Here is an 836,788-nt window from a genome sequence, read left to right as displayed (position 1 = left end):
CCTACCCGCCCCGACGGCCGCCGCCGTTACCGACGGAAATCTCCGACGTGCGCACACAGCGCTGGATGCGGCTCGGTGCTTCGGTCCGTGCCCCCGCCGCAGGTGCGCAGCGCGGAGCTGCCGGTCCGCGGAAAGGCTGCGGGAAGGCATAGGCACCGCCGCGCCATCGGGGATGGTTCCGCGGGTCTGCCCCCGCTCCCGGCCCCGGCGGCTCTTTTCCTCACCAATTACCCTTCTGCGGCGCCGGGGAAGATTTACGGCCCGCGGAGGGACACGGACTGCGCAGCGCCGTGCGCGGGGCTCCCTCTGGCGGTACCGCCGCGCTCCTCCGAGCCCGGCCCCATCGGGGCGCTCCCCCCGGCGCTGCCCCGGCTCGTAACGGCGCTGCGGGGTGGGGTTGGGGTGGAAGGAGGGGTTTGGGCCGGGCTCCCCGACGGCGGGAGAGGAGCGCTGCTCCCGGCTGAGCACCGCGGTTGTTTCTGCCAGGAGAGGGGTGGAGTGAGACAGAATGGGAACTGCTTCAACAAGGGGAGGGAAGGGGAGGCCCTAAAAGCTGGCTGGTGGGATTATTTCCGAATAAACCCAGCTCCCGAGGAGCATCTAACGAGCTCTAGAGGGGATGCACGTTGGGGTCTCGCTGTCCTGGGGGCAGTCTGGCCTGGGGGATACAGGGGTTTAAATGGATCAAATAGCATTTCAGTGGTTGGGGCGTGGGGGGGAATGCTCCCTGCAGAGCTGGTGACAGTGACCTGTGGGGACAATCTGCAGCTCTACATGCAGGTGGGAGCAGAGTGTGCAGGAGCTGAGCTGCTCCAGGCGCCCACCATGGCCAAACCCAGGTGTGAGGAATCCACATGGCTCACACTGCAGTAGGGTTGTGCTTTTACACAGAGGGTTTTCCTTGGTGCCAGCTGAGGTGCTCACCAACACTCTGGCCTGGCACATCTCTGCCATGTTCCTTAGGCCCAGTGGCCAAACCCAGGCAGGGATTTGGGAATGGGATACAAACCCAGCGTGGTGCTGCTGCCCTGTGTGTATTATCCCAGTGCCATCACACTCCTCAACGCATCGGATCCACACTGTGTGGCTGGAGGGGACACGGTGGCAGCACTCATAGTGCCGCCAAGTTGGGAGAAAAACTGAGAACATCACTTTTGGTCACTGCTCTGTGGCGTTTGTGGGGTTTGTAGGATTTCACCATTTCTATGGGCCGCACCTGCAGCCCCATCCTTGGCACCGAGGGGATCGCTCTGTCCCGATGCAGGGGGGGTGTCTTCTTGTGCCATCCCGGCGCCCGCCAGCCGGGCGCGCAGCCCCTCGGCAGCCACAATGCGCAGTGCTCCCCAACCCCCCCCAGCTCCCAATTAGGCTCCGCTCGCTCCGCTGCGCGCACGGCCCCGCAGCCCCAATTACCCGCGGGGTCGCCGCTCTGTCTGCCGGCCCCGATGGCGGGGAGAGGCACAAAGGGCAGCGCCGGAGCCTCCGTGAGACTCCACTGTGCGCCCGCAGCCCCAATTACCCGCGCAGGGCTCTGCGCACCCGCGCACCTGTGCTCGGGGAGGGGCGCGCCCAGACGGCAGTCCTCGACCCCGCACCTGCGGCCGTGAGCGATACATGGGGCAGCACCCGGCGCTGGTTCGCTCCATGCTGCTGTTTGTCTGGAGAAGGTCAGTACTGGCTGCTCGGACTCCGGTTTCCTCCTCCACGGTTTCTTTTTCCTCCTTTTTGCCCAGCGCTGAGTTGCCGAGCTTAGCCTAGCCCCGACGTGGTGGGGGAATGGGCAGCCTGGCTTTCTAGAGAGAGTTTGGACGTGAGATGCGGGTGCGGGGACTGCCGTCCGGGCTGTCTGCCCCCCTCTGTTCCCAGCGTTGCTTTGATCTGTGCGGGTGTCGGGACTGGGGGGTTGGGGGGGAGAAACGCTATTTATTTGGACATAGAGCTGCCTATGAGCTGCAGGCACGGGTTGCACTGGCTTCACTGTAAGGATAGGGCGGGAAAGGGGAAAGGGGAGGCTCTCGGTTTACTCCTGTCGCCTGTAGCAATGGGTGATGCTGAGAGAAAGCCGGGCCCGAAGTCCCGCGGCGCCCACCCGGCCCTTTCTCAGGACGGCCCGGAGCCGCGCATCCGACGGGGCGGAACGGGGGCTGCCAGCACAAAGGTCGCACCGTTCCTCTCTGCGTGGGGAAAAAAAAAGGGGGGAGGGAGGAAGGGGAGGGAGTTAGGGAAGAAAAGGGGGAGAAAAAGACTTTTTCCTACAGGTCTCGGGCGCCCCACGCCGCCGCCAGGTGGTGCCGTCGCTCCGCGCCGCGGGCAGATCAGAGAGGGAGGGCAGCCGGATGGGGCTTCCCCGACGGGGCGGACGGATGGACCGTGAGCGGCCGCGCTGCCCTCTTGCTGTGGGTTTGGCTGTGCCCATCTCGCCGTGGGGAGCAGAGAATGCTCGCTCCGAGGCAGTTAAGCGTGAGTGAGCAGCCAGAGGTGGGGCTGCTCTGCCTTCTGCACGCTGGGTTTTATATCGCCTGGAGTATTAAGGGATGAAGTCATGCAGAAGGGCTGTTTTTATTCCCCATCGAATCGGCATCGCTGTGAGCGGTGACATAAGCACAGGTACAGCTGTCCTTCACCTCCCGTTGATTTTGGTAAATGGCCGTTGCCTCCAGCCCTGGGCCTGGCATGCTCTGTAATTCTTAGGAAATGAGATCTAATTAAAATGAGACAGCGCTGTCAGGGGAGCACCTAATTGTCTTTGCAAAATGACCTTGTGGGGATGCTGGCTCCGTTCCCAGCAGAAAGGTGTTGTCGGTGCAAAATCCCATACAGCTGGGGGACTCAGTTAAAGACTTTTGGGAAATAAATCCCTGGGCTGAGAAGTAATGAGCTGCGGCATCACTCAGCTCTGCAATCTTCCTGCTGCCCCTGGCCCAGGTGATGTCAGTGCTTGGGGACGCCCCCCAGAATGGCTTTAAAAGAGAAATGGCACTCAGCAGGGATGGGTCAGGGTAAATACATACAGGTGTCTCGCACTTCCCAGTCCTTCACCTTCCTCGCACCTCAGTAGGAAATGAGGGTGGTTTGGCCATTAAAGCCTCTAAGTAACAGGGCTGGGCAATGGGAAGAGCTTCCACGAGAGGGAGTGGTTTGCAGGGATTTCCATTCTAGATGTGCATTCTTTTTCTAAATATCTCTTTTTGTTTTTTTCCCCCGTTGTTGTTTTCAGGCAGACCCATCCCTGCCTGCAGCCCTCTGAACCCGTTTTCTTCTGGTGGGGAAAAAAACTGAGCAGAAATCTCAGCTTTCCACAGCAAATTGCTGTGCTGCTGTCATGTCATGTTGGTGACACACTGGGAAACCCCACTCCTTCATAAGGTGGTCAAGTCCCTGTGTCCCACAATGAGGACATGATCCTCCTTTTGGCCCTATTGGTCTAACTGATTAAGAAGCCTCTCACTGGATTAAGGGCTCCTCTATTTTGGGGCTCCTCCAATGCCCCCAGAAGGTGAAAGGACGGTGGTGATTGCCCCAAATGACTGCTGTCAGATCTCCAGTTCAAACTCCACGTTCTGTGGCTGCAGGAGCTCTGAGTGCTTTGTAGGAAAGATGTACAAAGGGGACCTCACCCCTTGCCCCATTCCTGGAGCCTCCACTGCCCTATCTGCAAATTGCAGAGCAGATTATCAGGCAGCAGCGGGGAGATTAGAGCCCTGTGGTCGTCTGCATCCCCCAGAGCTGAGGCTGAGGCTGGACCAGACTGTTTGGCACCATGGAGCCGGACCAGGGTAACCTTTTCCTTTTCTGGGAGCTCCTTGAGGAGCACTCAGATTTGCAATTAAGGAGGAGGGGAAAAAAAAAAAGAAAAAAAAGAGGAGGGAATGCACCATCACAGCCAGCTGAGTCCATCAGGGCTGAAAAGGAAGCCAGGCAGTGCACCAGCTGTGCACTGTGGGCAGGCAAGGAGGCACTGGTGGGTCTGACCTCTGGTGCTACAAATCCCCCATCAGAGAGAAGCCCACAAATTGAAGATTTGTGCCTTGTGAAGGAGCTGGATGCAGAAGGGCTGCTCTGTGGGTGCCCAACACAGTTTGTGTGGATTCAATGCTTGGTCTGGTGCCATGCAGGGAGTGATGCTTGTCATACCAGGGTGGTTTTTTCGGAGGGTGCACTCAGAGAGAAATGACAGAGACGCAGCTCTGCTCGCTGGGTTCTCCTGGGCAAAACGTCTGCCCACTGCTCCAAGCCCAAGCTGGTCTGTGGTGGGTGCAGATGAGCAGCAGCTTTGCTGGGCAGTCCAGTGCTGCAGAGCCCTGGTGAGCCCTAATGGCTTAACGGGCTTAGGGAGGGGCTGCTCCTATAAACAATCACGTGCATTAGTGCAGATCTCATTAATCCCTGTCTCCTGCATTCCTAATGCCTGGGCATCCCCCGTGCCAGGAGTGCAGGGCCCTGGGGCTGCCATCCCTGCAGGGCAGAGGTGTTTGGAGTCTCAGTTCCCAGAGCCACATCCATTAAGCTTAGCTGAAGCAGAAGGAGGAACCCAATAGGTAAAAAGCCATCTGAGGTTCTCAGCTATTTTAAACCTGGTTTGCAGCTTTGCTTGGTCTGCTAGCAGGGAAGTAGCTAATGCTGCCTGTGGGTGCTCCTGCTCCTTAGTGCTGAGCTTTGTAGGAAGGGAATGGTTTCTCTTCTGTTAGTTCAGGAGCAGCAACCAGTCCTGGCATCCTGCACCTTTTTTTAAGGTGAGCATTGGTTTGGGCAGGGAGCACCCCAGCATCTTCAGCTGGAAGCCCTCTGCAGCCTCATCTCCGGGGAAAGAAATGGGACAGGCAGCAGGGCTTGAACAAGCAGCTCCCAAGGGAGTGAGGCTCTGGCAGAGCAGCCCGGGCTCAGCAGACTGAGAGCAGCAGCCTTGGCCCTGCAGTCACCCGTTGGATGAGCTTCCGGCTGCTTTTCATCTCTCTCTGAGTTTCAAAGCCATCCATCCCTTCCAGCCCCAGCGCTGCCGCCAGCCCCGGCACGGCTTCAAAGCGGGGCTGTGTGGGGCGGCTGGGGGGGACGGCGCCGTCAGGACGGGGGCTTCGGCCCCACAGGCTGGGTGCTGGCGGGGACGGGCCCCTGCACCTCCCTGTGTGCTGGGATCCCGTGGGGAGGTGGAGGGCTGTCCTCTGCCCTTGGCCTTGGGGTGGCGGTGGGTGCTGCTGCTGATGCTCCTGGTCCAAATCTCTCTTGTCCCCTGCTGAGAAGGAGCACGGGGATCAGCAGCAAACCTCAGGCTGGGACTCGCTGCCCACACTGCTCCCTTACAGCTGGGTGTTTGCAGAACGTGTGGCAGTGATGCTCCGCTTTCTCTGGGAACTTTTTCTGGGAGCTCTTGCTGCAGCAAATCTGTTTGGAGAGAACTCACTGCCCGGTGGCAGAACACGTTCCTGAGATGGAAAAAGCTCTTCTCGAGGAAAACATGACATTTCGATGGAAAAGTAACTTTGTGCACTGTTTCTAATTTTAAAGCTCTGCCTTGGAATGCTACCATGGACTTTGAAATCAGAGCCGGCCCTTATGCTTTCCAGGTTTTATCCACCTTTCCCATAGAATTTCAAATCGCTCCCCCTGTTAATGAGACAACATCCATTCTTCCTCAGTTGATTTTGTATTGATTGCTTCCAAAGCACAGCTTTCTTATCCCCTCCCTTCTTTTTTCAGCCACTGCCTATCAATACATTCAAGGCAGAACCTGGGAACCTCACAGAGAGCTGTACCTGGCTGCTGCCCCCTGGGCGGGCAATGAATGAATGACTGAAGCAATGAATGAATGAAGCCCCTTCCCGGCTGCTCGCTGAGATCAACTCTCGTGGGTGTATACTTCAAATCCACTTGTCTGCTCATTTTATCCCCATTGAATGGGGGCAATTAATGTAAGTGTGTTTATCTGAGCTGTGTTAAGGGAGAAATGCAGTGTTCCCTGTGTTCGGAGTGCTCCCAGTTGGACTCTCTTTGCAGCTGGGTGCTGGAGCAGGATGGAGCCAGCAGAGGGAATGCGAGAGCGCTGATGCAGCTCCATCGTTAGCCTCAAGGAATGGCCACTGGGTGACTCCTATTATTATGATCATTCCTAAGTATTGGTGAACCAGGCACATCAATGAGAGCGATGTCTGAACAGCCATCAGTCTGGTAATGTTGGGGATGCAGCTATCGGAGAGACGTCCCCCCAACTGGGAGCCCATCCCTGAGCACATCTGTCCCATGCTCAGTGCCATCATGGCCCCCCGAGCCAAATGCCACTACACTGCACCATCTCACCTCATGCAGAGCATCCCTGCCCTCCCCATGCCGTGGGGCACAGCTGTATCTTTGAGACTGAGAGCCCCCAGTAAAGCTCAGCGACCACCAGTGTCACTAATTTGGGACCCAGTGGGAACACATCACCAGGGGGACAGTGGTGGCAGTGCCCCTTTCCTGGCCCAGCTCCTGATATCCCATCTCTGTGGATGTTTGGGACTATTTACCCTGGCAGATGGTATCTCAGTGCTGTCCTTTTGGGTGACAAACAGGGCTGGTTAAACACAGTCATCCCTCAAACAGGTTTAAGTGGGTTTTGCTGTAAAATAAATTTATTTCAACAAAACCTTTTTTGATAAATTAAACCAGCACCGCTCTGTGTATAATTTCTATAAACAATCTTCCCCAGTGTTTACCTAACCTGGGCACACAGAAACTCTCGCACATTAAATATGAGATGAAAAAGGGCTATGAAAGCTTTACATGCGTCTTTTCACATCAGTGTGCCACGGGGAAATGCTTGGCTGGTTTGGGGCTGCTGTTGGAGGAGCAGGATTTAATTCCTGGGGATGCTATGGGTGTGCAGTGCCATGCATCTACTTGTCTGTGTTTGGAGGTTGCTGTGGTTTATTCCCCATAGCTCAGGTCTGTGGGTCACTCGTGGTTTTCCCCAGCTTTATTTTGTGGGTTACTGGTGGAGGAGCATCGCTGTGCCCTGGGCTGGTGTTATATGATGGAGCACTTCAGGCTGTGCTGGTTCAGTGCCGAGTGATTCAGGTTCTTCCCTTTGAACACCCTAATGAAAAGTACAGGTGCTTTCCTGGTGTTTTTCAGCATTGTTTTTAATGGTGCTGTGCTAGCAGAGATTGCTTCTGGAGGACAACAGTGCATATGTGGAGAAGCCAACTGCTCAACCTGGTTATCATTGGAGCCTCTTATAAAATACACACAACAACCGAGATAATGACCGTGGTGGTAAATTGGGGCTATATTGAAAACATAAAGCACTTTTTCAATTTATTGGTAATATAAAAAAAAACATTGGGATATTTTTCTGTCCCTGTTAAGAACAAAGAGAAGTTAATATAGGGAGATCTGTAGTAGCACTGCTCCAAATTTTGGTGGAGTGTTTGTGGGATTGCAGCTAGCAAACAGACTGCATGGAGAACACCAAGTGTGTGGATACAGCACAGGGAATGGGGCTGGGGGTACTGCTGGGTTGGTAGGGGGACAAAGAATGGGACTTCACCCTCTGGTGCCGGCACAAAGGTTGACCCCAACCACTGCTGGTAAGTGTAAAAATATTAATAATGCCGCAGCGGGTCTCCAAGAATGGGAATTTACGGTGGTAGTCAAAGCCAATGTTTCGGATCAATGCAACATCCCTACTCAGAATGAAAAAATAAATTAAACGGACTGTCATGTGGAGGCTATGTAACCAAATCAATCATATTTATGGCGTTTAATCAAAACTTGGTTTGGTTAAATGTATTCCATATGATGGCTGTGGGTTGCGGGATGCTCAACTCAAGGAAGCCACCATTGGCGTTGCTGTTGAGCAGAGGGCTCAGCCCTGGGCTGTTGCCTTCAGACCATTTGCTGATGATGCTTGTGTGTGTGTGTGTGTACCCAGGGCCATGCTGATGGACTGCTTCTGTTGGATAAATGATGCTCATTCTGCGCCTTGAGGGTGGGATGCTGCTATGCACAGGTAGGTGTGAAGGGTCCAAACCTACAAGGATCTCCCACCCCTCACTGTGGCGTGGGCTGTCCTGTGCTCCCATCCTGGAAGGAGGATCCCATCGCTCCGACCTTTCCTTTCCTCCTGGAAGCTGGATATTGGAATTCCTCCTAGCTGCATACATAATGCACGACATTAATCTTCCCTTAAAGCGCGCTCCTTCCACAAAGCCCCTCTGTATTGATCCAACAAAGACAATTATATATTATAGGGGGGAGGAGGGAAAGAGCTGAAATATTTGAGATTGGCCCTCCGCTTGGATTTACGATGTGTCTGCCCCACAGTGTCTGCCTATTTTTTACTTTAAGCCTCCACGACAGGGGTCAAGTCTTCCTCCAACATCCAGCACCGATGGGGCTGCGTGGAGCACTGCACCAATGGACTGCTGTGCCAACAAGGTGTTGGGGTGCAGGTGTGCAATTGCCATCTGGGTACAGACCCTATGGCCAAACCCAATGGCAATGTAGGGCACGAGGGTGGGTGCCCATCACTGCTCCTTCCGGAAAGCAGTCAGATACGAGAGAAATCACTGCTGTCCCATATCCCAAAATCAAGATGTGATGTGGACAAGGTAACAGAGTTTGTGTGGAGAAGGAGAAAATAATGAATTACTGGGATTGGCCGTTTGTAAACGCACGTGAGATTAATGAGCAAAGTCTTCTCCATAACACAGAAGGCATGAAATCAATCCCGCACCCGGAGAATAATGAGGGAATCAATAGGATTATGAGGTTAAGGCTGGAGTAAACCTGAATGACAGCTGCAAAATAAATTTTATTTGGAGGACGTGGCTGGGGTTAAATGAAACATAATAAATAATGTAAAGCATTTAAGGGGTGGAGAAATGGCTCTGAGATGTAAGGAAGAACAGAAGGACTCACAGTTGCTAAACCTGTCCTGTTGCTATTTGCTGTGTGTGACAAAACCCATGGCACTGTGGGGCTGCCCTCATCCCTGAGACACAATGGGGGCACAGTGGTGACAGTGACACCGAATGGGGAAGCGATGGGTGTGTGGGAGCCATGGTGCCCATCTGGTGCTGTGGGTACATCACCTGTGTGTTGCAGGATTGTGACCCTGACCCATCATGTCCTCCTTGCTCCGGGATGCTGCTGCTCTCCTGGTGTCCAGGGAAGGTGATCTTGTGTAAAATACATCAACAAATAAACAATCCACATCAATGGCCGTGGAAAAGGCTACTGTAGAGGCTGAGCTCCCCATGACTGTGGTTTGGGGATGGGTTTCAACTGGTGCGTGGCCCGGGGGGCTATGGAGCTCAGGCCCCACGCAGCAGATTGCTTTGGATCAGGGGCTTCCAGTGAGAACAGAGGTGGACCTGCCTGTTGCATTGGTCTGTAGTGATTTGTCTTACATTGCTGAATTCTGCTAATGCTCCTCTCCAACAGGCTCTGTTCTGCTGTTCCCCATGCTGAGATGTCAGAGGAGCTCCCCAAGCATCCATCCACTGGACGTAAGGGAAACCCAGTAATGGACTGTGTGCAGCCCCATGTGTCCACAGCCAGCTGTGCCCCAAGCAGCAGCAGCCCCTTGAGATGAGCAGACTCCCATCTAGCCCAGGACCACACAGACATGGGTGGGATGGAGCCCCAGCTCTGCTCTGGGCTGGGGTTTGGGCTGGGATTGGATGGGAATCTCCACTTGAAAATGTCATTTCCTTCTAGGGCCAGCTTCCAGGTGGGACCCCATGGGTATAAGGTCTGCCTTTTGCAAGTAGCCCCCCACGTTTCAGGTCACCTCTCCCACCTCAAGCTCACATCAACTTTGGTGCTACCAGTGTGGGCCATGGGCACTCCATCCCAATGCTATTTGCCACAGCCCCACCTGCAGCCTCCACGAGACCTCTCTACCCCAGGAAGCAGGAAGATGTCTTTATACATCCCCTTTCAACTGCTCCTGCAACCTTCCTTTATGCTAAAGCTAAAGATGTATCTATTATTGGCATAAAGGAGGAGGAACTGCTGCTACTCTGAGCAACCTGGGGTTGTCCTTCACCATGTGGCATATGTGGGGGCACAGCTGGGGCCAGCAATGCTGCTGAGCACCCCAATGCAGCCCATGGGTCCTGGGTACCAAACAGGACTTTGTGAGTATCCCCTGCGGGTTTCAGTCCAGCATCCTCCCTGCCTCAGGAGAACAGCACTGGGAGGCTGTTTTGCAGGGTGTATTTTTTATTATTATCTTCATTAATACTTTTGAAACACTGCACAGACACTCTCTGCCCCAAATCCCAAAGGTCAGTGAGGAGTGGGCCTCGCACCTGCAGCCAGCCCTGTGCTGGTGGCTGCTGCCCTACAGTGCTGCTGGTGTTTCTTTCTGCCTTTATTTTGTGGAGCTGTTTTGGAACAGGGCGGCCAAGAGCAGGGATTTCATACAGTAAACAGAAAAGCTGTTCTGAAGTTATTTATTGGTTCTGTTTTCCAGCACGTGGACCCGCGTTGATTTATTTCACAGCGTCTCTGGAGGCTTCTTCAAGGTTAAGATGTAGACATCGCATGTTAGGCTGGGCTGAATGCTGGCAGGAAAAGACATTTGGCTCTTCTAATTGGAAAAACACGCTGCTTTTATCACCCCGAGGCCAAGCCTCTACCACAGCCACACAGCACAGGGGAACACAGCGGCTCAGCCCTGGGTCCCCAGAAAGGAGCACCGTCCCCTCGCTGCCCTCCAGGTGCCTTCCAGCCCACGTTTTGCTGACTGTGCCCATTTTTTGGGGCTCTCCCTAAGGCACGTCATGGCGGGAGGTGCTGGTTGGGCAGGGATGGGCCAGGTCCCCTTCCCTATGTCCCCATCCCCATCAGTTCCAGTGCTGGCAGGCTGGAGGTGGGGAGCTGCGGCAAGAAGGTGCGGGCTGAGGTTTAGAAATCATGATGTGTGAATTGAAATGGGAAGCAATGGATCTCGGGAATCACCGCAACTGCTACAAGGTGTTCCTGAAGCTGTCAGCAAGACATCTGCCCGCTCGCCGCGGCCGCGGGAGGACGGGGAGCGGAGGAGCGCTGGGAGCGTGGGGTCCTGCAGTGGGGCTGGGGTGACCCCAGTGGGGCAGCGGTGCGGTTTTGGGTTGAAAAAGGAGGAGAACGGCTCTTGGGAGGGCCCTGGAGCAAAGCCCTGGCTGCAGAGCTCGCTCCTCGTAACTCATCCTGGGGCGACCATGGGAGCGATGCCGCCGGTCCCAGCCCGCGATTTACTGCTTAGGGGGAGAAAATGCAGCCACTCTGTGAGTGCACTCCAGACTGCTGCTGCTGCTGTCTTCCTCCATCCGGAGCTCAGCACTCACACTGCCCGTCGCAAGGTGGATGCAGTGGGGCATGGCTGGGGGCTCCGGGGCAGAAAGTCAGCCCTGATCCCATCCCGCTGCACATCCCAGCACCCTTGGGCTGTGAGTCCCACTCCCAGGCCATGTGGGTCCATGCTGCACTTTGACTTCAGCCATGCGCACGTCCCAGCACCGAGAGGGTTCTGCGGGCGTCAGGAGCCAGAAATAACCCAGCCTTGTGATGCTGAAGAGACATGAACTGGGATTGACTGCAAGTCAGCCCTGCTGGTACACCCATCCCTGCTGTGTGCTCAGCGCTGGTCACAGGGCTGTCAGCCACGCTGTGCTTCAGTTTCCCCACTGCTGCTGGTTGCCATGGGCTGCACGCTGAGTTTCGGTAAGTTCTGATTAAGAAAAGCGAAAGAGAAAGAGTAAATCTTCTTCACAACAGGGTGCTGGCATCCACCTGAGCCTGCTGAGGGGTGCACTGTGATTTCAGGGCTGGGGGTGCTGTCAGTGCCAGCCTGCACCCCCCGCCCTCCCTTTCACTCACAGCTCCAAACAAACCCAGGGAGCTCACGTGACCTTCAGTGCACAGCTTAAGGCTTTTAAAGCTCTGCTCTGATTCTTTTCACTCCCCACATATCCATCCCCTGCACCAGCCTCCTCATTTCTCTTTCCCTACCGTAAACTTATCCCCTTTCTAAAGTGCCTGGAGAAGATGCTGTGGATGAAATGTTACTTTAGCTTAATTTCCTATTCCTAACATACGTTTTAATTAATGTCATTTTCTTTGATTCACTGCCAACATGCCAGCACAGCACTTCCTTCTTTTCCCAACCTTTACCATAACCCTGTGGCTAGGGAAGGGTGCTCACGTGCGAAGCACTCACCAATGTGTCTCAGTGAGGATTCTTGCAGCTGAAGCTTCAGTGCAGAATGGCAAAGGAGGGGAATGGGGAAGGGATGCCCAGCTGCTGATTTCCCACTGCACTGATCACTGGGGACACGGTGGGTGAGAACAACACCTCCTGCCACCCCTGTGGGCTGTAAAAACTCCATCCTATCCATTTATTTCAGGCGCAGTGTGACTAAGAAGCCCCTTCCCCATCCGTCTCGGTGTTCCCACTGCACAACATGGAGCAGCATTCCCATCTGGCCAAGCTGCCTCAGCCATGTCGGTGTCCAGAGCCACAGATACGGAGGTAAGGCTGCATTTTTGGTGATCCTTTGTCCTCCGTTTTGCAGGAGGCAGCTGGGACTCCCACTGCAGGCTGGGAATTGCTGTGGGCTCCCTGTGCCCCAGAGCAGCATTGAGGCATTGAGCCATTGCCCCTCCTGACCCCAGACCCGGCACCCGCACACAGCAGGGCCTGAAATGGCTCTTTCCCAGACATCTCTGCAAGCAATGCCTTCAGTCTCTGCTTAATGACTCCCAGCCATCCTTCCTCCTCCTTGCCTGAGCCAGCAGCACAGCAGGAAGGGCGGACCCCCAGCTCCTGCTCCCCCCATTCCAATCAGCAACTTTGGGGTCTCACAGCAAACCCCATCCCACCAGCAGCAAACTCCCTGCTTCTGGGCCTGGCCCTGGTTTGTTCTCATTTCCTTTACCTACTGAGCCTCCTCCCAGGAATGGACGATGTCTTTTACAGCTCTCCCTGCTTACTGTAGCAGAAGCACCCCAAAGCACTGCCCTCTCCCAGGGGTGAGGAGCAAAGTGCACAACATGGAGATGAGAATTGATCTAGCGCTGCTGCAGCAGAGGGGCACAGTGCCAGCCACAGTCACGTGGGGACTGGGATTGAACCTGGTGCAAGAAACCCGGGAGGAAATCCCATCCCAGTGCCATGGGGCAGAAACCCAAAGCTGTCCCCAAAGCCTTTCCCCGCAGCCCCTATCCTGCTGCCTTCCTCCCCAGTCCTCCTCCTCTCATCTTGCCTTCCTCCATTGCATCTCCGGTACCTCTTACTCCATCTCTGGGCACTGCTTTCCCCTCTCCCCTCCTCCCTTCCCAATCCCTGAGCTCCAGCAAGTTTAGATCTGCCCTGGGGCGATGTAGAGGGGAATAGGGGCAGCACCGACCCCTGTCCATACTCTCAGTTTGGCTCACTGTGAGTCGTACGGTTGGGATGTCCCTCCCATACCCAGGGCTGCTGGCAGCGTCTGGCCCTGCTCCTGAGAGGAGGAGGAGGCAGAGGAGGAGGTTCCCCCATGGGCAGCACCGCAGTGCAAAAGGCTGAAAAGAGCTCTGGCCAGGAGTGAGGCCTTGCGTGGAGGTGGTGGGTGTGAGGATGGCTGAGGATGCTTTTGCTTGAAGAGCAGCGGGATACGAAGGTGAACAGTGGGAGGATTGCTCCTGGAGCATGGCTGTGCTGCCCAGGCACTGCCCTGCTCTGCCTGTTGGCAGTGAGACCTGGTCTGTGCTGTGGTGAGTGCATCATTTAAATGTGACCAACTGACCCCCGGAGTTTCAGGCGGTGCTGCAGAGCAGTGCTGGGGCTCACTATGCATCCCTGCTCAGTGCCAGGGTGTGCACAGCACTGGGCATGGCTCACACAATCTGTCCTCTGCTCACTCTGCAGGACAGGGATTGCCCATAGCAAAAAATGACCTCCATAGGAAAAATACAACAATCTCTACAGGCAGGGCTCATTCTGAGCCCTCCATCCCGGCATGGTGATGCCCACAGTGCTCCCACAGCACCGCAAGGCAGCTCCCTGCTCCTGTGCAGGGCTTTGGGATGAAGGTCCCCTCTCCTCCTCGTGCTCAGGGAGCAGTGCCTTCACACCGCTGTCCCAAAGCTCCGGGCCCACTCAGCCCCGTGCTGCACTGCACAGAGCAGAACAAAGCCGTGCTGCCTCAAATTCCTGCAGTACTGGGCTCGGGGCTCTGTGCTGCTTTCATTTCCCAAAGCCAGCTTTGTGCTGTGCCCTGTTGGCTCACTCCCACACTCCAGCATGGAATAGCTTGAAAGATTTTTGTTTGTTTGTTTGTTTGTTTTTCTATTTTAAAATAAATAAATTTTAAAAAGTGATTGTAAAGCAGAAAGGACCATTTTGGGGGTACATTTTGCAGTGAAATCAGAGCTCGGGCTGAGAACCAGCAGGGCAGCCTCCATGCAATGCTCTCCAGGCACTGATCCCTGCACCACTCCTTCCTACACCATCCCCACACTCACAGCAAAGACTTTTATTTTCGTACACACACACACACCAAGAAAAAATGCACAACGGATTGGAAGTGATATTTTTCTAAACACTGCTTTAAAGAGTAAAAATCTGAAAGCATAAATCCGAGCATCACAACACAATCCGGGCTCGGATTAAAAACTAAAAGGATTCTGCGATTGTTTCTTTTCGTTTGTGAAATAATTAAACCCTCACAAATACTCCGAGCAGATGAGTGTTCGTTCGCCGTTTAACCTCAGCGGTCGCACAACGAACTGAGATTCCGAAGGGGGTGAGAGACTCAGCGCGATGGAACTATCAAATATCCCCCAAAGATTTAAAGTAAACCACACGTGGCTGCTCCTCTCGCTGCCCCACCGGCCGCAGCCATCGGAGCAGGACGGAGGACCGCAGCGCTCCGCAGTGTCGTTTAGCATTCGTTAAAACATTGACTCGATGGTCCGTAACAAAGCGCTGGAGCTGCGGGCGCGCACAAAACAACTCCATCGGACGGTTCTGCGGTGCAAAACCATCGCATTTAGAGCCGCGCAGCCCTCGGTCCCCTCTCATCGCACCTCTTTCAGGGAGATGCTGGAGATGGAAGGGCTGCTGCTTACCCCGCTTTCTGCCGTCGGTTCTGTCCGTTCCGATTTCGGGTTTCCCTCTCGGCCCGGAGCGCGATGCCCGGCCCGTGGCATCGGAGCCTGAGGGATGGAGGGGGAAAGCAACGTGAGCCAGCAGCTCGCAGCGAGGTCTGTAAGTCCTTGTAAGGCAGAAATAAACATATTACACTGTTATTAGAAATTTGGCGCTGGCCCTGTTGAGAAGCCCGACTCTGGCGCTCTGTAATTCCTCCCGAGAACAGAACTCAGCGGTTGCTCTCCGTACTCGCCGCGTTTTCACTGACCAAATCCTGCCACTTTTTCTCAGCCCTCGGTCACTCAAACCCACAGCAGCGGTGCGAACCGCTGCGCTCCCGCTGCAGCCGACAGCTCCGTGCCAAAGCACACGGCCGCGGCTCCCCACCCCCCGTCGGGGCGGCCGTCGGGGCTGGCAGCTCCGCAAGGTTCATAGGATTTGGGGGGGAAAAGAAACAATAAAAGAGAGCCGCATCGGCAAGGGCTGCGCGGCGGGGCATCCCCGCAGGTAGCGCGCAGCCGCAGCCGTTTCAGGTTTTGTTTTGTTGTTGTTGTTGTTTCTTTTCTTTTCTTTTTTTTTCTTTTCTTTTTTTTTTCTTTTTTTTTTCCCTGGCCGCGACTGCAATTATTAGAGAAAAGCGACAGTGAGCTTTTATTAATCGCCGGTGTTCAGGGCCAAGGCATGAGCTCGGTGACAGTGATGAGTGGTGCGGAGAGCCGGTCCCTGGAAGCAGGGCTTACCCTCCCCCTTTGCCTGCTCCCTGGACTCAGCGATGATGAGCCACGAATAGAAGCCACCCTGCCGTCGGGGATCCGGCCGTTTATCTGCCGGGTGATGACAGTCGGGGTGTGTTGGAGCCTCGCCGTGGATTGCCGGAGCCTCTTGGAAGCACCGCGGATACGGGGACGCTGAGGTGGTGGGAGCGGCCGCGGCCTCTCCCAGCCCCGACGGCCCCGGCCCCGACGTGCGGTCGGAGAACAGCGGAGCTCTAAGCGCTGTGCGCAGGTGGACGGGCACGGACAGCCCCGGCCCGAGAAAGGCACGAAGCGGCCCCGCTTCTACAGACGGGGAGGGCCGGGGCTGGAGGGGAGGAGGGGGAGACTTCGGCTTTGTTTTAATCAAATACTCCCCACTCGGGACCGACCCCCCTCCCCCCCACAGCCGTTTTTGCTTGAGAGACAAAAACAGCGCTGGACGTAGGAAAGAGGAGGAAACGCCCGTGATTGCAGCTGCGGGAGGAAGGGGTGGAGGGAGGCAAAACCCAAACAAAGCCGAGCACCAGCACACAGCCGACACCGAAATCACATCACCGCGCAACCGCTGACCCCGGGCAAAGCCACGGGCAGAACCACGAGCTCCGAGGTTCGGTACCCCTCGCCCGACCCCCTGGGTTCACGTCGGGGCTCGCTCTCACCTGCCGTCAGCTCCGCGCTGCTCCCCCGCCCGCACGGCCCTCTCTGCCCGGCCCTGGTCGGTCTTTCTTTCTACTTTTCTTTCTTTCTTTCTTTCTTTCTTTTTTTCTTTCTTTCTTTCTTTCTTTCTTTCTTTCTTTCTTTCTTTCTTTCTTTCCTTTCTTTCTTTCTTCTCTTCCCTTCCCTTCCTTCTTTCCTTCTTTCCTTCTTTCCTTCTTTCTTTCTTTCTTTCTTTCTTTCTTTCTTTCTTTCTTTCTTTCTTTCTTTCTTCTCTCCTCTCTCTCTCTCTTTCTCTCTTTCTCTTTTTTTTTTCCATATGAGTGGAGAAAAGGTTCATTAAGAGGTTGACCCCAGTTTACTTTTTATTTCACTCCTGTTCCCAATTTTGGCACCACGTGACGGTGGGAGTGAGTTTGGGTTGAAATTCACATTTAGGAAAAGAAAAAAAAAAAAAAACATATTTAAAAAAACATAAAAAATAAAACTCCTGCCCCGGAAAGGCCCAACGGCCCATTGAGCCCGGTTTGGGTAAGCAGCCTCTGGTTCCAGAGGGGCTATCGAGATATAGGAACACTGCGGGTTGTCACGACATGGGATAGCATATCCCTATGGGTATTCGACTGCAGGTGGGTGCGAGGTGAGAGGGGTTGTTTTTGGTAATCGCGACAGCAGAGAGATGCGATCCATTGAGTCACGACAGCTCTCAGTGACTCTGTCTCTGCCCTCAGGGTTTCTCCCGGCGGTAGGATCCCAGAGAAGGCCGCGGGCAGAAGCTGTGGGGGCTCCGGCCCTGCGCTGTGTGGGACCGGCAGAGCATCCATGCCGCGGTCGCGCTCACCTCGGGGCAGTCCCGGAGGAGCGGCCCGGGCCGTGCAACCACCGCTTCGTCGTCCCTTCCACAGCGGGGGGTCAGCTGGGGAGACCCGCACCCAAATTCTGTCCCAATTCCCCCGCTTGGAGCGGCAGGGACTGTTCGCGGTGCAGCAGGGCCACAGGTCTCACACCCGACCCCCCGACCCTCGTTCTCTGTTCTACAGCCCTCGGCCTTCGCAGCCGGGGAGCGCCGGGCCCGCCGGGGTCTGGAGGGGTCTGCGGGGCTGCGGGTGCACCCTCCTTCCCCGGTGCCTCCTCGCAGCAAGACGCTGCCCGGGCGGCCACGCTCGCCGCAGGCCCCGTGCAGAGCTAAGGAGAGGCCTCGGGCCGAGCACGGTGCGCCGTGAGCCGGTGCTCGGTACCCAGGACCGGTGCCCAGCTCTGTTCCGGGGCCGTCGGACGGGAGCGGGGCCGGGGAGAGCGGAACGGGCCCGGCGGAGCGGGCCGGAGCTGCTCTATGGGGACGTGATTGACAGCGGCAACGTCAGCAACAGGAGGGGAAGGGAAAAGGGAGGGGGGAGACAAAGAGGGAGGGAGTCGAAAGGCCCCAAACTGGATCTTTATGGAACATTTTTCGCGAAGATCAAGGGAAAGTGAATCCGCGCAGTGGGGGATGCCCCGCACGCCGCTGCCATCGGGGGCCGCCGCGCCTCGCCCGGCCTGAGCGCCCCGCGCAGCCCCGCGCTGCCCCGCGCTCCCTTCATGCCGCAGCCGCCCCGAGGCGAAGCCAGGAGCCCCCCGCTGCGCCCGCTGCCCCCCGGCCGGCAGTGTGAGTCCGGGGCTCGGCGGAGGGAGGGAGGCAGGGAACGGAGGGAGGGAGCGCGGTGCGGTTCAGACCCTCACGGGTGGCAGTCCCGCAGCACACCGGGCCCCGGCCTCTGTCCCCGCGGCCTGCGCCGGCTCTGTCCCCGGCTGCTGCCTCTGCTCCTGCCGCCCCGTCCGAGGGAAGCGATGCGGAGCTCGGGCAGAGGGTGCACACAGAGCAGCCGCTGCGTACGGTACCGCTCGTGCGATCCGAGCGGGCTGCGTGTCCCCTGCACGGCCCTGTGAAGCACCGCTGAGGCTGGAGCTGGAGCTCCCTGGTACTCAGCCCTTCATATGGAGGCGTGGGGCCGGCAGCGGAGCGCTCCGTCGGAGCTACGGCTCCGGGGGACTTCAGCCGGTGTCGGGGCGAGCACGGCAGGGGCTGGAAACCCGCAGCTCCCCGCTTCCGTCCGTCCCTCCATGTAGTAAAAGTCGGGCTTGATGCGCGGCAGCCCCGGCGGAGCTGTCAGGCCTTATCTTTATTGGCTTTTCCCAGTCTCCTTCCAAGTTTAAGAGGGGCCCTTTTATCTCAAGCCCTGCACTCCGCCTGTTTACGCTGCCCGGCTCCGCCGCAGAGCTTTGCCCGCAGCCCCGAGCGCCGTCGCGGAGCCCCGAAGGGACGGGGACAGAGGAGCGGCCGGGCCGAGCCGCTCTCCCCGGCGGATATCGGCCTCGTACGGTGACAAAAAGCGGAGAGGGGAGGAGAAGTGAGGAAGGGTCGGGGCGGGGAGGCTGCGGTCACATCTAAACTGAGCTGCCCGGGCTTCGGGCTGGAGCACGGCCACGCGTGGGCGGCCCCCCGGGGAGGCAGGCGGGCCCGACCCGGCTCGGCCAGGCTCTACCGGGCACAGCGGCTTCCCCCGGGGCCCGGGGTGTCACGTCCCAGTCTGCCGAGCTCAGGCAGAGGGACCGCCGCCTAAAGAAGCACCTAGGGGCCCGACCCCGCTGGCGGACGTGGCCGGGACGGGGGGCTCGATCTGGACGAAACCCCCGGTGCTGCGAGCTAACGGTGCACCTCTCTTCACCCCCTAAGGAAATGCTCCAGGAGAAAAGCCTGTCTGAAACCGAGGAAGGGTTTCCAACAGCCCCCGCACCCGGCCATGCGGACTCCTCCGCGGGCTCCCCCGTCCTCGGCGTAGCCGGGGGCAGCAGCACTCCGCTCAGCAGCCCGCAGCTCCCCGACCCCGAGCAGGTACGCACGGACCGCGCCGTCGAGCAAACGGGCACTGCTGCCCATCGTGTCCTGCCGGGCCGGGAAAGCCGCTTCTGCTCTCGGTGAGATGCCGAAGCTTCCCTCGGCCGTACATCTTTCCGGACTGTGGGTCGAGGGATCGCGATGAAGTCGCTATTTTCAATTATTATAATTTTTTTCCCTTTCGTTTATTTATATTTTCCCCTGCAAGCATGCCGCTGCGCCCCTCGGTGCGGTCATTCTGCACGGACACCTCCCGAGCAGTGTCCTGCTCGGCGGTGTCTTTCGGTGCCGGTTTTGGTGTTGCTGGTTTGTTTTGGTTTGGTTTTTTTTTTGGTCTTTTATTTTGGCTAAACTAAACCTGAGCCGTCGCGGCTGGTCAGCCCCAGTTCCGCGGAATCAGCCGAGCAGCGCCGTGCGGCCCCGCCGTGTCCCTACGGCCATTCCAGGCCCCGCTTTCAGGGAACCCTCGGGCGCCGTCGGGGACCGCCTGTGCCGTCTGGGCACAGAAAGCTCTATAGAAAAATAATAATAATAACAAAACCATTAACAAGTCCGTTTGACCGCGGTGCCCGGCCTGGATGTGAAGCTCTGCAATTCAAAGCGAGCTCCGTTTGTTGCTTTTATTTGTGGCAAAGGGAGGTGGAATTTTCTCTCCTGCCCTGCGCTGCAGCTCTCCCTGTTGCTCCGGTGCCGTCGGACGGCCCTTCCCAGGGCGCTCCCTGGCCGCTCGTTGCTATTCTCATTCTCTTTATTTTATTTCAATTTAATTTGCAGACGATAGAAAATATCAAAGTCTATCTCCACGAGAAGGAGCTATGGAAGAAGTTCCATGAAGCGGGCACCGAAATGATCATAACCAAAGCAGGCAGGTCAGTGAGCATCCCCGGGCTCTTTTGTTTCTGATCCGTACGAAATGTCCCCATCCTTGAGCCGCGAACGGAGCACCGCTGCGATGCTGCAGTCGGTGCCAGTAACAGAAATACATGGTCATCGTTAGGGCGGATTTCAGGGCGATCGTTTTCTCTTTGCAAACTGTGTGTGTTGGAGTGGGGTGGCAGCGAGGAGTGGCTGCAGGGAAGCGTTGGATGCGTTTAATGCCCGTTCTCTTTGGTGCTGCTTCACTTTTTTTATTTTTTAAAATTATCCTATCAATTAATTTTTTTAAGAACTTTACCTGAATTGTGGCTCCACTTCTAGATTTTTTCCCCCCCCACTCTGCACAACGGGATTTTTTGGCACCAAAACGGTGTGAAGGTTTAGGGTGTGCTTTTAGGCTCGAAACTGGAAGACTGGGAGCTAACGCTTCTCAGTCCGAAGTCCAAGTGAACAAATTCTGCGTTTCCTTAGAAGCGAATTGGGTCCGAATTGGGTCCGAATCACAACAGCTTCACTCGAGGCTGGCTCGGGGGGGAGGTGGGGGGTGCACAGGGCCCGTCCGTGCTCAGAGCTCTGCGGGGATGGCGGAGTGGGACACAAAGCAAAGAGAGCCTCCCCACCCCAACCCCCCCCCCACGAGCAGAACACGACCGCTGTGAGCATTCGGCACCGAAATACTTTTCTTTCCAACAAAGCTGCGAGGTGCCGGGTAGCGGCAGAGAACCAACAGTGCCGAACTTGGGTGTTAAAATGGGTTTAATTCATTTCAACTCGACGAAACTTCTATGGAAGCAGAGCTGGGGGTTGGAGTTGGGGGGGGGGGGGTGTTTCCCTTCTCCCGGTGTCCCCCAGCCCACGGCCCACGTTCGGAGCCTCTTTCTGCCCCCGGGAGGAGGTGCCGGGCCGGAGCTGCTCCCTTCTGTCGCTCTTTGTTTTGTATACGAAGCGATCTCTCAGGTAACTCTGCCCTTATCACGTTGTATGAAATCGTAGGGCTCGTTCTGTGACTTCTGCTGATGGGAAGAGCCGGATCCGTTCTGATAGGGCCGCTACTTGAGGCAGCCGAGGCGGGGGGGATCAAGACCTCAAATATTTTACCCTTAATTTATAGTATCTGAGCGTGTCTGCTCGGGACGTGTAATATCTTTACCAAATTCTAGACCCTAAGCATCCCAAATGTGCATGTTATCTCTTTGTAAGACTTAACGTGGATTGTTTAAACAAATCCATATGGATAGGGCTCGGCCCCACATTCTTTGTCCGGAGAAGCTGGCAGTGCTCACACACCTTCCTCCAGAGATGGGGCGGCACGGGGGGGTGAACGGCAAATGGCAGCTGCGTGGTGGGGCACCTTGCTGCTGGGTGACAACCAGAGCGGCTTCTAAAATTCGAATCAGTGAAATAAATAGATGAATAGATGCAGTATTAGCAAGAAATTAATAATATAGATATATTTATTAAAAAAAAAAAAGCAGAAAGAAACAAAACCAAAAGAATTCCTTCGTGCTAAAATCCCCTGAATTCCCTGAAACAAAATGGGGATTTCAGTTCTTCTCCCTGCATCCAAATGAAAACAGTCTGAAAATGCGGGGCGAGATTTTGTCAGCTCGGGCCGAGCAGCTCAAATCCCGCAGCCCCTTCCTTTCCCTTTTCATCCCATCCCATCCCATCCCATCCCATCCCATCCCATCCCATCCCATCCCATCCCATTCCATCCCGTTCGGCCCCGTCCGGTCCCGCGGACCCCCCCGGTGCCGGTACCGGGATCAAAGCTGTCCCGAGTTGCGAATGGCGAAACGCAAACCGAGATTTACAGCAGGTTTCATTCCTCCTTCCACGCAAGCCGTTTAATAACAAAAAGTGCCAATAACAAACCTCCCCTCGACCCAATTAAAAAAAATGAGGGTTGATGGAGAATTGTGTGTACTTGTATTTAGAACTGAGGTGGGAGGGGGGGGGAGGGAAAGCGGCGGATTGCGGGCGTTGATGGGGCCCGCATCCCCTCTCAGCACACACAGGGATGCTCTGCGGATGGGAGCCCGTGTCGTGGGGCTGCTCAGCCCCAAGGGCACGAAAGAAAAGGGTTCGAATCCCAATTTTTTAAGTTTCAAGCCCTCGAAAAAGGAAAGAAAAAGTGACTTTCGTGACAAGTTCGCTCCGTGGGGAGGAAACGCAAAGCTCAGCGGAAGCGCTAATTCCGCGGCCGCGGTGTAAAATGGGCTCTCTGTCTAAACAAGGCAAATATCGATAACGTGGGGGGGGGGAGGGGGGGAGCGGGGAAGTCATCGGTTTCGTTCTTTGCGGCGCTCCGCAGAACGCGGCCACTATAAATTATGGGGAATTTAGGGCTGAGAATTACTTTGGGGGATTATTACTCCCTCTCAGGGCTGATCTGTAGGAGACATTAGGAGAGAGCAGCGAGCTCAGCGCTGCAATAGGAATCGCGTTGTTGCCAAGAAAGCGTGATTTATAAAGTGGAAACATCTTTAAAATGCGCTCGCTATCTTTTTAATGTTCGGCTGCTTCATTGTGGGAGGGAGGGAAAAAAAAAAAAAAGGGAGAGAGATTATTTTATATTAAAAGGATCATCAAAAGATAAAAAGTTTATGTTAGCAAAGTTCCCTGAACTCTGCATCCAACCGCGCCTCCTTCGGCCGTAAAACCCCGCACCTCTCGAGCCGCAGCTCCGAGCTCCGTATCTCAGCGCTCCGTCCCCGTTTTCCCCCGGAGCTTCGCCCTAATTACGAATTCGCCCTCGGGAGAATTTTCTCGTGCCGTTTTTTGGAGGATGAACGCGCTGCTCCGTGGGCAACGGCGGATTGAGGGGCTGCGTAGGGTCGGCGGGGGCCGGGAACGGCCGTGTCGGATCCCCAATCCCAGCCCCGATGGGGCGGCCGCTGCCGCTGCTCCGCGCCGTGCCGTGCGGGACCCCGCGCCCTCAACCCCGACGGGGCGGCCGCTGCCCCGGCTGCTGCGAGCACTCACCGGCCGTTCCCTTTGTTTCTATAGGATACGAATATCCCCAAATCCTCCTGAAAAGAGTTTTCCAGGCTGTTGCGTTCAGACGAACGAACGAACGAAATCGAGCTGAAAGGGGCTAAAGGGGACACGCGGGGTTGCGGCGTGGAGCGGAGCAGCGGGGTCCTCGCAGCAGCACGGTGCTACGTGCGGGGCTTTGCAGGGGCTCGGCGGTGAGGGGGCTGCCCCGGTTCTATGGGTATGGCTGTTCAGGGCAGGGAGCACATGGGATACTTCGCTCTAACTCCTCTTTCCCAATGTGACTTCGTTTAACTGAACAATTGCTGTTGTTGGTGCTGGTGTTGTTTTTTAACCTCGCGGCAAAACTCGCTGTGTCTCCTAATTCTGTGCTCGATCTCGCCTTCCAAGCGTTGTTTTTGCAGGAAGTGAATGTTCCCGTATGCACTCGGGGCTCTCCTTTCTGCCAGCCTTCATTTAGTTTTGGCCGTTCGCTGGGGTTTCCAGGTGCCAATCTCTGTAGCTCTGCAGTTTCTATCCAAATATTGCCAGGGACAAAGAGTTTGATGCAGCCTATGGCAAACCTCTCATAAACAGCAGCTGACCAAGAAGAAAAATAGGTCGTTCTTACATAGCAGCACCACCTGCTCAGGGATGGGAGCAGGAGATCATAGAATCGTTTGAGTTGGAAGGAACCCTAAAAGGTCACTCAATCCAACTCCCCTACAATGAATGGGGACGGAGATGCTGACCCTGAGCTCTGGGGGTGTTATAGGGACAGCCTCAGCACTATGGTAGCAGGTTCTGAGAGGCATATGTAGGAAAATACCATGCAGGAAAAAAAAAAAGACTCAATAAAGTGGTTTGCATGTGTGGAAAAGACGCACCCCCCCTTCAGATGTTCAGGTTTCATTTTAAAAGTGGCTCGTTTCAGTTTTAAAAAGAAAAAAAATCTGTTCCTAATCAACTTTAGTAAACCAAAATAAAAGTAGTTTTTAGGACATCAAGGTCTGAAGAAGTATAACTGCTTTGGCTGAGCTGGTGCCGCTTTCCCCTGCGAATAATCCCTTAAAAGTTAAATTTTCCATGGCTCCGTAGGGCATGTGGATGCCCAGTTCTCATTACAATTAAAGGGAAACTTTTGTCCAGAACCTTCTGAGGCAGCTACAAGAATCTCTCCTGAAGGTTTTTGATCCAAAAGCAAACCTTAATATCCGAGCTGAGCGCTGGAATGTGCGCCATCAACTTAAAACTTGGAAATAAAGCGGATATTTCAGGAATGTTTGAGCTGCTCAGCACTACATTTGGGGTCCCGGAATTACCCTCTTAGGGCAAAGTCCTGCTTGGGGGGAATGGACATCACTGCTGTGCTGTTGGCTGCGCTGCTAACGATGTTGACAGCTTTGGCAAAGGGACGGAGCTCTGGCACACTGGGCAGGGCAGGGATGGGATTTTATTTTTCATCCTGCGATGCTCGCTGTTGGGCTCACGAAGCCTTGGGATGCTCAGAGCTACGCCCGTTCCCAAAGCCTTCCCCGGGTTGGCTGTGGGGTTTGGCCATGCACGGAGCAGGGGATGGAGGTCCCAGCACCACCTCGACACCCACGCAGGGGAGGACATGTTCCTCAGCCACGGACGCAGCCCTGCAGTTAACCAAGTCCTCAAGTACGTGAGAAACAATGTTTTATTTAAAAATTGAATGCCAGAAAGAGGGGGAAAAAAAAAAAAAAAGAATAAAATAAAGCCTCGCCATCCCAAAATATAAAAATCCCTTAACTGTCTGACCTCCTCATCACTAGGTCATGGTCCTGCCACCAGATAAATCTCTCCTATCTGCCCATAGACTGAGAGTTCAATGTTGCTTGTGTTAGTGACAGTGAATTTGGGGCTGAAAAATGAACTACTGATGAGAACTCCTGTTGAACCTGTATTGTTTGTTATTCTGAGGCAAGGATCTGGCATGGGCTAATCCAGCACTTCAAAGTTAACTGCTCTTACTTTGTATACAGAGCGTCATAGCGGAGTGGCGTGGGTGATAAGAGAAATAAGGGACTGAGGTTAGGAGACACTGGGAAAATGGGACCCTGTTGGAAAACTCTTTGATCTCTTTAAAGTATTTTCTGAAAGCAAGAATCTATCAAAAAGGAAATGCCATTTAAAAGCCTAAAAGAAACAGCTGACATCTCCAAATTTGTTTTAATCTGCCCTGGAGAATATTATTTTTAAAGATGCGTGAAGTCAATGGAAGAAATATTTGTCAGAAGAAGGGAAATTAGGAAAAAGAGGAAAGTTCATCAGAATGAGAACGTGGTTCTTGGGGCCTCCACGCACCATTCCTTTTTCTCCTAAGCATGAAGACGAGCAGTAACATCCATAGGCACCAATTCTGATGGGGAATTTTGGGCCAAGTTCTTGGGGTTTTGGGTGTGCAGTCTGCACTGGTGCTTTAGGAGCATGGCTGGAGGCATCTCTGCCCATTTCTGAGAAGGCAGCCTTCAGCACATTGGCCAAGATGTTGAATGATTTTTTTGTTTTTCGGATTGTTTCACACCCCAATGTGCCATAGGGATCCCTTCCCAGATAGGGCTGTGCTGAAATGTCTGGGCACCCAATCCCTGCACTTTTCTTGCCCACCCCAAAACCGAGGACTGCAAAATCACCGCCTGTCCTTGAAAACCTTCATCCTGCTGGAAGTGCTGTTGGAAACAAGTCTTCACCTTCTGAACAGCTGAAGGACTTTGGCACATTTTTACCCCAAAGAAAAGGGAGCCTTGGCAGTATCAGTGCCAGCACAGGGCACAGGGAGAGCTCCAGTCCCTGTGTTCCCATGTGCTTCAGAGGGCACTGACTCAGCCCTTGGCAGGACACGGTTTGGGCTTCGCAGGGCTGCCATCCCCTGTTCCCTGTCCCCATATCCCAGTGCTTTACACCGCCCTGGATTGAGATATGGGTCAGATGCCCGTGAGCCAGAAAGGAATTGCTGCCCCAAATAATGAAAGCAAATCTTTCCTCTTATTGCTCTGATCCAAATCCAACCAACCAATTACACATTAATTAAATTTTGTTTGAACATAATAGGAGCCTTGGCTCCATGTCAGTAACTGCTGCATGGCTGAGGGGATTGGGTAGCAATAGAATAAATAAATAAACAAGAGATGCTTATTCTAACAGTTCATTTTAAAACAATTTGTGAATATCACATAGAGATAAAATGTGCCTAGCATAAACTTAGCTAAGCAGTGACTGCTTCATTATCAGAACAAATAATTCACCAGCACATCATCTTTGAAGCTTGGGAGGGCTCTGGAATCATGCTGCTTGTTTATCTTCCTGGCTTTTGCTGTTTTTGGTACATTTCATCTGCACCGAAGCTATGCCAGAGCCCTGCCTGTGGGACACAGAAATGTCCCCATATGTCCTGATGTCCAACAGAGGGGTTCAGGAGCCCCTCAAGGTGTGTCTTGCATGGTTCCTTCTGCACTGGGAGGGGTAGGGGATGGGGAGAAGAGGCATTTGGATGTGTCCAAAATTGGGGTCTTCCAACCCATCTCTTGCTGGGTGGTTGTGCAAGGTCATGCCTGTGTTGGTCCTCCCAAAAAAAGGGCATAAAGGGGAAAAAACTCAGCGTTTTGGGATAGTGGTGGCACTTGCATATGCTGGGGGCTTGCTGCAAGCTGGGACATTACATCCCAGGGCTTTGGATCCAAACCGAAGGTGAAACAGGCAATGGCTGAAGCTCTTTGTGATGTTGGGTTCACCCTTTGCAGCATACCCAGCACAGAACCTGACCGAGCTCCCCAGAAACCCCAAATTTACCATTTTCATAACCAATCTTGGCAGCAGAAAGTGCAGCAAAGCACGCGGTGGAGCTCTTGGCCACTCTCAATGATCAAGTGAGCTATTGTCGGGGAAAGTTGGCCAACATGCCCCATCCTCTGCGAGAACGCCCATCCACAGGGGAGTTCCTGCCCGGAGCCATGAATTGGGCAGGCAGATGCTGGCTGTGTCCCAGCGCTCGCCGGGAGCCGCACGGAGCCACAGGGGTTCGGTGCTCCGCGTATTTTTATTCCTAAGCAAAACTCTGTGACGGCTTTGAGTTGGACGCGGCGCTCCGCTTTGCCATGCCTCCCCACCAGCAACGCACAGCCCGTGTTTGTATCCTATTGCAAGGATGTATTTACAAAACCAGCCCCTGCCAAGGGGTTGAGAAATATGTTTTCATTAAGAAAATTAAACTGACAAGTCCCTGGACGGCGCACTAGTTGCATATATATATTTTTTAAAGGCCAAAACGCAGCAGCTAATAATAATGATGAAATGGTCACGAGCAGCCAAATTACTAAAACCTACCCCGTGTTTTCCTGGAAAAGAATGTGGGGAGTTGGCAAACGTGGCGGCGGCTGCTGACGGCTGAGCCCAACGCTACCACCATGAGATAGCGAGCGGCGCGCAAGTTAAGCAACACCTCCCATCAGATGCGGGTCCCCATTTGTTATCCTTAAAGAATTCCGGCTGTATATATTATAGTAGTACTTTGGCTCTTTGTATTTATTTTAGAGGGCTATACGAAAGAACATTATAAACTCAGGCATGTCCATGCTGTATGAACTCCATATGCCGAAGCTTAATTTTAAACGCCATTAAAAAAGCACTTAACATTTACAATATATCAGTCCGGCTACTTTAGCAGCTTGGATGTACGTCGGTAAACAAAATGATTGAGGAAAAGAAAGAAAATCAGAAGCTCGATGTTATAAAATCCGGGTATGATGCAGCGACCATCAGACCGCATCGTTCCCTTTGCTGGTTTTTAATCCGTTCCTCCTCTTTTTGGTTTCATTTTTAAATGTAATTTTAAGGCCTTTTTTTTTTAATTTAAAAAAAAAAAAAAAAGCTTGGCATTCAGATTGGATTCCTTACACAATTTTTTTCAATGTGTGAATTGGGCTGTGTATTCACAAATTGAAATGTCCTACTGTATTTATACAGGTGCTTACCTGTATGAGGGCAAGGTTAAGAGGAGCGCAGAGTTTATGAATGAAAATCAAATACGGACATTGGTAAACCACCCCTTTTTAGTCCCGGCTAATTACATGGTAAACATCTGGAATTTATGCAGGGCATGTAAAAGAGTCGATTGAGATGATTTCAAACAGGGCCCATTTTGTTGCCTTCTCCCCACGCTGCTACAAAATGGTGCTGCTGGACCAAGGGAGTGGCAGGAGGGCCTCCAGTGGAGCAGTGACATTAGGGCTTAATTGGAACAATCAATGATCCCAGCATGGAAACATTTTCATCTCCCCTCCCCTTGTGCTGATGGCAAGGAGACGTCACAGCCCGTTTGGCAGCTGCCTTGGCCAACTGATGGAAGAGCATGGTGAGCTGGTTTGCCCCGTTGACTTGGTTGGTGTGTTCTGTTTTTTAACTGGGTGAGGAGGAGATTGCCATTATGGAGCCAAGAGAACAGCGGCTCAGAGGATGTGAAGTGCTGTATGGGAACTGTAGAGTCATGGCCTGAACCACTGATTGATCTCCTGGGGAAAGGATCCAGTCAGCCCTGGGAGCACAGCTGAAGGCAATTCAGCTGAGACTGAAGGGGTGAAACCTGGCTGCACCTCTCTCAGACCCCATTTAAGGGCTGACTGGCACCAGGGAAGGATCTCTGGTTGGAGATCCTTCGTTGTGGAATCCTTTCTGCAAGCTGAGATCTTCAGAGATGGGTGAGCACATTTACTTTCCTGTGACATTCCATCCTATCTGCACCGCTCCCTTTGTAGTTACGTTTTTATATTGCCCTGCCACTGTGCTAATTTTTCTGATTGTAACAAGTGCCTAGCTGTGCAAACACCAGTGCTGGAGATTTCTGAAGGGTCAGAAATGTGATCCATTGGGTCACATATATACTGATAAAATGCGATATTAAATAGTATTTTTTGGTAAAGATTTCTTAGATAAGTGAGATATACACCAATATCTTTAATAACAAGTGGCTGCAGTGAAGCTCTCCGTTCCCATGCACAGCTCATGCTTGGAGAAGGGCAGTGCTCACTTTGGCAACGTGTAGACAGCAGTTTGCTTTGTAGCTCCTTTGTCCTAGCTTGGATCCCCCATGTGCTGGTGGTGGAGCTGCCCTCTGGGGCACTGCTCTGTGTTTCCATCTACTTTGGGCTGCTCCTTCATATGCTAACCCTTTGCTTTTCCTAAGGAGGATGTTTCCGAGCTACAAGGTCAAGGTGACTGGAATGAATCCCAAGACCAAGTACATCCTGTTGATTGACATCGTCCCAGCCGATGACCACCGGTACAAATTCTGTGACAATAAATGGTAAGAGGACATTCTCGTGTTTGCTTTCCTTTCGTTATGAATTGTAGGTGGATGGATGTTTCCACTGCCCATGGGTGATGCTGGTGTCCTAGAGCTCTGGCACAGAGCAGCCATACACCCAATGATCATCAGTGGCTGAAAGTCAAAGCAAAAAAAATTAAATAGAGTTTTCTGGAGAAGCCAAGGGATTGCTTGCTCGTAGATGTGGATCATCCATCTCCAAAGGACAGGAGGTCATATCAGAGGAGATGTCATAGTTTGCTTGGCCTTGTACAGGCATATGAGGGTGAGCCTGCAGCCTGTGTGTGCCAGGGGCTGGAAGGGGTGACCCAATGGTACATTTGGGCCTTAAAATCATGGATCCATGGGAAATAAGAAAAAGTTGCACTTTTTTTTTTTTCTCCAGCAGCAATATTTTGCACTTGGGGATGAGCTATGTAATGTGGGGGAACAGCTCTCCCACCCACTGCCTCTTTCCTTTTCATTCAGTGTTCTTCCACCAGAGTTTCTCCTTCTTTTGTAATTCCCTCCCTTTGCTGTGTCTTTGACAGTAAAGTTGCTTACCCCAGAGGCAGATGGAGTTTTGCTTTCTGACAAAGGGAGCGTGTTTTTTTCCCTTTTTTTTTTTTTTTTTTTTCCCCAGAACAACGCCCAGCAGCCTCCCTCACTGAGAATGGGCTGTGCTCATCTTTTCACCATGCAGCAGTAAGCAGAAAGTCAGGACAAGGCATGGAAAACTTCACACTCATTTCAATGGGAACAGCAACATCCTATAAAGCTGCAGTAATTCACTTGCACATTAGGGCTGCTCTAGATTTCAAAAATTTCTTTTCTACTCCCTTTTGTCCTGCAGTGCCTTTGGGTAAGAGGAGTAGATGGAGCACGCAGCCCACTTTGTGCTTTAACCATTAAGCCCTGGATGATGGATAGTTGTTAACTTTGTTTAATTTAGCTTTTGCCAGCCCTAGAGCTGTTTCCCCTTTTCATTTTATTGCTGCTGGAAAGTCTCTGTTGTTTTTGGTCATAATGCTTTTATTGGTGTTTTATGAGAAGAGAACAATACACAGTAATGGGGGAGCTGCCACGAAGCGATGCATCGCAGTGAGGTTTCACATCCATGAATGGTGGTGGAGGGTTGGATATGTGGGAAAGGGGGGATGCGGGTGCACAGCACCCAGCCCTATCCCATAGGAGCTGACACTGAGAAGTGCTGTCTGCTGGATGGCCTTGGAAGGCTTCATCCTGGCCAGCCTCCAAAGAACCCAAGCAAGGTGTCCTCCTCAGCTAATGTCAGCACAATGACCCAAGGAGATGGTGGTTCAGCTCTGCCAGCTGTGACACTGGGACAAAGAGATCTCATGGGCAGTGGGAGCCTCTTGGAGACCCGGGACATGGCTGCACTGTGGTTTGCAAGGGGAGGTCAATGGCAGGTGCTTTCTGTGGGGCAGACTGTGCTGCAATGTGATCACTGTGCTTGCAGGATGGTGGCTGGGAAGGCAGAGCCAGCCATGCCAGGCCGGCTGTATGTGCACCCTGACTCACCTGCCACTGGAGCGCACTGGATGCGGCAGCTCGTGTCCTTCCAGAAGCTGAAGCTCACCAACAACCACCTGGATCCCTTCGGGCATGTAAGAGAAAAGTTCTTTGAGGGCAATCCTTTGGGTTGGGCCCGTAATGAGCATGCTGGGTGGGATGTAGGGATGGATGCTGGATGCAGTGCTGGGTGGGATGCAGGGATGCTGAATAGGATGTGGTTCCGGGGATGCTGTGGGGTTTTCAGCCCAGCCATTGTTCCTGCAGCTTGCAGAAATAACTTGTTTTTCTCCAGGCTGGCTTTGGTGGCCCTATAAAAAATGGAGTATTTCATTTGGAATATATCAATTCATGTTTATGGCGAATGCAGAAGTGGGAAATGGACACTTATTGACCTCAGTGTGTTAAACAACATACCTGATGTCTTCCACCGTCCTGGCTGAAAGTCACATAGAAACAAACCAACCTCAGTGGCTGGAGAAAGGGAAATAGAGCCCAGAATTTTCTCTGTGCACACAGCTTTCTGTGAATTTCCCACTCCCAAAGCCATCTATGCATGTCCTGGTGCTGCTGTGCCAGCCCTGCCCTGTCTGCTGACCCCAAAGGCTCCGTGCTGATGTTATCAATCATGGCTGCCCCCCATCCTTCACTCATCTTTAAGGGTGAAAGCACCATGGCAGTGAAATGGGAACAGCCCCATGGAGTTGTGCAGGAGGAAGCAGAGCTGAGAGGTTTGTGCAGCCGCCCTGTGCTGCTCGCTGTGCAGTTTCGCTCCCGTTGCATTTTCCCCTTGCTTAGCAGCGCAGCTTAATATATATTGCTGTTTATGTTGTAAAATGTAAACCATAAAACAGGATGTTTGGTGTGCCTGTAAAACAAACAGGATGTGTGGTGTTGCTTTTGCAACACTAAATGGTTGCTTCTCCCAACTGTGTCATTACTTAACTGCAATTTTAACGCTGCGTTCGAGTGGGAAAGAGCCTTTCTCCTCCTTCTGGCAGCACTCTGTCCTCCCACGGAGCCTCACCATGGCATGGATGGAGCTCATTTTGCACAGGGTTCAGGCACTTCTCTGACAGTTCCTCTCGAGGACGCTCAATGAGCAATTTGCTTTGAACAACCTGGGCTCAGCACCTGCTCAGGGTGAAGATTTAGGGCTGGAAACACTGCAATCTGTGGTGCTGCTGCCGCCTCCATCCCACTCCTGCACAGGGCACTGTGCTATGCTAAATCACAGCTTCTCCTTTCTAGGAATCCATCACAGCCCTTCTCTTGAAGCTGCCTAAAGCAAACAAGTGTGGAAAGCCACACGGTTTGTTTGCTTCTCGTGCTCCAGCACTGCTGGCTGCCTGCTTCCTTTTGTCATTGATTTCCTCCAAACCTCAAAACCCACAGCTCCGGGCTGGGCTGGGCTGGGGCAGCACTGCAGGGCATGGGCAGCAGCCCATGTTCCATGAGCTGTGCCCTGCTCGGGTGTTGTGCATAATGGCACAGCTCTGTGCAGTTTGTCAGGAAGGAATAGAAAAGAAATTGTATTTTCAAGAAGAAATGAAGAGCAGAGCACTGTGATCTGCCTGCAAACTCCCATGGGTGAGCTGCAGGAGCAGAGGGAACATGTGTCCTCATGCAGTGTCTGTGGGGTGGGGGATTTTCCAGCCATGAAATGTTCCTTTCACATCAGGCTGAGGAATTAAGTTGAGAATGGATTAAGAAATCAGCAGTCAGTGGGATGCTCAGCTTTGGAGGTCGGTCTGATGCTAAAGAGAGCACTGAGACACCAATGATCTGTGCAAAATCTTGGTGCTCATGTTTTGCAAAGCAGTGTGTGCATGCATAGAGCCTTGGGTGACTGTCGGTGTGACTTTCTGGTGGGCATGGGGACATGGAGATATGGTGGCATCTGCTGCTCGCAGTGCTCCTGGGCACAGGATGAGCATCCCTCCTCCCTGGGGAAGCAGGCTGTGCCCTGCCACGTGCTATTGGAGCCCTCAGCTGTTTGAGCCATCGTTACATCACAGAAACAACCGCTTGCTGGAAGGGATGCAGGATGCTGGTGTCTGTCAGGGGTTAGCTTGGGGAAAAACTAAGCGAGTCGCAACAAATGCTTCCACAGTGATAAATGCCAATGAATGGAATTCCACTTTCTCCAGAGGTTTCAAATATGTAAACAACAAAGTGGAGGGTGCCTGTGAGATGGCCCTTATGGCCAGGGGGTGATCGTTGCAGGGACCTGAGTTCCTTTGCTTTTGTCTTTCTGGTTGGGTTTTCCTTCACCTCTTGCTATGAGGTGCTGCTGGAGCTGCTCACAGTGGCAGCACTCTGACAGAGAAGTCACTTCTTTTGGTTTTGCACACAGTGCAGCATCAGTGTGAACGCAGAGCATTGAGGTTTGGTCCTCGGTGGTGGTGGTGGGAGCCCCTCTGAGATGCAGCCCCTGCCCTGGGCTTAGCCCATCTCCTGGGCCAGCTGGGTAAGGGTGACTGCATTGCATGGCTATTTCTGGCAGGCTGTGGACAGACTCACGTTGGTTGGAAATTACGCTCTTTACAGAATATATAAAAAATATTCCTCTGGAAAAACAGACAAGGAAACAGATTAGAAGTGGAGATCGGCACAGGTGACAGCTGAGGTTTAGTTTCACTCCCCCAGCACACTGCTGCTGCACCTGCCCCACTCCCTGGGACCTCTGAGTCACTGCAGGGCTCTGTTCCTGCTACCCATCACAGTGCTGGTTTGGTTTTGGAGATGTAATCTCCCAAGGCTTAAGGCTGTGGAGTGTTAGGGGTGATCTATCACTTCTGCTGACGTTTTGAGTGATATTTTTGATTTTTCTTGGCCCCAAACATCTGTTTTCTGAGTTTACTCTTTAATTTTGATGAGTTTTTGTTACTTCCCTTTATATGGTGTTTTTTTTTTATATATATTATTTATCCTTGGTTTTATTTGATTATCACTCGGGGTTTCCTTCTCATTTTTTTTTTTTTTCCTTTCAATTTCATCATCTTTCCCTTTGCTTGCCAGGAACACCCAGGCCATTTAGGTTCATGTCCCCTCTTAATCTTACAAAACCCCAAATTCAATTTAGGATTTGTCACTTTCTTGCTCCACGCCTTGTGACCAGGCCAGATGTGTGCCTTGTGCCACCACCCATTGGCACAGTGCCTCCTTTCTCCATCCGTTTAAAACAGACAAAAAGGTTGCATTTTTTTTTTGAATAAGTTTGAAGTCAGTTTTTAGGGGACTGGCATGAGGAAGGGCTCAGCTAGAATACTCAAGAGATGGTATTGCCTTTCTTATAACCCATCAATTTTAGGTGACATCTTCCAGTTGTCTTACGGTTGAACGGTGACATCCAGCAGAGAGCTTTGTGCTGGCGGCTTTGTTCTGTTCCTACACCAAGGAGCAGTGCTGTGCTGAGGTCATGGCACACGTCTCCATGGTCATGGGGCACAGTATTTGTTCCCCTCCCCAGCACCTCTGTGTCAAGAACTCAGGAAACACCACTGCCCATTTCAGTTGACGTTAGGCACCTAAGAAGGAAAGAAAGCAAGAAATATTGCAGCAGTGGCCCTCGTGTAGGGAACAATTTGTCCGAGCTCATGTTGGTATTTTTCTTTTTTTTTTTTTTTTTCCTTCCCCCCAGGATTTTCCAGCATTCCCCTCCATTCCCCATTGTGCAGACTGCCAGGATGTGCTCGGTGTGGGGCGGCTCCTCCAGCACAGCTCTGGGTTCTGCTCCTACAGCAGTGTCCTGGGGCCAGAAGGGAATATGGAGGGTTGGGGCAGGTGGTGATGGAGCTGTGGAGGTTGCACATAGCATTTGGTTGGGGCTGTTTGTGTTATCAGGGGTAGGATGCAACCCCCAGGCATGGGGCTGGGTGCTTCAGTCTAAAAAGAATAGAGGGAAGGAAGAAAGAAGCAGAAAAATGTACAAAAATGAGAGATTTTATATTAGTTATGATGTGATCCCCTGGGAGCAGCTATAAAATTATGTGGCTTTTTCGTAGCCATTTACTATTCAATATAAAAAAAGGCAGTTGCCATGGCAACCACTGCATCATATGATATTTGATACCTTGGAGAAGCAGGGAGTGCTCTTAAATCAACTCCCCAAATTTCATATGGAAGTAAATACATTTTACTGCTGATTTTGGGGATTGTGATGGGGACGTGCCCAGCTCTGACCCTTCAGGCCTCATCCTGCAATGTGGCAAACTCAGACCCTGCAGGCTGAGACACTGAGATGCTCACGCAGTGTTTTCCAAGCTGACATTAAATGGAAGGAGCGAATGACACCATTTTTTGACATTTGCTCTTGAGTGGGGAGTGCCAAAAAAAAGGGGGGAAAAAAAAAAGTATTAAAAAAAAAAAAAAAAAAAGAGAAAAGAACTATATTACACTTAAAGTTCCAGCTGCCAACAGTGTGATCACCACAAAGGAGTCAGACAAGGGGGTGGAAAATCCCATATCTGTGTGCCTGGACTCAGGGCCATCTGTGGCCATCAGTGGGGCACAGAGGCAATGCTGATCCCAAATCTGAGTTCTGAGCAGCCGAGCTCTGTCCCATCAATTAAAATGCCTCTCATTTTTTGACACAATTCTTTAAGTTAATCTTTCCACTGATGTTCGTCACTGCAGTGGAATTTACATTTGTTTTGTGTATTTTTAGCCAGCGGCCGGTTTTCCACAGCAGCCTTTAAAAGTATTTATCCCAAATTATTGGCCTTCCAATCGCGCAGGCGCCGAGGTTTACAGCTGAGGCCTGGGAGGATTTTTTGAATGATTTTCAGGGGCTTTGAGTGCACGGTGCTTAAACCAATGGCGAGCAAGCAGGATGTGTGTGCGCTTCTTGCTTTCCAGAATGTTGTTGGTGGGAATAGAGGCAGTGGACAGGTCAACCCAATGCTTGCATCCTGCACCTGGCACAAAGTGCTGAGTATTTCACCCTGGGGCAAGGGCCAAAAGCACACTGCAGTAGGTTAGATTAGGCCGTTTTGGTGTTTTCCCCCCACAAATATCAAGCAGCTCAAAGTGAACCTCTGGGAGGATTTGTAGCCATGGATGTAACCACGAGCATCTGTCAACAATCCTTCCAAAGGCTTCTTCCAGTTTGTGTTGGTGCTGGAAAAGGCTCAGGCCAAAAAAAGGATTGTTAAAGGAATCTTTATGCCCTAGAGGGTACTGTTTTGGAGAGGAGGTAGGAAACAGGCTGCTCATCCACCCGTTGGAAATCTGAGGTTTCTTGTTCTGCCGTTCACTTGCTCTGATTTGGAGCCACACGTTGCCTTGCCAGACCCGGGCAGCTGGGGACAGGAGGTGAGCAAAGCTCAGCACCCCTCAGCTTCTGCTCCAGACAACCCATATTTATCAGCCCTTAATTATTGAAAATTGACGTGCCCTTTCTTATGAGCCTGAGCCTTCTGGCGTTGCTCATCTCGGCTGTTTTACGAGAGGCAGCCACATGAAAGCACAGCAAAAGCTGCAACCCAAAACCTGAGCCGACCCTCTCAGCTCTACAGCCTGAGTATCAGCAGCCACAAAGTGCTTCGGAGACGTGATGCAAAGCTGATAAAATGCCAAAAATTCCTCATTCTCTCTCTTGGGGAGCAAGGAGGGTTGTCTGGAAAATGTCGACAATAAAAATTGTGTTTAAGTGGTATATAATGCAGCCGGCTACTGTGGGCAGATCCGTGTGGCCGGATGGAGGGGCGTGGGGAGCACGAGCCCTCAGCAGTGCCTCCTGTCCAGCTGGGGTGCAGCACTGTGGGACTGTGCATGTCCAGTTGATCTCGAGGCAAACTTATCTTTCTTACTATTTTTCATTTAAAATGGGCTAAATCCACACTTTGTGTAAAGTAATGCAAATTGTGGTTTTGTCTATCCATTCTTCTGTCCTTCTGTGCATCAGTCCATCTGTTTTTCCATCTATCCATCTGTCTGTGCATCCATCTGTTCATTGACCCTTCCATCTATCCTTCTATTCATCCATCCACATCTCCAATCCACCTGTCCACACACCCATCCATTCACCCATCTCTCCATCACCTCCTGCAGACACAACCTGTGCAGCATTCCCTGTTGATTCCATATCTCCATTGGGCTGAATGTGTCCTGTGGCTGCTCAGGGTGTTGGCTATGATGGGGACAATCCAGCCCCAGGAACAGCCAGGATGTGGACAGCTGGAAGATGGTTTGGGAGTGGGAAGAGGCTGAAGAGTGGTGTATTGAAGAAATCAGAAGCAAATAATTTTTTCTTTGTCCAGAGAGAGGAATAGAGGCTTTTCTTAAAACCCATCCCATTCCTTAGAAGAAAATCCATTTCTTAAAACTACTTTGTCACATGTGGGCACAGCCATTCTTGTGGCAGAACAATGAGGCACAGCCACTGCGTGCCTTGGCAGAGCCCAGTGCTGTGCCCTGGCTGCACAGGGGTGGGGCTGAATGCCCACAGCCCCTCCTCACCGTTCTCCAGCCGTGTCTCACCTGCAGGGGTACCCCTGGGGTCTGCTGCACAACCTGCAGAAAACCTTCTGGTTGAAGCTTTTTCTTAGCGGCAGATGAAAGAAAAACACATACTTTTTTTTTTTTTTTTTCTTTTTTTTTTCTTCCCCTCTGTGGTTTCTGTGATACATATATTTTTTGCTTTTGCTATTTTTCAGCTCCGTAAAGTATTTTATGAGGAAGCTTTATGGACCAGTCTGCTGGTGAATTATATATATTTTGCAGCTTCAACGTGAGCTGGGAAAAAAATTTACGGCTTTGTTTCCACCCAGGCTGACTCTGTCCAATAGCAATAAGAAAAGGAGCGTTCAGCAGAAAAGCTCCAAGTTCAGTGCAGACGCTTGCCAGAGCAGCAGATACCCTCTCTGCTGTGGGTTGTACATGTTACACAATGTTGTTTTCTCCTACAGTTTGAAAGCAAAGCTGAAGTGTAGCGCTAGTGGGACCAAGCTGTCAAGTGGCCAAGACTTGTCATTTTTACAAAATCGGATTGTTCACTTTAGCACCAATTGTTTTCCAGATTATCCTCAATTCAATGCACAAATACCAGCCACGGCTGCACATTGTGAAGGCAGATGAGAACAACGCTTTTGGCTCGAAGAACACGGCATTCTGCACCCACGTGTTTCCAGAGACGTCCTTTATCTCGGTGACCTCCTACCAGAACCACAAGGTACGGCACTTTGGGATCCAAAGGGGCTCATTTTGGGCTGTGTGCTCCTATAGCTTTGCTTGGGGAGGGCACAGAACTGCTCAAAAAGCTGTTTCCACTGCAGCCCTTTAAGCTTGAAGCACGGCTGATGGGCCAGAGGATGCAGCTAAGGGGAAGCACGACAAGCACTGGGCAACAGCAGCCTGGCAAGCCCTGATTGTCCAGGAACTAATGAATTGGATAATAATAAACTCTAAGATGTCATTCAAAACAGTGAGCAAATCTAATAACGGCTGGGAAAAGCTTGCTCGTAAATCTACAGCAAAAAGTAATTATAGCATGTGTGTTTAGCAAGACACACAAGGAATGTAGCCATAAAACTGAGCTAGGAGCCTGCACTGTGGTTAAGAGGTGAAGGTAGGAGGGGGCTCCAGGTGTTTGTGTTTTGTTGGGTTGGGGGGGGGGACACAAAACACAAAGGCCTGGGGCTGCGTGTTGGGTGTGTGGCACAGCAATACACCGACTGCAGGGTTGGATTTCTCCATATCTTTTCCATGCATTGGGTCAGGGCAGCACTGGATTGCAGTCCCATTTGCTGTGATCCCTGGGTGCCTCTTCCTCCTGAACAGATGGCTGTGTGTCCTTTGATGCACGCAGTCCTTGCAAGATTTTGCAATTAGCAAGCAGTTAAAAGGCTCAGAGTAGCAGCCTGGATGTGTGTGGTATGGTAAGACAGGGGAAAAAAAGGTACGTATTTAGGCACCAAAGTGAATCCTGTTTGAAAAGTTGTAGACATTGGTGTAAAACGACCAATTGCCCAAACATGGTTAACCAAAAAGGCTCGAAAGTGCTTATTTAATACCTCCTTAAAATATCGAGGTCAATGGTGCCTTTCATCCCTGAGGTCCCCAAAGTGCTCCATAAACTTAATACTTCCACTGTCACTGCTGTGCTTGGGCAGGGGCTGGTGGCTGAGCGGCAGTGCAGGTGATGGCGACGTCTTCTTTTGAAGGAACCCACCGGGCACCAGAGGACTCTGCCCCTCTGCCCATCATTGGCATCCCATCTGTTTTCACATGATTTCTGCTTGCTTTCCTTCTCTTAAAGATAACTCAGCTGAAAATTGAGAACAACCCCTTTGCGAAGGGATTCAGGGGAAGCGACGACAGCGACCTGCGCGTGGCACGGCTCCAAAGGTATGGTTGGAGGACGGATGGGAGGGCTCTGGGTCAGCAGGCTGAATTTGGCTGCTGCACATAGCTGTATGGGGTCTGGCATGCACTGCTAAGCCCTTTTGCCATTGTCTTACTGTCAACATGCTGCACCTCTTTGAAGAAAATTATTGAATGCCATGGGGCATTCAATTTTCTTGTATTTGAGGGCATGAGGGCATTTCATGCCCTCCCTATCTCCAAAAAGCTCTTCCTGGAGCCGAGTGATGCATTTTGTGTGCTGTTGCTTGCCCACGCCCGAAGCTTGGTGAGGGTTAGCTCATCGTGCTTGGCAAAGGCGTAGAGCCGTTGGATGGGGATGTGCCGGGGCAGCCAAACTCATATTTCATCCTCCTGTTGATGCTGATGCTGTCTAACCGGTAATAATTTTTCTCGCCTTCTTCAGCAAAGAATACCCAGTGATTTCCAAAAGCATCATGAGGCAGAGGTTGGTGTCCAGCCATGGCCAGCTCTCGACCAAGCCAGATGTTAACCCGCTCCATGGCAGTCACCAGACCCTCCAACACTATCAGTACGAGAACGGTGCTCACATGCAGTTCGCAGCCTCAGATACTCAAGATCTGTCACTCAACACCTTCACAGCACAGAGGGATTCAGGGCTCTTCTATCACTGCCTGAAGAGAAGAGGTAACTCGAGTTTACACTAAAAAACATTGCAGCAAATAGGCCTAAGAGCACTGAAAGCTTACCCATAATCCCAGTTTGTTTTGGATGTGTCTCTTAGACCTTAATTTGCAAAGTGATCAAAGTGTTTTGGAGGGTCAGGGTTCACAAGCTGGATTTTTGGGCAGTTGTTAGTGGTTTTGTCCCATAGAAGGCAAATTGAGGCACTGAGCTAAAAAAAAAAAAGCAAAACCAACAATCAGTACATATAATTCAAATGGAATGAACACTGAAAAATTATCACTTGATAAGTCATCTGAATTAATAATATTTGCAGGGAGGAGGCCTTATCTATCCTGAAATGTCCTGACGCGGCCATTAGCATTAAGGAAGTTGTACTGAATGAGCACTTTGTAGGAGGAGCCAGTAGTTATCCCACTGCGAGCAGTAGGGCGGTGGTGGCCACGCATCCTTCTCCTTATCAGCTGGTCCTAACTTGAAGTTGAAGAGCTGTAGCTGAGTTGTCTTCCTTTAAGTCCAGATCCGATGAGATCATGGCATATTTCAAGTTAGAAGGAAAATTATTCACGCAGCCAAATCCTTCTATTTGCATGTCTCATTGGCTGCTAATTTATTTAAGCTGTGAGAATCCTCTGATCGTGGGCTAATGAGGAATTCAGTATCACCAGAAATAAGGACTGTGAAGCAAATGTGTCCTTCTAGCAGATGTTTAATTTGCAGATGAGTTCATAAATGCAACATTCTGACCAGCTAATGAGCTCCCGCATGTGAGGCTGAGAAGAAGAATGGGCAGCTGGGAAAGGTCTCCTTTATCTTGAGATATTTCTGCAGCTTTTGACATGAATATCTGGGAAATGTATAGTGATTTTGGTACTGACAGGAAGGAGGGCTGTGATAAGACCCTTTCAGAGACTTCTTGAGTTTGTCAGGAGTAGTGCTGCAGGAGTGCCACAGACCTCTGTTATCTGGATGAAGGTGAAGTAATCCCTGATGTGAGAATAGTCACTTACTTACCCTGATAAATGTCATCAGCATGCTTGGGAGGATGATGGAATTACTCCAATATTTTGCAACACGACACCTTGTTGATATTGCACGTTGTCTTTCCGAACTGAAATGGTCTGAAAAAAAGCACTGGTGGTGTAGCGGAACAATCCTGCATTCTGAAGTCCCATCCCAACCCCATCCCTGAGCTCTCTTTTTTTTTCCCGCAGAAAGCGCGCGGCACCTGGACCTGCCCTGCAAGCGTTCCTACCTGGAGGCCTCCTCGTCAGTGGGTGATGATCACTACTTCCGCTCTCCACCACCCTACGAGCAGCAGATGCTGAGCCCGTCCTACTGCAGCGAGGTGGCCCCACGGGAAGCCTGCATGTACTCTGGGTCAGGGGCTGAGATCGCAGGCGTGCCGGCGGTGGATGACTTGCCGCCTCCACCTCCCCCGCTGAGCTGCAATATGTGGACTTCAGTCGCACCTTACACCAGCTACAGTGTTCAGACAATGGAAACTGTGCCCTACCAGCCCTTTCCAGCCCATTTCACAGCCACCACCATGATGCCGCGGCTCCCATCCATCGCGGGGCAGGGCTCACAGCCCCCGGGGAACAGCCACTTCAGTGTCTACAACCAGCTGGCCCAGTCTCAGGTTCGGGAGCGCGTCCCCCCATCGTCTTTCCCGAGGGAAAGAGTGCACCCGTCCGTGTGTGAGAGGAAGCCGCCTTCCCCACACCTCAACGCTGCCAATGAGTTCCTCTACTCCCAAAGCTTCTCCTTGTCACGGGAGTCCTCGCTGCAGTACCATTCAGGAATGGGGACGGTGGAGAACTGGACGGACGGGTGACTCCGTGGGCCCAGCGGTGCCGCAGCTTGCGTTACTGCTCCGGGACGGTGCTAAGGCAGCGTTATACCTGTGGGTAACTTGCACTTGGGTGAGACGAGCATGCATTTCCCAGGGGCGCGTGTGTGCGGGGAGTGCCCATCTCTGGGCACAGAGAATTCCGACTCCTGGATCCATCAGCCTCTGACTAACTTCCGAATGAATTAATTCTCACGTCTTCATTACCGATCTGGTAGAAACCATCTTCTGGACTAACAAGTGAAGTCGTCTGTCATTCAGTTTTGCCTGTAACAGTAAACATCCATGAGTAAATTTTGGCTTTTTCGGAAAAACACGAGCTTCATTTGTATGGTACACCGTTCGCAAAGTCACAGAATCCCCCAAACCAAAGGAAGAAGCGATCTGTTGGGCTGTGTAGCTCCAGGACTGCTGTAGCAGCACGTGTTAGGCTCTGTCCACCTGCAGAAATTTCCCTTCCTCTGATGCCAGTGCTGAGGTGCCAGTCCAGACTGTCCCAGTGCAGTGCAGAGAGGAGAAGCACCGGTGCTCAAATGTCCCTTCTTCCCCCATCGATCACGGCTGTGGGAGACCGAGAAGTGAAGAGTTATGCCCCGGGCCAAACAGCAAATTAATTGCAGCATTAGGAACATACCCAGTGTCTTCAGACTCTGTTGATCAAATCACACTTGTTTATTGCAATATATTTATGAAGTTTAAGCTTAAAAGTTGCTAATACTTTCCAGAAAGGGTTTCTCTATTTGCTGGTCCTTCATTTCTTTTGCATTCAGCTGAAACGTGCTTTTTGTGCTATGTGTTTTTTTTCTTTTGCAGCTAGCTTGGGAAGAATTGTTTTCAGCATAAAGAAGGCATGGAGAAGCGGTCTTTAATTGTGGGGTGGGAGTGGAAGGAGTTCCCATTGCCTGTCTGGCTTTACAGTGTACAACTATCTGTAAAGCAGGTAAAAATCTATGACCAGCGTATAGGTTGGTACCATTGCTTACTGTGGAAGTATCTTGAGCTGACTCTGTCTGTGCTGACTTTGCTTACAGAGTGCCCCCAGGAGGCACTGAGAATCGCTGAGCCAACTCACGTGGGAGGAAGCTGTGCTCCTTACTGAACAAAACTCTCTCTGATTTCACCTGAAAATCCCTGCAGCAGGGACTGTGCCCTCCTCCGTTCTGCTGAGGTGCATAGCAGTGGTGCTGGGAGCTTTTTCCACTAAAGAGCGCAGAACTGAAGCTTTAGTTGTGATCAGGGGGTTGGGTTTGTGCTTCCCACCCCTTGCTTCCCAACTGGGCTAAAGCAAAAGGCTGAAATACACACTTAGAAGTCAGGAGGCACTTCTGCATTTGGATGAATCCATTCCAACGAAGAGAGGCTGATGATCGAGGGCAGCTGCTCGCAGTGAGGCAGCCCTGAGGCCACCATGGAGGTCACGCTCCCACCTGGACAACCTGTACACACATTCAGCAGACAGTGTGTGACCGGTGTGCATTTTGTAATCAGATTTTCAAAATCACTACAATTTTTGCATGCTGAATAGCTATTTATATACATATATATATATATTATATATATATAAAAATATATATATATATATCACAAATGCAGGCCACGTGTCCAATTCAGCTTTGCTTTTTACAAATGAAATACTTAATAAAAATGAATGTTGCAAGGTTTGTTTTTTTTTTTTTGAAAGACATCTATTTAAGATTTTTTTTTTTTTAATTACACACCTTCGATGTAAAAACTAAGAATTGGTTAGATAAAAAACATATATACTACAGATAAATTTTTATTAGAAACCACGATAGATACAGGTGGTGTGGAATTTTCAACTGTTTGTTACATAGCATGGACATTTTATTTTACATATCAGAACATAAAGTCATTTTACTACTATTAACTGTCTCTGGCTGCATTTCAATAACAAGCATAAAGCTGTTCCATGGTGAATTACCCAATGTCTGCTCTGTCTTATCCCTCCTGTCCAATTACACCAATTCCACACTTTATCCAGATGCACACTTGACTCTTTTTGGGATATTTTGACTGTTTCACAAATATGGTTAACAATAATAATGCCCTTTTCAAGGAGTAATCACTGCTTTCTTTTTTTTTTTTTTTTTTTTTTAACTTTATGTTGCTCAATACAATATTTATATATCTAAGGCAGTTTTGGAAGCAGCTCCTACAAGAATCGGCCCAGCAGCTTTCTGTCAAGGCAGTACAGATGAGCCCTGAACCTGTAAGCAATCCAGGTTTTAAGACTGAGGCTGAGGACACATGCAGCAGGCTGTGCTGCCAGCACGGCACCGCAATGCTCACAGCCAAGATTCATTGCCCCAGGAGCCACAGGAGCTGTGCAGGCACTGCGTGGAGCCCTGTGGCACACCGTGAGCTATGAAAATAGTATCTGGTATGGCCATTGCAGGGCCAATTGTAAAGTGCTGAGTAAGCGCATACATGTCTAAAATTTGGGTATATGCTAATCTGGTCATCCAGGCCCCTTTTATAGTCAATGAAGAGAGATCAGGCAGATTAAAATGGGATGAATCATTCTGCAGTGCTGATATTTTCCACTCACAGAGGAATCTAGCTCAGGCGGACTAGATTTCTCATTTCTAAATGGCTAAAGTTAAGTTAGGAGGATCCCACTCCTACTTGACCTTTATAAAAACATTTAGATAGCATTAAACAGCATGCTGCTTACAAACCACAGCTGAACTGAGCACAGATCCTCAGCCAGCACGCCCTTGGGGCATGCTTTGGCTGCACTAAGGATTGGAAGGGTGGTGGTTTTCATATTGCTCTTCTCATTGCAAAATGCCTAATCTGTTTTTTGAATCCGAACCCAGAGGGAGCTCATGGGCAAAGTGCAGGTGCGACCAGATGAGGAACCCAAGCCTGAAGGCAGGTCTGCAATTCCCATCTGATTGGTTGTTTGTCTATTTGCTTTACAAACCAGAAACAGTAAACTGAAGGCATCACTGAAAAAAAACAATCTGTACAGCACTAAAATCAATCAAATATGCTCACTGTGCCCAGGCTCTATTTACTACAGATTTCACTTCCCAAGAATGCAGAGAACTTCACGTGCATGAGGGCTTTTCCAGCTCCAGCTCTGACCTGGTGGCTGCATCATAACAGCGAGTAGCAGCCCAAGTGCAGAAAAATGTTGTCCAGTTCAAATCAGATTAAAGCAAAAAATTAGCAAGTGAGGAAAACTTCGCTACACATGAGTTCTGTTTTCCATTGATGTATTCTAATCTGTACCTCAAAGGCTGTTTTTCTTTAAGGTAGATGTCCAAATTTAACATTGGCATGAGCAAGATTAGTTCCACCGAGTCCAGCAGCACTGGTGCCAGCAGTGAGTTTGGACTTCACTCTAAATAGAACAAATATTTGTATCAGTTTGCTGAGTATATGAGTAATACGAGTATTTGCCAAAATTTAAACAAGCTAAACTTGAGTCATGCCAGAAACCCCACCGTTCAGTTTGGTATCGTTGGCAGCTCCCAGGCTCAGGAGAGGCCTAAGTCTGGAAGAGCTTGGGTGTTTTTGGCAAACGATGATTTTTTTTTTTTTCTCTCTCTCCACATTTTGGAAAATTTGTGCCTCTCTGTATTAATTTATGATGTCATTAAATAATTCTTTTTGCAGCTTGTATAGAAGGAATGTTTCTTTTGAAGATGAGAACTCCCCTGAGGATGGTTATAGTGAAAAATTCCAGCAGGAGGAAAAAAAACCTCCTCCCCCCTTGGCCACTTGCATTTCTGCAGTACTGCTGGAGCAGCAAAAAATTTACAATATTTTAATTTGAGGTTCTGCTCCAAGGAGGTGCCACGCACTTGCCTGTGACAAGAGGCAGCCCAAATTCAATGTGAAGTGAGGGCTTTCATTGCTTTGATAGTTGGTTGTAACAGAAGTCATGAGCCAACAACTTGCTGCTGGGGAGAATAAAGTTTTGACCTATTTCCTTTCTACAAAGTACAGGTTCAATATTAAAAATGAAAGAGCAGAAAATGTTGGGAGCGGTACAACAAAAGCAAAAAAGCCTTTTCCAACACGAATTGAAAACAAAAACAATGTCATGTGTGAAACTGCTGCCCAGGTGATGCCCATCACAGAGCTCCTAAGAAGAGGCCTTCAGGCAGCACTGTCATGGCTGTGTGCCAGCTCTGGGTGGTACAGAGCAGCTTGTGTTGCGTTTAAACTGAGGTGAAGTATGAAATTAAATTTGGGTCGGGCTTCATGGCCTAGCTGAGCTGTCTGGGCTGTGATGCATCCTAGTGTGGCCTAGTGAGGCCTAGTGAGGCCTAGTGAAGCCTAGTGAGGCTGAATGAGGCCTAGTGAGGCCAGACACCTGTCTGTCAGTGAGCCCCTCCTGGAATGGCAGCCAGAAAGCATCCCTGATGGACAGTTTCTGGGACTGAGCCTCAGCAGTGATGGTGGCTTTAAAGTAACAAGCCATCAATAATAAAAAGATAGCATAGACCTACAGATCTTCATATAGATGCAACCGCCCTAGGGGCATGCACAAAGCCTCCTCCTCAGTGCCAGGAGGGCTGGGTAGCAGCCACTCCCTGACTGCTGCCACTGCCTGCTGTTCTTCACAGCACAAAGTTTAGAGAAATGCTCCCAGGAGTCCCAGTATCCCCGAGCTATGCCATTAGCAGCCAGCACGGGGCTTAGACTCATTTCTTCTTTCCATCTGCATGACCTGGGCAGTGGCCTGGGGCCTCACAGTCCTTGCAATGCTAATTATTCCCATGCGGGTGGAAGAGTCTCCACCAGACCATTAACTCTCCCAGCCCATGGTACACTGCAGGCTGTGTCCATCAGGAGTTGAGGAGTTGACCACAGTTCCCTTTAGCCACAGGGCACTGTAAGTACCAGGCATAGGTAGAGAAGGTGCAGCTGCAGCTCCTCAGGTTCTCTTCCAGAAGAAGAACTGCACTCCAAAAGAGAGATTTCAGCTCAGGCATCTGGCGGTAGTAAGGCCTGAGGCTTTGGGATCCAAACCTTTTCTGCTCCGTCACCACATCCTTTGCATAGTGTGCACCAAAGCGCAGCCCCAAGCCTAAGTCTGACCTAAAAAGAGCTTAAAAGAGGAAATGAAAGAGTATATAAATTAGTGCAAAGTGCTGATAATGCTCACTCAATTAAAATTAGGCTTATTTTATGTTAATTATAAACTTGTTCAAGCAAAAGAAAAGTAAAACACACTGAAATGAAAATGGGAGGAATAGCTAGAACAGGTCAAAAGAGCCTAGTTCCACAGACAAATAGTAGAGGGTAAGAGGCCTGAACAAGTATCCTGCAAGTGCCAACAAACTTTCATCTGGTTTTCTTTTTGTTGCCGTTTTCCTTAGTTTTCAGCAAATACAAATTTTTGGCCTTTAGCCGTGCTTTGTTACAGTTTTGATGAATATTTTCAGTGGGGCTGTACTTACAAGCTGGAGGACGTGTCTTTTTTTAAAGAGTATTTCATCGAATGACCATTTTTGTCAGCACTATCTACTTGGATAAGAATGATTTTAACAGTTTTGAAAGACGAAACTTGATAAATTCAGCTTCTAGTTGGGAGGTTTACACTGACAGCAGGAAAACAGGCCAAATTTGTCCAATGCCTCAGATGCTGCCAGCAGGAATGGATGCATCCTTTGATAAATATTTACTAAAGAACAACAGTGTGCAGAGAACAGTATGTGCAAAACTACTATCTTTCCTTAACAGTCTCTGTCTTACATAAGGCTGACAACAATGTATTCTGGAGTTCAACATTCAGTAGAGAGCTGTAAAGGAATATTCTCAGATTTTCCTGCCAGAATCATAAGGCTTAGTACTGTTTCTGTTGAAGTCAGTAGGAAAACTTTTATAGATTTCAGCATGGCAAGACCAGGCCTCTGATCTTCTTTTCAAGGCTTTCAGCCTTGGCTTTGCTGAGCACAGGTTAGTTCTGAGGCAGAGAGTAGTTGTGTTTGATGGATGACGCAGACATACTCTGCAAATCATGGTGTAGTCATGCTCAGTGCGTCTGAGCAGCTATTGAGGGAATAATAACATTTTAAATTTAGCATATTATATTATATTTTATATTAGTTGTGTATCTAATAAATAGATGCATAGTTCATAGGAAGAATAAGTCTTAAACCACTGATTATCCACACTAAATCCAAGCACTCATTTTAGCCTGAAACTTTAGAGCATATTTCCCCAGACATGAGGAATCAATCACAAGACATCCTGGAAAGGTGATGAACTTGCTTTGTGCTGCAGAGGTAATGGGAAACAGTCAGCATGCACGCAATGGATACCTTGACTGAAAGCAAAGGTGATTGCTACCAAGCAACTACGTGCAGGACAAAATGGAAGTGGGAAAGGTAATCAATTAAATTTAAAGTGAAAAATAAAAGTAACCACACTGTCTTATTTGATGAGACATCTTTGGGTAATGATTTAGCCTTAAACTTACGAGAATGCAAAAAATGATCAAAATGAGAAAAATATCAAATATTTTAGCCATATTAAATTTCTGTTTTAAACGAATCAACATTCTCCCTTCCCATCCTTCTACAGACATGATCAGTTGAATGCTTGGATAGTTTCCCCCCTCCCTCAAGCTTTCCCATCATTTATCACTATGAAAGAAAGTAGACAGGCTAGAGGCAGGAAAAACTTCCACTGGGATTTCTGTCGAGCGTCACAGAGAAAGGCTGCATTTACACTTAGTGCTAGAAGTGAGCACATGCCTGTCACACAGACTTTTGAATGGATGACCCTTAGTATTTCTACATTTCTTCATTTGGAACATGCAAGAAGAGAGGGGGTTTAACTGTTTGTATAAATGTTGCCTAAGCACTTCAAAGCTGGGCGGTGTTAATGCAAGCAGACTGCATGGATGTGCATGGAAAAGCAAAAGAGCAAATCTCAGCCTTCAACAAATACTGCACATTTAGAGAGAAGCAAGTGAGTGCCCCTGTGGATCCTCTGACCATTTGCCCCAGTGTGACACAGGTGGGAAGAAGCAGGGTTGGTCACCGGATGGGACTAGTGGAGGAACGTGTGGTGCATGCTGTGTTTCCTGTTCCCAAGATGGTGCACAAGGAAGAGCTGGTCCTGCAAGCTGCACAATTAACTCAAAAGATTTTGAAAACAGTTTAAATAGTTGTCTAAGAATTCCAGTGAAATTCAGGATTTCCAGTCCTAATATACTTAGCAATGATTCAGCTTACAGCCATTAGTAAACTACTTAATTTTTGCTTTGTGTCTGTCATGCACAAAATGAAAATAATCTTTGCTCACCTCTGCAAAGCAGTTAATTAGATTGCCTGAAAATCAATATTCATACTAAAGACGGAAAAGAATGGAAGCAGGAAGTCAACAGCAAGGAAATAAATACAAGGAAATGGTGAACTTGAAAATGAAGAAGGGGAGAGAGAGAGAAAATGGTAACTAGAAAATAAAAACATTTTTCTTGACGAAGAGCAAAAGCTACTGGCAGCATGCAAACAAGCCTTCTGAGGATCTGATTTTGATGTGGAACACATGCACTTTTCTTTAATTTCAAAATGACGGGGTATTCTCCTACCACATACACTGCATGCCCCATTCCGAAAGCCTAATGTAGTAATAATTCTTCACTTGGCTCTAATGCTATGCTAAGATGTTTCTTTGGAAATATTTTCTTTTTTGTTGTTTCTTAGTGCAAACTGAGATTCTCTGTTTGGCAGTGGTTTTCCATAGCCCAGCTTCTTTTGTGTCTTTCCCAGTTTTCCTTTCCACAGATACTGCAGTGCATCAATCTGATGAATCATGCTTTCTTCTAATAAAATATTATCTTAATCCAACGCCAAAGGCCAGATTTCTATAATAGAGATTCAGAATGAGTAATAATTACAGTAAAAAGAATTTCTGTTGCGCATTTTCTTTTCCTCTGTTTTTGAGGATCAGAGACTTCCCAAGTTATTATTCTCATATAAGAGGTACCTTTTCAGCTGGAGCCCATTAGCTCAGCAGGGCAATGGATTGCCTTCGGCCATTGCTCCTGGGCTCCATTGCTACTGGCCAGTGTTCTCTAAGCGCTCAGCTTCTTTACAGAGCAGCATGGCTGAGCCTGGCTTTCTGGCAACCCCCTTGAAGAGCTTGGGTTTAAGTCTGTGATTACTGGCTGTGAGTATCCATTACCCAAATATCTTCAGTAAAGGGATACAAGTCAGTAGGCAGTTCAGTAAGGCTTTGGCATATAAAAGTTGTTATAACTTACCAGCAGGGATACAAGAGAAGATTTGCTTCCTGCAACCCACCATGTCAAGGAGCCAAACAAAACTCATTTGTTCTCGTTTTGTAGAGACGACCTGGTTGTCTGTGCAATAAGCTTTGTATTTCTCACTGCCTAAATAATCAAGATCTGAAGATCTTCAGGGTATCAGCAATGGCTTTCATGTGTTGGTGCAATGCCTCACACAGAGGAACCGCTGGGAACTACCAATATAAAGTGATAATAATGGCTGTCCGCACATTTCATTTAATAGGATGCATTCCTTTTTGCAGTATTACTGAAAATCACTAAAATATAAATGAAATAAGAACCGTCCTTTTACTTACTGCTAATGGCAGCCAGTCATACTACGCTTGATAGCTACCTATAATGACATTCAAGAAATATTTTAAAATACACTGTGGCAAAATACTACACTATAAATGAGACTTCTGGAGATGTTACCTAAATTAGTCTTGCCTTTGTGATATTTAATCATAATAATAAAAGTTAGAGTGCTTTTGCCTTTCCATCAGAAACTGCTCTTATGTGTTTTGCTAGTCCCACTCTCTACTGGCAGTGTGGTGTCGTGGTGTATAATTTCATAGACACAAAGACACTTCACTACCATAGCTCTCATTATTAAACAATATATTTTAATTGTCACCACCTTTCTCATATAGACATGGGCCAAATCTATCCTTATTGGCTTCAACTGAGCTCCACAAGGGATGGATTTGGCTCAATATATATAAAAATACAGCAAGTCAAGTCATAAAAAGAAATGTTTGGGTTTCTTTTTTTATAGCAGCCAATGCTTTTTGCCATAAGAACACACATGCCTGGCCAGTAAAATCCCATGATAAAGGACTAAAGCGTTTAAGACTTCATATGCAGAATAGTCCGTGGTGTTTAATTACAATAGCAAAAGATGCCGTGTTATAAAAGCATTTCTTACCTGGAGAAGGGATCCACGCTCTCCAATGAAGCTTAATTACCCAAAGCATGCTGAGTTTTTCCCTCCTGGCAATAACCTCTAACACCAATAACTCTGCTGTTTCTTTTGACATCTGAATAGCTGAATATTGTTAATTTTTGTTCTAATTTCCTTATTTGGATTATAGCCTTCCACAGTTTTACTTCCGAGGAAAGATTTGAACATTATAAGAGCTTCATTCCTGGGACATTCCTCTTTCTTTCTCCCACTTTTCCCTGCAGAATTTCATGCTCTCAGCCCTGTTCTGGCACTCCTGCTTCCCCATCTCTTTACGCCTTCCCAGCATACTTGGCTCCAGATGTAGATTTATGCATTTCCCCTCTTGCAACTCTTTCCAACTACACTAGAAAGGTTTCAGCTTCATCACGGACTCAGAATATCCAGATTTCTGCAGCAAGAATTTACTTAGAAGCATTAAAGAAAACTCCTTGCCTGCCTGTAAGTCTCAAGCACTCTGGAGTCCTTTGTTTTACAGCTCTCACAAACACACAAACGTGCACAGGGCAATAACGCTCTGAACTGAGCAGTGGAGCTTATAAGGAGTCATGTTTTTCTTGTGCAAAAAAACCCCACATCCAACTGATATTGTTTTGGGGAAACTGAGTCTTCATTATTTATTAAGTTATATTAGATTTATAGCTCAGATTTGTGCCCAACTTTTATTAATTCATAAGGAGAAGACTATTTTTATATAGAAAACCTGCTTTCTTCAGGGCGGGGACAGAACCTCTCCCTTGGAAAATGCTCTGATATTGAGCCATGATTTAGAATCATCACCTGTATTATCCTCCTCATCCTCACGCCTGCATCCTCAGCTTTTGATGAAGTCAATTTCCTGAGTGCATGTGAAAGCCTGTGGCTGCAGCCTGGAACAATCCTACCTCAGTGCTTCCCTTGTGTTGTTGATCCTTTAATTTCCTCCAGCCGACTCCTGCAGGGGACTAGCTCGAAGTTTTATGCTACTCTTTTGGACTAATCATTTACGACTGACTTAAAAAAAAAATAAAAATCACTCACATACAGCTACTGCTAGATAGAAGGGTCACTAATTGGGATGTACTTCTAGCCAAATGGAAACAGAGGTTTAACAGCAGTTCCCAGGAACCTAAAAATTGCACCCAAAGCTTTATAACCAGACCAGTTATTTAGAATTTTATTCAGAAATTATGGTTGCAATCTATAAAATACCTTTGCAGTGCAAGTTTTCACACCTTTAAAAGCTAGGCTAGCAGAAAGTCATATAAAACCGATTAATAGAAGAAATCATAATATCAAGAGAAAGATCTATTCTGCCTGGCTATGGGAGTTACACACAGGGTTCTCATCTGTGTCAAATTCTGTGTTAAAAACAAAAAAATCTAAGAGTACTTGAAATTACAGATCTGAAAGAAAAATTAGAAGTTTAAAAATATGTGCCTTGGGCTAATGACAGAACAGGAAACAAGACAAAATACAGAAGGACTGTACATTCATTTATCCAAGATTATCGATGTTAATGCACAGTAAAATGGAGATCAAAACAGTAACTTTACTGTATGTGAAAAGCAAGATTCATTAAACATTTCTTTTGTGAAATTTATTAAATTCCAGCTTAAAGTTGAGGATTTGATGCTCATCTCTCGGACAACATCACTTTTTTTTTTTTTTTTTAAACAATGTTAACTGAGTTATCACAGATGCCGTTGTTTAAACACGCTCTTTGTAACTGGAGCGTCTTTTGTGAGGTATCCAGACCAGGACTACCATGACAGCAGTGATCTGGGAGTAAATACACAGACATGAATGGTCAACTCTACTTCTTGTTTTTGTGTCTGCGTACATTACAGGTGATAAAATTGTTCTTTAGTTGAAGGATAGATTTATATCATTTTGATGCATTATAAACACCAAGTTCCTTACTTCAAGTGAAAGCAAAGTCACACTATGTTTTGGAGAACAGAACTGGGTTCTGTTGCTATTTCTGGCTGCATTTGGCTCAGATTCACTTATGCAGTGTGGGCAGGAGCTGGTAATTCAATCCTTTCACATACTCATGATAAAAATTCAAGATTCAATTAAAAAATTATTCTGGCGTACTAAGTCAAATGTGTTTCAAACTACTCTAGGAAACAGAAAGAAGGAGATAGAAAGTCTGAAGTGGCCATTTAAATGAATGGTTATGTATGGCAGAAACAGCAAAATCTCGAGCAGCAGCCGATTTATACGCTGCTAATTCCTTCCTTAGACGATCAGACTTAGGCTGGTCTGATTTCAGCAGGAAAATCTCTGCATAGAGATCAACACTGGTCTCAAGCATAAGATCCTAATTATTTGAAAGGCATTTGTTTTCATAGCTTTTTTTTTTTTATGTGTCCAAGTCGATGGCATTTTAATGCCTTATTAAATGGTTGTTTTACAGCAGCCCGTCTGTTCAGTCTCTGTGCCCATGTCTGTACTTTGTGCTGCAAGATTTCACCTTTCATGCTGGCCAAAAAATATTTTCCAAATTCCCTATAAAAGTTTTCGATATTTCCTAAGACAAATAGAGTGGGTTTTTTTTTACATACTCTAAAATGTTATTGATATGGTAGATATGATATGTGCACCTCTCCAGTTACCATGTGCTTGCAAAAAGGTAAAGGGTTGTGTTCATTACAGAGATATTCTCGACTAGCTCGGGCCCAGCTTTATGTGATTTTTTTAAAATTACATAAACAAATGCAAATGTTTACATTTCTGTTTTTCTTTAATTCAGTTTAAATCCCAGCAATACAAAATATGTGAACATTCCCCTACTGTGTTTTTAGCCCAGACATTGCCACGTGGGGTCTCTAAAAGCACAAGAAGTAAAAAATGAACCAATTCAAAACCTACCTGAAATAAAATGAAATTGAAGAGAATTTTTTGTATCAAATTACCATTAAGCATATGCGAAGTGAACAAACATTCAAATGTGAAAAAGAAGGTGAATTTTAAAATGGTATATTTACTAGCATGCTGACAACAGTTCCAGCAAAATATTCCTGTTAAACACATGGTGAAACCTTTTGCTTTGTTGAAGGCAAATGGCAGAGCTCCTGCTGACTTCAGTGGGGCCAGAATTTGTAACCAGGTAGCTCTTTCCCACCACTCACAACAAAGATTGTACCACCTCTCCGCTTACCCCAGAGTATCTTTATGGAGTTAGCATGTAATAACAAAATCCTTTACTTATCTGTCTCATTAGTCCTGATGAATCTGTGGTAGAGATCAGCAAAATCTTTTAAGATAAAGTATAATCTGAATTGCCTGTTTTCCGTTTTTGAGGGTTCTGTAGCAGTAAGCAATAACGAACAGACGATGGGAGCAGCCAGACCTACAAAAGAAATAGTATTTTAAGAGTACTGTACCTAAGGGGAAAAAAAGGTTTGCCTTTGTACATAAAGAGCTCTATTCATTAAAAGAAGTTTTTACAAATGTGGTTATTTCAAATAGTCAAAAAGTGTGAAATACACTTAAAATGAGTAACATTTGTGGGCTTTCCTATGGTTTAAATATGTGCCATACTAATAAAGCTCTCCTCACACCTCTTCCTCAATCATGGTCTTCGGCCTCATTCTGCAAGGTGGTTTGCTGCGAGGGAGCTCAGCACTTTGCTGGAATGGAGCACTGGCTGTTTAAGTCCCTGCTCTGCAAAGATGAGCGGAGTTTACAGGGATCCAGAAGAAATCACCCATACCTGACATCCAGCATGGCACATACCACACTGCCCAGCATTGAGCCCATCAAGAGCGCCATTACACTGAAGAGCTAAGCAGGCACAATAAACCTGAAATGAGAATGGAGGTAGAGGCACACAAGTCTGAAACCCTGCAGCCCCCACCGGGTCAATTTTTAAAGCACTGATTGCTTTGTGGAAGCAGAATCCAAGCACGTCCAAGCACAGCCAGACCAGACACCCCACACCGGTACAAATAACAGTTGAGCCTACTGTATAATGGCAGAGCTTTGCTTTTGCAGGAAGCCTTCCCATGTCCCATCAGTTTTCTTGTCCTTCCCATTCTTGGTTTTAACAGGGACCTGGCACTTACCCTGTATGCAAAGCGTATATCAACTGCTTGCACGTGGAACAAAACTGCTTCACGTGTCATTAAATGTTTCCTCTGCTGGTACTGGTCAGTGTTGTTGGACAGCCCATAGTAACTTTGCAGTGCTACTGATTTAGATTCAAGCTCATTCAGCTGAGGTTTAACAAAGTGATGAAAATCTTTACGGAACAGATTTTCCAGTATGCGATTCCTCCTGCTGTGTGAAGAAGGCTTTAAATAGCTTTGCAATGAAACAACCACATTAAAATAAGATTATTCAGAAGTACTTTTTTTGCTTTTGTCCTCTCGCTTCTCAGCTCCCTATGATGTCCAACACTTCAGATAGTTATTTTTAAAAGAAATGCTCTCAAAACCATGACCTTATTTGCCTCCCCTTCCAGATCTCTGCTATCACGCTCTGTTCCTGCACATCAAGGAACTGACTGAAACACAACGTGACAGCTCTATGATGGTCCAAGTATGAAAAACATGACATGCTTTGGAAAGTATTGCTTTAGATACAATAACTTTAAAACTGAATGCGTTTGCAGTAGCACAAAAAAACTTTCAAATTTTGATGTGTGTAATAAGGAAATAATCAGTCTATTACTTAGTTCACACACAGAGACCCAAGAAACTATCACAATATTTTAAAGATAATTAGACATAAAAAGACATATGTGTCAGTCAGTATCTATGTTTTACTAAGGCACAGATCTTCTTTGCTTCTCTACAACCAGAGAGAAGGAGAATTTAATGTCAAAATTCCTTACTGAACACTAACAAATTAAGCCCAAAACATTCAGCAAACATCCTTTAGGAGGAAGTCATGAACAATAAAGCCATGCTTATCTACTAAAATACCCACAACCCTGCCCCATAAGAGGGGAGGACACCTTTGCCCCTAGCCCAACGTCTGTCCCAGAGAAGACAGACGTCCATCAGGGCAGTGTCTGTTGGATCCCTGTTGCCTGCCAAGGTTCTATCCAAGAAGTATAACCTTTTTCAAAGAGACAGCAGTGAAAATGTTCTACAGGTTTAACCACTATCAGATGTTCTTTGAGTGGAATATTAATTTCTCTCCTGAGAACATAAACGTTTTGTTGTAATAAGCCACCATCCTCTCAAGCCCTTTGATTCCCTCTGTCAGTGCTGCCCCCATCACAGCATGTGTGTCCAGCCTGGAAGGTGTCTGAAATGTGGGAGGCAGGAGTGGAAGAAGGAACGTGCTTTTTTCAAAGACTGAAGATGTTAAATCACACCATACCGGCCAGTGAAATGGCTTCCTTCTCACCAAATGCATGCAGTGGTTTTACAGTGTTAATAAAGCCACAAATAAGCTGTCTGAAATAGCAGTAGCAGTAATCTGTAAGAAAACCCCAAGCCTCTACCTGGCTGCCACTGTCTGGGGAGCTGGTTGGGGCTGTCCTGCCTCCATTTGCTTTTTGTCTGTGCAAACCATTCCCTGGCTGACTGCGGACTCATAATGAGTTACTTCTGCCTGCAATGATTCACTTGCCTTTGGGTTTGATTTCAGGTTGATGACTTTCAGCACATTACAGACCGTTTGCCACCACATCAGGTCCTGTCTGAGTGTTTTCCTTCATACTGAGATATCATCTAGAGATAATGCAGAACAGGCATGCTGCACAATACCTGCTCCCCATCCTCTATGGCTCACAGGTGTGGAGACAAAACACATCTTTTCAAACTGCAGTAGGTCCGGTCCTGCTCTGGAGGCTGCTCTCTCATCTGTTGCTGTTATTGGCTTTGCAAGCTCTGGTCAGGCCACCATTTGACTTTAATCAGAACTCAAGTGAGGTCCAAAAATTGTTGAAAGCTCACTTATCCCATCCCCATTCATTTCCTTGATGCCCAGTAGCATTTCTTACCGCTTTGCTTTCGCTGAACAGCAAGGTGCGGGGTAATGGGCTGCTTTCCCTCAGCATCAATCTGTGGTAGACCACTGTGTGCAGGCTGTGTATTTATTGGATCCAGAGAACTGATTTTTAGCTGGAAAAAACTTTCAGGGAATCTAAAAAGTATGCCAAAGCCTTGACCGTGGCACAGTCATGCCTTTATCCCTGCTACCAGCAGCACTAAAGGCAGCAGTGACTCCAGCCTCAGTGGTCCCAGCAGAGCAGGGGGGTCCGGCATGGACCACTGTAACTTGCAATCAAGTCAGCATTTCAGTGTATTAGCATGGGAGATGATTAAGCTCTTCCTCAGACTTGCAAGGACACAAGTAGCTAGCACTTCTGCAAAGGCCTCTAAAATGAGATTTCCTTTGCTCTGCCACAAGGAACTGCTGTACCAGGAAAATCTGTGCAATCTGTAGACACTGTGCTTCACCTGGGCCACATAATTAAAGAAAATTTCTGGAGATTTAATTTGTAAGGCAACGTTTCCAGCAGATTTAAAACTCTGTTACTAAGCATAATGAAATCCAAGTCCTTCCTTAGCTTATCCATTATTTTAGCCACATTTCTTGCTCTGAAGTAGAGCTCTAATTTTCAAAACCAATTTTACCAATTTTGGGATGTGTCATGTCTCCCAGCAGTCAATGTCTCTGCTTGCAACCAATTTATCCTTTTTCAGTCTGCCTAGTCCAATAACTTCAGTTTGAGAAAGGGTGCTTTATTCCATTCATTTCACAGATCCTCATATACATTCAAAAAGTAAACTGACCAAATCTAGAGAAAAGCTATGAGCTTTATCCTCATTCCTTTGGAGCTCAGCACTTTCAGCTTCATGTCTTCACATTTCCTGAACTGATTGAAGAACCTTCCCTAGACATTTCTGAGGCTCTCTCCTGGCCAGCCCCAGAAAGCTTTTATGGCCAATTTTTTCATAAGTCTAATATTTAACTGAACTACTTCCTTTAATTTTTCCACAGCTGCCAATTTTCCTTGTTTTACAAACCAAGATTATCACTTTTCCTAATTGTACAGTAAGGCCAGGGATCAGATTAGGATCGCCCCTTTTCATCGTTCATTTTATAAAGAGTACTTGAGTTACAGGATTTGGCTGCGAGGAATCCCAGTTTCTGTCCATCTTTCCAGTCGTTCACTGGGGCTGGGATTTGAATAGACCATATGTGCTTCTTATGAAGCCCATAGCTCGAAAGAAGAAGGTGTTCTATTTATTGGTATATTTCAAATTACAAGTATATTTTCCTCCTAATTTCCTATCTCATGGAGATCATCAGCTCACAATCTTTCTGTTAAGCTCTGGATTTCAAAGGTGACCTAAAATTCTTTGATTTCATTCTAAAATTAATATTTTAGCTTATATCTTCATAAGTACTGGGCAGCTAGCTCCAGGCTAACCAAAATTCTTCCACTAAAATTTCCAAGCAATGGCAACCCAGTTTGTTGGACAAGACAGGGATCTTGTCAATTCATTTTTGGAGGTTTCTATGCAGCCTTACCATCTGGCCAGAGAATTTTGTAGACAGTCCTCACTTCTGAAGAGGACTTCCAGACATTTCAGATTCTTGTTGTAAATGTATTCACCCATCTTTGATTTCTGCAAGTCCTGCATAAAACAAGGTACTTGGGAAGGGGAAAAAAGAAAAGAGAAGCACCAATGTTTCAGATACTGCTGTTTAAAAACGTTGTCTGGATGTTCTGAATTAATATGGTGTTAGAAGCTGCCAAATGGCTGTATGCCAAGACTCAACCCAAGGTATATTTTTATGGCAAAGCTATAAACCCACAAAATAAGTGCTTTATAATGGAAATTCTGACACACTTTTAATATTAAGAGCAGAAATATACTGGTTGTGGCAAGTAAGTATTTGACAGCTTTGGTACTCCCTTGTCAGCTGTTCTGCCTTAGCAAGTCCAGTTTGATGGTGGGATTCCTCTTTTATCTCATTGTGTTCCAGCTACATGATTTTGGGGCCAATGGGCTGAGCTATGTTCATTCTGGAGCCTCTCAGTACCTTCTTCTGGGTGATTATAGTGAAAAGCAACAGCTGGGATTCAAGAAGTACTGACATCTGCTGCATTCTGGAGCTCATGGCACTGACCTGGCTCCATGCAGAGAGCGGCTTTCATCAGCCAAGGGATGGGAGGTTTCCTCTGACATCATTCCTTTGGAGTGGCACTTGTCACCTGGAGACAAATTACTGTGGCTGGGAAGAAGGCTGAGCACAAGGGCATCGCTTTCTACTTGAAACTGACAGGCAGAAACCATCTTGGGATGCTCGTTGATATTCTAGCTATGAACTAACCCATGCACAAAGGGAGAACAGAGCCACCTCAAGTAATATCGAGGATAATCCACCAGTTGAAACATGACACAAATAAATACCATCTAACAAGAGACTGTTTAAAATTGCTACCCAAACAGTACACAGCAGCTCTGCATCTGATCTGTCTGTACTACACATGCTAAACCTGAGATTTCCAAATACAGGTAGGGGGATTATTATTTTCCATTCCACACTAATTGATTTGCAGAAATAGTCTTTGGGAAAACCAAGAAAAAAATGAGTCAACCTCTGACTGTCAGAGTTTGAGAAACACACCCACAAACTCACGTGCATATTGAACTTATTTCATACTTTATACACAAGTTGGAGAGAAAAAATTGCGACTCAAAGTGAATGAAATCTAAACAGCTGACAAAGAAACAATGATGGATTAAACTTTTCAAGTAGCATGCAAGCTCTGTGTCAGAAAAGTAAGTTTTCCTAGTTTTCCTACTCGTAGTGCATAGATTAACTGCAGCAGCAAATAATAATGCAGAAAACTGTTTCGTTTAAATAAAGATTGAGAGGAAATGAAAAACAAATTACACATTACTCTAAAAGAATCTGTCTGAAGATGAAATAAAACATTTGTGCCTATGAACCAAGATTCATACCCTTACTTCCAACCTCTTCCATTAACGCCCCTAGGAAATTTAACACAATTAATTTAATGTTCTAAGGGGTATGCTGGATGGAGGGAAGCAGAGCCTGGGGCATACTAACTGGCTGCAGTCTTTGAAGGAAGCTAACAGCTTAAAGACACAAGTAAATTTTACTTGTATCTTGAGGATATTATTCATAAATTTACATTAACTTAGTTTGGTAGATTCTAAGGGTGTTTATGGAAGGCCTAGAAATCAAAGCTTTGAACAAGAGCATTGTTTTGTTTCAAATCACAAGCCGCTTGCTCGTCAAATTTGGAAACTTCTGTGGTACTCCACAGAACTTCCTGTAAAAACAAAATTCTGCATAATGATTTAAGACGGGACTGGAACACTACTGATCAAAACACAAAACTGCATAGAAGTCAAGAATCAGATGGAAGCTGCTAACAAGACAGAAGGTGAACAAATCTTATGGGTACATCTGGTCACATCAATAATTATGCAACTAGAATTTTTAAAGGGCTGCAAATTCAGAAGAAAGTAAGGCATCACTTACAAAACTTGTGCTTTTCACGCTGGACGAATTGGTAGTTAGCTGAATGCCTGCAATCTGTGACAAGGAAGAAATACCTTGGTGGTTATGTGCTCTAGTGTTCATCTCTGGAATTACATCTGATACAAGAAACACTGGCTTCAATCTGAATTAAAATATCATTCATAAAGATACACCATAAAGCTTGCACCAGGTATGTGTTAAGATACTGTTTTAAAATGTGATACAGAGCTCTACTGCTGCTGATCTATTAAGTCTACCTAGTCTACTTTTCAAGTCTGCATATTTACACAACTACTCTACATACCTTTCAAGTTTATTATTTTAGTGGCTCGGATTTTTTTGGTAGCTAGATAGGTAGATAGATAAGGCATTGCTGTATTTTCAATGATCTGGTAATGAAGGTTACCTTCAGGCAAACTTCTGTCATCCAGCAGCATGACAAGGTCCCAACTCCTGCCTTCAGATCTCTTCTGAACTAGCAGTACCTATCATATTTTGGGCTCTTTACTTCAGTAACCTCTTTGGATGCTCCAAGTATATACACACACATGGTTAAATGTTAACATTCATTTTTGCAATAAAAAATCAGCTCTGATGCAACTTCACAAGCTGAAGGAAAATATCAATGTGTGGGGAAAGAGCCTTTGGCACGACAGTTTATTTTTCTTTCTGTGAAGATCAGAATTTTCTTTATGATTAGTCTCATATGTTTCATACTGGTTACTCAGGTTATTTTTCTATTTAATGCAAATTAACGTTTATGTTAGTTTAACACCTTTATTTAGAGGCCATGGGAAGGGAGCCTCAGTGCGGGTACATGCCAACTGTGCCTTGCAATTGAGGACAAAAAGATAGGCCCTTGTTGCTTCCCAGACCTGCTCTGCAAATCCACATCATACACAGTGCTTCCTTTGGACAAGCCTTCCTCCTTTTATTAGCTCTTCTCTGCTTTTCTGGGTAAGAAAATCAATGGAAATTTGATTAAAATATTTGGTTTTGGTATAAAACAAAGATAACCTGGGAAAAGTAGTTCAGGCAGAACTCTCACAACTGAAAGAATTTAAAGGTTTTCTTGGTTTTACTTTCTTTGGAAGAAATACAAACTAAGAGGCCCTTTTGTTAGTACAGTGATGCACAGGAACCTTGAGGGTCTAAGTGTCTCCTTCTGACATGACTTAAGTCAACAAGCTTTTCTTAAAGAGTATTAGCTATTAGATTTGAAGAAAGGCATACAGCTTTCAGCAATGAGACATAAACACCTTAAACAGTTCAGTAGACCTCTACCAGCCAGAGCAGAAGAAGAGCTAGAATATTTCCACGATGGTATGGGAGCAGGATGTGGAAAGTTGGACGGTCATTGGAAAAAAATATTTGCCACAGGAACTCTGCTTTGGAGTCAGCAGGGAAAAACTGAGGGATGCAAGCCACGAGCATGAATGCAACCCCAAGCAGGGAGTTAGTGCTCTTGCAGAACTGCTGTCTCTCCCCATCTACAGTGAGAATTTTGGGGGTTCTACAGAATGGCCACCCTATGCCACTGCACAAGACCCATGTATCTGGGCATTGTACTGATGCAGAGAACTGTTCCAGCGTAAATCTGTTGTATGTAGTTAGTCTGGATGGAATAGCAGAAATCCTAAAATCACTCGAAGACAAATCTGCTTCTTTAGTCCTGTCTAGACTGTGAGAAGATGGGTTCTGCCCTGCACTGCCAGGGCTGGAGGGGATGTGGTCAGCTGGTACGTCTGGTCATGTGTGTAGTTGGAATGCGCTAAACTGGGATCGTTTTGCAGAACCAGTGTTTGCTGAAAATATTACTCTAACCCTTGCTGGGCAGACAACGTCATCCTGCCAAATACAAAAAAATGAGGTTTTGTTAAGTTACTTGTTATGAGCTGCCCAAACCTTGACTGCAGCTGAATGAAGAAAGCCCAGCATTCCCACGACGAACACATGGCTTAACCAGAATATGGGAGGTCCTTTCCTCTGAGAAGATGACAAGCCTAGGAATAATTATTAAAATAAATACTTGCAAACTTGGCTCTCTCTCTTCACCTACACAGAAGGGAACAGCTAAATCCATAAGCCAAAGTTTTTGAGTAACTTTTAAGAAGTATTTCTCCTTTGAAACAGTTAGAAGCATACTTTGATCTTTGTGTATGAAATAGTCCAACTTTCAGAATAATCATAGTCGATGTCCAGTCTCATTTCGACTTATAATTTGTGGCTTTAATATTTACAATGTTATTTTGAGGAAATGTAAAAAATATAATTCATTCGGTATGGTTTGAAGTCACAGATGTTACAAACTGAAGATAAGATATTCAAATTTTCTGTATCTTACAGAATTTTAAGTTGTACCTATGGGACAAAATTTCTTCTCAAGGTTCCATTGTTCCCAGACTGAACACCAGTTGATTTCAGGATGATTTGATTTCTATCTCACATCAGAAGACAGAAATTGTCTAAAAGTAAATTCTGACTCTTATTAAGAACTATTATGCTTTCCAAGTAATACTATCCTTTAAGTATATATAATATAAACCACTGTAGTAAAGAATATTTATATGAGTTATTACCATACAAAAAGAAAAGGATCAAGAAATATAGCACACGACCTTCTTATACTGCTACTGAACTACATGTACAGGGCTGTCCGAAATGCCAAAGCTTGAGATAAAGACTGGGACACGCCACTGGAGAGACTATTGGAGCATAAATTAATGGAAAACTAAGATAATGGAAGATGTTCATTGTGTACAGTGCAAAGCACAACAATATAAATATAGATCAAAGCAAATAAAAGGTTATATCAACAGAAATCTTACCTAATGTAACACAAAATTTTATATTTAATAATACTTAAAATAAAATGCATAGACTCAAACTTGCCAACTTTTTAATGGGAGTACCTATGATCTCTTTTTTGTGATTGTTTACATGAAGCTGGACAAACTGTCTTATCTTTAGTTGCCTTAGAAATAACATCTCTAATATTTTGACAGTATAAGCCATGCAATACTGCTCATGCAAAGGAGGACTACACTAGAGGGGTGGCAGGAACTTTGTTCAGAATAGCTTTAATGCACGTTCCCCAAAAGAAAACGGGCATGTGCTCCCTAGATGGTAAAATACAACACACCTTCACATAGGAAGCAGTATAGAACTCAATCAAAATAGTTTTGAAATAAACAAATGCAGAGGACTCTATCTTCAGGGCCCAGAAAGAAAAATGGCTGACGTTCCCTAGAATTTTCGCTACCAGAGAGCGAGTTCACAAGAGGCACCAACAAAATTAAAAATAGGTGGCAAACACAGAACTGATTAAATGCTTACAAAAAGTAACATCCACTATCTCCACTCCTTTCCAACAGACATCCCCATCTGGAATTTATTTTTAGGATGCTCATTCCTTCTCACAGGTTCAATGCTACCCGTTTCACACCATTTAACTATTGAAAGCTCTCGAAATTCCGGACCAGAGCAGCCAGAGCCCAGTGTATTTCAGAGTGATGTAGCTAATGTGTCAGACTTGTAAAATAGCTCTTAGTGGTAGACCTCCATTTAGAGAAAGACGGAAACTAGCTTTAAATACTTAAGGCTTTAATATCTAGTCCATTACGCTGCAGCAAGGTCTTGTAAAGAGTCAATTATGGGATACTTCTGATTTGATCCACATGCAAGGGAAATCCGCTTCTTTGCCTTTAAAGCTCTGTAGTAAGTGTCCTGTTTAAATAATTAGTGACACTTTTTCTTTGATCAAATTGATTCACATTGTTATTCTTTTATGTTAATTTAAAGCTTAATCCACGTAAAATCCAAGACAGATCTTAATCCATCACTCAGAGAGCTTTTACCAAAGGGCACTATCATGAGATTGTCCAGAAAACACGGCACGTTAAAGACAGTGGTGAACTAACTTGTAATGTTGGGGTTTTTTCCCCCTTCTGGAAATCTGTGAATCACCAACTAAGTTGATACTAGTAGCTCAGGTAAACAGTAGTCAATTCAGAAATAATTCTGTCTGGAGACGCAAAGCTAGCAGCTACTATGGGACAAATTCTATTCTCCTGCATATTTAACGACTAAGCCAAAATCTCAGCATTTCCTTCCATTAGAAGTGTGTTTAATCGTGGAAAATTTTCTAAAGTAAACTGCAGTTACGTTAACTTATATTCTTCCTACTAAGTTTTCTACTCAGAGCTTAGTTGCCCAGGTTACAGGCAAGTTAACAGCAACAAAGTTGAAAGGGATTGCAGGCCAGACAGAGCTGGTTGAGGTGCTCAGCCAGTTGAGTAGTAGAAGAAAATGTTCCCTCAATATTTATAATTTCTTGTCCATGCTCTTCTCTTTGGTATGAGTAAGACTCTGGTAATAAAGTTACCTATACAAGTAGATAAATATTTAAATTTTGTCCAAGCTCGTAAATTCAACAGGCCATGCAGACTCTACTTGCTGTACACATGCACAAAAAATTGCACTAGTAACTCTACAGTGAAGTATAAATAAGCTGCAATGTTAACTGAACATGAACTGATCATTTCTGGATAGAAGAGTTAGATATTAGGATAATGATTTGGATATTTGCATGCTTTCTAATGATAATTTTTTAAAATACAATGCTTTTAGAGAGCAGTAGTGCCCTTTAATGACAAAGTAGACAAGGAACTACTCTGTTAAAATACTGCTGTATGTTTCTTCTAAATGCTTGATGAAGGAGTCGAATGCTTTCCCAAAATGTTACTGCATCACTACAAAAGATATAAGTTACTATTTCACAAAGATTTAAAAATATTTACGGAAAACAAGATGATCATTTTGTTTAATTTTGTGACAAAATCCTCAAGTTAATTTTTTTCTATATAATAAGGAATGTAATTACTGTAAAATTTCCACTTGAGCATGAAGAGCTGGGTCTTGAGGACCTCTGCTGTTCAGACTGTGCACTGTACGACTACGTTCAGATCACCATCTGTACTCCGTAGTAAAAGGGAAGGATTTCACCTCTTCAGTATCACTCTAGCCGTGCATGTCACCATCACAATGAAATCTGAGCAATCTTTTCTACTTAGTGTGATAACCTCAGCACTTGTGAGAGGATCCCTCGCTTAACCACCACTTATAAAGTCAGAGGCTATAACAAACAATTTCCAATCCGTATGCCTAAAAATGTACACAGACAATGAAAATGAAATATTTTCCTTTCACCTTTTCAGATAGAGTAGAATAAGAGGAATCTCACAAATAACACTGGGGAAGATACAATCTGATGTGGCCTGCACTGAGAAAGCAAACTGAAGGTGAAATCTTTACAGAGTTCCTTCTATAGAGGAATATTCTCCATCTTCAAGAAATAGCAAATCAAAACATCTAACACTCAAAAGCTTGAACAAGAGCGACGTTGTCTGCAGTGTGGACGGGTGACAGAACGGCACAAGAGCACTGACTGTAACCCAGCCACTTCAATCCATAGATGCAACCAGCCACAAACTCCTCTTATGTACAAGGGAGGAATACTGAAGTTAGGGTTACAAATGCAAGTGAGGAAAAGAATGCATTGACACTACGGAGGCGCTTTTGAGGAGCACGAGAAAGGCAAGCATTTCATTCTGCCTCTCAGGTTTTGTACATCTGAGCATTGCATGTGCAGAGCTCTAGCAGAATCCACTGACTTCCACGTGCTACGTGCATATAAAAGCTGCTGAGATATATTGCAATATCAAGCTGCTAATTAGCGTATATTAAGGAATAGATTTTTTTATTTTTCTGTAAAAGCCAGGCAGTGGATGGTGCCCCAGAAGCACTGTCTGCCTTCCGACCATCAGATGGAGGAAGCCCAGCCCAGAGCGCAGGCACCGCGCCGGCTCCGGCTGCCATGTCCTGCCCTCAACAAGTATTCTCCTTTTAGAGGTACTAAATCTTGGCAACATCCATCGCAGTTCCCACTTAAGCTGAAGTAAGTACATGTACAGAAGGGCTCTGTCAACATATCTGAGTGGAAAGATGTTTGGATTAGCTAAGAAAACCTATTCCAAATCTCAGATAATAAAATGCCCACCTAAATCCTAATTGCAACTTTCATCTTGTGTCTTAGACTTCGCCACCAGCTGATGTGCCGATACAGATCAAGTGTTTAGTTTGATAAATGCGGCTTACTGGGGTCTTGGTATTGCTGACTGACAGAGTAGCTGAATAGGATCCAGGCTTCTAAAGGTGATTATCTGCCTAAAGAAGGAAGAAGATGAGCACAGGACAACCTTGTTTGTCATTTTGCGCACTTAATCAGACAAAGCTCATAATACCAAGAGCTTCTCTATACTATCAAAAATAAAACAAAAGCAGCTTTAAATAAATTACACTACCATTTCACAGAAGGGAAATCCATATGCATGCACTGAGAATTATCTTTGGGTTGCTATTTTCCAGTACTTGTAACAGGAACACAACATCTTGTTGAAGAGCCTTTCTTTACTTAGAGCACTGAGTTTGGAGCTTATTGCAGCCAAATTTCACTGCGCAGTACACATAAAGCAGCACTCTTATTTTAAACTGTGTATCCAGGCAGAAATTTACTAGATAGCAAGACCTGTCTTGTTAGTTTGGTTTGTTACCTAACACGTAGAAATATAACATCCTTCCAGAGCAGGTATCAGACCGTCAGGGCTAAAGCACAAATGCCACTTTGGTGTGTAGAGATAACACCAGAGCTATTGAGGCACTGCTTTGTCTTTGTGTCACTACAAGAAACGGGTAAAGCAATTCAAATGTAATGTGACGCAGTGGAATATTTCTCACTTATGGGTTTAACTTTATAAAGCATTATTTTTAAAGAAGGCCAGTGAACGCTGTCCCGTTACACCTTCATTTCAGGCTTATTGTTTTATATGAGAAAGAAAAGAACAAATAGTTTTCATGAGTCATTTTGATTTCTCTTCGCTTCCAAAGGGAAAATCTGAGAAGGGAAAAAGAGAATTATCTCTGGTTCTGCCTTAGGGTTAATGTAACATCTACATCTGTGTCACAAACTTTTGTTACGTTAAACACTGTTCTATTTAATCTGCATTTCTTTAACTAACAGCTTGAATTAAATTGATTTAATGCTGCTACAAATACAAATCAGTTATTAAGAGCAGACAATCAAAATATGTCCAAATAAAAAGCTACTCTGCCATTTAAATGAGAAATAAAAATAAAAACAAAACCTCAAGCCTAAAGAAGCAATAACGATGCCTAAGTAACACTGCATTGATACCAGAGCTTCAGAAACAATGGAGGAAAAGATCTCAGCAGAAATACAGAAAAAAAATTTAGAGGAACACATTCAGAATATGCCAATATCTTGTTAACATCGTTAGTATTTCATCTTAACAGCAGCTGAATCCCTGTTTTGTACTGAGAGGTCTCAGTCTTCACCCGTATCTCCCATATAGCAATTATCGAAGCCAGCAGTGGTCATAAAACAAATTTCCTAAGTAAAGGCCATTTTGCTCAGCCTTCTCCAACGATGTGAGTGCAGCCTTGCAAGGTCCAGCACTGACACTCAGAATGGCACTTTTTGGTTGTTCGACGGTATCAGAATTAAAAGTAATTTAATTCAATTTTTTGAAATTTATTTATTATTGGCAGCGTTATTTGTTACTGTTAATTTCACAGCTAAAGCTTTTGATTATCAGTTCTGTCGATTCGAGCAATTTCCAAGTGTCTTGTAATCACACCTAATTCTACATGTAGATCATTACAAGGGTAAAGCTGTTATACTTGTAATGGTATTTGTCCTGCTTTGAACATTACCAAACTGTTTTATCTAATCCTTTAGGAAATACCATAATGAGGCTCATCTAATGGCTTCTATTAGTTAGGAAGGCAAACTAAAAGATTTAGCTCCTCAGTCTGTCTCTAAATCTTCTAAGTGAAAGATGATTTACAGTTAAGCTATGAAAAATGTGACCGCTCTCAAGTCTGGAAAGCTTCAATCTGATTTCAACAAACTTAAATCACGAGAGAAGATTGCGTCTCGCTAACTATGGATTTGCTTACCTAAGGAACCAGCATCTGGTGAAACATTCATTAAGTTATAAAAGGTTTATAGGCTTGCCCAAGCTTCTATTGGGAAAAAAATTGTGAGATTTTTACTGAAAACTGTTGTCTGAAAGGTTATGTTTATAGTTTGTATATGATACCTGAAATGCTTTTTGGAAAAGGTATAGAAAATATCATAAAGGCAAATAAAATATAAGTAATTATTGTGTGGGAAAAAAAAAAAAGTAGCACGATCTCAGTAATTTAATACAAATATTAATAGAAAATTGAGGTAATTTTTGCTGTGGTGAAGATAAACACCCATCCTTTTTGAAATACTTGATCTCCAAAGCAACAAAAGAGAACAGTAGTGACATTACAGAAGCCGTAAGACGTTTACGAAGGCAACACTATATTTTGCTTAGAACTTAAAAGTAAATATTTAACAGGCAATAACTTCAGAGCTTGCAAATGATGAGGTGAGAAGGGGAATGGAGCCTGTGTAATCAAATTAAAATACAGGTTTATTTGCACCAAGCTTCTGAAGGATGCTGCTTGCCTTCTCCATAGGTGGAGCATATCACACCCCAGTACCAGCTCCACACCTCTCCCTCAGGGCTGGAGAAGGCTGACACCAAATTGCTGGTGTCAGCAAATCCAAAACAACCAGCACCTGACTGTGACCAAAGGCACAGGTCACAGCTTGTGACAGCACAGAGCTGGGCTTCATTTCAACCTCATGGGCCAAAATTCCTATGATACTGCTGTACAACAAATACTAGATGAAAGCAGCAGCACGGGATTAGAGAACTGTACAGATTCTAACAGTATCCCAATATCAAAACTGTCATTTCAGAGCCATGTCCTCTCTCACTCCTTCAAATATAAACATTTAAATGAAAGAGCTGCGGGATTACACAAACTACATCTCTGTTAATTTGGTTTTGGTCCTAAGAACCATTCCTAATTAGAGTGTCAAAGAGAACTATTTCCTTGCAAAAATATTCTTCTCTCTTAAAAAGAGAGTTCTGTAGATTAAATGGGCATTTTATTACAGGTTTGATGGGCAGACGATAATCACCTCGCTATGTAAGCAAGTCAGCTGTAGCTGAAATAAAGGGTAGGAAAGGGCTAGGAGGAAAATCAGAATCTCAGAAGAAAAATTTGAAAAGGTTTGGGAACACAGGTGACTGTGCAACCAATACATTTCTCTGTCAAACCAATAAGTGTAATAGCCACGAGCTCATCGTTCATCACATTCAAATGAAAATTAAAGATTAACACATGTAAGTTTAGTACCACGAGTTAATACACCTATTTTACATTCCTCCCCAAAACATATTCCAACAGAAATCTGGGAAAGAAAATGCTTTCATGAACTGTTCCAAGGGCTGAGCTTTGTGCTGTGCTGAGTGCTTTTCAGCGAGCAGCAATATAAGCACACCTGCTGGAATGTTATGCTGCAGTTAATGTTTACCTGGGGAATAAGAGTTTGGTTTTCAGAGTTTCTTGGTATGACACCATTGAAAATGTGATTTGAAAAGGTTATTTCATGAGTGCCTTTTCAATGATCTGCACCTGACAGTTGACTTGTTCTGTGCTTTTCTCTGTTGTTCCAGCGTGCTATGCAAAGCCTTTGCTATTAGGCTTGGTATTCATAAAACCTGTGAAAAGTTTGGTGTAACGGTGAGCAAATGAAAGCATCTCAGAGAATATGATCACTTTTGTGGCTGAGGGTGTGACCTACCTTTGGAAGACTGTTGTGCTGTGTGTTGTTACTTCTGCACATTAATATTGTAACTAAATTCTATATGAAGCCTTGATCATGCATGAAAAAGCCCTTTAAGACCTAAAGCTTTATAAAATCCAGCTATTTATGTCCAACGCAGCGAGGACAATAACAGTACAATGTGGTGTATGACTAAGGCAGATCAAAACGAACATCTGAAATGCTCCATGAGGGCACTGAACTGCTCGCTGGTTCTAAAGAATACATTGGTTTGCTTTGAACTTGCCTTTGCTGAGAATGAAGAATAGGAAAAAATACAGGGAGAGAGTAAACAATTCATTCCCTAACTATCAGCTCCATTACCCGAATGCCTGCATTTCTAACTTTGCATCAGGATGAACACAGATATTACAGACATCTTTCCCTCCAGATGGCCACGAAAAGGTTTGATTTGCAGCTACACTGACATCACAGCACTGTCCATCTATCCACAAGACACGTGAAAAAAAGCTGCAGTTATTATATAAGTATTTCTACAGTTAAAAGGAAAAAAAATAAATGCTTTGCAAAATAGCAAGAAGTAACTCACGTGGCCCATAACCAACCAAACCAAACCTTCCAACAGCATCATCCACAGGGGTGTCCGAAGCCCCCAGCAGCCTTGGACTGGGGGGAGCAAAACTGGAGCGCTGCTGCCACCTGCAGCCCAGCGAGCTGCTGCCTGAACTCAGCTCACACTCAGCTCTTGGAATGATTTCTCCCTGCCGGACTCCTTGAGAAGCTTTATTATCACTCTGCTAAAGGAAAGGTGCAGTATTACAAGCGGTGCATTTTCAAGCTCTGGTTTGCTGACAGCAGACTGCAGGCACCTGAATGCACGCTGCTCTGCGCCGACTGGGGGATCACAAATTCTTCAGTCTCAATACTCTGCATCCATTAACAATACCTTGGACATCTTGGGGAAGCTCAAATACTCCAAGATCCAAAAGGAAAAATTATGATTGATGGACATCCTGCTCTACTGACACTCAGTGGTCACTGAAAACTATTACAAGTCTTCATGCAGGACTCCAGCATAAAAACAACAAGCTGATGGCCAAGAACAGCTCTGAAAACTGTAGACTGAAAACTTTGTGTAACAGATCTAGAGCTTTGAATGGTCAGTCCTGAATGGCCTCAGTTCTGATATGATGAAAGTCATATATATATACAGATATATATATATAAACACATCCATATATGTATGATCATGTTTTGGGTACACGTGCACACGTTTATATATTTTTAAAAAGACATACAGATACACTCTAACAGAGCGCAGACCCAAGGTAGGAGCACCAAAACATTAAGTGGGAAGCATTCTGCATAACCTTTCAAGTGACATTTTAAGAAGCTATAAAGGAATAGCAACATTAAATCAGAGGAGTGTTGAAGAACCCAGAAATAATTCACCAACATGACTGAAAAAACATGTTGCAATAGCATCACGTTTGAAAATGAGTATATAAAATGTGCCCAGACATCCAACAGTGCAACAGGTGGTATCAGTGCATGGAAAATGAGCATCTACGAGGGACCTGGAGAATGAGCAGGGAGTGCTTCACATCTCTTTGTCCAAGCAACCCGTCCTGCTGGGCACACCAGAAACACGGCTGCCACCACAGCCCCACTGCCTCCCTTCTCCCCAGTGTCACAGCCCTGAGCTCAGCACTGCTCCTCAGCTCTCTTGTCAATCACTATCTACCACATAAAACACGGTGAGCTCCTAATGGCATTATAATTCAATCACAGCAAGAAGAAGAGTGACTGTCATGCTGACAGGCAGTGATTGACATGGCCTGGATTTCTGCTGTCAAAGATTTGCATGTCAATCAGTACGAACCCATATGGCATCTGTTTACAATGATCATAAGTCATCTGATAGCAGTATTGTAGCAAAGCTCTGACAGAAATGAAATGAGACCCCCGTTCCGTGTTCCCAAGCACGCGGACTACAATAGATTCATTTAGAGTTCTCAGCAGCTGAGTTAATGCACATTAATGCTGAAAAAGGTTTGAGAACACTAAAGTTTAACAAGAAAAACATCAGGCAGTGTTTGCTTATTAAATTCAACGAGGATGCCGTGCCCACTCCTGGCACTGTCACATGTTCCTATTGATTTTGCAGCTCTCCATTGTATGAAATAATACATCTCCTCTAAACGTGTGCGTGTGTGAAACTCATCACCTCTGGTAATGTCATCAGCCGTGAGTTACTGCAGGGCTGCATTGAGACTTCTTTCAGGGTTTCTTTTGGCACTTCAGGCGCTCACTTCCACTTTCTGTCTGAAGCATTGCAAGATCGTTAGTTAAATTTGGAATGCAATTGGAGAACAATCAGGCTGACAGAAGGATCTGAGTGCTGGATTCCAGAGAGAAAAATAACTTATCAGGCAGATATCCTTCTTGCTTTAAATACCTGGCATGGTGCTCGCCGGGAAACCGTGTTGGACGAGTGCCACAAAAACTCACATGAACTCGTGCTGTTTTTATTGCAAATTCTTGATCGCATAAAAATGCATGTCTGGTAGTAATCACAGCTGGGCATAATACCATCTTGTAATGCAATTCTGTGCACCCAAAAAGTGATAAAAAGCGCCTTGACTCTTTTTTCTTGTGGCTGAGGACGCTGCAAATTTACCCAAGCGCACTGCCAGAGCAAAAAGGCTTTACTCTCCACATAAGTGAGATTCATGTTCTTTACCCTGCCTGCACATGGATGGGTCATATCTGAGCATTCTTTCACACTGATATTCTGATTCAAAACAAACATACAAGAAACCCAATCAAGACTGCTGATTGTCTGTAAAACTCTTTTTTTATGTAAGTCCTTCCTATTTCTTCTCACAGAATCTCTTCTAATAAGTGAGCTGCTCCAGCTAGCTGCTAGTGCCAGCTCTTCCAGATAAGCCGAACGTGCAACATTCAGTCTCAGTCTAGATGTGCAAAGTGCACTCACACTGTATGCAGCCCTGTTTGGACCATTCACAACAAGGCGGATAACTGTCAGATTTTCCACGTCTCCCAGGGGACACATCCAACCACACAACCAAATGAGTTATCCAGCAGTACAACAAGGATTTGAACCCTTTTTGATGGGAGGAAAAAAAAAAAAACCCAAAAATTGGGAGAAAAAGAGCTAGGAAAAGGGCCACATCCACGTAGCCTTGCTCTGCCCCATCTACACTGCCTTGCCTGTATCAGCTGTTTGCATTTCCTGGATGGTCATTTAATGAAGTAATTACCTCATCATTTTTAAATCTAAGTGCTATGTGCCTGGACAAGTTTTGCTTCTGAATATATAATTCCTTTATTCTTTTATTGGCTTTAGCACAATTCAGCAGTGACTCAGTTTATGAAAGAGAGATGCATAGCTTTGGTTTGCATAAGAATTAACTGACTATCCAGTAGCAGCAAGTTTTTCTTCTCTACACAAAATGTTTTTTCACTCTAGCAGATCATTCTTCCATTGTGATCCTCATCAAATAAAGTGATGAATGTAAGCACCTGTAGTTCAGGAGGCATTTGATCACAGCTTTCCTCTGCTTTGAACCCAAGGATTCTTTTTACAAGTTAACTGCACTCTCCCAGGGTGGCACAGATGATTTCCCAATCCCCGCTGTCACAACAGACGTGCTTAAACACCCATTGTGTGCACCATCCATAATGATACCTGTGGTTTTGTACAGCACTCTTTCCTGGTCTGTGAACTCCTGCCTCTCCTAATCCTCCCTCGATGCATGACGCACAGCTCCAAGGGCCAGAGACCTCGTTACCAACAGTTACCAATTTCTGCCTTTTTACAACACTGAAGGAATCAAACGCACAAAGAGGATATTAGGATCTTTCAAATATGGGAATCAATATCTCACGTTGCATACACGCAGATTAAAAGAATCTATTGGCAGCCCTTTAATATATCTGGAAGCATTAAAACTATGAAATATTACAGTGACCCCAGGATAAGTACAGGGGAATATAGATGATGAAATATGTCTAATGATTGCACTGAATGTGTGCAGAAGAGATGCTAGAGGCTGAAATCGCAGAGCCAGGCTGTTCCCCCTGCCCTTAACCTCATCCCATACGATTACTTTCATTGCTGCGATATACCATGAGTGCTCAGCCTGAAAGTAATTAGAGCAAGAAGCCTACCCTAAGTAATAGAAAGACTCTACATACTTGCATCCCCACAGTCTGGTTCTACAGCAGTTTCTCCATTTTGACTTATTTCTCTTACTAAAGCTACCAACTAAGACTCCGTTGATTTAAAGAAATCCTTAAAAACAATATATGCTGAATATATATTTGTTGTATTTCGATGAACATCAAGGCAGTGTCCCTACAATAAGAACCATTCCAGAGATTAATATTTTATAGACAAGCTTTACAGTACAGTTAGTATATTAACTGCATTCTTTTTCCAAACACAAGAGACAAATTAATACACACATTATGCTGACTACCACGCAAAAAAGAAGTAGTTAATTTAATTGGAATATCTGGTAGAATAAAAGTATTAAAAAAATTGCAGACAACACAGGAATGCTAACAAAATTTTACAATCTGCAGTATATTTATTTCCTTATTGCCCAACTCTGATGGTTTTGTTTTCTTTCTCCTATATAGAGCTTTTACATTTGAATTGGATCGGAGAGATTAGAAACTGGCTGGAGAAATTCATTGCAAGCAGCCAAGTTCTGAAAACCCATCCATATTAAGTGCATTTTAGAAAGTGTGGGTGGACCTTTATGAGTTTATGTATAGATGTCAGCCCATGGGAAGTGCCTTAAGATGACAAGCAATATGAAAGTTCAGGTATGCACAAAGTCCCAGCTCCGGACCAAGCTAGGCACCCATCTGAATCCATTGCACCACGCTTCTGAGAGTTGCCAGAAGCAAATGGGAAAAGGAACACTGGGACAACTACAATGATCCAACACATATTCCAGATCACAGATTTCAAGAGGTGCTGCAGGTTCTCCTTTATTGACACCTTGCTTTCAGTTCTTGAAATAATTAAATCAGCTCTTGTTGAGCTTTCTGCCATGAGCATTCCTAACAGAATCCATTTACACAAACGACACGTGTAACAACCTGTGTTAAGAAGTCTCACAACTTAATTCAGCAATGCATGAAAAGTATCACAGTCTCATGTACTTCAAACACTCCTCATGCATTGTTGAACTCCTCATTTTCCTCATTAGAAGCCTTCTTGTGTACAAACAAAGCCATCAGAATTCACCAAGCTCACTGGGAGTGCTTTGGAGGGCAGTCCCTGCTGCCTGGCTCAGGCAGGCACACACATGGGCAGGATCAGGGCACAGAAGCTCCTGCAGGAGCACACAGTTGTTCAGGATTTAGTACTGTATGCAATTCCTTATTTTGAATATATTTGTTCTCGTTACGACAAAGGAGAGAGGCTAACAACAATAAAGGGCTCCCCTTGTCTTTCAACAGCTCTCAGATATTCCTCTTCTGAACATTCTTACTAAATTTAACTGTGTATTGTTATCAAATTAGACTCCTCCCAAATCTTTCAACATGTTTTTGATTCCCTGTCATTGGAGAACTGTTCTTTTTCTCTGCTGCTAAACACACAAGAAGAAACTAGCCTAATCTGCAAAGATTAATGCTGTCTGTAGGAAACCTCTCAAGTTCTAAAGGGAGTGCAACACTCGAACTGGCTGCCCAAGGAGCTTACAAAATCTCTTTCACCATAGAATTTTAAGATGACAAGTATCTGGCAAAGATGGTCTAATGACATTTGATCTTGTCTCTGCATAAGGGGCCAAAGCAGAGTTTCTTTCTAGTCACATCGTTCACTGATTTTTATGATGGATGGGTTCCTTTCAAGTTCCAGCCTCTGTGCATTGTGCAAATAACATTATTTATTATTATTTATTTCAAACCACTCCAATCACTTGCTCATTCAGTCTGTAAGCCTATAGACATCACAACGCGTAAGCAACAGACAGTGCATGCCATTCAAACTCTGAACACAACTGAAGTTTACGCACTAGTAAATCTCGGGGCATTTTATTCTTTTTAAAGAGAAATAAAGTAAGCCAGTAGAACTTTGTCCTGTATCCCTTTAAATGCGGTCTACACGTGCTCCTCAGAGACCAACCATTCATGCAGAGACCAATACAGTCCAGGAAGCTGGAAAGACATAGGTTGTTAAAATATAGTTACAGAAACAACGGCATTTATTGAGCTTGCTGATTCTACTAAATGAAGTTTGATTAAATGATTGTGGCCTGTAACTTGGCATTAACTATTGCAATGCAAATCATTTGAAAATGTTTTACTAACAGCAGATAATTTATTATTTATAAATGAAAGTCTGCTCTAAAACACAATACCTCGATATGGAAAAATGAAACTTCATGTTCAATTTAATCCAAATTGACCAGCTTAAAGCTGGGATTTTTAAGTTTACTAAAAAATACAAACCTAATTATAATCAAAACGCATATATTTACATGTATTTTCAGACAATTAATTATTACATCATGTAAGAAAATAGGGTAATTGAAGATAAACTGAAATATGGATTTTGTTGATGGCTTCTGCACTGCAGTCGACGTTGGTTCAAACTCTTAATAGAATTTCAACCAAACAAAAAAACTGCATAGTATATCTAAACCTCCACTGGGAGAACTACTCAATTATTTTCTACGTGTATAATGACACTGCATAATAATACTAAACTTACATACAAAAGGAGTTTAAGATTTTAACTAGGGATTTAGTCTCACTTCATCAGCATTATATTTACATGAGCTCAGCCAAACACAAGTGAAAGTTTTACTGTCAACTTACTTTGCATGTACTGTTATTAATCCACACAAAGTCCATTGAGGTAGTCCCCAGGGCACAATCAGTTTCCAAATACTGTGAAGAGTGTTTAAAATCGAGGCTAAATGGATTTGCCAAGGTATGGATTCTGTCCTACAACAAGTTTAAAATGCTGAACGCAACTGAGAACGATCTGCAGTATCAGCTTTAGAGAAGGAGAGTTATGTGGCATATTGAGCATGAGAACATCGTGCGTCTGTTTGATCCGTACATATGTGCATGTTAAATGATATAATGCATTCTTGTGAATACCATCTTATACAAAGCAGCAAACTCCCAAAAGATCCCAGAGGGTGCAGTCTCATCACACTACATGCTGTCTAAGCATATAGCAGGTAACGAGCTTCTAAGGATTTGCCATCCAGACAGAGGAGTCTCATCTGTACTGATGGATGTCTAGATCCTACCACGCCCCAACTACGGGGCAGTCTCATCCGTGGGTGTAATAATGCAAAATATTTGATGCAGATTTCTACACTGCTACAGTACTTTGTAGCTCCTTATTATCAATAATCAGAGGAGATGCATAGGTGGGAATCTAAGGTTTAAAATGTAGGCGAGTATGAGCTACTCTTAAAGCAAGTCACATAAAACCGAGCATTTTAACACCATAAACTTCCCAGTCTATTAGAAATAAAGCATGCTTGTATTTTAAGAGGCTTTCCAAGCACAAGTGTGATTTACATTGTTCAGACACTTGCAGTTATTATTCATTTCCGTGAAGCAATGCCCAGGAGAATGGCTTTGCATGATTCATCTGAAACTTGTGCCATTTCTGCCTTTTCTGTTTATACCTGTGTAGATGGCAGTTTTGCAATGCTTCAGGGTTTTTTTTTTTTTTCTCTCCAAAATCCATATTTTCCCTCTGAAATACCCAAACACCTTGTCCTTTATGTTACAATTATTTGCAATTCATACACAATTCTTCATACGTTCTATCTGTTGGCTCTAAAAAAAAATCATATAGTAGTGAGGAACTATCAAGGTCATTTCCTCTAGAAGAATTACGTTTTGACTGGATTTTTCAATTTTTACTATGGTAACACATGGCCAATCAGAATAAGAAAGCCCATCTGGTTGCAATTGGTTTCAGCTACTATATTTTAGACTGCTGGTAATATTTTGCATATTAAACTAGGACTTAAGATTCATTCTAAATAGTCCTCTACAAAGGAGGAGATTCCTAAACAGCTTTAACTCAGTAGTGGTATTTTCAAAAACAATTTTAGAGTTGTTTTTTTTTCTCTACAATGATTAGAATCAGTATAATTGCATTTGTACAGTATCTTAAGTTCTAAATATAAATGCAGAGAGGAAAGCAAAAAAACATCCACAAATATTTCTAACATGAATATTATATACCTGCAAGTGTACATTGTGTTGAGATCAATACTTTTCCCAAGCTTTGATTTAAAGTATGTAGAGGAAATAAATTACAACAAAGCATGACTGGTTCTGACATTGTAACTATGTGACACTGGACCTGTTCAGCCAGCTTGGAGTGAAATTTCTCTCTCATCACATCCCAGGAAGACCTCCTGCTAAACAAACACCTGGGGGGGAATGGAGCTGGTTGAACCAGGACTGCAAGCCTGGGCCTACATCCATTTTTGACTGGCTTGCTGCAATCCATGCCACTGCTTTTTTCTAGAAGTCTTCCATTTTACATATTCTTAGAAACTTTTAATACAACTTATCACTACTTTTAAAAGCAAAGCTGCTTTAACAAACAACAAAGAAACAACAACGGTAGCAGCCACTGTATGATCAAATGTTAATTTTTGGTTTTATTTTTTAATGAAGGTAATATTTATCACATTTAAGCTTATGTTCACTTCATGGTGTATTATGGACCTCTATAACTTCTGAAGCAATTAACCAAGCAGTACATGAGATGCTATGAAAAGAGATTTACGGGATTGTTGCACTTACTAAGCATCAGCTACAACAAGTCACATACTCACAAAACAAGGAAGTCTTTTTAAGATTAGTGTCTGATAAGGGAGTAAATAAGCCATGCACCAAACAGGAATAATAATCTAAGCACTGAAGTTATTAAACCTACTGTGCATCAAATCATCTCACCGCAGTATATGATGAAAACTTGTGAAAATAAACACCTGATAAATCATTCATGCAGAGACACCATTAAATATCAACTTATACAATGTACGCAATCAAATGAAAGTTTCAGGACAGATTTATTAGCTTGTGGATGTTCCTAATTATTTGAAAAACTGTAGTCTTGCTCCCAGTAGTAACGGCAATCTGTAATAAGACTCTAAATCTCAGGGATAAAAAAAGAAAAGAGTCACTTAGTGAAGAAACGAGGAATAAAAAGAGAGAAAACTAAAGAAATCTTGTAATATAAACCAAACGTGTGGTGGGCAAGGGCAGCGTCCTTTGCATCAGCACTGTTACCTTGTCACTACCAACAAGGCTTACTATAAGTATGAACTCTAAGATACAATGCAGAAGGCATAGCAGAAGGAAGGCAGGGGAAGATTTATTGCATTCAATTATTTTTGTTTAAAAGTTTCCTCTGGGGCACAAGCACATAATATATTGTACTTTCCATTACCTGGCGCAAATGTAAAACATACCTGAAAAACACATTTCATGCTTATAACATATTAAAATAACAAGTAAGATGTCATGGCATGAGTTTGATAGATTAACTGCCAGTTACTGATGTTGTACTATATTAGTTAACAGCAAATTAATATCACCAGGCATATTTCCTCTCTTATACCCAAAAAATATTAGTATGGAAACAGTGTTTCCCATAAATTCTTTCCACTAGATTTCAGAATAGGGCTTTTAATCTAATCTGGGACAAGATAAGCAGCAATTTATTCCTTTATTATCAAAAGTACTACTCAATTGAAACTCCTACCTCCGTTATCTTTTGCAATTTAAGAACTGTTACGAGACTAAAAACCTACACGGATGTCCCCATGATTTTTTCCCTGTGATATTGATTATACTTGACACACACACACACTTGTACTTTATGAAGCAGCCCTTAAAAACCATTTCAACAAATTGTACTGAGCTGACAACAACTGTACCTGCAATAAAATGAGACCAGATGCTTTCATCAACGCCTTTCATTTACATTTATGTAGCACTGTAGATTCACCATTATTAAAAATAAAAATGTACTTATATAGGCTTTATACCACCGGACTTATTTATGACACAAGCCTAATCATCTGGAATGCACTGTCATATTATTCCCCTTTTTTTGCTGTCCACGTTTTTTTTCCTATGCAAGGAAAGCAAATAAATAAACATGAAACAACTTGACATAAAACTTAGATGTAAACTAAGGTCTAGAGAAGAATCATGTTGAACATCTGCTTAAGCTTGATCTTTTATGCCTAGCATTCCACATGCTCCATTGGATGTGCATTTCGATATAACATCAGTGAAATAAGCAATACATTGCTACTTGATTTTCCTGTTTCCACCATCAGAAGTAGTCTGCACGTTAGATATTGCTAATAAACTTCAACTTCCATTTAGATGAGAGTTTGTTAAGCTTCAATCAAGTTCTTCAAAAGTTATCCAAAACTCACCAAGTCACCCTATTGTATTTTCTTTGGATTACAAAGCTTTCTCTTCCTCTCTAAAACAATTCAATTTCTCAATTAGCAGAACACTATCTTCCACTGCCAAAATTAATAGGTGCAAATGTAAGTTCTCTATTGGTATTAACAGCACTAGATAAGCCAGCCCTTCTAGGTGGGTAACCATAACTACAAGCAGAGTCGCCTTACATGACTGGACAAGGAGCAGTAATTCTATTTAAGGCAGCTTTGGGACAACAATGCAAGCCTGTGGCTGTGGCTCCAAGCAGCACCCCTGACCTGTGACTTACACATTAGTTCCCAGCTTAGGCTGCCATACCCAGGGTGCTATTTTGGTTCCTGTCTGGCTCCAGAGCCTCTGTCTACAGCCCCATTGCTCCCACCACTAACTCCTGCGTCCTGGGGGCTCCAGGGAAGACCTGTTTGTCCCACACATTCATAGCTTTTCATCCAGCTACTATTTTCAGTTGGGAATCATCAAAGTTCCCTCCATTGTCTCAGGTTCTGAAGGTTCATAGCATAGGGTTGATACAATATGGCTGACTTACTTACGTTTCAGTAAATCACAAGCAGGACAGAAATTTCATAGCCCAAATTCATTGGTTATGCATTTATAATGTCATTAGCAACAGTCCAAAAATCATGACTCAGGTCTCTGAAAGCCTGAGAATGAGACAAAGTCTACAAGATTGAATTATACATCTCTATTCTGCTGCCTCAATCTTTACTGTAAAATCTTGAGGATTAAAAACATCATTTCATCAAGGAAAGCTGATGTTCATCCATGCTCACTCAATTCTAGGAACCAAAGCTTCATCAGAGCAACCAACTGCCAACTGCTCCTTGCAAAGAGCGCTTCAGAAGCCCCGTGCACTTTGTCTCCTTAACATCATCTACAGAAATGAAAGTTAAAAAGTACCTTGGCTGTTTGAAAGGAAACAGACAAAAAGACAAACTGGAAGGATGTAACTTAATACCATTTTCACGTAGCATGTCATGCAGCAGCTAGATGACAGATATTCATGCTCTTTCATGGGAGCAGCTAATAAGATATCTTACCCCTCCTTTACAAAACAACTCTTTTCCAGGGTTCTAACATAGATTAAGTTATGACAACATAAACCCAGCAGACTTCAGAGTCATGCTATTGAAAAACACAGAAAGAAGGAAGATTCAATCTCCATCCAGGTCATTGAGGACAAATGAGCTATATAAGCTGACATACCTTGCTTTTGCCAAAAGAAAAAGAAAATCAATAGCATCTTACGTGACTAGCAATCATCTTTAATCAAACCAAACAACTGGTTGAGAACTCTCCTGCGATAATATCAGACCTGTTAATGCAGTAAAATATGATATGCCACAAAACAGATAAATGGTTTCCTTTGAAGGCTCAAGATGGCATTCATTACAAAAATACTGGTAATAAGATGATATGCAGAGAAAATACTCTGGGTATATTCACTTATTCTGTAAGCCCAAAGCCATAAATAAGTAAACATGAATCTCTATTCAATCCATATTTTCATATTTTACAGATCCAGACCACAAGCAAGGATATACTGAAAGAAACAGATCTGATAATTAAAAAAGAAGCAACAGAAGACTGCAGCTGTTCCTGCTTAAGCACACAGCTCCAGAAAACTTTGGTTTTGCAACCTTGACTTGAGGCATCTGTCCTGGTTTCCTTCAGCAAAAAAAGAACTTCAATAACGCTGTTCAAGAAAGCTTACCTTTCATTCGTAACACCTCTGTTTCTTTCTTTTAATGAAAGAAATGCATTTGTATAGAATTTACGGGAAAATAATCTGATACATATAAAACCTAGGTGATAAACTAAAAAGAATTATGAGATTTTGATTTTTTTTTTGTGTGTTAAGCAAAAACTGTAAAAAAGTCAAACTGCATTTAGAATATTAAAAATAAAAACGGACAGTGTCTACTTTATTAAGAATCTATTAAGTGTTCTTAATGTAAAAAGGGAGGGGGGAGGGGGGAAGAAAAGTTCTGTGCAGGAATCCTAAAAGACCAAGTATCAAAAAACTAGTGGAATGTGCAGCCCAGTGAAAGGTTCAGTATCTAATGATAACAGCACAGCAGTGATTCAAAAGCAAATAAATCCTGCTAGAATGAAAAATCAATGAGCTTTGAGAAATTCTGACAATGAAAAGGTCTCTCTCCGTGTGAGATCAAGTGGAGAAGCCCCATTAACAGAGCAGCCATCTGCTTTTTCCTGCTTCTTATGTACTGTGCAACCATTTATGCTACTTTCTCCTACATCAATACAGAGGCATCTACACTTGAGCAAATGGGTCCAAACCCTGCAAAAAAAAAAAACCATCTTAGGTGACAAAGATGGGAGCCAGAGAACAGCCTCTAAAAACAAAGAGCAGAGCATTTGCAAATCACAGAAACAACTTCAGCTGGCTGCACACACGATCTCCAGTGACAGGGAACCAACAAATCCACGAGGCTCTGAGCTCGATGCAGATCCCACTGAAGAAACCAATTATTCACACGCCCAGAAACCAAACATTTGTGGAAGCTCTTTTGAAAGAGCACCATCTGACACAACAGTGGCTATGGAGTTTAAAGAAGTCAGCAGCTTCATGTCGAACAGATAATACGATTTCTGTGAACGCTGCTCAACAAAACCTCTTTGGAGGTTTTTTACTGCCTTACGTCCCTCTTGACTTGCCTCCTGTGCCTGCCTCCTGACCAGGTCACTTTCTTCCAAGGCAGGATGAACCTTTCTCTCGTGGAGAGTGAAGTGCACAAGATGGAGTAAGAAATTTTACAAGAGGTTCAGTGTAACAAGAGGGGACTAGATAACAGAAGCTTAAAAGAGAAAGTTAAAAAAAAATAAAAAATTAAAAATCCCACGCTGTTGCATAGTAAATTGGCTTTGGTTCATTCCCTAAAGGTGACACTCAAAATAACCACCAGCACGACAAGTGGTTTGTGTTTGTTGTCTGTTTTATCTGATGGTTGAAGTCTTGCTATAAGAACGTAAACATTCAGGTTTCATTCCTGGTAATTCCTGCTTTTCATGCCTTTCAAAGCAATAAAATATTTGGGAAATCAATTAATAAAAATTTAGATAAATGCATAATATATGCAATATAATTAAACATCTGCATTTACTCAAACACCCCAAATAAAGCCAGGTTCTTAATCCCAGTCAGTCATGTGAATGGTACACTGTGAAGGAAAGTAATGAATGTTTTGGCTACAGCACTAATTCTTCTAAGTGAATAAATATATTTGCTTTAAAAGTAATACAAAACATGCATGTTCCTGTCCACATTCTCAAGAGCTGTCTCTTCTTCCCCATCCTGTATTTAATGTACAAACATTTCTTCAATTTAGTACTGTTACACAGCTAATTAAGAGGGCACACTAGTTCTTTACCACTAGCATTCAGATCTGTTTCTCTTCAGCAAACAATATTCTTCAAAACTGAAAGTATAATGTGAGCAGACTGACTTTATAAGGTTCTCAAGTTTATGACATGAGAAAAACATTTTCTCATACTATAAATTCCAATGATTTATTTTAAACTGATTTTTCCAGCCCCACTGATGAACTTACATGTACAAGATTGGTTTACCTCTTAAACAGCAGAAGTAGTAATGCATCAGAAAGACACAAACCAACCACCCACCCTTGGCTTTCTGACTTACAATAAAAATCCAAATTATAATTCACATAATTGCTGTTTGTACGTCTATTTTTTTTCTTCTGAAATGTCCTAAAATGCTGAAATTTGCTCTGGAATATAGATACACATCAAGCAAAACAGTGTTTCATGATGATAATAGGGATGACAACAGTTTAAGAGATAAAAGTGCCTGTTTGCGTCCAGAAGAATGAACTGCAACCTCTTAGTAGGGAGGTTCAAAGTAAAGCTTACTCAAAAAAACCCCAAATTTCTCTGTAAGCTACATATTTCTTACAGCTAAAAAGAATGTACAGTACTATCATGGCTTACTACCATTTCTCAGATGATTTCCAAATGTTTCATTACTCCATAGCATGGGATACAGTTTCTGATCCAGATGCTTAAAAGAACAAATCTAACAAAGAAACTTAATCTGAGTTAGACTTGGCAAATTTTCCAGAAAAGGAGTAGAATGATGTTTTGGAAGCTGCTCAAACAAAAGCCAAAATGGAAATATGCCTCTTTCAACCATACCCTAGGCTGCAGTTAAAAATAAAAGGACACTTATAGTTTCCACAAGTGTGAACTGCAGCTGAGGTTTCTGAAATATAAAATGTAGATGTCAAAACTGCCCAAGAAAAGTTGTTTGCTTTTGTGTTTGGGTTTTTTTTTTTTTTTTTTGGTGTTTTTAGTTTTACTTCTATCTGAAGTTACAACAACCACTTTTTCCACTGCATTAAAAAAAAGTAATGTATAAATGAAAGGTCTTGCACGTACAAGAAAAATTCTCTACCAATTAGAATGAATATACTCATTAGTTTTATATTATTACATCTTTAAAACTAGATCACACAGAAGGATATAAGTGGGAGAAAACAGATATAAGTCCACTAAATAATCCGCGTGCTTCTAAATGAACTTTAACCTGACCGTTTCAAAGCACTTAATGAGCACAAGCTAAACGTATGCAGAAGTTTTTCCAGTTACATATCAGGAAACCATAGGAGAGAGAACTCAGAGAAGTCCGGAGTCACGTACGATTTACGTGAATTCAAATGTGCTGAGGTATTGTTTTATCTGATAGTGTTCTTTCCTTCCCTGAAGACAGGCACGGCTAAATCTTTGTATAGCCACGCATCTATCTATAAACACCATAAAAATCTTTAAAATCGTGGCCAATTTTTTTTATTATTATTATTTCAAGCCCTTCAGAGAGGAGAAAACCAAATTTATCCTTGGCTCCAATGACTTCAGGCAAAGAATTTGGCCAAATGTTTGTATTCCATCAAGAGGAAGAAACTATGAACTTAATAAAAATAACCAATACCATATACAAATTACATATGGAAGAATGGTGGTAATTGTCTGTCTTTCCACCCCCTACCTTATATTATTGCTGTATGGTAGCAATTTAAGGACTAGAAAAGTTCCCAAACTAGAATTCCTGCACTGAACGACCCAGACATAGACACTACAGAAAATATTCCTGCACGCTGCACCCCACAGCCCGCATGGGCTGAGATATACTATAGAGTTTAATTATGTAAATCTATCATATTTATGTCACACAACTTGATTTTCTTCTAATTTCCCCAGAAATGAGAAATGCCTTACAGAACCCAGAGGTATCCAACTCAGAAAACATCTGCAACAAATCTAATTCACTCTTTCATTCTACTACAGCCACTTGGCTTTTAAAGTGTGAAAAATGGCTTTCACTTAGTAAAATTAGTGTCAAACTACTTGAAAGTACTTTCAGAACGAAAGTCAAATTGCAAATATTCTTACCTTGACTGCAGATTTGCGTTTTATGAGAGAACAGAAATTTAGAAAAGGGTAGAGCTCAGTGGACAAAACTGATGAGAAGTTTCAGTGCATCTAGTGAATGAAAGCTCTGTGGCACTCAGATGCTTTAGCAGTTTATAATTTAATTATGTAGAAATGTACAGTAAAACTTCAAAAAAGGACTCACATATAACAATATGTATGAGATGTTTAGACTCATGTCAACGAATCATGGAGCTTTTGAATTTTTCCTGCGCATGATTGCTATTCTGTTTTGAATTCACACCCATAATGGCCAAGATATTTCCCATACTGATAACAAAGAGGGTTTTTGTTACTGGTGATCGAGGGGTCAGTGGCAGCTGCACTCTGTGACTGACATAATCAGTATAAAATACCAGCTTGTCACAATGGATGCTCATTAGAATATGAAACAATCAGAATGTTGAATCTGTAATTTCAGCAGCTGCTACTGTACACTTCCCATAACTCAGTAAGCATCAGCTATTGGTACAACAGCTTCCTGCTTTCCCAGATCTAGTTTTGTTGATAAAACTGTTTGTGGTCTTATACCATAAATCAGATTCCTGAAGTGATCCAGCATAAAAACACCCCCATGAAACAATGGTAATATTTTTAATCCAAACCATTCCAGAAATACATTTTCCAGTGCAGCTTCACAAAGAGCTGCCCTAATGCAACAGAGGGCTACATTGCTCTCAAAGTCCAGTCTCGGATTTTAAGAAAAGAAATAAAATATGGCAATTGGCAAAATTGGCAAAAAATATGGCAAAATATGAACTCCAAACTCTTCCTCCTCTGCCCATGCTTTTTTTCCTTACACCACTTCCACAGCAGCCCCACGGACTGGTGTGGATCCAAGCAGGCCCATTGCCAGTTACTTGGGTCCATGTAAACAATGCAGTCCTAAGGTGAGAAGGGCACAAGATTATGGGTGCAAGACTACATCCAAAGAGCAATTGTCTGTCAGCACCAATGATAAAAGATATCCTCAGGTAAAGCACGTTGTATGGGATGCTGTGAAATCACCCTGCAGTCCTTAAAGAAGCATACACAACTTCATGCCTCCAACCCAGACAACAAAGAAAAATGGGAAAGAAAACATATCACTACATTTACTGACATCTCCTTATTTACCCTCATAATGACTCCTTACACACATGAAGACATTTACAGAAGCTGAAGAAATGGTACTTCTGGACTGTAAGTCAACTTGGCTGACCACCATAAATTGTACCATGGTAAAACCTGGAAGAAGAAATGGACTTGGTGACCTAAGAAGTTGGTTCTGCCCCTGTGCTTCGTAAGCCCCCTTCTGCAGTTATCCTTATCTGATTAGAAGTTACTCAAGAGTTCTCTCTTCTTGCCAACAGCCATGCTAATATTCATCTGTCAGCTGTTAAGTATCTGGTACTGTAATTCATGAAGCGGAGGAAAATTTAAGTCTTTGAAGACTTAAGACTTAAGACTTTGAAGACAAAAGCACAAACAACTGTAAGGTGGCACTGAGTGCCTGACATGTTCTCACTAATGAGGATTTAGTTTCACTTAAATATAGCCCTCAAAGAACTCAGTAAACAATAATATAATCAGTCCTTGATATGTAGAGCTTTCAGGCTTATCAAAGAATAACGCAAGCATGGATGCCATAGTAAATACAAGGAAGATTTTGCAGTGACAACATGGCATACACATGTATCTATAAAGGCATTTGGTAAGACATCGTTTACCCTTATTTCCAGAGTCATAAACCCATTTCTTCTTCGTTAATAAGGTACATCCAGCAGCTTTAACAATATTCACAAAATGGCTGCAAGCATTCTTTAAATGAGAAGGTAGGGGTATCCTGCAAGTACTTTTTCAATGTGTTCCCTAAAATTCAAGCTTTAGTAACATCTGAAAACAGCAAAGACCACAGAGAAAAGACAGAAGCAGCAGAAATGAATGCATTTTTGGTAAAATGAAAATAAAAAGTACGGCGGATCCAAGGTTTCTTTCAGCCATATGCCCAAGAGCCAACAGCAGTGTAGTAAAAAAGAAATTGGTGTCCGCATTGAAAACTTCCATTTTTATTTTTTGGAAGATATCTGTCTCTCATAAATATTCAGTAATGATCCATTAAACACGAAATGTTTAAAAAATAATTTCTGACTAACCTGCTCCATTTATTTTAGCTCTGTTTGCAGCAACCATCACACTGAAATAGTGCCAGCTGACATCAGCAACTATTCAAGACCAGCCAAATACAGTTAAGACTCCAAAATTATTTAATGTAAGTAATGCTGGATGACTGGTATCCTCCTGACTCTCAAAGATACCTATTTTGGTGCTCAATTGTAATAAATAATTGCCAGCTAAGAATGCTTTTCTTCAGAAATACTCACTGCATTTAGGTTAGATTGTCAACAACAGGCTAAGAAAGCATAAGCTGTTGTAATTGTTTTCATGATGCTTTTTCGACAACAAATCTTGCATCTAAAATCTGACTACTCACAATTTCTAAACCAGATTATAAAGCTAAACCCACACAAACCCTTAATGGATCAGGGTTTTATTTCCAGTGCTGCAGAAACTTCAGTTGTGGCCAAGTCTTATCAGCTATGGTGGCAGACAGATTACAGAAGATGTGCCACGGATAAGTACGAAGCACCACCAGCTTAAACCAATTACACACTTAGCACAAAGTTGTCAAACTATAGACAAATGCCAAATCCTAACATTTAATTTCTATAATGCTTATGAATCTTAAGAAGAATTATACTGAAAAGAGAGCCAGTAATAAATGCAATGACTGGGAGAACATAAGGTGGAAGGAACAGTATTGGGAAATGGAAGCTTTTAATGGTGTATAAATAAGGGAACCATGCTCACTGAAGAACTGCCATTAAAGAATCGACACCGTTTTTTATTTTACTGTAACTCAATGGTTCAAGCTTCTACCTGCATACATTCATTGGCTGACATACTAAGTTATACCTTAAATTAGGCCAGCTGACAGTACTTTCTTATGCAATATGAAATAGCGTAAGCACAAAACTATCCATAGCTGTCCTAATTACTCCTTACAGGCAGGAAAATGTGTGATAAAATGCATGTTTTGTGATTCACTTCCTCTGGTTTACTTGCTTCAGTGCTGTTAACCTGTAGCTTCTGATGGTCTTCCACAGAACTCTGGATAAAAAAAAATCTAGACAATCACTGTACCATTTAAGGCGCATAATTAGCAATTATTTCATGCACACTTCACAATAATAATCTGTTACATACTAAGGGGAAAGAAACATTAATGAGCTACTTCTGGTGCTGCTCTGTGTACTGTGTTTGCATAATAATGAGGTCCAATCTGCTGGAAAACACATAAAGGACAAATTAATAAGGTCGTCATTTTTGTCTAATGATGCTTAATACAGTTTTAGCAATCTGCTCAAGACAAAAGACGGTCACTCAGACATAGCCGATTATGCATTCGCGTGGCAGATGAAATCTTTATTAAACAGAATGATGAATCTGATTAACATGCGATAACAAATATACAGTCTGCGAAAATGACCGTGCCACCTCCTGCAAGCATCCCTCACGTCGACTATTAAGGCTTTACTCAGATTGAGGTCAGACTGGTATTCCCGATAGGCGCATTAAGATAAAAGTTTGCCAAATGTGGTAACATGATGAGCAAAACAATATCCTGTTATATAAAAGCTACTGCCTCAACAGCTGACTGTCTAATCAGTGATAGCAACAACTCCTTAATAAGTTTAAAAACTTAATTGTCAAAGTTTCGTTCACCTTTTAACATAGAGAAGAATTATATTAGCTCGGCTCCATCTTAAAGCATTCTGCTTCTGAAGTGCTGTCATCTACCAAGTTGTTCTAGTTGCACAAAGACCATAAACGTGAATACGCAATTATTTAGAGTCATTTAAGGAACATAAATAACAGTATGAACTTATATGCCACTGATGTCACATAAAGCCTGAATAACCTAATGGAGGTTTCTAGGTCAGTAGCTAGCATGTGATGTAATTGAATTTGTAGAAACATAACAGCAAATCTAAAAATCTTATTTTCAGTATAAATGTGTAATTTATATATAAGAAAGTAGGTTCTCAAAAAAAGATTTACAAAATTTAATTTGATAATCACGCCTGCAATTTAACTCATGAAAATCCAGCATTACATCTAGCGGGTTACCAACCCTAGAAGTAAATCACAGATATCAAACCCAGTGATTCTACATTAAGCTTGTTTTGCTACATGATTTCTATTAAATGAATAATTCCCCATCTTCCAGAACCAACTGTACTTGATTTATAGAGAGCACATGACACAAAGTACTTTAAGATGACATACGATACCTCGTGACAACAAACATGATTTAACATAGGGTAGGAGCAGTACAGACTGCAACGTTAATTTCACTACCAATATATTGCTCAATAACAGCAGGATCTGGTATTCAAGGATACATAACTGGGAGCTAAAACTGACTCGATCACACTTCTTCACTTTAATACATGTGTGTTTGTTCTGGCATATGGCAGCATATAACAAATCATAATTTTATACTCCCTTTACTCGTTCTACATGTCTTCATTTACATTCGCATACTCCCAATTAAAGAAAAACAGACACTTGATTTAAAGCAAGGAGATGATAGAATTAAAGCTGTATTTACCTCTAACATCATTCATTCCCAGCCCATTCCATCTTTCTAAGTAAGTAATATTACTTTTACCAAAGAGGGAAAAAAGAAGAGTGGCTTCTCCACAACTCTCACATTCAAGTCATCTGCCATATAAATCTAGTCATGGCACATACAGTTTGCAACAGATCCAAAGGAGAGATGTCAGTTCTGACAATTGTTTTACAGGTCTATTGAAGATAATGGGATTTTTTTTTTCCCTCGAGTCTCTTTGAAACAAAGACATGCATTAGGAGATTAGATATGTTTCTACTGAAAGCCACCAGCTTGCAGAATGACTCCCTAAAGCCAGATGTGGTCTTTTTTAGCCTGTGTTGCTCTTCCCTAGCCTAAGAGCTTACCAAGATTTCTTTCCACTGGATGGAAACAGAACATAAGAAGAGAAAGAGACATATTCAGGAAACTAACAATTAACCACATTTTTCTAGGTAAAGAAACAGAGGAAGTTAAGAGCTGCAGGTAGGCAAAGAGCACAACACTTGTTTATGTTACACCAGCAAAAGCACATACTTGTAAACCCAATACCAGCTGATTACACATTTGTACCTGCTGCACCCGGTATGAAGGGCAGCCCCAAGCCCCTTCTATTGCCTGCATGGAGAGCTGCACGAATGAAATTGCTGACACTGTTCAGTTTGCACAGCTACTATTGAAAAACATCAAAGTAGAATTAAATTTCATTCTCTATCACAAATTAAATGCAATTATCTTTCTACCCACGGTATAAATGCGGGAAAATTCAGGAGATAGGTATCCTGAGGTTATTTGCAAAGCTCATTCAGGATGAATCCTGTTCTTTACCTTAAAGCAAAGTATTATTAAATGTACAATAAAGTATACATTACATACCTTTCTCATCTAGATTTCAAAGAGTTCTATTGACTCTTTGCTAACAGTGTTTGCTAACCTTATTGGAAACACAATACATATAATTTTTGTCTTGTTGACTCCTTCTGACCTTATCCATGTTAATTATTCAGGGTCTGATTAATATTTTTGTGTCTGATGCATATCTGATGCTTTGTTCTGATTTTCCCTTCATCAAAGACGTGGATAGCTGCTGCCTCTTTTCCTATCCTTCTTCATAAAGCATAATACTACAGACATTGCATCAAATTAGATGTAAATAATGTCAAATGTATTAAGGTATCTAAATTCAGTTTTTAATATAGAAAATAATTTCAAATCTCTGTAGTAGAAATCAGATGAAATAATATATAATTAATCTAGGTAAAATTTTCATTCTATTTTTAAAAGAAATGGTATTTTAATATTTACAGTCACTCAGTAACCATTCTAATGCACAAAATAAACCAGTTTACTTACCCATGACTGTGCTTTATTGCTGAAATGAATAACCTCAGCTCCTATCAAAGGGCACGGAGACATTGACTGGACGAGGCAGTTCCTGCACTGTAAGTAACTTGTCAGAGAATATTCCTTCTCATTCCAAACAGCATTTAAAGATAAACTGGCATTTGTGCCTTTCAGAAAGAAAGAAAGAAATGCTTTACATCAGCACCGAGAGATATTCTAATAAAGTTAAGGGATCCTAAGATGCACTTCACAATTCAAAACTTAATTTTCATATTTTAGCAGAAAGTCACATGATAAGGAACTCTTACTCATCTCTGCAAATTCAGTATCATTTAAAACAGAGCCTTTGTGACAAAACCCACACACAATTGTGCCATCCTAATAGTAGAGCTACCCATGCACTTGCAAATACCAATACTTTCCTTCTGGCTTCTGTCACCTGAATGTAGCTAAAGGATCACACACTGCAGTCTGATACCTGGCTTCATTTCCTATCAAACACACTGCAGCTATAGAGACCTACTTTATATATCCACTGTGGCTGGGTATGCACCTCTAATTCATAAGTTTTATTTGTTATAAGGAACGTGAACAATTCTCCTTTTGCTATTCTTACGCTTTCTTTTTGATCAGAATATTACTTAAGGGCCTGAGGAATTTGGGAATGGAGAGGAGCCTGGTGTCCATCGTCAGTGTTTGGTTAAACATAAAGAGTTCCACAGATGTCAGCAGAGTTCTGCTGCTGGCTGGATGGAGCTGTGAGCAACCTGGTCTAGAGGAAGAACCAACGCAAACTCAAACTACCACACTGGCAATAAAACATAGTATTGTAAAATGATTATTTCTTAGCAGAAACATAATGAAGCAAGACGACAGAGAGGTGAAGATCAGAAAAATGAAGTCAGGGTTACACAGCAACAGGTAACTGAAAAATCAATACAAGATCTGTCACAAAGAAAGCAATGATTGCAGCAACCACACTTAGCCAATGGGTAACGACAGAAAACAAGTAGAGGGTACATTTTATAACCTGGTATCGTGTCGCTCAAAAGGAGGAAATTTCCTAATAAGGAAAATATACAGAAAAAGATTTAGTACAGCTTTGAACGTTTTATAGAACAATTTAATGAAAGACAGGTTACAGGCTTTTTTGAACGCTCAGGTGTTTCTCTTGGCTCATAAACATTTTCCAGTAAAAATATCTGCAAAACTTCTGTAAGTATATTGGAGAGTAAGAATTAATGGGGCAAAAGACTTGTACTGGTCCTCTCTACAGAAGGAAATTTCATATGTAGATCAAGAGATAAAAACATGTTACCAAAATCAGGAGTAGCTGGAGGAAATGAAAAGTATTTCTTTTAAAGCTACAGGGTTTGACAAATGCTAAGTGGTATTTACCAATAATCAGTAAAATTTACCTTTGCTTTTCACTGGCATCTGATAAATCTTCAAAGTTTCTTTAAGATGACTGAGACTTGCAACATCTGAGATGACCAACATCATGTTATCATCACATGAAGTGACATCTAGTTCACATGTACAGTTATTAATGGACTCCTTACTTCTTACATGAATATTTCTGAAGAGTTTCAAGATTATTTTCATCTCAATATCACCAGAACAAGTTTTTCTCAAAATGCCTACAATTTAGAAAGTAGGGTATAAGACTTACATATACACATGGTTTTGAATGCAGCACTGTTCAAACATACTGCAAACTTTCTATATTCACAAGATGGTAATTTAGGCCCTGATCCAATACTGCCTTAAGTCAGTGAAAAGACTTCTATTAATGTAAACGGACCTTGGAAGAGGGCCTTATTTAATTTTATTTTTTTAATGCATCCAAAATTTGCTTTTCAACAGATAGTTTTCCTTTTGCTATAACTCCCAAATTGACTACGGAGTTTGAATTCATTTTGGATAAAGTCACATATTTAAAATTTTCTTCAATCCATGGCAGATTATTTATGTTATAAAATTCTCATCAACTGATATTTGAAATTCAATTTAAACTGCATTAAACTTCTTAGTGACAATGGACACCATGGTAACTGTTAGCATCAAAGTACCTCAGCAATTCTAAGTGATTTTATTTAACACATAGGATTGCATCAAGAACTTTTCTTCTTGCTACTATCTCTTCTTTGATGCCAGTTCTGTAACTGTTTCATCACTTATGAGCTTCTGGGGCCATTAAGAAGGGATGTGTAAGGATCCCACAGCATAGTGGTTGTTGTAAGCATGACTCTGGGTAAGAAACAGGTCTCTGCTCATGTCTCCATCTCAATCTTCTTATCATTTCTAGCACCATCCAAAAATCCAGCATTCTGGCTTTCTTTCAAGCTCCAGAGATGTACTCCAATGCATACAAAGCCTTCTTACCTTTCGGTTTGTAAAACCGGGACCAGTTAAGTCCACACTAAAAGAACATTCATAAAAAGATTCCTACATTCTCCTGGAAGACAAGGATTTCATATATCAAGTGTATTAAGCACCTATTTCTAATTGTTTCTGCATGTAACTGATGACAACACCCATAATTAGATCATTACCACATATGGTCTAGTAGACTGAAAATACAGGGCGTTTTTAAAAAGTAGAAGAGTTATTACTAATATCAGCTTTTAGACTTTCCCAAAATGAAGAACATCACAAAAATAGTAGAGGCAATTTTAGAACACATCTAGTTAACATTTCTTAAAATGTTCAGCTTGATTTGTTTGCCCTCTGCTGGTACTAATATGATGTAGGTTACATAGTAAAGAACATCAATGTGATCCTCCAGGTCCAGTTTGTCAGTAAAACTCTTGACGGCTTCATTACAACTTGTATTATATCCCTAGTGTTACTGTGCCAAGGCACTACCAACTGGTAGCAAATTAACACTTAATCCTGAGAAGCAACACACCCCAGTGAATGGGTGACTGTGTTCCAAATAATCTCTTTCAGCCTTCCATAATGCCAGGACAAGTTGCCTTCAGTTAACTCTTCAACGCCACTCAGATTACCATTGTATTTCAAGATAAATCAATATATCTGGAGCAATCAAGATTTATCAAGCAAGGCAAATCTGTCTAGAAAACTACAATAAAAGCAATTTATTTTCACTGAAATATCACTTAGAATTTCCAGTAGAGAAATTAACCAATTATTCTAAAATACCCCTCAGTATCCAACATTGTGAAAGTAAGAGGGTAAAGAATCCTACAGTTCCCAACCTGAAACAAATGACCAGTTTCACAGGTCTTACCTTCTGCTTTTGGTAGTATTTCTGCTCCGCAGATAATACAATAAAGTCCTCTCTTGCAAGGCTGTTGTTGGTTTTCCTTCTAATAAGCCAATATACGAGTTAATATGAATAGTCCTTTGCATATACTAGCTGTGCATCTAAGCATGTTTAAGGACTTTAAATATAAACACATTAATAAATTTATCAAATCTACTTGAGATATGAAACACTCAAATTTATTCAACTCCATGTTTATCATTTATATTAACTCATAATGTAGTAAATGCTAAAATTATTTAACCTAACCTAAATAGAAATGGCTTTGCATAAAATGAGGTATTTTACAGCCAATAATGCTGCAGACTATCAGAGATTTAGACTGGAATTTTGCAGAGGAATCTTGAAAAACGGTCGACAACTCTGTTTCAATACGATTGTGTTCTTATACTGCAAGTCATAGAATCATTGAGGTTGGAAAAGACTTCTAACATCATTAAGTCCAACCATCAATCCTGCCCTAAAAATTACTTTTGAGAAATTGGAAGCATGGCTTATATTGAGGCAGGAATCCCATCTACAACAGGTTAAGAGATGGAGTCTATATGCTGGCAATAGCTGTGGCTTTCATCTATGCTAACAGGACTTGGTAACACTTGGCCTTTTTGTTTCACATGAAAACCAAAGGTTTCCATTGAGTGTAAAGACCTAGAGCAAGCCATACAGACTACAAATACACTGTTGCTGTGCGTTTATCCATAGATCATTTAAAAGATTATATAATAGACTGTATTTCCCTTGCAGCTTAACATTCAACAGTAATCACTTCAACAGTGTTATTTATCTGCAGGGTACCTTTTTTTCACAGGTGTTGCCGCTTGCCCTAACAGTAGATTTTCCTCTTCTGTACTGTCTCTGAACTTTCAATCCTTTAATAAAGTCAAGATATTATGATTAGACATAAGAGATCATGTCAACCTAATACATATAAGAAGAATTTTCAGTAATTTTGCTTTTCTACACTTGGGAAAATCAAGCAACTCTAGGAAAGCTGGTTCGTTGATTTTGCTTCCCTTCCACTTGCAGGCTGGCAGTATTTAATTTAATATTCTAAATTACCAGAAATTTTTTAACAAAAAAAAAAAAAAACAACCCACAAATATTCTTACCCACTGAGATACTGAATGTTATAACTAGCTAGAAAGATCAACAAAGATAGAATTTCAACAAAGATAGAATTTACACGACTTTTACACCAAAAGAAACTGCCCCTCTTCCTCTTCTTCCTCCTCTCCCCATTTCCCGTAGGACAGTTCTGTCCAGAAGCCAGTCCCACAGGGAACTGCAGCCTTCAATCAATTACTTAAATTTCAATCTGAAGTAGCTACACTTAGCTTTAGATATATTTTATGTTTAAATGGTTCCCAACATTAGAGCTTGCTTCTACCTTATCAAGTGGGAGCATGAACATAGTTACCATCATTACCTGATGACTATGAGAATTCCATAAACCTAAACGTGATTCTTACATGGCACCAGTAAAAGAAAATGCTTAACCAAACAGTAAATACTGCATAATAGTACTTGTTACAGAAACTGAACAATATTTTTCCCATCCTTGCACCTAATTTTATAAAGTTGTATTTATTGCATAAAGAAGAGACAATTTAAATCACTTTTGACATGAACACATTCATAGTTATGTAGAGGTGGACATCAAAATACTATTTAGATGAACTTCTGTGGAAAACGACCAGTAAAATTTTACTCAGCTCTCACTCAGAACACACAAATGGCCATAAAACAGTTGTAAAAACCTTGCATCTGCATAGAAGTACATGATGGAAACAAACAATCTTTTCTTGAAAATCATACCTGACATTTTATTACAGCAAAATCTTGGTTGGTGTTCTGACTGCAGTCAATCAAAGAGATTTTTAAATGGTTAAAAAAAAAAAAAAAAAAAAAAAAAGCAGACTGAGGCAGATTTAAAGTTAGTTATGTACAAATTTACATTGTTATATATGTCATAGAAAATGTCAATGAAAAGCAAATAAATGAGTCCTCATTTTGATGTGAGTACATACAAAATCTGACCCCCAGAGATTATATCCTCCCAAAAGGAAATTTCAAAGAAATCTCAACTTCCGTATAAAACAAAGCAAGATTAATTTAGAAGTCTATCATCATCAAATATCCAAATGCTGCTATTGCACAGCTTCTGATACACTTGTTTTAACAAAAGAAATGTGAGGGAAGCGAGTTCTGAAGAACATACACCTATTTCAGTATCCATTCTCAAGCTATGGTATTACTTGATATGCAAAGCTGTTGTTATACACATTTAATTAAAAAAAAAATCCTAACAAATGCAGAAAACCCTAATTTTAGATGGATTTTTTGCTTTCTGATGTAAACTCAACTGTTTGTGTTTAATGGCAGACTAATAAAACCTGTAAGACTCAGACCTCCTCGCCGTACAAGCAAGAGAATTTCCATACACGATACCTGTCCTTTGGTCACATAATTAGGGTGAAGAATCTTATTTATATCTGCAGATAACTGCATAATTTGCACAGTGAAAAACAAAACCAACATGATATATTGAACCTGATAACAGCACATAAAATAGAATGTGAACTGGAAAGCAATCACTGCTCTGCAGTGAGGCTATGTTGTAAAGGCTGCTCATTACATTTCCTATGGAAGCTGTCACTATGTGCTAGTATTGTCCAGTAAAAAAGGTGACACACCTTTATTTCGGGATCTGGAAAGGCTGATTTTCCGTTTTTTGGTGTCTACCTCTTGCGATTCTATCTGTTCTGCTTCTTTTCCATTAGTCATCTTTTCAAAATTAACTGCACTATTCTTACTGATATCATTCAGCATCGTCCCATGTAAACTTGTGTTTCTGACATCATCATTAGTCATCTCTTTTGGCTCACTTAGTGTTTTTGAGGTATTGATTACACAAAGATCATCAGCTACTGCAGGTTTCCCACATTCAATCTGATTCTCATCTGGATCTTGTGGTCTCATTTTCTGTTCCTCAGATTCTGCATCATCATAGAGCTCTGGTGTGAAGTAAAGACTCTCATCCTCATCCTCAGCTTCTGCAGACATGTCTAACAATGAAAGTTCAGGCTTCCCTCCTACTGAAGGAAGCTCACTACAGGGCTCACTGTGAAGCTTTTGCTCATCAAGATGCTCCTCAGCAATTGGAGCCTCTGAGTTTTTGACTGAAAAATCAGTTGTTTCCAAATGTGATTCTGGTATACTTTGTTTATGTTCTAAAGTGAACGATGACTGGCATTGATTTACACCACCAATAAGTTCACTAGCACTGTTCACATTCTTTCTTTGTTTGCTGCTTGCTGTGGACACGCAGTTCGTGGCTACAGGCAAAGGTGTTGAAGTCAGTGGTTTAAAGCAGCAGTGCTCTTTCATAAAATCAGAATTAGTCCGATCACTCTTTTGCTCTCTCTCTGTTTTAGTTGCAGGCCTTCTGGGTGTGGAGTCCATATGTTTTCTTCTTTGTGTTGCATTGTGAGAATGACTCTCCACATCAACTTTCTGGCCACCTGTGAAAAATCACAACACATTAATTAATTGTATATGCCTTCCCCCTGCTGATTTACAGCATGTTTAGCACATCAAAATTACCACTGTTTTATTAGGTTTGCAGATATTTTATAATGCTCATTAAGATCCAATACAAACAAAAGCCCAGATGTTACAACTATCTTTGCACATGAATTGTCTTAATGAAATCAATAGATTAACTGGCCCATGTAAAGTGAGAGCATATGTACGATTGGATTTAAAAATCTCTATTTTTTACTCTATATTCTCTTACATTATTTATATCTATCTTACTAGAAGTGAAATGACAAGCTTTTCTAAAATTGAGGAATGGATGGATAGTTGCTTGTAAAGCTATTATAGGAATTGACTGTACACAGGGAGTCTCACTGTATCTAAACAGCAGATACAGCTTGAATCAAAGCAATAATTAAACCTTGCAATAATGTTCAAAATCATGTTTCAAGCATATTTTAAAGTATCTTAATATTTTTCAATGATAAAATCAATTTAAGTGAAAGTAATTTTGATTGCACTACAAACTTTTCAAACATTATCAGTTGTTTTAAGAGTAACTGCAGTATGCTGAGCACAGCTCGTATACATATGTGAATAATTATTTTCCATCATAGCATTTCAATACTTTAAAAAAAATATTTGTTTCTTCCAAGAGAGATACGACTGAACACTTGAAATTGTTAATGAAGCCTTTCCCCCCCTCACACACAGGAAATGAACATACTTTGTTGCATTATTGCTGTGATATTACTTGGCTGATTTGATGGTTCGGGATTAATTGAGTCGATGGTTGTAGTTAAATGAGTTCCTGGGACCAAACTTTGCTCCTCAGTTTTAACAGGAACATCTGGTGACAGGTGAATAGTTGCCTCCTGTTGAGAAGCTGATGACAGCTCTTTTGAATTTAAAGGTACATGGAAAAATTCATTGCTACCCTGTGACGAAAAATCAATGCCTTTCTGGTTTCTTTCAGCAAATGCATGTAAGGATTCAAGTGCACTACCAAAATTTTCATGATGCTGGACTTGTTGACGAATCCATTTAGATAATCCTAATGGGGGAGGAAAAAAAGAAGTGTTACAACAAAACTACATTTATATATACCCAGTTTTATTATGTATGCACTGCTTTTATGCCTGGGTATTCATTATTCAGAATTATTAGAAAGAAACTTAGAGTATAGATATTTATGACTGTACTAAAAAGGCATGACAAAAACTAGAATTTAAGTAAATCAAAGCTTTTACAACTTTATTGCAGTTTAAGCAAGATATTCAGAAGGAACCACAAGTGTCAATTGCAAAAAAATGTAATGCAATACGCTTTCATACAGCAGTCATTTTTACAGCTCTCAAGTAGAGCTGTAATTTTATTCAAGCAGAATACATACAAATGTATCTAAGGAATCAGAAGGTACATAATTTGAATGCATTTGCTGTGCAAAAGACATGTTAGAAAATGGTGTGATTTGTATCATGGCAGCTGAGCTCCACCTGCTGACTAGACAGCAGCATTATCTGTTGACTCCTTTAGAGATGTCTTTTCCAAACAGATCAGGAACAAAGACACACAATGCATTGTCTCCTAAGCAATTTCTTTTCAACTGCAGATTTTTAGTTCAATGGCTAGACTCTGTTACCTCCTACAATCATATTTCTGTAATCTTCATTTATTAATAGGAACTTTCCCAAAAAGATTTATTTATTTTAAACAGCTTACCAGTTATGTACTTGTTAGGGTTATTCCGGAAGCGGTCATCAACTAAGATAAGGGCACCCCAATCACTCCTGTGCCTTATACACCTACAGGAAAGCAATGAAAAAACAATGTCTGTATAACTAGAGGCCATATAGTAAAAAACTGGGGGGATCAGACAGGAGAAATTGTAAAGAGGCAGCCTGCTAGGATATGCAAAAATACACAGATCATCTTCCTACTCCCTTGCAGCAAATAATGTTCATTCTGGATGCATGAATGGTACTACCAGAATATATCACAGAAGCTTAATTTTCCTTCATTTCCATTACTATGTGGAAACAAATTAAAAACAAACATTCAGCATCTCATCAAACCGCATATTTGTATTCTACTCTTAACTGGACAAATTAAATACTGAAAGGAGGAAACGCAGGAAAAAAGGAGAAAAAATGAACTCCAATGCAATGGCAAGCATGTGGGTTTTTTTAAAATTAACTATGCATTTTCATAAAGCAATGTATAGTGGTGCAGATCAAAGCTGGGGGTGATACGCTTTAGTTTGTAGTTGAGGGTTTATAGACCTACAAAAATATTCCAGTATTCACTTCTCACGCATTGATATTTTTAACATTATTTGGATTTCCATACTGCCTCCCAATAATAACATGAGTGAAATATGGAAAATAATGTCAGTGATAGTTTAGGATTATTACCCCCATTGCTTAAGAAGCGGACAATTTTTAAAGATGTTGAAAAGTACATGAAAACACAAGTGTATCAGTCAGGGCTTAAAATGGGAATGGTGACACTGAAGAAACAGTAATTGTTTATATTTGAGATGTCTCCACGATGAGAAGAGCTATCACAACTTTATTCAGAAACAGGCTTCTTCCCACTTCTCATTTTTTCACTGCATGGACAAGGGTTAGCTCATAGTTTAGACGAATGACACACGCTGGAGAGACATCCTGCACTTGTAGGAGAAGCAGCACTGCAAGGAATTCATTGCATGGTGTCACCTGGCCATACACACCATCTGTTCAATTCCCAAAGGCTGCTATTTCATTTCAAAGACTTGTGTTACTTCACATACCGTAAGAGCACTGAATTAAGAGAAAAGTGCCAGACTGAGGACTAGCATGCTTCTGCTCACTCCCATCCCTGCAGGCATCTACAGCAACTACTGTTTGTGTATCTACAGCAACTACTTCCTGTGTCTGTCACAAGAAGCTATACTCTGATTTATAATAACTTAGTAGGCTGTCCTGTTTTTATAAAACCTGTCATCTTTCACCAAACCTCAGCCAGTAAGGACTTAGTCCAACAATAACGCACACTATTTACATGTTTATTCCAGAATGGAAGTCTATTTCCTCCTGTTAAATTTTGACTAGCACACGTTTATTCACATAACAAATGATACAACTAGCAATTTCACTAAAGCTAGAATCAAGTTAAAATTTATTTCTCAGTGACAAAGCTTCAAATTAATTTCTTACTGCTAGCATTCCACCACTTCTTTTAGTTTTTTTCTTAGCTAATTATAAGTAAGAGGAACTTAAGATATCAGCAACAAGAATTTACAATGAGATTTTATTTACTTAGACTATATTGTCTCAAGTTTGTTTCTAAGCCTTCATTCATATCACTGCATGTTGTCTGTGCCTCTATCATACAGATGTATAATATACACACATGTACAGCATCTACATTAAATGCAGCTGATAGATAGCTATGCCTGCATACAGTAAACGCTGTTGGGGAAGGATGAACTAATTCTGTCCTGCTAATAAAATTTGAGCGAATTATTTCATTTGAGAAAGTAAGCTATACCACTTCTAAATCTGGAAAGAGATCAGAGAGCATGATAATTGAATTGACCTTTAGCAAAGGCCTGTCAAAAAACAAAACAAAACAAATATTTATCCCTTTCAAAAATACTGTCGGCTAAACATTAAAAAAAAAAAGTTCTAAACTCACCAAGAGTATAATTAGCACATTACCTAAGATTTTTTTCATTTGATTTATAAGCTCAGTAATATTTCTCCTCTGCAAATGCTTTCCTTTCTGTATCTGGAATAACAACAAATAAATCTGCAGCCTAACTTTGCAGAATGAAAAATGAAAATTCGGAACTCTAACAATGCTCAAATGCACAACAACTGGCAGACAGCTGCCAGTACAGAGCACCTGAATACCTGATTTATGCAATATCAGTTTTCTGGTCTGATTTACCCTGTGTTAATAATGAGGAATCAACCATTGAAGACGTCGCATGCAAAAAGTTCTACAAATATACATGTTCTTAATCACACTAGGTTTATCTCACCTCCCCAGGGCCTGATTCAGAGCCCTGTAAGCCTGGATTTCATACCACTGGCTCCCTGGTAAAAGGCCTCTTGTAGTTTTGTGCTGATCATTGTACTTCCTCTTTAATTCGACCTAAAAAAGAAAGCACAAAATATCGTTTGTGATTATGGTTTTGAAAAGAAAATAGTTTAAAATGGAAAAAGAATCAGAGCCTGATTTAATCACTGGATATTATAAGGTAAAAAAGAGAGCTTCTTTAGATAAAACAGATTAGAAACAACATTGATTCCACAGAAAGTCTTCCAAGTTTTGTCCACAGTTATCATTTATCCACAATTGTGATGCAGTAAAGACGTCAATGTTCCAAGCTGCCAAAATCAAAATATACAACCGATTCATACCTGCAGTTTAAATGGACCAAGTACAATAAACTGGAAACATATCATCAGATCTGCTATGAAGCAAGTGGAATTTGAAAACATTCAGTACAAATTTCACAACACAGAAGACTGCACCTGTATTACATAAACACTTCAGGAGTGCTTTAGCAACAATGACTTAATACACAGAATATTTCTAACCATAAAACATTTGAAAGGTCTCGTATCCATGGCCAAGAGAGTCCCTTAACTACAAGGCTCAAGTTCGCAATCAGTGGGTTATGAAGTTGGGAATTCCTCTGGTGTGCCAAAAGGAAATGCTGGAAGCTCCAGAAGACAGCAGCTCTATAATCTATTTTGCTGCAGAACCCCCTGAATGCTGGTTGCCAGTAGCTGTACTTCAATTATTAACCAGAGGGCATGCCAGGACACTGCCTTATCACCCAGCATCAGTACCCAGCAGGCAGCAAGCTGCTCTAGCCACAAAAGAATGAATTCCACCACGCTCATCAGGACGACCATTAATACCCATATTACTCACAGATCACGAGGCAGAAGTAGAGTGTTCTAATATTTACTCAATCTTTGAAGGCACGTTTGAAGCGCAGAAAAATACACTGTAACAGCACAATTTGAAGCAAAAACAGAGGGGCCATGTAATTGGCTCAAGCTGCAACAGTATCCCCAGAGCGAGCTCCCGCTGCCCGCTACCTTCTGCTGTACGATGCAATATTAAGCTACCCAGCATTTCAGGCTGGGAAGTATTTGGAAGCAGTGGCCTCTCCCAGCTGCTCCAAAGGCAGCTCTGACAACAACTGCAAAATAAATTCCTCGATTCCCTTTTCTGATCATCTGGGCAACTACGAGTGAACTGCCTGACCTGAACTGGAGCAAGAATTGGTTAAATTAACATTATGCACAGTTATAAAGTATAGCAAAAGAATTTCTCATGACTGTGGGGAGGCGATGGTTGTGTTTGTTGAGTTGTTGTTGTTTTTTTTTTTTTAAATAAACAAAACTACACCAAAAAGGGTCCTTCCTTTGCTCTTTTGTACAGTATTAACCTTTCTAAACTGACAAGTGAAAGGACACGCTTCAGGAGAGAAAACAGCAGACTTCTAACCTCTTCTGACAGGTAACTTTCAAGTTGGATTTGGATAAGAAATTTTATTTTATGTACTTATGCCCTTTAAATTGCCTGTCAAATTTACAAATTCAATCTTTACAGCCAGAAAATAAATTCAGTTTGATTTCACAGATTTAATATTTGTTCCAGTCACCCTGAATTTATTCACTGGCATGTGAGGTCTCCTTTGTAATTTTCCAAACAGAAGATGATTTCTTCGAGCAGCTTAGGAGCATTAATGCCATTCTTTAAGAAGCAAGCAAAGCATAACTGAGCATTTCCACATACGTAGGCGCTACTTGGAGGAACAACAGGATACTCCTCAACATTTGAAATGAGGCTGGAGAATTTCACTGAAGTTTTTAAAAGCCTAACCAACGGCAAGTGCTAACAGGAGAAGGCAGAGCAGCCACATCATCTCCATTACAACGTATTGTCCCGTAAATAAAATACGCTGTTACTACAACCCAGGTGTGTTAGCATTGTGGAAATGCACACAACTTGTAATGCCCATCAACAATGGCATTTTGTTTTTCGAATTATAAAAAATAATAAGTCAGTATTTGCCTTGGTCTTTTCTATCCTATTGAACAAAGGGTTAACAGAAAATAAACACTGGGTTTTCTCACTTTGACGATCATGTCTCAGCAAGAGATGACAACTTACGTTGCTGAGAGTTCAGTTTTCATTATAAGTCTACGAAAGGTAAAAGGCCAGGGCACGTCATTTTAATGCAATCAGAATCTATTTCATTGTATAACTCTTACATTATCAAACATCAAATCAACGCCCGATTCAAAATGACATGTTGCATATGTGAAAAAGCCAGTCTCTCCTGCTAGCAAATATCCTAAATGTGCAGCAAACCACAGGCTAGAAGGGATTAGTTAAAATGTCAAAAGACAGCCTTTTACTTTTACCTGTTCATCCTTAAAAATATACTCTTAGCTATCAGGCATGCTTTACAGACAAATAGCTTCAGCAGGCAGCAGCAGAAGGCCCGTGGCAAGCTCTGCCATCTTGTAGCTGTCAGACAGATTAGGCTTTGATCTATCTGGGAGGTCACGGTCACATTCACATTTACTGAAGTCTAACAGCATTATACCTGCTAACCGCTCGTTCTTTTAATGCTTAATTAGTTCGACATCTTTCACTACGGAATATCAACTGAGAAACAGCAACAAAAAGTAAATGCCATGAGCAAACTTTCCTATTCAAGACTTGGAAAAATCTTTTGAGGCAATTTCTACTACTACTCCAAAGAATTTTTGAATGTTACCTTTTTTTTTTTTTAATCCAACTTAGTAAAATGAGTTTGCTTTTTTTCCAACAACTGCATTGAACGTTCTACAATTCTCATTATACTTCATTTTAAGTGCTGACAACTCAGGAAAAGAGAATAAACAAAGAACACCACCTGAAGAAACCCAGATTAATTCAAAGAATACATAAATAAGTAACAAAGTGGGTTTATCCTGCAGTTAATATGGACTGTATTTGTCAGACTATGACACGAAGCTCAGAAGAATAGAGATTGTTCCTGACCCCCAAAATAACTTGCACATGTACATGCAGAAGCCTGCAGCCTTTCAGCAGAATGCCAGTCTGACCCAGATGTATTCAAAATTAACATAACGTGGCCGTATCTAACTGCAGGATATATAAATAGCTTTCTATTACGAGCTGGTTGCTTATACAGGAAAAAAAAAAAATCAGTGGAAAAAACACAAAACCAGAAGAGGCATTTTTTCTTTCATTTCTGTAAATAGAATTCTGCTCCTTACCAACGTCTGCCCTTAGGTCAGCACCCAGCAGTGCTGTACGAGGCTAAGGAGTCAACTGCTGGAGGACAAAGGCAAATAGCCTGAGAGCTGTATGGATACAAACACACACACGTAGGCAGGGACACAAAGATACACTTGGAAACTCATACCCAAATCTCCTCAGCGTTCTCCTCCGTGGAAATGAAAAACAGAAAACGGGTATGAATATTTTCTGGCATTTCAGTAACTTCTTTATCACAGGACAAAGAGTAATGGAAATGAAGACTACTGTCTGTATCATGCAGTGAACTTCACAACATGCATTTATGTTTAACATCTAATTCCCTACCTCCTGAAAAGCAACAAAAATTCAGGTGATCACCTCATTCCCCACTTTCACCCTTTGTCTCCTAAAAAGACACAAAAATGGTTTTTAAGCAAATCTACCCTCTTAAAAACCTCATGGATCTCTCGCCCACCTGAAATAGCAATCATCAGAATTCTCCAAGAATTCTCCACTTTCCTCCTGACAAATGCCAAGTATTTGTAAAAATCATGCAAGTGCAGGAAAGTAAAAGACACAGAAACCTTTTTTTTTTCCTCTTTTACATGTGAGAACTCTTAAATGGAAGAAGCATTAAATGGTACAGCTTTTAACTTTTCCCTCCTTGCTTCAAAAGAAGAAACAACGTCTGAGAGATTTAAGACTAAATAATGCATGTACACAGACATGGGTGAGGCACAAGATTCACTTATCTAAACACAACACCTCAACTTATCAGCCCGTTATTTTAGATGAAAAATATTATAGTAGATATTATCTTCAAATGCTCCAGGCATTCCAAGTACAAACAGATTTAACATAACAGTACGAAATAAGCAAATGCTCATCACCTAAAGTTTATTAAATTAGAGTCTGTGTATTACAATTAGTTATTAAGGCCATTCTAAACAATTCACGTATCTAAGTATTACAATTGGATACGTAAATAACACACTATTCTGCTTTCACACACAATGCATTTCGAATTAAAAAAAGAAAACAAACAAAACTGCGAGCAAAGTAATACTGTATACTATGAAAAGGTTGATAGGGGCTGGAGACAGTGCTTAGTGCTGCAGCTCCATCCTGCACAAGTCTGTTTACCAGGTGAATCGCCTCTCCCCTTGCAGGGGCTTCCAATTCAAACCAACAGTTCTGAGCAGCAAAGCCACACCATGGCATATCAGTCTACTAACTGGCTAACCCTACCTTCGGGGAAGAAAGGCAGCAGCACCACTTTATGCAAAGCCGTATTTCCTCCCTTATGTGCTCACAAGTTATTTTATGACTAAATGCTTCCCATATTCTCGCTCTTAATCCCAGTGTTAAAGAGATGGGAAGCTTATGTAATGCTGCAACCTCTGAACACTTTGAGTATTGTCAACTACACCATGTGGCATCTCCGAGATCCTGGAGTTTCACGGTTTGACAAACCTTGTAGCACATTCACCCCAGGCCCATCTACTCATCTCAGTCTTGTAGGCTTGGAGGGACTGTGAACAAGTGACTTGATTAAAATCTAATGCAACCAAAACTCTGCTCTGAAGAGAAAATTCAATCCATTTCCACTGAAGCAGAAGTGAAAAAAATCAAGCAGCTTCCCCTGAGGTACAACGTTGCTGTGTACGTTCGGTGCTGCTGCGGCAGAGGTGAAGTGGTAAGTGTCAGTCATCCTTACAAATCCCCAAGGTGATAGCTTCACTTTTAAAGCTTTCAACATACTTTGACAGTGAAGTAAAAACTTAAAGGTCAATGCTACTTGCTAAGGATAAGATAAACACAAGAAAATCACTTCGGAATTTTTTATGGATCATAAAAGTAAACTATTAAAGGTAAAAGAAAAGTTTTGATTTGTGGTATTATTTATCCAAAGGCTTAACTTCCAGATATATTCAGAGATGATTTCTGTAATCTGTGGCAACATGTTGACATTAGCCTTGCACCAGTAGAAGAAAAATGCCATCCAGCAGCCTTACAAGTAAAGCTGAACTGAAACGTTACCTTGCTTAGCCACAGGAATGCTCTGTTCCACAGGATTTTGCAGCTACTCCCACAAATGGAGCCTCCACTTAAGAAAAGTGCAGATGGCTCTGACTTTCTATGACCATTCTTGTTTCAGGAAAGGTGGGAAATGAAAGACTTCTGTGATATCTTCCTGCTGATATAAGCAGCTGCTACACCATCACCTATTTACTGCATTGCCTGTGAAGTGTTACAAGGCAAAACAAGACCTCACCTCTAGCAAAACTTTGTTGAAATGAGACAAAAATAATCTCAAGGAAAAAGCTTATTTTAATATACACTTCCACATACATATTTGGAAATGGAAGTAGCTCTATATCCTGACCTTTTCCTTTGGGGAGAAGAAGAAAAGTGATGGAGGCGCACAATATCCAGAGCCAGCCACCTTGTGAATGTGTGACTCAGCTCATTGCCTTACTCCTTCATAAACAACATCAGAACAGATTGAAATATTTACAGTGTAGTGTTGCAAGATGGTACCAGAGTTGGCTGATTTTTTTATTATTATTATTATTATTTTTTTTTAACATAATTTGGAAGTAGGTTGCTCCAGTAAGTGTATAGATTTAACACTTAAAGGCTTACTACATAATATTGCACATTCCAATGCTCCATTTCTTCCTTACATACTTCTTGTTTTAAGAAGCTACTTTACAATTAAAGCATAAAATAAAATTGAATATGAAGTGTGGCATGGAAGAAAGAAATGTAAGTGTACACATACAAGAATGAACATACATTGCACTTTTACCCTACTCAGTATGTTCCTCTTAGAGGACATTCAATAAATAAAATACTACAACACATGGCTTTCCTATGAAAGTTCCATTCATTTATCTCTGCTCCTTACTTTATATTTTTTCCCCTCAGTAATGGAGTGAAGGAGGAAGTAAATACAGATCAAGTTTAGAAAACCATTAAGACAGATGATCACACACAAAATAAGACCACTTTCTACAATCATTTAAATCACACTGATGTCAGGTCATCTGCAAATGATATCTCACACATTTTAGGCTTTTACGACATCAGATTTGACAGGAAAGATGAGGCAAAGTTTCTCAGAAACATCTGAAATGATACAAATACAACAATTTTTTTGATCCCTCCAGAAGAGAAAGAAACTTCAGCCCTTACAGCTGCTTGAGGTTGCACCTAAACCTAGAAAATTGTAATTGAAATTGTGTTGCTTCACATTCTACAAAATACATCGCTGGAAACAGTAAAGAAAAAATGTGCTGTCATAGTTCATAATCACAGTATGGCAGTGATGGGAAATACTTCTCATTAACAGCAAACTCAGCTACAGTTCTTGAGTCGTGTCATTGCACAGGAAGACCAGCCTTATCAAGTTTATTTCTTTTGCACATCTATTGCTGCTAAAGGGTTTGACTGTGTTTTCCTCTCCATTTTGCCAAGTTCTCTTTGCTGTTATGTGATTATGTACACTCTACTGTACTACGATCAAAAGCATCTGGAAAGGTGGAAGTGAAGAAATGCTCTCTGGGAAAGTTAGCTTAATGCTTGCACTTCAGAGCCGCCCATTATCAACATTTCATAGCGAGTTCCTTTATTTTCAGGTCCCCAGGGTAAAAGTAGTAAATTATGACTTGAACTAAACAAGTCACACTTGGCTCCAAAATCAGATTTTCCTACCTCTAGTTTCAGGTCCCAGAGGTGGGCAGAGGAAATCCTGGTCACAGCCAAAGAAGTCATTTTTGGCTCTGAAATACATTTTCCTGCTTCACAAGAGCCAAACCCCACCATTGAGAGCACCGTAGCTTTAAGCAATACTTCAACATTTCTTTTATATATTTTGCTTTAGCAATCTGATTCCTCAGCAATATGAAACCATTTTCAATCATACAGAATTACAGGTTTGGTCTCCCTTTCTTAACACAGTATTGTTATTATGAAGTACACTTATGAAACCTAATCATTGCCTTCTTCCTAACACTGACAAAGAGCTTTAGACTCTTCTCTTTGTGACAGCGAGTAATGTAAGTTATCACGTGCTTAAAAGTCTTAAGTGAAGCAACTGGAAAAGAAACAAAATCACATTCCTTAAAGGTCCTACACAAAATAATGCAACCTACAAAAGCATACAGTTACTGAAGGAGACCAAACGCTCTCCTTTTAACACCTGAACTTGCAGCATATATTTACAACACACATATGGAGAACATAATATTGGATATTTTACATCATATTTGGTGATGAGTTTCTTGTCCAAGAGTGATGTCTGGATCCAAAATGCTACAATTCAAAATATATAACAGGAATTAATAAATAGTATGTTAGCATCAGATAACATGTATGTAGGATTACGCATCTTTTTCTGCCGCATTATTTATGTTCTCTAATATTACCATTCACTGGAATTAGCATCAAGTTACAAACCATAAAATATGTTTAGAAAGCAGGTTGATCACAGACAAGTAATATTAGTGGAGATGAGCCAACATCAAGCTGCCAAAATAAAATATCAGTCTCCAAAGGCACAATTCAATAAACCCTTATGACTGTGCATAGTCCTAGTAGTATTAAAGGGATTACTCACACAAGTAAGAGCTATGTGCAGGAGTAAGACGTTATGGAGCTGAGTCTTAAGAGGATATTTACTAGACTTCTACTAGCCCAAAAAGCAGACAAGCAAGTGTGGTTTTATGTAGAGAAAGCACTTTTTTGTTATTTACCCCAATTCCAGAAGTATCCCATGAATTTTCCTAGGGAACTGTTAACCACTTGCATTTCCTATTTATAAAGGGATATAATTACTAATAATCTTACCAGTTTCTTAAGTACATCTACCAAGCATCAGTTGCTTTGTAAAACAATAGATGCAACTGTTTCCACAGGTGTTAGACCTACTTAGCTCTAACTTGACTTGCATCACTGTGTTTAGAATTATCTCCTCAGAATTTAAGCACCATACTAATCTTCAAAGCTGGAAGTTTTAAATTTTTCAGTATTTAGCCTATCTTCTGATTTAGCTAGCCACGTATATCATAAGAGCAATCATCTTAACTATCCTATGAACTCTGAACCATTTCATTTGGGAAACTCACATTTCCTAAAATCCTACAAAAAGAAAAGAAACAAAACAGCATCCTCTAATATTTTAAAATCTGGATTCTTCTAATCCCAGGAGAAAAAAGGATTTCAAATTGTACATTCAGCGAAGATCAAACACCCTAAAAGAAAGTCACTCACTTGTACCTGCAAGAGAGAATTCCTGTATTCTTACTATGACAAACACAACTACTCTGCCTTGAAAACAATACTGAATAGGAAAATGTATTTTAATGAAATACTGCAATTATCCTTCATGATAATTGTTATAAATTATTTCCACTGTTTAAAGCAAGTATTTGAACATCAATTTTCTCTTTAAAACCCTAATCCTTTGAAACTGAGATGGGAATAAAATCTAATTTTAATAAGTATGGAAAACAAAGCTGCACCACTAACAGCAATCAGATATCACATTAGTTTTACATAAAATTTACTTTTCTTTTAAGTGATGTAGCACGTACTTTTTTATGCCATTTTTATTACATTTGTTCCACTCCATTGTGGGAAACAGCACTACAGCTTTAGCATGTTTTCTGTGTAGCCTTCCTTATCCAGCTGACTACATGAGCTTAAGTGGTAAAAGAAGCACGCAGTAATCCAGAACTTCTGAGGTATCCACTAAACAAAAGCCTTGGACCAAACAGAGCATTATTCAACTTGCAGGGAAGTACTGCTAGTTGGAGATCACTTTGAATCCAAACTGGTGAGCAGAAGACACATTCACAGTAAGAGAATTTCCCCTAGCACCATTCTAGCAGCATTACCACACACCAGCCAGCTCCTCGGATCTGATGCTAAGAGACCAGTGCGTGCCCTTCTCTCATTTAGAATTGATCAGTGCAGTGCTTTGTGCATTACTGTATCTAAATATACGCATACAAACCTTTAGCTGTGTGCAATTTGGCAGCTACTGTTTCTATCCTTACTTAACAATTTAGAGGTTTTCTTCAGTCTGATTAAAAAAAAAAATAGATAAATCTAACATTCGTATTTTGGAACTGTTATTAGTAATGAGGTGCACTGCCCAAATTCTACTATAATACATATTTAGTCGTATCCAAAAGAAAATCAAAAGCAGTATTTTTAACCTTAAAGATAATCCATTGTGTGCATAATTTACCATAGACACATACTTTTCAATTCAATTTTGTATAATTTAGAATACAAAAATATTGACATTCTGGAAATCATTTATAGCAAAATGTAACAATTCCAGCTCTACTACAGACCAAGTGTTTCCAAAATATCATTTCAGAGAACACTTCTAAAACAAAGCATTTCTAACTCTAGAAACTGTGATGAATTTTCTTTGAATGTACATGTTTTTATAGTAAAGGACAGGGTATTATGTTTTAGTAGAAGAAAAATGTTATGGCTGAATAAGCACCTCAAGAAAGTTATGCAAACATTGAGAGAACACCACACCAGGCAGCCACTGCTAACATAACCCTACTAGTCCTCATAGGATGTGGGTTTTTCCTACCAAGGCTTTAACTAGGCACATGCTGTAGACAACAAAGAAGTCTTTGGCTGTTCACTTAAGCTCAGAACACATCTCTAAAACCAAAGCTGAGGCAGCTTGAGCTTTCAAGTGTAGACCTATGGTTTTCTTGTTTGATTTGGCATTATTAATAACAAGAATCCAGCTGTTTCTGATATTTATTCTGTAATACTTGTTTCTTAGTTTCACAAAGAAGTCTAAAAATGCTCTAAAAGGTACACAAAAAGACAGAGACAGCGGGCATCATACTGAGAAGTGCCAGCCGTGAAGCATCGTGCACTTAGCTTATTTTTAGTGATCTTCCATATGAGTTAATAATACATACTCCTTTCATTAAGTAGAAAGAAAGTCTAGAAAAATACTTTTCCATATTCATTGGCTTTCTTTTCCTTAATAAAAGCCTGGTCTCAGCTAGAAACTGCCTGCTCTCATGGAACATTATCTAACTACAAGGCGAGCTCTGCTGAAGTCAAAAGAAAGGAAGTGTTGATGTGGGCAATTACACAGCAACGGAAAAGCAACAGGATGTTACTTTGGCCACCTGCTGAATAATACAAATAGTCTCAGATTTCTTTAATTGGAGACACATCAGGCAAAAAAAAGAGCACTTTAACAGTATAAAAGCCTTCACTAGCAATGTCAAAGGAATCTATGGTATTTTTACCTAGCGTGATATACTTGTATTTAGAATTATAGAAATGGGTCAACAAAACATGCTGAGCTGTTCCTCCTTTTAACTGAGTAGAAAGTAATAAAGCATTCAAATAAGACTGGAGTCCAAAGGTAAACATTTCCAACAAATGTTGTGCATATTTCATATTTCAAACAGGATATAAAAAGTAACATACAACTCTTTCAATTAGATATCCATATCCTACCTGAAGGTCTTTCACATTTGGGAACGGAATACCTATGGTTATAACTGCTCGAGCATTCTCATCACAGAAATCCAAGCCTTCACTAACTTTTCCTCTGCACACAGCTATTAGAAGTGCTCCATCTTGAAGAAGCCAAAGAGGGATATGCATTATTCCGAGGTGTAAAGTAAACATCAAAAGAAAGTTTCAGCAATATCTTTAAAAGTTCAACATAATATAGCGTAATACATTGTGTATCTGTCTGGAAAAGGTGAGGGAATTTAAATTTAGAAGTGTATTTTATTAGAAAAATGAGATCAACTGTATTTCCATTGATAAAATTGTGATTTTTAATACAAATAGTAAAGTAATTTCCATTATATGAGACAGTGGTACTTAATTATGCATGAACCATATGCATTTACTGCAGTGTTTCAAATTTAAAACTTTCAGTTCTGCATTCCAAAAAACTACGTTATCATTGACATGCTATCATCCTTTATTCTTTATACTATCATTTGGGTATTTTGAAAAGAAATCCTACAGTAGCTGTAATATAAGACGAGAAATCAAAGCTGTGCAATGTATGGTAAAAGTGATTCTTTGAGAAGCCAGTCTGCACCCTGCTGGACGCACAACCACACATTCCTACACAGTTCACTGCCTCTTGGATACCACTATCAGGATTGTGCATCATTCTGTGTGTCCCTTTCTCTGCATGCAACAATGAAAACAGCTCTTAATCTTCCTCATTTATAACAATAATTTATTAAGATAAAGCTAACTTAAGTATTTAACCATATCTTATAATTGTTAAGAATATCTTTTTTTTTTTTTGAACTTGAAAAGACAGTGTAATTATTGTCTACACAAAGTACCTTTTCCTCCTTTAAATTTTATTGCATCGTAGTATATTTTCAGCAGTTCATCGAAGTCACTTTTTGCTCCTCCTTGAGGCTCTGCAATGACTGTCTTAACAAGCTCCAGGTTTCTCCACAAGCCAGTGTGCATCCAGCGATCTTTCAATTTGTCCAACAGCTGAAAAGAGAAAAATCCAGAAGAGCTGAAATAAATTGTCAGTTCCTCAAACTGTTCCAATAAAGTACAAACACTTACTGTAGTGCAACTGTATTATTCAGTTTTTGCATTTATGAAAACAAATTCCACAGCTATGCAATACTGGTACTGAAGTCAGTATTTATCAACAGCCTCCTCTGCTTCAAGGCCCATCAGTTCTGTTATAGCTACCAGATTCTGAGCTGCACTATTTTGCTCCAAATCAGCACACAGTCAAATCTTGTAAGCTTGTTCTATATATACTGTGAGCATAATAAAAATGTGTTGCATTACATAAAACTAAATCTAGAAGTATCACAGAAACTGAATTCAAGGGGGGAAGGGGTCAATTTTACAATTACCTGCCATTGTGTCTCTTTCCCATCAGTTTCTAGACTGAATATTATGAAGTTAGGGAGCAAAAGTCATTCCTTCACCTAATATATTTGTTTGATAGTGCACAGCACTTTCTTCAGACCAAAGAAATGCAACCAATACATTTCAGCACGAGCTGAGCTGATCCGGTTCAGTGGACAGAAGATAAATACTTGCTCTCACTCATCATAGCGTTCAGCGTGCCACCACCAACTGCTGCGCAGCAGAGCTGCTACGCTCTGCAGGTATAGAAGATTTTAAACTAACAAATTCCATAATATGGGTTACACTCCTAATTCATACTTCCCTCAGTTCTACTCATTGAAGACTTGCTCACTATTTTGCTCTAGCCTGTATAAAGTGCTCCATCTGGAACCAGCACCAGTCCCAGCCCAGTGCTCAAGAGCTGCAGCATCCCTTGGTTCTTAGCCCCACTCGCCTCTTTAATGCACTCCAGAAAAAAAAAAAAAAAAAACAAAAAAAAAAAAAGCAAAAAAACCAACCCTGTATGCTTGCAAAATTCATTTGTTAATAGAAGAAGAATATATTAAAAACATATTTCACGTTCTTAACACTAGATCTGAATTTATTCTCCGCTATTAAATACTTGAGTTGATCCCTTTTGAGGTACATCCAGATCAGAGGGGACAAATAGTACGTTGTTTTCAGTAGGATGACTAGCTTTATTCAAGCTCCTATTCAGGAAATCCTGATTACCTTCTGGTGTTGGGACACCGTCCTCAAAGAAGCACAGAAAGACCAAATGATGAACAGTACTAACACTTCCTATGCGTACCTGTCCCTGTGTTCATCCACTTCTCTGCCAGCTCGGTCATTTCCTGGCAGTGTCCTATCTGTAATCTCTTTTTGTAGAAAGGGTTATATTACCAGCAAGTAATGAAGTGCATCTGGCCATCCACAGCCTGGCACTAAGTCCTCAGTTCTTGGACATGATGTGAAGATAATTCTGGTAAAGAAGAGAACTGTACAAATGAGGCACCTAAGTACATCCACTTAAGGTGTATTAGAGCTGCCACTGACTGTAATATTATCAGCTTTTCAGATTTCATTCTTCCTTCTGCAAAGTAATATCTGCCCAGGCACCTACTTGATGGGCTGTGCTAAATCCACTTCTGCCTTCTCTCTGCCACGTCTGACAAAAGGAAGCTGGGGAGATACTACAGACAGGATGCACTTGGGTATAACTGAACTTGAACTTTACATCCTTAAAGCTATTCAGGTTCTGGGGATCATTTGCCCCAGCCTTCTCCTGCTCCTATCATCTCAGCTACCAGGTATTTTTCGCAAACACAGCCGTATAAAGCATCCTTAGCAGAAAAATCATTTCTTAATTTAAGTGAATCAAAGCCTTAGAAAGGACAAGATTCCTTACCAGAAGTACTTAACACCCCTCAGCTCCACTGGATTTCTCCCATACTTGAAAGCAGCATAACTTCTATGCATCACCAAAAAGATGACACTAGAAAAAACCTCCCTCCAAATTCTTAAGAAAATATCTTTTCTCCTTGGTGTTGGCCCCTCCAGGCACACATCTATTAGACCATACGAGGTTCAAGTTTTAATCAACAGCATCATCATCACAGAAAATCTACAGTTTTTGATGGAAGTTATTACCTCTTCTATTTAATGGCACTTCCAGGATATGAAAACTTTCCTGTGCACAGAAAACTATGCACAAGCACATACAGTACCTCGGCTATTGCCACAGGCACTAAAACAACCAGAATTATGGACATGACTGCGTACAAATAAATAAAATATAAAACATGTACATGGCTCGTAAGAGCTATAAATCGAAGGCAAGATTCTCATAAAAAATTATTTCACTTCAGATTGGAAAAGTGTAAATGGGAGCAAGATATAATGCCAGGAATCACAAGGAGCAGCCATTAATGCCCACAGTCAGTCACTTTTTCAACCCAAGGGAATAATAGCTTCTGCAGTGGAAGGCAATCTGCGTATATTTTATTAAATCCCCTAAAAATGGATTCTCAAATGGTTTATTAACAAACGCTCTTCTTCCAGAAGAGCAGAAAATCTTGTTAGAAAGAATCTGTCATCTTTCTCATGCACTGAAGGATGTTTACTTTGATAGCTTTTTCCTTGTTTTCCTTTCTGCAACTTAAAGACACCTGTAAGCTATGGCCCACAGAACTTCTGAGCTCAGTATTTAGATTTACCATTCATCTTTGTCAGCGTTCTCTTTTCGAGGTTGCTTTTGAAGCACTCTTGAAGTTTAGGAATGGAGGAAAAGGTTTTTTTTAACGTCTCTTGCCATTGTGTTGTGCTCCTATGCTAAATCCTCTCATCCTGTGTCCATGAAGGAAAAGCTTTGCCCCTTTCCATTTGCTGTTTTGTTTTATTCGATGCCAAAAATTGCATTAGGGGTTTCCCATGTCATGAAGCGAGACCAAAGATTTGTTTAATGCGTTTTACCCTGAGGCAAGTTCACTGTAATTTCCAGCATCTTAAAGAAGCCAAGAAGTTAACTTGCAGCACTCACACTGCTGCACTGTAATTTGGGAATGCACTTTTTTTTGCATCACTCAGTAGCACCTGATGGTGACTGTTATAGCAGCAAATACCTGTGATGAGGAAGGGTCTCATGGCACACACAATAACACAGTGAGTTACATATTCTGATCTACAGCTCCAGAACTCACCCCACTACAAGCACCTGTTACTACATTTCTTTATATAGATTATTCCTGCATTGGTTCAGATCACGGATGGATTGTACCTTGCTAATAGCTTAAAAAGGGAACACAGAAATAATCCGGCCATCAGAAGTGCTTGGGAAAGCTATGGAACACTTAAAAATAAGAGGATGATCAAGAGCAATACAGAAAAGGATAACAAAACCATCATGACCCAAGTAGCAGTTGATATACTAAACTAGCTAATAAAACCTAAGTTTATCAACTATTAACATAATAACTGACGGTTACAGCTGCAGTGCATATTCTTGTGCATCTCTAAAAGCACATGCTATCTTGTTACCCATACATTTATGTAACAACTGAACAAAAGGTATTTCCAGGGACACAAAATTTCCACAAATCTCTTGTAACCCTCTTCAATCTGGCATTAAACACCAAAAAAGCACTTCTCCCAAACTTCAGCATTTTCATCTCGTTGGTATGCGATTCATTTTTATGATAACATGTTTGTTTTCAACTGTTAAGATACTTAACATTTTCTTTGTTATCTGGATACAAAGGGTAGCTGAGGAGAAAAAGGAAGCAGACATTAGGTTTTTCTTAATAAAAATCACAGTATTGGCACCATTGTTAGTGCAAAAAGTCAGAGATCCTCAAGGGACTAACATTGATCTAAAAGCCTTTTCCCATGCAGAACTCTTCATGTGTTTGCTACTAGAATTTTCTTTTTGAATAAGCACTGCTTCAAATCAAAGTGTGCCTCCAGTGGGCTGGAAACGTGTTTGAAGGGTCAAATAGAAGTTCTACACACAGTCAGCACAAAACTTCTGAAAGGGAAAGCAGACATCTCCAGCTAGCCCTGAAGCTGAGCAACAGAAGTCCATCACTTGCTTCGCTCTGGTCGAACCAAGAGGGCTTAGGACTAAGTGGGAGATCACTTGCAGAAAACAGGGTTAGCATTCAATCCACCAACATGGGCAAGTGACACACAAAGATGTGGAGTTGCTATAATGAGGAATATTTGCATCATCTTTTGAGCATTACTTCATTAAGGCACTTGTTACTTTGCAGTACCAAAAATTAAGAAATTGCATCAAAATGAAACACAGTTTTCTCATCTTATTACAAAACACTTCCCACTATTTGGGCTGTCTGCAGGTAAACAACACAGGCTGTTTTATACACCACCAGATAACTCACACTGCATTCGCATCAGCTGCATCCTCTTCCTGCCAGTGGCAAAAAATTTATATATATATATAATATATATATTATATATAAAATCTATAGACTGACAGATCCTTCTGCAAATTTAAGCTATTACAAGAAAGATCATCATATTTTCCACAAAAGTAGTCCTCTGAAGATCCCAAGGCACAGATGTTTTTATAATGTATCTAATTCCATAGGCATTGCATTACCTTTAATAAGCTCTCAGGACGAGGCACAGCTTGCTGAATCAACTGCTTAACTGCAGCTCTAACTTTTTCTTCAAACCACTCTCCTCCTGCTCTGAAAGCTCTCTATTCAGCACGATGGCTAATTACCTGGTCAAATGTTCTTCTACTATTTTGAAAGAATAAAGCTATTTCCATATTAGTGATAATCCCAAAATAAGGGCAGTAAATGAATGCATTTAATACGTTGCTTAAACACGAGTGGCCTCAAATTCATGTCATTTCAAAGGAGACTTGGAGGCCATCCTTTGCCAGACTCCCCCCTTTCTCAACATCACTCACATGCGGGTATTACAAGCTTCTACTAAAAATACTTCTTTAAGAACTCAAGACATTCTGGAAATGTATAGAGTTGGCAGAATTTATTCCAAAGTTCTCTGAATGTCAAAGAACCTCCAGGACCTATTAGAAGCCTTCAGGTTGGGGAAAATGACTGTTTACCAAGTCATTGTGGTGGCACAGGAACAGTAATTTCATTCTATTTCTGTGTTTAAAAGAAAAAAAGCCATTTGAGGTTAAAAGTGAATACAAAGGAAACAGAGTAATGAAATGGGAATGGAGGACTGAAGGGACAAGAGACAGCCAACTGCCTGGAAGGGTTTGGGTGAAAGGAATGAGCTGAAATTCCTTCCAGAAACAAGAAAGAAAACATTTGGATGAACTGATCGAGAAACTCCGATCAGCATTATTCCAAACGAATTCAGAAAAGGTACTCCAAAACTACTAATAGTGAGTGCTCTAAAAAGCAGAACATCCTTTAAATAAAAAAGAAAAGAAGAAAAAAAGGACACGTATGAAAACAATCAAACCCAGTGTTTAGGAATATCATCAAAAAATCTTAAAAGTTTACAAAAGGGTTTTAAGAGTCTGCACCTCTCAGCCACAAGTCATCTCCTACACTGTCTCAGCTAATCCATACTTCATCTTTTTACCTTTTTCTTTTCAGACTGTGATTTTTCAACTGCGATTTTACTCTTAATCACATCCATCACCAAAACAGAAAAAACCCAACTCCGCATGACACCCAGTCACTTGCACTGCACAAGGCTGAGGCTACACCAGCCAAGAATAACGCGGCCCATTGAATTATTCAAGCAGTTGTTCGCACTCAATTAGATTTTCATGAAAGGTTAAGCAAGAGACTGATTCATGGAAATCTCTTCATGTTTATGGAACGTAGCTAACACAATACAAAGAGGTCTTTAAAATTCATTCTTTTGAATGACTAAGCTGATACAAAATAATAACTTATCTATTCACATGCAAAAAAAAAAAAAGTATTTTAAGTTTCAAATTGAAGGAAAGCAATAAAATATCTGTGCCCCAAATATTTCACTTGTCAAGTAAAATCTGCTTTCAGAATAGAACATCAATTCACCACTGTTAACAGGTAACTGGAGAAAAATACCAAATGCACATATAAATGCATATGAAGAGGTACTGCTTTCTTTACGTGCCAAAAGTAAACTTATTTAATATAGAATTCTAATGGAAACAGGCCACACAAAGATGCTATTCTTGCTCAAGATTCTTGCTGTGCCTCCTTTCTACTACACATTTCCCCAGCTATTTATTATCATTGTGAGGCTACAAGCAGCAATGAAGAGAAGTGTTGCTTTTAATCAGCCTTCCTTTACAGAATACTAATTCCAGATCAATTTCTATCTCAAAGCGTCATAGAATCTCTGTAATGAAACACTCCATAACTGTAAAAAAACTGAAAATATGAACAAATGTTATCAAGCATTTTTCTCCTGCCAGGAAAAAGAGCATTGTGCTTAAACCCAAAAATTAAACCAGGAAACATAATATGTTTAGAAACTTGAATTCCTTTGTTTTAAGGAACACAAAGCCTAGGCAACACAGAGAGGAACTTTAATGTGGAAAGAGCTTAGAAAAGTCCTGAAATCAAAAGGATTGCAAAGGAACGAGATCTGAATGTATACTTTCCTTAAGAAGCACAACTTCTTAAGGAAAACACGTTACACACTTTTTTCAGAGCCTCTCCTTTTCAGCTGATAAAGATTTTCTAATGTGAATTTTACCACTAACCCTACCCACTTATTGCAGCAAAATGCAAATCAAGTGCATAAAACAGGACTGCATCTATTTAAAGCAAAAGGAGTTAGAAGGAAAGTGACTTCTCAAATTCAAGCCTTGCACCGACTGCCTTGATTCCAAAATTCAAACCACTGAAGTTGATCAGTACTGAGTAGGTTAACCTCTTCTCCATGAAAAGTCCATTTCAGCACAAAGACCCCAGCAGGATGGAGGCAGAACACAGGAAGCTGAAAAGAGACTTTGACCCAAATCTCACACTTATTCTGACATTTTGCATTCCTTCCCTGAGTTATGATGAAAGATCACGCAGGCTGAGTTTTCTAATCAGCAGCTCTGTGTCATACGCATCTCCCGGGAGAAAACTGTCCTCAATAGCAAATCTATATTGCTATCGTGTCATCTATTTTAAGAAATTTTTCAGTTAAGCCTGATCCATCTATCTTTCCAACAGAAAGTCAGCTTGAAGAGTAAAACCTCATAGGTGTCTATGATTTCCAAGAACTGGTGCAGAAAATGTGTTGTCTGAAGTTTAGAAGTACCACGCTTACTGCCCCAAGCACAATTTTATAAATCATCAGAGGAAAAAGCAAACATTCAGGACCAAGTCTCATGTGCTGAGAGAGGAAACATGGGGTAAAAGCTGTGCTAGGCCAGGCAGGCTGGCAGGCATGGGGAGGGAGGGAGGGGGAAGGAAAAAAAAAAACAAACAAAAAAAACAGATAAAAGCTGCTGTGCAACTCAACTACATAATTAAACTAAACCCTGAACATGGTGAAAAACTCTGTATTAAGAACAAGATTCTGATCACCATGTGCTCACTCCAGCACAATAAAAGGTGAATAATTCATAATCATATTTGAAGGAAAAGTATGCATCACTCAACCTGGGGGAAACACAGGGGATTTCACTGGTATGATTTTTCTTTAGGGACAATGACAAAGTGCCGCTCACCAGCAGGAAACTGAAGCACTGAACTGTGTTCCATGTGCCATAAATCAACACTGCAGCCTACAGGATGTCTCTCTGGTACCAACATACCATCAATTTTTCAATAACCTCCTTAAATAATGGAATATGTGAACGGCGACAACAGTAATGAAAAATGAAATGTTTTGCACGCCAAAGATTCTAGAATAACATGGTTAATATGTTACTTCTACAGTTAAAGAAGGTGGGTTTTTTTCCTAAATACATAAAATCTTTTTCCAAAACATAACAACTTGTTTTACCACAAAGCAATTTGGAGGCTTTGAGCTCTGTCACAGCTGTTTCAAACCAACCTGGTTCAAAATGGTTTTGTTTCCTGCGGTTTTAAAATTAACCAAGACAACAGCTTTCTGTGTTACAAGAATTGCTCGTACATCCACCCTAGGCTATTGCTACACTTCCCAATGAAAAAACAATCCTTCATGCACAGAAAACTCTGCACATAAAGGAACTGTTTAGGATCCTGGTTCTGAATCAAACAAAATATGAACGGTTCATTAATGAGGTCAGCATCTTGAATTGCTCTTCTCTCCTTCACCAGCCCCAAATCATGCTCAGTCATCCCTGACCTCTTTTCCCCATCCCGAGGAGGAGGAAGGGATGAGTGTGGCTCAGCAGCAGCGAGGCGTGGGGCCACGAGGGAGAACCAACCTGAAAAAAGGAGTTAGGTCATTTTTCCCTCATTAGGCAGCAAATCATGGCATGCAAAAGGACTCGGATAATTTCTCAGCAACAACCATGCAACGTATGCACAGAGCTCAGCTCTGAATTGGTGATTATGGAAAAAAAAATTAAGGAATGATTTCGAACAGGGAACCACATCAGCTCTGATTCTCAGAGACATCTGAAACCTCTCCTCTGGGAGCGGACCACGTCCTGACAGATCTGTGCAATCCCAGATCTAAGTGAAAGAACGAAGCAAATGTTAGAACACAAAGATGCAGAGTGACAGAATTTTCTGTAGTCATGGCAATAAAGAATTACTTTCAGAAGCTATGCAATGACTTTAGCAAAAGTTTTAAACAATATACCACAGTTAAGTAAGTAGATAATATTTGATAACAATCGAGAGATAAGGTAGGGTTCCTTAGACAGAAGAGCAGAGGTTCCTCACAAATGTTTTTCCCCAGTTGGAAACTAAATCTTGGTTTTCTAAGATACGATTTCATGAGCAGTTGCAGGTTGCAATGGTATAGAACAGCATTAATGGCAATGTAACCTATGCAAGGTGCAGCCTCTTAAAAAAACGTTTATGTATATTGTTCCTTATTAATAAGTACTTCTCTCCAGCCCACTTTCTCAAAGAAAAAAGAATTCTGAGTGTAATTGTTGTTTATTGTTTGGACTTCATCATTCACAAACTGGGTACAGTCACTCCTTGACTGCCTAAAATCATTTCCAATGTAATTACTGCTTAACAAGTAGGAAAAAGTATGGTAGGAAAAAGACTTATTACAATAGAAATGAGAGTACATGTTAACTAGATACAACAGTTCAGCTTGCAGCACTATGACAAGTCAGAGCTCAAAAGTGAGAAACAGTAATAGATTTTCTGTTTATTTTCCTGATGCTGTATGCTAAGGGTATTTAAACTAACAGAGCAATAAAATATTAAACCGCACTGCTCTCGGGGTGTGAAATTCACAAGGAAAGCACTCATCCACCAACACAGCATATAATTTTTTAATGCATTATTCCCAATAATCTGCCGCAGGCTGTCACTGCAGATTCTATTCTCTATCAGATGCAATCAGAAAGTCTATCTGCACTATGTAAAAAGCAAGTGCCAGAGGGCATTTCATAATTTCAAGTCTCTTGCAATACTGATTTCCACAACCCAGAAGTTACCTCCCAAGCTTGTATTCATATTCTGCTTACATCTATTTGATATTTATTGTGTACTTCTCTGGGGAGGAGATAGTACAGAAATGCTCAATGAAGAACTGAGGGCATCTCATCCTCACTTCTCACAGAAAGCAGCAGCTGTTTGGACAACTTTGTAGCCAAAATGGCCCTATTGCTATTTTCCAACAGGATTACGTGAGAACTTTGTTAGCCAGTTCAATTTCCCTCCTCCTCAGGCAGAATTATTTGGCTTACAGATTGAAAATGCTATGAAGTTTCAGACTCAGAATATAACGAGTCACTCAGATTCTGGAAACCAAGAAGAACTGGAGAGTGGAGACCCATTTATTCTACAGCTCAAACTTCACTGCTCCTTTAATCTAGTCCTGGAATTCTCACTCCTTCGTGTAAGTGAAGTCAAAACATCTCATTTCTTTCATATCACTTCACCCAAATTCCCACTCACCCAGAATATCCATCTGAGTAACTCTCCACTTAAGACACAGTCTGAGATTACAGCGCTACAGTTTCTAACAACTTTATTATGGACCATACTTCATAAAATTATCACACCTTCCAAATAAGCACCTTCACAGATACTCATATTAAAGTCAACCTTTGAAAAAGGTAAGTTAAATAAAAAGCACAGGACACTGTTCCATCTCCAAGGCTGAGCTCTAGCTGTAAAATGGGTGACCATGCTCACAGCCTACATGAGCTCTTCCCTTGAGTCATCTCTGACACTTCTCTGACCTCTTGATGAGGCAACTCAGTTCACAAGGCCAGAAGAAAACTAACCAGAAAAGAGGAAAAAAATAAAAAGAAAGAAATCTCTTTCCATTGCTCACATGAAATTTAGAGCAGCAGGAAAACTATCACAAGGAGAAAGAAGGTCCTTGGTCAGCAGTAAGCTGTTGGATCATCTCACGCATGGATTACTTCTAATTCCCCAGAAATCAAGAAAATTATTGCCATAACCACAGCATACTTAGGATCTGATCATACTATTTAGAAAAGAAATCTTCTGCAGCTATTCAGATTGTCAGCTATAAGCCTGAGAAAGTATACAATTATCTTTGACACACATCTTTTCTTAGCCTGCTTTGCAAGTACTGCAAGCGAATGGTCAAAAGCCATCAGTAACCAAGCAATGGATTCAAAAAACTCAAAAAAGTAAAAAATTCTAACTGAGAACACTGTAATAAATCTTTACAATAAAACAAGCATCAGCTTTGAAAGCTTAGGAGTTATTTTACAGCGCTTCAATTATTCATTTTGAGTGTAATTCAGCACGACTCTGGTATTCTTATTTTAGGGCAATATTTCTGCTGTAGCCTCCTGGATAATCTAAGAAATGATCCTGCCAAGGTGTGATCCACCTGCTCCATCCCCAGGTTTAGTTTGGCAAAGCAACCTGACTGAACTGATGACATGAAATAGGGAGGCCTGCACGAGAACTTGAGGGCAAAGGTTATATACCTGTTCATAGAAGAATCTTTACTTATCTTCTCGTATAAACTTCGATATTCCTTCTGCTACAGTTCTTTCCTATTTGAGGCAATACCACCTCAGCAGTCTTCAGTGAAGAGTTCTGGGATGCAATGGTTGAACACTTCCATCACATGCAGGGCCTTTCACATACCTCTGCGCTCGAGTCAGTGCGATAAACTGAAACTGTAGACTTCAGAAATTGCATTAAGATTTAAGGAGCCATTGTAGCTCTCAGAAGACACCTCAGATAATGCACACCAAGCCTGAAAATTGGCCTTTTGGATGAATGCAAGGGCTCCAATATCAAGACAGTTTATATTACAGACATTTAAACTTCTAAAGGACGAAAAACTGGAGAATAAAAATGAAAGAAAAGATATTGTATATGATTAATGGGAGCAAGAAAAACCATAAAACATGAGGAAGTTAAGATAAAGATCAGAAAGAAAACTACTAGTACAGAGCGAGAGTCAAAAGCAATGAAAAAACAGTGGTCAACAAGAAAAGAAGACTTCATCTGCATTTATTAGGTACAAATGTTGAAATGCACTGTTCAAGTCATTAAAATTCAGCTTTTTTAGACCACTTATTTTCTGTCCCATCACACGGAAATCAGTCTGCTAAGATTTTCATCAGGAAGGCAACAGACACAGCTTTAGAATTTGGCACAAGTCTTTCTTCTCAAATTAAACCCACACCAAAAGGGTCACTTCAGTGTCACAAGACCAACCTCAGCAGTCTGCAGTCCCTGAAACAAACCCTAGTGACTTCCAAGGGGCACTGCACAGAGCCACTGTAGCCAGGACAGGGGCATAGAGTGGTTCTCACTTGTTTAATTACTCTTGCATCATTTTACTCTACCTCAGTTGTTAGGTATGGGCACATAATTTGAGTCAGCAAGGATGACAGAACTCTATTCCCTAAAGCCTTTTCTTGGTTTTAGGGTTTGTTACATACTGTAATAGCAGCATTGCAGCTGTTGGGCTCAAACAAATACGGCTTCTGAAGTAAGAGAATGCCTTTCCCTTGGGAGTAGCAAGCAAATGCTTTGCAGAAAGTGAGCATCATTATTAATTTACAATTATTTCATAACTTATCTCTGATATGCCAGCCTGCTTAAAGGCCTTCTTTCTCTTCATCCCAATGAATGTGATGTTGGATATTAACTATGGTTATGACGTATAAAACTATAGACACATTGAAATCAAGGGGCTTGATAACCTCCAGAGATCCCTTCCAACACCTACAATTCTGTGATACGAGAAACAATATTTTACAGACTCATTTTTAAAAGTTGTAGCACTCAATTACATTTTATAATATTAAAATGATGCAGAAAGTTAATGTTTATGCAATTTAAAACTACATATTTGTGTCATAAAACATGCTGGGTGCAAACAGATTCCCATTTCCTGCAAAGATCTACACATAGGAGCACATCTCTTCCTCAAAGCTCTCCTACAGCTACCAAACAAGGACATCAAGGAGAATGTTACTCCTGATAGATTATTTATCCCTGCAAACTATACCTAAATGCATCCAACAGAAAAATGTGAGCAACCTTACGGAGCCCAGCCGCTGGCATTAGGTAATTCCTCTGCAATCAGTGCAACTGCACCTCAGAGCACCATCTGGGTGCAAATCACAATTTTCCTCTTTAGTTTCAAATTCACCTTTTAACTGCACAAACCTAACGGTCTCCAATTTTTCCTCCGCATACACTGCAAGCAAAAAGGCATCGTGGAATGTTTATCTCTTATCTGGATATTGTCATTTTACTGTCTCAAACTTCTTAAAACAAGCTTTTCGCTGGGGAGGAAATCAGTCAGCATCAGACCTGGTGGGGAAACCCTGCACTTGCTCAATGTCTGTGGCTCTTACACAGTTCCAGATGTTCAGAACATTAATAATGCACTAACTCAAAACCTCTTTTTGAAACTTTAGAACGTGCAAATTGCATTAAAACCTCTTTGCCCTCATTAATGGTATTGTTACAACCCCAGTACTCTGGAAAATGTTTTTTGGCATTTGTTTAACTTTGTGATATTGCCATTTACTCATTTTAACAGCCAGTGCTCAAATCTTAATGCTTTTAATAGGCCTGGCCAAACAGACTACCATCTTTTGTGAATGTATTGAAGTAATTCATTAAATAAATAGAAGTTGTCAGAAAGCAGCATTTTTTCTTATTGATGATAGCAAAATGGGTTTCTTATAATTTGTTTACAAAACTGTATTTCAGGAAAGTTTTAGAAATGAACATATTCTGCTCTTTTTTCACCGTTAGGTCCAATGCATTTTCTGCCACTATGACAAAGCTCTGAAGATTACTTTTTTCTACCAACCTCAAACAAATCTCAGTAAAGAAAAAAAAAACAACAAAAAAACAAGTCTTGAACTAAGAAGAGACAGACATTCAGAATTAATACTGAAACTGTATCCCTCCTTCAGCCTGTCATATATGGAGGTAGCACATTTATGTCCAGGCCAGGAGACAGAATATCCCAGGATTTGGGCTCGTATCCAATGCAGACACACTGCTGTGTAATGGCAGGAAAGTGCAATAGTCAGAGATTAAACCGAGGTCCAAACTACCTAAACGGAATCCAAAGAGTCTGCCTGATGAAAACAGCCTGAGTTGGACCAATTGCTGTGCTCTGCTCGGAGCGTTAAGTGATGTTGTTGAGGTGTGCTTACCTAAAGTCATGTAGCACTGCCAAGAACAGTACACCAAAAGAATGGGAAAAAACCACTTCTCTGTAACGGCACCACTACTTTGGCTGATACCTTAAATGTGAAAAGAGTCAAAGTGACAAACATAGGTGCTCCAGTTAAGACAGGTTAGCTGGCTGCCTGCTGTCTGTCCTTACTGAAGACAAGACGACCAGTCGAGACACTCAAGAAAACAGAATGAGATCGATAGAACTTCCATCAGGATCCATGGAAACTCCAAAATGAAATTCAGCATTTATTTCTGCCAGTGAAAAAGTGACTCTCATAGTTTAAAATTCATTAAGGGTGGAATTCTTCCACATAGCAACATAGCTGCAAACCCCAATCCACCGCTACCTGCATTTTAAAACACACAGCAATGCAAATGGTACAAGAAAACCTGTGTTACAGACATTTGAATATAAATACTTCATAGATAGTACAGCAAGTAATATTTAAATTGTAGATTTAGGCCATTTGGCCACTTCTTAGAGGTTCTCAAAAGAAAGAATAAAGTAGTTAATATTTCTATATTCTTAGGCTTGTATTCCTGGAATTCCCTTATTTTCCCAGCTATCCCCTCCACAAATCTACTTGAGGCAGCATAACACAAAATACACAGCAACACTATGCAACTATCAATTAAAATTGGTATCTGACTTCAAAAGTTTTTTTGAAAGGAGATACAGAAGAAATATGATCAATCTGAATCAATGGTGGACACCGCCTACCTCTTATAGGTGCAGAGACAAAGTAGAAAAAAAAAAATCTCTGATTCTCAAGCAAATATCTTAAGAACCAAGTCATCCAAAGCCTTTTGACCACCTATTTTAAAAATTTTACTTCTGAGTTATGAGTCAATAATTAGCAGATACAAATTAACAAATATCTTTAAAAAAAAAAAAAACACAGAAAAAAACCCCATTACCATTATTGTCCAGAGCTTATTTTGTAAAAGAGCTACTAAAGAAAGGTCAGTTAATTCATCATGATGGATTATCACTAAAATTTATAAGCATTAGCATTTTTCTCCTCGCTGGATACCTTGACTTTGATATGACACATATTGAATGAATCATCTAAGATGCAGGCACCAGGCAAGATATATCTTAATGCAGACAGGTCGGCGACATGAACCTTAATGGTCCTTATCTTAATCTTGTTTAAAAGCATCTTAGATTTCTGAGTAATCTTTTCACCTTCTGATATTCTCTTTTATAGAGTGTTTTTTCTGGAGTTGCTACTGATTTTCACATAAATGCATTTTTGTTGCATAGTATCAACAGTGTGTTTTTAGTAGCCCTAAAAAGTATCTTGGTTTGCAATTTAATAAGTTAAGCTTATATTAAAAAGAACCAGTCAACATGCTGGAACTTTGCTAATTACCAAAAAATAATGTTACTGGAGACTATTCTGTACATTAAATACATCATCACAGCTCTTTATAACAGAAGACTACAAAATGTGCACTGTTTTCTGCTTGTGCATACTTTTTTCTCCATTGTGTTATTGATCTCAGGTATTTGCTGTAAAAATGCTTAATTAAGGTAAAGGCAAGTTTCTCTGCTATCATTTTTTGGAGTATTTGACTTAACTGCTAGCTTTTATAGCACCATACCCTGGTGACATTTCTAATGTTCTAGAAGAAGCACCTTGTTCTCTCTTCTTAGGTTAAAGTTGTGACATTTAGAAATGTATTTGCCTTCCATTTATTTGCACACAGAAACTTCCAAGTACCTCGGCATCTGTACTTGTTGAGTAGGACTTCTTCTATTAAGCACTCGAGTAGTCTGAAACAAATCACTACATTTCTGCTCAAGTTTCACAGGCTCTGACATGAATACACGGCTCATCACTTTCACCTGGAATTGGTGCATTACTTCTTTAACATTTACAGTGCTACCTGAAATTCCAGGCAAAATACAGAGAAATAAACTTATAAAAGCCCCTTAAACTTCCAGAGCTGAAAGAAGATTAAATAGTTTGATTTGTTCTACTTTTGCCATAAATTTATTTTATTTCTGATGTTGAGTAAAGACGTTGTCCTGTCTAAGAGGACAAGCAGCGAGAGAACAGCACTCGTCTCCTGGCTCCATGCTCCCAGCACAGTTCATCATGACACACCGTGCCACACAGACTGGCTTTTCTGCCTCTGCTTCCTGTGGGCAGTGGTACACCTCCATTGCCTCTGTTCCCACTGATAAAGGCTAGAAAGCATGCCATTCTCACAACAGAAAAGAAAATGCACTCATATTTTATTAAAGCCTAAGATGCAATCTCTGCCTCTTTTTTTCTTGTCCTTTTATTTTTAAGGGAGTAGAAACTGAAGTTTTGGAAGTAACCTAATTTTTGAAGATATCAGACTAACTCATAATCATTAATTTAGTGAGGAACATGACCAGGTACATTAATTCTATCTCTACAGCCTTGAAAAATGTCTTGAAAAGGTGCAATCTTCCCATGAAAATCTCTGATAAGCAGTTTTGAAATGCAAATCTGCAGGTAAACCATATTCTGTATGACGATGAAAGAAAAATATCTTCTTTTCCCTGTACTAATATACTTATGCTTACATTATTCTGTATTTTCAACAAATTAATCTCTGAGTTTTAAAGGCAACCCAATCCAGAATAAAAGAAGCAGCAGAATGAAAAAGGGCATCCATAGAAAAATATTGGCAATGTGATTTTAAAATATCATCCTTCAATTGTCTGCAATTTATATTTATCAATACTTTTGCTGGGTTCATGGAAGTATTCCCACAAAGAAAAAACACTCAACGTGTTTAGCTGGGTGACCTTTAGCAAAGCATAAGGGCAGTGAGAGGGGGAAGGGGACCCGAGCTGTCCAGCAATCTCTTTCCTTCTTTACTAAATGTCATTACAAAGTCTCTCCATACCTTCAATTCAGATTACCATGCTCATAAAAACTTTCCAAAGCATTTGCCAGGTCTGTATATAACAAGATCAATTATCACATGCTGCTTAACATTAAATGCTAATTAGAACAGCGATGGTAGTGAAAACTGAAATATGCCCACAAATTCCTTAAGAAAATGAACTGAGTACAAAATTTGTTCTCAGATTGTTGTCATTGTGTATAAGCAGAGTTTTGTGAGCTAAGTTAAAAAAAATTTATAGTCAGTAATCCACTTTTTTCACTGACTGTACATTACCTGGTCTAATGTGGTCACCTAATGGTTGCAGCCAGCAACTGCACTGATGACCGGAATCCCTTAAAGAGACTCAGAAATAAAAAAGAAGAAAAATCCTTGCTTTGCTAACCCTTGTTGGTTTTATCATTTCTCATTCAGTTAAATGATCAAACTAACGTGAAAGCTTGGAAAAAAAAAATAATAATAATAGACAAGTCTTCTTTCACTTTAAAAAATATTGTCTTGCAAGGAACCCTGGAGATGAGCAAAAGGGTCTGAAACCTTTATTTTTCCATTAGACTGCAGGGTTGTTGTTGTTGTATAGTAGGGGCTTTTATGGTTTTATTATGGTTGGTTATTGAGTTTGGGTTTATTTAAACATTGCTAAGGTTTTTTTAGAATTTAAAATGGAAAAAAAGTCAAATTCTTGCAAATATTACCTGAAAAATGGGCAAGAATAACAGATTAGTATTGCAGGTTAATACTCCTGTTCCCTAGAGCTGACCATAAATAACCTGAACTAATGGAGAAGAAAGCAGAACTTCTGTGAGGTACAAATTAACCATAATTAGATACCTGTTAGTGAAATTTGATATCGCTGAAATTGAGAAATTTGATTCTTTTCAGCTGATGCCAGAGAGCAATTCCCATCAGACTGAGGAAAAAATACACCACAATCTTCAGCGCAATGAAAGCAAACAAGAAACAAGGAAAGCAATGAACTGGATGAACACAGCATTCATATAGTATACAAAAAATATGCAAAGTTGTTCTTTTTACTTCATAGTTTCGAAGCACTTAAAAAACAAAGAAAAAAAATCGTCCTCCTGTCATCATTACTGAGATACAGACATTGTAGAAAACAAATATGAGTCTGCTGTTTCAAAAAACAAATCAGCATAGCAGCCAACACAAGCCTGAAGAAGTTGCAATGCAATATAATTATGTTACTGCAATGTATTTATTCCATATGCATCCACATGTTAATGTGCAGAACAAAAAAATTCACGGTATGTTTTTCAAGTACAGCAGTTGTTTTTTAAAGGAAAAATATGAAGAGAGATTTCCTTACCTTATAGGATGGCAAAAAACACAGAATTCCTTGGCCAACAGTTTGACACACTGAAAGCAGAAGTGCTCCCACCTCATCTTGGAACTCAAAGGTCTCTGTATGCTGGAACGTGGCACACAGCTTCCGACCATTCGGGCCTGCTCCAATGGTGCCAACCCAAACCTTGTGTATTTCACATTTAAAAAATTAATACTAAGGTAAGCGACACAAAACGTGCTAAATTACATAATGCTAAACAATGAAACTTTAAAGACAAAGTAAAATATTAAGATATCACTCTAAGCAAATGAATCCTGGCACTTAGTACTTCAGAAGAGCACAGTAATTGAGATGAAACTGAATTACCAAATAGCATAGCATTACATTTTCAAATGGAGGGGGTACATTCAAAAGTTGACTTTACAATTGCATAATTCCAAGTACCAGCCTGGTCAGTACATTTTTTTTCACACTCACAGAATGCATCTGTCAGTATTTTTATTTGCAAGCTACCTTTATTTCACAACGGCCAGCAATATACCTGAAAGGAGGGAACAACTCTGCAGGAGCTTACCTGTGAGTTCCGGATAACATGATTTGCCTCCAGCTGAATAGAAAACTTCACACCAAGTTCGGAAGAAAATGAATCCATTGGAGAGAGTGTACCAGAGGTCAGAACAATTGTTCTGACATCATTTAGGTCTGAAAAAGCCTAAGTTGGAGAGAGAAATGAAGGAATTCAGAAAACAGATGCAATCATCTACATCTATTTGCTATCATTCAAAATTAGTTCCTTCACATCCAGCTTACCACAGCAGGATTCAAGCACCAAAAATTAAGCATGTGGACTACAGTTTTATGCCGCAAATTCCTTTTATGTTTGGTCTTTGTAAGGAAAGCACTTGTGTCTGAAACATCAGGTTGGTTTTCATTTGTCCAAGCGTAAGTTTGTTGCAAAGCAACTCTGTAATCATCTGCAAACCTATGAAGAGGCACAGAAATATTAAAACTACAGTTAAGCAAACTAAGCATTAAGTTCATAAAAGGCAAAGATGATATGTTGCCACAATGCCTTTACAATTTAAGTAGAAATAATTTTATAAGCTGCAACATCTGAAAACAGAAAAGCTGTTCATGCAGGCTGTGAAGGCTTCTTCGCTACAAGCCGGTAACTCTGCAAGAGATATAAAGTTTCAATAGTTGTCACTTCTCCTTTTGGATAAATAATGAAGCCTCACAGTAATTAATATTTTTAACTATAAGGTTTAAAGCATTACTAGCTGCTGGAATTTAGTAGACAGAAGTCAAATAATAAGTGCTACGTAGAAAAACAAAACCCATGCACATTTAACTTGGCAACGCATCAAGAAAATTCATCTCTAACCTTCAAATAAATTTCTTCAACATCTGAATTCATTCCTGAGTGAAACCAATATAATTTGGTAGTATTTAAATTAGTTCTCAATGAACTCTTCCCACGCAAGTAAGTTTCCCAAAGCTTTTTGAAATGTTAGTTTTTCCTCCGAGTCCAGACACTATAACAAAAGTGTCGCACAAATGAAACAGACTGTTTGGCAATGCAGCTGAATTGAACACCACCACTCAGCTCAGGCTATGTATTTACACTGACCTGCTGTTATCTTTAAAAAGATATAAAAGAACCATGAATAACCCTTTCAGCACAATCTGAGTGGCAGAGCTCACGATAGGTATCTCGACAAGTTCCTCTTTACCAAACATTGATATTTTTTCTTCTTTTTCCAAGACAGCAGAAAGGTGTTTCTATGAGAGGCAAACAAATTCCACGTTAACATTCTGATCTATCTTCCCAAAAGCAAAGTTAGTATAGATGCAAGACAACCAGCACACTGCTTTAAAAGCTCACCTACGACACCTATAAAGTCTGACTGAAGATAGACTTGGAAAGGAAAACTAACAGAGCTTTTGGCTTACACAAAAAGAAAGGATAGGGTTGAAAATACTCTAAGCACATTTCAACAGTCAATAAAAAATGCAGACAGACAGAACAGACAAAGCTATCAGTGACTAACTGGCTCAGTTTAAGATAATTGTACATGATCAATTTTAACCTTTAAAACATGGATTTTCTGCAAGTTGCAGTAGCTCAAATGGATTACTCCTGGTTTTCATCACCTATAATTTTTAGACAGCTTTTCAAAATTGTAGAAAAGTAACAGATGCATTAACATTTAGTTTTCGGGTATTTTAAGATGTTTAGCAACTCTGGTACTCATTTATATAGCTTACAACATTACCTGTAAAATGGGAAAACTAATATTGGTTATTCCCATTTCGTGAAAATGGTTGAGCATTTCTTTTCCACTCCAAACCTTACAGGAGGTTTCATACCCTGTTTCTACCAGCTGACTAGAGCTTGCCCGTAGCCAGCTATAAAAGAAAGAAATCAGAATCAATTTTAACACAAACTTTGAAATCCATTCCAAGTACCAAACAAATTGAACCTTGAATTGCACCACTCTTCTATGATGACCGTGATAAATACTTGACCACATTTTCCTTATACCAGCTGTTCTCTCTTGAAATGAGTTGCTTTTGATGCAGCTCAATGACACGAGAGGAAAACTTCTCCCTATGCATTTATAGTTTATTGTTATGTGTTATTTTTACAGTAAGGAAAAGAGATTAAAATAAAATCTGTTCTTATGGTATAAGATGTCAGGCTCATTTAGGAAAGATTTCTGCCGTACTTTTAAAGCCACTCATGACTCCAACTGATAAAAGTTGGTTTGTCATCATCTCAATCACAAACCTCTCTAAAAGAAATAAATCTTAAGACATGAAATGACTCTGTTTAGTTTCTATACAGATATTTGTAACTGCTACAACTTGAAAATTAAGCGGAATTATAACCATAGTGACAATGCAATAAATGATAGGGCTTTTTAAAACCAGGACCTAAGCAGGCACATCATCTCATTTGTGGCAGAGATAAGATTTCCACTACCTAAATATGTCTTTCATCATCTCTGCACTATTACAAAGCTCCCCCCCTCTGTCTAGAAAAGCAGGCAGGCTGCTTCTTTCTCAGGAAATGCCGAAGCTGTCTGTCTCATCAACCAGCAGGAGGCATCAGAAAGACAGCTGTCATTTCTACAACAGTTCAAAATATGTATCTGTAAAATCAGTTAATCATTATCAAATAAAGCAACAGGGCTTAGTAACTATTTCAGCTCCAGATTTCCTGTCCTGTCACTGCAAATCATCTGCTCAACAGAACAATTAAAAAACCTTCCTTTTTGCCAGGTTACACAGAAAAAAATAATCTCCATGAATACTACCAAAACAATCACTTCTTTGGCCATAATTTGCTTTATCTTGTTGAGGAATGATGATCACTAACACAGGCATAAGTTCAACAGTGTACTACCCAGCCCTAATTCCTCAAATGTAACATCAAAATACCTGGAACTAAAATTAGGAAGAGGCTAGCAAGACAGAAACGAATGAATGGATAAAACATTTCAGGAAATGTAAAACCTCTGTTTCCCTGTTCTAAATCTTAAACACCATCAAATACTTTAAAGATTGTTTTGCTATAAATGCAAATACAAACACTTTCCTAATCTAATACAAAAAGTATCACAAAAAAGGGTAAATTCTAGAGAAGAACAGCCATCCTATTAAGTCTAACGGTAAAGCACTTGTTTTAAATAATGAACAGGTATTTCAAGTAAGTATTTATTTCCAGAGAAAAGCCATAAGCATAAATAAAATCAGCTTCATTCTCAGATATCTATGGTACTGAAGTGGAAACATCAGCATATGCAATATTTTTAGGAAAGGATTCAGCACGTGTTACAGACTGCCTTCAGTTCAAGCATGTTTACCCCTTCCCTTCCTACCAGAAAATCCTATTGTTGACACCAAACGACCAATTGAACAAGTGATTGATTGGTCCTCCACTGACCAACCAATTTGTCCTTTTAAACCTGCATCTCATCAGAAGAGCTTGCTAGCAAACCTCCATTGCTGTATCTTCAAATTCCTCAGAAAGGTCATTTTAGCACCTCAGTGGCACTAAGCCCATTGCTTAAGTGCTGCCTGGAACGAGGGCCCAGGACCTTTCCAAGTGAAATAAGACTTTTCTAATCACCCATGCATTTGGCAAAGCCACTTCACCTTATGCAACAGCACATTACCAATTACTGGCCATTTACACCCAGTCCTCTGCTTTCCAACTGCTTCCCTTATTGTTGGCAGTTGCCAAGACAATCAACCTTCATTTTTCTGATAAGGTTAAAAGGCTTGGGGCAATCAAATCTCCAACCATGCTATTCCCATCTTGTACTAAAATATAGCATTTGAAATATCTAAAGTAGGAGAACTAGCTTCCACAGAAGAGAAAACCAGAAGTCGTTTCTTTGACACAAGCATTAACTCTCAGGACAGAGGATAGGAAAACGATGAACTACTTGCTGTAGTGCTGCACAATATATTCCACCAGCCACCAACGCAACAAGGCAATGATTTGACATGCACTGCATCAGAGTTCAGATCACTTCAAGGCCACTGCACTCAGCTTTCTCACGTTCCCACTCCACACAAAACATACCCTTGTGCCCTCGTTTTCTCCCCTTCTTCCCAAGCTTCTGCCCCAGTCTACTGGTTTCTATTCCACTTCTCTCAAGATTTCCAGCTTCTGTTGAGGCCCCCTCTTCCAATCCTCTCTGTGCTTTCTACATTTTACATGCTTTTTTCCTCTTACTACCTTTTCCTTTACATGAACAACAATAAAAACAAAGCAGGGGAGAGGAGAACATTTTCTACTTTCTCAGTTTCATTCTGCCTTACTTATCAACTCTAGCCCCCAGAACTACACTCTCAGTTACTCATATTTCTCTGTTCACTGAACTCCATGACACTTGTGTTTCAACAAGGCAGGTGTGCAGAGATTCAGCACATCCTTCGTTTCAATCTCAGTACAAAAGCAAATCATTAAAATCATATTCTGCTGACATAATGTAGGGAGAAAGAATGATCAGTAACAGTGCGTGGACAACTTGTGCCTGAGAATAATCAGAAAAAAGGGCAGGGTGTGCTTGTGCAAAGTGTTTGCTGACTGAATCCTCTAAAGACTTAACAAGTCTCTACTGCAAATTTGAACATACTGCAGGTTTTTGGAGCTCTCACTCCACTCAAATTTGAGCCAAGTTTTGCTGGGAAAACAAAGGGCATGAGTGATAAATTCACTTTCAAATACGAAGAATCTGCAACCAAATCAAGAAGGGACTGAGATTCCTACTATTGCAAATTATGAGCATTTTAAGAAGAGACAAAAGGAGTCTAAATTATCTAAATACTAATTGACATAAAGCGATTAAAAAGAATTGTCTTACTTTGTCAAAGAGTAGCACACAGCCCGCAGATGCTCATGATCCTTCTGTCTGATGTTGTTATTGACCATGAAATCTAGCTCTTCTCGAGCAGCATTGAGTTGACTTTCTGTAACACTGTAGCTCACTGCCTCACGAGCACTGTCCTCAATATTATGGGCTTCATCCAAAATGACTACCTGACCTTTCAGGTTAATTTCCATCTTAAAAAAAAAAAAAAAAAGTTACCTGGTAAAACAGAGTAAAATGTAGTAATGAGAAATAGCAACTAATAGGATTCTGTTCAAAAATGGTCTCCGTGAGCCCAAATGACTGATTAGCTAAGCTACAGGAACAAAGGAAACATTACTTGAAATACAGAAACAACCATTAACAAAAAAAAAAGAAAAAATTATTTAACCCAGGAGTTACTTGTAGATTATATTTGGATACAAACAGGATTTCAGTTGACTGTGACCACTGAACATTACAGTTTTGTTTTTTTAACTTCACTTATTGCAATGACTCTTACAAATATACTTACACTCTCCCGTATCTGTGGATCCAGGAGATAGTTATAAGGACAAAATACAATATCTGCCCCCACCATGAGTTCTCTGGCTGCAAAGTATGGACAGGCACGAAGTTTCTTTCCCAGGCTCACTAGATCCTCAATGTCCCAAGCCTGGTATGTGTTATGTGCAGAATGCAGGGCATAGTGTTCAGTGAGTTTATGAACACCATGATAGTAAAGACAGGACTTGCCCTAAAAGCAAATGAGCACAGAACATTTCAGGTTACAACAACAACAAAAAACAAGCAAGCTTAAAAGTCTCACAGTCGTTATATACATTTGACTTTATTTCCTAAAAACAATTCTAGCAGTTTCTTTTTTCTTTTTTATGATAGGCAATAATGAAAAGCACATCTTGAAGAGATTAACGTGGCCAGATCTGTAGTTCATTCAATAAACAAAAGGCACTTTGCATTTATGTATACAAGAAATTAAATGCTTGCAAAAATAAAGATAGCTACTCTATTCCACACATTGTAGACAACATTATCAAAGCCACATACAGGCCTCAATGTGTAACTTCATAATTTAAAGGAAAATATTTTTAATAGAACTGTTGAAATTATAACTAAGCTCACAAATAGGATGAGTAATAGAGATTATTTCTAGTGGACATTTTTCAACACAGAAAATGTTGATAGGTGGTGTCTGTAATTTTATCTTAGCAGAAGAATTCAACCAACATAGCATGAAGAAATTAAAAAAAAAAACCTCAACTACCTTTCACTGTAATACATTTATAATCATATGCTCACAATTACTCACATGCTTTCCTTCCAGTAATTCTACACACAGTTCATTCCTGTTACTACTACTACTGGACACGACTGGATGAATACAGGTATAATCCCGGCTAGAGAGAATTGTCATCGAGACACCAGAATACGCTGTCCTCTTCAACTCCCTGGTAATCTGGGCAATTTGTTTGTGCGTTCGCGTTCCAAAAAATATTTTGGGAATGAACGTTTGATCTCCATTTGCTTTCTTCTTTGTGTTACCAGCATCTTTACGAGTTTCTTTTCCAGAGGAACAGGAACACTCCGTGCAAGGGATGGAAAGCTGTAACCCAAACCAAAAAAAGATTAGCAAAATCCCACTGCAAGATGAACAAGCCAAATATTTTTACGGTCTATTTAGAAACTGCCCTGTGGGATAGTTCAAGATATCCCATTAAATCATCACACTGGCCTATCAACGTTAAGAAATGTTAAAGAACACACATCACATCCTCTCATGCCTGAAAATCTTCAAATACTTTCTGCTATCACCATATTCAACTTCATCAGAACCCGATCACAGAGAAAACTGCTGCTCCCACGGAGTATGCACACACAGGTAAGACACACAAAGAATGTTAAGGAACTTCTGACACTTAAACTTGGGCAGAAGGATACTACTGTTACAAAACAAGAAGCATCCAGCAACTTAAAGGAAGAAAATTTTGGGATGTGACACCTAAATGGAACCACTGAGAGCACTTTTCCTTAAAGCACACAAAAGGAATCCAGACAGTTTAATGAAATCTGCAGAAAAAATACCAGACTACCTCACATAGACTCAATTAGGAACAAATTTGACGTGCTACTATGTGAAAGGCCTTCTAGTAACTATGAAAAAAAGACAAAATGAATAAACCTAAGCAGAACCCATAAAATATTTGTTAAAAGCATTTTCTTTCTTCTTGAGAAGCACTGCCTTTTTAATGTCTGTCGTAATACAAGATAGTGGAACAACTGTCTCCAAACTGCAATAATTAGCATGAAAAGAAGCACAGAAAACAAGAAACTCATGAGTAACAGTGCCTACGTACATCTCTCATAAAAACAATGAATTCCTCCAGTCTACGAGGATTTGTATTTGGTTTTCAGCTTGATAGTGCAAGTACCAACATGTAGCTGCCAGCTCCAATATGCCTCCCTCCCTTTTTAATTGTAATCAGTAAGATTATCCATTATAAACAAATGCTAGTCCTGCTGTGTGTTACACCACAACTGTGGATCAAGCTGTCTTTTAGCCTCCACTCCGAGGCAAAGCAAGTTCACATTACCCTCAGCCCCACTCAGCCTTGTCCACCATTAAATATTACAATACATGATAGGATGCATGTAAATGTAACCCTTCTGGGGCTGTCACTCACTGGGATAAAAGGTTCACTGATGTGCCAAATAAACAGGCCCTCAAAGCAGATACAGTTACACCCATGCTGGAATTGTTACATTCCCCTCTCAGGTTGCCAGTAACAGCAGATTTCATTACCCTGTGCTGCCACATTAAATAGCCAGTTCCAAATATCCTGCCTTCAATATTGAATAATTACTTATTCACCGAAAGGATAAAACGAAGAGTTATGAATGGGGCTCTTGTCAACAGCGAGGCAGGAAACAGCTGACATGTGGTGTATGTTACATACGTGGCAACGCTCAACTCTGTTTGTACTCAACACAGAGAGCTGCAAATTGCACCTTGATATTTCTACTTTGCTCTTTGAAACAGCGAACAGCACATTACCATGCTGACAATTAATGCATAAGCAGCAGCTTGCCTACTCCATGAATGCATTTGGCTCTTCAATTCAAATTGATTTGCAGAATTCAAAGATAACAGTTATCACTAATACTTGGTGCTAATGCTAAGCTCCACATTTCGCTTATGAAATAAAAGTAATAGAAAAATATTACGACCAATCAAGCAGCCATTTTGTAAAAATTGTTGGAACAATGGGAAAATGCAGCTCAGAAATACATAGAGATATATATACACATAAAGAGAAATAGATGTGGGAATGCATAAATAATTAAGAAAGTAGAAAACTATTTCACCATGGCCATTGGCTTTAAGACTAAACCAGTTTTCAGCTGTTTGAATCTGGGATAAATTTTTTAGAGAGAGGAAAAACATAAAACCTTCTACATCAGTAACATCCAGTGGCAAATGTTTGAGATCAGATACCAGCTATATGGACCTGGGGCAATCCAGCTTGTTTTCCCTTCTGTCAGCAGGCAGATAAAGCCGCTATCGCATCAGTATTTATACAGCAAAAACGTCCAAGTCAGATTAATAAAAGAATAATCAAGTCTGCCGACCTGTCCTACGTGTAAAAAGGAGCTAAACAAACACTGAGGCTGTGATCTGTGAAACACAAAGAGATAAGAGGAGTTCTTCATATCTGCATCTACATTTCCCCATTACAAAGCCATCTAGATGATAAAATAGTGAATGCTGCTTGTGTGAAATATCACACAAGCACAATCTAGTAAGATATCAGCAGCGACATTACAGAGCTTTTCAACTCCTCCTTTATGGGTCTCAGAAAGCACAGCACCCTGTGGCTGCTGCAGCCCCTTGATTAAGGCACACAAAGCAGCTGTTTATCCTCTGCACTAACCAGCAGGTGAACCCAGTTCAATATTTATCACAGGCTTTCACAGATCACTGCTAACCAAGCAAACGTTTTAATTAAGCTGGAACCTGCTTCAAAGAGCTCATTCAAAACGTCAATCAGCAGGTAAAGGATCAGATACGGTGTCAGGTGAGAGCGTGTAACACAAATCCACAACTTTCTTCATCCCACTGCGGTAAATTAGCCTATTCTGGAGTCCAGACCCTGATTGTAACAGGCTGCCAGTCTCCTGGAATGTGTAACAGAAGTCACTCAAACTCCATTGTGAAGGTTGTAAGCAATATGTTCGACTGCAATAGGCTAGCACATTAAGACAGATTCTTTTCACAGTTGTTTCTTGATACCCCAAGTGTTTGTTACACTACTCTCCATTTACTGTTTACTTTTTTTTTTTTTTTAAACTGAGTATAAATGGGGATTCCTCAACGCAGCTGCCCCAGTTTCTCAGACCATATGTTTTCATGGGAGAAATAAAGAGAGCAACGTAAGAGCATGATTTCTCAGCCGAAGCTCCTGGAGAACTGCCCCACTCAGCTGGGCACACAGCAGAGGGCAGCTGGCTGTGTGTCCTGCAGGTGCACAGCAGCCCACCCTGCCTCTGCTCGGCTACGAAACAGAAACCAGACAAGGAAACAAGGAGACAAGGAGCTGGTTTTGCCAAATTCCTTTGCCATTTAGCAAGTACCAGGCAACAGTGTTCAACCGATGAGCACACTTGGAATTAACAGGAACCACAAGGGACTTCACTGTATGTGAACTGATGTACGGTGATAAAAAATGACGTTTTCTTAAAAATAATAAAATACTGATTCACAGTTGATTTTTTAGTAGAGATCAAGTGACTGTTTTCAATTTTCTTCACTACCTAAAATTCCTAGAACTTGAAAAAAAGGAAAAAAAATAAAAAGAAGTTTTGCACTAAAGTACCCAAAGCAAATCTGACAATCAAATAAGAGAAGCCTTTTTATTTGAAAATCAACAGCACACTCTGCTGGCCTTTGTATTTCAGAGTGCCAATTGAAGTTCAGGGGCACAAAGCACTTCATATCCCACTCAAAAATCTATGGAGCTTTCCAAAGCTCATGAAAATCACATCAAAAGACCCAGAGAATTGCTTCCACTCATCTCCCACTCTCTCAAAGTGATACCAAAGCTTTTGGCTTCTTTTGCCAAAGCAGAGCACACTGGAAAGCAGCTCTTGAAGTGAAAACAAACAGTAATTAAAATAAAGGCTACTCTGAGTCATACAAAGGCCCAAGTCAAAATCACTTTAGAAAGCTGCCCGTGAACTAATAATCCTGGCATAGGAGCTGTTATTACATTACTTACCGTTTTGGGAGAAGTGTTTTTTACACTTTTTTCAGAGTGAACAGTCAGCTCCCCATTTTTTCTCTGATTATAAACTTCTAAAGCATCAACCAGCTGCACCTCTTTTGAAAAGCAATGACGTTTTCTAACCTGTTGGGGTGAAAAAAAGGTATTGTGATGAAATCTATTACAGAAATACTGCACTCCACGCTGTAGGCTAGTGAGAACTACATTTGCAAGGATACAGTACATAGTTCTAATAATGTATTATTTGTACATTTCATATATATTTGCAAGAACACCCAACTCTAAAATCTCATACTTCATATGAACTATCTCCTAATGATAAACACACTTTGTGGATATTGTGCGTTTAAATATGCAAGAACTCATTTAGAACACGGTATTCTTCATAACTTAATGCAACAATGGGCTCTTGTTACAACTAGAATGAACAAAATCTGTCCACCTAAATCACAGCCATGCCAAGGATTCACCTTTCTCTGAAACGTTGATTGGTATTTGACAGCTGTTTTTGAGAGCTGCACCTGGATAGCCTGACTGCCAATGAACTCTGCTCACCTGCTGCTCTGTTTCTAAAGGACGAATCCTCTTCCTGTCTACTTGAAAGTCATCACTCTCGTTTCCACATACAGATGCCCTTTTTTTGGCAGACAATTTTGAAGCTAGGGTATTGTTTTCCTTGCATTCTGTAAAAATTAAAGGGAAATAGTGAAAAAAATCATGTTCACTACTACAAATGCATAATATGCAAGGGCAACATTTTAAATATATCATTTATTACAAACATGGTTAAGACACAACATAGGGGGATTTCTACATATGAAGATAAAAAAGTCCCTGACTTGAAAGCATAAGATGTGACATCAGTGGCAATGCCTTTTAGTACTAGAACAGATTTTTATCTTCTTCCCTTCAAAATTACCTGTGTCTGTTTGTTGGCCTCCAGTTTTTACAGAGCCTCCTGTTTCATAATTATTAGAACATGCAGCACCATGACTCGCTCCTGCAGCATCCTCGCTGCTCTTGGATAGGGAATGACAAACACAGCAACACGGTGGGGAGGCTGCTGGCTCCCTCCTGTCCTCCTTTTCACATGATGATTTCAGCAGTAATTTCTCTAAGGAAGATAAAGGACACAGCTGTTTGTCTTCCAGAATACTTTTTCAGGCTTGTAGACGAGAACTAAACTTTCATAACAGTTAAGATGAAAGGCTTCATGTAGGTACCAGTTATAAAAGTCACATCTCCCTACATGTTACACAGCCTGAACGAGCTGTCATCACTCATTCAAGATCTGCTGAGCAAAGAAACTGTAACAACTCGCACAACTAAAAAAAAAAGAAAACAAACCCCTCTTTTGCAATTCAATCTGCGTAACTGCAAACCACAAGTATTTTCCTTTTAAGTCCAAAAGCCATATAATTCCCATACGATAACAGACAGCTAAATCCACTTGAACATGAAAGTTATTTTGCTCAGTGCTACTGGCAATTAGGCCATTACTCCTGTGTTTGCCTAATGCCACACTGCCAAGGAGGCAATACATGTAACCATGGATGGAGCCCTACCTGGACTCCTGATACCAAATATTTAAGGACTGAGAAGCAACAAGAGCAATTAATTCCAATACATTTTGGTAATGAAAAGCTATGCAGACAGATGTTACAAACACTCACCGTACAGAGCCTGCTGCCATGATAACGCAGAACAAAGTAATGCCAAGCTTTTGCCACTTCCTGTGGGGCTCTCCAACAAGCAGTGCTGCCCGTTATTTAAGCCCTTAACAATCTTTAAGGAGAATAACAAGAACAAAATTAGAATTACTAGGGAAAAGAAAATTCTCAGGAAGCTGAACACTTACTGAAACACTAACATTTTGTTTAAAAGGTGTGTTGCATTAAATCATTCTCTCCTTATATATTTGCAGAATTATATAAAAACTAGATTAGAATACACATGTATTACAAGCATTTACAACATTACAGAACTTTCTTCTTAGCATGAATGTTGACAAATCCAAAAATGCACTTCAACATTCCCTACCTGGGGCCAGATACTATTGCATAGCACAAAAAACAGTAAGGTCCATCATGAGTGAAATTCTCAAGACGCTGGAGAATTAAATATGTTATCGGTGAATTAAATTATGTTATTTTTCTACAGGCTGATGGGTACTGAAAGCTGGAAGCTGTTTGCTCAACGGATGGTCGTACAAATGCTACTTACAGCATTCATCATAGCAAGCTGTGAAGGGTAAGCCTTGCAAGGGAACATAATCTTCACTCCCCCAATAGTATATTGTGACACGTCAGAAGACATTGCTGCTTTTCCCTGTTTATTTCAGGTTTATAACTGCAGTAAAAAACAGAATCAAGTCAATATTACCAACGAGGAAAGTTCAAAACAACAAATGGCACCAAACCAAGCAGAAAGAGAGCCAAAAGCTCTGAACATTAGCAGAATTGGCATACAGGAATTTATATTTTGCGTCTTCTGTTCTGGCTTACTTGTTACAATGAACAAGTTACTGCCATCTGATGAGTAACGCCAGCAATACAAATAAAACAAAAGATATGGGCACAAAAGGAAAGAAAAACACTATGAATGAAATGCACACATCATTTTAAAGTCCATTTCTCAAACTGAATATTTTTGAGATAACAACCCAGACCCAATGGGAAGGAAGGCAGAAGTGGCAGAGGTATTTTAGGAGATTGAAAAACAACTAAAAAGAAAATGAAATTAAAACAGTTTTTCAGTCCTTCAGGCCCATTAGCTTGAACTTCAAGATGCTGTTATCTACAGTGACAAAACTGGCCAAGATTGCAGTGCTTGTTTCATAGCTACAGAAATGTGAAACTGGGCACTGATGTTAAAAAGGAGATGCTTTAAACCAATACCATCTTTATATTAACAGTCATCTGGTGCTAAATGAGTTGCCACTAACTTTGCTGTTCTGCTCGTGTTACCTTGCATTTCCCTCATTCTGAATGATAAAGGAAAGCCTGCTTCATATCATGCTAAAATGCTGAGAGTTTGAGTTAAAGATACTGGAAAATACATATATGGGAGGAAAAAAAAAAAAATAAAGACTTATTTTTAAAAGACATAAATCTATCTTTTTCAGCATGTACAAACCAAGAGAGCAGTCTGATGTACGAAATGCATCCTCAACTGACTTTTTAGGAGGAAATACAGACATCAGAAAACCAGCAGCACAGGGCACGGCTCCTCACCACCAGCTCCCAGCAGCACAGAGAAGCCCCCCCCAGAAGGGGATCGCAGACGGGAGTTCGCAGTCACACCCCCTCCTCCCAAAACGCAACCGCAACAGTCGAGGGGCGACACTCGTGGGTCTCCCCAACGATCAGTTCGGAACTGAGCTTATGCGATCTCTGCCAACGAACAGGGGTGGGAAGGACTCCCTTAAGGACTGAACGGGGCAGAAGGCGGCAGTAGCCGGGAGCTGCGGTGGGCCCAGGAGGTTCTGCTGCTGCGGGCGGGGGAAGAGAGCGCTGAGGGAGTGGCTGCAGTCATCCTCCCGAGCGCGTCATCCCCGCTCACGCTGCGCACCTGGGCGTTTCTTTCATCTTCTGTAAGAGACCCCTAGAAAGCCACCCCGCGGCCTCCTCCGAGCCCGTTCCCCTCAGGGCCGCGCTCCGCCCCGCGGAAAGCGACGAGCGGCTCCGCGCGGCCGCTCACCTGAGGCGACAGCTCTGTCAGCGTCCGACCTTCCCGCCTCCCGCGCGGCCTCAACACCGCCCGCCAATCAGCTGACAGGAAAGGGCGCGGAGCCACCAATCAGCAAACCGCATACTAAACCGAGTCCGCTCCACCGTTAGAACCAATCGTGGAGGACCTTGCTGGTTTCCGCGTTGTGCTCGTTGCTACGCAACCGGGCAACGCAGCTCCCTAGGCCGTGCCCCTGCTGATACCAAAAATTCACCCCAAATTAAAAATTTGTGCAGCTCTGCACCGTTCCGCACATCCACTTTTTTTTTTTTACCTAAAATTATTTATTTAAATATCTATACTGCATAGAAAATCGAACATAACAAGAAAAAAAATATATTTACATACATTACATCGAGATGACAAAAAATATACCCGGGTGTTACCACATGGTTACACTCAAACAATCCTGGAATGGTGGTGAGAACTCAGCATTAACCTCCCAGTTAACATCCAGCAGAGGTCAAAGACAGCTATGCAGGACTTCCTCCAGCCATACTAAACATCAGACCATTATTTCTGAAATATAAGCTGATTTTAATGGAAGAAAATATTTTACTTAATGAGGAATGCTGAATGCTGTCACTTCAAATCCAGTAAAGATAGGCTGCCAAGCTTAGCAAGTCAAGTACAACATCCAGTTCTGGCACAACAGCCCAACAATTTTATCTCCCTGCTGCCTCACACCAGAGCTTGCGCAACTTTCAAGAAAATTGCACCATAAACCTCTTCTGCAATGCCACAATACATCCATCAAGGCCAAATCCTGCAGCGGTAAATGAAAGATCATGTACACACATGGATTTAGCCTTCTTGTTCTCTGAGCTGTAACTGCTGTGGTCTGGCTGAAATTCGTCACCCTTCTCACTACTGTGACTTCTGTCACAATCATCTCCAATACTAATTTCTTATTTAATCTTATCCCAATGACAAGTTATCACTACACTAAATCTAACAGCATTCTCATCTCTTTTAAACTGAGGTTTAAAAATACTGAACAATCTGCGCTACAGTTCAGTTTGTAGCTACGCCAGGAGGTTTTTGCTTGGGTATTCATTTTTTTTAGTTTGTCTGTTTAAGAAACTTTGAAACCAGTTTCGAACTTTTCATGAAGGCTGGCTGATCTTTAAATTAATCAGTTTTGAAGTTACTGATCTCGAATTGTCAACAGTTCATGGGCCAGTTTGGCTCAGTTCTGTGACTAATTCACACTTTGACCAATGATTCAAAAGGCAAATAAAAAAGTTAAAGCTTTTTCTTAGTAATCAACATGATGGTGCAAGTTATTTACATCACTTTTCAAGTGTTCCTTGGAATATTTTATTCCATCTTGCTCTGCAAGGCTCTGAAACAGTAGTTCATTTGAGTTCTAGTAAAGCTCTCCAATCTCGAATTTTTCTTACCCATCATTTTGCATTTTGCTCAACAAATGAAGTCCTCACTTCACAGCATTACAAAACCCATTATGGGTTTGTTGCTGTATCAAATCAGATATAAAGCACACCCAAAAAATCATGCCTACTTTCAAATGATCTACCAAGCAAAATAAGTCCTTTTGAAGTATTCTTTTCCTTCAACAAGGTTCAGCCGTAACTGAATCCAATGAATTAAAAACACAGACTTGTGCTTCAATCCACTTTGGCAGCTCTTTCCAAATCCAGACACCATTTGCATTCTTCCTAAACTCCACTGACACTCATGTTAATAATTTCAATTATAGTACTCTCAACACACTGGCACAACTGAACATCAGGGTCCACACTTGTAATATCCCTTGAACAACTTTTGTAAGGCGAATCTTTACAAAGTCCCAACACTTCATTTGGTCTCTCCTTCAGCTGCTGGAGACCTAAAAAAAATTAAGTTAGAAAAACAAAGTGCATATAAATAAATAGTTATATTATATCCGTAACACCAGTAAATTACTTGTGCAATACAAGCTGCCTTACTTACGTGTAATTATTGGGTCAAAGTCTCTCGTCTGTGTAGCAACATCAGAGGCACAAACTTGCCCTATCTGTATCAGCAGAGACATAATATCCTCATATAATGGAGGGAAGGCTTGACAGAATGACACCAAACAAGGCAGGGTTGGCATAAAAAAGGCATAGCGCTTTGACTGGGTTAAAACTATGGAGAAAAAGGAAATAGGTAAGTAGAAAGGAACTATTACCAAAATCTAGTCAGGAATTGTTTTGTTACCTTTACAGTTACAATTAACTTGTTGGCATTTTGGTACAACTGTACATGACCTAGACAAATCTAACTTCCACAGCAATGCATTCAGGTATTGCTGGACTGCTCACCTGTGAGTAGGGTTCCCATCACATTGATAGCCAAACGAGCCACACTGAGAGATTTCGGTAGAGCATATTGAATGCACAAAAACGAAAGTAACTGGATGGCAAATATCTGTTAAGTAGGTAAAAGGCAAGAAAGAAATGAACAGTGAGTTTTACATTGCTTTGCAATTACGATCCTAAGCTCTTCACATAACTTAGGAGTTAGTAAATATTCTCCATTTCACAACAAGGAAGAGAAGCCTTAAAAATAGTTATTGCAAAATTTTTCTGCTGACTTTAAAAAAAAAAAACACAACACAGATGTTTAACATTAGTCAAGCATCAGTTAGGCTTTCAGAATTTCCCTCACAGACATCATTTGTTCCAATACTTCTACGAGCAACAAAGGAACAAACAATTTACAATGTAATCCTTGTAAAAGCTGTTAAATATCCCATGTGTTCCAGCTTAAACTTCAGCTGAATGCCATCTCATGAGCAGTATTTAAAAGAGATTAAATAAAAGCAAACAAGAAATTTGTTTAACACAGAGAACAGAAGAATCTTTAGCTCCCAAATATCCAGCTACCTAGGACTAGAAAAATTCGTAATCTCTTATATTGCAGTATACCAAATCAACATTTATCACTGCTTTAGGAACTACTAATTAACAATTTTTTGCCCTTGTTTTTCACAACCATGACAAGAAGACCTTTCAAAAATCAAATTCCTGACTCTTCCTTTGCTAAACTTCAATTAAGTAGTAATATTCCCTGGGAAAAAAAAAAAAAAAAAAGACTTGGTAGTCAAACCTTTCACAAGGAAAGATAAAATTTTGATCCTCAGGCTGCTCCATCTGTTCTGCAGAGTATCTCTGCAAAAAAAAACTTTTCAAAATCTGAACTTATGCAAGTTCCTCTAGCGATCAAATATCAGCTAAAAAACTAAGTAGGCAAAACTTCTGCCAACTGATAGATACACAATATAAAAAATGAAAACTGTTACTTAAAGAGCCTTTATTCACATTCTTAGAGGTGAAATAACACTGAAATTCATGAGCATCTGCAAAACAAATGTACAGAGCTATGCTGGAGGAGTCCTGGATTTGGTGGCAGAACCTTTAATTCAAGGTAAAAATGCTACAGATACTACCTTAATATACTGGGCAGGTTAGAGCAAGACTTTTTTTTTTTTTTTAAGTCGTCTTTTTCTTCTCTCCCCTTAACCAAGACTGTATCATGGTTAGCTACTTACAGTGATTCTCTGACTAGATGATCGCACAATACCTGTTTTTCAAGTTCAGGCTGGGCAATGAGCTCAGGTATGAAATCCAAACAGATGTGCATCGATGGAATCCCTGCCACCGTCAGGGCCAGCAGTTCACATGGATAACCCTGCCGGATTAAGAAAACAGATATACCAAAAGTATTTTAAAAATTGCTTCACTAATGTTTTTTTCTAAACAAATATATACACTTTTAACTTTCCTTCGCTCAGAAAGACAAGCAACAGGCCTGCACCTCAAAGGCAACTTGAGGGAGGCTTGGTGAATCTGATCCATGGGACTCCAACATTTAGTATTTGCCCTAACTTGCTTATTTCACAACAGAACCATTAGGACTTTTCCAGCCACTTAATCAATTCCAGGTCAAGGCAAATTAACTGCTTTTAACGAGACTGCCATCTGGCAATGTACAATTTAACACACACCAAAAACCAGATTTATATTAAAAAAATTGCTAAGCTTCCCAGGCTTCTTTTTTTGAAGGCCTACAGTTGCCCCGACAGGGGCATTCTTTAGCCTTCGACTCTGAGGAGATGAAGTGTGCCCTAACAAAAATGAAAGATAAGAGGTTTACATCTGAAATCACACTACGGTTTTTGAATAATGGGTACATGAATTTCAGATCACTGCCAGAAAAAAAGTAAACCCCCCACAATATGTGGAACAAGTAATTAAAAGATGTGCATGCCAGTTTTCTTTGGCCTAGAACGGACACGCTATTTCAGTATATAACAGGGCAAAGGCACAATCAAAGCTTGTGTTTAATGATGAGGAACAGACATGGCTTTGCTGCTCCCCCCTCAGCTACGACAGTGAGCAAAAGCACTGAAATTTGGAGGGAATGTGGTTACTACAAATGTGGGAGGACAGAAAGAAGAGTGTTTTTGTAATTTGTAAGGAACACAACAATAGCACCCAAAATCCTTTGAACACTTTGTTTGGTTCTTTCCTAACCAGAAGGGAAAAAAAAAAACCACCAACATAAAAGAACTAAAATAATGCAAACCAGACCTGGAAATGAACTAGCTTTACTATATTGGGGTCAGCTATATACATCTGATGCAGCAGGCAGCAGATCAGACACTGGACCTCTCGAAGGTTACACAGCAAGCTATCTTCTTCTTCCTCTAGATCTGAACTCTTCGGACCTGTGGTACTCTGAACACTCTTTAGCAAACTGTAGGTACTACTGCTCTGGGTTTTCTCCTCTTCTGTTGGTAAGCAGATCTCTAGAAGAATCTGCACGGCAGCGCTGTCCTGTGAAGAAAAGCAGCAGGAGAACATAAATAATAAAGAAACAAACAAGGCACAAAACAAAATGCGAAACAATGACAATTGTAGAAACTAAAGGCAGTTAGATTGCTATAAATTCTGGCTATTGAACACTTTTTTTAATAGAAAAAAAAAAAAAAACAAAAACCAAAAAACAACAGATCAGGAAATATAAATCCCAGAAAACATTAGAATGCTACCTGAACAAATGCTTAAATCCAGTACATTAACACAATTATAGATCAGAGCAGTCATTTCATGGGAATCAAGTATTATTTCAAAATATATCTTCAACAGCCATTAAAGCACCCAGATCAAACAAAATATGCATATGCCATACAATTCACAGTATTCAGAGGAGACTACTCGTTTCAATATAAAAACTTATTAACTAAAAAAACCATTCTCTAAGAGACACTTTATATGTGACATTCTTCCAGACAAAGGTAAGGAAAGAATGTCTGTGAAACACAGTTAATCAAGAACTCCCCAGAAAGTATTTAACAATCTGAATGCAGAAACTGCTGCTTCTTTTTCACCAAAAAAGAAAGTCAACTAAAACAAAACAAATACTCTATTAGGTCTCCTGTCTTTCCTTTTTTATTTTCTATTTCTGTATTTCTGTTATATCATTTACTTTCTCCATGACAGCGACTAACCATTTTTCCTCTTTACCTGAGCAGCAAGCAATGCATTTTTCAATTCTTCCCTTGTAACTTCTGGGGTTTCTGGACCCATGGCATTGTTCTGGGATGGCCTAATGTCTTGCTCTGCTGTTTCTTTCAGGTGAGCATTGAGGTAAGCTTTTGAAGCAAGAAGATATCCATTCAACATGTGCAAAGTTATATCCATCAGAGGAGGGCTCCTGATACAGGAACACATCAAATTAAGCCTTTTCAGTAGGCAGAACGGTAAGACAGTAATAGTAAAAACAAACTGAAGGAACTCAAAGATGCACTTGGCTGTACTCTGCATCATACTAAAGCATCTTTCCCTATCATCACAGAATGCTGAAGGTTATAAGCCCTTCTGCTGCCCTGCTGTTTAGTCCTGCTTCTGTCATGCATATGCTCTACAAAAACAAGGAACTACTGAAGACACTAATTCTTGATAAACAGAGGAAACTAGAACAGAATCTGCAGTAGTGATTTAAGTAATCAATGCTCTGAATGATGGAGAAAAAACAAGCTCCACGAAACTGCTCCCACAATACTAAGATGATAACTTTCAAATCACACTGTCTTATAGATCTCTCAGAGTATTGGAAATGTGAGATTTTCCATTTTCATCCTAGGCTGAAGGGACGTACAAGTAAATATTTCATCTATGGGTTGACTTTAAAGATGTCTCCAACAGAAAAGTCCAGCAGAGTTGCAGTTGAATGAAAACTGGATTAACAGTTCAATTGCTAAAAGGCTAGGAGGTACAGATACACACAAACAAGAATGTGATGAACACATCAAGATGACTGCCACTCATTTATTACAAACAGCAGGGTAGTAAAAAAAGAGTAAAAAGGGAAAAATTAAACCACAACTGACAGGAGACATAAAAAAGCATACAAAAAGGAAAAAAGCTGGAGGCTGAAGTACTCCTACAATGATTAACCATATCCTTTTTAAAATAACAAATGCAATTTTCATCAGTACTATGAAAAACCGAAGTTATAATGTACAAATTCTGACTTAAATTTTTTGCATTAGTTATTTCAAGTTCTCCTTAAAAGCTGCTTTGTTGCTATTAGTTATGATAATTTCCACTACTAAAATTCTCAACTAGTTCTTCTGCATCAAAGCCATAACTCAGCTTTACACATCCTCCTCTGTCACCATGACAGCTCCTGGAACGAATTTCTGAGTGCTGCTAAATGAGTTTAGTCGAGAAATGAGGCAAATCTACCTTTGTTACATACACCAAGCACCCTCTGGCAGAAACCATCACCCAAAAAGATGCAATATCTACAGGCCCATGAAGGGTGGTAGAAGACAGCTGTGAAGAGGCAGGATGTTGCAGTGACAACCCTTCCCGCCATGTGGCAGCAGCCATTTTAAGCATATTGCAAGATCTAGAACAAATTCACACACATGTATCTAAAATGGATGATCTATGTGTAAACCCCAGAGTTTCCAAAACAGAGCTCTGTAAGATTATTTAACAAGACATGCAGCTGGACAGTAAGACATGCCCAAGCAGCACGCACGGTTCACTTCTCAGACCAACAAGTTCAGCACACAAAAAAAGGTGCACTCAAAGCTGGAACTTACCAGCTCACGTGACAAGTTTGAAAATATGTTGTCAAGTACTGAAAGTTTTTGGTTTTTTATCAGACACCTTGGGGCATAAAAGCTAATGGAGATGCTTACCTATGAACTCTCTGATCACACCTCAGCACAATCAAAGGATCAATCATCAGATCATTCTGAGTGTACTTCTGCTGTCGGACCATTTTCACCGAAGGCTGCAGAGCATTAACAGTCATCACCCACAACCTAAAATGAGATTATTTTTAAGATTTTGGTTTTTTGAATATAGAGAGCAAAAGGCTCACATAAGCATCCGAGTACTCACCACAGTCAGCTGTATTTTTCTGCTCCCTGACAGGCCTACAAAAACCCACACTGCATTTGCAGATGTTGAAGCTAACCATGATACAGTTAACTTACATTCCACAAACACAGCATTCTGTTTTCACTGCAATAGCGTATCCACTTCCTCAAAAAAGGCACATTCTTACTAGAGCGAGGTCCTACTTTATAGAACAATCTTTCTATACCATAAGCGAATGAGAGACTTCCTTTCTCCTGAAAACAAGAACTTATCTTCCTCTTCAATACAAACAGTTAAACATTTTAACAAAGGAAAAAGGAATGCAACTCCAGCACACCCTATTCAGTCATGATCTACACTTCCTCAGACAAAGGAATTAAGTTATTACTTTTAGAACAGAAAGTGGCAGTCCACCTCTATCTGCACTAACAGCATCTCAATCCTACCTTCTTGGCATCACAGTGTTAAGAACCATCCACAGTTTGTTGACAGTTTGAAGAATCCTCCGTGGGACTCCAGCATTTAGCAAACAATTCATATTTGATGTCAATACTTCTGCATATGGGATCAATTCACCAGCAGAGAGAAGCGTTAAGTGTTCTAAAATCTGCATCAGCTGGGTATGATTTCCAGGCAGCATGGAAAATGCTATAAAAGAAAGACAATGGGATCTTGGTGAAACTGTACTTCTAACATCTTCTCTGATTTTGTGACCTGAAGACTCATATATTAACAATGCTGCAGCAGAACATTCTCATTACACAAATGCAGTATTATGATCAGATGAACTGAATGACTGCAATTTCAAAACCCCCCACAATCTCCCAATTTGAAAAGAACACTGCACAGTGCAGTTGTTACCTTCCTGAAGCTGTTTGGGAGAATGATTCTTTGCAATGGTTGTGAGAAGCATCCTCCTCAGTAAGGCATCAGTGCCCGTGATCTGCTCCTCGCAGATCCAGTCTTCCACAATGCAGAGGTGTGGATAGTTAGTTGCAAGAAGGCGTAACAGTGCAGAATGCAAACCTGTAAGAGTATTCGGGAAGTACACACCTTTGATTTAAATAGCTACATCACTCACCCGAACATAATTCTGCCTAGTATTTTAACAAGAGACCTTCACAGACACTGCTGAACATTTTTACGAGCTTTGCACATTCACTGCCTGAAGTTCTACCTCCTACAGAAAGGAAAAGTTCTATTTTGGAGACGTGAGAGGACTTAAGCTCAGCCTGAATAAAAACTTAATCCTGAGGTCATTTCTACTTTAAAAACTAGTTTATTACTCTTTAAATTTACCTCTCATCTCACTAGTTACTGCTGACATTTCAAAAGAAGCAGAAAGGCAAGCACACTATGAAACAGACAGCAGCAGCAGAGCTGGAAACAAGCTTAGCTTTCCATCCTGATGCACATTAGACTTTCACAGACAGATATACCTCCCAGTTCCTGCTGTAGCCCCTGTGCCTGCCGGATGAGGTACTTGATGGGAATCTGATCCATTAATGCTGAAGAGTAAGACTTGGGTTTTCTTTGCATGGCAGCTAGAGAAGAAGAGGAAAAGAAGCCACATGCAACAGTTGCAAAACAGCATTTAATACAAAAATCTAAACATATTCACAAATACCCAGTATCTTCGTGTTTGCCAGAAGTGCTTCTTCATATGACAGGACATAGTAGAGGACGAGCAACTGCGTTGTGATGCTGTACCGCTGAGTAGGACGAGCGTTTTCTCCCTGTACACAAAACCACATATAAAGGCCATATCACGTTCCCAGTACCAGGGGACAAAAATTTGGATTTACCTACGAATACAAAGGAGGATAAGGCAGTAAACCTTGCATAAGACTGTCAAGCCATATGAGGTCTAAGCTGAAAGTGGTAGGAAATTTTGTTTTTTAAATTACCTTCAAACGTAAAATGTACTTTTGATTTCTTGGAGCCGCAGGATCCCAGCACAAATCAATGCTTGCCTCTCATTCTACATGTATCCATGTGACCCATACTTCTATCAAAAAGGTGTTTCTTACAAGAACAGCTAGAATGCTTCATTTAATTAATATTTTTGATCTAAGAAGGCCAATAATAGAAACCTTAGATAAACACTTCTCCTTTTCAATCCATTTTACTGCTAGAAAGAGTTCATGACTTTTAAGTGTTTTAGTTTCTATTCTGAATAGCACAAATTGACCACTTCCAAAGGAAAAGTGTGAAAGGGTGACAAACAGCAATCCTCCTAGAGCACTGGGCAGCACGAACAAGATTCACTTCTGTACACGTAACCATCACTGAAGGGCAAAGCAATTGACTACATAGGGATTAAAGACAAAAATACAACTTTCACAATGTAAAACAAGCATACATACAATGTACTGAACCACACCCACATTGACATGAAAGTACATAAAAAAATAAATAGTTTACCCCAGTGAGCCCTTGAAAAACGTTCAGTATCTCCTGTTCTGTGACAGGCTGGTTTGTGGCTTCTGGGTTGGATTTTGATGCAGGAGTAAGAATGGAGTTAATGTAGACATCAATAAGAGGAAGCAGCTGAGGGTGGAGCGGAGTGGTGGTTTCACAGAGCTGCCGATAAATCCAGTCCTGGAAAAAAAAAACCAACCATGGCACTATGCTTCATTCCAGAGCTGAAAATAACCACATTTTTTGTTGGTAACGGGCTGTAATAATCACAAATAACACTGGTCATATTTTAATTTTTTAGGCAATTCATATTGGAAAAGCCAAACTTGAGAACAGAAATAAAATGAAGCTCATACCTTAATGGATACTTTGTGCTTGGTGAATGACCGGCTTCTTAAGAGCTGGTAAATGCAGTGAATGGGTAGAAAACCAGTAATGTTGGCACTGAGACTGCCTGTAACAGGCACACGGACTGCATGGGCTGTGACAACCTAAAAGAAAGTTATAAATGTCATGAAAAATAACACAGATATTCACTGTATCACAAAACACAGCTCAACGTGACAAAGCTGCAGAGCTACATCCTTTTGGACATTTACTCATTTTTGATTGTTTGGAAACTAATGAATGTTTTTATGTGGTTTAACACAGTACACACAGGATGTAAAACTGCAGCACAAATACAGTGAAGAACAATTTCCCACTGCTATATTATTTATGCAATTGCCTCAACGTACAAAAGAAAAGGCCAAAGTTTTTTAGTTCCAGGAGGGCATGAATTCTTGTAGGTCAAACTTAAGTGCCTGAAGAAAAACAACAAAACAAAACAAAACTAAAAAGACTAAAACCTAAAATACCTGTTCGGTGAAAATCTCTTGTGTGAAGATTGTCTTCATTCTGCTCAGAGAGCTGGGCTTTATAACAATCTGAAACACAGAACGAAGCACTTATAATGTTAAGTTCTAGCTTTACATTCCAAACGCAGATATTTCTTAAAAGTACTTAAAATAAAACCTTAGCAGCTCAGTTTGGAAATGACTTCAACCACTTTTCTTAAAAATATCTTTTCTTGCAAATTATGATTTCTACAAATCCACTCAATAACCTGATGTTATCTTTTATCATAACGTTCCTGTTCCAATTTTACACACAGAGCAACGTTTTCTAGATGAGCTTAGATATTCTCTTCTTCAGTATACATTTAGTGAGGTACATCAGCAAAACTGAAGCTTTTGTATAAAAGCAAAGTAAACATAAGAGCTTAAAAACACAGTGAAAAAAGCTCATTTTAACAGAGAGAGGTATGTGTCAGAAACAGCTTAGGGTTTACCTTCATTCCCAGTGTGGAGCAGACCAAATCAATGATAGCACTGAGCTGATTGCTGTGGAAATACATGGCTACCAAGAGAAGCATCTCTCCAAAGGAAGCAGACACACCAGAAATGCTACAACAGCAAAGAGGAAGAGTTCATTTCCAATGGAAATAAAAGTGAGATTACTGGAATCATTAAAAACAAAAGAAGCCTCCTCTCACCTTTCAAAGTAAGCTTCTTCCTTTATCATCCAGCTCAGCCACATCACCATGAGCTGTTCCTGTTCCGGTGTACTGCACAAAGAAATCACATAAAAGATTATTTGCCCACAAATTACAGTTGGTTTTACTACCCATTACTAGCAGAAAGAAAAAAATAATTAAAAAGTGCATTAACTGGGGAAATACCTGACAAGAGTGGAGAAGGCCAGCAGCATACAAAAGGAGAGAGAGACAAAGCGAACACCAGCGGGGGTTGCGGGCGGCCGGCTGGTCATCAGCTGCAGCAGCTGCTCAGCTTCTTCATCTGTTGGTCTGAACAGGGAGAAAAACCACAAAGAACCACTGATCATTTCACAGTGATTTCCAATCTCGCCACAATGGTTAAATGTGAAGTTTTCTCTATCATTCAGTTTATCAGGTTACTGTCAATATAAGAGTATTAAAATTAAACGGCACTCCTCTTGAACTTAAGAGTCACAATAAAAACTCAAAGTTCATACGGTGTATGTTGCGACAGCTTTCTGTCCTACTCTGCTGCTCCAAATGCTTAGGATTCTTTCAATGAGTCTGTAGAACTGATTTTGCAGCTTTAAACAGAGCAGTGCCTTTCCCACATTAATATTTTAGATTAAATAAAACATCAGTGAAGTTCATACGTGGATCTTCATCATTAAAAAGAACTTTTCTGGTAAGAATAGTACCAGAAAGTAAAAAGCACACAATGTCTCTGAAGACCTTCAGCATTAAATAATATTCACTCTCAGCACTCATTCACATTTCCATCAGCTGGCAGTTCTGTGCACGTGAGAAGTGCCTCCTTCAGTACTCAAACAGTTTGATTCTACCAAGAACAGTTTAAGGATATTAAGATACAGAGACATTAGAAGTGCCCAAATCTCTCATCCTCTGTTTAAATGAGCAGCCAGTGAGTAAAAGCACAGCTCATTACTTCAGCCCAGCAATTCCCATCAAAGCGCAGTAGAGCCGTAACAGCGCGCTGGCTTTCACAACGTGCTCCTCCTTCAGTCCAGAGTACACAGACACATTTGGCTCCGTATCAACATCTGCTTCTTCAACAATGTGTGTGCTGCGAACCGTGGGAAGGATTCCCATGAGCTCCAGGAGCAGCTGTCTCCTCATTTGCCAAAGCACAGAACTGATATTATCTCTTTTTCTCTGTGAGAGAAGTTAAAAAATGAGAACAATGTAAAACTCGTCAGGCACTGTATGAGAGAAGAGCTTCTGCAATGATGAGCTCAAGAAAAAAGTAAAATAAAATGAATGAGAGCAGGGAAAGGAGGATTTTTTAAAATAAAATTTCAGTACTGGGGGAATAGGCAAGACATGACCGTATCGTAACGCTTTAATTCAAAATAAACACAAACAGCTTTCAACTTCAACTTCACAAACAGGATTCAACTTCTTACTGTGAACATTGAGCATGAACAGTAATCACTGACACCTCACCATCCACTCATTTCACGGCCTGTTTGCTTACGCACCTGAAAATCTCTCAGAAACACAACTGAAGAGCTGCCTTCAGCAACTCTAACTACAGACCTGAAGGTCCCTTACCAGCAAACTGCCTTGTGAAGGGAGAGGACAGATGTGCATTCAGAAAAACATGGATGCCCATGAGCGGAAGATTTACAGCAAGAACTATTTTTAAAAAGCAGTTTATTCAATGATGGCCTTACCTGCTGGCCATTTCGGATGAAAGTTCCAAACCAAGTTCGAACTTTTGCATTCGTTCCAAGTAGCAAACCACTCACAAAACACACCAGGTCGCTCACTCCATCATCAGAAGATTCATTTTTGGTGTGATCCAATGTCAAAGCCACACCAAGACCTGGTAGATGACACTCTTCCACCTAGAAGAAAGGTCCACACTAATCACCTTTTTGTTGTCAACATTCCAGTAAGGACCACAATTAAGTCTCCCATCTTGTCTCACAACAGATGTGTGTCAGACTCACCACCATGCCTCGGACCCTCAGAGCTTGGGAAGGGTTCATCTTACAGAGGTGACGGAGCGCTTCTGTTCTGCGACGGCCTCCAACACTTTCCTCATCTTGCCGTTCCCCGTTCTTAATCAAACCTCTACAGACTGAACAACCAACAGGAGGTGCAATTTAATCTCATCTTTCCAATAGAAAACCACAAACACACAGAGCCAAAATGTTCTGCTCAGCTCACTGCGATCTATTAGCTGGATTACACCAAGAAGCAGTGATCAACACTGAGTAGGAAGAACAAGGAAATGGTCTTTCCTTTCTTCCCTAAGAAATTACAGGATGTTTACAGATTTATGCATCACCCAATTACTGCTTACACTCTCCCTAATGCAAGCTGTGCATCTGGCAGCACTGGAAAATGAAATTTTATTGTGTGGTAATAGATGCTATGCAGCCATCGTCGCTGCAAATGTTTCACCTCATAGTATGGCTCGATCTGAGGGGCAGGCACGAATAGCAAGGCCACACCAGGTTCATAATCCCAGTAGCAGCTGGGATTGGATTGCTGGAATCAGCCCTAAGAAAGGTGGCCTACAAATGGGAATGCTCACACAGTGATAACTATAATTAGGCTGATAAAAGGGCAGTGGACATACTGAGAAAGAAAGATCTATCAGCATCCCAGTTCTAATATCTACAATAAATAATTTAGCCCAGAATCAACTTTATTACAAATCTCCAGAACAAGTAAGCTAGACAAGAAAAAACCTTAGCTCACCCTCATTAAAGCTATCAGGAACATTTGCCACCAGCAGGCAGAGGAACCAGGCTCCATTTTTAACGTGCAGCAGCGCTTCAGCTACATCAACGATAGGCAACAGCGATGGCAGCTCTGGGCAAAGAGTTTTCACAGTTAGAGTGTTTCACTACAAAACAAATAAAAACTTGCTGAAAGGTATGAATGAAAAACATGTGTCAATCTGTGGTTTATTCCTCTTTCAAAGAGATAGAGAGCCCAGATTAACGTTAAATCAGCCACAGCAGCTCAGAAAGTTTTTTTTTATTTATTTGTAAGAAGTTACGAATTCAAAAGCAAAGCAATATTAATGAACACAGAACGACAGAGCACTATACCTGCTTGCAAAATGCAGAGAACATCTGCTGCCTCCTCCAGATAGACAGGGCTCTCAAAGAGCTCGGAAGATTTGAGAAAAAACTCCCCGTTCGACTCTGACACCTACAAGGCATTTCTCATCAGCAAACAGCATGAAGAAGTTTGTCTAATCAGACTTTAATAGCATTGAATTCAACAGATACAACATATTAAAATTACCAAAAAATGTACAGTTCTAATCACAGAGTAGTCAAGATGAATGTTTAGAATAATTAATATTTACTAGCAGAAGTACTCCAATAAAACCTGTATTTTTGTTTATTTCCAGAAGAAAAACAGCTCAGTGAGAACTCCAGAAATACAATAAGCTTGCACAGGGAAAATAAAACACAGGCAGAAAAAACAAGAGAAATGCATCAGCCAAGACCACGCTGCAGCAAGACTGAAAAATAAGACAGAAACAAAAGGTGTGATTTCATTTTCAGATATGGTTTCTGCACTGAAGCCTCACAAAATCACGTTATATTTGAATGAAGCACATTATGAGACATATTGAGCCTCTATCATATTAGAAAAGATTATCCTCATTCATTCTGAGGAAGAAAGGTTTCCTCCAGGGCACTGGGTTCACACAGAGTTGAACCACGGGCCAGTGCTCAGTAAGACTGAATATTTAAACCTTGGTGAAGCAGATAAGGACCGGATACACGCTGACACGACAGCAGCAGAAGCAGGCAGTAAGTCAGCCCACCTTGTTCATGATGGCCAGCAGCTCGCTGAGCACCAGGCGGAGCCGGCGGGGCGAATCGCTGTGCTCAAACTCCAGCGTCAGCCCGTGCTGCAGCTGTGACACCAGGATGCTCTCCCCGCTGCCTCCTCCCAGCTTGTGCCTGCCAGACAACGAAAACACAGCGATGCCATTTCATGCAAATTTCAGCCATTTCAGCAGGGACTTTTTTCTATCACGCTTAAGGTCGGAAAAGAGCATCGGAACTGCGCAGTATTACAAAGTCAATTCCGTGTTAAATCTGTTCAGACATTAAAAGGACGCACTCGGAGAACAGAGGCATCATTTCAAAGGCCTCCACTCCCCAGCTGCACAATGGAAGCGCTGCCCCTCGGTTTCTCCTCAGCACCCCGCACTGCCACGGTCACACAAAGCCATTTTCGACGAATTGAATAAATAAAACGAACAAGTTAACATAAAACTGCGGGGAAAGCGGCCTCGATCAGACCGCCACAGAACCCGGGCGTTACCGGAGCTGCTGCTCTTTGCTGGCGTCCTGCTCCAGCGCGTGGAAGTCGACGGACAGCAGAGCCACGATGGAGTTGACGGCCTCCACGCCCGAGAGGAGCCGCAGGATGAGCTTCTTATCCTGGGCCCAGCTCTGGCTCTGGTCCGCGGGGGCGCAGAGAGCCATGCGCACCAGGCAGGGCAGCAGCAGACGCAGCTCGGGGTCGCTGAGCGCGGCCAGGCGCACCACGTCCACCTTCTGCATCGCCTCGAAGGCGTACGGACTGACGAACTGCAGCCCCGAACACTCCGCCATGGCAGCCGCAGGGCCGCAGCCCCGTCCCACGGCCGCACCGCGCTCACTTCCGGCGCGGGGTGATGATGTCACGACCGGAAGCGGTGCCGGCAGGCGGGCTGGGCGCGGTAGTTCGGCCTCGGCGCGGCCCTGCCACCGCCCGCCAAGGAGGAGATACCGCAATCGAGCCCCATGAAAAGTTTATCCACTGAAATTCTTTTCTGTTTTTATAAAGTATAAACCCTCTTCTCCCCGCCCCCCAGTTTCCTCGGTCCCAGTTTGTACAACTCAGTGTTTACAGAATTAGGCAGCGACAGCGGCCGTTCCTCTATCGCTTGTCGCGATAAATCGGAGGAGTTGGGCCGTTAAACAGCACGGCTGTGAGGGAGCATTGAAAAGGAAAGGAAAAAAGAGACAAATCTCCCCTAGAAGTGACCCTGCGCTGCACCCCCAGCCCACAGCAGCTCCAAAGGAGAACCCTTAAGAGTACAGCAGCCCCACAGCCCCTCCTGCTGTAAATTCAAGTGCACCCCACAACCAGTAATGATTAAAAACCAACAGCCCCTGCAGGATGAAGCACAGTCCCGGGTCCTTCAATCAGGAAGAAGCCCTCAGCTGGGACCTTAGGACAACACTGTCTGAGTACCACCGAGCTGACAGCGATCTCACCCAGCTCCCAGCAGTGCACGCAGTGCTGCTGCTCAGCAGGGACGTGCAGTGCTGTGCAGCAAAGCAGATGAGGAAACAGCCTTAAAAAAAACAAAACATTTCACTCTTGTTGATAGCTTTAAAATAACGCTGCATCGTACTGTGGTGAGACAGCGTTAACAAAGACAGCGGCCCATCTTCAAAGCAACACGTGAAGTTAAAATTACCACTGGAGGTAAATATAGAAATACAGTGATTTGTGCCATACTGACAGCTAAGGAGGAATATAGCTGAGGATTTAAATATAAATTCATTTTTAATTATTTTAGGAAACGTCAGGAAGATCTACACGTGAGAGTTACTTTAAAATAGAAGCACTGCTGAGAAGTAGGAGTGGTGGCCTGCACTGTGTGCTCAGAACGGACCCAAATAGCAACAAGGCAGAGGGTACTACGTGACTTGATTCCTGCAGAGCTCCATTGAAATATGTATTTTTAATTGGAATGGAAGGATCTCAGATTCCTCTTTCGTTGGACACACAGAAGGAGTAGATGTGGAAATTCCCCTCAATTAGCACTGCCAGAACAACATGTTTTCACAAGACCACTTTGAGAAGCCAGAGTTGAGGTTTTCAAATATTTAAGATTGCACTTGCTAAAGAACCCGAGTTATTGGCTCATGACAGTTCTATTTATAAATCTGCAATTATGTGCACTTAAAATAGTGGAAAGAGAGTAGCTAATGAAAAGGTATGCTCAGTGTAGCAGTTAGCTGCATGGTGTTGGCAATTCTGATATGTACACCTCCAGCTGTGGCTATCGCTTCAGAAATGGCCCTCCTCATTTTTTTCAGTAGTTACAGTATTAATTTAATTATCATTTACTTTAACTGCACTGGGAGTGGAGCACGTGGGAAACTGGAAACAGGCAGCTGTCACAATTGGAGAGCTTCACAGGGAGGGTTGTGGTCCGGGTAACAGAACTGAGTTATATCACTGTTTAGGCAGCTGATTCACTTACCTGTATGAACAACACAAAAAGCCACACCAATCCCAGCCCTTGGAACTTGGCTAGCTGAGCCAGGGTTAAAAAAAGACCACTTAAGCAACAAAACTTCAAAAAAAAAAAAATAAAATTAGGACATGTACTTTGAAGATCCAGTTTTAGGAGCAGTTCTCCACTTCAAAAATCTCAACCAAATGAGGGAAAAAACCCTCTGTAAGACAAAAACGTGCTGCTGCATCAAGATGAACGAATGGACAGACCCAGTTATTAACTATGTATCAAAATATGGTAATTGCTGATTGCACTCAAATTACTTTGAAGAAATGACTGAAAGTTTTCATCAATTGTACAACTTCTTTATACAAAACAAAAAAGGCGCTAATAATGTATATACATAATTCAAGGAGACATTATAAGAAAAAAATTCTCAGGCAGGTATTTTGCATTTACAAAACCATAATTTTCATTAACATAGTACGTTTTGTAAATACAAGTGATTTCTTCCTTGTAGAGGATTAACAGTGGGTGCAAAAATGGATCTTAACTTGCTCCTGTACAGGTTTAACCAGCTCGACGGACAGCATTAAGACCCAGGACATGATTACAGCAACAGACTCACGTGAGCACTGCAGGAGTTAAGCTTTCAATCTGGCAGTCAGAAGATGAGGAACCAAGGAAAAGCAGATGCAGTTGCTCTTCAGCACCCGTAGGGGCTATTTTAGAGCACCATCAGACATTTGGTGTCTGCTAGGAGGAAGAAATGGTGAAGGAGGAGAGGTTTACCAAAGCCTTATGATCTGTCAGGCCCTTCCTCAGCCTCCTTAGCACACACACCCCAGTCTGAAAAGGGGATATGGGAAGGCCATACACTGATACTTGGAACCTTCACCACAGTGACAAAAATACATGAAAAAGGAAAGCATTTGGGGCATTTTGCTGTTTCAGGTTTTTGGGGATTGGGATTTTTTTTTTTTTTTTTTTTCTTTTAGTTTCCCCCACCCCCCTCCCCCAACTAAGGGAATAAAATCTGAATACCAGAATTCACTGAGAATCTATATACATCACGTTTTAGTTAAACACACACCAATCTTAAAGTCAAGATTGACTGTTTTTGCATTTGTAAAATGGCTAGAGCTGGGCTAAATTTCAGCCTCACTGGAGACTTTGGGTAAGATTTGTGTTCTGTGCCTTCTGCTTTAGGTTTGTGTTTCATCGCAAATGGGAGAAAATAATGCTCACCACAGTGCCAAGAATATCTAGCAACAACAATGCACAATAGATATTCTTGTAATAATTAAACTAGGATACTGGAAATAGATCTGAGAATCTAGCCACAGCCCTGAACCATAACACAAACTTCAGAGTTTATTCGTTTTATTCTCACTACAAGTTAAACCACCTACAATATCACTGATATATTGCCATTGTTACTCTGTAAAGGTGTGATATAAAATGCTGTAAGACCCGGTACCTTTTCAATTTATATAAACACAGTGAACTTCATTACTGTACATGTACTCTGCAACTACAGCTTAGCTGTAAATCCCCCACACACAATGGTATGGACATTAACCCCTCTATACCCATTAAACTGTACATCAAGACAATACAAATTTACTGTCCCCACCCACCCCCTTACAAAAAAATAATACTCTAAAAGCAACCTACTGCAACTTTTAATTAAGACGATTACATATATTTTAGACCAATTGCTTTAAAGCAAGAAGGCAGTATAAACCTTCTAGGAAAATTTTTATAAAAGAGGTTAAGAAATATAAGACAATTTATACATTTAAAAACTTACAATAAATAAGAGATGCAGGCATTTTTGAATACTAGGTACTATAATCCAATACAAGAACATCTTGATGTTCTGAAGCCATAGGTTGAAACTCATTGTTCCTCATGTTTCTTCTCATCTCCATGCTTTTAATATTCATTAACCGTGACTGGGTACTATGGCTCATTACTCTTCACAAATACTGTGACCGGGGAAAAATGGTTAATTTTGCTACTAAAAAATGTTATAATACACTTTCTGATCATCATTCTAAAGTGTCCCCCATAGTCAATGACTCAAAGACAGCAGGTGATAAGTACCCCTCTCACAAGTCAAAACAATATTTGCTGGAAGTAACAAGATTCATACCCCATCACAAACAACTTGCACTGAGAAGAATTATAACTTAGTCCTGCAGTGAAATATCCCTTTTCCTCATTTTCGTCTTGCAAAATTCAGATGAAGATCACAGCATATTCATGATAAAGTTATACAACTGATTCAGCACCACAAAATGAATTGGGAGACATGACCGTCTGTCCTGGGTTGCAGGATCACAGGTTAGCCAGGAGAGTGCATTGTACTGTTCCAGAACAAACCTGAAAGGCAAATAAGCTTCCATCAAGCCAACAGATTTTTGTCCCCAGCATTTTACAGCACTAGTTTAATGTAATGAAGTTGCATTGGTATTAAACATATAAAATGGGTTTGCCAACATTTTGAAATAACACAACTGTAGAATTACTGAGAGCAGATTAAAGCTAAACTTCATTTCAGTAGAAAATACACTATTATTTTAATCAATAATCTAATCAAGTCTAATCAATAATTAATTTAATCATTGTCGTTGATGATAATTAATGCTGAGAGATTCACATACTAAAAAAAACACAAATGTGATGCTGCTTTCTCATTAACAAGTGTCTTATGTGTACACGACTATCTACACACTCCTCTACTTCAGTATTCCCACGACTCACATAAGATTCTGGCTCAAGTATTATCTCATTTATGCACTATTTTTTAATGAATTTAATGTTTTTCAAATAGTTTCAGTTGTAATCAACATTTATTACTAAATAAGAGCTTAGAGATATTTGTATTTCACCACTGTCTTGCGGTGAAGACGTTTTTTCATTGTTCAGTGCACAGCAATTTGTTTTGTTGTGATGAACTAAGGGCAGTGACACAATGAAAAAACTAATGGCAAGAAAAACAGATATCCAGATCCACTGCAGCACTATTAGAAATGAAATGCACAACTACTTTTTTGCAAGCAATCAATCATAAATACCTGAGCACATCAGAAGTTTGATTAGAATCAAGTGGATGGGAGTGTTTACTGTGGAGTAGCTCGTCTGATTGCACTGAAGGCACGTGGAGGTGCAAAGAGGCCTAAGGAAGGAAGATGTTAGCAGTCAGTGTCTGATTCAACTATAACTTCCTTCCCTTTGTTCCCCTGACCCAAATATTGCAGCCACTTACTATTCTCTGACGTACAAGTTAAATAAAGCATATCCTTATGCAACTCATAAGTGCAGGAATTCTTTCTCCTAAAAGCACAATGCTAATAGTGTAATACATCTAAGGAAATGGTTTTTAAAATATTTGTGCCTCCATTAAATGATGATTCAAAAGGCAAGCTCCAGTGACACAAGATTTCTAATAATACGCAGACTTTAAAGTTCACTTGCTGTCCCCCGAGGTCAGACTATTACATACAAAAGGTACTCAGGGTAAATAAATCCTCTGTTCAAAAAAAAAAAAAAAATAATTAATAAATAAAATAAAAAAGCCAGTGCAGCCCACTGAAGGTACAGTACCTTAAGAAACAAGGGACACTGATTTTGTGCTTGAGGACACGCTGACCAAAACCAGTCAGGCAAGGGACCTGCTTTGGCAGTTGACACAAAATAACCAAGGGCCAGTGGCTGTTGCAGTATGTTTGTTACTTCATCGTGAGATTCTGTTGAAAGCAATCGATCTGTACCTTGACCCTATAAAAAAACAACAGGAGATGGTTTTACTATTAGGAGACCGCAAAGTTAGGAGAAATTACCTGCAGCTTTCAAATCACAAAGTATTTTGAAAGATCCAGGCATTACATGGATTTTTACAATGACAATCCAACATCTAATTAATTCAAAATATTTCATAGAAACCTTCCATTCCAGAAGGGAAATAAGCAGATGTCAGAAAGCAAACAGCCACACACACACAGCTCTATATTCACTCTAACAGTTACCTTGCCCATATCACCTCCATGGGGGTAGTGGGACCCTGGAGAATGTACAGGGGATCCAGTAGGGGATGCAGGAAGTATATTTATAATATCAGGATCAAGATCATCTCCAGTGTCTAACAAGTCAAAGATGCCCATTCCATCTGCTCCATCTTGAAAAAGAAAAGGAACAGTTAATTTCTACAGCTTTCTTACCTATAGCATATGACAGCACACTCTGAAATCAAGGGATTTTCCATATAAATGTTGTGGTTTGGTAGAATAAAGTCTTATTCCTCCTACAGGGGGAGTGATGATGGGTTTTTGATTGGTTTGTTTTTCCAACGAGAATAAATCCAATCTACTGACCATTGTTTGTGTTGAAGGCCAGATCCAAGTTTTCAGTGGTGTAAGTTGATGATGCTACTTGCACAGAAGCAGATGTGGGAAATACAAGAATGTGAGTGCACGACGTGTCCTGTGGGGTATTCAGCTGAGATGTCTGCATATTTAAAGTGGTGCTGCGTCCAAACACAGAGCCGGTCGATACAGAATCTTTGGAAGAAAAATATTTCCTTAGTTTTACAAAAGCAAACTTTAAGTTCCCCCACCAAAATATGGTTGTTCACGTACCTGGCATAATAATGAAGGACCCCTGTGGTTCCATTGCTACCAAACAAGCACTGAGAATGCTGGGAGAGTCCGCAGCAGAGATACCACACATTCTGCACATGTCTTTCAGCCTCTTACTGAGGGACTGAAGATTTCGGCGACTCAACAAACAACTCCAATCTGAGGATACAAAGGACATACATTTGTCTAGAAGAACAGTGCTTGCTGAAGAATGCTTATTCTACACATGACGTAGTATTCATGTGTGCTAACTCAGAGCTCCTCTGTATGCTTTACCAAGGTTTTCTTCCAGAAAGAGACTGACGCTATACTATTTAAAATGAAAGCTTCAGATTGAGTTTTAGACTCTAAAAGTCAAACATTACCTTTTAATTCCCCATGCCCTATTCTTCCTAAGCGGCCAATTACGACTCTCCAAGGCAAAGAACTCATCTGCACGAGTCCCAGGCACCATTCCCAGAGTTTCTGAAGACCAAGCCTGCGGGCAGAGCCCTTTTTCCTGCGAGCTCTAAAATTAAAATAGAAGAGAAAACAAAACTTGAACCCATCTGCAACAAACTTCTATTGCCACCTTTGGAACTTATTTGTACTAATCTGAACGTTCACAGGACACAAAAATGTTAATATTGTGGCTCATTAACAGCAACTTCAAATCAAAAAAGGGGAGTGGTTTGCTTTTCATTCATCACATCCTAACACTGACATTCAAAAGCCAGAAGAAGGGGTCGAAGGGGAAGTCACACAAACAAAAGCATTCACAAATCACAGAAAACCATATGGCATTCCTTCTAGAAATTTAACCCAATATACACATAAGACTGAAATTATCCACTTGGTTTAAATTTGCAACATAGTGGGTCTACAAAAGCAAGAGATACTCTTACAGCATCTTGATGAAAATAGTTCTTAGAAAGAAAGAATACACACATGCTAAAAATCAAAGGAGTTTGGTACTTACCTGTTTGGTACATCAATATTTATTATGCACGTCTCTAACTGTTCTCCATAGAGATCTGTACAGGATGCAAGAAGCCATCTTTGATCATGAGACAAACAGTAGCCTACAAAAAGCACATTATACTTCTGGCCAGCTTCTCCAAAAGTTTCTCCAAGCTCTGTTTGCTTGTCCTTTACAGGAGCCAATATAAAAGGAGGGGTGTACAGTCGAATACACTCAGGTCTCTATAAGGATGACAGAACAGAAAGCCATGTTTCAAGTAGTGATTACTCTTAAGAACTCTGTTCAGTACACATGACAGACACCAATAATTTAATAAAAAGGGACATGTCTCTCATTTTCATTTTAACAGAACCACATTAATCATAAGAGTACTCACATCAGGGCTCTTAAGAGCCGTTTCCATGGCTAAGCCTGGGCCAAAGCCAGTTAACGTTTTCACGTTGGTGGAAGATGGAAGAGGTCTCCGACACTGAGTAAATGCTGAAAATGCTAAAGACTTCAAATGCTGAGTATAAATCTGCCGGTCTTCGTGTTTCACAGGCTGCAGAAGGTACTGACATGGAACGATCTAGAACAGGTCACACAGGGAAATAAAATTGTTTCATTATTACATTTCTTGAGATAGTATTTGGGTACGCTGCCTTCAGGATTTAACTATACAATCATTTCTCTAGTTCTTTGAGGTCTGCCGCTTCTACTAAAGCTACATGGCTCAGGAACATGATTTAGTGGAGGGTTGTTAGAGTTAGGGTAATATGAATAGGACGTGGTTGGACTCGATGATCTTAAGGTCTTTTCCAACCAGAGTGATTCTATGATTCTATGATTCTCATTGAAAGTTTCCGCAGAGAACAAAAGAAGGGCATTATCACCTCCAAAACACAGCTAAAGCCAAAGATATTTTGTTACGCACATTTCTGCAGATGTTGGCTCACCTGCACAGAAATTATATTCTTGATGTTAGGAGGAAGAACCTGAACCATCTCTAAAAAGCAGCGCAGAAGTCCAAGTGTCCACAAACTAGATGAGCTACTGTTCTCATCCTTTTTTTCATATGTAAAAGGGTCGATTATGTAAACTACAATGGCAGGTGGGTAGGTGATAGCATGTGAATCTCCATCTGTAGGAACTCCAACTTTATCACGATCCATAGTGCTGAAAGTGAAATTTTGAAAGCAGTTACAAAACACTGAGTTTTAGAGTGACTTATTTTTACTTACATTAGAACTATAACAAAACTATCAAAGACTAAAGGCCTTTAAGTTAACTGTGGCATAAGAAATTGTGTTTATAATTCAATTTTGTATGTGAGCTTGCCAGCAGCTCAGCATTGCTTTTTTTTTTTTTCTTTTGCCTTCCTTCTTACAGAAGCTCATCAGCACATAGTTCTGTTGGTAGAGGGAGTTTTAACAGCTTCATTACCTTTCAGAAACCTCTGGGTGAGGCTGGGCAGGTGCTGTAGTAGCATCTCCAGACATCCCTGCTGTTTGCAGCACCGGCTGTTGCTGCTGTCCTCCTGTTTGCCCATTTTGGACCGTTGCAGCCTGAGAGGGCAGGGAAGCAGAAGTGGTATTGTTCATACTGCTAAAAGGTGGAAATGAAGAAGGCTTGTTTGTTGGGATCCCACTGCCTATGTTAGCAGAAGAGGATGACGTGGCAGTGGTAGTCAAAGTTGAATTAGCTGTGGTAGCTGCAGAAGACATGGCACTGTTTGACGTTGCTGTCATCGTACTACTGGTAGAAGCTGCAGGAGCAGATGGAGTGTTGGGATTCCCAGTGCTGGCTGTCACTGGGGGCAGAGCAGAGGCTGGTTGGCTAGAGGGAGGGACCAGATTTGTTTGGGCAAGTAACGAATTGTCCAAAGGCTGAGAAGCAAGATAAGGACCTAAAAACAGGAAAAAAAAAATCATACATTTTATATTGCAACTAGTTTTGTGTATACTTAAACTAAGCCTACAGCAGTTTTAACAAAAGTTAAGCATATTTTATCTTTCAAAAAAAATACAAGCATTAGCATTTCAATTGCTAATAGTCTCATAAAACTTCCAGGAACACTCAGAAATCTATTTCAAAAGTAATTTTTGTTTTCAAGTCATTAGAACTAGAGCAAGAAATCACTGCCTCAGAACCTAAGACAGCAGTGGAAAAAGACAGTAGCAGTCTCTATCAAACAAGAGCACTGCCATTCCCTAACAAATACTGATAGATAAGCAGCCATTTTAGAACATATCTAAAGATATGGGTTTTCTGTTGTTTTTTTTTGTTTGTTTGTTTGTTTTCCTAGCTTAAAAATCAGAAAATTGCAACAAAGAGTAGATTCAGTAAGTAAATGCAATGACTTCTCTTATTCTGCAGCGGATTAGGTGTTAACTCCAGGAAATAAGAACAAAACAAAAAATATTCATACCCAGCTCATATCTGCAAACTTGGGCATACAGTTTGAGTTTGGAAAATGCTTCACTGTTGGCATTAGCTGTCTGTGAGAACCATTCTGTGACCAGCTTCTCAGAAAGTTTCTTTGAAGCAGTAGGTCCAACTCTCATGATTCCATCAGGCAATAATTTACAGATAGGTCTATGCTGGCCAAGTCTACATGACTGCAAAGGCAAAATAAGATGTAAGGTGAGGATTAAAAAATAGTAATAATAATAAAATATCAAACAAACGATCAGAGAGAGAGACAGAGAGAGACTCATAGCTTAGTTATGACATTCCTAAGAAATATTTTAATTCTAGAAAGCTACATCAGTATGAAATGCCATACAATGATTTTATAGCTCTGTATAATGATTTTACAGTTTATTTTCATGTTTTATTAAATACAAGAAAAAAAGATTGATCTGCTCTAATCTTAGCCGCAATCTAAGTAACACAGGCATTTAATGAACTCACTCAATGTAAGTAAAATTACAGTGGCAATACACAGTTTTACCACTGAGCGGCGTTTATCTGATACAGATCCTCAAAACATCTATTACTAAAAGGAAAGATGAGCAGCATGAACAGCCCTTATCTTTCAAGTGCTCGTTCCTAAAATCCTTTCTAGCAGCTTTCTGAGATAGGATTCTGTGCAAGCATTTATATCATGGGAGACAAGCCTGATAAGTAGTTATGAGCATGCATTAGAAACAGTTTTTCCAAAACCCATCTCACTGCTAACTGCCATAAATAATGTACCTCATATATTGCAGTCAGATCCCTAAAGAAGCTTTTTGCTCCATTTAGCAGAGCCTCATTCTCAGGGCACACCACAACATAAGCAACATCTCTTTGAGATCCGTAAGGTTCCAGCATCAGCCTCTCCCAGTACGGCAACGCAAACGGAGACAGCACCAGAAAATCGTAATCGTATCCCAACAAAAACGTTGGGATTGGCAGTGGTTCTGGGGACTCATCAGTTCCTGGAAAAGCAAGATAGATTTTTCCAATATATTAAGCAGCAAGCTTAAAAATTAACAACCTGCTTCTAGGAAAACATGAAAAGAAGAAACACTAGCATTCCTAGCATCTAAAAGGAAGTAGCAATGATTATAAATGGAATAGTTCTCCTTTTAACAAGCAAACAAAAAGCATGGATTGCATGATCCAACCCCCTGAAAATAAGCACACAAATAAGAAAAAAAACAGCTAATTATTCTCATCTGAAATCTCCCAGGGCCTAAAGAAGTTACACAGTTGTTTATTATTTTCACCACTATGCAATCAGGAACAGATCTTCACTGTCTAGGAAGCCTTCCTCATAGAATCTAAGGAGTCAGTGATCAAAAAAAGAGAGGGAAAGAGATGTAAAATAGTCTAAGTGGATACATGAAGGACCACAGAAGGAAAACAGCTAAGAACACACATTTACACGTATCCTAAATGTGTAATTGGGGTCTTCTAAATACTTGAATAGCTCCAAAAGATCCACTGATGAAAGGCTGGTCTTTCCCATGTTGGCAAATGAAAATCTCACACATGCTAATGAAACCAGAATTTAAAGCTTCAGGTGAGTGCACAAAATTGACTGTCTTATCTGTAAACACGCATCACATTTTGGCTACTCCAACTGTTTGTAATAGACACGGCACACTGGATGATCTCAGGTCTTCATTATAACCCAAACCACTGATCAATAAAGCACACTTTACCAAGTATTTCAAAGCTAATATTTAGTAACTGCTCCATTTTCAACACTAAACCCATCTTGATAATTTCAGTCCCTCACTTGGATAAGCGTCAAATGTATACAAGCAGGGCAATTGGCAATTTTAAGTACACAGACACTTTAAATTCATTCACTGTTTAAAAATATTTTTTCTGCTTCTGTAAAGAGAGGAATTCTCCCCAGTCTAATGGCTCTCATTAGTATAAAGAACGGTCCAGATGCTGTTCAGAATTCCAACAGGCTGGGCAGCATCCAGACAGCGAGGTTTGGTGGCCGGATCAAGCGAAGGCCAACAGGCAGGAGTCTACACAGCAGCTTACCATACGAGCCTCTGCCAGCCATTTTGTGGAACTGCTGCCACGTGAGAGGGCCTTGCACACCCCACGACCGGACCGTGCGCTTCTTCTGAATGGCGTCTTGAAGAACGGGCTGGAGTGAGAGCAGCATACGAAGGATGTCCTGGGAACACTGCATGCTCACGTCCACAACTGAAAGGACAAAAAAAAAGCTGTCAAGGCCTGCCACTACAATAGGGTAAAATACAACCTTCCACAGATCCTAAGACACCTTGATTTTAGACAACTGCTTTCTTCCAAAATGCGCGTGCTGTTCATGCAGGTCAGCCAAAGGCCAAGATAGAAGAAGTTTAGTACACAGATTCATAGTTTTCTTCTTCCTCACTCAACCATTTAAGAATAACAAACTGTTTCTTGTTTGTACAGTTTCTTCTCCTGAAAGCCTTAATATCTTAGCGTTTTCACTTCTTAGTCTAAAATCACAAAACAAAACAAACTAACCACCCCATCAAGCTGTGCAAGTTAAAAACTACAGAATTTTCCTCTCCCAACAAGGAGGTTTAGGCAGTCTGCCACCCAGTGCTCACTCCAGAGAAGCCAACAGAAGCTTCAGACGTGGTCCATTTCATCATATTCCCATCACTATGCCATCTAACACACAAACTTTAAGAATAAAGAACCGACATAAAATTTGTTGGGGCTACAGTTTCACAACCTTCCTTTAAAAAAGCATCTTGACATCTTTACATCCTAACCACCAAGGTCACATAATACCCAGTGTTTTTTCTCCCAGGTACCTGACAGCATTGATATATCTAGGACCAGAACCAAGGACTAAATAAACTTTAATGCCCCATACAGATGCACAGAAACCCATTTGTGCTTTGCTGTTCATCCTCTTTGCCCTCACCAACGACTATTAACTGCAGCTAACTTCCTTAAGTTCCATGTTTTACTGTTTACCCAGCTATAGTTGCTATTTGAAGGACTGCTACTGAGAGGAGAGGTAGATATGCAAATATCATAGGCAAGGCTGTTCCGTGAGACAGTGCATTAGCAGGCAAGGCATGGAAAGAAAAGTCCAAGTGCCTTTGGTAGATCCAACGTACAGCAAAGGCCACAAAGCAGCACTGTTTACCACACACACAACATTAAACTACCACCCCCTCTTACAGGGGACAGAAGCCAGCTGAATCACTCTACCACAGTAGCCTTTCGTGGCACAGTCCCCATTTGAACCACCTACACTTCCCAACATTCACTCATTCCACAGAACCTCTGTGGATGCAGTCACCACGAGTTGCTTTAAAAGAACAAGCCTAAAGAGTCATTATTATGAACACAGTTCAAACATGTTTGGAACAACACTACATCTATGCACACAGGTGGAAAAACTGTTTCTTAAGAATTCAGTAACCAACAAGGAAGAGACACAAATAAAAATTCATAGGTGGACAAGTAGTAAATAAGTGGTTTTCAGTATTTACCGTTTCTTTTTGACCAGTGGTGCAAGCAAGTAGTTTTCACAAGTGCTTCATCAACTTTCCCTCCTGACATATTGTCCATGAACTGGCGTCCATGCTCCAAGGCTAAGTAGCAGTCATTGCAACAATCCCTTTCTTCTACACGTACCAGGTTGCTAACTGCACCGACTTTGGGAATAGGATCTTGATCTGCTGCTCCAAATGGTGAGAACAAGTTGGTGCATTGATCTTGCAGCAACAGTATTAACTCATCAGGCAGTTTCTCCGGTTCTTTCAGTCCTGCACTGCCATGTTCAACAGCAGTAGCTCTGAGAGCTTCAAAGCGTTTTTCTGCTTCTTTGCCACACTCTGTGTTACGACCTAAAATATCTAATTCATCTTCAAGAAACAGTCCAGAACTGTTGCCAAACTTCCTATTCATAACAGCACTGAAACCACAGGTACACCGATACTGGGCCTCTTGTGTTGGATCAGGAATGTAAACTCCAACATCAGCACCTTTGATGTTCATATTGCAAACGCATATGCAGCAGCTGTCAAAGTTACAGTCTTTGAAGAGATTCATTACAGACTCTGAGAGGATGAGATTCACGTACAGACTGTGTGCCTCTGGAATGGAAGGCACAGTTGCAGGTTCAACAGAATTAAGTGGTCTACACGTCGAAGGCGTGGAAGCTGGTGAGTATAAATCAGAGTTCTCATATTTGACTGACCCCTGCGCGCTTGCTGGTCCGCCAGCTCCACGAGGAGTCCGAGGAGTCCTTGGTGTTCTGGGAGTTGGGAAACGAGGGGTGGAAGGAGAAGGGAGAATCCCAGCTCCACCATTGCTGGGTGGTGCACTACCCGGGGGCATTCCAAACGGAGTATGAGTTTGTGGGGTGTATGCAGGGCCATACTCTTGATCCATGGTGCTTCCGTCACTGATAGGAGCCACGAGAAGAAAGAAATACTTTAAATAAATTTCAAAACCGAGAAGTCAAGTCAGTCTCAAATTGCTAAACAAGGACCTCCCTAATTTATATTTGCTTTTTTTGAAGTAGTCTTTCACAATCTACAAAAAGATTTCCATTCCCTAAGGAACTTCAAGTGTGTTTGTTCTAAATGACTTTGCAGAATTCCCATTGTCAGTGCTGTTAAAGAATCCTCCCCCTCCTTCTTTCTTGTCTTTTTCTTTCCACAAAGCTTCCAGGAAACAAGTGTAGACAATAAAAACTACAAGTTCTGTGGATATATAGAGCCTAAAGGGCATCTCTTCCTTTTCATGCTTTATTTATATGTTGTGTTGACACACAACATTAAGAAAATATACTGGGTATATACCAATAGCAGATTCAGCCAGATCCATGAGGAAAGCATCACCTGGAAACGTTTAAATTCTTTTTTTTTTTCCCCCCCCTTAAGCAGCTGAATAACTCCAAAGACCTGCAAGACTGACAAGACTTGAGAACACACTGATTATGAATAGCCTTAATAGAAGTAGCAAAAGCATTTACACATAAATCAAAATTCACACACTTTTTTCAATAAATACACAGCCTCCTTGTTGCCTAATCTGTCTACAGAAGTTACTACTGCTAAAGAGAAGGAAGAATAAATATTTTCTTCAAGTGCTGCCAGCAAAACCATCACTACCAAATGCAGATTACAAAAATGCCCACTGCAATACTAGTGTTACCAGGCATTGTCACACTGGACATAGGTTTCAACCAAAGGAAATTTTTTTCTGGTCCCAATATAGCTGAGATGATGGCTATTTAAGAAAGCAGTTTAAGAAACAAAAGAATCACCTATGAAGCCTTTACAGTACCTACAACACCACTGCAAAAATAGTCCCAAGTTTACACGCATCTTGATCATTACCATCTCCATTACTTATTTAAACACTGGACTTCCACCGTAAAGTTTCCCCAAGAAACCTTTAAACGAGACAACAAATAAGATGTATGCACAGTTAAGAAGCCATTGGGAGGGCAGCTTCTTGCAGTAAGGTTTAAGTGTGAAGCTTTTTTTTTTTTTTTTTTTAAATCTCCTGTCAGTTTCTGAACATAGTGCCTTTATAAATTTTTCTCGTTACGTGCATACAAAAAATAAAATGGAGTACTTCCTATGTTGTCAGTAACTCGAAGTCTTACAAAGATTAGAGATAGTTCATACCCATCTTTGATAAATGGCATGGCAGGTCCTGGAGGAAGCAAATCCAGCTTTCCCACAGTCCAGCTCTGGCGATATATGCACTCTTCTGGCAGTTTGATGGGAGGGAGACACTGGCTGGGAAGTGTCTTCAGTGGTGCAAACATGGAACATCCCACTAAGGCTTGGCAGTTCTCAGGTTTATAAACATAAGAATAATCCTGAAAGTTATACACGGTAAAGCATGTGAATTAGATGATATCAGCAATTAAAATGCTTCTTAAAAAGAATGGCCGAATAGAAGTTGAGATTTACACATTTGTCATTTGCACTCAGAAATGACACAGCAATACAAAACAAGCCACAAATGAAAGTTACCAATATGCATTACTTAAATTTACTGATGGCTAATTTGAGATTATGCTTTCTTGAAGTTTAAAATAGTCAAATAGTACACACAGCTTTCTAGATACCTCTTGCCTACCTCAGTATAATACAAGATACAAATTACAAATTGCACATAGTTTCCCACAGTTCTTATTCAGGATTAATTAATAGATTGAACAGTACCACAAGAAACATATCAGGGCTATCAACACTTCCTACCTTTATTTCAGCAGGCTTGGGGCTGCAGAAACCCTCATCTACTTCAATCCTGAATTGAGCTCCCATGCTGGAACTATTCCCTTCAAGTACTGTTCCTCCAAGTGTAGTGTCCATACTGCCATATTCCTTATTATTCATGTTCATTGGAGAAAATCCCATGATGTGTTGTTCCAAAGAAGGTGGAGTTGGATACATTTTATGGAGATCTGCAGTGCCTAATTTCAGATCAGAAGTAGGCTTTAGAATACGACAACATTTAGAGTTATTTCCTTTGTCTTAATATTTCAGTAGGGCAAAGGAAGCATATGCTTCCAAATTCCCACAGCGTATTAGCAATTAAATGTTTAAAGCTAGTATTCTAATTAGAGAAGAAAATAAAGCTTACTTATGCATGACAGTGGATCTAAATTTCCTGCTTTTGCCTCTTTGCAGTTGGATTTGTCATCAGCACCATTTACTGTTCTTTTAGATCCGGGCTAGGAAAGAAGTGAAGTATTGTAATAAAATCATTTCAGACACAAATGCATTCATTTTTCCCGCTAACAGCAACTTTCACATGTAGTGGACGTGCAAAGCTGGGACTATAAACAAAATAAAATAAGCCAAAGCCTAACATTAGTATTTGGGGTTGTGCTTGTAACTCAGAATGCTCTCCCATAAAATCACAGCGCTATTAAAATGAACACCCAGTTACAAAGTAACTCTCAGCCCGTTAGCAGACACTGAAAAAACAACTAACTAGGGCTACCTACAATCTCTCAGATAAAACATACATACTCCCAAAGCCACGCTAGCATTACTGATGTTACCACATGAATAGGAATGGAACAGAGAAACAGTTGCTGGAACAAGAGGTACAGGGAAGAGAAGGCATTGAAATTAAAACAAAAGATATTTTACAATGTTTAGACAGTGCTGTAATCTACAGAAAAGTCTCCATGCTGAAAAGCAAATACAGTTGCTTTATGCTTTATATTATAATGACCTTTGATGGCTATTAAGATCCTTCACACAGCTCCCATTCAAGCTGATGGGTATTTTGTTTGAGTACGGGAATATAGATTTGTTAACCGAACAAAGTCCAACTCAAAAAAGACAACAGATTACTAACAGTACTGAAACAGAATTGTAAAGATAATGAATTCAGAACCATTGGAGACTGCAAAAGAAATTGCACTAAGAAAATAACTACTGCAATGAAGCATCTTATTCAGCAGAATGTCCACATTTAAATTCCTATTTTCCTCAATGTTTTTGTTATATTTCAGTATCACCTATACTGACAAGTTAAACAGTACCTAGGCCACAGGAAAAGAGCATCAGGATCACTGCCAGGTCTGTGAAACTATAACTAGAGATATGAGTGTCAGAGGCATATACTGACTGTGTAGTAAAGATATAAACAAGTTTTTGATCTTGTGTATCAGAAATGATTGTATGCCTCAATCAGAACAGTGTATCTGCTATAGAGAAGTCATGACACTTGCTTATTCACATGTGTTGCAACCTCTTAAAAACCAACACATGCACATTCCTTGCAGTTTTTTGCCTAGCAGCTGCCATTACTTTTGCACATCACTTACTGTTAGTTCATCCTCATCAGAATTGAAGAGATTGTCAAGGTCAGTGTAAGAGACCACCAAGTCTGTTTCATGGATCAGGCTGGTTGATGCAGTGCGAGCATGAGCAGCAATACGTTGGGCATCTATAAAGAGTAACAGATTACAGAAACACTGGTGATAAACAAAACTAAACCACATTTCAATTACTATTTTGACAACCAAAAAGAAAAACGCGTAAGATACTTGAGTTATATACTGAGAACAGAAGTGAGATCCCTACAACTTCATTACATTTGGATTTTATAGCCATCTTTTATTTGCAAGGTTCAGTAAGTAAAGTACGTTACTGAACAGATTCTGAACCAATTACAAGGAAAAAAAAAAAAAGCCTCTTTACCTTGTTTGACAGAAGGACTAAACAAAGACATAGCATCCTCTCCTTCATGGGATAGAACTGTAACACCAGACGTACCGTCCTCAGCCTATTAAAGAAAAATGTAGAAAAGTTTGCTTAAAATCAGTTTGGGTGAAGGACACTTCATCTCCCTGTGGAAATTCTCGCATGTATCAGAAGGATCAGGTTCTCATTAGCCTTCTAGCCCAGTAAGGTGTAGCCTGGGGGTCTGGTTAGCAGTACTTGCTCAGGGAAAAGGAAGTCTGCAACACACAGTGCTATCAACACACAGAGGGAGGGCAAAGATAAGAAATAAATCATAGCTTTCGTCTTGGGGATAGACACTTAAAATTTAAAAAGCAAGCTGAGGATTCTTGCTACAACACCTCACTGAAAAAAGCATATTATATCAAACACTATAAATTAACTATACTGGTAATTATTAAAGAAACTCTCAATATCAGGAGAGCGTATGATAAAGAAATAGTCCTAATAAGCAAACTCATTTCATATGCAACCTCCCAGCACAGCTGCATTTTCTCCCTTTTTGGAGGTGTAGGGATGTAGGTGGTCCTTCTGCTTTAAATACAGCCTCACCTAGTCAGCGTTGGCTAAAATACAAAAAAAAAAAAAGTGTAATCCACTTCCCAGGCAACTGTTTAGAGTTCACCCCAGCTACCCTCAACCTTTCCACACACAAACAAAGCATTTGCCTTGATTTTAGCCTCTTGCACAAGCACCTGCTATCACCCATTTCTAGATAAGCACATCTCTGTTGGGATTCAGCTGTGTTCTCCTAGCACAAGCCATCAGCCCCAGTGCAACAGCACCACCAGTGTGCAGTCACTGAGGGAACGCTGCTTGCTTTCATTGGTTACTTCTGCTTGAATACGTGTTTTTAAATGTACTACTTAACCCATAAGAGAAGGATTAAAACTGTATTTAGTGACTAAAGCAATTTTTTTTTTTTTCAATCTCTGATTCGCATTCTCACTCCCTTACCTTGTGTTTCTTCCCAGTTTCCCTCTCGATGTTCTGTCGGTCTTTTTTGCTGTCAGGAAATAAGAACTCCACGTCACCTTCAACGAAGGCATAAGGATCAATTTCAGGTTCCTGGTCAGCTTCTGACACTACTGCTGCTAGGTACTGGTTTTTACTCTGATACTGCTGCACCAATTCATCCGAAACCTTTAAAGGCTTCCTACATTGCACCATTAATCTGCGCAGACGAAAAAGGACAAGATATTATTTATCACTAATGTGCAAATAATTTTGCTGTCATGCAGCCCTTTACAAAAACAACTTCATCTTTCCTTCCCCCTTTCTTCCCTTCCACTCCAGCTTCAAAAAACTTTTTGGGAAAAAGACAAAATCATTAGTCATGTAATTCATCCTCCATACACACATCAGATCCAGCACTGTGACTCATTCTGACCAGCTCTCCTCAAGCATTGTCAACCCAGATAAAGATTAGTAATTCATCCCAGGCTATAGCTGTCGTTTATTATGAAGTACAAATGGATTAAACAGTCCATTGCCACTGAAGGAAACTCACCAGGTTAGAAAATTACTTATTGCCATTCCCCGTCCACATGTAAACAAACATCAGAAAGAAGTGGCTCAAGTTTTCCATATTTTAAGAATTTAATTCCCAAGCATTTAATTCTACATAGAAAGACAGCATGTCAGCCTTTCCAGTAACACCTGGCTCTGTCTAACCAACAAACAATGCACATCAGTGCTTTGTTGGAAACTAAGTCAGGCTATCCAAAAATCCCAAGAAATAACAAATGCTGCTACGTTTAGTGGTCATTTATGTCACTTCTCTAAATACCACATGAAGGTCACAGCACACCAATATCTAATTTACTAAGAAACAGATTTCTCACTGTCAGCATTTTTCTTTTTGTCATTCTTGGAGCCAAAAATGGAGTTGATAAGTACACAAATTAAGTTTTTGCAACATTTATTGGTTTCACCAATGTAATATTGCACAAGCAAAAAGAATTCGGGAAATATAAAGCCACGTTATGAATATTAGCTACAGATATGCCTCTCTATCTTCTACTTCATATATCACAGTGCACAAGAGGTACCATGGGAGGAAGGCGTTTTTTCAACAAGAATCATTCCAGCAGTGTCACACAAACACAGCTGCACAATTTCTTCTTGCTCAGAGACCCTCTTCATCCCAAACTGACACAGAACAGCCAGTAAGAAGCATTCACAGGGATTTCACACATGAAATCAAAAGGCATTTTCCAAGAATGAAGATTACAGGTACTTCGAGTCCCAACACGGGTTCCAGCCCATCTATTCTTCACTTGCTTAAGCCACTACTTAAAAGGAAATGCTATCCCATAGGAAACTAATGCCCCTCACAGTTAGCAGGGCTTGGTTTTGACTGCCTAGATACTATGCAGATACCATCTGGAGATCAGAATAGGGCTTACATTTCCCCTTTAGGAGACCAGAAAGCAAGAAAAGTGTTACAGAACAATTCAAACATGTAGACCTTGAAATTTTGTATAGAAAGATACCCAGTTATTCCTGAAGAACTTCTCACTGCCTTGCACATCCCTGTCAACTTAAGTAGTCTGCAAAAAAGACACAGTGGCAGTTTTACTCTGTCAAGCCTTCCTAGAAATAAGCTTTCCAAAGAAACATCTCACAGCCAACAACATCAAATCCATCTATGCTGGTCGTGGCAACAGCCCCAATAAAATCTTTAACACCACCATCACCCCCAGCCAACAGCGCTATGAGCGTGGCTTCATGTCAAGAACCATTGGCATTTATGTATGGAGTAGCACTCAGAGCTGAGCATTTCATCTTCTATAAATCCCACAGAAGGAAGAGATGGAAGACAGCTTTCTAGGAACAAGGAATTAAACACCAAGAAAGTACACAGCAAAAGCGAGCAGCAGCTTCCAGTATTTTCTGATAAGCAGAGGAAAAGAAATTAATGGTAAAATACTCCAGGAGAAAATACACACACACACTTAATAAATTGTTAAACTACAGACCATGCAAGGAAAGATCATTTCTTGAACAGAAAAAGGAAAATACTTAAGTTAAGCATGTCTTTGGCTGCCTGGAATTAATTCAGGGGTGAAAAACGCAAAAATCCTATAAATTCACATCTTGAAAAAGCTGCAAAAAAAAAAAAAAAAAAACCTAGCTAATGTAAACTCTTAACACCAAGATATGGCTTAGAACACGTGTATGACAACAGACCAACAGCTACAGCAAACGTATCTCTTCTCACAGCTTTCCTATGCAGCAAATGCAACACGACTGCTCTCTGTAGCTTTCCACTGCCAGCAGTGAAACAGAAAAACCACATCAATTTTCAGCCTTGCAAGGAGCTGCTTCAGCTCTATCACAAATTAAGCACACCGTGTCCTGAGGGTGGAAGGGAACTCAATTTGATATCGGTCATGCTGAGATTCTCCTTTCACCTGAACAAAAACACAATTCTGGATCAAAATAATCAACGGCAATTGAGTTGGCAGAGGCAATTCTTGATGCACTCGCAACAACTTTTTTTTGGCCACAGACCAGACCCCTAAACCAAAGTTTGTCACCTCTGCACCTCCGACTGCAGCAGTACAGTTTACACAACTATTCACAGCCCTATCAGCACCTGTTGCTTCCCATTACCACCCTTATCCTGCAGCATTCCCACTTCAAACTACGTCTTCACGAGGAACTGAGGTAAGAGGGATGATGAGAAGAACTTCTTAAACAGTTTGACAGCAAAGGAGACAACACAGAGGCAAGAGGCTTGGGGGCATTCTGTTAAGCTGTTTTTTTTTGTTGTTGTTGGCTTTTTTTTTTTTTTTTTTTTGCTTTAACTAGGAGAGAAAACCACATTGATTCATTCTGCAGCAGAACAAAACTCACACAGCTACATCCCTGCTTTGATGGAATCAATACAAGTTTTAACGCTAAAAACACTATTGCTGTTTTTCCTCAATTGCCTCTAAGCTTCACAGTTTATCAACACTTAGACAAAAAACCACCATAATATCAGCTTAAGCAAAAATAAAAAGAATTCAAGGATCCCAGACACATTTCCTGCAGCTTCAAGCCTGTGGTTTTAAGACAGAACTAGCATGACTCTCAATTTAAACATGCTTCATTTAATGAATGGGGGTTTTCCATATGATCTGAGGCCCAAAACAGTAAGAGCAGACAACACTGGTCACTTGATCCTATTTGAATGATAACCTCAAGCCCTTAAACCTGCTCAGAAACAAATCCAAGTCACAGCAAGAACACGCTTATATGTTACATACTCTTGAGAAATTTCTGGTATTAGAAAGTAGTTGTCATCCATATTAGAGTTAATGTCTTCCAGGAAAGCAGATTAACTTCTCCGCTGTTCTCAGTCATTTAAATAACCAGATTTCAAAATTAAAGAATAAAGACAAGAGCAGAACTGTTTGGCACTGTGAGTCCCAAACGGGCATAATTTGGCTACAGATGAATCTTTGAGCAGAAACATAATATTTATTATCATCTGCTAATTCAGAGTTCTAACGAGGAAAAGCTGGAAAGTCTTACAACATATTTGACTGTGCTTCGTGCCCACATCTCACAAGTATTACATTCTTATGGACAGACAGCACTGAAAACAAGGCTCATTCAGCAACGCTGCTCAAGCTGATGAGAGCAACATTATGCTTTAGTGTCAAGCTTGTTTACTAGGAGAAACTACTGCCTTTGGCCTTTCACTTTCCTCACTTTCTCACAGTATTACTTACTCTGTAACTGATGTTATGTTCTCCTGTCCAGCAGGTATTACTGGATCATCTCTCAACTTATCATTTGGAAGCTGAGGTGGTAAGAATTCCATATCCTTTTTCTTTGGAACTTTGTAATACTTCCAAGTAGTATCAGCTTCGTCTTCCTCCAAATTCACTGCAGTACCAATATACATTGTAGGCTCTATAACTTCAGGAAATTGAGCTGGAAAAGGCTGAGACAAGCCATCAAGTCTGTCTTCCATTGCTTTGGCGGGAACCAAGGGATCTGGTGTTGGCATCTGGTAGAAATGTTGACTCTGAGGAGTAGAAGGAGCTTTAGTTACCCCTTCATCAACTACATCACACGGGTGAGGACTAAGTGGTGGTGGCTGAGGTGAATTTGCCATTTCAGCATTATGCATCTCAGCATTATGCATCTGAGGAGTCTTTGCTACATCATTAGTTCGGATATTTGAAAATCTCACTTGACTGTCTGGTGCAGTCATCACAAGTCTCTGACTTGCCGAATCTGCCTCCATGGCAACATCATCACTGATAGATACACGATGATGAAAAGGAGTCAAAGGGCGTTTTTGTGGTTTATCCCCTTTGTCTTGCTTCTCATTTGTCTTGTGCTTTGGAGCTGCTTGCTGTTGCTGGCCCACAGGTGGTGCCTGCCCCTGTTGACCTGAATTCCTTGGTTTGAGATTTTTGTGCCTGCAGAATTAACATAGGAGGAAAGACTTCACGTTAATCTTTCAAATATGCCTATCGTGGCTTTTTCACTAGGTAAGAATTGGCTTCTAAGCCATTAAACATGTAATTATAGAGGTCTGAAACCGATACCATTTTGAAATGAAGCTGCCTCTGAACATAACTTAATTTGAATGACTGGAGTATCATTGCAATATCTCAGAATACCAACTTAAAAAACATGGGAAAAGCTGTCCTACGAGCCCAACACGCACATAATCTTCAAAGGCAGTTCTAAAATATTGTCCTCCATTAACAGAAATAGATAGTTAAGTGAACAAAACATTGCTTTTAACTTCCACCAACACTGTTGAATCAATAGAAAAAACTAAGAATTAGCAAATGTCTTCTTGGATTCAAGCACCAACACAAACCAACAGTGTTATGCAAGCCACTGTGTTAAGGAGTTAGAAGTCAAGCTGTCAGTCCCACAAAAGCTACAAAATATTTTGCACCTTTTCTAGCTATTTACCCCTGAGAAAGTTTTCATGCCTCCACTGCATTAATGCAGTTAATTTGTATCTTCCCTTCCCCCCCCTCCAGTATAAACGCACTTGAAATTAAGCATTTCAACTTCCAGTTCGAGACCAACTTTCAGGATGATCTAACAGAGTGACTGATACAAAATAAAAGCCTAGAATTAAGCACGTAGGATTATGCTCCTGAACTGCAGGGCCCAGGTACTCTGCCACTCTTCTATTAGTAAAGTCACAAAATACATAGCTCACATTGAAATCAGAAAGCTAAAACATATTTCAATAAAGGAGAAAAATGCATTTCTTTCAACACGATACACCCTCCAGACATTAATTTTGAATATTCTAATACTCAATTTGCAAGGTAATAACTGTAATAATTTAAATCCTAACTGTTTTGAGCCTATGCAACACTTCAGTCAAACATTCTAAAGAGTGAAACTTTGCTGAAATAAACTGTGAGTCTGAGTACTATACCTTGAACAATTGCAATTTGTCCTCTGTGTGGCTTCAACAAAATCCCAGGATGCTACCTTGTCAGCTGTCTCTTCATCACACAAGCTGTTTGATGTAGCAGAATATTTCCGCCTATGATTCAGAATGGGAGAGTTATTTGAGATCAGCACATATTATCTTCTGTCAAGCCTCAAGAACAGTTTTGTGACACAGGATTCAGCAAAGAAATTATAAATAACCATTTATGAACGCGTTAAACTGAAGAGAAAAGCAACCCACTAGTTAGGAACAAATCAACTCCTTTAAAATGTGTTATAACAAGAAGAAAAATACTTTCTACTAGCAGTCACAGCATATTTACCAGAACTACTTTCTACAACACAAACAAAATATCCCATTTCCCTCTGTATCACAAAGGGAGAGTACATACTTGTTCTGTGTTCTGTTCATATTGCATTCTTGCCAAACTCTGTCCACCACCTGATTAGCCAGTTTTCTAGGTATTTTGCCACCATGATGGCTAGTACTGTCAGAGATAAATCCATCAGAAACTGAAGAAAACTTCACCCATTTCTGGGCAGACTGAGCATCAACTGAAAAGCAGTAACAAAGGAAAGTTTTAGGCAATGAAGTGATATGCTCACAACCACTATTCAATTCAACCAGCTCTGGAACATCAGGGAAAATAAGCATCTTCTTCAATTATAGGCAATCAAAACAGACAGAAAATTTAAGTATAGCAGGAAAAAAAAAAAAAACAGACAAAAACCCAAACCCACAACCCCCCACCACAAACTGCTCACACATCCCTCTTCTGAAAAGAAACAAAAGAAAAAAAACAAAAACAAACACACTATTTATAAAGCTGTCTGAAACTACTGCTAAGTCTTACCTGCTTTGATTTAAAGCAGATTTCTATATTTACTGCTCACACAGAGCCTACTGGAATCTCAATTACAAGGAAACGTTCTAGGACTATGAAAAGGCTGAATGCCATCTTGCCAACTTCTGAGCTACACAACGATGTTTATAAAACTGCTCCAAAATGCTTAGATACACACCACACACACAGAGGAGGAAAGTACCAGACTACACAGCATCAGGTACAAAAGCTTGACCTAAAGAAGAAGCCATCAGAACATCCACAAGAAGCTAGTTGCATCTGTACCTGTTTGAACTTCCTCGGGGGATGTTGGAGGAGTCAGAGTTACTGAGGACATGGCAGGATCTCGTGTGGAAGCAGGCACTTGGTGGACACCCAAGCAAGTAGTTGAACAGTGAGACGTCCCAACAGTGCTAGGAGCAGGGATGTCTGTTTGGGGAACTAGGACGAAGCACGCTGGATACACCATTCGCACACCAGCTAATAAGGAAAAAGAAAAAAATAAACAAAACAGGCCTGTTTTACAGTTGTTCACCAACAACTTACACTTAAGATAGCCAACAGAAGGATCACCTTACCAGTTGCTCTTAAATTTACCTACCTTGCACAAATAGTCTATCATCATTACTTTATGCTTTGCTTTATTATATGGAAGATTTAGGTGAGTGAATAAAAAAGGGGTTTTTTTTGTGTAGCTGGAGAAAACCCTGTTACATGCATACAACTACTTGCGTTTATCTTTTTTTTTTATTTATAAAGAAAACTGAAGACAACATTTTTAAAATATAATATTAAACTGACAAGATTCCTACCCCCATCAACATAAGTCTCCAGCTACCACAGCAATACAAGCTTGTAGCACATATTACAGAGAAATGATTACATTAGTTGGCAAATCAAAGGTCAATAGCCCACCGCAGACAAACAAACTACTGTGTCCCAGGAGCTTACACTTTAGGAACAGCAGCAGATAAATGCAGTGCTTGAGTACATTAAGTTCTTTAGGATTGTGGTTTTGAAGAAATCCCTGAAAGGCATGTCTGTTCTGTTTGAATTTGCACAGATTCTGAAACAGCACAACATGCTTTTGATGCATCTCAGATGCCAACAGTGATAGTCTAGTGGTTTGTTTGTTTGTGTTTGTTTGTTTTGTTTATAATATAAAATCAACAGTTTCACTTCTAAGGGCACAAACTAAAACTCCTCACCCAGTAGGTCTGCAGAACCCAACTTAAGTAACCATTCATTTTAGACAGGCCTGAGAATAAACTGGAAGAGCAAAATGGTCACAAAAAGTTGCAAAAGAATAAAAGCTCTGAATGCAAACGTGACCCCATTTCAAACCTAACGTGTTAATTTCAGTAATTAAAAGGTTGTAAGAGGACATACCAACAAGGACTTCAACAGCAGCTAAAGAATCATCCTCCCAATCCATATCTTCTTGTTTTTCCTCAGATCCCTCCTTCAAATTCGAAGTGACAGGATAGAATTGTTTCCATTCACCAATAAGCTTTTTTGTAGATGAATCAGAGAGCTTGAATGACTGCCCTGTGAGTGTGCCATTTAATCCAAAGGGACTTAGAATAACTAAAAAGATAAACAGAAATAAATTAGATTGTATCTAACCAAAATTTGCACTTGCCCATTAAAACAGCATTAGTGTTATTTCAGCCACACCAAATTAACAACTTACCACTGGCAAGTCAGAATGCAACCTGATCACAATTTACTACACGGCACAAGTTGTGGGCAATGTGTGTGCACTGTTAAATGTACATGTACTGTAAGAATCAAGTTACCACAATTACAAATTAATCTGTTTAAACAAGCAGCAATCAAGTTTTGATCTTGACCAGCAAAGACTCTGCAATGCACAGGTGGGATAAAGAGGACCATCTCAAATTCTGACAGAGTTAAGGTGTTTCCCCATCCTTTTGTTCTGCTGGGTACTGTTACAACAATGCCACATGTATAGAAGGAAGTAATCTGTTTCATGTTTAGTCTTGTCCATATTAGGAAAGCACAGCTGCTGTTAAATCGCATTCAAAGAAAGCAAGTTGGGACAATGAGCATTAATAAACAAGGGCAGCACATGGTCATGCAGGAGAAGTGATTTCTGTAGCCAACATAAGTGTGTCTAGCACAGGGAATGATCAAACAGCCCACTAACCAGACTCAGGCCCCATCGCTCCTTTGTCTTCGAGAGCATAGCCTGCATCTGCTGGTGGAACCAAAGGAATTTACAGGCAAGGGAGAGCCAAATAAAAAGGGGGAAGGGGAGTGAATAGATCACTTAAGTCAGGGCAGAAATGGACTTCTAAAATAAGAGTCAAGGAAGGTAGGTGGGGGTTATAAAGTATGTTGAGAAAGCCAAACATTCGAGTGACCAATAGGACAGTACTTGGAAATTAAATTTACTGTGCCATAAAATCACATTATTGGGCAACATGCCAGAAGAGAATATGGAAATCATCCACCTGCAGAAGATCTGAGATAGACCAAATGACTTAACTAGCTGTGTCAATACAGCAGACATTGGAGTAAAACACAACATGTAACATGTCTATCAGAAATCCTCATTCTGAACAACTCAAAGGACTGATTTATTTCAACAGACATTAGCGATAAGGAAAACCTACCTTGGAAAGGGCTGTTAGACTGCTGGGCAAGGGTGAGGTGTTCTTCACTAAGCAGGTACACAGGTTGATGCTGACTGATCTCCACACTGGTGCAAACATTACTATCCCCATGTAAGAAGAAGGTGAATGAGCAGGACAAGTGCTCGCTGGGGAGAGAAAAAAACAAATCTTAAGTGTGTGTATGTGTATATATGCATATATATACATATATCTTAAAACAGTAGGTTGATAAGTTTTTTCACTAATTTGAAAGAATTTCATTCCAGAAGTCTTACTTAATTAGCACTAAAAAAAAAAAATCCATTCTATCTGAATAACAAGGAAATGCTAAATACACATTCCTTGAAGTACTTACAAAGTATTTCAGTTTGAAGATAAAACCAAAGATCAATCAGGAAGATTGATCAAACAGGAGATGCTAAGTCTTCAGTCTCTTCAGATTGAGACTTCATATTTTGATTTCTGGGAGAAATTTAAACTCTGCTTTTTGCAAATCAATTAAAAGTAAACTCTGACAATATTTGTATAGTGTATTTATTTAAAAGCTGCAAACGTATTTCTGAACATTCATTAATTTTAATGAGGTCGTATCTAGTCCTCTTGCCACAGATTCAGTCAGCAGAATTTATATTTTAACATTTATATATATTTTAATTAAATGGCAGGCAAAGATTGGGAGGGAAAGAAAAGCAGAACCCAGTGAGCAAGTTGCAGAAATAGTGCATCTAAGTGTACAGTTACATCTGAAAAATCACTTATATATATATATATATTCATGACAATTTAAGTTCTATAGCTATAAGTTATCTCAAGTGTGTGACAGACCAATAGATGCTCAGAGGAAGACAGGTGTTAAAAGCAAGAAGATGCTGTTCACATAGGACATCAGATTAGGGCCAACATTTCAGCAATAGAAGGATGAAAGTCAAGGAGAAGATTAAAAAAATCCTTCATAAACTACTGATCAGAAAATAAATCTTTCTCTTTAAGGAGGGCAGCATCAAACACCTGCTCAGTCTCAGGAAAAGAAAAGATACAGGTCAAGGGAAACAGACTAAATGAAGCGAGTCAAAATAGCAGATGGCAGTGCGTTTTTGCAAGGTCAAACAGAAAGACACTTCATGAACATACCCTAAAAAGACTGTATGAATGCAACATCACCTTTTGCCCCAAAAATAAAATTAGGTTCTGTCGATTGAATAAAAAAGTCCCCAGGTCATGGAAGAACTGAAGTATCCCTATTAAAATAAAACCTGCACAGGCGTGGTTACCAGATACACGAGTGTCATTGCCAAGGCATTTCCTCCAGCAGGAGGTAGATGGTAAGAGACTAAGCTGTATGGGGAAAAATATTTCTGAAACTAGCACAGCCTGTTCTATCTATGTCACCAGAGATAAACTGGTTTACTGATCCACACCCCAAAGAGCAGCCACCAGGATGGGCACTGCAACAAGACCACTGTCGTGTAAAACACACAACTCTGACTATCAACAAATTAAATTTAGGGACCTAAAACTCTTCAAGGATGAGAAAACCCACAAACTGTTTGAGGAGGAAGAGCAAGTGAAGCACAGATTTTTTTTTTTTTATTACAGTAACTGAAAGCTGCAGGCCATGAAGTGAACCAACAGAAACCTCTATGGGAGTTTGCCTTGACTGCACCACAACCATTTTCAAGGTGCATCAAACCTGTGACAGTATGCTGACCTGCCCTTCAAGTTTTATTTCTTTTATTTTTAAAGAACAAAAAGAGCCAGGATCCAGCCATACAAATGAATTCTCACTATTCATTGACAACTACTTAGCATAATTGCTTCAGTAATCCAGCTCAGGACAACCTACTCCCTGCAGATGAAAAGCTGCCCAGGAATCCCAATAAAGATAGTTGACAAAATCCTGTGGTGCTGGAGCTCAGCATCATCTTGATGATTTCAAGTTCAAGCCAATCCACATGGTTATCAAACACCACCGAATTCCTATATAGAAATCTCATTAAACTTTAATCCTTATGCAAATAGTTGAAGACTGATCTTGTCCAGTTGAATTCTACTTTCAAAATATTGGGTGGTTTAAACTGAAATAGTGGATAGTGTTGTTGGTCCCAAGTGACAGATACCAATTCAGAAGCTTAGCATACATGAGGAAGAGTTAAAAATAAAAGCACATATTCTTTAAATACACTTTAAATGGGATTAAGCTATGTCTCTAGTTAGCTCTACATTGTTACACAGATAAAGAGCAGACATCTGTACTATTATCTGAGAGAATTCAGATAAACCAAGACAAAGAGAAGCATCAGCATGATAACAGAAGCATGTCAATTCATTATGCTGCAAAACCATACCTAAATAGAAGGAAAAATTCAAGGTCATCATGCAAAAGCCACATAAAACAAACCAAGAATTTTTTAAATAGTAAAAGAAAAAAAAGGAATTCCTCCCCACATTCAGCAGGTGGGAAGTTACCATCAAAATTTCATTAGTAAGACAGTAGCCATTGTTGTTACCAACATCATTCAAACTGCTTTGGCATGAAAGCTGCAAGCAAGCTGTTTGTATGGGAGGAAAGCAGACCCACTATGCTACAACTGATTCTTGCAAACCTGAACATCAATCTGTAACCTGAATTAGTGAATAGTCTAAACATGAAATGAAAGCTATGCACATCACCTTTGATTTTTGCCTCCGTATCTGCAGTGACGTCATTTCATGCACAACAGAATAAAACTGCTACGTAGTAGAAATACAGTGAAATACTGCTCCTTAAACATGAGCTAAGGGAAAGATTTCCACACGGTATCTCCTGAAAACACAAATCTTCTTATCTAAAGGCTAAAGTGAAGAGTAGAACTAACACTTCACGTACTCAAACACCACATTAATTTTTGTCCTAACTAGTCACGCTCAGAAACCCTTTCTTCACATGTAACATTGTTGGTACTCTGATATTACAAAGCTGTAGGGAATACTGGTGCTTGCAAAAAAAGTCACAAGAAATACAATAATAAAGCCAGAAACATACTGAAACTCTTTGTAAGTCTTTGTAAGGGGGTGGAGAAATGGTGGTAGGAAACACAGAACCAGAGCTCTGTTACCAGCAGTCCCTACGTACTCCATTTTACAGACTAAACAAGATACTCCAAGCATGCTTGCTTTTTGTTAAGGTTTTTAACACATTTGCACATTCTCCAGTTCTCTGCATTTCCAGAGATTCACTGCTGTCTCAACCTCAGCTCCAGAGGACTCTCCTCAAACCCTTCCAAAAGCTATTAAAAAGATCCCACTATTTCTCTAAATTCCTCTCCTGTTCTCAGCGACTCACATTGCAGCCAAAAATCCTAATCAAACAAAAAAAGCACAGTAATTAGCAAGTCCACTTAATTGGTCAAAAAGCATTTCACTTAAGGGTAAATAGGCAAATTGCCTTTACAATTTAGTCAAGCACACAAGAACAGTGAGAAAATTGGTGGTTTCCTGCCCATCAATACAGAGTTCATCCTACGCTTCTATCTGCAGGCTTGTTTGTCTCTTAAAGTAGCTCAAAAGATCACTAGATAGCCTGTGCAGAGCATCTCATGACTGCAATATAGAGAACACCTGTACCACAGTGCTCAGAACTTGTTGTATGTGCAGAGGACAATCCTTGAGGTGCAGACAGACATCCCTTCCCCACACCAGAAGCTTGTCTTAAAGCTCCTGTTCAGAGCCCACTTGGTGTCTGTTAGGTTTACACTATGATCATGCCTTGCCACATGTGCATATGTAAGAGTAGTGCACAGAATTTTAAATAAAGTTCTGAAACAAAACCCTGATTCTGCCCAAATATCTCATCTTCTTGCCCAACCCTGAACATCAAGACAATTACAGGGAAGTCCTAACCATAGAAGGTTAATACTTATCATCCAGTCTTTAAAACTGGTAACTGGTCAGTGAATTATAAAAACATCATCAGAATGAGCATTCCTGATGAATGAAAAAAACAAAATCCTTCAGAGATGGAAGATTATGCAAAAAGCAACTGAAATTCATGTGGACAATTTCAATAAATTTCCACTTCCACCCTTGTAAGAGAAGGAAAAGAGGGGAAAGCACACAAAAGAAGTGCACATACATGCTTTTGCGTCTCCATTAGCAAATATGAATGTATCTCCTTGACAGAAAGATAATTGGGTCTGGATTTTATCTCTCCATGTTAGTACTCCTGTAGTTATATATCTTCAAAATGCTTCACACACATCAGCTGCACCAGAACTTCCCTAATCCACACGTCAGTGGATTACATCAAGTCAGCACTGTGCTGAAAGCAAGGAGACTGCAACAACATCAAAAGCAATGAGAAAGTCTCCAACTAAAACAACAATAACAAAAAACTTACAGCACATTTGACGTTAAATTCAAGAAAGCATCCAAACGTTTCCACTGAAAGTGTGAATGCTTTTGTTTTTATAACTACCATCACTTTTCTTCCTAGATTGCCTTTCTAAATTACTTCGGGGCTGAACCAAGTAGCTGACCATGCCAGACTGCTTCCAGCCTACCAAAATACCCACCATATTCTCACTATGTATTTTTCTATTCCCATTTTGTAGATGAGGAAAACGAACACTGCAAAGCTAGAATTACTCTCCCAGAACTAACGACTTACACAATTACTTTTCAGTTGGGAAGAACAGTTCATTCAGGAGCACAAACACACCAGATAGAGTTAATATCCTATTAATATGCTTCACTGTTTCTGTTATGTTTGCTAAAAATCAGTATGTAGTGGCCAACAATCCGAAATTTCAGGCTGTTTTGACCACAAATCATTGCACTGTGACTGGCTGACAACGGTCCACAGCAGCAACTGCCCAGGGAACTCCCAGCCAATGCATTCTACCTGCCTCAATGAAAGCATCTCCCAGCAGTTATTCCTCATCACAGCCAACCACGGGTGGTATGTTATTTAAATAAACTTCAGTATCAAGAAGTTTCTATTTAAAAAGATAACAGTTGCTTTCTATGGTGAATTAAGTAACCAAATATTTCTGAAAGAAAATCCTTTCATATTCAGTTATTCGGTTTTTGGTTAGCCTGCTTGTTTTTGTTGGGGCTTTTAGGTTAGTTTCCTGTTGTTTGTGTTTTTCCCTCTTTAACTTCATTGAAAAACAACACAGCAGCAGCCAGGGTAGAACAGAAAACAAAACAAATGCCAAAGAGCAAGTCTGGAGGAATTGTGTACCTGAGCACATGCTCAACCTGCACTACCACTGTACTCTGATCTCTGCTCTGCCTTCTGTTATCCATCAGGCAGCACTTCAGGCTTTTCATTGTGGAGAAGGAGCAAAGCTGCTGAGCCACCTGAGGATGTCTGGGCTCACTGAACACAACAGGAGCTACTCCCTCAACACAACCCACCTACCACCCTGCCTTTGTGACTGCTTGCTCAAAATAGTTCTTGGGGAATATATCCATCTTCCAGGAATAACCCGTCATGCACTGATGCAGAGCAGCTTCCCATGCTGCCACATTCACACCTTCACTGCTATTTTAAGTGTGGAGTCTTCAATTCCTGCTCACCAGGCCATAATCCTGAATTAGGAGACTCCAAAACCTTCATTCACACTAGAAAGGAACAGGAAATTAAATATGCATTTGCTGTAATAAGCAAAACATGAATGTAATTAAAATACTAAAATTAGATTGTTCTATTAAATCAGCATTAAAAAAAAACATGAAAAATATGTGGTGGTTGTGGGTTTTTGCTTTGTTTTATTACTTAAGAAATGAAAAAATCATAAGTCTGTGTACCTGTCTATCTCAATCATGGAACACTCTAGGAGCTTTCTTTGTTGTTGTTTATTTTGGGGGGCTATTTTTTGCTTGGTTGTTTAAATGCTGGGGGATGAGGGACACAGAAGATATGTTCTGCAGGAAGAACATGCTAACATACATACTCATTATCACAGAAAGTCATGCTGCTATGTAAGAGCTGGAATCATCATTAATCAAGTTCACAAACAGGCCTTTCTTGCCCTTGGCTACAAGTTTCCCCATAACATCAGGGTTTGCATCAGCCCCTATCACAGGGTCTGCACTTCAAGCAGACACAATGGCACTAATATCCCCAATGTGAAAGCTCAAGGAACTCTAAACAAATGCACATCTACATTTTCCTAGCAAGTTACATATTCTGTTTCTTAACATGAAGTAATAGTATCTCAAAACACAGATGCTTCTCCAACTACTGACACAAAGATGGCACAGCACACGTCTTGCTAAGCGTCTCCAAGTAACTCCCTATGGTCATGAAGGTAAATATAGCAGAAAGCTGATTTTGATGATAACACAAAGCAAAAAACATAGCTAATAGCTAAGCAGAAAAACTTCCAGTTCAAAGCACATCACTAATGACTGCTGTCAAAGGCTCTCCAAAATATTTTTCACATAGCTGAGGACATTTTGATGTTAGCTAGAAGTTAAGATAGATCAATTTATTTATTCCATAAGCCAGCCGTGTAATCTACAACAAATACTAATGTAGTAACTCACTCATCACAGAATAAGTCATAGCCACCCTAAAGACTTCTACATTTAGTTATTAATTACATTATTAATGAGCTGAGCTTCACCCCTGTAAAAAGGGTTGAAACAAAAAAAACTACTTTTTTATACACTGATAAAATCATAGAAGCAAAGCTGATTCTTTCAGAATGCAAGAGGAACTTTAGATATGTATATGCACATAAAACATAGGCATATTTCTCCAGGTAGAACAATTATAAGTAATATTTAGAAAGAAAATACCTGGTTTGTGCTTCAGAACTTAGATGAGACTAACAAAGCTGCTACCTTACATTTTAGCATCCTTGCATTATTCAGGATGCAAATCTCAATTATCTCAACTCGTGCTTTCACAAGGAAATAATATATATGTGCTATAAGGAATATAGAATTTATTTGGAAAACAGATAACAACCAGATTTTACGCTATATCAAAGCAACAGCTTTCAGTGAATTGCTCAGCCCCATTCTGAAACCTTTAGAGACCATCTTGTTAAGCCAGATTTTTCCAAGCAGAAAACTGAAATGCATTGTAAAATTTTCGTTTGACAAAACCTGATGGATCTGTATGGCTTTTGTGTTACCTTACTGCTCAGTGAACAAATAAATAGGAGTTTATTGTTGAAAGCTGAAAACCGAGAGCCATATTGCTACCAGTTTTTCCTGATGAGCCAAACTAGCATTGTAACTTAAGCCAAATAAGAGAAAACTGCTTTCTGATGTAAAGTGCTAAATTTGTCTGCTTGTAGTCTCTGTAGCAACCCAATATTCCAAAGAGACAATCATGTGATCAATGCTCTCAGCTCCTGCTGTTTATCCTGCACTGTCCTACTTACAGCAGCTCTCAATTCCAGCTGTCTACAGTAAAAGGAAAAACATCACCTGCTCTCCTGCCGGTACACGATGCCAGAACAGCCTCATTAGAGCTGTTGTAAAAAAAAAAAATGTTGACTTTGTTTGATTTGAAGATTAACATAGGAAGGAAATTTACACAGCAAAAAGAGTTGAGCAGACTTAAAAGATGGCAGAAAATGCTCCAGTAGTAGCAAAGAAGAGCCACTTCACTTCAGGTATTAAGGCTTCAAGTTAAATATACAGAAATAAAGGTAACCCATGAGTACAGGTTATTGTATTTATATAGTTATAACTGTACATAATCACAGTTCTGTTAATTCTCAAGTATGAACAAGATCTGAGTTTTAGCACTCAGAAATCTCCTCATCCTGCTCCCGAAACGAATTATTATTAATAGTAATTTGGAGCATCCTCCTCGAGGAAGCAAGAAGAACTATTTCACTGCTACTGAAAGAAGTCCCCACAGAAAACAGGAAAGACACCAAAGAGGGGAACGTGGCAGGAACCTGGGCTGAAGCACTGCGATCCCTTTGTCCTAAGGGCAGCAAAGGCCAAACAGACAACAGCCAATTGCTTTGAGTAACTGTGTTACATTACCAGCATTCCCAAAGAAGGCAGCAATTGCTATGTCCCAATTAAAAAACTGCTCCCCTGCACAAGCCGTGGGCATTTGGGACTGCACAACTGCCAACACACTCATGAAAGACGTCCACTGTGGCTGGTTTTACCTTTTCCTCTTGGTAAGATAAGGCAGAGGAAAAAAGCACGTGCGCGTATACAAACACGTACACAAAATACAGACACACACCAACACACACAAGGAATATTTCTCAGCAGTCGTTTCCCTGGAAGCTCTGTACTTGCATTATATAATCCCTTACCCAGGCTAAGGTCGAACAGCACAACTTGTGAAACTTGTGCAGCAAGTTTTATTTTGTAAGCTATGATAAGCTTATCGCTTATGCTTTTCCAAGTGGTGGGAGTGTTGTGTTTGTGGGCTTTTTTTTTCCCCCCCTCCACACGAACAGATCAACTCGTTTACTATTTAAAAGGAATCCCACCAAATCAGTATTGCTCAATTATTTGCTTACTGGTGTTCCAATTATGTTAAAATTTAGCAAGTTTTACTTATTACCTAAAAAACTTCAGCAGATGAGCTCCACATAGGCCCTTCATACTTTTCAGTAGGAGTGTCAGATTTATCTTCATTAAGGACTTCTGCCTAGAATAGCATTTACTCTGACAAGTTTCCTAATAATATTTATGCTAGGTATGTGCCACTATTTTATCCTCCAGCTGGCAGGAGGAAAAGCCTCATCCAAAGGTTGGTACTTCAGCAGTCCAACCAGAAAAGGCAGAGCTGGATGCAGCAGATCACAGACCCTGTCTCATATTCTTTAAGCGTGGAGTTTTGAATAAAACCTACACAGTTATTTCTGAACGTGACAGTAACAACACAACAGGTTGGAAAGGAGAAAAGAGAAAGATGTGTTTATTTGTCAAACTCTGTAATTTAATGTGTGGTCACCTTAAAGGTAGATTACAAAAGCTCAATAAGTTACTGAGAAAGGATGTGACAAACACTGCAGCAATTTTTTCCCCACTTGGTTACAACTAGGGCTATTAACAAAACCTTCACTTCAGTCTTTTATCCTACTGTTACCCCTATAACTCCCATCACCCATTCCTGAACGTTTTGGAAATTGCTTCCTTACGTATTAAGAGCAGCAACAAAGAAAAAAAAAAAGAAAAACCAAAAAACAATCACCATACACACAGCCACTTTATGGAGTCAGCCACTCCATTCCGCTGTCTCTATAAACAGCAGTGGAACCAACACGCTCAAAAACCTCCAACAGTTTCCTCAGGCATGGCAATCGTGACTTGCACTGGCAGATCCAATTTCACCAAATACATGACTGTCTCACTTTTCCCAGTGCTGGTTTTAGACTGGGGGGAAGCAGGGGGAGGAGGGAAGAGCAGCTCATGGTGATTGCCTTGCAGCCCTGTCAACCTGCAGCTTGTGACCCCGTAATGCAAACATTTGACTTTTTTGCTTCACCAGAAACTTTTTTTTTTCCCCCCCCCCATCCCACCACAACCTCCAAGTCACAGCCTGGGACACTGGGTAACAAAACCTCAAAATTCAGGTGGGAACGATCATATGTGGAAAAAAAAAAAAAGAGGTCTATCTGTACATGGTTCAAAGAGAAATAAAGTGAAGAAGAAGTGGGACTAGGGTTCTACACAACCAGCTCTAGCTCCAGCACACTGAAGTTAGCCAGTTACCTTCGCAGCCAAGAGCATCCACTATTCAGTCTCTAATCAAAGTCTTTTAAGAATGTCTACAAGAACAACAAATCTTATCTAAATCTGTAGTTATAATACGCAGAAATCCAATCTACATAGTAACTAGCCACATCCCAAAGTACAGGGTAGCATAAACTCCGATCTGAAGCAGACTGGTAGCAGATTTCATACCCAGGATAATAGGCATCTCTAAATTATATAGGCACACTGATTCTGTACTCAGTGTTTCTGAAAGTCAGTGCAAAGCACAGTCCCACAGAACACAAAGCACAGAGGATGAAAGCAGCCACTAAAGATAACAGCAACAAGGGCTGAAATGAAGCAAAGCAGTGTTCATTCACCGACTCTACAGAGCAGGGAAAATCCTCCCTCATCTCATCCTTTCTCTTGTATTTCTCCCATTATTCCATATTTTCTAGGACCGAACGGAGGAATAAAAATATACCAACGTCATCACCAGGTAACTTTTTGCATTCTTAATAATGAGATAAGCAGTGAATGCACACAAGCAGAATAGAGAAGCAGTCACAACCCTCCTGAATAGAAATGCTTTATTGTCCATGACACGTGCAGTACCTGCCACGTTCATCCATGCCCACCTCCACACAGGAGGAATACTGCTGTGTCAGAGGGAAATACATGCATATAGGAAGAAGTAGTCTTCTGAGAAAGGACTCTATTCTATTCAAGAAGTGAGTATGACACGCTTTTGAAATCAGTGTTATGAATTTATGAGTTGCTATTCTTATTACTAGAAAAATGGAGAAAATGCAAAAAAAAGAAAAATACAGCTTCAAAAAGAGTGTTATGTTTATTAAAATAAGTGCATCTGTTGGATCAACAGAAGCCTCAGCAGATACCTCTGAACAACCTAACAAAATTAAGGCATTCCTAGAAGGGATGAGCAAAATATGCACATCTGTTAATTACTCCCCTCACTTTAGTGGTTTATTTCATACAAACCACTACTCAGAATATCAAGTGGTTGAGGTATCTGGTAAAAAAAAAAACACAGATTTCTCTGCAATAAAACTTTCCCTCTATTTTTCCAGCAGTTCTGAACTACTTATGGTGAAGTGGTGTTGTGGGTAAGCTCACAATTCCTCCAGTTATTCTCATCAAGCATGCTGACCTTCTGAGCTTCTTAAAAAAAGAATCAGTTTCCAAATTAAACAAATGCTGCTATTTTATTTTAAAAGCTTTCATCAGCTTTTCCAGCTGCTGCAGAGAGCTTTATAGAATTACTCCAAGAGATGCCATGACATAATGAATGCTGGTTTCAAACAGCAATTTGGAAAACTAGTTCCTCAACTGAGGAAAGCCCAGAGTGTGCCAAGACAGTATCAGTCTAAAGAGGTAAAAGTAAACTCTTTATTATTGATTTATGGCACCAGTAGAGAGAAGAAATGGGTGGACAAGGACATTCCAGAAGGAAATATCTTTCCCTTACTAGAGGGGACAAAGGGATGCCTGGAACTAAAAGGACAAGTTTACCCATAAATTAAAAGCAGCAGTCCACAACTGCTAGAAACACACACAAACATGTGCTTCTGCTGCAAAACAGTTCTAGATTTCCTTGAGGTTTAAATTTACTGCAGAAGATGCCAACAAAGACCAAGCCGACATCCAAGAAGTAGAGCCACCAATCTCCAAATATTCTAAATGCAAGATTTAACACATGCATTAAAAACAAACAACAACAACAACAACCACAGATAAAAACAAATAAGAAAACCCACCACCATTCTCTAAGCTTTAAATTACTTTGGATTTTAAAAGCTGATTTGGGAACAGAGATTACACTTGTTCCAGATAACCTAGTTTTTATTCATTTCATTACTTATTGCTAGGCAACATAGACCGTGTCAAACCACGTTAGAACCACGAGAAGTTCTTCCAGTCTAGATCAGAAATTTGCTCCTTACCCTCCTCCCCCCAGTGAGGAGGCCATATGTATTCCTCTACCAGTAATGTCCCCAGATGCAACTTTCTTTCTGGACAGGAGCTAACAAACTCTCTTCCCAAAATCCTCTGTATGCAATGCCTGTAAATGGCTCTCTAGATTCCACTTCCTCAAACAACAAGTGCTATTTACAGTTAGAATTAGTCCTGGGCATTATACTGGTAGCTTCACAGCAGCTGTCCTCTTCTTCATTCCTAAAAGACTATTGCTTCTTTTACAACCCTTCTTAGCCATGGTGTCCAATACAGAAGAGACAGGTTATTATCTTCAGTATTACTGCATTTCTTCATAAGAAAGTTTTTGAAGAACTCCCAAAAGGCAGAACAACAAGAAAGATCAGAGATTCAGGATCCCAAGCAAGCCATAAATAGAGTGCTCTTAATTAAACGTTTCTTCTAGCGTAAAGCTTAAACAAACTCGACAACTTCTTTAATAAAGCAAAATAAAGTATCCTACCTTTTGTTTATAGGTTTTTCATCTTTCTCATAAGGCTTCACAAACCATTTCCCAATGCGCACAAAGTTCCTGTTCATTAAACACCTCTCCAACAGGTTGTGAACAGCTTTGAAAAGCAGAGTGCGACATTCATAAGAAAGTCCATTCTCCCAAACACCATCTTCTTCTTCTACAAAGCAAAGAAAAAACAAATAAATTAATTGAACTACATCCTATTACTTCACACAGTAGACATTTCATGAAATTGTTTCCTCTCCCACAAGCTCTTAAGACAGTCACAGCATAACATACAACCAAAGAAAGCCTATATCACGAGCAAGTAATTTGAATGTTACAAGAGTATATCTGCTAAAAGTAATCAGTTATAAAGTCTCTCCCCCACACTGTCCTTAAAAAAAAAAAAAAAAAAAAAAAAAAAAAAAGGAAAAAGAGATTTAAAGCTGTTTGTAAACAGAAGGAAACAACCAGCACCAGTACGTTACATATTTCAGTCTGCAAAACCACTTATCTGTTTGCAGGGTGGATCATATTTTGAACTAGTTACCCTGAAATGCTAAATGACAGTTATGCTTAATAAAAAAATAAATTAAATTGCCCACAGTCACATTTTTTAAATATCCTTGTGTGTTTAGCTACTGTTCATTGAGGAGCTGGGCAAAAGTACTAATGATTAACTGGCCCTTAATGGTCATCCATTTGCTAATGAGGAAGGGAGGTGGGGGGGTAAAACACCACCTAGATACAGAGAGAGCAGTGGTAGGAACCACCTGAAGCCTCTCCTCAGGAGATTCACACAACTGGAATTTTCTTTAAAACTTTAAAATAAACAAATAAACAAGAAAGAAAAAAAAAAAATCAGGCTAGTGCCACTTTCAGATCTATATGCAGATCTATAAAGAGAAAAACAAAGCTCAGTTCATACTGATAGGATTCTCAAGTGAAACACCAAGACCTGATCTGTGGGGCACGTATATAAAATACAGGCATGGAATCCAACTCCAAATGAGCCAAGCTGATTTTCCAAATCAGAAAGCAAGATTCATTACAAGAAGGTGTAAACTCTTCAACCACTCTGGCTGGCATTTAGTGCTTTAACATGCACTACAGGCCCTAGGAGTGGGAATCCCAAAGAATTACAGTGGCAGCTACACCACACAAGTGAGAGACATTTCATGGTTCCTGTAACATCTCTCAATGGTTCATCCTCATTACAGCAGTGGTACAGAGGATAAAACAGGAAAACTCAGGATCTTCTTCCATTATGGCAGTCAGGTCCTACCTTCACACCTACAACCCTTGGACATCACGTTTGACAGATATCCCCAAAGATCTGCTACTGGTCACCTTGGTCTAGCTTAGCAGTTATTCTTACAGCTCCATTGCTTTGGCACCCAGGTAGCAGCACAGACTTATACGACTACCTGACTTGGTAGACCTTACTTTGGTCTTTGGGTAGTTGTGGAACAACGTAGGTTGAACGGGACCTGTGGAAATTCCTTGCTCCCACCCACCCCCAAGAGTTCAAAGCTAGACCAGGCTGCCCATATCCCTTATCCATCATCCCTCGCACCTCCAAGATGTGAGTTTGGGCTCTGACTTCAGTTCCACACGAGGTTTTACAGAAGCAACCTGTCTGCTCACCTCTCTTTCAGAGAGAATTTGGGTTCAAATAGCTTTCCTCTGGACTGTTTCGTGGTCAGAAAACCTCAGCAATGCAGCCAAGACCTTGCACGTAAATCTCCCTTTGAAATAAGCCCCTTCACCTTTATCTGGAAGCCACTTAGAAGCTTAAAAGGTTGCAATGGTATTAAGTCTCAATAACCTTAAACTAGAGAGCATATAGAAAACCAAACACCTAAGGGTTTTATCTAGAAGGAAACCCTTCAACTTATTACAACAAGCAACGTTTAAAACAAGGGTGAAGAGAATGGAATTTCAAAGCACTACTGCAACTAGAAAATGGGGGGACACATCTGTGCCCTCTTTAATTCCACACAAATAAATGCACATTTCCACTCCACATCACTGCTGTGAGTTACAGAAGATTACTCACTGTCCCAGAATCCTTCTCTGAGGGATAGAAGTAAACAGACCTGCCCCATAATTTGTGAGGGAAAAGATGCACATCACTACAGATGAATCATTACACGAAATACTTTCCTGGTAAAGACAAGGAAAAGCAAGCAACTGCATTTCCTCAGTAAGAGACCCCACTGTGAGTTTCTCCCCTTCCATCACCTTAACTCCAGTGTTGAAATTCAGCATGAACTTGTTTTGCAAAGCATAAAGCTACGAGATAATACAGTAACTCACTGAGGAAACATCATACAAGCAGCTCGCAACAAGAAGCAACAAAGGTCCAAAGTCAAAGGGCATAAAACAGCGGTGCCAAGAGGACGCATTTTTCCCTGGCTCAGAGATTTGGAGACACACACAAACAAGCAACCCTATCCCACAGGCAGCTCTGCTGCTCAGCACACACTGCTCAACTGGTGGCAAACAAGCAGCTCAATAGAGCAAACATTAACTACAAAGCTTAATGATACTGGACTTTAACTGCACAATAAACTCCGCACCATTTCAAAGGTTAAATACTCGGTTCCTATATGGCTTTTGTAATTTAAAAAAAAATCATTCCAAGAACACCCCCTGCATCAATCACCCATTACAGGAGGGTAACAAAGACAAAGAATTATCTCCAGCCTTTATGCCCAGTTTTGTTTTGACATATTAGTGTGTATCAACGAGCAGAAAGATGCCGAAGTTGCACATACACTGAGTGTAACTCAGCTTTTATTTTGATGGTCATCCTACAGGCACAAAGGAGAAGTTTCAGTTTGCAGAGGACACTACAAAGCTCTGAGTATTCCATTTAACATTAATAGTTGTGCTGACAATCAAGTTATTAACAAAAGTTTGCATGCAAGAACTTGCCAGAAGATTGTTTCAGCAGCAAACTAAGCTAGGAGAGCTCTTAGGAAATACAAAAGAGGAGCATATTATGTGGGTAAGTGTAAAGCTTAGGTGCAAATCACAATTAGAGCTCTAGAACTTGAAAAAACAGCCTGCTATAAACATGCCTGCTGATCAGAAAGAGCACCTGGGATCAACAACATCACACTTGCTATGGAAAGGGAGCGTTAAATAAGATGGTGGCTAAAGATACTCTCACTTCAGAGCATTATCCAAATTTGTGCAGGAAATCAGCAGTGTCCTGCGTAGTTGTGAAGTCTATTTAGTCATCACCCCCACCCCTCTTATTTTGGTAGTGGATGGAATGAGAGATACACGGGAGGTCTGAGCCCACGTTGTATTTTTCTTCTTTATTTAAATGGTTGTTTCTCAACATCTGAAAAATCCTCTTACTTAATAGGAATCATAAAAAGTAAACCATAAAAAAACCCTTTTGTGAGAGGGATAGGAAGAGACAGTTTCATCTCCTAATCTTTCTTAAACTGAATAACGGTAAATGTTCAACCTGATAGTAGCAATAAACCAAAATAAGTCGCTGATTCATTTTAGGAGGTGTTGAGCCACAGCTTTGCTTCAGACAAGTGATATCCACACAAGTGCTTTGGTAATCCAGAGGTTACAAACCTTTTGTTGTTGATTACAAATACTTCTGGTTATTCCTCTCGCTCTCTGATTCAGCCAACCGCTTTGCAGCATAAATACCAACTCCTTAGACAAGTATTTACATAAACTGTCCTCTTGTAATGAATTTTCTTCCTCTCTCTTTATATCACATACTGAGCAGAAAGTTTGCTTTACCTGAACCGAAAGTCAAGGCTACAGCTTCCCCCTCCCCATTACTTTAACTACATAGGGGAAAAAAAAAAAATCCATTCCTTCCTATCGTGATTCAGAAGCATTTATAAAGCACTGCTTAACTTCCATGGGCTTCTTTCTGTCACCATTTGACAGCGAGCCAATTATAGAAATAGACAGATGCAAAACTGATTTATACGATCAAATCCCACTTCCTATGTAAGTGTCAGACTACAATTGTTGCTGTATATTGTAATTACATGATAGTAACACAGGGTGATGTTTCCTTTTAAAAGGATGAAAGAATTTAAAAATCCAAATACTTTAAGATGAAATAAAATTGTTCAAAGTAAGAATTACCCTGTTAACTACTGAAAAATAGTTTTAAGGGCCTATATCCCTTACAAAACTAACTGAGAAGCACCAATTTGTGTTTAGATGTGCTGACTAGAACTCAAAAACACCAGCTTCAACATTTTCTTACTTGGACTCTGTAGGGTTGTAGCTGATCTGCATTCACTGAAAACACTCCAGTTATCCAAACTTGTTGCAAAATTTCATCGACTGAGAGACAAGCCAAAACACGAGCTACTGTCCCAATTACCATCCTCAAAATACTCAGCACCACTACAAGTCAGCATGAGCCCTTCACCAGCACCACATGAACATATTTTATGCTTTTTCTACTAAGCAGAAGTGGTTTGTTATCTAAGCATTAAAAGCCTGAAGGTATGACCTTTCTATAAGTGTGTAACTATGCTTGCCTACAAACTGCCTTCAGAATCTGCTAGCTCTGAATTCCCTCCTTGCACAGAGACCTATGGCATGGCCATAACCAAGTAAAAGCCGAACACCTTTTTCACTGCATGCTTCATTAGCATCCTCCTCCACATCATCTTTGAGTAATTCCATAAGCAGATAAATTGTTAAATCTCATCCTCAGCGATCGTAGGCTCCCTGCTCTTGTCTATGCAGGTATATTATGCTTGTGATGCTGTGCCTGCCACCAGTTGCAGAATTTTTAAAGAACGCATCCTTTTCATAGTAGCTGTAGTAGTAAAATGGGTTTAGGAAGCAAGTGGTATCTAAAAAAACAAAACCAAACCAGCAAACCACCAGCTGAGCTGTTTTCCAAGCTCACTTTGCTGAATACTTGCAAGCAGCAGGCTTTTCTGCAGAGCTCACAGTATGGGAACTGGCTCGGACTCCTGTTTCCATTGTATTAGAAGTAATGAGACACCCGATGCTGACATCAGCACAAACCAAGCTGCTCTCAGATCTGTTTGGAGACAAGGATATGACCTATAATGCACATACACCGAGAACCAGACAACACACAGAAAGAAGCATTCGCTGCTATTGCTGTTGCTGTTTTTCCCACTCAGGATCAGCAACGAGCCATTGTCACACAGACCTCACTCCTCCTTCCTTAAAGCTCTCCTAGAGGCTCAGCACGGAGCTAAGACCAGCATTATGCTCATACATTTATCCTTCACAGAAGTGGGAGGAAGACCGCTCGGCAAACAAAAAACGGATTAACTCGATATATGACAGATAGGAGCAAAACACTCTAAAGTAAATTAATGAGATTTAACAGACACCAGAAGGAAAAAGCTGCATCTTATAGCTCACCATTTCAAAGATGCAACTTGAAGGTCAATGGCACATTGAAGCTTTCCCCTACCCAAGCATTAATCAAAACTAACCATCTCCTTGGGACTATGTCTTGTGCATAATTCATGCCCAACTGTTCTCAGGTTTGAAACTGCTACCAATTCTACCAATTTAAAAAACATATAGCCAAGCACTTCAACAGAATTTAAAGAGAAAAGAACCTGTCTAATAATAAAAAAAAACAAAACAAAAAACTGTTGACTAGACACCAGTGAGGGCTCACTGCCTTCTGAAGTTCTCCAATATGTCCTATGTTAAGGTTTGAGCTGCAGAAGTTACTATAATCAAGCCTCACCGTCACAACAGAAACACGACCTTTGAGGTTGCTGGAGGATAAAAGAACATTTCACTAACTTCTGTCTGCCTCTGGCTGTTGAGGGAGAAACAGACCGTCGGGTTTTTTGGTAATACATACAATAAGTAGCTTCTTAGGGAAGGAAAAGAGAAATGATTGAGTGAAGTCAATATTACTGATCAATTACTAACTCTGAACAAGTCTCCTTTTGACATGCCCCCAGGCAACAATCCCTGACCATCAACAAGACTGTTACCTAAGGCTCGATACGAGGATTCAGATACAGCCAGTAGCAGTCATTCAGACATACCTCTAGGGCAAAGGCAGAACTTCTAGAACATACTGGCTGAAAAGAGAGAAAGAAACTTTTTTTTTTTTTTTTTTATCTGATATGCACAGATGTACACCCACAAAACTGTATGTTCCCTTTTGAAGTGATCTTGGGAAGATGCTTCTGCAGGGGATAAAGAGATTCTCGAAGGCTGCCAGATTTCAGGTACCGAGAGTTGATGACTGAGATGTGTTCCAGACACTGAATATCCATTATTCATTGGAACAACAAATCACAAAGAAATCATCAAAAAACTGCCAAAGTACTGTCCACTCCCTAACGGGCGCAGCTTCATGCCAAAGGAAACCAAAACCAAAGCTGCCTCCCTTCCCTGTCTGTAGGCAGCAAAGGACGTGCCAGCAGCAGCAAGCTGCTTCTACTCCACTCCTGCACTTGGTTCTTTAGGACAATTCCTCTCCTACTGAGTAGAAAAATTCTAAATGAGGCAGCACCTCAACCATCAGCAGCAAACAATTTCCAATCAATTCTGAAGGTAACAAGCCTCTGCCAGGAAGTAATTTATCTTTTCCATTGAAAATGGGACAAGCAATCATTGGGAGAACAGAGCAATGTGAATTACTAGGAGAAATTGTCCACCAATGAAAAAATCCATTAGGTCTATGACAAAGGTCAGATAACATTGTTTGGGTTCAGCCGTAATTCTTTCCTGTATGAGGTTCACATTAAGATTTTGTGTAATGGGGAAGAGAAAAAGCACAGGTGTGGGCACTCCTCAGACAACTCAGCTACTGACTAGCTTTATCAGCTTCTAGTCATGTAAGAACCAAGCAGACTAATATGTTCTAAGAGATTATAACATCCCTTTTTAATTAAGAGGAGACAAAAAACCAGCCTGCTAAAACTACGATGTCAGTACCTCTACACATGGGCATAAGTAACAAGTATTTAACAGCAAAACACATAGGATAACCTGTCTGGAAGGGCAGACATCCACAGGTGACCTGAGCAATGGCAAAGACAGCCCTGGGAGACACTCACCTGCTACTACATCTCCCTTACAGCATAGGAGGGGTTTGGAGTTGATAAACACGCACTGCTCTCGGGGTTTATCTACCTGCACAGAAGAGTACATCCCTAAATACAAACACAAGCTGACCTAAAAGCTCAGCTACAAAATGCTGCTGTTTCAAAAGGCACCTTAACGTCAGTGGAGAGATTTCAAGGGAATGCAGAAAGGAAGTTGCTCAGACAAGATTTGGACGGCCATCTAGAGCAGAAACAAAGTCTCCAAATGGCTTAACTTGTAACACACGGACACAAATGTAACGCGCTTTAATCTCACAGCCAACTGCACCAAGTTCTACACGGATACTCTCCCACAACAGTTGGTCTTTGCTCAGGGCAGGCCCAGGCCAAAAATAGCCTTTAGTCTAAGTTACATCTCAGCCATACAAAGGATGTTTCCTGCAGGTCAAGACCGAGGTTACTCATAGGGCAAAAATAAGGAAGCCATCAATGCACTGAAATACCAAGCAACCTACAAAGTCAATAACATTTAAAGATACAAAGTTTTTATTTCCAGGACAGACAGGAACACCAGCAGCATCCCAACTCTGAAGTCGCTATCCAAACCAATAAACACTATTTCAGTATGTTGATTCTTTTCCAGATCACATCATGGGTACAAAAACCCACACGTTAAATTGTTTCAAGTCGCCTGTCACAGCAGCACTTCAAATTTGTATATGTTCTTCAGCTTATCCACAAACACAGCATTAACAACGTCTGGTTAGCAGGTCACCAAACCTTGGTCTCGTTTTACACATCAGTAACTCAAATACTGTACATTATTTCAAAGGAAATTACAGTGATGTGGCTTCCCCTCCCCCCCCCCCCCCCCCCCCCGCCCTGAATAAGTGTAGTCTCACCAACAGATTTACAGATGGTCTAAATGCTGAATTTCATCACATAGCTTTCCAGTTGCTTATCATACTTTTGGAACTGACATCAACAAGTAAACGTTTTCAAAAATAAAGTGCCAAGTCTCAAATAGAACAGTGTTGAGAAATATAGATATTGTTAGTCTTTCAGAAGCAGCAGGTCTAAGTTTGAAAGTACGTACAGGTTCAGAGCACTGGTAAAGGGTGAGAAAAACAAGGTTTGTGTTTTCTCACACAAAACCATGAAGCAAATTGCCTTCTTTTGAGGACTCCCCACCACCAATTTGACTTCCAACCCAAACAATTCCGTACTGTTCAGAGCTGCCCAGATCTCTACAATTTTTATTACATAATAAAATGGGATTTCAGTTTGAATTTTGAAGTTCCAATTACCCAACGAAAGGGACCTGATCAAAACACATTTAAGGCATCACTTCTGCTTCTGAATTGCAGGCACATATTTGGGCACAAGAAGTCCCAAGAAGTTGCCAAAAATTCATAGGTTTACTCGCTTTGATGGTTTTGTACATCCCCCCCACCCCCCAAAAAAAGAAGAAAGTATAGAGGAAAAAAAACTTATTTCTTTATTATCCAGCAGACCAAGACCACCTAAGCTGTTTGATCAGTGCACTGCCATCGTAATTTGGCTTCTGACAGTTCTTCCCATTATCATAAAATCAAAGTTGTAGATTATGGGAATACATTTATCTTATCTCCAGACAACAGTTTATCTCACACAGACTTCTGTAAGGGCTGGCAGGAGAACACCACGAGTAACAGCACCCTTGCACTGACCAAAAGAAGGTATTCATTTCTTCCTACCTGAGAGATCATGATGGATAAGGTCAGCAAAGTTGGGGTCATCACCCCACCAAAATATCCACAGCTCCCTGCGTCCAGGTCTCTGGTCTCGGCGCCAAACACTGAGCACATCCGCCTTCAGACAGCGACTGAAGCTGCTCAAAATAGGGTCCTCTTCCGTGACCGGAAAGAGAATGGGGGCAGATGTTGGACCCTGCCATACGTATCGCTTCCATTTAATCCCAGTTAGATCAGCCTAAGGGAAAGAAAAAAAGAAACCAACCATCAGACATCGGGGTACGTTACCAACAGAAACAGGCAGCTGTAACAGAAACCACGCTTCTAAGTTCTGTGCACCTGAGGAGATAAATTGGAAATAACCAGGCACCCTGTTTCTAGATCTCTTAATAGCTGCAGCAAAGCAAGAGCTGTGCATTTTCACTGCAGCTTTAAAGCAACAGAGAAAAAAAACCTCCTGGTCTGATTTAAAACAAAAAATGAAAAATGAGTGACAATTATTTAATTATTTGCAGGTTCCAAACGTCCAATCTTTTAAGCGCTTGTCTTAGCAACTAACTACTCACTTCATGCTCACTTATGCTTACGCTGCTTTTTGAAATCCAAGATTACTCTGAGGATACAGGAAATAGAGAAAAATCGAACTCAGCCATACGTTCTGCCACTCCTCTGCTATTTCAGAAAAATTCACAGCTTCCCTATTGTAAAATTCCCTATCGCGTGCAGGAAGCTTCTCAAGCACACTTATTTTACTCTGAGCCATCACGCTTTTCATTTCCCACACCACATTTTAAGAATTTAAATCCTGTTTCTCTCATTAAATTACACATCATTGGTTATGATCCACTAAATCCCCTTCTGGGCAAAGCTTCATCCGACTTTATAGAGCGAAGAGCTACCACCGCACCTACTGGGAAAGCGACAATTCCTGGATTATCCCCAACCCAGCACCTCACTAAGTTCTAACACTGAGCTTCTCCCCCTCGAGCACTGCAGCCTTAAGGCCCTTTGGGGCCGCATCGCCCCTCGGCTCCCAACAAGAATGCAGCACGGAGTCGAGGTGCTGCTTGCCAACAAGTCACTGATTTCCCTCCTAGCACACAACGCACCTAAGATCACCGCAACATTTAAACCTAACATGGCAGCCTTCTACCTTGAGGAGGAGAAACAATTTAGATGGAAGCTATGGGGGCTGCAACAGTTGACGTTCAGACAGCCAGGATTTACAAAGGCAGCAGCAGGATGGGGTGCAGGCCGCAAGGGGCTCCCCCCCTTTAACAACTCCCACTCTACAGCCTGGCATGGGTGTTTTTTTGTTTTGGGTTTTTTTGTTTGTTTTTTTACTTATAATGATCTCCAGAATTAAATAAAAATAATAATAATAATTAATAAATATATATATATATATATATATATCAGGCAGCCATCTGATATTGGCTGATTTGCATTAAGCTGATGAAGGAGGTGAGCGCAGCACCCAAATTGCATCACAGCCCAATGAAATCCAATCCAAAATGAAAAAATCCCAACAATTTCGTAGTGAGGTTGCGGGGAGGAGGGGGGGGGGAGGAAAAAGAGCACAAAATGGTGCACAACGCACAGAAGGCAGCGGGGCTTTGCAGAGTGCTTGGGGGTCTCAGGGTAAAAGCGATACGGGGGGGGGGATTTAAGGCAGGAGGAAGGGTTTAGGCCGAGGTTTGTATGGGATGCGTGCAGCGGGGAGGGAAAGGAGAAAGTTGGCCGAGGCGAAAAGGCACAGCTCCCTCCCGTAAAGAGGAGAAAGAAAGCCCAAAAAGTTGAGGGCAGGGCAGGAGCCGCGAAGCCCGGGCTGAAAGCGGAGGGAGGGGCGAGGCGAGGCGGCGGGGAGCCGGGGCGGGGGGGGGGAGCACGGAGAGCTGGCAGCCGCCCGGCTGGGCCTGCTCCGAGGGCTCCTCCAGCAGAAGCTCTGCTAAAAATGGCTGCTTGCTGCCACTGCCCGGCCTCCTCCCCTCCCCCGGCCGCCTCCCGCTCCCACTCCGCGCACGTCGCGCGTGTGCGCGGCCGCGGGCGCTCACCAGGCAGAAGAGGTTGGAATGGCAATCCTCCAGGCTGGCCCCGTTCGGCACGAAGCAGGAACTCATCCTCACAGCCACAACCCACACGCCATTATCCCACAGCCTCCGACAAGAAAGAAAGAGACAGACAGAGAGAGAGAGAGAGAGAGAGAGAGGGAGAGGGAGAGGGAGACAGACACTGCGAGGGGACGGGGGAGGGGGCGAGGCACACGCACAAATAATAATGCGGTTAAATAAGGGCTTTACGTACGCACACACACACGGAATAGTGGCAGGATAAATAACCAGGGAGGGAGTAAGAAAAGGAGGTTAAAAATTATTATTATTATTTTAAAAGAGAAACTCAGAGCGTTTTCTCCTCTGGATATGAAATGGGGAGGAAGGGGGGGGGGGGCAAAAGGGGAGGACAGAGGGAGGCAGTGGGAAATGCAGCGTAGATTGGGATCGATCCCCGCTCCTCTTCTTGGAGGGGAGGCGAAGGGGTGATGTATCCAACAGGAGAAAATGGGGTAACGAATCCGGGGATTAAGGGGAGAACCCGGCCGGCATCTCTCCTTCCTCCGATCGCGGGGAAATAAATAATCCAACGGGGTAATTAATCCTCTTCCTCGGGGAGAAAAGGGCCCGATCCGTGGGCTCGTGGCTCCGGAGTCCGAGGGCAACAGGGTAATATGTGTGTGTGCGGGGGGGGAGGGACGGGCGAGGGGGGGTCCTTCGTCCCCCGCTCAAAAAAAAAAAAAAAAAAATCCCAATAAATTAAAAATGTAAAATCATCAAAACAAGAGCGAGGGGCCGGCGGCGAAGAGAGCCGGAAGGATTGGAGAAGGCCGAAGCGCGGAGATTGTCCCGGGGGGGGACCCCAAAAACCATCTGCGGGAGCCGGGGGGGTTTCCTGGAGAGGAAAAGGTCGTAAAAGTCTCCTCGGGGGAGGGAAACGGCCCCTTCCCCGAAATCAGCGATCTTCGTGGAGAGGGTGAAAATCCGTCCGTGGGGGGAAGGAGGGGGAGGGGGGAGAGGGGTGGAACTGCGGGCGGCCCTCGGAGTCTCGTCGGGCGCGGACGGAGCGTCCCAGCGGTGCCGTCGGGGGGAATCGCAGAGTCTTCAGGGGGCGGCCAACCTCCCCCCGCCCCCGGGTCACGGCGGGCAGCGAGGGGCCGCAACGAAACCCTCACAGCCCCCTCCCCTCCTCAGCCCCCTCCTCTCCTCCCCTCCCCCGAGGTAGAGGGGAGGCGAAGGATCGGTGCCTTAAAAAAGAATAATTAAAAAAATAAAAAATAAAAAAATAAAGGGAGGAGGAAAAGAGAAGTGTGCGTGTGGGGGGGGGGGGGAGGGAGAGAGAATAAAAATATAAAATGATGATCTTCAGCCGGAGCGGTCTCTTCTGCGATGGGGGGCGGTATGTGAGGGGTTGGGGGGGGGTTGCCCGCAGCCCGCCCGCGGGGCGCGCGCCGCCGCCGCCGCTCTCCTCAGGTGCGGGGGATCCAGGAGCGCTGCGCGGCGGCCCCGCGGGGGCGGAGGGCTGAAAGCTGAGGGCCCCCTCCTCTCGCCGAGGTCTCTCCTCAGGAGGGCGGGGAGGCGGCGGCCGAGCCCCGGGCTTTCCTCAGGCGGAAGGGCCGCGGGGAACGGGCTCGGAGCCCACCTCCCCCCCCGCCCCCCCCTCCCCTCACACCCCGACTGAGGGATGCGACGGCTGCTGCTGCTGCTTCGCTGCCCCGAAGCCCCCGAAGCCGGCGGCTCTCCTCCTCGCTGCCCCTCAGCGGTGTCTCTGTCGGCGGCTGCCCGGCCGCGGCATCCTGTTCAGCCGACTGCCCCTCAGCGCCTCTCCCCCATGTCGCGTCGCGGCCGGAACGGCGAAGATGGGCCGGGAAGGGGAGAGGGGATTCTTCCGCCGTTTAATTCTGAGCCCCTTTTTCTTTAATGGCGGCCACAGGGACGAAAGTCGGGGCCCCCTGCCTCACGCTCATTGGTCGGCGCGCCGTCACGTGGGCCCGCCCGGCCATGGCCGCCGTCGCTGCCGGGGGAAGCAGGGCGCCGCGGCGCGGCCGCCAGGCGCCTCCCGGGCGCTGCGGAGCGGGCGGCTTCCTCGTTGGGAGGCCGCCACCTAGCGGCCGTGCCGCGCCGTGGCGCAGCGGGTTGGCGCCGCCGGTCTGGGAGCAGCGGCGGTACGCAGGGGTTCGAATCCCGCGGCCCCACGCTAGGCCCTCCGCTCAGTGCGCCCCAGGATTGACCCTGAGCCAAAGGCCGGGCTTGGGTGATTCTGCATCTATCCCTGAGCGACGGGAGCTCAAATCTCAGCCCTTGGTACGGCCTTCCCAAGGTCCAAACTATGTCGCGCTGCAGAATAGATTCATATTAAGAATGCTAGAGCAGTTCTGAAACGGCGGAAAGCTTCCAGTAAGCTTTAATTCAGCATCACATCTGTGCTCCAGTTCTGTATCAGAACCGTGCTCCAAGAAGCAGCATTTTCTCCATGCAGATATACGTAGTGCAGCCCATATAGACAAAGCAGGTGGTGGTTTCTCTGTCCCCATGCAAAAGGCTTAGAGATAACTCCAAATCAAGATGCTACAGCGACAGCAAAATCTAGTTTTAAAAAATACTTGTAAAGCAAACGCAACTCCTTCACCCTCTCCCATTCCATATTAATTTTTTAATGCGTGCCAAATATAAAACATTCCGGTCCTGCATGCAGGTTTATTTTGCTGGTGAAGTTGAAGTGGAAATTCAAAGTGCCTGCAGCGAGGGGAAGCTGTAATGGCTCTGTTAATGTGACATTCGCATGAAAACCTGATCTGCTCCCATAGCTGCAACGCAGCTATGCAACGCGATGATGTTTCAAAGGCACTGCAAATTATTTCAGGGCTGGCGAAGGAGACGAGTGGCAACCTCCTGCCTGGGGGAGTGGGAGGGAAGGAGAGCTATAAATACATCTGTATGGTGAGATGGGAGAAAAAATGTGCCGTTGGATGTTTTCATGGGGAGAAACTTTGGAGATTTACTCACACTCGGACTATTTTTGTATGGCCGTGTAGGCACGCAGGATCCTTCTTTTTATCTAAGTAGCAGCAGAGTATTCTTATTGCAGGAGGTTCACTCCCTCGTTGGAACACAGAGCCCTTTCCACGCTGCGGGTTTCTCTCTGTGGTGGCTGTGGATGGGACTGTGGGGTGATGGCTCTGCTGTGTGCCACCGAGAGGCAGGGACAGGCCTCCAAAGCTTTGGTCAATAGAGCGATTCTCACCACGTAGAGAGTTGTGATATTATTGTGTTACACCTCAACAGGGAGAAACCCAACACTTCAGAAGGAATAAAAGAAAGCTCGGTGTTAGCACATGCAGTCCTCTAGATTTCATAGAGTCACAGAACCACTATGGTTGGAAAAGATCACCAAGAGCTCTCAGATGGTCAAATCCAACCCCAGCACACCCCCACCATGCCCACTGACTGTGTCCTTCAGTGCCACATGTGAGCAATCCAGAACAGCCCCAGGGATGGGACTCCACCACTCCCTGGGCATCCTGTGCCAGTAGGATGACCACAAAAGGATGACCCCAAAAGGATGATCCCAATAGAATGACCCCAAAAGGATGACCCCAAAAGGATGACCCCAATAGGATGACACCAAATTGTTACTGGAGGAGAATCCATTGCTTTTGCCTTCAACAATGCACATGAATGTCTGGAGGAGAAGATTAACCCAGTGTCTAGTGCAGGTTTACTTCACCCAACCTCTGTGTAGGTTGCTCCAAAAGTAATGCTTCCTATGTATTTCCATGGAAACTACCACAAAGAGCTCAGTAATGCTATTTGGTGGAGCAAAGTCTCAGCTACAAAACACTGATTTACGACACTTTCACCACCGTTAGCTGTGCATCTTCACGAGTGATGAAGAAGAGCCTGCATGCCATGCACATAACAATCTGCACCAGCAGAGGTGCCCCACTGTCACTGTCACTACTGCTGAAGCACACCACCACCACTGTGCTCACATCCACTGTTTGGTCTCTATGAACATTCAGCAAGTGTTGATGAATGTCCATGGGTGGGAAGGTTCAGCTGTACCACCACTACCCACCTTTCAAGTTGTGGGCCAACGTCAACAAATAGGAGGCATTACTTTCAGAGCAGCCCTTGTATGTAAAATGCACTTTGAGATCCAGTTTGTGAGCACTTATGTATTAATCACAACAAATACCTCTACAAGACCCCAGCACAGCCAAGTGCAGAACATAATTTTTTTCCGGTAGGCATAAATATAATATGAAGAATATAGAAAACATGCCGAAAGAGGAAACAAACCAAGCCATCAACTGGAGATGTGTTTCAGGAGTCATCCCCTTCCTGTCTCTGGGTTACAGAATCTTCAGGCCACCACTTTCCTAATGACACATGCACTCAGTGACATTAGGGCATGGTGGTAATGGGAAATATTGGACATGAGACACCGCTCTGCCCTTTGCACACAGCAGCTGCTGTTTGAGAAATGAAACCTCCTTAAAAAAAAGAGGGGGAGGAGGCAGATTTGAAAAAGGGAAAAAAAAAAAAAAAAAAATTGTGGGAAAAGAACATTCATGAAAATATGCCATTTTTCAGAGAGGTTTTTCGCATAGTTCTCATCTCTGCAACTTCCAGAAGTGCATTAAGCAGCATAGTTAGCAGCTGTCACATGCAGCCTCCTTCTACCCCCTTCCCCTCCCCAGAGCAAGGCTGCATAGAGGAAATTTGACATGTATTTCTGTGTATACATTGTGGATACATTGGATTTGTATTGCAAGTGATAGGGCCAAGTGGGGTTGTGCTTGTTCTTGGGTTAATCTTTCTGCAATATAAACTTGACCAGATTAGGAAAAAAAAAAAAAAGCTACTGTTTAGATTTAAATATTAACTAGTGCTTTGAAAAGGACAGGAGTGGGGGTGGGATGATGGAATTGCATCACACTGAAGCCAATGGATTTGTTGGGAACTGGGCTGTTATAGCCACTTGTCCTGGTAGCAGGGTCACATGGAAACGTCCATCCAAGAGCAGGAAGAGATGGGTAATTTCCCCTTTGGTCAAAAGTCTTCATTTGGACAGGAATGCAGCAAAACAAAACATGGAATTTTATAATTAATTTGCATTCCTGATCTGTTGCTTTTTCATTCACACTGAGATTCCCCTGTTGGATATGGAGAATCAATGGTCTGCAGCATCTCCTCCTGCATCCCTGTGGACCAAGAGATGCCACCTTTTAGAACCACAGGCTAAAAAGGAAGAAATGCAGCTTAAGGACAGCAAGACATGAAGAACAACGCCTCTATTGAGCCTCCGTTTTCCATTCAGACTCTCTCCCAATTTTTCCAAGTATTTATTTTCTACTTAATTAGTTCAAAGAAAACTGAGATTATAGGATGGAGCACAGTGCCAGCAACCTGAGGTATGGTGTGCAGACGGACTGCTTAAACCTCAGCTATTGTAGTGGTAATTATTGTAATTGGTCCACGTGAAGGAAATATATCAGCAGAGCAGAGTTCAGGCTTGTGCCAGCAGCCCCAACTGGCACACAGAGTTCTATCGGGAGGATACAGAGGTCTCAGCAGGCCCTGTTGTTGGCAACTGCTCAACAGTTCTCTTCTCCAAATGGTTTCAAGGGGACTTGGGTGGGAAGAAAGATAATTTTTAACAAATTAAACTACCTCAAAATGGCTGAATGCCCAGAGCCGTTCCGTCTGCAGAGTCACCGCTACCAAACAACTGGCAAAAGATTACAAATATCACTGCTGGAAAGAAATGTCTACCAGGCTTCAGCAATACGATGAGATCCGGCAAAGTAACCCCAACCTGTGCTGTGTGTGATGCTGCGGGTATGTATGCAAATGGTACAGCAGGGTATTTACACAACGTGTGTTTCTTGGAAAGAGCTCACCCCAGTTACTGGAATCCACGTGTTCCTATAAGGCCATGCCATACACTTGTATGAATTTAGAAGACCGGTTACTTTTTAATTAAAAAAGACAATAGCAATACTCCCACAGGAGATTAGATTAGGGGCACTGTTTGTTTCTCGTTAGTCACATACTTACAAATCTGACAGTGTTTGTAACGTGTCCATAACTGTGGTTTGGATTTGCACTGTTTTCACAGGAGATGTCTGTTGGTGGCACACTGATGCTCAGCTGCTCTGTGTAGATATTGCAAGAATGCTTTCTGTCCAGCGATGAAGACGTCAGTTTTATCAGAGGCCTGTAAGAGAAGAGCTGAATTGAATGCATGGCAATAAAAAGAGGAATATGAGCATTTCTGCTCTCTTTGGTGTCAGCTTTGGTTAAGGCGTTTGAATGCACATGAATGGTCCCGTCAGGATCTCTGGGGGTGCTGACATTCAGGATCTAACATGTTATTGCTTCTGACCACAGCATTAGCTGCTGCTTAGGAAGAAGGAAAGAGAAAAAGATACAACCATTCAACAATCAAAGATAAATCTTTCTGCATTTCATGGCTTGGACAGAACTCTGCTGTGAAAATATTGCACTTATCATCTCCAGTCTGGGGTGAATGACTGTGCACACTCCTTAAATCTGCAGCAGGAAAATCAAAACAAATCATTGCTGCATGTCTGATCTTGAGCCTTTTACTCACGGAGAGGATTCTGCTTAATTCATATGAATAAAGACAGTATGACCAAGTGTGACATCCTTCATGGGATGTATGCTTATCACTCTGTCATTTCCATCTTCTGAATCAGCTATTTACCAAAAGACACTGAAAGTTTCTTTGAATTACTCTTAAAAATAAGCTGACAGATAAAAATAAGGCAACTGAGGAATTCAGTCAAATCATCTTCATTCAGATGTTAGTCTGTATCAGATCTGGATACCACTACAGTGGACAGGTTCATTTACCAGAAGCAAAAATCTTACAACGTGCTTATGGCATAGATCTCGGATTTTTCCCATTACTGGCATTTCCTGACAAATAAAAGTGCTTAAAAGCACTGAAATGAGTTTAATCATTATGTTTGTCTTCTGAAATTGGAGACGAATGATGACCGTTTGTAGCTCACCAGAAGGGATTATCTCCCACTTTGCAAAGGAACTCATGTGGTCCCCATTTGTGAGTTACAGCACGTCAGAACAAGAAAGAGACCTGTTTGATCCAACAAATGATAGCAAGCCCTTTAGGTGCCTGAAGTGCAACAGATGGTCCTCCAAGAAGAGCACACTGAGTGGCAGCACTTCATTAGAGCAGCTTGGAACATCATCAGCAATTACGCAGAGAACTTTCAAGGGGAACCTCTCTCATCCTTGTGTTCTTCTCTCTTAAATAGTGGTAATTTCCCTGTTAGGTGCTAAAAAGTTGTATCATCCACAGCCAGAGGAGCTGGGCAGAGGACTGGAAAAGGAAACACCTTTGGCTCTCCCAATGCTACGCAAAGTGAGGCACCCAAAATGGTGTCACTTGTGAGAAAAGATATAAATAGAACAGTAATTAGCAGTAAGAGGAAACAAGTTAGGGCATGTGACTGTAAAACTACTCATCTGCAGCCAAGTGTTCCATGGAAATATAACTTGTGAAAAAGAGGAAGAGTTGAAACGGTGTCCCTCAGACTTGTAGAGCTGGGAGATCTGCAAATGTGCAGAATCTCCAGGAAAAGCAGCAGCAACAACAAAAGGCATAATTACTGAGTGACAACCTCCTTCCTTTGGGAATCGGAGCAACTACAGTGACTTTGAAGAGCCGACACGAAATGGTGCAGCTCTGCAGCTTGGGGTAAGGTGAGATTTGGGGGTTGTGATGGTGTACTTCCATTTTTATAGATAAGCTACTCTCCAAGCCAGCAACTGAGTACACAGCAATGTGTTTAGAGTTATGATAACAAAAAAGAGAAATAAAATGTTGATCATTTAGCTTCCCTCTCTCCCTCTACTCCTGGAGTTTGTTTTTTCTGTCACAAAATCTTCTCCACTCTGAGTAAAATTTGATGTGGTGGCATAAACACAATCAAAATGCGTCCTTCAGTGCTGTAACTTCAATGTTGATGGACTCATAACTGCATCGCTCCCTCCCCAATGAGCAGCAGTTTCTTTATGTTTGCTTATGAAGCGTAAACCATCCGCTTGTCGCTACAAAGACCTTCTGTAGAGGACTTTGAAAAACATCCCCAGCAATTAAAGTGACATCAACAGAGGTGCATTGGTCACATTACAGCAGAAAATACCCAGCTGTGTCCTTCCAGCCAAGCAGCAGTCTTGGAGGGTTCTGCAACAAAACAGATTTCAGATGTGGAAGGCATGAAAGCTCCATCCCAGGATGACTGCAGAAATGCACACAGACTTTAAGCTGAGACTGCAGTGTAGATGTGGAGTTGGAGGACCAGCTGGAGGCCGAATCAAATCACCACTATTTAATATCATAGTAAAGAAAAAGCTGGGTTTGATGTGTTAAGATATCAAAAGCTCCAACATGTGCAGTTGAAAGAAGTCTTCTTTAAACAACTTTCGGGAAGACTGACTGGTGTTTGAGCAGCGCTTCATACAGTCTGAATATTACCCCATCTCACAAGGCATAACTTTGCAGTGTAATTCCAACAAGGCTGGGGAGAAAGCAAAACACCTCCCATGCCATAGAGACCCTAAAGATTCAAAGGAACCGATGGAAGTGCCCTTCATCTGAAGGCAGATATCTGCAGGCACAGGAACAGCAGTGACAGCCCAAGGACAAGGCAGTAGAGCAGCCATACAGCAGAACATGTACCGATGGCATTTGGGACCCAGAAACAGAAAATTCTGGGGGGTTGTAGTGTCTGGAGGGCACCAGAGAATGAAAACTCAACTTGGTCAGGCAGAGCTACGTCAACAAGGATCACGTTTGTATTATTACTCACCAGAGGTACTCGGACTAGAGAGATCAAAGGGACACTTAGGGAATACATGGGATGTGTGTGCAAACTTGTGCAATCACGTCGTTGTAGAGGAGCTGGGATTCTGAGTTCCTCGTTCTTCAATAAGTGAAGAAAACTGAATAAAGGAAGTCTTGTCAGCACACAGTCATCAGAGTGTTGTGAGAAGATGGAAAGACAACCCTGGTGAAGCACAAGCGCGGATAAATCCAATATATATAAATTAGAGTACAGTAAGTACACTTACCACTGGAAAAAAAAAAAAAAGAATTAAAAGAAATTTCTTCCCTTAAAAAGGCTTTAAGACTGTTTTCCTTTTTTCAAATCTGCGTGGCTGTGAGGTCCCATAGGTAAAGACTCTCTTGCAAATAAAGCGGTCACCGTCACTTTATTGCAAGTGCAGTGGAGAGCTGCCTTAAAAAAAAGATCTTGTAAGTAGGTTTTATTCCTGTGAGTAATCTCCTCAAAGGGGGGAAAACATGAGCTAAAATTACTTGCACAATCACATTGCATAACTGTGCCTACCCAGTGGCGTTGGTCCTCCCTTTTCCCAAGTGCAAAAACACACAGATTTTTCTCTCTCTTTTTTACTGAGTGGAAAAAAATCCACATGCACTCAGATACTTGCAAAGTTTGGAGAAGCACAGAACAATGGGGCACTGTGTGCCCCACTCATCACGTTGGTTCCAAGAAAAAAAGTAAGGAGAAGAATGCCCAAAGTATGCAGTGATTCTTTCAGGACACAGTTTCATTATTAATAAGATGGCACGCGCCGTGCTGCGGTTTAATTAGATGTTAACTGGAATGGGGGTTGAATTTATGAGGTAATAAGTACATTTTGGACTAAAAAACTCTGAGGCTGAAACGTTTATTTATTTAGAATATAAAGATTATAAAGCTGATGGGAGACATGCTCAGGTTGTGCTGAGATGCTGCTGTTTACCCACTGACTCTGCAAATTAATATTTTCCTTCTTTTGGGACGTGGAGCCAAGAGTGCTATGGATGCTACTGAGAAACCATCCAGCAATTGTGTGATCTCATAGGCAGAGACTACTAACACTTACAAAGATGTTACAGTTTCAAAAGTTTCACCCTTTTATCATTTTGCCATCTCCCAAACTATTGTGTACTGCATATATAAGGTGCACACTGTGCCTTCTGATTGCCTTACTGTGATGGGAAGGAAGGACAGATTTCCTTCTGCAGTAACCACAGCCCGAACAAGTCCAGCAGATCCCCCACATCCCCTGGATTTGGGGTATGATTGGAATGGATGATCTCAGTGGTCTTTTCCAGCCTCAATAATTCTGTGATTCTCTGAATTCTCAATTCTCTCTCTTTTCTCCCTGTAGATTTTCCTTTCAAGGCTACACCAAACTGTTGGCCACTGTGAGGATTTCCACCCCAAACAGCCGTGCCAAAAAGGAGGAACCAAATGGTGCAATCCATTAACTCATCCTCAGGCAGTTGAAAGCAGAGCTTCATGCATTGCCACAGTTCTGCTCACCCAAGGGACGTTTCTCTGTTATTTTAAAGGTGTCAATGTGCCACACGGGCAAGGCAGATCAAATTTAGTTCTGGCAAAAGGGAGTACGACTGAAGTAAAAGAGTGGGTTCCTTCTGCCAGAGCTAAAATTAGGCCTGAGAGAACCACAGAGGAGAAAAGCAATAGGAAAAGTCTGCAGTGCCAAGGAGACAAGACTGACAAATGCAAGGGGACCCAAGAAGGATGACTGCTGTGGCACGAGTGGATAAAATCAGAGAAACCCGCATCACGAGGCAGTAAGGAGAGTGGGACAAACCACGTTGTCCCTCTGTGAGTAAAGAGAATCATAAGTCATAGGTTCTGCTTCTCTGAGCCCATCTGTGTTGAGTGATGACTGTGTGAAAGCTGTGCTACTGGGGGCTGGGAAGACTTGAACAGGTACATACATATATATGAAAGAAGAAGAAAAAAGAATTGACTTATGTTTCTGTGTTTATGAATTGTTTTGTCTTTATGTGTTTATGAATTGGCTTGGGTGATGCAACTGAAATTGGCCATGGGTTCAGACAGCCTCCAGTCTGACTCCACTGGTTCAAAGCAAAGACCTCAACGCTGCTCTTGAGGAGACTCACTGGACAAGTAATGGAAGATGATGGTGACGCCCATTTCCCAAACTCCTGCTTTTAATTCCCAGGCCTGTACACTCTCTTCAAATGAAACAAGCAACGGAGAGAACTTTCCAGCATTAAAATCTCAAGGCAGCGTGTTATTCATACAGCTTTACCCTCTGGAAAAACAAAGTTTAAGAAAAATGGTTCTATCTTTGGGGAACAGTTTAAGTCTCGGGATAACTACATTAGGAAATCTAGCTCTATTACTTTGTATCTTCCATTTTATTACTAGATTGGTAATAGGAAATTACCAAATAAAATTGGTATTTTACTTGGTAATTTTTTACTGTGGGCCTCGTCTAATATAAAAGATGGTGATCATCAAATTTATTCAAGTTTTCCTGTCAACAACATCATTAACCAAATCCCTCAATTTCAAAGTAAATAAAAGCATCTGGGTTTCTCGCACAGCAAGACTGACTTGCATATTTAAGCCTCATATATAGATGGATTTGCACCGGACCAAATTTGCATATTAATGAAGGGCTAATTGCTCTTTGCAGTCAATTTTATGCAAATGAATTTACTCCTCTCAGTACAATTTTCATAATGTGCAGAAAGGACCAAAAAAAACCACGCAAAACTTTTTACAAAGTACAGAAATGTGAGACAATCAAGGAAGAAATATCATAATGGCATCAAACAGCTTTACATTAAATCGTATATAATTCATCTTTTATACTGTTGCTTTATTTTAACAGCCTCCCACAAAGAAATGAACAGTTCATAAAATAACTTCAGCCTATTCCCCTCCCTCCATCTCAGACTTTAACAGCTTGCAACAACAAATTATATCATCTTCTTTCCAACTGGAAGGACGGAGCCAGAATTTTGAAGGGAAGTTAAATTTGCTCAACAGGACCATTTTCTCTCAGTTCTGAGCACTTAGGAGATGCCCTCCTCAGGGATTTTAACATCGTCTCTACCCACTTTTGCATCATTAACAGCTCAAGGTCCAAATCCTACTTCAGTCTGCAGGAAAAGTGCGTGGGGAAGACAGATAGCAACCAATGCTGAGGGGAAAGAATGGTGAAAGTAGGGAGGAAAGGGGAAAATATGGGTTCTGGGGGAGAAAAGGAAAGAAAGTGGCAATGGAAGGGGTGACAAATGGTGTTTTAATGTGTATGTTTAGGCTAGCTGAGAGGAAAATGGAAGAGTTTGGGAAAATGTTCAAAGCAAGGTAAACAACTGAAAGAGAAAAATGCAACCACAGAGAAGTGAAGGAATGAGACAGATAAGAAAACGATAAATAAAGTGAGAATCGATGAGGATAGTTAAAGAAAGAGATAAAAGGAAGCAGTGAAAAGGAGAACAGAAAGGTGGCACAGATGTGTGGTGTAGGTGGGCATGGCAGCAATGGGAGGGCAGTAGGACTGGATGGTCTCAGTGGTCTTTTCCAACATTAATGATTCTGCTATCCTATGATGTATTGTGGTATCAGCACGTTCCTTGGGCCTTTTCTCTTTTCTTTTTATTCCTATCATCCCATTTCCTTCCTGGATGCCACGGAGTTTTGTCAGCAGATCTCCTATAGTCCCAACATTTTGTTTCTGACCACAGCACGTGGAGGATTTCTTAGGGATGTGCTCCTCTCGTGAGCAATACAGCAGTGGTTGTATGCAGGTAAGACTTTCCACTGCAAAAAAATTGGGCTTTAGGGCAGAAGGGTTGGAGTTATAGTAACAGTAATGAATGAAAAGAAAGGAAAAAAAAAAGGACAAATCCCACGACTTTAGCAGGAAAATATCACAGTGCCACACTTAAAGAATTGTCAACAAAGAAACAAGACTTCAGTTTGGCTGATCAGCACGCAGGACTTGCTATTACAAGTTATTTGAAAGGAAACTGCAACTCCTTGCGTTCTATCAAGTGACAGCTTTGATTCCGAATTGTGAATTGAGGACACCTTCCAGTTTTTCAGATAAAGAACAGAGGGGAACACATCCTCTTTTATAACTTCATTTTGGTATGGCATTTGAAAACCTGCTCTGGGCACTGCCCTGCTTTCTTCTTCCAAAAGATGTCAGGTCCAAGCGATGAACGCCGTGTGAAAGCAAACTGAGATCATTACTCAAACAAAACAAGATGTTCCACCTAAAAGGATGCTTTTCAGCCGATGCGGTGCCTACTTCTAATTGTCAATAAAGGTTAGTGTGACCAGATGTAATTAGGGACTGAATATACTGATAACGATGCAATCTTAAGGAGAAGACTGCAGAAGCAGTGCTGAATCCAAACACAAAATCTCCATCATGCAGTCTGAAACCACACGAGCTGCAGTCACACGATGGCACTGCTGCAAGAATTGGTCTTCCTCTGGCATATTTCCCCAGTAAAGAAAAGAAAGCTTTCTACCGCAGTAACAGGTATTAGGAGGACTTAAAAATGCATTCAGGTAATGGCAGGAACATTTCCTGTCCTTGTGACTCTGGGTAACACCTGCAGCTCTCGCTGTCTGAGGTGGGCTGCATCCCAAAGCACCACCAGACGATGAGCTCTGCAGCAGAACAGTGGGCATCAGAGCTCCCGTTCCTGGAGACGAGTTGTTTCTTTCGGTACAGCTTTAACACCCGTTGGAATAAACAGTAAAAATAAAATAAACGGATGCACCCCATATTGATTTATTCTGTTCATAAAAAGGAACGGCGTAACAGTAAATCCAATCCACTCAATGAGAAGTTTATGAGCTCCAATCTATCAAAAGGGCAATGAAAGCTCACATATGGTGATTAACTAACGATCTGCTGGGAAGAGACACACAACATTCAACTCTGTTACAGCAGAATCGTACACTGACAAAAGGCTCCTGGGTTGGCTGCCGCCACCTGTCCTTCATAACGCCTTGGAAGTTCATAAGGAAAGATTCATTCATCGTTTAGCCAAAGTGTATCTCAAAATGAAGGTTCTGAGGGGAATCCACATCCATACAGATCTGCACCAGGTGGCCCACGGGGGTTTTTGTTTCAGGTCCTGTTATCACATCAGCATCACTGCGTGAGCTGCAGCCACGTGTGGCAGCAGTGTTGGTTATGGGAAGCTGAACCTCCAAGGTAACTTTCATGATCCAGATGAGCTATCAATAATCGTTTGTTTTTAAATACAGCATCCTGTAAATCCTCCTAATTAGTAAATGAGATGTCATCTTTTTAGCAGCCGGTCCCCAGCCTGCTTCCTTGTTTATTTTCTTGAATTCAATTACGTTTGCCACCTGCTGGCCCGATCACCTAAATGACACATTCTGGATGTAAGGGAGGAGCTGGGCCATAAACAAAAATTTCATTATAGTTTAATATAAACCATCATCTCCCTCACCCATTTTGTCTGCTCTATGATAAATGTTTGTAATATTTTCCCCCTCCAGGGCTCTGCTGTGGGATGTTGCATTCCCAATGGCAGACACAGGCACGCTGCATTCCCAATGGCACACAAGGATGCCGAGTTCCCCATGGCAGATGCAGGGATGCTGCACTTCTCGGGCCCTATAAGAAACCCAAACAGATTTTTCTGGGCTGGAATGATGGCAACAGTGACCTGAACGTACGGCTTCTTGAGAAGCACATAAGGTAGGATGGGGGGGCGGGGAGGTGTAAAATGAGTGGAGTGAATAAAGTGCCGCCCGGCTGAGGAAGGGACCCCGTGCGTTGGGGTGGGAAGGAACTTGGCAAAGATTAAGTTTGTGATCCCTGATCTGTGCTAAGAGGGAACCGTGGGGCCACGTCAGGATTGCCAACATCATTTCATATATTTATAAACCACGATGGGAAAAGCAGACAAACAGCGACGAAAGCTGTCGATGGCATTAATGACGGAGGCACCGCCTCGCAGCTGGAGGATGGCAAAGCCCGGGGCTGCTCAGATCTCAACGCTTCCCTCCCGCCCCGTTTCCTCACCGGACAGAGCGGCGTCAGTTCGGCTCCGGGTGCAGTTCCGGACTCCTCCAGCAGGCGGCGCCAAAGCACCGCTGGGTTAACGCCGTCATTGGGCACCGCGGGAAGAGCCGCCCACGGTGCGCGAGCGTCGCGACCGACATCGCGCGTGAACGTTCACGCGTCTCCGGGCAGCGTGCAGAGCCGCGCGTTACGGCCAACCGCACACCGCCCGCCCCGCTCAGCAGCACCGCCCGCCCGAGCCGCGCGTCGCCACGGCGACGCCTTCCTCCCCTCCTTCCCGCGGCTCCTCCTCTTCCTCCTCCCTACTCGGCGGCGGCGGCGGCGATGGAGGCGGCGGCCGCGCGATGAGGTTCGGTCGCGATCGGGGCGGCCGGAAGGAGCGCGCGGTGCGGGGCGGTGCGGGGCGGAGAACGTCGGTACCTCCCGGAGGCTCCGCCCGGAGCGCATCGTGCGCGGCTCTGGGACGCGGAAACGGCGGAGTTCGGCGGAGCCGCGCGCCGTGCTGCGCTGCGCCTTTAAGAGCGGCGGCGGCCTGCGGGAACCGCGCTGCCATCCCGGCCCGCGGGCTGCGGGCGGCACCGAGCCCGGCTCTGCGCCCGAAAGCCGACGGACGCTCCGTTCCAAAGGCTGAATGAAGGCCGTCGGGTTTCGCGAGTTCCTCTCTGTGCAAAATGAGCTTTGCTTTAAGCCTTCTGTATCCCCGCTGCCACCGTGTGCACGATACGCTCTGCCGTGTTTTGGTGCGTTTTTTAACCTCCTGAATTCGTTGTGCTCTTCCTCCAAGCGTGACTTTTTGTTTCCTTAGAGACAAAGCATTGAGAGCCCGGCCCAGGAAAAGATCCCAGCATGCAAGCGAACTGCAGCCATCCCCACGGCACCCAGGGGAGCGGCGGTGACCCTTCGCCTTCCCAAAGCAGCCACGCGGCTGGGCAGAGCTCGTGCCACCCGAGCGGAGATGTTCACATCCAGCTGAGCTCTGCTGGGGGAGAAGGTGGAGAAAACGCGAGTTGGAGGCGTTCGAGGCTGAGTTCCCAGAGCCGCTCGCACGGTCACAGCCACAGCGAGGGGGGGAGCTCTGCTGACGGCGCTCCGGACCCGGAGGAACACAGCAGTTCCATCTCCGAGCTCAGATACGTCCTCCAGTGGCTGCACAGAAGTCTGCCCTATGTTTTGATTCTGGGCGTCAAGTTGATCGTGCAGCACATCATTGGTAGGGTGTAACAGGGCAGAAACTCCCCAAGAGATGGACCAGTAGAAATGCCTGAAATAGCATCCAGTTCGTTCCTAGCTTCTTTGCTTTGTTCATCGGAAACAAAGAGTCACTGAACTGCCTTTCGTAGAATCACAGGATGGTTTGGGTTGGAAGGGACCTTTAAGGTCATCTAGTTCCAATCCCCTGCTATAGGCAGGGACACCTCCCTCCAGACCAGGTTGCTCAAAGCCCCATTCAGCCTGGCCTTGAACACCTCCAGGGAAGGGGCATCCACAGCCCACTGGGCAACCTGTTCCAGTGTATCACCACTCTAAAAGAAAGACTTTCTTCCTAATATCTAGTCTAATTCTACCCCTTTCCAGTTTAAAGTCATTTTCCCTCATCCTGTTGCTACACGTCCTTATAAAAAGTCCCTCCCCAGCTTTCACACAGGCCCTCTTCAGGTACTGGAAGCTTGCTAGGAGGCCTCAGCTCTCTCAGCCTGTCCCTGTAGGGAAGGAGCTCCAGCCCTCTGATAGTCTTCGTGGTCCTCCTCTGGACCTGCTCCAACAGCTCCATGTCCTTCTTGTGTTGGGGGCTCCAGAACTGGATGCAGTACTCCAGATGGGGTCTCATGAGAGCAGAGCAGAGCAGAGGGACAGAATCACCTCCCTTTCAGCCTTTCCTTTCCTGCCGTTTCCTTTCCTGGCATGCATAAAACATGCTTAATTATCAGCATTGTAATCAAAGCTATTAATTGTAATCACAAAGAAATACAACAAGGGGCTGGTTATTTTAACCCAATTCAGTTTTCTTTGCTTATTTATTTATTGTGCATAACCGACCCTTTTCTCCTAACAGGCATCTCTCTTGGAATCGGGCTGCTGACAACCTACATGTATGCAAACAAAAGCATAGTAAATCAGGTTTTCCTCAAAGTAAGTATCACCCCCTGCAGCACAGCTCTGTAAGTTAACCACAGCCTTTATCCATCAGCTCTTGAAAGAAACGTTAATGGAGATGCTGTATCTGGCACCATTTGGTACAAGGCAGAAGTGGTTTTGTAAACTCAGTGCTTTTGTATGGTATAGAGCTTTTCTTCCTTTCCCTGTTGCTATTCTGATAAAAGCTTTCTGCAGTTTATAGGAAAATATAACTGTGTTTATGGCCTGAAATCAATATGATGGAATCTTCCAGTAATAACTACTGAGGTGTGATGGAGAGTGGTTTGGGGATGCAGTTAAGATGTAGATAAGGATTGTAATAAGTCTTGATTACCTTACAGGAACGGTGCTCCAAGTTGCAGTGTGCTTGGCTGCTGCTGTACCTCACTGGATCCTCTCTCCTCCTGTATTACACCTTTCATTCTCAGTCTCTGTACTATAGGTAAGTAGAGGAACATCACCATTTATGTCACAATTCACACTGATGCAAACTGGAAATGCTTTATCTGTGCTGCTGCCACTTTTCTTTAATTGTAGCATTGGTTCCTCTTTCATTTTCATCTCTGTTCCCCCTCCTCCCCTGCTCACCTGGATGGTGCTGTCCTTAAAAACAGTTCCGTTGAATTTACTGCAAATGCAGTGGAGGCCCTGAGCCATGGGGACGTGGCTGGCTGTGATTCCCAGCTCTGAGCCTTCCACCTCGCCCTCAGCATACTGAATTCAGAGCAGTCTGAAATTCTGTGGGCTTTATGTCTGCAATTTTCCTCCTTTGCTGTTCTGTAGCTACAGTTTTGGGTGTGCATCAGTCAAAGACTGTAATGCAGAAATGGAAAAGGAAGCCTTTCTGTAGAGGACAGGGGGGTTGTGATGAAGGTTCAGAAATGGAGAGGCTGTCAGAGGTCACAAAGGATCCATTTATGGTAAAAAGTTAATTTTCAGTTAGTGCTGCTGTGATAATCCTTAGTTAGCTTTCCTCTGAGCAGGGCGCTCCGTTAACTTCTGATTCATTGGGGTTGGGTTTTTTGTGTGCTTTGTTTTGTAGCTTAATCTTTTTAAACCCTACCGTGGATTTTAAGAACTTCTGGGAGGTTCTTTGGATTGTGGGAGTCACAGACTTCATTCTAAAATTCCTCTTCATGGGCTTCAAGTGCTTTATTCTCTTGGTGCCTTCTTTTATGATGTCCTTTAAATCCAAGGTAAGAAAACCATCCATTTCTTTAAGAACATCCTTTTCTGCTAAAATAGCTAATGATTAAATTCTACCCAGAGGAAAGCCTTTTCATTAAATGTCTGTATATCATCCACGTCTGCACCATGGGTAAGAAAACCCTGTAGATTTCTTCTTGTTCTTACAGTCTGATCAGAGAAAAAATTGCTTGTATTGTTTCATTGGATAAATGGTTTATTTCTGCTGTAAGAGATGGGATGAAGAAACCTTTTATTTGAAGCAATGGAAGAATGTGTATGCAGGCTGTTAGCACAGCAGCTGCTGTACAGTATGGTTTTTACTAAGTTATGTTAGGAGCCTACATTGGTTGGTGGGGTATTAATGTGTATCTGCTTCCCAAGGTAAGACATGCAAAAACAAGCCAAGTTCTACATCCAAACAGCAAATACCTCTCGTAGTTACAATTACTAACAACGTGAACAAGCGTAGGTAGCACGTGATAGCATCTGAACAGGCAGTTTGGGTAGATCTTCTCTTTCAAAATGTACCAGGACTTTATTTCTTAGGCACGTTATTATTCAGTAACTTTTAGGCCATCATTAACTCAGTTTCCTTGTTCAGTTCAACTACTCTATGCTTCTTTCTCTTTAGCAATTAACTATACGTGTTTGCATTTTACATCTTGAGAGATTCTTTTGCATGTCTTGCTTAGGGCTACTGGTACATGCTGTTAGAAGAACTCTGCCAGTATTACCGTATGTTTGTCCCCATACCAGTTTGGTTCCGATATCTTATTGGCTATGGGGAGCCGGACAGTGTACTTGGACAGACCCTTGGGACATTGCTGGGCCTTTCCTACCTCATTCTCAAGGTGTGTAAGCTTTACAATCCTCTAAACTATTTTACAAATTAGCACTAGAGCCGTGTACAGCACATTTCTGGTTCCCGTATTTGAAGTGATTTGCAGGTTGAAAAAGGGAGGAGTGGCTCAAAGCACTGTATTTGTCTTTTTTTTTTTTTACTTCTCCTCCCCTGCATCTGCTCTGGGCATGGATTGGGTTGTGCAGCAAAGAGCTCTGTTGCTGTGGGATTCCTCTCAGATCAGACATTGATTTGACTGTCATCAGAAATTGCAAAAATAAAGTGAAACTTATGGTAAAAAGGAAGTCAGCATTTTCTAGGAAACTCCATTTTTTTCTCTGCTAGAATTTGTGTGCGATGTTAAACAAGCCAGAGAAGCATCTAAAATAGATCTCTCATCTGTTAAAGAACTCAACTCCCCCCCAAAAACCAAACTCAGTACAAATTCTGCTTTGAACGTGAAAAATACGTGATGACATTGCAGTGTCTTCATCACAAGTCTAAGGACTGCTGTACACACAATGATAATTCTAATATATTTGCAATTGAACAATTCAGAACACCAATAGTATTTTTCTTCCAAAGAACAGCCCCCCAGTACTGAAAAACCTTCAGGCTAAATGAAGGGTTACATCCCAAGCAACTGAAACAGGGTTGGTTCAAACCCTTTCTTGCCTTCCTGCCGACATCACATTGGCAGTGCCACCTCTGCTGCTGGGATCTGCACAAAAACTTGGAGGTTTTCTTCAATTCTCAGAGAAAAACATTAACCAGCACTCACGTTCTCCTTCCTGTTTCAGCTTTTGAGCTTTTTTGGACAATGGAGAAACTTCAGACAGGTTTTACGGATATTTTGTACGCGACCAGTGAGTATTGAATGCTTTTATCTAAAAAGCAGTAAATCTGATTTACATGAAAATGCTCCTCTTTGAAATAACACATTCCTGTGTGACTTTGTGGATCTCTCTTAATGGCAGCTGTGTTTTTACAGTAATCCCTCTGCGTTTGTTCCCTCATTTTGCATAATTATGGGGTAATGTGAACAAAAGCAGTCTGTTATACATGTCTCTTCAGATACACTTCTGTGAGATAGATAACATCACCCTCTCTACTTTCTATTTTTTAACTGGAATAAATATGGTTGTATACAGGCAAAGCTTGTAGCAGAAATATAAGTGAGAAATGAAGCTTGCCAGAACAATTGACATGTAAGTAACTGCTGTTTCTCAGCAGTTCTCTTATAAGTTTCTCAGCTTATCTGTCTGTAAGGACAGGTATTGTTATTTAGCCTGCTGTTTGCACGGTAAAATACAAAGAAGATTTTAGAGTCTGGTATCACTGACTTAAAGTGCTTAACTGTTATTTTAGGTAAGTGCTGTCATGTTTAAGTCCTGGGACAAAAAAACAAAAAACAAACAAAACAACAACAACAACAAAAAAACCACCCAGACAAACAGACCTGCTTCAGGTTTTTCCTACAGCCGTGTTCAGGGGAAGAAATTAACTTAATTAACTGCATGTCCTACACTACAGGAGATGGGAGCATGTGATCTGTAGGCCCTACATCAACTGTTGAAAAGTTCAGAAAATTTTGTTGGATCAGGGATTGGGTGCTTTCCCTGCCATAGCAGCCCTTATTCCTTGTTCCTTTCTGTGCTTTTTGGTGTTTTTTCCCCCCACTTAGAAACTAACATGTGCTGAAAAAATGCTGTTTTGCAGCACTACGGGGTGACAGCAAGCAAGAAGCAGTGTTCTGAATCGGATGATATTTGTTCTATCTGCCACACTGAATTCCAGAAGCCTATCCTGCTGATCTGCCAGGTAATACACATCATCAGAATTCATTTCTGCAAAGTTAAAGTGTTTTTAAGAACTGGTAAACAGAACTACATAGAGTTAGATCTGTGTTTGCCTTCTGATTATCTTTAGAAATCAGGCTGTGCAAATAATACTCCTCCTTACGAACAGAAGAGCTCAGAAGCTCTAAGCTGTCATTCTTTTCATTACAGCACACATTTTGTGAAGAATGCATCTCTTTATGGTTTAATAGAGAAAAAACATGTCCACTCTGCAGAACTGTTATTTCAGACCATGTTAACAAGTGGAAGGATGGAGCTACATCTATGCGCCTGCAGATTTTCTAAGGCATGTCAACCAACTTGTTTTAGTTTGTACAGCTTACTGCAAATGGGAGTGCAGGTGGAATGAGTTTCCCAAATTAAGGTATCTGGGATTTCTTGCTTCTAGGAAATGTTTTAATACTTAGAACAGTGCAGAGAGTGCCGACTTCTTAAGTATAGGAAAATAAGTTTATAAAGTGAAAGCAGGAAAGTCAGCATTGCTTCTGTTGTGATTCTTTCAGAAAACAATCAAACTCTTCCAAAACGCTGTGTTTGCAGCAGCTTCTTAAATCAGCATTTAATTTAAAAGCTTATGTAGTGTTCCAGACTGTGCTAAGTTGTATTTATGCCTCTAACATTACCCAAGAACCCAGGGTTAGCAGTGAATTTCACACTCTGGACAACAGTGGGAGCTAAAGCTACCTGTCACACCTGGCATTAATGATGTCTTAATGCTACAGCAGCTTCTCCCTGCATCAATACTAGCAGCTCTCACTGCACCTGGAGATAAAAACGAGACGTTTCTCCTTTAGGCTTGTGCAGATTTCCAATTGATCACAGATTTAATACAGAAAAGCAACTGCTGATGTTAGTTTTTTACTGAGCTTTTTCTGAGATCGGTATTTTTAAAACAGATCTTTAATACTCTATTTTTGTCACAGCAGGAACGAGATTTTCTTACAGGGGAGAATATTTTATACTATATATGCCATTTGTAGTACGCATAAGAATCAGAGGGAATAAACGCATTTAAATCTATTTGTTTGGTGCACGTTGAATAAAGAAATGAGATTCATTGGGATAGACAAGAACTGAATCTGTCATGGAAAAAAAATGAGCAGGGAGGACTTCAGGTTGGGTTCTGAATCTGTGATACACCCCTATACACTGGCAGCTCACGTGGCTCTCCAGGCACTGACAGAGTCATATTTGGACTTAGCCAAACAGTCTGATTATGGTGCTTTATCTAAAAGGTGCTCTATGCCTTGAGATTTTTTTAAGCAGGTATTGTGTGAGTACTTTGTAAGCAGTTTGAATGCCATATTTCATTCTGTCAACAAATAGCACCTTTAAAAAAAAAAAAGAAAAGCTGCATGTGTGAGGCCAACGCACAGCTTAGGAGAAGGCAGAGATAATAACCAACTTACCCAGTATTCTACAGAAATAACAAATGTGACTTATCCTGGATTAGGTTTTTTTCCTGAAATGCTAATGCCAAGAGTTTACTCATTGTTTTAAGTTGGTTGCATTTAGGATCAGAGAACAATTTATCTTGTTATCTCCAAGTTAATGAATTTTCTTCAAGATCCAATGACAATTATCCAAATCCAACAATATTATCAAGCATAGTTTATTAAAAAATAAAACCAAACAAGAGCTTAAAAGAGAATTGGATCAGCCAGGTTAGATTTACATTTCACAATTGAAACAAGTCATTCTCATCTTAGTTAGAGAAGAAAGAAGCAACTTACAGCCATGAAGGACATCCTCTCTGATCCACCAGTCAGCATCATGCCACTGAGGTGAAATCTTCCTTGAGCCAGAGCTTAGGTGAAGGGACCTGTACCTGTAGGACAGACTGATCAGCATCTTTGGGTCCTTAAGTTCTCAACATAATTCCCCCTCCCTCCCTTTTCCTTTGAAGATGTGTAGACCCACAGTTGTAAGCCCTTACCCCCTTAAGCCCTACTTCCTGAAAAAAAAAAGTCACTTGGATTAACACGTTTCAATTCTCAGTAATTGCTGTCCATCTTATTCTGCAGCACGTTTAGTTCCAACTAACTGAAAGATGAGAAGCAGAACAGGGATTACCTTTTTTTCTCCTCCAGCTCAAGTTTGTTTCTTGAACACGGCTACAAAGCCAAGTAAATCTAGAAGAGAACAACCTCTAGAAATTCATGCATAGAAACCAAATGCAGTAAATCATCGAGGATCTGCAGGAAGAACACTGAAGCCACGTGCTGTGTTTTTAAGAACTTCTCTTCCTCCTGTGCCCATCTGTAACAAAGGCTAGGGATTACTCTGTAAAATAGGCAATGGACTCAATTAACAGTGACAGCAGTTTGGTTTGATTCCTTTTTTACTGTTAACTCCCAAAATAAGCATCCACTGTATGAGGTGGACACAAATATCCTACGTTCTCTAGCAGTTCAGCTTTTGGATAGCTAGACATAAGTGCATTTTAAAAAAGGGATATTCCAAAGAACCACTGACTCATTTCTTTGTATCTTTTATTATGAGCTAATACCAGGATGACATTCAGATGTCAGATGGCACAATTAAGACAGTCTTGGTAGGAATTATTCCAGCATTCCCAAAATTACAATTTAGTACACAAATGGCATCAAATGTATGCATCACTCCCACAGAGAAAAATGATGAAATTCTGAATATCTCATACCAGAATAATTTCTGCATTAAATGGGAAAAGAAAAACTGCTGGTAATGCAGCTGACCTATTAGAAACCTTTTGTGGTGACGACTCGCAGAACAAAATATTGCCCTATTTAACATCTAGTAAAAAAAAATACGACTTTTGTTCAAGATTTAATACTTTCATATGGTTAGCCAAAACAGGTATTAACCTCAGTTTTTACTATACTTTTTGTAATGCTACAAAAATTCTATAAAATCAAATTATAGTGAATTTTTCAGTGATTATAATTAAAAAAGCGCAGCTTGTACAAAATAAAAAAAATAAGATTCTATACTCTAATGAAAAATTTAAGACATTTTTAAATGAACAAAAGAAAGCACTTGTTAAGCTCTCCAATATTCAATGCATTCTGCACTTATCTGAAATAGCCAGACAGGAGCTCGAACTCCACTCCCCTCGGGTTGTGACTAGTCATTTTGACACTACTATATATATATAGAGGATCTATGTCTGATATTTTTACAAATAAATACAGGATAAACCATATTGCATAGTGTGTGCTTGCTGTCTGAGTCACACTCCAGAAGTTTCACAGTTATGGTAGGGAACTAAAACTTACAATCTATGGGATGGAAGATGGACAGGATATGAAATTGCCTTTTAAAAATGATAAACTGTATCTGTAATTAAGCAGTGAACTCAGACAAACAACTCTTGCCATTCTTGCCAGCCATACCAAACCAACTCTACTGGACAAGTCTATCCAGCCAACCAAAAAGGAACTGTTAGCTGTAACTAGGACCAAGAGATCTGCCTCAAAAAGTAAAATTAAATTAAACTAAGTTCATTTATAATCAGTAAACATGGCAGGAAACCTATGTTAACAAGTGACACAGAGCAGGCATTGCTTGAAGTGTTGCCTCTTTGCAAATATGCAGAATATACACACACGTAAGCACTCTGATTTCAGTTTCACAACGTGTCACCAGCAGCCATATTACCCAATGAAAAACATCAATCTTCCAGTACAATTTATGTCAATGGAAGGTAACTTGATTTTCCTTATAAAACTAAAAAAGAAATTCTCCAACAAAAGGCTTATCAGGAAGAAAACGAAATACTAATTTTTGCTCAATCGTATGTATTTTCTTTTGTTGGCTCTTTATTAGTATCAACAAGATATCACTGAATCCTTCTGGCTTGCAAACTCTGATCGGATTCAACGTGTAGAGAGTCTTATGGCTTGGATCCTATGGCTCAAAAAGATTCAGTATACACAGAGTAAGCAGAATCTATAAAAAATCCCTACTGTTGTGAAACACTAGAAGTAGACTTTGCACAGTTTGACTAAAGATAATGCAACGTGTGGCAGGCAAAAAATGACAGGACTTGTATGCAGTTGCATGATCATATACACACACACACGCACACACCATACACACTCTAACTAGTGTAAAGCTCTGCAGATATTAACCCTTTCACCAGCTATGCTCATGGAAATGCTTTCTTTAAGGCAGGAAGTATAAGTAAGGTAAAGTTACCTTTATTTTATTCTTTGTACCTGTAAGCCATTTGTACAGATTGTGACAATTTTAAAAACATAAAGTGTCCTTAGAACATGTTTGCTAAATTAAGTTGCTGAAGTTCTGACCCACTGTGGAAGACATTCGCTGAAAGGCCATTTAACGTTTTCCTCAGCCTCATACAACCAGCAAATTTATTGCCCCAGCATAGAAAAAAAATAAATTTAGAAATATGTAACGGCAGGGAAGTCCGTCCCATAAGCAAAAATTTATTTTAAAAAAATTTCCTGAAGTTCTTACCCATTGGTTACAAAAAGGTTTGCTTGCTTACATGACGTAGAACTTGTGTACATTTCCTGTGGAAGTACAGCCACACCTCCTGACCTTGTGTTCAGATGCACTTTTTCCCAACCTTTTATATGGGTAAGAATCTGAATGTATTCAGCCATCTCCAGCTAAGTGACTGGCATATACGAAAGTGATGTTTCCCAGTGAAATGTCTGCTGAGGACAAGGATGAAATAAGCAGGACGTGTATTTGAGCCCATGGCTTCCAGTTAAGCCTAGAACATAGCAGCACTGTGATTTGATTAGATCCATTCGTCTTTGCAGGAACAGGTATTTCAGTTGGGTAAGCAAGTGAAACAGTTCTTTCCCACCCCGCGTTGCCAAGCTGGTAATTGAGTAACTCACTTACTGATTTTTTGTTTCATGAGGAGAATCAGAACTAGAGCCTTTACTTTCTTCACAGCAACCAATTATTTTGTATTCTAAATTTCGGGATACTTTCCATAATGAGCTGAATCAAAAAAATCTATTCGAAAAATATATATTTTTTTATATATATATAAAAAAAACTCATTCGGTTTTGAATGTGAAATACCAATTAATTTTATCTCTCATCTTTGATTCCACCCCATTGCAGGAAACAGCTTAACCAAGCTTGCATGCTAATTATTCCTCGGTCGCAAGCATATAGGCATTTCATACTTTGCCTAGTGAAAGGGCTAACCCTCCTTGACACATTCACAACTAGACCAGTGATTCTGAAGCAACATCCTGCCCCTTAATACTGTCAGTTTCAAGCTACCAAGCTGAAAAATCCTTGATAAGGTGAGAAGATGTCACTGCGAATCAGTTAGATGATGTGCCTAGAGTTCTGCAATACCATTTTCTAAAGTTTTTTATGCACCATTGATTGACAGAAAAAAAAAAATCCATTTTTCTTTGCTTTCCAAGTCGCTCTGTGCAAGGACTGACTCTTTGATACTGTCACTTTTTAAAAGTAAACCATACAAGCCCTCATATTTCAACTTCAAGGGGCTTATGTCCATTCTTTGTTTTCCACCTTCAAAGGCTTAAAAAAAATTGTGTTGTCATAGATTCATGCGCAAGTGCTCTGGTCGTTTGGAAATCATGGGGAAAGCTTGTTTTTTGTATGGCCCAGAGTTTGGTTGCCGGATTGGAAGCGGTGCCGAAGCTTCTCCACAAACTGTCACATCCATTTGTTCTATTCCACTCGTCTCCATTGGATATTCCACAGGTGTCTGAGTATTTGATGCGCTGGCAGAAGCACCTCTTCCCCAGAATTCCCCAGGGGAAAACTTTACAGGGCTTTAAAACAAGAAATACAAAAAAAATCAGAAATGAAGATATACACAGCACAAAGTTATGCCCTTCATTCTGCAGAAAGCCAAATACAAATGCCTGCTGAGAAGCATACAATTCTTCCTTCCACTTTCAGAAGTTTGAGAGAATTCTGAAGTCTACAAGAGGCCGTGGTAGATACTAAAGTAAAATTCTCTCCTTTGAGTAACTGGGATATATTTGTAGATTGCCAAGTTTTCATTACTGAAGTGATTCTTTAGCAGCACATAAGCTCACCACGCGTTCTGAAACAGTTTTAGAGGAACACATAGGAAAGTCAGCAGACTGTGAGGCTGCACCAGTACTGCACAGGTGGCCAATTAGTACTTCCTGTGCTGCCAAACATCATAAATTTGTCTCTCATAATGTAGTTTGTAAAATAGGATTAATACTGCACTTCAATGGAAGTGACGGGCTCACTAGGAAGACAGGCAGTTTTGTCTTATCTGTTTTTTTAACTACTTGCTAAAAACTTGATAAAAAAGGAGAAAAAAAAGACATACCTGACTGGTGTCCTAGGGCTACCTATGAATCTGCGAGGTGATCGAATTTTTGGTTCAAAAGAAAATTTCTCTTTTACACTTTCAAGTACAGATGGAGCCACATAAGTAAAACCCTGCAAAACAGCAATGAGGGCACTGCAACTTAGAGGTGAGATTGACATTTCTGGTGACTTGTACATTTATTACCATCATTAAATAGAAAATTACAAAAAGGGCAGTAAGTTTAGACACATGAACATCTGCTCATTACCCGATGCAAACAGCAGGACTTTAGGGAATTCCCTACCTGGGTGCATGCAGATTCACCAAAGTGTGCTCAAACTAGTTAATTTTGATTAACTAGTTAGGATGGATTGTCTGTATGTCAATGAAAACAATCACATCCCCAGGATTCTTAGTGCAATTCTGAATTAGAATGCTGACATTTCAGAAAGCAAGCAATGTTTATGTGGGTTTTAAGTTATCTATATAAAAAAATGTTGAAAATAATCAAAGTAAAGTATATTCAAAATCTGCAAACATTTAAACCCGTTGCTGTACATGTCTTCAAAATTCTGATAATTTGCTCTGTATCAGATGGTAAGATTCAATAGAATTTAATTACCTGAATTGCTCTACTGTCCCCAAGTAACACTACAGATCTCTCCACATCGAACGCCTGTCCCTGGCTCACTTACCAGAAAGACCTGGTTGGCACTTTCACTGAGAGTAGAGTCATCTGGGCTATCAACAGGTGTCTGACGTGTAAACTTTGAATCAAACTGGCTCACATCCTCTTCAGATTGCTTTGCAAAAACAAAATGATTAAGGGTTTATATTACAGATATCAACCAAATGGCTTAGCGGTGATCAGTGTAGCCTCTGGATGGAGTTCATTCCATAGGATTTTGGCAGAGCTCTGCTGTAGTAAAGCCCTGGAGTGGTGTCGGAATCCTGTCGCTGCCAGTGGGAGGTCACTATGGGCACTGACACTGAGAAATAAAGGCAAGGGGGAGGGGCAAAAATCATGGATCAAAAAGGAACACAAATTAAAAAGATGCCTTTTAAAAAAAAATCTCAAATTACAAACAAAAACTTTTAGAAATACAACGGCAGTTTCTTTCAAGTTTAACTCTGGTCACAACCAGTACAGAACAGCTGCAACTATTAATTTCTGGACGTCTTTCTCCAGATAATTTAATCCCAATTTCACAGGCAGAGAAGCGTTTACACTAAGGGACAGATGACAACTGTGGAGTAACTGCCTGTGAGGAGTACTCTTTAATTCAGTCAAAGAATAACAGACATCATTTCAAGATCGTCTCTTGCTAAGCGCAACCAAAAAGACAAATATGTAACCCACTAATGGAGGCCTCTGTGTAACCAAGGAAGCATGTTTTTAGAAACCACCTAGTCAATACAAACAGCTTTCATAAAATTTGCTAATGACAGAAAACTATCTTTGGATATTTGGCTTGGAAATACCAATCTTTCATATCATTCTAAATGTCATTTAAAAAAGGAGAGGATAAAAGCTTTGGAGGCTCCATACTGTACTACACTCAACACTAGTGATGCATAAGTCATTTTAAAGTAAGATTTTGAGTCAGGAACTATCAAGGATACCTACACCTTCGCTTCTGTAGCTAATTGGACCCAAAACAAAAGACATTCCACATCACCAAAACACAGGGTAGAATAATATTGGCTTATTCACCACATCCTTGCCTTGAGGTGCACTTCAATTATTTTGTGGAATGTGCTAGATGCAGTGTAAATATTAATAAGCAAACATCCAAACTTAACTAGGTGACTTCATTTACTTTTGCTTAGCAACTATCACCTTAGTTTCAACTAAATAATGACTTATGTTTAGAAATAATTGCACTTCCAAGTCTGAATAATCTACAGCATAGAAGCAGGGGGAATTAAAACTGAAGAAGAAGTTTCTTCGGGAGACTGAACAGATGGATAAATTAGTTCTTAGGTGTTGTTGCCACCTTCTCTCATAAAAAAGCAATATCCTATTCTGGTGATGGATGAATACCATGACTGCAGAATAATAAGACAGAACAGCATGAAAGGGCTTTTTGTTTCTTAAATGTTGATACACCATCAGTTCTCAGGATTAAAAAAAAAAAAAAAAAAAAAAAGAAATCTGCACCAGTAACTTAAGTTGATGCATTTAACTATTGAAGTACCAGAAAGCAAAGGTACTCTGATTTTTAAGAGTAAAATGTTTCTAAGTTTTAGTTACCACATTGTTTAAGACCTTTCCTAAAGGTATACAGGAGAAGTATCTCACAGCTCTCTGAGTACATACCAATAAGGGCTTAAAAGGAGGTTCCACCTTTCGTGCCAACAGCTCATCCCAGTTAATGTGTCTGAAGAACGGGTGAGCCTAGAAGGGTTAGCAACAACACAGTCAAGCAACAGCCTCCTGGATATAACTTGCAAAAATTTAAGATTAAAAAGGTAAGATCTAGATTTTATTTTAAGATCAGACATTAAGATAAGAAGAAACAGGAACTAGGCCTCTGCTTAAGCTTCCTCTATGCAACACAACATCAATTAGTTAGACTTCTTCCCTGAGAAAGCTGCACTATATGCAAGGACCTGCAGGTTTTTCATCAGACCACTAAAGTAACTTCACTCTTACATAGTGGACATAGTTCACCGTTGTAAAACTAGCAGAAAAAAATCTTCTGGAACACAGAGCTAAAAAAAGTAAGTTATTTCCAAATCACAAATTATCAGATAGACAGCTGCTCTTTTGTTATATTTCAAAGCATCCACGTTTTGATCACCCGTCATCCACAGCTGCCTTTTTGCCCATTACATTTCAAGTCAGGTGCACTCTCCCCCTTCCCTGTAAGCTACTGTATTTTAAGTGAGGTAGTTTAACAATTCTTTAAGCAAAAAATTTGTTAAGGAAAAGTTACCTGAACTTCTCCAGCATCTCCAGGACCAGCTCCTAGACGTGAGGCAGCATTTCTTTTTAGCAGCTTAATAAGAAATAATATCCAGAATTAGTTATGCCATTATGATTAGACTAGTCCTGAAATGAATCATCATGATTGAATAGCACACAGATTGGATATGGAACAATCAGAAAATCTGCATTAATTACAAAACAATCAAGTTTGTCACACAAAATCAAGACTGACTTAGCAGCAGTCAAAACAAGCACAGGGTAAAGAGCTGCAGTGGTTTCATTGTATTTCTGTTCTCCACATACATGTGCAGTACTAATATTTATTAAAATTCTACCTTTTTAAGCAGATCTCTGGCTTCTTGTGTGAGGTAGGGAGGCAAGTTGAGTTTACACTTGAGAATCTTGTCAATTGTTTTCTTTCTGTTCTCCCCGGTGAAAGGAGGCTAGAAAGCACCATTGTAGTGGAAGGAAAAATATGACTTGTTCAGATCTCTTACTTGTGTACAAAAAAGACCTAATTTCAGTAATGCATAAAGCAGATAAAATTATTGCAAGTAGGAATTTGAAATAATTCTTTGGATAAGACCAGCTCATGACTGTAGTCAAAGTAAGTGCGGTTGTATTTTAGTTATGTCTATACAAGTATATTCATATTTATACATGCATCTGAATTAGAAGACAGGTAACTTCAAAAGCTATAAAGAGAAATACATGCAATTATAACTGTGCACCTACTGCTCCAGTCAGCATGTCATACATTAATGCCCCCAAACTCCACCAGTCCACAGCACGATTATGCCCACTCCTCATCAAGATTTCAGGGGCCCTATAATAAAAAAATTGAAAATATAAAAATACTTTAACAAGCTTAGTAGTAATTCTGACTGCAACTTTTCAGGTACAATTTCTGTAACTGACTGAACCATCAGTTCTTAAATACTTCTGCATTTCATCAGGCAGCTCACATGTATTCAATTGTTCCACAGAACGTGTGTGTGACTGTTCCATCATGAATAGACTCTTTACATAATCCGAAGTCTGTCAGTTTTACATGACCTGAAATTAAATAAATAACATGTAAGACAGACAGATACCAGAATTCTGACATTTGTATAAGCAACATTAAAAAATAAATATCTTTTTTAATATTAATATGCAATAACTCTGAACTACCTCCAGTTGCAGTTAATGGTCTGACAAAGCAGTACAGTTAATAAGACAGAATGACATAATTATATACAAAGACTAAAGGTGTTTCATATCACATGAAAATATGGGTGATACAGATTGCCAGACTAATCCCTGTCATGTAGCAATGCAGCAGTGCAATCCAGAATTGCTGCTACTGTCAGACAAAGTATCAGCAGCTAGATAAGTCATTTCAGCTGCAGGCTGGCATCTTACCTAACTTGTCCTTAACTAATGCCTTGTTACCCCATTACTGAAATGTCACTGATGCTGTCACACAGATATTTAAAGCTTCCGTGTGAAGACACATGTTTAACTATTTCACAATGATCCAGAAGAATTATGCTCAGATCTCAGAGATGCAACAATAGCAAGTCAACCATTCAAGAAATGCCTGTGCTTATATAAACACAACCTGCAGCTTGCTGGAGCTTCTCTATTAAAGCTGAGGAACCTATGTTTTGAAGGCAAGCAATTAGCTTTGGCAGTTATTGAGTTATACCAAGCACAGTCATGAGCATGTTACTAGAAAATTCACATATGAATGAAGCATAGAGTGACCTTTGAAGAAATGCTTAAATGACTGACAACATAATTATTACTATTTTTCTACCTTGATGATTAAGCATGATATTTTCTGGCTTCAGATCACGATAAATGATTCCTTTTTGATGCAAGTGCCCCAGTGCCATTGAGATTTCTGCTAGGTAAAAGCTGGAAGAAAACACATGCCAGGCAATTAGATGTATTCAGTCATGCTGAGCCTCTCAAGCACGAAGTTTACTATGTCCACATCAATAATTCCTTGAAAGTATCTGAGAGAAGAAATCAGAGAAACAATGATACCTTTGAAATTGGTTTGCCAAAAGGCAGAGATTCTAAGATGAAATACAAACATATGCCACTAGATTTATCCGTTTGGTAGCTACCTTATGTATTTGGAGGAATCTGAGCTTAACAGTTACTGGGTAAAACGTGCTTCAATCTGCATTACCACATCCGGATGTAAAAGCAGAAGGAAATACCTGAAGATAAGACGGCAACCAGCAGCATTTTCGGTGCTGTTTGTGGAACAGTGCAGTACTACAGCCTCATATGCACACTGAGGCTTTTTCTAAAATATTATCAACATGTGCTGGGGAAAGATACAACCATAGTTGGTTGTGCAAAGCCTAACCTAGTAGGGGTAACTTCAACTTGTTTATCAGCAGTAAAATACTGCTACTCAAAAGACTGTTTCTCATCTATTAATTCATTAGAATACTTTTTTACTTCACACATTCCATCATTAGGAGCACACAATCAGTAATTTGTACAGTCAGTAACTGTCAGGTAAAACTGTGTGTGGACCAAGACTTTCAGTCTTTTCCTGAACACCTGAAACACATCACACTCGGCAACCAGCAGTGGCACCTCTCCTGTATTAAGATTGTTGTCTCAAGATGCCATCACAAACTGCTAAGTATAAAACACACGCATCTTCCCAAAACCTGGTAACTGTTTCTTTCACTATGCTATGAAATGAAGTGATTACAGTTCTCCAAGTCAGAATGGATACCTCCAAGCACCCAAGAAACCCTATTAATTTACCAAAATAGTTTCACTTACCAAGCCGTGTCTTCCATAAATATCCCTTCTCTCTCTAACTGCATAAATAGTTCTCCTCCTGCCGTGAGAAAAATGAGTATTATACTCTGTCAAAGTGCATTTTATCATCTTAAGTCAGTCAAAAACCTATTTCCTAAAAAAAAAATGTTAAACATGGGTATTCTGTGCTGCTCTGCAAAAAGTTGTTTCACAAAAAAACACAACTGAGAATGTAGAATTCTGGTATTCACATAATACTATCAACTTAAAGAATTACCAAACGCATCAAAACTTCATGCTGAAAAGAAAACCAGAAAAGCATTTCTGCCCTTGTTTCTTCTGTTTTATTCTGCCCTTGTGTTCTTTCTGTTTTCTTCTATAAATCCAAGTTCTAGCTTACCTAGGCTACAAAGAATAAAGAACAGAATTTGATGCACTGACCGCTGAGATACTCAAGGATGAGGTAGAGTTTTCCACCAGTCTGAAAGGCGTAAATTAAGTCTACGATGAAGGGATGTTTCACTTCCTCTAGTATATTCCGCTCTGCTTTTGTATGAGCTGTATCTTTTGCATTCCTTACAATCATTGCCTGCAAACAGCAGAAACGGGAGCATAAGGAAATGGTAAATTGCAGACATTTACATTTAACTACCTTTGAGTTTACTAAATCACAATGCTATGAGTGAGCAACATAATAATTTTTTTAAATCCCTGTTACATGTACATAATTGGTTTCTTGCCAAAGTTTAATTCTTTCATTTATGTCATAGACTAATTTAGATCAGAAGAGATCTTGAGATATTTAAATTATCCACTGAGAACTTTGCTGGCAGAACCACTTAAAAGATTCATTACAAATTCTAGTGTGCCATGTTAATAACTGTACACATCGTAGGCAAATATCAATTTCAAGTATATTGAATAATTATATAATTCTAACAGCTGATGGGTTAATTTTTTTTTTTAGGTAGTAGCAAAATTCGAACACTCATATTACCTTTTTAAGAACTTTCATGGCAAAAATTTTCCCAGTATTTGCTCCAGTTACTTTTCGTACTTGAAATACCTACACAACACCAATACAAAAGCAATTATTATTATGAACTGCACGGGAGGAACTTTTCAGAACACTGGATGGAAAGATTAGACCTCCCCACGCGTGGCAAGCGAGCACTTTGACTGCCTTCAGCATAATGGGTTTACTTTTGTAGAAAAGAGTCCCTTACCTTTCCATAGCCACCTTTGCCCAGTACGCGCAGTAACTCAAAGCATTCCGGTCGGATCTTTTCTGGACCTCTGTTTACACTAGTTTCTGAAATCTCAAATTTTTCACAATGTTCCATGCCACTGGATAAAACCGAAACAAGAATATAAGACTACCTGATACTTGACAACGATCAAGAGAAAGTAAGCAAGCAAACTACTTACGGCAAAACTTACACTAAAACTGACATATCTGAATGACTGCTTTGGAGATAAGGAGAATTCTTAGCATCACAAACTGTAGTTACATGTGTGCAAAGCACTACGTTTCAGCTTGCACAAAAGACAATCTGCCTGTATCAAGATTTCCTTCAGGTGCCTTCGTTTCAATGCGTAATATATTTCTGTATTGTACCAGAATTAAGTTTGAAGGACCAACAACTCAAACTGACTTGGACAAGATTACAGTGCTGTAAGGTGTGTTTAAGTTTTAAATCACACCAGCAGTTCCCGCAATCACAATACAACTTCTGTAACAAATACTGTGCAGAAGAAGCTGGAACAAAAGAAGTCACAACTCTGACCATGCCACAGAAGAAGACTGATCCACAACTTCAGGATGTTTCTAAATTATACTAGAAAAGACAGGGTGAAGCCAAAACCTTACCCTGTACAGAAAAGGTAACTGAACTGTTTGAACTACTGCTGCTTTCTTGTTACATGTGGCACACTGAAAACAAGCTGGGTATCTATACATGAAGCAGGGCTAAAGGTAGCTGTCTCGTGAAATCAAATCTGAACTGAATTCTCATCTGTTTCAGTCTGCTATGCAAATATGCAGCCAGAGCCTCTATAAACCTGACAGAACATAGAATGTTCTGCAAAGAGGGCACTGCACTCATACTGCAAGCATTATTCAAATACAATACAATAGCTATGTTAGGAGAAACAAGGATTAAAGACAACAGCAGGTTTTGCCAGAATTTGTTTTATTATTATTTTGAGATACAGTCACAGATTTTAATGTGAAGAAATAGCAAAAGAACTAAAACAACTCAAATTGAACAAGAATGACAAAATTTTCTATTCAACTTAACAATGTAACAAAAGTAGAGACTATATGTAGTTGGCATGAGCATTTTCTTAGCAGCAACTTACAGGTCATATTGGCCAACTCCCCCGTGGTCCATGCTCTCACTTAACTGACCCTAGGGACAGGAGGAGTAGAAGGAAGATTAATTGCAACATAAGAAACAAAGCATAGTAAAAATAAATGTATTGATGTCTTTTACAGCTTCTTTACATGTATGGATATGTTTACATATATAGTTTTTGTTATACATGCACACACATATATGTTTATGTATATAAAACTAAACAAGTTTAAGTGTCAAGAATAGCAAATTATGAGCAGAAGATAAGAAGCCTACAAAATCTAGTGCAAGTGTTGCAATGCTTCCACATATCTTAAATTCTGATACAGGGGGTCTGGTGGTAATCATATCCCAGTAGTAATAACACAGTTAATCTTTACTCTGGTCCTGAATGCTTTTTCTGAACAATCATTCAGACAGATTAACGCACAAATATTTCTAAAAAGGCTTGAGCACTTCAACACCAGGGCCTGACGCCATTTAAGAATGTAGTTCAATTCTGAAGACATATTTTCTTCAAACAATTTTCAGTTTGACCCCTTATGCAAGATAATACCTCTGTCTAAATGTGGCTCTACATGGCAGAAAAAGTGCAAAGCAAGCAGACAGCTGGAAGGAATACAAATAGAATTTAACGGGCAAGCTTCTAACAAACTTCAGACTATGACAGGTTATATTTTCAGTTTTAAAAATATATACATAAAACAGCAACTGCAAGTTACTGAGGAACAGCCTTGAATCTATAGCCTGGAATGCACAGCCAATCACGGAGTCCTGAAGTTCAAGTCTGATTCCAGGAAAGAGGTTTGCTTGCTCACATCCCCTCGCTAACATTTATTAGAGAAATCCAGCCCCCTGACATCTGTTTCACAACAGAACCTGTTAAATGTGCCCTTGACCCTACCATTAGACAACAACGAACAAGTTCAAAAAAGCCACCAACTCAACAAACAGAATAAACGCCCACCACATTCCCTGAAGAACTTCAGTGTCCTTCAGATCTCAGACAGACATGCACAATCACTACAAAAAACACCTTTCCCTTACATACACTTTCTTGATGCTCACATATTCCCCACTCCCCAGTTCTGTTTTAACTTCAAGTCCATCCTAATCTCCCAAAAGGCACCCACGTACTGCATTAGGTTGCCACTGTGCATTTGTATTCACAGAAGCTGGCCCACAAGTACTTTTTGTGCCACCCATTAGAACCTGTCCTTGGCAATGGAGGCACTGTGACACAGCTGACGCTTGTAAACCAGGTCCTGTATTGATTATTGGGATGGCAGACAACACTTCTCCTGCAACCTGAGAACTGCCGTGCCTTCAGCTGTCAGACCACATCTCTGCAGCTCATGTGCAGCGTGGGTATTCTAGCTGTGCTTTGGAGTGTCTGCTAATCCCAAGGCCTCCAGTTGGTATTCAAACAGTACAGCACGAATGCAGCAGCAGCAGCAGCTTAAGCAGTAGCAAACATTTAATAACACAGAATGGCCCGGGTTGGAAGAGACCTTCATGAATCTCCAACCCCCTGCTACAGGCAGGGCCACCAACCTCCCCATTTAATATTAGACCAGGCTGCCCAGGGCCCCATCCAACCTGGCCTTGAACACCTCCAGGGATGGACGGGGCATCCACAGCCTCTCTGGGCAGCTGTTCCAGCACCTCACCACTCTCTGTAAAGAACTTCCCCCTGACATCCAACCTCAATCTTCCCTCCTTCAACTTAAAACCATTTCCCCTTATCCTGCAGTTATCTGCCCTTTCCAAGAGTTGATTCCCCTCCCGTTTGTACGCTCCCTTTAGGTATTGAAAGGCTGTAATGAGGTCACCCCAAAGCCTTCTTTTCTCCAGGCTGAACATATAAAACAACATATAAAAGCAACAGTAGCACTAGAGAAATACTAACGGCAACCTTGCAACAAGATACCCAAAGGCCTTATAACAGCACCTAAATGAGCGTTACAGAAAAACAAACTACAGATCACGAAGTGACCTATCCGGGGAGGTGTGAGATGGGCACACGCGTTGATCCGCACAGCATTTCAAAGCTTTGCTTTTGATTCTGGCGCCAGAACGATCCCTTTATACAGTGCCAGACAGACGAGCACTCCCGCACTGACGTCCCCACATGTGACACCAAACCCCGCCGCCACGCTCGTGCTACAAAACCCACCGCCAACACATCAGGGAAAAACGCTCCGCCTGAACGCGACCGCCGGCACCGCGGTGTGTGGCGGAGGCCCCGATCAGGGCCGTGGCTCCCCGGGGCGGGGCGCGGCCTCACCTGCACGGGCCCGGGCCTCCGCCTCGCCTCAGCCGCTCCCGCCGCCCCCCTCACGCCTCCCCCGTGCGCCGCTCCTCCCGGCGGCCTCCCCGCCCGCCCGCTCCCCGCGCCGCTCAGCCTCTCCGTTCTCACCCCCTCCTCCAGCTCCTCATCCGAACCCGCGTCCTCGGGCTGGTCCAGATCGATGTCGAACACGCCCGCCATGGCGCGGGTGTGAACCGAGGCGTCGCCGCCCCTTCCTCACTGCGCTGAGTGCCCGAGGCCTGGGCCGCCTCATGGGCCCGCACCCCCCAACTCCGCCACGGCCGCCATCACGGCTGCCCGGCCTCACCGCGCATGCGCCCCCGCCCCGGCTGCGGGCGCCGCGCAGGCGCACAAGCCCATCCTGCGGCGGCCGGGGCCGCACTAAGCATGCGCGGCGAGGATCTCGGCCGGGCGGCGGGCGTAGAGCTGAAGCTGAGCATGCGCGATACTCGCCCACCTCCCTCGCTCCTGGCACGGAGCTTGCGCAGATGGTGCGGCGAAGCCGTTCGCTCGGAGTGTGCGTATTGCCCTCTGTGAAGCCCCGAAGCCCCGCCGCTTGTGCCCGAAGTTCCCTCTGAGCATGCGCACAGCAAGTCGTTCGAAGCGAGGAGCGGCGAGCTGGGGGCTCGCTGAGGCGCGCGTGCGCTGCTGGTGGTTGAGCGGTTCCGCGAGGTCAGCCCTGAGGAGGGGCTGCGGCATGGACCCCGCCCTCCTGAGCCGGCATCGATCTGAGAGGAGATCCGGGCGGGAGGGACGGGCGAGGAGAGCTGGGCGTCCCTCCTCAACTGGGAGGAGAGAGGCGGCCGAGCGACGTGAGGGGCGGTGGGGGCGGTCCCAGAACATGGCGGCCGCGGGGAGCGGGCGGGAAATCGGCGGCGCGGAGCTGTGAGGGACCCGCGGCACCCGGGGGCGGGAGCGGTCTGCACGGAGAGGTCGGTGCTACACGCAGAGGATTGCCTCTAAACTGTCATCTGCATTCTTTGAGTGCTGACTGTCGGTATTTCACCAGAAATAGCTGCTGGTTGTATTGTAGCCTTTCCCTCCTCACTAGAGGTTGTAAAAAATTACAAAAGTGATCAGAATTCTGCTTGTCAGAACCTTTTTAACTTTTTTTTGTTTTTTATCCACCAAAGGCGTGCTTTTCTTTTTTTTAGGGCTAAAAACGAGGTGAATTAGAATGTCAATAGTTGCAGTCCAGCTTGGCCAGTGTGGTAACCAAATTGGTCATGAGGTGTTTAACACCATCTGTGGTGATGTCCGTGGCACACATGGGTTGTGTTCCAAGAAGGAGAATGAAGCCTACCACGATGCCTGTACAGAACGGTTTTTCAGCGAGGCAGAGTCTGGAGGTACAGCCTTTAGGTGTTTTGTGTCCCACAGAGGGTCTGGTACTGACATCAGCCAAGTCCTACCTTCAGTCTGGAAGAACTGTCCCAGCCTTATGCCTTCCTGACATTGCTTACAACTACAGAAGCAGAATCACAGGTGGTAGAATGCCTGAGGCCATGGATCATGTCTGCCAGTAACACAGGCTGGAAATGGGACGTGTATGCATAAATAATCTTCCCTTCCAAATATCCACATTTCCCATTGTAGGTAGATAGTACCATGGACTAGGGTCTGGACTATTTAAATCTAGTGTTGACAAGCAAATTGAGACATTTCTTTCCCAAGTATCCATATCCCTGTTATTCAGATCTATCTTTAGTATTATCAGTGGTTGGTTCTCTCGAAATCCAGGACATTGCTGCATCCTGTTTTCTGTTCTAGTTGGGTTTATGTGGGTGAAAGGAATACAACTTGGGCCATGATGCAAATTGGTATCTCACATAAACAAGCTGAGATATTGGCACTTAGTTTTGTTTCTTTTCCCCATACAGTACCAGTTGCTCGGGCTGTGCTTGTTGACATGGAACCTAAAGTAATCAGCCAAACTTTATCAATAGCTGCCCGGTCTGGCCACTGGAAATACAATGATCAGTCGCACTTCTGTCAGAAGCAAGGGTCTGGGAACAACTGGGCAAATGGGTACGAATCATCATTTCCAGCTTCACTAGTAGAACTGTAGAGGCTAATGGACTGTCTGTGCTCTCTAGGAGTGATACTGTTGCAGCTGTGTGAGAAACATTGTTTAATGACTTAAGGTAGAGAAACAGTACATACAGCAGCAACATTTCTATGCTGCTTTTTGCAAAATGAAATTGGTATTTACAGGGAAAATGTAATGGCTTAGAATATGTTTAAAAGTGGGTTAACAATAAGCACAATTTATGAATAGCTCTTTTGCAAAATAAGTGCCACAGCTGAGGATTATTTACTACAAGTAGAATGAGTGACACAATGCCAAGTTATACTGGTAATACCCTATGGTACCCTATAAAGGGTACCATAAAGTACCCTTTATGAATAGGCTGACCTTGCTGCCTACTTACTTTATATCACCTGCCATTTTTTTTTTTTCCTTTATTCTACAGCTACTCTGTTCACGGGCCTAGAAACAAAGAAGTAATCATGAATCTAGTGCGAAAAGAAGTAGAGAAATGTGACCGACTCAGTGGATTTTTCACAATAATGAGCATGGCTGGTGGTACAGGTTCTGGCCTAGGAACATTTGTGACTCAGTGTTTAAGAGATGCTTTTCCAACCTCATTTATACTAAACCACGTTATCTGGCCCTATGGCACTGGTGAGGTGAATGTCATTTTTCACAAAGATATTTTGCAAGATTATAATTGTGATCACAGAGGAACGGGAACTTAAATAAACTGTTTGCTTTTCATGCGTAAAACAAAATAGATGCAACAGAAATAAACTAGAAAAGAGAAACACTTCATTCTTTGAAAGTTCCACGTGACACAAAGCAATTTGTTTGCCTCATATTTGGTAGTTTAATGTAGTTTCATTAAAAAAAAAATCAAGACTATCATCAATCAAATAAAAAAATCATGGATATCTCAAGCTTGTAAGAAAACATTTAAAATCTACTTATAAAAGCGCTGTGGTATAATGCAGTTTCATGAGAAGCTCTACTAGCTATCTAGAAATCTCCTGTTATGACAGTATCTGAGCATGGTAATCAGTTCCCAGACAAGTTTCATTCTGAACTGAGATGAGTCACGTGATTCTCATAGGTCTTGCTCCATTTCCATGAAAAAGCTGTGACAGCTCCTGACCTTATTCTGCACTTTGGCAAAGAAAATGAATCACTTCCTTAACCACAACTGAGTAAATGACAGTAGCCAGAGGAATATATTAAACTATAGAAAGAGATCAAGTTGTTTGACTCTCATTTGGTGGTTGTTTTTTTTTTTTTCTTTTTTCTTTTTTATTTTTCCAGGTCATTGTTCAAAACTACAACTCTGTTTTGACTCTGTCACATCTGTATCAGTCATCAGATGCTCTTCTTGTTCATGAAAATGATGTCATCCACAAGATCTGTACTCAGCTGATGCATATTAAACAGATCTCCTTCAGGGATGTAAATCAAGTCATTGCACATCAACTGGGGAGTGTTTTCCAGCCTGCTCACACAGCAGAAGCTAGCTTACACTACAGCAGAAACCCCTTAGGTATCTAACTGCAAAGTAGATACTTAAGGCATTCTTACACATCTTTCTATAATCATTTCATTTGGGGAATTTAAGTTCTTCAGTCTCTTTTACTCAACTATTTGGATATAACCCAAGGCTTAAGATAGTAAAAATAGATAGGGAAGTGAAAGACTAAGTTAGTAATTCAACCCTAATTTTGTAGCAGAGTCAAAAATAGATAACCAGCTTCTCGTTTCCTTCTTTACCAAAAGACTCATGTTCCTCTTTTTTCAAATGACTACCACTCTTGTACTCATTTACCTTTCAGAGGAAATTTCTGCTGGGCGGTAATTTTAGACTGAGTTTTAACAATTAACATTAGGTTAGAAGTTTGTACAAACAAATTCTAGTTTTGTGTTCAGCTCAGAAAACACACTAGCACACAACTTGGTAGCAACAAGCGATTGGCTTGCCAAGAATCTGCTTGTAAAATTAAGCTCTCATTTTCCTTTCCACCTCTTCAGAAGCGTAGAAAGTCTTTTCAGATTCTTAGTCGGACTAAAAGGAGGACAACTCTAAATTGTCAAATAAGAGCTGTTAACTTGCCCGTATAAAACTCAGTGGTAGGTTGTAAATCTTTGCATTTTGTCAGATATGTCTGTATATTTGTTAAATTTAAACTTTACATACTCTGCTTTCTTACCTTCAGTTACTAATCTTTGTAAAATCCCTCACGCTCTTCTTCTTTTTTAACTAGCCTATGCAATATTTTTGTCAAACATGAGCAGCTGTTATTTCTTTTTTTTTTTTTTCCAGGAGACTTAATGGAGACGTTAGTTCCACATCCTGAATTCAAGATGTTGGGTCTCCGTAACATACCACAGATGCCCGAAAACTCCCTTGCATATAGCACGTTCAGTTGGCCTGGACTCCTCAAACATCTGAGGCAAATGCTCATTGCTAATGCTAAAATGGAGGAAGGTAAGAAGCACTCACTCAGCCATCACTCTTTAAGAATACATCTTTACAGTTGAAATACAGCTTACTGCTTTGTGGGGCTCACTGATTTTAGTCACTCCTTTCAGAAGAAAGCTGCTGCCCTCAGACAGCAGGAATTTGCCTCCACATAGCCAGCTGCTTCTGCACTATTCACTCAGCTGCCACTCCTGGCTTGCTCATGTTTTTGCTCCCAGACATTTCAGTTAATTATAACTATTGAAAATATGCAAAACAACAGTTTTTGGTCATGCACTTAATTTACATGATTCATTTGGAACATTCTTTGAATCATTTGTTTTGCTATGCTTTTTCTTGTTATACCTACTAATAAAAATCATATGCTTAGCTTTCCCATATCATTTACATTGAGAATTCAGCAAAGCTTCCACTTATGCAAAGAATGGGCTGGCAGATTGCTAACTATAGAAAAAGGTATCCGTTTCTCTGGTAAGATTAGTGACTACCAGGAAAACACTGCTGGCCAAGCTCAGTTTTCCTCTGAGAATTGTGCAATTGCTGCTTAGCCGACATGCAGAAACTACAAACCCTAGCATGATCTCAGCTTGGGGCACAGAGTTAGTCTGAATCCATATTTCATGAAACATTAACTTTGTTTTATAACTTGTTTGCAAAAATCTTGTAGGTATTGATTGGCAAGTACGGCCGCCATGTCCAGGCTCCTCCATCTCCTCCAGTCATTCCACAAACAAGCTGCTGCATTTCAATACTTCCATTGCCAACCTGGTCATCCTGCGAGGAAAAGATACACACAGTGTAGACTTAGGTGAGAAGGAAGGGCACAACATCTCAGCCATTTGTTTCACATCTCAACTGTTTTCTTTGCGTGAAAGTGAAAATAAAACAAGGACACGTATTTGACTAATAAAATCAGTATTCTCTCTAGAAAGATTTTAATGTGCAAGGCCTTGTGTAACTAGTTAGGACTGTTGTATTTACAGCTGAGGCTTCTATATTAGCTGAAGAGTTGTAGGGAAGGACAAAGAGACTGAAGTCTACATATACAGTAGAATTCTTAGCAATAGTCTGAAAATATATTTTGCTGCTTCTGGAATGACGAGCATACCTCACATATGAAGTACTGACACAGAGTACATTCCTAGGTAGTATAACTGTTTCAAACATTCAATACACTTGAAACTGACCAGCAGACTTTTCTCAAGGGCTGAACTGATCCACCGAGCACCGATTAGGTCACATGGGACTAATGAGATCAAGATACAAGACCTTGTAGCTTTACATTTATCAAAATATTTACATTTATCTTATTTCTGCTACAGGAAGTTTCCGAGATCCCTCGTTATATACATCATGGCTAAATCCTCAGGATGCTTTTAATGAGTGGAAAACCCCAAGAGCATTTAATAAGTATGAAAAGTCTGCTTCTCTGGTTAGCAATAGCCAGTTCCTGCTGAAACCTCTTGACAATGTTGTAGGAAAAGCTTGGAATATGTTTGCTTCCAAGTAAGTGAAAATAATTCTGTTCATTTCCTTTATAGCTGACATTATCTTAGAGTGGTAGCAAAATCATTGCAGAAAAAGGTCTCTTTTTCAGCAAAGTAATGGTGAATGAGCTTGAATACTGTTCCCACACTTCAGCAGAAACATTTTTTTTTACTTCAAACATGATGGCAGGGTGCTTACCTTGCACAGAACAGTGCTTATTTTCTGTGGATTAGCAATACCACATATTCTAGAGCTACTGATTCAGCCATTTTCTCAGTATTCTAGCTCCCTAAACTTAGTGCATTCCAGATTGCCCATTCTAAAAATAATACACAGAAACTCTTTTACTGATCATACAGTTTCTAAATTATATACAGACGTGCTTCACATTCCAGGAAACAAGTTCCTGGCTCAGTTCAAAAACACTGAGGGGATGGAAAATGATTGCCTCTTTAGTTGGTCACCATGAACCCAAGGTAACTGAGTGTCACAGCAGACACCTGATAAACAGGAATTTGGCGATTAAAAGTCAAAGGAGAAATACTGCATCTACCAGCAGTGTTCCTATTTTTACCACCTGCTGTAAAAACAGCAGTGATGGGAAGCAAGCTGGCCTGTACACACAGGTTTAGGCTCTGCATCTCAACTTTATAAATTACTTTTCTCATTTAATCATCATAGCTCCTTCCGTTTCCTAGTTAGCTGGATTTTGTTAGATACAATTCTGTCTCATTAAGCAATATACAAAGCAATAAATGCTATTAGAAATAAGTAATGATTTATCAGTAAGTATGAATTACAAAATAGGTTCAAGAGAGAAAGGTAAAATGTAACCACCAAAATCCATTTGAATTTGTTACAGCAACTATACAGTCTAATTGAATGTGTCAGATTCTTCACAGATTTCTAATGTCTTGTCTGTTTTGACTTCGACACACAGAGCCTATGTTCACCAGTATACTAAGTTTGGAATTGAAGAGGAAGATTTCTTGGACAGTTTCACAGCTCTGGAACAAATTATCTCCAGTTACACCAACCTTTGATTTTTGAAATGGTTTCTTCCTGAAAGAACCCAGCACTGGAAGACCTTCCATCAACTATCAAATATATAAGCTACTGGACTACAACTATTTGTTAATCTTGTGAGCAAGGCATGCATGTGTTACAATCAAAATGGATGAGAACTGAGTATGTTGATATGCACAGATATTATTCCTATTTAACAGATGTAGTAGCTGTTTTCCAAAACAGCTGATATCTGTTATAGCTTAATCTTTAAATGTCATTTTCAGAACTTGCATATTTTTAATAAAGAATTTCTATACAGAAGGGCTTCTCCCTAGGCATTCCAGCTTCTCCAATTCCAATTTTTCATGCTAACACTTTGCCCTGGAATGCTTTAATATTGATAAAAACACACATTATCACAATTATTAAGCCAAACTCCATCTGGGTATCATTCAAGAGACAACAGTCTGCCACGTGATGCTTTAAAGCAAAGTAAGGCTTAAATTCTACTTCAAGGCTTAAAACATTGGAAGTTCTGAACCATCTGGGAAGAAAAAAAAAAAAAACACAACAAAACACCTGTGAATGGGGGTCTTCATTTTCTTTGTATCCTCCAGTTATATAGAAGATCACAATGGATTCCATGTTTTCTATACATTTACAGGGAAAAAACAACTCTTGCTCTTCATCCTGTATTAGGAGAGCAAGCAGGTGTTCTTTTTTAAATCTGCTTTTTAGTACTTAAAAAGATTTGGGAGGAGAATTGCTGTTAGATTACAGATGGATAACACTGTAATGTTATTATGTCATTTCAAAATTTAAGAACCAGGCTTTTTATTTTCCCGACGAATGTTACAACGACCACAAGGTGGTGCCACCGTGAAGCTGCAGCCTGCAAACACAGCAGCCAGATACAGGAGCAAAAGTGACCAAAACCCACTCAGATTAAAAAAAAATCAGATCAATCTCAAGGACTTTTCCTTTGAGAAGTGGACAAATATCACAGTTTCAGTTTAAGTTCGGAGCTATTTCACTCCAGGCCACTGAGCTTTTAACCAAAAGATGAGCAAGCATGTAGAACAGTAAATATGTTAAGGACATTTGCAACACGGCCTGCATAGAAGTCTTGCCCTATTAGAAATTCTAATCTAGATTTTAAACCTGCAGTGACTTAACACAGCAGTAGATGCAGAAATGCTCTTGTAATTCTGCTGGGCTTCAGTTAGAGGACGCTGTATGTTACTCTTATCTATACTTCCTTTCCTGGTTTCGTTCATCTCTTCATTTTTGTTCAGGTCAGGAACAGAAGCGTTAAAATCCATCCAGGAACAGCTGTTCTCAAAGTAGCTCAGGAGCACAAGATCTGGAAAGGCAAACAAATCTGACACGATCCAAGTAACTGCACAGCTGATTGGAGAAAGTACTGGGGTAAGTTCACAATTGCTCAAATACAGAAGCAACAACAGCTGATCACTGTCATGGCTGTAGTTTCAATGCATGCCACAATGGTTTCTGATACATTTCATCAAAGTTTAAAGATAAGCAATGTTAATCTCTAATGCCTTCAGAAAAAAAAAAAAAGAAAAAGAAAAAAATTCAGGAGGGAAGACAAAGAAAGCAAGTGGGGTAAATGCATTCAGGTGACTTTTCATATTAAAAGATGCCTGATGTGTATGACAGCAGATTTTGACACTACTCTTCTTACAGACCACAGTGCACAATCCAACAACTCAGCTCACTTTGCCTTCTCTTTTCACTCAGCTGCTTTAATTCCTGTTTTAGGAATTCCTTCTCAAAAGGAGGGCACAATAATCATTGTTCAACTATTCAGATATACTTCATTTAAAACCAAATATAGTTTTTATAGATAATTATTTGTGATTATTTAATATTTTTTTTCACTAAATTACTTCCTGTCAGCTCAGAGATAGGGAACTGTAACGATCAAAAGGGATTTTCTAGTGTTATGTTTTTGTCAATTGAACTATTAAGCTGGGTGGGTATTCTCATACAATAAACTGGAGGAAAGATTGCACAAAACATCAAGAGAACCAGCTCGGGCAGTTCAAGTTTGCAAAGAGCAAAGGGTCAGGAAAGCAAGCAGAACAGTGAGGTTCTCCTTCTTCCCTTCTTCAAAAAGCACAGGATACTTAGCAAAGGTAGAAATCATTTTTCCTAGTGTTAGCTACAGATACTGTTGTCAGATTAAGGATTTCTTCCAGTGTCAGAAATGAAAACAGGTAACTCCATTTCTGAAAAACAGTGACTGAGTCCCAGGGATGGATATTCTTCCTCATTGTGACGCCGTGTTACAAAAGAGCTTTTAAACAGCTACGACAGGTAAGTCCTCTCAGCAACAAGGAAGAGAGCTGTAGACTATTGTACTGCTACATAAGTAACTTGCAGAAATACCACTGCATTATGTCTGTGTATTTACAATTCCAAGCATGAAGCAAATGCAGCAGCACATACTGCAGCCACAATGACACAGAGCCATTCACCCATTACAGCTGCATCTACTCTTTAATGGAGTATGTCACTTTCAGTTAACAAAGGAGCATCTTTGGGTTTAAGTTCAATGGCTTAGCTATGCCACAAAATTCATTGCTGCATAACAAGATGCCAGTCAAATTTTGAATTTTGACAATGCAGATTTCTTGAAGCTACAAAAATTGGAGGTAAAAACAGAACTGTAACTGTTGCGTTCGTTCTTATGATCACCTTGATTTTACTTAAGGCTGACAGGAATTATTTTTGGCTTCTCCAGGTCTCTTCCTGCCAGCGTTTTTTGCAGCTGACCTCAGTTTTGAGATTCTCACACCCTCTCCCAAACTAAGCCTTCATTTTTTTTAATCTGTGGCTGAATTCCTCTATTTTTTCCCCAGGATGTGGAGAGCAGAGGGTCAAGTGGCAGGAAGTGAATAACTATTCTCAAATGTACATCATCTCAAATTATACTAGAAGGTGGAGAATTCTTTATTATTGTTTTATGGAGAAAATTAGTTGTGTAAACAAGAGCCTGAGCCTGGCAGAGGGCTGTAACTTCATTAGCAGCTGAAATGAGCAAGGTAGATCAAAGGCCATCCCAAGGCAATGGTGGACTGAGGGATGGCAGCACCAGTGGCCCTGACCCCACTGCTTTCAGGCAAAATACCCACAGGAAGTCCATGAACCAAGGAACAATGCATCAAACCTCACTATTGTTTGTTGTCACGGACAGGTGCAAGTTCCCTGGAAGTTGATTCAAGGACTAACTATAGCAGAAATACTGAGTGAACAGGATAAGTTTATTTGATCACCAGAAAATACAGGACCTAAGTTACAAGTACTTTAAAGACAGTGACTGGCCTGTGGCAGGGCACTGATGCAATTTATTTGGACTTGCTTGTAAAATAAGACTTGATAGCAGTAAAAAAAAAAAAAAAAAAAAAAAAAAAGGGATACAAACAATGGACTTTTAGGGGACTTACCAGCATGGAGTTAGCAACAGGAACAGCTCTAGATTAAGGGCAAAAACCAGAATTCTGCCAATATGGAAAAAGGAAGTTGTGTGCGAATTAGCAGCTGGTACACGACTGGGAAATGTTAGGGTGAAAAAGGTATTGAATGATTCATTCATTTCCTTTAGCATTTGTTAATAAATTCAGTATAAGTGCTAAGAAATGACAACCCAAACATCCTAAAGGAAGTACTCTCGGATGTCAAAGCGTACTTTAAGGAAGCCTGAGATTTGCTGGACACTGCTTTAAAAGCTGAACAACAGCCACCAGGAACGTGATTCATGGATCTGCTGTATTACAAAAAGCTACAAAAAGAGCACAGCTGCTGCCATTTCTCTACTGCTTTTAAGGGCACCCCAGCCACACTTTTACCAGTGCAACAAATTCCAGTGTAAGCTTCTTCCTTAAGCTAGCAGCACGGCTTGGACACTCCGACAGCCTTTAACCCGCCTGGGTGCAGAGCTGATAATCCCAAATTTTAACTGCAGAGCCTTTCCGGCTCTTTCACTCAAACTGGATGTTCACAATGGCCCCTTCTGAGCACACATTGTATGAATCCTCTCCCTCCAGACAGCCACTTCCCCTCTGTCCGGGTGGGTAATGAGTCACCCACCTCCGTGAATCAGCAGAACATGCTTAACCCCTTCCCAGAAGCACCAACAGCTGCACATTGGGTGGTTTCAAACAAATGTTATTGTCAGTGATACAGAGCAAGTTGGAAAAGTCTGGAGATGACTAGGGGTAAGAGATTAGCAGGGCCATGGGGCTCCATCATATAGAAAAATAAGAAAAATGAGGATTTTCTCTTGGCCAAAACTCCTCTCAATATTTCCTGTTTCAGCTTCAGGAAGCAGTGAGCTCCCTTCACTAATTATATATGATGAGAAACAAATGCCATCGTAAACAGTAAACGTGCACTTAAATGAGTGCGTTCTCCAGACACAACTGTTGTACCTATTTGGTTAGGCATACAGTACAATGTTTATTCAAAGGCTCACATGAGTACGCTTCAGTTGCCTGAGAATGCTGTAACTGTGGTCAGATGACACGATTCAGTTTGAGCCCTTGCCCAGCAAGCTCCTATATGTAACAGATCAGTGACTGGAGCGCGTGAGCAGCACACCACCCAAGGAGCCAAATGGAAAGCAGCCTCATCCCACACACTGAAGGTGTCATGAAACACTGACTCCATAATTCTTGGCTGGCAAGGGCAGCAGTTGAGTCATTGTGGCAGCCTCAGTCAGAACAGTCAGAGCTGGGCAACAATTCAGAGCTGCCACTCAGCTCCAAACAATACTGGGTTCACTATGAACTCCCATATAAAAGTGCTGTGGGATGGCTGTTTCTACCACTTGTAAAGAGTGCACTGGGACATTTATTTCCTTTCACCCCACATGGAGCAGCTCCTACATGACTGAGTCACCAGGTCTGCAGATGTATACATGCAGCTTTTGATGCTGTAAATCACGTCCCTCCCTGTGAGAACTTAACTCAGCTTTTCACGTTATTTTCCTCTGTAAGACTGTCTCCAAAGTCAGTATTTTCACTGTGGAGTATTATTATATAAAAAAATAGATGCGAACCAAATGCTTACTGCGATAAAGTAGCTTATTTTTCATCAACAAAGGAAACCTGAAATTACACATCCACGTGGGATCTCACTCAAACTGCAGAAAACTCCACTCAAGAGCCAAACCTCATCTTGTACAGAGAGCACTGAGAATGACGGGCAGTTGGGACTGCAGGAACTGAGCAAAGAGCCATCAGCTCACCAGGAGTGAGCATCAGTCTGCCATCAACACCAGCACCTTCATTACTCAATCAGAATGACCAACCCTCCGCCACAGCTGAACCCTACTGCCAAAGGACAGCACAGGAGATTTCCAACTTAAAGACATAGGGAGTTCACAATCTCCTGGATCTGAGATACCTTTCAGATATTCTCCATCTCAGCAATTCTCCATTATAGCAAAGAACAGTGAAATGACACACACTGCCAATGCCACGGGGAAACAAAATGCGTAAAATCACCTGGGGAGACAGAATCAGACCTGTGGGGCTCCTCTGTCACATGTACATTTAAAAAAAAAAAATAGATTATGCCTTGAACTGCTGGTATTAAGGACAGAGGATCACTCAAGCAGAAGAAGCACAGAAGTCACCAATCTGTACTTCTTACACGGACTGAACAGCAGTTTCTGGGGCCATCAGGAGGCGGGTGTGGAGCGGAGCAGTTATCAGAGCAGGAACAACACAGAAAGCTCACAAGCTCTATCTTTTGCCTTTCACCAGGAAATAGCAGTTCATTTCCTTATTGCCAATTGCCTGGGCATCACGTTTCAGCTTCTTGGGAAACCAGAACAATTAAGGGAGGAGCAACTCCCCCGAAACACGGGACGTGCTGCACACTTATCCGTATCTGAACAGCTTAAATAAGGTTTAGAGAAAGGCGACCTTTGATTTAATGCTCATGTAGTCAATGCTCTGAATCATTCCTTAAGTGAATGGTAATAAAAACCCCTCCAGCAGATTAAAGAGCAATGTGAAAGGCAAACTAAAACAAAGCACAGCCTGTTTAACAGATTCACGTGTATTTTTCAAACAATTGAACATCACCAGCAGTGAATATGCAGAACAACTTCAGAGCCCAACAGCCTGAACCCAACACAAAGCTGTCAGCAGCATTTTTGACCAAAATAGCATTGTGCTGAATTCTCAGTGTGTGCCCAAAGCCCATCACAGAATGCTGGGCCTTTCCTGTCTGCTTTTAGTTGGAAAGGCAGATGGTTTTCTGGACATTGATGACCATTTCTACATTTGAGCTCCTCTCGCTGGCTCAGGTTGTGACACCTCTCCAGCTCACACTGTGACCAAACAGCTGCCTCTTGGGAACACTGAGTGCGTGCAGCCACGGAGTCAAACAGAGGAAGAAACGTGAGGCTGCAGCTCTGTCCTCAATGACACACGTGAACTTCAAAAGTCACAGCAGGATCAGGAGGTTCCTGCATAATCCCTTTAAAAATGAGTTTGCAAGGAGCGTAGGCAAATATCTACCCTCTATCTGATTCAGGAGGCACTGGGGTGTTCCACGGAGAGCGATCACTTTGCTCTGTTTCCTGGAGAGGTTCCAGCAACAAACTCCCCTGGACCAGACCCCCACTCCCCCCCTCACGCTGCACTCGGTGCTGCAGTCCCACGATCCCATTGGTAGGGGAAGCACTTACTGTTGGGAGGTTTTTTCCTTCTCCTGCTCCAAGAAATAAAAAACACAAGCTTGCAAAAAACCCCTCGGAACTCACAATCCCAGATGAGCCATCTCCATTACCTCCAATGACTGCTGATGGTAAGTATTTTTTAACCATGTGTTTCAAAGACAACTGCTATTATTTTTACCTCCAGGACCACCCCCAGCCACCACTTATTTTTACACCCGCAATACACTTTGTTCACTACCATTCGTGTTTGTACTTGATAACCATGTAATGATTGATCCACAGTGTTCTTGTTTGCAATTAGTGCTGCTTGGAGTGTGGAGAAAGCTGGTTCTAACAAATTACATAATGAAACCCCAAAACACAGCAGAGAGGAACAGCACTGAGCCACTCAAGTATCAGTGGTGTCTGTCAGCACAAGCAGCAGCAGGGCAAGCTCAGCTTGCTGCGTTACTGCGAACCACTGGGACGGAGGTGGGGAACTGCAGATGGAACAGTTCCTGTTTGCTGTGATGGAGCAGTGTGGGACTGGTGATTCCATTTAGCACAGAGCAGCGTGACCTTTTCAAACTATCCATCAGAGCATGGTGAAGCTACTGACGCTGTTGCTCTTTGCAAAAAGAGCTCATTTTGGGCCTAAGCCACATCAAACTCCATGATCGGCAGCTTCCAGAGCACAACTGAAAGTATTCCTGACAAAACTGTGGGCTAAGGCAGCAAAATGCGTCCAGATGAGATGTGAAAGGCTCTGGGCCTTTCTCTGTAGCCACAAAATAAACTGGAAACACAACTTCTGTCTTCACACTCACCAAAGAACACTTGGGATAACAAATTTCAAAGTGTAACCAAATTCAATACACAAAAAAGGAAAAAATCCAGCTGGAATAAACATGAGGAATCATTTATTTAAGCAAACATAGCACTCTCCATTTTCACAACCTTACCTTGTATTAACTTTTACCAAACTTTGCTATCGCCCGTTGCTGAAAAGGTAGGAGGAAGGAGAACGAGCAGTTCCTCTGTTAAATACTTTCAGAAAGATTCCAAACAATGGCACAACTCATCTGAGTGGTCATGTCCAACGTGACATGAAGAACTGTATGTTTGTATTTCTCACTTCACTTTTCAATGTGCAAACAGATTGAAATAAAAGGGGGGAAGCTGGGCAAAGAGGCATCATTACAAGGAGACTGCTAGGGCATTCAGAAAGTTATCATTTATTGGCTCAAGGGGCTTCTTCCATCCCTTTTTAATTATTAATACAATCTCAAGATGCCATCAAGATGGCATAAACTTCAGTGACTCCTATGAAAGGCCTTACGACACTACTGGAACTGCAAAGTAAACAGCAGCATCCTATGAACAAATGGCAAATTTGAGGGAAAAAACAATGGCACAGAAGCAAGAAGGTTGCAAACAGCTATTTCACTAACCCAAACCCAAACATGAAGAAAAATGAAACAAACAGCCATGAGCTGCTGACATGAGTTTTTACAATGCGCAAAATTAAACTTTTAGCAGACTGAAAAAAGTGAAGTACTAAAAAGAGCTTTTTTTTTTTAATTATTTTGTGAATGTGTACTGCATTAGAACAAGTTCTTTGCTATGTAATTGTCAAAGAGCTTATTTAGACCCAAAAGAGAAAAAGCCATTAGGGCCCAGAATTCAGAAAAACTATTCACCTCTTAAAACTCAGCAGAGGCAAATGAACGGCCTTACTGCTTTTAACAGCCTCATGCTGCCTCCCCTCCTGTTGCTTTTAACTACTTCCCAGCACCCAGGGCTCCAAATATTTAAATGTAACACAGCTACATTAAGAAAAGTCCATATTTAAAGCCTCCCCGTTCACTCAATAATGTCTGAAGTTATACACGAAGCATACAAGATAAACATTACAAACCTGACACACAACTGAGATGGAGCTTTAAGAGATGCTTCGGATGCAGCTTGCCACACTGCATGGCTGGTGTACTCATTTCCATCAAAACTGAAAAACATTTATATGCCACTGATGTTCAATGAAAACAGCTGGAGATGGATGAGGGAACGGTCAGATGAGAGATACCAAAATGTCAGACAGCCTACCGACTGTTGTTGCCATGAGATCCAACAGTCAACATCAGTCTGATAAGCTATCCGACAGGATGGTACAGCCATGGGGATGTCACGACGGCTGGCAACACAGGAGGACATTCAGGCAGGATTGAACAAAATCCTTATTCTCACACCTTGCTCATGATCTGCCCTAACCTAACGCAGGCATAAATATACAACCCAAGCAAGAGCAAAATCAAGCCTGCCTGGTGCTTGTGTGACACCTGTTGATAATGCTAACTGAAAGTCAAATTAATTCCTAATCCCCCCTAGGCTAAAAATCAAAAACAACAGTTCTAAAATCACAGGAGTAGTAATACACAGCAGCAGTGGTGTGGCTGTCTACTTTCTAAAGAGGGAAGAGATCTGTTTTAATATGGATTATGTTCATATACATTAAAATCAGAACACTGACTTAAAGCAATATTTTATAAGCGCCTGAATTTTCAAGCCCAAGTGTGAGGTTCTCTATGGCTCCACATACAATTGCTGGGTTTGACACCAATTCTCTGTGTTAATCTGGAACCTTTACACTTCCGCCTTCTCTTCTCCTTCACAGCTCATGATGTTGTGATCAGTGGCAAACATCGACCAAGAATTTATGCTAACAATCACAGCTAAACTCGCCTATTTTAAGCAGTGAGCCATACTTCACCCAGTGATACGCCTTCTACTTTGTTCTGATAAGAAGTTCTTAAGAAAAAGGGAAAAAAGAATAAAGGGTGGTTTCAGCACCATTTGTGCAGGAAGGATGAGTAAAGCATGCAACCCGTGGGATTAAGGCTTAACAAAGACGAAACTCAGCATACAAAAGGGGAAAGGAAAAGAAACAGCTTAAAAAGACTGACACAAGAAATTCTGGAATGATCAAAGATGACTTTATAAAGTTTTATCTTAACTTCATTCTAAATATACAGAATAAAAAAAATGTCAGCTTCAGCATTTTGACATCAATCATCTCTGCTAACATCGTGACGATTAAAGGGCGGCTTTTCCAACCAAGAGCACGTGCAATGCAATGGGACACCGGAGAATTCAAATGGAATAACCTTACCACGAGGGACATGCAACAGTTTTTATCCAATTTGTATTCATTTATATACATCTTGATGGTCTTGAAAATTAAGGTAAAAAAGCAAAAGAGCCGCCCTTCAAAATAAAGGTTACCCTTAGGTCAGTCTGAAATGAAATCAGGAAATACTAAACCATCGGTTTTGGAAGTAATTTGGATGGACAACATCTGTGTTAAGCACAATTTAACATCACCTTGTCCATGCCATACGATACAACTCAGACGTATAAAGCGTTCATACCTTACCTTAACACCTTTAAGTTTTGTCAGTGAAACGTCTGTTCTAATAGCCAAATTATTTTCAAAATAAAATAAAAACCTGCCTTAGTTCAAAGTTGATGTTAAAAAGTTTTCCCCCATTTTGAATAATGCTGAATTTTAAACGTATGGAAAGAAGCGTCACTTTTTGTGTCTGCTAAAGCCCATTCCCAGTTCTTTTTCCGAGCTCATTTGGTTTTCTCTTCGGAGTACATCTTCTGTTGCAGCCTTTTGGCATAGCTTTGGGCCATGGAGTTGATTATAGATAAGATAAAATAACAAACCATGACAATCACCAATTTTTCAAACATCCACGACAGCCAGTTTTCACCCTGAAGAAGACAAAGACAAAGCAGAACAAGGAGGAAAACTGAGATTAGTGGACAGCACAAAGGCAGTTCTCTCCATTTTATAAGTGAAAGGGAAAAACCTGAACATCTTTTTAGAACTAATCTATCAAATTGAAAACAGGAACCAAGCTATCTGTACAGCTGAATTTGGTCCCTGGAAAGACAAGGCACTGGGGGCAGCCATCCACACTGCAGGGCAGACAACGAACCCTTGCTTGCTCACCCTGTGCTGATGAAGTGATGTATTATTCCCAGTGTTGGCTGGTCTCTGCTAACAGTTTCAGAGAGTTTGGAATTAACAACCCCCGACTGCCAATTGTCTTGTTCATTGCAAACAAAACAATAAGGCCACTGGTTGACAATGGTTTTTTCCTAAACTGTGCATCTTCCCATTAATATCAGATTCTAATTCGTCTAAAGGTTAACACGATGACATCTGCGGTCCCACTCCGTTTCCCCACTGCTCCTCACTGCTGTTTTTTGTCAAAGGAGGGCAGCACTGCACTGCACAACAGTCACATCAATGCAAATGAGAGGTATCTCAACATCTACTTATCCCAGACTGATTCTCCCTAATTGAACCTCTTTTCTATTAAGGAATGGGTCAGAAAACATTTATAAGAGCTCCAACTACTACTGAGCAGTTAGTTAGATTAATGGGTTTGGGTGACTGGAGCTCGTGTGGAAGTTACAAACTTGCACCATCGCCACTAAAAATGTTTAGTTTTTTCACACTGCTTTGTATGAAAGGGTTCTTCTGCCCCTTTGTCCCAACACCAAACACTGTATCTTTCTTTTCCCTTTTGGACACTGACCCCCAGGGGTTCTGTTTCTCTCACTGGCCATTATGCAACAGAACCCACTGCCTTCCCAAGCACTGGTGCTGACACAGTTTACCATCACTCCTCGTGTAAGCATAACTTCTTTCTGCTTCTATTTCTCCTTCAAAATAGACACAATAACAGAGAGGCAAGATGAGCCATCGGTCTTATTTTATTGTTTCCTATGTTATTTAGGAGGTTTGCACCCAGTTGCATACAAATCTTTTATTATTGTTAATTCCCAGGTTGTTTTTTAAATTAATATTCAGCTATTTCCTGGGCCACTGCAAAACCCTTCACGAAGAATAATGAGTTAAACCTGCAAAGCTGACCCAGGGAAAAGGCAGAGAGAGGAAAAGTTCATGGGGGAGGCAGAGAGGTTCTTACCTGCGGCATACCGGTGTCGTGTTTGTGGTGGAGTTTTATCCTCTGAGCTTCCAAATATTCTTGAAATGGCTTCTGAAGAGAAGGACCTATACTTGGAATAGCACTGATGCAATATTTTTTCCCAGGGAACAAGACAAAATAGAGGAGGAGAAAAAAAACAGAAAAAAAACCCATACATATTAAAAAAAAAAAAAACAAACAACAAAACTTACCACCTTGACCCAAACAGAACAAAGTTCCAACTGAGCTACAGCTCAGAAGTGCTTTGCTGCTTGGGAAAGCAGATAAGCACAAAATAAAGTGTATTTTATCTTTAATCTGATACTTCTGGAAGGGACATGTTTCCCCAGAGCTTCAAAGTGTTTAAAAAGAAAAATATTTCAGAGCGAATCAGCGATAATACACTGCTGGTAACACAGAAAGAAGCAATGAGCAAAGTTTCCTTAAAGCCTGGGAGAGGGCAGCCAGGGCTGTGCGCTGATGTGGTGCTGAGAATGAAATGAATGACTTCTCAGAAGTCCCACATTTATCACCAGCAGTTCCTGTAAGAACTGGTTTGAACCGATTAATAAGGAAATGACTTGTGCTTGTGTCATCCCTCAGTTAAAAAAGAAACTGCTCGCCCTATGACTTGCCCCTATCTCCTCAAAGGAGACGGCCCCTTTCTCAAAGTAAGTCCTTATTAGGACAATCTGTGCGTCATCCTTATCCAGAAAGAATGCATTAGCAAATTCTGCAGGCTCCTCCCATCGGTCAGTGATTAACAAAGGAACAAAGAGAGAACTATGAACCCTGTTCTGAATCACTTCATGCTTTATGGCAGATGACTTGCACAAAAACTGCAATACGTTACTGAACACCTTGTTCCTACATTCACATTATAAAGATTGACAAGAGGTTTTCGGAGCTGCGAACGCTCTCCCAAAGCACAGAGGTGCTAATGCTGCACAGGGCGGCCGCCGACTTCCATCCTGCTAACACCACAGCACATCCACATCCAACATGATCACTTTCCTGTAGATCTGAACACCACACTATGAAGCAAGAGGACTGGGGAGCTAAAAAACTGTCGTCACACTTTAAAAAAAAAAAAAAAAAAAAAAAAAAGCTTAAGCATTACACAGCAGAAATTACCACCAGCAGCAACTGGTGGTAGTAGAGCCAGGCACAACCCGAGCCATGTCTGCACACCAACACTGCTAATAGTAGCTAAAGTGGGAGATTTCCCACTGCTGCCAAACATCAGTTTATTCTCTCTCTCTCTCTTTTTTTTTTTTTAATTATTAAAGAAATCAATATGGTCTTCTACATTACAAAAGTCACCTACAATTCAGTGCTACAGTTCTGAGTCTTTACACCACCGCTTCAGGGAGAAGTCAGTAACATCTGCTTCACTGAGCCATGCGCAGACAGGGCTGAAAACCATCATCTCCTCTCTGAATTACACGATGGGGGGACCCAGACCCTTGCAGTCATTTCCCCCAGCCTCCCATGTTGACACAGTGTTTGCTTTTCCACGTTAAATCCCAATCCCTAAGTAAGAGCTTTCTAATCTTTAAAAGTTATGAAAATGCACAAAGTGAAGCAACAAAACAACTCGCTCTCCCCACTCTATTCCCTCCACTTGCCAAGAGTACAAATTACTTTTTAAACATATTTATCCGAAGAAGATTGTGTCCTCCATGATTCACCATACGCCGATACCAACGGGTGAGTAAATGTTGTGTCCAGCCCGGTACATTTTCAGCCAAAAAAAAAAAAAAAAAAAAGGATTGAAACTACAGCACATCGAGGACACATTCTGCATTAGAGCATGTCAACATCTCCAAACGGTTCCCAGCTTTTCAGAACCCACCCTTCAGAATCTGACTGTGTCTGCGGTGAAATGTTCTCGGAATGACTCGCTGATCGCTACGAGTCACCGCTGGGAAGAGCAGTTATGTTTCGGGTTTCTTTCCTTTTGCAAATGGAAGCCCAGGAAAGATCCTGAAAGGTAATACTTTATTTCTAAAATTTTGCATGAATATGAAGAGTTATGAAAGCTGTGAGAGATGAATGATTAAAAGAAGTTACTCAAATTCTCCATCATTTTGTTTTTGAAAGCTGAACCAAGTCAGTGCCAAATTAGTGTTGAATAACAGAACTAAATCATAAAACCAAGTTGGGTGGCTCGGAAGGATTCTGTGCATTGCCACTTTTCAATTTTTTTTCCCCACTAAAAGTACTCAGCATTTTCTCTTTTGTGGGCATGAGTAACAGTGAAGGGTGTGTGACATTGGTTCTATCAGAGTTATTTTGAAGAACTGTAAAATCCTGAACATAAGGACCTTTGTTTCTTTGCACATTCAATCAGCTTTAATTCTACCAAAAAAACCAAAAACAAAAAAAAAAAAAAAACCCCGCATAGATTTAAAAGAACAAATACAATGAAGCAGAATGGCACTAGAAAACCAACTTTCACTGCAGCCCCAGTTCTAGAAATAAGATTTGAACTCTCATTTCAGTGACTTAGTTTTGGTTATTTGCTCTCTTTCAATAAAATTCTGTGACCTACTGATTCATCATCTAAAATTCAAAGGGTAGAAACTGCTTTAGAATGAATTTATTTATTTCTTTTTAGAAAAGACTCCTCATTTTCATTTTAAATACTAAGAAATGAGAGGTGCCCTTCACAAAGATAGTGAAGCTCACCTCCCATCAAAGAGGGAGGGAGGGGAGGACTTCGGCACAGTTTTCGGTATTAGACTGAAGGCAGATGCAGGCACAAATGCCAAAGGAACAGATTTGCATTAGAATTCTGCACCACTTAGCAAAGACCTTAAGGTACATCTTCAAAAGCGACCGAATGGTCAGAAGGCCAATGGAACCAGAGGCACTGACACATCTGACTGGAAGGAAGATGCTGCGAGATAACCCTGCCTGCAGTATCACCTACAAGGAATTCCTTGCATTTCCCTGTGAGAACGAAGCTTCTTGTCTTTCAAATAAAGAATAGGAGAGGACAAGAAAATAAAAGAACCGAAATGCACAGCAGAATTGATCCATACTCTGTAGTCTCTATGTGCCAAAAATAAGAAAAGACTGACAAAAAAAGAAGTAACCAACCCCTGTCCCTCCTTAAGAGCTAAAAACGTAGTGCATGTGAACTGCTGGAGGACTTCAAATCAAAGATAAAGTCACTCCCTAGAAATCGTTTGCTAAGCAACAACCTGATTTCCCCAGCTGCTATTCACCGTTTGTTAAATTCGTGGTTAATGAGTCCTAAAACTTCCAGCAACAGCAACAGCAAAGCTCTGCTTATTACAGCCCGCTCTGCAATGTATTCATCTGCTTTTAAATGTAAAAGAACCACCATCGATATTTGAACCTCAAGGGCACATCAGTAAGGGGTGGAGGGTAGGAAAGGTTTTCAGGGAACTTATTTTTGTTACAGAGCCTTTTGAACTACAGGTGGGAGCTTTGCAAACGCAGAAGGCATAAGCACCACACCAAGAGGACAAACCATTCTCCCTATGCTAGCTTAACCCAAACCATTACCTTCTTCAGGACTTCAACTCTGTATTACCAATATTAAGAATACTTTCTAATCATTTAATCACGATATTTGCACTTTTGAAAGACATATTTTCCTCTGGAAGTGATCTTAAAGAGTGTGGGTTACTCTCGAGTTGCTGATGTCACAACCCATACCTCCAGAGTTTGGGAACACACAGACCATTATGAGCTGTGCTTAATGCTGCAGTACAGTTCTGTACCAAAGCTGCCATTTTTAATCCCTGTGCTAACATTTCACAAATAACCACGGGTCTACAACTCAGGATACAGAACTCCCATCTTCTGTAAATCTCTACTCGTGTGCACCTCTGTGCTCTTCCAGAAGAGAAATGTTAGAATTAGCAACATTGCCAGTGTAGGCTCACACTTAAGAACATTAATATGGTGAGCTTTGTTTTTAGTGTTAGTAAAATTTCTCATTTGTAAGGGACCACAAATGGTTAAGCAGCTGATTAAGTAGTTCTTAAATTCCATTTACTGTGATGGAAATTAAAAATATAAATAATGACTTCAGCGGCATTCAGTTCTGAAATCCTTACTCTATTCAGCAGCTACTGGAATCGGTCCCTCCATAGTTGGAAGGGAAATCAGAGAGATAATAACTGAAGCCATGGCAAACAAAGCGCCGGTTCCCAGGCTGAAACCCCAAAGCCCTGCTTGGAAAGGTGATGCAGCATTGAGTCACAATCCCATTTGGTGGATCATCTCTCAGATCCACAGCTGCATTTGGAAAACCCCTTTAACTCAAGGCAGAGACTGATGTTCCCAGACCCTTCGGCTGCCAGGAGTGCACTGTCCTTGTCTGAGCCCTCTTGGGGTCTGGAGACACAATATGGTGTCACATTTTGCTCAGATTCAGCTATCTGGGCTCATCCCGCTATGGAAAAACATCCTTTTAGGAAATGCCAGCACTACAACTCAAAATGAAGACCGCAGAAAACCCAGCTAACTGGGAAATTTCATTGTGTGTTCGATCAGCACGAGGTGCACGCATTGGTATCTCATCCTGCTGTCGGAGCAGCATGGCCTGAGGCCAGAGATATCTCCTGCTACAAAGACGGGGCACTGGAGAATGCAGAGAGCTGAAGGAGGGGTGTGCTGGGACACAGCAGCCTCCTCCAATACTCCCAACCTTCTTTAAAAGATGCACTGACTTAAATCAGGCACGCTGCTGACAGCTGGGCTGGACAGAGGCCTTCACCTGCTGAGCAATTACACAAAACTTCCTGAACCCAACACACCCAGCATCCATTCCTCCCACACCGAGCGTCTCTGTGTTGGATTTGCACTCGACCCTCCCCTGTAGGAACACAATAAAAAGCAGTGAGGCACTCTGTAGGAGGCAGTACATGTGGTTACTTCTGCCATTCTCCCCCTCAAAGAAACCACAAATTTTGCTCAAATATGGCATCAACTTCTTAAAAAATTGTATAAATGCTTGAAAAATAGATAGCAGTGGAAATATTTATGCAGCAGTGGACAACCACCAAAGCTGATGGATTTGCATACTGTGTTCACTCTCCGAATAGTGCACCTTTCTTCCTGCAAGTTATCTGAGCCTTCAATGGTTAATGTACTTCCAGACAGTGATCTAAACAGGCTTAACGGTTAGTATTTTAATGAGCTGTCATTTCCTGTGCTGATAAAGATTCTCACAGTATTTAAACCATCAATTTCCCTGAGGCTCCACCAATACCCGGACACTGCCACGGTGACTCAGAGCGGACCTCAGACTCTGGGCCTGACTCAGCCCTGATAGATTGCACTGCAGCAGATCTGGACGGGCTCCCAAGGTGCTCCAAGAGAACGTTCACACACAGCAAAACCTGGGCTTGAAAATCACAGAGGGAGGAACTGCAGCTCCAGCTCCTTGCTGCCACATTGGTTTCAGAACACCGGATGAAACTTACATGCCATCTGCATCCAGTGTTCTGAAATCGTGGAAATACATCTCCTTTGTGGTCAGGACCGAGAGAAACATCTTAGGGGTTAAACATTTTAGGGGTTAAAGGGCTGCTTGGCACGTTCACTTGGTTTTAGAAAATGAAGAAAGAAAACAACTCACTTGCAGATTACTAAGCTGAAATGGTGACACGTTTGACATCATTTCTACCTGGCGCTACGCTCTGGTACCCGTGCTGACCAAGGCTGTCTGCAAAGCACTTCTTGGGACATTCTGTTATGTTAAAATTAATGCTTTCAAAAATAGGAATTGCAACATCTTCGAACGGCTCGTTCCTAACTCTGCTCAATGTTGCTCTTTGTAAGGCAGCCTCTGGTTGTACTTTAAAGATATAACGCTATTTCTGTACACACTTTATAAAAAACCTTGCTTGCTCAGAGCTAAATCCTACAAGCCTTCTGCAAATAAACTTTTTACAGTTCTGCTGTGATCCACTGGAAGGCTTTCAACACCAAAGCTGCTCAAATTTCCCTAACATCCGCGTCCCTTTCAAGATGCTAAGGCCTTTTTTTGTGCAGAGCTGATCTATTGTGCGCAGGGTGTATTACAGGGCACGGTCCCACAGGTTTCTGGTACACCCGTGGGAGGAAAGCCATTGCTTTATTGTCCCAAGAAACATCAGGTGTGTGGCAATATGCTTCCAGGAGCATTCATCTCAGGAGTTTTTGAAATCACTGCTCAGTTATCCGTGTTCTCGGCCACTTCAGGGTATTTTCATTGATTCCCACTACACAGGTTTTAACTTAAATGCTGATTGGAAACTGTAATTCAAAATACCCTTTGACAAAAACAGGATATAGTCACCGGATATGGAATTTATGGCATCTGCGAAACAAAGGCCCAGAGGGCCGGAAGGCACGGCTGGCAGATCTGCCGTGCGGAGCTCACCTGGCCAGGCTGTGCTCTCAAAAGGAAGGGAATCATATGGCACAGCGTGAATCACAAAAAGGACCTCTCCACCTCAGGACAACTGATCCTTGCTTATATTCTAAAGAATTTATCTAAATCTATGCTGTATACAATTTTTGACAAAAACAACAACATAATGACCTTTAACCAAAGCTTCCAATTACGTCAGCCACCATAATTCCACGTGTACTTTTTTCACAGAAGGAACAGCGTGCTCCCTACAAGAATCAACTGAGATCCAGTTGTGAAGCAAAGAATTATGGCACAATAAATAGCAGCAAAGTGGTTTGTAAAGGCAGTGGTTCAACAACCTATTACCAAAATGTTTTTCCTTTAAGACATGCCATCATTCACACTGGCCTGCACCACTGGAGAGCATTAAAATTTGTTCCCCAAAAACATCAGATTAAGAAGCCCTTCAGAAACGGCTATTTTGGGGCAGCTTCTCAGGTGTGAGTTTGTTGAAATGGATTTCACAGTGTTAACATGGTTCACACGTCTCACCCCTGGAACACGGCACTAAAATTAATTTAATTTCTAAAATCTATGCAAGTACACAATTCTTTTTTTTTTTTTACATGCATTTTAGTGGCTTCTATCAAATTTCAAATCAATGTGATGCCTCAGTTCATTAATTCATCAACTACATTAGTTTGACCATCAGCAAAGGATCTGCTACAGGCAGCAGCAACTCCTGCTGCACGGGGAGCTCAACCACTGCACCACACGAACCCAAAGCAGCAGTGACACCTCCCCTCACCCTCTGTGGGTTCACCCCAAGGAAGCTGTGCCCGAAGGGTGAGGTTTGTCCCGCAGAGATGGAGCCACACCACTGCTGGTGACGTTCAGCTGCCGCGGGGGTGAAGGCCACGGGGAGCCTGGTGCTATATAAAACACATTGTTGAGTTTTTGAGATTTCTTTTGAAGCTGTGGAGTTACCAGCTCGTTTTCACAAAATATGAACCAACCACGCTGAACTTAAAAGAGAGTAGCATTTTTCTTAATATTTACCCAGAATTGATGGCAGACGGCTGTGGGGATGGTATGTGTGGTGTGTGCTTCGAGTGCTATTTCTTTAATAGTTTTCTGGGAATTCTTAATCCACATTTGAAACTACCACTTCAAAGGAACTAAGACGGTGCTTAGAAGCAATATGCTCAGTGTGACTGCACAAACAATCCTGCAGCTGTAGGTAACGAAAAAATTAAAAGGAAAGCTTCAAGAAAACCCACAACACACATGATGATTAAACACTAAATGAGCTAGGTCTGGACTAAAAGCAGGATCCAAGTATTCTAAGTGGATGATCAATGAGCTGACTCCATCTTTCAGTGACAAGAATGCAAGACAAAAACCTTACAGACCATCCTTCATCACCAAGAGCCTATGAAGGTAATACAACACAAAAAGCATTATTCTTCCAGCATTTTAAACAGCAATAATACAACTTCCTTAACCAGTAGAACAGGTTGATAATTAGCAGCCCCATGTGAGCTACCTGTGTCTTTGTAATCCTCTCCAGCTCCGATTGCAAAGCTTCTGCTGCCTTCACTCCTTGAATCCTTCCCATCCCCTTCTGTCTAGCTACCACGACTGTTGCATGGTGCTGTTGCCATCAACCAACCTTTCTCATCCCTTCTTTGCATTGGATAAGCCCCATGTTTTCAAAACATTTTTTAAAAAGCTTCTCAGTTCTGTGCCCTTCCTGTATTCAACATAAGGTGCACTTTATGATCTTTTAGTAATAGACAAAACTACCCTAAATCATACCCTAAATTATATTTAAGAATGCTGGTTATGGCAGGCTCAGCCTGCACGAGCAGCAGCACTGACAGAAGCAGACAAGCACTGAACTACAGGGACGGTCTGCAGGTGAATCATTTTGTTTACTGACTGAGTCAACAAGAGTTGTGTCGTTATCGAGAAACTCTCTGGCTCAAAAAAATCAAATGAGACTTTATCTCATATCTCAACTTCATCTTCTGTCCAGTTTCTGCTTATTCCACATACTAAGATTCATTGTTTTAAAGTACTGAGCTTAGACATTTTCTATTGTGTAAAAGCAATATCTCAGACAAAAAAAAAAAGCCTTAAGTCACACTGCTGGATTGAATTTGATTAAAATAAAGTTACTGACCATCGCATAGATCTATATTTTAATGGATCTATACTTTAACTTATTATTAAGGGATTTAATGAAAGCTATTGTTTAATATGTTTCCTATTCCACTCGAGGAAGGAATCGATGAGGTAATGCTAGCAGACAGATTGAGAAAAGTCAAGGGTACCGGGACATTCCAAAAATCTTACTGTCTCTCGAAGACATTTTTTAACTCTGACATCAACCACCTAATAAAACCCAAATCCAGCAGAGGTCTTGTGAATGCATTCTATGTAATTGGATGTAAAATTATCTCCAAGACAGATGAAGTAGGAAAAAACTACCAGTTTTGGCTCAAAGATTTGCAGGAGAGAAAAATCTTTGGAAACATACCTAGATTTGTAGCAGCGTTACTATTAAATTATCTGCTGGAATACATATTAAGAGAAGCTAACTAATGATTGCTAAAAGTCACCATGTTTCCCTTGTTTTCTTTTTAAAAACGCTGAAAGCCACAAATTAATTCTGAAGGCTGTTACAAACCAGACACCCGATCAGAAGATGAGGAAGTAATAAAGCTGGGATTTGTTTCATTAGTAAGCTGCCCTACCATGTTTCTTTCGACACTCCTTTTCCTTTGTACAGCGTTACTACTTCAGAGTTACATACTTTAAGAGCAATTATTTCCAGACACCCCTCTCATGAAAATGTTCCTGAGCAGTGTGGCTTTTTTTGTTTGTTTGGTTGGTTGTTCAAACGTGAACAGAGCAATTAAAGTTTGGCTGCAAAATATCAATCAGTTTGTTCCACATGAAAAGTGAAAGCCTCTGGAAAAGGAAGCACAGCTAGGAATTTATTTTATGCTTGGGATACCCATAAAACAGAAACTAAAAAAACACCATCACCAAAACCAAAAGTTTTCTATTTGAATGTCAATCGCATTCGAAGTTTTAAACCTCCATCCCTGATAGTGCAGAAATCAAGCAGTGTAATGAAAAATGGCCACAGCTTTCAACCCGAGCACAACAACCACTCCTTTGAAGAATTAAGCCCAATTTTTAAAATGAAATCCTTCTAATTTGAGCTTCATTTAATGCATTTAAGATGAATGAGTTGCACGCTTGTTTGCATTCAAGAAGTTTAACGAACTTCTCCACAGTTAAATAGGCGTTGCTGAGATCTCATCTGCTGGATTACCGGACTGGAAATGTCGTTTTATGAGAGATTCAATATATTTTATAGATACAATGCAGTTTAAATTTCAGAAGGTGTTTGTTATTATTATTGGAACACTGCATACATCCCAACAACTCTGCCTATTTTTTTTTTTGTTATGGGATCACATACAGCACTGAGGAAAGCCATGAAGAACAGCATTTGCTGCTCAAAGCAGCAATCTATAACTGGGATAGGGGTATCGTGTTGCTGGGTGGAAGCTGGATGGAGGTATTACATACCCAGGCCATCTGACCTTCAACGCTGTTACACTTGAAGTACTTGAAACCTCTGAGATGAGGAATGAACTGACAAACAAGACCGAACCCAGAAGCACAGCACCATTTTCAGTGCATCTGATTTGACTCCTCCAGTACTTTTCCGTCTACTGAGCAAAGGCATGACTGTGCTAAAGAGGTACTCACCCAATGAGGGACACCATCTGCTCCACTATATGTTTGCTGAATGTTATAATAACGAAAAGTTTCTGTAGGAAGGAAAACATCAGTTAGAGAAATGTTTGATTGAAGGGCAAGCAAAGAATGGAACAAGACAACTTGTGCTCCTTTCTGATCAAACAGCTTCTCCAGCACTCAGACACAGCTTTCCCCTCATTTGTCTGCTTTTCAATACACTTTTCAAAAATAGAGAACTATTTGCTTTATTACTCTATTTCCTCATGGATGTCATTTCTTGCAGTGTTTTTGTAGCCTGTGTTACCAGCCATACGTATCCTCCCCAAGCTTACATTCCCAGAAGCTCAAGGTCACTTTACTCCATCAACAATGTTTTAATGGAAAAACAGTCATCACTGCACAGAAGAGTTCACATCCCCTTACACAAACACATGTACTTAGAGATCACAGAACTGAACATTATACATCTTTTAGTCCCCTGGTTCATGTGATAACCCTACCAAAGAAACACAAAGTGGAGAGTGAAGTGAGAGCCCCTGGCTGCCTACCCGTTCAGAACAGTTGGATTAGCACTGTCTGTAAGGCAGCAGATAATTTGAAACAGAATAATTCTGGAACATTCTGGCTTAGTTTGCATAAAGTCCAAATATCTGTAATTCTACCTCTCCCTTCTAAAGTGATAATTTTTCTAAAGTAGCTTTTTCTGATTTCTCTTCTGTCATATCAGACAGCTTGTTTGCTTGCAAAGAGCGAGCGAGACCGTGCGTGGATGCGTGTATACAGGCAAACAGTTCCCACAGCCTCCTTAAATCAATTTCAGCATGATCTAACGAGAAATACATTCACTAGTGGGGAGATAAGGGCAGTGAGCACAACTGTATGAAATGATTTTGTGGCCCAGAGGAAGAGGTCGGTTACAGGCAGCTCTAGGATTGCCACCGTGCTCACTTCCTTCCTGTCCGGAGACAGGTTTCATCAAAAACCTTTTCTATGACAGTTACATTTCCTAAATTCCAAATTGCAGCAAGATCACGGCAAAAATCAGGGCTATTGTGCAAGAGTTTGTTTGAAATCAAACATTGCAGAGAATTCTAATAGCAAAACTATTACAAAATAGGATGATTTTCCAACACTGCAAGGGACAGAATTTTTTTTAACCCTACATTTGATCTGTGCGGAGCACCATGAACTACACAGCAAACATTCTCCTACCTAACTGAAGCAAATGAAACAAGTATTTTCCAAATGCCGTTTCAGTTTTCAATTTGCCAGAACAAATTCTAACAGCACATGTGTTTAAAAGGAGAAGAATTCAGGGAACACAAAAATAAATATGGAGAAAAAGCAGTCCTGTCACAGTAAGTGAAAGAATGTTCCCATCTTTTTGTTATCTTCTGTTGAAAAAGAGCGTGAAGCAAAATAACCACTTACAAAAAGACGGGAAGAGAGGGTGGAGGAATAAAGCCTCTGTTTAGGGCAAAAGGAAGAGATTTTTAAGCAGCTTCATCTGAGTGCTAGATGAGTAATCTACTGACAGTTTCTGTTATTTTAAAGTACTGACAGCAAAGACTTCCAAAGAACAAAGCTACAGGCACAGACCTATGGAGATGCTTTAAAAAAGCCCCAGCTGAAATCTCAGGCTCTAATCATTACAAATGGAGTGCTGTAGTTCATGATCTCGTGCTAACCATGCTGCCACAAGTGAACCATCACTGGAGAATCAATACTTCATCTTTCATTGGACAAAATGGTGACGCATCTTAAAAGCAAGACTCAACATTTCTGAAAGCAGACTGCTTTCCAGTAAGAAAATCCAGTAAGACTCTGAATTCGCAAGAAAAAAAATCGAAGAGGCCCTCTCTGAAATCAGACCCTTTCAAAAGAACAGACTGAGAACACCAAAAATTGCTAACCATGCCTGAAATGATGGACAACACTCTCAGAGATATACCCAGAATGCTTTTGCAGTGGGCAGGGAATGAAAGGAGTGGGGTTTTCCCTATTCTCAAATAAAAGGGAGCATTTAAAAGTGCCACTTAACTGGTAAAGGCTAGCTCCACTGCCCTCTGAAATGAGTATTTCTTACCAAAATTAAGTTCATTGTGAGTACGAACTCCTTTCAGTCTGGTAAAAACCGTAGGTAAATAACTTGGCTAACCACCAATTTCCTGAGTGGTGTGGGCAGTGAGCTCATTAGTTTGTAGCTATAAATTATTCAGTTGCCTAAGTTTCGAGCGTAAGAAGCCTAGCAGATCCTTTATTGTAAATCCTCTGCACCAAATTAATTTCCATTACTTCAGGTCAGGAAAGGAGACTCCACAGTTCATTACAAAGTAACACAGTGCAACAGTCAAAAGAAAAAGAAGAGTAAGAAAAGCCTTCAGCCCAGAAGCTGGAGGGAGGTGTAGCATGTACTTGCCTGGATGTGCATTTTAATTACTGCTTTCCCAATCAGAGTGGCCCCGAAGAAGGTCCAGAAGGGAACCAGAAAGTGTCCACATGTTATCCCGGCCAGGTCAAACAGAGGGTTGGGAATCTATAAAGTACAAAGGAGAAAAGGGCATGCATTGAAGTGTTTTACTTAAAGAACAGGAAAAATGAACTTTTTCCCCTTATTCGACTTGATCCAAAACTCTTGTGCCTTAGTACTTACAAAAATAAGAGCGTTACACCCATAACATAAGTCTGAGGGATTCAGCTATACACGTCGCAGACAATTGCACCCTGAAGGTCCCTCCTTACCCCTTGATTTTAAAGAAGCCTAAAAAAAGTATTCCCTGTGAAATGCACAGAAACCACAGCAAAGCCATTCTGAGTGATTTATCAAATTCCCCCCGACAAGCACATCACTCCTGGAAGCCAGCATTCAAACCATCTCCAGTGATTTCCATCTGAGAAAGTGCATTAAAAACTGGCATTCAGAGTCATATGCATCCAGTTTAAAAGCACTGATTAGTTTTTTATTAAGCATATGCATTTAATTTAAAATTAGAATCTTTTTTTTTTATTGTTGAGCCCTTGGCTTGACATTTGGTATTGTGATACTGTCTGTGCAGTATTTCTGAACTTAAACCAAAAAGAATCCAAATTCCAACCTCTCACACTCGGTCAGAGTAACACAGGGGGATGCTTAATTCACAGTAGCACTGTTTGTTGCACTAACAAATACAGAGTGTAGATATTTAAGATCATAAAAAGTAGAGAATGGTAATCTGAAATCTGTGACAAAGCTCTGGGGTTTATACTTAGCTGTTACAGACAGGCAATTCAAATTTATGAGCACCCACACCACCACCTGCATAGGAAGAAATCCGAAACGGTCTTTAAATATGCCCCACTTAACTCAAATCCTCTTCACCTCTGACATCTGTCTCGGGCGCAGGAGGATGGTAAATGAGTTACCCACACCACAGCCTGCTCTAGGGCTCAGCTATCTCCTTGGCTGGTTGCTTTGGGCTTCCCCCACCTCAATAAATTCACAGTGCATTTTAATTACTGCGTTGCTATCAGCATAGAGAGAGCAGCATGCTTTGGGTACGGGTACCTGTGCATACCACCAACACATTAAACGTGTCACAGTAAAAAGATGACTTAGCTGCTGGGTTGCATGTTGGGTTGTGCATGTTGGGTTGTGTGAGCTGGCCAGTGAGGGGCTCTCTCCATTTGCTTTTTTTTTTTTTTTTTTTTTTTTAAAAACACACACGTGCAGTACTGAGAAGTGCCAAAAACGCCCACAGAGACAGGAGGGCACGCTCACAAATTCCCACCAACCACAGCAAGAATCTCTTCCTTGCTCCATTCCTTTCTCAGAGCTGCCTTTACATAGCAATTAGGCCTTAAGACAATAATATGCTTTTCCTATTGCCACTGCACGTTACACTCAGTTGACTTCACTGCATACATTTGCAAAGTTTTAAACTCCATTTGATTGTGTTTTTATGTAGCATTTAGAAGCCATTACAGCTTGGAATCCTGTCATGGTTTCATGATTTTTCATTATCGGTATTCCACATCATAACATCATGCAATGCACTGGGGGTTTGACTGCTGATGCTCAAGTTCCGGGTGCCTGTCCAGAGGAGAAGAGCAGCTACGTTTCCCCAGGGGGCTTTGCGGTCAACGAGGAGATATAACTCCCGGCAAGGTCACCTGATGCTCTCTTCTTTGCCTGCGCTGCTTCGCTTGCGCTTCTCTGCCTGCGCTTCTCGCCTGCGCTTCTCTGCCTGCGCTTCTCATCTCAGCGTTGTGGTAAGGCCGATCCACTATCAATTTCACATTCTCTCTCCTTATAAAATTCTGTTGATACCATATTTAGTAAATTACTTTGTTTTACCTCAGATTGTTGCCACTGTTTTCAATTATTTCGGGGTCCCTTATTTTCTTTTTTTTCCGGGGGCGCGGATCCGCGGATCCCTCCGCCCTTCTAGTCACGGAACCGGGCCGAACCAGCCCGTAAACCGTTGACAGAATCCCTATGCTTTTTTTAACGCCTCCTTCCACACTTCACCTCTCTGCTTGCTGCTGCTCTGCATTTATTCTGCAACCAACGTTTACAAGTCCTCAAGTGCACTGTGGTGGATCCACGACTTCCCATCCCTCCCCCAGCCCAGGGCAGGCTGCATATAAGCAGAAGGAAGCTGGAGCTCGGAGCACACGGAGGAACAGTGCACCAAGTAGGGAAGAAGTTAAGCAAATGTTTATCACTAAGCAGGAACTATGGAGAGCTTAGCTTACACATCACTTCTCCCATCTAGCAATCCCTTCCTCACGTTCCCTATTTGTCCACATTCCACCTCGCCCAGCTCCCCCAGGAACTCATCCTGCTGACCACAAGCTGCTCTCGTTACACAAGACAGACAGACGAGGGGATGGCTCACAAGATGGTGACTGCAGAGCGGTGAGTCAGAGTGCAGGAGCAGCCTCACAGCTCACTGGACGGAAAGACTTAAGGAACAGCTTGTAACCTACATCTCCACTCTAAATATTAAGGCAGTTCAAAAGATTAGTAAACACAAGTTGTGTGCCAGCGGCTGTAATCAGCTTAATTCTTTCCAGCTAACACAGGTTACTTACATTTGAACAAACAGCTAACATTGTCATCTCTACAATTTAGGAAACTGAGAGGGATGCTAGACAAGTGTGGAATTAATACCTCATCAGCTGAGCAGCTGGCTAATGGCTGTGGTTATTCCAGAAGAATGGGATCATAGGGGACCTAACAATTCCCCTCTTTGCAGTAATCACATTTCTCTGCGTTTGTGTGTGGGATTGGAGAGTAAGGCACATCATTTCTACTCATTCTCTTCGAGCTTCCAGAGAGATTTAAACCTCAGACAGTAACTCAAAAGAACAGTATTAGCCTACTTCAAGCACCAAAATAGCATCAGTGGAAATGCTTATACCATGTCTGTCTTAGAGAAAGAAATCGATGAGCAACTCAGATAGCCATGGCTGAAACTGTCTGCTGCCTTCTGTTCCTCCCGGCTCCTAATAACCCACTGACACCTCCTGAGCAGATTTATGAGAACTACTATGTCAGGGTTTGTACAGGTCACTTTCAGTTGGTGTCTATCTTTGAATCTGAAAATGTCAAGCCACATGACACAAACATCTGAAGAAATAGCAGAAACTGTAAGTGTAGGTACAGCAATTCCAGCAGAAACTGCTGGTAACAATTCCAGAGGAAACGACAGGTAACAATATAGCTCTTGCTGTAACTTGCCAGCTAGTAATCTGGGTTGGGAAAGTCATCACAGGAGAGCTGTCAGGGGCACACGATCTGATCTGCCAGACACCCACCAACAGAGCAGGGAGCTGCAGCATGCATTTGACACTCGGTCAGTTGTGGGAACCTCAGCTCAGCTCCATCTAAGCCTGCTGCGAGAAGCTGCCTGCATCCTGAGTGAACTAACTCTTCTTAGCAGGTTTCCCTTTGCCATGGTAAACTACAGAATGAGCTGTTCTATAAAAAAAGCCACCCAGGAACTGAGGAGATCCTCTGTGGCACAGTACTCTTCTGATGGATTAAAAAGGAAACGTTGCTATTACAAAGGCACTATTTTGCCAGGAGAACTAACGTCATGATGCCCAAAGGTAAAGCTGAAGGAAGGGTAACTACTGTCAGCTGTGCATTCATGCAGAATTCACTGTGTTTGGTACTAATCTAGGACTGGAGTTTCTCCATCCTATTGTACTTGCCATACCACAACCATCCCATTTCCCTACGCAGCACAGAGAACACAAATAGCAAACAAGATGCAAAGATCCATATGGACTCAAACAAAACACAGCTCAGAGCGTTAACCTCACTGTGCCACAGTCAGCCTGCAACGTGTGATCACAGCCCCTCTGTCACTGCAGTGCACTTACGGAGGCGCAGGCCAAGATGCCGAAGAACCCAACTTTCTGTACCAGGTTCTGGACAGCCAGCTTAGCCCGGGAAGCAAAATCCTGCAAACAAACAGGAGAATGTTATTAGTGACACAAACCCTAAACTGAACACACCTCAAAATGTACGCGATTGCAGCATCCTTGCTTTGGGACTTTCTCATTAACAACAAAAAGGCCAAACTGAAACTCTGTGCTTAGAGGAAAGACAGAGATGGTCAGTGTCAAATCCTCACACATTCTGAGTTTTTGGTGCTCCTTCCAGAGGTTACTCTCCAAAATTCTGCAAGCAGTGATGAGTTCAATTACTATGGAAACACGTTTCTAATGCTTCTTTCCGTGCATCTTTGTATTCCCAGTGTCCCTACAACCTTATTCCTTAAGGAAGCAAAAGGAATTAATTCCTTCCATATCATGTGCTACAATAGAAGTTATTTTCTCAAAACAAAGCCAGAATACAACAATCCCATTATCTGTCTGCAAACCCAGGGCCTTTTTCAAAATAGCTAATTCCAAAACAGAACTGCAAAGTTCATTACATCTGCAGAGTTACATTTAGACTGCTATAAAAGAAAGAAAGGTGGCAGAACCGAAGGACTGTAAGAGATCTGAGCTCCTCTTTATGAAGCCATGCTGAGAATGCATTACCTGCTTTTACTCACAGTGAATTCCAGAGTCTCAGCATCTCCCATGTAAACAGTAAACCTTTTTCAAAAGCAAAAATGAGGACTCTCACAAGCATTGTACATTCATTTGAATCAGGAGAGAGGAAAAGTCTTTGGAGGCAAAACTGTCCAAGAAGTTAAGTAGGGTCAGGATTACCTGCACAGGCACTGCAATAGCAGTTACAAAACCTGCATCTCTTTGTTATCTTTGATACGTTTAACAAAGAAGTGACTTTGATCAGTAATTAATAACGTTCTCAATTTTCCACTGTGAGACAACTACAGAAGAATCCACAACAATTCAACTTCTGCAGCTGTAACTGTTACAGCTCTGCTGAAACCTCCAACACCACATACCAGCAAGTCATCCACCACTGCTTCATGTTTGCTTATTATTTGAATCCTGAACCAAACAACAGACATCACTTCTCACGCCAGGTTAAGACCTGGGACGATGCCATCTGCTGTGCTTTTATACCCTCCTCAAGCAGCAATTTATCAACACTTCAGAGCTGTAAAAATCGTTAACAGCTTCTCAAGAGAAATCTTATTGACCCCAGAATTCGATTTCATAATAAAATCCAATAAATTAAATACTGCAACTTAAAGGAAAAAGCCAAAGAAATGACACTTCCTACATCTTGGGACATTTTTAACCTCAGCAGAATACGAAAGGTTTTTTAGAAGAACCCCAAAGGTACAGATTTGCAATCTCTAACATGGAGCAACACCTCAGGATGACACATCCTGGTCTGTGAATGTCTCACTGCAGAATGGAATACAACGATTTACAAACATTTTTTTGACAAACGTTGCTACTTCTAACAAAATCCCATAGCTTAGCAGTGAGCTAAATCCAAAAATCTTGCAACATCGAGGGCAGCTCCTTCCCAAACTACAATTCCCTCATGGTGGTTTTACATTTAACAACCCAAAGCAGCCGAAGGAGAGATGAGTGCGGATGGAGTGAGCAGCACACAGCACTCAGCCCCACAGAGCACCTGAGATGCAAAGTGCAAAGGATGCAGCACTGCGGTGTGATTGCAGCTAGAAGTAAAGGAAATAACCTCCACACGTGGAGGAGGCAGCATGTATTCCCATTTCTATACCTACAGCTAAAGCAGCAATACATTTTTTTTTTTCAGTGCTATTTAAAATTAAAACTAAACATAACCGTAACGCTGTCCTTCCAATGATAGAATTTCTTCTTTGCCAAGGTGAACAGAAGCAGTGCCTCCTCTGCAGGGATTTCAGAAGATGTCTGCCCCAAACTAACTGAGCTGAATGTGACCGTGGCTTTTTCAGTTCCTAATTTTCTCCCACCATTTTATGACACTCACAATGAAAACACAACTTGCACTTTTGCAAGACAAGCCAGAATTTTTCACAGCTTTGTAAATCTCACCATAAAGGATGTTTAAAATAAAACAATCCCATCGGATTGTTCAGATACATCCATGATATATTTCAGTGGAAGCAGTTAATGTTTTCCTTTTAACATACTGACCCATTACCAGTGCACTTTTGTATTACTGCTCACAAGCTGGAAATGAACTCTTTAGCAGGGGATCTATATACTAACGCTTGCAGTCCGGCTGGTTTAATAAAGCAGTAAGGTGTAATTGTCATTTGATTCAACATACTGCAATTATTCAACGTACCACAATTCCATACAGGCTGACTGTATCACCCTCATGTCTGCACAGGGCAGCGGTTTGGTCACATTTCTGAAGAGCAAACAGCTCTTCTCACAGGATTTCTACACAGCTGCAAAATGCCAGGCTGCCCGAAATCCCCTCTGCTCACCTCCAGCTAACAACCTGAAATCCATGCTGCTCACCTCCAGCTAACAACAGGACCTGCTTTAAAACCAGCACCCAAAGTGCTGCAAAGAGGGCAACAGATTTGTTTCAGGAAAAAGAAAAATAATAAGTTGTGACCATTTTTTGTCACCTCAGTAATTTATGAGTTTTTATTTTTAATTTAAAACTTAGATTCTTTTTTTTTTTTTTTTAAATAGTTTTTTTGTTCTGTTCTATTTCTTTTTTCCACATTCCTTATCCGTTACACAGTGACCCACAGAAAGCACAGCAATGGTCCTTCAAACTGCACTGGGGAATTTCTCTTTCTGTTCCAAACTTTCTACATAAGCCAAAAAAGATAAATTTGGGACATTTTTCCCCATTTCCCATGATGTGGTGTCGTCACAGATAGAAATAATTTACATGGTAATGTACACAACAGGGTCACAACAAAAGTAGATCTTTGAGTCTCCACATTTACTTCAATGTAAACAGGTTCAGTTCTGCTCGTTTGCTCCCTTACATTTCATTAGTCAAATCTTTGTGACATCTGCAATAATTAAAAAAAACCAAAACCCTCCCAAGTTTCATTTCTCAGAGAATACGATCTCCAGTTTCACAACTTTTACCTATTTCACAACAGATTTTTTGCTGTTCCAAACCCTGCACGGGGAACAATCTCTTCGCTGAGATTTTTTTTTCCTGAGCATTCGAAATAAAAGCCAAACAATTTCCATTATTTACTGCTTTAAAAAAAAAAAAAAAAGAAAAGAAAGAAATCAGAGAAAGCCATAAAAGATCAGCTACTTACAGGCACAACATATCCCCCAAAATTAGAGCACACGGACCGGACCCGACTCTCAGCTCAACGTGATTCATTCCCTACCGCGATTCAGGACACTTTTGCTCACTGCGTCCCTCTCAAAAATGATTTGTTGTTTTGCTTTGGAAATAGATTTCCTGTGACTGCTGCAACACAGGCGAAGGAAGGTTAAATGATTAAACATTACTTCATTGGGTTAATCATAAGATCTCAGCAACTGGAATGGAAATCAGAGGCATCGAAAGGTCAGAGCTGGAATTCTGATTCACACATCTCAGCCGGCGGCCTCGGGAAGCTTGCTTCACATCTGCCTTTGTGAGCATCCACTCCCGTAAAGACAGCCCTGCTTCTGGGAAAAGGAACGGGCAATCTTGTCCTAACTGCAAGGCTTCTGCCCATTCTCTGTTTTACCTCGCTCCCATTTTATCAGTTAAATCACTATTTCCTCTTTCTCCCTTCACTGTAAAATAAAATGCAAAATAAAACAACTCAGTTATTTCAGCGCTGAATGTTTCGCTGGATTTAGTTAACAAACTCCAGCACAGACGAAGCTGTGACCCTTTTTCCTCTATCACGTTGACTCAGAACACAGAAAGGTCACAATTTATTGTTCACAAATGAATTGTGAATGCCTTTTTTTCTTTTCTTAATTTCCAGAAACAGATTGCTGATGGACCAGAGCAATGAGCCAGCTGATGGTGAAGGAGCTCTGAACAGGACCGAATCCCAGCCCTCACAGAAACAAGCCACTGGGACTTCAGCAGAAGATATTTCCTTGAAAGACCACGCAGATGGGTCTCTCATAACTACAGCATAACAGTTCATCTTCCATCATGAAGTTGCAATCCCTTGTTTGGAGCATCAGGAAAGCTGTGACCCTCCCCAAACCATGAACCCCATGGCACACAGGCAGCAGTGATGGCTGTCAGCTTCTGGAAGAGATGATCCGAGGCTGACCTGAGGCTACGAGAACATCTGCTCTGTCAACTTCTTTCTGCTATCAACACAGTAAGCACTTTACAAATACACTGTCAGCTGTGCGATGGGCACCAATAAAGCAAGAAGAGGAAGGCCAATAAAGGTGGGGAAGGGTGGGACAGCATAGCTTCCATGCGAGGAAGAATCAGACAATCACTCCAATATTTGAGCATAATATATTAAGCTTATCATATTTTCTTACCAGAAACAAAGTTTAATAATCCAACTAGAAAACTTCAGAAGAGAACATTTTTCTCCCAAGACTGAAGGCACCGTATGAAGCTACTGTCTCAGATTATTAAAATGATAAATTCCTTCGCATCTAAAAAGCTGCCTACAAAGACAGCACTCCTTTTTATGTAAAAATCTGAGTTATGTTAAAAATGAGCTGCACTATATTTCGTCTCTTCGGCTTTCTGTTACAGCACAATGGAATCAAACACAGCTTATGGGAGAATGACCATTTGTGGTTAGGCAGTCAATTCTAGACTTTCAGAAGACTGGGAAGAATTATTAACTTATTGAAATAACATATTAACTGCAAAAGGGCAGCTTTAAAGAAGACAGACAGCTACCTATGGGCTGAGAGGTTACAACAAACATCCATGCAACAGAAGCAGCAGCTCAGTCAATGTTTAACGATCAGCGCAGCAATCTGGAATTAAGAAGAGAAGAACAGAGATGAAGGTGCAGTCAGTAGCTACTGCCTATCACTGCAAATAGATCCCTACTCAGGGACCAGAAATGCTGTTTCATATCTCTCCTGCGTGACATCAAAGGTGACAGTTCCACTAAGCTGCAAAGGGGAACATTCTGATAGTGGTGCATGGCAGTCCTGATCTCCCACTCCTGCAGCTGTGATGACTTTCAGCATCTTCACTGCACAGAAGGAATGTGGTCCCACACTTCTGTTCTAACTTTCCCCAAAATAATCCCAGGTTAATGCAAGTAAGGGGAAACTAAGGAGTATTCCCATGTTGATACTTGGAGAGAAGAGGGGGGAGAAGCAAGGTTTAAGCTTATCACTACTTATCACTAGGAAAGTCTGGAAAGAAAGGCCCTCTAATGAAAACTGGGCTGTTAGAAAGTTACAGGTTTTCAAGACTTGCTGAAAGCAGCAAAGGGAAGGTGGCAGAGCAAAGCAGCACTGGCGTTTGATAAAAGGTGTTAATATGTGACAGGCATAGGACAGCCATTGTACACTAAGAGAAGCAGTTCAAATTCTAAGCTTGAGAAGGAAATAAATTTCACAAGAGGTCTGGGTCTTCGGTGACATTAAATTCAGGAAAAGGAACAGTGTAAACATACAGGGATGTTAAAAGACAAATACACGTCCATGGTGAAAATGAAAACACAATTTTAGGAAGTCCAGCGTGAAATAGGATGAACAGCAATGAGACGAGGCCCTTGAGTTCACAGGCTTTACCAGGATTAAGCAGACTATCAGCATCAAGAACTTGTGGGTAGTTTTTCAGTTCGTCGGCCAGCCCTGGAACAGATCACCCAGCCAGGCTGTGCAATCTCCTGTCTTGGACTTTTTCAAGAGCAGACCTGGTAACACCTGAGGAACCCGACCTCATCGCTGACCCAGCCTGGAGCAAAAGTCTGGACTACAGACTGCCTGATGTCCCTTTCAAGATTAATTTCTCTGCGATTCCATAACGAGATACTAGCAGCCACCTACAGAGAGAAGAATGAAGCAAAAGGACATCCTATCACTCCAGTTCCCACACATCAGACGTTGACCTCTGCAGCCTTTGCTTCTGCAGTTGGAAGCGTGCGCTGGCATTGCCTCCACCAACGTGCTGGCTGCCTAAAATACCACTGAGCTGCACAGTGAGTGCTCATTTATCTCAAAGCTGCAATCGCAATTAGCTACTGTGGCCACAGCACTGCTTACAGAGCACGATGTGTACTGTGCCATTCCAGGATATTGCTGACTTTTTTTTTTTTTTTTAATCCCTTACATATTATAAAATCCTATTTTTGCTGGGTTTAAGATCCAGGCATTGCAAGGAGGGGCTCGAGAGGGCTGGAATTAAGCCAGTTATTACTTTACTTTAGCCATCGTCATCAAGAAAGGAAGCAATCTGTGATAACCAGACACACAGATTGACCTTTTCAATCCCTTACAAAACAGAGCCACAGTCACCAGAAGTGAAAAAAGCCACACTCTTTTCCCAAAGGGAACTTAGAAATAATTTAAGGAAGAAGCCCATGCACAGAAAAAACACTTGTTTAATAAAAGTAAACGATTTCATACACAGCTGAGAAATCCTTTTGCACACACCAGTCTTCCTAGTCAACCTAGGCAGCAGATGTGCAAAGCTAAGCATACCTCTGCTGGTTTGCCCTGGGAAGGAGCAGAGGTTCCCAGACAGCTTAGAGAAGTGGTCTGCATACCAGACTCTTGTACAACACGGATATTTAAACAGTGTCTGGAGCAGGAAAAAAAAAAAAGAAAAAAAAGGCCATGATACCATAATTAATTTGTATCAGTTATTGAAGGTGTTCCCTGAAAAATAAATATTTGAAGCAGCTTATGTGACCCTAAATTCTGATTGGCCTTTCTCAGAATACTGAGTTCTTAAATTCGAGTTTTTCAACCTTTCATTTATTCCTTATCTTCTTCAAAATATTTCTGGGCCAACAGTATTTTAGAAGCGACTCCCTGCACTGCAACACAACCTATTTGTCCACACAAAGTGAAAAACAACTGTATCTATTAATCCATGAAATGAAATAGTAGAAATTCTTATGTTAATCTGAAAATTTCAGAAGAGCCCTATGTGAAGACATGAAGAAAAAAAGCCCAACTTTCTTCCCAAGAAGATCTGTAAACAATTTTATTATTACTTTTTTTTTTTTCTTCCCCAGATCTAAATTTTCCAGAAAAGCTCACCCATGCCACACAAGTTTATCAAGTAGCAACTGCTCCTTCTCTTTGGCGAAGCTCACAAAGCTGAAAAAGCCCAAATGACTGTGAAAGAGTGAAACAGAAGTGTTCCAGACCAAGCAGCATGCAAGAGTTACAATAAACTTGGGTATATTCTTTCTTAAGAGATCAATTTCTGTTGCAGTGTGACTTATTTGGCACTACAGAATTGCTCTGAGCCAACAGCCAAACACTGAGTGAAAATACTGCAAAGCAATCCTGATTTCTTCAGCGCTTTGAGTGATTTATGTACTTTCACACTGAACACCAAAAGAAGGCAGAAGGCCTTCTGAGTTTTAGCTAACAGAGGTATCACAAAGAAAAGCTCAAAGAAGAATGTGAAAAAGTCATCTCTAGATTACCGTGAGCAAAGCTAAGGCTGGTTTCTCCTTATCTGTAAGCAGGTGTGCAAATGAACAGAACAATGCAGGCACAAGACTGCCAGTTTCTCCTGCCAGTGTCCAAAGAAATGCAGCAAGGAGGTTGCTCACACATTTCTTACTCACAGCTCCCATTGTCTGCCCTATGCAGATATTAACTCTTTGCTCCCCCCTTCCTGAAGAAAGTCCCTCTACCAACAGTTCCCCTATTTAAAGCTTTCACCCACTGAAGCTCCAAAGTTTGATTCGTTTTGAATTTACATTTAATTATGGGCTAAGATAAGGAGGGGAGAAACCTCCGTCCATGCATTAACAAAAGCACACATTGATCTGCATGCAGACAAGCCTCCTGGTGGCACCCATCGGGCTGCCCAGACCTAACAGAGGAAGCTGATGAGAAAAGGAGGAGATTGAAAGAACGAGCAAGAAACACAATGAACAGAATTTGATGTTGGGTTTCAACAAGTTATTTCTGGGGGGGAAAAAAAAAAGAGAAGTCGATGTTTTCCAGTTATTGTATATGACTTTACCACTTCCATTTTTATGATAACTGCTTTATAGAAGGCTCTCCGTGGTCTGCTTTAACTTCTTCCTTCTTGTAAAGAATACCCTCAAAAGCTTTTGCTTAAACCAGCAGCAGCCAAGCAGTCTTTCCCAAGCAGGAACTCACCAGATACTAATTGTTAGTTTAATCATGGGAGAGATCCATTTTTTAATTTGGCCACCTTTACGCTGCTAATTAAGTAATATTTTGCTGATTAGTTGAACCTAATCATTCCATTTCAGTGAAGTCACAGTGTCGTGTCGGAACACAGTGCTGGGTGCTCCGAGTAACCACGGCTGGGTGTGGTGAGCGTACTTTGTTCTGCTCCTGCACCGAGACCTGCATTAGGACATGGAAAAGCAATCCAGCTCACGGCACAGGACCTCTCAGCAGTGCTGCAGAGATGGGTTTCGCATGTGTCCGACTGCCACTATCACAAAGTTCATCTCTTTAACTCCTTGCAGACAAGAAGCCGCCTCTCCGAGCAGGAAGTTGTTTGGTGGAACTCCTGACGCAATGCAAACCGAAGCAGTTGCAGCTTAGTTTAATACAAACCCTCTTGAGTCCACGTTGACAAATTCTTTAACAAGCCCTGTGGTTACAGGGAAGCTGGTTTCAGTCTGAGTCACTCCTGTTCAAACAGTTTACTGGAAATGGAGGGGAGGGGGAATTTTCAGAGAAGTCATGTGATGGCCAGGCAAACCACAACCAGTAAAGGTTCAGTGGAGGCAAAAACAGGTCCCAGCAGCAACGGGCAGCCAGTGTGCAGATGGCACTGGGTCATTTACCAGGGGTCCTGCTGCATCCTGGCATTTCTGCAGATTTAACCCTTTGTCAAGTTTGTGTCCTTGCAGAGGCAGGATGCAGCCTGGGAAGTCATCAAGCAGCAGGGGCTGACAGGAACACAGGCAACTCAAAAATATTTTCACGTGGAAATTTGGCTTGCAGAGAAGCAAAGCCTAATGTGTAAATTAGTTCTTTGAAATACGCTACTTAATGAATCCAAACACTCGGAGCCATTAAGGATTGGATAGATAGCAAAGACATTGGTACTTCTCTTAGCAAAGAGTGCTGTGGCACAGCAAGGCCCACGCAGCATCCATCAGCAGGAACCTCGAGGGCAGCTGGCACTGAGCTCCATGTGCACCAGAAACCTCTGCCAGCTTATGGCACTTCAGCACAAAAAGACACAAGAGCACTTCACAATCAGCAACCGTTAATCAGGAGCAAAGGAAAAACCCTGCACTCGGGGTGTGTGGCCACGAGGCTGCACAGAGCTCTGCTCGCACTGTATGATTAGCAATGTGCTGCCCCAGCACTAAGCAGCAGATTCACTTCCCCTAATTGAGAGGCTGGTTTGAACGCAGCCCTGGAGATACTCCACTGCCACGAGGGAGCTCTGCTAAAATCACCACTGCTCTGGAGTTTGACTGGAAGAGAGTTCAGAGCAACTGAAAATGCCATTTTAAACATGTATAATTCTAAAACAGTGTTTAAGTACTAACAAATCAGAGCAAGTCTCTCTGCTCCTATAGCATGCTGGGCTCTGCACTGTGTGCAGCTCTGAGAAACGACAGCCCTGCCTGTAAACCACACTCCTTCTCTGGGACAAAGCCACTCGATTTGAACAAGAGAAGCTACAAGGCAGGAGAAGCTCTGGAGCTCAGTGTGTGCAAACAGGACTGGCTCAGCAGCATGCACAGATGCTTGGAAAGGAGAAGTGAATGTGCTTTAAAACAAGGGGCTTTTCCAAGTACAGCAATGGGGAAAGTACGAGGCAGACTCACATCATCTGCAGGATAATGGGTTTTCTCAAAACCCAGCTCAAGGAGAAAGGTCACTTGGATTTACAATTGACACACTACCACCCAACAGACTCTTTAAAGTAAAGTAAATAATATTTCACTCTGTGCAGTTTTGAATGGAGGACTAAAAGGAATTAACAGTGTAAAATTTTAAGTTCCCTTTTTTTTGGTGGTTGTTTTTTAAGCTGCCAAACTAGCAGGAACATTCCCCCCTCAAAGATCAGTCAGGCTGGATGTTCAATTCATGGTCTGTTCTCACCATAGAAGATCCTCATCTGGTTCTCAAAATTACCATTGTTTCTTGAGAAACAGCAGCAAGCAGCTCTAAACAAAACACACGCAGGCAGAACGTCAAGCTGTTTGGCTGTGCCTTGTAGGCATTCTCTACTCAGCAAAAGTAGAGGGGGAGGCTATTCTTCCAAATCCAACACGCCCGATTTCACGTCCTTCAATAAGGCAGGCTGAAGCGAGACCTTTATGCTGAGAGAAGGCTTCTGTCACTTGACGTCAAACAGCCGTGGCAGCCTCCATGGTGTGACACACTTGTCACATTCCCTGCTTTCATGGGCATAAGACCTCAACCTGGAGAATGGCACAAGCTGATGTAGGTAATAAAGACTGTTATTGAGCAATTTAAAAATAGACTTTATAACTGGTCACGGAGTTGCAATTACAGAATAAATAGTGATAAGCTATGCTAACGATTGGGATTTACTCAAGGTCATAGGAATAGGCAGGCCTGCCTCCCACAGACATCTAGCAAAAACACGATCGATGCCAAAAGCCAAAAGGAAGTCATATTATTAAGTGGAAAAAACTGAACTGTCAGTTTTATAAGAGCATTACAATTTAATCAGACTGTCAAAGCCTCATGTTAATAGAATTTTACAGAAACCAAACCACAAGTGTAGTTCAAAAAGATTTTTTTTTTTTCTGGCTGTCCATCCACAAAACACGTTTCAATCCCAACTCAATTATCAAGGAAATAAAATCAAAAACACTGTTAAATAACAGCACTGTTTTCCTTAACGAATGACACAACGCCACCCGTTCACTCAGAGCAGTCCATACAGCCAGCCACGTTTTGGCCTGTCCTGACAAAACGCTCTCTAGCAAAAATGCTCTGCCCAAGAATCTCACTGTGCATTCTGGAAACGGCTCTGGCTGCTCCCAGAGCTTTACGTGCTATAATTTGCTGGGAGAGTTTCAGTAAACACAGATAGCGTCTCAGCTCTCAAGTCAGGCATTTGACTGTTGGTGTTTTTTCTTCTTTAAATGGGACGTGCTTTTTATACAGCTGGGGATTACTTTGCCAAGCAAAGACTGACAGCACAACAAAGACCAAGGCAGTTTTTTTTTTTCCCCCCTTCCACTACATCTTCAAAGAAACAGAAGAATTTACTAGTGAAATAGCAGGAAAACCCTATGGAACTTTTTAGCAGGGGGAGGCTCTCATAAAACACAGGATTCACTGTTATCATTACTAGATTGCACTCAGTCTTTCCAAAAGCTTCATCCACTATTGAGGAGGGGGGAAGAAAAGTATTTGTATCAAGGAAGTTCCCTAGCAAACAGTTAATGGCTATGGATGGCTTCTGAAGAAGATGCCAACTCCTGTCCTGAATGCAGAATTGTAACATCTCACTGACATACAGCATCAGTTGCAAACTATGTTATCACACAGATGGTATTTAATCTTTCAAGAGAACAAATCACAAGATCAACAACATAAAGGGATTTGGGGCAGTTTCACTGCATTTTTCACATCAGGAAAAATATGTTTCCTCTGACTGATGAGGCTGTCAGCAGCCAAGGTCACGCGGGGAGGGATAAGCTGACAGTCACCTGGCCCAGGGAGGTTTTAAATGCAGCTTTTCCATAATCATGGTTGTTACAGCCTCTCCTCTGTCACCAACCTGTTAGTTTGCTTTCTCTCTACCTATACTGTGCTGCCTTTGGAACTGTAAATAAATGCAGTATTTGTAGCAAATGCTTTGGCTGCACTACCCCACGTGCTTCAACAAGCTCAATTCTCAATCTCCTACCCCCAGAGGTATCTCTACCCGATGGAGAATCTCCCTCCACCCCTGGGAAGTCCCTTGAGTACTTGCACCAACTGATCTTTGGCCTATTCCCATTTCATTGCAATGGTTATTTACTCCCATCCAGTAGTTCTGTGTTTTATTAATTCTGTTTTGCACTGTTCTTACTTGTGCAGTCTCTGCATGTTCCAGCATCTCCTCAAATTCCTGGTACTCTTCATCATCAGGTTCAGCACCAGAGAGTCGGGCTGCCCTCGCCATAAAATACGGAGGCAGTTCTCCGATGGCTGTGCCAGCACCCTGGGAAAAGAATAATCCAGATTTATTTCTCTGTTCTCAAATGGGAAACGCGATATGCACAGACAATTCAAAAGGTTAGAAGCCAGAGATGCGTGCCATGTTGTAACTGCAGAGCTGTGGAAAGCAATTGCTTTGAGGAGCTTGCTTTCATCCACCAGGACAGCTTTTTCCTGACATTAAAGCCATTAGCTTTGAGATCCCATTTTTCCATGTTAGGGAAATGCAGCTTTTCTCAGTGCAGAGTACCACACTGCAGGGTCACAGCTGTGAGCCCTGCCTGCCCTGGGGCCAGCAGTGTGCTGCTGTGGGGTGCTGCAGCCCATCCCCATCCCACATTCTGGCCCAGCCTGGCCATCTCGCCTCCTGCACGGAGCCAGGCACACTTGCCAGCATGTGACAGCTCCTGCACAGCCTGCAGAACCATCTGGGAACTCCTCCCTTGTGCCGTCATGCAGTTTACTTACGGTTCACAAAGTCATGAGACCTTGTGCAAGTGTTTATTAGAAAACAGGGTCAAGTTTTACTACAGCTACGAGCAAGGAAAATAGACAAAGCTCGATCTGGAGATTTCTCTCTCCTTAAGATGGAATAAAGAAAGCCAAGAGAACCAGAGATGAAAGCAGGGTTCCTTTCTCACCACAGGAAAATTATATTTGTTTTCTCAAGACATCAAATGACTCATTTCAGTCTTGTGGGTAAATACAACTTTAGCTTAACCAAAGAAAAAGAGTAGAAAAGGGAGACGACCGAGACTGAACATATGGATAAACAGAGGCTAATGAAACAGGAACTTGGATTAAACTCAGAATAGTTTAAATATAGGACAGGTAACACACAATAGTCGGGCAGCACACTGGAAAAGTGCTAAAACGGAGCTGCACGCAGATGGCTTTTCTTTCTTAGGGTCAGGAGTGAGTAACAAATGCTTTTCTATCCCTTTGAAGCTATGTAAAAGCCTTTCAATTTCCTTTGTTCCCACTCTATATGCAGCTGCATGTGAGGGAGAATTCCAGCTGCTGTGGGTACTCCAAACCAACAGGTTGTGGCTTTCCATCCCGCCATTCTCTGCAGTTACCCCACCTGTAAGGTCTCACTTTAAGCACAACATCACACATTTACGCCTCGTTTTCCACAGCAGAAAAACTCAAAGGGGTGCAACAAGCTGAACTTCATTAATCTGCCTGCTGCTGGCACAGGGGGGAGATCAGCCTGCACACAGTAGCAAGGATGGTTCAGAAAAATTCACTTGAGGTTATGTTCCGAGGGTGATGCAAGAACAAAAAGTCACATTGCTCCTCCAGGCTCTGCCAATTCGCCTTGGCTTCGTTCTGCTAGCTGAGGAAGAGGTTTGCATGCGTGTACTGGACGTGAACTTTCATTAAAGTGGATCAGTCACATGCCCATTACAAAACATCTCCAAGTTGCAGCAACATCATATGATTTCAGGGCTACCCAAGATAGGTTCCCTAAGTATGTTTAAGGAAAAAAAATAAAGCCAGCAATTAAGGATACAACCCACTAACTATTGAACTGCTTTCTGTAACATTAGCTCTCTATTTAACACTGAATGCAAGTTCTGCTGGCTGCAAATTGGAAAAGCAAATAAGATGCTGAGCAAAATTCTTTTACACAGTATATTCAGAAAAGGAAATGGGGAAATGACTCCAGTAGAAGAGTCTTTCGAACTGATTTTGTCCCAGTCAGGACACAGGCTGCCTGTTCTGCTAATCCTCAGCAATTAAATGTTTTTATTCTTTCCCTTCCTTTCTTGTAAAAGAAAAAATAAATAAATAAAAGAAAAAGGAAAAAAAAAAAAAAAGAAAGCTGCAACACATTAAAAATGTAGGGCACTATTGAATTCCTTGTCCCTGTTGGATAGCAGGCTGTGAAAACTGGCATACACCTAAGCAGATTGTTTTGGGGAGTCTTTCTGCAGGCCAGGACTGGTGGAGCCAATTTTTATAGTGATTTTTAAAACCATCATTTCCATTTCACCTAATAATTCCTTAGATACGGTGGTATTTAATTCCAGCAACACTCATTATCAACAGAAATGAGAATCACTGACGTGCAGGGGAGCAGTAATGATTTTCATCTCTGGAAAAAGCTGTACCTGGTTTAGGTTGGCTGGAACAGATGCCGATGTTTTTGTGATCTGAACCCAATCCCTTCTGCAGAGCAATCCCTGCACTCAGGCCTTGCAGGATGCTCAGCCTGGGCAGCTTTACAGGCAGAGCTCTGCAGAGTGCCCCGGTGGGACCGTCCTGCTTTCAACGTTTTACAAGAAATCTTATATTCCTACCCCTCTCCTGTCTCCTTCCAAACAATCAGGGAGATCAGCCAGCTCTCACTCTGCAGCCTTTCGACAGCGTTTCACTTTACAAGGCTGAAGAAAACAGGCTGGCAGTGCTACTGCACCTCTTCCTCACAGAGCTCCATGTGCTTGCAAGGAGCACATCTGCACACATCCAATCACTCCTTTGCTTTTGCATCTATCCACTGATACATTCAGATTTTACATCCAATTAGAAGTTTTCCCAGTTCCATTTAAAAAAAAAAAAGTTCCATCAATGAAATTCAAAGAGAAATTACACTGAGTATTTCCCATTTCACTTCCAAGCTGAAAATGAATTCAAATCAAGAATTTTTAGTAAGGTTCTGAGTCGTAAAAGCTCATCTTGCTTCGTCTTCTGGAGGCTGCTGTTACTTTCCATTTCAGTGGGATTTGGTTTCGATACGACAGAGCCCAGTGTAAGTTTCTTCAGCAGCTTCCATAAAACATGAACTGGAATTAGGACAAAAGAAACACACTGGAAGAAGCAGCAGCAGTCGCCAAGGTGATCTGGCTTACAGGAAATTAGCAGGCGATGTTTATGTACTCATGAAACATTCCAAGAAAGCATAACATTACACTAGACATCACTGAGAGACGGGGATGCTCCCAAGGGAAAAGTGAGTGGAGGCAGAGGTCAGCAGAAAGGTGGTGGTCAGGGAACTCCAAGGCGAGAAGGGAAGGAGGGGAGGGGGATGGTTTGCTCCAACGCCTTTCTCCTTTCCACAGCCTGGACCAAGAAATGCTGCTCTCACAAAAGATTGGAGGTACTGCTTGTTCTCCTCTGAAAGACGCAAGCTTTCAATGCTTGCAGTGCTATTAATTCATTTCTGAGCTTAATTCTCATCATTGTTCAGTTATTCTAGATGCTGAAGATTAAGCAATGCGTGTTTACCCTAAGTTGCGTTTGTATTTTGCAACCTAGAAACATGATTATAAATGCCATTTTTGTCTGCATTAAACAAACTCAAGCAGAGGCAGAGCAGCAGCAGAATAAAAAAAGAGAAAAAAAGCTCATATTTATGGTCTTGTAAGTACTTGTACCTCCAGCCACTCATCAAGCATTCAGGGAAATCTGTCCTCTCATTAGAAAGACTGAAAATTAAGATATACTTTGCTTCTCTAGAGGGCTCCAAGTCCACTTTTTCCATTATTAAAATGGAATTTTGTACATTACTCCACATGAACACTGTGAACTACTTTGTCTGGCATGACTTGAGTCCATGATGTGCCTAAATCTCATTCCTGTAGGCAGTGGAGCTGCTGATCACTTTAAAAGCTGTAGCGACCAAAGTTGCCTTAAGATACCTTTTCGTACCATGAGGTGGTATTTGGGAACTTGAGGGCAGACAGCAAATGCTATTTGTTTTCAGGATTTCCTCTTAATTTAACAATAAAATGGTCACTCAGAAGAGGAATACAGCAGTAAAAACAAAGTGAAATGGCATACAGTTCTCAGCAGATACATCTGTGTAAACTGGGATTTAAAGTCACCTATCCAGAATGAAACAAACACCGACTGATCAAAGCCATCCAAAAAGCAAACTATACAAAAACTGCAGAGGGAATAAAAGAAACAGAAAGGAAGTTCCAACGACAGCATTTCCTGATTCATTTAGAAGCCAACGTGCTTTTCCTGTTTGAAGTGAAGAGTTTGCCCTGATGGAAACAGGCAGTGAAAAGGAAATAATATACAAAAACATGTAACACAGCACTTTATTTAATCTGATTCATTGATGGAACCCAGAATAAACACCTCAGCTGTAGCATCAGGGCCTAAATCCTTGATGAATGCCTGCAACTTCCTTGAAGATAAAAATTCCAATTTTTTGAAGTTTAATGCTTAACTGCATGCAGTGTAACACTGCAGTTCGTAAGTCAGTCCTTCAAGAACTTTAAGATTAATACTACAGGGGATCAGTACTACATGGCCAGTGCAGAGAAGGTTGATCAGGAAAGCAGCTCTTTGAACCACAGATGTAACTGCAGCAGCGTTAAGCCATCGTCATTTGGCTCAAGTAAGCAATTACTGAGTGTTGCTGAACAGAGAAATCAGGTGTGTAGATTAAAGCAAGCCTTACCCACATGCAGGCCTCCAGCCTGACTTTTGAGATGATCGCCCACAGAGAGATGGATCCGCCGCTCACCTCCTCATCAGGGCAGATGATCTGATCCGGGTACGGAGGCTCAGGAAAATTAACAGAGTTACATTCATAGGCAGCAAGAGTAACTGATGCTATGTGTGGACCCTGGAAAAACATAATTTCAAGTGGATTTCATGTGAGTTGTGATAAAGATTAAAGGAAAAAACCTGCATTTACACCATTTGTCTCTGACGCAAAGAATGTAGGCTAAAACTTTCTCACTTAGGCCATTAATGATGTTAAATAACATACAGACTTTTTCTAAGACCATCTGAAGTGCCACCTAAGCTACTAATACTTTTTCAAAAAATTCTTCCTTGTCATCAAATAAAAACGTTAAGAAGTCTTTCAGTTTCTGCCATGGCACTGCACAGCACGACAGTGCTGCCAAGGCAAAGAAAGAATCCTTACTTCTTAAAACAGGAAAATTTTCAAAACTTTTAAATGGTCTCATTAAGACATTTACAGCCAGCAGCTTTATTGGAGCAGGTGTTCTCCCTACTCTTGTTTTTAGAGGATGAAAGCATTTAAATTCTATGTTAAGTTTTTTTTGAACAACCAGAGCTTATCACATCTTCCATTGAACTTTGCAACTTTTAGATCTTTCTCCAAAGATCTGTGGCTTTAACTCGTGCCTGTATTTCTGTGTGTACCAGAAAGTGACCTCACTGCTGTTTGCTAAAAGTAGTCTGAAATATAAATCAAAAACTGTGGTGTTATTTAAATGCCATATAAATGGATTTCTCCTGCTCTCCTCTTACATTAAATGATTTCTGGGGCAAGCCACCAAAAATGAGCATCACTATTGACTGAAGAATTCAACTGCTTCAACCTTAAAGAACTGCTGTTATTTTAATACACAAGAAGTCAAGAGGCAATCCTACAGCTACATTCTGTACTCCAAACCCAGGACTAGGTGTTGTAGAAGAGAAATCCTTTAAGTGAGGTCTGTTAGGTCCCCAATAAGGGAGCCTAATACCTCCCAAAGCCAGATTTCTTATAAAATAACGAGGGAAAGAGAAAGTATGATAGAACCCAACACTGCCATTTCCCCTTTTGAGGCTCCCAAAGCTCACTTTGAAGTGCAGGAGCCTGAGGTATGAGAATCCTACAGTCTTCATTTGCACATGAAAGGGTGAGATGCTGCAGCCTCACACTAAAGGTGAAGCCTCAGTGCCTTTCCTAGACTTAGGGAAGATTTTAGTTGGGTTCACTCATGCCAGCATTTCAGGCCTCAATGAAGAGACCAGAGCACCTACACAGCCACATCCACACAGCAACTTCTCTCATGGCAATGAGATACAAGTTCTGAAGTTCACTGAAGTAAAATAAGAAAGAAGAGATCCAGAACTTGATACACAAGAAGTGATTTCTATATGGAAGGAAGAATGAACTAGTGACTTGTAGCATGTACTAGAGGCACTGTGAGAAGTCACACTGACAATGGGCTCCTTTTTGGTAACAGCTGCAAGATCCCCTCCCCCTCCCCCCCCCCTCCCAGCAATTTCAGACCTAAACAAATAATGCATTTCTATTTTACTCGTGGAGGACAGGGGCAAAGATCCTCAAATCACAAAATACATTCGTTGCAAACCTGGTAACTTTTCTCCACCATGTTCTAAAGCTCACAGAATTTAGTTGCTCCTCCTGCTTCCCCTCCCCACAGCCTGACAGCCAACCTGGGACAGAGAAAGATCTCTTGAGCCATCTTCCTTAACTCACGGATTTCACCTGCAGAAATTGGCAGTAGAAGTCTCTTGAACATGAAATTTGCATGGAGGAAATCCCCATGCACTTGAGTTTAAATGACCATTTCCTATGTTCCCTTGAGATTAAGCACAAGCTTGCTGCCGAGGCAGGGCGATATGGTGTGTGAATCAAGAAGTATGATTTTCGGTTCCACAAAATTTGGCAGGTCAACCACACTACGGTACAGCTACAGCCAGCTGTGATGGCAGGCTGTTACTTTCAGTTTTACAGTAGTAAAATATCATCTGTGCTGTAATGAAGCTCCCCCATCCTCTTTGCAAGGTTTCACTCAGAGCGCTGCCAGCGTTTCTTCTCAATCTGCACACTGTGGTGTGAGGAAAGCTCTGTGCTCCCAAGAGGATGCAAAGACAAAATGCCTTCTCTGGGAGCTCCTTGCCATGAGCTGCTTCTCCCAATGAGGTTACCACCCTCAGAATGGCCCTACAGTCCCAAAGCATCACCTCCTGTTAAGAGCTCAACCAACAGATGTCTGCAAAAGGAAACGTCTTACCAGTGGCAGCCAGTGGAAAAAATAAAGGCATTTGCAAAGCTGCCGTAAATGGCCAGTGAGACACCTGAAGGCTACACCAATTGAACATAATTCTTCTGCTGCAATGGGAACAATTCTATAATGGAAAGAAGTTGGAGTTATGGAACCCACTGAAGCCACATTTTAACTGGAATAAGAAATGAAGCAAAACAGTTCATTTAGAGCGACAAAGTGTGGGGTCTTAGAATTCAGAGAGAGCCAAGGGAGAGCAGAACAATCCCGTGTCCTTGCAGTGCAGCCCAGCTCCTGCTAGTCAAAGGGCCAGCAGCTCGCAGCTCGGCAGCCTCACGCATCACCCCCCACATCTGCTTTTGTTCGAGAGCTGCTTTGAGAGCTCACACAGAGCACAACGCTTCCACACAGCCTGGTTACCAAGCACTTCCCAAAACAACGGCTGGCTGACCAGGGCCGTGGCTGCAGGGAGGGTCTGCGTGCTGCAAACAGGCACCGTTTTGCTTTGTAGGCAGCAGTGGGGCTGTTTTAACTGTGCTTTAAGAGGACGGGGAGCCAACTCCAGGTGCCACTTTTGGGAAATCCCAGGCAATATACACTCAGATGCACACTCTGTGCTCCTTCGAGTCAGAAGGATTCATTTTCACACTGTTTTTTAACCCACTCCACACAATACTTTCCCACCTTCTCCCTCTCCGCACATACTCTGAGGTTTACCTCTTTCAATGCTTTAGGAAAACCTCTCTGCAACTCTACCTTTAAAAATAGCTCCATAAAACTACTTCAAACCCTCATACCAGACAACAAACACTAAAACCAGCCGACTCAGTAGACGTGCTGCTTGCCAAACCAGGAACAGTCACAGAAATCCAAGGCATGTAAGATCCTGAACACAACTGTCTTTTCCTCACCCTCTTCCAATGAAGCTTTTTTTTTCCCCCCTCATTGCAGGAGGCACTCACAAGGGCCAACGCAGGAGAAATTGAGAAACGTTCTGCTGACTCGGGCTAGAAGCATTTGCTTGCCACTGCTTACGACCAGCAGGAGCCTGTGGTCAGGCTGGAATGCAATTTGTTAGAAATATCTGTGCCATTTAAAATCAAACAGGACAAGAGCTGGTCACCAAGGGCAACTCAACATAAATCTATGCGTTAGTAATAGTAATCTGAGGAACGGCTGGAAATCCCTATTTGCACAACTCTTAGAGAAGGCAACCTTGAACTCCTGAACTCGCAGCCTTCAGAGAATTTGGAAGTTTAGTGACTGAAGTCACCCCAGGTAGAATAGATGCTGCTAATCCTTAGAAACAAGTTATTTCAAATGTGTTATGAAATGTCTAGAAAGTAGAGTCTTTAAAAAAAAATAAATCTATAAATTACACTTGGAAATTCACCTCTGCAAGGCAAGATGTCTTAACAACACACTGATGGTCATTTTATTTACAACAGAGAAGTCTTTACCAGGAGGAGAAATGACTGCATATCCAATTAAGAATGAATCACATTTTCACGTTATTAATCACTCTGTGCATCCAGACTGTGAATAAAACCATAGCTGCAAACAACTGCATCTCAAAGGCAGCCCTCTCACGTGTCCCTGCACACAACAGCCATCCTGCCCGAGTGCTGCAAGCACAAGAACAGCATCTAATTTTAACCTTTTGTATTTGGAGAAGACATAATTTTAGACTCATTCTAATTTAGAAATATTAGAAAAGCGATACGTCTGCCAGCAAGAAAAATATTACCCTGAACTCACTGCTGAACTTAATGCACTAAAAATCTGTTTTCCTTCATGGATATGGAGCTTTTCATACCAGCCTCTAGACTCAGCCTTCCACAGTGGGGGAAACATGTCATTCTATATTTGATTAAGATAAATTAGAAAAGCAAAAGCTTGCTTCTCATGGGAAACATCCTGCAAGCGTTGCCCCATGCTGCGACTCATCTCATACTTATCTATGAAGTCACTACACCTCTCCAGAAAGTAACACCATCTTGCAGGACCTTTTTATCTCCAGGAGCGGCGAACAGCTGCCCACAAAGCAAACTGCTCTGTGATGATTACAGGAGGAAAACTGGGTCTGGAGGTGGTCAGTAAATATGTTGATCCAGTCTGTCTGTGTGGTGAGATTAAAACGTCTCGTGATTTAATGTGTCGTCTGGTATGCAGTGTAGGACACAGAAAGTGTCTCAGAATGAAGAAGGATCCCATACCTACAGCATCCTCTGGTGACACAAGTATCCATCAGGCAGCCAGGGCTCTAGCACACCATCATGGCATTTCAAGCAATGTATTAACTTTACAGTCACATGTCTGTTAGTAAGTTTCCATTCCCACTTCAGTCAAGCTTTGCCCCACGGTGCAGAGCTGATGGAAATTCCAAACGATGAGCCACAAGCTCTGAATATGACTGAACATGAACCACCAAGGGAGCAGGCACGTGGTCCTACGGAATGCAGAGTGGGGCTACGTTGCTACTTTGAGGAGTAGCAAGAAAAGCAGACGCTTTGTAAAGCTGTGCCCACGCTGCTTTCTATAGGAGCAGTCACACAGACCCACGTCAGGAAAAGGCACGACTGGAAGAATCCCAGTTCACATTCTGGTGCTGACAGAAGACAAAAATAATCTGTCAACATTTTTTCCTCGCCCTTCCTTAGTCAACTGCTTATTATTACTAAGGAATAAATCACAGCATCTACTCAAGTTGACACTAGCAGTGATGATTGGCTTTAATGCCTCCAATTAGAGATTGCCTTGCACTGTTATCATTATTTCCAGCCTGCTCAAGGAAACGGGGACGAGAAAAGCAAAAAGTTCAGGCTCCTCATTTGGAAAGAAAAAGCAACCAACAGCGCAGAGACTGTGTGAGAGCAAAGGAGGAGAAAGCATGATGTGACCTCCCAGCAGCCAGGGTCAGCCACAAGGAAATCAAGAGCAGATAATGAAAACCAAGTGTCAGCATCTGAAAGGTAAAGTCCATCAACCACTGAAAGGAAGAGAACGGTGCACCGACCGCCTTACTGACCCTGCAGCTTGGGGCAAGCTCAGACCCCTACAACTGCCCAAGAGGCTCAGTATGGCTTAAACATTAATACGACATGAAAATTTTGCAGGCTTCTGAAAAGTCAAAGGGAGCTAAGCCCACACAGCCAGAGGAGCTTCCCATTAGCAGTTTACCACCACAGATTCAGCTTGAGATAAAACTGTCCAGCTCCTGACGTGCAGTGATTCCAGCAGCACTGGAGGCCATATATGGCACTGGCAGTCATCCTGCTTTAGGTGTTGATTTGGATGGCCCAGCAGCTCACAGTGGGACAGGAGGGAGGTTCCTGCTTCCAGCCACCCCCCAGCTCCCTGTCAGCCTTTGTCACCCTCACAGCAGGATGAGCAGCTTCCCCCTGCATTCAGGCACCAGGCTGGAGGGGAGGTGGGGGATCTTGGCCTCCCAGATTGAGCTGCATTAGTTGTTACCTCCACAGCATAATCCAGAAGAACATAAAACAGAGGTGCTGGCTGTATTGATCAGTATTTCGACATGTAAAACAAGAGTGGGTACACTCACAGCACTCAGACTCTAGATGAACATTTTCCCCTTGCAAATACCACATTTAAGCTCAGATGTTTTAAATGCAAGGAAGGCACCCAGGTTACTACTCAGCTCATCTGGCAGCAGTGCCCATCTCAACCCATCGGCACTCCCAGTTCATCAGCACATTGCAAACACAGATGCTGCAGTTTCAAACAGAACAGAGCCCATGTGAGCTGCAGGCAGCAGTTCCCAACAAGAGATGGTAAGCAAAGGAGTGATTTTGTGAATTGTGTCAATTCGAGTATTCCAGGATGTTCCATTGTGCAGAGTGCAGGACAGCTGGAGGAAGCAGGTTTAAAGGCATGGAGGAAACAAATGAAAGAATACGTTGCATACCAGCCTTACACAAACAGGCTCCATTTCAACTTGCTTTACAATTGAATTCTGTCTTCTGCACCACTACATATTTTCCTTTAAGTGCCTTAATTCAATAGCAGTAACCTGATCACAGATATTAGACTAAAGCAGGTTTTATTTCCTAGTCTTGTCAATTGATGTGAATTGAAGAGCTGCAAGGAGTGGATATGAACACTTAATAACTCAGTGCTGAGAGGGGGAGCGTGGCTGTGTCCCCCCACCTGGTTGGGCAGCTCAGGTTCTCCTCCTGGCTTTTTTCCTTTACACACAGAACACATCACTTATGAGTTACTCATGATCATTTTGAATGATCCCCCTACAAAAATAAAAAAAGAGCAAATTTTTTTATGAAGCAGGAAATCACTGAGAAAATACTCCTGTATTAAAGTCACTAATTAAAAGGGGAAAGAATGAGAATAAGTTCTGTGGATTTCCAAATTATAACATGTACTTCACAATGCTGGAGTGAGCCCTGCTGTGTAAGCTTTTCTTTTGAGAACCACTTCTGTGATTTTACCTCGGGTCTCCTGACAAGTTTGGCTCCTGGGCCTGGATCACTGAAACAAATATGATTTTAAAAAGCATTCAGTAGTCCTGGCAGGAAAGAGGGGCGTGGGGGTATTTGTTTTGTAATGATTCATGCCAACAATGCTTTGGGTTTTTTTTTTTGGGAAAAGTTAACAAGCTCACGATTGCACGACGTGTCTGATTTTCGGTGCTCCCATTCTAAGCTCAGCTCATTTTGCACAGAGCCAGAACGTGACTCTCTCTGGCTGTGTGCTGCTGTGCTCTCCAGAGGCCAAAATGCGACCTCTGGCCATAGCCAAGCCCTGGAACCAATTCAGAACAAAAGCAAGATGCTGAACCCTCCAGCCCAGATAAACCCCAGCGGGCTCTGCAAAGTCAGCCCAGCCAATGAAGGCACTGTCTTTGCAATGTGCTTCTCTTTAAAGGTAGTTTTCAGTCCTTTCTCAAGGCCTGAAATTATTGCCACGCTCCTTCTCTCTGCTGCAAAACGCCTGAGAAAGAATTAGGTGACAAACCCCCACATTTGAAAAAATCCCAGCTCTTTTCCGACCTCCGTGCACAAAGCATTCCTATTGTACCTCACATTTCCTGTTTGTGTTGCTCTGCAGCCCGGCCACCGAGCAGAGCTCTCCGGCAGTTGCTCCACTTGGCTCTATCAGCAAGAGAGCAGAGATGGGGATTTAAAAAAACAAAAACACAAACAATTGCAGACAGCCAGAACTCGCGCTGCACTTCTGACCTGTAAGGAATTCGCTCCCATTCATCCCCCACCACTACAGATTGTAACACAGCATATATACAGAAGGGACACGTATCAGCTGGCCCTCGCACGAGACTTTCTGATGGGCATGAATTCTAAGCTGATCTCCTTTCCCTCGATCACATCATCTGCAATCCATTGCCAGAGCTGAACTGAAACCAAGTCAGCAGCATGAAGATGGCAGAGGGCAGCTCCAGCCCAGCACCCCACCAGCACTGCCTGCTCCTTCACTCCACAAGCACGAGCAATTCCTGAGAAGTCATCTCCCAGCAATTAAGCAATTCATGCCATTTGTCTTTTAATATATCACCAATATAAAAGCAGACATATCGAGTCTAAACTCTGCCCCCGGAACGACAGCCCTGTATGCTGCTAAACCCTTGGAGTCATTAATCCTAATAGCTTTATTTCCTACAGCACTACATCGTGATTACTATTTTTAAAGTGTTTTTAAAGAATCCTGAAATGACTTTAATGGGCTTTGGGAATAAAAGCCAGCAGACTTGTTTTGAATGTGTCAGAATAAAGAGGATTCTTGGAAGAGCAGGCGGCTTTCACACTGCTGTGCTGAAACCTGCTCTGTGCCAGCCCTGCGCTCGGTGCCAGCTGCAGCTGGAGGATCTTTTCTCAAAAGCTATGTCAAATTTTACACTTACTGCTGGCTACGACCAAGCAGACAGCACTGAACTGGGAATCAACGCAGCAGGTAACATTAAGATCCTCTAACTATATACAGCAAGTCCTTGAATTGCAGAAATGTCAGTTTGATCGCAGGCTTTTTATTGCCAAAACCCACCTTTCCCTCTCAGACCAAGATCATTCAGCAAGAGCGTTCTGGTGACCAACAGAATCAGAAGCAGATGTGAACTGACAGCATCGGGGGCAGTGCTGTGCCCCCAGACAGAGGCTGCTCAGGATTGCAGGCTCTGCTTTAAGCCTACCCGTTGTTTCCTAACCCTCACTCCTGGATCTCTCCTACAACTCCTACAGCTGGCGTAGATGCTCTGAAGAATCCAGATAAATGATAGTTCTCAACACTGGAAAAAAGCTCACCAAGCCAGGAAAGCAAACATCAGAGTCACTCACATACTGCATCTATTGCACAACTAGTGAAGTGCCCAGTTACCAGGCTGTGCTCACAGACAGCGTGCTGTGAATGAGCTGCAGGCACCAGGAGAGCTATATTTACAAGAGATGCACCTGTGTCACAGCTGAAGCAACTCAGCACACTGCACCAACAGGTGCCTACATGCCAGCAATTCCTACCCCTCAGCCCTCGGTGGCAGAGACAATGCTGCAAGCACCAACAAGAGCCCAGCAGCTCATGGGTGGGCCTGAGAGCATTGTTCTCCAGGCATGTAATTGCATTCCCAACAATCTCACCCTACACACAGATTTGAAATGAGCAATTAATTATGAGCAATTTTAAAACACTTACAGAATCTGTTCTCTGCTGCCTGCAATTCCAGGCACTGAAACAGGAGGTTTCTTTTTGTTTTATTTTTTGTTGGTTTTTTTTTTTTTTTTTACTTTTAATTTATTTGAATCAATGGAAGAATGAGGTTTGCCATAATCAAGAAACATAATTAAAGTATATGGAGCATGGAAAGCAGATATGTATTAATGTGAAAGTTAATACAGTGACTGCCACAGCTATTAGATTTCTACTTTTAGAGGAGGCTGCTGCACAATTAAAACAGTAAATTATCCTAAAACTCCTTTTGAAAGCTGGAGCTCCTAACTGCTTTGTTCACAGAGGGTTAAATCCAGGAGCCTGAAATAATTTACCCATAAAAGTGACAGCAACTGCCTCAAGTTCCTGTTCCCTTTCACACAAGGTGCAGCCTCAAGCTCAGTGGGTATGAAGGACTGGACTATACTACTGAGTGCATTACATACGTGTATTGCTGCTGCTGTACTGGCAATATTAGCAGATCTGGTACTTAAAATGGCAACGTGCAGTCAGGGCAACCAGCCTGTGTTCCTACGCTCCCACTGCCATCTAGTGGCATGCAGCCACATGTGTTCCACCACATTAAGGACCCTTCTGCATCCAGAGATGCATTTAATCCCCCAAAGTGTATTTGTTCTGAACTTAACACCCTTGCTAATCGCTAATTAAGCCAACAGAGACTTAAATGTCAGAGCGGGTTGTGGCCTAACACAGCCACTGTGTTCATGGACCCTGCAGGGCTCCAATGAAACTCAAGGATATGGTACCACACTGAATGAAAGTAACTCAGAACTCAGGAAACAGCCCGATTTCCAAAAACAGAGTAAAAGAAAGCTCAGTCCATCCCACCTTCGTTCAGAAAAAGAAAATAAGAAGTGCTGGCTTATAAAGATTTCTTTATAGGATAGCAATGTGGGAGCAGCCCATGGCACAAAATGGGAACCCTTCCTATTCTGCTTCCTATCAGCATACAACAAAACATGATCCAATTTCAGATGCAGTTTGCAAACAATGGAAAACATCAGTTAATTACTAGATTTCTGACACAACTGTGTAAAAACTGAGACTAGGAACAGTACCATAAACTCTTCAAACAGCTCCCAAGAGGATGCCATCCCCCTGGTTAGAAGAAATCTTTCCTATAAGGTGTGTGTGCATTAACTTGTTTGAAAGCAGCACTTTCCTTTCTCCTGTACTTTCAGCCTTTAGGAGAGAAGCCACACTGACAGGCTGACACTGCTGCAAACACAGCTGATACAGATGCCACTGGATTTCATAGGCACTGCTTCACTGCGTGGAAAAACACGAGTTCCCTGTTTCCTGTAGTGCTTTCTGTGTTATTGTTAATGATTAAAGCAGTTCTGAAAGTAAACATCTGTAATTGTCCCAAATACAAGATGACATTTGTTGCATAAACTGGTTTTAATTATTTTGTGGCCATGAATCCTTTTCTTAAATCCAGGACAGTGGTTTCATAAACAAGGAACTAATCCAATGGCCAAAAGCAAAACACAGCCAAACATTTCCCCAACTTTCCTAGCTGAGCTGAGATAAACAACATCAGATACACTTTCAGAACAACACGGAGTATTTTCTCTTTGTAGACAAACATTTTTCTTGCCATTATTATCAAAGCAAAATGAATACAGACTGAATCTCCAAGCAGCTGTCTATTCCTGGTCTCTCTGATAGAAAAGTGATCATTTTAAGCTATGAAGAGCATGCTGAAAAATTGTTAATGGAAACATTTGAGCTGCATGCACTACAAAATGTTTTATTTATAGCAGTAAATGACAGCGTATAGCACTGCTGATTTTGACTCTGTTTCACAGTGAAGGTTAACAGCATACAAGCTACACAGCAGGGCTATGCAGCACAGAGCAAGATGAGTACTCACTAGTGCACTGCAGTATTACACTAAGTATTTCTTTTCCTTCAGAAGTATTTGGCATTTGGACTTAAGGAAGATCCTTTATTCACAAGATCTTAAAACCACACAATTGAAATACATGATTCAGATAAAACACGGGGCATAAAATACACTTACCAAATAGAGCAGAAAGGTGTGAAGACCTGTTCCAAGTCCGACAGAGGACAGGATGCCCAATCCCACCCAGTAGGCACACCAGAAGAACTTCTTCTCCACGTACCGCACATACTGAAAGAGAAATCACAAAAGAGAACAGAAACAATTGAGGTGATGTCTCTCAGAGGAGAATGTTAAAGCTACAAGCTAACGCAGGAGGTGGTCTGCATTATAATAACTGAACCAGGTTCTTCCATTTGCAACTTACTACACGTACAGCAGAGACTTGTACAGAAAACACTCTTTGACAAGAAAAGCCCACAGGCCTTACGATCAACAAGTTTTCAAGGAGAGGGATGAAGAATTGAGGACACTGCAGGCTGCACAAGCCTTGCCAGTCCCACAGGTGCCAGGTTTCCCCCAGCAGCCTCCTGCAGAGCTCTGGGGAGGCACTGCTCTGGCCGGCAGCAACCTCAGGGCAGTGCACCTCAACACCAGTTTGCAAGAGCCATCTAGTGGTGATGAGCATCCAGCTCTGCTCTTCATGCAGATAAAGGCACCAAAGGACTTTTTAATGAAGTAGGTGTTTGGGCATCAGGAAGAAGAAATGGTCACTGCTTAAGGCTCAAGCACAGGATTGAATGAGGATGCTATGAGCTGAAAAATCATTTCACTGCATTATGAGACCTGTTCCAAAAGGCCAAAACTCCTGTTCCAGATCTGTGTGTCCATCAGTTAGAAACACAGCATAGCAGTATGAATGTAAACAAGTTCCCTGAGTTTGGGAACCTGCTGATTTTCAGAGTAACAGCACTAAGATGAGTCAGCTGCACAAGGAAATGTCCTGCTGGGTTAACAAGGGCTGCCTCCAGGGAAAATCTGAAACTCAAGGAGAAACTGAGAAGGGAAAGGAATAGCCATCATCTCCTTATGCTTGGGGCAAGTGTCTGCACTTCTTCAAGTGATGCAAAAGCATTAATCATCATGTAACCACAAACAACCAAGTTTTTAAAACAGCCATTTTAAGACAATAGGGACATAAGACACAACAGAGATAGAGATCTGAGCCATGAAGCCATTTTATGTCAACATCTATGCCTATCCTAGTTGGTCAGGACACCCATAGCAGAAGAACATTTCCTGGAAATCCATGAAGTTCTATCATGACTCAGATTAACGTTTTCTCCAGAGCTCACACCACTACTGAAAACTTGTTCACAACTAAAGCCAAGGAGTGCTGCAGCATTAGAGGTGTGCTTACTCAGTCAAGTATAAATGAGAAATAGAACACCTACGTATGCAAGAGTAGATGATACGATACAGCTGATCTCCCCCATCTTTCAAATACAACACACCCACACTCAATGCAAGGGGAGTCAAGACCAACAAAAAACCTCAAGCAAACAGGGGTTCAAAAGACACATCACAATCTCACAAAGACCCCATTCAGTTCCCAGTGCATCTAGTTTAGCACAGGTACAAGCATTCATCACTTGAGAACGTCGTACCTGCTGATGTCTTCCTTCAACATAATACGTAGCTGTAAGCACTGCAAGCATCAGTAAAAAAGACACCAGGATACTTCGCCGATGCCACAATCTTAAAAGACAAATGGCAGTTAGAGCTTTTCATAACTTAGCATTCATTTAAAAGTAACTTATTTTGTGGAGGGGGATTGTGTGGATGTAGTCAGTAGGCACGATGGCAGGTGAGAAGTCTGCTATTATAAAAACACAAACCTCCCCAAAAATATCTGGGGAGCTTTTGTTCTTATGGAAAAATCTCTACTTCACTGTTTTGTTTTTGAATAAAGAAAAACAAAGTCGCTGTCTGGAAGCAAACACAGCCTAAACATCAAATGTTCAGCTTCAACAAGAGCATTTCATACCCAGGGCAGCATTCATGATCAAGCAAAGTACAAAGCAGGCACTGGCCCTGGGGAGGGGACGTGAGTGGGTAACAGCAAAAAAAATCTACACACTACTCTGGTTCTCTAGATCTGTTGAAGAGAATCTATCATGACAGCTTAAAGTTTAGTATGTATGTTTTAACTGACTATGAAGTATCATCAAGCTACTGGTAAGGGGGAGAAGTGTTTTTCTATATAATTTGACAGCCAGCTACTTTTGCATGTGACTAATTTTACAAGCTTGATACAAATTCCTTAACTGTGTGGCCACATACGTTTATTATTTTCTGTCATCTAATGCTATAAAATCACAGACATAGCAAACTGTAACTGTAAGCTATCAATTTAGATGGAAGACAAATATGTAGAAATACAAGAGGTGTAATAAATACATTCAGAAATGTTTCAACATTTAGCAAGCTGAAAAAAGTAGCTGTTCATATCACTACAAGAACTAGATTTTCAAGTGACTGTCACCATTTAAATAGCAATTTACTCAAGTGGAACACAGGAAACCATTAAGATTCAATTTGAGGTCACCTTCACAGCTCATGGTACAGTCTGTTATTTTCTGCAAATATATGGTCATGCTACACAACACAGCTGTGGTTGTGTAGTTCTGTGTTGGGTAGTGGTACATAACATAGATGTGCTGTGCAATTCAGGATGCAAGTACTATCTGTAATGAAATGCAATATCTAGACAGGTGGGAAATAGCTTAAAATAACACCTCAAATTCTATTTCTGTGATGGTTGGAGATTGTTTGAAACAGCTAAGGCAAGATGTGGAAAAGCGCTGCTCAAAGAAGCAGTTTCCAGTGGTAGCTGAAAGAATGTAAAATAATTGGGCTTTGGGGAATAGATTATTTTGGGGAGTGCAAAATGGGATTAAGCCTAAGTAAATCTGCTATTTTTCGCTGCAGAAGATAAAAATGGAAAACAGAAGTTTGTATCAACTGAACTTATGTGTCAGCACATCAAACCTCGCCCAGCAGAGTCAGTAAACAGAGCCCATTATCACCAATCTCAGCTCTCTGCAAAGGAGCATTAGCAGAAGATGTTGGAAAAATGCAATTAGCAGTGACAACTAGATTAAAAGCCCATTCTATCCAGGGTGTAAATGATGCTGAGAAATGCTTTAATAAGTAATTTCCTGCTATGAAAGGGACCACACAGCTTAAAAGCAAAGTCCTCTTTGCAGCACCATAAATAAACATCAACACAAATTCCACGTAATCCTGAACCTTGCCCTAGCTAAATTACTCAAAGATCATAAAGTGATACTAACACATACATTAAAAGATCAGTGCTTAACACTGCAGTCTCAACTGCAAGACCTCTCCTCTTGCCTTCAGGATCCCTAAACACTGTCCCATTCTTTCAATGGAAGCATTCAACTCTCAGGAAGGAAGTTTGCAAATATCTTCCATTGAGACCTGACCATATGTACACTTATGTCATTTAGGCAGAAGGTCTGGATATGCAGCTGGAAGTGTGGCATGTTCCAGTGGCCACCTTTAAGGGACAAAAATAAGTAAGTTTTCTGGAAAAAGAATTTTAAAGCTATGAATCATCAGGGAAAGTGAGATGTCAGAGTGACCTACTGAATCAGAGCATGGGTTTCCCCAGAATGCTTAGAAGAAGTTAAAGAAATTATCTTTACTTTATGGTCCATTCCTTCAAGTTTATTAGAGTTTCCAGGAAAAAATACTGCAAGGTAACAAGTGGTTGTCTCCAGAGGACAATATTCAACCTCTCTTCTCGGTCCCTTCGCTTCCGTTCACTCAACAAAGAGGAATCTGCAAATGAAAAGCAACAGAAATATGAAAGCACAGGTTGACAGTTCAGATTCCACCCCACCCAAATTTATACTGATAATTATTTGTTTTGTTAGGGAGTGAACACGAGCTCCATTCATCATCTTCACTGATCACAAAGCATTTGCTCCAAAGCCATGAGAAATCATGTGTCCTCCAGCAAAGAAATGTGTTTTTTTTCTCCTCCATGTAGCTGACAACCATTCAAGAATGGGCCCAGGGTGCAAGAAGTCTGTTAAATGTATTAGCATTTATGCACCATTAGTTTCAAATCAGCTAATGCACCAGGCCAAAGGCATCTCTATCGCCCACTGCAGAGACCACATTTCACTCTGAACTTTCGAATTTGGTTCTCTTCCAAAGTTATTCTCAGACTGCTCCAATCGAAGCAGATTGAATTACATGTGCTCTCTACACACCCCAGTCACCGTGTAACTGGATAACAGTATCTGTCCTCCCAGTAAGAACCCCTGGGCTATGTTAAGCTTTGCCACACTGTTCAGCTTCTCCAAAAGGAGCCTGACAAGATGGGAAGTGCTCCTGTGAGAAGGGCTTACTCATACACCACAGCCCTCCAATTAAACTGACACATTTCGTTGCTTCTAACCACAGTAATTTGGTTACACTGCAGTGCCCTGTACCACCATAACACCAACTGTACCTCAGTCACAGTGCCCATCTAATTTTCCTCAGCTGTGCTTTCCAGCTGTAAGTGCCTGTTGCTTTAGATGATCCAACAGGAATCCCACAGCAGCAAGTACTGGACACCCACATTCCCCAGGAAGGCTTTGGTTTGCTCCATACACACAAGCACACACTTCTCTTTCAACCTCACCTCATTCCTTGCTCAAGAAGTTCTGTTCCCCACTTTTTCCACTTAATATGTCTAATAAAAATGCTTCAGCCCTGGGTTTTTTGTAACTTTGTACGATTTTAGTAAACGTTGTAAGAGACTGCAGAGTGGTGTAAGCCTGTGTACAACTTGAGAAATCACTTGATTACAAAACTTTATTAAATATGGAACTGGCACATTCAAAGGCAGACAGGAAACAAACTGAGATGATAACCATCTCCACACTACACAGAGCATTCAGTGACACAATGGTCTTCATTAAATGTTCCCAGGTTACTTTTCACAAATTCTAAACACCAATCCAAGCTGATTTCAGACATACCAGTAAGAAAAACAGAAGCAAAGCAGGAGATTAAGCTGTTAACTATTTTGCCAGCAATTGAAAGTGATGAATTATAGTGAAGTTGTCAACAGAAAAGCTAGAAACTGGGAGACTGAAAACTGGATTTCTCCCAGAGCAAAACAGATTTTATTACCCATACCAACCCTTCAGTTTTTAGCTTGCGGCCCCTACCAGCGTTAGAGGAGCACATGCATATGAGCTACAGAACAAGAACACTGGAAGGAGAAGTCTATAAGAGAGAAGCTGAATGGCAGCAGATAGCATGAAACCATTCTGTTGCTTTACATTACATAAGTTCTCCAGATTTCAGACTGAAGTTTCCAGTACTGATTCAGGTGTCTCCTTTTGCATTATCTGGGCATAAAGCACACCAACATAAATTCCTTTCAAATCCTGTGCTGGTCACTTACACACCAAGCTGACCAGCTGAGAACACGAAGACGTTTCCTACCTACCTGTGAAGTTTCCATTGTGCTGTTCTTTGCTCATTCCTATGCGTCTCTGGTCACAATCTGTTCCATTCTCTGCCATTTCATAGATCACTCACGTACAGGGATCTAACAGAACAAAACCAAAGAGCATCACGTCTCCATTGCTGTTACAAAGGCTCTGTTTACTCAGTAGTCGAAGGATGCATGCAAACACCCAGCAGCTCCCCAAACCAGTTATCCCACATTACATCATGAAAAAGCAGAAAGCGTTTACATTCCCACAAATGACAAAGTTGAAAACATTTCCACCTACAGAAATCCAAATTTTTGCACTTCAATGACAAAACTCCCTCACTTCTGTGACTGAACTAAAGCTTCTGAAACAGCCCTTGCACCCAGCAGCCCACTGCTGGCGCTCCAGGAGGAGCAAAGCATTGCATGAGCTCCCATTCATTCCCAAAGTGAAGCTCAGGGTTTGACTCTCACATTACAGAGCATCTATTCTGTGATTAAGCCTCCAGGTAACATGCAAGCAGATCTCAAAATGCTCCCAGATGAAAAAAAAGAACCCCTCAACATGGTAACTAGGATCCAGAGTTGCATCTCACATCGTACGGTCTAATATCTCTAAAGCAGAAAAGGAAAGTTCTGCATTGCCCTGATGAAAAGCTGTTGGAAAAGCCAATGTTCTCTGCAAGTTCAGTCTCTCTTCTGATGAGATCAACCTTAAAGTTTCACAAGAACCACTCTGGTTTTCCTTATCCAGGAAAGGAAATAACACAGCAATTGGAAGCCAGCGTAAAACGGAACGTTGCAAGAGCTGCTTTCATTCTGCACAGTTGACAATGCTTGTGCAACTGAACACAAGCAGCAGCCAGCCAGAGCCACGGCGTTAAACATCCTCCCTTGAATCTTAAACCAGCCTCTGGAATTTCATTTTGGAGAACAGGGTCCCACAAAGCTAAAGCAACTCGTTTGCATTACAATTCTCACTGCAAGGAAGCTTGATTTACAGGGTTCGATACGCTGCTTTTGTTGGGAAACTGTGTGATATTAAAATGACAGGTTATATAAAACTGCCCAGTGCAGGAAATTAAAACTTTTATGGTAAAAAAAAAAATCCCCTTTGATTTACACTGGCTTTCAGAGCCAAAGCAGCACTTTAGGTTTGGTAAGTAGCAGTGAGACCTTCACTCCCATTCAAACTGCAGCTTCTGGGCTCAGCACTGCAGGGCTCCCCCAAGGAGCTCAGGGCAGCAGAGAACTGAGGTGGTACAGCAGGAGCTCTGCAGCCACCCCTTCAACAGCAGACAAATGCAAAATTCCTTCCTCACAGAGAACGGCTGGAGTCAGCATAGCTGCAGGGCACAGACCACTTGCTGCAGTGACATATGGATCATATGCTGAGCCACCTCCTGCTCTCACCAGAGCACCAGATCCCTGCAGGCTGCGGAGCATTCAATTTCTAGTGATGGCACTTACATGGGGGTTTTGCTTTGTACATGCACAAGGGTGTGTATTTATGCACATATATCATATCCAGGTACACACACACATCACACGCATCAGATGTGCACACACTGCACACAGAAAGCTCCTTCTTTGAACAGCGTTATTGGAAGTGAGCATCCACAGTTACCAGCTGCACAGAGTGCTGCTGCTCCTGGGGCACCACGCAGGAGAGCTCCAGGTTAGGGAACTGCAGTCACATTTTTAAAGATAATAAACAGCCAAAAATTATACTCAAACCATCAGTGGAAGTCACACGTTGCTCGTTGTGAAGCTCACCTTTTTCCTTGTGCAAATCCAGCCTTCAAAACTGAAGCCTCAATTTGTTCTCTGCATTCAGCTTCATTCCATTTCAAGCAAACCAATTCACTGCAATACAGACTCTTCCTGTGTTGGACATGAAGGTCCCAGCCGTGCACAGCACTCCCTCTGCAATGCACTCAGTACCACTGCCACACAAAACCCACCCATCTCTGCAGTTCCCAGCTGTGCTGCTACCTACACACAGCCTCCACGACCACAGCCAGCAGAACCAGTTGCATCCTGCCTGCCTGGGAAGGCCCTAATCTGGGATTAGCTTTGCGTAACACCACCTCGAGTACACAGATCAGTATTTACATCAAAGACAAATAACCCCCCTCGCACACTTGTGTAGGCTGAGCACTTGTTAAGAAGGTCCCAGAGTCCCACCTCTCTGCAGAAGTACTCTATATAAACTCCCATCTGAGAACACGGGTGACTGGGAGATCTGGTGCCCATCACAGGGTCAGTCCCAAAAGGCAACGATTCAGAAACCAGCCCCTTCCTGGTTGCAGAAAGCCCTTCTCAATTTACCCCAGCCTAATTATACTTAAAGTATATTAGCATGAGGGAAGGGGGGGGTGCACACAGCTCTGCACCCCAATCTGCCCACCTCTTTGATACCAGTAAGAGTTATGGGTCCTGCAGGGATGTCTTCACCTGGAGACTAAGTGGAATAGCAGACTGAGCCAAATTGCAGCGACCTTTCATTAACAGAGTCCACATCCTCATGTCCACACCAAACCTATGAAAGCTCACCACAGAAAATCAAGTCCCAGCTGCTAGACAGACCATCACTCCTCATGAACCCTGAAGAGACCCACAGCTCATATTCAAAACGAAATACACCCAGTGCACTGAGCAGTTACCAGCAAACACAGATATCAACTATTTAAAAGAGTGAGGAAAACAACTCTGAACTGTTGTTGTGTCAGAGCAGTGGTCACACAGAGCTTCTTTGTGGGGCTGAACAAACAGCCCACAATGCATTATTCAGCCGTAGTGCAATCCATAACATTAAGCACAAAAAGACAATTATTGCTGGGCAAAATGTAAATTGGCCATCGAGAAGGGCTTCTCGAGGCTGTGACTGGTGCTTCAGTGTCAGTGCAAGAAAGCATAACAAGCTATTGGAGCAGAAGAGCATGAGACACTGCAAGTTCTGCACTCTGTGATCAGAGAGACAGAAGTCCCTTCTTCCTGCTGTTCGGAGGTTGCTCTGTGCTGCTGCACTTACGTCAAAGGAAAGAAGAGGCAGCTGGGTGCTGGCAGGAGCTGACTATCCTTACTTCTGTACTGAGGATGCTTTGAGGACTCCTTTCTATGGCTTTGGAACAGTGAGGAAGCTGTGACAGTAACTTGGTGATCTCACTGCTTTCCCACATGGTGTCTGAATCCCTAATTCTCACCACTTCTCCCCCTGCAGAACCCTGGAGCCCCAACTCTCCTCTCTAACAGCTACAGGTCACTCAGCTGTTGGAACCATGGTTATAGTTCAGGTTGTTCTGCTGATGTTCCCCCCCAGACACCTCAGCAGCACACCATCTTCTGCCTTTTCTCATTTCTTGCATTTTAAGCCACATGCTCCAATCCAGCCAATATTCTGCTTCTTCCTTCTCCTCAACTTTGCTGATAGCGATTTCTTCTTCACCTGCCTCCCTGCTCATTAATCACAATAAGAAAACAAAGAACAAAAGCTGGGCCTTCACAGAGGTCTTTCAGATCTCAGACACCCCAATAAAGGCAGCGCTTTGGACAGGGATTACATTCACAGTTCCTTGGCACAGCAAAAGTTTGAGAGCACCTTCCTGCACCTTTAAACAAGGGATGAGATTGGTCTCAAAGCAAAGCATTACATACCCCTTAGGCTCCGTAAAACTGTGCCACTCTTCACTACTTCTTCTGCCTTTGAAGCCAGTGGAACAAATACGTCCTCAGCTTTGGAGGCATTCAAGACCAAAGTGAGGGCTCTTCCAAACCTACAGAGAGACAGCGCTGCTCACCATGTGATACAGGGCTGATAGGCCCCCTGACTTGAAGGTTAACAACCCTCCTAAAAGCCACAGAAAATATAAAAAGTAACTACTTTATTTTTCCAGTCCTTTAACACTCATGGGAAGCGTTCAATTAGAGTAAACGAGGACACATCTGAGAGATGTACAAAGTCTCCACAGATACAGCTATAATGGGCTACTTTGATAGGAGTACATTTATTCCCATACGGAAAAAAACAACGTTTTTCTAACTAAAATAGTTTAATCCCTCAAAGGAAAGAGCAAGTAATTCAGTTAAAGACCGCAGGTTTCCTTTTTGTGGGTTATGCCTCTGTACACCAGACCTATTTTCCAATTCCTAGCCAGAGGAAATTACCAAAAAAAGAAGTGTAATGTTACCATTTAGAGATCAAATTTCTACTTTTCCAAAAAGATTTTGGAACATCTTTGTTAGGAAAGGATGGCTTAATGTTAAGTCAAACAAGTTGCTGGGGTGCCATGTGCACACATCCTGGCAGTGTCACAGCTCTCTGTGGACAGGCTGCCCGTGCCCCGAAGAGGAAAGGAAGGTCACTGCCACAAGAAAACACATCCACACAAAACAAAATCCTGTTAGACTGCAGCTAGGAAAGAACACGGCGTTAGAGACTAATGGAACCAGTACAGGTCACACTAGGGCTACCTCAGCTATCCAGTAAGAACACCCTGTCTGTAATGTGAACCACAGAGCTCAATTCTGAACCTTTTAAGTAAGGAGAGTATTCTTTCTACAGCTCCCAAACACACTGACCTACCCATCAGGCTGCACTGTTCCCCAGGTCTGCCTGGTCAGTGTGGCACCAAACCTCATGGCTGTGCTTCCAACCTGCTACAGCAACAGCACGGCGTTGCAACAGCCCTGAGGCTGCGCCCTTCGTCCTCCTGGAACAGCAAAGTCCATCCAGCTGACACTTCTCCAGCCAGCTGCAGTTAAAGTTCTAACTGAAGGTGATAATTTCTCATTGCAGTTGTACCTGAAAAAAACAGCCTACTCCTACTATAGATCAGGAATAATAATCATTTTGTTTTAAAATTAGAACTTATTAAAGAGAAAAACACACACAGAGATCCCAAAATATGCATTAAGACATTCTAAGAAGTGGTATTAATATGATGCAGTCAGAAACAGTTATGACAGATTGAAAAGGCATTCAAAGACAACAACTCAGAAAGCTTTGAAGAGGACATGGCAAAGTTTTGAGCCAGAAGGGCATCCCCTGCCCCCAGCACACTCGCCTTTCCCACTCCCAATTCCCACTTCAAAGCCAATGAGTGCTCTCCTCTCCCTTCCCACAGAGATTACAAGTCCCACTGATTTCATTGCTAAGTAGGACAAGGAGCTTAGCTCAAACTAACAAGTAGTACTAACCACCCATTGCACAACTGGAAATATGTTTGTTCAAACCCTCCTCTGAAAAGAAAGGATGACGTAATCTTTGATTATCTATTGCCAATAAGGAACAACAATAATAACAAAGTCCATTCCCTGCTGCAGAAACAATGGACTAAAAGAAAGAGGAATGTCATTACGAAGCCTTTTTCATATGCTCCAAGGCACCAAAGGGTAACGCTGCATCCCCTTCCAACCCATGTAATCAATGTGAACTAAACCAGGATACCCACTTGTTGGCAGAGCAGAGAGAACAAGGGCAGGAGAGGACCCTGAGGATGTTTTACACATGCAGCTCAAGGCAGATAACCTGCTTTCATAGCACTTTGCAGATAAACTGCCACTGTCACACAGCAACACACACAGCAGCCGTCCCTCAAGTCACCTATGTGACTTGTCAAAATGTCTGAGCAGGAAGACTGGAAGAAAGGAGAAATCTTACGGCTTCTGTCATCACTAGCTGCCAACAGATAGAAAGCTAAGAACCAGGCAAACACACGTGAATGTTAACTTCCATCAAGAGAAGGTAACGCTGAGACACCTCGGGGATGTGGGCTTACCCCAGCCAAGCCGGCAGGACAGGGCACTGCTGTGCTTTGGAATGGAAATAACAGATAATGGAGGGGACAACAGGGAGGGCAGCCCACCAGGGGAGCAGAGTGCAAGAGAAGCAGATAAAGACCATCGGAATTCGACCCATCTCAAAGGACAGATTTCTCTGTGCCATCAGTCACCGTCCCTCGGGAGGCAGCAGGTGATTCTGCCATAGGGTGATCCTGTCACAGGGTTGCCGGGCTTTTACCCGCCGAGACGCACAGATCCCAAGCGGCCCGGCGAGGAGCTGCCCGCAGCACCGCCCGAACCCCGCAGCTCTGCGGCCCCTCGGGCTCTCCCAGACCCCACCTGCGCCCCTCCCGTTCCGCTCCCGTTCATCCGCCGGCCCCGGATCGACACAGAGCGGCCGCTCCGCTCCCCGCAGTGCCCGCTGAGCGCTGCCCCGGCCTCTGAGGGCCGCCGGGCGCTGCGGCACCGCACCGCACCTCCCTGAGGGGGAGCTGTCGCCATAGAGACGAGGGCTCGGGGCTGGGGCCTGAGGGGAGCGAAGCCGGGCGGCCGCAGCACTGAGAGGCACCACAAGGAAGAGGTGCCTCCGCGGGGCTGATAAAGGCAGAGCCTCACCCGGCAGAGAGCCGCCCCGAAAGCCGTGCTGTGCCGTCCCGCCGCTCCGCACTCACCACGCCGCGCTCCGGCTGCTCCTGCTGGGGCCGGGCCAACCCGGAAGTGGAGGCGGAGCCAGCCCGCCTCTTACCCTCCTCTTACCGGAAGTCGATGAGTGCGTAACTTCCGGCGCGCCGCGCTCCTTTCTCCGGTCCGCTGCTGAGCGGAGGCGGGAGGCGCTCTGATCCTTGTTGGCGCGCGGCCGTGGCGTCACCTCCGGGCGGCAGCGGCGCGGCAGCGGCGTGGTGGGCGCGTGGAGGCAGCAGGTGAGCGGGGCGGGGCTCGGCTCAGCTCTCCTGAGGGCCCTGAGAGAAGCCGGCCCGTTTCGCCTTTCTTTCATTCGTCGGCCTCGAATTGCTCCGGTTGTGCGAGGCCCGGGGCTGAGGCCGGTGACGTTGCGGTGCTTCTGTCGGCGGGTTGCAGTCACGTGCGGCTCCCGCTGCTGGGGGGGCGGGTGAAGGCCGTGTGCTGTGACCGTTCCCGCTGCCTGAAAAGGGAGCGGCCTATTAGCAAATACGGCCTCTCAGTAAGCGGTTGATCACGGTGAGCTCCGTCTTTCTCCACAGCCCCTCTCCCAAAGCCGCCATGGATTATCTCTCCAAGCCCGGCTTCCTCAGCATCCTAGCGGGGGTTGCCTGCGGTGTGTGCCTGGGATGGGGCATCCGCGGGCGGCTCCTGCGGCAGCACCGCGCCGTGGCGGCGTCCGCCGGCGCCTGTGGGACCGAAACCAACGTCATGGGAGAGTCGGGAGAGTTCAAGATGGTGCTGATCGTCCGCAACGATCTGAAGATGGGGAAGGGTAAAGTAGCGGCGCAGTGTTCCCACGCGGCCGTTTCTGCCTACAAGCAGGTTCAAAGGAGGAACCCCGAGCTCCTGAAGCAGTGGGAGTACTGCGGGCAGCCCAAGGTGGTCCTCAAAGCTCCCGATGAAGAGACTCTGATTCAGCTCCTGGCTGATGCCAAGCGCCTGGGACTGACTGTGAGCTTAATACAGGATGCTGGTCGCACTCAGATAGCGCCAGGCTCCCAAACCGTCCTCGGTATCGGGCCGGGACCTGCTGATGTAGTAGATAAAGTTTCTGGTCATCTAAAACTCTTCTGAGCTGGGGAGCAAAGGAATTTGAGCACACTGGTATAGATGAGGAGCGCTGAAGGGATAAAATCCCAGATTTGGGATGTTTCAGTGTGTTCTCCCAGTAGAAATAAAGTTACCATTTTTTTGTAAAAGATGTAAATTTGCAAAGCTTAATACTGTTGATGAGTTTTTCTAGCTTGTGTATTGCACTCTGAAGTGGGAAAGATGGTATGGGGAGGAAGTTTTTCACACAGAGGGTGGATTTGCACTGAAACAGGTTGCCCAAGGAGGTTGTGGGTGCCCCATCGTGCATTGCCAGGCTGGATGTGGCTCTGGGCAGCCTGGTCTGGTGGTTGGTGACCCTGCACATAGCAGGGGGTTGAAACTAGATGATCACTGGGGTCCTTTTCAACCCCGGCCATTCTATGATTTTAGGCTTGGTGGAGTTGGGAAAAATGGTGCTGACAGTTTTACTACCCAAAAGAAGGAATCCAGTATTTTTAAAACTTGTGCAGTGGATCGAGAATTTTGAATTGTGTGAAGTTCACTGGCTGACCAGCAGCTACAGGGAGGCATAAGTGAATAAGGCTTGTGCTAAAAATAAGTTTCCCCCCCACCCTTTCCTTTGCATAAGTATTGTTGTTGTTTTTTGTTTGCTTTTTTGAAAGACATTGAATTCAAAGAAGGTTACATCCTGAAGCAGCTGAAGATTGCCCCACTCAGATGGAGAGAGCTGTAGCTACATTATGGTGTTGTTTCCACTATGGCAGCTGATGCAATACCTTGTAACTGGTATGAGACTGAACAAGTTAAACAGGGTTTGCAGCTCAATGCTTAAGAGCCAGTAAACACTTCTAAAGGGAGGATGCAAGCTGCACTCTTTTCTGGATGAGGCTGTGCAGCTTCTGCATCTGTAGGAAGCTGCACACAGTCAGTGTTCCCAATTCAGCCAATGCCATGGGAGTTACCCACACAAACAGTTCATCCTATAGGAACTAATCTTAACCTCTGAGGAGCTGCTAATCCTCAGTAAGATACGATTTCAGGAAACACTCGATTTTGGATTTAACTGGGCAGAGTTAAAATCACACTGGTGCAGAGGTTGTACCTCTGCTCAACTGACACCCAGTACAACCAAAGTTCATATGAGCAAGCAGGAAGGAGACTGAGCCTCAAATCTGGAACCTGATGTTGACAACTGCTCCTGGTTAAGAGACAGAAGTGTCTACAGCTCTAAGAGGGTCAGTGCTCTAATATCCATTACACTCAAATATGACAGTATTCATAGAGAAACATTTAAGTCCATTTTATTTGAAGCTAAATATATTTAAGGCAACTTACATACCTAGAACATAATCTCAATTTAACTGACACACCCTACTGCAATCCTAATGTATCATCTGGTCAAAGATGCTGCAGTTGACCACAATGCAGCTCACTACTGAAAAGTGCTATTCTCTTCTGTCTGGCATAATCTTTCTATAGAAAAAGCATTATGTATTTTCTTGTATTGTCCCTTCAGTGCAAGACACCACTCATGGTCTCCATTGCTGCTATTCTAATGGCCCCTCCTACCCTTAAGTGTATGCACCTGTATGCCCCATACTACTAGCATTGTAATACTTGGTTTGAGGTTGAAGGTCCTTTTTGAAAACAGTAAATTGAAGCTACTACTATGCAGCATGTCCACAGTCCAGTAATTTATTTTTAAATTGAGTAATTTCAAATTGCACAAACAAAACTGAACAGCAATATGCTTGAATTCTCTCTTCTGTACACTCAAAACAGTGATCTAAAACACCACAATATCCAACATACACAAACCTCAGGGCAGGGTTAGTAAATACACAGATTGGAATCATGGTGCTCTGTTCCTGAATGGAATGTCCCACAAAAGCACAGGATACAGCACAACATAAGGTCATCTGTTACATATGGAGTGAGCAAAAAGACACTAGCATTTTCTATATGCATAACTGGAAAAACCTGCATAGGTTAAGGAAAAAACTTTTACTCATTTTTAAGTCAGGCAAGGTTGTCTGTATGCATTTTAAATTCTTTTAGAGCTATGCAATCCAACCAGGGTAGGATATGCTGATTAGTGTTGTCTCTGTCAGCAGTCTTGCAAGGTCAAATACAAGTATCTTCACTTCAGCTTTCTCTGAATATACAGTGAGACTTAAATGCATTTAGAATAGACAGTACATACTGTAAGCTGCTCACATACGATGAACTTAAGATTCAATATTAGAGTTTAACACTATAGAGTGCAAATCAGAATCTTCACAATAGACTTAATGGTAATAAGCAGTCCTGCAAAAGCCCACTTGAACAAAGTTGTTTAAACTATTCCCCCTTTTAAAGTAAAGTCTAAATGACATGGAATGTGAAAAAGATTTAACATAAGTGATTCAAATAGTTTGCGCTAGAAAAAACAGTCCTTCATGAAATAAAGGTTACAAGAACACGAGGCAGAACTCTTTGCTTTTTCCCTGTTATGAGTTAAAGCGGGGAGGGACGGTGGAGTTTCAGTAAGAAAATATGCTAGCTCCAAACAGACTTGTGCTGCACCTTACATGCTGTACCCAAAGCCCGGCTGCGGTTGCCCATATGGTGGTGCGGTGTAACCATAGCCAAAAGGTGCTTGTGGAGGAACTGCAACACTGGGTCCTGCTGTCAACATGAGTTGTGGCTGACCTGGAAGACAGAACAGACAGAAGTTTATGCTAGGTACCGACAGCTCAGATGGAATTCCTGCAGCTTCCCTTTTGACTTCTGTGTGTTCAACAATAATTCCCTATGACTGACTTAGAGTCTTCAGCAGCTGGGATGGATATTTCCCCAAAAGATTTCAGATGGTCAGATGCTCAATTGCTAAGCATGCCTAAAGAAACACTGCTATGAGATTTTTTTGCTTTGGAGAGAATATAGATCAAACTACTCATCAGTTTAGTACTCAGAGCTAAGTCTTGAAACATCACACCCAGTGGCTTTACAGCCAATAGTCCACAAGTATCACACTGCTTCAGGATGCAGTGCCTGGAGATGCCAGCTATGGACTGAAGGCTCCTTTATCACTCGTTAGAATTCCTATTTGTAATTAACAATTGTAATTAGAATCAGTGGAATAATCTGGATATGAATATCCAAGATAACAAATAGCAAGATCTAAATAACGCACTTCTAGGACAGCTCCCATGCTACTTCCCTCAAGAAAACCTTTCTGTAATGGGACATGAGTCTTAAATCCTGTAGTCCCCGTACAGTCTTAGCAGCAGTACCGTAGTTGTACTTCAGAACACGTTTCCTTAAGACTTGCTTTCACATGAAGAACATTTCTTGGAAGAAAATAGAGAAGTGCTGATATAAAAGCCAAATATATTACAACACATGAACCACAATATTACCATAAACAATAGGTTGTGTTTCAGTAGCTTGCTCCTCTTCCTTTCTCAAGGACTCTGATGCATCCAGTTTATCCACCTGGAATCGAGACCAACAATTAAAACAACTCCTCTAGATGAGGTACTTATTCATGGCAGAGAAGTGGAAAAGCCTTAGTGGTATGTTAACACCCATCAAGAAAAGGAGACCATTTACAAATTCAGATCAATTCAAGTAGCAATGTTGGTACTGGTGCAGTCAAGATTGTCCGTTTCCTGAAAAAAACCCTTAATTGAGGGATTTGTGGAACTTCATTGAAAGTGGCTCCAGGCTGAAGCTCTGTATGAAAGGTCCCATACTGGACTAGAGCTACTTTGACATCAGTAAGCTCATGAGTGACTGTTGCTCCAACTGCTCCAAACCAACAGCCTGAAGTCACAAACTCAGATTTTGGCACAGTGTCAGCTGGAGATCTTTGGTGCTGGAGCAACTGCTAGGACAGAGTTCAGACCTGGAGAGGTTTCCCTGAATATAACGTTGAGGCAAAGTAATCTGAAGTTGGTATTTGTATGGAGCAGACTGCAATAGCATCCGACATGTCACTTGAGCCTCAAGATTTCACTTTCCAAACCCATTCACTCATGCAATTTAAGTTCAAATGCAGAGAATGCATGTGTATAAGACTTGCTTTTTTCCACTCTAGAACTGTGTGGCAGTCAGCCTAAACCCACAAATACTCAACTTGTGCGAGCTTTACACACAAAAACAGGAAAAGACTAGCCAGCTTCACTCTGCTGCACAGCAAGTGGGATTGTGCTGTTAGCCCCCCCTACAAAAAGGAAGAGAAGAAACTTCTTCTGCAGTGAAGTACTGTTTGCTACTAAAACAGATACCAGGAAACTCAGCATTGCTATGGTCTAAGGCAGGCCCTGAAACTAAAACCATACAAATTAGGTATTGATATTTTACCTGAGAGATAAGATTTAGAGTGAAGTCAGAAACAATCGCGCCAATTACTTTGTAAAACAGTAAGACAACTCGCAAACCAGATTAGTCTTTCATTTCATGTGTCCTTAATAAAGGAGCTTGAAGATAGGTCCTCCTGTACTTACACAGGGTCAGCATTACTTGTTCAGTTACAACATCCACGAGTTGAACAGTTTTCAGTGTAACTGTGCTACCTTAGCAATTACCTGCAGGCAGCGCTACCAGCTTTCTTCCTTCTTAATTGCAAGTTACAACATGTGTTCCTTAAACCTGTTAATTTGTAACCTCAATTAGAGGCAATACTCCAGGAAGTGGCGTTAAGTCCTGAGCTTTGAGTTCATTCATTGCTCTGGCTTCCACGGCAAGCCTTTTTGTTGTCTCACACCGGTATCTGGCTTGCTGTTGTCAAAGTGCATGAGTGTATCCTTTAAGACTCATTTCCAGAAACCGTGCTGAGAATGCACTGGTTTTAGCTCAAATAGTAACACAGTGAACATAAAAGCACAAGTTTAGAGATGCAGATCCAAGGAGAATGTGCAGAGATTGCTAATCAGCAGAGGCTTTTGGTTTACATACACTTGGAAAGCCTCCAGCCCAGGACATTCCATGCATTTTTGACCCAGTTTTGATGCCTCTCCTCAAAGTTAAACAAACAATTCCAAGAACAAGTCTGTAACCAGCCTGCAGGATGGTTCTTACAGCACTTGCTTGAGCTTCATCAGGTTCAGTACCCTAACACACTTGTTACAAGATTGTTTAAAAGGCTTTTCCACAGGGACTGCAATAAGCTGCAGAGGAAAAGTAACATGCATTCAATGTTATTGTGTTATGTGTGCATGAAAAAGAGGCAAAAGTACTGAAGCAGGAGTGAGGTCTGAAGATGACTGCCATACAGGCTCCCCCCAAAAACCACACGCAGCCCACAGCAATGCCTTGTAGCTTAAGGATAGTGGGATGTAATTGCAATGACTGCTACACATGCGTAGTTTATGCAAACACTGCAGTTCAATTACCTTTTTTCACACACACGCTTTCTTACTGCCTCACTTACTAGCTGCTGAAGGACCTTACACTATGCATTTTAGTCAGGTTAGCCTTGAGTTCCAGTGGTGTATTTACAGTCATCTCATCACCAAGCAGCAGTTTGCACATAGTCCATCTTGAAGCCATTTGTCAGTTTGTTTGCCCTTTGCTCAACCACGTTAATAGAAAACTAAAACTTGGGCTGGTTTTGAGGAGAATTGAAGTGGTATTTGTACAGAAGAAGATGGACAGAAGCCTTAGAGATTACCCTTAGGAGGGGCAACATTGCATAGCAAAAGGCAAGTCCCACAGTAGCCTCAGAAGAGCAATTACTTTTTTTTTTTTTTTTTAAACAGGTAGCAAAAGAAATTTAATGAAGCTGAAGAGCTTGGAAGGCAGTCTTGTTTCTTTTTGTACCACTAAAAGAAATTTACTACAGGGAAGGGAACCACAGACTTGGTCTAAAAGCTGGGGTTTTAAGTTACTACAGGATCTAGAGCACCATGTGGATTAAACTAGCACCATAAGAACTGGACACCTGAATGAGGAAGAGTCTCTTCTGAAGCAGCTAGTATCTATTCTGCCTACTGTCAGCACACATTAGTAATGGTCAAGAGATCAGAAACTGGATCACAGTCATTTAATCAGCAAATGCTATTTTGCTTTATGGCTCAGAGACGGTTGAGAAGACTTATTTATTCCTTACTGTAGGTCATTCTTCTGGTCAGTATGGCAGTCAGAAAGCAAGATTTGTTTATCCCTTTGACATCAGGTTGACTGTGATCCAGCTGATCACCTGTTCGCCCTTCCTGAGGTTCTATTAGCTTATTAGTAGCAATGAATCTACTTTTGTCCTACTGCACTAGCTACTCATGAAGTTAAACGATTTGCATATGCTTTAGTGATATTTTGTTTGGGGAAAAAGCAGTAGCAGCAGTGTAATAAACGTAGGAAAGAAAAAAAAACTCATGCAGAATCCTTAGACTTAGTCCTCCAGACTTAAAGATGGAAAACAAGAATCAACTTTCACCTTTTCCTTTATTGCATCAACCTGCAAAGGAATTCAGAAGGTGCAGCTTAGAAAAATCAAATTCCATATTTAGCATATAAGAGGTAGAAACAAAAGTGTCAGGGAAGAAATAATTAAGGTACAGGAGAGTGAAAATAAAGATACACCAGAAGTATCTGCTTTAAAAAGGCAGCTCTGCTTGTTGCCAGATTGTACTGCATTGATTTCATTAGCTAACTAGAATTACAACCTAACCTTTCAGTAGGTCACATTTTAATCTAAGAATCCTACTCCAGGACTACCAGTCCCAAGAGAGGCCTAGTAATACCTCAGTACATCAGGCATATCTGATAAGCAACATTATTGCTTAGACAGCTCCCACCTCCCCCATAGTACAGCATTTAAGGATAGCAGATTTCTAGGACTACAGAGTCTTGCCTCTATGCGTAACAGCCAGGCAAGTCTACTAGACAAACAGGCACTGTGGACTTCACTGACTCTAGCACTGAACTAAATTTTTACTTCTCATAGAAGAGTTTTGAACATTAAGGGATTTAGGCCATTTCATCTACTAACATACACTAACAGCCTCAGCAGGACAAATTCTGCAATTGACAGCTAGCATTTAGCTGTGACTAATCTGGTTCAAGTCTGCCAGAACACTACCAAGCATTTTTGCCATCCTAATGCAACTGCAAGCAAGAGTTGAGTCAAACAGATAGTTAGTGTCATTAAGCATCAGAGCCATGTTTTAAAGTTAAATGCACAGCAGACAAAGTTAACTCAAGTTCTAGCTATAATAAAGCTTTTTTAGTATACAGACTAGAATTTAGTTAGCTTATTCCCTGCTGGGATTTCCAATTGACATGGCATATAAAAAGCCTGAATCCTGGAGCTACTTAAGACACTGCCCACGGTCAGGCAAATACTACTGATGCATGTTCTGCAACTGGTAGAAAGGGCGGAGTCTGCAAATGTTTCAGTCTCTTAGAGGGCGAAGTCTCTCCCCAGATGGACTGAAAAATAAGTGTGGACATGGACAGACAGACATTTGACAAAGCCCATATCAATGTTAGTAGCAAGCAGACAGTCTCAAGGCATACGCACCACAGTGACTAACAAGCTTTCAGTGGTGGAGAAGCACCTGCTCTTACCTTGGTCAAGTACTCCTTCATGACCTGAATAAAGTATGGCATGGCAAAGTCCATGATGTTGTGCCTCCACGCTGTTTCCAAGACAACGTCAGGCCTTAAAAGATCATAGCAGGTGAAGAGACAAGCACCGAAGCACTCTTTCTTGTTCTCCTGCAAGAACCACTGCAACAATTCTTCTGCCAACTCAGTATCTTTGGATTCTGAAGCATATTGCATTGCATCCTACAACAGGAGAGAGACTGGTTAGCTTAATGTACCGAGGTACATTCGCTGACATGGATGTGGTATTTAACTAAGCTGCAACATATTACTGACATTAGCAGAGAAGAGGCATTCTACAATTTGTTTCTAAGAATTCTGCAGCAAGATTTGCCAGATTACTAAGAGTACCAAGAGGCACCACCTAGTGGCATCCACAAAGATGCAGCTCAACTGGAAAGTTAAGAGATCAAATTGGAGAGTTTGGGAGTTAGTTGAAAGACCTCAAATAAGTCAAGTATACTAAACCAGATCTGCATATGTGTCTTACCTTATACAGTCTGTCCTTCTTACAGAGTTCCACACTTTGCTTCCAGCGATTGTTTCCTTTGAACAGATACGCAGCAATCCTTCGGAACTCTATCAGCTCGTGTTTCTCCAAACGTTGAGCAAGAGAAATGTTGTCAAAGTTGTCATAAGCATCTATAGAAGTCCTAAGGGCCTGAGTCAAGAGCAACAAAAGTTACTCACATCTCACAGATACAATTGCATCCTCTAAGATGTATGGAAAATAATTGCATCTTTGTTCTGTATTTGTAATTCTAAGAAGACAAAGTATTCTAACTAGACCTGCAGAAAGATCTATTTTTTTTTGGTCAAGCTAGCATTTGACACATATGGAGTTCAGAGTATTCCAGTTTATACGTTTCAGCAGTGATTGTTGAGGTTAAGACACTGAATATCTACTGTACAGCCTACAAACAGTACAAAAGCTAGACATAATAGATTGACCTTTCTTCAAGTTCTTTCTTTAGCATCCATTGTTTTCTTAAAATAAAAGCTAGATTTGTAACACTCAAAGTAGGAATCTGCCACGCTCCTCAGTAGGAATAACCCAGAAAGCTTCTGAGAAGCCACTGACAGTTCTTCACTTAATCCTTCCCTAGCCATGGCTAGCCCTGCTTGAAGCCACAAAGAACACATACACTTAAGGAATGTAGGTTAACAGCAAGCAGGCCGAACCTACCGGAAACAAGAGAGAAAGCAGTGTTTCTAAACATTAAAGACAGACTTAGAACACTAGGTTAATACTGACACAGAAGCCAGCTTGAACTTCGTCTGAAGTTCACAAGTAGATCCTTCTGTTTTGAATCACACATAACACAAATCCATTTCTGTTTCAGCAACTACCCTTTCAAGACAATACATACCTGGTAGTCTTCTTCAATAATGAAGAGGTTGTTCAGGGACTCATTCACTGATTTGTTGTTGTGATTTTGAACAGAGCGCAAGTAAGGTTTAACCAGGGGTAACTGTTTAACCTTCAAGGAAGCAGACAGATAAACTTAAGTCACGGTTATTCTTCTAGACACCCCTTAGCATCCTCCCTGACAGGCAGTGAAGTAGCAGAATGTTTTAAAATGCTACTATAGCTAAATACTTTTCCAATTGCAACTTATTATTTGATCTGAGTAGTAGAAAATTTACCTTGGTGAAGAAGGTAACAGCACGAGTATGGTCAAGTCGAGGGGACAATACCATCAGCAGATCATTGAGCAACAGAGGTTTGAATTCCAAATAGAATTGAACTGCTTTGTAGTACAGCTCCACATTGGCCACCTAGAGATGAACAAGGATGTACAGTAAGAGCAGAAACTTGATTGTAAAGGAATCCCAATGAATTATGGGCACAACCTTAAGACATTCCAGCACAACCAAGCCACAAATGCAAGACTGTCTACAGAAGTCTTCTTAGTTACTGTAGTTCTCTTGTTTTGAAATTATGTGGCAGTACCAAGAACTTTCAATTTTAAACAGACTACAGCTGAAGAATGGAAGTGCACATAAAGTTTAAAAGTTTACCTCCTTCCACTAGGAAAGTAATACCTTAGTTATGATATCTTTGAATTGTCCTTCTTTCCAAGCATCTGTTGGGTGATTCATCATCGTGATTATGGCATTATCATATTCTTCATACTTATCATATAAGAACACCAATTCAGCCCAGAGATGGGCTTGTTCTGCAGCTCTCAGAACCTAAGCAAAGGGCATTTTAGAAATTCCAATCAATATACACATATATTGCTATCAGCATCCAACAGTACTCAAGTGTTGCTATTGCAAAAGCTAGGGTACACACAATCCTGACAGATGTGTTTTAAGTTTCAGGTTTAACAAGTCTGAGGCATCTCACCTTGGGGATGTTGACTCTGGACCAGAACAGTTCCAAGTGCTCCCTCATCTTCTGTGGTTTGAACTTGGAGTAAAGAATTGCTAACTCTGTAAACATCCCCATGTGCGCTCGCTCAAGTCCAAGTGCTGCTTCCAACATAGTTATCAGCTCTTCAAAGTAGCCACGATCCTAAAAAACACAGTTAGAGATGTTTCACATTAGGAACAAATCTGACTGACTGTCAGCTTTACTCTAAGTTCTCTTCTGGCAACACAGTCTTTGACTGTAGAATAGCAGCTTAATTACCTGGTAATAATTGATAAGCTCTTCCAACTCATCTGCATGCACTACAATATGAAGTCCACACATCTGGGCCAGGCGGAATTCTTTTCCATCAACACAAGCAAAGCAGACCTGGAAAGGACAATTGTGTTACAGCTTGTAAAAAGCCTCTGAAGAGGCTAGAGCTTTGGAGTTCTTTAACTTCTTCAGGCAGTAAGTTTACCTCTTTCCACGTGCGAGTACTGTTTGCTTTCCGAGCACCATCCACAGCCGCCTGGTATTCACCTAGGTGAACTAAAGTTGAGGCTAAACGGCCAAAGTTGGACACATTGTTATACAACAGCTTAGCAGCTTCATACATCTTTTCATCATAACAGCGATCACCAACCTGTAGGAGAGCATAACCAAGTTATAAGAGCTGTTCAGTCAGATTTAAAATATGTAGCATTCAAGCCATTATCAAAACGGAAATGCCTTTAAGGTTCAAGACCTACGTATCCAAAGAGACAGAAGATCCAATGCCACTTTACAACAACATCCACTGCTGACACAGCACAACTGAAAATCAGTTTCACTCACTTGCTGGATATGTGCATTGTTTGGTCCATTGATAAATTCTTCTAGCTCTGCCAGACGGTTTGTTTTAGCAAGAGCAAAGATTAATTCCGTTTCCACATATGATTCCCGGGCCTTCTTGCGTGCCATCTGAAGATATTTCACCAGTTCTTCCCAGTTTCCTATCAAACAGAGTTCAGAATGTTTACTTCTCATCACTGAGATCACAGGTGCTTTAGTTATACTACCACCTCAACCTACTTTTCCATAAATAGTTCAATAGACATCCCCCAACAATTAAGGCCAGCCTTTATACTGCATGTGCTACATTAGATAAGGTCACTTTTTGACAGGCCCAATTGAGTCAATTATTATTATGGTATTAACTGCATGCAAAGACCTCCTTAGAAGCAACTGCTCTGACAGAAGCCTCCAGCTATGTAAAAAAGGTAGCCACAAGACAAATAATTATCTGCAAAATCAGTACAGTATCTTCTCCCACCCTTCTTTAGGGCAGTCTTTGAAGGATCAGATTCTTCTGCTTACATCAAGAAATAGGTTTGGCAGAACTGCAGTTTCTGCAGCATCATGCAAAAAAAAAAAAAAATTAAGCAAAATCAACAGCAAAATTTTATATAAAACTTCATCATACCACTGGCATTGGCAGCTTGAACAACTTCCATGTACGAGGAAGGATCATCTGCTTTAATGTATGAATCAATTGCTTCCTTTACCATCCCTTTCTGAAGCTGTGCTTTAGCCAGCTGACTCCACACAGCAGGCTCATTGCAGCGTTCAGCAAATTCATACGCACGATCCAGGTTTCCAATGTGCTCTATTAATACCTACAGAGAGGGTTACCATGATCAGTCACTGTCTATTAAGTTTTACAAGATACTAAGATATGTGTTTCATATTACAGCTCTTCAGTAAATCCACAGTTGCTTTTAAAAAACAGACAACACTACATAATGCACACAGTACTAACAATTTTATGCTTAAGAAGTTTCCCTCACTATAGGATTGGATACACACCAAATACTGGTTCTACTTCACAGGACATGACACAGAGCAGCTTTTGGTGCTAACTGGTGTTAACTACCAAAGTCACAAGTTAACAACAAAGTCCTCATGTGAGGATGCACATATCACAGTTATTATGGGCAGATTTTAAAATACCTGTACAGCTGATGTGTTCACATCAAACTTCCTGAAGATGGCAAACGCCTCCTCAAAGAGCTCATTACTGATAGCTATATTGGCTATGTCTGGAGCATCATAGTTATCCAGGCGATTGATGTATTCCATGACACGGGTGCGATCAGCCTTAATAGCTGTAAGAATTAGCAGGTTCTGCAAGTTCCTACACAGAGAAAGAAAATACTCTTCAAGTAAATCAAGTAAAGAACAAGAGATTCACCCTCTCTTCTGGAGAAGTTCCTAGTTTGCTTGCTGTTCCACATTACAGCAGTTCAACGCTCACATCAGGTATAAATTCAAGTTTCTTGTGACCCGGTTCTGACATTACACACCTGTGCTCACTGAATACAGAGTTATCGAGAACTATTTTCTCCAGCAGTTCAATAAGCTCATTGGGAAGATCTGCAGTCATGAAGGCCTTCACAGTAACAGACACCTCCTCAGGATCCTGGGTCTCTGACAATGCAGTCTGTACAACCTGTGGGCAGAGTCATTGACAATTCAGGTCAGTCAGGTGCAAGCAAGTCAGGTTAGGACAGTAAAGGCTTTTAGGGTTGTAGCTGTTGTACCTGGTCAATTAGTGGTCTTCTATACGGGTTGCTTTCCAGCAGCACACTGGCCCACAGTTCAGGGTCTTTACGGCGAACTAAGTAGCGGGAAAGGCTTTTGAAGAGAGAGTTCTCATTGCACACCTAGTGAAAGGCAAAGGCTTTTTAGAATGAAGTCACAACCACTTAAGCCTACTACTAGCTGACAAACTAATTGTACTGCAACATCAAATTAGCTCCCCTGAGATGCAGGCTAGAAATCTCAGGCTTTGATACCACCACTAGCCCCCCATTCTAGAATTTCCAGGGGAAAATCCCATTTCTCATTCATGTGCAGAGGGCCAATCAAACACAGCTTCCTATTCTGATGCAAGTGAGCAGGTTCTAGCTTAGTACTTCTTAGGAAGTAAATGCTGCTGTCAACCATAAGCCCGAAGTACTTATCCCCATGATATTCCTGCTAGCACTTAACCCACAAGTCCACTGTTTGGGCATACATACATTGATCAGCTCCAAGTCACACTGTCCACGTTCATAAGCCACGCAGGCCAGGTGCGGGTCCCTCTTCTCACAGTACTTGCCAACAACTCGGCTATCATAGTAAGGATTCTCACGCAAAAATCTTTCTGGGTTGTTGTTGCTATCAATGTATATTTTGGCCAATGCATTGTGTGTTGCAGGCTCCTCACAACCCTCATGAATTCTTGCCTCCAGCCAGGGCAGGAGTAGTTTCAGCCTGGAAGAAAGGTGGGTTTTCTCCCATTAAAGGTTGAGTAAGTAACCACTTGTATAGTTTCTTCACTGTGAAAGTCAGCTTCAGTGTATAAAGAAGTCAGTAATTAAACCAGAGTTTCAGTACTCCATTTTGGCTTCGATTCTGTTTCACTACTGAAGGCTACTTAATGAAGGTCCTCACATCAGCCAAGAATTAAAGCAGACTGCTGCTGCTTTCTCACCCAAAGACAGCTTCTGGCTGTCATTACCAGATTTAGTTACTTAATGAGGACATGCATGGATGAATGAACATTATAACCATTAGCAGTCTAGCAGTATTAGGAGACTTGCAGAAATTTAATACCTGTTTCTTTTCTCAACTTCTGCAACAAGTTCATCAGTTGAAAACTGGCCTCTCACTACAAGGATAAGGTTCTTTATCACATCTTCAGAGCAATCCACATCAAGCAGTCCCCCAATAACAACAGGCAGGCGGCTTGGATTCACCTAAATAGGATCATTTTAAGTCATCAGCATGTTGTCATGCAGCACAGATAGTCAATACTTCTCCCAAGAACACCACATAAAGGGTACTTTGCTCAGAGCAACCTCACCTTCTTACCCTTTTCTCCCATCTCCCGAGTTCTGAGTACAGGAAAAAAAACAAATCAATTCTCCAGTCATAACAGTCAGTGGCTCACTAGTGCTCACTCCCCACAGGAAGAGCTGCTGAGCAAACTAATTTGTCCCTGGAGGAAACTGTACAGGAGAATTGCCTGCCCTCTCTGCCCCAAAGTTGGAAGTTAAAATCATCTTAAGAAACCCATAGCTATTCTACCAAGTCTTCCTTCTTTATGAGGCACATTACCAGGGTTACTGCTCAGTTTGACTGGAGAATAAATAAAAGATGTGACTTCCATAAGGGTTAGCTTGTCAGAGGCCACTAGTAGATACTTAGACATCACTCAAGTATGAGACTTTTTGCCAAATAACTACCAACATTATGCTTATAGTTGGATACAGTACTAGAAAGGTTGATCAGTTTGACTCACTAAAGCCAAGTGACCAGTTGGAGCTTACCTTCTGTACGTATATCTCAATATATTTTTGGAGATTATTTCTATATAAGTACAGCACCAAGTCGTGGACAAAGTCGAAGCGATCACACACAATGATGAGCGGTAGCTGGTCAGTGAGTTTAGCTTCCTACAAGGAGAAGAACTTCCATTATTTGGTTTTGTTCTCAGACTTAAGCAGACAAATACAACTGAACTTGAAAGTTCAAAATTCAATGGTTAATCAAATAACAGTGTATTACTTCTTGTTTGCAATATGCAGCAAAACGGAGTACTCAGCCCATATCAGGGCATACAGCAAGAAGCCTTCTGAAGTTTAATTGTGGTTCTTTGCATGGCAAGATCTATGAAGTTTTACAACACAGTACAGCTATTGTAAGTCTAAGCTCTAAGTAGCATTTTTAGTTGCCACTGGTGTTTAGTGTGCAGGATTAGCACTCTGGGATTTCAAAAGGAATTTAACCAAGACTTGAATTGTAGACCACAACAGAAAGCTTACAAACAGAAGTGACTTTAAGCGTCACGTGTCCTGTGGTACCTTGCAGCAATGGATTTAGAGAACAGTAAGAATCAAACTAGGACTAAAACTGTTAACCAGATTAAGTTAGCTAAAACTATTCCAAGCATCAGATGACAACAGTTACAGCACTAAAGCTTGCCTATGTGCTGGACACTAGTCCAGACATGTATTTCAGATCACTTATTTGAACATGCACATCCCAGAATATAATCCTACATGTACAAATTACAGTTAAGGAGTTTACACAGGGAGGCCTGTACTGGGAGATTTACCTGGTACATGTCCTGCACATTCCAGACATGGAACAGCACAAAAAACAATAGCTTTCATCAGGAATTTGACAGCTCGATAACTTAACTTAGCTGGCTTGATCAATTTACATACCTTACACCTCAGTGAAACCAGTGTTTTGTTTTGTTTTGTTGTTTTTAATAGAATTCTCATTTCAAATGAGTTTTGCCATCTTCAGATACGATCAGCAAAATCTAAGACTATACTATGTAACTGACAAACACGAAGGCAGGAAATGTTCCCAGATAAAGTTTTCCCCTCCCACACTGTTTCTACTACTTCTAACGAAGTTACATTCATCAATAAGCTCAGTGCTGATCATAGGCTATAGAATCTGAACTTAGAGTGCACTGTCTTTTTCCACTCTTCTGAATTATGTTAGAGATGCTCTGAATCCCAGCAGGAATGGTCAGTTATCATGTATTTACACCGACTGGCATATCCTAGCAGAGATAAACCACAGTTCACTTGGCTGAAGTTCCCAAAGGAAAAGACTTATTTTCACAAAGCTGCCTTATTTTGTTAACAATACAGACCACATTTTATCAGAACCCCAAACAATTCAAGGCAACCCACCACTATCCAAATGTTACCTTGAGGAAGTTTTTAACACGTTCTGGATCATAGCAGTTGCTTTCCCTGCAGATTCTTTCTACTTCTTTAATCTGTCCTGTCTTGCATGCAGCTTGAATATACTTGAAGTGCACATCTGGATCCTGGCTAAAGTTTACAATGGAGCCCAGGAAATAAAACAAACCTTGAAGGAAACAGTCAACATGTTATTTTGCTAGTATTTGATTGGAGAAATACTAGCTTCTGAGAAAGTCCGCCTAGTTTTCATTACAAGAAAACTTGAAATTGGATTACTGCAGAAGTTTACAAAGGCTACACAAATTTATGGTGAGCATTTTGGACAGAGGAAGAACGCTAGCAGTTTCTTCAATTGCAATACTGGACTTTTTAGGTTTCCTACAGCTCAAAGCTTTCTGGTAGCATTCAAACGAACTGAAATATTCCAGACAACCAAGATATGCAACACTGAGTGTTGGTGCCTACTTAAAAGAGGAGTTTTAAGCTCTAGGTCAGGTTTCAAGATAGTTTTGAGGAAGAGGTACTTAAGCTAAATATGGCTTTCAACAGGTAAGACAGCCCTTCATATGCACGTGTACAAAGGTGAGCACTAACTCCTTTTGCTAGAGACAGGAGCATGAACTCACCTTCAAAGCTCTTGAAGGACTCAAACAGCTCAATAAGTGACTGTGTTGACAGCTGTTCGTGGTATTTTGAAGCTACCTGGACACAGATCTGCAGGTTCTGACGGATGTTGGCAGATAACATTGCACGCAGACACTCCAGCGAATCTTCTACTGACAAGGAGCCAAAGTAGTTCACTAGCCACTGCAGAAACACATCAGCCATTTCAGACCCAAGTAAAACACTGTACAAGTTGAAATCAGTGTAGAAAGAAATTATTAATAGCCTGGGTTTTGCTAGATTCAGGATATTTGATTTCATACCTCAGGATTGAGAAGATGAGTGTGAACTACTGCACGCTTGATGTCATACAAGTCTGTGAAGTGTTCGAGTGCTCTCTGCAGCAAGCCAGCTTTCTCACACAGCTGAGCTATGTGAGCCCGATCATAATGAGTAAACATTTGGTTTCCCAGGATAGCATCTGCAACCTAGAAGTAATAACCATCAGTTGCTACAGCACTGCCACATATCATTGCTTAGCTCCATATAAACAGCAACACACAGAAATTCTATCAAGAAATAATCTGAAGAGAAGAGAAACTATCTTAGGGGTTTGAAGTACTTATTAAAAAAAAAAAAAAAAAAGGAATTATAATTTTACAGTTAAAGCAGAGATGCTTTCATAATTTTACTTGTTTATCAGTGCCACTTGATACAGGCCACAAAAACTAGTGGCTAGTTCAGCTACAGACAAGCCTGATCCAGTATAACTCTCAAAGCATACCTGGGGTGCATGCATGAGGTTCATCTCAAGTAAACGTGTTTGCAGGGGACCTTCTGAGGGGCGATTATTCTTCAGTGCATCCAGTAAGAAGGCTGTGCATTGCTGAATTAAATTATATTCCATAAAAACATCCACAATCTGCACGAAAAAGAAAAATTAGGCTTTTAATTTCGACCTGGAAACACACTTAAACAAAGTAACATCAATTGCAGCTTCTACTGCATAAAGCTGCCACTTACATTCTTAAAACTGAGCAAGAAACAGCATTGCCCCAGTGAAATAAGCCCAAACATGCCATTAGGGAAAGATTTTGAACTGTCTGTAATATAGCTCCTTTTACCAGTTTAAGGACTCGAGAGTTAACATTTCATAGCAGTAAAATTATTTACTTGTGTTATGTCTGCAAGAGGCTCTTCATCTTGAACAAGCATTTGGGCAAACTGCTGTCCTTGATCAGGGCTGATTCTCATTACGTTCCTCAGCAAGAAAATCCAATCTGGAGTATACCCAACCTGAAGAGATAATGAAAAGTAGTAATTCGGCAAGAGAACAAGCTTTGTTACATACAGAGCTCAGTAAGAGCCTCTGTCAGCAGCTTACACTACCCAGTCACAATTTCCTCATTTGGAGAAGACTACATAGGGAAGTACGAGAGGATACACGTATGAAGTCCAAGAGTAATTAATAACAACCTTAAGATCTAAGAACCTTAGATCTAAGATACCAATTATTCTTAAACAGAGAATGGATATAGCAATCAAGTTTCCTCTTACCTTCTTAGCATACAAAACAATCTTCTGAACTTGTCCTGTTTCAGCAAAACACTGGATGACTTTGTTTGGAACATTGGCTCTCAGATAGACGCTAAGTGCTAGTGTAGGGTCTACAGATTTCACAAGGTCTCCCAGCTCCTCTGAGCACTCCAGCTGTTAAAAATAAATACAGTAAGACAACCCTGACGGTGTTACACTAAAGTGCATTATTACGTTCTCCCTTATTTCTCTTCCTGTTCATTAAACAAACAAGAAAACATCAAGAATCATATTGATAGCATTATTTTGGAAGAAAATTGATAGACATTCATCTTATCTCAGCCATTTGATGACTCTAGTGCACTGAAGAGCTGCCCAGCTGAGTTTTCCTCTCAAAAAAAAAAAAAAAAAAAAAAAAAAAAAAAAAAAAAAAAAAGAAGGCATTTTTAGGCAGTTACGTCCCTTCGAGTCTCCAAAAGTATCCATCCCCAAAATACCTTATCTTCCTTCAACCATTTTTCCAGAAGTTGCTTGCGTCCCTGCTGAAGCACCGGCCTGCAAAGTTCCAGAGACTCGTACTTATTCAGTTGCCCTTGGTCAAGCAGAATACCAAAATACTGGAGTAAAGGGGAAGTCTGTCCTGGTTGTGCTGGAACACTCTGGAAACGGCGTATGGTGTCTGGAGTACGCAGAATTCCCTGCCAGAAATAGAGATGCATTTCAGTTTTCTGTTCTGCTATTGTGGCTTGGCAAGAGTTCCTCCAGAAAGCTGAAGTTAGAAATGCTTACTATGGCAACATTATGTTTTTCCAACCCAGAAAAATTGTCAGAAGCAGTATGGCTGAACACTGCATTGGAGATGTTTTGACAGAAGAAGTGCAATAATAGCCCATTAAATATGTATTGCTACTGATACTAGACTCAAGTTCAGAGGACAGTCCTATAGAATTAAGACATCCTTGTCCTTGCAACCAGTTTCCTCTCATCTATTTAGCATGCTAAATACTCTTTTCTCTTAGTCACTCTTTTTTACCCTATTTCCAGGTATGGCCCCTACTAGAGGCTGTCCTCTCACAGAGACTTTTCCTATCACTGGGGGGGACTAAAGTAAGTACTAGAAACATTAAGTCACAGAGACATTACTTCAATTACTCCTCTCACTCTCTGTGGGTTCTATCCCAGCTTTAGAACCTTCTGGCATACAAGTACTGTCAGAACATCATGCACAGGTTCTTCACAGGTATGTTAAGAAGTACTGCATTAGGACAGGAGGATTAGTGTTGCCACTAATGAAATCTAGTGAACTTTCCTGAAGTACAAAGCTTAAGCCAGCAGAGACCAGTACTATTCTGGATGCTCAACCATTACCTTTGGGGCATTAGCTGCCACTTTTGCTGCCTCTGAATAGTTCCCTTGTGCAAACAATGCATTGAATTTTCTGGCAAAAAGTTCCTCAGCTCCGGCCAGGTTGTTGCGGACAGCCATTCGTAAGGCTAGGTCAGGATTCTGCAGCACGTTTGTAATGTAGGGAATAATATTCTCTTCTTCCACACAGACTGATAACACCTGAATAAATTATCAAGGAAAGCTCCCAGTTAGTTGAAATATAAGAAGAAAGCCAACTGCTAAGTTCATCTCTAAAACAAAAGCTATAGCATACACTGAAAGCTTTTCCCTCCCTTGATAATGGCAAAGCTTTGCCATTATTTGAGAAACATACCTCTAGTTGGAAAGAACCTCTATTTAACCATTTACTGCATCAAGGGTGGCGAGTAACAGTCTGTTTGAACTGTTTATAAAAGTCAGAAATAACAGGGCTCTAAGTATCATAATTCTGTAATGTGTAACTCAGCATCTTAAGTAACCAATACTAGAGGATGAAATAGGAACAAATCTGCTCAGTATTACTAACACAAGCAACAACAGGTGAGATAGTTCAGTCCTGAGGCATAGCTGTATAATGTCAGCAGACTGGTTCAACCAAGTTAGATACATATGGAGACACGTTAGCACGTTTTCATTGGGGCTCACAACATAGTCACAAATGAAGTCCTGAATGAAGAATTTCAAGTTAGTGTATTAAGACTGCATTAACGTGTGCTCTGTAATAAGGCATCATCTACCTTAATGGAAGTATATTCTAGTCCTGTCCTCACAGTAGGACAGTGCTTAGATCCACTGATTGCCATTAAATATATTTATTTATAATTATGCAATGAGAACCTGAGTTGTAAAAAAAACTATTAGACAGACAAGCTGCACTAATGTTCAGATAACTGATATTACCATAGTCCTCCCTCTGTTTTCTGTCTCATTCATTTGTGAAGACTTAAGTACCAATATGAACACTGTAGCCTTATCATTAAGGCTCAGTGGGATTGGCTAAGCAAGTGGTTTCCATTTCTTACTTGTCCCTTCCTGTTTACTCCGATAATTCCAGCAGTTGCTTCATGCTGTGCAGTAACAAATATGGTCTCTCCACTGATTCTGTTCATGTAAATACAGGTGCCAGTTTCCAGGTCATACAAGTGAATATAGCCATATTTTGTTATCAGAAACACCACATCATGCTTGTCACTGATCTGCAAGACAGGAATAGATTAAATCAACTTTGGCATTGAATAAAATGATTAGATGCTTTTGAGAATCATATAATTACATCACTTCAAAAGAACTAAAAGTGCTGCTACATCTTTACTGAATATTTGAGTACTCTCACAGTAGACTAAGGCTTTAATAGCTCGGAAGTCTGTTCAATATACACGGATATTTGTTCTATAAATAAGAATGAGCCATCTTCACACACTGCTTAAGTCCCCATTTTGACTTCAGCACTACTGAAGCAGAAGTAGAAATCACACTAGTTAAGTTTAGTGCCAAGCTTCAGGTTTATACTGATCATCTGGTTCCCAGTGCCCTGCTATTCAGTCATATCCACAAAGAGAATCTGCAGATTGGTTCCTGTGTATGGCTATCATACCTGCATCGCAACAGGAAAGTCATTCTGTGCTTCAGGAGGAAAGAAGACATCCACTGCTTTCTTTGGAAATGGCTGATTCCCAGTTGGTGGTGTGCCAACCTCGATGATGTGCAACTGTGTAATAGGTAAGATTAGTTTGTTAGTTACCATGTAATGCATGTAACAAGAGATTTAACAATAAAGATATGGCAACTCTTTTGCTGCCAAACCTAAATCCAAAGCTTATGCAAGCAGAAGAGCTAAACCAGTCTTCCTGAACATCTGCACGGGTGTAAGGTGTAGCATACTGTACTCACACTCCATACATGACATGATTTGAGCATGATCTTTAGTTATTTCTAGCTACTTAGAAGCTTAAGGATTCTCTTAGGTCACTTTTTATGCATTCTTTCAACTTGGCTCACATTCTACAGAGACAGCTCTGAAAATGTTTCTCTGAACCTAGCTTTAGTTCTACTTTGTTTCAACTTTCACTTACAGTAGTTCATATAATTCTGGTGTTGGCATTAGACTGTGGCAACATCACTGTTTCATTTTTTTCATCCAGTAATTTGGAAGTTAAGTCTGACACTGGGAATCAGCAGAGAGATTACGACAACTTTTCACTTCAGCTTTACTTGTGAAACTGGGAGTCACACCCTTCAAGCTGCTAACTAGTTTGCAGTCACAACATGCCACCTCACTTCATGACTGGAAACAGGCTTCCACATCAGGTAGTCCTGTTGTGAACCTATGCATGCCCCAGTTTTCATACACACTACAGAAGCAGCATCCAGACTAACAGATAGTTCTTCACTTTTTTTCTGATGGCAACCTGGTCTATTAAAACACTTTGTTTCCTGAAAGCAGGTGATCAGGATCAGCCACTGAAGACTTGAAGACTACAGCAAATTTAGAACCAAGTCTTACCTTACCCCCAGCTTGCCCTCTTACTGCAAAACAGAAGAGAGTGGATTCTTCAGCATTTCCTTCCATCTTGAACTGTGCAAAGCTAGCTGCATGCCCCTCGATCGGCTGTGAAACTTTTCTGTCTACAGAATAGAGCTGCATTGCTCCCACAACACGGTTTTGCTAGATGAGACAGAACAACAATCAGATGCAGCCCAGCAATTTCACACAAGTTAACGTCACTGAGTACCTTGTCATGCTAAGCTGAACTACCTGTGCAGATATTCCAGTTAGCAGTAGCCATTTCTGCTTCGCATCAGTACGGTAGTTGATGATCTGGCAGCCAGCAAGACTAGAGTGGCGATCAAACATTTTCACAGGCTGGGACTCCCCCTCCATACTCCAATGGTAAACTGCATTATCCGTTACAAGGGCAACAGTATTCAGAGAGATCCACTTCCAGAAGGTGACGTCATCTGTCATTGTATGAGCCTTCATTTTGCTCTTCATTTCAATGTTAAATATTTGAAGTGTTTTTCCAGCTGGAAAACATAATGTTGTTAGCCAGGCTGTTGCAGTTTCCACCTGTCACTTCAAGCACTGGTTAAAAGTAGAAGAGCTGCATTGTGATGTTAATCTATCATGACATTTTTAGACCATGCTATTGTATATTGGCAGCATCATTTAGTAATTAATTATTACTTTTAACCAGACTGCATTCCTAATTTTACCACCACGTATTCATGTGCTTTCTGGTCTGAATTTGCCATTCACTGACCAAACAGATGTGGAAAAGAGCTTGGTAGAAGACAAAAGCTTCAGCTACACAAGCCGTATGATACTCATGTACATCAAAACCAGGCTATGGCAGTGCTGAGTCTCTCAGAGTTCATGAGGAGAGCTATGTCAGTGTCATTCAAAATGAAGCCCACATCTGTTTCAAGAATAACACAACACAACATGGAAAAGTCAAGCTGCTAGACAGCTGTCATAATTCAGACTCACTAACCAAAACCCTCAAGTCACACTATCGGGATACACAGAGCTACTGGCTGCAAACCAGACTAACACAAACTGTGCAAGGAAAGGAATCTAGCAACCAACACAAGCTCTAAAAGGTAAAAGGACAGGTTACTTTAATTACACAGAATGGTGAATGAAAAACCTCAGAATGTTAGGCTTTCGGTTGTTTAACATGCCTAATCAGCCACGTCCACCATAAACCTGAGCTATTTGATTCTGCTTTCTGTTTTCATAAGACAAGACAGCAACTAGTACAGTCAATTGAGATAACTCACCATCTGCACACACAAGAAAGCATTAAAGTTGTGACAAAACAGTAGCACAGTATTAAAGTCAAACTTACATAACATTGAGCACATTTAAACATTTCCATGAGCAATACATTCATTTTAAGAGTAACAGAACATTCAAAGACTCTTGAGAGGAAAAGAACGACACCGCTGGAGACTTCAGAGGCATGTTTGTTCACTGTATTGCCAGAGATACCAAGTTAGGTGACCTCGTGCTTCCTGGACTAAACAAGTCTCCCATGGGTAGTTTTCCCTCTCTTATCTCTGACTGATACAACAAATACGCACTGATCAGTGCACCTGTCTCTTCCAGCAAGGCCAGACTATGGCCTTCAGGAATATTTCCCTTCCTCCCCGGTCTTGGTTTCCCAATCTATAAAGAGAAGTTCAGTTAACAGACCCTATACGCTCAGGAGATCAGGTCTTACTTCTCTCCAAGATCGCCCCAGAACTAGTCTAAAGCCTGAACTTTCCTTCCAGCTCTCCCTGCACTGAAGCTGTAAGCATTCTGACTGCAAAGCAGAAAGGTTCATCCTGATGACCAACAAAATAGTAGCAAGCTTTAACTAAAAATTATTACCCAGCTACTTTCAGAATAACTGAAAAAGCATTGAACTTGAGCTCCCATTAAGCTGTGGAAAATTGGAAAGGCATCCTCCCACATAAGCTGCCTGAGAGAATTAAGTCAGTCATAAACTAGCACTACAGAGAGCTCTGCAGCTACCTCAAACCTTTCTTTACCAGGACTTGCATACCTTTTAATGCAATGACTTTACTGGCAGGGTTCATGATAGCACTGTCAGCTGAAATTGGTCTTCGAATTGGGTTGCTGGGGTCATTCATGTCAATGATCACCACTTGAGCCTGTTCTCCTACTTTCTCTCTTATGCAGATGAATTTGTCTGACTCCATCGTCAGAGTGCTGAACCCAATGTTTGCTGGGTTGATGCCCAGATTTTGGAGCTGAAAAACAAAAAAGTTTAGCATTAAGTTATTACATCAGCATAATCATCAAAAGCTTCTGTGAAGTCCACAGAAGATACAGGAGATAGGAAGCCTTCCTGTACCTTTTCATAACAGCACAGCTAAAAGCACACATCCCATAAATGGCACAATATAAGAATCCTTGCCCACCCTCAGTTACACCCAGTTGGCTCCCCAGAGAAGCTCTGCAGTGCTCAAGCACTTGATTCCTTGCCTACAAGGGCCGGTACAACTTGCTTCAAGTGCTCAGACTTTGAACCCCTCGGATGGTTTAAGGGACATGGAACTTGGCAGCTCCCAGAGCAGTGCTTGGGTCACACCTTCAGTACTCACTGCCATTGGCTTTGCTTGCAGAGCCCTATCTCACCCCATTTGAGCTTGGCATCTATCACCATTTCAAGCTTAATGCCACATGTGAGGTGCCTGAGCTTTATCTTTATCCTTGTGGAGTTAAAAAAAGCTACTTGTCTAGCATTTAGCCTAGTCCTGTCTAGCAGTGAGGCTGTATATCACCGAGAAAGCAGATCTACCCAGTGGGATGGACATTACTGCAATCAGAAATGGCTCATCACAGCCTTACTTAATACTCAAGATATCCACAAGTCATCTTCTTTTCTGCTGAGCCAGTCTGCTTCTGTAAACCGTGAAATGACAATTCTAGCACAGCTTGCAATAAATTGCAGTTTAGTTGGTGCCTCTTCATTGTGCTTTTGGACTAATGTATCAACATGGCACTACTGAAACAACATTTACACCATTTTTAACAGGGAAAACCAAACTGGTTACTCCACACTGCACACAGACATCCAGCTTGCAGCACACACCTTAAACACAGCATCACTTTTCTACCACCAGAGCATTCATCCCTCCCAACACTTCATGCTCCCAAGGAGGCCATGAGAACTCTGCCCTTTCGCATCCCCCAGGGAGTGATGGCTCCTTCAGAGCATTGTTCTCATTCGAAGAAACAGCCAAGTCCTTATCAGCCTTGCTTTGCACAGGCTTGGAGGTGATCACGCCCCAGCCAGGCTGTCTCAGCCTACTTGCAGCTCCGGATAAAGAGGGTGTTTTACTCCACTTCTCTCTGCCCTGGCTCTCAGGCAGTACACAGGAGTGCAGCTGAGTTGCACTGCATGGAGTTAGCAGAGCAAGCTTTGCTTACAGGCATTGCCACGGATGGGCAGCATCAGCCAGGGGATGGAGATGGCAGATCCCAGCACAGTTAGCACTGAGCCCAGTCAGCTCTATCTTGGGTGTGCTGAAGGAGAGTATTTCTGGAAAATGATTCAGCCTTTGTGTTTGGTTCTACAGTCACCCTGCATTAAGTCCCTTGTCTCAAAGAGCACTATTTCCTTATGGTTCTCTGGCAAGATAGTAAGACTAGAAGCAAAACTGATTAAGCAAGCTGGTTCACATCTCCATTTCACACCATTATTGGTAGGATTCTCCAGGCCCAAGAGTGGCACCTGAACACACAACCTGCTCGTATCCTTGTAGGTAGAGAGGGTCTGGAGACCTAACTGACAGTTTCTTCTGGAAGACACCCATAAGGATGCAATGCTTCCTCCTTCTGGAGCTGCAAGCTGAACAAGTGCTGCTTCATTCAGCAAGGGCTCCATTTCCTTGTTCGAGGACAGCAGTTTGAGAGCATCAGGCACTCCTCCTGGCTGTGACTCACAGCACCACATTCAGATGGGCATGGTTAGCAGAATAAACCAAAGCAGCAAGTCCGAGCAGATGGCAGAAACCTTGGGAGGTCTAGATGTAACCACTGGATCGAAGTTGTGTAGATACTGCAGGACAAACAGATCTGAACTGTGACGAAGCTGCCATCTGCTAGGGGTCACACCTGAGGCATCCAGCCCTGGTTAATCACGGAAGATGTGTTGTTTTTAAACTTACTGAGATTTTCAAGGGCAAAAAAAGAAAAGCGAGTTACCACTGGAGTTCTGAAGCAAGACTGGGAAAGCTTTCTGATGGAGGCCTGGCCTTTAGCAAGCTCTTTAAGCACACAAGGGCCTTTTGCTTACACTTCATCTCTGAGCCTCAGCAGGCTGACCCAGGTGCATGCATCAAGCACCAGGACAGGGCTTACCCTGCTGGTGGCAATCTCAATTACACAAGAGCTTCACCAGCCTGAGTGCCACCTGCTTCACTGGTAAATCTTACAGGAGCTCCCCTGCCTCCACCCAGACCTGATGCCCACAGCTCCTCAAGCACACACTTATTCCCCCAGTACTGCTAATTGCCTTCTCCAGACAGGCTAAAGTTCAGCTGACTGAGGCACAAGAGTTTAAAAGTTAAGTAAACAGAGACTAAGTTTACTACTAGGGAACATAATAGTAGGCTTTTATTAGAAAGATTTCAATACTATTTCATGGATGAGCTCCAGAGTTCACAACTAAAAGGATTTTACAGCAGATTTTTTCTTCCTCTTCTCTTACTATTGAGGGAAAAAAAGCAATCATTTAATACAGCACTCATTCAGGTCCATCAGCTTTCACCAATTCAGGAACAAGTCTAAAAAGAAGCAATCATTAAGTACTCCTACGTTATGCTATGAAAAACACTTCCTTGGCTTTCACGCAGACACAAAAGCAGAAGCTGCTGGAGTGTTTGGGCAACCAGTTTCCAGGTCAGGCTGTTTTACACTAAAGTTTGTGGCAGAGCTCAGCTCCAGCAGTGCTCTGAAAACACAATGAAAGAAAGGTTTCTGTGTAGGAGTTGCTCCATCGATGGATTGCCACCGACAGCAGGATCTGCTCAGCAGACTCAGTCCTGAAGGAATCCTCTAGCTCCAGGTTAGAGTTGAGTCAACTGTGGGCTGCACTGAACCATCAAATTCCATGATGGCATTTATCTGGGCAGTGTTGAGAAGCGAATGGCTCTAACACAGTAAATGAAAGCCTGATTAGTAAGATGATTTTTTCACTGCAACGTGCCTCACGTATGGGTAACTTACCCAGGGAAGCTGTGGTAGCACACGCGTGTTTGACATCAAACTGAATAGTAAAACTGCTGACAACAGTCACTTTGATGACCCCTTCCTGGAACATTGGCTTTCTTGTGACAGTTTGCTTAGTTGTCAAATAGTTTCCCTCTGCCTACAAGGAAGGGTGCAGAACTGCTGAGCATGCATTCCACCTCGGCTTTTATACCCAACAGGATGCAGCACGGACAGCTGCAGTCTCCAGCCAGAGAGCCCTTATCTGTGGGCTGCTGGAAGTCACGTCACTGAGATGCACCATCAGCAGAGGCATTCTCAGCCCTTTGAGAAACCTGCAGGTTTATTAGTGGTTGTTTTGTTTTTTAAGTAAAGCACTTTGGTGCACAGTGAGTCACGTTGGTTCTATTGCAATCGGCCACATTTCAGCCACTAATCTGGTTCCATCCATGAAACTTGGCAAAGCAAACCTGAGTCACACAGAAGATTCATGTCCACGCTGACCTGTTGGAGGTAGTGACCACACAGCTGCACCATAGGATGCTAACAGCTCTGAAGCAGCCCATGTTTACCTCCGCAAGGTGGGAATTACAGCTCGAGGCAGACTGGGAAGTCATACTTTCAACAGATAAGAGACCTCCATCATACTGAAGACTTCTTCTACATCCTTCCTATTTTCTGCCTGATCCTGAGGCAGCCCCCCACCGCCCACCACTACCAACACACTGCAGGACTGTCTGGGTTAGAAGCCCTGCAGCCCGGGGCAGAGCTGCTGCTGTGGCCACCTCCCCATGGGGAGGTTCCCCCCATCCCAGCACAGAGCCCTACAGGCTGCTGCCTCCACTTCCCGCTGCGAGGGGCTTGCTGAGAGGCCTAGCTTATCAACTGCTTAACTAATTGTTCCTATCCAATTAGTCGGCGCGCACACTCGCCAGCTCGTCTGGATTCTTTATTACAGATTTTCCCCACACCCTCTGTCAGAACATTCCAAGCTTTAGGAACTCATGTCCACGAAGCAGAGGGGGAAGCCCCACCATAACAGCGTTAGGCTCAGCAGTGCTGCTTCCATTCCCATCTTCTTAAAATGCCAACAAATACCAAATGTTGGACCCACACAAGGGGCAGCCAGATTTGTGTCACCAGTGGCAGACACAGGAACACACTCCTTAGTTAGAAAGGGTGGCTCTGCCCCAGCATCAAGTACATAACACGAGCTGGCGGGTTTCTGCACTGCCTAGACAAGTCTACAGAATAATTCTGAATATATTTTATACATCCAGTCTCAGATAAATATTTATTAATGTCCTCAGTCACACCAGCATGCCCGATCCAAGTTCAATTTTTATGTATTTCAGGATGGCATAGCTCAGCTAAATCACAGTTCAACACCTACTAACCTGCCTGGTTCCTTCTCATTCAGCACAGACAACTTCCCCACGCTGCACAAACTGTTGGGCTTTTCTTTCATCCCTTAAACTCAGAAGCGGCAGCTTATGGAAACACTAAGCATTGGATACGAGCAGCCAGATCTGCAATCATTCAACATACTGAACTCTGATCTTCCTCTGTATGCCCATTGGACTCCTTCCTCATAGTTACCTTAAATAAAGGCTTTCACTTTGAGATGTTATGGCGGAGTCCGGTAGTTCCCAAGGTTTCTCCCTGCAAGTTCCCAAGGAAAGTTTCCCCACAACGTGTTGTTGATGTTAGTGTGGCAAGGCAGGCGCCTACCACAGACCATACACAGATAACATCCAACATATTTGCAACTGCTGACATTTCAAAGCTCTGTAACAGGACTCAAGCCTGGCAAACAAAGCCTGATTACACATTTTGATTTTATATTTAACAGCTGCCTTAAATGCTTCCTTACACCTGGGAAGCTAAGAAGCCACATCTCACTTGAGCACTCTGACTCTTCAGTTCAAGTTGTGGGTATAAGGCATGAAGTCCTGGGTAGCCAAGAGCCACGGCATGCAGAAGCAGAATGGTGCAGAGCTTCTGAGGCCCTTCCCTGCTCATTCCCACATCACCTTGGCAAGAAGCTGGCAGCGACAGCGCATGCCAGCGTGCCCTGAGAGGCACAATATGCAATGCAGCAGGGTTGGAGCTGCAGATCAGGACAAGCTTCACACAGCAGCCTGACCATACCCCGACCTGCAGGAGTGGATCCATGGATAGCTATTATCATACCACACGCAGCACTGATTGTCGTTCTTGGAGATTAATTCACATCATCTTCCACTAACAGCCTCATGGGAAGTTTCCCATTCATATCCACCACCTGCCTTTTCAGGAGTAAGACTCTGCTTGGGTGCCTTACTACTCTGTTAAACATTAGCTACAACTTGCAAGTGTTGCCCAATGCCTGGATGGCATTTCCCTACGTGGAGTAGGTCAGGCACAGCTCCAGACATTCAATAACTGAAGTCCTCTGAGATTCCTACCAACAGCCTGACATGCTAAAACCATTCCGGACAGCAAAAATAGAGCAATGTCAATGCTCCTACTCTCCAAGTTTACTCCAACAGCAAATCAGATGCCTCAGCACAAAAAACAGCACCCTCAAAAACTCAACTTCCCCTGAGTTTTTCAATGAAATGAAATGAGGAACTTCAGCAGTTGCACCAAACTGAATCATTACGGGCAAGAGTCACGTATAGGCAGGCTCAGAAGGGTGGGCACCAAGTCTTGCAAAAGACCAGCTCATGCAGGCAGTTGTAAGAGATACTGGTTAAGTCAACGTTCCTCATTAAGTAGGAATGGGAATAAACAGTTAAATAAGTAACTCTTTAGCCCAAACAGTCACGTCCTGCAATCGCAATGGCCTGAAACCTATCAGCACCCCTGGAGTGCGGCAGATGAGCCCCGTTATGTAATTGCACTCATGTCATCAGACCCAGCATCGGGTCCCAAGCAGTGTTTGTATCTTTAATAATGCACCAGAGGAGCGCCCTGCTGCCACAATGCTGTATGGAGAGCTGGGCTGCACAGAATTGAGTTTCACCTGCGCACATGGAGCTCACAACACCAGCTCTCTGCTCCTGTCACAGAGAGGGGCTGTGCTCAGTGGTGACACACTGGGGCCGTGCTGCGGAGAGCCCACCAGCCCCTAACAACAACACAGCTATGGGAATTTATATCATAAATTTTAACAGGGCGGCCAGAAAGTTTTTTTTTACTTGGGTGAGAGAAACATCACCGGAACCCTGCAAACCCATTGCTGTGTCAGCGTTTACCACGGTCACAGCCAGCTACGACCGTGGCACGCACATAAGGTGACAGCCGGGGCGGCGGGGCTATTAGGAAAGCCGCAAAAAGCCGCTCACAGGAGACCCCACAGAGCTTCATTACACGGTCCTCCATCGACAGCCACTCCTCCGCAGCGGACGCGAGATCCAAACCGCCGCAGCAGCGCGGGGTGCAGCCCTGCCGCCAGGTGTAAGATCGCACCGCATCGCGCCGACCGCCCCCCCAACCCGCAGCAGACTCGGCTCTGAGGCCCTCACGAGGCCGCCGGGAGGGAACCGAAGGCTCCTCCGTGCCGAGACGCGTGGGGCAGCGCTCCGGAGCCGACACGGCCGCGCCTTCACGGCCACAGCCGCAGCGCAGAGCGTCCTGCGGTACTTTTACCGCAACGCGCGGCTCTCCTCGAGGCGGAGGACGCGCCGAACCCCGACGCCGCGTTACGGCCGAGGGCTGCGGCCGGCCCTCCTCGCGCGGCTCCGGCCCGAAGCGGCTCCATCCCCCGACCCCGCGCGGGCCCCGGCGGCTCCCCGCCCGTCTCCCTCCCCCCACCATCATCCCTTCCCGCCCGCAGGTGACAGCCTGGCACGGCGCCAGCTTCGCCCGCACGGAAGGCGTCCTTCGGAGCCGCCCGCAACTCGGAGCGAACCGACGCGGCCCGGCCGCGCGCTCCCGCTCCGCCGAAAGGAGCGGCCCGCCGCACCTCCAACCCCCTCCCCCCCCACCCCGAGCACCTCAGCTCCTACCTGGAGGTGCTCCTGGAAGCGGATCGGCAATATTTGGGCCATGGCGGCGGCTGCTGGCTGGGGCTCCAGGCCGGGGCCAGACCGGCGTCGCGCCTCAGCGAGGTGCGGGCGGCGCGGGGAAGCGGCACCGCAATGGCGGAACGGGCCACAGGGGGAGAGAAGAGCCGCGGCGCTCCGGAAGCTGCCCCCGCCGGCGGAAGGATACCACCGCGGAAGGAAGAGGCCGAGCCTCACCTGCCGGGCGCCGCCTGTGCTGCGCGGCGATGAAGGATCCCTCCGCGCTCCGTGACTCACACGCCGCAACGCCAATGGGAGCGGCGGAGGGATCGGCCACCGGAAGGGACTATTTCATCACTCCTCCTCCTCCCCCCGCCTCCCTTTTTTTTTTTTTTTTTTTTTTTTTTTTTTGCCACATCATGCGACCGAGGTGCGGCTACGTCACTTCCGGTCCGCGCTCTCCGTCCCGGCTGGTCACGTGCCGGGGGGCAGCGCGGCCGGGCAAGGTGACTCGAGGCGGCATCGCAGCCCCGCGCCGCTGTGTCCATCCGCGCGCGGGTGGGGAGCGGTTGCCATGGAGACGAGGCCGGGCCCTGGGGGGATGGGGAGACTCCGCTCCCCCTCGTTGGGCACGCTGAGCTGCGGGCCGTGCTGTGTCATAACCGCACAGTACGGGGACGAGGGAGGGAAAAGCCGCCCTCTGCGCTCCTCCAGTTAAAAATGATAGTTAAAAAAGAAGCATCGGGGCAGCGGTGCTCGGAGCTGCGACTGGTACTGCAAAGAGAGATGGGAGAAAATGGCAATCATGGAGGGGTCTGTTTGCAAAACGTCAGGCTGCAGGGAGTGAATAAAGCCTGCTGGCTTCTCCCCTGCAGCACTGCGGCCCCTTCCAGCCCCACAAGGCCAGACACAAAGCGTGCTCCTTCCCCCTCCTTCCATTTTAATAAGTACAGTGGTGGAAGGAGGGAGGCACAGCCCCACTGCTTCCTTTACAAAGAGTGAGGTTGCCACAACGCCCACAAAAGAACCCAAAGCTGCCACACAAGAGGCACAAAACAGCGAGAGCAGCTCCTTCCCCTGCTTAGGAAATCATCTTAGAACACGACTTACTAAAACATTTACATCCTGGGATTGAGGTGAGAGAAGGAGACTATTTCCTCAGCAATAAAGTTAAAATGACAAAGCATCTTTACTATAGGGAAGAAAAACGTAGTGCTTCTTGGTGTGTTCTTTATATAAACAGTCACTTTTCAGACCTAAATCCATAGAGTTCAAAAATAACAGTCACCAAGTGAGAATTGCAGCCTGCTGCCAGACTGCAGGATGTAACCTGGCTGAGGGCTGCACTGCCTGCTGGAGTTTATCAGAACGGAAAACACCACACACTGCTAAGTTATCCCTGACCAAAAAAAATTATATGAAAACGTTTACAAAATGTATTATGTACAAAGACATCTTCACCCCAAACCATTGCTGTACACAGCAGGAATATACGGTTGGAAGAAAATGCACATGGCAAATGTCCTTTTGAATCTGGAATCATCTTGATCTATCATTAAGAGAGCACTTCCTCTGTTTTCCTTAGTATCAGATAAAGAGGGTACAGCCACAGCCGTACAAGGTAACATGGACAAAAAGTGACAATCCCACAGTTTTAAAAAACAAAAACAACTTTAAGAAAGTTTTATTAAAAGGCACTGAGCCCTTCCTAAGTCAGCTAAATGCCACAGAATTGGCACCACAGTAGGTATTGTGTCTTCATCCACATCTGAAGCCACGAGATCGTTGCCTGTGACACATGGCAACAAAGTTCAGCTTGGTAACTTCTCCTTACAAAATGCAGGAAAGATGATCATCTCTGCACGCCTCAGCAGTCCAACTTACCACACAGAACTTCTCCATCATTCCAGATAGCCATTTTGCTCTATGCAAACACAGCCAGAACAACTGCCTGTCCTAATACTGGGAGCAGAGCAGTCACAAGCGTTAGCTCGCTTCTTTCAATGGGCCACTTAAACCCTGTGCTCTTTGCTGCTTTCTCTCAAGATAGCGAGCTCGGGCATCCTGAATCGATTTATCATCATTCCTTTTCTCCAGCTTCTTGGCAGGGCTGTCTTTGGCTCCTTCTGTGGGGAGAAATAGAAACATATACTATTCACATGCAAAAAGAGCATTACAATTCTTCCTATTGGTACAATGTCAAAAAAAAAAAAAAAAAAAAGACAATTCTAGATGTTTCCCAAGCATCAGTCAGTCATTCAGACGTCTTTCAGAGAGGACAGACAGTACCAGAAAAGGGAGAAAAAAATAAATAAATCATGCTTTAAATCCCGTGTCAATATTTGCAGCTGGGCTCATCCTACCCAGAAGTATATCTTGCTTTTTCTTGTAAGAGTTACTATGCATCTTTGTATTCTTGCAGTCATTTCTTCTCTAAATTCCACATCTCAAACTCAGATTCAGGTAGAAGGACAGCAATGAGAACAGGAAGAAAGTTTACAGAAGAATAAAGAATAAACTATAAGTTTCTGGAGGTAGGAGGGAGAGGGAGGGAAGGTAACACACAGATAAAGCAATGGGAATACTGCTGTTCAGACATCCTTAGAAATGCATCCACTGAGCTAAGACCTTGGGAGCATATTTTTTCCCAGAAGGAAAGAAAAGCAGGAGACAACTTTCAGGTTTTGGGTGGGTTTTTTTTTGGTTTGTTTTAGAAAAAGCACTAATTCAAAGCTTTTGTCAGCCTTTCAAACCCCCATTTTTACTGAAGCTGGAACAGTTCTAAGGATGATCTCAGGTTCAGTTACAATCGCCAGGTAAAGTCAAAAAGCTAAGGGAGATAAGGAGAACTAAGGTTACTCTCAGCTCTCTGGACTTAGGATTAATAGATGAGACTCCCCCCGTTTTCCAGCAAGTCAAATATCCTTTCCATCAGTTTTATCAACCAAATCCAATTTGTATTTTTACTGTTCAAGTGCCTGTTTTATACAGTAACACAGGAGAGAAATAGTTGCTGGTCCCAGCACAAGAGTCTACAGTTTTTCCATTTTAAGGAAACTGAAGAGAATTTAGATTGCTAGTGCTGTGCTGTACATTACATTAACGTTTTAGAAGGGTCAGCTCTGGAGTAAAGAGGCCCTTTGAACATCTGGCTGCTCTACAAAACCTGCTGACAGAAAAATCCAAAGAATGTCAAGCAGCCAGATCAGTTAGCAGTTTTAATTAAATGGCAATTTATTCAAACATACGGCACTAAATTTATAGTTAGGAAGAGATCTTCACCAAAATGAGATTTTTTTTTTTTAATAGTCCTTTAGGATTTTCTCCCTCAGGTCAGTGTTATTTTTAGCAACTCCTAATTTCTATGACTGGATATCCTCTGCAAACTTAAAATAGCAGACAAAATGCTTTTATTCCACTCTTGGCTAAGTTCTGCTTCTGTCAGCAACACTAAACCAAAAGGAAGAGAGTGTGGAAAGGACCAGTAGGCAAACACCACTACATGCACAAAAAGGAGGATTATATAGCAGTCAGACAGGAACAACATATATCAAAAATGTGAAGCACATTAAGATTAACACTAGTCCAGAATGCATTTCATGGCACAATACACACATCTGTTCAACATAACCAAGAAAACTACGTGTAGCATAGGTGTAGACTAATAATGTGCTTACCACACTGCCTTCTGAGGTCCTCCTTATGTTTCCACCTGGTTATTTCCTCTTCAGTTACTTCTTCCCGTGCCACACTGCTCAGTTCATAGGCATCAATTTGATGCAGCCTGGGCAACAAGTCTTTCACCCACTCGTAGCGAACAGGACACACTGTCCGGACATAGATTTTGGATGTCACTGTGACATCATGGAAGATAATCCACTCAAGTCGAGTTTCCTGGTTATATAACTTAAAAACATAAAGATTATTTCAAAACTGATTAAAAAAAAACAAACAAAGGCACTCTCAATGCAGTATCTTGCAAAGCTTTAGATCCAGGAGTGAGGTAAAGCTGACGTTACCTTAACTTTTCAGAGAGAGAAACTGCAGCAAGACTTGTTCAAAATTGCCCAGGAAATCCAAGAACAGCCAGAGGGAAAGTTCAGCCTATATAGCACTCGTTTCATAAACCGAACATTTATCTGATTTGAAGATGCAAGTCTCTTCCTCACTCTCAAAATTAATACTCCTCCTTGTGACACTGCATCAGTGTTTCTCCCAGACATAAGTTACCACAAATCAAACCAAGAGGAGGAATTTACATGCACTCTTCCACGGAGTTTACACGGATTCCTTTTACAGACCTTTTGCTACATTATGAATAGAACTTGGCAACTTACTGTAGATGAAGGATGGATATAGACTATGCTGCCACGTCCGTCCATTGTGCAGAAGGTCCTGGCTGCAGATCTAAAAGGGTTGTGAAAAATTTTATGTACTGAATCATGGTTTGCTGTAATTAGACAGCAACGCAAAGCTAGTCAGCAGCAAGTCAGCAGCAGCAGAGCTGCTGTATTCAAATTGTGAAGGAGGGGAAGAACCTCCCAGAATTAAGTGCACAAAACAGATGAGGAATCAAACACATCTATCTAATGTACAATAGTAACATTGTAGGTATTGCAACACAATGAATAGCAGGGTTTGAGATTGCAGTCTTTGACAGTCATGATAATTTGACATCCTCAAAGTGTTTTAACCTGGAAGTAGTCACCAGCCTGCAAGTTCATTTAACAGATGTTTTAAAAACTACTGCTCCAAGGAGTAAGCAACTTATCCAGAGATGCAATGAGGGTTAGAAGGCCGAGCATACTTCCAGCCCTGTGCAGCTACTTTGCTACTTTTAACAACAGCACACTGTTGCTATTCTGTTTCAACATGCAGCTACATCTTTTAATAGTATCTTTTCCCGTCAAGTTTTCCAAGATTATTACTTACCTCCTTGCTACATTGATGAAGTATCCTGCACACAGACATCTCCTTAGTAGTTCAGTTCTAGAGCCTTCAAAAGTCTCTTTAGGGAAGTCTGGCAGCTAGATGAATAAGAAAATAACTTGAGTACGGATCTTTGCCAAAGAAAATCTCTCTGTAATCCCTCCATCCCACAGATTTTACACTCTAGGTTTCTCACCCCACAGAAACCGTGAGGAAAGGAAGAAAACACTCCTTCCTGCATGTTGCCACCCCTAGACACGTTGGTTACACAGCTGCAGCAAGATGCTCTAGCAAATATTAAGTGAACTTGTTTCTATTGGAGAAAGGTATCAACCATCTGACCAAGTTTCAGTACAAATCTTAAATACAAACTTGCATCACTATGATTTACAGTGTATTTTTTCACCTGTTTCAGTTTACTGGTTATTTCCCGAAGTTGTTTCTCCACACTAAGAGCAGATTTTACAGCTCTCCAATGGATCCAGTATTTGTGGCACCATGCTGAAGGAGACTTGCTGGGAACAGAAATACTTGTATTATAAAGCAGCCCTTTGTAAAGTGAAGGCAGAAAGTTGCCTGTATTTTTTGTCACAATCGTACAAAGAAGGCAACCTTGCACAACCAGACACTTTGTTAGTTAAAATAATAGGTGTTTTGATTCAAATTACAGATCACAATAAGAAATAAATCTGCAATTACAAATGAGAACATACACTTGCATATATGGAATGTATTTTAAAACCATCAGCAGCTGGGAGCTGTAAGCAATACAAAGCCAGTTGTTGTCAGGAATCATTTTATACCTTGCTTTGCACTGTTCAAAAATGTTTAAGAGGGTTGCAAAGTCATTGCATCCTCCCACTTGCGAGGAAAGCTCCTGGTGTTGAAGTTCTGCCTCCTTCTGCTTCTGAGGATCACCTGAGGAAATAAGTTACATCTCACATTAACAAAGTCATTTTTATTTATCACTCCTCTTTCTCCTGCAAGCCTATCTCCAAAGTGCGGGATCTTTATTCGTGCTGCACTTACAGTTCTTCCCTCCCTTCCACTACAGAGTAACAAGAATATGTAGATGCCACTAAATCAGCCATTAATCTCATCAGTTAGCACTAGAGATGAAGACTACCAGTCTCCATGAGAAGTTATGTTTAATGCTCTCTCGTAGTCAATTCAGATGCCAACATGAAAAGATCAAGGAGAAGCAATGCTGAACAAACAGCTCACAGGGATCAAGCAAAAGCTTTGCCCTGAAGCAAACACCCCAGCATAGCATCTAATCTACAACTCTCAGCTTTTGTTCTGTACTGTAATAACAGAGGTCTTAAAAAAATAAGTTTAAAAAAAAATAAAATAAAAATGTCCTCCATGAATTAAGTGGGAATTTGCCTTCACTAAACACTAGGAATGTACAAGGTAAAAGCAGTATTTCCAGAGTGTTCTTCCAAGTTCTGAATACTCAAAGAATTCCTTCCCCAGTACGATCTACTCCCCGTGGCACAGAGTGATTGGCAAAGGCATACTGCATTGTGGCTGTATTACAGATGACAGAAGTTTGTGGGTACTATGAATGAAGTAAGGGGGCCTGTTCATACCCATATCACACATGAACAACCGTCTTCAGAATGGAAAGTCTGTGTTTGTGTCCTAATGTGTGATGCAGAGCGATGACCATGTGTGCATGTGCTGGCTGAACAGATAACAAGTGCACATTGCCAGATGGAGGATGGGAAAGCAAACTCACACTTGTGGCACTGGAAAGACTCCTGAACAGAACCAGACTATCCATACTATCAGCAGTGTCCTCAGCCCTGCACTAATGGGTACAGTTAATAGACTACAGAGATAACTGGACATGAGCCAATGAGTGACTTGAAGGGACAAAGGTCTACCACAAAGACTGTGCTACATACAGTCTTTACTCACTTGGGGGTGGGATGTCATGCTGGAGGATCAAAGTGAAGGGAAAATGAGATGGGGAGGAGGACAAGGGAGACTGAGATTAACATCTGAGAGAGGTGCTAGGTCAGAATGGCAGCAAAAATCACCTTTCCCATTTAGAAAAACACTGGAAACTGAGGTAGTTACATACTGAGCTTCCCACTGTAACTTGAAAGCTTTAATCAGTTAAACAGGTGTGAACAAATAAACCAATCTGTAGGTGACCCTATTCCTTAAAACATAATTAACCAGTCTATCTGATCTATAATTAGACCAACAGCAAATACCACCAACAAAACATCTGCTGTGGTGTGCTTTTTGTCTTTTTCTTTTTTCCCCTCCTCCTTTTGCACAGCTTTCCCTCTCATGACCTCTCAGCAATCCATTAGTTACCCATATGTCACTTCACAGCTCACAGCCTTGGAAAAAATACCACCCAATTCCACGCTACTTTGGACAATGGCAATTCCAAAGTCTTCAATTCCTAACATGCAAAACGCCCTGCCTACAAGAGCACAGAAAGCTGTAGGAACATTAAGGGCACCTGTATATTTGTTCTAATCTTAAGATTCTTCCCTACAGATCAGCCTCTGGGAGACAAGGCACTGCATTTGAGGAATCTTCCTCACACTGCAACATACAGGTTATTTAGGGTATTCATTTAAGGCAAATACTTAGTCTCTAACAGTGTTGGACCAAACTGAGGAGACCAGCTTGCTCCCCAGCAGGGTACTTTTTGTCCTCAAGTAAAGGCTGGTTCTACCACTGTTCAAACTGCAAAATCAGCTCCCATTTGAAAACCCTAAGATACATCTCAGATATGAATGGCCTCAAACTATTAGCACAGAAAACTACACATGATAACACAGCCCAGAAAGTCTGCCCAAACAAACACAAAGAATCTGTAGAAAAGGTCTCCAAATGAGACACTCCAATTGTGTGTTGCCTAGCCATTGTATGAGAAGTTCCCATCCAAGCAGAATTCCCCACCCATCCAAAGATGCTTTGAGGTAAGGGGCTTCCTACCTGGACGAATGAAGACATTTTCCACAGACAACATGGCTGCAATGGGAAGCAGCATATCTTCACAATCAAGAGAAGCAGCTTTTATGACAGCACAGGACAGGTTGGGAGGGAGGGGAAACTGCACCAGGAATTCACCCAGTCTCGTCACGTGGCCTCTCCTTATCCCAGGAAAAAGATCCAAACACCAGATTCAACAGAAGTAGGTTTAAATGTAAATCAGAACGTGCAGGTACAACGTCAGCCACCAAACATGGATAAAGAGCAGAAAAGACAAAAAGTATCACCTTCCCTCAGATTGCCTATGCGCCTACCTCAGGGCAGGCAAAGCTGCTTTTTTAAGTGTAGCAGATACTTAAGATTTTTTTTTATTTATTTGCAAGAAGAATTCCTGGAAGCTAAGGATAAGATCTCCCTTCCTGTCTCAAGTTCTTGGATGGGCCTCAGAGCCACTGCCTCAGCATCTTCGTCATCACCACTCTGGGATCAGGAACTATTCATGGGGAGTTGAAGTAATTTGTACATGGTTACTCAGGAACTCTGGGGCAGTGCAAAGAAATTCATCTCTCTCAAGTTCTAAGCCATGCTCTAACCCTAATTTTTTTACAATGAGTGTACTAAAATCCAGTAGCTAACTTCCTAATGAAATGAGGAAACAATCTATTGCTAGGGGAAGTCCTTAAGCCCACATGAGTAACTCATTAACAATAATTGAACCATTAAATTTCAATTCATCTAGTTACCACACCCCTTCAGTTTTACCTGTCAATAGCATCACACTGGTAAAGTTGTTTGAGAGCTTCTAAAATATGCCTTTCTTCAGGACGGTCCAAATAGGGAAATCTACAATAAGAAATGAAGTAAAAATCTAACTGTTCAGATTCTGTTTAACTTTGCTACTTTTCATATTTATTAAAATACTTTTGTAACCTTCCAGTAGAAACCACTGACCACGGTATGCACTAGCAGTCTCAGTATACGGGTGTGATAGCACGTACAGCCTCACGGTGAAGAAGTACAATTAAATACACATGGAACACTAATGATTTCAGAGATGAAGAGGCAGCTTCAGCAGAATCTCACGATGAACCTGGGCTCAGGATCCAATCTGTCATTAAAGACTCTGAGAGGAACAGAAAAGCTGACAAGCTGATTGCACTGCACCATCACACTTGGCTGGGGACCTAATCCTGGCTCCTGCCAACGGGCAGCCAGTGCCTGTGCTGCCCTGCCTCTGAGACTCAGGAAGAAAACGATAATCCCCCCTCCTCAGAGAGGTTACCTTATGACATCATGCACAGAAAGGCACTTCAAGGTCAGGATCACAGATGTCAGGCTGGTTCTCTTGATCTCGGGAACCGTGTGATCAGGCATACACTGCTCCCAGAATTCTGTGCTGTATAGCCGGTAGCTCTTTCCAGATGATGTCCTGCCAGCTCGGCCAGCTCGCTGCATTGCTTCACTCCTGCCAAAAAAGAAAGGCAGGGAGGGGAAAAAAATAAGAAAAAATTTTAAAATGAAGCCAGTCACAAACAAACGAAAACAGATCTTGAGCCATTCTGGTATTATCCAAAGCAGGTAATGATGACAAACAATACAATTTCTGTGCTTTTATATGGGAGGCATAATATGACGTGCAGCAACTGAGAAACCCAGCTATACAAGAAACACCAGAACGAAGAAACGTTATTATGCAAAGGAAGACTTTTTTTTTTTCCTTTCTTTTTTCTTTTAAACTTCTCTGAATCAGGCTGTTATATTCTGCAAACATAAGACACTAGTCAGGAGACAGTGCATTCTCAACTCCTTCTTAATGCCTGTATCTTTAAGAAATGATGTGTCCTGAGCCACTTCTTAAGCACCAAATTAAATGGCTTTGTGCCCCCTCTTTTTTGTTTCATTATTTTTTAAGAGCATCTGATACACAATATTGGCAGAGCAACTCCCAGGAACACCATGTAAATTACCTTTATCAAACTTACTTTGAAATGGGAACCACTTCCAGTATGTCCAAGCCAACTCGGGGGTTATGATTCAACTGCTTCACAAATCCACTGTCTACTACATACCTGGAGAAGATTTGTGATTTGTCAGAGAAGAAAACAACAGAGGTCTCAACAGACTGACATGCAGCTGCCACATGCATTCAATCAGAGTCAGAACACGTTTCTGCTACAACTGCTACAAAAAGGGAGTTGCAATCTGCTGGCTAGCTGCAGCCCTGCCATGCTTCAGTCTACAGGATGTTACAGAAAATACCTCCCCGCACCCAATGAGATTATGCTGACTGAATGGAGCTGAAATTCAATTTCAAACCAGGTTCCAACAATATTAGTCATCTGTAAGACTATCCAATAGCATCAAGGGTTTTTTTTAATCCACCACACACACACACACACACACAGAGGCAGCAGGTAATTGCTGGTCAGGCACCGAAGCAGAAGGAATTCAGATAAGCTCTTCCAAACCTAGTACAGCTTTCTGAATTATTCCCTCTGTTACACCTTTTGTGAGGGACAGGAAACAATACCTGACTCCTTCGATGGTCAGAGATGTTGCAGCAATGTTTGTAGATACCACACACTTTCTGATTCCTTTGGGAGCTGGCAAAAATATTCTCTTCTGTTGATCTAAAATGATAGGCAGTCAGTAAAACAATGCTCTGACATTGAATCATGTCCCTGACACTAAACAAACTTCCTCAGATGTTTAGTGAAATTCATTTCAATGAAATTTGAAATGGAAACACGAAATAGTTCAAGATCTTAGCATGTTAGGAATCAGAGAGTTTCTGAACACTCATTCAGCCTCCTGATCTACAAACTGCACCTACACATTTAAACGCTGCACTCAAGATCATCCAAAAATACAGCAGCTGTGTTCAACAAAGGGCAAAGTGCTTTGTTTTTTATCTCTTCAAAATTATCTCTTGTATTGTTGCCAAATATAAGAGTGACTCACACTGATAATCTATACTTTCTATATTGTGTAACTCTGTACTCTTTCAGTCTTCTGTTACTGGTCAAATTTTGTCTTTGACAAAATACTGGTGGTGTCTTTCCCACATAAAATGAAATGTGAGGACCCAAACAAGACACCTGACCTTTCAGAGTTGCAACACTTCATTCTAAGTTGGAAACCTGGATACGTTGTGAAGCCATTCCTGCCATTTTCACCACTTCCAGCACATAGGAATTTTGGCTAAAGCTTTCTGCGCCAGTTCAGAGAAAGCTCATGTTTGTTTAGCTCAAGAAAATGACAGAAACAAAAAAACAACAAAATAGAAGAGTGCTACAACAAATGGATTAATGAATGCCATTTCTTCCAGTCACAATGAAAACATTGGGTAAGATGCTGTTTGTAATAGCTCCTGCAGATACCATTTACAAGAATTAAGTTCCATATAATACTACATGCTCTTACCTGTTGACATTGACCCATACAATGGTAAGATAAGCAGTCCCTCAATAGACTGATCATGTACTTCATACCGGTAATCAATAGATTCTGCTTTCTTGAAAAGGAGATCACAGGCTTTTTCTATCTCAATTTGACCTAAAAAAACACGTAAGAGCATTTAAGTGACCTATTTAACTACAATTGTCTTCCTCAGTTGCAACACCTCTGCAAGACTGACTTGAGAGTGTTACAGTCACCCAGCCCACTGCAAGAAGGAAGCAGTATTTATGAGTTAGCTTGGTGGTGACAACCCAGTCCTTCCACACTGCCTCTTACTGAGGATTTTCCTTAAAACATAAATGCACTGTGTGTTCCTGGTCCATATGCTGATGTTTTTGGTTTTTTTTTGAGATACAGAATTTTCACCTTCTTGAATTAACATCAAAGCAAAATCACACAAATAAAGAGTAATCCTGACACAATATAAATGCAGAGTAAAGAAAAGAACACATACCAATCCTGTAAATATTTTCCATATCTCATAGGGCCAAGTACACCTACACATGCTCTAAGAACTATCATTTGAAAGAGTTGTCTGTCACTCTGCAGTTTTCTTTTCTCTACTTACTGCTCTGAGGCTGACTGGAAAGTCATTGGAAGGCTGCACTGTTTTTGCTGATGTTGCAATACTCTGCCTGAAATAACCATCAGTTGTCGAAATAAAAATTCTCACCTGTCAGAAAAACCAAGATGTCACCTTCTGCTTCATTTAAGTGGATATCCAATGTCACTTTTACAGCCTGAAACAAGCAACAAACAAGCCAACATCAGCTGTGAATACTCATTCAAAATCCTCACAATACTAATTGTTCCCCATTATCATGGGAAGATGTTGAGAACACAGCAATCCAACAGATGATTCTTGTGGTCTTACACTGACAATAATCATACTAAGAGCAGAGAACATGACACAAATCAAGCAAAACAGGCCAAACCTCTGTAACATATGCAGAGCTTCCAGTGTCCCGTGGGCTGAGTAGGTTGCAGAATATCTCCTTTACTGGGTAACTTCTTCCTGGAATATGCAGCACTGAGCAATGCCCAAAGAACTCTGAGAGCTTATCCACCTCCAGGGTGGCTGACATCACCACTACTTTCATTTCTGTCTTCCTGCCTGGTGGCTTGTTCTCTAGAAATAGTTTCTTCAGCAAGCCAAATAAAATATCCTAACAGAAAACAGAAGCAATTTATATTAGTTCCTCAGTCCTTCTAGAAGTGCCTGATGAAAGGTTTCCAGAATTTAACGTTTCGTCAGCTCTTCTCACAGCCTATAAATCAAATTCTTTGCTTTTCATTTTTATACTCACATGGTCAAGTCAATTGCAAGCAACATCTCACACCAACTAAAAAAAGTCATCATCTTCACCCAGGATGCTACTTGAGTGTGCACCCTCCTTTGTTCTACTACTTCTTGTTATGACTTCAGTAAGTCTATTTTATTGTGCACAAGAGAAGATTAAAAACCTGCTCCTTTTAGTTACAGGTGTTGGAGCAGTGACTTCTTACATCACTCTTGCTCATTTACTTGCAATACCCTCAGATGGCCAAGGACAGAACTTGGATTCAGAAAGCATTTTGCCTTTTCCCCAGCCTGAGCCACAGATTGTTTGCTTTCTTCCATTCTCATTTCACACTCCTTAGGACTCTGCAGACATAGATTTCCTGCTACTGGCAGTTCTTTGGCTTCCTCACGTTCCATCTCATCCATCCAACATCTGTGACTCACAACACAGACTCGTGAGGACTGGGTCACTTGAATCCCACTTTGCTTGTCACAAAAGGGTCAGACTGACATTTTGGTACTTAGGTTGTCTAGATACTTCATAAACCCAACGACCATAATCTCTTAGAGCAGTCAGACACACACCCTATAAAACGTTAGGCCTTGCAGTGAGAGAGATGTTTCAGAGCCTTCCCTGTTAGTGTGCAGGTTTTGTTGCTGTTTTCAAAAGTACAGTCGAGTTAGTGTTAACTGTACTGACCTCAAAACCCTGACAACCCTGGGCAGGTGCAAAATGCCAGCCAAGATATAACTGCTGCCAAACAGAACAACAGCCACAACAATTCCAACTGGACTACAGGCAGCATCTTACTTTCAGGATACACAGCATGTAATAAGCCAAGCAGTGATCCTATGCTCTTAGGACAACAAAAAGGTAAAGCACTTCTACCAATGAGTTCCAAATTCCCCCTTACCAATACCAAACAAAACTGGCATTCAAGAAGCCAACACTCACAGTGCTGAGGCTCCGCTCATGGGCTTCATCCAAAATGATGATGCTGTACTTGCTGAGAAGGGGGTCTGCCAATATATGCCTCAATAAGCAGCCATCGGTCATATACTTGATGGCAGTCTCCTGAGAAGTTTAATTAGACATTCAGCTGCTGTGCTGGATATTTACAGCTACACAGATCAGATATTTACTCAGCACACACACACTGACATTGTTTCACACGTGCTCAGGCACATCATCACTCATGCTTGGCAATGATTCATTCGTAATGTTCTCAAAAACCTGATAAAATGAATTATAGGATATACATCATTGGGCTGCTCAAAAAGTAATGCCTCCTGTTTTATTATGCTGGCCCAAGATACTGGCAGAACTTCCCACCATTATTCCATTACATGCTGTTGCTCTGCAACAGATGGCAGCAGAGGGGCAGACTGACAGAATGGTGTCTGACGTGGAAGTGTGTAACTGCACCCGCTGACATTCATGACACTTGCTGAACTTGGATGGACACCAAGCAGTGGATGTGAGCACAGTGAGGCACACTGTGGACAGGCTGAGGGAGCTTGGCTTGTTCAGCCTGGAGAAAAAGAAGACTGCGGGGTGACCTCATTGCAGCCTTTCAATACCTAAAGGGAGCCTAGAGGAGAGGAGAATCAACTCTTTGAAAGGGATGATAACTGTAGGACAAGGGGAAATGGTTTTAAGTTGAGGGAGGGGAGATTTAGGTTGGATGTTAGGGGGAAATTCTTTACAGAGAGAGTGGTGAGGTACTGGAACAGCTGCCCAGAGAGGTTGTGGATGCCCCATCCCTGAAGGTGTTCAAGGCCAGATTGGATGGAGCCCTGGGCAGCCTGGTCTAGCATTAAATGGGGAGGTTGGTGGCCCTGCATGTGGCAGGGGAGTTGGAGATTCATGATCTTTGAGGACTCTTCCAACCCTGTGATTCTGTGAGGCAGCGGGTGGAGCATCTCAGCAGCGACGACAGTGGGACACCTCCGCTGGTGCAGATTTGTACAAGTGTGGCACAGAGACTCTTGTCTATCACTGGCAAAAACGCACAGCTAATGGTGGTGACTACACTGAAAAACAGCATTTTGCAGCTGAGAATTTGCTGAATCAAATAGCACTGTCGTGCTTTTTGTACCTGTTGTAGTTTCCACTTAAACTATAGAATGGCCTGGGTTGAAAAGGACCTCAATGATCATCTCATTCCAACCCCCTGCTATGTGCAAGGTCACCAACCACCACACCAGGCTGCCCAGAGCCACATCCAGCCTGGCCTTGAATGCCTCCACGGATGGGACATCCACAACCTCCTTGGGCAACCTGTTCCAGTGCCTCAGCATCTTCTGAGTGAAAAAATTCCGCCTAATATCAAGCCTAGACTTCCCTGTCTCAGTTTAAAACCATTCTATCTACCGTATACACTTGTAAACAGCCCCTCCCAAAGGCGGGTAGCGATAGGACAAGGAGGAACGGTTTTAAATACATAGGGGACATTACTTTCGGAGCAGCTCGGGCCAAAAGGAAGCCTCACAGCTCCCCCGCCGGGTCAGCCGCTCACCGCAGCACGGCGGGCCGTACCTCAGAGCTGCAGTCGTCGAAGCGGACCTGGTACCCCACAACGCCGCCCAGAGCGCAGCCCATCTCCTCGGCCACGCGCTGCGCCACAGAGATGGTGGCAACGCGCCGAGGTTGGGTCACCCCGATGGCTCCGTGCTGGGCGAGGCCTGCGGGGAGGAGAAGGCGGGTGGCTCAGGGCGGACACACAAACGGACGCGCGGGACGGACTCGCAGACAGAGCCGGAGCCGCCACAGCGGTGCGGCCCTCACGGCACGGAGCCGCGCCCGCCCGGAGGCCGCAGCGCGCGGGCTCCTCACCTGCCTCATAGAGGTACTTGGGCAGCTGCGTGCTCTTCCCGCTGCCCGTCTCGCCGGTGACGATGAGGAAGGGCCGCTCGCTGACGGCTCGCACCAAGGCCCGCCGGTGGCGGCGGATGGGCAGCGCGCCGCCCTCCATGGCGGGGGGGCCGCGCCTCAGGGACCCCCGGCCCGCGCGGCCGCCCTGTCAGGTAAGCCCCGCCCTCCGATTACGTCACGCCACGCGGAAGCGGCGCCGGTGACACGCGCCTGCGCAAGCCACGCCCCTCGGTACAAAAAGCCACGCCCATTCGTGCAAAGCCACGCCCCTTTCTTTATTCACGTGACCTCTCTTCAGGGCGGTCCCGCATGGCGGCACGCCCCCGTTACTGAGCTGAAGGCTTTGCTTTTCCCCTCAAACCTACCGCGTTGCCCCTTCTAGGGCTGACCAGCGTGGGCAGAGCTCTCCTGAGCCGCGCCGCGATGTGACATCAACGCACCCGCAGCACTTCCCCTTCAGGGCACGCAATGCCGCTGACGCGCGGTGCGGTCGGCACGCAGACCGAGAAGCCCGCAGCAATCCAGCAGAGCTCACTGCAGCACGGCTGTGCCGCCCAGGCCTGCTGCCCGGCACCGAGCTCACACACGCACAGCCTGAAGGTGGCACGCCGTGTACGCGCAATGCACCGAGCGCACAAACCCGCTCCCAGCAGCCCCGGCTTGCGGCGCTGGTGCAGCGGGACGGAGGTTCGCTCGCAGGGAAATCCTCACCTCCGCCCCACTGCTGCTAAAGCCGGGTCCTAAACCCTGTAAATATTTGTTTCTGCCGAAGTCAGGTGTTGCTAAAGCCTCTGTTTGTTCAGTCTGCGCAGCGCATGGCGTGGTAACTCGTGGCTGCTCTCCTGCCCTTACCAACACAGCTGGGGAGCAGTAACTGCAGTAACTCCTCCAGCACAGCACTGCAGATACAGAAGATACCCGGGGTTGTGCTATTTTGAAACAACGTGTGCAAAAGAAATAGATAGAAAGACAAATCCCTTCCCTAAAGCTCCACCAGCTGTCCACCCACTGCAGGAAGAATCATTTCTGTGCAGATCCCAGCTTTGGACAACATGAAGGTGTTCTGCTGGGGTAAATCTGCTGTTCTGGGCTGTGGCAGTCACACAGCAGTGACCTGAAGTGATTTCACTGCTGTTCTGTGAGCACTCGAAGCCGCCAGCTCAGCAGTGAGGTTGCTGTAACCGATCTGCAGCCCTGAGTGCTGAGGAAGACGCAGACTGCTGGCACACACTGGGGTACAAAAGGTTTTTCAGTGTTCTTTTTCATCCTCCTAATCTGGGAATAGCAGGTTTGGGTCTAACCAGCCTCCCAGCAGCCCTGAATTTTGTCCTCCTGCAATAGAGTGCCATTCATTTAAGGATTTCCCTCTGCCTAATAAACATTAATGAATCACACTCTGTGGTTCCCTTGTGATGTTATCTCAGTTTCACAGATGGGGAAAACAGAAACAAATTAAGGGGGCTGAACACACCCACAAATCAAAGGCAGAGATGGGAGAGGAACCCAGTAATCCCACACAATGCCCTGCTCTGAGAACTGTAAAAATGCATCTCTACCCACACAGCTGCTCTGCCTGCCACTGTGCTACACGGGGAAACTCAGTGACTTTCAGGCTGGAAAAAAAGACTGGGATTGCTTTTGTCCTAAGGTTGAGCTTTGTGCAGGGTTGCAAATTACACACAGAGGTGATAGAGGGCTGTAGCTCTGCCAGCTTCCTGTGCTCGGTTACTCCCGAGGATCTTTTTTCCTTCCTGAGCAGAGGATATCTCTTCTCTTCTGATGAGTTATAGTGGGATATAGGAAATACTCGAACCCCACAATTGGTTCATTGCTCTTCCCAGAGGAAAGGCCTGAGTTATTGTTCTGGACAGAGCGTGCCGCAATGAACGTGGTGTCTCTTGATGCACGTGAAGGAAAGCACAGCTATTAATTACACTGAGTGAGTGAAGGCAGATAATTGCTTTGTGCCTGGAATCTCAAAGTGGGACCACTTTCTAGAAGAAAGATCCCAGAGTTTTAATTTCAGTGCCAACCAGCAGTGCAGCCCAAAGCTCCTGCCTGCCAACCAGCAGCTCTGTCAGCTGGATTTCTGTGGCACCAGCTCTGATTCCTTATCAGAAAAGTGTTATTCTTAAAACAGAGGATGAGCAGTGCAGAAAGAAGGCATCACCCTTTTTATATCTAAGCACAGTGCTGGAGCTGCAGCTGTTTCAGAGTGGCTGCATGGAAAGGCTGTGGGCGGTGGGACCCGGGCTCAGCTGTCTGCATTCCCATATGGGGCACTGTCTGTCCGTCCATCCATCCTCACATACAGTGGACAGGTGGGGGTGGAATGTTGGAAACGATCCTGCAGTGCTGCTGCCCTGAGATGTGCATCAACGGGTTTAATGAAGGGGCACCAAAAGAGGGGAATGGTCTCCCTAAAGCCTGAGCGTGTGCAGAACACCTGGGTTGTTAAAATGAGCACCAGCACTGACCTGGAATTGTCCTCTGAAACAGACTACAAGAAAGCAGCCCTTGTATTTCATCTATGACCATTTGGAGCAGAGGTTGCATTTTGCAGTTTCCACTTGTCCCCAGGTTTATCTCCTTGGTAACATCAGCTGTTGGTGACCAGAGCCACACGTGTCCTGCTAATGACCAAACAGAAACAAACCCAAACCCCTGTCCCTGTGTCATCGTGACCCTGTTATACATGGACCTTAAATTACAGCCCTTCATGAATTTTAATGGACAGTCTTTTCTCTCCACTAATGCCATATCCAGCCCCAGCCTTTGCCCTGTGCAACTTTGTCCCCCAGCGGTGCACTGTCCCCACGCTCTGCCCCCAAGCAGCTGCTCCAGCAGCGAGGCTCAGTGATACCAAAGTGCTTCTGCATGGGATGTTCCCACTCTGTGCCCCCACAACAAAGCAGCCAGGTGTATTTCGGCTGTGAGCTGACGCTCAGCTGCACACCAGCACAGAAAGGTGCTGGGCAGCTGTATTCCAAATGGCATTTCCCCATGGAAGGCAGGCAGGACCATGAGATACTCCAGCCTGACCTTCTGCAGAATGCAACCTGAGCCCGTGATCTCACTGCTAAATTTAGTGATTTGTTCAGCTGAAGTGATGCTTCCGAAGGGAAGGCAGTGGATGAGCAGGCTGAGCACGCAGCCCTGCCAGGAGCTGTGCTGTGCTTCCCATTAATGGCCACGGGTACAGCAAGTGCTGCACTTCCACACACTGCACAGAGAAGGGGATATTGCACAACCCTGGGCTATCATGCTCTACAAATAGGGGGAACTTTGATCTGTCAATGCCTGCTAAGGGCCTTTTTGGCCTCGACTACAAACGCTCCCAGTTGCTGCTGATTTCACACCGTTTGCAGAACCAGCAATCATGGTCTGAGCCTCACAGAGCAGATGTGGTGCTTTAACGATTCCAGCCCTGGGGATAATTTATGCCATACAAGCAGAAATGAATTGGACTTAAAACCTGATTTGACTTAAACAGCACCGATGGGCAGCGTGGAGCCTGAGCCAGGCCTGCAGCCCCCACCTGCTCCCTATTTCTACAATGGACAAACTAAAACGTATGGTGCAGATTAGTGCAGAGCTGTGAGGCTCCCAGTGGATTTCATCCATCTCTCTTTAGATGGAACACAAAGTTTGGATGCTTCCCCAGATGCTGAGTGCACCGTTGAATTCTTTAAGTGATGCTGTGTTTATAGAACTGCAATTACTCCGTATCTGCCTTTGTTTGGAGATGAATCCTCATCCCTCCTCGCTAATGGCTTCTTCTGATCTCATCCAAAGTGGAGGATTTCCTGAGATGCTGAAAAAATGACTCACTGTGCCTTTATAGCTTCGCCAGAGGTTTAATGGCTTCAGCAGCAGAACGGCGGCTGTGTCTGAAACAGATGTACCCAATGATGGCTGATGCTGTGCACTCTGCTTCACACATACGTACGTAGGAGCTAAGGGAGTTCTGGAATGGATCTGTAGATGATGCCCCAGCTGCCATCACTTCCCATTCCGACCCCCACTGCTCCTGAAAAAGCACAGTGAAAATACAGCCTGGTGCTCCTCGCAGCTGGGAGAGTGAAATTTCATCTCTCTGTAACAGTTCTCTTATGAAAAGCCCATCAGACACGTCTGCTCCCTGTGTTAATAACTCACACAGAGATACGGATTTTTCCCTAATTAATTCTTTCTGCCTCAAAATATGTTTCCCTCATCCGACCGTGAGTCGATTCTCTCATCCCATCTACTTGGCAGAGCTGCCACTTACTTTGCAATTAACATTTTGTGAATAAAACCAAAGAGAACAAACCATGGGGAGCTGTTGGGCTGTGAGTTGAATTCTACCTTTGCCAAGGCAGGAAAGAGCATCCCATAACCAGCACCAGGAGCATCCTACAGCCGGCACCAGGAGCATCCCATAGCCAGCATCAGGAGCATCCCATAACCAGCACCAGGAGCATCTCATAGCAAGCACCAGGAGCATCCCATAACCAGCACCAGGAGCATCCTACAGCCGGCACCAGGAGCATCTCATAGCAAGCACCAGGAGCATCCCATAACCAGCACCAGGAGCATCCTACAGCCGGCACCAGGAGCATCCCATAGCCAGCACCAGGAGCATCCCATAACCAGCACCAGGAGCATCCTACAGCCGGCACCAGGAGCATCCCATAGCCAGCACCAGGAGCATCCCATAGCCAGCACCAGGAGCATCCCATAACCAGCATCAGGAGCATCTCATAGCCAGCACCAGGAGCATCTCATAGCCAGCACCAGGAGCATCTCATAGCCAGCACCCAGGGGTGAACCACAGGATGGGGCACCACACATTGGCTGGGAAGCATCCAGAGAAAAGCACTGGGAGTGAGCAGGAGCTTAATAACATGAGCAGCACTGAGGCTGCAGGACGACATGCTGTGTAGGGACACGCAGACTACCTTGGAATATGTAATAATGGGCAAAAAAAGGGGGGGAAAGATGCAAAATGTGAAACCAAACCCAACAAATGTCTCTGCATCCCTCTTGGCCTGGTCGGGGCTCACAGGACTGCAGCTCTTTGGAGATGCCACGCATCTCCTCCAGCCCCATCCCAATTAACTGCCTCCTAATGACTTTCTGAAGCAGGAAGATTTCTTTAATTATATCACCACGTGTTAGACTGTAATCAAGAAATCAATCCTCACTTCTGCCCGGAGCGGGGCCTGTGCTGCAGCTGCAGCCACTTCCAAATAGACCCTGGGTTTGCAGGGGTGCAGCAGCACGCGGACAGGGGATCACAGAAAGGGCTTTCCTTTCCAGGTTCGGGAAGGAGGGATGCAACACTGCAGAAGGAACTCAGGAAGAGCACCGTGCTAATGTGCAGTGAAAGGGAAGGAGCTGATTGCTCAGGGCTGTGGAGCACGAGGACTGGCAGCGCTCATGAGCTGCTAAAAATAAAAAGCGGCTGCTAAAAATAATGAGTGATCAGGACAAAAAAAAAAAAAATGCTAAGCCCCAGAGATCTCCCCGAACTCTGTGGATTAATTTTAATTTCCCTCTAATCCGGACAGAAATAGTGACGTGGCTGCATGGGCACGGCTCAGCCCGCACGTCCCCAGCACTGTGCTTTGGGCACAGCCTGAGCAGCACTGCTCCAATGCCCTGGAAAAGAAAATGAGGGATCAGAGAGAGCTGCTCAGGCTGTAGGCTTCCAAAGAGTCCAAGAATGTATATATCCTAAGCATAGACTTCACTGTATGGAGCACAGCTGAATGTGAGTGGGGCTGAATTTGCCCTCGGCGTTTCCCAAAGTGCTGCACGGCAACTGCAGAATGTTTCCAGCAAAGAAGGAAGGCTGATTCTCTGCAGGGTGTAAATATGAGGGGAACAGGAGTGCAGTGCCCTTTGTGCAGCTACAGGAGGTGGTTGGGCACCACTGAATAGAGGCAGCACTGCCACCTCACTGCGTTCGGATGTATGCAAATATATGCATGTAGGATTTGCCTGCAGAGCTCACCCAGGGCTTTGATGGCACATGGGCTGTTTGCACAGCCTGAGCTCAGCAGTGCTTTGTGCTGAGAACCCCCAGAGCTGGGGCTGTAGGAAGCCCTGTTTGCCCCAAAGCTCCCTGCAGTGATGTTTGGGGGAGAAAAGCTGAAAAACCCATTCTAAGCCATTCCATCCAAGCCTGCTCTGAATGTGTTTTCAATCTGAGAGTGCCCAGAGAGGCAAGTAAATATTTTTCTGGAAGGGAAACGACGTGTTTACCCCAAACGCCGAGTGCCAAAGCACTGCCTGGTGTTTATGCAGCTGGAGAAGCAGTGCTGGCAGTGCAGAGCCAAGCGGGAAAGAATGCAGCACTGATACCTATAGGAAGTGCTGTGGTTTTCCAGCTGCGATGCACAAACTGTGCTGCCTGGGGAAGCTGCAGGGCTTGGCCAAAGGGCTGCTGTTACACCACGCTTCTGTGGATGCTTCGCGAGGGTGAGATGGAGAAAAAGATTTAAAAGGTTGAAAGCAGGCAGGCCTGTAGGTAACACTGCTTGGCAGTGCTGCCCACACAGGGCACAAAACCCACAGAACTCATTTACAGGACCCTGAAGCAGTTGCCAAAGCCTGAATATTTTGTTTGGATACATACAGAGCAGATGTGCTCACCGTGCTCAGTGCCAGCACCAGGACCCATTGGGAACCACAGGGCTGTGCTGGCTGTGTGCTGCCCATTCACTGACCCCACAGCCCCAGCTCCCCCAGCACAGCCACAGACAGCAGCAGGATCTGCTCCCACCACCCAGCCCTTAATCAGCTTTCACCTGGGATTAGCTCCAACGTTTCCAGATTTGAATTCAGAATAGCTTTTCTTACTAATCCAAACCAAACGCTCCCCTCCATCAGCCTCGCCAGCAATGTTTGTTTCCCCAGGTTTGAACCTTGCCCGGTCCCTGGATTTTTCTTATTGCAATGTGGGGCCATGGGGTGCCTGGGGAGGGCAGCAGCAGGGCAGGGATGGGCACAGGGAGAACAGCAGCTCAGCACAACAGGGCTGGGGATGCTGCAGCTGGGAGGAGGTTGTGCTGCGCCTGTGTGTGCTGGCAGCTCCTGGCTGGACACCAAGCAGCATGGGATGGGATGGGATGGGATGGGATGGGATGGGATGGGATGGGATGGGATGGGACGTGCAAGTGGTCACACATGGGAATACTGGGTGTGATGTGGCTGTGACTGAAGAGGCGGCACTGAATGAATGATGCTGTCCCTGCCCTGCTAATGACCTCAGTGCCTGCAGCAGCAGCAGCAGCAGCACTGTGGGTGTGGGTGCTCATCCCCACTGGGCATTGGTGCATGAGGTTGGCTTTACCTTCACACCCTGCCTGGTAAAGAAAGCCTTGCAGTGATTTATGATGAGCTGGCGAGGTGTGTGTTACAGCCACAGGGAATGCATGCATGGAGCACCCCATGTCCAACCCTACAGGATGTGGGCACAGCCAAGACCCTCCCATTGCAGTCTTTGGGGCACCCAGACCTCAGCCCCTGCCCTGGAACCTCTGCAAAAATAACATCATTCTGGGACAACCCTCATCCGAGTGGAAAAAAAACACCACCAGAGCCTGACAAGGAAGCAGAGCTATATAAAAGCACGCTCCTATACTCCTCTGTTATTTCTGTAAAGCATCCAAAATGTTGCACAGAAATTCTTTATGTTTCCATGAGGTGAGGATGAGCCCCTGGGGAAGACCTTTTATTTTTTTTTCCAACCTTTCACTGCACCTACACCAATGTTTCCATATGTGGAGAACAAAGTGAGGAGCAGCTCCTGCCCAGGGCTGAACCATGAGCAGTGGGGCTGGGAGGTCTCTCTGGGGGGTTTTGTGCAGAAATCACAGGGATTTCATGCAATGTTTCAGAGGGAGCAAAGCTTGAAGCCATTTCTGATGAGCAATGAGTGCAGCCAAGTCTCCTGGTGCCACCAGCAGAGCACTGCTCCAAACCTATGCCTGGAAAAACCCAGGGAGGCAAAAGGAATCCTCCTGTCGGGGCTGAAAGGTGCCATTTTTCCAACCTAGGGCTTGGGAGAAAGGACAGGCAGCCTGGATGTCATGAAGGGACACAGAGTATCAAGGACACAGAGAGGAGGGACAGCAGGGAAGCAACACACAGCATCACCCGCGTCCCTGCAGGAATGGGGACAGGGCCGTTCTGGTCACCCAGCAGCCCGGCTTCAGCTGCCCTGGGTGTCCGATTGCTCTTGCCCCGGGATGAAAGGCCACAGCACTGCAGTATTTATAGCTCTGTGATTGTCTTCTCCAGAAATCATTGTGGCTGTGACGGGGGCTGCCCGCGCTGAGCCGCGTTTCCCGTTATAGCCGTCCTCCGGCAGCACAGAAAGGTCACAGCAGCCCCAGGATTTCAGCCTTGGTCTGCCCTGCCGTGTGTGCACCCACTGGGCAATGGGATGTGGTGAGCTCTCTGTTAATGAAGGAAATGCTCGTCTTGACCGGGGTGCACAAACCACGCCTGTGGCCACTTCCAGGCTGCCACGAAGAGCCCAGAGGTATGGCCTCATATTTTGGCAACACAGTCATCCTTGAGACCACATCTGCTTATAGGTGGTGCTGTGCTTGGGGCACTGGCCCCACCAGGTCCCCCAGCTTACCTGGCCCCAGCTCCGGAATCCCAGAGAGCTGCAGCCACAGGGTCAGGGCACGGGGACAGCGCCTGCAGCAGCTTATAGGAAACACCTGAAATAAAGTGCTGCTCCCAACCTGACTGGGGCTTCGCTGGGGTTTCAGAGGGGTAGGCAGCGTGGATCAGGTCCCAGGGATCAGGTGGACACTAGGAGCACCGGCACCTGCAAGAGACAGCTCAGAAAGGTGTTACAGCACGTGCAGGATGGAGCAGCTGCCCTGCCATCCGTAGGGACTGCTCCACAGCACACCCTCAGCCTGCACTCCCACTGCTGAAGCACGAGGAGCTGCTCCCCAGGCACAGCAAGGAGTGCAGCTGGACTATTTCTGAGTTAAATGCACCATGTGCTCCACAGCCAACTTCTGCTGCCCTCAGCCTTTAAGATTTGCACACAGTATAGGAGGAGATGGGCACAGCAACACAGAACAACAGCTTTAGTACTTGAAAATTTTATTTTCTCAAATGAGCACCAACACATATTGTAAATATGACAAACAATACGGCTCCCTCTAATACTGAAGAACTATATACAATGTACAAATACATGAAAAGGTGAAAACCAATTACTTGAAAACAAACAATCGCATTTATTACTGAAGCAAATGACCTGAAAGAATACGACAAAAAATAAAATTAAAATAAGATCAAAGAAATAAAAGTATACACAATTTGTAAACACGAGAGCATCAATAGACAGGCTGGTATTGGAAACACTGTCCTTTAGTTTTGTCAGCAGGGAAAGCATTCCCATTTCCTTACAAGAACAAAACAAAGGATAAATACAGTTCATAGCTACGAGAACAGCTTCTTTGTGATGGTACCACACACAGTGCCATTCTGCTTGCATTAAATACGTCGATTTCTTTTTTGAATTCACTATGATTTCTTTTTTTCCCCTCTTTTCAACAGGATTCTTCAGCCTCTATGTGTAACATCATTGTTTCTGAGTGCTCAGCCCCCAAGGCTTGGCCCTGCTGGGAGCTCCTTCCCACCGAGCAGAGCAGAGCAGAGCAGAGCACACCTCCCACCCAGCACAGTGCTGTCCGTACACTCACACACTAGGCAGGAAAATGCACACAGAGAAAATCCTCACCACAAGAACAACGAATTTCACCTGTAGGTTTTGTGGGTTTTTTTCCCTGTCTGTCTTTAAATGATGTGTGCCAGCATCAGAGGATCAGGGAGCATGCAGCAGCAGTTCATGCTGGAAACAGCTCCTTGCTCAGCAATGCAGCCCAGCTGTGCACGCTGTTGGTCCACTTTGGGATCAAACAGAGACCCAACGAGATAAAAACAGAGTGGGGAGCAGGGGGGGCACAGGGACAGAAGGGAAAACAAAGAAACGAACTCTGCTGCCTGAGAGGTAAACTTGCACTCTAGTTCATTATGTAGCAGCCTGGTTTAAAAACAAAGAAAAACAAAACAAAACAAAAGAAAATCGGGATCTGTGTCCAAAGACTTCCTTCAGTTTAAAAACAGCTCCTTACAAACCTCCAAGTAGTGATGCTGAGCTCACAGCTGATCTGTGCTCCTGCATCCGGAGCCATGTGCATCCCTGCCCAGCACTGCATGGGCAGCCCCCACATCCCCCCCAGCCCTCAAATCCCCCCAAGCCCCCACATCCCCAGCATGGGCTGCCCAGCAGGACAACATCCATGTGTGTCTTTGCTTCCCTCTCAAAGTATTTCCCAACCAATGCAGAAGGAAAGGGGATCATTTATAAACAATGAGAAAAGTGCTCGCAGGGAGGGGCTCTGAGAAAACGGCACCAAATATATTATTATTATTATTATTTTTAAATTAAATATTATTTACAAAAGTATACTTCACAAGATAACATGATTATTTCTTTTTTTTTTCTTCCTGCTTTGTATATATTACCATCTGGGTATTTATTACAGGGAGGGGGATCTCACAGCAGATAATCCACCCGAGCACAACAAATTTGGAACTCGGTGAAGGCTGAGCTTTGGGGCAGCGTGAGGTGATGGAAGCACAGCTCACAGGGCTGAGGCTGCCCCACATTACAGCCCATGCTTCCCAGGGGGCAGTTCTGTGGGCTACCCATAGCCCCAGCACAGGGTGCAGTCTTTGGTTACGCTGAGCACGCTGCTTTCCACGCCATGGGGCAGCCTGTGGGTGACTCTGTGCACAGTGTGGGCTCCCATGGGCACACACTCATGTTTTTCTATCGGGACATGAGGCCACGTTCTGGGCAATGTAAATCTGTGGATGCTGACGAGACAAAGCCAATTAAAACCAGATTAAGATCTTGCCATATTCAGGCTTGGACTGGTTGCCATTAAAAGCGTAACCCCAGGGAACGGTTAAAAACAGCCTGATTGACGGAACGTCATCCTTTCCTGTCCCAAATATAAGGATAAAAGCATTTGTATCTGGTATCTTATTTATAGGTGATACCAACTTAAAACCCACGAGCCCACGCACGGTAATTTTCTCAACCTCATATTAACAATTTGGGGTTATCCCTTACTTCTCTTCCCAGGTACAAACAGATCCCTTCCAGGGCTGTGTGAGAGCAGGAGCTCTTTGAAGAATGCAAATTACTTCCCACGAGGCAAAACCCAATCGTTTGTCACAGATCAACAACTAAAGGACAGGACAACGGGACCAGGCCAGTGCCAGTGCCAACAAGCTGGTGGGTACTGCAGAGCTTGTGATTTTTTCTGGGTTTTTACCGCTTAAGGCAATGTGGACGATGGAAGCAGAGACAATCAGAAATGAAAGCTGAAGCAACCGCTACACAACCACAACAGAAAGGGTAAAGGCAGAAGCTATCTCCGAACAGGCTAGCCACAAAAGGAGCCAATTCCACCCATTCCAACAGCCTACAGCTCACCTTCCCCTGCCAGATGTAACAACGCGCTGTCACAAAATAGTGGTTCAAGAGAAAAGCAGCTTTTGCTTTGACAGGCCAGCAGGCTGGGGCTTCGGTCCAACACGCACCCCAACCCATAAGCAGCATCTCTGCTCACATCTCCTTCATGAACAGCAAATGATTTTGTTGCCAGCCCCTCCGCTCTGGTCCCCAGCTCACGGGATCTCAGGGTGGGACAAGCAACGAGAGATTACAGCTCCAAAGCTTCGGTTTCATAAGGAGCTACAAACCCCTGCACAATACTCTTTCTTTCTGGATTAAGAAAGATTTCCCCCAGTGGATTAACCTACTTGAAAGAATTCCACAAACAAAAAGAAAATTCACTCAGAGAGATAACACTAATTCGGTTCAACAGTCTTTGAGCCGTGCACCAGATAGTGGCTGGACTGCTGCAGAGCAAACTTCACATTGTCTTTTACGTCTGACGCAGCTCCCTGCTCGCACACGGTGCTCCTTCCCCACCCATCACCTCGGGAAGGTCCACACTCATCAGTCTGGAAAACTTCACAGCAAAGGACTTATCCTTTGCAGTTACAATAACCACATCCACCTCTCCCACTTAGACTCCAGAGCACACTTTCGGGGTAGAGGGAAGATACTTTAGTTTCCTTTTTCCTTCTCGTCTCCCCTGTGCCTCTAGCAGGCTTCAGGGAGTGGGAGAAGGGGGGAAAGCTTGGGGGATACCTCGTGGCTTGAAATATCCACCTGTGCAATACTGCTAAACTGTCAGGTTCCTCTGCTCCCTCCTTTCCCCCCTCTCACAACATTTCTCTGAAAGGCTCCAAAAGCAGAGCTGATGGCTGGGGCGTGGGACTGAAAGATATTCTAACAGCACTTTCCTACTTGTACTCATGAAGGCTTGGTAAAAAATCCCCAAGGACACCCAGTGGAGTACAGGAAGTCAAAGAGTACCCTACGTTACTGAGTTTGTCCCCATCCTCTCCAACATTATTTCCTCTTTCTTACTTAGCACCTGTCTTCGTTTTTTTTTTTCCTGTTGTATCTTCTAAGCTTCAGCTCCAGCCTCCTTGTGCCTTAAGTGGTTTTTTCCTTCTCTCTGAAGGGCTCAAGTGTCAGGATTTGGTTTCTCCAGCTGTGAGGATGCTCTCACAGCTGTGCTCTGTTGGGATGTTTGGCCTACCTACCCTGAAACAGAGAGAAAAAGGAGAGCAGGGAATCTCTCCAGCCTTCAGGTCTCCCCTTCCTCCCCTAGACAACAAGTTCATAAACAGCAAACAAAACACAGATCTGCGACTTGCAGGGAGAACTGGTTACATCTTGTGCTCAGCCAGCTTAGACTGAAGCTCCACCAGTGGAGCAGCAGTTTTACGCTCCGGAGAGAATGCAGCCGTGAGGTATTTTTCTGTCCATTCAGACAAGCAGACAGTTTCAAGCCTTGGTTAACCAGGACTTAAAGGAGAAGTGCAGTTTTACTCCCAACGACCTCCCTCTGGGCCCACTCCCCACCCCCTATCACGTTCTCCTGCCCAAAACTCAGGTCTTCCTCCTGCACTGAGACCTGCTGATAAAATGCCACCACAGAGCCAACTTCAGTTCGTACGTAAGCATTCGTCAACATGGAATGGCTGTCGGGCATTCGGTGCATTCTCTTAGCCAACGCCAGAACAGAGAGAGAAGCAGCCAGGGTCAACTCACAAACAGATACAAAGCAAAGAGACAGAGAGACAGAAATTTAGAGGCCAGTCACCAATAAAGATGGAGAAGGGTGTGAAGATGCTCCCAGATTGCAGAGCCTCTAAATGCATGGAACCAAGCGTTCAGTCACTCTCTCACTCTTGGATATAATGTTCGGTTGGATGGCATTCTCTTACACACTGGTAGGGCTGGGCTCCCTCCGTTCAATCCCAGCCATTATCCTTGATCATGTGAGCTAGTTCAATGATGTATTTGCCTTCTTTATACTTCTGGCTGCTTTCAAAAGCGTGTTCCTAAAAGGAGAAGAAAGAATGCAATCAGTATAACTGAAGGTACGGTCACACTACAGAACCTGGAATGCTGATCCGGGTCCCAGCCTGGCAAGGAGATCTGTCTGCTGGGTAGGACAGTCAAACTGCAGGAGCTCCTCAGGGTATTCTGCAAAAATTACATTTGGAACGATCTTAAACCTGACTCTAGTTGTCTTCATAGGCTGAAAAGGCACAACCAGCACCTTGTAAGCATGCAGCTTTAGGCAGGCCAATGGCAACTGCTCCTTGAACTATGCCTTAGAAATGATCACTGATAAAATCTGACCCTCTCTGGAGCATTCTGAGCGTTTATTAACATTAGGAATCCAAAGCTACTCTGGGGAAACTTGCTGCAAAGACACTGCCATTGGGAGCTGGGCTATGGTCAGCTTCACTTGGAAATGGAGCTGAGGGGCATCGTGGGAAGCACCGTTCTACACAGAGGTGGGATGAAGAAGCATGGGATCTCTAAGCAGGAGAGACTCCTCTCATGCATTCTGATTGCATCCTCAAAGGCAGTTCAGCTCCAGCTCAGGCTCATTGTTTGCACGCACACCTGTGTCATGCATCTGAGAGGATGTAATTCTGTTGCTGGAGAGACCTGAGCTTACTGCTGTGTTTATGGAATTCTGCATTGTGTTTTACAATAAACTCAATTTATGCACTTAGCGTCCTTCTCCATTTGTGAGACCCACGCTGTGTTTCTGCACGGATTCCCACCGCATCAATTTTTGATGCTTTGCTTTTTATAGCCTTTTGACTGACTTTAAAGAATATTTCTGTCCAGAGGCCACAGATGCAATAGATGTTTTGTTTAGAGAGCGGTCAAAATGTTCTGACAAACAAGAATACTGCGTGCCTCCGGAAGCAGAAATTAGAACGTAGCAAAAGCCTTTATTTGAAGGTAATTGAATTTATGGAGCGCGAGAGACAGCAAACAGATCAACTCATGTTCAATAGCATTTCTAGTGGGAAGGACACAGGATTAGCAATATGTGGATCCCTCTGTTATTCTGAGATGGTCTGGAAAAACAGACAACGCGAACCACAAAGGCTGACTGAATTTTACATCAAGTGCCACTGAGGGACCCCCAACCAAAACCAAACCCACACCAGAAATTCTTAGAAAGATGAAAAATCAGCCACAAAGAGCTCACGGTCTGAATGGAGAGAATAAACAAAAGACAGGAGAGAAAATGGAAATGCAGAAAGGAAAAACAATGTGGCTACAGACCAAAATCCACATTTCTGGTTCCTGAGTCGATGTTCTTTCCACCAGACCACGTTCTACCACACAAACCTTCAGCAAGAGCTGCAGCAAAGACATCCACAGGAAAAACAAATGATGCTGATACTCACATATTTCCAGCCCAGTGTGGTTTTGCAGTTTTCACAGTAAATGTCTGCAACCGCATGTAATCCTGTTAATAACACCCGCTCCTCTGCAGGGCCACAACCCACATTAACTCTGGAGAAAATGGAGAGAAGCTCCCTGTTAGTGCATCTTCCCACAGCAAGACACTGCTGTGAAGCTGAGAGTGCTGCAGTGTTTGAAAGCACAAGCAGGAAATTCAGAATACTGAGTACCATGGCTGTTCCTGAAAGAAGTCTCAGGCAGTTCCAGAACAGAATGAAAAGGTAAAATAGAATCTTTATTAGACTGAGCATTCTAACAAGTTTTGAGCAGAAGATTAATAACATTTTAGTACACTGCACTAATGATGCACTTGAGAAAGATTTTCGTTTCCAAACTGCCAGAATGGTACTTCTACTTTCCCAAATGGGAATTTGGGAAATGTAACTGAAATAAGCAGTTCTGACAGACATCCCAGCAGTGGTCTGACCAAAACTACTTTCAGTTATTGGGTAACTTACAGTTAACTTCTATGCCAGCTCTAAAAAAATGTTTGCACTTAGATATTTTGTATTCTCTGCATTTACAAAGCCCTGACTCTCTGTCCAACTTCCCTCTCTGGGAAGAGATGAGTCACCTCTCAGCTCTGATTTCTCAAACTGATGATGAAAAAGAACACCTTTTCTAGCTGCTTATCCGAAACTTGAATGTAAAATCAAATATGAATCAGTGCTATTTCCTGCCTTTCTCCAACTGTTTTCAGCAGGCTCACAAGTCTTGGGCATAGGTTTTCTAAAAGAAAACTTTTCTGTACTACTTAGGAGAGTTTTCTTAAATGCATCATAAAAACATGCAAAGGTGACATGCATGGAGTTCTACTCACACTGAATTGAAGAGGTATGCTCGTCCTTGGCTTCCTTGAAAGGACTGAAAGGCAAGAAAACAAAATTCAGCGTGTGTTGGTTGGCAGAAGTAAGGCTAAACCAGGAACTACTCCCAACTCCTTAATTAATGACCACAGATGGTCAATATGCCCATTACCAGGGCCTGAGTGGTGCCTTCAGGTGGAAGAGGCTCAGCATCAGGCAACAAGCTCCGATGAAGAGAGGCCCCGTCCTGGAAGGCTGCAGCTGCCTCGGGCTCCTCTGCCCACACAACATCTTGCTGGCAGCCTCACCTGCTTTATCACCTGCTATCTCCAGCATCTACGTGCCGTGAGAGCCTGTTTCCAAGAGTTCAGCTGTTCTCTCTCTCATGGGCACGTGCCGAACTGAAGCAAGCCTAGAAGCTCCGTGCAAGACACTGAGCAGACGTCTGCTCTCCTGCTATCTGGGCACGTCTCCTCTGCCCCACATCTCCCAGGGCCTTGCTGCAAAACTAGGGAGTCCTGCAGAGCTGGCACGTGGCTGGGAGCCGGCAGGCTGCTCTGCTGTCCCATCACACTGCCCAGAGCCTCGCAGGCAGCAGCAGCTCACACACAGAAGCGCTACCTGCGACGTTAACGCGCTCTGACAAGCACATGCTGAATTAAACATTTGGTGCTTATGAGCAAGAGTACAGGTGCTGTCTGAACACAAGTTACCTTAGGACATACCTCAGGGAACGCACGCATCGAGGGCTGAGGAGCTGAGAGAAGCTTTTCAGGATCATTTAACCCTTTAACCAGGAACCTTGGGCTGTGTAATGGTTCTCTTAAACCCTCAGCTTCTACAGATGAAGCTCTTTTCCAACCTGAGTGATTCTCTGCATGACCACAGATTGGCCTCATGGAGAAGCAAAGTGAGAGCTGCTTTAGGAGCAGTTAGCCCCATCCACACCACCAGCACTCACAGCTCCTGCCCTGACCAGCATGAGAGATCAAAATTCACTGAAGGAGCAATTTAAAACCACCCTGACAAGGAACAAGCCACTGCCAGGAAAGAAGAGTCCTTGAGGAGAAGCTGCTCTTCAGCTGAGTCTGGAGCCCCAAGTTATTGCCTTCTAGGGCACAGAAGAGGCACTCAGATGCAGAAGGGATGGATGCCTGAGGCACATGGATATCTCTTTCACTCAGACAAAAGCAGTGCCTTGAGGAATGCCTGTTCTTGAGAAGGAATTAAATAGGACACATGGCTCAAGTATGTTTGTGTAATTGCATTTGTTAGAGGAGCTTCTTTTAATCTTTCTGCAGCCCTCAAGCCCTTTATTGTTGCTGTCAGCTGGCTGATACCCACACACCAAGCAGGGCTGGCCTGGCAGCTCCAAGGTGCAGGCAGCATTGGCTCAGCACCTGGGTGGGAAATGGGAACAGCATGAAGCCCACTGCCCCCCAGGGCAGGAGACAGAGGCCAGACCCACACAACATCCCAACTTGCTGCCCTGGACAGCAGGGCCCTGACAGCCCTCGGGCTTTGGATGGGTATGGGATGAAACAGAAGGTCCCCCAGGAACATGTGTGTCATCAAAGCAGAATGAAAGCAGATGAAGCCTGCTAGCCATCCAGCTCTTCCAGTAAATACTTTTCCATAAACACCAAAGAGAGTAAGTTTGCCAATAAAAACAACCATGGGAGAAAAGTTTTTATTGGTACAGAAATAGGATTTTCCATTACTGCTGTGCAAATGCCTGTCTTTAATAAACAACAAAACTACACCCACTGGCTCTGTGCCTGGGGCTCCCTGGGCACTCCCACAGGACAGTGGCATCCCCAGAGATGCTTTTCCTTACAGCTCAGCCAGGGCTTTAGGGCATCCGAGGTGGTCACCATGAAGAAGTCCCACAAATAACCTTCTGCCCAAGCAGGACCTCTCTGTGTGCACCACGCAGCTCTCAGTGCTGCTGCCTGTGCTGATATCCACCCTCCAGCTAGCCAAGGCCTTGGCAAATCACATAAAAAGAAGTGAGGAAGGTCTGGCAGCCACCTCAAAGTCACTAATGCATTTGCTGTCCGCAAGAGCAAGCTGTCAGTATCTTCATGAAGGTACACAGACAGGTTTTACCCAAGTGTTGCAACCTCAGCATTTTGTGGAGAAGTCCCTTCTCTGCTGGGGCTCCAGAAAAAATGGCACAGGCTGAAATGGGCATTACAAAACCAGGAGAAACAAATCTATTTTTACCCAATCAGATGTCCTTTTCTTTGTAGTGAGTTGTCTGTTTTAGATACACACAGAGAAAGATTTCTGCAACGCGTTTGGTGTTTGCTGGACAGTGAGATCAGCAGTAAGATCTACATTCTGTGCTGTATGTTCTCTCTGTGTAGATTTTCCAGGCATACATTCAAAAGTGTATCTCACACATGCATATAAATCCAGACTTCAGATTCTCTAAAGGAACAGCTCCTGGCATCACTTTCCAGCTGAAAGAAACGGAAAGGATTTTTGGTTGTTGTTTCCTGCTAAAAATCCAAGCGCATATTTTTCTCTGCACCACTAACACTGAATGTCTGGCTGGAAACACATCTGTGTATATGCCAGTAACAAAGTGCTCCCTCTCTGTCCTCCGTGAGCCCTCTAAAAAAACAAAACAAGCTTTTGTGATGTGCAGCACACAGCAGCTTACTGCTCCTGATTGCTCACATCCCAAACCCTTTGCTGTTCCACTCAGCACAGAGGCACCCAAGAGCTGCAGGGCTGAGCACCCAGGTGGGAACACCTCCCAGGCTGAGCTGCCTCTTGTTCCAGCAAGAGCTTCACGTGAAGATGCCTTTGGCAGCTGCTGTGGTTGAAGAAGTTCCTGTCATTCAATCTATAGACCCTCATTACAGCCCCTCAGCCACGTTGATTCCAAACAAGATCTGTGAAATCCTTATTTTTAAAAACAAATACTTCTTTTGTGCACGCAGGGATTTAAATATCCTTTTCTTGTTGTACTGTAACACAGATCCAGCTTAAAGGACAATAACACAAACTGCTAAATAATCACAGTACAGAGGCAGAGAAAAATCATTCTGTGTACGGAGTTCTTAATCTAAATTTGCTGGCAGAGACCCACAGTGCAGAATGAGAGCTCCAGCAAGAAGCAGACTGCAAGGCAGGAGCTGGGGCTTCACAGCAGATCGGATCTGCTGCAGAAGGAAGCATAGTGTGGATGCAGCATCTAAAGTGGGAGCTCTTTGTGGCAGGCACATGCTGCTTGCCACAGCACAGACAGGCTCAGCTTGCAGGATCCAGAGCTGAATCCATATATATTCAATACCCACGACCTTGGGAGCTGTCATTTCAGTTCAGTCCATTTATTATATGCTGACCTCAAGTGGAAGTGCTGACTGCACCGTTCTGTTTGCAGTCTGTGGTTCCTGGGCAAGATGCTCAAGTCCTTCCAAGCCTTCCTCAGTGCAGCTACAACCCTGGGAAACCCTGGCAAATGTGAGAAGGGCTGTGCCCCTCCACCACCAGCTCTGCACTCGCATCTTCCTGTCACTGATGACCACTGGAGACAGAAGGGGTTTTGCAGGTTCAATCAGCACAGCCAGGGAACAGCACAGATACTGAATGTGCCCACACCTACACGCCCTGTCCCTCAGTACCTACAGCTTCCCATTCACCATGCATGCAGCCCACTCAGCAAACACAGGATAGGATTAACATCCCAAGTCTTTGTGACAGCTTTGACAATAGGCTGAACACAAAAAGAGCTGTCTAGAATCATCTGGAAAACCAGGAAGCAGCTGCCAGGACTAAATGGCTCCATACTGCTGCCTGCAGAGAGCACTGCCCCTTACCTATGTCCAGCTGGCAGTCCTTTAGCAAACCAATAAAACAAAAATGAAAAGGCTTCAGGTACCAGGGAGGGAAGAAGGAACAGAATGTGCCCCTGCAAGCTACTCCTGGGAGAGCTGCAAACAGTTCTCACTGCAAGCACACAGACAGGACTGGAGCCCACAGCCTGTCTGCACCTCCGGGCACATTCAGGCTCTGAACACCTCAGGATGAGATTTCTGCTAACAAAAAACACAGCCTGAAAGGGGAGTACAGCCCAAGTACAACGTCCATCTGATGAGTGAGTTTGCTACGAAGCTGTGCTCCAGGACACAGGCTCCCCATGCCCAAAAAGAACGTGGGGAAACCCAAGGGAGCTCCATTACACCAAGAAAGCTGCAGTTCTTACACTCAGCAATTCCAGTTCACTGTCTCTGGCACTAAACCTCAATTTTTCTCAGCTGCTGTCCCACCCAACAACCAACATCACACTGAAAGCTCTGCTTGAATGGCACCTTTCAAGCCCTATTAATTATAGCAAAAATGAATGGATGAAGAAAAAAAAAAAAAAAAAAAAAAAAAAAAAAAAAAAAGCTTGCTATGTGTTTACAGCAACCAGTACGCCTAGTAACAGCACTAGGTATAGGATGGCTCTAACAGGAGATTACTCATGAGTCACTGTGCAGTGGAAAGAAACTGGAAATGGAATAAGGAAGAGGCGCTGCAGCTCTGGGGGAGCAGGAGCTCAGTGAGCCAACCCTCACACCCACCAGGCTGCACAGGGTTCATTCACTGCACCCAGCTCTCCCCACAAGGGACAGCCAACGATCTGATTTAACTGAGATTCAATTTTGCTCTGCTGATGCTGGATACGGACCCGGGTCAAGGGAACTGCTTATGTTCTTCCACCTGGTGCACAGCCATGCCCCTGCCCTGCTCCAGCTGTGCTCCTGATTTCTCATTGAGCTTCAACACCATTTAAAGCCCAAAGTTGATATGGAATTAGTGGACCAAACTCATCTCTGAAGTAAATTCAATTAATTTGGCATGGCCTTATTCCCTAGCAGCCTACGCTGCTGTAGCACAGTGAATAACTACTTTGTGCTTCACCCTCATAGCAGCAGCTTGCTACTGCCTGCATCTCGGGCTACACAGGCCGTGGGAAGGGAGCTGCAGCTCAGAGATGGATGATGTCACTCTGATGGTTCTTCATGCTGATAGGAGATGTTACCAGCTCCTACCCTGCCAGCAGCAGCACTCACCAAAGCCTTCCATTCTCTCTGCAGCCATGAGCCTCCTTTAATTTTCTTTTTTTTTGAGATGCTTTCATCTTTTCAGGTTTCTAGGAGATAAAGCTAAGAAAAACCAGCATTGTTCACAAGACTCCCAAAAGTGCTAGGGAACTGCGTGCTCTGCAGTGTGCCACTGAGACTGCCCATTATCAGCAGTGCGGAGAGCAAGAGATTTCCCTGCTTTGCAGTAATGAAAAATCAGTATTTGAGATAAGTTTTTCTTTTTCCCTATGGTACACAGATTTTCAATACCTATTTAAACCATCACACTGCTAAGCTAAAGCCAAAGTTCTGTAAAGCATCTCAACATTCAGAAACTATATGCAAACAGTTCTGCCCCATTCTCCCTCCACTGGGCTCCCTTCCTTGCCCCAAAAGCTCTGACACAACCCAAAGTCCCATCAGGTTATCATAAGCCCTATGCATTTCAGCCATCCTTCAGTAAGCCCTGAGCTTCTATATTCTGCTTTTATTTTTGTGTTTCTAGCCCACAGACTTCAAAGGGAATCTCAAAATGTGAATGCTAAAGGCACAAACAACAGAAGACAAATAAAATTATACCATATTTATTAGGTCTATACGACTTCACAGTATTTTGGGGCTTCTCCTGCCATCTCTGGTGGCCTCAGGATGCTGCAGGTGCACTTCAAAACTTGACTTTGGAATGAAAAATAATGGGAATGCAGTGAGAATGAAGCAGACAATCTTTACTTCCACATGTAGGGAGGCACACAAAACCAGAGCAGCTCCATGAGACAAACAGGGGGGTTCTCTGAGCTGAGAAGAGGGTGATGGATGTGGGAGAAGCTACGTGGGGTCCCATGGGAGCAAGAGTGACTGCTGCCCACATTCCTGTACAACTCCCCTATGTCAAAAGAGAATCCCCCAGCACTACAGCCACCAACATCCACCCAATGCAACCCTTTACAGTTTGGTGCAGAACAGCAGCACTTTATTACTTACTGTGGAAAAATCTACAGGGTGAGAACAAAGCCCAGCAGTTTCTTCCTGGATACAGAATGATGAAAAAATGTGTTCCTGTGAACCTACAGTTGCTACAGCAGCAGTGTGTTTTTCTTTCCCCTCATTTTTATGTGGGGCTGTTTTCCTGTAGGGTGATGGTGGCTCAAAGCATCCAACAAAGAAACTATTTGGAAAAGGAGTGGCAGGGAAGGGGTAGCGCCCTTTCTTTCCACATTAATTATTGCTACTACATGGGCTTTAGAGATAAACACAAGACAGAACTGGAATAGAAGATGGAAACTGCTAATGCAACAGATATTTAATTAGCAGCATAATAGCAACTATCCATAGATCAGCAGAACACCGTATTCCATTAATGCAGCCACTGAGCTCACAACAGCACCAGGGCTGACACGGAGAGCAGATCTGCTTCTCAGCAAAACCAGTGTGTCCACAGCAGCTCCCTGGATAATAAATGAGAACTCTCTTTTATTTATGCTCAGGTCATCAATTTTAAGGCAGAGGAAGCAGCAGGTGAAAGGAGACTTATTTCCATAAAGAAAGTGATTGATGAGGAAATCCATTTTTATCCTCCCTGACAAGGATTTCTAAACCATTTTGAACTACTACCTTTTTTTTTTTTTTTTTTTCCTTTTTGGAACAGAATGAAATACTTTAAAAATCACACAGCAATTAATTGCTGTATAAACACAATTACACAAGGAGGCACGATTTTCCTTGGGCTCTCTCTGTTCAGCAGCCACATCCTGCCTCCATCAGAGACCTGATCCTGACCGCCTTCCACTCCCATTAAGACCAGCTGGAATGGAGGAAGCACAGTGACTCGCAGGCTAAGCCCCAGAGGAAGCAATTACACAGAACAAAAATCTAATTTAGGTAGCTGCACTATGGAACAGGTACTACAAATACTCATTACGCCACTCAGATTTCATATTCTGACTTTTTTCCAGCAAAGGGCACTTCTGTTTGTTTATTCTCCCTTTCAAACACAAGCTTTCCAGAGCTGCCAAGACCCACTCCTGTCCCCATGCTGCAATTGAGGCCAGCAGACACCGGTCTGTCCCTAACAGCACCCTGCCTGCAGGAGCTCTGCCCAGCCAGGGCTGTCTCCTGGGCAGCACACGGAGGGAAGAGGTGCCCATTTTATTTTAAGCTGCATGGAAACCTACTTCAAAGTTGACAGCAGTGAAACAGGAAGCAGAAAGCAAAACAAAACCAAGACCCACTCGTGAATTCTTCCAGAAGTGCCTTGCTGCTCATCACTTACAGCTTGAATTCTAGCAATGCTTGCAGCTGGGAACAAAGCTCCAAATAATACCTAAAAGACAATTCATTAGGGAACAAAAGCAGAAAAGCAGGATGCAAAAGCCTCTGGACAGCTGCAAGAAATGTGTGCAAAATGGATAAACCTGGTGGATAAGGAGCTAACAGCAGAATAAACGAACAGAAGCTTACTGTGCAGAGCTGAGCCAGTAAGACTAATGCAATTATGAAATGCATACACTGTGAAGACATTAATGCTGTATGCTGTTCAGTCTGAGGTTGGAACAATGAGACCAGCCCTGTTTCCATTTATAAAATGATGTCGAAATGTAGAAAAGAACCACAAGAATGATAAAGAACTGGAAAAAATAATATCTCATTGTGACAGAAAGAGTTGAATCTGTTTAGTCCATCAAAACAGTGATCAAAAGTGATCGGGTTACTGTATACCAGCAGCTTTTGTAGTGAGAAACAGTAGGCAGTATATATCTATTTTTTAATAATGAAAGGAAGGGTCAATGACTAGAAGCACAAGCCAGACAAGTCTAAATTTGATGTCTCCAACTTATAATAGTAAGGATGATTAACCACTGGAATAAGTGACCAAGGAGAGCAGTGAATTCTCTCTCTTGAAGTCTTCAAATCAAGACTAAATGCTTTTTCAGGACGACGTGCTGCAATCACGATGAAGCCCACTGGCCTGTGCTAGACATGATAGTCCCTCCTGAACTTAAGAGTTCATCAGCGCCGAGCTAGGAGCTGAAGTTCATATTTGGGAAGAAACAAGACCTACTTTTAAAGGAAGAAGGACACGGTGGGATAAAAAAGGCAAGAACTTTATCCCAAAAAGGGAACACCCACTTTTCCCCACAGTATTTAGCTTGTCCCCACATTAGAAATGCAGGATTTTTCCCTTGACTAGCTTAGGAACCCTTTTTCTATTAGATGTAAGTTTTGAAATACACACATCACCTTTTTAGGGTTATTCTTCAGCTTGCATGCTCTCCCTCCCCCCCCAGCAAGTAACTTCATGTCTTCAAGGTGAACTGACAAACAAATGCTGACCTGGCAGCACTGCTGCATGAGAAGCGAGGCTCTAGGAACCTCACACACTGCCTTCCTCGTGTGCCCAGAGGGGAAAGACAAAAGGAAAGCCCAATAATTGCCACTTACCACAAAGCCACACACAACACCTATACAAGGTGCAGGGGAATGCTTTGAAGCAGCTAAATTCATACATGACTTATTTGAAAGCTAGCACCAAAGTCTCACATCCTTTAAGATCCCACAGTTGTAACACAGAGCAGAGCTTTTAATATGCCATAAGGATCACTGAGACTGCTGTACCAGCAAGCTCAGCAGCCTGTGTGCCAGGCATGCACAGTGTGCAGGGATGCATAACGATTGGGAGCGAGGTTTGTCTGAGAACCACACAACTCCTGTCTCAAAAGACAGCAAAGGGCTTGTAAGTGTATTCTACAGCTAACCACCCCATCCAGTCAAGCACACAGAAGTGTTTTTTTTTTCCTAAATTCTCTGTGCTGGCATTGCCACAGCCTTTTGTGTTGAAGGATTTCGCATTCATGTTCAGTATGGGTCCCAAGCAGACATCAAAGGAAAGCATTAAACTTCTTAGGCAAGCCTTAGGCCAACTTCAGAGGATACATCACTGCATAATATTTAGTATTTGGATCACAGTAATGCATGGAAAAAGAAACTGCAAGACGCCCACAAGACATTCCCTACATACTTCCATAATCAGGGACATTTCTGCTGGATTACTGTTCACATGGCAAAAAAAAAAAAAGTCAGCAACCAAGACACCAACGTGGCTTTATTTGGCCCTTCTGCTCATTCCCATCCTTCTCTACCAGACACCAGATACATACATTTTCCTACAGAAAAGACTGACAGTTTGAAAGGCACAGAGCAGGTAGAAACCAGCACTGCATCTGCTGGTCTGAAAAAAAGAGAGGAGATGCTCTTTAGACTGCTGAATGTCTATTGTGTTAGCTGTTCCCCCAGCCACTAAGAAGCGATGCAGAAGGCACACTTCTCAAGAGAAGCCCCTCCATCCCCTTCCATAGGGGCTGTGCCATCGCTGACTGCAGAACTCTAAAATCCATGGGATGTTGTGCCTGAGAAAGAGAGATGCAACAACAAGTACCTTGACTTGTTTTTTTGGCAACTGGAAACAAGAAGCACTGAAATATGCTTTTTAACTACAGTTGCCTGGATGTATTTAGTTTTTACAGTAAAGCCAAAGGGGATTAGGACATACTGTACTAATTCACAAGAGCAGACAGTACCTGCTCCAGAGCTTTATCTTTCAAGCAGACTGGAGAAAACAGCAGCATTTCAATGGTATGGTAGGGAAAAGAGGAACAAAGACATTCAGTGACTTATACAGCACCAGACAGGAACTTGTTGCAGGCCTAGATTATGTTCCCAGAGTCTCAGCCCACTCAGGCATTGGAAAAAGCAATGAAACAAGAGTATGCACTATGTTTGGCACTCATTCCTAAATCATCCATTGCTACAAGGGAAGAAGAACCTCCACTCATGTCAACGCAAGGCACTGAAGGAATATCTAAGTGAAAACTAGCTATTCACTCCACCCATCTATCTGATCACCTTCTATTTCCGAAGTCAGTAAAACCTTTCTTGGCCAGACGACCCAACCCACAATTGGGATCTCATTACAAATCAGACATACTAAACCACTTTCTCCCTTTGGCTGCAGAAGATAAAAGGCCAAGTGCACAGGCAACATTTTAGTAACTGGCTTCAGGTAACAGTTTCAGATTTTCTTAAAAGCTTCAGCATCGATTATTTTCTTTAAATAGCAATGGCTTATTGAGAAACCTTCCATCCATTTTAATGCACAAGGTTTTCCTGAAGAAGGAAAGAAAGCAAAAAGTCAGTCCTGCAAAGGCATTGTTGTTGAAGAGTTTGATATCCAGTCCTAGCAAAACACTGAAGCCAAAGTTAACACTGGTGCTGAAGGACTAAGAGGAGAAACACAGAGATGAAAAGGAAATAAAGTATGGATTGACCCAGAACAATAGTGGGATTCAGCTCCAGCTAGAGCTTCAGCCAGCAGCATGAGCCAGTGCTGCCATTTGCATGTAGCCAAAGGAGCTAAAGGCTCACAGCACGCATAGCAGCACAGCTCTCATGTGGTCTTTGTACAACTTGGGGCAAAATGAATATAGGAATTAATTTGTTTGAGCAAAAACACCGACACCCTGCTGTTACATAAAAGCCTGCTTTCTGGGGAGGGCTTCCAAAGATGGTGTCATTTGGGCTGTTCTGAATCAAGCAACGGTCAGGTTCAAGACGGGATACACTGCAGCCTGAGAAACACTGGTTTGAAATAATCTCCTGTTCCTTTTTCAGTCCTCACGGTGCTTGTTCCTTCCTTCAGTTTGTTAGATTTTCATATGGAAAATGAGCGTGGCAATTCCACCTCCTGGTTCTCAGATGCTAATATAAGTCTGTGATGAAAGCACTGCAGAAGGCCTCGGGGAGATGTTTAAATCCTAACTCAAACAGATAAAAAGATGACTATTTAAGTTTGCCTGGGAAAGTCTCTGCGCATATTGGAAACCCCTTGAGGCAGGGACTGCCCTTCTGTTCTCAGTTTAATGGTCTGCTGTACAAATTACGATTGCACAATTATTTTTATAAAGTTTCCAATTACACTAAGAATGTATCTTACTGAGGTTTATAACTGTGAGAAATAAAACCTAAAACCCCAAAGCTTTTGGATTCAAGCTGCACGACCCACTAATATTCCATCAGCAAAGCTCTCTCCCAACACTACTACAAGGTTACACCCCAGTCCACAACGAGCAGACACAAGCATCCCAGCACAATGTAGCTAACACTGCCATAATTCAACACACAGCTTTGCTTCGTGTTTTCTAATCTTTTCTTCTGCATTCATATTTTAGCAATCAGCATTCCTGGGCAGATCCTGCATGCCTTTATGGCTGGAAGCTCAAATTCCAAGCAGGGTGCATTGGTATCACCCTGCTGGAAGCTACTTACCTGTAAAGCTGGCTGTACTGCACACAGGAACATAGGGGGCACAGATGTGAAACGAGGAGGAGAAAGAAGTGTCAAAGATGAAACCGATGGGCATGCATTGCTATGTGTTCACCCTCGCTCTGGACCAGCATAAATTCTGACCTAAAATGAGCACACAAAGCAAAACCTATCTCCTCCTTTACCCAGGTCTCAGCCCAAAATCCAGCTTGCGACAGTTCTCCCAGTGGAGGGGCAGGGGAGTGACTACTTCATTTTACAAATACCAGAACTGAGCACAGGAGCAAGGGCTTGAAGGCACCCAGCTGGTCTGAGAAGCAGGATGTGCTTCATGCCCAGACCTGGGCACACACTGCTAACTCTGCTGTTGACATTAACATTTCAAAATCTTTTTCTGTTGTGGAAATGTACAACCTCCTCCTCTTTAAAACCTGGAGACTTTACAGCCCTCCTCTGCTGAGAACCACTGCCCTAGAACAAGAAGAGCCCCCAGGATGCCCAGAATGACTCAGATGTGATAGCCTTAGAGGAGGTTTGTCTACAGAAGCTGGGGAAAAAACAAAACAAACAAACAAACAAAAAAAAAAAACCACGAACAACTGTAACAGTCTGCAATCAGCGTAATTCATAGAAGAATGCTGAAATTCAACTGCTAGGCACACAGATAAAACATCACAGAGGTGCACATCAACCCAAAAAGGCAACAATCAAGAGAAAAAGGGAGGAGGCAGCCTCCAATGGAAGACGATACATCTGAGCAGCTAACATAAAGAATCTGAGAGGATCTTTCCAGCTGTACAACCAATGCCCTTGATGCAAGGTGACACATTCTTATCTTTGCTGTGCAAACAGGAAGGGGGAAGCATGACACCCTTTCCACCAGGCAGATCACCTCTGTGCCTTGTGATCCTGCCCTCCGTTAAGGCTGCTCCAGAAGCTAACTCGTTTAAGCTGCACGCATACGCACAGCTCGAGTGCAATTTCCTCTCATCTCAGCTAATAAATCTTACAGTGCGTCTGCTTTTTTCTGAACACATACTTTATGAGCTGAATAAACTTTATGGAAGAGTTGATTGCCAAGGCAGCCAAAAACTGGAAATCTGATGCTTGACCACAGCCAGGCACAGCAGGCTCCAAGAAAGTTTAGCAACAGCTTTTGCACCTCAGCTTCTCTAACTGACCTGCTCCCCCTGCAAAGATCCCTAACTTATTGGCTCTGAATGCTTTTCATTCAGCTTATCCTCAAGACTCTTTCCTTTGTGACTGAGAGATCGTAAGAGAGAACAGCATCCTTCCAACCTTACCAGCACAGAGCACAGCCCAGCGTCCATCCCTCACATTTTCTCTACAGATTTTCTAGTTTAGAGGCTGTCAAAACGATGTGGGTTTGAACAACCACTCAACAGTCTTCGTAAAGACATCTAACATTTCAGTAGAAGCATCAGCAAATCTTCCCTCAAGTAAGGGCTTTAGGGAAGTTGCTTGGAACAGATCAATATTTAACAGAGAAAACACTTCCAGGCACTTCTACAACTCTTGATCATGCAACAACCCTTTGGCAGTGCTGACAAGCATGTACACAAACAAGTACTGGGAAGGCAACTTGCAGTCCTAGCCATCAGTTAATGCAGTTCTACAGCTGGAAATGAGAGGGAGAAGCCAATATCACAGGAAGAAAAAGAGCCCCCAGGAAGCACTCTAAGGGCCCCCAGTTTGGAAACCCATCCCCTGCAGCTATTTTCCAAGCGACTTAAAAGAAAAACAGCAGCTCACATACAGATCCTATACTCTAGGAGCCCATTTTCTGAGCAGAAACTGTAGTGCTGTTGAAGGCCAGGCCTTCACCTGTACAGAGACTGATCTGCAGCACGAGCAAACGCACCGCACCCGCAGGGTGAGGTCACGTACGTACCTTGGAAATGAGTTCATCATGGTTAGCAAGATGAGCCCTGCAGTGAATGCAGCTGTAGGTCCTGTGGCATGAAGGCAGATATGCCTGGAAAGTCTTGGACCTTGTCATCTTCACCATTGGAGCCACCGAGCGCTGTGTGAACTCCGGGGTAGCCCAGGAGGCACTGCCGCAGGACGGGTCACACGGGAAACACCGGAAGACACAGGTAAAGGCCGTGGTTTGGCAGGGGATGGGTGTGGGGCAGGCTCCACACGCTGGTGACAGCTTCAGAGGAAGAGATGCAGGTCTAGGGAATGGAGGGCTTCACGGAGACCTATGTTTAAAAGAGAGCAGAGATGGAACACTCAGCGCAGGTGTTGCAATGTGAGGTCCGGTGGTCTCCTGGCCAAGTCTGATGGCAAGCAGGGAGGAGCGAGCAGCCAGGGAGAGGTGTGCTGTCTGCAGGTCAGACTGATACGCATTCATGCCTGCTGGCTGCCTGCCCTCACATCTTCCCGCTGCTGCTATCTACCATCTCCCTATCGCTCAAGTGCTCATAATCTCTATTCATTCTTCCAACACTTAATGGATTTGGGAAGAACTACAGGCATATAGAGATGCTAAAATGCTCATTTTCATCAAGTCTCGTCTCCCAGACACCTCAGGGAACAGCACACACCCAGGCCCAGCGCCGCAGAAGCCCAGCGAGCAGCCAGATTCCAGCAGCTCCTGAGAAAGCTGGGCCTGGCGCAGTGCAACGCAGCACTCCAGGCTGCAGGAAGGCTGGGAGCTGAGCTTGGGCTTCCTCTGCCACCAGCAAATGCACGACTCACCAGACCAGTTCTGCCCTCCCATCTGCTCCAACTTCCACGTGGGAAATGGAGGATTACTTCACCGTGCTCATCTTTGTAATTTGTTGCGAACTCTGAAGGCAGGAGCTGCTCCACCAACTGCACTCTGGTGTTTTTTCCCCTCAGAATATCCGACAGCAGCCAAAGTGAGGAGCAGCCTCCAAGACTACTCTGATAACAGGGGACAGCACAGCTACAAATCCTATTCAGGATGCAAACACCCATTTACTATCCAACGTTATCCAATACAACCTGCTAGGCAGCTCAAGCCTGGGTTGTTTCGCTGGCAGAAATGAGTTTTTCAGATCCTGCATGCACAAACCTTACCAGGTAACAAATGCCTCCTCTGAGGATGAAAGCAGCAGCAGAAGAGAAGCAGCTCCCCTCCCCGCCTGGTACGTGGTGTGCATGCATGCTCCAGAAATTAACCATGGGCTCTGGCTGCTCCTCCTGTGAGGATTTTCCCTTCCATACAATAAGTGATTGTGTTCACTTCCTGAGTCTGCACTTTGTGTATCAAATACTGCAACAATCCCCTCTCTTAAAATAAAAGAAAAACAAGAAAAAAGCATCACCCAAACCTGACCTGCAATGGAAATTTCTGAAGGGAACAAAACAGAAAAGTAGAAAAGCTTAAAGCCGGTCTCTAAGCCAGTATGTCTAACTGCCCTGAAGTGTATCTGATTATCTTCCAGGTTACAGTAAAGCCAGTTGAAGTCCCTTCTGTGCCAGAAGAGCTCCCTGGAGCTGCAAGCTGAGCTGGCTGTGCTGCAGCTCACCAGGATGGGCAGCGACGGGCACAGCCCCAGCAAAGCACCAAGCTCAGGGTTCACAGTGCTGCTGGACAATTCTAAGCAAATGCATCTCTCTATTTGCTGAAGGGGAAGCTGTTCCATTGGAGTGTGATGGAAACCAAAATGTTTATTGGGGAACTGAAGGCAGGACCCAAGAGAATTGCTGCAGGAGGTGGTCCTGCAGAACTCCTGCCCACAGCCCACTTACTGAACAGCACATCAGACTGAAAGAGCAGTAAGAATCAGGCTGTGAATCCATTACTGCTGCCTGCTGGAAAGCCTCATGCGTGAGCACTGTCAAAAAAAAATACAAAACCAAAAAGCCTACCCCAAAACTCATCACCTTGGTACCAAAGCATCACTTATGGAAAGCTCTGTCTCTTAGCACTTCTGCTCCTAAATCTTCCTGTCATTGCTGAAAAGGAAGATTCAAGGCACCCAAGATGCATTACTGCTTCCAAAGGCATTCCCCTCCAGACCTACTGCAGGCTGGGCAGCCCCGCAGAGCCTGCCTTGTGTGCACAGCTTCCCAGCACAGTACTGCAAGCATTACACTGGGGAGCTGTCACAGACATACATGGGCACCATTTAGCACAGCCCAACGCTCACCACAATATGGTCAACAGGAGGTAGGCACTGGTAAGCCAACCTGATACTTGGTTTGTTGGTTTAGGTTCCCCCCTCCCCCCAAAAAATATTTTTTTTTCCTGCTTTTCAGAAGGCAGTTCCTCCTCTACTCAAATGGGAAAAAGATTCTTACTCATCCTGCAAACTGCTGATAAAGCCCATCTATCACCATCATAATAGTCAGCACTTACATGGCACTTTTCATCCTTAAAGCTCTTTGCAAACACTAACTAATCAGATTAACCTTTTGCAATTAAAGTTACAGCCAGAGCTCTGAAAGGCCCATCCTGACACAGAAGGGCTCACTCCCCAGCTTGTCAGAAACAAAACCTGCTCCTGTTGAGGGAGAAAGGCTCTGTCAGGGGTGGAATTGACCAACCTGTGCCCTGTTTGGTGCACAGCTGCATCTCTGGACCTCAGCAGAACAGAATGGGGGCCAAACACAACCAGATTCCAAGGCAAAGTGGTGTCAGAAAGCAACACCTTACAGCAGACAGACCAGCTGAGGAACAGACAAGATTTCACCTGACTTCTGAATAAGAAAAGCAGACTGTTAAAACCCACGTCTACATTGAGCTCATCAAATGGTGTGATCTTCTCTCTTTCCTCCCTTTTCTACAAGATGAGCAGCTAAACACACCAGCCAGCAGCTTTACTACTTTCCTCCCAGGCTGCTGTGCCAAACGTTTCTTTTCCCATCAGCTGCCCACCACCACAACAACTCAGCACTGCAGCACTACAGTCTGAAAAGCACTCCACAGGCACCTTACAAGTCAGATGGAGACACAAACAATGCCCTGCCAGAATAACATAAGAGGAATGCCTTATTTGTTGTTTGCTGACCTAAGCATCAGTGCTCTGGAACAGTGAGTAGAACAGGAAGAACTACAGCTACATGGTATCACATAGAAACCAACAGAGCATACACACACATTACCTGCTGCACCTTTCTGCACAAATATTTCATGAGAATTCATTCATTTGACCTCATAACACATTTAATGTCAGCAAAAACATGTGGCCTTTCAGAAGGAGACAAACTGAAATGAGAAGGTATCTGGGCATAGATCGAGATGTACTGTGATTCTTGTTTTCAGTATCGTGCTGAGAAGGCAAAACAAATGGATCACTTCACCAAAGGCAGGAGAGAACAGATGTGGGAGGTAAGGCCCTGATGGGAAACCTGGCTGAGATGCTAAGTAAGGAACCACTTTAAAAACAACAACAACAAAAAAAACTAACACTAAACTTGAGAAGAACTCCATAAATCATATAAGCATTGCCTTAAAAAAAAAAATTAAAAAAAAAAAAAAAAAAAAGCTTTGATGACTTTAATTATTGTGCCCAATACCACTAGAGAGATGAGAATCTGCATTCCACATAATCCAGTATTTCTCTTTTATAATTCAAGAGAAATTCCATTTTGGAATGTATGCAATCAAGTCAGTGGAACAGAAATTTGTACGTACTAATTAACCTGCAAGAAGTCAGAAAACTGGTTGAGACAAAAGGAATGAACTCTAGGGAAAAGCTTATCTGCATCATCTACTGTGGCAAACAGAACCATTGGAGAGCACTGTGCATGTCACAGCTGCCCTGCCTAGTCCTGCAAAGTCAGATATCACCCCAAGAAGAAAAAAATCCGTGACATTTTGCTATTCAGACAGCTTTCAGCTCAGCACTCACCCTTCATCTGCCTAACAGCCACTTTTCACATTAAACTGTTCAGTAATTCAGGAAACACAAAAAAGGAGAAAGGCAATGTCTGTGCCAAATGCTGGCTACGTGAGGTTACTGTTGGTACAAGCCCATATGCCACAGCAGCAGAGAACAAAGGCTATTATACAGCCTCGTTTTGCATGAAACCCATGTGTAATGCAGCCCAGAGGCAAGTGTTCCTGTTCACTCTGAAAGGACAAACAGCAGGTCTGTTGGGTTTGAGGGTTTGTATTACAGATTATTTGCTTTTTAAGACTTTAGCTGGTAAAATGCTTAGCAGAACACAGCAAATGCCACAGAAAGCTGCCTGGAGCAGTTCTGAAAAAGCCCATCTGTCTGGAAACCCAACCTTCCCTCTTTGGTGTCTCTTCTCATTAACATAGGAAGAACTAGAGATGTACTTATGCTGAGTGCAATTAGAGCATAGGGGGAATCAGACTGGGGAGTTCTTTGTTTCCACAAGGTCACCAACCTTAGCAGCCAACACTGCTCCAGGTTCTTAGCATGGTTTTAATAAAAAGCTCGAGGCAAGCACATGTACTTATCAGTGCTTTCTTCACGTGGAAACTACCTGAACAATGCTTAATGCACTGCAGCTTGAGAGAGGCTGGTCTCTAACACAACACAGTAAGAGGGCAGGCTGGGTTCTCCCATTCCCTGCAGGATCAATGTCAGAAGTGCAGATGCTGAGGCTCCAGAGAGCTGGCAGAGCTGGGAGTCTTTGCACTTAGATCATGCAGTGAGGATCCTGGGGCAGTCTGGGAGACTCACAGCACAGCGTAGATCAGCAACAGCTTTGGAAAGTTGAAGCCAGATCTGAAGATAGCAAAGGATGATATATGTAGTCAAAGGCCCTGAAAGAAAGGGTGATCATCTTGAAATTAAACATGGAACATGATGGAAAAAAAACCAATAAAAGATGCTTAAGTAAAATATGGGGGTAAGTAACATTCCCCTACTTCTTCAGTATCTGAAATGCACCAATTTCAAACTCGTGGTAAGAAGTACTGCCATGGTCAACAGAAGTCATTACTGATACGTGAACTGTGTCTTCTCCTAATGCCTGTGTTCCTCCAGCTCATTCTCCAACCTCTGCCAAGCCCACAGAGAAAGGAAAATAACAGTGAAACAACAGACTACATTTACCTTTACTTTGTTCAGGTTCGTGCACAGAATTGCACTACAGGAACAGGACAGAGATTTCTCTCTTAGATCACCTTCAAAATAAAATATACCTCATTCCTGTTACTCCTCTGGACACATCCCCATGAGCCACTCATCTCTGAGGGCCCTGGCTCCCTCATCCACAGCCTGGAGACAGACCTCACCTCAGCAAGCACTCTGTGACGCTGAGAAAAAGCATCTGCAGAGGTGGATGGAAATACAGCACACTGACACCAAAAATACTGCAGACAACCGGCACGTAGCCACTAGAGGGCATCAAGAAGAGATGCAGAAAGCAGCAATCAGATGCTACCTGGCCATCAAGAATCAGGACGGGCACACCAACCATGCTGCACCTGCCACGATGCACACAGCTCATCAGGAGAAGCATCAGTTACAGCTCTGCTACCCACGCAAAAAACATCATCACAGTTGTATCGATCAAAGGAGCAAACAGCAAATCTTCACATCTCGCTTAGGTTAATTCCCCTTCCCCTCCCTCCTACCACAAGGTCTGTCTGACTTTGTTACTGTGCAAACAAACAAACACTCTTTGTCCACAAACCAAAGTAATTTATGGGGAAGGAAAAAAAAAAAAAAAAAGATTTTTAAATTGCTCTTTAAATAGTTGATTTACCTTTTGCTAGCTTGGAGATTCAATCAAATTAAACAGGAAAAAAAAAAAAAAGGTTTAAAAGAAGCCAACGTCCACATCAGTGCATTTTCAGGAGCTCAAGTGCAATGGTGTCACTACAAGCAGTTCCAGAGGATGGCTGCATTCTCAGCAGAAGCTTTCTTGCATTAAGCTACAGCTCACGGCTGACTGGAAACAAAAGGAACAGGTTAAAGTATCTCAGCAAGACGCTGTAGAGACGTGGCTGCAGACTAGCAGGAGAACTTGCTGGATTTATTTACAGTGCTGGGGCTGGACTCAGCCCATTCAGACCCACCAAACGTCAGAACTGCTAACTCATCTCTCCCTGCACAACAGGACAAAGCATCCTGTTCAAAACAACCCAATACACTACGGGCACCATAACGAAAAGCAAGGGAGAAAAATAAATCTGGGGGGGGGAAAAAAAAAAAAAAATCCAGAAAATGCTTCTCTCTACAATTTCATCAACTCAAAAACATGCAGGACAGCCAGGACAGACATACAGGGTTGCCTTCAAAATTAGCTACTGTTTTTGGGCCTGCCTCTGAAACGACATGCACACAGACTGCAAGGCTCAGCCTCTGCCAGGAGAATGACTGACACTTCTGCCTGAATTCTCATCCCACTTGCCTGCGAGTTGCCTGGCAGCAGCATCTTTGCAATGCAGAAGAGCCTGCGCTGCTGAGGACAGGCAGCACTGCGGGCATCAGAGCTGCACGCTGCCCACCTGCGCCTGGCAGGTACCAGTCATGGCTGAGCTCCACCATCAGTCACAACAGATGCCAGCATCACTTTGCCAAGCTGGAGGAGGACACATAGATGCAAAAAAGCGACATGGCAGCCTGGACAGATTTGGAACAAGCCAGCACTTTTGCTCCTATCAGCAAATCCCATTTGTGCCACAGATAAATAAAAACTGCACGCTGAACTCATTTAAAACACAAACGACTCCATTTCCTCCTTTTCATTTCAAGAAAAGTCATGCCAGCATCCCACACTGAGGGATGGCAGTCCTTCCTCCAAACTGGCCAGGTACATCCAATGCAGCAGGGCAAGGGAGCAGCCATGGCTCATGCACACAGCAAGATGCAGCTCTCAATCCACAGCCATCTTCCTGCTGAAGAAAGCTGTGTTCAACACGGTGGTAGCACGGGGAGGATATTATGCTCTGCATATAGTTACGCATATATAGCATCCTACAAAACAGAAGGCCTCATCTCTTTGGGCTTGTACTGCCCAGAAGTGTGTGCTGTGGGAGAGTCAATGACTCTACTTTTTACCAGACTTCCTTTTCTAACTAATGCAAAGGGTAACAACCCAAATTCCGACCAACCTCCTTCAGAAACTCTTTCTTCTATGCAACAGCTGCCACATTAACGAGGTACATATTTTCCATGGCAGTTCAGTCATCATTCTTCTAGCTCACATTTCCACTGACAGCACAAAGTACCTATGCCAAGGGAGAAAATACAGGTGAAGATTTACAGCTCCACTCTTCACACACGACAGATACTTTATAACTGAACTGAGTTTAAATGGTCAAGTCAGCTGTTACCCTACCAGTTTGTGGTTTAGTTCCTCCTGGATATCCTCACCAGCCTGCACAGTGCTGCCAAGGTATGTGAGCTGACTCGCCTCTCACAGTTCCATGCCTACAGACAAATGCTTCTGGAGGGAGTTCCTGGGATTCTCATTAAGATTTTTTTTCACAGTTAATTATTAACTCTTTTTTTTGTGAGGCTGGACAATCTTTTTATAATACCACATTGCTTGAGCCATCCTCTGCTAACGTTTCATCAGTGAAATTTAACTCTTGCAGAGTTCTGAGGCTGAGCTGTGCAATCCCTAGGTCACACCACACTACATTTTTCTCCTCATAATGAAGTCGCTGCCAACATGAAACAGGAGAAGCGAGAGTGCAGTTCTGACACCGCTCTGCCTTCCCACTCAGAGGATCAAAAGCTCCTCTGAAGGGCAAACTCAAAGCATCCTCAACTTTTCCAACTTTTTAGCAAGATGCAGGGAGATCAGTGCTGCATGAGGGCAACCACAGTCAGGTGAAAAGTTATATATCTGTGAGTCAGCAGGACATCCCACCTTCTAATGTGCTGTAACAGTGCTGGAACAGGCGTGAAGCAGCCATGTTCAGGCAGACGTGTAAGCTGGCCCAAGGACAGGAAGGCATCATGCACAGGTTGCATTCCCACCACTGCCAGTGATTCACATCGCCTGACACTGCCATTCATTAAAGCAAGAGTGAAGTGGGGATAATAGCTATTTACTAAAAACAGAGGAGCGTGATTAGCTTTAATTAGCACTGTCAAGTGACTTGAGATTGTCAGGTACAAGATGTGGGAGAGCTAAGTCTTATTAATTACGTTACTTCCTGCAGCCTTAAGTGGCTCGGCCAGTCCAGCCACGCTTCCGATGCGCCGTCCTGCCCTGGTGATGGTGCTCAGACAGGTCTGGCACAACCAGAACAGGGGAGCAATCAGCTCACATGCTGCAGAGCCACTGCCTGGGCAGCATTTTCTCCTCCCACCAGAGGCCAAACTACAGGAAGGCTTTGTTTCTGTAAGAAGTCCATGTGCTCAGCTGGCATCACACCACCAGCACACGTACTGATTTTCCAGATAAAGATGTGTTCTAAGGAAATGAAAAGCATGTGAGTAGTCAGATCTCTTCTGTGGACCTGCCCTGGCTTCAGGAAAAGAAAATCTGTCCTTTGCTTTGTGCTACTGTCATTAGATCTAGAAGACAAGACCTCAGAATTAACAAGCACAGAAAAGAGGGAACAAACCAAACGACTGGCTTACAGAATAGAAAGGAAGTTGCATGTTTTGCAGTGGTTTCAAAGTGATAAATCCACCCTGCTTTGCAATTCTGCCTCGCACCTCACTGATTAGCTTCAAACAGCTAAGAGAAACAACTCAATAACTCTCAATTTTTCCACTCAAAGCTCCACTTTGTGATCACTCATGAATTCCGCTTTTCTGGCACTTCACAGCTGACCTCTAATGAAGACTCACTTTAATTTCAAGCTAACAAAGCTTTGCCAGCTCAGCTCATGACCAGAGCACAATGAAGGCCTGTGTTTTATTGACTTTTCTTCAAGAGCCTTCTAACACATGGCAAAAGGTAAGATCATGATGCAAGAACAACAAATAAATGTTTTTCACTCCTACTCAATCCTCGTAACGCTTGTATAGCACCAGACTAGATCAAGGAGCTCCCACTTTCTAAAAAGCTACACCAGAGTGACCAGCTCCTTAATTAAATCCTCTCTCAGCAGCAGGTATTCATCCATGAGCCTTTGAGGGAATGTGGAATTACAGGTAGCAACGCTGCCTTCTGCAGAGCAGCCCTGACTCAACTGCCCACACCAAGCAGCAAGGAAATCACTTAGTCAAGATCTGCGATCCGGAGAACACAAGGAAGATCAGTGACCAGTTTTTGCCAGCTGTTCCAACACTGGCATCAGGAAAGAAAATAATTAAGAAAAAAGAAGTGCTGGACATCATCACTATTCCCAACGTTACCTTCAAAACACCAAGGGTTCGCTTTTAAATATTTGAGGTTTTTTTTCCCCCCAGCAGGAGAGAAGAACATCCTCTTAATTCCCCATTCAAGCACTACCATTACACAGCAAGCAGCATTTAAAGGAAACCAGAGACACGGAGACCTCCACAACGAGGTCTTAAACAAAACAGATAAGGCTGCTCTGCAAGCATGAAGTCACCAAACACGTCCCATCCGGCCAGAATCCTCTCACACACCGTAAGCACAGCTCTCAGCATCTGCTCCTTCCCAACCTCCTAACTCAGCAAAGGCCTCTCTGTGCTCCCCAGCCTAAGCTTTAAGTAACCGTAAACGCATTAGCAGAAAATCCTGATTGGGAGCACAGCCCTGGGAAGGCACTGCGTGAGCCCAGGCACGGCTCAGAGCCTTCCTCTCTCCGTGCGCTCACGCAGGGGTGGCAGAGCAGCAGATTCAGTTGTAGGGCAGAGGCCAAAACTCCTTTTTCCTACATCGCTACGACGGCATTTCAAACTGAAAGGAAATAAAACAGTTATAAATCAAACACGGATTCTTTAGGATTCCAAATTCAACGCCACAACCTTCAGCTCCAGACCCGCGGCTCCTTTCGCCATCCCCGACTTCCCCGCCGTTTCTGGACCGAACCCAAAACTTTCCGTTGGAAGGCAGCAGACAAAGGAACGGCCCTTCGCCCCCCCCCCCTCACAGCGAACCGGGGCCGGAACCCCTCCGAACCCCCGCAGCTCTCAGCTCAGCACGGCGGGCCTCACCCCAGGCCCCGCCGCTCACCGGTGCGTTTCCCTGCCCGCCATCCCCGCTCCTCTCATCTCCCCCCCCCTCAGCGGGACGCGCGGAGCTGAAGCAGCGATGCCGGGCGGAGCGGCGGCCCACGCCGCGATGAAGGGACGGGAGGAAGCGGCTGTGGCGCAGCTCGATCCCGCCGACCCCGCTCCCGACCTCAGCTCTCGGCCCACCGCCCCGCCGCACTCACTCGCCGCTGCGCGGCCGCCTTCGAAACGCGTCCCCAGCGCAGACGGAGCGCGGCCGCAGACGCGCACCAGGCAGCCCCGCAGCGCCCTCCCCCTCCCACCGGCGTCGCCCCCTTATAAGAACGCCCGCCCACCCCCTCGGCCACAAGTGGCATCACCGCCGACCAATCGCCGCTCGCTGGCACATAGCAACAACCCGCCGATTGGTTAGATACGGCCGCAGCCCATTTTTTCCTCACCAATCGAAGCGCGGGGCAGAGGGGCGCTCCCGCCCCCCCCCCTCCGTCTCGGACACACACACAGACAGACGCACGCAGCGCTCCCCCCGCCCCGCCGCCGTCGGGCTCGCGCAGGCAGCAGCTGGGCGGCGGCAGCCAATGGGAGCGGCGCTGGCGGTGCCGGCGTGCAGCGCGGAGGGGGAATAACAAACAGCGCCGCTTCCTCTTAAAGGCGCAGGCACACGGGCTCCTCCCAACAGCCCTGAGGCCTTTTAGTACTGATCGTTGCCTGATCCGGGTTAACGTGATAAACCTGGAGAAGGCCAATTATTCAGGAGACGGTGACGCTGCCCCTCTGAAAAGACGTGTCTTTAATGTTGCTAGTCGATGTACCACGGCAGCACTGAGATGGGAAAAAGCACCAAATCCCTCCTGTTAACTCAAGGCTTTTAGTGCTGCACAGTACTTAAATCGGTCGCCATAAGATCTGTTAACAGTCTCTGTCAGCGCTCACAAATTCTGTTTGCAGCTGATGCCGCTGGCCTTGTGAATCGAGATGCTTCACTCGAGCACGCCTCAGCTTCTTCAGTTATACAACGAAGGCACCGCAAACCTTTTCAGACAGCTCAAAGCAGCACCTTCAGGTACGGCAGATCAAAGAAAGACGCTTTCAGCAGCCAGGAGCGAAAGGTTTTTCCCCACTCGCAGCACCAACGAACACGCAGACGCTGCTCCCGCTACGCCGCACCCTCCGTAACCAGCGCGGAGCCGCCAGCAGCTGCCCGGTCCTGGGGGGCTCCCGCGGGGCTGCAGCGCCCCCTGGCGGTCTCCAGCGCTACGACAGGGGCGGGTGGGAGCGCTGGGACACGAAGGGCAGCCTGGAGCCGGGTGTCAGGGAAGCCGCCTCCCATCGGCCTGCCCAAATTCTTCTCAAGTTACTAAATGCTGTTGCTTACAAAAAGCCTGCTTCACCTCTTAGCTAACACAGATCCTCGAGGCTCTACGCTTGACCTTAATACCCAGCACTAGATGTAAATCAATGGCAACCCCAGCAGTAAAGCTGCAGCTGTACTTGGAGGAGCAGAGGAAATATTCATCAGCTTATCACGAGGAAAAGCACTTTGGCATCAGTGCTGTGCTTACAGCAGGCCATCACCTAAGGACACACAACCTGCACAGAAGTTTGCTCTCACGATGCTATCCAGCAGCACCGACCACGTTCAAAACACTGCTGGTTATTTGCTCACCAGCAGCTCTCTCTCACCTGTCAGTGAGAGAGTTTTAATACCCCATAATATGCTGATCACATTCTTTTTTCTCCATTTATGACCAAGCTTATCTTCTACCGCTTCTGTCTTCAAATGAACTGTAGATAAATCAAGCAGGAACTGATTCCAGAGGTTTGTTACCGAAGGCTCTGCACACGGAAGGCAGGCTTACCTCCTTTGCTGGTTTTCTTTAGCCACACATAGTGGCAGATGCTGTGGTATGGGAAAACCAAGATAAGTGCCAAAAGTTTCCAAATAGTTCAATGTATATAAGATACTTCTTTTTCTGAGCATCCGTCCAAAGGCCACTATCAAGATTTGGAAGTTTACTATGTTCTAAGCACAGTTTCATAACAGAAATCACACAAAGAATTCAGAAGGAAGTAGTATTTAGTTGTAGATCTTTTATGAGCAAAGATATCTGAATGTGTCACATTTCAAGAGCATCAATCTTTCCTTACAAGAAAAGAAAAAAAAAATATCACAGATTTTCAGCTAGAGAGGTCCAAAACTGTTTCTGCAGATTAAAAGTGCATGGAATACATGCATCATCCTTCATACATAACTTATTTTGTAAAAGATTGAGAACACAGTGCGTATTAAACAATACTTAGAGTTAAAATTACCCAAAGGGAAAAAAAAAAATCTCTCTTGGGAGACAGAGATTAACTGAACATCCTCCTGGACGGCTGAGCAAGACCTCAACAAGTGGTTTTCTGTACAAGTGGTTTTGAAATCACGTGGCAGGTTATGGAACATTCAAACAAGGCAAATCAGAACAAACATCCTACAAACTCCCTCAATTCCATGTTATTTTGTTACAGATAGTTACCGTGGCCTATTGTGCACAGGTTCCACACAATGCTGTCTGCCTCAAGAGATCAAACTTTAACTCCTTTACTGTGGTCCAAACGAGTGACTGAAGGAATTCAGCAGTTTTTTTCAGCACTGAGCCCCTGCTTTCCATGTATCTTATTTAAACTTCAGCTATTATGGAGCAGATTTATCAAAGAGAGCTCTGTATGAAAAGCACAGTCAAAAGTTACAGCAGACGTAGGAAGAGCAGTGGCTGAAGAATGTGTTGAGCATCTTTGAAGGCACAAGTTCCCAACACCACTGCTGCAGCAAAACAGGTAGCTTATCATGTAAAAATAAAGTCCATTTTAATAGCAGTGTTTTGTCAGTCAACGTAGAATAAAACAAAATAGTTTACTTATGCAGCGATGGGGAAAGCTTAAGAGAAAAAATGAAGTCATCGTGTGTCCCATGAGAGATCAAGTCCAGAAATCAAAAGTGGTTTTTAAAACTCAGCTATTCCTAGCGTAAGAGAAGTCCTAACTTGTGCTATTCAGTAGCATCTGATAAAACCAGAGTTGTATTTGTATCTCAGTGGAGATGTGCACACTGGAAATTGGACAGCAGTAAAACTGAGTAGAAAAAAAATGTATATACTGCACAAAAATGTAGGATCTGGAGCTATAACTGAATAGTAAACCAAATTCAAACAGAGAGGGTAGAAGCTTTTTCATTTACCTATTGAGATCCATATGGAACCTATTCTGAAACTATTCTGTGAATATTAGAAAACAGGAAGAAATATTGCTAGATTGATTATTAGCAGTTACCTGACCAGCATAACTGGTCTGAAGTGGAAACAAGAAGCACAGCACATGATAAATCATGTTATCCTTATTCCTATGAGCAGGTAGAAGTTACGTTTTCCTCTCAGCCATTCAGTATACAACAAGCCTGATTCAATTAAAAGGAAATTTAATCTACAGCCATCTTAAGTAGGCAGACATTGAGAAGGACACCAGTAACTCACTTGCCACCACTGTCACACGTTCAGTTAAAGTGTAAATGCAGTAATGTCTTCTGCTTCATCTGTAAGAACTCCTTGGAAAGGAACTTCCCTTCCCTTAAATGGACATTGCACAAACGTGATTGTGCACAACACAAATGAATATTATCCACTCAGATGGGCTTGGCATTCTACTACAGATGGGCATAATGAAATAGCAAAGATGCTCCATGATTACAGGGATGGCACAGCAGCCTTGCAGTGAAACAAGAGCCCTTCCAAGTCTGAGATGGGAAGGGAAAAAATTCATTGCTTTACAAACTTTTAGAATAATGAGTGTGTCTTGCAGTGAATATATCTCTTGTTCTGGCTACTGTGTTTGTTATTAAGTGATATAATTTTCACATGAAGGTCCATAAGGAATTAGATACTATCATCACCACACAACAGCTGTGTTCCAGCAGTACCACCTGATGACTGGGCTCTATACGTGTCAGTGTGAATAACTGAGCTAAAAGAGTCAAATTCTTTCTGAAAAACCCTAACATGACAACACCAAAACATAGGGGCATCACAGGCTCCAATGTGTCTGACACTCAGAGCATCTGTTCAGAGGGGCAGAACAGCACTCAGCTTCTAAAAATACATTCCTATCCTTCCCCATCCATGACACTTGGGGATTCCTGGCTTTTGCTGGTAAAATTACTTCTGAGTCCATGCCCATAGACTTCATCAATATTGAATGTGGAGAAAAAAAGACTAAAACTTACAGGCATCCTAGACTGATAGCTGCTCCTTTTACAGGCATATATATATATATATCTGCTTTGGGTGAATTCATTTAAAACAAACCTTTTACGTTGTTCCTAAAACTCCTGACCAAATTTAAAGTCTTCTTTGGTCCCTCATCCAAAAAACAGCTTCCCATTAATCGAGCCAAGAGGTGCCAGAACTGTGAAAGTGCAGAAGACTCCTAAAAACATTGGTTTCCTTTGGGAAGAGAGTGTTTCAAAGGAAGTGTAATCTATACCAAGTGCAATCTTCCTCTCTGGGCAGCTCACTGCTGCCAGGCCACGGCAGCCTGACAGGAGCTCAGAACCAGGGGGAAACCCAGATCCTTGCAGAAGAACTAAGCGAGCTCAGCAGCAAGCTGAAATGCTGTGTCTGGACCTTGGCCAGTGAGTCACTGTATTACCAGCACATCAAAAAGAAGTCTAAATACAGCTGTAACTGAAGCTCAACATTCTTATCAGTAACAATAATTGAGGAAACCTACACTGACCAAGTGGGTTAATTTTGGTTTGGAAAAAAAAGAGGAAGAAAAAAGTGACTGCTTTTACTACACTTCACAGGCTGAACTGTCTGGCTGTCCACAGATTCTGCTTTCTGTTTCTCCTGTGCATTGTTTCTCTTTCTCACCCTTCAAGTTATCCGAAAAGTAAAAGCAACACAAGCAATACATACACAAAAGGTACACTTTCAGAAACCCTTTAGCTTCTGTACACTAAAATATAACTGGAGTAACTGACGTGTCTTGACATCTGCTTAGGAACACGTGTGACTGATAAAACAACACTTATTATCTACAGGTATCCTATCCAGCAACTTTCTTCTTAGTCACAACTATTAGTGAAGTGCACCTTTGCTACATGATCTATTTACAAACGTAAACTATGTAATTAAAGTCTTAAAATAAATAGACAGCCTTTACATTAGGTTGCAACCTGACAAGGTCAAGAATCACCTTCCCAACAATGTGATTTGTGCACGTTGCTCAACTTCTTTTTGATTAAATTCCTTGGCTCCATCTGTCCTGCAAAGTCTTCCTTGTTTTCCTGTCTTTACACAGGATAGTTGTGTAAAAACTCCTTGAGCTTTGTTGGATAGTCTGTCATGACTCCGGTTGCTCCCAGATCGAATGCTCTCTTGTATTCTTGTTCTTCGTTCAGTACCCAAATATATACCTGCAATACAGAAAGACCCATTATTACAGGAAATACTCAAATAAAGAGTAGTGACTGCTGACCTAGATTGTTTTGTGTGTGACAGAGATGATGCCACACGTATTAAAACCATTACACTGTGATGCCAAAACACACAAATGTATCCTTCTTCAAAGGCAAACAGTGTGTGGGAAGACATTTTCTGGCTGAATTCAACTCCAGTGTTACCCAAATCTTCAGGCTCTCCAAAAGTCAAGAAAAGCCCCAATCAGGAAAGCAGCTTTGCACATTTTGTAGCTCAAGTTTGTCCACCCCCCACTCTTCCCCCAGTCTAAATAATGAAGATTTGCTTCAGGTTATGTAGCTCTACAAAGGATTTGAACTGAAGTAATCCTCACAGAAAGGAACAGAGAACATGAACCCATCTTAAGGCCACGTCTGCCTTGTTCAGATTCTCCCCAGATCCAAAGCAGATTTCCTCTAGCTTTGCCACACTGTACCTGAATGCCCCGAGCAGTGAGGTGATCAAAAAGTGCTTTCCTCATTAGCAGCCTGCAGAAAAGAGAAAGATATTTGTTCAAGAACAAGGAGCATAGATGGAATTTGTAACATCAATTGATGTTCTGTAATACAATTACCACAGAGCATTTAGATTCAATGGTTTCCACAAGAAAGTGATTACAAACTCAACTACAGAAAGCTTGAACAACTCAAGCCCACCTAACATTTCCAGGCTGAATTAATGATGGGTATTTGTATCAGTGTTCTGAAGATCAAACCCTTGTTTCCTGCACAGACACTCCAGTATCATGACCAATGCATCAATCCTTTTGCCTTCAGATGAGATTTTTGTTCCTCACATCAGATGAGAGAACTCTCCTGATTTGCCACTTAATAAAGCAAATGGATGGCAAACCCAGAAGCAGCAGCAGACGCTCCCTGCGTCTTCTAAAATTGTCCAAGTTCCCTCTGAAGCACAAATAGCCTTAAAATGCAACACACTCTGTGTGAGCCAAACAGCATCTCCTCTGACAACATCAGGAAGCAGTCACAACCTTGTGAAACACAGCAGAGCTGTGCTGTGCATCTGCCTGCGTGGCAAACAACTGAACACGCACTCAAGTATTTTCAGTCACACTGGAATACTCTGCACTGTTACCTCAGTAAGTTCCTGCGTGTGTGCACGAAAAAAATAAGTATACAGGAACATAAAGGAAAGATCTGAATATGACTTATGCTGCACTGACAAAAATGCTAGGAGAATCTGAAAGAAATGACAGCCCAAGAAATACTTGTCGCCATCATTTGCTCTTCGCTGCTTAAGCCAACTGTCAATACTGAAACTAAATATGATAAAACATTTAATAAGGTTAAAATCTTACGTGTCAGCTAGCCAGATAATAAATTTCTGGCTTCTTGACATCTTTTCTGGTTCTTTCAGTCTGTTGAGGAAGAGAATAAAAAATTAGCAGAGCAGTGATTAAAGTACTGAGATGTTTCTGCAAAAGAAACGTGAAGAATTAGTCCTGCAGTTTCTCAGAGCAGTAATTTCCCTCTGACTTCAAGACAGTGACTTAGAATTGGGTTACAGAAGAGAAATGTGCCACACTTAAGAGGAGCAGCAGAGCTGGGTGTTACATTTTCAGTGTAGTATGAGAAACAAAGTGCATGGGAAATCTCAGATCTACCCTGGTACTGACTTCTCCTTGGCCTTAAACTAATTTGTTCTGTTCCCATATCTAGGAAAGAAGAGTGCAAAAACCTTACTTGTCCAGCACTGCAACATACTGCTATCTGGATGGCACCAGCCCACCAATCTTTGCAGGAGATGCTACCAAGCACTGATGTGCACAAGGATCCCACACTAGCAATAGTTTAACTCAGAGCTGGCTAGAGACATGTTAAAAATAGAGGATCATAAAATTTGCATAACTTTCACTTATGAATACCCAAAAGAAGCTGACCTAACAGGAAATAAATACTATTTGTTATCATCTGGGATAGGACTATCAAGATGCTGAGCATATTCTTTACAATCACCCTTTCCACTTAATGGACAGAAATGAACGGATTGACTTCTACCTATGCAAGGGAAGCATCACTACAAAACTTTTAATATGATATGGTCAAACCACCAGAACACTGAGAGCAATGGAGTCACCACTCCAGTCATCGATTGAGATAGGTCCCAGTGTCCCTTTACTCCTTCAGGAAACGAAAATTTCAATAACTGGGAGCCTCCTGTCTCTCCAGTCTGAAGTAAAAGCACTTCTTCCAACAGAACTGGACTCCTTCACTGTAAGTTGTGACACAGCTCCTTCAGAATGTACCACATCACTATCTGCCTAACTGCCTATGCAGTGTATTTCCCTTGGAGATGTTCCACTTCACTCTTTGTTCATGGCTCAATTTAATGCTCGAGCTGCCATGATCACCCACTTGTTTTACAGTTATTTCAGTGGGGCACCCACCAACCAACTCCAACTCACTTGAGGATGATGGAAGGCATGGGGATTTCCAAGAATTCTTCCTTGAAAGGAATGAATGGCAGCAGACCAGTGTAGAAGAGTCCCAGAAGCAGAAGGACACGTTGCAAACAGAAGATGATGGGAATGTCAGCATTCTGCAGGAACCAGGAATGAACAATTATACTTCACTGTGGTTAAGATAACCATATCAGCTTCCCTTTGGGCTAGGCATAATTTAATTTACTTCTAAATTGTGTAATTTCTTAGCACAAAAAGGAACAGCAGTTTCAGCTGTAAAACAGCTTTATGCCAATATAAGTGAGTGGCAACTAATATCAAAACCCATTACTTTAATAAAAAGAAACATACAACAAGCACTCTATAAGAATTGCTTTTGCACCAGATGAATGATGCACAACCCTGCCAATAGGAGGTCCTGGCATAAAAATCATAAGATTCCATATATTACAGAACAATTAAGCTTTGTTCCCTAAGTGCTGAATTACAGAATATATGGGTGCTAAGCTCTTACAGTTTTTATTGTGCTTACAACACCAATGCAAAATTTCAGATCATTATTAAAAGGCTAGCATGGTTCCATCAGTCTTGATTTACGGGATGCTCTCTGTACATGTCATCACATAGCAACAAGAGGGCAAGAACAAAGCTCAGCTGGATCCACTCTTACCTCCTTAAGACACTTGGAAACCACCTCGTAATTGACATTCCCCCATACTGTCAAATGCTCTCGTTTATACTGACTCACCAACTCTGAGACCTGCAAGATAGAATCCAAAAAGCAGAAATCTAACATGCTTTCATTGACTATTACATGCAGAATAATTTAATTTTAATTGCTACTTTTTTACTACATAAGTCACCACAGGAAAGACAGATCTCCTACATCCTCTCCCATTGTAAGATAATTACACTACATTTGCATTCAGGACAAAGAGAGAAGGATGCCATGGGAGGCAGGGCCAAAGACCCTACTGTTGTCCAGATAGATGACACCAGGGGCTTTCCCTTGTCTGCTGACATGGTTAGATCTTGCACTAGATCTCTACATTATTCCAAATGTGGTGCAAGATCTAACGTGAAGGACACCAGCAGTCTGAAATCCATATTCTAGGAAGGCTTCAACTCCAAGAATCTCTTTTCTTTTGGAACTTCCACGTCCTCACACGAGGTTCAGCCTCACATCTTTACACGCACCTTCCTGATCAACACGTTGTTGTTCACTTTGATGTCAATGTTGACAGGAGTTTGTGGAAATGCCTCAAACACCTCCTTCAGGAGAGGGATGCGGTTATCTTTTCCCTCCGAGTGACTTTCTGGGGAAACAAGAGAATTGTTGCCACTGCGGCCGTTTATAACATACTGCAGGCAAAAGCTGAGATGTCAGAGCATTTGTTATCTTAGCAGTAAAAACTATGCACAGAAATAAGCACGTTTTCCAAATTCAATCAACCATCCAACGAAACAACACCACCAACTTCACCCATAGTTGTAATTAATTATGAAAAGCTCATTCCTGCAATGAAAACGCGCTGAGGTATTTTGATGTCTAGGTCCAAACTGCACAAGATCTAGTCATTATTTTTGCAACAGCAGGAATGCAGGCATCATTAAAACCAAGAATGAGCCAGCATGGGCTCAGCTGCCACACAGCAAATGCAAAAAGAAAAATCTTTCCTTCTAGGAAAATGCACCACGGAGCACTCCCTAAGCAGAGGGGACAGATGGTAAAATCCCCAAATTTTAATGTCTGAAACTGCTTGTGGGTCTATGCAACACCACACATCGCCAAAATGATTGTATCTGCTTTTTGACACTTCTCTTGTCCAGATCCTGATGGAAGCAAACACACACTTCTCCACTCCCTTTGCCAAAATAAGACACTGACAGATGGAAAATGAGTTACCAAAACTGCAAACCCAAACAGCAAAAGACAAAAACTCACCTTTCTGAAAGGCGACATCCAACTTGCAGAGATATGGTGGAAGTTCCTTAAAGGGAAAAAAAAAAACAACACACCACTAACTTAAATGCAGAGATATAATCAGGACTCTTCTTGAAAAACACAAATATTCATAAGCCAGGTAAGCTACCTTTAAAGACAAAATTAATCAATTCTATTTCTTGCCTAAAAAGCAACTGTGCATTTTGTTCATTCATTTTTGGAGCTCTGCTACCTGCTGCTGAATGAGGCAAAGTGTGTCCAGACACCCCCTAAAAACCGAGAATTCCACTTATATTGGATGGAAAGGCAGTCCAGCAGAGCAGTGCAGTGGGATTCCTCTTCCAGTTTGCCCATCAAGTAGCTGGTTATAGGATAACTTGTTAGCTAAGCTTCCTCTCCTTAGGCTCTGCATGCACACACAGCCTTCCTGCCCACCCCAACCATTCTACAAACACACTCCTAAGCACCACTGAGCACTAAGATGTTCCTCCAACTTACAGAGTACTTGAGGTCAGATATGTTGACATCGACTCCTGTCGATCTCTTCAGGTTCTCATCATGGGACACGACCACTTGCTCATCTTTGGTCAGGTGACAGTCCAGCTCCAGCATGTCTGTTCCTATGTTAACAGCACTGGAAGCAAAAAAAAGTCTGCCTTGAAGCACACATGTACATGTACAGGTCCAGGCCTAACATGTGTGTGTTATTCAGCTGAACTAATCTCAGTGAAGGCACTTTGTCTGCTTTATGATGAAACAAATCCTCACAACTATACTGCCAAGCAAGGAACAAATAACTCTATTGCAGCAGAAAGGTGATGCAAGAATAAACAAAGCACTGTGATTCAGAGCTGGGATTTGGACTGGGAGCTTTGGCACTTTGTTGCAACCTACCACTCAACATATAGCAATATCACAGTTTAATGGATCATTGGCTCTACAGCTCTGTACCAATGTGAGATCTGTATCTCCACAGAGAATGCTCCAGATTCAGTAAAACGTGTTCTGACTGAGATCAGGTTGTAAAGCAGAACACATTTGCAAACGAGGACGGCAGAGTTCTTTGCTCGTTGAAGTTCAACCATGGCACACAGCAAGGCCTAATAAAACACAACGTATAGATTTTGTAAATGCTGAGCTGACCAGGAACTTCCACTGCTGTAAACACGGCGTTTAAAACCCTTCTCTAAACCAAGCCTGATCATAAAAGAAATGGAAATGAAGCAAGATAAAAATATCTGGAGAGTTTACTTAGCAGCTTCCTGTCAGGACAACACTAACCTCCACTGCAATGAGGACAGCTGTGTCTGTGAATGAACTGCTGGGTTCTCTTTTGTGCCAGAGCCCCAGGTACTTTCAGACAGTGCAGATGTCTTCTTTAGCTTAACAATAATTATTCTAAAATCTCAAACCACCACAGAAGCATTCACAGCATACGATGGTAAGAGCCCAACGAGTCCACAAGGATGTTTTTAACCGCTTTGGCACAAAGAACTAATTGCTCTCCAGAACGCAGTGGTGCTATTTGCAATTGGCAGCTGTGATCTGTTTAAAACTGATCTGGACCTCAGATGTGTTACTGTATGACAGTAAGGTAATTAAAGTGGTCAGAACAGAAGCAGTGTTATCACACAGCACGATCAGAGTCCCAGGACAGTCCTTAACAGAGTTTACCTCTGAGAATTAAATACAAATAAGCTGTGGCATAACTTTTCTTTTTCAGAGCTCCGTCCATATTAAACCAGTGTGGTACTACATCACAATTAAGACACGGTTGAAAAAGCAGCACTTTCTGGAAAGTGTCGTAGCAGAGTTGGAGAGAGGCAGGCCAGCAGGAACCAAACACACAGCTCTGCTCGGCTTCCATGGAGATAGAAAAGACTGCAGCACTTTCAATGGCACTGTTTGGATGGGGAAGCTGGCACTGCTCTGCCTGCAAGGCACTGTGCAGACTGCTGAGCCCACTCTGAGCAGTTAAACCCAAACAGCAGCCCCAAAGGAACAAAGAGGAGCCCACATAATTTGGTTGCTGCTCTTTGGCAGCTGTGGTTTGAGATGTGCTGCTTTTCCAAGGGCTTTTGAGAATGCTGTTAGAATGCACTGCTTCTTAAATGCTTGGAGGCTTAAAGGGCTTTCCAGTACCAACTCGATTGCAAACCCGTAGATAAGAGGCTTTCACACATTGTGCAAATGAATTATGTGTGTGTGGGGAGAAAACATAACTCAAACCTTCCTAATAGCTTTACAGATGGTATATTAAGTTCATTAACGTTAAGACTTCAGTCCTCGTGGGAGATGAATTCTTAACCTTCTGTACAGAGGAGGGAACTGAACACCATTAAACCACAGAGTATGGAGAGCAGTGCATTCAGCAGCCAAAATTCAGATGACCCGAATGGCAGCAGCACATGGGTACCTGAATCTGAAATACCTTCTGAGAAGGTAAAAAAAGCGTATGGTACTACTTACAAAAATAGCTTCAAAATGATAACCCAACAGACGTAAATGTCCATCACACCTGGAAGCACCACTGTTTAATTTGCTGGAAGATGAAGAAATGAGACCCCAGATTTCCCCATGTGAAATTAGAGCTGAAATTAAGCAACCCATGCAAGTCATGCACAGTGCTGTAACCCAAACTGGTGGAAGTCAGATCATTAGTGATTACTTCACTCATTAAAGACAATGAGGACGTCACAGATACAGACATACAGGTTCCGTTTGTACTCACTGGTGAAAGGCTGCCATCGTGTTTTCCAGGTTCTCCCCAGCACCTATAAAAACAAGAACAGGCACTGAAACCTTTTCCTTCACCTCAGTAGAGGAAAGAAATACAAAGGTGTGAGATTAGAAACATATTTTGAGGAATTAGGATGAAGACATTAGGAGGAATTAGGATGAAGAGATGGCGGGGGGGAAGCCAAGGCTGTCCCCTTGGATCTGCATACTTTGAATACACAAATGAGAGCATTTATTTTAGCAAATGTAGCACCTCTTCTGTCAGTGCTCCTGAAACAGCACCGACCTGTCAGCAAGGGGCAATGCTGCTGGCAGAGAGGGGTCTCACACACGGGGAATGAAGCACATTAACTCCAGTGGAGAAAAGAAAGGAGAAGCCAATTCATTCCTTTCTCTGGCAGAAATAAACCCTGCAACTTGTTATTCTTTACATAAAAACCTTTGAAGCATCAGCGTGGTGACTGCAGGAAGCTACAGGGAACCACGAGGAAGGATATTGATGCAAATCCTAACTACTCTGCAGCGAGGAGGGATAGGCTCTGTAAACAGCAATTATAGGAGCTGCAGCGAGGCCCTGCCCATTAACGAGGCCGTGTCAATACTCATCTAAGTCTGTGTTTAGCCAGTAAAGCAACGCAATTCTACGTGCATCCAACCAGCAATTTACAGCTGTTTTCATTGGGTTACCTGTGCTGGTAAGCTTACAGAGAGGCTTAACCGACAGAATCCAAATGACCAAACCTCTGTGGTTTAACATACGGTAAATCCACTGCAACTTCTGCAGTTTGGCATTCAGTGATGTTTTATGAAGTTTGGCTTTAGCGTTAGGAAGAGGTGGAGTGGTAGAAGTGACACAGGGATAAGGAGAGCGTGAGAATCCCATCTGACAACACTGATAAGTGCCCAACAGATGGGAAAGCCCCGCACAGCACACAGATTATTAGTTATAAATTAACTACAATTAAAAAGCTTTAGATAACTTATGAACTGTGACAACACAGCCCTAATATCCTGAGCTGGGAGAGAGGGAAAGAAAACTGCAGCCAGAATATTATCCCAACATTTATGGGCAGAAATGTACAAAAAGAAGACTTCTGATGACTCCTGTGACAAATTATGTGTTGGGCAGGGAGGAGTGGGGAGTCAAACCAGCTGGAAGCAAAAAGCCTGACTTGTGTTATGGGGAAGTGAGGAAAAGCACTCAGAGATCAGCTGAAATGGGAGCTGTACATCAGCAATATGGCTTCTGTAAACCACTCTCAGAAAAGGGAACTACAGCAAGCAAGCTTTGCAAGCATCCCTGTGGGACACGAATGACCCTCACTAAATCTGGTTTCTTCAGTACAAGCGAGACACGGATCTCCCAGAGAAGGGCTGTGAAAGTTAAGCAGTGAGAGATCCTTGGTTGAAAGCACTGGGATTATTGCCTGGGGGACAGAAGCTCAGGGAGATCTTATCCCCAGATACAAATACCCGAGGGGATGGAGGCTGAGCCAGCCCTGCCATGGGGCACCACTGAGATGTGATGAAGCAATGGGAACAGACTGAAACCCTGGGATTCACTTTAAGCACATGGTAAAAAAAAAAAAAAAAAAACAAAAAAACCTCTTTTTGGAAGAGTGATCAAACACAGGTTGCCCAGAAAGGCTACAGAGCCTCCATCCCTGGATGTACTCATCACTGGGCAAGGCCCTGACCAACCTGCTGAGGGTGGTCTTGCTTTGAGCACAGGGTTGGACACAGAGACCTCCAGAAGGTCCAACCCACAACTGCTAAATGAAAATACGTACCTGCTCAGTGGGAAATCACTGAGACACGTTCCAACTTCAACCACTCTGCCATTCCATGACATCTCCCACAGGCTGACACACGTCTGAGAATGCCACCTTGGTCAAACAACAGCTCTGCCATTAGGTCTGTGCAGACAGACGACTCCAGCACAGAGAATCAGGATCTCATTATTGACCCTGGCAATGAGCAATTTCAAAACTACGCCAAAAGTAAAGAAATAACTCAGGGATGCATCCACAGAGGAGCTATGAACTGAGATAAGAAAGCTCCTGTATGAAAGAGGTCTCCAGTGAGGAACCATAAACTTAGATAAGAGAGTCCTGCGTGAAGAAAGAAGCCAAACCAAAGCATGCAAAGCCTCACCTCAGGGAGGAAAAAGTCAAACAAGCGTTACCTTGAGCTCTGCAGTCAACTGAAGCAATGCAATAAGGAAACCTGACACTGCACGTAAAGCCGCAGCACGAGGAGCAGCAGAGTCCCACAGGAATCCATCCTGAGGTAAACACTGCAGGGTATGAAATGTAAGCAATCCTCAGCCCCGTGGCAGGCGATGAGCAACGCTGCCCAGATGTCACTCGGGCTTTATTTCCACCCAGGTGCACCTGTGCTGCTCACACAGACACGGGGCAGCTCCGAGAGCCGGACTTTGCCTCCAAGCACCCGATGAATAATGCTCCCTTTAGGGAAAGCTTTCCTGCCCTTCTCGTGGCACCCAGTGCTCCGTCGGAGGCTCAGGGCTGTGTCTGAGCTGAGGCTGCAGCGCAGAGGCGTGAACAAAAGCAGATTAAGGAGGTCACACCGAGTGCCTGCAAAGTCACCCGCAAGTTTGCAATGGCTTCCCAATTAATGAAAGGGTGGTAATCAAAATTATCTGCCCAGCAGGAAATAAGCAGCAGACACGTGCCGAGCGAGGCGTGCTTTGTGCTATATTTAAGGTGATGAGTTATAAGAAGCTCAGCGTGTCCCATAAAGCAAATGAAAGAAATCCAAGCAGGAAAAGCTTTCAGAGCTCAGCTCCTCGTCGTGTGCTTTAATAACTCACAGGAAAGGAGAAAAGATGGAACCGCACTCAAAGCCCACACAAAGCACATCCAAAGCACTCAGCCTACGGCACCTCGCACCGAAAATAGGGCAAAACCCGAGGAGACAACGGCTGGTGTTTCTACCGACGGAGGTGTTTCTACCAACGGAGCACGGCCGGCGCTGACCCCCACCGGCACAGGACGAAACCTTCTCTGTAGTTTCCCCTTTGCAGAAGGTAGGGGGAAAAAAACAACCCCCAACCCAAAACTTTTGGGGTCTTTTAGAGGAGCGCTTTTACCACCGCGCTCATCCTCACTGCGGAGCGGCGCTGAGGGCCGCGGAGGACGGAGCGACCCGCACTGCCGGAGCGGGGATCGTCAGCGCAGCGCCCGGAGGAGGAAAAGCACCGCACGGAGCTGATCGCGGCTGGCGCTGGAAGATTAATTAAGCTCCGAAATGAAGCGGCGGTCAGCAGGTGGCACCTAAAATTAGGCGGGGGAGGAAGGCTGGGAGCGGCGCGCCGCGGGCACGGCTCGGCCGAGATCCGCACCGCCGGAGGAGCAGCGCCGAGCAATGCGGGACCCCCATCACCGCCCCCCGCCCCACTCACCGCCGCGGTGCGAGATGTGCCGGCATCGGAAGCGCTGCCGCTTGGGCCGGTGGAGCAGCCCAGGGCATTTGAGGAGCAGCGCCGAGGTGAGGACGTATCCTCCCAGCGTGGACAGCACGTAGAGCGTCGCCGACATCCTGCGCTCCTCCGGCCGCCCCGAGCGCGCACTCCGCCCGGCCGAGCCCGCCCCACCCCCGGCCCGGCCCTGCCCTGCCCGGCTTCCCGCGGGGCGGCGGCGTTGCGGGATCCGCTGCCACTGCGGCCGCGCAGCCGCACCGCTCCCTCCGCCCCCGGGCCGCGGGGAGGCGGCAGTGCGCAGGCGCGGAGCCCGGCGCTGGGCTTTGCGCGGCTCCGCGCTCGGCTCCCGGAGCGCGCTGCGAAATGTTAGCATTGCAAAGCAGGCAGTGGAACGATGCAAGCCTAATTGGAGACCAAGAGCGGGCAAATGTCATAAGGTCCCGCCGCTCCATCTCAGTCGAGTAGACAAGTCGTGATCTTTGGCTGTGCTCGTTGCTAAGCGTTCTCTAACAGTAACATAGAACGGCCTGGGTTGAAAAGGACCCCAATGCTCATCTGGTCGCCAACCAGCAGACCAAGCTGCCCAGAGCCACATCCAGCCTGATCTTGAATGCCTCCAGGGATGGGTCATCCGCAACCTCCTTGGGCAACCTATTCCAGTGCTTCATCACGCCCTAATAAGTGTTAGAAAGAGGAGAAGCATTATCACCCAAACATCAGTAGTACAGGCTCAGTGTATTGTGATAACCAGCTTTTATTTTTTTACATACAAAACCTGAATAAACAGAAAAAAAAAAAAAAAAAAAAAAATCGCTGTTTTCTTGGATTCCCTTCTTCACTTTGCCCTTAATTCCAGTCTGTGTTCCTGGGAAACGCAGTGGGAGTCACAAAATCAGTGATACCCACGAATCTAAATCCATAATTTGGATTGGGGCCGTCTTTTTAAACTCAAACCCATTTCCCAGAGCACTCCTTACTGAGTCATCGCTTTCAGTATTCCTCGGAGAACTTTGTAACTCATCAGTTGTTGGCTTTCCTTTGGAGGGAAGCACGGCCCACGCTCCGTCACGTACGCATAGGGAAACCTGAGCACCCACAGCCCGTCCGATGGAAGCGTGATTTCCTGCTTCTCAGGGTAGAACACAGGGCAAGGTGGTGGCCCGGGTTGAACCTGAGAAGAAGAAGCAAATGAGTAGATCGTATAAATCACCATCAGAATCATAGAACGGCCTGGGTTGAAAAGGACCCCAATGCTCATCTGGTTTCAACCCCCTGCTGTGTGCAGGTCGCCAACCAGCAGACCAGGCTGCCCAGAGCCACATCCAGCCTGGCCTTGAATGCCTCCAGGGATGGGGCATCCACAGCCTCCTTGGGCAACCTGTTCCTCTGTGCGAAAAATGAAGACTTAAGAGCCAAATGAATCCAAGGAAGTCTACTAAGTCTTGCCTACAGTCAGAATCTCACCCACTTCAGCAGGCTGCAGGAAACCACTGTGCCACTCACTTCTGTGAGCCACCACAGGCTTCCAGCATAGGCAAGATGCTGGATTTAAGGCTGCAGCTCTCAATAAACCACAAGCCCACCTCCCTCCAGGCAGTACTAACCACCACATTAATGGGACTTCAGTGCTGTAGCACAGAGACACCTGAGCTGTTACTGAAAGCCAAGTGAAGGACGTCAGCAGCACTTACTCTAGGTCATCTATAAGCCATATTAGAAAACTGAGAAGGCCTTATTCACACGAGGAACTGATGCATGGAACTTATAATGCATAGCATAGCAAATTTTCCAAATATTTTTACACTCTTAGGAGTCGTAAGGTGTCATATAGATGCAAGCTGGGAATAAGCAACAAAATGATGCCAGCAGAAATAGAGCCTTCAGTTCTTGCCTCAGTTTCAAAGCTGATAAATTGCTTACTACATCTCTTTTCTTCCACTTCATTCCACCTTCCTCTAAAAGGATAAACTGAAATGATCCCTGTGGAGCCTGATGGCTTTCACAAAAACATTAGAAATCAGTGAGACAGGAGGATAAGAACAAAATTAAGTATCTGTTAAGCTAAACTGCATGCTTTTATATTACTGCTGGAATTCTGGTGTTGATTCAAGTCTCAATTAGCATTCTTCCTTCACTTCTAACAGAAACAGTTTCCTATCTGAGTAGTTAAATGTATCCCATCGTAGAAGTGAGTTCCACTGTCAGCATTAAGGAACTTTTCCAACACAGGGAAAAATCCCCAGCACCCTTTGGCTCCCACTTTGTGCCCTCTGGCCCCGCAGTTAACGCTGCAGCACTCAACCTTCGCTCTGCAGGTAACAGGCTCCATTCCTTACCTGAGGTGTCAGTGTTATTTGCAGCGGAGCGTCGGGAACCACCACGAAGAGTCTCATGAACTGAGCATAATGGGGCTTGAGTCCCCGTCCCTGAGTCGAGGACAGGATGTAGAGTGGCATGTCAGAATTGAGGGCTTTGATGGCGGACTCCTTCGGCCCCCCTCCCATCACTTTCATGACCTTATCAGGCCCTGAACACATGAACCTCCTTCCACGTGCATCTTCATATTCAAACCCTACGAAAGCTCGAGCTATGTCATCTCTCCGTCTTCCTCTTCCCATCACAACTGCACTTCTTTTTGCAGGAATAGCCTTGTTAGGAGCAGGCCAGGAATTGGTATCTAAGTCTCCTTCGTCCTCAGCTCTTGTCCTGATGACAATGTCCCAAGGCATTAAGTAGTTTGTTCCCGGGATGAAGCCTTGCTGGTCCAGGCCTGTGTGGAAGTTATAAGCCTTAGCAGGCCCCAGCTTAACCAGTGACCAACTGGAGAACTTTGGCAGAAGGCCTTTGGGGCAATTTGAATGGAGCATCCCAGGGAGGTACTCGACAGTGGATGCCTGGCGATCCACCAGGCTCGGCCTTTTCTCACTTTTGGACTCCCCACTCTGCCCCTGACCTTCTGCATTGTCCCCTCCTCCCTGGGCATCTGGTGGGTAGGTGCCCAAGCTGCCCGTTGACTGACCCAGGCTGAGGGCTAAGCTCAGACCTGTGCTTTCACCCTGAGTCTGAGGTTCCTTCTCTTTAAGTTTCTCAATTTCACCCTCTGGAGGAGCAGGCGATGCCTCATCCCTCGCAGGTGCTGGATCAGGTGTGCTTGGCTGAAATATGGGAAAATTGATGTGCTCCAGTTTCCCGCAGCATTTTTCTTCCAGCAGCTATGAAAAACAAAACATGGTTAACTTTCCAACTTGTCACTGACACAGGAGAGTTCAGTCAGACCGTTCAGGAGGTACAATTCAGGCTCAAAAGATCTGTGCTATGCGAGAATCAAAACAGCAAATGGAGGACAGTCTAAGCATGATGGATTTAAAACAGACTATGTGCAATTAGCATGCAGTGGAGAAGACTTTAATTGCCCCCTCAGCCCATCGTGCTTCCAGGCACGTTTTCCCTAAGCAACATTTACAAGTTGATAAGGTTAAGAGGACACTGATTTGTGGTCCCTTCAGAAAACAGACTGTTGATGATGCAAAAACACCGCATGAAGCAAAAATAGACACTCAATAATTACCTGGTAGAAGTCATAATTAGCTGCTTTGATGTCAAAGGGATCATCACGAGGAGCTTGTTTTCTTCCACAGTTACAGGCACCAGTGGAACGAGCCCGGCTGTTGTGGTACAGGATTGGGGGATTTCTGTCTGCTTCTGGCTTTTCCCCTAGAAGCAAAATCAATCAGATAAAATGCTCACTATTTCTAGAGACTCCCTGATTCTCTTCATCCATTGTCTCTTCCTTGCTATTTAGCTAACAAAACCAGCAAATCCTTTTCTCTTTCCTCCCTGGTATGGCAAAGTTCCAGTGTAGATTACACCTTTAAACTGTATCATCTTCGCTTTTAGAAACTTCTTGCAAGGCATAAATAGTTCTTCTGCCTGCAACACTTATCTCTCTGTTTCCATCCCTTGATTGCACTCAGTCAAGCTGGGTAAAGGGAGGCAGAGAGCAAAGAACTTTTCCCAAAGAACTTTTTTATCCCCTGTATCTCCTGTTAGAAGAGCTCCAGTGTAACACCTCCAATTAGCAATGCAGAATCAAAGTTATCACTGAGCAGGCTTGCTCCTAAACTTTACTTAATGCGAGTGGGGCGGCGGTGTCTGTTTTAAATAGAATTCAGAGGACACAAAAGGCATAAGGACATGAGAATTGTTACTGGACATTACGTCTCTGTAACACTGACAGCATGAAACAAGGCCTTACCATCTATAGCTCCTTCTATAGCCTGGTCCTGTGCATTGCAATTGCACTGTATGTGCTCCCACTATCTGCAACACACTGCTCAGAACACAGGGCCTGAATTGGCCATTGAAGCTAAAGGCGTTTTAAAGTAGGTACAAAATTAAGCAGAGAGAACCAATCACAAATGAGTTTCTTTACCTGCTTTGGGGAGCAAATGAAACTTGTGCACGCAGTGCTGGTCAGTTAAACTTCGTTCCTCACAAAGCTGGTGCCCGTTGCTCCAGAACTTGTAGCAGTCCTCGTTCAGCTGCATGGCATACTTGTGGAAGGCTGGGCCGCGGGCGTGCTGGCTGTACACACGCAAGGCCTGGGCCAGCTGATTCTTATGGACTGTCATGGTGTAATTGTGGGGCAGGTTTGACTGATAGGCACTGTGGGCCATGGGGAGGGCTTTCTGGCAACGGTTTTCAGAGAACTTGGTGTCTATATCTAAATAGCCTTCCAGAACTTTGATGCTGCCCATGATTTTCGAGCTCAGTTCACCAGTGAGTGAAGTCGGGTCATCATCTTTACCTTCGATGGTCACTTCGTACAGCTTTAGAGCTGCAGCAACCCACTTCTGGTAGGTCGGGAGCTCAAAGTGAGAGGGCTGCGGGTTCCTGCCCACGCTGTCATCGAAGCCCTTCTTGCTGAGCACCAGCTCCACGTGCTGCCACAAGAACTCCTTCAGGGTACAGTCCACCAGCTGCCCCGAGGAACTGGAGCTGCTGCTGCTGCTCTCTGCATAGAAGGAGAGCTGCTGCCTGCCGTGACGCATCATCTGGTACCTCCGAGGTCCCGACAGGGTGGGAGCCAGCAGGGAGTCCGTCTCCCTCATGGTGCAGTTGCTCCTGAGCTGATCGAGAAGCATGGCCACGGGGTCCTCCCCGTCCTGCGCCCCTCCGGCCACGATGTACACGAAGGCCTGGTTAGCAGGCACGGTGAACAGGCAGTTGATGCTCTGGTTGGTCAGCACCCTGCTCTTGCGGAAGATACGGTAGATCTGGTCCTCCAGGGCGTGCTGCAGCCTCCTCTTGGGCGAGTGCTTCTTGGGGGGGGGCTTTTCCAGGTGGCCGCAGGGGTCCTGGCCCCTGCCCGGAGGGGGATCCACCTTCAGGGCCCCGTTGAGCTGGAAGAGGAAGAGCAGGCGCGGCGGGCAGGGCCTGCAGTTCAGCTTCCACTCCTTGCCCACGGGGCAGTCCTTGATGGCGGCCTTCAGGGAGGGCAGCACCTTCTGCCGCAGCCCATCCAGCGCCCTGAAGACGCGGTCGTAGGTGATGTCGAAGGAGCAGGTGGGGTGCACCAACAGCAGGATGTGGCACACGGAGAAGAGGTAGAGGAGGCTGAGGCAGTGCAGTTTCTCCTGGTGCTTCCAGAACTCGTGCGCTTCGGCGTGGGGCAGCGGCGCTCCGGGGCCGTTCTCCCGGCTCTCGGCCGCCGCCAGGTCCCCGCACGCCCGCAGCAGCTGCGGCGTATCGCAGATGGAGGTGAGCACCAGGTACAGCACGCGGCTCTCCTGGCTGTAGTACGCCTGCAGATGGTTGTAGTCCCTGCCGGCCGCCTCGCCGTCCCTCCCCGCGCCGCCTCCCGCCTCCTCGGCCTCCTCCCTCTCGAAGAGGGGAAACACCTGCCGGTCGCACACGGTGCTCACCAGGGCCGCTTTCTCCGAGCACAGCTGCAGCGCGGTTTTGCCGAAGATGCCCACCACGCACACCTCCTCCTCCCCCGGAGCCGCCGCGCCCGGCCCCGCCGCCGCTCCGCTCGCCTCGCTGCCGGCCAGCAGCAGCTCCCGCAGGCTCACCGGCCCCGCCATCGCTCCTCCCGGCCCCGCCATCGGCCCCGCGATTTGCCCCGCCATCGCTCCGCCCGGCCCCGCGCCTGCGCCGACGCCGCGCCTGCGCCGCCCCGCCCCGGGACCGCGAGCATTGAACGCGCGGCGGCTGAACCACGTGCGTTGCGGAACGAGCCGCGGTGACGGCGGTACACTGAGCTCAGCTTAACGCGCGGTCAGCCGCTTTGAAACGAGTTGAGTTCATTCCACGACAAGCAGTGCAGGAGCGGAGTGTCAGGCAGCGCTTCATCGTAGGGTATCTCAGAACTGCCGAGCATCACCGGTCCCAGGACGGCCCCGCTGCTCTTCCTGCTCCCACGAAGCTCTGGGGTGATGCTCCCAGTGGCAGAAGCCACGCAGGATGCGTGGCCAAGCTCTGGGAAAGCAGCCCGAGTGCGGCTGAAACCCAGTCCTTGTAAAGCAGGGCTTTGTCCCAAGGCCACGCCGTGTCCATGCTGGGCAGTGAGCTCCACTGCTGTGCCCTGGGAGCATTCAGCTGCCTGCCTCCAAGCAGTGCAGCCTTTAATAACAGAGGTGACCTCATCTGGCCCCAAAGCAATACATAGTGCAGTTGTCTCATGTGCTTTTAACCATGTAATTGTTTGTGGAAGACTGTAAACGTTCACTTCAAGAGCACCAGAAGGCATAACTGGTGCTTTGCTTGGAATTTGTGCAATTGCTGTCAAGATCAGTCTTGTTATAAAAAAATACTGAATTTCCATAAACAAACACATGTATATTACAAGCAGAATCAGCACCAGGAACACAACAGTCCCTGTTTCAGCAGCAGCCAGGTATTAAAATACTGAGAAAACCTCATTTTGTCTTACAAGATACAACACCAGATTGAGACGCAGTGGAAAGATGTTGCCTTTGAAAAGGGCAGACTTTGGATAAAGTGTTTTCAGAATGTCCCCTTCCTAAATGCACTCACACACATTCATTGTGCCTCAGTGACATTAAAACGTGATCCAAGCAGCTCCCTGTCCATAAATGACAAGACATTGCTGTGTAAACCTTACTTGTGCTCATCAAAGCTGCTGGCAGCGCTCAGCGGGGCCGGTGAGGGGCTCTTCGGATGTGCCATCTGTTAACACAAGAGCTGGGTCAGACCTTGGGATGTGAGCGTGGTACTAATTGCTACTGAGATGAAATGTAATTCTTAACTGATGTTTCATAAAAGAGAACAGACGTGGCCAATCCTTAAGGTAGAAGTTATGATGAATCCTCAGGTTCTGTTCTCCTGGTACCCAGATAGATCTCTGATCTTAGAGATAGTGCTGACAGTACTGGAATGGTGATAAAGAAAGCCATTTTTGTCCTTAGCCAGGTCAGATCACCTGCTGGAAGAGGGGCAACACCACTCGCATTCTGCAGATTCCTCACCATTAAAATGGGAGTGATAGAACAAACACCTTTATTTGTGGGTAATGAGCACGCTGGGGTGATAATTATGGACTGGGCACTGGTACCACTGCACTGCAGGAAAAAAATCCATACGAAACTGCATGGATTTTAAAGCCAGCTCATCGTTCCAAAAAGACAGACATCATGACTTGCCTGGAATTTGCGCCGTAGTGCCTGTGTCATAATTGGTGTCAGCCCACTCCCACATTCAGTGTTTTCTTTATTTAGTGGAGTGCCACCAGGACTTCTGAAAAGGTTGGAAATGAGGGCAATTGGGATTAGTTCTCTGATTTTATTTAGGATAACAAAGCAAGAGAAAAGTGCAGCTTACCTTTGTATATTGACTTTCTTAAGATGTTTCCGAAGATCTATCTGATTTTTAGGTGGAGTACTACTGTAAAAAAACAAAACAAAACAAACATCTTCCTCTGTGTACAGTGTTCATCATTGTTCTGAACAGAAGGAGGTATTTTGAAGGGCAGAATTTAATATTGAAGAAAGAATGAAAGCATCTTACGTTAAGGAGCTTGTAATGTGAGCTGATGGCTTGGATTTGGATCTCAGATTAACACTCTGTAAATCAGAGACCGTAATTAATGCCCTGCGTGTCCTCTCTCGGGATCCTGCCTGAAGACAGAAAATAATATTACCACAAATAAACTTTAGAAGGCCTCACTGATCACAGATCCATTTCAGATTTACATCCTGAAAGATTTCAGTGACTTAAGGCTTTCATGCATTTTTGAATAATGATTTTAATGTCTTGGATAAACTTCCACTTGTTTAAAAACAAACAAGTGCAAACAAGACCTCGATTAGGCAAAAGAAACTGCAAAATATATTGATACTGTAAAGCCCTTCATCTAAAATCAGAAGAGCTGTGCTGCACGTGAGCTGACATTGGCATAAGTCATTTAATTTATTCATTTCCAGTGCCAACATATAGAATGAGGATTCCTTAGAGCTGACCACTGAGATTTTGAAAGAGTTAATTTCTTGAAAAATTCTCTGAGGGACCAAAACAAGCACTGAGGGAAATACACTGGTTCCAGTGCACAGTTGGCCCCAGTGCACCATTATCCACATGTCCTCTGGTTCACCTTGTCTGTTCTCAGCCTGCTGTCTGTCTTCCTTAGCTTTACATTCAGGAGATCTTTGAGAGTGATGTGCATCGGTGCATCTTGTTTTACCGATGGCTCCTAAGAACAAAACATGGTTGGAAGGGAGATGAGGATCAGCAAGGGGCTGCTCGTTCACAGAGATCTGTTCCCAATGAACCCACAAAAGAACTCAGCCATGAGTAGAAGAACCACCTCAATCCTTACCAGAAGTGCTTTAGAGCCGTTGCCACGTTTGAGGAGGAGAGGTGCTGCAGGCAGTTTTGGTGGTGGCAGTGGAGGAGGAGGAGGAGGAAGAGGAGGAGGAGGAGGTGGTGGCGGCGGCACAGCTGTGGGCTGCAGCTGCACTGCAGGAGGCCCAGGAACTGATGATGGAGGTTCCGGCTGCACTTCTACAGGAGCACCCAGAACTGTTTTACTGCACTTCTGACAGTGAGAGCTTTCTGAAGACAAAGTTGTAATTCCACTCTTCTGAAAACAACATAAATAAAAGAATATTAAATACACTGCTAAAAGCGCATGGAATTTTTTAGGAAAGGAGGTTCTGGCTTCAGTTGATCCAGAAGGAGGTAGAAGGTCTCACTGGAAAACCAGCTCCATTTTGCCATGAAGCAACCTCAGCTTAGTAATGCTGTATGTAGAGAGGTGAAACACTGCAGTGAGATCTTGATTTCCTCCTCACTGATACAAAAAACCACCACCCTGCCCCACTGGGATTGACACTGACCTGCAGTATTCCTTGTAGTCTAGAAAATTCAGTTTCCAGCTTTTCCAGCTGCTCTTTGAATGTATTTAGCTCTCTTAAGTAGACTTGTGATGGAAATATCACCTCTTTAACCATCGTGAAACTCTAGAAATAAAGAGAAACTGCATGAATATTTTCACTAAGTTGCATTTCCAGAGAGCTCTGATTACTGTTGGCAGTTCCAGCGCAAAGTTCTCACTGAGGTCAGCAGAACACACAGCATTAAGATACACAGTTTCACCAAACAGCAGGAACCCAAGGAGTGATTTTCTCAAACAGACCTTCTCACTCCATTTATGAATTCTAAGGTGTGATTCACATCAAACATGAGCAGTCATCTCTGTTACTAAAGAAAGGCTGTGCCTTCAGACATTGCAAATCCTCTTGATACTGCAATACAAAAGCTCCATTTCACACATTTAATGTATACCTTTCAGGTATTTGAAGATGTTACAGAATCACAGAATGGGCGGGGTTGGAAGGGACCTCAAGGATCATGAAGCTCCAACCCACCTCCACAGGCAGGGCCACCAACCTCCCTATTTCATTCCAGCCCAGGCTGCCCAGGGCCCCATCCAACCTGGCCTTCAACACCTCCAGGGATGGACGGGGCATCGACAGCCTCTGGGCAGCTGTTCCAGCACCTCACCACTCTCTGTAAAGAACTTCCCCCTGACATCCAACCTCAATCTGCCCTCCCTCAACTTCAAACCATTTCCCCTTATCCTGCAGTTATCTGCCCTTTCCAAGAGTCGACTCCCCCCCCCAGCATCCAACACAGTCGGACTTCAGGTGCCGCCACGGACACGGCTGCACTTACAGTTCAGTTCTCAGCCCCGCAGCCGGGCGGGCAGCACAACGAAGCGGAGGACGTACCTGTGCGACAGCGCTGCGGCACCAGCACAACAGCAGCGTCGCGACCGCAGCCAAAGGCTGAACCACGCGTGTCACAGCGGGCAAAGGCGGCGGGCAGAGCGAGCGCGGGGCTGCGGCTGCGACCGGAGGAGGGTGAGCCGAGGCGGGGCGGATGGCAGCGCCGCGATCGCACGGAGGCGCCGGGCGCCGTGACCGCGGGGCGACTTTGGTTTTGCCTCTCAGCTTTCGGCGGCGCCGTTTGTGCTTCGCCATCGCTGCTGTAAAGGAGGGGGTAGCCGTTAACGCGGCCCCAGCCGGAGCCGCTCCCAGCGGACACACGGCGCGGCCGCCTCTCACGGCGCTGTGACGGCACACAGCGGGACATCCCGCTCCTGCAGACCGCCGGGTGCGGCCCCAGGCCCGGCTGTCCGTTACCGCGGGGTCTCTCAGCACAGCCCCCACCCATCCCTCCCCAGTCCGCTCACCTCCCGCCCGGCGCCGCCGATTCAAACCGCTCCTCGCGCCGCGCGCAGCCAATGGCAGCGCCGCTCTCCGCCGCCTCCACCCGCGGCCCCCGCCAGCCGGGCGTTGATTGGCCGCCAGGCCCGAGCTCGACGGGAGAGGAGAAAGGGCCAATCGTGGGCCGGGCGCTGCTCCGTTCCGCCATTGGATCAAGGCGCGCCCTCGCCGCGCTGCGATAGGCTGCAGCTCACGGAGCTCCCCTTTCCCGCCAATAGCAGCCCAGCACCCTCTTCTCCATCCAATCACAGCCGGATTCCACTCTGTCCCAATGGCGGCTCGCGGACTTCCCTCCTCCAACCACTCACCGCCCGCAGCCTTTCCACCAACCAATAGCCTCCCCTCTACCTCAGAGAGGGTTTACATTCCTTCCCGCCCAATAGCGAGCGCCCTCTGTCAGCCGCGAGCCAATGGGGAGGGAGCTCCGAGTGACAGCTGCCCAATCGGAGCCTCTGGCTCTCCCACCCCGCGGGGCGGGGGGTGGGCATCTCCCCGCCGCCGCCTGAGGAATGTCAACTATTCAACATGGAGACGGCGGTTACCAGACTCGAGACCATGGTGAGCGCGGGAGGCGGCGGGGCCGGGGCCGGGGGGCTGCGGCCGCGGCTCGGAGGGTACCGTGGCCGGGGCCCAGGGGGGCGAGGGGGCCGCGGGCGCGGCCGGAGGCGCGAGGGTGAAGAGCGGCCGTCCGCCAAGCGGAGCCGGGCCCCGAGCGGAGCCCGCGGGAGGGGCAGGCCGGGGGCGCGGCCCTCAGGGGGCGGCCGCCGCCCGCCGCCGGCTCGGGCGGGTTCGGCCGGTCCGTTCTGTTCGCCGCCCCCCCACACCCCGGGGGGGCGGGGCTCCCTGCGCCGCTCCGTTCCGCCCTGAGCGCGGCAGCCGGGCCGCGCCACTCCCCTCTACCTGGGGGGAGCCGCGCTCCGCTCCGCTCCTCTCCGCACCGCCGGCCGTTGGAGGCCCCGCGGAGGGGTTGGGCCGCGCCGCTCCATTTCCCCGCCGCCCCGTGAGGAGGGGGCGGGGAAGGCGGGGGGGGCGTGGAGCGCGGCGCGCTCGGACGAATCCATTTTCAGTCAGCGCTGGGGGAGGCGCAGCTCACACCTGGGCCGGCGGGTGGAGGCCAGGCGGCCGCTCCCATCGGCGCGCATGGCCGTAGGGGGGAGCGGGGCGGTGGTTTCCCGCCCAGCGCTGAGGCGGCGCCGCGCCCCGGCCTCCCCTCGGCTCTTCTCGGCTCCGCTTACCGCCCGGCCCCGCGGTCCCGGCCCTTACCGCGCACCGCTGCTCTCAGGCGGCCCGGCGGCGCAGCGCCGTTATGTAACGCTGCCCGTCCTCCGGCAGCGGGAAGAAAGTTAAAGAGCGAAGGAAAGCGGTGCTGTGCCCTCACACGCCCGCAGGGCTGCCGAGTCCTTCAGCTGGAATTCTCTGTGGTGCCTTTCGTATCCCAACCTTTTTTTTGTTTGTTTGTTTGTTTTTGGTTCTGTTTCATGTAGTTTTGTTACATGCATAGTTTTTGTTTGTTTTTCCTCTATCTGAAGCCCTTTGGGAATATTTTATGCGTGTAGATGCTTAATGAGATCATTTCATTCCTTACACAAGTTAAATGCTCTCACTGGAATTGCTCGTCAAGCACAGCGCTCCTTTGTGTCTTTTCTCTGTGTGGAAACTTCCAGGAATTCTTGGAATCCCAAACATTTAAAGTTATTATAAATTATCATAAAATTATTATGAAATTGTCCGTAAGGTACTTACAAAGCAGAAAGGGGCTCCGCATGAATGGCAAAAGGACATCTCAGTGCAGAGACAAACACAGAGAAGCAGCACAGCCGATTCCTGCCTGCTGTTCCCCCATTCTGATAGCACTGGTTTCAATTCCTAATTAAAGAAAAGAAAAAATGAGTTTAATAGTCTCTTAATTCTTATCAGAACGCAGTAACATCACTGAAGGGACATAGAGTGGATGATAGGGGTTTTGAGATTATAGCCGGGTCTTTATCCAAAATCATTTGAGGAATCCATTTGGAAACTGATTTCCTGTATGTAAACCTCTTACAGAAATGTAGTAACTCTGTCAGTAAGTTTATGTATATACAATGGCATCTGTGTTCATTGATGCCTCTTGCTTTCCCTTCCGCTTGTTGCTTCTTCCCTCCGACTGCCCATGAGGTTGGTTCTCCCCACAGAAGTGTGGCGAATAACACTTCTTATTTCCCCAGGGGTTCTGACATGCATTTTATGCAGAGTTTCGCCTCAGCCTCTTGGAACCAGGGATAAACTAACTTGTAGGAGCTTACAAAGAGCAATGTGAATGGTCACCTCCAGTTAATGGAGCCTAGCGCTCAAGCACAGTAATGCGAAGAGCTGAATGAACCACAACATCTACAGTGTCCGATTTATTATGCAAGAAACTGTAAAGCTGACTCACTTGCAGTGCTTTTCAGTGTGTACTTCAGCAGTCTGCACTGCAAGGAACTTAAATTCTGCACACATCCATTTAGTACAATTAGTAGAAGTGGAGAAGTGGGCAGGTGCTGCACTCAGAGCCTTTCAGTTGGTTTCTGCTACCATTTGTAGAAGGGTGAGCCTGCTTGTTCCTCTGAGCGGTGTCTGTCCAGCGCCCTTTTTATGTTGTACTACTAGTGATCATACACAAAGCAGTGCAATGTTAAAAGGGCATTGGCCAGCAGTGCTGTCTGCAGTGCTCCCCGCTATGGGGCTGCATCCATCCATAAGTGCTGTTGTGTCTGAGACTGGAGGTGATTGGAAAAACAACTCTCAAAGTGGATTTAGTGAATTTCCTTACCCAAATGTCCACGACCCACAGCAAGCACCACCTGGCTGAACTTACTTCTTTCCAACACATATTTTGGGTGTATTGACTGCTTGTTGAGAATTGTTGCTGCTAACGAATGCTCTGACTTTATTGCACTACTGTACTTCACAGCTAGCAGTGCAATAGTATTGTCAAAGCATCTGAAAGCAGAGCGTGCAGCGATGGCGTGCGTGGTGCCTCCAGTTGTATTGCTTTCCTCTCAGCCTGTGAGTAAGTTGCACATTTACATCTCAGAAACTGCATTTCCCATGTGACTGCTGTGTGAACTCGTCATACAGGTGGGCACAGCCCATAACCTTCACTTGGGGGTTTTGGAGGTGTATGTTTCCATAAATACTACAAGAAATAAACAGTTATAAATTAAAGGAAGGTGGATGATAATACATCCTTGGGCCTATAAAAATGTTCTGAAATTGCTGATAATAACCTTTGTCTCTTCTGTAGTTAGCACAGTTTCAGGAGAAAGCAGGAATGCTGATCCTGCGTTTGTGTTTTCATTGAGCACAAAGGGTGAAGCCAGGGCTGCAGGATGGATACACAGCACATTCCTGTCCCCATTTCTGTCCTGAGGGACAGCAGCAGCACAGCATTCATGGCTTACCATTCACTTGGTGTTCCCACATAATTGATACTGAAATATTCCAAGAACAGATCTTCATGGACAATGTTGAAATCCATCCATATTCATAGTCTGCATTCCCAGTAGTTAATAATCAAAGGAGCTTTCACAAATACAGCCTTATTTTGATCCTTACAAAAGTTGTACTGATTACTTCAGAGTTAAGCTCGATACAATTAGTGACAACAACACTGAGCTAAGTAAATTACAAGAGTTTTGACTTACTTTTATCACAGTCTGTTCTGTCACTGTAAAACCCCCCAATGATTACACTGAACACCTCTCCTTGAAGTCCTCCAGAGGTGTTACAGTTGCAGTACTGATGCTGTCAGCAGGCTGCATACAGGCAGTGACATCGTTTCTAGTGGCTTATTTATCCCAAGGAAAGCAATGTGTTGTCATCAGTTGTATTCTCTATTTGTCAGTCTGTTTTAGTGGGGGATAATGGAATGTGTGACAGTTACTATAATCATCTGAGAGAATTAACTCCTTGTGTAATTAACAGCCAAATCTGTTATACTTGACCCCTCCGATTTTTTTCCTAGTTTCTGCTGTGTAAATAATGGAGTGTTACAGTTTTGCTAGCAGAGTTCTTAATGTCTGAAGAGCAAAGCAGCTGACTGAGGAAAAGCTTTACAAACTGCTGGGAAATATGTTTGTGTCTGGATGGGACAAATGGAACACCTGCAAGCTGTGAAGACCAGTTTCAAAAAGCTGCATGGTTGCAGTGGCCTGAGATAGCTCCCCCTGCAGCGGGACTTAGCTTTGTCCTGAGAGGTTTGCATGGAGGGGCAGGGAGGGCTGGAAATACATCAGCCTTTACAATGCAGGCACGTGTCTTCTGCCTTCCTGAAATACAGACTGTATGCAAGTGGCTGAGGTTGGTCTTTGGGTTTTGTTTGTAATACATTGTGGCTAACCCTGAATGTTTCAGTTCCAGAAGGCTGAATCTGATCTGGATTATATTCAACACAGACTGGAATTTGAGATAATGAAAAGTCTTCCTGATAATCCAGCAGCAGAGGTAGTGCTTTCAAATTAAATGAATAGATTTTATGGCATTCTACATGAAATTGGTAATAAATAGTTTTTTTCCTTAAGCTGAAAATATGTGAATGTTCATCTTGTTGTAAGATGTTTATTGCATGTACACCAAGGTATATGAATTCAGTGCAGCAACGAGCAGAAAGTGTACATTTCTGATACAGTGAAATTCCCCCATGTTTTATGTTGAGAGGTGAGCAGTAAGGTTAGCAGTAATGTTAGCACCTGATGTTAGAGACAGTTCCCTGTCTCAGCTGAAGTGCAGCCTCAGTTTGAGAGCAGAGAAGAACCTGCTGGTCAGCAGTGCCAAGTACAGTGCTGGGGAGGGAAACAACAAATGGCAGCATGTGAAAATCTCATAAAAAGCCCTCGTTGCTATGTGCATTGTAACTTGTAGTCTTGGATATATAACCCTTTTATTTCAAAATCTCTACCTTCTTCCAAATCAGAAAAGCCGTATCATATTTGTCATCACAATAAAGGCCTCCTCTTGTATTCATTATGGAACACGGAGTTGTACTGGTTTATTAACAGCATCTGCCATTTGTGCCTGTGAAAAAAAAGAGATACTCTCAGCTGCACCTTTTATCGTAAAGAGTTGGTCTTAATCTCATGCTTTTAATTCTTACATGCCCAGGTATTTTCCCTTACTGGACAGTTTAAATGGACCTTTCATTTCTACATAGGACAACCCAGTTGCTGTCTTAGAAGAACTCTCCGTGGTGAAATCTCGTTACAAAACATTATGTATGCAGCTGGAAAAAGTTTCCTTAGAGCAGAGAGAATCCATGAATGGCATCCGTGCTGCTCTGGAGAACACCATGAGGATCGCGCAGGCACTGCAGCAATGCACTGATCTCCAGGTAGTGCTTCCACGTCACTAACTTGGGTCTCACTGCTCTACATAACCAAGCATTTGTGTAATCTCTGTGTAGACATGGGAAGTTTAATTGGAAACTATTGCATGCATGGATACTTCGGAGATAAGACAGTTTACCAGTAGAAATGTAGATAAGATTGAAGCCAGCCTGATTCATTGCTCAGTGGTTAAGCCAGTAGTATTTAGTTTTGGAGTTAAAGTTATACTGTCAGAGGCTAATATGACAAATGTCTTTTTTTTCTAGCGCTTGCCTCTGTCAGAAGAAGAACAGGCTGCAGCACAGCAGTTAGGCTGCCAAACTGCTAAAGAAATGGAATCACTGGTTGAAAAGGTAATTAGGCATAGAGCACTGGTACTGCAGAAGCTCTGAGTCCCGAGCAGCTCAGCTGACATCAGAAGGGCTGGTTTGGTGCCTTCATACCTTGAGCAGAGTTTTTCAGAAATGGTGCTGAAGTTCCTAACAAACTTTTTCTCTTTTATTGTTTACTGGTTAAGTTGGTTATTTCTCCCCATTAAATTGCCTATAGAGGAAAAACTGTTAAGACTGAAGACTTTTCTCCTTGTTTGTTTGCTTGGTTTCTCTTTTTTGTTTTGTTTTGTTTTCACTGGAAAATGTTCTCTTAATATATTATTTAAGAAGACTTTGGATGGCAGCAAAAAATATGGTGGATTCAATTCAGTGCAGTTTGGGATAGGACTAGCAATAATTTAAGTGTAATGCAGTAGAACACAGATTTGAACTAACAGTTGTTAAAAAGTTGGATATTCTCCCATATCTATTTATAGCACAACATTTTAATATAATTATCTGCAAAGATTTGGTCTTGGTCTCATAAAAATAGCAAAATAGTGAAGATTTTGGAGGGATTTTTTGGTCAGTGCTGCATTTCTGGCTGAGGAAAGTTCGATGCAGCTCCCTTTGCTTGTTGGAACTGTCAGCCTCTGAAGGTTGTTTGAGAATAGGAAAGCCATTGTTTTCCTTTTCTGCACCTGCAGTGATTTCTGCAAGACCTGCACTGGAATGCAAAGGAGAAAGCTGAAGAGCTCTGTCTGACTTGCACGAGAGTTCTTCTGTTTCCATTTTAAGCATATTTTATTCAAAACCAGGATTTGTTCAATGCCTAAGATTCTGCTGTTAGCTTCAGTGGCTGCAAGATCCTCAGTTATCCAAATAAGATGTAATAGCTCACACAGAAATGAAATTGTAAAAAAAACCTAATTTCTCAGCCAAACTCACAAGAAATCTTGATGTTATTTTGTTCATTTTTAGCCATTCTGTTCAGAATCTGTAGACCCTGACTCAGCTGAAGGTGAGTGGTGGAAGATTCTTCCTGCTGTTTTTTTTTGTGTGTGTGCACGCGTCTGATTTGTTGGGTTTTTGTCTTATGTTTGTGGTCTGGAAGAAGATGGTGTACTATTTTACCACAGAAATAACCCTGGTTTAATCCTTTTATCCTTTACAAAAAGGAATTCTTTTTTTTTGTTGTTTTTTTCCAAATGGTGTCTGATAGACCGCGTCTATTAATGCACATCAGATTTCAAATTCACATCAGATCTTAAATCCATTATATTTCACTATGTAGCAATAACAATAGTCTGGGGGGAGTATCTTCCTCCTCTCCTTCCTCCTTTAGACTCATTTGGGAGCCTTGTTAATAAGTAGTGCAGGTATTCCTTTTTCTTTGCCCTGATTTCTGAAGCACGAACTATCTTCTATTTGCAATTTTTTAGAGTCACAGTTGAAACCACTGACTGAAGAAACACTTCTGACTGTGCCAAGGAGTATCAGAAGCACCGTTAAATTAGCAGACTTGAACAATTTGTACAGGGATTTATTTAACCACTTTGTTGTAAATAAGAACAGGTAAGACTTAAAGCTACTCATTAATAAGAATTGTATATGCTGCATAGAAATTCAGTAACTCTATAGTAACTCTATAGTAACTGACTTTTCATCGTGCTCCTCTGCACTCTTCTGGGTGGGTGTGCACCACTGAGTGTCAGACAAAACCCTGAGTTCATTTGTAAACAAATTACTTTTATGCTATTTTCACTGGATGTGTTTTTTGTGGTGATGATAACAGTCAGGAAGTTTTAGATGCAGGAATTCTGTATCATGAAGTTGTGTCAGGATGTGACTATTCCAGTTTAATGTAGCCTGGTAAAGCTGATGACAGTTTGAATAAACGTGAGAATGGCAGAGCACGTGCACAAATATTTCCTTAAACAAGAAATGCTTTTTTGCCATTTTCTGCCAGACCTGCTGCTCCATGCCCTGTTGTGCTCAGCACTTTGTTCTTGCCTTACAGAGCGGCACTGAGCATTTCACAGATGAACAAAATGAACATGAAAGCCACTGACACAAGGATACGGATCTTGAAAGAGCTTGCTATTGTGGAACTTGACAAACAAGGCAATGTTAAATTAGTCATGTAAATGAAGGCCTGATCTGTCCTCACTGGGCACTCAGCACCTTGGCCGTGTGTCACTGATGGGTATTTGGTGGTTGGAAGGCTGTTAATATCTCTGTACACAAATGCTATTTCTGGTACTTGAAGAGCTGCAGAATGAAACCCATTGAGGTTGGCATTTGCCTGTGGATGTTTACACAACTGCAGCCCATGCGGTTTTTTGAACAGCACTGTTAACCAGGTGTCATTTCCATGTGATAGCTTGCATTCCTGAGCAGGGTTTTTAAGACAAATAACCCGGGCCACTTCATTGTACTGACATTCCTAAATAAATGATGGAAGCAAAGCGATGTGTCCACGCATTTATTGCTCTGCTGTGTGGGTGACTGCTGGCCCTGCCCCTGCCTTTGCTGCCTTTTGTACACCTCAGTACAACCGCAGCCCCACAGAGATGGGAGGTTCTGGCCCTGTGCTCGGAGCTGCCTTTGACCACCCTCAGTTGTTTGGTTCGTCGATTTACACCAAATTCGAGAAAGCAGAAGGTCTGAAGTTCGTTAAGCTCCTGATTTTGTGTCAGATGACGGCCGTCAAACGAGAGAGCTCTCAGTCGGCGCTCACGGGAGCGGAGCGGCAGTTCCGGGCTGTGAGGCGGGCAGATCCCCGCACCTCACAGACCTTCCCGAGGGACCTTCCCGCGCTGCACGCGCCGCCAACGCCTCACAGCAACGGACAGCGCAGCGCGCGCACGGCGCTCAGCCCGCCCGCCCCCCGCCCGTCCGCGCGTGCGCAGTGCGTTGCGCTGGGCGGGCTCGTTGACGGGCGGCTCCGCCCCGCTGCCGCTACTATGGCTGCGGCCGGCCGGGTGCGGGGTGTCGGTGCGCCGCCTGAGCGCGGCGGCTCCTAGCGCTCCCCGCATTCGCATTTCGGCTGTCGCAGGGCGGGTAGAGCCGGGGAGGGAAGGGACCACTCCCTCCGGGAGAGCCGCGGCCATGGACGAACAGAGCGTGGAGGTGAGCGGCGGGCGGCGGTTGCGCTCCGTCAGGGCGCGGCCCAGGTGCGCTGTGCGGGGCGGCGCGCGGCTCTGCGGCGTAACGGGGCTTGGAGAATACGGAGCCGGGACGGTGCGGCTGCGGTGCTAGAGCTCGGGAATAGAAAATAATCCATGGGAGGAGCGGGTCCTTGAAGAAGAGCGTCGCAAAATGGGTGCGAGGTGTGCGGGCGGGATGTTACGGGATGGCGGTGCTGAGCCCGGCGTTCTGCGTGTGAAGCGGGGGGTGACAATAGCAACCGTCTGCCCTTTTCCAGAGCATCGCCGAGGTGTTCCGATGCTTCATTTGTATGGAGAAGCTGCGCGATGCGCGGCTCTGCCCTCACTGCTCCAAGCTGTGCTGCTTCAGCTGCATTCGGGTGAGTTTGCTCCTCGTTATCGTTAACTTGCAAATATACCAGCTTAGGAACCGCTCTTCAGGAGGTGGTGTGTTCTGTCTTGCCCTCCCTGTGGGGTTCTGAGCGCTCCCTGTCTCTGCACGGTGCTCTCAGCAGGCCCTGTTGTGTTCAGCAGCCCTCCCTGCAGGGCTGTCTGGAAGATCTGCTAAGATCTGTTAAGGCACAGCTGTGTTGTGACCCTTCCTTCAACATTCCTTCCTCAGCCACTTGTCTTTGTGTGGAACTTTCTGGAGGAGAAACATTCAGAGGGTCCCCGTGGGGTTGATCACTGGTCTGCAGGTGTCTAACTTGTGCCCCAATAGGGGGAAGTAAGTTACAGCAGGAATTCCTGGTCTTTGAAGTATCTTTTGGTTTCTTTTGTTGCAATGTGTTTGTTAGCCTGAAGTTCTGGGAACCTGCACCAGGTATGTATGTGGCTGCTGCTACAGAACTCCTCTTTTCATTTTAACTAGATTGATTTGAGGACTGCAGCCGTCCTGTTTCTAAGATACAAATAGCAGCTTGTTTTGTAACAAGTGGTTGAGTAGTTTGATTTCAAATCTCTAAAAAAGGAAAAGTAGAAGACTGATGAAAAGAATTAACTTGTAAATGACAATAGATTGTTCTTGCTTGCAGTTCTTTCCCTGCTGTTTCTTTAAAAACTTTCCTTTTTACTTCGTAGCGTTGGCTGACAGAACAAAGAGCTCAGTGCCCTCATTGTAGGTAAGGGATTTTGAACACCAGGAATTATCTGTGTGAATCGAAGGTGGGATGTATTTTCCCCTAAGGAAGGGGAGGTATTTGAGAAAACAGCCAATCATTTTTGCAGAACTTTATATTCAGCTTTGAAAGTATTTAGTGTATAATTTTAAAAGGCTTGTAAGGAGGTAAGTATTTCTGTGTTTTGCAGAGGTGTTCACTGAAGCACAGCTGTAGGGATGGCTGAATAATGGGAGTAATTGAAGTGCTGAGAAATGAAATATTTGCCAAGTGTTATCCAGGAATATGTGACTGTAAGGGTAGTTCTGGTGTCCCTATGTAGCTGTGGGGTGGTTTGATCTTTCTTCCTCCAGTAAGAGCAAGTCAGCTTAAAACACTGCATCGCTATCAGTCTGAAACAACTATTGACTCTTTGAGTGATGTGGATTTGGTGAACTCATCTCAGTGTGCTCTTCTAGCTCCTGGAGCACAGTTCTCGCTGTAACTCTCAGCAATGCTTCTTGCAGAGCTCCACTGCAGCTCCGAGAGCTCGTCAACTGTCGCTGGGCAGAGGAGGTCACGCAGCAGCTCGATACGCTTCAACTGTGCAGCCTCACAAAGCATGAAGAAAATGAGAAAGACAAGTAAATAGAGCATTCCTCACGTGAAGGGTTTGCAGTTTGCCTTATGGGAATGAGCTTTTAATTTCGTCTTGTTTTTGTTATGTCAGGGAACAAACAGTTTTCTGATTTAAAGGCTGAATTGTGCCATCGCTTAATGGACGTAATCAGTGTTGTCTCTGAAAGTTGCAGTTCATTTCTGTCTTAGTAGCACATAAAGCTCCTAAATTATACTATTTCTCATTTGGATGAATAGAGCTTAAATGAGAGGAAATGTGAGCAGAAGCATTGAAAAATGGATAGAGACTAATTGTGTATTCTGTGCCTTCTTCTCCAACACCTGAAACTTGGTGGAGGAGCAGGGGAGATGCACTGGAGGTTTGCCTGGCTGTGCTGGTCTTGCTCATAGGATTCTGAGCTTGTTTCAGGGATGGTAACCTCTACCTGCTGGGCGTAAATCTGATTTTTATTAATACACTTTTTCTCTGTGGAATACATCCTGACAATACTAAGGATGTTTATTTTACAAGATTTTTTTGACTGTTCTTGTGAATCTACGCTAACGCTTTATGCTCTACTGGAGTTCAGGGCTTTATTGTAAGTATCCTCTGTGGTTGAGATGTTGTTTTTCTGTTTTACTTGAGGTGTGAAAATCATCACGAAAAGCTCAGTGTGTTCTGTTGGACCTGTAAGAAGTGCATCTGCCACCAGTGTGCGCTCTGGGGAGGAATGGTAAGAGCAGCCTGCTGGAATGCAGCAGGGTGCTGCAGTGAGGAGCTGCCAGCATCGTATCCAGCTGCAGTCTGAGGAAGTGGAGAAGCTATGAAACTTGATTTGGCTATTGAGTTACCATGCCAGTGCTATAGTTGTGCATGCTCTTATAACTTGATGTGAATGTGGATTTTGAAAGGTAATCTCTTGTGTTTCTAATTAGAGAAGCAAAGTGAATATATGTGTGTGTGTATATATAAATATATAAATAAATATATATATATATTTTTTTTTTTTTGAAAGGAGACTAAAATAACAAGGAGGGTAACAAGTTTCAGGATGGACAAAAGTAGGTGGTGAGGAATTTTATGGGTAGAGGAAGAAATCTTTCTCAGAGTATTTAGGTAAACGTTATGGAAGCATTCTGTGTAATATTCCTGAATATCTGCAAAGGTGTATTAGCATTGCAGTTCACCACACTGTTTATCATCCTCTCAGTAGAGTAGAGTAGAATATTTCAGGGAGAGACTGCTGCAATGCCTTGGACTATAGGTAGTTGAATGCTGCTTTTATTTGGGAAGGGTGTTTTAATAGGAGTAATTCTTCTGTCTCTATTTGATTTGCTAGAGCTGCCCAGTGAATAAAACAGTTTATTTTTGGAGGACTTCAAATAATTCTTGACAGGAAGTTTGGATGTCATGAAAGCCAAATTCATGACTTCTTATGAAGGGAAGCGAAAGACAGACTTTCTACTTGCTGTCTGCTTTGGAACTCTTCCAGAATGAGTGATACACGAGGAGGCTTTCTTCCCCCCTCTGTCAGTAATTTAATAGGAGCAGGCTGAAGTTAAAATGATATGTTCTATTCTCCTCTCTTAATTTATTTATTATCATTTTTAATAGCATGGAGGACATACTTTTAAGCCACTGGCAGAAATATATGAACAACACGTCACAAAAGTGAACGAAGAAGTGGCAAAGCTTAGGAGAAGACTCATGGAACTGATCAGTTTAGTGCAAGAAGTGGTAAGAAGTTAACTCAAAATGACACCATGTTTTCCTGCAGTGTGCCATTGTCAGAGGATAATGGAAATAGTATACAATTTCATATGCTCAGAGATATTTTTGGTACCTGTGCACAGTTGATTCTGTGAAAGTAAACAGATTATCTCAGGGAAGTTTTCACTTCTTAGTTGCATTTACACATTCTCAATGTTTTTGCAATTGTCAGACAGAAAGGTGTGTGTTGGCTAGCAGGGAATGTGTCTTTTGGTGCGTGGTTTGTCAAACTAAACTCAAGCAGTTCTTTGAAAGGTTATTTTTATAAACAGTAAAACACAAAACACGCAGTCTGCTGTGCCAAACCAGCACACAAATGCTTTGTTATAGCAGATCTCATTCCCCTTCCTTTGGGAAAATAAAATACAAGTGTACTTGAGCCTAAATGCAGTCTGTTTTTGAACAAGTGTCAGTGGTTCCTTGGCGTGCTGTAGCTCAGGCAGCTGTTAGCTGCACGAAGTGGTGGCTTAGCTCTGCTTCAGTGCAGAACCAAATGGTTCACTTGGCAGTATTTGTAAAGTGTAGGGAAATCCCTTGCAAGAAGAAGGGCACAAGTCCTGTCCAACTGTTCCTGTTTCCAACAAAGTAATTCTTTTTTCCTATACTGCTGAAGTTACAGAAGAAGCACTGATAGTTGTATTTTCTAAACTTGATGCTGTATGGTGAATTTGTATTGAGAAAATGTTGCTCAAGTTTGTTGTTAACCTTTGGTCACCCACCAGAGGGCTCACTTGTGTTCAATAGCAGTCGAAGGAGGTATAAAACAACGTGATGAAATACTTAGTTTGGCAACAGGAATAACCTGTAATGTAGCTCATCTAAAAACACATTCCTGTTTTCTTATTCTAAACATGCACGCTTGAGTTCATTAAGACCAGGATTTTTATTTTTTCCTCAAAGGGAAGGGCTGGAAGGGGCTCTAGGAGACCTTGTTGCATATTTAAAGTGTGGCAACCCTGCCTTGTGGCAAGAGGGCTGGAAATAGGTGATCTTTAGGGCCCTTTCCAACCCATTCTATGGATTTATGATCTCTGGGGTCATTTAAATGAGTAAAATGTGCAAAAGTGTGAGTAGTTCCTCTTTATGCATGGTTGTTGTTTTGTTTTTTCCTGAACCCTCTTTTAGGAGAGGAACGTGGAGGCCGTGCGTAGTGCAAAGGATGAACGAGTTCGGGAGATCAGGAATGCAGTGGAGATGATGATTGCCCGGCTGGACACTCAGCTGAAGAATAAGCTCATAACACTGATGGGTGGGTGTTTGCCTCATCTGTTATAGGAGCAATGTATTCCAAATGTGTAAGTGTACTGAGAAACTTCTTCTTAGCCTTGGATCATGACTGCTTGTGTCATTTAATGGGTTAAGCTGGGAAACTGACAGCAAACTACCTTCAGTAGGCCTTGTGTTTAATATTGTAGTTACTGTGTTGCAGCCCTGAGTTGCTGGAGGTAGCTTGTTCTGTTTGTTACAAACTCCAGTATAATAAATAGCTCAGAGAACACTTAAACTTAATTGGAAGATATTTAGTGCTTTTTCTCACAGTGGCAACGTGTTTCCACGATCATTGGTGTCAGCCAAGAGAGACATCTTTGTTATGGTGCCTCCTCTTAATGTAATTGAAAGAACTTGGAGTCTTCATTGTTGCCTGGTAAGCAGCCATTCAGAGCCAAGTGTATGGGCAGTCTGCAAATGGGGAGTGTGGCATCTGGAATCAGAGTTGGTAGTTTAGTTCCTGATGCTTTTGCTGACTGGAAGCTGGTCACTTGAATTCTCCTTTGGTTTCAAGAGAGGTGAGATGGATGATTGTTACTGAAGTTTACAGGAGCAACACTTTTAGAAAGTATTTTTATTTTAACTTTCAATATTCCTCAGCAGGCAGCAGCTCCCTGTGTGCTTTGCTCACTCGGTCTTTCTTCTGTGTTCTGTGATTCTGTGTGCCTTGTTTTTTCCACACGTGCTTTCATGTCAATAAGTACACAGGTAGCAGCACGTACTGGAATGGCAGCTCTGTGAGATGCCAGTCTCTTTAGACAGTCTTGAAATGTTACACATCTGAGCTCAGTCTTGCAAGGCACGCAACCTTACATCAGGGCAAATGAACAAATATGTTGTTGGCCCTTTGTCTGTGTTGTAAGGTTTGTTTTAAGGTGTGTGGCTTGAAGATCAGTCTTAGAATTGTGGCAGAATGCCTTGGTTATTTGTGTGTACAGATGAACGCTTCCTGTGTAACACCTCTTTCTAAGGATTACCAAGCGTTCTTTGGGCACTTAATGTGTGATAGTGACAAAGTAAGGCCCCATGAGAGAAAAACAGATATGTGACAGAGCTTTTTTAATCTTCCTTGTCTCAGGCTTCATGCTAATTGAAGTTCACAAACACATTTAAATGTTTGTTTCTTTTTTCCATTGGTTGGTTGTTTGTTGTTGTTGTTGTTTTTAATAAAGAAAACAATAATCAAAGTCTGGAGAAATAGTGGACTTGCAAAGTGTCTGCTAACATAAAAGAGATTTCTGGAGGAAAGCAAATGCAGTGAAGTCAGTCCTGCTTTTTTTTGTTCAAAAAAGTGCCCTGAAACAACAAACCTGCCATTTCTGGGACACAGAATGTTTCAATATTGTCTTAACCTCAAATGAGTTCATTGCTATAGCTCTAATTAAAAATGTAAGCTTGCTTCTAAAATGCTTTCTCAATCAACCTTGGAAGTGTGTCATCTTGTTTTTAAACAGGTCTTCCTGTCTTTAAACAGGTCAAAAGACATCTCTTACCCAAGAAACTGAACTCCTGGAATCCCTGCTTCAAGAAGTGGAACATCAGGTGATTATGAAAACAGTTGAAATGTAACATTTGTATGTATTACCACATGGATAGTTCTTCAGTTGACCTTCTTTCTTATTTACTTTTCAAGTGTTACTTGAAGGGGGTTAGTATTACTTGATAGATCTTTGTTTAAAATCCAGAGTGGTCACCATCTGTTTTGTAGTGATGGTGTAAGCATCCTTTTTCTTTCTGTGTTCCCTGATAGTTACGGTCGTGCAGTAAGAGTGAGCTGATATCCAAAAGTTCAGAGATCCTGATGATGTTCCAGCAGGTTCACCGGAAGCCTATGGCCTCATTTGTCACTACTCCTGTTCCTCCTGACTTCACAAGGTAAGTGTTGCATTTCCTCTCTATTGCAGTTTGGACATGAAAGGCATCTTATAACTGTTTTGCTAGTTATAAATAGTTAAAGGAGGATATCCTATGTCCCAAGAAACAGATTTCAGCTGTATGGAGGAGGACATTGTAGTGAGTCTGGGAGGTAAGGTTTATGCACATCAGCATACATCCTATGTAAAACCAGGGCAGGTAGGTATATCAATGTGTGGGTTTAAAGGAGCGGGTGAGAAATTCCTGATGGTTAAGTTGGTTTCAGAGAGATTCCCTGATAACTCCTCTGGTGAGGGGGAGTCATACTTCTGCCATGTGAGAGATCTGGTAGCATGGTTCAGTTCATTTCTTGGGGTTGAACTTGATATCCCTTGATATTCAGTTTGTGTCCAAGTTTATACACCAGAAACGTCCAACTGTGTGCCTTCCCTTAGCAGCCTGCACCTCACTGAGGCTTTCTGTTCCTGCAGGGCCTTTGTCATAATATCATGTCATGTATCCCTGCTGGGGGGTCAGAACAGTGGGTTCCAACTGACTAGATTTTTTTTTTTTTTTTTTCCCCTTTTACACTTAGTTTACTGGTCTGTCCTTTTTCTCTAATTAATGGGATCGTTCAGTGTATAATTGCAAGGCTCTCATGAGATGCCTCTGCAGGTCACCTTAATTCAGAATATTTAGACAAAATCACTTCCTAACACTTCTTCATAAAGAGAGTGCTGTTAGTGCTGGGCTCTGGGGACGTTGCAGAGTTTGAGATAGCTGGCTGCAAGTCATCCCCATGGAACTGCAAGCCTGAGAAATCTGGGAAGAATTCCTCAAATCAATCTACACTGCTTTGAAATGCAATCTCAAGTTGCAGTAGTTTTATTGTCCTAAAGTGTCTTCTGAAAAAAATTTAAAGATCTCTCTAAAGTAAACTTAAGCTGAATATTCATCATCCAATGAGGTACCTTGTGCTCTTGAAGCAGAAGCATTTAAGTTTTATACTTAACAGCAACAGCTTCATGCTCCTGGTCCTACCAGTGAATTTGATGTTAAATTCAATCTATTAGGAGGTTATTAGGGGTAATGGGGCAATTTTTAACTATCTTCAGATACCTTCAGCTGCTTTTTCTTCATAACATAAAATACTTGATTTTGTGTTGTATCACTTGGAGAGGTGCTGGGGGAGTGGTTTGTAAATGGAATTATCAGAAGTGCTGAATGAATCCCATGTAGTCCTCGTGAATGTCAGTGGCTCTGGTGATCTAAAGTGCTTCAATTCAAAAGATTGGGATTTTTTAATGTCACTTTATTCAGTGTATTCTAATGTATTTTTTTCCTCCCAGTGAATTGGTTCCAGCCTATGACTCAACTACTTTTGTATTGGAAAACTTTAGGTAAGAATGGATCCTGTGATATTTCTTTGACTCTCAGGAGCAGTTTTCTGTTTCTTCTGTTCATGTGTGATTGATTGATTTATTTTTTAAACACTGAATAGCCTTCATTGAAAGCTGTTAGATGTGACAAACTTGGTCAAAATCTGATTTCCCAGGTGTACAGCAGTTAACCCTAGCTAAATTGGAAATTGATAAGGAGTTTTCATTACAAAGACGAGGTACTTGTTGCTCTTTATACACAAGATTGGATAATTTTGCAAGGAATGCATATATTCTTAAGGACACTTAACATTCTGCGTGGCCTCGTGCTGCTCCACATCTGTGCAGCAAGGAGGACGGTCCTACAGAGTGCAAATGTGTGTGGAGGGTTTTGCTTTGTCCCAATAGCAAATGTTTTTTCTCCTCTCTCAATAGTACATTGCGTCAGCGAGCAGATCCTGTTTACAGCCCACCTCTTCAAGTGTCAGGACTTTGTTGGAGGTTAAAAGTTTACCCAGTGAGTTACGTTTTCAACTAAAATTGTCATTGCATCCAAACTCCCTGAGTGACCTGTGCTTCTCCTGTGAGGAAATACCAGTTAGTTTCTCTTTGTGACAGACATAGGTAGAAGGATGGGGGAGGGGAGGAACATAAGGCTGCAGAATTAATCATGAGCCAGTGGGGTGTTCCCCTCTGCCTCCAGGTATCCTTTACTGAATGTTCTCAGTGAAGTTCATCTGGTTAATGTGTATGCACAGCGCTGTATTCTAGCAGTACATAGGTGGGCTGCTGTGCAGGTCTTCAGGGTGATGTGCATTCAGGATTGACTGGGTAAGGTGTGCTGTTAGAGGGCTTTAAAATTAGTTTTCAAACGGTAAGTTGAATCACCTCTTCAATCCAGAGGGTTGAAGTTGAGCCATTCTTTGTTCTTGATTGCAACGAGTATAAAAAGTTCTGTCATAATGTTTTTTTTTCCTGGTGATTCAGACACAGTTTCTCTGTTAACTGACATAACTTCTTCATTGTTTCTTCTTCTGAAGAAGTAAAAATGATTCTTCCTTCAAAAATGAAGTGGCTTTGAAGTACAGCTTTACATAAAGTACTTCAGAACTAATATTTGACCTGAGCTGTTTTCATCTCGAGAATTTGAGGGGAAACTGGACAGATACAAACTGATGTGTAGATTTGGAGCTGTTTTTACTGCTTTTTCATTGATATGTTAATTGTGCTCCAGTACACTGACAACTGTTTGTCCATTCAGTCTGCCTCTTAAGTGAACTCCTAATTTTTAATAGAATAACTAAAGCTCTGCTTTGAGTTTTGAGTGATACAAATAAAGTGCTTAAGCATTTCCAGATGAGAACTCTACACTGATTCAAATTACAGGAAGAGTTCTAGGTCACAGGAGACTTAAATAAAAAATAAAAAATCAAAGGTGTAGTGTATGAAATGGACTACTGCTGAAAATCTGATTGAAACTGTTTCCTGAAACTACTTCCCAAACCTTCAAGAGTGCATAGAGGTGGGTTTTATCTGATTTTGGCTTTATTTTTAATCCATTTATTTCTTTATTTTATGTTTTCTCAAGGATGGAAATGGAGTCGTACGGGGCTACTACCTGTCTGTGTTCTTGGAGCTGTCAGCTGGCTTGCCAGAGACATCCAAGTAAGCAAACCTCCTTTGAGAACAGCACTGACTTGTGATGTTGTGTTTTTTGTTGGTGTTCTTTTTTATTTTTCCATTGCTAAAGCATCTGAAGGGTTTGGAAAAGAGCGGCCTCGAGTTCTGTAGTGTTGCAGGGGACTGGTAAAGTCAGTGCTGAAAAGACTGGTGAGATTCCTGTTGGCTGTTGAGCCTGAAAATATTCTCATGCTGTTACTCAGTGGCTTGTTCAAGTAAGGAAGCAAACTGGCTAAACACTGATGAAAGAATCTGTCTCCTAGCATTCTGTTGTAGACTTGCTTTACCAGATTACTCCCTGTTAGTGCCTTCTTTCCCCAGTTCTTATCTTCAATAAGATTTTACAACTGAATCACCTCTCCAGGTGGACGTGCTAGCTTCTCAGAAAGGGCAGTTTGCTTTGGCTTGGTGCATTCAGCAGTTCTGACCTCTTTGTTTTCATCTTTACTTTATGATCTTCTTATGTGTAGGTATGAATACCGCGTAGAAATGGTTCACCAGTCCACCAACGATCCCACTAAAAACATAATTAGAGAGTTTGCCTCTGATTTTGAAGTTGGAGAATGCTGGGGTTACAACAGATTCTTTCGTCTAGACTTGTTAGCCAACGAAGGCTATTTGAACAGACAGAATGACACTGTGATCCTAAGGTAAGGAAGACACCGTGGTGGGGGGTTGTGCTATTATTTCATGAAGTATATGTACTACTGAGGTAAAAAACAATTAGTTGAACTAAAAGTAATTGTGACATGATTTTCATAAATGGATTTTTACTGTCATAAGTATAAAAGGAGCAAGCTTGCTAAAGTGAGTTGAGAAAAGTAGGTATTTATTTGAGAAGGAGCTGTGCTTGACACTAATACTCCCTGAGTAGAGATTTGTAGGTAACTCAAGTAAGAAAGAGGATGTATTCTTTCTAGGAATTGTAGTGAGCATGGGAGAGCTTTGGGAATGAAGGAAAGAAGTCTGTAATGTAAGAGAAGTAATGCTGGCAAAGGAAACTGCAATATTAGGACAAACGTAGAAACTTTGTTCATCTACTTCAGGCATCACTACACAGACCTACTCTTGCTTCTGTTAAATGCTTTGTAGTGTGTTGATTTTGTTAGTGTGGTTTGGGACAAAAATGTCCCTCCTATAATTGTTTCTGCTATTATTGTTCATTGTATTCAGGATAGTGAGTACAGATGTACGTGTTCATGGAATCATGGAATAGCTTGGGCTGGAAGTGACCTTAAAGATCATGTAGTTCCAACTCTGCTGCTGTGGGCAGGGTTGCCCTTGCACGATGTCTGTTAAGGTGGCATTTCGGGTCATCCAGTGTTCTTATGCAGGGCTTTTCTGACTTTGTCAGAAAATTGAGACTTCTCAAATGTTGTTTTGAAGGTTTCAGGTGCGCTCACCAACCTTCTTCCAGAAGTGTCGAGATCAACACTGGTATATTGCTCAGCTGGAAGCTGCCCAGACAAGTTACATCCAGCAAATAAATAATCTCAAAGAAGTAAGTTTGTATATTGATATAAAATCACCTTTTATTGCCTCGTAATTAACTGTTTTAAGTTATGGAGCTCATATTTGGCATTTTTGTTTACCTGGATAGCTATACATACTGTGCTTTGATGGCATTTAATGTAATATATGTGCAAGTCAAGAAAGGATTTGATTCGGTGATGCTGCTCCATTGTTATCTTGTGTGTGTGTTTCTGTGTCTCTCTAATTAAGAGGCTCGCAATTGAACTTTCCCGGACTCAGAAATCACGAGGCATTTCACCTCCAGACACTCACCTCAGTCCCCAGAATGATGATGGACAAGAAACAAGATCAAAAAAGTCTGGACCAAGCACTGAAGCACTGCTTGAGAATGTTGCTGCTCCGGGGTTAGTGCGAGATAACAAGGAAGAGGATGAAGAGAAGATACAGCATGAAGACTTCAGTGTAGGAACTGTCTTTATTTTGCCTTCTCTTGTAGCTTCTTATAATAGGTTAGCAGTAGGAACATTTGTGAAGTTTTGAATTGTAAATGAGACTTTGTGGAAATAGGAGACAATGGGTTTGACAGTTAGCAAGAGATATCTTAGAGAGATGTTCTGGAACAGAGCTGCTTGATCCCATTGTAAGGGGGTTTCCCAGTTGCAGCTAAAAAATGTAACTTTCTTTGTTACCAGCTCTTACTGTGCTTTCAGACTGATAACTTCTATTTGGCAGTGTGACACCTCTGTGGGGAGAAGGATTCTGTTTGTAGCTTTTGACAAAAGCAGTGCGGTCTGAGTGAGATGTTGTTTTGTTCTGCAGCATGAACTCTCTGATGGTGATTTGGATGTAGATCTTGCTGGAGAAGACGAAGTGAACCACCTTGATGGCAGCAGCTCCTCAGCTAGTTCAACAGCAACCAGCAACACTGAAGAGAATGATATTGATGAAGAAACTATGTAAGTAACTTAAAATCCCAGATAATCACCTTGTGTTTCCCAAGCAGTAAGAATTCATTTGTTACACAGAGTTACAGTATACTTGGGAGTCAGTGCAACATAAGGGATGCTTCCTGTACTGGAAACAACATACTCTGATAGAGTTGATGTTAAACAAAGAATTTTCAGGCACTGATTCTCTACTTACTGGTCTCTTCCTTTTGCTTTTATAGTGCTTCTGCTTTTGATAATCTGTAAATTCTTTGACAAAACAGTAAGGAATTTGTTTCTATACTGATCAACACCACAGTGAAATAGAGCTTGGTATTAGAAAGCGATGCAGTAGGAGTGATAATAAGGTAGTTGCTGAAAAGCAGAGAGCTTAATTTTCTTAGCTGATGCACTAATGTCAAATCTAGAACGTCCATTAAAATGTGAGAATGTGTTGTAACATCTACAGGTAGAGAAGTTCACAGGATGAGATTTTACAGCCTGGATTTGTGTGATACTTTTAGACTCCTGGTTAGTGAGTCAGCTGTTTAATTAACACACTAATTTGTATAGTTTGGAGTGCAGAAGGAACTATTCACAGTGCTTTGTGTTTTTCTCAGTGATGTGTGCCTTAATGTTTAATGGGAGCAGCCAGAATCTAATAACTGTTCTGCCACTTCCACCCCAATCTTCTCTTAAGGTCTGGAGAAAACGATGTGGAATACAGCAATAATATGGAGTTGGAAGAAGGAGATCTCATGGAAGATGCAGCAGCTGCTGCTGCTCCTGGGGCATCAGGTATGAAAAATAGCCTTCAGAATTCCTATATATGCAAAGCTCTGCTGGACTTCTTCCCCTGTTCTTTTTGGAAGCAACGTCAAGCTGTGTGTTCTGCAGGCATTTCTATTTTTGGAAGTGCTGCATCATGTACTTCGTACTGATTATTGCAGTGTAGCAGAAACATCTCATTGGTTTGGTTAAAAAAAAAAAAAAAAAAAGGAGGGGGAAATCTGGAGATGCTTAAAATGATGTGGAAGTTATAAGGGAGACTTCTCTGCCTCTCAGAAAATCCTTCAATTTCAGTAAAATGAATTTGGAAGACTCTTTTTTTTTATTTTATTTTACTCATATCTGTGTGGCCTCCGAGCATGTGATGCATTCACTCTAGATTTTTATGCACTATAAAACCTGAACTATGTGAAAGGGGGTGAATAATCTTATAAGTCAAGAAGAAAGATATTTAAATTGTTAAAATAGAAAGGTGTTCTAAGATCTCATGCCTTCTGGAGATAATTATAACCCAAACTGTGAGCCATAGGCTCATAAGGCTCCGGAACGTTGAATATATGCATATTTCTGTATGGTAGAGATAACCATAGAGATGACCTGATCAGAGCTGACATTCACCAGAAGTGCTGCAGAGGAAGTCTAATGGGGAAGGTGAAACAGGTAGAAAGTTTGTGTGTGCCTTGAGAGTAAGTGCTCTTTGTGTTGATTTGTTAATTAATTCAATCTATTTATTAAGAGATTTACATGGAAGATATGAGTCAAACACTGCTTTTCCTCCCTTCCTCTCCTGTGGTGGTGCTCAGCTTAAAGATTGTTGAAGTATATCTGACTGCCTTCAGAATGCATAAGTCACTGAAATAGTACTGATATTTTGTTACATTTCTTGGAATGCTTTTATGCCTAATCTGCTTGAACTCTCATCACTTACATGCATTTTGTTTCCCAAAACTCTTCCTTAGGTACCAGCCATGGCTACACCAGTGCAAGTGGAAGACCTTCAAGGCGAGGAGGAAGTGCCCTGGGCTCAGCAGCTAGCAGCAGTTTACTAGATATTGATCCCTTGATTTTAATCCACCTGTTGGATCTAAAAGACAGAAATGGTATGGAGAACCTCTGGGGCCTCCAGCCACGTCCACCTGCCTCTCTTCTACAGAACAGAGGTAACTGCACATCAAATCTCAATTTCATTCCAAACTGGAACTGTCTCTTGAGAATGCAGTTCCAGAGATAGAAGTAGATTTGTGGAGAGGGAGACAGAGAACGATGGGCCATTATTTTCACTGATAGCTAGACTTCTTCATATCCTCATCTGTGCTCATCAGTATGCTGCATCTTAACACATTCTTTGTCTTGATGGGTGACCTCAGCATGAGAGTGCTGTATGACTCAACTGAAAACAGAAGTGTTTATCAGGGAGTATCTTCTTGTCTTGTCTAGGGGGATGTGACTGAAGTGGCTGGCTGTTTTGTGTAGCAACATTGTAGTGATGCAGTTCATGCAGTTCATTTTAAAGTCGCTGTGGGAGATGAATGAAAGGCCCTTTTCTAGAAGGGGTTAGCACTGGAAGACAAAACAACTCAAAACAGCTATCTGCTGAGAAAAACCAGTTTCACCTCTTGCTTCACACAATTTGTACGTTTAGTGGTTGAGATTACTGGGAGCACAGTGTCTGTCAGTGAGGAGATAAATCCTGGAATTTACTTCTATATGAAAAAGGCACTTAAAACTGGAAAACTGTTTTTTTTTTTTAAAAAAAAAAGCAAGTAGAGGGCAAAAAGGAGATGGGCTCAGGCAGGAAAGTGATGAAATCCAACAGCTCAAACTGAGAAGATGCTGCATTTTGAGCTGTACTACTTAGGCAAGATTAGGCTCATCTTTTGTATTTAATGGCTTCTTGGTCATCTTAAGCTACAAGCCATGCAGCTGGAGTTACCTGCTGCTGATGTACGTGTATGGTTTGACTGTTCCCAGATCTTATTCAAGTCATGTAAATAAGAGAAAGCTGTGGTTATATTTGGAGTTTGCTGAGCTTCACTTTCTAAGTTGAAGGTTTTTAAAAGCTCTGAACAGCTGAATTTGCAATAAAACGGTCATAGAACTTACAGCACTTCAAACAGACTTCAAAGGTGATCAATTTCTATCTAAGCAGCATGCAGATTTTCTCAGGTCTTGGTTCTTTGGCACAATTTTGTGGTGTTACATATTTAAGGGAGTTTTTCCCCTAGTTCCAGATTTCTGTGAGTTTTATCTGTTAATGTAAAATGGTGGTGGTATGAGAATCTTTTATGGGCTTTTAACATATTTTTATAGAAAACACTTAATAATTTTGACATTTTAACTAGCAACCAGGCTCATGAACTCAAGCTTATCTGGCACCATAGGGTAGCTCAGCTGTCATCAGAATTTATGCCATAGTATCAGAGGTCCTGCTCTTTGTAAAGAGCAAGGTCTGTGCCCTTCCTCAGACAGAGGATAGAAATCTGCTGTTCCTTGGTTGTTCAATACTAGCATCCTAAATTACAGTGCTGTAGGTGTACAAAAGAAAGCGTCTTATCTCTTGTATCTACAGTAGGGCAAAAGGTAGGACTCTGGCTATTAAAAATGCCCATTTTTATCTGAGAACAGTTTACTTACCTGTTGTGTTCTTCAACTCTTCTCTTTGGTGAAGCATCATCATACTCCCTAAAAGATCGAGACCTGCGGAGGCACCAGGCCATGTGGCGCGTGCCGCCTGACTTGAAGATGCTGAAGAGACTTAAAACTCAGATGGCTGAAGTACGAAGCAAAATGTCTGACGTAAAAAACCAACTATCAGAAGTAAGGAGCAGCAATGCTGGCTCATGCGATGGGCAGCCCAACTTCTTCTCCATTGAGCAAGGTGCTTTGGCTGCCTGTGGAACAGACAGCTGCAGCAAGCTGCAAGAAATAGGAATGGAACTACTGACCAAGTCTTCAGTGACCAGTTGTTACATCAGGAATTGTAAGTACTCAGAGGAGGGAGTGGGACATAGATGCTCTGTAAAATAGGAACAGTCTTACGGCTTGCATTGAAATGTGGTCACAGCAAAACTTGGTATTTTGCTGTTCCAGTTACCACTCCTCATTCCTACACTTAGATAAGTTCCTGCAGCGAATTTGAGAAGTCACAAACAGCATGAGAGGTGCTTCTGGTTATCCTTATCTTCTGTACCTTCCAGCTTGGAGACTGGAAGCTCCCAGCTTACTTAAGCTTTCCTCCATCCCATGCCTTTTGACAGGAAGGATGGAGGAGTTTTGTGCAGTTGAGCCCCACGTTGGTCTCATTAGTCATTAACTTCCCTTAAAACGAGCACAAACACAGAATGCTGTAAGCAGTTTGGTTGAATACTTGTTGCATCTTAAACTGTTTGCAGCTGTGAGTAAGAAGAGTAATTCACCCAAACCTATTCGCTCTGGAGCAGCAGGGAGTCTGTCTCTACGAAGAGCTATGGACTGTGGGGATAATAATCTTCGGTTAAAGGGAGATGGGCAAAGTTGTGAAGGTAAGCAAGGTCATCTGTACTCTGTGGTGTGTTGTATCTGTTGTATAAAAGTTGTTTTTTTGTTTTTTTGTTTGTTTGTTTGTTTGTTTTTTTTGAGAAGTCCTGTATGTGACAACTGAAGTTTGCCTGAAACTTGGCTGGGTCTGTTTGCAAACGTAATTAATGCTGCTGTACCAGCACAGACTCTGGTAGTGGTTTGCTGTGGGAAGCACACAGAGATGGTGCATGTTGTGTAACCAACCACTGTGCCTGGCTTCAGCCTCATTCACAACTTGAGTGGCTGCTTTGCTGCTGCCAAGCAACCTTGCATCTGTAGCTGGGAAAAATAGTGAAGAGTGTGATACTAGAAGATGAACTTTAACTGCATGAGATGGGGAAATAGAGACCGTGTGTGTGGTCAGAGAATGTGCACAGGTGGTACAACATTCTGTGTGGTGCTTAAAAATGTAAGGTTGGAGTGGAGGGTGTGCTTGTACACATGCCTGGAACTGAACCAGAGATGTAAAATGACTGGATTTACTCTCTTAAAGGTGGGTGTGCTTTGAGCCTTTGAGCTTTTCTCCCTCTTTTCTCAGGTGGAGTAGGCAGTTCAAAGTCAAGCAGTCGGCATCACTGCCCCAGGCCCCTGGTTAGCAGTAATGCTTCTGAGGCACTGCCTAAGCCAGAGGAAAGGCCTTGTGAAGGGTCAGATTCTGATGTGGGAGTTTCTGGCTTAAATGGTTTAGCTGCTGTGGAGAAGACCAGAAAATCTGGTGCTCTAGGGTAAGGATTTTTGTGTGTTCTCCCCTTCGTCTCATCCTTTCTTCTCTCCTTTCCCTTGATCTTTGAAGAAAAGAATGCCAATCTGCTGAAATGAGGTGCTTGTAACAGAGAAGAGGAATTACTTCAGAGTTTAATTGGTTGCTGTTCTTCCGTATGGATATCAATTTTTGGTTCTGTAACCAGAGTACAAATTGTACTTTTCTTCTTTTTTCTTTAATTTTGATCAGCTGTTGATGTAGTCTGCTACTTTGATTAGAAAGGTGGGCACAGTCTCCTGTCCCACAATTCCTTGCCATAATATCATCTCACTGAAGGTTTCTTCAGAGAAAATTCTTCACTGTGACTTTTCAGCAGTTTCATAATAACTGTTGTGTAACTAAGCCAAGTGCAATGGAGTACTTAATTTTTTTTCTAAATAACAAAAAATCACTTTTTTAATATATATTCACCATAAACTTTGAGGGTTTTTTGAGATTTTAAGTACTTTTAAATTAGTCAAAGCTGGAAGTGGATGTGACTTAATGAATTAAACAAGATGTGGCACTGAAAGGAGGTTTTTTTTTTTTTTTTTCCTTTTCCAGAGCTGTATGAAAGCCAAATTTCTAATGTGGATTTCTGTATCTCTCCTAAATTCTTTCAGAACAAATTCTAAAGGATATCGCACAGAGGGGACGCAGTCAGGTGGTTTGGAAGACAGCTCTGAAACTGGTGAGCTGCAGGGTGTGCTTCCTGAGGGTGCTTCAGCAGGACCAGAAGAAGGTAACTTGGCTGTTGTAAAGGATGAAGCAGTGTTAGAATGCTTCCAGTCTGTGATCGGTTATTTCTGTAATGGAAGTAGCTTGAAGGGGAAAGGATGAAAAAACAACAGCTGTTTCCGTGGCTGCTGAACTTTGCTGTAATGTTTAGCAGCTGTAGTATAAAGCTAAATGAGGGGGAGGAACACCTCTGTGCCACTGCAGTCCATGAACAGTGATATTATGGTACAGCATGAATGTAAAGACCTGGCAGGTAATGTGACAAGGTGCCTTCTGTTTCTCTGGACTTGCTTTTTTTACTTCTTGATGTGCCTCGGGGTCTTTTGCTGTGCTGGTTGTTATCATGACCTTGAAAATAACTTCTTATCTAGTTAAACCAGTAATCAGTGACCTTGGCTTTTAAGTCTTCTGCTTTCAGGGACACACCACAGTGGTAACTACCTCCAGATTTGCACTAGAACCCCTCCTTCAGTAGTCCATTTGTACTGGGTGTTGTGGTACATAAGCCAGTTTCCTTAGAGACTTGGAGGAAACTTTTCCCTCCTCCCTTCCTGCATCCTTTCCATGCTGGAATAAAGTATTACTGGCATTCTTTTTGAAAGTCCACGTAGAAGAGTTTTTTTTTTTTTTTTTCTTATCTTGCTAAAACTCTCCTGCCTTCCACCCCTGCACTAATTTGAATTTCAATGACTGAATTGTAGCACAAAGCCTATATTAAGGTGCCAGCATCCATCTCTATCTGCAGTGTGCAATATTGTGTGGGAGTTGGCATTTACAGAAGGTCTCTCAGTGACAAAACTGAATTTCTGCTCTTAGTCACTGCAGCGTGATCATGATGTGCTCCTGCAGTTCTCCTATTATAGCAGAGAGTCTTAACAGGAAAATGTTTTAAAAACTAAAATACTTCATTGTTAAAAACACCAGGAAAAAAATATTATACTTTTTTTTTTTTTTCTCCTTTCAGAGGAAAAACTACAGTAGAGTTGGCATCTCACTTAACTGCTTGCTTTCTCTTTGCAAAGAGTATCAACTCTGGAGAAGTAGAAGAGCAGAATGTACTCCTTTGGTCACCCCTAAAATTATTTGAAAGGGAGGTGGAGGTCTTTGGTTCCATTGTACTCTCATGTTCTGGCAAAGTAAAACAAACTACCTTGACTATTGAGAGCTGTGGTTCCCTTTTGTAGAAAGGACATGTAACAGAGTATTGCTGCTTGAACAGCAGGTTGGTGTATCTGAGTAGATGGTCGCAGTATCGCTTAGCTGTCAAAAAGCCACCTGTCCTACTTGTAGGCAGAGCAGCTGGCAGGGAGTGCAGCTCAGACAGGAAGGAACCTGAGTCTGCACTCAGCTGGTGACATGTTGGAACTGCTCCTCTTAAGTTACACTGCACAGCAAAACTAGGCTGGTTCCAAAGCTGTTCCCTGCTGTTCTGTCAATTTCATTAGTGCTCTAGTAAACACAGTCAGTTTGGAACGTGCTTTTTCTTGGTATCTGATAACTCTTGCATGTAAGAAAATCAAATGCTTTAGCTATGAGATCTTACCGCTGTTGTTCTTGCTTTTGTTTGATTTGTTTCACTTCTTTGGCAGGTGGGTCATGTCAGAAGCATGTCCTTCATCTGCTGCCAGGAATGAGCAGTGACAGTGACATTGAATGTGACACAGAAAACGAAGAGCAGGAGGATGCCAACTCCACGGCGGAGGGGTTTAACCATGCCTTCTCTGTGCAGTCCTCAAGTGAAGGTAAATGGGTTGTGTGAGCAGACCTTCCCAGGTGCTCCTGTGGGTGCCTCAGTGTTGCCTGTTAATGCGGGCTGCTACTGAAACAGAGATTACTGGTGATGCCTTAGAGGTATTAAGCACAAGTAAGAGCCAATAAGATTTAGAACTCCTCTCTTGGGATCCTAATTAAAAACAGATCAAAACAGGAGAAGGGAACTCTTTGTAGCCTTGAGAAGTCAGCTTAGGTGAGTCTCCCAGGGGAAGTGTAGGAAAACCCATAGCTCTAGTCCTTCTGAATTGGAACTCCCTATGTACCAGCACTAATACTAAGTAGGCTGCAACTTCAGGGACGTAACCACTGTCTTAGGCATGAATTTGCATCTTAATTGGCAGGAGTGTGCTTTGAGCACCTGAGATGAGTTTTTAAGACAGCACTGATGTTTCTCTGAAAAGCTTTAACCTTCTGATGAAATTAAAAGCTGTAAGGTGACATCTGATGCTGGATGAAGCTGGGTTTTGGCTTGAGTAAGCACCTCGCACAGCATTAGCAGGATGACCTAACAGCTCATTTAAGTAATTGGGTTACTGCTTTGTTGCATGTCTGCAGCAGGCACTAAAACTTGACAACTCATCAGAATAATCAAAGCATCGCTCATATCTGTGTTTGACTGAAGAGATCTTTAAATTAAAGCCCCATGGCAGCCCTAATGTAGTGTCAAAGGCATCGGGTACAGCTGTGTTGGTGATTAAGTACAATGCAGCAGTGCTTGCAGCTGATGGAAAGTGAACTTGCTCTGTTCCAATTGCTCACCTGATGAAGGTAACAAATGTTGGTTCGTTTGTTTTCAGCTTCAGAGCGGTGCTCAGTGTTCCCTGGAGGTGATCAAATTGGTTCTGATGACCGCAGCTTCGTTAATGGAGAAGACACCACCAGGTATTTCTAACTGTTTCCTTTAGCTGGCTTCTGGGGGGGCTGTAGCCCTGGGATGCACCTTTCCCTGCTGCTCCTGGAGCTGCAGAGATTAAAGGAAACATTCCTCTTTTATTTCCAGTAGACAGATGGGTGTTTGCACAGCCTGCCACAGGGGGATGACGGTGTGGCTGCCCCGCCTCCTCCTGGCTGTTCAGCTATCTGCGTTTTTAAGGCAGTCCTTAGAAATGACGTGGTGCTGAGGAGAGAGCAGCTGAGTTGAGCGTGCTTGTGTAACTGCCAGTAGGGAGCTCGGGTTGGGTTTTGGAATGTAGCGTAGGATTTTTGGGCTGTCAGGCTGTGTCTGTTGAAGCTTTAGGACTGCCCTGGTATGAGGGTGTCACTGAAAGCTGGCTTTCTCTGCACCAGATAGAGGACTGCGTTGGGGCCTGAAGACTCGCTGGGTCACGTCCTGGGAAGACACACATTTATTCACTGGAGCTTAGTCCAAGGCTGTTGTTCATGGCTGTGTGTGCACTCCATTCTGTCATACCATTGTGTGGTTCACCTGCAGTCATCTTAAGTCCGTTACTGGGGCAAAATGACCTTTGAAGGCCTCATTGTAAAGGCTGCATTCCTGCTGGCTCTGCCAGCTCCAGCTGCTCTGTAAAGATGTCCAGAAGGTGCTGGAGCCCTGTTCCAGGATGTGTTCTGTTGTCACTGGAATAATAGCCAATGTCTGAACGTCCTTGCTGTAAAGGGTCTGAATGGAGGGTGTGAGACTGCCGCCTCCCTGCGTGCAGCGGATGGAGGTGGGCTGAAGTAGTGGGCACAGAGAAGTTGTTTTCCTCAGTCTGTGATGTGGACCAACCTGAACTCATTGCCAAACTTTCTGCCGCTGTGCATTGCATTTTGAGCTGCTAAACTACTTGTGAAGCTATGATGAAAGCTGAATAACTGGTTAGTGGAAAAGCATGAGTAACTGTATCTGATAGTTTGTCCTCGTCTCATCTGACTACTGGTGTTCATTTTTGTATGAATGTCCCACAGTGTAAGTGCTGTACAACTCATAGTTTAAAACTGTTTGCACTTTGTTAATAAAATGAATGTTAAAATCTGGTGCGAAGTTTGAGATGTTTGTGTGTAAATATGGAATATAACAGAGACCATCTGTTGGGAGCAGCAGTGCCCTGTTATCAAGCTTGACTTGTTCTTCAGCAGTGAATGGTGGTGATGCCTGGCTGAGTATAGAACTTTCTTCTGTGGGAGTGCTGACTTCTTTTTTTTTTTTTTTTTCCTGAATTATCTGATGAAAGTCCATAGAGAATTCTAAAGTTGTGCATTCAAATAGAACCTCCTTGCTTCCTTAGTTTCTGCCCCATGCTTGCTCTTACTGCAGTAAGTCTTTCTGCTGCTTAGCTGAAGGAAGGAGCTGCAGCTTTGCTGTGGGTTATGCACGCCTTGGTCCTGCTGCTGAGTGCTGGGCCTGCATTGAGCTGCACACCATGAGCACAGAGTGGCATGTTGATTATTGCAGACAGCTCAATTAGCAGTGATTGCTGAGCTCTGCCTCTTCAACACTCACAGATACTTTACTCTTACTAAGGGCCCAAGCTGAAGGAAATTATTTGAATTAGCCACATGATCTGTTCTGGAGTTGGTGCCCAGCATTTGCAGGGACAGGAGGAAGCGGTGCTCTCATGCCTTGCTGACCTCATGGAGAACTTGCGTGCTGCTGGAGTTTATCCCAGAGATAGGGAAACGGGTTCAGAAGCCTTAGTGGAGCAACTGATTCTGGAGCTGGTCCTGAAAGTGCCTGTGCTGTAACAGCACACTGCCTGTGCACCTGTAAAACAGACCACCCATGAGCTGTAAGGGGCAGTTTTTCCCCCAGTAAACCTTGTAGCCCAGCAATGAGTTATGTCTCCTTCTCTATATAGAATTTCTTCTCTATATAGCACAAAGAAAATCACCAAAATGAGGACAGCAGCCACCATCTGGATGAAGTGTCTTTATTAGCTTTTAAAGAAACAGAGTAGCTGGAGCGTGGTTTAAATTACTGTTTTATTAAGATACTGGTAAAACTTCAACAGTTTTTGTATAAACAGCTTCATAAATAAAATATGGATGACTAATACATGGTTATAACTATAAACTCATATGTGAAGTGTAGAACAGAATTGCAAAGGGAAAGTCCCAACATTGCTAAATGATGAGCTTTATTTATTCACGGCATAAAGAACATGTTAGTTTCACAAACAGGTACTACAGATGGTTCAACAGGAGCACCCAGAGCTGCAGCTGACCCACACCTGGCCATCTACAAGTGGAGGTGCTCAGGCTGGGCTCAGCCAGCTTCCCCTGTTCCCATTTCAGGATCTCTGCTGGAGTGAAGGAGAGGGAGAGAACAAAACAAAAAACAAAAGAACCACTAACGAGATGCAGTTGCGACATACAATAGTTGTACTAGACCCTAAGAGGTGGGATTTATATTTTCTTTAGCTTTAATGCTGGCAAGTATTATAGTGCGATTGCCTGATTATCAGGGACTGGAAAAGAATATGTACATTTGGAGGTCGTGTTGGTGCTTCATTATTACTTATTGCACAGTACGAGGGTAGAAAGTTTTTGTTCCTGTTGTAAAGAAGGTATGAATTAAAGAAAGATTGCCCTAAATTACAGGCATGAACAAAGCTGGGGTATCCCCTTTAATGGCTTTGTTTATGGGACTGGTGCTGGGTGAATAAATTGTGCTAAAACCGCCCCTAATTTAGACCAATCTTTCTCATACTTCTTCCTGCAGACCATTGCCAGGGTAGGGAAGATTTAGCGAAGAGAGAGTGGACCTGAACTACAGCAGTCATATCTCTAAGCACGGAACTCGTCATGCCTCATCTGCCCATAGGACAACGCATTTCTCACTGACACACAGTGTTCCAAAAACAGAGTGGAGTTTCTATGACAGTGTACCACTATAAATGTGGCCTAAGTTAGTCTGCTTTGACATTGTCCTTCAGTGTTAATAATGCAATCTAAATCAAATACTGAATGGTTTTTAGTTGCAAGGACAATCGATGGCACTTCTAGGTAAAAGAAAAGTTATATACATGCGTTTCCACCCACCTTTAGTGCAAATTGAAATGGGTTAACAGCTCCCTGGTCTGGTGCTATACTGCTCTCTGCAACGCAGACATTCCTCAGAGTTGCACATTTAAAAAGTGTGCACAGGAAACTTATCAGAGTGGGGATGAAGTGAACCCCTCTAGCACTCACAGTGAATAGCATACAAGCAAGTTTGGAGCAGCTTCAGACAGCCTGAAGCCCGTTGCTCAAAACCAGCGTAAATTAAAAAAGAAATGTTTTCACTACCTACCTCCTAGTTCTGCAAACACGCTCAATACGTAAACTGAAACTGATGCGGGTTGTGTTAATGCAGAAAGGGATACTTCAGCTCTTTATTGGAAAGATTTGTGATACAAATTCCACCACTAAGATACACGATAAAAATACAAAACACAGGTCACAGACAATCTCAGTATCAACAGTTAATAAATACAATTAAATACTTTTATATTAGCCTAATATTTTTACATTGTCACCAGATAGACAATCAAAGTACGAGATACAGAACACTTAGATACCATTAGAGGGGGATTATTGCTTACGTTAGCAAGCAGCAAATAAGGGCACAGGATTCTGAACTGAAGAGAACTACTTCCTATCACCAGTGGCATTAAGAGAAAACACTGCATTTCACAAAGCACTGCTTTTTTGTCTAGTGTGTAGAATCAAGAGCAGCATATATCAGACCAATAACCACTACTTGAATATTATAGAACTTTAAAGGACTTACCTTACAAATGGTTCCTATCTACTCTATAAATATGCATTTAGTGAAGAAATGAACACTTGCTATCTATACAATGGTTTGTGTTCGTTTGTTTTTTAACCTGACCACACTGGAACTATGATGGCAGATTGTTCTCCTAGCAAGATAGATGGTATGAGTAGCAGAGTTATTGTTGATGAATCCACACCTAAAAAGCTTTATCCTTCCCCAAACAGCACACATGCAGTCCAGTGCTCTTCAACTGCTCCAGCAGGCTGGGAAGAAGTTTTGTCATCTGTAAGTTTCCCATTCTAGTTTCATCATACAGAGAATTGCACTCACACCACCACCATTCTTCTCAGACATGAGTCAGCTATAAGATGGACTTTCAATGCATTATTATTACTGTGAATAATTTAAAACAAAGGCACCACAGAGATGCCCCAGTGTTGCATATTTCACCGTTTCTCAAATTTCCTTAGTAAATCCGACTTGGAACATATGCTGCAGCCAAAGAGAACACAGAAAACAGCTAAGGCTTACTAAGATGACAGATAAGAGCCAATGATCCCACAAGATTTAAAAAAAAAGTCTGAAAAAGATCAAAGGAATCTGAAGCCACACTCCAACTCCTGGTTACTCACAAAGCCTTTTGCTATTCATAAAATTGCTTTTAAAATAGTGCATCAAAGACAGAAGCAGCAGAAATTGGCGGAATTCAAACCTTGCCATCTCTTTGTGTTGGATAATCTCCTGACTACTTTATATTAAAATACTTTGCAAATGCTAGCTAAATACTAATACTGTTATTAAATTATTACTGCTAAAATGATATGAATTGTACAATAAATGCTCACAAAGACTTATTTATTCATACTCCTCCAAGCGTCTTATTGTAACAAATAATAGTAACAGGATGCCTATTCAGTGGAGCTGATGGGAATAGCCTGCTTACTCACATCCTCAATCAATGCTGAAGGGTTCAACATCACCTCAAGAGCAGGGCAGAGCTGGTGGGCACTGTTTGATCCCAAGTTTGATCAGCAGCACTCTGCTAATTAGTATAAGGACTACTGCCATTCCTCACTTGTCTTTCTGAATTCAGGTTTAACCAAAGCAGAGCTGTGGATTGTCAGAGAATTTTACCTCCTGCACTAAAGCCCAAGCGCATCCCCTGCTCATAGGCATCCACGGCATTTCCATTTGCTTTGGATTGCTCCAGCAGCCCTTCTGACACGTTGTGGAAAGCATCAAATTGCAGCACTGATGCTCCTTGTAGATGCAGCATCTGACTGTCCTTCAGCTGCAACCCGATATTCAATTATGCCACTGCCATCTAGAAATCATCACTGCAGCCAAACAGCTCCTGAATTGCTCGTTATTCCTAGCAAGCAGTTCTCTGATTTGCCTTGTTGAGTGACAGTAGTACTGTACTGAACGTCTCCACAGATGTGGTTTCATTTAAGACCTGAGATGAAGTTACGGTGGAGAGAGGTTGGCTCGAAGCATGAAGCACAATCATATTTGATTAAAACCAACTGAGAACAGTTTCCTTAACTGACAAAGAAGAAAAATGCCACTAAAAGCACCAGAAATATACGAAATTCCCTATGCTGCACCTCTAGCCATAGGAAATATATATTTTTAAAAACTACAAAAACAGTTTTCTTCATATTCCACATTTTATCTTACAAGAAAAAAAAAAAAATAGGTAAATCATGAGTCTGTACCTCAATCGGAGTCTGAGAACAGAGTAGCAGGAGCTTAGTTTGTCCATTCCTAAGTTACCTGGTAAAACCCTGTATGGCTTTTAGTCTTTTACCTGCAAAAGTGGATGTAATTTTCTAATTCATCTTAATGATAGCCTGAAATAAACAGAAAGCAGAACAGCAGAACACAAAATAACCCACACAACCTGGACTTCTATGGAAACTTCCTCCCCACTCTAAAAAAAATTGGCAGTTCTAAACCAGAATCTTTCTTGACATATTGCTCCATAGATGCATCTCAGGTGGGTTCACCTTCCTGCAGTTTCAAGGACTGTTCCCTCCCAGTGTCTGTTCCCAGGACCCAGCTATTCAGCTTTCACTGGTGAGTGTGACTAGATACTGTGTGTGCGGGTGGCTGTGGCATTGCTCGGGTGGCACCACCAGCAAACCTTGTGGAAATTGAAACAACTATATTTGTTAATTCCTAGATCTATGTACACACGGTTTGAGCTTTGCAGGGGACTGTAGCACACTTCTGAAATGCCCACCTTTTTTCGCTTCCTGATGATGCCAGTTTTATTTTGGGAATGTCTATTTTGGGAGTCTGAAGGGGAAACACAAGGGAGACAGTTACATCTTACAGCATTGATGAAGGTATGCATCTGGTATACAATGACTTTGTCTTCGCATCAAAAACATGCTCTCACTGTAAGCGTTAGGACTGGGCAGCCTCCACCACGGGGAGTGTCTTACCAACAGCCTCGTGCTACCACGGCTTCGGACAGGCAAGGGCAGACCCGACCCCTCTCTGTGGGAAGGCTCACGAGCCAAGAGCGGCGTGTGAAACTTTGGTTTGAGCCTGGCTCCTCGTCGCCTCTTCCCATTACAGAATCGGAAATGAAAGAACGCAACTCGTTTTCCCAAGGACTTGAACAGTTCATCTTCCAGCCCAAAGAAGATGGGGGTTAAACCCTTCACCCTGTAGATGCTCTGCTCTGCAGCATGCAAACCGAGAGGAGCACTGTACTCCCTGGGGTTGCTCTGTCCACAGATGGATGATGTGCTCTCCGGCGATTCATTCTTCACTGTTAAACCATTAATCAAACTTGCATTCTTTGGTATACCAGGACTAAACACTTGAATTGGTGGCAGGCATTTGGCACTATTAGGCGTACTAGTTTCTGTTTTTGTCAGGTCTAAATAACCTTGATCATCAAATGGGTTAATGCCGGACCCTATGCTTAAGCTAGTTCTATCAGTGAAGGAATCCACTCGTCCTTCATAGCCTAGGTCAGCAGGTGCTGAGCACTGGTGCTGGGGCCACGGTCGCTTGCATTCTCCGTGGTTTTCCTTATCCTCCCCATTGTCTTCTTGCCCACCTTGAAAAGAGTTCTCTGTCCAGTCTGACTCCTCACTAACGCTGACTGCTGCATTCATGTCCCTGAGAAATACCACAATGACAGTAATGTTGTCGCTGGAACCGGCATCCCGAGCAGATGCCACTAATTTATGTGCTACCATGCTGCTGTCACCATTATTTTCCTTTAGATGGTCAGCCACCACTTTGACTGCCTCATCGGGATTGACCGTGTCATAGAAACCATCGCAGGCTAAAATGAGGTAGTCTTCAGAGCCATCTAGTACAGTGGAGGCAGAGTCTGCATCCCCACAGATGTATGGCTTGTGCTCAGCGTCCCCTGTGGAAAAACAAGACGTACACAAGACCATGGGTTTGCAGCTGCACCAGCTGGAAGCCCTTTCATTAACACAGCATGGAGCAAATGGCTCTCTCTTCCTCAGGTTAGAAATTATTTGGAACAGCCCCTCAAACTAGAGGCAAAAACAGAGGTTCAGTGCACACGGTTCTGTCTTCAGCTGCATTTCATGCTTTGATTACTAGAAAAAAATTTTGATGAAAAGCAAAAGCAAGGCAGAAAATGGAATTAAAGCCTATTCTTACCAATAGCTCTGGAGACTGACAGGCTCCCATTCACCCTCCAGGCTCCAAACCAGACCACACAGCCACCAAGCGCCTCGATGCGTTTCTTCTCATCCTAAACAGCAAGACAGCACAGGAGTTGGTTGAAAAGGCTCTTAGTACCTTCCCTCTGAACGCTTCGACAAGCACCTGGTGTTTTCACAAGCACAGCAGGACGAGGGCTGCAAGCCCCTTGAGATGCAAACAAAGAGTTTGCACACTAATTCACACTAACTTCCAATCAAATCAGATCAACTGGAACACTCTGCCTCTCTGAGAGGCATTGACAAAATGACACTCAGTGTCCAAAAAGCCCATATCACAATGACATCTGTCAGCTTCCATGGTAAACACTGCCCAGGTGGATTTAAAACAGGCCGTTCTCACCTCTCGATCTGGTTTGTGGGGTTTCATCAGTTCCACAGCTTGGCCTCTCCTCACAAGCATAACCTGAGAGTCCCCAAGCCAAGCCACATGTAACATATTCCCTCGGATGAAAGTCACCACCCCGGTGGTTCCACAACGCAGGCTCTGGATGGGAAAAAAAAATGCCTATAGTTTTAAGTAAGACAATGAGAACAATTTCAAAGCACTTTTCTGCTTAACTCAAAAACAGAACATGTTGATTTTCTAACGTGCATGCAGCCTGTTCCCAAGGAGAAACAGGGCAGCACTTTCCTTACTGTTCTGACTGTTAGGAGCCCCTCAGGGGCACTGATTTTTGCCTATGACTTCCCTTGAACTGGAATCGCATCTCAGAAGCCGGGCTGCTCAGAAACAGGGCTAAATGCTGCTGTTTTAGTTGTCTTCCTATGCCAGATTCCTATTTGCAGCTCAAGTTCTCCACTTACCCCAGCCGTTATATGAGTTTAGGAGGCTGAGGAAGCAATCAGTTTATTCTAGCTTTTTAGAACTAAGAAAGATTTACATTGTAGAAATGAGGGAAAAAAAACACAACACCCCAAGGACTAAACCTAGTTAGTGTATGAGCATAAGAATAGCAGCATCCTTAATGAAGTGAATGTTGTAAGAAGTGCATGGAGTAAGGTTTTATGGAACATGAAGATGACCAGCAGTGGGATCAGCTCTATGGACTGTGCATGGATGGCCCTCTGCTGACCCCAGGCTGTGCACAGCACCTAGTGCACCCCTGCTAACAAAGTTCCTGTCAAAGTTTTATTTCAATAGCCTGATGTGCCAGAAAGTTGCGTCTCTCTCATGAGTATGAAATTCACCCAACTTCTGGTTGTATTTTTGTTTTGTTTAATCAATCTTAAGTTTAATACTTTCAGAGTCAAGGCTTTGTCTCCCCTATAACTCAGTCACCTCTCTGGCTGCCTTCTGGACAAAGCGCTCATCCGTCACCCGGAAAGCTCGGCACAGCGCCTCGGCCGGGTCGTGCTGAAACATCTCCTGATGGACCATGTTCACATGGAGATGGATGGAGGCATAGATGGCAGCATCCACTCCCCCGTGGCCATCAAACACCGCAAAGTAGGCTTGCTCTTCTTGGTCCTGTCAATGAAAACACATTGAGAAAACAGCTAAAGGGGAAAGCAATGCAAACAGTTAATTGGATTGTCTTTAAAATTTTTTAACTTGAGATTTCTTATGTCCTCTGTGAGCATTCACCAGCACTAAACTGCACTTACAGGCAATCTCCACTGGAACAACAAAGTACAAAGACTATTTCCATTTGCATCAGAGGGAAATATGGACAAAAATTCCCACTTCATTGCTAATGAATTCTACCTGCAAATGGCAGGAGATGCCCTGCAAGAATCACCTGTATAGCTCTCTCAGTGCTCCTTATGTTCCATTTGCTACAGTTCAGTCACTCAACTCAAATAGGAAGTGCCATTCCCATCAAATAGAGCAGAAGTTTTTGTGACTGTGAAAATCACAGAGAGCAAAGAAGAACATCCAATACAGTTTATGTGAAGTCTCCATCAAAACTGAAATCCACTAGAGATAAAATGCCAGAACAGTTCAAATGTGAAGCCAGCTAACCTCTGCTTGCTTTCTCTCTCTTTTTTTTTTTTTAAATTCTAATCCACATCACTTTAGATGCCTGTTTTTAAAATACCCGTATGTACTTGCTCATCAGATAATTAAATGTGGTTGCATTCACAAATCAAGTACTGCAGAATCACTCATCCTAGAGTCAAGTTTCTCTGCTTCCCCTTATCTGTTCAAACAAAGAAACAATGCTTCGCACCCGGAGACAGCAACTCCTGTGCCTATTCATACATATAACACACCAACCCACTGTCAGTGCCAATTCAACCTTGACAGCCATCTCAATGACTGGAGTATTTGTACATTGTAATTTTTAAGTAACAGGCTCCAACACAAATTGGAATAAGAAAGCTGACAATTGACAGGCAGAGGAAACATCTGCCTCTGCTTGCATTAGTATCATTTAAAGGTAGGAATTTGGATAGGGCAGAGAAAATGGTTATTAAAGTGACAGAATGTAATAAAGAATCAATTATGCAGCAATCTGATCTCAATGGTAAAATTCTTGCCACTTTCTTCTTCTTGATACTCCTCAGTGTCCAGTTTTATATCTGAAGGAAGAGCAAGCACGAGCACTTGATGGCTGATACAAAAGGGAAACCTGGCTGCCAGTTCCACCAAATAACATCACGCTTTCTGCACGATGGCAGGTCACTTCTTCAGCCACTGCATGGATGGTTACACCAGGATGGGGCACATACATACTGTGTTTCATTAGATGGCATTTTAGCAGATATTGCTCTTTTATTCTATACACTACATAGAAACTGCAAGTCATATAGCTGCTATAACTACAGAACCAACTGAACTAACTTACGACCAGGCTTGCCTCCTGACATTCAATCTTTCCCAGGTCCCTCACAGGTATGGTTTTCATTTTCACAGTAGAAGACTGTCTAGTTCCCCCATGAATAGCAAATGCATTGATTATCTTCCACATAATCTCGCCTTACCTCAAGGTTGAAGAGCATGTTGAAGTCTGGAATGCAGACATGCTTGTCTTCCATTTTCCTCCGCATATTCTTGATGGCGTGGATGGACGTCTCATAATAGCGGTGTGGCTTCGGCTGGAGTGGGAATTCTTTCACCCAGTTGCTGCAGATCTCGTGGAGTTTGCTAAAAACTAAGCGGGCTAGTTTCACTGTCTCAATCTCTGGGGGAAACAAAAGCCACAAATAAAAGGCTGAGAGTGTTATTGAGAGTTTTTCTCTTGCATACATTACAAAGATGAAACAAAACCATTTTTGCCAAGTAGTTGAGATGGATGTCAGCAGGGAAATTCTGGCTGCTGATACATGAAAAGAGAAAGCCAAACTTATCATAATCAGCATTCATCAGTGAGAAGCTCATCGTTTGTCTTTTTAATTTAAACATGCCCCCGTGCCTTTGGGGAACTCATTTGCAGAATCAGGAAAAATGAAAAGCAATGTGTTTCCCTCAGCATTTGATCCCCTGTGTAGCTCTGCACAGGGTGGTGTAGCCACTCTGATGGCATACAGGATCACACAGAGAAAGCACAAACCATTACAGCCAGGTACTGTTTGAGACCAAAGTGCCTATTAAAAACAACGTCTTGCTGCAGAGCTGAGGCAATACAGTAAATGAGCTGCAGAAATAATAGCATTACTTTAAGATCTTTCAGCAGTGTACACATTTAGGTACCTTCTCAGTTTCATAATATTATTGTCCAGTTCCTGAATCAACAGTGTGTCAAGACTGCACAAATGAGAAAACTGCGAAGTCTGACATTTAAGAAAATGCTGTTCTGTCACTGTTGAAAAATAGTCACTTTAAAATGTGAAAACTCAGGTATTTGCAGTCATTCTGAACTTCAAGGAAGCAAAACAGGAAGTAAGCATCAGAGCTGAACATATCAAAATCTCCTTTATCTTGACCATTCACCAATGCCAGAGATCTTCAAAGTTGAACAACAATCCCTAGATGTCAATCATCCCTCACAGAGGAATGGCCTCTATACAAGGAGTAGAGAGGAGGCTACAGCATCTCTCAGTCCACAGAAATTCTGTAGAGAACCTATAAAGCAGCATTTACTGATTTCAGTACTAGGTCTGCACAAGATATGGGTTGTATCTGGAAGCCAAGATCTCTAGGAGCAAATATATCGTGGGTTCTGCTGATTATCATCTGGTTCAAGCTTGATCTGCAAGAGCAATCGATAAGTTGGAAATAAGGTACATATGTAACCAAAAGGAGGAGTCCTGTCTTCTTGGTCACATAGCTTCAAAAAATAAAATGAATAAAAGCAAATGACCAGGTCATCCCACCACCATTACAGTAATGCCTACCAACTCTCCCTTAACACCTAAGCCACTCCCACCAGTGTCACTAGAAATCTCTTTGCTGAATAATATATTTAAAAAGGGAACACGTATAGCCTGAAGCAACCAAGTTTTATTTTCCAGAAGGAAACTCCACAGACTTACTCTTCCATTTCTTTTTCCAGTGGGCATATATAATGGGAAGCACTGTACACTTCAGTGTCATGTGGCTGTTACAATTCAGAGCATGACTCCGAAGGAAGGATGCAGTAAATGGATTTGCTGTGTTGAAATCCTAAATACCCTTCCCCAGCAGGGAGTATGGGGAGTATGTGTAGTGTCAGCCTCATCAATAATTGCTCCTGAGGTTAAAACAGGACAAAGGCCCACAAAAGTCAAACCACCCCCTCACAGCTGTAAATTACTCATCACTCGTTAATGCTGCAGCACTGAGCCAGAGCTGACTCAGCTGTCATTGTGGTTGTGTCATGGAGAATTTCATTTCCCTCCTGCTGCTCCAAAATCCCTAGTGTTGGAGGCGGTGCTTAATTGTACCACAGCTAGTAGGAAATCCAGCTCAGGCATTATTGTTCCTAAAGACCGCTGACATGGTTTAGAGGAAAATCAGAGTAAAGAGAATACCAGTAATCAGATTTTGCTTTTTAGTACTTAAATTTTAAGACCTCTCTTTAAAATCTGGGCAGTGTGACAACAGGGATCAAAACTCAGGTTTGACACGGCATAGAGATGAGATTAAGGAAAACCCTGATCATAAGAAGTCTGGTTTCTGACTAGTCAATGACCAATTTTTGTCTTGGTTAGAGAAACCTTGTACATTTCTCGTGTGAAATTATGTGAAATTGCAGTGTTTATATTAAGCCATTGCTTTACTATGATCCAGAATGAATATGTTTTCTCTCTTTCTCTCCCTCCTTATTTTCATATTTTAATACCTTACAGTAAGTCTGCAAAGGTATATTTCATCTTTAAGTAGTTTCATTATGACAACTGAGCTCAACATACTGTCTGAAGTCTCAAACTTTCAGTGTCTGCTGCATACAGCCTGTACACATGCACCCAATCTCTGTTGGCATCTGTGTATTACAGATTTAAATAGATTTAAATGGAAATTTCTGTAGGTGTGATTTTTTTTTTTTATTGTTGAACTCGTTAGATATTCAGCGTGGAGGCTTAGTCAACATTTCCTTGGAGACTGTCAAATATTTATGCAAGTCTCTGAGATCTCAATTTGAAATTAATGAAGGCTGCTCAGCCAGAACAATGACAAATCTATTCCATTTACCTGCTCAGCAGGAGGAGGCAGCAATACCTACAAAAGGGAACCCATCGCATGTTTTTCTTTTTCTCAGTTTTCCAAAGGCTTCTGAGAAATCAGCATCTTAATCTTCAAATAGCCAGGTTCATATTTCTTAGTTATCCTCAGAATCATTCCTTTCTTTCTTTCTTTCTTTTTTTTTTTTTAAATCAGGAAAGGAGGGAATGGGCAAAGTGGCTTGGCAACAGTATTTTCCAGATGGAATGGCAGAATTCCTCTCAGCAAGTATGAGGAACGTTGCTCTGTGTCATAATGAGCATCCCAGAAAGTTTTTCAAGACTGTTTAAGCAGCAGAATTATTAAATTATTTAATGCATGGAAAGTACACAGCCTTGAGCTGGATGCTGCCAAAATCTTGATAGCTAACAAAGATATATGGATAAAAGGAGATTTTCCTCTTCAGCATGAAATATGTTTGTATTACTCTTTGCTGAAAGTGAAAAATAAATAAATGAGCTGTAGTAAAAGCTAAACTTAATTCTGAATTTTTTTCAGTAATCTCTTCCTACACATATTTGACTTTCCTCTAAGGATGAAGAACAACTTGTGCTTGCCAGGAGGAAAGCAGCAGGACACATTGTTGCAAGTGCTTACCAAGAAATCCAGGGCCACCAGATATAGTCCTAGTCCTTATAGATAATATAAAATAAAGGAGTGACTTAGATCTGGTCTAAAGAGCAAAAATTCAATAAAAGGCTCGAGTACAGCTGGAGAAAGGAACAAAATGAAAAAAGATAATTCAATGGTAGAAGTTGAAATTAGACAAGTTAAGAGTCAAAACCAAGAAAGTTTGACTAAGAAACTAGCCACTAGTGCTATCTGGGGTGTGGTAAATTCTCCATTAATCTTCTTATATCACAATGGAGGATGATGTTAGGAGTGAAGTCCAACCCTGTTTAGCTAACTGATAGCAGGAGCTAATGTGGGGAAAATCTAGTACCAAATCAAATGGTCAGACTAGATGGATCACTTAAGGCACTGATGAATTTAAAATCTAAGAAATATCTGTAAGACATTCTGGTATGTGGTGTAAAAGAAAGATTCACAGCGCATGCAGTGGCTCGCTGTTACGCACAGATGTACTTACGGATAATCCCATCGGCGTTGTCCACATGCTTTGGCAAGTAGTGTGCTGAAAGATCGCTCTGAAGGACTTCATCTGAAGTTGCTCTAGCTAAAGCAGCAGCCAGAAATGAAGGGCAATTACTGGAAAAGAGAAAAAAGAAACCCATATAAAGATATTTAGCAAAGCAATTTGCAGTCACGGTAATACATCGCAATCCTTTTCTATAGAAAAGTTGGAACTTGGACTTGTCCAAGACTTGTAAAACCTCTGAGTCTTTGTAGACAGCACCACAATCCCACAGCAGGACCTCACCAAGCTTACCGTACAGATTTTAATAGCCCCATTTCATTATTATTTTCTCCATTTCTTATGTTTTAATGTTTCGCTTCTTACCCTTTATTTGCTTTTCAAATCTAGACTTTGACCCCCTGCATTTTGCCACACAATCCTTGCGTACTGCGTATGTGCTGAGTGTCCATTATACACTTTCATCATAAGTCCACTGTCTAGCTCCTCCTAAGAAATGGAGCCAGGATTCCAAAGGATAAGAGAACTCTTCAGTTTTCAAAGTTTCCAAAACCTAAGCAACACTGAGGAAAGTTAGGGCAAACTCACAGGATGTATGAAGTCTGTGTGCATTGCATAAGGTTAAAAGGGAATTAAGCTCCCTCGTGAATGTTCTCCATCAAGAGTAAAGTGGCTTTAACTCACTGTAGCTTAATTAAACCTGATAAATCCCAAGGTTAATTAATCTATAGCAAACCAAGGCCACTTGAATGTACATTTTCTCATTCGAGAGGAGTTTAATATCCCTTAATTTACGCATACCTTTGTATTTCCCATTCGTCTGACTTAGCTTTTCCAGGTCCTCCTGCTGATGCAACCTCCGGTATCCATAGTAATCAGCAGGGGTAACGATGTCCTGCTAAGATGTGTCTACCATTGCAGGACCACACAGAGATATAAGAGCTAATCCCATTTTCAGAAACAGCCCATCAACAATGGAACTGCACATCAGCCAGTCCAAGGAGCAGGCAATGAGCAAACACTTCCTGAGCCTATTTCTTCCACTTAGGACCAGGAAGTCTCTGCTCATACCTTTACCAAGGATGGGGAGGAGGCATCAGCCTAGAAGTACCCACCCAGGATCCAGAACACACGAACTTCTACACATGGACCTATCAGATTAGTTCTGGAGCCCGAGAAGCACGTGGCACCCATCCCTTGTGTTCACATTTGATTTGCTGCCCAGGAAAGACAACTGCACTTGGGGATTTTTGAAAAAGCATTATACTATAACATTTTCTGGATTACTGACACCAAACATTGCTACAAGCAGTAGGATTATGCAGCAGATTCAGGAAACGTATATGAAATGCATCCTCCAATCCTTGTTATTCCGAATTCAACATATCTATAAATTATTTAACTATAAGATTAGCAATAAATATCTTTTTGCAAGTGATACATCACAACAAGACGAGCTCCAGCCCTCCAAGTAATGCCGAAAGCCACTTGTGCTGTGTTACTGCACCATCACTAAGAGTATTTCCTAGAATTAGCAGCTGAGCATTCTGCTCACGCAGCACCTCCAGGCCTCAGCAGCACGCCCGCTAATGAAGCACGACGGCTCGAGGAAATCAGCTGCCTTAGGACTGGCTCTTCCCAGCACAGCACAGGAACTCTGATCCTATTTACATACAGCAGAGCCCGGTGGTAAGAGTGATCAGCAGGAGGAACACCGGGATCTCCTTTATTTGGGGTGCATGTGGAAGCTGATTTCCTATCTAGTCTTGTCTGCCTTTATTTAGCTCACAAAGAACAGGTTTCTCATTTCTATTATTAGCTTCAATACTCCAGAGCAGCAATACTGGTTGCTGTTCATGTTACATGCAATTTTCATGTTACAACAAAAGTGAGAGATTGTGACGCCTGGGATGGGATAATTATGTCTGCAGTTAGCAACACCACGAGAACGGCATTCTAAAAAAATCCATAGAAAGATTATTTATTATGGTACAGCCTAAATAAAGCACAGCAGAAGAATCCATGCTGAAAGCACTTACAAACACACCTCCCTCGGATGGAGCTCGATTCAGGCATGACCAGATCAGGCTGTGTGGGACCTGCAGGAATCCCAGCTGATCCCCAGTCCAGGGCTTGCCCTCAACTTGTCAGTGCAGGAAGCTTTACAAGGACCAAATTTGTTTCCTACCCCATATAAACGAGCCCTCAAGAATGGCTACTGGGCAAAGAGGGAATACTGCTGAGAACTGAGAATATGGCTACCAAAATGGGATGGGATGGGATGGCCACCTCTGTAAGATACAACTGTGAGTGTTTACATCTGCAATTTTAGATGTTATTTTAAGCATACTAAGTGCAAAACTAAAATATACATTTACAAGTTATGCAGTCAGAGCATCTCCCCTATCAGCTCCAAATGCTATTTACACATCCCTGCAGCCAGTGCTAGTGGTCTCACACAGGAGCTCTTCATCCAGCCAAAGAATGTATTTCCATTACAATACTAAACCTACACACACACACCAAAAAAACCTGCTAGAGATGTTATTAGATAAATTAGAGGGTTTTAAGTACATCCTTCCTGATTCTCTGGCATTGTGGGCGTGTTTAGAACACCCACAGATGCACTGCAGCAATCCTGGAATAACTCTGCTAAGGTAATAAATCAAGCCTGAAAGTGGGCAGTTTCCATCAATTAATTTTGAGAAAAACAGTCTGAAGTGGGTTTAACTCAGCCCACTTGTTATTATGTTACCAACCTAACACACAACTCCTCTTGCTGATAGCATTAAAGTGGCGAAGAATTTCCAAATATTTTCTCTGAGCTATTCCTCTGTGCTCTAAACCTATTACAGGGCCTCCTACTTAGAAAAGGGAGATGGCAAATTTAAAATTCTCACTGCATAGAAGTTCTTCTCTGGGGTTTGAGGGACTTAACAGTTTTGATGGAAAAGGTAGAGAATAATAAATCAGCTGAAGGCTTTCCTTCTATGTCTGGCCAATCTTTGTCCTAATAATAACAGCTGCCTGCCAAAGAATTAATTGCCCTTGACATTTGTTCATCACAAAGCTTCTTATGTAGCCTTTATAGGGCTGTGCCATGTAAGCAGCAAAGCGACCAGCTGCAGACAGATGACTTCCTCTTCCTGATTAGCACAACAAAATTCACTTCTTACTTCTCAGAGGACTTTAGTGGAATTACTTCTCCCCTTCAGCAAGCAGAAGAGTGCACTGGAGTTTCTGACTGCTTTTAAAACAGATTAGACTTTGAAGTCTGACTTTTATCAGGATACTTCATTATTGCTATAATGAGACAAATGAAGAATCAGGTCCATTATCTTCATTTTTAGCATGAAATTGAACGTTCAGACACGTACCTACCACATCCCACTAAACAACAAAGACCCACGCTCAAGTTGAGGACTCTTCTTAGTAGTCCTCAGTTGTCCTCACATCTTCCCTTACACAAAGCAAGCAACAGTAGACAGGATCCACGAGAGCATGGAAGGTACTTTGTATCTTGCTGCTGGTGGAACAAAGGATTAACTGCTGGATGGTTGAAAATTAATTCTTCTGCCATGTTCTTATGTTCAAATATTAACAGTCATCACGTTATGATGAACCGAAACCAGGAGGGCACAATCTTGTTTAGCAGAGCTGAGAGCTAGAATGTCTGTGTCTATTCATAGCCATGCCACTAGCTCAGGAGCTGACCTTGGACCAAGCACTTCGCAACTCAGACCTTCAATTCCTCATCTACAAAGAGGGGGTGATAATGTCATTTCCTGGGGGAGAGAAGGAGAAGGAGGAAGACTGTAGGAGGCTTAATTCAATGTTCATGAAATATTCTGAGATTTCAATATAAGAACACAAGCAAAGGGAAAAAATATCAAGATGATAGCAGGCAATATCTTCAATCTATATAAGATTTATGGAGCTTTCATAGCTTTTACTTGCTCCATATTCTCTGCTTGCTGCCAGAAGCACTAAGTGGAATGTACAGACAAGTAGGAGCTCCAGACAGGTAAGTTTTGTCTGATGTGGGCAGCTAACACACAGTCGTAAACAACTGCACAAAGTAAACACATTTTTAGAAAAGCTGAAGCATTTCAAAGATGGGAAAACTGTGAAAGTAAGACATCAAGTTCTTTAGATTTGGTAATGCTGGTGTTGCTGGAGCATTAGCGCTGCTGATGGAAAAATGATGCTGCAGGCATTCTGGTGCCTCTGAGCGAAATCCACAATCAAGAGCCACCAGAGCTGAGAAAACTCCCACTGTCATGGTGTGGTGTAACTGACGAGGCATCAGTGACTCAAAGCAAGAAAAAATGGACTGACGTGTACCGATGGCTCTCAAAGGCTAAAATGGGCAGTAAATCACAAACCATACAGTGTTCCTGTTACCTCAAGAATCCCCTGGCACTACAGAACACCAATTGTTTTAGTTGGAATGAGACACGATTTAAATAGAAATATTATTCAGTCTGCTGAAACACAAAACAAATCCACAGGCAAACAGTATAAAGCATCATATATAGTTTCACACAGTAATCCAAGACCAAGAACATGACCTGAAAAGAACCAACTGCAGCACATTCCCATAAGACCTCTAATTTACTGTGTTAGTAAAAGCCTTTATAGGGATGACAAGCTAACTGTACCCTTTCCAAAAGGCATTACACCAGGGATGCAATTTGGTAAACATTAACGTGGCCTGCTGCAAGTTCTTGCTAGAAAGCAAGTTTTGCAAGAATTCAATTTAAGAAAACCCTCATTTGTCCCCAGCCTGTATTTACAAAACACACAAAGTCTCATGAGATCTTTTCCAGATGGAGCTTCTCGAACAGCCTGGAAACCCTTTGAAGAAACCTTTAAAGTCTTTATTACTGAAAGTTCCCATGCTGTGAGCTGCAGCAATAATGAACAGAGAAATTCTTTGGGAAGATCCTTTTGCTTCTTACCCAGCTCTGTTCAGCCACCTCCTGGCTGTGGGGATAGCCACTGGAACAAGGCACAAGCCAAGGGTTTTCTGTTTGTCTCCTCACGTCTGTGCATCAGAAAGGAATATTCCACCAAACAGCCCTCAGATCCCACAACAATTACGGGTGCTATTCTAATTATGCCAGACAAGTGCTATTTCCAGCTCCTGTCTCTGAGGTTCTCCTCTCCTCACTCACAAAGCACCACTTCCCCCATGAGCTCACTGCTGTGCTCTGCCCTGTGCTGTCCTGCTGCTCTGACAGCAGGTGGAAGCTTGGAAGCTTATTTAAAGCCTTGTCATGGTGGACAAATGGGTATGTTTTTCCTAAAACACACTGAAACCTGCGCTAGATTTTAGCTGTTGCAGTGAGTTACTAAAACAGAGAAAAAAAGAACAAACAACAGAGAGAAGAAACAAACAAAAACAACAATGCACTTCTTAAAAGATTGCATAACCAAAGCTCCTTGAGAAGTCATTTGAGCTGGCAGGGTTGAGGCAGTAAAGATGCTTGATAAATCTGTTTGAAGGAGCTGAAAATGCTCTACACAAGGAAGCTGCTATCTATAGGCTTCACACAGACAGCTGCCTGCTCACATTCAAAATGATTCTGTCCTTGCGTTGACAGTTGTAAGCAACAGAAATATAATACACAACCATTACAGAAATACCCATATGTGCCCATATTCTAAACAGAAACTGCAGTGGTCTTTATTTACTAAATAATTAACCTTTGGGATTGTACTCACTGCCATCTTCTAGAGAGCATGCAGCAATTTATATTTTCCTGTAATTAAGTCTATCTTAACTAGACCTAAAAAGATATGGTACGCTGCTCAGACAGTGCCTTTAACAGCTGGATTAAGAAGCTTCAATATGCTCAGCAGACTTTGTTTTAAAGCTGTATTAATTTTGTGATAGCTGCATCTTACTTGTCAAGGCATTCAGGGAGGTTATGATCTCAGAAATGTCCCAAAGACCCCACAGATAAATATAGTGAATGAGGATGAAATTATTCTCATGAGAACAGTAATTTCTCTTTGCACACTCTTATTGGGTTTGGAGATTTCTGCTGATGGTAAATAGTACAAGTTCTCCTTAATTGCAATCACTGAAACCCTATATCACAAAATGGAATAAAGACTTATTATTAAGCTTATATGTGGCAATTATTCCTTAGTTAAAAATACTGCATGCTCTCTATTTTAAAATAATCACCTTAAAAAAATAAACATCAGTAAACAGCTTTAAAAAGCCCTCAGAAACAATCTATCACTTGTAACCATTATAAGGACATACAAAGACATCGGGTTTTGTCTTGTTCACAAATTGAGATAAACCATCCTTACCTAAGAAAATAAGATTTGTATTTTTTCCTCTTTTTTTTTTTTTTTTTGTAAAGATTTGAAGAGGCAACAAACTATTCTCTCTAGTAAAGCATGTGTGAAATAGGTATAAATGGAAAACTCTTGGAAATTATGTTTGGCCATCAGATGGGAAACATTTGCAAAAAACACAACTCAATTAAAGTGTGCTGGCACCAATCCTACAGAAGGGCTCAGGTGCTGCACTTACCTGTCAGGGCTTTTTGGTAGGAACTTATAAATAAGGAAATAAGGAAACCACTGTGCTGCAGGGGACATCAAACTGTCTAATTAAAAAAAAAAAAATACAGGGCAGAGAGCAGAATTAAAACGTTGGCACCACACTGAAAAAAAAATCAGTCATGAAAGTGTGTTTGGAAATGATGGTTTATATCCTCTTCTCTGTGACCTCCTGGGAGAGCTGCAGAGGGACACCCCGCCTCTCCAGCCAGGCACTGCAGGGCTGTGCTGTGCTGACTCCCATCCACCGAGGCAGCTGGCACAAGAGCTGTCAGTGGGTGCCAAACCCAAGACCAGGCACTTTTCCAGCTGTGCTGCCTCGCATCCAACTTCCCCCTCCCTGTCATGTTTCAGCACACTGCCCATGCAGGCTTCATAACACACTGCTCCAACATCTGGCTCACCAGAAGTTCCTGGTGGCCAAGTGAGAGACAGGAGCAGCAGGAGCAGACAGGCACACACACACGCTGGGAGGCTGCCAGGTGAATGCACTGCGGCTCAGCCCTGCCCACCCTTACCTTGGAGGGGCCATTCTCATCCGTTCTGCCTTCAGTTGTCAAAAAATTATATTTAGTTATCCTGCAGACTTCAGTTCCTCTTTCAAATTAGATTGAAGACAGCCTGCAAGGCTAGGCTGAGTGGTGGGAGGAACCTGATGGATGGACAGGACATGCAAGCATCACAGCCCTCTTCCATTACAAACCAGACTTCTGAAATTAACTTTCAGAATGGCGATGGTAGAATTGTATCCTGTGGCACAGGTCATACAAGGCAGCCCTTGAGTTTTAGCATACTGTCTTCAGCACATGAATTGGATTGTGTGCAGCAAGTTGCTCCTTCCCTCCTCCAGAGGGGTACGTGCGAATGACAGCACAGAAAGCCAGAAGCTAAAAGCAAGACAAACTGGCAGGATCACCTGTGTCTCTGTAATGAGGTATAACGTCATGTAGACTGGTGGACATCTAAAATAAATGGCTACCAATCACAAACCATTCACACAAATATTTGTGATCTAATGACTATCACTAATAACGATTGTTGCTGAAGGGGTGAAATGTGAAGAATACAAAATACATAAAACAGCCTCTACAGAGACATAGGGATTATCTGTATATTATTTTTGAAGCCTAATTCTTTGATTTCTCTGACTAATTCTCACAACACAGCAGTTCTGAGGTTACCTGTATTTCAGTCTCTGCAGAGCTGATGCCACCTGCACTGAAGCCTGCCTTTAAAATGACAGAAGTCTATGATAACATGAACAACCCTTAAAAAACAAGACGAATCTTCAAGGAGCAGAAAGCAAAGTTACTGCAAGAAACTGAATTCCCAGAAGTGATGATACAATAGTTTTCTTCATTACATCAAAGAGCTGAAGATACAGAGTTTGCTCTTAAAATCCCATTCCAGGACTAGAGTCCTTCAGAGGTGAATTATATCCATTTGTTATTAAACAAAAAGTAAATTTGAACTTTGAAGGAAGGCAAAGAGAAATTATTTCGTTACAGACATGGACCAGCATTGATGAATCTCAGTCACAACACTGAGCTGTTGAGGCTGCATCTATGCATGAGTCTCTATCTAAATCAGAACCTTCTCCATCGGAGCAGCAAGATTCTGAGGGATTGGACCATCTTTTATTAAATTATAGCTGCTGCTATCAAGTATATTTTTACAAAATTATAAAAACATTGCAAATATTTAAAAATACCAGCAAGTCACCTATCTGATGGACGTTTATCATAATGATGAGATCTTTGGTTGCTTTTACATAGCTGGTCTCTAACCACCCGAGTCACATGTACTTCCAGGAATTGATACGGAAATAAAAGATCCTTCTCTGCTTTAATTTGTTGTTGTTCTTCAAGCCAATCTCTGTAGAATATTCACACGGTGCCTTCTCTGTTCAGAGATGCTTAACATGTGAGTGACATGCATAGCTTGTAACCAAGATCCTCTGACTGGCATCCCAAATACCAGTCACTGCCTACTTAGCATCCCTGTGCTCGGAGTGATAATGATGTCTATGACTATGCAGGATGCATGCTTACCTGAAGAAACACATTTCTTAGCTGGAAAACCAAATGTCAACAGCTATTATCTCACAGTGTGTTTCCCTGCTAGGCTGGGGCCTGTTAAAAAGCTCTAAGGGACATCAAAAATGTCATTGATTTTTTCCCTCTTTGGCTCTCAGTCAATTTGAAAGTCAGCATAATTCAATATCTTTCTACTAGTTCCATCAGCAAAGAAAGGAATCCATGCCTCAATCTATGCTGCCTTATTGGAAAAAGTAATTTAATTCTACATCTGAAAGTGTGCCAACATCAGCATAAAACCATACACAGTATACATAAAATTTAATTTATACATTCTGTATTTTGTCCAGCCAGAATGAGATGCCAGCTAAAATCAATGAGAGAGTCTGAAGTTGTCCTGAAGACATTTGCCTATATTCCTTTTATTTCAGTGTTTTATGCCCTTCTTGGAGTTTCTGATGATCTCTCCTTAGTAAATCATATTCATGTCATGCTACCTAGAAAAGTTTGTGCTGCAGAAAGCCTTGTTGCAGCAGGCTCTCCTTGCCCTGAAAAGTTCATGTGTATCATTTACTTATAGCTGATTCATCTCCTGTTTTTCTCTCTGTTAAAAATAAGCTATCACTGATATTTTCCTTACCTTGAAGAGAAATACCATAAATTCAACATGCCCAGAAACAAAAGCTCAATAAGAATCACCCCATGCAGAGCATCTACTCTATTTCAGGTCAGATTCCCATGCCAAAGTTCTCTGACTGCTGGCCAAAAAGGACAAATGTATTGAGCCGTGTTGTAGCTTACTGCTTGATTTCATGCAAATGAAACAAAAGGCTTCATAGTAGAACACACTGCTCTCCTCCTTTATACCTCCAGTGTAGATCATTATTAAAGCAAATAAATGTAAAACGAGTTCTCAAAAAAAAAAAAAAAAAAAAGAGGTGAAGGTAATAAATCTACAGTGCTCATTCAGTGATACCAGAGTTACTCTCCAAATTATTGTGCCTGCATTGAAATATTTGTCTTCGCATAAATGAGAAAAATAAAAGCTGCAGGCCAGGATTTTCAAATGACATTTGATCACTTTACTTCTTTCAGCCCCTTGGGCAAATATCAAAAATAAGCAAAACACACCCCAGAAGATTTACGACCACTGAGTCAGCAGAGAATGTTCTCTTTCTCCCTTCTCTCTCTCGTGAAATGCAGTTCATTGTACAAATGGCTTGGGTGTTTATGCCAGATGTAAGATTAGATAATTAGTCATCCGAGCCCTGAATGTCAACTCTTTTGTGATACAGAATTTATTCCAAATGCACCATTTATAATCAGTTGACTTGCAAAAGCGTTCTCACGTTATGCAGTAATACATCTTATGATGTACAGCCAAATATCTGCCACTCCACAGCAACATACTCTATTTCTGCTGTAGCAATACCCTGCCTGAATTTAGCCCTTCCAATGGATTAATTTTCTGTCTGTAGAATTGGGATAATGACACCGACCTTCGGAAAGCCATTCCAACTCTAATGGCCAATAGCACCAAGGAGGGGTGGGGATGGTTAATTAACCCTAAACCAGGAAAGAAATGAGAACTGCAATTCACTTGGCAGTGGTCACTAGAAATAAGGATGCACAAGATACTGAAGGGGGAAATGGTGCTACAAGATCAGCATGCATGCTCTTGTATGTGAACAAACCCTTGCTTACTCAGGAAAAATCACATCCTAATCCCCACTGACACTTATCTTTTGCAGAATTGTAGGGAATGTTGGCAGTAGGTTTTAAGATTTTTTTTCTTCAAAGGATAACCAAAATGTTTTAGCTACTCTGTTTCATATTAAAGTCCCAAATGCATTCTACTCTACTGAGCTACATAGTTATTTCAGTCATTCTTAATAAATAGCAGTTGCCAGTCGTAGTTAAGCCAACAGATTTGAATTATTTATAGTGTTGAGGAACAGAAAAGGAGATGAAATGCATAAGGGCTTTCAGTTGCTCTTGTCTGAATGACACAATGGCAGCCTTTAGATATTTTTCCACAGGCTGGTGCTGTAAAATCCTCTGCTTCCAATGCTGGTTTAGAAGATTTCCTGAAAACACAAAGCCAAACCTACCACTGCCTATCTTCAAAGATGATATTCACAAAGAGCAGGTAAGAAAGATTTGCCCAAATACAATTATACATACATACATAGTAAGAGAGAAAGATATATATATATATGTATATGTATCAGTTGAACATGACCTGTTTGATCAAATCAAAATCCATGCCATGAGATACATATCTATCTGTCTAATTATATTGATCTTAGTGTTGTTGTTCTCCTTTACCTATATTCCTTCATCTTCCTGCTGCAAAAAGAAGCCCAGCTATCATCTTCATTTCACAATGGCAAATCCAACTTCACATTCAAGAGTGCAATGTGGAAATCTCAAGCCTCATCTTTCTCTCTGCCTATGTTTTAAAGAGACCACATCATAAAGACTGCACACATGAAAAACATCAGGGACAGAAATTATCTTGGCCACACTTGACAAATTATGTCAACCATGGCAGCTGAGGTTATGCTCTTTGTGGCTTAAAAATGCATAGAAATGATCTGTCTTGAGTGACTGATGGGATAGCGTGTGTCTGCTGACCTGTGTCTGGAGAATGTCCTGCTTCCCCACCATGTATGCACATCACAGGGGACTGTGCCAGTGTGAAATCCACTATGCAGGATTGACAGAGCCGTGCCCACAAATGACAAGGAGAGATTTACACTTGGATACTGCAGAAAGAAGAACTGGAGGAGTAGTTGTAGCACCATAAGCTTAAACCAAACAGTTTTCCTTTTATAGTTCACCTTCGCTTTCTATATGGATCTATTTATAGCAGGAAATGCTGCAATTTGTGGCATCTCTGAGGAGTAAAAAAAAGAAAAAATTGAAAACCTGGAGAGGTAAAAAAACCTAAACCAATACAACAAAAACAGAAACCTTTATCTACACCAATACTAAAGAAATAGGGGGGAAAAAAAAAAATCACTCTCAGCTCATGTGAGGATATAAGGCATGTGAAAATGTCTCCATCACATGTCAGGTTGTAGGAATAAGCCAGAGTATCCAAGCTGTTAGGCTCAAGAGACACAGGTCTCTGTGCTTCCCCACTCCCCTCCATTGCTGAGCCTCCAACCTTCCTGTACAAAGACTCATTTAAAACCTGCACTCTGATTTTACAGTGACAGCTGTGCTGAGGATACCGTATGACACAGGAGGGACCATACTCAAAAGAATATGGCTTTTGCTTTGGGTAAAGCAGGTCCTGAGCCTGCACAGCATACTGCTCGCCTGCAGTGTGCATCTATATATAGCTCTTTTTGTGCACAAAGGCTGTATGAATCCATTCTGAGCAAGCTGAGGATTTCCAACAAGTCTGCTGTGCTGCAGCCTCTCTCCTGTCCTGAAAGATACAGTGAATTATTTAAAACTCAGAAAACATGTTACAAAGTTATTTCCAGCACCAGTCAAAGCCAAACCTGCTATAAGGTCAGGTGAAAATAAGAGCTAACAGCAATGGCATTACAAAGTAAATCTTTGTATTACAGACGTTGTTTTCCTACCTTGGACTGCTCAGTACAACTCTTTTTGCACCTGTCCATTCATCACAAACTGGATCTGTGCTAATGCAAAAGAACAAAAGAACCAGTCTTAAAGTCTTATTTGTGGCACCTTACTCCGTAGGAGCCATGTTGCACTGACCCACTCACCTCTCCCACAGCAGGACAACAAGGCTGTCCCCACTCTATGGCAGCTGCCATAAAAATAACCCAACACTTGGTCGTTCTCTCTGCTTCTCTCAAAGAAGATTGTTGTCTTTTCCATTTAGTTTATTATTAAACCTGTGATCTCTTCAGCAGGCAGACAAGCTCTAAATATAAAAAAGAGTCTGTTACATAATACCTGAAGAAAGGCAGCAGCACACAACTGCCTGTAGACAACACGACCCCGTGTAATGGAAAAGTGGGAAGGGGTGAAGGTCTGTGTTACTGTCCTGCTGTCACTGAGTGCCTGGAACTGCATCATCCATGCTGCGTACAGCCAAACAGAGCAGAACGTGGAATCATGTAATGTCTGTGCAAAACTTGGGTTTTATTTTTTTACAGAAGATAAACAAATGCAAACAAGCAACGTTATCTGGAGGTTAATTCAGGATCTAGCACAAACTTGCTCAGATCAGAAGACATCTTCCTCAAACAAGAGAACTCGTCTGAAGCTCTGTGAAGCATGATTGTAAATAATGCACTGCTGAGGACTGACTCACCACAGGGATGAGTGGGCTCAAAGCTTCTTCAAGTGGAGAGACATCACAGGATCAGCAGTTAGGAGAGGTGCTCAGAGTCACACAACTAACTACAATGGTAATACCATATGCAGGGAGTGATATGTAGAGAGGATGTGAAATCAAAATATTAACAAAAAATAAGGAAACTTTGGGGACAAATGATTGTCTCCAAAAGCACCTACAGTGCTTTATGTATACCCAAAGGATTATAATCCAAAGGTAAATGATCACTTCTACTTTCTACAGACATGCAGGCTACGTTGGATGAAAAAGAGCAAATTCCTGATTAGGGATGGAAACAAGACACAGCTTTTTTGAACAAAGAGCAAAAAAAAAAAAAAAAAGGTCCATCCTAAAACAAGAGGGAATCTCTACAGGAACTGGAGTTTTCCAAGCTGAAATTTAACCCAGTAACATGAATGTCCCATGACTGAACATTCCATGATAGGATTTTCCATGAAAACAATGAGATTTGTGCATACCTTGATGTCTCATCTCCCAAACAACATCACCATCCTCTCATCATTTTTATTAACACTGACTTGAAAGTAAACACTCAGCATCTGTAACTGAGATACAGGCATACACATCTGTGCTGGTGTGTTTTTAAAGATGAACAATTAGCACAGATTCTGTGGGTGAAGAAGGAAAACTATTAAAACAGACAGAAGATCAAAGGTCACACAAAAGCATGTAGTGAGCCTGGAAACGACATCATTAAGATGCTGTGCCAAGTAATATTTTGAAAATGAGGAAATTCAATCAACTCTGCTCCCCAAACACACAGCACTACCAACCCTACCGATGACAGCAGCCTTTGTGAAACAAAGAAACGTAAGGAGGGCTCCAAAAAGCAGAGTTCAGGACTAAGGATAACAGTAAATTAGAATAGCAATTGCATAACCATGAAATGCCAAGTCGGGAGGAAGTAATCACATACAGATGAAGCCCAAATGTGATTTCTTCGTTGGAACAGAGAATTCTGTGACATTGTAGACAGGCCACGAGAAGAGCCAGGATTGTGAGAATTTCTCATTATCAACAAAGCACCAAGTATAAAAAAATAAAAAAAAATTGGTATTTTAATCCATACTGAAAAATAGCAATTAATTTTGTTGGATTTAGTTGTAAGAGACTGCTAGTAACATGCAACTGGATCTATCAGTACAGTCAGGCAGTACAAAGATTGCCTTGAGGGCAGACAGCTTTCAAACAAACATACAGGTGGTGCACCTGCACCAGTGAGCTCTTACTGATGCACAGAGTCAGCATAAGAGATACAACAGTGACCAACTGCAATTGGTTAGACTGAAAATAATATAGCAAGAAAAGAAAGATTAGGAACACCAGCTGAGCTCCGAGATAACGCAGGAGAAGTAACTGTTAAAGCAAGATTTAAGTTATAATAACACAGCAGTAGTAAATTGGAAGATGTAACAAGATAGGAGACTAAGCACTGCTCCCAGTTCTGCATCTGACAAATGACACTTCTTCCAGCAAATCATTTAATCTCCACACATCCATCTATCTGGGTGTCAAATAAGTTTATTGCCTTCAAGCTTTGGAGGAACACCATGAAATTTAATTCATTAATACCTGGAAACCGTGTTTTAATCCTTGGCTAGAAGGTGATGGGAAAGGACACCGTATTACCACCCTACTAATATACTGCCTCATAAACCAACTGCACACAATAAGCACTGCATAATTCCTGTTTGTGTATCACATACGGAGCAGAACAAAACTAGTTATCTTTATACAGTGAAACACACACACACAACTGCAAGATATTTTAACACACAGATACTATCAACACCTCGCTAGCAACACAGCTGTGGCAATAAAAAGGTGGCAATTAGGATCCTCAGTGTGCAGCAGTGGCAGACAGCAAAGAGGGACAATCTTTGCAGTGAGACAGAGAATTTCCTTTGTTTCATTTATTTCAGCGAATTCTTCATCTCTCTCTCATGCTCTCCTGCTTCAATTTCCAGGCCCCACAGTGCCTCAGGACTTTCTCTCTTTTCTTTGTCTCGGGTTATGTTGTAGGATGAGTGCTCTGTGGGACTGAGAGCTATGCAGCTGCTCCAGATCTATACAGAAAATGTAGGAAGAATCCTGCTTCGTCCATGCAGTCAGAAATATTCTAAAATCTTACTGTAAAAAGTATTAGAAAAGCAGATAGAAAAACTATAAGGGATCTGAAAGAGTCATGTGGGTCCAAATGTTTCCTGAAGTTACTGAGAATGCTCAGAACTTCCAGAAATCTTAATGAAGACCTGCTGTAATTAAGTTCAGTTCTTCCTTTCAGTACAATCAAAAAGGAAAACCTTCAAAACCTTCACGAGTGTAAAATACTGTAGACCTTCCTGTCTGTAGAAAAAAGGCATATTCAGTCCTACACTGCCTTTAATGGTTACATATAGTCATTACCTTTGCTTTTCTATTTGAAAACATAAAATCAAACTCAAATTAGAGCAGTAAACCAAATGTGAAGGAATGCAAAGGCAGCAACATAAACTCCTCAGAGATCAGGGAAATTAAACGAGTATTTCAGAGCTCTGTTATAAAGCAGTAATGCTCTGGTGACAAATATGTCATCCTCGTACCAAAACTCTGCATTTTATAATATTCAATCTGTTCTTTCTGATCAGAGCTGGTTATATAATCATCAGCCATGCCATGTTTTTGCTGAAATCGTTCATTTAAATTATAGATTTTTATTAGTACCAAAGACAGATACAAAATCAACTCATTCCCAAATAAAATACAGAAAGGCTGGAGCCTCAGCACTGATACACTTTCATAAAGGCTAGATGGTGGGAATAGAAAATGCTTATGACAATAGAAGAGAGAAATGGGTTCAAGTAACCACAAAACAAAGAAGAGGAAAACAATGCCCACAAGAATGCAAATCGGCATGGCTCTGCTGCTAACAGCCAGGACAGAATGTGCTCTCCTACCCACAAGGACAGCCTGTGGCAGGAAGTCTGAGAAATCCAATAAGGAAAACTGCCTGGGTCCTCTGTTTATAGCTTTATATTAATTCCTGATATTTAGCATGGCTTGTCAAGGACAATGCAGTACCTCACCATTCTTCTGGAGTCTCTTCTGCCTTTTAGCTATGAGTCACCATTATAACAGGAAAAATGAGCCTAGTTTAGTAAACACAGAAGAGTATATTATTATTATTATTTTTTTTTTAAGAGTTTCTGATCCGGGGGAAATTTTAATAAATATTGTTAAGTAGCTGACTCATTTCTCTCATCTTCCTCTTATTACATAAACTATGAAAAATTAATTAATCTCCAGTGGGTGGTGTGACAAACACTCCTAGTCCTGGACAGAAGGAAAAGAAGTTTCCACATTTGATGGAGGACTTCAGATCTCAGCTATGCTTTCTCCTCCTAAGGAATGTTCCCTCAATATATTTCCTCCTGTAAAATACATTGTCCCAACCTTTCTAGCAAATGGCAAGAAGGAAAACAGAAGAACTGCAAACAAATATTTGCATTTATAGCAACTTCTTAAATAGTCTTGGTACAAAGAAAATGTCTGTGTTGATAGCAAACTTCATTTAGGCTGGAAAAGGATGAGGGTATATGTGCCTTTTTTAGTCCATATGCTGAATTTACTGTGATCCCAAGTGAAAACAATAGTGAGTCTTACTGATTTTAGCACCTCAGTGATCAAAGTTCTCTCTCATGTTCAGCAGTGATTACAGAAGGTCTGCAAGGAAAGAAAACAGCAGTGTAAGTAAGATAAGTCTGAAAACTCTTCAGTTTAGAGAGCTCCCATGCCTTACCATGAAAAAAAAACAGCAATTTTTTAATAGAATGATTGAGATCAGTTTGCATACCTGCTACTACAAGAATTAAACGTATCTTTCTCATGATGTGAATGTCTCAGGCATTTCCTACAAATGTAGTTGCCGTGATATACTGAGAAGGACAAGAAACATGAAGCGCTCAGGAATCAGAGGAAACCAGGGGAACAAAAGTGCTGGCTGTACTACAGGGTGTTCCCATAGCACTTCAACGTTTAATTACTGGAAATAAAGGGCATGCTGAAGTATTCTATTTTAAAGAATCTAAGACGGCAGATTTCTCACAACATATTGTTTCATGACGAATCCCTCAGTAAGTGGGAGACACTCGGATTTACGTACATTCAAGACCAAAACCTGCTGTTAGACTGAACTGGGACTGAGCCTTCCAGTAGAGTCTCCCAACCAGACCTGCCTGGAGGCAGACACGGCTTCCTCTGGAAGTGCCCTCAGTCTCAGGTAAAACACCAAATCTAACCTCAGAATACATTATTAAAGCCATTCCACAGACATCATCTTGCTGCCATTGGCACAGTATTCAAGGTTGTTCACACATAACGTTATCTCGATGTTATTATTTTATCTTGATATAAACTAATAAACATGAAGTCCATTCCATCTTCATCGCATACGTTTTAGATCTGACTTCATGCCACTTCTGACAACCAGATTTTTATCCCCCTCTTACACACATCCTAAAACACTGACTTAATTTGACAAAAAAAAAAAAAAAAACCACAAAGTTTTAAAATAAAAGGATAATTTTTAAAAAGTTTAAAAAAAGATCAAAGTATGAGGGATTTAGAGGCAGTGACAAAAAGCAGCAGATGGCCAAAGAGAGCACACACGCCTCAGTTCACTTCTGGGCCTCTGGTACCACTCACAAAGCAATGACGCCAGCACAGCCCCCCAAGCCAGTGCTCAGCTCGTTTATTCTCCTGTCTGTGCTGAAGTTACCACCAGAAGAACTCTCAAGCTGCAGCCATTCTGGATATACGTGCATTCGTCCTGTAACGCCCATTGGGTTCAAGGAGCAACGTCTGTTTTCTGGTATTTTTTCCCTCCAGTCAGATCATGGCCAAGCTACCTCAGCAGCAAGACCTTAGCTTAAGAACAGCAAATGTCAGAGGGACAATAAAAGGAAAGCAATGAGAATGACCAAAAGTTTAGGAAATATCACCCATGACAAGGCATAGAGAGAAGTGAAAATTCACATGCAAAACAATGAGGCAGATACAGACTTTATATAATCTTCTGTGTTAGTGAGAAAGGGGCAAGTATTACTGAAATAAATCAATAAATATAGCAGGAGATCCAGAAGAGGTGTTAAGGAAAACCTCCCATCTGTAAGTAAAAGTACCAAGAAGTGAAGGTCCCACATAAGGAGTTGTGGGATCTCCATTGCCAGACATTCAGAAGAGGTCAGAAGAATACCTCTCAGGACACGGTTTAGATTTAGCTTGTTCTACCTTGAGGTAGAAACGTGGATAAATGACCTCCTGAGCTTCTCTTCAGCCCTATTTTCTACGGTTTTTCTATTCTATTAAAAACATGTGAAATTTCCCTTAGCTCTTTTCCTTAGAAGGAAAGAGGGTAATTCAAGAGACACGGTATCTCCAGAGCATAGCCCTTATTAATTAACCTCATAACGTAACCTGCAGTAACATTGTGCAGTGTTGTGTGCCCCTTCCAGCATCTGTCCTACATAGGAGTGTCTTCTGGATACAGAATTTAGAGCTTGATCACAAAGATATTGGTGTGTCCTAACTGAAATCAGTGGGTATTTAGGTAACGAATTAAGAATTATAATCAGGCCCTTAGTTTCAAGCAGCAGAGAGACATGCCTTTAGAATCAGTTTAGGTAATTCCTATTGCTTAATCTTCCAAAACAGGCATCAAATAATAGATGGCTTCTCAGGAAAAATGCACCTTTTTCTCAGGTACAGAGCCTCCCTGTCGCACCATTTCATTTAACACTCAAGAAAAGAGAAGGCAACCCTCTCTCTAGCAAAGCAAATTCCACCAGGCATTAACATTGGTGACACGGCCAGACCTCAGCTGGGGTTCCTCACATATGGCTGTAGAAAGACACGAGACTGCGAAGAACCAATCCTAGAAGCAACACTTCTGTATCTGTCTGTAAAAAAAAACAACACAGCACCATGATTCTGTAATGAGAACTTATTCCCCCCCATGTAGACAGATGCTAGGTACATCAAAGGGGCAGCCTTTTGCTTGAATAATATTCTTTTGTCTATCTACTGCTCTCATCCCTGCTGGTAATAATCAGAACTGAGAGACTTAATTACTGTACCTTTCAATAAGGCTTTAATTTTATTTTTGTTCTTCCTACTGCAAATGCCCATGAATCAGAGGGTCACTTGAAGCACAGAATTCAATTTAATTATACTCACAGGCATTTTTATCCTTAAACATGTCAACTTATTAAAAAAAAATCTTGATTATGAATAATGGGAAGTCTGGCAGACAATTCAGAGCTTCACTCTGAAAGCTCTCACATCCGTTTGCTCAGGGCTGGGCAAGGTCCCACTGAAAGACTATGATGGTATTAACTGAAACTACATTTAATATTTAATTGTAAGTGGAGTCTAATACTGACTTACTGGCTGTTTTCATGGGAATATTTACCAATATTTTTAAACTGGAGTATTATTTGCTAATTAAAGCAGGGAATGCATGACTGAGAATAAGATGGTCTATTCCTGAACTGAATCTGGTAAAATTATCCCCAAGTTACAGAATAAAATTATTTTCTATGTAATTGGGACACTTTTTAAAATAGGATTCTTCTCACACAAGATACCATTTTATCACATGCCTGAGAGGATGTCTTTAATGGACTACCCTGATACGAACCAGGTCTTAAACACTGGTGGAAATCTCATGAGTAAGTCATGGCTTTCTGTGCTTACTCAGGATTTGTGTACACTTGAAGAAACAAAATCTTAACTTGGTTGGGACTTCAAGTCTAAGCAGAAAACTTCAGGTTTTTCTGTAACCAAGATTCCTTTGAAAATTCTGAAAGATAATTCCATGCTTTGCTCGCCTCAGGTTTTGACCCTTGTTGCAAGCAGATCTAAAGAGCTGTTTGGTACGTAACCATTCCCTCCATTCACCATCTCAGTAACAGCAGTACAGCAATTAGAGATCTGCATGCCAAGCAGGGCAGCTTGGAGGCAGAGCACAATGGCTGAGCAGGATGAAGCAGCAGGACGAAGCAAAGCACAAAGCAAGAAATGGTGCTAACAGCAGTGTGGTGGTGACTGGAAATGAAGGGCTTACTTAACACACACTCCTCAGTGGCAATGCTTTTACTTTAGTCCCCTATGAACGTACAGGAAAAAAACCAAGAGTGATCAGGAGGCTCAGTGTCTGAATGGTTATTTCTTATATTCCAGAAGAATTTCAAATAATAGTTACTATGCACAGCAGAAAAAGTTTCCTGACCCAAAGAGCACACAGTTTAAATATTTAAATTGACAGTCAAAGGGAAAAAAGAGAAGGACGAGAAAAGTTAAGCTTTAACAGCATGAAAAGAATAGCAATTTGCCACTCAGGCTAGTTCCACAGGTAGGTATACGGGATTTTAATTTAAATGTTGTTGATGTTATTATTAAATTGGCCCAGATAAAGCACAGATAGAAATGGAAGCCAGTAACGGGAGGCATCTTACAAACCCAATGGCCTAAAACACAGAAGAACAATGATAACAATAAGTACTCAGAATGACAAGATTTTCTACTGAAATCCTGCCTTGTTGTCACGTGTCAGAGCTCAAAACTTAGGGAAGGGAACCACAGGGCACTGCACCAGATGCAAACCATCTTGGTGCAGATCTGATGAAGAACAGAGGCTCACTTTGTGAGGCTCACTGCTTTGACACTTGCTACAGAAATCCATTAATCATGGAATAGTATTTATATATTGAAGTCAAAAAACCCAGTCATTAAAAGCAAAGTATCTGAGTAAACTCCTCAACACATCTCCAAACCTTCAGCCACAATGCAGTATCTCTTTTAGGAGTGTGACTCTGCAATCTCCTGCGTGTGCATAATGCTACAGGTGTCCCACATCAAGAGATGCTCAGAATGCCACGCAGGTAACGTGAAGCATATTTCAAGCTGACCACACATTAACAGAAGTTAGCTCATGTTTCAGATCATGCAAAAACATCAGAAATAACCTGCAAGTTGAAATTTATAATATACTGCATACGTTCTTTCCATGTAACCTGAAAGCAAAAAAGCTAATTATTTGGGATGCTTCTCAAACTACAATTTGGAAAAAAACACCATATAAAAAACAGACCACATCTAATCTTAAAGTTCTACTGAATTTCTGTTGCTATAACAACATGTGAAAAGCTTTTATAGTTGAGGACATCTGCAGTTATTTTTACATGCAACAGCTGGATTTGTCTGTCTGAATTTCACTCATGAGAAAAAGTGTTTTATTTTCTTCTAAGCTTTTAATATAATGACAAATGTCAGAGTCCAGAAGGTTCAGGAGCTGAATAATCTCTGGTAAAAAAGAAAAAATGAAGAAAACTGCAATATGAGCAACAATTTGGCTAGGAGCAATGAGAGTCTCACACTCTCCTCATACAAACACACCTCCTCCTCTCCAGTTTGGCACTGGAACAACAAGGGCACAACAAGCCTTCATAACTGAGATCTTTGATCTCAGAGATACCACCTTCATATTCTAAATTTGTCAAAACTTTAGCAATACAGGAGAGCACCAAGAAGCTGATGTGTGATTTTCGTAGAACAAAGCATGACAGCTTGAGACAACCAGCATTTGGCTGTGCCAGCCAAACAAATGTAAAAAAGCAGCTAACTATCCTCAGCTTTCTCTACAAAACTTTCCCATCCAATCAAAAATGGCAAATAAAATGTGTTGAACTTTCAGAATTCTCCAAAAGAATTGTTTAAAGACATGCGGCACTCAAAATAATCAGGAAATGTAGGCAGCAGTTTGGAGGAAAGGATCCTCCTTCTGTGCACCTCATGCATCCCTCAGCCCTTGCTTCTGAGTCCTACCCTGTCAGCCAGGTGAAGGATACGGATCCAAAGCAATTCTGTAACATTTCAAAAAAAACATTGTGTTTTAAAATCTGAAGAAGTTATGGAAGAAGAGCCCTGTGCATACTGCACTACTTGATAAAAATCAATATTTGAGAGCACGATACAGGAACAAACTTGTATTTAGGATTCACATCTCATCAGGCTTCAGGAAAGTCTCCTCTACAAAGTTTAATACATGCTACAGCTCAACAGATTTCATAGCAACAGAAAATAGGGAATTCTGGCTCAGTGTATTTGCTAACAACTAAGTGCCTCTGCGGAGCACCATGCTTCCTCACAGGGGAGGTGTGAAACTCGCAGTAACAGAAGCTGATCTACCTCATCCCCTTGCAGAATCAGGTCCCCAAATCACAGATATCTCTAAGGCTGGAAATAGACATTAGGAGCTCTTAATCACACATAAAATGGAGATCAAACAGCTATGCAGTGCAAAAATTGACATCTGAATTAGAAAACTTCACTTTAGAACTCACTTTCTATGCAACGTATTTATTATTTTTACCCCATAATTTGGAATATCCTATTATTACAGCGAATTGCTAAAGTGAACTGTTCATTGCCCGTGAAGATTGGGAAAGAATGAATTATATCCTAGTGCTTATTATAAACCTCTGCTCCCATAGCCAGCAGGGCTTTGAGCAGCCTGGTGGGACCACAGCCCTGCCCTCCTCCAGCAGAGGTAACCTCCAGCAGTGCAAAGTCTTTTTAGAGCAGGAGGAGTCACAAAGCACTGTGTGCATTCCTGAAAAACCCTATCCCACAGTTTCCAAAAAGACCTGTTACTTTTGAACAGAAATCACAAATAAGAGATTCCACTGTGATGTTGGAAATAGGCAACGTGTGCATTATACAGAGGCAATAAGTGCCTGTACTTTTGTCGAACACAGATTTCAAGAATATTTGCTTTATTTTTTTCAGTCACAAAAGAGGAGGGCATGACATTCTGTGAGCAGGGTCCTCCTGAATCTATTTTCTCCCTGCTCTGATTGTAGCTGTAAATACGTAATTACTGTAAATGCATCCAACGCCTCCACTGCTTCTAAAACAGTGCAGAGTTGTTCATACTGCATCTGCTGATCAATAATTACTAATGTCAGACAGAGACAGGTAAATTGCCAGTGCTTTAGCCTGGGATTTTTCACATTCACACAGACGCCTACAGCTTAGCAATAAAAAAGGCAAAACCAGTCTCAGGTTTTTCTTAATAATTTGCCTCCAGCTGATTGCCCAGCACAGTCAAATGCCCTACTATATCCAGTAATATAACTTGGTTGCCTGCAGTATTTACAGCCCAGGGGTGGACAATAGTTTTGCTCACACTTTCTAAGCTTAGTTTATTGGAAAGCTTCCTGAAGAGAGAAGCGTTCAATTACTTGGTAAATATCAAAGAACATTCTTGGTGTTGCTCTTCTCTCAGACAAGAATTCCACACTTTGAGGAGCGATCTTTTGTGCAGACCTTCTGAAATCTGTATTTAAGCTGTATGCTGGAGAATTGGACACGGTACTGATCTTTAGAGCAAATTCCACGCTGTTTAATATACAAAGCATGAAGAATCACAGAAAGCACAGACCAAATGGCCCAAGGCTGTAGTTTCTCCACAATTCTCTAGAACAAAACGAAACTGAAAAGAGCAGAAATCTGAAATAGTTGAAACCCAATGTCTTAAAATTGTACTGAGATGCCAGATAAGAAGCCCTGGTAGCTAAAGAGCTTTCTGACCTCTACAAGACCAATGAACATACCTAGATGCTGTGCAGTTATTAGGTAAGGAAATAAAGAAAAAAGCCCACAACAGAACAGCCTCAGAACACAGTCAACACATAACAGAATACTTCTGCTCTGGGGTCACAATCCATGTGCAGGATGATCAGAAGGGTCACTAATCAACCTGGAGATTGCAGCACGTTATGTCCATCTTCGTGATAGAAGGATATGAAGTATGCACAACTTGGAGGTGTGACACATTGGGCAACCTACTTGTACAGAACAGAAGGCAACATATTTGTTAGGATAAGGCAAAAAACAAGTAGTTCAAGCAACTTAAAGAATATGAGAATGACCTTGTGATAATCAGGTTAGCATACCCAAGGGAGCAGGAGGGAAATCTCCTTACTTAATAAGATAAGTCTTGATTTTAGAGATAATAGGGACATAATTACAAGTTGGTGAGGATGATGTGACCTCCAACCCATCTTTTTAATCCTCATATAGAGATACTTAATGAAGCTAGTGAAAGTGGAAAATAAAATGGGGTAAAGAATAATGATCAGTGCCAAAGTCCGGTGGAGAAGGTTTCAATAACCACTATACAAAAGGAAACACTTTCATACCAGATGAAATAACATCTGCATCCAGGGAAATCTTGAGATGCATTTTGTTAAACAAAACATTGTAATCTACAGCCTGTGGGTTTACAGCTCTGGCACAAAAAATGAGGAGGAAGCAAACAGCAAAAGGACTGGCCTGCCTTTGCAGGTAATTTCAGTAATTTTATGAGGAATATTTCAAAAATAAAAAGCAAGAGGAATGCAGAAACATCAGGAAAAATATTTCCATGTCGATGCAGACTTCCCAACTGGTTTTCTGACCAGTAGGTGGATGCCTTACTCAATATTAAAGGTATGGTATAAAGCCACACTATGCGATAGAAGATAAACAGTTCAAATCAGTATTAAAAAAAAACAACTCAGAATTAAATACCATTAGCTATTCTATTTTTTAAATGTTTGATATCAAAAGTCAGGGCACTGCAAAGACAGCGCATTGCCTGATACCACAGAAAACACCACAGCTTTTCAGTAGGTATCCTGATCATTTAAAAACTACCAGCATTCAAAAATTAGATAAGTGACACTGATCTATGTGCTGAAATTCTAAAAAGTTACCTTTCATAAACAGAATCAGTTCTTAATGATCAGAAGTAAAATCAAATTTAACACTTGATCTCTTTCCTACAGGTTTCCAGGTGATTTAGTAAAAATCTAAAACGAAACAAAGGTTTAGAACCTGGTAAACTTTGATGTCATATTGCACTGTTTGCAGTTACTCTGTGATTCATAAGACCAGATGAAAGCTGCCATAAAAATTTAATAGTCGTGAAAACTAAGGTTTAAATACATTTCAAAGAAAAATAGCAACAGAATGGCTTAAAGAAAAAAAAGAAATCAATGAAAAGCCATGAAATTTCTCTGCATTTTATCCTTCGTGTCACTAATAGCCTCCCTAGAGATAACGACATGCACGCACACAAAATTAAATTAATGCTTTCAAACTGACAACTGAGGCTAAAAATAATAAAATGAAAGCCTTTTAATCAGAAAGCACTGCCAAAAGGTGCATTGGCTGGAGTTTGCCACCAATAGCAAAGGGTCAGGCCAATCTGGCTGTCAGGAATATGACAATGCATAGAGGGTGTTCTGAAGCCTGTCACTTCTTTCCCAAGCCATGACCTCCTGCCAGAGCTCAGGGAGGCACTGGCAGCTCCTCGCAGCGCTCTCTGGCTGAAGGCTGAGTTGCTATGGTTTGCATCTACAGCACGAGAAGGAAAAACTGTGGAAAATGTGAAGATCATAGGCATGGTCCCTGGAAAAAAGGCAGACCTGATGACAGCAGTCAGAAACAATCCTGACCTATGAATACCTTACTAATGCTCTATAAGGAGAGAAAAAGAACCATTTTTCCAAACCGTCGCTTCCAATTCGTACCCATTTTGATATCAATCCAAAGAAGAGCAAAGAGAAGCGAAACGCAACAAGCACTTTGCTGAAAAATACTAAGTTACTAAAGAAAGAGTTTTTCCGTTGTTATGGAAACACAGAAAGTAAAGGCTAGGAAAAAGAGAAGTGAATAAAGAAGCAGTTTAAGCTCTAAATATAAGCATGTTCTTGCTTCCCAAAAAAGTCCTTCCAAATTATTTGGTTGCCGCTATGGAACCAAGCAACTGAAAACTACAAATTTTCCCCACAGATATGCTGATAAAAACATGAAATCCATTGTAGCATAATAAACAGGACAAACAACAAAAACCAGGGAGAGTGATTGTAGTGCTATAATGTGATGGAAAGAACAGCAATAACAGTGGGGTGGTAAAGTCTTCGGCTGCAGCAAATGAGGAAAAGCCCAAAAGCAGCAGCTGTGGACAAGAAACAAAGCTGTGGACAAAAATCTGCTTACCTCTGGAAGGCTCAGGTAGGCAGGGATCTCCAGCAAGATGCCCTCACCTCCACTGCCAACCCTTAAGTGAGGTGTGGGAAGGGGTGGATCCTGGCTTCACCTCTTCTGGTCACCAAGATACTCTGCATGACCTGAGCTCCTCTGGGTTTATCTGGATAAAAAATGCCTATTTTTTCCTCCCTCACATTTGTTATTGCATTTCATACACGTTGAGCAGGTAGCCAAGGAAATAATTCCCTTCTCTGAATATAAAACACTTATAAAAAAGTGGCTAGATTGCTTTATATGAAGCTACTCTGACTGTCCAGAATAGAATGTGAAAACTGACATGACCCATTAGTCCATAGCCCTTCTCACATTAAAAAAAATAATAAATTTAAGTATTTTTCTGACATAGTCCTGATTTATATCAACAAAGAACATTAAATAATTTTACACACACAGCTGACAGCCAAATTTGGTTTCAGCTTCTAATTCTGTCCTCAAGTAATGCTTAATGAGATGGTACAAATGAGTAGAGCTAGCAGTATGTTCTTATGTACCTGCATCATCCACAGTGGTCAAGTATGTCAGAACTTCTCAACACCAATGAGAAAAGCATTCATGATGGATTCTTTATTGAAGAGTAGGGGAAAATGGCACTTTCTGCTCCAGACAGACAGCAAATGCAAGTGCCTTTGGGTCCCACTAAAGCGCCTTTCTGCAGTGCCAGAAAAAGGAAACAGATTTTTCACTTGAAGCAGTGATCACATGTTTATATAAATTAAGAATAAGGAGCTGTGATGCTGGCTTTTCATTGTTCCTAAATATTTGCAAGAACGACTGCAAGCACATCCTCAATTATTTCAGTATGTATTTTCAGTCACATACCCTGGCTGCACCTATGGAACAATTCTGCTGCTGATGGAATGGGCAAGAAAGCAACTTCACATCCACCAGTGCTTTTGTAAACATGCTCATCTTTGAAAATTGTTTCTCCTCTGCACAAAAATAAATAAAAAAAAAATTGAATACAGATATACATAAATAAAACCAAAGGCAAGAGAGCACAGATTTCATACTACAGACCTAATGATCTCTAAATTAATTCTGGAAAGAAAACCAGTTTTAGTGTAGTCATCTATCAGTCAAGCACATCCATAGCTTTTTAGTCCCTGCAGGGCATGGTCTGTTCATCCTCAGTTCTGTCATTTTAAACTACAGAAGGGAACAAATTAAGCATTTAAGACCACTGCTACCCTTTTATTCTTTCTTTGACAAAATTTTCCCTTTCCAAACAAGATTTTACCTCATTTTTGAGGGTAGTCAGAGATGGCCTCTCTGTATTTTCCCCATACTCACAAGCAACACACTCCTAGAATCAAGTCCCCATATATCAACGAACGCAGAAGAGCCACAATAAAACACTGTGACATCTCTATTTGACCCACCGTATTTTGAGAACAAGTTTAAAATTCTAACGTGCAGTGGAAGTCCCTGTACAAATCTGCTGGCTGCTGCTGGGGAGCTTTGCTGCTGGTTGGAAGCCAGAAGGGCGGCTGCTGCAAAGAACCCTGAGGGAAAGAGCCGCAGGACACGTCTGTTCCTTTGGGCTGAGGGTGAGAAAGACTTAAATACCACTATGATACCCCCTGCTGATTTCCTGTCTCTACTGAGCTTTTATCTTCGGTGCACGAAAATCACTCACAATCTTTGCCATAAGAGAGGCAATATACTGATTTCTGCCTAATTAAGGATGAAGGAGAGAAAGAACATTTGATTGTTGTTTACCTTTCAACATCTGTTGGCCTCTTTCAAATACAGTGATTTGAAAAAAAAAGAGAAGAAACCTCACTAATTGCTCTTAGTGCTGTGTGAAGAGTTCAGGCTTTCTGTTTCTGGGCTTTTGTAGGAATGAGCTGTGTTTCAGATGTAGTGTGTGTTGCTATGGTAATTATTATTTTACTGAATGATATACATTCAAAACTGATTTCATATTGTCAGGCAGCAATTAAACAGATTAGACTGTGTACACTCACAAATCTGAAATATTTCCAAATTTGTTTTAAATTTTACAGCATGTGAAAAGCACTGATCTGACAGCCCTGAAAAACACAACACTGATCCAAAGGGCAGCTCCAGCTGTACAGGTTTCCTCTTACCTCCACAGCACTCTACTCTCAGCCCAGTGCAGAGATGCAGCAAGACATTTTGGTGCCTCCAGTCAGCCACTCTTTCGGGCTCCTCGCAGATACAGCAGTCTTCTGCTGAGCCTTCTGCTGTACACTTGAAATCTCTCTTTCCAGATGGCTGTAGCTGCCACAGTAACTATCAGAGCTCAAACACTTTGGCTTCTGCTTTCCACTATATTACAGTACCAGGCAGTTTTTTACCTCTCAATTGCTAACCACTGAGGAAATCTGGTTAGTGAAGATAAATCACATTCCTCATCCTGCTGTCCCTTCTGCAGCCATGCAACTCCCATGGATGGAAAAACACTCCAAAAGCATGTAAACATCGTCGGTCACTGCCGTGTCCTGCTTTGATATCAGCAGATCTGTACAGTAGAACCAGAGCATGAAACGTCTATTCTTACTCACCAACCTATCATCCATCACTCGTACCCAGACCCAACACATACTTCAGCGTATAATACACACAACACAGCAGTGTTGCCCAGATTTACCTTGCAGTTACAGAGGTTGGGTAAGAAGGAAGTGGTCGAGGTAGAGGAACGGGGAACAGTGTGATTTAATTCTTTAAGTATTTCAGAGTAGAAGAAAAAATATTCCTGTGATACCAAAAAGATGCTAAGAATTGTGTAACCAAAAACATGAAACCTTTTGGATTTTTGCCATGCTTTAGCTTGGCAAAGGAAGAAACTTTCACAGCATAGAAAATCAGGATAACCCAGACTGGTGCCGAGCTTTTGGTAAATCAGTCAATTCTGAATTACATTTCTTCCCATGCTAAGAAATGACTCAAGAGAAAACCTTAATATATGTGAGGAGTATGAATAGGCAGGGAGATGAATGATAAGTTTGAAAATGGAGGGGTAAAAACCACTAGAAAAATACACAGAATTTTATGAAAGGGAAGTAGCCATGCACCCTCTGAACAAAGTGCAATTATCCCCTCCAAAAAAGAGTGAAATTCTGCATCTGCCTCAGTTGCCGGCCCATAACAGGATACATTCAATTATCCAGACAAAAACAGGCTAAATCTTTAGCTTAATTAGGAGGACACTTGACAGGCATAGAGCAATAAGGGAAATTATGTTATTTTAATTATCCATATATTTCTTGGCCATTCTCTCTATCAAGTAAATATATTTTCACAGGTTGGCATATTACATTTTGAGGAGCAAGTCAGTGAAGAGATCAAAAAAAAGTGTTAGAAGGAGGATAGAAACATTAACCTTGAAGAACGGGCTGACAGACCAGAAGAAAACAGAGCATCATTCAAGGGCAGAGGAAATGCAATGGGCACAGAGGGTCTAAAAGGTGAGCAGAGGGACTGCTGCACAACGTCAGACTGCAGGAGTGGCTGGGACAGGCCATGAACAGAGAGGGAAAATATGACTAAGATAAGGAAAAGCCCTGAAAATTATGATAAAAGTAGTTTTGATTTGGAAAAGAAAGCATAATTTACCCAAAGGAGGTCATGTCATGGCAACGTGACTGGAACAATTGTACAGCATTTGCTGTTTCTCTAAGTGATAAGGAATCAACATCATCTAGTCATTTCACTAGCAGCATTTCAGAACGTTCACAAAGGATTTGGCATTCGCTCAGGAAAGTCCTGACTTATCTCTTTGTCCCAGCTCCAGTCCTGTGAATAGTGGGGCTTTTGTATGACATCAGCACACCAGCGAAGTACCTCATTTGTTCACAGCTGTAATTACTACCTAAAATCACTAAAGCAGGAATGGCTTTTTGATGCCTTTGGATCGAGCTGTCACATTTACAAACTATAATTTGCTGAGCAGCCCTGACATATGGTCAGAATAACTGGGTTTGTTTTTTCATGTGATCATTTTTCAAAGAAGATGTGCTATATGAGAGATATGCAGGAAAAAAGGATGTAAAATTAACAAACATTCTGTTCCAGAGGGACCTATAAGACAAATTTAATTGTAATAGTGATTGAAATGTTTGCTGGGGCTCACATTCAGGACAATTATGACTAAAACAAACTGTTGATTCCTTCTTGAATCTCTCTCAAAAAAAAATATTTTAGTCTGCAGAGAACAGGAAAATACAAACAAAGGTGTTCAGATCAACCAGACACAGCTGCCCAAAGAGCTTGAAAATGGAACCTACGCTGCCATTTCTACAGCTGGGGAAAACAAACCAACAAACACCAACAGCCAACCAAGGGCAGGAGTCCACAATACAGCTTTAGTAAAACCCACAACCCTCATCTTTCTGAAAGGGCTGCAGCATGAAAACTCAGCAGTGAACAACCAGGTTGTTCTTTAAGAGCCCTGGCTGAGGTGTAAGTGAAATGGCAGGCAGAACAGCGGCCTCGGCTTTCTCTTTTAAAATGGCTCCAACATCATCTTTCAGCCTTTGCCTACTTAACTTGCCATCAGCACACGTAAGACTGAATTAAGCTATTTTAGGAGCCAACTGGAAAGGAGATTCAGCTTTTTTAGAATTGAATTGTTTCCTATGGTTTAAGACTGTTTCCATGGAGAGACCAGACCAGAGAAACATCTTTAGGCCAAGCGCTTCGCTGCGGGCTTATTTGAATGAAGGCACCCAGCAGGAAGGATAATTGAGGCCGGTTGTTTAAAATTCATGGGAGTTCTCCTATACTTAACAGAGGAAACAATTTATTTTCACTATTTTGATCTGTTCAGCATTTGAACATTAATCAGTGCTATATATGCCTTCTCTTAAAGGATGTATCTTAATACAATCTTCCTTCAGGATGCAATAATGTTAGATGCAGCAATGTCACGACATGAGAGGATGGGGACAAAGCGACAACAGTTCTGTATTTGGATAAATGTAAGGGGATGCACATCAGGAAAAATATCCAACTCCATATAGAAAACAGTGGGCTCTGAACTGTCTATTACCAAGCAGGAGAAATATCTTGTAGGCTATAATAAAGAGCTCTATAAAAATGCCAGCTTACTCTTCACTAAAGCAAAAGAAAGCAATAGAATGGTAGTAATCACTAGACACAGAAACATAATTATACAGCTTAATAAACTTCCAGCGTCCATGCAGCTTGAATGCAGTGTCTGACTGGGACTCAGTTTCAATTTCCTCCTTCCACTTTCCCCCCCAGAAGAACAAGAAAAAGTACAGAAAAGAGTAATAGAAGTAACTGAAGGAATAGAACTGCTGATACTCTTTGAGGAACGCCTAGAAGCTTTTATTTAAAAACAAAAACAAACAAACAAAAAACACAACAAACCTGGATGCACTTGTGAGAAAACAGCAGCCTAGGAGATAAGCTGCATGCTGTTATACACCTTCACAGTGCAAAGCCAAAATTCAGCCATTCACCCAAAGCACTGCAGCAGCAGTGCCAACAATTGAGCAATTACTCAGTGCCACAGTGCTGTAGGCATATCCCACCCCACCGAAAGAAAACCAGATTCAAAACACTAACATTTATTTTGAATTTTTGCTAAAGAAAGAGATCAACGGCACAACCGTACAGTCCAGTTTAAGAGCCTTCATCTTCTGTTTTGCTTTTTGCATCAAATAATTGTCCATACTGTGCCTGTGGTTTGAAGGACATCTATACACTCCCCAACACAGAACGATGATGTAAAAGCTGAATGCAGGAAGAAGGAGAGCAGGGAAATTTTCTTGGCAAGTGAGGACGTTGCCACTTGCACTGGTTTTGCTCCTGGGTCTCCTGTCCACAATAACCGTTAGTGTCAGGTTTGCACAGTTTAGCTCCAAGTCAGATAAGCTGATCCCCAGAAGACGATAACTGGGGCTAAAAGCATTTGCTACAGCATTTAATACCAGGATATTTACTTTTGACATCAGAACTTACGTATACATGAGAGGAACACTTTCTGCTGATGTTTTCCATAGCAATGCTCTTCTCCATTACAAATGCATCATCTTCCTCTTCCCATTTTTATGCATAAGAAACACTGACCTTAAAAGTTACATTTCAATTTTCAGGAAGTTTTAACTAGTCAGATCACTGTATCTAAGGGAATGTGATGTTAAACTATTATTCTTTTGAATTTTGAACATCCCAGTAAGATATCAACATCAGTAACAAGCATTTAGCTGATTTAGTACATATGCACCATTGTGAGGTTTTGCAATTAGAAGTTAATTTTCTTCTCACTGCAGAAATAATATTGATAATTGATAGACAGCCAATATTCACTCACCCAACCCAAGTCGTTCAGAAATGAACAGCAATGCAGAGGAGGAAAACCACCAAATTTTAACCAGCTTTTTCACCTGTATTTCTTCCTCTAAGGAGAAGCATCCTGTTAAGATACAAATGAGCACTCCATATGAAAGGAATTCCAGCCTACCAGTTGCTTTCGTAACTCCATGCATTATGACAAGCATTTCTAAATACTAGCAGATATTTTCTCATCACTGACTGCAGACTTGCACATCAGTGCATAGATCACCACCAGTTTCATTACCAATATACTCTATAATTCATACAGGTAACCTTTAGCTTGTTCTTCAGACGAAAAACCCATTGGATGGCAATCGGGTGGATGAAGCAACAACACCGATGAGTCACAAAAGCACTCTCAGCCAAGACCATGCAAACAATGGATGTCTGCTGCAGAGAAGTGGGAATGCTAATCTATTCCACCCCTCAACACACTGTTCCACTTCCAGATTTTTATTGCATCTTTAGGGACAAACAAACAAACAAAAGAAGGTTTGCTTTGTCATATCTCTTCTCTGGAGAATTTTGAAGAAGAATCTATTTGTACCATTGCAGGATGGAAAAATCTGAATCAATGGTGACTCGCCCTGTGAGCTCCTGACTCAAAGACAAGTGGATCAGGAAGGCTCTGCATCTTCTTTCCAACTGTAGCAATTACCCCCACTGGATTTTACACATTCAAAAATATATTTGTGATGCCTCATTAGTTTGACACGAGGAATAAATTCCATCTATCAACATTTACTTTACTAGATTTCACTTCTATTACACTTGTCTTGAAAAGCAAACGTAGAAATATCTGAGCTTGTAGGAGCTGTTTGCATGAGGTCTGTGATACAGGTGAAGAACAAAATCTGTTTGTGTGTTGTATGAAGAGCAGAAGAATTATTCATTCATCTTAATGTGCATCCTACGGATAGGTAAGGACTTGAACTACTGTATTCTCTGCAGTAAGAATGGCAAAAGTTGATGGCAGCTGTATCCAGATAGCTGAAAGTGATGACCATCTACCTGCTTATTTGGCAAGGAACCGAGATAGCATGAGTTGTGGCACTGGTCTGGTTCTTCATATGCAACTGCCACATGCAACTGCCACACAAATCACAAGTGCCAGCAGCATGCAATTTTAGCTGAGCACCGATGGGCAACCACCAGGAACCAGAAAAGCAGCTCTGCACTAATCTTTTCCTCAACAAGAATTATTTATATTGGAAGACACCGTAAGGAAAATGCATACAGCATTTACAGCTGTTACAGCATTACACTTAGCATCAATTTTTCTAAGAAATAACAGAGCACATCACCTTCAAGAGAGAAACAACAGTCACTATCAGCCCTAAATTAAAATGTTTTTCTTTATAGAGCGTGTGTGCACACCTGCATGTGTGTATGTTTTAAAAAATAGCAAGCAGACATGATGGAGAGCTAGAACTGACCTGCCTGCAGAACACCATTCAGCACTGGGTTGTTTCGTTCTTTTACGTTACTTTTTAATTGATGAATACTGTAACACTGTCTTCCCTCCAGTGTATCTTAATACCACTTTCACAACACCACACAGGTACTAAATGGCCATTTCACAAGTCAGCTTATTAAGACTTCCACCATGCAAGAATAACTACGGAATAGCTGGTTTGTGTCTGTGATACTCTTTATCTCCCCATCTTATCTCCAATTCAGTACTGAAGTGGCTCGTTAGCAAATGGAAAAAAAGTCTGAGCTTATGCTATGCCATACTAAAAGCTCAGCGTTATTTGGTTTAAAAGCTACATTTGCCTTCTTTGGTTCTACAAACACAGTTCTTGCTCTGTCCAACAAAATGTAATCCAGGATAGCTGGTGCTCTATCAACTATTCCAGACTAGGAAGGATTATAGATGCACTGACAGTTAAACGGAGTTAAGTGTCCTCTGCCAAAGACAGATAAGTAGCGAGTACTCTTTGATAAGTCCTATCACAGCAATGGTCTGACAGGAATTCCTTTCAAATGCTACTAACTCTTAAGCTATGAACCTCATCATGTACCTTGCCATTTGCCCCAGTAGAGGCTGAACTCCCTTACCACCAATAAATATATTCCTTCCCCCAATTATGCACATGCTGCTTTATATTCAAGGTCCAAAAGAAGAGATCAGGCATGGTGGGATGGGGAGGGGGAGCAGATGGGATCCTTTGTAACAGCATACAGAGTTCCAGCCAGCATCCTTCACTTGCTTAGCTGTACAAGGAAAATCCGTCTGGTGGCTTTGTGACAAAAGCATGAGGCTACAGAATACAATGCAAACACAAAGTGCTTACAAACAAGCAGTCATTTCCATCTTTTGTATAGTGTCACTGCTCTGATAGAATATTTTGAACACTGGAGTCGGGGGGCAGATTAGGTTTTTAGCTGCAAAGATTCTTCTGCACACCAGATTTTTACAATGTAATCATCTACAGTGGAACATGAAGGCATGAGGATGCTTGCCAGTACCATTCAGCAAGAGATCTAGTTGGCTGAACCTTCTTCTTTGATAAGAGTATTATAATGCTAGATTTTGTACAATTTGGTCACACTTTACTCACTTAACTGGATGCTACATCATTACAAAATCCATTCTGAAATCTCTTCTCAACTTCAATACCATTTGGTAAAATAACAGAGCTCTAGCAGTAAAAGCATTACTGTATGCGTAATGAAGATCTCAGATCAAACATCTCAACAGCTTCATTTAAAATAAATGTGTTATAATTTCCTAGATTATTACCTGCCAAAGCTCAGTGGGTGGTCTCTGAAGGCCTACGCTGTCAGGAATCCCAGGTTCTCAGAATCTTGTCATATCTGTCTGCATCCACCCCCTCAGTGTTTCCAGCTTCCCTTCTTCTGCTTCAGAAACTAATTCCCTTGCTAGCTGTCACATGAAGATACTGGGATACAGTCCTGCTGCTGCACTTTTGCATTCTAACTGAACCCAACTGTCAGGTTGGCTAAGAGAACACAAGTACAACCTACTGCAGTGCCTTGAAATTAATTTGCCCTGAGCTAATGAAAGTGAATCTATAATTTCAAACCTACAGGGCTTGAATGAAACTTACACAAATAGAGATAACTGAGAGGAAGAATTACAATTCCATGTGGCTTCTTAGGATTATACACAACCCAGATTTGTTTCTTCAAGTTTAGAAATATTTCAGGAAGAGGGAGACAGCAGCTCTGCATCATCAGAGTAGCAAATATGGCCAAGGATAAAAGTCAAACCTGGGGAAAACTGGGATGGGTTTAGAGTCATCTGTGGTCATATAGCAGTTTGAGACACCATGCTGTACTCTACCATGTCACATACCCTTATAGTGACAGCAGTAGCTTGTAACTTCTACTCATATCAGCTCTAGTGCCCTGTTGTTATCATGGATTGCAGAGTAATTGGTTGTTTTTTTTTTTTAACTGTGCACGGAAAGAAATGGGGAGTTACATTTATACCATTCAAAATGCACGTTACTAACACTGCAAGACCTACAAATCAGAAAAAAATCCAAAAAATTCCCAAATCCCAAATTCTGAACTGTACAGAACCCCAGGTTATACCATCCTCTTCCATTTCTTCAGTGCTTCTCACATCATCAATACATGGCAGAAAGTGACCTTTATATTTAGCCCATGAACAAACACCAGAATCCAGCACACGAGGCACACAGGCTCATACCTTCCCTGCAGGTCTTGTTTGCAGAAAGACACAACATGTTTGAAGGGGGGCAGAAGGAGGGGAGTGAAGATTCAGAAAGAAAATGATTTTCTTAAGCACAGATGAACTGTTATAAATGTTTACTTCCAAATCAAGATGAACTTGCTTTGTTTTGACTATAAAGTTTCCCAACCTCCTGCCCTGTTTTATGTACTTACTTTCCTTATTCAGAGAATAGAAAAGTTAAACAAATCTTTACCTCCACCAGAAGGATTAATATGTGGGAAATTAATTAATGAAGTTCTGAAACATACAAGTTTATGGAACTACAGGATGTGTTCGTTTATTCTTGGATTCAGAAATAGCAGTTTTTTGAGGGTCACATCTTCTTCCTTTTTAATCTACCTCAAACTTCCCCTAACATAACTTGGAAGCTGTTGACATGGAGAAAATGCAAATTAACCTCCAAACACGTTGTCTAACTTGGCATCTTCCTGAAATTTTTCACATTTACTGTTGCCACCGGTGTTACTACAAGGGTAACTGTTTCAGACTTCTCACTCTAATGGTTTTATCGTGCCACTTAACCTTGCTCTAAGTGAGACTAGCAACTGCTCCATGGATAGCATTGCTTGGTTACCAAAACGAGCAAGTAAGAAAAGTAAATACTGGTTCCTGCTCAATGTTTTGAAGATCTTACACAGGCTCTCCAACTAGATACAATTGTGTTGCACTGCTTCTAGCAAAAGATCTGCTTAGCCTGAGTTTTCTTGATTATCCTCACAAGATCTATTTTGCAGCAATCTTTCTTTTTTCTAGCGAACACTCTGACTCTTTATTCTACTGAAAGTATGAATACAACCTTCAGATGCCCATCATCACAACATGCAACAAGATCCCATTATAGAATACACCACAAGGCTAACAGAACAACATGAAGCTACAGCGTTTTTCATTTTTTGCAGTAGTGAACATATTGGAAAATGAGGAAAACATGCTGCTGGCATACTGTATTTAAATGCTATATGATCTCATGCTAGTATTTGCTTGTTAATTCCAACAAATCTAATCTAATTTCATTTTCCAGCCTACAGAAATGCGGGGTTTACTCCCACGCAGAAGCAGCCTTGATTTTTTCTCCCCTGATTTAACACCTCAGAACATTTTCTTTCCACATGCTAGATAGCCACAGGCAATGCAGAATGGCATTGTGCCCCTCTCAGCACTAAAAGGAAGCAGCTGAACTGCTTTTCAGTCCTTCCAAAGAAAAGTTTGAGGCCTAGAACAGCTCCTTGAAAAGCACCTGTAACTGCTAACGGGGTGTTAAGAGCAACGCACACAGAAGGAGGACATAAGGAAGAACCAGATCTCTAACTCAGAGCAATGGCACAGCCCGAGTATCTCCACGCAGCCGAAGCAAACACAAATTCAGCAGTGCACAACCAGCCCGCAGAGCCTGGACTCTGTTTAGGAAGACTGCTGTAATAAAACGGGGGTAAAATGGAGCTCTGATGAGGTTTGCTATTTTGCAGGTCCACTTCACAGACTGACAACAAGTCTCTAAAAAATGAATGCAAGGACCACGGCTGAGTCAGATGCTGATATCAGTTACATCTTTCTTCCTCTTTCTGTTTTATTATTTCATGCTACCTGCAAAGACATGAAAAGTACCAAATCAAATATAAACCAGACTTCCTCAAAGTGCTTTCCTTTTTCTTTCTCTGCTTCTCAACAGATGTTTTTTGTTATCTGTTTCAGACGGTAATGTTCTCAGAATTGAGAACTGCCAATAACCCCCAGTACAAGGAGTTGCTTCCAGAATTAACACTTCATTCTGCTCCATAATAAAGAGGATGAGACTGGAAGGCAGCTTCTCACTCCCTTCTTATTCCAAATTTCTGTTTGGTTAAGTCATTTCTGTTCAGAAAGGCACTGATCAGTTGCTGAGAGTTCAAAAGATTTGGGGGGAAAATTTGAGGAGGTTTGGTTATTTCATTGGATAAAGTGGATTTTCTCTAATGCCCAGAGTTGGATTTAGAACTTGGAAACCGTAATTTTTAAAAAAAGGACTCAACTGTATGTCACAAACATCAGCAGCACTTACAAACTGAATGCAAATGGCACCAACTCCATTTTGTTAAATGCTACACCAAAAGAATCTAATACCCAAGATTATTATCCTAAAATTAGTGTAGAGTGTAATTAGCAAGATTTTAAATTTTCTATATGATCGTTTGGGTCATTCAGAATCAATCAAACTGAAAAAGGCTAACACCAATGAGGAAAATGTAAAGCACTTAACATTCATTCTCAGCTCTGGGGAGATGATCAGATTGCTTAACTCTTACATAGCTCAGCTCTTACCAGCAGCCCTGGCAGGAGGGTTTTCTCCCACATTCTTTTCTCCATGCTTCAATAGGAACTGCACAAGTGCTGCACAGAGATGAGTCTAACCCTGGTTAGCTGAAGGATGCCTCTTTCCATGAATTGTACGTGGTTGCTAATATTGAGGTAAAAAGTTAAAGGCCGGAGAGAAGAGCTTACTCTAAAAATATTTACTATTTGATTTATTATTTTAAAGATGTTCAGTCTTTGGTCTGGGGGAGAGAATGAAGCTGCTCTGAGAGAGAGACATTATGAACTGACAGTACATCTCTGTCTTCTAAAGAGAAAATCTAACTCAGATTTGACCCTTTTGGGGTACATGAGAACTAACAGAAGTATTTGGAATCACTCCTGAGTCACATTTTTAATATTCAATAAAAATCCAAGATCTACCTCTTTTAGACATTGTAAGAGATGTTTTTTTTCTGTTTTGGTTTGTTTTTTTAAGTAAACATGGACTAATCTTGGTAGTTCAGTGCAGTTGTTATACCAGCACCAAGAGTAATTTTAGTAACAATTCACATCTGAATGTTAACAATTTACTTCCTTGTAAAATCTGACTCAGCTTTTTGGAAGGATAAAGAAGTGGTGAGATTAAATTTATCTGATAAGAGAAACCTTCCTTCTTCCCCATGGGGCACAGTGCAGAGAGACAGCAGGACTCAGAGCAGCCCGACCAGCCACGCTCCGTGTGCATGAAGCAGACACACATGGATGCGTTCACTGGACAGCAGAGAGCCTCCCAATCTCTAGAAATGTTGGACTCCTGCCTTTTTGACTCAGCACACATTTTCACGCAGTTTCCAAGAGGAAAATGGTGGTGACATGCGAGAGCATCAGATCTTTGGGACGGGAATCTCTCTATGTAAATAGCTGTGCTCAGTCAGACTTGCCTCCAGCACAATTAGATGACTTCAGAGTGACACTACCCGCAAGAAAAGCTTTTGTTTAAAACACATATCACGCTTTATATGTAAATGTGCATGATTAATTTTATGGGAAATACTTCTTTTCTCAAAGGGTCTCATAGGTTTCAGAAAAGAACCAAATGCATCACCTGATCTTGATCTATGACCTATTATAAACTAATAAACCCAAAACTTATTTAAAAATATAATTCCTACTGTGGGATTTAGCAGAGCTATCATAAAATTAAAAAAAAGAGAAGAAATCAAGTAATGCCTGAGGGAGCAAAAGTTTGTTGTGTGTAATGTTGGTACACATGGAAAAAAAATGTAGTTGCCTCATCTGTTATCTCCTGAGAAACAGAAAAAGCAAAGCATGACTGCTTGCTGAATTCTTGGCTGCAGTGGGGGGGTTTGGGCCCTCCACAGTTTCAAGGACTGAAAGTAAAAGAATCACACTGGAAACAAATTAATACAATGCACAGAATGCATCGTTACGGTAACACTGATGAGAAACAACTCATCACCTTCATCTCAGATCCCTGAACCTCAGTAAGAAGGTCACAGCCCGAGGTTAAAGGAACAGCCCCAGAAATAGCGCCAAGAATCCCAAACGCCAAGTCCTATTTTTATACACTGCTCCTATTTTTAGTCACATCGTGATGGAAGAGCACAGCCCATACAAAACCATGCTCTCAAACGAGGGAAAGATCTCAAATTCTTTGTGTAAAATAAGAGCAAAGGAAACTAAATGAAAAAAAAAAAAAAAAAAAAAGAAGATACTATTATAGAAGATAATAGTAAAAAGTAAAAATAGTTTCATAATCACAGCCCCTGGGAAAATGAACTTCAAGAAGCTACCCACCATTTCACTCAATTAATCTAATATTCCTTTTACTATAACTACTGCTGCAAGAAAGTGCAAATGTTTCCCAATCCAAACTCTCCTGCATCCAGGCACAGCTTTCCCATGCCCAAAGTTTGGCAGCTACCTTTGAATCGTGCTCCTCCACAGAACATCTCAGACTTCCCCAGCAGAACTCAGAACTGCTGAGCAGTGCTGCAGCTGGAAACATCGGTTCAGTTACTCAATCCTTAGTTGCCCTGAGCTGTTTTCCATCCAATATAAACATAAACTGAGGTAATCCTGCAATCTAGCGAGCTCGTTTAACTTCTGTATTAATTATTGAAGTACCCAGGGGCATCTATTTCCCTTGCAGTTCTAATTTATGAGACTGATGATTGCTTCTTTATAAAATGCCTTATTAGTTGTGGGTGATGTTGTTTCTTCCTAATGAAGTACAAAGACACAGCAGAAATGTTGCTGTAAAACAAGCCCACAATCTGCATTCATTCCATCTCATCGCTAAATGCGTCGTAACAACCAAAATCTAAAAGATTTCTTTAGCAGCTGATTTCAGCTCAGTGGAGGATGAGGAGCCACGTGCTGATGGGGAGGAATGCCCATTTGTAGTTTGGAAGTGTGTCAGAGGTTCCCAACATGTCATGGACACAGGTTGTCCAGGGCACTTTAATTTTGGAACCATTGGCATTACATAATTACGGCTGCATTGCATAAGGCAGCCGTGCAGCATGGTGCAAAGAACAGCTGATGTTTTCAAGCATTAATTCCATCTCATCTCATTTTTCACCTATCTTTGCTAATCAGTGAGAATATTACGAGGAGAAAACAATAAAAAAAAAAACCTGAAGAAAGAGAATGATGCAGAACAGGCAGAGATTAGTTCAGAATGACATCAAATAGAGGAATAAATGGAATTCTCATTATGTGTACTACATGCCCTGTTGCTTTTGCTTTTAATGCGATCATGTAGGCAATTTAGCAAGACAACAAAAAATGAATGAAAACACATTGCAGTGACAGAGCAGTCAAGACACTGAAAGTTCTATTAACGTAACGAAAAGCAAACTAAAATTTAATTTCAGCATCAAGAAACATAATTTTAAAAGGTCTTCTGTGGAAAGAACCACAACAGAAAAGGCAATGGGTTCTTCAAGGGGTAGGTGGAGAAATTCTCTGCCATTGGTAAAGGTAATTACAGGGAGGAATTCTAAGGATGAAAACATTCTGCACACAGAGCTTTGTGCTGTACAGCAGAATCACCCAACAAACTCCAAAGGAATGAAGCCTAACTTGCTCACCACATCCCAATGCCAGCTAGAAGCAATTTAGTGAGACAGACAAAAGATTTTAGTTAAAGGTTTTCAAATCTCTTACCAATGAGAAGTGTTGTATCACAAATAAATGTTACTACACACATTCAAAAACGCATTGTTTCTTGATAAGCCAAACTAGTTTTGACAGTGGTTATACAAGATTGAATAAAAGAATGTGTAAACATGGGACTAATTGCTTAATTAATTTGTGAGCAAAAGTGAACAGCATGGCTGGGATCAGTAGGATCTACGTGCATTTCAGGTGGGTCAAAAAACCTTGGTGTGAATTGGTTCCTCATAAAATTAATTTCCTTTGGTTTGCTGTACTAGAAGCATTCAGAGAAGTAAAAGCAGTGGTATGAATGCAGTCCCATAATCTGTTCACTGAGAGTGAGCTCTTTGAGTGCTACATAAAGCAGCTTCCAGGCAGTCACCACTGCACTTGGAAAACTCCACATCCTTTTACTCATAAATTAGTAAGAAGTTTGGAAATGTCACCATATATGTTAACCATTACTAAGTGCAAATCTGCAATTTAAATAGCTCATTTCAGCGGATGCTCTTTTTTTTTTAGAAGGCAGATCAAAATATCTGATTCGATTCAGTAATTCTAAACGCGTGGGAGCGTGAACTGAAGATGCCTTGAAAGCGACTTCAGGAATCTCTTGCTGTGGGATCATCACTGGGTTCTGAATGCGATCATCACTAAAGAGCAATTTGCAGAGTGTAACTGCTTCCAGTTTCAGGTGTATGAAACATGCCCATCACTGAACTCTGACACACCACCGTCATCTGGAACGTGGGCAGAATTCAGTACTAGCACAGGGAATTCTAGGACCGAGACCCCTGGGGTGTGAGGATAAGCACACAGCCCAGCCATGCCCCTCACCTCAATGCAGAGCTGCATGCTTGCTGCTGCTCCCCAGCACTGCTTGCTAATGGTGGCAGGGCAGCAGCCTGCCTCAGACCAGCAGACCCTGCTGCCATGCAGGAACAGGCTGAGGTACAGACGGGACTGCAGCAGAGCTGTGGGTGAAGTCCAGTGGTCCTGGTTTGTTAAACCTCCACACAAACCAGCATGAAAATCCGCAAAAGAGGTACAACCAATAGCTACTTCAGTTGTTCATTGTGAACATGGACCAACATCACCATCAGGTTTCCATTATAAATCCACACAAAGGAAGATTAAACAAGTGCCATCTTAAAAGGGTGACAACTACTTTGTGTGTGTGTGTGTGTGTGTGTGAGACAAATATTAGACAAGTAGCATAATTATATTTCCTATAAGGGCTTTTAGATTGCAATCAATAGAAGAAGTGATGAAAGACAAATAGAAGAGTAAAACATCACAGCCCATTTAGTGTGAAGTTCAAAAAAACCTTGCACAACTCCTGAATTTCAGTTCACATGTATTGACAGCAATGCCAGCTTTCATACAGCAGCAGTTAAGAAAGTAAATTAAAAACATGCAGCCTGCTTTGTTCTGGGGAAAGATGTGGCCTCTTTGCTCCACAGTGATGGAGGCAGCAGACAGAACTTCTGTTTTCTGCTGAAGAATGTACATTTTCAAAAAGATTTCTGCTCACACACATCATGAAATGTTCTTCCTTGTTAACACTGCAAGTTTAGGGGAAAAAAAAAAAGAAAAAAAAAAAAGACTGATTTAGTGTCCATATTTTACATAATTCCAAGCCTACATTGCTTTGCTTGATCTTTCATGGTAAGAACATATGGATTACTCAAACCTAAGTCAAAATATACCCTCTCAGAAATAGAGAGATTAAAGTTAAAAATCTCACCAACTCTTACATTTTTTTAATCCTAATCCTGGGATCTGTGATACCCTGAGAATGTTGCACAGCACTCAGCCAAGAGCTCCAAGAGAGCAATGCTCACATGTCTCTTCATTTTCCAAGTGTAAAATTACCACTTGGCCATCAGCTCTTCAGTTAAGCAATGAAGATGACTTTTAAGCTTTTGTTGAACAAGGATCTTTTTCAGATATGAACACTGCAGAAATAGGTCTGCTTCCACAGTTTGAGAAAGATGGTTCTGAACAAAAGTACCACCAAAGTCATTGGAAGTAAACCTGAACCAGCAAATGACACAGACTCTATTCCCAGCAAAGCTTAGGGAAAAAAAAAAAAAAGAAAAAAAAATAGTGAGAAACAGTCTGGAAAATATAGCACTGGATTTTTTTTTTTTTTTTTTTTTAATGTCATTTGTACAGGAAAAAATGTAGCAGCAAGATAAGTTTGTTCCTCCCAGTGACACAGCTTGTACGGCTGTGCGACTCCATGCAGCCCGGCCCTGTCCTGCCTCCACAACCACAGCTTCGTTATCAGTTCCTCAGATGACTTGTGAAGAACCTGCTTCTTAAATACATGGCTTTTAATACAGCATCAGTAGGAAGAGGAATATGAAGGATCACGACAAGCAACTTTACTTCAAGTTAGTAACTTCTTCCTTTAAAAGAAGCCGGTAATGATGCCTACTCCTGACTCAGTGCAAGCAAGCCATGGGGGCTCATTGAACAGATGTGGGACTCAGTCCTTAATATATTGGCTGCTACACTTAAATGGTTTAAAATACACAGCTTTCTCTGGAGTAAGACTCTACGTGAGACAACCACACACACACAAACAAACCGACCCCACTTTCAAGTTACCATCCAGTGTTCCAACGCGACTCCCTTATTCCCTTTTTGCTCATTTTCTCCATCTAACATACTCCCTATTAATCACATAACATACTCCCTATTAATCACTTCCATGCTGCTAAGGATCACTAAGAAAGCTCACATGCTTGTACACATTTTGTGGCATTTAGACAGTACAAAGATTACATTAATCTAATTTTCCAAACATATGCTGTCTTTAGAAGGAAATCAGGAACTGGAAATCTCAACGGGGGCTGTGAGTCCTTTGGAAACAGCAGGACAGTCTCACAAATAGGAACTCTTCTCATACTGATCTGTACAATAGCACTCGACTATTACATGTTTTCATGATTGGCAATATGCTTTCATTTCTGAAACGGTCTCACTTGCCTTAAAAAAAGAACCAAAGTAGTGCCCTTAAAATAGCTGAAAAACAGCTGTTGGATTTTTCACAGAATGAGGATTTATGCTCATTCTGCACGTGATGCACACCAGCCATTAGACTAATACACAGTTACAGCTACAGAAAGCGTGCCTTCCCAATACAGCCTGTCTTGCTAATAACACACCAATAAAGCATTCCCTTTGCATGAATTCCACGAGCACTGTTTGTGGTTTGCTTGTTCTGTTGTTTACTTCAACAAAACCACAACCATTTGGACAGAAGAGGCTTTGCTCACATGCACGAAGTTTCTCATCTCTGTGACCGTCCGACCATTGGAACCCTTTGCTGTAAACGTGGAAATCATTCTCCTTCTGTCAGCATTATGTTTCTCTGATGACAGCAGAGTCAATGCTTCACACGGAGAACACTTTTGCAGACTTGTACTTACCTCAGTTCAGCTCTCTGTATTAAATCTGATTTATAACATTTAAAATGTTTCAAAGAACTACATCTTGCAGTTATCTTAGCTATGTACAAATCAATGTCTGCCAATCAGCTAAAATACATTTATTTGCTATTTGAAAACGCATTTTCCAAACATGAACAAGGCATTCAAGCCTCTGGCAAACAACTTTTCCAAAACGATCCTCTGCTCCCTTTATTGTGAGGCAGATACCGCCTTCTGCTCAGTAAGGCAGACGCCTGCAGAAGGCAGCCCGCTTTGGTTTCACCATAAACAAAGCCACAAAGATCAGCCATTCAATAATCAGCAAAAGATTCACGCAAATGCTGGAGGAAAAAAAAAAAAAAAGAACCTAACAACACAAAAGCCCTGGCAAGAGCTGCCCCTACATAAGGATCCTCTCAAAAGGTCTTTTGCTCAGTAATTCAATGCACGAACAGGGAGGGACCCCAGAAACTGGGGAAGCGGAGCCTGCCTGGGTTATGTGACCACGCAGAGAGAAACGCACGGAGTCACGTTCAAAATTACCACACAGACGCACCTTAAATAACATTTTAAAACAATCCGTTCTCTATCTAAAACTTTATTGGGACTGATCTGGTTTCACAAGCGCATTTAAAAGCAAGCGAGCGCTGCGGACAGGCGGTGGGGATGTGCCGTCCTCCCCGCGGCTCCCCGCACCATTCCCCGCTGCCGGCCGGGACGGTGCGAGCGGAGCGCTTTGTGCTCGGCTCCCATTGTGCGATGCCCGGGCAGGGCAGGACCGAGCAGAACCGTTATTTAGCAGTCATAAAACCCCATTCTCTCCCTATTTGTTCGGTTTTTGCTCACCTCCCGTTACAATTATCGGCTCACATGCTGTTTTATCACAGCTTCATTCGCCTCCTCTTGCCTCCAGCCCAACGGGGCTCGCAAAGAAACGCCCGGCGCAGCACAAAGCGCCGCAACTCACCCTCAGCTCTCCGCCCGCAGACTTTTCGCGCTCGGAACGGATCCCCTCCGCTCCCTCGTTACGCTGCAGCCTTCGGGACGCGCAGATGGGAGCAGAGCAGCGCGGTTGGGGTCAGGGGGCGGCGAGGAAGCGCTCGGCTCGGAGCCGCTGCAGCCCCGCTGCCCCTCACGACTCCTCGCGCCCTTCCCGCTCGCGGCTGGGATTATTCCGCCCCCCCCCCCGGGTCCCCTCAGCCTCTCACACTCCGGACCCCCGGCCCCGCACTCACTACTTGTAGAGCTGCTGCAGACAGAGGTCCAGGCACTCGCCCTCCACCTCCTCCTCCGTGATGTACTCCGACAGCGGCCGGGGCAGCGGGGGCAGCGGCGGGGGCGGCGGCGGCGGGGTGGGTGGCCGAGGGTCCGCGGCGTCTCCTTCCTCCGCCTCTGCGGCCGCCGCCTCTCCCTCAGCCCCGGGGTCCTCCTCGGAGGCGGCGGCGTCGGCGGCGTCGGCAGCAGGAGGGGGGGGAGCCGGCGCCGGCTCTGCCCCGAAGGGCCCGCGGAACTCTCCCAAGAACAGCTCGAGGAAGCGGCGGTAGCTCTTCTCCTCCGCGCTGCTTCCTCCGCCGCTACTGCCCGTGCCGCCCGCGGCCATCGCTTCGCATTCCCGAGCCGCCCGCCGGCGGATCAGCACTGCGCCCGCAGAGAGCTCCCTGCCCGCCGCCGCCGGCTGCCGCCTCCCGCTCGCCCGCCTGCGCGCGCGCTCCCGAGCAGGACATGCGGGGGCGCGCACGCCGGGGGGGGGGGAAGAATGAGGGCGCTCGCGAGCCTCAGAGGCGGGAACGCGGCCGAGCGCTGAGGGGGCTGAGGTGGAGGCGGGAAGGGAGGGGAGGGCCGGGGGCGAGCAGACGGAGTGCGGCCGCGCCGATGTGATGAGTCACGCGAAGACAGCCAGACGCGTAGGTTCCTCACAGGAACCCGGAGGAAACATGAGAGTGCGTTCCTTATTACCTAATCCCCGCCTCAGGATTTCCCTACGCTCATCGTTTCCGCAGCCGCTGTCGCCTACCGCGGGCTCCGACGGGACGGGACGAGGGAAGGGAGCGGAGCGGAGCCCTCGGGGCAGCTTTCCAGAAAAGGCTGTGCGAGCAGAGCCGATTTCCGTGAGGAAAACGAGCGCTCTGGATTCCCCGAGGGGCTGAGGGGCATCCCCGGGCCGGAGAGCGGCCGCTCTGCTGAGCTCCGCCTGACGGGCCGGCTGTGACGCAGCGCTGTCGGCGTGTGGTGGCGGAGCGGCTCGGCCGGGCGATCATAGCGCACACAGCGCTCACAGAGCCCAGAGAGCTCACAGCGCTCACAGAGCCCACAGTGCCCGCCCGATGAGCGCCGGCCGTTCGCGGAAGGCGTTTCTCGGCTTGTTTTATTCGCTGCTGGCAGAAAGCTGTTCTCAGAGCTGTGGGGTCGGTAGATATCAGCGTTGAGCAGCTCTGATTGTCGTAGGGTTGAAACAGCTCGAGCACGGGGGAAGGAATGACACCCCGAAAGTCTGCTGCGCCCTGAAAAAATGGCCACGTGCAAAACTGTTCCCAAACGGGAACGGATTGGGGCGAGGCAGATGTCGCTCTCCGCCTGGCAGGCATTGCTGCGCTGCCCCTGCTCTGTGCTGGGCACGGTTACTTCGGAGCCAAACTGATGGCAGTGTTTGCAGTGTTTCCATCGGCTGATCGCACTGCAATCTTGTGAATATGTAAAAGCCCCGAGAGTTAAAACTGCCATTTGTCACAGTTGGTCTTCCGCTGCCAAAAGCTCTCAACGCGGCAGCAAATGGCACGGCTTCTCCCCGGAGCATCCCTCAAAGTACGTCCGTCACTCTGCCGGTTACGTATTTTCAGTGTAACGTTATTTAAGGATGCCAGGTCGAGCTGAGGGGTACAAATGATTGCGGCTCTTTCTGAAGAGGCAGCCCGTGGCTGCAGCTGATGACATCATTGCTTTTTTCTTTTTTTTTTTTCTTTAGGTTTGTACTGCATCATCCATGAGTCACAGCCCTCGGGAGAATGCGTTTCAGTGCAAGCATCCGAAATAACAGTTGTGAGTTCATTATTAGGTGTCATTCAGTAGTAATTCAGAGACAGTTGGAGTTCCCAAGAAGCTGTGGTCTAAATAATCTTCAGGGAAAAAGCAGCATCAACAAGATGTATGATTAAGCTTCATGTTGTATGACAAAAAGCAATTAAGCTATCCAAGAAAAGATTTTAAAAGCATCTAAGATTGTCTTTTTTTGTTGTTGTTATTAATTGCATATTTCTGAATTGTTTAAAACTCAAGAGTATCTGAGAGTAATACCTCCTCTGTTTCACTCTGAAATGTTAGTTACCAGATGTCCTTGATTCATCTTGGCAGTCCCATGTGCTTTTCATCATTTGTCCGATTGCAAAGGATGCTGCTTATGAAATGAAATAGAGTAGAACTTTGTACTCGGGATACTTTGTCAAGTTTTGGCACTGTGGTCATGTTAGTATTGTTTTGTTTTGGTATTGAGTCAAGAACTTACGGCCTTAAGCCATGCCAACATTTGTTTCTGGGAGGGAAGGTGAAAAACCATTCTTATTAACCTGCAGTGTGGAACATATGGTAACTGTGGGTGGTAGGGCTAAGTCAGGCAGCCAGGAACCTGCTCTCGCTTCGCTGTGCAGAGACAGCAGGGCGGGCAATTGCCACAGAAGGTGGCCGGAGTGCTCTGTGCTGCTGTCCAGAAAAGGAAGCTCTGCATGTAATGTATTATCAAGTAAAGCTCTAATCGGTGAGAGGGGTGTTTGGTACTATTAGAGAATGCTTTTAGTATTTAGTAACTCTGGAAGCTAAAATTAGAATGCTTGCCTGCACTCTGGGTTGCTGGGTAGCAGCAGCATGAATGGTTCCTATGTGCTGAGGTCAGGTGAATGGAAGAAACTCACAATTCATAAAGTTTTGAGGCTGAAATCATTGGTTTACAACTTACTGTCAAAAGAACGTGTCAGGCTTGCAACTGACCTGAGAAGGAAATGCATGCATTCTGTTTTGTTTCATGGTGTTGTGTTTTTAAGAAGGTTTTACAGTCCCGTGTTAGAAAAAGATTGTTTTATTTTAGTCTTGAAAATGCATCTTCCTCTTTCTTGTTATACTGGTGAGAAATAAGCAGGATTTTAGCAGGCCTCGGGGAGGTGACCTGAATAGTATGGAGTGCAAGGAGAAGTGCTTTTTAATTCTGTGTAACCTTTGGAAGTAATTCTTCTGCACTGACAAGCAGGGGAAAAAAAAAGACGGGTTGTTGAAAAGCATTTGACAATAATATACCTGTGTTGTGTGTTCTGATACTGAACGAAGGAGTATAATGGGAAAACCTAATGGTGAATAAATTGCAGTCAGAGGTGATCTCTTAAAAATGCAGGGCTCCTGTAGTAAACCAAGGTAATTTTAGAAGCTATATTCTGTTTTCCCGGTCAGATGAAACCATCAGAAATGCACGTATTTCAAAGCCTTTGACTGCTCTCATTTCGAAGGCAATTCTACTGTGGAATTCCTGCAGTGATGTATATGGGATAATATATGAAATTATACTTGTAATATGCTGCTGAAAGAGCTTAAAATTCTGTGTGTTCATATGATCAATATCTGTCACCTTGTGAATGTGAATACAAGCCTGCATTCTTGTTATAGCTCTTAAAACTCAATGATGTTATTATCGTTCAATTTCACTAGAATAATTTCAATTGTTTAAGAGTAAGAACAGTGAGAATCTTGAAGGAATACAGTGAGAAGTCTCTCGTTAACAAGCTTCATCAAGCTCTAATTGATTTTTTTAGCTTCAGCCTTTGCTCCTTTGCAATTTGAAATAGCACTTGGAATAGTATCTTCAGTCACCACAACTCTGCTGGAACCTTCACCATAGAATGACTTAACAGTTATAAATTAACAGTTATTCTATTCAGATGTTCCTATGAACCAAAGTCTCTCTCCCTCTCATGGTTTTTGGGGCCAAGCCAGCATTTTAAGTTTATTATTCATTGACTATTTTGAGATATTTTGAGATAACCACATTCATTGCAAAATACAGGATTTCAGGCCCAAATCCCACTTCCAGCTATCACGGAAATTTCCAGTCCCAAATTCCAAAGGAAAATTCCATTTTCAGTATTCCACTCACACCCTTGCTTAGGAAAGGGGTTCCTTTGAATAGCAATAATGAGAAATAGGATATTGGTCTGTGCCTGTTTAGTTAGACTTGGAAATCTGTTGGAGAAAAATATGTGGAAAAAAGAACAACTGAAAAGCTGGGCCTTTCAAAGTGGTGGGACGTGCCTGGAACAATCTCAGAGCATAGCAAGATATAGCACAACATACCTTGTTTGCCATTAACAGAGGTCATTTGTTGCATCATAAAATCTTTGACTGAGTGATTGAAGTGTGCCTGTAGATTAGTGCCCATGGATTTACCTCAGCAAAACACGGCTGACATGTAATAATAATGTGGTCTGGATGTTGTCAAATCATGAGATACCTTGCAGGCAGGAGCACACCACAGTCCAATAACTTGTTAAGGTTGATCCACTTCAGCTATCAGTCACTCTTCATTATCATAATTTCCTTTTACTGCTAAATGGAGCTGAAGGGTGCAGACCTCCTGGATATCAGCAAACAACAGACTTCACTGACGTTGTTTCTGTGCCAGGCTCTTCCCTATACTTTCCATTTTTGTAGCATACTTCATCTGCGGCTGACGTCCAACAGCACCATACTGTGTGAATGTAGCACTACTGGAATTTCTAAGCCTGAAGCTCACTTTTGTTCAGCAGAGGTAATAAAAAGCCTATATGCCACTTAAATCACATTTACACCCTGTTCAGGGGGTTTCACAGCGTGTGCACATTCTGCCCTTTCAGGATAGAGGTGAAGTTCATCCTAAAATGAAAACAAAGTGTAAGCCAGGCTCGTTAAGGTGCCTGGTGGGATTTAAGGCTTACTTTAAATGATATATCGACATCTTACTGCAGATTCAATTCTTGATTCTGTAATATCCTTCTCCAGTCACAAGACTTTAAATTTTACAGTCACTTCCTTAGAAATGCCTATTAAAAAAAGGGAAAGAAAAGAAAAAATATCATTGACTTCCATGAGTACCACCATGCAATCACTATTGTGGCCATACAGGCATTATGTTTATAATATACGTGCTATAAAAGTACAGTTAAAATCTGTAGGATTCACAGACATGAAAATAGGTATGCTAATTTCCTTTGAACAACCTCAAATAATATGCTTCAGTGTGATAGGAGTTTGGGTTAACTATACGAAATGAATGAATGACTTTAAAGAGAGACATTCACGTAATGCCTCCCATAACATTTTATAGTCAAATGTGCAGTGAGCCTGCATAGTGAAGAAAGGTGTGACAAATAATGTTCCAATCTCCTGCTGACTATCTCTCACTGTATAGGCATAATTTCTATGCTAAGGAGACAACTTGTTCTCCAGCCCAAAACATTTTATTTTAGCAACATATATAATAAAAACTGAATCACTAAGGAAATGTAGTTGTAACTATGTTGCTAAAAGTGCAGCGTTCACACTAAATAAATTAGAGTATTAGAAGTACACAAGTTGTAAATTTAGAAGTCCAAAATAAAGTCATGTGAGATACCACGCTGAGCGTGTATTCAAACAACGTGCCTGGAGGCTGTGAAAAAAACACCCACATCCAGTTAGAGCCATTTATTGCGGCCCATAGTTTCTGCTTTGTGCTCCTATCTACATTACTTGATATTTTATATTTTCAACATCATCTCTTCTCATTGTTTGAAAATGAAGTCTAATTATTTTTTTATCCTGATGCTTCTCAAACTCCATTTAAATCAGTGGCAAGGATTTTTAATTAAAATAAATTAACATTACTAGCTATAATTCTTGAAGTGTGACTCCAGGAAAATATGTATTTTTCAATGCATCCTTTTGGTATATAATCTAACTTTATACTGCTTATGTAGTGATTGAACGATTGCTCTTAATACCATGCATTAATTCTGTAGATTGTGTGGAGCTTATTAGCTCTAATAAATAGATTGGGCATACTGTACAAATACTCCTTGCTTGCAGGGAGCAAAATGGTAGCTTACAATTTAACAGTGGGTGCATTTGTGGGTGAAATTCAGAACTGGGAAGTGGGCCAGTTCCCAGTGATTTCGTTTTTCAGTATAGAACATCAATGCAGAAATCTTTCACTGGTGAAGGCAAGCCAACTTTCCTGACCCTAATGGTCCAAAATCGCTCTATGGCTGGGAGCCACAAGACACTAAGTACGTAGCTTTGGGAGCCAGGGAGAAGGGAAGCCCAGGAGCGGGGAGCAGCTGGCACTGGTTCCCTGTCACAGGGAGGGCTGGTGTGGAGGAGGCCTGGGCAGGCTGCTTGGCAGCCCTGTGACAATGCCAAATTCGGCAGCCGGTGGCTCATGTTCCCTTACAGTGGGGTGCATGGCACTTGGAATGGTTGGGAACCACAGGTTGATTTCTCTAGTTATTGTACTGTGAAGAGAAGTACAATTTTCCTTAGATATTCTGTTTGTATTACTGCAACGTAAGCACTCCATTTAATTTCCATCTGGTACTCTGTTGTAGGGCAAAAAAGCATAAAACCATAAGTTAAAGATATTTCATATAAAGTTAATATATGTTAAAACAATATAATATAAATTCATGTGCCTTTCTAAGTAATTATGGTCCTGAGCATGAGGCAATCGCTTTTGAGAAGCTGGAACACAGTTACTTGTCCTTCCAGCTGACGTATCTTTTCTTGTTCAGAAAAAGGGTGGAGATAGAAAAGTAAGCAGTAAAGATTTCACCTTTGTCATTAATCCATGAAATGCTTTTGAATAAATCTCATTCTAAATTTAGTGACTAAAAGAACAGTGACTGAAATTCAACAGAAAAATAGATGTTTCTCTCCAAGCTGTGTTTGACATCGGGGTTAGCAGCGCAGCATCCATCCACATTAGTCAACCAGTTTGTAACCCACTTTAATGCAGAGTTGTTTGGCTGCATCACTTGAACCTTGGCTACATCTTCTTGTCTTCCATTAAGCTGTTTCCTCTCCAGGTTTTCTTAATACACGGAAATTGGTTGGATTCTCAGCGTCTCGTAATGGAAAAGGCACAGAACACATGAAATCAGGAAGAAATAAATTATTTTCTGTATCCAAACTGAAGAGTTTCAGAGTAGGATTCTGGGCTTGAGAAGTATCTCCTAACCACAATGTTTTCTTGTTGCCAGGCCTTGTGGTACATACTGTGTTCTTGTTGTGGTGACAGACAAAGTTCCTACACCACAAGTAAATGTCAACCTTACAAAACTGAACAATATTAAACTCAGCATGACAGTGAAATCTGCTGCCTTTCAGAACAGTGGAACTTTAGCAACAAACCAGACGACCTATTTTGGTTTTGATTCATTGCCACAAAGTAGCTAGCTAGAATCTTACTTCTTGAGCAGTCATAAAATTCTCTTCTGCTGCTCACTGTTGTGCACTGCCGCTCTGAAATGCAGAATTCCAGGCACATGTAAGGAAATACCAACTTGCCATGGAAGATTTGTTGGTAAGGCAATGGTCAAATTATTTCTTTATACGCAGTTCTAAGCCTGGAACAGCTTCCTTCCTTCTCTCCAGCAGATGAGAACAAAATCTGGCTCATTTAATCTAATTTTGTCTCTGCCAACAGATCCTTCTCTCTAGTTCTGGTCTGCAGAGCTGATTTTTAGTATAACTTCAATTAAGGTAAATATATAAATAAATCTCAGCATAGACAGCTTCCAGTATTTCTCTGGATGTTTTATAACTCCCTCTGTTAAGCAAATAACTATTTTATTTTTATTTTTATTTTTTATTTTTTTTTTTAAAACAATGGCATCTATGACATCTGGAACACCGGAAGATCTAACATTTGCTTGGCCAAAAGGATCTGCCTTGGTATAACAGGCTCAGCATTCAGCTGGGGCTTCTGGACGCTACTCTACTACAAACAAAATAAAAAGAACAGTCAGATGAAACGAACGGTATGTTGGATATGTCCTCGCACATGTAAGGATGTGCTGAGGATATTAAATCAAAACAATATATTGACAGAAACGGACGTTTTCATAAAACCAAACAGATCAGGTAGCAGCCATCGCTAGCAGCCAGCAGCGCTCCTTAAATGCTGCTACGCCATTCGTGGTGCATGGCTTTCCTTATGCCTACGTAAGCATGTGCACTGTGCTGGCTCCCCCTCCTGCGCTGCAATACGTAGGAAGCTATTATTCCCAAATGGAGCATTTGCTTGCTGACATCACATGCAGTAGGACCCTTTTGTTTGCCTGTTTCTCCTGCACTGAAATGTTTGCCTGAGTCACGCATCCCGCTGCCTTTCTTCCTCTCTGTCATGCTTGCTTGAGAGCTTCTCCCTGACTCATGGTTTTAAAATTTTGATAGAGCCCAGTTTGCTGTATGGCAACTGATGACTCTTTCCTTTTAATATTTTATTATGTAAATTATATCTTAATACTATAATGATCGAAAAATCACTGTCACTTTTTTTTTTTTTTATTGCAGCTTTTTAAATGGAGAGCTTTTGTGACTCAGATTCAGTGCTGAATTTTGTTTCAAGGCAAAGTCAGTTTAGCCTTACTAAATTAAAAATTAAAGATAGCGACTCCCACAACTTGAATTTCCCATTTACTCTTCTGGCTGAATTTCCTCAGCTATAACATTATCAAACTGTGCCAGAAAGGGGGTCAGATGTGTGGATGTGTACTGACAAATGCTTCTCACAACTGAAGAAATTACCATCTTGCACTGCAGTACCTTTTTTCTCCTCAAATAATCTTATTGATCTGTTTTCTGTTAATAAAAAAGGACAAATCCCTGCTGTTTTCTCAGTGGATAATCATTCATTTAGTTTAGATTCTGAAGCTGCTAATATACTGCTGGTGTCTAAGAAGCCTAGGTCTCCTCTTAGTTAAATGAAAGCCACAAACAAAGCACATTCCAATTACAGAATTTTCATTCTGAATGCTTTGGTAAAAGAATATGGAAAGCTAAGGGCTGAACAGCAGTTTGGCTCAAGCTTGAGTAGTGATAGAACATTCTCACTTACCAAAACAAAAACATAAAATTGCATTACATTTTTTGTCCTTCAAATCTAGCCTTTTTGTCTCTATTTTTATCAACACAAGATAAATGAGAAGTTCAGAACAGTGCTTGACTGCCCTTGATCAAGGACTTAGCAGCAGGTAAGGGCTAACGCCCCATTCTGGCATAGCATTAAAGCACGCATTCATCTTAAAGCATCTCTCAACAGCTCCACAGCTTTCTGCCCTGATTTGAGGCACCTGAGCAGATTGCTGCATGGAACCTTGTTAAAATTCAGATGCACACAGAAACAGATGAGTGATCAAGAACTGTGTCATTAAACATACTGCACTGGATGCTTGCATTTCCTGTTGGTTTTTTTTCTTAACCCCAAGCAGTTGTATCCTTCGTCTCAAAAAAAGCTGAAGCCTCATCATATAAAATAATTTTATTATAAAAGTAAAATTATGCCATACACAGATAATTTTTCTGCCAGAAAAAAATTCTTATTACAATTTTAACAATAAAATAAAGTCCAGAGTACGAATTTAAAGAACCTCTCAGGCTGCCTCTGGCTGCATGCTCTTTCCATAGTTCTCATGCAGCACAGCTTTTTGTAATGGTTCTTTTGAATCACTCTTGTTTTTCCTCTTCTCTCCGTGGTCGTTTGCGAGGGTTCATTTCAGTACCTTCTGCATTTTGGGTGACAGGTGGAGGCTGCACATCTCGGAAGCCCTGAGGCTGTAACATATAAGTAAAACCATGTGATATTACTTCTATAGATACAGAGCATGAGTAACTCTAGTTCCCAGAAGATCAGAATGAGGCATGATGCTACCATTTATTTTAGAAGAGTGGATGCAGAATGCTTCTAGATGAGGTTAAGCTCAGAACTGAAAGGTTTTCAACACAGGTGGCCACCAGTTACTGTCTCTGCTTCCTTTCACCAGCAAGGCTACCATTTGCATTTTACTCTACCAACCCCTGACTACGTAGCGGTGCTTTTCTGCAAATTAATTTATGCTGCTTATTTAAATAAATTAAAAGCCAAATCCTTCAGCCCAGATTCGAGCCAAACTCCTGCAGAAGCAAGGAGATGAGCACTGGATTAACTGCCTCAGCCATCTTCAGAAACAACACTGGAAATCTTCTAAGACCTCTTTCTGTTTCACGCGTCTACTTAATGAACTGAAAACACTGAGGAGACATTGTAAGAGAAGCGGATACCTCAACTGGCCTTTGCAGTCAGCAGGGACAGTCCCAGCATAGTGATTTATGGGACACAATGGACTGAGTACCTTTAACTGCCAAAACCTAAATGTAGAATTGAAAACTAGATGCTGCTACATAGTAGAGAGCTTAAGGTGATCTACTTTGCTTAGTACCATTGGTATTTTCTGTTACATTACCTCACAGTTTGATGATCTTACAAGATTTTAGAAGATGGAAGGTCTGAAAAATCAGTTAGCTAAATGTCATCAGTTATTACATAACGTTGAGACGTTATGTGAAGCCTTCAACTGCCTTATCTCCAAATGCTGTGTAGGGAGCATTGCTGACAGCTGAGTGAAGGACTCACTGTACTGCAGACTCAAGAGAGGAAAAAGTGTTAATCAGAAAAAGAAATTGTTCTGAGGATCCTAAGTGCTCACGTTGAGCACACCTCAGGAAGGCTGACACTTCAGGTTAGTGCAGTGTGAAAAATCAGGGAGAATTACAACCAGATGTGTGACTTTTTCAAAATGCCACTATGTCCTGCACCAAGATGAATCCAAGATAAAACCAATCAAAATGTTTTGCTTGTGTCTCATCTCTGTATTTCTATTTCTAAATGCCTCACCTCACGTAGCTTGCTATGTTTTGAAGGGAACAAACAGCAAGAGGTGCCATGAGGGCAGAACCTGTGCGGTCCCTCTGCTATTTTGAGCAACTCAAGTGTTATTCTAAATAGCATAATGGGGAATCTTCAAGTTTAATGTTTCACTGCTGCTTGCATCTAATCTCTGCTATTTCCCTTAGGCACAAAGGTGGATCAAAGCCAAGAATCCACTTAATCTAGCATGCTAGACTCTCAGTAAAAGCATTCCAGTGGCTATAAAGGCCAGAACATGATGAAGCAGGCTGCTTAGTATGGACTAAGTTTTGCGTTTTGTTAAAGGCATGTATACAGCCTCTCTCCAGTGAGAAAGAAAGGAAGAATTTTGTAAGTACATGCAAAGCTTGTTAGCGGTTTTATATGGAGAAAACATGGCTAGCAGAACTAAGGCTGAAAAAGGCTCACTTGGACCTGCATAGCTCCCACCACAGATGTGCTCATCTTGGGTTGTTCTTCAGTGCTTTCTGGCACCTAGAGACTACATCAAAACTGATGCCTTTCTTACTTTAAAGGCATTCTCATTGTTAGTCTGACAGACCCTCCGAAATTCAGGGAAATATGAACAATTCTTACAATACAAGTTCTGGATCCCTATTTTCCATGATCAAATAATCAGGTCATATTACCTGGGAAATTTAGATGAATCAGATGAGCCATTTACTCCCTTGTGCTTAAATCAATTTACATTTCTATACTCTGCACTTAAGAATGAATCCTCATCAGCCTGTGAAAGAATTATTATTTCATTTGATAGGTGTTCCATAGCTTCCAGGCTTGCTCAGTCTGGTGGCTGAGCTACCAATGTGCTGGAAAAGAAACAGATGGAAAAGAACTGGAGCTTCAGGCACTCAGTCCCATACTTCTCCATCAGTGTACAAGCATTGATCAACCACTTGTCAGAAGTACCAAACTATCTGATTTGCACTGAATTTAACAGCAGTTATAAGCCTATGCATCTTAGATATTTTTTTTTTTATTAATTTGCTGGTTATACACAGATGTCCTGCATCATACTTGGAAGCACTGAACACATATTTACATCTTCCAGTTTAACTACTGAGATGAGAATGAGAAATGGTAACAGCAAACAATTATTATCAGACCTGCTTTTAGACAGAAACAGGGATAACACATTTTTTACTTATAGAAACATCTGCTGAAGCAGCTCAACAGGATTCAAGGAAAAAACACAGGCATAGTTTGAAGTTGTAACTAATCTTTGATTAGGATACACTCTCAACTACATCAAGATTCACATGGATGAAGACAGCATAGCTGTTTTATAATATGTATACAGCTGAAATGGCAATTAAACTAAGAGAATCCATCTATTTGGCAGCTGCACAGAGAGGGCTGCACAGCTGCATCACATAATCTAAACAACCTTGGGATGTGGTCCCATCTTCCTGTCCAGTCTTTACAGAACTGATAAAAAAAATAAATAAGTAAATAAAAATAGTGGGAGCATTTAGAGCTGGAAAAAAAAAAAAAACAACCTTGAATTCTGCTCAATATCTTGAGGACCTCATTTTAGGGCAGCATTAAAATCTGCAGGAAATGCTATGGCAACGTGTTTCCATGAGGACACAGAGCAAACAGTTATGGCATGTACCTATGTATCTGTCATTTGAAGACACAAGAACTGAGTGCTTGTTTTTTTAACCTATAAACAGCTTAAACAATATATATTCTCAATATGTATCTAAGCACTCAACAAAAGAAAAACAATCATAGGATTTCCCTAGGGCTGAATAAGGACTCCAGCTGGAATCTCATTATACAGTAACAACAGAAGAAAAAATAGATGCTTCTGTATATGTGGCCTGGCCATAGGGTCACCAATAGGACAGAGCTATGAAAGACAGAAGTACAACCTCTGTTATATCAGGCAATGTACAGGCAGAGATCTGGAGGTCTCTGGAATGCCATGAATGATTCTGGTCAGCCTTGCCCTAAAAATGACAAATTGGAACAGATGCAGTTTCCCCAGCCACTGGGGAAACAAACAGTCTGACGGGGGAAAGCAGCTTGGCTTCCTGAAGGAAGGCTCCAAGTGCAAGATTCTCCTCTGTAGTTGCACTTAGGCCAAGAGTTAACATGAAGGGCAGATAAACTGTGCAGCACTACGACAAGCAGAAATGGGCACAGGATGCCTGTAAATTTGATGGTTAATCTGGAAACATCCTGGTATTCCTGGCTACCTTCTGGAAGAAGCTGAAAGGCAACACGAAGAAAGCAAACAGCATTCTCAGGTTTGCCAGCATCTGACAATTTCTTTACTTCCAACACTTCGTTCCCATCTCTGTATCTCCATCCCAAGAGAAATAATACTAACTGTAATGTTATATGGTATGGTTGACTCCTTCTGACTCGGTGATTTGTACAATGTTGCCAACCTGGTTTAAAAAAAATAATAATAATAAGATTATTGTCCGTGAATACAATAATAAAAAATCATAAGCAACCAAATGAACAGACCCAAGTTTTCCCACAGTCATGTGATAGGTGACCAGTGGAATCTGTGTGCATTTTCACAGTGGTCATATAAATTCTGGATGCCAAAATCCCATCCCTGTGTGACCTGTAAGCTCAAATACAATCCAGACCTACTAACAAAGAGCAATTAATTAGCCTTGTTTCATTACAGTAATTCCTCACATTCTTGGAACAATATTAATTCTGAATTAATTTCAAATGCCACTTTCTTAAAATGCAAACAAAAACGATTTTAAGCACAAATCTACAACTCCATAAAGCAACTATTTTTTGCTTGGCCTCTCAACGTCAGGAGATACCCTCAAGAATTCAAAAACTTCCAGGGAGTTTTTTTTCCTGGGTGTTTCACAACCTGGCAATATAACCGAGCGAATGCAGAACAAGAACAAACTGTTCTATTTCTAAGCCTGACCTTGCCAGTGACACACAGCATAACCTGGAGTAAATAGCTTTTCTTCTATTGCTTCTCTAACACTTCCTTGACTTCATGCATTTAGAGTCTAAGCAACGCATCCTGACTGGAGCTTACGCTGCACGCAGCCCAACAGCTACTTGCATCATACAGAGAGAACAGTGCAAAACGCCTCAACAGCAAGGGATTTTTCAACCAGTTCTAAGGCTGTCAGCTTGCACCGTGCCCACCTGCACAGAACTACACCAATGCAAAGCCAGTACAGAAAGTGTTCTCTCTGTACCAGGACAGTCTGCCAAGGATCCTGTTAATTATTTTTGTTTTTTTTTTTTCTTTTTTTTCTCCCTGAGGTGCCATTCTATTAGAGAGCACGTAATTACAGCCTGAGGAACACTGCCACTTCATATTAGCTACGCAGGGAATTCCTCAGAACATCTAAGTGGTGGGTTGTACTTTACAAAATAGCCTAAATCCAAAGCTGCAGAAGCCATGCTTTTACAAGCGCTCAGCTGGAGCTCTGCTGCATAACTCTGACTCAAAAGGATCTTTCCTCACTGCACTGAGAACCCTTGTAATTAAGCTCTGACATTTCCAGTAGCAAAGAAAAGAGACGGGTATCGTATTTAGTCAAAGTGCAGTAAAAAAAGACAAATGCATTCTCAAATGGTCATCTTTGCACCTCAGTAACCTAATGTAAAAACAAGAATAACCACAACGGATCGTCAGGTCCAAGTAGCTTATGCTACAAATGCAGCAGAATCCAGCTACTTCTGCTTTTTACAGACATACAACTGTAATCCCAACTGCTGTGCTTCTGCAGGCCTTGCTCCATATTAGCTGCATATTTATAACAGTAAATAAAACATGTCTGCCTGTCCTTGGCTTTATTTCTGGAACCTACAGCTCCCAAATTACTAGCTGTGTTGCAGAAGGAAAGAAAAAAAAGCTCTTCACTTCTGATATACAAAATTAACTTTTGTTCATTCTGTAATCATCATGTTGATGCAATTTCTCCCTTATAAAGACTGTTAACTAATCAGTGCAAATTTAATTCTAAACCAAACAGCCAGCTGTAATCATTCTGCATTGCCTTCACCCTCGGAATTCTTAGAATTTAAAAAACAAAATTCCACAAGAAAGTGTCACTGCACTTCAAGTTTATCAAGCAGAACTGTGCACTACAACATTCCAGCAGCATTTTTGTTCACTGTTTGCAAAAGGATTAAAAAATCAAATGAAGGCTTCTTAAGTCCCAAGGTGCAGCACTGTGATACTGTAATGCAAGATGAACCCAAATGACCAAGAAATAGAAATATGCTTGTAATGTAGTGAAGAGGTGAAAAACGTACCAAGAAACAAAACAGATCTCACTGCAACAGGCAAAACTTTATACCATTTTTAGAAGGGCCATCTTCTCTCCTTTGGGCTTCTAAGCCCATCTCCCATAGGTGCACTCTACATTGTGAGTAAGGTGGCTCTCCTTCCAACCCTCCACAGCTTACAGCTTTATGTAGCTGCTCAGTTCTCCAGAGCCATCAGGTCACATTTAAAAGCAGAAAGAGCCAACAGCTGCCACTGAGGTGCAGGTGGGCCTATGTCCTAAGGATTAGTATGTAGATGGAAAGCCTTCTTTAGCATCAAATGAATTTACATGGACTGCACCATACAGACTGAAGTAAAAAAATCTCATTCCCTGCTCGCCAAATGTGGTGAGACTGAATTTTTGATAGAGTCAAACTCCCATAGAAGCAAGGATTCTTGTGTCTCAGCAAGTGCCATTAAAATGACTTGGTCGGCCATGGCACAACCCCTCAGCAACAAACCACCCCAAAAAGGAAAAGCAGAATGGTTCAGCTCTCACTGCCTTAGCTCAAACGAGACAACTTTTCTTAAGCTTCAACAGCCTGGGTCACAGAAGACCAAGGACAAAAGTCAAATTTAAAACCCTGCTTGGCCATTAAAGCCCATCTGAAAAAGATCCAATGTCACACTTGTCAGTCCTACTGCATCCCTTTACTGGCCTATATTTTCACTCACCTCTGAGTGTTGTCCCAGTGAAAGATTAAACGCACGGTAGCAGCATGTCCCCAGCTTTCTCCTGCAGAACAGAAATTTATTCATCTCCTTTAAAAAATAGCAGCTCCATAAATTGAACTGAATTTAAACCAGTCTTCCAAAAAAAAAAAAAAAAAAAAAAAACCCACCAAAAAACCATGATTAAGCACATGTATCTTTCTTACAGAAACAACTCATCTTTTTCATACATCCAAGGATTTCACATCTAGTTCAAAACAATGAATAATCTCTGTGTTTTATAGAAAGCTTGATGCAACACCTCTGTATCTGTAGAAGAAATGTACATGTAGCTCATAAAGGACAGGTACTAGGCAAATCCTGAATACAGAGGCACCATGAAGAAAAGATCTTTCTTATTACTGTAAAGAAGTCTAGGTAGTATGTCTAAATCCTACTTCAAAATTGTGGCATTCTCTCTCTCAAGCATAATTATGAGCAAACATCACTCCCTTTGGGATACATGCTTTGGGAAAAAGTCAATGATTATTAAAGTATAAGGGCCCCTGAAGCAGTCTTCCACTTCTAACAGAAGAATGCAAACGAACACAACCATAAGTGAAGGGAAAAGAAAAAAAGAAGGAAGTTTGGAATGTTACTGTATTTCATGAGAAATGGTTCTACTGTTTCAGCTCATACCTGGCAAGCTCAGACAATTTACAGACAGATTTGTTGGGTGTTTGTTTCTCCCATGAGACATTCAGCAGTCTGAAGATGGATTAGAGTTTAAAAGAGTTGTTTGGGTTAAGTGCTGCAAGCCTGCACACAGCTTAACTTCTGAATCACTTATTTGTTGGATCTCCATCATGTCAACAGGCCCACGTGCCCTGAGTGCTCTGGTATTCATTAAAGCATGGAGAAGGAAAAACATGATTCAATGATAGGGAAGACCTGGACCCCCTAGGCGTCTTGCCAGACTCTGTTCCATTATACTGAAATTGAGATTAGAGATTTTGGTTATCAGATACAGTTCCAAGTCAGAGATCAAAACACATTTTACAATGGGTATAAATTCCACACCAGCATGTTTCCAACTATATTGAATATGAGAGAAAAATGCTACCGTAAAATGAGACATTTCTGAGTTAAAACTGTTTGCAGATTAATATTTGACCTCTTTTCTAAATATATCGAGTAGAAATGTCTAGGAACAGCCAGCTTAGCTATCACTAGTGAGAAAGAGAGCTGCCTTCCATAAGGCTTTGACTTAATACCTTGCAGCATCTGTGCCTTTTTTCCCCCATCATAATTAAGAACTTCCCTTCTGCTAGGAAGATGAGTAAGAGTTTAGAGATTAATGTTCTTGTAAAATCTTAGAAATTTCTAAAGCTTACCAGCCAATGAAGGGAAAAAAAAATATGTAGGGAAGGCAATAGGATTGGTTTTACTTGGGGTTTTGCTCCTGACCCACCCCTCAACAGCTTCTTTGACTAAAAGCAACCATAGAAAAGTATGAGGTTCTTCAGCCTTTACAATGAGGCTTTTGAAACAGCCTCCCTTAAGAGTGGGTCATAAAAACCATCCTGTAATCCATCAACTCAATGCTTTTACTGAGTCTTTGGAATAAATTCACATCCAACTGAAAACAGCTTTGGACCACTCCAAAGTACTCCACTTGAGATACTGCTGTTTAGGATGAGCAGAATACCTCCTTGCTGAATCTTTTACCAGCTGCTACAAACCCTCAATTTTGCAAGAGTACATCCTACTTAGTTATGCATATTCTGGTGAGAGTCACAATAAGTTTATGGTCAATAGGAAGTTATGTCAAATTACACATTTGTAAAAATAAATACAAGCACCAGACAATACCTGATGTCTTTGAGTTGTAGCCTACTCTGAATCCTTTCACACTCCTTACTGTCCCTATGACTTGAACACAACAGATCTCAAACACTGCTGGTTATTTTTTTTTTAAAGATGGAATCTATCAGCTTTAATTCAGTTTATAGCCAGAAAGGCTGCTAAAAATAACTAATACTTCAGAAAGCAAGAGGCAAAAATGACAAAAAGGGTCAGGTACTGAAAGCTGGTTCTTTATCTGCATGCACAGCTCAAAGTTCCACATTCTCCAAGGAGATGATGTGTATTTGTTCATCTTATCTTACATCTGTGCCAAATGGTTCAATGCCTGCACAGACACTGAGAACATCTCTGCTTTTGTTCTGTCTCCTTTCTCTCCTTCCTCTGCAGAACAAGAGGTTCATTACTTAGTTCACAGAAACTGAAGCAGTGGACAGATAATTTGTGCCCTTTAACTGCATCACAAAATAATGTAGTTGCAACCTGTAAGAAGAAAAAGCTCAGCATTTAACTCCTAATTTGTCTACATCTCTACTTCAGAAGAACTGTTCTATTTTTCCCTATGACCACAGCAGAAGACTCCATCTGAGGTACTCTGCTCATCACAGGGCAAAGTCTAAACAGAACACTTAAATTCTCTATGGGCAGGCTGTAGTTGAGGATCCCACACAGAACTTTCCTCTGTATCATAACTAGAGAGATTAATGGGTAGATGGTTCCAGCTGTGCACCAAATATGAAGCACTTCTGCAAACAGTAAATGGAAACATGTTCAAGTGTAATGGCAAAATAAACGATTTGAATTTCATTGGAGAGGCAGTGGATGATTCTCTGGATAACTTCAGTGTATTCTGAGGTGTGTGACCACTAAGCTGTGGACATGTGTTCTTGTTATTGTTTAACTTATTCATCACAGTCTTTCTGGTAGAAGTTTAAAGCCCATACTGCCATTCCTACATTCTTTGTATGATCCATCACCAGCAAGTTTCATCTCGATTACCTCATCATCTGCCAGCAGCTTACTTATTATTTAAACAGTTGAAGCTTACCTGGCCCACTTTTGGCAGAAAATGGGTTGGGAGACAAACAAACAGCTCAGCCAGCACAAAGCCACCTCCAGCAGGGCTGGTGGCCTCCTTAGCTGACACTGCTGCAGCTGGAATACCTCCACAGCCTACCATCCTCAGGGGAAAGCTGCAACACATTTGCTGCAGCTACTATTCTTAATACCATGTGCTTCTCTTTAAAGTGTGATCCTGTCTTCTTAAAGAACAAAATAGATCTAATACAGAGTTTACTAATAATTTGTTATTGTTGTTCCCGATGCCAAAAGTAAGGAAATCATGCACAGTGCAAGAGCTAACACCTACCTAACGCAGGTACCAACATGGACTGGTTCTGTCCAAACCTTGTTGTCATTTGGTTTGTCAGAACAACCTGAAAGAGGAAACAAGCAAATAAACAACGTTTCCAGAAAACAAACACAGTGCTGGGAGGGAAGGCTGGCATTTCTGAAAAGTTTTTATCAATCAAGTAGTTACTTGAGCAAAACTCTTGCCAATTGAGTTTGTGTTAACAAGAAGAAACTATAAAAGGTCCCTCGTTTTTTCCTCAGTAGCCAAAACAAAATAAGAAAACTCTGAAAAATATATTTTCAGTTTGCATGAAAGGAGCATTTATTCCATTCAGGGTTAAATAAAAATAAAAACAAAATAACTTCCCCTACATTTCTTCCTTCCCAAGGGACATAACTTGTATCTTCCATTGTCTTTGTACCGAATACCATTTGGATCTGTATTTAGATGCACATGTCTTGTACTAGCCCTCTATAAAGAGATAACAGTTCAGTCACTGTGGTTAAAGTGAACTTGATGCTGCACAAAGCAGGTATAAGCCCAGTGATTAAGAGAATTGCTGCACCTCGTAGTCTAAAAATGCGCAAGAGAGTACAATACAAAGCAGGATGGAAGTGAACAGACAGAGCGGGGGAGTGTTTTCGCAGCACGAATCACTCGTAGGAGGTTCACAGACAGTCTAGGTTAGATCTCTGGTAGAAATGAGGGTGGGTGAGACAGAAAAGAGCCAGGAATATTAATTGCAAAGTTCATTAAAAATGAAAAATAAAAAAAACGGTATCTATCTTAAACTCCAGGGATTTTCACTCTTTGTTATGCTTGTAGCCAGAAGAGCTCTGAGCACAGGGGGCACATACTGAAACATTTCTAGAGCTGAAAGCCTTGAGACACACCCTGACATCTGAGAAAGGTTCCTCATCCTGAACAGATGATAACAATTCCACCAAGGCTGCCCATCTCATTGTTGGAGAACGGTTGTTTCCGGGCATTCCAGCACAACCCACTGAGTTCAGCTTTAGAAACTAAAGAAACCTTCCTGCCGTATCAGAGCACTCAGACTGCCCAGCTTTGCTGCCAGTCAAGCAATTTCTGGCATGCCGGTTGAATTTAATTCCACAGAGCCTGCAAACACTCTAACTCAAATACTAACAAGAAGGCCACTGAACTAAACCATTTCTGAAGCCCTGTGATTGATTACTTCTTTATCAAGTGTTTATTTAGCAACTGTTTGTACTAAACTGCTCACTTGTTCAACAGAAAAGTTATGTTTCCCTTGAACAAAGAAAAAAAGGCTATACAATGACAACCACTCCCTTTCAAGGTCACCAGGTACCCAATTTATGAGTGAAAGCACTCAAAACAGGAGGCTGTGCAAACAAAGCAGTCACATAACATTTGTCTCCCTTGGTGCCCACACCAAAAGGAGGAACCTTCATAATTCACATCACGAAGGAGAGGGGGAACACTTTCAGCAGGAAGCACAATCACTGAACCAAAGCAGAACGCGGAGCTGTGCTCCTTCTCTTCCTGCAGCTGACAGAGGATGCACAAGGGAAGGCTTATTTTTAGCACTTACGAACAAAAGCCAATTGCATGAGAGAGTCGTGGGCGACAAGGAAGCAAATCACCTGGAAACAGCTACAGGAGCAAGCACCATTTTGAGACTGTGTAAGCTCTAATTCCTGAACAATGCTTTTCTGTACTTCAAAAGACTTGTCAAAATAACTTCTGGAACAGATGCAGCTTCTGAGTGCCATCTGCTGGCTACGTGGTTGCACCTTGGTGGGCCTCCACACCAGCACAAATGGTGTAGCTACAATGCCCAGGAAGGAAGCAATGGGTTTCCATGGGTGCCAAAACAGCAAACCAAACTCCAGCAGATAATTGCTTTTCCTTCCTAGGAACAAATTTATTTTTAAACTAACAGGAGTTGTAACTGCTAAATATTTCAAAGTATTTTATTGTGTGCGCTTTGCAGGCAGAAAATAGTAAAGAAGCATTCTATTTCCATCCATGTCCTGAAAGAAGATTATGTGAAACCATGAAAAAAAATGACATGCTAGGATTTGAGATGCCCAGGATGCTTTTTATTCAATTTTTACTTATTTTGGCAAGACCACAATTTTTCCATCTACCTAGTTTTGCCTGTGCTGTATGTCTATATTCCCAATCAAACTGACAAACGTTATAGTAAGGGACATCCTTTCAGCTTTAATTTGCTGTCTGTAGACAATTACAGATCACACTGGCTTAACTCTTTGTTTTTTTATTCCCAGGTAACTCTTTTATGATGTAACTCTGCCCCAGACCTACCGCTGATTTATGATCATTTGCAATGATGATCAGCTGCTGTGCCAGACCATTCAAAAGCCGTGTTCGAAGTGAGAGGTCCTCGAAATCATGGCGAAAGGGAAATGCAATTCCATCAATTACCACCAGTCGGACCTAAAGAGAGAAGAAAAGGAAAAAATGACCACTGCTTTCATAATAAAGAGCTGTAAGATTCCTTCTGAAGAGCTTCGGAATGTTTTATATAAGGTAATCTGTTATTTGATGCTCTGATGTGTGTGACAGCACAACACTGTTCTTGGAGACAAACAGCAGTGCACAAAACAGCGCAGGGCAAAGAGCTTAAGCTCCAAACACACTGGGTAAGTGCAGTATGCATTATGCACACACGCAAGCTCAGAACGCATCTGCATTAGCTTGAACAAAATGTTGCACTAAACCTTTCCATTATTTAATTCAGAACAGAGCTGCTGTTCCAACTATTTCCAGTTTCAAATCTCACTCACTTAAAGCTCACTTATCTCTGGTACAGAATACAAAATGACAAAGCTGGACTTAAGGCCTTGAACAAAAGCTGTAGAGGAAAATCAGAAATGTACTTTTGTCAACTCTCCACAAACACTATTTTATTTTACCTTCTCCCCCAAAAAATAAAGTCCAAACCTTAGCTAGAAGACATGCTGTTTGCAGTCATTGTTAAGATCATCAGATTCTGTGGGTCCTGTCTGTTTTGGAAACATGCAATTTAGCAGATGCCTTAAGATATTCCAGATACTATGTAGTGGAGCTGAGTATCTGCCTTGCCTGGAGATGTTTGCTTTGCTGAATTATTGCATCTGTAGTGATTATTAGTTGAAGGTAGAATAAAATGCTCCTGCAGGCTCGTCACAGTCGAGACACCATGCAAACATTAGTGTGGGATTTTGATTTCTACTAACTTCATTTGTTGCAGCTGTTCTGATGACACAAATTTGTCTGAAATACAGATTGGAGATGGATTGCCCCAGTGTTCACATGTTGTCTCTAAAATCCCAAATATCTACAAGTTCTTGCATTAACCTACAAGACAAGCTGGAAAAAAGAACATTCTGATTTTCTGTATTATTGATTTAACTTGTTACAAGAAAGTAGCTTTGTAGCTGGAACATACAAGCCTGCAACAAATATCATGCTGTGAAATGGCCCTGAGGCTCCAACTGGAAAAAAAAAAAAAAAAAAAAAAAAAAAAACAACAAAGAACACCAAGTAGTTAGAACTAAAATATGATGTTCTCCTGTTAAAATTCTTCTCCTTTCTGCAAATTCATCTCTATAAGCCTGTTCATCTTCCTCTTGAGTAATTTTTTGACTGGAAAAAAAACAATCAGTTTAACAATCTGAGCATGACTCATACGAGAAGGGAATGTTTACATAGTTCAATTACTTGCCTATCAGATTAGTATAGCAAGGTAAGATGTAATTTAGTTTACTTTCTCCTGGTTGCATTTGTTTCAAAATAGCAAATAATGTGGCCTAGTTTTGCTTTAGATCTACTTGAGAAAGCTTGATAACACGTGCCTTTCACACATCAGTTTGTCTTTACATGACATAATTAATTATTTTTATTATGACAATGATATTTACTAACTTTTTTTCATATTATTGGCATTTCTTATACCAACAAGCTCTCAAAGTAATGCATATTACCCACTGTCTCTCTCTTACAACTATGTATCCTCTCCTTGGAGGTTTTCCAGTAGTTCCAATCTCAGCACCAGATCTGCAGAGGGATCACACTAATTTTAATGAGATCTGGACTTCAACGAGCAATCTGTCAAGTCACTTATAGCCTGTCCAAGGAATCACCAGAAGGTCGTACGGTTTTCCTGCAACCTTCAGTATTTCAGGCTCCAGGCCAAGCATCGATAATCAGCACAGATGGCACCAAAGAACTGCAGCCCAGCGTAACTGCGCTAATGAAGCCATGTACTTTCCACAAGAGCAAACACAACAGGGCACCGTTAGTAACTGGCAGAGAAAGGGAAATACCAGACTATACTAAGCAAAAGTAAGACTCCCATCTGTGCTTTCAAGATCATAACAGCTTCCAAAAATGGAAATGAGATGCAAAACACAATTTAACTAAACAACACTGATTTGTGCTCTGATGCAATGAGGCAGAAGTTTTGTTCTCCAAATCCTGCTAGGGAGTGATCTGCTATGTGGAGATCTGCTATGTAGAATCTAGAAATCTGGAAGGAGGTGGAGAAAATCTGCCTTGTTACAGCATTCCACTAAGAACTAGATACTAGGCAACTTTTTGGCTGTAGTCCACCCAAGAGTTAAGCTGCAGGCTTTCGTTGCTTGTAGCAACAGAAGATGTACTGGAAAGAAATCAGAGTCACTTTCTGCATGCCAAGATGTGCAGGATGCTTTTGGTTCTTCTTCTGGGAGGAAAAAACTGGCACTGGGTCATTCTGATCCCCTGCACAGTGGCCAAATGCAAACAGCTCAGCCTTCTGTACAGCCGTTTTGTGATGATTTCTACTTTAGTGATCGAAGAAATGCAACCTTTATGGCAACACCAGATCCAGTACCTTTGCCTGAAAGTTGAGATTCGGGATGATGGCAGCATTGGTAACCAAAGTTAATTACTCTCAAGAGTCATTGGGACTGGAACAGAAAGCAAATAAGTAAGCAAACTTTACGTTTGTACTCTGGCATCAGCCAATACATTATTGCTAAGCTGATGAAGTACCAACGTGTTACTCTTATTATACCAGAGGAGTATTCCTGAAAGCATCTAATGCAAAAATGAGTGTTATCTTCAGGTAACTCCATGATAACCCTTACCTTTCAGTTCTGCAATAACTCTTACCTTTGAGTGTTCCGAAAGAAAGTCTGGGAGGAGATAGACCTGTGCTAGAAGCTCTATGTAGTCACGGCAGCGGAAGTAATATATGTGAGAAAGGATACTTTCAAGAGAAAAAGTCTCCAAAGCTTTTAGATGATCTGAGAATAAACAGATGAATAACCAAGTCAACAACCTGTAGGTACTGGCATACTGCCGCCCTAATTATTCTACCATTCCACGTATAGCAATAATAGCAGCAAACCTCCCAGAAACTCTGCTAAGATAAACCAGTGAAGGTAAAGAGTGTGGGAAACATATCTTCCATCTGGTTTGAAAGTCAGGAAGGTAGTGAGCAGATGCTCGCTCAGCGTTAGCACACAGATACACTGAGCATCCAAGGGAATGCTCAAAAAATGAAAAATTAACTTATGAAAAAGAACTCTTCAATCACTTTCAAACCAGAGCAGCACAATGAAACATCACACAGAAAAAAAGTTACTCTTAGACGAGATCAGCTCAGTCTGCAGTATGGCTCTACAGTCACACTGACGCAGTTCCGGGTATGATACATAGAGATAGAAGTAAAAGGTTGGCAGCAAGAACAGCTTAAGCAAGCACTGCTGCTGAAACCCTTCAACTGCAAAATTCACTCCTTGGAAATGGCCCACTAGACAGAAATAAATGATTTAGCAACATACCTTCTTCTTGATGAGCTTCAGCAATAAGCTGGCAATGCTGCACGCAGGCAGTTGCAATATCTGCTGCTCTGTCTACCATAAAACTGCCTTCAGTATCAATGAACACTGCTTCCCCAGCTACACCCCCAAAGCATTCCGGGATCTGGACATCCACTGCCAACTGCATACTGTCATGGAAAACAAAGACAAAAAGATAAATAAGTACATTACAAATGTCCCCCTCCGAACTTGTTACATTTCTGCTAAGGAATACTGCCAGGAATGGGAAGGAATAGGGCCATGATAAAAAGATGAACTCTCACCATCCTTAAATTCAACAAAGAAAAGTGATTCTCAGTTGCACACAAGTAAACTAATAAAATCAAATACCATAGTTGTGTTTTCCCAACACCAGGTGCTCCACAGATCTCAGTAATTTTTGTCAGTTGCACACCACCTCCCAGAATGTTGTCCAGTGCTGAACAAAAGGTGATGATGAAGCCCTGCGCATGCTCTTCTTCCAGAAGTTCCAGAGCTGTGCACTTCCTGGTGCTGTCTGACCCCCCAGCCGTCTTTGCTGCATCGCCAGCACATTCCTGCCTGACAACCTGTAATGCTTCCAGCGCCTCCTCTTTGGAGATCCCAATTTCTAGAAAAGACAAAGTCACGTGAAATTACTTTGTTTTTACAATTTATTTAGAATACAAACAGAAAACACAGCTTGTTTGGCAGAACTTGATACTTCTGCTGCGTGACTCAGAATTATTAATCTTTTTAGTATAAAACGCTTGCCAACACATTGAGAATTAGCGATTCGATCTGCAGAACTTGGAGCAGCTGAGGCATCAGGAGGCAATGAGCAATCTGCAAAACGGCCGTCCACAGCCACGCTTAGGACAGGGGAAAGCAATTCACCTACTGTGCAGAGCGTGCTGCTGAATTAACCTCATCTGAAGCAAGAAAATCCCTGAGAGCAGTCGGGCTGCCGGCCGGTGGGCAGCAGCAGCACCCACAGATCACAGCGAGCAGCGGGGCAGCGCAGGGCTGAGCACAGCACTCAATATTTCAGTCCTGAAACAAAGCAGAGCCTGCAGATGTCCTCACATGCTTACAACGTGTTACCAGTGAGGGCCGCCAAGCAGACTGACAGGCAGCCTTCAGCCTCCTGAAAAGCAGTTCTTATAACTCCACATAGGTTCATTTTGTGTAATGCGTGCAGCTAAGAGGAGGAACGTGACAGTGCTGTTTTATTTCCCAGTGCTTATCGCTCAGTATAACCAGTGACCACTTCATTGCCCTCTCCCCGGAGGTGTCCCAGGTCCCCCAGGGCAACTCCCACAGCCGAAACCTCAGGACGGGTAACACACTTCAGCCTCTCAAGGTGCTTATCGAGCACTGAGCCCTGACACGAGCACTGAGCCCTGACACGAGCACTGAGCCCTGACACGAGCACTGAGCCCTGACACGAGCACAGCCCCGCCGCAAGGCGCTTCCAGCTCCCGCACGGGAAGCGCGCCGAGCCGAGGCACGGAACGGCCTGCAGGCCGGGGAGAGCCCGCCCCGCGCCGGTACCTTTGCTCAGCCCGCACGGACCGGTCTCCAGCAGCTCCTGCGCTGTTTGGAAGCCGGCGGCCAGCAGGCGGGCGCGCAGCGCGGGGCTCAGCGGCAGGCCGCCCACGTCCCGCTGCATGCCGCGCACACCGCTCTGCGCGGCGCCAGCGCGACTCTGACGGAGCGGCCCGTGCGCATGCGCAATGGGAGGGGGGGGGTTGAGGGAAGTGTCTGCGCACGCGCGGGCTGTGGAGGCGCGAGGCTCGTGGGCACGTGACCGGGGCTGAGGCCGTTGGGCGGTGGCGGCGCGAGGCCGTGAGGGAGCGGCTGCGAGGGGCGGGCGGTGTTGCGGCAGGTTTGGTGGCCGTGCGGACGGGAATGGATCAAAGAGCAGCGGTGTCGAGCTAGCCGTGAGCTAGAAGCGGTGTCGGCTCTGTTCTGCCTTTGCTCGGATGCCTGCGCGGCTCTCTGGGTGGCCCAGTGGCCTCCTGTGCCGTCTCCCCTTAGCAGGGCTCTGCCCGAGCTCGCAGGCAGGCTGTGCTCAGGCGGCTCGGAGCAGCCAGCGGCCGCATCGTGCTGATGGCCGTTCTGTCCGCGTCGGCAGGGCTTTCAGCCACCGCTGACAGCTTCACCGGCTGAAGTTCTTGAAGCCTGAGGTGACTTGGAGCCGTGCAGCCTGGCCTCGTGCTGAGGGAGGAGGATGGCTCACGTGCCGCCTCTGCCCATTCCCTGCCCTGTGCAACTCGGGAGTTTGAAAGGAGATTCTCTGGAAGCTCAGCTGCACGAGTGTGTCCGGCAGGGGAACTGCAGGAAGGTGAAGAAGCTCCTGAAAAAAGGTAAAAACTATCTTAGAAAGGGTCTTGCAGAAAAGCTCTGCTTTGAACCGTGTGCTTATATCTGTGTTCAAAGGGAAAAAATACATAGAATCAGAATGCTGACCATCAATTCAATTTTCTTGTGGAGATACGTTTACAAAAACTGTTACATTTGGCCTTATTGGCAAATAGCAATAATTAATAAAATGTACTTTTGGCTGTAAGGCTTACAGGACCTCAGTCACAAGTGATGGAGGTTCTGTAAAACTAAATTCTGAAGGTCTGCTTTAGGAACGTCCAGAGGGCATCTTGAGTTTTCAGCAGGGTGGTTAAAGTATGGGTTTAGATGTTGGTGTTTTTAATGACGTGGGGACAGGAATGGCACAGGTGAACCCTAGTAGTTGGTGCAGTTGTTAAGTAGAAATGTTCCTAAATCAGTGAATCAGCAGAATGCTGGTAGCCTGGAAGTGCTGAATACAGCAACGGAAAGGAAGCAGCATCTATGTATGTAAATATGCTGTATATACGCTGTATAACACAGGGAGCTTTGGGCGTGATACTCTCTAGAGATGGAAGAAATATGACTGTGAAGATTAATTGTAGGCTTGAAGGTAGATTTTCCTAAATGTTATTGGACACTTAAATCTCATGCTCTGATCTCTAAGAGTGTGACTTCAGAGCACGAGCGCCTGGCTGTGATATCCAGGGCTGCGTGACGGCTGCGGGCGCCGCTCCCCGTCGCATCCATCTGCGTGGAGCGGCCCTCCACCAGGGGGCGTTGTCCCCGCCCCTTCCTGAGAGAGGCGCGTCTGGTTGGTCGGCCGGGGCGGAACATGCAGATGAGGGCGCGTGTCCGATATGCAGCGCCGCACTTTTGGGGTTCCCGCAGCGGGAGAGCGTGGGTGTGCGCGGGTGTGCGCGGGGAGCGGCGGTGCGGGGGCTGGGGCGGGAATGGGGCTGGGTGCGAGCGGTGTCCGTGAGCTGGAGGGCGGTGCGCGGCGATGGGGCGGGCGGCGTTGGGAGTGCTGGGTTAGGACTATACTTTCAGGGATCATTTCTGTAGTTGGTAACTAGAGGAGTGTGATCGAAAGTGTCCGGCACCACAAGCCACGAGGAGGAGCAGCGTGTTCTCTCCTGAGCGTGAAGCGGGCGGGCGGTGCTGCTTGTGCAGGAGCCGCCCGCCATTGATGACCGTTCCCGTCCTACTTGTTGGGTCTGGGAGGGAGAGAACACAGGCTGAGTGGTTTGTGCTTTATTAAAAGTGGAAAAAACAGGCTGAGATGTTAGTGCGCATGGTAACGGCGCAGAGGGAGCTGCTCGGTTTCCCGGTAGAGCGCTGTCTGTTCCCAGTGCTGTCGTGCAGCCCAGGACCCGGGGCGGCTTTCGGGGCCGGATGTGTCTCCACCGGGGCGTAGAAGGGTTGGGGCGCAAACTGCTCGCTGTCAGCGCAGCCCCGCTCAGTGCCGTCTCCGGTCCCCCTCGCTGAGGCAGAGCCCGGTGCCGCAGAGCCGAGAGCAGTTCCGGGGCTCCGGGTCCCTGGCACTCGTACGACGGAGGCGGACCGGCACTGAGCAGGCGATATTGCGCATGCTCGGGGCCCAGGGCCCGCCCCGTCCCGAGAGCGGTTCGTCTGATTGGTCGTTCTGGGCGGAACATGCAGATGAGGGGGGCGTGTCTTAGCAAATTCCCGGGCTGCGTTTTCGGGGTTCCGTAGCGGGGCCGGGGGTCGCGGGCGGCGGGCGGAGCGCGGGTGTGCGCGGGGAGCGGCGTTGCGGGGCCTGGGGCGGGAGTGGGGCTGGGTGCGAGCGGTGTCCGTGAGCTGGAGGGCGGTGCGAGGCGATGGGGCGGGCGGCGTTGGGAGTGCTGGGTTAGGACTATACTTTCAGGGATCATTTCTGTAGTTGGTAACTAGAGGAGTGTGATCGAAAGTGTCCGGCACCACAAGCCACGAGGAGGAGGAGCGTGTTCTCTCCTGAGCGTGAAGCGGGCGGGCGGTGCTGCTTGTGCAGGAGCCGCCCGCCATTGATGACCGTTCCCGTCCTACTTGTTGGGTCTGGGAGGGAGAGAACACAGGCTGAGTGGTTTGTGCTTTATTAAAAGGGTGAAAAGATAGAGCAGTTTGTAGTTGAGTGTGGAAGTTAGTAGCTGGTCTGTCCTGTCCCATGCCCTAGGATGCACGCGCTGTGCTGCAGTTGTTGCCGGGCTCTGGAAAGCTTGCGATTGTAGGGCCGCTGCGGGGCCTGGTTGGCTGCTCGGGCGGGAGCGCGGGTAGGAACGCGTTGGGGTTTGGCAGTGCCTGGTGGCTGTTCCCGATCTTGCAACACTGCCCTGGAAGTGGTGCAGATTTTGGGGCCGGGTACATTACCCGCTGGCACGGGAGGGTTCGGGCAGAATCGCACAATCACAGAATTGTCGGCGTTTGAAGAGATCTCTGGAGATCCCCCAATGCAAATCCCGTAAAGCAGGTTCCCTGGAGGAAAAGCACAGGAAAGCATCCAAGCGGGTTTTGAATACCTGCAGTGAAGGAAACTCCAGTGCCTCTCTGGGCAGCCCGTTGCAGAGCTCTGACACTCTCAGAGCGTTCACGTTCGTGCGCACTGACCCTTGTCCTGTTGTTGGGCACCAGGGAAAAGAGCCCGGCCCCATCCACTTGACTCCTGCCCGCTGTATATTTATAAGCATCGATCAGATCCTCACTCAGTCTTCTCCAGGGCACCCAGCCGCTATTCATCAGCGCCATGCTTCAGATCCCGGTCACTTTCTGTAGCTCTGCTGGATTTTGTCCAGCATTTTCGCGGCTTTGGATCCGTGCTACCGCAGGCAGTGCTGGTGGCGCCGCGTCTGCGCGCAGAAATCGAGCCCCACTGCGGGCCGTGTTCGGGACCGTGTCCCCGCCCCTTCCTGAGAGCGGCGCTTTTGATTGGTCGGCCGGGGCGGAACATGCAGATGAGGGCGCGTGTCCGATATGCAGCGCCGCACTTTTGGGGTTCCCGCACCGGGGCCGGCGGGCAGCGGGAGAGCGTGGGTGTGTGCGGGTGTGCGCGGGGAGCGGCGGTGCGGGGGCTGGGGCGGGAGTGGGGCTGGGTGCGAGCGGTGTCCGTGAGCTGGAGGGCGGTGCGCGGCGATGGGGCGGGCGGCGTTGGGAGTGCTGGGTTAGGACTATACTTTCAGGGATCATTTCTGTAGTTGGTAACTAGAGGAGTGTGATCGAAAGTGTCCGGCACCACAAGCCACGAGGAGGAGCAGCGTGTTCTCTCCTGAGCGTGAAGCGGGCGGGCGGTGCTGCTTGTGCAGGAGCCGCCCGCCATTGATGACCGTTCCCGTCCTACTTGTTGGGTCTGGGAGGGAGAGAACACAGGCTGAGTGGTTTGTGCTTTATTAAAAGTGGAAAAAACAGGCTGAGATGTTAGTGCGCATGGTAACGGCGCAGAGGGAGCTGCTCGGTTTCCCGGTAGAGCGCTGTCTGTTCCCAGTGCTGTCGTGCAGCCCAGGACCCGGGGCGGCTTTCGGGGCCGGATGTGTCTCCACCGGGGCGTAGAAGGGTTGGGGCGCAAACTGCTCGCTGTTAGCGCAGCCCCGCTCAGTGCCGTCTCCGGTCTCCCTCGCTGAGGCGGAGCCCGGTGCCGCAGAGCCGAGAGCAGTTCCGGGGCTCCGGGTCCCTGGCACTCGTACGACGGAGGCGGACCGGCACTGAGCAGGCGATATTGCGCATGCTCGGGGCCCAGGGCCCGCCCCGTCCCGAGAGCGGTTCGTCTGATTGGTCGTTCTGGGCGGAACATGCAGATGAGGGGGGCGTGTCTTAGCAAATTCCCGGGCTGCGTTTTCGGAGTTCCGTAGCGGGGCCGGGGGTCACGGACGGCGGGCGGAGCGCGGGTGTGTGCGGGGAGCGGCGGTGCGGGGCCTGGAGCGGGAGTGGGGCTGGGCGCGAGCGGTGTCCGTGAGCTGGAGGGCGGTGCGCGGCGATGGGGCGGGCGGCGTTGGGAGTGCTGGGTTAGGACTATACTTTCAGGGATCATTTCTGTAGTTGGTAACTAGAGGAGTGTGATCGAAAGTGTCCGGCACCACAAGCCACGAGGAGGAGCAGCGTGTTCTCTCCTGAGCGTGAAGCGGGCGGGCGGTGCTGCTTGTGCAGGAGCCGCCCGCCATTGATGACCGTTCCCGTCCTACTTGTTGGGTCTGGGAGGGAGAGAACACAGGCTGAGTGGTTTGTGCTTTGTTATAAGGAGTAAAAAAGCGGTTTTTAAGTCTAGAGTTTTATAGCGTTGCATTTTATTATTTCGAATAATCAAATTAAGTCTGTTAAAGGTGTCAAAGTACTGCTCTTCCTTAGTGTCGCCGTGGAAGTATAGACTTGTTTTTTAATTGGTGGAGTGTTAATTGTGCTAACCTGTGACAGTGCTTTGCTCCTGACCTTTATATTTCGTTCACATAGAAACACTGCATCAGCCGTTGTGGTGTGTATAACAATTACAGGGAAGATTGCTTATACCGTCTTATCAACGCTTTTCAATCTGTATCGTTATATTTCTTATTCCCTTTATTTCAGCAGGAACGTGGCAGTCGCCTTCACTGTTAGCAGTCCTGCTTTTCCTTCCTCTTTCCCTTTTCTTTCAGGGGAGAAAAGCACTTCCAGTCATCTCTGATTTCCTTGCAGGTACTTTTGTTGATGCTGTAAATTCCATGGGCCAGACCTCTCTTTTCACAGCTGCATTGTTAGGCCTTGGTAGAATAGTGGATGTGCTGCTGGATTATGGCTCAGACCCTAACCAGTTAAGTACGCAATTATTTCTTTGTATTTAAATTGAAACTAGTAGTTAAATCTGTTAGAGTTTTCAGCTTTGTTATGCAAAGCTCCTCAAAGGTAAGCAGGTGCTTAATTTTCCTTGTGTCATGGTACGCATTACTGATTTGCTATACATAAACACTATCAGTATGCAGCTTTTTTTCCCTCAGGCTGAGCTGTTTGGTTGTGGTAGGGGTTGGCTGTAACATTTCTGCTTTAATGCTCCCCAGTCGCTGTTATGATGGAAGCACACCGGTCCATGCAGCAGCTTTCTCAGGAAATCAGTGGGTTCTTAGCAAGTTACTGGATGAAGGAGGTGATCTGAGAGTGCACGATGAAGGTGGGAAAAATCCGCAGTACTGGGCTATGTCAGCTGGAAAAGAAAGCAGTGCTCAGGTAGGGGTTTGGTGAAATGTATATACATTGAGTGCTGGGTATGCGTTCATATCTTAAGGTGAAGAAATTCCAGCATTTCAGAGAGAAATAGATGGCTTTTCTGCATTTGAAAAAAATATTTAACTTTTTTTCTTTTTTTTTTAACTTTCATAACAGCATTTTGAAGTCTTAATGATTGAGATTAAAGTCAGGTTTGGCTGTGGCTCTGTCTGTGCCCATAGCTTGTTATGACCATCATGTGTACTTGCAAGAGAGGAGAATGACAGCTCCTTGTTTTTGAAGTTCTGAAGTAACCTTTTCCCTTCCCCACCCAGATGCTGGAATTCATACAGCGTTGTACATTCCACATGCAGGCTGCCATTCAGAATTTTCCCTGTGATATACTGAGGAAGGTTTGCTCATCAAAAGCACTGGTTTCCAGTCCATCCAGGTTTGGTGGCATTGTTCAAGGGTAAGAATATATTCTCATGCATCGAGGAATTGACTTTCTTGGATTCTTACCTCCATGTTGTCTTAAAAGTAGCTTATTTCTTGACCTCGTTGGTCACTGTAAATCTTTCAGAGGTGTGTTTCCAACCACTCATGAGCTTTTATATCAGAAGTTAGGAAAAATACATACTTGTGGAGAAAAAATGGTGCAGGGTGTCTGTATGTACGCATTACTGGCCACCTTACTTTAAACAAATACCTCATATAAAAGTCTTTTTTTTTTTTTTTTTTTAAGGTTTTAATTACTTGCACAATAATTTTGGATTTCAGCCTTTGCATTACACTTGCTGTGTGGGACCAGGCATGATGTTGGAAATCCATGACTGCTGCCTGGTTTCTGTGCCCTTGTGTCTTTGCCTCAACATAATAGTTACTCCTCTTGTTTGTATGTTTTTGTTACTTAGAAATGCTGACAGTCCTCTGGGTAGATTTCTGAAAGGTGGAGTTAATGCAGCCAAGAACATCTATAGCTTTGGTTTTGGGAAGGTAAGATGCTATGGGTAATGTTTTTCTGATGTTATTAGTACACTTCTCCTATTTTTTCTTAGTTGTGTGTTCTTCACAGCAATGCCCTGTGGGGAAAAAGCTGTGGAAATCCCAGCTATTCAGGCCTCTATTAATGGGCCTTACTGGAGGAAGCTGATTTAGGACAAACAATAAAACCTTTGCTGTGACTGTTTCTGCTTTCCTAATTTCAACTTCACCAGAAAGTTAAGCTTTTTCACTAGATGCCTTAAGCTTTTATTGCAGTGCTTTGGCTAACGTTCCCATTGCAGCGATTGCTTCAAAGTTTTTGCCGAGTTTTGGCAGATGTGATACCTCTGGAACTCCTGCACGTTCCTTTTGGTTTATGTACTGGTGTTGTTTCAGTTCTATCTTGCAGGCAGCGGGCATCTGGGCTACTTGGCATCTCTCCCTATTATTGGGGAAAAAGAAGTGGTTCAGGCAGATGATGAACCAACGTTTTCTTACCGTGTTGGACCATGCATGACCATGACAAAGTGAGTGGCATCAAAGGGACTTCAGCCCCTCTCCATGTGCAGCTGTTGCTATAAAGTAGCAAATTGTCAAACAGATGCTTTGGATTGTTTTCGTTGTGTGTTCTATATTCTTCCACTACTTTCTGACACAACTTTATTTTGCAGTCTACTGATTGTTTATAGACTCCTTTGGTTGCTCTTGTCCCTTCCAGCACATAGGTGGTTATTCACTGACATAGCAGTAAAACACTGATATACTATTGATGGATGATCAAAATAAGGGCAGTGTTACTAACATCAGGACTCTTACAGAGGTCTTTGTAAGTAATACTTTAATGTGAAAACAAAACTTCTGTAAAGAGTATTTTGCAGATACTCTTCTCCTCGTAGCTTGATGTGGGGGAGCAGCAGAGTGACAGTGAAGGAACTCAGCTTTCAGCCCCATCAGAACTGTAGTAAGCTACGCTTAGCTGATCTTCTCATTGCAGAGCAGGAACACAGCAGGTGAGAGACAATGAATGTGCAGTGGCTGTCAGTGCTCCTGGGGTCTGTGAGTGGGAGAAAGTGTGATTAACCTCAAGCAGACTGTCAGGCTGCATTTCTGGTTTCTCTCCAAATGAGAAATACAGGTTTTTTTTCTTCTTCTATCTCTTCCTACTCTGTTTTCTTCCCTATGTATAATACAGAAAAAAGTGATATTCCCTTCTCATACAAATGCTTCACTGCATGTTTCATTCATAGCTTGCTTAGATTCCTCTAGAAGCAACAGTTTGTCTATGCAGATAAGTTGGAAGTATTTATTGTTAAAAGTGGTATTGTTAGAGTCCTGCCCTTCTGGGTCTTTTTGTCTTTTGATCTCAAATTCACTATAACTTATTTCCTTTCCCTTTGCAGTAAACTCCGTCATCCCCATTTGCTACAGTTGATGTCTGTTTGTCTGTCCAGTGATTTGGAGAAAACCCGTTTGGTGTACGAGAGGGTCAACTTTGGTTCTTTGTACAGTGTCCTGCATGAAAGGGTAATTGCAATCCTTTTTAAACAATACTTATTTGAGTGTTTGAATACAAACAGCTAAGATACTGTAGGGACTGCAGCTAAAGACAGAAGAGTCGAAGAGCTGACTGTGCTACAGGGTGAATTTTGACATAGTCAATATCTCTTAATTTAATTACTGTTTAATGTGTTAGTATAGTTCGGTACCCAGAAGATTTTTCAGCAGGTGCACTTTGTGTTGTTTTTACTACAGTATGTTTCATTTTGCTTTCTTTGCCTCCTAATGTACAGCAATGGCTTCTCACTGCATCAGGCTTTGAAGACCTGCAGTGCAAAATCAATAACTGTGTGGGTTTTTTTTCAGCGTACGGAATTCCCAGTGCTGCGCATGGAGACAATTCTGCATGTACTTCTTCAAATCAATGATGCTTTACGTTTTCTGCACTCCCGTGGATTTATCCACCGTACAGTTACCTCCTATGCTATTCAGATTGTTTCTTCTGGTGAAGCAAAGCTATGCAACATGGAATACATGATAGAGAGGTAGAGAATTGCCTTACTGTGAAAACACAAAGTTAGTGCTAAATTTTGCTGATTAGTAGATATCTAGTCGTCAAGAAGGACATTCCTCTGCCTCTGAATCAGGCAAAAGAGTCACAGGAGAGTAACATTTTAAATTTGTGGGTAAACTACTTTATAGTTACATACATTTTTTCCTTCTTTCCCGTAGTGCAGTCTGACTAGGAAGGAAGTCAAAGATCAGTTAGACTTCACTGAGAGTAAAATTGGCAATAAACAAGATTTTCCAATGGAAATATGCAGAAAGGAGCAAAAATACTTCTTAACTTCTTTTTCTCCTTTCATGTAGCAAGGATGGTGGAGAACACAGTGATCTGACACGTATTCCTGTGCCAGCCCAGCTATATAAATGGTGCTCTCCTGAAGTAATCCTTGAAAAGAGTGTGACGGTGAAATCGGACATTTACAGTTTCTGTGCAGTAATGCAAGAAGCCTTGACAGGTATGTGTGTAGGCTTAGGCTTTTGTCAGCACAGTAGCTCACTGAATGTTTTCAGAGCAGGCTGTTTATTTTCCCTATGTTGCTGCATAAAACCTTGCAGTTATTGCACATACAGAGCTAAGGTGGGGAAGGAGCCCTCCTGACAAAAAGCAAGTGTCAATGACAATGGCAGGGACTGCTGGAGACTTGTAAAGTGTATTGAAAAACTTTAAACTGCTTGACTAAAGAGTGAGATTAATGGGAGGTATTACAGAGATAAAATCTTATTGTGTGGTGTTTTGCTGCTGTTTATCATCTTCATGCAAGGACAGCGAAGCATTCAGTTAATTATGAGCAATATGTAAGATGAGCCTGTATAGCTTTTCTCCTTTTCATCATTAAGAAAACGTATAGGAAAATTTCTGTTGTATGTTGAGTTTGACTGTTTTGACAGCGAAGTACAATAAGCAATTATTCTGAAAATTAAACCTAGAAGGTGAGCTGTTTGGGAATGAGCAATACAGAGCGTGGGTTACTGTGTGACTGTCCTCTGCACAGCTCCCTGTATGGGTCTACGTTTGACTGAGATAGAGGGGATATGCTAGACTGGATTGGATGCTGTTCTTATTATAGTGAAATTTAGTAATTTTACAAACAGTAATTATATTTTTATAGTTTTAATTATAAATTACAGAACATGTAGACAGTAATAATTCTTTGTTTTCGATTCTTCCTCTCTCCATTAGCATTAAGGTACAATTTATGACATGAAGTGTATACTTGTGTATTGCAGAGACCCTTCCATGGAAAGGTATTGAAGACTCAGTAATTAAACAGCTCATAATTTCAGGACAGCAGTTGGAAGCAGATGTCAGACTTCCTGTACCCTATTATGACATTGTAAAGTCAGGGCTAGAATCTAAACAGAAGAACCGCTCCATGAACCTTCAGGATATTCAGTACATACTGAAAAATGATTTAAAGGTAACTTGTGGAATTTTGTCCTTTTTGTGGTTTTTGAATGGCAGTTCTATGTCCATTCAGATTCAAGTTGTTCTGCTTAAATCTATGTGAGGGGCTTTTTTGAGTGAAACCTGAACACTGAGTATCTTTCTTTGATGATGGAGACAAACTGCTTTAAGATAGAAGGTGGAGTCACTCGACTTTCAAATACAGAAGTCTTTAATAGTCTTTCTTGTCTTTCAGGACTTGACTAAGTCTCAGAGTTGTCATGCTGATGAAATGGCAAAAGCACAGAGGCCTGCTGTTTTTGCAGATATAAACATCTGTTTGTCATCAACTTTCAGCTACCAGAAGAGAACACTGGAATTGAATGAAAAAGAGATAACGGAGGCTGGTAAGTTTCTTTTAGCAAGATGTTGTGTGTCCTTCACTTTGTGTGTTCCCCAGCCCATGAAGATCTGATGTAAATAATTAAAATGTGAGCATCTGGAGATTTTATGATATAGTTTGGAAAAAAAAAAAAAAAGAAAGCATTTAGACTTGAATTCTAGCTAATAATTAATGTAAACTCAAGGCTGTTTGTCTAGTTAACAGTTGAAGTTCAGAGGTGTTAAGTGCTGCTTATGTAATCTCTCAAAGGTGTTGATTCCTTAAAAGTACAAAAGTACTGTGTCTGATGGACATCTGGAGGAATAGCTAAACACTAACATCATATTTTCCAGACAGTTCTGCTGTCCCAAGGTACCCTATTTTTCCTGAAGAGGATAATGCTTTAGTGGACCTTGAGGCACCCACCAGTCTGCAGCTAGTTGCACAGGAAAACAGTCACGATGCAGCTTCTGAAACCCAGATGACCTGCAGTGTGAGTGATGTGGATGACAGCCTCTGTAGCTTTGAAATGAATGAAGTCTTTGCCAGTTGTCCTGACTTTCATGAAGACTTCCTGGAAGAAGGATCTGAATTAAGTCGAACACTAAAGGATAAAAAAAGACAGCAAAAAGAAAAAGATGAGAATGTCCTTGGAGACCTGTTCCTGTCCCCTGGAATGTACTGTGAGGAAAAGCCAGTTTATGAGGAAGGCAGCATTTCAGAGTCAGTTGCAGAGTGCACTACAGAAGAGGAGGAAGGGAAAAGTGAGGCCTCTGACCTGAACATGCTGGCACAGGTGAGAGGAGATGCTGGCAGGAGGAGGAGTACCTTGTCTTCAAATGAACATCACCTCAGTAAATGTGTCCTTAATTTAAAGATTGTTCAGAGCATGTTGCAGCAGGCAGCAGAGTCCCTGTGCAGAACAGAGGAAAAACTGAACAAATTAGAGGCAGCTGAAAAGCAAAGGAAGGGAATTTGGACAAATCAGCTTTCTAAGCAAGTTTTTCGTGACAGGCCCTGTAACAGATCTGATAATATTTATCAAAATATCAATAACCCTTTTTCTGGAGCTAACACTTTTTTATGGAAGGCTGTAGGCCCACCATCAAGTGACTACATTCCACCTCTGGTGACATGCCAGTCACAAGGAGCTCTGCGTGGAGATGGTTTCCAGACTGTTTCAAATGTGAGAGAGGAAATGCGGGCAATTCAGAATGAAAAGTGGAAATGCTTTCATCAGAGGAGTAAGAGTGAAAATGAGAGCAACCAGCGTGATCTCAGCTTCAGTGAGGTGAAAAGCCTTGATGATCAAGTGGACCTAGAGCACGAGGTAAAACGTGGGGCATTGATCACTTTCCTGTTCTCTAGCAGGTTTGTGGTGAAGAGATGTAGTTATGAATGGTGCTCAAGAAGAGGGAAGAGTTGAAATACATATGTGCAACAGTGGCTGAGGAGGGAATGAAGTCTTGTGATAAAATGGAGAAAGTGTGGGGCCTTTGTGTTTTGGGTTTTTTTGTATGTTTTTATTTAAGGATATATGAGCTGTCACTTCATAAAGATTTCTAGATCATTTTCATTATTAAGAATAAACAGTTGATATGCTTAGCAAAACAAGAAAGAGAAATTGGTGTTGTCTGCTGTGGGACTAATCTTGGGTCATTTAAGTGTACTCATTGCCATAGGAACTAGATGTTGTGAGCCTACATGTGTGAAACCTGGTTTAAATCCATAGAGGAATTTTTGCTAGGCTGAAGGCTGGAGTTACCATTCTTTCAGCAAAGAAAAACATAAGGAATGAAGTTTGTCTTGTCCAGTTCTTAGTATATCTCATAGACGGCTCAGCTAGTAATTAAGAGTGCCCAGTGTGCTGAATCATGGCTTGTTGGACTCATTTCAGCATTTACTCCCACGTGTATCTGTTAGATGCAAAAAAAAGTTCAACTTCCAGATTCAGAGAGGGAGTGACTCACGTTCTGCAGCAAGTGGAAGCAAAGAAGAGAGGAGGTGAGTTTTGATCATATGCACAAAAAATTAATAGTAGTAGATTCATCTTGCTACAGCCACTGTCAAAAGGAGATACATCTGGGATCGAAGATGGCACTGGATGTTTTATTTTTCTTCCCAGTAAGCCAAAAGCCATCTGTCCAATTAGGTCTCTTCTGTGACTCACTGTCAGCTGCAGAACTGACAAGGTAACTACTGCAACTGGGCACTTCTAAAAGTGGTGTTCAGACAAATTGCAAGTGGTTTGCTGATGGAGGTCAGTGTTCTGGAAGTGTGACTGTGCTTAAGGAGAGCAATCTAATAATGAAGTCAGTAATAAGGTTCCTCTCTGCACACAGCCTCATTCAGTTCTCAGTAGAAACACCATCGCTTTCACAGGGGTAGGACTTGGTCCTACCTTATGGGGACAAAAAGCTGTCCTGTCTCATGATTTATTACAGGTGCTATCCAAAACCAGCATCTGAAATTTGCAGCACTGAAATAAACAAGGAGAGAAGGATGATGCAGCCAGAATGGAGAAGTAAGTAAATCAGTGTTAACTCAGCATTAATGGTAGCAAACTTCAGTGTAGTGGAGTGCATTAAAACTTAATACATTTTTGTCACCTAAGAAAGGTCTGTCAGCCTTGATTGCTCTGTTAGGTTATTTTTGGAGAAAAAAGCAAATGAGTAGAATTCTGTGTCTTGCACATTCAAGATATGGAGTAATCACAACCACACCAAGACACTTTGACTATAAAGCTTAAAGAATATCTGTCTCTTTTTAGAAGGATGTGAGAGTAGGAGACCATGAGTTTAGAATGGGTAGCACAGCAATGACCAGTGGATGGCAGTACAGAATGAATAATAGACAATGCAAACTAACAGAAATTGTTCATAAAAAAAGGCTTATCTGTATGATTTATGCAGATTGTAAATTTAAATAGAAGGAAGCTTCCAGCTCTTTTCACTATAAAGGAACACACAGGCTGTAACTTCAGCATTTTCAAGTATGCAGACACAAAGAAACACAAGGAAAGGTTTCAGAGTCCAGATTGTGTTTTGTGAGCTGGTAACTTTGTTCTTTTTGTGTAGCTGAAGTAAGGCACATGGCTAGAAAAGTGGCCTCAGGACAACTAGAGCTGATTGCTCCGTATCTAACCAGTGATTGTACATCTGAAAGTGAAGTGGAGAGTATAAAGGAAGCATTTCAACATGTCACTAGTAGAGTCCAAAAAGGTCGAGACCAACGAGGATATAGATGGCATACAGGTGACAGTGCTGAGCCTTGGGATGTGGGCTGTGAGGATGGATCTGAATCAGAGGAGAGTGATCTGGAGTCTATGTTCAGAAGTTCTGGAGGTAAGGCTGACTGAAAAAAATGATATATATATTTTTGTCTCTATCTCCCAACAGATTTCAGCTTCTGTGATTTTTGTTAGAACTATTAGCCATTTCTCTTCCAATGTCCTTCCCCAAAAGCAAAGCCAGTGGCTCAGTCGTTGCTGAATGTAGGCTGAACTGAATGTTACACATTAATAGATGGATGAAATGTCCACTGAGCTTGGAGACCATTCATGATCATTGATCACCACATACCAACATGTGAGAGCTAAAGCTTTCAAATCCATGAATATGCTCTCACTCTTGTTTCTTTCTATTGGATTGCTACCAGTTTTCTACCTTACCAGCAGAAGTACTTTTATAATGGTTATGGATAAAGCAATAAGGAAAACTTTGCCTGCTTTAATTAATAACCTTTTAACTTCTTCCTTTTTTTTTTTTTTTAGACAGTGTGGTTTTATTCCATCAGACCACTCATTTCCTATTATTTTTGCCTTAATAATTTTATTCTATTCTGACATGCTAGGAGGAAGTTGCCAGTCACCATCACAAGATGAACAGGCAGAATCTGGACTACCTATACATAAGAATTCAGTCATTTTTCAACAAATTGAGACTATCTCTAGGGTATGTACAATGTTCTAAGAAATCTAGTTGCTTCTCTTTACCTGTAGAACAGTTCAGAACAGCCTCTTCATGTTAGTCACCAAACCACTGAGGCAGCCATCTTTTGAGTTGTGATCTGACCAGCAGTCATCTCTTTTTTTTTTTTTTTTCTTTCCTCTTCTATGAACTGTCAGAGTAATGCAAAGAGTAGGAACTAGGTTGAAACAGAGAACAATCAAATTATGTATCATTGCATTTGATGCAGTTTAACATTATGGACTAAAATGTATGCTGAATAGAGAGTGGAGACAGCATCTTAAATGCTAGTGTCTTTCACAGGGGCGTTCTAGAGAATTACCTTGTTCCTTTAATTCATATCCCAGTGAGTCTGAAGAATTCTTGACTCCAGATTCTGATTATTTCCTTCCTCCTGCTGCTCAGGAAAGCTCAGAACTAAAGGTAAAAGACACAAACACAACAGGAATTAAGTCCACGTCGTGAATGTTGGATGTAAGTTGAATTGCATGCGATTTTATTATGCTCCCATTTAATTTGAAGAAGGGCTGTAGAAAATGTGGGAGTAAGTTTTTGTCGTCTTCTGAAGGAATACCTACAAATTGAAATCTATCTAAAAGTAAGAAAATTCTGACCCTGCTCCTTTAGAAACAAGCAAAAAAAAAAAAAAAGAAACATCCAAACTCAAAACAAGAGGGACATGTTTACTTTATTTGATTTCCCAGTGAACATATTATCTGTGGAGCTCTAAAATTACTTTCTTGTTGGTTGAGAAAAGTTTGAGGCTGCTGATAATGTCAACTTTTCCTCTCAGCTCTGTAAGCCATAGTATTCAACAGTCTTAAAACAATCTTCATTCAATCCTTGAAATTTTGAAACTTAAACAGGCTACTAATTCCAGTCCTTGCTGTATGTTGGATGAGCTCAAGAAAAGCTCTCTCCATTCTGCTTGTTGTGAAGATGATCCTGTGTGAGTTGTCCTACTTGTTGCAGTTTACCAGTGAGAAATTGCATTTGTTTCCTTTTGTGTTTGCTCCCTGCTCTAGACCTCAAACCCTGGAGGCAAATTAGCAGGCACTCATGGTTTTTTTTATTTTTATTTTTTTATTTTTTTATTTTTTTATTTTTTTATTTTTTTATTTTTTTATTTTTTTTTTTTTTTTTTTTTTTTTTTTTTATTTTTTTATTTTTTTATTTTTTTTATTTTTTTTATTTTTTTATTTTTTTATTTTTTTTACAGAAACAGATGCCTGAAGATGCAGGATCAGGTATTCAGGTATCAGGTAAATTCACTCTTCTGAAGTTGGGGAGACCAAATCTTGCTGCACTCACATATTTTGTCAGCAGCATTCCTGTTAGAAGGCTGAAGCTGGGTTTCTTGGGGTCACTTGGCGTCTTCTCTTTGTTACACTGAGAGCTGATTTTGGAAGATGAAATTTGGACATTGCAATCACTGAAATATCACTTAATGCAATGATTATGTTCTTGCTGTTTGGTGAAGCAAGCAAATCCTGCTCTTTGTTTTATACCTTCAGGCTAAATTTAATGTTTTCATGAGACTTGCTGTGGTGCTGGGAATTAGAGTTGTATTTACACATTAATATTATTAAAAGTATCTTGAGCGTAAAAGCTTTAAGAGCTGACATTCTGTGTGCAGAGTAATGTAATGATCATTCTTGTTTCTCTAGTCTGCTGCTTGTCTTAGCTCAAATGTGTAAATGTTGTGATATTCCCCAGTGCTTTAGTGGTTGACTGTCTGGCAGCTGTGGTATGTTTATGAAAATGCATCTTTAAAACACCATTTGTCTCTTGACAACAACAAAGGTCAGAAGAGCTAAAAAATTTAATAAAGTTGCAATTTCCTGTTCAATGAGTTGTGTCACTTTCCTTTGTACTTGCGAAACCCAATAACAGGGAACATTTGTTATTTGTATTCAGGAGGAAAAATATTACTCTGCGGCACAGCAGCACAGAACTCTGGCAGTAACACACAAGGAGTGAATCAGCTTATCCATATGCCTGTAGCCAGGTAGACAGACTTATTTTCATAGTTACTCCAAGCATAAATTGGGTTATAAAATATGCTCTCATAACTAAATCTGCTTAAATATCTAATATTTAAATAAGGTGCCATTGGTGTTTTTAATCATCATCTACACAACGTAGTTATTGCAAAAAAAAAAAAAGGCTTTCATGAGTCTCTTGGGGTTTTGTTTTTTCACCATGTTCACTATATTTCTTTTGTTTCCTTCATTAAGCAGTAAAATAGGAGAAAGTAAATCATCTATGTAACAATTTCTTTTACACTCATACAGTATATCAGTTTTAAACAGAGCAAAGATAATTCACATTATAGCTTCTGTCATCTGTTTTAATTTTGTTCTGCTGTGGTTTCAGAGCTCAAGTGGCACGGAGATCGTGCCTTTATCCCTTCTCTGGGAAGAGTCTGATGCAAGTACACTCACTGCATCTTGCCTGCACATAACACGAGCCTGTGCTGGGGGACTTGCAGTCTCACTTGTCAAGCACCGAGTTTTTTCTGTCCATTATTTTTTGTAAATTTTGTGTTCCAGTAGTGTGCAGAGATGTCTGCAGAATCGCCGCTCTGTGCTGCAAGGAGTACTGTCCTTTAAAAAGAAAGTCTTCTCCCTGAATGTCTTTCAGCAGTGGCTTTTGGGCTTCTTAAAAGCCTGTAGCCTCCTTGTGGTAGTCAGCTTGCTTTGTGTTCCCCCATTAGCAGCTGCTCAGGAGTGTGGGAGTGACAACTGCTTTTACTGTCTGTCAGTATTTGTACTCTCTCCTCTCCACTGGAGGAAATGAATTACCAGTGTCAAAGGTTGAAGGTAAGTAGCAAGAATATAAATATTTGGCCTGAAGGTAAAAAGTAATGTTCCCTGTTGCTGTGTCACTTAGGAACTGAGCTCTGGCCAGCAGGACGCAGAGACCTTTTGCTCTCTTACCATCAGACTAATGCTTCTTTGACCTTGAATGGGATTGTTACAGTTTGAGAGAACAGTTTACACTGTCGACTAATCAAATGAAGATAAAGCTGTGTGGTGATGTATATTTACAGATGTGTATTTAACTTTCAGTCTGTTTTGAAAGCAATACATGCCATGCAGATTTTTTTTCTCTATACTGAAATATAGAGATACAATGTGCTGAAAATACTTTCTTCCTAGCTCTCTCTTTCCAATTTCTAAGGTTTTGAGCAAAAAGTTTGTATGAACTGCAGTCTACCTCAGAGTGAAGGTCATCCTGTAAACTTCTCGAGAGAAGAAACAAAATACATTTATTTTCATAATTTTTCTGAGAAGATCAATGACAGTGACCTTCCCTGTCTCCTTTTCCCTTATTCCAGTGTTGAAGCAGCACAAGAAATGATATCAAGGGACCCTCAGGAAGACTCCAAAGAAAAAGACACGTAAGAGCCACAGATTTGCTGTATGCTGAAGCTGCTGCAAATTGGCTGTTAGCACTGTGAAAGTTCAGTGTTGATGTGAAACAGGAAGATGTGACAAACTGAAGCTGAGAGCTGGAAAACTGGGATGTTGAAAGAAGTTGGGAGATGGCTATAAAAGGGCCATCGTGTAGTTGTCCTTAGCTTAGTTCAGAATATTTTCATGTTTATGAGTAATTAAATTAGTGTAACAAGTAATTAACCCAATGTAATTTGTGTGTGCCTCTTTATGTTAGCGTTGCGATTCCTTGGTTCTTCCATGCATGTTATGCAGAAGACATAAAATCACTTTGAAGAGTGGATTGTTAGGCTGTAGTTAAATAAATTGCATTACAGAAATAGTATTGTGATTTATCTTCTTAGGAAAAATTTACAAACCAAGTTTGTGACTCAACTATTGAAGTTACATTTCTTACAGAAAATGGAAATTTGCATGGCAATCATTGACTTGACAACAGTGAATTCATGATCATGTGAAGATCCTGTGAGGGCAACATAACATAATCCAGGGTCTACCTGCAACATATTTGCCTTATGTAATTCCAGTCCAACTGCAAATCAAGAGTTTTTGTTATTTGAGTGTCCATCACTTCCTGTGCAGAAGCTGAGCAGTTTCAGTTAATCTGAATAATTCTTTTACGGATTCCTGAGATCTTACATTATTCTTAATGAATCTTTATTTTTTTGTGAAATGTTGAGGTTTTCCTTCCACTTTGGAGGCAGTTTTTTTTCCTAATGGTTCACAGTTGAAGCTGTTGTCCTTTCTGGAGGCAGTTTCCTGAGGTTTCTTTTATAAGAGTTATTAAAATGAAATTCTGTAAAGAAGGGGAAGGCTAATAATTAACCTTTTGTGTCTGCAAGACCATTGAAGATGATGATCTTTAGTCTTTGAATTCTGTGTGAAATTTTCAAAGCATTTGTCTTCTGGAAAACTGGATAAGTCTGAACAAAAGTAAAACATAAAGAACCTGAAAGTAGCAGAGTTTAGTGATTTACAAGTAAAAGAACTGGCTATTCTAACTGTCAGAACACTTTTCAATACTTCAGATCAGTGACAGACATTCAGGATTTGTCAAGTATTCCCTGTGAGGAAGAGCTCTACTACAAGGATATAAGTTGTAAAACACCCGGAGTGAGTCACGTACCCCCAAGTGTCAGCACTCCAATCAGTTCAGGTAACTGCAGAGAGGGGAGGAGGGAGGACAAATTGCTTGAGCATTTTATGCCAAGTACAAACTGTTGATGCAGATCACAGAAACTCCACTCATGTAGTACCAATGCAGAAATGTTGTTTTGCAGTTTTGCTATCACCTTTTTTTCTTTTTTTAATTCTAGAGGAAAAAATTCCAGTAGCCTTTGAGAAACACAGATGCTGCCATGAAGTAGTTTTGGATTCTTCCTCGTGCACTTGTCAGGAGGTTTCCTCTGCAGTGTCCAGGACATTCACCACAGCCTATGAAGAGGAAAGGAGCACTGAAGTTCTCTCTGCTTTTCCAGGTGTTTGCTCCTCTGGATTGAATGAACCTGTAAGTCCAGGAAATTAAACAAATTGCACTTAACTCAGTGCAAATATTGACCAGCATCAAAGTGGCCTTGCCTGGTAGTAAAGAATTGCTGCTTCTTAGCATTAGATCCAGTGATCTTGCAATACCAAAGCAATACAAATTAGCAAAATTATTAGGTAGAAAAGACCTGTTTTGTTGGAGGATGGAGTTGGCACAGTGGTCTTCTGGTGTGTCAGCAGCTGGTGGTTTACCAGAAGCATTCAGAATTCACAACTGAACTATGAATTAAGTGCACTGAAGGTATGGTGTAGCCACAACATTTATCTTAACTGTCTTTCCAGTCAGCTTATGTATAAAACAGTTGCCTGTATGTTTTCCATGTGTGGTGATTCTTAGTGATGGAGCTGTCATTTAGGTATTAAATTAGAATTTGTTGAACCAGAACAGTAGCGACTGCATTCAGTGGCATCAGGTCAGCTCTGTGTTTTTAGGCTTGCATAGAAAACAGCTGAAATTCATTAAGCCCATTAGCAACTCGGTGTGCCTTGATTGGTTATAGAGACAGTTGATTGTGTTGCTTTGCCTAAAATTTTCTTATAAGACCCAAGTGCCTGAAGTACCTGCTTCCATTTTGAAGTCTGTGAAGACTTGCCTTTGATTACAGATCTTTGATTTTTAGGGGGTTCTTCTGGTAAATGGATGTATGTGGCTTTAATAATTAAAGATTCAAAACGGAATGAGAAAATGGAAGTTGTCAGATCTGTCCTTCCAGAGAACTGCTGTCCAGCTGCCCATACAGAACGTCAAACTAAACGAAGATTGTGTGCTGGCAGTATCTTAATGACTAGCAAAAAGATGAGTAAAAAACAGCCTAAGCAAAATTTCTGACACATCTTGCTACCTGAATGCTTCCTGTTTTCTCATCTTCTGAACTAACTGAAAAGCTTATTTAGAAATCTAAGTTTACTTTGTCTTATCTCCTTTTTGACTTGGTATGTTAAAGCTGGTAATGGGGGAACAGCAGTTCTTCAGTTTGCCTTGTATTCCATTCTGTATGATCTTACACAGGGTGGATTGTCAGTTGTTGCTTCATCCTCGAGAAGCACCAGGAAGGCACCTGGTAAGTCTCTCAACCCACCCCAAGCCCAAATTGAGTGATCAATAAATGGATAAATGCATTTGAAAAGGAATTTTGTAGAATTTCTTTTTTTTCTGGGCATTTCTTTTTGTAAGGGTAACTAATTGTGCACTCAATTGTGTATTGCTAGTGATGGTGACATTAGAAATTGTGCATTTGCACCTGCATGCTAGGAGTTCTGATCTTTAATCTGACCTTTTATTGGCTTAAAATTAGCAGTGCAAAATTGAGAACTGTATGTGCAAGTCTAGCTCTGAATACTTTTTCCATTTTGGTCATACTTAAAGATATTTGATAAAATGTGAATGAGCCAAGCTCATGAGGGCTGAGAAATGAAATATGTCAGCAAGATGCTGTCACAGTCTGAGTTTATATCACAGTTATTAAGAATTAATCACTGCTAATTAACTTTTTTTCTCCTCCATCTCAGCGGTCGCTCAGGCACCTATCCACCTCCTGGATGAGCTCCCTGCACCAGCCCAAGAGCTACTGGATGAAATTGGTAAGAGACACTTCACCCAAAATGATACAAGATGCACCAGCTGCCTTTTAAAGCCAAGGACAGTACTTCAGTACACAATCAGGATTTTTCCCAAATCATTCTCTACTAAAATACACAAGAGCTTCCAAATCAGTTGCAGTCAGGTCATAATAAGAATAGGAAGTTAGGCATCAACAGCTTAAACAACCGTCAGATATTTAAGTTTGTCCTTGAAGCTCCTGCATCTCACATAATGGTTAGTTGCTGTTGCTGACAGCAGCTTGCTTGTTGAGCACAGATGTAATTAAGCACTGGAACAAATTTTGCATAGACTGAAGTTTTCAAAGGTGTCATGGAGCTGTGCATGTTGTTCATTAAAACCAAGGCAGACTAGGTGGCTGCATCCCTTGTGTATTTTTGCAGAACTTAGTCTCAGTGATTTACTTTTTTTTTGTAGTCACATTTTTATGACGTTGTCTGGAAATGTATTGAAAGAGGTTTTTTTGGTGTAAATTACAGAAAACAATTTCACTGACTTTTTTCTTTCAGCCATAAACTCTTCCTAAACAAACACCAGACAAGGATAATTAAATGTGCATAGATCCTATGCTCTTTTGGAAAGGAGGCACTCAGACAATTCTAATCTTTTTATTTCCTCATTCAGCAAAACAGGAACGTGTAGGGACTGTCATCAAGTAAATAATCAAGAAATAATGGTCAAAGACAATTTATAAGATTAATATATGAACTAATTGTAATTGATGTAAAAACTTAATCTGTGTTTGGGTGGATGAAGACAAGTGGTATGTCAGGTTGTTCAGAAATAAGGAAATGTGCTGTTTCTAACAGAGTGTTTAAAGCAGCAAGATTCCATTGCTCAAGACTTTGTGGAAGAGGGATTGTGTGACTGCAGAGTGCAAAAAAATGGTTAGTAGGAGTCCTAACACAAATATTATGGATTAAAAAATAACTCTGACGTTACTTCAGAGTCCTAACGTGAATATTATGGATTAAAAAATAACCTTGACATTACTGCAGAACTACTTGAATACTTGTCATGGTGTATCCAGCTTTTAAAATTATTTTCTTAATCGTGGTTGTTTTGGAAAATCCATCAGAAACTTGAAAGGATCTTGCTCAGTGGGATCATATTGGCTGTTTTACAAACAGTGCTTCCCCCATCAGTGTTCAGTGGCTTTCTCTGTGCGTTCACCTCTTAAATTTTGATACAGGAGGTTTGAGATCTGAACTATCCAAATGAATCTGCTTTTGTTGGGTCGCTGTAATGCATGCTGTGTTCAAATGTAAGTGGTGAAATACACAAAGGTATAGGTGGTGTGCAGCTGATGTAAGATGTTGCATTGAAAGCAGGCAGTGCACACTAACTGCTTATGCTCCTGATTCACCATAATGAAATAATGACTGTGATCTTATGGCATAAGAAAATAGCATCTGTTGGGATAATCAGTGCTGTGTTTCCTGTTCTGTTACAAAGGTACCAAAGATAGTGGTGGATGTTACTTTTGAAACTGCATATAGTAGTAAGTGGGAATCATTTTTAGACTTTCAGCAAGTAATGTCAGAAAACCTAAATCTTTATAAACTGTGCATTTGTTTCCAGTGAGTCAGAAAGTGAAGAGTTTTTAAAAGAAAAAGAAAAAAAAACCAACAGAACACGAGTTGGCTGAATAGTATGGTCACTTGAGAATGGTACTGGGACTTGTTTGTGTTATCCTACAGCTTTGTTAGATGTGCTCTCATTTAAAATTGTTACCCAGAGGGTAGAAGCTACTTTATTCATAGGAGTATCCTGTTTTTAGATGGCAAAGAATTACTGGCTCTTCAATCACGGTGGTTTTGTTGTATTTGCATAAAGTACAGCTATTTCAGACTCCATTTTTGTGACAGCCTACTGCTTCCTGCTTATCGTAGCTTAGCAGAAGGTGGCTGAATATATTCACATGCTGTAGAGAACAGAACTTAGTGAGATAAGTCTGGGGAGTTGAGAATATCATTGGATTTTGCTAAATAGGGTAACAAAGCTAACATCCACAGGTTTTCTTTTGATTTTTCTTCCGTATCTAGGATTGTAAGGGGAAAGATTAAAGATTAATTTCCACATGCATTTTTCATTTAAGTGTTCACTCTTGTGAATCTAAAAAACGTGCTGCAGTAAAATACTTGTATACATCTTGCTATTGGCCACCATTGCTGTAAATAACTCAGGTTTTCTTAGTTGGTAAAAGATCAGATGGCTGAGGAAAGAGTAACTCAAGAGCAGACAACTGCATGTTTCCTGAGCATAGTAAATAAAGCCACAGTTTATTACTATCTTCCTTTCTTACCTTTGACTTTAAAATCTTTCTGTGGACAGATTCTGATCGAATTAAAATGGAAGGCATAGAAGCAGAAAAAGAAATTGAGATAAGCAAGAAGTGTGATTGTGGTGTGTGGACTATGGAGACATTTAATCTAGCAGAGGAAACAGAAAGGTATGAAAAACACAAGGATGATAACAGCATAAATCATTTTGAATTACAGAGATTTAGAATAATGGTTCCAATACATCATAACAAGATCCAGTGCTTGTAGTAAATCAGCTGCTGTAAGAACCGTGATCATTTTGTCTGTTTTGTTTGAAAATGTGTAGTATTAAATATGGCAGCATGCATTTAAACTCTTTTATTCAACAGGGCTCACTCTACTCTTGATGATGCTTTAGAAAGAGTTCTCTGTGCTGTTTCTCCAGATGAGCAAATGGAAGAACAACAAGAAGATGAGGAAATTCAGGGATATGCTCTTGGGTTAGCTGATAACTGCTACTTTATTCATAACTTTATGTTCTGTGTTCAGACCTATGATGGACTTGTCAGAAAATGGGTTGTTGCTCTTTAGGAAATAATGCATTGAGGAAGTCTGCTTGGAGGCATCCATCTGAACTTTCAGTACTAAACTGAGAGAGAAAATAGTATTTTGTTAAGAGAATTTCCTATTAGGTAGAAAGCAGCCATTTCCAATCAGCCTGGAAGGCAGTGCATCATCTTCACAGAAATTGGAGAAAGTTTGCCAGATAGTAGATCATTTTTTTTCCAAAGGAGGTGAGAGGAATGCATGTGAAGAGAATAGAATCATGGAAGCTCTTCAGGGAGAAAGAAGACCAAAACACTTCAAAGAGTTTGGGAAGGCCAAAGTGCCTTGGCAATATAGGAAGAAATGAAGAAAAGGGCAAGCACCGTATCTGTATCACTTTAACTCAAATATGAGAGCTTTAAACTCTGAGCAGCTCCACGGTAAATGCCAGTGAGTGATCATAAGTCATTCCTAACATATATCTTAGTAAAGAACACAAGATAGTCTACTGTTCAGCATCAGGATTTATTTATTTTTAAGGCAAATCTCATGATAACCAGGAGAGTCTCGCTGATAGGGCAGTGTGATTGCTGCAGTCTGTGCTTTCATATTTTTTTAATATGTATCTGTAGTCATAAATGGCTCTATCCAAAGCCCATTCACACTCACAGTCAAACCACACTTGTGTAATGCATGCAAGGAATCATTGGAGTCTGCTTATGGATGTAAAGGTAAAGCACACCTGCAGATTTAGTGGGAAGAGATTGTCTTAAGGTTGGGTCAGGTGCCCATTACAGCCCAGGGCAAAAATAAAAAAGCATCTTATATCTCCAGTGGCTTTCATTCTATTATTCTAGTATTCTAGTACTCTGTATTCATCCTCTCTAAAAGAAAATACAAAAAAATGAGATGATATGTAAATCTCTGTCATTTAAGGGCTGCGAGCCTGAGAGATCCACGAGGTGTTGGAAGGAAGAAGGGAGTAGAGGAAGGTGGAGCCAGGGCACGAAGCAGCGAGGCAGATGGCTGTGCTGGGAGTTCAGAAGGTCCTCTTCATCTGTAAAGCTTCTGGGTGCTGTACTGCACAGTGTCTCATTTATTATCTTCTTAGCACTGAATTTGTCAAGCACGCACAGTGTGGTGTTTTGCTCTTCCTCATTTTTTTCCATCTGGGTATTGCTTCTACCCCATGGATTTGAAAGAGAGGAAGCTGCTGCAGACTTGAGCTCTCCAGAGATGCTTAGAAACTTGTTTTTTAAATCACTTTAGACTGACAGTGCTCTGGAAAGCTTGCAGAGAGTATGTTTCATTGTGAGAGTGCAGCTTCCTCTACTGACCTCCACTGAAGGACGGTTCTCATTACTGCACCTGCGTCCCATTTAGTCCTTGGTCTCTCTGGCTTAGGCACCTAAAGGCTTCACACTGTAAGCACTTTGGTCCCTTCCCACCCTCATTTGGTATGTACCTGTGTGGCATGTGCTAATGCCATCAGATCCCTAAAACAGCTGCCTCTCAGTTTAGTCTCTCCAGGATTTCCTCTAATAGAAACTGGAAGCAAGGAGGAAGACTCAAATGAAAGGGCTTTTTCTATTCTGTGTCAGAGGTGAAGTCATTTTACGCAGTTGGCAGCTGAGGTATCTTTCTGCAAACAGGTTTCTGATTGCAGGTGAAACTTAATGGGTCTAGCCAAAAGAATCTGCAGTGCTGATGAAACCAGAGCTTTCTCTCTGAAGTGGTGTGACTGTGTGTGGTTTTGGTTTTGAGCTGAATTTAAATGTGCTTTTAAAATTTTATTATCTATTTTTATTTTTTAAGGCAAGCACTCTGAAGATCAGAAATTCCGCTTACGGGAACAGCAGTCTTCAACTCCTCCATTCAGGTGAGCACCTCTATGACTTAAATTGGGCTTTTCACAGAAGTCTGTGTGTCCTCTGGCCCTGTGAGATCCATTCTTCTTTTCCATGCCCAGGAGGCAGGGGGGTGCAGTGTGAAGTCCCGTTCTCTTCCACACTTGGTCTGATACAAGGAAAAAAAAAACCCACAGCTGTGTAACTTTTCTCAACTGTCTTCCTTTTTTTCCTACAGGGTAATTGTTTTGGATCAGAACGGTTCTCCAACGTGATTAGAATGGATAGTGAGTGCATCTTAATACATCAGCTGCTTACTGCTGCTGGTACAGCATTCAGCCTGTGAACTGCAGCCCTTTTTTGGTCACAAAGACTTCTAATGCTCAGACTTTTTATCTGCAGCAGCAAGTACTAAAAAAAATCGCAGTGCTTTACTTTATAGTGCATTTTATACTGTTTTTTGCCACTGTTTTATATCAGCTATACTGCAAAGGTGAGCTGTGTTCTGAATTGAACAACCTTAGTAAGCTGGCTGTTTTTCTGTATGCACACTTTCATAAGCAAAATAATTTTTTTCCTCTTTTGCATTACACAGTTTTCAGTGTTACAGACAAAATGACTGTAATTCTGTGAACTGCTGTTACTGCTCATCTAATTTTTCCTTGCTGGAGTGTGGAGCACTGTGTTGCAGCCCACGTGGTGTATGTTTTTCCTTGCTCATTAAATTTAACAAGGGTAATTTCTTGTTTTCTCTTCTCTTAGTGCTTTTGTGATCTAGTGTTGAACTGATTTGACTGATAAAGGGGATTAATTGCTGTGCAGAAAGTTAATGAGAAAAAAGCAGTGTTCTTTCAGAGATGCAACTGCACCAATATTTTCCCTGTCAGCATTCAACAAGAATACAGAAAAGTTAGCATTAGTGAGATAGCTGTTGTTTAATTAAACCACACTTTTAATGGTCCAAAAAAGGCCCCTGGGGAGTAATTGACTTTTGGATCAGGCTTTTGATGGGCACAGCAAGTTCATGTTTAACTTGTGATTAACACTGTCCAGGTGCAGGATGTGTAAGGATTGTCCTTATCTCTACTGAACACAGTGCAGTTCTATGGCATTCTTACAGTTTTGTGTACCATGTGTTTCTCTTCCATCCTTGATCAAGGAGGGAAATTTTGCCTATCTGTAACTGTTAATTTGGTTTAATAATACTAATAAAAATGCCTAAGCTTAATGTGCTCCCACGTGATTATTCTTCTGGTTTTTTTATTTGTTACTATTACTCCCTGCCATCAAGTTATGTATTCAACTAGATACTGAGGTAGATGCTGCAAACTAGCAGAGCTGGTGGAGCTTCCTTCAGAAGAAATCAAGAAAAAACAGATGTCTGATCCTTTTAGGCAAGCCCTGGTGGTGATGGTCAAAAGGACCAGCAGCAAGGAGGTGCATGGGGTAAGAGCAGTGTCAGTGCACGGGAAATAGTGTGCTGTGCATCAGGCAATTCCACGTACAAGTTGAATGTTTTCTAATCTGGCCTCATATCAGCTGAGGTTTCCTCCACGTGTAGGGGGTTCTGCATCCTCGCTGCAGGCAGAGGGACATCATACTCTTGGTACACAAACTGCTGCAACAAGGCCTTGCTCTGCACAGGCAGGGGGCTGTGGGGAGCCTTGTGTGGCAGCAAGGAACATACAGTAGTGACAAAAGCATGCAGAAGTCAAATCACATGTTTGCTGTGTGAGCCTGCCCTTGCTACTTGTAGCTGAGAGGTGCCTGAGGACCGTTGTTAACCTCTTGCTTTGGACAATGTTTATGCAGTGTCTTTGTGTATGAATTAAAGAACAGCTAAAACTTGCTGGTCTGCAGCAGAGCAGAGGAGTGGAGCAAGCACACGTGAGTTTTAATGCATGTAATTAAGATCACTTTGGTTTGCAACATGTGAAATTTTCCTTAGCTCCTTGGATTTTTTTTTTTTTTTTCCTGCTTTATCTATCAAACCAAATGGTGAGCAGACTGTGAACCATTTTCCTATCTTTTTTTAATCTTAATGTGGAGAATTTTTATTTCTGTTGCTAGAGAACCTTTCTAGCAGTCCATAGCCTGTCTGCTCTCCTTATCAAGGCCGGAACAGAGCAGTTGGAGATTTCAGTTGTTAAGCTGCTTGTACTTTTCCAGAATTAAGTTTAGCATGAATGTAAATCATCCTAATAACATAAAGCATGGACACAAAAGCTGTAATTAACAGGAAGCATAAAACAAGGACCAATGAAAGACAGCAGAAAAGATCAGAGGTGGCCCTATCTAATGCTGCTTTTCAGCTTCCCTGAGAATGAGAGGCCAATTAATTAAATTAAAACAGGGATACTGAGCTGTTCTGATGTCTCTCTGAGGCACCAGAGGGGAGGTTTCCCAGGGGGAAGCTGGGATGGGGATGGGGGCCCTGTCTCCCTGCTGCTGTGGCTTTAGAGGCCCTTGCAGAGCCCTGCAGGGAGTTCATCACGTGCAAGGACAAAAGCAGGTCCGTAAGCAGTGGCTGTGTCCTCAGTTCCTGTGTACTTGTCATCGTGCTGGACTTGGGTTTTTTTTGATGTGGTTTTGTTGGTTGGTTGTGTTTTTGCTTTGAAGCTGAAACTCTGGGAGGAAAAGCCTCTGTACCCGAAATCTCATTGTATGCTGGTCCAAATTACCTTTCTCTTCTCTCTGATTTTTATCAAGATGCAGACTGCATACTGCTGGGGGAATACCATGCAGCTGTTCCCATTGCTTCCCTCTGCCCCCTCCATGTGTTTGCTGCCATGGGTGAGCAATGCTTTTCAGATTCCAAGCGAGGTGATCCTAGCAGAGCAGCTGTGGAAGCCCATGCAGGTTTTGGGGTTTTATTTCTTTTTGTTCTGAAAAGCACTGGCATCTTTTGCTTCCTGTTAACACCTCAGCCATTTGGGCAGCATTTGTCCTTGTGATCCCAGAGCCTTGCTGGGAGATCAGTGACCTTTCCTTACTGCCTTAAATCTAAATAAATACCTTTGTATCTAACTTTTCTTGCCATGTTGATGGGCTGTGAGAGCAGTCGTGCCAGCTGTAGTAGCTGGAGGTAAAACATTTTCTGTGGGACCCTCTGCCAGCTGGTAAAGCAGATGAAGGTGAGCTAGAAAGTTTTTGTTACTGTTTATTAATGAAGTCTGCACCCAAACATACCCGATTGACTCCTGTACTGTGACTGAGGGCTTCATAGCAAGCTCAGACAATGCAAATACAGAACTCAGTCTGTGCAGGGACAGCAAATGTATGTCTGGTTCCCATGTAATGCTTTGCAGGTGCCAGATAAAGCAGGCTCACAAAGCCAAGCTTGTGATTTGTTGCATGGAGGAAAAGCAACTGCAGTGTTTCATCTTCCTGATCCTCTGAGGTGAGGAGCTGGAGAAGAGGAGTGAAATAAGGGCTTGTGCTTCACCCTATGCCAGGGGCTCTTCTGACACGAGAAGGCAATGTTGTGCTTTTCTGGGCTGCTGGGTCCCCATGGAGCACTGCTCCCCGGCCCTCCGTTGTGCCCGTGTTGGTGAGGCTGTGCAGGACGTGCTGCGTTGAAGCAGGATTTTGCAGGCAGGAATGGGCAGCAGTTACACGGGATGTGCTGGCATCACTTTGTTCCTCAGCCCAGTGACACCTGCATGGGGCTCAGGTCTCCCTGGTGGGGCTTTTCCTGGCTGCTGAGGCTGGTAACCACAGCACAGCATTTCCAGCAGGCAGCTCTGGAACTGGGTAGGGCAGGGAGGGTTGGGTGTTGGGATGGAATCTGACCTCAGCCTATCGTGTTTTGCAGTTGATGGGGACTAATTTGGGATTAATGGTAAACAGCAGCAGTTTATTGATGTTAGAAGTAGTGTTCTGCATGTTCAGTGAGTGGTTTGTGGTCTAAAACAAAGTTGACTTAAAACTGCATAAAGTTGCAGAAGAAGAAAATGGGCCGATGCTTGGGTTAGGAGGCAAAATGCCATCCCATTTCATTCCACAACCCTCTAGACTGAGCCTGTCTGTGCTTCCAGATAGGATGGGAAGCTCCTCCTCATTTTATGAGAGCATTAAGGAGCTCCAGTGAAGCTGTTTTTGTGAGGCAAATGCTTTCTCACCTGCTTGTTCATGAAGACGTAGATGATGGGATTGTACACAGTGGCTGTCTTGGAGAAATAGGAGGGCAAGGAGGCGAGGACTGGCTGGATGACGATGCCTTTATGGGTGGCCACCACCAAGGCAAACATGCTGTAGGGCAGCCAGCAGAGCAGGAAGGCCATCACCATCACAATCACCATCCGTGTCACCTCCCGCTCCGCCTGCTGAGTGGTGTCAGCTTCCTTCTGCTGTGCTGCAGCCTGCGGGGAGTCGGGGAGGAGCTGCTGGTCTGCAGAGAGCCCACAGAAACAGCAGAACTGCAAGCTCCAGTGAAAAGGGGATCCTGGGTTACGTTGTATCGAGAGAGAACCCGAAGCACCGCATCACCTAATGGGTTTATTTAGGCACTGTCTGGGGAAGGGGTGTCAACCCTGGCTAAAGAACCCCAAAGCTGCACGGCAGCACGTACCGCCCGCAGGGTCACCAGCAGGTTTGCGTAGGAGAAGAGGATGAGGCTGAGCGGCAGGACGAAGCAGGTGACGAACAGGGACAGGATGTAGCTGTTGTTGTTGCTGCCACCCGTGTACCAGTTAGGCCCGCACGATGTCCTCAACCCTGGAACAAACCAGATTTGACGCTAACCTACACCAAACCGCAGTGCAAACCTCCGAAGCACCTCTCGGTTCCCCAGACAATCTCCATACGTGAGCTGTGTGTGCTCTCCAGCCCCTCCCTGCTTGCACACAGCCGCGATGGACGCAGTTCTGGTGCCACCAATGTGCACCTCCTACCTTCAGGCACGTAGCTGCTCCAGCCCAGCAGTGGTGGGACGCTCCAGAGCAGCGCCCAGCCCCACGTGAAGGCGCAGCCGCTCACTGCGTGCCGGCGTTGGAAGCGTAAATCCCCCAGGGGTCTGCAGACCACAACGTAGCGCTCCAGGGCCAGGATGGCCAGCGACCACAGCCCCACGATGCCTAGGGGAGAGGAGGAAGAGGAGGAGGGGTTGGGGTCCAGCAGCAGGTCTTGTGCTGGGATGGGTGGCGGGGAGCTCCTGGAGGAGATTCTGCTGTGACTATATGTCAGATTTTTCCTTATGGAAGGGATCGCTGTGAAGCACTTGAAGATGTAAGCTGGCTTACATGTGATGACTGTGAAGCTTCATGGTGACAGCCAAGTTTAGTTTGGGAGCATTCAGAAGCTATGCAGCATTGAACCCCTCATATCACAGCCACGGTTCCAGTCCTTGGTTCAGCCTGGCACCAATTAGCACCAGCCCAACACAGCCCAGATGTTGGCTACAGCCCCCTGAGACGCAGCCCTTTGTGGCAGGGTGCTGAGAGGATGCTGGCTGCCCAGAGAAGCTGAGGATGCCCCCCACAGGTGTCCAAGGCCAGGTTGGATGGGCTGCATTCCTCAGAACTCTGCAGGCCAGCCCAACCCGGGCCATGAGCTCCGTGTCCTTACCTGTCAGGGAGACCATGAAGCCCTCCAGCTCACACATCTTCCTGCCGAACACGAAGAAGCCGTTGATGTTGTTGGAGAGGCTGATGGAGCTGCCGCACAGCGTCACCAGCAGGTCGGCCACGGCCAGGTTCACCAAGATGTAATTCAGTGGGGAGCGGAGCTTCTTGTAGCGGATGGACACCACGATGACCAGCCCGTTCACCACCGAGGCACAGGCGACCACTGTGCCCATCAGCACGGCCACCCCCACATATGTGCTTCGTGGGGCCTGGTAGGGCCACTGGGGGCCATCAAAAGGCCCTGGGGTCCTACTGGGAGGTGCCTGGGAGCTGTTGGAGGACATCGGTGCTTCTGCAGCACAGCACCTGTGGATCCTCCCCAAAAGCCGCCTCTTTATAAAGCCCCAGAGAGGAGCTTTGTGTTGAAACACCTTAAGCTTTTTCTTTTTAATCTGAATAACTCACCCTCCTTTTTTTTTTTTTTTTTTAAATAATCAGCTCTTTATTCCAGAGGGGATAAAGGTTGACTTAAGCCAAAAACCTGCTGCCTGCCTTCTGCCTCATTTAATCAAGTAAATAGGTTTGGTTACGTGAGCACTGCTGTGACAATGCAGCCCGGTGCTGTGGGCACAGTATGGGGTGATGGTGGTGGGGGGAACCCCATTGGCCACAGCTGTAAAGCCATGCGATAAACACTTTGTATACTGTTGATATAACCACACTGTGTTTGATATAGAATACAAATAGATAGTATAAATATATAAGTATATATGCACTACTGCAAATACATAAAGCCATATATTTATAGCTCTATATACAGTGCGGACAGGGCTGGGGTGATAAGTCTGCCCCTTCACAACGTCTGCAATGGAACAATTCATGCAGAACATGGCCTGAATGCAGCACAGGGCATTGCATGGCTCATCCCCAATGGCCTTCTGCTGATGCAGCACCTCTGAGTGATGCAACCTTAATGGCAACTTAGAGGTTTGGTGTCTAATCCTCCCTTGCCTAATCCCTCACCCTGAAAGTCCCCTTTGGGGATCTGTCCAGCAGAAAGGAGCAGGCGGTGAAGAACGATCCCCACTGGTTTAGAAGCATTAGGTGGTATGGCCAAGGCGAGACTCATAAGCTGCACCTCTTTTTTTTCTTTTTTCCCCTTTTTATTTTGGGTTCTCGTTATAAATATTAACAAATTGACAAAAAATACACAGAGAGATAATACTGAAATACAAAATTCCTTTAGGATGCAGGTAAGGACGATTTCTGCAGCCTTCACATGGTAGCAAAACATTGGTATCAAACATGTCACAAGGCGGGCGCGACGACCACCGCTCTGCATGCAGCTGGGATGCACGGACAGTCTGCTTAGAAAAGGCTTCGGTACAAAGTGAGGAACCCCACGTGCCACAGCTGGGATTTGCTCCATCCCATCACTTCTTGACGGCCACTTTCCATGAGCTCCCGCACCCCAAAATCAGCCCCGGCAGCATGGGGCTGGAGCACCAGGAGCATCCTCATGGGCACGCTGCTGGCATCCCAGTAAAATCCATGCATATCTGTAGAATGCATTACAAATATGAAGTTATTAAAAAAGACCCTATGAACGTTTTTCTCCCCCCCCCCTCCGACCCCAATATCAAACATGGTGTAACGCCATCGGAACTTGGAAAAGTCAACAGAGGTTTCCAGAGATCTGATTGCTTTCAGAAAGGAAGTCGTCGACACCCACGCGCACACGGCTACACGGATCTGAAGCTGTAGGGAAGAGATCGAGACCGGACGGGACAGCAGATCCTCCGAAGGAACTGAGGTTTAAAGGCTTCTGATATTCCTGGCAAGGTGCAGCATTTGGCAGAGTTCTCACCCGCCGGTGCCTCATTGGGTTCTGTGTGCTGGGAGGCTCTGGGGAAGGGTTTGCAGGGAGAGCAGGAGGGAGCAGGAGCCGTTCCTGCTTTATTCCTCGTGGCAGATCCCAGGGAGGCCGAGCTGCATTGTCAGAGAGGGTGAGCACAAATAGTCTGGAAGAGAAGCCAACAGCCTCCCATGTTACCAGAGAACCCAGTCATTCCGACGGAGGAGCTTTAAATGCATATAAGACTGTTTAGGCCCAGACCACAAAGACTGACAAACCACCAGGAACGGGGCACGGCGGCCTCAGAAAAATAGTCCCATGTTTTAGTGACGCCTTTTGCTCGTAGTAGATACACAAACGAAGACTGATGCATTCATTTTTGCCACTGAATTGCAAGGCAGCGAGAAGGTAAGTCAGTACAGCGACGAGTTTGGGAGAGGAGTCGGACCTGTGTGCATGCAGGTGTGTGCTGAGTGTGTGTGTGCACGCGTGTGCAAGCACGTGGTTGTGCACGTGTGTGTGTGCGTGTGTGTGTGTGCACGCGTGTGCATGCCTGCGGGTGTGTGTAAGGTGCACAGGAAAAGCTGCAGGGGATGGGACCCATCGAGCAGAGCACGAGGCCTCTGCCTTGCTCCCTGGGAAGCGCTCCCCTCTCCGGCACAGAGCTGTGCCCTGCAGCCCTGTGAGCCCCAGCAGTGCGGGGTGCTCAGTCGCTGAGGACGGCCCCCGGCAGCTCGTTTGTCAGCGTGTGCCAGCGCTCGATTTTCTTGTCCTTGTTCTTCAGGCAGTCAAACCAGTGCTTCAGCCGCTCGCCTTTGGCGTTGATCCCCAGCACGACTCCACCTTGAGAGACAGAGAGAAGAGGTGGCTGTGCAACAGGGCACGTTGGGGCACAGCAGGACGCAGCCGTGCCAGCCCTTCCCAAGGCCCCCGCTCGCAGGTCCCATTTGCAGTTGTGGCAGCAGAGCTATCGGGCTCCTGTTAGCAACACAGCACCGCAGCTGCTAACAGCATCGCTTCGGTGGTACTTTGAAGCCCAGACATCCAACAGAGACAAATGAAACCTCCCTGTTCAATTGGATTTTTTTATTTTTTTATTTTTTTTTTCCCCAGGAAAAATAATCTGGAAATGAGGAATGGGGGATGAGCTGCTGTTGTCTGCTTGGGTTGGGGAGAGGAGGCTCAGGTGCGCAAGAGGAGGAAAGCAGAGCAGAAAAGCAGCAGGAAGGCACGTAGGGATGGAGCACAAAGCAGGAGGATGGAGAAGGGCAGCAGGTGAAAAAGGAGTAGGCATATGAGATGGAGATTAAAAAACATGAGCGTGAGAAGAGAAAAGGTAGTGGGAAAAAGAGAGAAACCTCAGATAGAGAAAGGGAAGAGGAAGAAGTGAAGAACGAAAGAAGCAGCTGGGACAGAGGGACGGTGGTGAGGCAGGACGGGAGGTGGAAGGGGGGTAAAGTGGAGAGGAACACAGCAGGGGCAGCAGGAGCACAAAGAGAAGGAAAAGGGAGGTATTGAGTGAGGGGGCAGAGATGGGACAGCTTCTCCACTGGGAGAAAAGCCAGGGGAGAAATTGGGAAAGAAGAGAAAAGCAAGGAATGTTTGTTCTCCACTACAGCTGTAAGACATTTGGTGCTCCGAGGGGCCCCACTCACCTATGAAGTCATTTGATTTCCCGATGTCGTAGTCCCACACGGTGACTTCCAAGGTCTTTTTGGCCAGGTCGCCATGCTTTATCTCATAGCAGAACTCCTGCAGGGAGACCACGAGTGCTCAGTCTGAACCCACACAGAGCCCAGTGCCCACGGAGCTCACCTCCATCCCTTCCCGCAGTGACCAAGTTGGTTTATTTTTCCTTTTCACTCACAGCACTGAGAAAAGCCCAGTGGGTGAGGACCACAGACCCACCTCGTTAAATTCAGGGTTCAGCGTCTTCTTCTTCACTGCCGTCTTATGCTTTGACTTCTTGTCCTCATCTGGCTTCAAATAACTGCAAGGAAACGGCTCACCACATCAGCGCGCAGCCGCAGGGCCAGCAGGCAGCAGGAGCATCCTCCCCATTGCTGTGCCCCGGCTCTGTTCCCATGCTAGCACCACTTTCCAGCTTTTGCTCATCATTAAAAATTAGGGTTTGCACCAAGAAATATCGCTTGTCTGTCTGCTCAGCTGCCAGCCCTGCGGACACGATCTACGTCCAAAATACCACGAAAAATGAGGACTCATTCTTTTGCTTTAGGGATTGAGCTGTTCCTATGAGCATTCAGAAAAGAAGGGGTGGGTTTTTATATAAATGTCTCCAGTCCTGAACAGCAATTAAAGAATCTGGAAGCATTCTGCCAACAAACTCCACCACTGAACTCCCACAGCCTGCATTTTATCTCGGTAGCATCATCCCAACAAACACCATCCCTATGAGTGCTGAATTTTGGGCCAGAGTACGGGGGACAGGGACAAGGGGTGAGGGATGGGTGTGAGTTACATCCCTTCATGAGATTGCTTAATTTTCATTTCGGGGAGGGGCGGGGTGGGGTGCACTGCCAGCATCACTCACGTCTTGACATAGGGGTCGGAGTATCCATTGGCATCCATGGCAGCCAGGTGGGCGCAGCGGATGATGCCCACCAGCAGGCCCTGCTTCTGCGAGCTGTACTTGAGGGAGATGAGGATCCGGCCGCGCTCCTCCAGCGACTTGTCCTCTGTTTTGTCTATCTGGGGAGGGAAAGTGCCCAGTCTGGGGTTGCTGGCCCACTCCATGAGCATGCACCGGGTTCAAAACCAGCCCCAGTGCTGTTTGCAATGCGCTTTCCGTGTCACGCAGCCCCACGGGGACACGGCTGTGACCCCTCCCACTCACCGGCAGCTGCTTCTCCAGGCAGATGCTGAAGTTTTTGGTCTGGTTGGGCTTCAGCTTCTTCAGTGGGATCCGCGTCTCCCCGATGAACTCGTTGTGGCGGAACTTGTCCTCGTCGCAGACAGAAATCCTGGGAGGACACAGTGCAGCATGAGCAGGGCACAGCTATCTCTGTGTCCCTGCTGCTGGGGACATCACCGGGGGTCCCTCTGCCTCCTCTCCCACCAACGTTTCCCTTGTCTTCCAGCCTCTCCTTCACCCCTTTTTTAGATGTTCCTACAAGCTTCCCATCCTTTCACTGCCCATTTCCCTCTCTGTCAGACATTTCCCTTGCTGCCCATCTCTCTTCTGCCAGCAGGACTGCTCTCCACCTTAGCAGTTTTTGGTAAATGGGATCTATTTGGGAGAGGGAAACTCAATTACAGATAAATAGTGCCCTTCAATCCCATGTCAGTGGAACAAATGGCACACTGTGGTTTACCCATGGGTGGAGGATCTCTCCATGGATGGTTTTATCCACGGGTAGGTGATCTCTTCATGGGAGTTTTATCCATGGGTGGAGAATCTCTCTGTTGGTGGTTTATCCATGAGTGGGTTCTCCATGGTTGGTTTCTTCAGGGATGACTTATCCACGGATGGTTTCTCCATGGAAGGTTTATGTTTGGGCTGTTTATCCATGGGTGGTTTCACTATGGATGGGTGGTTCATCCACTGGCAGTTTGACCACCAGAGGACAAGGACCTGGAGAGGTGCTGTGAGGGATGGCTCAGCAGTGCTGCACGGGGAGCACCAGGCCAGGGGAGCGGGCAGAGGAGAGGGGTTGGGAAAAAAGGCCAAGGGTTTTCGCCATGGGGAAAGCACTCTCCAGAAAACCATCACCAAATGCAGCGTTACTATAGATACTCCCAGAGAAAAACACCCCACCAAACACCAAATTCTCAAAGAGAATCCGAAATGCAGGCTCACTATTTTTTATTCTACTTCCCACTCTTTTTCTTTCAAAGACCCAAACCAGCAGAGGAGCAGCAGTAACTCCATACAAGAGGCAATCACCTGTGCGTGTGGGGAGGGAGCACTGAGCGCAGAGCCAGCTCTGCTCTTACACCAGGCCAATGCAGATTTTACCTTCTGACAATGTGAGTGACACGTTCCCCTGCCCCACACTCTCCTGGCTGCCTCCCCAAAGCACCCAGAGGAGCCAAGGCAGCCTGCTGCTCTGCCAGCCCCAGCCCTGGTTCTTCTCTATTGAACCACGTTGGGCTGGCGGTGCCCCGTCAGTGCCGAAATGTGAGTCAGATGAATGCAGCTCCGAACCCAGCCCTGCCCTTGGAAATGGGCATAATGCAATTACACCAGCTTGAATTTTATTACAAGGAATCGTTGTGATGGAATTCATATGCCCTGGGTTAGAAAATCAGCTCTATGACAAACAGAGAATCCAGCAGCCTCCCTCGCTCCCTGCGTGAGCCCTCGAACGGGAACATCACCCCCTCACGCCTCTCCCTTCAACACAACTCGCTTCCTCATGCTCTGACACCTTCCAGCGGGGGTTCTGGGCTGTGGGAGCACTGTGATGGGGTATTGGATGCCCACGAGCATCCCCACTCGCTGCCCTCCCACTGCTCCGGCCCTGACTCACTGCAGCTCCGGCCGCCCCACTGCTGACTCACGGCGTCAGCCCGCATAAGGAGCGGCTCCGGCCTTATTGCTGGTGCAGAAAGAGGAGGATGAGGTCAGTGAGGAACTCATCTGGGGCCCCCCACCCTTTTCTGCATGCACAGAGCAGGCAGCGGATGCCGGAGATGCTGCGCCTGTCTCTAAGATCCCGTGCGGTCCCTATAGCAACTTGGATAGCTCTCAGCGGATGTGCAGGACGTGGATGATGCTTACATGTCATAAAGAACACGGGAAGAGACAGCGGCCTGGGACTGCCCAGCTCTCCCTGGAACAAAGTGAGGTTTCATTGCTGGGCTCCATCCCAAAAGCTCTGCATCTGAGCGCACAAAGCACAGCAGTGCAATGCCCACACGGCTCCAGCACAGAGCAGCCTGGGACCCCACGGCCCAGGGAGCTGTGCTGTGCCTTTCGGACCCGATCAAATACTATTTTCTGAATAATATATGTAATGAGTCATGGTGTTTGTCAAACACATGATTAAACAAAGAATTCCTGGCATTCGCGGGCACGCTGAGTAGCACATGAATAATGCATCGCTCTGCCAATATATCTAGATATGAATAATCAGATCCTGTCCCCGGCCAGCTCTGGTATTTATTACCAATGTGATCTATTTACTGCCTATTACACGGGATTATTTAAATGTAGGTGATCGAATTCTGCCCACATTCATGTCCCTGTTGGTTTCCCATGCCCCCTGCATACCCCCCCAGCCCCATAAAGCAGACAGCCCTGCTGCTCGGGCTGGGACTGGACGCGGGGACTTCGCTTGATGAATGGATGAGACCCTTCAAGATCCTCCCACCTGCTGCATTTCCTGAAACCCGAAGGATGGGGGAGCTTGAGGGGGCTGCTTCATTAACAAAATGCTGCTTGCTCATCACTTGTATATCAATCACTGCTGCCCCACAGGGCCACGTTTGGTGCTGGGTTCCCAGCCAGGAGCAGCCCAGCTGGGCAGGGAACACTGAGAGTCCTTTTGCAGCCCTGAAGCCCCGTGCTCCCTGGGCAGCTTGGAGGCAAAGACTGCGGTGCTTTGATCCACGCTGTTGTTTTTCCGTGGAAGGGATTCCACAATCACAGCTCTGCCCCTCTGCAGCCCAGCACCAAGTGCCCAGAACCCCTCAGCCCCATCCCATCAGAGCTGCCACCCAGACACATCTGCCTCCATATCCATTGGGAGATGCAATGTGCACCTTCTGCCCGACCAAACATCCCCTCCCCCAAAAAGCAGGCAATCTGAGAGAGGAGTTACACCAAAAGCTGCACTTTCTACCTCATTTGTAAGGAGCTGCATCTCATCTGAGCGTGCCTCAGGATAAAGAAAATCTCCTTCACCAATACCTTCTGCTGTGAAGGTGGAGAAGAAGAAAGAGGAGGATGGGAAACGGCTCTTGGGGAAATGAAAAGCAGTCAAATTTTGAGTGCTGGCTCCTTCATGCAAGATTAAGAACGGAGCCATGGGAGCCCAAAGCTTTGTATCAGCAGAGGAGCAGCCCATGCAGTGCAGCAGCCCTAGCCAGGATGCTTCTTCTACCCTAATGCTGTTCTTCTCCAGAGCCACTTCCAGGAAAAGCAAAAGCTCCACTGCTTCTCTCTGTTCTCCTGGCACAAAACCCATCCCAGGGAGGAGCTGTGACCACAGGAGCCTGCAGGAAGGGACACCACAGCACCGGGCACAGCATCCCTGCATCAGCCGTGCAGGGTACCAGCAGTGCAAAGTGTGGTTTGGGGCGTTGGGCTCCCTGCTGCATTTCAGCACATATCTCAGCAAACATCTCCCCCAAACTGATTTCCACGCTTGAGAGGCTGCAAACTTCAAAGCCTGCAGTGGAAAAAAAAAAATCCCCACCGCTAATAATAATAAACCAGAGGCTTTCCAGCCCGGCGAGCCTGCGGCGCTTTCAGTATGACTAATATTTTCCATGTGAAATAATAACCCACGGTGCTGAATTCCTCATCTGCACACACACTGTGACAACAGGTGGGCTCTGCTCCCCCAGCAGGGCTGCGCTGCGGGCACGGGGGAAACCATCAGCTCCAGGGGCAGCTTTGGAGCAGCAGGGCCGGGTTCTGGCTGCGGGGTGGATCCACGATGTGATGGGGCCAGGATACGACAGCCTGCCTGCACGTGGATCCCCATCTCCCAGCCTGCATGGGATGCTCTCCCAGCACTGTGATGCCGTGTGATGCTGAGCACACAGGGACCAAACCTCAACCAGAGATGATGAGAAATACGCCCGAACACACGTCTCTTATCGCAACAGTTCACTGCTCCATCCCAAAAGCTGGGACAGGAGGAACCCATGTCTCCAAAGGGGAATGATGGGTGGTGCAGGGAGAGGTGCCGGGGGTCCCCAAGGCCCTACCGCAGCGTTTTGCGGATCATGTCCTCGTCGGTGATGCCGTAGTAGGTGAGGGTCTCATTCCAGGTGGGGTTCAGAGTGTTGCGCAGCGTTTTGGTCCGCAGCTTATTTGCCTGGAAAAGCGATGGAGGTGAGTGGGAGCCGGGCAGCCCCACGGGGAGCCCCCCATCCTCTCCCAAAGCACCCAGCCCTGCATCCCCCCTGCTGGTGCCCAGGCAGCAGAGTCTTGGCAGAGGCAGCGAGAGCAGGGATTGCATTTATACAGCAGGAGTGAGAGGGGGGGGTGGGAAAAAAAAATACCACGTCTTTTCAGGTTCATTAAAAACGACCAATTTGCAGTTCTGGCTGGTACTTTGCATTCCCGCTTCCAGCACAGCTCCCAACCCTGGCTGACTCAAAATAAGAACTGTAAATAACTTCCTTCTAATGCGTTCTGTTAGCGGGGGGAACACTTCCCAGCACTGCAGCTCTGCAGGCGCAGCCGCGAGCGTAGGACCCCCACTTTGGGGGCGGGGGAGAGGAAAACAGACCCTGAGCCTTCACCCTGGAGTGGAGGGGTGATACTCAGCCCTGGTGTGTGTGCCTTCTCCCCTCTGCATGGCCCCAGTGCTGCCCAGCCCCCCTAAGCTGTGTGCCTACAAGAAGGGGAGCGGTGCGCAATGGAAGCGCTGACAGCTCTCCTATTTCCCACGGAACTCAGAATGTGGTTAAAAACTCCCTCTGCTGCCCTGAACGTTATGAATTAATTCGGCTGAACCATAACGAGTAAACACACCTCCCCCCAAAAGGTCTTTCCTTTGGTGGTAAACTGAGAGCGTAATTAATATTCATCACACATACATTTAGCATTTAAATTCCGCATCCCCATCAGTTACACCGCGCTCTCACTACACATCAATATCTTTAATTACTCTTCTCTCCAGCAAGCACTGAACTTCAGGAGATGGAAATATTTCCCTTACGAGTGATACCACGCGTTATTACGATCGGAGGGGCTCAACATGCAAAAGAAAGACAAAACCAAAGCAAAGCAGAGCCGGTTTGCTCCCAGCTCCCAGCGGGGAAACCCTCACTGCTCCAGCGGGGAAAGTGATGGGGAGGGAGGGAGAAGTGAGTGCATCTCACCTTGCTGGCCCCGGGAAGCAAGTGCAGCTTGACATAGGGGTCGGCCAAACCGTTGTGATCCATTGGCTTCAGGCCCTGGGGGAGAGAGCGATGAGCAGGGTTAGAGCAGCTAACAATCCCCAATCCTGTTTGTGGCTGTGCTGCTGCTCGCTGCCCTCAGCGGAGTGGCACAGCCATGGCACGGTCACAGTGCCAATTGGTGATGGGTTTTGTGTGTGGCTTCCAAGCAACCATGGAGCTGAAAGCGATGGCAGGGCGATGCCCCAAACCTGCACAAAGTCAATTCCACAGTGAAGGGAAGCAATGCAGGAGCATAACAAACAGAGCTTCTGTTCCCAGGTGGGAATCGCAGCCCTAGAAATGCCCCCAGGCTGTGTGGGAGCCTTGCAGGACTGTTCCATGGCTGCAGCTGGCAGAACTGTGCCCCTACGGCAGGGTGGGATGAGAGCATAAGCAGGGGCTGCTTTAAGATGGATAAGAGTGAGGAGATGGGTAAATGGCCGCATGCTCCATGTGCATGGGACAGCACTTCCAGCCCCAGCTGGGCTCCATCCACAACTTGTCGAGCCTGGAGCCTCAGGGACCATGTGCTGACCTCGGGGAGGGCTCTGCCCTGCGGCCAAATGGTGCCCAGCAAAGAGGATTTGGCTTTTCACCCAGAGCCAGCAGGATAAAAATATCAGCAGTGAATGTAGGCTGCATGGCTCTGCCTCGACAGCACCGCAGCTCGCATCACCTCCCCAGCACTGCCATGGGAGCACAGGGAGAACGGAGCTGCAGGGGCACTGAGGCACACAGGGATGGCCCCAACACGGGTTCAGCGCTTGATTTGGGGCTCAGCACCTAATTTGGGGCTCAGTGCTCATTCACTGCAGAGAGAAGCGGGTGCTGCTCGCAGGCTCCGTGCCCCACTGCCCGGATGCTGCATGGCAAATGAAATCATAAAGCGAGCAAGCAAATTCCCATGAAAATGGATGGAGAGAGAGAGGCAGCTCCGTAATTCACCCATCCATTCAGTTCAATTAAATTACCTTCTGAGAAGGCTATTAAAGGCTTTTTTAACAGATGTGCTATGGAGGATGGAGCCTGCAAAATGGGTCCCAATGCCACATCCAGCTCCTTGAGAGGTTGGCAGTAATATGAGGACCCCAGGAGTGACAATGCCATCATCCTCACTGCGCGGAAGGCCATAAAGCTCTGAGAGAGCCGAGGGATTATCAATAGGATTTAGTGGCAAGGCAGGTATCCCTGTGCCCTGTTAGGGGAACTGAGGCACAAAGAGACCCATCAGGGCGACCCCTGGAAGGATGAGCCCTGAGCTCCTGCTCAGCACAGCAGTTGATGGCTGCAGAGCAGAAAAGGGGCATTGGGCCACAGCTGGTTGGGTTTAACCCAGGTTGGTGCCTTCAAGAACCCACGAACCCCCTCCACTGCAATAACGGGATTCAGAAGGAACACCAGCTGATGTGAAACTGCTGGGAATTAAACTAGAGAAGCAGGAGGAACAAAAGGAAAAGAGAGGGCTGTCTGGGGGGCGGTGGTCTAAAGAAGGAAGACAAATGATGGAGCAGCACAGCCCAGCCCAGCCCAGGGCAATGCGTGTCCCAGCACCACCCTACAGCTCTGCAGCTCCGGCCCCGCGCCGCCCGCCAGGGTCCTGGCCCTTACCTTTTTGTAGTCAAGTTTTGGCAGCTTTCCCCAGGCGAGAGATGAAATGAGAGCGAGCAGATGGCGATGTAAATAAAAGAGAAAAATGGGAGAATGAGAGCAGAATGGAAATGAACAGGACTGCAACGCCTGAATGTCAGCGTGGTGGGGGGTGTCCCGCACCGTGAGCAAGGCGATGCCGTGTGCAGGGTCAGCTCCTGAGTGCACAGAGGGAAACTCAGGGCATGGAAGGGGATCCTGGTCCAGCAGTCCCAGCCCTTCCCAACATCGTGGGGAGGGGTCCCTCCAGGCCCCAAGGCTGGGTGAAGGCCAGGAGCTGAGCAGTGCCTCAAAGCTCCATGCATTCAGAGGCACAGTCAGGACCTCTGTTGGATGTTCTGCTTTGCAATGTGAAGAAAAAAAAAAACCACAAAAAAGCCACCAACCCCAAAACCAACAAAACCAAAAACAACCCACACCAAACCAAAAAAAAAAAAAAAAAACAACAAAAAAAAAACCACCCTAATTGCTTCAATCATGCAGACGGCAAAGGAGCTGAGGCAGAGCACTTTGTGGCAGTGATTAGCAGCATTTAAAAGAGCCATTTATAAACTGACAGCCGGTCACAGCGTTAAGTCAATAACAACATCGGGTTGGGAGCTTTGCTAAAAAAAAACATAAATAGCTGCAGCCAGCGAGGCATTGGGATGGGGCTGGGATGGAGGGGATGCAAGCGTGGGATGGAACTGGAGGAAATGTGGGCGTGGGATGGAGTTGGGGCTAGAGGGGATGTGGGCATGGGATGGAGTTGGGGCTGGAGGGGATGTGGGTATAGGAAAGGGCCACATGCTTTCAGCAGGGCTTTGATGGCCCCATAATGCCCACTGCTGCTCTGCTCCTCACTCACCCGGTGCCGATACGTACCTTGGCCTTGTTGATGGTGCAGTGCAGGGCGTTGTTCTCTTGGTCATAGAGCAAGCTGAAATCCAGTGTTCCCAGAGCAGCTGTGAGAGAGACATGGGGCATTATTCATCAGAGACATCCAGTACGACCTGGCTTCTCGCCTAACAAGTGCAAAAGGAGTGGATGAAAGTGTTGGAGGAACGCAGAGCATCATCCAGCGAGCTCTGGGACAAAGCAGAGGGTCTCTTGGGGGGCTGTTCCCCATTCCTGGGAATATTTGGGCAGTGTGGCCAAGTCACCATGGGGACACACGCTCAGCACATCCCGCAGCACTGCTGCCATGCCCCTCATGCGTATTTTCACGCTGACACCTTCAAATAAATGATCTGCCAATGGGATCTTCTCCCAGTTCCAAGCTGTACATTAAGCCCAGTGAGAATGGAAATACTTTTGTGATTGAGATGAAAAAACTGCTTTCAAACAGAGCAGTGCTCCCTTACAGCGTTGGCAATCTGGCTGCAGCGGTGCATGGGTGCAAGGGGAAAGGCCAGGAGGGCAATGCATGGACCTCGGCAGCAGGAGTTAAATGGGTTTGAGAAATTCTTTCCCTTTATACTGAGCAAGTCACACCAACAGAAGAAATGAAAAAGCCGGAGCAACCTACCTCCCTGCATCCCCCCAAAAACAAACAAACAACCACCAAAAAAACAGAGCAATTTTGCTTAACACCAAGGCAGGGCTCGCTGCCCAGGAGGTAAATTGCACAAAGCGTGTGGCAGGAAATTGGGGGTTTTCTTCCCATTGCAAAGCCTCTGCAGAGCAGCTCTGCGGGGGTGGTGGCCGTGCAGGGGACTGAAAGCTCTGTGCTGTAATTTCACAGCCATCTTCCAGCCCAGCCGCGCGCGAGCCACAGGTTTGCTTGCTAGCAAACTGAAATCACTGCTCCTGAGCAAATATTTTTCCTTCAAAGGAAAGCAAATATTCAGAGGGGTTTCTGCCAGAGTAATGCACCTCCTTTGCTCTGGAGTAATTTCATGGCACGTTAGCTGCCAGTTCGGGTAAGTCATAAATCATGAGTTCACCCGCAGGGCTCAGGAAGGTGGCAGGGATGCAGGTTGAGGCTGAACACGCGACAACTCCTGAGTTCCCCATGGGTTCAGTCCAAGAGATGCTTCCACCCAAACCATCAAATGATCACCACCTGAATCATCCAAAACATCCAAATTATTGCCATCCAAAACGTTGCCACCTAAACCATCACCACGCAAACCGTCCAATCCACCCAAACCATCACCATCCAAACCAACAAACCACCCAAACCATCAAACCATCACCACCCACTCCATCAAACAACCCAATGCATCCACACCATTGCTACCCAGACCAACAAATCACCCAAACCGCTCAAACCATCACCATCCCAACCACCCAATCTATCCAAACCACCCAAAATATCACCACGGAAATCACGGGCTTATGCCAAATTCAAACTTTACAAACCCAGCCCTTTGCTTATGGAAGATGAACCCTCCACAATCACAGCCTCTCCGTCCCCACCAGCCCTTCAGCCAGCCCCAGCATACTCTGGTATTGATTATAGAAAGAGGCATGGATGGCTGGATTTGGTAACTGATAAAACAAAGTAAAGGCTTGGTGTGGAAACTGGATTTGGTCAGGAAATCCTAATAGAGCTCCATGTCCAGCCATGCAGTGCTGCAGCAGATGCACGCCTGTGGCTTCACACCGCAGGATGGGCATTGGTAGTGCAGGAGCAAGTGAGTTTTGATTCCCAAGAAACCAAGCTGTCCGCTTTTATTGCTTTCATTGCTGTTATTGTGGTTATTGCTTTCCCCCTCCCAGCCATCCTCGCAGCTGAGATGGAAGTGGATTGTGCTTTTAATTAGGGGAGCAAGTGCCTAAAAAAGAAAAGGGCAGCAATTAGGCAAGAAGCACTGTTACCAGACATATTTAACTCTGCTGGACTATTCTGAATGCTGCCCTCTAATCACACAGACTGCAAATAAAAAATAATGTAAATAAATGCCTTTGTCAGGCATCACAAAGGCAGCTTAGCGCTCACCAAACAGCAGGCAGGAGGTATCATTATTATTATGATTATTCTGCTCCAGTGATAAAACAACCATTAGGAGCTGTGAACTCATTAGCAGGTTCTGACCCTCCTTCCCAGCCACGAAGTGGGAGAGATGGATGGGAAGGTGCCACCAACGGTGCTAGGAAGAGAACCAAATCTGACTTGCACGGAACGTGGCATCTTCCACCATGGACCTTTGGGCACGAGTGGCCCCAGAGCAGCACAGAAACTTGGGCACAGCTCACAGAGGAAGGCAGCGATGGCATTTTCCCTTCCAAAACTGAGGAACCTTCTGCGTCGTCGCTGCCATTAGAAAGCCCAGCAAAGCGGCGCTCTGCGAAAAAGTGCAAAAACTCACTACAGGACTAATTAAAAAGAAGCCCAAAGGCCTTAAGTCCCTCTGCTTATCAGCACTGGTGCTCCCAAGATAATCTGCTCATGGATTTTGTGCCAGGGAGATCAGAGCGGAGCGGTAAAGAGACGGCAGGGGATTGTCTGGATTAGGGCTCCCTTACAGAAGGCACAGGTTCAGTAACCTTCAAACTGGGTATTTTTTAATGTGCTATAAAAGATTGGTCCCCATTCTCCCATTGCTTTCATTTCCTTCTGTGACAGAGATCGCTTTAAAGGTCCTGAAAGGCAGCGAGTGATTCTGTGCGCTTACAGCCCCATGCAAAATGTCAGCAAATGACTCCGCAGGAAGAACAGAAAGGATCTGTGCCATTTCCAAGCCGGGCAGCCATGGATCACCATGGCCGGTGGGTTCTGAGAGCCCCTGGGTTCACCCCTGGCCAACAGCCCACTTGATGGGGTGGGTTTTTTCCCCCAAATTGACAGCAATCGATATTTCTTCATCCCTGACACGCTCCGGCACAGGGAGCTGCTCCTTCCTGGAGCTGTTTGATGGATGCTCATCAGCTCCTCTGTCTTCTCCAGGAGGAGTGTTCAGAGGAACACTTATCTGCTAGGAACAGTTCAGAGATGCAATTATGTTTTACAGCACTAAATGGTCCCTGATGTCAGCAGCAATTAGACTTTCAGCAATTTCAATTTGGAGATGGCCTTCAAATCTCTCCCTCTCTCTCCCTTTAATGAAATACAGTATTGCAATTAATAACACCTCCCTCCACCCCAAAAAAAAAATAAACTGCTCTCAGCCTTAAATACAGAGATGAAAGATGCGGGAGGCCCCTGGTGCTGGCACTGGCCCTCCCCTGGAGGATGGATGCTGACCAGAGTCCCTTTTGTCCCCATGCTGGGGATGACACCAACACCACGCATGTGCAGTCAGCACCAGCAGAACCACGGTGCGATTTGGGCCGATCTGGGTGGGGGTTGGTTCAGTTTGCTGACTAAAACCCCGTACTTCTTTTGCCCTTCTCCAGATTGAAAAGATGATTGAAAGGTTATAAATGTGTGAAGGAGTTGTGATCAGATGTAAATATCCCCATCCCCACAATGTGTGTCTCCCTTCCACGCATCCCCCTCTTTCCCCGTCTGCTGGGTACCCCACAACACCATCATTATCCTGTCTGTCCTTAAGCAGCCAGTAATTAATACCCACGTTATCACTTTGCCTCCCTAATTATAACTTTGTGATAAAGTAGAGCCTTCCTAAATAACCCCAGTGCCCTGATCCCAGCCATGAGCTGCAGACTGAGCCCCCTCTCTTCCATGGGGTGGGAGCCATGGCTGGCAGCTGGTGGATGGGCAAAGGGATGGGGAGGGACAGCAGCTGTGGCTTGGAGCTGTGGAGTAACACCAGGCAGGAATATGTGTAGGGAAACCTGAATAAATGCTGCATCTCCCCAACCAGAGGCAGCTCAAATCCTCCCAGCACTGTGACACCCACAGGAGATGGGACAAACCCCACACCTCTTTGGGGCTGCACTGGGAGGGAGCATCTCTATGGAGTGATGCATGGAGCATCCCTTGGGGTGATGTCTGGAGCATCCCTAAAGAATGATACTTGGCACATCCCAGCCTAGCTGCACCAAAGCAGAGGCCAAGGTGGAGATACTCAAGACACCCATAGAGGTGTCACCTGGGCACTGCAGTGGGTGGCCCTTGGGTGCTGTCCCAGCCCCAGCACTGCCGTCCCCACACCCCCACCAGGGATGCTGGCTATACCACCACCACCAGCCTGCCATCCACACTGGGATGGGTCCCAGGGAATGCGCAGTGCAGGTGACTAATGCAGCCCTGAATCACCCACTGAGGATGTGGGGGACTGCAAGACACTCCCCAGCCCAGCTGAGCCTCAGATCAGCACAAATCCCCACCCAGCTCCCTGGTGGTGAAACGGGGCCAGAAAGCCGTCGGCTGGCTTTTATGGATGGCTGCTGACCGCAGAGGAGGAATAGGCTCACCCCATGCATTTGTGTCCTAATAGCAGCCAGGGTCATTCTGCTCTGTCCCCTGGCTGAGAGCCTGCCATGCCAGGGGAGGACCCAGCACATCCGACTAAGGAGCCCAGCAGTGCTGCTGACACCTGTTACACTGCAGGGAATGCTGCTCCCAGTGCTGGCACCCAGCACACAGCCCACGGCTTCCAGCATCACCAGTGCATGGATGGCAGCACCCATGGGTGTTGGTGGAAGCGACGTGGCCCTGAGCACATCAGATCCCATGCACACCTCTGCCCTACAGCCCGACTGCCCCCATTCCTATTGCCAGCACGAGCCAAGGCAATCTGATAATTAGAGCAGCAAATAACCCAAATCCGGTTAAAGTCGCTGCTAACTGCCTGGCTGGGACAAACATGGCTTAGTAGGGAATAGCTCCCTGGGCACAAAGCTGCTCTCCTCCTCCTCATAGGCTGACACGACCCCTACTCTGGGCTGGGAAGGAGGCAGTGCCTCCGTGGGGCTCACACCCATAGCCCAGCATCCCCTGGCCGCAGGCAGCACAGGGCACAGCAGCTCACTGCCTGGGACAGTGCTCAGGACCCAACTGGCAGCCATCCAGCGCCGGGAGAGATGCCCAGGTGGGGCTGGAACGTTTGGCACAGGAAAAGCCAGCGCCTGCCTGGCACGGGGCCGTAAACAGCTCTGCTCGGTGGGAGCTCAGCCTGCCCCTTCCCTGTAGATGCGCATGCTGCGCCGCTCAGCAGCACTGCCTGCTTCCCCCATCACCTCCGGGCTGCAAACTTTGTGCTCAGCCCCGGGCAGAATCTGGCTCCTAAGGGTTGGGCTGAGCGGAGACCTTGGTTTGTATCTGAGCTGGAGGGCAGTGATGCTACCCCAACCGCCACGGCTGGCAGAGCCAGACAGCAGCTGCTCTGCAGCCCTGCAAGCTGCACCGAGCCGGGTGGGAAGGACGTTTTGGATGGGGAGGGGTTAAACCGAGCTGCAAACACCTGCATCTGCTGGAGCTGGGCTCGGATGCCCCCAGCCCCTGTGATGCAGATCTGTGTCAGTGGGTGAGGAATGGTGAGAAGAGTTTGCAGAGGCTGAAGGCAGCGATTCCCGGTGGGTGCCATTCCAAGCCGGGCAATGCCCATCACTGGCTGAGCACCCCTCAGGGATGAAGCAAAGAGTCCAAGCCCAGCCAGCAGCCACCGGAGAGGGCAAGGAGCGGGGCCGAGGCAGGGAAGCGGCCGCAACGGCAAACGCAGCAACTGGTGGCTCTCGGGAGACTTCCCCAGTTTGGGTCCAGCGCCCAGCCTGGCTGCGGCAGGGATGCTCTTAGCTACAACCCCCCCACCTCCCCCAAGGGGCAGCACTACGGTGACAGCACAGGGTTTGTCACCGCTGCAGTGCAATGCCATGACAGGCAGTCGGCACCAGGAAGGTCAGCGAGATGGGGACCGACCCGCAGACCCGCACCCCGCAAACTCCCCGCGCCAACTTGGCGACTCACTGCAGTCGTCGGACTCGTAGCCCTCCGGGTCCACCGCCTCCTCGGCTGGAGGGCACTTGGCTGGCGGCGGGGCGGGCGTAGTGCCATACGCCCCAAAGAGCTGGTCCACATCCTCGTCATCCTCGCGGGGCGTCTCGGTGGGGCCGACCGAGGGCTGACTGACCGCAGGACGCAACGTACCGCTGCGGCCGACGGCAGCGGGGAGCCCGCGGGGGAAGCGGGGAAAGTAATCGGAAATCTGCTTGATGGGTTTGATGGGGCCGGGGCAGACGTCGATAGCCATGTGCTCCTGGATACTTATGGTCGTTTTCTCTCCTTTTCGGAGTGTCATGCATGCGGCTGTCCCGGCGTCCCCGGAGAAGCGAGGAGGCCACGACGGTGGTGGCGGTGGGCACGGGCTCCGCCGGGCTCCTACGTGGTTCTCGTGCCCTCAGCCTCGGCCGCCGCACGCATGCTGCTGCCGCTCGCCCCGGCGCTCGCACAGCCCCGATCCTGCCAGCTCTGCCTGCGAAGGAGTGAGCGAGACGGAGCGACGGCTGGGAGGCAGGGGGTGGGCTCTGGGTGATGTCACCAGCTAGCAACAAAGCGGCACCGGCAGCGGAGGAATGAGGGCTGTGGCCGGACCCGGGCTCTGGGATGGGCATCTGCTCACTGCCCCTTCCCCAGCACGGCCACGGGGGGCTGAGAGCCCTCACCGATTCTCTTGGCTCCCGATTGCAGCACACTGTTTCCCGAGCCCCTCAAAGGAAGGAAGGTCACAGCGCATCACAAGGAGCCCCGTTCCGCTGTGCTGCATCCCCACAGTCGTGGGTTGGGATGGAGCTGACCTGGCTTCAGGGGACCGCGTTGTCCCCGTGCCCCACGGCTGTGCCCAGGAGGTGCCGTGCCACGTGCTGAGCGCTCAGCCCTCTCTGTGCCCCCTGCAGAAACGCCTGCACCAGAGGATGGAGCAACACGTGGTGCTTGGATGCTTGTGGCACAGAGCGAGGTAGAGGGAAAAGCATCGTGGTGTGACGTCCCCATGCTCCCTGGGTAGGAACAGGGACATGGACATGGGCAGGGATAGGGACAGGGACATGGGCAGGCTGCCCAGTGAGGTAGCAGCAAGAGAACGCTGCAGCATGCTGGCAGAGCTGCCTCCAACTGGTGCTTCCACCTGAGCTCCTGTGCTCCATCGATGCATCTGCGCTTCCACGTGACGCCAGGAGTGGATTTTTGAGCAAGGAGTGTTGGAAGAGAACAGCTATGAGAGCGTGGTGCAAAAAGTGAGTGAGAGGGCAGCTCCAGTGCTGCAGCTCAGTGCTGGCTCTGATGTGACGTGGGGACACGCCAGGTGTCACGGCCGTGTCATGATAACCATGGGCAGCACCACCAGGTGACCCAACAGCATGCAGAGCCCATGGCAATGTGCACGGAACTGCAGCCTCCTGCAGCCTGGCATGCAGATGTCTCCTAAAAATAAAGCTTCGTTCTTTGGAGATCTTCCCCCCAAACCCAGCAAAGTGACGCACCACCTCTTTGTCTAATGAAAAATTCCATTTCTCATTCAGGTTTTGGTAAATGTTAATGGACTTCCCTGACTCATAACGCTCTGACACTCGGCAAACTCCCCCCATTCGTTCCTTGCCTGGAAGCAAAACGTTTCTCCAGAAGCATCCAAATCTGTCATTGCCCTGCACCTGGACACAGTGCAGCCAGGTAGTGGTGAGGGTGAGGGGTGGAGGCTCCGTGCTGCCCGGCCTGGAGGTGCTCCCACACTCAGTCTCCATCTTTGAGCGCAGGCTCCAGGATGCGGTGCAGGCAGCAAGAAGCAAAAATTGGGCCCGAAGCCCAGAAAATAGCAGCAAATTCCCTCTTAAATAAAGGGCATGTAAATAAATAAATAAAATCGAGTTACGTCCGAGCGCCTAATGTCGTTATTGCCATTACACGAGCATCATTATTTCAAATGTTTTCTTCAATAGCTTGCAACTCAAACAGGGAAGGATTGCTTTGCCGAGTCAGGAAATAGAGGCTGTAGGGTTGGGATGAGGCCCTGAGCTCTGCAGCCCCGGCAGCACAGATGGGTGATGCTCAGCCCCTCAGGGTGCAGCCATACAGGCAGGGTGCATGTGGGAATCAGTGAGGGAAAAGCAAAGGCAGAACTCGGGGCTGGCAGAGCTCCCTGCTGTCAGGACAGGATTGGCCCCATGGGCAGCCCCGTCCCCAGACACAGAGATGGAAAGAAACAAAAACAAGGCTAATAGCCCAGGTGGGAATTTCCAGTTTCCATCAGGTCCCGAGCCTCCCGAAAGCAGCTGGAGATTTTCCTCATCTTTTGGTGAGTCCCCACCTCACAAACCAAAGCAGATTGTCTTTGCTAAGCCGCCCCTTCCCACCTGCTCGCCCCGCAGGCTCTCACATGTGGGCTCATGTGATGGCCAGCAGGTAATGGGACAGAAATAGCACCAGGCTGGGAGACAAGTGCAGGGCTCGGGGATACAAAGCCGGCTGCCAGGTAAAGCCTTTAATTCCCACCGTCTGTCTAATGCTCTGGAATGTGACTTGCTGTGATCCCTCACCCCTCCCTGAGAAGGGCAAAAGCAGGAGCTGCTCCAGCTCCAGTGCTGGCATAGGGATGGATCCTGCCCTGGGATGGCTTCAGCTTGATTTCAGTGTTTTGAGCAAGGGGCAGAAGCATTGCATACACACATCCCAGCCTCTCTCTGCACCACACAGCTCTGCAGTGCTGCACAAACGGGATGAGGCAGCATGTAAATGAAACACGCACCCGAAAATCCAGCCTGCCCTCAGCACACACTTCAGCCAAAGCTGTAGCAATCACTAAGCATCCAATTCTGCTGTCAAACTCCAGGTTTAAGTCGACAAAATTGAGAGCTGATTCCTTCTTAATCCATTCCTTTCCAAATGGAAAGTGCGGCGACGCGACAGCACATCTCCATCGCTTATCAGAGACTCAACAACCGACCCCGTGGTTATTTCATACTCTGTCAGCTCAAAACCAAACCTCTGCTGGAACGCAGAGCCGTGACACAGGGCAGCCACATCCTGCACAGCTCAGGCATCTCTTCTGCTCTTGCCCCACCGGTTTCAGGCCTGACTGAAGGCACAGCAGGCATTAAGGTTGCCTGCTTGAGATGGGAGGAGCAGAGGACACCAGGACTCCAGTCCCTGCGTGACATTTAGGTGTTCAGGACTTGCCTTGTCCTCAGCCTGCCCTGCTAATAGACAGAAAACGTGTTTGGCTTTCTTCAAGTGATTGCAGAAGGGGCTTAATTGATTGGCAATGCATGCAACACAGCAGCAGCAGTGAGAGGTCCTGCCCTCGGCTCCAGGGAAGTGTGCGTCACATCCAAACTGCTCCAACACCCCCTGTGCGTGCTAAACAAAGCGACAACAGTAATGACAACTGGGAAATGGGGCTGAATTGTGCTGAGAGGCTCCATCCTGGTTGGTGTCACAGTTTCTGGACGAGCAGGGATGGCTGCTACCTGGCTGTATCCAGAGCTATTTGGGATGGGCCCAAAACAGCCCGACTTTGGGCAGGGCGTGATGCTGAACGCACACCATATGTTGCCATTTCCATGCGAATCCCAAAATAGTCGGCGTTTCGTTTTGTGATTTTCAAAGCACCGGGTTGTGGGGATGCAGGGCAGCAGTGCCTGGTTCACTCCATGGGTTCGGGACGCAGAGGCACACTGGGGTTTGGGGTCGGGCACAGAGCTGGGCCAGCACTTTGCTACCTGGAGGCACAGCCACCACCTGCTGCACCGCCGATCCCTCGCTGCCAAGGGAAGGGAGAGCTCTGTGCTGCATCAACTCCTATTAGGCTAATGTTATCTGCTCCCGGTGCCTTTCTGAGCTGGAGCCAGCATCCTCTGAGGTTTCCCAGCTGGCTCGCCTCTGTGCTGGTTTGTTTGCCTCTCCCAGCAGGACCAGGTGATGGGGAGCAGAGCCACCATCCATCCTGCAGCGGGGCCTCAGCAGGGGCTGTGATTCGGGCTCAGTTCATGTCCAGGAGCAGAGTTAACATCAGCATTTAGGGCCTGGCCCTGTTACCATGGAAATTGATAGACTTTCTGCTGGCATTTCGGTGGGAGGAGGCATTTCGGGCGTCGTGCATTTTGGGCAGGGAGCTGGATGCCAGCAGAGGGAAAGACCACCCATCACCAGCAGCGTCCTGAGCTCCGGGGATTTGTGAGACAACATCTCAGTTTGGCAGAATTAAAGAGCAATTGGGCTGCATTACGGAGCATTATAGCAGCTCCTCTCCCACCTACACATCAGGCTGATATCCTGCCAGAAGCGATCCAACCTGAGCCCCTGGTTAGTGCTGAAGGTGCCCGTCACAGACCCAGAGCTCTGCGCTGAGTTGTGCTGCATTCTGCAGGGCTCCCTCCTGGCTCAGCCCCATACCTGCAGGGTCCCGTGGGTGGGATATGGAGGGAGAAGCGGGCAGGTTTCAACCATTTCTTCTAACGAAGCCATCTGGGAGGCACCTCCCAGGTCATTAAGCAGACAGAGGAGTCACTAGATGGCCCTGCTAGTCCTGCTCATCCGATCACAGCATGGATGTTTTGAAATGCTCTTGCTGATGCTCTGAGGGCTTCTCCCGAGCCTGCTCCCTGCTCCCAGCCTCCCTGGAGATGGAAGAGGCTCTCTGAGACCACGTTCCCAGGGACCATTTCCTTCCCAGCATCCCCAGGACATCACTGCTCTCGTCAGACATCACGGGTCTCTGCTCGGGGTAATCACACTGACAGTGATGGGTGTAAGAGCCAGGGAACCATACAGTGAACATCGTGTTGCTGGCTAATCATGACATTAGCATTATTGGATTAGAACATTTGCATAATTTGGGTACAAGTCGCTACCTGCGCCGGGACATATGTTGACATGAATTTACATCCATTTGCATCCCAATGAAGCTCTTCTGATCACATCGTGGGAAACCCAGCTGTGGACAGAACCAGCAAAGCCCCGTATGCGTGGGTAGTTCTTCCTGAGATCTTACCCTGTGTCCTTTGATTCAATGATTTGTTTTTATAGGAAGGGAGGAGTGAGATTCGATTACTTGATTCCTGATTCCTAATTTCCAGAGCATCCCTGAGTGCTTTCTAATGCACTTGTAGCGGAAATGCTAAGTCATGGCTGGAAGAAGTAATCGAGCACCTGGTGAGAAGGCAGGGCCAACCTAGGGGAACTCAGGTGTTTGCAATTCAGAAGGGGTAAAGCCAGGATCCACCCCTTCCCAGATCTCATTTAAGGGCTGGCAGTGGAGATGAGGGCATTTTGCTGGAGATCCCTGTCTACCAGAGACCTTCCAAAGGTAAGTGGATTTTCTTCTTTTATTTGTATGTCTATGGGTGCACTGTTTTTGCTTGTTCTCGTTTGCTGTAGTTTAGGATTGTGCCACCCTGCTGGTATTGCTGTAATTTCCATCGCATCTTAGAGCCCCAGCCCCAAAGCTCCCATTATATTTCTCTTGGGTTCTTCCAAACACTGATAAAACTGGGCAAAAAGCTTGGATGCAGCAAGTTGGGCCATTTCCAGATGCAGCTTGCAGCCTGGACACCACTGCACACTTTACAAATAACAGGGACTTATCTGCAAGCCTCTGAGATGACGCAGCTTCACATGGAAGGTGAAGGCTATTGGGATTAAATGTGTGAGCCCAGCACAGCCTGAAGTGCTCGGCTGCTGCAGGGAGCAATGCTGCTGTGTAGGCAGGAGTGCTTCTCCAGTCCTACTGCCTGACGTCCCTGGGCTCTCTTCACCCAAACCAAATGCATCTGCTTGGCTTCTCTTTTCTTCTTGATTAGAAGAAGTTGAAAAGCAAAGAAAAGGCAGGAAAACACTATTCCTGTAGGTGAAAGCAGTGCTGTGCTCTGAGCATCTCAGAACCCCTCTCCCCAACGTGTTGGGCTGCAGAACATCCCAGCAGCAAGGAAGCACAGCCCTGGTGCTGCAGCACAGAGCAGAGGCATTTGGCCTCAGCCACAGCGTTTCCCACCCACCTGCTCTGAGCATCCTCCGAACCTTCAAAGCCTGTTAGTTAGCATCCCTCTGCTTTAATGGCCCAAGCTATTAAAGTGGGGGATGTTTCGAGACTTTAAACAAACATGTCAAGAACGCTGGCTGGAGGGCAGCTGGGAGCTCCATGTGGCTTTAGTGAACTTGCAGCCCACGCTTTTGCTGGCACGTATGGTACTTCACCTCAAAGCAATCTCAGTACCTGGAAACTTCTGGACTTGTGTATGAGAAGTGGAGACAAAACCTGTCTGAGAGGTCAGATGGACCTGATCTTAGTGGGAGAGAGGAAGAAAACCATAGTTTCTGGCTCAAAGGAAGAGCACTGTTTGCATGGCTGCCACCAGGTGCTGATGCCAAGGGCTCCAGGCAGTGAAGGTGGGAACACGGCACCAGGAGGAGGGGGTGCACATATGCATCACTGCTGGGACGTGGGGCATAGCACCTATGTGATTTATGGCTGTGAAGATGGGATGCTGAACGCTGACTGTCGGAGTGTTTGATCAGCCTGGGGCTGTCAGTGTGGCTCCCAGCTGGAGGCACCAGATAACAGCAGCAAATTAACCCCATTCCCCTCCCTGTCTTTTGCGGTGGACATTTCAGAAAAGAAAAAGCAGGGAAGGGAGGCAAGCCCAGTAAACCAGGCCTGCTGCTTCACAACCTGCTTCTCTTCCTGCAGTGCTGGGGATGCTGCAAGGACCCTGAGGCAGAGCCTGGGGAACACGGGCTTGGGAACACAGCTGCTGGTACTTGAAGAGGTCAGAGCCTAGCTCTTCCCAAAGCTGTGCATGGAGAGGATGCAAGGCAGCACGGTGAGAGCAGAACTGGCATCAAATACACCAATATGGGGTATGGAGCGTGCTGAAAAAAATCAGAGTCCCATATGTTTTCCACTTCGCAGAGGCACTGAGATGGGCAACATCTGACTTCTGCTTTCCCTTTCCAGCCCTCTCACTCTCCCCTCCCTGCCTTTGAGAAACAGATGCACCCATTCATAACCATGCAAAAGCAAGTGCGCATTTGCTTTTCTGACTGCAGTGCAGCTGGTGAGGCACAGGAGGGAAAATGATGCTCTGTATGAATACACAAATTATCCGTGCTGATCTTATTACACTTGAATAGCAAACGAGCAGAAAAAGAAAACATGAAAGAGAGAGGCATTGTTTGGGCGGCGCCGATGTAGCATCATTATTGTTTATCCTCTCAGAGCACTCCATCATCCTAATCCCACTGCCTCCTGCAGTGATAGGTCAGCGTGGAGCAGTGGGATGTAGTGCTGGGAGCCCTGGCAGGTCGAGGCCAAGCATCCCATAACTCAAGGCATCATCAGTGCTAAAAAGATCCCTGTTCCGCAATATGTGGGGGTGAGATAAGAACACAAATCCTCTCAAAGGTGTTTTTATTTGTCCCATGGGTAACAACCCAAAGCCACAGCACAGTGGTAAGAGGGAATAGAAAGCAGCTTGTGCTCAGCACCAGCCCTGAGAGCACCACATTGACTACAGTGTGGTCTTGGGTATATTAAAAGAGCTTTGCAGCCCCCCATGTCCTGCACACCCAGGTGTGCAGAGGGCTGGGGCAGCTCCTCCTGGTGCAGAGGCATTTGATGAGCCCAGCAGCTCATTCTTTACATAGCAAGCAGCAATTATGGGGAGTGCAGAAAAAACAGGCGCAAGGTGGGAATCTGAACAGCTCGCGAGTCACCTGCTATCAAAACAGGAAAATGAGTGAGTTTCCTACTTAGCACTTACTACATCAAGGTGGCTTGGTGATGCTAATTAAACAGATATCACCCAGATGCAGCCAGAAAGATTTACAGTCCTTGTTTGTGTTTCTTGGTTTATTTTTCCATCCTTTGAGGCAGCACGAGAATGGCCATGGGTGCAAACCCAGCCCAGAGGCAGCAGAAGCTCCTGTTGAACAGGTTTCTCCAGCAGGATGGGGCAGAGGTCTGTCACTGTGTGCAAGGAGAAGTGAGAATTGCCCAGAGCTGCAGCCTGCCCTGATGGGAAGGCCCTGTGGCAGCACCCAGGTGGCTCTGAGCAGCAGGAAAGCTCCAGTCCAGGGACAAGAGTGGGAAGGGGCAGAGGTGCTGCCTATCTGCTGCATGCCAAGGTTTTACAGACAGTTCTCAGTGCCAGGCAGGGATTGGGAGAAGGAAAAGAAATGCAGTGTGGGTGCCTTCAAACAAAAGCACAGAGCCTTGGTGTCACACAGCTGCCCTGGTTCTGTTGGTTCTCTGCTATGAAGGCAGTAAGAGGAATTTCTTCTGCAGTGTGAAAGTGCAGAGCAAGGGTTTGGGTGTGGGGCTGCCTGGGTGCTGGCAGGCAGCACACGTCATGCTCCCACCTCCGGGCTGCTGTGGGTGTACACTGCAATATCATCATCTTCTGCCTCTCAAGCATCGCAGGCATCTCGGTGCTACCTGAACATACTGCTAATCAGCCCGTGGTCAGGGACGAATGCGAATCAACAGCTCTAGAGAGGAGCCTCCTGCAAGATACTTACCCATTGCCTGGCATCTTGCACCTGCTGAAAGGCTTGTTATCTGACTGCAGCATCAGCCCTTCCAGACAGCTTCCAAACCTCTTCTTCCATAGCACTCATGAAAAATACCATCTGAATATCAGTGGGATTTATGTGCCCTGGTGTGCTGAACCATGGCACGCAGCTCCGATGTAGGAAGAATTCCCTTTCCCTTCAGTCTGTAGTTGCAAAGCAAACCCAAACTTGGCAGCTTACACCCAGTGCTTTCGGCTCTGAGATCCCACAGCTGACTTTCTCACATGCTGGTTGTTTTCATGGTAAGCAGAGCATTGACCAGGCAGGATGGCACAAGAGATGGTGGGTTCTGGGAGTTCTTCATCCTTGGACTAACGGCAGCTCCCCAGCAGAACAATCCCAACAGTAACCATTGAGGTGCTTTTAGAACAGGAAAAGCCAAACAGATGGAAAAGCTCTGTGAAACCTTGAAGCTGAACGCAGGGTAGAAGGGAAGACGGAGCAGCCAGGGCTGTGCACGCTCAGTGAGCAATGCAGAGAAAGCTACCATGAGCTGACTGTCAAACCAGAGCAAGTGACAAGCTTTGGGAGGCTGAGGGACGGCACTTGACAGGATGACATCCAGTGCTGGCTTATGCTCAGTGATGACATGGCAAACCTTTCTCTCAGAGGGGCTGAGGAGCAGACCTGTGCCAAAGCACCAAAGAGGGGCAATACGACAAAGGACAACTTTCAATGCAGAATTCAATTACACTCCTGCTGTGTGAACCACTGTTCCATGGCTGGGCTGTTCTCTTTCCCTGCTGGAGCCAGCCGAAGGATTTGGAGAGCATCTGCAACCTGGGAATGGGAAAAGTGCTTTCCTGTCTCAAGAATGGTAAACAGTTGTTCCAGAGCCAAAGCTTTATTGTTTCCAGTAGTAAAACACTACATAAAAGTTGTAAGGGAGGGAGATGAGAACAACAAAACAATAAATGCAACGCAAACGGAGTAGACTGAGCACCATGCACTGAGCCCTTCTTGCCCTCTTTGAGCCAAGTAAAAAGACATCAACTGGTGCAGCTTTGGGATAATATTCCAACCAGAGCTACAGAATACAACCAAGAGAGTCGCAACAAAGGGAAAGGAGAACTTGAAAATAGAAATGACACAGTGGTGAGTGTGTTCAGTCACAGTGGGATGGGGCCAGGTCATGTTCTCCTGGGCTGGATCCTTCCCTTAACTCACACGCAGTCTTCCTATGGATGGCAGAATGGGCTTGGTGACCAGGGTTAGCAACCACTCCACTTGGAGCATCCCTCAGGACAACAAGCTCATCCCTTGCTCTCTTCAGCACCATGTGTTGAAACTCATGTCCAGGCATTTCTCTTCCTGCAACCTGTGTCACCCAAAGGCTTTGCCTTCATTTACCAAAGAGCAGAAGCATAACGGAGGAACAGTTGGAAGGACTTCCCCAGTAACATACCATAGAGTGTTAGCTGGAAAAGCAGTAGGGGAACAGTGCTCTGCTGGACCATATTCATTTAGAAAGAAAGTCAAGGATTGATTTCCAATCTCCTGTTATAGTATTCCAGCACTCGATCTCATTTATCTTCATACTGCAGCCATTTGTAAGAGCATACACTACATGCACACGAAGAGCCCAGCAGCAAAGGAGCACTGAACAAAAGAGTAATAACCAAGGGAACAGGTTGACATTAACAGGCATGAATTGCTTTTAAATCCATGACTGAAGAGGGAACTTTTTGGAATCTTTCGTTTCTTCAGCAAAACACAGGTCAGATTCAAAGCATTTCATAACAATGCACAGACTCCTACTTGCCTAGAGTGAGCTTTTGTTCAAGCCTTTAAAGATCTAATTGCTCTAGAAATGTCAGGTAATTTGATTTTTCTCATCAGCCAGGCCTCGGAGGGAAATTGTCCATCCCAGGGAAGTAGCAGGACTGGGGCAGAGCTCTCAGCCTGACTCACTGTGACACCATCACTACAGCCAGGTGCTCGAGACTGCCAGGAAAAAGGCACAAAGCAGGCCCCTGTTTGTGCAGGAGATCACAAGGTGTGCACGTGGGAGGAGAATCTGCAGAGCTTAATGAGATAAAATAATTGGAAAGCTTTTAGCTGATTTGGGCAGCCAGCTGGGGGTGTGGGGGGTGCTGTTCTCCCACCCAGAGCTGCATTGCCCGCAGTGCAGGGCATGATGACCAGTGGGCTCACTGCAAACTTCACCATGCCAAACCAGAAGCAGGGCTGGCCTCGTGGAAGTCCCCATTGGTGCCAGGCAACGTCCGTAGTGAGGCCTACAGGAAAGGGCAAGAGTTGGGTTCAGGCAGCTCAGCTCCATCTTCACCTCTGTCAACAGCGGGTTCTGCTGTGGGTGCACCGTTTGCCTTCAAAATAAAGACAAGACTCATTCAGATTGGAAGAGACCTCTGGGCTTCCCATGGCCCACCCCACCATGCACAATGACCGCAGTCCTCAGTGCCACATCCCCATGGTTCTCCAGGATGGGGGCAACCCCACCTCCCTGGGCAGCTGTGCCACTGCATCACAGCTCACCCACGCTTATGTTCCAGCCCCTTCACCTGCTTTGTTGCCCTTCTTTGTGTGAAAAGGAGTGGAAGGACTTGATAAAAGTTATCTGAGATTGCTTTTAGTTCCTTGGTGCCATTTTAAGAGCTTCCTAAAAATAATAATAATGAAGAGAACGTCTGTGCATCATTACTCCGCACGCTGTCAGCAGTCAGAGCCCATTAAACTTTATTAAAGAAAGAAAAGACAGGCAAATTGGGAAAGGAGGAGAAAGAAAAAGCAGTGCTGATGGGGCTGGTGTTCTGGTACATCACTCAGAGCAGACAGAAATTCAAAGGTCAGCCCTAGAGGTTTCCAAACAGCCCCCACTGAGCCAGCCTTGCCCCAGCTGGGCCAGGATGTGAGGGGGGTGGTGGGCACAGGACAGCAGGGCTCATGCATAACAGGATCATCCAGGTTGGGAAAGACCTCTCGGATCCCCAAGTCCAACCTCACCCCACCTTGCCCCCTGACCACAGCTCTCAGTGTCACAGCCCCGTGTTCTTAACACCTCCAGGGATGGGGACGTCACCACCTCCCAGGCCAGCTGTGCCAACACACCACTCCTCTTTGGAGACGTTTCTGCTAACATTCAATCTGAGCCTCCCATGGCACAGCTTGAGGCCATTCCCTTTTCTATATGCGGCCCAAAGGACCCTTTTCTGGGTCGAACAGGACACAAATTATGCTCGTTCCAGGAGAGACAACCAGGACTGCCTGCAAGAGGCACAAAAACAGGAGCTTCATCTCCAGCTGCAGACTTCTTTCCAGATATATTGAGTGAAAGAGACAAGAGAATGAGTCTTTGTCATTCCTCTATTTTCAAGGAAAGAGCCTTCATTTAAAACTCCGTGAAGAATTACAGAAATGGTGAAAGTAATTTATTTTTTTTAAGCGAAGAAAGGCTTGAGAACCCGACTTCAAGGCGAGGCTCAAAGCAATGGAAATGTTTTGGTTCTATCACTGGAAAATGAAAACATTTTAATTCCTTAAAACGTGGGAGGGGGCACTGGCTTCTTCTGAGGTTCCTATTTAGCAGTGCATTGTACCTAAAGCAGAAACCCTGAATCACTTCCCAGCTCTGTCACTCCTGGAAGACATGTTTTATTTATAAATACAGCGGGATCGTTTGGTGCTCTGCAGCATCGATAGGGGAAGGCAGAGACAGCTCAAAGCTTCTCAGGCATGAAGGCACAATTCAGTTTTTTCCACTTGTGGAAGAGGGACAGCTCATCCTCAGCAGCAGGAAGGCTCAAGCCCACAACAAAGGGGCACGAGTGGGGTGGGAGGGCAATTAAAGGGAAAAAAGAAGCAACTTTCTTGCCAAGCACAGGAAAACAAAAGTCACCTCCCCAAAGACTGCCACCAAGAAAGTCATTACAGAAATTACTCTCTCATTCGGAGCCTAATTAATGTGAGGACAATTTTGTGGGTTTTGTTGTTGTTTTTTTTTTCCCCTGCATGGAATGAAGTAGACCCAACAAAGTGAAATGTTACCTCCTCGTCATCCCTGAGGGAGCAAACCAGACATCCGAGAGACAGAAGAGAAGGCAAAGAAGATGGTAATGCTTTAAACTTCAAACATGGCCTGAGAATTCCCTGTCACAATAACAGAGCAGCTCTGCCCATCTCCTGCCTTAGCAGCTTGCATATTTATGAGCCAGACTCGAAGCCAACCCCAACCAAGGAGGCACTGAGACGCAGAGGGAGTAAATGACACCACCTCCTTCCTAAACCAAATCAGTTCCTGAAAGATGGAGCATAGATCTCCCCCACTGGATAAGTGCTGGAAGTTCTGGGCTGTGCTCCCAGCTCCACGCAGAGGGATGGCACCCCGAGCTGCAGCTTTGGTGCATGGAGAGAAGGGCTCTGCTCAGAGCCCCTGGCTGCCTCGTTTCTCTGAGCCCACCTGGCTCTGCCATTTTTGCTCAGCTCCCATACGCTGCTGCTTAACTTGGCTCTGTTGAACCGCCAGCTGCTGCACCTCTCTTTAAGTATTAATGATTTAGACAACATATTGGCACGGGAGCAGAAATGGAGAGAATGTGATTTGCACTCAGATGCGTGCTACTAATTAGCTCGTCTTGTGGCTGCTTTGCCACATTGAGGGGAAGTACAAATAACACCTTTTCCAGCCCCGCCGCCCAAACTCCCTCATCTTACCCTGTCCACAGACCATCTCAGTGCCACAGTGACCACCAGTGGGATTCACCCACTCCTCTGAAAGTGCCCTGCACTGGGACCCACCAAAGAAGAACTGCAGCCAATCCCCTGTGCTCTTAATCAGCTCCCTGCAGCAGCCAAGCCCCAACCCAAAGCTGTAATCTCCATTAAAAGCTCTCCGTGGGCTAATGAAATCCATCAAAATATATGGCTGGTTTCTTTGTTTAATGCTGTTTAATTTTCCCTTTCGTTAATAAAAATGTCGTAATTAAGAACAGGGAGGCTTTTGCTCTTCTCCCACTAAGGGAACAACACATCAACTGCGCAGCTGAAGAAAAAGGAGTCTCTCCCCAGCCAGGCAGGAGCAAGGAAGGGGAAAAGGGAGAACAAGCATTTCTTATCTGCAATTTTCCTTCTCTTCATGTTAGCAGTCTGCTGCAAAACCAGTGCACGACCTCCCCTACATCCATCCACCCGTGGTGCTCAATGGAAAGGAAGACAGGAGCCACAGAAAGAAGAAGAACAGCCTCAGAGCAGGCACAGTGCTTAAGGTTGGAGGGCACCTCCGGAGGTCTTCACCTCCAGGAATTGGACCTTCACAATGAGAAGAGACAAGAGGATCCAGAAAACAATGCTTCTGAGAACAAGCAGTAAAAAAAACCCAGCCTTTGGCAGCTCCTCAACTCACTGCTCTCTTCTCCAAGTTTGGCTCAAGGGCTGAGGTTGCCTAAATCCCAGTGCAGCACTGACAATGAGTCACTCCATGACAAAGCCCAGACTTCATTATCTGCCTCACCAAACCCCAGCCGGAGCTGGAGCACCATGCTGGAAACCTGCAGAACTCTTCCTAACAGCTCCTTGTCTTCCCTTGGCCGTGTTGGCTGTGTGACCACGCTGCTGTCTCAGCCTTTGGGCCTGAAGAGCTCAGGACTGTGCTTGCAGCATCACTCCCTACAGCCTCGGGTTTAAGGGTGCTGACTGGTTCTGCCACACGGTGCTTGAAAACAGAATGAGAGCAGAGGTGAGAATGAGAAGGAAGAAGAAAATCACTGCCAGAGCAACACCTGAGGTGCTAATACAAAGCAAAAACTGCTCCCCAGATAGCACTACAAAGTTTCAGAGCCAAAAAGCAACAGCAAGATCTGCCTTTAACATCCTTGTGGTGCCACATGGCACAAGGTGTGATGCACCTCCACCTGCAGACCCTGAGCTGAGCAGCCTCTTTACAGCAGCTGGGACATAAACGGCCCCAGCCATAATGAAGCTCTCCACCAATATTCTGGTTGGTTTAACCTTCTCCTCAGCAGGATGCCCTCTGCATCTCAAGGACTGTTTTAACTGGACTCATGTGATCATCACAGTTTTCAGGTTTTTTAATGTACATGCATGTTGCATGGCATTTTAGCTCCCTCCTGCCAGCAACGAGAGATCCCACTGAAAAGCACTGATTCCTCCTGCCAAGCTTTGCATAAAAGGGCTTTTATTCCTGAAAAAAAAAAAAAAAAAAAAAGGTATTTTGTGCCTATGAGACACTGTTTGCACTGTCATGGCCAGGCAGCAGCCAGCTCAAGTAGCAGGAAAGCTCCAAAGTGCTGAACCTTGTACAGATAGCATCCAGAACAGCCATCACCTGCATCACAGCACAGCCACACAGCACCACGAAGCAGTACATCCATACAGAGCCCTCTGTTCCACAGCACAGTCCACAGATCAGCACTCCATGGGAACCTAAAGCCAGCAAGGGCTTAAAAATAAACCACCAGTCTGGAGCAGCATTGTAATCCAGAGGATGGATGGAGCAGAAGCACCACTCATCTGAATTGCTTTGCAAGAAAAACAACAACAAAAAAACCCTAAAATTAAAGAGAACTGCAAATCTCTGAAATTTGCCTTTCAGTTGAAGGCTATTCCTAGCAGGCAGCGTGGGGAGGGGAACCACAGCTCCATGTTGCACTGAAGGATAAACCTGCACTCTCTAATCCAATTTACACCCCAACACATGCAGCACAAGAAGGGCTCGAGAACAAAGCAGTGGCAGCTCACAGAGTGCAGGAGCACTCTGGAGGGAGCAGTGCTAACTGATAACTTAAGGGGTTTATGGAATACATTAACAGGAACTGCAGAGAGAGCACATTTGCATCTCTTTCAGCTGCTCCAGATCAAATGTGATGGCAGCTCTGCTCTTGCAGTCACTTAATTGTTCCAAGGTTGTCGAGGGGGAAAGGTGTCTTATTTTCCCCCCCCCCTTCACTGCAGAGCTCTGGAAGTAGCCATGCTCAGCTTTAAGAGCTATGTAACATTAGGAAGAATTTCCTTCAGTCTCATAAAGCTGCTGGATTTGTGCTCTGCTCCAGTAGCACTCAGCTCTGTGCAGATGTGAGCTCCTTGCAGGGAACTGCTCGAGGCTCCTGGTGCTCCCTGGGCTGGCTGCAGGAAGCTCCAACCCTGGGCCATTACTCATGTTGTGGAATAGGTTCTGCACAACAGGAGGAGGGAAGGAGTGAGCTGTAACACCGTGACAGCGCCTGCCACCAGCACAGCAGGGAGAGGTGATGCCAGGCCACAGAGCTGCACCTTGCAGAGGGCTCAGCTTAGAGGGATGGCAGCCCCCAGTCAGGGACAAGCCCCACGGGGGATGCTCTGCTTACCTGGGCCTCTGCCGCCGCTGCTGTCGTGCCCATCTGCAGCCTGGTCACTATGGCAGCTCTCTCCCTGCCCGCTGCCTGCGCTGCTGTGGCTCCCAGACACCCTCATGGGCCGGCCGGGCTCCCCGGAGAGCACTGTGGGACACAATGGAGAGAGGGTGTTTAGCAGGGAAAGAAGCAGATGGGGCCAGGTCTTAAGGGAGCCACCAGCAGTCCAACCCATTGCTGCTATCTGAGTGATAACGGGCCAGCCCCATGCAGCCAGTAGCAAAACCCACATGGAATGTTAGCTCCTCACCCTGTCCTGCTTGCTGCTTTCCTCCTGGAGAGCCTTTTGACCCTGCAGATGAGGGCCTGTCCTCCTGGCTGGAAGAGCTGAGCTCCGAGTCGCTGTCGCTAGAAACCACTGTGAGAGAGATGAAGGGGGAGGAGAGGAGAGAGACAGTTATTCACAATGTTCATAACACTTACCAAGAGGGTGCCAGATGGATCCAAATAAAACACGAACAAACGCTGACTCGCTGATCACATCTCCCTCTCTAAAAGCAGCACTACCTGCAGTTCTTCCACAGCTGTTTGTGCTTCCTTTCAAACACCAGGCACACTTTTTCCAGATGATTTACAGCTCAGCAGCACACACCCTAGCAGTGCCAGCACCTGCAGCAGGTGCTCACACTGCCAGTGCTCCCTCCTGGTCCCATCCAGGATCACAGGCAGCACACACACTGCTCCCACTGACACCAGAGAGTCCCTTCCTGCTGCAGTTTGCAGTCTGATCTCAGTGATCTGTTCCAACCTTAATAACTCTATGATTGCATGCTAAAGGCTGTGCTGGGTAGAAGGGAGGGTCCTGGCTCCACAGCAAGAGGATTTACAGTTGGTAATTCAGGCTGCAGATCCAGCCCTGGGCTCCTCCGAGCTGCAGAACCACTGCAGAGGCTCCAAGATCTATAAGGAAGGCCCCAGGTAAACACAAAGCATATCAAACAAGAAAACCCCACAGCGATGACACGTAGAACCCAACCTTATCAGCCCATCCCTCTCTGCACGCTGCCCAGAGCTACATTACTCATAGGCCCCCCCAGGCAACGGCATCTCCTCTTCCTCAAGGAGACTCTCCTCCTATTCCAAGTCTCTCTGTTTCCATGAATCCCAGCCCTATTCCCGCTGCTTCCCATCCTCCATAGTTTCTACACAGGCTGACAGCTTCATTTAACCAGACACAACCCCCAGACCAGCAGCTTGCTTCCACTTCTCCATGCTGTTATGTGAGCACCTCTCCTCCTTACCTCTCCTCCTTACAGATAACTGGGCTGCCAGCTGCTCAGTGCAAAATGAGAAAGGTGTTTCCCAGCAGCTCCTGGGCTTTGCTAACAGCCTGATCTTAGAACAGAAGTGCTGAGGCCAAGGATGGAGGTACTCACTTTGCCCCTGCATTGTGTTACTGGTACAGCCTGGATTCACACTGCTGCAGGGCCGTGGGTGCAAGGGTAGAGGCATCAGTTCACCTCTCTCCATCAGCATTAAACTCACTGCATGCAACCTGCTGAGCTGCAAACCCTGTACCACAGCCCAGGGCATGAGGGCTGCTATTCTTCCCCTTGCACAAGCTGTCCAACACTGCTGCCAAGCACCTCCGCTCCTGCGTGCAGTCAGCAATCTGTACTACACAAAATATTTTACTTAAAAAAAAAAAAAAAAAAGTGTATTAATACTTAAAATAGAGCTTTTCCAGAGTTACCATCTCTGAGGATATTAAAGCAGGCTGCCAGCGTTATTGCAAACTGTGATGGATGTTGTGCTGATGTGCAGCTCCCTGTGCACGGGGTTGCTGTGTGCTGGGGACAGGCTGCTGGTGCCCTACTGCCAACCCCACAGCACAGCCTCCTCCTGCCCCCAAACACTTCACACCAGAGCAGCACTAGCAGAGCCCTGGCACAAACAATGAGTGTGTTTCCATCTTGCTGCTACAAAACCCAAATCCCAGCTGCCAGAACCATTCCATTGCCCTGCTGCACAATTCTCTTGGCACTCATAGAGTCACAGAACTGTAGGGGTTGGAAGAGACTTCTGAAGATCACCCACTCCAACCCCCTGCTAAAGCAGGCTCCCTACAGTAAGTCACACAGGTAGGCATCCAGATAGATCTCGACTCCAATCCTCTTTTTTTTTTTTTCTTTTGCCCCAGAATTCACAACACCCATTGCTTCCCAACAGCTCCTTCCTCCGTGATTCTTTTAAAAAATGCTGGAAGTCAGGATTTATTTAGATAAGGCCCCAATGAATCAATGGAGGTGACTTTAGCTGCCTACCCTTCTGCCACTCAGCAGTTCAGAGTGATCCAGCACGAGAAAGATATTAATGACAAGGAGGAACCTGCATCACAGGAGCAGCCCTGCCCGCTCTCGTTTCCTTTGCTCCCAATAGAAATGTGTTTTACCCACTGCACTGTTGTTTCCCTTTAAGGTAATTTTTCTCCCAAAGCTCCCAGACCTTCTATTGGCACTTCCCAGAGCCCAGAAGTCGTAAATCTGCTCTTCCAGCAGTTGCTGATATATCAATAAGAGTCATTTGATGGCTGTACTTATAGAAAACGTAACAGATTTATTCCTCTCCATCTCCAGCTGATGGGAAAAAAAGCTCATAAAAATAATAATAATAATAAAAAATCCTAAAAAAGCCAAAATCCAGCTTGCAGCAAAAGCAATATCCCCACAGGGCCGGGTCACTTGTGGAACAACTCCCTCCATCACACAGCTCAGCCTCCAGCAGCACAGGGAGCAATGGGGACAGCTGGGCTGGGAAGGCAGCACCCAGAGAAGGGAGCACTAAGTTGGGGTTCAGCTCTTGTGTTAAATGCACGCATCTGGCATGAGCGTGGCTGCACGCAGTCCTTGTGCCAAGCAGTGCAACGGCTTAGGGATCACGCTTCCTTATTTTCCTATTTCCACGCAGTTGCTTCCCATCCTCCTGCAGAACTCAGAGCTCAGAGCCCTGCTGCTGGCTGCTCCCCGTCCCGCCTGACCCGGTGCAGAATCCCACCCACATTCCACCGCATGGAGCAGAGCTGCTCCCCAGCACCAGAAATATTCCTGCTATTCTCCCCACGACAATACATTTGTGCCTTAACTAATAGCAGGGTTCCCATGGCAACTGCTTGTTTATTACAGAAAAACTCAAGGCAATGGCAAATCCCAGCATTAGCGAGCGCGAGAGAAATAATGGGTGTATAAAAATAAAACTTCTTCCTGGTGGGCTGGCTCTGCTCCCATTAGGCACATTCCTGCAGTTCCTCAGTCCTGTGCAGCAGGCACAGTGGGGAGTTCCTGAACCCCTCAATGATTACTTCCCCAGAAAGAGGCACTTAAGTGTCGTCCTGCCCCTGCTGAAAGGCTGCATGTGGAGGGACATCGCTGCTCCTCTCTCCTGGGCTCGCCAGGGGACATCATATAACCGTTAAGGTTGGAAAAGACCCCTCAGATCCCCAGGTCCAACACCAAGCACCCCGCCATGTACACTGACCATGTCCCTCAGTGCCACATCCCCACAGTTCCTGAACACCTCCAGAGATGGGGATCCCAACACCTCCCTGGGCAGCTGTGCCACTGCAGCACCAATCTTTTTCCTAATATCCAACCTGAGCCTCCCTAGTGCAACATGAGGCCATTACTTCTCCTACTGCTGGTTACACAGCTACATCACATCCACATTGAGAAGAAAGCCTGCCCTGCTCATCACAGCCAAAGAGCAGAAGTCCCAGTTCTGGCAGGTGCAAAGAAGAGGTAGAATGTACAACCTCCCAGCTTGCATATCCCAGGGATGAATTACAGCCACCAACATCCTCTGGAAGCCATCCAGAAGATAGGCAGCCTAGGAGAGAAGGGCAATAAGGGAAAAAAACACCATAAAATAAACCCATAAATCAGTATTTAAAACAGCAGCCAGCCAAAACTTGTAGCACAGCAAGAAAGACATCTCAACACTCACACCAAAGCTTACCAAGGGCAGCTGTGTTGTCCCCACCTGCACCTGCCAACATGCATGGGAAGGCATTCCCCCAGAACAAGGCTCAGCTATTACTCAGGACAAGTCTGGGCTCCAGATCTTGGACTCGTGGTGTTTTCTTCATCATGTGCACAGAGAATGCCTCATCAATCAGTTCATTTGCTAAAACAGCCCCTTCCAAGTGTCTCCTGGAGGGAAGCACAACCATCTATTGTTGATCTAATTTGCCTTTAATTACAAAAGTTACAATTGGGTTGGGAGTGCTTTCCTAGCTGGAGCCTAAAAAAAAGCCTTGTAAACCTGATCCTCCGGAGCCCTGTCTATTAAAAGGTTATTTCCCCCTGCAACACTGATAAGATTTAGCTTGATGTGGAAGAGCGTACGCTGTCGGTACACCAGAGAGGTCTTCTCCAATTGAAGGGGTCTAATAGCAAAAGACAGAAGGGGAGACAGGCCAGCCAGATCTGTTAATGCACACCAGCAAGAAATGAAGAGAAATCAAAGCAGACTGGCAGCAGCTTTAATTCGGCAGCATCCATCCACCGCTGTGCTAATGACCCTGAATGCTCAGCTCCTCAATGCCGTGCTGCTTCCCCCCAGCTGACTCCAGGCACAGCACTGGAGTGGGTGTATGAGCAATGACAGGGCGGACAGATGGAAGCGAGGGGGGGGAAAGGCCCTACAAGGCAGTGCTGTGAATGGGATCCGATAGGGCAGCGATCCAAGATGCCACATGTGATACATCGGTCTACTTCAATCAAGGTCTACCTCAAAGAACAAGGATGGGAGTGCTGGAGCTGATAAATCTTCAGGCTTGTCAGTGCTCCGGCCCCAGCCCTGCACAGGGCTAAGTTAATCAACAGCTTTTCCAAAGTGCACGTAGAGAACAACTCGGCTGCAAATCTCAGCCCCCTCCCAAGGCCTCCACTCTTCGCCGATCTCGAGGAGCACACGACCAACCTTTGCCCCTGGCCCAGGTGAAGGAGCGGCCCGTCCCCACGCTCCCTGCCTCCAGCACAGCAGCCTCGCTCTGCCAGGGCTGCGAGGGCACCTCACCAGCTCTGCTGCTGCTCTTCAGAGGTGTGATGTACTTGGGCAGCCCTCTGTAAAACCATGCGCCGGACCTCTTCCAGACCTGTTGGAGACAGAGACACAACCGACACCTGAAGCCATGATGAACGAGTGCTGCACCTAACGAGCGTGCCTGAAACCCCCCAGAACAAGAACACTCAAATAATCTGATCCTGCGGCAGAAAGTGAGCTGAGAGAGCTGAACTGTAATATTTCTTGTAAGAACGCCCTCTACTCTTCAACTGAGTTTTAATGCGGCTCATGATGAAAATGCTCTATTAAGTCTATTTAATACAAAGCCTGCTGAGAGCCAAGAGGAAGGGGAGAAGATGGCAGCTCAGACAAGGAGAAATGGTCTCCAAAAACCTAATTCTTTTGTGCCTTCCAGCAGTCTAATAATAAGCTAATGAGGCAGCCAGGGCAAAAAGAAGTTAATATTACTATTTCATGCAAGGGGGTAGAAGCCTTGTACTTCTGTTCAGAGCAAAGGAGATCATAAAGGTTTCTACTTCAAGTTCTCAAAGCATTTTATATGTAGCATCAACACGATGGCAGCAGGTACAAATGCAGATATCCCTAATTACAGCAGTAAGTTTGCAGCTCGCATTTTAACCACAGGGCTTAATCAAAGCAGAGGGCAGCGACAACACCTGGCGCTCACAAACAGCTCTTTCAGCACAGGCACAGAAAGCAGAGCACTGCCATCACCATCTCACTGATGGGAGATCACTCAGCAGATTGCCTGGTTCCTCCTGCAGAGCCATCAACACAGAGAGCTAGAATGGTCGGGGTCATGAAACCCAGGTGAAAGCAATGTGCACCCCGAGCAGCGCGGTGCTGCAGGAGGACGCGCGGTCCCTGCAGGGCAGTGCTGGGGAGGAAGCAGCCTTTCTTGACAGTTGTTATCCGAACAGACCTTGCAACATCTGTAATTTAATTTGAAGCACTGGAGAGACCTATTATCTCCAGGCGAACTACAATTTCAGCAGAACATAAAACCAATCAGACACAGCAAGGACTGCGGTAAGGAAAGGTTGGTCACCCCCAGGTTCTCCCATTACCCCCAAAGCGAGCCCAGCTAGAGAAAGAGTTCAGTCAGATACAATACAACACACCCAGCTCTCATCCACTAATACAACATCGATTCTGAGCGTACAGATTCACTTCTAATATTTCGCTCTCATTACAGCACTACTGAAGTTGTTTTGAGATCAGCTCTAAAATAGCTGCAGCTTTAGGGAGATGCTCTCCCCTGCAATAACTCAGCACATTGCTGCCTGTAGGTTTCCAGCACAACCCCCCCACAACGACACACGGTTCCAGTGCTGTTCTGCACTTGGGCACGCAGGTTGGGTTCAGCCTGCATCCATCACAACGAATCGATGCTGCTGACTGCTCGTGATGCTCGTTTCATTGATTGCCACAGTGGCCCAACAGCAAAGCTCCTACTTGATTTTAAATTAATACATCTATAACGGTGCTTTGGAGTCCTGTTTATTAGCAGGTTTGCTCTTTGCAAGGAGAAGAGTTTTGCACTCACCAGCCCTTGACAGAACAAAGATGTGCATCAGTGCCACCCCAACCCAGGACGCAGAAGCCTGGAGCACAGAGGATCTTTCCTGCAGTGGTTCAGGAGCAATCCTGCTGCTTCCCAGTCAAGCACAACAGAAATCCATGCTAAGTATCGACTGCCTTCAGGCTGCTGTCCTTCTGCCTCCCCTGACGACTCATCTACCCAAAAGCAAAGCATGGGGAAGAGGAATTGCTCGAGCCAGAGATCCTCTCTGCATTACTTTGAAACATTCAACAGCCATGACAAGACTGGAGAGCTCAACACGTTTTGTGACCCCAACAACACCCCCATCACAGCTGCACCAATCCACCAGCACAGCCACAGGATGAGGCTGCATGCTGGCAGTCAGCAGCAGATGCACATTTTATCCAGCACTCTCAGCACAGCCTGCAAATGGAAAATCACCAGGTCCTGCTGACACCCCGCTCAGGGCTCTGCAGAACTCTGCTTTCCCCCTCCTCTGAAAACAAGGGTACTGAACAAGCTCCCAACCAGCCTTCAGGTTGCCATACACCACAGAATCATTAAGGCTGGAAAAGACCTCTAACAATCACCCAGTCCAACCACCAACCCAACCTCGCCGTGCCCACAGACAACACCCCCAGCTCTGCAGTCCCCATGCAAGAGGGAAGCCGCTGCTGTGAGTTCCTGTGGGCTCTCTTAGCAGAACAAAGCACACTTGCAACCCAGGAGGACACAGTTGCCATTGCCCTCACGCAGCACATCCCACCCACCCCGCTGCCACAGCCCCAAAACGCAGCAAACCGCTGGCAGGGAGAAAGAGAGCGCGCTCCTCAGCCTCGTTATTTGCATTCATCTGCTTTTCCATAACACAGAGCTTTCCAATTACATTATTTACAGCAATCTGTTGTCAACTCCCACATTCGGCACTTGAGGATGAAGAAAATTAAAAGGCGGTGAAATTGTTTGGAGCTTTGTTTCTGGAATAGCAGAACGCGTTTCACCTCCGACCCCAACGCTCCGCCAGCAGCAGAGCCTGCCGTCCTCCAACCATTTATCATTCCTCTCTCAATCACACTCTGTTTTTTTTCCCCTGTGGCTCTGTTCTAAGGACACTATTTTGAGTCGACCCACTTGCTGCCGCCCCCCAAAATAACACGGCAGGCTACTGATGAGTCCTCTGAATTGCAAACAGGTGCACATCCACTCCATCCAGAGCTGCCCAAAATAAACGCTCCTCTCCATCAGGTTTGTTTGGCCATACCAGGCAGGAATAACCCTGGGCTATGTTGCTTTATGATGTTCAAAGTGTACAAGGGAAAAGGGAAACCCTGGGGGCAAAAGGGGAGGAGATGGCTGCTTGTTCCAGCACAGCAATCTTCCTTTCCTCTGCATGGTTTATTTTCATAAACCCAGAGATGCAGCCAGCCATGAAAATGTCATTTAGCAAAGGAGAAGAAATTAAAGGGAAAATGAAGCAAAGGGGCAAATTAAAACTTTAGCAGGTCCTGAGAGCTGACACGCTCCTTCACATTTGATGGGGTTTAAAAAAAGCCATCTCCCCCCACCCTACTTAAACTGTTTTCATTATCACTACAATTTTGGATGTGTCAATTCAAATGTAAATGTGTACGAATGCTTCCAAGAGGGTTTTAATTACGATGATAGCATCGCTAATTATGGATATGAAAAAAACCCATATATGAAGCGGTGGTTCAGCGAGGTGCTGTGCACAGCCTGCTGCTATCAGCCAAAACATGCAGCAAACAATGCATGCCTGACCCTCTGCATTCGGTCTCCAGACAGGCAATGGAAGGTGCAAAGCCAAGAAAGGCGATGCAGCACATAGGGAAGAAGGAAGGTCCTGTCCCTTTGAAAGCAAACATAAAATGGATGGAATTTGCTTCTTGAGCAATACAACACAATCTGTGGCAGTGATAGCTCTGCCACACTCAGAGGATGTTGCAAAGGAAAATGCCCTGGAAGGACAAAAGTGGTTTTTTTTTTCTTTTTTTTTTTTTCTCCAATGGATGTTTCTGCAGGCACTGGGACAAGCAGTCTCTGCAATAGGCTGCTCCTGGCTTAGCTGTGGCTCTGTCTTATTTCAGAGGTGTCTGTGCCCCTGGGGATGTTCCCTTTGCCAGCAGGCTCTGCCAGATCCCAGCATGGTGACTATGCAGAGCTTTCTCTGTGCAAGCACACACCACACCAAGCAGCTCCAGTGCTACCCAGTGCAACGTTTTGCTTCTGGATGACTGGGATGCAGGCAGAATCCATTCATCACCTCCACTCTCCAGAAATCAAACTGTCAGAGCAACTTGGCTCTCACTGCTATGCAGCACAGCCTTCCCAGTGGAGGTTTTCAAGGAAACAAAACAGCAAAGAACACTTTGGAGCTGCTGAGGCTGAGATTCCCAATGGGATGTGCGGGCATCGAGCACTTGACTCCCACTGAAAAACTGATGTAAACAACAGCCTGTTACATTGGTCTTCACTTTGACCCAGGTCACACACTGATGGTTTAATCACAACTGAAACCAGCACAGATTTTGTCCACACAACGAAGGAGCGAAGAAAATTACCATGTCACTACATTTTCACTAGCTTAAGCCAAGCCTACACGGATAAATAACAAGACGGAGGGATGAGAGCTGCACGCTTTGGCTGTTAGCTCATGTATGTGGACATCCAACACCACCACCCTGCCTTCACATCCTGACTTGTTCCAGGAGATCAGCTCCCCACATTGGTCTCCAGAAAGGCAATGCAAGGTGCAAAGCCAAGAAAGGCAATGCAATGCAGAGGGAGGGAAGGAGGGAGGGCCACAACCTGCTCCCTCGGTGCATGGCAGGGGCTAAAGGGACAGCTGCAGTCCAAGTGGTGGGATCACCTACCTCAGAAGGGTGACAGCGGCTTGCTAATGCATCACACGACCCCAGATGTTTTTGTGGGCTCCTGTCTGGATCCCGGGACACAAAACTGGGCCAATAACCCCTCACCACGCAACAGATTCAAAGGCCAGACAGAAACAAGACTCTGTGATCCCAAAAAGCAGGTGTCCATCTGCACTCGTTGATGGCAAATATAACCTTCGGTGACAAGTGTAGCCAAATGGGTTTGGTCCAGAGCAGATGGGAACACAAGGCAGATCCAGATCACAGCAACAGACAGAGACAAGGAACTGGTGGTGAACACAACAGTTATTCTGCATGGACTCTGTCCTATCATGGCACCCAAAATGGCTCCATGGACAAGCCAGGCCACTGCAAAGAGGGAAGGAGACAGACCCGAGCTGACCTTTGAAGGAATCAGAAAAAGACAGACGAAGCTGAGGGCTGTGAGGTAAGATGTGGATATGTTTGAGGCTGTCTCAGGGGGAAAGTTCCATCCATTTTCATTAGAGAAGCACTCAGGCCGTATCTCTGAAGGTTACCATACCCTGACACGGCCGCACATAACACTGGGTAATGTTCTTCTCTGTCTGTGGCTGCTCATTATTTTTATAAGAAAGTGGAACAAAAGAAAAAAGAAAAAAGAAAAGCAATTATACATTGGAGAGCGAGGAAAAAAAATATGAAAAGAAAAAATGAAGTAACTTTCAGTTCCATACCCGTCTCCCAGCACAACACGGAAACTGCCCTGACCTGCCACACTTCAGAATGGCCATCTGGATTGCACAACATCTGGATGAGTCCGTTCATTAAGCAATTAGCAGCACCCAGGGAGCAGGATGCCCTTTGTCTGCCCCAGCCACGCTGCCACGCAGCAACCAAAGGTGGGCACAGCCCTCATCCTACCTGCACAGCAGCTTTCCGGGTGCTCCCACACAGATCATCTCCTCGTGTTTAAAACCTGAGCTCTGCCACACTCCCACAACTCCTACAGAGACATTCTCTGCCTCAAACACCTGCAGAAATGATCTCACTGCACTTCAGAAATTGACGGACGGGTTTCAGGAATAGCTGCACCGGGCGGATGCTGAAGGACCACGAGGGGTAAATCCTCCTGTCGTCACCAAATTCAGCAGCTCCATTGCAGAGCAGCGAGCCCTGGGGCTGGCTGGCAGAGGAGGATGAGGCAGGCCATTACTTCTGGCAGTGTAAAGTCAAGGATGAAGGATATAGAAATGCAGAGACCTGCATTAGAAGTCTCACACGGCGGCGATAGGATTTTACAGGCGGGTTTGTGGAGGGGGGAAACTGAGCTGAAAGTTGCAATTGAGTCATTTTTAGAGGGACAAATATTGCAGATGCATTAAAGAACCAACGTTAGCCAGGTTTATTTGCATGGAGCCAGAAGGAAAACAGCGTGGCAGCAGAAGGCAACAGCCTCTTTATAACCACAGTAGGAAAACACCACAAAGCAACACTCAGGGCATTTATTCCCCCCCATCCCATCACAAACTGTCACCACCCTGTGCATGGCCTGAGCCCAAAGACCCCATCCAAGCCTCCATCCCAACGCAGCCCACGCTCTCTCAGCACACTCTGCATTTTACCTCTCTCTGTTCACTGCAGATCTTGCACAGCCAAAGAGGACGTTTCTGGGCTCCAAAGGTTTCGATGCCACATTTGGTGCAAACTTTCTGAAAGAAGGGGGGGGGGAAAAAAAAAGGTGTGTAAGCAACACCCCACGTCCATACAGCCCTCACCAGAGGAAGGCTGAGAAGCACCTGCCCCACCAGACCTGCTCTAATGCGTTCCTTAAAGTAAATAAACATGGCACAGTTCTATTATTTCCCCTGGATAAGTGCATCCAAAAAGATGCTTCGGGGGTCCTTGACAAAGGCAAACCTACAGCACAGCCCTTGGCTGCGGGCGAGAACGGAGTCGGACAGCACAAATCAATCCTCACAACCTACAGACACTCCCAGGGCTTTTTCCTTTTTATTCCTCCAAATCCTAAAACCCAATCGCCGTGGTGAGGAAAGCAGCTGCAACCAAGCACAAAACGAGCACAAGTTTGTGCAAAACCATAAATCCCCTCCTCCCTTCCCTACATACAGCCTGAAACCCCCCGGCTTCCCCTTGGCTTCAGCAGCTTGGCAGTATTGATTTGTGGCTGCCGAGGCAGCGGGCACGGATGCACGTTGCCTGAACAGAATGCTTGATAGCAGCACATGGCAGCTTATTGCTGCACGAGGGAACTTTCACATCTCCACCAGCATTATGAGCCATTTACAACCCCAATCACCTCATATCATCTAATGAAGCGGATGTTTATCAGGCTTGGCTTGCAGTGGGGAGAGAAATGGGATGAATTCTTTGATCCTCACAGAGCAAAAGCTGCTCACAGCCTGGAAAGCAAAGCCTGGCTAGCAAAGCCTGGCTTAGAGAGAGTGGATGCCTGCGGTGCTTTAGGAAGGGCAGAGGAATAAGGAGCAGCCTAAGTGCTTTGGTGCACAGATATTCAACACAGTGCTGCCCAAGCCAACAAGTGCGGGCAGCAAGTGGCACTGCAACGATCATCTTCGCAACTACCCCAACTTCTCCCCTTTTCAAATCAAAATCTGAGGGAGCACCTCAGCCATAAACACCCCCTCAGATCCCATCCCTGCATGTATAGGACATTCAAACGCTCCCTCTAGCGGGAGCTTCCAAGTGCTTTTATTCCCAGCCATAAATATTGAAACCTCCAGCACATGAAGAGGGCTCTCCTCCTCCCTTCCTTGCAGCCTAGCTGGAAAACTGAGTGTCACCCACAGCCTCAGAAGACATAAAAACCAAGGGCAGTAAATACAGCCTTATTCCTAATTAAACAAGATAAAGCACTTTCTTCTCCTACTTCTTTTATATGTGTTCCTGATACCCTCTGCATGGTAAACTGCACATTATGCTCTAACTACTGCTAATGTTAACATGTCTGTGTTAGCAAACATCTTTTTCTTGCCATAATGCATTTATTCCCAAGGTAATAAAAAAACAATATTAAAATCATTCTTCATTTTGACCCATAAATGCTGAAGCAGGAAGTGGCACTTAGAAAATCCATCAGGCAACAAGAGCTATAGAGCCCCTGTTCAGCAGAAGGGATTCGTGGAAGGTAAGTCCTCTGCTGCATCTCAGATGTATCATTACAGCAGTCCCTGTCATTGGGCTAAATGGGCTGCAATGACTTTCCAATGAGATGGTAAGAGAGCAAAGCTAGCAAGAAAAATACCGACTTATAAAATCCATAGCTTATAATGCTAAAACTGCATCAGTGATGGATACTGCTGGGCTGGGGATGAGCTTTAAGTACCAGCCCACTCTGCGTGCTCTGCTGAAGGGTGGACTGCTGTGGGCTGACACCAAAACAGAAAGGGGACGAGCCCAGGGCACCCCACAGCTTTTGCCTCCATGCATCAGTGCATGGGGCTCACAGGGCAGAGGTTAGCAAGTGCTGCAGCAACATGACCTAGCTGGCTTCAGGTGAGAGCAGAACGGCCACGGGAAGGAGGCAGGAATACGGCACATCCTGTTATTCTGCATGCTTGAAAAGCAGGAAGCAGCCAGCCGCCTCCTGTCTGCCCAGCAGCCCTTTATTCTCCCCAGGCACGTCTGCACAGAGCCCACGCTCCTCTCCAAGAGCTGTCCTGAAGCTCCCCTTTATGCCAGACCCTTCGCACCTCAGTACCTTCCTGCTGCTTCCTTTCCCAGCCCTTCCTATAAGATTTGCTTTCCTCCCAGCTGAGGACCCAGGGGTTCAGAACTGGGCGTTTGCCACTGCCTTATGCCTGATCCTGTGCATAACCCCAGCCTCAGCCACTTCTGAAAGCAGGAGCCAGCAGACTCAGTCCAGCAAAGGCAGCAATGCTCACAGCAGCACGGATGGAGTGATGCTGGCACCTTGCAGGAGCTTCTCCGTCACAGCTGCCCAACATGGAGCTCCCAACACATGCCAGCGCATGGCACAGGAACAAGCTACACTCAGAGCATCCACAGGACATCTCAGTGATGGGGTGGGTGGCATAAGTGAGTGTCCCCCTAACTATAGTTCCCCAGGGATCCTTCCATCCACCCTAGCAGTGTGGCACCCACGGGGACCCTCACCACACTGAGGCAAAGCCACTTACAGAGACATCTCCCCTGGCAAAGATGGCCTTCAAGTGCTGGAGAAGCAGCCTCTCAGCAGAGGGAGGATCAGGTGGTTGCCTTGGAGATCATCATCTCCACGGCAGTGAGGCTTAACCCCTGCCTGTCTGGGATCCCAGGCAGCAGTGCAGGGTGTGAGGAACACAGCAGTTTCCCCTGCATGCTGATACTCCAGCATCTGTACAGCCTACCCACCAACACACCCCACCACCAACACACAGGGCGATTCGCGTGTCAGGGTCAGGAACTTCACACTAGTTTAGAACATGAATCATAGTGAAAAAGACTTCTCAGATCCTCACGTGCAGCCCCAACCCATCCCCACCATGCCCACTAACCACGTCCATACGTGCCACATCTCCACCTTTCATAGGTCAGGCGCTCCAGGATTGTGAGCAATGAGGTAAGCAGAGAAAACCTTACAGCTTGACAGCACCGACCCAGTTATGCAGGACAAAGATAAGCCCACAGAGTGATCCATCTCTCCACTTTCACAGAGCCCTGCTGGCTCCAGGCAGGATCCCCTGGTGAGCAAACCCACCTTTTTGCAATCCTGGCAGAAAACCGACGTGCTCCCCAGCAGCCCCAGCAGCTCACTGCACAGCAAGCACTGCGACAGGCCGTTGCCCATCGCGTTCTTCCTCATGTTCTCCAGCCGCTCCACCAGGCGTCTGGTAGGGAACAAAGCCAAGTGGAGGTGATTCCAGATCTACAGGAAGAAGGCATGCCAAGAACCTGCGGGTGTGTGCCCCGCTCAGCCTCCCCTGTGGGATTTTGGGCCTTTTGCTGGGACTGAACGTGCTTTCGCTTCAGCCTCTGTACTCAAGCATTTCCTCAGGTTTGTTATTAGGAAGTATTTTGCCTTTGGAGGAGCGGTGCTGCAGTGGCAGAGCTGCTCAGGGAGGTGCGGGAGTGCCCATCCCTGGAGGTGTTCAGGAACCGTGGGGATGTGGCACTGAGGGAGGTGGTCAGTGGGCACGGTGGGGTGGGATGGGATTTGGGGATCTGAGAGGTTTTTCCCAGCCTGAATGATTCTGTGATTCTATGAGCTGGCTCCTGGTCTCCCTGCTTTGGGCTGATTGCAGACCCAGCTGAGGCCAGATCTCCAGCAGGACTGAGAGCAAATAGAAATCTACAGCAGCAAAAAGGGAAAAGGTGCCAGTAAATGAAATAATTCAAGCTAACAAACCCCTTCCAGAGAACTCAGCCAAGTAGAACACAAACCCATTCACTGCTCCAGGCAAAATCCCACAGGGCTGCTGCTGTAGGCAAGGGAAAACCCGAGCGTGCTGCCAGGGATGGAGCCGTGCTGTCCACCAGCAGTGATGCAGCTGCACAGCTCTGCACTTCCCTGAGCCCATTCCACAGCCACTGCCTCAGCAGCTGCCTTATCACAGGCTGCATTCAGTGGCACTGAGTCAGTGGCTGCAACCACAGCAAGCCCCAAAGCTCCAGGAAGGCATGGGAAACCATCTTCCAACCCTCCCAGTGTTTGTTGCCTCCAAACAAGCAACACGGCAGGGGGAAAATGAGCTGAAGAGATGCTCTAAGGGCTGGAGGCTGAGCTCAGACACTGGGAGAGCTGCACCTCTGTCTGCACTGTTCCCATAGGGAAGGAACAAGCAAAGGTACCCGATGCGCTGCTGCTCCACAACGTCCAGCTTCTCCGCCTTGCGGATGACTTCCAGAATGACCTCAAGCTCCTGTGGGCTCAGAGCCTGCATCTTCCTCTGCTTCTCTGTCTGGAACGTGTGCACTGACCAGCCTGTCTGGAGCCTGTGGGGAGGGACAGACAGAGAAACTGAGCTGTGAAAGCAAAACCCAAGCCTTGCCATACCAAGTCATGCCCACCAACCTCAGTGCCACACCTCCACAGTTGTTGAACACCCCCAGGATGGTGACTTCCCGTTTCCCTGGGCAGCTGTGCCACTGCAGCACTGCTCCTTCAGAGAAGAAATTTTCCTGTCTTTGCAGCAATGGGCACGGATGCTGGGCACCACAGAAGTCCTCAGCAGACTGCAGCACACAAGGACTACCTGCACTGTCTTCCTTCCAGCGTCTGAAGCCTTTAGGAACTTCCCTCCATGCCTATGTACAAAGCTGACATTTCTCCTTGGCTCGCTCGGAGCTTTCACAACTCAATTAATTACCATTTAGTAGGAGCTTAGAGGTCACCAGCTGAAGTCAGGGCTGCTGGCAGAATGCAGGGCACTATCACACCCGGCTGTTGTAATGAGGCACTCAGGTGGAGGCAGAAGCACTCAGACAGACATGGAACGACCCATAATTTTCCAGCAGCTGACCTCAGGGCTCAGCCAGGAGCAGTGGCAGCGCCAGAGAAGCAAAGCATCCGAGTAAGAAATGCAATTCTGGCACTTGACTCATCTCCATCCCTTCATCTTTCGATTACGCAGTCATTTAACTTCAGGGGAATATAAGACCAAGCGACAAGACCCTAAAACAAAAGAGCCCTGGGGGCTGCTACCAGCTATACAGAGGGTGTATATATACAGCTGCAGAGGTGCTGCTCTTCCCTTCAGCCAGCTGGGACTCACTTGGCACGCAGAGCCAGCTGCCGGTCATTGGGGCACACCCAGGGGCCCGTCCCACTGCCAAAAATCGTGTCAGCCATGGCACACCTGGAAGAAGAAAAAGCACCGTGAGGCACAGCCGTCCCAAAGCGATGTCCCAGAGGCGACCCGCCGGCGTCACACGCCTGCAGACAGCAATAAAAGCATGCCATCATCACCATGAAATACGCGCCAATAAATAGCTCCTAACGCTGCACCGAGACAAAGCTGGGAGCTGAGATTTTATGGCGCTCTGCAAAAGGCCACGGGCTGTCAGATCCGCTGCCATTTTTCATTTCAAAGCCAGAGAAAAGTGTTGTTTGCTACGATTCTCTGCCCCGTCACCTCCGGAGCCCCAGCACTGCAGTGGCTCTGAAGGACAGGAGGACGCGGCGGTTGTTGGGTTTTCACCTCTTAATGGGGGTAACAAACAAAAGCCCACGCGACAATCAGCACAAACAGTGGCAAGTCGCTCCGTTCATTAAAGCTGCCACTGTAAGAGCCAGATATTTATAACACAGCCCACAATAGCAGCTTGTTTGCATGTGCTGGAGGCAGCACCTCTCCCAGCAGTGCTCCTCCTGCGCTCACACCGGCACCCAGAAGGGCAGCCAGCAGATTTCAGCGCAGGCACTGCGATGCACCGAGCCTTCCTCCCGCTGGATCAGCTCCCTAATGCATACATTTCCAGGTATTAATACTTACCTTCCCCAGAACAGACACATGCCAGCTTTGAAACCATACCTGCTGAGCAGAGATAACGCGCTTAATGCTGTTTGGCAAACAACACATCAGATCCAACAGCAGCGAGTCCCACCACCTGCCAACCGCGCCGTAATTCCCAAGAAAACACATGTTCCAGCCTCAATTCACAGCACACTCACCCGGCGCTGTGGCTCTGCGCCTGCACCCACGCCTGCTGCTGACACGGAGCTTCCGTGCCAGGCACAGAGCCCTGCAGCACACACAGCCTTGGCCCTTTTATAGCAGCTGCAGCTCGTGCAGATCGATCCAACCCTGCGCTGCAATCAGTCCCGGCACAAAGTGCTGACCTGGGCTGCACAGCACCTGGCGCAGCTCATCCTGAAGGGTCAGCTCTAGATCACAGAATGGTAGGAAGGGACCTTTAAGGCCATCTGGTTCAACTCGCTGCAAGGCACAGGGACACCTGCAGCTCCTTCCGGAGCTCAGAGCTGCTCCAGCCCAGCTTGCCCTCCCACTTAGGCACACGTGGAGCAAAGCACAGCCCATGCACCACAGTGCCCAGCACCTGCGGGTGCCTATCTGGAAGTCAATCCCAGGACAGGCACTTTGCTGTGCACACAGGGTGGGAAACAGCTGAATGCATCCCGCCCTGCTCTGCAGAGCTTTACCTGCACCAACAGGGCTGAAGGCAAGTCAAAATGTTGCAGACGGCTCTGCACTTTGCCTCTGCAAGATGCCCAGTTGGATGCAAGTGAGAACACTATGGGACTGTAGGCTCTGCTGGGGGGGAACAGGAACAGTAACGGGGTTGGAAAAAAGGAACACGTATGGCCACAGGACTGATGACACCAGAATGGGGACAGCACAGAGCATCCTCCCTCTTATCTCTGTCCAGGACACTGAGTGCAGCACAATCAGCCTAATCAGAAACACTGATAGCAGAACCATGCCAGGCTGGGGAGTCATCTCCATGGTCTGCAAGGGAGTTCTTTCCTTCCCATCATCCTGTGACCTGCTGAACAGCCCTCCACCTGTTTGCTCCTTTCCCTATGATGGAAGAAATCAGGCGGAACAAATCCTCATTAAAGCTGTGTGCACCTGGCTGCGCTCAGCAGTGAGCCAGCAGCATGAGGGGGGGAAATGTGGAACCACACCACTCTGCAGCTCCAATAGGGAGCGGAGAGGAAGCAGAAGCAGGGCTGTGCTGGTGACAACCCTGCAATGTAGAACTGGAGGTCCCTTCCTGCTGGGCAGCCTGAGGGATGCTCCAGGTTCACATCCTCCTCCTCAAATGGTGACTACATCACAGCTAAAGCTGAAAGGTTTTGCTGACATTGAGCTGCCTGCAGGTGCCCACAAAGCATGAATTCCTCACAGCCCTGCAAACACCACAATGCCCTCCACAGACCCATCAAGAGCTCCCCAGCCAGTTTTCACGGCCTGGTTATTTCAGTTAAGCAGCTCGCAATCTGTTTTAATTTGTTTTTATAGGAAATTAATTAGGCAATTATTTTTTCTTTTAAATACTTTAAAATGAAACAAAAACGAAGCAGTGGCACAGAGCTGAGCTCCTGCTCCCCAGCTGCTGTAATTACCTCTCCTGCTCCAACTCATGGCTTCTGCCAGGACCACCTCACACATCAGTGCCACCCCAGCCCCACATCCCTTCCAGCCACTCCCCCAAAGACGTGTTGTAATTACTCTCTGCTCCGGCACCAGGCCCCATTATCCCCATAACCTTAGCAACTGAGTGAGCATTTGTTCCCGTTGCTATGACAGAGGAGAAATGAGGGAGATAAGGGCACCAGGCTCCATCGGTGCAGGACATGAGGCTGTTTGAAGGCAACGAGCGGTGTGACTGTGCCCAGACAAGCACCAGCCTCAATCAGGGCTTTGCTGCTCATACAATCACAGAACCATGGAATCATTAAGGCTGGAAAAGACCCCTCAGACCCTCGAGTCCAACTCCCCACCATGCCCACTGATCACATCCTCAGTGCCACAACCCCACGGCTCTAGGACACCTCCAAACAGAGCACGTGGGGAATAAAACAGAAGGTTCCCAGCTGCTCCCCAGGCACAGCAGCAATGGCAGAAGCCCAACTACATTAAGACAGCGCTTATTAAAGACATTACAAAGCAAAATGCCCTGCAGGTCTATGCCAGTCCTGGGAGGGGGAAGATAAAATCAGCTCTACAGGAAAACCGGCACACGGTAGCAACGAGCCTGTATTAATGAGAGGCACCCATTAACGTGGCTGCTTGATATATGGTGAGCCACAAAGGAGCGGGCTCTGCCCAAGCAGATCCACTCACCCTGCAACCTGCAGTGCAGAGGAGGGCAGCCAGGTGGGTCTGCCATTGTGGGTCCATCCGTACCCACCCAGCCTCAGCCCTGCAGGTGCTTTGCTTGGTGCATGATTCATGCTGCTCAGCTCTTTGACTCACGTTCTGGAGCAGCCTGACCTGGCACAGGGCTCCAAGAAGCAAATTAGCATCTAAACGGCCAATTAGAGAAACTAATTTCTCTATGCTGATGCACTACCCTGCTCAGGAGGCCTGGGCAGAACCTGCAGCTCCAGCTTCGAGTTTCTTAGAAAGAATTGGACGCAGTCAGGAAAGACAGAGCCAAGGAACCGTGTGCCATCCCCCGCGGTGACCTCGCACGAACCAGGAACTGTCCTGCCAGCCGCTGGCTGAGGCGGCCACGGGCACTGCCGTGAGGAAATGCCGCCTGAGCATCCCCGAGGTCACACATCCCCGCTGAACGCAGCTGCCGGAAACTCCCGGCCCCCGCCGGGGCGAACAAGAAGGAACCGCGGACTTTGACCCAGAGCTGGGGATGCGCGCAGACCCAACGCCCCGGGACGGGCACAGCGCAGCACCCAAAGGAGCAGCAGCGGGACGGGGCCCGCACGCGACCGCCCTCGAAGCCCATCGGCCTCACGGGGAGCGCTGCCTTCGGCCCCGCACCTCTCGCCCGTTCCCCAGCCCTCCGCCGCTCCCCCCCAGCCCCGTGCACGTCACCCGGCCGCGCTGCAGGCGCACTCGGCAGCAATTTACGGGACACCCTCCCGCCCTCGGAGCCTCCTCCCAGCAGTAGCACGGGGACCGGCACCCCGCCCATTCCCCGCGAGGCTCCGCCCGAAGTCCTGCTCCCAGCGCCGGGCTCAGCCCCACCACCCGCGGCTCCGTCCCCTCCCGGAGCCTCCGTCCGTCCGTCTGTCCGTCCGTCCCCGCGGGACAGCAGCACAAATGCACGCACCTGCGCCGCGCCGCTCCGCGCGCCCCCGCGGGCACAGCGCCCCCTGGCGGCACCTCGCCGCTGCACCGCCCCGGAGCGGGGCGGGGCGGAGCTGCGGGGTGCGACCTTGGAGCCGGGCGGGAGGTGGAAGGCACCTGTAGGGGACGGAAGGGGAGCAGGAAGGGAAGTGAAGGGGAAGGGAAAGAAGGCGAGGTAAAAGGAAAAAGAACCGAAGTAAAGGAAGTGAAGCCAAATAGTAAACAAACAGAACCAAAATAAACCAAGATTACCAAAATAAACAAAGAGAAGGAAGCGAACCAACCTTACAAAGCTCTGAAGGGCGGAGCGTGCTGGCTGTGTGTACGACTGGGAAGTGGCACTGATGGGGCTCTGTGCAGAGCTCTGGGCTCGGATTGGGGTCAGAAAATCGGATTTTGTCACAATGAAAGGAATTCATGCCAACCTGGTGGCAGGAGGTGCATTGCTTCAGTAAAATGTCACCTGTGCACGCTTTTCCAGCTGCCATTGCAGCCCTCCATCACCAAGGGGTTGAGGGAATGGCAGCCCCATGGTGCCCCATGGCTGAGCTGTGGTCCCTCCGCAGCGCTGTGTGTCACCGCCATGCGCAGAGCAGTGCTGGGTCCCAGCCAAGAGGACAAGCCCAGGCCGGCCCTGGCTCCATGGCTGCCCTGGAGACATCACCGAGCAGCAAAAGGACGCGGGGAGATGGAGGGGAGAGCACTGAGGAGAGGAACAAAACGAGGAGGTGAGCAGAGAGATGGATGGGGAGGAAGGGGATGGGTTGAGATGGAGGGGCTGGGGAAGAGGAGGTGATGTGCTGAGGGCAGGCGGATGGGGTTGTGGGGCAGGGAACATCTCACCACTGAACACCTCCCTCCTTTCCCAGGCTCAGGAGCTGCCACAGTGGCAGGCAGGCGTCAGGGGGCCAAGGGCTGCACACGAGGCCTGGAGAAGCCAACAGAGCAGAGTGCTGCTGCCACGCAAGGAGGTGAGATGGGCTGGGGAGGTGAGATGGGCTGGGGAGAGATCACACAGCCACAGCTCGAGGCCAGATGTGGACCTACACAGCTCCCACCGAGCGCTCTGTCTGTGGCCATGTGTGTATGTAAGTGCAGGTACAGGTGTAGGAGTTGGTAGATTAACCTAGCAGACAAATCTGTGCTTCCCAAATGTCGGTAGCATTTTTGATTCCTTATTAATGGACAAATGCGTGGCACAGCAAATACAGGATTATTTCAGCATCCTTGTTACGAAGAAAGAGCGGAAAGGCCTCAGTGCAGTGTATATCTTTTGGCTAATGGGGCTGATATCAAATCAGCAGGAAAACACCACCGCAAACCCAGAAAGCAGAAGGCTCGCCCTGCTGCACACCGTGAGGACTTCAGCCATGGGAGGAACTCTGACTCAGCCCAAAGTAACGCCAAAGGGGCACAGGTGGACAGGAAGGTCAGCACTATTTCATCATCAGCTTCCACCGTTTCAGACTCCAGCCAAACAGATCTCAGCCTTTCTGCTCAGTTTAAGGAAAGCCTTCGGTGGGATGGGATCCTGGAGGACCCCGCAGCGGAGGAGGAGAGGCTGCAAATCTACAGGCTGAACAGAAGGAAGCGGTACGAGCTGTACCTGCAGCAACACCGCCCCACTGCAGGGCATCCCCCATCACTGTGCTCCCGTCACGCAGAGCATTGCTGCAGTTCTTTTCCAAGGCAGCAAACAGCTCCTGAATGCTGAGCGAGCCCTCCGAGCTGAAGCCCGAGCTGTCAGCAGAAAGCTCTCAGCGAGCTCTGCAGCTCAGCACCCATTGCTCACCAGTTTGTAACCACACAAAGAATGGGATATTTGCAGGGGGGGTAAATGATGTATTTATTTCTATGCAAACACCGTAAGAACTACGGAAAAGCTTTGAGTGAAAAAGGAATGAAAGACAACGGAGGCCTCCCTGCATTACGCTTTTCAGATGGTTTATTATTAGTGAAGTAAAAGACAACTGAAAGTGAGAGGGGGGGAAAAACTCCATGGCCATCAGAGCGCTTGCACAGAGCTGACCAGAGCTTCGCAGATGTTGGAGCATAAATAATCTAAAAAGTATCTCTACTAATTAAAACACATTAAAAGGCATCGGCTTGCTTCATAAAAACCATGTTGTGCCACCTTGGGGTTGTGTTTAAGGGACCATCTTGGTGTGGTTTTGAGATGCATCCCCTAAATTCCGCTGTCTGAAGCTGATGTGCTTAATGAAAATGCCATGCTGCTCTTCATCCTGGAGCAGAGCCCACCTGAACCTGTGCCACCCTGGAACTGTTTTGGGATTTGGTTACCTGAAGCAAAGATGAAGGACGTTCCGTTCTGAGCTAATAAATAAGTACAAAACCAAAAGGACGACAAAACAAACCGCACCAACTCACGCCTGCTTCCCTGTTGCAGTCTCCCAGATCAGTTCATGCTGAAGTACATTTCCACGCCACTCACCACACGTGCACACACACACCACGAGCACAGCTCCAGGACAGGCTGCTCCTGGGTCTCTAACTCACTAAATCCTCATTAGATGCAGGTTGAGAGCTGCCATTGCAACCTGAAGTTGTTCCCTTTGGCCCCACAACTCTCCTGCTGCACGTGGCAGTGGTTCCCTGCAGCCCAAGCTGTTACCCCATCCTCATCCCTTCTCTGCTGCCTGGAGCTGCAAAAGCAGTTTCTCTCCTGCTCTAGACTTCTTTCCAAATCACACCTTCAGACCAGACACGAACGCCATCGGATAACATTTCAGATCTGTTAAGCACAGCACCCCAGACTTTCTGTTAGTTCTTTCCAGCAGATTCCAGGAGGCCATCCTTCCAGACGAGAGTCCCATAATCCAAACCAAAATGCATGACAGATCTGGCTGTACATAACCCAGCGACCTGGTGGTTTGTCTGCAAGAGTGAACCGCCCTTATCTTTGCACATCCCCACAAAGCATCCAATACAATTCCCCCAGCCCAACGCTATCCCACATTCTATTATTTTTCTTCTCTGGGAAAACGCTTCCCCTTCTTTCCATCTGCACTGCGGGGTAGGGGAGGGAACCCTTTAACAGCAAAGAAATCCCTCACCGACTCACACCCCCACTGAAAACCACCTTCGGGTCATTCTGACGCTTAAAGCAGGAATAGGAGCTGAGCAAGAGGTGGAGACTGCAAAGGTGGGCTCTGCACCCAGCGCAGCAAACAGAGAGCGATAGCGCAGCGAGACGGGAGCGGGGTGGATCGGAGCATCGGGGACGGCCGCCGCTCAGCAGCCATCCAGGACGCAATCGCTCCCGAAACACTCAGAGGTTTCCAGCTCGACGCTGGAGAGGAAACGCCGCAGGGATTTGCGGCAGTTGTAATCCAGGGTGGTGGTGTACACAGTCTTGGCGTGCTTCGGGTAGACGATGGTGGTGCTGGTGAAGCGCTGGGCTTTGTTGCGGGGTTGGAAACGCAGCTCGGCTTTGTAGCTGCGCCACGTGCAGTCGGGGACGCAGACGATGGTTTGGCTGCAGGAGGAAATGCTGAAGCCCACGGGCATGTAGACGTCGTCGATGAAGTGCTTCTCTGAGTCGTATTTCACTGAGGAGGTGTACCTGGAATGGAGAGAGGAGGGGAGAGACGTGGGAGGGCTCTGCTCGTGCAGGTTGTGGGAAGTGGAGTATCAGCGCTGCTCCTCAGCCCTACTGCCAGCACTGAGAATCACCTCCCCACCACCACTGTTAGGTCAGAGTGTGGGAAGTCTACAGCCATCCTACAAACTCCAGTGCCTCAATCCAGAGGGCTGCGCTCACCCTTAGGCTTTGCACAGAAGCACCCCTACTCTCTGCTGTGCTAAGTCCACACTATTCTCTGTTTTCCACTGTCAAGAGTCATCTTTCATCCTCTTTACACTGCAGCAGCTCTGGGTTGGCCTTCACTCGGTGCAAACAGCCCCACTGGGCTCCTTCCCACCTCCAGGCCTGCAGATTTCAGCCTCTCCTGCACCGGGCAGAGGACAATTCCTTCCCCCTAATAAAGAGGTGGCTTCTGTGAAGGTCCTCTCCTGGTTAATGAGTTGAGAGGCAGCGTTTAGGAGTAAAAGCAGGGCTGTAAAACACAGGAAGTCTTCCTGGAAAAAAACCATATGGGATTAAAGAGAGGCTGAACACTCCTTCAGTCTGTGCAAATGTCCAGGTCCAGGAATGTACAGCTGCATGAGCAACAGCTCTGCAAATAAATTAACTTGACTCACAGCACTGATAAGGCCCAGCTACTCCTTTACGTGCTAACTCCTTCCAACCGGCGATGGTGTAACGCAGTATTTACCTTATTTCCTTTGGTGGTAAAGGGTCAAACTCAACGCCTTCGCCAAAGGATAAAGGACACAGTCTTGGAGGGCAGCTGGAGAGAGCAGGGCTGGGAGAGAACGTGGAATTCTGAAAGAAAAGTAAAAATAACTCCTGTTAAGTCACAGCATTGGCATATTCTGTAGTGCTTCCTGTTAGGTATAGGAGAATCTGCTGAGCAGAATGCTGGGGTGCAGCCCACAGGGCACAACATCACCCCAAAGAGGTGGGCATGGGACAGCTCTGGAAGGCACAGTGCTCCCTCTGGGAACAGTGCAGGGCACAGGGAAGGCACAGCCCACAGCCTGGCAAGGAGCAAACTTCACGTGCCACAGCACCGTCCCAAAAGCATTAAACCACAGCAGCGACGGTCCTGCGAGGTCCCACACCGGGAAGGACCGACTGCCGCAGCACAGCAGCCCCATGCCCTCTGCTGGAAGGGCAAAGACCCCGCTGTCCTCAGGGTCTCCGATCCCCTCTGACGCTCAGCCCGTCCCAATTCCACCTTTGCTGTACGAACACCCGTACCGTAACTCAGCAGTACCGCTCAGGAGCGCTTCCCGCAGCCGTGCGCGGACGCTGCCGGCTGGGAGCGCTTTGGCACACCGGCTCCAGTCCCGGGACGAACTCGGGACACCGCGAGCCGCTTTCCGCGGGGCTTTGCGGGCTCACACATCGAGCCCAACTCCGACGGGAGACCGAGCCGCCCCGGGCTGGGAGCCGCCAATTCCCCCGGCACCAGACCCCAGACTGCGGCCCCACCCGCCGTTCCCTCGAGCCGGACCTCCCTCCCTTTCCCCGCAGAGGGACCCGAACGCCCGGGACGTACCGCAGCCGCGGAGACGGACGCGTGGGGCTCGGGTTCCGGCAGTCCGTTGTGCGCGGTTCGCTCGGGGCTCCCGGCGGAGAGCGGCCAGTGCGGATGAGCGGGTCCGGGGCTGGGGGGCAGCCCGGAGTCGGGGCTGTCGAGCCCCGCGTCGCCCCGCTTCCTGGCGTCGGGCAGCTCGGGAACGTCGCGCAGGCTGAGCCGCCCCACCATGGCGGAGCCCCCAGCCCAGCCCCGCTGCGCGCCCTGCGCCCGGACGGCGGCGGGAGGGGCGTGGCCTATGGGGGCGCGGTCACGAGAATGGGCGTGGTTACGGTAAAAGGGCGTGGCTTAAGGGGGCGTGGGACACGAGAAGAGGCGTGGTTAGAGCAAAAGGGACGTGGCTAAAGCAAAGGGGGCGGGGCCTACGCGGCGCTCGCAGCCCTCCGCGAGCGGTGGGGAAAGGAGCCGTGGGGCGTCCCGGTGGGCGTCCACTGTGCTGAGCTGAACGCCCCGCGTGCACCCGGCTGCAAAGGTGGTGAGGCAGTGGGGAACTGTGAATCAGGTTGGAAAAGACCTCTCAGATCCCCAGATCCAGCCCCACTGCATCCCATCCTGAGCACAGCCCTCAGTGCCACATCTCCACTGCTCCTGAGCATTTCCTAGGATCTCAGAATCACAGAGTGGCCCTGGTTGGAAGGGACCTCGAGGATTATGAATCTCCAACCCCCTGCCGTATGCAGGGCCACCAACCTCCCCATTTAATACTAGACCAGGCAGCCCAGGGCCCCATCCAACCTGCCCTTGAACACCTCCAGGGACGGGGCATCCACAGCCTCTCCGGGCAGCTGCTCCAGCACCTCACCACTCTCTCTGTAAAAAATTTCTGACACCTCACCTCCTTGTGTGCCACTGCAACACCGTGTGCCACTGCAACACCACTCCTGAGAGCAAATGTTTCCTAATACCCAACTTGACCCTCCCCTGTGTGACATGAGGCCATCACCTCTCACTCTATCACTGGGAGAATAAATTAACCTCACCTGGCCACAACGAGCAATAAGGTCCCAGAGGTATGGAATCAAAGACAGGCTTCAAACAAAGACCCTTCAAACATCACAGAGCTGCCTTCAGCTCCCGCTGCAGAGCTGGAGCCATGCGGCAGCGCTGCCGCCCTCAGCCACGTTATTCAGGCAAAGCTGCAGAAGGTGAAAGAGGAAAACAGAAGAGGCTTTTCCAGCACTCAATGAGACTAAAGGAAGGGTTTCTGGAAAATCCTAATGAAGTAATTGCGCCGTGTCATCAGATTCGGTGGGGGAATACTCGTGTAGAGGGAAAGCAATGCCTGCAGGCAGCCAAAGCAAACAGCCCCGTGCAGGAACACGCTGTCTGGCCTGATGGGCCCAGCACCAGAGAACCCAAAGCCTTAAAAAGAATTCCTTCGCTGCCCCCAAATTGAAAGCAGAGTGGAGCTTTCAGCCGTAGGCGTCTGTGGTTTGCAGCTATGCTGTGCTGGGAACTCCGGATACTTCCTCAAGGAATTTACATTCCTTTGAAGAAATACTATGAGGCTGTTTGTCTTTGCTGGAAAAAAAGAAAAAAAAGGAAAAAAAAAAAAGCAGATGGAAAGAAAAAGGACATTAAAAAAAAATTTGATTGAAATCTTTGGGGTCTAAGCAAATGTGCTGGACAGGTGTTCGGTTCCTTTTGATTTAAACACATTCCCCAAGAAGAGCAACAGGAAAGCTGATCGCCTCTTGCTCCAAAACCTCCCATAAAAGCCCTTTATGAAATGAACTGCTGGAGCGGTTTCCAGATGAACGCAATTGTTGTTTCAGAGCTGCTGTGGAGCTCCTGAGCTACGACTGCTCTGCCAGTAACCAAGTCAGCTTTGTTTACAGCAGGGACAACCTGTGGCATTCCCCCAGCAGCTGCCTCCAGGGCCAGGGGTGTCCCCAGTGCTGCTCCTGCAGTGTTGGGCTCCTCCTGGCTCTTGTTTTTGGGCTTAGCATCTGAAGCAGAGGGGTCTGAGCAGCCTGAAGTCACCCTGCAGCCCGTGTCCAGGGCTGATAACTTCTTTGCTAGGGTGAAAGTGAAAGGGTTAAGCAGAATTGTAGCTGCCTGATACGCTTGCTGAAAGCCTCTGTCTTTAAGCCTCTCATACCGTGTGGATCTATGCATCACCAATGGCACTGGAAATCTTTTCCCTGTTTGTCCACATTATTTACTTTTTTAACTGCCCAGGGTTGGGACAAAGCAGATCTGAGTCTCTTATCAAGATCCTCTTTCTATAAAGGACTTTCCACCAGGGCTGGGCTCGCTCAGCGTAATCAGCAATCAAACAATAGCTGCATTGACAGCGAGCCGGGGGGTCATCCCTGCGGGCTGGTGAAACAAATCAGAAGGATGCTGTGTTATTTGATAACGATGGAAAATTACTTCCAAATGATGGGAAATACCAGGCTGCTCCCATGGGCGCAGACCACAAATGAGCTGGACACTGAGTTCTGCTCGCAGCCACACTTGGAAGCAGCAGGAATTGCAGGGATTTGGGAATTGCACAGCCCTGGGATTCAGGTTCTTCTCTGATGGATGATGGTGACGGCACTGAGTCACGCTGGCACCTGGTCACCACCACCCCAGAACCGATGGCACCAGCTCTCCGCAAAGCAAAAGCTGGCAAAGCCCCAAATCCAACCCCATGTGCTCACACCTGGGAGCTCAGGGCCAGCAGAGCTTCTCTGGCTGAGATCCATGTGAATGAGCACAGGCAGCAAACCCAGCAGATCCAAAGAAAAGCAAATGAGGCACTAATTCTCCAGGCTAATTCTATGCCGAGCTCCTAACCGGGGCTACAGAGGCCAACAGAGGTGGGAAAGCCAGGAGGGAGCAGAGCTGCCAGGGAGTCACAGCGCTCAGGAGCAGGAGCCCCAGCACACAGCACGGTTTTGGGTGAGAAACTGCTCAACTTTGCTGTGTGCAGCTGTACAGAAAGCATCCAGAAGCATCCAGTAACCATTTAATTCAGTGTCACAGTCCAACGTACAGCCAGAATTACACCTCGGCCAAAGCACGTTAAAAGTGGCACTTTACACAGGAAAAAAACCTTCCTTTATTCCCCAGAGAGGTAAATGCCAAAAGCTGACACATATGCATACAGACGTGCCAAACCCCATAAATACCCAAAAGTCAGGGGAACAAAATCCTCAAAACTGGAAATAGAAAAATGCAAAGTGGAACTCAAAATATCCAGACCTGTAGCACTCCTCAAGGGCTGAAACTAAAAATCCATTTCTCCTTTTATTTCCTCTTATTTCCAGAATGAAACACAGAGAATGAAACAGGAGAAGCCTTCAGGGAAAGACACATGACGATAACTTGAACATCATCTTCAGCTATTCATAATTCAGTGAGAGAGTCATCCACAGACGTAGCGAAAATTTATCTCAAATAAATTATTTCCCCCCTCTGGGAATAATGAATCTCTGCAGCACCATGTTCCCCCCACCCCAACCATTGCATCCAACAACAATAATTCACGTTGTGCCTTGAGGTAATGCGTCCTTTAAGAAGGGCTGCTCACAATCCCAATGAGCTTTCCAATACCCTTCTTTTGTCACCCGATGTGAAATTAGGAGAAGAAATAAGTGAATAAATGGGCTTGGGTAGATCTGTAATGCTGTCCCTCCTCGTTGCTGCCTTCCACTGCAGGATTCTGGCCTGGGGACCCCAAAAACACATCCAAAAGACAGTGTTACCTCACCTGCTGGCATGCACCTCACTGCAGGGCTGGGGGCATGGAGCTGTTAGGAGATACCTGCCCAGTAAGGATCTCCTCTCTGTGGGTTTGTTCATTCTGCTCGAATCCTGTTACCATATCCTGACTGCTTGGAGCAGGCTGATTTGCTGGCTGTGCAAAAGGAGTACAGGGTTTTACCATGCTGGGCACACATCCTGCCTTCCCACCGTCACCAAATGGGCAGAAGGAAGGGGTGCAGCCCCTGCCCCAAAAATACAGCCCCTGCAGGGAATAGCAGCTGTGCTGGGAGCTTCTCATTTTCCCCCTGCAATGAATCTTAGGGGCTGGGTGTACAGAGCTCATTTTTCTTTAGTCTGCCTGACCCCTCCCTCCCAGCTGTGCAGCAATGAGTACTGATGTCCACAGTGACACATCCATAGTGACCAGTCCCCTAAAAATTAAAGTCACAAGACCCAAATTCAATGAGGTTGGGACCCCACCTGGAAGGCATCTGATAGTGCATTCACTCCTCACCTGCAGGACTGTTACATGACATTTTTCCTGCAAATACCTGTGAAGCTTGAGTTAACATAAAGCAGGCACAGCTGGTCTATTGGCCGCAAAGTCTATGTGGGATTCAATCTTTTACTGAGTGAGCACACAGTTTCAGAGTCCCAGGAGAAAAGTACAGAGGAGTTCAGGAAGAAATCCAGCATTGGTAGAGAGGAGGTGATGAGTGCCTGCACTGAGCCTCCTCTGGGACACACAGACACACAACAGGAAGGGCAGGGATGCTGACACCCCAACAGATCCTACTTGGTGCTGGCATCATGGCTCTGTCCTGGGCCTTTCCAACAATTGCAGTGGAGCTTTCAGATGCCTGGATCCCAGTTGTTAAAGATTATTATTATCATTATTATTATTTTGTTTCTTTCTGTCCCTCCCAATCCCCAAATAAATAATGAAACAGGAGCATCTCTGCAACAGGGAGTGAGGAGTAACACCAAGTTCTCAGGCAAAATCCATAGTGATGCAGCAGGAGAGCCTCACTGGGCTGGTGGCTGGGACAAGCACATCATAGCCAGATGCTCTGTGCACCTAAACCCCTTTTGTAGCTGCTGACTTCAAGGTGCCTCTGTTTTCTCCACCACGGTGTCCTGGGTTTCACCCACGCTAAGCTATCTAAGGGCAAACACGCGGTCAGATTCTCCCTTGGTCTGAATGGAGCAGCAGTGCCACAGCACATGATGGGCAACAGATCACAGGGCATGAGAGCGATGGGACACGGATCTTCCAGCAGCATTTTGTAAATCTGTGCTCTCCCAGTGCCTGCAGCTACTCCTGAGCAACAGGTTCCTTCTGCTCAAAGTCTTTTTTTGATGAGTTTCTCCAGTTTCCGTATCCGGGAGGATTCCTGCTCAGGTGTTGGGGTGCTCAGTGAGAGTGAGCTGCTGTTCTCCACCCCAGAAGGAGGTGCTGGGAGGCGCTGGCGGAAAAGCTCCAGCATGCTGCTCTGCTCGCTCCTCTTCAGGCCCTGCCACAGCAAAGGGAAGCAATGAGGTTAGATCTAGGAGCAGGCACATGGGCTGATGACCGCAGGAAAACTCATTTCAAATTTCCTTTGTTCACCCCCCAAACAGCAGATCTCTCAGTGACACAGAGACAGCTGAGCTCTGCCCCTTATATATAGCTTATATAGCTATAAGCACACCAACCAAACTGAGGAGGTGTTCTTCAGGAGCAACTCTACACGTTTTCATGGTAGAGAGGACACGTTTGCCTTCAAAAATGTCTTTCCCACTCCCAAATCCCTTCTATTTCTACTGAGAGTGTCACCAATAATCTCAGAGCAGCTCTAGAAACGAGTAGAAGTTCTGCAGGACTGCTTCTAACCTTCATGTCCAGTATCTTCTGGAAAGTGTCCGTGCTGCAGTCAGCAAGAAGCTTGATGTAGTTGTCAACAAACACAACTAGGGGCTCATGTGGAGCCATAACCACCTGCCAAGGCAAGAACAGAGGAGCTCAGACAAATTCTAGGAACTAAAGGCAGTGCTGAGTTCAGGCATGAGAGTGACAGCAGAACTGGTTTCTCATAAAATACGTTTAAGGAACAAGTAAGATGTTGCATATGCCAACAGGTAAATGTGAGTAGAAGTCCCCTGCTCAGGGGAACTTCCCAGGGGAATCCCTGTCCAGGGGATTAGGCAGCAGGAGTCATGCATGCACGTGCATGCAAATATGTAGGGCAGGAAGAGCACAGGACCAGACTCTTCCCCATCTCTGAAAATGTTTCCATATGTTTCCACCGCCCCATCTCACCCCAGGCTGCATTCTGTCACTGAGACATTTCTTTCTTTCGCTGCACTTCAGTCCAATGAAACAACATAGCCATGTATACACTTATAAATCCTTAATTTACAGCCCTTGTAAAAATCCAATGCTAAGATGAAAAGCTGGAACTTCAGACACTGCAGCCAGAGAAGAAAGGAAATGGCTCTGCAGGATGTGCACTCCTTGACTCCCTCCTCCGTGCTCACATCTGAGCTTTCTGCAGCTTAGCTGAATTAACATGTTTGTGCCATCCATGGGCTTAATGATCCTCCCACTGAATTAACTGCACGGGTACAAGCCAGTACACAGTGCTATACAGTGGCACTGTGTGCAACAGAGGCAACTTCTAAACCATCTCAGTAGTATGGAGGAGAGCCTGTGACCCCCGAGTGTATTACTCCATCCTTTTGATGGAGCGAATTTCATAGGGAAAAGACTCCTCAGTGTACAGTGAAAGCATCAAGGAAAGACCTGATTCTGTGCACAACTGGCAACAACGTTCCCTGCTCCTGTTGGCAATAAAAGGGTATTTTTCTTCAGGCTATTTCTACAAAAATTTAGACTTGCTTTAACTTATCTAATTACACCTCAGTCATTTCATCCCAAAAGCAGAGAATTTCAGAACTGATTTACGAATCCAGAACACAAACTCAACCATGATATCACCTTGGGTGTGTGAGCAAAGCAACATGGAGAAGCAGCCGAGCAGAGAGAGCCCAAATCACTGTCAGAAACATCCTCACAGTGTGGTCAGCGAGCAGGGGACAAACCCAGTGCCCAGCACAGCACAACTGCAGAGCTCCCTTGGCTTCTCCTGGGCTCAGACCTACCTTCTTGCTGCAAAAGGACAATGAGGGGGGAAGGGGAAGCAGGGGAGATTGCTTTGCTCATTACTTTTTATGAAGACAACACGCAGCTTTTGGGTCATTTTCCAGGCACCAGGTCTGGAAAATGAAAAAGGGCTCTGGTGAATACAGTAACTCAGACATGTTTGCACTGGCTGTTGCACTAGACAGTAAACAGGTGACTCAAGCACAGCTTGGCTCCCCTGCGGGATGAAGTCTGCACAAAGGCCTGGAGTAACCTGAACTGGAGGGTCTGCCCTAAGACAGACACTCATGGACACTCTGATTTTCACAACCTCCCAAGGGAACCTGCTTGCCTCAGCTCTCCCAGTAAGCAGAACCTGAGCACTCAGTTATCTTGAAAAATGAGGACAAAACCCTAAATGTGGTGTTAAAAGAGAAGCAGCAGCAAAACCAAGGCCAACGAGCCAGGTTTCTGCAGCAGCTGGCAGCACACCCGTACAAGCACGCATACATTCACGTGCAATCTGCAGTGCTGTGTTCAGAGCAAGGGCCCCCTGGAATTTGCTTGCTTGGATTCCCAGGCCAGCAGTCTGGTTGGCAGGTTATCAAAAGCCTTGAGTTACCTTCAGGATCATTTCAGCCCGAGTCATGCCTTTCACCACTATCCTCGTGTAGCTGGCAGGAGCCTTCCTCACCACTTGGGAACCGATGGAGGGCAGATCCAGGAGGACCATCTTCAGAGAGTGAGTGTCCAGCAGCAGCTGCAATAGTTAATCACACCCTGTTACGTGGGTCCCTTCTACACAGCTCCATTAGCTGCTATAATCCAACACGCCAAAAGTTTAATACTTCTCACGCTGAAAGCATCCTGGTAATGGGACTGCAGGGACAGGAGGGGCTGACCCATGTAATGGCACTTCAAGGAGACAAGATCACCCACAGCTATTTATCAGCACCAGCTGTTGGCTCTAACAGCACTGCTCCGTGGCCTTGGGGCAGCACAGCACCTGGCACACACAGCCTGCATTCCTCCCTCCTCTTCCTTCTGACAGTAAGAACTGAGAACTACAAACAGTACAAACAATCCTGATTACCTGTAGCTGGATCATTTTTTAAATACCAAGGTCAAACGAATTACCAACACGCTTCCTCTTGCAGCTAACAAGCAATTACATCAAGTTTTCTGCATTTACTCAACCAATTGTTTTTCCACGTTAAAAAAAAATTACAACACAACATCGCTACCCTAAGAACTGCACAACATCCTGTGCTGACTGCAGCTCTCAGCCTGCTGCATGGTTGTTTTTAGCAGGCCAGCAGCAAGCAGCAGCCCCTGTGTTCAGCACTGACTGCTCAGCCCCTGCCTGACAATCCAGTCCTATGGCTTAGGATGTCTCAGAGTGAAATTAACCCCAATACTGCACTCTTCCCACCTCTAAAGAGGTGGAGGTCAGAAATTGCAGGAGATGAACTGATGTTATCAGTATGGTTCTGGGAAGCCAGGAAACTACAGCACAAAGGGGCAGTTCTGTGCACAGCAGAGCTGCTGAGCCTGGTGCTGTGTCAGGCTGTCCCTCAGAGCAGGATTCCTGTAGATCCTAAGAGACCCCATGGATTTTTTGCCTGGCTGAGGAATTCTCTTTCCCATGTAGGCTTCTTCATGCTCACTTACACGGAAAGGAAACCATTCTGCCTTAAGGCTCCCCAGCACCTCTTGCCTAATGAAACTCCAAACTCCCACCAAGTTCAGGTTTGGCAATTTCGGGAACAAAATAGAAAAAACATCCCACTTTGTGACCATGACCCCAATCTCCTGGCACAGTTCTGAGGAAAGGAAGATGATGGCCATTCTTACATAGCAGGAAAACCATAGGAGGCAAAAATCTGTTTGCACTCCCTGTTGGCCAGGACACAAACTCTGCCATCAGCCCTCTGGCTCCTTCAGCTTCACTTCCTCCCAGCAGAAGGGGCCAGCACCTGGGGCCAGTGGCACAGCCCCTGCAGGACATGGCATCCTCCTGCTCGATGGCTGAGCAGTCACTGAGTGTACACGAATTCTGCCCTTTTTATCAACATCTGTATGGACTTCTTGAATACAGAAATGGTAAAATACTACCTAGAACACAACTACTAGTTCTTACCTGTTCTGCTCCCACCATGCTGATAGGTTTGCACTTGAAGAGGTGGTTGATGAACTTGGGAATGAAAGAGCTGCAAAGAAGAGACACAGAATGACAGTTAATGTCAGTATTTGGATCATATGGGATGCTGGGCTAACAAAGCATGCAGGACCACAACAGCACGTGGCTTTCCACAAATGCCCAGTAGGTGCATGGCTCTCTAGCTGACTCTAGGCATGTTAGGAATAATAAACAGAAATTAATTATTCTGCTTTACTCCATGATGATCTTTAAGTTGAGAATTAGCACATAAATGAACTGCTGTAAATGATATATGAAGTACTATAGCACAAGTTGAAGAACAAGCAAACCAACTATGGTACATTCTACACACCAGGATTAGTACAGCTATTCACGGACATGGAGTGGAAGCATCTAGATTGTATCCAGAACTGACATTTTACTGCACACTAGTAATTCCACAGCATGTATATTATAAATTGAACTTGAGGTCCAGCCAGGGCTGGAGGTCTGCAGGGACACACACAGGACACACAAGGCATCCTTCCAGAGAGCTTCCAGCCAACAGAGTCAGGACAACACAAAGTTTTGTGAAAAGAAAAACACCATTCTTCTATTTTGCTATTTTTCAGACTCAGGAAGATGCTCAAGGTACATACACTCAATAGCAGAGAATTTGGTAAAGATGGAAGCCAAGCCCAATATCCACCACATTGGACAAAGCATCCCAGAACTTTGGTTTTGGCTTTTTGCTTCTTGTTAGCAGGCTGTGTGGTTGCTTCGTGCTCCAGTGGCAAAGCAGCAGGAGATAATGGCCCTCATCAGGTGGATGCAGCTCATGTTATTTCCAGGGCCTTTTCCACAACGTGGTGGCAATTCTTCAGTTTCAGCATCTCTGTCCTGAGGTCTCACAGTTGGGTCTGTTTTCTGAATGAGGCGCTGTTTATGGCGATGATTTGAATTCAGTGTGGTTTCCCCATCCCATCTGTCAAGCTATTTTTTCCCTTCCAATGAACAAAGGAGCACCGTCAGCGTCTTGTTTGTCCTGACACCTGTTTTCCAAGTCAGGACTTTTATTTTTCACCCTTTCTCATGAACGAATGACAAAAGCATAACTCAGGCATAGAACATGCCAAGCTGCTGAGCAAAAAGCACGAAATGGCTCAAGGAAGAGCCTTCCCAAGCAAAATCTCCTTCCCTTTCCCTTCACTCAGACACAGCTGTGAACTCTCTCACTGAATCATCCTTTCCTGGAGAGGCATCAAGTAGAACAAGTTCAAACCATTGCTGAGAACCAGCTACTGGGCTGCCCTAAACAACTCTGAGTTTGGCCACTGAAGAAACAGCCTTGGCAATAGAATGCAAATAAGAGGAGAAAAACAAGCCCTGTCTCCTCCTGTAATAAAACATTTAGAGATAGCTCTGGAGGTAGGTTATACCTTAGAAGTCCATTTTTCAGGTGTGTGAATGATTCCCAGAAGGCAGTTAGTGAGTGCTGAGCACAGCTGGAGCTCAGGCAATGCCAGCAGCTCCGGGTGCAGCATTGTGTCCAAGGGGAAGAGCACAGGAGGTTCCTGTACCTTTGATCTGCATGGGGGTCCAATGCTCTTGCTCTCTGTAAGGTCAGGCATGGAGCTGATGCTCACATTGTGCATGAGAAACTTTTTAGCGCCGTATAACCATTTGGTATCTCACAGCCAGCACTCTGCCTCACATAAAACCATTCCCAGGCCTTTTCGGATGGCCACCCACAATCAGTGCAGAAGGAGAAAGCCACCTTCCATCCCTGCATGCCTGTTATTTCATGCTGTCTTATTGGAAACAGCTTTTCAGCTCTAGCAGGACAGACGAGACAAACCATGAGATCCAAGGGCTGCTCTGTTTTTTTAGGGTGTTTTTTTTTTCTTTTTAAGAGCAGTTGCACTTAAGTGAAAAAAAAAAAAAAAATCACTCGACTTTCTTGTGTAGGACTCAGAGTTTGGCTCCTGGAAGCAAACCCAGTGTGAGCGATACGTGCACGTTCAGCAGTGAGTGCTCAGCACAGTTTTGTGCTCTGAACGCCTTTAACTCCCTGCACATCCACAGAGCTCCACTGGATGCCAGAAATCATTTACAGCTTCAGCTGTAAAACCAGCTCCATCGAAGCAGACAAGTCCCTCGTGTAACAATAAAGCAGACGAGGAACCTAAAGCGCAGAAACCACAGCATGCAAGAGGCTCCTATCTGATGGGAGGGGCTCAGCCTGTGTTTTCCCAATCCCCCACACTGATGTGCTGAGCAGGGCAGGCAGGGAGATGAGCTATGATGGGATGTCATCCCAAGCATCCCGGTGTCACTGCGTCACCGCAGTGCTGCATTACGCTGTGCCCAGCCCTTGTGGACTCGCCCAGGCTGAGCTCAGCATTCTGCTTCCAAACCAACAGAGCTCCTTGCTGCAGCCCTCCTCCATGTAACCCCCAGGGCCGCTGCTGCACGCCTCTCACTAATTCAGGGCAGTGAGGGTTGCACATGGGTCAAAACAAAGCAAAAATGACAGATGAGATTAGGGGATTGATGCAATTCCTGACGGTAATTCTTCTCCTTCCAGACTTGGCTCACATCTCTCTTTTAAATTTGGTGACTTTAGATGCCTTCTCCCCCGTGGTCCTGTAACTCAACCCCAGCCCTCGATGCAATCCATTAGAGCTGAGAAGTGGCTGGCAGGTCACAAAGATGCAGGCATTAACATATAGAACGCAGCTTTCTGTGGTGTTCCATGGAATAAGCTCTGATGAAAGCACACACTTCAGATCTGGACTCTTCTCATATGTGAGACTGAGGTATTTTATGCAGAGCTTACAGGGTATGTGCTTAGCAATAAAGCTAAAAGGGAGACAACTAAGCTGAGGTATTATGAGTGTGCTGTGAACAGCTGAGTAAATTTTTTTTCTATTATTATTTATCACTATGCGAGCAATATAAAATTCAAGCATAACCACATAAAAGGCTTAAGTGCAATACATTTTCACTGGGACAGCTTTTCAAACAGTGATTATGGCCAATGTCATAATATGATTTATCAGTAACTGCTCCTTAATGCAAACTAATGAGTACCCAGAGATAGAAAGGGGGAATGAAACGCTGAGGCCAGCCTCCCCGCTGCGAAAGTTAATGGTTCTCAGGAGAGCCTACTGCAGCTTTTCCTGCTGAAGCAGGAACTGGAGCACTGCTCTCAAATCCACACAGTAACTGCCAGGCCATACGGTTTATTTCAGGATGATTAGCTTATTATGGTTGAATGAAATGTGAAAGTATTTTAAAGGGAGACACATGATATGTATGGTGCTGCTCCCAAGGCTCTACCAGGATAGCCACGTGCAGCTACAACGGGCCAAGTCCTCCTGTGCCTTTTCCCTGGGGCATTGGATGCAGAGCTCAAATGGCCTCAGGCAAGCAAGCAAGAGTTGAAAACATCTTCCCAGAGAACTGAATTTTGGTTTTGGATACATAGCTTCAAAGCTTGGATTTCCAGAAGTGCTGGAGAACTACACCCTCAGCCCTGAATACAAAGGCAAGAAGAATTTTCTGTCTCATTTTCCAGTTACTTTTACAGTATCAAACAATTTGCCTGGAAAACACTCAGATATTTGCATTTTGGGGGTTATGATGTTTCCAGACCTTTCTTGAGACAAGAAACTGAACTATCTTTTAATTTTGCCAGCAGCTGCAGGTGTTTGCTGCCCTACCCCATGTGTCTGGATTGGAAGGGTCTTCACCCAAGCACTGCCTGCACATTAGGAAGCAAACAGTGGTCATGTATAGACAGATTGGTGAAAAGCAGAGGAATTCTGTGCCACGTTGGTAACTTACTTTGCAAACTTTATACAGAACTGAGTGAAGTACTTTCTGGTGGATGCCAGGTTGTCACGGATGATGGGGACGTTCTGCTTGATGTGGAGAATCACTGAGGTGACGTAAGGACTCTGGTCACCAACATGTTCCACGTTCTGCCACTGCATCTGCACAAAGAGGAGACAATAAACAAGCAGTTTAACTCACCAGGATTCAAGCAATACATAAGGAGAACTGTACAAGCTTCCTGCAGAAGGATCTCTGAGGAATTATCAAGAGACTGTCTCTGCAATTCACCACCATCGAGGTCATACCCCTTGTCACTGCATTGACTGAGCAAAAACAGAACAAAATACAAAGGAGGAAAACCCAGAATGGCCCTTTCTGCACCAGAGCAGAGAGACTATGACTGGTAATGGGAAACACCAGCATTAAAAGAGGCTTTTGGAGCACCCTAGGCTGCCTTAATATTTAACAGCTCCTAGTTTTTTGGGATGAAGTGCCCATATAAATCCTTATTACAGGCATTTCAGAAAATAACTGCAAGCTTGCAAAGTCTGGATTCCTGCACGGCAGCCAAGGCTTTAATATTGGAGAGACCGATGACAGATAGGTGGAGGAGGTAGAAATGAAGTCCAAAACACTCTAAAGCAATGCAGCTCACACTGAAATACTTTCAGTGTACCAGTTGGGATGCCAACTTCAGCTCAGCCCAAGCACACAAAGAAAAAAAAATTACTCAAGCTCTCATTTTGTTTTCATTTACTGTCAGCAGAAACACAACAGACCATCCTCTGTCAGCCAGATGTGTGACTCTGTTGGCTTTCCCAGAGCTCTATGTGAAAAAAAACATGAGGAGCACACACAGCATGAGGCGTTAGGAAAAAAGAAGCACTTGGGTTGGACCATGATGGTCCTGGCAAAACATCTGCGTACAAAACTGAGCCTCAATGAGGAACACAAGCAAAGTGCTCCCAGCATGGCTGCTGTTCATGCACCCTGCTCCATGGAGCTTGCTGAGAGATGCAGCTCCTCGTGCTGGAGATGGAACAGGAGGAAAATGTGACAACCAGGACAATTGGACAGATGCAGAAGGTGACTATTTTTCTTTTGACTGGGCATTTGTTCTTAAATATTCCTCCTCAAGTTCTCAATTTTGCATGTAAAGGGTTTTTTTTATTCCTGTTTTTAATTTAATTACAGCTCCTTTGTCCCCCAGTTGATTCACTCTCATCCAAACAACATGCAGCAGCAGTGAGTTAACAGGCAAAAGAAGCCAAATTCTTTACAAAACCACAGTGTCTGACAGTCTGCACGCATCCTACCAAGGCTGTCCTTATGTACAACCAACCAACCAAAAACCCAGACTGCTCATCTCCCAGAAGCTGCATATTCAGAAGGGATACTTCTCCTATCACCTGCTCTACAGGCCTTAATTCTTCCTTTTCTCTGGAAGGCTGCTCAGCAGGCAACTGTTTCATAGAATAACTCAGGTTGGAAAAGACCTCTCAGAACCCCAGGGCCAACCCCAACCTACCCCACCGTGCCCACCGACCACATCCCCTCCCTGCCATATCCCCAAAGATCTGGAACACCTTGAGGGATGGGACATCCCCACTCCCTGGGCAGCTGTGCCACTGCAGCACTTCCTAATATCCAACTTCTGAAGAAAATACTCAATACTCAGGATTTGGGTATTCTCAGTGCTGGCCCTTCTCAACAGACAGCAGTCCTAGATGAACATCCCCATCTGTAGGAATGGCCAAAAAGTGGGAAGGGACTGCTGAGCTGACTTATTACAACAACAGAGTAACCTTTTTCATTTTGTTGGTTTTCGCTCCAAAAGCAATACTTTACAACTGAGACTTTAAAGCTCGGACAGCAAAAATAGCCCTTTTTGTGTGTATTTCACCAGCAAAAAAAAAAAAAAAACAGTAGCTGCAATGCAAGAAATCGTACACATACTGAAAAGTCATCAAAAGAAATATGAGCCCAACTCTTCTGGTAAAGCTTTGTTCCTGACATTTTCAATTTATACCTCTTTTTCCCCCATTGTATGTTTTTCTTGGGATATCCACATAGTTTACATACACTAGCTGAAAATCACCCAGAGGATGAGAGCAGAGGAACCACCAGATCCTGTGTCTGCAGCAAAACGGGTCACGCTGTGGATTCACTGGGGATGAACCACATCTCCCTGTGCAGCATCCCACTGCCAGCTCAGCATCACAGGGCACAGGGAGCACCCACAGCCCCGGATCAGTGCACGAGGAGGGAGCAAAGTGAAGGCTGGGGGCAGGGAGCACCTGGATCCAGGCTTCAACATGCTCCTGCTGACTTTAATTAGCAGCTGGCAGCTCTGATCTCTCTGCTCTCGGGTTTTCCTTGTATGCATTGGAGATGTTAAAGCTGTGCTTTTAAAGGCTTGCTGCTGTCCATTCAATTGTAAGGAAGTGAGAAATTACAGCTGTGCCAAAAGGTTTTCAGCAAAATCTAAAAGCAGCAAGCAATCTACTTGAGTCACTGAAATATTCCCCAGTCCCTGTTCTGCGTGCAGTTTTACATATAAATCGATGTTTAATTCAGCAAATAAATGAAACCTTATCCAGTGCAACCCATAAGCTTAATTGGGGCAAAAATACCTCATGCAGATGAGCTGCTTCTCATCCCAAGAATTAAAAAGCACACCAGGGAATTAAATGCCACAACACGTTCACAGCACTTTGTTATCCACAAGAAGTACTGTGTGGCAGCAAGCCATTTCTTGGCAGAATTTCCATCATCTATTCACAAACGTACATCAGATTCAAAGAAAGGATCAGCCCTGTTCCGTTCTGGGCATCAGGGCTGGACATCAGAGCGAAATAAATGAGGAGGAACTGAACAATGGGAGAGCCCTAATGGAGCAGCAGCCTTGAGATAGACACATCTTCACGTTACAGAAACCTGGGACGGGTCAGCCCAACAGCTTTTAATACAGGCTGAGATTTTACACTTCCAAATACTAAATGTTAAAGAAAGGGAAGAAGGGGGTGAGGGAAAAACTCTTGCACCATACCCAGGTTTAGTAAAACTTGTATAAAGAGAATAGGGAAATGTGTGCACAAGTGACAAGTATTTATTTAGTTAATTTTATAGCACTTCGCTTGTTTATAAATCATCAGTCCCATCACATATGCTGCATCTTACTAGTTTTCCAAAGACAAAAATAAATGGCTCACCAGCTGCTGCTTTCCCAAGGCTGTGGTTTACTTGGGTATAAACAGAGCCAAGTGATTCCAGCTCTGCTATGCTGGGTGGGTTCAGGAGGATGTAAGGAACTGTCATGGCAAAGAAACGACACCTGAAGTACTGAGCCCTTCCTAATGGTGTTATTTTACTGGGGAAAAAATCCCCTTTCTGTAGGGGACTTGTGCAAGCTCTCTTGCTAGCTGCATTCCACTTCCAGTGTTAGCTGGGGGTGGTGGGGCTAGTGACAGCTGGACTATATCATAAAGCAAAAAGTTAGCAAAATTCAAGGCACGATCCTACCAAAATGGAGATCTACATTTAATATTTCTGCTTTACAAACAAAAACAAAAACAAGTTCAATTCACTTTTGTTGTCTTCACCTTTGTCCAGAGCCCTCTGGGTTTTCACAAGACTTTGGCAAGAAAACACAGCTCTGCATTTCAAACACATAAAAGCCAACAGCATAACTGCAATCAAATCCTTCAGCTCAGCTCATGTGGGCCTCTCTAGGAATGGCTCCATACATCCTCGGGAGGAGCACAGAAGCATTAGGGCTCAATATCCCAATTCCACATTACCCTCTGACTGTCTCCATCTAACAGCCAACAAACCAGCAGCCAAGTGAAACTCCTCCTCACGGAATTCAAGCAAGGCAGCAAAAGAGAATGCACATTTGAAATTTCATGCTAAAAAAAGTTCTCTGCATCTTGAGGACTCTCACTAGCGTTAGCACTGGGGAGTCTGAGGTAGATACACAAAGTATTCAGTTGTTTGTGTGTTTAAAGAGCTGCAAAAGAATAAAAGCTCTAACATGAATTTTAGATTTTGGAGTGAAAGATATATTTATAGCTACAGTAATTGCTGCTGCAAGAAGCAAAAAGCAATCAATATATGGTAAGACTCAGAGTAAAGAATGAAATCAAGCAATCACAGCAAACAGGACCTCTAAGTAAATGATGTGCATGTTAAGGTTACCTCTCCCCAGACAAATCCACCCTTACCTTGCTCATAGCAGTCAGGGCAGGGTCACAGGCTGCATCCAAGTCCTGCACTAGCAGCTGTATGCTGTTGGAAATCACACTGGAGAAAGAATTAAGCATAAGTTTTAGGACAGTATTCAGTGTCAAAACTGGTTTATTTGGCTGTGGAAGGAAGAAAACCTATTAGATGAACTTGGCATTATGCTGTGCATTCACATGGCTACAACTTGTACTGAAAAGAACCCAGGAAAATCTGCATGTTGTTCACCAGGAGCTGCACAAGAGAGGACATTTTTATAGCTGACTGAAAGGTTGCAAATGGGAAGAGAAACCTATTTGCCTACATTTCAAACTAAACACACCTGCTGTAAAGCAGCAAATGTGTTGTAAATGCAATGCATCACAACACACCACGAGAGCTTTGATGCTGGTTATGCTGGAAGCCACTCGAAACCTTCACTCCAGACAGCATAGAGCAGTACTTCAGCAGCAGGGAATGAAACCCATACAATTCCAGGCAGATACACAGGAGTTTGTAGTGAGGAAAGCCCAGGCCATAAGCAAGCAGCCTGCATTCTAACAGAGCCTACAAAGTTCAGGAGTTCAAAGGGACTCTAAAGGCCACCCGTAGCCTCACAACAGAGCAGGGCAGAGATTTAAATGACAGCAATTTTCCCTCAGTTGAGCTTCAAGAGCCTCCCTCCAAAAATGCTTACCTACCACAGAGGTAAAAACCTCCCAGCCCATTGCTGTAAAAGTGTTTGGAGGTAGCTCCACACTATCTGTGATGAAATAAACCCTTCCCAGGGTACGTAAGCAGCAACATTTTATTTTCTTTATGACCCTGAGTAACAGAATGTCAAATCTCAGGAGAAACAACTTGTTTGATGCTGAAGGAGCGAACGCCAAAGAGAGTTTTATAGCTATGACTTAAACTGACAGCAGACTGAACAAAGTGCTCTCCTCTGGAACAGACTGAACCTCAATTAAAAGGTCTTTGCTACAAGATACATCACATCAGGCCTGACAGTTTAACTTTAAAGATGTCTTAAAACAGCAAATACAAGCTATACATTAAAACAGTTTCCAAAACACGCAGTATTAGCTGCCTAGGACCAACTTCATTGCATGGCAGCCACTGCTGAAACTGAGCAGTGACAAAATATCTCCTGACAGGTCACAGGAAAATGCAGAACTCACTCTTGCCTTGCTCATGATAGGAAAAATTCCATTGCATGGTGTTATTTTAGTTCTACTCCCAGTTAACTTGCTTGCTTTGGCTTAGTGGACATAACAGCCCTATTTTGCAGTCAAGGATTCACTCTTAAAAAGGTCTGAGAATTATCTAGAGGAAAGGGAGTGTGCAGCATGGAGCAAAGCCCAACACCACATGAAAAACCTGGATGGAGATCCAGTGAATCCTGCCCACTGGAGTGAGACAAGAGCTATCACAGGAAGGAAGTCTTCTGAAAAAAATTTAATCTTGCTGCTATCTGGGCTGAATCTTAGATTAAGGGAGAACTGGCAATCCAGATTATTCCCCCGTCTTTGCTAAGGTTTGCTTTTGTCTGACATGAGGCAAAACAATTTTTTTTTTTTTGCCTCAATTTACTTCTTTCAAAAAGTATTCTATGTGTTGATGGTAGTGGAGAGCAAATGATGCTAGAGGAGAATATTTTTAGCATCATTACATGAAAAGTTATTTTAATGAATGATAATCTTCTCTCAATTACAATCCCTGAATGTAAGATTGAATCGGTCTTTTATGTCATCTGAAACGGGGTTTGATCATACTGACAAGGCTGCTGATTAACAGTGGGAAGTTAAAGCAGGAAGGAATGTACTGAAATAGCTTCCTTTTCTGAAATGTAACAGCTACCTCACAGAGCTGCCAAGATGCAAATGATGTTTCAAATGGAAACTCACTATTTCCTCTCCTCTTTCCAGTGCTCTCGTTCCTTTGGCTAGGATGATGGGGAACAACTACATCTGATGTCTGTACTACTGCAGCTCCGGACCATTCCTTCACCAAGGAAATGCCTATACCTAGACTGCATGTCTGAGTGGGCCCTACGACACTGGGATTTTTGGGTTAAATTACTCCAGCACCATCTGGCTGACAAATGAGGATGTTTGTTTGATATACTGTGGGAGGATGCATCTGCTCCACGTACATGCTGAAGGTGTCAGTCTCTCCTGTTAGGTTGATTCTCTCCACCAGACTTGCATCCACTTTTTCTTTGAGTTTCTCTTCCAGCTGTTAGAAAACAAAAAAGCAACAGAAAGATCAGAATTCCTACTTGCATCCTGGAAAAGTCAGCTTCTTAAAACCTAAACTGTGATCAAACTGCATCCACAATTCAGTCAGTGAACCCTGGGTGTCACCTCAGAAGTGCAGGAGAGGAAAGCTCACCTGCTGAGTCGTTGCCAAGCAGTACTCTGCAGTGCTAAGGATACTGCAAATGAGGCAGAGCTCCTCTAAAGTAAACTTGGCTACTTCAGAGCCTTCCTTTTCTTTCAGCAAACTAGTGATGGTAAGCCCACCACTGCTGCTAGTTGTCCTGGAAAAAAGACAAAAGCTGTAAAGCTTTCATGTGTACACAGATACGTACTGCAAAATTACTTCAGTGCCATAAAAAGTCTTCGTGACCATTAAGTCCAATGCCTCATGCAACAAAGGGCAGTGTATAACTTTTCGTGCATCAAACATGCAATTGCTATTTTGGTTAGGAAGTATCTTTTAGAAAAACAGACAGAACTGGATAGCAAAACTTCAGGCAAAAGGACAGTTCAGTTATTCACAACATGTTAGGTTAGGATGTAGATCGAATGCAGCTTTCTCCAGCTAACTTCACCTTCACTGTCACTTACTCAAAATCTAATTAAAGATTACAGGAAAATCTCAATGCTTATCAGGTTCCTTCTCATATTTATCTTCTCAATACCAAACAGATGTCAACACACATTTGAAACTTTGGTAACCCATTTTAAAAAACTGATAATATCAACACAGTAAATTATAGAAGATGTGGCTTTTTTCCACTCTGTTCCAGTGATTAACTGCTGTGTATCAACAAAGAAAGAACTCTAACTCTAGTTCAGGGTCAAGAAATTCCCTACACCTCAACGATTAATAATCCAAATCCATTAAAAAAAATAGGACACCACTATTTATCTTGGACAGCAAAAATGGAGCACACCAAAAATACAAGTACAAAGAATGCAACTGATGTCTAATGGAGAATGCACATTAAATTTATCTTTCCAATTCTCTGGACACAGTCCTCTCTCTTCCATCTGTGAAAGGCTTTACTGGCTTCAGAAAACTCATTCTGATGGTTCCAGCTTTACAAGGAAACAACCAAAGATGGTAAATAGCGTACAAAGTTATCTGTAGTTAAGGTGACTGCATCTCAAAGACCTGAGTAATGACCTACACATGATTTCCTTTATTTTCACTGCATTTACATCTTCATAATTAATTCATGCATTTATACAACTTCATAGAGCACAAAGCTACAGGTGAGCACTCTGGCATCACACAAATAAACCATCTTCATTACAAATTACTGTATCTGGGCACGACGCTGAGCTTTTAACACAACAGAGCTGAAAGTCACAATGTTATTTTTTTTCACCCAAGGAGCAGAAGTCTTGGGCTGGTATTTCAAAAGGAACTTCAACAAACTGTAAATCTGACTGCTAACCAAAGCCAAATATAAAGCTAACTTCTAGCAACCCTTAAAAGAAAACAAAATGAACAAAGAAACCAAGCCATGAGCGACCATTTGGTCCCTTGCTGTAAATGAAGCCACAGTGCTGCTACGTGGTTTCTGTAACAGCAAAAACTAAGCGTTAATAAGTTTGTATTTATTAATTATCTTCACAAAGCATCTGCTCCTCACTGGAATGTCTCACCAGACCGTGCTGCAGCATTTGGGAAGCTCAACTCACTTGGGCAGGTTGCCAGACAGGATTTTCCAGGCATACTCCCGAAGGTACTTCTGGAAGATGGTGGTCAGGGCTATCATGGGTTCACCTGTGCTGAGCTGGGAGCACTGCACCATGCACTTCTTGTAATACACAAAGAGGTCAGCACAGCTGGGCAGGACGGCTCCTCCTTCATCCACGTTGGGCTTGGGAGGCCCTTGAGCCTTGAAGTCAGCCACAAACCTGTCGATCAGCTCGCTGAGATTCCTGTCACAGAGAAACCATGGAAAGATACTTTAAAATGTTGGGGAGATGCCCTGTCTTACGACACCAATAAACACATTCTAGCAGTCAGGTATTCCAGCCCATTCTCATCTCAGCACAAGCCTTGTGCGGCAGTGAGCGCTGCGTTGGTGCGTTTGAAGCAAGCGCATGAAGGTTATGCTCAGATTTCATTGCTGGCACCAGCAGAAGCAGCAGGCAGACTCTGCAGATCAGTGACCTCCAGAATTCAGCTTTCAAAGGGATGTGCTTGAGATGGCACACCATTAGCCATCATGTGGTTCTGCCTGAAAACCACCTACTATTGTCTCCAGTGATTTGTTATAACCTGGTCCTTACTCAAACATCTTGGTCTTTAGGCAACAGTAAGCTTCTCTCCATCGTTTCATAGTGACAAAAACACTTCTAAGCATGGCAGAGGTCCAGAAGGAAAGATGATGTGACTCTTCCCCAGTAAACACACAGACTGCTGCACCAAAAGGATGAGCTCCTACCACAGACGATCTGTCTGGGCCAGGCTAATCTACACAGCTGTGCTGGCAATGCCAGGGCTCCAAAGTGTGAAGCAAGACTCCCAAGCTTGAACTTGGCTCAGAAGCTATTCAGGTAGATGGCTGCTTTCTGCTTTGAGGACTTCTCGCAGCTCTGATTCCACAACTACACAGTTCCAACAAGAACTGTAAAACCATCAGGCCGCTGAACTGATGTGACAGATCTCTACACTGGCATGAGCAATTGAACAGTGAACTGAAGCACTGATTGTACTTGACCACAATGAAGCAAAATCTCCCTTCCCCCATGGCTGTACGCCAACCACACAGATGGTGCTGCAGGAGGGCTCACATGTGCTATGAGCTGCAGCATTCCTTCAGGTTCCCTAGCAAAGCAGACGTGGCTTGCCCCTTGTCAAAAGTCCCACTAAATTAAACAGCTGCATCTCTACCTCTGCATCTGCACTTTACTCCATCTGTGCAACAAAGTGGAGCTTTCTTAGCACTCACCAGCCACGTGTTTTTTTCAGGCTCTCAGGGCACAGTGAGGAATGTCAATGGCTTTTCATTATGTTTACTCCACATGCTCTCCTCCATTCTGAGGCAAAGTGAAATGTATCTGCATTTCTCTGGTTCTCTCCCCCAGCCCTGAGGTCTTGTCAATGGGGTGCACAGGCAAACGCAGCTGGCCAAAATAGCTGGGAGAACAGTGCCAGAACTTTGTGCTTCTTCTGATCCTAACCTGGACAAAGTGCCTGGCAAAGGCAAAGAATGTGCTCATTTTATTGCAAGATGGAAACAAGCAAAACATCAGGATACTGCGCACACACCTGATGTCAATGATTCTTTCTCCTTAGTTTCAGTTGGCCCAAAGACAATATGAAGGCTGACAGCCTTTTGTGAATGTGTTGGTTGGACAATGGAAGCACAAACCATTTGGCAGAAAAACCTACTGGGAGAGGAAACACAAAGAAGGCAGGAGAGCAATAGAAAATGAGCATTCTCTCCATGCAGGTTCTGCAAAAAGGCTCTGTTCTCTGGTAGTGCAGATGCGATACTTCCTAACAGTAGCATACCTACTGGGAGCAAGAAGTGCCCAAACTTAACCAGGAAAAAACATGAAATGAAATCATATGAACAGAATTGTCTTCTGGCTTCCAAGCCCTCCCTTTCCTATTATTCCTCTTTTAAATTTCTCTCAATCTATTCAGTGATTTTTCTGCATCTCTGGCCATCACAAGAGGAACTACACACTCTTCAGAAAGAAGAACACAGTGCTCAGTCTCTCGATCTGTTGAGTGGTGTGAACAGTTGGCAAGGGGGAAAGCCAATGGCTCTGAGATAGCTTGGATCACTGGCAGGATATTTTCCACGGGCTGGGTGTTATGGAAGTCCCTTTGTTCACAATGCTGCAAAGAGAAAGTGCCAGTTTTCTAAACAATCTGAATAAACACAAGCACTTCAGCATGCTTGCACACAGCTCCTCCCTCTCAGCACTGCAGACCCAGCAGAGCCATTGCTCCAGCAGAAGGGCTTAGCTCACACATGTACACATCTATTGCTCCAGCAGATCACAAGGAAGAGCTGAGGACGTATATCCCTGTGGGGAAAGAAATGAAATCTGCTTCACTGTTAAGAAATCTGATATTTACACTGCAGTTATGAGTGGAGAACAGCATCTTTAAAGCTCTTCTATAGAGATTTAACAGGAGACACCTGAAACATTTTGGCACCGTGTTTCTTTAAATGGGTATGGAAACAATTTTTCAGGAGAAAAGGACCAGGCAGCTTTCTGCCACAGACTTAAGCCAACGGTGAACTGCCACACTGCCTCCTTTACCCAGAACCCCAGCATACAGTTATCTAAGGAACTCCTCATTTTCAGACATCAGTAACAGATTCCTCACAATTTCAAAGGGGGAAGAAGAGTGAAGAATCAAAGAAAAGCAATTTTTGGCAGCCAGGGCAGCATGGGGAATACTGTGGCAGTTTCTCTTTGAACTCCTTTCAGCCTGTGGCTATAAAGCTAATATAAAACATCTCAGGATTGAAAAGGAAAAGGAAAAAAATAAAAGCAACTGAAAGGATTGGGAGCACAATGGGGTAGAATTACCAAAATGGGGATTAAAATGGCCCCCAGTGAGATGGGCAGAAATATTCAAACAAGTTAGTGCTTGGATCACTGAGAAAGAGGAAAAAAATCTGCTTCCTTTTGTTTTACAACAGACTGAAACCCAACGTCAGCACAACAAACTATTGTGTGCAATTGTAATTTTCATTATTAGGCATAATCCTTTCTCAGGATGAATATCTTGCAGTATGGACAAAATCAAGACTCTGAGCTTTGACTTAGGCACACTTGTGCGTAAATTCATGGAAGACAGAAGGGCACAGATAGCTGAGGTACACGAGGCAGCCACCTGACTTTATTTTTCCAGCCACTAACCCACCCTAAATGATTGCATTCAACCTTTTTCAGCTATCTCCTCTTCCAGTTGACACTGCAGTTGTCACAGAGATGGTTTTTAAATCCTGGTGTGAATCAAGTTGCACAAAAAAAAAATGCGATGAGAGCTCTAAAAACTTCTCCAAGTTGCAAGCTGAAAGCTCCTTTCATTGAAGTTATTTTGCTGTAAGTCAGAGGAAAATGAAGTAGGGTTCTAGGGATTAAAACCTCTGACAAAGCCCTAATCTGTGACCAATGATAATGTTATCTCACAGCCAGCTCATCTACACAGCTTTCATCTGAAAATCTCAAATAACTTCTTTCTTTAAAGCAAACCTTGAAGCTCCTCTGCCACGAAGCCATTTGTGTATTTTACAGAATGAGCAAACCTACTATTTGTGGAAAATGTGAGACAGAAGGAAGCCCTATGTCTGCAGGGGGAATTGCAGAGGGAGCAGGAGCAATTTCAGAAACACTAAAGCCTCTTCCACAGAAAGGCAGCGGGCATCATTCCTGCAGGCTTTGGCAATTTCAGCTGAAACCAACATCCACAGCCCTCGGAATGCTCAGCATTTCTTTACTGCCCTCCAACCATGAGTTTTGCTCGTGAACTGAAAATAAGAAAGCAAACTTTCAAGAAATGCACCTTCTGTAGCTTGCATACAGACCCAGAACAATGCAACAGCAAAGCACATTCAAAAGCAAACAAAACTGGAAGAGGATGCCATTACTCACTTGTCTTGGGACTCGATATACACATAAAGGTGAGGCTCGAAGCACTTGGAAACAATGCCATGGAAAGGATTGTCCGGGACTTTTGGCTTCTTTGGCTGTAAGAAAGCAATTACAGCGTTGGCTTTGAACCTGCTCTGCAAGATCTAGGAGAAATCATAATGCAGCAGCAGCATGGAGGATCTGAGCGTTCAGAAATACAGCACTGAAATTTGTTGACAAATAACCAAAGGCAGAATAGACAAGGTCAGTGTGTCCCAGCCTCCCTCGCTCTGAAAGAGCCATCAGCATTCCACAGAGTTATTTTTTTACTTGTAAAATACCCCTCTATCCTTCAAGGGAAGACTTTTCCGTGCTAAAAGATATCAGTAGGGAAGAAAAGCTTAATGCAGTTTGTAAATAAGGAAACCTCACTGCTCTCTTCAAGCAGAAGTAGTCACCACTGAAATGAAACGCAGCAGTTATCTGCAAGTAACCTTGAAAAAATCCCTATGTTTTGGAACATTAAGGAAAATAACTACAGACTACATCTGAATGAATATTATTTAGATAAACGGAATGTAATTACTGCACTTGGAATCATCCAGGCAACATTACAGGATTGCTTTCACTGTAAAACATGTTTCTGGGGATGCAGAATTCTACTCTGAAGTCACATTTAGAGTATTAAGCACATATGCCGTTTGGGAGCCATCCAGTTGAGTTTTAGTTTAGCACTGTGCTCTGTAAAGTGGCCAAGCACATCTCACTGAAGCCATTGGGACTACTCCCATGCTTAAATATGTACATGCATCAGGCCGGACAGAGGCTTTAAGCTTTGCCCTACAGCCACATTTTATTTTTGAGATGACAAACAATTCTCTGCTTGCTGGAGAACTGACAGTTTTTCGCTGCCTGCAAAGAACTCTGTGCAGAGAGGCAAGAGTTCCATTCCAAAGAGACAGGATCAGCTCTCAGCCAACAAAGATACGATTTTTTCCAGCTGATTTTTTTTTTTTTAAAGCATTAAAAAAAGCAAAACAAGAGAGCCTAAAGGACACCCTCTCTTAAATAACAGGAATGGTGGCACCGAGCTGTTTGCAGAAATTGCAAGGCACGGATTTCTCAGGAATAATTCAGACTCGAAGACACAAGGGATATGAACCTATGGCTGCAAACTTAAAGCAAGAATGGTTTCATGGAGGGCAGGCAGCCCCGGGAGCCTTGCTTCATTCACCTCCCCAGCAGCAGCAGGACTGCAGAATAGTTCTACAGCACTGGAAGAAAGTCACTGCCCAGCACTCCCTGCCCCAGTCCTCTGCCAGTCCTGCCTGTTTCTGCCAGATGCACGTGCTCATCAGAGCTGGAAGGAAAACAATAGGTGGTAATTACAGAAACCTTCCAGCTGCCAAGCCTCGGCAATGGCAGTGCCAGCACAAGGTTGCCCATTCATTATATTTATGATTTACCAGGCTGGAAAAGCCGAATCCTAAAGCACAACTGCTTTTTTGTGTGAGTGTGTCTTTGCATCACGCTGCTCCCAGCACGTCTGGTGGAGAGAATACTAAATCTTTTAACAGTAGCGCTGAAGCTGTATTTTGGTGTGTGCAATCCTGTCCAAAAGCTGCAGATGTTTAAGCTATTTCCTCCTCGAGTTTGATGGAAATAATAAAAGGTTACTGTTGTCACAGTAAGGAGGCCTGCAGCTGGCCCGGTTTCCTTTCATTACCATCCAAAGTAAACAGTTTAAATCTAACTGCTAGGATCACTCAAAGAGGTTCTTTTTAACATGGATTTTTCCCCCCCTCTCTCTTGTGTTCCCTCTTACACTCACAAGAGAATTCTCAGGACTTGGGGCAGCTCTACCACTCAGAACTCCTCATCTTCAACACTTCCTTTCTCTTCTCTTCTTCAGCCGGTGCCAGCAGCAGATGAGCCCTCCACCATCAACCCACCAGCACTAAGCAGCTGCTGGCATTTTGGAAATCAACTATTGGGGTGTTCGATGGAGGGCAGAAGGCTGCCCCGCTTATGTAAAAATCCAGATGGATAACACCCAACTCTGCTGAAAAGTGAGCTACCACCCCACAAATTATTGGGACATGGGTGTGAGTAGGTCCTAGAGCCCTCATCATGGATCAGGATACCACCTGGAATTATACCGTGAAGTCACTGAGCAAAGAGAGGTTACCTGTCCCAAGCAACATAGAACTGAATGCTTAGAGAATGCCTGTCTGCTGAGTAAAAAATGGAGAGCTCACACACTTTGACATCCATGCCAATTAAAACAAAAGTGCTCACTATTCACTCCTTTAATATTTGCAGAAGGCTTTGGAAACTCAGTGCTTTTACAAGCAGTTAGGTGTTACCTGCAACACAGAGGCAGCGGATGAAAAACACCACAAATATAAATCCTAGAAGTAATATCTTTGGAGCAAAAGTCTAAAACTGACATTTGAAAGTTCAACGAGGTGTCTGATGACTCCAGACTTAGTTTCCTTGGCTGACAAGGCAAAATATGAATTGCAGCTCCATGTAGCAGGAGGTCTTTCTGGGATCTGAACACCCAGCCATGGTAGGTCCTCTTTCTTCAAAAGAAATCCTGCAGTTACATTTGAGCTGTTGCTGCATGAGCGAGAACAGAATCCTACTCGCATGGTGGGACTGTCCCTGCACTATTAACTGAAATAAAGATTGCTTTGGTTTCAGTGAAATGAGCCGCAGCAAATCAGTCATACTGGGAGCTAGCATGCTGCCCAGGGAACCAAAACTGTGCTAAATTAATTGCTGTGAAAACAAACCTTTCCAATCAATGTCATTGGAAAAGCTTAGATACCACCAGAGATTCTGACACAGAGACTGACTCACTGACAAGTGGAAAGCTCTGAAGACTTACTTTGTCTGTATCACTTTTTTCAATTACAATCTCATCCGTCTCCGTCCCAGTTTCATCCTCTAGAAACGGGTTGGTAGAAGGAGGAGGTGCTTCTGGCTTCTTCTGTAAAGAACACACCAAAAAATGAAGCTCCTTAGAGAACAGCCTGCTTTGTCTCCTGTCCACACACTGCAGCCATGTGCTGCTTTACTGAGACCTTAAAGCACTGTACAGCAGTCTGACTTCTCCAAGCACAGAGGCAACTGCAGACCTCTTCTTCAGCATTTGAGCTGTGAAGCTCTCTATGCTCACACTCACTCACTTAATCATCCCTGGAAGGGGCATTTTGATGAGAAATTTCCACCCCCTCAAAGCCCACACTCCAGAGCCCAGAAAGCTTAAGAGGCAGAGCAGAGCATTGGCCTCTGGTTATTCCTCAGTAAAGGACCAGAGCTGTGGAAGTACTCAACTGTGGGGAAGCTGCAAAGCCACACTGAAAAGGGGACCAAGTGCTCCTGCTCAGGGCTGTGGGTGCATCTTTTCTTGAGGAAACAGTTTCTAGTGTGGGCTAATGGGAATAAGCAGTCCCTTCACTGGCCCCACCACACATCCAGTGTCAAAGCCTGAGGGCACATCACAAAGAGGGAAGGAGAAATACTTTTTCTTTTTTTTCAAGCCACATACATCCTCCCCTTCTGTTTGTTCTGTTACAAAAGCTTCTGTGCCTACCTTTTCCGTAGGGATAACAACAAACCAGTGAAGTAAATCTAATTAAAGCTGCAAATTTGGTATGAAATTTGTCATAAAAATAAGGCTGTATTCTTGAGAGATTTAAATTCAGCCAGGAGGAAAACCTTACAGGACTTCCTTTTTTAATTAGCAGCACCTACTGATCCACAACAAATAACAACCAGGCCCAGCAGGCTTATCTTGTAGGGGGAATTAGCACATCTAAGTAGGCTTCCAGACACCAGCTGGACAGAGCAGTGAACCTCAAACCAGCAGCTTCTGAGTCACACGTGTGCTCCATGCTCCCAGGCACTCAGTTGGCAGAGCACCTGCCTGAGATTTCAGGCTGAAAAAGCATGGAGATGACCCCAGAGAAATTCACAGAGGAGGTTCTCTTGGCTCTGCCTTTACAATCTGCCAAACGAGACACTGAAAAATGGAAGTTATCAATGGCCCTACAAGAAAAACTAACCCAAGAGAATGTGGGATTGAAAGCTGGTACCTTGTGGTAAACATGTGGTAACAAGAAATGAACAAAAGAGACAACTTTTGGTTATAACGTGTCATCAACACGCAGAAAACAAACATTATGATGCAGTCACCACACCATAACTATTTTGTGGCTTTCCATACCAGTGTGGCTTCAGTTGCAAACAGCAGTGCCCAGGAGAACCAAAAAAGTACACAATCTTTGTAGCTTCCTTCCCAACTACAACCCACTGAGCACAGTCACACTAAATGTTCTACCTGCCAGGGGAGGCTGCAGGTGACATCTTTTCAGGTCTCCCTCTACCGCAGCCATGTGTGAGTTGGGCCCTTTTTTCCCCCTAAGAAGCTGTGGGTCTGTTCTTTAGAAACCCCCTTACCACTGTGCCATCAGCCAGAGTGCAGCCTGAGAAGCGCTTAGCCAGAAGTCCTTCAAAGTTGGTTGTCCTCTGGATTGCAAACAGAAGCAATTTCACTTCAATTTCCTTTGCTCTTGTACGCATTATCTTGGCAAGCTCTGTCCTGAAAGAGGGTGACAAAACAGGAAAAACAACCTGGTTTTCTATAAAGAGAAAGATCCAAAACTTAAGATGGCTACTCATTCTATTCCCTAGCAACACTTTCCATCACATAAATCAAGCTAATTCTTAAGATGCTCTCTTCAACAACTCCTCAAGTTTTTCACTCTTGCTCTTAACCACGGGCAATTCTACACAGATATCTGGATGCTACCTTTAAGATCGCACAGCTGTGTGTCCTGTTTGGCAGAAGAGATGCCAATCCTCTTCTCAAGGAGCGTGGTTCTGCTGGGGAGCACCACGAGCCTACCTGGTGACGTGGCAGAACTCCACAGCGATGCGCTCCGTCATGCACCACTCCTGGGGGAACATGCGCCCGTACTTCTCCTCATAGTCCACCAGCTGACGTTTGATCCACGCGTAGCGCCTGTCGATCTTATCCAGCCAGGCGACCTGAGGAGGAGAACACCGCCTTTAACAGCAGCAGCTGCTAATAATTCGAGAAGTGCTCAAATTCATGCTAGACTGAAAATCTCCTCTTGCGCGAAGGTACTGCTGAAAACTCAGCCCAATAATAATCCGTTCTGTCCTACCATCCGCTTTATTTCGCAGAGAGGTTCAAAGAACAGCGGGATGAGAATGCAGGAACTCCTGGATTCCCAAAAACCAACTGTTTTTCAAACTCTGGGGTTGTGTTCCTACATACTTCTAAAGGAGTTCTTGCAACATGCACAGGATGGAATGTTTCTATCATCATGACAAGAAGCTTAAAAATTAACTACAAAGACTGATCCGTTTCCTGGAGTCCCCCACCCCCTCTTTTCCTCCTCTTAGTGTTGTTTTAAGATTTTTGGGTTTGCAACTATCAGAATAAATTTCCAGCACTTCAGAGGGCAGAAAGCACATCTAACTTGAATTTATTTATTTGTTACAGTGCAGACCTCTGAACTTAAGCTCTAAGAGGAGAGGAAGTCATTCTGGTAGCCTCCCAACCCACCAGCCTGTCCATGTCAGTGCTCCCAGCCCTCAGGTCAAACCCAGACTGCTACAAAAAGCTGCGGAAACCATGAACTTTGCGTTTTGCTCTGCAGCAGCATTTACAACATCCCTATGTAGCTCACAATGCTTTCCTTACATCTTGATTTTCCTGGAAAAGGACCAGATACTCTGAGAGGTGTTGTTTAATAAATTTCTTGATGATTTCCTGCTTGATTCTGGGATCCAGGACATTGGCGACGAGACACGCATCACGCAGGACATTGCTGGGTCCACTGGGTCTCTGTCAAAACAAACAGATGATTTAAGGTTAAACAACAGAAAGGGCAATTGTAAATTGTACTGCATCCACGTTACCTTGTTTTAATCCTTTTCCATTACTCTCTTTTCATGCTCTCAGTGTTATCACTTAACCATCTTTCTTCTGTTGGATGAAAATTGAGCTCCCTCCATTTCCCCGGCCATAAAAGTTGTTTTGTGGCTCGATTACTGCAGAAGTACTGCAATCTCCTTCCACAAATAAGAACAGTCATCCCATCCCTTCTGTAAACCCTTTCATTGTCCTAGATATTCTGAAAAGCAGCTAAAGGGAAGGGGCTGCCATGGGACAACCTCTTTTCTGCAAAAGGAAGGCCAAACAAACGTGGAAAATATAGCCTAGGGATGATCAGCTTGCAAAACAAAGCAGCACCTGCTGGTCTGTTTTGGCCCATATGAAGATGATTGACAGTGGAGAATACAAAAGATTTAGAAGCATTTAAAAAAAAACACACAAAACAATGCTCTTTTGAAGCTGCTTCATGTACACACAGATCTGCCCTTCACCAAGAATCTGTTCCAACTACTTTCCTCCTTTTTGTACTTCTGTTAGTTTTGTGAAGAAACCAGTAGAGCTGGTATTTTGGAAGACAGAACTGGCATTTTCTTTAGAATAAAATGTATTTCACACCTACTCCCATATTGCTCCCAAACGTTTGGATTCATAATTTGAGGGAAGCACGCTTGCTGCCTTAGCATTTGCCCAGATCTGTATCTGTGCTGAGTAAACCAGAGACAAATTTGATGGCAGCGTGTCAACAGACAGCTGGTGCTTGGCTTCCCCTAGATATGCACAGACCTTTTGTGTCTGACAAATAAGCAGTAATGTGGAGAGACACACCTGGGTTAGATGCTAAGGGTTCATGGCCCCACTGAGGCCTATATGGTCACATACACAGTGTTTGGGGTATTCCTTGACTAGCATGCAGACCTCACTACAACAGGTGTGCTCTAACAATAGTCTGACTTTGAAAGTCACCATGATGATCTAGAAGTAAAATGAGATAGAAGCTGAGGACAATTCTGTTGGCAAGTTTGCAGCAAGTGAGAACTTTACCTTTGTACCTTGGGAAGGAAAGGCTTCCTCAAAGTCAGCCAGGATCTGCTGTCCTAATTCATTCTGTGCTGCCTTCACCCTGATGACAACAGAAAAAACACAGCGTTGTTCCATTTTGCACACCTTGCTATGAAGGGGACTGAAAAAGCTAGCAGCTCCACAAGGTTTTCTTAAAGGACAAAAAAAAGCAGTCTGAAAGAAAAAACCACCCACACTAAGAAGGCATTATGTCAAAACTGTGAAAGTATTTTCTCCCTGAACGACACTAGGATGACAACTCCATCTGTACAGCATCAATACAAGTCCTTGATGCTCTCGTGCTGCTGAAATTTAATATTTCAATAACAGCCAGTTAATCAGCTGAGAAATCAGCGCAGCGCCTTTAATGCCAGGTCTTTACATTTGTGGATGTTGATCGAGTTTCAAAAAGCATGTTTCTAACACGAACGTCTCAATCTTCATAATGAACCTTTCACAGTTCCAGGTGCACCGACCTATTTTTAAATGCATCCATGTGAATGGTGCTGGCTGCGGTTTTATCCTATAAATCCCGATTTAAGAAGCGTAAGAGCAGAGGTATGAGATGGATGAAAAGGTTTGACGAGACCACAGTCATGCTCTTTATTTAGCTGAGACAATAAGGCTTCCAATTTCCAGAAATAAAAGTCTATATGGCTTAATTGATACTTCGAGAGAAATGGAAATGCCTACACATGCTGGAAAGAGCCAAAACAAACAGTCAGGCCCTCACACCCCTCTGCAGCCCTTGAGTTCTTCCATCACTTTTTATAATGCTGGAAACACTTGAAGGACTAAACTGATTACTCAAAAACAGCAGATTTTTCCATTGAGACTGATATGTTTCAAAGGATGGGTTTTGTGAAGGCATTTGTTCAGACTGTGGGAAGAATTTGTTGTTTGCTTTTTTTTTTGTTTACCAATCTTCAACATCAACAAGGAATAATCTGTTTGTTTAATCCGCCCCTTCCAGGTTCGTTTGCACTGGAACACCAAGAGCTAAGCTGACAATGCTGGAGAAAGGCCTGGCTAAATGAATGCTGCCAAATGGAGAAAGTTCCAAAGCTATGGTTGAAATGTGACTTTATAACTGATTTAGCTGTATGTACGACCTGTCTCATCTGGGATTTCTCTGTGGAGGTTCTGCTTGAAAAGCCTCCTGCCTGTGATGTCAGACACAAGTCTCACTTAAGCTCTCTGCTTCACAGGAATGTTTGGAAACCCAAATACCTTTCCAGGTAGAGATCCACAGCTAACACCCTCATAGCTGCAAAACAAAAGAGATTTTTCAGCTAAATGCTGAAATAGAAGGAGCAAGAAATTTAAGCAAGGAGAACTCAGCCCAGCAGCCACAACTACAGCCATAATCCTGCTTAGACTGCACAAGTAAGCCCCAGCAATTAATGTGAGAAAGCATCACAGAACAAAGCCCTCTTATCCTCCTCCAAAACAAAACAAAAAAATTGCTTAAAATGGATTGAAAAAGTGCATCTTTTCAATGAAGAAACAAGAAGTCTTGAATTTCACAGGAATGAATGAGTTTGTATAAATAACTGGAGCCATTAGCTGTGGAACTCCCCATCAGGCAGCAGCTGCAGTGCAAGCACTGAACAGCAGAGCAGCAGCCAGATTCCTGAAGACTCAACAAACTCAAGAGGGGCACGGTCAGGCAGTTAAAAACCATGTCCACAGGCTTTGTTGTTTTAGGCTTTGATTCAGGAAAGTACTTAAGGGTATTCTTAATGGGGATTCTCATATCCTTCAATTAAGAAATTTGCACGAACGCCTTGCTGAGCTGGGATGCTAAGAGAAATATCTTTTTTTAAACCTGACCTGCTTAAAAAAATAAATCTCTCGATGGCAAAACAGCAAAATAAGTTTCAACACATTTTTGCACGCTTTGCACAGTAAGGATAGGGCAGGGAAATCAAAGCAGCTGGAGCTTTAGGTACATGCAGCCAACCTCCCCCCAAACATTTGGTTACATGAGGGTTAGAGATTTTTGTTTTCCTGACTTTTGTTTTACTATTAGTGGCTTTTGTTCTGTTTCTCCACCACAAAAATAATAATATTAAAAAAAAAAAAAGCACCCACGAAACAAAACAAACCTCACACTTAAATCTCAAATGACATAAATTATTAGAAACCACAATTGCTTCAGCCAAAGCTACCAGAAATCTTACACCATGCCTGGCATCTTGTTGGGATGCAAAGGGGCTGAGCGAGCCCGTTTTGCTGGGGCAAACTTAGCATCATCTTTATTGGAAATACTTTCCAAGCTTTTCTCCACTCTCTGCCAGGCTTCAGCAGCGTGCATGGGTGGGTTGGTGACCGCTAATTGTACGCTCCCTTCTACAGAGGGAAAACAGAAGGGAATTGAGAACAAAATATCACTTTCTGCTATGACAAAGAGCTTCCATTACACCAAATTTGAAGTTGTTTTAAGAATATCATTAAGAAAATATTCAGTTTTGCATGTGAACTGTGTTATTTTGAACATGAATACCCAATGGGACCTTCACAAGAACCCAACTAAGTGTGCAATCAGGTTTCCAATGAATACTTATAATGGCATTTTTGATTGTTTTCAGGGTTACAGAGCAGGTGGACAGCAACCCTGAAAACACATCATTAGTTTCACAGCATCCAGGAGCAGGAACTTTGATTGAATCGAGCACCTCATGACAAAGCTCCCATCCAACAACACCAAGCAGGCACTTCTTCCCATGGCCTCCCGTTTATATTTGGCTTTGCTTCATCCACACCAAGGAAGAAAGGCTCTTTAATAAAGAATCTGCTCGTTCAGCACTGCATATAATAGATTTACTGTATATAATAGACTTTGGTTACTGTCTGTGCCAAAACCTACCCGTGCACTTTTGCCTTCACAAGAGCCTTCAGCTGCACTATTAAACCAACCCCAGGAGATACCAAACCCCAGCAATTTCAGTCTGAAAATAGCACTGAGAGAAGCCCGGTAAACTTCCTTTGATGTTTCATGAATCAGGAAAGTGTTTCCAAGGAAAGAGAGAGGAAAGTCAGCTCCAAGCTGGGCCCTCCCACCTCCACATGAAGCCAACCTGCAACTGGGCATGGCCTCAGACAGACCTCCCTGCAGGAACCTGCCCTGGGTGTCAGCAGTGCAGAGCTCCCAGCACAACCCGTGCAGCCCTCCTCACCCCACCAGCAGCGTCTTCTATCACTACCAGATGGTGCAACTCGTGCTGTGTAAATAGTGGAAGGAAAGCCCTGCAGAGGCAGGCTAAAAATAGGAGAGAGTCTTGAGCTTTTCAGACCCTCATCTTGAAAGGAGACAAAAACAAAGGAAGTTTTCCTCCACGCCTCTGCCAGTCTCTCTGGTGCGACTCAGTATCTCTTTAATTATCAGCAACTATGAAAGCATTAAATAATTGTCCATTAGAAGGGGAAAGCCAGCCAGAATTCTGCACAGAGGCTTCAATTATCTGTGGCCTTACCACGGCCAATGACAGCAGCTTTCTGTCACTACCAATCTGGAAGAAAATAAATCAAGTTATCTTCCTGAGCATGAGGTCAGAACAGACAACAACCTAAACAAATGTCAGCCCTCTTCTGAATTTATCTCTCTTTGATACTCATTTAAGCAAATGCTTATGGCATTACTTTGCTAAAACAAGGCTCCACCTCTCCCTCTCAATTTAGGGTGGATCTTTATTTTGCTCAGTGTCACGGATTCCATCTGGGTTTTCTGGAAGAGCTATCCATACCACAAAGGAAGTCCAACAGATTGACATAGAATTATTACAGTTATCACTCAAACACTGTTTCCATCACTACACAGTACAGCTGCCATCTTAGCAAAGGGAGTCACCACTAAATTAATTAGTGCCTGGAAGACTCCTCTAGCCACCTCTGTAATGAGCAAAGTAACCTCACATATCAACAGGATGGTGGTGACAGATGTGCAATTTGCAAGCTGGAAAGAAATGCTATCAGATACGATTGCATTATTAAGAAGGTTCATCCCTAATGTTAATAAGTGGTTTTAACCTCTGAGCTGTGCTCAGCACTACAACAGGCTGTTAAGTAAACGTCAGGCGTGTGCTGCAAGGGAAGTGAAGCCTGCTGTAAAGCGGGAAGAGTAGGTTTGGGCTGGGACAGATATATCTTACCTAGAAGAGGGAGGGCCCTGTTTCTGAGAAACCTAAATGCAAAGTCACAAATCAAAGCCAAGGCCTGAGAGAGCTGGTGGCTTTGTCACACCAAGCTGCCACGTTCTACTGCTGAGAGCAGTAGACACTTGCTGCTGGATCTGCACTACAACTCACCCTGTCACCAACTGCATCACTGAGGGTAAGGAAGCAAAGAAAGCTTCACCTCAGGGTTTGCCACAACCATGGGTTCAAAGGGCCTCCATCCTTAGGAACTGCTTCTGCCTAATGCTTTGCCTAACTTTCCAGCACAGCAGGGATGTGAGCAGTCAGTGCTTGATTGTTTTACCTTTCAGAAAGCTGTCGAATCTGAGGAATCCCCATGTATTTGTTGAAGTGCTCCAACACATTCACAACGCCTTGTAGAAGGTTGGCAACTTCCCCGTATTGTCTCCTTCTGGTCATAGCCCTGCAGAGGAAATTAAACATTTACAAAGGGGAGTTTGATGAAAATCCTGGGTGGTAATTCCCAGCTTACCTCATCCATATGGCCTCCACTGACATTCATTTTTCTAAAATACACAACTCTTCATTAACATTCCAATACAGCATTAAAATTTCACTTAACTGATGCTAAAATAAACCAATCCAGCACACATCTAACAACGCTTCAGAAAACATAAATGTCCAAACAAACACTTGGCAAAGAACGTGTAAACCACCAGTAAGGGTCCGGAGGCAGTAAATGCTATTTCACTGTAATGACCTGAGTTATGTTGTTCATCATGGCACACAAAGTGTGAGTTAAAGCTTCACAAGAAGAACTGTTACACTGAAAAGCCATTAGCCTTGGCTTTTCTGTTAATAATTTTCACAGGGAACTGATAGACAATAAACTTGATTTTTATTTCAACCTTCCGGATCGTTCCATCAGAGACAGCAGCCCAAGTAAAATTTAATTCTGACCACGAACAACCCAGTGTTCGTGCAGAATTTGCTGCAATCCAAGAACAGGCTGTGCTTGGGTCTTGCAGCTTCACAGATGCAACATGTAAAAGCTGAACCTCCTCAGCCTGTGCGTTCCTCAAGCACATTAGAAAAAAAAAATAAATAAATAAAGACAACCAGGAAGGATTATTAGAAACATCTAATCCCACTTTGTACACAGCACAAGCTGCAAGGCTTCTTTGAACTTGTTTTCAGAACTAGAGCAGACCTTTTAGAAAGAGAGATCCCACTGTAGTTTAAGACTGCTAAGAGTCCCCCAAACCTCGGAAGAGCACATCCTTGGTGATGACACCTAACTCAACAGACCGCCTTACCCTTTCATGAAGCCAGACTCTCATTCCCAACCTATTAAGTAAGCTTCCCTCCAGAGATATAAGCAGCTGTTATAGGCCTGCTCTGAAATCAAGAGCTCAGCAGGGTGAAAGAAATTCACATGCTTACTCCAACGAGTCCACTCCCCCTGCCAGCATGTGCAAGTGGTTGAGGGTGGTGATGGAGGTGGTCAGATGGCGCTTGGCGTGATCCAGCTGCTTGATGTCCCGTGTGATTTCTTTAACCTAGTGAATGAAAAAACAGGAATCTGGCTAAATATCAAGCACCAAAACTGTAAGGAGCCAAGAAGGGCTCTCTCTTCCCTTTTGAACTCCACATTAGCTCTACAGCCAAGTTAACACAAGGACATGGGTACAGGTTCAACACATGCTTGACAGCAAATGACAACCAAAGACAAAAACGTTCCCTTCTTAACAAGGATTGAAGCAAAATCAGTGTTTTATCCCTTTTAAAGGCTAAGGGGGAACTGCTACTCACCATTTGTTCTGATTTTTCAGCCTTGTCTTTAATATCCTTAATTTTACCAAAGAGTTGCTGAATGGCTTTCTGGGCTTCTTCCAGGGCCTGAAAAAGAAACAAGGTCAGAGTGGAAAGAAAACTCACAAATAGTTTTCACCTTTAAGAATGTACAGCTGTTCCTCACAGCATCCCAGGCTGTGGGATGGCAAGGGGAGCTGTTCTGTTACAAAGAAAAGATCATCAGCACAACAAAAGCCAACCTACAACAAGGTGTAGGGTGGGGTTTCAGCCCGAGTGGACTGGTGCTTCCATAACCACTTTACAACAATGCTCTGTAAGATCTGATTGAGATATTCCATGGAAGCACTGTGGTGATACGATCCATTGGGGTTAAGGTTACTGCAGTGCACATCCACTCACTAAGTGTGGAAAAATAAGTAGAGCTTACTCCTGATCAATATGCATTTAGAGCAGGGAAACGAAACCTCTGAATAAAAGCTCTACGCTCGATCAATTCTCAATCAAAAATACACAACATACAGAGCACAGACTACTGTTAGCAGGATGTCATCCTGCTGGAAGACCAACGCCTCTTCTGCTGATCCCATGCACGTGAGCAAAAGCAGAAGTTTTGCAGGACAGCTTTGCAGTACTTACGGAGATCTAGCATGGAAAAGAGCTGGTTTGGATTTTTGTGCTATTTTCCTGCAAACTTCTGGTCCCCCTCATGCAGCCGTGGTGCACCTGCCCTTATCCAGACAGCACAGATCCATGTGGACTCAGGGAGTGGAGCCACACATCCAAAAATCACACGTTCACAATCTGCTTTCTGCAGTAACTCATCCCATTTTGCTTTCCTGCTCTGATAATGTTTCCAGCTCCAGTTCCACTTTGTTTCCCACTGTTAGGAAGGCTTCTGTCCCTCCTTTTCTACCCAGCCCCATGACCAGGGTTATGGTGCTAGCTGCAGGCTCCTCCAGCAAAGATACATAACACACCTTCCTTTAAAAACACATCAGCAAACTATCTGCCAGGAGGTTTTGTTGGAATGTAGCTGCATTACAATAAAAAGTCTAAAAGCTGGAAACACTTGATAATTCATTTTCCAGAGGAGGAAAGTCTCCTCTGAAATATCTTCTGAATCATGTGAAAGTTAACACTTTATCCATTAGTGTCACACAGCTATCGCATGGCATGTTCAATAAGTGAAAGGAGCACTCCACCAAGCTACAGGGACAGCTCTATTAGAAATGAACACCACTTCTCATTTGGCTCCAGCCTGGCCCCCTCTTGGAATAAGGTTTTCTATCCCATTTAAAGGCACGTGAATTAAACACAAACCAAAGAATGGTCCTTTCAACATATTTAATGCAGCCTCTGTGCTCAGTCCCAGCCCCTGGCTGCAGCACATGCCTCTGCAGGCCACGGAGCACGCAGCACTGCTTCTCCCAGGGTCTGAGGAGGTGTGCATAAAGAAGTCAGCTCTGTACCTGAGGCACGTGGTCCTCCTGCAATCCAGAGGAAACGAGCACATTGCCTCCGGTATGCTGAGCAAATTGAAACAGGGTTTTGTTCTTGTACACTGAAAACTGCCAAGAGAAGGCAAACTGGTGTCATCACCTGGTCCTGACACTTGTTGCTTTTACCTCCTTACAGACGCTGGAAAACACAAAGGAGATGACATGTGCCCCCTGTGCAAGCAGCACAGCCACAATGTGGGGAGAGACTGATGCATGCTGTGTGTGCATCTCAGGGGAGGGCACGCATTCCTACAGCTGCTAAGAAAAACAAAAACCACACTCAGAACCCAACAGAGAATTTAACAGGCTGGAGTAAAGACTTATGAGAACTGCTCATAAACACTCATTTCATCTCTTGAAACTTGCTTCCAAAGACTTGCCCAGCCATCGAGACATAAATCTGCAACTAGTTCAAGGGGCTGCTCTTGTGAATGAGCTGCACATTTCTTTTTTTTGAGTTAGAAGAAATTAGTCCATCAATGTGCTTGCAGGTTTTTTTTAATGTAGTTTATAAAATAAAGATGAAAATATTTTTCTTGAAGCATCCATTGGATTTGCCCAAAGTAACACTGCATGTAAATCCCTTTTTCTTAATCAGAAGGGCACTGTCAGATAGATCTGAGGGGAAGCTGAGAAAGAACTGCAAGTGTTATTCAGCTCACAAAGCCTAATTAAACTTTGTAATGGTTCTTCTTTCAGGAAACCAATGAAAAATGTTGGCTGCAACATTTCAACTGCAGCATCTGAGAGTAAAATACTGCACATGTGGGAAGGAAATAAATTACACCGTTCTGCTGAGTGTGAAGGTAGAGAAAAGCAAAGAGAAAAATCACCTCATATTTGATCAGTGGTGCTCCTTACTCAGGGAGAAGGAATCGACAGTCTAAGGAAGGAAAGCAGGTCTAATTCTTTAAGGCACGATAAAGAAGTGTTTTTTGTTTTTGTTTTTTTTTTACTTTATATAAATTTATTCTCTTGCCTATAAAAATGAGAGATGGGAAACTGCAGATGTGTTAAAGACCACACTTTATATTTTGGTAAGAATGCGTTTCCCTTCCAGTAAAGCCACACTCTGCTCCTGTAAAGACAGTGAATCACAAATGTTAAAAGGATTTTGTTACAGCTTTTGTTTTTGGACAGAAATTCTAAAGGCAGAACAATACCAAGAGAATAGGAATTGCTCTCAAGGACAGAACTGGTTTACATGATGAAGAGCAGCAACCAGCTTTGCTCTGTGGTTTGACGCAGGCTTTGCTGTGCAGCACAATTTGTCTCCTCGCCCTACATGTAAATTGATGGCACTCCCAGCTGACTTACAGAAGTTATTGCACTTCCTTTCCTAAAGCATCTCAAGGGCTGAGGACTACTAATAAACAAAGAGATACACAGATACGTCATCACCCATGGTTATATGAAACGAGGATGTTGAAATTAGGCTTGCCATGTACTGAACAACATCATATGACTCTAATCAGCAACTGAGCCTGCAAGCTACAATTAACCCAGCAGCATTATTTATGAAACCTGATGCAACCTCTGCACTCCCCAAGCGCCCAGCAGCAGCTGAGGACAGCCCTGGCAGGAGCCTGCTGCCCACAGAGGCCACAGCTACTCATCCCAGGGCACCCAGCAGTGGTACACTGAGGAAAGAGGGCAGCAACACAGCAAGAGGCTGCAGGGAGAGCATGCAAGACAAAGCAACAGGCCATGGGCTTTCTGCTTTTCTCCTGCTCTGGCTTTCTTCAGCCAGTTCTTGGAGTGAGGAAGAGGATCCTTCCATTTCATGTGATGCACTTTTACCTGGCCCCGTTTCTCAGCCACTCTGTGTTAATGCAACGAAGCTCCCCTGCTCCTGTGTTAACAGCAGGGATGAAGAGCAGAACACTGAGAAGTTCACAGAGGAGCTGGAAAGTCCACTTGCACACAGCCCAGGTAAGGCAGGCAGACACTGAGCTCCACAAGTCATCACATTCTGTAAAACAGCAGGGAAAAAGCACAGCACACCAACCAGCCACAGCTCTTTAAACCTCTTCACCCTGAGATGCAACAGGAGCAAGCCCATCAAACATGCTACAAAACAGTAGGGGAGCAAAGGTAGAGCATGAATCACTAAGAAAAAACTGCCTACAAAATATCTTCATTGGCACTGACCCAAGCAGTTCTGAGGGCATCATTTCTTGTGCTATCTTTCAGCTTGATCTCCCAACCAGCAAAATGGGGAAAATAAATAACCTGAGTGAGAGGTGGGAAGAGACTGAGTCTAACAGTGCAATGCCAACATGAACTTTAATTCAGTATTTCAAAGTGAAGCTCCTTTGAAAGTTAACCTTGCAGTGATTTACAGCCATAGCAACAATGGCCAAGCCAAAAAACAAAGCCTGAGTGATAGCCTGCAAATCCCCACAGCTCTGCAGGGGAACACAGCCATGGTGGCTGTCATCCCAGTGGCCCAGGTGTCACATCATGGAGATGCAGCACTTGAGGACACATTTATTGGGCGTGATGAGGTGATGGTTGGACTTGATGATCTTGGAGGTCTCTTCCAAACTTTACAATTCTATGATCCCCCACTGTCCCCAAGGCACAGCTTCACCATCTGCCACCGTGCTGTCCCATCCCTCCCAGCCATGACTGCATGTCCCTGCACTGGAGCAAGACAACAAAGTGCCAGGAGTCACACAAACAGGGCAGTTAAAGGAGAGTGTTATTATCAGATGTCATTCATTCAGAAAAAGAGCACATTTTCAGCAGCAGCTTGCTTGCTTAGGGAACTCTGAGATTTAGGACTGAGTCAGCTTTGTTCAGTCCCAGTAACAGTTAAAATACCTTGATAGCTTCCATATGCTCACTGGTGGTGTTCTAGAGACACGCTCCTTTTATTTGATTCTGGCCAATATATATTTCAATTGGATGTCATTACTCACATCAGAAAGCTGCCCTCTGCTAAGTACTTTATAGACACTTGACACATCTGCCAAATTCACAGCATCCAAATGAATTTTTAATGTTACAGATTGGGCTGTGGTCAGAATGCTGAGAATTTAATGCCTCTGGATTGGTCCCCGCTCCTGAACACAGTGTATTAATGCTCCTTTCATTTGCTGCCACGCTTACAGCCCTGATCAATGAACATCTCTGGACCATGACTGAAAACAAGTTCCCATTCCCAACTCTCAAAAGAGCCTCAGCTGCAGAGATTTCAAAGCAACTCGTGCTTACTGTGACCAGACTCCTGATTTGTGCCACTGAAATCTCATACAAAGAGTCTCTCCAGACTGAGAAAGGGTGGAAATTCATTTTTATTCTCAGCCTGATTTCATTTTAGAGAAGACTAAGTTTCACAGCTATGGATAAACCACTGCAGCTCTAGCTGTGGCACTCAAGCAGAGGGGCTGGTCCATGGGAGCTCTGACAGCACACAGACAGCCAGATGCTTCCCTGGGCAGACAAATCTGATGGGCTCAGCACCCCTGGCTTTAATTTTAGCAAATTTCAACCCTAGGACTTGATCAAATGCTATGTAACTACCACAATCACCACTAAAGAATACAATTTTCTGTCATCAGTTCTAGTTCTAACCACTAATGCTGCACTAAGGATGCTTTAAATCAACAGATTATGTCCAAGACTGCACCAAGCTTAAAATTGCTGCTTTTGTCCCTTCACTTAACCCCTGAATCATGCTTAGAAATCAAAACCTGTCCTCAGAACAGCCGCACAAACGCTGGCAGACAGGAGGTGTGAAGCAAGAGGTGATACCTCACATAGTGCTCAACTCCTGAACACACATCAAAAATAGAAGATGACAAAAAAAGGGAAAGAAAGAGGGAAAAATTAAAATGAATAAGATCCACAGTAACACAGAACCTCCTGCCTGTTGTCAGGACTGCTATTTCCAGGCTGGATTTCTCACTTTGCTGGCAACCAAACCAAACTGGGCTGTGGCACAGCCCAGCCTCATTTTGCAGCTTGCACTGTCACAAACAAAATGCCTTTTGCCTGCACAAAACGTGACCTGGTGCCCAGCCCTGGTGGCAGGGCAGTGACAGGGGCATGCATCACCTCCTGACATAGGAGCACAAGGCAAGGTCGTGCTCAGACCTGCCTTGAACTGAGCGTTGTGGCAGATGGCAGAAATTCTGCCCGACCTCTCTGTGCAGTTGCGGATGCCAGTTTTAATGGCCAGGAGCCAGGAGGATAATAAGCAGCACTATTTCTTCTTGGCATGCCATCCACCTGAAATCCTTTTCAGTAAACATGTTCTGGGCTAGAAAAAGCTCCACGCCTCTTCAAGGGGAAGGACATTGCCCAACTGTCACAACTCACTAGGGAAATGGCTGTAAATGATTCTCACTTTTTATTCATTTTGGCAGCTCAATTTCTGGTGATTATTCACTGGTTATGAAAGAACATCAGGACTTCAGTTGCTGGACTGGAATCTGAGAGAACCTGTGGTGTGACTTTTCCTTTTTTATATATAAAATGACACAGCAATTTAACCTCCATCCATTCATCACCTTAAAACACACAATGAAATCTACCTTGTGTTTCAGAATAGAATCAAAGAGCCACTAAGGCTGGAAAAGACCACGAAGATCACCAAGCCCCAACACAAACAGGTGGGGATGGAAAGGGACCTGAAGCAACAGTGCTGCTTGCTAAGCATGGTCATGCAGTGCAGGCACTGCACAAAGACAGCTCTGCCTACTGCTGCACCCACCAGTGGCCACGTCAGTAAGAACTTGGGTAGCCAGGCTGACACCACCAGAAGGGGAGCACCATTCTCCTGCTGCCATCCTCAGCATCTGCACATCGCTCTTTTCCTGCTCGCCACTCATCTTCATCTCTTCTTTCCTCTCTGTATCAGTTCTACAACACGTTTCCTGCTTGCTATTAAAACAAGAAAGAAGTATTTCCCATCATTCCATCTATGACCTTGTCAATCCCAATAACCTGTGGGCATTTCTCTATGCCAGACACATCTCCTCCTTCCACAGAGGCTGCAGCACACAGGACTGCCCGGGACTCTGCACAGCTGCAAAGCTCAGACATGTTTATTTTTACATGCAGTGAGGGAGGACAGCAGTGGTTACCAAAGTATGGGATGACTAATTAAGCCGTCTACTGCTGTGCTGGGTTCAGGCTGGGCAGCAAGAATATATTTGTATTCTTTAACCACAGCAGCTGCCACCTCTTTTCTGCGCCGTTGTAGTTCAGGAAAAAAACAACTTACTGTTCTCATGGAGCAAAGCAAAGAAGCAGGAGCCAAGCAAAGCAATCTGAGCTATCAGCTACTATCTTCAGCCATGAGAAACACGCGAGGCTTTCCCAGCCCAGGGCACTTCCACTTCCTCTTCAGCACTCTGGTGTAGCACTGACTAAGCCAGAGCCCCCATGCACCAGGATATGCAAAGTGCTACAAGGCGTCTGGGGAACGAGCTGCAGTGAGAGCTGCTTGGCCCTGCAGGGCTCAGGCTGTTGGACTACGTGGTCCTGGAGGGTTCCTTCCAGTGGATCCATTCTATGAATGGCAAAGCTTTTCTTTAGAACAGTCCTTCCCTACTTAAATGCAGTCAGTTGGGTGTACAAGTTAGAAAGGGAAGGTGGCCCAGAGCCAAAGGATTTATTATTATTATTATTGTTTTAACATTCAAACTGTAAAGCCACAAAATCAGAGGGGATGCTAGAATTCCCCCTAGGTTTTCATTTCCTTCCCCAAACAGACTGCACAGAAAGCTGCCTCACCTTTGCTGACGCAGGCACCTGTGTCTGGCTGAGCAGATACAGCCAAGGGTTAATGAAGCTAGATGGCAAATGCAGAGACTGCTTGTTACAAGGGCAGTGCATGATAGGTGAAGCAGCTTCAGCCAAACAAACAGCACAGGCATGTCAGCAGCTGTCAAAAAAATTACGGCCAGGCGATGCAGAAGGTTCAGCAATAAACACAACTAAAGAGTGACAAATAAAAACATACCGAGCGCGTTACACATCCAGTGGAAAAATCTATGGGAACTTTTTATACTACGCCCTGGGGCAAAGAGGAAATTATGCCACAACAATAAGAGCTCTCAGCAAGGTCAGCTCAGACTCCAGCTTAGCAGCAGAGCTGAGAAAAACCTCACTGAGGGAAAACAGGATAGTGCTGGCTCCCAGAATCTGCAGGCTGGAACCATGGATTGCTACAGCAGAACCATGGCAGCTTCTGCATTCCCAGCCTCTCCCAAGGCATCAGAAATAGCCCAAGTCTGGGACTCCCAAGGAAAATGCTGTTACACCCTGCAGAGGAATGTTCCACCCACAACTGTTGTTTCCTCCCATAAAAGGATTATTAGTGAGTTAATTTCTGGAGTTCACAGTATTGTCTGCAGACTTCTCCACTGAAATATCTCACCAGGAAGGGGAAGCCAAACAAACCAGACTATTTTAAGGCTCCTGCACTCGGAGGAAATTCTAGGGCAAAATTTCAAAGGCAGATGCTTTGAACTGAGACACATTACACTCCACAGAGACAAGAGAGCATTCCTGTCTTTAGAGCCACTTAAGTAACTCTTTAGGGCCACATCTGTTTGACTTTTTTTTTTTTTTTTTTGGTAGATTTAAAAGGTGCTTTTTCTAACACCTAAATGCTATTTGATACAAACACGTGATGAAGACTACTTAGGAAACTGTTTAAAACTTAAAGACTAATGATAAAAAGCTGCTCTGGCATCCTTCCCACACCAACATTCACCTCCCAGACTTGCTTCCTCGTCTCACCCCAGAGATGGGACACAAATGTCACCCACTGCCACACCACCAGCACAGGGGACTCAAACACTGGCAGTGCAGGGCCTCAATCTGCAATGAGGATTTTGAACTCACTAACCCTGAGGTCTCTTTTTGGTTAAGGAGCACAGAGAGCACGTTCCCACAGCTGCATTCCAAATACTCACCGCTGGGCATGATGGATTCAGATTGCTCTAACTGGGAGAACAGCACACAGCACTATTCAGACAGCTCTGCATCTCAATTATCAAGCAAAACACCACTTTGCTCCAAAAAGCAAGGTTGGGCTCCCCTCTCCTGGACAGCTGTGAAGGTGCAGCTCTCAGCAAGGCTGAAGAAAGCTACATTGCTGGCAGCTTTGGTAAACGACACTCAAAGAGAATACAAATTGTTATAGGCTAAATAGCCTTGGTTTGTCTTCTAGGGACCTGCCTGGTATCACTGGCTTCCTAATATGCTATCAAAATTATATATAATCCCAGGGATTTGGGCAGTACTTGAACCAACAGCCTGCATGAGACTCCCAGTCCTCCATTTGGCAGTTCAAGCTGGCAGGAGATGGAAAATCCGAGACTGAGTGCCCTGAATCAGCTTCTCTTCCATGGCATGTGCTCTGCAAGGACAGTAGCTGCTTATGTGCCCAGTTTGGGTGCCCCACACATACACAGTGCTGGCAGGGCACAGTTAACACAGACAGCACAGAAGGAGGCTTGGCAGGGAATCTCTCCTGGCTCGCTTGGGCTCAAACAGGAACTGTTTTGCTGTCCTACCCCTGCATCTGAGATTTAGGTTTCCCTGGGAAGTCGGAGATCAAAAGGATGTTTACAATAACAGTACTACTTCCCCCCCCAGACAAGTACAGCTCCTTCAGCTCTGATACCACGCAGCCAGATAACTCTGATTACCATTTGCATGGAACAATGTTAGGTGAGAACATCACTGAAGGCAAGAGGTATTTGCAAAACACCTTCCAGATCCAATCTCTCAATAACCACACAGCACTCTGAGCTTAAATAGCTACAACAGCAAGGTTCACGGGCACTTCTGTTCACAGCACAGGTTTTCAAGGAAAGGATGGATTGCACCATTTTGGGGTCCCAGTCTGTCAAGGAGTGGAAATATGTCAAAACACAGGAATAGCTTTTTTCTTTTTGGAGTACAGAGCTGCACAAACAGCCCCCTGGAGGTCAGCCAACGATGTATGTTTTAATTTCAGTTGCTTCTGTTCCCCATGCAGTTTCTCATCACTTCCTGCTCTGCCTTAACGTCCAGTCTGCACAGAAATTATTCCTTCAACACAACAGACTTTGTAAGAAGGAAAAAAAGTGAAACTGGAGCTGGTGCTATCACAGGAAAAGAACAAATATTCTACTCCTTGCTGCAGTAGCAATTGGTGTATTGCTGGAGAAGCCCTTCTGAATAGGCAATGACCATCCCAACCCAGCAACTTATTCTTAAATCCAGTACTAAAACATAAGAATCATTGTTTACACAGAAGAAAGGAGAATGACGGATGATTCAAGACATTAATATTCCTGGTCTGAACAGATACAGGAAATACAGATGCACCAAATGATACCTCAAAATCCAATATCACAGGGTCCAAGCTCAGTGTTCACAAACACCACAGCCATAGCTGTGCTGGTCAATACCATACACTGAGCAAACACACTTGTCAAGACAAAGACAAATGAAAACCTGGGAGTTTAATAAGATACGCAGGATGAACTGGCAGTCAGTCATCAAGCTTAGTCATAGCAGCCCAGGATGCCTCAGCAAACAGCCTAGTTAAAAGGCAAAATATCCTTTTATTGATTCTTACTCAATAGCAAATGCGTTTTTACCTGTTTAATCCAGTTAGTTTATAATTAGCCACATAATGGCACAACTGCAAGCCTCCTGTTTGTTGCTCTTGCTTTTTGAAATTGATTTCTTATTTGCTTCCCTTTGCAGGGCAATCAGAAAGCAGGTTAGAACAGCTGCTTCCATGAGCACCTCAGGAAGTCAACAGAGCAAAAGGCAGCAGAAACACCCCCCTCGTGATGAGAGCAGGTTTCTGCTCGCCAGAGCAATTCTCAATGCAGCATCACAAGATGAGAACCACTGGCTTTGCCTGAGATGAGGTGCACGTACCTGCCTGCCATCCTGTCCCACGTTGGTCTGCCCTCTCACTACAGTTCGAATGCTGTCATCCAACTTCCTGGACAAAAAAAAAAACAACAACCTATCATGTCAAATCCATTCTCAATATGCTCGATCGTCTGGGAACCTTGAGAGTTACAAAAGGGATTAAAAAACAGAAAGTTGCTGTTACCAACCAACACCAAACTCATATTTCTTCCTCCCTCTTTCTCTCTGTGGGACATCAATATCTTACACAATTTGAAATTCCTGTTGCAAAAATAAAAGCCCATTACCTAACTTAATTGGAGCTTCTAGCATTTCTCCTCCCTTAAGCAACACTGTTCGTTGTTCCTTGTCAGTTTCAATTTCTTTTTTCACATAGTAAAGAGCAGTCTCAATTCTTTCAAGTTGGCAATGCCAAACTGCACAGAAAATCTAAGGGTTTTTTTCCTGCTGACATTTTATACTTACAGTATGAATAACAACAATAACCACATGAAAGGAGAGTCTTTAACAATTGCTATTGTGATCTCACAAACAAAATAAATTTCTCAGCAACCAAATATTCTGGACGGTTTGTCCTTCCAACCTCCAAACTGTACTAAAATTTGGTACCTGTTCCTACCCAACTCATTGCTTTTCAAAGGTCTACTTTGCAAATCACCAGCTAAAATAACCTGAAGGGACACATTACAACAAGGAGCAAAATACAAAAAACTACAATTAGTGACATAGTTTTGTCTCTTTCTCACTCTATTAGACTTGAGGTTGATCCTGTCTTTGTCTTTTAAGCAAATTAACACCAATTAGGCTACAGTATAGGCTGTACTTACGAAGCCTTGGTGGCAACCAGACTACTCCATCTGAGATGCAATGAAATGAGAAACACTTACCTTATTTTCAATCTGATTTTGTTGACAACTTCATCGATGTTTGCCAAAGACTACAAGAGGAAAAACAAAAAAGAACATTACAAGGAGAAAACTTCTGACCCACATCAGCTGTGACACTTCACCCTTTCTTATGCACCACACTTTACAAAAAGGAGAGCGATGATTTTTACAGCTGGAGAAAGAGACACAGAACAATTTAGCAGCAGGGTGTCCCCGTGATTCCTGCTGTGTCTCAGCAGCTGTCCTGAAATGCTGTGGTGACAGTGACCTCCAGTGGGCAGCACAGAGCTCTGGCCTTCCCTGGCCTCCTGCTGAACCCAACACCCTGCACTTGGGTGCAGGAGGCTGCTGGAGATATAGGAGGTATTACTGGGAGGAAAAACAGCACTCCACTGGCAAAGGGAAAAAGGATGAGGCAGCACCACCAGGAAACTAAACAGAGACTGCTGGAAGCCAAAGAGGCAGCTTCTGCAGAGGGTCTTAAACATGGTAACACCTGCAATGGAGCTGCCTCCCAGTCTAGCCTTCAGCTGGGAAACACCTCCTTTCACAACTGCCCTGGGGCTGATGTGGGGAAGACCAAGGGTGGATAAAGGCCCTGTGGGCATCTCACTCTTTACATCTCAGAAGAAGAAACAGGTTTCAAACACGGATGACTCTTTGGTGTCATCCCACACCCAACAACTGTCTCATTTGGTGAAAAATACTGAGGATTCTTAACGATTAATACACAGCAAGTTATGAGATGCACTGCCAAAGTACGTACAGAAAGCTAATTTTGCCTACTGATCAAAGCAGAATTTTTACTCCAGCAAACGCTTTGCATATAAAGAAACTGCATAATGAGTGAACATCATTAAAAGCTAATTTAAGAAATGATTATTGCTATAGTATTCCTACACACAGTAATGTTTAGAAGAAAAAGCTGAGATATAGGTAGGTTTCAGCCAGGTTAACCTTCAAACTGAGGAGAGGGATGTGCTGTGAGCACAACTTACTTGCTCAGTGGGAAAGAGAGTATTAATATACTCCACAGCATTGAAGTCTGCTCTGTCCAGGGGGTCTTGGCTGGGAAATACCTGAAGGGTGAAAGGAGGGAAAAAAAAAAAAAAAAACAATCAACAACACATCAATTTTAGTTTTTGTAACTTTATGGAGTACCCACTGCTTTATGGAGCACCGCTGGGCAACAGCACCATTCTGACAAGGCTGCACAAACAGCAGTGCAGTGCTCTCCAGGGGTCCCAACCTATTATAGCACCTCATAACACAGAGATATGCACATGCGTGCTTCCAAAGCCAGCATAAGCATAATCCATCACGTACAAGAAACTCCCAGGACACACGAGCCATTAATTATGCATCTCAAAGCATTCCAATGCTTTTCTGTTGTCTGGAAGTGGCAGCCCTGCTGAGGCTTTGCCCTTCTCTCTGCCTGAGCTTTGGGGGCCCTGTGATGACAGACAGGGGAGTTTGTAGTCATGTAATGCAGAACACGATAAATTGAGAAATGGTTGTGCAAGTTGTCCAGAGACTTTGGGTTTGCCGCCCTCACGTGAAAAAGGAGAGAAACAGAATCTGCTGAGTGATCCCTGCTGCCCATGAAAAGGGAAGGGAGAAGCTGTAGTGCAAACAGACCTCGTGTGTCCTCAGAACAGCTCAAACAATGCCGATGCAGCTGTCAGGCTTTGCTTGCTCTTTGTCCCCACACACTAAAACATGCTGCATTCCCTTCACTGGTACCGTATTTAATATATGTCTACAGAGCCATCAGTTCTGCTCTGTGAGGCCAAAACCACACCCAGTAAACACAGCAGCCCTCTGCAGGCACTCAGAGCCTCCACAAAGCCCTGTGCCCTGGGCACGTGCATTGTTTACACTGTATGCCTTGTAGAGAATAAAAGCAGCGTTTTTATGAGGATGCTTAAAAGAGAACCCCTATCTCTGGGGGTGTTTCAGAAGCGTGGGGATATGGCACTGAGGGACGTGGTCAGAAGGCATGGTGGGATGGGCTGAGGTTGGACTTGGGGATCTGAAAGGTCTTTTCCAACCTGAATGATTCTGAGATTTATGACCTTACACAACCTACTGACGGAGTATTACTGTCCCAGCTGTCCAACGCAACAGCTGTGCAGCGGCCAAAGAGAAGCATGAACCTCTTAAGTACACACGAGGTTATGCCTGAGTGAGGAAAGTGCTCTGACATCAGCCTGTTCTAAGAGCATAGACACAGTACCACAACCAGCCCTGCTCATCCCAAAGCTCCACAAGCATTAACAGCAGCTGAAGAAAGAAGATGGAGGGGAGATAAAAGCCAGCAAGGATTTAGCTCTCAAAACACAGACACCAACGCTGCCAGCAGCCAAACTGGCTGGGGAAGCTGCTGCTCCTACATCTTCATCACAACCCACCAACCAAAAACACTGCCCCAGGTTTGCCAGCATGCTCCCGCTTTGCTGAGCAGAAGTCAGCAGGTGCTGCCCAAAGCAACGTGAGCAACACTCACAGCAGGACTGGAACACTGGGAAGGACAGGAAGCAATGGAAGGCGTTGCCACCCTCAGCAGGCCCTTCATTCAGCCATCTCTGAGGTAAGAACTACCCAGCAGCTCACTGCGAGGTACGCCGACCCCACAACAGACGTGTGATTCGAGCCGCAAGGGTCAGAGATGCGGCTCCAGGGACACAGAGCGCACCGCAGGACACGGGGCTGCCACACGCAGCGCTCACCAAGGCCAAGGTCAGCCTGAATTTGGGTGAGCCGCAGCCACTCGGCTTAAAAAGGCACTGAGAGCGAAGCTCGGCGTTACCAAGAGCCTGCCGGCCCCCAGCAGAGCGGAGCCGCCCCTCACAGGCCGCTCACTGAGGCGGGGGCCAACAGCGGGCCCGGCCCCGCGCAGCAGGAGCCCGGCAGGCCCTCACCGGCGGCCTCCCGCGCCCGGCCCCGTGCGGAGCGGCTCCCCCAGCCCCGCACCTGCTCGATGGCGGCCTGCACGGCAGGAGCCAACTCCAGCGCCGCCTCCAGCCCGGCCGCCAGCTCCAACTCATCCTCCTCCATGGCGCCGCGCCGCTTCCGGGCCGCGGGGCACGCCGGGATGCGAGAGGACCGCCCCGCTCCTTCTGCCGGGCTGGGGGCGTGGCCTCGTGCCGGGCGTGGCCTATGGGAAAAGCCGCGTCTCCGAAAGGGGCGGGGCCTCGCGTCGGGGGCGGGGCTTGCTGGGGCGGGGCTCCCGCCGCCCGGCGCCGTGGTCCCGCGGCGGGCGGTGGCGGCAGCGCGGGCCCCATGTGGTGGACGTTGGCTGTCGCGTCCGCCTTCTTCCCGGGGCTGTTCGCGTTCTGCGTGCGGGCGCTGCGTTGGGCCGCGCCGGGATGGAGCCTCAAGGACCGCGTCCTGCTCAGCGGAAGGTACGGGCGCGGCGTGCGGCGGTGCTGGGGGACCGGAGGGATGAGCCCCGACCCGGTTGGCCCTGATTCGGTTCCCATCTGCTATTTGCAGGCTGGTGTCGACGGTGCAGGCCACGATGGCCACGGTGTCGGGCCTGACCGTGGTGCTTAGCTGCGAGGATGTGGTGCACGACAGGTAACGGGACGGGGGGGCCCTTCCTGCCCTCCGGAGTCAGTGCGGGAAACCCATAGAAAACGTCCCGAGGGCGTAACGGGGCCGGGGGGGGGGGCGGCGGGAGCGCGAAGTGCGGCATCTCCGGCCCTGGGATGGAGGAGATCCGGTGAGAATGGAGCGGAGCGGGGCAGCTCCCGCTTCCTGCACGCAGAGCAGCCCGGGATGGGAAACCACTGCTGGGCAAAGGCACGGAGATGAAATGGGAAAAATCACCAGGCCGGGCTGCCCGTGCTGCTGGTGGGGACAGAACAACAGCGATGGCTTTTAAGCTTATGATCCAGAACAGCAGAGCCGGAGGTGAGGCGGTACCCGGCTGTGCAGGGTCCCATCTGCTGCAGCAGCGTTGGACTCAGCCCTGCTGGATGCAGGCAGCCCCACGCAGTACCGACAGGGCAGATGAGAAGCCCCAGCCCGGCTGCTACGAAGGCTGCTGGCTTTGTGCAAAAGCGCAGCCCGAGCCCCAGATTTCCTTTGAATCTGGAGGAGCTGCAGCTCCACGCTCAGCAGGGGAGGGCTCAGAGAATGGCAGCGGGACAGGAAGCACCGTGAAGGCTGCCAGCTTATTGACACAGGCGGAGAGCCGTCACATTGCTGGCACTGCCTCTGCCCTCCAAAACCCTCTGAGAAGTTCAGCCCTCCTGCTCTGCATCTCCAATAGCACTCTGAGCAGGAATGCGTGCAGGGGAATCCCTCTGGGATGGCAGGAGAGCAATGGAAGGCTCACTGGGCCCCGAGCAATGTTTCTCCAGCAGCAGTTCCTTACCAGCCCCATTCACGTGGTGTTTTCTGAGGCTCCCTGCAGAGCAGGGGTTACAGCTGCCACATTGTGCAATTGGGATTCCGACATTCTTTGGGAACAGGCATCTGCGTGCAATTATTTCCCAACAGACAAAACGTCTCCCAGGGATTTATTGCCGCTGTTACAGGCTTTGCACTTCACTCTCCAAAGCCTGGGCATCTTTCATTAACTCTGCTCTCTGGGTGTGTTACAGACACTCACCTCTGGGTGGGCAGCTGACACAGACGGTCGCAGTGTTGTTCCTACCATTGGATGCAGGGTGTAGGGCAGATTACCTGCTGCAGAGCTGCCAGATGAGCACTGATCTGGGGAAGTGCCCCAGCCCCAGCAAACACCTGCCCCAGGCTGAGGGTGCTCCTCACCTCGTGCTGTTTGCACTGTGCCTTTGCTCCTGACGCAGGGCTGATTGCACAGCTCAGGCAGGCACCAAACAGCACCGACTCGATAAAGGCAGCCGTGCCCCACTCAGTGCCTGCGTTCAGGAATCACCCACTGTACCATTCCTGTTTCACATAGCTTTTCTCTGGGATGGCTGAGCTGAGGGTCCTCGTCCAGGTAAATCAGGGCACCAGGCACCCGCCCAGCTCATTGATCATAGAGTTGTTAAGGTTGGAAAAGACTTCAACGATCAAGTCCAACCCCAACCCATCCCCACTGTGCCCAATGACCACATCCCTCAGCACCACATCCCCACAGTTCCTGAACACCTTCAGGGATGGGGATTTCCCCCTCCTCCCTGGGCAGCTGTGCCACTGCCTGAATACTCTTCCAGAGAATAAATTATCCTAATATCCAGCCTGAACCTCCCCTGGCACACAGTGTGAGAACATTACCTCGTGGGCCTCCCAGACCCGTTGCTGCACATCTGTGCTCTCCCTCCCTAGGCACTGGCTGGCTGTGGAGTACGTCTGGGTCCTGGTTCCCTACATGACCTACGACATCTACGTCATGTACCTCTGCCACTGGCACAAGAGCCAAGAGAAGGGCATAGCAGAGAGGAAGCACTCGCTGACCAGTGTGCGGAGCTTCCTCCTGCAGGAGCGGCTGATGGTCACCCACCACGTCTTCATCCTCATCGTGCTCACCCCTGTTACCCAGGTGAGGGCCAGGCATGGATGTTGTGAATCCAGACAAGTGGAAGCCCTGACTGGGGGATCGTAAAATCATTTAAAGGCTGGAAAAGACTTCTAAGGTCACCAAGCCGAGCCCATCCCACCATGCCCACTAACCATGTCCCATGGTGCCACATCTCCATGTTTCATAAACGCCTCCAGGGCAAGGAACTGACATCAGTTGAGACTAAATACAGTGACCGAGAGGTAGCTTTCCTCAAGCTGTGTGTGTTGGATCTGTGCCTGTTACTTGGCTGGCATCACAATCAACACCCCTTCAGCTGACTTTGGAAAGCATCTCTGCTTGCCAGGAGATGTGAGGTGCTCAGTGTCAGCTCCCAGCTCTCCTGAAAGCAGCAAGGTCCATTAGCAGATCCCTTTGTATGAAATATGCCACAGTGGGGAAGGCCCTGTGTTCATTAACGTTGTTATTTGCAGCACTTCAGGGGAGAGCTGGGGGATTTCTTCGTGGGCTGCATCTTCACAGCAGAGCTGAGCACTCCTTTTGTATCACTGGGCAAAATCCTCATGCAGGTATGCGAGGAGGGTGGGTGCCATGAGGTGGGTGCCTGGGTTCCTGCTGCCTCCAGGGGATTCTGGGAGCCTGCAGGGGTTTGCTCCCCTTCCCCACCCCAGGCAGTCCCCCTTGCATTGCTCAACAGCACTCACCTGTGCTCGCCTTCTTCCTTTCCCAGCTGAAGATGCAGGACACGCTGCTGCACAAAGTGAACGGGATCCTCATCCTGGTGACTTTCTTCCTCTGCCGTATTCTCCTCTTCCCCTTCATGTACGCAGCCTATGGCAGGCAGGTGGGAATCCCAGTTTACATGGTGCCTTTCCGCATCCCCCTGCACTGCAACATAGCCAACGCCTCCCTCATCGCCCCGCAGCTCTACTGGTTCACACTCATCTGCCGCAAAGCCGTCCGCCTCTACGGCAGCTCACCTGCTGACAAGAGCAGGTAATGGCTGGCAGAGCACGAGGGCTGGAGAAGGGTTGTTCCCTTCCCAGCTCTTCTGCCTGCAAAGTCAGCGCTGCAGGAACCATCGTGGGAGCACAGCAGCGTCGATACCACGAGGCAGCCCTGCTGTCAGCAGTGCCGGCCTCAGCTAGGGAGAACTTTCCTTCCACGCTGCTCCTGCACTTTGAGCAAGGAGGAGGTCTCCCCATAAGCATAACTTATGGGGTTCAGAGCTGGGCACCAAACTAATGGTTACACGAGAGGGGATTGTTACAGATCCCCCATCTTTCAGGGCTGATGGCAGCACAGTGAGGCACAAAGGAGCTTGTGGAGTGGATGCAGCAGTGTAGGCGATGCTGGAGCGTGCCCAGCCCCAAGCAGCAGTGCTGGGGATGTGGGAGCTGCGTGCTGTCCCTGCTGGGTTCAGATCTGCTCCTCCTGCAGGAAGCAGAGCCAGGCCCCACGATTCTGCACAGCCTGTTCCCCAACAGGGTCTTTACACTACAGCTGCATTCAGCCTCTGACTTCCCCACACCTCACTGCTGCTGGGCTCAAGCTCACCTGGGACTCTCCACTTAACTCAAAGGGGATTTTCAGTACCACTGTCTGATGTCTATGGTTGACAGGGGGTAGGGCAGCTCCGGAGCCCCCAGCAGGATCCAAGGATTGGTTGCACTGTGTCACAGCAAGCCAAGCAGGCAGAGGGCCATTGCTGAAGGGTAGGACAAGGGCAGGAGATTGCAAAGTCCCCATCCCACCAACGCAGAGCCCTTCCGTGGCAGGTGATGGCTGGTTTCAACCCCCTTGCCTTGATGCAGTTGCACATGGGGATGCATGCATCTGCCTCATTACCTCTATAAGGTAACTGAAAGCCCAACACATTTCCTTGCCCCTGCTTTCCCTTCAGCTGACACCAGCAGCACTCTGTGTGGGTACAACCTGAGCTCCAGCTGCCCCTCCTGCCCCATCCCAGTCTCCCACAAAGGGAGGCCTGCCTGAAGCTGACAGGGAAGGAACTGGTCAGTGCATAAGGAACCAGCAACACCAGAGCAGGGTGCTGAGCTGTGTCCTTAACCGGTTCAGCCCATTTCCACCTTCAGTACAGTGAAAAAGAGGCAAGGCTTCTGTGCTCACCTTGCACCATGACTGCAGTGTGCGGTTACCAAGCCCAGCAGGTGTGTACAAGCTGGACATCAATCCTGCTTTCTCTGAGCACAGCGTAAAACTGAGCAGCCAGGTTTTCCCCACAGCCTCCTGCACAAGCCTGGAGTTTCCTCTGTTCCAGGGCAGCCAGCTGCACCAGCAGTTGATAGACCAGCACCCACTCTGTGCCTTTCATTCTGTCTAAAAGCTAAAAAGGATGGCTGGAAGAGATCTAGTCTGGGAGAATCATTTCTTTTGGGTGTCAGATCTTGTCCCAGTCATGGCTGTGCAGGCTGGAAAGAATAATAATAATTTTAGAAAAGCCTCTTCCAGCACGCTGTCGGTTATTGCACAAACACTACTGTTACATTAACCATTGAGACAAGCTGCTGTTATAAACCGCTTGCTACCCATTGCAAATATTTGTATATTGCTGTTTTTATTACAGATAACGTGCCTTATGTAAAGACAAAAAATCCACTGAGGCATCTCAGTTTGCACTAACACTGCCCTATTTACTACTGCACCTATCAGAAGAGATCAATAAAGACTTCTTTCCTGAGTCACACCACCGGATGCCTCCCTCCCACGTGCCATTCATTTCTGGGTGGGGAGGCACTTAGGCAGCAGTTTGCCACTGGGCACCCACCCCAGGGCAGCAGCCCACACCTATTGCCCAAGGTGCCTGCTCATCCTGCACAGCATCCTGCTCTGACACAAACAGCAGTGTGGCTGCGGTGAGGAGAGGGCAGCCTGACAGAAGTACTTCCCTGATGCCAGATGGCTTTTTGTGAGCTCACTGCAACTCCAGACCACTATTGGGCAAGGTTGGGGCCAAGCGACTGGCAGCTTGCAGCAGCAATAGTTGCCTACAGCTGTTTGCATGGCTGCTTTGTTGTTTAGAGAGGCTTCGAGAGAACAGAGCAGGGAAGAAATGAGTTCAAAAAGTGAAAAATAGATGAGGTTTATTACAGATCTTACAGCTTTCCACGTAGTGGTCCCTTGCAGCAGGGTCAGTGCTCTCCTCTGATTCTCCCTTTAACTCTTCAGGCTGTCCCTGGCCAAGTGGGCTGCCTAAGCACCCAGCTTGCTGAGCTTCTGCAGGAGGGGACTGCACAGTGCCTTGTCACTGATGTTGTCAGTGATGGACTCCAGGAAGTGCCTCTCGTTGGCTCTCCTCAGCACGTTGCTGGGAGATGTATCTGCAGAGCTGAACACCTCGTACTGAGAGAGGATCTCCAAGGCCACCACCACCAGCAGCTCAGTGCACCCACTGTCTGGAGGCAGCATGGCTGCAACGTGTAGGAGGTGGCAAAACACCTGGATGCAGACAAAGGACACCTCCTCCGTGGAGCTCCTGTCTTCAGTGGGGTGCAAGGGAGGCCCTGTGGCGCTCTTGATGGAGCTCAGCAGGTCCGTGAGGCTGCTGCAGTACAGCTGGACCACGTGGAGCCAAGCCTGTGGTGGCAGCCAGGTGGAACAGCTGGAGCTGCAGAGGAGCTGGAAGCCCCGTAGGAAGAGCACAGAGAGCTGGAGGTAGCAGGCAAATGGCCGGAGGTTCAGCAGGGGCATGTACTGCACGTACTCCAGTGTGTATGGCACATGCAACACTTGCCTCTCCAGCAGGTTTGTGACCACGTGCACAAGCCTCTTCCATTCACTGTGGCTGCACCAAGGGAGGACCTGTATGAGAGCCACCAGGAAGCCTTTGCTGAAGAGATTCACTTCCTCAGGGTTGTCCACGTTGATCACGAGGAGTGAGAGCATCGTATCTTTGAGCTCAGTGGACACACAGCAGCACTCCATCCATGCCAGCAGCCCACTGCCCGGCCCATAGGCTGGCAAAGGCTGGGATGTCCATTCATCTTCAGGGAGCGTGCAGATCTCAAATAGCGTTGCTGGGACCTCATTCTTAAAATGCTCTCCATAAAACCTCTTCAAACGGAGACCAATGGTCCAGTCCAGTGATGCCACCTTCCTGTGAAGCCAGGCCAGAGATTGGACCCAAACCTCTGGGGAGGAGGCAGTTTCTGGAGTCACTACCTCACAGAGCCGGCCGAGGACATTCAGCAGCAGGTCTTTGATCTCCAGGGATGGGAAGAGCTGGTCCTTGGGCTGATGCCAGTACTTTGTGTAGCCATCTAGAAGCTTGCAGAGGCTGAGGAGAAGTGGGAACGGGTGGCAGGACTTGATCCAGTGCTCTACTGGGTAGGACTGTATCTCCAAAACTTTACTGAGGATCTGCAGGCTCAGCTCAATTTGAGCACAGTCTGATTTCAAATAGGGAAGGACAAAAGCTTTGGTCACTTCTGCAGGTGATACAAGCGGGGCAGCTGAACTTGGCTGCATGAGAAAGGCCAAAAACTCAAGAAACTGCTCCTCCTCCCTTGCAGAGGAAAGCTTTTCCCATGCTGCCTCCTTCAGGCACCGTACCACCAGGCTGTGTGGTCTGCCTGGATCATCATGCACCTCCAGGAAGTTCAGTGCTGGGAAAGAGCACAGGATTTGTGCCAGCAACTGGTGTGCTCCAAGGTTGACTACAGCAAGACTACAAATCTGCTTCACAGTGGCCTCAGGGTGCAGCAGAGCAAGCCTAGCCACAGCAGCCACAGCCCTGGTAAGGCCTTCATCAGATACACTTTTGGTGATCTGGTTGAAAGTCACATTGAGGTCCTCCTGGAACCCATCCACGACAACCTGCAAGTTCAGGGAGAGCCCTGGCCCACCCCAAGCTTCCAGAACACCCGAGATCACTTCGTTTTTGTCTGTTAATGAAAGCTCACTGTAACACTCCACTATGGTTTTGGTCACTTGCATCTGCATCTCCTGGGCCTCCCTGTCTTCGCAGGATGTAGCAAAGTTCACCACAGTCTCCAGCAATTTCAAAACTAGCTCTGGTTTCTGGAACAGAGCTCTGTTTTTCACAAGGCAGTCAACCCAGTCTTTTGAAAAGGCCCAGGTCTTTTCAGAAGCAAAAATGGAGCACATCTCCATGTGCCGGTTCAGCTTTTGCTCAATGACTGTCATGGCAACTGAAGATGCAAGGCTGGTGTCCAAATCCTTGTTCTTCTGGGTGGTGCTGATCTCCTTGAGAAAGTCATCAATCACCTGTGCCAGTTCTAATGCAACACGCATCTCATCCTCACTCAGGTCTCCAGTCTCAGTGAAGCAAACCAGGACCTTCCTGAAGGTGGGAAGAATATCAAGGAGCCAGCAGCTCTCATAGCATTGATTCTCTGTGCTGTTCAGGACACCCCGCAGCTCCTCTCCCCAGGCACGCAACAAGCTGTGCAGAAAGTCCAAGCCAGCTATGAGTTCTTCACGTGACAGCTTAGCCATGGATGAGAAGCTCACGGTCCTCTCAGCTTCCCTCACTTTCTCATCCAGCCCGCTGTGGTGGTGCTGGCTTTCAGCATCACTGTTCCAGAGGCTGACCACCGAGCTGACCTTGGCCAGATACTCTGCAATGGTGAGGGGGCTGCCCTGCTGCTCCAGCTCGGTGAACACAGACAGCAGTTCCACCAGGTTGCCCAAGGCGTAGCACTTCACGCGCGGCGAGGCGATGCTCCCGTAGGTTTGCTTTAACCCCTCGATGAGGACCACGAGCAGGCTGTTAGCGGCAGGAGAGCCATTCAGAGAGTCGGGGTCCTCCTTGAACCGCTTCGGGGGCTGCAAGCCGTCATCCAGAGAGCGCTCACAGCCGTGCTCACGCACGAGGGAGCCGAATGCGGCGACCGTGCCGTCCTCCGGATCCCGCCCTTGTCTCATCGCCTCCCACCACACATCCAGGAGGAATCCGACGTCCGACGGAGCCGTGTCCTGCCCGACGTACCGCACCAGGCGCCGCAGCTCAGCCCGGCACACGGCGTGCGGCAGCGCCAGCAGCAGCTGCACGAAGAGCCGTGGAGCGGCCAGGGCTTTCACCAGCTCGAAGAGAACCGTGCGGTTAACGTCGGGGATCATCGCGCCCACGGAGAAAAAGGCGTCTTCCTTCCATTCCCGGTCCAGAGAGGCGGAGGGGGGGGCGGGCAGCAGCACCTTGGCCCAGACGATGGCCACGGCTTCCCGCTTCCACAGCCCGTGCTGCCGCGGCGAGGGGCAGCGGGCGCCGATTTCCCTCAGCGCGTCGGTGATGGGCGGCCCGACCAGCGGCCATTCGGCTTTGCGCAGCTCCCGCAGCGGCCGCGGTTGGAGGAGCCTGGAGGCCAGCAGGAAGGCGCCGTGCAGGATGGCGGTCTCCTCGCACACGCCCCAAGGCGCGACCCGCTCGCCGCTCCCGCCGCCCGGCTCCATGGCGGCGGCTCCGGACAGACAACGCGGCGCGCGCTGCGCTCTGGCAGAACAGGCGGCCCCCGCGGTCCCACAGCGCCCCCTGGCGGAGCGGAGGTGTCTCCCCCCCATTCAGCCGCGGTTGGAAGGACGCTGCGCTGCTTTTCACAGAACGGCCCGGTTGGAAGGGGCCTCAAGGATCATGGAGCTCCAACCCCCTGCCACAGGCAGGGCCACCAACCTCCACATTTAATACGGGGCATCCACAGCCTCTCTGGACAGCTGCTCCAGCACCTCACCACTCTCTCTGTAAAGAATTTCCCCCTAACATCCAACCTAAATCTTCCCTCCCTCAACTTAAAACCATTTCCCCTTGTCGTGCAGTTATTTGCCCTTTCAAAGAGTTGATTCCCCTCCTGTCTGTAGGCTCCCTTTAGGTACTGAAAGGCTGCCATGAGGTCACCCCGCAGCCTTCTTTTCTCCAGGCTGAACAAGCCCAGCTCCCTCAGCCTGTCTTTGTAGGGGAGGTGCTGCAGCCCCCGATCACCTTTGTGGCTCCTCTGGACCCTCTCCAACAGCTCTTTCTTGTACTGGGGGCTCCAGACCTGGACACATTACACCAGATGGGGCTTCACAAGGGCAGAGTAGAAAGGGACAATCACCTCCCTGTCCCTGCTGGCCACCCCTCTGCTGATGGAGCCCAGGATACCATTTGCTTTCCAAACTGCAGGAGCACACTGCTGGCTCATGTTAAGTTTTTCATCCATCAGGATCCCCGGGTCCTTCTCCACAGGGCTGCTCTCAAGGACTGCTCTTTCCAGTCTGTATGGATGCCTGGGATTCCTCCAACCCAAGTGCAAAACCTTGCACTTTGCCGTGTTGAATCTCATTAGGTTCACCTGGGCCCACCTTTCAAGCCTGTTAAGGTCCCTTTGAATGGCATCCCTTCCTTCCACCGTGTCAACCGCACCACTCAGCTTGGTGTCAGCAGCAAACTTGCTGAGGGTGCACTTGATTTCCGTTGTTGATGTCACTGATAAAGATGTTAAGAGCACCAGTCCCAATACAGACCCCCAGGGGACGCCGCTCGTTACTTTTATTCAAGTAAAGGCAAATTTCCAACAATGGCACCAGCCCTGATCCAGCCCCAATTCACTGACTGCATCAATGCCAAAGCAACACTGTCACATCAAGAACTGTTCCCATTCGGAATATTGACTGCAGGCACTGACACAGCGCAGTGACTGCTAATGCTGTTGATTTTCATTGAGAGAGATCCAAAACAAAGAGCCTGCCCAACAATGCCAGGCACTACAGCTGCTGATACCCCAATATCTCAGCCCTGTACTGCAGTCAGAAGGATTACAGCTCATTAATTACAGATCTGGATATTCTAATCAATCTGGCAACTTCTCCTTCAATTGCAACCACACTAGAGATACACGAGGTGTTAGCCTGCAGCTCCCACGTTGGAAGCCACGTGCTCGACATCCTCCTCACTTTACACTTACGTATGAAGGAGCACGTGATATTTGATTGAAAATAAAGAAGAGCTTGAAATGAAAGAGATACAAGCTGAAAAGGAACCAACAGAAGAACGTGGGACATGACTGTATCCTCCCATGGGACGGACAGCACAGCAAGTTTTGCCCAGATGAAAACCAAGGCATGACGACCAGTCAGCCCAGTTCCTCCTCCAGCTATGCAGACACCTTCTTCATATTTCGGGCAGCAAACCACGTGTCACTCTTGTCAGCTGCCATAGCCTGCACAAAGGAAAACATGAGCATGTTTGGCTGACTCAGCTGCCATTCCAAACACTGAGCTGCCCACTCTCACCACCCTGTCCCACAACAACAGGCTGACTGTAAGGCTCTATAATCCAGGGGAAAGCTATCCTGATGAAGAAACTGTTTCTCATATACTAGTAATGAAAACAGGCACTGACAGCCAATATTTTCTGCTGCAAAGAAAATTCGATTCTACAGGTGGCTGTGATCAGGATGAAAACAAAAGGCAAACCATTACTTACATCATCTAACAGTTTGTCACCATTGGGATCCACTTTGGACAGATCTCGAAATGCTTCATCTCCCACAAAACAGATTTCATGGCCATCCTAAACCAAATTTAACAGCAAGTCAGACAGATAACTGGGGCAGAGAAATTAGAGGAGAGAGAAATTAGAGAATTAGAGATTAGAGAAATTACTATTTCTGATGCTACTCACAGGATCAGCCAAAATGACCACTTGCACTGTAGCTTTGCCAGGTGTGTCCAAGCTAACCAGAGGCGTTAAAATTTTCTGGTTCTCCTTTTTCATCAGTGCTTCAATGTTTGGCAACTTAAACAGACAACAAACAACATCAGCCCCAGTCAGATGAAGCCACGATGTATTCAGGCTGTTCTCAGTTACAGTTTCCTGTTACCTGCAACTCCACTGCATTCCCATCTTGAGAAATTAATTAGTGTTACTTTGATCAATTCTGAGAGATTTTGCTAATAGTAGACACCTATGTCCCACTACTCAGCTGGATGATGAGAGAGGTAATGAAAGCATGATTATTACCTCTTCCTTGGCACAGGAAAAGGCAATCCTTCCAAATGCTGTTCCATGATCCACTGCTCCTCCAACAGCCTTCAGCTCCAGCTTACACTGAAGGAAAACAAGAAAACTTAATGAACTTGCATGGAACACTGCTCTCAGTGCCACATTTGCTCTGGCTTCTCATTGTTGCAGACTGTTTCAACACTGCCCACACAAGTATTTCCCAATGAATCAAAATTCCCAGAGCAAACCACAGCTTTTGATTTAAAGAAAAAAAAGCAGTTAAATTAAAGCATGCAGGCTCTGCACAGTTGTTTCTATCATAAGATTTAGATCCTGTTCTCATTAAATAAGAGCTTTCTACGACGTGACTCTTAAAGAACTGGAAGGCTTTCTACAGAACTAACCTGGTTATCTGCATAGCCCAGCAAAATCCTCTGTTTTTCTTCATCCTTCTCATATATTTTCATCCCAAGCAAATGAGACCAGTAATTAACAGACTTGTGCAGATCAGAGACACCCAAGGTTACCTTTAGCACAGGATCTGTAGGAGTGCAACAAATGGAGAATAGTTACAAGATAAATCATAGTTTTAAATGCATTGTTTTATAATCTTGAGAAGAAAAGTAATAGAGAAATAACAATATAGGGCCCTGTTTCATAAAATGCCATTGAGACAAATGCACATCCAATTGTAATACCCAACTTGTAAATATCTTCTGAACACAAATAAGAGCACGTGTACATTTCACCTTGCTTTTTCTGTTCCTTGTCTTCCAAGTAGAACTTGTATCCACCTGGGGCTTCAGTTTCAAACACACCGGCTGTGACTTCTTTGAGGGGCCACCCCATCTTCTTAGCATTGCTCACAGCCTGGCTGGACACCAGGGTTATGCCCTGCCAAGAGCAAAAAGGACAACACTAAATCCACTGGTGCAACAGCAGCCAAGAAGCCACCTCCCCAGCTGTGCTGACACTGCAACTCCCACCCACTGCATCAGCAGGAAGACCTCCCTCTTCACTGCTTTCACCCTTCCAGGCTCTGTTAGCCACAGTCTGTGGCTGTGGTCAAGGATATCTGACCATCCCAGATAGGGTGAAGCCTTACCTTTGAAAACTCTGCCTTTACAGAAACAAGCCAGATTACTTTGTAAAGCACACTGACCGCACAACCTCCTGAGAAGCAGGTAACTTGCTCCTAGAAAACAAGCTTAGGCTAACCCTGCATCTCCCATGTTTTTGGAACATACTACTCTACTCTTCTTTCACACCAAAGGGAAATGTAATGGGAAAAGAATTTAAGTTGTGTCAACGCACTGTACAGAAGCAGAAAACCAAATTCTGGCTGTTCTACCAGCTGGGGGGATGTTTGTGGCTCCATGCACCTGATCCTCAACATTCTTCAAATTCAGGGAAAAACATTAGCTCAATAGAAACAATGAGCAAACACATTAACCATCAGCTAACAAAAGCCAAATGAATAAGTAATAACAAATATGTGTTTCCCTACAGCACGATCCTTCTTCGCTGACCACTTCAAGCCGGATCTGGCAGCAAACACACAGCAACCACAGATGGAGAAGTGCTAAAGGAAGCGTTTCCACAATCCTACATGAACACAAAGCTCCTCTACCTTTTGCTCGTCCAGCTCAGAGACAACTAAAATGCAGGAATAAGAAGTGTTCAATAAATCAAACAGTACTTTTAAAAAAATCTGCTATAAGCTATATAATGAAGAGGCTCCTAATGAGAAAATAAAAGCACTTATCATAATAAGGTTTTGCTGAACTTGGCACATACCAGAAAGTCATTGCCAAGGCGATACTCTCCAATACCATAGTTGTAAGTCAACTCTGCAACAAAGTGGTCATCTTCTGGCCCATAGCCCACCATTGTTTTGCTCCATTTTCCATCGTAAGGGCTAGAAGATTTATTTGGAATGAATATGAGAAACAAACACCAAGAGATGCAACCATGAATGCTTCAGCAAAGAACATTATTTCAAGAACAAACGGCACAGCTAACCTGGCACCTCCCATTGGAAAGGAGCTGACAGTTACAGAGAGTTCTTGGAGCTGTTGTGGGTAAAGCTGCCACAATTGTAGAATCATGGAATCATTCAGGGGAAAAAAAAAAAACCAAGATTCCCATCTCCAACCCCAACAGGTTCATTCCAGGGATTCAGTATTAGAACCCAACATAACACAGCTGTATCAGAGCCCAAATGCAAACCCCATGCCGACACATAAAAGGCACCACGGGCTGAATTTTTAATACCACGTGGATTCATCCATTAAATAACGGGCAGAACAGGGAGGTGCCCTATGGGAAACGAGTGCTTCAGGCAACGCACTTACCCATTGCAGCTGGCCTTACAGCCTTCATCAAACTCCTCATGCCTCAGAACCTTACGAATTAAACGTGTACATATTAAAAAAAGAAGAAGAAAAAGGGGAGGAGGGGGTAAACGAGCCGACCTGGGGGTTGTGCTGTCTAAAAGAAGAGCAAACGCGATTCTGCCCGGCTTCACCCTCCTCCCGCAGCGCAGGGCGTCTCCTCAGGGCTGAGGGCCGCGCTCCCGCTCAGTCCTCCCGCCCCCCGCACGGCGCTCACGCTCATGCCCAGCAGCTCCCGGTAGAAGCGCGCAGTCCGCGCGCGGTCGCCGACTTTGAACACGAAGTGCAAGGCGCGCCGCACCGCCATCCCCCCGCCGCCGCCGCCTCTCCCCGCCGCGCAGAAAGATGACGTCATCGCGCCCGACCTTCCCTCCGCGCAGAGTGATGACGTTACGGAGACGGCGGCGCCGCTCTGACGTCGCGGATCAAGATGGCGGCGCTGAGGCGCGCCGTGCCGGTGCTGAGCCGGGTGCTGGCGGGGCCCGGTGGGGCGGCCCCGGGACGGCGTTGGGTGCGAGCGCTAAGGCGCAGCCCTGTGCGGGTGCTGCCGCCGCGGAAGGAGCGGGCCGAGGCGCAGCAGAGCCCCGTGGAGCACCATCCGCCTCCCCCGGCTGTGGAGCGGGGCTCGGCCGGGCCCGGGCTGTGGTACGAGAAGGCGTCGCCCGGTGACAGGAGCCTGGGGTGAGGCGCGAGAGCGGAAGCGGCCCCGTCCCGGCAGCGCTCCCCTCAACTCACGCTTTCTACCCTCGATTTCTCCTCAGAAAAGTGGTGACCATCGCTAAGTCGCGGAGTTTCCGCGACCGCCACGGGAAGGTGCTGCTGGAGGGGCAGAGGCTGATCCGGGACGCGCTGGAGGCGGGCGCCGTGCCCCGGGCTTTGTTCTTCAGCACCGCCCTGCACCTGAGGGAGCTGCCGTCGGCACCGCTGAAGGGAGCCCGCCTGGTGAGGGTGAGGTTCGAGGACATCAAGTGCTGGTCCGACGTGGTGGCCCCGCAGGGGATGATAGGTGAGATGTGATAAAAACAGTGACAACAGCGCTCAGAGGGAATTCGTTCCATTGCTGATAAGTGGATAAGGATGATCTCTGGCTTCTAGCAGCTCTGGCAGTGTGTCAAACACAGCGTAATGGGAGAGCTCCCTTCCATTGGACCTGCTGTGAGAGCTGTGAAAGCGGCTGCTGGATTCATACACGGTGCTAATGCTCAATTGTCACAGCACGCTGCTTTAGCTCTGCTGGGAAACAGTTCTCTCTGGGGAGTGACAAACTCTTCACAAATGTCCCTTAAGCAGTGTGTCCAAAGATGGGCAATGGAGCTGTGCAGGGTCTGGAGCAGAAATCTTAGAGGGAGCCAGGTGAGTGAATTGGGATGGTTCAGATCCCACGGCCTTGAATGAGGCCTCATTGATCTCTACAGTGACTTGAAAGATTGTAGTGAGGTGGGCGCTGGTCTGTGCTCCCACGTAACAGCAATAGGACGAGAGGGGATGGTCTCAAGTTGCACCAGGAGAAGTTCAGGTTGGATATTTGGAAGCTTATTCTCTGAAAGAGTGGTCAAGCAGTGGGACAGGCTGCCCCATGAGGTGAGGGAGTCCCCCTCCCGGAGGCATTTGAGAACCGTGGAGATGAGGCACTGAGGAACATGGTTCAGGGGGCCTGGAGGGAATGAGGTGGGGTTGGACTTGGGGATCTTTGTGGTCTTTCCCTACCTTAATGATTCTGTGATTCTATGATTCCCTGAGGCTTTCTCCAGCATACCTACAGCTGTGACAGCCAGCCCTCTCTTCGTGGTGCATCACCCAAAGCTCATCAGCACTTTGTCTCCTCAGGGATCTTCTCCAAGCCTGATCATGCCAAGATGTCTTACCCTGCTGCCCAGCTGCCCCTAGTCCTCATCTGCGACAACATTCGGGATCCAGGAAACCTGGGGACTATTCTGAGATCTGCAGCAGGAGCAGGTTGTGAAAAAGTGCTGCTCACCAAAGGTAAGGGCCTTTCTCCCAGGACAAATGTTTAGTTTGACAGATCTCTGGGTTAAGGCAGTGCTTAAAGATGTTGTTTCATGGAATTTGTAAGCAGTGTCCAGCACAGACAAGTTTTGCTGTGGGAAGCAGTTCCTGAGTGCGTCTTTGCTGGAACTGCTGCACTGTCACTGTTTTCCTCCCCTGTCTCAGGCTGTGTGGATCCATGGGAGCCAAAGGTGCTTCGTGCAGGTATGGGAGCTCACTTCCGTGTGCCCATTGTTGCCAATCTGGACTGGGAATCTGTTCCCAGCAACCTTCCTTCTGGTGTGCGGGTCTGCGTGGCCGACAACAAAGACCCAGGGGCTCAGGCTGAGACAGAACCCACGTCCCAGAGAGCTGGCAGGTCTGGCTCCCATTCTGGCAACCCAAAGGCTCCTGTAAAACCCAAATACAAGGCTGCTCCTCCTGAACATGAGGATGAGGAGAGAACGGAGGGCGTCAGCGCCTCGGAGCTTGCTGCACAGTATTACTATGAGAACTGGATGCGGTCCCCAGCAGCAGTTGTGGTTGGTGGAGAGACCCATGGCCTGAGCCCAGACGCGCTTCACCTCGCAGCCAGCACAGGTGGGAAGAGACTGGTTATCCCTGTGGTGCCTGGTGTGGACAGTTTGAACTCTGCTGTAGCTGCTGCCATAGTGCTGTTTGAAGGGAAGAGGCAGTTGCAGCGGAGGAGGCACAATCAAGAAGATGAAAGGCAGAAGTACCCAGTAATGGGATAAATTGCAGCGACTTGGGTGCTGAAGCAGCAACCCTTCCCTTTGGCACTCCGCAAAGAAATTAATTAATAAAAGAGCAGCCTGGTCTGTTTTGTTTGCTAAGAGATTGTTAAATAGCTGTGCCTGGAGCTACCCCCTCTTACTCCATGCTAGTGCAAGTGGAGCATGAGCTCCTCAACTTACCTGTGTGTGTGCATGCTGGGGGTGGGAGGAGGGACACAGCTTGCCCTGTGCCTCACCAGGAATGCTGCAGAGAGGTGAGCAGAGCTCCATTCACACCAGACCCCATGTAGCAGCTGCAGTAGCATCAGTGCCAGCCTGGCCAGGATGCTGCTGGCAAAGCATGTCATTCCTCTTGCAGCCCTTAGGCTGTGCAACCACCAGTACTGCTGTAATGCTTGCCTGGAGACAACAGGAGCCACTGTACTTGTGGCTCTGGATTAGGAATGCCTGACAGCTGCCACCTGAACAGCTCCTGTCCATGCTTACACAAACCCTGTGCCCTCATCAGGCACCCCACCGTGGTGCAGGGTAGCTGAGCACCAGCCTGCGCTGCTGCCAGGAGGTGGCAGTGCCTGTCCCATGCAGCTCAGCTCTGGCAGCTGGGCCTCAGCACTGATAAATTATGAATGAGGGACAGGAAGAGGGAGCTGCAGGCACTACTGCTCACCGTGAACATCCATCTGAGGAGAATAAGACCGGGGGCCGTGTCCATATCTCCTTGAGGACAGCAGTAACTTGCAGTAACACCCTCCCGAGATGCAGGACTGGGAGCTCCTGCCCATGTTGCACGATGCTCTCAGCTTCCCTGACAGCTGTGTGTTGACTGACAGCTCCTGTGACAGCGCTGGCTGCCACCTGCCTTCACTGGTTGCAAGTTGCATGAGCTGCTCACTCAGCCCACTGCTGGCTCCTGTTTCCTGTTACCACTGAAAGGTCATTGATAGATCCAACTGGGAGACACCCAGAGACAGCCAGCCTCTTCCACATCTAAGCCCTGACAGCTGAGGACTAAGCAGCCATTAGCTCACAGCTGAAAGTGCTCCAGCCAACCAGTTATATCCCCAGAGACTGGTTCTGTCCTGGTTCCCATCAAATTGACCCCAAACAACCCAATTCTAGGGCAGAAAATTGCTGCTTTGCTCCAGTTCCTACCAAGCAGTGACCATTGTGACTGTGGCAGGCATTGCTGCCTCTCTGGGAGCCCCAACCACAGCGTCCAGAGGGAAATGAATATGGGTTCTCCTACAAACATCAGCCACTGCTGCATGACCAAACACTACAGACACCGCGGTTCCAGTTCCAACCTCACTGTAACTGTCTTTCAAACCACAAACACATCGAGATAGCCCCCAAACCAGCAGGAACCTGCAGTAGACAGACAACGTGCGCTAGGTGGCAGTGGGGTCTGGAAGTGATTGCATTGCCTAGCTGCTCCACACGCAGCAGGAATTGGGACTGCAATCGCACTGCACGCTCCCTTAACCCTGAGGTGGATGGTAACTCACCAAAGCATTATTCCCTCAAAAAATCCCCAGTAAAGGGAGGATCTGAGTTAATTCAGCTCATCGGGGGCACTACGGAAGCAGGGCTGACCCCACCTTCCAGCCTAGTGCTGGGGAGGGCAGTGAGCTGTGGCTAACAGATCCACGGTGCTGCTGCTTCCTGACCGCCTCACAGCTCAGCTTAACCAGCACCAAACACGAGAATCTGAAACATGCAAAACAACAAGAGAGATTTATACAATTTCTGCCTTTCCGCACTTGGCTGCTTTTCCCAACTCCTGCCAGGGTGGGTTGCTGTAACAGTGATAAAGGGAGAGGCTGTAATCCTGCCATTGCTGACAAATGAGCTGAAAGGAAACGTGGTGGCTCACACAACGCCCACTATTCAGCTCCAGGACACCGCCCTGATGGAAAAAGCACCGGGGTCTGTGCTGGGCTGTGGGACGCGGCAACCGGCACCTCCCAACTCGGTTATTAGATCAGTTTTATTACAAAGTTCCAATCACCATGTACAGTTTTTACAATGTCACTTTTGGGAGAGCTTGGCTGTGCTAAAGAGTGGGGAGGAATCTTTTTTTCTTTTTTTTCTTTTTTTTTTTTTTTTTTTTTTTTTAAGAACAGCACCATTACTGTCAGGTTTGGGACACACCTACAAAAAACAACTAACATAGAGGGGTCGACAATTCATACCAGAGAGAAGGAACAGGAGGGAGAGGGGATAGGGAGAGCACAAGGGAGAGACCACGGGGAGACGACGGCAGCCTGGTGGTGTTCTGCTCCTGGCTCAGTGCAGGAGGGGATATCTGTGTGCCATGGGGGGGTTGGAGTCCCCCGACATGCGCAGCCAATTGCTGCATAAGGCTGACGGTGTGTGGGGTAGGAAAACTACCCAGGAAGTTCTCACCCCAGGGAGGAAAAGCCTGGCTGCGCTGTGGTCTTTCAGAGGTTGTCAGCAGTTAAGACTTTGTTTGGCCTCATCAGGGCACTGTTACTCGAGTGGGGAAGGAAGGTGGGGCGGGGGCAAAGGGGACAATTTCCTTATTGCTTCCTTAAAGTAATTTAGTCAGCAGAGGTTTAGGAAAGGAAAGAAAGGGGAGAAGGAGAAGAAAAGAGCCCCGAGAACCCCATCCACCGCCTGATGCATACGTTGGGAAGAACACCATGCAAAAAGATTTGCCTGCTAGCTAGTGCCATGTATAAAGTAAGTACGGTAACAGTTCTGGCCTGGTTATTAGAGAATATATCACCATGAAGCACAAGCGAAGTCTCCGAACGCCAACGACTCCCTGCTGAAAGTGCATCTCAAGGAGTTTGCTTAGGAGAAGGATTCACTGCGTAGAACAAGGCACCACAAGAAGGTTGGATACTGGGTCGGGCGTGAGAACACGCTGGAGAATCCATGAGCGGCGGAAGAGAGACCTAGTTTTAAATAATGTCTGTTGGTGCAGAAGCTCCCTTAGATGGGCTCGGGTTTTAGCTTGTCTGCTAGAAAGTCGCTGACGAAGGCTTCCACGATCTCCGGCGTGATCTCCTCCACATCCATCACATACTTGGCTCTGGCCGACATGTCCAGGATGGTGAGCAGGGGTGCAGCCTCAGGCAGGTTGGTGTAATCCCGGAGAGAGTCAGTCATGTCATCCTGGAGGCCAAAACGAGAGGGATAGAGGAGCATCAGCAGAACTACACAGCCAGGAGCAGCGCTCCTGAAGTGGTGCAGCCCACACACATCCCACAGAGCGCTATGCTGGGCCGAGCTGAGCCCTACCACCTACCCAGAGAGCAAACCCAGGCTTCACTCTCACCCTGCTTCTTACCTCTCTCCAGCCCCTTCCTTCCTCTGCTTCACACCCCCAGGACCCCTCACCCCACAGGCAGACCCACAGCGTGTGAGTGCAGGCCCAGAACCCATAGCACACTCGAGCAACGCGCTCAGCAGCCAGACAAATCACATCTCTGGGCAAAGGGGAAAACTCATTTATCACTGCCGGGGCTGTGGAATTCAAACGTTGGTGCTGCGGCAATTCATCTCCTGAGCATGGCAGGGAGATGTGGGGACACACAGGGGCCGTGTCCGGATTGCATGGTCATTGAAACCGGGCATTTCTCTGAGCAGTTTTCCAACAGCAGCGATGGAAATAAAGGAATCCAGAGGCGGCTGGGAGCAATGCAGCACGGGGCGGCGGCCGGCAGGGTGGTTCCTATCGCGCCTCCCCTTCCACTGCAGGATTTTCTGGCGCAGGACCACGTGGCAGGGAAGGGAGAGCAGGGCTGGGCCCGTGACCTCGGCCCCCCGCGCTTCCCACCTCTGGGACCAGCCCAGAGCCGAGGTGTTGGGATGCCTCGTCCTTTATGTGATCGCTGCAAAGCAACTGAAACCTTTTAATCAATGCAAAACCGGCCCAAAGGCGCTGGCAGAGGAATGGGAGGCGCCTGCTCCGGCCGCGGCCTGGTTGCATTGTGCACTGGGGCCAACGGAGACCCGAGGCCAGCAGCCAGGGCTATTGAGGTGACGGATGAATGGGACGTGCCGGATGCTCCCCATTCTTCGGCCCTGCTGCCGCAGGGATGTTGGGAGCCACATGAATAGCGGCAATGTTTCAGCTGCAGCCAGCGAGCAGGAGGAAAACGCTTCGCAGGCTCTGGGGGAGGGGGGCAGCTCCCAGACCCTCACCATAGAGCCCTTCCAACAAGAGACTCATTCAAGGGCATGGGGCCGAGTTGGGACTTTCAGAGACCCGTCACGGCCATGGGAGCACAAGTGCCTGGGTGGAGGGGGCCCAAGGGGCTGTGGGTGGTGGTGGTGGGGGCTCAGTGTGGGGGGAGCCCGGTGCGGCATCGCAGGCCTCTTTGTGTGCTGGGCGGCTCCTGGGGACCCGCTGGTGCGCACTGCGGCTGTGACGTGAGCATGGAGGCCGGGCGGGCGAGCAAGCGCACAGCAGCTTGGCAGTTCCCACCTTCCTGGGTCCCACAGGAGGGGAGCCAGGAGCTTTTTTGAGCCTTACGCAAAACCTTTCTGGTTTGCAAGACTATAGAAGGGTGTGGCACTGCACAGAGGACAAGAGTGTCCCGCTTCCCTGAAGGCCAGCAGCAGAACGCTGGCTCTGGGCACTCTGCACCACATTCCCAGCACCAGTCCAGCCACCAGTAGAGTGGCAGCTTGGGAAACACTCATTTCCCACAGGGCGGGTGAAGCCCAAAAGGAGGGAGTGCTGTGACAAAGCACCTTACACCACAGCAGTCAAGCCTCAGACCTTGCAGATCTGCTCCCCAAGCAGCCCCTGCCCATTCCCAAAGGCAGTTTTGTCCAGTATTATCTGCACAGCACAGAAATCATCCCTCCCCATGGGACTGGGACTGCCTCCACAGGAACTGGGCAGGCAGTAGCATGCAAACTAGCTGCAGGCCAGGCTCATCCTACACCACAGCCAGGGGCTGCCCCATCAACTGGGCGAGTGCACCATGGGGTCCCTCACTTCAAAGCTGTGATGAGGAAAACCCTCTCCAGCGACGTGGGAGGGCTCTTGTCTGCTAGCCTCTCCCCTTCCAGGCAGCCTGGGCTGGCCTGGCCCAGCTCCCAGCAGAGCCCATGCTGCCAGCTCACGCTGGCACCACCGCGATGACTTTGGGCGGCTGCCAGCCCATTAGGGAAGAGGCTGGAGTGCTGGTCCCTTCCCCTCTACTCAGGGTGGCAAGAAAAGCAGCAGCACTGCAGTGAGGTGGGAAGCACAGCCAGGCTGACCTGGCTGCCAACACAGACTGAAAGCAGAGACTGACTGGGACTGCTGCCCGTGCAGCCAGCACACACAGCCCCAGTGTTTGAAGTGGCCACATGGGGCTGGCAGCCCCAGCGTGGGAGCTTGCCACCCACTCCTGTCTCCCAGCGCCCATCTCTGCCTGTCCCCACCAGTTCCCTTCCTGGCCTTGAGGCTTTCCCACCTGTCTACAAGCCCAAGACTCATAGGTACTGAGGGCAACCTACTGCAAAACTTGGGAAAGAATCCCCCAGCTACTAGAATCCAACCCAGGCTGCATGGCTGCACTCAGCTCACCTGAGCTCCATGACTAGTTGCTGCAGCTCTGTGTCTCAGTTTACCCACCCGTAGTGCAGACAGCACTACCCAACCCAGCTCAGACCCTGAGGCCCGTGGCTCAGCAGCACACAGGATGGAAATTGCCCTGTTTCCACCAGCCCCAGCAGCGCAGGATGCAGCCCTGTGCTTTCAGAGAGCTCTCACATTCCCCTCCTGCTTACCTCGCCTGCCACAAAGAAGAGCAACGGTGCCTCCTCCTCTTTGGCTTTGTACTTGGCAATGATTTTTTCAGCTATGGGCTGAATCAGTTGTTTCGCTGCCTCCGACTCTCCGTCATCCTCTGAATCTGCAGGGCACAGACGTGGGAAGACGAAGCAAAGAGACGATACAAAAAGGAGGTTAGGATCAAACAGATGCAAACAGCCCGGGGCATGGGCAGCTCTACCCCACAGCAGCAACACGGAGGAAATAGGAGTCCGAACACACAGCAGCAACTTCAAAGCATGCGGCTGTGTAGCAATTAGGGAGCAGCTGAATTGCACTTTTCATGTGAGACAGGGAAACATGTAACAGAAGAGCAGCGCCCGCTCCCAAAATACTTCACCGCTTGCTCCCTTGGTGCTGCTGCTGCTGCTGCAGCACAGGGACAAACAGACACAACAAAGCTGGTGTGCAGCTTGAAAAGGTTGGGCTGTTTTGAAGACCAAACGAATGAGCTGCCTGCCACCCTGCCCGCCACCCACCATCCCTCCGCCTTGGGACGGCTGCTCAGCAGCTTTCCTGCTCGAGTCTCCGCGGCGGCGGCTCTGTAAAGGCAGCTTTGATTTGCCAGAGGTAGAGTAGAAAGAGATGGAAACATCAATCAAATGCCAGCCACCACTGAAGTTCAAATACTGAGTTGGAGAGAAGAGAGACAGCGTCCTTGAGCAGCACCTAGATGAAACGATTTCAATTTGGGGACAACTTTTAGCATGAAAAAAAAAATAATAAATAATTAAAAAAAAAAAAAAAAAAAAACGAAAAAACTAGAAAACAGGCTCCTGGTTGCCTGGCAGTGTGCAGCTCATGTGAGCCCCTGGAACCACCTGGTGGGCATTTCCCAGTACCAGAGCTTTTGCACAATGCTTCCCCACCTCCTCCCTGGCTTCTTTAAGCAAAGACAAGAACGCTGAGGACACTGCATGCTGCATTGTTGGATGTGCCCTGTGTGGACGACAGAGATAAATACGTAGAGTTGTGGGGCTTATGCAGTGATTGATTTTTCTGCTAACAAACGCTGCTGGCTGCACTCCAGGCCAGCCCTCAACATTCTGGCTAACCCAGCCCTAAACTCTCCAGCGGCAGATGTACATCGCTCAGCATTTATTCACCCCCGATTCTTGCTAAGCCCACTGACACAGCCCCGACCTCACACACTGCACTCAGCAAATCCCACGTCCCTCCCAGTGCCTCAGGCTGCTTCTTTCTGGGGGTGCTGATGTCTCCAGGTGACCCCAACATCAGTTGAACACAGAAAGCACAACTGAGCTCTGCACTGCCCCAAAAAGCAAGGACAACTGCTGCTGGGGGTCCCTCAGCAGGACACAGGCTGGCCAGAAGCCTCCATTCCCATGTTCCCAGTGCATGACTTAGTGCAGCACCAGCAGCTTTCACCAAGGCTGAGCATCCCCTTGGACCCAGGCGAGAGCCCTGGCCGCTGTTTGCAGAAAGGTGATAGAAAAACTTTGCTCAGAGCAATACAAAAATAACTCTTTCCTGAGGCCTGCAGTGACAGCCCCCATCAATCACACTCAGCGTGGAGAGCGAGTCCTCCCAGCTTGAGGAGAATATTTTTGGCTCTGTGCTCACATCCCCTGCTGGGTTCTACTGAATAAATAATCAGGGTCAAAAGGAAATCTGAAAGGGAGGAAGGGAAAGAGCAAGAGACACATCATAAATGCTGGAGAAAAGGGGTTTTCGCTAACAAAGGGTGTGTGAGGAAGCAGGACACAAGCCTTGACTGTGTCCAGCAGCCCTCAGCACGCTCCAGTGCCTGGCAAGCAGGCTCAGGGTGACAGAGGCTCTTCAGCAAACGCACTGCACTCTGATCAGGGCAACTGCAGCTTCCCACTGGGCTCTCTTGCTCACCATGGAAGTCAAAGCACTGGTGAGATTTCACCATTTCTTGCTGGAGAGAAAGGACTAGGACAACCCAGCTGTGCTCCAAGCCCATCTCCAGCCACAGCTGAGCTTCATGGGTGGGTAAGCAGCAGCAGAGGGACAACAGCTTGGGAGGGGAAGTCTGTTTTGTCCTGCAGCCAGATCCCCTTGTAGAGGGGACACGCAAGAACCAACAAACCTTGCTCAGCCAAGGAATTCAAGCCCTGAGCTGCAGTTGACAGCATACAGCTGCAACCCTTCTGCCTCCTAAGCTTCAGGTATCAGCTCCAGAAAAGGCCTTCCTCCTCTCAGCCACCACCAGTGCATTTCAAGCACTCTTCAATGTTAATTAGCATGCCTCACCACAGCCACCACTAAAGCGTCTTTTATGACAGTTCCTCTGCTGCAAATGGCTGCTCCTCAGCATCCCTCACTGCAGGGCTGGAGTTGCAGAGTTGGAGATGCAGACATGGGCAAGCTGTGTCATGGGCACGGCTCTGGCAAACCCCTGTGAGCTGCAAGCAGCCCACGCTCCATTAGGGAGCAAGTTCCAGGACTGTCACCCTCGAGTTCCCAAAAGGGAGGCAGCAAGCTGCAGAGCCCTCGCAGCACACAGACCCCTCCCTGCCAGGATTTGGCTCCATACCTACAAAGAGAACAAGGCAGGGGCCCTCGTTCAGTTGCACAGCGTTGGAATCTGTCAGCTCCAGCACAGGTTTGGGGTGCCAGGGGAACTCTCGGCACTCGATGTCATTCAGCACCTCCACCCGCCCCTGTCGTGTGATCACCTCTCCCTGGGAGTCCAGCACGATGAGCGTTGGGATGCCTGTGACAGGAGAAAAACAGGGATTAGTGCCAAAGTGCTATTATGGGAGTAAAAGGGTGTGGGGAAAAGGATCCTTCCTATTGCCTCTGATCTGGCAGGAGCCCAGTGTCAGTGCAGCCATTGCAGCTTATGTGATGGGAAGCGGGATCCCTGGATCCTGTTTCTGTTCTGGGAGAGCAGTAATTGAGGAGCCAGAGCAGGAAGCTCGGAGACAGGCTCTGGCATCGCCTTCCTTTCCTGTCTGACTACAGGGAGAGCTCACTCACTGCTGCCTGACGCCGATGTTCCTGCACACAAACTGTGGCACAGCAGACAGGACCCTGCTCAGGAGCTCAGTGCAGCTCACAAAGCATGGACAGAATTGACTCCCATGTGCAGAGCAGAGCTCAGCATCCACACATCACCACCCCAGCCTAGAGACTCGTGGTTCAAAGCATCACAAGCAAACCTTGTGGCAGGGCAGGCTGCAAGCAGCAGCAGCCAGGAAGCAGGGTGTGTTTGTTCCCAGCAGAAGCCCACATTTCAGCAGCCATGAACTCCTCCATGAACCCCCACGCCCCTTCCGACACAGAAGTAATCATCCCATCATTTTCACAGCACACATCTGGGTCCAGCAGGTCATGAATGTTACACGGCTGGGACACCTTCTTTGTATGGAGAGGCAGACACCTGAGGTCCCCAGCTGATGAAAGGCTGAGGAGCAGAAGGCAGCTGCGCAGCAAGCACAGCCTTCACTGAATGAAATGGCCAAACAGGACTACTGGTCCCCGCTGGGAATGCCCCAAGGAACTGGTGCACTGAGCAGAAACAGAGCTGGGCAGCTCTGCTGGCACCATCAGCCCAGCGGTTAAGAGAAGGGGAAGTTAAGCTCAGTGCTAATTCATTTGAGCTGCTCCTTTCCTCCACAAGCCCCCAGGGGACGAGGGGATGTGGTGCTGGGACTCTGCTCCAATGACTGTGCAGCTCCTGCCCCAGCACAGCACTGCGGCTGTGGGGAAAGCTCAGCAGGCACAGGACTGCAGAGCTGCTGGATACTTCCTGCACTTCAAATCAATTTCGCAGGTAATTATTTCACCTTTTATTACTTTGGAGCCGGCTCCTAAGTTATTAAAAATGCTGTCCTGGTGGGTTTGCACATCGCACTTCCAGCTGTGTGTGCACCAGCAGCTGCTCAGACTGCAGAACGCACCATTATTTGCAGTTCCCTGGAGCTGAGCAACACCAGATGGCATAGGGACCATGCAGAGCTGTGCCCTTAACCCAAAAAAATGCCTTCTGTCTGGGGCAGAAAGCTGGCATCCAACAAACAGATGTAGGTGCACACCAAAACTGCAAGATTCAGGATGAGTGCATGCACATGGATGCACTGAGCCTTCCCTGGCTGTGCTGCCAGCCCATAGGATGTTGCCAGCACCTCTGGGCAGGGCCACGTCCTTGCCAGGGGACAGCGTGGGAGCAGATGGGGAAACTGAGAATCCCTCACACCAGTGCCGGCCTGCAGATCACTGGCACTCATCCAAGCTGATTTCCCCAGCTGGGGCCCAGAGCTGCTCATTGCTGAGCACAATGCAGCTCCTCCAGCCCCAGTACAGCCAGGCTGAGTGCCCTCCTGCCTGCAGGATGGGGGTACTGAGTTGTTTATTTCTGCAGCAGCCCTTGGGATAGGGAGGAACGCATGTTCTGCTTCATCCAGGGAAAACAAACAAAGAAACAAACCAAAACCAGAGAAATAATCAATTAAATATGTCCTTCAATACAAAGAGGGATAGGGTAGATGTGGCATAGCCCCTCTCTCCCGAGAATAATAAGGCTATGTGTGTCAGAGAGTGCCAATTTAGGCCAGAGCACCATTCTGCCCAGAGCTATAGGGCTGGAAAGCCCCAGGATAAAACAAAAGCCTTATGAGGAGTGCACTAAAATGAGAACCTGAAAACATAGCCAGAATGGGTATGAGTAGAGAAAGGGATCCCAGCAATAGCTAAGGGATTTTTCTTCTTGTTGCAGAGAGCATGGCTTTAATGATGCTTTCATTCATCCCACCTGGCTGCAGCAGACGTCTTAAGACAGGTCTCCCAGGAAGCCTTAAGCACAAGCTAGAAAAACACAGCAGATGTGACACAGGCTCAGAAGAACTGCAGCTTTTCACGTCAGGACCAGCTGCAGCTCTGCCCTAACAACACACAAGTCAAACTGTTGGGAATAAAGGCAAGGTTTCACCAGAAGGTAGTGGGCTGCTGGCTCTGCAGGCTGTGGGGCCTTGGCCCTGGGACTTGCTGGCTGGGACAAAGCAAGGAGAGGCTGCAGACAGCTGAAATTTAGCACAAGTCAATTCCCGACATCTGGCCAGGTGGGTACTGTGCAGGGGACACCAGCTGGTAGCACACAGAGGAGGCTTCCAGGCCCCAGAACTGATAGTTGTGGCAAGCTCCTGCAGTGTGGCCCTGGGGGTGAATGGTGTTGAATGTCAGTGAGATGCTGCTTTTGGGACACGCCTGCAGGGAAGGCTCGTTCTGCACTGACTGCCGATGGCTGCCCCTAACCCGCGGGACGATGGAGCTGCAGGAGCTGGTGGTCAAAGCCAACAGGAATGGCTCACGCTGGCGATTTCATCTGGGAAAAACACTGCTCTGTCATAAAGGACACAAAAAAAACATCCCGAAAGGAAGGAAGAAGGAGACAATTTGATACCGGGCCCCAAGAGACAGGGGCCAGGCAGCCAGTGTCAGCACCAGGCTCTGCTGTCAGACGCTCATCACTCAGTGCTCAACCCAATTGCTATCAGGCATTTCCTCATCCACCCAGCAACAGCCTCCAAATCAGAGCAGCAAACTGTGACAACAAATCTTCCTACTCTTGCCTCTAAACCCAAAGGTTCATTTCAAGCCACATTTATTAGAAATACTCGATCAAATCATTTTCTGTGCAGAAGAAACCAGCGTGCTGCTGCTGTCTCCTGGCACTGTCCCCCTGTGCAACAGTGGGTTACTCACGAGTGCTCTGAATTCTAGGCATTTCTCTAGGAAATACACGGCTGACTGTCTGTCCCAGCCTGCCTGCAGGTCCGGGCGAGCAGCTGCATTCCCCTCATTCCAGCCCAGACAGGGCTGCTCACATTCCTCCCATGCACAGGGCTGCACTCGTTGGGTCAGCTGCAGGAGCTGCACAGTAACACAGCGTGATGGCTGGGCTTGCAAATCCTAAGGGAATGCCAAGAAAGAGATTTTCTATCACAGAAAGGCTTATTCATTACCTTCTGGTATTCAAAATAGCGCCAGGGCAGGGAGAGGTTAAACAGAGTGGAAGGAATTGGGAAAACTCTCTCTGTCCCTACCCTGCAAGGCACAAAGCATCAGAAATACTACTGAAGCCAAGAGAAGCACATGATGATCAGCACCCCACATAATTCAGGTCTTCATCCATTTACGATTCACATCCTCACCCAGGATGCCTGCTATTTGGCCCCCTCCAGAGGTGCATTATCTGAGAGATGCAGCCAGCCAGCCCACAGCACTGGGTTTGTGGGATCAGCTCTCAGCAAGGCCACAGCCCTTCCTGCACCTCCTTCGGCCAGCCAGCCCCAAATCCAGCAGACTGAAGCAGGCTGCAAAGGAGCCTGTCTGACCTGGCAATAATCAGGGCCTGCTTTAGACACAGATCATTCTGTTAGTGCTACCCCACAGACACCAGTGATTTCATCTGCTATTCAGAACAGTTACATTTGCATATGCAGACACACACCAAAACACCCTGCTGCTAAAACTTCCAAGACTCAGAAAATAAGACTCTAAGATAAATCACCCTGTGTTTAACGTGTTTGGGAATGCCAATAACACATCAGAAAACTTGAGGCTGACTTCATGATTTTCAGCCTGTTAAGAGGCGTGTGACATGCAGGATCCATAAATTTCACCTTTCATTTGGCATCAGAGGCTCCTCATCAACCACAAAGCTCTGCTTTCCTTTCTGGATCCATATGGTGAAGGCTGAGGTTGCTGCAGTGCATCTGTCCCTGTTGCCACAGCCACCCCAGAGCATACTGAGCACTCTCCTGGTCTCCTAAGCTCCTTCCCCTGCATCTCTGGCTGGGCATCCTTAACCAGCAAGCCTCAAACCAAACCCACACCTGCTAACCTGGGTACTCCTCCCCCCTTCCTACTCACCTACAGCCACTACGTGTTATTTTAGAGCCTTTTGGGGGCTCTGGTAATTGCCGTGAGTCATAACACCAGAATTTAGTTATCAAGAAGAATCATAGATCAGACATTCTGCAATGAATATTGTATAAGCCTTAGATGAGAATTAGCATAGACGGGCTCAGTTTGACTCTACGCATTAGAAAATGGATTCAGTTCCCATGAGGCGAGCATTTTGCAAAAACATGGGGGCCAAATGATTTGTTACTGAACCTGGCAATGCATTTATTTATATATTAAAACCCATATCCGACATGGAAATCTCATCTGCATTAAGTCTGCTGGCTGAGCAATCAAAATCACCATGAATAAAAGGCTCAGAGAACACAACACTGGGTTTTATTGCTGGTTGTTTTTTTTTTTTTTACCTCTTTAGAAGAAAGCTTCAGAAACCCAGCACAGGAAACCTTTCCTGGCCATGACTTCCCAGCTGGGCCGTGGAGTGACCAGCGGGTGTCTGGAACAGAGCCCAGGGTTGAAACAACAGGTCTCTGAAGCTCCCCCAGGTAACTGCATATCCCCCAGTGCTGCAATGCATCCCACAGGGAACTTCCAGGATCACAAAATCTCTCCTAGGACATGCAATAAAGGACAATTCCCATCTAAGTATAGCATTCATTACCAATCCCTGCCCAACAAGGAGAGTTAGGAGACTTCATTTATGACAGCCACATGGAAGCACACAATGGAGAATTCTTTGCAAGAAGCTGTGATATGAGAAACAACTCTCTCTCAAGACAGTGCTGCACCCAGAAGCAATTTAATATAGGTGGGTATGGTACAGCCCACTGACTGTTATGAATAGAAGCATTCAAGTCAACCCAAATAAAGGCCAATAACTCAACTTACATTTTACACTGAGTTTTTTGAATGCTGTAGGGGCCAACACAGGACTAAAACAACATGAGGTCTGACTGTCTTGCTGCTTTCCAGCAGCCCAGTGCTGTTCAGGAAGACAAGTTCTTTTGTTGTCCCAGCTTCAGGAAGGGCTCTGCTGGCCTGAGAAAAATCAGAGGAAAAGCCACCCTGCAGACACAACCCGAGGCACGTGCTCTTACACAGGGGCTGCCTGGTGCCAGAGGCCAGCAGGGCTGCACAGGGCTGCATGGATGCTGCTCCCTGCACAGCGCGGTGAGGACCGAGAACAAAGGCAGCTGCAGGAGCAGCACAGTGTTGTCCAACTTTGACAGGAAATGTGGAAAGCCAAGCAGGCACTCAGAGAGCAAAACTGCTAGAATGCTCTGTGAGGATGAGGAATCATTGCCTATGCAGGAATAAGTGACAACCCAGCAACCACTGGGAGCGGGGAGGAGGTTTTCCCCAAAACAGTATAAACCAGTCCTCCTATACATTTCAGTGTGACTGCCCATCGCGCTTCATCCTTGCAGGGAGGTTCCTACTTTATGAAAAAACTGTGAAGAAGTAAGGTTTGCAGTCAAACGTGCCCAAATCCCAGTGTCAGTGTCCCCAGTAAAGCATCCCTGTCACGTGGAAACACGAGGGGTAAAATGGGAGCCATGTCATTGAGGAAAGGGTCAGGGCACATGGGAACAGCAAATATTTACATTTTCAGGTCAGCACACAACCAAGAGAGACATTTAAGGAGACAGCGGCTGAAGTTAAAGGGAAGGCTGTTGTTACTGTTTCCCTGGCTACAGCACGCTCAGCGCTGAGTATCCATGTCTGGACACCTTATTTACAGAAAGTCCCAGCGAAACTGGCAGCAGTCCTGCAGGGCTCCACCGAAACCAGCACTAGAGAAGGTTTTGAGCAGGCTGGGGAAAAGACAGATGAACATGGAAAGCTTTTGCCTCAAGGGAAGGTAATTAAGAAGCAAAATGATGGCTATTTAAAGCAGATAACAGTTATTCTTGATTTGAGGTCAGAGAACAGAGCACAGCGTTGGCACCTGAGCTCACCCCAGAAGGGGTGTTCGGGGAGGATTCTGAAGAGGGATCACGTCTCCTGGTCGCTGGGTTTCTGCCAAATGCTCATATCAGCAAAACTATCCCATTAAAGTCAACATGGATGAATAAGCTGAAATGAATGCACTCAGAGGTTTGGCCACTCTGAGACCCTTCTGCTGATGACGCTTTGCAAAAGCAATGCAGGCAAATACAGGAGGGCAAAACGTGATCACCAGGATGGTCCACAGACCCTCACTGATGTCCCCAGGCACCCTTGGCAACATTCCTGTTTCTCTGCCTGCCTCAGCCTGCACCTACCTGGTTGATGTTGCACTGAAACAATGAGAAACACACAGTTTGTAGCAAGACAAATTCCTAATTCCTTATGTACAAGGAGAAATTCTATGTATACATGGAAGCTTCCTTGCAAGCTATTCACCTTTCACATCTCTGCAGTGCACTTCATCTCCTGCATGAACAACATGCTGGTTCCTAGAAGGGCTGCTGGGAACTTTTATCATCTCTGGGACGTTCTCAAAACACCCAGACAGAGCGAGCCTCCCCCTGCCCTCTGAGAGCAGCTGAGGCTGCTGGATTCTGGCACAGATGCATACAGTAAAGGCAAAGCCATGGTTTACATCAAACATGCACTCTTCTGTAATTCATGCTGCTAACATAAACCAGATGCCATCTTCCTCAGCCTCTGCAGAGAACGATTGCCTGCCTTTGCATTACATAAAACAGCAAGAAAATGAAATTTAAGCCTTCAAGAAAAGACAAAATAAATAAATCAGTAATTAGGTAAAAAACATCCAAGCCAAAAAAAGCTTCCAAGTTTCCAGGAAGAATTAGGTTGTTTATGGAAGTCCTGTTTCGATTAACAGCCTGCCTGGCAGGTGGTAGGAATGTGAGTTTGCGGAGAGCAGAAACATGAAGCAGCTCTGCCTGGGGGCACTGCGCTTTGCTTTGCCATGTTCTTGTTTTAGTTAAACAAGAGGAGACACCACAAATGTTCAACAAAAGCAGCAGAAAGGAGAGCTGCACATCAGAAGGGCCTTTCCTACCTTGTATGCCATAGAGTCGATTCAGGCGTGACCGCCTGGCTTCATCTGCATACGGGACAGCTACCCAGGGCATCTCGCTGAAATACTGCTTGAAGGAATCCTCTGACCTGCGCAACAGAACAGTGCAGGATCCTCAGTGCTGCCCCTCTACCTGCCGCACCCCTTTTCCTCATAAAAAACCTGGCCTACAAAGATCTCTCCCCATTTGCACTAAGCCACCACCAACTGCCTCTGGGAAACACAAACCTGGGGGCGAGCTGCACTAAATTTCAAGCCCAAATTTCTCAGGAAAGGGTCTGCAGCCCACTTTTTGTGATAAAAGAAGACTGGTTGCTGTGTGGCAATCAGCTCTGCATGCACCAAGAGGTACCGCTTCGTTACCTGTCTGCACTAACGAAGAGTATCTCAAATTTCTGGCCAGCCTCCTTGATCTTCCGGTACGACTCCACCAGGACCCGTGTGAGGCTTCGGCAGGGTGGGCACTGCAAAACAACAACATGGGCGCACTGTCTAAACGATGGAGCCATCACCAAAAGCCAAACGTGATCTCTTCTCTTCTGGAGAGCCAGGAAACAGCCTTGGATGTGGCTGGTGTTAACGGTAGGAGGTCACTAACTCCTGAAATTGCCAACAAAATCTCTCCCGCTTTGAAAATCTGAAAATTCTTCCCCTTCTGAAGAGTCAGATGAGGACGTCATGCTGCTGGCTTCTACCAAAAAGACCAGGGCATCTTAACTAATTATGCACCAACCGTCCTGAGGTCTTCAGCCTCTTGCAGAGGTTGGCAACGATTCCTCACCTCGCCCAAGGGCTGCCCAGAGCTCACCGCAATTGCTCTGCAGAGCACCCACCACTCACCCAGTGTGCAGAGAAGTAGACCCCGACATGAGAGCCCTCCAGAGCACTGCTGTCTACTGTCTGGCCGTTGTTCCTTAGCAGAGGTCCAGCAACAACTTCACTAAAGGGTTTTGGCCCCCACGGGAACTCCAGACCTAGAGAGGGTTGGAATGAGATTGGAAAAAAAACAAAACAAAACAAAATACAAAATAGGAAGCACATGGAGCATTTACAGCTTCAAAAGCTTCACTAAAAAGCCATTCTGCCATTTGAAAAGATACAGGGGGGGTGTTATTTGAGGGATCCTACTGAGGTTCACCCCATTAAAGGGGGATGTAGAATTACTCAACTGCCCAGGCACCACCACAGTATTGCCTTGAGCAACCAGAGTGACCTCAGCTCCACAGGTACCTGCATCCTTGTCCTAAGCCAGAGCAACTTCTGCTCTGGTTTTGTGCCTGATAATGCATCTTTTCCTTATCTGCAGTGTTTGTTTTAACAACAGGGGCAAGGTGGTACGTGCTCAGGAATTCAGGCAGACTGTCTGCCACTTTCAGATTAAAGCCACTTTGCTGATTGCAGTCCTTGCACCCACCCTGCCTCCCAACCAGCTGCCATTCTACACAAACAGAGAAGCAGATGGTGCAGGACACATCATCACAGCTCTAATTCCTCCAAATTTAAGGCTTTAACCATAGCAATTAACCATATCACTGGACTGATTTTTTTTCCTCATGTTCCTCATGTTGAACACACACAAACTTCTAGAACTTGCACTAATCCTCTGCACCCCAAATAAAGCAAGTGTGCATACATGCAAACACATGCTCAGAATCATCTGCTGCCAGCTCCTACACAAATTGATCTGAGATATTCAGCCAGATGAGGAAGCATCACAGATGGCCCAGGCCATAACTGGTATTTGCTGCACAGTTCCTGCCAGCAGCCACCATTTTCAGTATCTACTGCATAAAGGAATGTTTGCATGGGCAGTTTAACAGCTGAACATCAGGTCTGCAGAATGTGAGTGAGGGCATGTAAAAATTATATTTTTTATAAGTATCATTAAGAAGGGTTTAAAATTAACTCCCAACACAACTTTGGGAATCGAGAACAATAGCATTTTTCTCATTGACAAATAATGGAGAACTCATCCTAACAGGCTGTGATGTCAGTGATAAGCACCCACTCTCTATTTAGGAAAGATTCTGCTTCCAAGGTACAGAAAGTCAGGTTCTATCTGTGTGCCTCCATCACAGAAAATCTAAACTTCGTGTTTCACTTAGTCTTTTTCCTCATTAGCACTTCAGACAAAAATCCTGGAGGGGAAGTCTTTGTTCTTCTGAACAAGAAAACCGAAACACAAGATCTGGCAGGAATGATGCAGAAAATGTTATACTGAAAATAATACAGTGCCTTGATTAGTCAAGTATGACAATAGCTGTTTGTTTCCTCTTTTTGTTGTTTTGTTGGGTTTTTTTAAACCTCCAAGGCAATTTGGAACGTGCTAAAATAACAAGGCATTGCATACTCATGTATTTAGGGCACAGGACTCCAGGTCTTACCTTCTGGGTCATCACGGATTACCAGGAGGCCATTCCTGCAAACCACTTTCCCAGTAGAGGCATCGATAAATATCAGGGAAGGAATGTTGGAGACTCTGTACTTGTTCCACAGTTTCAGCTGTAACACAGAGGGAGGGGAGAAGATGAGAAAAGGGAGATAAGCTTGGCAGCGTGAACAGGAAGACTTTGGGGCATTACCATCTTTTAGACAAGGGCTCAGACATAAGCAAAGAAATGGAGTTGATGCAGGACAGCGTTGGAGCCACTGCACGCTGCCTGCCTCCTGCTGCAGGCTTGAACAGAGATGTAGGTACAGGCTTCTCCTTCAAACACATCTGCCTCTCTGCAAGTCAAAGGGGATAATACTTACCAGCCCTGTACTGTGCTTTGAGGGCTTTGTTTAGAAGGTATGGTAAGCACAAATACTTTTAATGCCACTGCTCTAAAGCAATTTGTAATGCTTTCCTGGCTGCTTCCTCTTCTCCAATTTCGATGTTCATTAAATAAATTTAATAACCTCTGCCAAGACACAGCCATGCTGAAAACAAGGCCAACACACAGAAACACGATTCTGCTGTAACTGGGGCTTCCCAGTTTTGTTCCCAGGAGCCACTGAATGGGTTTGGCATCAGCCTGGGGGCTGCACTGCACGCTGCCAGCCTGGCTGCAGTCCTCTGCCCACCCCAAACAAAAGCCCTGCAGGCTGGAACGGCCGCACACTGCATGTCCCAATCTAATTTTGCTGTCTCCTGGCCATTTTGCTTTGCAGCTGCTTCCCGCAGCACACTTGGGTCCATGCAGCACATTTAGGTTTCACTAGCACTATACTTAATAGTATTCCCAACGCTATCTGAGTGAGTTACAAGAACTAACACACTTTCAGTGTATTCAAAATCCTCTTGGCTCTGAAGGAAAGTGTTAACACAATCAAAGAAGACGCTACTGATCTCCATTTACCAGCATCTAGAGAAATATATGGTACTGGGCTTGGCCCATCAGCCCTGAATTTCGAATAGACACATTTCTTGGGATAAGCCAACTCATTCATAATGCTCATTCACAAACCAAATAGCTTTGGGCATATAGAAGGAAAAAAATAAAAAGATACTAAATGCAAACCAGCCCCCTGCAGTGAGTGTGGTCAAACCACAGAAGGTAAAATCCAATTCTGTGAAGTTTAAAGGGTGAGGGAGAGCTCTTTATAAGGATCACAAGCACATAATAGGGTGCTGCAAACAACGAGGAAATTACAACTAGCAATTGGATAGTTCTCCTCAAAGAGTTGCTTACATTTCACTTCATTTCGCCAAGCCTTTTGTATATGGAAAGCAGCTCCCTTAGGGCACTGCAGCATGTTGTAGCAGTTTGGCTTGGCTGAAGGAGCCCAGCAGGCAGAATCAGCTCGCTGCCTCCAAGGAAGGGGGCAGGGGCAGCCAGAACACAGGGTAAAACCAAACCAAACCCACTCTGGCTAGGATGGACAGAGCACACACACCTGGCTGTTGATCCCTGGTCTCCAGCTGACCTGGCAGCTCTCACCAAGCAACTATCTGGGGTTTCTGAGGATGCAGCAGCAGCTGGGGCCCAAACCAACCCTTGAAGAAAAGCTGTTCAGCTATTGACACTGCCAGAGCTGTCATTTACACCACTATTTGGCACGGATGAACAAATACACAACTGCCTGTAGGACGACCTGAATCATGTTGCCATTTTAAGGGCAACATTAAGCCCTGAATTGCAAATTAATGGTCCCAAAGCATTAACCATATTACTTTTGATGCCTGTATCAGAAAGCACACACGAGTGCACTACTAACATTGGAGCAGTCCGATTTGATGGTCCCCCTGTGCATTAGGAAAGCTGATTGGAATCGAGAACCGCATGCTCTGAAGGATGACCACCAAGATTTATCACCATCCCCATGGGGATGGCCCTTCCCACAGCTCAGCCTTCCAGAACCCAATGGCTCCTTGTATGCAGGTCAGACCTGAAGGGACGCAGCCTGGATGGGAAATGGGCTCAATCATTTTCTCACGTATTTAATTCTGGAATTCAAATACACTCTAATTCTCCCCCTGCACACACACTTTATGGAGGAGACCACTCTGTGCTATGCCTGAGGCACCCGCTGCCCCCTCTGCTTCTGCCCTTGAATCAGAATTTTAAACATTTTGTTGGTAGCAGTCAATACCCTCACAGGATAACTAAAATACAGAGAGACACCAGAGACACCCTGGCACTGTTTAGGTATCTTAAACAACAAAAATCCAGGGAGCTGGTCACTCTCCAGGCACAACAGGTGATGTCGGTGATGTGCAGAAAGGTGAGCCCAAGAGGAAAGAGGCAGCTGTTGTGCAGGTACCTGGGCAAAGACAGGCAGATGTACACCTCTCCAAAGGCCACGTGTCGGGAGAGGCGTGGGATGCAGAACGCAAATTACGACTGGCTCTGAAACCGCAGGAAGATCGGATGATAGCTCAGGCAGCAGAGCTGAGTGCTGCCTCAGCAACATTTAAAAGCTGTTTTTCCTGTCTTGAAGAGGATGACATAGAAATAACACACTCCACACTCGGAGGATTTGATCATCCATTTAAAGAGGGGATCTCTGCTCCGCTTCCCAACAGCTGTTGCAAATCTGTGGGATCAAGCCAAAGCTAACACAGATGTGGAAATAATCTACAGACTGCTCAGCCTGAAATCAGCTGATCCTCTCTGAACGCTCCGCACTCCTGATCACTGTGCATGCCTGCTGAATTCAACACTCAATCCCAAATGCCTGCTGGAAAAGGAGCCTCTCTTAAGATGCCATGTAGGCTGATTGGCTTTACAGAAACCGATCTGGCTCCTGTGCAGATGGTTAAGTCAAGCAGTCCAGCGGAAAAAACAGAGTCACTGGATTCCATCAGTAACCTTATCCATCATGCAAAGCATCACCACGCCATGCTGGAGGAGCTGAAAACCACAGTCCTGGGGCTTCTCCGTGCCTCCATCCACAACCAGCTGCAAGAGACTTTAAAACCACCACTTATTACTTGAGGTCTGAGGGTCCTAACCATCTGGGACCTGAGAAGGGATGTAACCAGCAATGCTGTAACCAGCTCTTGTTACCCTCTGGCAGGTGACAGTGATCCCAGACCGCAGGCACTAGAGCAGCACAAAGTATCCACGCTGGTCACGAGCAGCTCTCCACACTAGTGCCACATCCTTCATCCCTGGAGGACTTGGAAATGTCTTACCTTGAGGCATGCTGGAGTAATTTTTCCCAATAAAGGTGTCAAACCAGAGGTCTCCCCGCTAACAAACGGCTGTTTTTTGTTCGCAGCAAAATGGCTGGAATCTGGCCGGGGCAGATGAAATCTCCTCCTGCTCAGTACACACTGCTGGGAAAGGGAACTCCTTCTCCTAACAGCTGCAGGTCGCTATTTCTGGTTCTGCTGATTGATTTATCAGCCCTGGTCGCATTAACTTACGAACATAAATTTTGAGCTGTAGCGGTTAACACTGGCAAAGATAAAACACAACTGTTAGCTGTGCAACATGGGGGGACTGGGATGCAGCCCTGCTTTCACAGGAGGTTTGCTCACCAGTCCCCTGGTAGCTGCATTTTTCCACTGTTGTGCAAACTGGGACTGCAACAGATGCTGCACTTCCATCCTCCATAGTTTAAAGAGCTGCCTCCAGCCAGAAGTGGGAGCTTTCAGCAATACCTGCCTGTGCCAGAAGGCACAGAAAGATTAATTCTGTATGTTTTGCAGTCCTCTTACAGCTCTTGTTATTTCTCGAAGATACCATAACTAATCCTGTTTGGATTTCCTCCTCTCCTCCCCAGACCTCACTCCAAAGCACATCAGTTCACAAACACGTGAACCAGGAGGCCAAGCTGACCAACACACACTACTCAAGGTGACTAAAGTTCCTGTGGCAAACAAAAATAACAACCAGAAAACCTGCAGTGGCAGAGGGACAGTGGGGAGGCTGCAGCCCCTTGGAGCCCACACCACCCACTGCCCCGCTCCCAAGGCTCCGCGCTGCAGGGACCCTTCTGTCCTGGCTCGCTCTCCATGTTAAATCACAGCTTTTACAGCGTGCCTTAAAGGGTTTACAAGCACCAGGGGCCACCCAAGCTCTGCGAGGAGCAACAGACTGCAGAACAGCAGGCAGCTCCCTCACCCCGTGGATTTAAATCCACTTAACGCCTGTCCCAGTGATTCAGGCTGAGCTCAGGAGAAGGCTCCCCCTTCCCTTCCAATCTGCAGGAAGGGGTCATGGTGAGGGAACAAAACTCCGCTGAGTACAGAAGGGTGAGTTTTGGGGCAGATGGTGTCTGCCATGGTCTGATCTTGTCATACAGGAGACCAAACAAGTAAGCTTAAGATAAATTCATGGCTATGGCGCTGCTGTTTCTCTCTAAAAGGAAATTAAAATCTAATTACAAAATACAATGGTGAGAGAGATGTTGTCTCCTCCATTAATAAAATGAGGAGAGAGGATTTGGAATTGCAGTCAACAAGATTGCTGTAAATGCAATTGTACGCACTTCCCCCTGCTGGCTGCAGCCCAACTGCGTGAGCCATGCAAGCAAAAACCAAAACCAAAGCCCAAAGGCTGCAATGTCAGAGCTGCCCCTCTGCAAGCTGTGGGGCTGTCTCACACCTGAGACTGGCACCACCGCGCTGCATGCCTGCAGCTTTTGTTCCTCCCTGCTGCACACAAGGCCAAAAGCGTCCAAGGAAAAGGAGAAGGAACCCCTTTTGTTAGAGTTTTTTGGCCAAGCCCCTGCCAGCAGAGGACTGGTCTTTACGGATTTCCAAGGAGCACAGTGGTCAAAATTCTTGAACAAAGAGGGGCTCAGCCAGCACAACCCTATGCTTCCCATTGCATCGTTTCCTCCATTTTCCTCTCTCTGAACACTCTTGGTTTCCAGTCACTGCCCCAGCACCACCATCACAGGGCTCTGCACGCGGCAGCTGTCTCTACCACCAGCCCCATCCCACGGCCACGTGCACCAAGCTTTTCTTTGCACATGTTAAATCCCATCAGGATTTGCACAGGGGGTCCAGGTGGACCCTCTGTCATCCTGCTGTCCTTCATCAAGGTGAGAAAATATGTTTGTGCTCCCAAAGAAGTGTCCCACTTACTGCAGTAATTCCAGGATTAAGCAGTCCTGGCGGCTGAGATCTGAGCATTTTCTGTTAGGGCAGAGCAGCATATGGCTGCCAGGCCCTGGCGCACACACCAGACTCCGATCACAAGCTGCCTCATTTCCTCCTGACACACATTCAGGCTGACAGACTGGATCTTCCACAACCCACATCTGATATGAAAACATTTAATTTGAGCAGGACTTAAGAGAGGTTAACATGATCTATGGCAAGCAAAGCCTCAGGGGCTGCAGCCGCGGCCTGCCCTGTGCGCAGGCTTCAATGAGTGGCTGTGCTCAGGGAGAGGAGAGCAAAGCAGCGCCTGTCTGAGTGCCCAGATAACAACACAGCCAGCAGCTCACTTAGGGAGGATGCTGTGAGACAGGCTGCTCTTCATACACAGGAGATATTCTTACAAGCATTCCCCCCAAAATGGCTTTTTTCTTCACAAGCATGAGTTTGTTTACCTTTGTTTAACAGGAGGTCTATACCTAAGTATCTCCAGATATTTTGTAAACAATGTTTTACTTTCCGGAGATCAAGCATTCTTTCTTTACGCACAGAAAAACAGAGGCTCAGAGCTCACAGAGAAACCCACAGCAATGACGGGTGCAGGACCCAGGAGGTCTGTCAGCATCTGAAACCCTCACACATATTTACTCACAGTCCCAGCATACCCATCAAACAGCCACGTGCCAGGACTGGTTGCTGAAGGGTCTGATCTCGATGCTTTCTGGTTGAGCTCTGTTCTGCCAACTCTCTGTCACCCCATTTGCAGAGCTCTGGCAGTAAGGCAGCAGGACATGCACACAAAGAGCAGTAAGGGTGGAGGGAGTTCAAATGTTTGTGAGAAAAATTCAAGACACACATAGAAGTGTATCATACACGGGCCCTATAAATTATGCCCTTAGATGACTAGCACTAAGTAAGAAACAGCTAAGTAAACATACAGGTAATAAGAAAAAATAATAATTTCTCTCTCTCTGTGGGGAAGGGATATTTTTCCATCCGTTTATAGGAAAGGGAAGGGGTGGGGTGGTTGGTTTGGGACGTCAAATACAAGTTCAGAGTCTCTCCTGGTCCCAGGTCTCATCTGTCATCCGGAGCAGGCTGGCTGCCAGAGTTACCTCAACACTGCAGCATGGATTTCCTATCGGTCACATTCACTTTTGCTGCTACCGTTCACTTGAAGGCAGCCGGTATCCAGTGCAGATAGTCATCGTGAGGTCGAATGCCCTGCAATCCCAGATCATCAAGAAAGAAAACACTTTTGAAAAGCCCAAAGTTTAGATAGAGTTCCCACCAAACACAAAAGCCTTTTAAATCGGTAGGGACATTGGGATTTTCTATCGTTGTTTAATAAACACAATGAGGTATTGGTGTGGTTTCTGTTTTGTTTTCAGCACTTAATCCGGAAGGGAACTTTACACAATCAGATAAAAAAAACACCCTTGCTGAGAAGACAATAGAGCATTTGTTGGTGCTGTAAGGAACCTGGGGCAGCCACAGCCCCAGGATGCCACGAGCTGCCCCAGGACACCCCACAGACTGGCAGCCCCCACCGCACCGCTCCCACGCTCACGTGGCCTCCGAAGAATGAAGGTGCTACCAAAGCAAGGGAGGAGTATTTTGCAAGCATAGAATAACAGAATCATCTGAGCTGCAAGGGACTCTTAAAGGTCACCTAGACCCCTGCAATGAACAGGGACAGCTACAATAAGATCAGGTTGTCCAGCTGTAGCATCTTCACCTACGCTAATATCTAGCCAAAGGGATAGATAAGTCATTTTTATACACGTTTGCATTTAAAAATATATCTAATTTAGCTTTTTTCCAATAAGTGTGATACCAAGAATCTTAGCAGGATATGCATATCACAGGAAAATGATACAATACCTGAAATATGGTGTATTCAGCCAACCCTTCAGATCTCAAAAAGAAAGGAGAAAGTTTACTGCAGCTTGGAGCTGGCATGCACTCACACAAAGTGCTGGTGACCCAACTAGCTGCCACTTTGCCCAAATGTATTAGTGTCTGTCTCTCTAATTAACAGCATCTAGAAAGTTAGAAGCTCTGCGGAGTTGAACTGGGTACAAATGAACAGCTTACAGTTATTTTAAAAAGGAGCACTGTAAAATTACGAAGGCATCTTCCCACTGTTGCTGACGTATGAAGAACAACCAGAAGATGGGAAACCTGCTCAATATACAGCGCCTTTTGGAATGAAATAGCTCATTCACAGCATCATTGGTGACACTTCATTGCACAAAGCTGCACTAACCAAAGCATTTACATCACTGCAAATGTACACGCTTTGAAAGCAAATAGGCTCCTGCAGGAGGTTCTGGGAATGATGCCGGGTCCAGTCACTGCAGTTGCATCCACTGCAGCCTCCCCAAGAAATTCACTCTGCAATGACACTCTGATCTCAGTGTTCTTGAGTTAGCCAGCCCCATGTGCTGGAAGTGATCCCCTCCAGTGACAGCATGGGGTTACCTGGTGCTTGGCCATCACCTGAAGGCAGCAGCTGCTGCAGGATGCACCGTGCAGGCTTGCTGCACTCCCCTCTTCCTCCTCTGTCCCAAGCTGAAACCCAATCCTTCCTCAGAAAGGCTGCAGGTTGGAAATGTAAACCCGACAGGAGCCAAGCCAGTGACGTCTAAATACGAAAATGCAACCGCGAGGCCAGCATTAGTAATTAATCAACTGCACATGTTAAAAACCAGACTAGAATAACCCTAAACACAGCTTTGGCTAAACTAATACCGAAACAGCAGCAAAAGCCAGTGTACAGCAGAAAGAGAAACCCTTTCCTCACCTGATCGCTCCTCTACAGGACAGGCTTGCCCATTAAACTCTCTATTCTAACTTTTCACAGAATTAGCTAAGAAAGTAGAAAGCAATGCAGAATGGGGCGGGAGTGGAGCATTGCTTTGCAGCTTGCACGGCACCTGGAGCCCTCCTGCAACACCCAGCAGTGCGGTTGGGACCACGATCTCACATCCATTGACAAGAGGTCAGTGCTGCCCTCGGGGCTGAAAACCTTCATTTTCAGCCTTAAGTGATGCTTTGAGATTGCCGAACCAATTACAAAGAAGAAAAGGAGCGGTGATAAATCAGTAGCAAGGTCAGAAGCTCCAGCTCCATCCTGGCTCGAGTCATGAAGTCACGAGATAAATGGTTTCTTGGAGAAGCGGGTCCATCAGTCAGTGTGCAGACACAACATGACATTTAGGACACCAATCCCCCACCGCTGACTCCAGTGAGCAGCCTCCTTCTCCCCAGGCTGCTATTTTAAACAGAGACTGAGCACGGTGCGAAGGGAACCTGCCAGGAACGAGACGCCGCTGTCAGAAACCGATGACACCACGAATCCCACAGGGGCAGTTGAAATGTCAGATAAGATGCAGCGTATTCATTACCTCCTCCGACAGCCAGACCCAGCTGGAAACTGGAAGGAAAGATTTCAGCCTGCTCGGTGTGCCGCGACGCCGCTGAGCTCTGAACCCAAAGGGGATGAATGGTAGAGCACAGCCTTGTCTTTTTGGCAGAATAAGGAGGATTCTGCATTAAAAAAAGAGCCAAGTGTGTGTTCCTTTATGGAATGCCTAATGCTGCTGTGCACTGGCAGCAGCCTTCCTCAGATGTGGCTGTCTTTCAGCTGTTACTAAATTCAGAGGTTGTAAAATGCTTTGGGATGATAAAAATCACTCCAGAAACAGTTACTAAAACTATTTCCAGGAAATCGATCCATGGAGACAGTGAAAGAGAAAGTTTTGCACTCTCACAAAAGCTTCAACAAGAGAAGTATCGCAGCTAAAGGAAGTTTTGCTTCCTTGTCTTTTCGGCAACAAACAGGAGCTGCATGAGGGTTTGACTCAGAAAATGCAAACCACTGACATGAGACAAGCTGAAGCCTTGGGACAAACTGGGCACCCCCCGGAGGAAGCGCTTTCCCAGGAGCCTAACCCACATTTCACACAGCAAGAGGGAGCCTGCTGCAAAACCAGCAGGAAAAACCCCTCCGAGGTCACCTGGAGCTGCAGCTGTCTGCTCAGCCAAGCTCCGGATTTGTTTGTATTTTTGCTTTGTTCTGTTGGTTTTTGTGATTACTGATTGTCTAGATAAAGATCCCAGGTTAACAAAATGCACACCGCAGGAACAGCATATTTATACACAGAAATAACACAAACCATCTTCAGAGCGTGTTTTGCTTTCTCGTCCTCTGCTCTAAACTAAACGTTAGAAAGCAGCGTGCTTGGAGTTGGATGAGCTTTGGAAAAATGCAGCAACTCTGCTGCTGGCATCTGAGCAGCTCCTACCAGGGCTCTGCTATGAAGTTCCAGGCTGGGCACTCCCATCCAGCCCTCAGTCAGAGCTGATCGGATGCAGCCACAGAGTCAAACTTTGACATATTCATCTCATTTGGCAGCTCCACAGTTTGACTATTAGCTCCAAGCTTTTTCCCCTCTCCCTCCTTCTTGTTCAATTATCTTGCTTCATCTTTATTCCGTTTCCAGGAACACTTAGCAACAGGCTCTTGCAATCAGCCGCCAGCAGGCGAGGATCTGAGGAGCAGATTCAGCACTTACGATGACCTTTTACTACATTCATGCAAATTTTAAAGAAAGTATGTGAGCAATTTGCCTTTTAAGTATCCTCTGGTTACATTCTCCAGGAGTTAATTCTCCTTCTCTCTCTAGCGACATCAGAAACACCAGATTTTATGATTTTATACTAATGAGAACAAAATCTTTGGCTTATTTTGTGGAATTTTGTTCTGTATCTTGTGCAGCAATCAGACCTTGAGCAAGCACCAATTCCGTGAGGGACAAGGTGTGGGTCCTTCACTTGCTCAATGGCTTTTGCAGGCAGAAAATCAGAAACCTTCCCTCCAGGACATCCCAAGGAAAATCCTGCAGCTGTGATCTCAGCCACTGACACTTCTCAGCCAAGGCAGGAGATGAAAGAGCAGGTCCAGGGGGTGATGGAAATCCTTACAGATCCACCGTAGGGATGCCAGGGGAGCTACATCCAAATCTGGGGACTTGGTGGCCCTGAGGACCTTCTCCATCTGAGAAATAATGCACTCGACACCACAAGGCTGGCAGCACTCCTACAGATGGGAAGCATACAGTAAACCTGCCTCTGGCAAATCCCATTGGCAAAGTGGCACAGAGCAGCCTTTGCAGCTGCGTTCCTGCACCAGCAGCTGATCAGGAAGGATGTTCATGGACTTAAATCAAATCCCAAAAGCTTTCCTGCACTTTCCCTCCCTCTCAGTGATTTTCCCACACACACAGATGTCTGCACACAAGTACAGCCTGCTTGGCAAGCTGCACAGAGGGGCACTGCTGCATTACACCTTTTCTCCCTGAAATGAAATCTTTGAGTTAAATTCAAAAATTTCTGTATTTCTTGCAGTGACAAGAACCTGAAGGGAACAGGAACCTATAAAGTGAGGCAGCTCACTTCTTCCTGCTTCCTAAATGGTGCTTGTAAATGGGGAAATAATTTGCAATGCTCTACTCCAATAAGAGAGGGAAAAAATGCTTGCAGATGCCTGATACTTCAGATAATCTTAAAAAGTGCAATCTACTTCTTTCCTTCTTTAAGAAATGAAAAGTATGAATAAGGATGCCATTGATCTGATTGCCGGGAACAGCATCTGGAACATCACTCTCTGCCTGAGACTGCAGAAGCTACACAGGAGTTCAAAGCAGCCCAAACTCCTGAACCAGATGCTGCTCACTCTCATAGAAATGCCTGTGGATCTGTGTGAAAATGATTAAGCAAAACTGCTCCCTCTTTTTCCAAATTTATAACTCCAATCTGTTTTCTCTTAGAGGGCAGATGCTCATTACACACACAGCACATCAAAGGCCAGGAAGTTTGGGACAGTCGTCCCGCCATGCACACCAGCACACATCCTGCTGGAGTTGCCCAAAGCTGCACTGTGCAATAGCCCTGTGCTGGCCCTTTGAGGGAGAAGAAATTCTCAAACCCAAGGGCTCATTATCCAGCAACTGCTGCTCAATTTTCACCTCCAAGCACTGGCATGGCTGCAGAGGGAGCTCAGCAGGAGACGACCTTGTACAGCTTCGGATCGAGCTCCAGCCCTCTGCAGTCCCACTGGGAACTCTGAGGACAAAATGCTCTGGATGCATCACTATTAAATCTGCCCTAATGCCAAACATCATCATCACAGCAGTGCAGTCAGAAGATTAAATGGGGTTGGGACCCCATCGTCATAAAACACCAATCTGTAACCAACAGGGACTATGAAACAGAGAAATACAGGTCAAGCATTTGGGAACAACCTGACACTGGGATTTATGTACTCTCACTGGAAACCCTGCCATCGGTGAGACAGTCAGAAAGGTCTCTGTCCTGCCAAGGCTCAAACTCTAATTTCAACTCTGATTTTCAGAAAATACACACCACCAAGAGGTCCCATTGTGTCCTGTTTTGCCACGTGGCTTCTGCAACCCCTGTCCTCTCAGGGACACTACAAAGGCAGGCACCCAGGGGCTATTCCAACAGTGGTAACAACAGTAAAAAGCAGTAATGTGTTTCTATAGGGAATTCTCCTGACACTTCTCAGTCCAAGTCTTGCTATTACAGCCTCCCCAGGGAGTCCCATGCATTGGGTGCTGAGCATCTCCCTGGGATGGGAAAGGCATTTCCTCCAGGATCCGTATCCAGGCTTACTGAGTCAAACACGAGCGACCTGCATCTTCCCCAGCCTGCACCGACAGAGCCAGTGCCTTCCAATAAAGCATCTTCAGACACTCATTAACAAAATAACAACATTAAGAGAGCGTCACGCAAAGAGATCGGTGCCAGGAATCTCTCAATCATCTACAAGAGGCTTATCCAGGAGGCAGGACAAGGAGGACTTGCTTGCACAAGTAGCAGAACAACTTACCCAGAGCAGTGATAAGCACTGCTGATGGACATGAGGCAGGTGAGAGTCAGCCTGCTCCCATCCCTCTGTGCTTCATCATGACACAGGATGCAGAAATATTTCCCTGTTCTGTGAAATCTTGCATTAAAAAAAAGAGCAAATTAAGACCCTGGAATCCTAAAGTCTAAACACGAACACAGCATTGCCTCTTACTCAAAGCCTGCTTTGCCCTTTCTTTACCTTCAAACTCTACAGAACGGTGCTGGGATCTAAAACTCAGGTTTCCCAGATCTGAGCCAGCTTCTGCAGCCTGCTCAGGACGTGACCTGGGGGGGCACCAAACCTCATGCATTTAATCCCACACCTGACTCAAAGCCTTGCCCGAAGAGGTGAGAGGTGAGCGCCTGATCAAAGGCCTCATCCCCAGAGCCTGTCATTTATTTCAGTTCAAAGAGCTCAGCAAACTCAAGGCAATAAGTCACCAGCTCAGATATTTAAAGAGGAGTTTGGGGAAGGGAAGCAGGAAGCACGAAACTTGTTTGGGCCTGGAGCTACTTTGCTATTAAACAGCATCGTGCTTTGGCAGGGCTCTGCAACAACCGTGCTCAGCCCATCACAAGCAATTGAGCAGAACTGGAGTTCAGTCTGCAGCATCAACAGTACCCAGGTCCACGTGTACCTCCTGGGGAAGGTCGTGCTCTGGTCCTGCAGCCTGGTGGCACCAAGAGATGGCTGTGACAGGGACTGGCACGCTGTGAGAAGCCAGATCAAAGAGATGCTGAGTTGTAATTTCTTCCAAACAGCTACCCGACAGCTGTGCAAACTTCTCTTTCCCTGGTAAATGCTGAAGAGGCACAAAAGATTTAGCTTTGCTGGTGGCATGGTTTGCAGTAGAAATGGTTGTGTTATTTCAGCCTGAGAGGGCTCATGCCTGGAGGAAAGGCTTGGGAACATCAGTTTCTGCTGTGCCCTCCTGCAATACACAATGCACTGCCATCACAATTTAAACATAGAGGAAACAAGACTTCCCTCATTCTCACTGCAGTAAGCACAGGGCCAGGCATAACTTGTTTCTGGCTGTCTGAGAGGACCCCCTGTTTCAGAGGAGCACAGCACTGGTGTAACCTGCTCTGCCTGACCTGCCCCAAAACTTGAATACGGAGCAGCCCAAGGCTGGGTGAGCCTCCATCCCCCTGTGCCCTGCTGCCCCACAGCTGGGATAAGGCTGCCAGGAGGATACCAGGATCTGAGGAAGCAGGGATGCAGCTGGGCTCTCCTTTACCAGCTCCTGCCAGCTTCCCTGTCCAGCTTCATTTCTGACCAAGAGATAAAAATGATTCATACTCAGTCCCTGCTCTTATTGAGAAGTTACGAGAAACAAAAGTAAAACTAAAACAAAGTTCAATGTTATCCTCCTTTGCAGACAATCTGTTAGTGACCTGGTCTTTCTCAGCAGCCCTTTTATCTAGCAAAGTGTTTTGGCAAAAGCTTTGCAGGGAAAAGCCATGCAATCCAGCTAGTTAAAAACCCAGTGCTTTCATGTTTATACAGCCAGCTGAGCAGCACACCACAAAGCCTTTTATTCCAAGCCTCTATTGACAAGCTAGCGCCGATAAATTACAACAGCCACCAATAATGAAGAGGAATGGGGAAAAAGAAAAGGAATTCCCTAGGTGGGTTGTAAGAGCAGAGAAACTCAGGATTCAAGAAGACAATGAGGAAAGTCTGTGCAAAAACTGTCCTGAGATTCAAGGCCAATTTGATTGGACTAAAAGTGGAGAATGAGCACAGCTGAAGATAAAGACAAATTCCTTCTCATTTCCAAGAATTCACCAGGTCTAAGGGGTTTGGCGGACACTGAAGGTTTAGCTGTAACTCTTCTAGATTCCTCTATTTCCATGGAAAAAACTGTCTGGAACAGCCCTGTGTGTGCTAGTGAGTGGCTGGGGAATTGGAGGAGCCGAGCTGCGGAGGTGTAATGCAAACCACAGGCACAAGGCAGTGAGTAAACACTGACAGCACTGCACAGCACCGAGCGCCCCAGTTCCCTGCTGGCAGCAGACTGCATGCTGACCCATGTACTGCATCTTGTTGGTTTACATACAGTACATGCAAGAGCCAGGAAAAATCCATCTTCTTTGTCATAACAAACGCTAAGGTAAACAGAAAGGCAAGGCCAAGCAGATTATCCAATTTACCAGGCATGTGAAGGAGAAAGAGAGCGCTGGCCAAGCGGGTACTCCAGGTTTTACTGTTTCTCAGCATGCACAGATAAAAGGACCACGAGGGAAGTGAGGTGTGCTCCCCACATGGGTAAACCTGCTGCTCCCGAATACAAACAAAAAGTGCTTGATAAGGGAAAGCAGCATTCCACAGCATCCTGCTGCAGTGTTCCCACCTGCCCTGCAGCAGGCAGACGCATGCCCCAGGGGCTGCTATGGGTTCAGCACATCGCACAAACACCCTGAGAAACCCAAATGGGGCCATCTGCTGTGCAACACTGATCTCCTACGCATACAGTTTCCAGTAAGAGGAGAAGAATGGACTTCTGGAGTCAGCTCCTGCCGGCCATGGGAGCCAGCAGCCCCACTGCCACATCTGGTCCAACCGCACACCTCTCCCTCAGAACCAAATAATGAATCTCTTCTAAGCTCAGACTTACTTACAATAGAGATCTAAACCAGTTTGTGCAGAAACCAAGCACACGTCCCAAACTCTGCTCTGAATTAGACTTTTCACCTCATGCTTCCCAGGCACTCAGCAGGTGGCATATTGCTGAGGTCTGAACCACGCACATGGCTGCAGGTCTGCGGGCTGGAATCTCTCACAGCATCACCCTCCCCCCTCCACAGCTCTAAGGAGGGTCACAGAAAAGATTTAGCATGTGCAGCAGGTTGTTGTGGTTACCTTTTATTCAATTCAAAAGAATAATATAGCATATTCCCAAAGGCAGTCCATAAATAGTGGAAGGATTCTGTTTTAATCCCCTATCTATTCCTATCTGGATAATATGGCATTTTGACAAGCGCTGCCAAAAAGCAGATTTATGGCAAAGCTGAGATTCTGCATAGCCAGCACATGCTCTGCAAACTCTGGATTCCAAGGAATAAATACAAACCTCCTCCACGATACAGATGGCTTTTCGGGTTCAGAAGCCTCAAGAAGCTAAAAAAAACTGCTTGCAGGAATTCTGCTTCCTTCTCCCACTCCAAATGGGAGCGTTTTTATACCCCCACCTTCCTCCACACTAACACTAACTGCTACCATTGAATGTTTCTGGGGCCACCACATCCCACCAGGACCACCCTGTGCTCCCCAGGTGTAACCTTCAATCATCCACCCATGGGGACTGCACACACCTCCTCCATTGATCCTGCAGGGACTGCAGCAGCCAGGTACAGCAGCAGGACCCAAGCAGCGCATGCTAGATCACAGAAAGACACACAAAGACATTTCTGACAAAGGGGAAATGCTGCATCCTTGCCAAAGCACTGTTGTTGGCTGCATGTACTTTGGATCCTGTCTACTTGCAGGAAAAATGCAAAGTGAAGGATATTTGTTTAAACCCCACAGGCGGACACTGCGATTCTATTAAAAAAATACAACTGGCATTAATTCTAAAACTTCTCACCGCTGGGACTGGGATTCAAACCCAGCAATGGACAGTGAGGCCAAAACACACTCAGAGCAGACGCCTGCAAAAGATTCCAAGGGAAATTAGTTGTGTGGTTTTCATAACAAAAATAAAATCCAAAGTTCTACGGGGGGGGGGGGGGGGGGGGGAAAGCAACTTCTCTAGCAGACAGTGCTGCAAATGCACTGCACTGTTTGCGGATCATTCGAGATCCATCAAGGTCTGACGCTTCCTCTGGCCCCTGCAGAGCTCTGGGCGAATTGTTCAGGAGGTGAAAGCAAACACAGAACCCCAAGTGGGCAACAGCCTCCTGTTCAACCCCAAAGCTTGCAGGGAAGAGCCAGCCTTGCCCTGGTTCATCAGGCAGCACCAGCTCTTCTGTGGCCATGGGAAGGACACCCCATTCATCCATCCATCCACCCCTGCACACCACCAGCTGCAGGACACAGGACAAACTCTCAGGCTGTCCCCTCCCAGCTTCTCCCATCACTTCTCTCCATACATGCACATGGTGGGCTAACTAGCATTTACAGAAAGCCCTGACTTCCCGTTTTGTGTGCTAAATTAAGCCTTATACCATCAACTTTTCTTTTTCCTAAGTAATTTTTTTGTAGCTGACTCACACCGAGCTTCTGCCAGGAATTTTCGTAATTAGTGAATGAGAGCAAGGTTTTGCCTGTGCATGCCTGACAACATCTGCTGATTTAAGACCGCTGAGCCCAGAACCTCGTGTAGCCCCGGAGCAGCACAGCTGAGTGCCGCCTTTCAACCAGCAGCATGGCCAGTGCTGCTTCTCCTGTACAGAGCTTGCAGCTCCTAACCCATGCTATGAGAGGAGGAGATTGGGATGGAAGAGAAGAAACACAGGCTGCCCCTCAACTTAGCAAGCCTCTCACCAGAGTACGACAGCATAGGCAGCTGCATGCCTCTCCATCGAGCTGCATAGTTGTAAAGCCATCGTGCGTCACATGTTCCTTAGAGACAGACGACAGTATAAAGCTCCAGAAAACCACAGAAGAAATAACTTCCTCAACCTCTGACTTCGATGGACACATGAGCTGCTTTGCAAGCGAGGCTCCAACATGTAGCAGTGGTCCAGCCTAAAGATGAAACAAAAGCCACAGCCGGTAAGCCAAAAGCAGACATCTGGCATCAGCCACCTCAAGTGCACATAGGATCCTTCCCGGAGGGTCCAAAACCATCCTGCTCCTGCTACAGGTCAGAAAAGCAAATGAATTACCACCCTCAGGATCAAGCTTCCCTGTAAGGTATGCCACAGCCATGCCTGTACCCTCCACACACAACTTCTTACTCACCCAGCCCTGTAATTTATACCATATTATATCTGTAGGGCTGCATTAAGGTTGCCAAGCCCTAAACAGCCAGGATGTGCTGGAAGTAAGTTTTCTCTATAGCTTTACTCTGATCCACTTGTGCATGGTCTTTACAGCATGGACGCATACCACGTGTGCATGAAGTCCTGATGCAGTTGGTACTGAGCTCAGAAGTGAGGAACCACTCACATTCGCTTTGAGAAAACAAAAGCTGTTTCCAGTCGTTCACTGTGTGGTGCTCATCTCTCTTCACTTCAGATTTTTCATGTGCTGCTCCGAGGCAAAAATGAAGGCATTTTGCTACTGCAGAGCTGGGATACTTCTCAAAGGACTGTACATTTATTTTCAGTAAAACCTAGAGAGCTATGTTCATAACACCTCCGTTTTATAGTTGAAGAAAAGAGGCACAGACGCAGTTCCAGAAGCAGCCTCCAGCTCACTTTTTAAAAAATAAACAGCAGTGAGCAGTGCCTTAAATGTCTGACGTACAACTTCCCATGAGATCATCTGCAGCAGGAGCACACAGCACTCCTAAAGCAGCCCTGGGATTGGGACCCATGAAATAAAGGCATTGATTGTGCCTGAAGAGCCCCACACTGCACACAAACCCTGCGGCAGAAGCCCAGCAGGGCTCCAGGCTCCTTTACCATGGCTTTATCCCTGCTTGCTTCCTACAACTACCCCAAATGCTGCACCATCCAGGGCAGAGGTCCCACGCACACAGTCGCATCCCTTTCTGGGATGCTTCCATTTCCTTTCCCAAGCTCTGTCAACCCTGCATGAGCAGCAAGGGCAGGGGTGCCATGGAAAAAGCAGGACGGGATCCCATAATTAGAAACTGAATTGTAATGCATGCAGGGGGCTGAATTAAGGCTGCGGAGGAATACTGTAAATTGGATGCACATTTCTGGTTCCATTCTACTGCTTTTTCTGCCCTCCCCCTTATTCGGCTTTGGCCACGCTTCAGATTAAGCTCCTAATAAGGGTTGGAGTTGGACAAGATGTTTTGGCCCATCAGATTGCAGCCTTCCAAGCCATTGAAATAAGATTCAAGCTGAACTTGAAATTTCAATAGTTTGGCCTAAAGGCAGGAGTGTTAACAACAGACCTGCCAACACCTTCTCTATGAGAAATGTCTGAAAACATGTCTGCACATCAAATACTGCTCAGGCTCTGGTAGACAAAAGCCACAGAGCTATTATCTCAAACCCACTGCTAACTTGCTCAGCCAGTTCTCCTGTCAGTAACGCTCATACATTTCCTCTGAGCACCCTTTATGTTCTCTCTAGGAAAACTCTTCCTCCACCCAACACCACTGTTGTAGTTTCATCATGCCAAGGTAAAATGGCATCTGGAGATGCCAGGGATACCCGAGTGGACATGAAGAAGCAGACACCAGCAGATGTGTTCAACCAGAGCAGCACACTTGTTACACATTACCAAGATGAAAGCTAGAAAACAGCATGTCCTGTAGCCAACTCTTGCATGCAGCAAAAAGCAAACTGGAGGCTTTCTTCTCCTTCCTAAACATACTTCTTTTTTTTTTTTTTTTAAACAATCTACATGCTATGATCATGTGAAAGGGTTCACCCGAATCCTAAACCCAAGGAAAATACAATAAAACTGACACACACCCTCAATGCTGGATGAAGCCTTCACTTCAGATCCTCACATCTGTGGAGGAGGGCTTTCAGCAAGACCTCTGCCAATACCCCGAGCACATTTAGTATCATATTTTTTAAATTACTGAAGTATATTTTCTTGAGGATATGAAGGCTTTGACTCCTTTGTTACCAAAATCTTTTCAAATAGGTGTTTCTGGTCAGAGGTCTGAAGAGCGGACACGCCGTCTGCTCTCCCCAGTGCTGGAGGCAGCAGGGAAGTGCAGGGAAAGCTCCTCTCGCTTTGATGACAAATGATAAAGAAAAGGAACAATGGTTTCTTGAACTGCATCCAAGGGAAAGTAACCCTGCTAGAGTGCCTGGCAGGGCATCAACAGCGATGGAAATTTCAGCTTTCAAAGAACAGAAATAAGATTCCAGAAAGGGGGCAGGGAGACCCTGCAGGAGCTGAGGTGCCACTAATTCCACGGATTGTTTTACAAACCCCTGCTTCTCTCCAATGAAATTATATCCTCCACAGGAAAACCATCTGGCTCCAAGCTCTTTAGGTAAGTGGAGCGTAAACAGAACAGAAAAGAGCTCATACCTGAACAAAAACAAAGCTCGGCTGGGGCATGCCAGGCTGGTCCTGGACAGACGGGGGGACAGGGGTTGGAAGCCAGACCACCAGGACTTTGCTCCTTTCTTTTGAGGGCTCTGAGCCCCACAAACAGGCAGGGCTCGACTGGCACAACAGGGGAGTGCTGGCTGGGACGGCACGGCGCAGTGGGAAGAGCACAGCAAAACTCCTGCAAAAAGGTCTGGATTTGATTAAACTTATTTTCTTTAGTAACGTTTAGTTCAGCAAGGTGAAAGAACCTGCTGTGCCCTTCAATGGCTCTTAACAGGGAGGGCTGGAGCACAATCATTCATTCGCACAAGAGCTGTAAGTGCAGGATGTGCAGAACAACGAGCTGTGCTGCAGCTGGTGCTTACCACATAAATACCCATCTCTCTGCTGGTAGATGCTTTCAAAGGTAGAAGCAAGACACTGGAAAAGTGCAAATAAGTGACAATTCCAAAATCAGAGGTTGTCTGACAGCTCTACACAGCATGACATGACCTCGATGGGAATTGTGCAGCGCTGCGTCTTCACCCTGCACAATACCCATGCTTTGTGTGGCTGGAAGCTCTGGACAAAGCAAACACCTTTGATAATGATAAGGGAAAACAAACAGAACAGCAAGAGAAGTGACTACCCAAGCCCACACTTGGCTGCCTCTTGCCACCTCTCTGGCAGTGCTCAGTTCCCAGAGCTCCATGTTCTTGCACAGATCACGAGTTGTCAGCATCCCTCTTGGATGTGGGGCTGCCAGGCTGTGAGCACATACAATGTGGACAGCGAGTCACCTGATGGTACCTTTTCTAAGTGGATATGGCCTTTTGCTGGGTGTCTTGCCATGGCTGGTAAACACTGCTAACAGTGCACAGCACACCAATGGCAAGGCACGCTCTGTAACTGCACTAATTGCTGTAATAATTAAAAAGCAAAAGACCAGGCTAAATACCAGAGGGGTGAGCATCAGCACAGAACTGCCTTGCTGTCTCACACACAGGACTTCCCTCACCACAGGCTGTACCTGCAAGGCCATTCCCACGATTCCTAACAGCAATCTGAGCAGATGACAAAAAAATATATCAATAATCTTTCTTCTCAATAGATTTGATCTTATTTTCTCTTTAGTGCGGCCGGATGAAAAGCCATTTCTATTGAGCAATTGAGCTCTTCCTACAACAGACATGAGCTAGCATGTTCTGAGCATTCAGTATTTCAATCCCAGTTTAGCGAAACAACAAATGCTGCACTCAAGGGTTTCTCAACCCCCCAAGAAGAAGCATTCAGTACATACACACATTTTCCCAACTTTACCATCACATAGTTCATGGATGAATCACATTTTTAGATTCTTCACTATTAAGCCTGGTAATGAGCACTGCTACTTCCTGGCAAAGAAAGCCTAAAAACTCCTGATCTTTACCCATGGCATCCTCTGCAAACAGCAGCATGGCTGTGTCACGTTGGGCTCTGCTCTTTGCTCCATGTCACTCAGTGACACGGTGGGTGCCCATCCCAGGGGTCTGTGGCTGGCTGCAGGGCTGGCTCCAGGCAGTCTCCACTCCAGGACCCAATGGCCAGATGCAGCTCGGGATGCACTTGCCCAGACAGCAGCTATGAAGTCCCCTTGCTTCTTGTTGTAACAAAAGGGTTTTGTGCCATCAGCCATACATCTCCCATAGGCAAGCAGTTTTTATGGCACTTATTTTCCCCCAAACACATCCCCAGAGCTCTAAATCAGATCTCCAGTTTTAACCAGCAAGAAGAAAAGGTAACAAAAAAGCCTGGGGGTGTTAATTCGGTAATTAGCAGCAAGGCCACAGATGGAGGTGGCATTCAATGGCTTCTCACCCTATCAAGTTTTATCCTAGCAAAGTTTTTACGCTAGAGACTTCACTGTTTCAGCTGTGAAGGCTGCAGTAAACCTCGCAGACACAAACATCAAAAAGAAGATGCTGGATGGGGCCCAGAACAGGGTCAGACAGCCAAAGCCAAACAGCAACACACAGCACACACGGCTCATGGGCCATTCTGTTCTTAAAACAGACTAAAATCTGGAACCTTCCTGCAGTTCGGAATCAGGCTGACATCCCAGCCAAGGCACCGCTGCCACCCTCCTCCTGCTGCTGCCTGTCCCCTGTGCAAAATGCTGCCCCCAGCCTGCCCTGGCACTGAGACAAGGCTCTTCCAGAGCCACTGTCACCATGCAGCCTGCAGGAATTGGCCTGCAGGGAAAGGCAGGGACAGCCCCATCCCCTTCTGCTTCACAACCTGGCAATTAACTGGCTTGGAAACTGCCTCTCTAGGCAAAAACCTGTCCTGGGAGCAGACTGCTGTGTGCAGGCTCCTTGTGCGAAATGGGGCCCTGCGTGCTCCTGTCACATCAAATAATTAAACCTGCAGCCAGGAAGTGTGAGAGCGACTGTCAAGAGAGCACTGCAAGAGAGATGGCCTGCAAAGCTCTGAGGATCAGCACAAGGAAAGCTGCTGGTCAGCAGCACACAGCTTCTTCCATTCCTTTAAATAAAAAGGAGTCCAAAATATGCCATACATTACCTCTTAAGTAGTCTCTGCCCTAAATTTCCAGCCATCTGCACTACTCTCTGGACCTCCCCAACTCATTTAATTTCTTTCTGTGTGTCTCCACCAAAATCAAAGAACTAAACAGCAGCGATCTTGGTGGGAGGCATCCAGCTGCTCTGCTGCATTACAGGAATAAAACATGTTTGTGCAAACCTGCACCGCAAAGCCAGGCAGCAAATCTTCCTATGAAAAACTTCCCATGCTTTCCGATTAGCCGATCAAGCACAAGGCATTAAGACCTCTCCCCTTATGTATCTGTGAAATCCAGTGCTTAGGACACAAAAATGGGTCTTTTCTAACCCTGGAACGAAGCGATTTGGGGAGCGTGCAGTGCAGCAGCGGGGGGCAGCAGGCAGTGCTGGCCAGGCTCACATTGCATGCAGTGGAGAAGCCACAGAAGCATTGGAAAAGCCCCTGGCACCAAGAGAGCTCCCAGAGCACAAAGATTACAGGCAAGAGGTAGTTATAAGCAGCTTGTAACGTGGCAGCAATGCAATCTCTGCCCTACAGCCACAAACCAGAATTAAAGAGGGAGCACCCTTAAAAATAAGCTTGTACAGTCATCAGCTTAGAGGAAAATCAGCCTAGCTCCTTGCCCTGTTAAACAGTAGCTATCAGTTGATAAAAGAAGTGTACTCCTGTAAGCTATGCACCCAGGCATTACTTGTATGGCAGGATTTGCGGCCTGGTGCCCTTCAATTTGCTCTAAGAGCACCAGAGCAGTATCCAGAAAAACCTGATGAAGGAAAAACATAATTCAATGTCAAGAACAGTCCCACAGCCCCTTCCTGCACAAACGCAGGAGTGCTGCTGTCCCACACATCATCCAGCCACACTGTGCACACTGAGGTAAAGGAGAAGCTCTGCCCACAAACTCCTCCTGGTGCACTTCTCTACGGCTGAAACAACCAAGCAGAGATGGTTTAGGTTGTTTTACAGCTCAGACAATCAGAGTGACACTTTTGGAAGAGTCAGAATAGTCCTTCTAAACCACCACATAGAGGGTGGGGGCGAACCTTTGGATTCTGCTCTTCTACCTCCAAGTCTCCTGGTTGGGACAGGGGACGGCCCCAGTGGGGAATGGGCTCAGAGCAGAGAAGAGGGAAGCAAAGCTGCTGCAGCAAAACTGGGGGGCTTGTGCCAGGGAACCAAAACAGATCCAGGTAAAACAAGCCACTTTCCCTTCGGCATTTACATACCATGCATTTCCACAGCGCAGCATTACTGTGGACCAGTTTGTCCACCTAGCAGCCCTGCAAGGGAGGTAAACCAGATAACCACACTTTCTTTTTTTTCCTGCTTACCTATGGGGCGAGACTTCTGCTGGTTGACTTATATCTATTTAAACAAAAGCCAGTTCAGAGATCAGCCTTTGCACAGTGTCAGCTGCAAGAAATGAGCTAACATCCAGATACAGTGGCATGTCAGGATTAGCCCAGGCTGGGGCAGGAATGCTTCCATGTATGGAAAAATATTGGAGCAGTGAAACCATAAGCTTGGAGCGGAGCAAAGTGAGAGGCCCTGTCAATGAAGCTGTGGGCTCAGGTTTAGAGGACTTAGCAGCTCAGACCTGCCATAAGATCCTCAGCACATATTACCATAAATTTCACACTTTTTCCAAAAGGGACTCTCGTAGCGATGCTGCAAGTTGCAGGGGTGAGATCCCGAACCCATCTGTTTGCTCTGGAAGCAGGGCTCGGACCATTGGGTACAATTAACACCCCCTGCACAGGGTACAGGCTCTGGTGTTGAAGGAGACGTCCTGGCAAGTCGCACTCGGGCGATTACAAGGAGAGCCGCTCACGCCTGCCTGCCTGCCTGCCCGTCTGTCCAAGGCTCCATCTGCCTTGTACAATTTCTGGAAGCTACTGTGACTTGGCTCTGGAGCTGCCCGGTTGAGAGCTGGCATGCCTGACAAAGCACCGACAGCTCAGAAGAATATGCTGAGCTGGGAATTAGCGCACCGTGGGCGTCAGCACTTGCTTCTGCCAGCCCTGTGCCGAGGGCAGCAGCCTCCAAGCAGAGGCAGGGGGAAAAGCCAGGGGCAACATTCTCTCCGACTGGTCAGGCACTAATCACCAGCACTCATTTGTCAGCATCCTGAGTGAATGCTCATGAAGTAATGGCTATGACTTCATCTCTCCAGTGGAAGTCTCTTGGGAACATGGGAGAAGTAGAGTTTCTCTCAGCAGCTCACTCACACAGTTGCAATTAGTTCCAGTTGTACTCTACTCTCTGCAAATATTACCTAATTCTCACCCAGATTCCTGAATCCTTGCACTGAGACACAAAACAAGGCTCCTTTCTCAGCAGCCCATGGGGTCACTCTGAGCTGTTCCCAGCCAGCACACCTGGGCATCCCTGGATGCCACCAGCCAGTTCTTTTTAATACCTCAGCCACAAAATAAAAAGCTGGTAACTTTGGCAAACTGATTTTAACTAGGCACCTTTGCACCGTTCCTCCATTAACATACTTTAAACTCAAATTTCATTTAGCCACAGTTGTAAAGACGGACAAAATGCTTCCAGAGGACTCCGAACTCTCTCCCCTTGGTTGGGCAGCACAAGCTCCAGCCCTGCAAGGGTGGAAATCACAAAGCACAGTCTCATAAACTGCCCTCCTGCTGCACTGCTCTGCCTGGGAAACTCGTCTCTGCCCTTGCCTCAGGCAGCACAGGAGGTCTCTGGCTCCGCTCACCCTGCTGCATTCCTCCTTCCAAGGACTCTGTGGGCTTTGAGCAAGCACTGCAAGATTTGCTGTGCCTTGAGTTTGCTTTTCCAGTCCAGGGGCTCCCACACTCGCGCTCCTGGGGGCTGGCACAGCACATCGCCCTGCAGTGATCATGGCACAGCTCACCTGAAGTGCAGCACTTGGAACTTCACTCCACAGACCAGGTTCTCACCACGCCAGCACAGGGAGCAGGAACATCCTCAGAGCTCTCTCGTCTTTGTTTTGAGAGCAGAAGGGCTTGCTGTGCTCCGGGCAGGGGGCTGATCATATTGCAACATGCAATGCCCTGACGCAACAGCAGCAGGCAGGCAGTCAAACTAAATAAAGACCACAAATTCTTTACGTATTAATTGTTGATTTCAATTGTTCGTGGTGTTGAAAGTCAGGCGTGAGAATACGCTGAAAACATTCCTGCATCTGTTTAGTTCCACCCTTCCATTAATTCCATGTACTCTCAACCTAAACAAGACACTACCTTTTCTTCAGAAAACTTAAGATGATGATATCTGCTGAGCTGTTGCACAGCAGAACATATGCACAAGATGCTCATGCTTTAATCTGGATACTTATATAAATTCTCTAGTGGGAAAGAGAGCCACTCAACTGGCCTTTTTGCTTACTCATCAACTCCTCATCTTATTCCCAGCACTGCTGCAGCCCAATGGGAAAAAGCCCCCAGCTCCCCTGAAAGGGAACAAAGGGAAGGGAATGAAGCTGGGCTGAAGGCACAAGTCTGGAATGTATCCAGATTAAATGCCCACCTTTGGAATTTCTTTTTGGATTTCCTGTATGACTTCTCTGGGCTGTTAATCTCTCATGCCTTTTGTTCGTGTTGCCTATGCGAAATACAGACTCACCGAGGTGGAGGGGTTGAATGGTCCCAGCAGCACAGATTTGCTTTTTGCAGCCATGGACAGGTCCCTCAAGTGCCTACAACTGCAGCTGCTCATCTCAGAAATGGCTCTGAAAGCACATCCCATAACAGGGCTGCATGGCACGGCTGGAATTCAAACAAATCAGATGTCCCCTGCTGAAAGTTAAAATAAAACCCAACGCATAGCGTTAAGGAATAAAGACCAGAAAGGGCCTGGGGGGAAGGAAACTAAAGGAAATTAATGTATACAAAGCACAAGTCACAAGGAATCCAAACACCCTCACCATGTTTGCGTTACTCTTCCCTTCCCTAATTGTTCGTGCATGGAGATGGCATTAGCACAAAGTAATCTGTCTGGAGAGCATCTCAAGCACGGCGTACTACGCTGTGATGTGTTATGGAACTGGTTTAAAGAACACATACAGCTACAAAGTCATGATTATTCAGTATTCAACCCAGCCTGAAAGCTCAGGAGTCAGCTTGTTAGTTGCTGAAAGCAGGGGGCCTGAAATTATCCGTGAATAGTTCAAAGCAGCAGTTAATTCAACATCTCTCCTTTCAAAAGCATAAAAATCACAGATTCCTGGAGTGTGTAAGCTTTTTAAAAATGACAAACTACTAACTGTCAAATCAAAGCAGCAAACAGAAATCCACATGGCTGATAAGACAAATAGTTGCATTTTAAAGAGTAATTAAGTATCACTTTGGAATATTTTGCTTGGAACTTGTTTCCTTGATAAAAATGGGAGGGGAAGGAGAAAAAGGAGGAGGAAGCAACTCACATAGACCAGCACGGCGAGCAGCTTCTCAGCATGTGGATGCTGCCCAAAATTGCTCTCCTGGGCTCAGCTAGGTGCACTGCAGCCCCAGCAGCACCCACTTCACCTGCACCCCTCCATCTGCCAGCACAGCGCAGAGCAGATGATGGCTTTGTTCAATCTGCCTTGCTGGGGAGCAGGGCTGGTCTGCTCGCTGTGAAGTGCAGTACCTTTTGAGTATGCTTAGATTAAAACCATACCCCAACTTCTATGCTGGGAACGTTGCTGAAAAGGCAGGAATGTAAAACACAGAAGTGAAACCTTATCCTGGCCAGCATGAGCTAACCTCACCATGAGCTGCTTTGAAACATTACAAATATGTCCATGAGAAAAGATCAAAAAACTCCCCAAATCCCTCGACACTCTCAAAACTTTTATCTGCTAACAATGAACATTTCACACAGACCTTCCATAGCACTAGGAAGTACCTACAGAAAACTACAGGTGATGGTACAAAAGGGAGTGTTTGTAGTATTGAAAAATGAGCATTTCCAACCTAAATGTTATCAAGCTGCTTGAAAAGCCCGGGGCAGTGGGGATGGGTCACAACCCAAAGGAAATGCCAGCACGAGACCCAGCTGCAAGCCAGCAGAGCTGGGAGGAACTGAGCAGAGCGTGGACCTTATCCAGAGACCCCTGAGGTTTATGGAATGATGCCAAAGGGCTCTCAGAGCAGCACCTCGACTATCTGCTCCTATCAACTGAAGGATGCAATAAACAGCACAGCTGACACATCAGCAAGACATGCACAACATGGATTTTCCCCTGAGCAAGTGCTCGTTGAGCCACATTTTGGATGTATGGCAAAACCCAACCTCCAAGGACGTCAGCAGTGGTATTGTAGGGCCTGGATTTTATCCACAGCCCGTGAACGCTGGCTGGGATTCCACTGAAAGATCAGGGGCTTTGCACAACTGTGAGCTGCACAGAGGGTCAGTGCAGAGCCGCAAAGCTGTCTAAAACATGCTTAGAATTAATTTGGAAAAGCATCATCAACAAGAATTAGAGAATGCTTTGGCTTTGGTGCTCTCCTCACTATGTGGAAACACTGAATCGCCAGTCCTGAGTCATATTTAAAGTTCACTGCTGTACTTCTCAGAATTGATCTTAATTCTGTACCTTTTCCTGTAAAGCAGTCCAGCTTCCAAAAAATTTGGGCTGATTAGTTTAAAGAGTAAAGCTGCCTCGTTTAGCTCTGCAACCTGAAAGCAACAAAAAATGTCAGGCTTGCATTTTTAAACATCTTTCATTTTCAACATCTGGATTAAGATGCCACAATGAAAAACAGCACGTGGGCTTCTCACTGCTGCTCTCACAGATCTCCCATTCCCGTGTTCCAGAACCAGTGAGTTTCAAAGCAAACAATCAGTTGGTGCTGTTAATGCCTTGCTTCTTACTCAATAGCCTGATGTCATGAAAAGTCCATATTTTTCAAATCTATGTCTCTGCGAGCCAACAATTTCATACACATTCCCACCCCGAAAACACAAAGTCAGGGATACAGCTGAAAGTTATTAACTAGATATTTTCATATGATGAAACTCAAAAGCTGCTTCAAGTGATTTACCAAATCTTCTGTCAGACAAATCCCACATCTGTGCTGACCACTTTGCCTCCCAGACCTCAGCAGATGGTGACTGCAAAGAGGAAAGTCCCTAAAAACCAGGGTATATCTTAAGCTATATGCAAAGGTTGGAGGCTCAATGGCTCATTTGGACACATTTTAGCCATCAATCTCACGACCAACCTTTTATCTGCAGAGATGGAGATGCACTCACAATGCAGACTCTCCCAAGCCTGCCCAGTCAGGTTCACCCATTGCATTTGACTAGCCACTAAAATAGCATCCAAAGGGAAGAGCCAGCTCCTTCCACCTCCTTAGGGCAAAACAAAGACGAGGTTTTTCTCTCATACAGAGAAAGACTACACGCCTCTCTGTCACAGAACTCACATTTTGTATTAGTGTGGGAGATAACACAGACCAGCATACACAAATCCAGCCTTAGCATAAAGGAAAACCAAGCAAAACATATTTGCCAGCATGAGCAGAAAGAGCTTCAAATTGTTTTCTGAGACTTCACAGAGCAATCAGAGAAATGTAATAAATGTGCTTTGCATTTATTTAAAACCAGAAGAGAACTTTTTCAGCCCCACTGGAAGCAGTTCTGCCTTGCCAGGACGCATATGGGCAACATTCAAGCAGACACAGAAATACAGTAGAAAGAAAACAGAGATTGGGAGGCAGAGCACAGAACAGACACTGCTGTGCTCAGAATGGCTGCACCAAGACAGTGTAATTAGGAAAACCAGGATTAAAAAGAGAGAGATGACTGCGCCAAATAAGTAACAAGTAAAAACAAAAGCAAGGGCAAATAAACAACGGCAAAAAAATGCAGTGCTTCTCTCCCAGTGATGATCTTTGATGGTCCCTTGGCGGTCTCTTCCAGCTCAGGATATCTGGGGATTCAGTGCAGACCCAGCAGCACTATTTCTCCTCCATTCTACTGACCCTTCTGCCACGCTTCCGTACGTAGGGACGTGTGACAGCACCTACCCGACACCAAAACAGGGCACTTTTGTAGCAGAAACCACTAAGAAGACACACAGCTGGGGGGACAGAATCACAGAATCATTCAGGTTGGAAGAGATCTCTCAGATCCCCACGTCCAACCCCAATCTACCTCACCATGCCCACCAACCACATCCCTCAGTGCCACATCCCCGCAGGCCCTGAACACCTCCAGCCCAGAGCTCCTCCAGCTCCCTGGGCAGCTGTGCCACTGCAGCACCACTCTTTCTTTTTCCTGATACCCGTGGCACGCTCCTGCAGAAGGTTCTGTGCCATAAACACCCCACAAGCTCCTAAATTCACCCAACACAGGTGACAGGAGCTCGGGGGACCTCAGAGATGGTCCCAGGAGGCGGTGGGGCTGCTGTCCCATCCCATCTCATCCTGGGCCAGGGCACGAAGGCAGATGGGGCTGCTGACATTACTGAGCTGGGGCAGCAGTCAGCAATTACTGCCATCATTAAACCAATTCTCCAAAACTCGAGCAGCTGTTCGTGCAAGCAGATAACGACAGGGTGATGTTAAACCAAAACCCCCAAAAAAACAAAGGCACGGATCGACATCTCTCTCTCATGCTCTGCTCAGCAACTCCAGGCACTACCAGAAGATAAATCAATTACCAACAGCTACAGTTATCTGTCCCCGAAGCCAAACACAAACTGCTTCATTGAGGGATGTGCATAATGAGCCCAAGGCCTCCGATCTCATTCGGTGCTCTTGAAAAAAGCCAATAACATGGCTGTCTGTGGCTCAGACAGAGGCACAGTGCCATCCTCCTTATTTATCAAAGGCTTTCCCCACGTCCGCATGTTTGCTGACTTCTACTGCTCTCTTTTATTACTCGTTTGGAGACAGAAATTGCTAGATGCTGAAGTTACCCCAATTCAACTGGTCGCTGCGGACTGTTCCGCCCTTGCTATCTGCAGCCTGGCATTATTGAGTTACTGAGGAATTCCACGAGGAGTGGCTGTTTCCTTTGACAGCCCATACTGCTTGCTCCAATTACCATGGGAGCAAGATGCTGTTTTCCTCTGAGGACTGTGGGAATTTTACTGCCAGCCCCAAAAGGAAGCCGGTCCTTCAATCCAGCGCCTGAGCTTGGAAAGAGGGAGAAATGTAAAGAAAAAAACCAACACAGAGTATCACAGAATGGCCTGGGTTGAAAAGAACCACAATGATCATCTAGTTTCAACCCCTTGCTATGTGCAGGGTCACCAACCACCAAGCCAGGCTGCCCAGAGCCACAAATGTACACCAGAGATAGGCAACGCCTGCACTGATAAATATTTCAGCAGTCTGACAAGCAGGAAACCAGCGCCGTAAGAGCCATGATATTCAATAATTCCGAGCAGCAGCAATATGGACAAAGCTCATCTCCAGCCAACGCTGTCACAGCCTCCAACAAACCAACACACAGTGGTTGTCCCAAACCTCCAGGCTGGGCAATGCACTGAGGCTGAGCACTCAGGGATGAGGTTCAGCTCCCTGCCCAAATCTCCCACATCTCTCCCCCTCTCTCATCCCTGTTCTGTATCCACACGATGCCTTTTTGCCACTAAAACTACAGAATTCTCCAGGGCTTGGCTCACATCGAGCTTAAAAAGAGCTTTCAGAGCAAAAGAGCCATAACTCAAGAAGACGGTCTGCATTTTTTTTTAATGCTTTTGTTTCAAAACAAATTAAGCCTGCAAGGTACTGAACATATGCTGCACACCCCCGGCTCCTGCTGGCACATATTTGAAAAATAGAAAGTTTGTGCTTTTCTAGACAGCCGGGTCGTTAGCCCGACTATTTAAAAATCAGCCCATTATACGAGGAGTCTTGGAGCTGCCTGAGCTACAGATTATAAATCTCCTGTTTAGAAATCTGATATCCTGACATAATTGCCCTTATAACTTACAAATAGGTTCTCTGTTATCCGCAGATTAAACTTCCTCCAAAGCCACATCACATCTGCTTAGTTTTGAAAATATACAGCACAAGCTTCGATTGCTTTACGCTCCGCACAAAAATAATCCTGAATTTAACTCAGGGTTTCTTGGAATAAGAATTTAAGACCCTATAATCTTTTAATTTCATGTTTTCTCGCAATCTAATGGATGGAAGCACTAACCAGAGTACAAAATTAATGCCACCTTCCACTTTAACTATATCCCAACAGTTCAACTCTGTTGAAGTGGAATCTTTAAAGCAAATACGGGAGGCAGAAAGTCCCCCATCTGAACAATCTGCAACCTTCTGCAGGGAAACTGCCAGCTTCTAATTGGAACCACAACCCTTCCGTGCCCCTGCACTGAGAGCTTTTGGCTCTCAAGACAGCAGCTTTGGATGCAATTCCTCCGAGGGACGAAGCAAGTTCCTCACTGAACAAACCGACCCCAGAGCTCACACAGCAGCGCTTTGGCTTCCGAGGGAAATCGGAGCCTTCAGCACAGCACCCAAACACCAACCCTGCAGTGAGGAGAACGAGCTGAAATGTCAGCACTGACGCTTCTCAGGATAGGGGACACCCAACAGCGAGCCCAGATGGCAGCGAACATCTCAAAGATGCCCGTGCTGATGCAGACAGAGGGCTCAGAGCCCGCTGGGGATGGAGGGGCCTCCTCTGCACCAGGGATGCTCAGGCACAGCTGCACCTCACAGAGCTCAGCCCCAAAGCTTTGGGGCAAAGCTCCCAGCACTCAGCCAGGAGCTGCAGTTATGCTCCAGCCAGACGCTCAGAAATGGCACGGCGGGGCTCCATCTTTCTCATTATTGCTCAATGGCTTTCAGGGAAGATTAGATGTGTAAAGACTTTTTTTTTTTTTTTTTTAAATACCAAAGCCGGGAACTCGTCGAAATCTGAAAATCCGCTCTTTCCTTCGCAGCCCGGGCTCTGCGTGCTTCACAGAGCTCTTTCCGTCTGCCATTTCTCCGTCTTTCAGCCGAAACGCCGCAGATGAGGGGCCGTAACTTGTAGCAGAGCGCAGATATCAGCTGCTATGCAAACGCCGCGACCGAGCAGCGCCGGCTCAGCTCCGCCACCTCGACCAGCGACCAAAGCCCGGCTCCGAGCCTCCCAACCACCCGACACCCTCTAACAGCCCATAGAAACCCGAGGCCCCCCCCTCACCCCCAGCTTCACGCCCGCTCCCCACCGCCCACCCCGGGGTCTCAGAACTTTCCGGAAGCTCCGCTCCCCCCCGCGCTGCGTTCCGGCCCCGCCGCCCCCCGGACAAAGCCCCTCTGCCTCCCCACGGCTTCGATTCTCACCTTGCGGTGTTTCTCGGCGAAGGGCAGCGCCAGCCAAGGCATGGCCCGCACGGCCTCCTGCCACTGCTGCTGCTCCTGCTCCGCCGACACGAAGACGATCTCGAGGCGCTGAGCTCCGCTCGCCGCCGCCGCCGCCTCCCCCCTAAAGCGCCCGTAAAAGGCGGCCAGGCTGGCGCCGATCTGCGCGCAGGGGCCGCTGAGGCTGCAACCGAAATACAGCCCAACCAACGAAACCCCGCGGGCGGCCAACGCCGACACCGCCACCTCCTCGCCGTCCGCCGACACCAACACCTCGCCCAGCACCTCCGCCAGGGCGCCCGCCATCCCGCGCCGCTCCGCTCCGCTCCCCGCTCCCCGATCCCGCTCTGCTCCGCTCCGCTCCGCCCGGCCCGCCAGGGGGCGCTGTTGTGCGGTCAGGCCCGCCCCCGCCGCGCCCGGCCCGACCCCCGGCGGCTCCGGGGTGGTGCTGAGGGGGGGGGGGGGGGGTTGATGTTGGTGAGCCGCGCTCGGCCCGGTGGGTCGGGGCGGACAGGGAGAGCTTTCGGGAAGCCTGGAAAGTGCTCTTTGTTTTTCAAAAAGCGACACGAATAAGTGCACGGGATCGATAGGCTGCAGCCGAGTGTCGGGCTGTGGTTCTGACAGCACACCGGAGTTAAAGAGGGTTTCCTTCTCGGATTTTGGATGGCAATAACAGCCCCATGTGTGGGCTGGAAGGTTGCGTGGAGGAAAAGGATCTGGTTGGGTTTTAGGAAACATTTCTCCTCTGAAACAGCCGTGATGCTGTGGCAGAGGCTGCCCAGAGAGCTGGGAGGGTCCCCATCTCTGGAAGTGTTCCAGGTCCAGATGTGGTGCTTAGGGACACGGTTAGTGGGCAGGATTGGTGGTAGGGGCACCGTTGGACTAGATTCTGTGAAACTACAGCTTTAACTCAGAAAGATGATCTTAGAGATCTTTTCCAGCCTTTATTCCACCTGGCTGCAATACGGAGAGGAAATAACGCCTGGGCCGTGACACACAAACCAGGAACTGGAACAGATTTGCTCCTCACAACCCAAATGTGCACCCCTCATCCCCATTTTTCCCCATTCACTTTCCTGGGTCAGCCCTGCAGCTGCTTCTAATGGCCGCTGTGCAGACACCGATTTCTGCAGCCCTTCCTTATTGGGCCTCTTGTTATTGCTGCTTCCAACAGTGCTTAACATTGTATAGCATCCAGAACCATCAGGGGATGCTTTATAAATACAATTAATTATCACTGTTATTACAGCATTACAATCTCTCTTTTCCTGTGCCAAGACCTGCTCCCTCGGGGTGGTTCAAAGCCGGAGGAGTTTTGCCTTGTTTTTATTTGTCCCGCCTTATCTACATTAATTAAGTACTGGGGCTCATTAGGGCAGGGGAGCTGGTTTTGAGCCTGTGGCCCTGAACTCAATGAACCTATGTAGCAGCTGTAAAAATTATGGCTGCAGTCAATGGGTCTGACCTGCGCTCGTTGAACCGAGTAGAAGAGACACAGAGCAACTAAAAAGCATTGCTTGCTCTTAAAGAGCAACCAGATCAAACGAGGAAAGGGCTGGCAGCCCACCTGCAGCCCCATAGGGTAAAGAGATGCGGTGTCGGAGCGCGGAACCCTGCGGATCAGATCCCGCTTCCTCCGCCCGACCCTCCGGCTCCGCACGGAGCGCGCTCCCCGATCCTCTGGCGCCACTGCGCGGCTGAAGGCAGAACTGCAGCCGGGACCTCCCGCTGCCCGCGGAGCCTTACCGGGCGCTGCGCTGTCGGATGTTCTGTTATTCAATAGCTGGCAGTGCAAACAGCAGCGGAACACCAGTTCACCCGGGTACAAAGAAGCCAGGCGACCTGCAGGATGAACTTATAGAGTCTACATCCAACCCGCACCTCCCCTGGCGCAACGCGAGGCCATCTCCTCTCATCCCATTGCTGTTACCTGGGAGCAGAGGACTCCCACCTCACCACACCTCCTCTCAGGGAGCTGTAGTGAGCAGTGAGGTCTCCCCTGAGCCTCCTCTTCTCCACATCGAACAACCCCAGCTCCCTCAGCCAATCCCCATAAGCCTTGTGCTCCGAACCCTTCACAGCCCTTCTCTACAAGCATCCCAGGGCCTCAGTGTCTTTCTTGCAGTGAAGACATAACTCAAGGTGCAGCCTCAGTGCTGAGCACGTGGGGAAACATGAGAACACTTGTGTGAGTTTAAACAGAAAAACTATCCCTGCATACCCAATAGAAAGGCTGCCCTGCAGCTGGGGTCACTGTAGCCTGAAATCATTAGCATTGTTTGCTATATATATATGTATATATAAACAGCAAGTTTCTCAGCAGTCAGATGGTTACACACGAGGAGCTGTTTGAAGATTGCTGCTCTGGGATGTCCCCTGTACAGCAGTCCCAAACCTGTGTGCTCCATCCATCCTTGGCCAGACAGCAGCTTTGATCATGCTCTCCTAGGGTATGATGCTTAAATAAAACTCAATTTCATTGCAAAAGGCTCTTTAGTTTCTAATTTAGCTGTATTTTGAACTCAGGGGGGAGTGGATTTTCCATGGTATCTGGACATCAGCCAGCAGCAAGGTCCCTTAAAAGAAAGGGGCTTTCTTCAAACAGATGAGTGTCTGACACAAATCTGTTGTGTTCTGACATTTTTCTTATATGGCAGCTCTTAATCTTAATGGTTCCAGACACGGTGCATTTGTGAGGTTTATTTTAGTAGCAGGATGTTGGCTGCATTTCAGATTACGGACGTACATATCTGGAGAAAATTCTGGGAAGGAAAACTCTGCTGGAAATCTGCAGAAGAAAGGCCTGCTGCTGCTCTCCCAGTGTTGCACACTGCTGGAAATTTCCACCATTCTGGATTTACATCAGCATTGCTGAGAAGATCCCAGTTGTTGGAAGCAGCTCACACAGGGCAACCCAGCTGTGTGCTCCAGCCAGTTCCTCACCAGTCACACATTAATTCCTTTAAACACATCTATGTTAAGGTCCAGGCTGCCTGAGCACATCGCTGGAGGTCTGAACTGACCCAATTCAATGAAGTTACACTCTGGAGGAATTTGACCCTTCAAATTCTTCTCCCTGGTGTTGCAACACATCCGGGCTGCTGGGAGAGCTGGGTTCAAGGCCAGCCTACTTTTGACCCTCACCATCTGGCTGGGGCTCCGGCAGATGGGCTCCACAAATGCCACGGGGCAGCTGGAACCGTCCCTATCCCTGCTATGAAGGGATGGAGCAAATGTGCCAGCACGAGGCTCAGCCTGCCTCATCACAGCCCCTCTATGCATGTTGGATAATGGAGTTAGGCACTCCATTAGCCAGAGCCTGCAGGTACCACTGCAAAGAATCACAGAACCATTAAAATCGGAAAAGACCTCCAAGGTCATCTAGGCCAACAATTTTAGGTCCCCCCTAGGCCTGAAGAAGCAAGGTTTTATTCTTTTCCCCAGGTTTTGTTGGTTCTCTTTGCCAGTGTGGGATTTATTTATTTATTTATTTATTTTTGTCCCAGCAGGATCACAGCAAACTTGAAAGGGATTCACACATTCAGTTTGTTGAGGACTGAATGGCACCATCAGAGCATTACCTGTCCTCTCCTGCCTCCAGGCACCACAGGAACCCTCTGTCCATCAGGCAGTGGACTTGTGACTGCCAGGAGGAACGTTCATCATTCACTGCTGACAACTTCTACTTCTTCACAGCTGCCCCAAAGGTGCAGATTTACAGGTAGCAAGGACTCCTGCAGCCTTGAGGATCAACCCACAGTGGGATCAGACACTGTGGTGACCTGTGGTGCTCAGATTTTATCATGGCACGTATCGAAGGCTATGATTCACCACTGCTGCACAGCACTGCATGATGTCATATCTTAGCCAAAGGAGCAAAGGGGAAGGTGAAACATTAACGAGGCTTTACATTTCTGGGAGGTGACATCACAGCTGCAGGTCACTGAGACAGAGTATAAGCAGTTACAGCTTCTATGTTCAAGCAATCCTCCCTTTCCACTGTAATTTTCCATACGGTGGAAATAATTTGAGGATAGCTGCTTGGTTCTAAGCACCTGCATGTAGGTAGAATTTCAGCTTTGTAGGAGCATAGAATCATTAAGGTTGGAAAAGACCATCTAGTCTAGCCATCAAACCATGCTCACCGTGCCCACTAAACTACATCCCTCAGTGCCATGTCTCCACTGCTCTTGAAAACTGTTCTAGGGATGGTGACTTCACATCTCCCTCATAACAACCTGAACTCCCATTCAAAATATGGTCCTTTACGGGCATCCCAGCCGAGGTGTGGTCCCACCATTGGCAGCACCGGTCAGCTGGATGGGGGGTCCCTGGTTTGGAGGATGAGAAGTGACAGCCTTAAGTTGTGCCAAGGGTTGTTCAGGGTTGGATAGAAGTAAACATTTCACAGAATCACAGAATGGCCCAGGTTGGAAGGGATCTCAAGGATCATGAATCTCCAACCCCCTGCCACATGCAGGGCCACCAACTTCCCCATTTAATACCAGACCAGGCAGCCCAGGGCCCCATCCAATCCGGCCTTGAACACTTCCAAGGTTGGGGCATCCACAGCCTCTCTGGGCAGCTGTTCCAGCACCTCACCACTCTCTCTGTAAAGAACTTAACATTTCTTCTCTGTAAGGGTGGCCAGGCAGTGGCACAGCTGCCCAGGGAGGTGGGGGAGTCCCTGGAGGTGCTCAGGAACCAAGGAGATGTGGCACTGAGGGACGTGGTCAGTGGGCGCGGTGGTGGTGGGGATGGAATTAGGGTTCTTAGAGGTCTTTTCCAACCTGAATGGCTCTGTGATTCTACGACAAGCCCCAGGTGCCCTTACTGATGGGGAATCCACAGGGTGCTGACGGCAGGGGAGACATCCCCGGAGTATGCGCTGAGAAATCCCTTTGTCTTCCATGGGCAAACCTTGACCGCCAAACCCACATCCTCCTGCTTGGGGCACACATACGTGGATCCCCCCGTACGGCAGCCGGGCTCCTCGCGGCGCGCCGACCCGCACCGCCCCCAGCCGGCAGCCCCACGGCCCGGGGGCGGGGAGGCCGTGCTCATAGGGCGGGCGGGCGGCCCGGCGGAGCGGCGGTGCGGCCCCATGGCGGAGACGGGCGGGCTGACGGCGCGGTGCCTGCGGGCTGCGCGGCGCCTCCTGCCCGCGGGGGTCCGGCGGGAGAGCGGGGAGCTGGCCCGGCTGGCGGGGCCGGTGGTGAGAGCCGGGGATGCGGGGACGGGAGCGGCGCGGGGCGCGGGAGGGCCTGAACGGAGCTTTCCGCGGAGATTTCCCCGGAGCCGGCGCTGCTCCGAGGCGCTTCGGTGCCGCCTGCACCCGCCTGCCGGCACGGACGGGGCTCGGCCGGAGTCCAACCGCTGTGGTTCATCCTTTAGCTGTCACCCAGCGCGGCAGATTCCCTTCCAGCCGTCTCCTTCCCCCGGCAGTGCGTTGGGAGCCCGGGCTTTGCTGCTGGCTTGGGCTGAAAATCCATCTAACTGGATGCTCTGTGTCCTGAGCCCTCCGCCCCTCCTGGTAGACGAGGACCAAGTGGAGCAGCTCTGGGCGATGTCCTCGCTGACACTCACGTGGCCCCAATGCCGCGGTGCAGCAGAGGAAGTCACGGTGGTTTCTGTTCCCGTAGCGGTGCCCATCAGCCCCTCAACGCTTCCATCCCCTGCTTGGTGGGCACAGAGAACCTCAAAACAAAGCTGGTGCTGATTGCCAGGTTTAGCTCTCTGTGCTAAAGCAGTCACAGAGGTACAGAGCTCTCCTGCAGGGATTACTCACAGCTGCTTGGATGTGCTGAGGCCTGAAACAATGCAGCATCCGCAGGCAGCGGTGGGAGGTTTGGTTTGGTTCTTCCTCAGACCTCACAGGAGCTAGTTCTCCAGCAGCTCTGGAGCCTGCAAGGAAGACAGGAGTGTGAGCAGCCCCCAGGCACGGCCCCCCAGCTGTACCCACCTGCCATGGGATCTCTTGCTCTTACCATCCTCTTCCAGCAGTTCCGTGCTGCATTGGGATTGACCTCTTGCCAAGGACAAATGGGGTCCTGAGCTCACTGTCTGTGACAGCATCACCAATCCTTGCTGGAGAGGAAGGTACAGGCCAGACTTAGTGGAAAGGACACCGTGTTTTGGGGAGCTGAGCTTTCCCCAGATGCATGGAAGTGCAAAAAAGCATTGGGAATTTTCATTTTCCTTCTCTACTCAGCTTCCATGATGGAAAAGAGGCTTTCAGGGAAACCATTAAGCCTCAGCTAAACAAGGACATCTAACAGATTGGCTTTGTAACACCAAAACACTACTGGGTTTAAGGACAGAGCCACCAGCAACCTGGGGGAAACTTGCAGTTGGTTCAAACCCAACTGGCCATGGCCCAGCTGCAGGGGAAGGGCGGTGCTCCTCTGTCCCCATGGTGCTCACTTCTCCATCTCCTCTTCTCATTCTAGTTTGTAGCCCAGCTGCTGGGGTTCCTGATCAGCGTGGTCAGCTCTATATTCTGTGGCCATCTGGGGAAAGCTGAGCTGGATGCTGTGACGCTGGCCGTGTCTGTATGTATTGCTCTGCTTACCCTCTGATTTGAAACATGAAAATGGTAAGAAATCAAAAAAAGGGGAATAGAAAAGAAGAAGGGGCAAAAGAAGAACCCTGGAGGAATGCTTATCTGAGGATTCTTTGCGCACAGCCTGATGCAACACAAAGATTGCATCCACCAAATTGTTCCTTCCTTTGCCCTGAGCAGAGGCAGGAGATGTGAGCTGAACGGCAGTGACTGTGCAAGGCCAGCAGCTGGGCAGCAAGACCTAGCTGTGTGTGTGTGTGGTGGGGAGCTGCACTGCTTGTAGTCCTTTAGCTGCTCATCCCTTGCTAGATGTTCCTTTTCACATCATAACAAGGAATAGGCTATTTAGGTAATATCAATGTGTTATTGTGAAAAACAGAGGAAGTCTGGAAACTTCCCAAAAAACTCACAGCAGAACAGTCTCTCTTCTCAACAGGGAGGGATATGGTGCTTTGGGCCACGTTCCCTATGATTCTCACTTACCCAAGTCACTTGTGTCTCCTCCAGGTCATCAATGTGATCGGCATCTCCGTTGGTTCTGGTCTGGCCTCGGCATGTGACACGCTGATGTCCCAGGTTGGTGGCAGCTCCCCCTTCCTTGTTACTGGAGGGGTTGGTTGGCAGTGTCTCACCTCCTCTGTGGTGTGGTTTTGGGCACAAAAGGTGGGAGGATGGGTAGCAGAGGGAAGCACAATCAACTCAAGAGCCAGCTAAACCCAACCAGCCTGCTGGTGGCCACTGCTGGGAGCAAGAGGGAAAATGACATCGCTGCCCCAGCCTTGAGCATTTGCCCAGACCCTTTGGCTCCCCACAACTCTTACTTTGGTGCTCTGTCCTCACGTAGACATATGGCAGCAAAAACCTGAAGCAAGTGGGCACCATCCTGCAGCGAGGGATCCTCATCCTGCTCCTGTTTTGCTTTCCTTGCTGGGCGATCTTCATCAACACTGAGCAGATCCTCCTGCTCCTCCGGCAGGACCCCGAGGTCTCCAGGTCAGAGTGAGATTGAGTGTGACCCCTCTCTGATCAGCAGCACATCAGGTCTCAGCCCTGCAGGCCTTGGAGCCCTTTGGTCAGGCCCATATGTACTGGGTGTTTGATTGGGGCTGGGTTACTGCATAGTGTTGAAATCAAGGCTGTGTGGAGCTCAAATACAACTCTGCTTGGTTTGGCTCCTGCTTTCCTGCCTCATTAACTGGTAAACATCTCTCTTTCCAGATTAACGCAGGTCTACGTGATGATCTTTATTCCAGCTCTTCCTGTAAGTTGTTGCTAAAGCTCTTAGAAGCTCTGCATCCCTCAGTAACAAATGGGGAAACGAGGGAGGGTCCTTGCTCTGTAGGTCACAAGGCAGCATGATTTTGAGTTTTACAATGTGCCTCTTAAGCCTTAATGGATGCGCACTGGCCAGCAGCTGCTGGACCAGCAAAAACATGCATTCCTTCATAGTCGTGTGCAGAGGCTTTACTGCAGGCCACGTCTCTGCACAACAAGTTACAAGCTCTGGACATTGGAACTGAGTGCTGCAGAGCTCTGTGATAAAGGCTGCAGCTCACACACATGCAGCCACTGGACTCTCAGCTGTTATCTGCCTCTCTCCGGAGAAGCTCCTCTAAGCTGAAGCTGTGCTCCAAGGTTAAAATCAAGCATAGGCACGGGATTGTGGGCAGTGTGCCATGTTGTAGCACCTTGACACAGCCATGCAAGAGCTGTGGGAAGTACCTTGCTGTAGGTGTTAAACTGTAGCTGGTCACTGAACCATAGTACAGCAGTGCTGACAAATGAATTCTGACTCTTGCAGGCGGCGTTTCTGTACCAGCTGCAGACAAGATATTTACTAAGTCAGGTATTGTGTAACCAGGCTCTGGGCCAGTTCCTAAGAACGTGGATAAGGTTGGAGATCTAAGTTCATCCTGTCCTGGGGAGAGCTGGGCTGAGGAATGTGTGATCCACAGCCTCCAGCTGGCTCTGTGGGACAGGAGGAGCTTGTGGGAATCGCCTTTGGGTTGCTCCATTCTCCTGCTGCTACCTCCGAGCTCTGCACTGAGCTGATTGTACCAACTGTTGAGCCCTGCATGCTGTCCTCTGTGTGTCTAGTACAATCTGATCTTACCTGAAACAGGAGCCACCTTCTTGGCTTTCTCCTCAGACACTGCTGAAAGTCTTCCCAGTGTTTGCTGGATGGTAGCTTGGGTCGTGGCTGCAGGCTTGTGAGCTTGGGCAGTGCTAGAAAAGAAAACTCTAAAGTCTCTCCTTGTCTTCCAGGCGATCATTTTGCCTCAGGTAGTGACAGGAGTTGCAGCCAACATCCTCAACGTGGCCATGAACGCCTTCTTCCTATATGCACTGAAGCTGGGCATGGTGTAAGTGTGAGCAGAACTGGTGACAGCCTCTGCCTGGTGCAGGGGTTTGCTTGTGGCTGTGAGGGTTTAATTTGGGTGCCATGTGGGGGGGGAAGGGGCCATACCTGCAGCAAGGGATAGGTGCTTGCCACCAGGTCTGCTGGAGCTGAAAAATGAGTGAGGGTGTTGTTTGTAACCTGCCTGTTTCTCTCCCCAGGGGCTCAGCCTGGGCCAACACTGCTTCTCAGTACACTCAGGCCATTCTTCTCTTCCTTTTTGTGTGGTGGAAGAAGATCCACGTGCAGACATGGGGAGGTATTCTTCAGAGCTTAACCCTTCATCAGACCAGTGCCTGGCCCTGGGGATATGGCACTGTCATCAGCACCTGGGTTGTAGGTCTGATAAAGGGATCTCCTCACTGTGAGAGAGGCTGTAGCCATGGCCTCAGGTCCCTTACTGTAGCCCCAACCCCATTCCTGTTCCCCCCACCTCTGGGATGCTCTGTGGTACAGCAGCTCTAGGCTGGTTTCCTACAACATCCCATGGGTTGCTGTCTTTAGAGTGTTCACGTAACCTCATGGCTCTCATCCAGCAAGGAAAAAGAGGATCATGCGCTCATGCTACTTCACCCCTACGTTGCAGGTTGGACCAGAGATTGCCTCCTGGACTGGGGCTCCTACATCCAGCTGGCACTGCCCAGCATGCTCATGATGTGCATTGAATGGTGGACCTTTGAGATCGGGAGCTTCTTGGCAGGTGAGTCCAAATTCTCTTTCCGTGGCTCTGCAGGGCATCTTGCAGCCATGCAAGATGAGAGGTGGCTGCCTCTCGAGTATGTCTCTGAGCATCTCCTGCCAGCAGCTTCCTATGCAGGGCTGCTTCTGCAGTTTGCTGCATGTGTTAGATGGGAACCCTGTAGTCACTGCCTTCTTGTCAGCAAAGGAAAAGTTAATGCAGCTAATTTTGACCTAATTAACAAAGTGGTGAATCTTTTCCAGGGCTGCTCAGTGTGGTGGAACTGGGCGCTCAGTCTGTCATCTACGAGCTCTCCTCTGCAGCATACATGGTAAGGACTGGGTGCATAAAACTGGGATCAGCTGCAGATTTCCTACTGGGGAAGAAGACAGTTGCTGCAGGCTGTTGGCACTCACCTCTTCTTTATCTGCTGCTTCTCAGGTGCCTCTTGGCTTCAGTGTGGCCGTGAGCGTCAGAGTGGGCAATGCCTTGGGATCAGGAGATGTAGTGCAAGCCAAGACGTCCTGCATCACTGCTCTGCTGTGCGCAGGTCAGCCCAGGTCCCTGCAGAGGGGAATAAAAGAATTATCAGCAGTAGGTTCAGTTCACCTCTCACAGGGCTGGTGACCATTCCCAGCAACCCAAGCCCACTTATTCAGATTTCTCTGTTTGGACAGGGTGAGACCCTGGCTCTTCTGCACTGTTAGGAACCTAGTGCAAAGGTTTTGATAGTTAAAGCACAATTTAGCATTCTGTCTTCCACCTCCAGATGGTGGATAGAGTATCAAGGGGAAAAGTAAGGGCAGCAGCCTTGTCCTGTTCTGCAGTAATACCTGGAGATCTGCCAAGCCCCGTCCCCATCACGTGAAGCCCCTGAGGTCTGGACCTGCTCAGAAGCAGCACATGCAGCCTTTGAGGTTCAATCATTTCTTTTTCTTTCAGGAGTTTTTGCTGTGGTGGTTGCAACGTTACTGGGAACCCTCAAAGACGTGGTGGGCTACATCTTCACCAATGACAAGTGGGTTGGCAGCTTTCTTTGGAGTTTTGTTACCATTTTGGGTAACGATCTGCCCAGGAGCAGCTCAGAGGCTGGGATCAGGCTTTGCAGCTGGCCCAGGAGATGCATCAGAACCAGAGTGCCACGAGCCCATACTGTGCTGCTTTCCCTGATCAGTACATACGTCTTTCTAACAGGGAGATTGTTATGTTGGTGTCCAAAGTGATGATCATCTTTGCTCCATTCCACTTGTTTGATGCAGCAGCAGTGAGTATTTCAGCATGAGGAGCAATTCCTCCCTGCGAGTAGGGGTACAGTGGGGAGTGCAAAGGTGCCTTTAGGTCTTTCTTGATCTGTTACGACGATACAGAAAAGCAAACTGAAAAAACTATCACAGCAGCAGCTTGCATCACCCATAGCACCTCAGCATCCCCTGTGCTTGCAGCTGCCTCTTGGCATTGCTGCAAAACAACTCTTCCACAGCTCTCAAATTCTCCCTCTTCCCTGCTGCTTTCCTTAGGCAACCTGTGGCGGTGTGCTGAGGGGCACAGGGAAGCAGAAGCTGGGTGCCATCGCCAACGCTGTCGGTTATTACGCCGTCGGTTTGCCCATCGGCATCTCACTGATGTTTGCAGCCAAAATGGGGGTGCTGGGTACGTGCATCCTCTGCTCAGCACTGCAGCTCTGGCTGCGTATGGCATTTTGACCGCGACTGGCAGCAGTGGGGCTTCCATCAGCGCTCACTGAAGTTCATTTCCATTCTGGCAGGTCTGTGGGTAGGGATGATCGTTTGTATCTCTTTGCAATCCCTCTCCTTCTCTGCTTTTGTCATGCGCATGGATTGGAAAAAAGCTGCAGAAGAGGTAAGACTTGTGCTTCCCTGCAGTAACTCCTAGTAGGTGTTATGCCAGTTTTTGCCCCAGAATAGCAGTAAAGATGTCTATGGGGAGCTAAAGTGACACCAGCTCTGTCCTCTTCTGTAGTACTGGAGCAGTTTGGGCTAAGCATGCTTGCTTTGGGAGGGTCAGGGAGGAGGCTCAGGTTTGCTTGGCTGGGCAGCACATTTCTGCTCTGAGAACAACTCTTGTGTGTGCTTTTAGGCTCAAGTCCGAGCTGGTCTGAAAAAACAGCTGGAAGATGTGAACTCCAATGGCACAGCTGCTAACAAAACATCTGCTATAGGTACGTAACCATGCCTTACAACAGCGAGGGAGCACAAATCTTCCACCCAGCCCTTCCTCTCCTTCATAGCCATGGCTGTGGTGTCTGTCCTTCCAGCTTTGATAGCTGGAAAGAGCACAGTGTCTGGTGCTGGTCCCTGTTACCCTTGTCACCACCCTGGCTGCTCCAGGGAAGAGCCAGAGCCCACCTGCATCTCCCCTCAGCCCCGAGCCTCGGAGAGGACCCTCAGGACTGGACGAGGAGCAGATGGGGGCTGCAGGCTTTGCAGTTCAGCTTCCCTACAGCACTCACCTCTCTTGCACAGATTACATCTCTGTAGACACAGACACTGTGGAGACCGTGGTGCTGCCTGATAGCATGGTGGGAGGAGGTGAGAGGCTCCCAGATCACCAGCTCATCACTCAGGAAGAGCCAGCGGATGTCCCTGCTCCTCCTGCTGTAGCATGGAGGGCCCTGATTGTCTGTCGGGTGCTGGCTGCTGCTGCTGCCCTTGCTGTGCTGCTGGTGGGCGTGCTGGTCCGGCTCCAGACAGCCCACAGCTAGAGGCAGTGCCAGCGTGCCACCAGGGAACTGTGCAGGAGGGCACACAGTGATGCCCCAGGAGGATGGTGCAGGAAGTAATTCTCCCTCAGCCCCTCACAGAGTTCACTTTGCTCCATTTCTGGTTATAATATCTTGTCCCACACACATGGTTCTTAAAGGGGTTGAGCTTGAGAACTGGTCCCTTCTCCAGCACTGCCTGGGAGATGTCACTTTGGAAGGCTGGAACTTACCTTTGGCGTGGCCAGGGATGGAGACAGGGACCCCGTGCTGCCGTCCTGCTTCCTCCTTGCTGGGAGCACTTGTCCAAATCATTTGCTAATGGCAGAGGCCCAGACTGCCTGTTCAGTGTGGTCCCTTGCACACCAGCACCTCAAGGTGTTGGAGCCCACTGTTGTGCAAGGCCCACTGTGTTGGAAAAGGGCTGACTGCTCTGCCAGGGCACTGGGCGCCGGCCCTGCGTGACAGGCACAGGGCCTAGAGCAACTCTTCTTTGCACTTTTGTAAGGTGGGATTTTGATACAATAAAAGTTTTCTGAGTAAATGTTGTGCTGTTAACAGGGTGTGAACATGACTCCGGTCATTGGCACGACCAAATTGGGTGAGGGGAGGCGTGTGCTGGTTTGTGTAGATGACCAAGCCTCATAAGAATAACCTTAAACGCGGCCTCTAACTCCTGGCCTTAGGGTTTGAGGCTGCAGAAGCAGTCAGGGATTTGTGCACCTCAGCTGCTGCTGGTTCTCACTGGGGAGGGTGTTGTGGTGCTGCCAAGGGGATGCCACGTGTGCTAACAGCACTGCCTGCCCCCTGTATGAGCTCTCCTACCTGCAGCGGTGTGGCAGCAGCGATGCTGCAGGCTGTGTGCTCAGCCCTCGGACGCAATCATCACCTCCAGTTGTGCAAGGCACCTCCTGGCATGTAGCAATGGGTGCCTGTGGGTGAGATGGTTCATACAGGAGCTCACAGCAGGCATTAACCACAGCCTCAGTGGGCCGTCCCCAGGCGTGGGAGGATGCGCCAGGCTGTGACCTGCTTGCAGTCACTGTTGTTTTGGCACCACAGCCCGGGAAGAGTAGGACAGGCATGGAGCCACTGTCTGCTCTGTGCAGAACAGGGGCTGCTCCCAGGGCAGCAGCTCCCAGCCATTGCCAGCACCCTGTGCTGGGCCCAGGCAGGATGCTATATTTGGCCTGGCAGAGCAGTGCTGCTGAAACCCGACGCGGCCGCGCTGTGCGGGGCAAACAGCTGGAGCCAATGGGGCCGGCTTGTCTTGGCCAACGCCGCGCTGAGATGAGAACGGCCCAGAACACTCACAGCCAGCCGCCAGCAGCGGACGGACCCACAGACACTCCATCTCTGCTGGAAGAGGAGGACGACTTTCTTGCCCACCGGACACAGCAGAGCAGGGTATGAGGGCTCACAGGGACGATTTGGGAAGGCTCAGCTCCTACATCAGTTTTCGCTGAGCTCTTGGGCTCCTCTGCAGTGGGACGCAGGATCTGCGCTGCCCAAAGCCCCGCTCCCTGCCCTGCCCATCGCTGCCGGCCGTACGCAGCCAAGCCGGCCAGGCTGAAGTTCACCCCCAAGTTACACATTGCTCACCCTGTCAGGGCTGTGGGACCCGGCAGCTTTAACAGAGCGCAGAAAAAAGGAAACATTTCACTCCTGGCAGAGCAGCAGAATGAAGCGGCCCGAGGAGAACGGCATCAGCGAGGGGACAGCCGATGGCCGCAACAAGAAACGTCGCTGGATGCAGCGCCTGATCCCAGACAGCTTCTGGGAGGATGCTAAGAAGCTGCTGGTGCTGGCAGGGCCGCTGGTAAGGACCCAGAGAAGGGAGCAACCAATGCCGCCCTCCTGTCCCCACCACGTCCCAGCCTGGAGGTGTCCCCACCACCCACCTCCATCTCCAACCTTCGCATCTCCTCTCCTCACGCTCAGATCCTGATCCAGCTGCTGATTTTCCTGATACACCTGGTCAGCTCCATCTTCTGCGGCCACCTGGGCAAGGTCGAGCTGGCCTCCGTCACGCTGGCCATCGCGGTGAGCGTGCTGTGGGGCTGGGATATGGGGACGGGTGGCTGAGACCTGCAGGCAGAGGGGACAGAGGAGACTTCAGCCTCCTTTGAACTGTTCTCACTTAAAAGCCTTAAATACTCACTTTTCTCAGTTTGTATTCCCATTTCCAGGTTATAAATGTCACTGCCATCTCTGTAGGATACGGTCTGTCTTCAGCATGTGATACCTTGATATCGCAGGTGGGTGTCATTGCCCTGGGGCCACCCACCAGGGTTTCAAGCATCACCCGGTGCTGCTGAGCTCCAGCAGCCATCCCATAACCGGGAGCACTGAACTCCAGAGGAAATACTGAGCCCTTCCCAGGAGCAGAGCTCATGCCGTGCTCTTGCCCTCAGACTTATGGCAGCAGGAACCTGCTGCGCGTGGGGGTGATCCTGCAGCGTGCCATCATCATCCTCCTGCTCTGCTGCTTCCCTTGCTGCGCTGTGCTCATCAACATCGAGCAGCTCCTGCTGCTCATCCGCCAGGACCCTGAAGTCTCCAGGTTGGGTGGAATCCAGGGGGCCCTGCTTTGTGGGGTGCTGGTGGCTGTGTCCCTCGCTGACCGTACCTCTCGTGTCCCCCAGGTTAACCCAGCTCTATGTGATGGCGTTTGTCCCAGCTCTGCCGGTAAGCCCTGGCTGCTGGCCATGTGTTTTGCACCTTTCTGTCCCAGCACTGGCCCCAGCTCATGCATCCATTTGCTTTCCAGGCAGTGTTTCTGTATAACTTGGAGACCAGGTACCTGCAGAACCAGGTAGGTCCCACACCCCATGCCCATCCAGGCTCCTCTCAGCTCAGGGCTCCCCTAACCACACACCCATAAAACATCATGGAGAGCTCTTCCAGAGAGATCCATCCCTCCTCCCAATGGACATCCCATCCAATGTCTCCATCTCAGAGCTATACCTCCAATGCCAGAAGTTTCCTCTCTTGTTAAAGCTGTGGGGAGGGGGGGCTGGTGGGGTCTTCCTACAGCCATGGCAGATGGCAGCCCCTGTTCACCCCTTGTTGCAGATGATCATGTGGCCCCTGGTGCTGAGTGGGCTTATTGGCAACATTGTCAATGTGATCGCCAACTCCGTCTTCCTCTATGTGTTCCACCTGGGAATTGTGTGAGTAATGCCTGCAGGGGGGAAAATGAAACCAACAAGTCATTTTTGGGGACACCACACCATCAGCCACGGCTGGTGCTCCCAGGGACATCAGGCTCCAGCACCCCAAACCCGGGGAGACGTGAGCACGATGCCAACAGCCTTTCTCATTTCCTTTCCAGGGGTTCTGCCTGGGCCAACACCATTGCTCAGTATTCTCAAACCATTTTCTTGTTCCTGTACATTGTAGGCAAGAAGCTCCACGTGAAGACGTGGGGAGGTAAGGCATCTCCCTCCAGTTCCTGCTTTATGCATGCATTCGTCAATCTTCTACCGCTTCTTCTGAGTGAGCTCTGTTAGTGCTGGAGGAGAAACATTAACCCCAGCCTGGGGATGCTGTGCTGCTCCAGTGGCAGCTTGGCATGCAGGCGTTGGCAGAGCACCGTGCAGTAACCATTAATTGGGGAGGAAGGAAGCCCTTTGTCGAGGCATTGTAGGGTTTGGCCCCAAAGCCGGATGAGCGCAGGCGTAGGCATGAGGTTGTCCTCAGGTGCTCTGATCTGGGAAGGATGAGCTGAGCGTTGCAGCTCAGCTTGTATGTGCATGCTTTGCAGCTAGAGGTCACACAAAGCCCATGAGAATTGTGCTGGGGGCTCTGCTAATAGCTTCTGGGGTGATATTTGGCCAGTCTGGCTTCCATCAGGATGGATCATCTCCTCGATAGAATCATTAAGGTTGGAAAGACCAGTAAGATCACATCCAACTACCAACCCATGCCTGTGACTGCTCTAGATCATGTCACTCAGTGTGACATCTTTTCTTGAATACCTCTACAGACAGTGACTCCGTCACCTCCCTGGGCAGCCCCTTCCAACACATCAGCACTCTTTCCGAGAAGAAATTTTTCCTAATATCCAACCTAACATCCAACCTCCAAACCCTCTCCTCTCCATAGGCTGGTCCAGAGAGTGCCTGCTGGAGTGGGACAGCTTCACCTCCCTGGCCATCCCCAGCATGCTCATGATGTGCATCGAGTGGTGGACCTATGAAATCGGCAGCTTCTTGATAGGTCAGCAGAGAGAGAGGGACTGCCAGGGTGAGATGGGGCACTGTGGTTATCACAGGGGCTGAGCACCTGAACCTCCTGCCCCCAGGGCTGCTGAGTGTCGTGGAGCTGTCAGCACAGTCTGTGATCTACGAGGTGTCCGTCGTTGCCTTCATGGTAAGTGATGGGGGTTTGGGGTTCAGATCAGGGTCAGTCCCAGCTCAGATACAGCCAAAGCTCAGCTTCACTCAGCTCCATTCTCTACATCTCCCCTCTCCATGCTCAAGTCCCTCCTTGCTTCCACCTCCCCTTCCCATGAAGTAGATGACCAAAATTAAGCCTGATGCTCCATTGTCCCTCTTGCCACTGTCTTTACCCCCTGTGGCTGCAGATCCCCCTGGGGCTTGGCACAGCTGCCAGTGTGCAGGTGGGGAATGCTCTGGGCGCCGGTGACATCGAGGTGGCCAAGAGATCCTCCTCCACCAGCATGCTCTGCACAGGTCAGCAGCAGTGCTCTGCCCCATTCTTGCTCTGCTCCAAGCTCCCCATTGCCATCAGGATGCACTCACCTCCTTGCTTTCCTTTCCAGGGGGGTTTTGCGTTGCTGTAGGGGCCATTTTAGCTGCCACAAAGGACGTGCTGGGATACATCTTTACCAATGAAAAGTGAGTGCCCCCGGCTCTCGGCCATGGATGTTTGTTCCCAAAAAGAGACTGCTGGCTCTTTGTCTGCAGGGAGATTATCGACTTGGTGGCCTGGGTCATGCCGGTCTATGTCGTCTTCCACTTGTTTGAAGCCATGTGTGTAAGTCCCTGGGAATGCTGCTACTTTTAGAAGGGGGTCTTGGAGTTGAGTGTATGAAAAGCACCGAACCTGCAGGATGGGGTGAAGAGAAATGAGCATTGAGACACGGTTTGGTGGGCATGGGGTGATGGCTGACAGTTGGACTGGATGACCTTAGAGGTGTATTCCAACCTTAATGATTCTATGATAGGAGGCAGGGGAAGTCTTGTATTCAGGGCTGGTTCACAGCCTCAAATTCAGCCCCATCCTGCTCCCTCTCCCCGCAGTGTGCCTGTGGTGGGGTGCTCAGAGGCACAGGCAAGCAGAAATTCGGTGCCATCCTCAACGCTGTGAGCTACTATGGTGTGGGACTGCCCTTGGGAGCTGTGCTGCTCTTCGTGGCCAGGATTGGTGTCATAGGTACTGCCTCCCCCAGCCCCCCCAGATGGATGCAGCTCCCTACTGCTTCTTCTGCCTGGCTCTGCAGTGCTGCTGGGGACTGGAAGCACTGGGGCAGACTGGAAGAGTCAGTGCACTGCTGAGTGCCCTAAATCACCCTGGGGAAAGCCACCACTGCAGCTCTGCTGGGCAGCCCCATTCCCACAACCCTGGTGATGTCCCCATTCTTGGCTCGCTGTCCCTTCTCGGTTGGGTCTGCCTGGTGATGTTGCCCAGCTGACACCAGCATGCCCTCGGCAGGGCTGTGGCTCAGCATGCTTGTCTGTGTCTCCATGCTCTGCACCTGCTTCCTCATCTACATCTGCCGCATGGACTGGAGGAAGGCGGCTGAGGAGGTAACCATGTGCTGCACCCACTGAGTGGGATGGGATGGAGCCCTGGGTTTTGGCATCCCATGTTTGAGACCACGGATGCTCCTTCACGTTCTGCTTCCTCCCAGCACACGCGCCTCGAGATGCCCCTCTGAGCTAACAGCTCTGAGGTTCCCACCAGCTTTGGGGAACTGGGGGCATCCTTTACTGTGCCATTTCTGGACACACAAAACACGCATAGGCACTGCAGGTGGGGATCCCCCCCGGCTGAGTCCCATTGCTCCCCCAGGCTCAGCGCCGTGCAGGAGTGACCCCACAGCCGCTGGAGGAGCAGCAGCAGAACCCGGAGCCCCACAGCAAGGGGCCATCCCTGATGCCCCACACTCACCTCCCTGCTGCAACGGTGCGGGGCTGCGTAGGTACGGCCGGGGTTGGGGATGACGGCTACGTGTCTGCAGCGCGCAGATTTCTGGCAGAGGCTCACGGTGACCTCTTCTCATCTCATTGCAGCGGGAGTGGATGCTCAGAACGGCGTGGTGCTCACGGGCATCACCAGGACGGATGGTGCCAATTTCCAGGAGGAGCCGCGCGGTGCGCTGCCGGGCGCTGCGCCCACCTGGGGGCTGATCCTGCGGCGAGGATTGGCGGCGGTCGCGGCCATCGCAGTGCTCGCACTCGGCGTTGTGATAAAGCTCGTGACCAGCAAACACTGACCTGCAGCAGGGCTCAGGGACTTGCTTTGGGGACCGAGGCCCCTCCTGGCGGATGGATGCGCAAAGCACAGACCGGACTGCACCTGGACGTCCCATAGAGTTCAGTCTTTGGCAGCATCTCATCGGCTTCTGCTTGGGAACGGCCCTACAGCTGCTCCGACTCCAGGAGCGTGGCTCTGGGCTGCTACACCGAGCAATGCAGGCGTCCCTTCCTGCCCTGCCGCAGCTCTCACCCACTGATCGGAGCTGAGCTCACATCACTGCTCTGACAATGCCAAATAAAGAATGAACTCAACTGGGCTCATCCTTTAGGCGCTGCCCTTGGGACACCCAGATGGCTTCTGTGGTGAAACAAGACTTTATCCAGCAAGGGTCAGGCTCCCAGTTCAGTACTATGAGGTGAAAGACAAGCAGTGCACCAACAGAACACAGAAATCCCATTACAGGTGAGTTTGCAGCTGCTCAGCCAAGGCTGTCCCATTCACAGCACGCACCGTTGGGCTCACTGCTGATATGAGGCAGCTTTACGCAGGGATCACGTGGGACATGTTACATAGCCAGGCTCAGTAATGAGTGACCTTCCTCCAACATGATTCCCCCAAGCCCAATAGCTGTTCCAAGGGCTCCTATCTGCAGCGTGGGGCAGGGACCGCTCCCTTCCGCCCACACTACTGGGACATGGCCAAAGGTTTCAGGCTGCAACAGCTCAGCAGCAGACTGAGTTATCCGGGGCTCCTTTGCTTCTACTCAGTCAGTTGGTAGAGAAGTTGTTCAGCAATGGGAATGCAGGATGAAAACGATAGGTTATGGCTCTGCTGGGTGCAGGGAACCCTCACCATAGGGTCACCACCTGCAGAAGGACAGACAGGCTGGGTGCCCCCAAGGGGGAGCAGAGCCCCACAAAGCAATGGGGTGGAGATGGAGCTCGGGGAACACAAAGAGCACCACTCAGCTGTATCACCACCATCACCACAATGCCCAACACAGCCAACACCATCAGCCCTGTGCAAAGTAAGTTACCTCAAAACAGCTGTCTGCCAGCTGCCTCCCAGGCAGAGCAAGCAAGCACAAGCCCTGCTCCTACACAGCGCTCTCCTCCCACAGGAGGATGTTTGGCCTGGGCGCAATACAATGTGCCCTTCACCCAGCCATCCCCTGGTGTTGTGAGCTCACAAGCATCAAATCACAGCTTGCTGCTCTGTGTGATGGGAGGGAGGTGCTGCTCAGGCACTGGGGACCCTCCGACACCGCGCACAGCCGCACCACTGCTTGCTGCTGAAAGTGAAAGTGATCCCACTTGTCCCAGGAGGACAGACCGAGTGCAGGTGGGACACACTTACGGGATGGATTGGCATAGAATAGGGGCAGAAGTGGCCCAGCCAGATTTAGTGATCCTTCCCTGACAGCAGGAGATCTGTGCTGCTGTGCTGGGACGGAGGTACACGTGAAACAGCTGCCACCTGCACACACACGTGCCAAGTTCAGCCAGAGCTGGCGTGGCACAGGACAGGCAGGATTCCACAGGAGATTGCAGTGACTTACCACACTTGCTTTCTTATTTAAATTCTTAGTATTTATTTTGTATTTGCAAAATAATTCATTACAAAGCCTTAGCATGTGGATTTTCACCAGACGCGAAGAAATCCCACCTACTGCGTAGTGATCACAATTTGCTAAGAAATGCATTCAGTCATCACTTCCAGATTTTCTTTAAAGAACATTTACAGGGTCCTTCCGCCTTCAATTTCTCCACCACCATCTCCCCAAATTAGAGCAGGTCCCATATCATAACCCAGTGCAAGACCTCAGCAGACCCAGAAGCTCAAACACATTGGGGGACACACTCCAGTAATTGCTTTCTCCTGTTCAGGGGTCCTTTGTCATTAGTAAAATACAGACATGGCACTTATCTTCTTTGTAGTCTTGTAATTATCAAATAATTGCTATGATGTGCCCCACAGCCCCCAAAAGGAGTCAGCCTGCATCACCCAACAGCTGTGGATGATTCTGGCTCAGAGGGATCCAGGAATATTCCACCCCAAATAGATGGCAAGTGGGAATCTCACCCGATTTATTCATAACCAACACTATCAGAACAAAGCATGAGCCAGCACACCAGCAGCACAGCCTGTATCATACCTGTCGCCAAGAGCAAGGCTGGCTGGAGCACAACAGAAGAGACTGACCCCAGAACTGCAGGGAAAACACTGTCAAACCAATTACAGCTGAAACATGAGCTCCTGTTTGTCAGTGGATGAAGCCAGGCAGTTTGGTGTAAGACAGGGGGTGTGTGTTCCTGGAAGCAGTGCCTCTGCAGGGCATAGGGTGGTGTCAGGTGCTCTATTTCTTGCTCTTCAGTTCTCCTTTTGAGAGCTTGTATCCACTGGTCCCTCTGTTTCAGTGTGGCTTATTAGTAAGCAGGAGTCCAGGTCTCCTCATGATTAGTGCCTTCCCAAGGCTGCTCTGTGTGCTCAACAGCTCACAGAAATAACCCAGCTCAAAAGAAAAACAGGACTGAAGTGAAAGAAACAGACACAAAGTGAGCACCCAAAATATGACTTGCACACAGGTTATGGCACCTTCTCCTCTCTTCAGTAGAAAGCCACCTGTGAAAGCAAAACACAACACCACCCTCCTGTAAGGGTTTTGCTGAAAAAAGATCAACTTCCTTCCTAGAACAATCTGAAGCAACCCTCCTTGCTCCCCTTGATGTCCCCAGGGTGACACCACATCCAGCTCGTCTGCCTCCACCCCTGGGCATGCTGGTTATCTCAGACACTGTATGAGCTGTGGGGGAAGGCACTGCTTCCCAGTGCCAGAAGCATCCCCACGTCCCACATCCACTGCTCTAACAATGTTTCACTCAACATCAACTAGGTCTGCACACGGGAAAAGAGAAAGGCTCCTACCTCACTGTAACAGCAACAGCAGTGCTCTGAAACCTGCTCCTCCTTAACACACACTGAGCCAGCCCAGCCTCTGAACAGCCAGCACAACCAAGAGAGCTTTTCTCTTCAGCACAGACTGGTGATTCTGAGAAAACCCAAATGATTTCAAGATGCTGTGAGCTCTCCCCTTCACTGAGGTGTTCACCTAGACAGGGCTTGCTTCCCTAGCTATTACTTCAAGGCCAGTCATTGGCTCTTCTACCTCCACCTGGACTCAGCTATGTAGGCTGATTATTTCCTCCTGCTTGTTGGGCTCCTGCGCTTCTGATCACAGCTGTCTGAAAAAATGAACCACCCCCATCTGTCTCTGTAGGGAGCTTTGCACAGGTGTCACCATCCAGGACAGAGAAAGAAACAGTACAGCAGGCAGGGAGATTTCTCTGAGGACATTTCTGTTTTATGCTGATCATTTCAGGTGGGCCAAGCGTAAGTGTCAGGAGACAAAAAAAAACAGACCAGCCTCTAAGAAAGGACTGAAATTGCAAAGAGAGGAGGTGCAGAAGGTAAAACAAAATGCTCATGTACTCAAGTAGAAAGCAAAGAGCCACAGCTCACCTTTATCACCACTGCTGCTACAACACCCAACAGGGCCAACATGATCAGTCCCAGACGGCCCTTGTTAAATCGCTTCAGAATAAAGAATTTGGCCCAATCCAACTTCTTCTGGCTGCTGGGAGGGTACCGGACCGTGTTTGTGCCCTCCATCTTCAGATCCTTGATTAAGCAGGAGCGATGGTGGGAGAAGGTGTCAAAGCTGTGTTTGCCATGGTAGGCGCCCATCCCGCTGTTCCCTGAGACACAGAGCATGGCCAGATCACACTGTGACCTCAGCTGGTCACACCTTTGGCCACTTGTGGCCAACAGCAAACCAGCCACTGCTGTTCTAACAAGCAGCAAGTCAGAGTGCTTAAAGAGGAGCTCTGGTAACTTACCGACACCACCAAAGGGTAAGGTTGAAAGGAAGAAATGCATGATGACATCATTTCCAGTAACACCCCCGCTGGAGGTTTCTGAGATAACTCTCTTGATTAACTGAAAGAAGAAAAAACAACAGCAAAAAATTACAAAGGTCCAGAAGAGACAAGCAGGACTGAGAGGGGAGCAATGGCCCACCAGGCCATCGTGTTAATTTTCTCTCGCTGACAACTCAACCAAGCCGTCTCCATGCAATGCTAAAGTTAAAGTTGGAAAGACTAGAGCTCTTCTCTATAATACTAAAAATACCAAAATCATGAACAGCTACATGACATGCTAATCACCAAACAGGAAATTCAGCTGTTATCCTTCTGCTTCATAATATCATGCAAATCCAGAGCCTTTCAGCATGCACCAGGCAGCTCTGGGAACATGAGACAAATACTGCAATCCACACACAAACAGGAGCCAATGCAGATCCTGTGGGGAGCTGTGCCTGAGGCTGCTGCACAAAGAACCAAAGTGTGCAGAGCCAGCATTGTGGAGGAGCAGGGCCCTGATCCACCTTCTTGTCGTTGGAGAAGACATAGAGGGCAAGCGGCTTCTCCCGACGGTTGATGAACTCAATGGCTTCGTCTACGTTCTTCACAGACACAATGGGCAGGACTGGCCCAAAGATCTCCTCTTCCATCACCTTGGACTCCGCAGAAACGTCCGTGAGGATGGTGGGTGCTGAGGAGGGCAAGAAATGTGCTAAGCAGGGCTGCATACGGGGCCAACATAAGACTGTGGGCTGCTGTCTGGATGCAAGCCCCCATCCTCCCCTGCCCAACACCTGGCACAGTTACCTATGAAGCAGGAGGCCTCATCGGTCTCTCCCCCATGGGCAATCTTCTGCCCTTCCAGCAGACTCGTGATCCTCTTGAAGTGACGCTTGTTGATGATCCTTTCGTAATCTGGACACTTCTTCACATCCTCCCCATAGAACTCCTGCCATAGCACACAGCACAACCAAGCGTTTGATGCACCTTCAGCTTAGCAGCAGCATCAGGGCTGCCAGGATAGAAAATGACACCTCTGTGGTGAGAGGGACAACTGCCACAGCACGAGAGCTGCCACGCTCACCTGCAGCGTCGCCTTAATGTTCTCCACCACCTGGCTCTGGATGGACGGGTGGCACAGGATGTAGTCTGGGGCAATGCAGGTTTGCCCACAGTTCATGTACTTCCCCCACGTTATCCGCCTGCAGAAAAACAGAGAGGGGTTCTCTGCACTGTCCTTTATAATCCTACCGCCCTGTCAGCAGCACCACTCAGGAACCTACGGTCCCTCAGAGCCCACACGTCCCCCTGCCCCACTGCTCAGCCCCACGGCAGGCTGACCTGCAGGCGATGGCCAAGTCGCAGTCCGTGTCGATGTAGCAGGGGCTCTTCCCACCCAGCTCCAGGGTGACAGGTGTCAGGTGCTTGGCAGCCGCTGCCATCACAATTTTGCCCACAGCAGAGTTCCCGGTGTAAAGGATGTGATCAAACCTCTGTGTCAGCAGTTCTGTGGTCTCAGGCACTCCCCCGGTGACCACCGGGTACAGCTCCTGCACAGGCAAACAAGAGCCCTGCATGTACCTTGATTTAAAGCAATTAGATCAAGTGAGCAGCTGTCCATGAGGCCATGCCCTCTGCTCCTTCCAATTAAATGAAATTTTATTTACTACACTGTCCCAAAGAAACAAGCAAAAAAAAACTGAGCTCAAGACTAGGGCTGAGTCAGACTGAGGAGCTGCTTCCACACTTTAAGACTTGGAGCATAAATGACCAGCAGGCACTCCCTTTCCTCAGCCCTCACTCCCCACTTAGAGAAAACACTCACTGCCTAGAAAAACACACATGCTGGAGCTGTGCTGTCAAGAGGAAAAGTCTGGGTGAAACAGTGCAAACAAGAAGGGAAAACACATCGGGCTACCAGCACAGTAGGACATGAATACCAGAGCCAAGTGCTGCTAAGCAAGCAGCCTGATTCACAGGAACAGCACAAACCCATGCCTACAGGCCACATCCCAAAAAGAAGGTATTGCAGAGAGAAACACCTGCACAGCCCTTAATGCTATGATGAGCATCAAAAAGAGGGCCATGTTGCAGCAAGACTGTGAAGGCACAATAAATTACACGAAAACAGAAAGAATATAGCAGCGTGTCATCGTACTCTACAACCAGTTTAAATATTCCTCTATCTCCTACCTACGCCCTTTTGGTGATAAGGGGCAATTAATTGAACTCTAACCCACAGCAGCCACGTGAAACCAAGGCAGATATTTCCACAAGGTATCCAAACACCAGGCACCAAGTGTACTCACCGGGTCCAGGTACTGAGGGAGGATGTTGGCGATCAGCTGGGACGTGTGCTCACTGATCTCCGACGGCTTCACCACCACCGCATTGCCTAGGAGACACACACAGCCCTCGTGCTCCTCTCGTGCCCCCACACAGACCCCCATGAGGGATGCGGGCCCTGGCGGTTCCCACCTGCGGCGATGGCCCCGATCAGCGGCTGCATGACCAGCACGAAGGGGTAATTCCAGGCTCCGATCACCAGCACCACCCCCAGCGGCTCGGGGTTGACGTACGCCTCGTCCCGAAACGTCAGGAGGTTCTTTTTCACCGGCCGAGGAGCCGCCCACGATGGCAGCTTCTCCATGGTCAGGGCCAGCTCCCCCAGCACCCCCATGATCTCGTGGCTGTAGGCGTTGCGACCGCACTGCAACGGCACGGATCGGGGACGGCTGGAAAGGCGCCCAGCTCCCCCACGCGATGGACCCTCCGGGGGAAACCCGGGTCGGAGGGAACCTTAAAGCCCGCCCTGCCCCCAGCACGAGCTCTGCGCCCCTTGGGGTTCGCACAGCTCTGGGCCTCCCCGCCCTGTGAGGGAGAACCCCAAACCCCAAACCTTGTGCAGATCCGCCCCGATGGCCGCCAGGATCTCCCGCTCCTTCTCCTGCACCATCCGCTCCAGGTTCTTCAGCTGCTGCAGCCTGAACTCCAGCGGCCGGCTCCGACCCGAGCTGAAGGCGGCTCTCGCCCGGCCCACGACCTCCGCCATCCTCCCCATCACCGCTCAGCGCTCAGTTAGGAGTCTTGGCGAAAGTTTAAAGAATTTGCCACACTCGATATATGGAAAAGTTCCGAAGAGAAACGCGCGGCGCGCAGCGGGGAGCAGCGAGCCGTGCCGGGCCCGGAGGGCCCCTCAGGGCCGCGGGATTTCCCGCCCCACCGACCCCGGCCCGCCTGCCCGCGCCCCGCTCACCTCAGCGCGGCCGCTTCCGCCTTCCGGTCACGTGACAGCACCACCTCCCAGCTGATGGAGCGGGGGGCGCGCGGGGCGAAGGAGAAAGAAGAGCGAAAATAGGAACGAACCGGACCCGAAAAAAGCGAGCAGGGCGATACCGGCGCCGTACGTTGGGTCTCACCGTGAGGGTTTGCTCCCTTCGCTTCTGTCCGGCAGCAGCAGCACAGCCGGCCGTGAGCCGTGCGCGGGGTGCGGGCTGAGCTCTCGGAGCGCCGGACCGGGGGGCAAATTCCAACCGCGCTCCCTTATCTGAGCAGGGCAGCGCCGCGGGGCGGCCTTCCCCTCCCTGCTCTGCTCTGCTGACCTGGTGAGGTGGTGTAGAATGGGGCACGGTGATGCGGACAGCCAGGTTAAGCCCAGTACAGCGCTCGTGTGGGAAACGCGGGGCAGAAAAACAGAGAAGGGAATTGAGACGAGCCTGGGCTTATTCCGGTTAATTAGTCCTGCCTCAACTTGTTCCTCTGAGAAAAGCAAGGGGATTTATTTGGAAATGATGCTCCCATTTCAGACCCAGCAGCCCCACAAGCCGCGTATCTGACACACCTACAGGGGCCACATTGCAAATGCTGCTCAGCCAAACCCTTCCCCAGCTGTACCCGCAGCCGCTCCCTCCCCTCTGCAGCGCTCCCCCGGGGTCGGTTGGCTCCGCAAACAGCACTGCTGTAGCCCAGCCAGCAAGGGGACATTGCACAAGCTATTGCACAAATCTCAGTAAACAGTCTGCTGGGGAAAGGAATGACAAGAGCATCTGGTAATACTTGCATGCAGGAGGCATTATGTGGGAGAAAAACAGGCTGGGCTCCATAGAGCCCTCGCACTGTGATACATGGAAAGGAGCTGGGTTTGCACTCACAAGGACACAAGCAGGGAAAGCGAGAACTTTCCTTATAGGAGAATCACCTGAGGGAAACATGCTTGCCTTGCTCCTGTTAGCATCCCTGCACAGAGGTGAGACAAACTCTGCCACATGCCACACTGTCTGAAAGTCCAACAAAAATGAGATAAGGAGTTAATGCTGCTGCAATTCGAGTAAAAGTCTTTGAACTTTCAGAGTGGTGTAATACATTGTGCCCTGGGAAGCACTGATGCAACTTACCCTCTGCAATCAGCACACCCCCAAGGGGATGCTTGCAAGATCAGGGAGGCTGTTACCTACCTCTCTTTTCCACCATGGCTGTATTCCAGTCTGCTCTTCTGCATGTAGAATTCTCACCCTCCAGCCTGAGCATTTCCATTCCACTGCAGTAATTCTTGTGCTTGGCATCAGACATAGCAGGCAAACGTCCCTCTTCTCATCTCATCCAGGTTTGTCTTGTGCCATGCTTTTGCAGAAACTTGGTCTTAAGGCTCCTCTGTATTGGCAGGAAAGAGAGCAGAAGTGTGATGCCATTCTTTAGTCCTTGTCAGGGCCATCATTATGGTCAGAAGACAAGCTGAGAGTGTTCTCTCAGCATTGCAAAATATCAGTTGAGCCTCCCTGGAGCAGCTGGGTGAGTTGCATGGATTTCAGAGAAGCCTGGGGTCTGGAGTGAGATGGAAGAAACCCTGCAGGCAGCACCCAGCACAACGCGTGGTCTGCAGCGCGCTCCTCACGCCTTGGAGCTGACAGCATCTTCTATTTTTATTCAGTCACTAAGAAACAATAAAGGAGGGAACTATTTATGGAGAAAGTAATTAACTCCAGAAGAATCAGAAGGTAAGCAGTGCTGGGGGCTGCCTAATCCCTAGGGCTTTACATAAAGCAGCAGAAGACATTTTACTGAGAAACCGAGCTTCAGACCCTCCTCCCCTCCTTCCCCCCTCCTCCCTCCACTGCAGCAGCCTCCTGCTCCAGCTTCTCTCCTGGAGTCAATTATAGCAAGGCACCACGGTGACAGACTCCTACCCTGCGCTAGGCTTGGACAACATGTCTTTGTGCTGCTCCTTGCCCTGCTCACAAAGCACTCAGCAGAGCCTGGTGAAGGAGGAATTTCGTTTAGAAGATAAGCTATGCAGTATCTCGTTTCAAGAGTCCACAGAATGACACAGCTAATCAATAAATGTTTCATTAGCTCATGCAATCGTGCTGACACAACCAAGCAAAGCTGGCAGTGCTCAACTTCTGCTTAAATATCTGTCTAGTCCACGTACAGCTCTGAGTATTGTACAAAAAGTGACAAAATTCACAGCCAGAGGCAAAAGACAGGCAGGCATAAAAACCCAAGCAGCACTCCATCAAAAAAAGCAGCTACAGAAGATTAACAACAGGGAGTAGCTTTAAGCAACCTACGAGAATAAATGCAGCTCAGTTCATTTATGGCACTGCTTGTTTGTGTAAGCTGTTGCTGATCTCACATTTGCGAGAACAAGATACTTTCTAGTACAAAGCCGTGGTCTGTGGGCTGCATTGTAGACATAGCTGGGGCGTGGAAAATGTGAAAGGGACACAAAGAAACAATGAAACTGATTGGCACAAAGACTGCAACAGGACTCAACAGCATCACTGGCATTCAGTTTGCTTTCAGCCGAAGAGGAGGGGGGAGCCAGCAACATACAAAAGGCTTTTCAAAAGGTGTTTGTCCAAAGCAGCATTGCCAATAGTTCGTCAGACTGGGCTCCAAGTGATTCCAAGATGTTACTAAGGTATACTTCACTGATCTGCAGAAAGGAGGAGCTAAGTGTGCACTTATTAAAGAGCCAGAGCCAAGACTGTGGTTCAAGTTGGACAGGGAAGTGCAGGGCATCATGGGCAGTGAAAAAGGCAGCAGCAAGCAGGACTCAGAACAGATGAAAGAAAAAGTCGAAGGATCACAGGTAAGCAAAACAAACAAAAACAGGAGAGGAAGCAGGAGTCAGAAAAGACAGGTCACAAGCCAGCCTGGCTGAATTTTAAAGCCACCACATGATGCAATCAGCTGCAATCAGCTTTACTTGATCTACTTCTCCTTTCAGTGCAGTTGGGCTGTACACTGCACAGTGTTGTGACATCAGGATCACAATTATTGCCTCTGGACCCATAGGTGACAATGGAAATATCTTGAGGTTGCTGTACAAGAGCAGCGAGAGCAATGCAAGACTCAGGACCAACAGCTCACATGAAAACACATTTCTTAAAGTAATGCGTTAGCTGCAAGTTCAATTAACTGGATTTTATCCTCTCTATCAGAGGAAGGGCTGAGAAATTCAACTGCTTCCATATAAAAAGCAGTAAATGTCAGAATCCAAATATATTTTAGGTTCCTCAGCTGACATTATATACTGTGGAGAAAGTGAGTATGTGGAAGCACAGAAGAATATGGTACTCCTGTGTAGATGCTAAGGCTGAACAAGGAAAGCAGTACACCAAATATCTCCTTTCCAATTCCAGCTTCCAGGAGGCTGAAAGAAAAATACTTGGTAGAAAAAAAAAGCACTTGCTGTTCAGTATGAAGAGCTGAAGACAGAGGGCAGCTTCAGGATCTTGGTGGAATGAGTTTATGCAGAAAGACAGGCCATGAGCATTAGTCTCCCCATGAAGACAGCAAGTGAACACAGCCCTTCTCATCCTGTTTGTGCACCTGTAGTCTTACAGGCAGGAATGGAAGAATGAGCTTGAATCCTGAGGGTACAAAGAACACCAACAGAAAACTGAGTTTTGGGACAAGTAGCCCATCTCCCAGACATGAGCAGTAAGACTTTGCTTTGTTCCTCAAATCATGTTCAGACGTATCATTAGCATTCCCTGCTGTCTTCCTAAAGCAACCGAAAACAGAACTGGGGACACTCTGTCCCCAGAGCTATCCAGACATAATGAAACACATTGCCCCATCCAGCCCTGATGGTACATCCAACTGTTGAGGCAAGAGAAGATTCAGTGATTGATTTAACACCACTGATCTCTGGCTACAGAGACACACAAACTCATTTTTACCATAGAAACACTTCTAGTGTCAGTATTTATTTTACCTTAATATACATTTATACAGGCCATAATAAAAAGGCTATTACACAACAGTTCAGTGAGTTATTACCTAATTTCAAGAATAATGCATGCAATTACAAAGGAGAGGTAGAAACACCGTATTAAAGACCTAAAAATACAAACATTATATAAACAAACACTTTCAAATTAACTGTTGGAATTTCATACAGATAAATAAGGTAAAAAGTACATTACTCTGTCAAAGAAAAAGAAACACATGGTTATCTGAACACTGAAAGAATATTTTGATGTGTAAGCCCTGTACAACTTTGTCAAATATTTCAGACCACTGTATTTAAGAGGATTAAAATGATTTTGTCCTGGAGAATGGTTTATTCAAGTATTCGAGCAGTTGAGTAACAAAAAAGTCCCAGAAATGAATTACAGGAACCATTTCCAGAGAAGCTGATCTGCCTAAATGCTTTGCAAATCACTGTCCTGATAACCTCATGGGATGCTTGAAATGATAATGCCTATAAGGCTAAATGAAGCTTCCCACCTCTCCCTCAAAATGCACACAAAATAATCCTGATTTTTCACACACACACACAATGTAGATATTCTACATCAATTAATCAGCATCTCAAATTCCAACATTACTTATTGTGTGGTTCCTCGCAGAACCTCTCAGTTTACAGTATTTATTGTAATACTGCCCAAGAAACAAAACTAGAGAGTCGTTACACCCCTAGAGACTGCAGGCATTAATGCACATAATTGCATGCACAAAAGATGCAACCAAATCTATATAAAAAGCAAACAACCAGCAACTCAACATTGCTATTACTGTAAAAGTTCAGAGCAGTAGTTACTCAAGTATTAGACAAATAGGTATAAAATGGAAAGGTTCACATGAATACAAGTTTTTACAGTTTGTTTGAAAGTCTTCTAGAAGCTACATTTGAAATTCTGAAAAGAATTTTATGTACATGAAATTCAGCCAAGTCCATTGTGCCTTCTCTATTTTTTTTTTTTTTTAGTATAGTTCTTCAAAAATGAATATACAGTTGCTTTAGTAAATTAGTGCAAAATAAAGTGTTTTGGAAGAAGATCATCTAATCGTATCCACATCAGCTGAAAACCCACTGGGGATTTTGCACAGATGGAGCTCAGTTTCTTCCATTACCATTTTCCCCCATGTAAAAGAGTGCTTTCTCATCATCCCTTCATATGACAAGCTGAGCCAACACGCCAGCTCAGCTACAAGCCAGCTTAGCCCCAAAAGCTTCAACCAGCTCTTGCACATGGTTAAGGTTTCCCAAATTCACTTGGCCACGTTATACTGACAACTTAAAAATATTTTTCACAAACTTTTGATGGAGTCTTCTGAGGGAAACATTTTTATGTACCTGATGCAGAAGGATCCACTCTCTATAGAAAAAAAAAACCCTGATCATTCAAGTCAAAGCACGTGTACAAGGATCAGTTTGAAATGTGAAGACGGATTCTTTTTAATTCTGTTGCTAGGAAGAAAAAAGGAGCTGCTGGATCTGTAAGGCAGGTTTTCTACAAATGTACTTTTGGAATTTCTCCTCTTTGAATAAGCTGCTGCTTCTTTGGTAGTCACCACAGAAATGTAAGAATCACTTTCCACGTGGGGCAGAACGAGGACAACAATTAAACCGTAGTGAAAAAAGTGCATTATCACTGATGTGGTCCCTTATGCTCACACCATCTGGTCCTTGGGATATTTCTACTGCTCATATACAGCCACTGTGCTGTAGCAGAGTGCAGAAAGCCTTCGCTCAATGCTAGATTTATCTGAAAACAGAATGATAAAACAAATAATTACGAATTCAGTGTTATTTCATAATTCCATTTAATTTTCAAGAATTCAGCTTAAACTTACACTTGTGCACATTTTCTATATCTGCAGGGTCTTGCAGTATTTTAGTCAGTCCTTCCAGCAGCAAGGCTGCTTTGTGGTATCGATATGTAATATCTTCAGTTTGCTGAAACATCTCATCTAGAGCTGCTGACTGAACCTAGAATCATTCAGTAGATTCAGTTACATAAATTGCTTTAGGCAAATGCTGATAAATTCAAATGGATCACATTAAAGTGTCATCACAGACTATTTTTAAGCCTTAAATAAGCTGATCTGTTTTTATGACAGTAAGACAACAAAACAGCCTGAACAGAGAACAGAGCCATGTGCTGTACTAGCAAAGGAGATTCTGCACATAAGCTGTAAAAGTACTTTTTGATCTTGTGGTTATATATGTTAAAACATATTTTGAAATTGTGACAACATATGAATAACTGTGCTTGTTCTAATACCTACATTCTCTTGTAAAGATGACAAATCGATTGTGCAAGATCAAACCGCTGTCAGGGTTAAGCACAACATTTGCCAGTATTTTTTGTGTGATGTCTGTATTAAAAGAAGACTTAACTCTTTTTTTTAGATGAGGTATTCTCTAAATTCACTGCATCTGCTCCATGGCAGGTAGAAAACACACACACACACACACACACACACACACACACACACACACACACACACACACACACACACACCTCTTTCACGTGTTTGGTACTGTTTTTGCTTTGTAGGGACAAGACAAACGTTCCTTAAACTGTCTTGGTGGATTAAGGAAGCTACTCCTGTTGTTTCTGTGCTTCAGTAAGCCTCACTGGATGATGAATCAACACAGAGAGTACACTTCTAGAGACTGTGTGGCTTCATTTCCTAGTGTTTATGTATCAAATGTGCTGATGTAGGGGAAAGGTCCCTGAGGAACAGAATCTGCCAGCAACTTAAGCCACAGTTAAGGGAGGGCAAGAAGGAAAGTGAAAGACTAACAAAAATTACCATGAACAGAAATCTGGAAACATGCATTCTATTTTCTGATTATGTCAGAGCAGTATGTGAGAAAAGGAAGCAATGCATTATTAATCTCAACATCCTATTATTTAGGTAAAAGGAGTGACTTACCATTTCTACAGCACAACTGTAGATGAGTTTCTCTGCAGTTACACTGTTGATTTCATCAATGAACCTTTGCTTGTCCGAAAAGAAACGATTCAGCTTCTCAGTCAGTTTCTTGCACATACCAATACAGAATTTGTATTTCTCATTGAGGCTTTTCACAACTGGAAATAAAAAAAATTGAAAGAAATTAATAAAAGAAATGCCCAAGCCAAAAGCATAGTTTAAGTTCAGCTTGTTCAAGCACAAGGCAAAGTTCATCTGTTTCAACTTATCACATCATTTATTTACTCTGCCATTTCTATTAATGAAGAATATATCAAACCTCTCCTTTTCAAGTTAATAACTGTCCATTTCTTAACAGTTGCAAGCTGTTCTATTTGTTTACTGTCACAATTGTGCAACTGTACATATCCCACAATTCTCTTGTACAGACGAAAAACAAAAATGATGCAACTTAGGTTTTTTGAGTGATGTATCACTGAAGAAAATTCACAAGCAAAGCACAGAAGGTTGTGCTGCACCTACCTTGCTTCACAGCAGTGGATGGGTTCAGTTTCCCCGATTTGACCTGTGCTTTGGCAAGATGCAGAGAAGATGCCAGTAACTGGGCTGCTTTCATATATAACACAAGCTGCTCTACTTGTCTGGAGGGAAATAAGAATAATTATGTATTAAAAAAACCCTTTCTTGAACACATTCAAACTTCAGGCAGGCTCCATTTTTTATCTTTATCCTACACAGGACCCAGCAGCAGAAAAGGAAGACGTTGAAAATGCAATTTTACCCCTCCTTCCCCTCCACAAACACCCTGTCACTGGTTGAGAGTAGGTCTGCTTTAATGCAGGCATTTTTAAAAGGATCACTTCTCTGTGGTGGCTGACTGCTTGAAGTCAGTGTTGTACCACAAACAACTGGGTATATTTTTCTTGCAGTGTCATTTCCTATGCCCATGGAATTCTCACAGCTGTGAAAAGCAAACACACTTTGCAGGGTGTATATACATTTTTATTTTTTTTTCCTGGAAGAAGGCAGGAAGTGGAACTGCCCTTTCCCACCACTTCAAATTTCTCCTGTCTCTCCTTGTTTTTGAGTTTGTTTTAGGGCTGATTGGCTACACTGATTTAAGGTCAAGGTTGAACGCGACTTTCCTCTTTTCAACCTTTACTTCAGTGCAGCTGTTTCAGCCTGGTGAGCAGGACCGCAGAGGGCTCAGATCTTCAAATGAGATGGTACTTGTATTTCCAGATTCAGAAGTAAACTACACTGCACCACAAACCTGCAAATCCTCATCACTATCCCCAGCTTTGTGGTAGATCAGCAAACGTATCCTTTGCTATCTACTTCTAACGTGCTTTCAATTGCTAAAAGTGCATTCCTATAAAATCAATAGCTCCAATGAAAAAGAGGGCACAGTTTGCCCAAATGCATTTTTTATCTGATATTCACTAATTCTTCTGCTACTTTTTGACCACACACTTACCCCCACTCTTTGCTTAGTTGGCTGATCTGATCAACAACTACGCTCTCTTGGATTTGGTACAGTGACACTGCAGAAGTACACAGGTCTGGGTTTCCTCCCCGTAATGCTGTCAGATCCAGAACACATTCTGTGAATGTCAGCATCATGTTTAGATGACGCAGTGTATCTGTATGTTCTCTCTGTCAAAAGGAAACAAGACAGCAGTTTAACCATTGTAAGTCATAAGGCAAGTAAATACACTTAGAACTCTTTTTAACCACTTGAGGTTCTTTTGGTACGTGAATTCTATGCAGAAATAACAGTCAGCAGTAGAGATTTCAGAATCAAATGAGTCCAAAACAATCAACAGATACTAATTTGTTCTTTCTTTGTTAATGATTTCAAGATACTGTAGTTTCTACTTCAGAGTCTTACAAAAAAAACAGAGAAACTGGGACATGGAGTTCTGTGTTTCTTGAAACCTGAGCAACTAAGAGAATCACAAGTGGGATGTATTACTTGTTATTATATTATCAGCAACCCAGAAGTGCTCAGCATTTGTGTGAGAAGCCAGAAGGAACATTTGGCTTTTATTATACAACAGACTTGATACCTATAAGAGAACTGATCTGCAGCTTCTTACTTATCTGCTTCACTCTAATTTAGAGTTAGATCTAGAATTATATTGTATTGAAAAGTGTCTGTTGCCAAATTTTGCCACTTAAACCAAACAAATTGGAGCCAACAACTCACTGTTTACTGACATCTAAAACAGACACTACATTGTTTAAAAAAAGAAAAAAAAAAAATCAACCTTCAAAACAAAGCAAACATCTCAGCAATATTTATCGTCTTTTTATGAGCAATGCAGGTCTAAATACATTTTAAACTGTGTCTGTGGGAAGAATAGAGTGTGTTGTCAAACATTTATATTATAAAGTGTAGATGTGGTAAGTATCCAAACACTTTCCAGCAAGATGTGGATGAGAAAATAGAACAGCGATCTGCCCTAAGAAATTTATAGATCAAGGACAGCATCCTGGTGAAACACCACACCAATGTTGTGTTTTTAAAGCAACATTCCACCACATATTAAAAAAAAATAAAAATAAAAATAGAACACTCTTCCCACAAGTAGGATGTAACGTCATCTACTGACTGTGAAGAAGCAGTTAGGAACAACGCCCAGAGGGACATTGCTTCTGTCAGCATCCAGAGACTTGACATTAAAACAGAGGCCTCTTTGGAAGGCTCTGGTGAACTAAAGCAGTCATGTTCCTTTGGTTACCTATTAAAATACAGGAAATGCCAGGAATAACTACCAAAGAGAAATAGTCACAATTGACACAAGAGTATTTTCAAGATTTTTAAGAGGAGTATCTGAGATAGAGAAGAAGCAGCTACCAAGTGCACTGAGCAGTCGTATTTTTACCACGTCTCTGTTTTAACAGCGTTATATATTATAAAACATTAAATTGTTTTTCTATACCTCCATTAAAGTTTCCTCAGGCAATTCAGGAGCTTCAAAAGTGATAAAGCCCTCTAAGCTGGGAGGCGAAGTACCATAAGGCATGTACTTCAGACTTGGAGCTGCCTCGGCTCCCGGAGGAGAAGAACCCATATAAATACCAGGAGGCGAGCCCATATATACACGGCCACTAGTAGAGCAGAGAGACCCTCCAGAACTGTTTGATCCAACTACAAGGAAAAATAACACACACACATTCAGTCTAATAGGTTGTTCCATCTTGCAGCTCTGGGGCTGCAGATGACAGCAAATGACAAATCAGTAGTCACCACAGATTCACTCTTCGGAGGCTCTCTTCATTATTCCTTGCATTATTTTGTAGAGAATGCAAGGGCTACACTTTTTAACGTATAGTGACAATTTATAAAATGGATTCTGGAATATTAGCTGTCAAGGATTCCAAGGCAGGCAGTCCAATAGTACAGACCGAAGGTTTTGTTACAGTTCATGAAAGCACACTGCTGCAAATACAGACTCCTGCTCATCCTGAGCAGATTCAGGCCTCTACCTTGAGATCTTTGCTATTTGATAACATAGCCAACGTGCTGAGATGAAGTCAGCTCACATCTTTCATCTTGCTTCTACTGTAATGTACTGCAGTGGGCAAAAATGCAGAATCAGAAATCTAATAATTTCTCTCCACTTTTGCCATAAATGCTGTTAAAACATCCCTATAGGGGAGCAAAACAGCACACTCAAGACGTTATGCACTGCTGCATGGTAAACTGGTGCCTCTGGCCCTCTTTTTAGGAGACAAAAGGCAGAAGAAATCTAAGGTGCATCTCAGCTTTTGCAGAGTGCTTTTTTTTTTTTTGTCTGGCCCAGAGGACCCGCTGTGCAAGGCAGTAAGCAGGTTACTGCCCCTAGGAGATGGGCAAGTCTGAACACTGACAACAGCCATCAGCAGAAAGACTTACCTGAGGTGGTTCTTGTTCTGAGGACCATATGGGTGCAGGTAGGAGGGGTGGCACTGCTTGGAGGGGACCCAACAGTAAACATGACAGCCCGAGAACTTGCCCCACTTCCCATGGAAGGAGGTGCCACTGCAATGCCATAGGCCCCTGCTGGGGCTGAAAGAGAAAATTTCCAGAAGTTAGTCCCTATTACATGCAATCACATAGATTAGCAATTATATACAGAAAACTGGAGTACTGCAAGACAACATATGTTGATGTACCAAGACTTGTACTAGTAAGGAGTTCTGACAGCACATAAAACAAGCTGAGTGACATCAGTCCTGCAGCAAAAGCTGCAACAGAAAAATTCTAAAGACAGGTTTGGCAGGTCTAAAGACTAGGCTTGTCTGCAGAACTTCTTACATCAAAACCAGATCTCCTGTTGGCCATTTGTGGCATGGTATTAGCTGTTTGTGGGGAGGAAGAAGAAGGTAAAAAAGAAAAAAGAACCAAAATTACATAAGCTGACTTTCAGATGAAAACAAGTTGGAATTAGGAAGTGAAACAGCCACAAATGTACTGAAAAAACAAAACCCTCTAGCCACTCCAGGAAGCAGCAATATTTCTTATTTATCACAGAAATTGATGCTTTCTTGTCTCACTTATTTTAAAAGTTCTATTAAAGAACATATCTCTTTAAAGATAATACTAAAAAAAGCTTAAGTGTCTCAACCAACAACTGAAGTTGGAAGCAGAACTCTATCTGGTTGGCTGAAAAAAGCCATAGTATACATGGACCACTTAAACACATCCATCTGTTCCTTACCTGTATCCATTGGTCGCTCTGTATTCAGGCTGTCTGTACTACCTTGGTATAACTGGCCACCAAGGGTAGTCTTTACCTGTTGATCTGATAGCTTCCCAGTACTAACAGATCTAGACAGAAAAAAACACGCATGTTTAATAAAAATTTAGGGTAAAGTTTTCCTAATTTGCAGCAGATTCTTAATATTTGTTACAGAGAAACTTTCAACAGAAGTACAAAATGTTTGGAAACCTCACTGTTCATCATGCACATCTTGAGACAGAGCTAAATACAGATGAACCCCTTCATCTTAAAAATGAAAGCTGCCAATTTTGCCACCTAGACATTTAAAGCAAAATCAAACAGGCTTCAGAGAGTCCATGAGACTTGCACAGTCAGATAATCAAAACAAAAAGGATCTACATAACAACACTAGACAACAACACAAAGTGCTTCAGGAAGTCTCTGTGACATTTATACGCAGCACAAAAACTTGTTGTATATACTAAATATCAGCATCTCCTCACAGCTCATTTTTGCATGCTCCACCCCTCCAAATGGCTGCGTGCAATGTACATTCTTCTGTCAAATTATTTATTCAACTTTTCAGGTCATAAGTACTGCAATGCCTACCTGCCAAACGTAGCTTTACTGTGCTGCTCTCCTGCATGCTTGTCACTTCCTTGTGTCGAGTGAAAGTGTGCAAAATCCCTTGGTTCAATGATGTCTTTAGGCTGCAATGGAGCATCTACAGATCCCTGGCGATTTGCCAGGGCCAGCAAATTTGAGGATGCTTGTGTTTTAGGTATTTTGAAAGGAGCTGTTGCCTTAAAGAATCAAAAAACAAGAATATATTAGAAAAAAAAAAACAAAACCAACAACAAAAAACACAAGGTTAGCACCTCAAAATATTCTTGGGAATGGTTCCAGACAACATGTTACCACTTCACATTTTACAAACAGTGGTAAACTTAACCAACCTTAGTAGGAGAACCAATGATTGTTGGTAAAGGAGTTTTGAACAGCCAGTCTGAACTCCTCGGTGACGATCCCATGTGCTTGGTGGGTGATGTTCCCAGGCTACCTGGCCTGCTTGGTTGTGGAGAATGACTGTATCCATACCCAGCATAGGATGGGCATACTGGGTCTGAATGTTGTTTTCTGAGCTTCTGCTTGTTTTGGTAAATATCCGTGAGAGTAGGTGCACTTTGCAACCTAGCTCCCATCAGAAGTGACTGTGGAGACTGAGATGGTGGTACTGGAGAACCTGTAGGGATGAAAAACAATGAAAAAGATTTCTATGTGCAGTGCTTGGAAATGTATCAACGAAACTCAAAACACTAGAGAGCATCATTAATCTGAAAGGAGATAAGGATGCACTACTGAGATAGATGTTTGATTATCAGCTTGCTAAATGGCAAACAGAACAGATTTATCATGTTGACTATATGGGCTAAGGCTACATACACGTGATGAGATGATGCTCATATTCAAGCTGCCAAAGAGGCAAGATTGCAGGGTGGCAGCTGTACTGGCAGCTGCACTACCTCTGGCAACCTACTCCAAGACATATAAAGTGGTTGCATTCAGCAGGAATGGCATAACCAATGCTAAAATTTCAAGCACAGCCACCAAGACTCTAAACTGAAAAGAGGTTTTCAAGTTTTGGAATTGTATTCTTGTAAACAGCATTTGAATATAAAGCTGCATGTTAATGACTTTTTTTGTTCGTAATAATTTGATCTGCAGACACAAAAGGGTGCTCCCCACACAGTTTCTGTAAGAAAAGTAGGTATTAAAAAACAAAAACCCTAATAAACAAATTATTCAAATGAAACATTTTAGGATCATTACATAGGGCAGCCATTTATTTTTAGGCTGTCAGATGTTTTTCAAAAGCTCATTATGTACAAAGAAAGTCCACACTTCAGTATGAATGCAAAGTTTCTCATAAAGCAAAGTGAAATGGAAGAGCTATAATCTGTAAGCAGAAAACTGTAGGGAAACATTCCTATGAACATCTCACCTACCCAAAAGTTCTCTTCCACTTTCAATATAAAGAATCCAATATTTGATTAAAATTGTATCTTCCTTGTGGTATTTTTAAGTTTCAAGAAGAGGAACAGTGCAGTTTCGAATAATACATAAGACTTCAGCCCTGTGGCCACAGCTTTCCAGATAAAACGTATACCATTGTAACCTCAAAGAACAAAGTGATAAAAAATTCCATTTGCTTTAAAAAAAAATAAAAATGGCGAAGGTTAAACTATTCTAACTATTTGTTCCTAAGCTGTACCATGACTTAGCATGAAAAATTCTGAAAAGTTGGCCAAGGCAATTTTCTGAGATTCTTCTTCAAGCATATATTTATGAAGTGGAGCCAATGTCAAACTTCTTGCAGTTTGCTCAGTAAAGTGCCCAGCTGTTAAGCAACGTTCTTAAGCTTATGCTCTTGGTAGTTAGACTTTGAATATAAGCCATTTCATTTTGATTCCATTCCTCTCCATTTAAACAATGTGCTTTAGAATAGACCTTCTGCCTAAAGCTCCAGCAGAGTATTCCAGTCTACTCTTCACTAAATTCTCTAAATTCTATACTCATGAAATTTCAACTCCATTGAAATCAGTCTGCTTGTCTGTCCCACAGCACTAAACTCAGCTGCTATTTCAAACAGCAGCCTTAAATTTCCCTGGTTGCTGTTGTAGTGTTATTCCCACCACTGGATAGGCTTCTGAATTCAGACTCTTCTCTGCTGACACTGGCAGCAGCAAAGGCTAACTCAATTAGTTCAGTAGCTGTATCAAGACAGACATCTTCAGTCCCTAGAAAATCTCTGTACAGATGATCTCACTTTACCCTGAAGCAAAGACAATTTACCCATTTAAATGCTGAAAAGCAGACATGGTGCAATTTGTGGTATTTTACAAACAGAAATAACACTGCAGTCACTGGAAATTAAGAAACAATAAAACCAAATAGGAATAGATTGCAGGAAACAAAGAAATGAAACATTAAATACTCCTAGAGCCACAAAAACAGTGCTATCCCAAAAAGATGGAACAAAGGAGCACACGCAGCTTTGTTCTCTTCATTTTCTCCTAAGCTTTTTATTTTTCTTTTAAAATACAAGAGAGTATTTCAAATCTGAGGCTTTACACATTCCTAGTCTTTTGTTGAGATTGCCAGCAGCATAACAGTTATGAAGGACATTTTTAAGACATCATAAAACTTATTTAATGTCCAGATATTTGAAATATAAACTCCAAGAAATGAAGGTTATTACCTCCAGAGAATTTTGGGAAGCATTAAAGCAGGAAAAACAGCACACACTGTAGTTTAAATACTTTCTTAAAAGGTCAAAATAAAGAGTGTAGCTAGTATTCTGGACAAGGAAGAGCTTGCATCTAAGTTATATGTACAGTAAAAATACTCTCCCACCCCTGTCACCGCCTCCTGGTGCACTGAAACAATTTATGACTTGCAAAGCTTACTGAAAGCTTAGCAATATTAACATCATATTCCTGGCAATTCCCTAAGGGAGTGATGAGAACATGCCATACTGGTAGTTCTTCCCTTTTCTGAGTGCTGGCATGAAAATGCTGGTCTATCAAAATCAGATTCTGAGAAACATGTTAAGACCATTCATTATAATCTCATCTATCCCGTTTCATCCCTTGAGAGTTGCTATTCAACTTGGGTAAAAAACAAAACAACAAACTTCTGTCATTCTCTGATTGTGTAGGCAACTAAATATGGAGAAACGAATCCTGATACAGCCAAATCCAGGCTAAGTTTCTACAGAAACTCAGTGCACAGCTTACCAAGTGCCTCCCATTAACCCACACTAATGTAATGCTGCCCCTCCTCTTTCATAAAACTCTGTGGAAGGGTTTAATCAAAATTGTACTGGTTGTATTATTGTCCAAAGTCTCTCACCTGAGAAGTTCCTGCTCCTGGACTCATGTCCTTGAAGCTGTCCGCAACAACAGTGTCCGAGCTGCTCAGGTATAGTTCCAACTAAGTAAATAAAATCAAAATGTGAATTTATGCTTTATGCTTCACCTACTTATTTCTTCAAGGAGTGGGTGATCAAACATGGGAATGGGCTGCATAGGGAAGTGGTGGAGCCCCGTGGAGATGTTTAAGAGACATGTGAACGTGGTCGTAAGGGATGTGATCTGGCGGGTCAGGCTGATGTTAGATTCTACTATCTTGAAAGTCTTTCCCAATCTACGTGATTCTATGATCTATTTGGGCAAATTTCAGTTGAAGTTCTAAACAGGAATTTGTTTTCTGAATTACTGCTCCAGCTAAATCCTCGCTAACTATTAAGAACGAGTAAGAATTAGAACTAGAGCTTACCTAGTGGTGAAGGAGAATATGGTCTTGAAGATCCCATGGATAACCTGCGCCCAACACCCTGCGCAGTGTCAGCTGGTACTGGAGAACAGGAGCCCATCTTCATGAAGCCCATTGGGCTGGTATTTGAGCGTCTCACAACCCCAGCTCTGGAAAAAAAGAAAGAAGAAAAAAAAGAAAGAAAGAAGAAAAAAAAGAAAGAAAGAAGAAAAAAAAGAAAGAAAGAAGAAAAAAAAGAAAGAAAGAAGAAAAAAAAGAAAGAAGAAAAAAAGAAAGAAGAAAAAAAAGAAAAGAAAGAAGAAAAAAAGAAAGAAGAAAAAAAAAGAAAAAAAAGAAAGAAAATAGTTGTTTAACACACTATACTTGAGATTTCTGAATTCTTCAGAATTATGAATTCTCATAGGAGTACAATGATCAATTAAAAAAAAAACAACACATAACTCTGATATTTAAACAGAGAATTATGAAGTTGAGGCTTATTAAGCTAATAAGTCTCTCATTCTGAAAACAAGATCCAATTCCCTTTGTTCATACTGAGGGTTTTGGAACCTAAGGAAACTAAGTCATAGCAGTCTGTCTGTTAACTGGAGAAATTTTAAATAGTTCTTAGTAAATGGATTCCTGCTGTTCAGACACTACATGAATTTTACTACTGAATGAAACACATTGGCATAAATGTTTGTTTTTATGGTAGGAAAAGGAAAGAACTTACAATAAAAATTACCATAATGTTTTAACTATTAGACTTGGAATAAAGTTCAGCCACTGACAACAAATATTTTACAGAAAGGCACTTTCTCAAGTGCAGAAATAACTGCAAAATCAGATATTGAAGATAAAAATTAAAAAAAAAAAAGGAAGGAACTGTGTTTTTGTAAAGAACTCCAGAGTTCTAAGCAGTCTGTTTCTGAGTCTTTGACCTTTACCATCCCAATCCTGTTGATTGCAAGGCACAGAATAAGTCTAGCACTCTGGAGCTTTGTATTAAGACAAGCTAGTTAATTAGCATGCAAAAAAAATTGTTTCCTTGATATTTGACAAAACAATGCATCCAACTCATCACTGCACGTGTGAAAACAGAACCTAACTTATTACTGACTTTCTAGTTTATGATGTAACGCTGCATATTACACAAAGAGAAATCAAAAAGAGCAAAACTTCATATTTTTATCCTCTTGCATTGCATTTGAGCAAAGGAGCAAGATCATCTTGTTTTACTGAAAAATGTCAACTGCCCATTCAACAATCTTGAGATTGTGAAGGACTATTATTTCTCATTAAAATGCCTCTCTATTATTATGGGGCTGTGTCAAAAAAAGAAAAAAAAAAAGATATAAATAAGAAAGCACGGACATCTGTTAGGGTACAAACACTAACTACAACCAAGAAAAAGGAGTCTGAAAACTCACCTTGGTGATCCGTGGGGGTTTGACACAGGGCTGGCAGTAGAGGAGAGGTTCTGTTCTATACGCTGGTAATTCCGTAGCTGAGTAGGAACTGGGATAGGTGCTGTCTCACTACGAGGGGATACAGAAGGCTGGCAATGCCTGAAGTTGGAAGGTGCAAAGAGAGGAGATGAACAGAGGTAGGCAGGTCTTTCACTAAACTGTACCATCTTCAGAATTTCAAGAAAATCTGGGAAATGGAAAATCTGATTCCATGCTCTGTGCATGCAGCATGATCTTCGCCTGTCCTGGTCTAGCTCTGGCACTCTGCGGAAGGCTGAGAAGTGTTTGTTACCAACTGCCTTTCTTACACAGGCTGAAAGTGCTGTACACTTCGTTATGCATCACAGCAATCTACAGATCCTTCCACCTTCCTGCCAATCCGCCTGCTCTGTTTATTTACAACTCTCCAAAATAGCGTTCTAGGAAAACCCACCGCACTAAGAACAGGAAGTTCAGCAGCAGGGCTGGAACGTGTACAAAAGCCACTAAAGCACAGAGATATCCCATGAGACAGAGTGAACTTGCAAAAGGAAAACACGTTATGTAACCGGCCCCTGACAAAACGACCAAAACCACACACCTGAACATTAATCCACAGACGCAAACTGCAGATTAGTATTACCCAAGTTCAACTCTGTGTCAGTGACCTGGCTCACCTCAGTGTACTGCCAGATAAGGGAGTGAAACCACCACAGTGTAATCAGTTACCAACACTTATAAAAGAACTAGACAAAAAGAATTTCAAACTCAAGGACTTTTTGGAAGATAATCAGCTCGGTGTCTGGCCCTTTATTGATCAACACTTCAGAGAATAGAAAGGCAAAGATTAGAGATTCTCAGAGGAGATGTGAAAAAAGTTCTACCACGAGCTCTAGAAAACAAGCAGTTACACCACTATGTGGATACAGCTGTACAGAAATGTGATTTATGACTGTCATACTCCCTTTGCAGCCTCTGAAAATGAAATAAAACTTCCTAATACGCACAGTTCTTCCTTAGCAAAAAAAAAAAACAACAATTTGTCCTTTTATTGCCACCCAGTTCCTAGATATTGAGTAATCTGAAAGTCAGCTTGAACAGATCTGAATAAATCTGTACCAACACTTTTTTGCAGCCTTGCAAGTATCACTGATTTTAAATCTATACTCACTAAGTTTCTCAGCACAGAGAATAAAAGTAGGAATTAACCACAGAGGAATGAACTGCCTCCACTTATTCTGCCTGGAGCCTGAGAAGCATCACAGCTTTCTCCACTTGCCACAAAGCAGCTTAATTATGGGTGCAATTCATATAGTTTGATCAGCTAATCAGAAAAATTCACTGTTTCACAGGGCACAACAACATTCTGAAAGAAATGACACACTGTGAAAGAACGTTTCACAGCAAAAAATAACCAAAAACCAAAGCATCTGGTAAGTATAAGATGCACACACTGCTGCCTTGAGATGATGTCCCAAGCAGTCAGTTAGTCACTGCATTTATTTAACCAATAACTAAAATCACACTGTTGTAGTACCACCACTGAAAATGTGACCAGTAGGCACCTGTCTCTAACCACAAACCATTTAGCTCTTAACTTAGTAACATACAGAAAATATAACTTGCATATTTTCATAAAAGCTGTAATTCTAGAAACTGTGATGAGTAACAATTTAAAATAAAAAAATTACAATGCATTTTTTTGTAAATGGTCAATCCAGAGCAAAGGGATCTTCACAAGCAAATAATTCAGATTTTTTGCCCTTAAACACATAACGTAAGACGGCAGCTTCATTGACACAGCCCCTGTCAGCAGTTTTTTCACAAACTGCAAAAAGATCAGCACAAAGTAGCAAACTTTTCTTGTGACAAGCATTTCTAAAGAAATAATGCTGACTTGCAGCTCTGTAGTACTAGTGTAAGCCAAAAATACACCCAGCATAAGAGCTTTATTCCCCATTTAGTTGCTCACTCACTATTTTGTATTGAAAGCATGAAATTTATTACTTGGTCAAATGACAAATCTACCCCTTCTGTTTAGCTTTACATAAATGGCTAAAGATCAGAATCAAGCTTCCAATGTAATACATGAAAGACATCAGAGACTACTGATGAAATTCATTTTGAACTATTAGAAACTTGGTCTGCAACAAGGCAGAAAAGGCCCTTGTTAATAGCCATGCTGATTAAAAAGCTGCAATACATGTTACACGTAGCTTCTTTGGTATCTTGCAAGCCACAAATGTGAAATTGACAGTAACTGCTTTCACAGAAGCCATATCTCTGCAAGTAATTAGGAGACACGAGACAATCTATGCACGAGACACAAATCCATTGCAAAATGGTCTTTAAATTCCTCTTTTCTCACAACTACTTCTTGAAAAGTAAACTACATTTAACATCTTGACTCACTAAACAAGGAACATGTCGTGCTTCATCACACAAAAAGAACAAATTAATTCTGTCTCTGAAGTTTCTGTCTTTAGACAGTTCAAGCTATAATCAGACAGAATAATGCTCAGTTTCCTCAAGGAAATCTTTTTGGGGTGAATCTGAACCAGAAGTCAGCTTTGCAGCCATCAGCCACTATATTGCATTAAGTGCTACATTTCAATTCAGTTTCCTGCAGTAATCCACAATAAAAACAAACTAATCAAACATACAATAATAAAGAACCTTTTTTTAAAAAGGAAATACTAAGCCTTCATCACACACCTGTGAGTTGTACCAGAAGCAGTACTTCGAGAAGAGGTTGAGGATGGTTTCTGTACAGTTCCTGAGCTTCCAGAAATAGTTAATGGTGACTGCCTGTGAAAACAAGAAACGCTGTCAAAAAGGCTGTTCTTCACATCAGAGAAACTACCTGCTTTGCAGCAAAGCCTTCTGGATTTAAGCTGTTTACATATTCATGTTAAATTCAACTTGCTGTATTAATCTTCAAGAAAGTTCACTCACAGCTATGTAAACCCATCAAATGCCAAAAAACGCAGCAACATCTACAGCTACAGTACCCATTTTAGAACATGAGACTTTTTTTGGATGAAGCTCAGCACACCTACCCTCCACACATCAAGAACTCGCTCGAAGCCCGCCTGCCAGCTGCTCCCAATGGCATATCATCTACAGCAAAAAGAAGAACACACTGAAAACCCACATGAGGCAGAACCTTAAAAAAAAAAACACCTCTCCAGTATACTGATATAAGAATAAAAACCTCTGACAAACTTCTGTAAATACATACAAGTTTTCTGCAAGTTGTTTTGCATAAGAAAATGCCTCAGATGTGACCTACAACAAATGTTCTACTGCCAAAGTCCAACACTGCCCATGACTTAAAACGGGCACGACTTAAAACCTTGGCATATCTGGTCACTCAGTTGCAGATAAAAATGTCCCAGATGGACATGGACAAATACCAAATAGTCTTCCTTCAAAAAGTAAACAAAAGTGAATAAATTAGATCCAATATGAACTGAGACATATTTAGAGAAAAGAGAGACAAACAATAGCAAGACAAAGATGTTACCAGTGAAAAACGTTTTAAAATGTAAAAATGGGGAAGGTTCTTACATGAGTGGTCTGAAGAGATGTTGTGTGGGACAAGAACAAAGTCATCTGTGTCACAGGAAGAGTTCTTGCTACTGGTACTGGCAGAGTCCTTAGACACTTGAAGGTAGTTTGGAGGACCCAATGGAGGGGAAGACAAGTTTTCTTCTTGAATATGCTGCATATCTGGAAGAGACTGAAGCAGGGAGGGAGGAGTAAGAAACCTCTGCTACAAATCTATTGATTCATAAGGTAAAATTACTCTTTTAAGAATAAAGCCTCTGAAGTAGGAATTATCACCAGCATAGGCCAAATAAACAAAAGAAGTTTACATTTTGGATCACGTTTTAAGTCCTCAGAACAACAAATAACAACAACAAAAAAAAAAACAAACCACTCATGAAGTACAACACAAGAAGCAAGACAGAACCAAAACATTAATGATTTTTCTAGAAAAAGATAGCGGTTTACTCGAGAGCTATTCTGTGTCCAAGAATTTACAAAGCTAATTCTTGGCCAAGCATTACAGAAAATATTTTCTAGAGATTGTTTTGTAAAAGAAGGAACTTACTGGAGGAGAAGCAAAACGGCAGGAAGGTGAGCTGCCACAGGAACTGCCAGAGTCTGAGCCTGCATATGTAGGCACTGGTACAGGACAGGCTAAAAGAGGAAAACCCAAACAAAAATGTGGGTTTAGCATTCTGAAAGTCTGAATTGCAAACAAACTCATTTCCTCACTACTTTTCATCCATAAACCCTCATATGAATTTATAAACACCACATATCCTTAAACACACATGGGTTTTAAGTTAAGTTGAAATGTGAAAGGAATTAGTAAGAGTTGCATGACAGCACAGCATAATACTAAAAAAGATTCAACTCTAAGACTCGCAGTAGAATGTAGAAGTCAGACTTAAGAAAGCATCTCAGGAATATGGCAGATTTTAATTCCCCTCCAGGCCCCAACATTCATTTACAGAAGTAAGTGAAAAACCAAAACTACTTACATTTTTTGACCGTTGAAATCTGATCTAGGAAAGGGTGGTTGAAAAATGCTTCTGTAGAACAAGAAACAACCACCATTGAGAATTAATGTACAAATGACACAATTTTTAGACTATAATGTGGATAGTGGTAAATGGTTGCCTTTCCAGAATCAATATTTCATAGCCAGAGGATGAAAAGCTTGCAACAGATTAAAGTTATATGTTGCTACAGCATTTGGAAAGGAAATGAAATTAATTTAATAACTTCCACTAACAGCCAGCAAGACAAATCAGATACAATCACTAAAGGACATTTTGTAACTGAACATAAGCTTCATGTACACAAGAGGAATTCCAACACTCATAACAAATTATGTTTGCTACGTACAATATGGCACAAATTTGGTTTTGATTTGCTCTTCAAAATGATGAACATCTTCCACATCAAAGATTGAAAGTATTTTCACTTCTGCCTTTCCCAAAAAATGATGCTTATTTTTTGAAATTATTTAATGCTACTCCTTCAACGGCTGAAGATCACAACAGACCAGCAGCCATTCTCCTTCCAAATTCCATATGGAAGGACAGAAACCTGTGCAGCTGGCTCAGTTTAAAGCAGAGGTATACACCATTTTCTTGAACAATTTCATTAGCTAACTTGTTATTGTTCTAACAGTAGAAATGTTTGCTTTTGTAGTAAATGGATACTCTGAGAAGGATGAGTTAGCATAACCAGTTGACCAACAGTTCACGTGGAAAGTTCTAAAACATGAGACCTGTAGTGAGGGAGAATTGATGGCGAGTGGAAACTAACTGCTGAACTTCGTGAGCTTTAATGTTCTAAAAGCTGAGGAAAAACAATACTGTTCATTAGACCTAAGCAAATAACAAGGGAGAGAAAGAAAGAAAAAAAACAAGCCAACACCTCAAAAAAACAAACAAAACAAAAAAAACAACAACAACAAAAAAACCCTTTGGTCTGCACTCTCCTCCCTTCAACAACATTTTCTTCCAGAAACTGACAGGGGAGGGAGGCCAGCAGTAACACCAGAACAATGTAATGATTAACATGAGGATCAGGTGTTCTGAGCTTTTCTACAACACCTGCTGTTCTTCTTGGTATCACTAAAAGATAAGCAATTTCCAGTGCTATTTTTTACTTGAAGAACAGGCAACAGGACTCAGTTATACACTCTCCCTTTCACTCCCCTTGCTAAGCACATTCCAGAGCAGCCCCTTTGAGGCCCTTCAAGCGACTCAGCCAAGGGAAACATGACTTTCTTCACTACCATTCTGCTTTCTGTTTTTCTTTCTTAGCACAAACGCATTCTCATGCTACCATAATGTTGCAGTGAATTGCCCAGGTTTGAAGAAACTGTGGAGATCAGCCTGCCGAGAGCGCAGGTGGAATCCATTACTCAAAATCCATGTTTGTGACATATTAATTCTTCTTTCCAAATTTAAAAGTTGACATCTGAATACTGTCAAGAGTCATCTGGGTCGTTTTGACCAAATATTCTGAGGTTTTTTTCCTATATCTGATTTCTAACATATAGCATTCATATCATGTTACTTAAGTTACATCTACACAAAAAAACATGCCTGATTATCACAGCAGCAACATCTTAATTCCTCCAGAATCAGTGCTTTTAATTTCGAATTATTTTTCAAAGTTTGACATTTTTAGAGCAGAACATATCAGCAGTTGGAAAGTTTAAAACAATGCAATCAGGAAAGGCTTGAACTTGAAGTAGACATCCCAGATACCTTTCAAATCCTCCTTTCTCCTCAGCCTATTGAATATAGCCTTTTCGCAATTACACAAGGATCACAAGTGAACGAGCCTTTGTGCATTTCAGTACTGCAACAAAACTAAGGTTGCATGCATAACTAAACAGCAATGTGAACCTCTGTGAGCAGAAATGAAACTGAGCATGTCTCAGGGTTGTAATTCACCCAAGGATCTCAGCATCCTAATAGTATAGGGAAGGAGAGAACTCTGCTTCATCTACAAAGACGCTGAAGAGATTTGAAGTTTAGGCTCTCTCTCACCATCCCACGGATTAAATGTGATGGATCATCTACCTTGTTGCTAAAACAAATCTCCATATAAAACACATTGTTTTATATCAAGTTAATTTTATTCAGCTAAATGTTTAAGATTAACATTTCCTGGGATTTGGGATAAAACTGCGATAAAAAAAATTGTGCAGATTAATTTAAACAATTACCATGAAAACATAACATATAACATCTGTCTGATTTTGGATAAAACAATAAAAGCAGCAAAAATGACTGACACAAAAATTTAAGACATATCAATAAACAGAAGAGAGGGAGACCACAACTGTATTTCACTTCTCAACAACAAAATAATAATTTATATGCTTCATTTAATACTGTCAGTCATTAACTGACAATGTTTATTTGTTGTTTTTGAGGTTTTTTGTTTATTTTATTACAGTCCTCTTTTATGGCAACACGGAAGAAAAATACACTTCATTTTTCATGTAACAGTCTGTAGACAAAAGGTGAGGACAATTGCTTTGGTCACATGTATACAGCTAACATATCAAAACAACAGGGCAAAAGGAAAAGTTACGTACCAAAGTCCATCCTGTCTTTTTGGTTTCTCTGAAGCAAACCCAACAGCAGGTCAGCCAAGTAAGTTGATGTTTCTCGAGGTATGCTGCATACAAAAGGAATTTAAACATGCATGAAATTTCACACATACATTAAATAATGTATAATGCATTAAACATTTCTGGAAGTCAGCATTCTACCATATCCCTACATTTTCACTACATAACCTTAGTGCAGGATACTCAACTCAGCAGTGCAATGAAGGTAAGACATAATGAGAGTCACTGCTATCATACTGCTTCCTTATCAAGACAGCAACACAAAATATTTGTATGCATCCCAGGCATTCTCAAAGAGGAAAAAGTGTTCAATCAACAAACATAAGTGACAGGAAAGATCATGGTGACATACCTAGGAATCAAATTCCTGTTCTTTTCATAAAACATTCTCAAATCTTGAGGACTATTGGCCTGTCAAATAAAAATGTATATTAGTTACAGTTCAGTTTAACAGAGAAAGTAGCTTCTGTACCTATGCACACATACACCAAGCACAGCACTGATTTCAGTACTAAATGTCCTTCTGCATTTGCCCTAGATTGAACACAAAATACAAGTACAAGCAATTTCTCCCTTGGTATCCCTCAAGCTATCTGGCCTTTCAAGCATCAGCATTCAAACATCCCTATTTAACTCTGTTTTCATGCCTGGAAGGAAGAGCTCTGGGAATTTCCATGATATGTGAAGAGTAATAGAAAGAGGGAAACAGAAATAAAAGCGTTACCTGAAAAGGTGGTTTTCCAACAAGACACTGATAAATCACAGTTCCTATACTCCACAGATCTGCTTTAGCATCATAGTGTTGAGACATAATCACTTCAGGGGCCTGGAAAGTACAGGAAGATCTCAGAAGGCAAAGACAAAGACAAAGCCACAACAATATGAATTACACAATACTTCTGTCAGAGTGGTATTAAGAGATCAGCTTTTTGTAAAGAGTAAAATATTTTAATTTAAAATATTTAATAGGAAATGAAAGGATTTTAGTCTGCATCATTACTTGAAAGGTAATTACACTATCTAAAATGAAAGTTATGTATCAGAAACATAAAACTAGAAACGCTGATGTTCTAAAGAAAGAAGCTAATGATCTGCATGTATGGGAACACAAAGCAAGCAGTATTTACTTGGTTGATGCAGTCCTTCTTGTAGATAAATAAGCAAGGATTTCACAAGGAATACCATCATCACCATTTCACACATAAAAAACAAGACAAGGGAAAACAAAGTGATTTTCCCGTGACCACACAACATAGGAGTGGCAGTGCAAAGACAGACATCTTAGTGCTGAAATAAATACCACCACTTAGCAAAAAATAATGGCAAGTAACTCCAAATTGTTTTATAAGAAAGGAAAAAGGGGGTGGGGGAAGCATAGAGAACACATTAGGAAAAAAGGAAACAGCACTAAAAACACTCAGTGTCTCTCTCATTTCTTTTTATTTTACAGTGTCTCTCTCATTTCTTTTTATTTTAGCAATCATGATCTCTAAACCAGAGGAAAAAAAGGGAACTAGTAAAAGTATGGAAAGGAAAGCTACAATACTGTCCTTAATGATTCCAAGTAACCTCAGGCATTTGCCAATCTGCCAGCAGTCAACTATTTTGTTCTGGCAGTAGAATGTTTAAGCTTCAAATTGAGAAATGCAGTCACTCACCATATACATTGGGGAACCACACAGAGTTGCAGCCATCATGTTGCTATGCAGATAACGAGCAAAACCAAAGTCAGCTGTGGAAAGAAACACATTTGTCAACAAAAAAAAAGACAATTTTCAAGTTTTTGTAATCTAGAGATCATCTTTTATTGAAATCTGCTACAATCATCAGTGAGAGAGCTAAAAACAGGTACAATCCATCTTCGTGGAACAGCAAAATCTATGTTAAACACTGGAGGAATAATGTACTATCTCCCAAATAGCAAGAGAAGAAAGCAGCAGTGGCATCATTTGTACAAATTGCTGCTCAGCCATCTCCCCAGCTGCAGAACATGCTGTCTGGCATCAGTAAGAAAGGATTAAAGTCAGTTTCTAAAGATAAATGGTTCATTAAGAGTGATGAGCATACTGCCTGCTTCAGTGACATCACAGCAGGAAGAAGTTCTAGAAATTAAGCTTCAGATGCCAGAATTTTCCACATAGTGAACAGTATATTAAGTAAGAGCAGTAAAATAAATTTTGTTTCTTCTGTGGTGTTCAGAAGATGAACTGAGTTGGAACAGACCTCAGACTTTGGTTAAAAAAAAAGCACAAGAAGAAACATGCCAAAACCAAAGTCTTTTTATATGGACACATAACAGAGAGAGCAATGAGAGACTGAAACTCCCAAGTTCCTCATAAATTGCAGCTTGGCAGCATTTTTAAAACTAACAGCTCTCCTCAGTTACAATGCTGAACCTCCTTCTGTCACAAAATAGGCTATAACCTACATGTCTAAAACTTTTCAAAAACTCTTGGGAAGGTCTACAACAAGAAAGCCCAGGTAGAACTGTGCTTGGAGTCCTGCAAGCAGTTTTGAAATGAGCTAAAGGCTACTCAGCATTTCAAAGTTTACAAATGTGCCTAGTTAACACAGTTAGTACTAGAAACATCAGCTTTTCAGCGACAGCCTTTTTCTGCCGATCCAAAAGGACTTTATGACTCAAGATTTTTTACACTGGAAATCCACGTCACAGCATTAAGCTGATCATTCTGGGCTCACTGTCCTGATTTACATCAATTTAACACATAACACAGCCAATACAGCCTCTATGTTTTAACTACAAAGAGGCTCTCTGAGTAAGGAAACAACCAAATAGTGATGATTTACCTTCAATACCAGAGTAAAGTGTGCTTACCTATTTTGATGCGTATGCCACTGACACTTGACTTCCTACGGCTGGCATAAGACAATAAAATATTCTGTGGTTTAAGATCCCTGTGAATGATTCCTTTACTGTGCAGGATACGCATAGCAGCTGCAATCTGCTGGAGGAACACTCGGATGGTGTCTTCACTAAGAGTTCCTTTAGCTGAAAATAACACACACAATAGCAAATGACAAAATAAGTATTTGGTCAATAAAAAAACCCAAAACAAACTTCATAGTGATCAATTGTGAAAACAATTGAGACGATCAAATTATAGTGAATTTTATTAAAATAATCCAATTTCCAATGTTTTTCTACAAAGACCTGTGTTCTAAATAACACATCCATCTCCATAGTTTAACATTAGTTACTGTAGTCTGGATTACCTGCTTTTACAGTAGTTTATTCAACCCAGTAGCATAATAGTTCTACAGTATCTTAACCACTATTAAATCCTAAACTCTCTAAAAGGCAAAGAACCACAGAAGTCAGGAACATTAAAGAACTCTTACACAGTTTGCAACATTAAGCTTATCTGAAATCACATCACAGCCTGAAGCTGAAATCCCAGTTTTTCCTTCAACACTTTGTTATGGGGATGCAGAAAACCACTACACTCATAAATTTAATCCATGACAAAATTTGTTTTGAGGGGAAAAGCTAGGATGCATTTTTCAAAGTCTCTTCAGAAGGTTTTAGCTCAAGCTGCAATATGAGAAAGCACTGGATGAAGAAGCTGGATGAGTCTTTCCAAGGATTTTAATGGGAAGTGAATTAAGCTTTTAATATACACAGTTACCATAACAATAGCTGTTCACAAAAAGATTCCTTCAACATACTGCAGATATGAGGCATGCAGAAGAATATTTTTGTCAGAAAAAATCTGGAGATTAACATAGCTGCTTAAAATTTTCTTTGTAATAAGGATTAGTTTGAAGGGTGAGAAAGAAAGCAGGTGGAATCAAACACAGGGACCAGTTTCCAAAACGTGATTCCAGAAACAGAGACTCGTCACATTTTTTCAGCGTGTTACCTATATAGATCTCTCTCATTTACAAATAGGGGAATGTCACATTCAGTTGTTTCATAAATAGAGGCAAGAAGCGTTTTTTGTTTGTGCATTATATTACTCACTTTCATTGCAAGTTTAATGGTGTTTATTTTAAATTATGAGTGACAAAAGCAACACAGCAACCCCAGTTTGCAATTCTGGTTTAACACGTATGATGGAGTTTTGCTATTCTGAAGCACTTGTCTTCCTACCTCCATAAGAGCTAAGACCAAGCAGGCATCACAAAATGCATTCAAGTACCTTGAAGATCAACCAGAAAGTTGTAATGTACAGGAGCTGTACTTCCTTTCCAATTATGTTTCTGAGGAGAGAGGAAAAGCAGGAAGGACAGCCCCAAAATTTCTAGAAATCCACACTCTATCTGAAAAAAAACCTCTGAATGCAACATTCCCAGCATTGGTTCAAAACCAGTCCTACAAGCAGCTAATATGGAACTGATTAGTGCATTCAGTTAATCTAATGAAGAGGGTACTCTAAAAAAAATCACAGTAGGAAAAACAAGCACTGTAGAATTACAGACATTTCATAAGCTGAAAAATATTTAAATCACATGCAAAGAACCCAGAGAAATATCAGTGGATCACACAAATACAGAGTGTAAACATGTAGTGCAGGAGCTTCCTAATAAGGTAACACAGTAAACAATTACCTTGTAAGTAATCTGCCAGATCCCCACCATTGCAGTACTGTAAAAAAGAAAGGTTTTTACTCAAAACACAAGCTCTGAAATCCTCTGTGTTAATTTCTACTTTGTAATCTTTTCTCTGCAGGTAGAAGACCCTTTCCAGCTGTTTAATTTTGTTTTCTCAACTATTTGTAATTACCAGTTTGAGGTTTAATGCTTCATCAATGCTTATCGTATCATAGAACACAAAAGAATAATTTATGGTACAAACACTGCTGATAAACTTAGCACTGCACAGAAAATTAATAAGCTTGTTTTCAGAATTACCTGTTATTTTGCAGCTGTGCAAAGAAAGATTTTTTTTTTCCCCCAAAAAAGTATTTAAAAATTAACCAGAAAGAATCATATATACAAACACATACCTCCATCACCAGAAAGACAGAACTGGGCATTTCCTAAAAGAGAAGAAATGCCATTTAAGAATATGATGAGACAGAGGCTTTAATACCTGCATTAACCAAGTATAAGAGCATCATAAAGTAAAATAATCTTTCACATTTCCCTCAGATTTCATCTGCTTCGTGCTTTCTCTACCAAGGCATCTTGTATATGAAAAGCCCCAACAAGTGAGTATAACTTTACTGTCATACATCACTGAAACGAATCCATAGCGGGGCAGTAATTTCTGAATGCTCTCTGGTACGTTTGTGACGAGGTGTGAGCAAGACAAACTGGCTACAAAAACCACTTTTCTACAGGAGGACTTTCAAGGTTATGTTCCTCCCTTCTGGGTAAAACAAGCTCTGCCATCTGAAAAGCTGAAGGTCATGCAGAAATCACAGCACAGTAGTGCCTGGCGTAGAGTGATTCCCAATTGCTATTCTGTAGGATGCTTCTATCAGGATTCATGCATACTCTGTAAAATATCTCCCTCGATGAGCCACAGGCAGAAGCATGCCCATGTCACAGATCTAAACGCTTTATGGAAAGCTGTGATTTGATATAGCAGTCCTACTGAGATTTTCCAAAGCACTGACCTTCTTTGACCCATCTGCAACCTGAATTCCCTCTCATAATTGAGTAAGAGTTACTAAAAGACAAAAGAGCTAACATCTACTGTAAATTATCTACACACTCCTCAGAATGCAGTAAGAACCTCAGCATTGAGGTCTGACTGTAATTAGAATATTCCTTTTCTTAAACAAGCATTATTTTGTGTGAAGAGCTTTTGTCAATAATAAACATGGTTTCTAGTTTCTCATGTGATTTTGTTGTGCCTACAAAGCTGGAGACATTCAGAGATCTTAGATAAAGTAAAAACATTTCTCCCCTCTTCGGAGCTAACGAGTTTAAGCAGTTTGAGACGGATCAGATATTTTAAGGTTAATTTGAGATTATAGGAGACTGCCTCATTTCTGGAAGCATTTAGTTCAGCCATTCTCATCTGCGTTGGAGAAAACCTCTGGAGGATTTTCTCAGCTCAGAACATTCAAGCACTTCACAGATTTGTTTACATTTTGAAATTAGCTTCAAAGAAAGCAAGTTTCTAGGAATGCTAGGCAAATCTGGTGGGAATGAAGGGTGAATTCCAACCAATATAGAATACTAAAGCAGCAGTAGATCACATTTCATGAAGTCCTAATTGTTCAATGTTTCTCTAACAGCTGTGGCCAACATGAACTGTAATTTGAAATCCTTTAAAAGCCTCAAAATCTAAGTGCATTTTATCAGGAAGGTAATATTTTAATGGGAGAAAAAAAAACAACCAACACCCACCACAAAAAACCCTACCCACCCTGTAAATTACTGAAAATACATTCATCCTATGCAACAATTTCCTCCAAGACAGAAGCCCACAGTCTTTCAGGAACTCCAAGGATTCCAAAAAGCAATCCACATCTGGAATCACAGCTTCCAAGTTCAATGGAATGGAATTTCCAATTCCAAATGACTTTCATCAGTTTGTCCAGCAAAGGCTGGTCTTGAGTTGAAGAAAAAAGGAAGAAGCCAGGACACCTGCATGCACTGCCATCTCCAACACACTGCTACTGCTCTAAGCTTGACACATAGACATCATGACAAGAAATTCACCGTTTGCAGAATGCTCTGAAATCTTTGAAACAGAGCTGATACCAAGAAAACAGAAGGCTATCACCACTCATTAACCTCCCTCCTAACTGATGACAGCTGATCATCTGAGATCCTAATTCACCAAACCAAAAATTCCGGCAAGCTGAGGACCACTTCACTTAAAGGGCAACTGTGATGTGTAAAAGAATAACACGGCTAAGAAGCATGGAAATTGTCTGCTCTCCAGTGACAAGAAGAAAGCTCAGCTATTGGATTTCCACCCAAACATAGCAATCCCATGAATCAGAAATAGATGTTCCACGGCGTCAGTGCTCCAGCTACACAACGCACTGCACAAAACCAACAGCTTAAAGCAGTATGTAATGCTCAGCTCATGACAGACATTTATTCATCTCAGAACTAAGAGAATGTGTTTTCTGGACTCTCTTGGAAACAAAGTCCTTTCAGACAAAGCTGCTCCCTTAAGAAACAAGCTGATGAGCTGTCACAGCAGCCCTCACCTCCCCTTTCTCTCTTACCCACATATACTTTTCAGTATCCCACCAATGAAGCTTTAGTTCAAAATGGCTGAAGTTGTTTATCCCTTCACAGTTGCTCCCATTTCAGATTACTGCTGTTGGCCAGCCTGACTGGGAATGTGGTCTCCATTCTCACAGGGCAATTCTGCAGATGCATTTTTCTCCTCTGAATTACTTTGCTGAAAAACAAAGCTCACACTATCATCGTTCTCCAGAAGAACAATTTCTGTTGACTTGCTTAGCAAGTCAAAGTGCTCAAAAAGGAAAAGATTAGCAAACCACCACATTTCAGATGTAACATTCAGGAATAGAGCTGACCTAGCAAGCTATTTTAAACTGTTTCTTGAAACAGATAGCAAAGCTTTCAAAAATTTACATTTACATACAGATCATAGAATTACTGCAGCTGGAGCTGTTCTGGCCAATACTTCTACCTAGAAAAATAATCAAGCAAAACAAATGTATGTTGTGTTGAAACAACTATGGAACATTTTTTTCCTCAGCACATCTTGCTTTATTTATTTAAATTTTTCATGACAAAAAAACTACTTTTGCTCCCTCTTACTCTGAATCCAGGTTTTATTTCAACTTGCAGGTAAAAGACAGTGAAGCTTAATAGGAAACAACAGGTAAGCCTAGTAGAAAAAGATGAAGAGGCAACACATTTGCCAAAAGTTGCTGTGTTTTAATCCCACACTTCCCACAGTTCTCTCAGGGGATGTGAAGTTCCAACCCAAATCACAGGTTCAGTGCAGTAGTTCCACTTAAAAGACATTAATTGAAAGAGAAGTCAAAACATTCATGGTTACTTGTGACAGCTGCTGCTAGAACTCCAGCACACCGGCAGAAACATACCCTCAATTTATTTTGGGTTAGGAAGCCCTCCTTTAGAAAAAGATGAAAGTCTGCAATGAGCGTTCAGTGAGCTGCAGAAGGAGGAGCTGTGCTAAGGACAGTTACTATGGTTTCGCTCCAAGTTTGTGGATGCCTTTTAATTGCAGTTTATGATCCCAGTCTCAAGGGAGTGAGAGCTCACATGACAGCTTGTGCACTGCTGTTACCTGATTTCCTGACATTAACTTGTGCTTTGCTTTATTTATTTATTGGTCAGGGACACACTCCTCATTTTTTGGAGCATTAGATACAACTGGCAAAAGTTCTAATGATTTAGTGAAAATGGACTGGTCCAGATCCTTCAGACTATTTCAGTGTGTTACAGACACTCTTATTTTGCTCTGCAAGTGCACTGCAGCAGCAGCTTCTAACATGCTCTCCTACAAATGCAAGGACTGAACATTTTGCTGGTTCTGACTAAATGTGTAATCTCAGACTAAACGACGTGCACCTATAGGATTCACAGAGTTTACTGTTCACATAAAAGAGCAAAGAGCCACAGGAAATGCACCACAATAGCAGTGTCACTCATTTCCTGAAAGTGAAATGCTGTACCTTACTAACAGGCAAGGGAGATGGTGCAAATAAACTGTGTTTGGTCAAAGCAAATGCTAATTGGCTATCCCTAACCTTCAGCACCTGTGCTGCTGTTGTTCCTGGCCATCCAATGATCTTACTGTCAGCCTTTCACTTTGCACCAGTTGCTAAGTGAAAGGTATGGAAAAGTATTTCAAAACCTTTACATTTTCTAAAGGGCATATTTGCTCTTTAAGCCTGAAAACATTTGTCACCTGGCAGGGAAGAATAAACCCAGATAACATTTTGTATTATTATTTTTTTTTCATATGCAGTTAAGGATGGATACTGATAAATAAAAAAAGCTGAAGAAAAAAAATAAAATTGAGGCATAAGTAATGATAGTTCAGAACCAGTTCTGCTGACAGGCAATATGAGTTGTGGCACACCAAGATCAAGAAGATGCTCCAGAATATTTGAAGCAACTGCCTCAGGAACCACGCAATACCACCAGACCAGCTGGAGTCTTTGAGCAAACAGGAGTCCTTAATGACACCGATAAAGAGCAGATGGAGATAGGCACCATTCCATCCACCAGCATCCCCAGAAAGAAATCATGAGCACTTGTATATAGGGAAAGGCTGAGCTATAGGTACCAAAGCATTGCTGGCTTGGCTCCCACTTGCTTTCACTGCCTTCAGAGACAGAAGCAGCTGCAGCTATTTTGTCTGCTCTGCGCCAGCAAACTAAGACAAGAAACAATCTCTGTTCAGACACTGTTTCCAATAACAAACTAGAAATTAGCTCTTGCTAAACTACTGTTCAAATAGCAAACTTCAGACTCTATACCGTGAAGATTAATTCATTCTTCTAAAACACTATCCCTGAGATACATCACAGGCTTTCACTCTGACGGCTGACATTCTAAAGAGGTTCTGAATTAAATTATTTGCTAAAACAGGCACTGTCTGGCACCATGTGAGATTAGCTCTACTCAGCATGCACTTGGGATCATGAACTGCAAAAAAAGCCCATAAATTCATGGCCTAAATATAGCACATTCCAAATAACTTAGTGACACCTTCCTGCTGCTGTATAATACTTTATCCATGGATCTCAATGCATTTCATGCCGGTGAGTTAAAGGTTATTTTAGACTCTTTTTGTTTTTGAGAAACAGGGCTCCATTTCCCCAATTAATACGATCCAACGTTCTTTGTTCTTCTTTTGCAGGATGAATGATATTTCATAGGAGAAAGAGCTCCAGTTTAATGCCATTTTTGTACCACTTCAGCAATTCTGGAGGTTTTTTTCTTCAAAGAAAGAATACCAACTCTTGCCCAAAAAGGTAAGTAAAAAATGTCTCAAGAGCTTCTGTCTTGCAATCCATTTATTGCACGAGCATTACGCTTCACAAAATAAGTAATTCCACCTTTAGAGTGAGCTGCATGTGTTTATTTTTCAAAGATCAACTACAGCAACATGTTTGCCTCTCAGAAATGGAAAGTTCATACTTAAGTATCTGCACAAACACTCTCAGCCTTAGAACCACGCATCTCCAGACTGCCTCGTGCAGATCCCCAGATTTCTGCCATGGCACAAACTGCAATATGCTCTGCTTACATAAAATGCTTAACTGCAGGTCAAACCTATCAGCACTGCATGTACCCACCTTAGGGAAATCAAGGACAATTATTTTGCTGGCACCAGAACAAAAGATTTTAATGCTGACCAATACATATACAACACTAATGGTGTACTAATTCATCTGGGGGTGACTCCAGATGAATGGTTATTTCCAGTAATGGAAATGGCTCCATACATACTAAGGAGTGGTGTTCATACCTAGGCTGAAGCAACAGCAGTATAAATGTTCACCTAGTGTTGTCTGAAAGACTGTAACAGTTGCCTGAATACCTCAAGTCTTACCTTATTGTATTATGTCCACGTACACAATACTATGACAAACAAAAAGAGCAGTGCATGCTAGGACATGAAATGCTAAGGAAAATTTGTAGGTGTAACAAACTACCAGCCATGTGAATGCCTTGCACAGTGCCTGTTCTTGCTGGGTTATAAGTTACTGTAATCATATAAGTTAATGATGTATAATATTTCACAAACCAAGCCGCCTGCAGAAAGACTTATTTGTGCAAGTGTCACACTCTCTTGACCATGTTTTGCAAAGTAATTTCTTCTACAGAAGTAGCATCATACTGCTGTATGTTTGCCATGAACCTATTCAAAATATATCCAAGATATGAGAGTTCTTCCTTTCATTTTGCTGTAACTGTTGTTTTTATTGAACTGCAATGGTCAGTGACAAGCAGGAACATCCCCTTCTCAAAAGGAGAATTCAGGGCCCAACACTCACAAGGGAATGTCACTCTGAGGGCATCATTTCCTGTGGCAGAGCAGTAAAGTATGAAAGTTGTTTCTAAAACACTTTTAGGTAAATAAATAAAAGCATAGATCTGTCTTCTCTTCCCTTGTGGGTGTCCTGTATGGAAATCAAAAGCAGCAAGAGCTTCTGCAGAGCTAGAAGATGAACAATGTTAAATGATCAAAACGCAATGTATCTAACCAACTACCTTCAGGTTGAGCTGCAAAGCTTAATAAGCATTCTTCACATATAAACAGCCATAAATGATAAATCCAAAATTCAGCTGCTTACTCACACACCAACAACTCTCAGTCAACAATTCCAGTTTCTTTGAAGATGTTCAGATGTCTAAATTTAGGGTGCTGAGAAACTGTTTCCATTTAGCATTACTCAGGAAGGCTGGGTCTCTTCAAGAGAATGCACTTTCCCCCTCAGCTGTATCATTCAGAAGGCAGAATTCTGAAGTCAAGGCTCAGAAAAAAGTCTAAATGGGAAGTTCTGAAGCATAGTCTGTCACCACATGAACCCACTACTTTGAATCATAGGTCAGAAGAAGTTAATTCATGTCCTACAGCACTATACACAGTAAAACCCGACAACGCCAAGCACACATGAACACAGTTTTCTGCAGCTACACAAGACACATATCTACATATAAGCTGAAAATCTTTTAGGATGCAAATACGTAAGGACAGAAAATGGTGAACATGGAAGTGTCTATTTTGCATTGCTTTAACTATGCAGTGCCCCAAGGGTGGTTCTTAATAATTTTATTCATAAATGTATTTCTGTATTTAAGATGAGAATCAAGCCCAGGAGATAAACGTTGAGTTCAAATAGAACAAAGGGCTGCATACCTCACATAATCTTGTATTTAACTTTATCAGCAAGCCTTACAATATGAGAAATGTACTTCCTGCTAAATAGAATACACTGCCCTGTATAGGCTAGAAAAATAACTCCACCTAGTCAGACAGAACCTGAGAATAAAAAGACAGTGCAAAGTCATCTCATTCTTATTTCACCTATTTGAAAGGATTCAAATATTTGCTTGACTTTTATACTTCATGCCATCCATTTGAACACAATTTAAGTAACAGCAATATATACATGCATAGTAACGATCCCCTGCTTCCTTCAGCTTTCCCTCACCATGACAGAGGGCTATAAAATACATTTCTTTGTCTTTGAGACATCTCCACAGCAGTAGAGATGGTTTTCTACAACAGTATCTTAAGTTATGTTGACTTCTAAATGTCACTTGCCTCATCCTTTCAGATCAGCTTCTACTAGTACACTTCCCTTCGGGTGTATTCAGTCACCAGCCACGAACACCTCCTTCCCAGTTAAATTATAGAACCAAGGAAACAATGCTAATTCAGGAGAACAGCTATGGCCACTGAACCAGCTCCCTGCCCAGGCAGCTGATGCTTTTTCACTGCAGACAGGACCAGACTACACAAACAGCCCTCTGCAAGAGATAAGCAGGCTCCCACTTTCCCCTGCTGCCTGGAAGTAAACCAGATTTCTCACAGCTATCCCAATGGATAAGCAGAGTCAATATAAAACAAGCATGTAATGTGCCGAATATGACAGAGCCCTCCCTGCCACTGCTAGGGAACTGCAATTCCTTTTCTAAATATCAAAGTGACAACAGTAAGAAAATACATGACCACTTAAAAATATTAAGCATGTATTTAATAAGATATTTGCATAAATAAAATTAATGAAGAAAAAAGCATCAAGACACATTTTACCTGGACATCATAGAGAGCTACAATGTTCTCGTGCTGAAGTTCCTGTAGAAGAAAGTATTTGTATTATGGAAATAGCCTGTTCTTATTTTAAATGTAATATGCCAGGTAATGCTCAAAGAGATTTACATCTGATGATGGAAATCTTTGGACTGTATTCACAGCAACTGGAAGTCACACAATATATTCACAGGTCAAATACCATTTGTTTCCAGAATTCATTTTCTCTGTGTTGTTATAGAAAGTAATACAGCACTAAATCCTTCAATGACTGCTGAATTTATAGTTAACACATTTCTTCCTCATGGTGGTAACCAACTATGCTATTTTCAGGCCAACTTCTTATTTTACAATAAAATGAAATTCAAGACAAATAACACCAAATACAACTTGCATGGCAACTCGTGTGATTATTTGAAACTACTTAAAACAAAAGTATCTCTCCTTGCTAAGCACTTGTAGCATATGAATATATCCAACACTACTATTTCTAGCATAGAACATATGAACTGCAATATACATACTAACATCTAGAATAGAATGCACCTCAAGAGGCTTATAAACAGCACAAACATTGAAATCAGCACTAATTATTGCTGCAAAGCTATGTAAGATGAGATGTAGTGAAGTTCAGAGAATGGAAAATGACAGAATACCTAAGGACATGTTTCCATAAAACAGAATTTTAGAACTAAATGATTTTCTGTTTTATTAGTGCCACACTAAACTTCTAAGTCAGTTAACTCAGAATGGGAAGGCTGCCCCAGGAATCACATTCAGTACACCACTTCCAGTTCTCAAGGCATCTTTGACTGAAAATAAAAGAATGATGGAAGACCTCTGCTGTAACTTTTGTTACAGGGACTGCTTGGGAAAGATGTGACACTACCCATCCTGAAGGACAAACCTTTCTGCATGTGCAGTAAGTGGAGCACAGACGCTGATTCTACAGGAATCTTCCACTTGTAATAAAAACATGCCCTCAACCATGTGCCACGAGACCATTTCCAGAACTAAAGAACTTTTTTTCTTGGCCCTTTTAATTCTGGATTTTGTCTGAAGCAAATAAAAGATGCAAAAGGTAAAGCAACAATTACAGTGATACCACTCGTGACCCAAAATTAACTGCATCAAAAATCTCTTTTCCTTTTCAAGCAAAGCGGCTTTAAAAATCACTGCAATTAACATACCTTTAAGATTTTAATTTCTTTTCCAAGTAAGATTTGTGATTTTGACAAGTTCTTTTTGTTAATGCTCTTTATGGCTACTTCCCAATCAGTTTTCTGCAAGCAAACAAATAGAAAAGTATTATCAGCTTTCATTTTTGACTTTACCACTAACAAGAAGCTAGCAAAGCACTAAAGAAACAGCAAGATCATCCCTACCCTACCCACCACTGATTACTCCATCACATGACACCATCAAGAACTATTTCATTCCACAGTAGTTCAGGCAGCTATTAAGATCCAGCAGCTGCCAGACTGCATTTCCATGAGTTCAAAAGCATTAAAAAAAAAAGATTACAACATAAATAATCACATCCCATTTGTCCTTCAGTCCCCTCCCAATGACGAAGTTTCTTCTATTCTTTAAGGACTTCCCAGCTTCATCCTTCTTGATCTCCACAGCTGAAAACTACACAAGCTCTTTGTTTTTGAGTACGAATACTGCTTGTTTACTGCCTATTAATAGAATCACAGAATCATTAAGGTTGGAAAAGACCTCTAAGATCTACTCCAACTGTCAGGGCACCAAAATTGTGCCCTGAACCATGCTGCTATGTACCACATCTACACATTTCATGACCACCCCCAGGGACAGCAAGTCCTCCACCTCTCTGGGCAGCACATTCCAATGCCTGACCGCTCTTTCTAAGAAGAAATGTTTCCTACTATCCAACCTGAAGTTATTTGTAATGCTTATTTATGTGTAAGGTATAACCATCGCTGTTAAGCTTCGAAGTTTCTCATGTTTTCTGCTTGTGCTGTGTCCAGAGGAACTGCAAGCACACTCCCAATGCTCCAAAAGGCTCCAAGTGGAGGTTTGCTTTGTGGAAGCACAGTGTTTGAGGCACCAAGCCCAGTGTAAACTCACACAGCACCAAGAAACCACCACCTATCTATGAATATCCAGCAGGAAACCGGACCCCTCTGAATTCCAGGGATCCTCAGCCCAACCCAAAGGAGACAATTTCCCATCAGATCCCTTCCTTATATAAACACGACCTCCTGACAAACAAAGGGCTCAGCCCCCCCGCAGCTGCACCTCTCTGCTCGTCCGAGGAGCGGCCCAACACTGAGCACACAGCCAGGCTGCCGTATCTCCTTATGAATAGAAATAACCGTGCTCAAAGAGCAGCTCGCCGCAGGCCCGGCCCCACCGCATCCCCCAGCAGCACACCGAGGCCCGGGGCTGCTCCCACAGGGTTGTGTAACCGCCCCATCGCCGTTTACCTTACGGTGGCGACCTTTGAAGACCACAGCGAAGGCTCCGTGTCCTATCAGGTCCTTCTTGCTGTACTCAAAATCCCCCACCACCTCCATCCTCCCTCGGGGGTGGGCATGAAGCCCCGGGATGGGAAGGGAAAACAAAAGGGATCGTTTTTTTCCTCCGGTAGAGGCACTACGGCCGCCTCCTCAGGGCAGCGGGCGAAGCGGTGGGAGCCCGCCCGGCTCCTGGCGGCCCCCGGACAGCGGGGCAGCTCCTCTCATCGCGCGGGGGCGGCCGCGCACCCCCGTGCCGAAGGGGCCGCTGCGGGGCGTCTCCGAGGCGAGGGGCTCCGTCTGGCATGGGGAGGGCGGAGATGAAGGGAGGGAGGCTCTAGGGGCTGCGAGGTGAGGCACGCCTGCCGTGTCAGGGCCCGCTCAGCCGCCCCGCGCCCTGCCGCCGCCCGCCCCCATCGCCCCGGTCAGGGCTGCGGGTCCCCTCAGGGAGCGAGCCCGGCAGCATGCAGCGGGGCGGGGGCAGGCGCGGCTCGCGGCTCCGGGGCTGTCGCCGCCTCGCCCCCGCGGAAGGGAAGCTGCAGATCACTCTCTCAGGGCACCGTCGCTTTCTCGCGGCGCGCAGCGGCCCCGGCTCCGACTGCCCGCACCTCCGCGCCGCCGCGCGCCTTTTCTAGGCCGCATCGCGCAGGCTCGGGCGCTCGGCTCCTTCCGCCGGCGGCAAAGAGTGCCTCACCCCGCGTAACCCGGCGGGAAGCTCTCCGCCGCCATCGCCTCACGGCCCCGCGGGATCGCGCGCCTCCCTCCTCACACCGGCTCCTGCGGGAGCCCGGCTGGAGGCCAAACTCGAGTTCCAACCCCCTCCCCGTGCACAGAAGCGGCTTTTAAAGCGGCTTACATTTCCCTTCGGCCGCTTCAGCCCCACCTGCGGCAGGACGAAGCTGAGGGGCCGGTGGGAGAGGAGCGGGGTTCTGTGAAGAAGCACGGCAGTTAGGAGCGCGGCCCTGCTGCCTCGGGAAGCCACACCGCGTCAGGCCTAACCCATGGAGCTTAAACGGAGAGAGAACGTGCAGGAAAAATGCTAATAAACGTAAATGCTATCAGGCAAAGACACTCCTCTGGTTGCTCGCTCCTTTTACAGCCGCTAGTTTGCCTCACAGCACTTTCAGCCTTGGGCCGCTTACAGCAACACGTTCAAATATTAAAAACCACCACCAGCACGCACCAGTCACACGGAGCCTTTGACCTTCACCTCCAGCTCCACATAACTATGCTCCTTTGCTTCCATTCCTCGTTGCTTTCACTTCCTTTCCCTCTGTTGTCCCCTGTGCCACCTCAGCACCCAGCTTTCACATGTATGAGCCGTTTCAGGCCTCCCAGATGTCCCCATCTGCCCCAATCCCGCTGGCGCTCTGGTCTCCATACAATGATTAACCCTCCTGGCCACACAGAGTGCCTTGGGTTTTGCTGTGGTACATTTGGCTGCACTCGGTTACAGGCACCACACAGTGCCTGTGTGATCCCGCAAGGTCAGAGCTCAGCATTCCCATGATAAAAGGTCTGTGCTCAGTGCTGCTAGATGGAAATAGTGACCGAGCAGCGTTATGCAGTTATTTCATAGAATCATAGAATGGGCTGGGTTGAAAAGGACCACAATGATCATCTGGTTTCAACCCCCCTGCTATGTGCAGGGTTGCCAATCACCAGACCAGGCTGCCTAGAGCCACATCCAGCCTGGCCTTGAATGCCTCCAAGGATATGGCATCCATTTCTCTCATTATTCTTTGTATCTCACCGTGCTTACTGTAACTCAAAACCAAGAACTACGGGAGCAGTGTGCCATGTCAAAATCTCCACAGTTAAAGACTTCTCTAGAGGCAATGGACCCGGATAAAAAACATATATTTTTGGGGGGAATATTGACAGCTTTATAAAGGACATTATAAGCTCTAAATGTTATATAGAGGCATCAGAGGGATCATAAGACTGTTTTTGCCACAGAGAAGTAAAGGACTTTAACAAACCCTCAAGACCAAATCCCACTTTAATTTTCTGAAGTTCTCAGCAAGATTCCTTTGTGGCACTAACCTAACAAACAAATAAACAAAAAGTGAATCTGACCAAGTCATTTCAGCTGCTCAGAACATCAATGTGGAAGGAATAAATGAGATGTAAAAATATTCCAAGTTAATCATAAATTAAGGTGTTGGTAGTAACACAAACGCTTTCTAGCATGTATTCGCAATTCCCCTTTAAAACCAGTTAAAAAAATCCACAAGTCTCAATGTGTTAAATATCCTGACTCAGAAAATGATTTCTTTCAGAACTGGCTGTTTTCTGCCATTCTCTGATTCTCACATTCAGTATCAATTCTCCCAGTATCAGCACGCGTCTTCACCCCAAAGTCTAACTCACAAGTTGCATTTTTTACAAAATATTAAAAAAATTTTAGAAAGACCCCTTTTGACCCGAGAAAGCTACTGTAGGAATTTCTAAGCCACCCACTCTGCATTACATTTAAAAAATGAGGCATATCTCCCTTTGATAGCAGCATGTCTGCCGTCCTTTTGTCCTCATAATCAGGCTGGAGGCCTCAAGCAGGTTTGTTTTAGCACAGCAAGGACAAAACAGCAAGGAGCAGCAAGGAGGTTTGACTGAATAACTAAATACATTGGTGTAGCATTGAGACTTGACCAGGATCTGAAGGGCTGTGAGATTTGCATACAGGTGACTCATTTGAACTGGATCTTCAATTAGTCTCTGGGAGAGTTTCTAGCTATCAACATTTCTGGTGCTATCAGACTACAGCAAACCTATTTACAAACAGCACCTTCACTTGCTTTTGCTGCTGAAAGAGGATGGATGTGGAGCCAACTGTAATTGCCCACCTCTCCTAAAGGGAGCTTAATTACTGGAGATGTTGGGAGAGCAGTGCACAATAACCCGCAGGGATGGCACTGCTCCTCCTCCCCCCATGGAATACACACAGATATTCACCATTTAGCACTAACAGGCGGCAGCAGCCCTGCAGCACTCAGAGGGATGCACTGTTCTGCTCTGACAAGCCATGCAGCAGGACAATAAATTATCCGCTGCACTCAAAAAGCATGGCCAGGCAATGGGCACCAGCATTGTGGTCAGACAGACCACAGAGATTCTTCAAAAGCACAAAGAGTTGCATGCTGAGTTTATTTCTTTAATATCATACTGTGTGATAGCAGGAGCACATTTGTACAGCCCACCAGCTAGCTGCAGCTCAGCAAGGACAACCAGCTTACAGGGTCAAGGAAAAGAAAACATAAAATAACATTACTGGAAATGCGTTTGTGGCTCTTCCCTGGCTGCAATACATTGATTTGACCAAATTAGCCCCTCAGATGTGGGCTGGGACTCCTGATCACAAGAGGCAAAGATCTGGGAAGGAGATAGCACCTTTCAAGTTGCTTGTCTGAATACACAAGGGAAACGTGAGGAATTCCTGCCAGATTAAAGCACTATACAGAAATCACTGTTCTGAGTTTCCATAACTCCTTTTACCCTCAAAAGCACTAATGATCTTTACTGTAAGCCCTTTTCTGCCACACATCAAAAACAGCCATTTCTGAGAGAGAAACACTACCTGAATGGTGCCCAGGCTGTCCCAACAAGAAGCAGAGAGAAGACTGCCTTTCCTAACATACAATAAAGATGATGTTAATTTTCTTCCTGTTCAAAAGAATTATTATTTTTTTTTTCATCTCTCCCCAGGCAATCAGTATGCACATGGAAATTAAATTACTGATCTGGGACAATAATCAAGAAATCAGCTGAGTCGAGGAGAACATGAATGTGTAGTTGGGAGGAACCAAGAACTGAAGAGCACAACTTGTACACCACTTAGCCAGCGTTCCTGCCTGGGTAAGCAGAACACACAGCCCTGAGAACAACTTTCAGAAGGATGTTCAAGGCCCCACTTATCTAAATCTACATCCAAGAGATAGGATCCCATCGCCATCCTACTCCACACAGCTCTAACCCAGGCAGCCTACTTCACTCCACGTGCCTCACTGTTTTCTTCTCTCCTTCCTTCTCCTTCTCTCCTATTACCTAGGAAGTCAATCAAAATGGGTAAACCTTTCTCAGAGGACTGGCATGCTTCCCTGTCCTTATCACCACTGTCCTCCTATTGGGGATTTCAAACAATATTAGTGGTGGCATAAGCTGAGCTATCACAGCTTTTAAAGGAGAAAGTGTCAGAGGGCTCTGTGGGAAGAAGCACTGTGTCAGCTAGATGTGCTTGAAACTATTCTTACAGTATCAGTGAAAAATAACGTCCTTCTGGTAAGCACATGTGAGTGGTACAATTAATAAGAAACCTGGGCAAAACTGGAGTGAATTCAGTATGTGCCAGTATCATACGGTGTTTGAAAACGTCAGGTATTATGGTATATTTTTTCTAAGTGGAAGGTGGCTCTCTGAGCATGTACAAAGCAAAGAGCTCAAGCCTACATTCTAGGTTTGTCCTTCAACAAAAAGTAACGTCTTCCCCATTAACAACACTACCAACACAAACCTGCAACTGCAATTCTAAAAATTAGCTAATCAAAGCTCTAGTCATCAAAGGAGCAAGAATGACCAAGTGCTACTTTGTGACCTGCCAGAAAGCAGCTGCCCTGAAGGGAAAGGCAGCAGCTGTTTCCCAGCACGTAAGAGAAGTCAGTAAACTGCAGAGCAAAGCCCAGGAAATCTTGCTTTCAAACAAAACTGGGAGGAGTGTTATGGGATTGCTTGGGAATGCAGCTGGAAATGGGCCAGCACTTAGAATGCATGAAGGCTGGTACTGTATAAATGATAGAAATAGGAGCAGCTGTTTAGATAGGAAAATACTGTTTGGTCTACATGTAAATTCATCACATGGTATAATTCAAAATCTACCCGCTATTAGGTCAAAAAACAGTTAAGACTGAGATGGCATATTTTGGTGTAAACTTGCAGGCCCTCTTTTCAAGAGTTCTCATTTTGCTTTGGAAAAGCTTTTTGCGTTACCACTGAGGAGGTGAGTTTTAGTCAGGCTCTGTTTTGTGCCAAATAGCATAGAATTGGACTCTG

The 836,788-nt window shown here is 44.5% G+C and overlaps 34 protein-coding genes, 3 long non-coding RNA genes and 5 other non-coding genes across 111 annotated transcripts; 17 read left to right on the top strand and 25 right to left on the bottom strand.

Moving 5' to 3' along the window:
- Positions 1-19,219: 19,219 nt before the first annotated feature.
- On the top strand, positions 19,220-43,662 carry TBX4 (T-box transcription factor 4). The gene is made up of 8 exons (XM_085240869.1): positions 19,220-19,375; positions 20,153-20,247; positions 29,436-29,555; positions 31,036-31,183; positions 38,110-38,262; positions 39,349-39,437; positions 39,859-40,100; positions 41,312-43,662. The coding sequence occupies exons 1-8, from the start codon at positions 19,220-19,222 to the stop codon at positions 41,932-41,934; spliced, it is 1,626 nt and encodes a 541-aa protein (XP_085096995.1). The 3' UTR covers positions 41,935-43,662.
- A 48-nt stretch (positions 43,663-43,710) lies between these two features.
- BRIP1 (BRCA1 interacting DNA helicase 1) lies at positions 43,711-147,400 on the bottom strand. Of its 5 annotated transcripts, none has more exons than XR_014887576.1 (26): positions 147,220-147,400; positions 145,744-145,869; positions 145,194-145,305; positions 144,440-144,634; positions 144,076-144,203; positions 143,515-143,643; positions 139,551-139,844; positions 138,756-138,977; positions 138,236-138,435; positions 135,134-135,266; positions 134,488-134,639; positions 133,668-133,839; positions 133,432-133,569; positions 132,879-133,040; positions 114,866-115,025; positions 114,009-114,130; positions 103,240-103,352; positions 100,932-101,014; positions 99,937-100,263; positions 98,366-99,193; positions 96,468-96,541; positions 95,637-95,715; positions 93,802-94,023; positions 92,393-92,550; positions 46,828-54,525; positions 43,711-45,319 (listed from the first exon to the last, which is right to left on the bottom strand). XR_014887576.1 is itself a non-coding variant. In XM_031556457.2 (25 exons), exons 2-25 carry the CDS (start codon positions 145,834-145,836, stop codon positions 54,433-54,435), a joined length of 4,389 nt encoding a protein of 1,462 aa, XP_031412317.2. In that variant the 5' UTR covers positions 145,837-145,869; positions 147,220-147,400; the 3' UTR covers positions 43,711-54,432. The 5 variants fall into 5 exon arrangements, 3 of the variants coding, with proteins under 3 accessions (XP_031412317.2, XP_031412318.2, XP_085096991.1); XR_014887575.1 differs by having other exon boundaries at positions 43,711-47,035; positions 50,201-54,525; XM_031556457.2 differs by having other exon boundaries at positions 43,711-54,525.
- A 109-nt stretch (positions 147,401-147,509) lies between these two features.
- Positions 147,510-163,278, bottom strand: INTS2 (integrator complex subunit 2). The gene is made up of 24 exons (XM_010722042.4): positions 162,916-163,278; positions 162,410-162,548; positions 161,679-161,781; positions 161,323-161,436; positions 160,566-160,696; positions 160,287-160,460; positions 159,539-159,765; positions 158,776-158,901; positions 158,590-158,661; positions 158,386-158,500; positions 157,913-157,981; positions 157,412-157,546; positions 157,059-157,235; positions 156,262-156,370; positions 156,074-156,178; positions 155,496-155,660; positions 155,081-155,282; positions 154,451-154,576; positions 152,763-152,952; positions 151,827-152,072; positions 150,817-150,924; positions 149,556-149,661; positions 149,203-149,379; positions 147,510-149,098 (listed from the first exon to the last, which is right to left on the bottom strand). The coding sequence occupies exons 1-24, from the start codon at positions 163,206-163,208 to the stop codon at positions 148,929-148,931; spliced, it is 3,579 nt and encodes a 1,192-aa protein (XP_010720344.2). The 5' UTR covers positions 163,209-163,278; the 3' UTR covers positions 147,510-148,928.
- Positions 163,279-165,173: 1,895 nt separating this feature from the next.
- On the bottom strand, positions 165,174-215,956 carry MED13 (mediator complex subunit 13). 3 transcript variants are annotated; one of them, XM_085240859.1, is made up of 31 exons: positions 213,981-215,956; positions 211,930-212,164; positions 203,139-203,307; positions 191,012-191,157; positions 190,543-190,593; positions 189,762-189,959; positions 188,658-188,852; positions 187,920-188,082; positions 187,511-187,621; positions 185,823-186,521; positions 182,056-182,272; positions 181,057-181,141; positions 180,681-180,802; positions 179,483-179,573; positions 179,098-179,312; positions 178,516-178,712; positions 176,365-177,281; positions 174,902-175,069; positions 173,612-173,835; positions 172,842-173,031; positions 171,857-172,319; positions 171,370-171,589; positions 170,811-171,002; positions 170,432-170,655; positions 169,839-169,981; positions 169,474-169,632; positions 169,210-169,395; positions 168,865-169,013; positions 168,443-168,616; positions 167,914-168,014; positions 165,174-167,218 (listed from the first exon to the last, which is right to left on the bottom strand). In XM_085240859.1, exons 1-31 carry the CDS (start codon positions 214,044-214,046, stop codon positions 167,086-167,088), a joined length of 6,603 nt encoding a protein of 2,200 aa, XP_085096985.1. In that variant the 5' UTR covers positions 214,047-215,956; the 3' UTR covers positions 165,174-167,085. The 3 variants fall into 3 exon arrangements, with proteins under 3 accessions (XP_085096985.1, XP_085096986.1, XP_085096987.1); XM_085240860.1 differs by having other exon boundaries at positions 190,543-190,590; XM_085240861.1 differs by lacking the exon at positions 190,543-190,593.
- Positions 215,957-219,655: 3,699 nt separating this feature from the next.
- On the bottom strand, positions 219,656-229,044 carry LOC109370675 (uncharacterized). Of its 2 annotated transcripts, XR_014887580.1 has the most exons (3): positions 228,906-229,044; positions 220,041-220,200; positions 219,656-219,711 (listed from the first exon to the last, which is right to left on the bottom strand). It is a non-coding gene; the product is annotated as an uncharacterized LOC109370675 (long non-coding RNA). The 2 variants fall into 2 exon arrangements; XR_002121010.3 differs by lacking the exon at positions 219,656-219,711 and having other exon boundaries at positions 219,939-220,200.
- Positions 229,045-229,751: 707 nt separating this feature from the next.
- RNFT1 (ring finger protein, transmembrane 1) lies at positions 229,752-235,949 on the top strand. Its single transcript, XM_010722045.4, has 8 exons — positions 229,752-230,115; positions 230,959-231,035; positions 231,383-231,483; positions 232,084-232,237; positions 232,922-233,080; positions 233,871-233,936; positions 234,790-234,891; positions 235,080-235,949. Exons 1-8 carry the CDS (start codon positions 229,752-229,754, stop codon positions 235,212-235,214), a joined length of 1,158 nt encoding a protein of 385 aa, XP_010720347.1. The 3' UTR covers positions 235,215-235,949.
- Positions 235,950-237,404: 1,455 nt separating this feature from the next.
- On the bottom strand, positions 237,405-251,967 carry RPS6KB1 (ribosomal protein S6 kinase B1). The gene is made up of 15 exons (XM_085240868.1): positions 251,705-251,967; positions 249,290-249,339; positions 248,155-248,275; positions 247,926-247,994; positions 247,370-247,517; positions 246,950-247,007; positions 245,955-246,055; positions 245,119-245,209; positions 244,889-244,979; positions 244,489-244,596; positions 244,161-244,223; positions 243,542-243,619; positions 241,917-242,024; positions 241,240-241,352; positions 237,405-240,703 (listed from the first exon to the last, which is right to left on the bottom strand). Exons 1-15 carry the CDS (start codon positions 251,774-251,776, stop codon positions 240,466-240,468), a joined length of 1,509 nt encoding a protein of 502 aa, XP_085096994.1. The 5' UTR covers positions 251,777-251,967; the 3' UTR covers positions 237,405-240,465.
- A 93-nt stretch (positions 251,968-252,060) lies between these two features.
- On the top strand, positions 252,061-270,791 carry TUBD1 (tubulin delta 1). 9 transcript variants are annotated; one of them, XR_014887578.1, is made up of 10 exons: positions 252,395-252,528; positions 252,751-252,945; positions 253,477-253,624; positions 254,071-254,287; positions 254,934-255,165; positions 255,943-256,107; positions 256,769-256,909; positions 257,424-257,607; positions 258,530-258,777; positions 259,893-270,791. XR_014887578.1 is itself a non-coding variant. In XM_085240874.1 (9 exons), the coding sequence occupies exons 2-9, from the start codon at positions 252,774-252,776 to the stop codon at positions 258,630-258,632; spliced, it is 1,362 nt and encodes a 453-aa protein (XP_085097000.1). In that variant the 5' UTR covers positions 252,061-252,268; positions 252,751-252,773; the 3' UTR covers positions 258,633-270,791. The 9 variants fall into 9 exon arrangements, 8 of the variants coding, with proteins under 8 accessions (XP_085097000.1, XP_085096998.1, XP_085097001.1 ...); XM_085240874.1 differs by lacking the exon at positions 252,395-252,528 and adding an exon at positions 252,061-252,268 and having other exon boundaries at positions 258,530-270,791; XM_085240872.1 differs by lacking the exon at positions 252,395-252,528 and adding an exon at positions 252,061-252,268 and having other exon boundaries at positions 252,730-252,945; positions 258,530-270,791.
- On the bottom strand, positions 268,260-326,476 carry VMP1 (vacuole membrane protein 1). 5 transcript variants are annotated; one of them, XM_019622006.3, is made up of 13 exons: positions 326,319-326,449; positions 323,577-323,695; positions 319,932-320,033; positions 318,127-318,262; positions 316,063-316,153; positions 314,576-314,686; positions 303,525-303,692; positions 298,980-299,111; positions 286,820-286,900; positions 282,870-282,986; positions 280,460-280,521; positions 270,292-270,394; positions 268,260-269,065 (listed from the first exon to the last, which is right to left on the bottom strand). In XM_019622006.3, the coding sequence occupies exons 3-13, from the start codon at positions 320,005-320,007 to the stop codon at positions 268,922-268,924; spliced, it is 1,221 nt and encodes a 406-aa protein (XP_019477551.2). In that variant the 5' UTR covers positions 320,008-320,033; positions 323,577-323,695; positions 326,319-326,449; the 3' UTR covers positions 268,260-268,921. The 5 variants fall into 5 exon arrangements, with proteins under 5 accessions (XP_019477551.2, XP_019477552.2, XP_019477550.2 ...); XM_019622007.3 differs by having other exon boundaries at positions 326,375-326,393; XM_019622005.3 differs by lacking the exon at positions 323,577-323,695 and having other exon boundaries at positions 326,375-326,476.
- A 12-nt stretch (positions 326,477-326,488) lies between these two features.
- PTRH2 (peptidyl-tRNA hydrolase 2) lies at positions 326,489-327,585 on the top strand. The gene is made up of 2 exons (XM_003211831.4): positions 326,489-326,623; positions 326,924-327,585. Exon 2 carries the CDS (start codon positions 326,943-326,945, stop codon positions 327,456-327,458), a length of 516 nt encoding a protein of 171 aa, XP_003211879.1. The 5' UTR covers positions 326,489-326,623; positions 326,924-326,942; the 3' UTR covers positions 327,459-327,585.
- A 1,531-nt stretch (positions 327,586-329,116) lies between these two features.
- CLTC (clathrin heavy chain) lies at positions 329,117-358,648 on the bottom strand. 2 transcript variants are annotated; one of them, XM_085240862.1, is made up of 33 exons: positions 358,377-358,648; positions 351,212-351,419; positions 349,417-349,685; positions 349,165-349,326; positions 348,256-348,369; positions 347,684-347,857; positions 346,644-346,841; positions 345,773-345,973; positions 345,297-345,449; positions 344,913-345,035; positions 344,524-344,661; positions 344,063-344,227; positions 343,763-343,943; positions 343,139-343,302; positions 341,739-341,864; positions 341,023-341,165; positions 340,446-340,680; positions 339,966-340,088; positions 339,729-339,874; positions 339,376-339,559; positions 338,849-339,041; positions 338,221-338,378; positions 337,865-338,029; positions 337,666-337,773; positions 337,381-337,548; positions 337,074-337,223; positions 336,675-336,806; positions 336,398-336,508; positions 335,518-335,688; positions 334,989-335,210; positions 333,856-333,876; positions 330,839-330,914; positions 329,117-330,128 (listed from the first exon to the last, which is right to left on the bottom strand). In XM_085240862.1, the coding sequence occupies exons 1-33, from the start codon at positions 358,416-358,418 to the stop codon at positions 330,004-330,006; spliced, it is 5,049 nt and encodes a 1,682-aa protein (XP_085096988.1). In that variant the 5' UTR covers positions 358,419-358,648; the 3' UTR covers positions 329,117-330,003. The 2 variants fall into 2 exon arrangements, with proteins under 2 accessions (XP_085096988.1, XP_085096989.1); XM_085240863.1 differs by lacking the exon at positions 333,856-333,876 and having other exon boundaries at positions 358,377-358,647.
- A 1,377-nt stretch (positions 358,649-360,025) lies between these two features.
- Positions 360,026-374,088, bottom strand: DHX40 (DEAH-box helicase 40). Of its 3 annotated transcripts, none has more exons than XM_085240866.1 (17): positions 373,841-374,087; positions 373,544-373,689; positions 371,960-372,079; positions 370,658-370,888; positions 370,396-370,462; positions 369,687-369,818; positions 368,794-368,893; positions 368,246-368,332; positions 367,546-367,728; positions 367,026-367,106; positions 366,267-366,424; positions 364,106-364,220; positions 363,709-363,817; positions 363,306-363,400; positions 362,711-362,780; positions 362,051-362,279; positions 360,026-360,499 (listed from the first exon to the last, which is right to left on the bottom strand). In XM_085240866.1, exons 1-17 carry the CDS (start codon positions 373,977-373,979, stop codon positions 360,360-360,362), a joined length of 2,202 nt encoding a protein of 733 aa, XP_085096992.1. In that variant the 5' UTR covers positions 373,980-374,087; the 3' UTR covers positions 360,026-360,359. The 3 variants fall into 3 exon arrangements, 2 of the variants coding, with proteins under 2 accessions (XP_085096992.1, XP_085096993.1); XR_014887577.1 differs by having other exon boundaries at positions 360,356-360,499; positions 362,051-362,200; positions 373,841-374,088; XM_085240867.1 differs by lacking the exon at positions 371,960-372,079.
- An 8,891-nt stretch (positions 374,089-382,979) lies between these two features.
- Positions 382,980-413,386, bottom strand: YPEL2 (yippee like 2). Of its 4 annotated transcripts, none has more exons than XM_085240658.1 (7): positions 413,261-413,358; positions 410,066-410,182; positions 408,715-408,900; positions 402,944-403,256; positions 389,650-389,693; positions 388,772-388,880; positions 382,980-387,394 (listed from the first exon to the last, which is right to left on the bottom strand). In XM_085240658.1, the coding sequence occupies exons 4-7, from the start codon at positions 403,058-403,060 to the stop codon at positions 387,305-387,307; spliced, it is 360 nt and encodes a 119-aa protein (XP_085096784.1). In that variant the 5' UTR covers positions 403,061-403,256; positions 408,715-408,900; positions 410,066-410,182; positions 413,261-413,358; the 3' UTR covers positions 382,980-387,304. The 4 variants fall into 4 exon arrangements, with proteins under 4 accessions (XP_085096784.1, XP_085096785.1, XP_085096782.1 ...); XM_085240659.1 differs by lacking the exon at positions 413,261-413,358 and adding an exon at positions 407,685-407,767; XM_085240656.1 differs by lacking the exons at positions 408,715-408,900; positions 410,066-410,182 and having other exon boundaries at positions 413,261-413,386.
- A 1,742-nt stretch (positions 413,387-415,128) lies between these two features.
- On the bottom strand, positions 415,129-429,695 carry GDPD1 (glycerophosphodiester phosphodiesterase domain containing 1). Of its 2 annotated transcripts, XM_085240642.1 has the most exons (11): positions 429,083-429,695; positions 427,844-427,954; positions 425,651-425,693; positions 423,418-423,553; positions 422,920-422,965; positions 422,172-422,290; positions 421,645-421,734; positions 420,978-421,111; positions 419,871-419,930; positions 418,989-419,040; positions 415,129-418,509 (listed from the first exon to the last, which is right to left on the bottom strand). In XM_085240642.1, exons 1-11 carry the CDS (start codon positions 429,471-429,473, stop codon positions 418,387-418,389), a joined length of 1,305 nt encoding a protein of 434 aa, XP_085096768.1. In that variant the 5' UTR covers positions 429,474-429,695; the 3' UTR covers positions 415,129-418,386. The 2 variants fall into 2 exon arrangements, with proteins under 2 accessions (XP_085096768.1, XP_010720351.3); XM_010722049.3 differs by lacking the exon at positions 427,844-427,954.
- Positions 429,696-429,838: 143 nt separating this feature from the next.
- On the bottom strand, positions 429,839-435,632 carry SMG8 (SMG8 nonsense mediated mRNA decay factor). Its single transcript, XM_010722167.2, has 4 exons — positions 433,533-435,632; positions 432,669-432,814; positions 431,437-432,312; positions 429,839-430,271 (listed from the first exon to the last, which is right to left on the bottom strand). The coding sequence occupies exons 1-4, from the start codon at positions 435,229-435,231 to the stop codon at positions 430,074-430,076; spliced, it is 2,919 nt and encodes a 972-aa protein (XP_010720469.2). The 5' UTR covers positions 435,232-435,632; the 3' UTR covers positions 429,839-430,073.
- A 287-nt stretch (positions 435,633-435,919) lies between these two features.
- Positions 435,920-440,886, bottom strand: PRR11 (proline rich 11). The gene is made up of 9 exons (XM_085240643.1): positions 440,749-440,886; positions 439,351-439,607; positions 438,457-438,579; positions 437,937-438,200; positions 437,712-437,810; positions 437,129-437,238; positions 436,943-437,005; positions 436,765-436,858; positions 435,920-436,291 (listed from the first exon to the last, which is right to left on the bottom strand). The coding sequence occupies exons 2-9, from the start codon at positions 439,600-439,602 to the stop codon at positions 436,223-436,225; spliced, it is 1,074 nt and encodes a 357-aa protein (XP_085096769.1). The 5' UTR covers positions 439,603-439,607; positions 440,749-440,886; the 3' UTR covers positions 435,920-436,222.
- SKA2 (spindle and kinetochore associated complex subunit 2) lies at positions 440,253-447,972 on the top strand. Its single transcript, XM_085240644.1, has 7 exons — positions 440,253-440,406; positions 444,226-444,315; positions 445,022-445,198; positions 445,460-445,546; positions 446,486-446,525; positions 446,947-447,079; positions 447,525-447,972. The coding sequence occupies exons 1-7, from the start codon at positions 440,374-440,376 to the stop codon at positions 447,649-447,651; spliced, it is 687 nt and encodes a 228-aa protein (XP_085096770.1). The 5' UTR covers positions 440,253-440,373; the 3' UTR covers positions 447,652-447,972.
- Positions 447,973-448,418: 446 nt separating this feature from the next.
- TRIM37 (tripartite motif containing 37) lies at positions 448,419-473,883 on the top strand. Of its 2 annotated transcripts, none has more exons than XM_085241012.1 (25): positions 448,419-448,636; positions 448,932-449,033; positions 449,734-449,774; positions 450,278-450,394; positions 451,015-451,102; positions 451,984-452,106; positions 453,265-453,388; positions 454,883-454,950; positions 455,159-455,283; positions 456,612-456,662; positions 457,077-457,158; positions 458,230-458,306; positions 458,792-458,971; positions 459,708-459,822; positions 460,044-460,256; positions 460,614-460,750; positions 461,421-461,518; positions 462,469-462,669; positions 464,178-464,489; positions 464,902-465,030; positions 465,606-465,792; positions 466,433-466,551; positions 468,137-468,289; positions 469,118-469,202; positions 469,608-470,297. In XM_085241012.1, the coding sequence occupies exons 1-25, from the start codon at positions 448,616-448,618 to the stop codon at positions 469,609-469,611; spliced, it is 2,952 nt and encodes a 983-aa protein (XP_085097138.1). In that variant the 5' UTR covers positions 448,419-448,615; the 3' UTR covers positions 469,612-470,297. The 2 variants fall into 2 exon arrangements, with proteins under 2 accessions (XP_085097138.1, XP_085097139.1); XM_085241013.1 differs by lacking the exon at positions 469,608-470,297 and adding an exon at positions 471,555-473,883 and having other exon boundaries at positions 448,476-448,636.
- Positions 471,177-530,223, bottom strand: PPM1E (protein phosphatase, Mg2+/Mn2+ dependent 1E). Its single transcript, XM_085241016.1, has 7 exons — positions 529,702-530,223; positions 483,416-483,534; positions 479,667-479,866; positions 478,021-478,209; positions 477,082-477,225; positions 476,677-476,770; positions 471,177-476,413 (listed from the first exon to the last, which is right to left on the bottom strand). The coding sequence occupies exons 1-7, from the start codon at positions 530,064-530,066 to the stop codon at positions 475,347-475,349; spliced, it is 2,178 nt and encodes a 725-aa protein (XP_085097142.1). The 5' UTR covers positions 530,067-530,223; the 3' UTR covers positions 471,177-475,346.
- A 40-nt stretch (positions 530,224-530,263) lies between these two features.
- Positions 530,264-553,710, top strand: LOC146543035 (uncharacterized). Its single transcript, XR_014887643.1, has 4 exons — positions 530,264-530,406; positions 531,429-531,502; positions 550,837-551,098; positions 552,576-553,710. It is a non-coding gene; the product is annotated as an uncharacterized LOC146543035 (long non-coding RNA).
- On the bottom strand, positions 538,980-556,122 carry RAD51C (RAD51 paralog C). 6 transcript variants are annotated; one of them, XR_014887642.1, is made up of 10 exons: positions 555,931-556,122; positions 554,749-555,007; positions 554,380-554,546; positions 553,706-553,839; positions 550,874-551,005; positions 548,576-548,642; positions 545,368-545,428; positions 542,758-542,818; positions 541,049-541,228; positions 538,980-539,287 (listed from the first exon to the last, which is right to left on the bottom strand). XR_014887642.1 is itself a non-coding variant. In XM_085241021.1 (10 exons), the coding sequence occupies exons 2-10, from the start codon at positions 555,306-555,308 to the stop codon at positions 539,180-539,182; spliced, it is 1,020 nt and encodes a 339-aa protein (XP_085097147.1). In that variant the 5' UTR covers positions 555,309-555,429; positions 555,931-556,066; the 3' UTR covers positions 538,980-539,179. The 6 variants fall into 6 exon arrangements, 5 of the variants coding, with proteins under 5 accessions (XP_085097147.1, XP_085097146.1, XP_085097149.1 ...); XM_085241021.1 differs by lacking the exon at positions 541,049-541,228 and adding an exon at positions 555,278-555,429 and having other exon boundaries at positions 555,931-556,066; XM_085241020.1 differs by lacking the exon at positions 541,049-541,228 and having other exon boundaries at positions 542,624-542,818.
- Positions 556,123-557,756: 1,634 nt separating this feature from the next.
- LOC146543034 (small nucleolar RNA U3) lies at positions 557,757-557,969 on the top strand. The gene has a single exon (XR_014887658.1). It is a non-coding gene; the product is annotated as a small nucleolar RNA U3 (small nucleolar RNA).
- A 625-nt stretch (positions 557,970-558,594) lies between these two features.
- Positions 558,595-558,807, top strand: LOC116217363 (small nucleolar RNA U3). The gene has a single exon (XR_004161820.2). It is a non-coding gene; the product is annotated as a small nucleolar RNA U3 (small nucleolar RNA).
- Positions 558,800-559,461, bottom strand: LOC146543033 (uncharacterized). Its single transcript, XR_014887645.1, has 2 exons — positions 559,327-559,461; positions 558,800-559,194 (listed from the first exon to the last, which is right to left on the bottom strand). It is a non-coding gene; the product is annotated as an uncharacterized LOC146543033 (long non-coding RNA).
- Positions 559,462-559,608: 147 nt separating this feature from the next.
- Positions 559,609-583,152, top strand: TEX14 (testis expressed 14, intercellular bridge forming factor). Of its 21 annotated transcripts, XM_085241006.1 has the most exons (32): positions 559,609-559,749; positions 561,379-561,493; positions 561,738-561,903; positions 562,218-562,354; positions 562,797-562,878; positions 563,263-563,393; positions 563,733-563,876; positions 564,267-564,390; positions 564,730-564,908; positions 565,234-565,385; positions 566,158-566,348; positions 566,571-566,721; positions 567,050-567,492; positions 567,787-568,026; positions 568,594-568,700; positions 569,141-569,220; positions 569,774-570,040; positions 570,549-570,649; positions 570,968-571,087; positions 571,884-571,926; positions 572,582-572,672; positions 574,005-574,067; positions 575,151-575,278; positions 575,439-575,629; positions 576,677-576,728; positions 577,177-577,248; positions 578,077-578,154; positions 579,602-579,719; positions 579,921-580,031; positions 581,014-581,123; positions 581,893-581,956; positions 582,163-583,152. In XM_085241006.1, exons 1-32 carry the CDS (start codon positions 559,665-559,667, stop codon positions 582,197-582,199), a joined length of 4,173 nt encoding a protein of 1,390 aa, XP_085097132.1. In that variant the 5' UTR covers positions 559,609-559,664; the 3' UTR covers positions 582,200-583,152. The 21 variants fall into 21 exon arrangements, 16 of the variants coding, with proteins under 16 accessions (XP_085097132.1, XP_085097125.1, XP_085097124.1 ...); XR_014887632.1 differs by having other exon boundaries at positions 567,050-568,026; positions 581,014-581,149; XM_085240999.1 differs by having other exon boundaries at positions 563,763-563,876; positions 567,050-568,026.
- Positions 559,880-560,092, top strand: LOC116217785 (small nucleolar RNA U3). The gene has a single exon (XR_004162497.2). It is a non-coding gene; the product is annotated as a small nucleolar RNA U3 (small nucleolar RNA).
- Positions 560,718-560,930, top strand: LOC116217371 (small nucleolar RNA U3). The gene has a single exon (XR_004161828.2). It is a non-coding gene; the product is annotated as a small nucleolar RNA U3 (small nucleolar RNA).
- Positions 583,153-585,535: 2,383 nt separating the features above from the next.
- On the bottom strand, positions 585,536-587,965 carry LOC109370606 (pinopsin). Its single transcript, XM_019621871.3, has 5 exons — positions 587,490-587,965; positions 586,817-586,999; positions 586,495-586,640; positions 586,046-586,285; positions 585,536-585,673 (listed from the first exon to the last, which is right to left on the bottom strand). The coding sequence occupies exons 1-5, from the start codon at positions 587,830-587,832 to the stop codon at positions 585,536-585,538; spliced, it is 1,050 nt and encodes a 349-aa protein (XP_019477416.2). The 5' UTR covers positions 587,833-587,965.
- A 664-nt stretch (positions 587,966-588,629) lies between these two features.
- DOC2B (double C2 domain beta) lies at positions 588,630-606,413 on the bottom strand. Of its 2 annotated transcripts, XM_019621859.2 has the most exons (10): positions 605,866-606,412; positions 599,934-600,013; positions 599,031-599,054; positions 597,363-597,437; positions 596,241-596,350; positions 592,198-592,324; positions 591,895-592,052; positions 591,252-591,333; positions 590,999-591,095; positions 588,630-590,186 (listed from the first exon to the last, which is right to left on the bottom strand). In XM_019621859.2, exons 1-10 carry the CDS (start codon positions 606,194-606,196, stop codon positions 590,050-590,052), a joined length of 1,221 nt encoding a protein of 406 aa, XP_019477404.2. In that variant the 5' UTR covers positions 606,197-606,412; the 3' UTR covers positions 588,630-590,049. The 2 variants fall into 2 exon arrangements, with proteins under 2 accessions (XP_019477404.2, XP_085097144.1); XM_085241018.1 differs by lacking the exon at positions 599,031-599,054 and having other exon boundaries at positions 605,866-606,413.
- An 8,869-nt stretch (positions 606,414-615,282) lies between these two features.
- On the bottom strand, positions 615,283-642,545 carry RPH3AL (rabphilin 3A like (without C2 domains)). 8 transcript variants are annotated; one of them, XM_085241031.1, is made up of 9 exons: positions 642,298-642,545; positions 638,012-638,095; positions 637,089-637,232; positions 635,998-636,127; positions 632,882-632,968; positions 626,739-626,913; positions 622,072-622,179; positions 621,777-621,908; positions 616,818-620,614 (listed from the first exon to the last, which is right to left on the bottom strand). In XM_085241031.1, exons 2-9 carry the CDS (start codon positions 638,086-638,088, stop codon positions 620,502-620,504), a joined length of 966 nt encoding a protein of 321 aa, XP_085097157.1. In that variant the 5' UTR covers positions 638,089-638,095; positions 642,298-642,545; the 3' UTR covers positions 616,818-620,501. The 8 variants fall into 8 exon arrangements, with proteins under 8 accessions (XP_019477563.2, XP_085097157.1, XP_085097153.1 ...); XM_085241027.1 differs by lacking the exon at positions 642,298-642,545 and adding an exon at positions 641,997-642,069; XM_085241030.1 differs by lacking the exon at positions 642,298-642,545 and adding an exon at positions 641,912-641,930.
- A 424-nt stretch (positions 642,546-642,969) lies between these two features.
- LIAT1 (ligand of ATE1) lies at positions 642,970-643,651 on the top strand. The gene is made up of 3 exons (XR_014887644.1): positions 642,970-642,984; positions 643,318-643,442; positions 643,515-643,651. It is a non-coding gene; the product is annotated as a ligand of ATE1 (transcript).
- Positions 643,652-643,940: 289 nt separating this feature from the next.
- RFLNB (refilin B) lies at positions 643,941-647,465 on the bottom strand. Its single transcript, XM_019621860.2, has 3 exons — positions 647,158-647,465; positions 646,309-646,418; positions 643,941-645,596 (listed from the first exon to the last, which is right to left on the bottom strand). Exons 1-3 carry the CDS (start codon positions 647,365-647,367, stop codon positions 645,266-645,268), a joined length of 651 nt encoding a protein of 216 aa, XP_019477405.2. The 5' UTR covers positions 647,368-647,465; the 3' UTR covers positions 643,941-645,265.
- Positions 647,466-650,221: 2,756 nt separating this feature from the next.
- VPS53 (VPS53 subunit of GARP complex) lies at positions 650,222-699,414 on the bottom strand. Of its 3 annotated transcripts, XR_014887640.1 has the most exons (23): positions 699,258-699,414; positions 697,283-697,363; positions 696,285-696,334; positions 695,401-695,467; positions 685,001-685,087; positions 684,632-684,747; positions 683,532-683,651; positions 679,035-679,113; positions 677,799-677,942; positions 676,974-677,116; positions 676,526-676,667; positions 674,952-675,053; positions 672,080-672,174; positions 668,150-668,392; positions 666,609-666,756; positions 666,370-666,452; positions 664,217-664,295; positions 660,003-660,151; positions 656,154-656,223; positions 654,636-654,773; positions 652,766-652,870; positions 650,951-652,406; positions 650,222-650,853 (listed from the first exon to the last, which is right to left on the bottom strand). XR_014887640.1 is itself a non-coding variant. In XM_085241014.1 (22 exons), the coding sequence occupies exons 1-22, from the start codon at positions 699,339-699,341 to the stop codon at positions 652,236-652,238; spliced, it is 2,496 nt and encodes an 831-aa protein (XP_085097140.1). In that variant the 5' UTR covers positions 699,342-699,414; the 3' UTR covers positions 650,222-652,235. The 3 variants fall into 3 exon arrangements, 2 of the variants coding, with proteins under 2 accessions (XP_085097140.1, XP_085097141.1); XM_085241014.1 differs by having other exon boundaries at positions 650,222-652,406; XM_085241015.1 differs by having other exon boundaries at positions 650,222-652,406; positions 674,952-675,050.
- On the top strand, positions 698,511-704,488 carry TLCD3A (TLC domain containing 3A). Of its 2 annotated transcripts, none has more exons than XM_085241032.1 (5): positions 698,511-698,874; positions 699,780-699,863; positions 701,586-701,799; positions 702,252-702,347; positions 702,509-704,488. In XM_085241032.1, exons 1-5 carry the CDS (start codon positions 698,825-698,827, stop codon positions 702,776-702,778), a joined length of 714 nt encoding a protein of 237 aa, XP_085097158.1. In that variant the 5' UTR covers positions 698,511-698,824; the 3' UTR covers positions 702,779-704,488. The 2 variants fall into 2 exon arrangements, with proteins under 2 accessions (XP_085097158.1, XP_010720473.3); XM_010722171.4 differs by lacking the exon at positions 698,511-698,874 and adding an exon at positions 699,471-699,688.
- Positions 704,489-704,865: 377 nt separating this feature from the next.
- On the bottom strand, positions 704,866-709,131 carry GEMIN4 (gem nuclear organelle associated protein 4). Its single transcript, XM_003211805.5, has one exon. The coding sequence runs from the start codon at positions 708,316-708,318 to the stop codon at positions 704,992-704,994; it is 3,327 nt and encodes a 1,108-aa protein (XP_003211853.4). The 5' UTR covers positions 708,319-709,131; the 3' UTR covers positions 704,866-704,991.
- Positions 709,132-709,265: 134 nt separating this feature from the next.
- On the bottom strand, positions 709,266-713,509 carry GLOD4 (glyoxalase domain containing 4). Its single transcript, XM_010722068.3, has 9 exons — positions 713,348-713,509; positions 713,092-713,141; positions 712,535-712,655; positions 711,487-711,631; positions 711,142-711,278; positions 710,756-710,842; positions 710,417-710,530; positions 710,219-710,305; positions 709,266-709,952 (listed from the first exon to the last, which is right to left on the bottom strand). The coding sequence occupies exons 1-9, from the start codon at positions 713,483-713,485 to the stop codon at positions 709,887-709,889; spliced, it is 945 nt and encodes a 314-aa protein (XP_010720370.2). The 5' UTR covers positions 713,486-713,509; the 3' UTR covers positions 709,266-709,886.
- Positions 713,510-713,514: 5 nt separating this feature from the next.
- On the top strand, positions 713,515-715,970 carry MRM3 (mitochondrial rRNA methyltransferase 3). Its single transcript, XM_010722172.3, has 4 exons — positions 713,515-713,811; positions 713,892-714,136; positions 714,958-715,113; positions 715,303-715,970. Exons 1-4 carry the CDS (start codon positions 713,561-713,563, stop codon positions 715,869-715,871), a joined length of 1,221 nt encoding a protein of 406 aa, XP_010720474.2. The 5' UTR covers positions 713,515-713,560; the 3' UTR covers positions 715,872-715,970.
- A 1,870-nt stretch (positions 715,971-717,840) lies between these two features.
- NXN (nucleoredoxin) lies at positions 717,841-766,415 on the bottom strand. The gene is made up of 8 exons (XM_085241017.1): positions 765,996-766,415; positions 733,936-734,053; positions 732,392-732,525; positions 731,915-732,015; positions 731,534-731,640; positions 724,190-724,369; positions 721,626-721,750; positions 717,841-719,012 (listed from the first exon to the last, which is right to left on the bottom strand). Exons 1-8 carry the CDS (start codon positions 766,317-766,319, stop codon positions 718,830-718,832), a joined length of 1,272 nt encoding a protein of 423 aa, XP_085097143.1. The 5' UTR covers positions 766,320-766,415; the 3' UTR covers positions 717,841-718,829.
- Positions 766,416-771,051: 4,636 nt separating this feature from the next.
- Positions 771,052-778,915, top strand: LOC100548109 (multidrug and toxin extrusion protein 2-like). The gene is made up of 17 exons (XM_085240837.1): positions 771,052-771,228; positions 772,463-772,564; positions 773,083-773,151; positions 773,420-773,568; positions 773,794-773,836; positions 774,377-774,421; positions 774,841-774,938; positions 775,135-775,232; positions 775,560-775,673; positions 775,916-775,983; positions 776,094-776,202; positions 776,595-776,670; positions 776,847-776,916; positions 777,170-777,302; positions 777,418-777,512; positions 777,750-777,831; positions 778,136-778,915. The coding sequence occupies exons 1-17, from the start codon at positions 771,118-771,120 to the stop codon at positions 778,372-778,374; spliced, it is 1,701 nt and encodes a 566-aa protein (XP_085096963.1). The 5' UTR covers positions 771,052-771,117; the 3' UTR covers positions 778,375-778,915.
- Positions 778,916-779,585: 670 nt separating this feature from the next.
- LOC100538956 (multidrug and toxin extrusion protein 1-like) lies at positions 779,586-785,119 on the top strand. 4 transcript variants are annotated; one of them, XM_003211826.5, is made up of 18 exons: positions 779,586-779,778; positions 780,044-780,190; positions 780,313-780,414; positions 780,561-780,629; positions 780,786-780,934; positions 781,017-781,059; positions 781,142-781,186; positions 781,447-781,544; positions 781,706-781,803; positions 782,479-782,592; positions 782,678-782,745; positions 782,960-783,068; positions 783,158-783,233; positions 783,303-783,372; positions 783,639-783,771; positions 784,051-784,145; positions 784,411-784,540; positions 784,632-785,119. In XM_003211826.5, exons 1-18 carry the CDS (start codon positions 779,626-779,628, stop codon positions 784,832-784,834), a joined length of 1,902 nt encoding a protein of 633 aa, XP_003211874.5. In that variant the 5' UTR covers positions 779,586-779,625; the 3' UTR covers positions 784,835-785,119. The 4 variants fall into 4 exon arrangements, with proteins under 4 accessions (XP_003211874.5, XP_010720375.3, XP_010720376.2 ...); XM_010722073.4 differs by lacking the exon at positions 784,051-784,145; XM_010722074.4 differs by lacking the exon at positions 784,051-784,145 and having other exon boundaries at positions 779,648-779,778; positions 780,049-780,190.
- Positions 785,120-786,385: 1,266 nt separating this feature from the next.
- Positions 786,386-793,516, bottom strand: ALDH3A2 (aldehyde dehydrogenase 3 family member A2). Of its 3 annotated transcripts, XM_085240552.1 has the most exons (14): positions 793,193-793,516; positions 792,158-793,015; positions 791,995-792,045; positions 791,638-791,824; positions 791,217-791,448; positions 791,048-791,133; positions 790,080-790,288; positions 789,823-789,940; positions 789,546-789,687; positions 789,263-789,429; positions 788,715-788,814; positions 788,338-788,573; positions 787,744-787,867; positions 786,386-787,440 (listed from the first exon to the last, which is right to left on the bottom strand). In XM_085240552.1, the coding sequence occupies exons 4-13, from the start codon at positions 791,797-791,799 to the stop codon at positions 787,787-787,789; spliced, it is 1,533 nt and encodes a 510-aa protein (XP_085096678.1). In that variant the 5' UTR covers positions 791,800-791,824; positions 791,995-792,045; positions 792,158-793,015; positions 793,193-793,516; the 3' UTR covers positions 786,386-787,440; positions 787,744-787,786. The 3 variants fall into 3 exon arrangements, with proteins under 3 accessions (XP_085096678.1, XP_085096677.1, XP_010720374.3); XM_085240551.1 differs by having other exon boundaries at positions 791,995-793,015; XM_010722072.3 differs by lacking the exons at positions 787,744-787,867; positions 791,995-792,045; positions 792,158-793,015; positions 793,193-793,516 and having other exon boundaries at positions 791,638-791,988.
- A 2,402-nt stretch (positions 793,517-795,918) lies between these two features.
- Positions 795,919-832,398, bottom strand: ULK2 (unc-51 like autophagy activating kinase 2). 2 transcript variants are annotated; one of them, XM_003211825.5, is made up of 28 exons: positions 831,713-832,397; positions 830,450-830,542; positions 829,263-829,304; positions 821,527-821,559; positions 821,129-821,165; positions 819,396-819,569; positions 818,218-818,291; positions 817,284-817,385; positions 816,912-816,970; positions 816,524-816,606; positions 813,939-813,989; positions 813,503-813,591; positions 812,956-813,127; positions 812,445-812,505; positions 812,101-812,193; positions 809,368-809,505; positions 807,962-808,107; positions 807,536-807,616; positions 804,580-804,866; positions 804,233-804,426; positions 803,621-803,730; positions 802,816-802,968; positions 801,860-802,068; positions 800,392-800,570; positions 799,437-799,555; positions 798,915-799,072; positions 797,826-797,961; positions 795,919-797,737 (listed from the first exon to the last, which is right to left on the bottom strand). In XM_003211825.5, the coding sequence occupies exons 1-28, from the start codon at positions 831,800-831,802 to the stop codon at positions 797,670-797,672; spliced, it is 3,231 nt and encodes a 1,076-aa protein (XP_003211873.3). In that variant the 5' UTR covers positions 831,803-832,397; the 3' UTR covers positions 795,919-797,669. The 2 variants fall into 2 exon arrangements, with proteins under 2 accessions (XP_003211873.3, XP_019477569.2); XM_019622024.3 differs by lacking the exon at positions 829,263-829,304 and having other exon boundaries at positions 831,713-832,398.
- Between the last annotated feature and the right edge of the window lie 4,390 nt (positions 832,399-836,788).

The sequence above is a fragment of the Meleagris gallopavo genome, chromosome 21 (assembly GCF_905368555.1).
Source record: "Meleagris gallopavo chromosome 21, MGAL_WU_HG_1.1, whole genome shotgun sequence".
In the NCBI taxonomy this organism is placed as follows: Eukaryota; Metazoa; Chordata; class Aves; order Galliformes; family Phasianidae; genus Meleagris; species Meleagris gallopavo.
The sequence above is the reverse complement of the archived record's forward strand: the minus strand, read 5'-3'. Positions and strand labels throughout refer to the sequence as shown.

Coding starts and splice junctions, on each gene's coding strand:
- SKA2 (XM_085240644.1), top strand. CDS start 440,374: ATGGAGACGGCGGTTACCAGACTCGAGACCATG. Junction 440,407..444,225: donor TTACCAGACTCGAGACCATG/GTGAGCGCGGGA, acceptor TGAATGTTTCAG/TTCCAGAAGGCTGAATCTGA. Junction 447,080..447,524: donor TTTGTTGTAAATAAGAACAG/GTAAGACTTAAA, acceptor CTTGCCTTACAG/AGCGGCACTGAGCATTTCAC.
- RAD51C (XM_085241023.1), bottom strand. CDS start 556,048: ATGCAGCGGGACGTGGGCGGCCTGCCGCTGAGCCCCGCGCTGCGCGCC. Junction 555,008..555,930: donor TCCGTGCGGGCTGAGCAAAG/GTACCGGCGCGG, acceptor TGTCTTTTCTAG/AAATTGGGATCTCCAAAGAG. Junction 539,288..542,684: donor AAGTAAAGAAATTGTCAGAT/GCTGGCAAACCT, acceptor TATATGTTACAG/CCTCAGGGCTTCCGAGATGT.
- TUBD1 (XM_085240874.1), top strand. CDS start 252,774: ATGTCAATAGTTGCAGTCCAGCTTGGCCAGTGTGGTAACCAAATTGGT. Junction 255,166..255,942: donor CTACAGCAGAAACCCCTTAG/GTATCTAACTGC, acceptor TTTTTTTTCCAG/GAGACTTAATGGAGACGTTA. Junction 257,608..258,529: donor TGGAATATGTTTGCTTCCAA/GTAAGTGAAAAT, acceptor TTCGACACACAG/AGCCTATGTTCACCAGTATA.
- LOC100538956 (XM_010722073.4), top strand. CDS start 779,626: ATGGGGCCGGCTTGTCTTGGCCAACGCCGCGCTGAGATGAGAACGGCC. Junction 780,415..780,560: donor CCGTCACGCTGGCCATCGCG/GTGAGCGTGCTG, acceptor TCCCATTTCCAG/GTTATAAATGTCACTGCCAT. Junction 783,772..784,410: donor GGCCAGGATTGGTGTCATAG/GTACTGCCTCCC, acceptor TTGCTCCCCCAG/GCTCAGCGCCGTGCAGGAGT.
- PRR11 (XM_085240643.1), bottom strand. CDS start 439,602: ATGGCGAAGCACAAACGGCGCCGCCGAAAGCTGAGAGGCAAAACCAAA. Junction 437,006..437,128: donor CACATTACAAGCTCCTTAAC/GTAAGATGCTTT, acceptor GTTTTTTTACAG/TAGTACTCCACCTAAAAATC. Junction 436,292..436,764: donor CACTACGGCGCAAATTCCAG/GCAAGTCATGAT, acceptor TTGTGTTAACAG/ATGGCACATCCGAAGAGCCC.
- VMP1 (XM_019622005.3), bottom strand. CDS start 320,007: ATGGCAGAGAATGGAACAGATTGTGACCAGAGACGCATAGGAATGAGC. Junction 280,522..282,869: donor TAATTAAAATGCACATCCAG/GCAAGTACATGC, acceptor TCCTTCCTACAG/AAACTTTTCGTTATTATAAC. Junction 269,066..270,291: donor ACGACACCGGTATGCCGCAG/GTAAGAACCTCT, acceptor TGTCTTCTTCAG/GGTGAAAACTGGCTGTCGTG.
- RNFT1 (XM_010722045.4), top strand. CDS start 229,752: ATGCAAGCGAACTGCAGCCATCCCCACGGCACCCAGGGGAGCGGCGGT. Junction 231,484..232,083: donor TCTCAGTCTCTGTACTATAG/GTAAGTAGAGGA, acceptor TTTGTTTTGTAG/CTTAATCTTTTTAAACCCTA. Junction 232,238..232,921: donor TGATGTCCTTTAAATCCAAG/GTAAGAAAACCA, acceptor TGTCTTGCTTAG/GGCTACTGGTACATGCTGTT.
- DOC2B (XM_019621859.2), bottom strand. CDS start 606,196: ATGACACTCCGAAAAGGAGAGAAAACGACCATAAGTATCCAGGAGCAC. Junction 591,334..591,894: donor TCCGACCCCTATGTCAAGAC/GTGAGTGATGCT, acceptor GTTTCCTTGCAG/TTATTTGAAGCCAGATGAGG. Junction 590,187..590,998: donor GAAATCAAATGACTTCATAG/GTGAGTGGGGCC, acceptor CTGTCTCTCAAG/GTGGAGTCGTGCTGGGGATC.
- GLOD4 (XM_010722068.3), bottom strand. CDS start 713,485: ATGACGTCATCTTTCTGCGCGGCGGGGAGAGGCGGCGGCGGCGGGGGG. Junction 713,142..713,347: donor GGGAGCTGCTGGGCATGAGC/GTGAGCGCCGTG, acceptor TTAATTCGTAAG/GTTCTGAGGCATGAGGAGTT. Junction 712,656..713,091: donor TGTAAGGCCAGCTGCAATGG/GTAAGTGCGTTG, acceptor TAAATCTTCTAG/CCCTTACGATGGAAAATGGA.
- RPS6KB1 (XM_085240868.1), bottom strand. CDS start 251,776: ATGGCGGGCGTGTTCGACATCGATCTGGACCAGCCCGAGGACGCGGGT. Junction 247,518..247,925: donor CCATGAAAGTTCTTAAAAAG/GTAATATGAGTG, acceptor TGCTGTTTGCAG/GCAATGATTGTAAGGAATGC. Junction 245,210..245,954: donor TATCATGCTTAATCATCAAG/GTAGAAAAATAG, acceptor ATTTAATTTCAG/GTCATGTAAAACTGACAGAC.
- RFLNB (XM_019621860.2), bottom strand. CDS start 647,367: ATGGTGGGGCGGCTCAGCCTGCGCGACGTTCCCGAGCTGCCCGACGCC. Junction 646,419..647,157: donor CGTCCGTCTCCGCGGCTGCG/GTACGTCCCGGG, acceptor CTTTTCTTTCAG/AATTCCACGTTCTCTCCCAG. Junction 645,597..646,308: donor TTACCACCAAAGGAAATAAG/GTAAATACTGCG, acceptor TCTCCATTCCAG/GTACACCTCCTCAGTGAAAT.
- MRM3 (XM_010722172.3), top strand. CDS start 713,561: ATGGCGGCGCTGAGGCGCGCCGTGCCGGTGCTGAGCCGGGTGCTGGCG. Junction 713,812..713,891: donor CCCGGTGACAGGAGCCTGGG/GTGAGGCGCGAG, acceptor ATTTCTCCTCAG/AAAAGTGGTGACCATCGCTA. Junction 715,114..715,302: donor AAAAGTGCTGCTCACCAAAG/GTAAGGGCCTTT, acceptor CCCCTGTCTCAG/GCTGTGTGGATCCATGGGAG.
- PPM1E (XM_085241016.1), bottom strand. CDS start 530,066: ATGGCCGCGGGCGGCACGGGCAGTAGCGGCGGAGGAAGCAGCGCGGAG. Junction 483,535..529,701: donor CTGCAGCAGCTCTACAAGTA/GTGAGTGCGGGG, acceptor TCTCTTTTCCAG/TAATTGCCCTTCATTTCTGG. Junction 479,867..483,415: donor CAACGCCGATGGGATTATCC/GTAAGTACATCT, acceptor TGTTTCCCCCAG/AGATTGAGACAGTGAAACTA.
- DHX40 (XM_085240866.1), bottom strand. CDS start 373,979: ATGGAGGGCGGCGCGCTGCCCATCCGCCGCCACCGGCGGGCCTTGGTG. Junction 368,333..368,793: donor CTGACCATCGAAGGAGTCAG/GTATTGTTTCCT, acceptor AATCTTCTCCAG/GTATGTAGTAGACAGTGGAT. Junction 362,781..363,305: donor TTCATCAATGTAGCAAGGAG/GTAAGTAATAAT, acceptor CAACCCTTTTAG/ATCTGCAGCCAGGACCTTCT.
- GDPD1 (XM_085240642.1), bottom strand. CDS start 429,473: ATGCTAACATTTCGCAGCGCGCTCCGGGAGCCGAGCGCGGAGCCGCGC. Junction 427,955..429,082: donor GCACATCTCGCACCGCGGCG/GTGAGTGGGGCG, acceptor CATACCCTGCAG/TGTTTACCTCAGGATGGATT. Junction 422,966..423,417: donor TATCTGACCTCAAGTACTCT/GTAAGTTGGAGG, acceptor TTTCCCTTTAAG/GAACTTCCACCATATCTCTG.
- ALDH3A2 (XM_085240551.1), bottom strand. CDS start 791,799: ATGGGGAGGATGGCGGAGGTCGTGGGCCGGGCGAGAGCCGCCTTCAGC. Junction 791,449..791,637: donor TCGGGGCGGATCTGCACAAG/GTTTGGGGTTTG, acceptor GTGCCGTTGCAG/TGCGGTCGCAACGCCTACAG. Junction 788,815..789,262: donor TCTTCTCCAACGACAAGAAG/GTGGATCAGGGC, acceptor TTCTTCTTTCAG/TTAATCAAGAGAGTTATCTC.
- LOC100548109 (XM_085240837.1), top strand. CDS start 771,118: ATGGCGGAGACGGGCGGGCTGACGGCGCGGTGCCTGCGGGCTGCGCGG. Junction 774,422..774,840: donor CAAGATATTTACTAAGTCAG/GTATTGTGTAAC, acceptor CTTGTCTTCCAG/GCGATCATTTTGCCTCAGGT. Junction 777,513..777,749: donor GGAAAAAAGCTGCAGAAGAG/GTAAGACTTGTG, acceptor GTGTGCTTTTAG/GCTCAAGTCCGAGCTGGTCT.
- TRIM37 (XM_085241013.1), top strand. CDS start 448,616: ATGGACGAACAGAGCGTGGAG. Junction 458,307..458,791: donor GGCTTGCCAGAGACATCCAA/GTAAGCAAACCT, acceptor TCTTATGTGTAG/GTATGAATACCGCGTAGAAA. Junction 461,519..462,468: donor TGCTGCTCCTGGGGCATCAG/GTATGAAAAATA, acceptor ACTCTTCCTTAG/GTACCAGCCATGGCTACACC.
- INTS2 (XM_010722042.4), bottom strand. CDS start 163,208: ATGGCGGAGTGTTCGGGGCTGCAGTTCGTCAGTCCGTACGCCTTCGAG. Junction 157,547..157,912: donor AAGAGATTTTCACCGAACAG/GTATTTTAGGTT, acceptor ACTTTCTTTTAG/GTTGTCACAGCCCATGCAGT. Junction 152,073..152,762: donor ATGCATTGCTTGCTGCTCAG/GTAAAGAGGAAA, acceptor TTTTCTTCACAG/GACAGCGCTGCCGTGCAGAT.
- TBX4 (XM_085240869.1), top strand. CDS start 19,220: ATGCTCCAGGAGAAAAGCCTGTCTGAAACCGAGGAAGGGTTTCCAACA. Junction 20,248..29,435: donor ATCATAACCAAAGCAGGCAG/GTCAGTGAGCAT, acceptor GCTTTTCCTAAG/GAGGATGTTTCCGAGCTACA. Junction 38,263..39,348: donor CCTCCTACCAGAACCACAAG/GTACGGCACTTT, acceptor CTTCTCTTAAAG/ATAACTCAGCTGAAAATTGA.
- TLCD3A (XM_010722171.4), top strand. CDS start 699,567: ATGTGGTGGACGTTGGCTGTCGCGTCCGCCTTCTTCCCGGGGCTGTTC. Junction 699,864..701,585: donor GAGGATGTGGTGCACGACAG/GTAACGGGACGG, acceptor CTCCCTCCCTAG/GCACTGGCTGGCTGTGGAGT. Junction 702,348..702,508: donor TGGGCAAAATCCTCATGCAG/GTATGCGAGGAG, acceptor TTCCTTTCCCAG/CTGAAGATGCAGGACACGCT.
- YPEL2 (XM_085240656.1), bottom strand. CDS start 403,060: ATGGTGAAGATGACAAGGTCCAAGACTTTCCAGGCATATCTGCCTTCA. Junction 389,694..402,943: donor ATGATGAACTCATTTCCAAG/GTACGTACGTGA, acceptor CTTGCCTTTCAG/TCCTTTCAAGGAAGCCAAGG. Junction 387,395..388,771: donor CCACACTGGGCTGGAAATAT/GTGAGTATCAGC, acceptor TTCTCCTTTTAG/GAACACGCTTTTGAAAGCAG.
- PTRH2 (XM_003211831.4), top strand. CDS start 326,943: ATGGATTATCTCTCCAAGCCCGGCTTCCTCAGCATCCTAGCGGGGGTT.
- NXN (XM_085241017.1), bottom strand. CDS start 766,319: ATGGCGGGCGCCCTGGCGGAGGTGCTGGGCGAGGTGTTGGTGTCGGCG. Junction 732,526..733,935: donor AATCCGTGATGACCCAGAAG/GTAAGACCTGGA, acceptor AACCCTCTCTAG/GTCTGGAGTTCCCGTGGGGG. Junction 732,016..732,391: donor TCTACTTCTCTGCACACTGG/GTGAGTGGTGGG, acceptor GTTGTTTTGCAG/TGCCCACCCTGCCGAAGCCT.
- RPH3AL (XM_085241024.1), bottom strand. CDS start 638,208: ATGGTGATGATGGCATGCTTTTATTGCTGTCTGCAGGCGTGTGACGCC. Junction 622,180..626,738: donor CACCTGGGCCAGGGGCAAAG/GTTGGTCGTGTG, acceptor TCTCTCTCACAG/TGGTTTCTAGCGACAGCGAC. Junction 621,909..622,071: donor AAAGCAGCAAGCAGGACAGG/GTGAGGAGCTAA, acceptor TGTGTCCCACAG/TGCTCTCCGGGGAGCCCGGC.
- BRIP1 (XM_031556457.2), bottom strand. CDS start 145,836: ATGTCTTCTGACGTGTCACAATATACTATTGGGGGAGTGAAGATTATG. Junction 103,353..114,008: donor CAAATGTGAAAGACCTTCAG/GTAGGATATGGA, acceptor TTTCTTTTTTAG/GTCGAATTAAAGAGGAAGTA. Junction 101,015..103,239: donor CTGAATCAGGCCCTGGGGAG/GTGAGATAAACC, acceptor GCTTTCCTGTAG/GTGTATAAGGCACAGGAGTG.
- VPS53 (XM_085241014.1), bottom strand. CDS start 699,341: ATGGAGGAGGATGAGTTGGAGCTGGCGGCCGGGCTGGAGGCGGCGCTG. Junction 684,748..685,000: donor CTGAAAAATCAGAACAAATG/GTGAGTAGCAGT, acceptor TTCATTCACTAG/GTTAAAGAAATCACACGGGA. Junction 654,774..656,153: donor GCATGGTGGGAGCAGAACAG/GTAAGAACTAGT, acceptor TAACTATTGCAG/CTGCTGCTGGACACTCACTC.
- CLTC (XM_085240862.1), bottom strand. CDS start 358,418: ATGGCCCAAATATTGCCGATCCGCTTCCAGGAGCACCTCCAG. Junction 349,327..349,416: donor TAACTGGAATATCTGCACAG/GTAGTTCAGCTT, acceptor TGTCTCATCTAG/CAAAACCGTGTTGTGGGAGC. Junction 343,303..343,762: donor GTCCTTCAAGAGCTTTGAAG/GTGAGTTCATGC, acceptor GTTTCCTTCAAG/GTTTGTTTTATTTCCTGGGC.
- SMG8 (XM_010722167.2), bottom strand. CDS start 435,231: ATGGCGGGGCAAATCGCGGGGCCGATGGCGGGGCCGGGAGGAGCGATG. Junction 432,815..433,532: donor TCATTTGCTCCCCAAAGCAG/GTAAAGAAACTC, acceptor TTTTGCTTCTAG/GGGAAAAGCCAGAAGCAGAC. Junction 432,313..432,668: donor CTAATTATGACTTCTACCAG/GTAATTATTGAG, acceptor TGTTTTTCATAG/CTGCTGGAAGAAAAATGCTG.
- MED13 (XM_085240859.1), bottom strand. CDS start 214,046: ATGAGTTCCTGCTTCGTGCCGAACGGGGCCAGCCTGGAGGATTGCCAT. Junction 191,158..203,138: donor GAAAAACCTATAAACAAAAG/GTAGGATACTTT, acceptor TTCTCTCCCCAG/CGAGCACTTGTCCTGCTCAT. Junction 180,803..181,056: donor TAGTCCTTCTGTCAAACAAG/GTAAAGAGGCTT, acceptor TACTCTTTATAG/ATGCCCAACGTATTGCTGCT.
- TEX14 (XM_085240997.1), top strand. CDS start 559,665: ATGCAGATGAGGGCGCGTGTCCGATATGCAGCGCCGCACTTTTGGGGT. Junction 566,722..567,049: donor AAAAGAGATAACGGAGGCTG/GTAAGTTTCTTT, acceptor CATATTTTCCAG/ACAGTTCTGCTGTCCCAAGG. Junction 571,088..571,883: donor AGGAAAGCTCAGAACTAAAG/GTAAAAGACACA, acceptor TTTTTTTTACAG/AAACAGATGCCTGAAGATGC.
- LOC109370606 (XM_019621871.3), bottom strand. CDS start 587,832: ATGTCCTCCAACAGCTCCCAGGCACCTCCCAGTAGGACCCCAGGGCCT. Junction 586,641..586,816: donor GAGCAGCTACGTGCCTGAAG/GTAGGAGGTGCA, acceptor GGTTTGTTCCAG/GGTTGAGGACATCGTGCGGG. Junction 585,674..586,045: donor ACGTCTTCATGAACAAGCAG/GTGAGAAAGCAT, acceptor TGCCCTACCCAG/TTCCAGAGCTGCCTGCTGGA.
- GEMIN4 (XM_003211805.5), bottom strand. CDS start 708,318: ATGGGGGGGAGACACCTCCGCTCCGCCAGGGGGCGCTGTGGGACCGCG.
- ULK2 (XM_003211825.5), bottom strand. CDS start 831,802: ATGGAGGTGGTGGGGGATTTTGAGTACAGCAAGAAGGACCTGATAGGA. Junction 817,386..818,217: donor GTGGTTCCCCAATGTATATG/GTGAGTGACTGC, acceptor TGTACTTTCCAG/GCCCCTGAAGTGATTATGTC. Junction 812,194..812,444: donor GAGTTCTTGATGTGTGGAGG/GTAGGTGTGCTG, acceptor TTGTTTTCACAG/GCAGTCACCATTAACTATTT.